Below are 1,153,433 nucleotides of genomic sequence, written 5' to 3'. Positions count from 1 at the left end.
GATCTTTGGTTTAAGAGCTGCCTAATTCTTAATAAACTTTTTAAATTTGTTTGTTCGTTTTTAGTAATTTACGTCATAGGTTAAAAAGTATTAATGATTGATTTAATATAACGGTGGCAAAATAACATAATTTTTAAATATTAATTAAGATTTTTAATGATCTGTCTAAGCAAATGGTAGGGCCTTTCCTTTTAAAATCCGTGGAGTAGCACATCTATCCATGTCTGATGTGATTTGTATAACTTACTAATATAAAAAACGATCAGAATAGAATATTTATTTATTTAGTTGCTTTAGAATGTTTTAAAAAGTAAAGTCTAGTGAGTCATATATTAAGACATTCCGGGCTAATAATTTGAGCTAGAAGTGGAGAGGGTAAGGATAGGTAAAGTGTAAGTCAAAGGTTAGAATATGTGAAATAAATAATTACGGAAGTAGGATATAACAGATATACTGAGAGTAAGAGAATGGAATAGAACAGATAGGAATTGCTTCAAACCAGTGATACAGTTGAACAGAAAAATAAATTAAAAAAGGAAATCATTACAGCCAGTACCTGACAAAACTTTTATGAAAATTTAATGTAAAAATCACTGATTAAATATTCCATTGCATTTTCCTCTTTTTTTAATCTGAATACGCTTTGGTAATTTTAACTTGTTTATTAGTATTATAAACGTAAAATTTATATTCATTATTTTTTTAAGTAATTTTTTTTATAAATATTGGTTATTTTTTATAATGGTTTTTTTGTACGTCTATCAGAAAAGCAGATGAACTATGGGTTAGGACAACCTCTACAATTCTTCTTTTTTTCTTTTTTTGTTAAACTTATCGATGTTCTTTATTCGCATCTCACGTGTACTAAATGTGGTATACCCTTTGAAAACAGCGAGAATTTTATATCCTTGTTATATTTTATCCCTTTAACTGAGGCAATATAAAAAATATATATACACACAAATAATAAACAGGACTGGTAGAAATATGATTCTGCCAAGCAACATATAAAAAAAGCTTATATTAAATTACAACATCATTATTATTTTATTTCATAAAAAATAAATATCTGACACAACTAGACCTTTAGACATATGTCGGGATTTAAAATAATACTAGATAGGTTTTAAATTTAATCGTAAAAAAAAGTGCATTATATTGTACACCAAATTATTTCTTAGTGATTTTTACTTGAACTGAACTATAAAACGTCGATCTTTGCACAAATTGATAAAGCACAACACCCTTTGTGTTTAAATACGAGGTATGAGTCATACATTAAAGATCTATAGGGTGATTCATTATTGAACGACCCATCTCAAATAGCAGCATCATTCGTTCCCCCTTTACTCATACTTTTCTAACCCTCACATCAGCTCTTTAGAATTAATGATTGTTGAGTCTCTAATTCATTATTTTCGTATTGATGCGAATTGAGCGTGACTATGTTTTGATATGGTTAGGGTATTTCAATCACTAGTCTGTCTTTTGTAAAGTTTTTATTTAAAATTATTTTATAAGGATTAACTGAAATATAGTAATGTAATAACAGTATGGCTTCTTAGTAAGCGTAGCGATGTATGCAATAGGTATGATTACCGTTTGGTATCTTTGCTTTTTATATACATGTGCTTTTATCGATAAGTATTAATTTATTGAAAGGATGACAATGAATTTTACGAGATTATTATTTATGCTTAATAAGGGAGAAAAATATTTAGGGAGAAATATTGACAAAAAAATGGCTTCTTTCTTATTAATAAATGGCCCAGTTCCTTTATATATTTCATTATTTTCAGTTTTACCTTAACAGTTTAGTTCACATTTTAAAAAAATCCATAGAAAAATGAAATATAATTAGATTTTCTATTAAAAACTTCTTAACCAAGTTCTATATTTCAATGAATTATTAAAAGTCATAACAATTTGGTACCAATCATTATTTTTTTTTATTTTAACTTTATTTAATCAAACAATTATAAAACCGATTTTCATGAAACAAAGATAGAATACAGGATATTAATTTCCATTAATATATTTGAATATATTAATGGAATGAATGTTAAATATTTTAACGTACTATATTAATATCGTCAGTCAGAAGCTCGTCCTGACCGCTGGATCTCTCGCTGTGTTCGTTATCATCAAGATTGTAAGAATAATACTGATAATCCACAATTAAAGTATAAAAACTTTACAAATACCGGAAAAAGAAACTAAATTATAAAATACAGAATAATAATAACTAAAGTACAAAGACTTTTGTCAAGGAAAATCTACAACTTCACCCTCAAGGGAGCTAGGGCCTCGATCTGTGGCTTAAAACCTTTCCTGGGATAACACGAATTTATCCTGAAAACTTGAAACAGAAGGTCGGTTGGTTAATCAAAACATAAATAAAAATATACGAAACCGGAATATATTTATTTTTTAGCATACTTTTAAAAATCGAGAAGGTTCTCAATCCCCGACGAATATACATTTTTTAAGTATTCTGAAAACTTATTTTTTTTTTAAGTGTAGCGATATCGATGATTATTTTTTACTTTGTAAAGAACCTTTATTCTTGAGCTATTAAATTAAATTAAATTTCTTCCAGATATTTAATTGGAAGATTTAAAAAAAAATTACTTACCTACTTAAAAGATATTAAAAATATGGTTATTTAAAAGTTTTACATCATCATTACTTAGTAATGGATTAATATAATGCAATGAAATATAGTTTGTTATTCTAATATTCATTCTATTTTCTTGCGAAACTTAAAAAAAGTTGGTTACAAAATTTTATTTTTTTAAATGTAAATTTAAATATAGTAGGTTAAAAAAAATTGAAAATAAATATTTTAGGTTTTTATATTATATCAATGAATCTACCTACATTAACCTAATTTTAAAAGTTGTTAATAAACTTCCACATTCCATACAATCTTAGCTCAATCTCGGTAGTAGTTACGTAACGTCATTTATTTAGTTATTTTTATCAAATCTTGCCTTCGTGTTTCTTGTGAACAAATTTTTTGTTACTAGTAGCATTTTTATGTATATTTACCGATCCTATATGAGTAAATAGAAGAAAACTAAAACTGTGTTAACAGAATGAACATAAAAATAATAAAAACCAATATTTTTGTTTCGATAAATTATATAAAAATTTAAAGAACTGAAAAATAACTTTTTTCAGTGGGTTTTTAGAAGTCAGATTTTAAAAATTTGTAAATAATTTCCCTTACATTGAAAAAAAAAAAGAATGTTCTTTTTACCGACTTTTCCAAGAAAATTACCGTATTACTTTCGATCATATGCTGTGACGGGGGGTGAAAATGAATTTTCTTTATGTTTTGAACATGAGGAGCAGAAAAATATTCACTTAAAATGGGGTTTCCTTATATATATATATATATATATATATATATTTAAAGTTCTATGTATAAACTTTTGTGGCTCAAAAATCTCCAAAATTAGCATAACAATTTCATTAAAAGTTAGATATGCTATAGTAGTGTATCTGAAGTTGTGCATGTGAAAATTTGATGAAGATTGGTTGAGTCGTTCTTGAGTTACGCTAAATTTAATGACAAAATTTTAGGTTATGTTGACTGCGTTATAGTGTATCTTTCATTCATGTTTATGCAGCGAGACGCAGTGTGAGCGAGTCGAAACTTGATGCTTGTGTGTAGGATCTACTGATTAATGGAACTGTAGTGCGTTGTTCTCTGAAAATCAGGGTGTTTCTGATTGCGAAATAGTGAGGGCGTCTGAAACGAAAAGTCATTCTTCTTGTGCAGAATTGCGCAAGAGTTTTTTCCTTTTGTGATGTAGGGGTTCATTTTTTAATTTTAAAATGAAAGCAGAATTAAAAAAAAAAATTTTTTTTACTTTATTTTTCTTCTTATTTACTGACCTCATTACTCACAGATGTAAAAAAAGTTAATCAAATGAGAAATATTTTTCAAATTTGATTCAATATTATTTTTGGCAACTCATTTATGTGTATTTTTTTCTTATTTCAGCGACTGTGTGTTTAGTTTTATTTACTATTATTTGTTTTAAATAAGATAAATCGGGTTTGAAGGGATATAGAACTTCATTAATTGACCACACAATTAATTTTTAATTAACAGTATTTTTATTCAGTCAATGGAATATTTTTTTGAAATCAAAATATCACGGTTGATATAAGATAAAGAGAAATTTTCTTTAAATATTTACTCAAATTGACACATATTTTGATTAATTTACTTCTTTTTTTCTTGCTTGATTATCAACTGATATTTAATTGTGAGGATCATTTTTTTATTACTATTCTTTTTTGCAGATTTCAATATATTTTCAAATGTTATTACATTATACTAGTGTATTTTACATTAGATGCTATAACCACAATGATTGTAGACGACAATCCATTATAAGATTCGGGAATCTCAAAAATGGCATAATAATTCTTAAGAATAAAAATGTCCATGCCAGTATTACTACGAGAAAATGAGAAGTGAAGTAGTTTTCTTTATCACTGAAAAAAATTTACTGCAAGAAATTAAAAATTTTCTCCTATCAAAATGTTGTGTATGCATTCCAATAAGAAATACTTTATTCTGTTCACTTTAAGAGACTGATTGTATATGAATACATCAGTATTCTTAGAGAAAGCTACTCTTAAAAGTGATTTTATTTCAGATATCTTACAGCAAATAAAAAACGCTGACAACACACTTGTAGGACTTTCCCGTCACGCGGCTAAAGTCACGTTTCGGAAAAGTCCTACAACTGTGGGTTGTTTCTCATGCACGGCTTACACGCACAACTTAATTAAAAATATTTATCATTTTATTTAAATAAAATATTTTTTCGTTTATTTAAGTCAATGATTCTAACTAAAGCGCGCCAGCATACCGCATTTAATTCATGCGAGTGTGGCGGTACTAGCGGCGACGGTCGGCACTAACTAAACTAATGTAGTTTCACGCTTACATAGAACAAATTTCGCTTGTACGGTCGGCGGACTGGTGTAGTCGCGAGGCTTAACGCACCAGGTACCGAGTCTACCGGGCGTTCGAGTTTGAAACCCAGCCAGACAGAGTGATTTTTTTTCACTTTAAATATTATTAATTTATTTAATTCTGCCGCTCAACTATGACGTCACAACATAACAGTAATTTAGAGTTTTTTTTGGGGTGGGAGTGCGATTTTGCAAAATTTGTTATTTTATAATCGTCAACAAATGTGGCTAAGAAAAATATGACCTTAATTAGCTGAAATTCCAAGATACTGAGGGTGACCTTGCTCTACAGCCTCATTCCCTTGTAATTTTAAGTTGAAAATTTAATGGCTTTAATGCTCCACATATAGAAATAATCTGACCAAGTTTGGTCAAAATCGGTCCAGTAGTTCTGGATATATAATGTGATTTGGAGGCCTACACCGAACACACATACGTACATACGAATATTAACATCCGGAAAATTTCCATCCGGTTTTTTGGGTCACTTAGGTATTAAAACCTAAGTGAAAACCACAAGATCACAAGTAGGTATCAAGATCCAGTGAAAACCGCATATGCTCAAATTGGACCGATTTCAATACTTTCCCTTCTGGAGGCTCTATTATGGCGATATATAGACAAAAGGACACGCTCTTAATAAAGACTGGCAGATAATATATAGTAAAAAATTTAAATCATAAATAAATTTTTTTTGATGGATATTGTACACAAATTTTCTCCGTTAGGTAAGGTATTCATACTTTTATAAATCAAATAAATTAATCGGTTGCTAAATTGACCTATTTCTCTGTGTTTTTTTTCTTCTAACCATTTAAGTGAGGTTAACATTTATTTTGCAATAGTTATATACTCATTAGATTTAGATAAATATAATTCATTTTAATTATTAGCTACTATTACACCTACTTTTGGTGCAAAATTTATTTCTAGTATCATTATAAGGTTTTGTCTTACGTATTCTTTTTTCTGTAGGTCAGCAGAGTGTACTTATATCATGATGATATTTAAGTACAGTCTATGAGTGTAAATATTATTAAATATATATATATATATATATATAATATGATGATGAGAAATTGAAGTTAATAGAGAGGGGGAATTGTTAAGAATAAAACGTGCACGAAACGACTATTACATTAAAGAGATTTATATTTGTATACACTGAACTATTAAAAAAAGAGTGAGAAGTAAGCGTATACAATGTGCGGTGAGAGACTTGGTTAGAAGTGAAACTCAGGTCTCAAGTCTTGGATTATTTCACAACAAATTAAAATTTCTACTAATACATATACACTCTTAACACTAAGCTTGTGTGTGTGTGTGTGTGTGTGTCTGAGAGAGAGACCGATTATGTGTGCGCAAGGTGAAGCGAATGGATGACTTAATACATTTTATTGATTATTATTATTATGTACTGCATATCATAGTATCATATGGCCATCTCCTACTATAACCTTTCATACATACATTTATTAGGCAGTATTTTTATTATTTAAATATTATTTATAAAAAAATAATATGTATGTATTATAACACTAAATATTAAAATTTCTACTTTATTTAAGTTTATCAAATAGGAGTAATGAATAAGGAAACTAATAGAGGCGTTTGAAATGATCTGTTGTAAGAGTTTAATCAAACTTATTTGAATTAATAAAATCCAAAATAAGCTGTCTTAAGACAAATAGTGAGAAGAGAAATTTGAAGATTTTTATAAATGATGAAAACCATTTAATAGATCAAATTTACTTAATTTGGTAATAGAGGGACGTGTAAAAAAAGGTAAAAAGGAAAACAGTGTTAAAAGGTAATAGAATGAGACAAAAATTGAAATATTTGAAACATATAATATTTTATGGATGTAGGATATTGAGGTTAAAGATTAGCAAAGAACGAAATTAAAGAAGAATACCATCAAACCAGTCAACTTATAAATAATGAAAAAAAAAAACAAAACAAATAATAAATGAACTTTTGTTTCTACCCTCATAAAATTTCAGACGTTTTGGTGATTATTTCGACATAACGAAACTTAAAAAATAGAATGATACTCTATCTTCAAGTATCGTTTTGAAATGATTTTTTTTAAAGATTTTTAAAAACTGTAAAGCCTGAAGTAAACGCTGTTACTAGTAAAGATAATAAATAACTTAAACACTGTTTTTCCCGCGATATTCTTATTGTTGAAAATGTAAATTGAAAAGACTTTAATTTGCGAGAATACACAGTTTTATTTTTTCACTTATGTAAAAATAAAAATACTCTGCATAAATATAGAATAGATAAATGAATGAGCATAAAAAATCAGTTAAATATATTCGGACCTGAAAAAAATGTATTATAATACATTCTATTCAGAAGTAAATTGTATTTTGTTTTACTCAGTTTAAACCGTTTGAACTTTTGTTGTTACCAATGTTATAAGTACTACAGAAACTTTATAAATTATGTGTGTGTATGTGTGTGAATTAGGTTAAGTACCATCATCATTTACACAATGTCATTCTATAATAATAGAGTTAATAATATACTAACTTGGACGTTAAGGTGTTAGTACAAATAAACAGACAAAACCTGACCCTATATTTCATTAGACTAGAATGTTAAAAACCGTTAAAAAAATATTCCTTTTTCTTTTTTTATTTCTTCTTCTGTTTTTAATTCTTATTGTGGTAATATGGTTTGTACAAGAGTTTTAGCATTCTTTCTTTACTATCAACAGTTTATATTTTGTAAGTATTCCATTAAATAGTCCATAAATATAAAACAATAGGAGTAAATGTATTGTAAACAGCTTTTTTTATGTCTATGTTAATATTCTTTAAGAAGGATTAAAATTTTAAAACTTAAGTAGATAAAAAGGAAATAAAACAAAAAAGTAATAAAAAGTAAAAGCTAATCATTTTTTCTCTTTTTAAACAAAGAATATTACTAAAACTAATATCTAGTTTAAGCAATGTAAAATAAATTTTTATGATGTTTTAAGTAAAAAAATTAAAAAGTCGGGTTCTTGTGTATTAAAGGCACGCATATTTTTTTTACATGTACAGCTATTATATATTACAAATTATTATTATTATTTATATTATTACGCATTACTTTTTTTGTACGCGCTGTTATCGAAGTTACTTTATTTCTCGTTATCTGCTTGTTATCGCAATAATTTTGTTCATTTATTTAGTTTATGTAGCTGTCGTGTTTTCGTCATTCAGTTTCCTTTCATTATAACAAGAAGTAACAGTAATGAATTTGTGGCAGCAGCCAAATACTGAAGAGGCAGCGGTATATTAATAAAAGAGTAGTGTTACATTCCCGAAAATGTAGACAGGATCAGGACATAAAATTATATTTCAGTGACGGCGTGAAGTGGAAATGTAACAAAAGAACTTGTAACGAAACTAAGCGATTTCGTGTTGGAAATTGGCTGGAGAATAGTAGACTTCCGATAGTTACTGTTACACGATTCATTTATTGTCGTTGCTAGGAACTGACTTCAGTAGACTTCTGCGATCGATCGAACACAAATCAACGCACTGTGGTCGACTGGAATATGTACATAAGATAAATATGTAATTTTATTGAAAATCAGTTTCCGATGGGCAGATAGGTGGTAATGGTGCAGTCGTGGAGACTGATGAAAGTCTGATTACACGACACAACAATAATGCGACCTGGGTTCTTCCACAAAACTGAATTTTTAGGGAATTTGCAAAGAACTAAACCAAATTTTCATTGACGAAGTTCCTGATCGTTCTGTAAAACCGCTGCTGGGAATTATTAAACAAAAAGTTGAAACGCCCGATCTTCGTATTAGACTGTCGGCGTGGTTATCAGAGCGTGATGAATTGGAGGTGGCTGGCGACTGGTTACACACACCTATAAGTTAGCCGTCGTTACAATTTCATCGACCCGGAGACGGGATAACGTATTCAGCATATCGGAAGAATGTAAGGATCAGTTAAGTAAAGGAACAAAAAACACCGGGGTACCCTCGACACCGCTTGGAATCCTACCTGGCTGAATTCATGTTTCGGCAAAAGTTTCCAAAAAATGCACTGTTTGGAGAAATACTGAAAGGAATATCTTTTTTTCTGGCCCCTTTTTAATGATACGGTATGAAATAATTATTTTATAATTTCTAAAAAGAAAAATTGTATTATTTTTTTTAATCACTTAAATTACTTTAAGACTAACGTTAGATAAATAAAAAATTCATAATAATAAGAAAATTATATAAAAATGCGTGCCGGTTAATGCACAACTACCAAATTTCTTAATAGAATTTTTTTCCAAAGTATGCCTAAAATATTTATAAAATATCAAACTAAAATACTTCATTGATTTTTGTTTGTCTATTGTTTTATCTTTTTTGTTAATATTTCTTTTCACATTTATTTTCTACATTAGTTATCGTGAAATAGAAAAATAATGAAAATCTAAAAGAAAAACAAGCAATAAGCGTTCTAGTAAAATAACTGTTTACACGAAAATAATATTAACAATACATCACATATAAACTCATGACAGGATTGCTGGCTACAGAAATTGTTTAAAAATTACTGTTAATAGTAGGTTTTTTAAGAGACAAAGTAAAAACCTATCAATGAACTTCATAAATGGCAACGAACTTGACCATCAACGCCGGTCAAGTTATGCAATTCATTTTCCCAGAAAATTAATTTCAATCATCTTAAGCTATACGTAACCAACGTTTTTGAAAATTTGGGAGCTAATGTATCAGTGAGCTTTTTTTAAGAATTAAAATATTTACTAAAATTTTAAACAGTCTAAAATCGAAATTTAAAAAAGTTTTTCGATTTTTTTTAAATATTTGGGAGCTCCCCACGAGGGGAAGGGAATTAATCATTTTAGTGACTTATTATTATAAAAAATACGTTTTATGCATTACAAATTTGAAATTGTGATTTCTTTTTTAATTTTGGGGGCTTTTTAGGAAAATAATCCTTAAGTGGTGAAAACAAATAAAAAAAGGACTTTTTAAAATTGTTTAAAAAATACAAAGATACAACCAAAATTATAAATTAACAAAGTTTTAATTTTCTAAGAATGGGGTTAATGTTTTTTTTTTCAAGAGATGCTAAGAATGGGGTTAATGTTTTTTTTTCAAGAGATGCTAAGAATGGGGTTAATGTTTTTTTTTCAAGAGATGCTAAGAATGGGGTTAATGTTTTTTTTTTCAAGAGATGCTAAGACTAAGACCTATGAAAAGATTAAGATTTTTACATTGCAATCGCAATGGGTAACTTACGAAATGGATTTAAATTTAAAATAAATTTTAAAGAAATTTTTTTTTGTTATCGCAGACCGTCAGAGTTGAATGGGCAAAAAACTGTATAGTGGTTTGAAGGCCTATTGATGTAGAAAATATAAATGCAAAAATCTTCCATTAACGCCTTTTCTGAAGCAAGATTAGCTAAAAGAAAAGAAAAATATATAGTCACTTTTGAGAGACGGGATAAAGGATAAATAAAAATTTTTGGTAATTTCTGATATCGTCTTATGTATGATACCTGTATAAGAAACGTGTATTGAGTTTTGGTGTGTAACCTGAATTGGAAGTTTCACTGGTATAAATATTTTTAAGCTAAATTTACTCTTTCTGTTGAGTTTACCTAAAATGATAACAGATGTTTGTATTTTTTACTTTTACTGTTTACTTTTATTTTAAAAACCCTTTTAAAAAATGCAAACGGTTTTTAAGCATAATTTTGTTTCTGATTAATTTCTATAATTGTTTAGCATAGTTATTTTTTATGTTAAGTTTTATAAATTATTTTTAAATAATTGTCTAGTGAAAATATTTTGAGTATCAAAATTACATCAACCTACGTATTACTACGAAAAAATACTGATCAATGATGATGAAAAAGGTATTTTCAAATTATCTAGGTAGACTATTATAATTTTGGGTTTAAAAATTCTACCAATTAAGTGATTTAAAAGAAATTCACAACGGGAGTACCATAAAAATATTTAAATTGGTAATTCTTTCATGCGTAAAAATTAATGTAAATATGTTCAAAGCTTAATGAACAAAAATACCTTAATTAATAAAAGAAAATTGAAGAAAAAACCTAATTCAAAAAACCGGCTCCACATAGAGTAGAAGTTAGCGAGCGCCAAATTAAAATTAATTATAGTATCAACAGATACTGACTAATTTGGCGCCGATTTCTAAACATATAAATTTAAAGAACCAAAAAGCTGTATTATCTAAAAAAAATTGTTTCTAATTTAAAAAAAAATTTATTTTACATTTTTTATTTTTAATGAAATAATTAGACCTTCAAAATGCATTAACCATATGAGAAAAACCACTCGTAAGAAATGCAAAGATGAAAAACCTGAATTTTGAAAAAAAATAGGAAACAGAATGCAGAGATATGAAAAAAGGAAACTGCTACGAAACGTGAGCTAAGGCTCTTTAGTATCCGATATAATTTATTTTTTGATAATTCAGCATAAAAAAAACACTAAATAATTATAATAATAATCCAGCATACCAATTATTATTTGATAATGCTGTTCTAATCCAATATTAAGCAATGATATGCGAAAAATATGGAAAAAACTTTTATTTTGTAAAAGCAATGTATTTTTTTAGGGACGATTAAAAACTCACCCACTTAAGTTAAGCTGGAAAAATTACAAAAAGAACGCTTCATAAACTTCCTCTTCAAAATAAAAAAAAAGAATTCATCAAAATTGATATCTCATGAAATGATATGCTAGAACGTAGATTAAAAAAAATAAATAAAATTGTTTTTTTTTTTTGTTGAACTCTGTTAAAAATCACTTTTAGCTGAATGTAAAACCTATTGATAAATCTCCATGTTAAACAAAATCCTTAAATTTTTCAAAATAAAATTGAATTTCTCTAAAAAGAATCATCATAGTTTAAAATAAATCTGTATTTACTTTCTTGTTGAGTGAATAGTAAATTTTTTTAATAGAAGACAATTTTTAGTAAAATTATAATTTTTTTCTGAAATAGACGATTCTGCTCAAATACAATGAACTATTAATGCAAATGTATTTTGTATTGTACTCGATACATATGAACCTCTGGAAGTTTGCAGATCATTCAAAGCTATTTATTTCATTTTAAAATACGAGTATGAACAATTAAAGAAAGTTTAATTTTTAATGATCCCAGAATTACAAGTCATTCTCTTATAAATAGTACTCTTAATTGTTACTATGATCTTTAAATGCAAGCTGATCTCGTTTCAAGTTCCAAGAAAAAACTCAATCTATATTTATTACAAAATAAAATTTTCTAATACTGATTAATGTACTGTTATTCATATTCTAAATAAAAATTATATTTAACATAATTACACAAGTGTAAAAAAGACAAAATAACACGTAATACATATGTGCAAATAAAATAATTAATAGTTGTTTAAAACGTTAGAATAGTGACTTTTAACCTTTTTGGCTACACGACCCCCAAAAATTAAAAAAAAAAATATATATATATAATGAATATTTCGTGACCCCAACCCCAATCCAATGAAACATATTTAAAACTTTAAGCTGCTTGATAGCCATGGAGATGGACATATATGTATGAAGTGTACAAACATGAGCAATTTACAAGTTCCAACTTGATGTGGACGTGCTCCTAATAATTTGACATGTTTGCAACGCTGAGAGAGCGTCATATTCGAACATACGTACGGTACGTTTGAACATGTGCTCTCAGCAGTATAAAAGAGGCGTAAGAGATCGCAGAACGTCGTTTTAGTTTCAAATGCAAAGTGTGTCTGGTGCTTTTATTTAAGTTAAAAGAGTAGTTTCATTGAAAATAATAATAATAATTTCGGATTTTTAGTGTGCGGTCAAACGGTGTAACTGTTTTTTTTTCAATTACATTCTTATGCAAAATGGATGAATTAGTAAAAAAAATGAAGTGAGTGATCTACATCCAGTGAATCGACTGATAAAAAGACAAGAATGTAAAATGACAGTTACTTAAATTATGGTTTTACCTCATTGGATGGAATGCCACAGTAGGTTGTTTGCTTTTAAGTCATCTATGATGAAAGTATGAAGCTATAAAAATTAATTCGACACTTGGAAACTAAAAATCCGGATCATAAAAGTAAACACTTGGAATTTTTAGAAAGAGAATTACATACTTTAAGAAATTAAGAAGCTTCTATTTGTAAATTAAGCTTTACTGATAAAACTACAGTTGAAGCATCTTATCTCGTAGCATTAAGAGTAGCTGAGATGTCCAAATCGCATACAATCACAGAAAACCTTATTTTACCTGCTGCAATTGATATGATCAGTGATTTAATAGGCGTGGAAGAAGCAAAAAATATTTCGCCTTCTAACAACACAGTATCAAGGCGAATCGATGATATGGCTGCCGATGTTCACGATCGGATAATTCAGCAAGTGAGTTCCAGTGAATTTTTTAGTATTCAGTTTGATGAATAACAAATGTGGCACTTTTCTCACTTCTTTTCTTTTATGAGATATGAAAGCGATAGGGATAGATTAATCAAATAAAATACATTGTTTTGCAAATCATTACCTGGTCATGCAACATTAAAATGTCTTTTTGATGTTTTTATGAAGCTAATAAAAACTGTAACAAAGATTGGACAAAATGTATTGCAGTATGTTGTGATGGTGCAAAGGCGATAACAGGAAAGAACAGTGAATTTCGGAAAAAATTAAAATATCGTCTTATACCAAGGGCGGAATGAACAACGGATTGATAGAGAAATGTTCTTACCACAAAAAATATGCCGGAAAATCTCAAACAAATTCTTTGTAAAGCTGTAAAAATGGTTAATTTTATTTACAGTCGACCGTTACAGAATAGGCTATTTTCTAAACTATACGATGAAGTGAAAAGAAAAAATCTCTTCCTTTTCTATACAGAAGTCGTGGTTGACACGGAGGAAAGTGTTAACTCGGTTATTGGAATTGCGAGATGAATTAATAATATTTTTCCAGGATAAAAAATAACGCTATTCTCAAAGATTTTACAAAATAATGAGCATATGTTGGTTTATTTTAGCTGATTGTATTTTCACATTTAAACGACATAAATGTGTGAATTTACAAGGACGTGATAAAAACATTTTATTAATGACAGAGAAAGTTCATGTTTTCGTTAAGAAGCTTGACATCCGGATTATTGGCCTTCAAAGCAAAAAAGTTTGATATCCAACTTCCTTCTGATTATGTTGAGAAAAATTTGGATGAAGAAGACACTATTATCTACCACAGTTTGGGTAGCATGAAAATGCATTTGCGTGAGCTAAAATTTCAGTTGGCGAAATATTTCCCGAAAGTTAAATATGATTTCTCGAAGAGATGGATACAGAATCCATTTAGTGAAAACGTTGTTACAACTGCTAAGTTACCGGTTGAGATTCACGAACAGCTCATTGAAATGTCTGCCGATAAAACGTTACAACTATAATTAACATCTGAAGATGGCAAACTAAATACTATTTGGCTTGCTCGTCGAAGTTAACATGGAAATTTAATCACAGAAGCATTGAAAATATTAATCTATTTTGCCACGTCTTACCTCTGTGAAAAGGGTTTTCATCTATGATTGCACTAAAAACTAAGTTTAGATATCGTCTTTTATCACTTGAAAACAATTTATTTTGAAATATATTTGTTTTGTTTGAAACATATTTGATTTTAATACCTTTCTAACATATGATAGAGAAACTTTTAAATGAAAACAAATGCAACCATCTCATTAATTTATTTTCTTTACAAATGTACTTATAAATGTAAATAAAATGTTTATGATAAATGATTACTTTTTCCATAAAATTATTTCATTATTATTTACGTGTTGAATTGAATCAATGATATATTAATAGAACATTATTACAACATGTATTTGTATGGGATGATAAATTTACATATCAATAGATAATTAGTTCCATGAATGATACGTAAAACGTAATGTTAAAAAAATTCCAAAATTTCAACCTCTTGCAATCGTAGTTAGTTCATTCAGTAACAATTAAATTAAATTAAAAGAACCAAAAAACAAAAGAACAGAATATATATTAGAATATTAGAAGTGGGAAATAAATCTGAAGAAACATTTTTCTAAAAATATCCAATATAGATTAACCTTAAAAAATTTGCTTAAGTAAAGTTTTCTCTAAACTTAACATCCCATTCAATAGAGGCTCTAAAATAAGAAAACTGAAAATTTCAAAAGCTGCTTTTGCGATTTTAGGTCCGGGATCTATAATTTTAAAAAATCGTAAAAATAGTTCTATGTATGAAATAAACTTTCAAAAAATCGTTGAAAAATATTTAAACCGAAAGGAGATAGAATGAAAGACATATACTTCAATTTTTGGTAGCTGATTTTTTGAAAAAACTATTTTTATTATTTATATATACATTGTTAAGTAAAAATTTGCTTTAGTAAAGTTTTTTCTAAAGTACTTCTGAAGAAAATCGAAATTGGTTTTTTCGAGAAATCTCCCTACTTCCTTAACGAATTAAAAAAAAAATTAATGTGATCAATGCCTCATATTTAGAAATATTTAAGCTAAATTTGAAGAAAACCGGTTGGGTAATTCCTAAGATGGAATATATATATATATTTTTTTTTTCTAGATGAATTAGTTGCATTCTTAAACGTAAAGATTTGCAAAAAAACTCATTTTTGACAAGATCAAAACTTTACTTTCCTTTTTAATATAGCTATTACGAAGAAATTCTATTTGTTCAAATTTTTAATTGGTGTAACGAAAATCATTTTAAATCTAAAATATTTTTCTTTTGAGTAAAGAAAGAGTAGTGTGCAAGCATAGTTATTATTTTTAATTTTATTACAGGATAAAGGATTAAATTTTAAGCTCAGTACAAATATCAGGAAAATTCAGCACATCGTATTAGTCTTTTTTAAATTTATTAAAACGAAATTGGAATCAAAGGAAAATATATCACAAAAAAAAGGTAGTTATAAATTAATTTTAAATACCATACATACTTCTCTATATTGTTTAACCTATAAATGAAAGAAAAATAGATGGTAATAAACAGTCGATAAAAATACATCCATAGATATACATAGAATTGGCCTACATATAGAAAAATATATGAATGTTTTAACATTTTTTATTAATTTTTATAGTTAACACTTAATCACTAAATTTATGATTTAAAAAATTACATTTTTAACTACAGGTAGCTTACAGCACCTTATACAATTAAACATAAATTGCTATTATTTATAGGTATATAAACTGAAATTAGAAAAAAAGCTGTAGCAGTTTCATCATTGGTATTTAAAACGGCTGAAAAGATCGTGAACTATGTATTCACGTTAAAAGACGTGATCATAAGCATTTTGTTAAATCTATCTTATATTATGTATATGTTCTCTTCAGAGTAAAGATATATTAAAAAATAATAATAAAGTAATGTGGTGGGGTGACTCGCACTGTAATGCAATGCAAGGCCGGACAAAGGCCGTAGCCAGATGTTGTATAGTTATAACATATAAAAATAGTAGTGGGGGTAAAAAGAAAGATAGGGGAAATATCGGACGGATGAAGAGGGGAAATAATAAACCTGATCGGTTAGGACGAGCAGCTGTTTCTTTTATTCAGTCAGTCTGTTACAAATCTATGTCCGGTTAAGACGTGTCATATTTTAGTCTAACTTATTATTTATTATTAAGTAAGTCGTTTATTTAATTATTAAAAAAAAAAAATAAAAAAATATTACTACCGTAATTACTTGTTTCTTTTTTTCTGTTTTTTAAATAAATTTTTTTTAAATATAATTTGTATACAAATCGGTTTTATAATGGTGCGGAGCTTTGCTCAGTGGACAAAAACATTAAGTTTTCCAGCGAGATTATCACCGCAAAAAAATAGCACCACTTCAACAAATAATAATAACAACACCAATAATAATAGTTCAAATTCATCTACAACTCCAGCTAGTACACCTGTATTAATTACGCCAGAAAAAGAACAAATGCCGATCTCCGTTACTCCTGATGTAAGTATTATATTATTAATTATATATATTTAAGAAAAATTATAACCAAATAATTATTAACAAATACAATAATTTAATTTACTAAGCATTTGGCACCGTTGGTATTAATAAAATTATATAAATTTCACTCACCAACAATTTAAAAAATTAATTCATACATCAATAAGACTAACGTCATGTTTGTAAGATGTTTGCGACTATTATCATTTTATTTTCAAAAAATTATTATCTACAATCTATTATTTTTAGAAAATCCCTGAAGATGGAGTAACAGCTCCGAAAGTACTAGAATTTACACTTTTAAAATTGTTGGCAAGTGGAAATTTAATTTATACAAATATAGTAATTGCTTAATTTGTATATCTCTTTATACAAATGTAATAACACATGAAAAAATGTTACTTTAGCAAGAGAATTGCAAAATATTTTAGTAAATTAAATCATAAAAAAATCAGTTAATGTAAATAAAATTTTCAATATCAAAAATTTCTAATCTCAACCTTTTCTAATTTTATTAAAAAAGTATAGTCATTGTTATGAAAATAAAACCACGAATTTAAAAAAAAAAATTGATGACAAATAGAAAACAAAAGGGGTACATAATTTTCTAAAAGTAGTTTTAACTGCAATTTTACATGTTTCTAAGCACATATCTTGACAAACATCTTTCATTCAAGACAAAACACATAGAAAGAACCTTTTGCATTAATTCTTTGGAATATTAAAGAAAAGCATATACATTTAGAAATATTTAAATTACAATATTTTTTATGACATTTCATGAACATTTCAAATGATTTAGTTGAACAATTAAAACTGTAGTTTTTGTTGTTTTTTAAAGAAACGAACATGAATCTCTAAAATAAAAGCTTAAATTGAACCAATATATATATATATATATAAAACACCATTAGAATTTATCAAATGAAATGATATTACTTTAAAATTTTGTTTGTTAAATGTTAAGTATTAAGATTTTTTCTAACCACACATTTTTTTTTTATTAAAAAGACTTACGTAAGAGTAAATTAAAAATAAATTATATTCAAATCCTTCCCGGGACATTTGATTGGGGAATTTATAAAGGACAATTTATAAAGGCATAATGCTAAAATCATGTTCACTCATTTTGTATTTATGTAAGAAATTATATACGTGATTGGTTATGTTCTCTTAAAATTATAAAAATAGTTCTTATTTCCAAATGGAGTTCTTTAGTAAGAAACCTTAGTTAAACCTATATTTTATTATCATTTGTCATTTGATAATTTTTTTAAGTTTATATCTATGAAATAATGTTTATATTGTTATTAAATTTTCTGAAGAAATTTGAAATCATTTAAAAAAAAAATAATAATTAATGATAAAATACGGAGAATTGTTTATTTATTGCTCACAGTTAAGTAACATTAGTAATGATAATTAAATGAATGATACAATGTTTAGGATATTACTGGTAGCCTTGTTAAGAATTATATCTTAAACTTAAATCATCCCGAATTCCGTCTATATAAATCCTAAAAACTTGAAAAAAGTGCTGAAAGACCAAATAAAAAAAAAGATACTGATGAAAAATAGTTTATAATTAATTTTTTTGTCTTTAATTCACTATTTTTTTAATATCACAAATGTCCTATTTAAATGAATAAATAAGGAATATTTATTTTAACAAAGAATTGATTTAACTAAAACTAAACTGTTTAGAGTAGTCTACTCTATAATTACGAATATAGGTATGCTTCGATGAAATTTCCTATTATAATGTTATATTATTACAATAAATTCCAAATGCCGCGAAAGTACTCCTTTTATTGTATGCATGATGTGTTGAACATTTTTCACGCATATTTTCAACGTTTTAGACATCTATCTTTATATTACAGTATACTAATGAAATTTTATTATTTTTTATAATAGATTGTTTTAACTGAAGAGAATAATAGGAAATCTATCATTTAGCCTAATATTACGTAATTTCGCCACAATAACAGTAGATGTATTTATTATACGGTACCTTTATTGCACCACTATTTATATTTATGAATGCAGTACATTTATGAAAGTATTTTATTTGAATTGTTGCATCATTATTGGTGTCAATGTTACCGCTGACTAAATAGTTTAAATATCCGACGAACACGGATACAGTACAGTATACAAATATGTTTTGTTGTCATATTTCTCTTGAAAGCTTCATTCCAGATAAAATATTTTACAATCATTAATTTATTTATACGGAACTGAAGTAAAATTACAATAAATTATTTATTTTATATTAATTTAATTAATATTTTAGCATGAAAATAATTTTTATAACATTTCTGATATTTTGTTAATATCAATTAGTTTTTACTGTGATGTATTAAAAACAATCTATTAAACTGTAGCGCAATAATAACAGTAATAATTTTTTCCCATAAAGTAATTAAAATTTTCAAATCATTTTATAAGGAGTTATTTTCTACTTGAATTTTATCTCATTAGTAATCAGTCTATATTATTTGCAAAGTAAAGGTAATCAAATATGTTTAATATACGTGTTTATAATAAATATATGTATACGTACACACAAGAATAACAAAGCGTTATCAACAGTAACACGCTAGTTTAAGTAATACTTAAACTATCAACAAAAGCCACTTATCAACGTTTAAGCGTTACATGTCAGTAATGAAAAAAGACATTTATACTTGTCTCAGTCTTACACCTCCGTAAGGGATACAGAGTTAAATGTATTTTCTGGTGAAAATGAAATGAAATGTATAAAAATTTAAAAAAAAAGTTTATAATATAACTTACATAAAGTTAAAGCTCCAGTGATAGCATCTCGGCCTTACATCTGGGGATACCGGGTTCGAATTCCGATCAGACATAGAATCAGAGAAATTCCATTTCCATATTCCCACGAACAAGCTTCAAAAGCTTCTTTGGCGAACTAATTCATCTAGAAAAAAGAAAGAATAAGAGTTTTTGATTGTGAGCAGGTACTTTTTTTTATTTACTAACCGATTTGACTGAATTTTATACATACATATTTTACATAACTTAATAAAAATGCACGATAAGATATCAGCTTATTTTTTTATAACATAAAAACGGAATGGTAATCTTTCACAATAAAACTCAACTTACTACAGGAAACGTACACATAATTATTGTTGCATTCTTCCTCATCGAAAATAATCGGACTAATGTGTAAAAAATAAAGCTTGATTTATCCTCAACTGAGGGATTGATATTAAAAAGGGATTTTGGAAATAGAACTTTTACATTACAATACAAATAAATCTTATTATCGAAGCTATTTTTAGTTTTACAAGAAAAAAAAAATTAAAAAAACGCTGTATTAAACAGTTTGTTATGAATTAAAATAAATTCTTTGATATTTTCTATCAAATTCCGCCGAGCGGGTCAATTTTTGGTGACAATCAAAAAAAATCTATAGAATGAAAAAGCATTACTCTTCTAGCTAGGGTGAAACAAGATAAAAATCTTAATATAAACAAATGTAAAAATTTGTAACAAAAAGTACTTTCAATGAATACAAAGAGCTCAGTTTAAAATCACATTCCTTTCTGTTTTAACAGCTCTTAGATTATAATTTATACCTAAATATACATAATTTACTAATTTTTAAAACTTTATAAGTAAATTCTCGTACAGCAACACAATATTCTTTATAATTACAATTAAACTGTTAGACAAATGTCTCTGGGTTATTTTTCTAGTGATTTAATGATTTTTTTTTTATATAAAAAATTTCATATTATCTATGTTACAAAAATAAAGGATTTATTTTTTTTATAATAAATTTAATTTCTTTTAAAACAAAATGATTGCTGATCAAAAAACCGTAGAATTTTAATGAAAACTTATCCTTGATATGCTCACCAATGTCACGTTGGTAAAATAAACATATTTTAGTTTAAAATATTAAAATGTTTAATATGAAACTCTGATCGGTTTATAATTCTATCAGGAATGGTATTTTTCACCCGTTACAAAGTTTATTATTCATCAATAGCTGTTATTCGACACCTTATTATTGTTTTAATATAAAACCTATGCGTATATACTTTTCTATATTCAAGTTACGAATAGTTTCTTTGAAAAATAATACGGAGGGATGTTAAAAAATGTTTCTAATTCTTTTAAATCAACAGAAAGAGGAAAGAATGACATGATATTTCTAGTTTTAAAATTAATATTGTTTATATTTATCTATAATGCATCACTTTTTTAATCAGTAGTGAGAACTGATTTTACTTTGTCAACATATAATACTTCTTCTTTCTATTAGTGTGTGTGTGTGTGCGCGCGCGCTTATATAAGAATTGTATTTCAGTTAACAGTGAAGAAGCAGATTCTCAGCGGCAGTCATTACATTAAATTAATACCGGTGCAACTTTTATGTGGAATAATATTCTGGTTTGAAATAATAACCGGAAATGACGTTCAATCTTCTTTTTCTTCATAGAGCAAAAAGAATTGAGAAGATGTTTGGAGGGGAAGTTGTTTCTGTTTTAACTCCTAACGACCACTCCTTTAATATACTATACATATATGTAATAAAATAATAATCTGAATTATTAAAAAAAAGAAGAATCTTTAGCCTAAAGGTTTAGGCTAAATCCCATAGAAATATTAAACATGCCTAAAGTAAATTCTATCTACGAGATATAAAATTAAATGGTCGTTTTCCTGTTCAAAATAAAAGTATCAACTTCTTTTTAAGAACTTTGGGGTATAACCTACATTTAAAAAAATATGTTTCATTTAATTTGTTTTACGAGTAGTATAATGATAAAAAAAAAATATTATATTATTGCCGACTTCCATAGTGGGTTACATAGTGGTTGCACTATGTTAGTCAATTATCTAACCTTAAGCTGTTCATTATGTAGTAAATTTCAAATGACACCTCTGGTGAACAGAGGAATAGCTTTATTTGAAATAAAGGTGTCATTTTAAGAACTGAACATTTTTTTGTGTTTATAAATTTATTTATAATCATATTCCTAACAATGAATCTATAAGTAAATTTAAAAAAATTGAAAATTAATTGATTTTAATGAGTTTGGTATACTGATAACAGATACAGTATGATGCGCTTAACGGAAAATGTAATGGGATACCACTTCACACTCCATTTTCTCTTGTTAGTTTAAAACGGGATGCTTGATAGGTTTTTATATAATTCATGTAAAATCTTCTATAACTATTATTATGGTTATCACCTCCCCCCCCCCAAAAAAAAAAAACAACAAACTCTTCTACATAACAGTTTCGGGATGTATTGATCTTAGAATAGAAAAAAATAATTGTTTACGTGTAATTGACTTAAATCCTCTTTTAAGGCAGTATAATATTTTTTAAAACTGACCTAATTTACGTCATAAATCCGATCGCTATTTTTACAACTTAGCTCTTAAAAAAAACTATATAAACAATTTTGATATAATTTTAAAATATTTATTTTTAGCAAGAATTGTATATTTACTGGCCATATTTTTAGCGAACTTCAAGTAATCTTCATTTTAATCACTGAAAATTAATATTTCTTATTAATGAATAACACCTAAAATAATTAATTTTAAAATTTAACTTTGAAAAAATTATTCACCAAATAAAATAAGAAATTAATACTGTTTTGTAAATTATTTTTGCATATTTTTAGCACAAACAGATAATTTTCAAAAATTTATTTAAGAGAAATCACTTTGATTTAAAACGGTTTAAATTATCAAGAGGACTATTGATTATATTAGCGTAATCTGTACATTTATTGTAAAATAAAAATATTTTTTAACGAGAAGACAGACTAAATGATAATAATGCAAAGCTTGGTGGACGATGGTTTTGCGTTGTGTGTTATGATCGTACTTTTTTAATTTCCAATTAAAAGTGTAAAATTGTCTTTATCTTTGTTAATTACCGTTGTTTAATACGTATTAATGATCACCCTGATCCAAGGTTAAAATATAAATTTAGTGGAAAAAAAAATTAAGTTAAGAAAATAATACGTAAAATTTCACCAAAACAAAATATTAAAGGAAAAACATTAGCCTATTTTTATTGATATAAGGCTTTTTTCTGTTAATTTTCAAACACAATTTAAATTTGCGAACACGTTATTTAATAGTATCGTTTGGTATATATTTTCTTTTTATAAAAATATTAACTAAACTGAAATATTTTTGAATCTATAACTAAACTTCTGGTTAATAATAAAGAATAATATAACTTATTGTTCTTTTTTCAACTCCTTTTTTCCTATATTATTTATGCGTGCAAGAAAACATTTAACCAGTTAAAATGAATTTTACAAAAATTAAACGAATAAATTGTAATGAAGTAACATAAAAGAAGTGGTTGGAATGTTGTAATTTCATCTGCAATTTTATTGAGCTAAGTAAATTTTAAATTCTTTCTTTAAATGATTTCCTGTTAACAACTTTTTTTTAATTTGTCCTATAAAGAGAACGGATTTTTCTGTTTCATATACTAATGGAAGGTACAATAATTCTTTTGTTTGAATAACAGATGTATATAATAAATTATAAATCTGATTATTCGAAACCTAATTAATCACATTGGTTGTAATCGGAACAATCTTTCCATTTATTTCGTTACACATATTTTCATGACAGCCCATACCCAATATATGTATACTGTTTTTAATTATATATATATATATATATATATATATTTTATTTAATTTTTTATTTAATTCCGTTAATTGTAACTTTTAAGGAAAAATTACGATGAAATTTCTTGAAAAAAAAGGAAAGAACAAAACACGTTCTTAGACTTATAAAAAAAGCTCATTACTATCGTTCGCTCGATTCGTGTTACAAAGGACACTTATTATATCCTAGAAATTTGAAAACTTAAATGTCAAGTAGTTAATACCGATTGGTTAAAAAAAAAATCCCGGAATTTTTGGGTTTCAGATGAAAATGATAAAAGGAAAACTTATAACTGAAAAATAAAATAATTTGAAACCAACTATTTACAGTTTTTATTGATTCATGTATCATGTCTATCAAATGTAACTTATATAATTTATAATTATATTACGAATCTAAATAAAATATTTATTTATTAAACATAAATAGATAGAGAGAAATTTTGATTTCAAAAAAATTGAACCTTCATGATTAGAGTGTTATTCTTGTAATAATCCATCAGGTGTACCGGGTTATAGAAATAAAATCAGTGTGTGTGCGCGCGCGTGTATGTTTGTGTGTTAGTGTTCAGAGACTCCTTTAACCATTTACGGTCAAAAGTATTACAACATCAGAAATCATGTTTGTACGTATTAAAAAATATATAGCTTCATTCTTAACTTTTTATTTCTTCTTTATGTGAAATATTGTCATTATATATATATATATATATATATATATAATGTTTTTTTATGAAATAATACGCCGTAGAAGCTTATAGAGAAAAAACTTGTACGTGGAAATATGGAAATCGATTTTGGTTGCGTATGAAAAATGCCATGCTTGACCGGGTTTCAAACCCGGGACCGCCTGATGAAAGACCGATACGCTATCACTCCGTCACAGAAATCGGCATTTATTTATTAAACAAATGCTGGTCTTCGTGGCGGAGTGGTAGACTTATTAAATAATAATTCGGTATTTATTAAATACAAACGAAATGTAAGAGGTTTTCCAAAGGGTTTTTTTTTGGTAATTTACTTTTTTTGTTAAGCAACAAAAATTTTGTTTTTTATACCTGTACTATTTGTTTCACATTTTGGTTTTTTAACACTGGTACCAAGAGTTAATTTTTAATTTTAGTATGCTTAAATACTTATTTTTATTGACATGAAAATAATAGATCAGTGACAAAAGCGCTATAATTATTCGTTACGTAAAAATTAAGGTAAAGATTTATTCACTCATCATTGTGTGCATATTTATTTACTAATAAATGAATACATTATTAATTTGTGCATAGATACCTTACATTGATCACGTAAGGAATGAGTTGATATGCTACTCCAAGAAAACAAAAAAAGGAACTGTCTCAACATTCGCTGGATGGCTCAAGGGAGACCGTGGTAGAACTGTGATTAAAGTGGCTTTACAAATTAGACGATTATAAAATAAACAATACAAGTGGTTAAATATGTAAAAGATATTAAATATTTAAACCATAAATGACAATTCAAAAGGGGTTAATAAAAAGTAATACTACACGTTTAAAGGAGGTACAGAAAATTAAAGATTTTCTGAAAATTAATTTTATTTAAAGTCATCGACCAAGAAATAATATTGTTTTTATAAAAGACAATTTTGTAAATTTATTTTAAATAAATGATGGAATAAGTTTTTTAAAATGGGTCTGCAATTTAGTACAAAAATGCATAATTGAAGAAAAAAATAGCAAAAACAAAAATCCAAATACCTTTCTTCAGAACAGTTTTCAATGAAAATAATATAAAAATAATTTAGATGTATCAAATTCGTAATAATATAGAATAATATTGAACTGCATTCCTACTAGAAATGTGGTCTATAGTAATTTTATACTGATGGAAGTATTAAATAAGAATAAGAGTGACAATACATTTGCGCTCCATCACGAACTAAGTTAAATGGCAGTTCCAAATTATACCTAATCGGTAATATATAAGTACGAGGCGCCAAATGATGACGCATTTATTAAAATAATCCGTGAACATAATACATAGAATAGCAATGAATCATCTTATATAGGTAACAATGAATTATAAGATTCACGAATTATCAAAAAAATGTACAGAAATTTTTCTTTTCTTTTTTTGTAAACTGCTCGAATTTATTAGTTCTAATAACGGTTATTATTAACCGTAAATTACAAATACCAATTATTAAAAATAATTTTAGCGAAATACCTGGAACAGTAGTAGCATTTCAGCTTTTATATAAAAAAGGTCCTGGATTCGAATCCCGGTCACGGTTATTTTTTTATACGCTACGAAACTTCTATACCATCATACTCCCACATACAAATTGTTTAGAGCTTTTGTGCTGATTCATCTAAAATTATCTGTATCGACTAAGTGAAACATGAAAAAGGCATTGCTACAACGCCATTTCCGTTTGTGTGCTTGATAAAAATAGTAATGTATGATTATTAAAAATGTTAATTTAATTTTTATGGTATAAATGCTTGAATAATTATAATAAAACTCTAATCAGTTTTGGTAAATAGACGATAATTTCTTGCATATACTAAAAGCTGAGGCAACATAATGCAGGTTATTGCATACAGAAACATTATGATCCGTAGTGCGTAAATTTTTTAAAATTTTATTTAGTTTCTTTTCTAATAACTATTCTTATTATTTGTTTAATTTAAAATAAACTTTGCAAAAAGATATAATAAATCTCTTTTTTTAGCAAAATATAAGATATTAAATAAATATGAGATATTTCTTTATTAATTCAAATTTAATCTGCATCAATGTGATCGAGAAGATCTTTATTCGAACAATCTTAGTAAATAAATTCAAGAAAAGATTTTATACATTCAAAAAAAAAATTTGTAAATTATCATACAGCTACGTTATATTATATATTATCAGATTGTAATTGTTTTTTAAGTCTGTTTTATTACATGAAACAAACAAAATCTATACACAAATATATTTTTGAAAAACAACAAACTTCAAATTTGTAAAAAGGTTTATCACTAAAAAAAATTAAAAATATTTTCTTTTTTTCTTTTATAAATTCAGATAATTTATCTCATTTCTATCCCAGGAATTTTTATGGAATTTACTCACTTCCTTTTTAATGATAAGCCTTTATAAAAAAAATGTGTGTATATATATATATATATACATACATTTTTTTATTTTTTAGATAGTGTTAAAGGAAATAATTCTGATAAAGAAAAAAAAAACAATAACAACTAAAATTGATAAAATACGTGATTCTTCAGTTTTCATACCAAGAATAACGACAAAAAACCAGTATGGTTTAATCAAATGCATACAAGAAAAAAATAATAAAATTTTCAATACAAATAAAACCAACTTAAAAACAATAAAGTAAGAAATAGCATTATTTCAGTACGCTAAATTTCGTTTCTTAAAATCGGCGCTAAATAGAAGTAATAAATGCAGGTAATTTTTTTTTATAGAATTTAGTCAAATACTTTAAGAAATGTTTTTATTTTGAAGTTTCTTTTCTTTTTAATTTGTTTAGTATTTTTCAGTTAAAAGTAGGCTTTCAGAAAATCTGCTAGCACGAATTTATTTATTTATGTATGTAATACAAGGTTACACAGTAACTTTAAAAACAGAACTATTTGAAATAAGGCGTTTTAATATATTACCATCGTATTAATAAAGATATGAAAAAGAATGGAAAATATCGTCTAAAGACACTACTACTGAGAATGAATAAAGGTTAAATGAAATAGTAATATGTATTTCTTTTTAAATAAAAGTTTTCAAACTAATCTTTTCTCCCGAAGAATTCTTTTAAATATTAGAATGATAATTGAGATGAATTCATCATATCATTACACCTAAAAACCAATATTGGAAACGAAAATATTAAACAAATATAACATTTTCTAACCTTCAGTGTACGAGTAAGATATTTTTTCTCATTTGAAAATATTTTATTTAAGTGGCCTGGAAGAAGAAAATTATTTCGAGATCACCGCAGTTAAATGTTTTTTCCCACAAAAAGAATTACCGAAATTGGTGTATTTGTTAAAAGAATGCTTAAAAATTTTAAAATAAACTATTCACGGTCAAATTGAGTATCTTTTTTTTAAACCGGCTAAAAAAAAAAAATAGAATGTTGTCTTAAGTTGCTGAACCCGCGTTAATAATTAAAAAATAAGGAAAGTTGAATATTTCTTACAAAATTTGGATACTTCTTTTAATTTTATCTCCAAAAAATTAAACGTTTTACTTCAACAAATTCTTAGCTTGTAGATAAACAGAATCACCTTCGCTTCCAATGTTATCACTGACGTTCGAAGCTTCTTTTAACGTAATTGATTTTCCAAAACTCCATGGATTAAAGCCTGAGAAATTACCACTTCAAGGAGGTAGGTAATCCCTTGAATTTTGTTACAGAAAAATAAAATCAAAGAGCAAATTATTAAAACAAAACTGTTTTTTCAAAGAGTCAGAGATTTCGTTCCCAATAATAATAATGATAATTATTTAATTATTGATAATCATAATTTTATATGATTTAATAATTTGCAGATTTGGTAAATTTAAGTAATGAAACAAATTTAATAAAGAATGAGGTTACTTGTAAATATTATATTCGTTCAGATGTCAGTAGTCACAAAAAACATCGTGCGTGTCTTTAAGCCTATTTTTCAATTTTTACTTTCCTGGCATATAGCTCTAGAGCTATGCTGCAAGAAGGAAAGTATGGTAATCATTCAAAAACATGGGGTATGGGTTTTTTAATTTCTCAGCGTTTTATGTCCAGGGATCCCCAAAAAACAAAAAAAGTGGGAGATAATGTTCGTATGTAGGTTTTTTGGCGTGCTTAATAACTTTTGACTGGACAGACCAATTAGATGACATTTTGTACGTAGACTCGTGTATATGGGGCAATTTGTTGATAAAATTTTGGGGTCAGTTTTATCAAAATTTCTCAAACATAATATCACTCTATATTATTCACTTTATATTATTTATGTGTGCGTACTTATCTTACATATTTTAAAAAATTACCCCTTCCGCCAAAATCGAAAAAATATGTCTTTTTATGATAAAAATTTAAAAATATCGTTTTTTCAATCTTTTAAAACTTTTTTTGGTTTAGTTTCATTAATTATTATATAACAATAAATAACCAATGCCAGGAAAGTATTATCACTTTGTTCTTAGTTTTTTTATTATAATGGCCGAGTATAGCCAAATTTCAGGTAATAATTAAACTAGCTTAAATTTTATGTTAAACGTAAAGAAACATTTCAATTACGAGCATTCCGAATAATGAAAAGAAAAAATGATAAAATATGTGCGCATAATTAGACCATTTACTAATTCTGGTCTGAATTTCAATATAACAGCTGTAATTCTTTTATAATTTTTAGAACAGGAAGTATACCACATACATAAAAACAAAAAGAATAAAAAGATACACGGTAACTTCTAAGTATACGTTAATAAAGAGGATAAAGTAAAGGGCCATATATCGGAAGAGGATGCTGTCTTCCGGGAGAAGGAAGCCATTGTAATATTATTCATATTAACCATTTCTTCCTTACTGTAATCTAAGACAGGATTAAGAAAAAAAATCAAGAAATGTGGTTTGGTCAAGAGTAGAATGTACTTCATGAACTATACTTCCTTTTACCGGTATTTATTAAACAAAATTTACATCAACACTATTAAATGTTTTATGTTTTAATTTCCGTGTTCCGGTTAAAAGCAGAAAACTTAAATATCTAATTAATCAGCGAGTTAAAACAATATTAATAATCTAAAATTTTTTAAACATAAAATAAATGTGGCTTAAGTTCTTCGTTTGTGGGTGTATATGATTGATTGCTGTTATAATACGTCTGTAAGATAATTTTAACCCAGAAAACGCACGGAACACAGTAACCTAAAAAAATTACTCCTAGGTCAAAATCCGTTATATGCCCACAACGCTTCTGTAGTTAGTTCTTCGATGACGCCACTGAAACATTGTATTGAAATAAGAAAATAAATAAATAAAATTATAAATATATTCTAACCAAACTCAACCTACGCTCCCTTCGTTCGCTAGTGAAGGTTAGCGAGCGAAGCGAGAGTAGGTTAAGTTTGGTAAGATTAAATTTATAATTTTATTTATTTTCTTATTTTAATATAGCGTTTCAGTGGCGCCGTCTAAGAACTAACTAACGGAAGCGTTGTGGGCATGTAACGGATTTTGACCCTACTCCTATTATACAAGTTTTACATAGGGCAAACAGGTATTTCCTTCAGACAAAATATAGATTGAGCATATTAGAATACCACTTCGTCGAATTAAAGAAGTTGCTAGCCAATTCAAAGGAAATAAAAACATAAAGAGAAGTGTTAGCAACAATAAACTTAAAAAATGGAGTACATCTTAACAAATCAGAACAATGGGGAATATATTGGACATATAAATTATAAAAATATATAAATTCAATGTACTAAGTAAGTGGTACAATTTTTAGCATATCCTAAATACGCATTTTCTCAAAAAAAAAAATAAATAAATTGCCAGAAATAACAGCGAGATCATAATACAATGACAACAGAGTAAATTTTTTCATGGATTATTATTATAAACGTAGTTCAAAACGTCTGGAAATGAGGAAAAAAATGTGCTTTAACTTAAAATTTATTTGGTTCAAGGTTAAAAATGTATTATTTTGTATAATTTTCAACGCTGATTGACAAAATAAAAAAATCATGTATTTCAATAATTAATCTTATTTTTTTGAGGTAATAAAATGACTGGAAAGGATTATTGTTTAAAGTTAAATTTGGTAAGAGGATAGAATACAGAGAATCATCCACTTCAGTTATTTAAGTTCCTAGAATCATGAATTTTCTTCTTACAGCAATAATTCCCATGTTATTTTTTTCTGATTACAAATAAATATCTGATACCGTCAAAGTCGAATCGATGTACTGCTCAGATGAATTTTCTTGACTGAAGTGGTCGGATATTTTACGCACGAATGAATAATACTTGGCTACCAACGGTAAAGATCGTGCAAAAACTGTGGAGCTACTTGAGAAATTAGTTCCCATAAGAACAATATTCTGCTACACGGTCGTGAATCAGACATTAGATTGCTCATGAACTGGATTTTATTAATGTTAATTATTTTAGTTATGGAAAAAAATCTATAAATATTGTTAATAATATAATAAAACTATTCAAACTTAAACTATATTAAACATCAAAAGATGCTAAATTCATGTACTAAATGTTTAAACCAGTTTCTTTTTAAGCGATCAATCTTAAATTGAATATACTTTCAGTATGTTTTAAATCTTATAGTTTTACATGGATGATTGCAGTCAACTGATTTTTGACCGGATGAACATATTTTTTATTTAAGTTAAAGATATGATGATGATGGAAGGACAAATTGTTGAAGATGGTGCGGTCTGTCTGCGGTTTAAAAATAATACGAGTATTAGTTGTATTGGAATAGACAAAGAAGTAAAACCGCAAGTATGACCTATTTCAAAATGTTTTTACTGTGACCTTCTGAATGTTATTAATTCACGCTTAACTACTGTATTATATTCATTGAGGTTTAATTACATACGAATTTTTAAAAAAAACCGCTGCGGCGTTGCTAAACTTTACCAATAAATGTTTGTTTTTACCAAAAATATTTCAGCCATTATCCAATAAATTTTGACTTACTGTTTTTACGTTTAGATGAAAATTCTGGTTCATTAAATAAAAATTATTCTAATACTATCAAAAAACGCAGATTAACATTTCATAAATACTAACAATTCTAAATATCGGTTTTAAATATCACCTAACCTCACGACATTTTTTACTGAATGATAGAAGAACTTCAACAGCATAAGATAAAACCACTAGCTGGTAATCAAAAAGAGGGAAATATACGAAGGTTAGCTCTCAATATAAAAATAAAATTTTGTAATTAATGTTAATAATATGAAATGTCTTACCTGATAAAAACTATTTAAAAAATGTATTTCATTCCTACAGACATTAGAACAAACAGTATGTAATTAAATAATCTTGTATTTTACGTTAACAAACAGTTTTACTTAAGTAAATATATACTAATACGGCACAGAATTGCGACGTAACGTTTCGTACCTGTTGAAACAGGTCTGTGAGCACAGCAGACGGTACGCAAGCGCAGCTCCAGCTGCGTTAGTTCACCTCTACCATAAAAACAATCCATCTTATATTTAAATACAAGCGCACGCCGCCAAGTTTAAAAATCTGAATTATAAACGCTCTATATATTTTTAACCCATTTAACAAATAATCATTTTGAAACACCCAAACTCAAAAAAATCTAATGACAACAATACTTTTTATGTACATCAGTAGCAAGTTTGAACAATAAGAAAGAAATAATAGAGTTTATATACATTTTTAAAGAGAGAGAGAGTGTGTGTGTGTGTGTATACACTTTTTTTAATCAAGAAGACATTTTACAAAACATTTTATAAAGAAAAAAATCTTCATACTTTTAAAAACTTAAAAATCGTATGAATAATATTTTTCATTAAGTTCAGCCTTACCCGAGATATAATCCCTGATTCACTTGATTCCCCAGACCAACTTTTATTTTAATATTACTAATAATGGCATATATAGAAATCACCATGGACAATTTGATGATTCTTTCTTGAATCAATCCCAAGTTATTACCCTAATACCAACACACACACACACACACACTCATATATACATTAATTATTACACATTACGTTAATTACACGAAAATTCGAGTAATATTTCAAAAAAGAAATCAAAAAACGATACTTATGTTTTTATTATTTTTTCAAAATTATTTAAACAAACATTTTAATAACTAATAAAATTCATAGTAAAATAGTGAGGAAATAAAATACAACTACCCCTATTTTTTTTACGCTTATTATGAACCGAATAATTAAACTTAAAACATATCGGTAAAGATACATACGAGTATTACGACCAGCATACACATTACGGAATCATAGCAGACAGACTAAGATTGTATTTTGTTATAGTTCAACGCAAAGTATCTGTTATTATCATTAAATATTCAGCATCCGGTCACTGCTTGAACTAACCTAACTGCACACTAACCGGTATCATAATAATAAAAAAAAATACAAAAACTCATTAATATGGTTATAAAAATATTTTAACGAAAAATTTAGTTCTCAATAATTATAGGTATACTGGATACTTTGTTGACAGTAGTGGTAAAATAAATTTCTGTAAAATTTTCCACAATTATTTCTTGAACCTTAGAAGAAAGAAAAAATTCTAAAAATCTTCAAATTCCGTATTTTTCAATTTTTTATCAATACAGTTTACGAAAGATATAAATTAGATTTAAATTTTATTTGATAATTTTTTTTAATATTCATTTTAAAAAATTAAGAAAGCTTTAAAAAATGCAATTCTGAAAACGGTTTAGAGATAATAATGACGTAAAAATTCTTTAAGAATATTGTAAAATTCCAAGTACACCTACTCTTGGAATTAGACCTACATAGTAGATTACACCTACTTGTTTAAATTACATACATCAATTTATTAAACTTAATAGGTGGAGTTAGCAACCAATACTAAGTGATATAACTTAAGAGAAATAATAATTTTAGGTGGAGTTCTTAACAGAAAAAATGCACGAATGTATATCTCACACACGCACACACACACACACACACACACACACACACACACACACATATATAGTCCTTATTTTAATATAGGGTTTATAATACGTAGGAATGGAAGTAGAAGTAATTTATTTGTTTCAACTTAAAATCTTCTGCGAGAGTTATTACCTAGCATTTTCTCTACTTTAATAATTAATTTTAATTAACTTTTTCATCTTAAAAGCCTCTTTATCTTCTTTCCATCCCTTTCTATTCTGTACCCCAACATACCTCTTATACTATATGTCTTTTGTTACATTCTACATAAAGTTTTAATTAATTATGTTAATTAGTCCTAATAACTAAAAGCTAATTGACAGACTACATTTGGTTCTTTTTATCACATGAGAAATGAATTATTGTAGCATTTGAAAAAATGCCAATCCTGAATGGGATTCGAAACCAGAATTTTTTAGGTGAAAAGTGAAGGTGTTATCACTTTACCATGAAGGTCGGCAATTATATTATTTGATCAAGGAATGTAAAAAAATAAAAAAAGATCTTTATACAACACTGTAATAAAATCCGTATTAAATTTTTTTTTCCTGCTGAGTGGGGACAAAGTACATTGTTTCTATCTGTACGTTATCAAAGAAAAATATCTGATCAGCAAAAACGCTAACAACACAGTTGTAGGACTTTCTCGTCACACGCACACAACTTAATTTAGCACGTCAGTGCTACACTAGCGTTTCTTGTGATGACAGTGGATACTATTGACGCAGTACACCCACTTAGCCACTAGTTTAGAGCATATTTTGGAGTGGGGGTGCAGTTTTGCATAATTTGTTTTTCAAATATTATTTTTTTTATTGTTAACAAATGTGCCTAAGAAAAATGAGATCTTAATTAGGTGAAATCTTGAGATACTGAGGCCTGACAGTACAGCCTTACCCCCCTGACTTTTTAAGTTGAAAATTTAATGGCATCAATGCCCCATATATGAAGTAATCTGACCAAGTTTGATCAAAATCGGTCTAGTAGTTCTGGAGATATAAGAAGATTTAGAGTGCGACACTGAATATACACGCGCGCGCGTACATACGAACCTCCAGAAAATTTCCATCCGGCTTTTTCGGTTCCTTAGGTGTCAAAACGTCAAGATACGGTGAAAACCGCATGTACCCAAATTGGGCCGTTTACAATACTTTCTCTTAGCTCTGCTATAGCTATCTAGACGGGAAAGTAATAAAGCATCTGATAACTAATTACTTTTTCTAGAAGTAATGATGATCATTATATAACCAGTCCCTGTGATAAAAAGATTGATGGTGTCATTTATAGGGCTGAATATCTATTTCGGTGGGTTTAGCATGCTGATATTCGAAAATATATTCTTATTTTTCTGCGTTAAAGTCTTCGTTGGGCTTCGGCCTCCTCAATTATAGGCCTTCAGAGCAATATACCGCTCCTTTACAACTGATCCAATTCACCACTGCCTAATTCCCTAACACATCACTTACTCGTTCCAAGTTCTCTTTTCCTTATCAAACATCATAAACATGTCCGCACATTCCATATTGTAATAATTATATCATTTTTATTCCGTTTTTCTAGTCCTAGCTGATGCTTCACCATTCTATTTGGAACGGTAAAGATGTTGTTACTTTCTGGTGTAAATCTATTAATATTGAAATTTAAACGACCAGGGACTCTTCTGTTGGGAATTACTCTGCCCTAGCCGAGAGATCAAGTTTTAAGGTGCTGGGTAACCGTTCCTCACATAGGTTGTACAGAGCTTTAGTTGGCATTTAATATGATTACTCATATTCGGCTCTCTTAATGGTGCTCCTATCTAGAGTTAATTACTCTACTTTAGAATCTTAATTATTGCAAGTTCCTACTTCCTGAGAAGTTTATAACCATTAGATTGTAGGGAACTCAGTTTAATACCTTGCCTGGAAGCATGAAAATATATTCGATTCAATGAAAAAGACAACGGAAAACAATCCACTCTACAGTTCATTATTAGTGAACCTGGCATGGAATGCTTATTATTCATGACAATATCTGTACCACTTTTGCTTGTGGATATCTCTTGTCAGATCTACTACAGACATGAAGATTATATAAAATAATAATTGTATTTTACGCCAGGTTTTTCTCTATTTTCCTCGGGATTAGTCAGAACATTTTTAAAATCCTTCCTGACCAAACATAATAGTAGATACCAGCAGCAAATATAAAAAATAATACTATTAAATAAAGTAGCAATAATAAAGTTCTGCAACAAATCGTGTCTCACAGCCCACATCATCGCTTAACTAGACCTCCTTGAAATTAATTTCCTTTCTCCACGACCTAGCACAGCCGCTTAGAAGAAGAGAAAAGTACAGTATAACCAACGGACTACTACTATATACTATATACACATAAGGCGGTGTCAGTTAAGAAACTAGTAAAGAGAAGGATAAAATGATGAAGAAAAAAGAAGGTGGAACAGAATGGTGGTGAAGTCAGAAGAGGTTATTTCTCAGAACATACTTAGTTGAACGTAACGGTAATATATGAGATCAGATTGATGCATTGACAATTAGTCATTCACTTATACTTTTGAACTTTTATTAACAATAATAACTTGTACCCAATAATTATTTTTACTTTTCTTAAAAATAAAATTATCGTCATCACCTCCTCCATTCCTTTATCATGAATCATTTTATAATAAATGTAACTTCGCTGCAAGAAGGTTTCAGCAATAATTATTTTTATTTTAAACTTTATAACTGCATAAGAAATACGGATTATTTATTGTTTTGTATATATATATAATATACATATATATATATATATATATATATATATATATACACACACACACACACACACACATACGAGATATATACCTTTTTTGATATATATATATATATATATATACGTTTTTTAATACTTATAATCAACAAATTTATCAACTTACTACCGATTACATATAAAATATCTATATCGAACAAAATTACAAAATCATGTTTATTGTAATCGATAGATATAGTATTTTAAATTTTAAATTAAATTACTGTTGTTTATAAGTTACAAAAAAATAAGGCTTACTTTAAAAAACCGCCCTAAAAATAGGACTAAAAAACTGCCCTAAAAATAGGACTAAATGAATACTATCGATTCCATTTAAATATAGATTTTTATAAGGTAGTGGAAAATAAAACAACTTATTAAGTTTATTATTAACTAGCCAGCCCGTCTAGTCAGAACCTGGACCCTCAGGGCCTAGGTCAGCCAAGGCCTACCCCGAAGCCAACTCAGGGACTCCTCGGGGCCACGGGGCCTACCCCATGGCCGCAGAGCTCGCTTCGATCACCATTCCCGTGTTGCAGGGTGTGATGGAGGCTTGAACACCCGCAGAGCTCGCTTCGGTCGCCATTCCCGTCGACCCAGAGGGCTCTGCCCCCTGGACCCCCGCACTGTTCGTTATCTACATGATTGTGAGAATAATACTGATAAATAACAATTAAAGTATTCAGGCTTTATAGAGGACCTGAAAAAGAAACTTTATTACAAAAGATAGAATAATAGTAGCTATGTTAACTAAAGTACACACATCTTTGACGACAAAAAATTCATAACTTATTTCTTTGCCATAGAGGCAAAAATGTAATAATGATGTAAAAGGATTAATATTTTTCTTCCGTTAATTAATATCTTTAATTTACAACTTCACCCTCCTTGGTGGTGAAGAAATAATGAAAATTTTTAATACTTTAACTTTCAACGGAGGAGCTAGGGTCTCGGTCTGTGGCTTCCATTGTATAATACGAATATATCCTGACAATTTGAAAGCAATCGATCAGTTGGTTCTTCGTAATTTTTCGAGATGAAATATATATAAAAACCTTCTCAGTTATGCCAAAAAAATGGGTAAAAATTTGGTTGCAATTGATCGAGTAATTTTTTTGTTTATCCCGAACAAACAAAAACTCTCTTCTTTATATAATACTATAGATCAGATCCGTATAATTAATAACTATTTAAATATAGTTTTATAAGTATTCTTTTAAAACAAATTAAAGGCAGGGTTATTTGAAGAATAATTTTACCATTGGAAAATTGTATTTTTATTTTTTAATCCTTAAAAAGGATCAGAAAAATTCAAGCAATCTTTTGATGTAAATAGGCTGTTATTGTAAAAATTAAAAATAACTTTTTGGGAAAAAAGAATCAAGAAATATTATATATATATATATATATATATGTAAAACCCTTTAAAGAATACGCTAAAAATAACAATTTTTTAATTCTTCTTTACATTTTTATTTTTACAAACTGGATTAAATAAAAAAAACAACTACCAGAAATTAACTAATTCATAATTTGACAAATTGAAAAGAAATCGGGATTTAAAAAGAATTTTATTTATTTTCCTAATGAGTACGTTGAATCTGTTGAAACAGTGAAAAATAAGCAACCTCCCACGACCCAATGAGATAAGGATGGTGTGCATGACATGTAGTAATGTTTAGACTCAGGCCGACGATTCCTGAAACGTGTGATTTATTGAATCCCAACCACAAAAGTTCACCGCCACTGACTAGTATTCAAATCCGTATAAATGCAATTAGTTTTTACTACGATTTGAACCTCAGAATCTTCGACTTCAAAAATCAGCTGTTAAACAACTGATTTACAATGACGAGTTAACTACTAGGAACAGCCCGGCAGGCTTAAAACGAATTGAAAAAAACTTTAAAGGTAATTTTTGTTAATTGGTTTCATTTACAAAATATAGCTTAATTTATTTAAATTTAAATTTCATATAAATTATAGATATTAAAAACGCTGCCCTTGTGATAACAACTTCTTCTAAGGAAAACATAGTATTTAGAAAACTAAGAAATGAAATGGAAAAAAGAAAAATACAGCTGATTAGGAGCTGAGGTTAAAATGCAATAATATTTATTATTCTTTACCTTAAAATTTTCCGTTTTTTCTTTAATCTTCACTTGAAGGCTTTTGAGTATTAGTTTCACATTAGATTCTAGATCAATAGATTTCTATAATAATCTAATACTAAACAATGATGACGACAAACAAACAAGAATTTAATTTTCATTTACAAACATCTTCAGTTAGTTAATTAAAGATAATAATATCATCATCAGAGGAATTTCTACAAAATAACAATAAAAATCGGTCCATTTGTAAAAAATAAGACCAGAACATTTATATAAAAAAATCATATGTTAAAAAATTTATGTAATGCACAAGATTTTTTGTTTGAGCTCCATTTTCCTAGCTTTCTATTGCTTACATAAAAACTATTTAAATTTAAAAATAATATCTTTTTGCATAACCAGATACGTGATTACTAATGTGAATAACAGAAAAAAAGGAAGCCAAATTTTATATCTACTAACCGTTAACTACAAAAGATAAATGGGGGAAAAAAAAATTAAAAGCTTCGTAACGTAAAAATTAATCCAAAATAATTTAGTTTTGCAGGATTATGATTTTTTAACTATTCATAATATGATCAAAAATGTTCAGTTTTTGAACTATCTGTATAGAGAATTTAATGAACTCTCATTTTTAACAAAAATTAACAGGAAATATTTTAGCTGAACTAATCATTTTTTTCAGCAGACTTTTTTTCTTGATTTGAACGTAATCAATTTGGAATAATCCTACGGAGTTAAAATCCCTGCATTTTCCGGAATACATATGCAAAAAAAAACAAAATGCTAAGAAGCGCAGTTGTCATATAGATTTAATATCCTTTAATAATAATGTAGGACTTAATATCCTTTCGTTAGTTATGGACTAAAATATTTGTCCTGCAAGGTTTGATATCATCTTTTTAAAGGAAGTTACGCGACGTTATCTTGATATTTTATTACTAAACAAATTACAATAAAAAAGGCAATTACTTAAATCATACGTAATGATTTAAAAATTATTTTTTCAGTACAATAACTAAGCATATGCGCGCATTATTTAAGTATTAATTATGTATAACTTACTATAAATAAATATTTAATATTATTCAAGTAAAAAAATATATATATACTTTATTTAAAAGTAACTAAAATAATACTCTTAACAAAAATTATACTATACAATAGCTTGCATTATTAATAATTCTGTTACGTTTGAAAGTAGTTCAGACGATGCAATGAACCAGCTGGTGGTCAAACATACTAAACTGGTCAAGGTCTAAGAATAGGTCGCATGCATCAACCTGTTACAACATGTCTGTGCATGTTTTAATGTGAATGATTTTATATTATACACATAACAAACTATAGCGCTAGTGTAAAAAAGAATATGTAACGCCTGAAGTTGTATAGCATACAACCAATCACACATCTAAGTTGTACATGTATTGCATACTGTTCTCCTGAAACTGATTGCTTTTAATTTTATTTTTAAAATTAATTTTTACAGTTCTTTTTATTTACATCTAATTCAAAACTGATATAGCAATAATTTTTTCTTTTATATGCGTTGAGTAATTTCCCAGAGAGTCCTAACTAACAATATTTAAATGATAATGCTAAGTTAAATGACGAAATTTCATTCTAAAAAAGAAAGGTGTAATGAACGAAAACGGTTTAACGATTATAAATTAATTAATAAATGCCTATTAAATCTTAAAATTAAGTGAATAAATTTACAATATTAAAGAGAAACAAAAAATAATTTTTGTATTTATTTAATTTTACTGTTAACACATATAAACTTTGAAAAAAAATTATAAATTTGCTTTTAAAATTAAAGATTAATTACAAAAATTAAATAAAATAGTTAATAACAACAAGACTAATTCAAATAACTACAATAAACTAGGTGTACTTGAAATAGAATACATTATTTCAGAATATTTACAAGCACAATAATATAATTTTAATACATTTAATTTGTATATCAAAAGGAAATAAATATATATATTTCATGTCTAGAAACATGTAAACTTTTAGAAATTAGTAAAAACTCAGGTAAATCTCTAACACTTGAAAAAACACTGCAATGAAAATATAATTAATAAATAATTAAAATTTGAACACTGGCCTAGAAAAGTAATAAATTTAAGCCAAACTTTATATTTTAAAATAATGTTAATATGATAAAAAAAATATATAATTTCATTATTCAATAACAAATTTAATAGAAGCAGAATAATTTTTTTTTTAAATAAAAATAAAGCCGACTTCAACAAATAATAGTACTAAAAAGTACAAATAAATATATTTTTATTTATTAACTAAAGTAAAAGTATTTACAACAAATAATTATTTTTGAAGTCTCTGCCAGCCAAAACAAATAAAACATAAATTTACGTAAAGTTAGTATCTCAACTACCCATTAGGCGGCTAAACGAGATTCCTACATGTAAAATGGGATCTCAAGAGCATATAAGAAAGAGCGTCTCACGATCATACTTCATCTTCAGTTCGTTAAGGCATATATATCTGGTGATACTATATGTACCTAAGTATCTATAAAGTATTCTTATATTTTTGTATGTAGCATTTAATTGTTGTATTATATTTTTGTAGATCTCATTTTATTATAGTAAAACTTCCATTACCAATTAATTTTGCACTGTTTGAAGTAGGATTTGTACGACTATTGTATAGATCATAGGCTTTTTTATTGTTTAACTTGTGTTAGCTGGCACCGACTTCAAAAATAGTTAATTCTTGTAAATACTTTTACTCTAGCTAAAAAATAAAAATATAATTAAACTAACTTTAACTTAAGTAACTCGCGAGCGAGCAGTCAGCCGTTAAGGTGTCAAGCCGTTCGGATTTATTGGTATTTTTTCTAAGATTATCACCGGATTTGGTTAAAATTAATAAGGGACCATTCCAAAAGTATACTTTTTCAATTAAAGAAAAATTATCAAAATCGGTTTACTAACGTCAGAGATATTGCGTAACATCCATTAAAAAATAGTTTTTTTTTGTATTTTTTAAGATTATAATCGGATTTGGTTAAAATTTATATGGGACCACTCCGAAAGTACACTCTTTCGATTAAAAAAAAAGTTACCAAATCGGTTAACGTCGGAGATATTACGTAACATCGATTTCAAAATCGTTTCATTGGTATTTTTCCTAAGATTATCATCGGATTTGGTTAAAATTTATATGGGACCATTTCCGAAAGTATACTCTTTTGATAAAAAAATTATCAAAATCGGTTTACTAACGTCGGGATATTGCGTAACATCCATTAATTTTTTTTTTGTATTTTTCCTAAGATTATCATCGGATTTGGTTAAAATTTATATGGGACCATTCCGAAAGTATACTCTTTCTATTAAAAAAAGTTATCAAAATCGGTTTACTAACGTCGGAGATACTGCGTAACATCCATTAAAAAATGGTTTTTTTTTTCCCTAAGATTATCATCGGATTTGGTTAAAATTTATACGGGACCATTCCGAAAGTATACTCTTTCAATTAAAAACAATTTTAAAAATCGGTTTACTAACGTCGGAGTTATTGCTTAACATAAGTTAAAAAAAAATTGTCGAATAATAACTTCCTTCTTTTTTGAAGTCTTTTTTTAAGCATCAATTTCTGTAGCTTTAAAATTTTATTATGTTTTTAATTATTCTATAAAAAAGCATCCTGCTTAAGAATTGAAGTTTTTTAACTGTTTAGATCAATAAACAATTTAAAAAAATAATTTAAATAAAATTCAGAATGCAATTTTTGAACTACTTATAAATGGAAAAAAAATTACTTGTAAAATGGGTCTCTTTTATAACTAGAAATTTCAATACAATCGGTTACATTTATTATAAAAATAAACCTCATATCTTTGTCCTTGGTGTTGTGTTATATATTCATGATACATGTTTGTTAATTTGAATAAATACTCGTCTTAGAGTACTTTTTACTTTACACCCTGATAAAAATAAAATACGCACAATAAATGTTCAAATAACACAAGAGACCTACTATTTCCCATACTTTTATTGTTTACTTAAAAAATAGCATACTCACATACACACACGCGCGCGCGCGCGCACACACACACGATTCATTTTTATCACCTCATCTATCTTTTATTATTTAAGATCATTCTGTTTTTTCGTTTTCTCAGAAGTATATAAAGAGTGTATCACAAAGTACTCCCGGAACTTTCATAACCTGTTCCACTCGTGAAAACAATGGAAAAAGTTGATATAAACATATGTCCTAAAATGCTTCGTTTGCGAGTTACGGCTAGTGAAAGATTTTGATCGGATTTCAGCTACCCCGGTGAAATGAGGTCGTACAGAAATTTTTAGAACTTTAATTAAGGGAAAAAATTAGTGATTTCTTATGGTTTTTGACTTGAAAAATAGAATAAAATAGGTTCCAAAATCGTAGAACTGTATCTGTTGCAGATTTAGAGAAATCTGGGATGAAACCAATAAATTAGTTATATATTAGAAAATAAAAACGGAATTATTAAATTAATTAGATGTCTTTTTCTTTTCAGCATACGATTTTCTTTTATTTTAAATCAATAAATCAGTATTATTTTAACATGTGTCACTAATATAAAAATGTTAATCCTGAATAAATTACCCAACTACTGAATTCGCAATACTTGATTTATTTAATTGTACAGTAACTATAGGGCTTATGCCCACTTACAGTTACCGACGGATGATAATGAATTTTGTAGCGTTTGAAAAAATCCAACGTCTGACCGGGATTCGAACGCGAGACCTCTGGATTAAAGACCGAGACGCTACCACTCCGCCACGGAGATCGGCAATAGTTGTTATAAATATTACGCTTGATGAGCAATATTGTACATAAATTAATTATATAATCCATAAAATCGATTAATGCGTTTATACTACTACGATTTTTGAAATACCTAACGATTATTTTAAAACTACAGTAGCGGAAAAACCGCGTGCAAATCTATACGAGCGGTCTTATAGCTTCCTTATTTTCAATGGAAACGATACAGCTTAGTGGTAAAAATATCCAGATTAATACTTCGATTAGTATAACATGTCAACTGTCTTATTCGATCGAAACTGAGAAGATCTCTGCCCAATTCTTAGCCTTTATTTCTCTGTTATTAAATTTATTGTGCTTATTGTATAGTAGTTTATAGAAAGATGTTTAGGTTTGTACTTTAGATAAATATTTCAGTATCGAACATGGTGATGGTTGGAGATGATTAGATCATAACTATCGTGAAACCGTTACTAAGCGCTTATATAGTTTAATACGCGGTTTCATACCAACCGGTTATGACGCTTTTATAGACGTAAAAACCGTCTTCCCCTTTTCGAACGCGTCTAACAAATATGAATTGGAGAGTTGAGAAACTTAATTTATTTATTCGGTGAAGCATGTAATGATTCAGAACAAATATGCAACAGCCTTTTAGATGTTTTAATTTATTACTTTTTTTATAAAAGTTTTCTTTCAGGAGAACATTAAACGGCTATTCCTTTTCTTAAATTTATTTTTAATGAAATGAGGTATAGAAATTATATATTTCGATGTATTATTAATTTTCTCGATATAAATTTTTATATTATTCGACCTATATAAGAGACGTGTGTTTCGAGACGAGAGATCGTGTGATTCGTTAAAGTTTTCATTAGTTTAGTTTTTTTGAGGGAATTTACGCTTTCGATTTTGGTTTGTCTAAAACAATGGTTGTTTACGTATTTTTTATCTTATTATAAAATCATTGTTAAAATACCCTTTTACGATGTTTTTTATAGTGTTAATTATTTACTGATTAATATTAATTATTATTTTATTTATTTGTATATTTTATGTATTCTATTTCCGCAGTATCTACTGATGATGATTACTAAGCAACAGAAAAAAGATCTAGTTCTAGAGTTTAAGTAACTTTTTTAAAGGATTTTTAAACGTTTTCTTGCCTGTCCGTTTACTATCAAAATGATACACCAGTTTTTAATTAAAAAAATTAATAATAAAATTAAGTTATCTAAAATTCCTGAATAAATATTGAGAAATGGCTAATAATTGGGCTAAGTTGGTCAAAAAATACCCAAATTTGGCGAGAAAAGTTAGAATATATTAGTTATTAGATACTTAATTTAGCATATTTTTACAATATTTTTGTGTGTTCTATATGATCACAAGGTAGATTGGAAAATACTTTTCCAAAAATGGTATTCTTCTTTGGATTTTCTTCAATATTTTAAAAAAGTATCATTTTTTCACTCGAAAATTTTAAACGTATCGACACAGATATAGCCACGACTAGTAAAGGTCTAATAGTTTGTATCAAGTCAGATATTAGATCGTTATTGTTCTATGATCAGATATAATCTATTTTAAAATAAATCATTATCTAGTTAAAAATACAGGATGTAACAGACTATCTAATAAATTTAATGGTATAAAATTATACTTTCATCAATAAAGTTTCAAGTGCAAAATAATTTGAGTTGTAGACTATATTAACAGGCACTAGATAAATCAATCATCGGCATAAAGATAATACTATAACGTTCTTTTTGGATCGAATCCAAATAAGAACAAAACAAGTGAGAAAGAAAAATAGATAATAGTTAGATAGAAGGAGATGGTAAAGGAAAAGTCAAGAGTCAGTCTCGAGGGTCTGCTGAGGCATAACAGAGACCTGACCGGATGTATTTCCCCATCCTGTGCATAGTAATGTAACCAACGAACAATTACAATAGAGCAAAAGATAAAATAAGAAAGAAAGAGAATAGAGAACGAAACAATGATTTTTCTACCTTATCTTTCTCACATTGAGCCTCCACCCGAACTTATATATTACCTACGAAACAATATAAGTAGCGTACAATCAAACTACAACGATATAAAATCATAATAAAACTGACCAAAACGAATCTATAAATACACCGTAACACATTATTATATATTTATACGGCAAGAGAGGGTGGAACACACAGATGATACTTTTCAGTAATAACTTACAACAAATCAGTGAATGGATCTAGCATTCAAATAAATAGTAACAGTATATTTTTCCTATTATTTACAAAAAAAAGAAAGAAAAAATTACCTTTTGACACACTAGGAGTTCGGTAAGAGTAGGTAGATAAACGTCGCGTGTAAACCATATTTCAGCAGTATATTTTTTTACCGATACTAATGGATTCTATAAAACCATGGTACAAAATTGTAAAAAGGGTCTGTGACCTTTATAACAACTTGTTTTTTTTTTCAAAGTTATTTATTTACGCGAATATTGATACTAAAGTAGTTTATCAGGTTTTTTTATATGATATCTACCAAGATTTTATTTTTCACAGTATAGTAATTGTTATTTTAAATTAATAAAATTATCAATAAAAAAGAAAGGTACAACATAAAAATAAAAAACTATGTTTGGAATTATCTAGTTATAACTGATAGAAAAAAATAGAAGCTCATCTTAGGAATAAATCCAAATCGTAATTTGAAAAATTTTACTGTAACTACAGGAATATTTTCATGAATTATATATAATAATTAACTTTCTTGAAAAGAAAAAAGTATTTTGCATCATTTTCATGAAGGATTCATCTAATTTAATTAAATTCATTATATATATATATATATATATATATATAATATAAAAAATTAATAAATAACTTGGCTAAAAGTACGTATAAAATTGTTTGTAATATCTCATTGTGGTTATCGATTTCTTGTTAATGCTGTGTGAGTTTTCGGACATCCTCTACAGTAGAGTTATATTCTCAAACAATTCATTCAATAACGTAAATAATTTACAATAACATAATAAAACAGTACAGTCTTTAACCAAAAGAATAAGACCCGACTTGTCTAGATTACTTTAAGATTAAACTTTTGTTTTAATAAGTATCGTTTTCTCATAAATTGATGGTAATTAATTGTAACTTAAAATCCTTGTTTTTATTATAGAAATATATTTTAAACTATTTTAAAATACAATTCTCGTTGATATCCAAGGATTTTTTGGAAAGAGAAACAAGTTCGACGATCCCCTCGTTGAAGAATTCCGTCACCTGTTCCTTGAACAAGTCAATGACAGTTCAGAGGAAGTCGTCATCAATCTGTATGCGTTTTCCACCAGACTTTCTGTAAGCTAGCTCATCAAAAAATGAAAATCAGATGAGATGAAATCTGATTTTCAAAACTACGAAAACCCTTTAGGTTTTCTTAGCGCATCGTTATCTTTTAATATTTTTTAGTAATTTTTTGGTCGATGGTTTCTCCTAGAGGCTTATAATCAAGCAAAAGAACTTCGGTCTCAAAAAATATCGGTGATGACAGATATGGATCCAGATCTTGCTTCATCTTGAAAGTTAATTTGCCCTTCGTTGATTAACCACAACCGTTTTTGCTCATTTACTTTGTTTATCACACCTTCTTCATAAAATTCAACTAGATTTTGATGAATTTCAGCTAGGCGATTTTTTTTTTTAAATTTAAAAAAAGAAACACCAATCACACTTCGAAATCGGCGGGATTAACGATTAATGAATGGTTAATGAAATGCTATTGAAAATTAAAATTGTCTGAAGAATTCAAGAACTTGAAGCTGAGAGTGTCATTAATAAATTTAATAAATTTCCCGTTCAAGTTGTATTTTAAAACGAATGCAAATTATTCTTATTTTATTTATGATCCGTCTAACAAATATTAAATGTGTGGGTGTACAATTAAGTCTCATGAAGTTATTGGAGAAAAACTAACAACAAAATCCTGACCCTAAAATTACAAAGTCTAATAAAAATAAAAAAATTGATGTGGACACCACACTTCCTTGTACGCCTATTAAATTACATATACAACTTTTTTAAAATGAAAAGTACATAAAATTTTATTTCATTAATAACTTCTGATATTTCTTCATATTTTTTTGTTGTTATTGAATTATTACTTATTGTAATTTTTTTTTACAAAGGTTAATTAATTAATCAATATATTTAAATTAAAAAAAAAAGTTAAAAAAAGGAGATAAGTCGGATTTAAATTTATGTGCCTTCCCATTGTAAGATCCAGATATTTCATTAATTAAAATTTCATTTGGCTATAACTCTGGAATCAATAAAAATTAGTATTACTTATGATATATCGTTGAAAAGCTCTCTATGAGGGCTTATTACTGCAGATAAGAAAAAATCCAAATCTTTTGGATTTTGGGCTTTTTTGGACACTTTTCATCCAGTCGCATTCAAAAGGGGAGGTGCACAACTAGATGTTACAAAAGTCCTAAATCCAAAACTTCAACATCCTACGGCTAATCGTTTTTTAGTTATGCGAGATACATACGTACGTATAGACGTCATGCCGAAACTACTCAAAGTGAATTCAGTGATGGTCAAATTGGATATTTCCGTTGAAATCTGAAAGCCGAAATTCTTCGCGATCACAATCCTTTACTTCTTACAAGGAAGTAAAAATAATGCAAACCATAGTTTAGAATTTCGACTGAAAAACTAAATACAAGAATATTTTTATGTACAGGGAGGAAAATATTAATATAACAAAGCTGACAAAAAAGTTTTTGTGCTTTCCTGGCTTTGGTTATTTATTCTTATTTCGTGGAAAAATAATGGTACATGAAAATGTTTAAAAAGATACAAAAAATTGATTTTTTTTACTTTTTTATGCTCCTCCAACCCCATAATCACCTCTCAAGTCAATATTTTAATTTTTTGGGCCACTTGTTTTTCGATTTTTGAGGAAGGGGAGAATTTGGGGGCAAAATGTTTTTTTAAAAAACGGTAAGATTGAAGTGTACGCATGTACTGAGCTTAATATAAAGTGGGGTTCTGTTTGCAAATTTGCAGAAAATTCACCCCAAAGAAATTATCTAGACCACCTTCGGAGATAATGACTACAAACATTTACCAATAAATCGCATCATATACACAATTTTTTATGCCAAATTTCATTAAAGTTGGTTTACCCGTACGTACCCTTCACTTTTTTTTCCTTGGGTCGTGAAATGTCGAGAAATGGAAAAAAAATCCATATTCCATTTTTTACTGATTACCATACTTTCCTTCTTGCAACATAGCTCTCTAGGCCTATGATGGCAAGTAAAATGTCTCACTAGTGAGCTTAGGCAGTTTATAAAATGCATTATTTCCCACAAACGAAAGTACATTAATTCGTTACTTTACACTATCTCTTCCTGACTTTCTTATAGCTATAAAACATGTAAAGAATCTAAGGTACAAATACCACTACTCAGGATTGCTTTCTTTAAAAGTAATGATGCACATTATACAATCAGTGAAAAGAATTAATTATAACAGTTAGAGGGGTGAAATCACCTGTTTCATAATTTGGCATGCCAATATATAACAGTAAATTTCGTTATCTTTGAAAACGGCTGTGCCATTTTTTCTTTTATATAAATGCATCTTGTGACAGGTCACCTACAACCATTTGATAGTCACCGTTAATTCTTGAGGCTGAAAAAACAATCGTGTTAGTTAATTTTACAAAGAATTAGAACATATATTTAGTGATATTTCAGCTATGATTGTAAGAAAAATGCTAAAAATAAAATCAAAGTAAGATAAATATTAATAAACTTTTGGGTAACACACAAGAAAAGAACTAGTTTTTATTACCAACAACAACAAAAAATCTAACCATTATTCAATAAACTATATGGCCATATGATAAATAATGAGTCCCACTTGACAAGAATGGAAGACATATCTGTCTTATGTCCACAAGATTCTAGATTCGAATCCCGTCAGATCATTTCTTATTATTTTCGTCAGTATCTGTAACTAACCCACCGGGTTGATCTAGCGGTGAGCTCGTCATCGCAAATCAGCTGATTTCAAAGTTGAGAGTTCTAAGGTTAAAATCCTAGTAAAGGCTTTTATACTAATTTGAATACTAGATCGTGGATACCGGTGTACTTTGGTGGTTGGGTTTCAATTAACCACACATCTCATGAGTGGTCGACCTTGAGGCTGTACAAGATTATACTTCATTCACATTCATCCTCTGAAGTAATATCTTACGGTGGTTCCGGAGACTAAACAGAAAAGAAAGAGAGTATCTGTAACTGGGTCTAAGACTTATAGTTAGCAAACAGATAAAAGTAAGTATCAGTTGTTACACCATTCACAGGGAAACATTAAGGAAGAAATTATCCCTGAAGAGGAACCACTTAACTGAATAAATTTATAGGTGAACCTCTAGACGATTTTCAAGGCTTATAGCCTGTGTAAGGAAACACAGAGTAATTCGATTGTCAGCATACTCAGAAGACTAACTAAAAACAGAAAAATACAAAAGTTATTTAACTTTTGAAACGATTCAGTTTTTGAAAGTTACTCGGATGAATCAATGCTATCTCACCAACTTTATCTCATACTTTAGCTAGAATTTTACAAAATTCATATCATTTAATTAAAATTTAAAATTTCTTAAAACATTTTTTACGTTTGATGTACATTTTCCTGTTTCTATGCCTACACTGACACTAATTGATCAAAACTGTTAAAATATTTAACTTTAATTTTTTTTAGGAAGATTGAAAGAAAACTGATAAATCAATATAAAAAGATGTTCTTCCACATTACTAAAACCTGTTATTAAAGTTTTTTTTTTTTTTTAACAAAGATCATTCACCTAAAGACTTAAATAAATATCAAACAACTTAGATTCAGTAATAAATTTTTTATTCAACTATAAAAAAAATATATGGACTGTATAAATAAATTATGACCTGTTTGGTATTGGATACCAGTTTATGACCTTCCGGCAGGATGAAAGATACGTCAACTGGTCTAACTACTAAGGTAATAAACTAATTACAAACGGTGCTTGGATTAATATAAATTTTACGTTTTCTTGTACCATGTATACATATACACGTTTGTTTACATAGATACATTATTGTGCGAGTGTACGAGAATAATTAATTGAGTGTTTGATGTTTAACAACTACATACATTGGTAATATAAAGTAAATAGTACTTTATGAAAATAATAATAAATTAGCAGGTTTGGCATACGTGTAGTTGCCGATTAGTTTAAAGTTATATAAACTCGCTTCATAATTCCAGTAGTAGCCTTATACTAGAAAATACTATTAGACATTACTGGAGATTAGGAAGATTTTATTTCCCAAACTTTTTTCTTTGAAGTTAACAATTTTATTTAATTATTAACTATTTTTATTTTTCTGGTGTCACAGTTCTAGAACTATCCTGCTAGAAGGAAAGTGTGGCATTCAGTCAAAAAATGAGGAATACGTATTTTTTGCATTTCTCGACTTTCACGACCAGGGATCTCCCAAAAAGAAAATAATTGAAAAAAAAATTGAGGGGATAATGTTCGTGCGTTCGCATATTTGAAGCTTAATAACTTTTGACTAAATAAAGCGATTTTGATAAAAATTTTTTACGTAGACTTGTGTATACAGAGTAATTTGTAATAAGTTTGGGATCAATATCTCCAAGGGATGTGGTCGGTAGTTTCTTTGGGATCAAGTTTCTCAAAATTTTACTAACATAACCCCCTTTATATTAAGCTCAGAACACGCGTTCACGCTTATCTTACCATTTTTAAAAAATTTTACCCCCAAATTTCCCCTCTTCTACCAAAACCGAAAAAATGTCTTTTTATTTACTGCATATTTTTTAACCGTCTTTTTTACTAGTCATAGTAGTAATGCAAGCGACCAAAATTAATGCTGTGGGAGCTAATAAAAGTTTAAATATATCGATTTTTTGAATTTTTCAAAACGTTTTTGAGTTTATTTAAACTTTTAATATAAAAGTAATAACATTTCATTATAATTCACCCTTCATCCCCCAAAAAAGAAAACATAAGTAACTTTTTATTGGTTGTACATTTTTTTAGTAGAATTTTCTTCTAGTTTCTTTTATTTAACATAGTAAACGTAAAACAATCAAAAAATCTTCTCGGGAGGTGATTTTGGAGGTGAAGTAGCAGAAAATACAGATTTTTTTAATTTTTACAGGTTTTTTTTATTTAAACATATAATGATAATTTTACAATAAATCATCATCATAAGTTACCCCCTCCCAAAAAAAAATCTTTGGTAACTTTTTTCATTTTTCCTCTATATCAGAATAAATAACCAATGCCAGGAAGTATCACAATACTGTTGTCAGATTTTTTCATAAAGAGATCGAAGACGAAGTTAAAAAAATATTCTTTATTTTATCACGTTTTAGCTAAACTTGAATTTACATTCGTGAAACGCGCAAAAAAAATTCTATACGTATGCTATATTAAGCCTATGTGATAATTAATCTTTTCGCTCATCTAATCTAGACGTCTGTGGATCAATAGTTTTCTATTTTTAGGAGAGTTTTCAATAATTAAAGAAACAAATGACAACAGCGGAAAAAATATTTGACAGAGTAAACTGAAACTGTTTAACGTTCAAGCTGGTACGCCTGACAGAAAATATCAGCTGTTTGAAAAGAATTTATATTATTATAACTTCTTTTCTTTATTTCAAATTGTTAGCTCCGCTTGAAACGTTTAGCCTAAAAGAACAGCGAGAAGTGATAAGATTTTTATTTTCTGTAGGTGTAAAACTAGTCTAAATTCATACGCGGATGTTGAAAATGTATGACAGTTGAAAAGTAAATTAATCGTGCACATTTTTATAAATGGATCGAACATTTTTAATTCAAGCCGAATAAGTGTCACCGATTTTCATCGTAGCGGAAGACCAGTAGAAAATTTCGACGGACGCTTTGCAAAATCGTATTTAATTATCTTATTCAAAAGCACAGAGGCATAAAAATTTGGGAAGTTGCTAAAATTTATAAGCTGAATTACCGCAAAATGTGCTCAAGGTGAATTCTAAGACAGTCGACACAAAATCACTAATACACTGGAATTAACAGTCGTATCTAACTTTAACGACAGTTTTTAGCAGAAAGTAATCCCTTTTATAAATCTCACGATAATTTTTAATGAAACTTGAAATCATTATTTTGAGCCGGGATCTAAATATCTGAGTATGAGTGGAAAAATCCGAGTTCCACCAGAAAAAAATCAAAACCTCCACATCAGCCGGTTAAATGATGCTAACAGCGTTTTGGGAGTATAAATATAACATTTATAGCGATTATTTGTAAGACAAACGTATAATCAACAGTGAGTACTATTGTAACATGCTAGAAAACAAAGTACATACGCAATAAGGAGAAAATGTGGTTTTTTTTCAAAAGGCGTAATTCATCTGCACGGTAATGCCTACCTCTTACTGCTCAAAAGACATGGAAAGTTATTCAAAACTTGGGTTGGGAGCTGTTGCCACATCCACCTTACAGTCATGATGTTGTTCCATTAATTTTTTTTTTTACTCGAAGAGTTTTACGTGATACCAAGTAAATAAAAATGCGGATGAAAATGCGGTAAAAAAATGGTTCAGACACCAAGGTGAACAATTTTTTACTACTCGAGTAAAAAAGCTCACAGAAGGATGAGACAAGTGCTTGAATGTAGCCGGGGATTATGTAAAATAGCATTAGTTTCATTTTAACTGAATAAATAATAATTTTTCTGCAGTGTCTCTTTAATTAATAAACGATCTTCGTCGTTACATTTCTAGAAATTGTTATTATTAACAAGATTAGTTGATATTAAAAATTTTAAAAATGCAATTTTATAAGAAAATATTCATTTTGAATATTAAAAAAATTGGGCTGAAACCCTATTTCCAGTCCGTGAGGGCGTTCTACTGGACGGATCGGGCTGATTTTTTTTTTATTCCGCTCGGATTGACCCACAGATATGTCTTCAATCGTGATCGGACTCCAAACTTGAGTGTCCTCTCAGAATTCCTCAAAAAAGTCTTATTTATTACTTAATTTAGGAACTTTCCGAGATTATTATAAAAAAATACCTTTAAAAAAAGATAAAAAAGATTTCCATCTTAAAGTTAAGAAAAACTTCAAATTTACTGAATACGACAATGGTTGCATGTGAAAAAAAGTTTCATATTTTTAGCATACGATAAGCCCCTACTTCTTATATTCTAGCAACATTTTGGTCATCCCTTGCCGTAAGGGTTGGTCATATCAAAAGTATTTTCAGACAAAAGGTTTAGGTAACATTTAGAGGATTAACTATCACTTTAAGCCGATTGGATACTGTGCCTATTAAGGGAAGTATGATTCTTTGTCTTCGAACCCCATTTTTTCCATCCCCTGGGCCAATGGTTGTGATAACAAAAAAATTTACTTAGATAGGTTTTAGGCCCTTATCCAGATACTAGTAAGAACTTTAAGCAAATTCGATATTTTACTTAATAGGAAAGTTATAGCGACATTTTGTTTTTTAGTAAAAGCCCCCCCCCCACCATTTCCACCCCATAGTCCAATTTTGCCCATTAACGAACTCGAGCGAGATTTGGGTCGTTACATTTTGTATATCAATTTAAAAGTGATTGGCGCAAAATTACGCGGCAGTTATCGTGTCCACAAGAAAGTGAAATATAAATGTATATATAAACGTTTGAACTGATAGTGGTTTTGGGGTCTGGGGGATGTGCAACGCGGAGATATGTCGAAATTTTCCGGAAGTCGAATCATGATACCCATTACAATAGGTAGCTTTCTTATGAAATCTACCTAAGAGGAAAGTCACTTTAAAGGTCTGTCGATACTTGATGACATCTGTAAACCAATCCGAGTAGAATGAAAAAAAAGCATCAGCCTCTTCTGTCCAGTAGAATGTCTGGACGGACTGGAAATATGTTTTGGGCAAGCATTTTACCTGTGATAGGAAAAGAAAGACACACAGGGTTGGGGTGAGACGTGTTGTCATGGAATAGGTTTTAGCCAAACTTTTTGAATATATAACATTACTTGTAATAATAACACCGGAGCATCAAGGAGCCACTAGTAACAATTAAAAACAGCCATTAATAGGAAAATAAATGAAGTGACATTTGTAAATAAAAATATGATTAATATTAAAATATGATTCGTAGCAAGGCAGGCCATACACTTTTACAACAAAATAAGGTATCTTAAGGCATCTTAAGAGCAGTAGTGCACAATAACAGTTAAAAAGATAATGTTTCAGTACGTATCTTTCTGGGGAAATAATTGTAATTATTTTGAATAAAAAAAACAATATTATTCTGTTGTGGTATTAAACTGTTATACACATTTACTTATTCACCTTATAAAAATCGACATACCAGTTATTTTTTTTAATTTTAAAAATTAATAGTTCGTGAATGTAATAAAAATTGTTTTAAAATGGCTTAAATGAAAAACCACTGGTATAAAAATACTAAAATTGAGGAAGGAGAATGAAAAAAAACATATATAGATTATTATGTTATTATGGTGTACTTTTAGAATGGTAGGGTTCTTCAGACGTATATAAATTCGAATTAGGTTAAAAGTTAAACAAAAAAAGGAAATTTTGTTTGGTTTTTTGAAAAAAAAAAATTAGTATGAGATGGTATTAGTTTTATTAACAAAGAAAATTTACCATAAAATAAAACGAGACTATCCCCGATTTTTTAACACTATTATAAAGCAAATTATTAAGCTTCAAAATCATAGGCAAAGATGAAATTTTATTCATAACCACATGCTAATAAAGTTCATTAAAATTTATCTCGCGAATAATATCAGTCAGTAATTACTATTATTATTATTACCATAAAATAACTTGGCCTTTTCATGAATCATATTCTTTATTACACTTTGTTTTTTTCTTTTTGTTTTAATAAAATCAACGAACTGTAAATCACTATATCGAATAATAATCTTAATTACTTACAATAAACTTATGAATTTTAATATGTTCAGTAAAGGGTGCAGTTATAGTTGGGTAGTTACAGCTGCTGTTGAGTTTGTAACTCATTATTACAGTCTACGGAGCTACCTCAGTAAAAAATAAATGAATAAATGTTACGCTTACGTGTGGAACTGATGTGTTTTGTTTTGGAGTTTATTCCATAAATATACATATTTGAACATAAACAACCAGCATACTTTAATGCGAATACACGTGCCCCCTTAAAGTTAATATAAAATATTCCTGATTTCTCAACCATGTGGTCTTTATTTGAAAGAAAAAGAAGAAGAATTAGAATATATTTCCTGCCATAGCCACATTAAAAGTTAACGCCCGCATCCGTATTTACGGACATTCATAATGCGTTGTCTTGTATATCATTAAATATACATATAAAAATTACATTATTACTTTATTATTAAAACAAAGAATAGGTTTTAATATATTCATAAAAAATTAAATATAAAGAAAATAAATTTCATATTATTGAAAGATTAATTAAAGGAAAATACACCATTATACTTTAACGACATAAGAAAAAAGCTGTGAAAGTAATGTATCACTTTTTCGGGGCTATTAATAAAAAAATTAAGAGTTAAGAGTCAAAAACAAAAAAAAAAAACAGGATATATATTTTTTTTAGAGGTGATGAACAAATTTTAAGAAAAATCTCTCTAAAAATATTCATTTGTAGGTTAAACTTAACAAATTTGCTTACGTTATATTTTCTCTAAATCTAACATTCCCTTCAATAAAAGCTAAAATAAGAAAAATAAATTTTAAACAACTTTTTTATATTTTAGGTTCAGGGTCTATAATTTAAAAAAACATTGTGTATATTTCCTGGTAGCTCTATATATATATATATATATATATATATATATATATATATATATATATATATGTATATATATATATATATATATATGAAGTATAAATTTCAAAAAATCTTTGAAAATTATTTAAACCGAAGGGAGAAAGAGCAAAAGAAAAACAAAAAAAACATATATTTCAGTTTTAAGAAGTAAGGATTGATTTTTTGAAAAAAAACATTTTATTTTTATATTCCTTGTAGGTAACAAAAAATTTTGTTTTAATAAAGTTTTCTCTAAAAACCTCTAACGAAAATCGAAATTATTTATTTCGCGAATCCCATTCTTCAAGAATTTTGAAAAAAAATGAACATGACCATGACCTTTATATAAAAATATTTGAGCCAAATTTGAAGAAACTCTGTTTGATCAATCCTTAGATATAAGGCCAAAAGCAGTGTAACATGCATACATAGATATGGTTTTTTTTTGTCTAGATGAACTAGTTGGACCCTGAAACGTAAAGATTTTCAAAAAAAATCCGATACCCCATTTTTTTGACATTATCATATTTTTCTTTAATATTTTGCTAGTCTGAATCAAAGATAAATCTACTATTAAAATATTATAAAATTTAAATAGATTCTATATTTGTCGGAAAAGTAAACTTTAAGTACAGGATATAAAAATCAAAATCAAACATGAGAATTTTTGAGGCAGTTTCTAAATATTATTTCATTCGTATGTTCCTACTTCCTTTAAAACATGAAAATAAATTTTAAGGCATAAAAAAATTAGAAACAAGTAGAACTTGACACGGTAATACTGTATGCATATTAAGGAGGATAGCATTAAGTGATTGTATGAATCATAAGTCACTTCCAAAACAAAAATGTACATAATCATATTTAAATATAACAAGTATCCCATGCCAAACTTTTAGGGTAAAATGAGGAGTGAAGTTATTTCTCGTTATCTTCTTCACTGAACCAAATATACGGTTTCAAATCAGCATCCAAGCTCACTGAAATGCGAGTTATATTCAATTCATTACCTATCAACTTCATTTTGGTTTGTCATTTAAATTGTACAGTGAACATCATTACTCTAAAACATAGCAACGGTGAGCTGGTATATCTTTTATTTCAATATGCATCACAGTACAGCCATGAGAAAAACTAGGATGATAGTGTAAAGTAACAAATTTTTTTATTCTATTCAGAGAAAGAACTCTTATTGGGGACTTGTGTCTTAGGTTCTTTACATCTGTTATTGTTTGTGCTGTGAAAGTGTTTATATTTTCATTGCTTGAAAACAGCGATACCGATATTCTATGATATGAACTCAAAGAAAATTAAGATTCGTACATAAAACAAAAATATCTTGGTTGTTTTTGTACTGTAATTTAACCGAGAATTTTTTTATTGTAACGAAGCCAGGTAGGACATTTGTCCACATGAATTTTTTTGTTTACTTTGATGTCCTGAATCAGTCCCTTAGGTTTGGCCAAAACCTCCTGGAACACCTCCAGTATGTTCGCTTTCCTTAATAATCTAATGGTGAATTTGGGTTACAAACAAAATAGCCATCCAGTTTTAGATTTTAAGTAAGATTTTTGTAAACAATTTTTTTTATATAATCTATTTTTCAAACTCATTTCATTAACAGTTTAGCATATTTGTATTTAATATCACCCTAAAATTTGTAGGTTATTATGACGCAATAATTAAATTTTAAACTAATATGGTAAATGTATAACACGATTAATATAAGACATTACACCACTCCCTGAATAAAATTAAAATAAATCAGGGCTATTCTTTCTTTTTTTTTTTTGTGAATGACAAGTACAAATAAACAATAGTACATAGATAAACAACTTTCAATTATTTTGTTATTAAACTATCAAATCCTTGAACGATTTTAAATCATGTCGCGTCATAGTAAAATTGAAAACGAAATTGGGACATGTTCTACCTACCTATTCAGATTTGTGAAAGAAGGAGTAGGATTTTTATAGATTGTAACGGATGTAACAGAATTGTCCTTCCATAACACATCAGTCAAGCATGCGCTTGTATGAAAAGAGAGAGATAAGGTTAATGATTAAAATAACATGTAACTGTCAATCATTATTAAAAATATTTCTTTATAACTAACTTTATAAAATCTATTAGATATTTTAAACTGTTTTTAAATTAGTTTTTAATGATTTTTACTTCTTTTGTTCAAATATCAGAAAGAATAATATTATTATACTTGTAAAGAATCAAAAAATAAATATATAGAAAGAAATTTAGTGTATAAAGTTCTTCGGAAAGATCTATACTGGATTAAAGATAAAAAAAGTCAGTTTGCTTAATAGATAAATGTGTACATTTACACTTATGTGGCAGAAATTATTTAATGAGGTGAATAGAAACAAAAACTAAAATATTTGATTATAGTTCTAGTTTAGGCCAAACTCTTTTCAAACGATATCAACCACGGTATTCCAATTATTTCTACTTTCAGTAATCTTACCAAGATTCAATGAATCTTTGACTCGGCCAATCATAAAAGTTTACTAAAGAAACTATACAAATATGGAATCAAGGTATAGCACACAAATTATTGCGAAGTTATCTAAGTGGCAGAGTGCAAACTATAAAAATAAATAAAACAAAAAGTGATATCGGAAATGTAAACGTACGTGTTCCTAAAGGATCAATACAAGGATTATATTTCTAATATATGCGAATGACTTCTTCGAAATTCTACTTGAAAGATGCATTTCTGCTTATACTGATGATACAGTAGTATTATACTATACACTAAATGAGCTGAAAGTTTGCCCCTGTCTTTGTCAACCGAACTGTCGGCTGGCTTTAGCGGAATGGGCGAGCGGGATTTGTTGTACTATCTAACCTGATGATATCATCTGATTACTAACATGACACATTTGTATATAAAATACCAACACAGCACACTAGTACAACACAATGACTAGTACACTAGACACAGCAGTTGGCGAGGGATAAACTCTCAGCTCGCGTATTGTGACATAGCTTAATTTTCTGTATAAACCAGTTTTCGCAGGCAATATGATTGATATTAAATAAAAAAAATATTACATTTATTAAACGGTAAAAGATTCATAAACGCTAATATAGGACTAGAAGTATAAATGAAATCAAACTCTCGATAAAACCACTAGACACAATTATTGAAATAAAAGTTTTAATCGTTTGATAGCTGATAAAGGCTTAGAACGATACAGCGAAACAGTTGTTTAGAAACTGATTTATTAGACAACTGTTTACATGCAACCGTTGTTCGAATCCATTGTTTTAAACTGTCTCTAATTTATCATCTTGAAGGTCGAAATTCAGAAAAAAATATTTTCTAAATTTTTTGTATTCTTGTTCTCCAGATTATTTTTTCTTAAATGCATTCTCAGGGAGTAAATTACAAGAAATTATTTTCACTTGAAGGAATAAAACCCTCCTCCGCTTCAAATCTAAATAAAAATCGATGCAAATTTTATTAAAAGAGTTCTGTTATCTTAAATTTTATCCTCTAAAACTTTTGATAAAATTTAACAAAAAGTATAAAATAAAAAAAAAATCGGTTTTGTTCAAGAGAAAGAATGATGGAACTTCCATTCGAACTTTTATTTATTTTAATTTTAAATACCTCCTGAATATGTAAAATAATAATAAAATGGTTTTGACCATGGTATAAAAATTCAACAACAAAAATTCCATGTTTTATTATTATTATTTGAAGTTTTGTTATATTCACCTTGAGCAAATAAATGAAGAAAAAAGAATAATAATAATAGGGTTGGACTTTCCTGTAAATGTCTTGAATTAAGACATTGATAAAATTTCTAACATGTATTAAGTAATTTTATCAGGCAGGTTTTGTAAAAACTGGTTGATTGTTCTTACGTTATCCCACGAAAGCTGACAAACTTTTGACATAAATTGAGATATGGTGTTCAATTTTTTTTAATTTTTATGAAACATTAGAATTACATGAAAAAAATATATTCTAAAAACAAACCAAGTTTTAAAATACACCTTTCAATATTAAGTCTCTAATAGCAATGTAATGTAATGTAATCCCCATGAGTCATTAAAAAAAAAAAACAAATAGTATAAAAAAGAGATAAAAACATAAAATAAAAGATTTAAAATTTTTTAACTCCCACTTCAGGGAATTAATCATTTTAAAATAAAAGGAAAATAATAAAATATAAATTAGATTACATTAAATTAAGATCATTTCTCTTTTCTATTCAAGTTTTTTTTTTACGTAAAAATAAAATAATATTAAAATTAAAGTACATTTTAATTTACAATTTTACTAGTATTATTTTTTTTTTAAATGTATACTTAATTTAATTTTTTGTAACAATACATGTGAAACAAATTGAAAATAAAGCCTTAACATTTGTATATAGCTGTGTTAAACAAACATTACAAACTGTTACCAGCCCAGTAGTGTATATAACACGTGGTCTAAGCTTTGTTATACGAATGGGCATAACATAATATAAATAAAAACGGGAAATGAAAAAATAACCGACCCGCAATCTGAAAAAAAATTTCGCGCCATTGCTAAAACATAACCTTTTATATAAAAACATATTTAAATAACACATTTGGTATTTCATTAAATAAACAGTTGGCAGAGAAAATATTTTGCTTAGATTATCTTTCTATGTGAATCGACCTTGAGGTGTTTTCCGCAATTCAAGGTGGAAAATTATATAACTTAGATGCTGTCTCAAAGTAATTTTACTTTACAGTTTCAATTGTTTTAAACTGAGGGATTTTCCGATAACTAATCGTGAAATAACAACATTACAACGGTGTCGTTTTGAAACGACCTTTACAGTTGCAGTTACAGATCATAATTACATTTATTATTTTTTAACAGTGGTTTTTCTGCAACCATTTCATTCTTCAATTATTGTAGTTTGTTTTCATAAGACCGTTATATTTATTTCATACAATTTCTATAATAAATAATAATAGCGCATGAAGGAATCAGCTAATAATTCTATATAAAAACAATAAAAGCCTTTCTAGTATTCTATTTGAATAGTGATACTATTAGATTTAAATCAAGTAATTTTTTCTCTGAGCTGATGTTTAATTTTGCCTAAATATCATAATTTCCTACTTTATCTAGATGGACTAAATCTTTGCAAAACTACATCTCCGTTTATGAAATATCAGTATCATATCTCTTTGTTCTCATCCAAGCATAACTAAGATACATTAGGTTTAAAATGATTATAGATTTACAAAATTTTAATTTAATATCTAGCTTAGTATGTTACAAAAGCTAGTTTATCATTTAATTAAAAAAGAGTTATTATTTTTTATCATTATTATTATATAATTATTATCAGTAATATACGAAGTGGGTGTTTGATAACAACATAAACAGGCCTAAACGTTATACACACAGGATACTGCCATATAAAATATGAAATAATGATAAAACACATGCGTATAAAATGAATATTGACAGCTGTTTAAACAGACGTTTCTACGTATTATTTAATACTTGGTTCAATACACCCAGTCTTTCTTCCTTTTCACGTTAAAAGCTTTTCCCTCTTAAAATACACAGTGATCATTTTTTCTCTTAATTTAACTTCTGGCTCGATATGGTGACTGATTTTTATAGTTTATTATCCACGTGTAGTTTTACATTACTTGAATATGTGTGGGTGTGTATGTATGCATGTGTATGTGTACAGAAGTAATTATGAAACATTCATTGTGTTGTACGCATTGCGTCGTAGGTTATACAACATCTGCAAAGGAAGCGCAGTTCAGTAAGTAAACTTCTACGATAACAGCCAGCTGTGTTTTTTTTTTAATTCTGTAATACTGAAATTACTTATATAGAATGATTGTTTTTATTATTTATTACTTTTTTTTTATGAGAAAAAAAATATCTAAATAATTTTAATTAGAACTAAAGATTCCAACTAAGCATTTTATTAGTAGATAAATTAAAATAAAAAAAATTATGTATTGTTAAAGTAAATCACAATAAAAGTCAACCGTTCTGTATCGTAACTGCGATAATAATAGCAGAAACTTAAACGTCGAGGCTACAATATGTATATATAACTGTTCATTTATGTACATAGCTAAGTTTATGTATAAAATATTTATTACAACTACTCTACCATCACTAGAAAAAAACACACATACATGGTATAACATAAAATTTTAACTATTGTTTCAAAATTCATTCGTTTCCATTTTATCATGTAAAATGAAAAAAACAATCTGAATATATTTTAAACGAATAAAATCGAAATAAAATTAAAGAAAACCCCGCGTAATGGAATTAATTTTTATTATAAGAAACTGTATAAAACATTATTGAAAATTAATTAATTTAACTCAACTCCAACAGCAGGAAAGACGATTCGGAAGAAATATACCTTAGACTTTGGTGGATCACGATAGACGTTTATTTTAGATAACACATTACAGAACATACGAACTATCAAAATTTAGAATAATTTGATTAAACGTTATCTCCTAAAAACTGGTTGTAATTTCGAATTCAGAAGAAACATGATAATACGTATGAAAAAATTAATTTTTTTATAATTAGGAGTTGTTTAAGAATTACAAATGTGTATGGTGAAATTATGACTATGGCAATTAAAACTGTTCTTAAAAAGAACAAGTGAGTCACAAATTTGAATTTTTAGATTTAAAAAGTAGCTATACTCTAAGATAAGATTATGGTTCTAATAAAAAGTCATATCAGTAAAAGGCAATATGATAAAAATTATGCACGATTACTTTTTTGAGATTATGTTTATTTTGAAATAAATGTTTAATCTCAAATCGATGACAAATTAACGAAAATGTATTAACTTAATTTTTTTTATCATACAATGTCCGTATAGACAACGTACAATTATAAAAAAGAAAAAAATCTGGTTCCCGATTCATAGAATACTAGATAGCATATAAAAACAATTGTAGAAATTTTTTTTCTTTCAAACCTCATTGATATTTCTCAAAAATTACATACTATCACTGTATAAAACTTCAAAGGGTAAAATGTACACAAGGTCGTTTTGAAGAACTGTACTAACAGTAGTATTGCAAAATACAATAACAATGTGAGAAATCTTAAAAATAACAGATCGATGAATCACTTAGAAGAGAAAAAATAAATCAAAAAAGAAAAAATGAAAGGGCAAACAGAAATAGAGAGGAATGGAACGAAGGACTGATTAATGCACAACACTCAGCGGGTGTAATTATACTATAGTTACTAACGTCAAGAACCTGTAGCCGCTTAAATCTTCTAACATCCTCACTGTTATGTAGAAGGTTTACGACCAAGTGGTTAACGTGGTCATTTAGCCGAAGTTCATATTTTAAATTGAAACGTTGTATTTTCCCTTGACGTACCGTAAGTATTTGTGGATTTCAATAATTTTAGCAAACCACGGCGCCTCAGCTATAGACCTCGCTAGATTCTTCTAAAACCGCTATATGATTTCATGTGTTTCTTGCCGTGCCCCATAGTTGGATACACATATCCAAATAGGATTCAAAATTGATGAGTATAAAAGTAGCTTAATAGACAAAGATAACTCAGACCACCTGCCCAGCGTAACCAATACAAATTTACGTGTTCATTGTACCAGTACAATGTAGCAAATGTACGTAAATATCAAATAATGAATGATAAGAGACATAAAATTAGAAATCTATTTTAAAAAATGATAGCCCATTTATTAATTAATAAACGATTAATTTTCTTTTTCTTTTTTAATTAACCTACAAGTATTTTCAGTAAATTACAAAACTTTAAAGCGGTAATTTTATATATATATATATATATATATATATATATATATATATATATATATATATATATATATATTTATACAAGTAATAATAATTACGAGATCAAGTTAGCGTAACAATTTAAATACTAAGACATAACCAGTCATTAATTTTCGAGTTCAAGAGTATAAATGTTGTGGCTGTTATAATTGTTGTGGTATAATACGATAGAATGTTGAATGAGGGTAGAAGAAGAAAAGGAATAATTAAAGAAATAAAAAAATAAAAAAGGAAGTTCTTACAATTTTTCAACATTTAAATGTTGAAGAGGGGAAGAATAATAATAACATTAAGAGTATAATGAATTTTAACCAATAATAGATAAAGGAATAGAAATTGAAACATGAAAGAAAGCGGTGGGGGAAGAAAAGGCGGTACTCTATTCAAGTAGGTAAAAAAATGATTTTACTTGCCGGTTGTCAGTAGGCTCATATTCCCTTTCGCGTGCGCGCGCACATCAGGCACACGGCAGGATATGCAACAATAAAACCGTGTAACATTACTATTATTATTATTATTATTATGAACAATAATAGTAATAAAAAAATACAAGTTAATACAAGCAACAGTTTAACTGGTAGGTTAGTTGATGAGTGACTTGAGTACGGGAAACAAGTTATAGTGAAAATGTTTTTAAAAACTAGTGATATATAATGTTAAAAAGAAAAAATAATAAAAATTTTGATAAATAAAAATGATTAATATCGTATTACTGGTGATATTAATATTAAAATAATAATTTTATGGCTTCAAAATTATTACATTTCTGGATAAGGAAACGCATCCCTCAGGTAAATCTATTCACAACTTTTTATCACCTAATTTAAAAAGTAATGTATACAGATATCCTTCTGTTATTTTAATACATTTATAATTGTATATATAAGTAATATATTATTATTAATAAAAGAAGAATTTCTATTTTTTAAATAAAATAAACTTTTATAAAAAACAATAAAAAACAATTTTGAGCAGTTCTGCGCAAGACTTTAGGTTATGTTATTTTATTTTGTTTACTTTAGCTCGCTCAAATATACACTCGGTCATCATGACCCTCAAAGTAGGTAAGGCTACTTGAATACGATATTATTAACAATAGATACCGCAGATAAAGAAACGTCAACGTTCCATCTTGCACCATCAATCATAACGAATTTGCACTGCTCAAATTTTTTGGACCTAGGTTGAGCATATTTCAAAAACGACTCAACCAGTCTTTATCAAGTTTTCACGTGCGTAACTTCAGGTACACTTCTACAGTATATATAATAAATTTCAATGAAATTGATCTAGTAGTTTTGGAAATTTTCGAGCCACAAAATTTAATACATAGTCTTATAAATAAATGTATAAGAAAAGAACAAATTAAGTGATTGTACTTTCATAATCCTCATATCTCAAAACGTAAAGAAAATTCATTTTTACCTCTCACTCATACCATGCAACCGAAAGTAATACCGTACTTCAAAAAGTTTTAAAAAATTGCTTAAAATTGTAAAACATTCTTTTTTAAATTCTGACTTCTCGAAGTCTGTGTCTGATTAATAAAAATAATGACAACTCAACAACTTTCAATTTGGCGCCAATTTCGAAAAAAAACATTAAAAAAGTTATTTTTTACTTTTAACGTTTTTTCTTAGATTTTATTATTTATTTTTACTTTCCTGGAATCTATAGCCTCACAGCTATGCTGCAAGAAGGAAAGTGTGGTAATTAATAAAAAAAATGGGGTGTGGGTTTTTCATTTCTTGACTTTCATGACCCAGGGACCCCCCCCCCCCCCCAAAGTAGTGATAGTGTTTGTACGTACGTAAGTGTATTGGTGTGTTTGAAGCTTAATAACTTTTTAACTGGGTAAACCGATTTTGATGAAATTTTGTACACACTAGTGTATATGGGGCAATTTGATGATAAAATTTTGGGGTCCGGATTGGTGAAGTAGATAGTTTTTTTTAAGGTCAATTTCTCAAAATTTTACAAACGTAACCCCGCTTTATATTAAGCTCAGTACATGCTTATCTTACCATTTAAAAAAAAAATTGCCCCCAAATTCTTTCCTTCCCCAAATATCAAAAAAGTATTTTTTATTTATTACATATTCTTTTAACAGATTTTTTTTACGTCTTCCTTAGCATAGTAGTGCTGCAAGTGACCCCCAAAAATACTGTGGGGTCAATATTGAGCGAAGCCGATTACAATTTGAAAATATAAATTTTTGAATTTGTAAAACCTTTTTTGGTTTACTTTCAAGCGTCACTATTTAAGAATAAATTCTAATGCCAGGAAATTATTAGAACTTTGTTATCAGCTTTTTAAAATAAGTGTTTGCATAAAAATCAAGAAATCTAAGTATTGATAAAAATTTTATTAAAATTTTCTTTTTATTAAAAAAACAAAGAAAGAACGTTTCTTTGTAATTAACCACTGCTGAACATCAGCTAGTGTTCTCTTGATTATGTGAACATAAATTATTTTTTTATGTTTAGTTCATATCAAGTGTTCTTTTTTATATCTTTAAAAATTTGATTTTTACATTTAAGACATGCTAAACAGAATTTTTCAATCAATTTTCGTAAGTTGCGCGTGAAAATAATTTGAAGATCAGAATTTATAAAGTTGTAGTATATACTATAATAATTCAACAGTTTTTTGTCGTAATTATCATGATATTAACCCAATTTCCGTTTTCCAATTCCTCAATTATTTAATAGTAAAAAGTAAAATAAAAAGTTATAACTTTAAATTTAGAAATGTTAAAACTGAAGTTCCCACGTTTACCTAATATAAGATCGAGTCGTTCAAAGAAACCCGTTCAATTAGAGCAGTACATACTAAAGTTAAAGGTATCATGCTATTTTCATGATGTTTCTTATAATTCTTTGTATTAATCGTTAATTTACAACGGATAATAAATTTAACAAATAATTTAATTAAATACAAGTTTTTTTATGGATCCACAAAGAAATTGTAATTATAGTAATTTCAAAATTATTAATTAATTATAATGAAAGGTTTTTCTTAGAGTGAAATACATAATGACATGATAAACGCTCGTTCTTTTTGTTAATAAACATATTTTTCAATTAAAAATTCGATTAGCAAATGCGAGAGGTGTAACATAAAGATATTTACTGCACGATATCTTGCGTGTTATGTTTGTCTTATACAGTATACGTAAACATCCTCCTATTTAAAAACGCAGCAGTTAAATATATTCTAACTGTTGCATGCAAGCGTATGGTTGAATTCATCATTTTAAAAGGTACTTCACATAATAATACTACTACGACGCGTTACAACATGAATTTATGACAACGTGCGTAAGCATACGTTTTTTTTATATGTGAATTGAAGTGTTCTTACCGCTCGCAGTAGTCTTTGCCACCCTTCCTCTTAGATCCTCAGAACAGATGGTAGTTTTTCATTTTACTGAGTCATGGGAATTAGATTTAATTTGGAAAATGCGGATTTTATTTATTTTTTATTATCTCTCAGATGTTTATTCTGGGTCCAAGATAATTAAAGATGTTTAAAAAATATAAATCAATTAAACTATTATTTTATTAATTTATAAAAAAATATTTATTAATTTCTGAGCTTGAAATTGGGTAAAAAATATGAATTTCAGATTTTAAGAGGGCAAAGTTCATTAAAAAATTTTTTTTTTAAATCCATTTTTAAAAAGGCTGATAAATTCTTAAATATGAGATTGGATTTATTTTGGAGCATAACTTTTTCACCTAAATACTACAATATTCATTGAAAAGCCCAACATTTATATACATAAAATGTAATAGGGGAATAAGTCAAAACAGACTATTCAATATCCCAGTCATTAATTCATACAAAAAGTTACATTAGTTTTTTTTTCGGGGGGGGGGGGGGCGAAAAACGCCTGTGCGTTATCATCACTCGGAATTTTTTTTAATAAAAAAGTAAAAGAAAATAAAGCTAATGTAAAAGATGAATGAAATTTACAACTAGTATCACAGATAAAATCTAAAATAAAACCAAAAGTGAATAGAATTTAACAAAGTCCGAGATGGGTGTAAAGGGCCCATTCTCGGATAACAATAAGACTAAAAAGAAAACTAAAAACCACAAAAGATCTAACAAAAAACTTAAAACTAGGTTAAAAAAACTAAAATAAAATTAAATAAAGCTTAAAACTAAAATTAAATTATAAGTTAAAAACAAAAATTAAAAAAGTGAAATAAAACTTAAAACTAATATCACAGACGGAGTCTTTAAAATATAAAGGCTAAAATAATAAAAAAAGGGAAACTATATAAAATTTAACAAATTCCGATAGGGAGTGTAAAAGGCTACCTATTCGATAACAAAATCAAAAACACAGATCCAAAAACAATTAAAATTGAAAGTAAATTTAAAAAAAAATAAAAAACAAACTTATTAAACTCTTCTAGCATAAAAAATATACACGACAATATTAAATTTTTTGCAGTAACCCAGTACTACGCAAAAATAGAAACATCCGGTTTAAAATTTCATTATCTTTGTACAAGACACCACGGATGACATCAGGTACTCATGTGTGACCCTCGTATGTCCTATCCGCAATCGACAGAGGGCCACTTCCTCACGACGAGTTTTTCTGCACGAGTCCCATGGCAACACAGATCTTTAATCTGCCGGAGTTTATTATCAATGGAAGCTGTCCAGTCACCTTGCCACCTTGCTCTCAGCGATTGTTTTACACAATTAATAAAATCAGAAGTAGCAACTCGGGTGGTGAAAGGAGACTGATTACATGCTTCTTTGGCAGCAGAATCTGCATGTTCATTACCTGGAATCCCTACGTGGCTAGGGACCCAGCAAAAACTTACTTCTGTGTTGCGATTATTCAACTCGGCGATTGCGTTGTAAATTTCAATGACGATAGGATGTTTGGAATAAAAGTTTTTTAAGGCTTGGAGAGCACTACACGAGTCACTGCAAATAAGAATAGTTCTATATTTAGGGTTAATGATATTTAGAGCCTTATTTATAGCGTATAGTTAAGCGGTAAACACACTCGTAATACCGGGCAGACCAAACATATAAGTTATTTCAAACACAACCAACGGTATCGTTTTGTTTCGATCCATCAGTGTATACCACCGCGTCTGGGTTCATCTTGGAGAGAACACTGAAACATTTGCTGGAAGTCAGTACATAGCGTATGTCGTAAGGTCAAAAGTAAAATTTACAAGGTTTATTCTCCATGGAGGATATGAGCACGGATACGATGGAAAGAATGACGGAGTGTCAACATTTATATGCTGCAGCAGATGTCGGGTACGGACACCTACAGGTGCAGTACAACGTGGACGGTCCTCATACTTTCCTAAATTAGGATTTCTAAGAACTGAGTCAAAAGCCGGGTGATTTGGCTGTCCTTTGAGACGAGCAAAATAAGATAATAAAAGCTGATCTCGTCTATCACAAAGTGATGGTTCACCACAGTCTACAAGTAAGCTTGCGACAGGGCTTGACTTAAACGCGCCTGTGGAAAGCCGAGGAAAAACATGATGTATACCATCCAGCATTTTAAGCACGGTTTGACGAGCTGAAGAGTAGACACAACCACAATCTAAACGGAAACGAAAAAAGGAATAGTAAAAACTTATCATACATGACCGATCGGCTCCCCAATTAGTGTTAGTAAGGACTCGCATCATATCTAGAAGTTTGGAACATTTTGTTTTTAATTCTTTTATATGTTTATATGTAAGACGGCTATAAAAAAATAAACCTAAAAGCTTGACTAAGGATTTCATAGCCGAGAAAAGACTACACATTTTGTTTTGTCGGATGAAAATGTGAAAACAGTAATCCTGGACCAAGCTTCAAGGTGAAATATAGTGTTCTGTAGTAGTCTCTCTGCTGCGGGTGTTGAACGGCTCGCAATGTAAATAAAAAAATCGTCAACAAATAGAGAACATGAGATAGGAGCCTGCACACAATTGGTAATACTGTTTATGGCCACAGAAAATAAAATGGCATTTAATACACTACCTTGAGGCACTCCATTCTCCAAGATGACACTACCTGAGAGCGAATCGTCCACATGAACACGAAACGTTCGGTGATTTAAGAATCCCTGGACAAACGCAAGCGTATTGCCCTTGATTCCCCATTCCTTGAGAGTGTTAAGAATACCACGTCGCCAGGCCGTGTCGTACGCATTTTTTATATCGAAGAAGATAGCAACGAAGTGCTGGCGGTTTAGAAAAGCGTTTTGTATGGCTGTTTCCAATGACACCAAATGGTCAACGGAAGATCGCCCTTGTCGGAAACCACACTGTTCTGAAGATAGAAAGCCATGTTTCTCCAAGTACCATGTAAGCCTGCGGTTTAACATTCTCTCCATTATTTTAAACAAAACGCTTGTTAAAGAAATAGGGCGGTAGCTTGAGGGGTTGGTTTTGTCTTTACCAGGTTTTAGTACTGGTATAATAAATGCTTCTGACCATCCCGGTGGGAAGATTTGTTCGGAGAATAAACCATTGTAAATATTCAAAAGATGTTGTAGTGCTGAATTAGGAAGGTGTGAAAGCATGCCAAGGCGAATGTTGTCCGGTCAGGGGAAGTGTCACGTGAGTTTTTAAGTGCGTGTAACAATTCCTTAAATACGAATGGGGCGTCTAATTCACCAATGTTTAACGATAATACTTCTATCTGTATCTTGTACCTTTGAAAATCGTTATTATATGATGAAGTGAGAGACACCAAGCGGAAAGATTTTGCTAAAGTATTTGCCACAACCGAAGATGATGAAAGGAGTTCTCCTTCATCAATAAGACCGAGAATAGATTGTTTCGGTGATACGAAAATTGCGTGGATTTTCTACCAAACAGTAGACGTGGGAGTAGTGCGTGAGATAGTGTTCATGTCCACGAACTCCTCTTCAAGAATACCCGACGGCATACCGCTCTAGACCTGCAGTATAAATTTAGATGTTCAGTTGTAGGTCTATTATTAAGTTTGCGTAGTGCTCGCCGCCGATTCTTAATAGCACATTTGCAATCATCATTCCACCATGGAACGGAAGGACGTTTAGGATTACCCGATGTTTGTGGGATATATCTGCTGGCAGTTTCAAGTATCATAGACGTAAAAGAGGAATTTACGTCCATTTTTAATCTAGTGGTTATTAGGTGGCAGTAAGCCACCTAATAAGCTCCCCGTGAAGAGAATCGTACAGTGTACCGGTGACACATTTGTTGGTGGTTTTTTCAGATGGACCACTTTGGTAACAGGAACTTTCGTATGGATCACACTGTTGGATTCACTAACTGCAACGTAAGATTTTTTATTCATCTTTATCAGTTCTGAAATAGTGGCTGTAAGTGAAGCAACTTGATCAGAAAGCATCTGAACAAGTTTTTTAAGTTCATTGCAGGATCCGCACTGCTGATTACTAATATTTGTAGGAGTTTGTTTCGATGTAACGGTGGCAAAAGATACATCTGGTTTAACCAGGTTCCGTGAGTTATTTATCTTTTTATAATCTCTGCGTGCAGCCGGGAAATATAGCTTCTGCTCAGTACGGATTTTGAGAATTGCCTTTTCTTCTTTAAAGGTTGGGAAATCTCGGGAGCGGGCTGTATGTGAACCACTGCAGTTCGCACATTTTTCACCTTCTTTGCAGTTAGTGTCATTGTGACCTTCGTTAGCACATCGAGCACAGATCTCCGTTTTCGAGCAAGATGTTGTAGTGTGACCATATCCTTAGCATCTGAAACATCGCCGTGGGTTGGGTATGAATGGTCGTACCCGAACCGAGAGTTAACCCACTTTAATCTTCTCTGGTTGAACAGGAAGATTGAATGTCAGTATAACAGACGGTGTCGGTTCTTCTGTTCTGCTCTGCCGTTTCAGTATACGCTTCACTTCTATAGTATCTTGAGCACGAAGTTCATCAGCAATTTCGTTTATATCCATTTCCAGAAGATCGCGGCAAAAAATGACTCCCCGGCTGGTATTTAGAGTCTTGTGGCATGTCGCCCATACTGCTGAGACGTAACAGGGAGCGACTCTACTCATCATTAAATGTTTCTATCAGTATTATTCCATCATGTAATTTTTCTGATGTTCTTCGGAGAACGAATACAACCGGTGATACATTTGTTAATCAGGAAAGGTGAGACCTTTTGAAGGGAGCCACCCTCCTGATTATTCCGAAGAACAACAAAACGAACATTCTTATATCTGACATTACCTTCGTCTTCTGTAGTAGCATTATCCTCCTCAGACGAATCTGACCGAGGCCTTTTCACTAGACTAAAATTGGTGGTTTTTCAGATGGACCACCAACCATCATAGAATTTGTTGTTGGAACTGAAATTTTGGTCCCACGAGTACCGGCTATATAACGGACCACTCCATCAGAGCGCACGCGTATTGGAGCTAGAGCTAAATACAACTGGGTTTGCCCAGAGGACATCGTTCGAGACTCACTACGTAGAGCCATTCACCCATCGGCACGTCAGTTCCCACCTTAGGTTATGAGTGTAAATGTAACACCACCGAGTGTAAATGTAAGAGAAAATTGTGTTGGATATTGTGTAGTTGAGTAAATGCATATGTTGTAATTTGTGTAGTGTTCTTGGTGTAGTATATGTGTATATTGTTAAGTATTCTGCAGCTCAGTGTGTAGTGGGAAGAAAAGCTGCAGAGGCTAGGCCCGTGGGGACGCCAACCCCCAAAGTCTTAAAGAATAAGACTCCCCGTCGGGAAAATTACATTATTGGTTATCAATTAGAGATAAATATTGTTTTGTAATACTGTAAAATTCTAATTAAAATAAAACTTATAACTTTCAAAATTTGATCACTGTGGTTCAATTAGTCATTACCTCAGGATTGGTTAGGATTTAACAAATAAACTAAATTTAAAAAGTACAATTTTTTATTGTTTTGTCAAAAATATTAAACTTTTTATAAATACAACTACTATAAAAAAAATTAAAACAAGCATGTCAGTGCATGGACACACTACAGAAGTGAAGCTTCTTACGCAATATTATATGAGTTATTAATGGTGCAAAATAACATATACACAAATGATAAAAGTTTTTATTAGTAAGAAATATGAACTAACAATGAAATCCAATCTGTTAAATCTGTCAACACTTAAATTCAATCTGTGCTTGAAATATTTAAATATGAGCGAGATCAAAAATCATTCACAGAAGAATAACAGTATCATTCTTTGAACATGATTCTTGAATGGAATGTGTTATCAGCTAGTGCCTGATGCTTTTTCGTGATGCTCATTTTTTTCAGTTGACTTCCCATCCCAAAGCCTGCATTAAGAAGCTTTGCTTCAAAATTTTTAATACAAAATTTATACAATAAAAGTGAAATGAATCCATTGAAATGATGCCAATTCCTTCCAGTAAAATATATATTATTGAATAACTGTGAAATATGTTAATCAGATGTGAAGTGTTGTATGTATAACAACAATTAAAGATCATTCAATAAAAAAAATTATATATATATATATAATAACGAAATATGGATCAGCCTTCTTTTGACCTACTCTTAAGTTCTAATATTATTTGGTCAATTTTTCTTGCATTATCTGAAGGGTAAACATATCTAAAGTTGAACTAAAACAAAAAAACCAAAAAAATATTACGATTCAAAAACTCATACAAATTACTTTAGCAGGATAGTTGGTAGAATGTATTGGCTTACAAAGCGTAGAAATAAACCTCTGTTTGATGTTTTTGTTCTTGTTTAGCTTTCTTACAGTTGATAGTATCATCACATGCATTTTTAATAAACATCCTTGACATGTAATTATATAACAGAATTTTAAAAGTTATAAGAAAAGTGATATATTTCACCACTCCTCAATTGAATGGAGACAGTCTGTATTGTTTGGTGACAAATATAAAGAATTTAAGATATAAACCAGAGTTGCTTTCAGAGAGTAATAACATTCATATAAATCACATCATATGATAAAGGTGTCACTTGCTAGCCTGAAGAACACTTGTATTTAAGTCAACTTGAAATGTGGTAGGTAGTAATATATTTGACTCTGTGATAAGGCAGTGGAAATCCTCTTCACCCCTCAATTTTCCTAGCGAGCTTGATATGTTTGTTATTCTTAATAATGGTTTTATCATTTACAAGAAGCACTGGCAATTTACATCATGCAACCTAAAATTATTATAAGAACAATTTAAAAACATTTGGAATATAATTACACGACAAAATTATAAAATATATAGTTAAGATAAGAGATTGTAGTTTTTAATATACATTATATCATTTTATACTCTGAATTTATGCCTGATTTTTTTTTTCCTGAACTGGTTCGACTAATAGTATAATGAACACATGCATGTGTTCACACACACATGCGTGCGTGCACACAGACAAATATATATATATATATATAAATACAAATTTCTAATAAAATTTCTAAGATTTTAGAATATAAAATTTCTTATTGTTTCTATTCGTTTAATAAAATATATTTAGTTATTTTTAATATATTACAAGTACAGTAACAGGTAGAAATAATTTTTTCCTACACTACAGGTACTTTTAAATTGTTGTAGATAACTGAATGTTGCCTAACAACTTGGAAAATGGATATTTATTATATAAATTAACAAAATAGTTCATAGTGAAGCATATAATAAACAAGGTTATTCACTTAATAGTACTATCAGTTTTAATGCAACTTACTAATAGAACATGTTGTCCTTGGGTTAATCTGAATTACAAGTCTTTCATTTCACTCAACTCAATTCTCTGTCACAACTACACAAGATAAGAAAAATTTTGCAATAAATAAAATGATTCACAAAGGAATAGGAGGAATTTCATTTACATACTGAACATTTTAATATTCTATTATATGTATTTACACTTAACATACATAACACAGGATATTAATACAACTACGTACGGAATTATATGTTAAATATTACCATAAAAATTGTATGTTATTAACTACTCAAAACCATTTAGCTTTGTGTAATCAATTTTTGGATATTATAAACTTTTTTTGGATATTATAAATTCTAAATTTAATTTCCAATAAATCTTATTACAATTAACATCATATTAAATTAAAACACCAATTACTATTTATGTTTTGGGCTTCTTTCACGGTTATTTACTGTATTAATGTGTCAAGGCCCTTTACACTTACATATTTTGTGATATGTCTGTGGTTATTTATTTATGGATATCCTGCACTGTATATGGTTCTTCACTACTTATATGATTTTGTTTTAGCGGCAGTGTAAGTTTTACATTCAGTTTTAGCTGTTTTTTTATTATTATTTACCCAGAGATTGCTAAGTTTTAGTTTTAAACTCACTGTTTTTAGCAATTTTTACTATTCATGAATATGCATATTTGCTTATGAATGTGTTTTTATGTGAATGTACTAGTATGTGTTAAGTTTAAAAGTATGAAACATAAGTTTTCTATGTATAAATCACACACAGGCTGTTGGCAAGTAACAACTTTAATATCAGCTAAAGTAGCCTTAGAAGCCATTAAAAAAAAAACTTCTAACAATACAGATACCAAGCTTTAAAATTCCATTCTAGATAAAATCTGTTCCATATCTAATAGATTTATTTATTTTTGTAAGACAGAGTTAATCACAAATACTGCTACGCAGTTATCTCTCTGAGAAGAAACTACAACCTAGCAATGTTAAATTTAATTAAATTCAAAAACCTATAATTATTTATTAAATAATAAATACAGGTATATTTTATATGCTAAGCCTATATACTAAATTTATTTAAAGCTTATTAACTAAACTACAACTGAAAAGAAAGAGGCAAAGACCTAATTACAATTTAAAAATTGTTTATAAAACTTCACGGCAAATTTTATTGGTTACAACTTTTTTGTAATATTTTTCTAAACTAAATAAATCTTGATTGAAAGACTGCCAAAAAACAAGACATCAAGAAATTAATGAGCTGCTTTTAAGTTGTTCTGTAAAAAAACCTTCAAACAATAAATGTTACACAAAACGTTTGTAAAATTAAATTTTTATGTTGATAAATTTTTTCCTTTGTGTAAGAAAATTTTTGACTACCAACGGGTAGCAGAGCAAAAATAAAAATATAAATAAGAAATAGAACAGTATTTAATCAAAGTTACAATAAGTTTAACAGATAAGTTTTCTAAAACTTGGTTCAATTTATTTTTTTTTTTGAGCTAAGTCGGAAAAAATTAAGATAGGCAAAATTTTAAATATAATTGACATCACATCAATAAAGTAATTTTTTTGCATCTGTAATACTAATTACAGTGCAATCTAAGAGCACCACTGCACATTCATCTATCTATGGCCAAAAAATGTTTGATATAGTACGTCTTATACAATCAATTCTAAGAGAAAATGTTATGAATCGATGAGATCATATTTTTATGCTAAGAACATAAATTACAGTATATGGTACTACACAAAAAAATAATTCCAAGTAATAAAAGGACCAATGTGTTGATAATAATTTCAGCCAGATACTCAATAATATGTCATTTGTGATATATATAAGATCCTACAACATTTCATGCAACTAAAAATAACAATTATTGTTATTATTACGATAGAAAAAAAGTTGAAGAGTAATATTTACAGTACAGTAAAAATAAATAAATAAATATTGTTGTATAATATGATGACATGATTTTATTACCCATTCATTTTATTATTTGTGAAGTGTAAACCATATATTTTTTTAACAAATACGATAATTGCATTAAATATATACATATAACCGAAATGTTTGTCTACAACCTGATATTAGTTAAAATCACTTCTGAGATTGGTATAACCATTCTAAAAATAATAAGTATCTTATGCCAGGTTAACTAAGGATATGAAGAATATATTTTATAATTAACAAATGTTATATCAACAAATACCTATTTTTTTTTTCAGATTTCTGATTCAGAAAAAGACATTATGGGATCTGTAGTTTACTGCATTCATCATAAAGAAGGATGCAAATGGAGTGATCAATTAAGAAAGCTAAAGGTAAGATGATTTTTAGTTTTTAATCATATTAATAAACCATTAGAATAATAATAAAACTTCATCAGTGTTTTTTTGGGGGGGTAAAAAACAGAAAAGAAAGCATAATCGCCTGAGCTTACATAAAAAAAAATAGTTACGTCCATTCGAAAAAACTTTGCAGCAAAATTTAAAAAAAATTAGTTATAAAATTCAACATTATCTCTTCAAAATGAAAATTCATATATATGATATACAGTCAAGGTACATGTTATAAATTTAAAATGACTCTTGTTGAGCAGCTGCATGTTATCCAGCTATTAGGACATTACTCTATACAGGGGTTTAAAGATGTACAGTTTTTCTCTGAATTCATATCTTATGAAATGAATGCAAAATGTCAGTGAAGAGTGAGTGAATAATAAAATATGAGATTAGTAAAGCTCATATAGCTAAAACTTGAATGATGCAATTTCAGCGAATCTAAACTAAATTTGGTTAATGAGCATCACATGAGAAAGTAGTGATTTAAAGAAATGAAAGAAAAACCAGTTAGAGGTAAAATTTTACTTTAAAAAAAAATAGTTTGGTCAGTAATATTTTATTTACTTTATTTAATCAGTAAAGATGGTTGTTAATGGTAAGAAAAACAGTTAACAAAACAGAAAATATTTAGAAAATAAAATATGGCATTATAAGCTAAAATGAAAAGAAGGTTAGTGAGGAAAGAAAACTTTTAAGCAGAGATTTTTAAAGAATTTTTATTTTTTTAGTTTTATTTAAAATATTGGTAACTACCAAATTAAGTTGCTACCCATATTAAAAAAACACTATTTGTAAAAAAAACACAAAAGGTGAGAAATCTATACCATTCTACAGCTGATAAAAATAAAATAAGTTTTACAGAAAATGTAACTAAGCAAGAGATGAAATTCTAAAATATGGGAAAATTATTTTTTAACACATATTTTTAAAATAATTTTCTTGATGGTTTGAATGAAAATTCTGTAAATATCAAAATGACTTCAGGCTATATTTAGTTACTTTTTTGTTTACAAAATTATATACGATTTTATTTGGAAGAAATCCACATGTGCAGTATCGTTCTTCTGTGTATTTATTAATATACAGAGAGGAACATCCTCTCTGTATTAATAAAAGATTCACCTGAATTTTTGCATTTGATAATATATACTTTTTTCCTAATGTGTACATTGCAAACTGTTCAACTGGTGAACAATAAGCAACTCCCCAAAGTCCAATGACATGAGGATGATATGAATATACCATGTAAATGTGGTTTACTCTTGTACAGACATAGGCCAACTATTCTTAAGATGTTTGGTTAATTAAATTCCAACCACCAAAGTACATCAGTACTCGCTGCTCACTATTCAAATCCATACAAAAGCAACCAACGTTTACTAGGATTTGAAGCTTAGAACCTTCAACTTTGAAAATCAATTGTTAAAAAAATGATTTGCAATGATGAATTAATCACTAGACCAGCGCAGTGGGCTAAATATATATTTTTATATATAACACATATGTTAAAAAATATAATTGTAAAAAATAAACACAAGTTGAATTTATAACCTCCTCCTTTTTTTGAAGTCTGTTAAAAATATTTCTTAAAAGCCTGAATTTTTAATTACTTCTTGTTATACTTGACATACATGTATAAATAAATACATTTGAATATTATTCCTATGACTGTTATCTGATATTAAAGACTAATATGAAACTTCATACAATATAAATATATATTAATAAATAAATACTGTAATTACATTTTTTATTTTAAAAAATCCTGTTCTTTTAAAGCAGCATAAATATTTCCAGTTATATTACATTAATATATAATAAAACAGGTAAAAACAGTCTTGATATTCAAGGAAAATAATTTCAATGTTATTCATTTTAAAAAAATTCCCTCTTTAAATTATATTATACATTCTCACACGTTCTTAAACAATTATAACAAGATTATACATAACTAGTTTTCCTTGAAATTTTATAAGAATATTCTATAAATTATTACAATAACAGTAAAAATTTTAAGAAATTATTCAACTTCAACAGTGATCATAAAAAAATAATAAAAATACAATTTATTTAAGTAAAATAACAATTGCATATTAGAAATAAATCCAAGAGAAATTTTTTAAAATTATTATGCTCATATAAATAAATCAACACTAATGGTTGTTTATATTTAAAAAAACAAAAACTGCCATTCAACAAAATTAAAGTATAAATTTACAACATAATTATCCAGAAGTGATGTAATGAAACATACATTTTATTCTGATCTGCCTTTCAATGTATTAATTCCTGAAAAATAAACTTTTATCATTAAATTATAATTATTTCTGTGTTAATTATACCTATTTATAATAATAGTTATAACTTATCAGTATAAATTATTATTCAATGCCATTATAATGAAGTAGTATTAGGAATAAACTATTATCAAATCATGTTCAATAATTTTTTTAATTGTTCTTTGGATTTTTCAAAAATTATTTACTAAATTATTGAAATAGTTCTGTTGTTTTGCTTTTATAACATACCGTCAACTTTCAAAATTATAACTGAATGATTTCCTGCTTTTGTGTAGTTTTATAAGTATACAGTAGTTTAACTTACTTTATCAATAGTCTTTTTGTTTTTTATAATTATCATTTGAGAAGACTCTGCTTCACAAAAGTGTTGCGTCAGTAAGACCAATTCCAACAGTTTTTATTTTTTTTTAACTTCAATATCCAAACTAAAATGGAAAACATTAACATTCAAATTTAGGTCACTATAACTTTAGAAATCTGGACAAAATAAGAAAAAATACTGTGTTTGAAATAGGCACATTTTTATGTTTAAAAAATTTTCTATTTGTTAATTCCACCCTGCGCACTCAATCCTTCTTTGCCCTAGATTCGTTCTTCTTAAGATAAATAAATGGGAAATGTATCAGCACTACACTAGCTCCATCTACAATGTGGAGTACATAAAAGCTGATGAAGTGCAGTTTCCTTGGTGTGCTGATAACAATAACTGTTTGTCTCTCTAGATTTTTCTTTAGTCAAAGTGATGTATAAAAAACTAACTATAACTAAGTTGTTTATGAGATAAAGTCAATCTATCTTCCTTCCTGCAACAAAATTGAATTATATCTATGAGGATTGAACCCAGTCTTGCAGCATTTTAAAGCAATTAGTTGCTGATGACAATTTTAACCATTTGTTTATGATACAATTTTCATATAGAATTTACTGCAAAGGATAAACACTTAAACAACTTAGTCAATGTCATCATTGGTAGCTAAATTGAAAATCCTGTTTTTTTGTGTGGCATATTTTCAAGATCTATGTATCAATAAAAGCTAATGCTAAAAAAAAAAAAAAAAATGTTTTAATTTCTTGTGTAAGTATCCGGCTTATTAAAAGATAACAATAAACATTTAAAATTATATTTTATTTATTTTCTGAACTATGTAGTAATGTAAAATTATTTTAGATAATAAATCTTAACCTATAGTCTAAAAAAAAATCATGGAAGTTAGATGACAGATGAGAAGACCTGTATAATTTCTATTGAATGATTATGTAATGACAGTCAAAATAGTTTATATTATTTTAGCAAAAATATGCAGAGATCAAGCAAGTAATTTAACTTCAGGTTTTTGTCGGTAGTATTTAATTTCCACAAGTCAAAGTGATAATGATGGTTCGTGCTTGCTATCTAATGCAGGAACATTTTAATATCTAACTGAAAATCAGGTACATCTCAACGCTATCTCATGGCCACAATTCTTGTCATACAACAAGAACATATCCTATTTTTAGCATTTCAGTAGTGTAACAACCTTTAGTACACTCATTACAAAAATAAGGAATACAGGTGACTAAGGGCTCTGAATAATCAATTGTGCATTTGATATCAAGAGACTTTTGGAATAAAATAAAAATCAATCAATCAATTTATTTTTCGTCAATAAGAAATATATCAGTATATTATCATACCGTAACAGCAGTCTATTTACTTAATCAAATCTCTTTTGATTTTTTTTGTGGCATTGTTCTGATCAATTTTTTCCCATTTCTTTGTTTTTACAAGGCAAATGTTGAATCTTGTCCAAGGACAAGAAAGAAGTGCTTTACATAATCATTCTAAGGCAAGATTACATATGCCTTGAAATTGCATACATAATCATTCCTGATGTAGTCAGTATAATTTATAATTACATAATAACTTGAATAAAGTTTAGCTGAGCAGTTATAGCAAGGCGCTTTTGGAGGGGAGTAGATGCATGGCTGTAAGCGGAGGAAAAAGTGGCTTTCTAGATTGGCTCTGCTATATTTACGTATTAAAATAAAAATAATTAATATTTCAAATATTAATTTAAGGAATCTTATAAATAATAAGTAATATTGTTGCGTTTTGTAACAAATTTCACTTTTTAATAATTCATTTAAATAATTTCTGGATTCTATACATAAAAATAATATAATCTGACATCTTTTAACACATAGAGATGTTAGTTTTGTTAATTACATTTTATTAAAGATTTTATAATTATACATATTGTAAGAAAAATACAATGAATAATAAAAAAAGAAAACATATATTCTGCAAATTTCAACTGTATTGTATTTGAAACTGTATAATAAACAAATATGAATGGTCATGTAATACTTTGGTCATATTTGTCACAAAAATGCAATTCATTAAAAAAGAAATAATGGAACATGATGAATTGTAAACATAATGAATAAATGTCAGTTTTAGAACAGATAATGTATTGTTTCTTTTTTAATAATATTACTCAAACGGTGTAATTCTACACTATGAGGTTCATCCACTAATCCATACAAACATAAACCTCAGATGCAGACATAAAATAATATTTTATATTTCTAAGATTATATCAGTTAAGTAATAATGAAATGAAAGAAAACTGAATAATCAGCAACTGAGCCGGGCATTTAAAAAAGTACTGGCTTGAAAGCACACATGATTAAAGTTATTTTTCTCTTCTAAAGCAAAAATACCTTCTTTTAACAAAACCTAATCAGTATTTAATTAAAAACATCTAACACATAACAACAAAATTTATTGTCTTTAATTAACTTCAAAAAGAAGAATGTTCTCTAACTTATATTGTTTTTATTTCTTTTTTAACATATATTTCAGGCTAATTCTTTACTAAATAAACTAATTTTGGTCATTCATTTGGTATTTTGTAAAAATCTTCCTTTGGACTACCATTGTATGTTTTATCCATGTAAAAAAAAAAAAAACAGACAATCTTTAAAGAGAGTTTGAAGGATTAATCTTTCGTTAACATTATTTCTTAATATTGCAACAGTGGTTTGTTCAATGTAAATGAATGATGCGTCTTATGGTGTCACTCTGATATAAAAATAATATCCATACAAAGATTGAACAGAATTAATTAAAAAAACCTCTTTTCTACATTAAAAAAAAATTTATATTTTTTTTGTCTTTTTGTATTTTTTCACTGTTTTCTTTCCCTTATTTTTTATCCAGATGTAGATTCCTCAACTTTTGTATACCATATAAACAGTGCTTTTAGTTTGCCTAGTTATATTTTAAATAAAAACAGAACTATAAAGAGGTAAAATAGAATAATACAAACGATTTAAAAAACAAATTAAAAAATATTTTACCTTGCTATTATTTTTTTTTTTCTAATTTTGACTTAAATGGTAAATAAGTTATTTTTAATTTAATGTCAATTTTTAATAAAAAATTTAAATAATAACTGGAGTTAAGTATTATTTTATTATTTTTTTTATTAATGTATATAAAAAAATGCAATATAATAATATTAAAAAAAATTTTGGTAATAAAAAGTATTACTTTTCAACAAATAGTATCTTAAAAGAATTTCTGGTCTATGATAAATGATAAAGATATAAAACTATTACAAAAAGAGAAACCAAATGAGATTTTATTTGATGTCATTAAAAGTAAACATTTACTCTATTAAAAATAGTAATAATAATTTGTCTGATTATCCTGTGACTTGATTAAATTATATTTTTTACAAATATGGTTGAAATTTCATTTGTAATAGTAATAGTTTAAGCTAACTGAATTTAATTGATTAACTGTTGGATATCATAATGAAAAGAATAATAATCTTTCTAAGAGAGAGGCTTAAAAATCAAAAACACAGGAGTATTTTAACCACTATAAAAAATACCTGATTCTGAAAATTAATGAACGTCTTGTGTAAGACAAATAAAGACTAAATTAGAGAACAATGATAAATTTAATGATAAAATGAACTGGAACATTTAAACATGATGATGGTTATTTAATCATGTCATGAACATAATTGTTGATAATTAATTTAGTTGTATTTGTTTGACTTTCCATGAACTCTTTAACATATATGGAAATTCAAACCTTCACTGAATCCCTTTATATAACATCAGCAATATCTCTGTTAATATCTAGAAGTAAAAATTGATAAGGTCTCATAGTTAAATGAAACAAATATTGAAACTTTTAAGATTTAAGCACTTGAAGGTAACAAGTGTATAATTCTTTACCTTCTGGAACAAGGTGACTAATGCAGAAAAGAGAGCTGTTTCCTATTTTAACAATGTCTTTATAAGTATTATATTATTGCTATTAGAAAACTTTATAATTAAAGAATAAACTTTTATATAATTTATTTGGGCAGCTATAAAATGATTTTACAAAAAAAAAAAAGAATCTCAATAGATAATAATCTATGTGACAGCATTAAGAGACATTAATATAAAACAGCTATATCTACTGTGATTAAACAGTAAGTCTTATGGCTGGCAAGTAATTTTAAAATCTGACAATTGAAATCAGCTTATTAATTTTTAAATTAGTCAACTAGTAGAATAATTATATAAAAAAAAATAATAAAATTTGTTTTAGGCACATCTAAATACATGTAAATACGATGCGATACCATGCTCCAACAAATGTGGTGCTCAAATACCTCGAGTATTGATGGAAGATCATATGAAATACACATGTCCTGAACGTATTGCCAGATGTGAATTTTGTAGTCAAGACTTATCTGGAGCTGCATTAGAAGCACATGTTGGAAGCTGTCCTTTGGAACCTTTATACTGTGAAAATAAATGTGGAATGAAATTGCAAAGAAGACAATTATCAAAACATAAAGCAGTTGAATGTACAAAACGACTTGTTCCTTGCAGGTAAGAAAAAAATATTTATGCAAAAACCTTATAATTCATAAATATGTTATGTTTTATAAATTGTTCAGTTTTATATTCTGTGAAACATAGATTAAAAAAAAAAATAATTATAATATGTTTTTTAAAAATAAATGATTAACTTGATCATGAAAAATAATTATTTAAAGGATCTAGAATAAGATAGTAACTCAATAACTCAATAAGACAGTAACTCTTACAAGTTGATGATTTTAATATAAGTAATATTTTAGAGTTGAAGGATGCCAGAATAACTTTAATAAATCAATATGCATACATCACTACAGTAAAATAACATGAGTGAAGTTTTACTAATGCTATTACATTTATTAGTTATTTGTACTAATGACCGTAGCAGTCAATACTATTACAGGAATACAAAGTTGTTATAAGAATAGCATTTCAAAATATTAATGGATGTGAAGTATAAAAAACTAATGGAATAAATTAAATGCATGAATTTCTTCTTAAATCACCAAAATTAAGAAATACTAAGTACACCTTAGATTTTATTTTCCTTGAATGGAGGGCAAATGGCAAATTTGTTATAAGGATAATGTGTATAATTTATCAGTAATATATAATATATATATAACAGTTCTAAACAGTTTTACTACTTTCAAAATTTTTTTAACAATTTCTTCATCAAAAGGAACTGCCTAGGAAAACTGAAAACACCTCTGCTTTCAGTATTAGTATATTTCTCTAACAAATATATATATATATATATACACACACACACGAGTATTATTATAAAAGAATAATGTAATAACATAGTATGAGTATTCTCTTTCATTAATGTAGTAAACTGTTCTCAGCATGAATTAAGTTTTAAAAATTTTCTTTTTATTCTTTCATTACATGGATATTTTACTACTAATATTTTGCTACTAATAATAATTATGCATCTAAACTCACCTATATGGTGGACATGATACTGACACTATACGTGCTATGGTTGTTGCTAAAATTTTTTTTATTAATTACTTCAAAATAATTTTCATTTTCTTTTCTTACATTCTTTACTTTTTCTTTCTCCTAAAACTTTCTATTGTATACGACTATATACCTTGCTTATACACTAGATGCTAGATCTTTATATATATTGCATAAGGCATGGGTCTTCATGTGCAGGCTGTATTCAGCCTACCTTAAAGGGTTTCGTGGCCAGCAAACTCAAAAAATTTAATTATAAAAATTTATTTTATTTTATTAAATACTTCTGTATTTATAAAATAACTCTGAAAGAATTAGAATATAAAACACTGGATATTAGTCTAATTTAATTTCATTCATTATTTGTTGAGTTTGTAATAAATAAACTATCGTAGTGAAGTATTACAGAACTGAATTTAATTAATACATAAAAGGTAAAGAATTCCTTAAGCCAAACAGGTGTATTTCAGTTTTCTTGTCAAGAACTTTTAAAAACTTAGATTTTTAAATAATTATTATAACTGTTAATTAATAGACTGTTTCACAAAAAAATATTCGAGTACAATCACATAAAAAATGCTGTAAAAAATTTAGAAAAAAAAATTGTAATTCAAAAGTATTGAGATACACCCTTTTGGCTTCAAATGCCGGTATAGAACAATAAAAGCAAAATATATATATATATTTTGCTTTTATTTATATATATATATATTTATATATATTTATATATATATATATATATATATATATATACTTGAATGTTAGATTAAAATATTTTTTCCATTGGACTGTGGCCCTTGAGCTAGTACAATTATAAATATGGTCAGAGGGTGAAAAAAAATTAAACTTTTTTTGTATAGAGTTTCTATACACACAAAAGCAATTTCACAGAAAGTAAATGTGTTTCCCTCATTCTCCAGTTTAAAAATTCCTTTTGCCATTTAAGTACCTATAAATTTTAATAATATTAATTATACATTTTTTTTAGATTAAATTTTTTATAATCCACTAGTAAAATGTGTTTCACTACAATTAGCTGCCTGTACATATATCCAGTACCTGACTATCTTAAAATAACTTTGGCTCTTCAAAAAAATGTCCAAAAGCTTGTTACATTACCTCTTCTTTTTCCTTCCCTGATCATTCAGTATGAAATACAATCAAGAGTTATTTAATTTTAAGTAAAATTAATAAAATTATTTAACTTTAACAATACACAAAATTATTTTATTACAGATATTGTGCGCAAAGTTTCCTAGCCGATACATTACAAGCACATCATACAAAATGCGCAAGAGCACCAGTACCATGTCCACATAGATGTGAAGTAGCTATTGTACCAAGAGAAGAATTAGATAGTCACATTAAAGATCACTGCAATTCATTAATAACTCAATGCGTATTTAAAGAAGCTGGATGCAGATTTAAGGTAATTTTTACATCACATTTAGGTATATATTAATAATTACACAGTTAGTAATTTTAAAGAATTTTGAATCTAAATACAAAACAATCAAATTGATTTGGTATTGATGTAATCAACATTTTAAATATTTAACAGTTTATTTTTATTTGATTGTACCTCATTATAATGAAGTGCATATTATATTATTTTTCTCCAACATCAAAAAAAAAAAAAAATTAAAAATCATATTTCAGTATTAAATATTAAAACATATTGTAATAATTTTTATTAATCATGGGCAGTTTACAAAACCATAAAGTTTTGTCATAATAACACAAATAACAACATATTTTAATACAAACCGAATAATGTAGTGCCTCCTTATAATACCAGTTCTTATCTACAAATTGGAAATAAACTGTGTTAAAATCAACAATATTTCTTAATGAAAGTTGTTCAACTTTGTTCTCTTCAATCCTTATTGTTTGATATATTTTAGTAAAATATAGTCAACGAATAAATTACAACAAAAAAAACTTTTTTAAAGTTGAAAGAAGGAATTGCCATTTAAAAAAACCTATAAATTACTTTAAAATTCTACTTCCTTTAATTTACATTGCTTGAAATATTCACTAAAGAAGGGCGATACTCCCATTCTCCACTTGAAATAAAAAAGAAAACTTTCAAGAAAAAATGTTTCAAATATTATTTTTTGTCTGTTTAAATTATAATACTGAAATACATCCTTAGTATGTACGAGGGTTATTTTTTTTTCAAGGTCCGATCAGTCACAAAATTAAAACCACACAGAAAATAAAAATTTTTTTATTTGTAACAAGTACTTACATAGTTAGGCTGTTTCTCTACATAGTCGCCACCCTGATTTAGATATTTGTCGTAGCTTGGTACCAACTTTCCAATACCCTCGTCATAGAACGGAGCCGCCTGTGTTTTCAGCCATGTTTCTACGCTGGTCTGCAGCTTGATGTCTGTGCCAAAATGTTGTCCTCCTAGCCAGCGTTTCATGTGAGCAAAGAGGTGAAAATCGGATGGAGCAAAGTCCAGACTGTATGATGGGTGATCAAACATTTCCCAACAAAAACGCTGCAGGAGCTTCTTTGTTACAGCTGCGGTGTGCGGCCGAGCATTGTCATGGAGAAAGACAATGCCTGATGACAACATTCCTCTCCGCTTATTCTGAATTGTGGCTTTTTCACAAAGTTGTCTCCTAGCCAGTGTTTCACACTGGTTAGGACAACATTTTGGCACAGACATCAAGCTGCAGGCCAGCGTAGAAACATGGCTCAAAACACAGGCGGCTCCATTCTATGACGAGGATATTGGAAAGTTGGTACCACGCTACAAGTGTCTAGATCGGAGTGGCAACTATGTAGAGAAATAGCGTAACTATGTAAGTACTTGCTACAAATAAAAAATTTTTTATTTTCATTGTGGTTTTAATTTCATGACCGATTGGATCTTGAAAAAAAATAACCCTCGTACATTTAAAAAATACAAAAATCAATTTTTAACTTATTTTTCTTTCTTTCTTTTTTTAAGTGGATCTGAAATCTATTTCTTGTTAACAGGGGACAGCCATTGGTATAAGTAAAGAGCTGTCAATTAAATGAATTTTTCTATGAGACAGCTAAGATATTAGTTGTGTAAATTGCTGTCTGGTTAAAATAGATTAATTTTGTAAGTTTCATTACATAGGTTTTAGTTATTAATGTGTGATCCCAGGAAAAAACAACAAAAACTGAGGTAGTAGGAACAAGATAAAATAACAGGAATTTACAGTTTTATCAGATGGCTTTTTTGAAATTACAATCAAAAATTCCTGTTATATAATGAAATATATGACTATATAGTAAGTATATGACCACCCATTCCAGTTCTAATCTTCAGATCAGAACTGGAATGGGTGGGAAATGTAGCAAGAAACAAAATAATTGCTAAAACCATTACTTTATATATTAAAAAAATGTAAATAATTCTGATAAAATTGTAATAACTATCTAATATTGGTAAAATATTAATTTCTATTATTTTTTTAACAGGGTCTCCGTGGAATCGCAATGGAGAGACATCTTGAAGAAAGCAGTCAGCAACATCTTGTATTAATGTGTTCACTAGTTACTAGGCAGCAACACCAAATTGCAAGTCTTAAGAGTGCTCTAGCACGTGTCTCTCTCAACCATTCTGGTAATTTAAGAGTAATTATAAAATAAATCTAATTAAAATCAATCATTTTCAAATTAATAATTAAAATATCTGTCATAAACATAGAATTTATAAGAAGAAGAATAACATCTACAATGGTAAATCAAATATAAACGGGATTTTTGTTCCTGAGCGTCTATAGTTGGAAGACTGGGCCCGTGCTTCTAGTATGCTTGGGTGGGGTCATTAGGAGTGGGGAAAGCCAGCCATTCCACACTCAACAAATTCTTCAGTAATGCTCACAATGTCAGGGCAACAGGTGCATCCTTCCAGTGCGCAATGCATAATTATAAAATTTCTTGTTCGTGAAGGAGTCAAGCAACAGAAAGTTTCTCAAGATTGACTGCACAGTTCGGGGACCAAACATTGTCAAGGACTTGTGAGTTTGCCTGGCATAATGAGTTCAAGGAACGATGAAAACGAGTGGAAAATCAGGAACATGAGCGCTGTCCTCAGACCACCATTACAAATAAAAACATTCACACGGTTTGAGACATTCTTGAAGACGATTGACAAGTGAGAGTATTTGAAATTGTAGAACAGGTCGGAATAAGTTATGGGAGCTATCAAGTGGTCATCACAAATGACCTACAGTTCCGTAAAGTGTATACCAGATGGGTCTCTAGCCTTTTGACTGCAGATCAGAAGTTGAGACATTTGGAGGTGTCACAGGATTACAGCAAGGTTTGCGAAAGAAGGTGATGCATTTTTGAGTTGGATCATCACCTGCAACGAAACATGGGTCCATCACTACACTCCCCAGTCAAAACAAGCCACTATGGAGTGTTGGAGGAAAGGGGAGGCAGCACCAGTGAAAGCCATGACTCAACAGTCAGCTGGCTAGATTCTTTCAACGGTTTTTTTGACTTGTTCATTTTGACACCGAGGCATTTTGTTCATTGATTTTTGTATGAGTGACACACAATCAATTATACTTACCTGTGAGCTGTTAAACGAGGTGAGAGCTGCATATCATCCATCGCAAAAGATGAGACCGATTCGAGAGGCCATGCCCTCCACAACAACACCAGGCCCCATACTGCAGCTCTAATGGTCTCAAAACTAGAAGAACCTGGACTCAACTTGATTATCCTCCCTACAGCCTGGACCTATCGCCCTGTAATTTTCATTTGTTTGGGCCGTTTAAAGAAGCTGTAGAAGGGCAATGATTTGAAGATGTCAAGGGAGTGGAGGGATTCCTGTGTAATTGGCTCCTGATGCAACCAGCTTCATTCTATGATACTGTGATAAAAAACCTGCCTTCTCGCTGGGAAAAATATATAAAGCAGGAAACTATGTAAAAAAAATAAATTATAATTGCCTTTTATTTTGCAATAAATAAATTAAAAAAAAAATAAATAAAATCCCATTTATATTTTGATTTACCCTCGTAATATATTATATTGGAGGAATGATGAAGTGTAAAAAATTTCAAATTAAAATTCTGAATTGTCAAGGTTAATCAATAGGCAACTGATAGATTTATCAAATGTTCAAAGTAAATGTCCTGCTTTGGGTTTAGGAATTTTTCTTTTGGTCACCATTCATGTTATTAAACTTTCTTAAATAAACAACTACATAGAAATCATCAAGTTTAAAAAATGAAGGAGTTTGAGTGTTATACTGTATGGGAAGGAAGCAAAGCTCAAAAAACAAATCATTTTCTGTAAGAATTATTATTATAAAAATGGGTAATACTGATGATGAATAATAATGATATTAAAATGTTTTACATTTCTTAAACAATTCGTTTAGAAATAAACCTATAATTCTGCAAACAGAAGACTTCACTCCTCACTCATATTGTACTGAAATTAACAAATTTAATACTAAACAAAATTTAACTGTTGGAGAGGAAGTTAAAATACAATACAAAATGATGTTATTAACAATTACAACTGATAATGGAAAAAATATAGCAAATACCAGAAATAATCTTAATGTTATCATGTATTGTAATTCCTAAATATTACTTCCAGGATACAGTCACTGACTGCGATACAGTTGAGATGATACTTTCACTACATCTCCATAATTTTCTTTTTCTTTTTGTATTTAAAAAAATAATAACTACACTATATAAAATGATATATAAATAACTTATACTTAAGAAATAATTATTGGAATTACACCCACAAGTGATTTAGTAAATGGGTGGTGGTAATAATCTGTGCTAATGCTAACACTTATATACTAGCTGATATTTATAGACAGAAAACTTTATGAACGATCATTACATAGATATAGTTCTAACAGAAAAAAATTGTACAGTTAGACATCTCATAGAAGATTAGATAATATATTTTTCAACAACTGCATACAAAAATCACAAACACAAAGAATAGATGAAATGTCAAAATGTCAAGTTAAAACAAGACCTCACTTCTCTAAATCCATAAATAAATAAACTGAATAAAAGTATCAAATGTATGCAAAATTTAATTGTGAAGAATTAAAAATTATATTCAAATATTTTTAAAATACTTCTTATAATTAGATTTAAGAATACTATATAATTAAATAGAAATCCTTTTTCTGATCTATTAATTCTTTTTTGTATCATTTTGGTATTTACTCTTTCCTACCAAGGGAAATAAAGAATTATTGACATTAAGTAAAAAAACAGGTTCTACCAGTTTGCATTATGCAAATCTTAAGTTATAAGGTGTATTTCATTAATCTACTGACAGAATATAAAAGTAACATTTAATTACAATTAAACAACAATACCTGCATTTTGTCGAAGTTTAACAAGCTTTACATTATGACTTACAATTGGGATATTTGGAACTGGTTAATTTTTGCAGCCTACTTTTAATTTATTAAACTTTTATTACGTGATAAAATTTAAACAGAAATAAATTAATTAGTTATTAAGAAAATATATTCAAAGTGCACCAGTCATTGTAATAAATAACAACTTTTCTTTTTTTTTTAGGAACACTTGTATGGAAAATAACAGATTATACAGCCAAACTTGCTGAAGCACGAAGTAAAGAAGGTATGGAGTTGGTTAGTCCACCTTGGTATACAAGTCAGTTTGGATATAAATTACAAGCATCATTATTTCTAAATGGGAATGGTGCAGGAGAGGGTACACACTTATCACTTTATATAAAAATACTTCCAGGAGAATATGATGCACTATTAAGATGGCCATTTGCACACTCTGTAGCTTTTACACTATTTGACCAAAGTGAAAAGGTAATTAAAAATTATTTTGTTAATTATTTGGCAATAAAAAAATTATTTTAATTATCTGTAATTTTTTTTTTAGACTATATAACTAAGTTTTTTTTGCTTTATACTATTTGCCTCTATCTTTCTTATGGTTTTGATATGTTAAAGCATCTTAGGTATAAGTGGCAATATTCACTTGCATTTTCTGACGTGCATTATGTAGCTATTTGCTAAATTTAATTGAATAAAGGTGTCAAATGTACTGCTGCTACTTTTCAGAGGGCTCAGCATGCAAGAACAAATTTATAGGTCTGCTCAGTGAAAAAAAAAAACAAATACTTTACTCTTTACGTTATCTAGTAGCCCTGTACAAGATCTTGTTTCATAACTAAATGTTAATTTTTGAGTAAAAGAGACATAATTCAAATTTAGATCGCTAAAATTTTTATTATTATATTTATCTGTAACTTAACTTGTATCGATTTCATCCCCTGTAATACATTTTAAAGCTCCCAAAAAATGTTTAAAAGTGGGATGATTTTTTGTTTTCAGTTTATTAACTGAAAATTCATTTATTAACTATTTATTAATTTGAAAAATTCTAAATGAAATTTCTTCCATTTTACAACCACAAAAACATGCAATAGAGGAGTTACAATTCAATTTAAAAATCATAGTTTCATCTATTTTATAATATATTTATTAATAGCCTACAATTGCAAATGTTTAAGGCACAAAATTTTCACAGATATTTTAAGTTTTCACTATTTTAAGCTATTAAAAAAATCATGTACATCAATTTAAACTAAGGTTACAATTTAAAGACTAGACTGCTGTAAAATTTAATCAATTAACTTTAAAATTTAGCACAAATATGATGCGCTTTGAGTAAATGTCAGTGAATAACATAATAGCAAGTGACAATAATAGGTGCTCAGCAAGGGCAAATGTAACTGCAACAGCATGTAATAATGATGTTAAATGTGATGAACACAAAATAACAAGTAAAAAGGTTAGAAATTTTAAATATGACAAACAGATTTTTAAACATATGCATCACTAATTATTAAATTAATTTATCCAAAAACTTAGCTTAATTACAAATATTCTTAAACAATCTACCAGGGAAGGTGTAAGTAATTTCATAATTAAAAAAATTAAATTGTAAAAAAAAAATAGAATACCAAAACTTTATAACATTGCGTGATTGGATTGTATTTATAAAAACAACACGTATTTGCTGTAAATAGTTCAATTGATTAACAATTAGTTACTCAAGACAAATTGTCTTGTCCTTTAAGTTTAAAGTACATAAGGTCAAACTACTACATACCTCAATATATATATATTAATGAACTTTTTTTAAATTATTTCAGGCATGTAATATAGTCGAAAGTTTTGTTCCGGATCCAACATGGGAAAATTTTCAAAGGCCAAGTAAGGAACCAGATTCACTTGGTTTTGGATTTCCAAGATTTGTGGCACATGAAACATTGAAAAAAAGAAATTTCATTCGAGATGATACAATCTTCATAAGAGTTAAAGTTGATCCTAGTAAAATAGTTGCCGTTTAAATAATATTTTTTTTATTCTACTATTAGCTGCATAATTATAAATTATATAAATAAATGTATAGTTATAAGCATACAACAATATTGTAGTCAAATTATTATCTGCCAAAGTTTTAATCATGTAATTATAAGTATTTCATAATTTAGAAAAAATAAGGTAAATGTATATAATTTTAAGTGACTGTAACGATCTCTATATCAGGTATTATCAATTTAGCATATAAGTAAAAAATAAAAGAAAAAATTAGGATAAATTGTACAGTAAAATTATGTAGCATTATTTTTGTATATATCTATAACAGATCAATGTAATTATTATTTTTAAAAAAACAATGTGTATTATACAATCAATTTAAGTATAAAATTTGTATTATCTTATTATTTAAAAAACACAATCAAATAAAAAATATAATTATTTCATCACAATCTGTATTCACTGCACTTATGTAATACTGATATTGTATTAATAAATGTTTGTTTAAAAGTAATTTTTATTTTTCATATTTCTAACTGTCATACTGTACCAACCAAAAAAGTATTTATTTTGTATGTTTTCAACTAAAGTCTGCATCAGATCTCTCTTTCTCTCTCTATTATACATATATAGAACTTATACAGAGTATTTATTAGCCCTTTGATTTTGACAAATAATTAAGATCAAAAGAATGAAAATGTTCTAACTAGAAAACAAATATCAGCAAGGCATTGTTAAACTTCCTTGGGAAATATATTTTATTTCATCCAGAAGGGTTCCAACTTCTTATCTTATATATTTTTGACTTATCATTTAAACTCTTAACTCTTAAACTTAAGATTTTGGATTCAGTAAATCCTTAGTCATTAATCTTAATAGAAGTCAATGTACATAAAAACATGCAGAATGATAATACCACAACATACAGTACATGTATGTGCAAATTCTGACCAAAAAATACCAAATGTGGGAAAAGTTGAACAATTTGATAAGATCACACATTTATATTTAATTAACACACAGCTTAAAACTTTATTTCAAGAGTTTATTTTTATTTTTCTCTATATCAGGTATTATCTCAGTTTAGTAAATAAGTCAAAAATAAAAGTAGAGAATTGAGATAAATTGTACAGTGAAATTATGTAGTGTTTTGAAACAAATATATTGAAGAAATACTTCATTTATATAAATAAACTGATTAATAAGCAATAAAAACTGCACGAATTGACAAAATGTATATGATCAAATGACAAGGAAATAACTACAACAAATTCATTTTGGATCTGTTATGACAGCCAGGCACATTATTATAAAATGAAAAAATGCAATTTTCACTTTTGACTTAATATATAATTATTTAGCTGATGATGCAACAAATGACTGTGAATGCGTTACTAGGTACTGTTTTGACACCCATGATTACATCTTATTAGTTTAAAAATATATTTCCTAATTATTAATTACTTATTTATTTTTTCATTTCAGAAATATTTTAAAAGTGACTACAATGTCTATTATGATATAATTACACATAAGTAAATATCTCATGGAGGATTAAATAACTATGAATGAAAAGCTGTACCGCTTTGTATCAAAAATATTCATACGGAAAACTGGGTTCTACTATTTAATACGCACTGTACCTGATTCATATGAGAGTTTTTCTGGAAAGCAATTTCTATTTTAATAGATGTCTCTTAGAACTTGATAGTTACCAATTCATGTATGTGGAGTGGTTTTTGTTTTACACATTTGCAAGTGCCATTATACTTTAATTTTATAACATTTATGAATTTTAATTAGCAAATAATATAATAAGTAAATTAAATGAACCATCGATTTCAAAATCAAATTTTGTAACTTATTTTTTAAACACCATGAATATAAAGTACATTTAAATTGATATATTTACAGCAAAAATGTGATAACTTTATTAGGAAATGATTATGTTAATTCATAATGAAGATTAATTATGTTTAAAGAAGGATGAGAGCATATGCAAAAAAAAGTTCAAAGTAGATAAAAAGTTTTTATGATAAATGGCTTTATAAGAGGGTTAATAAAAAATTCTGAATGAGAGAGCGACACAGATAGAATAGAATAATAAGAAACATTTTTAAATGGAGAACACTGATACCAAAATGTAAAACCAACTTTGCTTTTATTTTAAACAGAAAGCATTAGTCCTATTGAGTAAAAGGGATACAAATATACATTTTTATACCACAATATATTTTTTAATATTTTTCATATTAGTGCCTCAAGAGGCACTGCTGCCAGGTACCAGTGAGTAGAAGTGTTACTTTCATTGCAAATGAATGTCACCTACATTTCAAAGAACTTGACGTACTGGTAGCATATACTTCATACATACAGCATACATCATATTGACAACATATTCAGCTCAATGAAGAAACCAATGAGAAATCCCTCACACCCCACTTTACCAAATATGTCAGGCATGGAACGCTTGCTGTTCTTGGTTGGTTATTAATTGGTTACAAAATTTTTATATTCAACTTTTATTAAATAGCAGGTTATAACTTTGGTTAAAGCGTTGAAACACATGTTCTGAATGATTCACTTTTACATTTTTTATGTATTTAACAACAGACAATTACAATAAAAGAACCTTCTCTGTCAGCTTATAACTAACCTCGTCATATAAGTAATATTCATTCTTGATGTAAATATATTCAGCACTTGAGAGACAGTCATGGAAGTATGGTGGCTGACTACACTACACCAAATTCAATGAACAATTTTTTTAAGTAACATCTTACCAGGGCAGGGTTGTTAAGCCTAGTAATGGGGCAAACACTGCAGCAAATAACACGAGTATTTAATTTTGATAAAGGAAAAATTGTTTTAATGTAGAAATGTATAATATACAAGATCTGTTCAAAAAATATGTAGATTAACATCATAAAAAAAAAAGTACTTTATTTAGAAGTTACTTGTCTGGATCCCCTTCAAAGTACTCTCCTCCCCAGCGCACACACTTATCCCAACGGTGTTTCCACTTTTGGAAATAGTCCTGAAACGTTTCTTTTGTGATGTTCTTCAGTCCCTTCGTTGCATTTGCCTCAATCTCAGAAATCGTCTCAAATCTTCTTCCTTTCAAAGGTCTTTTGAGTTTTGAGAACAAGAAGAAGTCACAAGGATCGTGGTCAGGTAAGTAGGATGGGTGGGGAAGAACAGTGATCGAGTGCTTGGCCAAAAACTCACGAGTTTTGAGGGCTGAATGAGCTGGAGCGTTGTCGTGATGAAAAAACCAGTGGTGCATCTTCAATTTGAAAAAAACAGTCACCACTCTTCCACATTTCTGGCCTTTTCTGCCGAATAGCCTCCCGCAGACATTTGAGAACTTCAATGAACTTCTCTGATGGTCAGATGTCGATTCGCCCAAACCAGGGTGTTGATTTTGTCTACATGTGAGTCGTCAGTTGACTTGGAAGGACGTCCAGGACACTCATCATCTTCAATCAACTGATGACCATCTTTAAAACGTCCATGCCACTTAAAACATGTTGCATGCTTTATAGCAATGTCGCCGTAAGCCACCTCGAGCATATCAAAAGTTTCACTCTCAGATTTTCTGAGTTTAACACAAAATTTCACAGCAACTCTTTGCTCATTCAAGTCACTCATTCTAAAATCTGCCAAAAATAAAACATACTTCACAAACAACCGCGTAGCTAAGCAACCAATCTAGAATCAAAAATATATCTACAATCAAAAAACTGCATTGTAATCAATTGATCTATGCGAACATAGCAATGCCAAACGGATTTGACTGGAACCAACTGGACCCACACAATTCAAACAATCTACGTATTTTTTGAACAGACCTTGTAAAGTACATTCTTACAACCAGTTCAAAGCTGGTAACAGAAAGAGCAGTTGTAATATCTATTTTCACAGCTATGAAAAATATGGTTTGTTAAAAAAAACCATTCACATTGATTCTATAAAAAAAATTAGTTTTATTTTTTTTATATATATACAAAATATAGTCCCATACATTCACATTTATTTTATTATGCATACAAACACTGAACATTTTCTACCACGCACTAAAATTACCAAACTGATACCCAGAAACAAGTTTTTTCTTTTTTGGAGATGACTGCTCAGAGTGTATATCTTGTTTGCTGAAATAAGAAAAAACAAGTTTGGAAATAGTTGACATACTTCAATGTAAAATTGATATTTGTCTTAAAATAATATATGAACAGATCAATTTACAAAGTAAACCATTTGGCCAATCTTGATGGTTTCACAATTAAATTTAACAACAATGTCTATTATGGATGCAGATTCCATCAGTTCACAGTATTTCAATGGCAAGCAGATCCTCCAGAGCTCTCAGATCTTCTATATTTTGGTTTCTAACTCTTTTTCTGAACAGTATACAAAATAAACTGTTTGTACTAATTTAATGCTTAGGCATTAAATTTGAAATTTAATGCTTAGGCATTAAATTTGAAATTTCAAAAAAAATATTAACAAACCATTGCCAATGACTAGAATTAAGAGTACAATTATAATGATGACATTAAAACTTTAAATCAATAGTAGATTGATCTAAATCTATTCAGGATGTTCCTGAGAGGATGAGTATTGGACCAACTATTATTTGCAGTTTACAAAGAGGTCATTCCACAATTTGGTGATACCAAGGTTATGAACTCTGCTGATGATACTTCAATTGTTATCACCGAGTTGATAATTTCTTTTTAAATAAAAATTTCAATACTGGAAAAATTGGATGAAATGCTAATTAGTTTAGAATTACATTTAAGAAAAGCAAAATAACATCATTATTGACAAAAGCCAGTGCATGATATTCCAGGTCATACATATCTGTGTAATGGCTTGAAATGGTTATAGCCGAATTGAAAACAGCTACGAGATATATTTAGAATAAACTTGTACTTTCTTAGAATCTTGTTCCATAACTTACCATCTATTTTACAAATGATATTATACTACAATGTTATACTCTCAGACTCAATTATGGTGTAGAGACTTCTGGAGTTGGGTTACACAAGCTCATTTATTTCAGTAAATCTTTGGACAGACCTCTTTTTGAAAAAAAAAAAAGGTCATTTTTAAATTAAAAGATTATATTAAAACGTACACATGTCCCAGTATTCAAACTATATTTTTTTAACTATAAATACCCTTCGTGTTTTTACTTCTATCATATTATTTAACAATACCCAGATGATTTTTAGGTAAATAATAACTTTCATAGGCACAACACAAAATGGGGTAAAGTGATATTCAGGTTAGAAATAAACTTAAAATAACTGACTCAAATTCATTTAGAGGATTCTTGTAAGATGGAAGTCCTTGGTGGCATACCTTTTAGAAAGTTGTATTTAATAATAAAAAATAATTTATTGAGTACGTTACAAATGTTTTAATTCATTATACTTTTGCTTTAATTCTGTTTAAATTCTAGGAGAAAATATTTGTGTAATAGCTGTGATGGGAGCAATAATGGTTATTGTTAAAACTGTAATTAATAACTTATCTACCCTATTGTATAAAGAGAAGGAAGGTTTTGTTTGTTTGGTGTAAACAAAAAAACTACAAGATCAATTGCAACCAAATTTTTACCCATGTTTCTTGGCATAAATGAGAAGGTTTTTAAGTATATTACATCTCAAAAAATTTAGAAAAAAAAATGTATATGTATAGATACATTTATATGTGTGTGTGTGTGTGTGTGTGTGTGTGTGTATAGTGGAGATTTCCTGGTTGAAGCAAAAACTTTTATGAAATGAACTGTGAACTGTAAACACAGTTTGAACTCAATAATTTGAATCAATCAAATGAATAATTACATAATAATAGAATTAAATTTACATTAAATAAAGTAATCAATACTATTATGTAAAGAGGAAGAGGGTTTTGTTTGTTCAGGATAAACAAAAAACTACCCGATCAATCGCAACCAAATTTTATTCATGTTTCTTGACATAAGTGAGAAATTTTTAGATATTAGATATATTTCATCTCTAAAAATTTTGAAAAAAAAATACATATCTTTATGTGGTAGTGAGGATTTGCTGGTTGAAGATGAGCTTTAATGAACTGAAATAATGAATTGTGAACTATGTGTGACTTTCAGTTTGTGAGCTGGGTTTGAACTGAATGATTATCAATATCTAAAAACCAATTTCTAGATTGTTTAAATTCTAAGTTTCAAGGGATAAAATGGATTTTTGAATTTTTTTCAAAACCCTGTTATTTTTTTAATTTCTCAGTAACAAATGAAGAATCAACCTGATGTTTAGTGAGTGTAACCTTCATGTCAATAAACCATATCTAGATTTTTGAAATTTGGCCTTGAAAAGGGATGAAGGAAGGTAAGAAAATTTTGAACAATGATTGTAAATTTTCCCAATCCCCTGACTGTAGATATTCAGTAGATTTGGGCTTGCAAATACTCTTCAGATAAATATTTAAAAACCATGTTTGGGTTATTTTTATTCCAATTTTTTTAAGAGGTGTGAAAGTATACAGTGGTATGGATCAACCAGTACTTTTCCTGTAAGTGTGGTTGGCAGAGCTTGCCTCCAGTTATTTAACTAAAAAACATAAAATAAAAAGATTGACTAGTACGGGAAATGCAAGTAACTATATAATGCGGGATATATAATGCGTAACTATATAGCTGTAACAGAGAGCTAGTGCATTATTTTTTAAATAATTTTCAATTTTCAATTGATATTGCAGATTTTATAATATATTCAGTAAAATCAATTCTTTTATTGTCCATATCTTCCTCTGTACTAACTGATTAATAGAAAAAACAAAACTCAGCACAATCCACCATAGTACAAAGTCAAATAAGATTTCTTACCTTATGTTATTATTTTTCTTTTTTCATTTATACACCAATAACGCTTTCGAGGAATTCCTCATCATCAGTTGGAAAATTAACATTTTTTAAAAACTTCAAAATCTACTGGATAGGATATCCATTACGGCTATAACGTCCAAAATTTATTTGCAAGAATTTGAAAATAAAATAGTTTATGATATTACTCATATACACAAAATTCTATTATGGGTTCAATATGTTGAAGACATTTTGGTTCTTTGACCCTATTATAAGTGATGAACATTTTATAATATTGAAAAAACTTAATTCTTATCATGATAATTTAAAATTTACATTTGAAACTGACAAATACGAAACAATCAATTTTTTAGATGTCAATATTGAAATCAATAGAAAGAATAAAATTACAACAGTATATAGAAAACCTACAGCAAGTAAAATAACTATTAACAGGGGATCGAATCATCCTTGGTCAAATAAAGTTAATATATTCACAAACATGTTAAATAGAGCAATACATTATACACAGAACAAGGAAAAATTAGATACAGAAATTAATATTATAAAAACTATTACAATAAAAAATGGATATAACACTTCATTAATTGATAATATTTATAGAAAACAAAAATTAAGATCTAGTAACGTTACAACATTGAAACCTATAAATAAAACACACAACATTGATAATATCTATATAAAGTCGTCTAACACTAATAACATTATTGAAAATTAATTAATGTTTACAATGATGAAAAATATAAACTAGCATATAAGCCAAACAATCATATAATAAGACATTTAAAAAACCATAATGATAATTATGATATATTAATAGTTTCTGGCATCTATAAAATAATATGCAGTGACTGTGATAAAATTTACACTGGAAAAACTAATAGATCATTTAGAGCAAAATTGCTAGCCACAAACATGTACAATAAGTTAAAGGATTTTTAATTTTTTATAGAATTTTAATTTTTTAATTGTTTGATTGCATATATAGGTGAGCAACATAAAACCGAACCCATAATGAAACCGCTACCCAACACTATTTACGAAAGACTCTCACATGACTAGTGGATGAATATGTGTTACTACTAATTGTTGCTGCTGTTTGTCAAGTGGTTACATTTCAGTGCAGTATATGTTTTTTTGCAGTGCAGTATTGTGAGTGCAGCTGTGTTTGTACAAAATGCCTTATTCAGTCCAGGATAGGATAGCTATAGTTGAGGCCTATATTTGTTCTGGATTGTTTGAAGAATCATGTCAAGTATTCATAGAAAAACTTCTGAATGCCTGTATTCCAGTGAAGAGTAGCATACATTTAGTTAAAAAATGGTGTACAACAGGTTTGGTTTCAAATGCAAAACTAAATAGGTGACCTTCTGCTAGGACTCCACAGGTCATTACCGATACTGAAAGAATTACTGCCAGTCCAGAAGATGCCATTTTTGAAGAATTCTACGTGAAATTAACTGATAATGAAGAAGAATACAGCTTCTTCCAACACAGATCAACATTTCACTGAACTTTTCACTTTCACACAACTAGCGCGTCTAGTGGATGTATATGTTACTACTGATTGTTGCTGCCGTTTGTCACGTTGTTAGGAGTCAGTGCAGTATACCTTTTGTTGCATTGTAGTATTGTGAGTTCAGTTGTGTTTCTGTAAAATTTCTTATCCAATCCAGGAGAGGATAACTATAGTGGAGGCTTATATTCGTTCTGGATCGTTTAAAGAATCGCGTCAAACATTCAAAGAAAAATTTCCGAATGCCTGTATACCAGCGAAGAGTAGCATACACGATTTAGTTAAAAAATGGCATACAACAGGTTCGTTTTCAAATGCAAAATGAAATGGGCAACCTTCCGTTAGGACTCCACAGGCCATTGTCGATATTGAAAGGAGAATTACTACCAGTCTAAAAAAATCACTATGCAAGTTATTCCAAAAATCTGGTGTTAAAAACGCATGTTGTAAAATTCTTCACGAATTAAAATTGAAACCATACCCGTTACAACTATGCAACAATTAAAGGAGACAGACGACGAACTGTCAGCAGAGGATAGTGGCCTCCATGTTGCCCAGTTGTCTACTTGCAATTTTTTCCTTTGGGACTACGTAAGGGAGAGAGTTTATGCATCTAATCTCCACAATATTGATGAATTATAGGTGAAGATTCAACGAAAAATCAACACAACTGACAACAACATTTTGCAACAGACGACTCTAAATATGATCAATCGAATACAAAAGGGGACGATGCCTAGGGTTGTTATTTTGAACATCTTTTGTAATAATAAGGTAAATAAATGCAAATATAAATTACGTTTTATGTTTTTCTTAATTAATTTATCTATATCATTCATACAATTTCATTCCAACATAACCTACCGATTCTGCAGTGGTTACATTATGGGTTTGGTTTTATGTTGCTCTTTCTGTAAATATTATATATGTAACAATATTTTAATGTGCAATTTTGAAGTTTTTAAAAAATTTTAATTTTAACCAAGTGATGATGAGGAATTCCTGGAAATTGCTATTGGTGTAGAAATGGAAAAAGAAAGATAATAAGCTAAGGTAAGAAATCTTATTTGATTTTGTACTGTGGTAGATTGTACTGAGTTTTTTTTTCTTATATAATATATATATATATATATATATTTTTATACTATAACTGTTGTAAGCTTTAACCCAATTTTAGTGATTTACTTTAATGTTGTTTTTTTTTTAAATTTAAAAGAAATTTAAATCAATCAGTTTCAGATATGAACAGGACAACAAAACTACTTACTAATAGCCACTTTAGTCAGGCTTACTGTGTAACCATTCATAAAGTAGAGTCCTATATTAGGAATGTGTCTGCATTCTAAATCACATCAGGATACATGGTCCTGGTGTGAACATTACTGAACACCAGTTCAATATTCTCAGCTTAGATCTAGCTTGGACCTGATCTAACCCAAATGGGAGGAAGAGAATAGTTGGAAAATCATTACGATCTATTCACAGAAGAATCATTGACCATCAGACAAACAATCCCCACAATGCAGCTGTAACACCTTCTGCAAGCAGCAGTCACCCACTTATCAATAAACTCTTGTGATATCATGCAAATTTTATATAGAGTGGGGAATGGAAGGATAATTTTAATTTATCAGCTTTTTATGCTGTAGAAATGCTTTACCTCCAGAAACTATAAAGAGCTAACCACTAGCAATGCTTAGAGCTTCCCAAAAAGGACTACCTTCATCCATCCTAAGGTCAAGTGGAATTAGTATGTGAAAGTATAAATCACTCAGCTAAACTGTAAGCATCTTATTGGATAACTCTAGTATTTTATATTTCTAATGTATTTAAATGATTTGAGGGCAAAAAGTTTATTCCATTTGATTTTTCTTTCTTGTACGCTTTTTGTTTTGTCTTATAACATTCTTGGAGAAGACACTTCTTTGTAACTGAAAATTAAAATGCCCAAGCATTTGTAAGCATACTAAGTTTAGTCTATAACTCATTTCCTAATCCAAAGTAAATGAGAAAGGAAATAAAAAAAAACAAAACCAACTTTACACCCACTAGGTTGTAGATCTATTTTCTCATGGGTCATGCAGTTTAAATTAGTTTTACACTACAGTGTGATTTTTCCACTATGAATTTCTAAACATTCTGCAATAAGTATAACCACTCAAATATATTACACTTGTCTAACGGAAACTAAATTTAATTGGTAACTACAACTAATTATAAGGGTGCTTAACTGATAGCATATCATTTTATCACTTGACACTTTTGGAGTCATCAAAACAAAGTTGAATTTAAATGGATGGATAAAGGTGTTGGTCAGACTCAAATTTACTTATATGTTATAGTTTTACAAGGTAACTTTAAAATGGATGAATTCAATATTTTTTAACTAACAATAATACAGAACTATGATACAAAGAATTTCTTTTTAAAATCAAAATTTAACATTTAATATAAAGTGCAATTTATTGTTTTATAATGTATGTTTAACAATGATTTATTTTAAATTTAATATTAAATTAATTAAATTTAATATTAAATTAATTAATTTTAAATGTAACAGTATAACACAGCTTTATTGTTGAAGTGTTTTAGTTTTACGCTAAGTTTTAGTGTTTGTATTGTATTATATTTAGTAATTTAATTGTAGTTAAATTAATCTTACCTTCTATTTGCAATATTCTATGTTTTCTTATAATCAAGTTAAAGTTCGTACAAAATTTAATTTTAAATAATATAAATTATAAAAAATACATTTACGACAAAAAAGGATCAATTAATTAAAGGTTTTTTAAGTTAAATAATTTATTTAGTTTATTTATAAAGCTCTTACCTTTGTGTAATTCTGCTATTGTTATCAAAATATTATTTTATCATTAAAAAAATAATTTTTAAGGTTTTACTGGAAACCTAACAAAGTGACTTAAAACTTACTGCCTGCCTGTAATTCTGACAAACAAAAAAATCTAACTAGGAATTATTTTTACTTAAAATCAGAAACATATCACTTTTAACTTCTACAAATCTAAATAATTTATCAATCAAATTAATATTGTCATGGCAGGGTTTAGAGTTAAGTATTTTTATAACATTACATAAAGATCATTTCAAATGATCAAAATTACATGGCTTAAATAGCAGCTGCATATCCTTTAAACTGGTATACTCTTTCATAATTGTGAGCTGGTTTTGCTTCTTCTATTCAAATTGTCTGTAGATCAACCTGGCATCTGGATTAAAGTAACATTGAAGGACATTTGTATCTTAGGGCTTATATTTTATAACAAAGTGAAATAATACAAATGGTGTCTGTCTTACAGTTTTTTTTCAAATTACAATGATAAAAAAAGTTTAATATTTTCATTAATTTATTACAATTATGTATTTCATGACATAGCAAAAAAATATCAAAATTAAAAGATTTTTTATTTGGTGTAATATTTACTTAATTAAATTGTCACTTAGAACCTGTACGCTTTAAACTTGGTTATAGTGTCAAAATGTCATTCAACATACTTAAAAACCTTCTATAATATTTTTTTTTTTTTGCTGCACTTTATTATTTTATATTGTTTAAATAATTATTTGCCTACTTTGAAATTATGTGAAAACAAAGTTACCTTGAATACTGATATAAAGTAGTTCTATTTCATTTCACATTTTAATCATAATTTTACACAGTTTTGATGTTAATGGTGCCTACAAAACAACCAAAAACATTATGTAGTAAATTTGTTAATAAGAATTTTATAAATAGATAAGTTGTTATCAATACCAAATTGTAAAACTAAAAAAATAAATGTTAATGTATAATATATACCTGACAGATGGCACTGTTTTTGGATTAATATATTTCCCAACACCAGAATGAAATGGTTTTAGAGGTTGTGTGGGTTTTTTTATTTGTTGTGTTTCACTTTCAGCAGCTTTCTTTTTAGCTTCTTCTGCTCTCTCTGCAGCCAACTAAGATAATAGACATGAAGTAAGAAAATTTTACAAATATTTAATAACAAAGATAAAATTTAATATTTACAGCTAAATAGTTTTTTAAACTTATAAATATGGTTTTGTTAATATTTCAACAGAAATGAGTAAACATTTTGTCTACTTTTGTATCCACCTTAGATTCAAAAGAGATCTCTTATAACTGCCATTAATTTTTAGAATTACTTCATTTTTATGGAAAACTCCTTTGCGATTTCAACTCTACTAGCTTTTTTTATATGGTATTGCCACCTCAGCCTGAGTTTTCCAAATAATCCTTGATTGTTTCTCTCAAAACTTTGAACACTCCTCTAGTCTCAATATTTCATACCCACGTTACTTACAATGCTAGATTATTAAACTCATAACACATCTTAAGTCCCTGCTTGTGATTATCTACAATGCACCAGTTTTGAAAGAGCCACAGAAATTTGGTATGATCATATTTTCAAAATTATTAATATTTTTATTTTTCTAATGTGGACATAAGAAATTGCATATAGTTTTTTTATTAATAACAATATTCTAAAATGAACTGTAAGTAGATTAACTGTACAGAACTATGCAAGTGGAGAAGTCTTTAGATTATTAGTTCATTTTCAACAGTCTTGATTTTTAATTCTAATTTATTTATTTAAAAAAACTGTACTCATTTTTTTATTTTATTTTACATTAAATTAATACTACTTTTAATTGCAAGTACCGTAGTATCCTTTAATTATAAATATTACATTAAACATATAGCAGGTTCTTCTTCTTCATGTTTCGGACCAAAGCCTTTACGATTTTTCCAACTTTCTTGGATGACCTAAAGCTCTCCTTTAGATTCATTTCTGATTTTTTTTACCAATATTTCTGCCCTATCCGAGTCTTGTGTTAGTAGGTCAGTGATTTTATAACACTTGATAAAACTTGGTACATCACTACCAATATGAAATTAATGCATTCCAATTGGGAAACTTGCTCCAAAGGTGAAAACCATTCTATCAACAGGAAAGCTGATACCTACTGCCTTTTGGGATGCTTTGTGGCATAAAACTTCATAGACTTTCTGGAGAAGGGTAAAATGATAACAATGGTGGGGCAATATTAGGCATCTTTGTTGGATCATCTAAACAAGAAAAAGAGAAAAATTACCACATTTGTTGAAAAAGGAGAAATTTTTCTATCAAGACAATGTACCATAACTCTCTTCTAAGACTGCGACAGTAAAGTTGAACAAATTGCATTGCAAAATTCTTCAGCATCCCTCAAAATTAACCAAACTTAGCACCATTAGACTATCATCTGTTTCGGAAAATGAAGTGGCTTGCTGGAAATAAATTTATCAAAACTTTTTCTGGAAAAAATTGTAATTCTTTATTTTTGCATGGAATTATCAAATGCCCTTTGTATAACTACGCAGACCTTTAATTTACTTGGGAATCCATGTATATTGCAAAGTAAAAATATACTCACTACATGAACAAGAAATGCAGCTGCTTGTGGATCCTAATTCAATAAAGCAGCATATAATATCTAGAAAATCAGTAATCAATCTATATTATAATAATATACAATGTACTGGAATTAAATTAACAAAAAACACAATAATACCTGTTCATCAGCTTCCTCATATGGATTAACAAATGTTTGTGCCTTCTGTATAACAATATCCTCAATAGGCCTGTCTTTATTATCAACTTCTATTTTTTCAATTGCATTTAATGTATCTAAACCTCCAACTACTTTCCCAAATACTGTATGTTTATTGTCAAGATGTCGACATGATCTATATGTAATAAAACTAAAACAAACAAACAAATGAAGTAATAATATACAACAGTTGCAGCCATTTATCCTTAAAATTAATACGTATTTTTAATAAATTGAATTTCAAAAAAAAAAAAAAATATCCCATAGATATTACATTTCCCTCTTAAAAAAAGGATCATAAAATTAAGTTTATTACACTAGCTATATACTATCTTCTTTTGTGCAAAAGAAGGGGTGTGCATTTGTAAAATTTTTCATATGAAGCTCACCCGAACTTTAAACCAAAATTCCAAACATTAAACTAATTCAATAAGTTTTGCACCAATTATATACTGTGTTGTACTGAATGGTGTGATTACAAGAGGCAGAGAGATGAAAATATTAGTTAAACAAAAATTTATTGTTACATTAAAAATAAATTATAATAATCAAACGGATTTTATAAATTTCATTTGGGGCTGTATTACTGACAAAAAATTTAATTAAAATATTAAATTAATTAAACTGAATTAATACATTAATAATAGTTAGTTCAAAATTGGTATTAAGAAAAATTAAAGAAAAAATACATTAATTTTTTTTTTTAATAAATAATTTTAACATTTTGAATATGTAGAAAGATTCTTCTATAAATCTTTTCAATATCTTTCATTGAAAATATGTTTGGTTCACTGAACCAATTATAATTAAGATAACAAATTTATCCAATGCCTTTCAACTGATTTAAAACTCCAAGAAAAACTGTAAGCCATCTTTACATAGTATTATTAAAATTAATAGTTTTTTTTTTTTTTTTTTGACTTGTTTACTCACAACTGTGAAGTATTCGTGTTTGGTCCAGAGTTAGCCATTGAAAGTATTCCACGGCCAGTATGTATTAAATGAGGTTTAAATTCATCTTCAAAAGGTGTCTTCCATATTGATTCACCTCCATTACCTGTGCCGGTAGGATCACCTCCTTGTAACTGAAAAGTAATAAGAATGATAATTATAAATAAATAAATTTAATCATTTTATAAAACCAAACAAATAATTAGGTGTAGGTATTTACAAATTTTATTTTTTGAAGAATTTTTGTCAAGATTAATGTCTGGTCTGTCATGTTGAGAGGAGCATATGATGCAGACATACACCCAGTATTTATTGCTCAAAAACATATATATAGATTAATTTCAAATCAAAATTGATTAAAAAACTTAATGTTTTGCCCCTTAAGTATTTATATAATTTAAAGTTTTAAGGATCTTCTTTAAGAGAAGTATTAATATTAAAGCTAATAATAAAGAATATATAAGAAAATCATGCAGAAAGACATTTTTATACTGCCTAAAAAAAACACTTGAATTACATAAACATTTCTATACCTTTTTAGAACTAAAGGTATATAGATTTCTTAACTCCCTGAAGAAATCAAAAGATGTAAGAATAAAACTAAGTTTAGTACAAGATTATTCTCTTGGTTGTTTGAAGTAGATAATATAGAGAAATTGTTGTTCAACTAATAAAATGGAAATTTTAAAGAAAATTGTAATGAAATAAGAAAATAACATTATACTGAATGGTGTAAAGTATGCTGACAGCAAAAATTAATTAATTATTTTAATTTTGATAGTAATCTCAAATACAAATATTCTATACGATACCTAATCTCTCATATTAAGTATTTTTTATATGGAATGTTTAAGTAGTTTAAGTTTGTAATGTATTTCTAAGATACTGCATTATGTAAAACAAAATTTGAGAAATAAATTTTTTTTTAAATAATCTGAATTGTGTTCCATGAAGAGGAATTTTTTCTTTAGCTGTAGAGATTTTATTTACTAATTTGACCAATTATTATTATAAAATATACATCTTTTTTGCCGCAAATGCAGTTGTGATGTAGTAACACAAATCTACATCGCATTTGTTTCCTGGTACTATGAGTACTATGGGTCCTACGTACTATGGTATAAGGCTTTATGTGCTATACAATTATTCACAAATGTTTACAAGTTAATTAAGATTCTTTATAAGTTGCATTCATAAATTTTTTAAAAGTCACTTACAACTAAAATAGAATATAGCATATAGTATGTAGGCCTAAGTAAAAATACTATTATAAATTGCTCACCTACATACAATCAGACAGTGGTTGATTTGAACACATGCACTATTTGATTAATAAGTTGCTTGAATACTTTAAAGATATACATTAAAAATGAATAAGAATCTCCAGATGCCAGAAATTTCAAGGTTAAGGCTAAGCCTGACTGGTTTCACCTAACCTCAAAACATTGTCAGCCTTTGCCAACAACAAAGTATGGTTTGGAATTATACTTCCAGCCGTATTTAACAACAACTCAAAATCATTTGCAGATATACTGAGGTTGAAATAAGACCATCTGGGTGCAGGTTTGAAAATATACTACTATTCCTTTCTTCTAAACATTTTCTAACCCATACTTTTCTTTTTGTCATTTTCAGTCAGTTACTTTGGTGTCAATTGAATAGCAATAAAAGCAGCACAGCAAACAATACCTCTTCTTGTGACATTTTGGCACAAGCTGAGTTCTTAATCAAGATTTTGAACAAACATCTGCTGAAACTTGTATGCATATGTCCCCAGTGCTTGGATCTGTGTCACTTATATTGCTGTCACTGAATTTGAATCACAACATGTGGCCTGGTTTGGATAAGCTTTTAAAGATGATCAAAAAAGACAAACAGTGTTTTGTTCAAATCACCGACCTTTATTAAGCTGATCCTAAATGGCAACACCATGTTATGTTTTCAGATTTAAGATCACTCTATCTTTTGCCAAAGTTATATAAAAATAAATCTCATTATTATGACAATAGATATACTCATGTAATAAAGCATAAAACCAAAAGGGTCTACTGGTTGATAGTATTTCATCTTATGATACATCTGACAACCCCATAATGGCTACAGATATTTCAAATGAACAGCCTATTATCTCATTTATCTCATACATTACTGGTCCAAAGATTTTCTTATTTTCCTACAAGATGGTTCACCAGCTTATTATACAAAGAATAAGCAATCCTTTGTTAAATATAATAAATCTAGGCAGTAGTCATGATAAATTTCCTGGTTAATGGACCTGGCTGAATACTTAACTTAACTGTGACTTCTTTTATGGGGGCTATTTGAAGGAACAAGTGTAATCCAGTAATTTAAATATTGATGTGAGCTTAAAAAGCGTTATCGAAGAAGAATTTCTTTCAATACGAAGTACTTTTTTCAAGTATGCTTATACATTACTTATAAATACTACTAACAGACAGCTGTTCCAGGATGGACACCAAATTCATTTTTATGTAGATATGTTATTTGTTTTGTTTTAATTGAAAATCGTTTGCTTAAGAATATAAATAAGTAATTTAAAAAATAATAAATAATTTCAACTTATTTTGTCAGTAGCAATAGTGGTTTCGAAAGACAGCTATTGCTTTATGCGACATGCAAAGGCAACTTATATAATTACTTTATGACTTTTTTGGTGTCAATACAAAATTTCAGCAAACTAAATAAAATACCAATAGACAACCAAATACATAAACTTTTTCTCGGAACAATTGTGTAAACATATATTAAAATAAATGTAATTAAAACTTTTTTAGTTATTAAAATTTATAAAAATGAAAGTCTTGACCATTTTACATTATTCTCTCCAATTTTAATTCTTATAAATAAATGATACAAAAAATACATTAACATTAAAAAAGTAACAAATAGAATAAACTTTTTGAATTTTAACTATCAAAATGGAAGGGAAAAATTTACACTATGTAGTAGAAAAAAAAAAAAATCAGCATCTGGGAGTTATCTAAATTTTCTTTCTGTCCCACTGATGACTTCATAAAAAATCAGTTGTCATGAGATTAGCACAGCAGGCTATTACTTTTATGCAAAAGATAGGCTTAAAATTAAAAATAAAACCAAAGAGATTCTACTGAAAAATAATTACCCAAAAAATGGTACAAATTATACTTTCAATTTGGGTAATTTTATTGTGTACTTTATAGACAGTTGGTTTCAAAAAAATTAAAATTAAAAAAAGTAAAAACATATATTTTATTTTTATACATAAACAAATATCATTACCTGTTACTGAAACAAACAAAGTTAATACTTTACTACACTACATAACATTTTAAATCAAATGCTTAATAAACAAATATCAAAATAATCATGATCAACTGATTCAATTAAAAAGGAGTAAACAAAATTTTATATTTACCACAAAGTTTCTAACTGATCTATGAAACACAGTATTGTCATAATAACCTTCTTCACAGTGTTTTAAAAAATTTTCACAAGTTTTTGGTACAATATCACTATGAAGTTCCAAATTTAAAGGTCCAAAATTTGTAACAAGTCGAACATATGCTAAAAAAAAGAAAAGCTGTAATTATGCAAACAACTAATATTTTACAACACTTAAATAATAAATCAGTAAGTTTACTAAGTTAAGCTATCAGGAAAATCTTATAAATAATATAATATGAAGCGTGTTTTTTCAGTAAAGGCCATTTTCAATTTGCCGCCATTAGATGAGGTGGAAATTGATGGACTACTGTAGCATATTTACTTATATTAGCGATCATATGTTTGCAACAATAGGTTAACGTTATTTGTGTTAGCTGCTGTGTACAGCCTGGCTAAAATGAGTGCTAGAATAAATAATCCCGCAAGTTGTGAAGTGCAATCAGTAATTGGTTATCTCTTGGTAAAAAACAAATATGCTGCTGATATTCATAGAGAAATTGTCAATGTTTACGTATCCAGTGTTTTTTGCGAAGGTAAAGTTCACCAATAGTGTCAGTTTATCTTGTGGAGGAAGAATGAATGTTCACAACGAAGAACGTAGTGATCGCTCGACTGTCATCGCAGATGAATTGACTGAAAATGTGAATGCAAAAATCCATGAAAACAGAAGGCTTACTGTTTCTCAATTATTGACTTTTCCTTTTGTTTTGCGATTAGTAATATACATTAACTGAAAAACTGGTTTTGAAACAACTTCATGCCTTTGTTGAACAGTTACATCTACATCACTTGCTAAGCATTTGCTGGATGAAAGTAGAACAGGGGTTTTTTGGCATTTTTTCTTTCTGTAAGCACAAGCAAGCCATGGCCCAGAAAAAAATATTTTTTTTTGCCAGCAGCAAATTTTCTTTTGAACTATTGTGGTAAAATTTTCTGCTTTTTCTAACAGTGCCTATGATATAGGTACCAGACTCATATAGATATTGCAATAAAAGTACTGACATGAAAAAAATATCAACAAAACATGGTGGCTTTTATTTATGGTAGCCTTTATTTATATAGTTGCACATTGTTAGCAATTTTTTTACTACAAAATAACCAAGACCCTCCCTTGATCATGAGAACCTTGCCGATGGTGAGGAGGCTTGAGTGATCAGTGATAAAAAGTAGCTGGATCGAACGTGCAACCATGTCAGAGAGGTATCTATTGAGAGCCAGACTAAGCAATGATTACAGAAGGGCAGCAGCTCTTTCAGTAGTTGTTAAGGACATAGGTCAGAAGGACTAAAATGGCCATATCAACATTACTCAATTTTTTGAGTACTGTGCAGCTGTAAGCAATGGAAAACTGCAGCTGTTTTTTTTCTCAAGAAAATGTAAATGTAAATGTTTTCTCCGCATTTTCATGTAACAAAGATGGAGGAGGTGCCTTCCTTGGTAAAAAAAAAAAATATTCTGGAGGTAAATTAGTCCCCTGTTAAGAACTCTTCGTAGGAACTACTAAGGAAGGGGTCACCAGAAAATTAAAAAATAACATTCTATGAGTCAGAGCGTGGAATTTAGAATTTAAAACAGGCTGGGTTAGAAAATTAAAGAGGGAAATGAATAGGTTAAATGTAGATGTAGTAGGAATTAGTGAGGTTCACAGTGAGAAGAGGAAAATGACTTTTGGTCAGGTGATTTTAGAAAAAATTAACTTAGAATCAAATAAAGAGCAGGCAGAGGTAGGTTTCATAATGTACAAGAAGATAGGGAAGAGAGTAGAATGTTTCAAAAAGCTTAGCGACAGAATTATTGTAGTAAGAATAAAATCAAAACCTAAGCCAACAATGATTGTTAACATCGATATGCCTACAAGTGCCCACGATGATGATGATGATGATGATGATGAGGTAGAGTGTGTATATGAAGAAATTGGCAAAGCAACTAAACACATAAAAGGAGATGAAAATTTATTAATAGTTAGAGATTGGAATGCAAGCATCAGAAAAGGCAAGGAAGACCATATTGTGGGTGAATACGACCTAGGCAAAAAAAAAGACAGAGGGGACCAACTTAGTGAGTTTTGCACAAAGTATAATTTAGTTATACCAACATCCAGTTTAAAATCATAATAGAAGAATATACAAATGGAAAATGCTAGGTGATACTGCAAGGTATCAGATAGATTATATCATGGTTGGGCTCAGCTTATCTAATTATATAAATTCTTTATATTTCATAATGTGGAGTTTATGGTTTCATTATCTCAAAACTCAGTTACAAAATCTAAACATTCATCAGTTCTTTAAACATCTTACCAGACAGAATAACAAAATTTAAATTAAATCTGTTAATACAAAGATTTTTCTACAAAATGAAGAGTAAAAGAACATGTTACTAAATAAATAAAAACTTTTTAAAATCAATTTTAATGAAATTTATCAAAGTAAACATACAAGGTCTATACAAAATTTTAATTCTAACTGAATGGTAAAATAAAAATAAAATAAAAGGATTCTACTAGACATACAACTTAGCTACAAATCTCTATTACATATATAAAGTCGCTCATTCAGGCATTACTATCAGAACATCAAGCTTTAGCAGCCTTGTTAAAAAACACTGCCACCAGATACTTGGTTATTAATATTATACTTGGTTATATGTACGGCTCTAGAAATGTTAATTCTGTTGGTTGTGGCTTTGTTGTTGGCAACAGTACATACATGTTTGGCCTTCCCAGCATCACCAGTATTTTCGTTGCAGAACAGTACGTAATTAATAAGGCCTTACATATAATTAGACCAAAATATCAACATATTTTTGTTTGCTCATATTCTCTGAGTGCCCCACAGGTGATTTATGGCACGTACTCCAGACACCCTGCTGTCTGTGATATTCATTATGTCATTTCGCAAATGACTAGAAATAATACAAGAGTGAACTTCTGCTGAATCCCCAGCCATATAAGAATTTTAAGCAATGAGTGCGCAGACAGTGTGGCAGAGGAGACTTGTTTCCAGCCTTCTTTCACCGATCACATCGCTTCTAATGATCTTGTATGTTTCCTGAAGAGAGTGGTTCATATTAAGCGGCATGCATGTTCATGAGTAGTGATTGGAATGCTACCATGAACAATAAACATCACTCTATTAAGAACACTGATTCACCGGAGGAGGTTTTTATCTGCTGTTTGTGAATAGGGCACACTAGGCTCACTTATGGATATCTGATGACTCAAACAGATGCACCAGTTTGTACTCGCTGTGACTGCAGACTAACAGTACACCACATCCTTGTAGATTGTATCTATTATGCGGCACTGCGCTGCAAGTTTAAGCTGGGAACTAGCATTTGAACTATTTTAGAGGATAATGAAATGCTTTTATCTCATGTTTTATGGTTTCTTAGGGCTGTCTGTTTATATTCAATAATTTAAATTACTGTAGTGTGTATCAGCTACTTATGCCAATTGCCATATAGCAGCTTGGAATTTTAGTGTTTTAATTGAAACATAAAATATGATACATGTTTGTTTATTATATCAAATATTGTCATGTCCGGGTGATGATAATGCTGAAGCGTTTGTCACCCAGAAAAAAAAATCCTTACTGGTCTCAAGATTCTGGATGCTCAACAGACCTTCACTATGATGAAAAAATGATTGTCACTTGTACCAAGCTGTTTTCGATAGGGGAAATGGTTGCCCCACTTGAACAGCTCAAATAAAGCCTTTGTGCAACTTGTTTTTAGATGCTTTCTTTTGTTTGGGTGAAAAACATTTTTTGCATTCATCACATGGAAAGCAAAATAAATAAAATATAAAATCAAAAATTAAATTCTAATAAAACAAACAACAAAACTATAAAATAAAATAAATAACTTAAACTAGAAATTTAGAAACAAAACTATGAATTAAACTAAAATATTTAACACAAAAACATACAACTACTACCACAGCTGACACTAAAAAATTAATTATAACTACTACCACAAATAAAAAACTTAAAAATAAATAAAAACAACTATATGAATGTATATATATAAATAAAATAAATTAAATGAACTCTGAGAGGAGTGTAAAAGGCTCCTTCTCGGATAATAAAAAAAAATGAAATAAAACATAACAGTAAAATATACTTGTAATATTAGATAGACCAAACATATAGATTCTGTTATTACATCCAATTCTGTTATAAATGTGCATCCAACAGTATCATTCTGTTTCGATCCACCTGTGTACACTATTGGGTTTATTTCGGAGAGAATATGATGAAAACTTTGTTGAAAGATATGTGCTGATTGTTTCTTGTATATGGTAAGACCAAGAATAAAATTTATAAGGTTGATTCTCCTCGGAGGATATGAACAGGGATACATTGGAAAAAATAGGAGGTATAGCTACGTTTAAAAGTTGTAGTAACTGCCAGATACATACACCCATAGGTGCAGTATAACTTGGATGGTCTTCATATGTTTGTAAATTAGGATTTGCAAAAACTGCAGTAAAAGCTGGGTAATTTGGTTGCCCTTTAAGATGGGCAAAGTAAGATGCTGAAAAGCTGGTCACGTCTATCCCACACATGGTTCACTGCGCTCAACAAGTATGCTAGTGACAGGGCTTGATCTAAAAGCATCTGCAGCAATATGGAGAGAAGCATGATGTACAGCATCTAACATATTCGGCATAGTATTACGCGCTGAAGAGTAGGCGATACAATCATAATGTAAACAGGAACGAACTAAGAAATAATAAAATTACAACATACATGACCTATCGGCTCCCCAATTGGTGTTACTAAGAACTTGCAGCATATCTAGCAGTTTGGAACATTTCATTTTTAATTGTTTGATGTGACTGACCCATGTGAGACGGCTGTCAAAAAACAAACTTAAAACTTAATAGCACAAGAGATAGTAAAATTTGTTCTGCATTCAGAAAAATTTGTGGTATAAAAGGGTTCCACAAGCAAGAAAAGACTACACATTTTGTTTTCTCAGGTGAAAATGTGAAGCCAGTGAACCAAGCTTCAAGGTGAGATATAGTTCTGTAGTAGTCTCTCTGCTGTGGCTGTTGAACAGGATGTAATATATATGGCAAAATCATAAAAAATAAAGAACATGAAACAGATGGTTGCACACATTCAGTAATACTGTTGATTGCAAACAAGATGGCACTTAATGCATTTTCATGAGGTATTACATTCTCCAAGGTGACACTACCTGATAAGGAATCTCAACACGAACGGAATTCGGTTATTTAAGAAACCCCTGATAAAAGCAAGCATCTACCCTTGACTCCTCATTCCTTAAGGGTGTGACCATATCACCAGGCCATGTCATACGCCTTCTTGATATCAAAGAAGATAGAGACAAGGCGCTGGTGGAGTAGGAAAGCATTTTGAATAGCTGCTTCCAGTGACACTAAATGGTCAATGGAAGAACATCCTTGGTGGAAACTGCATTGTTCTAGACATAGAAGGCCATGTCTCTCTAAGTAACAAGTGAGCCCGCGATTCACCATTCTCTCCATCACTTTATATAAAACGCTTGTGAAAGAGATAGGACTATAGCTTGAGGGGTTGCTTTGTCTTTACGAGGTTTAAGTATTGGTACAACTGGCTTCTGACCAGACCAAAGGGAAAACTTGTGAGGAGAATAAACTATTATAAATACACAATAGGTGTTGTAGTGCCGAATTAGGAAGGTGTGAGAGCATAATGAGATGAATGTTGTCATGTTCAGAGGAGGTGTCACGTGAGTTTTTAAATGTGTGTGACAACTCACTGAATGAAAATGGAGTGTTTAATTCACCAACATTTAACGATAATATTTCCATCTGTAATTTGTATATCTGAAATTAGTTACTGTACGATGAAGTGAGTGACACAGAACAGAAACAGTCTGTCAAGTTACTTGCCACTGTAGAAGGTGATGTAAGAAGTTCTTCCTCATGAATGAGTCTGAGAATGGATTGTTTTGGTGATCTGCAGATTGTATGGATCTTTTTCCACACAGTAGACACTGGAGTAGTGTGTGAGATGGTATCCACGTATTTCCTCCATGACTTCCTCTTACTGTCTAAGAATACCCGATTACATACCGCTCTAGCCTTATGGTACAAATCCAGATGTTAATTTGTGGGCCTGCGGTTAAATTTGTGCAGTGCCTGCCGTTGTTTGCTAATAGTGTTTTGGCAATCATCATTTCACCAAGGAATGGAAGGATGTTTAGGGTTTCCCGATGTTTGTGAGATATGTCTATTAGGATTCTCAAGTATCAAGAACAAAAAAGAGGTAAGTTCATCAAAGGTGTCTATACCACCTTCATAGTGCAATGGGAAGGCTTTATGGTAACCATTCCAATCTGCCTTTTCAACAATCCATCTCCATAGTCTTTTGTTCACCTTGCCTTGTGGTTAACACCAAAAGCAATAATAATTGGCCTGAGGTCACTGCCGTGGAGGTCATCACAAGCAGACCAAAGAAGACCAAGGAGTAAATTTGGTGAACATAAGGAGAGGTCAATGTTGGACAGTGTACCAGACAATGAGGACATGAATGTGTATGACCCATGATTCACTAGACAAAGGTCCAATTCTTGTCTTACTCTGTTTATCATATTTCCTCAAGAGGAGTAGAAAGATGAGTCCCAGGAAATACGACATTGAAGTCTCCTACTATTAACGACGCCGATGGGATTTGCATGAGAAGATTTGACATTTCTAGAGCACTGAACTCAGAATCAGCGAGAGATACAGATTGCAGATATGCAATTTAAAGGGGACTGAGATTTTAACAGCAACAGCAAGAATAAGTGAAGCTAGTGGTATCCTTCTAGCAGACACCTCATTCCGCATGAAAATAGCAATACCACCAGTCTCTCTATTGACTACAAGACAGTCATACCTCTCACAGATATAGCCTCCGAGTGTTACCATGTTACTGTAATAGATGCATTTCTTGGAAACACATTATTAATTAATGTGTGTACATCAATACTCTAACATCTTCAATGCAGGACTGAAGACCTCTAATGCGAATAATGCTCATAAATAAAGGTGATGAAGAAATAGAGATAAATATATGACAAAATTAGTTATAGGTGATCTGGTTTTTCTTTTTCAAGTTTATGATTTTAAGAAAATCCAATGCCCTGGGATTGGGCGGTTTCTCTAACATATCCTCCAGTACATGTGGTGTTGGAGGGGGAGATTTAGAAAAATGGGAAGTTGCAGACGACATCCCAGAAGAGCTGGTTGTGTGTGCTCCCTTAACAGGGAGCTTATTTGGTGGCTTACCACAAGCTGTACTTACTCATGTCTGCAAAGGTAAAACTTTAGAGTCAGGAACTTTAAGAGGGAGTCCACTAGTGTTAGTTTCACTAGTTGTAACTACTGACTTCTTGTTCATCTTCATTAACTCAGAAATAGTTGCAGTAAGTGAAGTAATATGATCAGATAACACCTAAACACGCTACTTTAGCTCACTGGAGGATCAGCACTGTTGGTTGCCTGCATTTACTGAAGCTTTACTTACCTAAAAGGTAAGCTTTACCTTTTTAGGATTGCCTTCTCTTCTTTTAAAGTTGGGCAATCTCGAGATCGAGCTGTGTGTGTTCCCCTACAGTTAGCACATTTTTCTTCTTCCTGGCAGTTGGTGTCGTGAGCTTCTTTGGCACATTGAGCACAAATGGCAGTTTCTGAACATGAATTATGGCCATATCCTTGGCACTGGAAACATTGTCGTGGGTTGGAGATGAAAGGTTGCACCCGAACCAACAGGCAACCCACTTTAATTTTCTCTGGTGGTACAGGAAGATTAAAAGTTAATATAAGGGAAGGTTTAGGTTCTTCCACTCCATTCTGTCATTTCTTTATTCATTTCACCTCCACAACTTCTTGGTTACAAAGTTCATCAGCTATTTCAATTGTATCCATCTCCAGAAGGTCACAGCAAAAAATTACTCCCCGGTTGGTATTTAGGGTCTTGTGAAATACCGCACTTATGTTTATGCCACCCATATTGGTGAGACATAACAGAGAGTAACTCTGCTCATCATTACAAGTTTCTATTAGAATCGTTCCATCTCATAATTTTTTTATGTTCTTTGGAGAATCACTTGAACTTACAACTTACAACGGTTACAACTTTATTAATTAGGAAAGGTGAGACCTTTCAGAGGGAGCCACCTTCCTGATTACTCTGAACAACAACAAAATGAATGTTTCTGTATTTTAGATTTGATGCTTTAGAATTTAATATAATATCTTCGGCAAGACTATTATCCTCATCAGACAAAGCTGACCGAGGCCTTTTTAGCTGACAAGGAGCGGTGGTTTTTTTCAGATGGACCAACAACCATCATCGAATTTATTTGTGAACTTGAAATTTTGGTCCCACGAGTACCAGTGATATAACAAACCACTCCAGCAGAGCACACGCATACTGGAGCTAGAACTAAATACAACTGGGTTCACCCGGGTGCCCAGAGGACATTGTTCAAGACTCACTACATAGAGCCATTATGATAGTTTCCACCTCGGGTTACAGTTGTGTTTCGTAAGGTGTCACAACATCACCGAGTGTACGTTTTAGAAAAAAATAGTGTAGAATGTTGTTGTGTAGTTCTGTAGGGGTATATGTAGTAAATTGTGTAGTGCTCTTGATGTAGTGTATGTGTATAGTGTTCTGCAGCTTGGTGTGTAATGGGAAGAAAAGGTGCAGAGGCTAGGTCCGTGCGGACGCCAACTCCCTAAGTCTTAAAGAATAAGACTCCTCATCAGGAATTTGTAGATGCTGTACTGTACAATGTCATGCAGAAAAATATCACTTTTTGCTTTTATTGTTATGGATAAACCTACAAAGCTTTTTCAGTAATTTACTTCTAATATTACTGTAATTACATATTAAATAAATTCATCAACAAAATTTCCTTTCAATTTTAAAATGGTGCATGTGTAATTTTTTTTGGTCTGATAGTACTTGCTTGATTTTTCTTGTCTTGCTGGGGAAACAGTATACATCCATTGTTTGGGTAATTCATTGGACTCTTCATAAATTTATCCTAATAGTTATAAATTCCCAACATGTTTCATCTTGTTACATATCTGTCAAGATGTCTATTCTAGCACCCAAGGAATGTCAGAGCCTAAAGTCTTGACATTATTTTAGTTTTATGCACAGCCATTTATTTGGCTTGGTATCTGCCTCATACAAAGCTTCTGGAACTGCTTATCATGATCCTATGAAGTTAAAAGACAACCAGTAAGATTTCGTAGTTCTTGAAATGTATGGAAATTCATTTAAAAAGTTCAGAAATCATGAAACAAACTACATTTACCACTCAAGATTTGTTCAGCTGTTCGAATGAGTTCACCATTTACAATTAAGTTTCATCGTTCTCCTTATCATTCATATATGTATTTCATTCTATGAACTTCTAACACTAGTCTCTTGTAGTGTTGTAACTGACAACATTATGATGAAAATATGATATAATTGTCTACAGATCTTGGCAGTGCTATCTTTCTCATAAATACACAAATCATACCACAGTTGACAATACTGACAATGACAGGTTCTATCATTGATCACTGTTTTAGTACTGAATGAAAGGGTGCAGATGCATGTGTGTTAGCAAGAATATGCATATGATAACAGCCTCATGTAATTACAGCAACCAGTTTAATTTCAACAGACTGTTGGAAGTAAACTTTTTACAGCCCTAGTATTTTCAATTATGATTAATGAAAACACTTAAATACGTTTACCTTTTTTCTTAACTCTATCATATCTCACTAAATCCTCTTCAATAATTGCAGCTTCATGTGTTGTTTCTGGCGCCATAACAGTTGATGTAAAGCCAGCTGCAACTGCACCTGTTGAATAGTGTGCCTATAAAATGAAAATTAATTAAGAAAAAAATAATGACAGATGTAAAAAATTACAATTTTTATTATAACATACTTATTCAAGTGTATAAGTAAATATTAGTTTGATGCTTTACATTTTTGTAAAACCTGTTTTTAACAACAAAGCAGAATAACTGGTAAGAAATATAAAAGTTTATTTATACATAAAAAAAAAGCTTCAGATTAAATAGTTTAAAATTATTATTACTCAATACAAACTTAACATGACATCTACAAAAGTAAAATATGCCAAAAAGGCTTTTTTCAAAACAATCATGATTCTAATCAATGAAAACCATGGTGCATTAATTGTCAAGATTAGATTAAAAGAGTTTAATTTTACATTTAGCAAAGATTCTTCTGTGTTTCCTGATTAAATTAAAAAAGGAATAAACAGTTAAATAAAAACAACATGGATTAGGAAGTGAAGAGGCACAAGGGATGGAATTAATTAAATAAGATAAGGGAATAATTGTGTTTTAACATATATGGAAATAGCATCCGACAGTATAAAATTGTATAAGCTATGGAAATTAAAAATAGATTCATATATAATAAACCAGTACATCTAGTATTATTCAAATTGTTTGGTGTATTTTAGAATGGATTGGATGCAGAAGATTGGTTAAAGAACCAGAATTAGAAAACAGATATTAAAATAAAGAATAAAGAAAATTGGGTTTTTGACTTTGGAAGAAGGTAAGGCAGCTGCCTTACTGACCATCTTATTAACAGACATGTTGAGAGATGATAAAAAAATTCTTTAGAAGATGAACAGATCACCATAGGAAATGGAATAGACTGTATAAGATTTAAAAACGACATGTTTTTTTTTAATATGAAACAGATATTTTATGGATGATTTTAAAAACATTTTATAAAACATTATGGCAGAACAAAGTAAGAAAATGAATGGTAAAAACAAAATATTAAGAATAGGATATAAGGCAATATTTACATAAAATAAAGAAAAAGGAACAAGTTAATTGGTACAGGTACTTGGGTATGTTAACAGAAATTGTGAAAGAAAAAATGAGATAGAATCTAAAATGTTATATTCAATATACACTTCTATATGGCAATGAAACATATACATTAATTAAAAGTTGAAAAAGGAAAAAACGTTTAGGAGGATATTGACATGTGGCCATGGAGGAGTATGGAGAATTAAATAGCATGAAAAATGAAGAAGTAATGAAAGAGTGAATAAAAATGAATTTTTAAGACAAGAGTTCCAGTTCATATAGGTAACAAAAATAGTTTAGAAAGTTACATTCCGGACAACAACATAGCCTAAAAAAATAATCTCTACTGAAGGATATTACACAAGAGATAAAAGATGGGGCAATAATATAAGGAAATTTGTCCGGATAACAATAAAAAAAAAGAAAAGAAAAAACAAAAGTAAAAACTACATAAAAACTTAACTAAACAGATAGTATATTAGAGGCCTATATCCAAAAATGTTTTCGGACAGCCTGGAGTCATTCTCCATAGTGCAGGAGTCCAGGTGTGGCATGATGGTTTTGCAAACCACAGCCATCTTCATCGAGTCAGGCTGAGACATAAGACAAACTGAGCAGAGTAATGCTTGGCTTATATGAACAGCCTTCTGGCCTCTAATCATTAAGCTTCCCATTATTAACAGGAATAAGAATAAACAAAAAAATGATTAAAAATTCAATTCTCTATAATATTCATAAGCCCAACCACAACTGATTGACAGAGCAGATAGATAAATACGTGTATCTACACTTGATAATATCTACACACCAATCAGAGCTAACAGTCATCCATGATGGCTAGCATGAATGGCAGTCTCAAATCAGTCAGATCAATAGCTGGTCATATAGCTATGCGCTCCTAGAATTCAAGCTCCTGTCCAGGCCAGAACTTTGAGTGGGCTGTTTACATGACAGTTATATACAAACTGTATGTAGCTGATATAAGATTATGCTTATGCAAGTTATGTTTTTCATCATACATCCCTACATAATGCAATTTTTTTCAAATAATACATTAAAAATATTATTCTATATAAATACTATTTACACTGTAAATATTTTTTTTTACTTACATTATTATTCAATACATTAATATATGGGTGACTCAAACAGGACTTCACAACTTAAAAAGTATATAAAAATTTATTGAGATAACTTACAGATTCGGTTAAGGTCTGACTTTATAGAAAACTCATCAAGTTTGTTACAAAACATTCACTTTGGTTCGACATGGCTTCCATTTGTAAAGCAACATCCCACCTGAAGTCGATTTCATTTCTGACTGTAGCCAGCAAGTCGAGTAATACCTCTGCAGCTGTGGCGTTAATTCAAAGCCTTAGATCAACAAAATCAGCAGGCAAAAGAGATACATAACCTGATCTTTAATGAAACCCCCACAAGAAAAAATCTAGCAGGATCAAATCTGGGGAGCGAGGTGACCATGCAATTCGACCTTCACAACCAATCCACCGACCTGGGAATCAAGTACCAAGAAAATCTCGGACTTTTAGGTGGTAATGAGATGGTGCCCTGTTTTGCTGATAGGCATTCATCTTGGACATCATCGTCTGACTGAGGAATTAGAAAATTTTGAAGCATGTCCAAGTAAATGATACCATTTATGGTTGCCTCCTGGAAGAACGGGCCATACAGTCTTTGTTTGCTTAGGGTACAAAAAACACTGACTTTAGGGCTACCATAAATGTGCTGCAAAGTTTCATGAAGATTTTCACTATCCCATATTAGGCAGTTATGGGTGGTTCACCTTGCCACTTATGTGAAATATTGACTAATCATTAAAAATTACATTGTCTAAAAATGTATCATTGTCTGCAATTCTATTCATAATTTCCACACAAAACTGCAGCCAAGCAACTTTGTCATCATCTATAATGTGCTGAACCATGGTTAGTTTGTATGGCTTCTAGTGCAATCGTTTTTGTAATACGTCTCAATAAGTCATTCGTGGAATGCCAGTCATGTACTCACATCAAGTTGATTTCTTCAGACTAAATGCAAAGCTTTCTCTGAGTTGTTACACACCAGCTTCAGGGATGTGTAGGCACCCTGGTGATTTTGTATATTTAATAGAATAACCTGTCTCAACAAAGGTTTACTGCCAAGAGTAAATTGTAGTATACCAGAAGGCTCCCTATCGCACTCTGTGAAAATTACATTGAACTGCTGTTGCTGACTGCAAATCATGAAACCAAATTCACAGCACGCACATTTTGCACCAGTAAATGTATACAATTTTAACAACACTGGTGACAGTGTTGGTGGCTGAATTTGGTACTAATGAATTGCACAAGTAAAAATTTGATTGTTTTGATATGAAATGAGACCTAAACCGAATCTGTAAGTTATCTAAATAAATTTTTATATACTTTTAAAGTTGTGAAGTCCTTTTCAAATCACCCGGTATATTTTTGTTTTTAAAATACACTAAAGACCACCGAGTATTTTACTTTTCAGTTAAAAAATTGAGAATTTTAAGAGCATTGGCAATTGTTATCAATTACTCACAAAGAAAAATATAAAGGAGATCTGGAGTTTCTACAGTAAAATATCTGAAAAACTACTTTTTTCTGTAATGTGTTCATTTTTTAAAAATGGATTCCATTCAGAAGTCACACACTGGTCAACATTATTTATAAGTACATCTGTACTTTGCTCTATAATGTAGTATGCTCAGCACTGTCAGTATTATGTACCATAACTTTCATTCATTTTCTTCAACTATTTATTTAAAAATAAGCAAAAAAATTAATTAATTAATTTACATATCTATCAATTCAATTCATCAGCAATCTAATTCAGTGATTCTCTATTGCTGTTTTTCAGTTCTATTGCAATTTTTTTTTTTAAACTTGTCTGAAGGTAGGAATGCTTTTAATACTATCGCATAGAAACTCAATATAAAACTGAGCATATGGATTAATTCATAGTTCAAAAAATAATAAATTGTATATATATTTGTCAAGGACTAATCTGTACATTTATACATAACAATACTTACAGCATTGAATTTATCAGCCACTTTTTTTTCAGATGTTTGAAGTTCAGGAGCTTTATATTCTTTATTGAGTTCATCTAAAATTTCTCTTGTTTCTTTAGCAACTGTTTTTAATCTAGCTTCTGGATCACTGCGAGCCTTTATCTCTTCTAAAATTAAATATTAAAAAAAAATTAAGAGAGTTGACGATATATTTAACATAATACAACTATTTATAATGTTTGCGAAACCAAACTTTATTTTTAATAAATTAAGGTATAAATGTTAGTTACCTTCATCCTCAACTCTTAAATTATTTTTTAAGTGATGGAAATTAGCAAGATTAAATTTTGATAAATTTGTAGGATCCTGTAAAGTTATTATATCTTTGCGAACAAAGGGTTCATCTGTTATTAAATCTTTAAATATTTTTGTCTTTATATTTAACTGTTCTACAGCCTGAAAAAAATTAAACAGGAAATTTATAAAAATTAAAATATAACAACAAAATACAAGTTAGAATTAAGTATACTCGTGCAAAAAAAGGTTATTTTAAGAAGTAACTTAGACAGAATAAACTTTTCTTAAGCTGACTGAAAAATAAAAAAATATAGGCAGGCTTGCACCTTCAAGGAAATATTCCCATCAGATAAAATTGCTACACGTAATGGAAGCACTTTAGAGCCTGGAGAAGTTTGAGATCAATCCAGCTAAGCATGCTTTGACTTTTAGTATAGAATCATTAACAAGCAAACCTGCTAACATAAAAAATGTACAGTAAGGTCATTTAACTTCAATAGATAATATACATAATATATATATATAATTTTTTACTTCACAAGCAACACATTTTTTATATCATTTTATTAGCTTTAGTATTCAGCCTTCAAAAACTTTCCCACTGTTACATCAATTAATTATACCATACATACAGTTCCTTATCATTTTCAATCCTCTGTGATACAAACTATTATTTTAAATGGGGAAAAAAGTACTTATCCCTATATGAAAGGTTATGAGTTGGGATGTATGGTGGGTGTTTGAAGATTTCAAGTGAAGATTTTTTAATAGTTTTTGTTGCAGTGCAATGAAATGTCATGCAGAAACAAAATCCCATTCAACAGTTTCCCATGACTTTTGTTCTAAATAGTGCATCAAATTTGTTCAAGAATTCCTCATGGCATTTACAGTACTTCCATGCGTAATGAACTGAATAAGTAATAACCCTTTGTTGTATCTGTTTTTTTACATCTGTAAAAAAAGTCTTAAATTTCCTGGGCTTCAGAGAAGGTGAATGTTGTCACTACATCAATTACCCCTTTATTTCAGCATTAACAAATGAGAATTTTCATCTGGAGGCACAACGTAGTTTATTTTCATTCTGGTAGAAGTGCAGAAATGTTTGAGCTGTAGCAAGGTGTTTATCTTTGCATTTATTTATCAATGTTTTTGGCACCCACCTGACAAGACAACTTTATGTAAATTAGTTTTTCCAATAAATTTTCATACATTACTAAGTACAAAATGTTTGGAAATTCATTTCTTGATGTGAAATTGTGAATCATCTTTTTTGTGAAATCTTTTTATTTACTTTTTCCAATAAATGATTTGTGATAAAAACTGGATGATTGCCACACTCTGTTGTGAACATTCATCCTGCCCAAAACAAATGACACCAAACTTTACTTTAACAAATTACATTTAGAAGAAAGTGCTAGTAAAAAATTTCTTTACAGATTAGCAGATTTGTTTTTCACCATTAAGAAAAATTTTACTGTTCAAACCTCATAAGTTGCAGAATTATTTATTTTTGCAAAGCATCCATTGAAGATATGATTAATCTATTGCTGCAACATATGATGACTACCAGTACAAATAAATACACTACACAGGTATTACCTGTTTCCAAAGTATAAATCAGTGGCAAAGTTGAAATGGCCCTTACTTAAAAAAAACCTCTTTTATTAATTATTTCAGAGAAAAGAAACTCCTATAAAACTACAATTGAAAATTTAAGTTACTTAAAAGTTCTGAAATAAAATCTCCTAATACTATTTTGGTAAAATTAAAAAGTACAGGACTGCCTTATTTAAACACCACTTTTCAAAATAAAAAAAAGAAGCAGACAGCAACTGTGAACCAATGTCATTATTGATATAAATAAAGATTATACCAAAAAATAAATCAATGTAAGAATTCAACGCTAATAAAATAAATAATTATTACTATCATAATAAACAGACTACTTTTTTTATTTTATTAACTGATTGCAGATATTATCAAAACAAACTACAGTGAGAAAAAGCAGTTTATTTTCAGGTAGGCATTATGTAGTTGTTACATGTATCTACACTATTTTGCTAATTACTTCAAGAATAAAATTTATTATCAAACAGTACACCATTAAACACCATCAAACAGTATTTTTTCATGTACACCATACAATCTCTTATAAATTAATAGAATTAATTTTTAATTTTGTATAATCTGACCTACATAAATATGTTTCTCATACTAACCCTTTGCAGGTGGAAACCCATATATGACTCTCTGAATGTGACCGGCTATTTGTCTTCACGTAGTTACATATAAATTCCAGAAGATAAATGATAATGATTGAAAGGTTCTTTCAATCATTTTGAGATGGGAATTCCTAATACAATATTATAGGGAACCATTTTACTTCAGTTATCAGTTGAGTTCAATGACCATGCGTATATAACAAGAAGCGTGCATTATTTTTTTCATGTTTTTCACACATTTTTAAGTAATTTGTTTACAAACTGTTACTTCCATAACTTCATTTTTGGCTTGCTTCATTTGAATTCAGATAAAATTTTCAAGACAAAAATTCAGAAGGAAACAAATAAAAATATTTATATTATTATTATAATAAAACCACCTGTCTAGGTGCACTATTTCTTCAAAATTGCTGATTTTATATTACCATCAACATTATTAAAATAAAATTATATAAAAAGATGAAGTCTGATTTGAACTGATGTGCCTTCCCCTAAGATCCAAATATTTCATTAATTAAGATTTTATTTGGCTATAACTCTGAAACCAATGAAAATAAGTACCATTTATGATATATCGTTGAAAAGCTCGCAATGTGGGCTTATTACTGCAGTTAAAAAAAGGTTCAAAATCCAATATTTTTTTTTTGATTTTGGGTGTTTTTGAACACTTTTTGTTTAGTCGATTGCAATCAAAAGGAGAGGCGCACAACTAGATGTTACAACAGTCCTAAATCCAAAATTTCAACATTCTACAGCTAATCGTTTCTGAGTTATGAGAGATATGTATGTACATACATACATATGTACTAACAGATGTCATGCCAAAACTAGTCAAAATGAATTCAGGGATGGTCAATATATTTCCATTGAAATCTGGAAACCAACATTTTTCACAATTACAATACTTTCTTGTACTTTGTACAAGGAAGCAAAAAGCGTAATAAAGCTAGGCATGATTGATAAACTATTACATTAATAATAAATGTAATAAAGTTTAAACTACAAAACTGAGGTTGCTGGAATTATATAATAAGATATGGCAGTATGGGATGTACCCATGGCAGTGTACGAAAGCATACACTCTTGTTCCAATTCCAAAAAAATATAAAAATCTGACCAATCCCAATAGTTATGATCATATTTCCTTCACATGTGTTATTGAAAAACTCTTCAAAAAAAATGATAAATAATTGACTCATTTGAATTTTTGTCCTCGCATTAAGCAGCAGCATTTTGACAGTACCATTCCATTCTTGACCAAATAATCAATTTTGAAAATACTACATATAACAGTTTCATCACTAGAAAACACTGTGTCAGAGTCTCCTTTGATCTGCAGAAGGCTTTAGATATGCAATCACATATGCCAGTAAAAATACAGTTATGGAGTAAAAGTTACAACAAGCAATAAATATCCTTAACAAAATTGCACAGAATAAAGGGTTCAAATTTTCACAAAGAAAACTTGATGAGTTTACTTCTATAGGAAGAGAACTCCTCATTGTAGTCTTGTTTTGACCATCAATGACCATCCTATTCAATACTAAGATAAAGTATGCTTTTTAGGTCTGTTATTAGATAAATCCCTCACTTGGAGACTACACATACAAGATTTGAGTGTTAGATGCAAGAAAGTCATTATTATTACATTATTATATGTTTATTGAATATCAATTGGGGCTCAGAAAAAGACATTAGTATGATTATATAAAAAGTTGGTTCAATTGAAGCTCGATTAAGAATGTACCGCACATTCATCCACTAGAAGAAGCATCTAAGAAAGTTAGATGATATATATAACAAAGGAATGAGATATGCCACAGGCATTTTTCGTGTGAGTCCAGTGACTAGTTTAATCTCTGAAGCCAGCATAATTCCACTACATTTAAAGAGAGATCTTACTATTAAAATATACAGCAATATAAACTAACTGTAAAACTTTTAATAATAATCCTTTGGCTGCTTTATATGAACACCACACTACCTATTCCACACCAGCCAGAATACAGTATCATAAATTAGCAACAAAACACAAAATTGTTTTGCTGGATACATTAGCAATTTCTATGATAAAAATACCACCATGGCTTTAGCCATTTATAAGCACAAGATTAGATCTCTCTTATGGAAAAAATAAAAGAGAACCAGTAGTGATCAACCTGCAGGAATTTTCGGCGATCATCAGTCACTATACGGAATATGTGAAAATTTTTACTGATGGTTCTAAAACCACAACATGGTGTTGGATGCTCTATATATATATATATATATATATATATATATATATATGGAGAATCTGATTCATGGAAAATGCCAGATATGGCAAGTGTTTTCATGGCAGAGTTCATTGCTATAAAGCAAGCTCTTCACTACAAAAAAACACTTCTGCAAAGAGGGAGTGCTTGTATGTTTCGATTCTTTAAGCGCACTAACTACTACTGCTATTTGGAACAAGAACATTGAGGATGTCCTTACTGTAAATATCCTGTCCATTCTATATGTATTAAACTGAATGTGATAGTGATGTGAATTTGTATGGACTTCAGGGTATGCTGGTATCTCATGAAATGAAAGCTCAGACAAAGTTGGCAGAATAGCAACAATTTGTCAAAATATGGACATGACTGCTATTCAAGTGGCAGACACTGAAAAACGTCTAACAATGACTGTCAGAACCACATGAAGTAATGAATGTAAAAGACTGAACACTACACTAAATGCAATTAAAATTACTCCATTTAAATGGAAGAGCGATGTGAAACTAACTCACTGGGAACATGTGCCATTGTTCAGATTCAGAATTGGTTACATGCAAATAATAAATTCATATCTGTTAACTGGTGAAGAAAGACCAATGTGCAGTGCATGTGACAAATCTCTTACTGTTAAGCATCTACTACGAAGTGTACAATATATGAAGACCTCAAAAAGAGGTATAGAACACTATTCCTGCTGATTTAAAAAGTGGCAAAGAAGGGAAAATAGTTCCTTACCTAAAAGCCACTGGATTTCTAACGCATTTGTAATAAGCCTTTGATTACAGTCAGTATGTGTAATGTTTGACTGAGATTCCCCCCCCCCCACCCCACATGTAAAGGCCTTTACACCTCAACACAGGGGTCTTAAAATTACATGGTATAGTCAAGACTTTCTTTTGTATTTTCTTTAAATATGCGTTTTACATTTACATTTTAACTTTTTTGTTTTATGTTAATGTTAGAGCCCTTTATACTAAGTGATATATATATATATATGTTTTATATATTTTACGTTTGCATTTATTTTTTTTTTATTAAAACATCAAGGTCCTGTACACACATCATCTGATGATCCTACTGGTGATTTTATTCTCTTTTTTAAAGATTGTAATGAGGGCTAATGACCTTCGGCGCCGATGTCTATACAACTTAATTAAAAAAAAAAAAAATAAATTTACTTTACTCTTGCATTTACATATTTGAAAAGCTTGTTCTATACAGATGTTAAAGATATTCTATTTGTAATTTTAAGATTAAAAATAGAGGTGTTAGAAAGTGATTAAACAGGTGCAAGTGTTCAATTATAATATGTGTGTCAATTATGTATGTAGAAAAATGAACTTCTGTTAAGATCTCTTATATACGAAGGATTAAAAAATATAATATAATAGTTACAAAAAGTATTTTTATTTAAATTAAAAATTCTACTTTAATTACCTCATGACAAAAGACGTTTCCAGTTGTAGCAATTGTAACAATATGTGAATTCTTGGTAAATGGTTTAAACAATACTGGACAATGAAACTGATTATCTTTATTTACATGGAATTTCAGTTTTATTAAGTTCTTTGAATCCAGTGGCTAAAAAACAAAAAAAAAATTTATATAATATATATATATATATATATATGAAGTTGAAATTATCTTTAATAGCATTAAACAAAACTTAACTATATTAAAATTTTATTAAGATATAAAGATATTACATAAAAGCTCAGCTAATACTGTTTAAAAGAATTCAAATCATCTCTTTGTAGTCATCATTCATGGACTTTTTATTACTTTTTAACACCTGTAAGATTTACTGATGATATGACTTTGTTCTTTCAAATTAAATGCATGTAATCCATATTGTACAATCATTAAAAAAAATAATTAGAAACTTCTGATTTTTTTTTGTAAACTGTTATTCAAAACATTCATTAAGCCACAAAAACATTAATTAAAACAATAACAATTTGTTTAATTTAAACAATATTAAGTAAACTTTAATAAAATACATTTAAAAAAATAAAAATCAGTTGATGGTAGTAATGTCCTAAATTTTTTCAACCCATACTGAAAACGCTAATTTGCTGGATATACCGGTAACCTAGATGCTGTATCAGAAATATATTTCTTAAAATAGAATCTAGAGATGAGGTGAATCCTATTGTAAAATTGAAATATTAATTCAAGTTAAATAAGTACAACTTAAGCAACATGTTCATATATTTAATTTGGTAGTTGATAGCCTACTTAAAAATTTGCTTAAGATAATGAGTGAAATGATGACCAATAAACTGTAAAAAAAAACTGTTAAAAGCCAACAGCTGAAAAACTATGATCTTAAGTATGCAAGTTGGAAGCTATATCAATGAGTAAGTGAAATGACAGCATTTGTGACTTAATGACCTTCTGTAATATAATTCATTACAGTCTAGGTCAGAAAAAGCACTATGCTCCAGCACAGTGTCAAGATTTCTTAAAAGCTGCAATCATAGTTAAAGAAAGACAAGACAGCTAAGAGAAGAATTTTAACTGTAATGGGCTGTATTTTTTTGGACTGTTTAGTGAATGCCAATAATTACAATTGGAACAGTTAATTTACAAGTTGGTTGAAAATGTAAATCATAAATAATTAGTGTAATACAGATATCTTCTATTTGTACAAAATGTGCATTAACACGAATTCCTGTGTTAAAAACTAGGACACTAAAAAACAAAAACAAAATAAAAATATGAAGAAATGAATATATTTTATACCAGTGTTCAACCTATATTGCAGTGTTTAACAGTGTTAAACCATGTTTCACAGACTTGACACTTTTGCTAGTGAAACTGGAAAAAATTGATATTGAAAAAATTTTTTTTTGATGCAGTAATAAAATTTCAAAATAACAGATTATGAGCAGACAAACACCATGTTTCAATACATTCAAAACACCATATACAAAACAATTTAAGTGATACTATGAATAATTTACTTACTAACTATTTATTAAAAAATTAAAACAATAAATAATGGTCAGTGAAAACAAAGGAGGAAAGAATGAGTTCATACAAATAGTCAAGAGTATTCGATGATCAGATGTAATGAAACAGAAAAGGAATTTGAAATTGTGATATAAATACCCCAAAGCCACGATCAGTGAAATATTAAGACCACAAGAAAATTGAAATAAAGCAATCTCAGAATTTCTTTCTAATAATTTTTGAGGAAATTATAGAATACAAAACACTGACATTAAAGCATAAGTTCTTAGGTTTGATGTACAAAAACTTTTTAAAATTGCAAATAAACAAAACAATTTATAGTGAATTTAATACTGAGAAAACCTATGTAAGCAAAATCAATTAAGAAATTTGACTTTTTAGAAATATTGTATTATAACTTTAAACTAAAATAAGAATCATTTCAATATTGAGAAATATTTGGAAATAAAATCAATTATTATAAATAAATAAAAACATATTAAAAACTTAGTATTACAATATTTGTTTAAAATGTCTTCCTTCGCTGTTTACATGATATTCTGTTACATTTAAAATTCCTAGGATAGCGCTTCTTAATGCATGAGAATTGTTTTATATAATTTCAACCATGTTTAGAATTCTTCTCACTAATTCTTCATTTCTAGTTATTTTTGTTTCCATATTAACAATTGGTCTCGCAGAAAGTGATCCACTGTCATAGTCATAATATTACATTTGAAGTTACTTTGGTGTAGACGTAACTAATGGATACTAAGAAAATATGGATAAATATGAAGATAAGGAAAAAGGGCAAAGATAAGAAAAAGTTAAAAGAGATGAAGAAAAGTGAAAAACTAATGACAACAAATAAATGAGAACACATGATTTATCAAGACAATTCAAAAAAAGGTAAAATAACTGATTGGGACAAATCATGAAAGTTTAATTAAAAAAACAGCTACAAGAACCATTAAAATCTAAGAAGGATGAAAAACATTTAGATGATCAAAGAAAATGAAAGCAATCAGGAGCTGAAAATGAAGAAAATGGAGGGAGACATGTGTAAAGGACCTCATATGGTCTTAACAAATATAAATAGTAGTTTTACCAAATAATTTAACTGAAATAAATTTAATTCTTTAACTTTAATCAGTAGAATGTTTTATCTAAACCTCAACATTAAAAGAATAAAAGAAAATATTTACCTGTTAATATTAAATGTTAAAAATTATTTTAAAATATTAAAACCCAATAAATGTAATAATATACACAAAAAGAAACAAAAACACCAACATACCTTACCAGTAACAGGATTTGTTTTAAATTTGTTTAAATATTCCAGTATTGGTTCTAATTCAAATATATTTCCATCCATATCACAGTAAGGATTTTCAAATGGCTGTAAACTAACACAGCAATGATTGTAAGGCAATCTTCGAAAATCTGACTTTTCTGGACCTTCTTTTTTTCCACCATATAATGTTGTCCATTCTGTGTATGTCAGATACCTAAAATATATTAAAAAAAAGTCAATTATTATATTTGCATAGAAACATATATAAAAGAATTTATCTAAACTTTATTATGAAAGTTTACATTCATTATAAAGTTATTTATTGCTTGTATCAAGAAGCATGGTCCGTTGGTTTGTTTGCTGTATGTGGTCACATTTTTATTTTGCATGAAGTGCTTCTTGGCAAAATGCAACAAAGTAGCAAAATGCATTTGCTTGCATTATTTTTCTTGCAATTTCTTTAAAAAATTATTGAAACTGTAAGCTTTGTACTTATCACTTTTCATTGTAAACATTTTTGCTGTTGTTAGTACGCTAAATTCACGAGTTAATTAGTTACAATTGGCAAAAACATTTAACAAAATCATATGTAATGAAGCATAAACCATGTAACATTTTTACAGTGGGTTGTAGGCCTACCTTTTTTCTAGTTATGAATTAAAATTCATTTAATACACATTCATTCCAAAATTAAAATCTATTTTATATTACTTTACGCTGTACATATTAAGTCGTTATGTTAATATACTGTATTCATTATGGATATACCATATCCATTATGTTTACATTCCATTAAGTTATTATAATATGTTATCTGTTCTGTAAACAAAGAAAGAAATTTTATAATTAAATGTACATTTATTATAAATGTAAAATGCAAAATTATTGAAGTGATTTACTATAAAAAAATTAGTAATTATCTGATAGCTACTTACATGATTCTTGTGTTAATGATGTAAATAAAAGTGTTATTCATAGTGGGTTATTTATATCTACCCAATTTTTGCAATTCTTATGAAGGTACATTTTTGACTAGAATGAAAGACAATTGGGCAGCATTGAAGTGTTAAATTCAAATCAATTTTATTCTTCATTGATTTGAGAATTTCATCCATACAAAGCTTCCAAATCACAACCCAAAAAAGAGTGTAAATATAATGGATACGTGGACAATCAAAAATTGGCAGTAATGAGAGTTTTCCTAACTTGAGTGTATCAAGATACCATTCATTGGATCAAAACCAGCCTACAGAGTTAGATAGACAATGGCTAACTGAAGTAAAATGAATTTTTAAAACAGTTTTTAAATGATAGAGAGAGTTTTCCTAACTTGAGTGTATCAAGATACCATTCATTGGATCAAAACCAGCCTACAGAGTTAGATAGACAATGGCTAACTGAAGTAAAATGAATTTTTAAAACAGTTTTTAAATGATAGAGAATCCAGCCTTCAGATAAACCTTGTAGGTTTCTAATTGCAGAATACAGTAAAAATCTACAAATAAAAAGTGATTGTCTAAGCATTTCACATAATAATCAAGATGATTTTATTTACAAAATTAGTGACTTATTCATATATAAGATTTTAATCAATTAAATTCTGTTCTATCATAATAATTATTCCTGAATAAGTCAGAAGTCAATTTCTTTTTCAGAGAAGAAGAAAACTTGGGTCCTTTTAAAACTTTTTTACCCATGATGGAACAGAGGCAATATGTGTTTAGGATAAGAGGTTATGTGAACGTTTGTTACTCTTTTACTCAAAAACTACTGGACTGATTTTGATGTGGTTTTTTGAATTACATATGCATCACTTCAGAACAGGTTGTTATATATGTTTTATGGTTATAGGCCAACAGGGGGTGCTGCAGTAGATGTGTTTCTTCAAATGGCTTTTGAATATTTCTAAGTCTTTCTAATTAACATTTTTTTTTTACTAACGTTTATTTTGTCATGGGTTTTTTAAAATCTTTAATATTATTTACTTATTTAATCTTGGTAATGTTGAGCCATTACTTGATCAACTTCAATCTTGTTTATAGTTTAATAAACCATAGTAGATATGCTTAATGTCAGGAAAAAACAAGATCTAAATGTTGCAAAATAGGTTTGGACAATGGATGATCCATGAAAGATCAAAGTCCATTCCATGTTATCAACACTAGTCAATTAGCTATCAGTTTTACGAGTTACTGAGATATATTCTGATGCTAATCCATTCTGTGGAGAGAGATTAGGATTAAGGTTACACTTTTGTAGAGAGAAATTAGGGATGAATTACCAAGGTATGGCACTACGTAACACCATCTCGTAAGACACATGGCTTAATCTATGTTTAAACAGAAATATAGTCACTACAGAGAGATACTATACCACATTTTCCGTGCCATTAGTCAAGTAAGTAATGGATAATCACCTTACGAAGAGCACTGTCGGTCATCATCTTTAAAGGCTGATTCTAAGTCTGACTAAGACAGCTACTAAGGTTAGTTTATGGTTTATTCATCTCTGCATTAAACTCTAACCTTAACTGTAATATTATTTTGAAACCCTAACCTCTCTGATTTTTTTTTTTTTAATATATGATTTTTTACAATTACAAATAAGTTACGTAAAAGGTTCAATTTATAATGAATTATGTGAATGAATAACACTAAGTTTGGTTGTACATACAGTCAATAGATTAACATATTGTTAAAATAATAATACACTTCAGTAACGTTTTACACAATCATAATTAAACTAACACAAATATGTAATTAAAAGCAATATTTATAAGTGTGTTCACAGAAATTTCATAAAATACAATCAAATAAAATTAAAGAAAACGTGTGTATGAAATATTTAAATTGATCAAAAATAATACAAAAAAAAGAAACATATATTATTTGAATTAATCATCTGTGGTTGGTAACAGGCATAATTTATGAATAGATCTTCTTAACGGATCATTAGCTGTTTGCAAATCAACAACTCTTACAAGATTGTCAGAGCACAGATAAACTTGGGTGACAATTCCATGTTTCCAATGCATGGGTGGAGAATTTTTGTTAGTAACTAATACCAAGTCACCAACACAAAGATTATGTGATGGAAAATGCCATTTATTGTGTTGCTGTAAATAATGTAAATAATCCTTTGATGATCATCTGCAAATAGATTGCACAAATTTTTGTAGTAGTTGCTAGCAGCCTAATTGATTAATTCTAAGTTCTTGGTAATCAGGATCAGGTAAGGAAGTGAGTGGACATCAGATAAGAAAGTGTTCTGGTGATAGTGGTTCTAAATCTCTGTGATCATTTGAAATAGGGAAGATAGGACAAGAATTGAGACAGGCTTTAATTTGTGTCAAAACTGTATATAATTCTTCAAAATTAAGAATGGTTTGTCCTATTACGTGACGCAAATGATATTTAACGCAACTTTCGATTATGCTTTCCCATAAACCACCAAAATGGGGTGAAGGGGAGGAATGAAAGACCAAGTAATATATTGTACAGTAATAAATGCTCCAATGTCAGATTTTGGGTTTTCTGAATTTAAAAATTGATACAAATTATAAAGTATATTTCTGGCGGAATGGAAATTGGAACGGTTATCAGAAAAGACTTGAGTGGGAATGCCCCATACATGATATCAGTCTTTTAAGTACTGCTATATAAAAGACTGTGAGGTGAGATCGGAAACTAATTCTAAATGAATAGCTTTAGTGATGAGACATATAAAAAGTGCTATATATGATTTGCTTAATGTTTTAGACCTCTGCCCACCATGGCAAATAATAATTGGACCACTGCAGTCTACTGCGCAAGTAGAAAATGCTTGGAAAGAAATTACTCTGGAGGGTGGTAGTTGACCAAGCATTTGTACTTGGGTTTTTGCAATATTATATATCGAAAGCATGTCATACATTTACGAATGATAGAGGAAATAATTCTCTTGTCATTTATGATCCAATATTTTTATCATAGCAAATGATGAACAAGTTGAACACTAGCATGCAAGAGTCACAAGTGTTCAGCATTAATGATTATATTCGTGATGTTAGTATCAGGATGTAAAACAACTTGATGTTTCGCATGGTACTATAACAGAGAGTGCTGCAGTCTGCCACCTACGTGTAGTAAGCCTAAATTATCCAGAAATAGATTAAGTAAAATAAGTCTGCTTTGTTTAGAAATAGTTTGATTGTTTTTAAGGTCATTTAATTCGTCACTGAAATGCATATGTTGTGATTGTTGAATAAAAAAGGTAAGAGTGTGGTTTAGTTCCTGAGAAGTTAAAGGACCAGAAATTCATTCTGAATGTGTTGATTTATCATTATGAATAATTCTGAAACAAAAACTAAAAGCGAAAATTTTGTATAATCAAATACAACAGTAGATACAAATGATGTTACAATATGTTTGCGTTTATCTATTAGACATTAGCACTTATACTACAGTTATTAAAGGTAATATTAATATCTTTCGGCCTATGGACAGCTGTTTGTGAAAGCCAATGAGGACCATGCCACCAAAGTAACATGTCAATTAACTGACTTGGTGAACCTCTAGGCAATACCTCTGCTGGGTTATCAGAGGATTTGAGTAATGCTAGTTAGCATTTCTGGGAATTTACTGAATCTCAGAAATTCTATTCCTGACAAATACTTTTCAATTAGATGGTTGTCCATGAATCCAATGTAGTACTATCATAGAATCTAAATGCATTTCATCAAACTGTATGTTTGAGGCATTAATTACCTTTAATAATAAAAGACTAAGTAGTAAATCAATATAAAGTTCCAAGTCCTGGAAGTGTAATTTTTTGTTTTAAGGGTGCCAATTTTGACTTGGAACAAAGTAAATTAGAGAAAATTGTATTATTAGTGTACAGTTCTTATGTAAATGCAGCAGCCATAGACCTTTATGGAGTCACTGGAGGCATTAGAGAATCCATGTATTTGAATAGAATTAATTCTACTATTAATGTTGGGTTTGATGGAACGATTTACTTTTAGCATTGACAAAAGAATCACCTAGTTGAATGTTATTAGCCTTGCATGGTAATGACAAGACAAATTTTCCCTGTTTATTTTGAGTACTGTTGGTTTGAAAATGCTTTTCAAATGTTGAGGTTTCATTGCCTGAAGTATCAGTATTAATTTCTTCAAGTTTCCAAAAATTATCGAGTATAGTAGATAGAGTTTTATGAGTGTTATGTGTAAGAAAATATGCAACATTATCAATGTTATTAGGAAGGCAACCACTAATTAATTATATGTCCTAATTTAGTCTCCTGTATAACAGGATATCTGAAATTACAAATGATTTTCCCATGAAGTATAAGACTCAAGTAGAATTAAGCTCCAATTAGTACATCAATATTATTTGGTACATTGAAAATGGGCTCAGCCAGAAATATATTATAGTGTAATTTGAAATGAGAAATGTCAAATGCGGATGAAGGATGGCTGTCATTAATATCTGGTAAGACAGTGCATTTTACCTTGAACAAAACGTTTTTATAACAGGAGTACAATGTAAGTGTAACACTGTATTTGGATTGAACTAATGAATTATTTATGCCTGAAATGGGTAATTATGTTTATTAAGTTTAAGACCTAATTTGTAGACAAAACTAAATGTACAAAAGTTTGCTGGTGAACCAGAATCGAGCAGTAATTTACATGATCATGTGTTACCATGTATATAAGTAGTATTGCATACAGCTGTTGACAGAATTATATTTTCATTTGACTGATTTTTAAACGAACAGTAGGTTATACTTTCAGGCTTATTGCCATCTACCTTAGAATGATTAATGTTGTCCATGTTATATTTTCACCCCTTCTTGGCGTCGGGTGCTGAAACGTAGCGGTGGCTAGGATACCCACAGCAAACTATGGTTGCCAGACATCATGCCATTCTACGTCACAAGCTGTTCCCTCAAGCACTGTACGTAGCATCTCCTACACCAGTCTACACTCAATCCTGACACAAGGCGGTCGTGTCCAGATCGACTCTCAATTTTTGTTCGGATGAACATTACTTTACTTATTTACATTACTTGAACATTACTTTTTATTTAGCTTATGTTTGCTATCTTTAAAGTTAAGTTATAAGTTACATGTGTTATGTTACAAAATTACTTTAAACTGTCAAGACGGCGTACAATTAAACAATCCTTCAGTAATCAACCAGGTGTTGTCTTCATTCATCACCTGTGAACACATACAGTCCGTCCACCCTCGCTCTAAAATCTATCACAACGCTGTTGACCAACGGGACCCGTCGAATCGCAACAGTCCATATGAATGAGTGTATTAGGTTTCTTATCACAAACCATACAGACTCTTTGAATAACACTGATTAATAGAATGGCCCTTATATAAACAATTAAAACAAGAATTATTATTTGACAAAAAGGTTTTATGATCATCAATGGACAAATCTAAAAATTCCTTACATTGATATAAGCAATGTTTTGAATTACAAAATGAGCATTGATACAAATTGGATTTTGCATAATAAGTAACATTATGTCTTTTATATTGTTTATTAGAATTTAAATTAAAACATTTGGTTAAACATCTGGTTGGATTTTTATGATGTTCCTTGGTTTCGTTATCTGTATTCACTTGCATGTTTGAGGTGGATATATTAATTTATAAAAGTTTCAATCTAGAATTAAAAAATTCAATGAAGTATGTAAAGGTGGGAAACCTCTCATTTGACAACCTTTCCTTCCATAATCTTGAGGTGTTATGATCCAATTTAGATTTTAGAAATTGGACTAGGATAAATTCATATGTATTAACATGAAGTTGCATCACTTTAAGTGAGTTCACATTTGAGGAAAATTCAATGATAAATTTGAACAAAGTATCTCTACAGATTCTTTTTTTATAGAATCTGATTTTAAAATGTGTTCAGCATTGTGAAAAGCAATTATATATTTATTGTTAAACCGCACCTTTAGTAATTCTAGAGCAACAAGATAATTTTCATTTGTTTTTGGGAGATCTTTAATAATAGCTAGAGCTTCATTCTTTAAAGAAGAATGTACATAGTGCTATTTCTGAAGGTTAGTTAAATCATCTCTATTATGTATTAAATCAATAAATATATTAAAATAACGCTGCCCTTTCAAGACATTATCTTTAAATATGGGTATATTTATAGGTTGTAACTGAATTTTTTTAAATGATGTATTTGTACTAACTTCTTTATAAGATGATTTTCGATTAGTATTATTTATTAAATGTTGCAATTTGCATTCTACAGTACACAAATTTCCTCGACTTGTTCACAATTCAATGATAAAACATCATCAAAATCTAATTCAAGTTTTGACTGGATGATGTCATATTTGCCTTGTAAATCAAGAAGATTTCTTAACTTAATATGCAAGGAGGTAACTATCACCTTGCGAAGGCTTTGTCTAGGCAGCAATTCGCTGCCACGCCTAGGTCGCTGAATGCCAGCAAGTACCTGTCCATCATTTTATAGTGCTTGGGGCCATAATAATTGGCTGGTGGTCAGCCATACCGAGGGTTTGCTTCCCACAGCAATGCGCTAAGAATCTTTCTTTAAGCAAACTACGGATGCCAGTTGAACAAAGCAACTGCATCTAGGAACGCCCACAGGGTCCAACAATGCGGCTCTCGCCACACTGACTTGCCGTTTGTGAGTGGCCAATTTTCCCTTTGACCTCCAAGTTCCAGGTCTCCCCCCCCCCCCCAAGAGCAGGGCAGTCAAACATAAGGTGTTCGTTTGATTGGACCTCCCCACAGACGCACAGCTCATCAGCTGCCAGGGGGAACCAAAACAGATATTGGTTCAAATTAACGTGGTTGGTGAGCACCCGTTGACCTTAAAAACGAGCTCGAAGCATACCATCCCCCCAAATCCTGTATAAAGTTATAAAAGGATCTTCCCTAGTCGTGGTGTCTCATTCCAGCTGCCATGCTTCCATTGCGAAGCTCTGCAGTCCCTTCCACAGGCGGGAGATAGGCAACTGAACGAAATTTATATCCGGTGCATTGTGATCGCCGTTCCACTCCAGTACTGGCCCGGCGCGAAACCGTATCCCAAATAACTCGGCCTCCCGGCCTCATCGAAATCTCCACATGGCTGCCCGAACTTTCATCACAAAACCGATTGGGAGAGCCTTTCCCAATAAGGTGGTAGCCTCGTAGGAGGTTGTTTTAAAAACACTAGTGCATAGAATTAACGCTCTGCGCTGGGCACTCCATACATTTTGAACAAATGCCCTATTCATATCCAACCTATGCGCCCAAACGGGCGCCACGTAAGAGACTATGCTTTCGAAGACACCTCGGTACACCATGTACATTTGACGACCCGACAACCCACAGTCTTTCCGAGGAATCCTCCTAAGTTTATGCATCACTGAGACGGCGTCCGCCTCTACTTGCCTAATGTGGTTGCTAAACAGCAACTTTTCATGAAACGAGGTTGATGTAATCACAGCCTTTGATTTTTATCAAAGGCTGTGTAATCGGCTGATTACACAGCCTTTATATTTAATATGGGAGTTACGACTGCACAATAATTTACCTGCGCCCTTGAGAAGCCCTTTTGAATGTCAATCCAGCCCTCTGCGATTGACAAGGCCGCCTGCGGGCCGGTCTTCTAGCTGTGGTGGTCGTGAATTACCACGAACTAAAAGGAGACAGTCATTGGCGAAAGCCTGAGCCGTGAACCCTTCTGTTGCTTATGGGATGTTACATATTCCCCAACTACGGCCTGCAGGTATTTGGAGATAAGATTGAAGAACTCGAAACATTAATTAGGACCTCGGCCAAGCCACTTATTCTCTCGGGGGATTTGAATGCCAAGAACGTCGAGTTGGGCATGAAATCCACGGCAAGAGGCCACGTACTGTCAACCATGCTCGAGGCAACCAACATGACGGTAATTAACACCCCTCGTCAACTGACCTATACGGGTAGAGGAAATGGTTCCGTGCTCGATATTACTGCAGTTTCGGAAAGATCAATTACGCGTGTGGCTGAATGGAATATATAATTATAGAAGATTGTGGGAAACACCATCGTGCCGTCGAATTCAATACACTTCCTGACAAACAATCTAGTTCAGGAGTGATTTACAGATGGAAACCATCAATTAAGCTGATCGAGTTCACTGAATCCGTCGCAACCAGGCTTGATGCTAGGCTAACACAGAGCCCTGAAGACCTTTCTCGGATTTTGAAGGAGGATGCTGTAAGCTTACATAAAAAATAGGGCCTCGTAAATAACGAGCTCGGCCCCGTCTTCTGGGATCTGGCATTTGATCCCAACTGAAACTGGAACTGCCTGGCGGGGCTATCGCCATTGCCTATGCTAATGATTTTGCTGTTAGTTGAAGGGTATACGGAGGATGAAGTCGAGAGCACTGAATCTTTGCAGCCACATCTGTCCTGTTATACGCGGTACCAGCGTAGGCTGACGCGTTTAGGATTAAAAGGAACGTCAGGAGAATGGTAGCCCTGTCGAGACGGATGGCCATCAACATTTGTGCGGCGTGTAGGACCACCTCGGCTGATGCCGTGCACGTCATTGCCGGGATCCCCCCAGTTTACCTGAGGGCTGCCCAACTACAGAAGGTGCAAGCATGTATGAGCATCGAAGAAGCCTGTTCCCAGTTCATCCAGGAGTGACAAGCGGAATGGGAAGCCACTAGCTCGGGTAGATGGGCTAAGGTGTTGATGCCTCGGATAGGGCCCTGACTCGGACAGGGGTTTGGGGAAATGGGATTTGACCTAATCCAGTTCCTGTCCGCGCACGGAGTATTCTACGCGTATTTCCATAGATTTGGGAAAAGACTCATTAACATGTTTTTACTGCGAGGAAAAAGGCACTCCAACCCACACATTTTTTTAAATGCCCAAGATGGATACATATCAAGGAAAGACTGGAACTAGGCGGGTTATTACCAGAGATAACTGAGAGCTACAAGCTGTCCGGGCGTAAATAGTGGGAAGATGTCGAGAAATACATCGAGGAAGTTCTAAGGGCCAAAGAACAGGCTCTCGGGGAATGAAAGACTGATCGACGTGGTCTTGAAGGTAATCCTTAGAAGTTCAAGCCGGATGACGAAGGGGTGACGGACAGCCCTCTGCTGAGTCGCCGTTTTTCCACGCTTGTGAGGATGGGCGTTGGTGATGAGGCAAGGGAACTCCTGACCACCCGAGCCCGAAGGCACCTCCCGGGGCTGTGTAATGCTTAATTATCGGTTCATACCCGGGAGGGTAGTTCGGTGAGATAGGAGGTTTAGTCCGTAGGGCGCAGGCATACATACGCACTTTTAGTAACACCTTGCGGAACCTGTTAGCAAGGCCGACACTGTACCCGTAAATGGGGTTTCTCCAACTCATAAAAAAAAATATTGATAATGTAAATTAAATTAAGAAAGATGTTACATAAATGATGTTGTACAATTAGACACTGTGAGTCCCTTTATGCAGTAGATTACTGAATATGAAGATTCTTGAATGATATTTCTTCAAATCGTATTTTTATATACATCCGGCCTGGAGGACCAATAAAAATGTATGTCGAAAATGGTGTTGATTCTTTAAATAAATTAAGTCTTTATGATCTGCGATTATAATTATTTTTATTGTTCTTGTAAATATATTCATACATGTAACATTATTAACTTTATGTAAATTTATTGTATTAATAAATGTAATATCATGTAATGAGACTTGTTGAGTCCTTGTGACTTGTAGTAGATTGGATGGGGACTTGCGACTTGAACAGAACTGTATGAGGACGATCTGAATGAAGTGGGGAGATGCTTATATACTGTGTACAGAACTGCTGAATTGTCAGGAGTTGAGTGCATCTGTAGGAGCTGTGGGGATTGTACGGAGCCACTGAATCATCAGGAGCTGGGTGTGAATCTGACCAAAGCCAAAGATCTTTATATTTTACAAGTCCTAATTTAAAAGAAAATTAATGTATCTTATTAATAGTGATAAATAATATGAATCAAACCTAAGTCTATACACTCTCTCCACAGAACAGATCTCAATAACTCGCAAAACTGATTCCTAACTGAGAGGGTACAGATAATGCAGCACAGATTTTGACCTTGCATGGGTAACATACTGTCCAAGCATTCTTTTCAACATCTAGATCTTCTGTTTTCCTGATCCTAAGCATATCTATTACTGTATATTAAGGTATAAATAAATTTAAGTTGATTAAGTAATTTATCAGAATTAAAAAGGTTAATAAATAGTCTATGTTTCTTCTTCACTGAAAAAGAGATTAGAAAGATATTGACTACTGACTCTTTCAGATATAACTACTATGATACTACTACTAACTTTCATAGTAACTACTACGATACTACTACTACTAATTTTCATAATAACTATCATAACTACAAACTTTCAGAAATAGCTAAAGGACTATCATTTTTAATTCATGTAACAATTCAATAATTTATACATAAATTAGGTTAAGTATCTTTTCAGTTAAAAATTTATTGAATTGTTCAATCTAATGTATAAGATTAAGCAGAGTGCTTCTTATGATTTTACTTGTTTTATTTAGAAGTTAATCTATGAAAGGAATTAAATATTCCACCAGTTTGCTTATTACGAACAAAACATTGTGAGTTTTTTCTTTAAGTGATTTAAAGCAAATTTTTCACAAAAATAATGAAACATTCACTCAAAACAGGTTCAGTAAATGTAACATTTAACAGCAAGTTCTTTATCATTTTTATCATTATCTGAATTGACTTCATATTTAACTACAAATTCTTAATTCTGAAAAGCATCTTTTTTTTTAAGTTGCTTAATTTCCCAACCATATTTATATTTTTAATGATCATGGAAGGATCATAAATTGTAACTAAATACACAAAAAACAGTCTTTTTGTACAATTTACAGATATCAGGATGATAATACCACTGAGGTGTTTTGTAAATCTAATGGTGCTAGAGTTGGGACTTAGTGAACTGACTTAAGTAATAGATTAACTATTTTGATTATTACAAGTATTGTCATGCAAATTTTGATAAGCAATCTCTAGAAAATATAATGGTCTTTTTGTTAAACAAAAGATAAGTTTAATATTTAGAGAATTTTTATATACAGGTTGGGTATAATTTCAATTTTCTGACACCATTTCTGTAACTGCAACATCAATTTATGTAATGTATCAGCATAGTGAAAACTTGAATACATTTATGTGACAATAATATCTGCTGATAAATTACATTCAAAAATTTGATTATTGTTTTTCTTTAGTTTAGCACATTGATAAAACAAGTTACTATATTCACACAAGGTGAAGAGTTTAAATGGTATTTTCTTAACTATATTTTCATCACTACCATTACAACTTTCACAATTTCTTTTCCCAACACTTATATTTTTGAGTATAAATTCTTTTATGACATACGGAATTCTTCATTATTCCATACAATAAACCACATCAATATAATAAAAACGTAAATATTAAACTAACAAAAATATACAATAAATGATCACCTAAAACGTCAAGCAATAATTATAACAGCTGCATTTGATATTAATTTTTTATAAAGATGAATAACAATTGATAAATAAATGCTTTCATTTTCAACTAATACAAATTGATTAAGAATGAAAATTCAGTAACTGAGAATTAGTTATTTACACGGTAGAGTAACGTTTAAAAACGAATACTTACATCTTGTCTTTTTGATGCTGTCTCTTCCCCATGTTTCTGGATTTGTAATAACTCGAACTTAACTAAGTAATGTTCCAATATCCTAGATTTAAGTTAAAACTTTATGTTCACAGAACTTATACAACCATAACCTATACACTTAACTATCGTAACAATTCAATCTTCAAATCGAAAAACATGGCGTAACTATCGATAATACATTTTAATAAACAGTTTAGAATTCTATAAAAAAAGTCACTACAACAAAATTAGAACATGAAATCAATGTAAAAGCAGTTTAGTAAGAATAAGTTTAAAAACTTAATATATATATATATATATATATATGTAGATAAAATAATTTAAAATGTAGCATTGAGTATATTTTACCTTTTTCTCGTAATTTTTTATTATAGTTGTTATTTAACATTCTTTATTGAATATTTTTTGATAAATTTCAAGTTTCATGTGAAACTTGAAAGGTGGTGTACTACCTGAGACATTCCAGGTAATAAGGAACCACTGGATTGTTAAGGTACTCAGTTTTCAGTATCATCCAGGACTACACCGTTTTTGTTTAAGTATTATCTATGATTTAACTAGGTTATAAGATTATAAAACATGATCAAAACAACTCTAATGACATATCTATACCAGTAGCAAATCTTATTAACATTTTCATTATTGAATGTTTCTCATTCATTATTGAAAGTAATGAGTAATATTCAATAATGTTTTCATTATTGAATGTTTCTCATTCATTATTGAAAGTAATGAGTAATATTCAATAATGTTTTCATTATTGAAAGTTTCTCATTCATTCATTAAAAATTTAGTTCTGAATTCTGTTGTATCCTAATTTTTTTGGACATGAATAATAAAAGTACCTTATAAATCTGGATATCACCAAAAATTGAAATTTTGTTAAATTATCGATACTTTTTAAAACAATAAATACTTAACTACATTCCCTGAGCAATTTTGCTTGATCCATAATTTTTAATATTGTTTTCTTTTATGAACGCATAGGATCATTTTAGTCAGTCCATTATCCATTATTCGATGGAACTGTTTGGACATTGCGGTCCTCCCTGTACTTTTTCATACATTCCAATCTTTGTGCCCTTTCTAGTGTTGAAAATGTTTGTGTAGTGAGTGTGAAACAAGTGTTTTTTATTTTTTTATTTTCTTGTTTAATTTTATTTTATCTGTGGTGTCTTCTGGTATAAGGTCAATTTCCTTTAGGTCCTCTATTATTTCTCTGATCCATCTGCATCCTGTCTTGGTGTTTCTGAGCTGAGATTGTACTGTACTAGCTGTTTTCAGAAGTTTTGAATCTTCCATCCTCATGATATGACCAAAGAATCCTAGTCTCCGCTTACGCATGATATCAGTGATGGGTTCAAACTCTTTGTACACAACTTTTTTGGGTACAATCCACCACTACCAGTCTTTCTGGTACTTTTTATTGATGCAGGTTCTTCCAATTCTTCTTTCGACTTTCTGGAGTCTGTCTTTGATTGTTTGTTAGGTGGAAGAGTGTTTCTGCTGCATAAGTGGCTTCTGATTTAATAACTATGTTGTAGTGTCTTATTTTTGTGTTTATTGATAAACATTTTTTATTGAAAGTGTACTGAGTTAATTTTTAAGCTTTAACTAATTTGTTTCTTCTTATTTGGATTGAGGTTTTTTCATTTAGGTTGTTTGTTATTATTTCTCGAGGTATTTAAATTGTTACTATTTTGATTTTATTACTGTTTATGTTTACATCTATTAATTATGTTGGTTTTTGGGGCATAATTTCTGTCTTTTCGAATGATATTTTTAGGCCAATTTTATTTGCAATGTTCTAAAGTTCTAATATCTGTGATTTATGTTCATCGATGTCATTTGCTATCGGCAAAACCAAAACAGTTTGTTTTGATTTTCGGCCAATTTTTACTTTAGGGGGCATGTTTTGAGCCATTCCCTCATTGCTATTTCTAGAGCACAGTTGAATAATAGCAATGAGAGCTCATCACCTAGGCACAGTCTTGTTTTGATTCAAATGATTCCAAGAGCTCGCCTCTGAATTTTACCTTCGACTTAGTGTTTGTGAGGGTCAGTTTCATCATGTTTATTAATTTGGTATATAGTATGAGGTGTCTTAGAATTTTTAGTAGGGATTCTCTGTGGATGCAGATATAAGCTTTCTTGAAATTTACAAATGTTATCACCACTTCTGTGTTTATTTTCCTGTTGTAATCCATTATTAGCTTGAGACTCATGATCTGGTCTGGACAGCTCCTCCAGGGTCTAAAACTGAAACCTCCCTGGTATTCTTCAAGTTTGAACTTTCTCAAGTTATGAACTGATCCTGTTGAAGATGATTCTTGAAAGAATTTTGTATCTTGTGTCAAGAGTTAGATTCTCCTGTAATTGTTAGGGTCTGTTTTGTTCCCTTTTTTGTGTAATGGATGGATGAGGGTTGTCATCCAGTGTTCTAGTAGTTCTTTGATCTAGATGTTGACATGCTACTGATCAAGGGCAATTTTTGCTGATCTTCTTGCATGTTTCCAGATCTCTACAAAAGTTTGAGCTTCTCCTGTTGTTTTATAATTCTTTGTCTCATCCAGTGCTTGGTAGACTTCTTTTATTGTGGGAGGGTTGATGTTTTCTGGTGATGTTGTTATTGGGGTGGTAGTGTTGAAGTTTAGTAGTTCTGTCGGTTCTCCACAATTTAGAAGTTTGTTGAAATATTTAGCTAGGATTTCTGTGTTGTCTTTATTGTTATGGGCCAGTTTATCATTTTCATTCTTTATTAGTAGGGTTGGGGGCTTATATTTTTGGAGCTAATTTTTGAAGGTTTTGTAGTAGTCTCTCGACTGTGTTTTATTGAATTCTTCTTCTATTGACTTCAGTGTGTCTTTAAGGTGTTGTCTTTTTATTCTCCTTATGGTTTGGATGGTTTTTTCTTTGTTTTACTAGATTTTGAAAGGATGTTTCTGATTTTTGGGATTGGTGAAATAGCCATGCTTGATATATTTTCTCCACCATTTCGTCATATTCATTGTTCCATAATTGATGTTTTTTGTGAGATTTTAATGGGGCTAATTTTTCTGCAATTTTTTTAAGGTTGTTGACTAGATCTTGAAGTTTATCCATGATTGTTATTTTTTCGTTCGCTTTGTAATTTTCATTCTTGATTAGTTGGATAGGGTTCATTTTTCTTTTAATTTTAAGGGCTTGGTTTTATTGCTTTTTTGGGGAATAAATTTAATTTTAATTTTGACTACATAGTGATCTGAGCCTGTATCTACTCCTCAGAGGACTTATGTTGTAGATCTCCTTGTGGGGGCGTTTGTCCATGAAGACATGGTCTAGTTGCCATTCTCCTTTAGTGTAGTCAGAGTGTTTCCAGGTTTGGAGTTTTTGAGGTTTCCTCTTAAAATATGTGGATTTTTTGATTAGGTTATGGTTTCTGCAGAGATCAACAAGTCTCTGTTCGTTTTCTTTTGGGCAAGCCATTTTCTGATGATGTCGCAGTATCTTCTTTCTCTGCCTAGTTGAGTATTGAAGTCTCCAATTAATTTTTTAACGTGGTTTTTGAGGGTGTTATTTATAGCTAGGTTGAGTAGATCCCAGAACTTCTCTGTTTCTTTACAGTCTTTTGGAGAGTTATTTATATTATTAGTGGGTGAATGGGCATTTATTATGAGTTATCGTTTATTATGAATGATCCTCCATTTATAAATTTTCATATTTTTGTGCTATTATTATTATTTTTTTTTGTTATTCAACAGTATTATGAACTTTGTTTGTTACTGGTCATACATAGATGTTTGAGAAAATAAACATGTTTCCTCATCAATATAACGCTACTGTAAACAACTGAATTTGCTTTATCTCTTTATGGCTGATACTGTCACATGAAGCCATGAACCACAAAAATCAGTATTTTATCAATAGTGGTGTTTGAAAAATGTTCATTTCTATGTAATTACAATTTTCCTGAATATTTTAGTTAGGACATTACTGGAAAAGTGTGGGTAGCAATTATGCAACAATAAATTACTATATGTAAAAAATTCATGTCAGGTTGATGTCGGTTGTCTTTAAACTTACCATGCATGATCTTTTCAAGGTTTACTATTTTTAGTCTTTCTTTAATATGGTTCTTTAATTTTAGGTCTAACTTGCTAATTCTATGCCTAGGTTCCCAGGACCTATATAATCAATCTTTCCTTTGTATGGTTTGGTAGAGATTATTTACAAGTGGACTTGCCTTAGGACTCTGCTTTTTGGATGGAAGCAGCCTCCTATCTCTTATACACTTTTCATTAGCACACTCCAAAAATTGAAGCTCTCTGCCCAGTCTACATTGTAATTTTATATGGCTTATGTTTTAAAAATAAGTATATATTCACACAATCTGTTTTCATTTAATCTAATCTACCTTACTATAATGGTGTAATAACATTTTCTTAATTATTTAGGTTAACCTACTGTGTTAGTTAACCTACTGTGTCTAATTTTTAAGATGTGTAAACATGCAATATGGTTATTGCAGTAATTTTTGCGCATATATTTATTTTTGATATAAAAAATATTGTAGAGAAATTAGATATTTTATTGAAATATTATGAGAATTCATAAGTTTCACATAATTAGCAAAAATATTTGTAAGCAGAGATTATTTTTAATAAGATGTATTAATTTATCAAAAAATTTATTTTTCAGCAAAGTATAATTAATACCATCCTACACTATTTAATTTCTTAAAATATACGCTAGTTAATTAGCAAATTCATGTTTCATTGTGGGTAGTTAGAAAAATCTAATATACTCAATTTGTTTATTCACTTTAATTTAAAAATAAATATTAACTGTCAAAGATTAAACTTCAGTAGAACTTAATAACTTACCTAAAAGATGGAAATTATATCCGTTTTTTGGCTAAACTCCTATCAGTTGGATAAAATGAGATTTATAAATAGTAAAATTAAAAACTAATATTTATAACACTTTCACCAGTTTTACTGGGATTCTTCATAAGTGGAGAGAGATTAGCCCTACCATCCCATAGTGAGAATCCTGAAAAAATTGTTTATCCTGATTATATTTTCTTTTGTATTCTTATTCATTGATTGTGAAATTATTTATCATATCAGATACACAGTTATTAAGTAAACAAGAAATTAAAAAAAGAATCTTAATGATGATTTAAGCACAAATTTGAGTAAGGACCTAGGAATTCTGTTTAGAAGGAGCTTTAGCACTGATAATTGGAAGTGATTAAGTGTAATTATCCCCAAAATTTGGTCCGTGCAAATAAAGAACTTATTGAAAAAAAATTCTCATAGTCTCTCTCATTCCAACTCTGATTCTTAATCTGCAAAGGGGTCTTGCAAGAGGTGCCAGAGGCATCTCTTGCAAGACTAAGACCTTCAACTGGGTTGATTGTCAACCCGATGGAAGGTTGGGTAACTAACAAGGAGACTGCTGAGATAGTGAACCAGTTTGTGCAGGGAGTATTCTCAGTTCAATCTCACAAACTGAAGGCCAAAAGAATTTATTGGATATTTCAGAAAGAAATTTCTTAAAAAATGTAAAAAGTGAGGTGACGGTTTTCCTGTAGAGAAATGGGAATCAGCAGAGTTGCTTTAAGAAGGGAAGTTTTCAGTGTGATATAGTACTGAGCCTGAACCTCACATAGCTAAATTCCTATTATTAAAATTAATCAAGAATAAATACCATACAAGTTCTTAAGAATTGAATGTCAAAATAATTTGAGGAGATGTTGAACTTGGAATGTGAAATGTTTGTTAGAAAAAGAAATGGAGCTTCTAAAGAGACTTAGGAAGGTAGGAATGAAAGCAAAATGAGTTGAAGAAAATGGAGTAATAAAGTAGGTAAACATAAAGAACAGACTGTTGTGGACTCATAAGGTGACATAGATGATGAAGAACAGACTTAGGCTAGGTTTGACTTAGGCTGATACTAAGGAAGATACACAGTGAAAAGGAGAATAGTATTTATTTTATGAAAATTCTACACTACAAGGTAAAGAGGGTGTAAATAAGTAACCATTTATGGATGAGAAATATAATACATTTTAAATGGACTTGTATACTTTAATTTAAAATGAAAATTATAGAACTTTTATGCGTTTGAAGTATTTTTTACTCTAAATCAAACATAAAATATTGAAGTAAATTAAAGTTTACTACAGTCATCTTAAAAACTTGATTTTTTTTTTTTTTGTAATATGTCATCGATAAAAAATTAAAATAGAACTCTTATGAGTAAGAAGTCCAATCGATCTACATAATTTAGGATACAAAAAATTTCATTTAATTTTCATAATAACAGTAAATAAACAAAACAATTTAAATATATATATTTTTTTATTTCATAATAAAAATGTATAAATCTTTATTCTTTAGAAAAAAAAATTACACAGAACTCTCAATAAAAAAATTATAGATATTGTCCAATCAAAAAATTATTTTATAAAATTTTATCAGTTGAAAAGTGGTAGATATTTACTGAATTTAGATTTAAATAAGGCAATATAATCTTAATATTAAAAATAATCTAATGAAATAAAATATTAGAATACCATAATAAAGATTTCATCTTAAATTTAAATATTGTTTAAAACAACACATATGTCTGATTTATAAAATAATAATAATTTTTATTTCTCAGTAACATACTTGAATAATTTAAAATAACTAAATGTAATCTTTATTAAAATTATTATTAGTCATAAAAAGTTGCTTGCTAAATTTAATAAATAAGAAAAGAATATATATAAAAATTAAAAATATTAATTACATTTTAATTAATTTTAAAATTAATTAATAACATTTTATAATAATTTATAAAAAGTAGATTGTAGAAAATAAAGTTTATTAAAATAATTATAATAATATAAATAGTACACATTCATTCAATGAATAAATAATAAAATATATATATATATATATTTATAGAATAGTAGTAACAATAAACAATTATAATAATTACAGGTCTTACCATCTAATAGGCCATCAACGTCAGTGTTGTAGTAGCCTGTCTCAACATAAAGTTAGATAATATTATTTCAATATAACAAAAAAAAAAAAAAAACAGTGTTTTTCAAATTTTGATCTGGCTCACTACAGAGATGAATAACTCTTTTTTCATTTAATTCATACAAAGTATTATAACATAAAGATTTTATTTCAAGAATTTTATGGTTTACTAGAGTACATGAGATCAATTCAAAGTTGTTCAAGTTCTGAAAAAAAGTAATAATTTCTAATAAAGCTTTATTACTTTATGATTTATTAATTTTTAATAATCTTCCATATTATCTATTTATTGTTAGTACAACTTTTTGGGGCTTCTTTCCTATCTTAATAAAATGAACCTTTGTTAATTTACATACTGATAAGATAGTGTATATGACAGAAAATTTTCAGGTGTTTGTTAGGTGCCAAAAAGTATGATTTAAAGTGATTTTTAATAAAATAAAAATTCTGGAATTAATAAAAAATCATTATTCTGAAAGCAGTAATAATAATAATAACTTGTTTAAACCTGATAGTACAGTTATTTCACATTATACAATATAATCCATCAAGCTACAGAAAAGAATGCTTCAGTTTATATTTTTAATAAATTACGTAGCAACCTAAAAAATCTCTTGATCAATGTCTGTGAAATTAGATTAACTGCTCCTTTTTACAGTAACAATATTACTGTTGAGGTTTTAAATAATAATTACTAATCTACACAAACCTGAATTTTTTTTACTTTTTATTTAACATAATATTTACCAATTTTTATTTTACTGGGTATCAGTTTTATTTATTTATTATTATTTCTTTTTACAAAAATAATTGCATTGATATTAGTTTATAAAATAATTACTTTAATATAAACCCAGAATATAAGTACTTTTCTATTTTATTTATTATTTCATACTTATTTTGTAATGCTTCTCTAATTCATATTTATCCACAATTTAAAAAAAAATCTTTTAGATAAATGCTGGAGCTGTTTCTTTTCATTATCTGTGGAATAACAAACCTGACTAGGTTTGTTATCATTTCTGACTAGGTTTCTTTAATGTATATCAATGTTATGATTCCAAATAAAAAAAAATTATGTATTAATTGATAATTTACTAAAGAAATCAAAACAATTTTTTTTAGAAAAAATATGTATCCATATTTTTTTAAATTAAAATGATTCTCCATTTCTTACATTATTATTTTATTCTTGTAAATTTGTTTTAATAAAGTTGATATGTATAAAAAAAAGTGTTTTTAATGTTTATATAATTAAAACAGGTTTGTCTGAGTTCAGTGAAACTGTTAGTTTTTAATAAAAAGCACTACAAGAATGTTGCATGGAATATTTTACTTTTATTTGAGTTTTTGAAAAACAAAAACAAAATTAATTTAATTCATTTTTCCTTAGTTGAGCTAATTTACTTATTTTGTCTCTTTTTTTGGATGATTAATTCACCATATAAGCTCAAAGCTTGTGCATGGGTATATGAAATGGAAATTTTGTAGTGTATGAAAAATTGATGATTTTGTACTGCCATGTTTGACCAGCATTCAAACCTGGGATCTCCCAATGAAAAACCAAGACGCTCCACTCTGCCACGGAGATTGGCTATAAGTTGGATTATCTTAGCTAAAAGTTGGATTATGTGATGTTTCATACACTTTCATTACTCTTTTTAATTATAAAGATTATTTAGATATTTGGTAAATAAAAGTGATCTTTAATTAACTTTGAAAAAGAAGGGAGTTCTAATCTCAACCCAACTGATTTTTGTTTGTTTTACCAATCCTCAAGTGTAATCAAAAGTAATGATTTCTATTCCTTTTTTTGTTCTATGATCTTGTATAAATTATTTCCAGATAACATCATTGGAAATATTTTACATAAAAAAAAATACATGATACATAAGTGATTTGAAGATTTTTATTATTTTTCATTAATATTGCTTTGTTTTGGAATTTTACATAGCAAGATTATGTATAACATGAAGTCAATTGTTCTGATATTTAAAATATTTTCATAAAACTTAAGGAATGTTTTTGGAAACATTTAGCTCATTTAACCCTTTTTATGCCTAACTGAAGGGTTTTAATGTTGTCCACTGCATTTCTTTTCATTATCAAGGCACTGGCCTCTCTCTTGCTTTTATTTGTGAATGACTTTGCTTAAGTTAGGAATATATTTATTATTGGTCTATTTATTTTTTAAATAAAAGAATAAATTTTAAACAAGAAATAAATCCAATTTAAAAAAAATATTAAAAAAAAATTATTACTCTTCTTTATATTTTGACTTTTTGAAAGTAATACTAAGTTAAACACAAACAACTAATTACTTACTAATTTGTTAAATTAAATTGTATCCTAAAAAATGAAAGATTAAATAGCATTATTTTTTTTACTTTTTAGGACGTTTTTTCAGTCAGATTTATAATTTTTTAAGTTTATTGCTCCATATTAGAAAAAAAATTAATTTGATAATTATGAGCACATTTTAATTCAGTTAATTAATATGTATTTAAAATAATTAAAAAGAATGATTATTAATAAATTAACAATAATCTTTTAAAATTGTACAATGGGTATTTTGATTCGGATAAAATAAACATCAAAGGAATATTTTATCATATAACATTTAAAAAAATAGGATTGGAGGTTACATAATTTTACAAAAAAACATTTAATTTCATATTTTATGTAATGTTTTGTTTTTTTAGTATTATTTTTAAATTGTTTTTAAATAATTTACTTGATGGTACAGATTGTAATATAATTATTATTTAATCATCACTACTAGTACTATAATTATAATTAAAATTATAATATAAAAATGAGGTAACAATTGATAGAAAATCCTAATTAATTAAATAAAATATATGAAATAAAATCAATAAACAAATTAAATTAACTTCAGTTCTTTATTTTTATTAAAATATTCTATCCTATTATTATATATTTTTTTATTATATTTAAAAAATGTACAAAAACATTGGTATCCATTTTATATAAAGGTGATATGCTCGATATATAATCTAATGGACATTAAGAACATTTTTAACATTGAATAATAAACCTTTGAAAAATATTTATTACAATAATCAAAATAATTAATAATGATAATTAATATTATTAAAAGTAGATTGTTGCACATTTTTTTCTAATGGCGTAACATTAAACTTTATAAATATGTAACACAATGAAAAAATCTTACCACTTTTGTTACTGGTCAGATAAATGTAATTAATATATTGTTTTCTTTGAGAAATAAAAGTAATATTAAGAATATGTTCTAGTAAGAATTTCTTACTAACAGAAATCTTTTTTGCAGTTAAGTTTAATAAATAACCTAACCTTTCCAGTTCTATATTGGTGAAAATAGTATTTATCTAATATTTACTTATTAAAAATAACATGAATGAACTTCAAAGATACGTATTAAATAAATTTTAATTTCTTCAGAAGAATATTTTATAAATTATGAAACAAATATCAAAATGAAAATATTAGAACTAAAAATTATATAATTTAAAAATACAATCTACAAAATATCTTTTACAATAAAATATAAGAATTAATGAATAGGAAAAGTTCTTCATAAATAATAAAATAAATTTTTGGGAGAAAGATTTTGCAACTTAATATGAAATTTTACATTGAGAAATACAATGATTGGACTGATGGTCTGGTATTTGATGTCAGTTAATATTTTACTAATCATACAACAGTTTAAACAAAAACTTTATGTAGTAATTTTTTTTAAAACTCGCAATAATATATTTAATAGGTAAATTGTAATTTGAAATGCATGCAATTAAAATTTTAAATTTAAGAAATGAAAATACATTTTATAGAATAGTAAAAGAGCAGAATTTGATAAAAATTATGAAAAGAAATAATCTCGATTAGGGATATTCTCTGAAGAAGTTGTCTTCAGAGTATAATAAAGGGAAAATTATAGGGAAAAAGAGGAGAAGGAAGAAGAAGATTAAAATGCTTACATATATCAGTAAGAGGAAAAGAAATCTAAAGAAATTAAAACAATTTCAGAACTGTAAAAAATTTAGTTAGTTTTATTGAAACAAGTCAAAAGATAAATTCACCAAAGCAAAAGATGCAAGTAAATGAAAACTTGAAGTTTGATAAAAAATGAAAAATGCATATATAGTAATATGAAACAAAAAGGGATCTGTCCATGAAAGTGCTTAAACTGTGAAATAGAACAACAGATTTTACCAATTTTGAAAAGGGAAATCAATGAATACATTTAATAAAAAAAGTAGTATATCATTGGCAAAAATATGTTTTTCATTATATGTTTACAGTAAAGGAGAGGTGGGTAGTGTAAAATAGTATTCAGTTACTGTGTGTTTTTCTTGGCATTAATCTTTTTGTATAGCATAGGAGGAATATGCCATCATTTTTTAGTTTCAACAAGCAGGGAAGGTCAGTTGATGAAATACTACTTATCGCATGTAAAATAGCTGATGGTATTACCAAAATGACTAAGTGTGTAACATTATTCATGAACAACACCAAATAACAATAATAATAATAAATAAATATCGAGCATAATACTATAATAATCTTTTATTTAATAAAATAAAACATTATTCATGGTATTCATTCTTACACACGCACACAAATAATTTTTTTTTATTAAAATTTATCATTTAAATAAAAATAGTACCTAATTCTTAATTTAAATTAAAAAATAAATATTACTGGTTGAAAAAGTTTAAAATTTACAATATTCACTAATCACAATATAGCACTTTAAAAATATATTTTAACAAAATTTGTTCGTTGTATTCTTTTTTCTTTTTTTTCTTATATCGTTTCTAAATTTAAGCATGGCTAGCATGTCATTTTTTTCCTTTTTTAATACATCATTCCAGGATGAACACCTCCTCTTTGAAAAAACACATTAGGATTACTTGATAATGTTGGTTCCAGTGTTGTATACATATTTGCTTCAATATTTGTATTTCCACCTACTCCAGCAGAACCTAGAATTAATTTTAACTAGTTATTAATCTATATAAAAGATATTAATTATAAAAATTAATGGTAACAATAATAATAATAAATGGTAGTTCTACTAGTAAAGCAATCAAATTAATATAAAAATAGTTTATTCTTAATTTTGGCTTAGGATTTTTTTTTATCACTCATGTTTAATGCTCTCATTACTGATTCATGCAAATGTTTGTAGGAATCATCCTTTAAAATAAATATAAAATCCAATACATACTACTTGAGTGCCCACAAGCTTTCTCTAAACCTTTTGATAATATCGATTTCTGAAAATATCAAGCTTTGTGGAAACTTTGTTAACACCATGAGAAAAAACCTCAGATGCAAGTTTTTATTATTAGGGAGGCACAAACTGTAGTTCATTTTATTTTTAATTTTAAATTTATAAATAATAATCTAGATTAATCTCTGTTTAAAATTGTTGATGGCTTGAACAAAAATGAGTTGTGAAATTTATGTTAGATGTTGGCTGCCTTTATGTAAGTTATAAGCAATCTGAAAAGAGACACAGGTCCCCCCAAAAAAAAAAAAAAAAAAAATGGTGTAGCCACAAGGTAAACAAGCATTCCATGCCATGCTAACAAGAGGAGTGGTTTTCTTTATCATCTTCAACAAGCTAAATTGAATATACTATTACATAATAGCATGCCAAGCTCCTCTAAAATGCAGGAAATATTCAACCCTACAAACCTCCATTCTATTCATAATAAAGGTTAGTGGTGTGGTGAGACATTACTACTTTCAGAGAAAGTAATGCAAAAAATTTCAATTTGCACTTCAGTTGTTTTAAATGAATCACAGCCATAGAAGGCTGGGGTATTTGTAATTATAAAGTAATAAACTAATGTGGAAAACAACGTGTAACACACAGTAGAAAGAGCTCTTTAAAATGTAAAGAAAGAATCCACTTTAAACCTTTAAGAAAATCAAAGAACAGTCAAAATTATAGTGAATCGAGCTAGTCCCTAAATATTATTACTTTTGGTTGGTAGATAATCTGATTTACAATCTTATTTATAAGAATTTGCTTTTGATTTACAATACTATCCATAACAGTTGGTGGTGAATATTTTATAAGATTTTTAATTTTCTAATGACAAACAACAAAATTTAATTTTATAAATGCTTTTTTCTTACTGATGGTAAAAGCAGTTCAAATCACTTTTGCAGTTTTCTTCATTGACACTACCATTGATGTTTTGTACTATGATTACAAAAAAAAATTTATATTTAAACTGGGTCTGTTTGAGTTAATTTGTTGTGTTTACATATTTAAAATGTTCAAGCGTATTTTTCTTCCAGGCAAATTTCACTCTAGTTCCTTTTGTTACTGTAAATGTCTTACCATAATTTACGTTGATTTCTAACATTAACTATATAATGTATAATTATTTTCTATTTAAGTAAAATATTTATTTTTTAAAGTGGAGTAATTTGCCAGCGTTTATAAGTGATCAAAATAATGTAGAAATATCATTATTTAGAAATATCACATTACAGTTTATCCAGGAATCAGAACTGAATGATAGAGAAATGAAGAAATGTGTTTATATTAACAGTCATTAAATGAATGCAGTAGGTCATTAATAATGTTACACAAATATATGCAATGATATTTTTACCTGTTGTGATGAGTTATTTAACTTATTCTGAATAAGAACAAGCTGCATTAACTTTTATTCATTATAAATTTAAAAAATCCTCTTCTAAATTTTCATATTTCCTGAATATATTTTTTTCTTTGGTACTGTTTTAATTTATGGATAAACTACAGATAGTTTTTAAAAAAACTAATAGTTACTTTAGTTTTTTATAGATAGTTTTATCTTATTATTATAGTTTATTATAGATAGTTTTTTAAGTAATTATAATTAATTATTTTATAATTTGAAGCTAAACTTTAATAGAAAATTAAAATTATGATTGATTAAAATAATTAAAGGTTACATACTTGGCATTCCTCTTGATGGATAATAACAATAAGGGTAATAGTGATGCCCATAACTGGGCGGTGGTGCTACAAGTGCAACACGATCTGAAACAATACCAACATAAACATCGCTTCATTATATATGATTTATTTACAATATTTAAAAAATACAGATCAGTATAATTCTGAATATTTAAAAAGATATAATTTAGTGAGGTATAAAATTTTTTAATTATTAAAATTAATGAGTAAAAATTGCTGATTAAATAGTAAGATTTCTGTTTAAATATTATCCCCTAATGTGTTTTCTTAGGAAGCAACTAGAATAAGAAGCAGAGGTTAGAATTATGATGTTAACCTTGCATGGATGATTATTTTAGCTTTTAGGTGAAGTCAGTCATTGCCTTCCAGTGTTTTTGTGTAAAGGTTTTAACACTTACATTATATTATCATTTCAACAGAATATATAATTCAATGCTGTTACATCAAATTTTGCCAAAACCTAAATTGTACCTACAATAAAATATACGACATCTACTGACAACACTGAGTGTTAAACAAGTAAAAGAATGGTTTAAAAATTGACAGAATTTTAGTCGAAAAAATCAGCAATATTTTAGATCATTAACAAGTTTAAATATCAGATGATTTGGAAAAAGTTTACATTTTAATCTGATCATCAGAAAAATTGTTGATGACATTGGTATTAGTGAAAACTCAGCACATGCAATTTTAATAGATGATAGAACTTAATAAGGCTAAAATTTAAGCTGAATTACAATTAATGAAGTACATGCACAAAAAATCGTATTACATGCATAAAGCTATAAAAAAAAGTTACAGCTATTTACACATTCAATATAAATTTATTTTAGCAGATAAAAATGTTGAATATATACATCAGGTTAAACTGATATTTTATGAAGTTTAAAACATATATAAAGATATAAACAAATAGATAATAAAACAAAAATTCAAACATTAGCTATGTTCTTCTCTAAAGTGGTTATAATGATATTTGTTTCAAAATTTAAACTTGTGTGACACACTGAATTAATTGTATAATAAAATGTTTTTAAAAAACTTACTTTAAAACATTTTCAGTCTGTGACCATCTCAGCGACTCAAATAAAGATGGTCAGATAATGAATCATTGAGGATAATCATAAAGACAAAAGAAAATATTTTGGAGTAAGTTTTTAAAAATATTTTATTATGCAATTTGGTTTGGTGTATTGTAACAGCAGTTTAAATTTCAATTTTACCCATGTTACCATTTTTATTTTACCCAAGATGTAACATTCCTGATTATGTGGCTAGAGTTTTAAATGAAACAATAGTATTTCTGTTGCCCAGAAAGAAAAATTTCTGAGTGTTTTATACAGTGAAAAGTTCTTGTGGAATGATCTAATTGATTTCATTTGTAACAAAATCAAGCTGTTTTGTTCTAAGCACCTAAATATAATGCTTAGTATCATTATTAAATATTTATTAAGCCTACATATGTTCTCATATAAAGTATAATATCATTTCTTGGACTCTCTTAAAAAATCAGAATGAGTTTTTAAGATACAAAAATGGGCAGTCAAAACATTATCTGGTGCCCTTAAATATGAATCATGTAGACCTATATCTAGGAAATTAAATATATTAACTCATCCTTGCTTTATATTTATAAATGTGCAAAAATCTTTGCTAAAAAATTGGTCACTTACTCTTAAAAAATACAATACCCACCTTTACCAAATCAGAGAACTGGTTTTTGACTAAATTAACTCAAATGGTTATCTTGTAATATTTTGGCTTATGAGAAAGAGCCTTACTATGCTATCATTGTCATTTTTAATAAATTGCTGAACCATTTGAAAAATCTGTTTTTGATCACAATCAGCAGGAAACATAAATATGCCCAGCTAAAAAATAGTCACCTTTAAAAATTTGAACGTAAGCAGAAATCTTTGGTAAATAAGTAGAAAATGTATACTTTAATAGCTAGTCATAAAATAGAAAAATAATCAGTATACATAAAAATGTATTTTAAGTTTGTATGATGGTGTTTGAATAATATTATTGTAAAAAAATAAATCCATTTTTTACAAGACCAAAAATAAGTTATAACTGTAAGTTTAAATACATGGATAAATATATCCTGATTATATTCAAGCTATTGCTGGCTTGGGTAAAAACTAGAGCTCTCCACCTCCCTTCATCACTCCTGCTCTACCTCTTGCCTAATGTATCTTTTTCTCCTCACACTTTACTTAATTCCATTTTCTATTTTACCCTTAGATATCCCAAAGGTCTCATTCCTTTCACACTATCACTTACACTTCCCTGCCTGCTACTACCTTATATCTATATTTCTCACCCATTAAAATATTATGTTATTATCTTTCCTCTTTAATTTTTCTTTTACCTGCCTCTTCATCTCCATCATCAGTACTGAGCAATACTGCACATAAGCTATCTCCCTTTTTCACTCCACACCTATGGTGTATACATTTTGAAATTAGGTAGTTTTAATTATGAATGCTTTTTAAAATATGACAGGAAATAATTTTGTCTTTGTTTTCTATTTTTTATTTAGAGTAGTTTTAGGGCATTTTTAACTTTCAAGAAGATATATATAAAAGAATGGATTGTAAAATAATTCCAAATTGATTCTCTAGAATTATAAAAAGAAACCATAAAATAAGTAATTGTGATTTTAGGTTATTTTGTTTTAGTTTAATAGTTCGTCTGATTTATATCAGTCTAACCACTTGTATGACTTGTAAGATTTTTTCTTTCATAAAGTTAGAGGACAGCTATTGGAGTCTAGTGAATAAAGTTAATGCAGAGCAAAAAAAAAAAAAATATTAAACTGGAGATTTTAATCTTCTAGAGTGACTCAATCAAGTTCCTTCCAGATAACTTAACTGGATGGATCTTTTAAAAAAAATTATAAAGTGAAATAGACAATTAGAAGATTATTTGCTTGTTATTATCATTATTTAGTATTAGATTTTTATAGTATAAAGATGTGAAACTTGAAATTATTTTGGCATTTAAAGTAATTTCATGTGGAACTTTAAAAAAATTAATTAACTTTGGAAAAATTGAGCTAATTTCAAACAGCCCTAATTCATGTCCAATAGTAGTTTATAAAATTATTCCTTGCAGTCCTTTTCCTACTTTTATCAAAACACAAATTTCTCACTTTTACATTTGTACGATAGGTATTTTTAATTTGGTATACATTTTGTAAGCTTAACCATAAATTAAGAAAAAACAAAAGTAAAAGCACTTTTAATAAAATAAACTTTAAAAAATAATATTTCCTGCAAAACAGAATAGAAATCAATAATATTTAATCTTTAAATTTTAGCTTTTTTGAAATTGGCACTAAATTAAGGGTTAGTAATCTGTTGGTAGGTTTTTTTCATTTAGATATTAATTTTAAAGACACAAGCTTTAAAGAGAAATTACTGGTTATAACCTCAAACATGCTACAAAAATATGTTCTTATAATTGAAGAAAGTCAAATGTAAAAAATTATAGGTGAAAAAAAATCTGACCTTTGTTGGTAATCAAATCCAAGACAAAATGTATTATGTTTTAGTGCTTTGTTTTTAAGCCTATTTTATTTATTAATTCCCCCCCCCCCCTATATTTTGGCCAGCTAAAGAACTGCACACTAATTTTCATTCAACTTTCTTTTAATCTTTTTCATATTTTTTCATTCTTGTGAGTTTTCTCTTCGTTCTTGGGTCCATTTTTCTCCTTCTTTTTGGGAAGAGAATTTGTTCCACAATTCCTTTCATGTTTTTGAACATTTTTCTCTATTTTTAATATTTTGTGCGGTTATTTGTTTCTATTTTAAATCTTTAGAAGTTTCTGCAAATCATTTTAGTTCCACTTCTTTATTTGCTAAGTGGTTGAAAATTTTCTTTGTTAATCTATTGTAAGAAGACCAGTATAGCAGGCCTGAGTAACGGATTCCTACTAATTATTATGAAAGTAATAATTAGTACAATAATTGGAGAAATCCAGAAAGGGACAAAAAGGAGAACCCTTTTTGTTAAGAATAGGTCCGTTTTACAATCGTCTTTTGTTATACTGCCCTAACACACAATAAACACCTGTTGTATGGTGAGAAGAGACCAGGTTTGGAATTTGAGGAACAAAAGTGTCGATCAACTGTTCTCACGCTTCGACTTGGGTCCAGTCTGACAGGTAAAGAGGCTAGAAGTATAAATAGCTCTGGAAGACCAGCTAAAAGAGAGTTCTATTAGAACCAGTCTGTGAGGCATTATGACATCAATCCTGCAAGGGCAGATCTGTGAGGAGTTCAGCGAGGGAGGCTGCAAGTTGTGTGGGTTCAGCAGAGTTCTATTAGTACCAGTCTGCAAGGCATTACGACATTAGTCTCACAAATTCTGTTTTGCAAGACATTACTATGTCAGCGAGGAGAGAAGACTACAAGTTGTATGGGTTCGGCGGAGTTCTGTGAACCAGTCCAGTGATATATTACAACATCGCTTCAGCGAGGAGAGTCATGGGCGTGAGAGAGTGTGAGATGTCAGTCCAGCGAGGAGAGTCTTTAATCCAGTTCAATACAAGTAAGATGATGCCACGAGTAATTCCAGTAACCAAGAAATACTATCGATGAGTTACAGTAAAATTATAAGTGTATTAGTGAAAGAGGTAATGCAATAAACTTCATTCATAAACTGTTGGGTAGATAGCAAAGGTATTTGCAAGTGAACACTATACAATTGTTTGTTAATACAAGACTAGTAGTTAAAAAGGATTAAGACTAGGAGTTTCCTTTGTTAATGGGTCTAGTTTTCTATTTGTCTACCTGGAGTAAATTTTGAATAATTATTTATTTTGAACTCTATCTTGTCTGTAATTTGTATGTATTATTTATTAATGACTTTTATCACTGTTTGATGTGTAATATTTTGATTGATAATCTTTGTTGATTACACCCTGTTTTTATGTCATTCTTACTGTTTTGATTATGCATTATGTTATGTACTTTGTTACGTATTTTTATGTTTGATTTGTTGTTATTGACATGTACTATTATTATCGTTCATTACTATTATTCTGATTATTATTGTAGTTGTAATTACTATATTAATATTTGTGTTCATTAATGTTTTATTATTGTCACTTATTATTATTATTGTATTTATCATCATTGTTATTATTATTAATTTGTCTGGTTGTAATTATGAACATTTTAAACAAGTAAACTGTAATTATATAAACATTCTAAATTGTCAAACTCTTAATATCCTAATCGAGCTGTGAAACACACGACACTATTATTATTCATTCTGTAAAGGAGGCCATAAAACTATAGTCTTTTCCTTTTAATTATATTAGAAAATTTTTCTCTTTGTTTATGTAGTTTTTCACTGGGTTGTATTTTCTAATTTTCCCGCCTTTTTTGAAAAAGAATAATAAAGTCTATTATTATTATTAAAATCACAGTGAAATTATTTGTTGCAGGGAAGCTTACTGAATATATTTTTTTATAAGATGATAATTTAGTAAGTATTTAAATCTGTATTAATAAATTTATTATTATTATAAATTTTTATTTATTAAATTAAATTATATAAATTATATTTATTTTTTATTAATTATTATTATAATTTTTTATTATTATTTTAGCTTGTGAAGATATGTTAGCTTCTACTTTAGCTAGTTGTAATAAGTACAAACAATTGACTTACACATCATATTACATAATATGATCATTTTAATTATATATATATATATATATATTTATAATTAAGTACTCTACAAGTAAACTGTATACCAGGAAAAAAAAGCAACATGCATGTGTTAAGATAGTTGTAATTAATGAAAAAGTAAGATCTGTACCAAAGTGATTTACTGTACATATAATAACTAACATATCTATCAAGACCAAAATCTCCCCGTGTATAAACAATAAAAGAAAGTGAAGTGTGTATGAATACTAACAGGTGTACGGACCTCCGTATGAATTGACAGCTGGCTGCTGATGATGTTTCATGGGCTTAAAATGAAAAAATGATGGAGATGCCCCACGACTCAAAGAACTAAATTTTTCATCTCTATCTTCAACATACATTCCTTCACGACCCATTGCAGCCAGCTGCCGTCCTTTTGGCATAAACATTATTAGAAAAACTATTAATGCACTGCCACTTAAACCAAATGCTAAACACGCATCTCTGTTTCTTTCAAGTACCACCTGAAAATAAAAGAAGAAATTCTAAAACAAAACTAGTCAACATGTAAAAACTGATAAAACAGAAAAATACTGTTAAACTATTGAACCTACAGTGTGGATTAATATAAATTATCTGAATATTATAACATTATGTTACAGGAAATTAAATATTTTTATAATTTTGTTTAAAATTTCTGTATTTAAGAATCACTAAATATCATGAACTAATTATGTTTTGTCCAGAATAAAACAACTTTGTGAGTTAATTTGTACAGCAGTCAATGAAGATTGTCACATCAGCAAATGAAAACTTTTGAAGTAACTTTTATTTTATCTACTTCATTTAATACAGGAATGCTTTCAAGGAAACCATCACTATCAGCTTACATACTTTTTAAAAATACACATAACTGTTACATCTATTGTCATGTGCACCATTATTAATATATCGCCCTGCTAAATTATTAAGACCTCTTCCTAGCCAAATTAATCAGAGGTCCTTTCAAATAACTTCCTCACAGTTTTTATTATGACTATTATTAATGTAAACAGGCCACCAACTTTAAATACAGTCTGATGATTCATTAATCTACTTGTAAATTTGTAAATATAAATGAGATTATTATAATAAAACTTCCTTTGTTATTCTGTTATTGATGATTAATATTATTATTACTAAAATTGTGGTTTTTCATTAATTTTTCACTTAAATATTACTGTTATCATTTTTTTAATATAAAAATTAAAAAAAATAATAATAAACTTTCTCTGTGTTCAGTATTGTAACCAAACAGTTATAACCAACCTGTTGTGGCTCACTGAGAAATAATATTTTCAAGAATAACAAGCAACTCATAAGAGACTTATTAGAAAACATGAGAAATGAAATGGTTCCTTGTGTCTTCTTCATTGAGTCTAGTATGTGCAGATCTGCATACTAAGCAATATCTGAATGATATTTGGCTCTACAAGTAATATTTTCTCTTCATTCATCAGAGTTAGCTGTGTAGAGTATATTACCTTCAGCAAAAGCAACACAGAATAGTGCCTCAAGTGTTTTACAGATGTAAGAAAGAGTCAGTCAAAGAAAGTAAAACAATGAATTAATGTACACCCTTTTCTGTTGAGATGGTGTATTACATACACTGCCTCTACTAGTTGCAGAAAAAGTATATACAAAAAATAATAAAAATAAAATATAACAAATAATATTTCAGTTAACACAACTTTATGGGTCAGCTTTAATAGCCAAGATGTTACCATTCGTGCTACAGAGGCCAGCTATATGCTTAACTTGGAAACATAGAAAAGATACTTGTATGAGGATTTGAAGTATTTATTTGTCTGTCTCTTTTTTTAAGATTATAAAATAATAATTTTATCTACTCAATAAAATAATTTCAAGGTTTGCAAGTCACTTCAGTTCCAAGAAGATATTTTCAGTTAGATCATGGTATTTAACAACACAATAATAAAAAACCAGGTAGAATCTATGATCTGAAGAAAAAAGTCTTTATTCCCATTATAATCAACAAGTCACAACAAAATTTTGGATTTGTAATACTTTTGTTTATTTACTAGAGCTAGCACATTCTTTTCTTTTCTCTTTTAGAGTTTCAAGAAATTCTTTTTATTTTGAAACCTACTCAATTTTTTCCTATGTGATTGAATTATAATCACTATGTTAGATATCATAACCAAACTGGTTGTAGATTTAATATGAGATACACTTATTCCAGGTAATGTTATAACCACTTTCAAAATGAGTATTAAACCTGTACCAAGCTCAGTAAAGAAACTGAAGTAAAACAGTTTTCCATTGTCCTCTTCACTGTACTAAATTAGTTTTGCATGTTAACAAGCATGCCTACTTAAATGCAGATGAGATACTGAAATGTAGGTTCTGCCTGACAAATGAAACATTCTTCCTATTTACCATTGATACCAATTGTACAATGAACATCATTACTTACAGAAAAATCTATTCTGACTAGTGATGCTTGTACCTCAAATGCATTACGTGCATTATAACAATGTAAAATTGAGACAAATAGAGTAAAGCATCAAATTAATGGCTCCTTTTTTGGGAAATGCATTATATAAACTGTTTCTACACAGTAGAATATATTACATTTTTTATACCAGATGTATCATTAAAATTACAAAAAAAAATAAATTTATCAACTTTTTCTTATGCTCTTTATTTACACTGATGTAAAGAATGCACATATTTAAAAACAAATTTAGTTCATTGACTTTAGTAATAACTATAAAAATTAAAATAACATTTTAAAAAGTATTTATTTATTATGGATACAATACCAGATAATATATTAACAAAAGATTGTTTAAAAAATTAAATAAATAAAAGAAAGTTTTACCAGTCCACATAATGCCCAGCCTAACCAGACTGGAATAACACAAGCCACTGCAAGTCCAATAAACATTGCTTCTCTATAATTATCACGAATTCCACGTGATTTGATTGCAAGAACAGCAACCACAAATATCAAAAATACTGTATAAACCAATGATAATAACAGATGATGATATGGCGTATGACAGGCTTGATGTAACCCAACCTGTAAATTAAATTAAATTTATTAAAAGTATTTATTATAGATTACACTAAGTGTAGTGTGATAAATTACATAATAAAAAATTAAAACATAAATATATATACAAGAACGACCCTGTTTATGCTTCCATTGCTATTTTTAATAAATTTACCAAATCAATTAAAAAATCTTCCTACCAATTTATTTAAAACAATTAAAAAGATTTCTTTTACAGAAACAATATTACAGTCAATGAATTTTTAAATAATACTTATAAAAAAACTAAAAAAAAATCATGAATTTTCTTTATTCTGTTCAACATGTATATTAATATGTGTTCCAATAATTTTCATTCTGAATTGTGAATTATTTTGGAATTATTTTTTTTTTAATTTAATAACTTCACTTCATTATTTTAAATTATTTCATATTTTTATTTAAAATATATAGTATGAACTTTAATCACATTTATTTTTTGTGTAATCGTATATTTAACTGTGTATTCTGTAACTTATAGAATAAAATATGACGGAAAAAATGATAATATGAATGACATAAAAGTGATGTATTAAAGAAAATAAATTGTAATCTTGAAATAGTAAAAAAATTACTGATATACTGCAATTTGTTAAATAACTACAGAAACAAACTATGAGAAGTATTAAGTGTACTTCTGTTTTGCAATAATATAATAATATTATTGCAAAACAATCGCTGAACTACTGAGGTGGTTTAAATGAATAGGTTTCTGGATTCAAAACTGACCTTTTAATGAAAACCAACCTAAATTTTAAGTTCAGAAGACTTTGCTTGTGACCAACATATCAAAATATCAAGTGCATTTTAAAATGGGGATTAAGTGTAGGTTTTTAAATTTTGTTTTTTAAAATAAAGATGTTATATCATGTTTGAACTGTCATTGTTGGAGAGGAGCATATTTTGTAAATATAGAACCACTATTTGTTGCTCAGAAACATATAATTAGATTCATTTCAAATAAAAATCAATGGGGAAAATCTTTTCTCTTTTTAAGAAACTTGATTTGCTGCCTCTTGTTTATGTATATGTTTACCAGCATCCCTGTTGTTACTTTGCTGCTCTATATCGTTACTTCTTTCCCATCGCAGTCAATTTTTTCTTTTTTTATATTTTTTCAGGTAACCAGAGGCAAGTGCAACCAACTGCATTGCACTCCCACACAGTGGGAGTGGCTGTGTTGGTTGAGCAAGTGTGCTGTACACCTTTGCACTCCTTAATTAACTGAAATTAAAAAAAAACCCAAAAATGGTTTGTAGAAATTTATCTGAAGAATATTTGCAAGCCCAAATCTATTAGATATCTGTTTAGTATAGCTGGAAATGGGAAAAATTTGCAATCATTGTTCAACAATTTTTTTACCTTTCTTCACCCCTTCTCGAATTTTGAAAAATCTAGAAATTGGGTTTTAGATATTCACATGAAGATTACACACCATAAATCAAGTTGATATCTTCATTTGTTACAGAGAAATTAAAAAAAAAAAAAAAAAAAAAAAAAATATATATATATATAGTAAATCTCATTTTTACTCCACTTTAACCCTTTAAACTTGAAATTTCAAAAATTCCTATCTTAGAGTGCACTAACACCATAAGAAGAACAGATGTGTACAAATTTTCATCAGTTTACTTTTAGTAGTTTTTGCTGGGCGCTGATGAGTCAATCAGTCAGTCAGGACATGTTCTTTTATATATATACGTATATAAGAACAATGATTAAAAATTTACATTTATATTTTATTAGTTGATTGCACTTATCTCAATTGCTGTCATCAGCTACTAAAACTGCTAACAGCAACTTTCAACCTTTTGCAAGGATCATCAAAAATATTCACAGTTTTACATTTGTGATATGCTGATGACTGAAGCAAACATTAAAGTCAAAGCTGCTAGCTGCTACTTTGAACAGTTGGTACAAGTAAGACATCTTGAAAAATGATTGAATAAAAAAAAATAATTACTTTTCATTATTATCTAAATTTTTATTTATTTATTTTTTTCATAAAAATTTTCAGTTGTGTGAGGAAGGAATGATTTTTTACTTATTTACTTGTAATGGTAGTAATTTGATGTCCACCACTAACTGTGGTGTGTAATGATGAGCAAATCACTAATCTACTGTTCATTACATTTTTTAAATTTCCTAATTCACTGAAGTATTTTGTTGTACTAAATATAAATGAATATTTCTACAAACTTCCACAAGTTATATTTTAAAACTATTACTATGTTAATCAATTCAAAATTAAAGCTAATAAAAAGAAAATATCATAGTGTAATTTCTATCAGAAAGAAATCTGGAGAAATTTTTTATGATGATTGGTCAGTCATTCTGATGAGTTTCTTATTCTTGTCATTGAATGCATTTGTTGTTTTGTCTTCTATTATATCTTATAAGTTCTTATAAACCAGTTGTCTAAACAGAATTTAAAAAAAAAATCATTACTGGTTAATATTAGATTTTTATATTGTTATGAAATATTCTAATGTCATTCTAATATTTAGGGCATTTTTATGTAAAAACTTCAAGAAGTAAGAGTAATTTAAGTTAAATTTCCTAAATGTAAAAATATGATTTATTTAAAAAAAATTCTTTTGATTTTATTTGAATGTATGTCTTCAAAATTAAGATAAAAATAATATATATTTCTGAACTTTATAAATCCTTATTTTGCACTGCAGAAGTCACATTCTTTTGCTATTTTTATCAAAATGCAGTTTTCTCACAACCAGTTTTGTTTTAACAAGCTACATTTTTTTTATTCCTACCAAAATTTACAAAATAATAATATAAACTTAAAAGCACATAAAAATGAATAATTTTTAAATTTTATTTAAAAATGACACCAACTTAGAGGTAATTAACATATTAATAATTGTTTTTAATTTGTTGTTATTATTATTGAAGTTTATTTTACTGAAGTCTCATTCCTTCAAAATGAAAGGATTACGGAGGAGTTTGATGTAGTTTGTAAGGTTGATTATTATTTTCCTACTCCAATTGCTTAAAGATCTTATCAATGAAATTGAGATGCATATTTGGTATATCTAAGCCGTCTACTTCAGTAATATAATCTATCCTGAGGTAAAAGTTACACTACTTTATGGAATGTAAGAGGAACTGTTGTAGAAACCATCCGACAGAAAGCAAAAGAGAAATTTTTGTTACCAGGTTAAAGTGTTTTAAATACCAAACAAATGAACAAATATTTTACCTTTCTCTATTAAATCCTAACCTAATATCTGTAGTTGGACACTTTCTTTAATTTAAATATTTTATAATCCAGATCATGTTTGCTTCAATTCATTTCTGAGCTGTATAAAATAAATGTATAAAATTTCGTAAAAAAACGCCTTACCTGGATGACTTTTGGAGGGTTGTTAATAAGCCATTGAGCGCCGATGGCTAATTGGATGAGAACAGCAAAGAAAAGTAAAAGTGCCTGGTAAGGGGCTGGCAGATAAACACCTCCATTTAGGGAGATCAGAAAGACACATTTGACTAGGAGTGTGGAGAAGACAAGAGAGTAGGCCAGTCCAGCACCCAATCGAACTCCAGCACAAGTAAGAACAGTTGGTTCAGCAGATAAAAGGGCCGCAACTGCAGCACACAGGAACAATCCAAGTAGTAACATTTGGCCTAGGAATAGATGACGTCTACTCGGCGTTGTTCTCCACGTCTTCATTAGCACAAATACCTGCAAAAAATAAAATTTGTCAAAATATTACAAAATAAATTGTTAATCTAATCTTCATAAAAATTTTACTTTATTATTTTTTTATATAGTGTACAATAAAGGAAAACTATTTCTATCACTAAAACGAATTAACCAACCAAAATTTTTATTACTTTAACTTTTGACATCTCTGTATAAAAAATCAAAAAATCATGGATTATAAATGAGCATCTATTTTATTTTTATATCTGCTGAAAATTTTGATCATTAAATTTTTGAAAAATATGTTGCAAAGTGTAAAGAGTTATTGATTTAGAGGATTTTAATTTAAGAATTAATTGAAAATTTTTACTGGTGTAAATTTTTAACTCATGAAAAAAAATAACACAGTTAAATGGTTAACATATTAGCTGCATACTAAATCTGCTGGTCTTAGGTACCTTTTATTATAAATTGTTTCATCCATCTCATCTCTCTCATTTATACATCTGAAGCAGATTTAAAATAATTAGGCTATATAAATATATTTTTTTTTTGTATGACCTACAAAAAAAAATGCTTTAATATTGGAAGGACAGGTAGAAGGAAAAAATTATGAAGGCAGGCCACGTTTGGAATATGTAAAACAAATTGATAGGGATGTAGGATGTAGAGGGTATACTGAAATGAAACGACTAACACTAGATAGGGAATCTTGGAGAGCTGCATCAAACCAGTAAAATGACTGAAGACAAAAAAAAAATGACCTACAAATAGAAGTTTTACAAATTTTAAAATATCTTTACTGTTTACATCTTTGTAAAGATGATCAACTTTGGAATACTTTAATTTAAGGAGAACTGCATAAAATCTTTTCCCTAGTCCGAGTTAGTATCACTTTCAAACAAGCATTATCAGAACTTTTACTGAGAGTAATGAGTGTTTTCATGGCATTTAATATCATGGTAGAATTTGGATTAAGTTTTGAAGGATTTTTTTTGTTATTAATGCTTTTGAAGAATGTGTGATTTAAATTATACATGTTTAAAATGTTTGTAACTGAATTAGATGTATTTTAAGTTACAAACATACTTACAAACAATATTATTCTTACAATCTGATGATTCTCCAACGTGTAGAATATTTCAGGAAGTAGCATTTTGAAAACTGATCGTTGGAAGTAAGGTAAAATACCAACAACATAAGTTCCACATTCGATAAACTGGTTTCTATGGGTCACTGTAGTTAAAAATAATGATGGATACAGTATGAGGATGTTGTTTATAAGTGGTTAATGAACATAAATGTTAATACCATTTAAAATTTAAAAAAAAATTCTACATAATTAATGTAATTTAGCATGTACTTTAAAAGAAATCAACAATATAAAAATCCTTAAAAATATAATCCTAATATCAGCCATTTAATGAAATAGAAACACTTTATACACCAGTATCAGTCTCTGAAAAAGTTTGCTCAGATTCAGGTAAACTTAATATAACGTTAAACTTAATAAACTTTAATGTCAAATTAACTTTGGTTAATTTAACTTTAAATTTATATTATTAATTCATTTTTTTAAGTTGTTTACAAAAAAAATATTCTGTTTAAAAATGTTATATATAAATAATAAATAAATAATTGATTCAGATCAGAAGATAATTTATAGATTTCACAGATCATGTCAAGAATGACAGGTGTGCTATTCCATGGACAATGAAAAGTAACTTCTCCAGCATTTAATCTGGAAGAATTAAAGAAAACCAAGAAAAAATGTTGATCATAGCAGCATCTTAAAGTATAAAATTACTGAACACAAAAAAAAAATTGCTGTACTATGTATTAAATCAAAAATAATAATTACATAAGTTTATACATAAATACATGAAAAAACATAAATAAAATAGGTACATAATAACATAATAATTTTGAAAAGTATATATATCATTTGAACATGTAAGAGTGGAGGCAATATGACATAATTTATTAATGTTTATTAATATTATATCTATTTATGAACAATAGATTATAGAATTTTTTGTTATTTAATTTTAGTTCTGGTACAATAATGCGTAATGTTTTCTTAATTTTAATTAAATGTTGCATTTTTTCGATGAATTTTAATTATTTTTAGCGACTTTTCAAAGAAAAGCACGATATTACTTCACAGTGGGTTTACTTGCACAGTGGGATTGGAAGGGGTGAAATTGAATTTTGTTTAGGTTTTGAGGTATGAGGAATATGAAAACACTATTCACTTAAAATATAATTCCTATATATATATATATTCAGAAAATATCAATTTAGCCACCAAAACACAGTAACAGAAAAATCTAAATAAACTAACTCTAAAACTAATTCATACCAATACTTTTTTTTTGTATTTGTTTGATGTAATTATAGAATTGTGTACCAACTACTGATGCAGGATCGAAAATCGACTATTGTATTAGTTTTTTTAAGTTTTTCTATTACTGTGTTTTGTGGGTTGAGTTGTTATTTTTTGAATTTAATTACTGCAATGGTTGAAGAATTATTTGAATCTTCAAAAAAAAAAAAATATATATATATTTTTTTTTTAGTATATATATATATATATATATATATACATCACCTATGTATAAAATCTATGGCTCTAAAATTTCTAAAACTACAGTGTCAATTCCATGAAATTTACATATGCTGTAGAAGTATATCTGAAGTTGAGCACGTGAAAATTTGATGAAAATCACTGAAATATAGAAATACTGGAATGGGAACTGCCTATGTCCAACGTGAGCGGAAAACGAACGTGAGACAGATAGATTTAGAGGTGTAGTTGTCATTGTCGCACAGTGCAGCGCATGCGCATTGTACCTAACGTACCGTCCCTTCAGAAAGTGATTCCATAAAACTTAATTTTTGTTAATATTAAGTGATAAAATAACTTGCGATTTGTGATGAGATAAATCGTCACAAACTTTTTTAGCGGACTGTAGACAAAGAGAGGTATACCTCTAAATCAACTATCTTTGTTGGCACGGATTTCTAACGCAAGTGCACATTTCAGTATTTCTATATTTCAGTGATGAAAATTGGTTCAGTTATGCTCGATTTAAGGTCAACATTACCTCAAATTGAGGTTATGTTGACTTTGCAGTGGTATATTTTTCATACGCGCTATGCAGTGAAAAGTGGGTTTAAATTTGATGCTTGTCTGTACGGTCAACTTTTTAATCGAAAGTATGTGGTGCATTGTACTTCGAAAATCAGTGCATTTCTGACTGCGTAATAGTGAGGGCGTTGGAAAAGAAACGTCGGTCTTCTTGTGCAGAATTGCGCAAGAATTTCTTTTTTTAATGATTTGCAAAAACTTGTAAAAATTCCTTTTTTTGTTAAATTTAAATCACTTACTTTTTCAAAAAAAATATTTTTCATTTTTGTTGACCTGATTGGTAATATACGTATGTTACACCAATTTAGAAAAGTTAATTTTTTTGAGAAAATTGTATCGCTTAGCGCAAACTTTGAATTATTTTAAGTATAATCTCTTAAAACAAGAATACATAAAATTCAGGTTTTGTAATCAGTGTTGTCTAAAAACTTATGTTTTTTTAAAGAAATTTTTTGTTTAAAATAATTGGCCAGAAGATCTTTCAAGTATTATTCTCTTTTTTAAAACGGCAATAATTATTATAAATATAGTAAAAATTTCAGTTGTTTTATTTAGTAATTTTAAGTAATCTAACTTCAAAAGTTTGATGTTCGTATATGAAAACTAATTGAGTTTTGTCTGACTTGTTTATTTATTGATCGGTTTGTATGTCGTACAGTAATCAAATTTTCATTGTATCTAACCAATAAATCAATAAATTTCCGATTTAGATTTTTAAAATATTTAAGAAAATAGAATAGAAATTTAGGACGGAAAGAAATATAAAATTATAATCTACTGAAATTAAACTAATAATTCAATAATGAAAAATACAGAAATAATAAATATAATATCTTTGAGGTTTTTTCTCTCTGAATGTATAGTTAAAATTAAGCAAATGTTTGTGTAAAAGAGAGAGAAAGTGACAGAATATCGTCCACAGTCCAGGTACTGAGAGAATAATTTTTGCATATATTCATTTTCTTTCTACCCTCATCCTTCCTGCTTATTACGTTACAAACATAGATTACACTAACAAAACCTCTCTATCTATTGGTTAAACCCTCTCATTCTATTTTCTGAGGTAAAGGTCAAGAGGGCATTGTTTGGCTTCGTGACTCGTTATAGTAATTGAAGAAAGAAGTTCTTTTAAAAACTGCAATGGCATCTCTTTAAGGAAATGCGCGTTCTTTTATTGGACTTCGGACCAGTGAGAAATGATTTTTTTTCTCAGAACAATGACTCACGAATACCGTTCAATAATAATACTAATGATAATAGGGAGCAAGAGCGCTTTTCAACAAAAAAGATGAACTTCACGTAGCATCTTCACTTAAACAGTATTAAGTTGTGCGCTTTTATTATCGTAAGTTAATACATGGTGCTTTTATATATATATATGCTTATCTAAACCCTTTTCACTCGGCCATCTGTATCTAAAGTTCTTTTTATTTTATCACTTGTATAGTTAATTACATTGAGATAGTTGAAAGAAATTATTAATATTATTTCGCGCCATAATATTACCTAACAGTAAATAAAATAAATAAATCGTGCAAAGATAGAATAATTAAAAAAATCGCGTGATTATGATAATAATACCTGTTGATTAATAACAAGTAATGTATGATTTTTATAAGTGTTTTGTAACGCAGGGGAAATAGACATCACGCTTTAGAATAATTATGTATTTGTTATTAACAATAGACTTTAAAAAACTATAAAATAAAAATGAAATGAAATCAAGCTCTACTTTCAAATCATGAATATAAATTGTTTTAAAATTAGAAGACTTAATAATCTTTAAAACAATTTTGTTTAATAACAGTATATTATGCAACAATTAATGTACATTATAGTACATTACGTTAGACATTAATGCACAAGTACCAAGAGGGTTACGACACGAGCCTTGGCGAGTGTCATAAACTTTGCATCAATGGCATTGTGGAGAGTTGCATTCCGTATTTTTTCTACCGCTAAGAAAATATTGGGATTATTGATTTAAATTAATGATAGAATACATCGTTTACCGAATATTTAAAAAAAATTTCAAAAAAATAAATTAAACAATTCACTTCTGTGGATGTATTGTATTAGCAATAAGTAAGTAATTAGCATAAGTTCTGCCTTTTATTTAATATCGATCGGTGTTAAAGACATTTCTTCCTCAAAATCTGACATAATTAACAAAAGGATAACAGTTTTATACAGGAACTTATTTACAAATTGGTGTAATTTCAAATTAACGTCTGCTTGCTAACTAATAAATCGAATTAAAGTAAAAAGTAAACAGCTGATACATTAAACAATATCCGTTTATGATCGGTCAGTGGTTGAAAAGAATTGATTGAACATCTGTTTCATAATGACCCTCTTATAATACAGATTCCAGCTGCGTAATTCAAACATGATAATACAGCCGAAGAAAAAATATAATTTTGACAAAAAAAAAGATGTTTATAATGGGTGTTCAATTAACTCTTCATTCAGATCATAATAAAAAGATTCAGGAATCAAAATGAAATTTATAAAACTATTTCGGTGAGATGTAATATTGAATTTTATTCTGATAATGAGATACTGATATTACAATTGCCTCTCTGCTTCTGTTTGGCTTCCGGTAACCACTGCAAGGTATTACTTCAGAGGATGAATGAAGATGATATGTATAAATTCAAATGAAGTGTAATGTAGTACAGTCTCAGGTCGACCATTCCTTAGATGTTTGGTTAATTTAAACCCAACCAGCAAAGAACACCGGTATCCACGATCTAGTATTCAAATCCGTAAATTACAAATTACAATTGCCTGGATGTAAACCGTAGTATTTTTATAAACCTTGATCAAAGCAACATAAAAAGTACGCAGTTAATAATAAAATTGTTAAAAAAATATTGGTTAAAATCCATATTAATCATTTAAATATAAACAAATGAAATAATATAGAAGTTAACATGAGAAATATATAAAATAAAATTTCTCAATTCCGAAAATGTTAATAAAATTATGTGAACCCATATTTATGTACACGTCAAACGAAGATCAAAGATTAAGGGCTTTTTTTATAAATTAATATTATTTAAAATCTAAGTGTTACATTAAAATTACATTGATGAATTAATATAAAATTTCAATGAAAATCAAAATGTATTAAAAAAAGGATATTTAAATTAATATTTTTCACATTCAGAAATATTTTTAAATGTGAAAAATTTTTTCAGAAAAAATAAAGATTTTATAAACGAAATTGTTTAGTTTAATAACAGAGCAGATATTTTTCATTTTATTTAAATAATTTAAATCACTACTATTCTCTCTTAATACATATTTTTTTTACTCTTACAGATTTGGCGTCACCCTTACTTTTAGTAAGATGTATTTATAAAGTTCTGTTTATTCTTGTATAATCCAGCGTGGTTAACAAGCGTGACAAAAACGATTACTGTGCACAGGATTAAAAAAAATATATATATTATTTAAGACAGATAATTTTTAATTACAGGTTATCTGAATACCTAAGAGCGCCGGTCTGATCATGTGCATTTGTTAATAAACGCGCGCATGCTCCTCTGGACCAATAACGTTCAGTACATTCTATGTTAAAAGTAGACTATATATACATAAGGGATAATAAAAACTTAATTTATTTTTTAAATTATTTATTTATTTATTCTCACAGCAACAACAGCTTTTTGCCCGATTACAATTATTTAATGATGGATGAAATTGTTAATTACGAAAAATGACAAGCTTGACCAGGCGTCGAGCTCAGAACCTTCCGACTGAAAGACGCCACTTCGAATAATAATAAAAGTCACATAAGTAAATTTCTATTTAGATATAACTTATTTTTTTTTTTAATACTGAAAATTTTATTTTTAATTTAGAAATTATGTTTTGATTTATTTATTTATTCCATAGTTAGTAACAATGTTTTTTTTTATATTGCGTTATTTACTTTGTAATACGAGATTATAAAACAAAGAAACAAAGATATAAACGTTATTTAGTGACATCTACATTAAAAAATGTTAAAAAAATTATTGTTTATAAAGTACGCATTGATGAATCACATGTTTTGCTCGCACATTATATATATATATATATATATATATATATATATATTATATATATATATAGAATGGAGTTCCAAGGTGATTAGGCGTGTTTCTTTTAACTCCGTGCTAGTGTTCGTTTTTACGTTCTTTCGGTGTACTGTGCTTGTTTGTTATTGTTTTTTGCTGGATTGGTTTGAGTTCAGTTTTCTGCTTTTGTTCCCGTTTTTATTGTTTTATTAATTTAATTAAACTTTATTTACATCTGAGTTTGTTTACCATAGCAACTTAGGTAAACAGTGACTATTTCTGTTTCTGTTCTTTATATTTTGTTGTGTTGGGTGCTATTTATTATTTACTTATATTTATATTTATTATAGATTATATTATACATATATATATTTTCTGGCGTTTTACGCCAACTTTAGTTGGTAAAACTATATATTTGCATAGTTTAATTACAACAACTGTTTGTTATTTCTTTATTGTTGGCGTTGGAAGATTATCCTGTTCGTTTCTTCTGATGTCCGATTTTGAGGATCCGAAAAGTGAAGAGGATAGCCGTCCAGTTTCGAGGGGAGCGGGGAGGCTGTTGCGGGGTTGTAGACCTCGCAGATGTTCGTCTGGTGACTCTGAGTCTGGTCTCTCAGTGAGAGGCACTGTTTACCTTCTAGGAAGGGTCACCGCTCGAGCCCGTTGAAGGTGGTATCGGAGGATACCAGTCGGAAGACGCGTTTTAAGCGGAAGGAAGATAGGGTTACTCAGTTGGAAACCCGCCGGATTGCTGTAGCGGAGTACGATGGTTCAGACTCTTCTTGGGGGTGACAGTCCCGATCTCACGGACCGTCGTGTAGTTGAAATGGAAGAGTGTTTTGCGGTGGGAGGCAAATCTAGCCTTAAGCGACAGAAATCGCTGTCTCCGCCGGCAAAGTCCTCGCCTGCCGTCAAGTGGAGATCATGTCCAGATGATGGTAGTTCTATGAGTTTGCCTGGAAACTGGAGGAGGGCGTTGATGACGACGAGGTTCCTCTACTTGTTGCCCAACACTGGGGTGAGGAAGTTTTCATGATTATAAAAATGGCTGATACATCATTCACAGACGAGGAAGGACGAAACGTTGTATTAATGCATGATTTGCGACCAATTTCAGCTAAGCGGACGAGTAGGGCTTATCGGATGGCGCCAAGTGTCAGAAGATTGGGGGACAAGTCGGAGATTAAGAGTGGACTATTATTGGTTGACAGACGAGGGGCCAAGGATGTATTCGGTGGTGAAAAAATAGATGTGGGAGGTACTATCTATACGACAGTAGTGAACTCAGAAGATGTAGATGGGATGATAGCCGACTGCTTCAGGAGCATCAGGAAATATGGGAGCTTCAGAGATATGGGAGTGGAAGCTTCTTTTGTGTCCCCCGCTGGTAGAACTGGAGGCGTCTTGAAAAGATTGCTAGAGTGCGATGGTTGACGGGCTGGTAAGGAGCGGATGTTATACATCGATGAGTCTACTGGAGAGCGGAAGGCTACTCGACAGGGTGAGCCGTCACGTACAATGTCGATCAAAGCTGAAGGACGGAGCTTCACTGAACTGTTCAAATGTGTAAAGGAAGGAGTGGACAATAGCGTGGCTGAAGTGCTATCAGTTAGGACAGGGAACGTCGATGAAGTACAAATACGTGTTAAGGCAAAGCAAGCGAGTCTGTTAGAGCAGTCCATCAGGTAACATGTTGATGGCGTAGCGGTCAGAGAGGTCGGTCGACGAGCTCGCCCTGCATACTATTATATAAAAGATTTAGAGCATGACGCGACAGTTGCTGAGGTGGTCAAGTCGGTGGCGGCATATGCTGGCTGCATGGAAGCGGATTTGAGAGTTATATCCTTGCGGCCGGCTTACGGAGGATCGCAGAATGCCACGATAATGGAGCCTGGGTTTGTGGCGCGTAGGTTATCCGACGTTCAGAGGATACAGATAGGCTGGATTAATTGCAGAGTGTGCCGGAGGGAGGAAACATTGAGGTGTTTCAGGTGTGGGGAGAATGGCCGTATTGCTGCGAAGTGCGGAGGGCCAGACCGGTCTAGACTATGTTTTAGATGTAATTGAGAGGGGCATAAGAGCAGTCGATGTCAGCAGTGGCCAGTTAATACAGAGGTCAAAGGGAAACCACGTGTCGGAGGGGCAGGTGAGGGCTGTAGTGGTGGGAAATCCGCATGTTAATGTGAGTTTTTCAATTTAATGCGAACAGGAGTAGCAGGGCTATGGATGCCTGCTGGGAAATAGCTGTCCGACGGGGTTGTGAGATTATATTACTGAATTAGCCGGATCGAAGAACAATCGTCGATGACAGATGGGTGGTGTCGGCTGATTTCGGTGCGGCTGTACTAGTCTCCTGTGGTACAGCAGCAGTACATAATAAGGGTGCAGGACCCGGCTATGTGTGGGTGGAACTGGCAAGGGTGGTGATGTTTAGTGTATATTTGTCGCCTAACACCGACGTTTTAGTTTATGCGAGAATGGTTGATGATTTGGTAGAGGAAATTGCCAGATGGAGGTCGAAAATCGTCGTCGTGGGCGGAAATTTCAATTTTAAGGTAAGGAGTTGGGGGTCAGCCATCGATGATCGAAGAGGCAGACTTCTTGAGGACGCTATAGCTTCAGTGGACCTTCAGTGCGTCAATTGACGTACTGAAGGTCCGACTTTCGAGAGAGTTTGAAGGTGCGACTTTCGAGAGAGGAGGAGTGGAGATCTCTGTCCCAGATCTGACATTTGTGAACATGAGAGGCTTGCAGAGGTTGTTGGGATGGAAGGTGTTGGGGGAAGAGACCCTCAGTGACCACAGACTAATCACTTTTGAAATTGGCGATATTATCCAGGAAGAACGGGCAGGCACCAGGAGCGTGAGGTTTCATTCAGGCAGTGACGCGCAGTTTGCCAGATATTTTTACATGGATTTGAATACTAGGTCGTGGATACCGGTGTTCTTTGGTGGTTGGGATTCAATTAACCACACATCTCAGGAATGGTCGAACTGAGAATGTGCAAGACTAACACTTCATTTACATTCATACACATCATCCTCTGAAGTATTATCTAACCGGTAATTACCGGAGGCTAAACAGGAAAAAGAAAGAAAGAAAGTGTCGCGCAGTTCAGAGCGGCTATTGATTTTGAACTTGGCTGTAGCGAAGGCACGGATTTGAATGAACTGACAGACACAGTTTTCAGGGTGGGAGTGGAAACGGGTGTAATTAAGGAAGTGACTGCACGGCGTGCAGGGGTATATTGGTGGACTCTCGAACTCGCCGAATTGAGAAGAAGATGTGTGATGAGTAGGCGCTGCCTCAAGCAAGCGCAGAGGCGGGGTGAGAACATCGAAGAGGAGCTCGGAAGGTTAAGGCTTGCTAGACGGAACTTTCGTGGAGCAATTGCTGCGTCCAAAAAATGCAAGTGGCAGCAATTGTGTGATGCTGTGGAAATTGATTCGTGGGGTGACGCCTATCGTATCGTCACAAAAAAGTTTGGAAGACGGCTGCCACTCCTCACCCATGATGAGCTGAGGAAAGGCGTTGATGAACTGTTTCCGAAAGGAATGGACTTTCAAAGGGAGGAGATTGTGGTGGAATCAATGGTTCCATTCTCGCTGCAAGACCTGAGTGAGGCGACTAAGTTGATTAAAGGCGGCAAGAGTCCTGGGCCGGATGGAATTCCCCCGGAGGTCGTAAAAATTGTGCCGAAACGGTGCCTGGTGTGGTATTGCGTGCGATGAATATGATATTGGAGATGGAATGGATACCTGAACGGTGGAGAGGTGCAAGGTTAGTGATGCTAAGGAAGACTGCTGGTCCTACGGGGGCACAGATATCGTTTCGACCACTTTGTTTATTGAATTGCTTCGCGAAGTTATTTGAAAGACTTGTTCTTCGAAGACTAAACGACGGTGTAGAGATGGCAGGGGGACTTCATGAGGACCAATTTGGTTTTTGGCCCGGACGCTCGGCGATTGATGCGACCGGTCGAGTGATGAATATTATTCGATCAGCTACGAAGGACACACGGAGGACGAGAGAGATAGGAGCGGACATGCTGTTAGATATACGCAATGCGTTTAATGAGCTGCCATGGGAAGTTATATTTCGTGAACTAGAAGCAAGACGAATTCCGGCATACTTGCGAAGGGTGTTGCACGAATATTTTAAGGACAGATTCGTGGTAGGCAGGTCGGAAGGTGGTGGAACGAAATTTCCGGTGGAGTGGGGTGTCCCTCAGTGTTTGGTGTTGGGTCCGGCCTTGTGGAGCATTGCTTTCGATAATGTTCTAAGGCAGCGCTATCCGGCTGGCGTCACCCCGGTGACATTTGCTGATGATTTGGCACTTGTGATTGTGAGCAAAACGGAAGAAGTACTGATGGCGGCCGGTGAAGAAGTGGCTGACATGGTTAAGAGGTGGCTAATAGCTCATGGTCTACGGCTCGCTGAAGACAAAGTGAAAATGGTTGTTATGGCTGGAAGACGCAGACTGCATCCATTGCGTTTTGGAGTGGGACACACGATAGTCCACCATAGTCCAGCCGCGAAGTATTTAGGCTTGTGGCTGGACAAGAACCGATCCTTTACTATACATGTTGAGGAGGCGGCGAGAAAGGGCGAAAATGTGGTGAAGGCGCTCAGCAACATGATGAGAAATAAGGGCGGTCCTCAGACGTTTAAGAGGAAACTGTTGGCCAATGTGTACTCTTCGGTGGTGTTATATGGAGTTCCTGTATGGCTGGGAGCGTTGTCGAGGGCCAGGAACGTGAGACGTTTGGTTATGCAACAACGTAGGCTAAACATACATGTCATCGCACGATATCGTACGATCAGCGCCCAGGCGGCTTCGGTTATAGCTGGAGTACCGCCCATAGACTTACAAGCGCAAATGAGAGCTTCAATAGTGAATGGAGGGGTCAGAAAGGAGGCAATTGACGATCTCTACATGGCTTGGCGTGACAGATGGCGAGATTCGGACAAAGGAAGGTGGACTTATGGGCTCATAAGAGACGTCAGGAACTGGGTGGAGCGAAAGCATGGTAACAGAGGCTACGAATTCACCCAGTTCCTGTCTGGACATGGATGTTTTCGGGACTACCTGTACAGGATAGGCAGATGCCATACAAGTCGCTGTCACGATTGCGGCGGACTGGATACAGCAGAGCATGTAGTGTTTTTTGCCCTAGATGGCGCAACTTCCGCGTAGTGCTTGAGGATCAGGGTGTGGAGGGGGCCAACAATATAATCGAGGTAATGCTCAGCAATAGCAACAAGTGGGAGTGTGTCTCGACTACGATCACATCAATGATACGAGAGAAAGCCAACGAAGAGAGGCGACGGCAGGCTGAGTAGATGCGAATCTATGGAGACTTGGAGTTCGATGACGGGTGATCAAGGGAGGCCAGCTTCTGAGGGTGGGCGGTGGGGTCTCCTCGGAGTCGTCGCTCGTCGATCGCCTTCTGGGGACGCCTTCCGGTCACACGGATTCGGATAGTAGAGTGCCTGGGTTATCATGCTGGGGCTGTACATACCATATGGCTTAGATCCGGCCCCTGCATGGTAGGAGGGGTGGTTTTTTAGCGGGTGAGAGCCCCGCACTACCGTCAGTGCGGGCCTGACGGCGGCTGGTAGAGCTTCTTGAAAAAAAAAATTTATATATTAGGAATAATGTGACTAAAATGTATAAAAAAGTCATTTTTATGACCATCGCATTAAAGTTAACATAGTTTTATCAGAATGAACATTCCATTTGCAATACGTAGTATATATTACGTAGGTAAAGTAATACAGAAAACTTATCATTAAAAAGAAATTCTGATTACAGTAAATACGAAAAAATAGAACAAAATTAATTGTCATATATTAGTTGTACTCTTGCTATCTGTTTAGTTTGTGTATTAGATTGGCGTTCTCCATTAACTGATGGAGGGTTATTAAGATGTTTTTTTAAAGGTAAAACATGTACAATTGCTTGATAATAAATCAAGTAAAAACATAACTTTTTTACTCGATTTATTAAAATTATATACTTTCTAACAATGGTTATTAACATTGATAACAGCTAAATACTTACTAAATATACAAAAATAGGTATAATATACTATATTACCATATAAAAAACACACAAAAAAGGTAAATTTAAATTATTTTAAATGAACTTTGAAAACAATAATTATTTATGTAAATACAATAATGAGTAGAAAAATCCATGAACTTTTAAGGTAAGGTAAGGTAAGTATTTAAGATGTTTTTATTTGATAAGTTGTGAACACTAATGTTAAAACGTGTTTAATGTATTATCGACCTTGCTAGGACACCGACTTAGTCTTTTAAAGTTGTTCGAGTATTTTATTTTTCATATTATACAACGAACAAATTAAATTACTGTTTTTTATTTCACGATTTCTTTTTCTAAATCTCATTTTAGTCTCTTCTCATGTGCAAAAGGTATTGAACGGATGTGTTTGAGGACGCTCGCTTAAGCGCGTTTATTCAAAATTTATTTTCTTCTTAAAATACCTTATAAATAAAAATGCGTGTAATTTTTATCCTTTTTTGAGATGCAGAAATATGGCAAAAAAATTAAAATTAACTTCGGTTTGATAAAACAAATTACAATTTGGTTGAAATACACCTTCATAAATATCTATAAAAAATATTAATATGTATATATATATAGTATAAAAAATCCATGTATCTTTATAAATCAAATCTTTATATATATATATATATATATATATATATATATATATGTATATAAATGTTACAAATCTGTTCTCAAAAAAAAAAAAAAAAAATGCTTGTGCAGAAATCAGGAGCAGACGTAAACGAAAACATTAAATTTATAATAATATGAAAATAACGTCAACAGCACAAACAAAAAAATCTTTACATGTAATTTAATATTTTACCAAAATAAATTATTTAAATCATAATTCTCCAATATATTAACAAATCTACAAACGAATCTTTTAAATATACATATTAACTAAATATTTTCATTACTTTTAATTTTAAATATTTTAATATTAAATAATAATATTTAATATTTTAATAATTATTACATTTATTTTTTATTATTGGTTATTTATTAGATATTTATATAATTTATTTTTTAGTTTTCAGTGCATTTTTATATTTGTTAATATATTATATTTTTTTGTTTAAAATTATCAATTCGATTTAATTCTTATTTTTTACTTTTTAGAGGGGTTTTCTAATTTGTTTCCTTTTTTATTAATGTTAATATTAATATTAGTTAAATAAAAGCTTTTTTAAAAAATAATTTTTTATGTTATCAAATATATTTTTGTAATTTTTTTGTATTTTTTTTTTTTAAGACTAAAAAAAGTAAAAATATTTATTTTTACACATCGAAGTTATAGACGTGTACCAAATTTCATTGATTTTCATACGATAGATCAAAAGATATAGCAGTTGCAAGATTTGATTATTCCTAAAGCGAGTTAAATAAAAGCTTTTAATAAAACGTACATTTTATGAAAGTAATGAAAACAATTGCTTTTCATTCTGTATCCGGAATATAACGTCTATATGCCTACAAGCGCCCATGATGATGATGAGGTAGAATGTGTATACGAAGAGATTGATGAAGCAATTAAACACGTAAAAGGAGATGAAAATTTAATAATAGTTGGAGATTGGAATGCAAGCATTGGAAAAGGCAAGGAAGGAAATATAGTGGGTGAATACGGGCTGGGCAAAAGGAATGAAAGAGGGGACCGACTTATAGAGTTTTGCACGAAGTATAATTTAGTAATTGCCAACACCCAATTTAAAAATCATAATAGAAGAGTATACACTTGGAAAAAGCCAGGCGATACTGCAAGGTATCAGATAGATTATATCATGGTTAAGCAAAGATTTAGAAATCAACTCGTGGACTGCAAAACTTACCCTGGAGCAGACATTGATAGCGACCATAATTTGGTGATAATGAAATGTAGATTGGGGTTTAAAAACCTGAAGAAAAGGTGTCAGATGAATCGGTGGAATTTAGAGAAGCTTGAGGAAGAGGAGGTAAAGAAGATTTTTGAGGAGGACATCGCTAGAGGTCTGAGTAAAAAAGAAAAGATAGAAAATGTAGAAGAAGAATGGGAGAATGTTAAAAAGGAAATTCTTAAATCAGCAGAAGCGAACTTAGGCGGAATAAAGAGAACTGGTAGAAAACCTTGGGTTTCAGACGATATATTGCAGCTGATGGATGAACGTAGAAAATATAAGAATGCTAGTGATGAAGAAAGTAAAAGGAACTATCGGCAATTAAGAAATGCTATAAACAGGAAGTGCAAACTGGCGAAAGAAGAGTGGATTAAAGAAAAGTGTTCAGAAGTGGAAAGAGAAATGAACATTGGTAAAATAGACGGAGCATACAGGAAAGTTAAGGAAAATTTTGGGGTACATAAATTAAAATCTAATAATGTGTTAAACAAAGATGGTACACCTATATATAATACGAAAGGTAAAGTCGATAGATGGGTGGAATATATTGAAGAGTTATACGGAGGAAATGAATTAGAAAATGGTTTTATAGAGGAAGAAGAGGAAGTTGAGGAGGATGAAATGGGAGAAACAATACTGAGATCTGAATTTAAGAGAGCATTAAAAGATTTAAATGGCAGAAAGGCTCCTGGAATAGACGGAATACCTGTAGAATTACTGCGCAGTGCAGGGGAGGAGGCGATTGATAGATTATACAAACTGGTGTGTAATATTTATGAAAAAGGGGAATTTCCGTCAGACTTCAAAAAAAGTGTTATAGTAATGATACCAAAGAAATCAGGGGCAGATAAATGTGAAGAATACAGAACAATTAGTTTAACTAGTCATGCATCAAAAATCTTAACTAGAATTCTATACAGAAGAATTGAGAGGAGAGTGGAGGAAGTGTTAGGAGAAGACCAATTTGGTTTCAGGAAAAGTATAGGGACAAGGGAAGCAATTTTAGGCCTCAGATTAATAGTAGAAGGAAGATTAAAGAAAAACAAACCAACATACTTGGCGTTTATAGACCTAGAAAAGGCATTCGATAACGTAGACTGGAATAAAATGTTCAGCATTTTAAAAAAATTAGGGTTCAAATACAGAGATAGAAGAACAATTGCTAACATGTACAGGAACCAAACAGCAACAGTAGCAATTGAAGAACATAAGAAAGAAGCCATAATAAGAAAGGGAGTCCGACAAGGATGTTCTCTATCTCCGTTACTTTTTAATCTTTACATGGAACTAGCAGTTAATGATGTTAAAGAACAATTTAGATTCGGAGTAACAGTACAAGGTGAAAAGATAAAGATGCTACGATTTGCTGATGATATAGTAATTCTAGCCGAGAATAAAAAGGATTTAGAAGAAACAATGAACGGCATAGATGAAGTCCTACGCAAGAACTATCGCATGAAAATAAACAAGAACAAAACAAAAGTAATGAAATGTAGTAGAAATAACAAAGATGGACCACTGAATGTGAAAATAGGAGGAGAAAAAATTATGGAGGTAGAAGAATTTTGTTATTTGGGAAGTAGAATTACTAAAGATGGACGAAGCAGGAGCGATATAAAATGCCGAATAGCACAAGCTAAACGAGCTTTCAGTAAGAAATATAAGTTGTTTACATCAAAAATTAATTTAAATGTCAGGAAAAGATTTTTGAAAGTGTATGTTTGGAGTGTCGCTTTATATGGAAGTGAAACTTGGACAATCGGAGTATCTGAGAAGAAAAGGTTAGAAGCTTTTGAAATGTGGTGCTATAGGAGAATGTTAAAAATCAGATGGGTGGATAAAGTGACAAATGAGGAGGTATTGCGGCAAATAGATGAAGAAAGAAGCATTTGGAAAAATATAGTTAAAAGAAGAGACAGACTTATAGGCCACATACTAAGGCATCCTGGAATAGTCGCTTTAATTTTGGAAGGACAGGTAGAAGGGAAAAATTGTGTAGGCAGGCCACGTTTGGAATATGTAAAACAAATTGTTAGGGATGTAGGATGTAGAGGGTATACTGAAATGAAACGACTAGCACTAGATAGGGAATCTTGGAGAGCTGCATCAAACCAGTCAAATGACTGAAGACAAAAAAAAAAAAAATCCGGAATATAATATAGGTGCCAAGGTACTTTAATTTTATTAGCCCTTTAAATGATGAAGAAAAGTACAAAACAATTAAATAATAAAAAATGTATATTTTTTAGAGGTAGGGATAAACTTGAAGAAAAAATGTTCTACAAATATTCATTCATACGAAGGTTAAACTAAACAAATTTGTTTAAGTAACATTTTCTCTAAATCTATCACCCCTTCATTAAAGGCTAAAATAAGAAAAATAACATTTCCAAAAACCTTTTCTGTATTTTAGGTCCTAAGTCTATAATTTTAAATAATTGTACACAATTCTTTTTAGCTCTATATATGAAGTGTAAACTTTCAACAAATCTTTAAAAAGTATTTAAACCGAATGGAGATACAGCAAAAGAACAAAAAAGAGTTATTTTAATTTTAAGAGATTGGAATTAATTTTTTGAATAATTTATAAAAGCATTATAGGTAACAAATTTGGTTTAATAAAGTTTTTTCTAAAATGCCTAAAGAAAATCGAAATTGATTTTTTTGCGATATTCCCCATCCCGTTAACAGATTTTGAAAAACAAAAATTAATATGATCAATGTCCTATATATAGAAATATTTGAGCCAAATTTGAAGAAAATCGGTTGGGTAAATTCTGAGCTATAAGAGCAAAAGTAGTATGACACACATGCATACATACATCTCGTAAATACATATATTTGTTTTTTGATCTAGATGAACTAGTTGGACACTCAAACCTAAAGATTTGCAAAAAAACCGATACCACATTTTTGATATAATCACCGTACTTTCCCCATTAATATAGTTATTCTAACTATATTCGCTGGGAAAGTAAAATTTACAAGAATTAAATAATAAAAATTAAAAAACATGATTGCCAAAAAAACATTGCTCTTTAATATAGGATAATTACTAATACAGAATAACAATTAAAGAGCGTGCGGGTGACAATTTTGTACATAGTATAATTTTTTCAATTTATTTATATATTTATATAATTTGTATATATACATATTTATATAGCCTACCGACACTCCCGATAATGTAAGGATTCCAACGCGGGGTCATATTTATAAATCGGTTCAGCCGTTGAGATGCTACGGTGGAAAAACACATATACACCCTAAATATATTAACTTCTTTTTGCGCAAGAAATATTTCAAGAACAAGAGACGTTTCATTAATGTCAATAACATAAATGAAAGTATAAAAATCACATTAATAAACGATACCTTTTTATAAGTAAAAGATGTGAAAATTTAAAAAATTTATAATATAAATCAAAATATAAAATATAAAATTATAATATATAAATATAAAATTTATAAATGCTAATAATAAAAATCAACAAACATTTAAAATTCGATAACGATAGCAGAGAGATTTCATTTAAACTAATTTTCATTTCACTTTTACTAAAACTATTAGATACGAGGTTTCCGAATAGTTCAGAATGAAGCGTTGAGATGAGAATTATTAAAAAATGACTCATTCATGTGATAGATTTTTAAAATCTATTTAAACATATATATATATATATATATATATATATATATATTTTTTACATATTTATGTAGCCTATGACACTGCCGGTAACGTAAGGATTTCAACGCGGGGTCATACATCTACATCGGTTCAGCCGTTGAGCTGCTAAATTCATTAAAATCCTTTTTAGGCAGTCGTGTAATAAAAATAAGTAGTATCTTTGATTAAATTAAAAGAAATATTAAAAAGAAAGACTAGTAAAAGTAGTAGCAACGATAACATTTTGAATTTATTAAGGAACAGAAATTAAGAAATAAAACCACCTACGTAAACAATTAAAATAAGGACATATTTTTATTTAACTACTAAAAAACGGTTAAGATAAGAACATATTATTGTACATTAATTTTACCACAATAACATTAATATTAAATATAAAAATAAATAATAACCTATAAAAAAGATAAATCTAATAATACTTAATGTGAAATTATTATTTTTAAATGGACTTAAAAAGCCCATAAGTTATTTTTAATCTATTATTTAAAGAACTTTTTGTTATAACTTACATTTTATTGCTTTAATGTTATAAGTTTTTATGGTAATTCAAATGATTATTGATACGAGAATAGTCTGAAAGAATAAATACAATAAACACAACACAAACGGATTAATGATTCATACCGTAAATATTTTCACACTCTTAGAATTGACTAGTCAAGAATATACCATAAATATAAACACGGCAAAGAAAATTCTAAGATTACGGTAGATCTTCACATTTAACTTCACATTCAATAAATTTTATATCATGATATGTAATATGTTTACATTTTTAAAAAGAGATAAAATGAATAAAAGATTAGTATTTTAGATAAAGATAAAAAAAAAATAAAGAAAACAAGAATGGATAAAGTTAACGTAATGTCATAATAACAGATTATCTTACAACTTTCATTGAAAGTGTATATAATACATGAATTTAGAATTAGTAGAATTTATCGTTATATACTTTTATATAAATCCTACACAGTAAATGTTATAAAATACGGTATAATTCGTTTATAATAAAATATCTATTAAATTATATATCGCTTGTTTAAAAAGATAAATAAAATTATTAAATTTTAATAAAGAAATAAAAGGTTGTAAAACACTGATTAAACATTGCTTCGTATATTTTTTGTTTAATTTAAAAAAATATACCGAAACATTAGAATTTAATTCTAAGTAATTAACTCAGACAAAATAATTCGCAACATAAAAAGGGAAAAATTATCTTCAAAAAATAAACAAAAGTTGTTTACTATAACAATTAGCTTGATCTTAATATGGATATTGAAATACGTAATTATTTGTGTAACAGCTATTAAAAGTATTATAATATTGCAGTTTATATTAGAAATACAATCGATTAGTCATATTTAATATATACTATATTATGATCATAACCAGCACAAAATAAAGAAACTCTCAAAAGAGCATTATACGAAATACATTATTTTATTTACCGGTATTTGCTTTTATTACTAAGCAAAAAACATTTGAAGAAAATAAAATGTTTTTTACATGAACAGTACGTAATAATTACGTTACTGTTGCGTTGTAAAACACCAGTTGTGGCTCTCGTCAAATCATGGGAGAAGGTGATCATATCAAAATATAGGAAAAGAAAAATGTTCTTGTGGGTTATACGACATACCGGGTTATTATTATTTTTTTTAATCTCTTTTATATAATAATTCATTTAGTTATACTATTTAGGTAATATCCTATCTTAAATTGCCATCTTTAAATATAATTACTATAATATGTTTGTAAAAAATTAAGAGATAAACATAATTAGATAAAACTCTGTGTATTTATTACTATTATTGTTATTATACTTGTACTTTCTAGAGCTTACATTACAAGCCACTCACGATTCGTTTTTACTATTCTCCCACGAACTCGTCTTATGCTCCTGCCGTCTTAGTCTCATTGCTACGCTTCGTAGATCGAGATGTCAACAGAATCTAGTCTCATTAGTCCACAACCGCATAATGTTTTCATTTTAAGCATTAAAAAAATATATATTTTTTTGTCTTATAAGTTTGGTATAAGAATCTTATAATATTTAGCAACTAAACGTTTAGCTGGAAGTTAGCTTACAAATTTGTGGTCAAATTGATTAACCGCTATAGACATACATTCCAATAAGAAGCGTAACTAAAACTATTGTAATCTAAATCTAGACATACTCCCAATTTTGCAGTGGAAATTAGGAAGGTACCCCTTATAACTAATAGCTCAATTCTTCAGAAGTGTACTATAATATAGCCTCCCTTATCCCCTGTGATCTTCGGGAGAAATATGTGTACATCAAATCTAATAGAAAATAACCAGAGTTCAGCAGACTAGGGGAGGAGGTACGATTTGGTATCAATTTACAACAATGCCTGTGTATACATCAATGCCTTTTTAAGCTAGCGCTTAAGGGATAATGGGAGAAGTTCGCAAAATTAAATCTTTATTGTGATGTAGAACGTATGTTTCGGTGCGGCAGAAACAGTGACCCATTTTAAACATTATATTTACGTATGAAGAATTAGAACTACGCGTTATTAGAGTACACTGTTTGAAATAACTGTTCGTACCATTTCTTACACATGCCCCTTTTATGTCCTTCAGGTGGCATCATTGTTGGCAATGCAATCTTCGGCATTAGCAAGCACACTCGGCATAACCTTACTCAGAATGTTTCTAGATACTGCCTCAACTTCGGTGCGAATGTTGTTCAATTCCTGAATATTTGCTGAGCTGTTAGTATACACTCTGAATTTCAGGAATCCCGAAAGAAAAATATCACTCGTCGATAAATCGAGCGACGGGGTGGCCAGTTGACATGACCAAACCTGGAACAAGGTGCTCTGGAAATATTCTTCGTAAGATTATCATGGACGTACTTGCTGTGTGAGCGGTTGCACTTGTTGAAACCAAAACAACTGCGTATTAACAATAACGTTAAGGATTTCAACGCCGCGGTAAACGCGGCGTTACGTTTCAACTAACTGTTGAAACGTAACGTCATAACGAACTGTTGTAACTATGACAGTGTTGCCGGCGTCATTTTTAAGAAAATAGAAACCGATAATACCCTGAGAAGACATCCCATACCTCACAGTAACTTTTGTAATATGAAGTGATCGTTGATGAAGCTGATAAGGATGGCGAAGCACCTAATACCTTCTTGTTTCTTTTCCTGTTTAGCCTCCGGAACCACCGTAAGGTATTACTTCAGAGGATGAATGAGGATGATATGTATGAGTGTAAATGAAGTGTAATCTTGTATAGTCTCAGGTCGACCGTTCCTGAGATGTGTGGTTAATTGAAACCCAACCACCAAAGAACAGCGGTATTTACGATGCAGTAATCAAATCCTAATAAAAGTAACTGACTTTGTAGGATTTGAACCTTAGAACTCGCGACTTCGAAATCAGCTGATTTTGGATGACGAGTTCACCACTAGACCAACCCGATGGGGTAGGCGCCCAGTATCTGAAATCTTGCTTGTTTACTTGGCCAGATAAATGAAAATGGTCTCATTAGACATCATCAAATTGTTAAAAAAATCATGATGAGATGTTCATTCGACCAGCGCTCCACACTGATTGCCTAGGTCACATAATGTGGCGGACAGAAAATGCTTTCAACTGCACTATGAAATGGCGTAAACATCAGTTCTCTAGGAAGCCGTGACCAGTAACAGTTACGATTTAAAATGGGTCGTTGTTTCTGCTGCACCTTTTATTATAATTCTGTAAATGGTATTCACCACCCTCTTTCTCTTATCTTTTACCCCACTTCAATCTAATCACCTTATCTAGGCTTCTTCTTATGTTAAACAATTTATATTTATAGCTTTGAATATCTAGAACCGGGATGAGGTAAGATTTTTAAGGCACATTTTTAAAGAGTGTTTATGTCAATTATTACTGAGAGACAGTCTGTTTAAACTTATAATATTATTTTTAATTTAAGATGAAAAAAATAAATATTTTTTTATGCATTAATGTGTGCAAAAATGCTGCATTTACTGTAACGTGATAAAAAGTTTAGGTTTTTAATTCTTTAATTTAGTTTTTATTAAGAATTACGCCACCAAAAAATTGCATTCAATTTTATTTTCTAATAGCTCATTATAATAAACCCATAATTTTATTATACCGATTATTGGTTGTAATTGAAATTAAAATTACATAATTATTTTTTCAATTATATCAAAATAATTTTCAAAAAACAATTAATTCAATTTTTGTATTCGGGTATCTAATTTAATTGTACCCTGAATTTTTTTTTATGATCTTTAATTAACTGATCAAATAAAAATAAAAGGATAACTTATACTTTTACTAATACATTATTTCATACGTGTACTATTAAAGAATAATAACTTATTTTGATAAAAATAAATATGATATCATACACTCAAGGTCATTATCAATTTTTTTTGTTGTAATTAACTTTAATTTTAAATTCACCTTGAAGTATACATATAGATATTATAACATATAATTACAAAATTATTAAACTATAACAATTCAGTTATATTTTAAGATTATTTTTCCATCATACTTGAAATACATTAAGGTACAAATTTGTATTATATATTTATGTGCTTTGTCTGTATACACTAGCACACAAGCGCAGGGAATATATTGAATATAATATCATCAAAGTCTATATAAGTCAGTGCATTACTGGAATAAAATCCTTATTATTTCATCTTGATGAATTATGATTTTTCAATTTTTTTCTACTTTGAAAAAACATCTAAATCTTATAAAAACATATTATTTTTTCCAATATGAAAAACCATTTTCATATGGAAATCATTATATAGTGAACTTATTAATTACTATAACGATATTTATTTATAAATGCAATAAAAATTTATGAATTTACTTTATTTTAGCAAGAAATCAAATTTTTTATTCACTTGGAATTGCTGAAGAAATAAGAATTTTATGAGAAAATTTTTCAAAGTGTATATAAGATGATCCGATTCTTATTAAAAATAAAGAAAAAAAAGCATAAATAAAAATAAAAAATGGCAAAATAATCCTTGGGTATGTGTTCCTTATAAGAACAATTGGAAGGAAATTCGGACATCTGCAATAAAATGCGTTTACAGGAGTACAATACGTTTTATATTAAGTATACACTATCTTAGGATGAGTTACTCAAGGTTTACGTGCATAGTTTATTGTTTGAGTGTCAGTTTTCTTTGTCCACAGAATGACATGGATGTTGTTACCCCACCTCCATCTGATCTGTTAACAAAAGCGAAAAGCAGACGTCTATACTAATGCCTATTCAGCCCCTCATAAAAAGGCAATTGAAGAAGGTAGGCCGTTATGTTATGTTCACCGGCCCAAGGCTAGAAACAGTATTATTGTTCGCCTTTGTTTCGACAATAGAATATATTGCTGACCGTGTATTTTATATGTGTGGCCGCGACCGCGGTAAGCCTGTCCAAGATGGAAGACGAATATGAACCACGAAGTAGTCGGAGAAACAAGGTCTCACCGACCAACTGCTTCTTTTTCCTCTCGTAAACGTTCTTTCTATTTTAACTTTTGATAAAACCGCAGCCGTGTTTCAAATGTAATATTAATAAATCAGCTATATATACATATACACACACACAAGAGAGAGAGAGAGAGAGAGAGAAAGAGAGAGAGAGAGAGAGAGAGAGAGAGAGAGAGAAAGGAAATTCTAAGACATGACATCATAAAAGAATTCCTTAATTCTTAGTAATTATACGTACAGAATAATAAAACAACTTAATAATAACCCACCTTTCTTTTGATTAAAAAATAACACAATAAATTGAAAATAAAATATAATCGGTTAATTCTATACTTAGATATATATATACCATACATAAATAAAACACAATCTTTAATTTTATAATCTCTTGCAGAATTTTATTAACTATTTTATGTATACTCTCTACTGTTCCTTATGTTTTGACAATTTTATTTCGACTCTTGACCCTTAAGTGATTATGAGAAATAAAAATAAATATATTTTTTTGTTAAAATTACCATTAAATTATCATTATTATTATATAAAGATTAGTAATGTTCCACAACTCTTTTAACAAATGAGGGCGTTTGAAGACTCTTATTTTGTTTTATTTTTACACTCAAAAGTTAAGCTATTTTTAAAAATTGAGAGGTTCTTTTATTCTATTTATTTTTAGAAGAAGGTTGATGATGAAGTTAATAGTGAAATGCTCTCATTATGTCCATTAATGGCCATGATCCCCATCAAATGTTCATTATTTACATAGTGAAATACCACCAAATTATGTACTATCTTCATAGTATATAATTTTCCTGTATTTGTGTGTATATATATATATATATATATACAAGTGTGGAAAATTTTAACTAGATATTAACGGAAACAAAATTTACAATATTAAAAAACTAGTGTTCTCCGCTACAGTGGATATGCCCGACGAACAATGCTAATGGTGACTTTCCGTATTCCAGTAAGGTTGCTTTGTATTGGTTGTACCACACTAAGGACATTTTATTTTTGTTATTTGTAAGTGACTGTATTGCTTGTATTTGTATTTGTTATTTTTCCAATATATTTAATTCTTTTGCTTTGTAATATTGAAGATTTTGTCTCGTTTAATGCTTAATTAAAATCTCCCATATTTTGATAAGTTTTGTTTTTAATAAACTTTGACATTCTTATATTTGTACTTAGTCTCTGTGAACCTTATTAATTATATATTTCTCAGAATCAGATTCCCTACAAGAATTGCTAAAAAACATTTATCTGTTTGTTACCTATTTAACAAAGTTATTCTACTCCAAACATAAAATAGTGTGTTTTTAGACCCCAATTTTTTTTGTATTTTAACCCAGATTTCTCGAAAAATACGAAATATACAGTTCTGAGATCTATTTTTTTTCCAACTTTCCAGTTTAGATTTCATATAAAACCACTAAATTTATCCCTTAATTTGGATACCATGAATTACAGTATGGCTTAATTTTACCAAAGACGCAGAAATCAGGGCAAAATCTTTCAGCCAGCTGAAACCCGATAACGAAGCGTTTCCTAATCTTTTTACGCGAACTTTCTTCTTTATTTTAATGATTAGAACATATCCTTTTATTATATTCCTCGTGAATCACTCTGGATATTAAATTTCATTCTTTAATGTGATCTTTTCTGAAAAATGTACATTACGTTTTGCCTTTAATCTTTTCAAAATTCATGATTTCACGGAACTTTCCTTGAGTTTAAAGCAGCAAATCGTATTAACTTTTAAATATACTACATTTATTTCAAAATTTTAAGAAGGATTTTTTAAAAATTATTATATATTTATAACTTATAATGAAAATTATTTATTTAAACAATAATCATATTTCAACATTTACAGACATGTCAAAATAGTAAATAATGATAATTTTTTACTACATATTACAAGACGTTTTATTATTTAACTAATCTTTTTCGTTGTTGTGCAACAGTATTTTCAGCTCAGCGAAAATTACAAGGAACTATTTCATTCCACACTTTTCCTAGTATGCTTGTCATGAAATTATTGTTCTTAAGAATAGTGTGATATAAAGTGTAAGTTGCATCTCATGCTGGGTCACCGACAACCGTTTCGTTTGTCAGTTACAAAAACGACAGGTTTTATTGTGAAGAACAACGCAAAATTAAAATAATTGAATGTTTAACCATACTATGAATGTAAGCTTTTTTCTTTTTTTAAGGCATCGCTGAAAAACAGCTGAATTAGAGTTTATAATTTAAGCCTCCTGAACGAATAATGTTGATAATTATTTAAAATATTTTTTTATAACTTATTTTTAATCTACGTACGATTTTGATGTAAAATCAGCAATAAAATAATTAGTAAAAAACAAAAAATCCGACTACTCATTGTACACAACTACCTAGAATAATTATGAAAACGAACAAAAAATAGTTAAACAAGTTTTTTTCCAGCATTTTTTTTAGGATACAGTAAGTTAGTCAGCTGTATGAAATTTAATATTACATCCACATTTTATTTTGTATTCGGGTGCCTGTAAGTCTTAATGGAGGCCGTAAAATTCAACATCTCATCTAGCCTACACAGGTATCCGACTACAACATAAATAATTTAAAAGTATTATTAAATTTCACATCGCTGACTAACTTACTGTATACTGAAAAATGCCTGAAAGAAAACTTGTTTAATTATTTTTTGTCCCGGGTTCGAATCCCGGTCAGACATGGCATTTTCACACGCTAAAAAATTTTTTATTCACCTCATCCTCTGAAGTAAATCGGTGGTCCCGGAGGTTAAGAAAAAAATATTTTTTGTCCGTTTTTCGTAACTATTCTAGGTAGATGTGTACAATTAATCGGTTTTTTGTTTGTTTTTTAATGATTATTTTATTTACCGCTTTTTTGTTGTTTCCATAACTTTACCATTCATATAATCATCTAGGTACGATACTGGTATAACTCTTTTTATTTTGTGGAAAATAAAAAATGCTACTTAAGTAGAAATTTGAATGTTAATGAATGATAATGTACATGGGTGTTTGTATGTACGTGTAATACTTCCTTTTGGTTATTTCTAAACAACGACTTCGAGAAAATTACAAAAAAGTGTTTCTTTTTTATCGTTTTATGGAATACCATCATTAAAATTTGAAAATAGTGTTATTTTTTAATTTTGTCCCCAGTAAAACGCTCCTTCGTTTATGGTTAAGACAATTTAAGAGAGCCTACGTTATTTCCAGACCAAAGACCTGTTACTACCCAAATATTGAAAAATATTCATTATTAAGTCTTTATTTTTTCTTAATTCTAAAGATTATTTATCCTAGGATAATTGAGATTATCCTAGGATTTTTTAATTTCTAATAAGATAAAGTATAAAGTATTAAAACAATTATTTTCAGCCCGATGAAAACGATTTCTACAATGAGAAAATCTGATTAAGAGAAAAATCATTGTATAAAAATTAAAAATTCCCATGGATGAAAATATCAGAACTGAAAATGAAAATAGTTTTTATAGGAGAAAATATAAACACTTTTTAAAATTATATTAATATAAATTCTGATAAAATTGAACTTGTTGAAACAGGTGCCAGCTCTTACTAATCATAATTTAGTGTCGATCCAAAAAAATTGAAATTCTTTTTTTTTTTAATTTAAGTAGGTTTTATTAGTCTTAAAAAGATTAATTTATTTTTATATTTAAAACATTAACAGACAAAAAAGGTTTCACTTATGAATAAACGATTTTTACTAAACACACAAATTGGCTTTGCTTTCACAAAGCACACAACAATGATCAAAGAATCAACCATGAAATGCCGATCTCCTTGGCATTCTGTTTAATTACTGAATACATAGTACCTTGCAGTATTTTAAAAGAACACATGATACTAACATAATATGAAATCCAAAAAAACCCTGTCACTGTAAAAAAAAAAAAACACAAAAACCTAGCTAAAACATGGAAAGCAATATTATGTTCAAAAATCATTACAGCAGTGCAACATCCTTTCCTTCTAAACTAAAACCGGAAATCCGCGCTTCTGATGCACTTACTGCGACAGAGTATTTTATTTATTAATGTAGACCACAACTATTAATTTTTTTTTCATTAATTTTGTACTTTATAATGGTGAACTGTTCAAGGTGTTCCCACAATTTTCCTTAATCCCTTCAGGCAAATATTAAAGCAATTCTTTTCTTTATCCATGTAATATCATACCTATCTATCATTTCCAATGTAATTAGTATAATACATTATTATTCACTTATCTGAATATATTTTTTATTTTAAGCTAATACATTTACTACGTCTTACATTCTCAATTATCCTTTTTATAAATGCTAATCTCTGTCTTCCTATTCATCTTTTATCTTTTAAATTATCTTTAAAAAAAAATTAAACTAAATTCGATATCTTCTATTCTCGTTCTAAGACTTAGAAAAATAGAATTAGAAAAATCTCTAAGAAATAGAAAATAAAAATGTTCTATTTTTTCAATCTACTCGATATTTAATTTCCTATTATAACATTACATTTCAAAAGCATTTTTCGAGTTTATATGTTTCCTATGTTTCACTATCATAGAGTATTATACCTAATGAAAGTTTTTGGGAATTCTTTTCTAATTCCAAGATTCATAATTAAATTTAGTCAGTTTATTTTTTGTACAGTAGCTCTTCTTGCTTGTGCCAGTTCATTTTTAATGTTTTCCTCACTTCCTTCATTTTTTCTAATTTTACAATCTAAATAAAAGAATTCTAAACTTCTATTATATTTGTTTCTCGTTCTTAATACTTAATTCTCCATTCTTCATTTAATAACATACTTTTTTGTTCTTTTTCTCTTCCTTCCTTCGGTTTAAATATTTTCCAAAATTTTCTGTTTTCTGATAGTTCATATTTCGTATACAGAGCTATCAAGAGATTTCTACAATCTTTGCAGAAATGCAGAAAAGGTTTTTTAGAAAATTTTCTAAATCGTTTTCTTATTTTTAAACTTTATTGAAGGGGGTGTTGGATATAGAGAAAACTTTACTTAAGCAAATTTATTAAGCTTAACCTACATATAAATATTTTTAGAAAACCTTTTCTTTAAAATTTATTTTCCACCTCTAAAAATATAATATATTCTGTTATTTTTTTATTTTTTATTTTTTGTCTAACTCTTAATTTTTTATATTAATAGTCGGGAAAGTCATAGAATACTTTGCCAGCTTTTTTTTTTAATAGCATTTATTTGTCTAATAAATCTAGTAACTGTGAATGCAGCATACAAAAAAGTATTTAATTAAAAAATAAATTCAAATGTTTATACAGACAACAATACTTTTTCAATTACTTTTTACTAATTAGAAAAATAAATGAAAAATATGTTGATTTTTACGTTAAAAATTTATTATTATTTTTTTTATATATTTCTTTCAAAATCAAAATAAGTAACAAAACACCTTTTGGATTATAATTTTAGCAACAGTGTAAAAGTGTTATCTTTCATTAATTTATTTAATTTGTTTTATCTATTCGTATATCTTTATTTTCTCATTTTACAGTATTTCTCGCTAACAATAAATATTACACAACGTATTGCTGAATTCCCTATGTTCTCCATTCCTAATTTAGTGAGGCATAAGTTATACAAATTTGGTTAGCCGTTCACTAACTGTCAATTTGATGATGTATCTATCTCTTTCTATTATATTACTTATCTTACTATATTTCTCTCTCTTCCCACCCTCACCACTGCCTCAGTCTCTCTTACAATATATAGAATACAATGAAAAATGAGATTCATATCTTTTTATAAATTGTTTCAAGACTATTCTCCTTCTTCTATTCTTTAGAAAACGCAATTTTTACTGTCCACATTAATTCTTATTTATTTATTGTTTTGCAAATACAAATAAACAAAAGAAAAAACAACACTTGACATTTATTGTATGCATCTTCAAAAAAAAAAAAGTCATTTTATCTGATTTTATAATGAATTATTAACAATAATGCTAGATAAGTCTAATAACATAAATATACAAAAAGAAAAAAAAAACATGTTTGCCATAATATTTTCTACTGTTTCTTAAATCCAGATTGGAATTTTGTAAAAAAAAAAAAAATGACTGTTTATTTATACGTAAGCATACTAAAAAATATAGACAAAGTATCAACCGGTGATGAAAAAAGAGATTATGTGTAAATTTAAATGAGAAAGAGAGAGAGAATGACAGAGAAACAGTGAAAGAGTGAGACAGTCAGACAGACAAATAAGTTTGATTATCCTTTATTTGCAAGCAACAAAGTGTGCTGTTAGTTTAAAAATCATAAATATACTATTACACAATTTTCAAAATTATTAGATTTAAATAGCCTTAATTTATGATAAGGGAAAATAACATTTTAAAGACAATATTCAGATCACATATTTACAATTTTCATACCATTTAAGAACATTTTTATGAATTTATTATTGATTTACAACAGCTACACATTAATTTATGAGTAAATTTTTGATAGTATTAGAAAATACAGCCGGTTAAAAATTTCAGTCTTCTTTTAAGTATCTTGTAAGTTTATCAGATGGATAACATTGTACAACACAAAAACAAAAGTAAGCTGCAGGGATACTCTGAGGTGATTAATTTTTGTTGTTAAGCATATCACAGTAGTATGAGCTGTTTATTATTAGCTGAGTTTATAGAAAATCGAGAAAACTTGGCCTTTTATATACCCAAAAATTATCAACATAATTTTTTCCTACTGATGGTTGGGTTCGGAATTTTTTCTTGACATGCGACCTCGTATTTTCCATTTTTTGATTCCGGTTCATAATGGTGAATGCATGTCTCATTACAGGTTAGAATACTGTGTAAAAAAGCATCACCTCCCTACTGATACCGTTTTTCAACTCTGAACACATATGAAGTCTTGTCCCTTATGATGATCTGTAAACTCTCTTGGAACCGAACTTGCGCTAGTTTTGCGGTACTTGAGTTAAACATTTGTTGATGATAACGTACCAACACTTGTATTTTTTCAGCTATAATTTAACTTTAATCCATCGATCTTCTTGTATGAAAGAATGTATGCGAGCTACAAGCGGTGACGTTGAAACTTCAATTGGACGTTCAGAACAGGGCTCGTCAATCACTGAAATTTGTCCGCCCTGAAATTTTTCTATTCATTTTTAAAAATGTCTGCGATTCATATACTTTGTCCGTAATATTTGTCATATAAGAGTAAATGTTTACCGGTTTATCACCTTTGGAAAACAGAAAAAAAAACCGATCACAGCACGCTGATCAACCAATTCACAAAGTTTAAGAGGACTTGTCATTGTAAAATGAAACTTTCAGAATAAAAAAAAACAATTTTACTAAAACAGCTGATTTTTAGTTATTAAAAGATTACCAACCTACTATTCTGATAGTATCGTAACACTCTTGCCAACTATTTTACCTTCACAGCTATTTGTATCTTTATTGAATAAACCTCAGGGCTTAGGCTGACGATTTAGTGGTGATTGCAAGGAAAATGAGTTCTTTAAAAGAAAATGTTTTTAAAGTCATTAATTATTTATTCTTATACAATGGAAAAATAATTATACATGAAAAAAGTTTAAAAATTAAGAAAAACGATATTTTTCTACTCCTCCACCCCCAAAATCACCTCCCTAGTAATTTTTTTGATTTGTCTACGTTTACTTTGTTAAATGAAAGAAAATAAAAAAAATTCCACTGAAAAAGGTTCAACCAGTAAAAGGTTACCTAATGATGTTAAAGAACAATTTAGATCCGGAGTAACAGTACAAGGTGAAAAGATAAAGATGCTACGATTTGCTGGTGATATAGTAATTCTAGCCGAGAGTAAAAAAGAGTTAAAAGAAACAACGAACTGCATGGATGAAGTCCTACGAAAGAACTACCGTATAAAAATAAACAAAAAAACGAAAGTAATGAAGTATAGTAGAAATAACGAAGATATTTCTACTACATTTCATTACAAGATGGAGAAAGGGAACAATTTGGAGGCGAATTTAAAAAAAAAAAATGGTTCAAGATAAGAATATACGCATGTACTGAGCTTAATATAAAGTGGAGTTATGTTTGCAAAATCTTGAGAAAATTAATCCCCAAAAAACTATCTATCCCATTCCCTGGAGTTATCGATTCCAAACTTTTACCAACAAATTGTCCTCTATACATAAACCTCTGTGCCAAATTTCATCAAAACCGTTTTATCCAGTGAAAAATTATTAAACTTTGAACACGCTAACACACATACGTACGTATGGAGGAACATTACTTCTCACTATTTTGTTTTTTGGGGTCCCTGGTTCATGAATCGTCGATAAATGGAAAAAATCCATACCCTATTTTTTGACTGATTACTATACTTTCCTTCTTGAAACATAAATCTATAGTTATGATGTCAGGACCGTAAAACTTTGTGCAAAAAAAACTAACACCCAATAATCTCTAAAAAAAAAAACGTTTTCATGCAGTTAGGAAAAGATAAGAAAATGAAAAAAAATATTAAAAAATAATAATGGAGTTGCGGACGACAAAGTCGAAAGAAAATGGACTGCTTTTTTCATTTAATTTTTGTTTTATTGAGTAACACGCGCGTGCACAACATTTTTTATAAAATAAACTAGCTAAGACTGCATTTTATATACGTACAAAAAAATACAACAAATAAATTAAAGCAAATATTAACTTTAAATAAATAAATAACTTTAAATAAATTTAATTAAAAAAGATTTAAACTAAAGTTCTCCAAGAACTTTATTTTTATCTTCTTTATTTTCCCCGCTCCTCGGATCCGGACCCGCAACTAAGCATAAACTTAGATTAGAGGGGTGACAGCGCCTCAAACTACTTCGGAAGGGTACAAGACCTCGCCCAGGTAGCCGGGACTCGGTCTTTTCTTGGAAGAACTTATTTTTTTATTTCCTCACTGTGAACGAATTTTAATAAAATATTTTAGGAAACATAAATTGCATCAGATAAAATGTTCTATGAAATATATTTCAGAATTTTAACTGAAATTTCCTTTCAGGTAATAAATATGAAATGGTATGTGGTGAAACTACTGGTAATGTTGCTTTACATACATACAGTCTGCTTTCTGTGATTTTACAGAGTATGAATTTTATTACTTATATATATATTTTAAATAAAAGCTTTTAACTCTTTTATGAATAACTCATTTCCTTTTTGGAATTCTAAGAAATAGATTTATTCCATGTAAATGAAATTAAATTGGAAATACCAGTGAAAGACACGATAAGTTAAATGTAATGTAAATAATATTTCAACTAAAATTGTGAAATAAAATATTCTTTTATACTACCAACCATATAATAATAAATTTATTTAAAAAATTCATTTTCCAGTTATTTTATTTCTAAACCATTAAGTTAGAATAAAGTATGGCTGTATTTTGTGTAGTATACGGTACCCACTTAACAGTTTTTTAATTTAATGTATGCATAATTCTCGTGTTGAAAAATAAATTACTACCTCTGGTTTTGAGTCCCCACTTATTACACTAATTTACAGAAGTATTTGCGCTAAAGTTTTTATAGAATAAGGTATACTTTGTCATTATTATTCGAAGTATTTTTATTAAATATTGTACTATTAGTTAATATAATATCGTAAAATAATTATGTGAACATTAGAAGCAGAATTTTCTCTCTTCTTAAGCAAATAACAATTAGCCAAAAATATTATGAAAAAAGTAATTAATATTTTTCTATCTAGTTAAATTTTTAAATTATTTTTAGGGACCAAAACGGGGTGAGAGAGAAGGCATATTTTTGAAATTCCATAACGCTTATACTTCAATCTCATAAATAAAGCAAGCAACGAGATTTTTTTAAGAGGCAGCCATTTATTAGAGATAAGATGAATTACTGTTACCAGTCATTCCTAGTTTCAGTTCTTATCCTTTACCAAGGAGTGAACCCCAATAAAAGTTAAAATATATATATGTATAAAACAGTTTGGTACGATATATTGTTTAAAATTTTGTTTGATGTAATTATGGAAGTTTCTACGAGATAAAAGAAAATTCTTATTTATTCTTTAAAAAAGTTCTAGAAGTTCTACAGTGTATGCTTCAGTTTTCGTAAAAAGAGATCTTTTGCTAAAATAAATCCTCAGAAAATAAGTAAAAACGATTTTATCTGAAGGAAAGTGATCCCATAAAAACAGAAAGAGAAAACTTCCAAGGATAATTACTTTAAGGTTTTTCATCTGTTTAAAATTTTCCCTAAAATATACGAGTATACTAGGCTTAATTTCAAAGACAACTTAAAAGAAAATCTCACTGCAATAGGAGCAAGTTTATATTTTGCCGGGTTATGTTAAATGAAGCGGCTAATGATTAATGAGCTAAAAGTTCAATCGTTTAACTGAAACCTAATTCTTGTTAAAATAGGTACATTTTGAAAGTTTCGTTATAATTGGTTTTGCTGTTCAAGCGTAATTCCACATTAACACAAATCAAAATGATCCTTCGTTTCAGTTGTATATGAATCGCAAATTAATAAAAAATGGTAACCGTTATTAAAAACTTATAAAAGTTTTTTCTTGTTTACATAGCATAATTTTCACTAAGAATAATTACATCATTCGCCTAAAAAATCGTTTCCACGATTTTTGTAAACCAATAATATATTCTATTAATTCTCTAATATATCATGAATATTTTACTCGATTTCAATTAAAAAAAATTTAGTGAATTTTTTAAATTTTATTTAAGGAGAAAAATTTGTTACGAGTGTAACATTATTGTTAAAACATTAAAAATATTACTACTACGAAAATAGGTCGTGCCCCCTATTTATGCTATTGTTCATCCATTTATGAATTATCTACATGAATTTAAATCTAAAACATGATAACGCAAAATAAATCCAAAGGTAAAAGATTGGACCAGCGGTTCTACTAAGTAAATATCGGGTATTCTAATTTATATACAAAATGTATTCATAATAAGTAGCAGTCAATTTTCATTTTATTTTCCAGGCGAATATATGAAATAGAATATGTATATATTAAAGGGGAAAGTATGTTCATTTTAAAAATGGAGTAAAATGGAGCAAATATTTACGTTTCAGCGTCCAGATAGTTCATCTAGACCAAAAAATTAATGTATGTGCGTACGTATCCTCGTTGCACTGCTTTTGGACTTACATCTCAGGAGTGACGAAACCGATTTTCTTCAAATTTGGTTCAAATATCTCTATATATGGGGCGTTGATCATATTAATTATTTTTTTTTTATTCGTTTAAGGGTGAGGGATATCGCGAAAAAACGAATTTCCATTTTCTTCAGAGGCATTTTAGAGAAAACTTTATTAAAGCAATTTTGTTACCTACAACGCATGTATAATTTTTTTTCAAAAAATGAATCTACACCTCTTAAAATTGAAATTAATTTTTTTGTTCTTTTGCTGTAGCTCCCTTCGGTTTAAATATTTTTTGAAAGTTTATATTTCGTATGTGGAGCTATCAAGAAATATCTACAAGTTTTTTTTTTTAAATTATACACCCCGGACCTAAAATGCACAAACATTTTTTTTTTTACATTATCTTTTTTTTTAGCATTTATTGAAGAGGATGTTAGATGTAGAGAAAATTTTACAAAAGCTAATCTGTCAATCTTAATTTCTCTATGAAAATATTTAGAAAAGTTTTCCTTAATTTATTCTCCACCTCTAAAATATATGTTTTTTGTTTTTTAGTTCTAATTATTTTAATTTTTATTACTAAAAAAGGTTCTTTGTATCATAACTTAAAGGGCTATTGAAATTAAAGTAGCTTTGGCACCTATATTATAGTCCGGACCCAAAATGCGAAGCAATTATTCTTTTCATTACTTTCATAAGTTATACTTTACTTTTTCACTATTTTTAAACAATTCTCTTTTAAATTAATTCTCAACGAACGGACACTTCGTTATTGAATTTGATATGTATGTACGTGTGTGAACACTAAATTTTGATTTTGGATTCGGATTAAGAATGTTAGAGGATTACAAAAATACACGAATAGCCGCGATCGGCCGTCGGGTTCACCTCGAAATGGCTGTCAAAATTAACATTTTGTAATAATAATTACGCAATAACAGTGTAAACTATGATTTTGATTCAAATTAATTTTTTTTTTCTAAAATGCACAAAATATATAAAATCAATTTTGTGTAAGAGCTCAAAATAACGAAAAAACTAAGTTTCTAATAACTGAAAAAAATATGCCATAAAATCGTCAAAATATTAGATAAATAAATTACGCTAACTTAGCGTATGTAGCGTAAGTAGAAGTTAGAATTAATAACTTTTTTTTTAGAAAGGAATCAATAGTTAAGAGAACAGAAATAATAATAAGAAGAAGAATGTTTGTTTGGGAATGCCTTAATAGATTTTTCAAAACTAACTGGTTTTTTTTTTATAAAAGTTAGATCCTTAATGTTAGTAAAAAATTAATGAAGTGGTATACAACGAAAAAAGCGGTGCTAGGTATTGACCGGCGTAGCCGAAAACGTAGTGTAGTACTTTGCCAATTTTTTGTTAAAATTATAGATTAATTGTTTTATCTAAATTTTATCACCTGAATATAATGTTAAGAGACTATTTAATGCTATAAAAATTGAAAAAAACCCCAAAAAACCAAAATAATTAAATATTTTACGTAATGTCGTTACAACAGTAGTATTACTATAATTATTATTTTTTTTACTACATACACAATATTATATAATTTATACATTATTCGTAACTGCGTAAATATTATGCGAAAACTTTACTGTATAATAAATGTTTTATACCCCTTTATTTGCAATAACTGACAATAATCATATTTCAAAGCATATTCTAATATATTAAATAAAACTTATGGGGGATTTTTCATATTAACCCGCATAACTTGTAGTCTGTTATATTCTTCTCTTTTTTCTGCATAAATGAAACCGCATTCTTTTCAACATGCGAAGTATTAAAAAAATAATAATAAATAAAAAATATATATATATGTGCATATATAGTAAGTAATAAAAGTGGTCAATAAGTTTTTCTTTTTTTTTTTAAAAAATCCATAAAATTATTTTGTTTATGTCATATAGATAATTTATTTTATTTCTTTAATATCGCTTTCATGTAATAAAATATGACATTAAAAAAATTAAAATATTATAACAAAGCAAAAAAGAAACTGAATAAGTAATCTTTTTCTACGTATAACTTTTCTTTTTATTATAATTTGTAGGTAATATATAATGAAAATGAGCTTGCTGTTAAAATATTTATACATATTTGTTTTTATTTTTTTTATAAATTAAAAAAATTCTTTTAATAAAAAATTTAATGAAATAAAAACAAAAGATGTTATTAAACAATTCTTTTGTTTTAATTTTTAACTATTAAATTTAGTTAACTTAAAAAATATAACATTTATCATTACAAATTATAAAATTGTCTTTGAAGAATTATATCTTTCAATTTTATAATGTTTAAAGTTTACATTTTTAATTTTTGATAAGTTATTTAATGATTTTTTAAATTCTTCAACCGGTATTTAAAAAAAAAAGTAAAATTAAGACTTTCCTTTTAGAGAAATAATATTATTCAAATGATGAATTTTTAGATAGTAGTTGTTAAATAAACCAGAATTTTCTTAAATAAATCGATTTTATTTATTCATTACCATTATAAATTTAACAAAAGAAAAGAGTTATTAAGCTATTAAAATAAATTGAAAAACAAGAAAATCCTTAAAAATCCTTCACAAAAAAGATTTATTTAAAATCTAAAACAAGATGGTTCTTTCGATTGTTAAACAATCATCATCACTTGAAACTGAGGAAATAGTAGATAAATAAATAAATAGTAATTATTTTAAAACAAGAATTTCTAACGAAGTTTATAGAAAAAAAATACAAATTGCTGTTTCTTTCTGGTAATCTCAATCGAAAACTTAATTTAAAATATTAAACCACTGAAACCTACAACTCAGGTAGCTCAACTGAAAAAAATATATTTTTGTAAAAATCGAATGAAAAACAAATATGTAAGAAACTCCTACAAAAAATGTTATAATGGTGTTTTAGAGTTTAAGTAAACTCTAATAAATTATAATTTATAATTAATCTAATAAATTTTATAATTTATCTAATAAATTTTCGTAATTATTATTTCATAAAATTATTATTTTAATGTATTAATTAATATAGGAGTATAATCACTTCTCTTTTTAAATTAATTAATTTTTTACTATGTAATAATGCTTTCATTAAGGTTTTTCTATAGTTTTCTTTAATCCTTCCAAGTAAATAAGGAAAATGTTATCGATTGAATACGTTCGGGTTTGGATCTATGCAAAATATATAATTTGTATTATGTTCATAAAAAAAGTATTTATTTACTCTCTGAATATTCACTCAAACATACATTCCAGCAGATATTTATCCAAATAATTCTAAAACTACAGAGTGACTCAAGAAGAATGTAACAAACCTTTAAAAAATGTTGTATTGGTGAAAATATAGAAGAAAGTTTATGTAAACATAGCTTCGGAAACGCTTTGTTGGCGAGTGTCAGCTGGGAAAAAGATTTCGCCCTGATTTCTTCACCTTCGGTAAAATTAAGCCAGACTACAATTCTCGGGACCTAAATAAAGGAGTAAATTTAATGGTTTTATATAAAATTTGATCTAAACATTGAAAAAAAATAAATCCCAGAACTGTATTTTTTGAGAAATTTGGGGTAAAAGAGAAAAGATTAGGGTCGAAAAATACAATTTTGTGTCTTTCCAAAAATAACTTTGTTACATGGATAATAAACATATAAAAATATTAAAAAAGAACCTTGTAAAGAATTTTATTTAGAGTAAAATGAAATGAAATGAGTAAAATGATACAGTTCACAGAAACTAAATAAGCCGAAACTAAATAAGTAGAATTTCGAAGTCTATTAAAAAAAAAAAAAAAAAAAAAACATAAAATGTAGCAGAATTTAACTAGCTACACAATTTTCAATATTACAAAACAGAAGAATTAAACATTTAAAGAAAATAACAAATAAAAAACAATAAAACCAACTTACAAACAATTAAATAAACTGCTGAAAATTTCGTTAGTGTAGTAAAATACAAAACAATCCTGCTGGAATACGGAAAGCCACCAAAAAACAATGATCGTCGGGCGCAGTGCTGCATTTACTGTGTCGGAGGACATTTTCAGTAGTTTATTCAATTGTTTGAAAGTTGTTTTTCCTGTTTATATTTGTTATATTTTTAAATATTTAATTCCTTTTTTTTATAATATTGAAAATTTTGTTTCCTTTAATAAGCATATAAAATCTGTAACATTTAGATAAGTTTTGTTTTAGTAAATTTAGAGATTCTAGTAAATTTAGAAATTCTTACGTTTATATTTAGTCTATATGGACTTTATTAATACTATTTTACTCAGAATAAAATTCTTCACAAGTTTTCTTTAAAATTTTATGTGTTTATTACCTTAACAAAGTGTTCCAAAAATAAAATAATGTGATTTTCGATCCAAGTTTTTTGTCTTTTAGCTTAGATTTCTTGAAAATTACTAAACGTACAGTTCTGGGACGTATTTTTTCAATTTTTCAGCAGAGATTTCATATAAAACCGCTAAATTAACCGCTTAATTTGTGTCCCAAGAATTACAGTCTGGTTAAATTTTATCGAAAGCCCAGAAAACACGGGGAGATATTTTTTCCAACTGACACTAATGAAGCGTTTTCGAATCTATGTTTCTATGAACTTTCTTCTTTATTTTCACCAGTAGAACATGTCCTGAAAGTCTGTTATATTCTTCGTGAATTCCCCATTCTTAAAACTACTGATTATATTATATCATATGTAGATACGATATAAAGTAAATTATTAATGAAAAGTATCAGATTGCCTAAATATTTAGTTGATTACTTTAAATAATCGACCTCATAGTTTTGAACTTATTATTTCTGTCATACTAATAGCGAAAATAAATGTTGTATAAAAGGTTTTATACAAAGTTTGAGGAATAGTTATACGAAAATTACACCATCTAGGAAGGTGGAAAAAGTAATGAGGCAAATCTTTTACAAAATTCGATGAAAATATATGATTCAATTATAATATTACCGAATACATTCAAATTGTACTGAACCGATCGATATCCGTTGATTTGAAATTAAAGCAGATCAAGCAGGTAAAGTTTAACTTAATTTTTAATGGATTTGATTTATTAAAGATACAAAATGATATACATATCTTTTTCGTCCTGATCATTTACATTTTCTTTTCTTAAGTTTCAAGTATTACTTAATACTTTAAGTAGTTTAATTAAAGGTTAAATTATAAATATAGCCAATTTAAACTATTTACAAGTAAATAATAATGGTTTAAAATTTTGAAACTGATACACTTATTTAAGGGTTTTATAGATTTACGCAACAAAATTTTAAAAAAGTTATCCAGGTAGCCGATCGTAATATATTTTATGATTACAGACTAAATAGCTTATGCCCAGCAGTGTTTTATAATACGTGTTATATTCAAGAAATCCAAGAAGAAAATACGAGACTAATTTCCAAGAAGAAATTAACTTATCGTTATATTATTTTAATTTATTCTTTTCTTTTTATTAAATTCATATTATATAATAATAGTAAAAAGTTGTTCAACACTATGTTTATTGACTAGCATTGTGGTAGAAGACGTTATATATGTTCTCGTTTAACAGATTAAATACGACTGTCTACATAAATAGAATGTATTATACACATTGCTTTTATTGAAATAAATTTATATAATGTTTCGATATTAATTAATAATACATTATCACGTTACTATTACATTATTTTAATTCCGCTTCACCATAATGATGTTAATTTTATTATTGTTTTTTGAAATTATTCATTCAGATGGTCAGCAAAGAAGAATATTACAAAAATTACTTGGAAATACTAATTTAAAAAAATAAATAAATGTAAAAGGATAAAATAAAAATTGTTCTTATATGTCAAAAAAAAAGTAGGAAAGTAATGAACTGCTTCTTAGAAAACTATTTATTTGTTACTTTTAAATTAACTTCAAATAGTTTAGAATTTATCTAGATTACTATTATATAAATACAGGTTAGTTAAGAATGCGTACTTTTCTCAATACGTCCGCATGGACCTACGAATTACAATCAGTACATTCCTTATAACAGAATAATCTTTAAAAAAAATTTAATAACATTGAAGGTATATAGAAGTTCATTCAGAATACTTACGTAATAGATTGAAGTGATATTTTATAGCAAAATATATCAAGTATATCACAAAATAGTCACTTTGGTTCAATTTGAAGGCTATTGGTAATACGGCAACATTACACCGAGACTGATTTCTTGCCAAATTTGGTTCAGCATATCCGACACACTTCTGAAACTGCGGCAAAAATTTGACTTTTAATTTCTACAAGATTGATAGGTAAGACAGATTAAGAGATTGATCTTAAATCAAACCCCATAACAGAAAAAAATCAAGTGGTATCAAACCCGAGGAACGAGAGACCATTCACGACCGATCCGACCACCCTGGAAAAAGTTTAGAAACTTCAATCGAACGGAATCTCAGATTTTGTCTTATATTCGAGTAGTATACCGTTTAAGCTGAAAGTAAAAGCGTCTTTCTTGGTCATCTGCGTCTAATCGTAGAATGAAAAACGTTTATAGTATATTCAGGAACACATACAGTTTATGATATTAATATCGAAAAATAACGGGACGTACATTTCAACTTGGCTGGAGAAAAAACTTTTTTGCCAGAAGGAATTTGTACTGTGTCGTAACAAGAGTCAAAACTTGATTTTATTTGTATTAAATAATATCTCAACCGATTCAACAAGCATTCTGAATAAACTTACATACGCCTTCAAAGTCGTAAAGCCCTTTTTAAATCGATCTCTGTTAAGAATAAAAACTTAATGCATTACTATACGTATACACACATTACTAGCAAGTACAATATAATAAAAACAACATAATTTTATTGCGAGGCCATAATAGCAATATCATTCGTTTGAATGCTATTAAACAAAAATAACAGTATCTTTTAATTTAGAATTTTTAAGTCTTGAAATTACTTCCGGATGATATATTTTTATTATATTTAGAAACACCGGTTTTTTTTCATACAACGCATTATTTATGTTATAAGAAATAAATAAAGACATAAATTTATTCAGTGATTGATAAATTATTCAAAAATGTTTACAATAAATCAGCGTTTACAAAATGTATAATGATAAATCAGAAGTATTGCTCATACATGCAATCTATACATTTGAAATAACGTAGCTCTAATGCAAAAAAACAATTAATTTTTTTATATCCAGCCAAATGAAGTTAACAGTTATGTTGATAAAATAAGAAAAGAAAATTTACAGTGTAACGCTGATTACCTGGAATTGTCTTTGCATAGCCGAATACGGATAATAAAAAATCCGGTTAATTGGAAATTAAGGATTTTAATGTTTAATGGGTATCACAATTACTAGAAAGACCAAAATTAGAAGAATAATTAATATACTTCAGTAAAATTAAAAAGATACTCAGAACATACGTAATATAATTTAAAAGAAATTCAGTAATTCATTACAAAAAATTCAATGGGTAGAAATTTGCTAAAAAACCATCAGAATTTACAAAAATGAGCGAAATAAAATAAAATTTACAACTCAAATGTTTTATAAAAAAATGCCATTTAAAAACCTTATTAAAAAAAAAATTGTTTGAAAAATTATAAAAATGTATTGAGTAAAATTGAGTTAAGTTACTCAGTGTTATAAAAATTATTTCTTAGAAATTAAAAAAAAATTACAGTTAATTACACGACTGCCCAAAATGAAATGTAATATATTTAGGGTGCATGTATGTATGTATGTTTGTTCCGCTGTAGCAGCTCAACGGCTGAAGCGATTTAGATGTATGACGCCGCGTCAGAATTCTCACGTTATCGGGAGTATCATAGGCTATATAAATATATATATACATATACATATACATATATATATATATATGTGTGTGTGTGTATGTTTGTGTGTGTTTAAATAGATTAAAAAAAATTATACTATATACAAGTATTAAACACAAAATTGTTATCCGCACGCTTTTTAATTATCCGATATTAAAGAGCAATGTTTGTCAGCAATGTCGTGTTTTTTAATTTTTAATATATATCTCTTGTTTAATAGAACAAAATTCAGTGACATCCAGTAATCAAAACGTACATTTAAAAACACTATTTTTCTACTTAAAAATCTATAATCTGTATTTGTTTTAACGTTGTCTTTGTTTATAAGCGGCAAGATCACTTAATTCTTTTAAACAAAGAATTCTTGTAGAATCGCATTCATTTTGTCGCTCCACCTAGGACGGACATTCAAGAACTTATTCGTGTGACGACTTTGAATGCATCTTTACACAATTACATTATAGTTTATGATTGACCAATTAATGAGTTTCCATCAATTTTTTCAGAAGTTAATTTTATAATTACTTTAACACTAGTCTAAATTTACGTATATTTTATGTTATACGAATTGCAAGTCATTCAAAAAACCCTGTAAAAAAACAACCAGTTTATAAAAATATATTTCTTATTGAAACAAAGCTTTATTTGAATAGTTTATATGTAATTAGATTTTTTAAGTAGTTTATTAATTTTTTTTTTTTTAAATTGCCTAGGCGGATGCAAGCAGTCCGAAAAATGAGCGTTCGGCGTTTCACTGTATTTTTAATTAAAACTAGTAATCTAGTTGTACCATTACAAAACTAAATATTTTTATTCTATTTAGTAGATCTGTGCTTTTCATTTGGAAACAGATATATTTTGTATTATTTATTCAGAATTTTATTGTAGAACTGATTATAAATCCACTAAAATTTAAAAGCTGTTTTTTTATTTAAGTTTAGACCAACTGTTTTTTGGACAGTACTGTTGATTAAACTATAAAAAAAAAATGTTAATCAAATTAATGTGAAAAAAATAGTCGGCTACTTATGTGATCTTAAGTTTGAATGTGGAAAGAGTATGTGATTTCATCATTTCAGTACTGTTAAACCAGATGGCATTTATGAGTGCCCTCACACTTATTTAGGAAATCGTTTCTAATCTTGAAACTGAAAATTAAAAATTCAATTTATTTTGTTTTACCAGAGTTGTAAACAGACATTCTACGTAGTATTATATCATCTTAAAAATCTAAAGAAAATCCTACTCTTGTGAAGGTCACAAGCTCTAAATTGAACAACATACCTCGTTATTTTCTTTGATAACAAAGGCATTATCATTACTATGAATAATTCAAGGTCAAATATCAAACAGCCAACAATATTATTTCAAGTTCTCAAAATCTACGTGTATGTATAAGAAAATGATCTTCTTGCAGTCGGTTAACAAATAAGAATTGGATTCTTCATCAAGAAGGCAATAGTTTGTCTATTAAGAAGCTTTTGACTAGACATATTAACAGTTTGGAAAATCTTTTTTATTCACTGAATCTGACATACCGCAAATTATTCCTAAAAAAAAGAAAATTTGTTTAGTGAAACCTATTTTCAGTTCATGGAATATACTAAGCAAAAACGACTTAACTTCTCAATAGTCTTTTTTAAAACATCTCCAGTATTGCTCTGAATAACTGCAAATGTAACAGAGTATTCACCGAGACTACTTAACTGTTTGTAAGCCCAGTTTTCTTAAATTTATAGCCATACCGTGTTGTGGTGTACACGGACATTCTGGTAAACGAAGTGACTCAAGTAATAGATCGAGCAGGTGTAACCCAATTAAGTCATCCAATAAAATGAGTTTATTTATGGGTTATTTTACAGTTTGCAGTTAATTTTTATATATATAAAATACGAAAAAATGATTTCATCTGAATTTAAAAGTGGCATTCTAGTTTTATTTATACAAGACTGTATCAATTTTATCCGTCTAGTAAACCAGCGTTCACCATTCAATAATCGAGATATACGAGGTAATCGAGATAAAAATTAAAAAAAACGGGAAAATTAAATTTTTTCATACACTCCTTTGGTGTTTCTTCCACATTTAATACTTTAGCAGAGGTTATTGCTTCAGTAGAATATTTTATTGTAAAATTAAATAAAAAAATAAATAGAGAAATAGGTAGGTTAAAGCATAGAAAACTTGCAAATATTATAAAATAATCGTAGAAATTAAATTAAATATTAAATAACCAACAAATATAATTGACAAAAAAAATTAAGAAATGAATTTCTAATAAAAGACACTAAAATATATTACATAAATTAAATATGATGAAATATAGCCCACTACATAACTTACAATTTCTTAAAACAGAAACTACGATTTAAAAAAAAAATTTAAACCTACATTGTGAAATCAGAAAAGGATGAAGAGTTGGTGCGTAAATATAAAACGGGGATAAGAAAGATTAAAAAGTTTTGTTATATTAAGAAGGAATATTGTTTGTAAGTTAATCTATGTTAGAAAGAAGAAAGAACAAGTCGGCAGACAATATGAGGTATCTTCTTAAATCGCTAGTCATGCGTGAACATGAAAAGCTATTAAACTGTCCTTGCGGTTTTACAACTAAAATACTATAGGAGTAATCAAAGAAACTAGAATTGCTGCAACTTAACTATTAATGTATTCGTGTAGATGTGTGTATGTATATGTGTTTATGGGCATAAATAATTTTTTTTTTAAATTAGTAAACAAAAAATAAATAATATATAAAATAAACATGCAAAGTTTAGTAGTAACGTACTGGTTTATAGTAACTGGTTATTATGTTGCATGGTTGAAGTCCCGGTTTCGAAAAATAAAAATTTGTAATTTAATATATGAGCCACAGTTCACCCATCTGTGAGCAAATGGCTGTTTACTTTCACTGATTAGAGATTAAATATGGTCAGTGTAACTCCTAATTTTTGCACAATCAAATCTACCTGGTATAAAATTAAATATCTATTCAGATTCATATCCCGTTTAAGCCGTTTAAAATTAATTCTGCGGTCTTCTCCTGAACGTGAATAGCCCAGATAGCAAACAGGAAAATTTTTTTCTAGATTGACAACACCTTAAATCTTGATGTGCATAAAAATGTCTATATTAAAAAAAAAAATTGGAATAAATAAAAGCGCATTTCTAGAGATTACAGGATTTAGAATAAATATAATTTTTTTATTTAAACTGTTAAGGAAAGTTGGAGAAAATTATAGAAATTTAATACAAAGAAAATGGAGAAATCAGATTACGAGTTTGAATTTGGCTGTATTGGAGGTCCTTAAATTGAAACTTTTGAAAAAGGATATTTTTATATTCATTTTAAATATTCGGACAAGAAAAGAACTGTTGAAATTCTTCAACTTTTTCGTGACTCGGTGGCTTGTAAATTAATTTTCTTTTTCCGTTTAACTTCCGGAACCACAGTAAGGTATTACTTCAGAGAATGAATGAGGATGATATGTATGAATGTAAATGAAGTGTAGTCTTGTACAGTCTCAGGTCGATCATTTCTGAGACGTATGGTTAATTGAAACCCAACCACCAAACAACACCGGTATCCACGATCTAGTATTTAAATTTGTATAAAAGTAAATGACTACTAGGATTTGAATCTTAGAACTCTCGAATTCGAAATCAGCTGATTTGTGATGTCGAGTTTACCACTAGACCGACCCGATGGCCTCGTATCAATAAAATAAAAGAGTGGAGTTATTACTAGCGGCGACATAGCACAAATAAATTCGTTGAAGATGGAGTAATAACAAAATGAATAGCCGTCTGGAAAGACTAGATATAAGAATAAAAACCAGAAGACGAAAAATCAAAAGGTTATATAAGTAGAAATGAATTTACAAAGAGTAAAACATACAGACATAGATGAAAAAAGATTCCAATGAAATCTGTTAATGAATTATACGAAGAAAATGATAGTGATGTAAGGAATTAAAAAAAACCCATACATTTTTAAATTTAATTGAATCAAGATAAATAATAATAAATAATAAATAAGATAATAAAAAAATCCTTTTCCATAATTTCCAACCTAGTAACAAATAAATAAATGTAATTAATCATTTTAAGAGGAAATTGTTTTAACCATCATGGATCGGCCTATCCAATTCATAAATCGATTTTGACATACGAGGTCCTCCTCGTACGTCAAAATTTTATTTATTGGCCGGAATGTTTTTTGATAAATAAGTAAATAATTATTTATTCTGAACGGAATATAAAAATACATTATTTAGAATAAATCAGTATAAGATAGTTTATAAATGCAAAAAAAATTACGTAAAAAATGAACAGATTTGTTTAGCGTCGATATTAATTATTTAAATACAAATTCATGAAGTGTTAAGGTAAATAAATTAAATATAAAAAAATTACTACAGCGTAATTCACAATTCATAAGCCGCTATTGAAAACTATTTTGAGCACATATTTATGTATACGTTGAACGGGATTTTGATATTTTTTTCTTTTTTTAATTATTGATATTTAAAATTCATAAAAAACATATTTTTTCTTCCGTAAAAAAAAATTATATGTATTTTAAATAAACTGGAGAGAAAGTTTTTCAAATGGTTCGGAAATTTATTAAAAATGGCAAAAATAGCATAATAAAAAACCCTTTTTCATAAGTCGAAGTAACTGTGATGAGTAAATACAAAAGCAGTTTCGTTGTCTGATTTGGTAAAAATGGATATTGTTATTTTTTAAGAATAAGTGATCATTCTTTTTAGAAAAAATTGTGCATTCATATACGAGTACATAAATACAATAAGTTAACATATTTAATTTCTAAATATAGGTTTCATTTCTATACGATTCGTAGTCATGGGTATCAGATAATGATTTCACATACCATTTTTGTATCTTAAAAATCCGTTCTGGGGAGCCGTAAGAGAAAACATTTTACATTGTACGAGAATATATGTAGGCATAATAAATATTTAATTATGATGACAAGCTTAGCGTTTTATTAAGTGACTTCAAAGAAAAGCGGTACGGCTCGATTGTACCTAACGAAATCAGTTTGATCATCCCATGGGGGAACTTGGCAAGTTCCCCTGCCATCTAACATAAAATCCAGAAATTTCGCTTTGTGGGCAAAAAAAATTATCGTTATCATTAATGGGAATTTTATCCACGCGATCAGCAATGTTACGAAGCACAATGTTGGTGCTTTCTTGCCGAGAAGCACAATGAAATGGTTTAATCCATATTTAAAGTTAGATGGTTACAATTCATCCAGTGTATAATTTTCTGAGTTGGCTATCGTACAATTTTCAATTCCTTTTAAATAATTATCTTCAGATTTAGATAAAGTTGTTTTGTCTCCGAAAAGAATTACAATGTACGACTTAATATTTCCAGGAAGATCATTAATAAGCAATAAAATACAAGGAACCGAAAACATTTCCCTGAGGCACTCCGTGTTCTATATCTTAAAGCGAGGACATGAAGAATCTTTAATTTCCTTATATAAGTGAATTAAACGGTTTTGATTATGTATTGACTAATATTGTTGTATTAATTCTACTGTGTATTTAAATTTTTATGATTTATATTTAATATTTAACTTATTGTATTTTTCTATACAGAGCTGCCAAAGAATTATATTCCGGTACAGTAAATAAATAAATGTCAAATATTACATATTGCCATCTCCAGATAACATCTCGATAGGGGTTGTCGAAAATTAGAACTATTCACAATCCAGGTTGACTCGATCTCAGTAACAATTAATTTATAAATTTAGAAACAACAAAAAGACTACCAGAGAAAGTCAGTTTAATAAAGTCAACTTATTATGCTAAACCTTCAATTCAAAGTTAAAATTTTTTTTTTTTGTGAAATAAAATGAATGTGCTTTATTTCTGATTTCTATGAGATTTTTTAATCCGTAGGACTATTAATTTAATTTTATGAATGAAATTTCGTTTTATTTATAAATTTTCTTTTTATCAATAATAATTTCAAAGAATTTCTTTAAAAATTTACCAGGCAATCATTTTATATTACCTGTTGGGTTAATATATATTTATACTATTATAAAGAGGAGGAGGGTTTTTGTGTTTTCGGGATAAACAAAAAAAAACTACTTGATCAATCGCAACCAAGGTTTTACCCATGTTTCTTGCCATAACTTATCTCGAAATATCTCCGGAAAAAATATATATGTAGTAGTGGTGATTTTCCAATTAAAGCACAAACTTTAACGAATTGAATTAATGAACTGTGAAGTTATAAGTCTCTATCACTGTGCGAGCTGGGATTCAACTGAATGACTCGAATCAATCGAATGAATAATATACAAAAATAAAAGAATTAAATTTACGTTAAATAAATCAATATTAAATAAATTTAAAAAAATTCTGTTTAACAATAATGGGCTTTCCGTGGGGACTGCGTGTGAGGCTAGATTGGTGAGGTGATGCGAGCATCTAGTGGGAGGCTAGACCGATCATCACCATCAATTGGTAACAAACGGGGTGCCCTTGGGGCGCTGTTTTGGGAGGTGCAATGGGGTGCTCTTATAATATCTCTGTAAATAATCGTTTGAATTTCAAAATTCAAACGGGGTATTTGCAAGATATTTTTCAATAGATGTATGTATACTCGTATATATATAATTTGTCTGTATGTTCTCGCATCATGCGAGAACCAATCGGCCGATTGCTTTTAAATTTGCAGTATACATTCGTATTATCCCAGGGAAGGTTTCAATCATAGACCGAGGGTCTAGCTCCCTTGAAAGTTAAGATATTAAAAATTTTCATTATTTTTTCACCTCCAAGAATCAAAAATATTCATTAAGGAAAAAAAGATTAATCCTTTTACTTCATTATTATAGTTCTGTCACCACGGCAAAGAAATAAGTTATGAATTTTTCTTCGTCAAGATGCGTGTACTTTATTTTACCACAGTTACTATTATTCTGTCTTTTGTAATTTAGTTTCTTTTTCAGGTTTCTATATAGCCTGAATACTTTAATTGTTATTTATCAATATTATTTTTACAACCATAAGGGTAACGAACACTGAGGAGGTCAAGGGGGCGGAGCCCTCTGGGTAGACGGGAATGGTGACCAAAGCGAGCTCTGCGGGTTTCCAGGACGCCGGTCTCTCTGGTAGCACGGAATGGCAAGCGAAACGAGCTCTACGGCTCCAGGATAGGCCCCGTGGCTCCAGTTGGCCCCAAGGAGCTCCTGAGTTAGCTCCGAGGTTCGCCTGGGCCAACCTGGGCTCCGAAGATCAGGTTCCGGTTAGACGGGCCGGCTAGTAAAATTATAAATATAATGGGTTTATGAACAAGTAGAAAGATATATATTTGTGGAAGAAGAAATAGATAATGCAGGTATTGGTATATAGAAATAATGTAGAATGTAATTACATACAATGTGTAATGCATAACAAAAAATGATTTGATAAAATGATTGGACTTCGCACTTCGAATAATCCAAACTTCCCATTATATTATTAATACATAAATTGTAATTCTTAGAATAACGTAAGACAATAGAACGAATTCGTAAAAATTTATTCATATTTATTTTACTTTTCATTAAAATTTGTAACACAATTTTATAATAAATACAATATTTTTACTGGGTCAATATTTTCGTATTATAATGGAAAATGTGTGTTAAAATAATCAAGAAGCATAAAATTACAGTATATATTTAAATGGAATTATATATGATAATTACAATTTTTTAAATATGAATTAATTATTTTAATATTTTGACTGGAAGTTGAGTCGTTATAATAAGTAACCACTATGTTAAAAAATATAATCATAATAAACAGTTTAAGTTTATTAGATCGTACGTTACGGTCTGATAAATATTTGAATTGAACTGCCAATCCATTCTACACGTATACGCGTATTATAATACTAATACTAGCTTTACTGTTTTGTTTAAAACTGAGCAGAATTAAACGTAGTTTGTCCTACCGCCGTGACGATTGTTACTGTGCTTATTCTTCTCTCACTTTTGCACTCTTTTTATTTCGTCTTCCTTTCTTCACCGGAAATTGTTGAGAAACTGTTATAGTTGTAATGATTGTTGACAGTTATTTAAGAAAGTGAACGAACTGTATTACTTTCGTCGCTTACTGTATTTGTAGTAAATAAACTCGCCCATATTCTTTTCCCTTTTTTAACTTTTATTTAATGAATTCAATAATAATCAATAGATTAATAATTTATTTTACATATTACAATACTAACAATGATTATTATTATTATTATATTTTGTTTTATTTCCATAAAAATAGTTTGAAATCATTATTATTTAATTTTTCTAAAACTATAGGATTAATGAAAATGGTGTTATGCTCTTTTGAATTAACTTTTAGAAAGGTTATTTTGTATCTTACAATAAAATAGGAAAAACTAGTAAATAAATAAAACGGAAAAGAAAATTAGAAAATGAAATGGAACGCAAAGAATAACATGAGAAGAGAATGAAGAGGTACTGAGAAGAAAAGAAAACAGCAAAGAAAAAAGAAGTGAAGGAGATTGGAACATGGTCCTAAGTGGGCAAAATTGAAAAGAAAAAATCTGATGTGGATACCACATGACTTACTTGTACGCCTAAATTACATATACACATTTTTTTTAAATGCAAATAATATAAAATTTTATTTCATTAACTTCTGATATTTTTTCTTTATTTCTATTATTGATTCATTATTTATTGTAAAGATTTTTTTTACAATCAGAGGTTAATAATTATTATTAATAAATCAATATATTTAAATTAAAAAAAGAGTTAAAAAAAGGGAGATGAATTCTGATTCGAACCGATGTGCCTTCCTCTTATAAAATCCAAATATTTCATTAATTTAATTTTCATTTGACTACATACATACATACATACGTACAGAAGTCACGCCGAATCTAATCAAAATGGATTCAGGGATGGTCAAAATGGATATTTCCGTTGAAATCTGAAAACCGAAATTTTTCGCGATCACAATACTTCCTTTACTTCGTACAAGGAAGTAAAAACTGACTTTAAAAAACCGCTATAAAAGTTAAAATACAAAAATTATTTTCAAATTTAAAAATTACACTTTGTAAGTTGGTGCTAATATAAAAACAATAATCAACAACTTATTTGATATTAAATTAAAAAATTTGATATGTAAGAAGAACCGAAAAAGTTATCTTTTGTAAATCTTTAAGAATGTTTTTTTTTTTTAATTGGATTAACATTTTATAATAGTTCATTTTATTTTACATTAATATATTTATTTGTTTTTTTAATACTGATGTATCTACAAAAAAATTTACTTTGACTGTAAAACAAAAACATGAGAAAACTGCGTCGTACATAAATAAAAAACGGAAATATTAGTTTTCACCCAAAGTTTTCAAACTTCTTGAACTTTTAATTGAAAACATTTCAAACATTAGAATGATATCAAGCTAGGTATGTGTGTGGTGGGCGCGCGGTACGTAAACATATATATATATATATATATATATATATATACATGTATCACGGAGTTCTCCCGGGACGTTCATAACCTATTCTACTTGTGAAAATAATGGAAAAACTTCATATAAACATATGTTCTAAAATGCTTCGTTTATGAGTTACTTTGGCTAAGAGAGAATTCCCTCGGATTTCAGCTACCCCGGTAAAATGAGGTTGTACAGAAATTTTTAGGATTTAATTAAGGAATGGATTTAGTAGTTGCTTATGGTTTTAGATCTGAAAATTTTAATAAAATAGGTTTCAGAATCGTATCTGAGTAGTTTTTGAGAAATCTGGGGTAAAAATTAATAGATCAGGGTAAAATACCCTGTTTTTTATGTACGATGTACAATAACATTGTTAAATGGGAAACACATAAAACTTTAAAACAAAAATAGTAGAAAAATTAATTCTAAACAAAATTGTGAATAAGTTGAATAAAACAAAGAAAAGTTAGAAAAATTCGAATTTTATCGAGAAACTGTACAATGGACTAATATTTAGACTAAATAAAAGTTGGCACACTTCTATGCTGTTTTTGTTGCTCTTTTTAGTTCTTTAGGGCTATCCTAAATTGCTCAGCTGCATCCATAATGCGGACAATTAATTCCCACGAGAATATATTTTTGTTTTGTATCCAATATTTTTCATCCATCCCCAGACGCAAAAATCTAAAGGTATTCCTGGCCACCAAGATCGCCTGATCTTTAGATCAGATGTGGATCTCCACGACAGATCCATTTTGCAGGAAAACGATAATTTAAGTGAATGAGAACGGCACAAGAGAAGTGGGGAGGCGCGCCATCGTGCTGGAAGAATGCTTTGTGTCAGCGCTAGAGGAACTTCTTCAAGTAGCTGCGCCAAATGTTTTTAAAGAAAGTGCAAGCAACCTAGCTTTTAAGCGGGCAGGTAATGTGAACGGTCCAAACAGTTGATTGTGAAGAAGGTCGCACCGTACATTGACGCTAGTTTGGTGTTGAAAATTGCCTTCCACCGTTTCATGAAGATTTACTTCTGCCATGTATGCGCATTGCTTAAGTTGTTGACGCCATCTTGAGTGAAATTTACTTTGTCGGTGAACAAAACATACTTGTAGTTGTCGATTTGTATTCCACCAGTTGCAGAACTCCAAGCAAAGCGGGTGTCTCCTGGATGTAGATGTTGAACTGGCGGCTGTTTATGATAAGGATAAAACTTGTTTTAAGTGTCCTACATCCGCTTAGAAAGACGTCATGTACTGACGACTGGACTGCGCTGAACTGCATTGATAACAATTTCATCAATAAAAGCGTCGTGCTGGTATGAATAATAGATAGTGAACCTGTTACCCGATGATTGCGAAAAGTTGCGCTAATTGTCTTGGGATCTCGAACCCTGCTATTCGGAAAACGTATTTCATATTCTTCTGCAGCAGTTTTAGCACTACCATTACATACGTGCGCGCGCTCACACACACACACACACACACACACATACAATACATACCATATAAACATATTTCTCTGTTGTAAATAAGAACGCATTACTTCAATGGCAAAACGATCACGATGAAACTAAAATTCACAGAAAACCTTCGCTAACGATAGTACAGTTCACAGTACCCGATGTAATTAATGTACCTTACGAAATGACTTAAACAACTAATACAGAATTGTGCACTGTTGATCAGCTGTTGTTATTTTATTACCAACTTTGAAATAATAATTTTTCAAGTAATTTATTGTATTTCTGTCTTTAATAAAAGAATTATTATCCAAGTATTTTTTAAAATTTAATTTTATTTTAAAATTGTGTAATTTTCATATTTTTAACGGCAACTTTTAATTGTAAATTTTGTTTTTAGAAACTTTTCACATCACCCAAAAAGAATTTGATTTCTGTTTGCATTAAATAAGTACGTTTCTAAGAAATATAGTAAAGTACTATTTCTAAATAAAATTCTATTTTTTCTAACTTTTCTTTATTTTATTCAACTTATCTTACACCATTTTGTTTAGAATTAAATTTTCTACAAGTTTTATCAAAAGTTTTATGTGTTATTACCCACTCAACAAAGTTATTGTATGCAAAAAATAAAAAAAAGCTTTTTTACCCCAATTTATTAAGAGAATTGCACATACTAATTGCACTGAAGGAGACATGTACACTTAATCAAATAAATATATTAACAAGAAAACTCCAGGATAAGGCAAAAATTTCTTTTCTAAAATCAATAGTACTCAAAATCTAGGCTTGAAGATAATGAAAAAAAAAACTTCACTCTTTATCTGTTAAAATAGTTCAGCAATGAGTGTTATATAAAATTTTCTGGAAACCACGAAACATACATTTGTAAATGATTTTATTACAAATTTTGTTAAATTTTGGTTTATCTGAACATAATTAAATTGATTTGCTTTCATTTATTTGTACTATCATCATCTAATAATTAAAAGCTTAATATTTATTTTACACATATATTTGCACTGCACATTATATAGTTGAAGTAGTTACTCAAAAATATATCATTATACATTAAATATAATTACAGATAAATATACAATAACGGCTTTGCAATAAGACTAGCGATCTTCAATAACATTTAGTAAATACAAGATAAAATAAATTACAAATCTTCTAATTAATTTCCAATGGAGCGGAAACTTATCACACTTTTATCAGTTACCATACAAATAATCTAAGTCATTCATCCAGTAAAAAAACTTCCGATTTTAGAATATTAGTAATGAAACTAAAGATAACTTCAATTCTGTCCTTACTCTTTAAAAAATGTAATGTTTCTCTCATTATATTTATTTTAGTATTTATCTCTAAGATGTTGAAAGTACATATAGTAAAAAAAAAACATTCTCAATTGAATCATCAAACATAATCTTCACAAAGCACCATACTTCATTTTGTAGTTTTTTCAAAAGTTTACTGCTTTTCTTTCCAGTTAAAGTGATCATAATTTGATTAACCACCTTTAATACAGTACATAAAACAGTAGTACTTCTTTACTATTGTTAATGCTTGGTGAGTAGATCATGTACAACTCATTACATAAAGCTGTAAGAAAATGCCATTATCCTAGCTACATCAACATTAATCAGATGAGCAAGCTTTTTTAAAAAAAAATTCCTTTTTTTTAAATTAATAATTTCTTTTGGGTGTAATGTGTCGCCAAGCCAGACTAATCTCATAACCCAACTCTGTTTTAATATTTCTTGCATACGTGACCCAATTAAATTTAATTAACCCTCAACCTCGATCCAAAGCAACTAGCAGCAGCAATATTATGAATGATCAAAACATACTCTTGGAAGTCTTTAAGGCGAATTCTTTCATAATTTTATCCATCCATTTATACCCAATTAATTATATAATATTCTACTTTGGCATAACCTGTTTTGAATTAATATTAGCATTAATTAGTTTGTGGCCAATAAAATACCGATTTATTAAATTTTAATTACATAAACTTCAACTCATTCAGTTATCTTTGAACCCACAATTCGCGTCAACATGTGAATATTGATCTAATTACATTAATAAACAGTCTAATTTTCAATTTTAATGAGTCTGCCTTAGCTCTATATACAGTTCTTCTTACTATCGCCACGCTAAATATGCCTTTTACTCATACCTGCGACATAGTACAGTGCGTACAGTGAAAATAAACGCTTGCTTGCACGAGGCAGACAGTCGCTGTGCAGGGCATTCATTATATTACTCTTTTCTCGTAGCATTAAGCTTATTCAGAAACCGAGAATTCTGCAATACAATCCGTCTAATTATTTTCGTAAACAGCAAAAACACTCTCCAAAACCAAATTTTTTATCATTTTGTTTAATTTCAGACAATAATTTCTTTAAAACTATTTACAGTAGTTATACGCATTTCTTACTGTATACAGTACAAAAACAAATAGTTTATTCCTATATTAATAGATTATTATTACACTGCCACCATCAAGTGAGCGATAAAATAAATGGACACTTTATAGGAATAAAGTTTATCAAAATATTTCTTTTGAATTATATTTATGTGTATAATTATAATTATATTTATATATAATTATATTATATATTATATTTATAATTATATTATATATTATATTTATAATTATATTATATATTATATTTATAATTATATTATATTTAAGTCGAGGAACGTCTCATTTGCCATGCGGAGAGGTGACTGTCCCGGTGTGTACTTCGATGGTGTTTTGATCCCGCAAACGGAGACTGTGCGGTATCTGGGACTTCACCTGGATCGGCGTTTGACCTGGAAGTATCACGTGAGGATGAAGAGGAAACAGCTAAACCCAAGGTACAGGCAACTTCATTGGCTGCTACGGAGGAACTCAGGCCTCACGTTATCAAACAAGATCTTAATTTACAAGACTATCCTGCGACCAATCTGGACGTACGGTGTGGCATTCGGGGAACAGCTAGTACTAGTAATGTGGAAAGTATACAAAGATTACAGAACAAAGTAGCGAGGGTAATTGCCGAAGCTCCGTGGTTCACGCGGAATGATGAGATTCAGGATTATCTGGAGCTCCCATCGGTTCGTGAGATTGCACGACAGCGCAATGTCAAATACCTGCAGAGGCTTGAGAATCATGTAAACCAGTTTGCAATTAATCTACTTGATAACAGCAGAGACGTCCGACGGTTGAAACGAACTCATGTACTCGACTTAGGGTCTGCGTAACAGTTTGGAATTTAACACCGTCAAGTTTAGTGGTGTCGTATCTAATTTCTTGTTACTTCTCTTTCTTTTTATTTTTTATTTGCTATTAATTTTTGTTTTGTGGACTATATAGTGCTGAAATTATTGGTTTGTGATTTATGATTGAGCTTGAAATTTCATATTTGACTTTAAGTTTGCTTGCAACTGTTTATTGTGTATTATTTATTTTGGAGGTTCCTTAAGGACCTTCTTATCACGTGCTTTTGTCAGGAAACTTACTTATGGCTCCGCAGGAGAGCCGATTGTAATTATAATTGTTATTGAGTAAAAAAAAATAATAAAAATATTTATGTGCGCTTTTTGTAATGGGTATTAGTATTGATGATGTTTCATTAAATCTTGGTCTATGCCGTTCAAATTATAATAATTTATTAATAGCTTAGTCATTTTATATGTATTTATAAAATAGCTAAGTAATTTTTGTATCGCATTGTTGACTGACTAATATTCAACGCTAATGTTTACTTTTCATTTTCAGTAAACTAATTTAGTTCAATTCTTGGCGTGACCCGGCACAAACGGTATAATTGCTTCCTTCTGTAACGTGCGACGTAGTAAATGTTTTGTGTTTAATTAATGAATGCGTATGTTTTTTACGGTTTTGTGTTGAGAATATTTTTTGGCAATGGCAGAATTTAAACCATTTTATGATGTTTAGGTAATGCATATTTATGATATATTATTTATTACAATTTTTTTGATTTGGGCGGGTGGATGGTAAGCGAAAAGTGGGTGGTAGGTGGGCGTATGGTAGGAGGTTAGTGGGTAGATGGTAAGCGGATAGTAGCCGGATTTTGTGTGGCGGGTCGGTGGAAACCCTAAACAAATTTTCAGTGATATTTATTGCGTTGTTAATGAAGAGAATAAAACTCTTCGTAGTCAAGCATGTGAAATGTAATTTAATAGTTAATTTATTGGTTTTATCCAGATTTCTCAAAAAATACTGCAGATACGGTTCTGAGAGCAATTTTAATCGATTATTCAGGTCAGTAACCGTAAGAAATCACTAATTTTGCTTTTTATTAACGTCCTAAAAATTTCATTACGACCTCATTTCACCTGGGTAACTGAAATCCGAACGAAATCTTTCACCAGCCGTTACTCGTAAACGAAGCATTTTAGGACATATGTTTATATGAACTTTTTCCAATATTTTCACGAGTAGAATAGCTTAAGATTTAAAAATCCCGGGAGAACTTCGTGATACACTCTGTATATATATATATATATATATATATATATATATATAGACCATACCCGTCGCGGCTTTGCTCGCGCTAAATGGTTACTTGCGTTTCCCGTCGCGGTCAGGGGATGTTTAGCCGATCAGAGCTTGCTTTGCTCGCCCTTCCCGGCCAACTAAGACCCCCCCTTCCCACCTTTGTTCATTAAACACATGCTTGTGAGAATAAAAATGATAAATAGAAATTAAAGTCTGTTCAATTTATAAAAAATCAGTATTGTAATTTCTTCAAAGTAATACTTTGTTCAGTACGGAACTGGAAACTTTGAGTGATCTAAGGATGTGGGCTTCAAAACAGTCGGCCTCCACCTTAAAAATATTACTTTTAACTGGTTATCCGAATTTTTTACGGATAAAAATTTTTTTTTTCGGTTCTTATCGTTACCCGGAAAACACCACTAGGAAGGCATCGTACTTCGTTTCTCATTTATTTTGTAATTACCTCTATTTTATGTTTTGTAGTCTGTAACCGGAAGCAGATGCAGCCAGTCGCGTCGTACATACAGTAACAGTGGCTGTTTGGTTGAACCGAAGCGCCGTATACCGTCGCATCCCTTAAAAATCGAAATTCAACAGAAACCGAAAATGATTTTTTAGTTATTTATCTGAAGAGAATTTGTATGCCCCAATCTAGTATAGTCGAAAATCGGAAAAATTTGCAAGTATTGTTCAAATTTTTTTTACCTTTCTTCACCCCTTTCAAGGTCGAATTTCGAAAATCTAGAAATCTTTTTTAAATATTTACATGAAAATTACACATACCAAAAATCAAACTGATATCTTCATTTGCTACCGAGAAATTAAAAAATATATAAATTTCATTGTTACTTCATTTAACCTGGTAAACTGGGAATCTCAAAAAAATCCTTTCTTAGTGTGCATTTACCCCCTAAGAAGAAAATTTGTATAAATTTTCATCAATCTAGCTTTCGTAATTTTTACTGGGCGCTTATGAATTTGTCAGTCAGTCAGTACAGGTTGCTTTATAGGTACAGATATACACAAGGTGTCCTGGAAGTTGTAGATGAAACTAAAGTGACTGAATCAAAATAAACAAAAACGTTCATGTAGATAAATGCTTTAATCTCGCTTCATTTTCTCTTTGTCTGTCATTTTGTGTTTTTCTAAAAAAAATTATCTTAAGTACGGATGAGATATTTTGACATTTTGTGTATATATACTCAAAATATTTTCCACAAAATAAATAAGTTAAAAATTTTCATCTTTAAAAAATGGCGGCCATTTAAATTTTTTAATCATTAATAACTTTTTAAATTTTAGTTTCTCGAATTATGTTCAACTGGGTAAAATTTTAAGTCTTTTATTGCGATCAAAATATCAAATTATATCTTTTTTAATCAAATAGGTAAACAGCTGAGATATCGCTGAAACTGTTTTTATTTACTAATAACAAATTTTTATGAATTTTTTTAATTCAATTAATGAAGAAAATAAAAACAGATTTTGTAGAATAATTGGATATTTGCCAATTTTCACTTTTCCAAAACAAAATTAAAAATACTTTGAGACTGTTGATTTAAAAAGAATGAAAACTTGAGAAAATCTATAAAGAAATGGGTAAAGATGATCAGTATTTGCAAAATTACTTTCAAAATGTGCCCATTTTTGTGCAGAAGTATAATAAAAATTTGTAACTTCGTAGAAAAGTAAATATGACGATACAATAATAAGTTTCAAAATTTTCTTTTTGTTTGGTTTTCATTCAACAATATAGATTAATATTTAAAAGTTAAGCTGATGTTTAACTAAAAAACGTTAAACAATCAACCTTGCTAAATAACGAGCATAGATCATTTGACCGTAATTGAAATAAAGTATTCAAGCAAAATTTAGAGAAATTAACTTATTGTTAATTTTAAATTCAAGTGATGGAAAATGAAATTACTTTTAAAGGTTCACTATACTGATAAAATGAATTTTTCTTTTTTATAAGATATAATTGCTTTCATTTTCAAGTTTTCATAACCTATTTAATATTGGAAAAGTTTGACTATTTAAGTCAAAGTAAAGCTAACTGCCAACTAAATCTAACTTATATAACTGATATAAGTATAACTTATATATCAACTTTAATAAGTTGGTATATAAGTTGCTAAAGTATATGTGATAACATATATTTTACTGATGTGTTATGGTGTTTATGTGACTACACCGATTTAATAAATTATAAATTTAAATTTATATTATCAAATTATAAATGCAGTATAAGCGAATTTAATGTTTACCCTTAATTGCATTTTTTTTTTAAATCTTAAATTGAAGTAGCTAAACGTTTAGGTAACGTTAACTAGATTATACTGTGAAATTTTTATTACCGGCTATAAACCAACTTTTAAAAAAAAGTTGGTTTAAAGAAAGTTCTTTTGGTTTAAAGTTACTTTTAAAGGAGCTAAAAAAATGATTATTAACTTCAAAGAGTAGGTTATACTTCCTTTTTCATATCAAGATCCTTTCTCCATATTTCAAGTTCCTTTTTCATATAATTTCCTTTTTCCATACAAGTTATATTTTATTCAACTTATTGATACTTAATAAATATCTTTCCAATGTCTCCAGGAGAAAGGAGATAATATATACTACAGTGAAGTATTATGGTGTTTATGTGACTGCACCGATTTAATAAATTATAAATTTAAATCTATATTATCAAATTATTTATTTAATATGCAATGATTTAAACATAGATTTTACAAACTTTATTAAACTTGGGTTTTTTTTTTGTACGCACCAAATATTATATTATTTCTTTTATTCTGTTTTTATGTAACAAAGATTTATTTACTCTTTTGATCTGGAAGTCTTTTTAATTCCATCTAAAAGTCATGGTATACAACTCGCTAATGAGACCAGTTTTTTTATGGCAGGATAACTTTCAGATGCGTCATAACTATTTTAAATATAATTTAAAAGACATCAATCAAAATCTCTTAAGAGCCACGACAAACACATTACGTAACAAATCATCACTGCATAAATTTGCTTTTGAGTAAATTAGATGTATATGCAATAATTTTCACAGTCTAACAGTTGGTCACCCGAATCCATACATACTGTGTTATCTTCAGAATAAATTCCTATATGTATACATACATTTAAAACAAAAATGGAATACGAACCTATTACGACCTCTATAATTGTCAGGAAATCTACCACACAATGTAAGTTATTAATCTAACCACACGATACAAGTACTTATTACAAAGCTATACCACATATCTTATTAATTAATCAATCTATGTGAATATTTCCACATCAAAATTGATCGTTTGGCTAATTTATTTCATGTCGGATCTTCCATACGTTCACTCATTCATATTAGTACAGTTTCAGACAGTACAAAAATAAAACCACAAAAAAAATAAACATAAAAATCGACTTTCGTTTATTTTTGTTAATTTTGAATATTAATAATAAACTATAGCTAATTCTATCTTTCATAAAATTAAAATTTTTAATTTGAGAACAAATTATTTTCTTGTGTATTGTATATTTTATAGAAAATAAACTGGGTACTGTAAATGGTTATTACTCGAACCAATATTAACAATTACTACCAATGATCTTCACCTTGACCGTCAACTTTTTTTTTTTTACTCTTAAGATAGAAATCATAAAATTACCGTAAGTCAAATTCAACTCGGATTCTTAAAAGTTTAAATATATTCTATTAAAAAAAAAATATTATATATACATATAATAGCTTTATTTAGTACTAAACAACATAATCAATTATTATTTATTTATATTTTAATTATTGTCTTCAATTTATTATACCAAAAATAATTAAAAAAAAAAAAAAATGAATATTTGGTTGTTCATCTAGTATTCATGTACCAATTATAATAAGCTCCTAAGCGAACTTAATGCATTTTAATACTTGATTGACTTGTTTAAACTGGTTTCAAAAGGCAGATATTCCAGTTAATATATGTTATAATTTCCAAATTATAACGGTATTACTAGTTGATGCAAACATCTTATCTGTTTTTATAATGATAATCTTATGTTTATGAACGTGTGAATAAGAGTATAAGTAAACTGTAGAGTTTTAAAAGGATTTAATTAAATAACTGTTATTAATTATTGATTAACGGGTAAAATTTTAATTAAAATAATGTTGAAAAAATCTATTTATGTAAAAATAGATTTATGTAAAAATTATATAATCATTTTTTCGTGAACTATTAAATCTTGTTTACATTTATAATGATTGGGAAAATTAATAAAATAATAATGAAGTAAATTAGCATAGTTATTAATTAAAGTCACTCACTTTAAATAAAAAAATCTGATACGGACACGACGTGATTTCCTTGTACGTCTATTAAGTTACATATACACAATTTGTTTACAATCAGAGATTAATAATTATTAATAAATCAATACATATAACTAAAAAAAAAAAAAAGAAATGAAGTCGGATTCGAACTGATGCGCCTTTCCCTAGTACGATCCAAATATTTAATTAATTAAAATTTTATTTTGCTATCACTCTGGAACCAATGAAGATAAGTACCACTTATATATCGTTGAAAATATCTCAATGAGAGCTGATTACTGCAGTTAAGAAATATCCAAAATCCCCCAAAAAATGGATTTTGGACTTTTCTGGACACTTTTGGTACAGACTATTGCAATCAAAAGGAGATGTGCACAGCTAGATGTTACAACAGTCCTAAATCCAAAATTTCAACATTCTACGGCTAATCATTTTTGATACATATTGATTATGCGAGATACATATATATGTAAGTACGTACAGAAGTCACGCCGAAACTAGTCAAAATGGTTTCAGGGATGGTCAAAATGGATATATCCATTGAAAACTGAAAATCGAAATTTTTCGCCATCACAATACTTACTTTACTTCGTACAAAGCAGTAACAAAAAAAAAAAAATGAATGTACTTCCTCAGTTACTACACGTATTTTGTAATTTAGCACAAAAAGTTTCATCAGATCAAAGTAATAATTATTTTTATGAACATTTATAATTAATTCCAATGTTTACAATTATATTTTTATTATTTAAACGGTAATTTATTTAAATAGTATTTACGGTAAATTATTCAAAGATAGTCCGTCTTAATTGAGATAAAGCTAATCATTGTAGGAAGGAATAAATAAAACATTAAAATCCTAGTAAGGATCTTATTGAATTTTTTTATATAGATTAATCTGTACATAACTTTAAATTCAACGCCTCTAAAGTAATTACATTGAGAAAAATTATTATTTTTTATTTACCTTACTATCTCTTTTACTTTCCTAGCATCACAACTCTAAAGCTATGATGGAAGAAGGGTGGTAATCAGTCAAAGAATAGGGTATGGTTTTTTTTTGCATTTCTGGATGTTATATTATCCAGGGACTCCAAAAAACAAAAAAAAAAACAAAAAAAATTGGGGAATAATGATCATACGTACGTACGTATGTTGGCGTGCATAAATCGACTTTGATGAAAATATTTGTACAGATTCGTGTATATGGGGTTATTTGTTGGTAAAATTTTGGTGTCAGTATTTTCATGGGATGCGAGTAGATAGTTTTTTGGGGTCAGTTTTCTCAAAATTTTGCAAATATAATCTCAGTTTATATTAAGAACAGTACAGCCTACATGTTTATATTACCATTTAAAAAAAAAAAAAATGTTGTCCATAATTTCTCCCTGCACTAATAATTGAAAAAGGCTATCTTTTAATTTATTGCATATTTTTTAATAGAATTTTTTTTATGTCTTCCTAGAAATAGTAGTGAAGCAAATTACAAAAAATAAAAAAACAAATACTTAGGGGTATTAATAAATCAATATTTAAAAATATCGATTTTTAAAGTTTTTTAAGACCTTTTTTGGTCTATTTTCATTTATCATTATTTCCATATTATTTATCCATTATTTATCCACTATATAAGAATAAAAAACCAATGCGAGGAAAGTATTACAACTTTGTTGTTTATTTTTTATTATCGAAAAAAAATAATAGAATCATTTATCTAGATAGATTTGTTATATCAGTCTTTTTTATATAAGTTTTTTATATAAAAAAATGAATAAAAATAAAGAACTATTAAAAAGTAATAGTTGTACTTTTTAACAGGTTGACTGCTACACTGAAAAATGCAAGATTTCCAAGGCTACTATCCTTATTTTTCTAAAAATATCCACCGGTGCTGCCACTTTTTTTTTCAACTTCAATAAAGGTTTTGTTATCCTATTACTAATTTTTGATACCAATTTTATTTTGTAACTTTACTTTTTAAATATTAAAAAATAATGTTGAGACATCAATTTTTGTCTCATAGCAACCATGGATAACGAGACACCACTTGACGTCTCTGAATGTTTAACATATTTAATTGAATTATAATATCGTTTACTGACTAACAATTAATTGTATTTATTTTTAATTCTATAACTCCAGAATTGTTTGAATGCTATTTTAATTAATTGCTATACTTGTTTTTAACACAAATTATTAACATTAATTTTAAAATCACATTTTATTGATAATTATACTTTGAATTGAGATTTTTAAAGTAAAATAAAATTTGAATTTAATATTTTTAAGAGTACTCGATATTAAAATCTAACTAAACTTTGTCAGTAAACAACTAAAATTAATTCATATTTTATTACAACACTTTTCAATTACGTTTATTTTGCTTTTTTTTGGTGATTTTCAAAAAAAAACATTCTTTAATCTCAAATTTAAAGAAAAACTTCTGTGCTACATACAACATAAAAATATACAGAATTTTATCTTTAAAATAATATGTAATTTGATAAAAAAAAATTAAAAATAAACAATAATATTGCATCTTAAGTGTAACATTACACTGAGACATCATTTGATGTCTCATAGCAGTATTGAACTGCAAAACTGAGATATCAAATGATGTCTCATTGCAATAATGGATAACTGGCTGAGAAATCATTTGATGTGTTATGACAATCAATCTGTTAATAGTTTTATATACTTTTTAATAAAATACATATCAAAATTTTGATTTTTTTTTTTAATTGATATCAAATAAAAAAACAAGCAAAATATTGATTTTTAACTCTATATTTCAAATGGAAAAAAATTATATAGAACTGTATATAACTTTTTTTGATAATCAGTTTCACCATATAAGAGATCGAAGCTTATCAATGGGAATGCGAAATGTAAATTTATAGGGTTTGAAATATGCAGTGCCTGATCGGGAACCTCCGGATTAAAGGCTGAGACGCTAACCACTCCGCCACAGTGATCGGCAATTAATTCATAGCATTCATTCTTTTAAACTTTTTAAGGCGTATTATTATGGGTGTCTGGAAAATTCGGAAACGGCTTATTCATAGAAAACTGAGTGTGACTACGTAACCGGAATAAATGTAGTTGATTACTGTATCAATGAAACGATTTTCAGTTGTGTTTGACATTATTTTCGGCCATCTTGGATTCAATTTTTTTTTAAATGGCATGACGGTGACCATGATTTCAATGTAGATTTAAACGGGGAAAAAATTAGCGAAAACCCCGTGTCCATAAAATCATCCCTTTTTAGATATTGGTTTTCAGATTGGGGTAATGCGGCCGTCCTTAACCTCCATTGAAGACAAATATTTTCGGTAGAAAAGGGAATAATTACACATTATGTTACATTGAAATTTCATGCTGGAAACGATTTTACAAACCATTTTCCAAAATTTCTTCTCGTTACTTAATTATTCAGAATTTCTCATTATGATATTTGATAACGAAATTTTAAATTTGTTTAGAATTAGAGAGACCTAAAAATGTTAAGCAATATAGAAATTTGAGAACAGATTTATTACGTCATTATTTGAACAAGTAAGCACACCCTTCGTTCATAATATAGCCATTGAAATAACAAAAAAAATCCATTATACATTGAGATTAAAAAATAAGTATTTTAAATAAGATGGAGTGATATTAAACTACATCTTACAAATTTTATCGTTTGATTCTTAATAGGAATGTTGAATATTTTTTAAATTAATGACAGATGATCGAAAAAATGTAAAATATTATCAACTAAAATTTACAACGTAAATTATTTATATTTAATCCATATATTATAATCTTAATTAATTAAAATTATTATATTTTAAAATAATGATGAATTTTACCTTCATAGTGTTTAATTAACCGAGGAAATAATATTTCATGATTTACATTGTAAGCTGCATGAATATGATACGATGGATTTAAATTTATTATATTGCAGCAATCTTCAGAAAGAGTAAAAATCCTTTCTTTTTTTTAATATTAATTTACCAAATGAATAACTTTTTCCAGTGCACGATTATTAAAAAGTATTTGTAAGAAGACGATTTATGAATTAACTTTATTTCATATTTATAAAGAAAATTAGGTAAGATCATTCATTACTTTCACATTAATTTTATTTAATAGAGTATATAATTAATCATTTTTATATTCATTTTTTTTTTTTAAATAATCATTAGAGCATTTCAAATAAGATGCAATATAATAAAAAATTTGTTCGAGGTAATCTACTGATAATTGGGACATATCAAAGGAAACATATTATATAAAAACCGACAATAAAATATAGTTATTTTTTTTATTTATGAATTAAGAAGGGGAAAAACAATGTTTTACTTTAATTTAACGGAGTTAAAATTCTAAGCTAAGGAGTGAAAACCTCCATTTTACTATATAAAAACTCCTGCCACGTCAAAATTTGCAAAAAAAAAGAGTTTGTAAAACTGTAATATTATTATACGAAGATTCCCGTTGGCCTCTAATTTAGAAAAATGTTGGTTTTGGTGTATTGAATCAAGGGAAGTCAACTAATCATATTTTATTGTTCCCATATATTCAACCGTAAAGGAATCATATCTTGAGAACGATCTCAAACCGCGCGCGCGTATGTGTGAATTATCAATATTAATATTCTTCTTTATTGTGTGAGAGAAACAATCGGACCTTTGACGACTGCAAGGAGATATAACCGCCCTTTTTTTACTACTTTATACGTAAATTAAGTCATTAACTAAAATGAGTGTTAAAACAATAATATTATATTTTTATCATATAATGCTTCCAGATTATGAACTAAAATAACACATTTAATTTTGACAAGCAAATACAAGAGAAAACAAAGCTATGCATAGAGATCTTGTAGATTTTGTAAAAATTCACCTGATAATCTAGAATAGTACAAAATAATTGAAATTTTAAGAAAAATATAACTGAAAATATAGTAAAATAAAGGGTGTTTACAGTTTTTATAAGAATAAAAATCCCTTTTTTTTAGCAAGAATAAGAATTTACTCTTTTAGGGTAGCTAGAATAAGAATAAAAAGAACGAGGAAATACAAGCTGCAATAGAGGAAAGCATGAGAAGAAAATAACCTACTCTAATTTCTCTTTAACTTTTATACCGAAGAAGTAAAAAAATATTTTTTTTTTTTTAATTTACGATTATTATCATTCAAAAAATGGACAGACATTTAATTATTTAGTAACTTACAGAAGTAGTAACTTCACTATTTCTTTTTATTCTAATTTTCCTCTTTCGATATGTATTTGTACCACCTCCCTGCAATCTTTTCTACTCCATCAGTTTTCTCGTAAAATTACTGTACAGTCTAGAGATAAAAAGTAAAAAAAATAAGATTTTTTAATAATAACACTATTTTGGCTGAAACTAGGAGTAACTTCGAAAAAGCAATTAATGAAATGGATTCATTATTAGAGGAAAAATTTAATCTGTTAGTAAACAATAATAAAAAAAAGAAGTGGTAATAAAATGTAACAAAAAGAGAATGAATAGTTTAAACATAATTAAAAAAAAACAAAACAGAATATTATTTCATAAAATTGTATTATTTAGGTAATCAAATAACAAAGAATGGTTAACGTAAGGAGAATCTTTGAAAATATTAGCACAACCTAGAAGTGCTTTTGTGCAAAAAATAAATCTATTGGTAGCAAAAATAATTTTTGGTATTAGAAATAAATTTTTGAAAATATCGATACGTACCCGTCTTTATAGAAGTCTGAACCTTTGGATAAAGCCTTTACAACAGAATGATGAAAATTAAATGGGTGATTAAAACAAACGGATTGAAAAAGAAAAATCAGTTTGTATAGGATCTTGTAAAATGAAATACAGAAGTGAACCAATTAAAGAATCAGAAAATTCTGAATCTGATTTAAGAAGGAAGGATAAACGGTAAAAATACTTAGAAAGATAAGATTAGAATAAATGAAATAAATAAGTGAAGATGTAGGATTTAAGAGATTGGTACAGAATAGAAAGGATTGGAAAAGTGCATCAAACCAGTCAAAAGCCGAAGACAAAGGGATATAAAAAACAATAATAGTAATAATAAAAACATATATAATAATATTTATTCAGTTATAAATTAAAAGTCATACATACAAATATTTGTATGTATGACTTTTAATTAACTTTAAAATGACTTTTAATTCTTTTTAAAAGAAGTTGCTATATAGTATATAGCAACTTCTTTTATGATGAATAAATTCCAAACCTTGTCGAGAATCGATTCTAAGAATAATTGAATGAATTGTACAATCACACCACATTGATCCACTGTGTCACGTGGTAGGCCATATTTATGTTTGAAATATTAAACACTCATGAGTAAAATATTTGAAAAATAAAGAAGACGTTATTAATAATTCTTTAATTTAAGACATAAACATAGACATAGGCTTAAGACTGAAGAAGACATTCTTCAACATAGTTTTACTCGTATGTAAAAAAAAAAAACTTAATACATTTTTTTTGACATAAAAACCTGGGCAGTTACTTTATTTTCACGATCATTAATCAACAAGGAAGCATCTTAATATGTATGACAAGGGTCCATAATTTTTTTTTCTGTACTGTGAATATTAATTCCTCTGTACTGTGAATGGTAAGGCTTACATTTATTTGAATATGTTTTCTATACTTACATAGTTTGGGCATATTTAGGTTAAGGTTAGAGTGAAGTTAAGAATAAAAGTTAAGGTTAAATCGGTGTAAACTTAGGTAGAAGGTTAATGTTAAGGTGCTAGAAAGGTTAATGTTAGGGTTAATATTCTAGAACTCTCGTGAAAGAGTTTACAGGCGAATGGCTGAAAGTTCTTTTTAGTTTCTTTACTTTTTAGTAAACTGTGTAAAATAAATATACTTTTCATTATTTAATCCTACTAATTCTTTAAGTTATAAATTAATAAAATTTAAACTTTTAAAAAACAATAAAATTTATATAATTTAATAAATAAAAGGGTGTAAAACAAAAGTAACTATCATTATAATCGTAAATATTAGAATTAGATTAGTTATTGTTAATTATTTTTATATTTTGTCGCTGTTAAATGGCTTTTTTTATTGATATGTGTGTGCATTGCAACTTAAAAGAATAAGTATATTTTTAAATTGATTTCATTTATATTATAATTATTTTTTAATTAAATTAATATAATAAAATATAATTCTCTATAAATAAAATTAAAAAAATATTACTAAATAAGAAAACCCAAAATATGAAAAAATGTATTTTATTTAATAAAATATTCTGCTGCTGGAATGCAATTCATTAAACTATCTATAAAATAAAAATATTAAATAATATATAAGTAAACACTTTTCTAATGAAGCGTATACAATGAAGAATATAAATAATTAAGAAAAGTAAAAAAGAATATGCGTACAAAAGAATAATAATAATAATATTTTTTAAAAAAAAAGCATTAATTGAATTATTTGATCACATATTTTTTTTACACTAAACGAAAGTAAAAAAAAATTATTATTATTTTTATTGTAATTATTATTTAAATCTCTTTAACCGCAATCCTTTAAAAGTACTTTCAAAGAAAATGGATTAGTTTAATTAAAACTAATAATAAATAAAAAAAGTGTGAAGTTTTTTGTAAATAAGTCAGTAAACAATTGAAAATGCGAACGAAAGAAGAAAATAATCCTTACGAGTACGTTGATTTATTTTGCTGCAGTTATAAAAAAAAAAGTTTCTAGTTTCTTATAGGGGGATGTTGTTTATAGGTATAAATGATTACACCCGCGAGCGCCAACAGACGCATGTATAAATACCAAAATCCAGCATATTTAACTTAAAAATGTCAATTAGATTAAAATAAAATCTATCTATACCTTTACTTTCAAAACAAAAACACCTGCTAACACCTTTCAGAAAGAGAACCAAATACGTTCTTAAAAATTTAATTTTTACGTTTTAAAAATTAAACTCTTTTTTAAGTTTCAAAATGGATAGGTAAACCTTATATTCTTTTTAAAATATTCTTTATCGGGGCACGAGTGTTTTACAGTATGCTCTCGGGAAGAAATTTTACAAAATGTCAACGTCCAATGGTTGCTAATTTTCTTGGGTTATGTGGAAACGCAACTATATCTTTTAAATTTTTTTATTTACAAATTTATTTTATTTTTTATTTATCTTCCTAATGTTTACATTGAAATTTAAATAATAAGTTGCAATTTAGTGAACAATAAGCAACCTCCTTCCACGGTCCAGTGAGATTAGATGATACAGTATGTGTGACAAGTAAATGAGAAGTAGTCTTATACAGATTTAGCTGACCATTACTCAGACGTGTGGTTAATTGAGCCCCAATTACCAAAGTACACCGATATCACCAGTATTAAAATCCATAAAAAGACAACTAACCTTTACTAATATTGAGCCTCAGAACCTTCTACATCGAAACAACCAGCTGTTGACATCGAAAGAACCTTCGACATCCAGCTGTTAAACAACTGATCTGCGATGACGAGTTAACCACTAGACTAGGTGGGCAATTTATTCACATTTGTATTTTTTGCGTGAATTTATGTATAACATTAGTTTTTATACCGTTAAATATAATAAGTATGAAAAAATATTTAAAATAACGCTGTAATAGAACAGAGGCTTGAGGTACAATCAAAACGGGAAGTGCATTTTCTGTTACAGAGTTGTTATAAATTTCTTTTCTGCACTGTTAAAATATATTTACCACAATAGTCATTACTGTGCAACATGTCGCAGCTGAAGGTGTTTCAGATCAATGCTCTTTTGGAGGGTATGGCTCCAACTCAGACCTTTTTGACATTGCGCTCAACAGGTGTATTAAGTGGGATCACATCATACTCCCCCTGGCAATCAGGACATCAGTGTTGGGATAATGTTGGGTGTAACGATAGTACCGAGTTATGTGATATTTTAAGTTATATGATGTAGACGATCATTATAAACTCCATCTTAAATTATAACGGTACCATTTTAGAGCAAGATGGTGGTGCCAAAATACTTTAGATTATTCGGGATAGAAGTAATGCTGAGTTATTGCAGTACAGCTTGGCAAACCCACAACATAATCATAGTTTTTAAAGAATATATAAGTAGTTATTTTCAATACTTCCTACAACATACACAGACGCGCGCGCGCGCGCGCACACACACACATACACATAGCGAGAGAGAGAGAGAAAGAGAGAGGATCATATACTACACAAAACAAAAACACTTTAAATGCCCATACAGTAATATACGACTATTGTGTTTTTTTTAAATAACGGTTAGATATTTTACTGGATGAAAAGGTTCCAAGGTCTGTAATACTGTATAATCTGATGACGGATAAGTCCGCTGCCAAATAATGTTGCAAAAGGTGAGGAAAGTGTCTGACACATGCTACTATGAAATAAACTGTACATATTTTATTTGTTTCATTTTAAGATATTTTTCTCATTATTATTTTTCCGTTTAAACGTAACAGATTTAAATATTTTTTATGAAAAATAAGACTTTATAAATTGTATTTTAAATAAATTGGTGAGAAAATTTTTTAAATGGTTCAATAATGTATTAAATATTGTAAAGAAGCATAATAGAGCCATTTATCGTAAACTGAAGTATTGTGTTTAGTTACATGTAAACAGTTTAGTTGTCTTGTTTTCTAGAGATGGATATTGTTTTTAGTTTTTTTATGAATAAGTGACTATTCTTTTTAGAAAAAAATATTGCACGTTCGTAAATATAAAGACAAGAAAATTAAAATTTTCTAAACATCGGTCACGTGATGTTTTACATGATAATCAGATATATAAATTTTATACATTTCTTTTGTGTGTATTGGTTTATTTAGATGATTTTCCTGAACAATGAAACTATTAGTAAATTGTACAGTATAATAACGTGAAAGGGAAGCATCCAGTGATATTCGAAGGCAATATAAAGATCTAACAACAGTATAGTGCAATAAAAAGTATAACGAATAAAAATATAACTAAGCGTAACAAAGTACAAACAATTCGAAAATTAACTGTTAAGAACAAAAAGAGTTAAATAGTAACATAATTATTAAGAACAATTGTTCTCAAGAACAAGAAATTGAGTATAAAAAAAATATCACAAATCATACATGAGAAAAAATGAAAAGATATAACAAATTAACACTGGTCACAATAAGAAACAAAGTCAAAATCACGAAACTTAAACAATTCATAAACAAAAAAACAAAAGAATTCATATTACAAAATTAAAATAATTCATAAATAGTATCAGAAAAATTCCAGTAACAAAAGGATCAGCCTTTTGTTACACACAACAGCCTCTAGATCCAATGCATGCAGCCTCTTTAGTAGTCTCACATCTTTACTATTATCCAAAAGGTTAACAGCCAAATGGTTTTCGAGGGCTTTAAGCTTAAGTACATACTTTGAAGATAGCCGGTAGATTTCTTTACGAATAGATGGCATCCCTAGGTAATCGTGGATTTCCTTGTTCTTTGCAAACCATGGCACCTCCGAAATATTCCTCAGCACTTTGTTCTAGAACCTTTGGATGATGTCGATATTGCTGTTGCTTGCCGTACCCCAAAGTTGTATCCCTTAGGCCCATATTGGTTTAAAAAAGCCTTGTGCAACAACAGTCTGTTATTTAATGATAACTGGACCTTCTTCCTATTAACCAGTTCAATTGTCTAAGTTTGATATTTAATTGTTTCCTTTATTCTCTCACATGATTTTTCCATGTTAGACATCAGTCCAAATGAAGTCCTAGGTATCGTACGTTATCTTAATGAGGGATTTGAACTCCATTTAGGCAGACTCGTGGGCAAACTCCCCTCCTCATCACAAACCCACCCATCCTATCAAATTTTATTTCATATAAAATATTATTTATTACTGTATTTAATTTATAGATTTTTATTTCGAATGGTCCTTTCTACGAACGACTTCTTTGCAATTTGAAGGTGGATTGTTTATAATTTTTAACTGAATGTTAGCCTTTTTCCTTAAGTATCAATTCACATAATTATTTTCGGATGATTTTTACTTTAAATATTAGAAGAGAAATAAATATATAGATAAAATGAATTCAAATATTTAAAACAATAAAATAAAATAAAAAATGCTTATTTTCGTAAGAATGAAGTTTAAACATTAATTTAACTTCAAAATACCATTTGTTTATTTTTTTGGAAAAACCTTTTTTTAAAGATTCTGATTATTATTATTATTATTATTATTATTTAGACAATCAATTATTATTTCGGGATGATAATAATTTGAAAGATTTTTAAAACCCAATTTTTGTAAAGTTAAGTATTCCCCAACCTTGTTTTCTTATTTTTATAACCAAATTTTATATTTTTGAGCGTCAAAATATTGTTTCTCTTATCGTAATGTGGACAAAAACATGTTTTTATTATTTTTTATAACTATTAGGTTACATAATATTTTTAACAAATATGATTATATCATAGATTACATTTAATTAAAAAAGGTTAATGCAATTAATAAATGAATAACATTTTAATTAAAAATAACTGATCAATGACTGACGATGTCACCATTTGAATGATTACGCTTATAAAACCATTAAATTGTCCTTAAAAAATTTTTCAGGAAGTTAAAATGAAGAAAAGATTACATAACAAATTAGGTTTTTGTAAGACTTGACTCTTTAACACCAAAAATATTTAACCTAGTTTTTTAAATATTTATTCTTTATTTAGCATATAAACTATGATCAAATTTTTTTTCACAGTTAATGTATTACTGTTTAAATAACCTTGTCGATTACTAATTCTTTTATCATATAAAAACGCGATAACCTTTATTTAAAGAGAGAAAGAATTATAGAATAAAATACCTCTCTTTTTCGTAAGATTTTTTTTTAATACGTAACCTATATTTTTCGGTTAATATAAAATATAAAATACAGGTGGATTGTTATGAAATGTGTTAAAGATATGTGGCGAAGAAAGAATATGTAAGAAAAAAGAATTAAATTTAGCCAACAAAATAATAACATAAAGGTATGTGTTATAGTAATTACAGTATACGTAATATGTTATATAGCAAATCCAGTTCATTTATCTCTCACTCTCTCTCTTTCTTTATCTCTCTCTCTCTCTCTCTCTCCCTCTCTGTCTGTAGATTTCGTTCTAATAGAATTTTCTTTATTATTCATATATGTGCGATAATATTCGTAACATATACATCAATGAGCGTCTAATTTAACATCTCATTTCATCCTAAATATGTGTACACTAAATAATGTAAAAATGAAAGCGTGTTAAGGTTGTGTATCACCGCCTCATGCTTTTAAGCTACTTTAGCTCCTGCCACTCAATATTTTATTCTTTCTATCACCGATTTTCATGCATAAATACGCACCACATATACATAAAAATAGTTAAGGCATAAAAATACTTATTTCAATTTTATCTTTATCATAAACCGATTTAGTATATTTACTAAATAATAGAAATATAACAGTTTACTTTAATATATAACATGATTGGAGGTTAAGAGAAAATAAAAAAAAAGGTGGCAAACTATTGTATGACTTTCCCAGTTCACCAGTCAAATCAAACAATACCTTTTATTGCAAAATCGTTTTCTCCATTTTAGGTCCGGGGTCTACAATTTAAAAAAATTGTAGACGTTCCTTGACAGATATGAAGTATAAGCTCTCAAAAAAGTTTTGAAAAGTATTGAAACCGAAGAGAAATAAGAGCAAAGGTACAAAAAAAACTTATATTCCATTTTTAGAAGTGGGAGTTAATTTTTTGAAAAAAAAATTTTTATGTATTATTTATATATGCATTGTAACAAATTTTCTTTAATAAAATTTTCCCAAAAATGCCTCAAAAGAAAATCGAAATTGATTTTTTTTTCAATATCCCCATCCCCTTAACGAATTAAAAAAAAAATTAATATACATACGTTCGCATAAAATACAGTTTTTTTTTTTTTGGTCTAGATGAACTAGTTGGACCCTACAATGTTAAGATTTGCATAAAACCCGATAACCCATTTTTGACATGATTACCATACTTTCCCCTTTAATGTAGTTATTCTAGCTGTATTCACCAAGAAAGAAAAATGCCGGGTGATTAAAAACGGACTTCATAATTTTAAAACAATATAAAAGTTTATTGAGATAAATTACAGATTTGGTTGTTGTCTCATTTCATAGAAAAACTCATCAAGTTTTGACTCACTTAGTTCATTAGTGCCAAATTTTGGCACCAATGTTGTTGAAAGTGGATATATTTACTGGTGCGGAATGTGCTCGTTGTGTGTTTTGGTTTCACGATTTGCAGTCAGCAACTGCACTTCAACGTAATTTTCGTAGGGAGTACGGTAGGGAGCCTCCTAATAGGTATACCATCTCTTGGCACCAAACGTTCGTTGAGACAGGTTGCTCTTCTTCCAGAAAGAAACCGTAAATGATATCGTTTATCGGAACATGCTTCAAAATTTTCTAATTCCTCAGTCAGTCGATGATGACCAAGATGGACACCATTACTATCAGCAAGACGGAGCACCACCTCACTACAACCTAGAAATCCGAAATTTTCTTGATACTCGATTCCCACGTCGGTGGATTGGTCGTGAAGGTCCAATTGAATGGCCATCTTGCTCCCCAGATTTGACCCTGCTAGATTTTTTCTTGTGAGCTTTCATTAAATATCGGGTTTATGTATCACCTTTGCCTGCTAATCTTGTTGAGTTAAGACTTCGAATTAAGCTAAGATGTCTGTTGAGCTAAGACTTCGAACGCCGCAGCTGCAGAGGTAACGCCCGACTTGCTGGCTACAGTCTGGAAATCGTCTTCAGAAGGGATGTATGTTGCATTACAAATGGAAGCCATATCGAATCAAAGTAATCGCTGGGTGACAAACTTGATCTGTTTTTCTATGAAATGAGATCTCAACAGAATCTGTAAGCTATCTCAATAAAGTTTTACATGCTTTTAAAGTTGGGAAGTCCTTTTTGAATCTCTCGGTAAAAATAGAAATGATAAAGTATGTAAAGTACGTTACAATTATAAAATTAATTAACCTAAATCTAATCCAGTAGTACAGACAATTAATAAAATTATACCACAACTAAATGAGATGGGTTCATTACTTTGATATGAATTGGGTTGTAGATGGGGAAGGAAGCCAGAAATTCAAACCAATAATAATAATTAAAAGAATGTTTTTTAACATATACGTTTACTATACATCAAGTAATTGCACTGACATCTAACTTATTTTTGGATTAGATAAACAAAAAATAATAATAAACACAATTTTAAAAATAGAAAATCATTAAATAAAAATAATTCCAATATTTCTTTATATAAAGAAGAAATTTTAAAACAGACTCTAATAGATCTTTATCGTTAAACAAATAAAAATGGTTGTTTTTTTTACTTCAATTTTCCCTTTTAGTTTGATTATATTTGATCATTTAATGCTTTTAAATTCCGTTGTATTTTTATGAGAAAAGAAATATAAACATAATTGCTTATAGTAATGAAGAATTTATGAAAAAATAGAAACAGGAATGAAAAAAGTAATAAAAAACAATAATAAATACTGTTAAATAACTATTTATTTTTTTTTAAGAAAAAAAAAGAAAAACAGTTAGTTTATATAGTCACGGAATATGATGGAAGGGTGCATGAGTTTTACGACTATAGAGAAATAAATAAACCGACAAACAAAACAGAATAAGGTGGTAAGAATAATGTAAAATAAATAAGTTGGTTTGCAATGCACTATACTATTTCATATCATAGGTAGTAAGTAAGCAAACGGTACATTATTATCAGATCGGTATATTTCTTGTGGTAGAAAAACAAGATGAGGTCGCGGTCATTCTATATCGGATTAGCAGATTGAACTTGGTAAAGAGAAAGAGAAGGAAAATACTATTAGAAGAAAACAAGAGTGAAATAGAATGATAATATTCAGTATGAGAGAGGGTGGTGACTAGAAACGTTAAACTTACTATATAAATTGACCGTTCGGATATAGAAACACAAGTAAACAAATACTGTAATACAACAAAACACGATTCGTGACAACTAAAAGAACATGACCTAGGTCAAAACATCTACCGGTAAAATTTTTTAACTTGACCATAACAGAATAATACGAATAATCATAATAAAACATCTGGTGACACTTCCTTAAACCGTGATTTATTCCGGGAATTTATTCAGAAAACAATAGTATAATGGTTAAACAGCATTATAGTAGAGAGATATAAAATAAAGTATTGTATCTGGAATCTCAAATATTTTTTACGTACGATTTATGCTTAAATACGATTTAAGATAACGAATATCAGTACTGGCTAATCGTAGATAAATATAAAAAAGAAAACAATATTAATTTTTTTTTTATTCAGACTATACAATATTTACAAATAATAATCTATACTAAACGACTATTACAATAAAAGTCAAGAATCGCTCATACTGATTTACAAAAAACTAAAATTTAAACTAGATGTGTGTGGATTTCGATTTTAAATAATCATAAGTAAATATAAGAGTAAATGATAAGTAAATAATCATAATATACGAAATTTAAGTAAGGAAATAGACGTAAAAGAAATATTAAAAATAATTTTACCTGCTTTTATAAAATACAAATATAACTACTGACTAAAAAGAGAAGACACACTGATTTCGACAGTCCAAGTTGAAAATAAAAGGTTAAATTAAATACAGCTCAGTTAAAACATTCTTCTTTGACTAGTGTAGTTTGATATACCCTAGAGGTTTTTGGCAAATGTTTTTGTTTTTCATAAGCATAGGCTCGTTTTTGTATTTATATTTACTTTTACCGATTCCTCATTATCTACTAATATTGATAATTTAATTATCGAAATGTGCATCAACGTTTAGTTTTTTAAAACAGTCTCTAATTGATATATTATTTCAAAAATCGTTCTCAGTATTTTCTTTGTGTTCTACTAGTGAAAGTAAAGAGAAAGTTCACGTAAACATAGGTTCGGAAACGCTTTGTTAGCTAGTGTCGGCCAGCGAAAGATTTCGCCAATATGCCTTAAGTAAAATTTAGTAAAATTGTAATTCTTGAGACCGAAAAAATTAAGGAGTAAATTTGTTGGTCTTATATGAAACCTCACCTGAATAATTGAAAAAAAGGGTCCGAATTATACGTTCATCAATTTTCGAGAAATCGAAAATGGAGTAAAAGACAAAAGATTGGAGCCGAAAAACACACTTTTATTATGTTTGGTGTAAAATAACTTTTTTAAAATGAATAATAAACGAATAAACGTTTGTAATAATCTAGTAGAGAATCTTATTCTCAGTAATATATTATTAATAAAGTTCACAGGCTAAGTGCAAACGGAACAGTGTCAAAGTTTATTAAAAACAAAACGTATCAAAATGTGGAAGATTTTAACTAAGTATTAAACGAAACATAATGTTCAATATTACTAAACAAAAGAATTAAATATTGTAGAAAAGTAACAAATACAAATTATTAAATAAACTGCTGAAAATTTCCACCACAATCGATACAGCACTAGGCTCAACGAACAATGCTTTTAATGGCTTTCTGTATTTCAACAGGGTTGTTTTACATTAGTTGTACCGTTCTGAGAATCTCTTCTTTTGTTACACTTTTGTCCATATACTAATGATTTCAACAAGTAGTAGTTCAAAGGTGTTAAATCACGTGAACTTGAAGGTCAGTTGATAGGTCCGCCACGTCTAATCCACTGGTTTAAAAAAGTCGCATTTAAGTATTGTCTAACTAATAAAGAAAAGTGTGGAGCTGTCTCATCATACTGAAAAAATCATCTGCTCTTTGTGTTATTAGAGGAACATCTTCCAATATATCCAGCAAATTATTTTTCAAAAAGTTTAAGTATGAAGCACCCGAAACATACTCATTGAAAATAAATGGTCCCAATATCTTGAAAGTCCCATAATACCGTATATAATATATTGTCGTTCAGCAATATATGAAGACGGGAATGATCCAATGGTAAGTAAGCTCCAGAATACCTAAGGAAAGATTCTGTGACCTGGAATCCTTCTACTCGGACATTTTTGATGATATTCTTGCTGTGAAGTTCCTGTGCTTTCGCATGTCTCGAGATTTATGACCCCCCCCCCTCTTTAGTTCAAATAACCAAAAAGAAGGGAGGTAATTTTTGGCTCGATTATCATACTTTCCTCTTGTTATGGTATAAAAATTATAAAATTGCCGGGAAAATAAAATCAAAGTAGTTATTACTCGTCAAAATTTAGAAACCTAAACATCTAGATCCGTAATAGTTCTAACTGGGGAGTCTAATAGTACAATGGAGGGGATAGTGAACCGCGGCAGGACGTCGTAGGTAGCAAGAAGCTGACCGTCGGTTCAGCAATGCAACCCTATCCTGATTATCAATTGATCTTTCTAAAGTTTGATAAGTAATATTTTTCTAAATATCTTCTTAACAAACAAAGATTCTGGGAATATATTCTTGTCGGGATAAAAACCAAACAAAAGTAAAAAATTTTTTAATTTTACCTAAAAAAAGATTATTATTTCATTCACCAGATAAATCAAACTAGAACCTTAATTTTCATTGGATAAGTTATATATGTGTAAGAAATAAATAAGCATAAATTGATAATAAATGTAGACATACCTCAAAAAGAGCGATGAGTATCATGGTAAGAGTTGAAAAAATAAGTAATGGTGCAACCCAAATATCTCTCCTTAATATACCAGTTGACGAGGTCACTGTTGTACTAATTGGTATTCGGCTGGACGGAGTACCACTTCCAGAACTACTGCTACTTGGTACCAAAAAAAATTCGGTCGTTAAATCCAGTCTACTACTACTATTATTAACACTATTTCCCATTGTCATCAACATCATTGAATCCATGTTCTTTTGTCTTTACCACTTCTATTTATTTTATCATTATAAATACTATCATTATTATTTTTATTATTATTATTATTAATTAAATAACAGTCATCGTCATCTAACCGCACTACTCATTATCTTGATTATAGAGCAACACTGTAAAAAAAAAGAAAACAAAAATATTAATATTAGAAAGTAACAAAAAATAAATAAATCATTTTTTTTCTATCCATAATGTGTACGTTGCAATTTGTTCAACGTGTGAACAATAAGCAACCTCTTGATCCAAAGAGATAAGGATGATGTATATGACATATAAAAGAGATGCAATCTTATGAAGACTCAGGACGAACATTCCTAAGATGTATGTTAATTAAACCCTAGCATCCAAAGTACCCCGTACTTAGTGGATAGACAGTATCCACTGTCTAGTATTCAAATCCGTATAAAAAGTGTAATTTACATTCACTAAGTGTATTTACATTCACTATAAACAAAAATTTATACATATGAATTTTTGTTTAATAGGGAAAAATATATTGCTAAAAATCTATTTTGAAATACGTATGTTGCTTTTGAAAATTAGTGCTTCAAAATCTCAGAGAGAACCATTCAGAGGGTAGTCACTTAAATACAAAAATTAAAATAATAAAGAAGAAAACATAATTGAATGACTGATTTGATATGAAAAAAATTACCTCCATAATCTTTTGAAAAATTTTTAAAATAATTACTAAATAGGCTGCTTGATTTTGTTTGGTTATTTCCAGCAGTTAACTATTGGAAAACCTGTAAGTGTATAATTTATAAAAGAGAAAAAAGTAATGAATTCGTAGGAAACCTACTAAAAGTTAAGTAGATTTAATATAAAGAAAAATTTAATCTTATTACGTCCGTTAGAAAAATTAAACCACTTTTGGTTTGATTTTCAAACCACAACTCATACTCGTATTTACAATAAAATTAACACTTATTATTCAAAATGATTACCTTAAATTTAAGAATATTAATACCTAATCAAATAATTTCAAAATAGAAAAGGTTGTTAAATCTTGATTTTACAAAAGGATATTATAGTTATAATTCTGGATGGATAGTTGGTAATTCAATCGTACACCTTTAAATACCATAAAATTCCGGAAATAGAAAGGCTTTTTCATTAGAAAAGTTGAACCTATTCTAGGATGTCTCTATTAATTTTTGAGGGAAATAGAATTAAATCTTTGGCAATAAATACAAAACTAGATAAAACTGTAAATACACTTTTCCACTACTTAATTGCCAAGTTGCTCCGTCATATTTACCCTCTCGTTCAGATGTTAATTAATTTTTACTTTTATTTTTTATCAATTTTTTTCGTGAAACCGTATTTAGTGTATTGCAGTTGAGTAAATACCAATAAATGATCGATTCTTGTTGAATTTATATCTCGATAACGTTACAAAAACGATCAGAATTTTGATAAAATTATAAATTTATAAAATGTTTGCCTCATCAGTATATTTATGTACATCAGAACATATGGTTAGTTATATACTCGTAGTAACGAAAGCAATAATTTCACCCGATATAAAATAATCGTATATATAAGAGTTAAAATAAATTAAAATTATTTTTGTATATAAAATAAGAGAGAGAATTAATTATTTTAATGGTTAATTTACCACATAAGCTCGAAGCTTATGCATGAAAATACAAATGAAAATTTTGTAATGTATTACATGCATGTAATGTAATGTATGCCTGTCCGGGATTCAAACCTGGGACCTCCAGATGATAGGCCGAAACGCTACCATTTCGCCCGCGAGATCAACTTAAAAATTAAGTGTTCTTAATTAAAAGTAAAACAAAAAAAAAAAAAAAAAACAATAGTAACTCATTTTGACCAATGCATTTTTGAACCTTTTATTATGTATAATGTTTTATTTAAGAATGACATTTAAAAATAGTACATTTTGTGTGTTTGTTTGTTCTCCTGCTCCCCTGGGCCGGCTCAACAAATATCTTTTTTTCAACTTACCTCTGTCTCTAACCGCTATGGCCAGGAACACCGGGCCCGGCTAAAAATAAAAGTTACATTTTTACTAATAAAAAATACTAATTAAGTGAAAAATTGTTTTGCAGCCTTTAATTCAAGTGATAAATGTAAAATCATTATTATAAGGATAATTATATTAATATTATAATTAATGGATGGATGATGCCTTTACTTGGTGCAAATCCATAAACAAAAATTAGAAAATGAAAACAATGTATGTTTTTCTTTGATTCTCAGAAGTTTTATTTAAAAACGACAGCTGTTTCGATAATAGTACCTTCTTTAGATATTAAGTACAAAGAAAAAGCTTAAAAGTAGATAGAAACAAAATGCATTAAATCAGTAGAGATGAAGTATGTAAAGATAAAGCACAACAACAGGGACTGTACACATTTATCAGTATATACTATTGTATTTGCATTTAAATTTTGTATTTAGACCAATAGTATTGATAGTAAAAATAGATATACCTAAAAAAGTTAATACTATTGGTCTATTTCAAAAAATGGGCAGTTAGATTCGAAGCTTATTTCTTCATTTATTTTGCCGATCTCCTTGGCGAAGTGGTAGCGTCTCATCCTTTCCACCGAAGGTTCCGCGTTCGAATCTCCGTCAGGCATGACATTTTTTCATACGCTACAAATTTCCATCGGGCTAATGACCATAGCAGTTGATGCAACTTAAAAAAAAAACAAATCTATATTTATATATTTATACTTTTATTAACGAAGAATTATTCAAGTTTAATTGAGCATTTAAAAATAAATTAACATTTTTAAGTTTATTTATTTTCAATGACTCTAAGATGTTTAATTTCAAACCTTTGTTCGCAATTTGTAGTACTTTGAAATTATGATTAAAAAACATGATTTAGAAGTTATTAAATCATAATTTGAAAGAATTCATACGGTGTAAGAAATTTCCTTTGTATGTTAAAATAATAAAGAATAAAAAAAAAAAACATAAGAGTAATTTCACTCATTCGCAATTTGTAATTTGTTACCGAAATATTATTTAACTAAACTGTAAAATCAAGTAATCAGTGAAGAGAAAAAACTGGAATAAAAATAAATGCGTAAGATAAAAATATTTACCTATAACACAAAAAAAGATGAAAAATACTCGCTAAATAATAATAAACAAACTAAAGATTTATCACAAGCAGCAAGAATAATTATAATTTATTATTGTTTTTTAACGAAGAAAATGGAAAAAATGTCACAAACATTAACACAGTTTTAAGAAAAAATTATTATTCTAGTCCAAGGTGGCACACTGTTAACACGTAGGACTCTTTAATTTCAAAACGGTATTAAAAAATAATACTACAATACTGTGTTAATTTTTAACCGGAAAAATTAGATTTTTTTCAGTCACGTCCGTTTAAAGGTGATAATACATATCTTAATGTATAAACTATATGGATTTTATCAATAGAAAACCAAAAAATTAAGTAACAAAAGAATCGATCGTACGATTGCACATACTTAAAAAAAAAAAAGAAATAGTAAATACTTTCCAAAAATTAGCACGTATATTAAATAAAATAAGGTTAAATATAATAATGAATAAAGATAGGCTTACTTTATAATAATATTATTTATCATAGAATTTTATAATATAATAAAAAAGGTTACAAAAGGATATAATATATATACATTATCAACAATGGTTGGAATAGCATAATGTCTTTATAGAAGAGTATTTTGTTACGCTTTAACTAATTTTATATCGTACATAAAATTACGTATAGAGTTAAATGTATTAAGTTCTGTTATTACATTAATACTGCATTATATTACCTTGTGCACATATAATTTCCGCAACATAAAACAAAAAATTAAATAAATATTCGTTTGGTAGAATAATAGGTATATCATATTACGTAACTAGTATTGTCTAAATGAAACAAAATACGAATTGGATAAACGTAATAATAATATTAAAAACAATAATATTTTTTAAATTTTATTTCAATTTAATTTTATAAAAAATTATTGTAATTTTTTTTATTACGATCACGCACTGTTTTTGCATGTATTTTAACGAGTAATATGATTAAAATGTAACGTGAAAAAATGCTAGTTTATGACGTGGAACTGGAACTGAGACAAACAGATCTAAATGCCAGTACATTAATTACTAGACCAACTGAATTAGAGTTAAGTAAGTAACATATTATTACTCAATCTATTTAAAATTTCCGATTCGATTAGTAATTAATACCATAACCGATGATCATAGATGATCTGAGATGTTACAAAACAAACGATTAACTTAAACTTTTAAACGTAATTTAAAATTTTTAACTGAATTCTAATTCCAATTTTAATGGTATTTAATTTTTTTAATATTTAATTAAAGGAATCGTTTTTTATAGTCGGGCATAGTTGAGATGTGAAAGACATGACAAATAAAAATGATTGATCCACTTTGAAAATAAATAATAGCTTATTTGAATTTTTAAACTTACTAGAAAGATAGAAAACTGATTTTAAGATATTATTTTAAAAATGTACAGCACAGTAAGCACCGAAATACCCAAGCAAAGGTCTATCGCCGGGAGTATTCGGAAATCATTGCTGATATTCCCGCTATGCATCTCGTGCGTTTCAATTGCAGAACCCATAAATAAAAGAGGTCTGCATGTTCTTCACTGGAAAAACTGATGCGGCATTGTTAGGTAATGATATACAAACACTGTTCCGATCATTTATTTATATTTTTTTTGCTGTTAAAATGCAATAAAATAACTTAATTATTGAAATCAACTGTTTGTATTACCAACTTATGAAACAAATTATTTCAAACAAATTTAGATAAAATTGATTTTTAAATAGCTTTAAAGATGTCTAATAGATTGTTTTATTTGACTGTACATCTCTTTTTTTAATTTTGATTGTTTATTTTTCTGAAATATTTATTCTTTTGTTTTATAATTTTTAAAATTTTGTTTCGTTTAATATCTAGTTAAGATCTGCCACATTTTGATATGTTTTGTTTTTAATACACTTCAAAATTCTTACGTTTGTATTTTTTACCTTCAGTAGATTTTATTCATGTCATTTTACTCGAATAAAATTCCCTACAAGTTCTGCTTAAAAGTTTTATGCTTAAAGTTTTGGGACAAAACTATTTATCCCAAACATAAAATTGTGTGTATTTTAACCCTAATCTTTTCTCTTTTACCCCAGATTTCTCAAAACTACTAAATGAACATTTCTGGGTCTTTTTTCATTTTTCAGATCTTTCAGGGTTTTATATAAGGTTATATATATGACCTGAAAAATCTTTCAGATTTTTCAGGTCAGATATGTAAAGCAAATAATTTACCCCTTAATTTGGGTCTCAAGAATTATAAACTGTCTTAATTTTATCAAAGTCGCAGAAATTAGGGTGAAATCTGTCGCCAGTCGATATTCGCTAACGAAGCGTTTTCGAATATATATTTATGTGAGCTTTCTTCTTCATTTTCACCGGCAGAAGATGTCCTGTAATCTTTTTATTAAATTTTTTCTTCGTGAATTACTCTGTATATAACAACATAAGTTGAAGCTTTAGAATGGAATATAGGAGAGAGTGTTAACTTGTCTGTGATTGCTGTCCAACTTTTTTTTATTGTACCGCACAAAAAAGGATGAAATTTTTTATCTTACGCCAGAAACTAAACGTAATCTGTTGAATGATACCATTCATTCTCCAACCAACCAAGCCCAAAAAGTTCAAATATATATCTTCAATTATATAGGTTTTTAGGACCATAGAACAACTTTTACCATTGATTATCTGCCACGAGGAGATTTCATAAATCAATGGAAGTATTACTCAACCTTAAAAAACGTTACGGCGCGTGGACTGAGAACCATGGGTGTAGCCTACTTGCTAAGGGGGCTGTCTGCTCCACGATACCATGTGCTCAAGTTCCTCAAAGTGCGGCAGAATATTTGACTGAAAGTACTAGATCATTTTCCGTACAGTTCGCACTCCTTTTTTTGAGATTAGAGGAAATTTTGAGCGGATACAGAATACAGATTGAAGATGGCTTTCAAACTGTTACTGCCTGGACTAAAGCACAGGTAACAGAGTTACTCAACAGATCGTCAAGTATATTTTCTGATGTCAGAAATGCTTGGATGTCAGCAAGGAAAACCCGTTTAAGAGGTATTTTCACTATAAAACAAAGATTTTGAGTTACAGTAAATTACTATATTTTATGAAAAAATATTTTGCGATATTATTGGACGTAAGCAGAGTATTTTTAACTTTTAATCTAATTTATGAGATTTAATATTTTTTTAAATAGTTCGGACAGTTTTTTAACTGAAAAATTAAGAAATTAGTTCTTGCTACATTTAATGTTATTTCATTCTGTTAACCACGATCTAACTCTAATCAGGAGTTCTTCGATATTCTTTTGTACTATTTCTACAAGTTTTGCTTCATAATTAAGCGTCATATCATCAGCAAACATTGTAACTCTACCCTTGAAAATCTCATTACTCAGATCAGTTAAGTAAATAATAAAATATGCAGTGCGAAGAGCAGAACCCTGTGGTAATCCACATTTTCCAACCCCTTGAGAACTTACTTTTTTGCATATTCTCACTTGTTCAGTCCTACCTTCTGGGTAAGATTCGAACCAATTATTACAAAGTCCTCTAACACCAGCTTTTCATAATTTATCTAATAGTTTTTATGATCAACTACATCAAACGCTTTCCTCATGTGTAGAAATGATCCAGCCCCACTATTTCAACCGTTTATTAACCCATTATAAAATTCAATAATAACAATAATAATAACTCTTTCAAAAACCATTTACTTCCCACTGAAAAAAAAACTGTTTTATCAAGAAAATCAAGCAATCTATTTTTAACTATTTTTTCTAAACTTTTCGACAATACTGGTAGCAGTGATATTGGTTTATAATTACCAATGTCCTTTTGTCCTTCCTTTGAAAATTGGTGCAATTGATCTTTTAAAATTTAAGAAATATTTCACATGTCTGGTTAGTTTTAAGAAATTAAACATAAATCTGTAGAATATGTTCAAGACCTATCATTTAAAACATTGTTAGGTGAATTCGATTGAGGAGTTACCAATATGCTTAAACCTAGATTTAAAAATTTGTGTTACAATCATAAATTTGATCACATCATATTAAGTACATACAGATTTAAAAAAAAACAAAAGAAAAAACAAGACTTGTTTGTAACCAAATTAATACAGATAAAAAAATATATAATTTCTCAATCCTTGGCTCGAGGAATAATTGTAAACACATGTGACCAAATAGTAAATTTAATAGCTGGAATTATAAAATTCAAATAAATTATACACAAAACAATTAAAATGATTTAGATCTGATAAAACCTCTTTTTAAAAACAAATACTATCGGTAGTAATGCACCTTCTCCAACACAAGTTTTTATTTTCATTGTACGCACTATACTTACATGCATGTTTTAACGTTGAACAATTAATAACTTCAAACAAGTTCCACATGAGCACCTTTTGTGGCGCGTAAATTGTCTAGGCTGTCTAGACGATATTCAGTTTCACGCCACACAATACAAAGAATATCTGAACTTGTTTTATTAATTACACCTTCCAATCTTCTTTTTAGTTCATTGATGTTGACAACCTTCGTTGCATATACTCTGCCTTTGACGAACCCGCACCGAAAGAAACATACGCGTGACGTAACATCAGGGGGTCGAGATGCCCAGAGAATTGGTCTATCACGGCCAATCCAACCTTGAGGAAATTTTTCATGTAGTCCCTCTAATATGTATACTCCAGTGTGATGGTGCGTCATCTTGTTGGAAGTAATCGTTGGGTTGTCATTCAATTTGTGGTACTGCATTCTCCTATAAAATTTCTAGATAATTAGCGCTAGTAATCGTTATCTCCGCGAAGAAGAATGGTCCGATCACTTTACAAGCAGTTACGCACAGAAAACGTTTATTTTCGGGCTCTCATGTTGTGTTTGTCGAACGGTATGAGAGTCCTCGCTGCCCAAATTCAATAATAATGATGGTTAACGTGAGCACAAAAATTGAAGGTAACTTACTTAAGAGAAGATTACTTTTTCTAAAAACGCATTATCTTTGTTGACTTTACCAAGAATGTCCACAGAAAAATTGTAACGGCGTATGTCAATTACATGTACCACTGAATTTAGTATGTATGAAGTTTTAGGCGCTTGTGTGCAATCTTCACGATTGTCGATAGCAGATTCCCAGTTCTAAATTATAAACGAGTCGATTTACCTGGGTTTTTCTCTGAAAATTTTCTCTAACTCGATCCACAACTTCTCGGAGACGGGAAGTCTGCAGAACTTTTTTTTGTGTACTATACTTCCTGAAACTGTCAACATTTAATAGAGTCTTTATTAGGTGGATCATTGACGTGCTCTAAACGAAAACGTCTACCAACAGTAATAAGAGATCAGTCTTCATGAAACCGTAGTACGCACAATTCCTTCTTTTTCTCGGTGACCATTGATGAACCACACACGGGATGACGATCCTGTCGTTACATCAGCCGATGTGTTCATTCAAGGTCATTAACTCTATTTCCTAAACCACTACACTAATGTATCTACACTAATGTTTGAAAAAATTAACGCAGATATTGCTTTGTTCATTTTTTGTTAATCCCAAAAATGCGTTGAATAATTTATCTTCACTCTGTATAACTCTTCTGTAGGTCTATAGCTGTCATTGTATTATTAAAACGTCTAATTATATAATTTTACGTGTACTTCTTTAGATGCACCATAAAATATTATTTTAATCTGGAAGAATATTTTGGCAGTTTTAGTAAATGAAATATATTTGTTACGTAAGCGTCTAAAATCTTTTAGAAAAATCTTCCATTTGTTGAAATGGTTACATAACAGAAAAATATATGTAATCTGTGAACGTCGATATTAAATTTCATAATTATTTTGTTTTCCGACGAAGATATGAATCTTCTCGCTTTGGTGAATCTCCCCTCCCACCCCATAAAGTTACTTATTAACTTCATTATTTGGACTAGAATTCGGAGTACGATAGATCACTAAGCAGATTACTAACTTTCTTAACCGCAAGAAGCTTGTTTCTATCCTGTTCGGATCAATAATCTTAGTAAAGTAATAGTCACATAACAATTATTAATATATTACAGTAGGCCCTGCCTTAATATTTTTGTAGGAACATCACTCATTTGTATATCGTTGTCTATGAAATAGATTTGATGTGCTAGTCACAATCTAGATATATTTGATTTTTCAAATGATTTTAACGATAAACTTAGATCATTTACTGGACAACTTAATTAAACCGCACCATTTAAGTCACCAATTCATTTATTGTTTTTTACAGCTTTAAAATAGTTACGAAATACAAGTATCATTTGTTCAGATAAATATTTCCATAAAAGAATGTTTAGGTTAAATTAAATTTAGTTTTTTCCTCTCTTTTTTTTAGAACTTAGCATCCATTATAAGAAAAAGCTGTTAAGATCAAAGTATTTGTTTTTTAAAAAAGTTTTTATCAAACACTAAATCAATTTAATTGTTTTGTTTATAATTTTTTCGAATTTTATAATTTCAGCAATTAAATTTACTAGTTGGTTACATGTATTTACAATTATTCCTCGAGCAAAGAATTGAGAAATGATTTTTTTTTCACCTGATGGTGTAAATTTCAATTATTATTTTAAATATCTGTACTAATTTGGTTACAAAACAGTCCTTTTTTTTAATCTGTTTGTACTTAATATTATGTGATCAAATGTATGATTGTAAGACAAATTTTTAAATCTTGGTTTAAACATATTGGTAACTCCTCAGTTGAATTCACCTAACAATGTTTTAAATTATATAAATTTAGTGCATAATTAAAACATTACTATAAATATTTGAAATTATTAAAGTAACAATAATAATGAATAATAACTTTGTACGTTTTAATGTTACAAGATTATACATTATTTTCTTTAAATATTTGAGATATATTATTCCATAAATATGTATGTAAATATGATACTCATTTCTTATTTATTTTTATGTAGAAAAAAAGATAAACTAATAACAGTAAAAAAGAACTTTCTATAAATAATCCAGTAAAATGAAATTTTATATTAGAAATACGTATCTACATTTTTTCTTTTTTTTTTAACTGAAACACGATAGCTAGTGATTGATTTAGAGGTTATTATAAAAACATATAATAAGGCATATTTTATTGTATACCGGAAGTATTAATAATAATAATAATAAATAAATATATATATATATATATATATACATAATGGTATGATTTAATGATGACTATAATAAATTTCTCAACAACCGTAAGATGATGTCAATCAATATTCTGCTATGGATAAAAATTATTTTTTCAGAAAAGTCGATTTTCTTTTATACAAAGAAAATTACGAAATAATGAATTCATTATGACAACCATTTCTTTAAAAGCGATTTGATTAAATAGATGAAAAATAAAAAAAATTACATTTAAAATGTAATTTAATATAGAAATATTAATAATTAAATTATTTAATTCCGATGATTTATTCAGATTTTTCGATGAGAAAGTTATTCAAGCTTTCTATTTAAAAACTGAATATGTTAAAAAACAAAATCTAACATTGAATAGAATTCTTACCTGATTAATATTCAGTTTGTTTGTAAAGATTCTGACTGACATAACATAATTCCCGAATTAAATTTCCGGTATACGTTTGGCATTTTCATTCATTTATTATCAAAATCACTTCATCTATTCTTGTCAGAATAAAAAAAAAAAAATGTCATACATATAAGCATATCTGATATAATATACCTTATTAAGTAGCATAACATGTAACATAATTGAATAAATTAATCATGTATTTTATATTGAATGACATTTCCTATTCGTCAATAAAATTTTCTTTATATTTTAAATGTATCCTAGACTTGTTTTTTCTTTCTTAAGTTACATACACTTCATTATAATATCAATAAAGAGATTTCTAGCTGGAACACTAAACAATGATCTTTACTAGTGCTAAACGTTTTTCGAATTCTTTATTTTAGAATGTTTTTGAAAATTCAGTCAATTACTATTTACTGCAATAAAAATTAAATTTTTTAACGAATCTTGTACCAAAAATAAAATTTATATTTACTTTCCTGACATCATAGCTCTAGAACTATTCTGAAAAAAGGAAAGTATGGTAATCAGTCAAAAGATGGGGTACAGTTCTCAAAGTTTCATGACCAAGGTACCCCAAAAAACAAAAAAAAAACGGGGTGTAATGTTCATTCGTACGTACGTATGTACGTGTGTTGCCGTATTTGAAGCTTAATAACTTTTGACTGGATAAATCAATTTTGATACAATTTTGTGGACTCCATGTATATGGAGCAATTTGTTGGTATAACTTTAGGGTCAATGGGAGTAGATAATTTTTAGCGATCAATTTTCACTTATTTTGCAAACATAACCTCACTTTATATTAAGCTCAGTGCACGTGTGCATGCTAATCTTACCATTTAAAAAAAAATTTGCCCGAAAATTAACCTTTCCACAAAAATTTAAAAAAGTTAAATTTTCATTTATTTGCATATTTTTAACCGACTTTTTTAAGTCTTTCTAAGAATATTAGTAGTGCAAGTGACAAAACTAACATTTTGGGGACAATAGTGGGAGATGGGGGAGCCGATAAACGTTTAAAAAAACAGATCTTTTGAATTTTTCAAAAATGTTATTTTGGTTTGGTTAAACTAAGTTTAAATAATAAATTTTAGTAATTTTACACAAAAATTTCATCATAATTCACTTCCACACCCAAAAAATAAATCTAAGGTAACTTTTTATTGGTTGTACATTTTTTAGTGGAGATAGTTTTTGGTATCTACCATTTAACTCAGTAAAAGTAGAAAAATCAAAAACGTTTCTTTGAAGGAGAGCTTGGAGATGGGGAAGCAGAAAAGATTAAAAAATACCAATTTTATCATTTTTAAAAACTCTTTTTGGTTTATTTAAACATATAATGATAATTTTACAATAAAACTTCATAATAAATTACCTCTACACGAAAAAAGAAATCTTAGGTAATTTTTTTCATTTAAAATTATTTTTCTTCATACAAGAATAAATAGTCAATGCCAGAAAAATACTAAAACTTTGTTGTCAGCCTTTTCTTTCAATCTGTATATTTTAAGTCTTATAGAAATAAAGAAAAAAATATTTGTAAATAAATCTCATTAAAATTATTAAGAAAGAAAAACTTAAATCATTCAGAGGAAACCCAGCAAAGGAAATAATTCAAATATTGGAATGTTTTCAAAACAAACAAAAAATAGTGCTTGGAAAAAAGAAAAATGGCACAGGGAAACGACAAAGGAAAAGTGGAAAAAGAGAAAACAGGATAAGGCGTAATAAAAGTTGTTAAATGGCCAAATCGATGTATATATATATAAAATTCTACTTTAGTTTTTGTAGTGAAATCTATAAACAAATAAAAGATATTATTTGTATCTTGTTATAAAAAAAAAAAATGTAGTCTAATATACTTATGTAACATATATGCTACCTTATTTTATGCTGATGGATAATATCACACATACACACATACATACGTATATGATAGTGGGAATGTTTTTAAATTAATACATTATTTTATAATTTATAGCTTTAAATTTTAAATTCTTTATATACATATATAAGTACAAATAAATTTAAATTCCGTCATATAGTTTTAGTATTATTTATGTTTTCTTTTTTTTTTCTTTAAATATTCATAATACATAAATAATGAAACTTTTTTCCTATTTTTGTTATTCCTCGTTAATTTAACCGAAGTATATTACTACACTGTTTAATAAAAAAAAAAAAGCCAAAAACAATAAAACACCTGTTATAATATTGTAATTAGCAAAAGAAGTAATAAAGATAATTTAGTTTTAAATTATTTGTTAAAATGAATTTAAACAGCATGAAACTATAGTTGCATGGATTGTAGTCCATTATTTATGGTTGAAGGACTAACATATTTAAAAAATGTTTTTAACTAAAATCTAGACTTCAACTTGTTTATTCGCTATCTAAAAGTACTAACAAAACTTAAACTGACAATTAATAAGTAAAAGACAAAGACTATGATTGTAGGATAAACAAAGCAAGGTACAAAGGTTGATATTAAATTAGACGGTACTTTTGTAGAGAAGGTTGACAGTTTTTGTTATTTGAGAAACACCGTCACTAGCCATAATAAATGTGCTACAGAAGTAAAAAGAAGAATACCGCTGGCAAAAGGAGCTTTCCAAGATAAAAAGAATTTACTGACTGATAATCATATGAGTATGCAAATAAGGAAACAGTTCGCTAAAACTTATGTCTGAAGGGTTCTCTTAACTTATGGATGTAAAACATGGACGCTTGTGGATGCAAAAAGAAGAAGAGTGGAAGCAATGGAAATGTGGATTTTGAGGAGAATAACAAGAACAAGCACGGTGGATAGGAAAAGAAATGATCAAGTATTAGCAGAAGTGAGTGAGAGGAAGTCCTTGCTAAATATTATACGAAGAAGAAGAGCGAAATTGGTAGGACATTAGTACGACATGACCAGTTCTTGACGAATATATTTGCAGGCAAGGTTTTGGGTAAAAAAACCTAGAGGTAGACCGATTGCAACCATCATCAATAATGTTAAAGAAGAGCCTTAGTTCATACAATGAAGTGAAGAGAGAAGCGGTGATGAGAGTGACATGGCTAAATCGACAAGGCATAGTCTATGGTGAATGATGATCCAGATTCCTCTTCCATTGAAGCAAAAATTAATAATTTACATTAGTAACATGTTATTAATAATAAATAATATTACAATAAAATTTCATCATATTTCACTTCTACCCCCAAAAACAAATCTTAGGTAATCTTTTGATTGTAAAATTGTAGAGGAATTTTTTTTTGTTTCTTGCATTCAATTTAGTAAACGTAGAAAGTACAAAAAAATTCTTGGCGGGCGATTTTGCAAGTGATTTCAGTATAAAAATACTATTTTTTTTTTAATTGTTGTTTTTTTGAATTGGTCTACTTCTCATAAATTACTCCCCACCGAAAAAATAAATCTTAGTTATTCTTTTTCATGTATAACTATTCTTCCACTTAAAAATAAACAACTAATGCCAGGAAAGTATTAGAACTTTGTTGTCAGCTTTAAAAAAAATACCGAAATTTCCAGTAGTTTTAACAAACAGAAATTCTTCTTTCCTTTACAGTGTTTTACCCCATACCTATTCCACTGTTAATTGAAATTATCTACATAACGAATTATTGTAATTAAAATACCTACTTTAGTGTAAAATAAAAGTCCTATCTTTACTGAGATCCAAAATAGCAACCTCTTTTTTAAATGGTCGTGATATTAAAACTGACCATTGAAAAAATATTTAATATTCTACTCTTTTGTTTAGTTAAAAAGTAATTTAATAGTACATTAAAATTCTACTGCCAGAAAAACAGAGGGGAAAATAAGTACGTTCTAAGTATAATTTACAGAAACGATTTTAGATATTCTTTGAATAAATTGATATTTTTATTTTGAAATTTCAAAACAAGAATATTAACAATAACACAAGTTAAATATCCGTATCTTGTGTACTCATTATTATTTAAAATTTGACGTTGACTTCAAAATATAAGTTTTAAAGATTGTATTGAGGGCATAATGAAAAAATTATTTTTTCATTTTTGGTTAATTTTTTTTCCTTGTATGAGTCGTTTCAATTTTGTTCCAAAATCTTTTTATTTTATTTTTTTAGTTTTGTAACTTCGTCCAAGTGGAAATATAAGCAGCCTACAAAAGAAAGAGAAAAGAACGTTCTGAACAGGCTTGTTCAAAATTATTTAAAGATTTGAAGTAAAAGATACTTAATCAAGAGTCTGATAACAAACATGAGTAGAGGATATTTAAAATGTGAGAATACATGAAATATAAGCTTTTTAAAAAGGATGTTTCCTATTTAAAAGGAAACATCGATAAGATTTCATGCGCAAGCATCTTTAAAAAACTCAAGAAAAAAGATCACACCGTTTTTCGTTGATTCATAAACTTAATTTTAATAAAACGTCTGAAGAACTTTCATACCGATTGACTGTTAGGAGAGAGCGTCAACGTGAAAAATACAAAACGAAAGAGCCGATGAAAGATGGTTTAACAGAGAATGTGTCAACTGCCGACTGATCTAAGGCTTATTCAATGCAAAAGCTTTAATAAAACAATAAATCAGTTTGCAGTTCTTATCTTATGCAGCATATAAAAGAACTTTAAATTCACGACTATGTAATTTCTATACTACCAGATGAAGATCTACAGTTCTTCCACATCAGTCAGTTGTAGGAAATATAGTAACATGTTATCGATCTTTAAATAATATAAAGAAGCAAAACATTTTATTTCTCGCATATTGGGGTAAATGGGAATAATAATAATTTTAGCAGAAATTAAATTTACTTATACACACACACACACCCAGACCCGGCGGTAGCTGGAAAACTGGTTGGAGAAAAACAAAATCAAAAGAATTAACAGATGTTGAGAAGCAATTATTACGCATAATTGTGCCTTTCCTAAAAAAGATCGAAGTTCAGAATAGTCTCAGTCAAGATTGTTTTAAGGGGCAAGTCGCTTTATTTTCAAAAGATATTAGTTGAATAACTTGCATACCAACTAAATCAAACTGATATTATTGTACTATCAGAAAATCTTTTTTATCCCCTACTTAGAACCGGTGAAATCTAACTCCGCCTTCCGGCGTGCCGAAAGGGATTTTTTCTTTTGTGATGAAAACTATAAGAGATAATTTACTTTTGTTTGAATAAGCGAACAACTAGAAAGATTATCATCTTTTTAAAAAAAACAAATAGATAAAAATAACAAAACAAAGGTGACGTTAACTAAATATATATTAATCTAAATATATACTAATAAGGACATAAAAGATATAAAATTCTGAACAAACCCCGAAAAGGAAATAATTATGATGTTCATTATTTTATTTATTTTTAGCATCGACATACATAAGTAAAATAAAAAATTATAAATAAACTAGCACATTCAATCCCATAGTAATGTTTTTTTATAAATTAAAATTTTTTGTTTGAAATACAGAACAGTTTTATTTTGTATTAAATAAAAAGCTGTAACATGATAAATAAAGTAATAAATAAATAAAACAACTGTTTTAGAAATTAAATTTTTACGATTATTTTACGTAATATAACTAAAGAACTTTAAAAATAATACGGTATAATGCTATAATGTTAGATAATAAATAATTCAAATGTAAATTTAAGTAATGTAGGCATTATGCCAGAATCCTAAATGAAATGTTGATAGAGAATGTGTTATGTGTGTGTGTGTATGTGTGAAAGAGTGAGAGAGATGAAATATTGTGGAGGGACATGGGGGCGTGGCAAAGTAGGGTAAAAAGTACAAAGAATAATGGTAATAATAATGACAATATATCAGCATTATTTAAATGTTTATCACTTTCTTTGCCGAAGAACAATTCATCAATGTCTTTTGTAAATACTCAAAATATATAATACTAAGTTACATAGGCCTAAACATAATATTATGCATTTTAAAATTTAAAACACTTTACTTTCTACTATAGTTCTTTATAGGAAAAAAATTAACAGCTGGTTACTGTTGACATAAGATAAATAATGATTTATACATTTAACAGTATAATATTTTAACCAATCTATTGTACCGTTACAAGAAAATATTACATTTTAAAATTTAAAACTACATTATTATAACAGTAAATTTCTAATGAAATTCATCCGTATTGATTTTTGTCGGGGAAAAATATGATCTTTTTAATTTTGGTGGTCCTGCTTAAAGTTCGAAGTCCTCGACATAATATTTTTAGAGGCCAGGGAATACATAATAGGATAGTCTTAAGTTACTAAATTTAAAAAAAATAAAACCTATATAAGTAACTATTCATATTTTAACGTAAGTTTTTTAAGGCTAAATGTAATATAATATTCTATTTTTGTTGTAATAAATCATAAATAATATTAAGGCTAATTAAAATAAAATAAAAAATGATTTTTTTTTTTAAACGAGCTACCTACCTACACAATATTATTTATATGACAGCAGTTATACTAAATTAGCGACTAGATTCTTAAATATTTTTTAAAATAATAAACCTAAGTACGATAATAATCAATAAATAATGATTAAATAAAATTTTTATATTTAATTTAGACTTTAACCAGAATCTTGTGTTAGTTTTTTTGCGGTTAGGCCAGCTACGGACCTTTCAAATAACATTTCGTCTGTTTTTTTCTTTTCTCCCTGTAGTTTTTCATTCCATCCGTTAATTTGGTCTTTCTCTCTTCCGACATTTCATTTTGCTGTGATTCTTTTGCTTCCTCACCGTTTAAATCTTAGCGTCGGTATTTTTTTCTGAATAGCTTTCTATTCTATCTTTCATTTCCTGTTTTTGGATCCTTAGGTTCTGTAACTCTTTCTTCATTAGTTGCTCTTTTGTTCCCGGAATTTAAGGAATATTTGTTTTTTAATCTCTATTCATCCATTCTGTACGCATGACCCAGGAATACTTCTTCTTATCGCTTTTTCGATATCCTCTATTTCTTCATACAGTTTTTGGTTGTAATTCAGCCTGGGTCCTTCTGTAGTTTTCTTGGGGATTAGGGTTGTTCTCAGAGTTCTCTCTATTTTTTTTCATATTTTGATGTAATGTTTTACTTCCGTATAGTACCACTGATCTCATCACTGTGGTGTAATGTCTGAGTTTGGACCTCTTTGAAAGGGTCTTTTTATTAAAGACATCCTTGATCAGGAAACGAAATTTATCCACCTTGTTTCTTCTCTTTTCTATTGCCTCTCTATCCGTACTGTTGTATTTTACTCTTTCCCATACATATTTAAAACTAGACATCAGAAAATTTCGTATTCTATGCTAATTTTCTTTTTGGATAGTTTTTGATGCTGGGCATTTTTCAGATTTTTCAAATGATATATCTCTTTTTATTTTTTCTATTTATCGCTATTACTTTCTAATATAATGTTTTCTAACATTATCATTAAACTCATGTAAGGATCTGGTTGAAAAATGTATAAAGTCCATTTAGGCTTAAGGAATCCTAAACTTCACAACCATGGAAGGCTGATTATATCTTAAAGAATAAAAGTAATTCGTTGCAACATACATTTTTGGGAAAACCTTACGAATCTTTTGAATAAACCATTTTAATGCTATTCTCTTCTTAGGAAGATATCCTTATCTGAAGGATTGCGATTAGGCTGGATGTTTCCTGATTTTCATTCCAAGTTGGAAATGACCCTTTCGTTTGTAAATGCTGATGCGTCAAAGAATGTTTATTACGTACAGAAAGAATAATTCGATTTTCTGTCTGTTTTGCTTCAATAAAAAAATGTTTTTAAAAGTTTTTAATTACTTTTTATTGGCTGCATTTACATAACTTTTCTACGAATTAAATTCTCTACAAGTTTTGTGACTAGATATTCCGCATTTATTAATCGTTTAACTAAGTTGCTGTACTACAAACCTAAAAAAAAACTTGTCTTTCGACAGCGAATTTTGTTTTACGTCGGATATCTTAATAACTATTAGTGTTACAGTTCTGGGACCTACCTTATTCTATTTCTTAGTTCAACTTACATATGAAAACAGCAACTTTACTCCTTATTTTGGGTTCCAAAAATTACAGTATGGCTTCTTTTTATTAGAAGAGCTGAAATCCGGGTGAAATCTTTCGCTAGCCGTAACTCGAAAATAAAGCGTTCTCAGACCTATGTTTATATGAATTTTTTTCACTAGTATAACATGTCCTGAATGTTTCGGCATTTCTTCGTGGGACACACACTGTGTGTGTGTGTGTGTGTGTGTGTGTGTGTGTGTGTGTGTGTGTGTGTAAAAGATACATTTTAAGGGAATGGTATATTCGTACTCCCGATGGTTCAAAATATAAAGAAAATTCAAATTCACCCCCCCGCCCCCAAAAACCGTGCATCAGAAAGTAATACCTACAGTTCTTCGAAAAGTCTATAAAAAAAAGTAATAATTAACATCAATCAGTAGAGCAACATAAATGAATGTGTTCAGTACTATATCAAAATTGGATATATATGTCAGCTCTCCCTGGAGTATGTAAGGTGCCAGATAACTTGAAATTGAATCTTCTCATTTTTTGTGCTTCATTTTTTTTTAATGTTAGGCAGTTTAGAGGTATTTAAATTAATCTTAACGTTTTAAGGTAATAACCTCCTACACAAGACTAAACAAATGTAAATATTAAATTCTATTTTAAAGGAAAAAATTTAAAGTTAAATTGACAATACAAAATTAAAATCTATTATTATTCAAAATAATAGAAGTAAAACTTAAAACAAACACATATAAGCCAGTTTAAAAATAAAAAATAATAATTTTTAGCCTTTAACAATTTTCAAACTAAATATTGATCCATACAAAAACATAAAACTACTTTTCACAAAAACTAGTCACTAGTTTAATTTTAGGGAAAGGTTTAATGTTGAAAGTACAACTTCATCCAACTTTACCTTTTTTACTAGTATACATATACAACCGAAAATCGCAGAAAAAAAGTTAAGATTAAAAAATCTATCCAAATCTCTTTTAAACAAAATGACGAAAATTTTTCTTTCGATATTTAATTTTTCATGGTCTGAGGCTTATGGATTATAAAATATTTTATTAAATTTTATTTCGGTGCTTAAGGCACCAACAATAAAATTAAATTTCTCCGTTTATATCTGGGAGAGTTACTATAAAAAAAGTACGCACAAGAATTTGTTACAAAACATTTTAACACTATTACCAAAATTGTTGCACCACTCTGTATATTTTTGTCTTTGTGTTAAAAGAACGATTATATATATATATATAATCACGCAAGCACGCGTAAATACGCACGTACAAACATTGTTGTATCAATTCTGATGCAACACGAAAAGAAAAAAAACTGAATAAATTGTGGATTGCATTTAGTTTACTTATAACAAAAAAAGGAATGAATATATATATATATATATATATATATATATATATATATATATATATCAGAACTGATGTATAACCGGCTTTATTTTTATACTACACCCTTATTTTAAAATCTAAAGTTCTAAACAGTAAAACATTGTTTGAGCTTAGAACATTTCTGCAGTAACAAAGTAACTATAGGATAAAAACCTTTATTATATTTAGAACATCTACATATATATATATATTTTAACATAGGATACGTATTATAAAGGGTACCGAGATGAGTATTAGATATTTTATGCATGTAAGTCGTAAAACTGTGCCTGGACAGTAATAAAATAGTACTGCATTGTGCACAATGTCTAGAAGGGTGGGTGTACTCACACAAATACATGCGCACGCGCAAACACACACACTTATATATATATATATATATATATATATATATATATATATACATATATATATAAGTGTGTAATATAACTCGTGGAATTCAGAAGTTACGAGTAGAACGTATGTCTGTGTTTTGTGATCGTATGTGGGATTAACACTTTAATTTTCCACAGCAAATATATTTTTTTCTTATGAAACAAAAAAAATATCATATTTATTCTGTAGCTTATTTTTTAAATTAAAATGGAATTTCAGTTATCTAATTAAAACAAAATACCTATAAATTTAATATATTATTATATAATATTACTTAGTTGAAGCTTTTAAAATAGATTTTAATAACATTAAAATATTTAAATATTAAGTATTTATTTACAGGCTTTCTTATAATCCAGTATAAAATACTTTGATATAGTAAGAAAAATTTGGGGCGAGTCTAAAAGATACAATACTAGGCTGTTAATTATATTTATTTTAGTAAATATAATTTATGTACATTTTCTTTAGTAATTAAAAGTTTTAGAATTTTCATGTATCTATACTTGTAAAATTAAAAAAAAAAATTGTGTTGTTTAAAAATTAAAAAACTTTCGAAGAAAGAAATGTAATGAAAAACAATCATAATATAATGCAGCTGAAAATAAAGTTTTTATACTTTCTTGACACTGGTTATTTATTCTTATATAGTAGAAAAATAATTTTACGTGAAAAGAGTTTAAAAAATTCAAAAAAATTTTTGGATATTTAAAAAATTTTTCTACTATTTTTAAATTACTTTTTTCTACATTTTTTACTACTTTTTTCTACTTTTTTTAAATTTTAAAATATTTTTGGATATTTTCTAATTTTTTTGTGCTCCCCAGGCCAAAAATCATTTACCAAAAAGGTTTTTTGATTTGTCTAGGTTTACTATAATGAATGGAACAAACTAAAAAACAAACTACTAAACTTTGCCAAACTACTAAACAATGTACCACCAATAAAAATTTGCCTAATATTTTTTTTTTAGGATGGGGATGAATTATAATGAAATTTTTTTGTAATATTGTAATTAAAAGTTTAAGTAAACTAAAAAATATTTTAAAAATTAAAAAAATTATTATTTTTAAACTTTTATCAGCTCCCCCACAATATTATTGTTCTCAAAGTATTTCTTTTTTTGGCCACATGCACTAACATTATTCTTGGGAAGACGTTAAAACAATCGTTTAAAAAATATGCAATAAATAGAAAGATAGTTTTTTCGATTTTTGGAGGAGGGGAGAATTTGGTGACAAAAATTTTTTTTTAAATGGTAAAATAAGCATGTACTAATGTACTGAGCTTAATATAAAGTGGGGTTAACCCGCCGGGATAGTCTAGTAGTTACACTCATCATCGCAAAATCAGCTGACTTTTGAAGTAGTGTGTTCTAAGGTTCTAGTCCTTGTAAAAGTTTTTATATTAAGACTTTTATACGGATTTGAATGCTAGACTGTGGATACCGGTGTTCTTTGTTGGTTGGGTTTCAATTAATCTTAGGAATGGTCGACCTGAGAACTGTACAGGACTACACTTCATTTACATTCATACATATCACCCTCATTCATCCTCTGAAGTAATACCTTACGGTGGTTCCAGAGGCTAAACAGAAAAATAAAGTGGAGATATGTTTGTAAAATTTTGAGAAAATTAACCCCAAAGAGATTATCTATCCTGCCCCCGGGAGATATTAACCGTAAACGTTTATCACCAAATTACCTCATATACGAGTGTCTGTGTCGAATTTAATAAAAATCGGTTTATCCAGTCAAAAGCTATCAAGTTTCAAACAGATGAACACACTTATATAAGTAGTGCATACGTGTAGATACGTACGTACATACGAATAATACCCACCACTGTTTTTGGGGTCCCTGGGTCATGGAACGTCGAGAAATGCAATAAAACCTATATCCCATTTTTTAACTGATTACCATACGTCCTTCTTACGAAACAGCTATAATGCAAGAAGAAAGTAATAATCGAGGGATTATTTGTGGCAGTACGCTCCCGTACTATATCTCCATATACTGTAACAGGTCCTTTAATGTGAGCAGCAGTCTGCGATAGAAGCTGTGTATTTTATATTATTAAATGATTGTAGTCTACAATATTTTTTTGCATTTGATACATATCTGTTAAGGAAAGTAATTCGAAAAATAAAAAAAAGGTGCAATTTTAGCAAGTCTTCTTCGGATTTGTAAAGAAAATAACGAAATTGAATTGTATAGGTCAACATACAGTTTATTGCTGTATTACAAATAATTATAACAATGACAGTAGAGTATAAAAATGTAAAATACTCTTGATTAATGCAGTCTAATTTTTTTTTATTCTGGAACGAGTTAACAGAGCTTACTTAATTAAATTCTAAGGGTCTAAGGGTCAAAGTTAGGTTTTCTTACTTAATTTGATAATTATAACATTGAACTAGAGGTGTCGTCTTTTTTTTTAATAAATAAATTAAATAATCTTTAGTCTATATTTATAGACTATGCCTTTAATGATAAAATGTAAGCTAATATACCACTAGATAAATAATATTTAATCAAACTAGACTGATGAATAAAAATTGTAAAGCTGTAAAAAAATTTTAGCAGTTTCTTTTCCTATTGAATTACTAAATCTATTTTTTTTTATGTGAACTTCTTAATGACAGAAGAATGAAGTTATATTTATTATACGAACGAATAAAAGATGAAATTTAAAAACCAGTGATATAAAATTAAACTTAATTAAATTAATAAATTGTCATAAACCAAATGACTTTTTTCTGCAATTGATTACGCTAAGTTTGATAAAACCGCTTTAAATAACAGGTTGGCATTAATTTATTACATAATAAATCAATGATATCTCTTGCACTAACCTTATATATTAATTGAAAAAAATCAAATAAAATAAATTTTAAACTACCAGGACTGTTATTTAATTTAGAAACATGACTAATAGAATGTCATGATAATGAAATGAAAATGGGTGTAATTTTATGAAATTACTGTAATACATTCTAACTTAGAATAAATATTTTAACGTATCATTTAATTATAAAGAACTAAGGTCACTTAAGAGAATATAAAAATAAGACAGATAATAAACAGTAGCTTGCATAAGCTATGACGTAATAAAATGTGATAAATAATAAATTAACCATACCAACGTAAAAATGCTATGATTCTCATTTAAAAGTTAAGGTTTAAAAATGTACACGATAGATTAACGTAAATAGTAATTCAATTTGTTATTAAAGAGACAACATAAGTAACCGATCAGTCAATTTTCAACAGGTTTTCTCTCTAGTTCAAAAATATTTATCACTTGGTAAAATATAAGCTGAAGTCTTAAAAGCAAATCAAGAAATATTAAATTTGTTTAGTGTGTGTGTGTACATATATATTACCTGCCACATTCGTAACGGTATTAGGCTACCTGTTATGAATTACAAGTATTCCTGAACTCCTGATAATTTAATACCTTTTCTGAAAAATAATAAGCTCACCATACCAGGGTTATTTAAAAAAAATTAGTGGTTCTGACTTCTTCACTTGGCCGAAAATACATTTGCATATCCACATATAAAGCCTACGAAATACAGGTGATATTTAGTTATTAAAGTGACATCTTCATTTTGTTCACCACTGGGCTTTTTTTTACCGTTATCATTGCTTTCAGAGAAAGTATCTTTAACTGGTGTCTCTTGTACTTTAGATAGGTACTTGTACTTTAGACATGCATCAACAAAGTCTGGAATAGATAGTGTAAAGCAAAAATTTCATGCATCCTTTCTTTTATAAAATAATTCACAATTTATTTGCAAAAATAAAAATTAAAAAAAATTATTTTTCATAAGATCAACCACTACCTCTTAAAAATGAAATATATGTTTTTTGTTCTTTTACTCTATCTCTCCCTTCGGTTTGAATATTTTTCAAACAGTTTTGAAAGTTATATTTCATATAGAGAGCCATCAAGTAATGTCTACAATTTTTTTTAAATTTTAGACCCTGGAACTAAAATGCGGAAAAGTTTTTTCAAAATTCTATTCTTATTTAAACCTTTATTGAAGGAAGTGTTATATTTAGAGAAAACTTTACACAAGCAAATTTGTGAAGCTTAACTTAAGTAGGAATATTTTTAGAGAAATTTTTTAAAACTTATTTCCACATCTAAAAAAATGTCATATTCTGTTTTTTGACTCTCTTTTAATTCTTATTATTAAAAATCTTTTACTTTGTCACTTTAAGGGCGATTAGATTTTAAATACTTTGGCTCCTATAATATACTCCTAACCCAAAATAAGGAGCAATTTTTTTCGTAACTATCTTAAAAGTTATATTTTATTTATTTTTTGGTTTTGCAATGAAAAGGGTGTGCAAGGTATTCGACTTAACTGGCCGGGAAAGTCATGTAATAATTTGGCAGTTTTTTCACGTAATAATTTGGCAGTTTTTTTGCTTTCCAAACGTCAAAAATTTCTACGAATTCAGTTAATTTTTAATTTTCCTTTCTTCCCATTTTATTACTTTTGTTTTATTCTTGTTTACTTTCAGACTGAATTTTTCCTACAACATTGAATCAATGAATTAATTACTTCTAACTTATTCATAATTTCAACTTACGTAGATTATCAACAACAAATCTTAATAATTATTTTTTTTTACTATGTAGAGTAATACTCAAAAAATTAACGGTTATATAAACAGACTAAAATTAGACAGCCCTTTTTCTTTGTTCCACTCACTTTTGTAATTCGCCTTGTCTTTTATATTTTTCGATTTTTATAACTACCTAATAAATAAATAAATTATTAATAAATTTTCTTTCTCTACATTTAAATCCTTTTTGATTTACAATGTTAAACATTGTATCGAAATTATATTAAAATCGTATGACAAAATTTCATCCTGAATGAGCAAATCCAGAAAATTTATTTTCTATCTAGAAAAGAAAACGAGAAAATATTTTACATTTTAATCGTGGATTTATCTAATAAATTTTGTAAAAACCCGATTTATTAGTTTTTGCATAAATGCAACTCAAATTAACATTTCTTTAATATGTGTAAGTGTAAGTGTGTGTGCGTGGGCGCGCGCACAAACATTTTATACTTATTATTCTTCAATAGATATTTAAATGGCCAATCTATGCATTTTAAGAATATTCATAGTTTGACGTAACGTGTTAACATAATCGGAAACTAAGGTATATAAAAAGCACGTTGTGAGAAAGCGTAAAATTTTAATGTTACTTAGCAACCAGAGCGAGTAGCATCATGAAAACATTAAAACCAACAAAGAAGTTAAGAAGAGTATTATTAATAATAGTATTTAATAATAATAAAAATACTAAGAATAAGATAATGTTGCGGTTTGAAAATTATAGATTATATTATATGATGGATTATTATCATTAAGAAATCAAGTAATAAAAGATAATAATAATGACACTGCCTACGTTATATTAATTCTGTTAAATAAATATACAGATAAATTTATAATTTGACCAAAGAAATTTGTTTTTACATTCGACCACCGGCGTTTATCCTCTTTAATGTACAGCCTAATTAAGAAAGAATACAATGAGTATATAAAATTTTTCAAAATATTAAATTGATGTTTGAAGTTATTTTATTAAAAGAACAATTTATTTGATTTATTTTTATTTAATTCATAGAATCTCAAAACTCTATTTACTTATTTTTTTAGTTTTTACGATCGGGCAATTTTGCGAAAAATAAAATGAATAATTTTCAGAATTAAATTTTCTGTATCTTTCTCTGCTGTTTGATTGTTTTCATAATATATTTTATATTATTTTAGAATTGTATTTATTAAAATCTCTCACTTACAAACATACACACATTCATAAATTTATGAATGTGTGTATTATATTATCATCATGAATCAAATACACATAATAAATAAATGGAAACCTTCTTAAAATTCATTTTATATAAATAAATGATCATCTCTAAGTAGGAACATAATATTTATTCTGTAGTACATACAAACTAAGGAGGTGTTCCAGGGTAAGAGAATCTCCCTCTTAAATATTGGGGGGGGGGGATGAAAGTAAAATTTATGAATCTACTTTATCGAATATTTTTTTAATGTATAACAATAAGAGTGTTTATAGACGAAACCATTAATCCTCAATGGGACAGAAACTTCCAATATAACAAATCTAGAATCACTTTTAAAAACCGAAAGAAAAACTTTAAGAACGATCCATGGCCCAAGAAAAACAAAAGACGGATACATAATGAAGTCAAATAAAGAAATTTGCAAAATTAAAAAAAATAATTGAAGATTTATAAACCACAATCCGAAAAAGAAACTAAATTTTGTGGGACGTGATTCAAGTGGATTAAGGTAGATTGAACAAAAAAACTTTTGTTAAATTTTGGAAATGTAAAATTCCGTCCCCGTAGTAAAACAAGCAAAGGAAGAGTATTTATTTTAATAAATAAAGAAAATATAGAAAAAAGATTGTCAAGATACGAAAAGGTTTATAGAAAAAAATCTGCAGTGGAAAGATTCTTGTGAATGCAAAAAAGAAAAGAGAGCGGATGTGCTGGACAGAAAAAAAAACAACATAGTGAAAAAATGAAAGCATTCTGGAGGAGAAAGAGGAAAAATCAGAACAGAAGGAATTGAAATGATATTTGTGTGATCCTCTACAGGCCTGTTTGAAAAAAAAATGAATGAAGGAGGAAAAATATATCAATCACTTGTCAAAAAATAGCCTACAAAAATTTTTAATATTTAAGATAAAATTTCAATAATCTTTTTAAAAGTTAATTTAATTTTTATAATTTTTTAGTTTTTAGAGTGGAATTTTTTCGTTTCCGAACCTGTTTCAAATTGCAAAATTCAATTCTCAAAAATAAATTCTGTTACGTTCTTGGATCCTTCTATTATTATTTCTGTGATTAGTAGAAACACCATACAATATTTTAGTGTTTTCTTTTCAAAAAACATCCATTTAGAAAGGAAAATACGATTTCAAAAGATAACTATTTTGTTGTAGGTTTCAACTTACCAATTTATATCAAAATCTTATCTACTTATAACTTTATTTTAATTTATCAAATAACGTAAAAGTTTAATATGTATCTTGTACATATATTTATGGTATTTTAACTCCAGTGATTGCGTCAGTTTTCATGTTATAAGTATCAAAAATTTCGTTTTAATTACATGAAATAACATTCCGTATACGTGATTTGAAAAAAAAAAACAAAGATAAATGCTATTTTTCCAAAACCAGGAAACCAAAAATTCTTTGGAACTCGTCAAGTAATATCAGTTAAAACGATTTTAAGGATGATTTAAAAGAAAATATTTCATACATTACAAAGTCCGTAAAATCACTATGCAAGTAAAGTATTGTGTTACGCCAAGTATACCAATAAAACTGTTAAGTAATTTTTCAGATCCCTTCTTCACTAAGCTCAATATACTTTTCTTTTCTTTTCTTTTTTTTTATTAACCTCTGGGACCACCGTTAGGTATTACTTCAGAGTATGAGATGAATGACAATTTTTGTAGCGTGTGAAAATGCCATGCCTCACCGGGATTTGAACCCGGGACAAAATAAATCTCAATATACTAGATCATATCACAATAACCAAGTTTATCAAAATTTAAGTGAAATTCACCTCTACAACAGACATCTTCATTCTGTCCATCAGAGACGGAGAAAGAACTTTGATTAGTGCAATTCGTTCCTTACTTGATTTAAATACATTACACCCACAACAAACGCTGGAAAGGAGTGTAATAAGAAAAACAGATATGAATTATGTTTTAATTTAATTTGACACAATAGACTTCTAAGAACCCGATAAATTTATGAAATATTATCTATTTGAATAAATTTAACAAAAATTTAAAATAAAATATGCGAATGTATAAATAAAACCTGTATTTTTAAAACAAGATGTCCTGACTGACTCATAATCAACGCCCAGCAAAAACTGCTGAAGATAAATTGATGAAAATTTGTATACACGTTTTGCTTATGGTGTAAGTGCACACTAAGGAAGATTTAATTTTTAAATTACGAGTTTAAAGAGTTGAAATGGAGTAATATTGAATTTTACATCTTTTTGAATTATACCTAAAACCAATTTCTAGATTTTTCGAAATTCGAACTTAAAAAGGGTGTAAAAAGGTAAAAACAGTCTGAACAATGATTGAAAATGTTCCCCATTTCCGACTATAATAAACGAAATATTCACTCCACCTGAGCTTGTACATACTCTTCAGATAAATATCTAAGTCATTTTTTTAAGAGGTGCGATGGTGTACGGCGCGGCGGCTCAATCAATACAGCCACTGCTACTGTTACTGTATGTGCAATGCGTCTGGCTATACCTGTCACCGGTTACTTGACTAAAAAACAAAATAAAAACTATTAAAAAAATGAGAAACAGTAGAGGGTCCTTCTCTTAGTGGTATTTGTCGAGTAACGCTAAGAACCGAGCAAGATACATTTTTACCCGTATGAAGGACGGTTAACCAGCTATAACTAGATATAACAAGATAGAGGCTGACTATTTTGAAACCCAATGTTTTGGGTCCTGTACTGACCAAACTGTTGATCAGAATAAATTACATACACTGACAGTTTTTATAAATTGAACAGGCTTTACTTTTTATTTATTTTTATTATTCTCACAAGCATGAGTCTAATGAATACAGGTGGGGCAGAATCCCTTGGCCAGATGGGAAGAGCGAGCGAAGCGATCCCTGACCGGCTAGTAAAAATATAAAATTATTAATGGAGATTAAAATAAAATTAAAAAATCTGTTGAAATTTTATTTTAAACCAATTGTCTCAATTCTGTGAGTGTACAAGTACACTCAGATTAAAAAAAAACTTACAGTATTATTTAGTATTCGTGAAGACATTACGGCCATTTCCGGGCTAGAGAATCCTGGCACCAAGTATTATATGATTAAAGTTTAAGCTAAATTAATATTTTGAACTATTATTGAATAATTTTTAGTTTGTTAACGATTATATCTAAAGTGTTTATTTATAAAACAGTAATTATGCTCAGAATTTCTGGTATAACATATATATTAATTAGAATAAAAGGTTTTACGTGATTTTAATTTAATTATTTTACTCGTATTTTTGCTCATTTTTATTTCGTCTCTCATATAAAAATATTTTCTTAGTTTGTTCCTTCATTAAAACGAAATAACTTTCAAGGAGGAATTACAGTAAGAGTCACCAAGTGTTTTTTTACTTTTTTTAAATCAAAAGACATTTCATTTGTTTTTTTTTTAAATAAAAGTTATAAATTTTGTCATGATTACGAAAAATGTAACGTTACATCCTAAAGATACAGGTTGATTGGATACAGATTTAGATTTCTGATTGGATTTATTTTTAAAACAAACAAAAAAAAAGAGAAAAATTCAGGAAAGGGTTTTTAAGAAAAACAAGTACTTTAATTTTTTTAGAAGCTTAGAATTCGGTTAAATTTTGTTTTAATTCTTAAAAATTTGCCTATAAAATTTATATATATGAAGGTATCTGCCTAAAGGGTATATTTAGTTCAGTTAGATACTTCCACATGTCAAAAAATTTTAAGGATGGAGAGGATTTTTCTTTAGAAAGTCTCAGGCTGTTAAATAAATAAAATAAAATAAAATAAATAAATAAAAAGTATATAAATAATACCGGGTTTAGGGGAAGAGATTTATTGAAGTATCAATAAAAAAGTTTTTATCAGTAATATACAGCTTCCATCCTGGTTCTTTCGAGCGCGAGAAGAATGCCCACTCCTTGGAAGAAGCCTTGAAGGACCCATTTGAAAGGTTTCTTTGGAAGTAGATTTATTTTTCACTACCACCCTTCCCTCTTAAACTTAATTCCTTCTTTACAAGATAGTATTACATTGCTTTTTAGTAACCACTTATTAGTTCTGGTGCTAAGAATATGGGAACCTTTAAGAGATACTACGTTTTTAGAAAGTGTGTGTTCTTGTTAAGAGTGCTCTATTATAGCTTCGAAGAATTTACCCGTTATCTGGTGGCTATAAAAAAAAAGCTCAACTTACAACTTAAAGTTGAGGCACTTCTTAAACAAAACCGAGAATTCTAACTCCACACATACATATGAGATCGATCTAATCTGATAAACTTGACACGACTTACCTTTAAGACATATTCAATAAAATAGATTTAGGTAAACCGTGAAAAATATGCTTATCGTTCTTCGTTAACTTATTTATTTTTTAAATAATAAGGTTAAACTCTAAAAAACTTATTTTCACAAAATAAAAGTGAAATTTTATACACCGATATTAAAAAAATATATGTTTCTATTTTCCTTAGTCAACTACTGTTATAAAAATATAAACCTGTTCTTAACTTCTTTGAGACGGAACAAAATTTATTACTATATCACGCTGGGTTGTAATGTGATAAAAATAAAAAGATAAAAATTATAATATGACACGTACAAAAAATACAACGATCTTACTTAAAAGGGAGTCACTGGACTCTTATCATATGCTAGGCTTATTATTTACGCTACCATGATGTTATTAGTACGTTTTTAATAATACAATATGTCGCTAGAAATAATATACGAAGTTTAAAAAACCATGACAATTAGTTCACAAAATTTTTATTTTTAATTATTAATTTCCTATGTTATTTTTTAAAGTTCCTTTTGATTTTTTAAACTTTATTCAGTGAAAATTTTATTCTGTTACAAATTGTTGTATTTTGTAAAAAACAAACAAAAAACTAATATTTATTTATATGCGTACAAAGAAGAAATGGAGTTAAAAATATAAATAAAACAAAAACAAACGTATTGCATTTATATTACTACACGACAACTACCCACAAGTAGTTGTATATATTCTGTATATTTTGAAAATGTTTTGAATATCGTTTTTTCAGTTTAGGCATCTTTAAATTTAATCCGAGATATTTAGCGGTGACTTTATGCGGAATTTATATATTATAAAATGAAAAAATAATCAAAATACTCAATGAAAAAGTCTAATCTACTGATTTCTTGGTGGTAATTTAGCTTTTAAACATATAAATCAAACTTCAAATCGATTTAGGCTTACGATAAGCAGTTATAGGACGTTTTATTATTAATTTATATATATTTAAATTTTATATGTACACTTTTAAAATTATATTTTTAATTAATATTTTATCCTATTATTTTATACAATATTTTGGTGGGAACAAAATTTTTGGGTTTAACAGGTCGTGCTGGTTGCATAACTAGAAACATCTATGTAATGCTGGGTACACCGCTAATAGTTAAAAATTAATTCTTTTATGTGAACGTAAAATATAATAACCCATACATGAACAACACCAAAATGAACATTTATTATTAAGTTAAGTGGTTAGGTTAGAATACTATTCCTACACATATATTACATTATTATTGTTAATAACTTAACATATAATTGTAATAATAATAAAACAGTAAAATAGAATATAGAAGCGCTATATGTATTAATATTGTTGAATAACTTAATAAAAAATTAATTTCAAGCGAAACAGACCACAGATTGAACAACAATAATATGAATGTGAAATAAATGTAATTTATTATAAAAAAAATTCAATTGATGAGAAATTTTTATGAAAGTACTTTAATTAAAATTCTATTATTTAAATATAATATTCTTAACTGTCTGTATTTAATGTTAAATTTAAAAAAAATAAAAACAAATAAAAATATTACTACTATTTTCTTAGAATTAAATAAAAATATTTATTGTTTTCATACGACAATCATTAATAGTCAAAACCGTAAGTTCTTTTTATTAATATTATCTCGGTATATGTTTGAACTTCCTTTTATTCTAAGAAATTTACCTAACGGCTTTCCTGTAAAGGTAAGTAATATTACAAAAATAAAAGAATGTACATTATTGTTTACAAAAGTAACCTAGGAATTAATAAAAATTATAAATGAGATTTTTTTACGAATGTGTTATGCATAAATGCATTGAAGAAAAAATATATTAACTTCAAAAAATAATACTAAAAAGGTAAACAATAATTCTTTTTTTTCAATACTTAATATTTAAAAAATATTATTTAATAATATAATAGATTTATTTAATAATATATATTATTTCAAAGATTTTAGTAAGTAGTAGCTACTTTGTTTTTAAGTTTAATTTTTTACTTACAAACTGAAATTTAAAGAAAACTGAACCGATTTTTACTTCCTTGTACGAAGTAAAGGTAATATTGTGATCGCGAAAAATTTCGGTTTCCATATTTCAACGTAAACATCCATTTTGACCATCCCTGAATCACTTTGACTCGTTTCGGCGTGACATCTATTCGTACGTATGTATGTATTTATCTCTCGTAACTCAAAAACAATAAGCCGTAGGATGTTGAAAATTTAAATTTAGGACTGTTGTAACATCAAGTTGTGCAGCTCCTCTTTTGATTGCAACTGACTGTACCAAAAGTGCCCAAAATCCAAAAAAATTAGATTTTGGACTTTATCTTAACTACAGTAATAAACCCTCATTGAGAGCTTTTTAACGATATACCATAAGTGGTACTTATTTTCATGGTTCCAGAGTTATAGCCAAATAAAGTTTTAATTAATGAAATACTTGGATCTTTTGGGAAGGCACATCGGTTCCAATCAGACTTCATCTCTTTTTTTAACTTTTTTTTTAAAATTAAATATATTGATTTATTAATTTATTAATAATTAATACACTGATTTATTAATCTCTCATTGTAAAAAAATTTACAATGAATAATACAACAATAACAAAAAAAAAACGAAAAACTATCAGAAGTTTTAGTGAAATAAAATTTTATGTACTTTTCATTTTAAAAAAAACGTGTAAATGTAATTTAATAGGCGTACAAGGAAGTCATGTGTTGTCCACATCAGATTTTTTCATTCCTTATGTAAAGTTGGCTTTATTTCTTTTAAAATTTGAAAAGCATATTTTTCGTAATTGTAAATACGAATAAAGTATGGTTAAACTTGTACAAATCTTAACTGCATGAAAAAAATCCGTTCACAATTGTGATGGCTACAATTTTTATGTAATCCGAATTAAAAATAAAGACACATTTATATTCCTCCATAAAAATATTACGTGTAGAATATTTAAATTTCTGACAAATTTTAACCAAGTTATTTTTCTGATTAAAATAATGAAAAACGTTTATATAGAGATGTCCGGAAAGGGTTTGTTTACGAGTTTTCTTTACGAGATTGTTTTTTCGCTAGAAAGCGAAGAAGTTTTTCCCAATTTCTCTTCCAACGGTGAAATAAGGTTATTGTGAATTTCTTGGATTAAAAATTAAGGGAAAAATTTATAGTTTTGTTATATATTTTAAAGTGAAAAATTTAAGAAAATAAAATAAAAAATAAAAGATTTAAGAAAATTATACAAAAATGTCAACTGGTCGTAATCGAAAACCGTTTTTAATGATAGAATATACATTATTATTGCTAAATAAAATTAATACTAGATCGTGGATACCGGTGTTTTTTGGTGGTTGGGTTTTAATTAACCACGCGTCTCAGGAATGATCGGCCTGAGTTTGTTCAAGACTATACATTTATCGGTACAGTTACATTACACTATAAGTCGCTAATGACTTTAATTGTTGATGCGATTATTAAAAAGAAGAAGAAGAAGAAATGGAAATTAATAAATAAAGTAATTTATTAATTAACATTTTCTATTATACCCATATGGATAAAAATTCCTTAAAATGGATAAATCCCGTGCTTAGAGTACAACACAATTTTATTAATAAGAACAACTGCAAAATTAATAGATTGTATATTTAGTATACAATCCTAAAAAAAATATATTTCTTACAAAAATACTGCTCACAATGTACAGCTGAATCAAATCACATAAACAGTTTTTATCTACAAGATATAAGAAAACAGTTAAAAAAAAAAACACTGGATTATAAAAATACATTTAATATATTTTTAAAATTATTTTGATAAATATTCTCTCACAGTTCAATTACATTTTTGTTTCCTTTATATGAGTGACATATTCCAATAATAATTTTTAATTAGAAGAAAGAAATTAAATTTTATGAATAATTATTTAAAATTTAAATTTATGTAATAGTATTGAATGATAATATCTATTTTTTTATTAGGATTACTCCAAATATATATTTTTTTTAAATTGAAAACAAGGAATATCTAAAATTAAGCATAGTTTAACCCAATTTAATTTCATATTGAAATATTGATTAAGGTGGTACAAAATATATTATTCGAAGACTCTTTATGGCCAAAATAAATCTTAAAGATATAAATTATTTTATGTTGTTAATAAAAAATATTACTCACATGGCATCGTATCTTAAATATATATCAATAAATATCCAAGTGTTTCACATAAGTATTAATTTAAAAAAATTTGTTCTGTTAAAATAAGTCCAAAAATTAAAAAAAATAACAAAATTATAACAAGTAAATAATAAAAAAATATAATATTAGTAAAGATATAAGCTAACTATATTAGTATTAAACATATATACAACCATTAATAAAAGAAATACAGTAAAAATAAAACTTACTCAATACACTGATTTTACTATGCTATCTCTTGTAACGATTTCAACACAATTTTTTTTATGTTAATAATCATATACCGACAAGATAAACACACACTTCTTTCTACCAGTTGTTACTAATGACTACTGCTAGTTTATATGAATAGCTTTAAAATAATATTTCTTTAGAAAGGTTTGAAACAGTTGTTATGCAAAATTTCCTATGTAAAAAAATGCTTTATTAAATTATACGAAATTCCTTAATGTGATAGATACTACAGTATTTCATAATGTTTTACCCTAATAATTTTCTTGTAATAATTATGTTTCTAATGCAATATATATACACGCACGTGAACATACACACCAAACAAATATTTATTTATTTACAGTATATATCTGATATAATTTGTTAATTAAAATTTTCGCTTAATTACCATGTATTTTATTAATTAAGATTTACATATGTAGGAAAATAGGCTGATCATTATTAAAATTATATCACTGGAAAGTTAAAAAGTAGTTTTATTACGTTGTAGCGTCAGAATACATTATTTTTTTTTAAATTAAAGATTCATCAATTACTGATTTTTCTTTTTTGTCTTCTTCGAGAACTTTTACAGAGATCTCTACGTCTTCAAAGAGGTTATTTTAATATAATAATTTAATAAAATTGTCACCAACACGGTTGAGAAAAGGTATGGACTATTACCACTACTATTCAACTTTTTTTGGACAAAATAATAAAAACCTTTTGGCAGATGATATTGTTGCGAAAATCGGATCTAAAAACCAAAACGTCAAAATAAGATGCCTAGCCTTTGGCTGACGACTTGGCTCTTTTAGCTGAATCGAAGGAAGACATAGTATCACAAATAAAGTAGTTAAAAGGAATAGTCCAAAAATTAGACCAACAGGTATCCTTTAGCAAGACGGAAATCATGACGAACATCAAATCATTCACATAAAAGACAGTAGGGTTTATATACAAAATAGTAAATGTCACCAACCATTTTAGTATTTTTAGAAGCGATATAAGCAAAATGGAAACAGATAAATCGAAGCTTCTCCAGTTTTAATATTTTATTTTCAATTGACGCTTTATCACCAAAGACATATACCATAAGACGAATCTCTTCAAGATCGCAAAATTAAGAGATTATTTAAGTGCAGTAAGACCAGTAATCTTATAAGGCAATGAAAATTACAGCTAATCGATCTTGAAAAATTCCTCAAGATCGAAAGAAGCTTACTGAGGAAAATCCATGGTCAAAATGTAACAGAGGAAGGATACAGACTGAAATCTAACTAGGAGATCTTCAAAAATCAAGAAGACCTAGAAACAGCTATAAAAAATAATTATTTAATTTATTTTGGCAAAAGTTCAGGATGGACCCAAACAGATAAAATAGACAAATCTTTGACAAGCTGTGGAACATGAAAAGCAAATCAAATTACCTGAAACAGATGGAAGAGGACCCCCTAAGAATAGGCTTGAAAGAAGAGAGCTGTTATGATAGAAATAAATTGTGAAGAATAATTTACAATTTAAAAGTTCTTGTACAAGAAAAATTAAGGACAGGAAGAAAATAGACAGATGAGAAAAAATGAAATCATGCAAAAAAAACTCATGGAAGAAGAGAAAACAAGCTAGAAAGTAGAGATATTTGCGTGGTCCTAAGTTGACATTTTTACATTAAAAAAAACATAAATAAATAAGAGTAATATATTGAATAATTATAATTTATAAGTAAATTCGAGTAATACTTTTACCAAATTCTTATAGATGAATTTCTCATTACGAAAGCCAACTATTTTTCTTTATTGTTCTGGAGTAAAACATGGAAAAAATTATATTATATATTTTCCTCTACATGACAATAAAGTAAAATAATTTTTTTTTTTTTAAACACAGCTTTAATGTTACTGCGGCTTCATCTAGGAAACTGACCTTTAATCTCATAAAATCTAATGAAAAATCAAACCCGCAGTGAGTGGGGGGTGGGGGGTATTTGTAGATTGCTTCTTAAAAATAATAATTAATATTTATGATAAATTTAGAATAAAAGTTCATTTGGCTCAATATAAATGTAAAATACCAGAGAAATCGAATGTAGCCCAGCATTACCTGGAAACTGGTCCCAACATTATTTACTAGAAACGATACTTTTAAAAAAATATACGTAATAAACAGAAATTGGGTGGTTGGAAAACTTACTTTGTTAGTAGTAATGCAGAAACCTCATTGTTGAATTACCGTAGGAGATGGTATTTATTTTAATTTATTTTCAAGCACATAATAAATAACAAGCTAATTATGTTGATAATAACAAAGAAAAATATGTTTCAAGTTTAGAAAACAGGAATACATCAAAAAGTAAAAAAACGAAAATTTAAATCCCTCACACAAAATTAAGAAAATAGAATGAAAATATAGTTTAAGAGACTTTTTGAATTTTAAATTTATTAAAATCCTTTTCCGAAAAATTTTAATCATAAGAACGTTAAACGGTTATTCGCTCCCTTAAACTGTCGTTCATGGGTGGGGATGTCTCTTTGATTGGTTTAAGATTCATGCTGTCTTTATTCCTTTTGAGATAAAATTTATCTATCGAACTTATACAAGAGGGGTATATTAGGTAACAATAGGTGGTCTGGATTGGAAGAATAAATAGTTTGCTTATTTTTAAGCAAAGTACAAATTGTTTACTATTTCAGTCATTGAAATAAAATTAATTATTCTACAACTATTGTAATTATTGTTATTTTTATATTAAATTATACTGTCAACACACACACACACACACACACACACACACACACACACACACACACACACACACACACACACACACACACACACACACACACACACACACACACACACACACACACACACACACACACACACACACACACACACACACACACACACACATACATATATATATATATAATTTTTTTTAAAATACGAGTATTTGTGAGTTTTCTTTTAAAAATTACGTAAGTAACTACGAGTAATAACAATAAAAATAACTGTCATATTTATAATAATAAAATTAATACAATAATAATATTTACTTTTTTTTCTACGTTCAATTTTATTTTTATAAGTAAAAACATTCTATATAATGTAATGAGAAAATTATAAAAAACACGGTCAGAAAAATTTATTTTCAAGCATATAATAAATAAAAAGCTAATTATATTGATAATAACAAAGAAAAATTTGTTTCAAGTTTAGAAAACAGGAATACATCATAAAGTAAAAAATTCAGAAAATTTAAATCTCTCACACAAAATTAAAAAAACAGAATGAAAATATAATTAATGAATAGGTAAAATTTGAACATGACATGTTTATGTAAATAAATAAATCTAGATCAAAACTGTTTAATCTATATTTAAATAATATTTAGTATAATAATATTTTCATTATTCAAGAGTAGATTATAATAAGAGGAGAATAATTAATTTTATTTCAGTGATTGAGATAGTAAATAACTGTCTAAAGTTTTAACAATTGACTTTTTTTGTAATTTACATATACTAAGAAACAGTGCTTTGAGAAAGCAAATATATCTGCAAAGGTGGTTAACAGGAAAAATAAAGAAAAATAAAAAGGCAGTAAATGAAAAAAATAATAATGTAATTGGTAAAATTTTACCAATTTAATAAGTAATCAAAATAAAACGGCTGTATTTTCTGCGAATAATTAACTAAAAAAAAAAATCAAACTAAAATATATTTTTGTCATATTTTTCGATATCTTCTAATAAAAATTATATTAAAAAAATGAAATTTTAGCTGTAAATCATTTATAAAAAACCTACTTCTATTTTCAAATTTCTTTGTAATTAATTTAAAAAAATTAATTGTAGTAATTGTTAGATAATTATCGTGGCTAATTGCGTTTGTTTATACGTCATACCTTAATAAATTAGTAGGTTTTAATAAAAATTGGAAGAATGAACTTAAGACTTTTTTTTCTATTGATTTGAACAGTTATAGAACGCAATGTTTTCAGAAAAAAGAGGTACATTGATATTATATTTAAAATTATCTTTATTGCGGTTGTGATATATTTAAATTATATTAGTCTTATAATATATTAGAATATTTAAATTATAAATGATAAGACTTAAATTATAACTAATAATAAAATAATAGGCATCGATCAAATATTCTTTATCTGAAAGTAATGTTGTTTAATATGAAATTAATTCCTGTGATAAATAGATGGAAATTATAAATTTTACGATTGAAAATCACCTTAGTTTGAGTAAATTCGGAATGTTAAAATGCAGTAATAAATTAAGCTAAGTGAAGATAGTAAAACCATTTGATTCCTCACTTTTTACAAAAAGTCAAGCACAAGAAAGTTACCAACCATTAGAATGGTTAAATAATTTTCAAGAGTGACAAATAATTCATGTCAGATCATCTAAAACCAGTTGGTTCAACCAACTAACAAAAAACCTTGATTTAAATTTATGAAACATCTTATTTAAAATAATCATGGAAAAATATTCTCTGTTTTAAAAAAAAATAATTGATTTATTGTCTTTTACAGGATATATTTCATAAAAATTAAAAAATAATGTTACACCATACAGTTACTAAAATTTTTATTAAAAGAAATTTTAAATACAATTAAACTGAATTATTAGAATGTCTAATTTTTTTATATGTGTTAATAATTTATGACTATGTTAAAATGTTATGTTAAATTACATTCGATTTCTTTTTATTTATTATATACATTAAACAATAACTGTTCGTAATATCTCTTTCTGAAAGCTCTCTCTGTTTTATCAATGTAAATTTAGTACCAGTTGTTAAATTTGTATTAACTAAATTCATGAATTTAGAATAAAACACTTAAATTTAAGCGCTCCTAAAAAATTATTATGTATAAAATAAATACTTTATCAAATATTATAAGAGATTCCAGATAATTTTTGTCAGCGTTTCAAGTCCTAGTAAAGCCAGTTATTTTTACACGGATTTGAATACTAGATCGTGGATACCGGTGTTCTTTGGTGGTTGGGTTTCAATTAACCACACATCTCAGGAATGGTCGAACTGAGAATGTACAAGACTACACTTCATTTACACTCATACATATCGTCCTCATTCATCCTCTGAAGAATTATCTAAGCGGTAGTTACCGGAGGCTAAAAAGAAAAAAGAAAGAAGCGTATTTCTCTGAGTAAAATAAATTAAAAAAGTTCATATAAATATGGGTACGTAAAGGGTTTGTTTTCGGATTACGATTAACGAAAACGTTTTCCCTAATATCTGCTCCAAAAGCGAAATAAGGTTATAATGAATTTCTTAGTTAAGGGAAAAATTAGTATTTTTATATATATTTTAACGTGAAAAATGTAAGAAAACAAAAAAAGATTTCTAGAATTGTTTCTCTAGTAGTTAATGAGAAAATTGTTAAAATAAAAAAAAAATTGAAAAACATGGTTTAAAGGTTTATTGTAAATTTTCTTCGGTAAAGTTGCAATAAATAAAAGAAATTTAAACAAAAAATTGATGTAAATAAAATTAACTGAAAAAATATATAAAAAAGTAGAAGTCGAATATAAAAATTTGACTTCTACTTAAAATAAATTAGAAAAATGTGCCAAAAAGATGTTATAATTTTAAACCTGACTAAAACTCCTTTGGAAATACCAAAAAAATTGTAGAAATTATTTACTACTTAAAAATTTGTCTTTTATTTTTTATGACTAAACACGATGTTATAGAGCGAGATAATTTTATCGTGCACATTATGATACTGTACACTATAATTCCATTATGGACTATAATACAGAGATGCTGTAAATGCTACCATTTGATTTGATTCATTAGAATGTAGTTATGCACAACTGATAATGTTTTACAAGTATTGGAAATGTCCACCACTTTCCAGAAGGTTGGTCGAACCCATCGCAAAGTATTTTTTGACACCCTTTGTAGGACATCAGGGGTAATGTAATTCATCTCAAAAAATATGTTATGTAGGGTTCGGACTTGTCTTCAGGAAAATAAAAAATATAAAAATAAATAAAATTTGAAAATTATTATATAGTAGATAAAACATTATATATATATATATATATATATATATATATATATTAAACGTGTCGAAAACGGTGACAGAGTAGTAACATCTTAATTTCCATCCAGAAAATTTCGGGTTCAAATCCCAATCTTGGAATTATTCATACATATAAACGAGAAAACTGTTATATTATGTTCCACGAACAAGCTTTAAAATAGAAAAGAGAAATAAATATTTATGGTTGTATATATTACAACATCCCAGTTCGATATTAAGCATAATGTATTATAAAAATTGTAGATATATATAAATATTCTCGTTCTTCAGTAATAATAATCATGAATATATTAACAAAAATAATTTTAATAATTTAAATATTCGTATTTATTTAATAAATCAATAAATATTTATAAGAACATGTTATTTACAATAAATTTAGATCACTGGAAATTTTTTTGTAAACTAAAAGAAGAACCACTTTTTATATTAATTATTTATTTATTTATTCATTCATTCCTACTTGTATGAATATGTTTATTTAACTACATTAAAAAGAAAAATCAAATTTACATGAATAAGATGCTATTTTTTCGACTATGTTGTATAAATGACAGTGATTACAAGACAAAAATTTATTTTTTTTGTTTTACTTTTAAAGATATGAGTTTTTTAAACAGTATTTTTTTAACCAACTGTAATCTTTCTTGAGGTTCAGAATACCATGATCATAAATCATGTTGTTTTGCCCTACTTTTTTCATAATAATTTTAAAAAAATGATGCTTCCATTAAATTTTTTGATTTACGATAAAATTAGTAAAAATTGACTGCAATACGGGACTTTTTTTAGAAATAAACTTGTTTTTGTTCATTTTCAACGTTTTACTTGTTTATGGTTTTATATATATATAGAAAAAGTTATAACCTGAAGAGGAGTTAAAATAAAATGTATGTGATACCCATCCATGCGTTACTTTTACGAATATTACCTAGCCGATTCCAGAACATAAACTCCAACATTTAGTTTTCAAAGCCTACAGTATTTATAAGTATAAAAATATATACCTTCTAAAAATATATACCTCGTAAGTCAACAACACATTGTTATGCTACATCAAGAATAAAAAAAAAATACCATCCCATCAACGGCCGTTTAACTTTGATGTGTTTCTAGAGAAAATTACCTTATAATTATTACCGCTAGATTATGCCTAGAAAGCTAAAGCCGTAAACAAAAATCATACATAGCATTACAGACAAGATTCTATAGGCGGATATATACATAACTATATATACGTATATACACTGACATACACACAAAGGTGTCTGTGAGTGCGTGTTCAACAGCACGATTATATATGCTCATATGCCCATAAGATTTTACGTCCTTTTTTACGTTGTAAGTATCGTTAAATTGCATTAAATTTTTTTTTTTACTTTAATTATATGATTTAAAATAACTGGTTCCATCTCGATTGCAATAAACTAAAACACTTCAAAAATGAAAACTTAATTATCACGAATAATTTTTATACATTTTTGTATTGTAGTGTTTTTTTAAGAACTAAAAATATCCATTGTTATATCGATAGCTTATTCTTGTAATATATTATTACAAAAATGATAAACCTTAAAACAGAGTAAATAAATAACCTTCTTCTTCCATACTGAAAACTGGTAATTCTTAAACAAATTTCTGAAATATAATGTTTATTTTAAGACAGAACAGTATTTACAACTTCATATTAATATCAGAAGTTATTTTTATGTAAAAAAAAGAAAGAATCAAAAGCTACAATATTTTTATTTTTTTAATGTTAAATTTTAAAATTCAAATCAAATCAAAAAACTTTATTTGTACATTTAAATATGCAAATTTCATAAAAATTTAATCCATACATATTCATTCAAACATCGTATTCTAATCTTTTAATTAATTTATATATATATAAAATCACCCTTAACATAGTAAAAATATGTAAATATAGATTAAATAATAAAAACTAAACTTTACTACCTAGTTTTAAAATTAAAATTGTTTAATAAGAATTTTATTTTACTGACTTGTGGAATGTGAAGAAACGTACATTTTCTAAGCTCTACTAATATTATTGAAAATAATATATTTAAATTCTAATATTAATTAAAATTTCTAAATTTATGTATTATATATATATTTAATCGTTTTAAATATACTGAATTCACATTAACGGGTACTAATTTAGAAATTCTGATTAGAAGGTTAAGTAAGATTTTTTATTACAAAATTAGCGTCCCCCATCATGGTGCCTGTCGGGAGATGTTCTATGCGTTTAGTATATGCGTATCAAGTTATATGCGTATAGAACTTCAAAAGTTGGAAATAGATTTTTAGTAATTGTATGTGGGCTGTTGCTCTCAAGAGTTATCGCTATTCATCATCTTTCTTTCTCTTTTTCTGTTTAGCCAAAATCAAACTTTTAATGAAATCAGAAAGATATCGAAGATGTTTAAGAACTGCTTTACTCCCAGCACAGCAAAATCCAGTAATTCATCATTCCATTTTTTGGGATTGCAAATGATTATATAATTTAATCATGTTACGTATTTGAATAGCTTTCAAATTCAGATAGTCAATATCAGAATGGTAATAAAAATCTGATTTGAAACCTAACATATTTCTCAAACGTTGGACTCGATTTTGAGCTGAGGGTATACGTTGCACTTTAAGTTTTACAGAAAGTTCTGGCGTAGATTACTTTGTCTACTACCATAACTTCTAGTTGCCGTAGAGGTTCTTCTTCTCTGTGATTTCGCTGACTAGGTATTATGAAAATATTAATACCGAATTGATAGTGAAATTTGTGCTAATTATGTGTATGGCTTACCCTGATGGAACTTCTTAGTTCAGGATATTAAAATCTACTGAGTGCTACTTTGCTCATATGAAGATAGTTCTCACAAGATGCTGCCAGATTAGACAATTTTATTTTATTTTAGTTGGTGGTTGAACCACAACCACCAAAGTACACCGGTATCCACTATCTAGTACTGAAATTCGTATAAAGGCAACTGACTGTTGCTAGGAAATGAACCTCAGAGCCTTCGACTTCAAAAATCAGCTGTTAAACAGATGATTTTAAGACGATGAGTTTACCATTAGACCAGCCTAGATTAGATTGACATTAAATTTTTTAAAACACATATCTTTCTGAAGAAGTCGGTATTGATATCGAAATTCAATATTCCTCAAACCATCAAAACTTTGTTAAATATATAAATAGTCGTCAATCCCTTTAATTTTTTTATCAAATTAATTTGTTTTTTTGTAAATATGATAATAATACAAATTGATCTTTTAGAGACAATTACATTAAATTTAATAAATCACACATAACTGACTGAAGAAGTCGATATTAACATAAACATCGATCGATATAGAAAACAAAACATCTATCGACGTAGACAATGATTTTAACTTTTTTTTTTTAAAGAAATTCTAGGTTATTTATTTATACGGTTTTTTTCATTTATGATCTACGTAGTAGTGAGATTTGAACTGTGGTAAATATTCAGGAAGTCATAAGAAAAATTTGTTAATTTCGTAATGATTGGTTCAATAGTTTTCCCGGTTATCGGGAATAAACGAGAAAGACATTGTCGGTTTATATAATAGTGCGATTCATTCATAAAAATTATAAATTGTCAAAATTAGTAATTGCTAAAAAATAATAATAATAAACAATAATAAAAATATGGATTCTACATATAAGGAAATCCGGATCACTCGAAGAAGCTTTTTTCCAATAGACTATTTTTTAAGAAATTCCATTTTCAATAATCCCGGATTAATAAAAACCCAGTACGTTTTTTATATATAGATAGATATATATGATGATCTATATATAAAATCTATAGATCACAACTATATATGTATAGTTGCGGCTGATGGATTAATATATTTTTTTAAATTTGAAATCATTTTATAACTTACGGTTATTTTAATAAGAATAGAATTTTTTTATAAGATAATATTAAAAAAGAAATTATGTTTAATAAGACTGGAAAAGAAAATAAAGTACAAATCATTTAGAAAAAAAATGTTTGCTTATTTTTTATGTATAATATTTAAAAAAATATATATCGACAGTTTTATCGCACAAGATAGTACAAGTACGTTGTAGAAAAGTATTATATTAACCAGAGATTTTGAAAAAAAATAGTCTAATTAGAATACACTATGTTAGGAAAAGGAATACACGTAGAAGAAAACAAAAGAAAAAGACAATTTGGAAGTTGATTAAGGAAGCATAAAGTGGGTTAAAAGAAGAAAAAAATTTGAGAGCTTCCTGCATAACAATTATTCATATTATAAAGCAGTATGAAAAAGGCAAAAAGAACGGATGAAGTAATAATTCGGAAGCCGTAGTCACAAAAATAACAATCATATCAATTATAGTATCTTTAGTAACCACTGTGAACCGTTCGTCGATCAACTGTACAGGCAACGGAACAGAGTGAAGATATCAAATATTTAACGAACATCTTGAGAGCAGTGGTAAAGAGGTTCAAGTAAGAAAAAGGTAGTGATTAAGTTGTATTCTAAACTTTCCCTTTCGCATATATAGCAGCTTAAAAACTAATTAATCTCGTAAATGCAGTGCTAAAATCTGAAAATTATTTTTTCTACTTTGAAAACGAAAATACAATACCATCTAGTTCAATATTCACCTTACCTGATTTTAATTAGTTTATTAAAAATTTCCTTACAGGTTCAACTAAATAAATTTCATAAATGTATATCAACAGCGATAAAAAAAGTATTTATACTAGAAATATACAAAATACATACAGAATCTTTTTAACCTAACCTTTTTTAATTTTTTTTTTTTCTAAAAGGAGACCTCAAATTAATAAACAAATAATGAAAAATCAAGATAGGTTTTTTTAGAAAGAACATTTCTGCTAAAAGTGGATACGTTTTTATATTTTTGGTATTAAAGTGGCTCAAAAAATATAGAATGAAAGAGATGGTAATTTTCTTTTTAATATTACAATAATTTTTTAATGTGATAATATATTGAACTTGGAAAAAGTAAAAATGTGTAATTTATTATAAACACTAAAGAAATAATTGAAAATGATTTAATGAAAAAGCTAAGTTAATTATTTATTAGTGAATAAATAATAATAATAATTACCTCCTGTTTTAAAAGTATTTTTATTCTTTAAATTAAATTAAACAATAAATTTATTAATTCATTACAGGAAAGGGTAAAAATACAACGTAAGACGTACTATTATTAAAACCTTTTTTTCTAAATATATTTAAGATTCCATACTGTGTTGTTTGGGCGATAAACTCAATAATACATTATTGTGTAAGATTCTCCCACGGCCACTATTCAATTTTGCTTTTTTTTACTCTGTACACAATTCTATGAGTAAGTTCAACCCAACAAAATTTCAATGCGTGTACTTATAGACACATGAATTTGTGTGTGTGTGTGTGTGTGTGTGTGTGTGTGTGTGTGTGTGTGTGTGTGTGTGTGTGTGCGTGTAGTAGTAGTAGTATATGTATGGGCGAGTCGGTGGAGATTCCCAAAGCAGACACTAGTGTGAATTGTATACACTTCCGCTGTCAATTAATTTTAATACCACGTGATGTGATATGTGAATTCAAAGACCTACACTAAAATGTTACACCCATCATTACAACATAATATACAAGTATATAGGCAACATAGTAACGTCACTGCGTATTACAAAAACAAATAAATAATAATGAAAATTAATTCAAATTATTTCAGGGACGTTTAATGTATGTCCTTGATTGTTTTTATTCAACTAACTTAGATATTACTCTGATTTTCAAGTAAAAATAAAAGTATTTTTTCAGTAAAATGTTAGTTTAAGCTAAGCAATTATAATAATAAAGATGTTTAAAAATAGAAAAACCTAAACGTTTTTAATAAACCGATACACTATAGTTTAACAAAAAATTTATCTTTTTAACTCACATTACAATGCTTTTAATTGATTTTTGGCAATTTTCAGTGACTTTTGCCAACAATCCCCCATCATTCGATTTTATTTTAGGCGGTTTTTAAAGAAATACATAGTGTGTTTAAAAAATTGAGATAAAAATTATGCTACATTTGAATTTAATTTAATAAGTGGTGCTCAGTCCCGAAAGCAGGGGACCAAATTCTGTGAACACACAATTTGCCGTCTGTACAACCCGATGTAGATCCGTCTGCAAAACTGAACTAAAAACTCTGATATTGTGGGTGGTTATGATAAGAAGTAAGGAGAACATATAACGTGTCAACCGATTGAAGTTTGGACTCGTTTATTTCGTATTATAACCCCATATTGCAAAGGAAGGCATCTAGAAACTAAATTTGTGCTTCCATTGCATAATGAGAAGTTGTAAGTCGGTCAGATTCTTAAAGACGGTTACTCATTGGTGGAGAAACGGTTCTGTTCGTGCAATATGTCGACGGAGTCGGATTATCGTATCAAGATATGGATGAAGTCCATACCCCTATCTTATGGTGGCCATCGCAGGCCAGATCTGCCTATGACAAAAGTCTGTCGCTTCAAATTGTTTTGAAGCGAGAAGGGTCCCTAGAGCGAATGTGCGGATTGTAAACTGTTTTTAAACGGAATTTAGTAATTCCGGTGTATGGACAGAACTAAATCTTCCGTGGTCCAAAGTGTCATTTGAATAATAGATCTCTTAACAGTATGTGGTCTAAAGGGAAAAGCTGGTTCTGTATTCTGTATTAAGGTTTAGGGAATTTGATCTTCGAAAAAAGTGATCGATTGCACTCAACGGTTGGTAGTGTGATTGTGGTAATAAAATTAGAATAAGCGGGCGGCACGTGCCTAAATAGACCCCTATAGAGCTAGATGCAGGTTCATTTGTTTGCGTTTCCCATACTTTGAATGATGAAACGTGCAAAAACTCATTACATTTAATATATCGTTGTATATATATTTCATGATATTTTAGTATGTTCTCTTTTTTATGTAATACAGCACAATTAAATTAAACACAGTATAAATTATAAGTACACATAACTTAACATGTGAATTTACATTTTAAATTAAACAGTACACTTCAACCTGCTACTACATAAATGTGTAACAAATAATTAAAGATTTTATATTATTTTAAAGATTTATGTAACGTAAAAAAGAAATAAGCATCCAATCATCAGAATCATATTAGCATAAGTCAAGACTTATGGGCCAGATCATGCAAAAGTGAGCAAAATAAAAAAATAACGATATTATGAAAAACGTAATTAAAAGTATCCTTAGGCCGTTAATTTAGCATTAAACAGGTCGTACAGTATATAATATAAAGCAAGGCTCAAATTGTTTAAAATTTTATTAAAAGCATTATAGGTACATTACAATACACAGAGGATTAGGTACTCGTATCGATTCCAAGTATAAGAACCCTTATATAAATTTCTAAATTGGTGGAAAATTGAGATTTAGCAAATGTCTCTAACTCAATCTACTTTTGGTATGAGACTACCTCACCCTAAACCACCAGCGGGCTCCAAGACAGAAGGGAGGTAAAAGATTTTAATTTGAGAAAGTAGGGTTGTGACATACCATTCTAGTAAGGAAATTTTAGCATAAAAACTTCCGACTTTGATAACTATAACCAAAACGGCGGCGATTTAATACTTCAAATGTGGTCTACAGTACCTGTTAAATAACTACTCTCCAATAAAACATTGATAAAATATAATGTAACAAATCTTCCTACCTCATAACAATTTATTTTTTAGTTTGAGACTGACTTCCCACCTCTAAAGTCTCATTCCGAAAAATAGATCGTTTTCAGGTAGAAGCATTTGCTAAATCTCATTTTTACTGTTTGCCAATTGTAAACTTAATTAAGGGTTTCCTTACTTCGTTAACACGCTGTACATGTTTGTATGCATTTATACAATTATTGCTGTTACTCGTATTAACAAATTTATGTATATACATTACATTACGATTATTGATAAAGTTGATGAATCTTTTAAAAATGTGATTAAATATTTGGTGCAATACGGTAGATATGCAAAAACGTTTGAAGACAAATTAATGTAGTAAGATGATTAGCGGAATAATTTTACCAGGTCCAAAAAAAATAATATCGGGGTAATTAGTTATAATATCTATTGGATGGGGTAAACAGTATTGATTTTAGGCTAAAATCAAAGAGTAAAAGGAATAGTTATAGTTACGTGGTCGCTGTAGATTGAATCCCTTATCTTTCCACTTTAGTGCGCCACTAACAAAGAGGGCAAATTCTGAACAGAAAACCTTCTGTTTTGCAGTTTACTAAATATGAATCTATTAACGTACGTTCCGTAGAAAGTTTAATTATTATCCTCCGAGTGGCAATAACATTCGTCGATGCTATAATCGGTTTAAAACAACGGATATTTACGTAAAGGGAAGAGTACGGGACGAACAAGGGTGTTTGATGAAAATCTTGAATACATCAGGGAATCTTTCCTACATAGTCCTAAAAAATGTATTAGGAAGGCCAGCCGCGAACTAGCAATGCCGATATGACACTGTGGAATGTTTAAGGAAACGCTTACATGTGCGTTCATACCATTTACAGCTCTTACAGACTTTGAAGCCTACCGTGTAGGCTGTGCATCAAGAAGATGATGACTTTCTTGATCGTATTGTATTTAGTGATGAATCAACATTTCATCTTAGTGGAAAAGTTAATATACATAATGCCCGTATCTGGAAGTCACAAAATCTCCATGAATTCTTACGTGGCGAAAGGGATTCCCCAAAAATAAATGTCTTTTGTGCAATATCCCGACGGCAAGTTTACGAGGCGTACTTTTTCACTTAAGCAAGCGTAACAGGAATTGTTTATTTGGATATGTTGCGTACATGGCTCTTTCCTCAACTGCAAGATGGACCAGAAAGTTTTATTTGACAACAAGATGGTGGCTCTCCTCACTGGAATAACTTTGTACGGGATCGGTTGAATAACGTTTTCCCCGATCGTTCGGCATTGACTCGATGACAAAGGTTGTTTGCGGTACCTGACTTAACCCATGTGATTTTTTCCTTTAGGGGTTTATAAAGAATCGTGTATGTGTCTTCGCTGCCACTGATCTAACCGATTTAAGGTACAGGTTTGAAATAAATATCGCTTCCATTACTCTAGTCGTAATATTTGAAGTGCGGGACGAATTCTACTATTAGTTGTATATATGCCCCGGAAAGTCCCTCACATTGTACACCTAAAGTAAAATTGTTAGAGTTTTTTTTTCATTTTATATGTTATTCATTATACTAATTCAGTTAAGAAATATTAAATAGGTTTAAAACCCCAATATTCGTTTTTGTACATCCTGAATTGTTATATTAAATATATTATATTGATTACAGAATATTACGGAAGAAGAAAAATGACTGAGTTATAAAAAAAAAGATCACTCTAAATTATTTTTTAGATATTATGAAGGAAAATATCAAACTCATTTTAATACAATTAATGCAGTGTCTAATAACTGCTTTGTTTTATTTAAGTTCCCAATAATGTTAAAACAATGTTTTTATATATCCATCAGAAGAATTAATGAATATATATTTAATTACACATTATACGTACGAAGAAAATGAAACATAATTAATTCAATTACAGTAATATAAAGAAATAATGAAAAGTAATAAGAATAAATAATAATGGAAGAGAATTTCAAATATACAGCAATTATAAACAACAAGTGAGAAAAATTATTACATAATAAATGACTAAACATAAAAAGATTTCTGAACTTGATAAAAAAAAAATAGTAATAATAATAAATACATCAATCGGAATAGTTAAATGCGCTAGCGTATCTAAGTGTATATATGACTATGTAAAATGCAGAAGCGCGAACATTAACTAGTGAGAATACAAATAAATAACAAGAAGGAAGCTACTTAGCAATATTAGCACTTCTAATAATAAAGTAAGTAATACACGACACATTAATCGATTCTAAGCAGCTTTAAAAGCAAATTAAACAGATTTTAATTAAAATTAATTGGTTTTCTTTTCTTTTTTTTTTTTGTAATTCATCAGATTCTTTTCCAATCCTGATTATTTTCTTTGTTTGTTTTTACGTAAATTATAACCATGATCGCGTATTTTTATTTATTTGAGTGTCTGTGTTTTTGTGCACGCCCACGTGTATATGTTTTTCCCCCTTTCTCACTCTTACTTTTTGATTCATAATAACTTAAAACTCACCGGACTAGTCTAGTGGTTAACTCGTCTTAGAAAAACAGCTGATTTTCAAAGTCAAAGATTCCGAGGTTCAAATCCTACTAAAAGCTAGTTGCTTTTATAAAGTTTTGAATACTAGACAGTGGATACCGCTGAACTTTGGTGGTTGGGATTCAGTCAACCCCACGTCTCAAAAATGATCGGCCTGAGTCTGTACAAGACATTTCACTCACTCGAATGGGGGGGGGGGGGAATGCTTATTTTTTAGTAGTTGAAAAGATTGCAATGTACACATTAGTGGAGGGAAAGAAATAGATCTTAAACATTTTCACTTTATTAACTGTCTGTTAGTTGTATAACATAAAATAAGTATCGTTTGTTGTACTTATTTTTTTCTTTTTTCCTTATACGTTCAACAAAGGGTTCAATCAATAATAATGTATAACATAAGCACGGATAATTTATCATCGAAAATCACAAAATGAACATTTAAAAAAAATGTAACAAAACTTTTATATTCTGCTATCATGGTTCAATTTATCACACACACGTGCGCGCGCACAGGGAGAGAAGGGGAGATTCTTTTCAAACGGGATAAAAATTAGAGCTATTTCGATTATTCTACTTTGCATTAAAACTTGTATTAAACCTAGACGTATTTTATACAATAAAGACAAATAAAGGCTAAAACCAGATTAAATTCATCTTTTAAATATTTCTGTTAAGTATTATAATCAAGCGGTAATAGGATACTTAATGTGGTGAAAATTCTAAAAATTATACAATAATTTTTTAAAAAAAGCAAGCATATCATATCAAGTTTACTAAGGAAATTTCCCATAATCTTCTTTAATGAGCCGAAAAAAATAATTACAAATAACCATTTCATACTCACTTACTAAAAATGTTCTACAACTGACATTATTATTTGTTCCCTAGAGAGACTGATTATGTATTAAAATCTATTATTCTAAGACAAAGAAATTCTGATTTGTGCCTATTATACTTCAGATGCTTTACACGCTCTATAGCCACAAAAAAAAGATATGGTAAAGTTATAAATTAATGTACACCTTTCTCTCATGAAAGAATTCATTATACAACTACCTCTACTTATTAAGAAAATTATAAATTTATGAAACCATAATTAATTTAACGAATAGAATCATGAAGTAAATTAGGCAACAATAATTTATTGTTTTTAATATCTTATGAAAACAATCTTGCAGTAAAGAATTGAATATAATAAGCAATTAATATATTTTCTTTTTTTTTCTTCTTTACAAAAGAGTTAAAGAGTTGTCAGTGTGGCTACCAACAGTTTTTAATAGAGTAGGACACTTTAATATACCACTCAATTCCAGGAAGAAGTGAAGTTGTTCTTCCATTAAGTTGTTCTCGAATAGATTATCTATTTCTGACGGAAAGGCAATTTATTTTATTATGGCAGATATTTAAGTTGATCTACAATCGTTGGTAATTAGCAACCGACATTAGGGAAAAATGTTAGATCTTGAGGGATTTTTGGATTGGATTTTAGCTACATGGAAGAAAACCTTGTATTTTTCTTAGGGTGAAGATATTTTGTTTTGTACTGATGAACCTCCGAGGTGGCACATCTTTCATTTAATAACCATCCTTCTTCCTTATCTTTGATTTTTTCCCCGGTTTGATTTTTGTGTTGTGTTTTGCTCCTACTAGATCTTAACTGAGGATGTAGAGACTAGTGTTTCTTGGTTTGATCCAGTAGGAAGGACTGACTGTAAACCCAAGAACTGTTCTTTGCGCATTAGTTATGAAATAAACCTATTGGCTGAAACGCCTACCTGGTAAACCCGGGCTTCCTAATACCTCATCGACATTACGGACACATATATAAATACGTTCAACAATTAAAGAGACAAGAGTGACTGCAGAAAATTTATTATTTATTCATTGATAATAAAATTAACGCTAATTTTCAACATACCGTATTTATTCGAATACCCTCCGCCCCCGAAGAAGCCCTGCACTTCGATTTTCCGGAACAAAAACCTAAAACAAAAATCGAGTATATACCGGTATTTTAAAGTGCAACAGATATGATAAAAAAATAAGAAAATATTCAGAAAGTAAAGCATTTAATTCGTTCATTTAAATTACAATATTAATAATTAATTACCGTAAGTACTAGTTTAGTTCAGAATCAGTAGGCCAGTAAAATGAAAAGAAAGTATCGTGTTGAAAAGGATCATCTCAACACACTTTTTAATATGGGATTTTATTTTTAATTAATCACTGTCACTGCCAATGTCTGTAGAAGAGTTACTAGTCTCCACGTCGCTCTGCCAAAGGTGATCATCTTCACTGCCATCAAGTTCATTAGATATTCCGCATTTTTTAAAACTTTTCCTGACTAATTCCGTGGAAATACCTTCCCAAGCATCTTTTATCCAAACACAAATATGGTTAAAATTTGGGCGTTTGATTCTTCCTGAAGGCGTGAGAAAGAAATTTTCATCAGCCATCCATTTACTGTACAGTTGTTTTAATGCAGATCTGAACGGCTTATTAATGCAGACATCTAGTGGTTGCAATACAGAGTCAATCCGCCTGGAATTATTACTTGGTCTGTCATACCCTTTTTTAAAATGTCTTTCTCTTTATCAGTCGTATGCCTCCGATAACTATCCATTACTAGCATACCGGTATTTTTTTTACTAAGTAAATCTCCTGATCTCTTTTGCCATACACACCTGATCCAATCTAAAATTAAGGTTTCTTCCATCCAATCTGATTCCTGTGCTCTGATAATAACTCCATTTACCTGTACGGTAGGAAGAGTTTTTTTTTTAAAAACAATGTGCGGAGGTAATTTTGATCCATCAGAAGTAATGCAAAGTATAACACTACACCATTATCACCAGTGCGAACCGTAACACTTTTTTCACCTTTTTTGTTTACGGTTTTGTCAAATGGCATTTCAAAATACACGGGGGTTTGATCAGCGTTTGCTATTTGAGAAGGCAAATAGGCTTTATCTTTTCTAAGATTTATTATGTATTTCTGAAAATGTAATATTTTTTGTTGATAAGCGTCTGGAAGTCGTTGAGAAATGGTCGTCTTTCGTCTTATTTACAAATCATATCGTGCAAAAACTTGTGTTATCCATCCACGGCTTGCTTTAAAATCAACTTTATTCAACGATTTAGAGATTTCACGAGCATATGATTGACAAATTTCTGTCGTTACAGCATAACCGCATTTCCTTTTTTCCATAACAAAGTCATACAATTTTTTTCTATGTTTGTGTATTTTGGTTTTAAGCCAAGAAAAGCCCTTTTATTACCAGTGCCTTTCACCAGAAGTTGTTTCTTCTTACGCCAGTCACGAATGCAGCTTTCATCTACGTCAAATTTTCTTCCTGCCGCCCGATTTCCAATTTTTTCAGCCTCTTCTGTAACGCGCAGTTTTTCATTTACTGTAAAAGATCGTAAAAAAATCAACTTTTGAGTAGGTTCCAGTGTGTTTTGAGCGAGGGTTGGGAGAACGTTATCATGCAGAACTACGGCATTCTTATCACAGCACAGCACGCTGTTTTTCCACCGTATGATGTTTCAAGCGAAGCTGACATTTTAAAATAAATAAAAGAGGTTATAATAATAATTTATATGTCAGGGGTGAAAATTTGAACGACAGATATTTTTAGTTTATTCTATTAAATTTTTTTTCCGCTGTTGCCATTTGTCTCAATAATTATTGAACTATCCACGTAAAATTAAGGAAAGAAAAATCAATATTTTAAAAAATATGACACATTTTTATAGAGGATGTTTAATTAAATATAAAGGTAAAATTTTAAATTATTACAATAATAAGTAAATATTTCCTTTGTTTATAGCACAGGATTACAATACTTCCACATTTTTACACATTCCGAATTTATTATAAAGAAAGGAAATAAATAATTGTAATAAGAATTAAAAGCATTATTTTTTAATGGCATTAAACTTAAAATTAAGAAAACTTTTAATATTATAATATGTTTATTACGATATAAATTACAAATTATGAGTTCATTGCTCTAACTATTAAATATGAATGTACGACGTTTATTATATTGTGTGATTCATAACCATCGTACCATCGTGCGTACGTTATTGTAATATATATATATATATTCTCATAAGATGAAGAGGGGGAATATAAAGACGATCGAGTGGATGAGAGGTAAAGGGAAGTAAAAAAATAAAAATAAAAGATCTTAAGTAGACTATAAGACAGTAACTGCAGGACGCTGTCCCTTTCTTTCAAGGTCGCAAACTTACAATAATCTTGTTCTTATAACATTATAATATATACGTCTTCTCGAAACTCATTTCTTCTCTTTTATTGCCTCCCACCATTCTTTTCATATAATATTCAATAGTTTTTTATCGTTTTGTGTGTGTGTGTGTGTGTGTGTGTGTGTGTGTGTGTGTGTGTGTGTGTGTGTGTGTGTGTGTGTGTGTGTGTGTGTGTGTGTGTGTGTGTGTGTGTGTGTGTGTGCAAGGGGAGTTGACGTGCGCGCGTATTATAAATATATGGGTGTGCTGTGTGATTGTATTGTATGACCCCGATCAATCAAGACATAATAATACTAACATGCATAAATTTCACGATTCAACAAACGTACGTAGATTGTAAAATGTAATATAATGCAAATTACTGGGTTTATATTTTGTGCATTATGTTGGGATTGATGATCAGTTTCGTATATAATCAAGTACATATAGTAATAATAATAATAATAATAAATATATATATATATATATATATTTTTTTTTTTAAAACTGTACATATATATATATATATATATATGTACAGTTTTAAAAAAATGCACTACCTACAGATAACACATTATTCATTATATTACGAGTATTTGCCAGGTTTACGAGTTTTTTTTCAGGTTTAGTATTCAAATAATCCTGATAATTATATATATCACTAGGATTATCTATTTTTAATAGGTTTGTTACAGAACTACATACTTTTCTATCATTTAGAGAGATGGTTTGCCACAGTTGTGGCATACCATCTCTCTAAAGGAAATCGGGCGGAAGTACAAAATATTCATTGGCTTATAGGCTGAGGACCAGGTTGGGAAGATTATAACTAGATACAGTTTTACAAGCAAATATTCAATTTCGTATCGACCTATGGTATTCAGTTATGGAAAAGTAAAAAACCAAATAATGTAAATATTATTGTGCGTTTGTAAAACAAGGTATTAAAAAAGATAGTATATGTTCCATGGTATGTTCGGAATACAGACATCCATCGGGATCTGAAAATTATGATGACAACCAAGAAAATCGAAGAAATTAAAAAGAAGCATGAAGATAGAGGAGAATACATTGATGGTAATCTCAAAGCTACCGGGCTGTTTGAGGTTCAAGACCTGGTTAGAAGAATTAAGAAAAATAAATCGTTTAGCTGGTAAAATGCTGTTTTGTATCAACATAAATCAAAGGAGAGAAGGAAGAACTAACGAATGACCATTGCATTCCATCTGTTTAGAGTAAAATGACTTATCAGTAAAAAAATTCCATAAAAAAATATATATATAGTATCATTTATTTTAATAACTAATTTGTTAGAAATTAACTTTTTTAATAATTTTTTTTCTGAGTTTATAAAGTTATTTTTATAACACAGAAAACCCTACACCTACGGATTTAGATGAAATTTAAAACTTAATTAAAGAACTTAAGAATAACAAACCTTCTGAAGAAAGTTCAATTACAGCAGAAATGTGGAAGAAGACCAACATAAAGGCAAAAGAATCCCTAGTCAGAGTTTTTAATGAAATATAGAATAACGGAAAAAGTCCCGAAGATTGGAAAACTGCACTCATCGACACACTTCATAACATAAAATCCAAAACAGACCCAAATAACTACAGGGGAATTTCGCTTTTCGACGTTACATACAAAATTCTATTTAAAACTCTTCTTAATTGTGTGGAACCTCAACTGGGTGAATATCAGGGTAGATTTAGGAAATATAGATCTTACGTAGAACAAATCTTTAATCTCAAAAGTACTGTGGAATATTGTAAATGTCAAAACAGAACATATGTTATAACTTTTATTGATCTTCAAAAACCATACGATTCGGTAGATCATTACTTTTTTCAAGATTAACAGAATTAGGTTTAAATAACAAAACCGCAAACTTAATCAAAGCAACATGAACTAACACATACTCTAAAATTTCAGGGAGAATTATCTGATCCTTTTTCCATTGAAACCGGCGTAAGACAAGGAGATGGACTTTCTCTACTACTTTTTTAATTGTGCTCTTGAAAAAGAAGTTAGATAATTGAACAAAAATTTAGACAAAAATAGTGGAACAAGACTGGGAACTAAACGACTAAAGATTAACTGTTTGTCTTTCGCTGATGATTTGACATTATTAGCTAAAAACTGGAAAGAAACTGAACAACAATGCAAAGAATTAGAAAAACAAGCTGCTAAAACGGGACTGAAAATCGCGTTTGAAAACGAAAATGTTGACTAATGATAAAAATGCCCGAATTTCCTTTGTATAAATAATAAAAAAATAGAGAAAGTGGATAATTTCAAATATTTAGGAGAACGGACAAGTTGGAATTTTGTAGATAAATAAACGTTAACAATTAGAGCTAATAAAATGGAGTTATCTTTTCAGCTAACGAAAAACAGATATAACAAATAGTCTTTATCATGGAACTCAAAACTTCGACACTATAAAACCATGATAAAGCCGGAAGCTCTCTATGCTGCAGAAACCCTAAGACTGTGCAACAATGCTCTACTAAAAAATCTAGAAAAAAAAGAAAGGAAAATTATAAAAAAAAATTTAGGTCCTAAATTTCAAAATAATCAGGTAAAATTAATACCAAATAACAAACTTTATACTAAAATTGAAAAACTCTCAGACACGATAAGGAAAAGACGAGTTGCATTTTAATTCCATTTATATAGAATGAATAACAGTAGATTTACAAACACAAAATTTTGATTTCTTCAAAAAATTTCTAAGTAAAAAAGCTAGAGGATAATGATTCACACAACTCCAAGAAGACATAAAAGAACTAAAGAAATTATGGGAGAAAGAGAAATTTTATAGAGAATATTAAAAGATGAAAATAAAACGTTTCAACTAGCGTAAAAACGCAAGAACAATAGAATTGAACTTTCTGAAGAACGAAAGAAAGAGATATCAGAAAGAATGAAGAGGTACTGAGCAGCTAGAAGAACAGAAAAAAAAAACAACCCCAAATAAATAAATGATTTAACGTGTTCCACGGTGAACTATTTGGAGAGAAAAAAGTTAGAATCACTAATATAACCTTTTAATAAAGTAGATATTTTGGTTAATCTATCCTAATTATCCAGATTCAAATTTACATGGAAGAGAAACATTTTAAGAGAAAATGTTGATGCTATTGAACCACTAGTATGGATATTTTTTCGTACAACGGAAACAGGTAATAATAATCATTATTTTACAAAATTTAAAACCTTATTTTTATAGAACATTGAAAAAGTTAATTTTTTTTTTAAAAATGCAATGAAAAGAAAAAATAATATTATTCAATTCTTAAAATTGTGACTTTTAAAAAAATAAACGCCGACTTTTAAAGCTTGAAATTAATGAATTATTTTTTTACAGTTTAGAGCATTATTTTGTAGCTTTTTTAGATTTATTTCATTTATCCTTTTTTTAAACTAAAAACACCGCCTATATAAAAAGAATCATATTGAAAGAACTAAAATTTATAATATAAAAAATATCTTTAAAAAAATCCATTATCGTTTCAATTGATAAAACAATTAAAAGGTAAGATTTTATAGTAGGTACGAATATTGTATAAATTGATTTTTATCTTATATATACATGTTAGATCTAGGTGACAAAAGCAAATCGAAAGCCAAAATGGTTAATGACTAAGAAAACTAGAAAAAAAACCAATTAAACTTATATATTTTATTTCATTATATGAAGTACTGAAAATGATTATACAGAGTGTCTCATGAAGAATCTGAGAACTTTCAGGACATGTTCTACTGGTGAAAAAAATAATGAAAAAGGTCCAAATTAAAAAAAAACAAAAACCATAAAAAACAACAATTCAATGAAAATAAAAATCAAATTCAATTATCCTGGTTAATTTCAAGATCAACAGTAGCCTCAGGAACCGGATGATCCATTCCTGTAAGCACAAATTGAATTTCATTTATTTTACGATTTTCTGTTAATGTTCGTCTGTTTTGCTTCATTAAAAAACCGAATTTTAAAAGTGTTTACTTACTTTTTATTGTCTTTATTTACATTAATTTCCTCAGAACTAAACACTCTACAAGTTTTGTTACTAAATCTTTCATATTTGTTGTTCTATAAACCTAAAAAAACTTATTTTTCGACAGTTCATATAAATTTATTTACTGGAGCTACAGTTCTGGGACTGTTTTAGCCTATTCCAAACTCAAATTACATAAGAAACGACCAATTTTACTCCTTAATTTGGGTCCCAAAAATTACAGTAGGGCTTTATTTTATTAGAAAAGCTGAAATCCGGGTTAAATCATTCGCCAGCCGTAACTCGAAAACAAAGCGTTTCCAGACCTATGTTTATATGAACTTTTTCATTATTTTCACCAGTACAACACGTCCTGATTGTTTCTCCGTTTCTTCGTGGGACACTCTGTATAATGATGTTGGATCTTTTACGTAGAAAAGACAGACGAAAAATAAAAATCCTACAATACAAAAGTATTATTAGTAAAAAGAAAAATACGTTGAATAATTACACTGTTACTTATTCTGTTGATTGTTAGTAAAAACATTTCGTAAAACAATAGACAATTATTAATAAAATGATACATTAGTTTTAAAGACAAAACAAAAACACAAGTTAATTAACAATTATGTACAATCGAAGTATGGATAATTAATATAAATATCATATAATAGCCTATTTCCTTATCTATGATTTAAAATCTTATAAAATCATAGTTTCTAAATAAGGGGTTGGAAAATTTCTTTAAAAAATAAAAACTTTTTTACTTTTTCGGATTTTTACTTAGTAGTAAACCCGTAATTAAAAAAAAGATTTAATTATTACAAAATTTGAATTACCGACATTACTATTAACCATAATTATTAATGTTGATTTAATAATGAAGGATTATGAAAGAGATTTGTAGAATTTCAATGACTTATAAAGAATTTTCTTTTATATATATCGTAGTGTATACATAGAATTAGAACAAATTTTGAAGTCGTCAACGGTTCAAAAATTTTATAACTAATATATATTTAAACAAATAAAATATTTGATTTTAATACAGGTAAAAATATAAGTATTCTTAGAGAACATTCTATATTGCAGTAGAATTATGCGGAAACATTAATTCGGGCCACCCACCAGTACTCTCCACCTTTTCTAATCAGATACCACGCCTTCATCATTCTTTCCGGGTTAGTCCCACCCTTATCCATCTTGTCATCGGTCTTCCCCTCAGTCGCCTCCAATTCAAGTATATATCCTGATATGGAGGAATTTTATTTTTATTAAGATACAGAACGCAATATATAAAAAGTAGGAGAATTCTGTTATTTATGTTATTATATTTGACATTAAATACGGGTTGGTAAAAGTAAGGAGAGCATTCTGCTAATATAGAATATAAGTCTAATAATTAGAAAAAAATTTCTTTAAAATATTTATATGGAATACAACTAGGCTAATAAGCTTTTATGGAATTGAATTATGGACAACAGAAAAACTTAAATTTGTTGATAACATTCGAAATGAAAACGAGGTAAATTTATGACAGAATCTGGTAAAATGTCAAAATAGATTAATGGGCCATGTTTTAAGATATTCCAGGATTACTTAATTTGGTTATTTAGATACGTGCAGAAGGTAAACATTATAGAGGAAGACAAAGAGTAGAGTATACAAAACAGAAACTTTAGATTGTAGGATGAAGTAAATATGTTGATGTTACAATATTAGCATAAAACGAAAATTAATGTAGAATTACAGCATCAAACTAACAAAATGTCTGACAATTTTTTTTTTTTTAATTTATTTTGAATAAATGATCACAGTTTTACCTCCGTTTTTATAACCAATGAGTGTGATGATAAAGAATTAGGATAATAGAGAGTAAAAAGTACATTGAAAACGCGTACTCTCTGTCCGTAAGGGCAGGGGGGATGAGATGGAGATCCGCCTGAGAACCAGGAACAAGGCACCTCTGGAGCTGAGAGAAAGACTTGTAACTAGCATACAGGGAGTTACGGGGTTGTAGAGAAGGGTTCTCGGAAACAGGTTGCAATTCAGGTCAGAGATATTTATACTGAGGACACAGAGCGTGATATCTTGGAAGCTCTTACGGGTGCCCTTGGCGGCGACTCAACTTCGAGGGTCACCTCGCTTAAGCCAGCATGTGGTTTGACACAGAACAGACTGTGACACTCCCTTTGGAGGAGGCTAACAGGCTGGTTGCGGCAGGGAGGATCAAGGTCTGCTAGAAGTCGTGTCAGGTTGAGATTAGGAAGCCCGACACGAGTTGCTATCGTTCCTGGGCTGGCGGCCAAATGGCGCTCAGTGCACGGGTCCTGATCGTCGTGGTTGTTGCTACAACTGCGGAGAGCCGGGACACTTGAGAGCGGACTGTAAAGGTCCGCAAAGATGTATAGTGTGCGGACACAGTTGTCCGCACACTACACTATATCACTATATAGGGTCCCCGTTCGGTGACCCGAACGGGGGCTCGGATCGGTGGTGAACCGGATAAGAAGGTGGTGACCAGTAGGAGGAACGAAGCCCAGAAAACAGGAGATATGCGGAACACTACAGGAGAAACTAAGAAGGCAGGAGAGACCAGCAGAGGGCATGAAGCTTGAATGACAGTGGGTATACGGAAGGAGTCAACTGAGAGTCAAAAAATATTTGACTGTTTGTCCAAAATGTGTGTAATAAAGTTGATTAAGGTCCGTAAATGGAATCCAGAAGTTATGAAATATCGCAGAAGTTTGATAAAGCGGAATAAATAGAAATTACGTGAAGGTGCTGTTTCGGAACAATGGTCTGGTGACCCCGATACTATCTAGAAGATAGTTATGAAGGTAAGACGAGTACTAAAGTGTGTCTGTCATACTACATTTATTTGAAGGTCATCTTCTTACGGTCAGCCAGATTGCTGCAAAATAGTCCTCTGATGAGGTGAAGTTCAGGACCGGTGAGTGAGGGGGGAAGGACAGAGTGCGGAGTCGTCGTTCGTCCTTGCTAGCGCGGATTGGCGGCGGTGATGATGCACGGGGCTTTGGATCCTCCGAGCTCGAAGGTATCTCCCGGGGCTGCGTGTTACTTAATTGCCGGCCCGGCCCCGGGAGGGGAGGAATGGTGAGACAGGAGTCGTTTAGTCAGTAGGATGCGTGTACACATAGGCTTTCAACATCTTCTAGCCAAACTCGTGTGAGTCCGACACTGCCTGGGCTTGCACAGGCGTGCGTAAAAGGCATTTTTCTTCGACTCATCAAAGAAAAAAAAAATTGGGAGTGCTGCGGTAACAACTTATTAATGGACTGGATTGATTTGATTATTATCTGCACATCATCAGTGGAATTTTAAGTTCATCAGTAGAATTAATTCGATGTATGTTGGTGCATTTATTATTATTATTATTATTATTATTATTATTACGCCCACTGAGAAGCACATTAATCAATCCATTATTTCAAAATCCTTGAAGAACGAGTTCGAGAATGAGCAATGTGCTTCTTCTTTTGATCCCAATATTTTTCATACAGTTGAAAAAGTTATATTATTAACTTTGATATTACATACAGTTTAGTATCTATGAGATAGAAAAGTCGATATAACTGTTTTGTCAATAAAAAACAAACAAAAGAAGTTCCTGTCTTTAACAGCAACATTTTTGTGTTAGTTGATTACCGATATACTTTTATAACCTAAGTATTTCACATTGTGGAAAAATATTACATAAGAATGATTAGAAGTTAATCTTTTGGATTAGTTGACTTTAATTAATTTTTTTAACTAGCTTTCTAGTAAAACTATGTGTTGCTGAAAAAAGTGTTAACACTGAAGTATTAGTACTTAAAAAAAAAAAAAATCACTTAGTCTTAAGGATCGGGCTCGGTCAATTCGATCCGCCGCTACCTGTCTTCCTTTTGCAAAGCGACCAATTGCGTCCCGGTTACTGCTAACAATAAGAAGAGTTCAACACCCCTCTCCCCCCGCCCTGCTTCTTGTTGTTTTTACACCATTTTCTGGAATTTTAAATTATTTTTTGGCTTACCCTTCCTTAAGACCCGACGACATAAACAATTTTTTCACAGACGACATAAAGGCATTACAACCACGGGAAAGAAAACAAAAGAATATTCACAGATTACGTATTCGACAATTACATTTCTCCTAGTGTTGCGTTTCCTACAAGAATCTGGGTAGATTTCAGAGTTTCAGGAAATCGTACGACGAAAAACTGCGAATTTATTCACGGTCCAATAAATTCGTGAAAGCAATGAAGTTGATGTTTTAAAAAAATTTCCAGATAGATACATACATCAAATTAAGAAGAAAAAAAGAATGCAAGGTAATATAAACGAATAGAAGAAAAGGGAATGTATCTTCGGGAAAAAATGAATAAATTCACCAGAAAACTCTATTCTCGAATACAGTATGTAAAGACTGTCTGCATGAAATCTTTACCAATAAAATTACGTAAAATAGAAGATTGACAAAATTAGTATGAGTAGCTAGACAAACAGCAGCAAAAAATGAAATAAAAAAAATGTAACAAAGAGAACTGACAAAACTGTTATAAGTGACTAGGCAAAACATACACTGTAGTTCCTTTCAAAGGATATTTACAGCTGATGATCATTAATAAATGTGAAATATGTTATTGCTTTTCACTAAGATATTAAAACTTCAAATGAGTAGAGGAAGATACATTAGCATCTATACAATTATTACGATTAATCTTTCGGAATAGCAAGGTAAAATTTCCGACGAGGGGCGGAATTGACTCGATAAAATTGCCTATGAGGAACACAATTGACCTTTTTCAGGCAGTCGCAGCTGACAGACGTCCTTAAAGATGAAATATCGGAGAAAGAAATAGTAAATAAAACTGGTAATAAAATTGAATCTTGGGGTAGACCAGGCGAAATAGAAGAGCATAAAAATTCTATTGAACCTTAATATACAGTAATGTACCGTTCACCGAAAAAAGATTTAATTATTAGAAAACTTGTTAAGAAAGGTAACGTAATTTCTGAAGATTATCATACCGTGTTTTATCAAATGTTTTGGCGACAAAAAAAAAAAATAACAATGAGATATTCTTTTTTTTTATTTATTTTTTTAATACCTCCTATAAGTAGAGAAAACTACATTAGTAAGTTATAAGTTATAAGACAGGCTTTTCTAAAACATTATATTCTATAAATTTTTTTACAAATTTAACATTTGACACAAACATACCTCCAAAGTTTGTAGTATATTTATTTAGTAAAAAATAACTAAATAAAGTAAAAAAATTACTAAAATTGAACAAGAATTTTTTTACTAAAATTACTAATTAAAAGGAGAAATTTTCTTCTAAACTTATTATTCATTTTTTTATCTTTAGAAAAAAATGTTTTAAAAGTATAAAAATGGCAAATTTTAAAAAATAAATAGCAATAAGTTTAATTAATTCTGTAAAATTCCATATTTGAAAATTTGTAGTTCAATTTGTAATTACAAAATTTATTTTCTAGCAGCTGATTATTTACAAAAAATTTCTCACGTAATAAAGAAAAATCTTGTAATAATAATATTAATAATAATAGTCTTAAGAATTCAAATGTCTTTAAAAAAAAAAAAGAAAATAACATAAAAGAATGCGCAAATTTAACTCTATATTTTATAACTTTTTTGAAGGTTTTTTTTATTTATAAGAATTTTAATTCACAGATAATATTTTTTACAACTTTTTATCACCATTTCATATATATATTTTTTCTACTTGTTTTATAGTTGGTATATTTTAAATTTAAAATAGAAGATTTCATGATAATCCACTGAAGTACTTTTTTTATCTATTAAAAAAAAAAATCTTAAGACATTTTGATTTGAACAACCACTTGGTAAAAGAGTCATTAGAAATTTACAGATTTGTATAACAAAATTAATCCATTTTATTTCTATGCATTCTACACATGTATTTTTTTAATTTTATTTGCCACTCATTTGGGAATTTAATTTGTACATTTTCTTATTTGGTCAAATATTTGTTTATAGACATTAAAGTAATCTAGTCTTTTTGACCGTACGGATGAAAGCCTGTTTTTGATCTAACGAGTTAGATAAAAGTGTTATGTCTGATCTTAGATCAGACGATTTGGATTTTTATAACCGAAAAAATAAATAACTTAAAAATAATATAAATTTATCGAACTGCAAACTTTAGCAGTAAATATATAACGATATATAAATATATTTATATATTCTGCGGTACGTTTCATTAAAATATATACAACGCAACCTAAATAAAAAATAAATAATCCTTTATATTCGGTACAAATTAAATTAAAACAGAATCTAAGAATCATTAAACCCTAAAAGTCCCATAGCTTGCAGCTTGTTACATATAAATAAATAAAAATAATTTTAAAAAAACAATAATAATTTATGAATAAATTAATTCCATGTGTTACGAGCCATAACAGAATGTTTGTAGGCAACAAAACATTAGATTTTAATTACTCCTGAAACTGGCACAGGAAATCAGAAGATTTCCTCTTACCAGATTATATTATCTTAATATAATATTGCTCATCATTGCGCCAAGCTTATCAAAATATAGTAGATATTCCATCCCTACAATCAATAATTTCACGTAAAAAATTATACAATTCCTAGTATAATTCCTTTAATTACAATATACACGCATTATATGATGAATAACATTACTCTGAGTGAAAGCAACTGTGACTAGTACCTCTTTTACTTTGGATGGTATACATGCATCAAAACCAAATGAAAAACTATAATAGTTATTGTATAGCAAAAGAATACCGTAATGTTCACTTTTGATCATAAACAGTGGATTAGGCACTCTATTTGATAGAGAAATAAATTAACTAAAAACGTATAGATTAAGTGAAATAAAATTCTTTAATAAATCTCAGTGATGCTGCGAATGAAAAAGAATTACAGAAGTTTTTGGCTATGAGTAAAAAAAATATAAATTATATGTTTCACCGCAATAACATTACAAGCTTATCATGTAAAGGTTATTAGGGAAACGGAAGAATTCATTTCTTCCCTAAACAAATCTAATTTTTCCTGTTATTTCTAAAAAAAATATGATGGAGAGGTAACGTCTCCGCTTTTCTCGGAAAAGTTCTGAGTTTGAATCCCAGTTAATTTTGAAATTTTCCATACGCTAAAAACTTTATAAACGGCTCTAATCTGGTATTGCCTCTGTTTCAAAAAGAAATTAAAATTTGTTAAATAACAGAATGCAAGATACAATTTGTTCTTACAAATGATTTATTCTCTAAGTAAATCATACGAATTGTCTGTATACTGAACATAAAAACTGACAGAGAAAGTTACTCTAACAGTTGTCTCATGTAACTCAAATGCTTTACAGCTATAGAAATGGTTAAAGCAGATTATATAATATATAAATATATCCTTATTTAATTAAACAACGTGAAATATTCATCGACCCCACTGAAAAGGGGATTACTGACAATAAAAAGCGAAATTCGCTATCAAATCATAATTTATTTCTTCATCATTATGTCATGGTTTAAAAAAAATGGAAGTCTAAAAACTACAAGAAAGTTTTTTGTTTCAGTTTAAAGAAATGAACTGATGCGTATTACTAAACTAGAGCAAATTAAAGATCAATTTATGTTACAGTTGTTGGTTAAACTGTTTATCTAGTATAAATGTTATTATTTCCTTTTTTATACAACTAAACTCAATCGTTAAATTTACTATAAGAGAATGTACCTATTATGGTAAAACATCATTAAGAAAATTGTCCTTGAAAAATCGTCAAAGTTAACAGCTGTATAACACAATATGTTACTAGTCACGTAATTCGCTAAAAATATAATAATGTCAACATTAATCATAAAATTACTTTTATTGTAACTAATTATATATATATATATATATATATATATATATATATATATAGACAATAATATCAATTAAACAAAAAATAATTTTTTTATCGATTTTGGAACTATAACAAAACACTTATCATTAAAACTTTCAAATAAAAATATGATTGCGTGTATCCTACGTGTTTCAATTATTAAAAGAAAAAGGAAACAAACAAATAGTAAATTATTTGGTTATGTATGTGCTGTTTCATATAAAAATCATAATTGTTTTCAAATAAAAAATTATTACATTCGAGTGTTTTTAGAAATGAATACAAGTATTAATTCAAGAACATTTCTTATGGTATTAAATATAAATATACCTGTTTATTAATGTTTTATAAGCAAGTTTACGCTGTATGAAAGTTTATAAAATTTATTTTTACTAAAACTTTTTGATTAATAATATTCAAAAGAGATCACATAGATTTATCTTTTAAAAGGAAACCAAACGTTATTGTAATTAATCTGTTTTTATTAAGCGTTTTTTTTTGTTTTTTTTTTTAAGAGAATGATTTTTGAAAATAAGAAAGAATTAGAAAAAAGTATATATAAAAACAGTACATAGAGTGTTCCGTTTTACTGAATTCAAATACAACCATAAAAAGGTAGGGGAAAACAGTCCATTGATTCTGTCTCATTTACATTTTACAATGTTGTATAAATCAGCGGAGATGTCTAATTTTTTAACATTAAACTGATTCAATTTATTAAAAAATATAACTTAATAGATCGATTTTAGTCTTTCTTCATTAGATTTTTTTTTTTTTTTTAAGAGGTTACAATAAAATATTGTAAATATTTTATTTTAATTTAACTGGTTTTTTTTTTTAACTTTTTATGTAAGTGTTAAGTGGTTAAAAAGTAAACAAAGCAGAATATGCAAAACTAATCGGTTAATAGTTTTTTAAACCTTAAACCACTGAAGTAAATAGTATACATTATATAATGTTGTATATTAAAGTTGAAATATAAATTACAAGTAATATTGTTTCACTTAGAACTTCACAAATTCTTTTTTATAGATTAATCAAAAAGGTTTTGAATTTTATTAAAATCAAATCAACTGAAATCACATATCATGATAAAAATGCCAAAAAATTAATTTATAGAACCTTTAATTATTTTTAAAAATTCATTGAAAGGTAAATTTACATCGGTGAGTGAAAACATCCTTAATCATAAATAATAAAATTTTTTAGTGCTTTTTTTGTTTTGAATACACTAAAACTAAAACAGGTGGAGCTTTGAATTTAATTGTAATTCATTACGAGAATATCTAATGTTATAATTTAATTATTATGTTGTACATAATTATTATTACTCGAATTATTACTATTGTTGTTCTTATTGCTGATATTTTCCTTTACGTGTTTTATTACTGAATTAATTTAATTACGTATTAAAGAAATGTTATGTTATAAAACGTTATTATCTATATCCTTCCCACAATAAAATACACCATACGGATAGATAATATTTTCCAACATACAGATTTATGTTACACTTTCGTAATTTTCTTTATTAACTAACATACTATATATTTTTTATATGCTCATTAATTTATCTTTTTAATTAGTTTTATTACAAAGCACATTCATGGTATCTTTTGTATATGTAACAGAATTTAGCCTATATTACTTATGATTACATAATACATTACATTAATAATAATTACAACAGTTTTGTTACAATAAAATAAATTGATTGTTAACACTTTTACCTATTTGTATAATACAGTAGAAATTATATTAAATTATAAATTTAGGCTTTTATTATATTTTATTTTATTAAAAATATTTTTATATTACAGATAATTAAACATTATTTTGTTACAATTAATTTTTAATGAAGTTTTATTTACACGGTTTTATTTAGTTCCTAAATATGCACGGCGTTATTTTTATCTAAGTATGTCTCTTTATTCAAATATAGATAAACAGAACTGAAACTGTATATTGATAATTTATCATTTTAACCTTTTAAAATTAAATTAAAAATAAGAATAATAATTTTTGGAAACTCTTTTTTACTCGATTACGCTTGAAAAAAGAATAAAAATAAATGACGCTAGATACTATTTTTTTTTTTTTTACAATGACTGAATGTAAGCGTTCAAAACAATATCTAGAGTTAAAAGAGTTTAAAACCGCTTACAAAAATAAACATAATTTTTTTTTCTAAAACCGGATGGGTTATGCAATAAATTTAGATAATTTTTTTTTAACAAGACCGACTAATTTGGAGCTTTCAGTCGGCGTGTTTTCTTAATTGTAGAAAAATCTAAGAAAATTTCTAATCACTGCATTATGTTGTTAATGAGCTGTATCTTAACCAAATATTTTCTAGTTTTGTATCATTTGCATTTGGAAAAATGGATATTTCCCAATCTAAAAAAAAAATATTAATATTTGAAAGATAGCTTGTCCTAGAAACAAACACGAATAGAATCAGAGTAAAAGCTACAGCGGATTTTATGAACGAGTTTTAATTTTGAAAATAATATTTAAAAATAGCCGGTCGAGTTCTCTTCGTTCGCTTTTCCCACCTAACCTGGATCCTCACTGTGTTCATTACCCTCATGCTTATGAGGATAATACTGATAAATACCAATTAAAGCCTGTTCAATTTATAAAAATTATAAGTGTATTCTAATATCTTCCGAGCATTAGTTTGATCAGTGCAGGAATCTAAACTTTGTTATCCGAAGTATGCGAGTTTCAGAATAATCAGTCCGCTTCTTAAAAATAGCGGTTATTGCCGGTTCCTTTGTACGGATAAAAGAATATTTTTCATGATTTTTAGTGTTATCTAACAAATACCAAGAGAGATAACCGTACTTTTTATGTTTTTTTAGTCAAGTAAACCGCAGGTAGGTACAGCCAAACGCGCCGCACAGACAATAACAGTGGTAATAGTTGTGTTGATTGAGCCACCGCGCTGAACACTTTAAAGTTACTTTTATCGATAACCGAAAGATATATCGAATAGAACAAAGAAAACTTTTGTAGAAAATTTAATTTCAAATACTCCAAGTGATCTTTGAATTACATTTGATCAACGAATTTTAGTAAAGTTAAATACCGGCAAGGAACATAATCCGGTTGTCACCGCAAGTCGTTAAAATAGCCACCACCTTGAAACGGTGAAAAATTTTGTAACTATGTTCTTTTTAGGTATAAAAGTTGGTAAAAAAGTTCATGCAAAATTTCAACTCAGTCGGTCGAATAGTTTTTGCATGAAAGAGTAACAGACTCACACCAAAAAGTTTTTTGTTTATTTAAAAATATTACAATAAAATTTCATCATAATTCACCCCCACACCCAAAAAAGAAATCTTGGTTATTTTTTTATTGGTTGTACACTTTTTGGTGGATTTTTTTTTAGATAGTTTCTTTCATTTAACATACCTAAACGTAGAAAAATCAAAATATTTTCTTGAAAGGTGATTTTTGAGGTGGGGAGCAGAAAAAATAACGATTTTTGTTAAAAAAAATTAGAAGATTTTTTTGGTTTATTTAAACATATAATAATAATTTTACAATAAAACTTCATTATAAATTACCCCAACACCAAAAATAAAACTTAGGCAAGTTTATTCATGTTAATTATTTTTCCACTATACTAGAATAAATAACCAATCCGAGGAAAGTATTACCAAGCTGTCAGTTTCTTTCTGTTGATGAAAAAAAACATGAAAATTGTGTTAACCATTATGTTGGCTCCATCTGAAATGGCTAAGGCGGATATAAGAACTAGAGCAATTTGATTAAAGTTAGCGGAATAAATGGCTATAGTTGTAAACTTTTACGGTGAAGAATTACCTACTTGGGTTGGCCTATAAAAGATTAATAATGTGTAATACCAAACAAGTAACGCCGAAAATTCTTCTCATTTTATTATCTTTTTATATTGTAGTATGGTTACTTATATCCCTTTGTTCTATAAACCATTGAAACTTTGTTTACACGGATTTAACATTTAGGTCAAACAGCGTATGGTTTCTTATTTTATGCATTAAATTTTAAAAGAAAGCCTAGAAAATCGGAACCAACTTTCTGTAAAAACGATGCCGCTGATTTTTAAAAGATCAAAGATTTATAAAATCTATGTTTATAATGAGAAATATAAAGTACTGTAGGCTATAATTTGTAAAATATAATATAATATAATAAAGAAATAAAATTATGTGTGTAAATGTAAATGGAATGTGTCATATACATCATATAATGGCTATTGGAATGAATGCCCTTTTACAATAAGAAAGTGTCTTTGTGTAATAAGTCTACGTATTTTATTGAGTATTTATTGGCGTATCACATGGCATGACTGTAACAAGTAAAATGGTACAACATGACTTCAAGTTGCAGAACATTCCATAGTTACTGGTATTATATTATATATATATATAGAACTTTGAACTATATAAACTAAAATAAAATACAATAATAGTGATAACAATAATAATAATATTAGTAACAAAGCGGACAGAACGGCAGCGCTAATTTTATCTGCTGTCATGTAGTAGTAACAGCAAAAATGCTTCTGGCATGCAGTAGAAATTCTTATGAGTAAAATTTATCAAAGATTTGAAGTAATATGCAATAATTAAAAATTGTATAAACTTACTTTTCAACCATGTTGTATAATCGTATGTATTTGTTAAATGACCCACTTTTTATATAGTTAATGGCAAAATATTCTCCAATTAGAAAAAACATTTCTTTTACTTTTAGTAAAGCTAGGATCAGGAAAGTGTAACACCTAATATTACTGAAATTATCAACCCTGAAAACCTATTTATAATAATAAAATATAAGATATAAAATCTATAACCTAGCTCTACCGATTGAACATATAAATATATAAAAATTAAAGTTAAGTAACATAAAGAAAAATTATTAAATAAATGATTACTGTTATTCATTGACTGTTGGTACTATTTGGTAGGTTGATACCGGAAAATAGTCATTCGTAAATATTCTATTAAAAAAAAATTTAAAACCCTGACAAACCATTAGTGAAATTAGATGAAAAGGATATTACAAATCTCAAACATAAAACTAAAATTCATTCTTTTTTTAATAATTTTATTTACAGAGAATATATTAAATTTTTATTTAAAATAATAAATGTAGTTACGGGAAGACGAAATAAATAAATTTATAATTAAAAACAAATCATATTCACAATATTTTCAAAGTGCACATTTTTTTTAGTAAATAAAAATAAACAAACAAAAAACTTTGAATAAAAAAATAATTTTTGTAAAGATATGATTACAAATTACCAGTTTCTACATATTGCAGTAATATTTATAAATAATATCTTGAAAGAGTAACATAAATAGGTAATAAGGTCTCAACTTTAATAAACATTCTACTCCATTTTACATAAATTTCATAAGAAAGCTATCTGTTGTAATGGGTACCATGATTGGACTTCCGAAAAATTTTGACATATCTTTACGAATCACATCCCCCAAACCCCAAAACCACCGTCAGCTTAAAGGTTTATATATATATATATATATATATATATATATATATATTTCACTTTCTTGTGGACAAGTTAACTGCTGTCATTTTGCGCCAATCACTTTCAAATTGTCCCCTAAAAAAAACTCGACCGAAAATCTCGGTTGAGTTCGTTAACGGCCGAAATCGGACCATAGGGGTGAAAATGCTATGACTTTTTCGAGAAAACAAAATATTGCTATAACCTTTTTATTAAGTAAAATATCGAATTCGTTTAAAGTTCCTACGATTCTTTGGATAAGGGTCTAAAACTTATCTAAGTAAAGAGTTTGATAAACCAATGATTGGTTCAGTGGGGGGGGGGGGAGTAGGGTTTTGAAGACAAAAAAAAACCATACAACCTTAATAGGCACAGTATCGAATCAGTTTAAAGTGGTCGTTAGTTCTCTAAACATTACCTAAAACTTTTGTCTGAAATAGGTTTTGATATGACCAAACCTTACGGCAAGGATGACCAAAATATTGCTGGAATTGTAAGATGGGTTTGTCGTATGCTAAACATGTGAAACTTTTTTTCATATGCAACCATTGTCGTATTGAGTAAATTTGAAGTTTTTCTTAATTTTAAGGTGGAAATCTTTTTTATCCCCTACTTAGCACCGGCGAAATCTAATTCCGCCTTCCGTCGTGCCGAAAGGGATTTTTTTATTTTAAATTTAGCAAAATTTATTATGCAATTTATACAAAAAAAAAAAATTAAATAATAAATGTGTAATATAATAATTGTATGAGGTGAAATTGTCAGAACGGTTAAAAATTATAAGAAATTTGTTAGAACGGATTTTTTTTCAAATAAAGCAGACTTATGAATTTCCATTTAAGCAAACTGAATTAACTAATCTTTTACTAATAGTTCTAAAATATTTCATTGTATTCTCCTCGATAAGAAATGTTCTGAACTAGATAAAACAATTATTACAGACCTATCTATTTCAGCCATATTTTCAATAAACGAACATTTCGTAATTGAATACAATATCTATGTGTGTGAACATTTTTTGTCTCTGATTTTTATTTTTATTTCAGATTCAGATTAATCATCGTTAGAGGACTACAAAAACACATGAATGGCCGCGATCGGCCGTCGGGTTTACCTCAAAATGGCCGTCAAAATTACAATTTTAATAATCATTACGCAATTACGGTGTAAGCCAATCAAATTGGTTCAAAAACGACTAACGCAAGGTTTATTAAAAGGCATTAAATATATAAATATCAATTTTGTAAATCAAGTATAAGACCCTACAATGAAAGAAAAACTAACTTTTAAATAATTGAAAAAAAAATGTATATACAACCGCCAAAATACAGAAAAATAAATTATATTAACGTATGTAGCGTAAGTAGAAGTTAGAGATAATAAATTTGTTAGAAATTAATTAATAATTGAAGAACAGTAATAATAATAATAATAAATAATAATAATAATAATAAGAAGAAGAAGAAGAAGAAGAAGAAGAAGAAGAAGAAGAAGAAGAAGAAGAAGAAGGAGGAGGAGGAGGAGGAGGAGGAGCAGAAGAAGAAGAAGAAGAAGAAGAAGAAGAAGAAGAAGAAGAAGAAGAATTTTATTCTGGAAAGTGTTATTAGACATTTCATTGCTAACTGGTTTTAATTATGTAGAATAAACATTTAAATAAATTTTCTTGAAAGACAACATTAATTTTCAGAATGGCACAAAAAAAGATTTAAATAACATAAATTTTTCTCAACTTATAGAAAATATTTTAAATAATAAAACTAAAAAAAAAATTCTATATTAAACTTTTTCAGAGTTTGTTAAAAATTTTGTTACTTATTTGGCTAGAATCCAGACTATCAAATTCGAATATAATAACATTTCTTAAACATGTAAATTGTTTATTATTGAATAAATAGTTTTAAAGACTAAAAATAAAAATAAATAAGCTTTTCTAACATTCAAAATTACGTACTTATTTCGTTAGATGTGTCTCTTAACTACTAATTCAGATTTTCACTAAATTCAATCAAGTACAACGGTTAAATCATGTAGAAAGACACTGAAAAATAGAAGGTCCTTTTTCTTAAAAAAAAGTTCTGAATTTAGGAATTTAAAAGAAAAATTTCCCAAGAGAATCTAATTTTTTTGTGGTTATACTTTTACTTTTATTATTTCACTGATTACATATATAAAAAATTGTAAAAAAAATTGTATTTTGAATGGTTACATCTGTATAACATAAATTTAAATAAGACAATTGAGACATTTAATCTGTTTATTTACAGTATTTATGTATAACCTTGTATGTAAAAGAAAAAAATATTTATAGTTTTCATGCCAACAGATTACATTACAATCAAAGAAAGATAGTAATAACGTGTTAAAAATAATCAATTATCTAGTAATGCATCGATTTTGAAGTAATATGATTAATAAGATTTATACTGTGAAATAGAGATTTGTTGTTTTATTTTTTTAAATATGTTTATATCTTGTATATACAGGCTTATGTGTCGCTATAATAATATAAATTAAGTATAAGAAATCGATATATCAATCTTTAGTTCAGAATAAGGGTATTAAAAGCTAAAAGAACGTTATGAATAAAGCTAAAGGCGTTATGCAAATTTGTTACTAGATAAAACTGACCACAGTTCAAATGGTCAATAAATAATTCAAGTTACTTATGAAAGAAGAATGAGAGAAGGTGAGATACAGACAAACGACTGACATAAAAGCGTAAAATATTTATACGTAGACTCTTAACTTAGAAGGAAAAAGAAATATGATGTTGGTAACAGTTTTATATTGCTTTTGAATATTTTAATTTAATTTATTTTAACTAACTTAAATTATACAGAAATAAGTAGTTTTTTAAAACCGATCTTATGCGTAATACAAAGCTTAAAAATAGCATAATCTGAATTCTGTAAAACAAACTTTACCTCAGTTTTTTAAAAATTGTTAATACGATTATAATAAAATTTGAACAAAAAAATTTCGGAAATTACGCAGATAAGTTTCAAATTAATCAACAAGTGGAAGATAAGTCTAGTTCAATTAATGTAAATAAATATAATCCATAATTCAATACAAAGGTTTGTTTCAAAACGGTAGGTGAATGCTGACAAATTCATTATAAGACATTTTGTACAATTCCATTAAAAAAAAAATGCCGAGTAAAATATAACATCATATAAACAAATCTGTGTATAACAAACACTAGATAGAAGTTCCAGATCGTTCAAAACTATTTCAACAAAAAAGATTACTTTTTTTTATAAATCGTAGAATTACTACGCAATTTAGTAGACTATTATCTTTTTAAAGAAAGGCTGAGTAATCCATATGTCGCAACGGTTTTTGGACTGTTTTTTTTTTAGAAGTTATTATCAGTAGTCTGAAAATTCACCATGGAAAAATTCACAACCCTACTACGCATCAAAACTGTGCAATTTTACTTTGAAAACACAGTAGTTTGAAGGCAGCAAGCATATTAACAGTTTAACGTTAGAGTTGCGCCCTCGCTTAAAGGATCGTTTCCACCAAATGGTTCGGTAAATGATCATCCACGTATCGGTAAATCATGGTCAACTAGGGCAGAGGCGAATAAGGAACTTGTAAGAAAAAGCGTCGAAGAAGAATCAGAGACATCGACGCGGAGACGAGTTACTCAACTTCGCAACTATCGTACATCGCGCAGTGGATTTTACATAGATTACGCCTTTTCCCCATAAAAGATTCAAATGGTATAGGAAATAAAACCTGCAGATTAACCGCTACGGCTGAATTTTGCAGTACGATTTAAAAAAATTGGCAAGGGAAAAAAACGGGTTTATTCATCATCCGATTTTATCCGATGAGGCTCACTTCCACTTCAGCAGTTTTGTAAAATAGTAAGAACAGTAGAATTTGAAGCACCGAAAATAGAAGAGTTACAGCAGCATAAATTGCACCTTATCAAATGTACGGTTTGGTTTGGAGTAACACCCTAGGCCATTATAGGACCGTTCTTCGAAGATGATAATAGTGATACTGTGAGGGTCAATGGTGAACGATATCGGGAAATGCTTCAAAACTTCATAAGTTCTTCAGAGGAAAACACGTAGAATGTGGCCTCACCAAGTCATACAGCTGAAGCTACAATGAAAATTTTATAGAACATATTTCAACAAAAGAATAATTTCGATTCGATCTTCATTGAATTAACCGCCCCGGTCTCCCGATCTGATGGTACCTGACTTCTCTTTATGGGGACACCTAAACAAAAGGGTGTTTGTGAACAAACCCCAGACAATGCCGCTACTACTGGAAAACATTTGTGCAGAAATTAGGACACTACAACCACAGACATTAGCGGCTGTAACGGAACTTGCCGTAGAAAGAGCTCGTATATGTGAAGACGAAAATGGAAGACATTTAAAAGATGTAACCTCCGTTTATAGTGTTAAATAAACTTTATGATGCATTCTTTATTATAATCGTAAATAAATATCAGCAAACGAAAAATAAATTAACTTTTCAACCCCACCGTTACTTATAGGCCACCCAGATTATGATTAGTATTTAAGTCATGCATCTAAACATTTCTAACATCATATAATCGATAAAATTTTAGTTCGTTTTTTTATTAAATACGCTATTAGAATTTAATTTATTTGTTTAAAAACTTTAAACGCTTTCTATTAGAAAAGACGTAATAAATAAACAATAAAACTTCATTACAATCAAAAGGTTAAAGTACCTATCAAAAGTTTGAATAAATTATTTTTATTGTGACAGAAGAGGAAGAAGAATGAATATATTTCAATCATTTTTTTTTTTCAATTTAGTACGTACCCTGAGTTATATTACAGCACGTCAGTATCTGATAATTCTCTTTTTTTGTTCTTAATTTTAAATCTACAAATATACATAACTTTTAATGATTAATATACTTTTTTCTGACATTTCAGCTGCAGAATTTTGGGGATAGATGAATTTTTTTCTTTAATTCTGAGGCTTGGATATTTTTTTAATACTTGAAGGAAAGGAATTTGTTACTGCGTATATTTTCGACCTGCTTGCGTTTTAGATAAACATCTCGGTTCCCTAAAGGATGTGGGCTAATTCAGTGAATGGCCACAACCTGTAAGGGACTCCAAAACTTCTATAGAAAACATTTATCTTGTTTTGCGGTCAGTCACAGATGTGACTATATAGTTCATTCTTATCACTGACCGTTTTCTTCTGTTTGATTTTCTATAAAACTTTGTCTACGTCCCAACTGGTTTCAAGTTAAATATTTAGAGTTCTCTTTGAGTTAACTAACATTTTCATCTTCAGTATCTTTATGGTTTGATGGAAAATGGCTTTGTCAGGGAAATGGCTCGGTTTATAGACTTGCCCTGAGATTATATTTTCCAACAAAAGGCTTATCATAGTACCACGCTTAGGTGGTTGGAGAAAAAACTGAACTTCTTAATTCTTTTTAATACAATAAAATACTTAACATTACACAGCCACGAAACGAAATGCTATAAAAAGCTTGTATGAAAGAATGGAAAGTCAAATGACATCACTTCTCTGAGGGCATAAACAAGAAAAAAACCGATCATAATGTAAAACTTCTTACTGACGAATTCAGTTAAGAAAAAAATAAGCTGCTTAGATAAAAGAATAATATTAAAATTCATTTAGAAAAATGAATGTTGACGAAAATTTGTCATGGTAATACAAAATATCATAAATATTAAAGCAAGTAGCTTAAAAGAGATGGAGACATTGAATAAATGGTTTTGAAATTATGTTTAACAAGTAATCATTATTCTTTTATGACCCTCTTTCAAGATATCCACCCAAAAAAAATGTAGTGGCCCATAACGTTAAATTTTGTCGGGTTTCAAAAATTAGCAAATCATCGATTCTTTTGATGTTTAAGAATTGTTATAATTCATTACGGCGTCCAACTATTCGATTGCTAGTTTGTAAATTTAGGATTAATGATTAAGATGTAACGGAATCATGAAAATTAAATAAAAATTTTATTATCTTTACACTAAAACTCAATTCAATTTTTTTAAATTTTTATTATTATTATTATTTGTTCGTTCAGGCCATCTTTAGACTAGTTTACATAATTTGGCTTCTTTCTTTTTGAAAAAAAAAATTCATTCTCATTATCTCTGCTTGTTTTTCTCTTTTCTTCGTTCCACTTGAGATTTCTTTAAAGTTTTATTTTTTCTTGAAACTTGAGTTCAAGAAAACTTTGTTTTTAATTTTAGTGTTAGAGAATCATTCTGTTTATTTCATATGAAATTTATAATTTTTTTTATTTGCGTATTTTTCTAAGATTTGGAGTTTTCGTTTTTCTTCTTCATCTGTTTTTGCTAAAATTACTAAATCATCAATTTAATTTTTTATTTCATTATTTTTTCTTATTTCTTTGTTTTATCAGTATCCATTTGGGATCATTAAAGGATTTTCATTAACTTATAATTAATTAGATAAGTGCAAATTCTTTTATTTCTATTTTTTTATTTTTTGCTTACTTTAATGATTATTTCTAATATACTAATATTTTTAATTTATTTTTACAACTATTTATTTTCCTAATGTTGTAACACGATCCTAAAAGATACACATTTTTAAAACTGTGTTTTAAACTGTTTTTTTTTTTTTTTTTTTTTTTTGAAGCATTTGATAATATATAATAACTTTTAATAATTTTAATTTTACATGGAAAAATTTAATTTTTCTATCTGCCTGTGTATTCTTAAATTATCGGGTAAGAATAGATATTTTTAGAATTAAAAAAAAGGTTTAAAATCTAGATATAGTTAAAATACTTTGAGCAGACAATATTCCTAAGTATTAATGTTATGTTTTAATTTACCGATTATAGCATCAGTAATTTTATTAGTTATATATAACAACAGTAATAATAATAATCTTCAATAAAAAAAGTTTTATAATAAATTTAGTACTACTATATTATTGCTGTTTAATTGGTTGGAAGCAATCGGTAGTCAAACAGAAACAACTAGAACGTTGATTACACGCCCGTATGATTTGATAATATTACACTATCTTTTATTAACTCTTGTTTCTCAAACGCGATATCACTGTTCTGTTGTACTCGTATATTACGTGTAAATAATTACTTATAAATTACACCAAAAAAAATGAAATTTTTTTTGGTAGATCAGATGATACTGGTTTTTAATTGCGTTGATAATAAATGGATCAACCGATCAAATACTGGATTTTTTTTAAAGTTTACTATTATATAGTTTTATAATGACATCAAAGTACATTTAATTATTTTTGAACTATTATAAGACTTCATCGAAAAAATAGAGATGATAGGTTTAAAAGTACTCTTCTTATAACAGCAATAAACAGCCTCAAAACTACAATAAAAACTGTGTGAATTTTCCTTCATTATAGTGTATGCAAATAGTATCAAATAATATTACATTATAACAAAAAAAATTCTCATCTTATGTTCGCTGTTCCCAAAATTAAATTACTCTTACTTTCAATCCCGCAATATCACTCTCTCTCTTTCTACTTTCTGATCGTCTCGATAGCTTATGTGGTAAAGAAATGACGCACCGTATACGTATTTACGAAATCTGTCAGATTCTCTGTCGTTGGATACATTAATGCATATGTACATGTATGCGAGCATGTATGTAAGCGACCCACCAACACTAGAACACTATCGACAACTGATCCCTTCCACTACTCAATCAACTGAACATTATGACGATAAATCTGACAAAATTGTTGTTTGTAAGATCAGAGCTGCTTTCTAACCTTTACAACTATAACTGAAAAATATTTATCCATTCAATTGTTAAAGCGCCGAAATAATATCAAACGCATAAAAAATTATAAATATTTTTTATTAACAAATATATAAGGTCGTCTTCATTTTTCGTATTTGATGTTAAACACTGGAAATATTTACTCTACATACAAGGAAAATCATTCTGTTTTATTAATAACAGAATTTTAATTCAATCAAACTTTATGTACGTTTACACAGACCCAAAGCTGAATTTGAAAAAAAAATTTCGAAATATTTTGTGATAAGCAATTTTATCCAAAAATATCTAATAGTAATACTGTTAGAAAAATATGATAATAATTAACACTTCAAATGAAGAAATCCTTTTTTCCTTTTCTTATGTTTTTTATACTTCTACAGCTGTTTCGTTTTCAAAAAACGCATAAGACGAGAAACTACCATTTTATTAAAAATAAGAAAAATAATGCAAATGAAGTAGATAAACTATTATTGAACATGAGCTAAATTTCTCTGGATGTGGGCATATGTATCTTTTTGACGTTATATTTATAAAGAATATAAAAACGAATGCCAACAACTGAATTTTTTTAGAATCGACATTTAAAATAAAAATCTATTTTTTTATAATTGGTAAACTCTTTTATCATTTTTTCAAAGTTCGGTATGGTAGTAAGTTAAACATCAGTACGTCGTCAGGCTATATACAATTATTCTATAACAATCCTTTACTAAGTAATGATGATAAAATTATTTTAAAATCATTTACTATGAAACAATTTTTTGCTTTAAAAATTTCCAGTTCAGTTTTCAGGAAGAAACTTACTTTGTACTACAGGGGTTTCCTTAGAAAAGAAAATCTCGGTGCATTAAAAGTAACTGAGAACTAGGAAATTTCTTTTTTGTATTGGTTAAAAGACTTACAAATATATTTTATGGCATTCATATACAGTTGATTTCAGAAAAAAAAATTATAATTAGAAATATATCCTCAATTTAATTTAAGTTAAACTCAGGGAATAAATTAAAATACTGCATTCTGTTCTGTAATCATTTACACGAAAGACTATAGTAAATCATCACCATTTTCAGTCCCCTTTAATCAAGTTTCTTCGGGTTGAACCTTCTACAAAATTTCTCCACCTGCCCGATCCATGAATAATTTCTCTTCCATTACTTTAATCACATCCCTTCTCTTGCGCACTTCCTCCATCGCCATCTTTACCCATTTTATTATTTTTCTACTCCTTGATCTTCTACCTATTCCCTTTGTATGCAGTAATCTGTTTGGTAATTTCCTCATTCATCCTTTCAATATGCCCAAACCATCTAAGCTTTGATCTTCCAATTGACTCGATAAGGCTTCCCAGTTTCAGTTCTTCTCTAACCAAACTGCCACGTATCCTATCCCTTCTTGTCTTCCTTAGCGTCTCTCTTGAATTTCATTTCTACAGCCTGTACTTAACCTTCCTCTGATGAAATAACTTGTCTTTTGTAGTCTAGTATTTATTTCTTTAACTATTCTCCTATCCTCAGAAAAAACTGTTCCCAGATAAGTAAACTCTTTTACCCTTTCTATTTTCTACCATTCACAGTTTGGTCCATCGAATTTCCCTTTTTACTGTTCGTTCCTTCTGCTATTTTTCATTAACTTTCTTGAAGAATCCATTCATAGTTATTATAAACAGTAGTGGATATATCACATTTCCTTGTCTTAATCCCTTCTGTATCTCAAACCAATCTGAACTCCCCAGCCTTGTCCTGATCCCCGGCACATAAATTTAACAATCTGGACCTCCTCTTTATTCAGCTTTCTTTCACATTTCAAAATTAATAAACTTTTAACATCTTTTATCAAATTATTTTAACGGTACAACGTAAAAAAATATAGTTTCATGATTTATTTATTTTTTTTTTTTTTTTGTTTGTTTGATATTACAAATATAAAAATTTACTAGAAATTTTATAAATTGTTTACTTGAAAGAGAGATTTATCTTTTCTCTGTATCTCATAGCTTTACAATATCAAACTAAAGAAAATGTCAATTAATATTATTTGTCGTACTTTAAATAAGAAATAAGGGGATGAAATTAATGACAAAATGTTATGGTTATAAAATAAAATGTAAAAGAACATTATATTGCATCTCATTACATATGTAAGCTCGTAGAAACGAACATAAAACATATTCAAAGTTACCTCCATAGACATATAATTTATGATGAAATGTATGTCTAAACGAGGGGCACATAAAATGTAAATGATGGCAATGGCTGCAAAAGCGGTTGATGTACAAGGCCAAAGGTTGTACAAGTACACAGTACAGAGATGAAAAGGAAAAGATGAACGATAGATAAAGATAGTAAAAGGGTGGGAGAGAGGGTGAAAGAAAGAATATATATATATATATATATATATATATATATATATATATATGTGTGTGTGTGTGTGTGTGTGTGTGTGTGTGTGTGTGTGTGTGTATGTATGTATGTGTGTGTGAAGTGATCGGATGCGCCTATATACTGGCCTGATCTGTTTCGGCGATGTACCTTTTTTCTATTATAACTCTAGTACACAATAAAAACCAATTAGACCATAAGAATGGAAGGGTTTGATTGAAGACAACTTTAACAATGACAAGATAGAAAATATTAATCTCACCCTTTAAATTAGCTTATGTTGTATAAATTTTAATTCTAACCCATACCCGTTTTAATCTTCCCTCCACTATATACGTATGTGTTTTTATTTGATTTTAATTTATTACATGTTCAAAAAAGAATTGAATTAAGTAAATTTCTTTTAATTTCATTAAAAATGAAAAAAATCTGGCTTCGTATTAGATGTCTTTCCGGCTATACCAATCAAATCATGATTACCAAAATAAGATTTAAAAATCATAATTCCAAAATTTGGAATAAAATTTTTTTTATTTTTTTTATAGGCTTCCATACTCTGTAGGGAAAATTTAGGAAAAATTTATTCTTAAAGAAGTGATCCCTAACTAAAAAGTTAATTTAGAAGTGAAATGTTTAAAACTATTGAAAAAACAGAGTATAACTTTTATGAAAATAATAAAAAAATTTGCTTCTCATTTTAGGTAAAGAATATAAAGTGACAAAGCTACTTTAATTTCAATAGGCTTTTAAGTGATGAAAAATATAAGAAAAATAAACTTTTTTAATAACAAAAATTAAAAGAGTTAGCGCCACAACAAAACCGAAACAGAATATATATTTTTTCGTGGTGGGGAATAAATTAAAAAACATATTTCTAAAAATATTCATATGTAGCTTAACATTTTGTATGTACTTTAACAGCTTAACAAATTTGCTTAAGTAATCGTTTTCTCTAAATCGAACACCCTTTATTTATAAAAGCTAAAATTAAAAAAATGTAATTTTCTTCAATCTCTACAATTTAAAAAAATTGTCGGCATTTTTTGTTATCTCTATATATGAAGTATAAAATTTTAAACCGAAAGGATATAACAAAAGAAAAAATATATATTTCAATTTTAAGAGGGGGGTTGATTTCTGAAAAACGTTTTGTGGATTATTTATATTTTATGGTAGGTAACAAATTTGCTTTAATAAGGTTTCTCTAAAACGCCTCTGAAGAGAATTGAAATCGTTTTTTTCGCGATATCCTCCATCCTTTCAACGAATTTTGAAAAATATAATCAATGCCCCATATACAGAAATATTTGAGTCAAATTTGAAATATACAGAAATATTTGAGTTGGTTTGTTCAATCCTCAGATATAAGGTCAAAATCAATCCGACGTACGTGTATACATATGTTTTTTGTTCTAGAGAAACTAGTTAGACCCTAAAATGTAAGGATTTGCAAAAAAAATCCGATATCCCATTTTTGACATAATTACCATACTTCCTCCATAATAAGGGATAGTATTAAAGGGATATCATTATAGCCTGAATATAGATATTCTAGTTATATTAGCTGGGAAAGTAAAATACTTATTGCCATATTAATGGGATAGAGCTCCACTTGAAGGATAGAAAACTAAAGGAAATTTTAAATAATGAATATTTCCACATTTATATGAATTGTTTACAATGTTCTTTTAAACAAAGTGCAAAAATAATAAGTTAAGAAATCAAATATGACATAACTCGTAAAATAAATGCTAAAATGAATAATTGCTAACAGAGTAACGACGGCGATATTCGTACAAATTAATTTTTGTCAATGCAAAAAGACGGATATATCCGCAAATGTTTTTTTAATTAATATATAAGCATTTATTGTATATATACTATCAAGGTAATATCTTCTTGATTAATTTACTCGTTTTTTCATTACTAAATAACAATATTTATTTTCTGGTAGCCATAGTCGTAATTATATTCTCCTCAATTTAGATTTTTTTAACATTTTATATTATTATTTATTTAATATACAGTTTTTAAAGTTTACTTATTTGCCATTTTATAAAAGTAAGCTACAACTACAAACTTTCTTTTTATTTACTTAACTGAACTAGTTAAAAGTACTAACTTAACTTATATAAAATTTATTTTCCTTTAAAGCCACAATTTTTAACAGAAAAAATTTAAATTATTTAAAAAATAATTTTTAAATGCGGATGATTAATTATGTTTACCGATTTTATCAATAAGATAATATTTTAATGGCAGATGATGTATCAAGTTTTATAACTATTTTAATTTTTTTCGTACTTAAAAATTATTAGAATAGTTTTTAATTTATCTTACAATAAAAATTAAATATTTTAAATAAACTATTTTCATATCGCAATATTTATTTAAACAAATATGAGATTGTTTATAAAAAAATAATTCAGAATTTATTAAAATTTTAATATGTGATATAATTACAATCAATAAAAAATAATAATATTACTATTATTAACATTATGCTGTTTTTATTATGGTAAAAAAAAAAACATAATAAATAAACAAAAGCCTCAAAATGGGATTTATTTTTCTTTCTATAATTACGTTTAAATTAAGTTTGGTAGAAACCTCTTTTTTATGTTTACAAACAAAAAAGATAAATAAAATACCAAGACGTCAAGTTATGATATTAATAAAATTTGAGTAGGTTTTCTTATTAAAAATTAGCAAATAAAAAATTGTATTTTTTAACAACAAAATATTATTGAATCTCTACAATATGAAAGTGGCAAGAGAAGAATAAATTTATGAAATTATGTAGAATGTTTAGAAATATTTTGAAAATAAAAAACAGCAAGTAAAATAAAATTGTGTACAAAGGATATAAAAGGTTAAAAATGTTAGGGGAATTATATATGTGTATGTATATATATATATATAAATATAATGAAAATGTAGGTAGAGCTAATAAAGATGTAAAGGTAGTAAGGGTATAACAAAACTTATTTGAAATTAAACTTAAAATCGATTATATCTTTAAAAAAATATATAATAAAGATATAAAAAGATATTCGGAAAGCTGGATAAAATTACTAATTAAAAAAAATATTTATTTTGATAACTATAAAAATCTTTAAAAAAATATAAATTCTAGTAGATTCTGATTACAGACCGATTATCTATTAAATAAATAATATTAAAATAAAAATATTACATATATGTATAAAAATAAAATTTATTTACAATTTTATAATACAAATGTAGAAATTTAACAAAGAATCATTTATAGGTATTATAACAAAAGAATATTTTATCGTATTTTATTCTAAAACATAAATTGCCAATTTCAAGAAATACTTATTAAAACATTTACGTCAAAAAAATTACAGGAATGCATAATTGAAATGATATTACAAAAGGACTCTTTTAAAAAATTAAAATAACAGGAATTTACAAAGCTTTACCGTCAGAAAGAAAAACAATATTTTGCTTCGGAAATATTACTTATTTTTTTAGCGACAAAAGAAGATCCTTTAATCAACATAATTTTACAAGAAGAAAAAATAGAAAAGAAATATAAATAATAAGACGATGCAAAATGCAATGAAGTCGATAGTAAGAGTAAATTAGATAAAATGAGGCTGTAGAATAAAGAGAATATAAATACAAATATATTGAGAAAAAGTGAGTGAACAGGACAGAGCGAACGGGGCGCGGAGCATTTGTGCAGCGGCAGTTTTATTTTTTATGAGGACATTGAAATACTTCCTTGTAACCCGAAGACAACCAACTACACAATATGTCCGTTGTCCACACGAAAAGAAATATGTACAGCTGGCACGCCACACCTATAGTAAAGTAACTTAACTATATACTGTATAATACACTGGTAATTGCTTTATCTTGAGTGTGTTTCGCGTTCGTTCGTAATGTTCCACAGCTGTAGTACGTATACTGTTGTACATTTGCACCGACAAGATAACAAAAAGTAAAAAAATATATAATAAAAAAAAAACATCTATACTATTTTCTAATCAAGAGACAGTGACCTACAGACTCCAGATCAATTGGATTAGTTTAATGTAATATTAAAAAGTTAACTCTCTCTTGATCTCCACTAACCCCTTCCAAATTCATACATACCCTCCCCCCCTTCCAAATCATACATATTGTCTAAGAATTTCTCTAATATGCTTTAATTATATATATATATATATATATATATATATATATATATATATATTACAATCTTGTCAACCTTCACGTGTCTTTATGACGAAATACAGTTTGTTGTGCAATAACATAATATATACAGGACTCCCGCTGTCGAAAAAAAAATAAATTTTAACTTTCTTCTTCACTATTATATTATTGGCAACATAAAAATAATATATATATAAATACTCTATATATTTCGGTTGTACAGTGAATGCATTTCACTTTTAATTTCTCTTTTAATATAGGTTAAATATAGATACATAAGCTATATTAGATTCATTATCATTTCAAATATAATATTTTTTATTAACTAATAAAAAAAAAAAAAGATTCTAAATAATTTCGTATTTGAGTCTTTCCTTTTATTAAAATAAAATATCTTCTGGTGGTCTCAATATAGTTTCCTCAAGGTAACTTAAGCGAGTTGGTTTTGTAATGAAACGGAAATTACACGATTTACAAAGACAATCCTATTTTTATTCTTTTAATTTGCTTATAATCACTTTATTATTGGACTGTTATTGCGTAGTGACATATAATCTAATATTTTTGTAATATTCGAAACGTTTTTCTGCATCTCTCAAACACGCATATTACGTTGGACTTCGTCAACTAGAACATCAGAGAATGATCAGCACTAAAGCTAAATTAAATAGGATTAGGTTAATGGTAAGATCGTTGTACGCCTTATCGTGTCATGCTCGTCGCTTTCATTGTGTTTCACAAAAGATTATTGGGCTTATTATGTTCGTTTCGAGCATTTGCGACGTTTTGTTGGTACGAATGAGTTCGTAAGGAGGCCAGCGCATCCTGTAGTCCCGGGGTGCGTAGATTTTACTACAAAAGGGGGTTGGTTTTAGTTGGTAGTCCGCTGATAGCGGCTGCATAAGACCACCAGTGGGAGCCCGACACTCAATATATAAATGAATTTCCACCTCAATCAGCCCCCCCCCAAAAAAAAAGAAAGTGCAGGAGGATCATTTACCTTAATGTTATTTGTAAATAGAAACCGGCAAGGATGAGCATTCTGTATACATAATTTCTCAGTTAGACCTTATAAACAAGTGCTGGCATCCCTTTAGCATTGCCTGTTAACCTCAATGTAAGTGTCACAGTTATGATGATGATCTTCCCAAATACTAAATGATTAAATATATAACTAAGAATCAAAAAACAACAAAAAAAATATAAAAATTTGGTAAACAAATTAAAAATTTTAATTTTCCTGCAACTACTCAGTAATTAATTTAGTTGTAGACTTCGTTAGGGTCTTAAAACATTCATCAGATCAGGTCACAGATAACCAGCATGCACCGACTAATTATGAGAGATATTTTATGGGAACATTCTTCTCACACTCAAACCCTTATCTCAGTGGCATTCAAATCGAAATGTCTCAGCAACTAATTAAGATAAAAAATTCATTTGAAATTTAAAGTACTCACCACATCAAATGAGTCCACATCGACTTCTATCACTCAATTCAGATAAAATTTTGAGGGAACATACACATTTCCTCACTCTTAAAAATACACTAAATAAACTATTTTTTAGCCATGGACAATTGTGTGTTGCCCTATCACCGGCAAAACGTTTTAAAAGTTTTAAAGTAGTGATGAAACTTAAGGATTGACGCACAGCTAAAGTTGTCTGGAAGGAATTCTTACGAATCGCGAAGTAAATCATTTATTAAAACTTAAGTTAATATATTTACTGAAGATGTGAAGCAGCACTGGTCACCTAGTTAATATTTAAATTTATATCGAGGTTTAAAAAATGAAATTTAAGATATAATTTTCAATATTTTATTTAAATTTAACTCTCTAGTCAACCAACTATAAAAAATACAACACGTTAACAAGCGAAAGAAAATTTAATAAAAGAATTAAGCCGAAGAAAATAGAAATTAGGCTAAGCTTAAACAACTTTTCGCCTAAAATCCAAGGTTTTATCAAGTGTTAAAAATGTGATACATAGATCGTACGTGTTAATATTCGTATTTATGTATATTTATATTTATGTAATTACGCGTCATTAAAAACTATCGATCATCGATCAGTGATTTACGTATGATTAGTAATTTATATATGATTTGTACAGGCGGATGCTCTATTGTTGTTATGTTGTCATTATTAGATGTTTACTATGTTGTTCTCAGTTAAAATATACTGAAACTAATCAGATGCTTTATTATAACGTGGTTCTAACAAAAAAACACCCACCTATACAACCAAGCCCACCCACACACACACACACGCACATACATATATATAATATCATGCTTTTGTGTATGAATTTTATGCTAATGTTAAAAGAAGAGCAAGAGAAGTAAAAACAAAAATAAAACCTATAATGTAGGTTAACAATTTTTTGTTATCAGGTTTACTGCTTATCTAAAATTTACTTTTCCTATTTACGTAAAAAATCAATTTTTAACGAAGTTTGCAAATTTAGAACACCGAACAGAAAAATTATAGTTAATTTATTAATAGATATGAATTAAAAACCAAATTGATATCTGATAAATTATTATATATAATCTAATTACTATTTATTTAATTAATATAGGCTACATATTTTCCCAACATTAAATACTATAGTGATATTTTGTTACATAATTTAATGTAAAATTATAAATATATATTTTTTTAAATTAGTTATTAACTGTACCCCAATATCTAAAATCATTGAATAAACAAATATTATAACCTTGAAGAACAGAGTTAAAGACGGCAACTGACTAAGGTATGTTAAAAAAAAAGTAAAACTTTAAACGGAAATGCCATTCGTTCCGTTCTGAACTTGAATGAATCTGATATATTTATAAAAACAAAGCTGAAGAATCACTGAACGAAAATTAAAAAAAAAATAATAAAAAGATTACTTAAGTATTAATTAAAGTATTAGTAATTGATTAATGTGGCATTTGCAATTCAATTAAAATATCAATGTATGAAGAAATATCTCATATGTATACAAGAAATTATTATTTATATATATATATATATATATATATATATACACACATATATACACACACGAACACCGGGTTTTTGTTCTTATTATTTCAATTTTTTTCTACTTAATTATAAAAAAAAAAGAAAAAACTTCATCGATGTCGATCTAATCGTATTACAAAAAAAAGAGGTGGGAAATAAATAAAAAACAACTGTGATTTCACTTAATGTTGACAGCTTTTCTTAAGGAAATTAAAAAAAAAAATTATAAATATTATCTTGTAATAAAATGGAAAAATTAAGATTAATGTAAAGTACACCTTAGTATCTAGGAGAAACAATATTAGCATAGATAAAAAATTAAATATCGATACATAATACTCGTATAAAAATGCATATTACTGGCTAACTCGTTAAGTTTAAATAATTCAGCAACAGAATGACATTATTTTATTAATTTAACTGAAATCGACTAATGTTCATCTATATGTAATTACTAATTTAATGGGATTGGCAAGAAAGTAACTTCACAAATAGATAGCTTTATATTTGTTTTGAAGGACTTCTGTCAATATTATGATTTTTTTCCTTTTGGTATTTGATAGCTGTCACTTTTAGCATACTAATAAAAGTAAATTGCGTGTAATTTTGTTTGCACCTGTTTTTTACGATCAATTTTAACATGGAGTACAAAAACAAACATTTAAAATTTTTATTTCCAAAAAGGCAAGAAAGCTGCCGAGGCAAAGAGATATTTGAAGTTTATGGTGTTAATTGCCTAACAGAACGCATGTTCTATTAGAATTGGTTTAAAAAATTCAGTTCTGGAGATTTTTCGTTCAAAGATAACCAATGTTCTGGTCGATCTATGAAATTGATGAAGACCAGATCAAAACTATAATTGAATCGGCTCATCATATAACTGCGCAAGAGATTTCAGAGAGGTTAAATCACACACGATAATTGAAAATCACATCAAACGTCTTGAATTAGTTAAGAAGCTCAATATTTGGGTTCTTCATGAACTGAAAGAGATTCATTTACCACAACGAATCAATATTTCCGATACACATTTCAAACGCAATGAAATCGACCCTTTCTTGAAAATAATCATTATTGGTGATGAAAAATGGTTCGTCTACAATAACATCAATCGGAAATGATCATGGTCCAAGGGTGATCCAGTTCAATTTTGTGGAATTACAAGGATGTTATGTATTTTGAGCTGCTTCCAAGAAACCAAATCAAATTGAGATGTTTGCTGTCAAAAACTAATGAAACTGGAGGAAGCAGTCAAAGAAAAACGGCCAGAATTGGCAAATCGCGAAGGAATAGTGCCTCACAAATATTTGGTAACTCAGAAAATTATTGTAGATTGGCCAGGAAGTGATGACTTATTTCCCATATAGCCCTGACCTTGCACCATCAGATTATCATTTATTTCGAAGATTGCAAAGCTCTTCGAATGGTAAAACTTTCACTAATGATATACTGAAATCGCACTTGGATCAGTTTTTTACTGATTCAGTCCAGAAGTTCTATGAGGGTGTAATCATGAAGTTGCCAGAAATATATAGCAAAAAGATATCGAATAAAATTAAAGTACGAGTATACAATTGATAAAGTTCATTATTTGAATAAAAAGATTGAGTTTTATTTTACGCTACAAAACCGAAATTAATTTCTTGACAACCCAATAGCTATTTCATAGAATAAATAAAGCATCTATGTTCAAGTATATATTATTTATTTATTTAAAGTTAACTAAATTTATTTTGTTCTAATCATCTTCAAATAATAAATAAAATTCTCAACAAAGTTTATTAATTTTAAGCAAATGAAATGAAAAAAACGTATATAATTATAAACTTTCATAACAATGCACATTAATTTTAATCGACTTTTATTTATTTGTTTTTTTTTTACAAGTACCTTTATTGCTGCTCTTAATTTAACGCCTACTTAAAAAAGTTAAAATTTACAAAAAGAATTGAAATAACATTATTTTCTAAGAAAGAAAATTTTTTATTTGTCTACTGTTTGCAGTAGGATGTTTTTTCAATTGAAAGTGTGTGTTCTTGAACGAGAGAACACACATCCAGGTTGTTAACACAACAGAACACACACAGGTTCAACAACGCACCTTCTTAATTCATAAACTAGTCTTAAATCAACGTCTATAACATGGTTAAATTGTCGCGTGAACGATTTTAAACTATTATAGTCGAATTAATGTAGCAAAGACAATTCCTAAGATACCAAATTTACCGTAAAACACCAATCAGATCTTGGAATCAGGGTTTTTTGCAAACAAAAAATTATGGACGTTTAAAAATCAATTAATCTAACTGGTACTGGGAAAACTGATAAATAACAATTAGATGAACAACAAACAGGTAGATAAATTGTTAGGATATCAAAATACATTTTTATTATAATAGTTGTTTTGTAGCTATCTAAATTTTACTCACCCGAAAATCATCTGAAAAACAATAAAAATAAAAGGAAAGAACTCCAAGTGTCATTTTATACACCTCAAGGAAAAATAACTGATGATTTAAATAATATAACTAAATTTTTTCTACGATTTTTTATTATGGTACTGTAATACGATAAATTCATCTATCACGTTATCCGACAAACTATCAAGGCTACAGAGTGTACCAAGAAACGTTAGAGGGGAAACAAAGGCAAAAGGCGAATCGGAACGCACAACTTACTCCAAGAGTTGAATCCGCTAGCCGTAGGGTAACCGGCCTCATATTTCATGGAAAAAATTTCCCACGTGGAGCAACTGGGAACGTCGGCGCAAAGCCTGAGTCTCTCCACCGAACGTATGCTGCGGCAGCTGACCGTAATGGTGAGAATAATGTAGACAGATTAGACAGGCTTTCTTCAAATATAGATTTCCTAATTCAACAGACTGTAAGTCTGATAACCATGCTACTTAGGTACTCTCAAAAATTTGTTAATCACAAAATTTCTCCGGATAGTTACATGGAACATTAACGGCTTACTTTCTAGGCGAGAAGATCAAAAAATTATTGCAATTATCTATTCTCTGGACGTAATACTAGTATCAGAGACGCATTTTACAGACCGGAATTAGCTTAGGCTTCAAGGTTTCTCGGTTTATGTAACAAATCACCCAGACGGGAGAGCTCATGAGGGAACTGCTTCAAAGTTAGGCGAAACTTTCCAACCTCAATGATGAAGAAGGTCTTAATGATGAGGATATTAAAAACTTCTTAGAGAATCCAATGCCAGTCAGCTTTCCGATTAGACCGATCTCAACAAGAGCGTTACCGAACAACCAGGGAAGGCGGATAAAGAAAGCCCCGGGTTTTGACTCACAAAATTCTTGTCATGCTACCCCTTAAAGGCATCACCACACACAGGCAACAGAACCCACGCTAAATTAAGGATCCCTTTAACGCTATCCTGCGGACGTCTTCTTACTTTCCAGCGGAATGGAAAGTATCACAGGTGGTAATGATCTTGAAACCAGAGAAGCCTGCTCACAAAGTTTCTTCTTACAGGCCAATTAGCCTTTTACCATTCATATCAAAATTATTTGAAAACCTGTTACTTCGCAGGCTTAGGCTAGTTTTGGAGGTTGAGGAGATAATTCCGGACCATCAATTTGGGTTTAGCTATGGCGGCTCCCCATTGAACAATCCCATAGAGTTGTCAAGGTCATCATAGGATGCCTGGAGAAAAGAAAATTCTGCTCGGCGCCATTCTTAGATTTCTACCAGGCCTTTGATAAGGTATGGTTGCCTGGCTTCCTCTATAAATTAAAATTAAAACTTCCTCAACCCTATTACCTTGTCTTACAGAATTATCTTGGACGTTTCTCAGGTAAAATTTAATGATAAGTTATAACTTCTTTGACGTTAAATCGAATGTCCCACAGGGCTTTGTACTAGGTCCTGTGTTATATTCAATATTTACTTCGGATCTTCCACATTGAAATGTTACATCGTCGCCACATTTGACGATTAAACTGCTATCCTTGCCGTTAACTAAGACTCTGAACTAGCCTCACGGGAGCTACAAATTGCATTAGACTTTGTCTGCGCATGGCAGAAAAAATGGAAGAGTAACGTTAATCAGGATAAATCTCAAATCGTGTCACATTCACCATGAGTAAGGGTGACTGTCCCAGTGTGTACATGGTATCTTGATTCCACAAACAAAGAGTGTGAGGTATCTTGGACTTCACCTAGATCGATGTTTGACCTGGAAGTGTCACGTGAGGATGAAAAGAAAACGACTGAACGCGAAGTATAGGGAGCTGCATTGGCTGCTACGGAGAAACTCACACCTCACGTTGACCAATAAAATTCTGATTTAAAAAGTTATCCTACGACCAATCTGGATTTATGGCGTAGAGTTGTGGGTAACAGCAAGTAATAGTAACGTAAATATCATACAACGCTTCCAAAACAAAGTAACAAGAACAAAACAATTACAGAAGCACCATCGTTCACACGGAATGATGAAATTCATGAATATCTATAGTTTCCGACAGTTTGTGAGATTGTGAGACAGCGCACTGTTAAATACCAACAACGACTAGAAAATCACGTCAACCATTTAGCGATCAATCTGCTTGATAACAGCAGGGACGTTCGGAGGTTGGAACGTCTCCATGTGCTTGACTTAGGAGCTACTGAATGACAGTTTGGTAAATGTTAAATTTTGGTAATGGTTAATGTTAGTTTGGTAAACCAAATCTAGTGATATTATTTTTGTTTATTTCTACAAGTTTTTTTCTTTGTTCAACTAGCTATTGCTTGATTATTTGTTGTTGTTTTTGTTTTTTTTTTTTTTGTAGACTATTTATTTGTCTATTGGTTTTTATTTGTTAATATTTTGTTTTTGTGGACTATGAAGTGTTGGCAGAAATATTTTTTTCTAAGGAACTTTAAGATTACTGCTTACTGATAAGTATTATTATGAATTGACTTAATAGGGGAGTTCCTTAAGAACCCCTTATAATGTGCTTCTTATCAAACGATTTATTTACGGTTCCACTTAAGGAGCCGATTTTAAATATACTGGTTGTGGAAAAAACGTTACGTGGTTCTTAGTATAACTGTGCCAAGTAACTAAAAAATTAACTTTCTATTTTTTTGAGTCAATGAGTGACCTACCAGTGCGGCAATGTTTTGTTACTTTTTATCAAAGGTTCCGCCACTCTTGATGAAAAAGAGGTTTTATTGACATGACTTTATTACTATTTATTACAGGATTTTAAAAATTTTTACGATAAAAAACTGATTAATATAGAAATTCTTACGTAATACGAAGTCCATGCAAAGTAATCTGAATATTTTAATACTAAATTATAGTCAAATTAGATTGTAATATATACAAAAGAAAACATTTAATTAACGTAGTTGATTAAATAACACTATTTTACTTTTAATTAATAATCTAATATTAATGTATTCTTTTTCAGTTGCTTAGAAGTAGCAGATGATAATAGGTTATTTCAAAGATCGCTATCTCTTGAATAATAATAATAGTAATAAAAAAATAAATTCGACAAGTACGTGCATCCTGAGTTGGTGAAAATAATGACCAGCAAAAAGTTGTATAGATAAGATAAAATATAGACAATCAATTTTATTAACAAAGTGAAAAAAAAATTTAAGAAAAATGAAGACAAAAAGAAATAAGGATATAAAAGGCGAAAGAAGATTAATATAGGTGAAAGGTATTACAACAAGGAGTAAATTATAAGCCAACTTTCACACACGTATTCGATTAATAGATTAGTGTTCTAGGTGTCTATAGGCGCTTCTGATAGGTTGGTTACCCTGTTATTTGTTCAATAAACAACTATACTACTTATTTTTCACTTAATATCTATAAACATTTTATTAACTATCACTTGGTTACTTCTTCCGATACACACGAGGCAACTAATCATATTCAAGCGAGCGTGCGTGTACAAACACACAGCTGATTTACAGAAAACATTCATAAATCAAAACCCATACATAATATGACAGACAGGCCTGTTTAGCAGATTGATACATTCTCCAATTATTATGTTTAAAAAGTCATTTAAAAAAAAAGCGTTATAAATTGAAAATTTTAAAATATTCTTAATAAAAATAATACATTAATCATTCAAATAATTGATCTGTTTGTTTTTTTTTTTTAAATAAATAAATATATTTATTCAGAATAGTGAATATTTTTGTAGATTACGTATGAAATGGATGTAAGTGTGCGACTCTGCAGATAAAAAAAAGTTACACCAACAATTTACCTTAGATCAAAACTAAAATTACATATTAATGATAAAATTAATTAGTCAAGTGGTGGAATTTTGAATGGAAGCTTTATCATTTTTTTTATCGATATTTTCTATGAATCTAAAATAAAACTGGTAATCGTCTTAATATACCATACCGAAAAGGTTTTAGATGATGAGACATGAGATACCAATCACTTATGAAAATGGCACAGCCATTTTCACAAAAATAAGCATTTTAAACTTAATAATAAAAATTGATGAGTGATTTTCCGTTCCTTTCTCTACTGAAATGAATACTATGTTACATATAATCATATCAAGCTGACTAAAATATGGTTGATTTAAATCATCTTCAATCCTTTGATTACAGTGGCTGATTATATATAATAAACATCACTACTCTCAGGGAAAAATCTTACTAGTGCTGCTTTACAAGCGTCATAACAATAACAAATAGTTTACAGCAATAAATTCCTGGTATAAACAAATATATTTTACATTTTCCTAATGATTCATCTCAGCGCAGGAAAAGTAAGGGTTGCTTTCTCTGAGAATAATTATTTCACTACAAAAAAGTAAAGGTTTTACTTGTAGGTTTGAATTTCATTTATATTTCAGTAGAATATGCAAGATTATTTTCAACAATACATTCGGTTCAGTAGAGAAAGCATATGTTGGGGTGAGTTAGGATTAAAGTATGCCTTCTCATGGTGAATGTTTGTTATTTAAGGCTAGATCTGACAGCGAAATTGCACAATGCAGCAGCTCATTGAGATTTCCTGACCATTATTCTGTTGTTTTTTTTTAAATTCCTAATTGCTACATACTGGCATAATAATTCAAGCATATAAGAAGATACTCTATACTTTGATTTGTGATCTGATACAATAAATATGTACCCTGATTACATAAATAAAGAATCCACATGTCTACCAACTCAACAAAACTACCCTGAGAGATTTTAAGAAATCACGTGAATAAAAATTTGGAGTTAAGAAGACACAAAAGGAAACCAATTTATTCAAATTTTTTTTATTAAGTATTTTAACATGATGAGCTTATTATTCATAAAAATTGCTGTGCCATTTTTGTAAGACTAATCGCATAACTTGTAACATTATTTTTATAGCATCAAACAACTAATAAAAACTTTACTTTTTCTGATATAAATTGAATGAGAACCGTTCCGAACTCAGGGAGCTATCAAAGCAGACTTCCCTTTAAAACCACGATAAATATTTTTCCAGATTCCATCCGTAGTAGATATTAAAAAATAACAGCTAATCTTACAAACAAAGAAAACGTTTTATAAATTATTAATATAAACGGATACATAATTTTTATTATACATAACATGAAAAGAACATAGCTTTTCGTTTAAATTATGACTATGAAATAAGAAAATATTAAGATTATAAAATAATGCTAATAAATTAAATTTATTATAGATCAAAATTAGTATTCAAATAATTTTGTTTATTACAAATAATTCAATATAAATAAAATGGATGTAAGATCCTCTTGATAAATATGCATCACGGTGTACTTCCTATTGTCATTTATGGTACTGCATTCACTTTCTTAGAAAACATAAAATAATAACAAATAAAACTAGAAAAAGAAAAAAAGGAAATGTAGTTGTGGTAATATAATTTATCTATGTTAGTATACATTAGATGCTTCTTTACTCATTTTAAATTCTAACCGCGTTTAAAATAGATGGCTATGTGTAGGAGTAAACCCGTTATTCAGTACGTTCACCGTAGTTAACTTATTTGAAAAATATATATTTATAATATATAGCCTTAACTATGTATTAACTGTAGAACAGGTTACATTCTACCTTATTTTTAAATGTTTGTGAATTTTATATTGAAAACGAAAGGTGTAAATTTATGTTAATAATGCATGTACATACATATGCGGTTTTCCCCCTTTTTATAATATACCATTATTAAATTATGTAATTCTAAAATTAAAAGAGAAAATAAAGTAATATTAAATAATTTTCAATCTTAAAAGAATACTGCAGCTAGTAAATATTTTGAGTCGTTTTTTAAATCACGTTCTGAAGGAGATAGTAGTTAAATGGTTCCAGAGAATTAAAATTATAAATTAATATTTAATTTCTTCAGGTACTTCATTTATGAAAAACTTATAATATAAAAAATTGTACCGACTTCAAAAACAAAAAAAATTACATTGAAAAGAAAAAAAATAATTTTTCCACTAAGTTCTCAATATAATCTTTGAAACTTATGAATTTTTTGAAGTCGACGCCAAATTTTAAATGAATTATGAGTGCACAAATACGGATAAAAAATTTATTTGGCTTCAAGTTTAAGGCTTCAAGCTGATTTTAAAACTTGGTGTCGACTTCAGAATATAAGTTTCAAAGATTGTTTTAGTGCGTATGAAAGTTTTTTTTCTTTTGATAGCAATTTTTTTACTTTTTTCGTTTTGGAATCGGTTTAATTTTTTTTTTCACAATTTTTCTATTTCATTTCGTTTAGTTTTGCTACTTTTTCAAAGGGGAAATATAAACTGGCCAACCAAACAAACTGTTCGAAAGAAAAAAGAACGTTCACTTGAAACAAAACAACTCGTTCAAAACGACTTAAAAATTCGAAGGAAAGAATGCATAGGATACGAATCAAGAATCTGATATCGTGCATAAATCTGTCTGAAATGCAGGAATTACATGATATATAAGTTTCCAAAATAAACGCGGTTTGAAAGGGAATTTCAACATTATTTTATCTGCAAGCGCTTTTCACATGAGACACAAATATAAAGATCATGTCGTTTTTTGTTGATTCGTAAAAGTATTTGTAATAAAATGCCAGTAAAATGTTTATATCGGATGACTATTATAAGAGAACATCAATGTGAAAAAGTGCAAAACGAAAGCACTGATAAAAGACACAGAGAATGCGTTAATTTATTATCGATAAATATCAATATAAATATTCATGCAGTCATATTCAATGCAGAACTTTTTCTAAAAGCAATAAATACGTTCTGCTGCCTAATTGAAGTTTACCGCCAGTACCTTTCTTTATTGATACAGTATCACTTGGTAATGGTGTAGGACCATGGTGAAACTACCTTTGTTGTTTAAAAAAAAGTTCATCCAAATTGGTGCACTTGGTGAAAAGTTATGGCTGGACAAAAAATAATATATATATATATATATATATTTTGCTATACATTCACGAGACGAATTGAAAATTCCTCCTTTTTGAAGTCTGCTAAAAATCAAGAAATCTCTTTTTGAAAGGTCAGAGATTTAATAAAATATAATTTATTTATCATAGGTAAAAGAGTAATAATTTTTTTAGCGAGATAAGATAAATTTAAAGATTAATTTAATGTAGCTAAATTTAATATCTAAAAATTAGGTGGCTTTTCTTAACAAAATATTTTCAAGCATTATATTAAAAGGAGATTTATTACATTTTTTGAGAATTATTTAAAATCGTAAACTTTTATTAAAAATAAAACTCCATAATTACATGTGTTCTAAAGGAAAAGTGTATAAAATGTCGTTTATAATTTTCCAACGAAATCTCGTTTTGTTATAAGTAGCTATATGATTCCAGTGAGTAAAATGTAGAAAAATCTGAGAAAATTTTATAAGTTTTTAATTTATAAAAAGCGGTTAATCCATTTTGTAAATAACTAAAATTTTGAGATTTAAAGGAAAAAATACTTTATTTTAAAAATTTAGGTAGAAAAAAGGTTTACGAAAACAAATCTTCTTTTTTTTTGCTGAATTCGTTTATTTACAAACATATCCATATTATTGAAGCTTTAACTAGGTCCTATGATAGATTATCACTTGAAATAAAATCATCCAATGAGTACAAAAAGAATAATACAAATAAATACAAAATAAAACTAGTAAACATGAAATAACTTGATAATATTTGATAGTGTCTGAGAAAGTAGTTAAATGCAGAATTAACACATATTTTCACACCATTAATCAAGTCGAGCACGTTAACAATGATAAATGAAACATTAACTTTAAGATAACCATAGATAAATAATAAACATAAACATCCATAAATTTGAATAACCGAAAATAAAAAAAAATAATTATAAAAAGTGCTATCCAACAAACCTGATCATCATAACGGTCCATCAACTACCAAGCATATAGAACCTTTTCAGCTTCCTAACATCCTCACTGTTGTCAAGTAAATTTTCAAGCTACACCCTAGGTGTATACATCTAGATGTGTACATGCTTCTCCAACCTGGACACATATTTCGAAGCTAGGCGTTCAACTTCACTAACGTAAGTAATTCCTGTGTAATCGTGTACCTCGGTATTCCTCGTGAATCACGACGCCTTTGTTATTTTCCATAGTATTGTATTCTGAAACCGTTGAATGATTTCCACATTGCTGTTACTGGTTGTGCCGCAAAGTTCAAGTCCCATAAGTCCATACCGGCTTCAAGAAAGCCTTGTATAGCAGTATCCCTTACCCAATATCCAGTACATCCTTTAAAACTTAATGTCAAACAACCTCCTTTTCTCCCGTTCATGATCTCTCCAAGTTATACGGCGATCACAATATCAGCCCAGATACCTTACCGTACTGGCATGAGGTATTCTAACACCGTTTAAATGAACTTCAGGACAGCCTACTCTTCTCATCGTCAACGTTACGCAGCTAGACTTTGCCGGATTTTCCTTTATTCTCCATTTACGTAGCTCTAATTTCTCAGAGGCTTTAATCAGGCTATCGTCAACCGCCAAGATTGCCGTGTGTCATCTACACATGACGTAACTGTAATACAGTCTGCGTTAGGTAGTTCTCAATGTAGACCAGGAATAGAACCGTTCTCAAAACTGAGCCCTGTGGAAATCTGAATTATTGTCGAAAAACATCTCTTGATTGTAGTTAACTCGTGAGAAGCGACCATCCAGATAGCTGCGTAAAATAATAAGGTTGTGGCAGACAAAATTTTAATTTGAAAAGTAGACCAGGCAACCAAACTTAGTCAAATGCTTGTTGCAAGTCCAAAAAGGCCGCCGAACAATACCTTTTCTCTTCTAGACATCTGTCGATAATACTAGTGATTCTATAGGTTTGTTTGTTGAATTACCAACCTTAAAGTTGAATGACCAAACCGTAATTGACGGTGAGTATCACACCTTCACTTTCTATCCCTGACCATAGTCTGCGTAGGAACAGTTTCTCAAACATTTGAAATAAAATCGGTAAGAGGTTTATAACACTATACGAAGATACTTCCTAGGTTTCAAGACCAACGTTATCTGCGATATTTTCATTCCGATGGATAGTGAGTCATCCTAGGGACTACATTAAATACGTAGTTGCCGTATGTAGAAATAGCTCTAGACGATAGTGCAGATAACATCCTACAGGTAACGAAGTCAAAATCCAGCGGGTTGGTCTAGTGGTGAACGCGTCTTCCCAAATCAGCTGATTTGGAAGTCGAGAGTTCCAGCGTTCAAATCCTAGTAAAGTCAGTTATTTTTACACGGATTTGAGTACTAGATCGTGGATACCGGTGTTCTTTGATGGTTGGGTTTCAATTAACCACGCATTTCAGGAATGGTCGAACTGAGACTGTACAAAACTACAGTTCATTTACAATCATACATATCATCCTTATTCATCCTCTGAAGTATTATCTGAACGGTAATTACCGGAGGCTAAACAGGAAAAAGAAAGAGGTAACGAATTCAAACCCTGGAGCCTTTCGAGTGAACATAAAAGATCCGGCGATAGTCCGTGAATTTAAATCTGTTAAATAGTCTTCATAAAAGAACGTGTCTTCTCGTGATCTTGAATAAATATAAATTTTGTACAGTCAGAAAATGTCAAATATTTTTGAACACATCCGTATCATCGTCTAATATGGAATGGAACCCATAAAAATGAAAGGAGATAATTTGATTTTACTGTGATAACAGATGTACTAGTTAATAGGGAAATGATCTTAACTCTTTTGTTAAAATCTTTTAGTCAATATTTCTAAAAAATTTAAGACTGCAAATAAATAATCAGTTGCATTTAATAAACCAAGCTTTTAAATTTATAGGTTTAAAAATTCCATCATTATTTTACGGTGGATAGATGATGTTTTCATTTTGTAACGTCTTTGTTAAACTAACAAATATATTTCAATATATTTTATATTAAGAATAGATTGTAATTTTCCTGTTTATAAACAAAAAGAATCAGTTAAACGATTGACGCATTTTTCATAGCGAGCGCTACCTAAATAAGATATATAAAATAAATATTATCTGTAAAATAAATATTATCTGTAAATTGCTTGAAACGCATTTAGTTGTCATGCTATCTTTATATTTCTTATTTATATCTAGAAATGATTAAAATAACTATAAATAAACTAATAAATTATTTTAAAAAATATACTTAAAATTTTAAAGATAATTATCTAATTTATCTATACTTTTAGCAGCTGTTTCATTAAGTTCAATTAGGAAAAAAATCAAATTGTTTTTTTTATTTTCTATAAATTGATGAAATTTTTAATAATCTTTTTTTTTTAAATTAATATATTTTGTATGAATAAATGCATATTGATAAGCATACACGCACATAATCATGCGCACACGAGCTTATAACAGGAAAAAACATGTCACAATACACGTGATAACAGTATTCTGAAAAAATTAAATAAATTTATTAATTTTTTTTTATATAATAAATAGTAATTTGTGTAAAATATAAAAGGTATTATTTATAAAAGTAACAATGCTTGAGGCAAAAAAAATTAATAATTATTTAACATAAAACGTGTAGGTTTTATAATAAAATAAATTTATCTTATACATTTTATTAATAATTTTATAAAAATAAATAATTATAAATAATAAATATTTATATTTCTTATAATAAAAAAACGATCTAAATTTATTTCAGTATAATATTTTATTTTAAAAAGAGTTCATATATATATATATATATATATATATATATATATATATATATATATAAATACATTGATTACAACAACAAACTGAAGGTCTGTTTTCTACTAAACAAAAATATGATTACGTATTAAGGTAGATAAATAAATAAATATAAATACATTAATATATTTATTATTATAATAATTTGACAAGCGTTTTACGCCCACAAAAAATGCTTAGATAAAACAATATTTATGTTAAAATAGTTACGACTTGCAAAAGTAACAACTGCTACTGTATAATAATATGTACTGCACTTCAACTGGTAATAGTTTATAACATAATATATATATATATATATATATATATATAAAATTAACTTTCTTTCTTAACTTACCCCATTAATTAAGATTCAAATGCGTACTAATTTTGTTGCAGACTACAAAGCAAGTTAATTATAATATTAGTTAATTAACATTAGCCTATTTCTTATTTAAATAAACAACGATTTTCTTTAAAACAAATCATGTTAAATTGTTAAAAGAGATATATCGATATATATTCTTATGCAGTGTGACTTCATTAATTCTTCTAGTAACTGTATAAAATAAGTTGAAACTGGGTTAAGATCTTTTTTATAATTTTATTAAAAGGAACTAATTAACTGAACATCATAAATTTATTAATGAAATATTTTATTTCAAAAGGGCTTAAAATAACATATGTTTTTAAATGAAACCTTTTACAAAACTTTGTAGTTTTGTAAAAGGTTATAATGCTAGAATATCTATGTTAAAAAGAAAAATATGGTGAGCGTGTAAAAAATAGGATATCGGGTTTTTTGCATATCTTTACGGTTTAGGGCCCAACAAGTTCATCTAGACAAAAAAACATATATGGATGTACATACATACGAATATATATATGGATTACACTGCTTTTGGTCTTACATCTCAGGATTGACCGAACAGATTTTCTTCAAATTTGGCTCAAATATTTATATATACAGGGCATTCAGCACATTTCTTATTTTTATTTTATAAATTAGTTTCTCTTAAAATAACCAACGAAATATTGATTGTATTTCGTATTTCATATGTATTCTATTAAATTATTATTAAATTCATATTTTATTAAATTTGAATAGTCGTTTTATTTTATTTATTTAAATGCACTAAATAGAATTAGTAATTAATATAATAAGTCATTTGAATTGATAAGAAAAGTTATAAATTTTCAGTTTAAAACCTTAATGTTATTACTTAGGTTTATAATACAAAAATGTATCCTTGCATTATTATAATAAAGAGATAAAGGTAAAGAAAAATCTACAAAACTGTTTGAATGACGTGGTATTTCCGGAAACGCTTTTATTTGCCTCATTATAAAAATTACTGGAAATACTTTCTTGCTATTTTATTTATTTTTTTATCCACTCTTTAAAAACTGGTTATTGTACTTCACATATTTTGTTCTGTTACATAAAATAGAATATATAAACAAATACATGTTTAAGTGTCTGCATCTTCGTCAGGTTAGATCAAAGCATGTAAATTCTTGTATATAGATCCTTAAAAAAAATGAATTAAAAAAAAATATTGTTTTTCCAAAAATATATAACTACAATAAACAAATGTTTAATTACTGTGAGAAAATCTAGTATTATTTCTATTGTTATGTAACTTTTAAAGAGTTGTTCATAAAATAATGCAACTGTTCTAAAGAATTTTTTTAATATATTTTCCTACTTTTTTTAGAAACTCTCATTTCAAATTAATTTTCTTTACTTTTTATATATTTAAATTCTTGAAACTATGTGACAAACCTTTAAGGGCTCATTGATATTTATAGGTAACAAAATTAAAAAATTGTAGAGGTAAATAAATTATATTTCACGGTTATCTGCTTTTAAACAGCTCCTTTTTCATTCTCCTCTATTCCCAGATAAACTTTTAAGATCCTGTTATTTACCATTTCCTTTTAAATCATTACCATTTTTATTCTTTTCTGGCCTCTTTTTGAAGTTTTTTCTTTTTTCACTGATTCTTCTACTAATGTTTTGGTCAATCCTTATTATCTCATGACATATACTGGCCAATTATGAATTTTTCTGATCTACGAATTTATGAATAAATTAGTGGTTACATCAATTCATTTCTTATTATTTCTTTTCTTATTTTATTAAAAAGCAAATTTCTCTCTTATATTTTTAATTCATTTTTCTTATGTACAGACTGGTTCAGGAATAATGGAAAAAATTTTTAGAACATGTTCTACAGGTGAAAATAAAGAAGAAAGTTTATATAAACATAGCTTCGCAAAAGCTTCGTTAGCGACTGTCGGCTGGTAAAATATTTCGTTTTGATTTCTGCGCCTTCGGTAAAATTAAGCCAAACTGTAATTCTTAGGATCCAAATTAAGGGTTAAGTTTAGTAGTTTTATATGAATCTGACCTGAAAAATTGAAAAAACTAGATCCTACATTGTACTTTTAGTATTTTTGGGGGAAATCTGGAGTAAAAAACAAAAGATTGGGATCGAAAAATACAGTATTTTATGTCTGGCGTAAAATAACTTTGTTAAATGGGTAATAAACACATAAACGTTTTAAACAAAACTTGTAGATAATGTGATTCTGAGTAAAATGGTTTGAATAAAGTCCACAGAAGCTAAATAAAAACGTAAGAATTTCGAAGAGTATTGAAAACAAAATATATCAAAATGTGGGAGATTTTAATTAGGTATTAAACAAAACATAATTTTCAATATAAATAAACATAAGAATTAAATATTTTAGAAAAATAAACTATCAAATTTAAAAAAAAAAAAATTCAAATTCAAATAAAACAATTTATTAGACATCTTTAAAGGCCAACTGGCACTTGTTAACGAAGCGTTTCTGAACCTGCGCTTATATAAGCTTTTTTATTTTCACCAGTATAACTGATATAAGCAAACTTTTTTTGTAGATAATTTTTTTAAATAAAATTTTAAAAAAATAATGTTTCATAAAGTTACTTTTTTAATTAAAATGAAATGGACATAAAAAATCACGTAAAAATAATACTTTTTTAATTATTTGTTTAAATTTCGACTTGTGAATTACTACCAAACTAAAACCTCACAGTTAAAAACTATCAACAACATTTAATTTGATGCTAACTACGAAAAGTAAAAATGTATTTTTTTTTTGTTTGTAAATTACATATAAATACATATTTTTTCTTTAGCTAATTACATTCTATTTTTTTATGTTTATGTTACTCAAAATTGAGGAAGAACAAACCATTTAAAATGCGGTTTAAATCATTATTTTTTGAAACTAAATACCTAAAATTAATTTGCTGATTTTTACTATAAAATAATGTATTATAGTTATTCTTTATTTTGTTTAATGTAGATAGAGTTACGGTAATTATTTGTACTAAAGGAACATGTCAAACAAAAATATTTAAAAATTAAATTAATATGCAAGGAGTGCTTATATATTTTTCTTAAATTTTACTATTTATAGTTTACTTGAATTTTTTATGGTTAATTTACCATATAAGTTTGAACGTGCGTTGATATAAGCTTGTACATCAAATCATAATATGAAAATGCTACGGGATTGAAAACCGGAACTCTCCAGTCCTAGTTTTCCGGGTCTGCCATTCATCCAAGGAGATCAGAAAAGTTGTGAAGTTATTTTCCCAATTTATATTAGATTAATATTTACAAAAGTGATATTTTACAGTTTCAATATTAAGTTAAATCAAGCTAAAATATAGTAAAAGTAATATTTTATTAAAGAATTTTTATTATCCAGTTCTATCTTTATTATTATATTTGTATGAAATTTGTTAAATTTCATAAAAAAATGTTAGGCCTCCTTATACTCAATAATTCCATAGTTATTAAAAATAACAACCATTTTTCCAATCCACAAACAAAGAAAAGGGAAAAATAACAAGTAACGTGATTTCCCAAGGTTACCTTCATTCAGCCGAAATATAGTGCTGCATATTAGCACTTCAAGTTCACCAAAATGCAGGTGACATTCAATACTATAAATGATCTTGAATGATCAAAATATTAAACATTATTCGCAGAAAAACAGTTCTGACTATCCCATCCGTGATTTAGACGATTTAAATGGTTTACAGATATAAGAAAGACAGCGATTCAGATAATGTGTATAGTAGTCAATTAATTTATCACTTTTTGTAATGAGATAATCCATTAACTAATGTAAGAGGTAAAATGTAGGTAACAAATTATAAAACGACAGTTGTGATAGTCTTAAATGTTAATAAATAATAATAATAATAGCAGTAAAAAAAAAAAAAAAAATGACAAAATATTATTATTATAAAATAGTGTGACTGAGTATTTCAGTATAATTCAAGGTTTTTTAAAGGTAGCTATGTAACAGATAAATAAAATGACTGTAAATAGAACATAAAAATGTTCTTATATATTTTTTTTCTTTTCCCCTTTTTTATTTTACGCCCACTTCCTGCTAGTTTTACAGAAATGATAATAGTTTTATAGTTGAAGTATGTAATACAAATAAAAAGGTGTGGAAAATTAGTGATAGTTGTTGAAATTAACATTCATTACTGAATAATACAAGTACTTTTAAAATATTATTAAAAAAATATGTTTCCTGATATTGTGATAAATTTCTTGCAAGAATACTTAATGTATTTATTAAGAGACAGAAAGATCTAATAATAATAATAATAAAACTACCATGATTACAGTATATTTTGATTGCATAACAGACTTCATTTTGTTTGATGAATTATAATATTATATTATTATATCAATATACCCACGCATAAAAATCTATTTTAATATACATAATTAGCGGCGCCATTCATATAGAAATATAAAATTAAACTCAATGTTAACATAGTAATATGTAGGTATGTGTGTCAGTTTAATATAATACATACGACATGTAGATTTCCGTTGACTATAATATTAAATATCTTTTAATACAATAAATAAAATTTACTGATAAATTACTGACTGGCTAACGAAAGAATATACCTGGGTGCTGTTATAATATTTTCCTAATAATAATTTATACATATATATTCAAATTATTATTATTATTAGAACATATATTAATGACCCTGTAATAATATTATGATCCTTTATATTTATATATATATATATATATATATATATACAGTGTCGTCATAAAAGAATTCCAAGATTGCAGCAGTTTAGATCAAGGCATAAGGGACTTTTTGAGAAATAGTGTTGGTAACAATTCAAGTCACCACTAGAAATGTCTATGTACAGTCATTTTAACCACTACATCAGTTTCTGTATTGTTGCTGAAATGATTTTTTTTATTTATGTTTTCTGTTCAAGGAAAAAGCAAAGTGTGTTTTATGGCTTGCGAATTGAAGTCAATAATTTTAGTTCAACATGCATTTCTACATACATATGAAAACGATGTACGGTAACGCTGATTCAATCAGTTCAAAGAAAGAACTCAAACAGAAATGTCTTGGAAGGCTACCAATATTTTAAGAAAGTATTAAACGAATTAGACAGTATATAAAGAAAATTCCTAATTAATTACTCATTCGTTGAATCCTACAAAGTGTTACAATTCCAAAAATATCCATTCATAAAGTTTTAAGTAAAATTTGTATCTATATGTATACAAAATTCAGCTACTGCAAGAAATAAAACTATCCGATACAGTAAAAGGTTTCAGTTTGCTGCTGAAACTTTTGACAAAATTAGTGAAAACAAATAATTTTGAAATTATGTAATGTTTATGGATTAAGCTACTTTTCACCTTAACAGGTGTCTTAATAGTTACAATTCACCACTGTAGGATCTGAAAACCAACGTATAATTTCCGAGAAAGCATGCGATACACCTAAACTAAAAAACATGAAAAATCATCTAATTGGGATTTTTTCTTTGTTGAATATTATTATTATTTTTAATATTATAATTCATTGAAATTTTTATCTTAATATTTTAAAACACTACTACTTTTTTCAACCGGATGGACTCAAACATATACATCGAATTTACTTCAAACATGTTGATGCACCTTTACACTTTAATGCATTCTTTAGCCAGGTTTTGAACAAAAAATTTGCTGAGAAATGTATAGGCTGAGAAAGCCCTACAAACCTTGCTTCCAAAATTCCGTACCTAACACCTTGTGTTGCTTTTTCTTATGAGAATACATTAAAAACATTGCTTGCAAAAATTGCTTGACCTGAATAACTTAAAGAAAAAAAATTAAGGAACCAATTACAACCATAACAGAAGATACGTTGTATTTGTGTATAACCAGAGATTGAATATCAGTTACACTTTTTCTGACAATGAAGGGGACGCGAAGATGGAAATTTACTGATTATGAAATAAAACTTATTATTAGATAGTTTACTTGACAAGTAAAACAATATAACTTAAGTATTTTTGTTCTTATCTATGTCTTAATCCACACCATTTTTTATGATGATGATCCTTTATTTATAAATTAATAAATAGTTTAGCAAATTTCATCCTAGCAGAACAAAATATATTTATAATATTTTCATATTCTTTACTGCTTATCTTATCCTTTCTCTTTAATTCACTTTAGCGTTTTTGCAGAGATCTTTGCTTCAACAGAACTTATACAATTATACATACTACCCTGTGTTCGAAAAGTAAATATTCATGTGTCATACAATAGTGCAAAACTACGTAACATCGACTAATAGAAGTTATTAAAAATCATATGAACATACTTATCTGCATGCTTTTCTTCTTGTTCTTGAATAATCTCACAAGTTGTTAATGTGGAATATTGTTCGTGAAATCAAGAAAAGCAACTTCAAATTTCTGAAGGCTGTAGGGGTTTCTTCGATAACCATAACTTTTTCCATAACCTCAGAAGTAAAAATCCGGTGGGCTTAAGTTCGTAAAACGAGATGGCCACAAGCCATTAGAATTTTCCATAGATTCTTACAATACGTACATACTCAATTTCATGGACTGCCTGACTGTATGCGAGGTCTGCCGTCTTTTTGAATTCAGATATTATTAATTTTGTCCTACGTTTGTTCTCCCTTGAATAGCTGAATGAATTCACAATAACTAGCTGAATTTATTGTTTCTGCAAAGAATACTGGGTAGACTACTCTTCTCCTGAATATCAAATCACACCCCTTCTGGTCATGTGAAAGAATTTCATGTGGGTTGTTGGCAAACCATAAACGTCAGTTCTGTGGGTGCACATACCCTGATAAATGGAACCATGCCTCATAGTTCAAAATATTCACAGACTGTCCGCCAGAAACTGTTGAAACCATTCACAGTATTGAATTTGCTTTTCACAAACTGTGGCTAATAACTTTGGAGCGCTTTCATTTTATACGGGATAAAACTAAGCTTCTTACGAATTGCCTTGAGTGCAGTTGGAACACCGATGTTTTTCTGTTGGGCAGATATTGGCATGGATTCAGCTGCTACTAATGTAGCAGCTGATACGGCTTGCAGTTTTTTTTTATCGAGTACTGATTGTCTACCACTTTTCTCATAGTCCTTTACCGATCCAGTCTCCCTAAATTTCTCGATTAACGCCCTTACACTATATCGATTAGGAACCGATGTACCTGGAAATCTATCAGAAAACTGCTCTTTCACTGTATACCTGTACTCAATACACTCCCGGAAGACGTTCAACAGAGATATTCGTCGTTCTAAAGTTAACATTAATCTGGTGTATACGGAAAAACAGGGTCTTAATCGTTAAAAGACGACAAACACAAATGAACAACAAAGAACCAGCTACACCTTATCGTCTCAAGGCCACAAGCCTGGATGGCTTGCTGAAGTAAACTGCACACAACCCAGAATTACCAAACTTTACAGAAAACATTACTCGTAGAACATGGAATATTATCCCTCAACATAGAGTCGTGTCTATATAGGCGTACAATTACTTTTCGAATGTATTGTGCATGTTAAATTAAAACCATACAAAAATAATTATGATAATCACATATCTCAATTACGTTCCAGTGAAACAGAGATCTCTGAGTAGGTACTTAACATGAGTGTATATATATATATATATATATATATATATATATATATATATAAACTTTTTATTATCATTTTATTGATAGATTTATAACGAACCCAACTTGTTATATAATTGTGCTTTCATTTATTATAAAAATTTGTCAAAATTGATAACAAAGATAACATTGAAAACTAGTTATTTTTAAAATATATTCTTCAACAATACTTTTTACCCACGACGGAACGGAGACGATATATGCGTTTGGGGTAAGAGGTTATGTGTGTGTCTGTTGTCATTTTCCTCAAAAACTACTGGACCAATTTCGATGCGGTTTTTTGCATTACATAGGTATCACTTCAGAGCAGGTTCTTAAATGAGTTTTACGGTTATAAGCCGTCAAGGGGCGCTGAAAAAAACATACATACGTTCTTCAAAACCGCTTCGTGGGTTTTTAATATTTTTTTAATTTTTCACTTGTTTTTAAATTTATAATTCCTGTTTTCTGCCAAATTTGTCACAGATTAAAGATTGCTTTTATTAAAAAAAAAAATTTTATCTATATAAACATGTAATATATACTAAATATTCTGTTTTAGATTATTTTATAAATGACTTTATTAGACAAGAAAAGAGTTGTTTAAAAAAAAGCGGAAAGTATGATTTTTACGTACCTTTTGTGACGCAGGCCAATTGCCAATTTTAATAAAAATTTGAAAAAAATGTTTTCTAAACAAATTCATGAACAGGTTAAGCTAAAATATGAATTTTGTAGAGATTAAATTTCTCTACTGATATAAATAGAACAGTTGTTTTATGTAACCCCAGATTAGTTTTAACAGCTATTTACTTATATAAATGTTAATTTTTGTTTCATGGAAAAAGGAATTTTTGGATATTAATATTAAAATAACAAGTTTAAGATTAGAATTTAGTATCAATAATTTTTTAAGTATGTTAGTTCCAAGTTAGTCTTTCATCCTCCATAAATAATGGACTACAATTTCATGCTGTTTAAATTCATTTCAACAAATAATTTAAAACCAAACAGTTTTTAGTATTTTTTTCCTTTAGTTTTTAATAAATTATAACAACCAAACTCAGGTGTTTCTTGTTTTTCATTAAACAGAGTGTAGTATTATACTTAATGTGAAAATGATAAAGAACAATAAAAATATATAAAAAACTTCATTATACATGTATTATGAATATTTAAATTAAAAAAAAACCACAACACAACAAAACATAAATAATACTAGAATTATATGACGGAATTTAAATTTATTTATACTTATATATTATGTATATAAAACATTTGAAATTTAAACCTATAAATTATAATGTAATGTATTAATTTAAAAACATTCCACTATCATATACATATATATATATATGTGTGTGTGTGTGTTTGTGTGTTATCCATCAGCATAAAATAAGGTAGCATACATACTACATATTAGACTACATTTTGTTTTACAAGATACAAATAATATCTTTTTTTTGTTTATAGATCTCAACACCAAATCTGATGTAAAATTATATATATATATATACACGAGTATATTTCAATTTGGCCAGTTACAATTTTTATTTCGTCTTATTCTGTTTTCTCTTTTTCCAGTTTTTCATCAACGTTTCACTGTGTCATTTCTTTCTTTTTTCTTCCGAGCCATGGATTTTAATTTTGTTTTGTGGAAAATATTCCAATTATTGGATTTTTCCAAAAAGTTTTCCTATAATAGCTTTTCTTTTCTGAGATTTTTTCTCCCAAGTCTCTTTACTAACTACAAATTAACAAAAAATTTTAAATTATTTAAATAGCTTTTTTTTAATCTTAATAGTTTTAATGAGATTTAATTGTAAATAAACCTCATTAAAATTATTTTTTCTTTATTTTTTTAAGAATTAATATAAAAAGTTTTTCAATGGATTGAAAAAAAAACTGAAAACAAAGTTGTAATACTTTCCTGCCATTGGTTATTTATTTTTATATATAAGAAAAATAATTATACATGAAAAAATTAACTAAGATTTCTTATTTAGGATAGGAGTAATTTATGATAAAGTTTTAACGTAAAGTTATCATTATATGTTTAAATAAACCTAAAAAAGTTTTAAATATTAAAAAAAAACTGTATTTTTCTGCTTTCCGATCTTCAAAATCATTATTTAAGAAAGGTTGTTCATTTCTCTACGTTTCTATGTTAATGGAAAACTAAAAAAGTTTCTCTGAAAAATATACAACCAATAAAAGGTTACCAAAAATTTCTTTTTTGGATGTGGAAGAAGAATTATGATTAAATTTTATGGTAAATTTATTACTTAAACCTTAATAATATTAGAAGTTTAAATAAACCAAAATAAGTTTTGAAAAATTAAAAAAAATCGATATTTTTAAACTTTGATCGGCTTCCTCATTTCCATTATTGCCCCGAACTATTTTTTCTTACTGACTTGCACTACTATAATGCCTAGGAAGACATAAAAACAATTTGGTTAAAAAATATGCAAATAAATTTTAAAAAATGCTTTTTTCAATTTTTGTAGAAAAGGGAAATTTCGGGGAAATTTTTTTTTTTAAATGGCAAGATAAATTTTTTCACCAAATTTGCAAAATTATAGAAAAAAATTAACCCTCAAAAAACTATCTATGCTCCTGGAGATATTGACCCCAAGATTTTACCAACAAATTGCCCCATATACTCGTGTCTCCGTACAAAATTTCATCAAAATTGGTTTATCCACTCAAAAGTTATTAAGCTAAACACGCCAACACACGTACATATGTACGAACGTACTAATATAACCCTTTTCCCTTTTCTTTTTTTGATGATTCCTGGGTATTGAAACGTGGAGAAATGCAAAAAAACATACCCATACACTATATATATATATTTTTTTTTTTGTTTAGCATACTTTCATTCTTGCAGCATAGCTCTAAAGACATGATGCAGGGAAATAAAAAAAATGACTCACTTAAATATATATAGGTCCTATATAAATTTATTATAGATAAAATAGATCGATTAATAAATAATTAGCTACTGATTCTTATTATTAATTAAAATATATTAAAAATTAATAATAGTTTACATTTATTATAATTAATAACTTACCTTATAATTATAAATCACCTTTCTACGAAAATTAAATATTGCCATGAATTATGCAATTGCAATATATTTATTGTAACATCGACACAGTTCGATTACTCAGAAAAATTACATTTTTAAATGAGTTATTCATTGTTAATAAGAATATAAGGAGAAACTTTTTTGAGGAATAACAAGAAAAAATTTTTTAGAATTTTATTATTATCGTAAATAAAAGTATGTTGCATCAGTTTCTAAAAATCGTTCGTTATAACTGTTTAAGAATGACATCAGATAAATGATATATAATTTTTAACATAATATTGTTGCTCATACACGTTAAAACTCAATTTAGCTTTTTTTTAATTTTTCAAATTAACTGTAATAACTATCTATATTTTTTTATACATTACTTGATCAATAAGATACTTTAGTAGTAAAAACTATGATTTAAAAAAGAAAAGAAAGGGTGAACTAAATGTGAAATAATAGAATATTTTGATTTTAGGGTATGAATTGAAACTTATTCGGCAAGTAAATGTGTAACAACTTCAATAATGTAAGGAAAATATATTCTGTTTTTGAATAAATATACATTTTTAAAAATAGCACGATTGCCTTTTACAAATTGTTAAGGTATGACATTAATATCCGATTTAATCGCAGATATTTGATTGTCCTGGTATGTCGCATTACATAAGGAAGTCTTACTTTTGAACATTGTCCAACCGTTGAGTAATAACAACATGATATGCAGTTAGATTGCTTCTTTATTAGGATTTTTATTAGAAAATTTTCATTTCGTATTAATTAATTAAGATGATGTGTATTATATTTTTATATTAGAGGATTAGAAAGGCCATTTTTATATAATAGTCCTTAGCTTGTGTTGTAAACGGATACAATGTAGATTTTCTAGATCGGTCTACCAGATCAACTGGTTGTAGAAGTCCTGGACTCCTAAAAAGCCTGGACAAAACATGGATCTGACTTGTGTGATGTGTAGAATCAAAAGAGGAGAAAGAAATGATAAATGATAAGGAGAGGGGGTGGAAGAGAGAAAGGACGATGCACCTACAGAAGAACCGCCAGGAGTACAAAATAGCGCAAGTTACATTACACACACATACGTAGAGAATGTTCAAGGTCTCCTCAAACATATCCTGCTTATAATTCCTGAGGATATCAAAGTACTAATATCCTACAAGGGTTTTTACCCTTGTAGGAATTACTGCTATATTACTAATCTAGGATTTTTCTTTGACAGCTGAAATATATAGTGAAAAAAATTTGTTTTTCTAAAAATAAAAATAAATACAGTATTTCTAAAGTCTCCCATTCATAGAATTCTAGGGCATGTAGAAATATTCTAATTGAACTATAAACCATTCGGAGAGATCACAATTGGATAATAAAGTAATGGGCAAAAGGAAAAAAGCTGGCAAAGATAAAAAAAATTAAAACTTTCTCTTTAATGTAGTTAATTTTCCTTCAATTCACAAGCCCCAGCTTTTTCGATGCAGTTCAAATATTAATCGTCTGACTTTATTTTAAAACTTAAAAAAAAATAATTTAAAGAGAGCTGCTTAAAAATAATGGAAAAATGAAGTATAACCTTTCTGAAAATAATGAAAAAAATTGCTTCTCATTTTGGGTCATGAATATAATATAGGTGCCCAAGCTACTTTAATTTTAATAGCACTTTAAGTAACGAAGAAAAATATTTTTAAATAAATTAATAAAAATTAAGAGTCATTATAGCCAAGAAAAAACTGAATATATATTTTTTTAAACTTGGTAAATAAATTTTAAGAAAAACCTTTTAAGGTTAGGCTTAAACAATTGGCTTAAGTAAAGTTTTCTTTAAATCTAAGATCCCCTTCCATACAGGCTAAATTAAGAAAAAGAAACATGTTTTTAATAAACATTTTTATTTTGGATTATTTTTTATATGTACATTGTAGGCAACAAATTTGCTTTAATAAAGTTTTTTTTAAATGCCTTTGAAGAAAATCGAAATTGGTTTTTTCGCGATTAAAGAATTTTGAATAAAAATTAATATGGTCAATGCCCCATATATAGAAATATTTGAACCAAATTTGAAGAAAATCTGTTCAGTCAATCCTAAGATATCAGTCCAAAAGCGATGTGACACACATATATACATACATATTTTTGTTCTATGTGAACTAGTTGGACCATAAAACGTAAATATTCAAAATCTTGATATCCCACTTTTGACATGATCACCATACTTTCCTTTTTAATATAGCTATTCTAGCTATATTAGCTGGAAATTTCATTAAGATATAACACATCGTATATGAAAATAGCAAAAAAAGAAGAGTGTTATAGCATATTTAAAATAATTTTCCTAAACTACTAAATCAAACTCACAAAATTCTTAACTAAGAACTAAATGAACAAAAAAATTCCCAGACAGAAATTAATATATATTTTATCAGTTTTACTTACTTTTACAAAGTAAAGAAAGTATTGTGACCGCGAAAAATTTTGGTTTTCAGATTTCAACGGAAATATCCATTTTGAACATCCCTGAATCCATTTTGAGTAGTTTCGTCTGTACGTACCTCGCATAACTAAAAAATTATTGCCGTAGGATGTTGAAATTTTGGATTTAGGACTGTTGTAACATCTAGTTGTTCACCTATCTTTTTGATTGCAATCGACTGGACCAAAAGTGTCCAAAAAAGCCCAAAATCCAAAAAAAAAAAAATTGGATTTGGATTTTTCTTAACTGCAGTAATAATCCCTCATTGAGAGCTTTTCAACAATGTATCATAAGTGGTACTTATTTTCATTGGTTCCAGAGATATAGCCAAATAAAATTTTAATTAATGAAATATCTGGATCTTTCAAGGAGAAGGCACATCGGTTCGAATCAAACTTAATTTCCGAATATTTAAATTTAAATACATTGATATATTAATAATTGATTAACCTCTGATCAAAAAAAAATTAATAAATAATAATTCAATAATAATAAAAGAACAAAATATGAAAAAAAATCAGAGTTAGTGAAATAGAATTTTACGTACATTTAAAAATGTGTATATGTAATTTAATAGGCGTACAAGAAAGTCATGTGGTAACCACATCAGATTATTTAATATTAATTGAAAATTATAATTTAGAGTTGTATTATTTTTATTTATACATTTATTTCAGTCTACTTGATAACAAATATCACTATTAAATTTAACCTTCTCCTGTTTCGTTTTTGTTTCAATTTTGTTGATCGTTACATCATAATTTAAAAAACATAGTATTAGATACATATAAGACTTTATTTAAAGAGTAATAAAGGGACATTTACTCTAACCTAATATTTCAGGTAAGATTGTTGAATTAATAATTGTATAAATATTTGATGTTAATAAAAACCAATATTTTAGCAATTGTGTAACTGTCCTCTTTTATTAAACAATTGAAGAATCGTATCTCACTTTCAAATGAAATACGTTTAAATGAAGTGCAGAAAAAATGTGTATATGTAATTTATAGGCGTACAAGGAAGTTATGTAGTGTCCACATCAGATTTTTAATTTCCGACTCGAAACTTTTTTTCAATTACATCATAGAAACCTAAGACTAGTTGTGAATGACAGTATAATAAACGTAGTATTAAACTTTTATAAAAGTAATATGAAAATATTTGAGATAAAAATTCATTCCTTTTTGTTTGAAACTAATTCTTTAAATTTGTGAATGTTGGTTGAAGAAAATATATTTCATTCAAGAAGGAATAGACGGTAAACAATCTAAATTTTTAATAAAAAATACCAAAAAAAAAAATCTATACATGTAAATGTTTGAATCAAACATGCTTGCGAATAATTTCAATAAAAAATAAAATAGCTGTAAATTTTATTACATTATTAATTAATTTATTTATTTATATACAGGCTATGTAGTTTTACAAATAGAAAATAAATAAAATAAATTTTAAATGTACAAATATTTTTAAAAATAAAAAAGCACAAGATGAAAAAGGAAATAATTTTTTTTAAATATTATATCAAGGTTAACACACAAATAATTTTCACGGTTTAATACAATGTTGACAAGTACTAGAGAAGGTAGATATTATTTCTTACGTGTACATCTAACCAAAACATAAAAAAAAGTATTGATATGAATGTAGGTATGCAGATCACGTATTTTATAATAAATTATATGCTGTTTTACGATATATATATATATATATATATATATAATAACACGAATATGGATTAAATGTAAATGATTTTTAAATAACAGACATTTATAGGTATATTGAAACAAGTTTTTTTTTATTAAAAAGAATTCCTTGCTTATTAAATCTTTTTTTATTAATTCTGGAAAACTTAAAAACTTATAACTTTGTTTAAATATATATCAATAACTTCTAGGCTCTATATTTAACAAACAAATTAGCCTCAATGATTCTCAACATATAATTAAAATATGATATATTTCAACAAAGAAATGTTTAAGTTTAGTAATATTATTTATTCCAATAACCTAGAATAATTAATTATTATTTTTTACTTTTTTATCATCTTAAGCTTAAAGTAGTTATAAAATTCATCTATATTAATAACATGTATATAAAAATATTGTATACTCCAAATCGTTTCTTTCAGTTAATTAAAATTATATGAAGAACATTGTTGCCAAATTTCACATACGATTAAAGACGCAATTATCGTTTAATTCTTCGCTTATTCAAATATAAATAAAAATAGGCTGTCATAAAAACTTATTTTTTTCTTTTTTTTATATTTTTTTTAATGCCGCATCAACCTTATTGGTCCTAGTACTTGTACTAGGACCAAGTACATGTACTTGTATATAATATTAAAATACAGAATGCTGCTTGTAGCAGTAACTATAATTCAAGGGTTTAATACAGATTTAGAATATGTCTAATTAGAATTTATTATTTATAACTAACAATTTGTTACATTGTTTAAGCACTTTTCTAGATCATGAATTATCTTGTGTTTAATTTTTTCCGTTTGGTAGTGTGAACAGTCGGTAATAATGTGCTTTACTGATATAGATAATCCTGGCAATATTTACGTAAATTTCACTTCTTTTTCAGTATTATATGTACGTGGCTGAAGTTAATTTTTCCTATTCTCAATCGAGTTATGATCTCTTGTTGTTTCCTGGAAAATGAGCATGCAGAATTTTTTTCATAAGTACTTTTTCGTATTTGATGAAATTTTCCAGATTTGATTTGTTGCCACATTTCGTTCTAGTTATTCATTACTTTCATTTTGGATATTTTTTTTTTTTTAAGCGTCGGCAAAATGTTCAATTGCATAGAGTATTCCTGAGATTCAGCAGCTTGTTTAGCCAACTTGTCTGCTTCATTCGGGTTAATGTTTAAGTGGATGGTATCCAGCTGAGTTTGATGTCTGCAGAAGATCTTTTGGCTTGGATTAGTCTTTTCGCTTCTATGTTTTGTTTATATTTTGGATAATGGCATCGCCCATTAATTTATTCCTATCGCTGTTATTGCACAATGGGAATCTGTGAAGATCATTACTTTTTGTATATCAACTTTGTCGATGTATTTTAATGCTTGCAGCATGGCAAAATCTTTGCTGTTGAAGATAGAAATATCATATGGGAGTTTGAATAGAAGAATCATTTCTAGCATAACTACAACACAGCTTGTACCTTTTTTGGATTTTCACGCATCTGTATTTACAAGTAGGTAATCTATGTAATTGTCAATTAGTAGCCTATGTGTATGATTGTGTAATCCACAGTTATGTTTAAAAATGCCCGTATTGTCTTTCTGTATTTCTTGTCTTGATTGAAGCCAAGGGGTGTTTTATCAAATTTTCGTGTCATTGTGTTGAGATTGGTGATGTTGAAGGCATTGAGATATTTTGTTGCTCTCTCTTTGAATGGTTTAGGCTATTTTTTTGAATTTTTATATTGAGAATAAGAAAATTTGTGGGATAAGTGAGCCGGAGTAATTCGTTACTCGTTGTTTAACACGGGAACGTGAGACACCTCTCATATAAATCTTCACCGAAAAAGAAATTTTTATGATGTCTTATTCATAAATGACCTTACGGCCATTACATGTCATATAAATGTAACATTTGGTATTTAAATGATGTGTACAATACCTTAAACAGCTAACAAGAAAAAAATGTTTATCGAAGTTTTGTCATTTTTTGTAGTTTTTGGAGATGAATAGCTTGATATTTTCGATTATCCTTATTTCCTCACCCGTATTTTAAAAATATAATTTCTTTGTTATTTTGATGTACAGATTCCTTTTCAATATTATAATTAATATTTTATCTTTTAATCCTGCCAAATAAAAAGTAACTGCTACGATTTATTTTCAAATTTCATTGATTTTCATACTTGTGATCTGGAATATCCAACTTTTAAATATAGTGATTAATCTTTTTTAAGTTGAAATAAGAAAAGTGAAAAATTTAACCGATTTAAAACACGTATTATAAGTAAAAAAAAATGAATAATAATATAATTCAAATACATTAAAATTCAAATATACAATTTGACTCAAATATTTCAAATACATGGAGAATTGATCATATTAATTTTTTGTCAGTACGGTTAAGGAAGTGACGGGTGGGGGGGGGGGAATCGCGAAAAAACAATTTCAATTTTCTTCAGAGAAAAACTTTTTTTAGAAAGAAAAAATAATTTTTTTTACCTACATTGTATATACTCGTATAAATAATATAAAAAGTTTTTGTCAAAAGTCAACCCCCATCTCTTAAATTTGCTATTTATTTTTTCGCTCTATCTCCCTTAGTTTTAAATACTTTTCAAAGATTTTTTTAATGTTTCTACTTAATGCTATCAAGAAAATGTCGATAATTATGTTTAAATATAGACACCGAACCTAAAAAGCAGAAACGTTTTTTGAGATTTTTCTTTTTCTTATTTTATCTTTGTTAAAGGGATTGTTAGATTTAGTGAAAGCTGAATATTTTTAGAAAAACCTTTCTTAAAATTTATTCCCACTCCCAAAATATATATATTTTTTTCTTTTTTTTAGTTTTAATTCTATTAATTTTTATTACTAATAGCCGGGGAAGTCACGCAATACTTGCCAGATTTTTTTATACGCTACACATACATAATTTTACTTCTTTATGCACTAACTTTAAGCGTATTTAATGAATTAATCATCTAGAAAATAATAACTGGCTTAAAAATTACAAAATTTCTTGTTAAAAATACCAAGGTCAGATTGCATATTCTTATATATGTAATAAAACATAAACTAATGAATTTATCCTCTTTATAATAATATATCCGTTAAAAAATAATTAAAAGGAAACATTATTAAAGTTTTACTTACCCATTTTTATTTTAATGAAACATCTAAAAAAAAAAAAAAAAACGCTTCTGTTCTACAATCCCGGTTACAAATCAATTGCAATTACGTAGTTCTAAAGAAATGATGGAGCCTACCAGACTGGAACAACTTTTACTGCTACTGTTTTAGTATTATATTTTTTATATTACTTATAATTATAACTGAATGAACTATAACAATAGGTTAAGAGGATTAAAAAATGGACCCAATTTATTTTTACCGTCTATCTAACAACTACATCTGAATTACTTTGTTCTATTACAATTTATTAAATAACTCGGTTAATCTGCCTATCGTATTTAATCAGCTAAAACAAAGTGCACTAAAATAAAATACTTTACAGACCTAATCATAGTAAAAGATACATAAAAACCAGTTCTTCTTTAATCTAGCCGCTTTAAAACGTACATTTTTAAACATTTAAGATTGTACAAATTTGGCCAAATATTTATTATAAAGTTACAATTCTGGTTTATATATAATAAAAATGCAGAAATTAATGTTCACTCAAAAAAATAAAAATGGAAAAAATCAATTACAATAAAATATTTTTAAAAAAATGAAAACAAAATTATAAAATAAGACAAAGAATCAAAATAACATAAAGTAAAAATAGAAATAAACAAAATACAAATTTAAATTCTTAAACAACAAAAAATATTTGAAATTAATAGGAACACTGAAAAATACTTCTATTAGGACTAGTTCCGGAAAATAAAATTATTTAAAATTAAATTGTTTCATTTTAAATAACTTGAAATTTGATAGTACATTTTTAATTGACTTTAATAAAAAAATAGGTGGATTTTAGTTCAACTAGTATGTATTTTTTTATGCACCTTTTAGGAATGGAACTATTTTGGTAATTCTTTTATTTTTTAGTGGAAATTTCACTGGTGACCCGCTAGTAAAGTTTTTCCATATTACTTTACTGGACATTTTTTTTTTTAATTATAATTATAATTAAAATATTTAATTTTTTGTTTTTATTGTTGCTTAATATTTAGATACTATTAAAGGGTAGCGATATATAGTCTTATATTATTCTGGTATCTAAAATATATTCCCGCGAAAATTAAAAAAAACTAATCGAAAAACACAGATTAATAATAAAAAATCCCTTTCGGCACGCCGGAAAGTGGTGGTAGAGAGGTGGAGGTACCGGTGCTAAGTAGGGGATAAAAAAGATTTCCACCTTAAAGTTAAGGAAAAATTCAAATTTATTCAATACGACAATGGTTGCATGTGAAAAAAGTTTCACAAGTTTAGCATACGACAAGCCCCATTTTCTTACAATTCCAGCAATATTTTGGTCATTCCTTGCCGTAAGGATTTATCATATCAAAAATTGTTACAGACAAAAGTTTTATGTAATATTTAGAGGACTAACGATCACTTTAAACCGATTCGATACTTTGCCTGTTAAGGGAGGTATGATATTTTTTCTCTTCGAAACAGCATTTTTTCCATCCACTGGGCTAATGGATGGTGATATAAAAATACTTTAGTTTCAGGCTGTTATACAAAGAATAGTAGGAACTTTAAACGAATTCGATATTTTACTTAATAGGAAAGTTATAACGATATTTTGTTTTTTCGAAAAAGCCTCCCCATTTCCATCTCATTTGCCCGATTTTGCTCATTAACGAACTCGACCGAGATTTTGGTTTGTTATATTTTATCTATAAATTTGAAAGCGATTGACGAAAAATTCGACAGTTATCGTGTCCACAAGAAAGTGAAATATATATATATAAAAAGTTGTATATATATATATTCAAAAGTTTATAAATATATATATATATAAATTTTTGAACTGACGGTGCTTTTCGGGTCTGGGGGATGTGAAACGTAAAGATATGTCGAAATTTTCCGGAAGCCGAATCATGGTACCCATTACTATAGGTAGCTTTCTTATGAAATCTACCTAAATACCTATTTTTGCCCTCCATACAACCTTATCTTACGCTGGGTCTTTTTTGATTTCTTTACGTCCCTTTTCTTACTTTTAACAAAACTTATGTTTCTCATCTAGGCGTTTCTTAAAATTATATATGTATGTATATATACATATTTATATAGCCTATAACAGTCCCGGTAACATAAGGATTCCAACACGAGATCATATCTCTAAATCAGTTCAGTCGTTGAGCTGTTACGGTGGACAAACATTCATACATAGACACACCCTAAATACAATACACTTCTTTTTGGGCAGTCGTGTAGTAAGAATAAATTTTTATATTATAATATGGTTAAAGGTTTTAATTAAATAAATTACAAAATATTTGTTAAAATATTTCATGGTTTTTAGTTATTTTTTAATATTTTTTTTTATCTTTAAAATATCTTAAAAAAATGTTGATCTCAAATAAGATCACTTATATTTTTGGTTGTTATAACACCTAATTCCTAAATAGACAATTGTTATTAAAGGTCATGCTACTGTCACTGTACTAATTAATACAACCTAACTTCAAATTGTATAGAATGTATTATATATATATATATATATATATATATATATATATATATATATATATATATATGCACAATGTATAAACTTGCAGTGTAGAACGTTACATTACTCTGAGAACTAAAAACAGAGTAATGATGTCATTTAACTACCAGTCAATCTCTTGAAAGCGTAAATGACTACAAAATTATATTTAATACAACACTTCTAACATTAAAAAGTATTTGCGAACACAACCGCAGAAAATGATTTTGTTTACCTTTCTCTCTCACTCTCTCTCTCTCTATTTGCGCGCGCTTTTGTGTGTGTGTGTGTGTGTGTGTGTGTGTGTGTGTGTGTGTGTGTGTGCATGCTCGCATTTGGATTCGTCAATGAAGAAAATATTAATATATAATTATTGTTATTTACATTCCACTTTAAAGAACAAAAAAGGATATTTTAAAAGCAAATAAATAAAAACCACTTCCAGACTTCCAACATGAAAATAAGTTTTGAAAGCACGACCTCCAATTTTTATATACGAATAACCTTTGTTTGTTATATTACTTAAAGAAAAAAAAAATTAAAAATTACTCATCATTGCCAATTTTAAATCGAAATGAATTAACACAAAACAGATTTTACATCACCCAAGTAACAGTTTTAATAAAGACATAAATTTCGTCTTATTCATAACTGATTTAGTTGGTTGTTATTTAATATTATTTATTTGTATTCAATTCTTCTACAAAATGTTTGATATTAAAAAAACCTAAGTAGGAAAGACAAGAGTGCCAAAGGTAGTTAAACAGAGCTCCCTCTATTTAACTTAATAGTTATTACGAAAGGAGATCATTATACACAAACACATACATTTTATCGATAAAATCATGTGCTTGCTAAAATTAATACAATAACAATAATAAATTATATCATTTAACAACCAAAGTCTAGTTTTATTCCACAGCAAACGACTTCTACTCCCATATAAGGCAAATTTATACTTTGATTTGAATTATTATACCTAATAGTTTGTTGGGCTACCGTTACTTTCACAGAAAGTGACAGTAATAACGAAAGGTCTATCTATAGACGTACTTAATATAACTCAAAATTAGATCAAAGAAAATAAAAATGTTCATCATAAACATAACATGAAATACCCAATGTAATGATTTTAAAATCCACTGTATTAATTATAGTCCAGTAGTAACAACTAAAGATTTATCTCTTATATATTATTTTTAATATTTTCCTTGAAATTACTTGAGCAAATACATTTAGAGTTTAATGTTTATTATGTTTTTATGAGATAATTGATACAGGAGATCTCTATTTATTTGCGTTTTTTTTTTCCGAGCAGGTTTGTAGAGGACCACGCAAATATCATTTCAGTGTCTTCTCTTCTGATTTTTCCCTCTTTCTCGTTCACAATTCTTTCGTAATTTTACTATGCTGTGTTTATCCTTCTTCTGTCGAGCACATGCCCTTTCTTTCCTTTTTAACATTCACAAGAAGCTCAGATTTTTTCTTAAAATTTTTTTCTATCTTGTCAATTTTTTATTTATATATTTACCTTACTTAGGTCTTTATTTGTTTTATCGGGTAATTCAGGTAATTCTTGCCTTCGTCTTAACGTTTTCTTCCTTTTTATTCTTTCTTTGGATTTAACAATTTCTTCCTCTTTATATTTATCATCTTGTCGTTTTTTTTTTTGAGATATATTTCTTCATGTTATTTTTCTTTTTTTTGTATGATTGTTTCTTTTTCAGTTTTGATTATTCACCAAATAATCCAATAATAAAAATTGAATATTTTACACCGTAAGGTCGAAATTAACATTTCTAACCAGTATACAGGAGTTCACAAAACGGAACAGTTTAATTATTATTAACTTTTATTGATACGACACACCAGAAATTTAAAACTTTTGTTACTAAGCAATTCACGAAGATAAGAATAATACTGATCTAGTAATACGAGTAATAAAGGGACTTTTACTCTCTCCTAACATTTCATGTAAGATTGTTGAATTAATAATTGTATAATTATTTGATGTTAATAAAAACTAATATTTCAGAAATTGTGTTACTGTCCACTTTATTAAAGAACTGGAGAAGCGTATCTCACTTTCAAATGAAATAAGTTTAAATGAACTGCAGAAAAAATGTGTATATATAATTTAATAGACGTACTAGGAGGCCATTTGGTGTCTACATCAATGTTTTTTTTATATTGCCTTAAAAAAAAAAGAAAAATTATAATTTAAATAATATTGATTTCAGTCCACTTTTTATTTGACTGTTTACGGTAGTATCACCGATCCGAGCGATCAAAGTGCAATATAAAATGTGTATATATATTTAAATAAACGTTCCAAGACCTTTACTGTGATACTGAGATTTTAACCTGTCCTGTAGCATCAAGGGCAGTAATAACTTATAAAGAATGATTCTAATTATTCACTTAAATTGATGAGTTTTCATCAAAGGTCGGAAAAAGAAGCCTAGATAATCGTTAAAATTATAGTATTTTTGAGTTATAATGAAAAAATATATATTGCTTATTAAGTTAGTTATACACGAATAAATCATTTGTTATATTTTTTACAATTATACAATAATTTTTAGCCTAAAAAAAATCATTTGTCATAACTTGGCTAATAGCGGTAGTCCCTATTAAAGTTAAAATGTAGTTCATATTTGTACTGTTTTGCTCTGAAAAGCATTAAAATGCTAACCTTGTCATCATTACTTATTATTTATTATGTTTATCTTATTGTCTAGAAAAGTTATCTTATGTCAGTATCTTAGCTCACTAAATAAGTCATAATGAATTTACAAGATACAGAAACAGGTTGTCAGATCATAAGTTTGATACACATACGTATGCTTTATTTAGAACAATGTTTATAAAATTAAAAATATTAAGTTATCCATGTGCTTATTCTTATCAATGTGCACTCTTTGCAAAAAAAAATAGTCACTTTTTCTTAAAAAATAACAATAACCATCTCTACTAAATCAGACAACGAAAATATTTGCCTGTAAGTAAATACAATACTTTAATTTACGAGGAAAGAAACTTATGATTCCGTTGTATGTTTTAATAAATTACCGAACTATTTAAAAAATCAAAAAATCTGACCATAAATTTATTTAAAATACAATTAAAAGGGTTTCTTTTATAGAAAAATATTATCTGTCAATGAATTTTTTAAATTAAAACATTTTTTTAAATCTTGAATTTTCTTCATCGCGTTCGACATGTGCTCAAAACCTTTTCATCAACGCCTTCGAAATTGTAAATTATTTTTTATAATTATTATTTTAATGTATTTATCTTAAAATTATTTCATTAAATGATTAATATTAGCTTGACTCATACCATTCTTTTATTTTATTACATAATTAATTGAGTGTTTTGTGATGTTGCTATGATTATTGGGGTTTTTACCATCAGTTTCATTTTATCCTTTCACGCAAATGCTTGAGCAGTTCCGTTTTTTATACGTGGAAAAGCATTCCTGACGTGATCTATGATGTAATATTATGTATCGATCAGAATAAAAGTTTATTTATTCTGATAAGTTTATAAATAAACCAAATGTAATTTTTCTGCATCCCTTTCTTTCATTTTTTTTTCAACAGATCTTATCTCCGTAAAACATTCACTTACATACACTTTCATTCTTTTCCATTCTCTCCTACCTCTCGCAGCTCTCTCTTCATACTCACCTAAATTCTTCGTTCATATGTGCGGCGATATTCTCTTGAGCTCTCTCAGATACCAATTTAATTTAGTTTTCAATGTCCTCTTCTCATCCTTAGATCATGATACTCGCATATGACCGGACCAATTCCATTCTCTCTCAAGTATTATTTTCCTTGTATTATCTAACTTTATTTTCTCCATAATCTATCTATTAGTTTTCCTATCCTCCCGGACGGTTCTTCTCGTCTAACTTCTAGCCACTGATACTTGTTTTTAATTTTTATAAACTTTTATTTGTCAGAATCCATATTTCACATCCATAAATCATCACTGGCAACACACATATACTGAATAATTTAATTTTATTTTCGAGTTTTACTCCAGCTCTAATAATAATTTATATTTATCTTAATAAATACTGCCCATCCCATTCTAATCCTTTTATTGACTTTCACAATCTATCCTTCTTTCTCTATTCTCTGTTCTGAGTATATGAAGCTAGTACTACTTTCTACCTCTTCACCTTTTATCATAATTTTTCCAACTCCTACACAGTTGAAAGAAAAGTTTCGTTTTATAGTGTGGCCCAATTTCCCAGCCTTTTCCAATACTTCAACTATTTTATATGTTTATTACCAATCAGCACCACATCGTCCACAGATTTCAGGTATTCAGTCATTTTCAAAGGATATTATTCCTTTGCCTCTCTCCTAATGGCTTTCTCTAGCACTGCATTAAAATCTTACCTGAGGAACTATCTATCATCTTGTCTTAATTCCTTTCACTCATTTATCTCTTCACGTTTAATGTAAATATAAGCTTGGCATTATTATATATTTTTCATTTATTTATTTATTTTTTTAAATATGTAGGTAAATTTCTTCTACTCTAAGACAAATATCTAGAAGAATTTTGGAGTAGAAGAAATTTATAGCCTATAACAAGTATTTTAAAACCGGATAAACAATTATGGTAATTTATTAATAGATTACTAACCGCTAACCTAATGAAGAAATCTACAGGTGAGTGTTTTTCGACTATAAATACTTTTTATAAAGAGAAAATAAATGCTATACTAAATCAAATAAATAGTTATTAATAACAAAAGTTATTAAATAATAATGAAAAATATCTAAATAATTACAAAGTAAAATCGAAGACAGAAAAATATTAACAAATAAATTACGTGATATTGTATACACAATTAAATTAATTAACCCTTTGACAAATTTCACGTTAAGTTTTTCGTAAAACATAATTATTCTGATAAAAGCTGGTATTACTATGGACAAAATGAGCGGTTCTTACATATTATAATATGTGCATATTTATATATGTGCATATATATATATATATATATATATATATATGCACATATATAAATTAATCCTTAATCTTAATCCTTGTTGTAAGAAACTTACAAATAATGAATTTTTACAAAAAAAAAACAAATCACGCATAAAACATTTGTATATTTTCAATGTTTTAAGATATTTTTTTCAAAACCTGTAATGAATGTAAAATAAATAAATTGTATAAAACAAGAGATATGGAACTGAGTCTAGCATATCTTCTATCAGTGCGCAGGGAGACATTTTAGTAAATTATTTATATTAACAAGTCCAAAATTATTTAATATTCTAAATAAAGGTATCTAATAAATGTATATAAACTAATCTAGTACCTAATAAAGGTATATTAATCTGTTGAGAGAATTTACTTTTAAAAAATTATGAAATTTTCTATTATTAATTTTTTAATTGATTTGGATAATGCCATAATCAATGAAGTCAGATAAGTATAATTCGATTTAGAAATTATATTAAATGTCAGAACAAATTTATTTTTTATTTTTCATTTGACATAAGGCAAAAAGGAAAATAGAAATTTGTCAGATCCAGTAAGTGCTCTTTTGTGTTAGTACATGTTATGTATTCATTTCAGTTACCTAGATTCGGTTTAGAATTAAAGTTATTGCAACAAAATTGTGACCAAAGAAAACCTACAGAACTTGTTTATGTTTTATAAAAAATTGTAAAACATGTTTAGAATAAAAAAATAAATAAATTAGGAGTAGTCAAAACATTAGTAATTCTATCTCTAACAAATATTGATAAACATACATCGTAAATTATTTTATAGAAACATAATGTATTGTGTAGTTTATTCGTTATAATTTTAGATTAGTGCAAGCTTTAAGAATAATTCCTAATACAATAATGTGATATATAACAATAGACTATAAATAAATGTATTAATCTAATAAACTCTAGTATCTTTAAATTATTCATAAATATTACACAAAAATGTACTTAGAAAAAAGAAAAATATTTAAACGCTTACCAGAAAAATTTACTCTTAATGAAATAAAATAAACCATTTAGAAGTTGTTATTACCTGAAAAAAAAAAACTATATTAATATTTCCTAAAAGAATAACCAATTAATATATATATGTATATATATATATATATAAACACTCCCTATATCTTTCGCGCGCGCGCGCACACCACAACATACACACACATACATTTTTCCATTATTCATTTCTAAGAAATGTATATAAAATTAATTAAGTAGAGAGTCTTTATAATCCTTTAATTAGATGTCTACAATATAAAAATACAAATTAAAGTTTCCTTTTGAAGACTGTTAAATTAAATAACTATCCTGCATTGTCTTACAATTAAAAGACATCACAAAGTTTTTAATTAAATATAAATTAATATATTACTTAATTTAATGATTTTATTCTAGATAATCAATGTTTATTGGAATATAAATTGTAATGTACTAATGTTTTATTTTTTTGATTATTAGTTTTTTTTCTATAATAGCAGATTATATTATTTAACATTGTCAAATAATCTGCCAATTTAAGAATAATATACAGAGTGACCATAAACTATTCAACGCAATTTAGGTGTATATAGAAAAATAGTAAAGTAATGTTCTTACATTCACGTTTTAGTTGAACAGGAAAATTCAAACAGATTTTTTTACAATACTTATTAATTTCATACAAGTTCCTCACGAGCACCTTTTGTGGCGCGTAGTATGTCTAGAAGATATTCATTTTCACGCCACACATTACAAAGAATATCTGAAGTAATTCTATAATTACACTTTCGCTTCTTATTTATCTTTCTTGCGTACACCCTGACTTTGACAAACCCATAAAGAAAGAAATTGAGTGGCATAACGTCAAGGGATCGAGGTGGCCAGGGAATTGGTCAATCACGGCCAATCCAATGCTTAGGAAATTGTTCTTGTAGGTTCTGTAGTCTCTAATATGTAAACCCCAGTGGTGGTACTCCATCTAGTTGGAAGTAAACGTCGAGTTGCCGATGTTCAATCTGTGGTACTACATACTCCTGTAACATGTCTAGATAACTGCCCTAGTAATCGTTGGCTCGACGAAGGAGAATAGTCCGATCATTTTGTAAGCAGTCAACGCACACCAGACGCTAATTTTCGGGCTATCATACTGTGTTTGTCGAACGGTATGAGAATTATCCTTACCCGAAATCCGATAATTATGAAGGTTACCGTGAGCATAAATATGAAAGTTGCTTTGTCAGAAATGATTACTTTTTCTAAAAACGCATTGTCTTAGTTCACTTTATCAAGGATCTCCACGGAAAAGTTATAACGACGTGATTTATCGTCACCTTCAATTGTATGCACCGACTAAATTTTGTATGCATGAAGTTTCTAAAACTTCAGTTCGATCTAAACCCGCACGACTAGTCGATTTACCCGGGCTTCCCTGAAAAGTTTCTCTTACTCGACCAACTACTTCTTCAGAGACGGGAGGTCTGCCAGAACCTTTTTTGTGTACTATACTTCCTGTATCCTTGAACTATTAATACCAACGTTTAATAAAATCATTATCAACAAAAACGTCTACGAACTAAAATAAAAGATCCGTTTTCATTAAACCATAGCATACACACACACACACACACACACACGCAAGCCATTGCTATCACCCCTGTCGTTACATCGCGCCAGCGTGTTACTTTAAGGTCATTTAACTCTAGTACCAACTTAAATGTTTGAAAAAATCACCACGCGCTGCATTGCTTTGTTCCTTTTTTATTAACCCCTACAGTGGGCTAAGAATTTATGTTCACTCTTTATTAACATAGAATAAAAAAAATATATAAAAAGATTCATTGAAAAGTTTAGAAGTCTCCTTTTAAGGAAAACACATTTTTGCATTTATTTATCCATAACATAATTTACAAAAAAAGAAAAGAAAATATAAAAAGTTTTTCTTAGAGGTTTTTTTATCATTTTCTAAGCAGTAGAGAGGATGGTTACCACTGTCCTACAAAGTTATTCTTTTTTATGATTTTGTCAATTAATGATTTAGTTTGATAAGAAAGATAAAAAGTAGATGAAAGTTTAAATAACGTTCATAGGAAAAATATTTTGAAATTTCAATATAAATGTTATATGATGATTTCAGGGGGAAAATAAAATTTGAAAAATTTTTTTTTAGAATTTTGACTGAGGTTCTATTCTGGGTTGTAGATTTCGGGTAAATTTGTTAATCATTGTAACAGTTTATTTTTAATATAATGGAAATTATATTATTGTATTATAGTCATAATAATAATAATAGTAGTAGTAGCGTGTTTCTTTCTGAATAAAGAAAAATATAAACACAACGAGAATATAATTACAATAAAAAAATAAAAAATAATTCTTAAAAAAGATTATTAAATAAAAAAACCCCAAATAAAATTAAGAATCAAAATAATTTGTCCAAACTTATCAATTTAATCTTACAAATAAAAAAAGGGTATCAAAAGCAATATAAACATTAGAATGTTAAAGACAGTCAGTAATATATATATATATATATATATATATATATATATATATAACTAATTAATCAGGGAAGATTTGGTATTCTTTCGTAACCATTTTATCTTTTTTTGTGACTTGTTGGTCAGCATGTAAACATCACAGAAATAATATGATACTACTGAAATAATTTAAAATTACTGTCCGAAGTAGTAATTTAGGAACAAAAAAAAATTCATAAGATTACAATTAATAAATACTACCGTTATTCTGATAATAAAAAAATGATATGATATCGTACGAACTTGAATTATAAAACATTCATTAAAAGGACCTAAAAAATACAGTAAAAAATACTTTTAAATACCAGGATCGTTCAAAAAATTAAGGAGATAAATGACGAAGTGGAAAACTGTTTAATAAACCTGAAACTGTCCGACATCCAATTTGGCACTTTTATCAAAGAAAATATCAGGTGTTCGAAAAGAGTTCTTATTATTATAGCCTCTTCTGTTTATTTCAAAATATCGGTGCCACTTGAAACGTGTGCCGTAGAATAACAGCGTGCTGTTATAAGACTTTTTATCTCCTGAAGATGTAAAACCGGCCAAAATTCACCCGCGGATATTAAAACAGTATGGTAAAAGATGTAATTAACCTTGCAAATTTCTATAAGTGGATTAAACAGTTTTAACTCAAGCCGAATAAATGTCACTGACTCTATCCTAGAGGAAGACCAGTAGAAAATTTCTACTGATGTTTTGAAAAATCGTATTAATAATCTTATTCGGAAGGACAGACGCATAAAAATTTGGGTAATTGGGGAAACTTATATTGCGAGAGTGGGCACTGTTCAAGGTGGATTCTGAGACAGTCTACTCAAAATCACAGACACCCGAATTCATGTCTGTAAGGAACTTAATCGACGATTTTTAGCGGAAGATAAACGCTTTTTTAGATCGCATAATAACTCGATGAAACTTGGATTCGTCAAATTGAGCCGGAATCCAAACGTCAGAATTTAGAATGGAAATTTCGGAGTTCGCCAGCCAGGAAAGAATTGAAAATCTACGCGTCATCCGGTAAAATTATGCTAACGATGTTTTAAGATTATAAAGGCCCAATTTTAGCGATTATTTTCAATAACAAAGTCCGTTCAACACTGAATACTAGAAAATAAAGTTAAATAAGGAGGAAATGTTCCGGTTCTCTATCAAAAGGTGTAATTCATCTGCAAGGTAACGACAGTCCTCATACCGCTCAAAAGACACGAGAAGCTGTTCAAAATTTGGATTGGGAGGTGTTGCCACATCCACCTTACAGTTCCGTAAAAGTTAAACCAACGCAAAAAAAACTCGATCTCACTTTTTCAATTTTTTTTTTTTAAATTGAATTTTGAATAGCTCCAGATTTGGCGACAATGAGCAAGTGAAGAATGTGGTACAGGAATGGCTCAGACATCAAGGTGAACAGTTCTTCATTTCTGGATTAAGAAAGCTCCCAGAAAAATGCGATACGTATTTTAATGTAACCGGGAATTATGTGAAATGAAGAGTTAGTTTCATTTTACTGAATATATAACAATTTTTCTACATCATTCGTCTATTTAATTATTAAATGACCATTGTATAAAAGAACGAAAAATTTCTAAATAATTTAAATAGATTATACAAATTAAATTCTTAAAATCCTTACATTTTTTCTTATATAAAGAGCTAATTTTTTCAACTTTTATTATAAAAAATTTCAATAACGTATTATTCTTTTAAAACTGATTTACCAAGATAAAGTTTCCGTAAATCTAAAAAAAGCAGTGCCTATTTTTCCAAAAATAAAATGACACAGTATTTCCTCTCACTATTGTTTGTTGGATATCTATGTTGAACGTAATCTATTGTTTATTTCCCAATACGGCAAAAACTTTAAACAGCAGTAACAATAATTATCTTGAACATTATTAATATATAATTTATATACATAATAAGTTCATTCAAATTTGATTACATATTAATAATAGTAATAATATACGTACATTTAAAATAATTATTATTAACATTTAATCAAATACCGAATGATTAAAGGTTTATATTAATTATTAACTATAAATATTTCAAATTAACAACACCATTAAACTTTAGACACAGTAAATAATAAGTAACTATTATTAACACATTGCAAACGCATACGCGCGCGCGCTTATACGAGCACATAATTACTTTAATATTCAAAATGAAATTTACACATTTTACATCATGATGTTATAAACGTATATCACAAAACAATTTATTTTAATTATTATTAAATAGAATTAATAATAATCATAATATTAGTTATAATAATACATAAGTAATAATAATAATCAGTAACGCATGATGGATTTCGATTAAAATATTAAAAATTAATTTTTGAATAAATGTTTACCTACACGTAGATTTCTTTTGTTTATAAGATAAATTGTTAAAAGATATAGCTTTCCTTTTAAAATCATCAGTGATTATTATAGACAAATACGGATATAAAAGTAAAATGATAACCTCCAGCACATTATATTGAACTAACTTCTCCTATCATGAATCGCCTGAACTTATTTAAGACCTATAGACTTTAAAAGATTTGATAAATTTTCTTCCACTTTCCATCTTATTTCATATTTCGAAGTGAAGGTGCGTTCCTTTTTAAAGAGTTGAATTTTCTGTTATTTTCCTTTTGAACATAGAGTTAAAAGTAATATTTTGCTTTATATAATAAAGAAGAATATTAGATATTTGAAGTACAACAAACATCGGTCAGATTTGCTTTCTCTAATAATGGTTATGTAAAATATAAAACTAATCTGTATGAAGAACAATGTAAAGGTGTACACAGTAGATACTGAGTGAGTGTTATTGTAAAGCTGAATACTTTCTGAATTTCAGTGGGAACTTTATTGGATAATGAAGCCACTCATTGTTATATCTATATACATATTCAATTATATATATATATATATATATATATATTTATTTATTTATAAACATAATAAAACTATTACATCAAATAATTCTATTATATACGTATAATTTTATTCAAATAATCTTAATTTTCGAGAGCTGGCCATCATCTTTTCTCAGCATCATTGAAGTATAATATGAAAAAAAAAAATGGAAAATTATTAAGATAAACCACTGCGTAAAAAAAATTTAAATATTTTTTTGGAAATTTAGTGTTATTGTTTATGTACACTTTTTTTTGGTACTTTTCAAAATATTATAAAATTTTTATGGAATTTTCCTCATTCATAGATTAATTTTTCAGAAATTACAATGTTTGAATACATTTATGAGTTGCAAACAAAAAAAGAAAGATAAATTTTAAAACATTAATTAACAAAAATATGTTAGAAAATACATGTGAAAAGCTATATTTTCATTAAAAAAGAGAAGCAAACAAAGAAGTTGTATAATAACGAAATAGGAATGTAGTACAAATGTATCAGGGTACTACGAAGGAAAGGGCCCTTTATACAACCAAAGCATTTGCATGTTAACGCATCGTCTTTCTACTTCAAACTAAATAATTTTGATAATTTTATAATTATTTAATATATACAAACATACACAATATAATAATTATATTAAAGATTTATTATTTATAATCACTTACTTTTAATTTTAAAGACAATCCATTAACAAGTAATTCAAAAACAATTCATTAAAAGTAAGTTACTTATTGCGTTTTTAAGTTTTTAATAATTGTTTTTTTAATTTATAAATTATATACTTCAATAATGCACTAAAGGTGATGGCTACCGATTGAAAGCGCTAAACAATTGAATAAATGAACTTATTTAATTTAATAATTTCATTTAGTTTAATCGTACAAAAAATGGTTTGTACATGTATATATATATATATATATATATATATATATATATATATATATATATATATATATAGAGTCAATGTAAAGTTGTTTTATAATTTCAATGTTAAACTTTACAGTTTATTCTCGTTCAAATATTTGTATCTGTCTGCTTTGAAATACCGTCTCATCAATCTGGTGGTCTACCAGTTAACTTTTTCATATCTATCATATTAGTTTCTAAATAATATACATTTAATCATACGCGCCCGTATTTTACCGTTACTTTAAAATTTTATTAATAAATAATAATAATAATTTTTTTAAAGAAAATAATAAATGATTGTTCATAAATATAACAATATAGAATACAATATTAAGTTAGCCGTAGGAATTCTTTTGATATACAATCTTTATGTTACGTAACATTAAGTAATATATATATATATATATTAAACTCAACATGTCAGGTAGAATTAATAGTCTTAGGTTAAACGCGCCCCTTATCTTATGAATTATTATTTTAAGCCTTACATCACTGGTATCGTAAGATATTGTTGACAGAAAATAATAATAATAACAAAATGATGAAGAAGAATAAGAAGATAAAGAATAAGAAAAAGTAAAAGAAGAATAGATGAAAGAAGGGAGAAGAGAGTAAATGACTTAAGATAGTTATAAGGGGATTGAGTATTGTTCGCCTAAGACATGTACTATAGTAGTAAAAATTATTCTGTATAAAAAGTTATTGACCTTAATGCTTTGTTATTATAAGAAAAGGTTAATGACATGTGTTAGGGATGATAATAAAAATCCTTCAACCCTTGATGGAATGCTTTTAATTTTATTAATATTATTATTATTAATATTATTATTTTTATTACTACTACTATTATTATTATTACTACCAAATAAGTATTTTTGTACGATGTAGGTGAAATGTATGGAAGTATAATAATGTATGCAGTTGATAAAGTCTGCTGCATTATTACAAGCCGTGTTATCAAAGGTCCCTCATCAACCTCTACAATGTTGTATGCGTAAACATTATGTGATTTATTTACATCTTAGCTATGTATGTTTGCATATATATATATATATATATATATATATATATACTATATAAGTGTGAGTATATATAATCCACGCATATGCGATCGCACATTTAAAAACATATCTAAACCATAAATCGTTTTTAACTCATTATAAATTAACATGTTCTTCCTTTTTAATCGTTTTATTTATTATGCATTACTATGAGAGGGTTTTCCTTTTTACTGGTTAATCCACATTATACAAATCTCGCGTGTACGTTATAGGTCTACCAGCTGAAGAGTTTAACAGGTAGGAATAAAATGTATGTCATACGGTGTAAACATATAGCTCTGTTAACGATTTTGTGATATGAGTAATGCGATTTTTATGTAGTAAATACATTTCAAATTTACTTTTCACTAATTAGGTAAGTCTCCATTCAAATTCTTTCATACTTACATTTAAAGACACGCACAACATTTCTACACTATATTTATTTCTTTGTTTGGTTTCTATTGTAAAACTAATAAAATTTTTTAATTCAAAAATATATCTCTTAAAACCCTTTAAAACTTAACTTTAAAATGATATAGTAAAAACGTTTTCTTCATTAAGTCAAAATACATTACAATGGTTTTTTAGCCCTCGACCGTAGCAAAGAGCAAAAAGGGGCAGTGTTTGTTCAACATTTTCTCGGTACCTATTGTAGCTACCGACTTGATTCTTTCATAGAGCTATCTGTCATATTCCCTCGAAGGTTTTGAACCATAAATATCGTAACCGTTAAAAAAATTGTAATTTTATTAATCTTTTTAATTCTTTACTAAATTTGTTAAACCTCGGGAGCTTACTAAAAATGTTTAATTTTATAATTGTTAACGCATTTTAAATAAAGGTATTTAGCCCAGTTAAACTACGTTTCCAAGTTAAAAGATATAAAAAATAAACGAATATGGCAGAAATATATAGGGTGTAGTGCAGATCGGAGTCAAATCATTATTTTTATTACTAAAAAGGCTTTAAAAAACATGACTAAGTAGTAATATCCACAAAAAAAGGTTTCGCACTTATAAATAAAGTGCATGAATTCTTTATTTATTTGAACTTAAATTTGATAACACTTTACTTACGGAAATCGTTTTATTTACCGTCGGTTTCATTTTATCCTATCCCCTAAAATTTTCCTGTTAGATGAAACAAGTCGATAGCAAAATAAAAACTTCGCTCACAATAAAGGTTGTTTTAAAACAATATTTTTTTTTTATTAAATTCTCTACAAATTATATCTTGAAGTTTCCTTTGATTATTGGCAATTTAACAAAGTAAATTTACGCCAAACATGACAGTTGCGCTTTTCGATTCTAATTTTTTGGATTTTACAGTAATTTTATCGGAAATTACTAGAGATGCCGCTCTGGAACCCATTTTTTCTATTTTTTTAAAGTAAAAATGCATACAAAACCCGTAATTTTGCTCATAGAGTTTCAGTCAGCATTATTTGAACTTTACAGTAGAAGTCTGAGTGAAATCTTTCGCTACCCGTAACTGCTACAAAAAGTTTAAGAAGTACTGATGAGGTGCAATATTAATTCAATAATTGTATGAACTTATAAAATTAAAAATATTAAAAAGATTATATTTCCGGGTATGATATAACACTGATAGAAAACTATAAAATAATTCTTCTGAAATACCTACACGCTCTAAACAATGATGTTAGATTATACAATGATTTGGGATTTTATACAGTAACAAAAGATGATCCCAGATTTATACTGAAATGAAAAATCTCCTGTAACTACCCTTATTCATGAAGAACATTTTAGGGAATAATTTTTAGCAAAATTGTTATATATAAATACGCAGCTGGAAATTGTGTTTTTCAATTTTGACTGGCAAAAACTTTCGCCCAATTTGTACTCAAAAAATAAAATAATGTTATATCATATTCTTAGAACTTTAATTATTAGGCAAAATTGGTGGTTTAATATTTTTATGACTGAAAAGCTTTTTTAAGTGGATCTATAACTTAACCTTTAAAGCTTAAAAAGTTCAAAAATTGGCGTCGGAAATAAAAGCCTTTTTTTAGGTTTATCGTAAGTATAAACTTCGTTAATTATAAACAGATAATATTTAGCAAAAAAAAAATTGTACAGCATTAAATTCTGATAAAATTTATAAATAAGTTCAATAGAAAGCAAATTCAATCATAAAAAAAAATTCTACTTTTATTTTTATAACAAAACCAGATCTAAACCTAAGAGAAATATTGATGATTTTTTGTTAAGTATAACCAAATAGAGATTATAATTGATTTATCTTAACGTTACAATTTAAAATGACCTCCATATTTTGTTGATATTAATCCTTATGCAATATAAATATAATGTATATGCAGTTATCCTTCACAATAACATTGCTTTTAAAATTCAAGTGCATCAGATTCAGTTTATCAGTTCTACGAGTAGCATTTTTTAATCGTGCGATAATATTTAACATTACCATTAGTATTAATAATAAAAAATTAAAATAAACATGAAAATTAAAATGTACTTTACTTAGGATAAAAACAATTCATTTTTTTTAAAACATATGCATACAGAGTAATTCACGAAGAGTACACTCGTTAGCAAATGTCGGCTGGCGAAAGATTTCGTCCTGATTTCTGCGCCATTGTTAAAATTAAGTCAGACTCTAATTCTTGGGACCATTTTATTTAGAATAAAATTCTTTACAAGTTTTGTTTAAAACTCACTTTATATGTTTATTACCCACTTAAATTCATTTCAAGTCAAACATAAAATAGTGTCATTTTTAACCCCCGGTCTTTTGTATTTTACTCTAGATTTTTCGAAAACTACAGTGATGTGTAAATCAATTTGAACGCAGGGAATCTGATTTATTCTATGTTATAACTATACTGCTTGACCACACCCATTCTTTCAGTCGTAATGTGAGGTTATTGTTCTTTGATTATTTAGCAATTTTCATGTTATAAGTAATGTTTTGTAAAAGTTTATTTCATTTTTTATTACAAAAAAAATATTTTCGTATTTTTTGTTCTGTCTTGAATATTTAATAAGGCACATAGCTCCAAGAAAGCGTTCGAAAATTGTTTTTCTTTCTGATCATACTAATACGACTCAACGACAAATAGTTTATGAGTGTGGTGTTAGACTAGGAACAGTGAATGCTATTTTAAAACAATTTAATTAACTGGTTTCTTTTCACCTCAAAGAAAAGGCAAATGTGGCCGTAAAGGAAAAACTGTTTAACTCAAGATCGGTTATTAGTGAGAAAAATTAAACTTGATTTAAAATTATCTGCTGTGGATTTTAATAGAGAATTAGCAACCAGTGGAACAGATTTACATGTAACAACTGTTTGACGCCGACTTCTTGCGACTGCACGGAAAACTTAACGGTTGGTTAAAAAGCAGCTTCTAACACCAACAATGTGCAAAAAAGGCTCTTATAGACCGAAGTACAGATACTAACTGGACCAAAGAAGAGTAGAAAAATTTTATTTTTTCCGACGTGTCATATTTTTATGTTCAGGTCCAAACGGTTTCATACGTTAGAAAAACATCAGATGAAAATACATCTCCACGCATATACAAAAATCAGTTAAACATTACCAGAAAAAGTATTTATGGGTTATTTCATATTTGAAGACTCTTGTTCATTACTTGCGGTAGGATGATATGCTGAAAAATTTTGGATTAATTAAGATTCTGAAGGAAAGGGTTTCAATATAACTTCAAAACAAATTCCTACAAGGCAATGGTGTGTTCTAACAAGATTTGGCGCTATGTCATACTGTTAAAAACGTGGAAAAACTTTTCAAAGAACATAAGATTAAAGTGAGCCCGTGGCCAAGCAACTCCCCAAACTTAAACATAACTGAAATTTTTTGGGCAATAATCAAAAACAAAAACTACTCACAAAAATAAATTGTACAAAAAAAATTGACCGTATTATATTAATAATATCAGTACTGTTTCATTACGAAAAAATAAAAAATTAAGTGTAGTACACTTATTGGATCGATGCCAAATCGCGTACGTGAAGTGATTAAGAATAAAAGAGGACGTGTTAATTACTAGATTTCACAAACTGTACAGATATGATTTTTTTCTCTAAATAAAATTACTTTTTATTAAATAACACCTGCGTTCAGATTAATTTGCAAGCTTCTGTACTAAAAATACAGTTCTGGGATTGTATTTAAAATTTTTCAGGTAAGATTCCATATAAACCCAATAAATTTACCAATTATTTTGGGTTCAGAAACTTTAACGAAGGGTTTCCAAAACTATTTTTACATGAACTTTATACTTTAGTGTCACCAGTAGAATGTCTTGAAAGTTGTTACATTCTTCGAAAATCGTCTGTGTATACATAAATTATTATATATATTATATTATAATAAATAAATCAGAAAAGAGATACCTTCTCGTATCAATGGCTTGTTTTTTTTTTGTAATACTATTTAGGCTGTAAGAATAAATAAAACCAATAGTTAGTTTTAGAAGTTTGGCAGATAAAAAACCTTAAAAGAAAGAGTATTAATGTTAAAGAGTAGAATAAATGTTGCAAAAAATTGTTTCAATTTACTAAAAAACTTAAAACGGAAATTCACGTACACCACTACTTACGTTGAAAAGTTTTTAAATTATTTTTTTTTTTTTTTTAATTGAAGCGTAAATAAATAAACTGCTTTTTTGAAAATATCTTTCTCAAAATTAATAATTATACTTAAAAAATGCATGTCTTGATTATGTTGTTATGGTATTACTCCTACGATGTTTACGCCAAGACAAAAAAACAAATCCGGATAATAAATTATAAATAAAAGTAGAATGACATCAATTGTTACCGGAACAAAATAATATCGAGTGATTAAAAGGAAAATATAATGATTGAAAATAAAACGATTAATTAAATAAGAAATAAATAAAATGAATTGTTACATTTCTTCACAATTAAGCATGAATAACAATAAATTATCTTCCAATTACTTATTAAAATTAAGGAATGAATTTTAATTTGAATGAACGCGATAATGATTTGTTTTCTATATATATATATATTTTTTTTTTTTTCAGTCGTTTGATACTATTTTCTATTCCTTTCTATTTTGTACCAATCTTTTAGCTTCAACAAATCTCTATTAAATCTTTAATTACTTGTTCCACAGAAGATTTGTCTTCCTTCCTATTTTATCACCAAAACTTCCTTCTAGAACAAATTTTACTCACCATAATTTTTTTCAATATATATAAACCTATTATGTTTTTGTATGCAATAATATTAATAGATCCATTAATCAATACGCTTAAAGATTGCTGGAAATTTAAAGTAATATCTACCTTAACATCTAAAGAAGTAATGTATCTAAAAATATCCAGTTATGAATAACGGATAAAAAGAAGAAAAGCAGGAAGTGTGAGAGGAGAATAGTTTTTCTTTAGTTTTTTTTAGTTACGTTACGGACAACAAAAAGAATACTTAAACAAAAACATTAGTACCCACCTTAATACTTAATATAACGGTAAGCTGCGTAATTTATATTAAATAAATAACGCTAGCAATAATAATTAAAGTGTTTAAAGAATATACAGAGCGTTTGCAAAGTCGCTGTGTAGTATGCTTTAGAATTATATGGTGCGTTCTGTTCTTTCAGCGTTAGATTTGCTTCCCTGTAAAGCTGTACTACCTTTTTCAGAGGGGTGGGTGGCCAGGGGTGGAGGTTTAGTCGATGTACCCAGATATACATACGCACTTAACAACATCCTGCAAAACCTGTTGGTGGACCCGACACTGCTTAGACGCCCGTAAATGGGGATTCCTCCACCTCTAAAAAAAAAAAAGATTTGATTCCCTTTGGGTTTGTTGGACATTGCTCAGTAATAAACTAAGACGTCAGTTGTTGAGTTGTGATTGAAAGCGCTTCTTTTCGTGTTTTTTCGTTTATCTGAATCATTAGCGACTAGAAACATAATGGTTCTTTCGATAGAGGAACGCATTTTTCTCGTTGAACACGTCTTTCATAAAGGTGACAAGTATACTGATTTAGTGAGGCACAAGTTTTCTGAAAGGTTTTCAAATACTCCTGTTGCTTGCCCCAATGCGGTTAGAACTCTTATCGAAATATCTCGAGCAACAGGCTCTGCTGAAGACGCTGATGGAAGTGGAAGACCACCTAAACTAAAGAACAGAAGCTGCGTGATATTTTAGTTACTGTGACCGCAAGACCATCGAAGTCAATGCGTAAGTTAGCACAATAGCAAGATATCGAACTTGCTACCGTATATAAAGCTGTAAAATTAAAGAACTGAAACTTTTCCCCTATTAAGTATGCGTGTTCAAGAATTGAAACCTACAGATCATGATCATGTCAAAAGACTAAATCACTTTTTTTTCTTTTTTTTATCTCCCGTTAGGTATTGTTTCAAAGGATGAGATGAATGATTTATAGCGTGTAAAAATGCCATGCCTGACTGGTATTCGAACCACCAGATGAAAGGCCTCCTGATCTCCGGATGAAAGATCAAGACGCTACCAATCGCGCCACGGAGGCCGGTCAAATTTCCTTAGGAATTCTCAACATCACGTTTTTCACAGATTATGCGTGGTTTCATCTGGGAGGGTATATTAATTCACAAAGTACACGACTGTTATCGAAAACTAACCACCATGAATTATAGTCGAGTCTAGGTCGCTGTGAGTAGAATGCGCATTGTGTGTTCAATCTTTTTCGAAAATACAGTTAATAGATCTTTATTGTGCGATTTTAACATAATTCATTAGTCAGTTAACAAAAGTGAAAATCAATCACGGTTGGTTCCAATAAGATGGCGCCACAGCACCTACAGCTTGACTTGTTCAATGACGTTTTTACGAAATGTCTTTGATGATTTCGAGGTGTTTTTGGCCTGCACGATGGCCCAATCTGACTTCCCTAGATTACATTCTATGGGGGACAGCGAAACAAACAGTGTATCGCGACAAACCACGCACGACTGACAAACTAAAAACCGCAACAACGGCATACGAACGAAATATTCCAGTACATCAGCTGGTTAAAGTGTTTGAAAACAAATTGAATCGTGTGCAGCGTTGTATTATTGTTAGAGGAAGTCATTTTTAACACCTTTTATAAACTATTCCATTTATTGTAATATCCGTTTTCATAAAATAAAAATATAAAGCAATAATTAAGAAAGTTTCGTCATTACACTTCCATAATTCCAGTCCATAGCAACTTTCCGAACGCACAACTAATTAAAGAGTCGTTCAATAATTAAAAACACAAATGACAACAGCGGAAAAACGATTTAATAGAATAAACTGAAAGTATCTGACGTTCCAAGTTGGTACCCCTGTTATAGAAAATATATACTGTTTGAAAACAGTTTTCAATATTATAACCTATGTTGTTAATTTCAAAATGTTGTTACTAATTTAAACATGTACCATGGAAGAACAGTATGCTGTGATAAATTATAGCAAAGGTGAATAACCGGCCGAAAATCACTTGCAAATTTTAAAACAGTATGATAAAAAGTGTGTATTAAGTTTGAAATTGATATAAGTGAATCGAGAACCTTAAATAGGGCAGTACAAGTTTCGCCGATTTTCATCGTAGCAGAAGAGCAGTGGAAGTTTCGATTGAGCTTTCCAAAATCACATTAATGATTTTATTCGCAAAGAACAGATGACAAATGTTTTTCCTCAAAAAGATTTTGGGAAATTGCTGAAATATGTGGTGCTAGTATCGGCAGTTTTCATTTCATTATCCATGATAAGGTGAAAACTGCAAAACGTGTTCGAGTTGGGTTCCAAGATAGTAGACTCGGCGCAGGTGGTGGGTGGAGGCTACGACTTTTACATGCACGGGAGGGTGCCTCAGGGATCTGTCTTGGAGCCCCTCCTCTGGAATGTCGTGTTCGACGGGGTGCTGGAGCTGGAGTACCCCGGAGTCACGGAAGTCGTGGCCTACCCCGATTACCTGCGCTAGTGGTTTCTGAGGGCAATGACAGGGATGTAGAGGAGGTGGGTAATTCTGCCATAAGGGTTGACAGCCGTGGGCTAATTGAGTTGGGGCTAAGGCTGGCACCAGAAAAGACCAAATTTCTGGTCATGGTGGGTAGGAGGCTGTTTAAGGAACATCACCTACAGGTGGATGGCATCCGGGTTACGGAGGTGGAGAAGACCAAACACCTGGGTGTTTGGTTGCAAAAATACGAGAAGTACAACGAGCATGTACAGCATGTTATCCAGGAGGTGGAGGGGTCTGCGGCGGTGCTGGGAAGGATTATGCCCAGGTCTGAGATCCCCAGAACCTCAACAAGGAGGCTGATCATGTCAGTGATTGCCTCAATCGTGTTGCACCCGCACCTACGTGGAAAGAGGTGCTGCACGTGAACAGGAATGTAGCAAAGCTGGAGCCCGTGCAGCGCAGAGTGGCGTTGCGGGTCACAGCGGCATACAGGACGGTTTCGGGTGAGGCGGTCCGAGTACTGGCAGGGTTGCCTCCGATGAAGTTACTGGTGAAGGAGAGATCCCAGAGGTACCGGGAGAAGCCAGGCAGCAACTTGTTGAGGCTTGGCAGAACCTACAGGACACGTCTGGAAAGGGTAGGTGGACCTGGAGGCTTATTGTGGGGATCTGGCCGTGGCTATGTAGAAGATATGGGGAGTTGAACTATTATCTAACTCAGCTCCTCACTAGCCACAGCGACTTCGAATCTTACTTCCACGGGTTCCATCTACGTGAAGATCCTGGGTGTGTCTACTGCGAGGAAGTAGGCATGCCTGAGCATGCCTTCTTCGACTGTGGGAGATGGGTGCCTCTGCGGAGAGACCTCGGAGTTCTCCACCTGACGCCACATAACATTCTGAAGTACATGCTTAGGGGGTAGAGGGAGTGGCGAGTTGTGGCAAAGCTCACCACTCGTATTCTGCGAGAGAAGGAGAGATATGGAGAGAGGCCATAAAAAAAAATTAATTAAATTTAAAAAAAAAAAATATATATATATATATGTGGTGGGATCCTCAAGGGATGATCTGTGGGCGCGGGGGCTATGTTTAGGGCCGGGAAGGATAGCCCTCCCACCAAGAAGGGCATTTCGGCTATCCGGAAGAGGAGGTCGAGCTGTCCTGATGACGTGGGGGGGACCCCAATGGGTAGGGTCCTCTTAAGGACTGCAGATAGGGGATAGACAACTGCCACGAAGGCAACTCCCGGGGCTGTGTAATGCTTAATTGCGGGTCCAGCCCCGGGAGGGGAGTTGGTGAGGTAGGAGATTTAGTCGGTAGGGTGCAGGCAAACAAACACAATCTTTGTAACACCTTGTGGAACCTGTAGCGAGCCTGACACTCTACCTGTAAATGGGATACCTTCGACTCACCATAAAAAGAAAAAAAGACAGTAGACTCAAAATCTTAAAGATATCCCAATTCATTTGGAAAAACGACGGTTTTTAATGAATCGTAATACTTTATTATATCTTATAATTACTCGCGATAAAACTTCGATTCATCATTTTGAATCGGACTACATATGTCAGAATGGTAGAATGGATTATCCGAGTCGCCCTTAACGATGTTTTAGGACTACAAATGCCCAATTCAATGCAATTATTTTTAAGAACCAACGTGTATGTGAAATGCTAGAAAATGAAGCGAAATCCCTAGTAACGAGAAAACATCTTGGTTCTCTTTCAGAAAATATTATTCTTCTGCATGGTAACACCCACCCCCAATCCGCTCAAAAACCACGAGCAAATGTGCAGATGTCAGGTTTGGAGGTGTTTCCATATCCACCTTACAGTCTTGATCTAGCAGCATCAGATTTGGTTTTTTTTTTGGTTTTTTAGTTCTGTTAAATAGTTTTTACGTGACACCGAGTTCTGCAACAATGAGGAATTCAAAAATGTACTATAAGAATGGCTCAGTCACCGAAGCAAACAATTTTACTTTTGGAATAAGAAAACTCACAAAAGATGGGACAAGTGTTTAATTATAGCCGATAATTATGTTGAAAAGTAGCATAAGTTTCATTGTCTGAATAAATGATAATATTTCAATTATATGTTTCTTTAATATTATTGAACTACCCTTGCATATCAACCTGAACAAAATATATGTTAATTTAATTACAATTTCCACTTTTCATACGGAAGATTTCGGGTTCAATTACCGATAATTCTTGATAATTTTAAATGCTACATACAAACTTTCATGTTATGATCGAAGTTTATAAAATGAATTAATAATAGATGAAGATATGTAATACTATACTTTATTTATATACTTGCATAACCGCGCAACAAAAAAAATAAATTAAAAAGACTTATTACACATAATCTACTTTCTTTTTTGTAATGGATTTAATGATGTATCTTGGTCCTGTTATCAAATTACAAACTAATACATAATTTATAATAACCTAACGGTACCGACTAAAGAAAAAAATACTGGTTAAAAAGAACATGATTTTCTAAATCATAAGGATAAATATTTACATCTTTAAAAGAAAAAAAGCATGTCTTAGTTAAAATACAAATAAACATGTATACAATTCTCATAAATAACGAAAAATAATTATACGACGAACAATTTTTTTAACTCGTTTTTTTACATCAAACTCATTTTCTTTTTTCTTTACTAGTATATAAATAAAAATCTTCAGAACACATGTATTTATACATTTTGTACGTGGTATAACAACCTTACAAAACTGCAATAACATTCTTACACACATGAAAGTTAATCATAAATTCTGCAAACAAACAAACGAACATACAATTTCGTTTACGTCTTAGGTAAATACAAGTAAAATTTTAATTACAAATAACATAAAATAATAATAGTAATGATTTAATCATGTTCGAAATAAAATTGAAATACTATCACGAAGAGTAATATTTTGTATTGAGTTATTTATTCATAACTAATAATCTACGACTTTAATTGTAAGGTTAATATTTCTTCTTTTTTTTGCAAACCAAATAAGGTAGGATATCTTGTTCTGTTTGGATTAATGACTGGATTTTACTGGAGATGATTTTTACTTAACGAAACTTTTAAATTACTCATAATAAAAGATAGAATTTATAAATAAATAAAATTCACTAAACTTTTTATTTTGATTGATATTAGTAATGCAGTAAATAGATGTAATCTATTTAATAATAATAATAATAATAATAATAATAATAATAATAATAATGTGTATTATAACATAAATTATAAAAACTAATTATAAGATTAAAAAAAAGTAAAGTATGATTAAAGTCCATGTTTATTATTTAAATAAAAAAACATGAGATAATGTTTAAGGTAAATACATAAAATATAAAAAATTACGACAAAATAATTCAACATTCAGAAGAGGCTGTTGAAAATTATACATTTAAAATTTAATTATAAAATTAATTTTGGGCATATATTTATGAACACGTTGAACGGGAAGTACATAAATCATGTTTGTTTTTTTAAATAATATTATTTATAAATTCATCGACAGAGTAATATATTGTTTCCGTAAAAGAATTTTTTTAATTGTATTTTAAATAGATTGTTGTAAAATTTTTCAAATGTTTCTGCTATTGATTAAAAATATCAACGCAAGCATAATCTCGTAGACCAAAATTATTGTGTTGATTTATACGAAAGTATTTCCGTCGACTGGTTTGGTAAAGGTGGTAATTGTTATTTTTTTTAAATACGTGACCATTATTTTTTAGCAAAATTTATGAATATATACAAATATATTTATTAAAAATAAATTTAATTTTCTAAATATCGGTCTGCACGATTTATATTTATGGGTGCTAGATAATGATCTGATACCCCATTTTTATATCTTTAAAACCGTTTTGATTTTTTGAAGGAGCCCAAGAAATGGCATTATTCTTTATACGAGCGTATTCGTAAACGTAATAAATATTTAATAAGACAAGCTTCGCGTTTCATGAAGATATAACGAATTTTAATTTATTTTGGAATCTGTCTAATTACTCATTTATAATTATCAAATAATAATTTGAAGTTAGAGTTTTTCTTAAATAAATGATTTAAAAAAATGTTATCTTCAGTTAAATATATATAGTTCATTTAAATAAATATTTCAAATTTGTAACTCTATTGTTACTGGTTAAAAGTGTAATTTTACTTCCTTGTACGAAGTAAAGAAAGTATTATGATCGCGAAAAATCTTGGTTTTCAGATTTCAACGGAAATATCCATTTTAACTGTCCCTGAATCCATTTTGACTAGTTTCGTCGTCTGTACGTACGTACGGATTTATCTCGCGTAACTCAAAAACGATTAGCTGTAGGATGTTGAAATTTTTTATTTAGGACTGTTTTAAAATCTAGTTGTGCACCTCCTCCTTTGATTGCAATCGACTGAACCAAAAATGTCAAAAAGAGCCAAAAATTCAAAAAAATTTGGATTTTGGACTTTTTCTTAACTGCAGTAATAAACCCTTACTCAGAGCTTTTCAACGATATTTCATAAGTAGTACTTATTTTCATTGGTTCCAGAGAAAAGCAGAATTTTAATTAATGCAATTTAATTAATTAATTAAATTAAAGGCAAATGGAATTTTAATTAATGTAATATTTGGATCTTCCAAGAGAAGACACATCAGTTTGAATCAGACTTCATCTCCTTTTTCTTTTTTAACTTTTTTTATAATTTAAATATATTGATTTATTAATAATTATTAACCACTGTTAGTAAAAAATAATTTACGAAAAATAATAATTCAATAATAACAATAAAAAAAATATATGAAAAAATATCAGAAATTATTAATGAAATAAAATGTTATATACTTTTCATTCTTAAAAAATGTGTAAAGTAATTTTATAGGCGTACAAGGCAGTCATGTGTTGTCCAGATCAGATTTTTTTCTTTCCCGTTGTCAATATTTTTTTAACTAAATTTTTTCTGATTTTATACAAATTATCTACGTATATAAGTTATAATAGGTCAAATTTCAAGTAAAAGAATTTTAATAAAACACTTCATTTTATTTATTAATTTTTAAAACAAGTATCAACAAAAATCTTCAATTACATCAGAAAAATCAGGTGTAATAAAATTTCTTCTTAATGAAATATAATTAAAGATATATAGTGTCCTTCATTTGTTCCTCATCACTACTTGAAATGTAATTATTAAAGTAAAAAATCATTTTAAATTAATAACCTTTCCGATGCAGGAGTTGTCAGTAATTCTTATATGATTTCATCTAAGATTATAATCATTTCTTGTGAATAAAAAAAACCAAGTATAAAAATTAAAACTACATATCATTGTAGAATTAAAAAAAAAAAAAAAAACTTTAAAACTAATATATTATTTAGCGAAAACAGTCTAAATAGCAGTTGTATTATGCATAACGACAAGCAGTCAAAACAACTACTTTATAAAAGGTTATAAGGTAAAGGACGGGTGTTTGTAATGCTGTCATAATAACTTTTTCTTTGTTTTCATATTATTACAAAATGTGTAATTCAAAATAAAGGAGATACCGATCTTCAGAAATATTGAATTAAGAAGCCTATACTAGTGACTTTGTGTCTTTGCTGATGAGTTTAAAATCGTGTTCGACAATTTTTTTTCTTTTTTTGCTGTGGAACAAAATCTACAATCGGTTTCTCCTGACGAAACCATAAGTAAATATTATATTAAAATATCACTAAGACATCGAAGGGATACAATTCGGAAAATAGAAAGACGATCTGGTTATAACGTGTTTAGCGTTTGCAGATGATATAGCTTTACTAGCACAGAACAAGGAGGAATCGCAAGTAATAATGGAGAAACTGCAAGAAATCGCTAGAAAAACCGGCCTACAAATCTCTTACGAAAAAACGGGATAGATAGAAACTAAACACCAAAAGGAAAAATACATGAAGACGAACACGCCAACATTAAAAGAGTAGACGATTTAAGTTTGTAGAAGAATGGATATAACTCAATGGACTGAATAAAACAGCAAACATAGAACGCTTTAAAAGAACGAGCATATGGAATTATGGAAACAGACAAAACTAACTGGCTTATAGGATATAATGCATATCCTATAAGCCAGAATCGGGCATTACAACGTGGTCATCAAACCGGAAGGACCTCACGCATCGGAATGCCTAACATTCTACAAGAAATAGAGAAAAAGAAAGGCGATTACTCAGGAAAATATTAGGTCGAAGGAAAACAAAAGATGACACCTGAAAAATACGGACAAATGTGAGCCTTTACAAACATACAGAGACATTCACAGACATCATGCGGAAGAGACGCACAAAATTCTACGGGCACCTCAAAGAATGGTCGACGACAGACTGACCAAAAAGAATTTCAACCACCTTACACAGATGAAAGCAACTGCTAACTGGGTTAAAGAAACGCTGGAGGAAATGAAGAATACAAGACATCAAACAAGACAGGGATAAATTCAAGAAAATAATCGACAGATTACGAACTTCAAGACAAAGATTATAAACCCAAGGACTGTCATGAAGTGAACTGACGAACAGAAGAGGAATCATAGTGAAAAGATGAAAAAGGTCTGGGAAGCAAAGAACATCAAGCAACGAGTTCCCCGGGGTCCAAAGAAGACCAAAATGAATATAAATGAATGAATGAATAATTATATAAAAACGACTTAACAAACATCAGAATAATTTGGCGCTAAATCTTTTAAATAATAGTGACAATGTATTTAAAAGGCTGAAAAATTAATTAAATGTTTTGGAATAGCTTAATAAATTTTAACAAATAAAGTTTTTATTTGTTAAAGAGTTGTCATTTATAAGACTAATTTATAAGACGATCGATCAATAAAATTTCATTTTGTAACATCTTTGTTAAACCAATCCCTCGTATTGTTATGTAATTTTTTTTTTATTAAGAATTGACTGTAATTTTGCTGTTTGTTGCAATAAGACAAAATAAAAATCGATTTCTTTTTTTAATTTTCATGTTTCAATTTTACTTACAGTAGCCATATCTCAAAAGCACATTCACACATATATTTATGAAAAAAAAAAATATATATATATATATACCAGTGTTACACTCAAAAAATACAAAACATTTTACGTAACATTCGATATGTTTATAACACAATACTGAAAACGTGTTTGCGTTTCATATACAGAAATAAAGGCGTTTTTTATGCAAAAGTCTGAATAGTAATTATTATTATTATATGTTACAATAAACATTACATAATCATTATTGTAATTATTTCTTTATGGAAATCTATAGACGCATTTTAGCAAGTAATAACGTACTACATTTCATTTTATTAACTGAAATAAATTACTTTTATTATAGTAAAAAGTCATGGGTGGTCTTTTTTTATTCCCCAATCTCTTATATCCCCTGACATACAATAACTTTAATTCATTTCTGCAATTTTTTTCTTTTAAAATTGAAGAAAAATTAAAAAAAAGGAAAAAAATTTGTATGGTAGGTTTTTCAATTAATGTTAATTTCAGCTTTTGATTGAGATTATAATCTCACCTAATATTAGTGGCATAATTTCATACGTAGATAGTTTTATTTTTATTCCATATATAGCAGTAATAATATTACGTACAAAACTACAGCTGCTATAAAATTATTGTTAGATAAAAGGTTATTTAAAAGTTTATTTGCTGCTAAATAGTTTCTAAATTAAATTTTTTTATTTATGTTAGTAGATTTTAATGGTGTTAATTTATATAATAATGAACTACACGGGTTTTTTTTTAATAAATATTGAGTTTTTATATAATCACGAATTTGAAATTTGATGAAACAAGTTTCATTATTAACAAAAAAACTTTTTACATACAAACAAATCGCTATGCTGCTATTTCATGCAACACAAATTTTACTTTTAACACAAATTACAATATAAATCATTTTTCTTTTTAGTTTATAGAAGATTGTGCAAAATATCTGTAAGATTAAAAATGTATTTTATCTTTTTTCTATATAGACCAAAGATTAAATTCTATTAAATGATATATTTTAATATACTATTGTTAAATTTCATTAGACAATTTTAATTAAAATAAAAGTTTTACACATAAAAGAAAATTAATTAAATAATTTTTTCTTTGTTTCAAAACGACAATTGTAGTCAAACTACAAAAACGGTACTTAAATTTGCAGAAATTCTGTAATTTATTAAGTGAAGCAAGAAATAGCAACTGATTTATATTAAACTGTTGTTTTTGTGTCATCAGTTAATTAACTGGTTTGATGCACTTCACTATTCTTTTCTATTCCTCGCCAATCTCTTAAATCTTAGTATATCTCTTACATCATATATCCTTAACTATCTGCTTTATGATAACTAATCTTTGTTTATTTTTATCCCCTTTACTTCTTGTAAAACTAGATTCACAAACGGTTAGAGCCTTACAAGGCCAATTTTCCATTCTTTTTATAATTCGTTCTACAAGATTCTTCTTTAAGTTTTTTGAAAGGCTCTTTATTTAGTATTCAATCTAGCCACCTAATTTTCACTATTCTTTTGTAACACGTACTCAAAATCCTGTATTTTTCAATTAATTTCTCTCTTTTTTGTAAACCTACATTTGACACAAATAACTTTTTTGTGCATAGAAACTGTCCTAACTTGTGAAATTCGCTTCTAATTCGTCAATCCTTTGTAATTTTCAAATATAAAAACGAAAATCATTATGACATCTTATTCAATGTGTCCTTGTACATTAATATTTTAATCTTTATTATCCTGCTTTCTGTTACAATTCATTTGTTACTTTTGTTTTACTGTTTCATTATCTTTCAATCTGAATTTCTTCCCATTAATGAATCTATTACATTTATTACTTCTAGTAATTTATTCCATATTTCAACTAAAATAAGGATGTAGTGAATCTTTTTTTTCTATGGATTATGACTTGTTCACGTTTTTTTTTTGTTTTTTTTTCATTCTTTTCGTTATTGTAGTTTGTCTTTCCTCATTTTCTACTCTTATTCTACCTAATTTCTTTTACGAATAATAAACAACGATTCTACCTATATTTTTAATCCTACCCTTAACATTTTTCATAAAGAAATAATATTTTATTCCATATAGCACATTTCAAATGTTTTTCATTGTCTTTCTTTTTCTGTTTAGCCTCTGGAACCATCGTAAGGTATTACTTCAGAGGATGTTATGTATAAATGTATATAAAGTGTAATCTTGTACAGTCTCAGGTCGACCATTCCTGAGATGTGTGGTTAATTGAAACCCAACCATCAAATAACACCGGTATCCACGATCTAACTTCGTGGATATTTCGACTTCGAAATTAGCTGATTTGTTTTTCATTGTCTACAAAGGCTATTTGGAGGGTACTTTTTTCTTCTATTGTATTTTAAAAACATAGTTTTTTGTGTTTCCACCCACTTTTTTATGAAGCCAAATTGGATGTTTTTTTAGATAACATTACTTAATACTAATTAATTTCGATGGTTTTTACAGACTTTTCGAAGAAAAGTACGGTATTATTTTCGGTCGTATGGTGTGAGTGTGAGGGGGGTGAAATTGAACTTTCTGTGTACGCGAATACGAAAATGCCATTCACTAAAGTGTAATTTCCTTATATATATATATATATATATATATATATATATATATATATATAGGTAGATAGATAACTAACTTCTCGATTAGTTGTTAAAATAACAGGGACACAAAATATTCAGACCCCCATATAAGTCACTACGCAAATAATACAAATAAATATAAACACACAGATAAAATATTTAGGTTACAAATATTCCATATGATGATTCTTCATATAAGAACAAGCACTTTACAATATTACATTATTACTTAAAAGAAAACAAAATACAAACAATAACGCAACATTTTGCCTTCAATGCGAGCGAGGCTTTGTCAAGTGCAACTAAAAAAAGTTTCATAAGCCATTTTTAGTTTTATAGTTAGTAGTAGGTTTATAGCAGTAATTTTATAGTAATTTTTTTTTGTTTTTTTAAGTCTATTTTTTTTTTTTGGTTGCACTTGATAAAGCCTCGCATTGAAGGTGCAACGTTATGTTATTATTCTGTATTTTGTTTTAAATAATTATATCATAATATTGTAATGTGGTTGTTTTTACCCGAAGAATTATAACAAGGAATATTTGTGATCTAAATATTTTATCTGCGTATTTATATTATGTATAGTGACTTATTTGGGGTTTGTATATTTTGTCCTCCTGTTATATATATATATATAGGCCTACGTACAAAATTTGTGAATCGAAAATCTCCAAACCTCCTTGATCGATTTCATTGAAATCTATATATTCTGTAGCAGTGTACCTACAGTTGTGCATATGAAAGTTTTTTTGAAGATTGGTTGTGTCGTACTTCAGTTACGTTCAATTTATGACAACAGAAAACTTAACCTCAATTTGAGGATATGTTGACTTTGTGTTGGTGTATTCTTCATATGCGTTTATGCAGTAAATCACAGTAGTGAGCGAGTTTAAACTTGATGCTTGTATGTAGGATCTGCTCGTTATTTTTAATTATTTCGTCAAATTACGGTTATAATAATTTAATTTTCTTACAAACAGAAAATATATTTTAATATTAAATAAAAATAAAAAATATACCTCTTTCGGTTTTCTCATTTAATTTATGTTTTGTATATTTCTTGAGCGATGAATTATAAAAATAATTATAGAAAAAATATTATACGGAATAAAATAACCAAAATTCGGTTTACTTGCGTACAACTGGCCAATAAGTTTTTAATTTTAGTAAATTACATGTATACGATTATGAAAATCTTCAAAATTTTTAAGCTTGTTAATCTTTTTTCAAAAGATTTTTATATTTTTTTATTGGAAATTTTAACAAAGAGGAAAACTTTATACCGTATTCTATATGGTACCTAAAATACATAATTTCACATAAATTTCATTAAATTTCTGAACATTAACAGTTTTTTAATATATTTTTTTATAAAATTTCATCTACCTGGAATTGAAGTTTAGTCCCTACGTATAGAAACCAACGATTTGTACGCTATAGCAGGCCTTCCGGGATTAAACAAAAAAAAATAATTTAATTTATTTACGATTATAATGTCATAACATGCTATTGTATAAACCTAATAACAATTTTATAGTTTTTCTTGACTTAAAATAGTGCCGTTAAGTTATCAAAAAAAAAAAAAAAAACGATATGAAATTGGTGTTAAGAGATAAGATCAGGTGATCATTGACTATGTAGAATCTAATTCAGATAGTGGGATCGGATAATTGGATAATCATATAAGAAATTGATTTCAATCTTTCTGTTTAGTTAACCAAATAGAAAGTTATTATAAAATATTAAGGTAAATCAAAGTAAATTATCTAAATTTTTCAGGAAGTATACATGTAAGAAGTAATCATAAAATTATTATTAAACTTGAAATTCTGCTTATTTTAGCGTTCAGGAGAATGTGAGGAATTTTAGTAGAAAGCAAACGTAAAACAGTATTAAATAAAGCTAACTGAAAGAGATATATGTTTAACAAGCATGTGTGTGTGTTTTTGTAAGAAAGAAAAGGAAAAGGAAGGAAGGAAGGAAGATGTAAGAACAATCAAAGAAGAGTAAGAGGTAGAGTGAGTGTGAGGGAGGGAAGAGTAAGAGGTGATGACCTCTTGGAATGGTAAGTTGTACTCATCAACACGCCACTCCGGCCAGCAGCCCAGCCAGGGTCACAATCAGACAGTAGCCGTTGGAGGTGGACGTGGTTGAATGTTTGATAATCTAACTGATTGGAATGAGATAAACAATAAAGTGGGAGTCGTGAGGGAATCCGGTCAATGAACTTATGAACCCCGTACCTTCTCCTTTACGACTGCAGCACACTAAGCCCCCGAGCCCCTGCAATAATAATAATAATAATGATAATACGGCGACGAAGAACGGGCATAAAAAGAAGATATGAGAAGAATACAACCCCCGTTTGTCCTACCTCACTCAATAAAAGACCATCTGTTTTTCTTAACCTTGTAATACACGATTATTTGATTGACAGTAGGGGCCAATTTGTCCCATAGCACTGATACCGTTACAACGAATACAGTATCAATATACAAAACCAATTATTATCTTATAAATACATAAATCAGACCGAGATCGGATAACCGGTAATTATACATAATTAATCAAATGAAATCGCATACAAATACTAACACACACCCACATACACTCACGCGCGCGCAACAACTGCAGGTTTATATAAAAAACATTATAACGTACAACTTGCACAAACTTGAATCTCCTCGAATTATAATTAACATAAAACAACAACGCAATTACATTAAATTATATCAAACACAATTTAAATAGCTTTAAAGAATTTTTTTGCACAATAAAATGATAAAAACAATATTGTAGGACTGTTATAACACTTATTATTAAATATTTTCATATATATCTTCATTAAAATAACAACTTAAGACATAATTTTATTAAAACTTGAGTAATAATGAGCCATTTTATAATACAGCCCTAATTAAAGGGATAGTTTAATTGCAACTTAAGCATAATTGACGTTTGCTTTTGAAAAATAATGTTAATATTTTTTTTTTAATCCACTAGTACGATAAAATAATTACAATTTTATATCTTTATTTTTATTGAAACTGTAGTATCTACCAATTCTGATTAAAAAAATATTGCCTTTATATAATCAGGTACCTATTTAATATTAATAAAATATAATTTACCAGACGTTACAAAATAATAAAATCAGATAAATAAGATAATTATAAAGGACAAACGAAGTAAAATAAGCGGCACGGTACAAATCTGGAAGATTTTTACATACAAAATAAATCGACTGTTATCAAACATAGATTTAGGAGTTAGAAAGATTTATTAAAAATTTTCGTATGGAATATTGTAATATATCGACAATGAGGAAGTCAGAAGAGTAAGAATAAAAGCTTTTCAGATGTGGTATTACAGAAAAATTTCGAAAACTAGGTGAGATAAAAGAATATGAAATTTAAAAAGATATTAAGAATAATTAGAAAATATTAAAATTTTATGATAACTCTTGTAAAACTAAAGATAAATCTGGTAGGTCATGTATTAAAGCAAAGAGGCTCAGAGTTAATTTGCTTCTACAAGATAGTGGGTAAAAACAATAAAGGAAGATGTACGAAATAGACTACTGAGGATATAGAATGTATCAGATACGATAAGAATAAAAGATAAGCATAGAACATAAAGTAACGAAAAAATGGAATAAACAAGTCAGACAAGTGGATACTAAAAAAATTTTCGTTTTAAAAAATCATTAGGATAATCTATAAGAAAAGGAGTTAAAAAACTAATATTATTTCACATCATTAAGCTCAACGGTAAGTATAAAAATGAAAAACGTTTTATGGGTATAAAGAAAATTCTTTTAAATTTAATAAAAAGTATATTAAATCTAAATAATAATCATTAACTATTTTAATTGACTTATGAAATCAATAAAAACTGGGTTTATCCATAAAAACAATTAAAAGAAAAGAAAGAGTAAAAGATTTTTATTATACATCAAGATAAAACAACTTTTTACTACTTTTTTTTAACATTACGTTTTTTTTTTGTTTTTTTTTTTTAATTAATTTTATTAATTCTAAATTTTTATAATTGCTATAAATATTTTATCAGATTATTGAGGACCGTAACAGAGGCGCCATGGTTTGTTAGGGGTAAAGAAATTCATGACTATCTAAGATTACCTTCTGTTTACGAAGAGATTTAAGAATTTAACTCGAGGTTTAAACAGAGATTAGACAAACATGTAAATTATCTGGCAGTAAACCTATTAGACAAAAGCGATGACATCAGGCGACTAAAATGTTTCCATTTGCTGGACCTGGGAAATGTAACTAAGAGTAACCGAGTGAAGGAACCTAGGATGAGTCTGTCGTTGTGTAGTGAACGTTACTTTAATAGTCTATAAATTACAGCTGCTTCTATTACCGACAAATATTTGTTTTTTATTAATAGTGTTGTTTCTATATATTGGTACTGATGACATTGTTTTTAAGTATTATTTTTGTTCTTTTTACCTGTGATTTGTTTCTGTTGCTGTATTGAATATTGAACTTTTCATGTATCACTTATACAAGTACTTTTTCTATATATGAAATGTTAAACCTTTGTATGTTTTAATGAGGGGTTTCGTAAGGTACCTCTCTTTCCACTTCACGTGATTATCATTAATCAACTTGTAGTCAGCTATGAGGTACCGATTGTAAATACTAACAGATAGAAAAAAAAATTATTTACTTTTAGGAAATGAAAAAATACATCAACTCTTTTAACAAAGAATAAACTTGATTTTAAATATTAAATTAAGTATGTTAATATTAATTTTTGTTATTGTTGCATTCATTTTTTTGTTGCATATTACGTCTTCCTGCAATAAATTATTTTTTTATGTTAATTTGCACTTTTAATAAATTTCCTAATGATTTAAAAAATTTTCCTATCAACTTATTTTAAATTAAATTTAAAAATTCATAAAATATACACAATACGGAATGATGACACCTCTTTTTTTATTTGTTAATTTTAAGATGTCCATCAAAACAAGATTTTTCTAAAGTTTTCTATAAACATTTTACACAAATATTGGAACAATTCCTTTTTGTTATTCACGGAACGGCGCAAAACTACTTTATTTATATAACATATATATATATATATATATATATATATATTTGTAATCTGACTAAAATATTTATTTATCAACAATATATCTTCAGCATATATCTTTTCAGTCTATATATATATATTTTTTTTTTTTCAGTTTATATTTATCAGTATATATTATTAACAATATATCTAAAGATATATCACGTTAAAAATATATGGAAATTCAGAGTTTCAATTAGGAAAGAATGTAGAAATGTTTTTAAAAAAAAATTAAAAATCAATTACCTATTAATACAAAGAACTTATCTGTAGTTAAATTTTTGGCCAGTTAACCCAGTAGAAAAGTTAATAAACTTTTCTTTGATTTCATTATATTAGATTTATAGGTAACAAAACGTAATAATAATTGTAATAAACAAAAATATTACAAGCATTTTTTTTATTGTTATTTTTTTCTCTTTATATATATATATATATATATATATATATTTATGTTATTAGATTTGATTAGATGATATGTAATGTACGGGTTGTAAGCATTTGTGTTGTATTGAACAATAAAACATCTCAGTGTGGTTATTGTTTACGTAATTGTTATTTAAAGTAAATAATAAAGTTAAATTTAATGCGATAGCTGCTTATGAATGACATTAGAAAAGTATAAGTGAAACATAGCTTATAAAAAGAGAAGTTAGTAACAAAGAAAAAGAATTACAAAGAGAGAAAGATCGGCTGAGTATAACCAGCTACGTTTGTTGAGCACGGTTAAGTGCAGAGAGCCGTCGTTGCGACTGCTTTCGCCCGATCAACAACTAATAAACAAACAACAAACCTGGTACCATAAAATAGGACCACTTTCGCGTCGTCTACTTCAGGTAAATGAATCATTTAGGTCAAGACATGATTCAAACGAAGGATGCAATGTGCAAAACTTTTATTTTTTACAGCACGCACAAAATAATAAACCTTAAAAAACAGGACAATGAAAGATTATTATCGAGTCTTCTTTACCATGAAAAAACACAGTTTATAAAAAACGCAGCTGATAAATTAGGTTATCAAATATAAAAAATACAACAAATTAAAACGAAAATACTTAACCTTTAATCTGAAAATATTTTTAATTTATTTAAAACAGAAAATAAGCCTGTAAAAAAACATCGTCTGTATTCTAAAGGCGAGAGAACTATCTCTTGAAAAAATGAGAAAAGAATTACAAAGAATGCTGTTTAACTACTACTTGGCGTGAGTTAAAGTTGTCTGGAATGTGAAGATATTATTTTTTAATATAAATTTTCTAACTGTTGTATGGAAGTAGTACTGTGATCGCGAAAAATTTCAGATTTCAATCAAATATCTATTTTGACCATCCCTGAATCTATTTTGACTAGTTTTGGCGTGACGTCTGTACGCACGTACGTACGTATTTATCTCGCATATCTCAAAAACGATTAGCTGTAGGATGTTGACATTTTAGGATTTAGGACTGTTATAACATCTAGTTGTGCACCTTCCCTTTTGATTGCAATCGACTGGACCAACAGTGTCCAAGAAAAATCCAAAATCAAAAAAAAATTGGATTTTGGATTTTTTCTTAACTGCAATAATAAGCCATCATTGAGAAATTTTCAACGATATATCATAAGTGATTATTTTCATTGGTTCCAGAGTTATAGCCAAATAAAATTTTAATTAATGAAATATTTGGATCTTACAAGGGGAAGGCACATCGGTCTGAATCCGACTTCATTTTCTTTTTTTTTAGCTTTTTTTATTTAAATATATTGATTTATTAATAATTAGTTATTAACTTCCGACTGTAAAAATTTTTTTACAGTAAATAATAATTCGAAAATAATAAAAAATATATGAAAAAATATAATAATATATGTAATTTAATAAACGTGTAAGGAAGCCATGTGATGTCCACATCAGATTTTTGAACATAAATTTTCTAACTGTTGCAATTTTTTTAAAAATTCATTGTGAAAATATATTGAATAATAAATTGACTTAGGTTATATTCCTAACGTTATAAAAATCCAATAGGCTACAAAGTAACAATGACTACAAACAAATTAAATTATTTTTAATTCATTTTTTGTGTACAATGTGATATTCCGTTTTAAATAACTTGGTGTTATCTGGACTACCAGAGTTATAACCTCTGCAAAGTACAAAAAAATAATAATAATAATTAAAATCGGTCTTGAGTAAGGACATGTATTAGGCTTGAAGATATTACGTAAAAAAAATTTCGGTTCCTGAATCGACAAGCTCCTCCATCTTTTTACATCGATGTAAAAGGACTAAGGTTATAAATATTAAAATAATTCATAAGATAAAGAAGAATTATATAAATTTAAATAGATTTACGAATTACAATCAATCTTTAAGATATGTTTTAAAAATCAATTCGAAAGTGTTTCATTAAATTACCTTGTAAGAGAATTTAACAATTTTAGTTAATTTATAGCTTAAATAATTGTGAGAATCTGGAGCGAAAAACATTCTTTACTTTAGCGGCGAATATAATTAGATTAACTATGTAAAAGGGGAAAGTGTGGTGAATATGATGTCAAATAATGAGGTATCGGGTGTTTTGCAAATCTTTACATTTTAGGGACAATTAGTTCATTTACACAAGATATATAAGTATTTAGCCTGATATTTTAGGATTGATCGAACCGAATTTTTTCAAGTTTGGCTCAAATATTTCTATATATATGTAACATAAATCGTATTAATTCTTTTTACAATTTGTTAAGGGGATGAGCATATCACAAAAAAAAAACAATTTCGATTTTCTGCGGATTCATTTTAGAGAAAACTGCATTAAAGCAAATGTTACCTATAATCCATGTATATAATTCTTTTTTTTTTTCAAAAATCAACCCCCACCACTTAAAATTGAAATATATGTTTCTTGTTCTTTCGCTCTGTCTCCCTTCGGTTTAAGTATTTTTCAAATTTTTTTGGAAGTTTATACTTCATATATAGAACTATCAAGAAATGCCTACAATTTAAAAAAATAATAGACCCCGGACTTAATACACAGAAAGGTTTTTTGAAAATTTTATTTTTCTTATTTCAGTTTCTATTGAAGGGGATATTAGATTTAGAGTAACCTTTACTTAAACTTTTTAAGCTTAACCTATATATGAATATTTTTAAAAAAGGTTTTCTTAAATTTATTCCCCACAATATATAATAAATATATATTTAATCCCCCAATATATAAGAAATATATATTTTTTTTTGTTTTTTTGGCTTTATTTCTTTTAATTTATAGCCGGGAAAGTCATCCAATATTTTTCTAGTTTTTTAAAATCAGATTGTAAAAACCAAATCAGAACAATGGATTAAAAATCAAATGAAATGTATTTTAAAAATTTAACTCTGGTATGTCTTTGAAATATCAGTCATATACAATGATGACTAAACAACCTAAGCTCTATTTAGAATTTTAGTTGAGAATTTTTCCCCCTAAGTCAACTTTCAGTGGAAAACCCCATAAACTTGAGAATTTGGTATTTCCTGTTCATTTTTGCAAATAAAAAGTTTTCAACCAGATTTTACAGCTGTTTCTTTTGCATGGTATATGAAAATGAAATTTTGTAAAAAATTGCAAGAAATTTCATGCCGGACCGGGATTCGAACTCGGGTCCTCCGGATGAAAGGCCAAGACACTCCACCGCGGAGGTCGGCCATACTTCATCTTTATTGAAGCAAAGTACATTTTATACCATTTGATAGGACTGACGGTAAGACCTTCAAGTTTGGTTATATATATATATATATATATATATATCCAATAATAAGTTGAATAAACATATTTTTTTAATGTGTTGATATTTGTAAATTAATTTCAGCAATTCATATTCATTTCCTACTTTTAAATCATCTAAAATAATATGATTAAATTAAATATAATAATTATTTCTTTCATGAAAAAAATTAAATTATATTTAACATTTTATAAATTAACAAAATCGTTTCTTAGAAAATATTTTGTTAATTATACTGTAATTTCAAGATATTAATTAACATACAATTAATAAAACTGTACATTAAAAAAAATTCACTTTATGTATAAATTAGCGACAAATTAATGACTTAACCTTTTTTTTTGTAATGATAAAAAAACACAAGTAATAAGAAATGTTATAAAGCGGAAGATTCGATACACGGAATCAATCAACTGGAAAACAGGTCTTCTTCATGGTACATCGAATACTATTTGTCAACAACACCAGCAAATATGTTGTTATAGTAACTTAGTAAACTAAATAAATAATCTTACTAAACAAATGCAAAACATCACAAATCAGGACAATAAAATGATTCGTGAAAAATCGATTTTAATGCTTTAATATACATCTAGACGAGATAATCGGTCAACTATACTCACATTACATTTGTCGAATAAATCTTTCTTTAACGTATTTCATCGTCTCTCATTCTTTGAAATTATTACATTGTCCCTTAACAGTTTTTTTATCAATAAATACATGAGAAAAAATGTGTATTTTATATATATATATATATATACATATATTTTTTTACAGATATAACATCAGTTAAAAATTGAGATATTTTTTTTTGGAACAATTTCGAAATATTGTTTGTCTTTCATAGGCATAATTTTGCGAAATAATTATGATATCAAAAATTTATAGTACTTTGTTTATGTTTGTTGGCTTGTTTTATCTTAATTAAAACAATTATGTAATAATAATAAAACCTTTAGACCAATAAATTATTATTTTTTTTTAAATCTCGAGCGCTTTAGGGTTTCATGGCATCATCAGGAATACATAGTTAATATTTTTACTCATATATATCGTAATAAGGACTTGTATTAATTTTTTTGAAAACATTTTGACAACACTGATAAAAGAATTTGAGTGTGAAAATTTAAATTAATTTTATAAAATGAAGATGACGATGATGAAGTGAAAGCCGACAAAGTGCTGGAGTTTTTTTTAAATTTGTTTTTATTGTTATTAATATTTTTAATAAATATATTTATATTTATAAATATTACTTATACGTAAGAGAGATATCTTACAGAATAAGTAACAAAAAAATAGCCCTTTTTGAAAGTCCTTTTTTATATGCCCTTTTTATAATTTTTAGTCCTTTTTACTTCCTTGTACGAAGTAAAGGAAGTATTGTGATCACAAAAAATTTCGGTTTTCAGATTTCAACTGAAATATCAATTTTGCCAATCCCTGAATCCATTTTGACTAGTTTCAGCGTGACTTCTATACGTACGTTTTATATATATATATATATATATATATATATAACCGTCTGATAGTTATTTTATAGATTTTCATAATTTTTATAAATTGCTGTAATAAACTTCACTTACTAATATTAAATCTTCACTGCCAAACAATGGATAACATTTTCACAAACATATTTTAGGCCAAACGAAGTTAATTAGATGAAAAAATGTATACTTTTTTCAGTTAATTAGTAAATATTGCCTAATGATTTATTAAATATATACACAAATTATGTGTTATTTAATAAAAAAAGTGAGTTTTTTTTTTTACATTTGTGCATCTGTTTATCCGTTCGATCAACAAAATAACACCTGACAACTCAGACTGAAGCTATATAATTTATAAAGAAAAAAAACTGTATTTACGAGGTAAATACTGCAAATGTTTATGTATATTAAAGTATTTATAACTATGGAATTGGAAAAAATACATTAAATTTGAAGATGGTTGGTTGCGGTGTCAGATTAGCAAAAGATTAATCACCAGTTAGGAATACAGTATACATTTATTATTTAAAACATTATTACAAATTTATATGTAATGCTTTATTTCATATTAATCTTTTACATTTCAAAAATATTTCTAACAATATAAATTCCGCTTCTTTTTTGATGAGTATTATTTTTAATGAATTGCAAACTCAATTCAATTTTTTATTTTTCAAAAAAAAAAATTGTCTGATTAAAATTAATAAATGTAACATAATAATATTAAAAAAAAAAAAATTAATAATATTTAATTTAGGTAAACATACACATAAATAATGTACGTATCTGTAATATTGATGGAGAAAACTTTACGTATAAGAGGAGATATAACTGTGTAATCGACTGGCAAGAGCATACGAATTACAACTGCAAGCCATTTTTTTAAAAATGTTATGCATTATTTAGAAATTATACAAATTGTTATTGCGGAAAAAATAAAAAAAATACAAAACGTACTACAGAATGTTAGCATAGATTAGCAATAATATTTTCCATAAATAAGAAAATAAAATGTATTTTTTAATATATTATTTTTAAATAAATTGAAAAAGTAATGTTTTAATAGAAGAGGGTATAAAGTTAAAAGGTTTGATCATAAATTAAAAAAAATATTTTTTTTTTTTGGATAAGGGTTAATGGGCTTTTTTTTAGATTAAATATAGATTTGCGTTATGCGATCTTTTATGGTAATAAGAAGGTCTAGCATTAACAATTACCACAGCTCCTATTTACGACTTGAGATTCAAAATATCGCTAAAATTTAGAAGACATGCGTGTGTGTGATAGGTAAGATTTTATTGTTAATGAATAAAATAAAGAAAATCATATTCAGGCAAAGAGACCGATAATAATTCATCATCGGGAGATGATGAATCATTATTATTATTATTTTTTTTTTTTTTGGGAGATGCTACATTTTTAAATAAACTCATATTAAACATTACCTTAAAGCAGATTCTTACCCAATTTAGGCTGAATGTAAATAAATTCAGCGAAGAGCACTTTTAGGACAAATAAAGTTCCGATTGGGTGAACTAAATTTGTATTAAAACGTGAATTTTTTTTTGTTCTCTACAATTTTCTTTGTCATTTTTATTAAGTTTATTCTAAGGTTAAAATAGAAGAATGTAAGAAGATATTTCGATCTAAAATAGTTATTTTTTAAATATAAGAATGTATAAATTATATATTTTATTTTGTACTGTGAAACTAGTTAACAATAAACAATTCCTCCCACGGCCCAATGAGATGAAGATGGTATGTATGACATGTAAATGAGATGTAGTCTTGCGCAGACACACGCCGACCATTCGTGAGATTTGTGGTTAATTAAATCCCAACCGCTAATGTAAATCGATATTCAGTGTTCTAGTATTCAAATCCATATAAAATCAGCTAGCTTTTACTAGGATTTGAACCTCAGAACCTTTGACTTTGAAAATCAGCTGTTTTGCTACGACGAGTTCCACTAGAACAGTCCGGTGTTGGGCTATAAGTTACGTAGGAAAATATATTTCAATCTGTTAAAAGTTCTTAAGAAATATTCCAAATATTTTCACCGAGCTTTTATACATAATTTTCAAGAAATATTCTCATCAATACTTAAACCAAGACGTTATTTCATCGCATTGTATTGCAACTGAAAGAATCCTACCATTATTGCTATCCACTATTATTACTGCTTTTCCTCAATTTATAATAAAGTTTGTATATGAAGGACGATAAAAATATAAGATTAAAAAAATCAATTTGATTGTAAAAAAATATAAAATTATATTTATTTTATTATATTTTAGAACTAATAATCCGAATAAAAGAAGATTTTTAGGTCATTCAGCCTATTAAATTTCATTTATTTATATTTATCGCTTACATCCTGATTAAAGTATATCGTAATTACTACCACTTCATTTTATGTATATAAATTATAGTAAAAAAATAAAAACATTAACAAGAATTTAATTAAAACATTTAATATTTAAAAACTAGCCTATGAATATGAACAAACCTTCTCATTAATAATAATTATTAAACATAAAATTGTCTAAATACGGTAGTATAGTTTAAAACATTTTTATCAATAACCATCTAATAATTAAACAATAATTTCTTTCTTCATCTGTTTAATGATCAGATATCAATTTATATTATCATAAACTGTATTAATATAATTACTTTATTCATTTATTTTATTAAAATAGAATAAAATACAATTTAATTAATAGATTTATCTAACTTGTCGGTTTTTGGGCCACCATTCAGTTGTCTGATTTGATGCTATTTTTCTTTAGTAATCTTTTTAACCTAAAGATGTTACTTCCCCATTTCAACCCCGTAGGAGAAGACACCCACCTTGTGGCGATTCAAGTCGCCATACCATCCCGCTCGCCCTTCCCGTCAAGCCAAGACGTCTGGACGTCCGATGTGTTCGTTATACTCATTTGTTGTGAGAATAATACTGATAAATAACAATTAAAGCCTGAAAAGCTCTCTTTCCTCCAACTTTTCCCTCGTTCTTGATGTAGTAGCTCTGATACGTTCCTGCTGTAGACAAAGCTACAGCTCGTGCCTGGGTGTAGTGCCTCCATCAGCAGCTAACTGAGAATCACGCACTTTAGCTATTTCAGAGGACCGAGGTACTGTCATTTTTTTAGCAGAATTTCAGTAATAAGAAAGGTAACTTCTATTTCTTGAAGGCATATTTTTTTAACTTTTCATAATCCGATATCGACAATCAAAATCCATAAAATTTCGCTAAATACGCTAATTTAAGCTAATAATAACAATAATAATAATAATAATTAATTAATAAACTAATAATATATTAAATATTTTATAGATATTCATTAAAGAAAAAAATTAATCATTTTACTTCATAATATTTGTATCTCATATTAAAAATAAAAAGATTAATTCAATTTTTTAATGAATTTATTTAATATCATAACCCCATTAGGAATATCGTGATAATTATAACTGGAGATAATGACCAAACCTCTAAGGTATAAATCTGCAAAGTTTTATTAAAATCTGTTCAGTAGTTTTTGAATGATGCGCGCACAGGGACGACCCTAGTATCATTTTATTACATGTTTAGATTATATTTATATAGCTGTATTATTGGGAAAAGTACGGTGATAATGTCAAAAATAGCATATCGGATTTTTTGCAAATATTAAAGTTTTAAATATCAACTAGTTCATCTAGACCAAAAAAACATATCTATGTTTGTATATGCGAACGTATGTACGTGTGTGTGTGTGTAGCACTGCGTTTAGCCTTACATCTCAGTATTAACGAAACCGATTTTTTTCAAACATGTCTCATATATATTTGTGTGGTGCATTGATCAAATTAAGTTTTTTTTTCAAAATTCGTTAAGGCGGTGGGGGATATCGCGAAAACCCCAATTTCGATTTTTCTTCACACGCATTTTAGAGAAAACTTATTAAAACTAATTTTTTACCTACAATTCATACATAAATAATCCAAAATTAAAAAATGTTTTTTCTTCTTTAGCTCTATCTCCCTTCCGTTTTAATATTTTCCAAAGATGTTTTGAAAAATATAAAGCTTCAAATAAAGAGATATCAAGAATGGCTTACAAATTTTTAAAAAAATTTTAAATCCCGGATCTAAAATGCAGAAAACTATTTTTGAAAATGTTATTTTCCTTATTTTAACCTTTATTGATGGGGATAGGGTGTAAGGTATGAAATGAAATACAAAGAAGTTTGAAGAATATAGAACGATTAGCCTAATATCACATGCAGCTAAGTTACTATTAAGGATTCTAAATACGAGTATATGTAATAAATTGGACGGCAGTATTGAGGAAGAACAGTATGGGTTTAGAAGAGATGTTAGAACAAAGGATGCTACAGGGCTGCTACGAGTAATAGGTGAGAGATACATGGAAAGGAGGCGGAGAGTGTATGTTGCATTTGTCGATCTAGAAAAGACGTTTGCCAGAGTTAAATGGGATAAATTACTTACAGTTAATTTTAAAAAAAGAAGGGTGTTGACTGGAAAGAGAGGTGCCCAATAAAAGGACTGTACTATAACTAGAAAATAGAAGTGAGGGTTGGAGATGAAATGATAGGAAGTGCAGGAATTGGAAGGGGAGTAAGGCAGGAGTGCTGCAAGTCAGTATCAGTATATATCTTGGAATATACACCTTAAGTGTCAGTGTATAACTGAAATATACATATATCCTTTAGGATATATCTGGAATAAGTGATTAAATGCTGTCTGAATGGGAAAAGAGGAATAAAGATCGGGGGAAAAGGAATAGAATATATACGTTTTGCTGATGACATGGCGGTACTGGTGGAACAACCAAGTAAATTAAATGAAAAGCTTGATAATTAAATGAAATTTGCGAAAGTCAGGGTATGAGAATCAATAAAAAGAAGACAAAATGTATTTTATTAGATGGAAAAGAGGAGAGAATTAAGATTAATATAGGAAATAAAGTTTTAGAGCAGATGAAGAAATTCCAATATTTTATAACCGATGGCCTGACTTGCATAGTAGAAATTAAAACAAGAATATCAAGAAGCAAGCAAGCATTTAATGAGAAGGGAAGACCTGCTGTGTGGAAAGTTAAACTTAGCAATAAGGAAGATATTAATGAGATATTTTATTCATGGACGATGAGAAAGGCAAGCAGAAAACAAATTGAGGCATTTGAGATGTGGGTGTGGAGAAGAATGATAAATGTCGGGTGATAAGACCATTTAACATATGAGGAAGTATTAAGTTGAATCGGGGGGAAAACAGGAAAATGCTAAATGTGATTGAATATAGGAAAAGGAACAGGCTACAACATTATATGAGAAGAAGCTGTTTATTAGTGGCTGTGATAGAAGGCTTGGTGAATGGAAGGAAAATTTTCAAATGATGGAAGGGATTATGAAAAGGGAAAATAAACTGAAACAAACAGGTTAGAAAAGGATAAAATAAGGTGGAGAGCAACCAGACGTGACAGGAGCTACCCTAATGGCAGAACACTATGACTGAATGAAGGAGATGTTAGATTTAGAGAAAAATTTGCCTAAGCAAATTTGTACTTAACACAGTACATGAATATTTTTGAAACATTTTTCTGAAGATTTATTTCCCACCTATAAAAAAAATGTATTCTATTATTTTGTTCTCTTGCTCAAACTCAAATTTTCTATCATTAATAGCCGAGAAATTCGTGCAATAGTTCGCATTTTTTTATTTATTACACCCTATTTGTTCTATATATTCTAATGTTTTTTTCTTCAGTTTTTGCCTTATACGTAACCTTCTATCTGCAAATATAATATTATATATAATTAACCGATCAACTTCATCTTTTCACAAGATTCTGCCATAATTTTTTCCCTGCTATTCATTATGACCTCAATAATTTGAATTTTTAGCGATATTTCCTAGGAAAAATGTTTTAATACTGTAAAGCATAACATTTCAAAAATATCTTTTACGTTTAAATGGGTTTTAATATTTCCATTACTTTATCTACCCTTCTAAAATTATTAGCAAAATAACAAAATTCTCCCACTTCCCGTAAATTGAGTTCTTCTGTCTTAATAATTATTTCTTCAGATCCTTTCTTTAACATTTTATAACCTATATTTTAATCATATTAATGTTGAAATTAAATTTGACTCACTTCTCACGACAATCGATTTTAATTTTATTATTTTCATAACTTTATTAATTTATAAATTTAATTAATGAAGAAAAGTTAGTTTTCTAAATAATAATAATATTTCCGTATTAGACTATTTTAGTCATCAGTAATTTTCCGCTCTTTTATTACTCTTCGTTCATTTTTAGTGTGAACTAATCTTTTAACTACAGCATTATTACTATATACTATTCGTACTTTCTCATTTGTTTTATACATACATATATATACGTGTATATATATATATGTATATATATATACATATATATATATATATATATATATATATCATAGATTTCTGACTAGTTAAAATCTGCAAAATTTTGATATGTTTTGTTTTTATTAAACTTGGAAATTCTTCCGTTTGTATTTACTTTTCGTGCTTTTATTCGTACCACTTTACTCAGAATCACATTATCTACGAGTTCTGTTTAAAACTTTTATGTGTTCATTACCCATTACCAAAGTTATCTTACGCCAAATATAAAATAGTTTGTTTTTCGATCCGAATCTTTTGTTTTTTAATCTAGATTTCTCAAAACCTACGAAAAACACAGTTTTGGTAAATAATTTTTTTTAATTTTTCAGGTCAAATTTCATATAATTTATCCCTTAATTTGAATCCCAAGAACTACAGTCTGGCTTAATTTTTAAGCGCAGAAATCAGGGCGAAATCTTTCGCCAGCCAACACTCACTAACACAGAGTTTTTGAATCGATGTTTATATGAACTTTCTTTTTTATTTTCACCAATAGAACATGTCCGAAAAGTACGTTACATTCTTCATGAATGTAACGTATATCACCTTTATATATGCATATATATGTTATGAGATTGATAAAATCAAACATAATACAATCATTTTTTTTAAATCATAAAATCTTTAAAGAAATTCTATATTTGTCTCATGTACAAGAGGAAAGAAATATTCTATAAGATTATAATACGTAAGGTCATAAATAAATAAAAAATATTTTTGTATATCGATGATTCATTTCTTAGTCTCTTTTAGTAAATCTTCCGTCTAAGCAGCATGTGGACAACACTGTAAGTCAATATGATTAATATTAATTTACTATACAGACTCCTGCTGGCTGTCTAACAACCTTAACTTCGAGAACGTAATAATTAATGAGCGGTCTAATGAATTAGAATGGAAAGCCCTATTACGTGCTTTGTTACTGTCAAGTTTTGAATGGTCAAAGAACTTAATTTTTTTAGAAATGAGATCCATAAAAGAATAATTTTTATTTTTAAAAAAATGTTACTTAAATTGTAATCTTTAACTTTGTATACTATTACAAGAAGATATAAAGTCCTTCACAACTACGATACTGAATATTTAAGCTAAAATTTTTATACGTGCTATTCTTTGAAAATTATGAAAATATTTTATATTTACATTTTAAAATTGCATGGTCAAATCAATTTGAGATTAGATCTGTTAACGGGAAGTATAAATGGTTATCTTATGTTAAATTTAATCCATTACCTAATATTAGAAAAAAATTTCCACTTTTTTTTAGAATATGAAATTAAAGCATGAAAACCATTTATCCATATTCAGTTCCATAAGGGTGGTTTAAAAATACAGATATCGAATTTCACATTAACCACCTGTGACAAATGTTTAGTTTATATTTAATAAATTAAAAATATCCACTGGAATCAGAAAATTAAAAGATAACTAAAAAGGAAATCACAATTTTTATTTTCAGCTATTATTACTATTACTTTCAAAATTTAGTTCTAGTTTCTATAAATAATATTACATTGCAGAATACATGATGATTATAAAATTCACCCACTTGGGGTGTCTAGACGGAAATTCCAAATATGTTTTCATAGAATAATGGAGTTATAATCTGTGCTGAATTTTAAAATTTCATCATCGGGCAGATAATAAATGAAAATTAATGAATACAAGTTTAATCCCTTTTATCCTTTATCTGTTATGGGAAGGTTTAAGTGAAAATCCTTAACCTAAAGTAAATATTAATCCGTGAATTATATGAACTAAACGAATTGTTCCTGGAAAATTTAATTTTCTACTCGTACATTAACTTAATAGCCATAAACTAATGGGTGAAAATAATAAACATCATGACTAATGTCTAAAAAATCAATGCGACAACAATTAAGGGACTGTAATAAATAAACAAAAGCTATTTAGTTGATAAATAATATAATAAATACGTTCACAAAATGTTGTTCATGCATGATACAACTTGAAAATAAGAATGGTACTTACAAAAAAAACTAAGCCGGACAGAATAATTCTGATTTCATATTTGAAATCAGCATTAAAAATATTACGAAAATAAGTTATTCACTCTCATTTAACAAAATCAATGTTGATCAGTGTAATTATAACAATAATTTTCTCTTTGTTTCTATTTCTCTACTATTACATCTTTTTTCCTTCAATAAATTATTTTTATTTGTTGTTCTTTTATATATATATATATATTTAGTTTGTTTCTCGGATGGTTGGGATTTTGGTTCCCTTCTTATTGTTGCTTCTTGTATAAGTTCTCTTACGACTTCAATTTTTTTTCTCTTATTTTTGTTTTTCTTATTTTTACTTCTACCTTCCCTTTTCTGGTATGTATTTTCTTTTTTAATCATTTTCCTTCTCTATTTAGAATGTCTGTTCTTTTACTTCCTTATTTTCCTTCTTAGATTTCGTCATCTCTTCCACCTGCAGTTTTCTTATTCTTATTCTCTTTTTTATCATTCTTCTCTATATCCTGTTCCTTTAATTCGAGTTTTCCTATTACTTACTTTATTCTTCTTAATTATTTAAATTTCTTGATTTTACTCTTCTTTTTCACATTAAAAAGATGTCAGTCGACCTCCGTGGCTGTGTAGATGCGTCTCGACATTTCATGTGGAGGTTCCAGGTTTGAATCCCGGTCAGGCTTTTCATCTTTTCGTATGCTACCGATTTCCACCGGGCTAATGATAGCTGTCATTAGCTAATGATAGATGTCATTTATTTGAATGCCCGCTCTTTCAAATAAAAAAAATTATTTATCTAAAATACAGCATTTTTCTATAATTACGGTCTACTATATAAAAAATTCATATCATTAAAGAAAAACATTCATTTCCACGGTTAAAATCATTTCCTTTTGATGTTTATTTTACACCTGAATTCCTGATCCATAACTAACACAACTTTCTAATAATAATAATAATAATAATACAATATTTTGAGCGTAATTTTTTTCTAACATTACAGTATATTTAATTTAAATATTAATTCATCCCAATACAGGATGTCGTAATTATATAATTATTTTCAGTTTTTATTTTTTATTTTTTTTATTTCCTGGTTTTTTTCATGTAGTATGAATTTCTTTTTTTATTTTATAATTCATTTCTTTTAAATAAATGTTTATATTTCTAAGTAGATAGCTTCAGATATTTTTAAGACTATAATTTACTTTAATTGTTTTTTTATTTATTATTATTATATTTATGTTAGCGATTAAGCTTCAAATTTTAGATTTTTAATTAATAATCTTTAGAGTTTCTTTTTTGTTTTACATATATATATATATATATATTTATATATATATATAACGTTTTCGTTAATACTCTATGGAAATATACTTCCTACCATTCTTTTCATAACTTATGTAAAGATTAGATCATTTCAATTTATGAAGTGAAATTGATAGTAAATATAATATTTAAATAAATAAAAACTATTTAAGTTATTAGTTATGATTTATTATCATTAACTTAACAGAAGTTAACTGAGAAAAGACTTAATATTATTTTAAGTGCAATACATTATTACTGTTATTGCTATTGCAATATTACATTCAGTTAACATAATTCTTTACAAACTTGTCAAGTAGTACGTGACGTTCTTGTCAGTTAAAAAGATCTTTACATCCTATCTACTACATTATAACAACTTTACACATACACACACCAACACAGATTTTACGTTTTTTTTCTCTAAAAGATTAATATAGTACATGAGTAAATTATGAACATATCACATTTGACTGACTTATATAAAGTGGCTGTCATACTTGCATTCATTTACCTTGAATGATTTAATTATTTATTTCATCAATATAAAGTCAATGTTACGTCATAATCATAATAATGTCATTTTTATTACAAATAACAGTACATTATATTGTATCATAATATATATAAGATTCATGTTTTATAAAGATGAGTTTAGTCTTTGGAATTACAAAATTTAATTTATTAATTATTTAACTAAAATAATTTTAAAAAATAATAAATTATATTCAGTAATGGAAATAATTTTGGGAAATTTATAATTTATTAAAATTTTCTCTTACTATAGCTGAACAAAAACAAACTGTATAAAATTCGGTTTAAAATATAATTCAAATCATCTTTAAACTATGGGGTTTTTTAATTCAAACCCAAATTAAAAAAATGACTTTAAAATCTTTATTTCATTGTTAACTTAAAAAAAAGTTTATAATATAATAAAATTAAATACGTAATAATAGTTTACAAGTAACAGTGCATTTTTATAAATCCATTTTATTTATTTATGTTTTTATAATTTCTTTTACAATTTTAGTGTTACATTTTTTAAATCTAAGTTCCCTAAAAAAAAATAATAAACGGAAAATCTATTCGCCAGAAATACAAAAATGTTATCCTGATAAAAATAAGAACATAACTACCGGGAAACAACATTAAGTTCATACAGATTAACTAAGATTATCTGGAATTTGAGATATGTATTGTTATATTTTCCATACTATTGTTATAAGTTTCTTGAAACTTCGTATAAATTTTATACAATATCAGAATAAATCCAAGTTATATCATTACGCTATAGTAACCCAATATTAAATAATGATGACAACAAAATAAAATATAATAAAAATTTTCATATCGTCTCTGCGACGAAGTCATTTTTTATTAAAAACAAAAATCTTTCATTGATATTATCTGAAAGAAACTGAATTTAGAACTAGGTTTATATAATAATAAGAGAATCGCTAAAAATCGGTGGGTTTGGTGAAATGAATAATGGAATATACTTAAAAAAAAAAAACCGTTCAGATTGACAACAGCTTCTTTTGTTTTAGGTTGGTTAACGGCGTATAATTTTAAATGAATTATTAAATGTGTTATTAAACAAAAATTTAATTAAAGCTATAGTTATTTTTAAGTGTTCATCCTATGCAATAAAATTTAACCTTGCAATTTTTTTTTTTCTAAATGTATACTGCGTACAAAACTTTTTTTTGTTGAATAAAAATATTACTAACACAAAAAAAAATTGTAATATACACCAGCAATCGGCTTAGAAGTAACAATGAAAAACTATTATCTTACGATTTTTTCGAACAAGTTTTATTTTTAATAATAAAATATATATTTCAATTTATTAAATATCAATTATCTTAATATTTAAAAAAATAAAAATATATATTTGCACTAATTTTTTAAATTTATAATTAATAATTAGTTCGATTATCCAGCGTTGATCGGGCTTTACGTAGAGTACAGTAAGGTGGCTTCATTTAAAACTTTATTTCTTGTGCATGTATATAAGAACTGAAAGGGTGGGTTAGTAGATGGTACTTCGACAACGGTTTTATTTATCTCAAAGCTTTTACTGTATAACTTGACGGTACACTACATTTTACGTTTGTCCGTCCGGAGCACATACAAATGAAATAATTTTTAGTGCCGACTCTTGAGCAAGCTATTTATAATGGGCCGTACGAAAAACAGGAACTTTCCAACTTAATGTCTGCCATACAAAGTGACTATGCCTGTGCCTTGTAGATACTCATAACGAATACAAGCCGGATGGAAAACTTCTATCGTTTAAACTCGAAAGGCATATTTGTGTCACTGAGTATTGGCAATGCTAATGATAAATACGTGTCTTCTCTTGAGGCATTCCCTATGATGACCGTGGCTTCTATTCTGTTGGGCAACAGATTATTTACGATGAGTTTTGTTACGTTCTATAGTTTTGGCGGGTCGATGTTTCTGGCTACAGGAGTTATCTGAACAATAGTCTTTCTTTCCTTCTGTAGCATTTTGCTAGGTTTGAAGAGTACAGAGACAAATGTTTCTAAGCAAAATTTCCAGAATAATTAATCTTCCAAATTCCTTTTTCTAACATAATTATTTTCCCAATATTATTATTTTCTTAATTCTAATCGTCCTACTATTCCAAAATCATTTTTTCAATAATCATCAATTTCCACAGTAATGATTTTATTTTCTTGCTATATTTTTTTAAACTTAATCGTAAGATCTGAGGTTGGTTAAAGACTATACTGAGCAAATTAAAGAGGAAAGAGGTAATTTTTTTTCAAAATGAAATGTAGATAAAAATTTTCCGCTTGTTTTGAACTATTAGTGAGCAAAATTTCATCACGAACCGAATAAAATTGTAGATCTATATAAAAGACAAACGGACCACAAACATTCTTCGTTACGCTAAATAATTATAGAATATATACATTTTTCAATATAAAAATGTCGTTTAGAGATAGCTTAATGAAATAAAATTTAACGTTCACATAATAAAAATAAAATAAACGAAATAAAAAAATTGATTTAATTTTTTAAAATAAATAATGCAGAATAATAAAAATTTCAAACAATTTTCCAAATTTTATAATTGACAATAAAATATTCATTACCTTGATTAGACATATCAAGCAAGTTATTAAACAAATCGTTCTGTTTTATAAATAACGAAAATCATTTCTCTTTTTGTAGTACTTATATTATCATCAATCATTATATACTTTTTTATTTTTTTTATTAGTTCTAGGCTTAATTAATCTTTTTTTTTTTTATAAATAAATGCCATTTTATTTCATTATATAAAATTGGGGAAACTACAGCTATTTGTTTATGCCAGCGCAGGCGCGCGCACGTGTATTATAAAAATACTATTCTTTTTATTATTCCGGAAGAGACAAATAAAATAAAACTTATATTTATTTATATATCAATTCAAAACATAGACATTGCAGTAAAAATAATAATGAAATTAATAAATTATAAAAAAATTCTCTCCTTGAGCAGAAAACGTTTTATTCTAATTTTAAGTTTTAAGCGCGTAAATTACTTTTTAATATAGAAATACCACACTAAAAAATTTTACTAAAGTACTTTATTTTTAAAATAATTATCAAAAATAGTTTTTTATAAAAATATTCTTAAAATATAACTAATTAAAGAAACTGGCTTAAAAAATAAAAATATTTTATTTCCAATTCTTCTATAAATTTATATTTTTTTAAACCGGCAACCAATTAAAAGCAAATTACCAAAAGTTTTGATAACCAGTATAAATAAATGGGCTTTTAAAAACAGTTTATTTCTTTAAAAAATTGAGTCTATTAGTTTTACTTTTATTTAAAATACAAGTAACGCAAAAATAAAAAACATGTGTCTTCATAAAAAAAAAAAAAAAATGTAATTAGATGACACCTAATATGAACTAAGGCAGTATAGAATAAGGGGATTATGCATTATTATTTTACGTTAATTTTTTCTTAAATTTTTGCGTGAAAATAATTTAAATATCACAAGTTATACATCATCGTAGCACAACAACCCAATGAAGAGCGATGACAATGAACAAACAAGAAAAAAAATCGTTAAACTGTCAACAGAAATAATATAATTTTTCGTTTAGAAATTTTTCCTATAAGTTACTTAAAAAAAAAACTGTAGAACGATACAACCAGATGAACTAATTCTATAAAATATGAATATGAATCATTAAAATCGGTTTACTGAAGAGTACAACTTGAATATAGATAAAAGAAAAAAGAATTAGTAAACAGAGTAACAAATAGCTGTTTTTAATCAATTATTAATATTACAAATTTTCTTTTTCCCATATATATATATATATATATACACACACACACACACACACATATATATATATATATGTGTGTGTGTATATATAAATATAGTAGTTATACTATATATCATTATATAAATGAAATTTTGCTAATCAGGTCATTTTTTCATATCGGAGGTTTTCCAGATCTTGACCTTCCTCTAACCAAAAAAAAAAAAAACACAATTTTAGCATTAAAAATTCCGGAAGGATTTGTGTACATACGTATGAATATATTTTAGCTGTTTTTGCTAGTTATCTAGGGACTGAATGGACCAACTTGAATGAAATTAGGATCAACGGTTACTGTGTATGGAGTAATGATGCCATTTAATCTTGATTACAACTGGTCAAGGAGATAGAGTGATAGTCACCATGGGTCCTATAACTACGCCAATAAAGTTATATAATATAATTCTTTAGTAATTTTTTTTTTTTATTTCATATAGGTATTGATATTTATCTAACTAAATTTTTATTGAATAGGTATTGATATTTATCAATAATCTTACTGATTTCACATTCTGTTTTTATCGATAGATTTTATTGTCAAATTAATAAATTTAAAAAAAATTAATTCGGACGTAGATGTTGAATATCGTGGAATTAATAATGATTTTAATTTAACGTAAAAGGAAAACTTATTTTCAAAAATCGTTACTATTTTGTATCTATTTAAAAGATAATAGTTTTTTAATATGATTTTTAAGACAGCATTAAAAATAACGGTGAGAAATGTAAAATTAGAAAACTATCCTCTCCGTCTTGACTAAGTAACATCTCGATAGGATTTAAATATTATTATTAATTAACGTATAATTAAATTATATTTACAAGGAATATTAAAGTACAATATTCTTGTTTTTTTAGACGTTATCATTTTTATACATAATAACATACTTATTATAAATAATAAGTTTATAATGATAATAATTATTACTAGTAGAATAATAAAATTATGAAAACACGGAATTATTAGGCCTAAATAATAAGTAAAAAGAAATAAGAATGTCGATGAAATTATAAGAGAAATAGAAATGAAAACGTGTAAAAGTTACGAATACATCTCAATTAATGAAGAGAAAAAATTAAAGATGGTACTCTAATGATATATAGGGAACATTAAATATAAACATTATTACTGACCTTGAGAATGAGAGGGGAAAGAGGAGATAAAGATAGAAATTAAGAAATAAGAAAGAGAGAAAGCGAAAGCATTAAGTAATGCACGAATGAGTATACTTCTGGTTAAAAATTAACTTACGTTCAAATTTCTATAAAATACATGAATTACAAGTTTAAAAAATAATTTGTTACCGTAATTATAAAAGTAACTTGTACATTTAATATATGCTTTACAATTCATTATTATAAAACTGTTTATCATTTTATCGTTTAAATCTATTTTATTAATATAAAATCAGCATTTTTTATTTATGTTCTTGTTTATTCATATTTTTATATTCACTGGTATTATAGATAAAAACCATGATTTAGTTTGGTGTTTTATATTTATTATATTTTTTTACATCAAATTTTATTTTAATTGTTTTAAAGTAAAATCTTTTTGTCTATGGTTAGTTTAAATATTATGTCGCATTTTTAACTAACTCTTAAAAATAAATCATATCACTAAATTAAAAAATTAAAGCTATAAATGAATAAAAATATTCGTCTCGTTTGTATAGTTTTATACGTATACTCACTTAAATCTAAAAAACCAATGAATCATTTTGAATGATTCTATTATAATGGTATTTCATGAAATCAGAGAAAACCGTTGATATGTATTTGAGTATTATACTACCAAAAACTATTACATAGTTTCTTATTCGAAGTTAGTCACTCTGTAATGTTATACAATCTGACTAGTTCATTTGAGATAAAATATTATATATTAAAATTTTTTTTTAGATATCACACAATCAAAAATATTAAATTTCAAATAAATTAGTCTAATTTCATCGTCCCACTTTAATTTATAATTTTTCTTCTACAATTTACATAGCGCAAGTCATTTTTGTCTTGGCAATATTTCTGTTAATATTTCATTAAATTTAATGTGTGAAATAATCAGTAAGAAAATGGAAGGGCGGAAATTTTTTGCACTAAAATAGATAGATACTGCGGAAACAGTCACGAAGTTTACCTTTGATTTATCTGAGATAATTGATCGATAAAGATGTAGTAAAATTCCAGATAGAAAAAACATGAGATTATATTTAGGAAAGTAGAAAGAAGGCACTGGGTAACAATTTGATAACATGATAGTCGTAGAGAAGTATCGTGTTCATTTACTCGTTAACAAGAAATACATCACGTTGCAGTTTTTTGCATATGAGCTAAGCAAAAGAGTGCAGACATAATGAATGACTGTAAAACTATTTCCGGGAAACTATTTGCGTACACTCTTTTGAACAATCTGATTAAAGTTTGAGGCTCTTACTTTATTATTGAGGTGATAAATCATGTTTTACACGATGTATGTAATATATAGTTAAAGTTTACTTAAAGCAATGAGTATTTGCCGATATACTCGTATATCGTAAGAATAACCAGTGCTTTTTTATTCGTTTCAAACGACAATGCAGATAACTTTATAACTGTGATACCCGGATGCATTAATTCGGGTACCACCATTATTTAAAAATTGTGGATGTTATACTAGATATTAAAATCATCTCTGTCATGAGCTTTTGACACTTAACTGTGAACTACCTGGAAAATTTTGATGTACCAGTTAGCACTCACACGCAGAAGATTTCATGTATTGAAATGAATGATTGAAATGGAATGAATGTATCTGTGTACACGTGCGCACGTACACACCACACACCCAAACATGAGTGTATGTACATATATATATGTACATATACTCCACACACACACATATATATATATATATATATATATATATATACATTTTTGAGGGGAGATATAACATCTTTTTAATTTACTTAGAGGTTAGAGATTGTACGTAAAACCTATTGTTACTTATCATTCTTAAAAACCTCTTTAGGAAAATTTATAGATTTACTACTTAATAATAATTCCATGACAAATTACATGTTTCCGACAGTTATGGAATATACAATGGAAATACAAAATCCTTTAACCAGATATTTTTCTCTTAAGAATGGATAAACAGATATTCTGAAGTATAGCACATCGTATTCAGCATTTTTCCCAAAGTTTCATTTCTTATCTAACGTGTTCAAAATATTCAATGAAATTAAGGATCAGTGTTAATGTTGTTTCGCTCATATTTTGCCTGGTTTATTAATTCCCCTACCGAAAGCTTTAAGTTTGTACGTGGGAATATGGAAATAGAATTTTATATAGTATAAGCAATTTTTTATTCAGATATTGTTGGAGACAAATTCTAACTTATGAATTGGATTATGTAGTTTTTTAATATTTAATTTCATCATTTTTGAAATTAAGAGAAAACACGAGATATGTTTTCGTAGATTATTTGGGTTACGATCTACGATGGGTTTTTGTTTCATATAAAAATAGATTCTGAAGATATATATAACTTAGGAGATACAAGTTTAATCATTTTTAAACTTTTTAAAAGTGGTTAAAAGAATATTCCTAAATTAAACAAAAACTTCATTGAAACACTTCAAAATTAGTGAAAGTAATACACACTAATTATGAATATTTATTTGCACTCTTTTTTACCTCTTTAGGAATAAGAAGCGAATAAATCTATAATAATGGAAAATTTACTCATGGGAAATGTCAAGCAATTTTAAAATTTCCTGATCCATTTCCCGCACACCTTTTCAATCTCTTTTACTTTAACCCGTAAGGGATTGTTCATTAAAATAACTTTTTCTTAGTTTTTCTAAATACTTCCTTTCAATTAAATATCTTAAAATTAGCCGTTTAGGTATTAGGAGAATATATTAATGGGAATTAATTATTAGAAACGGGAAAATAGAAAAATACTAATTAGCGTGTCGAAGGGAGTTTTCACACTTCTATACAGATAAATAATGTAATGTGCTACATTACATGTAAAATCATGCTAATTACATTTTTACATTTATCTAACTTAACTTTGTCTCGCAGGAAGCAATATTTGCTAGTTCTGAATGCTTCCTCCTCTTTATTCCAATAAGTATCATGTGATAATTGCACAAGGTAGAGCAGTATTTGAGAACTGGATGAATAAAAAGCCGCCTTAATTTTTCCGGCTTAACCTTTGACATATATTTACACGATTTTTAAATATTAATAATTTAATTATGCAATCTTTTGAATATAACTGCAAAAAAAAGTTCAAAATTTTCAGTAAAAAATTTGGGTCCAATTTGATCCCTTTGATCAAACAAGTTTTTTACCTTAAAATTATTGAAATTATTCAACGTAATTATTGAAATTATTCAACGTATAAATGAAAGAAAATCTAAATTTTTAATTAAAAAAAAATTCGATTTTGATCCATTTTGACCAAATGAAGTTTTTATCATCCAAATTATTTTGTATTTAGGATATAACTGCTAAAAAATTCACAAAATTTTTACTAAATTTGATATAACCTTCTTAATAACAACCACAACTTCAAAAAAGATTAAGTATAAAAAATTATAAAGAAATTCAATTTTAAAATGTTTAATTCGGGATTCAAGGGACCTCTTTTTAAAAAAAAAATGTCGACAACATTAATATTCTATATAGCTGGATTTTCAAACTTGAAAATAAAAATTTAGAAAATTGATATTTTAAGTAAGAGTTCCATTCAGCCCCTTTTTGGGGGAAGCTTAAAATTTAATTTATTGCGGAATAATTATTTACTTCAATTGGTCGTCCCAATTTAGTACAAAGTTATTCAAATAAGGTTAAAAAAGTTATAGTTTACGAAAAAAAAAATATGAGTACCATGATACCCCCTTGTCCGATGGGATCAAAATTAGGCCAAAGCTGGAATATACAGCCAAATATTTTTACCAAATTTCAATTTTTTTGTCAACGGGTTTTCGAGGTATAAGGCAAAAACTGTTTAGAAATAATATTGAATATGCTCCCACCCCTAAAACCGATCGACCTAAAACCGATCGACTTAAAACTTGGAATTTTAAATAAGTACTTTCATCAACTTTCTTTATTTTTCTGTTTATCCTCCGCAACCACCGTAAGGTATTACTTCAGAGGATAAATGAGGATGATATGTATACTGTAAATGAAATGTAGTCTTGTACAGTCTCAGGTCGACCATTCTTGAGATGTGGGGTTAATTGAAACCCAACCAACAAAGTACACCGGTATCCACCGTGCAGTATTCAAATCCATATAAAAGTAACTGCCTTTACTAGAATTTGAACCTTAAAACTCTCGACTTTGAAATCAGCTGATCTGCGACTTTCATCATACTAAAGCCTAATTACCGACGACCATTATACCGTAAGTAAACAGTTCAAATAGCGAAAACTACCCTTCGTTTTTTTAATTTTATCTAAAATTAATCCCAGCAACTACTCTCATATTATAGAAACTTTTAGCCGTTTTTGAAGAACTTAGTCAAACAAGTCTGGGAATATTAGTCAAGTACATGCTAACACATACATCCATCTCCCGGAAATTTCTGTAACTTTTGTTTCTGTTTTTAGAACTAAGGGAATCTTGAAACTTCGACATTTGCTAAATTTCCGATACAAAATTTTGGCGGATCGCTATACTTCCCCTTTACAGCTATTCGACTGCAGCAGCATAGAGCTGTATCCGGGAAAGCAAAAGTGACACATAGTGCCCAGCAAAATTTACAAATTCACCACTAATCTATGTAATCAGTCAAAGATTTAGAAGATGTCACATTTAATTATCATAGCAGCTTCATGATTTAGCGTTTCATTTTTTATTTAACGTTCATATTTTCTAATATTTATCTTTAACCTAACAATAATTAATTTAAATAGCTAATCCATCTCCTAATGGATGTTAAAAATATTGAAAATGGAACTTTAAAATAGTTAAAATTAAATGAATGTCTACCGACAAAATAAATAGTCAAATAAAAAACGATTTATAACTTAGAGGAATTTTGTCGTTAATTTGATTTTTTTATAATTAAAATAATAAAATTTTTAAAAAATTACAAAAGGTGCAGCACAAAATTTGAATATATTAATTGTATATAATATGAATATTGACTATTACATTAATTAATTCCCTTTTTGTATAATAAACTAATTCATTAAGATCATTTATGTAACAGCCATTTTTAATTACAAAAAAAAATTAACGTGAATTTTTTTTTCTTCAGGTTTATTTGACATACAAAACATTTATACCTTGCAATTTTATTCACTTGCATTTTTAAGAAACATTTTTTATCTAAAAATAAATAGCTATATTAAATATAAAATAATAATAAATAAAATTTTAAACGTGAAACATAAAAACACAGTAGTTATAAAAAATAAAATTTAAAAAGAAAATCATAATAAAAAATTACACATAATTATAAAATAATCTTAGTAATTTAAATCCCGACAAAAAGGAAAATTCTAAAAAAAACAATAAAAAAAGAAGAAAAAATAGCAATAAACTAATTGGCAAATAAACTTATCGTCATATATATACATATTTTATACTATAGTCTATCTTATATACGTACTTAGATTTAATATAATTATTACGTATTATATGGTGCAACAAAAGAATTGTCTTCGTAAAATTATTACATTATTATATAATATTATAATATATATATATATATATACAGCATACTGAAATAACAATAACATCAACAATAACAATGAAGTATAATACATTTATTTATTATTCAAGGGCGCAATCTGTACAATTGTAACTTCAATAATACGTTATACCTTATTATAACTATTGTTATAGTATATCATAATCGATTTATTATTATTACGTTTTTTTAATAATTTTTTTTTACATTTGATGTTTTAATAAGGAAGAACGAATTTCATGACCCTGACGATGATAGATATAAACACATCAATACCTACCAGCATAATATTAGTTTTTTTTTATAATTTTTAATTTTTTATTAAGGTTATTATTGTTCTCATAAATAAAATCATTATACGACATAATATTTTCATCCTTCTTGATTTATAATATTATTATTTCTTTTTTTATTTAGATTATGCAAGAATTACAAAAAAAATCTGCATTTCAGTTGTTACTTTTAGGTTTTTTTAAAAAAAAAGTATTTATAAAAGTTTTAATCATAAAAAACGAACAAATAAATTTCAGCATATTCACTTCTCAAACTAAAAAAAAGACAATAATAATAATATTGTGGTGCAAACACCATTCGAATTTTTATTTTTATTTTTTTATGTAAAAGGTAATCTCATTTTTTAATCTATTTTATCAAGACAAGTGACAGAAAATAAATCCTAGATCGCTTATAAATTCGCATTTTTTGGCTGCTAAAGTGAAAATTGATTACGAGGAAACCTAAGATTCCATTTTTAGGGTGGGGAAATAATTAATGAAAACGTTTTATTATAAGATTATCATTATATGTTTAAATAAACCAAAAAGAAGTGTTAAAAATTCAAAAAATCGGTATTTTTTAATGTTTTTGCTCCCCCACCTCAAAAATCACTTTCCAAGATTTTTTTTTTTAAACATTTACTAAAAAATGTACAAACAATTAAAAGTTACCTAAAATTTCTTTTTTGAGGAATGGGGGTGAATTATGTTGAAATGTTATAGTAATATTATCTTTAAAAGTTTATTATTTGAAAGTCTAATAATACTAAAAGATTAAAAAATCAAAAACGGTTTTTTGAAAAATTCAAAAAAACGATATTTTTAAACTTTGTTCGGTTTCTCCGCCTCAAATTGCCTCCAAAGTATTTTTTGGGAGTTGTTTGCATTAATGTTATGCCTAGGAATACATTTTTTTTAAAAACAGTTAAAAAATATGCACTAAACAAAAAAATAGTATTTTTCGATTTTTGGGAAAGGGTAATTTTGGGGAAATTTATTTTTTTAAATGGAAAGAAGCATGAACGGATGCACTAAGCCTAATATAAAGTGAGGATATGTTTACAAAATTCTCCTCCCCTCTGAAGATAATGACCCCAAAATTTTACCAACAAATTGTCCCTATACACGAGTTTCTGTATAAAATTGCATCAGTCTGTTTATCCAATCAAACGTTATTAAACTTAATCACGTCAACACACGTACTTATGAACGAACAATACCCCTTCTTGTTTTATGTTTTTTTGGGATTCCTGGGTCATGAAACGTTGAGAAGTTCAAAAAACCCATATCCTTATTTTTTGAGTGATTTCCATACTTTCCTTCTTGTAGCATAGCTCTAGAGCTATGATGCCAGAAAGTAAAAATTCACACTTTGAATTCATACTGCAATCAAAGGAGAAAGTAACGTGTCAGTTCGCCAACTATTAGCTGAAGAACGCCTCTGAGATTTTAAAAATGGTGGTTTTATCGATGCATAAAGTCCTGTCTTTCGCATTAATGAGTTTTACTAAACGAAAAATAATCATTTTTTAATAAAATTTAATATAAATATCGTGCTAATAAAAGTTTTATACATTTATTAAATTATGAATATAAATTTTATTTAAAAATCGGTTCAATAATTTCAAGGATAGTACATCAGTAACATTGAAAGATCATACAGGTCGATCAAGGGTTAAGAGATCGATATGGAACATCGATAGAACAGGTGAATCAATAAACACAAAACTCGAGATTCAATTTGAAAACATACTGTTATATATCATTTTGAAAAAATCGACTATTAAACAAATATTAAAGAAAATCTTCATAGATTCTTGTTACTCAATCACACAGAAAATTACAGCACCGATTTCGATTATTTTTTAAAATTTATTTTCTTTCCTTTTTGTAGAAAAATATATCGGTTACAAACACCCGATTTTTGAAAAATTCTCGAAAAATACCAGTTTGTAAACTTATAAATATCTTGATTCAGAAAGCACTACTACTGCACCGATATCAATGAGTCTATTTATTTTCTTTCTTTTTTTTTAAGATAGTCCACAAAAACTCCCAAAAGCCGAACTTCAAGCAGCATCCAGAACTGCTGAGATTGAATATCAAACAAATGAATGTCGAAGAGCTCAAGCTATTCTTCAAGTACGTGTATGAAGCATGCGGGTAGCCGCTAATGAGTTATATACTCGTATAGTTCTTCAACACAATAATTGAATCAGGAAAAAGATATTCAGTTTAATCCATTATAACTTTAGACAAATACTATCTTTTTATATTTTATACAATACACAGAAATAAGGAAGTTTACTTGACACGTAATAAAATCTGAACGAAAAAAATTTTTAAATATTAAAACCACGAAATTAGATTAAGAAAAAAATTCTAAACCAATCTGGAAAGGAAAAAGGAGCAGCAATTACGGCATTGTAGTATTCTATCTCGAGATACATTATTGAAGATTGAATACCAAACGTGTGCCTCAGCAAATCTAATTAGCATGAATAAGTGGGCACAAAAATGTGTCACATGACAGTTCACTGATTAATGTTATTTATTGCGGGTTAGTTATTAACTACCACAATGATTCATTTTTCTGGTTAACATCGAATATTTTATTAAAAAATAAGTTATTAGATATAAAAGTCATTTGTTTTTATCCTTCTGTAACATATTTAATTTATTAAATAATAATAGTTTTTGTTTGCTAATTAATCTATTGTTACGTTATTAGATTAATAATGAATTCATTGTCAACGTCGTATTTTTTTTTCATTTACCTAAGCACGCTGTTAGTTAATATGTATTAGTCTAATAGTTTAATATGTATTAATAATAAGATTTTGATTGGATTTTATTATTTTCTTTCCCGATATAATTTTAATGTTAGTTCAAAAATAAAAATATATTTTCTTTTTTCTCGTTTACTACATATGTTTCTTTCTTTTTCATAAAAGATATATTGCATGTAGATATCAAGGTCATTCTTGGAGACTTCATCTGCATGTACACATCCTGTTGTGAATAAAAAATACAAAAAAAAACACAATTCAAAACCTTTAACCCATGTACATAAATTATTAATGTACAAATAACCCGCTGAGTTATTTATACTAATATATAAACCATATAGCCCACCAGTTGATTTAAAGGTCAACATTGCCAATGATGATCAGCTGTTATATTAAAACTGTTTTTGTGTTGTAACGGAATCCAGATTCAAATCTAGTTAAAAGTAAAATTGTTTGATTATATTACTACAATTAATTTGGAAATATTAAATTGTTTTTAATATTAATAGAGTGTATTTGTCTTTCATACGGAAGGTTCGGTGTTTGAATCTTGTCAGGCTTACTAGTTATCACGAAAAAAATACTTCTTATCATGTCCCCAATCACCCTCGAAGTATTGAATTAATCGTAGAGAAAAAAATTGAAAAAAAAAACAAAAAACATAGGATTGGTTATCCTAAATTTAGTTAATTATCAAACTCCTGTAGTGTATTTTGAATCACATTTTTGTTTGAAAGTTGATCTCTTACTCCGGAAAGCTGATTTTTAAAATAATGATAATTATACAAAAATATCTAAAATTTTCAACTCTAAAGACCCTTTACATTCAAACCATTTACAAATTAATATTTTGTTAAAATAAAAAAAAAAATTATACGAAAGGTTAATTCCGGCAATTTGATATTGCATAATTCATGAACAAAAAATACTGACTAGTAGTAGAAGAAACATGAACATGTATTCAACATCAATAAACAAACAAAACATTCAAGATTAATTCAGCATAAAATAAAATAAAAAGGGAAAGAAGGACATTATTAAGAGGAACTGAAATGTTTTGTGTGTAAGAAAGCGACAGTAAAATAAAACAGCAATTGAAGACAGAAAGAATGAGGTCAACGTCAACGAGTGATGGATACCGGCTGTTCGTCTTAACTCAACAAGGTACCATTAATAAAATTACATACGACTGTACCATTATAACTAACCCTCCCGCTCTTTAGTCGTATAATCGACTTCTGCCACACTTACCATCTTGCTGCTTTAATAAACTATTGTACATCATACCTATAATGGGTATTTCAGCGAGGATGTATTTCTATTGGCGCGCGCACTCGTACACACACTCACATATCTACGTACTTCGTTTAGACAAATAAGGATGTAAAAGGAAAGAGAAATAAAATGGCACTGCATAGTAGGGTAGACGGGGGTAAAAAAAGAATAATTGCCATATCTCAAACAACAGTGTCACTTACGTATTTTAAATATTAACACAGCATTCAAAGTATTGTTTTATATGCAACAAAAGGTATACGCCTTTAAACCTACACTTAACACGTTATAACATACATTCAGAAATGCAGGAATAAAGCCTATACGCAGATATAAGTTTATAAAAGAAATGTTTTCATCTTTAAGATGAAAACATTTCTTTAAGATTTTTATCCTTATTTAGGTTCAACACATCAAAGTGCTGTTTCTAACCTTTACTCTTTTGAATGATCTTAGCGGTCAGGAATAATTTTTTCATTCCGTTAGAAAATTTAATCTTAAAAGAGATTCTAAGTACGAGTTACTTTGTATCTAGTTTGGTACAATATTCTTTGTTTCATTTGGGAGATAACCTTTCTGGTTGTTAGATAAAAAATAATGAAAGCATTTTTATCTTAACTATTAATTCTATAGATCTCCAAAATTCAACAAACAACATCTTACCCTTTGCTCTGTTGTTATTATTATTAACAAAAATTAATTTAACTCATGTCAATTTAAATAATTCAAAGGTAATTAATATACGAATGACGGTAATGAACTTTACACTGGAATATTTAAAGAACTGATACAATATATTTCGTTTATAATGGGCCTAAAACACATTTATCATTAAAATTTTATTAGCCAAATCAATTTTTATGTAATCATGTTTTAAAATTCGTTACACAATTAAAAATGAAATTACGAAGGACTTTTTACAGCAAAAAAAAAAAATAATTTTTCATGTATTTCTGATTAGATGAATCCTGCTTTCTTTAAAAAAGAAAGGTTTTTTTTTTAAATAAAGTTGGACTTCTTGCGCCTTTTCGTTAATTGTTTCCTTTTGAAAAACTATCAACTCATTCTAATCTAAACTTTTACCAAAAAAAAAAAAAAAACAATTTGATCCATAAAGAATAGTTACAAGTCAAAAAAGTACCACAATAAAAAAAAAATTAGAAAAACAAGTTTCAACTCAACCATCCCTGTGACTCACTTATAAACGCCCATGAAAAATACACCACTGCAAGTCAACAAAACCTCAAATTTTTTCGATCTAAAATTGAGCGTAACTCAAGAACGACTCTACCTATCATCTTGGCGTCAAGACCGAGTCCCGGCTTCTGGGGTGGAGTCCAGGAATAACATAGTCAGGCTTGGATACCCCACCCTAGGGATTAGAGTCAGGCAAGGAAAAGATCTAGCCGTCGGGCTAACCAGTCGGACTAGACTTATGGCCGGCGAACGGGGATTCCCCGTTTGAGTAGACAACCTCCTGGGATGTACTTTGCTTTGTTGTGAATCCGCCCTGAGGGGTAGGGTGGAAAAAACCTACCATCATATTTTTTATTCGCTCAACTTCAGATGCACAACTACAGTACATCTACATTTTAAAGAAATTGATCAAGCAGTTTTGGAGATTTTCGAGCTACAAAATTTAATAATAGGACTATATATATATATAGAGTGATTTTAAGTGAATGGTATTTTCGTACTCTCATACATCAAAATGTAAAGAAAATCCATTTTCACCCTCCACTCTACACCATGCGACCGAAAGTAATACTTTTCTTCAAAAACTCGATAAAAAAGATTCAACATATTTGAAGCAGTAAAAATATTATTCTGATTACACTGAATCAAAAATCTATATTGAAAAAATTATATACAAAATAGCAGTATCACTTCTGTTATTTTAAGAGTGTTATATACTTCTTTAGTGCTAAAAATACACCATTGCTAAAAAAAAATTATAACCTGTCCTGTAGAATTACACCCACTTTTGTAACGTAATGTACATAGATACTTCCACCAACAGTTCACTTTTCCTTCAGTAGTATACTTCAGTACTGCCTCCTTATCTCTTGGCAACCTATTCAAGGATAAGTGTCTTTATGTCAAAACAATGTGACTGGTAATAATCAAAGGACTGCCGGCTAAGGATAAGGAAATGAGAAGTGACAACTCGCAGCATAGTTAATCTTGTACACCATTGTAAATTTGACTCAGAATAAAGTTATGGGGTAGGAAAAACCAGCAAAATTTTTACTTCCATCACCTACCAGACATGTTTTAGTGTCTGAAGCGTTACACTCTTTATTTAAAGAATAACCATGTTACTACATTCTTACCTCAGTAAATTTAAAGAAACATCAACTACCCAAATTATTAAGTAATAATAGTTCGCAAAACTAAATAATTAAATGAAATGGCGATTATATTTTAAGAATTAATCTTACATACAACTAAAAAAAAGAGTAGCTTATACAGTCTGTTATTGAAATAAACAACGTTTAAAAACTGATGACAAAAATAGAAACTTATATACACTTCAACTTTTATTAGCATCATTAGTAGATATTAGAAAAATAAAAATTATAAAGATTCGTATAATAAAACAAATGGAAATATATGAGGTGTTTTAAAGTAAAGGTCGTTTTGAAACAAAAATAAAACTGGAATATATGAACAAACTTCATTAATTACGCATAAAAGTTACATTTATTTACTACGTTTTGCAGGTGCCTTCAACTCCAACTCATTTTTCGTAGCGTCCCACTAGCTTCTTCATTCCCTCTTTAAGAATTTTTTTCCGCCAGTGACTTAAACCATATAGTAACGCCATTCTTCGATTCATCAACATTGTCAAACCTTTGTGATGCAAGTCTTTTTTTAAGGTGAAAAAAAAGAAGAAAATAATCGTTGTGAGCTAATTCAGGGCCATACGGCGGATGATTTTCCTTGAATTTTTCCAACTACCTTACTATCTTATTTGACGAGTGTGGTCGGATGCTCAAAAACAAATTCCCGCGGAATAGCGTTCCACGTCATTTGTCTTTTTAGTGCTTCTAAGATTTTTTAACTTTTCCAGTACATATCGGCATTCACATTAATTCCGTGATCTCTTAACTAGACAGGCAAGACACCCTTTTTGTCCCAAAAAATCATACGTTTCTTCACCAAAAGTTATTTTTTGGACTTCTCCAATCTAGGAGATGAAGTATGTCATCCTCTCATCGACTGCTGCTTTATCCCATATTCGAATAAGAAATTGAGGTTTCATTTCCGGTAACAATGCGATCAAACAATTCATCACCTTCATTTTAATAACGCTGCAAAAATGCATGCGCTGCAGGAAGACGTTTTCCTTGTATGTGTTTTCAACACCCAAATAAATAATCGTGAAACTGGGTAAATCATATGTCAAATAATATACATAATCATAAATAAATCAATCATGAAACATCAAAGAGAATTATGACACGGTTAAGTGCCGGTTTTCTTGAATTTTTTCGTCAACTTTTCAATCAGATATTCAGTAATCGATGACGTCTGGCCGCTACGTTCTTCAATATAAACATTCTTTTCCCTTTCTCGAAACGAACTGTCTACTTTGGCATCACTCATATTATTCAGCCCGTAAACGTCAAAATTTCCCTGTGAATTTCAGCCGCAGAATTACTTTTTGCCATTAAAAATCAGGTTACTTCCCACTTGGCGGGATTTTGATTTATAGTATTCATTATAAATGGATAAGAATAACTAAACGATTGTTGCTAAGGAGCTGAATAATGGTTGAAATAACTAAGCTGTACAGTTTTTAAGTAGTCATTTTTTTTTTTTGTTTTAATTAAAATGCACATATAGATAATCTTATTTGCCCATTCAAGACAAATTGTTTGATATATATTTCATTAAAATAATTAAAGCCGTTCTGGAATTACAGTAGCACAAACAAATAAACAAACATACCGGGCAACTCTTCTCTTGGAATAATCAAGTAAAAAATATTTTTTTTTTTTAATATTGAACAAAATCGATGTAGACTGGAGTACTGCCTATCATATTAAGTAAAACAATTACAATAAAAAATCCCTGTCATGTAACTCCAAATTCAGGCACTATAAAACTGTAGTCCTACTAGAAGCATTGTAGACAAAATGTCTGCGATTTTTTTTCAGAATAAGAAATAACAAAAGTAGAAAAAGACTTTTAAGAAAAATTTAAGGACCAAAATATAATATGCCATTTAAAAAATTGAAGTGTGGAAAAGAAATTTACAAACATACAAAAAAATGGGGGACTTAATTCGGAAAAGAAAATTACCGTTTTATGGACATTTATGCAGAATGAACAACCAAAGATTACAAAAGAAATATTTAATTTCTTCATAAACAGAGCCACAAAGACCAACCGGTTTAAAGAAATAGAAACAGATCCTTAAACGTCAAGTATTTATAAGGATTTGTGTAAAGGTAGAGAAATATTTAGAAAAGCTATTCCAGAATCTAAGTTTTCAGACAGAAAGAAAAAGAAGGGTATGAACTTGAATAGATGAACGGAAGAAAGGCGTAAGAACAGAGTAATAGAATGAGAACTTTTTGGGTAAAGAAAAAGGAGTCAAAATTAAGAAAACGTGACCGTAGTATTCGGAACGAAAAGGAAAAAGTATATATTTTTTCTTCTTATTTTAAAATTAGGCCAACAGTTTCAAAAAGTACTGTTATTTCTTTCATTTAATGAACTAAGGAAAAAAGTAAACAAACAAAAAAATTGAGGTTCAATATGCGTACTGAATAAATTATATATATATATATATATATATATATATATACTGTTGACTAATATTAATATATGTAATAATAATAATATCTTGTTCATTAGTTATTTGGTTACTTCTAGTACAAGTAATTACCATAAACGTCTGAACTAGCTTCATTATAAATGTATAAAAAGAAAGATAGATAGGTAACAACTATAGATTATAGACAGATAGATTGATGAGTGAGTGAGAAGTGACTACGTGAAAGAGGTATATAATACCTATTGAAATACAATAATACATATATAACAATGATGATTCAAAGACGAAAGACCCCTACAGTCCTGCCTCAAGGGATTTAAAGTTAAAAAAGGAGGAGGTCCTTTATATCATCAGCTATCATATAAACCGTTAGTTAGTTAAATCGACTGCCTCTGTCTACTAACTGATTCTCGACTAGCTAACCTAGGCTAGACAAGAATAGGCTAGATGAGAATAGGATAACTGACTTAGGCAGCCAACAATTCATTTTTATTTTTATATTTATATTTATTTATAATATTCATTTCATTACATCTGAAGGGTTGTCTATCGAGTAATGGAAGTTTTTTTTTTTGTTGTAAGTACGTATGAGGAAAGATTGTATTCTAATCCGTTCATTGAACCCAATAAGCAACATATCAGGCGGTATTTTTATGCCTGGTGTACTAAACCCTATGTGTATGTAGGCCTACGTATATATAAATATATTTACATATATTGAGCATATAATATGAACTTATCAAATTTATAAAGCTGGTTGAAATATTTGGGTACATCAATATTAAATCTCTTAATACTGTTGTTTCGTTTTTTGTTTTCTTCCATCACATTAGATTAACAATGAATAAAAAATTGATAATATTTAATTAGCTTTAAATCTTAATTAAGACTTTTTTTCAAAAAATTTTATAACGGTATTTTTATTTGATATATAGGTGTACAGTTAAACAAAAATAAAAAAAAATAAATTGTCTGTTGTTTCTTGTGTTTTCGGTATTTTATCATTATTTTTATAATAACTTACCTTTCAAAAAATAATTAATTCTAAATTTATTTTTAAACATATTTAACGACAGTAATACTTTAAAATAAAAAGAAGCTGGTAAAGTATTGTGTTACTTCCCCGGCTATTAATAACAAAAATTAAAAGAGTTACAGAAAAAAAAACATATATTTTTGAGAGGTAGGGAATAAATTTAAAGAAATATTTTTCTAAAAATATTCATATACATAGGCTAAGCTTAACAAATCTGGTTTGGTGAGTTTTCTCTGAATCTAATACCTCCCCCTCAGTAAAGGCTAAAATAAGAGAAATAAAACTTTTCTGGGGTCAATAATTTGAAAAAAAAAATTGTAGACATTTCTTGATAGCTCTACATATGAATCATAAACTTTCAAAAAAAGCTTTTTGAAAATATTTTGAAAAATATTTAAACCGAAGGGAGAAGAGCAAAATAATAAGAGATAAATATTAAAAATTATAAAACACGACTGCCAAAAAAAAAATCATTGCTGACAAACATTGCCCTTTAATATAGGATAAAAATTAATATAGGATAATTCAAGAGCGTGCGGATGACATTTTGTATTTAGCATAATTTCTTTTTAAAATTTTCATCTAAATCGGTTCAACCGTTGAACTGCTACGATGGAACATACATACATACACCTTAAATACATTACACTCCTTTTCGGGCAGTCTTGTAAAAAACATACAATTCAATTTTAAGAGGTGGGGGTTGATTTTTTTAGAAAAAAATTTGGATTATTTATACATTGAAGGTAAAAAATTTTCTTTAATAAAGTTTTCTATACATTGCCTCTGCAGAAAATCGAAATTGTCTTTTCGCGGTAACCCCCATCCTCTGCAAGAATTTTGAAAATAAATTTATATGATCAATGTTCCATGTATAGAAATATTTTAGCCAAATTTGAAAAAATCCATTTGATTAATCCTAAGATATAAGGCCAAAAGGATTGCAGCGGACATACATATGTTTTTTTTTGTTTAAATGGATGAAATAACTGGACCGTAAAATTAAAGATTTTTAAAAAACTCGATACCCCATTTTTTACCCTTTTTTATAGCTATTCTAATTATATTCCCCGGGAAAGAAAAATATAATAACGATAAATCAATTTTCAAATAAGTAAAATTTTAAATAAATGGTTTGATCTTATAAATTGGTACACGATAAATCTGAGTACAGAGAATAAGAAATTAAATAAAAACATTAAGGTTAGATGATAACATTGTAATTTTGAAAGAAATAGAAAATTAATTAAAAGAAATATTAAATTTCATAGATTTATTGTTAAGAGAAAAATTTAGCTTGAAAAAATAAAAATGGTAATGAAACATAATAGAAAGAAAAAATGAGGAGTTAGTTATTACAGTATACCAGATAGGGATACAATATACCAGTCAGGGAATACAATATACCAGGTGTAGGAGAATTTTGTTATTTCAATAGAATTGTTAGAAAAGATAGATGACGAAGGTTTAATGCAAGACGTCTACTAGTAATAAATGTAAAAATAAGAACTGCTTGAAAATATTTGTGCAGAGTGTAGCGCTTTTTAGTAGAGAAGTAACAGGATAAAACAGAAAGGAAAAGAACAGTGCACTTTAAAATTTAGTGTCACAGAAGAATGTTGAAAATAGATCATTTGATAAAGTATGTAATGAAGAGATGTTAAGACAAATAAGAGAAGAAAGTTGAGCATTTTGAAGAAAAAGATTTGAATCTTGTAAAGAAAAAAGTTAGATGGCCTTACTCATACCAAGACATCAATGTTTGCTTAACTTGGCAATAGTGTGTTGAGCAAATAATAAAAAATTAAGAGAAAAAACAAAGTTGAAAAAACAATAAACAATATATAAAGTCAATTAACAATATATAACAATACGTAAAAGAATATAGAGTGTATTAATATTTCAGTTAAAATATTAGTACACAATAGAAGTGAAAGGAAATTAGCATCAAACCAGTCAGATGACAAAAAAAAGTTAATATATTAGAGTGAATATTTATGTTAATATTTAATAAAATATCTCTTGTCTTAAATTAAATAAATATATCTATGAAACAGTTATCAATGAAAAGTCTGTAAGACTTTCCGGAACGAAAATTCTTATTATTATTACTGCTTTCTCAATTACTTATTCATTTCTAATAAAATTATTATCTCTAATTTCTATTTAACTCAGATTATTACATATTACATGCTTTTAAAATGTATATAAATATTACTGTTCGATTTAATATAAATTGCTATTTATAGATTTTATATGTATATGAGTATATAGTACATCCGAGTATATTTATATATACATATATATATAATTTAATATATGTTACTACAATAAAATTAGTTGAATAATGTCATTATTGTATTGTGTCTTTAAGGGATTATTTCTAAATTTTAAACTTTCCTTAAGCCGCGTGATCATTATTTGGTAACCAGTCAGTACTCACATATGTTAATCATAATTTTTAGTCTTATTTGACACTTGTTTCTTTAAAACATCTGTTAAAATTAATGAGTTTTTTATTGTCAATCTTAATCTCTATTAAGGTTCTATATTACACTAAATTAATATAATTTATCTATTTCGTGTTTTGGCGATTTTATTGGGTTTTTTTTTCAATTATTAAAAAGTTCGTTTTTCCACTATTGTGAGGTCTTACACCTCATTTACAAAATTGATATTTTTATATTTAATGCATTTTAGTAAACCTTACATCAGAGTACACATTTGAACCAACTTGATAGCTTATACCGTTATTGCAAAACTTTAATTTTGTTGGCCGTTTTGAGGAGAACCCGACAGCCGATCGCGGGTACCATTCGTGTATTTTTATAATTCTCTAACGATGCTTAATCCGAATCCCAAATCAAAATTCGAGACAAAGGTGTTCACTTACATACATATTGAATTCAATAATATACTGTTCGTTCGTTGAAAATAAATTAACTTATTGCCGAAGATAATATATATACTAAATATTATTACATATTACTTAGGATCCAAAATATCACACAAAAAAAATTAACGAAAAAACTAATTGATGTATCGATACATCGACTACTTTTTTTCTTTTCTAAACCACAAAACGATCGTATAGTATCGGATTTTTAAGAAGTATAATATTACTGTTTTTATAATAATAATATTAGAAAAAATGTACTAAGTTATTTTTTGGAAGGCAATTAAAAGAAATAAAATGGATAGATAGATATAATAAATAAAATAGATCTTTCTTTTTAAAAATTATTATTAAGTCTGATATCCAAAGTAGAAATTTTAATAAAATTTTTACACTACTAGAAAAAAAATTACCAAAGTGAAACAAAAACAACGATTTAAGTAATAAATTTGATAAATAATTTGAAAAAAAATGGAAATAAAGAAAGATTAAAAAAAGAATATTAAGAATAAAAAGGAATTAAGATATCATTAGTCAAGGATTTTCACCCTTAAAGCAGGGTGATTATAAAAAAAAAATTAATTTTATTGAGTTTAAAAATGATTAAAATTTAATTAATTGTTGTAAATATTATTATAATAATAATTAAAGACAATTTTCTACTAAAGACAATTTTCTTCTAAAGACATACGTTAAGTGTAGAACAATACGCTTAAGAAGCTGCATCTTATAGATTGATCAGCTGTGAATGAGTTCGCACTTGTTTTTCTCGCGCTCCGTATTTTGAAGTTTTTATTAAGGTTTTGTGTTGTTATTTAGTTCTTTTTCGTTTTTCTGTTATTACTATTGTTTTGTTTTTTCCGTTCGTTTTGTTGTTCACTGTATTTACCTACCGTAACCAAGTACTGTTTGCTTGGTTACAGAATTGATTTAATCAAAGACAGTTTATATCTCTGTTTACCTTCGGTTCATATGGTCTATTAGCTCGAATTTTATAAAAAATTTTATTTAAATTATTTTTTTTATAACGTGTATATATTACTTGATATATATTTGGATTATAATTTACTGATATGGCAGCTCCAGGCGGACTTAAGAGCGACGTCCGGATCGATGAAGAGGGATTTTCTCCTGTTACGGGTCGGAGATCCTGCAGTCGGGGAGGGTCTGGGATCACCGTAATGGAAGTTCTGTCTGACAGCAGTGGTGGTGAGAGTATTGAAGAGATGGTTATAGCGGAGATTCGGCGTGCCGATCGCTTGCTTTCAAGAAGTAAGTCGAAGAAAACAGGAGAGGCTCCGGCTCGACACCAGAAAAGGGTTGTTGGTTCGTCCGCTAGGGACTACGAAATAGATTTTCCGTCTCTCCCGACAGGGTGGGGTGACGACCGGGATGATGGATAGGGATCGATTAAACATGGAGACAAGCGTCGACTACGTGGTTCTCCTCCCGCCTCTGAGGGAAAGGAAAAGTCTCGGGCCGGTTGGAGTTCCCTTTATTCGGCGGAGAATGCCTCTGATTTTGGAGAGATACGAGTCGTCGATGGACATTTCCGGTATGGGGGAAGAAGGATCTAAAGAACAACGCCGTGTAGTAAGTACAAAGTCGGCTCTTGTGAAAGAGTATAAATGTTTTGTCCACAATATGAGGCTTCTCTTTCGTAACGTGAGGGATCTGAATGTGTTGGTCTGACAACACTCGACAATTAAGATCGAGATTAAGGAGTGCCCCGGAGACTTGGACCGCAGCGTTCGTATGATGTAGTCTTTTGAAAAGGTTTTAGGCTGGCTAGAAGAGGGACTTCAGGGGAGACAACATGTTCAGCCATGTGTGAAGAACGAAGCCACACAAACTTACCAAATTGTCTCCGATGAGGCAATTCAAACTCCGGATGGGGGATTGGGACGAGCTACGACGTGGTCGCTTGAGAAGCTGCGGTGGGCAGTCGAAGATAGGGTTCCTGATGCCGATCTTGAACGGCTGGTCCTTAGGGGCTGGCCTGAGGACATCTTCTAGTCCTCCACCTTTGTTGAGGGTACTGACAGTTTAGACGAAGGAGTTGGCTCCGCCTTGATTGTTGACATGACGGTTAGAATTGAGCATTTTCAGCATATGACAGTGCTTCGTAAAGCTCCGTGGCTTAGGGAATCGGCCACTGCTGGCAGATTGAAGCCTGGTCAGGTTCTCCTTTTGCAGTCGACTACTCGGGACCTCTCCGATGATGATAGCAACTGTGAGGTCGCGCTTGGGTGGACCGATTACGCTCTGGTCATCAATTCTGCGGTGGGAGTTCGTGGGTTGGCCTCTGCTATTTGCAGGTCCATCCCACGGGTGTTAGAAAACGGACAAAATCGGTGGGTGTGCTTCTGTGGTCTACAAGGGTGGGTCGAACAAGTCTTGCGGCGGTCCGTAGAGTACGCTGGGAGAAGGATGAGGAAAGGCCTTCTCGTTCATCTGACACGGGCATTACCATCATCGATGCTGGCAGGTAAGAAGCGACCCGCGGGTCCGCCGAATACTACAGTGTTGGTCATGGCAGAGGGGTGGACCTTTGCAAATATTCTCCGCTCGGTGAAAGGGGTAGTTTTACCAAGGAAAACCGGAGCCCTCTCCGTCCGACAGGGCCAAGGGGAGAACTTCCACCTACGGGTTCGGGCGGACAGTGGCGAGACGGAACAACTCAGCAAGAATATTGCCGAAAAGGTGGAGGATGCTACTACGGCCCTAGCTGGTACGGGCGACAGAAGAGCCCACGTCCTGGTTAAGGACGTGGATGCCCTCACGTCACAGGACGAGTTTCTTCGGGAGCTTTGCAAAACTATAAGTGAGTTAGTCGCTATTGACGTCCTGCCAATGCGGCCGGCTTACGGTTCCACTCAAGTAGTTACACTGGCAGTGCCGCCAATCCTAGCAGAAAAACTACTGTCTGATGGGTCTAGTTCGGATTGGGTAGGTGGCCTGTCGAGTGGTGCAGCCTACACCCGACGACCTTTGCTTCAGTTCTTGGAATCCAGGCCGTAGGGTCAATTTCTGTTCTAGTGCAGACAGAAGCGGCCACAGTTTTACATGTGGTAAGGTTGGTCATTTACGCAAGGACAGCCAGCAAGATCCTAGGTGCTTATCCTGCAAGTCATATGGTCATGCGCCCGGGGGTCAGGGATGTAAGATGGCTCCATCGGCATCTGGAACTGCTTCTTTGTAGGAACATCATAGTGTCTCTGAGGGGCAGTCCCACCCGGGAGGGGGTGGGAGGCCTCGATCTCCCGCTAACGTTGATCTGGTGGGGACTCTCTTGCAGTACCGTTAGGAGGAAAATAAGACCTAGTCTCGGTGTGGGACCCTTTCGGGAGTTCCCCATTACAGGCGAGGCATAAAGACCAAGTCCCGGTGGGGGGGGGGGATCCTTTGGCGTTCCCTGATTAGAGGCATGTCGCCTAAAAGACCAATTCCCGGCTATCTGGCGAGAACTTTGTTCCCGATGAGGTAGTTAGAGGCTATGGCACCCCTAAGAGCCGAGTTTATGTTTAGTTTTGGATCTGGTCTTGGGTGGCGGGAAAAAAAGGAGGAAAAAAGCTACAAATAAATAGTATACATAAATGTCATTAAAGAAATATACTTATGCGTTTAAATCTTTATATCATTCTTTAAAAAGTGGTGTTAATGATGTCTTTAGTAGTACTAATTATAGATACATATCAGATTAATTATGAACAATGTGTTCTTTAAAATAAAATCATACATTTTCAAATATTTTATTTCTTTTTACTTCTGATAATGGATTTTTATGTCATTAGGTTCTCATATTAAACTACTTTTAAATTATTATTATTATTATACGTTTTTAAGTAAGGATTAAAATTCTTGCATATATATAGTTAAATTAAAGGTAACTTTCTATTTTAGTTTGTTTTTGTTTATTATTGTTATTATTTATCTTCAATAAGTTTCTTTTTCTTTCACTTTAATACGGCCTATCCTATTAAAAAAAAAATGTTTCTTAATTAGTAATTAACAATATCCTTTTCAATATCCTAGATAAAGAAATATAGAATACATTAAACCCCTTGTTTATCCTAAATAATTTAAGGTAAGTAGCTCGAATTCGGACAGACCTTGAATATTTAAATGATGGTATATATCCTTTAAAAAAATTACTTATAATTATTGGCTTATGGCTTATTTAAAAATAAACTCAGTACCATCATCATCATCTGTTTTATTATTATTATTAATAATAATTTAAATTAATTTCTTGTACTTTTTATATTGTAATCGTTATTATCCTTCTTTTATAAAATCTATGATCTATGTGTTATTATTATTTTCTTTTTTTTTAATATTATAATATATAATCTGTAATAGGCAGGAACAGCCTTACTTAGATGTATGCATGTATTAAAAAGTTTCTTTATTTTAATTTTTTTACTGAAATTTAATATTTAATTTAATTTTATAAATTAATCTCTCTACTTAAATTATTTTTTTATTTACTTTTTTTTACTTTCTGATGCCACCTTAATCTTAATTAAGGTGGCATCTTAATTAAGGTGGTATTTGATAAAACGTTAACCATTATCTAAGGATATAAGTATATTTTTCATTGTATTTTCTGTGTTGTACTGTGTGAATAACTTGTATTCAAATTATGTTAATGAGATCCTGTTGATAAAACCTAAATTAGATAAATCTTAGCAGGACCCGATATTATACAATTTACGAAAATAAATAAACTATTATTATTTTCAATAAATAATACTCACATCACATTTCCTCTCCCATTATAGTATCCATCATTTCTCTCTTGGATTACCCCTTAATCTTCTACTTCAACTAATAAATGAGGCAGTTTTACATCCCCTAATACCTGATAAAAAAATGTGTGGAAGAAATATCTGTTCTTCTAAGGCATTCTGAGAATGACTCAGAAGAACGAAAAAAGATTCAAGACGCTCTAAAAGTGAAAATAAAGAAAAAGGATTAATATAAAAATGGATTCAGAAATTTTTGATTTTTGATTTATAATTTTTAAGATTTTTCGCCCTAGCTTAAGGGTAAAATGAAATTCTGAAACTGAAATTGAGTTAAGCTTGATGGTTTTATATAGTTTTTGAACTAAAAAACTGAATAAAGAAACTAATTTCTAGTATTGCTTTAAATAATAATTGTAAAATACAAAAAATTGGTGTCGAAAAAAGTATTTTTTAGCTCTGACGTACATTAACTTCACTAAATTTCCATAAAAAAAAAAGTTTTGCATCTAAATTTGTAGATAATTTAATTCTGTGAAAATGAATATATATATATATATATATATATAAGTAATGTCAACTAAAAATGAAGAATTTTTTAAGAAATTTGACTTGTTAAAAACCAGTACGTATATCAAAATGTGACAGAAAAATACTGGCATTATAATTTTAAACCAAAATAAGAATAATTTCAATATTGGAAGATTCCTAGAAACGAAGTCAATTTTTAAAAATAAACAAATAAAAACGTATTATAAACTTACCATTACTATATTTTTTTCAAAATGCCCTCCTCCATTCTTTACATAATATTTCACTCGATTTAAAAATCCTTGGATGTTACAAACTATCGAATCATTTTATTTATTTATTTTTTAACGTTTTTTAAACGAAATATTTTCAGAGTAACGAAAGTTTCAAACTGTGTTAAAGGTACAAAAAGCAATCTAACAACAGTCCAAAAAAGAGAAATATGCTATTTTTTATTTTTTTTAAGCTATGTCGTCAATCAAAAAATGGAGTATGGGTTTTTTTTATTTCTTGATGTTTTATGACTCTGGGACTCCAAAAGCAAAAATAAGTGGGGGCTAACGTACGTAAGCATGTACGTGTGTTGGTGTGCTTGAAGCTTAATAACTTTTGTCTGGATAAACCGATTTTGATTAAATTTGGCATAGAAATTACTGTATGTGGGGAAATTTATTGGTAAACATATGGGGGTCAATATCTCCAGGAGGGGGTAGATGATTTCTTTCGGATCAATTTTTAAAAAATTTTGTTAATATAACCCCGTTTTTTGTTAAGCTCAGTATATGTGTACATGCTATCTTACCATTTTTAAAAAGGTTTGCCCCTAAATTCTCCTTCTATCCAAAAATCGAGAAAAACGTTTTTTTTTTATTTATTGTATTTTTTTTTAACCGAGTGTTTTTTATGTCTTCCTAAGCATAGTAGGAGTACAAGTAACAAAAAAAAAAAAAAAAATACCTTGGCGGCATTATTAAATTTTTTTAAATATCAATTTTTTGTATTTTTAAAACTTTTTTAGTCTATTTAGAATTTTAATAATAATAATGCAATAAAATGTCATCATAATTCTCCCCATCCACAAAAAATAAATCTTAGGTAATTTTTTATTTGTTGTACATTTTTCAGTGAGATTTATTTTAGTTCTTCCATTTAACATAGTAAACGTAGTACAAGTACAAAAATATCGATTGTTTCATTTTTATACTTTTTTCATATACGTATATTTTCCCACTAAATAAGAATAAATAATCAATGTTAGGAAAGTATAACAAATTTGTTATCAGCTTTTTTTATAATTATATTTTTTTACTTATAAATTTTCGACATTAAATTTTTCTCTAAAAGATATGTTTTTGGAGTGAAAATAATTTGTAAACTTTTTTTATAAAATAATTTGTAAACAATCAATTTTTTTTTTCCGCAGTGTTCCAGGTTACCGAAACAATAAGTAAATTTAAATATAAAAAAAGACATGCAGAGAGGGGTTTCCATTGAAATTCCATATTTCAATGGAATTTGTAATTTAATGTATGTACTATATACATACATTTATAATAAACATGAATAAGTGCATACAAGATGAGTTTAAAAAACACTGATCAACTTCTGAACGTAAAATGCAAAGAAAACGCCAAAAAATAATCTTATTAATCACACAAAAAATAATTAATTAAAGAAACAGTGGAACAAATCAAAGAACCAACGAAAGTGGTAAGACGAAATGAAGAATTTTGACGATGCACAATACGGTAGCTGATTCATCTCAAATTTCGGAGAACTTACATATCTAATATATGCAGTCGCTTTAGGCGCCTAAAGTCCTCGCTTTTATGCAGGATGTTAACCGCGAGCCAGTTCAAATGTTTGTTCAGTCCCATTTTGTATCTTGTACCGAATCACCGTATCTCCTCTCGAACGGTTGGCGATCCCAAAAAATCGTGTATTTTAAATATTATAATATCGTTATATTTTATAACGATAATTATAATTTCATGTTTTTCGTAAACCACGGCGCTTGTGTTACATTTCTCAAACGTTTACGATTTCAATGTTACTCTCGCTTGTAGTACCCCACTGTTGGATTCCGTAGGTCCAAATCGGTTTCAGGACTGCCGAGTATACCAATTGATTGTAAAATAATGATAGATGCGACCCCCTGCCTAGCAATCAATATACCTCCCTGATCTTAATGTTAAGCTGCATCCTTTTCTCCCTGACATAACTCCTCCACGTCAGACGGCTATCCAGATTCATTCCGGGGTATCACACGCTGTTAGCATGTGAGATGAAAACGCCATTCAATCCAATACAATCTTTAGTTTAAGACAAAAATGAATATAAATAATTTACTTTAAAATACACACACACACACACACACACACACACACACAAACACACACACACACACACAACACACACAAACACACACACACACACACAGTAAAATATATACAAAACCGCATCTGCAATTTTCTCATACAACTTAATAAAATTAAAGGGAAAAAGGAAAATCTGTTTGTTTCAATAATATAAGAATAAAAATGTTTTGCGATTCTATATAAAAAAATGAATTGTAACGTTTTTCTCAATAAAATAATTGTAATTTTTTTTTTTAAATCGCTGTGCAAACAAGATTTTCAATTATTTGTTATATTATTCCCTTAATATGATTAAAAAGTATGTACTGAAAGGAGCGTAAATGATAAAAGTCAATCTTCATTGTACATATTTAACTTGAGAATAAAGTACTGGAATTAATTTTATATAAAACTAAACATTTTTGTTATTTAACTGATACGGTAATCGTTCAAATTAATTGAATTAATACTCAGATGTGATTTGTGAACTTTTTTATTTTTAATGGTTAGACTACGGATTTGGATACTAGATCATGGATACTGCTGTTCTTTGTTGGTTGGATTTCAATTAACCACACATCTCAGAAACGGTCGACCTGAGACTGTACAAGATTATATACTTCATTTACACTAATACATATGATCCTCATTCATCCTCTGAAGTAATACCTGAACGGTAATTCCCGGAGGTTAAACAGAAAAAGGAAAAAATGGTTATACTAATATGGTTTCTTTTGCAGTTTTTTATTTTTTTTAATTTTAATTACAATTCATTGTAAAATATACCAAAATAATAAAAAAATTAAATGTTAGTAGTAAATAAGTAAGGCATTGTTAGAATGTACTCTGATCCCCATTTTAATCTGATCATATAAATAAAAGAAATATTGTGATCGAATACGGTAGGAATCGGCATTAATTACTTTCCATGTTAAACTAATGAAAAAGTTTTATTTATCTTTAAAAAAAATACATTCGCTAGTATCGAAGATGAAAAACAACAAAGCAAATCAGTCATCTAGATTAGAATTTTGAATCTACAAAAAAATAAAAACCCGTTACATGTAAATACACCAAGAAGACATACCGTTACTTTAAAATACAGTATGTAAATAAAAATTTAATACAAGGGCTCCCTATGGTAATTTATAACACCAATTAAGTAAGATATTAGATTATATAGAACACTAAACTGGGTAGTCCATATCAAATCACAAAAACTAAACCTGTTTTTTTTTTTTATTATTATTATTTTTAAAAACTTACAATACACGTTTTTATCAACAGGCACTCCGTACAACTTATAAAATCACGTTAATCCTATTATATAGCGAACTGTTATGTGTTTGAAATAACGTTAAAAGAAAATAATTTTTTATGGTTATTAATAGACACAATAAATAAAATCTCTTAAACGTATATCCATGTATTAACATATATCTAACGACGCTTAACGATATTACCAGGTTAAAGAAAGAAAGATATTACACACATGTATGGTTTTTTTTTAATACTAATAAATGATATTAAATTCCATACTAAACAATTATGATGATTTATAGAATATGTGGTTTTTAAAGTTTAAGTAGTTTTAGATACATAATGCTGATGTCTGATTAAATTAAATTAAAATGTTTTTAAGTTAATGATAAAAAATTAAAAAATTGAATGTTAAATTATAATAGTAATAAAATATTCCTATATATTAAAAAAGGTGTTATTTTTTGTTATTATTTCTTTTATTATATAGTTCGATATTAAAATATTAGTCTATAAGTTAATTTCATGCTTTCTAAATTTAAAATACATTAAGTTAATTTGTAGAAGTTATAAGAAAAAAAATAAAATAAAATAAAATTATATATTCTAGCATCAATTATTTAAAAAAGGATATAAATGTCTTTATATACCCTATTTAAATTTCTTTTTTAATTAATATAGTTACATCAAATATTTTACACACGAATTAGTTTATAATTCCTTTTATGTACCATAAATTAGTTTTGAATAAAATCAATGAATTCAATGCACTGATTTTGATACGTAAAGATTAACACCACGGCGGATCGGTAGCATCTCGATCGTTCATCCGGAGGCCCCGGATTCGAATCCCGGTCATGCATGGTATTTTTCATATGCTACAAAATTCTTCTTCCATATCCCACCGACAAGCTTCAAGCTTTTGTGGCTAAATCATAAAAAAAATTACACTACTTATTTCAGTGTTTTATTACATAAAAATATATTGAAGAGTGTACTTAGGTGAAATAATACTTGGGCTGTCCAAATACTGCCGATCAAGTTAGATGTTACAATGTTAAACTATCTAGAAATTATAATGAGCGTATTACTTCCGGTTAAATCATAATAAATAGAACTAAGCGCTATTAAAACTGTAGTTTACCTACTTATCTGTTTAAATCAATAATTAGGTAACAATGTGTTTCTTAGAGCCAGGTACCGTACCGGAAACTGAATTCGGGTAGCTCATAGCTCGGCCATGAGTACGAATGAATGATACTCCAAAATGATTTGGAGAAAAGAAAAAATATTTTTTGTATCGGCCGATTGAGATTTGTTCTTGTTGGAGAAGTTCCTGAGCTTTCTCAAGGGAACTGTACTTTCAAACACGGTGCGAACTTTGTTCTCTACATACTCCTACGTTGCGTAGCCGGGTAGGCTGGATTGTATCATTGTGATTACACAAAATATTAAACAGTTTGTCCAAGGAATGGCTAAATATTCGCTAAAAATCCACTGCTCTTAGCATAAATCACCAATTAAAGCGGAGAAAAGCTGAATGATCTGTCCTTTGAGCTGGTAAGCTAAATGCTTGATGGACTTTGATCGGCCAGAAGGTATCGGTTGACAAATAACAAAGTTTCATCTCTCACAGCGTCATGTGAGTAGCAGAACAGCCTGTGACCTAAGATGATTACAAATCATACTAATACTACATTCGTGATGTTGATACTACCAAAGAAGTGTATTATTCCACTTAACGGTACGGAAAATTATTGTGGTGTTTCAATCAAAGTTAAGCAGGTGGGATGTGTCATGATAAGAGTCCTGCATCGCTAGGTGCAGGCTCATTTAACGTTCTGATATCCATATACCGTACTGATATCCATATGAGAATTTTGCAAGGATGTACATTTTGCTTCTGAAGGAAATAAAAAGTGCATTTTACTCCGTAACTTGTCTAATACGTAGTTTCTAGTACCCACCTATTCTTTGTCAAATAAATTATAGGCTTAGGAAGGTGGTCAAAACAACATTAAGTTGCTTTTGTTTAATAATAAATAAATATTGCTTATGTATCAAAATATGTTTAGCATTTTTTCCAATGTTTTTGTCTGGTAGCATTCAAGTATGTCAACACTGGAGTTGCATGCTGTACCCCACAATTCAAGCCCGTAAGTCCAAACAGGTTTCAAAACTGATTTATAAAACAATAATTAACTTTCTACAGAAATCCGAGATCTATGTTCTATCAGCCAATACATGTTTTTAAACTTGAGATCCAAGTGTTTCCGTTTAGATTTGATGTTTCGCCTTATTTGATATAAGTCGATGGTCAAGATGAAAACCCAAATATTTAATCCTGATATCTCGGAATCGGAACATTGAAGATAGAAAGAGGAGGATAGTGTTTCTTACGAAGAGTGAACGTGACGTGCTTTGATTTTGCTTTGTTTATTTTTATTTTCAACATGTAAACCACGATTTGAGAGTGATATAATCTTGAATAAAACGAGACGCAGTAGCCGGATTCTTGTGGTCAGCAAGAATTGCAGTATCGTCAGCAAACGTTGCAACTGTGGTATCTGCCGTAATTGGCAAGTCAGCCGTAAACAGAACATACAAGATGGGTCCGAGAACGCTTCCTTGAGGTACCCCGGATTGTATAAGGAACAAATCCGTCAAAACCTCCCCATGTTTAACCTGAAAACACCTGTATTCAAGGTAAGATATCAGCACTACGTAGAAAACATGCGTTAGAACCTTTTTTCAGTTTATAGAGCAACCCTACATGCCAAACCTTGTCAATAGCCTGACTGACATCGAGGAAAACCGCTGAACAGTACTGCTTCTCGTCTAGAGCATGATTTATAACGTTAAAAATCCTGTTCGCCTGCTCCCTAAAACCAAATTGGTGAGCCGGAATTTGATTGTCCACGAACAGCTTCAGTTATAATAATTATTTACTATTGCTCCTGAAATTATTTTTCCCTTTAGGTAACTTAATATTGTTTTGATCTCTTACCCAGGGCTACTGTTTGTTTTACAAAACTTAGAAAGGTACTAGTGACTACACATTAGATAAACAGTTCGTATAAATCTAGTGACTTATTTTTCCCAATTTTTTTTATATTCTGAGAAAAGAGTGTCTTCTTAATTTTATTTACGTCGTGTATATTTGAAGATTTATAAATAGAGAAATAAAATATGTATATAAAACGGAAAAAAAATATTTTGTATAGTGTACTTTAGAAATAGTCCTAAAAAATTAGATTTTTATATAAAATCTCTAATATAGATTTTATATTAAATGCAAAAGGACTTTCAAGTGAGGAAGGCTTTGTCAGGTGTTCATTTTATACACGTTTATTTTATTCCGTTTTGTTGAAAGTTTGCATTATTTATTGATGAAATATATATTTATATATACGATCAAAAAAGCAAAATAGAATTAAAAATACGTTATGACGTGACACTGCTACTTTTTATTCATTTTATTTACTATTATTATTATCTTCATTTTTACATTACTACTACCACAATAACTGGATCTGATTAAGAATGAAATATATACAGATCTTATATAAAAATTTTATGAGTTTGGCGGGAATATATTTATATCTACTGCTTTTATCTACCTATATATTATGCCTGTAAAATACGTTTTGTAACAACCGCCCCCACATCATCTGGTTATTCTTCATTGTAGACAGAAACTAGAAAGGTGTGGCAAGACCACCGTCATTACATTTTCTTTTCAACAAGAGACGACGACGACGGCCGTCCTTTTAAAAGAAAAGAATAAAGACAAATAAATATAGGGGAATTTGTCTGAATGTCAAGGGTGTCGCAGCTCTTTGTCATAAAAAGGGGTTAGTAGCGGATCGAGTTAATAAACCCATTTATTTGTATACCACGTATTAAGCAACCCTCCACCCTTTTTGAAAAAAAAATATATACAATACCGTACGTGTATGGAATTAATTACCTTAGACGTCTCAAGGACTTATGAATAGTTTTAGATGTTAATAGATGATAAAAAATAATACAAAGGGAAGTTAAAAATATAAAGCTACTTGTGTAACATTGCAAGTTATGCGTATATATCTGTATGCGTTAAAACAAATTCATTAAATATTACATATTTTTGGAAGGTCCTTACAAGACGCTTGAAATGTTATCTGTATTTATAAATAATAAAGTATAAATACCGTGAATCAAAAGCTCGGAATAAAAAAAAATCATTCAGTAGAAACTTCCTTGCATAAGTTTTTTATTTTATAAGTTTCTTATAATATTATTCCTTTCTTTGCGCATAATCAAGAAAATTAAAGTCCAAATTCAAATTGTAATGTTATAAATACTTATTAATTATTTGAAAAAGAAACAACTCGATTAAAATCAATTAAGTTGCAGTTAAAATAGAAAATGTGAAAAACGATATTTACCTTGTGTAAGTTTGCTATTTTGTTTATTCTGGTAATAAATAGAAAAATAATGGATCCTATAGATTTGGCTGACAATGTAGAAATAGTTGAAGAAACAAAAATGTTATCCATTTCTGATTGGAAATCTAGCAAACAACTGCAAAATACGCGGTATGTGAATCATTTACTGAAATATCTTATTGAATCAAAATATATATTAAAAAAGGTTTTTAAAAATTAAATTTTGAAATCTGATGAAATTCATCACCTACTCAATTCTTGTGATGTTGGAGGACTCTGGTTCAAGCCATTTCACATACGTTTAATTATGTTTATTTGTTCATAATACCATACCATACTGATTATTGAAATTAATTAGCACTATCTATAGAATGTTCGGCTTGACATTTTACAATATTAACTCACCATTTGTAATTTAGTGAGCACGTGGCTTATTTTTGAAACATTATATTCCCAAAATAATAAATTTTAAAATACGAAAATTTTGAAATCACAATTTATTTACTATAGCGCGCCAAACAGTTTTACTATTTTTATTATGCTCTTCCTACATAAATACGAAATATTTGTCAATACAAAAGTTTTCAGTTCAAAGGTTTGAGTCCAATTTTAATCGATAAATTATCAAATACAGTGAATGTTTTTATAAAGGTTACAAAAATCATAAAGCGGATGGATCTTACAAATATTTTTAAAAGTACCAAATCACAAAAAATAAAACCAGAAAATACTTATAGAATAAACTAATTTCCAAGAATATATAAACCAAAATTTTTCTTTTGTACAAAGTTCTACTAAGGGCAAACGGGACGAGTCCAAACTGAAACATGTATTTAGTGAATGTAATTTTTGATGGCATTTTAACAATGGTCGGTGGTGGGGTTTTATATCCCTCGCTTAAAAAAAAAGAATTACCATCAGCAATTCTTCAATTGAATAATGATACAAGTCATAAACGTATTATTGTTTTATATCTACCGCTAAATTAACGTTAACTTAAATTCATATAACTAAAGATGATTAAAATAGCCATTGAAAACGTTTTGACGTAAGTAAAAAGATAACTATGAAATTAAGTTTTTTATCATTCAAATTTTCATAATTTTTTATTAAATATATTCCTACCAATAGTGTTAGAATATGTCATAACAACTTATAAATTTATAATTTGAAAAGAGTTAACAGACTATTCTTTTGATGTACATGAATACATTACTAATCCTATACAACTTTTTAAATTTAATTATAAAATAAGGTCATGTTACTAAAAATATAACAACTTATAGTGAAAAATAAAAATAATAATGAAACTATAATCAGTTTAAATAAACATAAAAATGTCAGTTATAAATGTATAAAGTATAGATATTACTGAAGAGGTGTAATAAATAGATAGACATACAGATATTTTAATTGCTTAAATATAGCTTTTACTTCTAATACATATACATACAAAAAAAAATATAACACAGCATCGTAAATTATTATTTTATAAAATTATTATTTTTATCTGCCTAAGCGTGATTCTGTTCAAAATAAAAACATAATAATAATTTTAAAATAAGCTATATATATTGGTTATATTTCGAAGTAAATAAGAGAGAGTTGTCGGCCATTATGGCAGCACATCACTCATATTTATTCATTAAAATATAACCAACACACACACATATACACAAAACTTTTAAAGTTATAGTTAGTTATAGTTGTAGGCTAGCTAACTATATATATATATATATATATATGAATTAAACCTGTTGTTGAAAGGAATATGTGAGTAGAATTTGTATTATTTATGTTGGTGTTAGTTTGTATGTATGTGTGTGGAAAAGTATAAGATTGAATTGTATATTAGTTAAGTTTGACAAAGAAAGTTAGTTGAATGAGAGTTTTGTTCTTTCTTTAAAATAAAACCGGTTTATTTTTTCTTCTTCTTTTTAAACCATTTTTAACCTGTAATAATCAATCAAATAAGTGTATTTGAATTTTTCTTTCTCTTGTACAACGAATGAGCTATAATATAGCATATATTATAATAAATAGAATTTCTTAATTTTTCATAAATAAATAATTTATTATTTTTATACAAAAATAAGATAATAATTAGAAATTTATTAATCTGTAAGATTGAAGAACATAATTTACTAGACGTTTTACAGTAATAAAATCTAGATTTATAAATAAACAACAAGATTGGTTCAAGCAAAAACCCTTTAATCCTGAAAGAAAACTGCAGGTATCCGACATGTATTAAAGAAATATAAAAAATCTTCCTTAATAATTTTAGTTCAAATTGTAGCTTTCTGTCAGCGAAACATGGATACAAAGTTATAAAAACAAAGTTAGAGGGGTTGTGAGGTGTGACGTATTGAAAATTGGGTGGATTGATGATGAGTACAAAATGAAAAGTTTTTTAAAAACTGAAAGTGATTTTAAGAAATTTGGGATTAGAAAATAAATAAAGAAAGATTACAAGACTAAAAAGAAGGTAGTGAAATACCATAGAAAACAAAAATGAACAGTTAAATCGTATTACAATAAGAAAATATAATAAAATATAATGTAAAATTATAAGGTATAAAGGAAGTAAAGAAAATATAAAAAGCAGATTTGTTCAAGCCAGAAAATCTTTGTACAAGAAAATAGGAATTTTAGTATACCATATACCAAGTAGGATCAAGTATTTAAAAGAAATTATTAAAAACAGTTTTATGGAATGTGTGGTTTTATTACACCGAAACATCGAAAGCTAAAAAACAAAATAATACAAACTTTTGAAATGTAGTGTTCAGAGGTTGAAAATTATCTTGGTTTATAAAGAACGATACAGAGGCTAGACCTCAATACAAATATAAAAAATTCACCCAAACATTTTAGTACTAGACGAGATAAAATCAACACAGGTGACAGCTTTAAGTATCTCGGAGAAGTAATATAGGCAAATGGGCTAAACAAAAAGGCCTATAAAACTAGAATCATAAAACTCACAAAAGTTTATGGAAGGACCAAGAATGTATATATAACAAGAAACGAATCTCAAGGATGGAAAAACTGAGGCACTGCATAACAGTGGTAAGAGCCAAGTTATAATACGAAGCTGAATGCACAACCTTAGACCGGATAGAAAAAAGACAAACTTGAAAACATTGAAAGGAAAATAATAGGACCCAGAAAAACAGAAGATGAATGGAAACTACTAATAAGCTATTAGACGCAATTACGAAACGTAGAATGGACGAAAACAGACTAACCAAGAAAATCTTTGAACAAGAAAACAGAAAGATAATTACCAGATAATACAAGTAGGTCAAACAAGATCTAAAAGAAGCAAAGATAGACAGATACGTACAAACAAAAATTCAAAACACATGAAGGATTCCAGAAGAAAAAAATGGACCATCAAAGGTGAGAAGGACAGTTACGCAAAATGAAAAATTACTAGGAAAAAAGAAAAGAGATACCAATAAGTGAAATTATCTATCATGGTGACCGGTATCTATTCAAAAAATATATATATAGAGACGATGTAATGAAGATAAAAGTTAATGGCAGAATCTTAAAAAGGACATAGTTGTATGTCATGGATGAAGACATCCTTGATTAATGAAAATAGTTCTGGAAGGAAATGTTGATAGAATTAAAAAGATAATAGAACTTTGTAAACTGAAGCTAAAAAATGGGTCATACATTATACATCAAGGGTTAGTGAGCTTGGTTCTAGAAGTAGGTTTAGAAGGAATAAAAGAGTAAAGGAAAACAATGATTAGGGTAAATGAAACATAAACAGAGAAAGAAAGAAAAGTAACAGATTGGGGCAAAATAGAAAAAAATGAAGTTTATTAAACCATTCTTCAAACACCTAAAAATAAAAAAAAAGCATTTTCATATAAAAATCGAAATAATTAAAAATACGAAGTGTAAGAAAGAGTGTGTCGTACTAAAAAAATATAATTTTATTATTTTAAGGTTAAAAAATTAAAAAAAATTTTTTTTAAATGCTCTAACATCTCTTAAACTTATTTTAATTTTTAGTAAAAATGTTCCGGTATAATTTTTTATACAGACTTTTTATTAATTAAAAAAGAACTATTTATTTTATTTGTTACCCTTCGATGAATATTTTTGTACTGCCCAAGTAAGATTATTTAGACGCTAAAATTTATTTTTAAAAATTTTATTGCATTATTCTAAATCATTCTGTTCTAAGTACAATGTATAATCAATAAATATAAACTTTATACTGCAAAACAGCTATAATGTTCTTTATATAAATTATTGAATTTGTCACGTATTTAATTATATTAATTGAATCATTATTAATTAACATATACGCTTACATATGATTACGTTAAAGTTAATGGAGCATAATAAGGAAGAATTTCAAATAAATCATTTAATTATCTCAGTAAAACCAATTTATCAATTAGCAAAAGAACACGAGTCAATGTTTTATTTGTACTAAACAAGTATACTAGTTATGCCGGTTATAAATACAATATTACTAAAATATCTAAGTTACTGCACGAGTTAATAGGTAAATAGATTAATACGTTAGTAATATATCATGATTTCGATTGAGAAATTAAATTTAAGCAGGATTTAACTGCTAACTTACTATTTAATTGCCTAATAGCACAGCATTTATTTAGAAAAAAGAGGAAGTGTTTTTCTCTTTCACTTAAGACAGTTTTCATGGATTTACCCGTTATTTACCAAGGATAACTCTTTTACATTAAACCTCCATCAGAAGAAAGATGTTCCTTATTTTTTTAATTAATTTCTAAAAATAAAAATAAGATGTTTGGTAATATATTAACACTCCCTTTCTTTAACAATTATTTCCTTTCGTGAGGTGATTAGGGAACCATTTTTCAAAAAAAAAAGTATTTAAAAAAAATTGCGGTATAATAGTTTTAATAAATAAAATAAAATATTGTACTCATATATGTATAAAAGATCTCCCGATTGACTGACAGATTCATCAAAAACTACTGAAGATAAGATTGATGAAAATTTGTATACATATTTGTCTTACGATGTAAGTGCACGCTAAGAAAGGATTTTTTTGAAACTCAGAGTTTAAAGAACTAAAATAAAGTAAAAATGAAATTAACTATGTTTTTAATTTTTCAGTAAAAAATGAAGTATCAGATTGATTTTTGGTATGTGTAATCTTCATGTAAATATCTAAAAATTAATTTCTAGATTTTTTGAAATTCCGTGTTTAAACTGTTAAAATAGATATTGAACTTTTTTTTTGTAACCTGCCTATTTTTTTTTTTTTTTAATTTCTCAGTAACAAATGAAGTATCTACTTGATTTTTGGCGTGTGTAATTTTCATGTGAATATCTAAATGCCAATTTATAGGTTTTTCGAAATTCGATCTTGAAAGGGATGAAGCTTTTGAAAAATAACTGCAAATTTTCCCGATTTCCGACTATACTAAACGAGATATCCACTAGATTTATGCTTGCTAATATTCTTCAGATAAAATTCTAAAAACCATCTCAGGGTTTTTAATGTCGATTATTTTTAATTTCGGGTGCGATGGTGTACGGCGCCGCGGCTTAATCAAAACAGCTACTGCCACTGTTACTTAAGTGTGACGTGACTGGCTGCACTTCCTCCGGTTAGTTGAGAAAAAAACATTAAACAAAAATAGACCGCGATGGAAAACGCAAGTAAAAATACAGCGCGGGCGAAGCCGCAAAGGGGTGTTAGTAAATATATATATATATATATATATTCTATAAAATTTAAAAAATTAGGGTTGCCATAATCCTATTGTAAATACATAATAATAATTTATTAATTATCTCCTAACGAATAATTTAATTAATTAATTAATTTGTTCTTTACTTTATATTTATAAGAAATAAAGTAACTCTTGTATGATTTAAATAAATAAGTTGTATATTGTTATTGATTATAATGACATTGTAAAAACGTTTAATAGCTTTTATAATTATAGAGAAGTTAAAACAGTAATAAATAATTATTTTGAACTATTTTATAACTTTTTAAATTCATGATTTATTTCTTTGTAATTATTTCTTAATATAAAAATATCCTAAAAGATACGAGCATTAAATTAAAAGTAGGACATAATTTATTAACATTTTTTTTAACTGCTTTAGTTTACTACCTACAAGTATTTACAAATTAATATTTGATTTAAAAAGTTCCGCCTGAACTTCTTTTTAATAACACACTAAGTTAACTTACTTTTCGTATCAGTTTTTGAAATGGGTGCGGAACATTATTGCAGTTGTTTGTGTAATGTCGAAACTGCAAATTTTATTTGATTGTACACTGCAATTTCTCGGTAATGTAATGTAACGTAATACTACAACATTGTTTGTATTATTGCAATAATTCAATATACTATAGTTTGCGAGGTCAGTTATAATTGTTATAGTATTAACCAGTCGGTTAACTGCTGTCAAATAGAAAGACATGAAGTCAAAACACGTAATTGTAATTGAATTGCGTGGCTCAAAAGTTAAAGGAGTGTTTTATTCACCCTAGACTCGAATAGAAAAGACCTTTAAAGTAGAGAATTTAGTCATTTTATAAATTAATTACTCTCGATTAGTTTTTATATTTTTCTTAATTCCTTAATTCATAATTAAATATTTAGGTTGATAGTAAAATTGGATTAACAATTTGCTACCCTTAAAAAGTGGACAAAAATTTCACTCGCTGGTTTTAATGAATCAGTTTATTCTTTTTTTTTTTTTTTGTAGCAATAATAATAATTGTATTATTATTTACGGGAAACCTGGGGCCTAGTTATATCAATTAATTTATAAGGTGGCAATCCTAATTTTTATTTCATTTCAAATTTAGTACTTACACTTCAATTTTCCATGCGTATAAAAAAAATCTAATTTTTTATTATATTCAAAATATTGCATTTTTTAAAATGAATTCAATATCAAAAATATATACTTTATAATTATAGTTTATAGTAAATTAAGATGTAATTTTATCCCGTATAGTTTCCTTCAATAATTTTTACATTATCGTAAAAAACATAAAAAATTTATGTGGTTTTAATTACTAACAGTATAGTTATACTGTTACATCAGAATTTATAAATGATAATAATTTATAACATGGGTCGTACCAGATATTAAATTGTTTAAATTAAATAGTTTTCACTATATTACCTACGTAAACAGCTAGTCAATTTGAAAACTATATCAAGAACATAGCTTAAAAATTATATCTTTTTTAATTTTTCCTTTCAAAAAAATAAGGCTTTTTTAACTGGGATAATTACAGTGATATAATCTTTTCTATTTCGAAATATTTTATATTTTATAAATTTTTCTCTTCCTAGAGCAGTTATCCTATATTTCTTAAAGCACAACATTCCTCTGCGAGAAAAAATTTGCTGATTTATCTCATGTGAAAGAAAAAATTATTAAAAAAAGTGTTTTATAGTATTGCAAGATGTTTGTTAGTTAATAAAGTATGGGATTTAATAACTTTTCATGTGTTAAATACACACAAATGAAATTTAGTAAATGCTTCTAAGTGAAATGATCTGTAAATAAAGCGAAACGATCATTTTTTTCGAATAAGATCACAACACTCGAAATACCTAAGTGGCCCTCACGGGAATAAATCAAAATAATGAAAATGGTAAGGTTTTGACAATCTTTTTAAAAAATCATTGAAAAAAAAATTTTATTTAAAAACCGCTAGGCTACGACAATTCTAACCTAAATTGCTGCCACTTAATATTTTTCACAGCTAGTTTTAAAAGTAACTTCTTAAATAACTTCTCAATATTGAAACACTAAAAAAATTAAATTTAACAAATATTTCTATCTCAAAAGGACCTATTTTTGGATTGAGACAAATACGTGAAGGATACTGCAGGCCAATTTTGAAATTAGCAGTGAAATATATTATGGCGGCAATTTTGCTTAGAGTTATCGTAGCCCGATAAGACTTACGTCAACATCTCTGTTTTTCGTGTTCTTTGAAATAATCTGACACAACTCTATTCTGTTAATTAAATTTTTTTTAGTACCGGCTCTCTTATAGGAACTTGAAAATTTGGTTGTATCGAAAAATATATCGATTTGAAGAAGGAACATTACTAAATTTCATTTTTGTGTATTAAATTGTTGAAAAGTTAATTAATGATTTTCATTATCTACTAGCTATATATATATATATATATATATATATATATATATATATATATATAGATATATATATATATATAAAGCCAAAATTTTGTCTGTTTGTTCTTGCATCACGCGAGAACCAACCAACCGATTATTTTAAATTTTGCTAAATACATTCATATTTTCCGAGGAAAGGTTTTAGGCCATGGATCGAGTCCCTAGCCTCCTTGGGGGTAAAGTTGTCAATTAAAGGTATTCATTAAAGAAAAAAAAAAAATAATCCATTTAATTCATTACTATATTTCTGTCACCATGGTAACTGAAATAGGTTGTGAAGTTTTCCTCGTCAAAGTTATACTCGCACTTCAGTTACCATAGTTAATACTATTCTGTATTATAATATAGTTTCTTTTTTAGATTTCTATAAAGCCTCAAAACCTTAAATGTTATTATCAGTATTATTCTCACAACCATAGGGTAACGAACACTGCGGTGGTCCAGGAAATGGAGCCTTCTGGCTAGACGGGAATGACAAGCAAAGCCAGCTCTGCGGTTAGGGTGAGAAAAGCGAGCTCTGTGGGGTTCAGGGGACGGACACCCTTAGCTAGACGGAAATTGGGAGCGGGTAAAGCAAGCTGTTGACTCTGGGTTTGGCCCCGAGATCCCTGGAGACCTCAGGGCCTCGAAAGCCCCTGGGTCGCCTCCGGGACTCACCTGGATCGACCTGGGCCCCGACCGTCTAGTGTGTGTTTGTATTTATATAATAATTATTTTCTGTACATGAGCTCTCTAAGTGATTAAGGTAAACAGAATCTTATTTTTCAAAATAAATACTACGTAATGAAGAGATACCCGATTCAAATAGACATTAAAAACCTATTTCCATATGTAAGTTTTATAAAAAAATTTAAAAGGAACATTCGTTAAAAAAAAGTTAAACACCCTACTGGAAAATCAAAAAGTGATATGTCTTACATGGCTTTTCATAAAAAAAAAAACAAAACAGTATGGGTCCTAGGTCGTATAAAATCTGAGAGAATTTTTATGGTTTAGTAAAAAAAGTGTTACAAAATTTCCAAAATAAATTGATTTATTTGATTAGATTCAGTTTCTTTAAACTTTTTTCGTTCGATTTTTATATGTTATTTTGGTTTTATTGTATTAAAAACATTTTCTCATTACTTTCATTTTAATTATAATTCTTTTCCCAAAAAATAAAAGTTCCACAAAATCCATTCTTTTTTTTAACTTTACTTCGAATCAAAACAAACAAAAAGAGTACACTGTAAAAAAAAATGCTGACCCCTCAAATTATCAAGAAGTAAATTTTTTTAGTAAAATCAAACAAACTATCGGTAAAGCTTCTAACACCTATGAAATATTGAAAAAATCGATCAAAAATACTTTATGTGACTAATTATATCAAGTATTTTATCATTCATGTAACCTACTTTGAATCTAAAAATATTGCATAAAGGGTGGAGATTAAATTATTTGATAGATGATATTATATATAACAAAAAAAAAAAATCAATAAATAATGGGGAAAGTAATAAGCAATAAAAAAAAGTTAATACTAGCAACCTGTCTAACAAAAAAAGTATATATTAATATTACGGCTTAACAATGAAGTATTATAACTTACTTAAAATATTGAACAACCTACTTCAGTAGGGTACCTGTAAAGAATTTAATTACTGAGCACGAATTTTATTACTGTAAAGAGATTATTAAAAAAGAAAAAAGTTTTTAAATACGTAGACGATTTCTTTTACTCGTTACATAATTTATCGTCTATTTCATTTTACATTAGAAAATCCGGCTGCAACAAACATATACCTTATTATATAGACCATACGATTTATTAACATTGAAATCGTGCAGTCCAACTGCCAAGTCGGTATTAAAACATATATACGCACTAACACAAGCAGCGACTAGCAACCACCATCTTCCAATCGTTTCTTCTCGGTATATATATATATATATATTATATATATATATATATACATACAATAATATCATTGTATAGTAGATGGATGCATTAGTTGAACAAGAATCAAAACTCATCGTATATTGTTCCATGCATTACAAACCGTGATGAATTCTCTGGATCTTCACACAGTATTATATATTATTATCGGTCCAAGTATATGATTGTATCGTAATCTACCGTAACCGTTTTCATTTATCTATCAATAAAAAATATACCTTAAAATTAAAATTCACTTTCATTCAATATGCCTTAGTTAACAATATAGATATTATTTTAATAATAGGGATACAGTCAAGTAACTAGATAATTTAGGCCTAATGTATAATTTTTTTATTTTTTTTATTTTAGGTACACGTGTAATGACTAATGTTCACGTCATTGCATCCATTAATTGTCAACCCATCACGGTAGAATATTATCAAAATGGAAAGCTCAAAATTAAACAATGCAGAATATTGCATCTCGTATTTAAGTAACATATTAACTGACAGACTGTACTAAAAATCTACCAATATTTTTACTCAATTTTCCCAAAATTGTTCACTGAGCAAACCCCCTTCATTAATATGGTGAAAGTTATTTTTATGGTTACATCTTAATTTAATTGTCCTGAGAGGTCCAGTTTCCATTTCCATAATGTCAATTTCCATCTTCCTCTATTCCCAGGTAAAGTTTTAAATCTTTTAGATTCCCAGTTTATATATATTTTTTTAATTTTTTACCGATACTTATAACTGTTTTATTTTAAGCAATTCTTCTTCTCTCAAGATACTTACCAGCCAGTTAGTTTTCTTTACTTCCCTTTCTCGTCGTAGTCAGAGGATATTTAACCGATCATGGCTCGCTTCGCTCGTTCTTCCCGTCTAGCCAGAGGTCTCTGCCCATTAAACCCCCTGTGTTCATTAAACTCATATTTGTGAGAATAATAATGATAAATAAAAAATTAAAGCGAGTTAAATTTATAAAAAATATCAGTGTATTGAAATTTCTTCAGAGCAACAGTTTGGTCAGTACAGGTTCCGAAACTTTGAGGGATATAAGAATGTGGGTTTCAAAACAGTCGGCCTCCATCTTAAAGATATTAGTAATATATATATATATATATATATATATATATATATAACTGCTTACATGTACATCGTACGGGTAAAAATGTATGTTTACCCGGTCCTTAGCCTTACCCGACAAACACATCTTGGATGTGGCCGTACTTCGTTTCTCATTTTTTTAAAAGTTTTAATCATTTTTATTTAATATTATTTAGTCAAGTGCAGCCAGTCGCATCTCACATACAGTAACAGTGGTAGTGGCTGTGTTGGTTGAGTTGCCGCACCGTACATAGTCGCACTCCTTAAAAAATTTAAAATTAAAAAAAAACCGACAATAGTTTTTATATATTTATCTGAAGTGTATTTGCAAGCTTCAATCTAGTGAATATCTCGTTCAGTATAGTAGGAAATTGAGAAAATTTGCAATTATTGTTCAAATTTTGTTCCCCTTTCTTCATCCCTTCAAGGTCGAATTTCAAAGAATCTAGAAGTTGGTTTTTAAATATTTGCATGAAAATTAAATACACCAAAAATCAAGGTATTATTTATAAAACCTAAATAAATGAACGAACTGCGACATTTTTTCTTACCGAAATGAAAAAAAAGTTGTGCGGTACGTAAGTATAAAATACTTAAAATAAAGCTTGAAAAATAAATATAATTATTTATTTACTTATTTTCTCGATTAGAGATAAATAGTTTTAAAACTTTTCTAGATTGATTCGTAAGACAGTAAATAAAAAGTAATGAAATGTTAACCGATTAAACCTGGACGTTAAGAATTTTTTTCTAGTAAAAATCACAAAATTCAGTTGAAAACATCTAAAATAATAACAATATTTTCAGCTTTTTGAACAAAAAGTAGACTATCTGTCTTATGTTAATGGTGGAAAACTATTGCTGCTTGATAACCTCTAATTCAAGAAAAATAATTTATAAATAGTTAAAGAAATAGGTTAAAAAATGTTTAATACGATTTATATTTATAGAGTATGTAATGTATTATTCCTTACTCCTTTGATACGAGTTAAAATTGTTCTACCCTGATAATGCGTAATTTGGACAAAAAAAGTAATGAATGAAAAGTTAATGAAAGTCGTTAAGTTGAAAGAGCCAAAAGAAATAAAATTTATGGCATACAATTTTTTTTTTTCAAAAATGATTCAATATTATTTGTTTTTATATATTTTTATGAATACTGATGTAGTTGTTCACTTTTATAAACTTCAACCCGTTTAGAAGTAAAGCATTTTTTTATCTTATTCAGCTCTTTAACATATATTTTTTTCAAAAATTTAATAGAATCAACTTTTCAGGTAATATAAATTACAACATTATTATAATTTTATACCCGGAGTATAGACCAAAATAGATGTCAATCTATTTACATACAGAAACCCATAAATACAAATTTTTTTACATTTTTTATATACTTTTTTCTTTTTTTTTCATTTAACGTGCGCAGTGATGAAACTACCTCATTCTCAGATCGTCATACCGAACGGAAGAAGCAAAGATGCTATCGCTCCTCAGAGCCACGCAGGGCCCAGAAGGGCCGAAACATGACGCCCGTCAGTCTACCCGAATCAAGACTCGGAGAACCTCAATCTTTTTTTAAAAATTCCAGAAGTAATAACAGTAATTAGAAATGTTTTACCCAGTTATATAACAACTGAGAACAGAAAACTAGAGAAATCCGGGGAAAGATAATGGCATCACATAGTAAATGTGATGTTTCAAATATTCATAAATCACAAGAATAAAATGAGACAACTTCATTAGCTAAATACCTATAGAAAATAAAAGCTGTATATTTTTCTAAATCAAATCATAAGATTTAATAATAATTAAAGAGAATTTAATGTTTAACTGATGCCAATTAATTTTTCAACATATAAAATTATTTGTAAAGTACATATTTAGGCATATGATTTTAAGTTGCTCTACGCAGTCCAATTAAAAAATAATAAATTAAACTTAATACCATATCAATCCTTACTATTACAATCAATGTTTTTCATAAAGGAAATAACGCAAATTGAACCTTAATTTTATTATAATAATTACACCTACCATTTTTTTCATTAATTATTCTAGCCGCGTTGTACACTGCCGATGAGTTTGAAGCGAAATAACTCGTTTCATAATAACGATAAAAAATTAGAATGATTTTATTTTGTCTCACAAAAACTTTTCAATTAAATTTCATTACAAATATATTTATTTAAAAGATTAAAACAAAAGAAAGTAAATAAAAATATTTTTTGACCCTATTTTGTGAAACGCCTAGTGAAAAAAATTCCTGGTATTTAAAATTTAAATAAATATTTAATTGCTTATGAATTTAAGGAACATCTTCTAACTCCTTTTTCAGTTCCAAATGATATTTTAACAGAAGTTTATTAAAAAAATATGAAATAGGCAAAAAATGAATTGTAGCGTTCAGTTAAGTTAAAAAACAGTAAATTCATGAATAGTTCAAATTCATGTAAAGCTTAGTTACTTAAGATTTTAGAGTCCAACTTCTAATCTCAATATTCACTTAGCAGATGATAGGGTGCTTTGTATAAAATAAGTTACGGTAAAAAAATAATAAGTTCACTACAAAATTACAGATAAAAAACAGAAAATTATATACTTATCATAAATATTAAATTTTGAACTTCTATACGAATGTAATAAAAAAATTTTAAAGCGATTACAACCGTAAGAGTTTTCGGCGACTTGACATGAGTCGAATTAAGTTATTCCCGAAAATTACATAACCATCCCTAAGAATAACAAAACCTCATGCCAGGCTTACTAATTGCCTGAGAAGGGAAGTGGAATCCGGCTGCCTTTTTTCACTGAGCCCAAAATATTCGGTTGCATGACAGTAGCACAACGAAACGTGGACGATATTAAACCCTACAAGCGACACATTCATTCTTCTTTACACAGACTGGTTGTATAGTAAGTATTACTTTCAAACAAACTGACTCTTGTTGATGCCTCTTGCATCTCAGGAGATTAACATGAAAGATTAGGACAGATAGTGCACAGCAACCGGTAAATCTACTCCTTGCTGTTATATACATTACCTTCAGCTCTCAGCAAGGGAGAAACTGAGTTTACGCTAACAAATTCGAAAGTATATCCTACTAACTGGTTAATAATTAACATTTTCTCATTGTTTTCCAGATTAATTTGGAAGGATGTCTTAAGACCAAAGATTTTTTTTAATTATCACATTTTGCGAGTAATCTTCTAGTATTACATTTAAATTTTGTTCATAAGAGGAATTTCAGTCAGATATGGTTATTTAATACGCATTTTAACTGTTATACAGACAGCTGTTATTTTAAAAATGATCAAAAACTACAAAACCGTTTGGTCCAAAAGTACCCAAATTCGATGAGGGCTTGTAAAGGTTAATCATTAATACGTTAAGATGACTTATATTAAGATACCGCATAAAAATAAAAAAGAACAAAACGAAAGTAATGAAATGTAGTAGAAATAATTAAGATGGACCACTGAATGTAAAAATAGGAAGAGAAACGATTATGGAGGTAGAAGAATTTTGTTATTTGGAAAGTAGAATTACTAAAGATGGACGAAGCAGGAGCGATATAAAATGCGGAATAGCACAGGCAAAACGAGTCTTCAGTCAGAAATAAATTTTTTTACATCAAAAATTAATTTAAAGTCAGAAAAAGATTTTTGAAAGTATATGTTTGGAGCGTAGCTTTATATGGAAGTGAAACTTGGACGACGGAGTACCTGAGAAGAAAAGATTAGAAGCTTTTGAAATGTGGTGCTACAGGAGAATGTTAAAAATCAGATGGATGGATAAAGTGACAAATAAAGAGGTTGCGGCAAATCGATGAAGAAAGAAGCATTTGGAGAAATATAGTTAAAAGAAGAGACAGATTTATAGGCCATATATTAAGGCATCGGGAATAGGCGCTTTAATATTGGAGGGGCAGGTAGAAAGAAAAAATTGTGCAGGCAGGCAAAGATTGGAATATGTAAAACAAATTGTTAGGGATGTAGGATGTAGGATGTAGGGGGTATACCGAAATGAAACTACTAGCAGTAGGTAGGGAATCTTGGAGATCTGCATCAAACTAGATGACAGAAGACAAAAAAAAAATTAAGCTAATAATATTCTTCAATATTTAATAAAAACCTTTTTTGAAAAATCAGTATTAAAATAAAATTGTATGTATTAATAAAAAAGCAATTCAATTTTATTATTTTCAATGTAAAACTAGTTATTAAGATTCAAACATATCGGCAAAAATATACAGTAACTAATATAGGAACCGTATTCCGAAAAGGGCATCATTATATTTTCTATTTATTTCCAATAAATAGTTATGCTAAGAAAATAAATTAATATTTATAAAATTAAATAATACGTCTAATTAGCACTTATTAAATTTAAGTATTAAAATTACTGCCGAAAAAATACATCATTCAAGAAGTTTAATACATCTTTAAACAGCCGAAATAGCCCCAAAATATTTGCTTCTAATATATTTTTTTTTTGTGTTAGATTACATTAAAACTTAAAAAGTGAATTAGCTATATTATTATTACAACAAATCTAAAGTTGTGAGGATATTATAAATTAGTTTCTAATACTTTTGCTTTGAAATACAAAAAAAAAGTAAATGAAAACTTGAAGACCAAAAATAATGAATAATTAACTGTATATTTATTATTATAATAAAGATTTGAAAGTGAACACCGTAAAATTAATTTATTAATATTCATTATTAATTAACTCTATCGACTAGATAAAAGCGTTATTTTTTGTATATATTTATGAAACAAACGAGTAAAACAAGTTATTTATACGTATATAATGTATTTCAGCCTATTTGAGAACAAAAAAAAATGTAAAAATTTCATTTAAAAAAAGTCATCAGATTAGTTACAAGACTTTGAAGATGATACTTCTTTATATAATACCTTAGGCATTAATTTATTTTATGCTAAAGTCTGTGACGTTTAATTTTACCAAAACTTAAATAAAAAAGAAAGTTGTTTTTTTTTTTATTATAGCTTATATATTTGATGTTTTCAATTTAAAAATGCTTTTGACGTTACTTTTTATAATTATTATTATTATTTTTTTTTTAAATATTAAAATATAATAATGATTTATTTAATAGTGTAGGTCTAGTGTTATTAATTTTTTTTATGTTTTTTTTTTTTTCAATAATTTGTCATGGTATAATTTTTAATTTATTTTAACGTATGAATAAATAGATATGATGGACAGTGGCAAAGTTAGGTAAAGAAAAATCTAAAAATAAAATCAACGGGAAAGAGGAAGGATGAGTGGGAGGAGAATATAAATAATAAGAAGAAAAAGAAGAAGAAGATTATTCCGTTCGTTGTCAGTTTAGTTCCTGGGAACTCATCTAATATAGAAGTAAATAAATTCATATACAGCGATAACTGGTCACCGCCCTACAGCTAAAGCTATATACTCTTGCATAGATTTTAATACACATTAACAACATAGAAACGCACACCTGGTTTAAAATGTTGGCTATAATTCAAATACTGTTTCATAAATGACCTTGGATTTTTTTCAATGTTATAACTTAAGTCGGAGACCATCCTTCCGGATAGACAGATACCGGTACACTATGTACGTTGTATATACAGGATTACGTACATGGATGGCATGGCTAATGTCAAAAGGAAATCGCTTTCGTTCACATGACCTTCTATTTAACCCTAAACTCAGGACATCCGATATTATTAATAATAATATTCTCTAATCATTTATGTAAGTTTATAAATAATTATAATCTACGTTTTGTCATGGGAGAAAAATTAAATTAATCAAAATTAATTAATAAATTTAATTTTAATTGCAATCATTAATATAATAATGCTGTACTAACAACAACCGTGTTAGTATACATGAACTTAAGTTACGCATGAAAACTTACTTGTAAATATTTTAACAGGTTTTCCTTCCGTAGAGATTAAATTGATTAATTTTAGTCCGCAAGGCAACTTTCCGTGTGGTAGTTTTATTAAAATATCTAAAAGGTTAGCTATTGCAGCGAAGAATTCGAGTTTCGTAATGGAGGTACTTAATTTTTTTTTAAAAAAACTTCTGCCAGGCGACCGGCAAATTGATATTTATGGTTTTCGTACCAAACACCTTTGAAACAGTTTATGCCACAATCTTTCAACAGTTTACATGTGAAGGGGTCAGGGTGCATCAACGAAATCTTCCGTATTAAGACAATTGTTCGGCCTCAAACAATCACTAATTATTTTGATGCCAGAATAAATGTTTCTTAATGGTTGTAAGTAACATACTCTGATTAAACGAGATTTTGTGATTTGCGGTCAATACTACCAAACACCCAATCACTCTGTATTACGCATCAGATATTGTACCGGGTGTATAAAAAGGATATCGGAGTTTTTACTTGTTATAATATTTATTGAATGAGGTGTACAGTAAAGATTTAGGGTTAGAATCAAAGAGTAAAAAGGATGTTTTAGTTGTGCGCATGGCCGTAGATTGATTCTCTATCTTTCCGCATGACAAGCGCCATTAACAAAGTTTTTTGTCTTTTGTTTTTTTTTTTTTGTGACTCCTGAACAAAAAGCCTTTTGTATTTTGCATTTTGCTAAATACGAATCAATAGTCACAGTTCAACGTGCGTCCAAGAGAAAGTTTAATCGTGATTCTTCCAATGGCATAACCAGTTTGAAACGACCGGATGTCGGTGTAAAGGAAAGAGTACAGGACACCAAGGGTGTCTGAAGAAAATATTGAAAGTGTTAGGGCGTCTTTCCTGCGTAGTCATAAAACGTTTGTTAGAAACGCCAGCCGCGAACTAACAATGACGGTGATGACTGTGTGGAGTGTTTTAAGGACACGCTTACATATGCATTGCTGTTTACAACTACAAGCTTCGAAGTCCGTGCCGACTTAGCAATCAAAATATTGTAGCGTAAATACGACTGCGTAATCTTACTGCGTTTAGTGATTAGTCAACATTTCATCTTAGTGAAAAATTTAATATACATAATGTCTGTATCTGGGTGTCAGAAAATCCCCATGAACACTTACAATGCGAAAGGGACTTATCAAAATTAAATGTCAACAAGATTTGGCAACAAGATGGTACGCCTCCTCACTGGCATAGCTCTGTTTTAGATCGGTTGAACGACGTTTTCCCCAACAGCTGGATCGTATGGACTCGATGACAGAGCTTGTTTGCGATGACTTCCACTCGATCTGACCCCATGTGATTTTTTTTCCTTTGAGGTTTTATAAAGGATCTTATGTATTTGCCTCCGATACCTACTGATCTACTCCATTTGAGGCAACTGTTGCTTCCGTTACCCTATTCATGTTGATTAAAAGAGGACGAACTTTCCTATCTGGTGGATGAGTGCCGCTTGACGAAAAAACTTGTTGAAAAAAGTGTACTCTTACATGTTATTTGTGATTCATTAATGTAAATCAAAACGTTTTTGAAAGTATATATTTGGAGCGTAGCTTTATATGGAAGTGAAACTTGGACGATCGGAGTACCTGAGAAGAAAAGATTAAAAGTTTTTGAAATGTGATGCTATAGGAGAATGTTAAAAATCAGGTGGGTAGATAAAGTGACGAATGAAGAGGTGTTGCGGCAAATTCATGAAGAAAGAAGCATTTGGAAAAATATAGTTAAAAAAAGAGACAGACTTATAGGCCACATCTTACAGCGTCCTGGAATAATCTCTTTGATATTGGAGGGAAAGGTAGATGGGAAAAATTGTGCAGGCAGGCAACTTTTGGAATATGTAAAACAAATTGTTAGGGATGTAGGATGTAGGGGGTATACCGAAATGAAACGACTAGCACCAGATAGGGAAGCTTGGAGAACTGCACCAAACCAGTTTAATGACTGAAGACAAAAAAACAATGTAAGACAAAGTTAAGAAATATTAAACGGCTTTAAAATCATAATATTCTTTTTCATACACCATGTATCCACTTTCGACGGCCGATTTCTGCCTAATATAATAAAACTATCTTTCCGGGATACTACACACTGAGCTCGCATGCTTGCCGAAGGAGTTCCAGTCGACAAATATCAGTTTGGATATTTCTTACTTATTACACATAAAAAATAATCCTGGTGAGATGTATATAAAAGATCCCAAACCCAACAAATCGACATATTTTTACACGTAGTAGATTGTGATTTTCGATTCATGTGTTTTTTGCGATTGGTGATTAATTCACCATAAGTTTGAAACTTACGCGTAGAATATAGATTGGTAATTTTTTAACGTGTGAAAAACGCCGTGCTTACCGAGTTTTGAACCTAAGGTCTTTCATATGAAAAGCTAAGAAGCTACCACTCTACCAGGCGGTCAGCATTTAGTTGAGAAATTTTAATTTGCACCGTTTCGAAGCATTTTTCTGTTTATTGTTTATTACCGTTATTTTTACGATAAAAAAGGCGTCGTTTAATGCCATTTTGTTATACCATTTTTCGGACAGTTACGATAGGACAATATAACCTTATTCTCAATTAGTACTTATTTAGTTTTCCATCGTCCTCCTAAATTAAAATTGAATTACTTACTTTGCAATTCAAATAAATAAAAGCTCATCCGTAACTACACTTAACCAGAACAAAATGCTAATCACAATGGTAGCGTGCACAAAACTGTAAATATATATTATGTCACTAAAGATACGGCACGTACAAAGTGATAATACACAAGTAGAACATTTTATCTTTTCAACCTTTGAAATAATAACAAGTGTTATGAATTTTAGGAATTCATGTTTTATAATTAGGAATCATTTTCCTAATGTATTTCAATATGAAAGAAATCGCAGGTAACACCATTATAGTACACAATTCCCTCCATTTTTTTTTAATCTGAGTATACGTGTCATGATTTCTTTATTTCATGGTGTGTTCTTCACGCTTCTTCAACTCTTAGATTAATTGAAGTCATAATGAAGATATATATAAAATTCAAATAAGATGCGACATGTCAATTTTAAATTTTTTCAGGAAAAATTATCCCCATTTTCCTCAAGATTCTATTTTCTTCTTCCTAATTGCAATTAAGAGAAATCAATTTAAAAAAAAAAAAATGTTTTATCGTAATTACTTAAAAAATAATACCTAAAAGAACGCTGAAGAAAGTATTTTGACTGATAACAACATCCGATTTTTAATTAAACTAATTATTTTAAACAAGTAAACTTAAATAACCGACTATTTATTTGGAACAATATCTTTTAAATTGATTATTAAGAGAAAATTACTTTTATCAATCAAGAATAATAAAATTTTACAATTTAAAATATGGGAAAAATTTTTTCGTGTATAATTTAAAAAAAAAAGTTCAAAATATTTATTTATTGTTTAAACGAATTGGAATCCAGGAACTAACCACCGACAGGTTATTTATTTTTGTTCACTTCTCGTAAATGGATATTAAGTTTTTTATTTCTTACAAAATTTCTTTCAGGACAAAATAATCGCAAAAAAAGAATTTATATCACACAATTATTAATAAAAAAATAAAAAGTTCAATATCCGATGATATTAAAACATTGTTTTTCCTTGCAAGTAGGAATGGATTAGATGAAGTAATGAATGTTTTTTTTTTTTAGGTAGCAAATTTAAAAGGATGGATAAAATAAAAAAGATATCAAAAGAAGACTTAAATTTCTAGCCAGAAAAAAATTTAATCCAAAAAAATAACTCTTAGGTAACAAATATAAATTTTTAAATAATAAAATTTCTAAAATATTTATATGGAGTGTTGTAATAGTTTACGACAACGAAACATAGATACTAAAGATGCTATATAAACCCAAAATAAAGAAAAGTTTTTAAATATACTACTAAATAAGAGATTATTTAAAATTTAAGTGAAGTGATAGAATTAAAGAAAACAGACAATCGTTACGAAATCTTTAATCGAAAAGAAAAAACTGAAAGCTAATAAGCCATATATTTTATTACATCCAATGATTAGTAAAGTTGGTTCTGGAAGGACATGTAGAAGGTAAAATAAATAAAAGAAAACTATTTTAATAATAATAGAACATATGAAACGGATAACTGAGAATTTTCGATGTAAGAAATATGACAAGAGATTGGCATAAAATAGAAAGAAATATAGAAATGCATCGAACAAGTAAGACGATCGAACACCAGTGCATGGTATTTCATAGTTTTTTCCTGACACTTTTAAAAAGAATATTATAATAAACAATATATCTCAATTTAATAAAGTTTTATCAGTCGTTTTGTAAAAAGAAAAACACTGTTAAATTAATTTTTTGGTAAAATTTATGAAGGAACAGGAAAAGTTCATTAAAAATGTTCGATGAAAAATTATTAACGTTTTTCCTATATGATTAAAGACATTTTAAATGCGGTAAACGTTTTTCTAAATAAGATCGGTGTTTTACTTTAATTTAATCCAATTTGCTCCCAAAATTTATTTTTTTCCATTAGTTTATACAAGTATTCCGGATAAGAAACAAAATATTCGTATATTTCATAACAAAGAATTCTGTTTTTTGTAACATTAGTTGCCATTAATTTATTCCATACTTACATATAATTGATTAGCATTCATACTTGATAATAAAATGTAAAAATATGCGCCCGAAATAAAAGTTTTTTAATTAAAAATAGGAAAAAAAAGGTTTCTAGTCCTCACGAAAATATATATCTGTTTTTGGTCAATAATAATAGAAAATTTAAATTTCAACTTTTGCCAACCTTGATAACTGTTGATTCTAGCACGTAAAGACCACAAAGGATGGAGAGCAGAAAAACTGGTTTTTATATTTGTTTATAAAACCACCACAGTTTTCTTTTAGATTGTGCTAGCCGCTGTTTTCCTCCATTGGAATAGTCCAAATTAAATCGAACAACCTTGAAGCTACAATCATGATCATGATTTACCATCTGTTACTCGCTGAATATTTTTTGTTTATATATATAAACACACACTTTAATGAATCTAATACAAGATTACGTCGCTTATTAATTGTCTGTTAAAAGAAAATAATTTTTCAAATGACATTGTTTCTAAACAGAACTTCAAATGGACTATAATAACTGGAAAACACGCAGCCATACTATTAATTAAATCTGTGTGTGTGTGTGTGTGTGTGTGTGTGTGTGTGTGTGTGTGTGTGTGTGTGTGTGTGTGTGTGTGTGTGTGTGTGTGTGTGTGTGTGTGTGTGTGTGTGTGTGTGTGTGTGTGTGTGTGTGTGTGTGTGTGTGTGTGTGTGTGTGTGTTAACTGAAATTAACCAGTTAATTTTAAGTTGTTAGTTTCATTTTTATTCAAAATATGGGTAGATTCACAATAAACCGTGAGCTGACAACAAAGTTATAATATTATCCTGACATTGGTTACTTATTCCTATACGTATAGTGGAAAAATAGTTAATTATATGTGAAAAAAATTACCTTAGATTTCTTTTTTTTTGTTTGGAGGTAATTTATGATAAAGTTTCATCGTAAAATTATCATTATGTATTTAAATAAACCAAAAAAAGATTTAAAAATTCAAAAATCTGTCTTTTTTATATTTTTTCTCCTCACCCACTTCCAAGGAAATTTTTGGATTTTCTACGTTTATGTTAAATGGAAAAAACTAGAAAAATTCTACTAAAAAATGTACAACCAATAAAAAGTTACCTAAGACTTCTTTTTTTGTGGTGAGGGGTGAATTATGATAAAATTTTTATTATAATATTATTACTAAAGGTTTGTTACTTAATCTTTTAATAATATTAAAAATTTAAATAAATAAAAAGTTTTGAAAAATTTTTTTAAATTATATTTTTAAACTTTGATCGCCTCCCCGCCTTCCAGTATTACCACCAATTTTTTTTTGGGGTTGTTTAGTTTTTAATTACCTCATATAAACAAGTTTCTCTACAAAATTTTATCAAAATCGGTGTATCCAGTCAAACGTTATTAAGCTTCAAACGTCAACATACATACGTACGTACGTACGAACATTACGAAGACGCGACACCGTCTTCTTATTTTTTATTACTTATTTTTTTATAACTTATTTCTCACTTCTTTTCTCTTATTTTTATTAAGAAATCTTTCTTAATAAAAATAAGAAAAAGAAAGTAGAAAAAATGGCGTTAAGTAATTCTTACCGAGCATGAGTTTAGGTGACCTGAATTTGGGAATATATATACTTTTAATTTTTTTTACCTCCAAATTTCCGATTAATTTTCTTGTTATTTTTGTTGCACAATAACCCAATACTAACTAATGATAAAAAAACCGGCAAAGTATTTCATGATTTTCCCGACTATTAATAATAAAAATTAAAAGAGTTAGAATGTAATTATTATTAAATACTTAATAAACAAAAAACAGAATATACATTTTTTAGAGGTGTGGAATAAATTTTAAAGAAAACGTTTTCTAAAAATATTCATATATAGGTTAAGCTTAACAAATTTTCTTAAGTAAAGTTTTCTCTAAATCCAACACCCCCTTTAATAAAAGGAAAAATAAGAGGAAAAAAATTTTCAAAAATCTTTCTGCATTTTAGGTTCGGAGTTTATAATTTTAAAAAATTGTTGACATTTCTTAATAGCTCTTTATATGAAGTAAAAACTTTCAAAAAAGTTTTCAAAAATATTTAAACCGAAGGAAGACAAGAGCGAAAGAAGAAAAAACATATATTTCAATTATAAGAGGTAAAGGTTGATTGAAAAAAAAAGAATTATTTATATGCATTGTAGGCTACAAATTTATTTAATAAATTGTTGTCTAAACTGCTAAATGAAGAGACATTAACAAATTTAAAAAATTATAATATGACCAAAGCTCCATATATAGAAATATTTGAGGCAAATTTGAAGAAAATCGGTTGGGTCAATCCTGAGGTATAAGACCAAAAACAATGCGACACACATACGTAAATACGTACGCACATACATATGTTTTTTGTCCAGATGAACTTCTTGAATTCTAAAACGTAAAGATTTGCAAGAGATTTGATACCCCAAATTTTAACATGATCGCTATACTTTTCCTTTTAATATAGTTATAGTTAAATTCGCCGGGAAAGTAATAAAAATACAACTAAAAAAGATTAAAATAAAATCTAAATCGTCTACATGATCATATAAGTTTTTGTTTAAAAGGAATCTTCCACTGATGTTAACTGAAGGATACTTATTGTGAGACCATCGGAAGAACTTTCTTTCCAAAATCGAAAAAGATAATCGAAATCGATGATGATACATTTAGTAAAAAGTAAACTTAAAATTCATTTTTAAAGAATACACATGAGTCAAACTGAAAACCTCTGTTTGAAATCAATTAAAAAAGATTTCTTATAGAGGAATGATTAATTTTTAGTTTTACTCACCTGTTCAATTCATTCTTATGGTTGTAACATATGTAAAACATTAATCATAGGTACAACGGTAAAAATAATCTAATTTCTTTCTTTAATAGTATAGATGTTCACGAAAACAAATTTTCGTGAACAGACATTCTCAAGGCAAAGCATCGTCTGAAAAATAATACCGATATGGATTTTTTTCTTTTTAAATTAATGGCCATCCTTGTTATTTTTGGGCCTATGTTATTAGAGAGTTATTAGTTATGAGAGTAATTTTTGACTCGTGTCAAGTCGCCAACCATTAATAGCGTAATGTAGTTTTTCAGTTTTATATACATATATATATATATATATATATATATATATATATATATATATATATATATAATTACTTATAATTAACGTATAATTTCGACAATAATATATTGGTTTTTGTCTTTTTTTTAATATTCTAATACATGAAATTACTATAATACAATACACTCTGACAATTACATTCTTATGCTATGTATTTAAAATACAAATGCAACTGTGGAAAACCCATAGTGTGATTTGAAAAGGTCGATGACTTTAACAGTAGTAGTACTACTTTTATTATTTATTTATACCAAAATATAAAACTCGTTTGAATAAAAATAAAAAATAAAAAAAAATAAAAAATTGAAAAATGCATAGAATACTGCAGTTTAAATTACGACTACCATAACTATGCGAAAAAACCGCACATAAGTTTACACCAACAAAAATAACAGTTTCTGCGGCATATTTGTGGTTTCTTCTTACAGGAAACGTAGTGAATGCATACTGTATGCACTCACAACGAAGTAATATGTTTTTATATATATTAAAACTTATCTTATTTCTTTTACGTTATCTTTCAAAATACTGTTATATGATGAATCGAGATGTTAAAAATTTCTGTACTCGTCAATGATAAATTAATACAATTTAAAAATACCTTCTAAGCCTCCAAAATATGCGACATATATTCGAATTAAATGTACATATCGATTAAATCGACCATCTTCTCCACTTGATATATTTATTTATTTTTTTGTCCCATTTTTTACCTTTAAAACTGTTAATTTAAATTTTTATTTAATTTTTTAATTTCTATAAGAAAAAGACTGAAAAATAAATAAGGGGTCAAAATCATTCAGAAAAAAAGTACTTTATATTAAGATATACAGTGTGCTTAAATGAAAGTTCCCCAGTTAAAGTTTTACTCAATTTAATGACGATACATAGAATGTTTTTTTTTAAATGGTGTGATTTGGACTACTTTCTGTATGTAAAAAAACAAACAACACTTATTTCACAGGAAATAGGGCGTTTAATACATCCTACTTTTTTCATCTCTAAACATCATTTTATTTTATTTTAATGTATTTAAGTCAAATGCAAGTGCTATTGCTGCTTTGTGTGACAGACAAGCAAGATCACTACTATTAACAATTTTAAATTAAAGAAATTAATATTTAAATGAAAGAAGTACGAAAATGTTTAATATTTCAATAATTTTTTTTGTGGATTATGCGAAAGGTTTTTTTTATACAATTTTACTATGTGAACGAATATTCTATTCCATTATTATTAAATTATTAGTATATTATGCGCCTTATAAGGTTAAATATTTATTTTTTATTTGTTACGTAAAACTAAACAATATCATCGATTTTTTTAACCTCCGGGACCACCGTTAGGTATTACTTCAGAGCATGAGATGAATGACAGTTTTTGTAGCGTGTGAAAATGCTACGTAAATTTAACGTAATTTTAATAGGAAAGTTTTTTTGTTATTTAGAAAACTAGTATTTCTTTACATATTTTTAATATTAATTTATTCATAAATTACAATTTAGACAAAAATATTTGATTAAAATTTATACAATAGATTAAAAATAGATCTGTTAGTAATAGACAAATATAGTAAGTAAATAAATAGAATTACTGTAAAAAAGGAATAAAAAGTTACAGAAAGGATTATAATGAGGAAATAAATATTAAAACAGGATAATACAATACACCAGAAATAGGAGAATTTTGCTCTATAGATAATAAAATTACTAAAGATTTAAAGTAATATAGATATCAACAACAGACTGGCATAAGCAAGGAAAGCGTACATCTGAAAAAGAACTCTGCTAGTATCAAATTTTACATAATTATATGAAATAAAAAGAAGTTCTTGAAAATATTTTTACGGTGCAATAATTGATGGTTGTAAAATATCGACGATAAAAAATATGAATATTTATGTTATATTTTACAATATTATGTAAAATATATACGATAGGAAAAACATAATGGAAAAGAAATATGAAATTACAGGGAATATTGAAAATTAGATGGATTTGAGATAAAAAGATATTAAATCGAACACGAAAGAAAATAAATTTGAGGCAATATAACAGAAAGAGACGAAACAGATTGATGGATCATACATTAAAAGAGTAGCATAGAACAGAAAAAAAATACAAGACACCATCAAACCAGTCAACAGATTGATGATTGCAAAAGTGGATTATTATTTTTACCACACTAACCCATAGTGAGCTCTTTGCAGTGGTGTAGTGATGAACCTCCAGGAGGTTCAACAGTATTTACTATTTTTTTTTTTTTTTTAAGTACTACTCGTATTTTCAAAAACTTAAATTTATTGTTGAACCCAAGATTATACGGTTAGTCTTACAATCGTGTGTGCAAAACAAAGGGAAATATTTTAATGTTTATTTTAATTAAAAATCCAGTTTCTTACTTCCTGATGTACATTAAACTAAAATTTATATTGACATTTTTATCAATGTTAATGAAGATGATTAATGTACTAAACATAAATTCGTTTAAAAAGAAGATACTATTAATTAATTGTATTGCATAAACGTATCGCGGAAGAGTAAGAAGAAAAAACAGAACATACCTTATACAGATAAATTAAATTTATTTTTTCTTTGACTAAAAAAATACAAAAATACAACTTTTTTTTTGTAGTTTTATTCATCAAGGACTAACAACCAAAACTGGCATTACAATCATATATGTCACAATTGGTGAGTTACAATATTAAATAGAAGATACATGATATAAGCTGTTAGTATTAATCAGATTTGGCGTTTATTTTTATGCTAAGACTTGTTTGTTAGCTTCCAGTTTTATTTAATTTACGTCTCAGATAAATTTAATAACCTCCAATATACAATAATTATAAAATTTATTTCTCTACCAACCATTTTTATTTTTATTTACGACGCGAATCGGAATATATCCTAAAGTAGGTCTATCTTCAATATTCTCTTCAGTATTTTAAATTTAAAATAAAATATTTCGCTTAGACTTAAAAACTTAATAAGTTTTTTGTTTTAAATTTGTTTTTTAAATTGATATTTTTCGCCCTAATGAACGATTGCCCGAAAAATAAAATCGCATCTATACCATGAAAACTAACCAACGATTTATATTCAACAATAAAAATAATATTTTATATAAATATTATATATTTATAATTTTTTTTTTTTTTATTATTAATTTTGCTTAAAAAAAATTACTTGTTACATTATATAAGTTATATCTTTAAATTTAACCATAGGAACTTTGATATACTAGAAAAACGTATGCTAAACATAGATGTAAAAAAGTAAGTTAATGTTTTATATAGAATATTAATTCATTAAGTGAAAGTATAAGAATCAGTAAGTCATTAACGGTATTGTACAAAACAAGATCGTAAAACTGAATACATTTAGACACTATAACAAAAGTAATATTTTTATTAAACAGGATTGTTGCTCTAAAACAGGATATAATATGATATCATACGTAGTAAATCAGTAGATTAAAAATTAGAAACGATTCTAAGGTAATATATTTGGATATATTTTTCAGTATTAATTGTTGTTACGAAAAATAAGAAAAATTTAGGTAATCAGCTGTGCTACATCTGAAGATGCACTTTGCAGGCAGCCACTTCTTAAACTAGTAAATTACATTAATAAAATTTTGAACTGTCATTACATTATCACTAAATAACTTACAATAAATTTAAATTGCTAGGCTTCTAAATTACTAAAAATTTGAAAATAAAGTGTATTAGACAAAGAACTACTTCTTATAAAAAAATAAGAGAAGAAAATTTCATCCTTACAATCATTTTTAAAATTTAGATTAATAAAAATAAAACTATTTACAAAAGCATTTCATATTTTAGAATGGAATAATAATATATTTTAAATTTTAAGAAAATTAGGACTGAAATATAGAGAAGGATAATGTTGATAATTTTTACAAGTAAGTAGATGTGATAAGAATAGGAAACAAGGAAAGATAGGTTGTAACATAAAAAACAAATTAGACAAAGATTTAATCCATATTATTACTATTTATACGTAAAAAGTAAACGAAAATTCTAATGCCGAGAATAATTCAGGGACTAATAATTGTTAAATCAAGATTCGTTGAAAACGCTGTTATTTTAGTTGAATCAATGACTAGGTTAAAAAAATAAGTTAATAATGAGGATTAATAGCTTGAGGGGAATTTTAAAGTAAGTAAGAACAATAGACAAAAAAATTAAATTGAAGTCTGAGAACTTTATTTTTAAGGTAGCTAAATTACACAGGATGGATGAGGCAAAAAAACATCAAAAAAAGATTTTCACAAGCCAAGAAATAGAAATAGAAATTTGTTACCATCAAACATAAATTTAGAAGATAAAATAAATGATGCGAAATATGGATAAAAAATATTAAAAAACTAATAATAAAGAAGAATTAATGAAGAAAGCAAGATATTAAAAGCAAGTACTTGTATATACGTGCAAATAAGGACAAGTACAAACCAGGACAACTTTTGTGAAGAAAAGAAGTCTATTGTTGGTAACTTTTAGGATCAGAGAAATTCTTTAAAATGTTTATATGAAATGTAAGATAAGACAGGAAGGATGAAAATCCCTCTTCCTGATAAAAAGCGAAATTAAAAAATTCTAAAACGAAGTGGAGATACGAAAAATTTAGTATCCTTATTTGTAGAGCATTCAGAATTAATGAATTTAATTCTAGGAGAATGGTAGAAGGTAAAAACAGTAAAAGAGAAAAAACATTAGAAGGTATGAAATATGTAATTGAAGATGTAAAATGTAAGAAATATGTTAAAAGTTATTATGGAATAGAATGCAATAGAGAATCGTATAAAAACAACAGATAACAAACTACAATAAAACAAGCTTCATATATACACAATCATATCAACCTTTTTAGAATTAAAAAGTAAGCAAAATACAACAAACAAAAGGTTTAACTGGATAAGAGAGCAAGACAACCACAAGGTAAATTTTCAAATTTATCTTTACCCTTTATACCACCCACCAAGAAAAGTTTTACCTACCACCATGTGCTTTAATGTTTATGACTTAGCAACCTACAAACGAAAGATTGTTAGCAGTCCAATAGAATTACTCCCACTATTGTAATTGAATTTAGGGGAATATCCTCCAGTAACAGCTCACTTTTTCATTAGTATGTACCACCTCCCTTCCCCCCTGAAACTAACCCACTCGTAGAATATTTTTTTTGCTATTATTACAGTCTTCCTACACTTTATTTCTCATTAAAGTACATGTGCGTCAAATATTACCACTGTTAGGCAGGGTTATAAAATTTTATAGCTTGGAGGAGAAAAAATTAAAAACATCAACGTGCAATAATGCCTGCAAATCCATCAAGATCTCATATGTCAGCCTGTAAGTGAGGGTGGAAGAAGCCTGCAAAATGTTTGCTTCAACCATCAATGAGATATGTTCTAGTGCCTCTATTATACGAGAATAATTCAATAATTAAAGTCACAAACAGTTGTGGAGCCAAAACAATCGGTAAGAGGATTATGATAATTTCAAAACAGTAAGTTAGTTAACCCTGTGATGACTTCTGATAAACTATTTGAATAAAATTGTTTTATTTATAACCTAAAAATCTCATTTTATGATGACGAATCCTCGTGAAGTTTGCTAATTAGTTGAACAGCGTACAGTGATTCGTTTTTTTTTTTTTGTTTTTTGAAGTTGAAAAACCAGTTAACATTTACTGTCGTATAACCAAAAAATAAGGACAAAGTTATATGAACCGCAGATATTTTTACTAATGGGTAGAAAGATTTAAAGACGGTCGAACTTCTGTGACTGACGAGCACCGTTCTAAACATCTAACTGAAGCTTTAACTCCAGCGCTTGAAACTCGCAAACTCTGTCATCCAAGAAGATCGACAGATTACAGTTGAGATTACAGCTAAAAACCTACAAGCAAGTTTTGGTACATTATCATCAGCAAACTAAAGTACCGTAAAACAAGTTCAAGTTGAGTTCCAAGAGAGTTTACAGGTCCTCATAAGAAGACAAGACTTCGTATGTGTTCAGAGCTGAAACAACAGTATCAGCAGGAAAATGATGCTTTTTTGCACAGTATTCTAACTCGAGATGAGACATGGATTCACCATTATCAACCGGAATCAAAAAGACAAATCATGGTGTGGAAGCACACGAGTTCATCCGTTAATAAAAAACGACGATCAGTAGGAAAAATCATGAAAATCTTTTGGGATACAAAAGGGCCGGTGTTTTCGATTTTCTAGAAGTTCAACGATAAAAAAACAACATATGCTATTGTGATAATTATGTTTACCAGCAAAGTTAAGCCAACAGTATAGAAAAATGCCCTGGATTTCAGCGCAAAGCATCATTCTTCTTCATGAAAACGCCCAGCCTCACACAGTTCAGGTAACTCGAGAACAATCGACAAATTACATCGGAAAGTATTACTTCACCCGGTCTTCCTGACTTGACCCACCGGATTGGTCTCGTGGTGAACTCGTAATCGCAAATCAGCTGATTTCAAAGTCGAGAGTTCTAAGGTACAAATACTAGTAAAGGCAGTTACGTTTATACGGTTTTGAATACTAGATCGAGGATACCGGTGTTCTTTGGTAGTTGGGTTTTAATTAACCACACATATCAGGAACAGTCGACCTGAGACTGTACAAGACTACACTTCATTTACATTCATGTATATCATCCTTATGCATCCTCTGAAGTAATATCTTACGGTGGTTCTGGAGGCTAAACAGAAAAATAGGTTCTCCTGACTTGGTTCCATCGGATTTCCAGTTATTTGGTCCACTCAAGGAGGCCCTACTTGGTGAGAGGTTTAATACCAGTGACGAAATCAAAGAAAATGTGGTAAATTGACTCTGACATCAAGACAAAAATTTCTTTACAACAGGCATAAATAAGATGATTCACAGATGAAATAAGTATATTAATGTTGTTGAAAAGTGAAAAAAATGTTACATAATTAAATAAACCTTTCCAGAGCGACTTGTGTCTTTTAATTACTAAATTACCCTTCTAGTTGTTTCATTTAATTTTTTCCAAAAAATTTTTCTTTACTGATTCATCTTAACCCCTCTTTATTTTAAACTTTAGCGATCCATCTAATTTTATTTACTCAACTATAACAAATTTTAAAACTGATTTTTTTCAATCAGAATTTTTCTCTTGTGACACTTATTTTATTCAAAAATTATTTCTATCTATACGAGTGAACTTTTATTTTTTATTTTAATTTTTAATTATACGGTTAATATAATTAGAAGTTTCTCTTCATGAAAATTTAGTTAACTTGTCTTAAATTATTTTGACTTTTTTTCTTTACTCGATCGATTTTTATATTGTTTTATTTTTATAATAATATTGTAATTTTATTTCCTAAATAATAAAAATTTCATAACTGCGATTGTTGAAATATATATAAATGATAAAATAATAAGACATTGAAATAAAATATGAAGCGGAAGAAACGTAATAATAAATACGAATAAAAACTTCATGACTAGAAAGTAAGGTATAATTATCGGTTTGTAAAGTAATACTAAACGTAAAAAAAAAAATTAATGAAAAAAAATAATGTTGATAATAATTAATAAGAATAATCAGAATAGATCATTCAGAGTAAACATTTTCTATTCCCCTCCAGAAATTTTATTGCATCACCATATACAAATAAATAAATAAAACAATCTATTATTAAAATAATTTAAAATAAAAAGTTTAATTTACTGATCGAATAAAGTGAGATTTATATTCAAATAAGCATTTGGGATTTTTAGATGTTTGTTTATCTGAATCTCAATAACTTTAGCGAATCTGGATGGATCTGAATAAATTTACTTTTAATAATAAATTTAAATACAAACGTTAATCTTTGTGTATATAGTTTTTTTTTCTATCCCCGGATGTAGAAATATGATAAACCAATTGTGATTTTCATTTCAACATTTTTACTTTTATCTTCTGTCTTATATATTCAACATTATCTCGTAATATGAAAGAAATTTTGAATGAGGAAAGAGGAGCTTGAAAATTTCATCGTTAAGTTGACTAAGCAATCGTCTGCAAATTTTATTTTTACAAATCAAGAAATAAACATTTAATACATCTTTAATACAAAATTAACATTTTTCGGATAATCTAAAAAAATTTACTTAATTTAAGAAGAATACATACAAAGTTTTTTATTACGGGAAAATAAAATGATCATGGACAAAAAAATTTGTTTCTCACTCAACGACACGTTTTGTTACAAATTTTAACTAATCGCACTTTATACACTTTTGTAATTTTCATTGTCAAAAATAATAGATGTGCAAAAATTAAAATTAAAAAAGAGGTATTATATGTATAAAAAAATATAAAATAAAATCATGCTCAAGACCGACTTTCCGTTATTATATTTTGTTTCCACGTCCCATCGTGTAGCATTATTAGCATTGTAACAAACCACGCTTCTAACTTGCTCCGCTCATATTTTTTCGACGATAAATTGACTTCAGATACATTAGTACAGCATACCTAAACTTCAATGAAATTGATATAGTAGTGTTGAAGATTTTAGAGTCACAAAAGTTTGTACATAGGCCTATATATATAAATTGGGAAACCCCAATTTAAGTGAATGGTATTTTCGTACTCCTCATCTTCAAAACGTCAAAAAAATCACGCGACCGAAAGTAATGCCGTACTTTTCTTCGAAACATCAGTATAAAACAAAAGGTAATGAAATCATGGAGTTTACAGACCCAAACGAAAATGAAACATTACAAGTTTACATATTACGTATATAAGTATCAGGACTGCAAACAGAATTTTTCACAATAAGCGGATACAATGTAATCGTCGCAATAATGATTTAACCTCATTTTACAGTAAGGATCCTTTTTTAATTCTCCAAAATTCTCGTCAAAATAAAGTTCGACTAATAAGGATGGAATTACGGAATAATTAAAGACAAAAAATCTACCAAGTATTAAGGAAAACAAAAATATGTGATTTATAAATTAATGTTTTTGTACGACTGAGGTAACCAATCCTATAATTGGATTAAGAAACAAAGATCCAGTCTTTTTCTTCTAGCTTTACAATTATATATATATATATGCCCTTAAAATACGAACAGGTAACTGCTATTTAACAAACAATGCTCAAGTAGCAAAAGTTATAATGTATTTTACCTCCACCTAATTTAGAAGTCTAGAAAATTTTTAATTAAAAATGGTAAAAAAGTCTTTAACGATTCTGATTATGTACGAGTACCATATTGAACAATTATTATAAATGATTTTATATAAATAGACAACAAATCTTTTCATTTTTATTTTAAATTTAAATCACTGCGTAAAAAAATAATAAGTGTAGAACAAATAAAGATTGAAATATCAGTCAAACTCGGAATAATTATTTATTTTTAAATATAATTACTGTCCAAACTAGCAATTTAAAAAATTATAATTTTATAAATTGTATAAGAAATTATTTCTTTCCTTTTTTTAAAAAAAAAGAAAAAATAATAATAAAATTGTTATTATTTATTGGTTTAAGGGTGTGTCAAATCGTGAACAGATTGTTTTTTTTTCTGTATGTTTAGAGCACATGAAATAAGCAAGTTAAATTTTATTGCCGTAAAATTTGCATTTTAACGGTCATGTCTAGTTAGTTTAAAAGATGCCAGCTTTTAAACAGTAACTGATTGAGTAACTTAAGAAAAATTAATTTTAAAAACACTTAAATACGTTACATATTTAAAAATAAAAATTCACGATATTAAAAAAAAATACTTTATCAATTAAAAAAAAAAGATTAAAGAAACATTTTTGGAATTTTACAATTTATAAGTTGCGAAACTTTATTAAATTAATAAAATGGATAACATGTGAATAAATTTGTTGTAAACTACTTGGATTAATTCCTCCTTTGCTGACTAGAAAGCGTCTCGGCACTTCGTTTGGAGGTCTTGAGTTCGAATCCCGGTCAAGCATAGTTTTTTTCATAGGCTACAAATTTCCACCGGGCTAATGATTATAACTGTTGATGCCCGTTCTTTCATAGCAAAAAAAAATTCCTCTTTATCCAAATTATCATTAATCTTTTAATTAAGTAAATTTTACTTTGAATTAAACCAGTTTTTAACATAACATTTTTCAAATTTCTTGTATATATTCAATCCACAATTACAAGTTAAAATAAAATTTAAAAAAAAGAATAAATAATCTGTCAAGAAAAACTTAAACTAGATATTTTGTTTTTAATTTAATCAAGAAATCGGCGTTCATTCTGTATGATTGTACTCCATTGTATTAAGAAAGATTAGAAGGCTGGGTTTTACCACATAAGTACCTCAGTTAGTTATGGTTTTTTGAACAGCTACGGATTAGGACACTTACATCCTTTTCGTACTGACCAATAGGCAGAGCCACTCTCGATAAACACCAAGAACACAGTAACTTAAAGGAATCATCGCATTTTTTACGAATCCTATTGGGAAAAATTCATTGAATTTTAACGAGAAGGAAAGGATCAAGGATATGGGAAAGAGGAAATATAAAGATTGTTGTAAAATAACGATCTATCCACAGAAAGATGTGAAATTAAACATTCTGAAAAACATTTGAATGCCTGATAATTGCCTCTTAATCGCTCTAATAACTTAATTTCGTATTTCATGTTTTGATCCGGCTATGTACCGAGTTGAATTTTACTGATAGAAGAATAATTCTGAGCGAAAAAATTGGTCATCCAACTCTTGTCTTCTAGATCATTATAGACTTGTAGATACTTTGAATTACAATTAATGGATTAGAGGAATGAAATCAGAATTTGATTAAAGAAAATACATACGTAAGGGGAAAAAATTAAATAAATATCACCAAAAGAAAAACAATTATGTTAAAACGTATAAATTTTCAATAAAAACGGGTCCTATTATCCGTTTTGTAATCCACCCACAGACAATCTAACCTATACAGACACAAAGAAACCGTTTAATTCATATAAAAATTTAAACTGAAAACAATAAAATAACGAATATAAATACAGAAAGAAATTAGGTTATTTTACTTTTTATAAAATAAAATTTATTGTCATATTACCTCTAATTCATTTCACTCAATATTCAATAACACCACTCAGTTCAATTCAATATTTAATGCAAATTTTCATTTCAGTAATAATCTGTCTTAATAATTTTCATTTGAAATTATTCAAATAGTAATTCCAGTTCCAGGAAATTATGTCTTGAAAAGAATGTTTCAACCCGGGAAACCTCTGCATTAACCGGATTCATATGATCTAATTAATTAACCTTTTCACTATTTCCTCTAAACTTACGCAAAGTTCATTTACAAAGTATAATATCGATCTAAGATTATTTATTCAGATTAAAACAGTTAACAGTTCACCCACTACTTCTTGTAGATTACTTTGAGAGCCCTTGAAAAAGAAAAAGGAATAGCCACTTGTGTCTTCTTTGATGTTGACCAAGCACTTGATTTGAGTGTAAAATGATGGTCTCCTTCAGAAATTATATTTCCTTGTACATTATTCAATTTTTTCCGTGAATTGTACTTTATTATACGACAAAAAAACAGCGGAATCCTCTCACGTTTCTATTTAGGTTGGTGTTCCTTAAGGATCACTTTCGGGTCCCCTATTTTACATTACATTCATCTCTGACACTTACCCTCTCAGATACAATTATTCCTTAATATTTTAAAAAGACAATGTTTCTTTGCTCTTTTTTTTAGTTTTAAAGTTTAAAATCTAAACGCCCTCGATTAAAGCGCACATCTGATTTAAGGTGGTTATTAAAGTCAATCGATCCAAAACACAATACATAACTTTTATACTTTGAAAAGGATTACACTAGACAGTTGTCATATGAAAATTTTCCAAAAACTGATTTCAGTAAAAAACTTTGATAATAATTGAATAAAAAACTAACATGAAGCAAACGTAAACGCCTAATTCTTTATAAGAGACTTAAAAATTTATATTAACCTCGATGTAAGTTACCTGTAATTTCAAAATTAATAATATACAACTTTTGCAATCTATATGAACTTTTGCGAATCAAATTTAAATGGTATGTAAAACCTTATGTTATATTATACTCGTACAACGATTTTAATTTAAAAAAAAAAACAACAATGCGATTAGTGATAGATGCACAAATATGCGATTCGACAAAAAAATCACGTTGATCTACGCATGCCTTACTTAGATACAGTTTACTTGAGATATATAGACAGTTTAATGACAAATTAACAAATTAATTCAGCCTACTTGTTAATCATTTGCCCATCCTATACTCCCTGATAATTCGTATAAGGTAAACTGAAAATGGAATAGGTTTTTTAACGTAAACGTTACATAATTATGTCGCTAAAAATTCATAAAATTAAAACAGGTTTAAGACAGAATTATGGCCTTTCCCCTACACTATTTAACCAAGTATCGGATAAGATAATGAAAACATTTTGGAATGTTAACAAAATTTCTTTTGAAATCGTGGCAGGGAAAGGAAAAAAGAGTAATTTTTTAGCTATCTGAAATGATTTGACTTTACAGGCGAATTCTGAAAAAGAGGCAAGAAAAATGTACACAAACTTAATTTTGAAAAATTAAATATACAGGTAAATTTAAATATCCAGGCGAAATAGTAACTTCAAATGGTTTGAATAAGAAGGCGTTTGAAAGCATAAAAATATTTTTTGAGAGATTGAAATTTTTAACGAAATTTATGTACAATAGAAAAATTTTCCATAAATCCAAAATTGAGACACTATAATACAGTATTCAAACCAGAAATCCTCCATGGGACAGAAACCTCCAGTATAAGTGACCTCTGGTCACTTTTAAAAACTGAAAGGAAATTTGAAGAACGATCCACGGCACAAGAAAAACAAAAGACAGATACAGAATGAAATAAAATAAAGAAATATACAAAATTAAAGAGATAAACAAGAAAAACCCTTTGAAAATTTAGAAACCCAATGCGAAAAAGAATATTAAATTTTGTGGGACATACGATTCGAATGAATTCAGATAGATTGAACAAATAACGTTTTGATAAATTTTGGAAATATAAAACTTCACCCCATACATAAAACAAGTAAAGGAAGACCTAAATAAAACAAATATAGAAATAAAAGATTGTCAAGATAGAAAAAAAATTATAGAAAAAATTCGCAAAATAGAGGTTCTTGTGAAGCAAAAAAGAAAAGAGAGCGCATGTAATGGACAGAAAAATGAAAAACAAAGTATAGTGAAAGAATGAAAGAATTCTGGAGGAGAAAGAGAGAAAATCGGAACAGAAGGAATTGAAATTATATTTGCGTGGTCCTCACAGGTCTGTTCGGAAATAAAAGCAAAAAAAAAAAAAATAGTCAATTTTGTTTAAAAAAAAATTAAAGAAAGGGATACAAATATATTTGTATCCCTTTATTATATTATTTGTATCCCAGTATTATTACGACCGTGACCTTCATGATAAAGATATCTTTAAGAGAATGATAGTCGCGTGCTCACTTACTAAAAAAGATTCTTCATCTAAGCTAAGCAGCAACACTACGACAAGACACGAACAAATATCATTCTTTCTTTCTTTCTTCCTTCTTTTTTTTTATTCGTGAAAAAAGAGAATACAATTAAAAAAAAAAAGAAAACCACGTCGACGAAGGGAAATAAGAAGAGGTTCAAGAAGAAAAGGATTAAAATCTTCATCTGGTGTAACAAATAAATATGAAAAGAAAAACATAAGAATAAGACGAAGAAGAAGAAGGGTGAACGAACTGAAAAGGTACTAGCGTATAGACTGGAATCATGAATATGTGATGAAGGATAAAAGTAACAAAAGCACCACAAAACATTAAAAGGGTTAAAGAAAAAGAGTAATGAAAAAGGAGGGAATCGATTCACGATCAGTACTGTTCAATGTTTGCAATGATGATAATACTAATAACAATAATAATAATAATAAAACAATTTTACTACTTAGATGGTTTCATTTCGTTCTTCATTTAATTGAAGTCCTGTGGTTTAAACCAAACTATATCAACTTACATTTTCAGTCGTGTTTATATATACATATAATTTATTATTTTGTTTATTATGAAACGTGATCTGATTTAATTATTTTATTTGTTATGAATTTTAGAATACAGATATTTTTCAAATCTGTCTATTGTATGAATAATAGTAATATAAATATATGCCTTTTGTGCAATATATAATCCCTTCATAACAATGCTAGAAGTGAGGGATATACTATCTCCTAAGTATGTACTCGTACATGGAATACGTGTGTGAGAATTTATATATATATATAGGTAGTAAAAGAGAAGCCTACTACATAGTTTTGAAAATAAGAAAGTAACTGATTGAGCCATTTTTTAAGATGAGAGAGAAAAGCTATAAAAGATAAGATCAGAAGATAACGTTTGGATTTGAATAGAAAAGAATAAATTATAAAAATTATAATCGATATAAAGAGGATGGCTCAAAGTATAGAGGAGGAAAGAAAGGGCAACCAACAGGACGGATACATTTAGTATAGTGTTAACAACCAGTACGCAGGAAGACCAGCACGTTATAATAGTTACGAGTAAACTCATGGTAAAGTGACGCCATTGTGTTTTTTTTAAATTTCATTGTAAAACATAAATTTTTGGAAAAGGGCAGTTCGAAAATAGTACTATGAAAGATAAAAACTAATGCTAATTCAGTGATTCTTTATGAAAAAAAAACTGTAAAAATTTTTGGGATAGTAAAAAGGGTAGTTTATAAATGAGAAAATGATGCAAAAAAGTTTACTTGAATAGATAAATGATTGAAAATATATTTTAATGAGAATTGTTCAATTTTATCAATCTTTATTTCTTTACCGGAATTTAGTTAAAATAGATTAAAGGTAAAAGTATGGTAATCATGTCAAAAGCGGAGTGTCGGATTTTTTGCAATTTTTTTCGTTTTAGCGTCCAACTAGTTGATATGGACGAAAAACCTTATGTACGTGAGTATATATGTACGTATGTGTCACACTGCTTTTGGACTTACATGTCAGGATTGGCCAAACCGATTTACTTCAAATTTGACTCAAATATTTTTATATATGAAGCATTGATTATATTAAGTTTTTCAAAATTCGTTAAGGAGGTGGATACATCGCAAAAAGAATCCAATTTCGATTTTCTTCAAAGTATTTTAGACAAAAATTTATAAAAGCAAATATTTTACCTACAATACATATATAAATGATTCAATAAAAGTTTTCTTTTAAAAAAATCAACCTCTCTTTCTTAAAATTTAAAAAGATGGTTTTTTGTTTTGTTTTTTTTTTTGCTCTCTCTCCTTTCGGTTTAAATTTTTTTTCAAAAATTCTTTGAAAGTTTATTCTTCATATATACATACAGCTATCCAGAAATTTCTACAATTTTTTTTAATTATAAACCCCAAACCTAAAATGAAAATTCGTTAAGCTTAACCAATATATATATTTTTAGAAAAATTTTTCTTTAAAATTTCTTCCACATTTCCACAAAAAAAAACTATATATTCTGTCTTTTTTTCTTTTCTGACTCTTCTTGTTTGAAAAAAAAAATGTTTTTAATTATTTATTTAAGCATTGTAAGTGAAAAATTTTCTTTAATAAAGTTTTCTCTAGAATACTTCTGAAGAAAATCGAAACTGATTTTATTTGTGATATACCCAACCCGCTTAACAAATTTTTAAAAAATAATAATAATATGATCGCTGCCTCATTAACAGAAATATTAGTAATAATAATATATAATATAATAAATACTAATATATAATTTGAAGAGAATCGGTCGGTCAATCCTGAGATATAAGGCCAGAAGCAGTGCGGCACTCATATGTACGTACATACATACATACATACATACATACATAAATACGTTTATTTGTTCTAGATGAACTAGTTGGACCCTAAAACGTAAAAATTTGCAAAAAAACACCCAATATCCTATTTCTTGACATGATCTACCACACTTTCCCCTTTAATATAGCTATTCCAGTTATATTCGCTGAGAAAGTACAATAAGCTTCTTTTTTTTTTGTTTATATATACTCGTATAAGAACAATTTTATTAATAAAATGAAATTATATATTAGAAAAGAATACATAGATTTATACTGAATAAAATGAATATCACCTTAAACTTTTACCGTCATTATGAAATTTAAAATTCTTTACCAAATACAAAACAGTCAAATAACATACAAAATGATATTAATTTACTTTTAATCGCGCTTCGTTTCTATTAATAAATGATTATAAACATTGCTAAGTATTTTATTTAAATTTTCCTTTGTCTGTGAAGAGGTTCTCTTTATTTGTTTCTGATACGTGTAAATATAATAACAAAGCCCATACAATTTTCAATGTTTTTTTTTTTTTTTCTAGAAGAGAAATCTTTTTTTTATCTAGTTTAAAGCTATCACGTTGTTTTGATATTTTGTATAACTCATGTTCAAGTAGAAAGTAATTTTTGTTTGTTTTTTTTATTAATTGTACATATTTATTTCATAGAAGCCCTTGGCTTCTATTAACTTGGTTTCTATTAAATAGAATTATCTATATATAGAATCGGCTTCTATTAAACATTAACTTGGCTTCTATTAAACTGGACTTTTATAAAACCCAATTTGGTTTTATAAAATGGCAAAATTTTGTTTTTAAATTCAATCAATCAACAAAGAATTCAGAGATTAAAAAGTACTAAGTATTTTTAATTTTCATCAAAATCTATCGGTCAGTATTTTATTCAGTATGTTCCTACTAGAAAAAACCTATAGGTTGTTTGTAAATCTATACGCTCGTAATACAAAAAAAAAATTCATACATCAATTCAAATGGCGTTAGACCTTGTCTGCGCATGGTAGAAAAATGGAGGATTAAAGTTAATCAAGATAAATCAAAGCGTGTCACATTCGCCATGCGAAAGGGTGACTATCCCAGTTTTACTTGGATGGTGTCTTGATCGCACTAACAGAGAATATGCAATACCTAGGACTTCACCTAGATCGGTGTTTGATCTGGAAGTGTCACATGAGGATAAAAAGAAAACAACTGAACGCGAAGTATAGGAAACTGCAGGGCTGCTACGGAGAAACTAAGGTCTCACGTTATCCGATAAAATACTGATTTACAAGGTTATCACACGACCAATCTGGACTTATGATGCAAAGTTGTAGGGAACGGTTATTAATAGTAACATAGATATCATACAACGCTTCCAAAACAAAGTAACGAGAACAAATGCAGAGGCACCATGGTTCACACGGAATGATGAAATTTACGAATATCTACAGCTTCCAACCGTTCGTGAGAACGGTTGTCAAGTACCAGCAACGACTTGAAAACCACATCAACCAGTTAGCGATCAATCTGCTTGATAACAGCAGGGACGTACGAAGGTTGAAACGCCTCCATTTGCATGACAGTTTGATAAATGACAACGCCAAATCTAGTGATATTATTTTTATTTATCCATATTTTTCATTTATTGTTTTGTTTTTGTGGACTATGAAGTGTTGGCAGAAATATTTTTTCTAATGGACTTTTAGATTACTGATAACTATTATTATGATTTACTTATTATGGAAGTTCCTTAAGAACCCCTTATCATATGCTTCTTGTCAAGCGACTTACTTAAAGAAGCGGATTGTAAACATACTGGTTGTTGAACAAAAAAAAGAAAAAAAATGCATCAACTAAGGGTTTTTTTTAACGGAAACATACATTTATGATTTGTAATTTTTTATATATATATATATTAATTTGTAGTGGTTTGTAGATAGAATAAATAACAGGATGCGATTAAGTTTATTGACCTTTTTTTGCATCATTAATGAATGACGCAATTGATGTAACGTGACATTTTATACAAAGAATATTACTGTATGCATATTAAGGAAGGTTCCGTTCGTACAGAAAAAACAGATATGAATTACTGGTGTTTCTAAACGGTAAAGTTAGTCGTTACATTTATTTTTTTAATACAACTTTAAATACATAATTCTTAATAAATTTACATAAATTACACTTTTTTTATCTTATTTATAAGAATTTTTTATTTTTTATTTGTTACAATTCTTAACTTTCATTAATAATTTCATCAACGAATTATTGGTGATTTTAAAAACACATTTAAATAAAAAACGTTTATAAAGGAAACGGTTTTTAATTTTGCTGGTAGATGATGTCAATGACATTTGCAGTCAAGTTAAAATCTTATACTCTTGTGGTCAAACATTTAAAAATAGGATTAACAAAAAATAAATAAATAAATAGTTCTTAAAATAAAGAACGAAATATTTGCGGTCTTACAAAAAACAAGAGGGTATATTTCAGTTACTATATATTTCATGTTAATATTACGTGCCTCTGTCTCAATGTTGTTTTCCTCTTACATTATCTTGAGTTATAAAATTAATTTAGCCCGTATGTTAAAATGCAAAGTAATGTATAATCCCCTTAGCATGATAATACTTTTCACCAATCACGTATAGAACAGTTATATTTAAGAAGAATATTTCAACATTTCCCGAAAAAATGAATAATCTAACATTCGATTGACTCAAATGATACCCCTTAAGTAACCAGATATCTGATGTAGTTTTTATGATTCGGGCCTATAAGCGGGATGCATCCCTTATTCTTGTAATGAGTTTGCCCATACTTTGTTACATCCATGGCTTGCCAGCCAGGGTGTGTTGTTAATAGAACTCAATATCAAAATGACGGTCGGAAACGGTATCGAGAAGATGTTAAGTTAAAATATAACTGGTTCAACTGGGTCTCAAACTACCAACTTCCCGCAAAAGGTTGACTAATTGGACCTCTCCGATATATAACTAACTGTAATAATTATAAAACGGTAAGCAGTTTATTTGAACCACACATTTCAAATTTTCTCTCAGTATTAAATTCTGGTTAGATTTAATAAAACAACAATCTTTTTTTAAGAAAAAAAACGCTGAAAATTGAACAGAGTACAAAAATGAATTATTTTATGTAAAGGTCTACACAACTATAGATTTAAAAGTATTGGAATCAAAAGTAATAGTAAATTTTAATACTTGTAGATGTGGTTTATTTCTGCTATAAATTCATTATTAAAATGAATGCAAATGAGAAATGATTTTTCAAAAGTAGGACAAAGTTCCATTGAAAATAAAATTTTTCAAAGAAAAATGTATGTATTATGGGCATTATACTCGTATCATGCAGTTCTATTATGGGTGAATAAATTAAAGTAATTTATTATTTAAGTATTACTATACATCACTATCATTTTTAGCGAAAATTTTCAAAAATTCTATATGTATTATAAGCTTTTATTTAATTAATTTGCTTTAGTTATAATCAAATCCTACAACTGCTTTATCTTTTGATCTATGGTATGAAAATCAATGAAATTTGGTACATGTATGTAACTTCGACGAAAATACAGCACTATGGTGTCAGAATTCGATATAACCCACCCCCACGCCCGCACGCGCAACCCCTACGCTAAATTCATGCATTTAATTGAACATTTTCATTTCTCATGAACTATCGTATGAAAAAGATTGAAATTTGGTACACGTAGGTAACTTCGATGTGTAAAAATAAATATTTTTTTTTTTTAGTCTTAATAAACAAACAATAATATTCAGATATAAATATTATTAAGAATTTTTTTTGGATGTAAAAAGTTTATTGTTTATTAAGACTAAAAAGTAAAAAATAAAAAAAATTACAAAAATATATTTGATTACATATTATTTTTAAAAAAAGTTTTATTTAACTAATATTAATATTAACATTAATAAAGAGGAGGAAACAAATTAGGAAACCCCTCTAAAAAGTAAAAAATAAGAATTAAATCAAATTGAGAAATTTAAACAAAAAAATATATTAACAAATATAAAAATGCACTGAAAACTAAAAAATAAATTATATAAATATCTAATAAATAACCAATAAATAAATGTAATAATTATTAATTTTTTAAATTATAAGTAATGAAAATATTTAGTTAAATAAAAGCATGGCGCAGTTTTTATAACAATCTTTTCGAATAAGTATTTATAGACATTTGCTGTATTTTAAAATATATTTTTTGTTTAATGAGGTTGTTTAGTATATGTATATACTTTATTTATCTGTAATAAAATAACTCAAGTTTTAATTCTTTGATGATTCAAATTTGCACCGAGATGGCCTTTAAGGGTTAATAAGATTAAAAATAAAAATTAAATTTAGAAATCTTGCACAAAGTTATTACATTTTGACGGTAATCTGAAAAATTATTAATTATTATCATTACTATAATTGTAATCGTAATTATGAATTCATTAAATAAAAATTCGTAATTAATTAAAATGAAGGTTTTAGCGGAAAGAGTGCGTTCAATTTGGCTTAGATTACAAGCAGAATTCGAACATGAACTTCAGCTATGTGAGAACACGTACAAAGAAAGCGAGTAGGTGCATTTTCCCAGATTATTACTTGTAGCTAGTCAGTCTCAACTGGAGAGGTTCCAGCAGACCTTTCCGCCTCCTCGCGTCGTTATTGAAAATGAAAATACAGATTAATTGTCGTAAAAATAAATGTTGTGTTGTTTTAAATAATTATAAAAACTGCGCCACGCTTTTATTTAACCAAATATTTTCATTACTTTTAATTTTAAAATTTGATAATTATTTGAGAAAGAGAAGAGGAGTTAAAAACGTTTTAAAAATATGTTAAAATCACACAAACAAATAAAAATATACAAATTTATTAGATGCAGTAATAAAACTAACGTATTGCTTCACAACAGATAGGATTACACCAATCTGTTGCTTTACACGATATGTCCCAGTCTTTTTCGTGGCTGTGATGCATGTAAAATACCAGAGGGTACAAGAGGCATCAATAAAAGTTACTTTCTTTAAGAGTAATGATATTCATTATACACCCCGATACATGTGGTGAGCAGAGTGAAGTTATCACATATAGAGCTGAATATTAATTGCATTTCGGTGGGCTTGACATGGTTGATACGCAGTTTTACACTCCACTTGTTGGATAAGGTAACGGGAAACCACTTCATTCATCATTATTTTTTTTTTAGTAAGTCTTTCATATGAAGCTTGTTATTCGTAAGATTGGCTATTTCAGTTTTGGGATTTACTTACGACCTAAAACGTATTTTATTACGGGATAAAACGTAATTTGTTCCTAAAAATGTTATAGCTATTCTCAAGTATAATAAGCATCGCATACCAGATCAACTAGAAAAGATTAGAAGAAAAAATTGGTTTTCGTCGCTTTCTTTATTGATTAAGGTAAATAATATTGCCCATCAACATTCCCAGTTCCAAAATGCGAATGTTATTTAGCCCTGCAAGTCATAATATTTTTATAAAATATAAAACTTGAAGGTTTTTATAAAACACAAAATTTGAAGGTTGAGGACAATCTAAGAAATTCTTAACGATAAATGCATTTTAAAGAAAATGCTTCAACGTCAGCTACATAAGTTAACCAATAAACATGTTCATCCAGTAATAATAATATATATTTTTTTTTAATATATATCATATCAAATCTCATATTTTAGTACATACAGTACATAAAATGAACATTTTTATCCGTTAACTTTCATGTCTGCTTACAGAAAATATAAATAACCTAACATTCGAATGATACACCGTAAGTAACGAGATATCTGGTGCAGCTTTTATGATTTGGGCTGCTTATAGGCCCGAATAATAAAACTGCATAAAATCAATCATCATAAAAAACTAAGTATGATACGTAAGTGATAGCGATAAACTGAATATAAAGTATATACTTCGAAATGCACTTTAGCAATTAAAGAGGTGTAAAAAATGTCTCTAGGCTACATATTTTACGTGAAAATTTTATAATTTATAAATTAAAGCATTCTTACTTGACTTACAAAGAATACTTTATTCGCCACAACTATTGACTGTGTACAGTAAACATCAGTAATTTCAAAGAAAACATATCTGAGTTGCTTGTATCTCAAGCGTTTTACATGTCTTAACAATTAACTACTAGGACAGATAAGGTAAACATTAATGTATCACTTATATTAAAAATCAATGTATTATATAGACGAGAGTACATAAACTGAACAGTCAGAGTACATTAATAAAATTCTTGTCCAACTCCATATAAAAGTTTTAATTCATTTATTTACATTTAAACACAGTATGACATAGAAGATGTCATAACAGCAAATAATGACGTTAAATTAAAGGAGTATCACAAATTATTATTAATATTTTCTTTAACCTATTATTTTTAATTTAATAATTATACACATTTATATTTATGATGATGATGAAGATGATGATAATATAAATAGTTAATCATGTTATTTTATAAGTATATATATATATATATAAACCGGTAAGGTACAATATTTAAAAATATCGTATTTTATAAATAATTAGTTTTTAATTATAATAGATATTGATATTTGTTTTTAGATTAATACAAAAAACGATTATGTGTAGACTGTATTATTTTGTTTTGGTGTGGTTTTATGTGTGTAAAACCACACCAAAACAAATTATAAATCCTTAATTTTTAGGAATTTGTTTACAGCAACAAACAAGTTTAACGAGTTTTATACCAACATTGCTGTTACATTTTATTATTAAAATTTACTTACGTAATTAAAATAATCAAGCCGTCAGTCAATCAACGATTTAATTTTTAAAACCTTTGTCCTATACAAAGAAAATGTATGAAGAAATAAAATGTAATAAAAATATTATGCTACCTTTGAATAGAATCTATCATCGTTTAGAATGAACGGAATGAAAAAATTATATAAAGATGGAAAAGGGTGACGGAAGGGGCAATTTTAGTTAAAAAGGGAAGGTTTTTTTTTTTAAGAAACCCATCTCGTAATATAACGCTACAGCTATTTTGCTTTGTAACTTATAAAATCTTTCTGTTTCCTGTATAATAACACCAGCAGTGCAGGTAATAATTATAGCAATACTTTTATTCCGGTTTAATAATTATTATTATTTAAGCAATTTCTTTACTTGTCATCAAAGAGTACTTTAACACTATAAGTGGAATGTTTAAATTGTTTTTATGTTCTATAAACTTGAAGTAATAGTTTATGTTTAATAAATTTTAATTATGTAATTTCATTACATGTTAAGAAAATTGCTGCTATAATGAAGATAATAACAATAATTACTAGTTTCCATTTTTTCTTTTTTTTTCATAAAAATTTGTAAAACGTGATTATTTGTTTACTTATCGTATAACAAACAAATAAGCCATATCTTTTAATAATAATAACAACAACAATAATGTTTGATATATTACAATATTTTGTTATTAAAAAATTTAATTTAATTTAAATTCATGAAGAAAATTAGGTAAAAGAGAAAATACTAATAATTCCTTTTATTGAGATTAATGATGTTCATCGTGCTAAAAGTTTGTATGGTAACTAATCGACTTACAGAGATTAATAATCTCTGAATTATTTTTCTTTTATTTTATTTTTTATTTTTTTTTTTGGTGGGTTAGATAACATGATGCTAAATTACATAAGTATTTAATTCATTCAGTGTAAAAGGAACGAAAAAGAAATTCATTTCTTATTTTTTCATTCCAAATATGGATGGAATGTTTATGTTCTCCAACCATGACTGTGTCAATTTGCAATTCATTTATTTTATTCAGCCTTAATATTTATTTTCTCGGAAGTTATTTTGTATGTATATAACAAGGAAGAAAGTTCGGGAATAGCGGCAAAAATCACAGTTCCACTACTTCAATTTTTTTTATTCAGGGAGTCAGGAAAAGTCGAGAAATGCAAAAAATGGAAGGTAAATTTTGTCCTTATGTGTGTGTGTGTGTGTGTGTGTGCGCGCGCGCGCGCGCGCTCATTGTAAAATCTGAGCTAATAACTCGGTATTGGATTTTTGGGATTGATAAAAAATCTTCCTATTCGACGTGATGATTTTTATACATGAGATAACAATGCAATTTTGAATTGAATTATCAAAAATAGTAGGGGAATAAAGGGGAATATTTCGAGACATTTTCCGGGGAGGTTTAGGAACAGCTTTGTGTTTTTTTATAATTAATTTTTTTCTTAATAATAATAGTAATAACTACTATAAACTTAATTATTAATAGCACTATTTTAATTTAGCTGAATTTACTTACATTCAGTAATTAAAACGATAGAGGTACTCCACATTTTATTGGAATCTTAGGTTTTGAGTTCTCGCATTTTACAACGTGCATTTACCCGTTTCTCGCATTTACCCGTGTTCTTTCTATTTTTTCTCAAATTTTATATTTTAGTACACTAGTTTATGTATAAAATATTTCCCCCTACATACAAATGCGCACGTAAAACCAATCAACCCATCCGTCCACCCCGCCCCTCCACAACACACAAGCGTACACGTTCTCACTCACTCGCCCATTACTTTACATTTTTTACATTACATTTGAAAGAAGAAAATAAGTAGAACGTTGTGCAACCCTATCGTCAACCGCAGCCCAATTGTAAAATGAGGATAACTCGTATAATCTCTGGTGTAATACAGAATGTTTGTTTTAAAACGCAATCCAAAAAAACAACTCTATTTTTTTTTTAAATAATGCGCTATATTTATTGCGATTAGTAGTAAATTTTACAATTATTTGCGCAAAACAATATTGAAATCAAATTTTTTTATAACGATTGTTGAAAGTATCCACCTTTTCCATCAATGCAAGCCTTTACTCTCTTTTTCATATTCCATGCAACCTTTAGAAGTGTACTTCTTCCAATTTCTCATAATTCTTGAGTTATGTCAGTTTTCAGTTCTTCGGTGGTGTGTGGATTATTTTTCAATACACAACCTTTTAGATATCCCCCAGAGAAAAAGATCTGCAGGAGAAAGATCAGGTAACCAAACCGCAAGGCCATAAGTCAGTCGATATTACTCTTCTACCAAAGAAATTTCTCAAAAGGTCCATTGTTGCTCTTGCCGTGTGACATGTGGCCCCGACTTGTTAGAACCACGAATCTCTCTCATTTAATTCTAAATGTATAATAAATTGCGTTACAATTTCTTGGTAGAGATCTGCATTAAGAGTGTATTCAAAGAATATAGGGCCAATTAGTCTTCGCCTGGAAATTGCACACTACCCACAAATTTTCTGCGGGTGTAAAGATCGTGAACGGATGATGTGAGGATTGTTAGAGCTTCAGTAGCAATCATTCTGATTATTAACGTAACCACTCAAGTGAAACCAAGTCTCATCTGTAAAAAATATATTATCCCACGTTTTAATACTTTCCCGAATAAACTGATTAAATCATTGACAGTAGTGGAGCCTAGCAGCATATCAACTGGAATGTAATTCATCTGATACATGAATTTGGTATGGTTTTAAGTTAAGTAGCCAGGTAGCTTTAAAAGGTATTATACAGAAATATTACTTTTAATTGCGCAAGTTTTAATAATGATTGGTTAGGTGAGTTTAAAAACCCTAACAAATCTTCCTATACCCTAACATCTTCCAATGTTTCGTCATTAAGTACTGAACATTTCCGACTATTTCTCTAAATACAAATAGAACCATTTCCTCTATATTCTTTATTAAACGATGAATTGTCAATTAATTTGGTATATTCTTACCCGGGAACTGCAATTGAAAATTTTCTTGGCACAAAAAAAAAGATTTAGTTATTAAATAATTTCCACAATAAAGAATCTTTCTTCCGTGTTCAAAACCATTTCCTTTTTTTTAAAAAAAAAATAACCAAAAATAACCAACTGTTCGCAAAAAATAAATAGAAAATGACATCAGATGATTATAAAACAACAATAGGTAGTGCTGCCAACTTCTTCATCTGAAATTATTATGTTAAAATTTCTAAAAAGTAATTTACTTGGGTTGCGTTTTAAAACAAAAACCCAGTACTTAAACTTATGAACACAGGAAATTCATCGTCACCAACATTTACATACATGTATATTCTCTGTAGAAAATAAACCTAAGAAAGAATCATTATACACTACTTTATTTTCTTTTGTGTTGAAAATTAATAATTTTAAATAAAGCCTAAATAATCATTAAAAAACCTAAAACAAATCTACTTTAGCCGACCACTGCAAGAACGGGTGCACGATTTTCGCTAGACATTTCATTATTTTAACCCAGTAACGTTTAAAACTAACTGAACGATTTTAAGGTGGTTTTTCAAAATAAATTCTTATCTCGAAGGAAGGATTAATTATTTAATAAGGATTAAAGTGGATTAATAAGAATTTAAAATAAGGATTAATTATTTTTAAGTATTCGAACATTGCTACTCTTGAATTAGTTTTTCGCGACTAAATTTTATTGAGTTTCCTTTGCGAAAATGGTGGTTTATTCTTATTGCAAGCAGATTATCGTTAATAGTAAAATCCTTTCGTTTACATACATATGTATATATATATATATATATATATATATATATATATATATATAAATGTATATCTACCAACATTTCAGCCGTCAGAGAATCTAAAAATCTTTAATTTCTTTTTTCTTGTTTATAACCCAGGTTGATACATCCCTTTTATTTATATACATATGCAGTATTGTTTCGTTTTAAATAGAAGTCAAATTTCTTTAATTCTAAATGTTTTTTCAACTGATTTTATTTACATCAGTTTTCTCAGAATTAAATTCTTTACAAATTTTGTTTGATTTTTCCCTGTTTGTTTTGCAATTAAAAAAGTTAATTTACACAAAAATTAAAAAAGATTTTTCCGCTCCAATTTTTTATTTAACAAACATTTCTTAAAAATTATTGAAAATATAATTTTAGGACCCATTTTTTAATGGAAAAAAGGAAACAAAAAAAACTTTTCTCCATTATTCCTAAGGTAAAATATTATATACTACTTAAATCGATTTTTATTGAAAATATTATTATCTATTATTAATTATATCCAAAAATAGTATTTTTAATAATAGATTAATTTATTATTTATATTAAAATGAAGATTTTCAAACGCTGTTTCTATAATTTATTATAAGCTGATTGGTTTTATAAGTTTTACAGCGTACTTTTTTACCATTTGTTTTCTAATTTGATCCTTTTCTCTTTTTCTTCTTAATTTTACATTCTTCGTTTTTATTTATTACTATAAGTATATAATTAAAGTAACTAAAATCACTTATTAACAGTCCTTAATTGATTAGGAAATAATATTTTTAATTAAGTACTGGTTATCATAATGATTTATAGAATAAGGTAGTAATTAATAATTTTAATTTTATTGTTTTATTAAAGCTATTGTTGTAATTAGGATATTGTGTTAATAATAAGGTTAAAATTTAGTTTTATCTGGTAAGTAAATTAACAGGAGCGAAATTTATCGCCGTCAATAACTATAAAACAAATGATTTTGGGAAATATGTTTATATGAACTTTTGTTTCAAATTACTACTAAGAATGCGTTCCAGAAATGGGGGTAAAACTTCATTACATATATATATATATATATATATATATCTGTACCCAAAAATATATGTACCCAAAAAGCAACTTGTCCGGCCAAATTGACTGATTCAACGCCGATCAAAAACTGCTGAAGATCAATTGATGAAAATTTTTATACATGTTCTTCTTATGGTGTAAGTGCACACGATGGTCCAAGAAAAAAGTTTTTGAAATTCTTAGTTTAAAGGGTTAAAATGAATTTAAAATTTGTTTTTAAACCCGCTATTTTTTTTTTAATTTCCCGGTAACAAATGAAGATATCAATTTTATTTTTGATGCGTATAATTTTCATGTAATCTAAAAACCAGTTTCTAGATTTTTCGGAATTTGACCGTGAAAGGGATGAAGAAAGATAAAAACATTTTGAACAAAGCTTGAAAATGTTATCCGTTCCTCACTATACTAAACGAGATATTTACTAGATTGGGGCTTGCAAATACTCTTCAGATAGATATTTAAAAACCATATTCGGTTTTTTTGAATTTCGATTTTTTAAGGGCTTTGATGGTGTACGACGCTGCGACTCAACCAACACAGCCACTGTTACTGTATGTGCGACGCGACTGGTTGCACTTGATTACAAAACAAAATAAAACTAATAAAAAGATTAAAAAAAGAGAGAAACGAAGTACGGACACTTCACAAGTGGCGTTTGTCAGGTAACGCTAAGAACCGGGAAAACAAACATTTTTACCCGTACGGGTAATCAGTTATAACTAATATTTTTAAGATGAAAGCCGACTCTTTTGAAACCCACATTCTTAGATCAATCAAAGTTTTGGGTCCCGTACTTTTCTTTTTTCTGTTTAGCCTCCGGAACCGACGTAAGGTTCAGAGGTAATACTTCAGAGGATGAATAAGGATGTGTATGAATGTAAATGAAGTGCAGTCTTGTACTATCTCAGGTCGACCGTTCCTGAGATTTGTGTGGTTAATTTAAATCCGACCACCAAAGAACCGGTATCCACGATCTACGTATAAAAGTAACTGACTTTACTAGGATTTGAACCTTAGAACTTTCGACTTCGAAATCAGCTGATGCGATGACGAGTTCACCAATAGACCAACCCGGTGGGTTTTCGGGTCCCGTACCGACCAAACCGTTACTCTGAAGAAATTACAATACACTGATATCTTTTATAAACTGAAAAGACATTAATTTTTATTTATCACTATTATTCTCACAAGCATGCGATTAAAATTAAAAATTGTATAAAGATAACTTGTTTATAAACTAGAAAATATAAAGAATTTTTATTAATTTTGTAAAGATATTTACTTAAGATATTTATAATAAAAATAAATAAATTGTTAATGATTTGGTATTTGGACAATAGTTCTACAAGAATAAGAAGTAATATAAAATATTACAATTACTTTCTCTTAACACATTAGTAAGCAAAGAACGAACGGTTTCTGTAACCAGTAGAATATCTGAAACTAGGCTGAACCGTATAATATGGAATATAATATATTCTATTAACAAAATACAGCCGGTTTAAAAACTTTAAATAGGTATAAAACAAAAGATAAAGAAATGAAGTTAAATATTTCATAGTGCATTCTTAATATGTAGTAGTACAAATACATAAAAATACCTCACACGTGTTCACACAACTAAAAGGACACAAATACATCCTATCTATATGTGCATCGTCTCACTCGCTCTCCCTCGCTCTCTCTCTCTCTCTGTGCGCGCGCGCGTGTGCATGTGTGTTTACGAAAAAACTGACAACGGTAAACTACATTTAGTATTATAATACATAACAGTGTGCATATATTATATATGTAATCTTGCATAATCTATTTATTTATTTATGTAAATCGTTTTATCGCGTAGAAATAAATAACGGTAGGTTAAAAATAAAATTTATTGACTCTAACCTAGCCCTCCCTTACCACACCTTTATTAAAAAAAAAAAATATATATATATATATATATATATATACAGTGAATATAATATATATCTTGATTTATATACATATATAAATAATATTTATTAATGATAAAATAAAATAATAATAATTAAATTCATTAAGATGATTATCGACTTAATTTTTTTTTATTGAATAATTTATTTATTTTTATTTTTAGATATTTCTTAACTATTTAATTGATTTTAAATATATATATATATATATATATATAATTACGCATTTAACGTCTTTAGAAGTTATATAATTTAAAAAGTATCTGTTAATTTAGAACTAATTAAAAGTACAATAAATTATAATAAAATTAAAATAATTAAAAATAATCATAATAATTAATGAAGCAAATCAAGGTAAGGTCGATGCAATAAATATATATTCATCAATTTCGCATCTATATGCTAATGGATTTCAACGAAATTTTTTAGAACCCTTCCTTAAACATTTAATTAGGATAAAACTAATTAACCGGTGTAAAATATTTGTTAGGAGTTGATTTAGTTATTTTTTAACAATATAAAGCGTAATTTCTTCACTGATATTATATATTTACCGATTAATTTTAAAATAGATCAGGTTAAACTGGTGGTCCCAAACTTTTTCAATTTTCGACGCCCTAGTTGAACAAAGATTTTCACAAGATGCCCTAGTCAAATTCAAACAAATAAACTTTCCAAGACAGCCAATAATTTTTTTGCAATGGTTAGCCAAAAATAAGTAAAACATGTTTTAGATCACAAAAAAAAAGATTAATGGAATAGCTGATTTCCGTAGCGATCACCGTGGAGGAACGGTATTGTCTTGGCCTTTCATACGGAAGTGCCGAGTTAGAAACCCGGTCAGAGAAGGCATATTTCATACAAAATTCCAATCCCATATTTCCACGTACAATCTTTTCTGTAAGCTTCTGTGGTGAATTAATTCACCAAAGGAAAAAAAGAAGTTCTACGATATCGAATTGAAAATTGAAATAATATTATGAAACTTGTATATTTTGCGGCGTCCCTGTGAGGAGTCACGGCTCTCCAGGGCGCCGAGGAGCACACTTTGGAAATCACTGGATTAAACAATTAAATTCTAAAAAATCAATGTCAATGTCAATTTAAATAAAATATTTAAGAAACAAAACAATTTTTGAAATTAATAATTTTTTAGATTACATTTTTTTAACCGTTTTATTTTTTATTTAAACTTATGATGACGCATGCGTCGAAACAAACTTTTAATTATTTTTTTTTTAGTTGTATCATAAAAAAAACGGTTACAGATGACTTAAAATAATTCACACAAGTTTTCCGAGAATGACCCATTTTCGTAGAAACTGGCTCCTTAGAAACTTACAGAGAAGCTCACTAAACATTTTCAGAGAAAGTAACTTCCTATTCTTATAAGACTAATTATCCAAATATCAACTGATTAACAATCTATTTTTTTTTAATAAATATCTAAACTTAGTTTCTTTAAAAATTAAAGAAATGCTTTATAAAGTATTTTAATAATACTTTATAAAGAACCATTCTCAAAAATAAAAAGATCCCAAGCCTGGTTTACTAAGGAAAATAAAGAGAAAGGTGGGTCTCCTCTTTCCTTCATCATAGAGCTTAATACACCAGTATACATCAGCACGTCAAGCCCACCGAAATTTGGTGATATTCAGCACTACAATTCGCATACTCACTCTATCAGAGACAGCTTTATGAAAATTACACTGGTAGTACGCAAAGTATCTTAGAGTAAGTAATCTGACTGGACCCTCTTGTGCCATAGATGATTTACAAGTGTCACAGTCATAATAATGATTCAGACAGAAAGTGTAAAACAACTAGTTAATCTACCTCTTTCTACCATGAAACAATGCATGTAATGCACTGCTTTAACTCAGAAGAGGTTAAATTTTCTTTTTAACAATAATTTGATAATTTTTATTTATTTTTATATCACTGATTTTAAAATTTTACAGCAAAATCATACCTTTAAAATGTAAAAAGTCATATATATATATTTTTTTTTTAATTTTAGAACAATGCTTTTCGTGGTTTCGAAATCGCATCATCAGATTGAAATGTTAAATTAAATATGTATTAGTCACGTAATGCGTACGTCTTAGACAAATCATATTGATATAATAACACCCTACAAAACAAAAAAATAAACTTCAAACAAGCAGGTTAATAAACAAATATTTTTTAAAAATTCCGTTTCTAATATTAATTTAATAAGCAGATAATTTTTTTTAATCTACGAAGAATACGTCTCTGTTAATTACAGGAGCTGATTAAATAGAAAATTACTATCAGAGAAATTAACTCTAACTCGTGCCTTTTGTATACCTTGCATGTTATACGCTCACAGTAAAAAAAAACAATCCACACAATAAATACGTATTGTAAAGCGCTCAAAAATGTTAACCCTTCTTTGTGTTTTTTTTTTTTTTTTCATTTGATAAGATATACATTTTATTTTATAGGTTATATTTAGTAAAAAAATATCAATAAAAAAATATTTAACATAAAAAAACATTTCAGAAAAAAAATCTGATGTGGACACTACATGACATCCTTGTACGTCTATTAAATTAAATATACAGATTTTTTGCTACGCTTCATGTAAACGTATTTCATTTGAAAGTGGGATACGGTCCTCCAATTCTTTAATAAAGAAGTTTTTAGTTTTTACAATTTTTTTTGTTATTATTGAATTATTATTTATTGTAAACATTTTTTTACAATCACAGGTTAATAATTATTAATAAATCAAGATATTTAAATTAAAAAAAAAAAAGTTAAAAAAAGGAAATGAAGTCTGATTTGAACCGATATGTCTTTTCCTCGTAAGATCCAAATATTACATCAATTAAAATTTTATTTGGCTATAACTCTGAAACCAATGAAAATAAGTACCACTTATGATATATCGTTGAAAATCTCTCAATGAGGGCTTATTACTGCAGTAATAAAAAGTAATTAAGAAAAGAAGTAATTAATTAAGAATTAAGAAAGAAGTAAGAAAAAGTAAAACTCCAAATTGTTTTTGGATTTTGGGCTTTTTTGGACACTTTTGGTTCAGTCGATTGGAATCAAAAGGGGAGGTGCACAACTAGATGTTACAACAGGCCTAAATCCAAAATTTCAACATCGTATGGCTAATCGTTTTTGAGTTATGCGAGATATACTACGAATGACGTCACGCCGAAACTAGCCAAAATGGATTCAGGGATGGTCAAAATTGATATTTCCGTTGAAATCTGAAAACCGAGATTTTTCGCGATACTTCCTTTGTTTCGTACAAGGAAATAATAAGCATAAATATATATATTTTTTTTATCATTAAAATAGTACTTTTTGGGGATAAGTTTGGAAAAAGTATTTAATTTTTCACTAGATACATATTGAAATCTCAATAAAAGCTAATAATATGAATTGTAAACTAGAAACAATATTGAACTGGTAAACAGAAACATCATTGTCGGGTGGTATTATATTCCATAGCTAAGTCAGGAGTATCAATAACAGTAAAAATAAAAGTAAAAAAATAAAAAACGATAACAAGAAAGATGCTATTCAAATGTAACGGTAAAGATGTAATCTATTATACGAATATTATACAATAAAGATAAAACAAAAAAAAAACAGACATAAGGGACATGAGATAATAATCTGAGAATTGCACGACCGTGTCTTGTCTTAAGAATCAAATTATTATTATTAGTATTATTATTATATTACGTTGACTAAGTATAAGGGAAAATTATGTATATCTATAAACAATAATCCATAGTATCTTTGCCATAATAGTTAAAATGAATTATAGAATGAACAATAGTGTATTGAATGATAAATTATAATTAACTACGGGTTCGCTGTCTCTATCCAACCGTTCTATCACGTCAGAACAACTAAATTCAATTTTCTCAATAATCAGCTTCACAAAAGTTGTTTTTCCCCTTTTTTATACCAAAAAAAAAAAAAATAAATAACCGTTATCACTTCCAAACAAAATTCAAATATTAATGTGCATGAATTAAATTGCAATATCTTAGGGTCAAATATTTTTGCAAAATTATTAAATAAATAATCGGTGAAAAACGGTAAATCAGTATTCGTAGATTAAATTATCTTCGACATTTTTTTTACATAAGGAACATCATCCTTAAATAAGTTATTCTTCCTTTTTTATTAATTTTTTTTTTTAACAAAACAATTTTTCTATGAACTGACGAAAAATTTGACGATGTACTAATTTGCAATAATTAAAGTATTAAGCTAGGTAAATCATCTGTTTCATGACGATTTAAATAAAATCATTAGTTTCAGTGACTTGACAACACAAATCGGAAGATCATGTAACAGTAAATTTATCAGTTTTTTCAACAATACAAAATATGCATATAATAAAAAAAAGAAATTAAATTTTAACGTTAATATATATATTTTTTTTAAATTTATAGGGTCTTAAAATTACTTTATAAATATATATATATATAAGAGGTATACGCTTTTGATTTAGTATCACTTGCCCATTCCCCACCGATTCTATAGAAACTTTAAAGACCTTTTAACAAAGGTTCTAAAAATGTTCTGTGAAAAATATAATTTTATTAAGTTATAATTTAAAAACCTCGCTCAAAAAGTTTTGAAAATTTGATTATTACAAAGAAATTTTCTCTCCGTTCCATTCGTTAATTCATTTGAAAGCATCACAAACTATAATTAAGTTCTGACATAATTACCGGTAAGATAAAACAAAATTCTCACACTAAAAAAAAAAAAACAAAAAAAATCAATTCAATGAAAAAAATAACTTTTCCAAATATTAATTAAATAATAAATTTAAATAAAAAAATAATAAATAAATGGTTAAACATTTTTATGAAGACAGGAAAAAAAATAAACGTGTTTTTTTTTTATTCTACTGTAATAATAAAACGTCAAGTTCAAGGAAAAAATATACACATGAGACTTGTGGCGCGACAACACTGGATGCAAATGTCGGATAAAAAAATATATATAAAAAAGAATCTGCGTTCCAATAGCAACCAAGCCGATTCACTTATCTAATACTTTTCTTTCATTCTTTCTCTATTCTACTTTATTTCTTATTTATTTGAATTTTCTTTTATTTGCTATTCGATAAATCGTAAAAAAACGACTCCGGTGGTCAAAGAATGGCCACTTCTTTTCTTTCTAACTTGTATTCTACAAACTATCTACCACAAGAAGGTAGACGATACCTAGCCTATTTTATTTGATGCATAAAATGACCGTCTTAAGTATATGAAAACGAGTTTCTTTTACATTCAGGACCAGGTCTGTAACGAACGTGTAATAGTTTACTGTATCGGTCTACTATAGGACTAACAGTCGATCTTTGCATAATTCTTTTTAAACAAAGATGCATTTAATTAATGCACACAATTCTTAGTTGCCTGTACTACGTATATTGACATTTGCAGTTTTTGTTTGCAATTCGCATTATTTTACATTAGTTTACCTATATATATCGATGAAATAAAACAAATTTAAACAATCCGACCACATCTTATTTTATTATTTCTTTTTTTTTATCTCCGCCCACTTTTTTGTTTAGGTGTTTTTTATTATTTTTATAAATAACTAGAATGCACGATGATAATGCATTTAAATATATTACTCTCCATTTTACTGATAAACTTTAAATCATTAGACACAAATGCTTTTATGAACTAATGATATACACACATATATATATATTTAATCAACTATTCAAAACTGTCTAAGGAATAAATCCTGGATTTAAATATCTAAAAAAAGTTAATGACATTTTTGCAATAAATAACGCGTAAATAAAAAAAAAATCCGATAGTTGAACTCTCTCTCTGTTATATATAGCTTATTTTATTTACATGTATTTGTATGTTTTAATATGTACTGTTATTTCTTAACTTTTCATTTTTAATCCTTCCCGCGTAGGAGTTGAACAGTTCGAGGCCTGGCCGGACAAGTTATATCTTCACATTAATGGCTTCTGGACACTGACTCCCGGCCTATATATTTTGATATTCGTTTTTAAGTTAACAACATATTCTGGCGTAGCGAAGATGTAACAAGATACACAAAACGCAACTGTTTACTGATTTTAAATCAACAAAGCTTTACTAAAAATATCTAGAGAGTTCTGGAATATTATACGATTAAATAAATCAAAGATCATTATTTCCCATACTGAAATCACATTAACTGATTTTAATTTCTTACATAAAACATTTTTAACTGGTAATTATGCGAACAATAATTCTCACTCATTTTATATTGAATTTTTATAAATTGAGCTCTTCAAAAAAACTAAATTAATAAAATTTAAATGAATTAATCCCGGAAGTTTAACAATTTAAAAAAAAAATCTTTACAGTACTACGAATACTGTGAGCACTATTTCATGGGACAATAAGAAATCTCTGATTATCAAGGAAGTAATTCCGTATTATCTTTTTATAATGAAATTTTCAAACGTTTTTATTAACTTGAAAAAACAATAAAATATAAGTTAACCGAAAACCAACGTAAAATATTTAATAGTATAATGAGAAACACACGATGATATACCAAGAGAACGATTTAAAAATCAAACGTTAGAGTAAAATTTAGTGAATTAAGTATCTAACGCGTAGCCGTTATAACAGATTGTAAATTGTTGGCGATTTCAGTAGTAGGTTGCATCAAAGATAGATAGTAGTCCACATTATTCGGCTAACAATGGTGATTTGGCGACAGATACTTCTCTTTGCCGCATCTCTTCTTTAACCTCCCGACTAACAATAATAACAGCAGCTATTTTTAAGCGGTAAATTTAGAGAAAAATCGTTAAACATGCGTTGTTCATTCTCATAGTATACATTCTTAATGCAAATTTTTTTTTACGAAAACTATAAAACGAGTAAACTGCCTCACAAACACAAACGAATTGTTAAAAAGACAAATTAAAACAGGGCATCTCTTTTTTCAGCCGATAATCCAAACGTTTTTTTTTTTAAATCTTAATTTCCCCTACTAAACAAGGGCAGTGTAATATATTATATTGTTTCTTGAGAAAAAGAAGTACTGCAGTAAATTTATTGCTTTACACTATCTTTCCCAATCTTCATAAATATAAGACGTAAGTATAGTATATAAACCACAAAAAAAATTTATTTCGCAAAAGTAATGGTATTTAATATACAACCAGTTATGGAAAAATTTAAGAGTTTGCTTTTAAGGTTAAATATCATATGCATTTGGTTGTTTGTACATACTGATGTATAATATTCCATTTGGCTCAGTGAAAAAGCAAAGGGAAGACATCCCTCCTCATTCTCCCCATTAGAATGGAATAAAATGCTTATTATTTTTTTAAATATAATAAATTTTATTAGTAATTTTTTTCTTTTTTTTATAAGCATACGGATGACAACTTCTAATTTATTCAATTAGTAAAATAATCAAATAACAGGCTACCGCAGGGAAAAAAGTCTCGTGTTGACGCACAAATACGAGCATCAAATGCACACATATACGTTATATACGTATGCACTAAATTAATTTTACCCACTTTTGCTTTAGTTTTTCGATTCTTTATTCAGAAGAGAATTTTAGTTCGTAAATCCGAAAATGCCTCACATTATCTACTAAAATTGCTTCAGGCATCTTATTCCCATTTTAGAAACTCTGTTTCTAAAATGCATTCCAGGAGAGTAACCATGAAAATTGTTTCTATTCCAGAGATGGATCCCCCTTTAGAAATTAAAAATAATAAACATTTCCTCTGATACTTGTTTCAATTATTTAGTTTTATTTTTAATTCTTCAAAAAAATTATCTTAAAAAAATAAAAATTAATTGCTTTAAGAATGGGCAGAATCCCCCAATTAAAATTTCAAAAAAGATTTTAAGGAAGTTTATTTAAACAAAATATTCTTTTATTTATATCTCTCGAAATATTTTCGTAGTATATATATATATATATATATATATATATATATATATATATATATACATATTAAAAAATGTTGCAAATTTTATGAACTTAAAACTTTTCCCATTAATATCAATATTTTAAGCCGTAGCAAGATTTTAAACATTGTTAAGGTACATTATAATCCATAATTTGTCAATATCTCGTTCATCTGAGTATCCTGGATTATCCAAACTGATTATATTTATTTTAATACTGTATTTATTTTAGATACAATATTAAAATTATTATCTGTTACATTATACTTTAATATTCTTACTTGTTATTTTTACAAGACTTCGGAACTCTATTTCTCTTGTAATTTTTGTTCAATTCGTTTAATTTAAAAGTGGTCCTTTATAAAATGACATAGTAGAATGAATTTAATTATTAATTATTTTTTTGTAATTTACTCATCTGTAAATTAAGACTACTGATTACAGACTCATGAGTTAGATGAGCGTATTAATACACAAGTGTAAGCTATTCTTGCCAGCATAGCACATTGAACTCATCCATCCCTCATTCGAAGAAATATAAGTGACGTAGTGTCTATATCGTATGACTATTTCCTTTGCAAAATTAATTTTACTGTAAGTAATGTTTGGATTTATTATTAATACTACATTAAAAATAATCTCAAATACGTTTCTGTATTCTACACTTTACATTTTTGTAATCTCAATAAATTATATAATACTTCTGGATTATCTGTACTAGTTATTCAAACGTCTATTCTTGTGTGTTCCGGATGAACGGGGTACTGTAAGTTCAAGCTTTCAAAATGAATTCAACCGTTTTTTCGTTAGATGAAGAATGCAAATATCCTCACAATATCGAGAAAACTAGGTAACTTCAATTTTTTTTCTAAATACACGAATATTATGAAAAATGAAAAACCACGGTTTAAATCTTGTATACATATCAATTAAATCAGTTCAATCAAATTATTAATTAGATTACTTTTCTAAGGAAACTGGATGACTCAGAACTCCTGCTTTTTGAATTAATGGATTACTATGAAGCCTAATTCTACGCATAGCTTATATACGTAAATTTTTCGATTTTAAATATTTTTAAAAATATTATTTTAACATAATCAGAAGAATGAAAACATTAATGATGTTTATTTAAATCAATTTATTTTATTCGTCTGGAAAATTCTGACCACCTGTTAGGTCCGTTTCCCTGTATAAAGGTAACGTGAAATGCTCATCAGATATAAAAGGTATCGATGAAACAAAATATTCTGGGTAAAACAAATAAAAATTAAAATACCTGATTAGAGAAGCATGTAGAACAACAAATCAAACTAAAAAATAAAATTAAAAAATTAGTTACGAACTGTCTACAACTGCATCAAAACATGAGGAGAAAATATAATAAATGACATAGGAAAAGGAAGATATACATTTTTGTTTATCGTGGAATGTCCTGGTTTCATTAAAACTTTGTAAAAACCAGAAACTTTTGAAGAAGAAGATTATCAAGAGAAGGAGAAAAGATTGTGAAAAATGATTTGGAAGAAGGCTTATTGAATGTCGAGAATAAGATGATGGAAAATGTTGTGTAAAATACTTGGACCATTCAAAGACTATAGTTTTAAAAAGATAAAGACGTATTTTATTTATTTATTATCTTATTTAAAGTGTTCAAATAAATAACTAATTCGTTAACCAAGGAACTTATGCAGATATAAACAGTAAAAAATATTACTATGGAAGTTGTAGGATGCCGGAATTAAAATACTATCTTAAAATATTAATATAAACTATTAAAAGTTTCGTAATTGTGAATTATACGACGCTAACAAATGGTAAGGTCAAGCAGCCCAGCCATCGAAAGAGATTCTGTCGTCACAATAAAAAAAAATTCAGTTGGCTTAAAATATGTATAAATATATTTAAAATCAACTTTTTTTATCCTGGGTGTCAAATCCTTAATGCTTTATATCGTTTGATATATGAATCTTATTTTTTTATAAGTTATAAATATTTGTTGAAGTAAATATACTTTTTGTATTTAATCTGATCGTTTAAAAACCTTTATTTAAGTCTTACAAATAGAGTAACATATTTATTATTTTTACCATTGCAATAAATGTTAGTATGTTATTATTATTATTATTATCATTGATAGAAAAAAATACTGTCACTTTCTTAATACTTTGAAATAGAATTTACATCAATCAAATAAGCTGTAAAATGATACGCTACTTAAGTCTTATCAATTAATAAATACTTTTTCAAAATAAATATACTTAAATTTAACGTAATAATAATTCATATTAAATTGTAATATTTTGAATAAATTATGAATTAAAAGTTAAATATTCAAAACAATTTTATGTACTATAAAGTTTAGTAAGTTTATGTTTCACTAAAATACAATAATTTTAAAAGATGTACTCCGGTGTAAAAACCATGACTAAGAAAAAAAGAACATTCTGAAAGTTTTGTGAAAATTTCTTTTAAAGGAGCCACCTCAGAGAAATAAAAAACGATGTGGAAAAAATTTTTTTTTAAAGAAAATCATTAAAATATCACATCGTTATCACGAGTAGGTCAAATATTTGTAAAACACAAAACGTACATATTAAACACACATAAAAACAATGTCGTTATTACTCGTCAAAGTTTAGAAAGTTCAGTTGATGCGCAGGGTGTGAATGGATTGATGGATCGGTGGCCGACTGGCTTCTTGCTACGTACGACATTCTGTGTAAGAAAAATATACCTTCCACTGAACTATTAGTAGTCCCAACACTATTTCAGACCTCACTTAAAACTACTAGCATCTATCTACGTGTTTACGCTTTCTGAATTTTTATGAATGAATGTTTCAAGATTATAATATAAATATAAATTCAACAGTTTCGAAAGTGTTTGAATTTTTGGTATCACAATCTAACATTTACCTGAGACATAACATTACAAGATACTCACAAAAATGGTATATTCTTTCCCAATTAAAGCAAGCATGTAATGTTAGAATTACTAGGGAAAGTGAGAAATGAAAAGCTTTCATATTGATTTCTTCACTGAGCCAATACACCGCGTAAGACCATTAAACTTCATTATATATTAAATCCTACAAATCGCAACTGTGTTCATCAAAATAACTAATACTGATCAACTCATATATTTTATGTGCATCAAAGTCTTAAACTGTGATAAATTAAATCAACAAAATAATATATTCTCTTTCTGTAAAGAAACCGTACAATAAATACTGCCTTCACTCAATAAAGGAAGGCGTAAAATTGTGTATAATAATAATAACGGGTAAAGCATAAGTCGCGAAATATATCTTACGTAATTTCGGACTTAATTATTAAATATATATTCGAAACATAATTTAAAAAAATATCAAATTCTTGCAATAATTAATTTCTACCATTATTCTGAAATGATTATAGCCGTTCTGCGTTGGTTTGATTTAATAAAATTTCAAAATTAATGAAACTACGGAAATTGTTAGAATTGTAAAAGATTATTTGCGGTTACCGTGAATACATATTATTATTTTTTTTTGTTTTGTTTTTGTGGATTATATTTTTTTTAAACTTACATTTCCGACAAGTTTATTTTAAAATAATAAAAATGTAAGCATTACATTTAATTCGTATAATTTTAATTCATGGAATTTGAATCTTAAGATAAAAATATAAACGTATATTAAATGATAAAAAAGTATTTTCCTTATTATTATTATTATTATTTTTTTTTTTTAATATATCTAGAATAAATTCTCTGCAAAAAAATGATTTATGAATATCTGAAAATTAAGCATTTTTTAAAAATAAATATATGTTATACATTGTTTTTTATTTTAAATGAATTTTCAAAAAAAAAATAGACATTGAAATAAAAATAAATAAAGTATAAAGACGGTAATATACATAACGAAAAATTCTATTAAATACGCGGGCGCGGGTAATTTGAATGAACAATTGTCATAAATGAATGTTCGATTTCTAATCGGTTAAAAATAGCTAATTTTATATCTTTTTCCCTTCTCCAAAAGTAATTTATTAATTTTATTCATAAGGAAAATAATTCATATGTTGTTTTGAATAATATTCTTTAAAAATAGTACGGACTTATTTGATATGTAAATTGGTTTAAAAAAATCTTTAATAAATTTTGATAACAAATAAAAATACAAAATTATGTTTAAAATTAAATAATTATTACCTAATTACATATTTTGTTTTGGTTTAATAAATAATATTGTTTAATTTTTTTTACAGATTAAAAACTTAAATATACTATATTGAAATATTATTTTAATAAGTTTCTTCCTAACAAATCATAAATTTATTTACGTTTGATTTAAAGTGATATATTTAGTTGTTAAATGTATTAACAATTTAAAATTAAAATAAAAATGTTATATTGTATATTAAATTGGTAAAGTTTTTTTTTAAAATAAATAAAAATTAAAAAAAATTATTTAACACACCTGAATAACACAAGAAGAAATGATGTTTTATTCCAGCTAGTCACAAAGCACGATTGTTTTGATGATAAATGTTAATAAAACGACGTGCCGACGCAACAGTCGATGATGACCAACTCGAAACGCCGGCTTGTCGAACTAACTGGACGACTAGTGAGTGTAGACTGCAGTTGTCCGCCGGTAGGAGGCTGCGTTTAGCTAGAACTGAGTACGCGCACACGGTCTCTTCCCCCACCGACAAAAGTTAAGCTGCACTCACTGTGTCACGGCCAATAACCCCCCACTCCCTGGACACGCGACCACATTTTTGTAAAAGTGAAAACCGTTTGCATTTCCTTGACCACGGCCAGGTTGTTCTGTTGCTACGTACGTACGTTAGCTTTGCTTAAAGAACAGCGGCGTTGTTATACAGCTTATAATAAACTGGCACTCGGCCCGTCTGTCTATCTTTACGAAGACAGCAGGCTAACATTTTGTGTTTTTTTTTTTTTTTATCTAACCAATAAGATGTATCCATGCTCTCATCAATAAGCATAAAAAACGTAACAGACGTTATCGTCTACTACTAACTGGATGAAATGAGTTAGCAAGTTTTTAGTTCTATCATTTGATTTATATCGTTGAAGAAGTTAAACGACATTTTTCTTTTCTTAATGATACAGAAATGGCAAGATAAAATGCACTAAAAAAATATTGGTTTATTAAACTATCTCTATCAAAATACAAATTAACTAAGATTTAATTATTTTTAGCTCATAAATAGACCCAAACAATGGTACGGTATGTATTTTATTAAATATATCAGGTACACATAAAATTAACTTTAAGAAAAACAGATTACCGCAAAGATGTAAATGTAATAAAAGATAATCCATGTGTATTTTCTTAATTTTTTTTTTAATAATCTACTTTCTCTTTAATATTAATGTTTTGTTTTTTTTTAATTTTTTTTAATAACCAATATATTGAATTGTTAACATTAGTTACATTTTCTATGTTTATTGAAACAAGATGTAATAATATACAGAATGGCGCCCAAAATGATCTAGCATTCGGTTTTGTTAAAAAATATTTGTTTGAATCGCAATACAGAAAAGTAAAATACAACGTTACCTTTTTTTCTTTTTTTTTTGTGAGTAGAGGGAATACCAGTTACGTATACCCATAAGGGGCAGTGTCGGACTCGCCACAGGTTCCGCAAGGTGTTAATTAAAATGCGTATGTGTTCCTGCGCCCTACCGACTAAACCTAAACCCCCTCATCAACACCTCCCGACTGGGGCCACACCGGCATTGAAGCATAACTACGGCCCCGGCGGGAGCCTTCGGACTCAGGGCATTCAGATTCCCCGTGCGTCATCACCGTCGGCGATCCACGCAAGCGCGGACCGGCGACAGCTCAGCAGGGAGCTGTTCTTCACCCCTTCGTCCTACGGTCGTGCTCTTCTGCCTCTCTCAGAGGACGTTTCCCAGAAATTATCATTCCGCTGGTTGCACTGTAGAAATCCTCACTACTGGGTACTCGACTGGTTGCCCTGTCGAGTACCCAGCATAGTCAGTCAGCATTCCAGTTCTCTCTTCTATTTCCTTCGTACTGAGAATATTTGCAACTATACTTGATACCAGTTCCCACTGTCTATTTTTTTTCAGCATAAATTCTATCACATTTTCCGGTGTCAAGCTGACTAGTTCAGGTGAGACCCTAAAAGCATCCATTTGTCACAAACAAAGAACACATGTTCCAGAGTATCTTCCGCTCCGCAATATATACAGTCAGGTGAAGATCTTCTTTTGAACCTGTTTAGGTATGCCCCAAATCCTCCGCGGCCCGAAATGAACTGCGTAAGGAAGTATGAAACCCCCTGCACCCCCTCCGGACCCAGGGTTCAAGTCTGGGATTCAGACGCTTGGTCCACGCTCCTTTAGTTGAGGCTTCCCAGGACGCCTGCCATTCTTCCAGCAGTATTTGGTTTCCCTGTTTCTTGGGAACCACATCGTGAATTCTGAAAATCAAGTTAATTATGAGGCTGATCGGTGGCACACCGGCTATTACTCCGACCGCTTCCATGGATACTGTTCGGTATGCATAGCAGACCCGATCGCCAGTCTACGCTGGAATGACTGTAAAAGCCCACAGCTCCTCTTAAATTCTCGAACTGACCTCCAGGCCGGGGCCGCCTATAACAGCACAGATGTTGCTATTGATAAAGTAAGCTTCCTTACACCATCTCTGGGTCCAGACTTTGTCGGCATCAGTTTCCTTAGAGCAATCATGGTCCTCTCAGCTTTTGCAACAGCCTCCCTGACATGGGTAGTAAATTTCCTGGATCTCTCCAAGTATACCCCTAAGTACTTAATTACCCTATCCTCCTTTATTATTTTTTCGTCTACTACAACAGCCATATCCCTCAATTTCCGTCGGCCAACCATCGGCAACATCGCCGTCTTATTGGGAGCCAAAAAATGTGGTACGCTTCACGATTTTCGTGTCATCCTTGCGCAGGGTTTATGCTAATCTTCTCTGTAGCGTTTCAATTTTAGTATATGTACTGCCGAAGCAAGTACAAGTTTATATATACATGGAAATTATATTCTGCTTATCACATGTTCAATATCACCACCATCACGTCTACTAATTTCTTCAACACGAACTCCTATGTTGTTAATAACTCGACGGCGCATATTCTCGGTTATCTCGTTGCACGCCTCAATTATCAGCACTCTTAGTTTCATCACTGTATGAGGTTGTTTAGGGAAAATCTTTTCCGATAGAAATCCCCAAAGAAAATAATCACACGGATTCAAATCAGGACTGTACGGGAGCTAGATCTGTCCACACGCAAAACGATTAGGAAATCGGTTTGAAATGACATTTGCGTTAAAGGTTTCACGCAGAAAATCTAAAACAACATTAGCTGTGAGTGGTCTGACTCCATCCTGCATGAACCACTCATTTTCTAATCAAAGCTTTTGCAAGAAGCCGAGGAACAACATCATTACGCAGTATGTTTAGATAACGTTCACCGTACTGTCTGTTCAAAAAAGAATGGCCCATTACTCCATGACTTGAAATAGCGGCTCATACCGTAATTGTTGGAGCGTGATGCACCTTTTCATGAAGCACTAGTTGATTTTCGGAAGCCCAAAAACGCACATTTTGTTTATTAACAACCCCGTTTAGGTGAAAATGACTCATCTGAAAACCAAACATTGTTCAACAATTTACGTTTTGGTTCACAGCCCGTTCAGCAAATGCCATTCTTTGATGTTTGTCGTAAACCGTTAATTTATGCAACACTGTTATTTTTTACGGATACAAATGCAAATCAGTTTTTAAAATTCGCTGTACAGACTGCCTAGAAATCCCAATTTTCTTGTTGGTTTACCCGAGCTCCTCAGCAACACTGCTCTGACAGCTTCGACATTCTGTGGGGAGCGAACATTTTCAGGCCGTTCACGCTTACTCTCAAATACTGAACTATCACTACTCAATTTTTCGTAAAGTCTACATATTGTTTTAAATGAGGGCGACCACCGAGTTTGAAAATGTGCATCTTTTCATTTCATCACACTTTTCATTTCATTAAAAAAAACAACAGTCTTTACGCGCTGTTCAACAGTCAGTCTTCCTTTGTTAGCCATCTTGGAACGATACACAAACAGCGCACTCGGAAAGAGAAGAAACTAATAGTCATGATTTGCTGTCACTTCTGCCAACATAAAACACATTAATATAATTACATTAAAATACATTAATATAAAACACTAATCATGCAATACATGATTTTAATCTGGTTTTTTATTTGTTATGCTGAAAACGAATATGAACTCAGAATCTTCTATCACCCACAATTTTTGAAAATTCTTTAAATTTTAATTAAGGGATTTTTTTCATATTTCAACGTGTAGTTAGCACTTTAAGCTTCTATATTTTATTTTGTTAGCTCATTTTTTATTGTTTAACTTTGTTAACATAATTTGTAAGCGATAAATAAACAATACTAGACAAAGAATTAAATCATATCATAGTCACATATTATGACATCATATCTAATACTGAATAGTGAGCCTTCATTGACAAGATTAATCATGTCTGTACAGGTCAAAACATGTAGCTGAAAATACAGCTGTCCACTAATAGTATATACTTATAGTATATACTAATAGTGCATACTTATAGTATGCACTAATTGTTCTGTATATTTAAGAGGATGGCTGAAAGGTACACGGAAGGCTTTGCCATTTGGAATACCAATGGTTTGGCGTGAACCAAAGGATCATGTAACCGATTGTTACTTTTGTTTAACAAGTGTGTCTGGAATTTCTAAAAAATCTAAACATACTGTAAAATATCCCTCATTGCGATCTGCAATCAGGCCTGTACCTCACAGAGAAATTATTCCAGTTCCTAAGCCATCTGTGAATGTATGTTTCAAAAGCAGTGACGAAGAATCAGGCAGTACTGAAGAAGACAACAATGATTTTGATTTTGAATTATCTTCAAATAAGCCACATCTTATATCACAAGGTGAATTAAATGACTAGGTTAGGGATTTAAATTTATCAAAAAATCAAGCTGAATTGTTAGGATCAAGACTGCAAGGTTGGAATTTACTTCAAAAAAATTTTGGGCTTTCGAAGCCGACAAAAAGAACTTTCTCAGTACTTTATTGATGAAAATAATTGGTTTATTGCACAAATATTGATGAACTTATGTTGCACTTAGAATAAGTTCACAAACCTAAGGACTGGCGCCTTTTCATAGATTCATCAAAGTATAGTTTAAAAGTGGTTCTACTACACAACGGTAACAAATATCCTTCGATACCAATAGCTTATGGTATTAATTTGAAAGAGACATACGATGTGATGAAAGACGTTCTTGAAAAAATAAATTATAAAAAACACAGCTGAAACATATGTGGTGATTTGAAAGTTATAGCTGTTTTGTTAGACATGCAGTTAGGCTATACTAAGTAGATGTGTTTTCTTTGCGAATGGGACAGCCGAGCTAGGGATAAACATTATATTACCAGAGAGTGGAAGAAAGGAGACAACTTAACTCCAAATGAAAAAAATATTATTTATGAGCCCTTAGTTGAACCCAAAAAAATACTTTTACCTCGTCTCCCTATCAAGCTAGTACTAATAAAAGTTTTGTAGAAGCAATAAAGAAGGATAGTCCCGGATTTTTGGACATCAGGCAGAAATTTTCAAATGTAACTGAAGGAAAAATTAAAGAAGGATTATTTGTTGGTCCTCAAATAAGAGAGTTGATCAATTATCATGTATTTAACTAGATGTTAAATAATGTAGAAAGTGCAGCTTACACTTTGCCCTTTGTAGAAAGGGCAAAAGTATTCTCAGTAAACAAAAATCCGACAATTACCACGATATTATTAATCAATTTCTTACTTCATACAGAGCTATGGGATGTAATATGTCTTTGGAAATACATTTCCTCTTCTCACATCTGGATTTTTTCCCGGAAAACCTGAGATATAAAAGACGAACACGATGAATGTTTCCACCAGGACATTTCGGTGATGGAAACCCGCTTTCTTTATACAAGAAAAGCATCAGCGAAATCATTCTAACACAGGTATGGCCACGCAAAATTATAAACTTTACAGATTTTAACTATATTTTCCCTTAATTTTTTTGAAGCGTAATTTATTTAAAACTAAGGGTGATAGAAAAATTGTATTTATAGATCTGTAATGTATGCAAAAAATCAATTCAATAAATGGTATCACACTTAGAGAAACACTAAACAATTTTTTTTGTCTATCAATATTATTGACCTAAACAAATATTGCCAAAACAAATGTTGGATCATTTCGTGTGCCACTCTGTATTTGGTTATTCTAATTATAATACTTGTTAGTGCTGATTTTGTCCATGCACCTCCCTCCATTTATCTACTGAAATAAAAGTTTAAATTTAATTAAGCTGTTATACAAGATATGGTGCTCACTGGAGATGCATTCTTGGACAAAAACAGTATTTCAGTTAATATAGTTTCTGAATGGGCTAATTCAGAAAAAATGTTTTCTTACTCTTGTGAATTTATATTTATGAATCTTTGCTACGAAAAAAAATTAACTTTTTTTAAATAATCTGGCTTATGAAAAGAGCCTTATTATATACTTCAATTATCATTTTCTTTAAATTACTAAACCTTAAAAAAATATCTTCTCACCAATTAATTAAAAATATAATTACAATAAAAATATTTTCTTTCATTACAATATTACTCTATCGGTGAATTTTACTTTCCTGGTATCATAGCCTTACAACTATGCTACGAGAAAGTATGTTAATCAGCCAAAAAATGGGGGGCATGGTTTTTTCATTTCTTGATGTTTCACAACCCAGAAAGCCCAAAAAACAAAAAAAAAGATAATTGAGGATAATATTCGTACGTAGTATGTATTGGTGTGTTTGAAACTTTATAACTTGTAACTGGATAAGCTGAATTTGATGAAATTATGTGTATATGGGACAATTTGTTGATAAAATTTTTGAGTCAATATCTCCAGAGGGGGAGGTTCAGGGGTCAATTTTTCAAAGTTGTTCACCTTTGGTGAAACATTTTTCACCATTTCATTTTTTTTAATCTGTCCCTTCCCCAAAAATCGAAAAAACATTTTTTTTTATTTATTGCATATTTTTTTAGTGAATTTCTTTTTAATGTTTTCCTAGGCATAGTAGTAGTGCAAGTGACAGAAAAAAAATACTTTAAGAGTAATAATGGAGGATGGGAGAGCTGATCAAAGTTTAAAAATATTAATTATTTTTAATTTTTCAAATTTTTTTTTGTTTATTAAAAATTTAGTTATAATATTACAATAAAATTTTATCATAATTCACCCACCCTCCACAAAAGATATCTTAGGTAACTGTTTATTTTTTAGGTTGTACATTTTTTAGATATTTTTTTTTTTTTTTGTTCCTTCTATTTTTCATAGTAAATGTAGAAAAATCTAATAATTTTCTTAGAAGGTGATTTTTGAGGTGGCGAAGCAAAAAAATACCAGTTTTTTTTAGTTTATCAAAAACACAAAAAATTTCGTGTAGAATATGCTATAAAGAAATGATGTTTGGCAACCTGATGAAACACAAGATAACTCTTGAAAAATTGCATAACATTCTTAAAAATAATAATCACACCAGGTCCTGAGTATGATGGTAAACTGCATCTGTGTATGTACGAGTACATTAAGATTAAATTATTACAGCTGCCATAACTGTAATGGTTTTGAAACCTGATATGAGATGTTACTCAAAAAAAGTACAGTCCTTTCCAAAAATTACATAAATCCCACACCAGACTTGCTTACAATAGTGAGGAGTTTTTTGTTTCTGTCCTCACTGTAGAGGAATATACTTTGCATATCAACATACCAAACCCACTGACATGAAACACATGCTCACTCCTACAAGTAACATATCTATCCCTGGAAGAACTAGCTACATAATGAGCATCATTTTCTATAAAAAAAAAAAAAAACAATCCTAGCTAGTGCCAATTGTACTTTTGCAATGCTTTACAACTGCATCCCTTATTATGTTAACATTCTGCAACACTAGAATCATCTTAAAGAGTAACATAGAATAATGTAACATAGAGTAATAGAAGTAACGAAATGAAATATACAGCATCATTAAATACATTAAATATTGTAAGTTTGCATCCTAGTCAGAAAAAAGACTTCAGCCAGCTTGAATCTCATCATTACCCCTATTAATAATTACATTACCCTGCTCTTGAAAGATCTTGTGGATCCATGACTTGTGACAAAAGTCTCCTCCACCTTTCCCTATCCTTTGCCACCACCATTCAGTCCTCACCAAAATCCTCCCTGACACCATCACACTATCTCCATCTAGGTCTTCCTCTTCTACATTTCCCCTCTTTTCTGTGCCTCATCATCACCGAAATTATCCTGTCCTACTCCACTTTGACCACATGACCATCTTGCCTTCTCATCTTTGACCCGCCCATCTCACTACATTTACAATACACTTCATTCACACTACACTTCACTCGCACTACATTCACAATTCCATCATCATTGTATATCTCACCCAACTCCCCATTCCTTCTCACCCACCAATCCCTTGTTGTTCCATGGTATTTTTTTTTTATTTTTTACTAAAAACAAATATATAATTTTTATTATCATCCTAGTACACATTTGTCATAGGAATTTCCAAGGCAATAATAAAAATAATAACTGTGTTTTTAAGAAAAATATATATACACCATACAGTAAAAGAGTTAATATATATATATATATATATATATATATATATAACTTCTTTTTTATAAATACACTTATGTCAAAATACTATTAAGGTATATATTGTTTTTTTTTATTATTATCTTGTGTTTTTGCTATTTAAATAATACTCACATCAGCTGAATGATTGCAATAAATGTATGATTATGGAACAAATGCAAATATTAACCTTTCTATACATATATATATATATATATATATATATATTATTTGTGTAATAATCTAATCTCCTTTTTCTTCATATGGTTCTTTTTTCTGTAATGAATCACACCAGTTCCATGATGCTGCAAGAATGATGTTTTAATTTCAAAAAAACTACATTATTATTTAGTTATGAATTACTTTATTGTTGGAATATATTACTTGTTGGAATTCAGTGGATGGTACTGTTCAAATGTATTTGATCAATTCTGACCATGAAAGACTTCTGTAATACCATCTGGTTAATAATGAGATAGAAGCATGATTGAAAATATAAAATAAAAATCAGATATGATCAATCAATATAATTCAAAAATTGACATTTGGATAAATATAAAAGTATGGAACTTTGATTTAGCAGTTTTGATTTTCACAGGAACTAGAAAAATACCGAGTGACAGAAGTTTTCTTTTGACTCAGATTCACATTAGTAACATTAACAAAGATCAAATTAAAAGATATAAACAAAAGTATGAGTAAAACAATCAAAGAAAAGTTAAAGTTAAAGAAGTTAAAGAAAAGTTAAAACTTAAAGAAAAGCTAAGTTAGTAAGAAGTGATCTTCCAAAAGATTAATATGATTGTTGATTAATTAACAAATGCTGAAGAAACCAAGTGCTGAAAGCCCAGGCACAGACAAATAAAACTCATTTATTTTCTTAGATTTTAATTTTCATGTTACCTTTGTACTTTGGTTGTTTATGTACAATTATCAGTATTATTTAAAAATTATAGTGATTGCGACAAAACCAGCTGCTTCATTATAAATGAACTAATAACCAATTCTGAAAATAATTTTTCACTTTTATCTGCCTAATAAGTAATGGCAATGAAATATTTCTTACAAGAGGATTATTGAATTGTTATTTTACACTACTTAGCCAAATTTCTTAATGATGTAAATCATATAAAACATCTGAGGTGCAATAGGTGCTGTTGCTTTCTATAGAAGTAATTATGTTCATGATATAGTCTCTCTTTTTTCTGTTTAGCCTCCAGACCCACCATAAGGTATTACGTCAGAGGATGAATGAGGATGATATGTAATATAAATGAAGTGTAGTCTTGTACAGTCTCATGGTATCCATGATTTAGTATTCAAATATGAATAAAAGTTAATGTCTTTACTAGGATATGAACCTTAGAACTCTCGACTTTAAAATCAGCTGATTTACAATGACGAGTTAATAACTGCTCGGTGGGCTTCATGATGTAGTCATCAATAAACAGAATGAAGGTGTTAGTTGCAGGATAACATCAGAATTTTGGTGGAATTGATTAACAATTTATTTGACTAGATGAAAGCACCAACAGAAAGTCATCTCAATTCTCAAATTAATCTCCCAAATTTGTTTGAGTTGGAATGATTTTCCTTGGTATGTAAGGATTTTCATGTGTGACTAGTTGATGTCTTGTCTCATATCACCTGTAATCATGCATTTACATTATTAACAGAAAAAAGGGTAATTCATATTCAGAGTGATTCCAGATTGCAGTGCAATCTCTCAGAAGATGATTCTACAGCCAAAAATAAGAAAAAAAGGTAGAAATCTTGGGGTAATTCTGGTTCTTACTTATGGTTTTTTATCTAAGAAATTGAATAAAAGTGGTCCCAGACCTCTATCTCACTTAGGTTTTAACAACAGGGTAAAACACAAAAATGTTTTGTCAGAAAATACAATTTTTTAAGTTTGGAGTAAAATTACTTTGTTAATTTAACAATAAACAAATAAAAATATCTAGTTAACTTTGTAGAGAATTTAATTCTAGGGAAATCGATGTAAGTAATGTCTATTAAAATTGAAAACAAATTTGAGAAGTTCAACTTTGAGAAACAAAACACACAAACAGGATCGGAAAAGTGATATGATTTTAAACAGAACAATTTTCATCAATGTTTGAACAACATAATGTAAATGAAAACAAATAGAAAACTTATCAATAACAAAAAAAAAATGAATACAAAATAAATTTAAAAATAATAAAAATTACATACTTTTTGGTTTTTTCTAAAAATTATTAAATATCAAAATGGTAATTTTTGTTAAAGCTGCAAACATTTCTTCAAAGCAATTGCTCGATGTGGTCGCCATTCTGTTCAGTGCATATTTCAACTCAGCGAATCCATGTTAGTCGGACAAGTCTAATAGCACCATTATTACTCCTAATAGCAGCTCCAGCATCTATTATCCGATCTATCAACTCTTCTTGTATGCTAATATGAGCGGAATAGAACTTCATCCATCCCCAAAGGAAAATGTCCGCTGGTGTGAGATTGAGATGGCCATTTTACTGATGTTTTTCGACCAATCCATTGCTTACTAAATGTGTTATTTAAATTATTCATCACATCACAACAGTAGTGAGCAGGTGCACCATCATTGACAAACCACATCTGCACTCTATCTGAAAGTGGAATAACTTCCAAAAGTTCCTTCAGATTTATTTGAAAAAAATACAAGTACTGCTCTCTATTGAGCCTTGGCAGTAAGAAAATACAGCCTTTGAGATTATCATCAAGAAAACCACACCATACATTAAAAGATAAAATGCTTTGAAACTAACTTGTAGCAGTCTCATGGGTATTTTCTTCTGCTTAAGTGGGAGTGTTTCGATAATTTGTAATGCCATTTCTTCTAAAACAGCATTGATCACTAATTAGAATATTACTTAGGAAATCAGGATGATGTTCACATTTTCTAATTAAACATCAACAAAATTTCATCCATTTATCAGAATCAGGTTGTAATAACTCTTGTACATGTGTCGTATGGAATGGGTATAATTATTGCTCCCATAATGTTCGCCACACACTTGCTTGAAAGTGACGGACAACCTTCTAGTGTTTGAGGTGAGAGATACATGTACCGCATTCAATATTCCTTCTTCAGTGTTGACATTTCTCACAAATCATTCACGACCGGCATCGAATCATTTGATGTTTAAGCATACTTGTTTCTTGAATTAGCCTCTCCAAAGCCTCAGATTTTTTACGATCTGGTACTCTTCGATCTGAATAATTTTCCCAGTATTTATGCAAAGTAGCTAATTCTTTTTTATTTAGTTTACCATAGAGTAACATGTCTGTCAATACTCCAAATGAAGACAAATTTGTATGCGAATAACTGACCCAACAATAACAGCACAAACACTGCTCAAATGAATAATGAAATGCTAGACACTAAACTTAATTGTTGATCAGCTGTTATTGCCAAACTTTGAAAAAATAACATTTTTAATGTTTTAGAAGAATGTTTTTCAAATTTATTTTTATAATTTTTAGTATTTGCATTAATTTTAATAGATGTCATTTACATCAATTTTCTCAGAATTAAATTCTCTACAAAGTTGTTTAGACATTTTTATTTGTTTATTGTTAAATTAACAAAGTAATTTTATTCAAAACCTAAAAAAGTGTATTTTCCAACAAATTTTTTTCATGTTTTACACAGTTTTTCTTTAAACCTAAGTGAGATAGAGGTCTGGAACCACTTTTATTCAATTTCTTAGATCAAAAAACATAAGAAGGCGCCATCTACCCATTAATTTGTACTCCAAGAATTTTAGTATGATTTAATTTCACAGAGGGAACAGAAAGAAGGGCTAAATGTTTCATGAACCGAAAGTCTCTAACAAATTTTTTTTTTTATCAGTGTTTGTATGAACATTTTTCTTATTTTTGGCTATACAATCATCTCTTGAGAAATTGCTGTGCAACTTGGAATCCGCCTGTATGTTCATTTTAGTACATACATGTGTGTGTATTTCAACTGAGATGATACTTATGTGCGAGTAAGAGTTTCAAAAATGTAATTACTACTTAAAATAGAAGTATAAAGGAAATTTACAAATCTTGAAAAACAACAGTAATAAATGACAAAGTAATAAAACAGTTAAGCAATTTAACAAAAATAAATTTCAGTTTTTTTAGACGAAGATAGATATGGAGAAGGATATGAGAAGATTATATTGAAAAGAATCTATAATAAAAGTTTGATAATGAAAGTAAAAAAGAATCTTGTCCAACAAAAACTAAATTAATATTAAATTCATAAAACAAATATTTTAACTGAACAAATTTTATTAATTAAAATCAAGATTCCTTTTTTATAATAGTATGTATTCTTTTATATGAATAGAATCTTTTTATTAAGTACCAATAGTGGTGAAATTTTTTTTTAACACTAACAAAAACAAGAAATGAATACATACATTTTTATTACTGTTCCTTTATAGCTTTAATTTACAAATACTATTAAGATTGCAGACCACTTTTTTAAAATAAAGATAGAAAAGAATTATTGCCTTTAAAAAAAAAATTTTTTTTAATAAAAAATAGAAATAAATAATTAACCTGCGTAGTGTATTTATAGTACATCGCAACTTTTGATTTTTTTTTGAGAATGGAATTAAAATACATTGAATGTGGAAACATTATGTTACAAGTTAAAATTTCATTATAAAAAATGTTTAACTGGATTTAGTAAAACAAATCAATCTATATTTGCTTCTAGGCAGAATAAAATTTAGTAGATTAGAGTAGATTAGAGTAGATTAAAGATGTTATATATAAGATAGAGGTCTGGGAGCACTTTTATTCAATTTCTTAGATCAAATCCATAAGGAAGCACCATATTTACTCTTTGATTTGCACCCCAAGAATTTTAATACAGTTTAATTTCACAGAGGAAGCAGAAAGTAGGGCTACATTTTTCACGAACCGAAACTTGCTAACGAATCATTTTCTGACCAATATTTAATATAATATATATATTTATATATAATATATATGAACTTTTTTCTTATTTTTGGCTACATCTTCTGAGAGATTGCCATGGAATTTGGAATCCACTTTATCCAGGACAAAAGACAGTAACTCAAATAATGAAGATTTAATAAAACTTTTCTTTTAAAAGTTGTCTATTAAAAAAAAAAAAAAACAATTGTAAAAGAGTTCTCAAAGTATATGAAAATGTGCTTCCAGAAGACCTTAAAAGAGTTACTATGTTTTTATATAATTAGTAAACTTCCAGACTGTGCTATTGTTCTTGCTACTCATTTTGAAGTGATTAGAAAAACCCTTTAGTAAGTAGTTGAAAAGTATATTTGGTCTGTATCATTTTGTTCATTCAATTGACAATCTCATATTTGTGTTCGTAAATCTCATAATATTCAAACAAGCTGAGTTCACTGCCTTTTTATATTACATGTAAAGTTTCATTGTTGAAATTATTGTTTTTGTGTATCCAATTTTTTAAATGATTTGCAAAAGTTAACTGTTATATGTAATAATTCTACGGTTGAATGTATTTCTGTTTACTTTCTAATTTATTTTACAGTCATTTAGTATATATAATGTAGGCTTTTCTGTGTTTATTAGTGATGTTTTGTTATTGTGTGATAAGATATTCTGTATTATTTTTGTACTTTTGAAGCCAACATATAAACTTTTATTGAAAATATTGGTTGTACAAGGCGGCTGGAATGTAGTGCCCACTGGAACGTAGCAGGAGAAAAATACATCACATAAAGTGTCAGGCATTGCCTTATTTTAATTTCATTTCCATATTACTATCATTCCAAAACTGTTTGATCCAAACCTTCTCCTTTTCTGTTAGTTACCATTATTACGGAGTTATGGAGTCAAGTATGCCTGCTATGTCAATTTGTCTAAAACAAAAAGCAGTGAATGAAATTTTAACAATGGAAAAGATGAACACTAATAACATTCATCAACATCTAAAAGTCATTTGCAGTGAAACTGTTGATCAAAATATTGTGAATAGGTGAGCAATAAGATGATATGCAACTAATAAAGTGAATATTAAGGATGAACCTCACAGTGGTCACCAGAAACTTCTATGACTGATGACAAGCACAAAAAGGTAAATGAATTGATTTAAACTGATATATAGTGACAGTAAAACACCTTAGGAGAATTGTACATTGTCTTTGACAGTCCAATAATTTGACAACCAATAATTCTGTGACATAATAATGCTCATCCACACAAATTCTGTGCAATCATTGAGAGAGACTCTTGTGAAGTTAAAATCAGATCCTATTCCACACCCTTCACACTCATCAAATTTTGTGCCTACGTTTTTCACTTCTTTCTACAATTAAAGAGGGTTATTAAGGGTGTTTATTTTATCACAGATGATCAGTTAATCATCTAAGACCCAATGAGGTAGCAAATCAAGGAAAACTCCAACATTCTTCACTGATAGACTGAGAAAATGGTTGTATGATTGAGAGAAAAGTGTGGCTGTAAATAATGGTGACCACATGAAAAAATAAATTAATTTTTTGTAGCAAATAAAATTTAGTTTTATGTTGTATTTGTCATCATTTTGTATTTTTTTTTTAATATTTGATTACCTTCTTTCATTTGTGAGTTATGAGCAACTTTGCTTTATATTTCAGCCACCCTTCAAATATGTTTTAATGTTTTGATTTTTTTACTGTGGTTATCAGGTCATGCGTGGATGCATGGATGTGCATATTATAAAATACAGGATTTGCCTAAAAAACTGCATGGGAAGATTAGATGACTGATATTCACCAGTTGTGTTAGGTATTCTATACATTCTGATGAATGTCAGTTGTTTACTTTTGATAAATTATTGCACAGGGAACCTCATATTAGCTCCAATAATATCTTTGGAAGCAGATTTCAAAATATTTAAAATTTATTACTTTAACCTTTTATTTTAAAAATTGAAACTATATACTATCAAATACAACATCTAACAACAAAAAAATTAAAAATGACTAAGATGGCTGCCATGACTTACTTAAAACATATTATAATTTACTTAAAGATCACGGGAATTTTATTTTATAATACTAAGAATCATGGAGTTCCAACAGAATTCATTTTTTCTATGTAATGCTCAGATTATGAAACTGCATACTTGTATATAAGTAACCCTATTTCCTTTCTGAAGAAAGTTATCTTTTATTGTACTAGTGTTATTCTAGAAAAATAATGCATCATTACAAATATTTTCAAAAAATGGCCCCTGATTGTAATTTCAACCACAACAAATGAACATTGTTACACAATATAAAAAAAAACTTAAAAGTCTCTTATTTAACATAGATGTTGTAATACAGCATAATTTAGTGCTGATGTACTGAACACATATTACTGCAGGAGATGATTATCTAATCAAAGGAAAAAACCATAAACTTCTCCTTTCATTCAAAATATAATTTATAAATTTGAACAAAAAATCTTAACAACTTCAAATATATATACCACATAACATTTTTTATTAAACAAATAATCTTTTATAGTAATAAGCTGTATTTTTTTTTTTTTTTTTTTTTTTTTTTTTAGTACTTATTCTATGGGAGCACAGACAGTGTTGTAAGAGCTGCATCAATCTTCTATCACCACATCTTCAGCACTGCAGACAGGTCAAATGTGTAAAGCTGATATTCTTATAATGAAGATAAAGAATTAGGAATTTCTCGTTAAAAGCATTGGAAGGTTAGAAAATCATAAAACTTTTCTTTATGTTTAAAATTCTCATTTTTTTTTTTTTTTTTTTTTTTTTTTTATTAATCTGGTGTAGATTAAAAAGCTGGTGTAATTTAGTCCTTGAAATATATGAAAATTATAAGCCTTTGAGTAAGATATTTATAAAATATTTCTGGTTAAAATCTGAATCCAAAGCTTTTACTGGCTTTAATGTAATTAGTTCCATTTTTATGCAACAGAAGTGCAGTGATAATAAGACGTACCAGTGTTAATAATAATTATAAAAATAAACTTTATTTTGTAGCTAGCATGTTATCTTTGCTTTACATTCAGTTTTTAATACAAAGTTTTTCTTTCAAACAAAAAATACAAACAGTACCAGAGAATAGTATTTTGTTTCTAAAAACCTAATCTGTAAATACTTGAGTTTCGATTCATATAAGTTTTCAGAAAGTATCCATGATTGTATGTAAAAAAAATTATAATTGTTATAGGAGGAGTAGTTATCACACAAAATTTAAAAACTGGCAGAATTTCTTGAAAATTGTATGGAATTCCATAATTATCATATTTTCTTTTCTTAAATTCCATAACAAAAGAAAAAATATTATTTCTCAGATGATCACTAACTAAATACAAAGTGTATTCAAAATTGAATTATATTACAGTCTTGGAATAAAATGTTCAGCATTTTAAAAAAATTAGGGTTCAAATACAGAAATAGAAGAACAATTGCTAACATGTACAGGAACCAAACAGCAACAATAACAATTGAAGAACATAAGAAAGAAGCCCTAATAAGAAAGGGAGTCCGACAAGGATGTTCCCTATCTCCGTTACTTTTTAATCTTTACATGGAACTAGCAGTTAATGATATTAAAGAACAATTTAGATTCGGAGTAACAGTACAAGGTGAAAAGATAAAGATGCTACGATTTGCTGATGATATAGTAATTCTAGCCGAGAATAAAAAGGATTTAGAAGAAACAATGAACGGCATAGATGAAGTCCTACGCAAGAACTATCGCATGAAAATAAACAAGAAGAAAACAGAAGTAATGAAATGTAGTAGAAATAACAAAGATGGACCGCTGAATGTGAAAATAGGAGGAGAAAAGATTATGGAGGTAGAAGAATTTTGTTATTTGGGAAGTAAAATTACTAAAGATGGACGAAGCAGGAGCGATATAAAATGCCGAATAGCACAAGCTAAACGAGCCTTCAGTAAGAAATATAATTTGTTTACATCAAAAATTAATTTAAATGTCAGGAAAAGATTTTTGAAAGTGTATGTTTGGAGTGTCGCTTTATATGGAAGTGAAACTTGGACAATCGGAGTATCTGAGAAGAAAAGATTAGAAGCTTTTGAAATGTGGTGCTATAGGAGAATGTTAAAAATCAGATGGGTGGATAAAGTGACAAATGAAGAGGTATTGCGGCAAATAGATGAAGAAAGAAGCATTTGGAAAAATATAGTTAAAAGAAGAGACAGACTTATAGGCCACATACTAAGGCATCCTGGAATAGTCGCTTTAATATTGGAAGGACAGGTAGAAGGGAAAAATTGTGTAGGCAGGCCACGTTTGGAGTATGTAAAACAAATTGTTGGGGATGTAGGATGTAGAGGGTATACTGAAATGAAACGACTAGCACTAGATAGGGAATCTTGGAGAGCTGCATCAAACCAGTCAAATGACTGAAGACAAAAAAAAAAAAAAATTACAGTCTTAAACAGAAGGACAGTCTATTATAATGACTCTGCTTCATTCAGGCCTAGCAGTCCTTCCAGTACTTCATATGTAAGAGCCATATTCATAAATGTAAGGGTCATTTGGTCATTAAAAAAAATTAATTCATGAGAAAAGGTTTTTACTTACACTTTTAGTTTACTACATGTACTTCACTTTTCCACATAATCGCCATTCAGTTCTAAGCACTTTTCATAACGCTGCACCAGTTTGCTGTCCAGTGTTCTGGTAGTTCTTCTTTGATCCAAATATTGACAAGATGTTGATGAAGGGTGATTTTTGCTGGTCTTCCTGCATGTTTCCAAATCTCTACAAAGGTCTGATCTTCTCCCATTGTTTTGTAATTCATCTCATCCAGTGCTTGGTAGACTATTTTATTGTGGGAGGACTGGTTTTTCCACTGGTGTTTTTATTGGGATGCTGGTTTTTACTGGGATGTTTCTCAATAGAAGGGGTATTTTAATTTATTGCTTTCCCCCCATTACATAATCTGTCCCAGCCTTTCTTATGGATGTGGTACATTTAAAGAAGCTGAGATACAAGCACTACTGGTCAGAGGTATTTTCTCTGAGAATAATCATACTCACTATGCAGCCAATCCCTTTGGTTAATATAATGATGTCAATTGCACAGCTGAACATCTTCTGCATTTCAGTAGGCTTGGCATGCTGATGTGCAACAATGTACTTGGGTCTGTGAAGACGGCAACAGGAAATTATTTCACTCCTCACTTTCCTTGTGTCTGATATGGTATGCTTGTTGCCATAGGATTAGTTATGCTAGTTTTAGGAATTGCTTATATTTCATGTCAAGTCACCTTTTGGTTACAGCAGCTAACATAATAATTTAAGTCATTATATTTAGTCTGGTCTAGTGGTTAACTCATCATCACAAATCACTTGTTTAACAGCTAAATTTCAAAGTCAAAGTTTCTGAAGTTTTAATTCTAGTAAAAATTCTATAAATCATAGTAAAAGTTGGTTTTATATGTATTTGAATACTAGACAGTGAATATCATGTACTTTGGTGGTTGAGGTTCAATTAACCAAACATCTCAGAAATGGTCAGTCTGAGTATGAACAAGACTACACCTCATTTGCACGATACACATTATCACCTCACTAGGCCATGGGGGGGTTGCTTATTGTTCACTAGTTGAACAGACTGCAGTGCACACATTAGGAAAATAATTATATATTTATTATTCATAATTATAATATTTGATTTTATATTCAAGAATGAATCATTTTTTATAGCACTCTTTTAATTTTCTTAATTTTATTCTTACACTATATTAGCATTATGCTTTTGTATTTTTAATACAAAATAAAATTCAATTCAGGTTTGATTATAAATATATATATGAGGACGGTCCAGAGACAAAACTTACATTTGTGCCTAGCATGGAGATGGGTGGGGATAGAGCCACCACCTTGTGTCAAAACATTTCTACACTCAGTATGCATGAAGCTGTCATAGTGTGTAGACTGTGATTTTTCTACTTTGCTAGTTGTTAATTATTGAAATGTGCACTTCAATATAAAATCCTGCGAGTTGTGAAGTGTGTTCAGTGATTAGGTTTTTACTGGCAGAAACCTCAAACCAAATGAAATTCATTGGCAACTTTGTGAGGTGTACGGAGATTGAATAATGAGTGAAGGTGGAGTGAGGAGGCAGTGGTACATTCAGTTTAAAAATAGTCGCACTAATGTTCATGATGAGGACCGCAGTGGTCAGCCTAGCCTTGTGACTGATGAACTGATAATGAAAATCAATGATAAAATTTGTGAAAATTGCCGCATTAAGGTTACAAAACTCTCGCTTCATTTCCCCCAAATTTCACAAAGTTTACTGCATGAAATTGTATCGGCGAAGCTTGGTTATCACAAGTTTTGGCTGGCCTCCATAGTGTAAGTGGTAGCGTCTTGGCCTTTCATCTGGAGGTCCCGGGTTTGAATCCCAGTCGGATATGGCATTTTCACACACGCTACAAATCATTCATGTTATCCTTTGAATCAATACCTAATGGTGGTCCCAGAGGTTAAACAAAAAAAAAACAACGTTTTGTGCAAGATGGGTGCAAAAATCTAAGACAGCATATTTCTAAAGAGAAGGAATTGAAAAGCTTGTGCATTGTTATGATAAGTGCCTCAATTTAAATGGCAACTATGTAGAAAAATAGTTCAAGATTGTCCCTTTTAAATGTATATAATAAAATTTATTTTTTTTATTTGGTTGTTTTTTATTTCAAAACATAAGTTACTTTCTGGACAGCCTTCATGTATGTATATAAAATCATATATAAATATTAATGTTGGATAGCAGTACACAAATAAATAACTAATCTTAAATATGTAACCAATACACTTATTTTACACCACTTATATGGAACGGAACGGAACGCAAGAATGGCGGGAGTTTCGATATTTCTCCCTACAGATCGCAGAGCCTGAACAATGTCCCTTGCTGCTGTATCTTTCTATTATCGGGCGGATTTCATCAGTTATTTAGTGGCGGTTATAAATTTTAAGTTTTATTTATGGACGGATTTGGTAATTTGCGATCCTATCTGTAAGGACCATGGTGTAATTTATTTGCTGGTTCTGACCGTGATAGACTAAGCTTTTGAGCCTAGTAATCTCGGCGTGATTCCCCTTCAGTCCATCCGCTGAAGTACTTTCAGTACCAGCACCTATGGGCTAGCAGGAGTGCGCCTACCGGAGCTCTAGTTATTTGGAGGGAGAAATGCGCCCCGTTCTCCGGAGGGAGTCCCATATGCTGACTAAATGAAATTGTGGTCTCTTCGTGGGACGGTGTAGGGTGATGTCTAGTTTTTTATAGTTTTAACAAAATTTAATTGCGAAAATGGTCACTTTCGCGGCCGGAATTTTTGTGCAGTTTCCATTTATAGGTTACGCAATATAGAGGCTCCTAAGCCTGGTTTGTCATTTTTTGACTCTCGTACCACCTCTTTATGGTGGATCGTTTAATACGGCATGAGGCCGTTTTCTTATACCCTGTGGAGTACGGTCCTCTCGGCAAAAGTCCCGGAGATGGCCGTGTTCGGACACAGCCGCTTTCCTGAACAGTCTGCGTACCTGCGCCACTCCCACCTCGGATACGGTGTGTACTCCCGCATCGTAGCGAAGAGTGACGTTTCTGACGAACCACGATGCTCCAAATATCGTCCGCAACGCTATGTTTTGGACGGCTTCTAATTTCTTTTGAACCGTGGAGTTCAACAAAGCTCCTCATGCCGGGTAAGCATATGTTAGAATTGGCAGGACGTATAGCCGAAAAATGAGCAATTTGATCGCCAGTGGATATGGGCTGGCACTATTCAGTACTGGGTATAGTGAGGCCCTGACGGCCTTTGCCCTTTGGGTCACATATTTAACATCTTCTCCTATGGTAAGCCGTTTGTCCAGGACTACTCCCAGGTACTTGACTGTTTTCCCAAAGGGGATTATCTCTCCTGAGATTTCCAGCTGCCTGGCTGGAGCATGTGTCTTGTATGTGAACATTACTGCCACCGATTTTTCACGGTTGTCCTTGATTCTCCACATATCGAGCCACGGCTCTACTAGATCCAATTGCCGTTGGAGTCTCTCGATCGCGTAATCTACACTTCCGGATTCATAATAATATGCCGTGTCGTCTGCGTATAGAGCTGTTTTGACAGCGGCATATCGACAAGAACGGAGAAAGCACTGCTCTTTGGGGGACTCCAGCGGCTACGTCTCTGGTGGAGGAGATTGTTCCCCCTACGCGTATAACAAATTGTCGGTCTAGTAAATAAGACCGTATCAATCTGACATAGCGACAGGGAATCGTCGTATGTGCGAGTTTATACAGCAAGCCGCTATGCCAAAAGCTTTAGTCACATCTAGAAAAACGGTTGCAGTTACCGCTTTTCTATTTAGGCCTCCGACAAGACTGTCGATTATTTTAACCAGTTGGAGGGTCGTCGAGCGACCCCCCTGAACCCAAATTGCTCAGGCCGTACTCCTTTTCCCAAATGTCGCCTAAGTCTCTCCAGGAAAATCCTTTCGAATAGCTTTGACAACACTAGTAATAAGGAAATCGGGCTGTAATTCCGGGGAAAGAACAGACTTTACCCAGGTTAGGGGAGGCATACCACCTTTGCAGTTTTCCAGCAATTCGGAAAATATCCAACGTAAAAAATTGACGTGAATATTGTGGTTATGGTCGCTATAAGAATGGGTGGAACATTCCGGAATGCGCAGACAACGATCCCGTCAACACCCGGAGCAACTTATATGAAAATATAGTAGTTCTGACTTCATTAGTACAGTTACATCTTTCTAAACAAAGATAAGTAGAGAACCGTCTTCAGTATGTTGGCCATTTGTATTTCTGGCTTCATCTGTTAATCTAAATAGAAAAAATTCATTGGAAAAGGCTATATACAAAAGACAATGAGAGAAAAAGTTATTCCTGATATCCCTTCAACCTTTAACTTCATTAGGTGGTTGTGGGCTTTTCATTTATAATTCAATAGGACACTTCTAAATCCCTCAAAATTGTAGATTTAGGCAACATTGTTGTTTTATAAACCCTATTCTTCTTTTGAGAGTCTTTTTAATTTTTAGGAAAAAAGCCATTTTTGTTTCAGAATATTTTTTATTGTTTATGAAAAATCTTTGATTAGTAATCTTCTGGTCCTATCTAAATAAAAATTATAAAAAATCTCTGAATGATTTTAGTCAGAATGTTCTTATCATCTTAATATTCCTTCCAAGTGAAATTTTTGTTTCCTCTTGTGATTCTTCTGTGGGTAGATCAACCTTTTTCATCACCATTGTCTTCTCCTTATCCTTGATCAATTTTTCTCTATTTTCCCTTTTATGTGTTGGTGTGTACTATGCCCTCAGAATTCTATATGCTGAGCATATAGAATCCTGCTATGCTCTTGCTGAAGGGATATAAAACCAGAAGGTCATTGAAAGGATCTAGCAAGGGTTAACCTATGTATTTACTGGGGATAATCTGTTTCAGTTGGAAAATCTATTGAGTAAAGCTAGCCCTCTTAATTCACTCACAAAATACAAAAAAAATACCAGTATTCTTATGACTCTTCATGTGCCTTGTTAACAGCCATTACAAAACAGATCCTGATCATATAATACAAATTTTGGAACTGAAAGGATGGTCATATGAACAAAAGTGATGTGCATTAATTAAGATAGTGACCTTTAACCCAAAGACAGTGAAAGTGGTTATTTCTTGCATTCTTTTGTGTAGGAACTGAAGTCTGATGTCATTACACAGTTTTGGCAATAACATGAGTATTTCTACCCTGATGTTAGTACTATGAGAAAACGTGCATGGAAGATTCATGAACATGAACCAAACTCAATATAAACCATATTCCAGATGTAGTAACAGAAAAATTTGAAATTGAGCTTATTTTAAATTATCTATTTGCAGGGGTCTAGAACTGAAATAAACTCCTTTGTAAAACTGAGGATTATCAGTGTTGAATTCTGGCATTAAATTAATTTATTTATATATATACTGGGTATTTGTTTTAAAATGCAAAATACTTTTCAGAAAAATTAATAAAATAATTTCAGATGAAGAAGTTGGCAGCACTATTATTTGTTTTATAATCTGCTGATATAATTTTCTATTTTTTTTTTTTTCTTATGAACAATTAGTTATTTTTGGTTGTGTTTTTTATTAAAAAGAAATGGGTTTGAACATGGAAAGACGGATTTTTATTGTGGAAAATTATTTAACAACTAAATCTTTTGTTTTGTGCCAAGAAGCTTTTCAATTGCAATTCCCAGGTAAGAATGTACCAAATAAATCTATAATTCATCATTTGATAAAGAAGTATAGAAGGGTTGGTTCTATCTGCGATCAGAGACATTGTCGGAAATGTTCAGTACTTAATGACAAAACACTGGAAAACTTTTTTTTTTTAAATGTATTTTTTTAGGGTTAGCTTTTTAACCTGGCCTTTTTGACCTAGGAACCTGGACAAGGCAGCATTCGCAGAAGGACTTGATCTAAGAACAGTCGGGGAGACTCCTGCAGCCAAAGAGAAGGCTGCACGCCTAGTGGAATGTCTGCGGGAGGCCTGCAACAGGTCACTACCTAGAAGACACCAGATAAAAGATCACCCTCCGGCGTACTGGTGGAACGCGGAGATAGGCGCAAAAAGGAAGGAATGTCATCACCTCAGGAAACTGACAATGAGAGCATATCATTGCGCCGTCAGAGCCCTATACACAGCACAGTATAAAATTTGCAAGAAAGAACTAAATAACCTAATACGGGAGTCGAAAAAAGAATGTTGGAGGAAACTCCTGGCCGAAGTGGAGAATGACCCGTGGGGGAGACCCTACAAGCTTCTCGTGAGAAGTGCGTTAAAACCCAGAGCTCCTGCTTCGAGGGAGGAATCGGAGGTTAGATGCATTATAGAGGGACTCTTCCCACACGGGGACTCACTGACGGAAGACATCGAGATAGGAACGGAACTCCCGATGCAGAACTCACGGCGGCAGTTGCCCGCATGTCAGCGGACAAAACTCCTGGTCCAGATCATCTACCGAACTTAGTTGTAAAGGTGGCGGCCCGGGCTCGGTCCGATACGATATTGGACGTATACAACGCCTGCCTAAGGGAGGGAATTTTCACAAAAACATGGATAACTCAAAGACGAGTCCTTGTGCAAAAGCCTGGAAAGGATCCGGAGCTACCCTCATCATACAGACCTCTCGCCATGATCGACACCCTAGCCAAGCTGTTTGAGCGGATGATTCAGCAGATATTAGAAGATGCGATTGAAGAAAAGGGTGGCCTCTCCGAGAATCAATATGGCTTTCGGAGGGGTAGATCAGCTCTTGATGCAGTGGCTGCTGTCCATTGAATAACTGAAGGGATCATCACAGGAGAAGAAAACCGGGTCAAAGGCAGTCTATGCATATTGGTGACTCTTGATGTTAGAAACGCGTTCAACAGTGTCTCACACGCTGCAATAGGTAGGGCCTTGATTACACGCCGAGTTCCACCATACATAACAAAAATTATAATGTCGTATCTGACTGGGGGTAAATTGCGCTGTGAAGTGGAGAATGGGATAGTGGAGCGAATCATCGAAAGGGGAGTTCCACAGGGGTCGGTACTTGGACCGACTTTATGGAATATTGCATATGACGGGGTATTCTGGCTCCCGCTCCCCCCAAAAGTTTCCTTATTGGGCTATGCTGACGATCTGGCCCTCGTGGCTGAAGCCATGAACAGGAGAGAGGCAGTCAAGAAGATAACCAATGCTTACAACACAATAAGTGGATGGATGAACGAAGTTGGGCTGTAGATGGTGCCCGAAAAGACAGAAGCTGTCATGATCACAAAGGCCAAACGAAGACCCACCATAGTTATACCACTAGAAGAACAAAGAATAGTGTCACGACCGGCGGTTAAGTATCTAGGCGTCTGGATAGACGCCCGGCTTCGTTTCGGCACACACATAAAGGAGGCATGTGAAAAAGCTGAAAGAACAAGGAAGTTATTTGCTGCCCTTCTCCCGAACTGCCATGGCCCGAAGCAACAAAGGAGAAAACTACTTGTAAGCGTAGTCTATTCAACGCTACTCTATGGAGCAGAGGTATGGGGGAGAGTAACGAAGTACCAAAAGTACAAAGGCATGATGGAGTCCTTACACAGGAGGTGCTGCCTAAGAATCACCACAGCATACAGGACCGTGTCGAAAGATGCGATAGAAGTACTTGCGGGAATCCTTCCGATAGATTTGGTAATCGAAATACGGATAAAATTACGTGAGCTTGGGGTTCTCTCGTCTGCAGACAGAAGAAGATGGACACGTACACTGACGGAGGAGATGGAGAACAAGTGGCAAGAATGGTGGGACGGCAGCACAAAAGGCAGATGGACACACCGCCTGGTAAGAGATGTAAGGCGCTGCCGAGAGAGAGCTCATGGCTTGCTGGACTACAGCCTTATCCAGTTTATGGCGGGCCATGGGGGATACAGAGCATACCTTCATAAGTATGGCCTTGACGATGAACAGAACTGCCCGGTATGCGAGGAGGAGTTAACGCCATACCACGTGTTCTTCCACTGTCCGAGATACGAAGGACCTAGGACAGAGCTGCTTGACGAACTAGGTAGGGAAGTGATGTTCCAGCCTGAGGAGCTGATGGACATAATGATAGAAAACTGGAAGGCGATTTCAATGTATGTGAAAATCATGACGAAGGACCTCCAAGCATGGGAGGAGTCACGAAACAATGGGCGGCGTCGGAGAGTGCGGGGGCGGACAGGTTCGTGAATGAGCGACTAGGGGGTCCCTCGTACATGTGGCGGTCGCCTTGACGTGAAGAGGCCGCGGACACTCCGCTCCCATATCTGTTGGTATCCACAGATATTGTGTGACTTCTTTGTGTGTAGTATGTATAGTTACATAGTTACTTGATGTATGGTGATGTTTCTTGTTTGCTGTAACTGATGGTTATATTGCACTATGACGTATGAATGTGTGAGTGGGCGTGTAACCCCCTTCCAGAAGGAATGCTTCGCTAGCGGTTCCAGGAAGGGTGGTGGTTTAGTCGGTAGTGCGCAGGTTTACATACGCATATTAATAACATCGTGCGGCACCTGTTAGCGAGCCCGACACTGCTTAAGCATCCGTAAATGGGATTCCCCACCTCTTTAAAAAAGTTAGCTTTTTAAACTCGCCTAACAAATTATTATGAAAATTTGTGGTGCCTTTAAAGTTACCCAGACACTTAACTTAAAGCCATACCAAATTCATGTATCACATTGATTACACCCAGTTGATTATGTTGCTAGGCTTCAATACTGTCAATGATTTAATCAGTTTGTTCGGGAGAGCATTAAAGTGTTGGATAGTAGTATATTTTTACAGATGAGGCTTGGTTTCATTTGAGCAGTTCTGTTAATATTCAGAATGATCACTGCTGGAGCTCCAACAATCCTCACATGATCCATTCACAACACCTCTACACCCACAGAAAATTGGTGTATGGTGTGCAATTCCAGGTAAAGAATAATTGATCCCATATTCTTTGAAAACATTCCTACTGCAAACCTCTACTAAGAAATTGTAATGCAATTTAGAATTAATAAGAGAGGTTTGTAGTTTCAGCAAGTCGGGGCTACATATTACACGGCAAGAGCAACAACGAACCTTATGAGAAATTTCTTTGGTGAAAAAGTAATATTAACTGGCTTATGTCCAGCTAGGTCACCTGACCTTTCTCCTGAAGATTTTTTCTCTGGGAATATCTCAAAGGTTGTGTATTGAAAAATAATCCACACACCATCGAAGAACTGAAAACTGACATAACTCAAGAATTATGAGAAATTGGAAGAAGTACACTTCTAAAGGTTGCATGAAATATGAAAAAGAGAGTAAAGGCTTGCATTGATGGAAAAGGTAGATACTTTCAACATTTGTTATAAAAGAGTTTAACCTCAAAATTGTTTTGCACAAATAATAATAACATTTATAACTAATTGCATTAAATATAGTACATTATTTTTCTTTAAACTGAGTTCCTTTTTTTGGGTTGTATTTTAAAACAAACACCCTGTGTATGTACATATATATATATATATATATATATATATATATATTTATTTTTTGATATACATATATATATATCAAAAAACAAGAACTTAACCACCAAACACAGTAACAGAAAAACCTAACAAAACTAATAACAGTAATAGACTTTAGCAGGAATGATGTGAATTTAATTCCATACTGGAATGATGTGAATTTAAAACATCAAACTACGTTCTTAAACATTGTTGGCAACTGCTACAACCCACTATGTCTTTAATTAAACATCAATTAAACACTGATTTTTTTCAATTCTTTAAATTTTGAATGTTAGATGTAAAGTTGGCAACAAATTAATTAATGGTTAGTAAATATTTGTAGGAGTTTATTTTTGATTTAATGCCAAATTCAAAAAATAAAAATTTAAAGAAGAATTGCAAAAGAACTAATTCTAACTTTTTTAGCAATTTTTAATCAATCCTTTATGTTGATAACAGTGAAAAAGTTTAATCTCAAAATTATCAAATGTACAATCATCTTTACCCCATTAGAAAATACTATGCACCAAAATGAATAAAAATTATTTATAAAAAATTTTCTAAAATAACTAGCTGACAGTTTCTTAAGGCAGCAAACAATAGAAGAAAGAGTAATTTCAGTGCAGTGCACTCATACAAGGCACTGTCTGATTGACAAGGAGTAAAAACAGAGAAAGATATAAGAGAGGTTCAATCATACGATCATGCAAGAGCTGAAAGAATAGAGTACAATAGCCTAGTATATAACACTTCAGGCTATAATTTGCAAGATATTGTTTGATCACATGAACTACTCTATGGCAAATTAATAAATCTTACAAACTGAAAGTATATTCCTAACATATACATGCAAACACAAATAGATTATGTTATAACCCCAAGCTACTTCATCGCCAACAAAAGATTGATAATAAAATTCAATATTCTAACCAGCAAAAAAAAAAAAATTAATCTATGTATAAAAAACTATATTAAAATTTAATTCAATGAAATTCCAGGGCTAGATATAACAGCACTAAAAATTTAATTGAATTTTAATTTATAGTTAAATCAAATTATATCAGATTTCTTGTGTTTAGAAAGAAAATTATTAATATAATTGTTTTTTTGTACAGACCTTATCAATCAAAATTAACAACCCCACAGGTTTGACTGTTTGCGTTACAGCTAGATTGGATTGTAAAATTACAGATACAAATCAAATATACTTTTCCTAAAAAACAATAAGTTTTATGAAAAAAAATATATATACTAGTGCAAACATTTTATACTGTATACTATACTGGTATACACAGTACAAATTTTTTTTCACTATACTGGTATAGTATACAATAATATACTAAGGTCAAATTTTATTTATAATAAACATAGTAACCATTATTTCCATGTAATATGGCAATTAATGTGGAAATATGCCATAAAACAAAATATATTTTAGTATTTACCATCATAAAAATATTGCAGTTGATGGTTACTACATAATTTATTTGTAGCATATTCTACAACTGCTCCACCCTTGGTATGAACTAGAATTATTTTCTAATAATTTTCTTTTCTTTCATAATTTATATATATATATATATATATATATATATATATATATTTAAATTCTACACTTACACTTTTATAAAAAATACTAATAGTAATAAATAAAAAGATAATCATATCTTTATATTTTTAAAAACCTTTATAATTTCTATATTTTTAATAAAAAAATATTTTACATCTAAAAACTATAAGCTTTTTAGATTAATATGATTCAAAAGATAAAATATAAATGTTAAGCAAGTTATGTATTGCTGAAAATCTGCCATCTACTCTTTAAATATTCAATCTTAAAATCCAAATCACATACATACTTTTCCCCCAAATCCACCCAATACTTTGCCCAAGAAATTTTACTTTTAATTACCACCTCAGCTAATTCCTTTCATAATTTAACACTCGGTAAGAGTCAAAATATTAGAATATATTTGAAATTTAACATTAAAGTCTGCAAAAAATAAAGCGTGGACTCTGACTACAGATACAAATTGTGATTAGGAATAGACTGAGGCAATAAATATACTTAAAAAAAAATGCTGAAATGTTTCTACTTCAACACTTTGTCGGTTTCCTCATACTTGTTCCCCATATGTAACTATTGCTTTACAAACTGCTTCAAAAACAAATTTTTTGGTCAAGACTTATGTTATCTTTAACCATAAAGTTTTTCAAAGTACTATTCAGTCCATATTTGGCCACAGATTTTCTCTCCTCAAAATTTATCCCTAAAGATAATTCTGATGTAAAAATAACCCCTAAATATTAATAACTATTGACTATATCAATTTTGACCTCCCCCCCCCCTACCAAACATCCACCTCTCTCAGGATCCCAGGCAACCACCTTGAAAAACCATAATTTTTGATTTTAAAAATTTACTACTAAGTTCTACCTCTTACAGTTTGCTTTGAAACGAACAAATCATATTTTGGAGTCCAAGGATAATAACACCCATCATCATCATCATCACCTCATCATCAGTATAAAGACGTAACCTTATAATCAAACTCCCTATCCTCAACCCCCTCCCACTGCATTGTGGAGATCATTCATAAATAAAGGCAAACGATGGTGATGAAGATTCTGTCTTAAAAAGTTTTCCCTAAGAACTCTTAAATTCAAAATTAAATTTTTAGTTGAAATCTTCAACCTCTTATAATTTTGTTGTTTGTCATCCATACTAGTAGAACTTATGTACAAAGTATTGCTGCCATCATATTTTGTTGTTTGGGTCTCAAAAGGGTATATAACTGGGATGGGTATAATCTACACATCAAGTATTATTCTGAGGCCTAGAAATCCAATTTTTTTTTAAATCAGCCAATATTGTATTTGAATATCAAACTGATTGTATTGCTAATGCAATACAATCAGCAGGGGAGAATATTGCAAGAAGAACTAATGCAGGAGGAGAGCAATGCAGGCAATGGAGCTATTTACATCCCTGTTTCAGCAGGTACAAAACAATTTATTATGCTGTGCTGTAATGGTTATTGTAACGAGAAATAAAACCGTTTGTTACAATACATTTTATAATTATTTAATCATATATTGTCTTGTTTAATAATTGTAGGAATTAAATGAATTTTGGAATAGTTTGTAGCCAGGTAAAACACTTCATATTAACATTAGTTAATGTAGGATTATTTTTTAATATTAAGGATTTGCATCAGTACTCGCTTCACTTTCTGATACCCACCAAGGAAGTTCACTTTTTACTATCTGTTACAAAAAACGTTATTAAAATATGCACATAGTTTCATCATTTCAAACAACATAAAACGAGTTATAAAATTAAAAAGAATTCTTATTAAAATTATATAATGGCTACCAGTTACGGAAAAATACAGTCGCTTCCTAGTATCACACAGCTAAACATCTGTACAAACAATATTCAGTAAAAAAAGATATTATTAAGTCGGATGAATAATTCAAGGTAATAAGAAAAAGCTAATGATAAGAAACTACATTGAATAGTTTTGGTAATTTTTCATTTGCTAAACCCCAAAACTTTAATCATGTAAAGATTATGTTAAAATAAGTGAAATAAATGTTGAAAGAATTCAAGTCAGGTAAAAGGAAAAATAGTTATTGGAGAAATTTAGCACTATTGCTGCCAATTTTTTTAATATTATTATTATGAGGCTATTGCACTTTTTGACCGTTTGATAAGAAATATTTGTCTACACTTTGTTGAACAGGCTGGAAAGCCTAAGTAAGGCAGCCTTTTCTTTATCCACAGTGAACGGTTTAGATTAAATTATTTTTTTTTAGTGAATAGATGTCAATTTATATGGCTTTTAATTATTGAATATTCGAACCAGCATTTTTAAAAAGTAGTATATAATTAAATAACACAATTGAATTAAAATTATGTATTAATGCTATATTTTATTGAATAAAAATATTTACTGAAGCTGAAAAAATGTTTCATAATAATTTAATCATAAGAAGTATGAAATACACTACTTTGTAGTTATAGGTTTAAACCTAAATAATTGTTTTATTTCTTCAAATCAGAACTACTTAAATAAGAGTCACAAATATGCTTATATACTAGAATTGAATAAGTTGTTACTAATTATATACTACATATATAAGCTTGAACATATGCAGTTTTATGTACTGTTTATTAACTATGCCATGCATTTTCTCAGTGAAAAATGTTTTTTTCCATAAAAATTATTACGTACAAGTCTTGTGATATTATCTTAAATAGAAATTAAAGATGCTTCAAAACAAGAGCCGATGCATACAGAAGAATCTGTAGCAATAAAAGTATTAATAAATTAACAATATTTGTGATTTTTTGTTAAAAAGTTATATAATTATGTAAAGAGAATATTGCAATGTGATGAGTGATTGATTTATTATCTGTCATTTGATTTTTCTGATAAAATAATATAAAAGATGTTCTTTATCAATAAATAATGTGTAAATTTTTGGCAAGATTAAATAAGGATTTAATTTTGTAATTATATATCAAATGATTACATGGATTTTACCAGCCGTGTCATTTTGACTGAACAGGTTAAGCAGAGAATCTGAATTAAATTCTGTTTTTGTGACACACAAGTATAGACAATAACCAAGATTAAAACAGCTTTTGGTGATCAAGCTATGGGTTTATACAAATTAAAGACTAGCATCATTCGTTTCCAAGGTGGCTGAGTAACTATTAAAAGTAATGACCATTTTGGGAGACCTTTCACCAGCAAAAATCCCCCAAAAAATCAAGCAAATTCAACAAATGGTGATGAATGATTGTTGAATAACAATCAGAGAGCTTGAAGATGAAGCAGGATTATCATTTGGCTCAGTGCAATAGATTTTAATGAAATATCTTGTGATGTAGTGTGCACAAGCAAAGTTTGTCCCAAAACTTTTCACACTAAACAAAAAGTCAAATGACTGCAAGTAACAAGCTGAAATGTGCTAATCATGATTTTACTCACCAGAAATGACGCTGCGATTTTTTCTTAACCTTAAAATTTCATGTAAAGGAAAGAGATATGAAATCACAGAAGAGATCAAAAGAAATGTAACAAGAGGATAAAATGGTGCTTATTAAAAACAACTTGAAAAATATTTCCAACAATGGAAACATCATTGAATAAGTGTGTTACACCAGAATGGGTCTACATTGAAGGTTTAAAGAAGACAATTCATTTAACTTAACATACTTAGGATTTTTATTATTATGCGCTAAGGTCAGATACTTTTTGATCACACCTCATTATTAAAATATTTTATAGAACACTAAATAATGAAAAGAAAAAACTTTTTACAGTATCATTTAATAATATTCAAATACAAACTCCCTTTTTTTGTATAAAAAGAGCATTTTATTTTACATAATTTATATATTACATAATTCATTTTAAATTACATAACTAATATAAATAATACTTATATGGCTATTGATAAATTAAAAATAATAATAATAACAATAAATAAATAAAAATCTTACAATTTTTTATTAGAAAAAAAATCTAAATACGGGGTAAAATATCAATCAGAATAAGATTTTTCGTTTACAAATATTATAACTATAATACATGATCTGATTACAAATTGTTAACAATAGAAAGACTTATATGTAATTAAATTATCCATAAGTGTACATAATATTTAAATACACAACAATATTTATATATTTATATTAAAAAATAATAATAACAATAAAAAGTTTATAAAAAAAATTAGAAGCTAAAACATAATAAAATTAATTTATAGATACAGTAAATAATTATTTATGGATAAAATAGGGATAAAGTGATACATACTTGTACAAAAACATGTACAAGAAAACGTTTTAACAATATCTGATATAAAAAATATGAACATTTATAATGTTCAGTTAAAAATAATATAAAATACTTATAAATTTATATGGCACAAATATAATTTACATAAAAAAATTAATTAACAATATTCACTTATTAACCAGTGCACTCTAATGAATATTAGATAAATATTCTTTTAACATTTTAGGTCATGAAAATAAGCATATGAAGAGACTTGAGCCACATCCTATACTGCTTTTTCAACACGTTTGCATACCACAGCTTATTTTTTCTACATTACAGGCTCAAACCGGAACCTTTTATGTTTATTGTCACAGATCAAATATCTACATTTGGTTACTGATAATTAAGAAAAACTCTAAATAAAATAATTCCTGAACAGAGAAACCAAAATGTCCTGCAAGTCAGTAAAATAAAAGCAGTGCAAGCATTACTCTAGTCAGACATGAAAATCAATGTGTATTGTACATTTCATCTCACACGTAAAATTGTGTCTCTTATGCTACAAAAAAACTTTACAGTAAACGTGTTAAAAAGTATGATGCTTGACAAAAGTGAAAACTGATTGGGTACACTGGAATTACCATTTTTAAAGTGAATATTTATTTTTTTTTTTTTTTTAACTTAAAACTTTTTATTCATTATCATTATAAAAAAACCCATAAAATCCATAACAATGAAGCATCATAAAATGCATAAAGCCAATAAAAAAAATGAAAATATACTTTATAGTTATTTTAAAATTAATATGTATATTATTATAAGTGAAATAATAAATTCATTGACATCATATTCACAGAAAATGTTGTTATAGTACTATATGGATGCTGATGGCATATAACATAGTAGAATTCATTTCTCTTCAATAATTCACAGTAAGCAGGCCATACTGGGACCATATTGTACTGTTAACAGTCATCATATAACTAAAGCCAAGCTACACTCGAATGTTTTTCCATTTTGCAATTGATGTATTTATTTTTTTTAATTAAAAAAAATTATCAAGAAAATTAATATATTTATAATAAATTAATATTTAATATTATCTAACAGATCCACTTTATAAACTCAAACAATCTACTACCAGGTGCAAATTATCCATTGCACATGTGCAATGAATCATCACCATCAAGGCATATTGATAATCTAGCCTCTGGTTGAATTTATCTGGTATTTCCATCTAGCTGTTTGCTACACTGCCACCAAATTTTCAATTTTTATTTTTTCTGTACGTTGTCCTTTTCACCACTTATCCCTTCCATTTCCATTCCATACATCTCCATTTCATTCTACCATTCTCTTTGCATCAATACCACAGTATTCTGAACACTATGTTTTATTATGTGAGATTTCTCTTTTATTAGATATTTGATTATTTCACAGGACTGCATTTTCCTTATATCATTCCTACTCTTCATAAACCATGATTGCATTGGGTAAAATCAGAATGTGGTAAAAACCTGACAAATAAGTTTTCTATTTTCTGCCACACACCTGGGCTCCAGAACAGAATTTAATTACATATTTTAATTATTTTTGTTTCTAAGAAATGCAATCTTTAATATTAGGTACTTTAACATCTATAATGAGAATAATTATTGTATACGAGTTTTATTCAGCTTCAGACTGTAACATTCCTGAGATAGAATCACAAATTAAATTCAATAAAACCTGATAATAGAGGTATTTAAATATATTTTTTAAATGACACTTTTATTTCGACTTTATTCTATATACTAAAGCTTCTAAATACTGATAAAAAAATGAATAACTGTTAGTTAGATCAAACAACAGTCCAATTAACAGGAATAAGGTTTTATTCCTGCACGGTTAGAGCTTGTTATTTTTTTTATTAATCTTAATTTTTTTTCATTACAAAGATAAATGGTATTACGAGTAATTAATTTAAAAATAGATAAAATGGCATGATTTTTACTTACAGCAGCTGTGATGAAGCAATATAAATAACACAAAAACATATGAATAGAACAAATTATTTTACAGAAATTTATTTGTCTAATTAATTTTTTTTCAATTTAACATTTATAATTCTGAAGAGGTAGCAGGATTATCTACTTAAAATATGATTTCTATTTTATGTTATGAAATATGGTGTCTAAAAACTAATGTAAATAGTAAGCAAATAAAAATAAATACTAATTTATTGAGTTCAGATGTAGCAGTTAGTGCTAAACTACAAAGTTCATGAGATCGAATTACGATAACCATCTTCATAATCCATCACAACTAGGTTCCTAAGCAATATCATTTCATCTACTAAAGAAAATAGTTTCCATATTTTTCAGAGAGTTTCATTGTTGCTGATTTTTATTTTATTGTGATGGTAACTGAGGATAATATGAGAATTTAACATCAACTAATCAAGCTTTGGATGCTAATAAAAAACAGATTTTCTGTTTAATTTACTGGAAGACACCAGTTTTAACAACTGATTTTAATAAAAATTATAAATTTACATTATCGGAAATAACTAATCAAAACATTTATCAGTAAACAATGCACTGACCAGTTATTATATTTATCAAACTATAGTTAACTGTTGTATTCCAAACTGTTTCAACTTTTTTAAGTAAACGTATCATCAAAGTAAATTTTTATTAGTGAAGCAGTAAACTTAATATAATTCAGCTTTAACTTCAACCCTGTTAAGAAGTAATTATTATTTTTTTTTAATTAAAAAAAAAAAAATGCATTATTAATGAACAAAACATTTTCTTTATTATTAAATTGAATTTCCTGCATTCAAAATTGTAAAAACCAAAATGATAAATCCTTTTTAGTTTTAAAAGATTAAATTTTTTAATTATTTAAAAAATATATATTGACATTTACCACTAGGTAGTGTTACATTGTTAGCATAATTTCTACAGGTCTTTTTTATTAATTACATCAGAATTTAATAATAATTTTAAAAAATTGCTATAAAAAAAAGAATACAGCAACTTTAAACAAAGAACCATGAAAATAAAGGTTGATTTGTTTGTTTCATGAATGTTATTAGTACTATATACCAGATGTGGTAAAATCTGTTTAAAATGAACCTTAGAAGAAAATATGAACCAGAAAACATGCACATCTTTTCAGAGTAATGCAATTTAAACAATATGCTATCTGCATCCATGTTAGACTTCAACCATGATGACAACATCTGCAATACAGTAAAAAAACGAGAAATTAAACGAACTTAAAATAAAAAATATTTATTGAAAATTTACTTATGACATTACATAAACACAGACTGAGTTTTAAATGTTTTAAAAATGTATTTAAAAAAAAAATCCTTATATATGTAAAAAGAAAATTGTATGTGTGTGTGAAGATTAATTATAAAAAAGATATAACTTTTTTTTAAACAAAATTACCAATTTACTATTACAAAGTATTTTATAAATAAGAAAAAAAAAGTATACATTTCTTTCATAAAAAAAGTTTTATAATAAATAACACAAACACACACAAACATGATAATTATTAACATTATAATACAAATTCATTTGTCTATATTTTTTTTAAATAAATATATTAAATAAAGGTTAAAGTAAAGAAGTCTCGTGTTTGATAGAAAGTAAAATAATCTCATATGTTTAAATTAAATTACCAATTTTTCTTTTCAACTTTTATAAAAAAATTTCAGCATGTCTTTATATTATTATAATCCTAAAGCAACAAAAAATATTTATCTAGCAGAGCATCAAATTAAAAACATATAATAACATTTTTGTGCTTAATTTAAAATAATAATGAAAAGAAATATTAATTTATAATAGCCTGACTTAAGTGGTGTGCCCACTACTGATACGTAGTAGCGAAATGATGCTGTAAAAAAATAGTAATAACTACTTTTTTTTTTTTTTTAAATAATACAACACTCTTGGAATAGCCTTGTACTGATATACATCATTTTATCATATCCACAATGTTAGTGTTTCAAAAATGAAGAACATAAGTTATCAAGTACTAGGCTGTAGTCATTTGTAATTTAGTAAAACATAAATCTGCTTACATAAAATACACTAAATTTTTATATCAAACATTTCTGATATAATGTTACTACTTAATGGAAAATGTTTGCAAGTAATAACAAAGGCAAGAAATCTAGCAAATTCTACCCAAGAAATTACTACTGAATATAATACTGGGTACTAAGCAAGAACTATATATTTTTATAAGTTGGTTTCACAACAGCAAAATCAAAATCAATAAGTAGTAACCTGAAAATATATCTAAAATAAGAACAAACTGTCCGTAATCCAAGCTCCATGGTGACTTCTTTCTACTGGAAATTACAATTGAAGTTAAATATTTTAACCAGAGATGGGAATTCAATTCTACCAGATTATAAAAAATTCTGGATTATTGAATATAATATACTACGAATAAAAATTATTTAAATAATTTTTTAATTATTACTCTCTCTAACAAGCTTTTGCACATATTTCAATGAGAAAAATGAGCTGATGAAATCATGGTCTGGCCAAAAAAAAAAAATGCCAGACTCTTTCCAGGAAGTAAACCTATGTAAAACCCACTGATCTATAAGCCAGAATCCTAATCAGCCTGTGTATTATGTTTTTGTAGAAAAATATACAAAGATTTGAAAAATTATCTACAGAATCACTGTTAGGAGAGGGGGTAAATGATGGATGTTCTTTTACATGTAATTCCTGCCCTATTTCAAAACAAGACTATTTTTGGATTACATAAATCATACAGTAAATGCCATTTAAGTACCAGATACTTAGCAAGGATTAAGAATTATGGAAATTTTTATACATAGAAGAATAACACTGAAAGATAATCATTCCACCAAACACAAACCAACATTTGACTAATCTCCAGTTTCTGGAATTCAATACTACCCAAAATTTCTAATTTACAAACAGTTTTAAGATTGTATTCCATAAATTAGAAAACAAATTATAAACTGCCTATTATTACAATAAGAATGACTGGATAAAAAAGTTCTAGAAAAGAAATCAAGCTTGATTAGCACAACGGTCAACAGTCTTTAAATAAATGATTCACATACAAATATATAAACAAAATATTAATAATATACAAAAAATTATAAAATGATGATGATGATCTATGGGGTAAATTAGACCTAAATAATCTCTAGCAACTAATTTGTCATAAAGTAACAATTTAAAAATTCAAAGCATAATATTAATGATGCTCTACTATTATATTTATCAAAAGTCAATATTAAAAATTATTAACAAAAAAATAATAAATTCAGAAATGGATATTATCTTTTTGACTGATAATTATGTTAAAATGTGTCAATAGTACTTTGGCACAATTGTAACAATAATTGAATTTCATTATTAAAATAAGTAAACAAAATTTATTATTTATAATAATTTAAATATTAATAACAATAACAGTATAATTAACACATAATATGGTATAAAACACATTAAAAATAACCTAATAATAATAATATAAATATACAAAAAGAACAATAAATAATTTCTTTTCCTCAAAAAAAAAACCATACTTACACATTGGCTGAATATGCCATGCAAACTGATCAAATAAACATTTTAATTACAAAAATTATATGTATAAATATTTTTAGGAAATATAAGACTGTGCTCAGAAATTAAATAAAAACATTGCTTAACCATAACTCTTCTTAATAGTTATGTCATTCGTCTAAACAAGAAAATAGAATAATTTCTACAACTAATTACATTTTAATTCTAGTTTATGGGTTACAATAATTATTTGATTTCATCCACTACACGAGATGAAATCCATAAGTAAATTTCAGAATATTCCATTATATTTTTTTTCACATATGTTGTATACAGAATGACATCACACCAAGAGAATGCAAAATGTGTTCTGAGGTACAACAAATTAAAATCAATTGGCAGTATGCAAAGTAAATTTAGGCATAAATATAGTGGGGGGGGGGGAACTCTTAGATTGGTTATATATCATGGTGTAAAAAATTTCAAGAAATAAAATGTGTTGAACTAGAATAAAATAAAATTAGAAGGGATTCATAAATCATGTGTGATAAATCCAGGAATATTTCTTTCTCTTTCAATTCTGAGATCTAGATGCTATATTCATAGTTGTTGGGCAAAATTAAAACTATTCACCAACAAAATTCAATTGGCTTATGAAATTAAATCTTAGAATTACCAGAAATATCTGTATGAATGTGTTTAAGGAGACTAACTCAGATTAATATTATACAGTTAAATCTATAGTAAAGTAAATCAGCATTACAAACAAATTTGGATGTCTGAACAATTCAATCAAGTAACTAAATACATTTTTGATCCTCCAAAAATCTTTGCAGAGCTCCCTAATTTTTGAGAATCCAAAAATTCTATAATTTTATGTTATTACTTTTTCTATATTTTTTATTTCTTGTATCATGATATAAAACTAAGTGTTCCCTTATATTCAGACCTAATTTACGTTGTGAACTGGCAAGCAATTTTAATTTATTATATCACAAAACATCATGCTTTATTATGGTGAAATATGCATTATACCATGAAAATACTAACAGTCCAATTTTTGCATGAAAAAAATATTTACAAGTGATAATTAAACAGAAATGCTCAAACTTATTCTCTTTCATAAATTTATCAAATTAAGGAGACTATTATTTACATATAATATTCCAGAACAACAAAACAACTCTTAGATTTAAGTTTAAATTAGAGATGCAGTAAATGAGAAATTCATGTGCAGATTGACTGATAGGGAAGGACCTTTGGTCTGGCCTTTACAAGTCTAAATTTAACACAAAGGACCTTTGCTGGTTATAATACATTAAAACCATATTGTCTGAAAAATCATATAATAATGAAGGGATGTCAGTTTCTCAGTATATTACTGAGCAAACTTGGACTGAAATTAAATACTGGTTTGGTATCTGCCAACCGATCAACAAACCATACCTCATAAGTGGTAAACTATTATTTTTTTTTAATTTTTCTATGTCCAAAAATAAAAACTTACTATTAAAATTCTTAATGCTAGCCATCATTATGAACACCTGGTATTAATATAGGACTAGAATAGCTGAACTACATTTTAAAATTAATTCACTGCCAAAAAATCAGCCAATGTGTATAGATGTAAATTTACATTATTTTTCAGAAATGACTTTCTGAAAACTAGTATTAAATAAAACTAACAACTGTAACAATAACATCAATAAAAAGATACTACAATATTTTTATATATTACTTATCAAGAAAAAAAAATTAAAAATTATACCAGCAAAAGATAATTCAATCTTATATTTGTCATAACAACAATAAAAAATAAGGAAAACATTAAACTATTTTATTAATATCTACAAAATAAACAAAGTAATCTAAACTATCAGCTATTTTAAGATTTTTAAATGAGGATAACTGTACAAAATTATCAAATACAAATAATTCAGTTCAAAAAGCCAGCAGCATAAAAGATTCAAAACTAAAGTTGTCATAAATTAATTTAACAATTAACTTCATCACCGATTAGTAATTTTTCTCTTTTTATATTTACTAATTTTGTGTATTAAATTAAATGCACAATTAATCGTGAACAATAAATTACTATCTTTTATTAAAATATAACTAAAAAATGTACGTATGTGTGTATGGTTACAAAACGCACTCTAACAACTTGCTTTTCCAGGATTAGTTGTTTCTCCTATTAAAGATCAGTGAAAATAAATTTAATAAATAATTATTTCTCTGCATAATTCTAAATGCATGATATCCATCCCCAAACCTTCCACTTGAACCAAATACAGTAGATGCCGCTTATTAGAATCACTTTTGTACATAACAAAAGTGAGTTAATAAAGCGGCTTATACAATTAAGTATTGAAGATCATTTTCCTTTACGCTTACAAACATAACGTAACTTTATGTAAAAAAGTCGTAAAATATAGTGTACACAGTTTAATGACTATATGTATTAAGTTCAATATTTAGTTAGATGACATGATTAAACCAAATAAATCTAATACTGAAAAAACAAAAACTTATCTTTACTCATGTTTTTTTTTTTTTTTTGTTTTAGTCTATTCCACTAAATACAGTACTATATTATAAAACGATACAGCATAAACACAAAAAAAAAAAATGGAGAAAACTGTAAAATGCAAATTTATAAAAAAACGTTTTGTGTAATGAATTAAGAAAAAAATCTGTAACTTATATATAGACTAAAAAATGTCAGTTTTTATGTAATTCTGTGTAACTGCTTATCTTCTTTTGAAGTAGATTTTTTTTATAACGCTCCAAAGCATCATTTTCCACTTTAAAAAAATCATGGAATTGTTCTTATCTTCCGATGAATTCCAAATTTTTTCAAAGAACGCATTAGAACGTTATTTCTTTAACGAAAGTGCTTGCAGCTGAACTTCCTCTGCTTCTTCAATTTTGTTCTTTTTTTGTTCTTCCAGCTCTTCATTCATAATTTCTGACACAATTTCATTAGTAACAGGAGCACAAACAAGAATGTCCTTGTCAATAGAAATCCAATGATTAATTTTGTTATCCACGTCTTCAATTGAACTTATCAGTACATCTTTGGATTCAATAAATGCAGCTTTTTAGAAGTGGTTTTGAATGGTTTCAATTTCTAACTTGTTTCAAGCTTTGCATAACATGCGAGTAGCAGTGTAATCTTTTTCGCTTTATCATTCGCAGTCTTCTCATGTCTAGCTCATCTTCCATTTGACTTATCATCCTCCTCATATATTTTCTACATAAACTTCAGGGTTTTTACAATTTCCTGATCTAAGAGCTGTATTAAAGCCTTTGCAATTGATGGTAAAAAAAAAATAATTCTGTGCTTTTAAAATTATAACTTGCTGATAAATGAGCTGTACAACTGTCTAAAATTAAAGTTATTTTTCTTTCTGATAAGATTCATTTTTCATTCCATTTCATCAAAACAAATCTGACGTCATCCACGCATCTTTGTTTGGATTGTAGTTTACAGGTAGGAAAACGCCATAGAAACATCTCGGATTTTTTTGATTTGCCTATAACTAGGAGGATTTCTTTTTGATCACTTCTGCTTTTATATTGCAGGTGAGAACTAACAGTTCTCCAAATAAATCAGAATAACCGCCTAACAGGCCCCTACTCTGCTTTTTGCTGCTCAAGCTGTATCAGCATCAAATCGTTCACTGAATAATTTCTTGTAAATAATATTGTTTCTCTCTTTCCAACGTGAGCCAATAATCCGTTGGTTTGAAATCATGATCACTAAATTTTTTGACTTTAACTTTAAGATTCCATAGCTGATGGGCATATTTAATGTTCTTACCAGTGAATCTCTTTAAAGAATCTTTTAAGTTTAAGCATGTTCAACATCTTCATTCTTACCATCATGTTTCCTCTTTCTGTTCATGTAATCATCTAGGGAGACTGCAGCCTCCAATTCTTTGTGACTTTAAATGATGTGAAAAAGTGAAGTCTGAGAAAATCCTAGTGTCATTGTAGCTTTTTGCTGACTACGTTTAAGAAGTTTATTATATTTTTTTAAAACTTCTAATTTTTCACGTAAATTTAAATTCTTATATTTATGTGACATGGCTTCAAGATTCTCAAAAATTTCAGTTCAGTACATAAAAAATAAACAAACAGACAAATCACAATAAAACAAGAGTAACATAACACTGAATATTAACAACAGCTGAAGCACACGAAAAAAAAAAGTAAAATATTTAAACAAACATATGAATCAAACCGTATGTACAGTATACACAGTGCAGAAAGATGAAACACACTGAAAGATGAATGGCTTGAAATGTACTATACTACACAGACATATTTAGTCTGCCATCTTTTACTGATGGAAATCTGGCACTGCAGTTTACCTTTAGCCAGCTAGCAGCAAGACCATGGTACATGACCCACTTCCTGGGAGTAATCAACTTAAATATTAAATACAGGCACTACAGTAAAATGAAAGCATAAACAATATAAAGCAGTGCAATAAACATAAATAATCCATTTTATATTATAACAAATAAATGTAAAATACTAAAATGCTGATTCAATAAACCAATTCTTGATGATTCTATTACACGAAGAGATTTATACAAATTTCCTATATTTTGGTTTGGGTTTTAGAAAAATGGTTCAATAATCTCGCTGATTCAATTACCAAATGATTCTAATAAGAGGCATCTACTGTACATGTACGAGGTGGCAGTACTAAATCAATCCACATCAATGTAATCTTATTGCAATCTTTAAAAAAGTAATAATAAAAATAAATAAAAAATTATAAAACTGGAAAGAAGATTAACATCCTAATATTCTATAAAAAATGAATTATCAAATTAAAAAATATATTAGTATTGGACATTAATTAATAATGTAAATAATGTAAAATAAAAAATAATGTAAACAAATTTTCACCAATTTATCTGCATCTTCAAATAAAGTCACACATTTTTGTCAATTTTTCTACACTGTAATGTAAAACTGGGTAAATATTTCCCATAAAATAAAGTAAAGATACAACAACAAATTTGATACATACTGAATTTTCAGGGAGAGAAGGGTCAAAATAAATGTAATAGTTTCATTAAGAGGAAATACTTTATTGTTTCAACTCAAGTGGTAAGGTGTTTCTCTATATTTTGAGAAAACAAACTTTTATGTTGCAAGAGATCTCAAAAATGCCTTACATGACATAGAGAAACAACTGCCAGGCAAATTGTCATTATTTTCAGATAGGAGTAGATCAATAACCTAGAAGATTTTTAACAAAACTGTTGAATAATTATGAGTAAAAAAATGCCTCCATTAAATTATGTATTTGGGTTTTGTATTTTACACATACTATAAACACATAAATGTAGTATTTTACAAAAGTAAACTTATAGAACAAAATAACTCCTTTAATAAAAAAAATATTAACCTAATGGATTTCTTGACAAATCTTAAAAGTTTGATATATTCATTTGCTATAGTACTTTTGTCATTACTTGAATCTGGCTACATTGACAAATTTCCAATTATTTTTAATTTAGTAATAAAACCCCAAACCTCCTATTCTCCGGTTGAATATATAACATTAATTTGCAAATGATATTCCTCCCAAACGTTTTCTACAGCATTGTAAATTAATATTTGTAAATAAATTTAATAAAAGTTTATGAAATATTTAAGTATTATACTACTTTTAATATAAAAACTATTTTCACTATAAGCAAATTTTCTACAAATAAAAACTTTTTAACACAATAACTGCATTATAGAACATATCTGAAGAGTCGATCTATACAGAAAAAAGTTTCTCTTCAAATTAATGATGCCACAGAATTCCTACAACACTAATTACTTTGACACATTTGTTAAACCACACAAGCATATCAAATCACATAATGCAAACTTATTACTTCAGGAAGAACTGTAAGTGAATCATTCATAAAACTCACATTCCATTTAGTAAAACAATTTACAAAACAAAGAACTCAAGTATAAACTAAAAATACTTGCTAAACAGAAACAAATCATTAAAGAATCACACTAAATGATTTAAGTTAAACAGGCTAAAAAGGCCAGTTCTAATATATTATTATACACAGATTTCACAATTTACAAAATTCAATAAATAAAATACAAAATAATCAATTTATTAACTAAACTAGCCTATCAAGCCTCACTTAACTTGCCCTTCTGTGTTTGTTATCCTCATGGTTGTGAAAATAAAACTGAAAAATAAAAATGACAGCCTGAAAAGCTCTCTTTCCTCCATTTCCCTCATTCTTGAGATAGAAGCTCTGATATGCTCCTGCTGTAGACAAACAAATCCCTTTTAGTTCCCCTTTCCATTACCCCACAATAGCCTATATCTCAAGAAGGGGTCAAGGTGGAGAGCTGAAAATTGGTTATGTTAAAAAATGCATAGTCTATTATTTTTATGTTGAAAAATGAAATCAATAATTAAGTCATCTTCCAAGAGGAAAAATTCACAACTTCAACCGCAAGAGGGCCAGAACCTCATTCTATGGTTTTAAAACTGGAATAACATGAATTTATCCTGAAAATTTGAAAGTAGTCAGTCATTTGGTTCTTGTGTGATGCTGTTGCAAACAGGCAGAACCACCACAAACCTTTTTATGTATATATTAGATTAACAAGAAAAGATATTAATATACGTTTTAAGAAACACCCACCATATTTTTACAAATAGCAAAGCATATAAACACACAATAATGTAATTTATTCATTTAAATATACCATATGCTCATTATTTTAAAAGAAAAACAAAATTCCCACTGGCTACTTTCAGATGTAGAAGTTTGGAGAACTTAACTAAATTTATTGAGAATTAGAGAACTAGAAAAATAAAATGCTTTAGATAATTGAGAAGAATTTATGAAAACTTCACACCATACCGATCAATCTAAATCATTGCTTGATATTATAGAGTACAAAAAATTAGAACAAAAGCTTTAGAAGTAAATGTGAAAGTAATTTTACAATAACAACAAATAAATAGTAATAATTTTTGGCAGCATATTAACAGAAATGGAGCAAAAAAAGTGGTCACATATTTTTCTAGATCTTATGAAAAATAACTTTTGTCCAGAATTACAGATATTGCTTTTTAAGTTAAAGAAGATCTGTTTACTGTACTGTCAAATTTAATGAGTTCACAAGTAACAAGAACAAAATACTATAAGGAATTAAACCAATTAGATTATGAATTTAAGTGAACTCATGTTAGTGGAGGTGTTCTGATATAGCGTGAACAGTGGTAAAACTACACTTTTCCTTATTATGAGTTGTATGAATTTTCAACAATCAACGAGAAAGACTGATGCTTCACACTATAAGCGCATTAGAAGCTAATTTGTTTAAAGAGTGAAAGAAGTAAAAAAAAACGAAAAAACCCTTACTTAAGTCTAAGGCTATCTAAAAGATAACTTACCTGAAACCTTTAGACATGCTTTAGTATCCCCATAATGCTAAAAATCAGATTAAAAATAAAGCGCACAAAAATACAATTGCTGTGCTATATAGGAACCCTTATATATAAAAACAATTCTAATTAATTAAAAATGTTAACAACAAACAAATACCTTCACTGAATTAATTTATTACATTCCAAAAAATTGTTGGATAAAGAAAAATTAAATATATTGTAATCACATTATAATGATTTTTTTACTCTACTACATCTTTTTGCTACTACAGATAAGTAGTGGGATTACATGCATAGCATAGTGTTTAATTAAAGTTTTTGTATATAGTATTATATATTCATGCATTCACCTAAGGTACTAACAACATATTTTACGCTTTACAACTTTTTTTTCACTATTTATTATCTCTGGTTCAATACAAAACATATAAAATGCTTAATGTACATAATTATTTATATATTAAAAATTACGGATATTAAAATATGAATGTAAATCAAAATAAAAATAATTATAAAATAAAAAATTCTGATTGTTATTATTACAGTTATTACACACTATTATTTTTTATTATTGCTACAGCTGATAAAAAAAGAAAACAATAGTATAAAAAAATTCACATTAAATAAATGGATAAAAACTGATACTATTAACAGTAACAGGCCTTTAATACAGATTGCAATCGTACTCTCATTCAAATAACATACATTAATTTAAAAAATAATACATCCATAAATAACAAATTACTACTACTACAAAAAAATTATAATAAAAGAAGCATTCACAAACAACCATACATAATGAATGGAACGCAGTTATAATACTATAACAAACAACAAACGAATGAACTAACCCGAATTAAATGTCGACACATGCCAAGATGGATAACAAGACTAGTGTGCTAACAATTTACATGATTCACTATTCTTTATATTAATTAATATTTATGTTTTATCAATAATAATAAATTACCATCTTAAATAATTATATATTTCTTATACATGTTTTTTTATTATATTATTATCTTAATTTCTAACACAGATTTGTTTTTTTTTTGTAGTCTGTAATTATCAATTATAATAATTACTTATTTATTTTTTTTTTGTTTTAAAACTGATGATTTACATATACACAAAACTACTGACCGTATGGATGAAGAGTATGATGAATTAAATAAGGTAATAATAATTATGTAATGTTGTTTTATGGTAATATTAACGATGATAAAATGGTGAATGATTGATGTATGTACGAACATATTAAATGTGCCATAAAAATGTACGATAACAAACTATATATATATATATTTTTGTTTAAATATTATTATTTATATGTATATATATATGTATACAATAATCTATTTTATAATCATTGATTGTACATGTTGAAAATAAAATATTATTATATATGCTTTTTTTTAATATTTATTTTAAAGAAATTTCATTCAATATGTACAAACAATTTTTTTTTTAAAATCAATGTAAAAAATTTTTTTATTAAGCTCAACATTATTATAATAATTATATCCGATCACATGATTTACAAAAAAAAAAAAAAAAAAAATTATAAATATGTATATAACTATCGAATAACAATACACACTGACAAATACAGACAAGACAGACAAACAAATGAACGAACAAACAAACAGTTAGAGAGACAAACAGTTGACGATCGACAATGACAATCGAATTGATGGTGAAAAATTCTAACAATGGAATATCCATTAAATTAATATGTTCCAAGTTATCACCATCGTTGATTCAACTATTTACTTAATATCATATTGTCTGTTATAAATAAAATTAGTTCCCGTTTGTTGTGCGAGGTGCGATCATTGGCGATACTTTATCACGTTCTGTACCGTATATTTTACCAGCTTTCTTTGCCATACTTCCAAGTAATTCTTGTGACAATTTATGAGCAGATCTCAATGATAATGACCATTCCTTCAGACCGATTTCATCCTAAATAAAATTACATAAAAATAATTTAACATATTTTAGATGAAGAGAATGATGAAGACATAAAAATCCCAGGAGTTAATAAAGAAATTACAATTAACTAATAACATCTGAAAAAGAAAATGTTAAATTACACGAATAAGAGATACTTCAAAGGAAAGACACAAAATAAAGGAAGTTTGCTTAAAAGAGTAAAATATAAATTATTGCTGAACATTCTTGTTCTTAAAAAAAATATATAACAAGATGAGTAGAAGATGTACATGATAGAAAATTTAAATCACTGATCTGCAAAGCAGTTGCAAGTTTAAAAAAAATTACCTGTTGAACATCATGACAAAACATGTAACGCTTACAATTATTAAACATTAACCGACTGACTCGCTTTCAAAACAATGGGATTTTTTCTTCCAAAGCAACTTTCGAGTTAATTAACAGCACCTTTTTTATGGGAGTTACTAGCAGTACTGCTGATAATGGTGCTTGCCTTAAAAAGTCAAGAAACCTCACAAACACATAATTAAAATCTAATTTATGTTGTCTTTGTTTATGTACAGAATATTCAAAAAGTGACACAACCATATGGGAAAATAAGAAAGTTATAATAGTAGTTGAAAGTAGCCTCCATCACACAATTCACTTAACTGAATACGACGTTGCATACTCTTATTAAACACATGTTGTAATGTTAGTTGAGGAATTGCAGTGACACATCGTTCAATTTTGCTCTGCAATTCGGGAATGATGTGAGGATGAATTTTGTAAGCAGCATCCTTATGGTATCCCTAAAAGAAAAAGCCAGGAAAGGATAATTCAGGAGACCGAGGGGACCACAACCCATTTGAAACCACTTGTCCATGAAAACACTGATCCAAGAAAATCATAGTGTTGTTGGCTGTATGAGCTGTAGCATAATCCTGCTGAAAACACATGTACACTATCTGATCTGCAGGTATAGTGTTTACAAATTGTTACACCATCTGTATGTAAAGCTCACCATTTACTGTACCATGAAAGAATGTCATGAAGATTTGCCTACATGACAATGCACACCAAACATCCACTTTTTGTCCATGCAGAGGAGACTCAAGCAGTTGATGTGGATTTTCTGTACACTAAGTGCATGAATTCTGTGCATTCACGTATCCATCAAGTTGGACCCATACCTCATCAGATCAAAACCAGTCATCAAGTTCTTCCCCATCTGGTATTGCAGGTGACATGAACCACTGTCAGAAAGCTATACATTTACCAGTGTCAGCAGGTAACAACTCATGAACAATACGAATTCTATATGGATGCATCTTTAAACACTTGCACAAGGCTGTGTGGGCACTACCAATAGAGACCAGACTGGTTGACCCCTTTTGGCTGAATCTGTCAGATTCCCTGTCTCTTGGAACTTGTCATACAGCCACATGATGGAGGACTTGTTTGGTGCATCCACACCATACTTTTCTGTGAAGACATTCTGGGACTGGACATAACTGGCATCTCTAATGCATTGGGAGACAATGAATATTCTCTGCTGCAATGTGTAACCCATTTCTCCTCAATTAAACATGTAACAAAAGAAGGAAACGTTCTTCCCTAAAGTTGCGTCACTTTTTGAACACTCTGTAGTATATTGCTTTTGATAAATTTTAAGTTATAATTTAACAAATGTAAAATATTAAATGAATAAAAACTTTTAATCTTATGTTTATATTTAATACAGATCAAATATATTATTTGAGAATATACTTAAAGAGGTTTTATAACATTTAAAAAAAAAAAAAAAAAATGCTACCAATACTTCTACTAAAGAAGATTTTGCTAACTAGCTCCAAAATATCTTTTAGATTTGATAATACTGAATCTTTTGATAATTTTGAAACATGTTTAATCCAAAATTCTAAATGAATGTCTGATAATCAATAGCAAAATACAGTTTAAAAATAAAAAATAAACAAAAATTAAGATAAATTAACATACAAAATGTTAGCATCAAAAGCTCTTTAAATAAAAATATTATCAGTCCAGTGTAGCTGACTGATTACTACACTGACAAATATCTTGAGTAAACAACAGAGAATGGAATGGAAACATCCAAAGATTTGGACTGCTATGGTAACGAATGGGACATTTTCTTCGACAGAATCATCACTGGTGACAAAACATGGATTCACCAAGTCAATTATTATCCGCAATTTAGTAATACTTTTGTTTACGTTGGTAGTATTGTCGTGTTGCGTAGATGACGCATGCGTGGTTTAATTGTTATGTCTGTGCAGGTTTGATGCTGCTAGGTTAGTTCCATTATCGCTACCCTGCCGTTAACCATGGCTGCTCCGCCTTCTGTTTGTACCAAAGAAGAGCAATGTTCAGTGATTCATTTTTTGTGGTCAGAAGGTGTATCAGGGGCCGAAATTCATCAAAGACGTTCGGTACAGTACGGGAACACTGTGTTGCCGCAACAGAGTGTCTACGAATGGATTGAAAAATTCAAAAATGGTCGCACAAATGTTACGAACGACGAAGGAACCGGATGATCTTTTACCGCCACAAAAGACGAAAACATTGAGCGTGCACGTGACATGATTTTCTTAGATAGACGAGCAACTATTGATGAAGTGGCACATCGTCTGCAAATTAGTCATGGTTCTGCCTACAAAATCATCCACAACAGACTTGGGTTTCATGAAGTCTGTGCAAGATGGGTCCCAAAACAACTCACACAGTTGCATAAACAAATGCGCTTGGACATCTGCCAAAAACATTTGGATCGCTATGGTAACGAACAGGACATCTTCTTAGACAGAATCATCACTGATGACGAAAAATGGATCCACCATTATGAGCCGGAGAGTAAACAGCAGAGTATGGAATGGAAATATCCAAATTCACCCTGCAAAAAAAGTTCAAGACCCAACCGTCCGCAGGAAAACTGATGCTTACGGTTTTTTGGGACTCACAAGACCCAGTACTGGAACATTATGAGGAAAGGAGCATAACAATAAAAGAGCGCGTTACAGTGTGATGCTTACTGCCAAGCTGAAGCCTGCAATTCAAAGCAAACGCCGAGGACTGCTGTTGAAAGGTGTTGTGTTGTTGCACAACAGTGCCCGTCCACATACTGCTGAAACGATCCAGAAACTCAACTTTGAAGTACTGGCTCATCCTCCGTATAGTCCTGATCTTGCCCCTTCTGGCTACCACTTGTTTGGTCCACTCAAAGAGGCATTAAGGGGCCGTCGATTTACCTCGGATGAAACAGTGAAAGAAGCGGTGCATTCCTAGCTCGCAGCTCAACCAAAAACCTTCTTTTATGAGGGCATCAGGTAAGCTTGTGCAACGATGGACCAAGTACGTTGAAATGCAAGGGGACTATGTTGAAAAATGATGTACATGTAAGTTTCCTATTTGTATTGCAATAAAATTTATAGCTACATTGCGGATAATAATTGACTTACCCTCGTATTATTTACTATTATACCTTAATATAACAGTGCATGTAAATACAGTAAAGACCTAATACTCTACTGCAGTACAGTATTAAGTCATTTTAACACATATGTGTTAAAATTATACATCTGTGTAATAATCATGTACTATGACAACTTTTTATCTCTTGCTACATTTAAAAAAAAATTATTATTTTTTAAAATATATTACTTCTGAAAATGTTAAGGGCTTAAGTCTTGACTTCTTGAATAAACTAGTAAAAGAAGATTATCACTAATACCATATCTTCAAGAAATATTATAATTGATGGTAATAATTTGTAATGTTTCTGTCTATCATCAGATTCCTAAATTATTAAACGTAAAATAACTTTTTTTTAAATGCCGCAGTTTTAACAGATTTTCAATTACACAAATTTTCAGTATACACTGAAACCATATTCACACTAGCCACATACAATTACATATTCTATCATTTTATAAGTGCAATAAAGTAGCATTACAGCTTTGGAAAAAGCATAGAAGTGCCCAGAATACTATTCCAGGTGTGCTGAATAAATTTAATGCATATATTTTATAACAATACTGTTCACTGTAATGATAATTTTGACAAACTCTCCCCTTAATGTACTGTCCATAAGTAATGAAAACACCTCAGGGTACTTACTTCTACAGGCTCTACGAGGTCTGTTCAGAAAATAACCAAACTTTATTTTTTTAATCTTTATTATTAATTTTACAGATTATTGGTCCTTGTCCCCTTCAAAGTACTTCCCTCCCTTATTCACACACTTTTCCCAGCAGTGTATCCACTTCGCAAATCAGTCCTGGATAGCTTCATTTAAAATGTCCTTTAATATTCGTGACAAATTTGCTTTAATGTCATCAATAGTCTCAAAACTGTGTCCTTTCATCACTGATTTTAATTTTGATTTTTATCACAAAACTGAGACTGACAAAGCTGAGTGTGGGAACACATTGTCGTATAGAAGGAACCATGTGTTGTCTCACCACAACTCTGCTCTCTTTTTGTGGATTTTCTCACGTAACCATTGTAAGATGCCTTGATAGTATACACAGTTCACTGTTTCACTTTGAAGCAAGAATTCAAAATGCACAATTCCATTAAAATCAAAAAAAAAAACAGAGCATCACTCACTTTGACACTAGATCGAGATTGATGTGTTCTCTTGGGGCATGGAGATCCTTTGCCAATCCATTGTGATGATTGAACTTTTGTCTCAATGTTGTAGCCATAAACCCAGCTTTTATCTCCCATTGTGATCCTTTGCATGAATGTTTCATCATCATCGGCTTGTTCAAGAAGTTGCTGACAAATGTCCATTCGATGTTCAATTTACTGTTTGGTCGTCAAACAAGGAACAAACTTTGCTGCAATTAGATGCATGTTCAATTTTCATGGCATGATCCAATTGAGATGCTAACCTCTTCTTCAAGTTCTCTGACAGTCAATTGGCAATTTGCAAACACCAGATCATTGATTTTCTGAACGTCTGTGTCATCAGTTGAAGACAAAGGCCTTCCTTGTCGAGGGTCATCTTCCACTGACTGATGACTACTTTTAATCATGAAAATCATTCATAACATTGTGTATGACCTGGAGTATCATCTCCGTATGCTTCTTTCAAAAGTTGAAATGTTTCTGTGAAAGTTTTCTCCATTTTCATGTAAAACTTTACGTTGTATTATTGCTCTCAAAAATCACACATAACAAAAATTGCTACTAACACTTAAACATGTTGCACGCACTCAAATAACAATAAAACAAAAACCAAACAAGATATCAGCAATCCAAGAATATGTGGTTACAGAGGTTATATGGAACACAATGTTGCCAACCACACGTCACTTAATATCTCCATTAGTGCGTAATTAAAAACGTTTGGTTGAACAAACCTCATATTATTATCCCACTGAGTTTACTCATCTTTGAGTGTCACAATACTTTGCTTGTGCCCTGCTTATGAATACAGTCTCATTACTATTTTCCCATCCAGGTAATTCATGTATGCTTAATTCAGTTTAGAGCTTACATTAAAATTATTAAAAAAAACACTTCCTGTCTAAACAAGCTCTGATATAAATAATATGCAGTCATGCATAACTTTGTTAAGATGATTTTAATAACATTTTGTTGTAAACAATGTAAGAACGCTAACATTATTTTTTTTACTTTCCTAATCATATAGTTATAGTATACAGTATACTATCTGTATAATGCACTACTTAAGAGAAAGTACATTAGTCACGTCAAATTTTTCATGTTGGGATTTTTGTAGATCTTGACTTTTTTTATGACATCTCTAACCAAAATAGGCAATTTTAGTAATGAAAAAGTCTGGAAGGATATGACTACACATACATGTTTTTAGCTTGTTTGCTTGATATCTCCAGACTGGTTGAAATTCTGTTACGATGATTTCTATATATGTTTCATTGATGCTACTTAATCTTGTTACAATTGGTTAAGAGTATGCAAAATACAATCTCTATGGATCCCACCACCCATCTCAAAATTTTACTCAAAGAGTAGAATAATTTTTTATATATATATTTTAATGTTCCACTTAATTATCCTTCTACACAGTCTACTGAGAGTGAAACCCTTGGTAGTCAGAGTTGCATAACTTTTCTGATAAAGCCATGAAATTTATAAATTTAGATTATTAAAAAAATTCAAATTATCGAGTTTTGTAAAATTAAATTAGAATGCTTATGGCTATCATTAAAACCTTTAATGCTGAATTTATAAATAGAAAAAATAAATAAAAAATCAATTTCTAAAAATGTTTTAACCCTTGAGTGGGTGAAACAAATTGGTGGGCAAACTGCCACCAATTTTTGTTTAGGCCATATCACATAAAGCAAAAATAATAATGCTAGCTGGATGAGTTATCACAAAGTAGGCAAGAGATACAATCACTAAATATTTTCATTATAAGAAACTTTTTAAAGTAATGTGAATATAAAAAAATTCAATACAATGTTTAAATTAATAATACAATAATAATAACTATAATGGATGACATGATAATTTTGTTTTATTAAATTTGCACAGAATTTTGTATATACTTGTGCGCAGCTCTCAGCCTGCAAACAGTTATAAAAAATAATAAATAGAGTTCAGTCAACAAAGGAAGATCATAGCTAGTCTTACATCTTGTCCATATTAATAGAATTTTCCTAGAATTAAAGATCAGCTAGATTGGAAACAATTCCTTTTTATAATGTGGATGCCTACTTTATTTATTTAAGTCAATAACAACTCAAAAAAAGAGGAAAAGGAATTACGAATGAAATGCCAATGGTCAGTATTTTTAAATCAGTTCTTAAAGTCAAGTAATGTAAAATACAGATTCTATTTGGCATACTATTTTTTTCTCAGTCTAACTTGCCATTATGTGACCTTTATGGCAACCATTTGGAAAATATGAAATACTGAAAAGTTAAGAAGCATTATATTGAAATTTATAATGATCATACAAACAACTCATGATTTATTAAAAAAAAATTTACTCATCTCAATATAATTATTTACTGACATATTACTTCTCAATTATATTATAGCATAAAAATAACAAAGTGTTTGTAATTAGGACACAGACTGTTCATAAGTTACACATACACGTCCTGGTTAAAAATTAGAAATAAAATGAGAAAAAGGCAATCTGAATGAGTAAATAAAAATTCCAATTACAATACTAGTAAAAATATATTCCATTAGAGTAGAAATGAAAATGAGTTTATTGTGCAGAAAATAAATGACTTGAAATAGCATAGGTTGATCTGAGTAAAAAAAAGATTACTACAAAGTGTTGTAGTTCATTTTAGAATGCAGTAATTTTAATGTACATAACAAAAGACAATTTATAACTCAAAACTTATTTAATTAGATGTCTAAATATATTGTAAATTTTTAAAATTGATGTCTTTTATAATTCAAAAAGCAATACAATAAATTTCATAAGATCACTTTCTGCAATACTACCAAACAAAAGGTAGGGTAAACAATAAAAATTAAGGGCAGGTTGGATTTTAAAAAAATTAACAGAAAAGATTAACCATCCCAATATATGTAAACATATATCTACTTCATTTTCTACATATTCACTACTGTTTTATAATCATCTTTCACAACAAGAAAAAAAAAAGTCAGGTATTTAAATAGTTTGTGATATTTACTTAATGTCTACAAAACAAAAAATTATTACAGAAAAACTCATTTCAAACTAACCTCAAAAATATTCAAAATTTATTAAATATAGATTATTACAATTGCAGATTAAAAAGGTTATTTTAAAACTATTAACATCATTTTAATTATGATAATGATAGACAGTATCAATATAAATACAGTAAAAATTAATATATGTAAAAACAAAAAAAGAATAAACTGACCGGATTTGTGAGAACAATTTTGGCAACAGCAGTTCGAAGAACAATACACTGCTCATTTTTAACAGTGATAAGATCACCTGAAACCTCTTCTAACTGATCCATAAAAATCAACTCTGGTTTTGTATTACCACTTTCTGGATGCAGTTCAAGTCTATTTGGATATAATTTAGCATAACGTGTTTGCCATGCTGATGCAAAAGGACCACCTAATTTCTTAATGTAACCATGTAGAATACAATCAGACTCTGAAATTAGAATTATACAATTTAATAAATTAATTAAATATACATATATAAATTAAATAGTTATATAACTGTTACTAAATTTATTATGAATGCATGTTACATGCCATAACCATAATGGTTATGACATCTAGTCACCCAGGAACAAGCATCCCATGCCAGGCTTATAAAGGAAAGAGAAATGGTTTCCCATTGCCTTCTTCACTAAGTTTGTTTGTTTCTTTAAATACATGATTGCACATCAGCACACTAAACCTGCTGAAACGTATGTTATATTCAGCTCTACAAGTGACATCTTTGATCTGTTAATCATGGGAACTGGAAGTAAAATTAATATCATTACTTTGAAAAAGAAACAGACTTGTTAGTCAGTTTATGCATCACTGCAAAAGAAAAATTGAGACACAAGTACAGAACTATGTATTCATGTACAACTTTCTGTGGGAAACTATGCATTATATATATTATCTCTAATCAGTCAGCAAAATAGTTTATAATATGAAACACATAAATACATATGGTAACACTTCACGACCCCTGGTCAACCATCCATTGTTGCCACAGTAGTCTTTTTCATCATTTAGCACTTAGTATGCATATTTAATCTAAAGAAAATTCATTGAATTTTACAAAAGACTTCCTTATTTTTTAAACATAAAAATATAGGTTACATAATAAAATTATCATGGCTAAGAAAAAGCCGCAAATTATTAAGAATTACACGTCAACATAAAAAAAAAAAAATAATAATAATTTGGAACTGAGTTATAAGTATGTGAACTAGATAGAATGTATTTTTTATGCTGAATCTTAAAATGAAATAAGTTTTTCTTCATCACCCTCAGATTTTTAGTTATGACTCTTTCAAATATTCAGAAACTTCTTAAATAATAGAATACAAAAATAATAATAATCACAATTAAAATTCCTACCTTTATTTTGCAGACATTTATGTTTTCTTAATTCCTTTTTTCTTATTTTCCTTTTATGTTCAGTGAAGTCTTCTCTTTTTATCATCCAGCAGTAGTCACTCATCATAGATTCTTCCCATCTGCCTTGATAACGGTTGTTCCATCAGCAATATGTCTTTGTGGAACCTTTCTCATTGTTCATCACTGATGTCATCCAAGTTTAAAGGGAAAAAGTCCAAGAAAATGTAAAAAATGAATTTTCAATGACATTCTGCAGCCTAAAGTTTTGTAGTTCACTAAGAGTTCATTTATAAGCTGATCATGGTTTCCAGCTTTTTTGTTTCCAAGGAAACCAGTAAGGACATCTTTGAATGACCATGCTGCTAGTTCTTTAGGATTCAGTTTACTGTCAAACATATTTTCACGAATTAATTTTTTTATTTGCGGCCCGATGAATATTTCCTCTTTTAATTTGGCTTCACTTAATTGTGAAAAAAATCTCAGATAAATATTTAAGCCATCTCCATCTTTATCTAATGCTTTTACAAAATTTTTCATCAGGCCTAGTTTTATGTGTAGAGGTGGTAAAATATACACGATCTGCTTCAACAAGGGGAATATTGACAAAATTTTCCTTTCCTGGGGGTAAACTGATTTCTTTTTGTATATTCTTTAACTGCGTAGTGTTTATCTGTAACCCAACTATCTCACAAACACAAGAAACACATATATTTTGTAAAGCCACTCTGGAGACAGAGGAGGCCCTATCACTTTCAGGTCAGCAATGATTCGCCACGAATGTTCACTTAATTAGCTTTTAAAATTTTTGTCGTACTTTCATATGTTTCTTTCATTCCTAACACATGTGCTACTGATATAGAAGAAAACTTATTCGAGTTATGCAACTTCATTACCATTAAGCTTCTTTTTAATGAGCCTATAAATAAACGCCAATCATGAATAACATATTCAATGTCCAGTTCAGACATTAGCCCCCTAAAATCATGGCAGGAACAAATTAAACCATCTCTTCTAAAGTATTTCAGTAAATTTTCATTTCGATTTCTATATACTGAAATTTTAATATCCTTGTTTAATAAAATCCATTCTTTAAGATGTAAACCTAGGAGTTCTACATGTTGTTTTGACAAATACAAGTCATTAATTAGATCACTCAGCTCTGCTTGTGTGAAGACATGAGATTCAGTATTTGATTCTACTGGAATGAAATTAATATCTATTGAAGTTGGGGAATTATCAGTTTAGCCTTCTGGAGAAACAGAAATTTCTTTCCAAGAAGTTGGAGTGATTGGAATCAGTAAATCAACACCACTATGTACTGGTTTCATAGCTGAACGAACATTTGGGTACGCAATACTGACTTTACTGTTTGAATTGAAACCAGTAACATTTGTTAAGCAAAAATAGCAGTCATCATAATAGTAGGCTCTCGCCAAATCATAGGTACACCAAAAGGCAAATGCTCTTTTTTTCATTTTAACCACTGGGTTAGTTTAACGTAGCACTTGATGCATGCTACATGTTTAGCCAGGGATCTTGATCTCCCAAGGGACGGCCAAAATAATGTTTGTAAGCAGTTTTCAGCAAATTCTATACTGGTTTTCATTGACTTTTTGTGGTGAATTCTTCGCAAACGTAACAAAAATATTTTGAAAATTTTTACAAGCTTGATTTTTATTCATTGTAAAATTCAAAATGTTTTAATGAATGAAAGTAATCTGAAATATGCAGAAATACTTAATTATAAAAATAATTAAGTATTAATTTAAAATACTTCATAAAATTGTTTCATCATGGAGTGTAATAAAACAAAGTGCAAAAACACACACACACAAAATTAACAAATTCTGATGTTTAATAAAATAATTCCAAAAGCTGTTATGTCATAAAAATCTTTCAATAAATTTATGGCATTGCTTATGAAACAATCTTTATAATATGTATATGATAAAACCAGTGTCACAACTAAAGAACACAGCAAGTCACACCAAGAGCTGAACTCATACTGAAGAAAATTTCATCAAGTTGAATTACTCATTACTTGACTGACTGACATGTCTGGCTTAACATGAAATGACATCATTCGACAGTTATGCATCTAATATAGGTCTACAGCACGCATCACAACATAAATCAGATGTGAATAAGCAAACATACAGACGTACTAACTTATTTGTATTGATTTTTCCACAAATGATGGAACAAATAAATTTAAGGGGTTATAATCTAAGAACGTTACATGATGGATTGTTTCGGAATACATATTCAGATTCAGCATATAAAATACAGAACACCTACTCCCTTTTCAGTTCCAAATTTTATGTTAACCAGTGTTATTATAATAAATGAGATGTTAATTGTTATTTTAAAACATTTATTTACAGCTTTTATTTACAAACTAAAAGATAAAATTTACATAAATTACCATAATTTTAAATTCAGAAATAATTATAGGAATACAAACACTTTAAAAAAATATACGAGTATAAAATAAAGACAAATCTAAATTAAATGTATATTTGCAAATATAATAAACACACACATAACATATCTGATAGCTCAGTTAAATATGACAGATGATATAATTACTATGTATGTACACAAATCTTTTTTTAAATGTCAAAGAAAGCATGAAAACCACCCAAATTACAAGTCAGAAAAAGCCTTTTAGCACTTTTTGCAAGCTTTAAAACAGGCTAAATTATTACAATAGCTGACAAAAATTTTTCTTTCACATATCTGGAATTGTACATGGTGATTTTAACTAATTTTTGGGTTCTGAATTCAAAACTGTTAATAATAAGTGTAATTTTTGTAATATGTGACATACAATTTATTTATCAATAGATGCAATCACTGTGAAATCAATATTTAAAAAAAAAATGTTATTATGTGTATTCATTTAAAATTTGTTTAAACCAACTAAATTTATATTTATTCAAGCATAGATAAATTGAAATACTTATATTGAAGTATTTCAAATTAAAATATTAAATTTTAAAATAAGAGTTTCTAAAAGTTTAAATCATTGGAACTGTCTCATCTTTAGTTTTTAAAATACCCTAGCAAACCTTTTCGCTTGTACGATGTTTGATCAGTGTCTCTGAAGAAAAACCAACAATAATCACCCATCATTCCAGGATTCCATCTTTCTTGGTACTGATGCTCCATGATCAGAATATCCTGATAGAAATGCTCATCGCTGACAGAGCATAAATTTTTGGGAAAAAAGTCTAGGTGAACTTGTAGGAAATGAATTTTCAAAGACATCCTACATCCTAAAAGTTTGTAGATTTCTAACACCTTATTAACCAATAAAACATAGTTTTCATATTTTCTGTTGCCTAAAAAATCCTAAAAACGTCTTTGAAGGACTTCCACGCAACTTGTTCACATTCATTAAGTTTACCATCAAAAGTTGAATCTTTAAGCAGTTTCTTGATTTGCAGACTGAAATATAAACCCCCCCCCCCATCATTGAGCTTACCATCATTCAATTTACTAAAACTTTTTTTTAAATGATTAAATCCTGGTCCATCTTTGTCTAATACCTTTATAAAAATTTCATGAGTCTGAGTTTTATGTTAAGTGGCAACAGTATGATTTAACCATTCTCAATTAATGATAAATGCTTTACACTTTTTCACCAACCCCAAAGTTCTGTCGCATTGGCCAGTTCTTTACTTGGTAATGACTTTTTGTATCACGGCTACTCCAAAGACAAAGAAAACAACAATATTTTGTAAAGCACCTTGTAATCCAAGAAGTAACGCAACAACTTTCAGATCACTGCAAACTTGCCACATTTTCATGCTAACTTTAGAAAAGTCAATAAAAAAAACACCATTCTGATATGACCTGATGCTCTTTCATCAGGACATCGACATCAGTAGAAACGCAAAATGAATTTTTCATAGTAAAATAAGTTGAAATAGTTTTATTCTGTTTTCTAAATGTAGTAACTTTTGTTTTTTTCTGCTAACACTGTTGCAGTCTAAGCCCCAAAGTTCAGCTTGCTGCTTTGATAAATTTAAATTACAAACTAAATCATTAAGTTCATATTGTTGAATTAAATGAGGAGATTCCTCATCAGATACACGAAGAAAATTCTTCAACATACTCTACATCATTCATTTCAAATTGTTCTAGCAATGTTGGATTAGATAGTGGTACAGGTACGGGTAACCCTTCTCCATGTGGTACTGGCTTTAGATCTGAGGATATATCTGCATATTTTATGAACTTCCTATTTTTGAAATCCAAATACATTTGTCATACAAAAGTAGCAGTCTGTGAAGTGGTGCTTAGGTTCACGCCAAACCATCGATACAGCAAATGGTAAGGCTCAGCATTTCCCCTTCAACCATTAGAGTTGATATGCAAATAACACGAGACACCCAGATTTCATCTTGATTCCCGAGTGCACAATCAAAACAAAATTTATAAGATGTTTTTATCGATTCAGAAATAGTCTTTCTTTGAGATTTAGATGTAAATTTACCACAGACATAACAAATATGGTCTGGATGATTTGAACTTCCATGAATTTTTGCAGAAGCCAATAAAAATGAGAAAAATCATCTTTGTATTATAAAGAACTGATGAAAATATAGCAAAACAATAATAACTCTGTGAAACACAACAAACAGTATAGAAAGTGAAGCTAGACTGAATAAGATTTTAAGCTCTGCAGTAAGCAACAGCAGATGTCTGTATGATGTCAATATACAGACATGTTTATACATGTCTACTTCTCATGATACAGTGTATATATTTATTTTTTCTTTATTAAGCATGTATGCACACATTGTTTAAAAGTAGAAATACAGAAAATATTCTTAATTGTAATTAATAGGTGATTAAAATGAGTTTATTATAAAAATTTTTACAAATTACAATTTACGTAAAACATTTATGTGGTAACACAATTTCAATGGCATATTTTAAATCAGCACCCAAACTACAGTGAGAAAAATTGTGTAACATGTTAGATACAAATTTTGTGTTGACTATTGTTATCAAAGTAAAATTAATTTCAGATACAGATATAGTATTCAAAGTCAAAATATTAATGATTTCCTGTGACCAACAATTAAAATTTAATAATGAAACTTTGTTTTTAGAATAACAAAATGTTACTTGTATACAGGAAGTTTTTCAGATTATCATTTATTGAAATTAAATGAGTGAGGTACAACATAATACAAAAATGTATCATCATGGCTGCCAACTCAGCCAGTGTGAGGATAACATTTATCACGAAAGCAATTTTTAGCCAGTAATTAAAAAAAAAAAAAAAAAAAAACACTTACTAAACTATTCATTCAATAATAGAAAATTAAAATTATATTAAAAGTAGTATCTTTCCTTTGTAAGAGAAGTTTTGGATGATAAAATTAAGATGAAAAATCCAGTTTATTCCATGAATGGACAGTTTATTCCATGAAGGAAACAACATAAAAATGGAGTACTTAAAGACAAAGTAGATGTATTAGAAGAGAGATTTTTTTAAGTAATAAAAAGCATAATCTCAAAAATAATCAGCATTCCATGATTATAAGAAAAAGAGTGAAGTAGGATTTGGACACCTTCATTTAGTCAAATATATTGTTATAACATCAACATGTCGAATGTAGTGAAATGCAAGTTATTGCTTAGGCCTACAATCAATACCTTTATTCAGTTCATTACAAACACTGGCTGTACAAAAACAAGAAACAAAACAACACTCACAAAACAACAAACAGTCTAATTGTACTTTTTATACATAAGATGTTATGCAATAAATCATATAGTGAATGGTAAAAAGTGATAAATGAACTAGTATTTGACATAGATTCTAATGGACAAGACTAATCACAAATACAAGCAAACAAAGCTGAATGTTTGTTTATATTTACTTTCTCTTCTCAGTGAATCGGCCAAATTATTACAGATAGGAAATTCATTTCAAGATAAGTAAAAATTGAACCTAATAAAAATTAATGACATTAATTAAACTTAAGAAAATGGTAAATAAAATATTGAGATATGATATTATAATATATACAAGTTGAAGCATTTATTTATCTAGAATTACATGATTAAGTAACTAAGACACCAAATAAACATATTAGTATAAAAAAAGGTTTTCAGAACAGGGAAGGAATGTGTTTATTTCTTTTCATGAATTAAGATTTAAGAAAAGGAAGGAAATAATTTAATATATTTAGTGTAGTGCACTTTATGGTTACTAAGAAAGATGGTTTTCAATAAGCAGTCATGAATGTAATAATGTGATTAATAATATAGGTACTTGATTAACTATATTTAAGAAAGATCTTTTTATCAAGCCAGCATACAGAGGTTTAACATCTCATCAAGAATGTTTTTATGTAAATTTTTTGTATGAATCACATATTGCGTGTGTTTATTTCACCTGAAAAATTTTGTTTAAATAAAAAAATATACCTTTTTCATCTGTATCAAATCTCTGCTTTTGTTTTGCTTTTCTTTTATGTTCAACTTTATCTGCTTCTTGATTGATTGTCTCAAAGACAGTCTCTGCGACTTCATTTTGCCACCGCTCTGATATGACGAGTGGAAAATTTTTATATAAATCCTGATCTGCATCAGTAAGCTACCAAATTCCAGAAAATATAAATTAAATGCTAAATATAAACAATAAAGATGCAACACTTAAAGAAATAAATCAGACAAAACATAAAATTCACATAAAATGAAATTTTTTGTATTACAAGAGTTCAGCATTAGGTAACACAAAATAATAATAATAATACCTTAAAAATCTTTGAAAAAAAAATTGTGTACAAGTATATTAAAGGGGGGCCCAATTTTTTTTTATGCATCATTACCAAAAATTATAATTTATCATAAATAGTTTAAGAAGCTTTAAAAACTTATTATCTAATCATCTTTAAAATATTCTCTTTTTGATTACATACATCACACTGTTCTAGCATTTTTAACACTGCTGGTAACATTTTTCCTGTGCTAGTGTAGCTCAAGTCCTGCAAAGTTTTTATGTTACCAATTTCAGCAAAATGCTTCCCTTCTATTCGGTTTTAAAACAACGCAGTAAAAGGTCACCATCAGGATTTTAGGTATGAGATCTGGCAAATAAGGAGAAATGTCATGTGTTTTTCTGCTAAAAATTGCTGGACATTCAATTCAAGACTCTATAAACAGAGCCAATGTTATAGTGCAGGATCCATTTACTGCAGTTCCACATCATGTTTGGTTGTTTTCTTCCCATATTATCATGTAATATTTTCAAAACCTCCAAATAAAATTGTTGATTTATAGATTATCCAGGAAGAAATAATTCTTTGTACATGATTCTGTTAACACTGAAAAACAAATCAGTATGGTCTTAAAATTGACTTATCAAGGCTTCCTGGATTTTAATAAATTTGACTCTTTACTTTATCTTGATTTTCTTGTTTCTGGGTTCCAGGTGATTTTCTTGTTGTTACCAGGTTTAACTATAGTGAATCAAATATAATCTCTAGTTCTAGTTTTAGAAAAAAGTTTACCGAATCATGACGAACATTCAAATTTTTGTTTTTATCCTTTGTCAATAAACAAAGAATAAAGTTCATTTCCATATCTTTTGTTAGCAACAAAAGACTAGTTAGTTATCAACTCCGACTAAGAAACTCATCTCAAAAATTTCATTAACAGTCAAAAGATAATCTTCTCTGATTATGTAGCAAATCTTTTTAAAAGTTTGTCATATTGATTAGTTGAAGGTTGGCCAGATTTTTTTGCTTGATCTTGAAATGAAGTTTCTCCTTGTTTGAAACATGAAAATTACATAAACATTAGTCACCATCCATTGTGTAACTAATAACTAATGTCTTTAACACATTCACTTACTTTTCATTTATGTATTAACCCTCCATGCTGAAATTTTTTTTCTTTTTAATTCGCTTAAATATACTAGTTATCAATATTTTTATTTGTTTTGAAATATAAAAAGATTTGAAAAATTCTAAACAAAGAAATGCGCTAGCACATGGCATGCACAGAAGACAAAAAAGCACTGGATTTATACCGTCCGTGCTGAACACTCACTTGTGCGTTTTTGAAAGTATTCATAAATTTCTTGTTCATGCTGGGAATTAATTTAACTAATTTTCTAGTCTTTTAATTAGATAAAGATAATTTATTTCTTCGCTTTATGAAAAAAGAATAATGTAAGTTTGAGATATTTACTTATAAAAAGTCTGTGTTAAATAAATCCTCAATTCATTCCATATATCAATAACTGATTTAGAATTTTTTATTTTACTTTTGTATCAGTTACATTAATTTACAGCAGTGGTTCCCAAACTTTTCTGAGTCACAGCACCCTTTTTCAATTAAAATTTTTCCATGGTGTGCTACCTAGGTAAAAGTATGACTACTTGTAAGTAAGAGATAAAAATAAATAAAACTTGTATATCTTCATTATTTTTTACTTTACTAACATTAAATTAATAATTATAAATGTCTTGGTTCAATTAATTATGAAGCTTTTAGAATATTTTGTGGCACCCCTGTGAAGAGACTATGGGTGCCCGGGGAGCTTGTGGTGCAGATTGGGAATCACTGATTTACAGTTTAATTACATCTGTTATCTGACTTGTTTATGGCCTGAAAATTAGTTTTTACGTGAATTCCTCCAAACTTTTACAACAGATCTGACAAACAAGTAAAGTAAGTATACTATTTACATTTTAAACACAAAATGAGAACACAATGTATATTTTATTATAAAAGATATAATCACCAAAAAATATTAATCTCAATGAAAATAACAGTATCAATATATAATTATAAAATAAATGTAAAACATAACTGCCTAATCAATACTAACTAAAATATAAATAATTTATCAAATAAATCTATCCTCTTTCAGAACTGATGAAAGTTCACCCAAATTTAAAATTCCATTAAAAAAACCAATTCAATGTACTGCACAGTAACAAAATATTAACGTTCCTGGTACACTAATTTATGCTACGATACAAAGTCAACAGTAACATGCTGACCCCAACCAGTAGAGACAGAAAAGTCGCTGTACTGCGACACGTATATGCGTGGTCAGCAGGTTTCATGCATAGACCACATGCCTGCAAGTGCTCAGTACTGAATGTATTAAAATCTTTGAAATAAATTTTTTCACCCATTATTTCAGCAACTAAAGATACATAAATATATGCAGCTCTACTTAAATATATACTTAAATATATATATATTTATACTATACTTTATATATTTATACTATACTTTATTTATACTTATACTATACTTATACTTATACTATTTATTTATACTTATATACTTTATTTATACTATATAATTTATATATCTATACTTAAATATATATTCATGTTGTCTTATAGCTACTTCCTTAATAGCCTCCTGAAGCATTTAAATAGTTCAGCAGCTGCTTTTCCTAAAAGAAAGCAAAATTTCATACAAATTCTGATGTTTATTATTAGCCACTAAAGATACCAAACTTTCTTCTCAATCAGCACTACTTTGAAAAAAACCATGACAACAGCAACTGATGTTTCATGAGCATAAGGAATGGTGTGTTGACTAGTGATACATCAGGCAGCTACTTCCAAATCATATGACAAATTCAATTTTCATTGGTTATTTCCATGTCTCCTTAATACACATCTAAACAGTTAGTCATGATAACTATCAGAGCGTATGTGTACCACTGGTAATGTATAGCCTGATATTTACTACTTTATTTAACTGACAAATCCATAGATTTGGAAAGTATTATATAAATTGGTAAATTTTATATATTAATCTTGCTATGTTCATAGGTGGCTTTTATTAAGCAAAAATTAGTATATATAAAGTATATTGATTTTTTGTAGTAAAAATATATTTTATAATAAAAATATATTTTTTTGTAGTGTATACATACATATTACATATGCATACATCATACAAAAGTAATATAAAAATACTTATCATATCTACACTTGATAACAAAGAGAAAAATTTTTTGATAAAGCATTTAGACATCAAAAATACCTTGATGCCTTTAGTATCCTCTTCATCGAATGAACCAATGTCAAAAGCATCAGCAGCATTTACTTCTCCTCTCGGCGGTATTAATGGTGGTGTATACTTTTGACTATATACTTGCAACCAGTCCATACCAGCAAAAAATGCATGTTCTTTTACTTCATCTGCACTGTAGAAAAAAACAAAAAAAAACTTAATGCAGCATTTATCTATATAATGAGAAATTATTACACGTAGTAAGTGTATGAGCAAAGTACATTGCATAATTTTAACTTATTCTAAGTAAAACAATAAAATTTCATAAAATTGCCATTGTGATTTCAAAAAGATAAACACCCCAAAATAATTTTTTTCTAATTACAATCTTGGATATACACAATTAAATAAGATGAGACAGATGAAATGGTAGGTGTAGCAGATCCAGGTGTATCAAGAATTGTCCCTGATATCAGATTTCTACAGGTTAGTACTGCATCAACCGGCTAACAAGTTTAATCACGTTAGAAATAGTCCAATAACCTAAACATCTACTCAAAAAAATAAAATACTCATAAGTTTAGAATGCATGTTCATAAAAGTTTTCATTTATCATTACTGAAACTTAGAGAGGTAATTTTCTTTTTCTCTTATTATTGATACACATAAGAAAGATATTAATTTTAAAATTAAAAAATGGCAGTAGTGAAAAAAATTGAATATCAAATGCAACAATCTCTCATAATTAATGAAAGTGGACTTAGGATGATTGGAGGGAAACTTGTGAAGTCCAGTGTGTGACAAAACTGTTCCATCCAGTCATAAAAATCTTTATTAATAATTTTTAAGTAATATTTCTTATTATAATTATTCCTCTTTTAACCTTTATAATGATGAAGGGCTTGTATACTTAACTTGGCTTTGCAAAGTATTTCTACTTAACATGTTCATTCCATAAGATTTTTGCTACTATAACTAATTCAAACATTGTCTTCACGATTCTTCAATCACTAATCAAAGGTTACTTAACAAAACTACTCCCCTGATTTTTTGCCTAGCAGCATATCAAGGCTTTAAAACTTAATTCTGTGATTCCTGCGTCAGTTATATAATAAATATAATGTAAAATCTCTTCTTTGTCAATCCTGAAAATTACTCATGTTTATATCTCTCTTTTTTAAGCATAATTTTTCATTAAAGAATGATTATAAACAAAATAAATGTACTGACTGACTGTTCTTTAAATTATTATTGTACAATTCAATTTTTATTAGGGAACAATAAATCTATGGTGTGCTACAAATCCCAGCAAAACAGATGCAAAACGAAAAAAGGTGTGGATGTAAGAGATTAGATACGAAAACATCTAACAGGACTTTATAATTGTGTTTGTTAGCAAACTGCATTGATTACTTTAGTGGCTTTTGGTAAGTGGCTGCTACCTGTCTACTATAGCATGCAGCCCTGCATGTCGAAAGAACTACTTAAGAGCAACTATTAGCATTTAATTATTTTCTAAGATACTGCTCTCTGAGATCAAGAGTTGTAAAACCATAAGAGGTTTATTCTCAACCCATCATAATATTAGTTTAAACTAATAAACTACCTAAACTACCAGAAAATTTTTTCTGTAAAGAAATTTAACAGTTTTCAATTCATGGTCTGTAGTAGCATAGTAACACTCAAAGGAAAAGAATATTCTTTATAAAATATTACCATAAATATACATACCACAAATCAACTTTGCAACTCCACCCCCCCCCCCCCCCCCCTAATCACAACACAAGCTTAGACCGTATTAATTCAAATTATCATGGTTTCATTGTATGCAAAGGCACAATTGTACGATAAAAACTTGTTTAATACTTAATTAAGAAAACTTTTCTTTATAATGTACCATGAGTCAGGTTATGAAGCCTATAAGCATTTATTATAGCTTTATTATAGATGTTTAGTCTACAGCGGTCCAGCAGAAAATTATGGTAGTACAATAAAGAAGAAAAAATGAACATGATAGCAGTTTCACTTACCCATTTCCACGACACCCAAGTCTATTTGAAATATCTCTTTGAAGCAAACCTTCTAGAAGCATACGTAGCTCTCTTGAAAATGAATCAGGTAATTCAACATTCTGCAATAAAATAAAAAAGAAACAAAGTTCTTTGTAAAGATTACAAAACAAAAAATGCAAATATTGGGTACACGAATAAACAAATTTATAGTTGAATAAACACCATAAGAATGTAAACTCTTATGCATATTTGTAGGTGAATATGCACAATGCTCTATATATATATATATATATATATATGAGAACAGGTATGTTTTTTACTTATAAATGACCTGACAACTCAATCTTACCACTAAATAAAAATTAACAGTTTTTCTTAAATAAAGTTTAGCATTTTGAATCCAATAGTTGACTATAGCCTAATACATAATATTTATTCTTTCAGGAAATGTAACATTAGTTATTTACATACTGTACATTTTGACAATTATTTTTTTAAATCACTATAAAAAGCTGTACTCTATCACTTCATTTAAAATTATAAATTATTAAAACACAACATATAAATGAATGTGTTCTGCTCAGATACGAATCTTTGTTTTATAGGAGTTATGTTTTATAATAGTCAACATCATATTGCACAACTACATAAAATTAATTTATATATTTTTATTTAAATAAGCTAGTTTATAAATAAACAATAAGTAACCTTAAAGTTTATACATAAGTAAAAATAAATTTTATCACACATTCTTCAAAACTGAAGAACGTGATATCATTTTAATGGCATTAGCAATTATGCTTAAGTTTATAATATCTTACATATCACTTGTGAAAGAAAAATTTGTTCTTTAAAAAATGCTCAGACAGTTACAGCCAACAAAGAATAATAGAATATTTAGGAAACCTAAAAATGGTTCATTTAAAGGTTTACATCAAACTCTTTCACTCTGTATCAGTCTTCAAGCCAATGACAATTTTCAATTACATATTTTACCATACACAGTTTGTTTAAACATATAATATTCAGTTATTTAAGAATACTTCATAATCAATTTCCTTCTGAGATCATTTAGTGACTTTTTCAGATCAAAGTAATGAAAAAATAAGAAAAGAAAGTAATATCTAGGAATTAATTCTTTTTATTTCTTTTTTTGTCAGATGTTTTTAATTCAGTAAACAGCATGAAGTTTTTGCATGGAGATATAAGATGAAAATTTTGAAGCATATTAAAAAAAATGTCAGATCTGACTGGGATTCACACCAGAGACCTTCAGTAAGGAAGGTTAAGATGCTATCACTCTACCAATGAACTCGGCAGACCTCTAAGTAACTAGTATGAACAACAGTTTATATATATATATATAAGACTCAACTGCTTGGTATAAATTAAATTTGCTAAAATTATTTTTAATTTAAATCTTAACTGATTCAATAGTTTCCATAATACCATAACTCAACAATTTTTTTTATTAAACTAATAAATTAATTTAATTAGTAAAGTTAACTATGCAATCTTTGATATATTAATTGTTATTTATGACACAACTACACTTTATTTTATCAGATAACTGTGCATAAAGTATATAACTGGATTGTTTAGGTTAGGACGCTCTATTGCTCTTGGTGTGAGAAATTGTCTTGAAAGACAGAGAAAGCAAGTGTTCAACAGCATTAGAATGCAGAAGGAAACAGAAACCAGTACATTAAAAATCCTAATTAATACTCCTAGAATAAATTATGATGACAGAATTTGAGGTTAAACATGTATTTGGGGTTTATAATCCACCATTAAGACCTTGTGGTGGGGAAGTGGCTGTTCTGAATGATGTAAAGAAATTTTACCAAATACAATTGATACAAATGTGTCTCAAACAACCAAGGAAATGGAAACATGGGATGTTAGATGCATATATGAATCTGTAAAAATACATTTTTTTTTTTTGTCTTCAGTCATTTGACTGGTTTGATGCAGCTCTCCAAGATTCCCTATCTAGTGCTAGTCGTTTCATTTCAGTATACCCTCTACATCCTACATCCCTAACAATTTGTTTTACATATTCCAAACGTGGCCTGCCTACACAATTTTTCTCTTCTACTTGTCCTTCCAATATTAAAGCGACTATTCCAGGATGCCTTAGTATGTGGCCTATAAGTCTGTCTCTTCTTTTAACTATATTTTTCCAAATGCTTCTTTCTTCATCTATTTGCCGCAATACCTCTTCATTTGTCGCTTTATCCACCCATCTGATTTTTAACATTCTCCTATAGCACCACATTTCAAAAGATTCTAATCTTTTCTTCTCAGATACTCCGATTGTCCAAGTTTCACTTCCATATAAAGCGACACTCCAAACATACACTTTCAAAAATCTTTTCCTGACATTTAAATTAATTTTTGATGTAAACAAATTATATTTCTTACTGAAGGCTCGTTTCGCTTGGGCTATTCGGCATTTTATATCGCTCCTGCTTCGTCCATCTTTAGTAATTCTACTTCCCAAATAACAAAATTCTTCTACCTCCATAATCTTTTCTCCTCCTATTTTCACATTCAGTGGTCCATCTTTGTTATTTCTACTACATTTCATTACTTCTGTTTTCTTCTTGTTTATTTTCATGCGATAGTTCTTGCGCAGGACTTCATCTATGCCGTTCATTGTTTCTTCTAAATCCTTTTTACTCTCGGCTAGAATTACTATATCATCAGCAAATCTTAGCATCTTTATCTTTTCACCTTGTACTGTTACTCCGAATCTAAATTGTTCTTTAACATCATTAACTACTAGTTCCATGTAAAGATTAGAAAGTAACGGAGATAGGGAACATCCTTGTCAGACTCCCTTTCTTATTACGGCTTCTTTCTTATGTTCTTCAATTATTACTGTTGCTGTTTGGTTCCTGTACATGTTAGCAATTGTTCTTCTATCTCTGTATTTGAACCCTAATTTTTTTAAAATGCTGAACATTTTATTCCAGTCTACATTATCAAATGTCTTTTCTAGGTCTATAAACGCCAAGTATGTTGGTTTGATTTTCTTTAATCTTCCTTCTACTATTAATCTGAGGCCTAAAATTGCTTCCCTTGTCCCTATAGTTTTCCTGAAACCAAATTGTTCTTCTCCTAACACTTCTTCCACTCTCCTCTCAATTCTTCTGTATAGAATTCTAGTTAAGATTTTTGATGCATGACTAGTTAAACTAATTGTTCTGTATTCTTCACATTTATCTGCCCCTGCTTTCTTTGGTATCATGACTATAACACTTTTTTTGAAGTCTGACGGAAATTCCCCTTTTTCATAAACATTACACACCAGTTTGTATAATCAATCAATCGCTTCCTCACCTGCACTGCGCAGTAATTCTACAGGTATTCCGTCTATTCCAGGAGCCTTTTTGCCATTTAAATCTTTTAATGCTCTCTTAAATTCAGATCTCAGTATTGTTTCTCCCATTTCATCCTCCTCAACTTCCTCTTCTTCCTCTATAACACTATTTTCTAATTCATTTCCTTCGTATAACTCTTCAATATATTCCACCCATCTATCAACTTTACCTTTCGTATTATATATTGGTGTACCATCTTTTTTTAACACATTATTAGATTTTAATTTATGTACCCCAAAATTCTCCTTAACTTTCCTGTATTGTCTATTTTACCAATGTTCATTTCTCTTTCCACTTCTGAACACTTTTATTTAATCCACTCTTCTTTCGCCAGTTTGCACTTCCTGTTTATAGCATTTCTTAATTGCCGATAGTTCCTTTTACTTTCTTCATCACTAGCATTCTTATATTTTCTACGTTCATCCATCAGCTGCAATATATCGTCTGAAACCCAAGGTTTTCTGCCAGTTCTCTTTATTCCGCCTAAGTTTGCTTCTGCTTATTTAAGAATTTCCTTTTTAACATTCTCCCATTCTTCTTCTACATTTTCTACCTTATCTTTTTTACTCATACCTCTTGTGATGTCCTCTTCAGAAATCTTCTTTACCTCCTCTTCCTCAAGCTTCTCTAAATTCCACCGATTCATCTGACACCTTTTCTTCAGGCTTTTAAACCCCAATATACATTTCATTATCACCAAATTATGGTTGCTATCAATGTCTGCTCCAGGGTAAGTTTTGCAGTCAACGAGTTGATTTCTAAATCTTTGCTTAACCATGATATAATCTATCTGACACCTTGCAGTATTGCCTGGCTTTTTCCAAGTGTATATTCTTCTATTATGATTTTTAAATTGGGTGTTGGCAATTACTAAATTATACTTCGTGCAAAACTCTAAAAGTCGGTCCCCTCTTTCATTCCTTTTGCCCAGCCCGTATTCACCCACTCTATTTCCTTCCTTGCCTTTTGCAATGCTTGCATTCCAATCTCCATCTCCTTTTACGTGTTTAATTGCTTCATCAATCTCTTCGTATACACACTCTACCTCATCATCATCATGGGCGCTTGTAGGCATATAGACGTTAACAATCGTTGTCGGTTTAGGTTTTGATTTTATCCTTATTACAATGATTCTATCGCTATGCGTTTTGAAATACTCTATTCTCTTCCCTATCTTCTTGTTCATTATGAAACCTACTCCTGCCTGCCCATTATTTAAAAATACATTATACAATCAAAAAAACAATGTGATTTACTTGATTCTATGATTATATGATTTGAGGAAATGGTTTCACCACACATCATCCGTTGAACTGTTCCAAGCAGTGTTAATATTCCCATTAGAGTACATCACCAAAAAGAAAGACAAATACTGATTCGTTTCACTTTTGTAAATTTCAAAGTGCAAACTTTGAAAATACAGCTTTAGGTATCTTATAAGTTTCATTTTGAAATATTGCAGCAAGCAAACAATGATGATAAATCAAGTAAAAAACTTTCACACACTTCAGTGATTATATTTAAAATATTATTAATTTATATATTTTTAAATAATATCTACGCTACATTAAAAAGAAATAATAAAATAATCATTACTAGGAAGAAACTAACGGAAAAATGGGCAACTCTGGCACAACATATACATAAATAGTTCAATATATAAAAAAATATAAAATTTACATATAAAATATACAAATATAGTTTCTATTATATATATTTCTATATTATATAGAAATATTTTTCTTACCATTGTTAGAGTCATCCTGTCAATCTCATGTTTATCTTTTGTTTTATGTTGTCGAAAAGGACTGTGTCCTTTTAACAGTTTGTACAACATACATCCAAGTGAAAACCAATCTGCACTAGAATCATATGCAGTTCCTTTAGATAATACTTCAGGTGCCATGTAACCATGTGTCCCTCTGTAGAAAACATAAAAATATATATTTTAATGCACATTTATATTTTAATATATAACTGAATAAGAATGGACACTTTCAACGACTGTAGTCATGGTTTGTAACTTTATCAGTCTCAGTATACCCCCAGTCAAAATATGGAATTGTGTTAATAACATAATTCCCATTAAAACACTACTAAAGTTAGTTACAGATAAAAACAAAATAATGGGCAGACAATATACTACTGAAGTAATCAAAAGTTGTTCAGGGGGAATTTATTTATATAAACATGCAAAGATCATCTGAATAAACTAACATTATACAAAATTTATACATCTACAAAGCATTAGTTTTAAAGCAAAAATCAGCATCAACTCTGTTAAAGGAGACATTAATTTTATATCCTGTACAACTAATTTTTTTAGTTTTAAACTGACCATTAAATTTTACTACAGAAGTTAATAACTCATTATAAAAACAGGCTTCTTTCCTTGGAATAATAAGCTATTATTACTCAATTATGTTCAATTATATTTTACAAAATAATCAATTTTGTTGATCCTGTTCACGACTTAATGAAAATTAAAATTTTCAGGTAAATTCATAACAAGGTAAATTTTTTCTTCATAAAAAAAACCATAGTACTTTAATCTTACGTAAAAATCAACACAGTGGTTTCATTTTTTATTTAACTATTTACCAAACTATAAAAATGTTTGATCAGTGTAAAAAATTATAAAAAAAGTGTTAAATGCTGTAAAAAGTAAAAATACAAAAATCTTTTTGTAACAAACAACATGAAGACAGTGGCTAACACAATTTCAGATCCGTTAAATAAATTAAACTACATTTAATCAATATTACAATAATAATCATAGAACGCATTACTTACACACTAGCATGTGGTTTCTTTTTAGAAAAATCACAGGCAAGTCCAAGGTCAGAGATTCTAACATGACCATGTTCATCTAATAATATATTTGCAGGCTTTAAATCTCTATAAACAATATATCTCCTATGCATATGTTCCAAACCTGAAAAAAAATAATACGCAGGATTCAGCTTAAATTTAATTTTAAGTTACCCACATATAATTATTTCACTTATTCACATTATATATATTTTTAAAAGATCACAGTAACACATTCTATAAAACTTACAAGTAAAATATAATATTGAACTTAATCCATTTGTAACAGTTTGTTCATTCATTTCCTGCACACTGATTGTTTTTGCATGCCCGCACAATTAACATTACTTTTTCATGCATTCCCACAATGCTAACTTGCATTAAAAAATTTGGGGGGAAAAGTAGATCAAGAAGGTTTTGATGATGTTACAAAAACATTCACACACACACACACACATACGAAAATAGTATAGTATCGGTATTTTCACTTACATATTTCAGGAATATACGAGTTAAATACCACATATTTTTCATTAAATTACAACTTTTAGTCTGATTTGTTACAATACTAAAACACATCATGTAGCAGAATCAAAACAGGTTATTCTGAAACATTAGTATAGTTTTTTTTTCGTTTATGTAACCTATATTTAAAGTAAAATTTATGATATCTATAACCAGTGTTCCCTATCTCAAAAGGTTAAAAGCAGTTATTAAAATTAGGCTTCATACACAGAAGAAATTACTTCAGTGCATTTATGCAACTTCAAAACAAACATAATATATTTTTTAAAAATCTAACCTTATACAATTCTTTAATAAAAAGAAAAGTAAATCATCCTATTCTGTTCAAAGTAGTTAAAAATTTATTTTGTACATCATTAAATATTTAGAATTAATTCATTTGCAGAACAGAAAAATGAATAAAGTATTATTACTGCTAAAAACAGTTAAAAAATGTTGAACTGATCACAATGGTTATAATGTGCTTTTTGCAACCATGAAATTAATTATAATCTATGGAAGCAGATGCAACCATCCCAGACAGAGGGACGTCTCCTCTCTTTTTAATACGTAAAAGCTGATGTTATGGAATTAAAACATCAGGAGCTTTTACATCATTTCCTGACACTAAACAATGAAAAATGTCCCTATTTTTTTAATGTCTTAATAATACAACATGAAACTTTCTACTTGCTCGTTTGCTAACTTTAACACCAAGAAACATTTATTGTTCTCACATGAACTTACCTTCTTATTGTTTTTCTCATAAACAAGAGGTACTCCATCTTTCTAAAAAGACCCATTTTTGTTTCATTATTTTAATACTGAATTTTAGCAAAAACAAAGGAACAAATGTATGTATACAAACCTAATATGACTTCAGCAGCGTAGAATTTCATTTCAGATTCATTAAAAACTCCGTGCTGTGATAAATGATAATGAAGATCACCACCATTCATAAGATCAAGAATAAAACACAGTTTATCTGGCGTGTGAAATGCATATGTCATACAGACTATAAATGGACAATCTTGCTGTAAAATAAATAATAACAAATAATATAATAAATGCCAAAAATTATCCATTCATGCTTATAAATTTAAACTACATTAGCTTAAGAGCCACTGAATACATTTCCTTGTAGTAGTAGTGGTGGTGGTGGTGGTAGAGATGATGGTGGAAGCAGCAGTAAGAAATGCCACAGGTAAGTGATTGAAGAAATTAAAAAAAAATAAAGGATTATAAACATTATTTTATTTATGACTCATTAAATATTGGTTTCTGACTAATAACATGTACAGCAGCTAGTATTATGACATAACAGTTTAGTTACCAAAAGATAACTAAATAAAGTGAATTGTTTTTTGGGAGGGAGGATAACTACAATAATATAAGTTCTGCACTTCTTTAATGACTAAAAGAACTCAAAAAAGGTTATTAAGAAATAAGAAACTGAAAAACAGGGATATATATACAAATTTCTTTAAGCATTTATAGAAATATGTCTTATTAGGCATGGCCTACAATCAAATGGTCTAATATCAGCCGCAACTCTCTCTTAAATACCAAAAGACATTCTCATAAAAACAATATCTATACCAGGCATGTTGAGAGAGAATGAAAACTGAAATGTGATCTCAAATTGTCTTCATGGATATGAATATATTGCTACACATTAGCCTGTGAATCATATTGACATGTATAACCCACAAATAGTTGATTCTGTTTGTCAAAAGGGTAGACTATACAATGAACATCATTAATTTAAGAAAGCAGCTTGTCTTAGACCAATTTTTCCTCAGGTGCTTTATACACATTAGAGCCATTAAAAAAAAGTCTGGTAATATTTAACCTCTACAGAAAAATGTATTATATACTTTGCCACTATTCACTGGAGAAAATGCAGACAGATTCAAATAGATAAACGTAAAATGTGATCTTCTCATTGCAGTCTTCAATAAAATCAATCTAAAAACTTAGCAATAAGAAATTGCCCAATAAAAACTTTCAGATAAGTGTTCCATTAGTTTTTCTTTTTTTAAAAATATTCATGAATCTTAGGAAATAACTATGTTAGCTCCATATAATTTTATACTATAACAGCATATCTATTTTAATCTACTCTACAGAATTTTTTTTCAAGTTTTATTGACACAACTGATAATATTATAAAAATTAAAGTAATTAAATTCAGCAATACCATTAAGTTTTAAGTAAACATTTTTAAGATATCCTCACATTTCAGTTTTGAAACTTTTGCTTCAATAATATTTTTATAATGCAACTAGCACGTTTATCTAATACTTCTTTCTTTTCTGTTTAGGCTCCAGGAATTACCGTTCAGGTATTACTTCAGAGGATGAATGAGAATGATATGTATGAGTGTAAATGAAGTGCAGTCTTGTACAGTCTCAGTTCGACCAATTCTGAGATGTGTGATTAATTGAAACCCAACCACCAAAGAACACTGGTATCCACGATCTAGTATTCAAATCCATATAAAAGTGCCTTTACTAGGACTTGATTACTGGAACTTTCAACATGCAAATCAGATGATTTGGGAAGACATGTTCACCACTAGACCAACCCGGTGGGTTACATTTATCTAATACTATCCTAAATAAAGTACACAGTATTTTATTTTTTTTGTATTACTAATTTACTTATATTTTCAAAGTATACAACTACAGAACTGGCTTTAAGCCCAATTACAATTCATCTGTTGGTCTCATGTTGTTTTTAAATTAAAAAACTCCCAGAGACAGAGCCATTAATTGGATTCTAATGCCCTAACAATATCAGTAATGTGATCATAATTTAAACAAATTAAACTGAACTATAAAAGCAACTTTTTATACAAATGGATAGTTGAAATTTAAAAAATAACAACAAACAATATACAACACACTAAAATGGTTTATTAATTTTTATCATAACAACTACCATGTAAACTATCACAAAAGATATACAACTAATATGCAACGAACAAAAATAAAAATTCAAAGCATTACTCATTAATTTATAAAGAACTCAATCAAACTTACATACAGAACTCATTAATTTACACTTGTTTGTTTATAAGTACAGAATAAAAATAATACTAATATAATAATACTTCATTTAAAAAATCTAAGAACTAATCTCATCACTGTAAACAATAAAACTAAGAATAAATAAAAAAAATATGTTTATAAAAACCAAGATTTTTATTTTAATAAATGTCAAATTGAAAAATGCTTAACTTAAGTTTTCAAAACTGTTTGTATTATACAAATAACTCAACCACTCTGTACTTCAGTTATCAATTCTTAACTATCATAAATACTTTTTACAAAATAAAAATCTGATGTGGACACCACGACTTCCTTGTACGCCTATTAAATTACACGCACACATTTTTAAAGTACATAAAATTTTATTTCACTAATAACTTCTGATTTTTTTCATATGTTTTTATATTTTTATTGTTATTATTGAATTACACAGTGTATTACTTATTGTATTTTTTTTACAATCACAGGTTAATAATTATTAATAAATCAATCAATATATTTAAATTTAAAAAAAAAGTTAAAAAAAAAGGAAATGAAGTCATTCGAACTGATGTGCCTTCCCCTTGTAAGACCAGATATTTCATTAATTAAAATTTTATTTGGATATAACTCTAGAACTAATGAAAATAAGTACCACTTGTGATATATCGTTAAAAGCTCTCAATGAGGGCTTATTACTGCAGTTAATAAAAAGTCCAAAATCCAAATCTTTTGGATTTTGGGCTTTTTTGATCACTTTTGGTCCAGTTGATTGCAATCAAAAGGGGAGGTGCACAACTAGATGTTAAAACAATCCTAAATCCAAAATTTCCTACAGCTAATCGTTTTTGAGTTATGCAAAATACATACGTATGTATGCACATACATAGACGTCAAGCCGAAACTAGTCAAAATGGATTCACAAATAGTCAAACTGGATATTTCTATTGAAATCTGAAAACCGAAATTTTCCACAATCACAATACTTCCTTTACTTCAAACAAGGAAGTAAAAATTGATAGAGACTAAATAAATAGTAAATTTAGTTTTAGGTAACTTTCATTATGTATAACTTTTTTTTTTATTAAAAGAAGCTTACCAAAATAAGTTTTAAAATAAAAAAAAAATACAGGAAAGAAATGCTAAATATTTAAATATTCTATTATAACTATCGGCACGTAAGTTGGCACAAAAAACTACTAGCATTCAGCGAAAATTTGGCATGGTACTAGGCTGACAGAAAGCATTGTCAGTTTAATACAGATGAAATTTATAACCAAAAATACATACCATGCTATTTAATTGAAACTAGTTTAGTATCCCAATTAATATTATTACTTTAAAGTAATTTAAATAGTTATTTTATTTACTCACTTTATTGCTGTAGCTCGCAAATTCCGAAGTCACTATCTTCGGTAGATTCTAAAGACCTTGTGTCCAATTCTGAATTCACATTTATCTCAAAATTGTTGATGTGCACATTATATAAATGTTTATCTTCATTGTATTTTTTTTCAACACTGAAAAAATGCTCACAGACACTGCTCCACTCAGCTTCAGACAATTTATGAAATTCCTCTTCAGCTAACTTAAGAATGTTCGGCATGTTAAAAGTTATATTTCTTTTAGCTATTTGCCTTTCACTTGACTCCAAATCATTTCAATGGCATTTAAGTCAGGGTGATAAGGTGGCAACCACACAACTGTGTGACCATAATTTTTTTAAAATATCATCTATAATTTTTGAAAATATTATCTATTAGAAATTTCTTTTAATTTTCTTTGTGTAATTTTATATCATATAATTCATTTTTCGGCATAACAGGAGAACAGTTAATTTGTTGTTCAGCAAACCATTTTATCATATTGCTTTTTCAACAATTAGTATTTGACAATTTTTGTAGCAGAACATTGTGATACAATACGTTATCTAGTACAATGACCGACCGAGGTAGCAAGTTGGGAATACACCTCTCCTGTAACCATTTCATGTACTTTTTGGAATCCATCAATCTGTGATAATCTCCTTTCTTATTTGACTCATACATAAGTAAAGCATTGTTAATGAATCCTTTATTACAGCTGGCATGAACAATTATTAATAGTGAGCCCATAGACACTGGTGTTTTCAGTCTCTCATGAAGGTTTGTTGTGTGTACCCATAATTTTGGTGCCCCATGACTACTGTCAATGTAGGTTTCATCTGTGTATACAATTGTACTTCCTTCTTTGTCGTAGAAATTTCATTCTTTGCATTTTAATGTCATTCTTTTCTATCACTATTTTCCAGTTGTCTTCTGTTTTTTTTCCACCTAAATCCCATTTTACATAATATTCTCTTAAACATCTTTCACTGCCTTTGAAATTAATTTCACTTTCGTGGACTTTTTGCATTATTCTCTTCACATTAAGAACACATTTTTCGGTTACATACACTTTATTTAAACGCCTCAAAGCATCTGTGTCAAACGAGTCAAAACTGCCCACAGTAATGGGCTGATTTATACATTTTCTCGGCAAAACCAACATGGATGGCTTCTTAGTTACATTTGATTTCCCTTCTATAATTCTTTGGACCGTTTGTTTTGACCCTTTGTCGCTTGAATAACCATATTCAGCACTTCAGTTTTCCTCACTATCCTGGTTCCAGCATTGTTTTGTAAACATGGAATACCGATACCCATTGTAACATTGAATATCTCGCCTGACTATGAACTACTGTACCTTTTCCTCCTAACTTGGGCATTTTAAAAGAATGCACTGTATTGAAATATTAAAAATTTACATGACTGAATTTATGACAACGCCTTAAATGAAAACAACACAAAAAATAGTAAAAATAAATCACCAGCAGCTATTCACTTAATTAAGTAAAATATAGACCGCAAAAAATGTTTCTATAATAACCATGTCTAGAACATAATTAAAAGTGATGTGTAACATATGATTCTTCACAGCAAAATAAGTAGATTAAAAATAAGTAAAATAAATTCTTGGAATTGCGTATTGTGTTTACAACAATTCATAAATAGCACATTAGTCATGTATGATTATATTATTATTACTTGCTGTACAACAAGAAGTAGATCTAGATCACATCAATACATAATTTAGAATAAAACTCAACAATTACATATGCTACAGCAAATTTATGAAACCTGTTTTTTATATATTACCATACCAAAAGAGACATACAGAAAATGACAATGCTTTTAGTTTCCTTGTAACAGAGGCCAATGCATGCAAAATGCTAGTACATAGGCTTTCAGTCCCTGCGCCAAGTCTACTCATCAATTCTATGTAAAGCTTTGCATTAATACAATTTTAGCAAAATTTCTCATAGCTATAGTATATATTTTTTTTTTTTTCACATGTGCGCATACACACTCACACACTTTTTTGTTTAAACGCATCCTGCAAGCAAGAAAATTATACCAATTAACCATTTTCTACTGTAAAAGAGAGGCAACAGTGAGGTTATAACAATTTGGAAAAAAGCAGTCATTAAAAAAAGTGTTTTTTTCAAATAAATTTTTTATTGAAGTGAATTTTAATAAGAAAACATCAGTAAATAAAAAGACAAAAGTCTGTGCATCCATTTAACCATACATAAATATTTAAGGAAATGGGTTCATGAATTTAAACTGATTTTTTTTTCCATTGTTTACAACAGTGAAAAGTCTGATATAAATATGGAATGATAGAGCTCTGTTCTGAAGTGCTAAGGTTTAGCCAGTTCTGTAAATTGTTCATAACATTAACATTAAACCTGTATGAGGCAGGTCAATTTATTGTGAAACCTTCAAGCATACATTTTTAAGTCAATTTTTATTCAGTAATAAAAGTGTAATTCATTAATAAATTCAGGAATAAAAAGTTTTATTTTTCTGGTCACTAATTTTGCATTGTATGTTTTATTTGAGTGTAGTTTTTATCTGCTATTTTAAATTATAACTGTTAATAATATTAACAGTTTGCAAAAAAACAAATAAATAAATAAAACCCAAAATCTTTTGTTAAGCAAACAATCTACCACAACAGAAACAAGTTCAAGTACTTTCTGCACTTAGTGTTTATTAATACTACACAGTATTTTTTCAATATTTACTTTCCTGCTTGATCCAATCTATTTGATAGAGAATTTTATTACTTAGAGTTAATAAACTTATAAACTTTCCTTAAAATTTTCATGAGTTGAGTTTTGATCATTTGATTACATAATTTAATGATTTTTTATATTTTTGTTTCAATATGTAAATAAACAGGCAGTCTAAAAATATCTTCTTGGTTCTCCATAGAAATATTAAAATACAAATTTTCTGTTACTTAGAAAATTAAAAATGAACTAAAGTGTTAAAATTAAAAAATAAATAGATATTGATTTCACAGTAATGATGGAATAAATAAAATCTAATTTAGTGAACTTCAAATTTGGACTATTATCAGTTTGAAGTTTTATCATATTTAATAACAATTGGCAAAAGACTAATAAAGATAAAATTACATAAAAGTTTTTAAAATTTAAAATATAGAAAAGTCAACAAAAATATACCAATTTAATTACTAATAAATTAAATAATCTTATTATACTTACTCCTGTACTAACTAATGATAACATTATTCTCTCATTTAAAGCAAGCGTTTCACCTTGCTTCATTTTGATTCTCTTTTTATCTAGACACTTCATTGCATACATTTTTCCTGTATCTGCTTTCCGGCAGCCATATACTTCTCCAAAACCTCCTCTTCCTATAATACGATGTACACTGAAGTCATTCATTGTCAACTGAAAATTAACAACAAAATTCTTTCAAAAAAACTCTTGAAAATAAAATAAAAAACTTAATATTTTATTATGAAGATAATTTGATAGTATCCCTGCTTTTTTTATTTGGATCTGTTGAAAACAAAATATAATGGAAATATGAATGGTTTCTTATTATTCTTCAAGAAAATTTACTTTAGATTCCAAAACAAAAAAGAGGGCTCTGTGTATCCAATAAACCAAATCAAAGATCAGTTGAGCTATTGTTAATTTATAGTAAAACTGCTGTACCAACCAAAGATCTTCTCATATATATATGGGTAGGATTTTATCAAGATTATCATTCTTCAACATGCAAAGCTCTGACACTAATTAGCTAATTAATTAATTAGAGCTAATTAATTAACTAATTAGCTCTGACACTACTTCTTCATAGAAGAACTAGTCAATCTGACAAGGTAGTCTTTCTCTAAGTTAAATCCAACCTTTCTCCCAGTTATACATACGTATATATAAACGTATATTACACATTGTTTCCTCTTTCCTGATAGTGTGCATTCTTCCTGGAAATGGTAACATGAAGTTTTCAGCAGCTGCTACATTGGCTTCATTTTTGGTGCTACACAAAAGTTCAACATTTGGTAGCCCCAACAGAGCAGCCTTAGTAGAGAGATGACTGTACGGATTTATACAGAGACTTCATTTTCTACTTTAGAGTCTGAAAAAAAGTTTTTATGCCCAGAACAATCTTCTATTTTTCCATCAATTATTGATATCCAGTATACTAAAGGAGTTCTAAGATTTAATTTTTTATTAGCAATACAATATGAAAGTTATTTGTTATGGTAAGAGTATACTACATAACAAAAAAATGTGATGAGTAAATAAGTTTTAAAGAAAGAAACATAAATAAACTGATCAGTTTTTTAAATAATTGTAAAAAATAAAAATAAAAACTTACTTGTATATTTAATTCTAAATTTTTCCATTGGCAAAATCTTGTATATTTATCACTGAAACAAAAAAAAAAAAATTAATATGAAAAACATAAATAAAATAAAATTATAAATTAAAACAATGTTTTTCTTTCATTACAAAATACAGAGTGAGCAACATAAAACCAAGACCATAAAATGTAACCACTGCAGAATCGGTAGGTTATGTTGGAATGAAATTTTATGAATGATATGGATAAATTAAATAAGAAAAACAAAAAACGCAATTTAAATGTTGCATCTATTTACCATATTGTTACAAAATATTTTCAAAATGACTACCCTGGGCATCGATGCACTTTTGTGCTCGACTGATCATATTGAGTTGTCTGATGCAAAACATTGCTGTCAATTGCATTGTTTTCTCGTTGAATGTACACGTTCACTTCATCAATATTGTGGGGATTAGATGCATAAGCTCTCTCCTTTAAGTAGCCCCAAAGGAAAAAATTGCAAGTAGACAATTCTGAGGAATATGGAGGCCACCGTCCTCTGTTGACAGCTCGTTCATTTGTGAAAACTGCATGAACACGATTCAATGAAACGTTTGATGTGCGACACGTTGATCCGTCTTGTTGGAAGAAGCTGTATTCTTTTTCATTATCAGTTAACTGCCCATAAAATTCTTCAAAAATGGCATCATCTGGACTGGCAGTAATTCTTTCAATATCAGCAGTGGCCTGTGGAGTCCTAATGGAAAGCTGCCTATTTCGTTTTACATTTGAAACCAAACCTTTTGTACACAATTATTTAACTAAATTGTGTATGCTACTCTTTGCTGGGATACAGGCATTTGGAAATTTTTCAACGAATACTTGATGTGATTTTTCAAATGATCCATAACAAATATAGGCCTCAACTACAGTCATCCTCTCCTGGACTGAATAAGGCATTTTACACAAACAACTGCACTCACAATACTGCACTGCAACAAAATTATACTGCACTGACAAATAACCACTTGACAAACAGCAGCAACAATCAGTAGTAACATATACATCCACTAGTCGTGCTAGTTGTGTGAGAGTCTTTCATAAATAGTGTTGGGTAACGGTTTCATTATGGGTTTGGTTTTATGTTGCTCACCCTGTACTACATTATTATTAAAAATATAAATGAAGAAATTAAATTAACCTTTTATTTATCCAAAATTATCTTTGAATCAAAGTACAGTTTGGTGGCCTTCATTTTCTTATCTTTTCACCAATCTTCAAAGATCTTTTATTTATTTATTTTTTTTTTACATTCTTCACTATATCTTTCTTTACCTTATCAAACACATCACTAGTCCACTACTGATATTTTAGCTTTTTCAGCAATTAGAAACATTTCTTTGATGTTCTTCTTTCAACATTATCTGCAAAGGGCAAACTACACAGTTCTACATTTCTCTGTCTTATTATTGATAATTTATTAGTCTAGTTTGTACTATTTCTGCAGTTCTGACCGGATTTTTGTTTTTCCTAATATACTTCTTAAGTCTAATTCCACCTGTCTATATCTAGCTATCTTTACTAAAGTTGATATTAATGTCTGAGCTGCACAGGTAAGAAACAGTATAACTACAACTTGAACCAACTTCTTATACTTGACTGGTACTTCTTTATTCAATTAAATTTCTCTTAGACTCTGATAAAAACCTTCAGCTGTACAAATCTATTGATTTTATAATTGTAATTTTCTATTTTCTGATATCTCATGCTCTAAGTACTTGAAATTACTCACAATTTCTAATGATTCATCATGAACTTATATTCTCCTCTTTTGGTTGGTAATTATTTCACCAAAAAGCTTGAAGCTTGTAGCTTGTAAATGGGTCGATAGGAAAGAAATATTTTAATATATGAAAGATGCTACACCTAACCAGTATTTTAATCCAGAATCTTCCAGGTGACAAGCTGAGAACTTCCATCTGATTACTCTTTTCACAACCACTGACTTCTTTTTTCTAGCTAATTCTTATTACCCGACTTTTTTAATTTTCATTACTTACAAGGTTTAGTTGATCTTGAACCTTTGCTTTTCATTATTCTACCACCACAATCTATTTATTTATTTATTTATTCATATGGAATGCACGCAGTGTTATTATAAAAATACATATATAGACAATGTATGAACAAAAAAAGAATTAAATAAGACAAACTACAAATAAAAACTAATTAAATTTCAATACCTAGGCTTCCAATCCTTGCTAGTGCTGTAGTGTCAACTTTCAAGAAGTCACTCTAACTACCTTGAAAAGATCTGAGGGTGCATGTCCTACTAATATGCCTGATTGTCTGGTTTGGGGCTCCACAATCACACCCTGGAAACTCCACAATGCGCCATTTAAGTAGTGAGTCTGCACATCGGCCATGCTCAGTGCAGATTCTATTTAATTTGACCCACCACTTCCTGTCGAGCTCTGTGCTAGTGCTGTCATGGTTTTATGCCTCAAACCATTCTTGTTCCTCAGGTTTTTCAATGAGTTAACAATTCTGATCCCAGAGGTCTCTCATTTAAACATTACTGATAGACAATTGCTCAATTTTCCGTAGCAGTGGATCTCTGGAGCAGAGTCTAATCTGTCAGGGCAGGTTGTCATCATGTATGGAGTTCCAGGTTTTTTCATACCTCGCGGTAATCTCTAAGCTGGGCCCCAGTTCTATGGATTACAGGGAAATAGAAGTTACTCAGCAGGGAGAGCCAGTAAGTGGGTGTTGGTCTAATTGTGCCAATTATTAAACATAAAGTATGGTTCAGCTGAACATCAATCAAGTTGGTGTGGAGCCATACTGGAGCACGTTACTCAGCAGTAGGAAGATGAACGCAAGGTGTCCACTGAAACACCCCAAGTCATACCACACAGTTTTTGGTTAATATTATTACATGTTTTTACCTTGGTGGCAGTATTCTCAAGATCTTTCCTGAATGAAAGAATGCAATATTAGATATTTGGGATACTTGTGACAAAGAATACTGCCATAAAAATTCATTTGGAGCTCCATGTTAGCTTGTTTGTGATCAAGGTGAAATGCACAGATTTCAGTTTTACTGATACAAGGTTTAAGTTGCCACTTCTTAAAGTAAGAGCTCAGAGTGGTCAAACCCTCTGTGAGAATTGTCCTCGTCTGGCTAAGGTCTCTGGCTCTGCAAGCAAGAGCAATATCATCTGCACAGCAGAATTTTGTTGACCTACAATTGGGGAGATTGGAAATATATATTAGGTTAAATAACAGAGGAGCTATGATCAAGCACTGTGGTAAACCATTACTTAATTTTCTTTTCTTACTTATATTTTTTCTCAAATACGTTTAAGTACTTGTTGCTTAACATGTTATTAAGAAAGGCTGGAGCTGTTCGGCACTAAGTTATTTTTAATAATTTTTATATTACTCCTATCCACCAAAATGTGTCATACGCAGCAGTTAGTCTACAAATGCGACAGATGTTTTAAGTTTTTCTTGGAAACCAGTCTCTACAAAAGTAGTTAAAGCCAGCACATGGTCACAGCAGCTTCTGTGAAGCCTAAATCCTGCTGGCTCAACTGGAATTTGTTCCAAATTGGAACCACAAATTCTGTTGTAAATAATCCTTTCCAAGAGTTTGTTAAGTACAGCTAAGCAAAGGAACTGTCACCACAATATCATCTTTAAATAACCTCATTTTCATGTCATTTTTCTTAACTTTTTTTCACCGCATTTAATGCTTAATCCATAAATATATTACACCGAAAATGTTCCCACACCTCTCCCTTGCAACTACCAATTTGATTCTTAAGAAACAGTTTTTTTATAATGGTAGGTATCCCTGCTGTAAACTTCATATGGGACACTTCTCAATCTCAGATCAGTTACAAAATCATGACTGATGTGAGCAGACTGATTGTAGTTACAAAGTGACAAGCAGTGGTAGTGTTTGGGAGCATGAACAATGCATGGGGGGCACATGAATTTTATGAACGCTTTAACCCCATAAAGCAACAAACTTGCTTGAGAGAAACATGCATTTGCTTTGGGGTAATGTTTAAGATAGGCTGCATAGTGGATAAAAGAAGATGTGAGTGTAAAGATAAGTTGCTATTGTCAGTTTGATTGAAGAGTGTCAAATTAAAATTTAAAACAATTAATTTATCAGCATTAATATATCAGCTTTTATAACAAATTATTGAAGACTGGATTACAGATTAAATATTCACTTCTAATACATCCTAATTGAAAAGTAACCCAAAGAACCTTTTTAGGTTTATACTAGGACCAATTTTAAATCTGAATTTAATTTTCATGAATAGCCAGAACTAGCAATTATGTTTACTGAAGACACTAATTCTCAATTAGAAATATTTTGTATAACATTCCATATATACATGAACAAGTGCATAATTTGAAGTAAGATGTCTATTTATAAAACAAATATTAAATTTTATTTACAGTTTTATATAATTAAAAATATTCTAAAATAATAAAAAGAAGAGACATTCAATGTCAAAAACACCAGCAACAACAGTTTATTAAGAGTTAATTAAAAATTGAAATTTTATTCAAAACAAAAATGCAAGCAGATCTTCTGAATTATTACTAAAAAGTAAACATGATTTTATTTAACTAAATCCCTGTAAAAAAAGACATGGTACAACGCTGTGAGGAAGTCTAATATTACTGACTGTCAAATGTACAGGCTTATGGATAAATAACAGTCATGGCTTCTTTACAGGTAAAGTTAACTAATTTGTAATATACTGAAAAAATTTGATAAAAAAAGGTGTATAGTTAGCTCACTACAATAACTATAAATTTAATAATGGTACACATATTAATATTAGTTTATTATATATAAATTTATATATTTACAATATTACGGAAAACAAAGTTTGTACAGTTTAATGAGATCAATGGATATCTAATGATGGCGAAAAATAACTGGTAGCTTCTGAACTATTAGCAGAATTAGAAAAATAGGATTGGAGGCTAAAAATAAAAGGCTAATAATTTTTATTATTTCAAAATTAATGTTATTTTATAGTATAAAATTAAAAAATAATTGATATAAATAAAATGTATGAATTAACACATGTGTATAAAATAAACTCAACATATAAACAAAGAATATTACATGAAATGTCTATTTAAAAAAGGTAAACAAATACAAATTAACAATAGATTTAAATTTTTAATTTAAAATAGAATTATTTAAATTAAATAACATTACTAACCTTTCTAAAAATTTCTTAAACGGTTCACCACGAAGATGATTGAATATTTCTTGAATGTAAGGCTGTAACATGAAAAAGAATTGTAATAAATAATTATAAAATTAAAAAAATGCATAAAAAATATTTAAAAATTATAAACCTGAAGCAAAATTGATCAACTTACCTCAAATAAATTAACGGGAACTTCATTTTTCATTAAATACTTTTGTACATGTGCAACAGCATCTTTGGGGTAGTCCTGCAACAAAGAAAAAATATAATATTAAACATTTAATGATGATACAAAGGTTAAAACCACCTCAAATGAAAGAAAATCTATTTCATTAATATATAGTTATTATTTGTCAAAGTTTAGAAATGGTGAACACAAGTGCACAGTAGTTCTATCTTCTTTCTTTTTCTGTTTAGCCTCTGGAACCACCATAGGATACTACTTCAGAGGATGATATGTATGAATGTAAATGAAGTGTAGTCTTGTACAGTCTCAGGTCGACCATTCCTGAGATGTGTGGTTAATTGAAACCCAACCACAAAAGGAACACCGGTAATCATGACCTAGTGTTCAAATCGTCCATATAAGTAACTGCCTTTACTAGAACTCTCAACTTCAAAATCAGCTGATTTCCAATGATGAGTTCACTAATAGACCAATCCAGTTGGTTGCAGTAGTTCTACCTGGATTGTCTGAAGTAGTGTTGGCACTGCTAACATGCAGTGGAGGGGATAGTGAATCTGTAACAGGATGCCAAAAAAAGCAATCCATTACCACCCTGTATCAATTAATCTTTCTAAACTTTGATAACATAAAATAATAAGGCAAACATAATGCCAGAAAATTATATAAAGTTATTTTTTAAAGGTGGACAATAATTTGTGAAAAAAATAATTAAAACAAGTTCAATGATCAGCATAGCCCTTAACATTACAGTTTGGTAAACTGTTTTATTGGAAATTTGTAATGCCATTAAATTCTGGAAATAAAATTAATTTAGCTTTTAATATGCTGAAATTTCCTCTTTTTTAAAATAAATGATCATGTTTAGTAATAAAGTGTGAAGGATCAATAAAAATATTACATTATCTTTCACTTTTCAATGAATTACTTTATTTTTAAAGCACAACTGCAAAACTGATTAACCAAAAAAAAAACCAACTCTATGCAATTACCCAGCTAAATTAAAACGCCATCCAGAAGTATTGTTATTCTTAATTTTGGTAATAAATAGCAAGCTGTTGATTAATGTACAGGTTTTTGGTTTTAATTATTGACAGTTTTGGTAGTCAATGAAATAATTTTCTGTTTTATAAAATTAAATAAAAAAATTGTATCTTCTAGCTAGATACTTCTTCAAACAATCACATCCATGTTTTGGGCTCTCCACTTCAATTTTTTTTCTAGTAAATTAACATGAGTATTGCATTTTGATAAAAAATTTCTTAATTTAAAATCATAGTTTAAATCACACATCTATGCTGATTTAACCAATAACTAAAGCCTTCTCCCATGTTATATTATTTTTAATATGTTAATTAGTATATTAACATTATCTTGTTATATGTTTATGAGTATATACAAGGCCTGTTCAGAAAATAACTGAACTTTATTTTTTTAATCTTTACCGTTTTGTGGATTTTTTCAGGTTACCGTTGTAAAACACCTTGATAGTAAACACAGTTCACTGTTTCACCTTAAGGCAAGAATTCAAAATGCACAATTCCATAAAAATTGAAAGGAACAATGTCACTTTGACATTGGATAGAAACTGACGTGCTTTCTTGGGGCGTGGAGATCCTTTGCCAATCCATTGTGATGATTGTACTTTTTTCTCAATATCATAGCCGTAAACCCAGCTTTCGTCTCCTATTATGATCCTTTATATGAATGTTTCATCATCACTGGTGTTCAAAAAGTTCCTGACAAACATCAACTTGGTGTTTAACAAACTTTGCTGCAACTCAATGCATGTTCAATTGCCATGGCATGATCCAGTTGAAATGCTAATCTCTTCTGCAAGTTCTCTAACAGTCAATTGGTGATTTGCATGCACCAGATGATTGATTTTCTGAACACGGGTGTCATCAGTTGAAGTCGAAGGCCTTCCTGGTAGAGGGTCATCTTCAATTGACTGACAACCACTTTTAAATCGTGAAAACCATTCGTAACGTTGTGTATGACCCAGAGCATCATCTCTGTAAGCTTGTTTCAAAAATTGAAACAATTCTGTGAAAGTTTTCCCCGGTTTCACACTAACTTTTATGTTTTATAACTGCTCCTGAAAATTGCACATTACAAAAATCGCTACTAACATTTAAACACGTTGCACTCAAATAACAATTACACAAAAACTAAACAAGATATCAACAATCAGAAGGTTATACAGGACACAATGTTGCCAATCCCACATCATTAAATATCTCTGTTGGCACGTAATTAAAAATGTTCAAATTTTCTAAACAGACCTCAAGCATGTGTGTGTGTGCACGGGCGCACGTGTGTGTAAATACAGTGAAGTTCCCTTAATGTACAGATCCCAATTACAGACTCCTCTTAACACCAGATACTTTCAGATTCCCCGGCAGTTTTATAGTGGTATTAAATACTTCTCAATAACAAAGTTTATAAATAACAGATGCAGACAATGAATTTACCTATAAAAACTGTTCAATTAATTCTAAAAAAAGGGACAGCAGGAATAAAGATTGTAATTTTCCTCGTTCTATTTTATACTCATTGTGATTAACTTATTTATTTATTTTTTGTGAATTGCATCACTTCCTGCCTAGAAGCTAGTGTTATGATTTCAATAAATTCACAATCCAGTGTGATTCATCAACAGTTGCTGTGCAAGTGTATACTGTACATTGAAATATTTTATATACTGTATATATTTTAATACACTGTACATGCAATATATTTGTTACGGTATAGTACTGTATTTTTACTGTATCATTTGTTAACTGTATGTTCGATTTTGTGATTTTATAAAAATGGTTACAACCATTGTTACTGTAACATAAAATGTTTCAAAATTGTAAACACTTCACATTAAAAGAAAAACTAGCAGTTATAAAAGTCTACAAAAAAGAAAAACTCAGTGTGCATGATATAGCAAAACATTCTGATGTCGGGAAAACTCAAATAAGTGATATCTTAAAACGCAAACTTGATACCTTAAAGTCATCGACCGAAAATGGCAATCGGTTAAGCAAATGTGTATTTGCAGCAGTTGACAATTTGACTTGTGAATGGTTTTGCAGGATTCATGCTAATAACGTTCCAGTCTCTGGAACTTTGATACATGAGAAAGTCCTAGAAATTGCTAAAGAACTTGCTAACGATGAGTTTAAAGCATCAGGGTGTTGGTTAGATAAATTCCGAATTAAACATAATGCTTCATTTAAAAATGGTGAAGTTGAGGACTGTAGATGAGAATTTGGTGTCTGAATGGAAGTAAATGAAATATACGTGAATTATAATAAAAGAAACATTTTAACTGTGATGAGACTGGTCTTTTTTTCCAGCCTTTGCCCAGTAAAACATTGTGTTTGAAAGAGGAAAAAATTATATCAAAACAAAGGCTGACTGTTATGTTGGCTATGAGTATGTCAGGTGAATTTGAAAAACCATTAATAATAGGCAAAGCCACGATGATTTAAGGGCGTGAACATAAATTCATTAGAAACTGATTGGTATTCAATTAAAAACTTTTGGATGACTCGTCGTTAAGTTTTGATGATAGAACGGAAAGACAAAATAGGAAAGTTATGCCAATGCAAAATTCCACCCTAAAATTACGTTAGAAAATTTAAAATTGATATTTCTTCCTCCAAATACTACCGTTTGATCATGGGATCATTCAGAAATTTAAAATTCATTATAGAAAAAAGTTACGGTACTTATTGTCAACAATGTATGAAGTTACAGATCCTGATGACCTTTCTAAAAGCATCAATGTGTTGGATGCAGTTTTATGGATTTGTATGTCTATAAATAAGGTTACTACTTAACAGTGAGAAATTTGTAAAAGCTGATATTAAACTAACTTAAATTCTTACTAAACCAAACGAAAATTCTGTGCGACAGATTGAATTAACTTACTGAACCATTTGAAGACTATAAATAGTACCCAACATTGATGACACGCTCAACACAGAGGAATATTGACTGACATCCGTGATCTTGTTGCTACCTCAGACTTGACTACTTCGAAAATGAACAACAATGTATCTAAATTTACCATCCCAAGTAAGCAAGCAACAGAAGAGGTTAGAAAATTAAAGCAATATTTCTAATAAAAAGTATTACCAGAAGGTGGTATTTTAATATCAGAAGTGCAATCGTTTATTGAAAAACCAGGACTTAGTTCACACTAAAATAGACAGCTATTTTTAACCATCTACATATGAATTGTACATATCCATATTTGATTTTTACATTATTTTTTGTACATGTGTTTTGATTATTATTTTTGTAGCTGACAATGTTTTTTATTCTATTTTAGTATAGTATAATATGTTTATTCTTTTATTTTGTTGGTCGATTAGAGTAGTATAGTATAATATTTTTTATTCAAATATGAACATAGAGGACAGCGTTTTATTTTCAGAAAAACAATAAAAAAAACTTGAATTTTTACAAAGTTATTTTAATTAGCAACTAATTTTTTTAAATTTTAATTTACATGAATAAGCAATACTGTTGTTTTATTAAAAGTGTATTTTTTTTCAGTATAATAACCGAGCGTAATATGTATTCACATTTTTCTGAATAACAAGACACCTCTAAATAATGAACAGTTTGTTGTACCCAAACAGAATCCATTTTATATATGTATATTATTTTACCAAAATTAACCTTTTTAAGATTAATATAATTTTTCTGTACTGTTAAATAATATTTAAATTCTATTAAAATAAACCAACTAATACAGAATATTGAGATAAGACAAAATTAAGGTAAGATTTGTCTTATTGCATATTTGTACTAGGAACTTATTTTTAATAGAATTTCAGTTTATATATTATTTATTAAAAGAATTTTATACCTATATTCTAAATTATGACATAATATATCTTCTTCATATGTAATGGTAAGTTGGTTAAATGCAATTAGCTAAAGTTTATATGTAGCTATTTTATGATTTTTTCTAAAATCATCCACTGATCTTAATTTTAACAGCATTCATGGCAATTCAGAGTACTGGTTTCTAATTCTGGTTTTGGGGTTACTAACCTATATGTAAAGTTAAGTTAAATAAAGAGATGCCAATTATTTTAACAGCTTACAAACTTTTATGTACACTTTCCCACAAGTGTAATACCTTTTTTAAAAATAATTTGTCCTATTTTATTGTTACAAAATAAATAAATAAAAATTAGATTAACGTACATATGTGTAGATAAAAAAAAATTTTATGGCTGTGGAGGTATATATAACATTAAAAGTTTTATTAATCATGGTGTCACACATATGCAACTTTAAATAATTTGTAAAAATCATAAGTAAAAAAAAGTGAATCATTCAAAGAAATGAAAAAAATTAAATTAATATCTTGATAACCATTTACTTTCCTGCCGAATATAGCTGGATTAGCTATCTACATCACAGAGGAAAGTTTGGTGATCATGTTAAAAATGGGGTATCAGGTTTTTCTGGAAATCTTTGTTTTAAGGTCCAACTAGTTCATCTAGACCAAAAAACATATGTACGTATGTATGTGCATATGTGTTGCACTGTTGTTGGCTAAATTCTCAGGATTGACAAAACTGATTTTCTTCAAATTTGGCTCAAATATTTTTTAATATGAACTATGATTATAATAATCTTTTTTCAAGATTCATTAAAGACCTGGGGGATTTTGCAAAAAAACAATTTCAAAGCATTTTCTTCAGAAGCATTTAAAGAAAACTTTATTAAAGCAAATTTGTTTACCTACAATGCATATATAAATAATCCTTTTTTTTTAATCAATCTCTTCTTAAAATTGGAATATATGTTTTTTGTTCTTTTGCTTTATCTCCATTCAGTTTAAATGTTTTTCAAATATTTTTTGAAAGTTTATATACTTCATATATAGAGTAATCAAGAAATGTCTGTAATTTTTTTTAAATTATAGACCCCAAACCTAAAATACAGAAAGTTTTTTTATAATTTTACTGTTCTTATTTTAGCCTTTATTGAAGGGAAAGTTAGATTTAGATAAAACTTTACTAAAGCAATTTTTTAAGCTTAATCAAGATATATTAATATTTTTATAAAACTTTTCTTAAAATTCATTCCTCATTTTTTTTAAATATATATTCTGGGTTTTTTTTTGCTGCAACTGTTTTAATTGTTATTGTTAATAGTCGGAAAAGTCACGCAATACTTTGACAGCTTTTTTAATTGTTCAAAAGTAATCATTAGAAGATGACTGAGAAATTAATAAAACAATATACTGAGGAATAGTAAGGATTTAAAAAAAAACAGTTTTCTAGTCAACAATTATTTTTATTTTATAAATAAAGGTAGAAAAAAGGTACTTTTAATAGTGTTTCAAGATTATTAATTATTGTTATATTTTTTCATCATTTTAGGTTGGTTTTTGATGCCAGAAGCTTTTTTCCATAATACATCAGTTTTGTTAAAGGAAAAGCTTGAAAAAACCATAGATTAATCAAGAGGAGAGGTTGACACTCTGAGAATATGAATACTAGTAACAGAACAACAAAAAAAACTAAGGTTTCACACTGTTCTAAACACTTTCGTCTCTTTGGATGGTACAGTCTGGGACTGTAAGACTGAAACGTTAGAAGTGGAGTTGAGAGGCCATAAACATATTATTTTTAAATCTTATCATGATAATTTGTTTTCTTTTATTTATATTAATTGTCTGTTTTTTATATTAATTCCTCATATATAAAGATTGATCAATGATCAAAACAGTGTTAAATTTTAATTAACTTCTTAAAATATTTATTATTATATATAAACTGTTTTTTGTTAATCTTAAAAATTTAAAAGAAGAATCCATATAATCTAATATTTTCATGTAACATCTGAACACCAGTAACATTTGTTATTAAAAAAAAAAACCATTCCTTTATAACTACAATAATGTAAATGTACAATAAATGTAAATACAATAATAATAATAATAATAATAATAATAATAATAATAACTAAAACTTAAAACAAGGGATAATATTTGAAGTTATTTTAATTCTTAATAATTTAACTTATTTCTATCAATACATCTTAAATATTCTTTTTAGATTTTTTTATTATTTATTGTTATCTCCATGAATTGGTAACTGATCTCATATATTATTTATATAACTCTTATATCAACTGCATCAATAACACATTTTGCTACATGTTACAACAAATATGGATTTCACTATTGCTTTAAATTTTTAGTTCAGATCCTGCTATTTTCCACGAAGGTTTTTAAGGAAATGGTTCATTATTATGTACTCTCCAAATGTTGTTTATACAAACAGAAATTATATTTTCAAATTTCTTTTTTTAAAGTAAAGTTTATTAAAAAGAAAAATTGACTAAAAATAAAAATAAATACAATTAAAAAGAGAATAAATGTTTAGAGTATGTTTTAACTATCTTGAATAATTTAGAATAATCATTTTTTTAACTTTGTTGAAAAAGAAGTTTGTATATCAATAATGATCAATAACAGATTGAAATTATTACATAAAACCTAAGTTTACTTTAATCCTTTCACTGATTTATTTGACTTTAGCTGATTGAATTGTTGTAATCTCTCTTTAGCATTTAATTCAAGTGGTTCAACTAGACCATAGCTGCTAATTTTGTTCTACTTTTACTGCTTTATTCGATAAAAACTTAATAAATAAAAAACACTACTACGTGCGACTATCATGTGACGGTTTATGAAATACGACACTGTACAAATACTGAGCAGTTTATAGTCGCATTATTTTAAGTTGTTTACATCCTCACTATAATATAAAATAAATGTATACATTTGAATTCAGTCTGTAAAGAATCTAGTTTTCTTGTTTTAAATGTAGTAAATAATTATTTTAAATCACATAATTTGTATTTTTATAAGCAGGAAACAAGTGTAATTTCATAGGTTTTTGATCAGTATTATTTGCGCGCTAAAAGATTTTTTAAACAACCATTTGCGTTTATAATTTTTTTTAATAATTAGCACAAATATAAAACAACAGTTAATATTTGTATAAAAATTCTTATTTAGGTAATGATTTTTTTCCTTCAATATCTACATAATATGATTAATGAGTTAATGCATGAATTATACACATTTCAAGATGGAGTTTATGTATTCAAACCGCTACCATTGAATTTGGTTTACAGAAAAATATCCAACTACTTTTGTTCAAAATTAAAATGTTTTCATAAAACAGATATCTTAATAATCATATTGTCTGGTGTGAACAATAAAAGTGACATCAACTTTATGAATAAGATGAGGAAATTATCAGTACACATTGCAACAAAGAAGAAAAAAATTTGTTAAAATTGATGGAAATTTATGATGGAAGCTTTAACTTTATTCCTGGCAACAAAATGATACAAACCGTGACATGGATTTTATAGATAAGGTTATGGCAAAGAGAATCACCAAAGTGACATGGTGTATTGAAGTAATCCAGTACAAATGATAACTGTAAATCAGTTACTGTAATTAAAAAAAATATACAAACTTTTACATTGTGTTGAGTTACAACTGAATCAAGTGATTTAACTGAATAATAAATATGGGCATACAAAAACTTTTATAGAATGTTCAATCAATCTAAACTAATATGACTGGAGCTGACATTCATTTGAAATAGTAGTAAACAAATAATTTTACTGTATTATATTTCATACGATGCATAAATTTAGACAGACTGTCTTCTTTCTTAGCTAATTCATTTAAAAGCGGAATGTACTGAAATGATAAGATGTAGGCCTCCTACATTAGTCATTTTGTATAACTAATAAAATGCTTTTCTCAGGTCTCTTGAAAACTATGCAGATAGCAGCCATATTTTTGGCCCCAGCACCATATAATGTTAGGATGTTTCACTGCATTACTAAAATTGTTCAGGATGAATTATTATATAATAAAATATTTTTAAAGTAATTTCTACTAACATGTGCATGAGCAAGTAATTCTTTCATAATGAAATTGTCGTAAATTTCTCTTGCAAGTTTCCGCCTTTCCTCAGGACACTCACATTTTTCATATTGCTTTATCTGAAACAAAATAAATTCAAAACAATGTAAATTAACATACATGAATACATGATTTTTAAACATATATATTAATTATCTAATCAAATCATATGCTAAATTAATATAAAGAAATTTAAAAATATTGTTTTGAATAAATCGAATTACTTTATATCTTACTTAATTCACAATATTATGAATATCTGGATTAACAATTTTCAGTTCATAAGAATGGATTCCGTCACATGCCACACAATAAGAGGTAGAAATAGATACCTTCATTATCTATCTATAACAGAAATCCTGAGTGGCTCTTCACTCTCTGGAGGTAAATCAGTTTGTTGCAGTACAACTTCTGTTAAACATCTGGGATAAAGGCTTGAGTTTGTCACACATCATGGGCAAAAAGTTGAACACCTACTACCTGGAGGGATCTACAGTGGTTGACAATCAGTTGCTGAAGTTCTTACTTCTTAAATCATTAAAATTACAATCATCGAAGACAAAAATAACAGAAACAATTAATAAAGCTAAGTCAGTATTTTCTTCATTTTCATATCTAAAAAGCATGAGCTACTTTGTATTTTAAATCATAAGATTAAGATGACTTGCAAGAGGTATCTTACATATACTGAGTTTAATGTTTTTTAATTAAATTAGAAGAAAAAAAAAACTCTGGTTGTAGAATTCAAATTTAATTGCAAAAAAAAACTTTATTTTTAGTAGGATTTGAATCTGAAACTTCCAAGTATTATCAGGAAAATCAAATAAGAGAAAAGTAAGGAATTCAGTTTTTAAGGTATCAGTTGCTACTTTTGATTGGAACAAAATTACAAAAAAATATAAATAAAGTTCATTTTTTATGACATAATTTCAAGTGGGGCAACAATTTATTTTAAAAACAAAAGACAACATAATCGTCTTACTAACTTTATAAACACAGAAATACATTATCTCACATTGCCAAAATATTTTTATTCAAAACATTTCCTTTTTCTTTTTTAAAACTAGCCACTATTTTCTTTTTATAATGCTGGCATAATACCAAGATATTTCAGAAGAGAATAAGTGACTACTTCTGTATTAAGGAAATTGAAACCATATATCTATTTTTTTAAATTTTAATATATATTAAAAAAATACAATGAAATTGCAAACTGTACAGTAAGAATATCGCAGATATAATTTCTTCTGCTGAAAAAACAAAGATTTTTGTAATATAAATAAAACTGTTTTTTAACAAAATGATACTGATATTAAAAAAAACTTAAGACACCACATTTCTGTTATCAAAATCTGTTATTAATTTAGAATTTTGTTTAAAAAATACATGTTAAATATATGTAATAGACAACAAGTATACAATAAAAGATAATAAGCAATGTTTAAGCGTTTCATATAATAAGCAAAAAATAGAAAAATTTGTTACAAAACTCTTACCAGCCCAATTTCATTTATATGTAATGATATCACATTTACAGAAACAATACAATCCTTATGATTATTTGCTGTTTAAAAATGAAATCGAGCCGGTAAGAGTTTTGTAACCAATTTTTATATTTTTTGCTTATTATATGGAACGCTTAAACACTGTTTATTATCTATTATTGTATATCTATTGTCTATTATATATATTTAACATGCATTTATTTAAAAATTAAATTCTAAATTAATAACAGATTTTGATAATAGGAATGTAGTACCATTTTTGATATAAGTATCACTTCGTTAAAAGCAGTTTTATTTATATGATAGGTATCTTTGTTTTTTCAGCGGAAGAAATTATATCTGTGAGACTCTTACTATAAGGTAATAATAATACATGTTAATACGTAAGGTAATACATGTTTTGAATTTCATATCATTCACTTCATACCATATTTACCCTTTTTTAATAAAACTAGTATTAATATTTAAGGACCTTCACGAATTGAAGATCCATGATGTAATATTGCACTTATTACTTTGTAAGTGTATAACCCTCAATTTTTACCGTATCCATGGACATTCTTTTTTTGTTGTTACCAGCTGACCTGGAAATGCTTTACTATTGCTAGATTTGAGTACATATATAGATTAAATGAACACAAATTAAAATTTGATAAAACATTAAAAAAAAAAACTGAACATTCAGGAACATCACAAAATTTAACCATTACCTTTCACACTTCCCATCTCCGCCCCTTCCACTCTTCACATCTTCACCTCTATCACTCTCATCCTTTTTCCCTTTTTCGCAAAAATATTTATTTTCACATAACTAATTTAGATTCTGAATATGAGCCAAATCGGACCATAAATACAATTTTTCAAAATATAAAGACCCCAGCGCTCACCTAGCGGGTCCATTTTTTGCAAAAATGGATCTGAATTTAACAGAGCACTAAAAGATTTCAATGGCAGAAAGGCTCCAGGAATAGACGCAATACCTTTAGAATTACTACGCAGTGTAGGTGAAGAAGCGATTGATAGATTATACAAACTGGTGTGTAACATTTATGAAAAAGGGGTAGTTCCATCAGACTTCAAAAAAAGTGTTATAGTCATGATACCAAAGAAAGCAGGAGTAGATAAATGTGAAGAATACAGAACAATTAGCTTAACAAGCCATGCATCAAAAATCTTAACTAGAATTCTGTACAGAAGAATTGAGAGGAGAGTGAAAGAATTGTTAGAAGACCAATTTGGTTTCAGGAAAAGTATAGGGACAAGGGAAGCAATTTTGGGGCTCAGATTAATAGTAGATGGAAAATTAAAGAAAAACAAACCAACATACTTGGCATTTATAGACCTAGAAAAGGCATTCAATAACGTAGACTGGAATAAAATGTTCAGCATTTAAAAAAAATTAGGGTTCAAATACAGAGATAGAAGAACGATTGCTAACATTTACAGGAACCAAACAGCAACAGTAATAATTGAAGAACATAAAAAAGAAGTCATAATAAGAAAGGGAGTCCAACAAGGAAATTCCCTGTCCCCGTTACTTTTTAATCTTTACATAGAACTAGCAGTTAATCATGTTAAAGAACAATTTCAACCCAGAGTAACAGTACAAGGTGAAAAGATAAAGATGCTATGATTTGCTGATGATATAGTAATTCTAGCTGAGAGTAAAAAGGATTTAGAAGGAACAATGAACTGCATGGATGAAGTCCTACGCAAGAACTATCGCATGAAAATAAACAAGAACAAAATGAAAGTAATGAAATGTAGTAGAAATAGCAAAGATGGACCAGTGAATATAAAAATTGGAAGTGAAAAGATTATGGAGGTAGAAGAATTTTGTTATTTGGGAAGTAGATTTACTAAAGACGGGCAAAGCAGGAGCGATATAAAATGCAGAATAGCATAGGCAAAATGAGCCTTCAGTCAAAAATATGATTTTTTTATATCAAATTTAATTTAAACATCAGGAAAAGATTTTTGAAAGTATTAGTTTAGAGCATAGCTTTATATGGAAGTGAAACTTGGACAATCGGAGTGCCTGAGAAGAAAAGATTAGAAGCTTTTGAAATGTGGTGCTATAGAATAATGTTAAAAATCAGATGGCTGGATAAAGTGTGTCAAATGAGGAGGTGTTGCAGCAAATCGATGAAGAAAGAAGCATTTGGAAAAATATAGTTAAAAGAAGAGACAGACTTATAGGCCACATATTAAGGCATCCTGGAAAATTGTCGCTTTAATATTGGAAGGACAGGTAGAAGAAAAAGTTATGCAGGCAAGCAACGTTTGGAATATGTAAAACAAATTGTTAGGGATGTAGGATGTAGGGGGTATACCGAAATGAAACAACTAGCACTGGATAGGGAATCTTGGAAAGATGCATCAAACCAGTCAAATGACTGAAGACAAAAAAAAGATCTCAAGTACATCAAGTTTTTGTATGTCACCTGGTACCATCAAGTGCTGCTATTTAGTGGTGCAATTCGTAGTCACCTTAAGAAATGAAAAAATTACATATTCGAGTCCCACGGTTCATCAAATGTAAAAAAAAAACATTGTCTAACAAAATTTTAGGTATTTTTTTAAAGTATTCTTTATTACGAATCTAACTGAACTAAAATATAATGTTTTCTTGCTTATTTTTAAAATTTTTTTTTAATTTTCATCTCACTTTTTGGTTAGGTCATGTTTACAACTGTAAACATAGTTCGGTGACTTCGCCATCCAGTTCTGCAGACTCTTACCGTCAAAGTTCTAACCAACTTCTTGATATTCAACATTTAAAATAAACATTCAATTTCACAACTATTTTTAAATAGATTCCAAATTTTTTGTGACCAATTCATGAGTTAAGTTCAAGGATTGTGAACGGGAATATATGCAATATTAACGGTGTTTGAAAAATGCCAATCTTGATCACGATTTGAATCTAAAACCTTCCAGATGAAAGGCAAGATGTTATTACAACTACTACTATTCCCCAACAAGATCAGTATTATATTATTATCTGGAAGGTTCAAATCCCAGTGAGGTATGGCATTTTTCATACGATACAAAATTCACCCTTTCATAAATAACAGTAACTGGGTAGTTTGTCTGTTATTGGCTAAAATAAATAAATATTAAATTATTGTATTAATTTTAAATGTTAATATTATATAATGGAAGGAAAATATTGTTATCAATCAAACAAAAATTATTTTAATAAGTTTTTTTTTATTTCTTTACATTTTGAGATGATGCATCTCCTCATGTTTTGACGCAAGTGTGTCAACACCTATTTTCATTTATACATCTAGAATAGTATTAACAACAAACATGAAATTTGTTGTAGCATCATTTTAATTCTTTTTTTTTTTTTAATTAAATTCTGTTTAACATACTGCAAAATTGCGTTAAAACTAGTCTCTGTTTTTTTTTTTTTTTTTGGTTTTATTGCTGGCAAAGACAATCCCTACTTTCTTTTATACAGTACATCGAAGAAGTCCACCATACACTCCCTACAATGAACATGTTGCATTTTTTTTTAATCTTTCGTGGTACTCAGCTCCTAAGGCAGTGTAACTGCATCCTGCAGCTTACTGCAATTAATATCCTTCTTCTCAAGGTAAAACAGAACAATCACTAACTTTGGTTTCAGTTGCAAAGCCATGGATGATGTGAGAAGACAGTTATAGTATTGATTAGTGGCTGGTGACATGTTTGGGTATACAAATAATGAATGCATTTTATGGATGCTTTAACAAGAATCCCCCTCATGCTAATGATGCTTTATGATGCACATTAAGACATGAGCAAACATGTGTCATCACCACCAATTTTACTGAGCGGTATTAAATTAAATCTACTTGTAACTGAGCAGCTGAACTTAATAAACCATGGTCAACAATGCAAGCTCATATTAAAAAAGACTTATAAATAAAACAATCTTTACCAACTTTTGTGAATGAATTATTGGATGGAGGCATGGAACAGCTTGCTGCAGGCTGGAGTGCTTTATTAGCACAATTTCCAAATATGGTGTCTGACACAAGAGTGATGTTTTCTGATTAATGTGTAATTTATTGCAATTCACAAACCAAGAATGTGGTTTTCTGGGCTAAGTAAAATCCTAATGTGTGTGGGTCATAAAGGAATTTGGCATATGTTATGATATGGGCCAAGATGACATTGTACTACTTGTGTGGACCATATTTTTTTAAGAGTACATAAATGGCGATTCTTATTTGCTATGTTGGAAAGGTGGTTAATACCTCAACTTCAAGAGAAGAGTACCATGGAACATATTTAAAGACAGCAAAAATGGCTCCAGCTCATTCAGCTCTCCAATTGCACAATTTCCTAAATGAATAATTTTTAAGCCACTGGATCAGTCATGATTCACAGGCATCACCAGCACCATTGTAATGGCCACCAAAAAGGCCCAAACTTTCCATACCCAAAAACTCATTGTGGGGAATAATTAAGGCCTATGTACACAACAAATGAGGAATTATAACAGTGTAAGAAACTATTCAAACCATAACTCTGGAAATGCTTCATAACATGTTAAGGAAGTCAGAGAGATCCATAGATGTGTGTGTGGTGTTCAGCATAATTGAGAATACACAAATGTACTGGATAAATATTTGTATGTACACATGTATATAAATGTTCAAAATATACAAGGTGTTTACAAAAAATGTTTCAAGAAGTCCAGGGGTCCCACATCGGGATACAGAAAAAACTTCATAATCAACATATGTCCAGAAATGCTTAGTTTATAAGCTACCTACCATTTTGTATCTTTAACATAAAAATTTATTTCTCAGGAATAGGTAATTTTATCAAGCTGAAATTTTGAATAATGCTAGGGTAATTAGAGGTTTATTTGTGCAAAATTAATGAACCTGATCTCTCCATCCATTTGAAAATGGTGGCGCTGTAAACGTTTTAATCGTTAATATCTTTGCAACTGCCGGTTTATTTAGATGTTATTGTAAAAAAATGTTAAGCATTTTATGACAAAGAAAATGACACCTTATTTATTCAAATCCATTCATAAATAACAAAGTTATGGCAAAAGTTTTGAAGTGGGGACACTACATTAAAAAGCAGTTTTCATTTCCTTCCGAATAAAATTACATAACTCGACACAATCACAACTGGAATAATTTTTTAATGTTATCATGGAATAAATTATAATTATTAATAACATTGAAAAATATTTTGCATTAACAGATATAATTAACAAGATAAACAGATTAAGATTACTAAGATTAAACAGATAAACAGATATGGTCAACAAGTCACTGTTGTAAATGTAAATAAAAAATAGTACCCAGTTTGTCTTTTGCTACTGACCAAATGAATACATTGATCTGTGCTGTAAGAGTTAATTTTTTTTTTAATCATTATCTTACCATCTCAAGTAATGTAAATCATATTTTTACTAACTTAGAAATGGCTGATATAAATTTAATGTAAAATCGCACACTTTGAAACACCCTTGAGATGAGGCGAAAAGAGTACTAAAAAGAGTACTAGAGAGCTGGCCTTGAAGTTCAATGTCAATAATATAACAGTTTAGAGGGTTTTGCATGGGCAGAAACTTCACACCTATCATTATGAACGAGTGAAAGCTATTTTACATTAATACTACACATGTTTAGCTGTTCCAATGGCTTATCCAAAAATGTAGTAACCAAATCTTTTGAATGATATTTTCTTTATCAATAAAGACAAATTTACAAGATCAGCTATTCTTAAACATGCACATGTGGTCAATTGAAAACCCTCGTGTCATTTTGGAGGACTGTTACCAAAATCTGTCTTCTGTAAAAGTATCGGCTGGTATTCTGGGTGATCACTTATTTGTCTGTTTTTTTACCTGAAACACTAAATGGTGAAAGATGTTTACATTTACTGATGGCTGACCTTCCACTTTTACAAAAAGATATGCTACTAAACACAAGGAAGAAAATATGGTTCATGCTGGTTGGGGCTCCAGCTCATTATAGATTGCAAGTTCAAGATCACCTAAATGAAACATATCCGAATAGATGGATTAGTCAAAGAGGCACACCATTACGGCCTGCAGGGTTTCCTGATCTCAATCTACTTGACTTCTTCTTATGGGACCATTTAAAAACACTTGTGTATGACATCTTAATGGATACCATAGAAAAAGTGTGAACAAGAATTCTAAATGTGATTGAGAGGATTTGTCAGGCACCTGGGACATTTGACAGACCAGCAGCCAATGAAAAAACCACCTGGTTGCATGTATTTTGAATGAAGGCTGCCATTCTGAACAGTTACAGTAGTTTCTTTTATTAATTATCTGATAAGATAATTTATTATTGTTAAATAAATTTAACTGAAAAAAAAAGTTTGTTTAATAACCAGTGTCCCTTCATTAAAGGAAAAACATGTAATGCAAATTATTTTTCAATATTAATATAATTTATTAGTATAATATTTTCATGATTTCAATTATATTTTATTTTATTGTAATATTTTCAATATTATTAAATTATTATAATTTATTGCATAATCATTTTCTTTGTCATAAAACTTAACATTTCTTGTAATAACATAACATTTAAATAAACCAAGATATTAACAATTAAAAGGTTTCATGGCTGCCATTTTGAAATGGATTGAGAGATCAGGTTCATTATTCTATACAAGTAAATCTCTACGTACCCTAGCAGTATAAAAGATTTCAGCTTGATACAATTAACCACTTCTGAGAAATGGTGGGTAACTGGTAAAATAAGCATTTCCAGGAACATATTGTTGATTTGAAGTTTTTTTCTTTATTTTGATGTGGGGGACCTCCCCTGAATTCTTAAAATGGTTTTTATAAACACTCTATATAATAAGTCCACATATCTTGTGGACTTCTCTGATTTATCGTATATATTAAAATTACATTGCCTCACAAGAGTTGGTTTTGCCCAGTCTCAAATCAACCTCAAAACTGAGATCGCACCACTAATTAACCTGAAAGAAATAAAAGTACAACAATCATACATAAGGGTTAAAATCCAGTTAAACTAACTTGTAAAAAGGTCCAGTAGATCTATGATAAATAAATAAATTTAAAAAAGTAACAGAAACATTTACTCATTGCACAATAGATAAATATAAAAATAATAAATGTAATTTCTAAAATATTACAAACATAACCCATATTGTTTGGTTTATTATAATTCTAGAATCACAAACTATTACAATGGCTTTCATATATTTATCTGTAAAATTGATTCACAAACATTACTTGTTACTGGTTTAAACAATCGTTTTATATTTTATTAAACAGAATATATATAAACCATGCAATCAGCAAGTAAGCAATTTCAATTTATTATAATCATTTCAGAAGTACATAAAATAACTTTGAACTGGTCAAACATCAATCTGTTATTATAATTGCATTCACATCAACTACAAACAAAAATACATAAACTACAGTCTTTGATCAGTCAATAATAAACTCTTTAGCACTGTAAAGCATAAATTATAAGTAAATCCTGTATGTTTTAAGGATCCAGTCTGCCCTAAACTTAATTTTCATCTACATTAATTAAATCAAAACAAATCATGATTAGAAAAAGCGAGAAACAATTGAGTTGATAAAATTCAAATTGATAAAATGAACAAAACTCATCATTAAACGGAATGAAAAAACAATTTTAGCAAATTTTCATTCAAAAAGATAAAATAATTTGGTTTGCTATTTTTCTACATGGTTATATTATGAAATTACATAGTCTTTTTGCATCAGAGTAGTAAAAACCTTATGCCAAATTATCTTCAAGCATATATGAACTTGTACAGAAAGTGGTTTACATGAAACCAAAATTGATTTTTATGAACTGGTTAAAAGAGAATTTAAGTTTTAGGTGATCTTATTACTGTTAAAAATGAGCAGTGCATAGAAGTAACAAAAAACCATTTCACTCCTTACTTCCCTCAAACCTGCCATAGGATGCCTGTTACTCTTGAAATATTCTTTTGGCAGTGACTTGATTTTTTTTTTTTATTTCAGGTCTTCAAATCTATAAAGTATAGCACATGATAGAGATAAATACAAAGAAATTAAAAAATCCACAAAATGTGAGAAGGAAATAATATGCATAAAATGTACAAATGATTGTTTTTATATGTTTTAATGATAGATTTCTTTTGAAAAAAAACTTACGGAATATTAAAAATAGCAGGGAGATGAAAAGCAGAAAACTAATGCATAAAAAATGTTTAATGTATAAAAATCTTGTAATAAATAAACAAAACAAAAAATGAATGAAATGAAAAACGTTACAGGACAGAAAGAAAACACAGCAATGGAAAATACAACAAAAACTTATGACAGCATGTCATTTATCACGAAGCATTTATAAATTATTTAACACCCTAACTGCTAGCTTCTCTTAAATCAATCATAAATTTGTGAAATCATTTAACTTGACAAGTTTTGAGCTTTACGGAAATGACAACTGGCAACTTTTAACCTGCTGATGGTGACACCAATTGGTACACAATTCACTTAATCTGAGATATTAATTTAGAACATAAGAGTTCTGTTGTAATAATACATCACTGACTGATAAGTCCAGATTCATTTCAGAAAATTATATAAATTATAATAGACTGAAATCATTTTACCAAAATATGTGAAGTCTAATTAATATTTTACATAGCTCTATATAATTACGATATTTTTATTTCAAACAACTATAAAAATACTTATAAACAATATTACATTATGAAATAAAGGGCAACTCAATGAGGTGGGTTTTAGTGAAATTCAATTTCAGAAGCTAGTTATGTAGCAGAATATGTAAAACAGCAACTACCATTAGAAAATTTCCACTTTAGCATTTTTAACAGTCATTTTAAAAGTATATTATAAAAATAGTGAAGATTTTGTGCTTGTAAAATGTGTTCTTTATACTCATTTTGGGATTCATCATAATTGTCCAGCTCAGTAAGTCCATGCCATCAATTTCCAGATCATAAACTATGAGGAAAGAGGCTGAACTTCTAAGAGAAGAGGTGGGAATGGAAGAAGATTGCATACTTTGATAAATTAAACATTAAGAGAGAAGCAGTAGGAAGAAGCCCTCACCGACTAGTTAATTGGCACTCCCTAACAGTAGGATTTCACCACCTTCTGTACAGTGAACTTTATGCTAAGATCCTTTTTATTATGCTTACAAAATTTAAGTAGTTCATGCTCTGAAGGAAAGTGATCATGCAAGCAAAATAAGGTTTTCTCAATATATGGTACTGAATCTCATTTCTACCTTTCTCATTTTGAAAACAAACAAAATTTTCAGTTTTGGTGTTACAAACTCTTAAACAATCCGTGAAAAGCATCTTCACAATGCTAAAATGACAACATGCAATTTCATCTTCTGAAATAATCAGTCCCTATTTTTTTAAAGGATTTGTATAACAATAGTCCCTAACCAATCAGTTCATCTAATCTGAGTTCACGTGATTTCTTTCTGTGGGTTATTTAAAGGCAAAAATCTTCCAGATTCCTCAACTATCAACAATTGAGGCACAAAACAATGAATTAAGGAAATAGTTGCACAAATTCCAATGGACATTCTTTAAAGCAAGATGAATAGTTTCTACCACAAGGCTTACTGGAATAATATGCTACTTATACCTCCATAACAAATATGAAAACTGTAATATAACAAATATGAAAACTGTAATATATATATCATATTGAAAAAAACTTTAACAGCTGTTTAAACTTTGTATTACAATTAAATATAGTACACTCCTTCCAATCTGTATGGTAATGAAATCAGTGAAAGTAACATTATAACTTTATTCCAAATATGACAATGTTTTCCCATACATAAATGTACTTATTGCATGGCTTTCCAGGAGTGAAGTATCAATTTTATCTAGAAACTCAGTTCAGAGTCTCTATTATCATTACTGACTTATCTACCATATTTTTCACACTGATCCATTTTAATAAAAAAATGTCAATACAGTTTAGCGATTAATCTTTTTATAAATTAAACCAAGTAACATATTTAAATGTTAATAACAAATAAATAGCACCACCCAGGTTTTCTAGAAGGGGGACAGATATCAATTTTAAATTAGATATATTCAAAGTGCAATATTTAAATATTGTTTCATTTCAGTTTTTCAAATATACTATTTTTAAAAAGTCATACTTTTAAAAATAATAAATCACAAATCTTTCTTAAACAAAACAAATAAAAATATATAATATAATGGATATTAAAAAAAATGTGAAAACAAAATATAATAAATGGGCATCAATAAATTAAAGGTTATACGTAGTATATAATAAAATAATTAGTAGATGAATTCTTAAAACTTGAAAACAGACAAAAGGCTTATAGAGTAATAGAATAAGCAATTGGAGAGCAAGTTGAAGAGGGCTCATGGAGAATGAATTTAAGAAGCAGCAGATCTATCTATTCATTGCAGTAGAGAAAGGAAGATAGAGAAAGAAAGAAAGTCTAAAGAAACAAAAGAGAGAGAGAAAGAGGAGAGGGAAATGGGATGCGACATAGTGGAGAAGAATAGAGGTAATTTTGGGACTAAATCCAAATAGGATGGTATAAAAGGAAAGAAAGATAAAGATGGTGTATGTATATATGCATATGCATGCAAAAAAAAAAAAAAAATATATATATATATATATATATAAAAGAAAGTAAAAAGGCAAAGATATTTTTATGAAGCATTTGCTACTTTATGATAACCAAGTAAAACAGCATTTTTGTACTATCACTAAAAATGAGATAAAAAGATAAAGAATGGTATGTGTGTGTGTATGACATTTGCCTTATGATTAGATATAAAAAGAATATGTTAGCAGCATCACTAAAAAAAGCGTTAAAAAGAAATAAAATGAGTAATACAATGAAACACACATACTCACGAATAAACATAAAAAAATATATAATATACACTACATCTCTTACAACCTGATAATTCCACAACATCTGAAATGTTTCAGGGAATAGATCCTTGAAATTAAATACATTAAGGATAAATATAATGTCAATCCCAAAACTTATTTAATGAAATGGTTCCTACAGGTCATAAAAATTCATAAATATAAATTTATATTTTTATTTCCTAAGTTACTTGCCAAATGTTTCACCATATGCTATTGACTCTACTAGTGGATAATGAGCATAAGCGGTGATAACATGAAAATATTATAAAACCTTTGGAACATGTGTCAAAGTGCTATAAAGGGTTAAGAAACATGCCTTTCCACACAGAAGGTAAACAATCTAAGGCATGCCAAAAAGATTTATTTTTTAGTGATAACAGTTCCTTAGAATTGTTTCTTGGTTAAAACTATGCAGTTAACTTAACAACAATTTTCCTGGTATGATCCAGTGATGTAACAAGTGTCAGGTACATCCCTACATGAATAAGAAATACAGCGGCCATGTATCAACAAAGCTGCACAAGCAATTTCCAGATCACAAAAGACAATCGATAAAAACCTTGGAATTTGATAACACTGGTCAACATGATTTTTGTCTCACAAGTACCAATCAGTGTACTTAATGCAGTTTTGTATCCTGATTTCAGACATGTATTCGGAATTTTTCCATCACCCACAGTGTTTTTATTTTAATTTTTTTAAATATTTTAAAACATTTTTCCATCCATTGTCAAATAAAATCTCATAGAGCATTGTAAATATGATGGAGCCAAATAAGCTAACTCAAAGGGTAGTGTTGCTACTGTTGTGCAGGTTCAGATGTGTATAGACATGTACAAACGTGATCTAATGTAGCACACATTCATCAGAACAATGCCGGTTGTAAGATTTTAGTGAACCAGTTTACCCGTCATTGTGAGTGCTTCGTGTGTCTGAATTATTGTGTATTACATATTTACAATTTTATTTTTTTTAATTAGTCGTAAGTTACAAAATGCCTAAAGTTTGTTTAAATCATCCTAACAATTATTGTTATGTATGTGGTGAAGTGACGTTTAAATCCCAAAGGCAAAACAAACCTTACTTCATTAGAGAAAAGTGTTATGAACTTTATTTTGGGTGTAAAGTCTGGGACCAAACAAGGGCCTGGGCCCCACACACCTGTTTTTATCGTGTTGTAAGCTTCTCACTGCATGGAAAAATGGCACATGCCACATGCTATTTGCTATCCCTATGATTTGGAGGGAACCCAAAGATCACTCTTCTGGCTGTTATTTCTGCTTAACAAACATTAAAGGAATTATGTCAAAACCAAAACATACAGTGGTGTACCCTAACTTCCAGTCTGCAATGAGACCAGTTCCACACTGCGAAGAATGGCCCATACGAAAGCCTCCAGAACATGTGACATTAGGTGAAGAGAGCTCAAAGTCTGATGGAAGTAAGGAAGAAAAAAGAAAAAGATTCTGGTGATACAACTTTTGAACAAAGAAGTTCATCTGAGCCTCATTTATTAACTCAAGAAAATTTTAACGATCTCATATGAGATTTAAAGATATCCAGAAAAACAGTTTGAAATGCTTGCTTCCTGGCTAAAAGGGTGTAATCTTCTTCAAAAGTATACAAAGATATGTACTTATCGTAATCATCATTCTGAGTTTAAACACTATTTTTCTGAAGAAAATGGCTTAGTGTTTTTTAAATGACATTTCTTCTCTTATGGAGACACTTTGTAATGAACATAACCCAACAGAGTGGCACTTGTTTATTGATTCCTCTAAAGTTATTTTAAAAGCTGTGGTTCTGCAGAATAGCAATAAATTCCCATCAGTACCTGTGGCTCACTCTGGTAGTATGAAAGAAACATATGAAAACTTTAAATTTATATTGAAAAAGCATCATCAATATGCAGTGTATAAATGGAATAGTCATGATAATTTGAAGGTAATTGCACTTATTCTTAGTTACACAAAGTACTGTTGTTTTCTGTGTGAATGGCATAGTAGGGACAGAAAAAACCATTTCATTAGAAAAGAATGGCCTAAATGCGAATTACTCATTCCTGAACAGAAAAATGTGAAACATGACCATTGTGTTATGTGTATCTACCTCCGTTACATATCAAACTAGGATTAATGAAAAATTTCATCAAGGCCATGTACAATACTCCTGGTTTCATGTACTTAAAACAGAAGTTTCCTAAAATTAGTGATGCAGAAATTAAAGAAGGAATATTTGTGGGTCCACAAATGCATGATGAAAAGTTTGAGGAACTATTGAATCCACTGGAGAAAGCAGCTTGGTAGGCATTCAAAAATGGTACTCAGAGTTTTTTGGGAAATCGAAAGGCAGAAAATTATAGTGATATTGTCAACAATCTTATAACACCCTATAAAAATTTGGGTTGTAATATATCCTTAAAAGTACACTTCCTGCACTCGCACCAATATTTCTTTCTGGAAAATCTTGGCGCAGTGACCAATGAGCACAGGAACACTTTCATCAGGAGATTTCAGCTATGAAAAAGAGGTATCAAGGCAAATGGAATCCTAATATGTTGGTCGATTATTGTTGGACCATCAAGAGGGATGCTCCACATGTGAAATATAGTAGAAAATTGTCATTTCTTACTTTCTAGGTGAATCAAATGTTTGAATGTTGTGTAGTTAAGAATGCAGAAAGTATTAAGATGTTTGAAATTATAGATGCCTGTCTCTTCGAAATCTTGCACGATGGGAAAAACTGATATGATATTTGAATTCAGGAGAAAAAATACTATCAGAATCAAATATTTTTCTTCCCGAGACAAAAAAAAAACGTTTTTATTCCTAAGTGTAATTTACAATAGTAATAACTTACTATAATTTTTTGTAGTTATATGTAATAACACTCTTGTTAAGATATCAAAATACTGTAATTTGTTGTTATAACTGAGTTGTATGGTCTACTCTAATAGTTGCTTAAAGTAATCAGTGTAAAAATTAAGATCCCAGAGTCCCAAGTAAATCCTTTTCATAGTCAAAACTAGTTCTAAATATCTGGCACTGGTGGAGCTATTAATGTGAAAATTCATTATATAAAGATTGCTCTACTACAAAAGGTTATTTATGAAAAAATAAAGACTGACTTTTCAAAATGCTACTTGACGTTTATCACAAGTCTTTCATAAATTAAACTATGCATGGTGTTACCATAACCCGGGGTTTCTCAACCTGGTGATCATGGTGATATAAAAGGGGGACTCGTGAGATTAGCTTACAACTTCACACTTCAACAATAATGAAATCATTTTACTTACATTTACAAGTATACATGTAAAGAAAATAGATTAATGAGATGGTTGCATATGTTTTTCATTAAAAAGATTCTCCATATGTGGATCTATGTTAGAAACACAAAAACAAATTGTTTTCAAGTGATAAAAGATGATTCTTAAATTTAGTTTTTAGTGCAACCATAGACGAAAAACCCTTTCACAGAGGTAAGAAGTGACGAAAGGGATTAATATTTTCAATGCTTCTGTGACTAAATTCCCATATTCACTTCAATGAGCAAGCCAAAACGTAGCTAAATCTTCAGATGTAAATTGTAGTTGTAACATTTTATCGGTAGATGTTTTGATGAGCTGGTCATGAATCTCAACTGTAACTTACCAGCTGCAACAACATTTTCATTAAATGGATTTAGTACCCATTTCTTTAATAAATCATTTTTACCTTCTGAAAAATGTTCCACCAACTGAATTTTTGCACATGCAAATGCATCTTCATGCTATCCAAACTGTTGTGTGGTGAAAAATCTTCTTCAATAAAATTTTTCTCAATATAATCAAAAGGAAGTGGAAACATCAAAATTTCTGCTTGGAAGGGGAATAATCCAGATATCAAACTTCTTAAGGAAAGCATGAACTTTGTCATTAATAAAATGTTTTTATCACATCCTTGTAAATTCACATTCAAGTCGTTCAAATGTGAAAATATATTATCTAACAGCAATATACTCATTTATTCCATAGAAACATTGAGAATGGCATTTGTTTATCCTGAAAAAAATATTATTAATTCATCTCTCAATTCCAAATTAACTGGGTTAACACTTTTCTGACTTCTATATGGAAAAGAAGAAAGTTTTTCTTTTCGCCCATTTCATCGCATAGTTTAGCAAACAGTCTATTTTGTAATGGTTGACCTTTAATAAAATTAACCATTCTTTCAGCTCTACAAAGAATCTATTTGAGATTTTCTGGCATATTTTTTTGTGGCAAGAGCATGTCTATGAAAGAAACAGTGTGTCCATTCTGCTCTTGTTAAGACTATCTTTTAATTTTTTCAGAAATCCACTGTTCTTTCCTCTTATTGCGTTTGCACCATCAGTGCAAACTGCAATACAGTTTCTCCCAATCTATGTTACAGTTTTTAGTAGTTTCATAAAAAAAAACACGAATAAGACATTGTCCTGTTGTATGACCAGGTATTGATTTGCAAAACTAGATAATTTCTTTGACTGAGCTGTCCCTATCTCTTCATATGTCACAAAACAAAAAGAAGAGAAATATTTGCCAATCTACTGATTTGTCAAACTGAATAATAAAAAAAAAATCACTTCAACTCACTTGCTGAATTATCTGATCGCAAACATCTTGGCAGCCATGTCATCAATTCACCTTGATACTGTGTCGTTAGAAAGCAAAATATTTTCATTCAATTTTTTTGCTTCTTCCATGCCTATTAAAACACTGACCATATCAATTTCAGCAGACAATATGAAGTCTTCTGCGATTGTATACAGCATCTTAGCTACTCTTAATGCTATAAGATGCTTCAAGAATACTTTTATCAGTATGGCTTGATTCACAAATAGGAGCTTGTTGATTTCTCAAAGTATGTAATTTTCTTTTGAAAAATTCTAAGAGTTAGCTTTTATGATCCAAATGTTTAGTTTTCAAGTGTCAAATGAATTTTGATGACTTCATGCTTTCATCAGAGAGGATTTGAGCATATACCTACGCTCAAGAATAACAAGCTTCTCAAACAAGGTTTACTGGAGAAAATGATTAATAAGTAAATATTACATTGCCTTCTGCAACAGTTAAATGTTCTGTTACACAGCTACAGATCAATCCCAAATAAATTTAGGTGATATTTGGTCGTAAAAATGATACCCTTACTCTACTCATATAGGAAATCAATATCATTGATAAAGAAGTTTGGAAAAGTATTAAGTTTCTTTTTCGTGTTCAAAAACTTCAACTGCTACGATTATTTTCTGTAATACAAAATTTTCTATATCTAATACAAACAGATCTGTGTAGCTGATCACCTAGAATGGAAAAAAGTCTCCAAAATTTTATGTTAGCTCAGAAAATAAACCAAAAATAAGAATGCAAAATTGCACAGCTGTCACAAAACAGCAATGTTCTGTCTCAACAATTAGCTTCAGCTTCTATGGGGTACACAACATTCTTAAAACGCATAACATTACAATAAATTCACTGTTCATTTTAAATTTATGGTAGCTCAAAAAAAAAAAATTAAAGCATTTCATATATGTGTATATAAAAGAATAAATTGAAATAATTTAAAAAAAAACATATCTTACAACTTTTGTTAATATTAACCTAATGAAGCAAACCATACAGAGAAAAATGAAGAATTTTTTTTTTTTTATTCTTTATTTATGAGGGTGAAAATGAATATATGTCCTTAATGTAATGAAATTCTCATTCTTACTCCTTATTCATATCATAAACACGGAAAAAAATCCTCCTTACAGTTTTTTCCTCATCAGTGAAAGCGGTGTAATATATTATATCATTTATAAACTTATCTAAACATTCATAATGTAAAGTAAAATAGTCTGTAATTTTCCTCACCCTCTTATACATTACATCATCAACTCCTCCCAATAAAGTCCGCTTCACGATATAAAACCACAATCATTTAATCATCTATCTAATCATTTTACATATTATTAAGTATGTGAACATATATACAAACCTAATACATTTATTAGATAAATATAATTTGCAACCTTAATGTGCTAATATAAAAATAAGCTTAAAATCCCATTAAATTAATCAGTAATAAAGGAATATGTATTATATACACACTAGTACATTAAGCAAAGAGTAACTCTACATTAAATTTACGAATGTAAAACATACGCGTGCAATTTACATATGTTAAAACAAACACAATGTAATGTTTAGTTTTCTTTTCAAATGACTATTAAATATCTGGTGAGAAAAAAGCTTAAAATTTGAAGCAATGTTCATGGAATGTAACAAGATAGTTTTAGACTTTAATGTTATAAGGTAATAGTTCTAAGGTTCGAGTCCTTGTAAAGGCAGTTGGGTTTTATATGGATTTGAATGCTAGACTTTGGATACTGGTGTTCTTTGGAGGCTAGGTTTCAACAGACCAGACATCTCAGGAGTAACCCACCAGGTTGGTCTAGTGGTGAACGCGTATTCCCAAATCAGCTGATTGGAAGTCAGGAGTTCCAGCGTTCAAGTCCTAGTAAAGGCAGTTACTTTTTTACAGATTTGAATACAAGATCGTGGATACCAGTGTTCTTTGGTGGTTGGGTTTCAGTTAACCACACATCTCAGGAATGGCCAGACTGAAACTGTACAAGATTACACTTCATTTACATACATATCATCCTCATTCATCCTCTGAAGTAATACCTGAATTGTAATTCCCAGAGGCTAAACAGGAAAAAGAAAAAATCTCAGGAGTGGTCAGTCTGAGTTTGCTCCAGACTACCTGTTTACTGGTACATTTACACTTTTCTGCAGCTACATCAAGCCTGGCAAGACAGTAGCAGTAATTACATTCACCTAAATACCCACACCCAGACCCAGCAATAGCTGGAAAACTGGTTGGAAAAAACAAACGTTATAAATGAGATGCATATAATACTCTGTTTCTCAAACAAAAGGAACATTATATTTGTTGCTTTAATTGTTGACATTATCTGTCTCAATATTTCTAATAGTTATGACAACCTAAAGCATCTGCAATACAGGCAGAAGTAGTAAAATTTGCTTTTTTTAAGAGTAATAATAATCATTACACAGCCGATCAACCACTATGGTGACCAGAAAAAAGATGACACTAGTACTCCTGATTATCATGTGCGTTTTAGTGGCCTTAGTGTAATGATATGCAAAAGTGTATTCGGATAAACGAAAAAGACAATATGAAAATATTTTACTGTTTACTTTCCCTAGAAAGCTTGGCATAAGATTCTAGTTACTATTGAAAATATTCATATCATTTCTGGGAGTGATTTGTGCCTAATTTATTTAACAGAAATAGAAATAAATTAAACATATCTCAAATAAATGATTGTATTCTACGCACACATTCACTGAATCATAACAAATAAAAGACAAACAAAATTTAATTCTGGGTTTTAAACAAAATTTTAAAATCCATTATAACCAAACTAGAGTTTAAACTTGAAATTTCAAAAAATCTAGAAACTGAATTTTATATATTCACATGAAGATTACACACACCAAAAATGAAGTTGATATCTACATTTGTTAGAGATAAAAAAAGAATAGCAAATTTCATTACTACTTCATTTTAACCCTTTAATCTTGGAATATCAAAAAATCCTTTCTTAGTGTGCACTTTCAACGAAAGAATGTGTTTACACATTTTCATCAATTTATCTTCAATAGTTTTTGATGGGCTTTAATTATGAATGACTGACAACATGCTATTATCTGCACCTATAAAGCAATCTGTCCTGACAGACTGACTGACTCATCAACGTCCAGCAAAAACTACTGAAGCTAAATTGATGAAAATTTATATATATGTTCTTCTTACAATGTAAATTGACACTAAGAAAAGGATTTTGAGATTCTGAGTTTAATAGGAAAAAATGGAGAAACAATGAAATTTATTATTTTTTTTTTAATTTCTTGGTAGTAACAAATGAAGATATCAACTTGATTTTTGGTGTGTATAATCTTCATGTGAATATCTAAAAACCAATTTCTAGATTTTTTACATTCGACCTTGAAAGGGGTGAAGAAAGGTAAAAAAAAAAGTTTGAACAATGATTGCAAATTTTTCCCATTTCCAACTGTACTAAACAACTTATTTAAAGGCTTGAAAATACTCTTCAGATAAATATCCAAAAGCATTTTTTAGGTTTTTCTTTAATTTCCATTTTTTAAGTGGTGCAATGGTGTAAGGGGTGTGTTCAACTAGCACAGCCATTTTTACTGTATGTGCGACACGACTGGCTACCCTGTCTATGGCTACTTGACTAAAAAAAAGATAAAATTAAATAATTAAAAAAAAAGAGAAACAAAATATGGTCACTTCCTATAGTGTTTGTTGGGTATCGCTAAGAATTGACCAAAATACATTTTTACCCATTCGAATTATGGGTAATCAGTTATAACTAATATTTTAAAGATGGAGGCCAACTGTTTTGAAACCCACATTCTTATATCACTCAAAACTTTAGGTCAAATATTGACCAGACTGTTGCTCTGAAGAAATTACAATACAATGATATTTTTTATAAATTGAACAGGCTTTAATTTTTATTTATCATTATTATTCTCACAAGCATGAGTTTAAAGAACATAAAGAATAACTCAATATACTGTGACCATGATGGGACACGTTAGTAACCATATAGCGGGGGCGAAGCCGTGACGAGAATGCTAGAAATGCATCAAAATTAGTTGATTAATTTAATGTAAAAAATTTTGCATAGAATATTATTTAAATGTTGATGGAGAATTGTTACCTAATCCAATTATATCCATTTTGGTGATGGTGTGTGTCTTTTTCGATCTCTTTTTCTCTTTCCTGAAGTCTGGGAAATAATTGGGGTCACAACAATTTGAGCTGCAATGAATATTTCGTTCAAATGTCCAAAGAATCGATTTATGTGTGATTTATTGTGTGAGTAGTAAATTATTTCAATTTGTATTTGAGGTACACTGCAATGGTGAACGGAACAGAATGCAAGGATGGCGAGAGATTTGTATCTCCCTACTAATCGCAGAACCTGGATAAATTGTTTATATAGTATTGGTTATAATTATTTTATTTTATCTATGGACAGAAATGATAATTGCATTCTGATCCTTTAGAATGCACAGTGTGTTCTTTTCATAACCTAGAGAGTCAAAATTATTTAGCCTAAATTCAGTGGGTTAAATAAACTGTTAAGGGTTTTGGATGAAATATAAAAGAACAAAAATAAATTAAACCATAAAAAATGGTAAGAATTCATTTGTAATTAAAAAATGAGTAGAAAGAAAGAACTAATAAATATAATATATTGTACAAATAATATTAAAGAGATGATTATTAGGAATCAACAACAAATTGTTTGAGATCACTTTTAGATTCTTCTGAATCAGAAGAACCTGAAAGGGCTGCTTCCTGGTCAGTTGGAGCTGGATCACTCATCTCCAAGAGCTCATGTACTTCCTTATTGATTTTGCCACTTTTGGTTTTTGGAGGAGCATGTAAGCTTGCTGTAAATGGATCTGAAGCTAATAGTAATCTATTAATTAAATCATTATTTGTAACAACCCTTGGTGATTTCCTTGTGAATTGTTCTCTGAATTTTCTGCTGTCCTTATTTCTGGCCTCTTGTGCCTCTTCCGAAGGTTGGCCAATTGGAAGAATATATGATTCTAAAATATTTTTGCCATGAAAGAGAATTTTATGTATGTTTATGGGCACTGCGTACCACAAGTACGCTTACATATAATTCTCTAGTTCCTTCAATGTATTTGTAAAATTTTTCACTGTTAATGGAGAATCCGCTATTTATGCACTCTAATATGACATGGAAGCGCTTAATGTTGACACCTGTTATTTTAGCTGATGTTTCAGCATTGTGAAAAAACATACGAGCTCTATTATAGTCATTGGTATTTTCAGTTTGTTGTTTAGGCATATCTATTAACAAACCTAACTCACTCTTCAACTTCTCTTGGACCTGTTTTTTTCTTTTCAGCCACTTGTTTTTATTTTCAGCTCCCCTGGCTTGCCAAGATTTTATTTCAGGATGATATGAAAGGCGTAATAGGCATCCAAAGAATCTAATCCAAGAATGCAGAGGTGAAAGGGCCAAGAAAAAATCACTTTTTATAGTTTTTTGCAAGATGATCCTTTCAACAATCATCTCATTACGCTTGGCACCACACAAGTAACAAGTCTTTGTTAATGCATATGCAGCTACAGCGTTACAAATTTTGCCAACGATTATGCAGAATATCAACATTGGTTTTACCAAGATTTCCATGTCATTTAGACTAATTTTAGTAGATAACAATGATGTTACTTGCTTCTTCATCTTCTCGACTTCTGTCTTTATAAAATTCAGTTTCTTTGGCAAACAAACCAAACAATACAAGATATTTGGGATATCTTGTAAAGATGGGGAAGGGTTTTCCATTTTTAATTTTTTGTTTATTCACCAAATAAAACTGAATAGATACGATCGACATACTAAATAAACTTTTGTCAGAACAATTATCACCAGAAAATCTCTGCTTGTATCTATTTTGTTCTGCCCATCACAACCCCATTTAACAATAAGGACCATAGTTTTTAAGTCTCTTATAGATTTTAGAACCTCTTCTTGCACTTTGCACAATCGCATAATAGTGTGATCCATTAGAAATTGCAATTTTGTTTCTGCGGTTTCTGTTATATTGACGTCACTTGGATAGCACAACTGTTTTGTAGTTTTAATTTTATAAAGCTGGATAAATGTTCTTAAGTATCTTGTTTGTTTGCTGCCGTATTACATTATATTGATATGTTGACAATCAAAGCTAGCACTTGGTCTTCCCAAAGACCACTTTGTTTTGGGTTTGAAAAAATCTTCCTCACTTTTTTTTACTGTAGTGCCTCTCCCGATAGAAGAATGACACAATTCTTTTACAATTGCTGCTGAATCTCTTTTGTCTTCTTTGCGAAGCTGTACTTCGGCCGCAATCGATATATTCCTGGCTCGATATTTCCAGGATGTTGAATCCACCGTTTTTTTTTTGTTTTGGTGCTGGAACTTTCGAAGTCATTTTGTGATTTGCCGGTTCTCTTCTACACGATCCACGATATGAAATAGTTTCTATACTTCCTGTGGTAATATAAGGAAATGATATGTATTCATCTAACCACAAAAAATTCGTTTTTAGGAAGCGTTGCCTGTGTCTGCCTGACTTTGACCACTTTTGTTCAATTTTTGGCTAACACTTCTAATTTTAACTTTTAAACTGTCTTCTGAAAGAGACGGGACTCCAAATTCTTCCATTATATAACTTAACAAAGCACCTGTTCTTGATTCTTTGTGGTTAGCAAACCAAAATGTTGAAAAATCTTCGACGTGTAATTTGTGTAGCTATGTAATTAAGGATAACTTGTATGAGAATCGCAAATTTAAATATTATACATTACAAGTAATTCTTTTAAGAAAACACAATTACACATTGATATAATGGGATATAATATACTAAAACTCGACTTCAAACTTACAAACGATTTTCTCAAACGATAAGACAACGATCATTTATTATGGTGCTCGTGAATAAATTAAAGCACATAGTAAAGTAAAATCTTATGTAAACATACCTTGATAAGTCTAGAAAAATAATAACACACAACCACTACTAGCACACAGGATGTTCATCGAGCAAACACAAACGAATGACAAGATGTCTTAGAACACTTCACAAGCCAGAGTGCAGGTAGTCGACCGGCCCGACCCTTTTTCCTACTGTCCCGCACGGTTTCTTGGAATTTAAATCTTAGTTCCGGGTAATATGGTTTGTTCCGTTTGTAAATAAATAACAATTTAACCTGCGTAGATAGCTAAAAATATTCACTTCTCCTCTAGATTCCTCTAGATTATGTAAATATCACACTGCAGAGTTTGCTGACCGGAGTTGATCGTGGGACCTTCGTTCTCCCAGCATGACTCCACTTCAATCCGTCCCCTGAAGTCCTTTCGGTGCTAGCGCCTTCCGACCTAGCAGGAATTCACCTTTCGAGAGCCCTAGTGTTTGGAGGAGGCAACAATGGTGAACTTAATACTACTTTCGAAAACAACGTCCTGTACTAAGGTTGTGCTTCTAAGGTTGAGGTATACGAATCCTTACCGTTAACTGACCACCATTTGACAGCGTCATCTGTTACCGAGGCAAATTTAGAAAACGACGAGCGAGGTAACATAGATACAATGCGATAAAGGCAGCTTATTCATTCAAACACCAGAGAAAATCGACCAATGTAGCTTATAAGGAAGTCCTGAAATAAAAATCTTTTCAGTGCTAAATTCTAAATCGGCCCTTATCAAGGCCATATACATTTAAGCGTTGAGCAACAAATCGTGGTTTATGTTATATTCCTTCTATATTTTTAATAAAAATCTTTATTAACTGTTTTAACAGGATTTAATGAAAACTCTAAAAGCAATATTCTTGATTAAATAATTTCTATTTATAAATAAATAAATTTGCTTCAAAAAAATATTGTAGGTGAACCCACGATGGAGAACGCTAGTTTTATGTATATACAGAGCTTTATATTTTAGAACTAAGTATAGCAATTAAACTAAACATTTCATCTTGCAATTGCTGTGATTTTTTCAACAACTTTTTTCTCCGAGAAAACAACCTAAGTGAATTCCAGCCCGAATACAAAGATAAATGAAAAATCTCCAAAATAAAAAAATTTAATTCAGTAATAATCAAATTAAAATGTTCAATCACAATTTTATTAAGTAAAAAAATTAAAATGTTTTTAAGTATTTTAGCACATATTTATTAATCCATAACATACATAAAACCTCTTGTAGCAAACCAAAACAGACAGTTTCTGCTATTTTAAACGAAAATAACAGGTGTAAATTAGTAGTTAAATATGTTATTTTTATATAAATAATATTGATAATAAGTCAGAAAAATCATTTTCATTTAACTGAATGATGAACCTCCCTGAGTAGAAAAACCCATATCACGATGCAGTATATCGGTGGGCTTATATAATTTTGTTTTCAAATAAAAATTGAATTTTTGCAGTTTAATTAACTAATTTATGCAAATTAATCGAAAGTATATAGAAAACTGACACACACTCACTAAATACTTCAAACCGTTCGACCACACATAAAACTACCTGCTTTTAAAAATATCATCCGTAGACTAATCGACACAATAAGAGATGAACACCATTCATAAGATCTTATGAATGGTGTTCATCTCAAAACATGTGAAGCACTTACTGAAGCCCGATGACTGCCACCAGGGCAGGAAACAGTATCATACACTATAACAAGTAATCTTTATTGGGCTGCTCGATGTAAAATGATGTTAAAAATCAATAAATATAAAAGACGTTGTGAAAAAAAAAAGAAAAAAAATACTATGCAGCGAAATTTTAGAAGGGAATACAGATGATCAGCACTTGATAGCAAGAATCATTGCGTGGTATGGAAAGTTTAAGGAGAGTGGAAGTGTAGTCAACCTTCCGCGAACAGGGCAGCCTTCCGTTAGTGAAGGGAAGGTTGAGGTTGTGCAGCAAGCATTTCTACAGAGCTCTTCCAAATCTACCGGTTGCGTATCTAGTGAACTAGGGATTCCCCGGTCAACAATGCACAAAACTTTACACAAGAAACTAAGGTTGCACGCATATAAACTTCAGATATTGCAACATCTACAGCCAGATGACGGCCCTCGTCGTCCTGTTTTTGTGACCGAGATTTTGCAACGGATTGATAACGACAATGAGTACCTGTAGTGTGTATGTATTTCAGACGAGGCTACTTTCCACACCTCGGTAAACAGTCGAAAGTGTAAAGTAAACAGGCATAATGTGAGAATGTGGGGCTCAGAAAATCTGTACTTTGCCAGAGAAAAAAATGAGAGATTCTCCTAAAGTAAATGTACGATGCGGTTTTATGCACAACAGAATCATTGGTCCCTTCTTTTTCGCTGAGCAATCAGTAACAGCTAACATTTACCTGGATATGCTGCAACACTTTGCTATACCTCAACTAACTTTGCTGACTTGCAACTTAGAGTGATTTTCCAGCAGGATGGCTTACCACCACATTGGGGATTACTTGTTCGAGATTTTCTGAATGAATCATTTCCTGGCGGATGGACTGGGCGCGACGGTCTCACTCTCTGGCCACCACGATCACCAGACATAACTCCCTTAGACTTTTTCCTCCGGGGTTATGTTACGGACAGAGTCTATGCTACATCCGCACCTAATCTGGACACATTGAAACGGAGAATAACTGAAGCTGTTGCCAGTGTTACCGAAGAAATGTTGACAAACTATGGCGTGAAATTGCTTATAGGTTGGGTATTCTACGAACGACAAAAGGCATACATACATGTTGAAGTTTATTGACATAGTAAAAATAACTCGATATTTTTTTCTTTCGTTTGGCACAAACCGCACGGCTGTAACTACTATTTTGTTTTGTAATAAATTTTTGTAATCATGGAAAGACTTTATGGAGACCCTGTATATTAAGATACGTAAACAAAAGTTCAGAAGGTAAACAAATTACAAAAATTGGATACAATGTGGCTTTCAGAAAATAAACAAAACAAATCATTACACAGAATACAATCACCAAACAAACAAAATGTTCTGATTTTATCAACAAAACTCCTCAGACTGCTCAATGTTCTACGTAGGTCAAACGGGATAAAACTTCAAAAGATATTGCAAATACTTAAAAGTCCTCCATAACATGGAATCAATATATACATATATCAAAGAACTCGTACATACAAATTAAAAATCCACTATCTTAAACAATCCTAATACTTTACACATAGAAAATCCGAATACCTTTGAACATTATGAAATATAGAAACACGTAACAATGATACATTAAACGAAAATGGACGAAACGAATTCAAACCGAACTTTTTCAATTACATTTTAAATAATTTGTGTTATTTTTAATTCAACAAAACTACTAACTACTTCAGCTGAAATAAAATTTGAGAACAGGAGATTAACAATGACTAAATACTGTCTCAAGTTTTTTTTATTAGTAAAATACGTCTCACAAGATATTTTCAATATTTTGCTACACAATTATATCACAATACATTCAGCTTAATTTTAACAACGAAAAGAATGTTGCAAACAGCTTCTGAAACGTTATCATGACAATGGAAATAACTTCCTTTTCAAAATTATGACCTAAAAGAAAAACGGCAGAACATGGAATTTCGGGACTATTGTTCACCACAATCAAAAAAATTTAAACACAACCCTTCTCAGGTAAAAAACATTCTCTTGAGAGTGTTCTGGGATTTCAAACTTCTGTATGTAACTGACTGCCTGAAAGTAGGATCGGCTGTAAATTCTGTGCGATACATAGAGACGTTAAAACACCTTAGGAAAAGTGCATATCGCGTTCGACATTCCACAGAACCACTAATTCTGCAACATGATAATGCTTGACCACACATATCGCGTGCAGCCGCCGAGAATCTTGTAAAGTTAAAATTTGAAACTAATCCACATCTCTCACGATCACCAGATTTTTCCTTCTTTCTGCAATTAAAGAGAGATATTGAGGGTATCCACTTCACAACGATGATGACTGAAGGAAGCAGTGAGATGGTGGATCAAGACTGCCATTCTTCATTGAAGGATTGAGAAAACTGGTTACCGATGGAGAAGGGTGAAGCTGTAAATGGTAACTGCGTAGAAGAATAAATGTAAGTTTATGTAGCAAATAAAATGTAGTTTTATGGCATCTTTTTTCATTAGACTATCTCTTCATTTGTGAGTTATAAGGAAGGAAGGACTGAGCATTATACTTCGGCAACTCTTCGTAAATCTATTTATTTATATAATAACAATAGGCCGATACCAATAACAATTACTGACGGATATTAATGAATTTTGTAGCGTGTGAGAAACGCCATGTCTGATCGGGATTCGAACACGAAATATTCGGATAAAAAACAGACACTACCACACCGCCACGGATATCAGCTTTTGGAGAAAAAACAATCAATACAATTAATATTATTAATAACAATAATTATAACGTATAAAGAATTACTCGAAAGACCCTTGCGTGCCGGATGTGGTTGTCAGGACGGTAATTGAATACAGAAAATGAACAAACAGCACGCAAATAATATACATACATTTTTTTATTAAATAGTGTTACATATATAATTTATTGTACTTACGTGTTAAGCTAATAGCATAATCAACGTCGTGGAGGCGCTGCTAAATGAATATACATGTTACTTGACAGTAATGAATAAAAATGTATTTATTTACGAATATAAGATAAAACAAGAATTATTACAACTTTTCTAAGACGTAATTTCGTTATTAAATTTTATTTTATTAAAATAAAATAAAGTTTGATACAACATACAGACAATGTTGTTATAATTAATCCAGTTTTCACAATAAATCTAAAAATGATACATTTTTTGTACAGTTAATTACAAGAGTAATTTTTTACGGAAGAATATTTCAATTACGCCAGTAAAATTAATTTTTTGTTTCAAATCATCATACAGAATATTTAAAGGGTTAAAACATATTGTAGTAATAATAGTAAAAATGTTGTAATTATCAGAGTTTTACAATAGTAAAGGATTTTAAAAGCAAAGTAGAAGGAAAGATGTGTCTTACTCGACAATGAACAGCAAGCGGATCGCAACAAAGGGTAAAAGAACAAAAATAAAGAAAGAACGGAAGAAAGACACAAGGAACAAAAGGCGAAGTTCCAAGCAGTCAACTCAATTTTTATTCAAGCCTTGAATACGTGAGCAATGTTTCTTTTTTATAATTCCTTAATAACCTATACAAGTAGTAAAAATTTCCTACTGTAATGCAATTAATACAAATTAAAAAACCTACTCCGTCACATGAAATTCTCTTTAATATTAAAAAGAAAACTTAATAAAGACTTCCATTATAATCAATGTGATATCTGTCAATGAGTTTGAAGCTTAAAAATTCTCTTCATAATAATAATAAAAAAAAGTGAGGATTACGTTAACGACGTTATTATACTCCTAGTCACCTTTATATTCAAAACAATCTTTAAACTACTTTTAACTTAAAACTTAACCTAAAATTTACTTATTTTTTTCTTACGTAAGGTTTACGTTAAGAGATTCTGGCGCTTTTCCCATAGTACGGTCAATACAAATTTTATGCACGAGAAAAATTAGTTTATACTCAGCATAGCTTTACCAGTCAGTTTAACGCAACACGACTTACAGCACGTGTCAAATTTTAATGTAGTAATCGCAAAACAAAATTTAAAAACACGACTATAATCTTTTATTGTTCTCACCAAAATGGATAGTTTTGAATCAACAGTTTTCCATTTATCGGTAATTTTTTAATTAACTTATAATTCTAAATTATTATCAAATTAAATTTAATTTCTATTACACAGAAAAACGTAATAATAAGATAACACTTATTTAATTCTTTTGTAAGTTTCAACTTTTCGACATTGCGCCAAATTGAGGATTTAATAAATTTTTTGTTTTTAATTTGGCAATGACAACAAAAAGTCGAAATTTACAATTAATTAGAACAACTTAAGAAGTATATATTTTTGATCTAATTTTTATTAAGCGAGTTTAATCATTCTTTTTAAGCATATTTATTTTATTTTACATTTTTAAGTTATGGTTAGGCTTAAAATTTTCACAATATGTTATATTTCCGCTAGGATTATCATAATTGGTGTGTTATTTTCTGCCTTTCCTAGCATTTTCATTCTAATATTCGTTGTCTTTCGCGTTTCGAATTACTTCCATTCTCCCACTACCTATTGAGTAGAGAAGGAGTGGGAGCTTAACATCATTCATTAAACGACGATCCCAACTCACGAAGACTCAGTGCTAATAGAAGTTTTGAGAATGGAGGTAATCTGAAACGCGACAAACTAAGAATGTTAAGAGTGACAATGCTAGAAAAGGCAGAAAATAACACTCAAATCAATTTTGGTTAGGCCTTCAAAAAAACGTTACCTGAAAATAAACCGTTATAAGAACCGGAAAGGAGAAAGATTCGATAAAAAATGGAATGCAGAGAAAACGAAGCAAACAACCAAGCGTGAGCTAAGACAAATTTAATAATTCAAAAATATTAAGATACGACGGCTGTTCGGAAAGTTCTCTGCCTGACAAAGAAAACACAACAATTTTCCGAAATTTTTTTTCAATCTTGTCACCTATCAATTCGATGCATTTAGACAAACTACTTTCCAACATTTTAATACCTTCAGTATAAGGCAAATTGTCTGAATTTACAAAGTTGTCTCAGCTTTGACCTTATCACTTGAAGTGAATCTTCATCCAACGAACCATTTTTTCACGTTTGGAAGTAATGGCTGGGAACACGTGGAAGTAATTCGAAGCGTAGGCCATGGAGTTTTGCAGCAACAACCCGAGACGTGTGTGCAGGTGCATTATCGTGGTGAAAAAAGACTTTCTTATTTACCAAAAGACGTTTGACCTGAACAACATTCTTCAGTCGGTCTAGTATTATAGCGTAATACTATCCAGTGCTGTTCCTACCTTTTTCAAGGTAGTCTATGAGCACCGCACTACAAGACTCCCAAAAATCCGAAGCCATGGTATTTTCTCCAGGTGGAACCGTTATCGCTTTCTTCGGCGCACCTTCACTAGCTCCCACCACAGTTTGGTTTCTGGCATATAATGGTGAATACATGTCTGATCTACTGTCATAATATACCGAAGAAACTCAGCAAAATCACGTTAAGTAATTCTAAACATCCTTGAGAAAGTATTCAGTCAAATGTGTTATTTGACTGAATACTTTCTTATAATACTTATTTGAGAAAATAAGTGTATTTTCTCAAGATCTTTTGGGATTTTTCAAACCATCATCAGGAGATTAAAAATATTATACGTCAAAAATTAAAACGAGAATACAATCATGACTGTTTGAATTTCAACAGTACATTTGTATACTACAACATTCTAATATTTTTCATCTCCTGATGATGGTTTGAAAAAATACATCTTTTTTGCTGGTAAGGTGGTTAAAAATTTATTTTAAATTATTTTTTATTATTAAAATATATCAGAAAAAACAATTTTTAAGAAATTTATCGTATAAAATGCAGTGACACAGTCTATCGAGATGTTTTTCAACGTCAGCAAGCTCGTGGAACTTCAGTCGGCGATCACTTAATTCGGCATTGTGAATTTTTGTGACGATTTTGTCGGTTGCAACAGTTTTTGGGCGTACCGAACACTCATTATCTTAAACGGATGTACGATCACGCTTTAATTCAGCAGCTCACTTTTTTACCATGTAAAACGAAAGGAAAGAATCCTTTAAAGTGAACTCTAACCCTTTTTCTAAGTCCGTCAGAGATAAAATTTTAAAACAAAGTACTTTATATCGGCTAAAACTTCAATAGTACCCATCTTTTAGAAAATGCTAACTAGTTTACTTGACCTGCTCGCCACAAACAAGCAATTACGTAAGTAAGCTTCTGAAATTCGCAGCACATCATCTAAAGGATCAGGAGAATTGCCAAATATCATAGTCTTATGGTCATACTCGCACAACCAATCACAAAATCACAAATCTAAACATCACATCTAAATCATCACCAATTTAAACAGAATAAATTTTGAAATAAAAAAATTATATAAAGTTGTACTTGCTCTGTATGATTCAGAACCCAAAACCGCTTAGGAAAACCGAGGAGAAAATCATAAATCCTTTTGAAACACGGTACTGGTTTTTTTCTTTTTTGGGGAAGACGGATTTTAGTTAATCTTTAGTAGACTTTATCAGATACGTATTAATAACAACAATTTTTTTTTAATTTAGGGCTATGTTGTGAATAGATAACGTACAGTTTATTATGATGTGTGTTGTAGTAATAAAAGTTTTTTTTGTACAAAGAAAAATTTAAACGGTTTTCTTTTCTTATATGAAAAATAGTTTCACAGATATAGAGACTGGAAATGTTAGGATAAACGGTTTCGAATATACAGAATTCAATAACCTTATTCAGATGATCCAATTTTTTTTTTTAATTTAAAAAATATTTTGTTAATGAAACTTACCTAAAAATCTAAGAACTTCTTAAACTACTTCCAACCTTGGAATCAGAGTAAAAAAAAGATTATATTCAACAGCTACTTTCCCAATTAAGGAAAAACTAGATAAATTTAATTTTTTTCAATATAGTTTTTTTTAACAATAGCTTACGTTACTGATTTTAAAATAAAAAAAATAATATTTAAAACAAAATATTTTATGGTCCTATAAACAAGAATGTAACATGAGGATTGAATGTTGGAAAACATAATAAAATTACCATTCCTGAAAGAGCAAGACAAAAGTATTTAAACTACTTCACACATAAATAAATAAGTCAATAATTTTACAATAGTGTAAAATTTAAAAAGAAATATTAATTTTTGAAAGTTGGAAAAATACGTATGACATAACTTCATCGGATAAAATTAAGACTACCGCCGTGCTATTTATTTTGAGAAAAATTGTATAAATTGTGGTATGAAAATTAATAATTAGTTCAGAAATCTTTTAATAAATCCTGTATAAAATGTTACTTCATAGCGCTGTATTGTAGTCAGTGGGGAAGATATATTATAGTAAAGTGAAAGTGAAAGACGTATTAATTATGACTGAATGATGTGTAGCAGGAAATAGATAACAAAGACAGTATGAGTGGTATTTCGAATTGAATACGTGTGTAGTATGAGCAAAATACGTGAATCATTAAACAGTAATACGTATTTATACTAGAATAAACTTTTTATTTTACGTTGAAGAATATTTATTATTTATCCGGTAAATAACAGTCCTACGCCCAATTACAGCTGCCGTAACCTTTTTTTTTTTCTTACGATGAGAAATGAGTTTCGTACAAGAAATAAAAAAAATACTAAGCCTGGCTGCCATACGCCATCAGAACTTTCTGGACATGGGAGAGACACTTACCACTCCATCACGAAATACTAACAAAACTAACGGGAATTGTTTTAATATTACTCATCACTTAGTAAGTACAAGTAAAAGAAAAATTACCATACTCTTTTTTCTTTTATAAAAATGAAAAACTAATTTTAGCCAGTGAAAAGCAGAGAACAGAAACCAAACTTTTCAGGATTTAAAACCCTACCAAGCTACCAAACAGATCAAGAAATCACTTATTTTATTTTAAAATTTAACCTTAAATTATAACGCGAAAATAATAAATTAAGATTTCCGATATTTTTTTTTAATTTTAAAAATATAATGTACAATGCGTGAAACCAATTCATGAACTGCACGTTTCACAAGAAACATACAATAGGCCCACAACGTGCGCGTAAGTATTACTTATTGTTAATTCATCTTGTATAAACAATGGCTTTATTAATTAATTATAAATTATTTATGAAATTCTATGAAATTGTAATTATTAATATTATTTTAGATTTTGCTTCCTCTGTTAGAAGATATATCTGGTCATAAAATTAAACAATTTAATACAAACAAATTATTTACCATTTAATTATATTTTAGCACCGTTAATAATTTTTTTTTCTGTATTAAATTTGCAAAACCTTAAACATATTTTTTCCGTTTTTATGCAGTTTTAGCGTCATGTTTCTTTTTTTTTTTAATGAATGTTATTAACTAATATAATTTAATTGTAAATATAAATATAATTAATGAACGGAAACCGCTAATATAAATTTAAATACTGGCAGTTATAATTAGAGAAAAAAAATAGTCCCTAATCTTACTCCTGATTCATCGGTAATGCTCTATCATATAACGTTTCCCGAAAAACGTCCACCATCATCTTCAAGCAAAAGCAATACACGATTGAACGGCTATAAAATAAACGGCTATATAATAAAAAATAGCATTTGCTTTTGCTACGTTTAAACTATAGTTGTTAATTAAATAACTGCATAAAACTGCTAGTAAACGGTAACGATTTATAAATTATTGAATAAAATCACGCTGGGTAACATCCCATTTTATTTTGCTAATTTTAACTGGGTTTATGAAGTCGGCGATGAGGAGGTGTGTAGTTGCAAGCCACAAAACAACTTTTTAGATGATGTGAAGATAAAATGAATGATTAACAATAAAGAAACCTTGATGTAAAAAGGTTTAAAAGAACTTAATGCAGAATGTATGGGAAGAGAACTATGTAAACTTTAGATGCGATAGAATCTTTAATTGTACTTTCACACAATGACTGTAAAGCTATTAACGATGCGATTAAAAGATTTATTCAAGATGAAGAAATAAATAAATAATTAGTTTTTCAATAAGACTACAACAGAGTTAAACAATATCTAATAAATATCACAATTCAATATTTAAATTTATTTATTTATCTTTAATTAAATACATTTTTATTTAAAATTTTCAATATATAATAACACCAATCAACGGAAAATTTGTATGTAACATGTTACACAATTTTCTCACTGTAATTTGGGTGGTAATATGTAATATTCTACGAAATTGTGTTACCACGTAAAGGGTTTTAAGTATATCGTAAATTTGTAAACGTTTTTAATAATAAACTCATTTTGAACAACTACTGGTTACAAATAAGAATAGTTTCTGTATTTTTACTTTTAAACAACACGCATACATGCTTAATATTAAAGAAAAAATTAAGTATATACACTGTATCATGAGATTTCTGGATATTAACATCATACAGACATCTGTTGTTGCCTACTAAAGAGCTTAAAATCTTATTCAGTCTAGCTTCACTTGTCTATATTGTGTGTTGTGTTTCGCACAGTTAGTGTTTTGCTACATTTTCATCAATTCTTTATAAAACAAAAGTGATTTTTCTCCTTTTTATTTGCTACAACACAGCTTCTACAAAGGTTCGTGGATGTTCAAATCATCCTGACAATTTTTGTTAAGTCTGTGGTAAATTTATGCCTAAATCTCAAAGATAGACTATTTCTGAATCGATAAAAACAGCTTATAAATTTTATTTTGATTGTGCAATCGGGAATCAAGATGAAATCTGGGCGCCTCATGTTATTTACATACCGTGCTCAGTAACTCTATCTGAATGGTTAAAGGGAAAACGACGAGCCATGGCGTTTGCTGTACCGATGGTTTGGCATGAATCTAAGGACCACTTCACGGACTACTATTTTTGCATGACAAATATTTGAAATTCAGAAATAGAAAGTTAATAAAATATGCAGATGTATCCTCAGCTCTAAAGCCAGTACCGCACGGAGAGGAGTTACTTTGTACCTGTACCACCATCTAATCCGACACTGCTAGAAGATCAATTTGAAATGAAACAGATGATGTAGAAGAATTTCTTCCTGTAGCTGATGAGGAATCTCCTCATTTAATTCAACGACACGAATTTAACGGTTTGATTTGCGATTTAAAGTTATCAAAGCAGCAAGCTCAACTTCTGAACAACAAAATCTTTTAGCGGAAAAAACAAAAGTTACTACGTTTAGAACACGAAATAAAATTCTTTCAACATATTTTACTATGAAAAATTCATTTGTTTGTATTTTTCATGTGTTTGTACTGATGTCGACTGCCTGATGAAAGAGCTTGGAATTCAGCATATTTCTCAAGAATGGCGTCTTTTTATTGACTCTTCTAAAGTTACGATGAAAGCAGTTTTATTGCAGAATGGTAACAACAAACAACCATCAATTCCATTAACTCATGCAGTCTACATGAAAGAAATATATAAAACTATGGCATCAGTATTAAAAGCAATAAAATAGTAAGAGCATATGTGGCAAGTTTGCAGTGATCTGAAAGTTGTTGCGTTACTTCTTGGTTTACAAGGTGGGTTTACGAAATATTGTTGTTTTCTTTGTCTTTGGGATAGCCGTGACACTTTACCTAGTAAAGAACTGGCCATTGCGGCAGAACTTTGTGGCTAGTGAAAAAAGTGTAAAACATTTATCATTAATTGAAAGTGGTTAAATCATACTGCCCCCACTTCACATATAATTCGGAGTCATGAAATTTTTTTTAAAGGCCAAAGATGGACCAGGATTTAATCATTTAAAAACATTTCCTAATCTAAGTGATGTCAGCTCAATTAGGTTATATTTATCAGCCCTCAAATCTAGAAACTGCTTAAAGACTAAACGTTTGAGGATAAACTTAGCGAATGCGACTATCTGCATGGAAGTCCTTTAAAGACGTTGTTGGGGTTTTTTAGGCAGCAGAAGACATGAAAACTATGTTTCTTGGTTAATAACCGGTTAGAAAACTAAAAACGTTTAGGATAGAGGATGTCATTAAAAATCCATTTCCTACACTCCCACCTAGACTTTTTTCTCGAAAACTTAGGCTCGTCAACGATGAGCAAGGAGAGCGTTTCAATCAGGATATTCTGACCATCGGTACCAAGAAAGACGGGATCCTGGAATGATGGGTGATTATTGTTAGTTTTTGTTTAGAGACACTGATCAAACATCGCACAAGAAAAAGTTTGTCAACGTATTTTAAAAGTTAAAGATAAGACAAAGCCAATGATTTAAACTTTAAGAAACTGTTATTTTAAAATTATATTAATGTATTTCAATTTATCTGTTTTTAATAGATATAAATTTAGCTTGTTTAAACAAATTTTAAATAAATATAAATAAATAATACATTCTTTTAAATATTGAATTTTGTATTTTTAACATAAAAATGATTTCTCAAGAGCGGTTAATTGTATCGAGCTGAAATTTCGTATACTGCTAGGGTACCTAGAAGTTTACTTGTATAAAAATAATGAACTTGATATCTCAATCCATTTCAAAATGGCGGCCATGTAAATTTTTTAATTGTTAACATCTTGTAACCGCTGGTTTATTTAAATGTTATAGAAAAAATGTTACGCGTTTTATGGCACCTTATTTATTTAAATCTGTTCATAAATAACAAAGTTATGACAAAATTCTTTCTAGTTAGTCACTACATTACAAAGCCAGTTTTCATTTCCTATAAAATTAAATAACTCGACACGATCTCAACTGAAATAATTTTATTAATCTTATCATGTAATAAATTATAATAATTTAATAATATTGAAAATATTACAATAAAATAAAATATTATTGAAATCGTAATTATTATTATAATAAATAATATTAATATTGAAAAATAGTTTGCACTGCAGGCTTTTCCTTTAATGAATAGACACTGGTTATTAAACAAACTGTTTCTTTTTTTCCAATTAAAATTTATTTAACAATAATAAATTATCTTATTAGATAATAAAACATTAATAAAAGAAACTACAGTAGCTGTTCAAAATGGCGGCCTTCATTAAAAATGCATGGTGCATCCTGGAGTTTTTTCGGTGACTGTTGGTTTCTTTCAAAAATGCCACATGCCTGACAAATCTTCTCAGCCCCATTTAGAATCCTTGCGCGCACTCTATGGTATCCAAGGGGGTGTCGTTTATAAGTGTGTTTAAATGGCCCCATAAGAAGAGGTCAAGAGAATTGAGACCGGCGTACCCGGCAGATCATGCTACTAGGCCTCCTCGACCAATCCATCTATTTGGATATGTTTCATTTAGGTGATTTTGAACTTGTAATCTATACTGAGCCGGAGCCCATCCAGCATGAACCACATTTTGTTGCGTGTGTTTAGTGGCAAACTTCCAATAAAAGTGGAAGAAGATCAGCCGTCAAGAAATGTAAATATCTTTCACCACTGAGCGTTTCAGATAAAAAACTGACAGCTAAATAGTCACCAGAATACAAACTCAAACGTTTTGAGAAGACTGTATTGGTGACAAATTGAACGTGATCACCCTGATTTACTACGTCTGACAGACTCTAATCTTCCTGTGTCTCTGAGCCCTCTATGATTAGATGAAAATGTTGTGTGAGAAATTTACACTAGATAGGAAAAGTGTTCCTGAAACAGCAGTCTCACCTCAACGGTATTGCAACGTGCGAGATCGCAATTAAATGCATATCAGCCATTTCTACGTTAGAATAAATATGATTCACATTACCTGCGTAGGTGAATAAGATAATAATAAAAGAAATAACTAACTATTACAGAAAAAACCAATGCATTCACTTGGTAAATAACAATAGAGAAACCGAGTATTAGTTTTTATTTACGTTTACAACAATGAAACTTGTTAATTACATCTGTTTTAATGCAAATTATTGTTTACATGGCCACCAATTTGATATGGATTGAGAGATAAAGTTCACTATTTTTAATACAAGTAAACCTCAAGGTACCCTAGCAGTATACGAAATTTCAGCTCGATAGAATTAACCATTCCTGAGAAATAAATTATCATGTTAAAAAACAAAATGGCGGATAACAAAATGGCGGTAAACTAACCGTTTCCGGAATATATTGATATAAGTATTTTCTTTATTTCGATGTGGGGGACAATCCCTGAATTTTTTAAACGGTTTTTCAAACTGTAAACTGTATATTACAGTGTACAGAATCAATATTTTATTATTACGGAAATCTGAAAAAAAATGAATGATTTAACAACGTGACCACCGTTACGTATTGCTTCAGAGGATGAGATGAAATCACAATTATGCAGCGAGTAAAAATGCCGTGCCCGACCGGGATTCGAACCCGGGACCTACGGAAATGCCAAGACCTTCCAGTTTTTACATCAAAGTGCGAAAGTTTTTACACGGGATAATAACCATACTATTATTATTTCAAGCTTTGTAAATTGGAAGCATGTGTAGTGTACCAATTATACGAGTAAATTCTATGTTTTATAAATAAAAATTATTCTAAAAGGGATGAAAAAAAGATCTTTATGGATATAAACTAGAGAAATAAATTACATACTAGTATAAAGTAACAAAACAGATTTGCATTTAACCGCTTAATAATCTTTATTAAAGAGATAAATATATTTTTTTTAATAAGTTCTTTCTTCTATAAAAAATTTACTCGAGTATAAAAACTTCTGAGGTAATAACTTTAAAAACAAACGCAAACTTTAATATGTAAGCCAATTTATGAATTCCACGAATAGTAAAAATGCAATAATCTGTTAACCGAGAACCGAGATACTGTACTTGTAACTCAATTTTGTTTGCTTTTTGGGGTTAATATTATTCTCGATCGTAAATTTATGAGTTTTACGTTTATCTATGTTTGACGTTACTAAACTATCATAAAATTAAATAATTATTTAATTTAGATTCAAGTTATAGACCATTAGGCACAACCAATGAATTACTTTGAAATATTTCTGTGATCGATAGATTCGAAGGAAAAATTTGCAATGTATATTTTATAAAATTAATTTAAATTTAAGCTGATTTTACGGAAGAAAATCTTAAAAAAGATCATATTTTATCCGAATAATATAGATTATTCAAATAGAATTTTTTTTAAAATTCAACCAACTGAAAAAAGTTAAATAAATTCTTTTGAGTTTGCAGAAGACAATTTTACCATAAAAGTTGCAAAATTAAAGATAGCTGACAAAAAAATTCACGACTTTTAACATCAATATCATGCCTTAAAACACGGTTTTTAAATCTTTTATTACAGTCTGTCATTATATCAAAAATTAAGTTGATACAAAATAGTTGACATAAATACAAAATAAATAAAATTAAAGAATGGCTAGTTTTTGAGGTTAATGAATGCAATTTTCAATTATAGTTACAAAACTTAAGTTACTGAATCTAAAAAGGCTTACATAAATAATTAAATTAAGCTGAACTTTGTAAAAATTGTTTTAATCAGTTTAAGCTTAATAAAATTTTCACAATTCTTTTTTATTATATTACAAAACAACTGAAAGAATTTAATTAATGAAATCATCAATTAAATTAAAATCTAATTATAATATAAAATTTATTAACGTTTTCTTTTCGTTATTTTCATCTTCAATATTCTCATCTTAATAGGAAAAGAATTAAAGCAGCCGTCACCGCAACTGCTGTATATAGCTCTGGGTAAATGAATTTAGGCTGTAATACAATGCTCATCGTTCAAGTTGATAAAAATACTATCACCACAGGACAAAACTATTTCATCATATTCGATTCTTTGTAAAAGCCGATTCTACAATTTAGGACATTACAATAATATTCTCATTCATATTATACGAGGTCTGTTCATAAAAAAAACCGAACATTTTTGATTACCGCCAACGAAAATATTTAGTGACGTGCAATTGGCAGCACTGCGTTTCGGATAACCTCCTCTGTAAACACATGCTCTTGGATTGCTGATACCTCGTTTAGTATTCGTGTTATTCTTATTAAAGTGCAATGTGTTTTAAGTATTAATAGCGACTTTTTCATGATTGAACCTGTGTCTCGATGTCTTAGCCGTAAACCCGGCTTTAGTCTCTTGCTATGATCAATTTCATGAATGTTTCATCGTCATCGGCTTTGTTCAAGAAGTTACCGACCGACAAACGTCCACACGATGTTCTTTCTGCTGTTCCGTCCATCAAACGAGGAACTCGTTCATCAAACTTTTCTGCAACTCGATACATGTTCAATTTTTTAGTTAATATGTCGCGGCATGATCCGATCCAGATGTTAACCTCTTCTGCAAGTTCTCTGACAGTAAATTGGCGATTTTCACGCACCAGATCGTTGATTTTCTGAACGCGGGTGTCATCAGTTGAAGTCGAAGGCCTTCCTGGTCGAAAGTCATCTTCAACTGACCGACGACCGCTTTTAAATCGTGAAAACCATTCATAACATTGCTTATGACCCAGAACATCACTCGGTAAGCTTGTTTCAAAATTTGAAACGTTTCTGTGAAAGTTTTCCCCAGTTTCACGCAAACATTTACGTAGTATCACTGCTCTCGAAAATCGCACATTACAAAAATCATTACTAACACAAACAGTTGGACTCAAATAACAATAACACGAAAACCAAACGAGATATTAACAATCAAAAAACGAGTGGTTATAGAGGAGGTTATGCGGAACACAATGTTGCCAACCGCATGTCACTAAATATCTACGTGGGCGGTTAATTAAAAATGTTCGGTTACTTTCTGAACAGACCTCGTAAATCATACTAAGTAAACAGATCTCAACTCAGGCAATAAGTATAAGTAGTAAGTCTGTTAAAAAATTGATCTCTTCAATTATTAATAACAAAACAATTAACGAAAAAAGTTAACACAATTTTTTTTTTTTCTATTATACGTTAAATATCTTTAGCACCGTTTAAACATCGAATTACCTTCTTTTTTTTTTAATGTAGTTTTGTCTCTATTTATAAAATCAATTAAATTTTCAATCGGCAGTTTGAAGCGGTTGAATTAATTTGGATTTGAAGAAAATCCCATGTTTTTAATGATTCTCCAGAATGAAAAAAATCACAAGGCTTTAAGTCATATGAATGCAATGGCCGGTCAATTGTTCCTCATCGTCTTATTCGATCAGGAATAATTTGATCGAAATTAGTCTCGAACTAGACTACTGTGGCGAGGAGGTGCCCCATCTTGCTGTCAAACATGGTGATGACAGATCTCAAATGCAGAGTTGTTTAATAGCTATGGCATAACATCGCATTCAAAACATCTCAAGATATGAATCACCTATAACACTTCCGTCAATGAAATGTAGTTCTAAACACTTTTTGTTTGTGAAAACACACCGGGCATGAATCCAGGTATATTAAATTAAATACCTTCTTTATACTTATGCTTGAATTTTTATCAGCAACACAATGTTATGACAGTTTACTAGGTAGTTCAATTTGAATCGTGCTACATCAGACTGTATCACTTAGATAAATAAATAAAAGTCTGCTCTACAACGAATAATATGCCTCACAAAATTCTACGCTTCCACTAAAATAATCTTCAGGAAGAGCATGAAATAGTCTTGATCGATAACACACAAAACTTAAATTCTTTTAGAATCTTTCGTTAACCAGAAAGATTTTTCAGAATTATTTTGGGTATTTGAAACCTAACTGAAACCTTTCTGCTTTACATATGAAGTCTCCTCACTAATTTCGTCGCAACAAGTTGTCTAAAAAAATACAATTAGCTCTATCTGTTTCCCGGATCATCTCTAACATCTTCAGTATTTTCAAACTATATGATGAACTTAGCGTGTTAATAGTGGAAACTTCGTAAATTTTACGTGGAATTTTCTACGGGCAGTAGCACTATTAAGGGAAAGTGAGGCAACTGTGCGCATCGTTATAACGAGATTTCTAACGGCCATAGACGTCTCGTATTGGTGCTGAAACCTAGCGGTAGACAAATAAACTACCCCACTGCAGTGGCTTCACGCCAAACCTACTGTTGTCATTAGTGTTGGATTATAGTTGAGTGTGTAATGTTGTTATTTAACTTCCTTGGAAAATTAGAAGGTATGCCTTCCACAATTTTTTATTCAAATGTATAATTTATGACTGACTCTTTATTAACTGACTACATGCGTAATAATTTAAATGTTCAATCATTTTGATAGGGTAGAGCAATACATTTCTACGTACATGATCGGATAACTGTGCGCGGTGGTGCGCTTGATTCCCTTCCACACGATTCAGTGCTAAATACCGAGTATTATATTTCTCTTACGTTTGCATTGAAGATGCCGGGAACGTATGTCAGGAAGACGGAAATTCACTCTTACTCACTTGAAACCCTGCATAAACTACTTCCTGACATTCGTGAAAACCGTAAAAAAATTAGAGAAGTAGGGAGAAGTTATGGAATTCCGGAGTCCACTGCGCGAAAGCAGCTTGTTATTAAACAAACCCTATGTAGAACCACTTGGTCATATAGACCTATGTTTTCAGCGGAAACTTAATTAGAGCTTAAAGATTATATTTTAGAAATTGCAACTTATTTTACGGATTAACACCTGAAGAGTTGAGAGGCCTAGTTTTTAAGTACGCAAAGGCAAAACAAATTAAAAATAGTTTTAAAAAGGAACTAGGTCTAGCTGGCAAGGACTGGCTACATTGTTTCTTAAAGAGACACCCGGAAATTTAACTGCGACAGCCAGAGGGCACAAGCATCAATAGGATAGCAGCCTTTAATAAAGAGCTGGGGCTTTTTTTTATCAAAACATCGAAAAGATTTCAAAGAGATTGTAAAGGCATCCTTCTCCCCTCACAAAATATACAACCAGGACGAGACTAGCATCATTACTGTTCAAAAGAAATGTCCAAATGTTACGAACCAAAAGGGGCCGCTAATTCAGCCGAAAGAGGTCAAATATTACGGCCTTTGTTGCTAATGCAGCGGGAAACTTGATCCCACTTCTGATGGTCTATCCTCGCAAAAGGATGTCAACTCAGTTGCAAGGAATGGTCCAGTTGGAGCTGTCTACACTTGCTCTTCAAATGAGTGCAGCAATGAGGAAATTTTTTTACAGCGGTTGGCTAATTTTAAAACGCATGATCACCATACTGAAAATGAGCCTGTCCTACTTATTTTGGATAATCACAGCAGCTATGTCACCCTTGACATTTGTAACTTCTGCAGGGCAAACTTCATCCACATGGTTTCTCTCCCTCACCATACTTTCCATCGACTACAACCTTTAAATTTGAAATTTTTTGGTCCTTTAAAAAACGCCTTGTACCGTGAGTACGATTGTCATTTCACAACAGGCCATCAAAAAATAACTGAATACGATGTAGCTGAGCTGTTAAATAACGCTTTTATGAAAATATCAACAATGAAAAACGCTATTTCCGATTTTAATGCAGCTGGAATCTTTCCTTTTGATTCAAACAAATTCTCAGAAAATGAGTTTGTCTATGCAAGCATACCAAATGATCAAGAAATCTTTGTGATTAGCTGTGAAACTCCACAGAATGGTAAAAATGTAACTGAACTCACAGAGATTTCTAATGAAGATGGTTGGGATAATTCAACTTCGTGTGATGTTCCCAAAATCGGAGGGATCATTCCCCGGAATACCATCTATGACAAACCTAAGCTGTCTACCTCAAAGGATAACTCTTTTGTAGACTTTGCCCCCGTGTCAGTAAAGAAGATGAGGCCTATGCCCAGTGAAAAAAAAAACAACACAGATTCGATGTAAGAAACAATGTTCAGGACTACTTACCTCCATACTAATGAAAATAAAACTACAAGAAGCCGAAAGAAAAAGAAAAGTAAGTTCAAGCACGAAAAAAGAACGAGAAATTTGAAAAGCCGCACGACTATTAAATTTGGAAGGAGAAAATAAATTTAAGATTTCGAAAGGCAAGAAACCTACGGCTAAAAAATAAAAAGGGAAAAGGTCAAAGAAAACCACTGCGGAGAACGAACATTCTGGTGAATCTGAGGTCGATATGAAATCTTTGTCAAGATCAAAACATAGACGTTGAAATGACCGATATTGTAGACCCAAATGCATTTCAGAAGACTTCAGCAGATCTTTGTTCTGCATGCAATGATGTACGGAATGATGTGGAATTGTGGTACCGATTTGCATATTGTTCTTCTTGGAGTCATGCTGCGTGCACTGGATGGGACTCTCCAGAGAATTACATTTGTGATTTTTTTAAAACAGCCTAAATTTGTTGGATTAGAATAATAAGAATGTAACAATATATTTTACCGTAACTGTAAAATAATATTAAACCTGTATATATATCATTATAATAACTAAATGCAACTTTGTAGAAATCAAACATCAGTTAAAAAGAGTAGCATCTCCTCATTTACCCAGAATTGTACTTCCCGCACACAGTTATCCCACCATATGCGCACGGTTTTACCCGAGGGTCGGGAAACCGTGCGCAAATGCATACTTGTAGATTTGTGATTATGTAAAAATAACAGCTATTATGACTGAAATGATTTTTAACCCCAAGATACTAGACTAAATAAGGAAAAGTTTGAGAGATTTAGTATTAGTTTTTATATGAAAATTTCGGTGTTATTATTTATTTTTCTTAAGTGCGCAAAGTTACCCCACTTTCCCCTAGTGTTTTTATACACTTATATTGAAGCATAAATCATTCTTATTTTTGAGTAATTAAACGTCATTATTCTAAATACAAAACTTAGCTGACCAACAGTGCAATATTGATTATATTAAAGACTGCAAAACCTAAATTTTCCCCAGATAGAATCTTTAATTTTCATGGAGGAGAAACTCAATTTTAGTCCAACATGTACATCCACTTATTAAGATAAAGTAAATTAATAAATAATGTAGTTATAAAATGAATATACTGTTGAGCATGCGAAACGTAAAAATTATTAATTTATTTAAATTTAATAGCTAGCTGCCTTTTGTGACATTTTACCTTTAAAATGTCCTATAGATGAATAAATAAGTAAATAAATGTACGATTACAACATACATTTTAAATACGATGGTTTTAAAAATAACAATATTTTTCTTAGGAAAATTATAATCTACTGTTTGTTAATTTAATCTCAACCAAACAAAATGCAAAAAATTAAAATAAATACGTTAACTACTAAAATATTAACGACACATAAGGATTAGTCCGCTATATATATATAGAGTGAGATGAGGAAGTTGGCCTACTATTAATTAGCTTTTTAAAATGTATTAACTTCATAAATATTTAGCAGAATAGTTCAAACTGGTGATGGTGTTAGGTATGGTAAAATATTTGGTTCGTATAAAGAGAAAGAGAGAGGGATTGAGAGAGGGGGAAGAGAGAGTACCAGGCGGTATATGACAGGTTGTAGTGGGTGTAATAATGCATCTGCATAACTATTGAGAAATGAGAAGAGGTTGTTGTTAAGAGGGAGAGGAAATAGAGGAGAGAAAAGGAAGAAGGATGAGGAAGGCGAAAGCCTCATTTCATGGTGGTTTCCTGACTTCCACGAGTCTACCTCCCCTCTAAAACTCTACCACGAGTAAGTAAGCCCCACCCAAAAGAGTTAGAGCAAAAGACAGCGTATTTCTGTGTACATGTGTTTGTGTGTTCATGTGTGAGTTTAAGTGTTCTCTGCTACAAAATACCGTAGCATCATCATGCCACTGACAAAACTAGAAGCAATATACAATTTGCCTCAATTTTACATATATATATATATATATATATATATAATACGGTTTTCTTTTGCATTTATTACATTTAATATGCTTTATAGAAAATATCAAATCTCGATTTAATTATTAATTTTAAATATAAAATAGATAAAATGAAAATAAATGTATTAATTATAATAAATTTATTCATAGTACATGATAAAAAAAATTAATTTTCTTTCGCTTTGCTTAAATTTTCAACTGAAATTACAGAAAAGCCGTACCGAGAAGAGAAAAAAAAACAAAAAAAAAAAAAACAACCGGATAAAACCAAGCCAATGTGTACTGAATTTTTATTTTAATTTACATTTAAATAAAAATAGATCTACAGATCCAACAAAGAATTAAATCATGGCAAAGACATAAGATTTTAATTAGTACAGATAAACCCTGTATGGTAAAAAAAAATCTCCCTACAATTCGCACAGTGTATTATACATGTTTCCCACAGAAAGAGGAACGATCATTGATACTTTACCCGATCTACCACATTTTTTCTTATATAGATGCGACACATGTACAGCATCTTAGACACAAACGGCACTCAGTACTCGGTTAAGTCTGTTCAAATCAAATACCAACATTTTGATAGGCTTGGCGAGCATGCAAGTATGCATCGTATAATTGGTTCTGTATAGGAGGCAACGGAAACAATATTACTCCCCTTACGAATCTTACTTCAGATCGCCACTATCATTTGGATACACATAATATATTTAAAAAAATAAAAATTAAAAAAAATAATAGCACATACGAGAAGGGGATTTCAGAAAAATCATACATATGTATACATACATATCATACATATATATATATTTAATTTCTGTCAAACTTCGGTACAAATTTCGTTCAATTTTTACAACATAATCTTAAACTAACAACTGAATTAGGGTAAATTACCTACTCAAGATGTTATTACACGCAAGCAAAAGTGACACGACGTTTCAAACGATACTAAATTTTAAAAATCAACAAACGAAAAATAGTTTTCAAGCATTAAAAATTAGTCCGTAGTGGACTATATAGTACTTTAATACAAGAAGTTTTAGTTCAAATTTAAATTTATTTGAAAAAAGTCATCAGTCAATTTTATCAGAAAGGTGTTGAAGAAAAATGTGAATAGTAGAAAAACCAATTCTAGTAAAACTAATTATTAAAAGAATAATAAACCGCTAACATGAGCTTTGCAAACAAATAAAAAATAAGAGAAAAAAATTAGTCAAAATCCTAAAAATATTCTTCTTAAGTTTCTTAAGGAGAATGCGCTATACCACTGAGATTTATAACCGAAAGAAAATGTCAAAAATTCTGATCGATTTCCCGTGCTTAAAAGATGAAGTCACAAATGACTTCGAACTGTTACAGAAAGTTTTTGGACGAGATTTGAGACCGATTTGGATACAATGGATTTTAATGACTACATCGAAGACGTGTCTCAGCTTTTCATCTTGATGGTCTCAGGTTCAAATCCCAATCAATAAAGGTATTTTTCATACGCTAAACAAAATTCATACGCACAAGCTTGAAGTTTATGGAGAATTAATAATCGACCAAAAAAAAAGAAGAGTTCAACGGAAGTATCATCAAGACACTACAAAACCGAAGGGTTAATTAAGTACTACGAAAGAGAAAGGCAATGAATTAGAAAGTGATGATGGTTTTTACAGATTTAAGTCAAAATCAGGATTTTTCAGATTTAATTACTCTTTTAAATAACACAAATAACCACACAACAGCAAATACTTTGTTGATAATAAACGTAAATTTTTTTTAAATAATACTGTCATCTAAAAATAATTAGATAATGATATATAAGTAGTATCTCCAATCGCGGCTTCGTCCCCGCTACAAGCGTATAGAACTTCAAAAATAGGAAATGGGTTTTTAGTAATTATGTGTGGGCTTTTGCTTTACGAGTTATGACTATTCACAGCCTGTAACACATATTTCTCAAACGTTTAACTTGGTTTTGAGCCAAGCGTATACGTTGCTTTTCAAGTCTTTGAGAACACATTGGCGTAGATTCACGTCGTCTACACAAATTTTAGTAACCCTAAAAGTTCTTCTTCCTATTTGTGATTTCGTCGACCTAGCGAATACAAATATATTAATGCCAAGCTCAAAGTCGAATTTATGCCAATTGTGTGCACTGCTTACCCAATTGAACTTCTTAGTTGAGGACACAATATCCTACAGACTTATTCACGTGTGGATAAGTTCTCTCGGGTCACCGCTAGATTAGACAAAATTAAATTTAGTAAAACGAAACTGGATAAAAAAATCCATATTTGGATAACGATCGTTATAGGTAATGATATTAAATTTAGTAGAGGTTCTTGGTTATTTACTAGCATGTTTTTTTTTAATGATTTACATAGTAGTAAGACTGGAAAGGTTTAAACTACGGTAAACATACAGAGGTCATAAGAAAGCTGCAGTTAAAATTTCGTAATGATTGGTTAAGTAGTTTTCGCGGTTATCGGGAACAAACGAAAAAGTCGTCTCTTTATATAGTAGTGAGATATAACAGAGTTCGAGTTTCCACTTCCGCTTATAACTAACTGGTCAAATCAAATTTTCTTTTATTAAACTTCTTACGTATAATAAAATCAGGATGTTAAATTAATCCTAACTATAAATGCTAAATGTATAAAGAACACCGCAAATTACATAGAAGCCGTTACTAAACGATAGGATAAATATTAAGTAATGGTGTACAATGATAAGTAATGGTGTACAAAAGAGCTAAATTAATAAGCGAAAGTTACTATTAATATTTGTCAATACTTGAAGACTATTGACGACATAAACTTTTAACTCGAGCATATTTATCAATATTTGGACGGTTGCCATGTCACGAACCGATAACAACCGTTGTTGGAAAACGATTCTGAGCCAAAAGAAAGAAATGACCGGACTAAACGCTACTCAGGAAATTCGTATATCATTCTAAGGAACGTTCGCAAGGAATGTGGGAGGTTCACCGATTGCCAACATCTTGCCAACTGCTTGGCCAAACATTAGTAAAATAGTGTGTCTGTGTGAATATCTGCTATGGATTTGGAATGGATCTTAACTTATGAAACTTCTTTCAAACTCATATATTATTCCTCTTTTTTCTTTCTAGTTTTTCCTTTTTATATTTTTTAGCTAAATATTCCTCTCCGTTTTACTTGCAACAAGTTTTCAAAAACCATACAACATGAAAAAAACATTGTAAATTAAGACGATGAAGATTATAGTCGATAAAAACCTATTTAAAAAGTAGATACCTAAAAGATGAACTAATAATGCAAATTGTTTACTTATTCTATACACATTCAGTTTCTACATACTCGTGCATGATCTGATTTTAATCGGCTAGGAAATATTTGATTACATGAAAAATAACAAAAACAAATAACGAGAGAGAAGATATGAAAAAACAAATGCAATCTGTTGTTTGTGAAACGGATATGAAACTAAAAATATGTAAATAGAAAAGTCATGAGGCAAACATAATGGTCACGGTTGATTTAATTAATATATTTATGAAATTACGTTAACGTATAACCAACCATCATTCACTGTATTTGTTTAAGTATACACAAATATTTGTTGCAACTACGGGAAATGTAACAAGTAAAAAGCAAACATAAAATAATGGATATAAACTGCAAAAAAGCAAATCAAGTAAAATATTAAAAAAAAGAAGAAAACTACTCTTTAGATTAATGATTATTCATCAATTAAGAACTGTACACATCATTAAAAAAGAGCGAAACTTATATTTTTATCAATAATTTAAAAAAAGATCCTTCTAATATTAGTAATAATTTTTTGTTGTAGCAGATATTAAATTAATTTACTTTCCGTTAAAAGAGTACAGGATTATTTTACTATTTTAAGGATTAAATTAGTAAAAGAAGTAGAGATTAAACACACTAGACAAACGCATTCTGGTAGATAGTTTGTTATCTCAGAAAAAATGTAAGTTTTAATATATTTAAACAAAAAAAATCAAAAAATCATTGTTTTAGAAATTACATAGTGGACTTCTTTTATTTAAGATTTTAAAATGCTGTTGACCGACTTGTAACAATTAGATTATCTGGAAAGCACAGGGTACCTAAAATATATATATATATTTATACATATTCAAAGATAAGAGCTTTCAAATTTGGTTAATTTCTCCTTTTTTTCTTTTAACCATTCAAAATTCAATTTTTATGCCTAACTACATGCGATTTTTTTTTAATATAGCCACTTTCGCACGTTGGGAATCTATTTTCTGAAGGCACTCAATATTTCTGATAATGCAAGCTACTCAGCTTTAACGGCACGTACAAAAAAAGCTCCTGCAAGTAAAAAGATACAGACACTTCATGGATTTATGAAATGAAATTATACATATACACATCACAGAGTCATTCACATACTGGCAAACTTGCATGAAATGTACACTTAAATAATTTATTACTGGAGGGATTAGGCGGCCCAGCTTTATCCTAAAAGCACTTTTTTAAGCTTATTGTTCAAGCATCAAACAGGTAAAGTCCTTTGACGTACCAAAAAACTAATATCCATCAAATAATTCCAAGGCGCACCGATTCTTGAGGGCCTGACATCCAGGATTTTCGGTACACACCTAGCAGGGTCCGACTAGCACTCCTAGATTGCAAAATAGAGAAGAAGCAATTAAAGTAAAGAAAGTAGGTTGATAGTAATAAACCGGCAGAAGTAGTGCAAACACGAGACAAACCCATCCGAAGGATAACTCCTTCCAAACAACGTGTACCCATCCGACACAAAATCCTTTAAGGAGATCGAAGTATTTTGATCTCCATCATCAGCATTACTGATAAAATATTCTACGTTCCAAGATATAAGAAAAAATATTTTTTCTTTTTACAAAAACAAGTTTATCCTTTATAAAATAAATCTCGCGTAACTTCGAAATTAGGAAGCTTGTCGAAATGTTTTACTGTAATGCAAAACGTTTAGTCACACTTGCTTTGAAGGATGAGTACATTTACAACATATACGTTAATAAAATACTGCAAGTAACAATGCTAAGATTACTAGTCATAGCGCTAGTAAACAATGTATAAATTAAAACTGAAAAAAGTGTACCAAAAATTCTTGAAAACGTATTACGTGATTAGCTTTCAAAATCAAACAATGTTTCTTACACTATAATGAACGAACACAGTCTATAAATAACGAAACGTTTATTCTCATAATTTTAGAAATTCATGTCAATGAAAACGTTAAAAACACTTTTACTGATCGAAAAATCCATAGGTTATTAAAGTACAACATCCGCATAATCAAAATAGTTTACATAAAGAAAATGGAAAATAAAATTTTTAAAGTATATGTGTAGATTGAAATCAGTCTGTGTATTGGGAGTGATGCATTTTCTTATGAAACATATCTAGTGCATATTTTAAATTAATTTCTAAAGATTTATCATTAGACAGCGATTAAACGCTTTAAGGAAATATGATAAGCTGTTAACGTCTTTGATTGAAAGGTTTTAAACAGATTTATTTTTTCATTAACTTTTCTCCTTCAACTATCGTTTCGCCAAGTTAAATTGTATGGTAGTAAAGACAAAAGGCCAAAAATTAACATAATTTTCATATATATATTTTAATCTTTATTCAAGCCTTAAACTCCATGAGAATATTATAAAATAAACCGGGGATAAATATCGTGTTTCTACAGGTAATTAAATACATACATACATATATATATATATACTAGCAGACCCAGCAATGCTTCGCTATTGCTAGATTTAAGTATACATTTAGATTAAATGAACAAAATTGAAAGTCTGATAAAACATTAAAAAACTGAACATTACGGAACTTCACAAAATTTAAGCTTTCACTTTATAAAAGTCAGAATGTAAAGAAATCCAACTGTCAAAACAGCACTACCTATCGAACTACTCTCTAAACACAGTAGTCGGTTCAATACACCCCTAACTTTCTTTCTACTGGTCAGACCGAGGATTTTAATAGCTTTAAACCTTTTCTGGACAACGCGGATTATTTTGCAAAAACTCGCGCAAAAATCGGTCCAGTAGTTTTTTAGTCTATAGCGGATACACATACGAACATTGCCTTTTATATATATATATATATATATATATATATAGAAGAAAGTCTGTTTGCATATTTGTTTGGTAAATATTTCGGTACACCGGCGCCACCTAGCGGGTATAGTTTTTGCAAAAATGTTTCTTTTCACGTAACTAATATATTCAGAATATGAGACAAATCGGTTCATATATTCAATTTTTCCAAATATTTCATCTCCAGGACCATCTATCGGGTCCATTTTTTGCAGAAGTATTTCTTTTGATGTTTGTAACACATTCTGAATATGAGCCAAATCGAACCGTAAATGCAATTTTTCAAAATATCTCGCACCTAGCGGGTCCAAACTAACTCAGAAACCTTCGTGTGATTTTAGTTGAACTAAAAAAAATGAGTTCATTACAGAAAAATGTAGAAAAGGTTTGTTCGGTACAAAATATGATTTTAAAATCGTCAAAATCAAACTCGGCACATTTTCATTCGTTCGACAATATGTAATTCATTTTAATTTTACTGTAACAACTGAACAGTCGATTTGTTCCCATATCGTTCCCTACTTTTGTGCAGTGTCAGCCTCTATTGGCTATATAAGATATTCTCATTTTAATGTGTTATCTATTTGTTTAGATGTCTATTGACTAATCTGTAATGATAATTTTGAGTGTTGTTTTTACATTTTCATTTTCTTGTTCAGAATAAATGTGAATCGGTCCGTAGTTAAATAGTTAACTAGGATTACCTCCCCTCCCCGCGTTTTATACATGTTGATTAACACATTTCATTATGCAAAGAAATCCTGCGTTAAAATAATATGAGCTAGCGTAGACGCGTGAGTACCATACGCAGTGTACACTTTTATGGGGCTGGGGGGGGGGGGGGTTGTAACACACTTCCCATAAATAAGTAGGATCTCAAACGCAGGCGCTCACTTGTAAATTGAATGTGGATACCCAGTGTGTTTTAGCAGGAAGGAGTGGACGGACGTAAACTTCAAAATAATATTAATACATGTTTTCTTTAAAAACAACAAAAACCAGAAATACAAAATATTTAAAAGAAAAATAATAAATCGGTGATTTTTGAAAATAACTATTAAGTAATTTTACTCCACTATCAATCACATTTTGAATTATATAATAAATAAGCAATTAAAAAAAATTTACGAAAAATTACAGTTTTATATAAACACACACAAAAGAAAGGATTGTATAATTTACGAAGTGTTTATTTAATATCAGACTTTCCCCGCTGAAAATAAAAACTAATTAATAACATAACACTTCTGATGTCTAAAATTCTAGTCTTTTTTTTTAAGAAAAAGCAGGTAAATAAATTTCTCATTCGAGACGTACCTGTAACTAATATGATGACATACAATATTGTTAATTAAGTACGTGACATTACCGAGAACTATTAATGACTGTGGAGAAAGACTGAGAAATTTTTAAGAAACCTATCATAAAATTTTTTGTAAGTCTAATAAGGTTTACATGTTGTCATGGCAGTCACCCGCTACCGTAACTGGCTTTCAAAGAAAATATCACAGTTGGAACGAATCTCACTCCTCATGATTATTAAATGAATAAAGATTATCTATTTATTGGCGACTTAAGTCCAGCGGCATTATCACCGACCTAACTAAATATGTTACTGCAAATAAACAATTGGAACATTAGTTTTTTTATAACTAATAATTGCCTTTAAATATTCGATTCTTTCCCACCGAACATCGGTTTTCTCATTTAATAATAATCTGATATTTTTAATTTTACCGCACTTGCTACCAAACCATTTCAGAATAACCGCTGAAGTAGTTACACTACCTTTAAAATCAATAGCAATTTAAATTTTTGATACAAAATTTAAAAGTACGCAATTTTATGTGCGAAACCTACTAACTGTTCTTCTTAGAACGCCTTTATCAAAACCATCCGATCCACAGATGGATTTAAACTTTATCTATTCTTTCTCGATGTGCTCAACGAACAAGACTGTAAAGCTGATCGAAGAATTTTTCTCTCTTTTCGAAGTCGTTGAAATGTGATCTTGATTTCCACAATTTTGGATGCCTATTATACGCTTGTCGTCATTTTTCTTACTTTTAGAGAGCTTCTTTCTCCTTTCTTCATGAAATCATACATTTTTTCTAGACTAACGTACTAAATATATATCCGTAGAAAATTAAAAAAAAAAATCGGAATTTTTTGTTCATTTCATCTAACAAATCAAAAAATTCCATTTTTGATGACGGCAAGGTTATAAAAAACTCATTGTGGACATTCTAAAAATTAAAAAAATAGCTTTATTTTCTAGGAATTTTTACTGTTGCTTATCGAGTTAAAATGTTATAACCTCAAATCTTTTTTCTCAAGATTTTTATGATAAAGGTTTTGTAGAATTATTGTTATGCAATTCCCGTAATGAATGGACAAACCGAATACTATGTTATAGTTTCTAATTAAAAAGAAAGTCTATCTATCGCTGTGACTTGTTTAAAGCAACCGAGGTGAATCTCAGGAACGTTTGAAATTGTTTTCTCTGAAAGTATTATTGTTTATTATACAGCTGGTCCCAGTCGCACCTACAAATAAAGCAAAGTGTAATTTGTCATTAATAAATATCATGTATAATAATCAAGTATAATAACCTTTTTGTGGTAGAATAGACAGAAAATAAAAAAGTGGTTTCCCGTTTAATTCTTCAGAGAATTTAATATCTTCTTCCCTTATCAGCAAGCCAAATTCCACTACTATGGTATCAGAAGAGCTGCTTACAATTGGTTTAAATCATATCTTACAAACCGAAAACAAGTAGCTGGAATTTCATCTTATGATAAGAAAACACGTATAAAACTTTGACCCTCACTTCAAGATCTATAATGCGAAGTGTCTCAGGGAAGTTTTCTCGGTCCCTCGCCTTTTTTATAGTGCCTGCCTAAAAATCTTGAGCCATTCGACACAGCTGACGACACAAACTGTATCTAAATTTGAAGATAATTATTTTTTTTTTAAATTGAAAATTGTACGATAGCAGCCCTTAAAAGTATTCACTGGATGAACTGAAACAATCTACTTTAAAAAAGGGAAAAAGTATTGCATGAGCTTCTCAGATGGACATAACAGTTTTTTATCATTACTGATCGCGTGGATAGAATTTTCATAAATGATAAAGACAGTATTTCTGTTGTCCACAAAGCGAAATTTCTGGGTGTTTTATTAGATATGTTCTAGTTGGGTTGTTCAAATTGATTTCGGTTGTGACAAAATCAACCGATACTGTTTTACTTTCAAGCGCCTTAAAAACCGCTAAATTTGTCATGATTATTAAAGTTTATTACGCCTTCATACATTTTCGTATAAAGTATATGTCATCTCTTGGGGTTCTCTTAAAAACTTTAGCTTTTAAGATACATAACTAATAGGCTGTAAAATCATTATCTGGTGCCAGTAAGTATATATTGTGTAGATATATTTTTAGAAAATTAATTGTTAACTTATGCTTGTGTTTATATGTATGAATGATAAATTTTTGGAAAAAAGAATAGCCACTTATTTTAAAAAAAAATAATCTAATAAGAATCCACCTTTACTAAACCAAACAAAGTAACTATTTCCGTATAACAGAATACGAGCACTTCGACTTACGAGAAAGGGCCTAATTATGCTACCACAGCCATTTTTAATAATTTGACGATCCGTTTGAAAGTTTTTCCCACCGATTTAGTTAAAATACTATTAAAAGATTTTCTCTTTACCTAAATAATATTACTCTATTGATAAACTTTTAAAGCGTACCTATTAAAAAAAATCCCGTTCTAGATGTATATTTGAATTGTGATTTATTTTGTATTAATATTTTACATTTAATGTATTTGCCTTATTTAATTAGTTCAAGTATTTGTATAAATGAAATTTGAACACATCTATTTTTTATCTTAAGATTTGTTTTTATATTTATTATATATCTTATATTGAAGTGATGTACGTAATGTATTTTACGAACCGACCAGAATAAATATTTATTTATTAAAACAAATTATTTATTCCTGACAAATTACACCTCACTCCATTTACAGTTGTGACTGAGATTAGCTGTATAATAAACAATAATACTTCCAGAGAAAGCAACTTCGAGAGTTGCTGAGATTCATCTCAGATGCTTTAAATGAGTCACAGCGGTAAATAAACTTTCTTTTCTGTTGTAAACAATTACACAATATATGCTTTGTCCATTCATAAGAAAAATTACATAACAATAAATCTACAAAAGGTTAATCATAAAAATCGTGAGATAATCCGCTTTGAGGTTATAACATTTTAACTCAAAAAGCAACAGTAAAAATTCCTAGAAAAGAAACCTACGTTTTTTTAGTTTTTGGAATGTCCACTAAGAGATTTTTATAATCTTGCCGTCATCAAAAATGGAATTTTTCGATGAAATTAAAAAAAAAAAGATTCCAGTAGTTTCTTTAGATTTTCTACGGTTATATATTCAGTACATTAGGCTAGAAAAAAATTTTTTGACGGGTTTTTATTTTATTTCTTTTTAAATGGATTGTTATAACAAAGCGCTATACTGAATCATTACCAAATGCCTCCAGCCAATTGGGATGTGGTAAATAAAGTATACTTTAAAATAAAAATTTCATTTGTCTCTAGGTCCTTAAATTATGCATAAAAATGTAATATTATCTAACAGTAAAATCTTTTAAGAAAAGAAAATCAGCGTAAAATTGAAAAGAACGTACTACGCAGAAGTAACGCCTTTTCATTTGGACAAAATAACGGGAGTTAACTTCATATAATTGCATCCTGCACGAATTTAATAGATTTCAGAGTACATATTCGTATTTTTCATTAATTTATTAATTTTTGAAAAATTTCATAGCGAAATTTTTATAGTTCATCTTAAAGTAGTTTTATATTTTTATTTCATAACCAATAACTCCGATCGATTGACGTAAGCCTGTAAAATATATTTTACTGCTTTTTCTGTCTGAACAATTTTATTAAACCTAATAAATTGTTTTAAAGTTAAAAAATAGATATTTTCAGGACCGTGTAGCATAACACTCCCGTTAAATTAGGCTTATCTATAAAATACTGACCTATTAGAGTACATGCTTTATATACTAAAATTTCTGTTGTTTTCTGTGTTTACATAAAAATATTTGGTACTTACGTATTAACGCCACCGCAGCTACAGCTTTATTTAAAAACAAAGTAGTCAATCGGATTTCGGTGGAAAATGAACAGTCTCTTTATTAATTTTAATAAAAGGTTATTTATATTTATTTATTTTATAAATATAATTTAACCAAACTTAACCTACGCTCGCTAACCTTGACTAATAAACACCGTAATTTTTTGAGTATTTATTTAATAAATTCAGTAATTATTGCAATTATTTATTATTTAAATAATCAAAACACTCCTGTTAATTAGTCAAGGTTAGCGGGCGAAGCGAGCGTAGGTTAAGTTTGGTTAAATTATATTTATAAAATAAGTATATATAAATAACCGTTTATTAAAATTAATAAAGAGACCGTTTTGAATCTATGGTAAACTTAATATCGGGCCATTTTCCACCGAAATCCGATTGACTACTTTGTTTTTAAATAAAGTTTATAGCTGCGGTGGCGTTCATACGTAAGTACCAAATATTCTTTATCAATTATAGGTAAAAAGAAAAAAATGTAATAAAGAAACGTCTGGATTTTATGCTTTCTTTCTGAAGTTATTTTTATCTTGAATTATTTAGCTGTTAAAATTCCTTTAAAAACTTTTAACACACGCAACAGAAGTTCACAACGAAATAAATAAAATAAAAAAAAGTTCATACAATGAAAAATCTACATAATTTTTAATATATAGTTTGTATGCAAAATTCATTCCTTTTATTAAGATAATAAAAAAAGAGTAACACACTAACTTTTTTGAATTTTTCCGGCAAAAGTAGTTAAGTACAATGTAACACTGATTTCTGACACATATTAACACTGGCGATTGTTTAGCTCTGTTCAAATATTCGTAAACACCTATCGGCTTCTTGTTTCTCTCTCGCACTATTCCAAGCAGACCAACATCTAATTTAAATAATCTCAATGAAAACATCACTATCCCAATCTTTCATTTTAAATCATCTAGTTTAGTAGAATATTCACAAAATTATAGAGAAGAACAATATTTTCACTTTTGTGTAATTAAAAGAAACACAAATTTTTATTCTCTAATTAATAACTTAAGAAATATTACTTAAGTAATAAGTAATTATTACTTAAGTAGTTATTATTACTTAATATTATTTATTAAGATTTATATTAATATTAGGTTTTCACAACCTTTGTTAAAACAAAGGTTGTTTTTTATTATATAATATCAAAATTTCCAATTGTAAATTTAATGGGAATGAATTTTTTTTTTAATTTCAAGTAATATAACGAACTCGTTTGTTGTATTATTAATGATATTACTTATAAGAAAGTAAAAGTAATTCAAACAATATCTATATATTTTTAACCTTAAAAATTTATAGATAGTTGTATACTTTCGAAAATAATTTACCAAAAAAAAAATAAAAATAACGAATCTTTATTTCAAAAAAAGTACCAAAAAAGTAAGTAGTTTCAAAAAAGGCTTCAACCTGTAGGTTAAAAAAAATCAACCTTTATAAAAAGGTATAATACAAAAAATTAATATAACTTCTAAAAATCGACACGAATACATTAAAAAAAAAAAATGAAACCACCAAAAAAAAACTTACTGCATTTTTTTTCACAAAGATAAAATAAATAATAATTATAAAACTGTAAACAACATCTGTATTAAAAATTAATTTTTTATTCAACATACGGATATGACAGTTCGAAACCAGGGCGAACGTTACATTTTAACGCTATAGCCTCTCTCTATACTTCCTCCTCGTCGACATTCTATCGTTGGTTTTAATGTATATATTAATTTTATTTATATAATCAATAATAATATACACAGTAACATTAACCGACCCAAAAAAGGGATTAATATATTGATAATTTTGTAATCGTTAACAACTTCGTACATTTTGTACTGACTTTAATAAATTTAGCTCTACAACGAAATGGATTTAAACAAGTGGAAATTAAAAGAAATTGTCAATTCTAATTAATTGATCGTGCCAAAAATAAATCCTACTGTAATAACAGCTTCGTAAGCAATGATTCGGTGTACACCGACATCACTGACTAATTAATGTCGATGTACTTCCAATAAGTTCCTGTACTTTTTCCCCGAGTGAAAAACATTAAAAATTTTTATCAAAAACCAACACAGGTTTAAGTACGTAATAGAATATTAAAAGAGCTACGATTCTGAGTACAACAGAGAACGATTGAGAAAATTTAGCTTAAAGATAAAGGTACAGTATCTTAAGTGTAGCCGCTTTAATTGATTAGAAATAATAAGTGATATAAGGAGTAGACTGCGATAGGAGTGGAGAAGCTGTTACGACGATGTATATCAACCATTCTAAAACCATAACTTCAACCAGTTTCAGAAAACAGTATACACTTTACTTTTTATAGTCTTTTAGAAAAACTTTCCCCGCAAACAGATGTTAAGTGTATTGTTAATTACAACACTACTAATATCATATACACCCGCGTACCTCGCAGCCATTTTTTACGGAATGACGGTTGCAAAAATGGCCTGTGCGTCGATATGGATTTCAAGATTTCACAATGGTGATGATAATGACGTAATCATTAAATTATATGTACCAATCAATCCGTACAAATTGCTTTGTTTTGACAACGAGCTTATATCCGGTGATATTAAATAATTTGAATAAAACAAAAAAATTTGTTACGAGTAATTACCAGAATTAGAAAATTAAACTGTTTATCTACGATGTGGAGCTAGACTTATCGGAAGCTGCCCTTTGCATTTTTCTTACATAAGCTATTCAGATTCATACGAAAACATTGTCATCGATCATTTTATGATCAGTTTCCATTGTGACAACGAACGATCGGTATGTAAAATTTTCGTATGGACTAACGAGTGATAAAAGTGACTGTGGTCATTTAATGTTCAAAAAAGTTACGTAATATTGCTTACGAAAAGGAGCACGATAATCGCGCTTCAGGAACAAAATTATAGCAGAGTCCTGCGTTCGAGAGTGGCGAAAGAAAGAAAGTGAATTTATCGTGTCCAATAAAAACAAGAGAATATTTCAGCAGAAAAACGTGAAATATACGGAAATAGAAGAAAAACTTCCAGCGCAAATATGGAATGTATATCGGTTTGGCTACGTGAATTTTACAGAAATGTAATCAGATGAAATCCCGGAAATTAAATAACAATAGGGATGATTTTAAAGCTAGTCTTAACCGGGTAAGCCGATTTCTTTGCAAGAAAGACGACAATAGCACAGCATTACCAGAACCATACGAAGATAAACCGATAACGTTTCAAAGATACGTCATACATTTACGAAAATGGAACAATCATTCCCTAGATTAATCCTTAACTGAAACGGTAGGTTCTTTTTTGACCCAGACAATTTTTTTCCATATTTTTTATACTATACTAAGAGAATACCTGGAGAGTCAGCTTCCTGGCTTACTAACGTAAAAAAGAAATACCCTGTCGTGCTAGTTACATTACCCTCTTGTTAAAGTTACTATTATTTCTTAAGGTGCTATTTCTTTGCTGATTTGTGAGTTGATTGTCAAGTGAAGATGGATACAGAGAGTTTAACAAGCAAATTAAATGCAACTGACAGACTATTAGATGAACGTTTATCCAGTATTGATTTTACGTCTGATTTCTCTGATGCCATTCCGGAAGAGAGTCAGCATGAAACACTGAGAACAGTACGTGGATGACTCAGATCATACTCCTGAAAAATAACTGATTCGATCAGTTATGACAAAAAAAAGATTTCGGTTTTTACTAAATGCTTTACGTTTTGATGACTCTTCCTCAAGAAATCGGCGCAAAGTAACAGACGCAGCTGCTGCAATATCAAACATATTTAACATACATAATTTTTATGAATTTCCCCCTAAAAAATACTCATTGGACATTACACAACAGCAGATCAGATGTAATTTCGCAGTAATTGTCGATTCCGTGTATACATGCAAAACAAACCAGCAAAATATGGTTTGAAAATTTTTATTTTGGCTGATGCAGGGAGCAGTGATTTTGTAAATGGTATTATCTACTGTGGAAAAAGCACTGAAAATCCAAAAAACCTGTTACTCCCAACCCAGACGGTACTATCTTTGGTCGATCCGTTGGCCCAGTCTAATCGTAATATGACAGCTGATAAGGGTTTGACCTACGATGACACGGTGAAAAACAAACTAGAAATTCCCTGCAGTTTTTTGCCTGATAAAAAAGAAAACTATAAACCAGTGAGTTTGCTTGCACAGCGGATAAAATACTTGTATCATACGTGCCAAAAAAATCGCGCTGTAATACCGATTTCTTCAATGCACCACAATAAATCCATTCTCCAGGATCGAGAAGATAAAAAACCAGAAATAATCCATTTTTACAGTACAACCAAAGTCGGAGTAGATAGTCTAGATCAAAAATGTTCCGTGTATTCGGTAGGTCGTCGCACTAGAAGGTGCAACTACCTACCGAAATACCATGGTTATTTGGTATGCAATAATGAATATTGCGAGAATCAATTCTAGAATTTTATTCAACGCTGCCAGTCCAACTGGTTGTAACGAACAGCGAAAATAAATTTCTTATCACTTAGAAGACAACTCATAAATAGCCATTTGATTCTGCGATCTCAAAAACAAAACCTAACCCGAGAACTTCAATGTCTAATATCAGTCTGGGAAGAGGTGAACAGGACACAGAGACTCGCGAGCCTGAACAGGATCCATACCCTTCAAAAAGACAAAGGTGATATCTATGTCCAAGAAATACACCTCAAGATGTTCTAGATAATAAATAGATGTTTGCAAGGAGCACACCACTAACGAAATAGTCCGTATAAACTGAAAAACTAATGAGCAAAGATAATAAAAAAAAAGGTTGCTGCTGTCTACCAAAGTTTTCATGTCAGATTTCAGCCTATTAATAGGTATTTTTTTTTTTTTTTTTTTTTTTTAATAGGAGTCAAAGAATATGTTAATTTAGCAAAGATATAAAAATGAAGATAGAGATAGAAATATTTTTTAAGAAAGGCGTTTCACTAAGCGTCTACAAATTAACTTTTACTTTTTCTACTAAAAAATGTTAATTGAAATAAGTCAAAAATATTGATTTTTAAGATTTAAAAAAAACATATTGTAAATAATGTATAAAAAATCATGAAAAATTACCAGTTTGGAAATGTTATAAGGCTTGAATATTTACTGTGGAATTTTACACAAATTTATTTCAAATTATAACTTAGAATAAGGCATCAACTCGTTATCACGTTTGTTTTGAAATATAAAATTTATGAGGTAGTGTTTATTTATAATGTATATGTATAAAAACATTAATCTTCAATAAAGACATTCACTGACATGCTTGTCTTTAAATGCATTCAGAGGTGGTTGCTTAAATTTTGTGCGATCTGACGAATTCTTGAAAGAAATTCAATACTAAGCACTTTTTGATGCCTTTAGTAATTAAATTATTAAAACTTCTAATCTAAAAACCATACAGTACAAAATCAAACGAAAATGAATATTATATTTCATCAATATTCTCTTACTACAGAAAAAGGAAATTCCAAATGCAAATAAGGAGAGTATTAAATGCAATAATGATAGAAACAGATGTTTATCATAAATGTTTTCTTGTGAAAAAATAAACATTTGTTGTGCTGATATTGCCACAATTTATACACCCACGTTACTCCTTAAATTCCTATTACTCACAACAAAAATTAAAACTGATATTTAATAGCGGTTGGCATACACATATATCAACACTAATGTATCTATTAAAAATTCATATCCTGGAAAAACGGAACTCCGAATCTATTTTCAAAACGTTTTAATGTAAGTCTACAAACATGATAATTACTTTGGTTCATAATTCAGTTGTACCGACCACCTTGCAATTAAGAATATGTAACTCAATCCTTTGGGAACTGCATAAAAACCGTACTGAGACCAGTGATCCCTCATTCAAAATATATTTACGGCCGACTGCAAAATTTGCAGGGTAAATTTCGTAACTCTAGCGACTTTTTAATGAAAACTATATACTCCGTAGAATCGTTTTGTAAAACCTGCAACATTTACCATTTTGGGATATGGCCTCGTGTAACGATAAACCTCTCCTTCCAATAAAAAATCGAAATCAAAACACCGCTATATGCCGTTACGGTTTTTCAACTAGTAAATAAAATATATGAATTGAAATAATAATTTGCAATTTTAAATCACAATTCTAGGAAAATCATTTCCTATTCTCCCGAGTGCTAAATATATCGCTGTTCATAAAAATACATTAAATTTAGACTGGAAATACGATAATATTTTGCCTTAAAAACGTGCCTTGTTTGCATCTGAAAAACAAGTAGATCTATTTTAATATGTAAATTCACATATTAAAACGAAAGCTTACAGTATATATATAAACTTTATATAATATACTGAATCATAAAGAGGTATGGATTTGTTAACTAACAGTTTTGTTATGCTTTTCGGGTAAAATAACGGTGATGATAATTTTCTCTTGTGTTTGGTCAAAACAACTGTTGTGTGGATGTTTCTCAGATTTGTTTTTGACATAGTATCAGAGACATGATTAGAAATGTATGTATGGTCATATTTAATTTTTTTTTTACGCAGGTTAGGCGACTGTTATGAAGGGCCAAACGTTAAATATATTTTCATCAAATTGCACTATTATTAAAATCTAATGAATGCTCCGTAACCTAATCTTTTACATTTTCTTACGTTAGTCACCGCCATTATAAATTTAATAGAAAACTTATTTACTATATAGGCATTTTTTTACGATTACCTGTTAAAATATAGTTGCATTTGTATGAAAAATGATAAAAAAGTTATCAGTATACTATTATTATACTACTTTTTCGGGGGGGGGGGGAGTAAAACTTGGGGTCAAACAGACCCCTACTATGCCAGATGTGAGCTCTTTTTTTCACAATGCCAGATAAGGGTTAATACGATGCGGATTAGACACCGGCATCTTTCAAAATGCCATCGACAGCAATAAATAATTGAAAGATAATTGCAAAAAGTTTCAGATACGAACTCCCGGTTACCAAAAACAACTACATCATCTAGTAAAATTAAGAAACTGTCCGATATAAATTTCTGAATATATTATTGCACCTTGATCAGAAATACTGATAAGTTGATTAAAAAAATTGTTCAAGAAATGTATGTATTCCGAACGCTCTGGTCGGAAGCGAGGACGATTATTTGTGGGTACGTCAATAAGAAGATAATTTAAATTCTACGGATGAAGGAATATGAGCACTGACGACAGTAATTTATGTAAATACCTATTATAATTTGTACGCTATTAATTAAATATTTGCAATATAGAGTGATTTATTAATATTATGCAAATAACAAATATGTTTATCAGGATTTAATTAACTGAATACAAAACAATAATATTTTTAATTTTTCAATTTTCCAAACCTGGGTGCGCGTAGTACATGAGTGTATATGGTATTATTACCATTTATAACTGTACTAAATTATTACCCTAATTTAATTTATAATCTTAAACTACAGTACTTCGCAAGGAAGACATTATTAAAATTAATCGTTGTTGTTGTTAGGAAAATCTATTTTCCAGTCTTTAAAAATAATAAACACTCTAAATTTACTCAAAATATATTATTATAAGAAATAATAAATCAACGCACGGGTAAGTAATAACGCATAATGTGTGAACGTTTCCTGTCAAGTGAAACAATTAGTCACGACAGATGAAAACTTCTCTCTTTTAAAGACCTGACAAACAGCAGGCATGTATCGACAGTAAGTATAGTATACAAAATAAATAACAAGTATCTTAAATTAAATATAAGTTGACAGCTACAAAACAATAACTTTCAGTTGTTGTTTTGCGTTGAATGAGTTTCTGGTGGTAATGTTTTTTTTTTCTTTTTCTTGTATTTGTTCTTTCTTTTTGTATTTGTAGTAGTGTATCGTGTATAAAATTATTTATAATACGAGTTTGTTTTTCCGTATAATTTTTATTGTTACATGGAAAAACTTTTCAACTAAAATCCCAAATAAAACATGCCAACTAATCGGCAAGATCGGGAGATAATCGATAACGCGTGCTCGTGAAAAAAGAAGCAGATAGGATCGGAAGATTATTTCAATAATTGCCAAATTATTTCAATTCAAAAGTGTGAAAAAGGAACAGATGCGTGTAAATTATTCCGATCGCAAGATCAGAAATTAAGGAAACATGAAAATGATTCATATAACATAAAAATCCGTCAGAGGCTTCCTTTTTCTTTAGTACACCCAGAAAATACACGAATCGTGAAAAACCTATCACAGGACTACACGATTTCGATATGGACGTAGTGAGGATTGTAAAATAATTTCAAAATATCGAATATATGTGTCATTACACTTGTTTCTGAACGTCATTTTTTTTTAAATTGTTAACATTACTTTATTAGTAAAATTACTGTATACATACACTGTATGCATTTAATATAATTGCGTAAAGTTATTGTAAAAAAATGATACACAAATTGTAAAAATGATAGAAACATATGTTATGCTAAAAGGATAGTAAAATGTCAATTCTTCTCTTTCTTTCTGCGGTTAGCTTACGGAACAACCGTAAGGTATTACTTCAAAGGATATGTATGAATGTAAATGAAGTGTAGTTTTGTACAGTCTCATGTCGACCATTCCTGAGATGTGTGGATAATTGAAACCCAACCACCAAAGAATACCGGTATCCACGATCTAGTAAAACGGTGGTTTAGTAAAATGTCAACTGGAGCCAAGTTAAGTCGGCTCACAAGTAAGCTTCAAATTTCGTGGTGAAACCTATTCACTACATCTAATCTCTCCTTCGTCCTCGTCTAAGAAAGACGTTTGGAAGTTTTTATGAAAAGATTTATTTATTTAAAAAATGTATGAAAAATTTCTACACCGAACTTCAATCCCCGTAATACAAAGAATACAAGAATACAAGAATGTCAACACATTTTATAAAAATATGAAAACGAGTATGGCCGTAATGGGATCACAGAAAGTCAAACCGAAATAAGTTTGAGATAACTTGAATAACTTCATTAAGTTCCAAAAAGTTAAATTAAAACAAGACCGCGATTAAATAGGTCTCAGGTGGCATATTAAACGGCGGTCATAAGACTACTATCAAAAATGGAATATGAATACCCAAGAATAACCACCATCAGACGCAAGACTTGCTAAACAAACTGCATTCCCGTGTGCTTTGTTGTTTTACATAATCTTTATTACGTAAAACAACAAATTAATGCATCCGCTTTTGTGGTGAAAGTATTTGTTACACAGTAAGGAAACGATAATTATAAATAAAATTACGATAAAAAAAAAGTAATACACGATAACTAAAAAAGATTTATGTTACAAAGAGTAATTAATAGAACAGCTGTTTTCAAACAAACCATACATATAAAAAAATAATAATAATAATAAAAGCCTCCTTAATTAAAAGACTAAGATAAAAATAAACGAAAATTATAGTCCACTTCTGTAGGGGCTGAATGTACGTATAATATATTAAAAGAATCCAATAAAAAACAATTGAATTGATTTAATCACAAACATAACTCGTGCGTCTGTGTCAGAAGAATTGCTCTCACAGTAGTATGGGAATCTCGTTATAGTTTCATTAATTGAATAATTTAATCGTATATCAATGAAAGATGTTAAATGCCAGAATTGTAAGTTTTCATTAAAAATTATATCTAGAACATTAATTACGTACCACGTAATTATCACGAACGTGACGAACGAATATCACGTACGAGTTAATGACAGGATACTAACAGTACGGCGTTTGATAGGAAAGTCTAAAACCGAGCGGTACGTAATGTAAGAGTTTGCATTCCCGAAAGAGCTGACAACCTCAAGGATGACAGTTGTTCTACTGCCTAAACTTTTCCATTCAAAAGGAAAAAAAAGATTAATTAATAGCAAAGCCTAATCAAATTTTGAGATAAAATCAAGGCTTCGACAAAGGGATGCTACTCTCTTTTCCTTTCTTTTCAATATGCTGTTGGAGAAAGACGCAGAGCGACAGAATTTTACCAAGTAAGAGGTAATGACGGGAGGCATACTGCATAATAATGAAAGTGTAGTAGAACTACATAAGCGACTGAAATAGAGGATAAAGGTAATCGGTTTGCTTGGCATTTCTCACGCCGCCACCCCATTCGGTCGCCCTAAAGCACAAGACCGAATGTCTGTGTCACAAACGGCTACTGAGCCACGAACCAGTGTCGCAACTAGCGTAACTTAGCGACCAGTGTCGTAACTAGCTCCTAGAGTTAACCTAAAAGCGTGAGCGGAATAAGCGTGGTACCATACACCACTCGCTTGCGTGTCCCACCACCCGCTTGTCATATATCACTAAAATGGGTAGGCGCACCCCGTCAACTACTAAAGAGGATAAAGGCAAAGGAAACTGGTTTTACAATAAATAAGAAGAAAACGAAATAAATTGTTACGTTTTTAAACAGTTTTCGTTTTGTCTCCATTTTAAAGCAGAGGAAAAGAAATTTGACAAAGTGCAACACTTTAAAAATAGAAATATTACCCATTTTGATGATAATGTGGCGGCAGATTCCAGAGCCGTGTAGGAATAGGGAGCTTGGTACCACAATGCAATAAATACCTGACCAAAAACTAACTAGATCTATTACAAAATCATAATCGTCAAACGGACGATAAACAAGTAACAAACGTGTACAATCATTCATTTGTCCTTAAAATGAATATTTCCAAGTAAATCAATAAATTAACCGACAAAATAATGAGAAAAAAATCTGCGGTTCAGAACGATTCCTTTTTCTCATTTGGCATTATATAGAAATAAACTTCGGTAAAAATATAATGAAAAATAAACATATTTTCGTTAAATATGCTGAGGAAATGTTAAATTAGTGTTGTTTTTTTTATTAGTTTCTATCGATAAAAAATGGAATTCTGTATTTTGTAAAAAATTATATCCATTAATAAATCAGTTTAAAAAAAAGTCGTTTCTAAAATAACCGCCCAGTGGAATAACGCAAGAAGCAAAGAAATTCCCCAAAAGGCATGGACCTTTGAAGGCCAATAAAGGCACCTTACAAAAATAAGGCAGAATAATTTAAAAAACAAAACCCTCGTTAGTCTCCAAAGAAAAACAAAATATTTTGGTACTTCATGTCTTCTACTCGCCGATCATTGATGCAAAAGCGAAGAAAGGAGGCGATGATGGAGGGTAGCCTGATTGTTCTCCACACTTCTTTCAAAGACTCTAACCGCCATGAATTTTGCTCTTAAAATGGCTTCCCATCTGATTGCATGCAAGTTTTCACGATAGAATAGTTTTATTTTACCGCCTTAAAGAGCGAATACTTTTGATAAGCGCCGTTTATCTTAGAATAATAAACCTAGCTTGATGTGGTTTACAAAATGAAACTTGAATAATGATCTGTAATATTTCTTACAGAATAATGATCTGTAATATTTTCTCGCCTTCAAGATGTCTAAAAAACTTTTAATTTCTCAAGTTTTTTTGCAAAATATATTTATTTAAAACGGTCAACGCAAAACCGTTGTTCAATAATCTTCTAGTTCCATCTAGATAAAAATTCTCATCTCCCGAGAGATTGTGGACGGGTACACCCGACCTGGAGGAGGGCTTTAGCATCCTTATGGATGAGACTTGTTGGGTTTTGAAGTGCGGTTCCTTCGATCCGTATTTTCCATACCCACCCCTTTTTCTTACCCTCGATTCCATCTCCCCCGTTTCAGCTTCGTTTGTTAACCTGCTAGATCCACTGAGGATGCCAGGACCTGTGTAGTCATTCCACCGTGTGAAAAATCAGGTAACAGGGTTCCCTGTAGAGCACCGAGAGAATATTACTGTCCGGTGACTGCACGATAAAAATAAATACTGAGGCGTCGATCCGGTTAGCCTCGCAATTCTTTTAATATAAAAACATTAAGTTATTTTCACGTGTTATAAACTCTTATATAATTGTACAGTTAGAGCCAGGAAAGACGAAGATGATTACATAGAATGTAATAAAATAAATGCGCGATACAAAAAGAAACGACAGTGTTAGTTATTTCACTTACACCACCAAGACTTAAAACTTTCATCATATCATACAATAACTTACTTCCACATCCGGATAAGCTTAGCCTACCGCTTCTACCAAAAGCAGACAATCTTTATAATAAACGAACGTATCAAATGATATATTATGATTGTCTATTTCCCGCAGCTTAGCTAATCTAAAGAAGCTACACATTGGACGTAAAAAGATTCTCTTCCATGTAAACAACAGTGTTCATGACAATAAGAAAATCCTCAGGTGTGCAAGCACAGAATTCTTTTCTACTTCGATTACGCAATAAGAAAACTAAACGAATTACTTTCATTCTTATTCCAAACAAATTATTTTGCAAAAGTTCATAAAATAAAGTTATTTCTCTAATAAAAAAAAATATTCATAGTTTTATCATAAAAAAAAAATAAATAAATATTTTTATTGGAATAATCGCTAATTTGAAGCAGAGGCTTGTAAATAGAAGTTTTAAATTCATTGATATTTCGATATCCGGAAATAAGTTACAGATTCTCTATCTTTAATCCGAAAGTTTCTAAGTTCGAGTACTAATCTTTTTTCCCCCTTTTTTATAGCCAACTAATTTCTACAGTACATTTCGAATATTAGACTGGTGACAGGAAGTTCATAAAACTAACGCCTAACTTCAAAAATTAAAAAAAGAATAAATATTTCTTTGAAATATTTTAATATATATTACTCAAAAATATATTTGACGTCTTTTTTTGCACCTTTTTGTTTACAAAAGGATATATAAAAATTCACTTCATTAACTCAATTCATCACAGAATTCTTAACTATACGCATTTTTAAACTTTATACTTTTACTATCGTTCAATTCGGAAGATACAAAAAAAGGAAAAAAAATACTTATATCTGCGTAATATCTTTGCCGATGACTTTCAACTAACTCGTTTCATAATAAAACAAATAATCTTATAGTCTTATTTAATCCTCAATCATTTTCTGTTACCGACCTAAATTTCATTTCATTAATGAAATTTAACTTCAAAAGTTTTTTGGCGAAAAAAGACGACGGTTTTTAATTTAATCTGACAACAAGCATGTGAAATACGCAAAGAACACTAAAAATATTTGATCAATTTCACTGATATACTTAATCTTTTGTTTCCTAACATGCGATACATAATTTTAATCTGTTTTTTAACTTTGTAAACGAATACGAACTCAAAATCTTTCTATCACCCACCATTTATCAAAAAATTTAAATTTTAAGTAAAGGATTTTTTCATTCATTTTTTAAGGTATAGTTAGCATTTTAAGTTCCTGTATTGTATTTTGTTAGCTCATTTTTTATTGTTTAACTTTGTTAACATAATTTGTAAGTTATAAATAAACAATACTAGACAAAAAGAATTATATAATAGTCACATATTATGACATCATATCTAATACTGAAGAGTGAGCCTTCACAGACAAGATTAATCATGTCTGTACAGGTCAAAGCACGTAGCTGAAAAAACAGCTGTGTTGTTTGTATTAAGCACTGGATTTAAGAATGAATTAATTTTGTTCAGTCTTACTGATCTAAGTATGTTAACAGTGCAGTATCATAATGCCTCGAAACTGTGTAAATGATGTGGATGCCTTTTGTTATGTGTGTGGGGAGTTTACCGTAAAATATAAAAAACATTACACCTTTAATTAACAAAGCATATCTTTTGTACTTTCACTGTAAAATTGGTGATAAGGATAAGAAGTAGGCTCCTCATATAATATATACTAATTGTTCTGTAAATTTAAGAGGATGGCTGAAAGGTACACAAAACTTTGTCATTTGGTGGACCTATGGTTTGGCGTGAACCGAAGGATCATGTAACCAATTGTTACTTAACAAGTATGTCTGGAATGTCTAAAAAATCTAAACATACTGTAAAATATCCTTCATTGAAATCTCCAATCAGGCCTGTACCTCATAGTGAAATTATTCCAGTTCCGAGCCACCTGTGAATGTATGTTTCGAAGGCAGCGATGAAGAATCACGCAGTACTGAAGAAGACAACAATGATTTTGATTTTGAATTACCTTCCAATCTTCCAATTGATTTTGATTTCATCTTATATCACAAGGTGAATTAAATGACTTTGTTAGGGATTTAAATTTATCAAAATATCAAGATGAACTGTTAGGATTAAGACTGCAACAAGGTCGGATTTACTTCAAAAAAATACAAAGTTTTAGGGCTTTCTAAGCTGACAAAAAGAACTTTCTCAGTACTTTATTGATAAAAATAATTTGGTTTATTGCACAAATATTGATGAGCTTATGTTGCACTTGGGACAAGTTCATAAACCTGAGGACTGGCGCCTTTTCATACATAGATTCATACAAGTATAGTTTAAAAGTGGTTCTACTGCACAACGGTAACAAATATCCTTTGATACCAATCGCTTATGGTATTAATTTGAAAGACATACGATGTGATGAAAGGCGTTCTTAAAAAAATAAATTATAAAAATCATAGTTGGAACATATGTGGTGATTTGAAAGTTATAGCTATTTTGTTAGGCATGCAGTTAAGCTATAATAAGTGCATTTGTTTTCTTTGCGAATGATATAGCCGAGCTAGGGATAAACATTATCTTACCAAAGAGTGGAAGAAACGAGACAACTTAACTCCAAATGAGAAAAATATTACTCATGAGCCCTTAGTTGAACCCAAAAAAATATTTTTATCCCCTCTCCATATCAAGCTACGACTAATGAAAGATTTTGTAAAAGCAATGAAGAACTATAGTCCCGGATTTTTGTACATCAGGCAGAAATTTCCGAATGTAAATGAAGGAAATATTAAAGAAGGAAAATTTGTTGGTCCTCAAATAAGAGAGTTGGTCAAAGATGATGTATTTAACTCAATGTTAAATTATGTAAAAAGTGCAGCTTGGCCTTCATTTAAAGATTTGCAAAAGTTTTCTCGGCAAACAAAAATCCGACAATTACCACTATATTGTTAATCAACTTCTTACTTCATACAGAGCTATGGGATGTATTTGTCTTTGAAAATACATTTCCTTTACTCACATATGGATATTTTCCCGGACAACCTCGGAGATGTAAGTGGCGAACACGATGAACGTTTCCACCAAGATATGTCGGTGATGGAAAGCCACTATAATGGGAAATGGAGAATACTAACATGCTAGCCGATTACTGTTGGACATTAATTCGACATATGCCTGAGGCTATTTATAAAAGGAAAGCATCAGCGAAATCATTCTAACACAGGTATGACCATGCAAAATTATAAGTTTATAGACTTAACTATATTTTCGCTTAATTTTATTTTGAAGCGTAGTTTATTTAAAACTAAGGGTAATAGAAAAATTGTATTTACAGATCTGTAATGTACGCAAAAAAGCGATTCAACAAATGGTATCACACTTAATCAATAAAAGGTTTTTTTCGTCTTCAGTGTTTTTGGCCGTTTTTCGACCAACAGTATTCCAGCTATTTGACTTTTTTCCTATTCTAATAGATATTGCAGTCAGGAACGGTTTATTTTTAAAAGTTTGTCTTTTTTTTAAATAAATAAGAAAATGAATATAGTATAATTCAAACAAAAACCCTTTATTAAGCCAGGCCGAAGTTGTATTTAAATTAAAGAACCTCTTCGAATAATTTAGATTAAACAAAGCTTTGAACAAAGGAAAAGTGTACACTAATTTCACGAAAATATTTAACAATAAATACCTGGCTTTGTGGTTTGCTCTAAAACAATTCGCCCGGAAATTTTCTTGCGGAAGTTAATAATCCCTTCATCCAAACCGTAATAATGTTTTGCTTTTTTTTCAGCTTATTAAAAATAATTTTATTTTAATTTTTTTAAATAATTATTTGACAAATAGAAATTACTTTAAAAATATGTAGTAAAAAGTATTTTGGAAGGTGTCAGCCAAATTTAAGGGACTGAATGGAGACATGAAAATAAACAAAAACGTTCGTGTGGAAAAAGATGCCTTGCCTTATTTCACTTTATTTTCCCTTACCACAGTTTTGTGCTTTTCCAATAAAAATGTATAACTAGAAAACGGATTGAAAAGGTATCATGTAATCTAGTGCATATGCATCCAACGTTATCTTCTACAAAATAAATAAATTTTAACTTTAAAAAATTCTAAAATGACGGCCATTTAAGAATTCTAATATTTCTTAATGACAAATTTTAAAATTTGTTAATCATTAACAGCTCCGTAAATATTAGTTTTACCGAATTATATTATGTTTGATAAATTATTAAGCTTTTTATTATAAATGAAATGAGATAATAAATAACAAACGACGTATCATTTTGTTCACAATAAAAGACTTAACATTTTCAGTAATAAAACATAGTTCGATAAAACTAAAATCTATGAAAAGTTTAATGACATTTTGGAATTTCCAAAGGTAAAATTTTCAAATTTATTTATTCGAAGATGTCGTTGGATGCATATACACTAAATTTAATGAAGGTGTAAAAGTGTTTCAGTCCGTTTTTAAGCTGTACATTGTTATTGAAAAAACAAAATGGTGAACATAGGGAAACGAAGCAAGATGGGATAATTGTACATACGAACCTTTTTGTTATCCTGAATCACATCCCTCAAGTTTGGTCAATAACATTCCGTATAACTGGATAAACGTTGATACAAAAACGGCCTAATTAAGCGACGTCGATAACAAAAGATTGTTATTAGGTAATAGAACCGATTCTTATAACTCTATTGAAGTTTTATAAAGGGCGTAAATTTATTCTTTGATTAAAAATAAATTAAAAAATTATTCTTTTAAAAGAATCTACTTTTTTAAAGAAAAATTTCAGTAATGAAATGAAATCCCATAAGTTAAAAGAATGAGAACGGGAATAAAATAACTTCGAGTTTTTATTCTATTATTAAGTTTTGAACTTATAAAAAGAAATTTATACAAAAGTATAAAAAAAAGCATAATAATTAACCGAATAGATTGAATGACGCAATTCGGAAGCCAAACTTGTACATCTTATAAAAGAAAAGTATATAAAAATAAAAATTCAAGTTTAATAAATATTTGATGACGCAATAGGACTGTACAGTTCATTAAATGACTGACTGTCGTGAAAGAATATCTATGAGAATAATAAAATCTTTAAAAAAATAACTTATATTTTGTCGAAGAAAAAACGTTTTCAACACTTCAATAAATATAAAAATACGTTATTTTTATTTAATATTAAAAAAAAGGTAGTTTTTTTCATTCATATAAGAAAAATTCGCAAACCACATCGGAACCTACGTCAGCTGTAAAACATTTAACATTAATAGAATGAACAGAGAAATGTAATTCATTTTACTGGTATGTAGTTAAACGTTCCAAGATTCAGTAGGTGGTACGAACATGTTATCTAAATCCACAGTTTACCAGTTAACTAAAATACACTATCATTGGAATAACACAAACGAGGGTAAGGCTAGATTAAAAAAAGAATTCCAGCACAAAATTAACTCTTACCTACGCACGTAAAGATATTCGTGAATCACTAAAAACACCCATTTGAAAAACTATTTTAAACAATTAAAAACAGAAAGCACGCCTACTATTAAAGTTTTATATATGTAGGTATACACCTACATATATAACATATATATATATATATATATATATATATATATACACGTGATCACATACACTCCCTTCCAAATAGAACTTTTAATTACACTCCGACAAAACTTCTTAAATTACAACGATTCCGCAAATACATAAAATCACTGCTCCATAAAAATTGACCTACAAAACTTATCAAAACCACATTAAACAGATAAATGAAAATTTGTAGAAAGTAATTCTTTTTATAAAAAATCACCTTTGAGTTTTATTTTAAAAAAAACCCAGGAATAAATGAACTTAGTTCATTTAAGGAATATCATTTTAAGGAATAAATGAACTTAGTTCATTTATTCCTGGTTAATAACAGATTTGATTACAGGATTGAAAATTACCAATTTTCTCAAATATCAAAAACTACATATTTTAAAGATTTTATGGAAGGTGAACAACCTTGTACCAATCGCTCAACCCTTGATGTGGTAATCGTACGTAAATAATAAGCCACTCACTATCCACCGCTGTTTCAAGTGCAACGCAGTCCGATCATGACAGAACGGTACTGGCGGCCTTATCACGCGCTGATCCAATTAGAATTACTACGGGTAATTATATAAAATTATAGAATCAACTATAACAATTTTAATATTATGACATGTAAACATAAAGTGTTTATATTTTAAAGAATGACTAGTTAAGAGTCGAAAATATGAAAAAAGCATTAATTTTTCCACCATAGTAGTCTTCGGAAGTGTCACTAACCTGAAGTTAAGGAACAGTGTCAAGAGGTTTTGGTCGTTCTTCACCGTCGTGCAGCTCGCCAATAGCTTTAAATAAAGCATGAATATGTGATTTATAATAAAGATGTAACCTGAGAGAGATGAATTCATCAATAACACTTAAACGGTGTTTTCTGTTGCCGTATTTTTGTAATGTTCCGCGTACCTCTCGCCACACGTCCTTTTAATGATTTTGTGTTATGTACCCCAACATCAGAGTCAACAAAGTTCATGGACGGTCGACCGTTAAATGAACAAGTCCTTCGTGCCGTAGAGAACTGTAGGATTCCAATTATCACTCACTTTTTTTGTGCCAGGTACAATGTACTGCTTAACGGTTAGTAATTTTTCACAGCCTAGAGTGCTCACTGGAACAAAAACACACTTTTTGTTGTCATACTCAACATCACCAAAAATCTAATTACCCTCAATGATCTTCCGCTGTATTTACGTTGTAAAATTTTCGCTTCATCGATTTATGAAATTTAACCGATTCCACCGAAAAAACCCTGATAATTTTGAAACTTCCAGCACACACACTTCACGTAAGGAAGAAAACTCCAGTCTACAAGGATTCGCGGAATAATCTCTACTTCATTTCAAAGAAAATTTTGTCTTTGAGGCTTAACTGAAATCTAAAGTTACTAATAGTGCAAAACTTTGTTATATTGTGGTTCTCAAAATTATTGTTTTTATTTTAAATATTTTTTGACACTGGACACTTTTTTATTATGACTACCAATTGTTAAAACACGTGTGCAATGAAAAACACCATCCTCTTTATTAAGGGTCAATTTATTTCCACGATTGGGAAATTCTTTAGCACGATAAAACGTTATATTCGTACAAAAAACTTATTAAAATATCAACACCTAAAAAATTACTTAAGCGAATTACTTTAAAATTATAAACCGTCACATACAAAACCGTTATTACACGAAGCCATTTACAAGCTGTAATTAACGATTCCGTTTATTTAACGACTTAGTACATTATCAAACAACATAACCTAACGCTCGCTAACCTCGCCTAACCTTAACTATTAAATTGGCCGATTTCTGGACGACCGTTTACATTTCTAACTTTTAATATCTGTTTCTACCTCATACCCGTAAATCTCTGATTAAAATATCCCAACGTGAAAAGTAATGGAGCTGTGTCCATAAGACTGAATAAATCTGAGAAAAGAAAATACTAAAACGAGTGCGTCGGTGCATAGACACACTACAAAAGCAAGCTTCTTAAGCATTATATGAATTATTAATGGTGCAAAATAACGTACACGCAATATACAAAAATGATAAAAATTTTTATTAATAAGAATGTAAACTAACAATGAAATCCATCATGTCAACGGTTAAATCCAATCTGTGATTGTAATATTTAAATTTGAGCGTGATCAAAAACCGTTCACAAAAGGGTAACAGCATCATCATTCTTTGAACACGATTCTTGAATAAACTGTTTTACCAACTAGCGCGTAACGCTCGTTTTTTCTCACTTGACTCCCCATCCCGAAGCCTGTGTTAAGAGGCTCCATTTCAAAACCTCTTGTGACATACCAGCTGTTGGATTTATATTTAAGAAAGTGTAGAGTTCTATTTTATAAGAGTATGCTATGTTATGTCAGTATAAATTCGTTTAATTTAAGTGAGGTGTATTTAAAAAAAAAACTTTAATAAAGCGTTATTGGTTCAGAATATTGCTTTCATTTTGTGCTCGTATTAAGGTCGTTTCTAGTTAATTATATTACTATAGTTTTCTTTATACGTACAATAAACTGCTAGATTATTTTTAGCGGATTTTTAAATAATTTGTAGAATCGCTACTCGACCGGTCAGATTTTCTATGGTGGTATCGGGAAGAAGCAGAACCAACCTTTCCTTACTCTTTAGAGTCTCCTGAACACGAATCTGTAATGTTTATATACATATTTATGTAATTATATAAAATCTTTTCATCTGCCCTACCGGACGGAAATCTCAACAGATATTGACAAAACTTGTTAAGGGTGATGTAAATTTATTGGGAATAGAGCTCTAAGAAACGGAGTAGAGCCAAAATTGGGGGTTTTGTGTACATTTTCAGCCCTTTTTTCTCCACTACTGGGCGAAATTTTTAACCGATTTTGATGACACTTGGTAGGATGATGAAAACCTAGCAGAAATAGAACCCTATTGATTTTCAAGCGAAACCGGAGTTCAGACCAAAAAACTGGGTTTCTGAGTACGTTTTCAAGGTTTTAATGTTGTAATTTGAAGGATAACATGTTAGAAAGCCAAAATTACATTTTTGTACCACCCGGTGCAAACTTCTTTCTCAACCAAAACCGGAAATCCAACCTACTGACGCACTTACAGCAATTTCTTTTTATGAAATAATCAGACTTGAATTTCGGTTTCCGATGATTTTTACCTTAAATAGGGGATATAAAAGCCGATAATTCTCTGGATATATCACCATATGCGGAAAGAATTAAAATTTTTTTCTCTTATTCTAAATAACCCCTTGCTAGTATTCAGCCTTTTAAATACAGTGTCTTTCAAACCTGTAAGTTCATAGATAACGGTTCAAACAGTATAGTGGTGTATAGAACAATAAACTCACCTGAAAAAAGGCAATTATTTTTCAATGCGTAAATCTTTTTGTCAGCTCTCGGAAAACATATTAGTATATTTTTATTTTAAAATAGTTACAATAATATTCTGTCAACTCAAAGTGTATCAATCCACTCTCACTTCAGCAAAGACATTCTCTAAAATCGTTAAAATATCGAATTACTTAAACTTATTACTTAGTATAAAGTAAATATATACGTATAAAGTAACCTTTATTTATTATTTATTTGTATTATTAACTTTATTTATTTATTATTATTAACCCTATTAAAATAACCTTGTAACATTTATACAACGTAACTCGGATCATAAATTACCACTTACCTGTAACAGAAAGTAAAAAAAAAATATTATACAATCTTATAAAATAATAATAATAAACAAACTTTATTAAAATAACAATAAATAACAATTAAACATCTTTATAAAAGTAAATGGATTGTAAAATCTAAAATTAAGGTATTTCGTAAAGACGGATCCAAACGATGCGATCTATCATGCAATCAAGTCACACCAATAAGTTGTAACAACAAATGGCGTAGAGAGCAGTAATGTTCTAACAATTTATTACTACCGTCTTTCCAAGATCCAGCAACGGATTGAGAAACGGAAACTGTGATAAATTTAAACATGTTTTTCTTTTAACTGAGAAAATTATCAGCTTGTTCTCTTGTTTACATTTACGCTTTCAAATTATATACGCGCAGGATAATAAATCAAATATATTTATTAATTTAGAATTATTTCATTGCTTTCCGCAAAAGGTTTCAAGACAGTGAAACGTACAACAGTAGGAAATGTCAACGAATGATGTATATGGCAGAGGAAACCAGAGTTTCACCAGTTTCCTTCCATATTTCCTTCCTACTCGCATAAATTCTATTTCTGAAATTCAATAAACTTACTGAAACAAGCTACTTCTTTGTTAAAACTAGACAGGTTTTAACTTTTTAATATATTAATAAACAAAATTGTTAATTGAGAATTTTTTCTACAACTATTTTATAAGTACGCACAAAAATCTCTAATACATTTTTCGTTAATGAAAATACTTTTTGCTCATCTTGGATTAAAAACAATTCGACAGACTCGCACAAAATAGTTAAGTTTTATTATTCCTTTTCCTGAAAAAAAAGTGAAATATACGAAAAGAAATTAACACCAAAAAAACCCGTATTGAAAATATATAAAATTAACTTTAAATAAATATGTCGATGTACAGTTAATTTTTAATATATATATATATATTTTTTTTTTTTTGAAAAACCGGCATACGATTCCAAAACATTCCCGGTGCTGTTCCTTACGATAAAAAAATCTAAAATGAAAATAATACAACACAATTAATCTGTTAAGTAAAATTCATTTAATTTGAAATATCATTAATGTTATTCATTCGGCTTTAACAAATGCAAAAATCAAACAATATTTAGTGCCACGAAGTTAATAATTTTATTAAATAAAATAAATGAAAATAAAAATTAAAAATATTATTTATTATTAAACATAAATTATTAATGATTATAATTATTATTATCGACATATTTTTTAATTAACTTATATGAATACAATACGTTTTAAAAAATGTTTAAGGTTTTTATAACTGCAACCGAATACATCTAGTTAAACAAACATAAAATATGAAAAAAATTGTAAATAATGAATAAGTTTAATTTGAAAAACCTACTTATATATTTATTTTAATCAAAATAAGGCGATAAAAACAATTACGTACACATTTATGGGTAAATACTAAACAAAAACTATAGCTAATTTTTTAATCGAATAAAATAAATTATTTCTATTTAAAAATAAATATTCCAGTACAACTTTATTTTTTGAGAATTGAAGACGAATGATTAAATGTAGTCGTTAAATGATTTAACGACTCTTCACTAGAGTCGTTAATTACTTAACCGCTTTGATTTTCAGTTTGAAAATTTCTGTTATTTAATTTTCCATAAGTTACCGCAGACAAGGAACTTGGGAATAGTATTATTATTGTTACTCAAACTGCTGATCGGGATCTAGATTATTACATTTTACGTTAATATAAATAAAAAATTTTAATGAATAACCAAGTACACGAGCTACAGATTTACGAAATTTTTTTGAATTTCGTAAAACTCAAATAACCGGGTTCGAATCCCGGTCAGGCATGGCATCTTTCACACGCTACAAAATTCCATTTCCATATCCCAGCCAAAAGCTTGAAGCTATGTGGTAATATCAAGCAAAAAAAAAGAAAAAATTAAGGCTTTAGGCTAATTCTGAAATTTGACGAAGACTTCAGAAAACAAGTTTCAAAGATTGGACTGAGGCGCAGTGGAAATTTTTTTCCTTTTCGGTGCAATTTTTTTATTTTTTATTTTAGTAGCTTTCTTCGAAGCGGAAATACGGGCAGGTATAAAAAATTACTCTTCGTTAAGAGAAAGTAACATTCTCTTGAAACAAAACAAGCTTGTTCAAAACGACTTTGAAGGAAAGGATCCGTAGGACATGAATAGAGGATGTCTAAAATGCGAAGATAGATGGTATGTAAGTTGTGAAGTAAAAATACGGTCTGAAAGAAATCATCAACACGATTTGACCGCAACCGCTTTTTATAAGAGACTAGGACAAAGGTCACACCGTTTTTCATCGTTTCATAAACTTATTTGTAATGAAACGTCTGAAGGACTTACACATCGACTGACTCTAGTAACAGAGCGTCAAAGTGAACAATTTTGAATAGAAAGAGCCGAAGGCATACTGCTTTACAGAATCCGTTAAGTTTCGAGTAATCTAAGGAATGTATTCAATGTAGAATCTTTTCGTACGTTCTAGTACCTAGATTATAGGTTTTTGCCAAATATTTTTTTTAATAGTCCATTACCACTAGATAATGGTGTGGAAACGAGTGCGATTATCATGTTTTTTTTAAAAAGGCTATCCAAATTGCTTCATTTGGTGAAGAGTTATGCCCGGACTAACCAAAAAAAAAATTATATACATATATACGGGTCAAATTGATAATCTCCTTTTTTTTGAAGCCGGGAAAATAAAGAGAAGGTTTTTAACTTCATCCTCAGTATTTTTATTTTTTAGATTAGGTTGCTTAGTTGCCCCTCACAATAATTTTTTTCGCTGAAAAATGCGTCTAAGAATTTTTTTTAGATGAAAAATTTCACGGTTGTACATTTAATTTATTTATTTCCCATCACTCATTATTAAATTGCTATAGTGCAATCGGATACAGCCTTTAAGCTTTCTCATGAACAAAATATTTTTACGTGAAACGCTAAGAAAATTAACTAAATTACAAATTCACGCATTATAATCAGCCTTACTTCATGTCAGCAGTAGTAAATGAAAGTCACACCTTTACATTACTAACTTTATTTTTATTAAAATGCACATTTTTCGTCTTATACAGTTATTGTGAATATTATTTTTTATACGCCTTTTCATATTCAAAATAAAAAACCTTTCGAACAAAAAATAGAACTTATTTTAATGTGCGTGCTATAAATATAACTAATAATAATTAAAAACAAACGACCAACCATCTACTAATATTTACTTTGGTGCCAAATTCAAAAAAAGATTAAAAAAATGTGGTAAACATATTTCTCTTTAAATGAAGAAACAAATTTCGATGTTAATTCTGCAAGAAATTTATAACTGATTCAGCCCGACGCTGGCATTATTTTTTCTGAACGGAACCAGCTGGAGTTTTTTCCTTGACAGTATTGTTGATAAGATATAAGTAAGAACAAATATCATAATGATCATACCTTTACTATAATATAAAGAGCTGGATGTAAATACAAACTATAGATCAAACACTTTTTTATTTTTATTTTTTTTTTAAATTTATACTTAAAAAAAATGGTTACTTTAAACAGATTAATAAAAATTTTAAACAATATAACAGATTAATAAAGAGAATTATTATGAAGATTTACTTTTGAAAATAAATGAAAATGAAAGTAGAAATTACGTTGAGATAGGTTTGTAAACCTAATCAGAGATCGGGGTGTGTTTAACTTTAAACAAGACTAAGGTCGAGGGTTTATAAATGACCTCTCATAACAAGAAGGTGGTAGATATTAGCGAAGAAGGGGATGATGGTGGAGAGGAGATAAGATTTCCTCCCGCTTACACAATCTCATGTTAGGGGAAGGGGGGTTGAATTCCCACCGACGACTCACGGCAAGGGAAAGAACTGAAATAGAAGGATATAGACGGGAACGTCACTTCATCACGTAACTTCCTCCCGCAGTCCGCTTACTATAGCCTACGACTAGTAGGACGATGAAATACGAAATTTGTATTCAGGGTTAACTGAGGATGCCCCCACGAGACGGTATTAAGAAGGAGAACCGGTCTCCTACCGTACTCTAAACTAACCTCATCCTGACATCAGGGAGTAGAAAGCCCGGTCCTAGTTCTAAGGGTTTACGACAGAGGGCGCAGAAAAGATAGAGAAAGGGAGATCAGCCCGTCTAAAACCATCCGTAACCCATACCACTTCTACCTCTTATATCGCCCGGTTACTCGACTTTATTTCCGAAACCTCCCCTACCGAAGCCACCTTCCACATTCGATTCCAACATTCAATCCCCTCGTTCTACTTCCCTTATATTCAATACCGACTCAGCGTAGCCGGCCGATTTGAAAACGTGAACGAGTTTTCCATCAGCAAACATTTTACCAATTCACATAACTTAGTAAGTTTTACAAAAACCTTACTGCAGATTCCGCGTTAGGAGCTGCTTACAATAACAAAATTCTTAGCGTAAATTAAAAAATTTTAAGATAAATTTTATTTTTGTATCTTTTATTAGTGCAGCCAAATATTATTATTACAATAAAATTATCGTTTATTCAATAGCAACAACAAATAATAAATCTGATAGTCTTATTAACTTTTTTGTTAAATATTTTTATTTTATTTTTTTAACAGTCAATATATACGTTATTTAATTACCGACAAGTTTTTTCATATAAAAGGTTCCAAGAAAATAAAATTTAATTTTAGAAATTACAGTTCGGAATTCACTGATAAATTTATCAATATCCTCTTAGACACATTGTAAACCAAGATTAATAAAAAAAATGAATTTTATCATTAAATAATATAAGTAGTAAAAAAAACCTTTTTTAAAGATACAATATTAATTAATAAATATAATTTGAAACGATAACAAAATCATTAAATTAATAAGCAATTAACAACCGGGAACAGGAAAACCACAGTGGTTATTTTAAAATATCAAATGCGACAACAGAACTCTTGCTAACTCTACATCTGTATTAACAAACGCACATAATATTAATATTATGTTCGTTTAATATTAATATTAGCCTAATATTATTATAAAAAAATAACGAAATATAATAACACTCAGCTGAAGAATCTTCCGGGTTTGACTCAAATCTTTCTCTCCTTGAAGCATTTCATCACTTGTTATACCGCAACTGATTCTTATACAAATTGTGAAGCGTTTCAAAAAATAAATAAATAATAAAAAAATCAAGGACCATTATAATTATTTAAAAGCTGAAAAAAACTCTTTTGCAGAAAAATATTTTTTAATTAAAAAACAACTTCTAAGAACATACATCAAAATAACATCCATTACATTTTTTTAAAAATAAATTTCTATTTCTTCATGTATAACCCTCAAACGTATGCATGGATATATATATATATATATATATAAACCAATTCAACTACACAACACAGATATATATCTACATGTGTAATTGGTATACATCTCACAAATGGTTTTTACCATTTATAACTATAACCATGAAATTTGGTGAGAAAAAGCTATCAAGCTTGTCCATTTTTGAATTGTCTCTACTAAATATTTTAAAGATATTGGATAAGGAAGTGAGTAAAAATGCTAAAAGTTAGTGTTGAAAATTTTACTCATGAATGCTTTTTAATTTATATTAAAAATAATCAGTATTATTATAAATATCAACAGTGAAATTAAAAGAAAACACCCTCACTAAGAACAGAATTTTTATAAATATTCATTTTATCTATTGTAGCATTACAAGAATACAGTAGAAGCAATTTCCAATTTTAACTACAATTAATTACTGTTGGGTTCCTAGCAAGATAAGATTTCTAGGCATAACCGAATGAAAAACTGTACGAAAACTACGCGACCGAATTTCACGGTGCAGCAATCTATTCTGATTACACCCGATTTGCGAGGTCGATTTAAGGCAGTTTAGCAAAGAATTTATTGGATATTATTTATAAAAAATTGAGGGTAACAAAAATACTTTAATCGTTTGGCATAAAACAAACAATGATGTTGTCCGTACGGTGCGCTAGTCACATATTAATTTGACCTACTCATATAATAAATTCTGTTTTAGTTTCGTAATTCATGATAGGTGTTATGTTCAGTAAAGTTTAATCAAGGCGTCTTTTATTCAAATTAATTACTTTTATTCAAAGAATCGTTTTCTTCAAAGTTTGGTTTCAGTAATCCGCTAATTTTTGATTTCATACAAACGGTTATATATTTTTTCTTTCTATTTGGATGATTAATTCACGAAATAAGCTCGGAACTTGTACATGGAAATATAAAATGGAAATTTTGTAGCGTATGAAAAATGCCATGCCTGACGGGGATTCGAACCCGGGATCTCCGGATGAAAGGCCGAGACGCTATCACTCCGCAATGGAGATCGGGTATATTTTGATGAGTTAAATTATCGGTGGCAATTTTAATAGCTCTATTTATAATAACAATACAAAGTAGGCGCAGTCTTAATTTATTCTCCAATTACTAATTAAAATATGTAACATCATTTCATTACTAAACATTTTCTACTAAAAATCTGCGAAAAATTAAGTTTTATTTATTTTTAAAATTAAACATTCTTGGAATAAAATGTCTAAATTACTATTAATAAAAAAAGGCCGTTTACTGGATCCAAAGTACCGAAACAAGGACAGGATAATGAGAAAACATATATCAGGCAGTTAGTACGACATATTTTCAAACTTTTTTGCGCATCTCACATAAGGTCATGTCTGTTTTAAAAAGTATATAAAACTTTAAAAAATATATAATTTTTTTTGTTTTTGGAAGATTTTTTTAGTAATAAAATTAAAGAACATAGATTACAGAGATTGAAGAATAAAATAGTACCACCCTCGATATTTTATCACCGCGACGAAGCGAGTTACTAAGCTTAAAACTCATCAGATACATTATAACACGGCTAAATTTGTATTGCACAGATCCGCTTTGTAAGCAGTATAGCTCGGTCAGAAATCCGAATAAGACAACATGAAAAATCTTAGCTTAATTTTCTGTGGCATTAAAGATTTAAATGTAATGCTTCCTATTTCTCTAAAATAATAAAAAAAAGAAAAATCTTAGCGTAGGTGTAAACAGAGTTTAATATATGGTTATCTCGTGTCTCGTAATGCTAATCCAATAATGTTGTTTATGCACAACCACTAAACGGCTCGTCACATTCTAACTGATTATAAATCATAAGGCACTGTGACTTAAGTTTACACAATCACGCACGATTGGCATTAATCTCGGCGATGATTCCAAAATTTTTAAAGTGGAAAACAATTTGTTAAATCCTTTATACTTCGCAGTAATGTTTTTCTTCACATTGAACACGGGCACTTCACAGTTCTCGGATGCTTTAAGTTTGAATAAATAAACTATAACTTATAATAAATTGCTTTTTGTTTTTTTTAATATTACACTCTTTTTTAACTTTCCGTTTCTTTACTTTTATATTTTTTTCCAAAGATGGATTTTTTCACACTTATTTTTTATTTGTTTTGGTTAGAGACTTTCAAACCCTACATTGTTTTTTTCCACAGCGTTTTAAATAAAACATTTTTTGAATATGACTAGTTTTCATTTATACCACGTTGAATAATCATTGTAGTTGTACTCTACCAAGGCATTCTTGGTTTACGTTTAAGAAACAATAAATATTCTTCTGATAATGGATTTTTAAAAGAAAAAAATTATAAATAAATAAATGCGTGAAAACAAAAAACAAAAAATGGATAATTTTTTCGATCCAAATTAGCAATTTCGGCCATATCTTGCTTAGTTACTATCAATCGATTTGAATAAATTATGTCATTTTGTTTACAATAGAAGACTTTTAACATATTGTTTAATAAAGAATACTTCGATAAGACTAACACTTACAGACGTATAAATAACAAATTTTTAATGGGCGTCATTTTGGAATTTTCAAAGGTAAAATTTTCAAATATATTTATAGATGTTGTTGGGTTGTACACTAAATTTCATTAAGTAAAATATCTCAATCTCCACTGTTAAGATAAACAATTAAAAAAAAAAAAAAAACGCAAAATAGCGGAAAGAGGAAAAATGAAACAAAATAGGGCATTTGTTCACACACATTTTTTTGTTTATTTTGATTTCTAGAATCGGTCGCTTAAGTTTGGTTAACAGCTCCTGGGGCCATTGCATATATCTTAAAAATGTTTTGTTTCAACTGGAAAACTGATTTTAAAAATTATCTTTCAAAATAACTAATTTAAGCGAGAGAATAATATTCGCCTTTATTGCAAGGTTAAAAATTGATAAAGATACAAAGAAAAAACATATATAAAGAAAATAAATTAATTTTACATTCAACATGTGGTTTAAATTAATATAAAAATATTTTACATACTTTAACTTAGAAAGCAATTAAATTTTACAAATATTCATATAATTTACAGATTAAAATACAAAATCAATTGTGAAGAGTAAATCAAGATAAATCTCCATTCTACTGAAAATTCTTCACATAATCATCAAAATTAATAAATATTTCATCCAATTTATTTATTAAATGTTAAAAACTCAAGCGTCATATCCGATATTAAAATTTCTATTTAAAATCTAAAAGTAAAAAGAATATTTTTTCTTAAAACAACATAAATTTACAACGATTTTTAAGTAGAGAAACTTTATTATATTGCTTTACCGTAAAAATAAAACAAATTAAAATATGCTAAACGATATTTTGTAATAACTAAAAAAATAAATATTGGATATAGCAACAACGTAAAAAAAAAAAATACACGAAAAAATGTATAACAAACTAGAATTTTTTCTAAAATTTATATTAACTCATGAAATATACAATAGCTTGATATTCGATACTGTTTATTACAAGCAGTTATGAAATTTTCCTCATTTTTCAATAGAGAGAAATACTATACCGTAATCTTAGTCAACAAAGTTATAAATAACGATTATGAGAAAGAACTAAGAAAATATATTTTGAAAAAGAAAAAGTATTTGAAATATAACGAGAGTGAAAAGGGAGATAGTGATAGGCTAAAGGAATAGATGCAAAGGAAAAGGATGAAAACAATAGAGGTTTCCACCGCAATGTCCCACGTTAGGGTCGTCGACTCTTTGAGTAACCCATTTAAATTCCGACTCGGAATCATAGTCAAGATAAAGGAAATAATAATAATAATAATACTGGAAGGATAGGATCGAGTTGACAAAACTAAAGAGGATATTTGTTTCCGGAATTACAACCGATATTAACGGGTTATGTATATTTATATAACCTAAATAACTATATTTATTTGTACGAATGACAAAACCTTTCTTCATTTCTTAGTTACAGAACAATGCGCTACAACTAGTAATCCGAATTTGCTTTAAGGAAAATTTCATACTGCTACAAAGAACAGCTACAAACAATTTTAGCGTTTGTATATTCTGTAGTCTCGTACCAAGTCGATAAAAATAGTTCTGTGACAATAAAAATATACACTATCCAGTATTAAACCGGTTTATAACCGGTATAAATCGCGTAAATATTATACACCGCAGTTCCATTACCGGATATGTTTTCAACATTTAAATTTCTATTCGTAACGATGGGATACTAAAATTAAAATATCGTTTGAAGCTATTTCGAAGATTTTTAATCAATGCGTACTAGATTTACTAATTTTACAATCTTTATAAAATCGTGGGGGAGACGCATACCGAAGGAGAGAGAGCTTCAACAGTACCCGACTATCTGTACCGCATCTGGCCTTCTGAATGTAAACTGAAATAGTCATTCTTCCTAGAAAAGTTCTTTATCAACGTTATAATTTAGGATAATAACAGACGGGACCCTCTCAGCCCATAACCACCAAACCGCTTGTAATTCATTTAAAAAAAGCAGGAAGTTGCATATAAGGAATCATCAAGATTTACAATCGATACCTGCAACAACCACAAACTTAACAGGAAATACGTTATTTCATAATTATATTATGTTGAGCATTCCTTTCTAATTACATACACCGCATAACCTGAAGAATTCTTTACCGAACAAGAATTAAAACTAAGAATAAACAAATAAATATTCTGTTTTGATCGGTATTTAACATACTGATCGCGTCAGGAATGGATAGACATTGATAAAAAAAGGAACTTAAGATTTTTTTAAACGGTTCGGTAATCCATTAAAAATAATGATGGAAGCATATAATAGGTCTTGTAAAGTCAAAGTATTATGTTGAATTACACGAAGAAAATTCAGTTATCTAACTTTGTTGGAAGTGGGGTACTATTAAGTATTCTCTTAAGATTAGCTACAGAAAACAATCAAAGCACTTTAAACTAAATAAAAACCGCTAAAACAAAAACAAAAAAAAACGAGTATGTTTAAATATATATAATAACAGAAAAAATGAAATAGAACTGACTTCAAATACTATGTCAGTCAAATACAAAGCACACTTTTGTTTTTAACATTTATTAGTACAGGATAAAATTACAAAACATATTTATTGCTTTTATATGTACTCTTCCTGAAGTTCTACACATTTTTCCCAACGTGTAGGGTGCTTGTGGATCTCTTCATTATAGAAAGTTTGGGACGTGTCACAATCCGATTACGCTCTACTTTTTTGTGGCTCTGGAATCGAAATCTTCCCAGTCCCTCCTACGATGACTCAAACAAAAAGAAATCATAGGGAGACAAATCTGGACTGTAAAGGAAGTTTCAAAGATTTTCCAATAAATGTAGATCACTTTATTCGGAGTATTCATGTCAACGTTAGGCTCACTCAACCTGGCGTTGACATGAAGGAGTTTGCTGACGGCGGCTATTGTTCCTGCAGGCGGCTTTCGCTTTGTTCAAGAGCTGGCAGCATGAAGCACTCCTGAGTGTTCATCACTACACATTCCGAGTTCATCACTACTCAGTGATGAACTCATATCTTACCACATGTATGACTATATGATGCAAAAAATTATTTCCATTTTGTCGAATTCGATTTAGGATCGCTTAAAAATTTCCTGTCAGGCCTGTATTTGATTTTGAAAAAAATTTGTTCGCAAGGAGCTTTGTGATGGAACGAGTATTTCCATGATTCATATTCGCTTTCGAATTAGTTTTATCAACCGTAAGGTGCTGATCGTCTTCCATGAGGTCACGGAGCAATAAAATGTCGTCATCCATCATATTTGCTCTTGAACGCCTATTCTGACACCTTTTCTTCAGCATGACGCCCTCCTTTAAATGTTCTGGCCCGATCGTAGGCATAGGTACGTGACCTCATATTCCCTGTATGAACTGTAGACTCGACTCGATCGACTCAAAATTTCGAAAGATTTGATGCCCTCATTCGTGAGAAACTTCACGATAATACGCGGAAGTATTATTAATTGACGACAGAACCGTTTGGCTTGACTCTGATATGACGCTGCAGACCAGACGTATGCGAATGCCGAGGCGGCTGGAGCATCTACCTCCTCCCGATTTCACCACCTCCGACAATATCCATCTGCGCCAGCCCACTCATGTTCGTAGGCGAACCGCGAACACAAAATTCAGGTTAATATTTAATCGACATCTGTAATATTTAATGTATACTTTCCCGCACGTGTGATCGATGACATCACGCAAAAATTCTGAATTTTTCCTATTATTGATTATTTTCATAAAACGTATGCGTTCTCCTGTGAGCAATTTCAAAGGAAAAAACTTATTCTCTGAATAAACTAAAATAGGCATCAACAGGCATTAAATAAACAATCAACCTTAGCGTCAAACCACATACCACATACCGCAAATCCAAACGTGTAGGTCGACCCGACATGATAAGGGTACGCAGAACGTGCTGCTACGCAGTAGTATATAGTGGAAAGCGCATTATCATTAGCGGCCGTTTGGTTTTCGAGATAAAAAATTGTACTCAGGCCTGTAAAACAGGATGTACGTGTCTTTTTGTTATTTCGGATAAAACTACTTTTCTGTTCAATCTAATTTTTTTTTTTTAATGCGTACGGTTAAATATTGTTTTCAACATAACCACTTAGCACAACCGACTTCATAAAAAAGATTACAGAAAAAAAACTCTTTTTTTTAAAGCCGCTAGAGTGTTGTTAACATATTGTTATTCTCAGAAGAGGAGCACAGCAGTGCATACGTTCTAAAACCACTTTTTTCGTGATTTTACAAAATAAGAAAAACCTAACGGTGTGTTTATCTTCCCCTTAAAGAAACGGCTGAATTATTTTTTAATATAAATCGAAATTTGTTAATTTTATAGTTAAATATATTAATTTTTCTCTCACAGTTAAATAGTTAATAATGTAAAGTACGGAATATTTTTAATAGTTAAACCGTTCCGTTTTTTAAAAATTAATATTATGATTTTAAAAAACAAAAAATCTTAAAATCGTGCATTTTTAAATCTAATTCATTAAAATTTGACAATATAATTTAACTGTAAAATTTTGTTTGTTTTTTTTCCCGTTACACCACAAATACATTCAATTAGAATTAAAAAATAATGCAATATCTTTCTACCGGGATGTAACCCGCACGTAAATCGGGGTACGACTACTGTTGTTGCGCTTGCTGTTTTCGCTTACTGTTGTTGGAGGAAGCGCTTTTTAATGGCAGCTTTTTTTTATTAAGATCTGTTCACGACTGTAATCAAGAAAATACGGTTACTTATCAGTTTTTAATATGAAAGTACTAGTAAAAAAATTTAATCAACTGCTACAAACTGTACAACTGGAATGTAATCATCTCTGTTGTCCGGCTTTGAAAAATAATAATGTTTTTACAGAAAATTTGAATTTTATTTAATCATTCAATAATTTATTTTTTTACCTACTTAGTTATTTAAGATTTTAAAGAATGAAAATTATTAAAAAAAATATGATGTACAGAAGTGTTATGTAACAAACTTGTTTTATATTAGGTGTAAAATAGGTAAATGAAAATTTACAACATACAAAAACACAAGTATTATCTACAAAACACTTTGAAATTCGTCTGCATCCACCAAAATAAATAAAACTAATTTTTTATACTCAAGAAAGGGAAACTAATATAAATAATAGGTTTTTAAAAGTTATTCATGCAAATAATAATTCTACAAAAATACATTACCCAAAGGGTTTTATTTTAATTAAACCACTATCTTATGGAATAATTTGTATTTAGCACAGATACGAACAAAGGAACGAAGCAAAGTATAAATGAAATTTACAGGCGTTAAATATCTTCGAAGAAATTATAATTAAATAACACGTATTCAAAAAAATTATATTTTAAAAACCCTTTTACAAAAAAAAAAAAAAAAGGGTGGATCCACCATAAAAAAAAAAACTATCTATAAATTTTTCTTGACAGGTACAAGTAATCCGGACGAAAAAATCTAAATTAAAAAAAATTCACGGTTAACAAAAAAGTGCTGTTAACTACGCAAAGAATTTAACTTTTTACGGAAAATATCGTAGAAAGAATTTTAAAATTATATACGATTAATAAAAACGTAAATGATCTAATTTTTACCTACCAACTTGTAAAGCGCATCAGAAAATTATAAGATTAATGTACTTTACACTTGATTGTAGAAAGAATTAAATTAAAATGTGGAAGAAACAGCATACTGATCGTTTTATGTAAATACAAAAACACAAGCAAAAAAAAAAAAACGCAAAAGAGAAATTTAAAAAGTCAAATCTAAAGAAAACTAATTATAATAAAAGATGTTGAAAGAAATTAAAATATATATATATATATATACATTCATAATAAAGAAAAAAAAAGATTGCACGCAATAAATTACAGATAAGAAGTAAAATTTGAGGCATAAATTAAATCTAGAAAACAGAATTTGAAATGAAAACCATGAAAGAGGAAAATTCAATACGAAAACAGATGGAAAAATGATGAAGAGGGAAAACTCAAGGGAGAGGAAATCAAAACAGAGAAAGACTAGAATTAAAGTGGATGGAAATGCTGGATCATTAAACTCAGAAATGAAATTATTTAGAACTTAAGAGAAATGAATGAAATGAAACATACTTGATACAAATAAATCATAAATAAAATTTAATTCTCTTAGATTATTATTTTTATACAAAAGAAATATTTCAAGTATAACTAATATAAACCATTTAAATTTATTAAGAGGAAATAAAAGTTCGTTGTTATCAATTTACTAATTTTCGTAAAAATTAACAACATAATTATACAGACAAATAAAAAATGATTACTGATAAAAAAGATTATCATTATCAATTAATTTTAAAAAGTGTAAATTAGAAAAAAAATTCCCCAAAAAAAGCATTAAAGTATTAAAAAAATAATACGTTTAACTCTACTTTTTGAAGAAATTGTCTAATTAAAAACAAATGAACAACTACTTTGGCTACAACTTAAAAAAATACAGAAATTTAAAAAAAACAACTGATTAAGTACTATGAACATAACACAAAATTTTTGTTTATCCCAAAGGTGAATAGTCTACGCCTACTAGTACAATTTTAACAAACGATAAAAAATAATAAAAATAAATTAATAATTAATAAATTACGTCTTACAAATTTTCTGGAAATGACACCTCGTTAATAAAAGGAAAAAACAGTTCAATGAACATTTGACGTAAATTTATTAATTAATGAGATAATTAATTTATTACATAAACTGTTTTAATACAAAATAATGAATCTTTGTAATGAACTTCGTAAATTTTCAATAGCTACGTTGGATTACAGTAAAATTATCTCACAGCAATTCTTAATATCTCTTAGAAACAACAAATGAACTATATTTTTAAAAAGACTGATTTTTTTAATAACAAGGAAAAATTTATGATTGAATGAAATTTGTAAATTTTCTGTATGTGACAAGAGTATTATAACCTTTATTATTTACAAAATAAACTACACATAAATATGCTGCCAGTGAATTGTTTATAAAATTTTAAATACATATCCTTTAGGAAAAAATGACACACTTAAACAACCCGTTTCACAGTTATAATAAAATAAATAGTTTAACTGTTTTGAGTACCAGCAAAAAATGTAATCGTCATGCGTAGCTAGCGATTTATACGATAATTATTTTTTTCAAAAAACACCGCGTTTTGATAAAATTACTAATATTAAAAAATTAAAAATTACAAATATTAAAATTATTAACATTAACATATTACTAATATTATAAAATATATTACATAATTACTAATAATAATATAAAAAATATTAATAAAATATATTAAAAAAAATAATTTGAATAAATGTTTATTTTTTAAAGTAAAATATACAAATAAAATACTATAATTCAGTAAGAAATTTTTTTAACAATTCGGCACTGCTTTACAGTATAACAACACTAAAAATATTATTAATAGAACGAAAAAACAAAAGCGTGCAATAATGGAATTAGAATGTTTCTTATAACTAACTCTCCGTTGCTACTTTAATTTTCATATCCGATAGCACGGTTTAGGTATTTTTCTCACAATCGTTTGTTGACACACTGACCTTTCCTATTATTATTAACTTATCAAACGTATTTTCAATAAACCCAATCGTTTTCTACAATTGTTTACGTCCTTGTAAGAAGTAAACGATGTATTGCAATCACAAAATATTTCGATTTCAGATTTCAACGGAAATATCCATTTTGACCAGTTTCGGAGTGACGTCTGTTCGTCTTACAAGGGGAAGGCACATCGATTCGAATCCTACTACATATACATATTTTTTTTTTTAACTATTTTTTTTTTTAATTTAAATATATTGATTTATTATTAAATCATATCATATTTATATTAATTATTAACCTCTGATTGTAAAGAACTTTTAACAATAAATAATTCAATAATAACAATACAAAAAATCAGAAGTTATTAGTAAAATAAAATTTTATGTACTTTTCATTTTAATTCAAAACATTTTACCATCAGAGGTTAATAATTATTAATAAATCAATATATTTATATTTTTAAAAAGTTACAAAAAAATACGTGTATATGAAGTAGGATTCGAACCGATGTGTGCATGGTTACGGATCCGACACGTTCTCACTTACACCACATTTCTACTTCAGCAACGTGAAACAAAATTAATATATAAACTAATATAAAACGCTACGGAAATTATTAGGGCCATTTTTCTCGGAGTATATTCGAATATTGCGTGTTAGTATTTTGCGATGAAAACACTTAAACACTGTACTATTAACACACGCAATACGGTTGAAATCTGTGTCCCAAAGCCCGTGTCTTCCCCTTGTTAGCTGCAGAAATACGGATCTAAGGTGCCTTATACTTATTTAACTTTTTATAGAAAAAAGTTACTATAGTTATTTTCTTTCGGAATTAGAAATATTTTGCTTTAAAAAAACAACGTTTTTTAAATATTATCTTAGTATATATGAATAATTTTAAAATGTGTATACGTAATTTAACAGGCAGGCGTACAAGGAAGTCATGTACTGCTCACATCAGATTTTTTACAATTACCTTCAATTAACACTTTCCAACAATCCGTCTGTTTTTTAATCCGGATTAAAAAAAAGCAAAGGTGAAAAAAACCTGTCTTGACAAAAATGCCAGAGAATGCATAGAAACGTGATACAAGACGGTGATACCGAATGTAAGTTAAAACTCGTATAATATATAAGATATAATATAATATAGACGATATATATAATATATTATCTTATATATATAATTATAATACAATATTTAAGTTTTATTACTTTTTGATAAAGGTTAGAAAAAGACTCCAAACAAACACCGTAATTGAGCGTGGGCCTTGGCTACCGGGAATAAATATCCTCAGTTTTCGAAATAACTTTACCGGTAAACAATGGTAAGCAAAAAAATAAATAAGTATGCAAATCGTGTTTATATAGAAAGCATAATTTTCCGTTGAAAAACGTCCACTACAGTTATACGGAAAAATCGTACAAAGAAAAATCCAGAAAAAAGATTTTAATATGACAGCATCGGCCCGCTAGATGAAAAGTAAAGTGATTAAAAAAAAAAGAAGGAGGATAAAAACACATAAGGAGCGTAGAAGAACACATATAAATTAATTAACTAAATGTGTTAATAGAAGTGGTAAACGGATACTAGAATAAGAGAATAAATGAATAACTGGTATACAGTGAGCGTAAAGTGCGCTGGAACGGAGGCAAGATAAATGAAACAAACCGATAGAGAGGAGACAAAGACGTAACAATACAATTCGAAATCAATCTCAATTATATGCTTATTATAATGCATTACTCAAAACCATTAACTATCGTCTTACAAGCTTCATTATAACTTTCAACTAATTGAATGTTTCTATCGACATAAAGATACAACAAACAACATCCTTATTAAGTAAATGTAATAAATAATAACAAATTTACATGCAAAACATGCATTATTCATTTGATTTTAACACGTATTTGGAATACACAGTATGCAAATTTAAAATAAGTTATCAAATCTTTCGTCCGATATTTATATTTTAATTAAATTTATTATGCATACATAATAAAAAAAAAATTAAATGATCCAATCTCTTAGAATCAAGACGAATTGTCCAGAACTAGTTAACGTAAGATAATCTACTAAGCAGCCAACAAGGAATTTATTCTATTTAAACAAAGTTAAAAAAAAAGAATCAACGGCTACAAATCCTTTTGTAGGTTTAAAAAATCGACAAAATAGAAACAGCTCAAATTTAAAATCTCTCTGATTTTTGTTGTAGATATATTTAATAATTTTAATATTATCATACAAGAAGAAACACAACACAGAATTCAATATTTTAATTAACCGAAACACTAAATACTTCATCATATATATATATGTATGTATGTAGCAGAAGATATTTTCTTCTTTTTTTTTTCAATTTTCCTACGATTTATTCTTAGAAATCCTATACAGTCTTAATTTAAGTTTTACTGTCGTGGACTTTACCAAAAGCAATGCTGATAAAAATTGAGCCCACTGAAATGTGGTTCTATCGACGAGTGCTTAAGACTATTTCAAGTGATAAGATTCGCAATGAGGAAGTACTCAAATAGAATTTATACAAGTTAAAATTGTTATGAGAAAAAGAGCTGCGATACTTTGCAAATGTGGTAGACATCAAAAAAGTATCGGCTTTCATGTCTCTTACTTTAAGGTAAATTATGAAAAAAACCTTTCGGCACGCCGAACGGGGAGGTAGATTTCACCGGTGCTAAGCAGGAGGTAAAAAATATTTCCACCTTAAAGTTAAGAAAAACTTCAAATTTACTAAATACGACAACGGTTGCATGCGAAAAAAGTTTCACTTGTTTAGCATACGTAGAGCCCCATCTTCTTACAATTCCAGAAACATTTTGATCAACTCTTGCCGTAAGGGTTGGTAATACCAAAAATTGTTTCAGACAAAAGTTTTAGGTAATATTTAGAGGACTAACGACCGCTTTAAACCGATTCGATACTGGGCCTAATAAGGAAGGTATGATTTTTTTTTTGTCTTCGAAACCCAATTTTTTTCCAATCCCTGGGCCAATGGTTGGTGATATCAAAAAACTTTACGTTGGTAAGTTTTAGGCCCTTATCCACAGAATAGTAGGAACTTAAAATATCGAACGAATTCGATATTTTACTTAATAAGAAAATTATAGCGATATTTTGTTTTCTTCGAAAAAGTCCCCCCCCCCATTTCCACCCACGGTCCGATTTCAACCATTAACAAAGTCGACCGTGATTTTGGATCGTTATATTTTATGTATCAATTTGAAAGTGATTGGCGGAAAATTCCAGCAGTTATCGTGTCCACAAGAAAGTGAAAAAAAAAAAATATATATATATATATATATATAAACTTTTGAATCGACGGTGGTTTTCGGGTCTGGGAGATGTGAAACGCGAAGATATGTCGAAATTTTCCGGAAGTCGAATCATGGTACATATTACAATAGGTAGCTTTCTTATGAAATTTACCTAAAACGAGTTCTAGGGAGAAGGAAAGAAAGGTTCACGGTTAAGAATTTAAGACATTGGTTTTCCGAGTCAACTGGTTTCTCATTGCAGTTAACTTAAGATAAAGTTGTAATTGCCCCAAATTGGTTGTTAATGTTTGATGACAGACATGGTGAATGATAAAGACATTTTTTTTCGAGTAAAAAGATTTATTTAGTAATAAAAATTTATTCTTAAATGTTAAAATTTTAACATCAGTAGAAAATTTTAACAAAAAAAACTGTTAATACAAAATTAACAAAAAAAAAAAAAAAAATGCAAAGAAAACTTTATTTCAGTAAAATTCGTAGATGTATTCAAAAAGGTAAATCTCAATAGACTTTTCAAAAATAATTGAATTAAATGTCTTAAAACAAATAACCTGTTATTTGTTTTAAAACAAATAAACCTGTTATTAAAACAAATAACCTGTTATTTGTTTTAAGGAAAGGAATTTTACTTTAGACTATATCTTTGTTTATGTGTTTAATTTTTTGTAAATTATCTTCGAGTTAGGGCTATCCTAATTTCTTTCTTTTTTTTCAGAACCTACTCATAAGGACTACAATTAGATTAGCCGTAACAGTGAAACCACTTCGGTAACCCAAACCTACAAAACTCAGACTATTGAAGTTATTCAATATTTTACAATGACTGCTAGAAACAAGAAATATCATAACAACAATTACATGAGTTACAGGCGGTAAATTTTGTCAATTAGCAGAGAATGTTAACAAAGAAAGTGTTATAGGAGTTTCAGTTCGAACCTTTACAAATAGGTTTTTTACACGTGTAGAATACGACAAAAGATGCTCTCTAAGATTTTTCCACAGTTTTTTTAGTATTCGTACAATGAAAAGGCCGGTTACTTTATGAAGAAATTCGACGGAATCAATCCAGTTTCACAAATTCGTAAAAAAATAGTGGATTATCTGAACATACGATCCATAACCCTAAAATTTCAAAGGATTAAATTCCACTAATATCTTGACAAATCGCTTTACACCGATAAACACAAACATGGGCTTCCTGTAAACTTAAAACAGTCGTACACGGTCCAAATAGATTTTTAAAGGATATCGCTATTCCTGATGAGTGAGAATATTCATTCAAGTTTCAAATTGCATCATGTTGAATAAAAAGTTAGCTGGATGATTTCATTGAGTAGACATACAATTTTATGATTCATCAAAATGGAACTTTTCCCATTCTAGAAATTTAATTCAATTATCCTTCGTTTGATTTAAATTTCAATCCTGGTTCATTATTAAAAATAAATAACATATAATTTAATTACAAAACAAAGCTAAAAACTATAAGAAAACGGGCAAGATGCCAAAAGTTGACGAGTCATAATTATTGACAGTCCCAAATTCGTAGGAAGTTCATTCTTTTAAAATGTATTTTTATTAATAGCGCAGTGTCATGTTTTTAATAAAAGATTTGTTTTCCCAATGAATAAACCAGCTAGTTAATGTTAAAAGTAGTCAAGAAAATAATGAAACCATTTAAAAAAAACCCTACTTCAATAAAATGTCGATAAAAATTCTCTACAAGGTGAAAGATGCGTAACAGCCGAACATATTAGCAGGTTAAACATTGACAAAAAATAATAACTTAAAAATCGATTTTTACTAAATCAAAAAAAAAAAACGAAAATTCGGTAAATAAATGAAAAATGTTTGTTATAAAAAAGAAAAAGTAGAAAAAATCAAAATACAATTACGAATTTTAGGTGTTTTTAATCGTGTGGCACAAACGCGCTGATAATTTTTCATCCGTATTTTATGGAAAAACATCAACACCCTAGAATTAGCCTGGTATTAAGAAAAACCATGATCACCCAAACAAAAAAAAAAAAAAATATATATATATATAAAATTAATAATGAAAAAGAATATTTTAAAAAGGAATCTAATAATTATCTACATAAATAAAAGACAATATTCATTTTTGTGTGCTCTAATGACTCAAAAACTACTTAAGTGATTTCGCTGAAAATTTCACAATTTATATTATTTGTCCCGGGAGTGTTATTTGTACAAGTTATTAGTTCCATAATTTTTAATATATATAATATTTAATCACATAACTAGAAAAAAGGCAAACCTACGGGCTATCACAAAAATGTTGCACGGTTTATGTTTCATTATACATGATTTTGTTACATGTTTTTGCCAATTGTAACTAAATAACGTTCATGAATTCGCGCACTAACAACAAAAACTTCTACAACGAAAAGCTTCAAAATCTTGAACATTGTTAGCTGTTTCTTGAGTTGTGATTTTTTAACACAGCTCTAATCCCATTGTTTTTTTTTTTATCACCAAAAAATGAATATAATTTTAGATAAATCTTTCGTGTGCTGCGCGCAACGGCCCGGCGCAGCACCATTTATCCACTCTGCGCCAGTAGCAGCTGAAATAAAAATGTGAGCACATACGACAAACAAAACCCACGCACCTTAGGCTCCTTTTTACTTCCTTGTACGAAGTAAAGAAAGTATTGTGATCGCGAAAAATTTCGGACTTCAGATTTCATCTCCTTTTTCCTTTTTTTTTTAACTTTCTTTTTCACTTCCTTGAACGAAGTAACAGAAGGATTGTGATCGTGTAACATTTTAATTTTTGATATTTCAACAGAAATATACATTTTGACTAGTTTCGGCGTGACGTCTGTACGTACATATGTATGTATATCTCGCATAACTTAAAAACGATTAGCCATAGGATTTTGAAATTTCGGATTTAGGACTGTTGTAACAACTAATTGTGCACTTCCCTTTTTGACTGCAATAGAAAATAAAATAAAAATTTTAATTAATGAAATATTTTGATCTTAAAGAAAGGCACGTCGATTCGAATCAACATACTTAATCTCCTTGTTTTTTTTTTAACTTCTCTTTTTTTTAGTTTAAATATATTGAGTTAATAATTATTAACCCGTGATTGTAAAAACAAAAGTTTTACAATAAATAATAATTCAATGATAATACAAAAAAAAAAGAAAAAATTATTAGTGAAATAAAAAAAAACTTTTAATTTTATTTGTTTTAATTTTTTTTTAATTAAAAAATTTTATGTACCTTTAAAAATGTATAATTGTAATTTAATAGGCATTATGTAGGTGTATAATATTTGGTTAAACATTTCATTATTTAATATTAATTGAGAATTATAATTTAGAATCGTATTATTTTTTGGATTTTCTAGTTTAATTTCTGTTTTATTTTATTTAATTTTTCTAGCATTTTTGTTTAATTTTATCTACATTAAAGTTAAATTCAGAGTGATTGAAAAATAGACCCTCACATAAACAATATATACAATGAGGCATACATACCCGATCAGTAATAAATTTCAAAAAATTCTTATTTTTTAGTTCATTACTCTTCTTGATATTATCGGAGAATATTCTCCCTAAGTCGGAGTTGATCATTCATTTCGTTTATTTATATTTTGTTGTCAATCATTTAATCGCTCTTTGGTTGGTCTGATACAATTCTTCTGATCTTAATTTGTGTATATGCTCTAGTCTTCAAATTTTCTCTGTATATTCATCATCCTCTCTTTAATCTTTTTATTCTTTCCTTGGTCTTAAAGTTTTCTTCCTCTTTATATTTATCATTTTCTTCTAAATTTTTTTATTCTTTCTTTGGTTTTAACATTTTCTTCCCCTTCATATTCATCTTCTTGTCGTCTTTTTGAGATATATTTCTTCATGTTATCTTTCTTTTTCCGGAATGATTGTGTCTTTTTCATTTTTGATTATTCACCAAATAATCCAATAATAAAAACTGAATTCTTTACACCGTAAGGTCGAAATTAACATTTGTAACCAGTATACAGGAGTTCAATAAACGGAATGGTTTAATTATTATTAACTTTTATTTACACACCAGAAATCTGAAACTTTTGTTTATCAGCAACTCACGAAGATACGAATAATACTAATAGTAATACGAATAATAAAGGGACTTTCACTCTATCCTAATATTTCATGTAAGATTGTTGGATTAATAATTGTATAAATATTTGATGTTAATAAAAACTAATATTTCAGCAATTATGTCTGTCCACTTTATTAAAGAATTGGAGGATCATATATAATTTTCAAACAAAATAAGTTTAAATGAAGTGCAGCAAAAAATGTGTACATGTAATTGAATAGGCGTACAAGGAAGTCATATGGTGTCCCCATCAGATTTTTTATGGGGTGATAAAAACTGTCCGAGGAAGTCGATATTGACAGACAACGACCGATATAGACAACGATAATCAATATACACAATATTTTTCGATATATACATCGACATTAAATTTAGTAAAAGTTTTAGGTTATTTATACGTTTTTTGTAATGATTTCTATAGTAGTAAGATTCGTCAAGTTTGAACTGTGGTAAACATTCTGGGGGTCATAAAAAGATAGACAGAAAATGAATAGTGAATTAATTCTGTAAAACTTAGTGTTTAGAAGATAAAACTTTTGTAATTTAAAAATAATAAAGCGTACAACGACAAAATATTAGCCGAAACACTGAGTTTAGTGAATACAGGAGGGTTCAGAGAGCAGATCCCCCCTGGCTAGACGCGCAGGGCATGTGAAGCGAACCCTGACCTGCTAAACATCCCCTGACCGCGACGGGATACGCAAGTAACCACATAGCGCGGGCAAAGCCGCGACTGGTATGCTAGCAAATATATAAAATATCAGTAAAGTAAATAAGTCATATATAAATAAAAATTACTATAAGATTAAATAACAATTAGAAAAACACTGAAGCTGAGTACAAATAATTTTTATTCGTTATACAAAAAAAAAACAAGTTTAAATAAAAGAAATACATATAAATGATTTCTAATCGCTATCTATCCCAAAAATATCGTAGGGTTTTCACAAATACGAAAAAGCCAATTTACGATTTTAGGTAAATATTAAACCTATTCATGAATTCAAAAATTTCTAATGGTATTAAATTATTAATTAAAAATCACATTTATGCCACAAAACGTTTTTCCAAAAGTTTCTTTTCAATTGAACTACATGTGTGAACAGTTTACAGGAAATTAAATTATTATTTTTTTTTTTCAAAAAAACAACTATGCTTTTTATTAATTATATGAAACAAGTACAAAGAATGAACTATGCTAATCGATTACTTATCGAAATAAAATTTTAAAAATATACCGTCAAGAATAGTTTACAAATAATTAAAATCAAAACTAGATGCGCATTTCAATTTTTAAACAATCATTCATTAAATACAGGAAGAATTGGTAAAATTAAATAAAGTAAAAAAAATTTAAATAACAAAATATAAAAAAAAGATTAACAATAAAAAGTAAACAAATAAATGCTTATGTAATATAAAAATTTCTCATAGTGCATTTATAAAAATGTTAACTTCTGTTTTTTTTAATATTTAATACACAATTTTTTTTTCTTTTCGTAACCACTGATATTCGTTTTTTATTGATTAATGTTAATATTTGTTTTATATTTACGTAAGTATTATTTCACATTTCTTTTATTCATTTACCTGTATCAATTATGATAGTTTAACAATCGAAATTCGCGTCTATATTAATTACTTTACAAATTAATGTTTAATTAAAAATTAAAGATTAATAATTAATAATTCGCGTGTTTTATTAATTATTTTACTTTATAGTACAATATTATTGATTTTTACATTACAAAAAATATCATTTGGAAATTCGTTTTTCTATAATTTAATTTGATATAATTTTAATAAGTTTCAAAGAGGTCTACTACTGTAAAAAAAAATTGCACATATCTTCACAATATAATTTATTTTAAATTCTCATTTAATCAGTGTAATTTGAATGACTGTAGGATGGTTAACTAATTAAAATCGAAGTAGGCATTTTGAGGTTTCTGAGGACGGGAAGTAATATATATATATATATATCAACAAAATAATCCTTCATAAAAAGTTTCTTCTTATATAGTTGGGTTAATACTACTTCATTTAGCACAAAAAAAAAAAACAGTTCAATTTTTAATCGATAATAACAGGAATATCCATTTATTTTATACCTAAGGATAGATAACCTAAAAAATATTTTTAGACATAAAAAAATAAAATATTGATTGAAAAAACTTTTTAAAGTAAGAAGGAAAAATTATGTTTATTAATTTAACAACAAAAATAAAGTTTGAAAATCCAACAGAAGAAAGAAAAATGCTACAGGCAATTTAATAGTTGTTAATTCAATTTGTCCAGTACCTGTCATCTTGACAAAGCCAACAAACAGTGTACTAACACGGAACTGTGAGCATGAAAACAAACGCACATTCACACGCGCATTTAGAGGGAGAGCATCCACAAATACAATAATGGAACTAGGCGATTCAATCTACTGAAACAAAGGAACTACAACATCGGAATGTTAATTAAATGCAACAATAATAAACTGCAATTGTTTAATAAATTAAATAATTAATAAAATCAGTAATTTGTTTAAAGTAAGCGTTTTAATTGCTATAATAAAAATTCTTTTTAAATACGAACTGACATTTTTTACTGATTAATGGTGTTTGTATCAAATACCATACCATGTTCCTGTCGTATTCGCGTCGCAAAAAATCCAGGGTCGTCGTATCAGATTTTAAAACTTAAATTAAGATGTTATAAATATTCTACAAAATTTATTAAAACTCAGTTTTTAATAAAAATATAATAAATATATGGATAAAATTTTACTGAAAAGCATAATAAAAGAAAATAATTAATTTAACATTAAATTTTTTAATATCATGCCTTACATATTTCAGTAGGTAAGGTAATTTAAGTAGGTAAGCAGCACATGAAATTACGTAGCTGTTGTTAGTTTTTACGTACAAATTTTGCTATACAATTTATTCACACTGCTGACATTTCACGTTTTATCGGATCACACAGCGCAATCAGTGTCATTATTGTTAAAAAAAAAATTGTTTACACTGTTCACCAACCACAAAGAGGTCTTTGCTAACAGCATACTTTATTTTGACTGGTGAATTAAGTCACCACAGAAGCATAAAAAAGAAGCTTGTGGGTAGAAGTATGACAATGGATATTTGAAGCGTAAAAAATGCTGTGCCTGACCGAGGTTCGAACCCGGGACTTACGGATGAAAGGCCAAAACGCTACCACTTTGCCACGGAGATCGGCAATCTCATTCCATTATTTTTAATATTTTTAAAAAATGTACAATATTTATTTTAAATAAAAATCAAAATTCATATACTTTAAACACTTACCGCATACATATCTGATATACAATTTAAGAAATAGATTATGATACAAAAAGTAGTTACAAACCAATAAAACCTATTAGGAGAAAATGTTTTCTCTAAAAAAAAAAACAGAATGAACGTTCATCAAGTGGTGTTAAAAAAATTTTGACTAGGTAAGTATTTGTTGTTTTATTGCATGAAAGTGGCTCAGTTGGATTAGAGCTAGCCTTCCTGTATTTAAGGTCGTTAATTTGATACCCAACGAAACCTGTTATGCAATTCTACATAACACCTGGGCACAACTACTCGATGCTGTCCAGGCCACCATTCTATTATTAGGTTCTAATTAATGACACGTCTTGGGTTGGCTATCCATGCATATAACAAGCTACAAGTCAATAAGGCGAAGTTCATACTCGTGGAGGATCACAGCACTATTTGTTCGGCTATAAACAGAGGTGGAGATATAACACAACAGTACAGTCTGGGATTAACCCTACTAAACAAAGTGACATGCTTGTCAATCCGTTCTAAACAACAAATCTTGTCCGTTTAAAATAAGTTACTGTATTTTTTTGGAAACTGTAATTTCTTTCTGATTACGGTAATAACACGATTAAAAATAATAATTTACATTACTGCATTCATAAATGAAATAAATTTAGAATTCGAAATATTTAAGAAATTCTCTTCTAATAACATACCTGTCGAAATCATCATTTCATTTTTATTATGAGGAGTATATAACACAGTATATATCAAGAGGCACCAATAATCCATTTTTTCTTTGTTTATGAACTTAAATAACTTTAAACGAGAGACGACGCGCTTGACTAGGAAGAGGTTTTCCGCGTTTACTTGACATCTTAACACGACTACTTTTAAGTAAAAAATGTTGCAATTTCCAATGCAAAGAACAGAGAATATTTGTTTTTATTAGTAATAACACGTCTACAAATTACGTAATGCTTAACTACAAACCTACCTTAGACGTTTAACCCATAATTCTACGACTCAATCGTCTCTGTTCGTCATATATCATTACTTAAACAAAAATGACTGATGTAAGAAATCTATACTTTATTTACTTGTATATACTTTTTTTAGTAGGATATTTTTCATCGCGTTTGTTTTTTAAAAGTACATTGACAATTGCTCTTATTACAAAATAACAGGGCAAAAAATAAAACTCATTTATGAAAAAATAGCCGTAATTAAACAAAAGAAAAACTGATATTTTATTATTAAACATTGAAATACATTAATTAATTCATTACTATGAAATTAATATAAATAAAGCCTAATAAATAATATAACGTTAAGTAACACCGTCATGATTTGCGTCTACGTTCATACACACAACCATGTTTAAAACAGCAATCTAATCTCACGAATGAAGTCGCAATTACTTTACTAGTACCACTGGAACGCGACTGTACAAAGTAGTTCAAAAACTCTCCGAATATGCAACTCGTGTAGTCAATTAGAACATGTACACTCATTAAATTACCAAAGTATGCACATGTCCGTGAGTCTCAAATCAAGAAAGTTGCACTAGAAATCTGTACACTTCCGGAAACTCACAAAAATAGATTTAAAAAAATACGGTGATAATAGAAAAAGTTTACTAAAACAACTAACATATTTAAAATTCAAGAATACTATTACAAATATTGGTCCCTAATAACTTTCTCTATCGTGGCTACAGAAATGTGTAAGTTTTCTCCAATTCCTGATTATTAAAAAACATTACAACGATATTTAAGTCTGTAAAAAGTTTACTCTTCGACCAGAATCAAAGATATATTGCCCCAAGCCGATTTCACTGACCTTCTGTACTTTTGCTAATTTATTTTTTTGATTATATAATTAATTCTATTTACAATTATCATCATCAGTTAAAAATCCGAATATTGGTTTTCGACAACTATGAATATCATCATAAATAAGTACGGTAGAATAAATTGCTATAACAATAATCACAATTTTGAAATTACCTTCTCGTACAATTTATCAGAAAAAGTATCGCAATAATCTAAATTCTAAGATTTTACGACCAAATCTTTCATTAATGACGGTAAAATTCATTTTAAAACATTTAATTTCAGGATTAACAGTACAGAATACTAAAATCTTCATTTTAGCCAAAAATAATAATGTTGAGCGAGATTTTTTCAGAGGATAAAACATTATTTTAAAATTGAAACATAAACTGCACAATATTTAACAAAAACGAGAATAAGTTAATAATAAATAAGATATATCATACTAGTATCCCGAATAAAGATCGGTTAAAAGAAAAAAGTAAAACAAATAAAGAAATAAAAAACGTATCGTAAAGTTTTATATTTAAGTAAATACTGCGAGAGATAAAAGAGAAATAAACTCTGGTAACGAGAGGAAAGAAAAAAATGATATTTGTTACAAGCACAAAAAACAATGAAAAATGTTATTTATTATTAAACTCGCTGAATAATACGCTATAAAAATAAGATGCTATAAAAAATAAATAATAAAAAGAGGAGTTATTTATACAAATAGACATCAACGATTTATGTACAAAAAGAACAATATGGAACACCGTAAAAAAATTCATGAACGCGAAGTACAAAATATAAGTTGTGGGATGAATTATTTAACATAATAAGAACACCGGGGTTATTAAAATAAATGAAGGAATAAAAATATAGATGAATGAATAACTAATAAAAAAAGCCGAATATTTTTAGATTTAAAATAAAAACTGATGGCAGCCGTGATTTTACACGTAGAACAAACACGTACCCGTAAAACAAAAAGAAAGAGAAATACGTGTGAATAAATTTACAGAATTGAACTGCTTTAAAAGGATTTTCCAATATAATATTACTTCAGGTTGAAAGTTTTTAGACAAGAGTTTGAGGGCGGTAGAATAATACTTATTAGAATAAGGGCGCTAATTTAAATATGCAGTGTCTTATTTTCTATTCACTACTAAAGCTTTTCCACTCGAAAAGACTGAGCCAATAAATTCATTTCTACCTATATAAAATAAATCTGATAATCAATCGACCAAATCAAACCAAACTGTAATATGTAATCATAAAAAAACTATGTCAAATAAATACGTACTTGGACACGTGTATACAAAACAAAGAGATAAGTCATACAAAACGTATATCATTGCTAAAACAAGATAACAGATAAAAAAAGTTTTCTAATATATATATATATATATATTAAACATTGGAATCGTTCCAAAAAAAAATAAATATCCCAACAGGACGAGAAACAATAATTTTCTCCCACGTTTTTAATAATACATCAAACACAAACTTTCCACAGACTTTCATAACAAACGTAAAGATAATTTAAATTCCATTTTAATAGACAGACTACTTTTATGTAAAATATATTCAGTAAATAACGTTTTAAAAATATATTTATATTTACGTTTTATATTATATATTTAGTAAATATATATTTAAAAATATATTTATTTACGTTTTTAAAATATTTTTTTTATTTTAATAATAATAATAATTATTATTATTATAAATGCAGTTGAAAACATTTTTTGAAAATTAAAACTTCCCGAATTTTTTTTACTTTTAAATTTAAATTAACCGTTGTGCAACTTTTTTTTTTTACTTGATGCTATCGCCATATAGGTTGAAGTTTGTGCGTGGGATATAGAAATGGAATTTTGTAGCGTATGAAAAATGCCATGCCTGACCGAGATTCGAATCCGGAACCTCTGGATGAAAGACCGACACGCTACTCGCGTCACGGAGGCTGGTTTATTTATTTATTCTAATAGCTTCTTCTTCTTTTTTTCCTGTTTAGCCTCCGGGAATTACCGTTCATGTATTACTTCAGAGGATGATATGTATGAGTGTAAATGAAGTGTAGTCTTGTACAGTCTCAGTTCGACCATTCTTCAGATGTGTGGTTAATTGAAACCCAACCACCAAAGAACACCGGTAGCTACAACAGGCTTACTGCCAATTATAGTCACTTTACGATAGATGAACTTTTTAGGTAATGAAAAATGTCAAACCCGACTGAAATTCAAACCAAAACCTTCCAGATGAAAGGCAGATACGCTACTACTTCTCCGACCACCAATGAGGTCAGCATAATATATATAATACAATAGTATTATTTATTATTTGAAGTAAAATGTATTGAGATTGTGTGTGTGTGTGTGTATGCATGTATATATATATATAGATAGATTATACACACGCGCGCGCACATATTTATAATAAATGTATAATAAAATAAATGAACTGAAAGTGTATGTGCAAACGACTATTTATAAATATTACCCAAAATCGCTGAAAGATTAGCTGACGGACTGAAACTAGTCTCAGAGCCTACTCTCAGACATTCTAATCTATATAGTTACTTTAAAAAAAAGGTAGTTTGATTGAATGTTTGTTCGAAGTAACCTCAATGACTACTATACCAATATGAAAAATTCCTTTACTATTTTAAGGGTTATTCCTTGCGAGTGTCATTGTCTATATAGTAATTAAGTAATCCTCATAGAGCTCTAAGTACCCCCTAATTGTTACAAGATTAATAATATCCAAAGTAAATAAAATCTGACTCTAAGAAAATCGTTCATCAGACCATCCACCAAATATTTGAACATGATTTTCCAAGACAGAAGCGTATCATCATACTTGAAAATATTTTGATTTTTTATACTCCCCAAGACTCTTTGATTTACTCTCACATAAAATTCCACTGACATTCAAATTTTTTTATAAAGATAAACCCAGATAAGAGGTTCACACCTAGCCCTCCTCAAAGTTTCAGAAACGTCCTAAAGCAATAAAAATAATAACTGGTGGTGATAAACTGCTTTTTTTTTAACATTCCGAAAAATGAATAAGCAATTGGGGAAAAGATGCCTTGTTACCCCTTAAACTTTCGTCCACCTTAGCAAAAAAAAAAAAAATTGAACTCTTACGATATTTGGACGGTAGTTTTTCAAAATATATTCTACTACCATAAAAATTATTAAAAATCACGCAGATCCAAGCGGATCACCAAGCCTTCTTTCTCCGAATTGGCTCAAACCCTTCAGTTAGCAAAATTTAAAATACTGTGGCATTAAAACCAGATTTTTCATATAATAAAACGTGTTCTGTCAAAATAAAAAAAAATTTAAATACTCATACATGCATAATGTCCATCTTTTTTTTGTTTTCTTTCCGTAAAGGAAAAAAAAACAAAAAAAAAACTAATAAACGGAACTATACCCCAAAACTTTCTACATTAACAAAGATGTGTTACGACAATCTTTTAAAAATAAGTGTAAGTCCTCAAAAATTAATAACCATATTTTTTAACAGATCAGTTCCCCTTGACTATCAACGGCCTCTAGCTCAATTCAAAATTGCATGTTTGAGATTTTTCTTTTTTTTTTAAGTTTCGTTTCTGGCAAGCCAGTAAAAACTTAATATTGAAAATTTAATCCGTTTTATCAGACAAGGTATTCTTGAAGTACCTTTAAGAACTTTATTAACAAAAAAAGATATTTTATGACATTCAAACTTGTATTTTTCAACTTACATAGGATTCTTCTATGATAAAAAAAAAAATCTAAAAGTAAAAAATCAAAATAAGTAAAATCTAAATCAAATTAAAAGTAAAAATTCCCCGCTTCTAAATTATGAGGTTAATGATATATTTATATGACAAAATCATTATTTTTCAAAAATTTCAATTTTTTGAACGAGTAAAATACAAACTGTTTCAATCATGTTTAGAATTGTCACCTCCTCTATCTTTCAATTATAAAAATACATTAAAAAAATTTTTTTTTTTAAATATACCTGATGCAAACAAGCTATTAGTATCCTATTTCGTATCTTCTATTTCTATCAGTTAATTTTCTTTTTTTCTTTCTAATCAGATTCAAAGGAATGTACGAATAAGGTATATAATTTCTATTTTATATCCGTTTAGATTTATAAAATATTTTATAGGAACATGAACCGCTTTTAAGAGTGACTGCAATGATCACGAACCGCGTGAATAACTAGTTCACCAAACTACATTCTCCATCAGAGGCTGGTAAAATAAATTACGTATTATAAGAAATACAATAAATATTATATTTCGTTAGATTCATTGTAGTAAACTACAGATAAGAAAAAAGAATTCGTTATTTAAAATTCATTACTTAAAACGAGACTTTCATGTTCAAAATAATAAAGTTTATTAAAATCTATAAATAATATAGTAAACAAAATGTTGTTTTTTTTCTTTAAGTCTACAGAGAAGCTGAAAAGAACTTTAAAAAGAAGGAAGTTAAAAAGAAGCTTAAGCACAGAAGAAACTTTTGTAGTGCATGAAAAATAACATACCTAACCGGGATTCGAACCCAGGAAAAAAGTTACGATGAGACAATTCGAATTCCGGATGAAAGACCGAGGCGCTACCACTTCGCAACGGTGATCGGTGAATTGAATTCTCTCTTTAATGGACGTACCATTAATATAGTGTATTACTTCTTCGAAGCTACGTTCGACGAAATAATTTTAAAATGGAAAAAAATTAAAGCCAGTAATACCATCTGGGGAAAAAGTTTAGGATAAGAAAATAAAAGCACAAGATCGTCGTTTTTTTAAAAATATTCATTGGATTTTTTTACAACTGGACGACAACCTAATTTTATATTAGATTAAATTTTTATATATGATATTAATAAAAATATAAAAAATAACAATATGTTGAACCTCATTTTGCTAAAAAAATATACCTAACTTGTCTCATTTATCTCTTCCGTTTAAATTAAAGCCTTCATTAAAAATATAACTACTACCTTCAAATATTTTAAATAATAAAGAAATCCAAGTGAAACTTTTACGTAATAACACCACTACTAATTAGCGTTTTAACATTTAGAACTACAAAAATTCTCATAAATCGTAGGCGTGACATTAATTTACATCATTTTCAACTTGATAAGATTTCATAAAACCGAACGTTTCAGGAAAAAACATTATTGCTAACTTAACGTGTAAAGTAAGGTCATTGCCGACAGCCCAAGCTGAGTTCAATGAACCAATCGGTTTCCGTTATCATCGAAATATAAAAGGGTGGACAAAGCTTACTGAAAGGAGGTGGTCCATATACTAAAGTTAAAACTTTTATTTTATGTCAAAACAACTTACGTGTTTTTCTGACGTACAAAAGCGCTAAATACTATGATTTTTTTAAAGATAGCACTAATTTCTTGCTGTACACTATCTTATTTAATCGTTGGTCCATAATGATGAACCAACTGGGAGCTGGTAACTAATAAAGTGGATAAGTGCGTTAAATGTCACCTAAATTTTGACAGAGTAAGCATTCTCATGTGTAATCAGTATATGTTGTTGACTACAGTGAAGAAGACGACGGGAAATCGTTACTCGAGACACTTTCCATAATACGTCTTGTACAGAATACTTGCACAATTATCTCATTTGTGTAAATGACGAATGGATAATATCTAATGTCTATCTCTCTCTTTCTCTGTTTAGCCTTCGGAACCACCGTTAGGTATTACTTCAGAGGAAGAATGAGGATGATATGTATGAATGTAAAAGAAGTGTAATCTTGTGTAGCGTCAGATCGACCGTTCCTGAGATGTGTGGTTAATTGAAACCTAACCAACAAAGAACACCGGTATCCACGATCTAGTATTCAAATCCGTATAGAAGTAACTGTCTTTCTTAGGAACCTTAGAACTCTAGACTTCGAAATCAGCTGATTTGTGATGAAGAGTTCACCACTAGACCAACCCGGTGGGTTAATATCTAATGTCAGGTTACCTACAACTTAAACGATAAAGACTGCTTTTGTAGTTCCCGATTGCTGCATTATCTTTTTGTCACGGCAGTTTACATCTGTAAATAAGCTGTATAGATATGACTCATATCTAAACTATATCATATCTAAAGCTATCTTTAACTAGGATATGACTAAAGCAAATCCTAGCTAGATATGACTCATATCTGAACTATATCATATCTAAAGCTCTCTTTAACTAGGATATGACTAAAGCAAATCCTGATGGTAATATAACATTAACATAACTTATCAATAAACGTGTTGAGAAGATCGAGCTGAATCGCATCCGTTATGAAAAATGTGATGTCGAGATGTAAATAAAGCTTGATTTATTTACTAAATTATAAAGATTAACTTTTAATTATAAAGAAAGACCTTTTAGGACAACGACCACATTCTTCAAAAATGACTTTTTATGATTACACGGTCTAAATTTTGCTAACCGATAATTAAAAATAATGACACAAAAGAAAAATATTTTTCTGGCCTTGCCATCAATACATAGGTAAAAAATATTTCAGTTTCGATTACATAATGTTTAAAAATTAATCAATAAAAGAAAATTCACTTTTTCAATTTTCAAATTTTAAATGCTCATATTTTAAATAAATATACAAAAATCTTATTTAAAATTTAAAGATTCTGAAAAATTCTAACAAATATGTAAAGAAATGCAAAGATAAAGAAACATTTAATTTCAGATTAAAATTCAAGATGTTAAAAGATAAACATTTATCAGAACAGGGAAGGTACGCAGGTAAATAAAAAAAAAGGATACACGATATTTTTAAAAGTGGGACTATAAGCTTTCTGTTGTTTATTCTTTGTGTGTCTGTGTCGGTGTGTACACGCCCAAAAAAGAAACATAACGCAGAACAGAGATGAGAGAGAAAGAACGTTTATATGTTGAAATCAGAAAAAGACAGGATGTTTGTTAATTATTCAGTAGACTTGGCAGCTATGTAACAACAGTTATACATGTACGCGATTTATTAAAAAGACAAAAATAATGTCATCGTACTCTCTAAAAACAGTGAAGAGCTGAAAGTAAACTTTACCTCTTCATGTATACATAAAAACAAGTATTTTAAATTTTCAAAACGAAAAATGTCTAAACTAAAAACATAGGTCATTAATATTATTTTGTTTTTATTTTATTGAACTTTTACGCAACTGATATTTTGACGTCCAGAGCCTCATACTTCATCAGTTCATTTAGTATAGATTAGAATTGTTTTCCTAATACACACACAGAAGCACGAATGTTTTAAAAACTCTTTTTTTTAAAAATAACTATTTTTTTTTTATCAATAGAACTGCACCGTAGAAATAAAAATATTAGTCCAACTGGAATATAAAAGTGGCGAGAACTGGTCAGTAAAAATTGGAGACTACCTGATTCATCAATTAAAACAAACGATATGTAAAACTACAACAGAAAAAGTTAATTAGAATATAATAAAAAATAAAATAAATCAAAAATTTTAAATCGGCAAAAATTCATTTCACTGCAATTTACTGTAAAAATAAGAAGTACGCATCAATTACTAACCTAAAGCAAATAATTACAAATTATTTTTTTGTTTTTAAATATTTAAACAAATTTTGGAATCCGTAAATTTTACAACAAACTCGAGGTTATATATTGTTGGCGATTCTATTCTAAAAATATTGAAAGTTTAATAAAAAAGACCAGTGAAGTTAAAGAAATAATTTCTAACGAAAGTATTTTATTCTCAATACGGACACCGTATTTTCTTTTATACAGAAAAAATCTAAACAAAATTGGTCTCTTAACGGCTTAACTTACCAGCTGTCACTTGGAAGCTAAACACGGGCTAGAACTGAAACCCCTAGAAAGAAACAAGATGGAAAATTTTTTGTTAAGCCATTCTTTTGGATTCATAAAGCAGAGGAAAAAAGAAATAAAACGGGTTGTTACTAAACGAAATATGATAAATGATACGAAGAGAAATTTTTTGTAGATATTATCAAAATATACAGCAAGAAAAGATCATTTATCATGAAAAAGAAAAACTGCAATTCGATTTCCAGACAACCATCAATGTCAACATAGTAATGCAATAAGGTTAAGTGAATAAGAAAAAACTGAAGAAAAAATAAGATACAACACAGCAGAAAATGGATTCAATAATATAAAAAACCGAGGTTATATAACATTTCAGCTGATTTACAGAAGGAAAAAAGACATCGAAAAAGGCTACGAAAATTTTCGTTTTATACAATAAAATAAAACACATTACTAACGCATTATTTTTTCAAAACAAGTCAAATATAAATGTATTTGAAAAAAGACAAAACAACATTTACACAATCCTTTTAAAATCGTAAATAATATTACAAGCATGAAACAAATTTCACATGAAAATATTTTCCATTAAAAATAAATTTTTAGAGAAAAGTAGTTTAAAATCTATATAAAAGGAAAAGTTTCTCTAATGATAAAATCGCGCCTTACAAGATACGCATAGGCAATAATGGTTACAATTTACAATAAAAGATGTATTACAATTAGTCATGCAAACTGCATAACTGGCGCCTTACGATATTTATAAATTGTTAAGGACGAATGAATTTACAAATAGCTCATTTTAACACGAATATTACGGTTTTCATATTTTGTATCACCTTATAAACTAGGATTAATTGCGAATTAATTGTTAATATTAGTAACTCTTTATTTATTGAGTCCATACTAACAATAATAATAATAAAAATAAAAACGATTTTTTTAAAAAAAATTATTTTTCAGGAAAAATATCTGATTTTTTATATTAAAAATTATATAAATATCACACTATGAAATAAAAAAGCAATGTAATTTTATTCATCAAAACCTTTAGTAACTGAAAAAGAATAGTCTTTCCCTTTACACAATTTTACGGTACCGAAAGCGATTTATATATATATATCTTTCAGATTTAATCACGAAACAAGGGTTATTCTGTATAAAAATATAACACAACTTTCAATCGCCCAAATTATTCTAGATTACATAGAATACATTTATGATACACATTAGAAATACATTACTGCCGAAAAATAATTTAATAAAAACCTTTCCAAAACAAATTTAGGAGAAAGAAATTCATGATTCGTTAAAACTGTTATAATTTAGAAAATAATTAGGGATTTAGTGAAAAACATAAATAAAAAACTAATACAAATCCAGATTCTCTAGAAGGTCCCCACAATATAAAGGGCACTTCTCAATATCCAAAGTTGGAATTTGCCAGACAAGAGCCGAAAATCCTTAAGAGGAGTTGAACGGCCTTATCTTAATCATGTTAAAATCACTTATATTTGAGAACCATTGTCTCCAAATTTATTGTCAAGCATTATTTATTATTTTACTATTGCAGTTATAATTTATCAAATTAATTGTTTTCTTATAGTAAACATTAATAAATATAAAAATCTGAGTTCTTTCGTTCATGTAGTACTTGAGAAAACAGGTAGAATTAACGAAAAACGCAACAAATAAATTAATAAATCTTTTGATATTCTGTGGATCAGAATCGATATCGTAAATATCTTCTTTTTGCATTCCATCTTTCATTTTATTTGGTAGAGTTTATTCTTTATCCTCTTCAATTTTTATTAGATTACTAGTCTTTCATCCGTAGGACGTCCACGCAGTCGATTCCCAATTTTCGAAACCAAAAATCGTCTATTTTCATTATCGTTTAAGGCAGTCATTAAAGGTTCCTACAGAAATCAAGGCAAGCATAAAGGATGTTTCCTGCAAGTATATATAATTTTGAAAACTCAAGTACAAATCAGATTATAAATAAATTCATTTCTGATATTACCCATGAAAATACGAGACGACTTTAAAGAAAGGTCGGTTTTAAAATAAAAACAAAATTGAAAAATATGAACAAACTTTATTATTTACGCATTCAAAAACTACTTTTATTTTTTACTCTTTTACATAATTGCCTTAATTTCAACAAATTTTTCATAGACTTTCACTAGCTTCTTCATTCCCTCTTCAAGAAATACTGTCGTCAGCGACTTAAACCACGCAGTAACACCACTTTTTAATTTGTCATCATTGTCAAATCTTTGTGATGCAAGATTTTTTTAAGGTGAAAAAAAGAAAATAATCGCTGGGAGGTAAATTAGGAATGACTGAAGACTTTTCAACGAAATATTTCCAACTGTCTCACACTCATATATTTCGTGTGGCCGGGCGTTGCATGCAAAACAAAATTCCGAGGGATAGCCTCCCAGGTCGTTTGTTTTTTATAGTTCTAAGACTTTTTAACGTTTACTATACGTATCGGCATTCACAGTAGTTCCGCGATCACTAAACGACAAAAAACTACTATTTTCCCCCAAAATACAGTCGCCATAACCTTCTTTACCGAACGTTTTTGTTTGTACCTACGGTGTAGATGATGAATGTCGCTACCGCATCAACTGTTGTTTTGTCTCGACGTTCGAATACGAAATCCAGGTATCATTTCTAATAACAATGTGATCAAAATTCCGTGACCTTCATTTTCATAACGCCGCAAAAATTCATGCGCTGCAGCAAGACGTTTTACTTGTGTGTGTGTGTGTGTGTGTGTGTGTGTGTGTGTGTGTGTGTGTGTGTGTGTTGGTTAACACCCTCGACACCCATCTGGCACACAATTTTTTTATAGCCGAATCTTTCGGTCAAACTTCATAAAACATCAAAGACGACTGCAAAACATGGTTTCCATCAAATAATTCGTTATTAGCGACGGCCGGTCGCTACGTTTTTCATGATGAAAAACGCCCTTTTTGAAATGATCAACTGTCTTATTACGTTTGCGTCACTTATAATATTCGGTGTGTAAAAGTTACAAATATGCCTGTGAATTCCAGCTGTAGTTTGTTTTTTGCCATCAAATACCGGATTACATCTCATAACTCTATCGGGTGAGATCACGAATTGTAGCACTCATTATAAATTGATGAATAAAAACAACTAACAACAAAAGGATTAAACTATTCTTGTTAACTGCTAACTATTGATTAAAATAACTGAGCTACGCAAGTTCCATTTGTTTACGTCGCTTAATTAGGCGGAAAATTCAAAACGAAACTTAATTTAAAAACAAATACGTTTCTTTAAAAAATTATACTAACCTATACTTCACCTGTATTCGGTGGCTAGTGACCTAGGGACAAAAGTGATTTTTTCTCCTGAAGATTTATGAACATGTAGGCTACACGAGCAGCTAGCTGTACTGATAGACATAATGTTATTAGTACTTACTCTAATTGCATTACCGTAATACTCTTGCTCTTTACTAAGGTATAAATCGACCTTGTTCTTTTAATGGTTTCCTAGCTAAAATTTGCATTTCTTAAATTTTTTTTCTATCGTCCTAAATTTGTCCCATTCAGTTATTTAAAACATACAACCTATCCAATATATTTTCTTTTAATATACGTATATTATAAAGCATATAAAAATTAAATAAAAACAATAATGTAAAATTTCCTTTTAGATGAAATACACCATCCACAATGATGTTTTTTTTTTTTTTTTTTTTTTTTTTTTTTATAAAACTCATGAATCTCCTAAAACTGCAATTCTAAAAAATCTAAATTAAATTACAAATAAACATCCGAAAATGCACAAATTTTCCAAATTTTTTAAATAAAAAAAATAATTTTCTGAAAAAATATTTTTTTAGTGAAATACATTTTGATTAATGAAAAAATCTACTTAAATAAAAAATAAAAATTTATATAAATTAGAAAAAGATTCATTACTTTTTTATGAAAAAAAAAATTACAAAAACTAGTCTTTGTAGTTATGTAGTAAATAACTATGTAATGATTACAATAAAGTACAATAAAAGTACAATTAATAAAGTACAATAATGAGTACAATAAAGGCGTTTTTGGTAAAGCTAAATATCACCTGGATTTTGATGGGAATAGCGTACTGATGTACATCAAAGTAAAATCAGCTCAACAAGAAACCACTTTACTTTTCAGTTTCCAAATAATTATGGCATGAAATGCAACTTCTTGAAAATGAATGTGGAGTTTTTGGTGGGAGGGTGATTTGTGACGCAACATGATGTTAGTTACCACCATAATTTAGCAACAAAAATTATTCTCCATATTTAATAATTATTCTATATATCCCAATTTATAGTGTATATAACTTTTAGGTTAGAAAAAAAGAACGTGTGCAGCATAGTACACGCTATTTGTGATGTTACAAATAACCTAAATTATACATCATTTTAACAGAAAACTCGAAAAAATTTGAATGAGCAAGTAAAATTATAATTTTTGTACTTTACGCAGAGAATCTTATTAACTGTACAGAATAAAACAGGTTTTCATCCACACAATGAACTCCTTTCCCTCATGATAAAAGGTAGGAGTATAAAAGTTAAAAATGAAGTTATTTTCTGCATTGTTATATTTCAGTTAAGATTGAATTCTTACTTATATGTAATTTGGGATCTTATCCTAAAAAAAGAAAATAATAAACTAGATTTGTAAAACCAGAGAGAGGTAATAAAGTCAAATATATCCTGAAATCAATACAAAAAAAACATAAAGTTTTTAAAAGAAAAAGCAAACATAAAATTGAAAATTATATATTACAATTTTATTAAATAGCTACAATCATAAAAATTGAAATTTAAAAAATTCACAATATTTGAATTAACCCAGCAAGTAGCGTAATTCTAAATTAATCTAATTAATTAAAGCGATTGATTAAATAATAATATTATACTTTGCAAAATTGTTTTTAACTTTAAAATTTTATAAGCAGAATATGAATCGTAACTTTATCTACAAGTAAGTATCAATAAAAAGAAAAGTAATGTTCAGCTACAGACAAATTACAACTATAAAGTATTTATATATAAAAAAAATAAAGGTTAACAAAACCAGAAAATTGTCAACAACAAAATTTATTTAACTCGTATTTCAAGAAATAACATTTGAAATATTAAAACTAAAACACATTTAGTGTTTGTAATATAATGAATTTTAAAATACAATAGATATATTATCAATACTACGAAATAAAAATAAATACTTTTTAAACGTTTGAAAAAGGAATAAGAAAGAAAAAATGAAGTGTAATCGTTTAAATTTATTCTACACATTAATTCTGGTCGACATTTATTAGATAATAAATACTTAAAAAGAAAAAAATTACTGTGACTGAAATAAATAAAAAGTAAAAAAAAGAAGAAACGCAAAGTAAAAGGGGGGAATAAATCTACTAGGAGACAAGAAACTTGCAACTTAAAAGAAAAGATAAACTACTAAAGAAAAATAGAGGGGGAATGAAGAAAAAAGAAAGAGAATTGTAAGACATAAAGGAAAGACAATAATTGTAGCACATACAGTAATAGCAACAAGAGTAATAAAAGATGTTAAATGCTGTCATGTTAAGAAAGGTTAGTGTATAGTGGATATATATATATATATATATATTTAGTATTGTTGAGAAGAAAGTGGATGTAAAGATATGTGGATGAGTTCGTCGGGGTGTCGTACACCAGTAGTTTGTGGATGGCTCATCAATATACAGGCGTCAAGAGAAGTCTTGTCTTGTGTGCCAGAGATCAATAACCCCACCCACAGCAGACCCTCACACTCTCGACTACTTACAACTACCGACCGACCGACCCCTCCCTGCCCAACGCTGTACTGTACGTTATTCACCTCCTAGTGTCTTTCTCTACCACTATACACTAACCGACCGAACACAACGACAACGAAGACTCTCTCCATCGCTCTTAGAAAACCTCTAAACTCTTCACCTCCTACCACTAGAGTTCGTGGCAAAACGTCATCATGGTACTTGGTAATATAGTACATAATCGTTCTCAATGTTAACGTTTACCCTATCAATCTTAACGTTTCATATTTGCCTGCTTCTTAACCGTAATGATACAGGCTCATTCATAACACAACAAAATAGCAATATTATTTTATAATACCGCTTTTATCCTTTCTAACTAGTCATATTATTACATCAGGTTGTAAAATAAAAATAAAAAACCACTTAAGACATTATTGAAAATACATTGTTTATATATAAAACCACTGTTACACGAAAATTTGAAATATTAGGTAACTAAAAACAAAATAAAAAAGGAAAATAAAATATTAAAATACCAGAAATTATATTTTCATTAACAAACATAAATTATAACTATAGTTCTTTCGGTTTTATATAATCAACATCAGACGAATTAAAATAAATATATATAAAGATTTTTTTCAAGTTAAACGATTCATTAATTATTAGGAAAAACAGGAGGAACAAAAACTATAAATAAATTTAACATTAAACAAATCAACATTAATTTTAACACGTAAAATTGTTTTATGCTCATTTTTATTTATTTCACTGGTGTTTTTTTTAAAGAATCCCGTTTTGGAACGGTTCCAAGATATAATACGGGGAAAAATTCAAAAGTAAATATAACTACAAACACTGGCTGTCACATGTACAATAAAACAAACGACGTAGCCAGTTTTAAGACGTACGATTAAAAATTAAATTTCTTATTACAGTATTTGTTTTATAACGTAATTCACGCCACAAAAAATAAGCAGAATATAAAGACTCTTTCATCAACTAATCCGATTCAACTTGGTTTATGATTTGATGACATGTGCGTTTTAGTACTAGAGCAAGGGATGATGTAGGAGAGTTATAATTCTACTTCAATTTCCCTACAACAATAAACCCTTTATATATAAATAACTATACACGTGTGCTCAAACATACACGCATCACCAAAACACGTAACCATATTCCTAATTGTAGATTAGTGCTAACAAATATTGCTAAGTTCTCATTTGATTTACTGAGTGTATTCATCAAACAATAAACAACTACATTCAGATAACCACAAATAATATAGCCGTAATCACGAACAACTATATCATTTTTAAATCGATAAATTACATACATATCTTATTTGAAATACTACTACACCAGAATCTCAAATAATATTTAGCACGCATGACATCTGACCGTGGAAATGTAAGTTTATAACCCATAAATATCAATTCGCTAAACAAATCATTCCCAGACAAAACCAATATCTCATGCATTGTACCTTTTTCGAACGTGTTCAATATTATAACGTCCTCATATTTAACTTTATACAAGCAATTTTTCCCCTTTACGACACACACACACACACACACACTAATGTATACTATAGAGTGGTTTAAGAGATTCCATTCAAAACCTTTACGGGGTATTCCTCTAATTATAAATTAATAAAAATAAAGAAGTAAACCTCTATAAAAAATTTAACCCAAAATTACTTAGGTTTTCATATTTTTTTTAAAAAATAAATAACTTATATAATTAATCTCTCTATGGTGTTTTAATAAAACAACCTGCAAAAATTAAAACGTTAAATTATAAAACTCATCGTAGAAGTCAATTCTTTTTTTAAGACTCCTCCAGTAAAAGAAGGTTCTCAATTCGATTCATATGTACAGGTACTTTTTTTCTTGGACATGCTTTACTGTTTATCAAACGAACCGATTGAAATGATTTTATTTTTATACTGTGAATTATTCTCATATAAATGTTTTTCCAAATAACTTCTGAGAAAGATTTAAGAATATATATATTGTCAACACTGACAGTTTGAACTATTTTGCTTTTCTTTTTCAAACCATTTCTTAACGATTAATAATGAAATAGTTGACTTGATTTAATTTTTATATTTAAACTATTTTCAAGGGAAAATTATAACTAATCTTGGTTAATTGGTAAATAAATGAAGTAATACAGATTACCGTAATCCAAAGAGCCATAAGCTTAGGTAATTGATAACAATTATATTTATACACAAATATAAATATAAATATTTTTTTTTAAATTCTATTAATGACATTTCTGTGCACACTTTTTTTTAGTAAAATGGATATACTTCACCTTTTAGAACGGTTATTTTTTCATACAAGCAGAAATTATTGTAGATCTATCGATATTTTAAATAAATAAAAAATAATAAAAAAAAAAGAATTTTAAAATCTCCTAAAACTGAAAAAAGCTATTTTAAATTTCAGTTTTGTTTCTGAAGCTGGCGGCAAATTAGTAAATTGTTAGCAGCAGTTTTCAATTTGGCGCCCACTTCAAAAAGCCGAAATATTATACACACAAACACAATTCGAATACTTTATATTTAATTAAGGTGGTGATTTTAAATAGGTTTTTTAATCTTTATATAAAAAAATCGACTGGATTTTTCTTAAAATATACATAGGAAATGAAATATAGTAGCTTACAAATGAATAAACATGAAATAAATGACACTAAAATTCTACGAAACGTTTAAGATGATGCAAAATATTTATCAATTTTTACCGTAGAGCTAAGATTTTTTCTTTTATTTACGGTTGATTCATAGTTATGAAGTCGTTTCAATATTTACAGTGACAAATGCCCACTACAGATAAACTACTGTCAAGCTGGCACTCCTGACACAAAATATCAGCTGTTTGAAAAGAATTTCCATTATAACCTCTTTTGTTACTTCAAAATATCGCCTTACCGTGAAAGAAAAAGTGTATAAACCGTGTAAATTTTAAGTGAATTTGAAATTACAATAACTTCGATTTATTTAATTTTGAATGGATTTGACAGGTAAAGTTGTTAGAGTAGATCAAGTGTCTCCGACATTCATCAGAGGAAGTTTCGACTAAAGATTTGCAAAAATACATTTAATGATTTTATTCGCAATTACAGACGCATAAAAAATTGGGAAATTGCTGCAATTTCTACCCATGGAATAAAAATAAATCATTTCAATCCATTCCACAGATAAAATTTCATTCCATGAAATGGATACTACTATCGGTAACATCCATAGTACAAATATCATTGAATTATCGCAGAAAGTGTTCGAGGTGGATTCAGGAGAAGTCGGCTCCAAACCACACATATCCGAATTCACGATTGTGCGGAACATAAACCGTAGTTCTTAGGAAAAGGTTCTTAGACATCATAATAACTTGTAAAGAAACTTGGATTCATCACTTTGAGCTACACACCAAACGTCAAGAATATAGAATAGAAACATCTGAGTTCACCCCTCAGGAAGAAATTCAAATGTACGCGTCAGCCGGTAAAGTAATCCTAACGGTGTTTTAAAACTACGAAAGCAAAACTACCAATTTATTGCGCTTATTGTAAAGAACAACGAACAACCAACAGTGAGCACTTTTTTGACATGCTAGAAAATAAAGTGAAACCCCCAATAAAGAGGAAACATCCTGGTTCTCTTGCAAAAGATGTAATTCTATTCTTCCCCATGATAACGCCTGCCCCCAAAAGACACGGGAAGCTATTCGAAAGTTGTATAAGGAAGCGTCGCCCCATATTTTACAGACCACATCTCGCACCATCAGATTTCTTTGTTTGGTCGGTCAAACTGCTTGTACGGGTCTAAACTGCAGTACATTAATGGTGAAACACCGAGAAGAACAAATGTTTACAACTGGAATAAGAAAATTCAAAGAAGAATGAGAAAACATCTAAGTAAAGCCGGGGATTATATTGAAAAGTAGTGTTACTTTTATTGTCATTGAATAAATAATTTTCCTACAATCATAAGTCTATTTAATTATTGGACGATCCCCCACAAAAAACTGCGAATCCCAAACCAATAGAACCCTTGAATATTCAAATAACTGTTCTACAGACTGACTGAACCACTGAAAAAATACTGAGTAGTATATCATACTCTCATTGTAATTATAAGTATTTTTATAATTAAAGTACACGATATTTATGGCAAACAAAATGTATAATCAAGAAATAAATTAATAGATACGTGTATAATTACAACTAACTGGAATATTATTTATGAATAATAACAACACAATGTATCGAATGTTTATATATTATACCAGTAAACATGGAGGTATTTACTAAAAACAACTCAATATCGTTGTTTCAAAGTGGTATGTAGCTTACTAAACTCAAACATTCAGCGACTGAAAGGCATCATTATGTGCACACAGTATAGAGGAAGCGAGTGAGTGAGAGTGGATGTGACGGAGCAATGGGGGATGAGCGAGAGAGAGAGAGATCTGCTATATAGAGGGGTGTTGAGGTTAATTGTTTTGTAGGATAGAATGGAAACGGGTTAAATGTACGAATATAAGGTAGGAATTCATATATGCGAGTTTGCGTTTACTAGAGAACGGGTTGGTTTTACGATACATTGGAATACCGTATCTGAGGGATATTCAGCCCCGCTTATTATGACATCGTCGGGATTATAATATTTCTTCTTCCTATATACTTACACTTTTCCCCATTTATTCAATAAAGCTCGTATAACATGATTGCTTAATCTATTTTCTGTAAACTTTAATAAAATAAATGCCGCAATTAATATCACCAAATATCACGCTCAATATTAAGTTTCTTTAAAAGAAATAAGCTTTTTTTTAACTTTAAAAACGCAGATAACCGCAGGAAATCCGAGAATAAGTTTGATTATTGTTTCAATAACAAAATTGATTAGTTGAAAGAATCTTGGTATTGATTTTACATCTAACTTTTCCTTTGAATTGCATGTAACCAAAATTAGAACTTAAAAATCTTAGATTTATTACTAGAATTTTTACAAATTTTATTTCTGGCTTTTCTTTGTTTAATATAATTTTGTTCACTTAATTTTAGAATGTGATACCGTTTGGGTCCTTTTAAAAAATAAATGATAAACAATAAACAGTGTAATAAAAACATTCATTTGTATTTTTAAAAACTGTGTTCCTAACACAATGTATAACACAGCTATTTAGATTGGTTCACCCTAATCTATCAATCAATCTTCTCTAACTTTAGGTGCAAACTCCTGCGCATTTAAACTACACAGGTGCTATAATGATTTCCGTATTTTGCATCAACTACAGAGAATATAATTAAGATACTATTGTTATAGGAAACTTTAACGAAAATATCACTGTTGAACAAGAAATTTTCTAGCATTCTCTGTCTGATTAAGTACGCCGTTTTTCATCATGTAGATGCTCTAAATACATGGATTTGAATGCTAAGAGCTTTATTAATTTTTTTTTTTTTTTGTATTAATTAAATTTAATTGTACTAAATACCAGGTCGGTTGATAAATACCTTGATCTGCTAAATTTACCTTTCGGTGGTCAAGGAACATCTATTATTGTACTGCTACGAATAAATTACTTCCTCATAACTAAATTTGAAATTAGCAATGAATTATTGGTACTTACGTATTAACGCCACCGCAGCTACAGCTTTATTTAAAAATAAAGTAGTCAATCGGATTTCGGTGGAAAATGAACAGTCTCTTTATTAATTTTAATAAATGGTTATTTATATTTATTTATTTTATAAATATAATTTAACCAAACTTAACCTACGCTCGCTAACCTTGACTAATTAACACCGTAATTTTTTGAGTATTTATTTAATAAATTCAGTAATTATTGCTATTATTTATTATTTAAATAATCAAAACACTCCTGCTAATTAGTCAAGGTTAGCGAGCGAAGCGAGCATAGGTTAAGTTTGGTTAAATTATATTTATAAAATAAATAAATATAAATAACCATTTATTAAAATTAATAAAGAGACTGTTCATTTTCCACCGAAATCCGATTGACTACTTTGTTTTTAAATAAAGCTGTAGCTGCGGTGGCGTTAATACGTAAGTACCGAATTATTATCTGATAATTTTCCGATATTTCTGAAAAGACAAAGAACAAACAAAAATACTGCTAATGCTGCAAAAATTGAGTCACTTCAGCGTGATATAATTAAACTTATAGAGAAACGCGTGGCTATAATATTGGAATGAACAATGTAAAAAATGACATTAGTATATTACTGAGTAAATTACATGATTGCTCGTAAAAATTTACTAATAAAATTAATAGTAATAATTTTAGATAAATAATTTAAAGTAGAATAGTTGATACGGATCGCCTAACGGCCCCCCGTGGCAACCTATTCAAATTATTAAGATATTGCAACTCCGATGAAGTTGCAGTATTTGGATACTAACAAATATATAAACGATTATGTAACAAGAAATAGCGTCACAAGAAATGTACGAAGACCATATACGCGGCGAAATATTCCGAGTGATTTTTGGAGGACGGTGAGATAGATCAAGAAAAAGAGGTTTCTATTCGACAATAAAATTACTTTTCCAGAAAAAATTCCATTTTGAGAATTTTCTTTATCCTGAAAAATGGCGTAGATAGGCTATTTGGTAACAGATGAGAAAATCAGATCTGTCAGCCCCAAAAATACTACATCCTCGAACTAAATGTCAGTTAACTGAAGAAGATACAAATGACAAGTCACTGTCACACACCACACAGTAGATAATCTCGTTGGGCGCTGGTTCTCAAAGTACATGTTATTGTATTCAGTAACTTTGTCAAATTTTAACTTCTAAGTAATGCCTATAAAATTTATAAATTCCTAGTACTTCACAAAAATTTTAAACTAAAAAACAATAATCCATAAACAAATGTCAAGTCTGAAAATGACACCCTACCTGCTGATGACACGCGGTGCGGACCACAATCCCCTAGCTACACCAACGATTCTGAGCTGATTTCTGATGGAATGTGCTTCGTTCAACCTGATGTGATTAATGAAACTATTTTATGAGTGTTGCGTTAAAAACAACGTTAAAGAATGTAAAATAATAAAGTTCCGAAAGATGACGGGTACTATATGAGTTTTAGAGAAATGCAAGTAAAGTCTTTCTAGAGAAATTATTGTGTGTGTATATAATAAAATTTACCAAATCGGAAAGGTACCAAATGCATTTTAAAAATCAATAATATTCCCAGAAGTTGCTAGAGAATGGCAAGCGAGTTTTAGGAAAGGCTATTCGACGACAGCGGGTAGTATGCTCAAATTAAGAAATATAGTAAGCATCATGATAAGCTCAAAACATATAAAGATCTTCGGTTTTTTGTAGCTCTTGCTACCGCTTTTGACCGAGTTAACAGATAAGCTTTATAAATTGGAAACTTTTGCGCTTAGTTTATCAATCAAATTTGTAACTTATTAAAAAGGCCTATTTGCAGAAAAATCTGCTGGAGTTTCGAAGTTGGAGGGTCTATACCTTGAAAGTTTTACCGGCCTCAAGAAGGAGTTTACTAAGTCGTCTTGTTTTTACTGATTTTAAACATCCAGATGGAATATTTAGAAGAATAATTGTAAAAGGGGTACGTTTTAAATTGTTGGCGTAAGCAGATTCCACATTCTACTGATCTCTGATTTAATTACATTACAAAATACGATAAAGGAATTTGAAAAAAATTGTATTAAACGGAATTTGAAAGCAAACTCATGTAAGTAAAAAATCATTTTGCTTCAGGGATGTGGAAAAGTGATAGTTTGGAGAGGAACGCAGTTCACAACGATTTTATGAATAAAAATAAATATCTTGACTTACGCCTGACCTCCAGAATGTCTTTTGAAAATAATAAAACCTAGATGTGTAATTAATTCTTTAAATAATATTAACTGTAATAACAAGATTAATTTTTCAGCCAAGTTCATAATTTTTAACGAAATCTTAAGATTAGTTATATGTTAAAGTGCACATAATGGGGCTGAAAAACTTTTGATATTTTTTCTCCGCTCTGCATTTCCTTTAAAAAACGTCTTTAATTTACCGAATATCTCAACTAATTAATAATTCTTGGAAATTTTGTTTCCGAGCTTTTTAGATAAATTTCATAAGAAAGCTACCTATTATAATGGGTACCATGATTCAGGTTCCGGAAAATTTAGACATATCTTCGCGTTTCACATCCCTCACACATCAAAACCACGGACAGTTCAAAAGTTTATATATATATTTCACTTTCTTGTGGACACGATGACTGCTGTAATTTTACGCCAATCACTTTTAAATTGATGCATAAAATATAACGATTCAAAATTTAAGTTGAGTTCGTTAATGGGCAAAATCGGATCACTGGGATTTAAATAGGAGGGGGCTTTTTCGAAAAAACAAAATATCGCTATAACTTTCTTATTAAGTAAAATATATTCGTTTAAAGTTCCTACGATTCTTTGCATAAGAGCCTAAAACTTATATATGTAAAGTTTTTTTTTTATCTCCAACCATTGGCCCAGGAGGTGGAAAAAATGGGTTTTGAAGAGAAAAAAATCATACCTCCCTTAATAGGCACAGTATCGAATAAGTTTAACGCGGTCGTTAGTCCTCTTAACATTACCTAAAACTTCTGTTTGAAATAATTTTTCATATGACCAACCATTACGACAAGGGATGACCAAAATGTTGCTGGAATTGTAAGATGGGGCTTGTCGTATGCTAAACATGTGAAACTTTTATCGTATTGAGTAAATTTGAAGTTTTTCTTAACTTTAAGGTGGAAACCTTTTTTATCCACTACTTAGCACAGGTTACATCTACTTTCGCCTTCGGCGGACCGAAAGGTCTTTTTTTTAATATATAAATGCTTTTAAATTATAAACTATGTTTTAATTTACTAGAGAACAGATAAAATAAACGGTTTTTTCGATGGAATTTTAAACACAAAAATATCTTTCTACAATGAACGAGGCATTAATTATAGATTCGGTAAATTTTGCGAATGGTAATAAGTATATTTAAATTATTTTGGAGAATATCAGAAAATCACGCTCCGCTAGTTACAAGGCTCGACTACAGAACAATACAAATCGTACACTGTAGAAGAAATTGAACTATTGTAATTCTTATTTGTCTAGTAACAAGAATAAAAGAATCATTAATCGGGTATTTAAAGTTAGAACGGAGTTCTCATAACTAACAAATACATTTTTCATTAAAAAATGAAATGTTCTGAAATGTTGTAAAACTCAAATACAGGAAGGAAATTATGTATAATTTTACTACTACATAACAAAATTTAGATTTAAGTTTTTTTGATAATAATTTTCACGTTTAAATGAACTTAAAGGTTATATATGCGATATTAAACTACCGGTTAAAAGTGAGCTTGTATTGTAAATCGAATTGGAAATATAGGTATTCACTAATAAGAATTTAAATATTGAATTTTTTTTTATCCATTTATTGATTTTTTCTTTTTCTTGATTTATATATTACTATTATTCTGTCGATCATAAAAGACCATAAAATAGTCGTTTACAGTTTGTTTATTTTAAAAATAAGTTCTGTAAATAATCTAGTTTATTTTGAAGTATTTACGTTAACTGTATTGTGCACTTACTAGAAATTGAAGCTGCATAATTTAAGTAGTCTGGAATTGAGGATATTATTACTATTTATTATTAAAGACACTAACTCGACGTTCTTCTACTCTACGCTCACAAACTTTAAAATAAAATTATTAATAATATATATTTATTAGCAAGGGGAAGGCCAAACTATTAATATGTATTCCAGCTATCAGGCGTCGGCCAAATAAAATAATTGATTGTTAAACAAAAAATAGCATACGCAAATTCTTCCTTATTATTAATCTTTAATTATGTTAATGAAATACGTTTTACAAATAAATCTTTTAATAATAAAAATTATTACTTTGTTAATTCGACGCAAGAATATTTATAAAATTTAATTCACATTCTGTTCTGAAGTAATGTTTTCCCTTTGTTTTATTCTTCTTTCTCTCCATTATTTCATCTTCCTTTTAGACATTAGTGTAGTGTTTATTACGTGCAATATTCGGCTGTTATTATTCTTTCTATAATATATAAAAAGAATCATTTATTAGTGTGAAATTTTTGATGGGGTATAATCTATATTATAGTGCGTATGCTTTATTTTTTTACTATCAGATATCGCTTTATTATTTTACCGACAATTCTGTCAATAATATGAATAATTATTATATATTTAAATACTTACTATATTAAGTAATTAACGTAAATGCTTAATAATATAAATATTATTTCAATATTAATTTTGTTTCAAACTAAGCATTGCAATTGGGCCAATTCTTTTTATTTTATTAATTTCATCTTACGCTACACTTAGAACTAGATCGTACAAACATGTATATTTTTTATATAAAATGAAGTGTGTGTGTGTGTGTGTGTGTGTGTGTGTGCACATTGTAATAAGTTTTTAACGTAGGATGAAACTGATAATAAATAAATTGATTTTTGTGAAAAATGGATTCTAACAATTACCTGTAATTTTTAACAGGATATTCCTATCCGTCAAAAACATCATACAAATTGCAGATTTTCTTAAACTATTATAGTACTTTCGGAATCAATTGGAGGTTGAAAGACACGCCCCTTTTTTGCCACGCCCACCCAACCAATCCTAGTTATTTCTCTTTTCAAGCCGCTTATCATTTTATAATTCTGTTTCAAATCCAATATTTTTAATAACTTCGAAGAGAAATGAGATTTTTTTTAACTTAAAAATAATATTTATTTGATTAATATGTTATTAGTATTATTATTTTTATTATAAGTAGATTAAAATATCACTTTATTATTTTCCATAATATTTCATTTGACAAATAAGAAGACATTTCTGCTATTGTCAAAAACAGTAAAAACATAATAAATAATCTAAAGTAGTTAGAAACGGTAATTTAAATAAATTGTTTTTATGTGGTCACAAATAACCTAATTTTGATAAAATTATTTATTACTTAATGTTTGTTATACCACGATGATATTAATAGATGAAAGCAATTGTGTATTACTAAGTTATTTATTGTAAATTATAATGCGATTTTCAATTTTTTTCCGACCGGTTCATGTTCTGTGGCTTTTTGTAACAGTTTATAACAAAATGTTAAAACCTTATTATAGTGAAATGAATTCATATTTATTACGTATAGGCACAAACAGAAAATTAAATTCTAAATTTATTGATTTAAATAATTTTTATTATATTATTGCACGGAGTATTTCTGTTAATAAAGTGAACATATTTTCCATTTTAACATTATTTGATTTCTCTCTTGTAATAAAATACAGTGAAAACTGGTTTTTTTTTTAAATAAAAGCATGAGTCAAACTAGAAAAAAATATATTTTTATTTGAAAAAATAAAATTTCTCTTTCTCTCTCTCATTTATTGATTTAAATCATTTTTATTATATTATTGCACGGAGTATTTCTGTTAATAAAGTGAACATATTTTCCATTTTAACATTATTTGATTTCTCTCTTATAATAAAATACAGTGAAAACTGTTTTTTTTTAAAAATAAAAACATGAGTCAAACTAGAATAATATATATTTTTATTTGAAAAAATAAAATTTCTCTCTCTCTCACTCTCTATATATATATATATATATCTATCTATCTATCTATCTATCTACCTCTCTATCTCTCACTTACACATATACATATACAACCTTTCATTAATTTATTTTTATCAATATATTGATTTATCCTTTAATAATTTTAAAAGAAAAACTTTAAAATTTGTATTAACAGGAAAAATTGAACAGAGATAGATTTTTTTCTATAAGTTGTAGGTAAAATAAAACCTTTACTTTAAAATTAAAAATACGTACAACTGTGCGCTGCATTAAAAGCGGTAAAAGAAATATCAATGAAACCAGATCTTGAAAAACCAACCAGTTTGAACTTCACCCAGAGAACCAGTATGTGAACTTAACCCACCCACTCAAACAGATTATAGTTTAACGACTAAAGCTAAGTAATAAACTGGCTGTTTAGAGAACTAAAGTTTCATATTTATTTGACGTCACTCGTACAGTATCTTCTCAGAAAACTAAACTATTGCTGAATGTCTCCTATTCCTATTACCTGATCGTATTCAAAATTATTCGTTACGTGACACTTTTTGTTATTTTAAGAGGCTCCACCAATTAATTACATAATATATTATTTTTATTTATTCTATTTTTGAATATCTATACCGATTTTTTGCTTTAAAAAAACCATTCATCTAAGTACACAACAGGGCAAATGTAATTTATATAAAACGGTTTATTATAATAATTTTATGGTGTACAAAACGATTAAGAAAACCCGGATTAAAGAAGTATCATAGATAAAAAAAAACAGTAAACGAGGAGCATAGAAGTTAATATCACACGAAAAGCAGGAGAAACATTATTCTTATCACTACACTAGCATTCATTTGTCGACATAAATTTATCCAGAAAATTGAAACGTTATTACAAAACAAGAACATATATACTGGTTATAATGTAATCACAACTTATATTAACATAATATCAACATTTAACAACAACTACCATCTCAAATACGCAAATGTATCGGGCATTATAAATGTAAAAGTAACTTAATACATTTACACAGAATTTATACAAAAATTAAATTTTAATATTAAAAAGAAACAAAAATATTCACTACAGTTCAATTCATTCGTATACAGAGGGGTGCAAAACTAGGTAAACAGTTATAAAAGGTATTACTTGATTTATTATTTGATCCTTAATTATTACTTAATTACTTACATATTACTATTTTTCAGAATTAATGGCTAGTAATATAACCATCGACCAACGGAGATGGTTAGTCAAACAATACTGGAAGACTGAGATGCTGAAATGGTTCGAAGAAAATGGGCTACAGAATTTGATACACCTCCACCAAGGAAACTAACAAATTACAGATTACGTAATAAATTTGATGCAACTGGCTCCATCTGTAATGCGGCAGAGTGGTCGACGGGTCAGTGTTACTACCCAAGGCAATGAAATGTTAGTTGCACAGGCATTTATCCAAAGCCCAAAAAAATCAAAGAGAAGAGCTTCTCATGAATTAGTCGTTCCAAGAAGATCTTTGGGGCGTCTAATACAACGTTTAGAAAATGTATCGCCCAAGATTATTTCATAGATTATTTGAAGACGATCCAGATGGACGATTACAATTCTGCGAGATAATGTTGAATGCAGAAAGACAAGGGGATGGCATCATTGGCAAAGCGTCTTGGTCCGACGAAGCGATTTTTAAAATTCAGACGCTGTAAATAGGCATAACTGCGTTTATTACGCAAGGAAAACTTCATAACAGACGCATGCCAAGAAATTAATAACGATAAAAATCTGTGCAAAAGTGTGCTTGATTGCGCTGGACTGCAGGAATGTGTAAATAAACAACCATGTTGGTCTGATGGTGAACGCGTCTTCCCAAATCAGTTGATTTGGAAGGCGAGAGTTCGGCGTTCAAATCCTAATAAAGGCAGTTACTTTTATTCGGATTTGAATACCAGATCGTGGATACCGGTGTTCTTTGGTGGTTGGATTTCAATTAACCACACATCTCAGGAATGGTCGAACTGACGCTGCACTAGACATTTCACCATTGATTTACACTCATACATATCACCATCATTCATCCTCTGAAGTAATACCTAAACGGTAATTCCTGGAAGCTAGACAGGAAAACGAAAGAAAGGAATATGTAAATGTTGAAGGCGGCAATTTGAACACCTCAAAGATTGTACTTAATTGTAATTGTAATTGTAATTCTGATCGTGTTTTCCTAAAGGTACTGTTTTGTTTCATAATAAATAACGGATTATGTATAAAACATTTTAACTACTAATAAAGAACACTCTAGAACTCTACAACTGTATACCTAATTTGCATCCCCCGGTATTTCATTAGAGAATAGTTTTATTTTATGGAAAATAAAATTCTTCGTACAATTCAGTTTATTTAAATTCTTACCCCATTTTAATACTATTGTTTTTACAAACCTTACTTTACATATATCGACTATCCAAAAAAAAACAAAAAAAAATCAATATAACATATATTTAATAAAACTGTTTGTTATATTTACGTATATTACATATTGTTTTTACAAACCTTACTTTACATATATCGACTATCCAAAAAAAAAAAAACAAAAAATCAATATAACATATATTTAATAAAACTGTTTGTTATATTTACGTATATTACATATTTTTTTCATTAAATGCCGAAAAAATACGTATATGTAAACTTAAGAACTAACCACTAAATATAATTTAATTTTATAAGCCAATTTTATATTGTAAATATATCTGGTTTATACGTAACAGTTTATTTATCATGGTTACAAAATAGACGTGTTATGAATAAAAATAATAACGAAAATACTAAAACATGTCCATAGATGTATTTCTAACCAACAAAAGTATTAAATACGCATAAAATAAATAAAAAATAGACGAATAGACGATTTCTTGAAAATATGTTATTTATATTTTATTTAAATGTTTATTTGAATAACTCAGAAAGAATTAAATAAAAGTCATTAAAGAGATTTATTTTTTTATTTTTTATATACATAAAAACTACTCGACTTAAAAACGTGTGATATCAGGAACCAAAAATGTAGTATCCTAATTTAGTAATAGGTAGAATTTTAATTACATATAGTACATTTTTTAAAGAAAAAGTAATTTCTGGAACGAAAGTTACAAAAAGAGGACAATTAATAAATAAGTTTAGGATGTCTTTGTCTACTAGCTTCAAACGTTTCTAGAATAATGCAAAGTGGGTAAGCAGCGGGTCTTCATCGCTAACCGGCGCACGCACACCAAAACTATCTCGTAATTTTCCAAATAATGGATAGTCGGACTACATCATTGATGATGAATTTGAAGCTAAGTAACTCTCGCTTCATAAAACCGGTTAAAATATCGAGGGTAATCTTATTTTACTCTTCAATCACATTTTTTTTTAATCTATAATGTTTTTATTAGACTGCTTATACATCTTCAAAATTTGAAGGAAAATTTTCTTTTTTGACTACTTTTTAATCTAATTCGACCTGAACAACGTAAAAACATCGATATTCTATTAACTCCCTAATAAGCATTATCATTATTCTCAAATGATTTTTAACAAAACTTTTTCATTAATCAGCAATAAATTTCCTACTCTTTATTTCTTAGATAAACCGATTATTTAAAAAAATAAATGGAATTTTAAAAAATCAAGCTAAAGAGCGGATAAAAATAATTTTTATAAAAAACTAAATTTAAAAAAAAACGACATTAACGCATAACCTACCTAATTACAGTTCGTAAGACAAACACGGCTAATTTTCTTTCACTGCACGAAACTTTAATCACTTTTTTATTTATAAATACCATTTTATGAGCAAAGAAATAAGTTTGTCTTACATTACTATACTCGCTTTTATACTCGGCTTATCAACCTTTTTAAAAATAGTCCTTTCAAACTGAAATAGATACTGAACCTCAATGAAAAATGACTAATGATATAAAATGGGTCTTCCAAAAGCGGAAAAATTGCGCAAGAAAATAAATGACTTTAATAGTTAATAGGTAATAAATTTTATAATTTTTTTTTTTAAATCTATCTGGTTAAAATTTTTCTTCCATTTTTTAAAGATAAATTTACTAATGATTATATAATAAATAAATATGATAATAGTATGATGCACTCTTTAACAGAAAAATTATTGTGAAATAATGTAAAACCACTCTCGATTATTTAAACCGTAATCAGCTGTAAAGAGATTTATTAAATTTCCAACTTAACAGCGAAGAAACAACACGATTGGTATATAATCGTTTACAACCTATAAAGGCGATTGTACCAATCTTTATATATTTCTTATCAGGGAAACACGCGTGAACAGAATCAGTTCAACTTCCTAGTACGGAAAAAAGGTTCTGAAAAACCGGTTAACCGTGAATATTCTTTACAAATTCGAATAGCAGGAATAATTTTACATACTTATAACGTCAAAACCCATCGTTTACACTCGTATCGAGGTGAAAAATTATTTTCTAATTCAGTATCTAATTTAATTATGTTAAATTTAGTCGTTAAGATTCATATACAAAACAACCAAAAAATGACATGGGTAAATCAATCATAAAAAGCGATTACTTTTAATAAACACACGCACTAATTAGCAAATTTTCAAGAACGTACTGTATTTCTGTAAAAAAAAAAAATAACAGAGCTCATAAGTTTATTAATTGCTATAATAATAAATATTAATGATTGTCTATCTGAAGACAATTTTACAAAAACGTTTAAAGAAATTTTTTTCCAGTTTACACGTTATCGGCTGCTGTTTTATAAATACTAGTCAGATGGACTTGATTCAATATGGAGCTTTTTAAATATAATCCAAATAAAAGGAAGAATTATTGGTACCAAAGAAAATTGTCGCTCTAATGGCGAAATGTATGCACGTGCATAACGACACATACAAAAATTGGGGGTTCTCTTTGTAGAATATCAAAGGCATACCCTGAACTCAATGAATTTTTAATAATTTAAAACAAAAGGTTAAATTAAAAACAATAGATTACTCGTTTTACAAATAAATAGGAATTAGTATGAAAACTTCTTTACGGTATTCCGTGATATTAGGTACGTATCCGACAATCTCACGAGTAGAGGAAAAGAAAATTAAACGTTTTCTGCTTACCTAAAGTAATACTTCTTAAAAATGTCAGGGCTCTGTATAACGTAAGTACGAAGTTCGTTCAATAATTATATAAAAATAACTAGAGAAAAATTACAATCTACTCGATGACAATAAATACAATACTTAGGCACTGTCTCATCTGTGAGGTTTCATATTCCAGTAATAAAAAATTATTCAACTCGGTGTCTTGAATAATTCTCGTACTGCACTCTCACCCGCTCATTGTTACCGAACTCGGTACCACGTAAAAAATCTTTGAGAGGACAAAATAAAAAAAAACGTCTGATGGTGCTAAATGGGGGCTGTAAAATATTAGGCGACACTTTCTAATCCACCTTTTGAACAGCTTCACGTGTCTCTGGGTGGGTGTTACCATGAAGAAGAATTAATGTCTAATTAATTGTCTCATTAATTGTCTTCATAATTGTCTCATTAAATAAAATCTAACAAAACAAAGTCGGCTTAAATACTTCATCGTTTATTAATTCCCTTTTTTTTGTTTAATTTATAATCGAATTTTCCAATTTCTTATCATACATACACGTCGATGAAATGAAATAATTAAGATTATTCAGTGCAGCCATATATTAAATTTCTCATTTAATATACTCAGTAGCCAATATCATTTGCTTTGGATTCCGTGTATTTAATATTTGAACTAAATAAAATAAGAAAAATAATTGCTCCCCGTAAAACGTAAATTATGAGCAAGTTAACGTACTCGTACAAAAAAGTATTTATCTTTCTTGTTTTTAATAAACTAAATACGACCAGTAAGTAAGACAATATTGTAAAACCGTGAAGAAAAGATTACGCAAGCTAGAAATACGAGTAAGCTCTGCTCGTCTTAATAAATAATTTTCGTAATTTTTGTCGTTTGAAAGATCGATTTTAAAAATCTATGTAAACAAAAAAATCCTTCTTCACAAAATAATCATTACTAAAAAACATTTTAGCCATAACTAAAATAATATGAATTTTAAGAATTAAGAAATATATTTAAAAAACTCAGTTTCCCTTTAATGTTTAGTTCGAATACTAATTTCAGTATAAAATAAAAACATCACCGACACGCAAACAATATTCCGCTATAAAATTTAATGGTTAATGGAAACTTAGCAACTGACCAGTTAAACAGACCTGTAAGTAAAAATATTCCTTCCGGCCGACGTACTTGTAGCTTAATAATGAACTGAGGGCGTGCTTCAGTTTAAACATTTAATGGTGGACGAACTACAGTTCATTCATGCATTCATTTTTTAATTCGTACACATACATTCACCAACACACACAAACACTCGTAATAATGTTAAGATAAATTTCCAAAGCACGCGCACTTCATTTTAAAACAAGTAGTAGTTTATTTATGAATTACACAATGCTCAGGTGCGTGTTAGGCTTTTAAATGGGCTTCGTTTAGTTTTTAATACACCCAATACATTTCAACCTTCCTACATCTACACAAATTGAATTTCAGCTAAACGACGTAATATAATTAGATAACAAAAGAAATGTCCTTCGTTGACCTTTTATGTTACTAATTCATCACACTATTTCTTTCTGTCGCTCTCCAAGGCAAACTTAATAACTTTCAGTAATAGAAATAATCCCGATAAATATTCATAACTGCCACTTGTATCAACATCCGTCAAATGTAATTATAAGAAAAAATTAAACAAAACTACACGGACTTTATATGATCTTTACATACAGAAACGGATGAGCATTCCTGACTATTCAAACGTATCTTTTAAACTAGTGCTTCTAACTTACTACGCTCACTAAGAAAAATAAACATTCGGTACAATCCTCGAAGAAGGAAGAAACAAAGGGTACGATTAATTTAATTAAATAAAAAATTATAATCAAGAAACGCTTTAAGAAAAAAAATTAATTACATAAAGTGAACGCAAATATTTATTCGTTACATCTATAGCTCCATGTAGTTATCGTAATTTTTTCATTGCGATTAAAATAAACTAATGAAAAACAGAAGAGTGGGGTATTTCTAGCAAAGCATGCGAATCAAAACCAGAACTATCTAGCAATTTGAAGGTACTGATAAATAATGTATTAATAAATGGGTTAAAATTTAGTTTCTCTACTGGCAAATTATATCCCGAAACCGATGGAAAATGTGGTTTAGCATAGGCAATAATCATGATATGATTTCTTTTCAGTATTACAGTTTTTTAATAAAAAATAACGAGTAATAACATTTAAGTGCACAAAAAGGAACAATTTTTTATACTTTGTTGTCGGTGGAAAAATATTAATGACACTCCTGTCAAGAGAAATTGCAGGCGAGTTTTCCTAATTCTTCATTACTGAACCGTCAACATTTGAATAAACTGAACATAAAATTTGAAAATACAATCACAAATGATGTGATCCCACACATGTTATATTCCAAGCGGAATAAAGTAAACATTTCCATATTATATTCCCTTGTTATTATATTAAACAACCCTGTGTTTGACATTGGTCATCGCAATTCATGGGAATCAAAAAAGAATCAAAATATTGTTCAAATTACAGACTTCGTCGATCAAATTTTTCCTGAATGGAAAACACACCAAGAGACAACTGAACGGTAATCACGATATTTGACACCTTAACAGTTTTCCTTTTTTCAGGATCATTAAACACATGATATTTTCTTCAAATCCAAATACCCCTTTCTTTTTTTCTTTTTTCTCTTTAGCCTCCGAAAATTACCGTTCAGGTTTACTTCAGAGGATGAATGAGCATGATATGTAGTTTTGAACTGAAATGTAGTCTTGTACAGTCTCAGTTCGACCATTCTTGAGATGTGCGGTTAACTGAAACCAAACCACCAAAGAACACCGGTATCCACGATCTAGTATTCAAATCCGTACAAAAGTAACTGCCTTTACTAGGACTTGAACGCTGGAACTCTCAACTTCCAAATCAGCTGATCTGGGAAGACGCGTTCACCACTAGACCAACCCGGTGGGTCAATATAAATCCAAATACCCTGAATTGCTTCAAGCTGTTGACTAAAAAATCAAGTGATTTTATAAACCGGGACAAATCTTCAGTCGGGAAAAATGTGTAATTCACAGATGAAACAATGTTATGAATTCATAAAGAAAGAAAAATAACACATGCAACACTTCTGAAGTGTGCTTATGATTAAAAAAAAAAACTTAAAAAAAGAAGTTTTTTTTATTAATAATTAAAGAAACTGTCTTTTAGCCTTTAAGTATAACCATAACTATTCTCATAAAAAAAGATATATATATTGTAAATCCACATACACCTTTCATTTCTTTTACTTTTTTTGGATAAATAATTTTAGGGGAAAATTAAAACTTTTAGAGTATTTTATTAGTAACTTTTATGGTAAATTAGATGAGATTTTGTATCATACATGTGAATGAAAAAGACTACCTTTAACGAGTTATTTCTTACGAACCAATTAATGTATAAAAAATTTAGTTTTATATCGTAAGAAAGGTGACGTTTATATGAATTTAATTTATTGTAACATGTGTAGGAATTAAAAGAAAATTACGCGTAAAAGTACTTAATTTTTCATTTTTATTTTTGTATTTCACTTTTCCGTAACTTTAGAGATGACAATTGAAAAACAAGCTAAATTAAATTACCTTATCTTTTAAAAATGTTTAAATATCTTTTTTTCATACGCGATTTTATTTACGGAGCCATTTTTGTTTAAACACCGCGATTTTGGCTAAGCTAAGATTGTTTTTTTTTTATTATTTTTAATGAACATTTTGTATTAATAATTTTTTTTTTTTTTTATGAAATACACATCATTTTTAAAAACACCTTAATTAAAAACGGAACGAAAAAAATATTGTGAAGAAAAGAGGGATTTTAATTACAACTAATGAGAAAATTTCGATTGTTTGTTCGAATAAAGGATAAGAATACAGAACATAATCGTACAAGCACCGTGAAAGCTTACGTAACTATGTTAAGTACCGTTACAATGTTAATAAAACGTCTGTTCTATGTAAACAAAAAACTTCGTGATTAATCTTTAGTGATGGCAAAAATTGTTTTTTTTAAATAGGTGCCAAATTATAAAATAAAAAGGTGCCGTTAAGTACTTAAAAAACACTTAAAACTCTGTTTTTGAATATATTTAAACACAATTTTTTTCACATTATCTTTTTATGAAGACATGAATCGTTGAAATTTCACTATCAGATAAAATGGTGAAAACCGTGCATTTTTAGCGGATGATTTTTTTTTAAATTCATGTATTTATTATTCAAATAAATTAAACTTAAAACATTAGAATAGTTTAACTAAAATGCAATAAAAAATTCGTTTTCTTAAACGATTAAAAAGTATAATTTTTGAAACAAAAAAAAACCTTTTCTTTAGTGACGCATAGTTTAAAATATCTTTGTATTCTTATGGAGAGTTGCGGTTTAAGTTTTTTAATAACTAACTTCTTAAGTTTTTTAATTCCAGATCGTAACCTACTTTTACAAGATTATATCATCCTAAAGACAGATCAGACAATCGAAGTTATAAAACGATCACTAAATTATGCTTTTACTAGGAGGGGGGAAGAAAATTAAAGTTTCATTTACAACAGAAAGAAAAAATGCAATACAACTGAATAAAGTATATGCTATAAAATAAACAGCGGTAAAAGCAAATTAACAATCATTTGAAGAAAGACAAATAAAATGGATCCGATCCAAACGGGAAACATTATTCACGAATAAATTCTATCTTTAATATAACGAACCATTTTTTTCATTCTAACCTTAAAAATAAAAATTTCCTCTCACGGTTTAACATTTAAGAAAATTTATGCAAGTTCACTGGAAAAATTATAAAATATTATTTTTCATCATAAATAAAACAAAAAATCGAGATTACGGTATCTGGACGTATAAACGTGTATCTCAATCGTAAATCCACACATCGTTAAATCCTCGTAAAAGTTTTGAGTTTAAATTGTATAATATTAAGATGAAAATCAACGTTAAATAAGAATTTTAACTGTTCAACGTAGAAAAAAATTATTTTTTAACCTGGTATTCATAGTTTTGAAATTACGACACAACGAGAAAAATATGAAAATGTAATAAATACGAAAAGAGCAATATTAAAACTTTTTTAAGAATAAAAAAAAAATTTCTTTAGAAGACAGAAAAAATTACCTTTTACCTTTTCATAAATAAATGAGATTTCATCATCAAATCTCCTACTTATCGATTATCTAGAAAGCTGAAATACGACATAGTTATTCAAAATAAATAAGCAGAAGGAAGAAAAGTTTTTTTGATTAACTAATCATCAAGAAATTAATTTAAATACGGAGATATAAAGAAATCAGAGCAGAGATACTCGGTGAGTATGTTTTCCTTTGGTATTAACCTACAGTTTCGAAGGAATCTACTAATCTTAGGGGGATAAGGGTAAGAGAACAAGTCAAACTATATATTTAAACAAGAATTTTCAAGGAAAAGGAAGGAAAAAAATTAGTTTTATTAAAATCACTCGAGGGTTAAATTAAAAACCCGTAGCAAAAGATTTTTTCTCATTTAACCTAAAGTGGATAAAAAGGTGTTCAAACCTTTTTAAGCCTTAACGTAAAGGGTTCATTTACTTATTCATCATTAATTCTCTACTTCCGGAATTGTTATAAATATGAAAATAATTTCAGCTAAAGGTCCCTTCAGTAAACGCAAGCAATTTTTTAACACAAAAAATACACGTTTTACCTACAAAAACCATAAACAAAATTATATTACGAACAACCTTACCAGCACAAATATGCCGCCTACCGATAAAAAAAAGTAATGAAGTTTTCGTCAAGATAAAAATACACAAAACGTATTCTATTTATAAACACATACGGGATCAAAAACAAAACTTCAATTCATCATGTACCGACTTCAAGAGGTGCAATAAGAACTACAGATATAAAAACATACATGATTAAAAATAAAAAATAAAAAAAACGACAGACAAGAAATCTAGTAATAAACTTATTAATCTACGTCGAATGGATGATTTTATAAGAAAAGGTCAGTAGAGGTGAGATGGAGGCAATAGGCCAGTTAGCCGGCCGGCAAGCTGCTAGTCTACTAACAGATGAGATCTCGAAATGAGGCCGGAAGTAATTCTTGATCCAATATCCGTATCTAACGTCCAACTAACTAAATGAGGCAAACTGTCTGCTACTTGGCATATTAACTGAAATAGTAAATAAGTGCTGCAAATTTATAATAATATTACGTAAATTATAATGCAAAAGATCCCTTAAAATATAAAGTGCTCGAAAATTTAACCGCAAAAAGTTATAATTTTATGGAAGAATTAAGTTCAATTAATTTAGCTAATTTTTTTCAAATAAAATTAATTTAATAACAAGACTTCATTTAAATTTATCAATAAAAAATAGTTTGTAGATAAAATTTTCGAGGTTGAAAAATAAGCGAAAATCGTATAAAAAATAATGAAGTCAAACAAAAATTGGCTAAGTATAAACAAAGTTTCGCCAAAAATTCTATGCAATATCAACTGAAGACGCGCGCGCTCACACACACACACACACACACACACAGAGAGAGAGAGAGAGAGAGAGAGAGAGAGAGAGAGAGAGAGAGAGAGAGAGAGTGAGATTGCCACCCAAACTCAATGTTACCACAGTTTTAAGACGAAATGTACTGTTAACTTGATAGTTTTAGTTTAATTTATGTGGTTGGTTGCAAAAAATTGCAAAACATAAAGAATTAAAACTCAATATAGAAAATTTATGTAACTCGCATTTATATAATTTCTATATAAACTGACATGAACTGGACTCGGATTTAACAAATTGAAACAATACAGATAAGTAAGCAAATTAAATATAAATCCTCATGAACGGAGCAACAAAAAAGTAATTGTTTTACATTAAAGACAACTTAAATATTTACATATTACCTTAAGAATTCATTCTAGTAACCTGCGTTTTTGACATACCTGTAAAGAAAAGATAAAAAAAATCATTATATTAAACAAAAAATGTACACTTTAGAAAAAATATATAAAATAGCATTTAAAATAAACGGACTAAAACTAAAAAATTAATACTTTTTCAATTCTTATTACTTTTCAAGGATAAATCTTTTTTCGATTAGTATTTAATTTTTAGAGGTAAACAATTTTAGTTTTAGCTTGTAGATTATATCTACAATTGAAAATAATTTTAATTTCCGGTCTAGTGCTATAGCAGAGCTATAGGTCTAGAAAAGAAAGTATTGTAATCGGTCCAATTTGATCGCATGCGGTTTTTCACCGGATCTTGACGTTTTGACACCTAAGGAAATCAAAACTTTAAAAGCGAATGGAAATTTTTCGGATGTTAATATTCGTACGTACGTGTGTTCGTTGTTGGCCTCTAAATCAGCTTATATTTTCACAACTACTGGGCCGATTTTGATCAAACTTGGCCATGTTGCTTCTATATATGAGGCACTGATGCCATTAAATTTTCAACTTAAAAGGTCAAGGGGGTGACACTGTAGAGCAATGTCACCCTCTGTATCTACTGATTTCACCTTAATTAGGCATAATTTTCTTAGGCACATCTGTTAACAATTATTTAATTGATAAACATAATTTCCAAAAAAAGTTTGCAAAATCACACACCCATCCCAAAAAATGCTCTAAATTACTATGTTGTGACATCACAGATGAGCGGTAGTGTTAAATAAATGAATAATATTTTAAGTGTGAAAAAGTAACTCTGTCTGGATGGGTCTCTAACTCGAAAATCCGGTTGACTAGGTTCCAGGTGCTTTAAGTATCGCGGCTAAGCCACTGTACCGACCGTACAAGCGAAATTTGTTTTATGCAAGTTGTAAAATTACAATAGTTTGGTTAGTGCCGACCTTCGCCGCTAGTACCGCCACACCCGTGCGAATTAAATACTGTATGCGCGCGCGCTTTAGTTAAAATCACCGAGTTAAACCAAAAAAATATTATATTTAAATAAAATGATAAATATTTTTAATTAAGTTGTGTTTATAAGACGTGCATCAGAAACAACACAGTGGTATGCCTTTCCCGGAGTCCTACAACTGTTTTGTCAGCTTTTTTTCAATAATGGACAGCTCCCATCCCGGGTAAGATTGCCTCATTTCCAGAGGGAATGTGGGTTAAATGCGCTCTTGCTATCAGAAAGAAACCTTGAAATGTACTACGTAATTCCTCGTCTCGTCCGTTCATTCATCTGGAGGTAGAAGGCCATTACACACAACATATTTCCTTTCCTTCTTGATTTTCTCCCCCAGAATCACAGAAAGAATTTACCGAGTCGATTCTAAACTCTGAGAAGTGGAAGGAACGGAACGAATGCAGAACGTCATTACTACAGTATATAAAAGGGTTTGTATAGTATTTTATTAGAACTCTCTTCATAAACGTGGCTACTACAAACCAGAATAATCGACTGAATTAATGTATACGACGTTGATAAAAAAATCAACCAATTTTTGTAATACGTATGAATAGTTCAAGATTTGTTAATACTTCACATACTTGTATCCCATGCCAGTCCCATACATACTGCGCATGTATTTAGGGGGAACCACACCTTTAATGTTATTTGGTATCGACTGCAGCTTCCACAACCAGTCTGCATAAATGTTGAAGAACATAACAGCTAAATCCATACAACTGATTAGATAAATTACTGATGAACCTTGAAGATGCGTAAGTAATATGAAAAAATTAAGACAGATATAACCCGCCCGATTCCCTGAATTTATTGACGAGTTCTTAATTATTTAAAGTTCACACTGTTTGTATTTTTATTAAATAAATATTTATCTGTTAGAATTTTCCTGTGGTTTAACTTTACGCTTACTACTGGAATTGCCTAAAACGATAATTCATCATTTTTAAACGACAGTTACTTTTATTTTATAAAAATATATAGAAAATGTTGTTTTGCATTATTTTTCAAGTATTGTTTATTTAGTTATTAAATAATATTCTTTAATTTTTCGATACTTTCTTTCTCTGCAAACCAGTCTCTCAGTATCTACTAATGATGAAACAGCCGGCCACCTAGTTAAAGATTTTTTTTTTTCTGTAAACGGTTGCTGATCATTTCCTAGTTTTAAAAATTATTTCAATAGCCGTTTAGCAAAGTTATTTCTTTATATTCTAGAGTACATTACAGTCAATTTTAAAATTGTAAAAGTAAGGAATGTTTTAATTTGATATTACGAATTATAGTATATACGTAGATTCACTTTTGTTAGTGATCAGAATTGTTGAACTAATAATAAAAAGGGGTATGTGGCGAAAAAAAAGTAAAAAAAAGAATATCATTGTTTATTCATTCAGTAAATATCGCAACAAAAAAAAGACACCCAAGAGGAAAGAAATGCAACGCTTCACACAAATCAATGTTTCTAACCCCTGTTGTTTAAATACAAACACGCTGCGCATGCATTCCAATATCGGAATTGCAAAAAATTCTGAAAATATTTTTAATAATATAGTACGGAACGTTGTGATATATAATCTTAACACATCTTGTATATTAAAAAAAAAATCATATTTTCTATTCCGAAAATTCAATGGATTCGGATGAAATATTTTATGGATTTCAATGACCGATAAATTCTTAAGGAATTCAGTGGTAAAAAACGATTTCATCAAATGATCTGCAATTTATAAACTTATAAAAATATTTTAAACGTTTTTATTTTTATACAAAATAACATATAAATAAAACAAATCATAATCTTTCGCTCATTTGTTTTTTTTTTTTTTTATAATAATAAATTTTATAAGATTCGCAATAAACTAAAATTTAATTAAGGAGTTAGAATGTTTTATATAGCACAAATCACACAATTGATTTGACTCATTTATCTATTTCTTTTACTTAGCACCATTCTTTTAAATCCGATACACTGGCTAAACCTTCTGTAAAATTAATTTCTTTATGTTTTTCCTACAATTTTGAATCTGTTTCTTTTACTTCAAACATCAAATCGACCAGCTCAGAATACCTAAGTATATCATAAACCGACCTAGTTATTCTTTCACCCCCTACAAGGATCAGGCTGAAGGGTTTATAATTCAGTTGATATTTTTTGACATCCTACACAATTACGGGGATGGGTAAAAGTTATTCCTTTAGGAACCCCTGCGTATGTTCCCGCTCGAGCGGTTATTTAATATTTGGAGTAAAAGCAATATTGTCCCAGTATATATTAAAAGGTCAACAAGGAATAGTAGTACTGCTCTCATTCTAGGTAAAAATGTCCTGATCTCTCGTGGGATTGCAGGAGGAATAGGCGTCCTCGAATTTCCTTTATTTGGGGTAATTTATCTTACACTGCGATCACACTTCATTAATTCTGCTTCCAACATCTCTTCTACTAAATAAATGAATCCATACAGAATTTGTTCTTAATTATTTTTTAATTTCAATTAAAAGAAAGTTATCATCATCGAATCTAATCATGAAAATTTTTACTGCTTGGACCGTTATCCTGCTCTCAACTTGGTTGTTTTTTTTAAATATTTTATTGGTATTTCTAAGTAAAAGTTAACAATATTGACTACGCGACCTTGTCTCATTTCTTTTCGTACTGAAACTCAGTATTTTAGTTCTATTCCAATCAAAATGAGTTCATTTTTATACAAGTTACCGAACAACTTTTATTAATATTTTTTATCTAAGAATTAATCTTATATTCCAACAAATCAAAAAACAATGTTTCATCCATTATTTGAAATTATCAAATATTAAAAAATACCGTCCGTTTAGTACGGAACTTTGTATTTGACAGATCCTAAATGAAGACGTTCTCAATGACTGTAATAAAAAAAAGAACAAAAGTTCACGCAGTTTTTACATTTTTTTTAAAAAGAAAAAACAGAAATATTTAAATACAGTTCTTGATGAGTATGTACTGTCAATTAAAACCGTTAACACATGGGTTCCGAGTTTGTATGTAATTAATGAGCTGCGAAGGTGAACACCGCAGTGGACGTCCAAATAATAATAAATAATATAAAAAAGGTATGTAAAAAAAATCGTTTTGGCAGATCGCAAATTGAAAAACAGAAAAGCAGCTAAGGCGATAAATAAATATTTCACACGGCCTTTTTCAGCAGTTTACAAAAATATTTGGGTACGATGATTTGCTAGTGATGAATACTGCGTTTGTTCACATTCAACCACAAAATTGTTCGAATGGATATTTCATTCTACAGTTTAGAACATTCCAAGCGAAACCCAAATGAATATTTGCGCTAATTTATAACGGTTGATAAAACCCGAGTTCTTCACAAATCATCTCAGATACGGAAACAATAACAAAAAAGACAGCAGGAGGCGAACCAAAACCAAACAAGGTAGTCAGTCCTCTACTGAAAAGGTTATTACCACTGTTTTTCTGGAGGCGAAATTTTTATCAATTATCATACAAAAAAGAAGAAAACAATACAACGGTAGTATTACACGCAAATATACTGCAACGTTTGCGAGATGAAATCAAGTAAAAACCGTAATCGGTCAAAAAAAATAAATAACTGCCGTTTCATAAAAATAATGGACCGGTTCCCGTTTTACCGAATACAATGACCAGACTGAGGTTTGAATTGCTGCTCTACCCCCCTCCTAAATCGCTAGATTTGGCTTCCTACGATTTCTATCTTTTCTCGAACTTAAACAGATGACTTGGAGAAAATATTTTTTCTGATCACAGTAAAGTGAGATGGTTGTTACGAATGGTTATTGAAGAGTTGGGAAAAGTTTTTTAAAAAGGACATAATGGCTCTTGAACACCGTTAGGCCAAGTCTATCGAACTATAAAGAGATTATAGTAAAAAAATAAAATGTAATTCAATTTGAATAACTGTTGATTTCTTTTTCAATTTACCTTACACGACTGTTCTTGCAGATACTATACGATGATTTTTTTCTACAGCTACCATCCAACAGTTACAACCGCCTCTCTGGTATCCACTGTATTGCATCCGTAAATATAATATTAACATTTGTCCTAAACTTCGAAATACTGTACTATACTTTGACAGACGTCTAGGTCATCTACATTTCTGTTAATATTGCCAATACCGTTAGATTATCTTTTAATCTTGATTTTTCTTCATGTATTTACTTTTTCTCCCGGTGGAACTCATTCCATTCATTAATGGAGATGTAGTAATGGGTCTATATTTTTCGAAGCCAGATATGGCGATCAGTCTAAAACTCTCAATCTCATACAACAACAAAAGAAATATTTTTTTTATAAGTAAACATAAGACAGCTATAGTGGCTGAAATTTAATTATTCGAGATTGCTATTAAACGAGATATCGCAAGAGTAAAGAACAAGGAAGCAAAGATTGGAACATATTGCCTAATCTAAAGTAATAAAAGGCACCAAAAAAGATTTGATCAATTAAATATAGAAAAATAATACTTTAAATATAAAAATAAATATAGATTGAATCAGAAATACAGAAATTTAATGAAGAAACTTTTGCGGACATGAAAATTTCTAAAAAAAAATCTTAAAATTATTAAGAAGACTTGCAATAACAATAATCCTTTTTTTATTCAATCAAAAAAATATATTACTAACACCAAATATATCCTTTTTCATTACAGTAAATTTCTTTTACACAAAAAAAAATTAATTTCAGGATTTTTAATTACAATCTAATTTTAAAAGTTTTATCAAACTTATTTGTCGTATGTATAATTAACAGTTATGTAATTAAATTAAACTAACTTTTCAAATTAAAATGAAAGCAGAACCTTCTTCCTTACCCCCAACCTAAAAAAAATTAAAAATATAAATCATTACTATTACTACTGGTACTTAATGAATTTTTAGAATTAATAATCTCAGTATTCCACGCTTAAAACTTTCATTTGTTCTTCTTTTTGCTTATTTTTATTTCAAGAAAGGCTAAAATTAATCAAACTGAAGCTAATTAAATAAAGAAAAAAGCGAGTACGGGCACAATAATATAAACGCACAAATAAATTTACTAAAATAAAACCGTCTAGCAAATCTAATACTATTTAATAAAATCTTTTATCTTAATTAAAAATAAAATATAGAATTTCAAGATAAAATGTCTAGCTTTTACTCACAACTTGGAACTTTTTGCATAATTAGAACAAAAAGCGATCGACCAAATTACCCAATTGAAAGAAGTAGCTAGAAAAAAAACAGGTTTGTAAATCTCCTTTTCAAAGTAAGAAATGATGACAAGCGCCAGTAAATACCCAAAAGACAACAAAAACAAATGACGGACTATTTTAAATATCAAGAAGAAATAATTAGTAGAATCGGATAATCACGTAAACTAGTGAATGAGACCATAAACCACAAATTAGAACTAAAGTTTTATAAAAAAAATATATATATATATATATATATATATATATATATATATATTTAAAATAAGAAGAACCTTCATATAAATGCAAAATTAAGGAATTATAGCACAGTTTTAAAATCAGTCATCTTGTAAGACATAGAAAATAAAGATATAACTGGAATAGAAAATCTACTCAAGATAGAAAAAAGATTTTTAAGAAGGATTTACGGTCCAAGTTCAAATAAAGAGATATAAAACAAAATTGAAGGCCTGAAAATAATAATAAGAAAACAACAATTAAAATTATAGACACACGGTCAGAATGAACCAATCAAGGCTAAATAAACAAATTTTTAATAAACTGTAATTACTAAGGTCAAGGTGGCTGTGTTAAACAGATGAAAGGAGAGCTCAAGAAGTTCAACATTACAGCCAAATCGAAAAGAATACAACAAAAAATTTTAAATTAAATGTTCCTTTAGGTGAAAAGAAAAACTCAACACAAGAGAATGGACTGAAGAAAAAAGAGGTAAACAGTCTGAAATAATGAACTTCTGGAAGAAAAAGAAAGAAACTACACGAAATGACATACGCGTGGTCCTTGAAGGCCTATCCGCGATGAAAATAAAAACAGAATACAAATAAATAAAAATCAAAACCAACAAAAATTCATAGGCTTCATTTAAAAAAATTATTTTATTAAACTGCATTAAAATTATGTTATTAAAAATATTTAAATTAATTTTTTTAAATCATTAAACGATCATCTGATATAAAAGAAAATCTGATAACACTATACTAAAATTAATTAAAATAACTTTTTGTGGAAAAAGCTCAAAAACAAGTCAATTTTGGGAAAAGGATTTTCATTTTAAAAAATAACCCTCTGTTTAGAAGAAATATTTTTATAAAATATAAAACTTCATTACTGGAGGCAAATAATTCAGATAAAAACAATTTTGGTGTTAAGTTTTAAAATAACAAAACTGAAGAAGTTAGAGCAGACAGTTACCGATTCTATCAGTAATCCTGATTTCAGTGCCTCCAATGTATACGAAAAGAATTGTTTAAACAAATAATAATTTCTCATCTCATCTTAACAGAAAGTACATTTATGATGAATCCAAACTGAAATCTAAGAAATACATCTCTTAATTTATACAATGCGGCGCTTGCTCAAGCCACTTCCAGAACAGCCGGTTTTGCTCAATTTTTAAAATCATTTCGGGTCGACTGAATTTTATAAGTTAAGATTAAATACACGATTATACGTATTAATTAAATACACGATCCCTTTAGAAGACTACGAGATCCCAAAACTCTAAAATATGGAGAAAACTGGCCGATAATTAACCGACAGGCATTGGGAAAAATTGTAAAAACGTTTCAGAAAATTTCGAATGAGTTTTCGGAAAATTCATCGAAGGTAGTTACGTCAAGGAAATGCTAATATTCTCTACGAATGGAGTTTTTACAACGAATCACAACATAAATCTACACATTCATTACCAGGTATAAATTACGCGGTTTGAATTATTAGTGGTTGTAATCCATCCGGACAACATAACGATTGAAATTTCTCTCCATAGTTAGCATATCTTTTACGCAAGTTAAAATCAATTAAGCGAATAGCATTTCTTTAACGAGTGGAAACAGGAATATAATGCATCCTTTCCCTGAGAAAGGGGTGAATTAATTTGTTGCCGTTTCTTGAATCTTTTTTAAGGTTTTGACGCGTGTAAAACATCTGCGGTATAAACGGCATTAATTAATAAATAGCTTAGAGTAATGTTTTATAGTTAATAAAAAGAACCGATAAAATTTAATAAATGTAGCAAAAAGTACTATACGAAGAAAGCGTAGATAAAAATTTAATACCGCTCTCCTTATAATAGCAACAAGATAAACTTTTTTTTAAACTGCAACTTAAGTTAATCACGACTAAGTCTCCGAACGCTAACGATAAAACTGAACCTTTCGAAAGAGCGCGGAAATTTATAAATTGACTTCTAAAGATAATAAAAAACTACAACTTATGATGTGTAGAGCAAACAGAAAAATACTGAAACTAGAATAAAGAAGCATTCGGTTCATTAAAAATATAAAAGGCCAGTGAATCGGTTGTAACCCATCGTTACCTAGAAACTGGTTACAAAATCAATTTTATTAAAAATGATGGTTTAAAAGAAATATTTACGTAATAAACAGTACGTAATTCGTTGGAACTTCATTAATAATAGCGATACACAAAATTCATTGTTGATTAACGATAAAGAACTAAAACTTAATAATCTTTTTAATTTTCTAATTTAATAAATATTCTTACGCAAATACGTTCAGTTATAATGTTAAAACGTTAGCTATAAATTTTTTTTTACGGTAAAGATATCTTTGCGAATGGTTTAAGATACACGCGGTTTACGTTCCTCGACGTAAGTTTTTAATTATCAAATTTATATAGAAGGAGGTGTGTGTTAAATCATGGTGGGTAGTCTAAATTGAGGTTTAGATGTTTATATTAATATTTTTAAGTTAAATTTTCACTTCTTATTACATTCGCTTAAAAATAATTGTTTGTATTACAACAATTATTTTGTGTGTTTTGCAAGTATTGTTTGTTTGCCGGTTAATTTTCTTATTTTATATTTTCATATTATTATTATTCTTTCCCCTTTCACTATTATTATAAATTTAATTTTTAATTACTTTTTCCGCAATATCTACTAGTTATGGTAACTTAACGATTGAAATTGCCATCTGGGTTTAGGTTTTATTTAAAATATTTCGTAAACAATTGTTGGGCGTAATTTTTTCTTCCGTTACATTTAATAACCGAGAAGCGCTGCTCTTTATTTTTACTTAGAATACTGATCTTCATTATTCAGCCAGTCCCTGTAGCGAAGATAGCGACTTTTATGTTTAAACATCGCGTATAACCTTAGAAGTGTACTCTTAGCGAAAAAGGCAACGGAAGATTATTTCATTCCTTACTATCATTATTCATGTCGGTAAACCTGACATGGGATCTCTGTTACTCTTAGAAATTTATAGGTTACCTACAACAATTATAGTTATGGCCATTATCATTTGAAGCGAGTCTTCATCCAACGAGCCATTTTTTCAGATATGAAAAGAGGAAGCGATCCCTGTACCAAATACGGCGCGTGTGGAAACGCTTCGAAGCGTAGGTCATAAGAGTTTTGCAGCGGCAACAACCCAAAATGCGAGTACAGACACACTGTCGTGGTGAAAAAGAGCACTTTCTTTTTGGTTAATGTGAACGTTTAGACTTCAATTTGCTCATATTGTGGACCTGAATAGCACCCTTCCATCGGTCCACTTGTGAAGCGTAATACTTCCCGGTGATGGCACTGCTTCTTTCCAGATATTCTACGAGCACCGAACCACGAGAGTCCCAAAAAACCATAACCACGACTTTTTCACCAGATGGATCCGTTTACGGTTTCTTTGGTGTACTTTCACCTGCTGCCGTTTGGCCTCCGATATGTAGTGGTAAATCCACGCTTCATTTACTGTTATAAAACGTCACAAAAACTCGGCGAAATAATGTTTAAATACGTCTCTAAACACTCTATAGAAGTACGCAGACTTTTTTTCGGTTGTTAACAAATTACGCTCCCGTACTCAAAACATCGTGTAAAATTTACTGGAAACAACTATCAAGAAGTAAGCCTGTAAGCCCGTGTACTTTCAGTCACCGACCATTTAGTACGGCATTATGAATTTTTGTGTCGATTTCGTCGATCGCAGCGGTTTTTGGATATACAGAGCATTCGTCATCTTGGATAGATGTACAACCACGTTTAAATTCAGCAGCCCGCTTTTTTATAGTGGAAAACGAAAGGGAAGAAAGAATTCTTCAAAATGGATCTAACTTTTTTTGTATTTACGTCGATGTTAAACCTTTTTACAACGAAGTACTTTATAACAGCTCGAATTTCAATTTTATCTATTTTTCAAAAAATATCGAATTACGTTTGTTTTATTCGATCGCCACAAATATACGCGTTAAAAATATTGCAGTACGTCATCTAAAGGATCATACTTGACAAATATCGTAGTCATTTGGTCATACTTGCCATCTCTGTCAAGCCAAGAACTTTTCGAATTACCCTGTTATATCAATATTTTTGATATCCGAAAATCTAAGTTTTGACAAAGTGAAACCAATATTCCACTTCTTTTGAATATCTTTTGCCAGTAACATTAGACACAATATTTTATTTTAAAAAAGATCGATTTTTAATTTTAGAAAATCTTAATTTACTAAATAAACGATTAAAGCACCGTTACTAAGTGAAACGAGTTAAATTTAAAAATAAATAAAAGAATTTTTCATAAATTTAATTCGAGTAGGTGGTTTTTCAGGTTCATGGTCACAAAGCGAGGCATTCCTACCATCGTACAGCAGCAAAAAGATCCTACATTAAAATATGCTACAAAAAAAGTGCGATATAATTATTTATAATTAAATCAATAATTCCACAAGGGTATATGTTAACGATGATTGATTCACATTTTTTTCTTTATTAAAAAAAAAACACGAATTAAATAAAGATAATCATTTAATAAGACGAAAAATGCGGTACATGATTACGATATTCAAGAATATGGACATTGTATAAAGAACATGAATAAAAATTGAAAGAAGAGATTGAAATGAGTTAAGGAGAAGAATGAAATTACTTAATTAAAAATAGAAAATTATAATAAAAATTCTTAGAAAAACGGGAGGAAAATACCGGTTAATAAGGAAATGAACAATGAATTAAAAAGGATGTAAAGAACAAAAAATGTTAAAGAGGAAACAAAACAAAAAAAAAACACAAACTTCAACAGTTAACTGAATAAAGATTGAAAAGTCATAGGTGAAATGAAAATGTTAGAACAGTCTAAAGAAAAATAAAGCAAGTTAACAAAATTAAAATCATAAAATTACGTTTTATCAACCGTTAGAAAAATTAAATAACTTTCATCATCCATTGGAAAAATGAAATACAATATTACTGAACAGCTAATCGGCAGTAAAATGTAAAAAAAAATTGATAACACATTGAAAAAATATCCAAAAAGAGTTGTTACTTAAAAATCTAACATCACATGGCCAACTCGATTGATAAATTAGCTCTTCGCAGAAATATACTGCAGAGAAAGAATAAATATTAAAAAAATATGTAAAAAGGGTAGATAGAAACTAAAAAGCCGGCAAAGGGCTGCATGACTTATCCGGTTTTGGTCTTGACACATTTTTAATCCATTTACGCCTTAGGGTTTTTAAATATTAGTAACTTGAATTATGCAATATTTAAAGTACAAGTAGAAAAAAGATCAAAATGTACAATATAAAAATATGGAAAGGATTTGAACTCGTTATATTTAATTTTTACCTTAAAAATTATGAAATGTTAAAAAAAAATCAAAATTCATAGTAAAAATAATTGGTTTCCAGTAGATTCTCTTGGCCGAATGACATTTTTATCGTCAAAATTATACTGTACTTACAACTTTTTAATTGCTATAAAAAAAAAAAAAATTTTAGTAACAGGTTTTGGTCTTATATGCCTTGCTCAACAGCTACTAATTATTCATGTAACAATTTTAATAATACCCAGTACTTGAAAAATATACAAAGGGTCAGAAATTACAAAAACTTAACACACTGTTTAAAATCGGGTTACATGAGACCCCTTTTTTAAAAAGTTCCCATGTCTCGTCTACATTTGGCACAGTCTACATTCGTCTACAGCTGGCATTCCAATCTTGAAAATTAGGGTTTAAAAAAATTTATATTCTAAGTACGGAAACCATTCGGCCAATTGTTTTTTGCGGGCATTAAAATTCTACTTCTTGGAGTAATTATTTAGTTTAATAAGTCTGTTCAATTTGGTGCATAGTTTACTAAAATATATTGTAACTCTCTTGTCCAATGTAGTGATAAATCAGGCCAAAGCGGGTATATATATATAGCCTATATTTACGTCAAATTTCATCTTTTGTGATCAATTTTCGAGATATGAGGAAAGAACTATTTAGAAATAATGCCGAATACCCTCCAAACCCTAAATCCGATTGCATTAAAACTCTGCAACCTTAGATAACATAAGTACTTACATATCATTAAAGCTCAATTTCCTACGACCGCTATACAAAAAGTGAAATCACAAAAAATTACCCCTCTCCCTTTCCAATTTTGTCCAAAATTGAATGACATCAATGCCATTCATATATATAGAAATTTTTTAGTTATTTTCGTAGAATTTATGTTGAGCCAGTCCGGAGATATTAATATAAATACAGGTCAACCACGCACGTACTTACATCATCCGAAAACTTCAATAACGTTTTTTTGCGTGTTTTTTTTTTTGGACTAAGGGGATCTTAAAACGTCAACATTTCCAAAAATCCCGTTAACCTAAATGTTGGCCGACCGTTATACTTTCCCTTTATAACTATGCTGCTGCAGTAGCAATAGAACTATAGAAAAGTAAAGATTAAAATGAAAATAAAAACAGAAATAATAATCAGTATTAATTGATAAGTAAAAAGTAGCCGGTACTGTAAGAATTAATTTTAGCCGGTAATTATAAAAAAAATTTAAACCGCTTTTAATTCTAAACTACTCAACACAAAACGTAAATTCAATAAAAAAATATTTAACTAATTTAAACCTCAACTAAGACTTTCAATGAAAATGTAGTGAATAAATTTTCTACAGGTTAAGTAGACAGAATTTATCTCAAGAAAGTACAAAATAGCATAAACCTTAGAGCAGTCAAAGAAATATCCCCCGCCTATGAACAAATTTTTAAAAGTGGGGGATTTCATTTTCCAGTTCAATGATTGATTGAAAATTTGAAGGATGATTAACAAATTTAAACTTCAAAAACGCTACTAAATAACGGAGTTAATTTTAAATAAGAATGATCCGATTCAAATCTGCGTTTAATTTAACGATAACCTATCATGAAATAAGTGAAATATCAAAAAATACTTTAAAAAAATATGATGTTATCCCTAACGACGTAAATTCAGTTAATGGTATTACAAATTCTTTAGGCAATACGATACTAACCGAAAACAAAGGTTCGCAAAAAACCTTGGTTTCCTAGTCTTTGTAATGTTTTACGACTTTTAATTAATTTTTTATGTGAATTTATATCCTATTTAAATAAAAATCAGTTTTAAAGAAATATAAGTAGTAAAATGAACGAATTTTTTCAAGCATACTAACTACAAAAAAAACAGCAGGCTATTTATTGTAATTAATGACCAAGATTTAAACTATAGCCGCTGAGAATTTAAAAAAAATAATTTAATGAAAAAATAATAATCTCAAAGAATTAAAAATTTTTGGCGAAATCTAGAAATAGAATTTTACATTTTTTAACTGTATATTGTATAACAGAAAGAATAAATAATAAAAGTAAAACGAAAGTAATTAAAGAAAAGGTAATTATTAATAGTTAATAATTTAGATAAAAATTATGATGTGGACATCACATGACTGACTGTAAGCCAATTAAATTACATTACATATTCTTTTTTAAATTGAAAGTACACAAAATTTTATTTCATTAATAATTTCTGATATTTTTTAATTTTTTATATTTTTTATTTTTATTATTGAATTATTATTTATTGCAAAAACGTTTTTACAATCAGAGGTTAATAATTATTAATAAATCAATATATGTAAATTAAAAAAAAGTTAAAAAAAAAGAAGATGATGTCTCGGATTCGAACCGATGTGCCTTTCCCTTGTAAAATCCAAATATTTTATTAATTAAAATTTTATTTAGCTATAACTCTGGAACCAATGTAATTACTAATTATGATATATCGTTGAAAAGCTCTCAATGAGAGCTTATTACTGCAGTTAAGAAAAATCCAGATTTTTTTTGATTTTGGGCTTTTTTGGACACCTTTGGTCCAGTAATTGGAATCAAAAGAAGAGGTGCACAACTACGAGTATATGTTACAACAGTTTTAAATCCAAAATTTCAACATCCTACGGCTAATCGTTTTTGAGTTATGCGAGATACATACGTACGAACAGACGTCACGCCGAAACTAGTCAAAATGGATTCAGGGATGGTCAAAATGAATATTTCCGTTAAAATCTGAATACCAATATTTTTCGCGATCACAATACTTCCGTTACTTCGTACAAGAAAGGAAAAAGTATTCTCTGGGTTTTTATTTTTAAAGTTTTAGAATTTTATCACGTAATATCAAATTTACAAATTAAAGAAGACATCAGAAATAGGTGGCGAATATATTATTTCCACTTAAAAGAAAAAATCACGTGTACACAGATTTACGGATTAGACAGAAGTTTCTTATAGTCCAGTACAATATGCAACCAAAATTACCAGAGTAGTGGTTTTTAAAAATTACATTGCAGAAAAATATTTAAAAGCAATTACATAAGAAACAATCACACTTCAACAGTGATTCGAGAAAAGAGAAGTATCTAGAGATCAAACAAGATAAGAAAATATTGGTTTATTCAGGGCAAAATGTACACGGTTAATTGGGTTGCAGAAGAAAGTACAGTAATACAAAATGCAAAGGAAGAAAAATGCATAAAATAGATAACAGGACTGAAAAAGGTAGGTAGAGGTAAAATATTAACGCAGAAAAGAAGAATAAAAAGATAATCAAACCAAGAAAAGACACGACAAAAAACCCACTTACCAGTAAATAATCTCTTTTAATACAAAAATATCTTTCCATTAATACAATAAATTAACCTTGGGACACTCAAAAGGTAAAGATGAAAACTATAACTTATTTACATAAAAATGTACGTATTAAAAATCATTATAATAACTGCTATAGAAGAAATCCGGCAACCTGTCCTACAGAATTCTCTCACTACTTCTGTAAAGGAACATTTGGGGTGGTACCCCCATTATCATTCGCTTCTCTTTTAGTAGTGAAATAGGGGACCCGCCTTCTTTTCACGCATCAACCAGCCTACAAGTAAAATATTTTATCAATGGATCATAGCTTTTCTAAAGTTAACTTTTCCGTAGACTAGTTTACCGATACGATTTCATTTTTCTACGCGGTTCTGTCTCTAAAACTGATAAAAGTAAGGCTTTCAAACACATATTCTAGTCAAACGAATGACAAGTATTTCCGAAGCGTGATAATAACTGGATTCTTGTTCCTGATATTAAATAAAGTACCTGACTCGCTAAAGATTAGTACAAAAATAAGTTTCTTGAACAATCTGTTTCCGCTTTCAAGTAAATATTCGGTAATCGGTTTAAGAAATATACTTATAAATTTTATCGGAATAAAGCAGTAACGACAAAAAAAAAGATATTTTGAGAAATTCAATAAAGAAGGAGTATTTGACAAATACTTATTTTATCAAAGGTTTTTCGTAAGACTGGATTCAGATGAAATAAAGTATCTACAATTTGCCACGGAGACATCGGGATAAGATATGATAGAGTTTTGATCGGAAACTGACATACATAAATTAGCAATGTAAATAAACGTGGTGGCATCTCATAACTGCATATCTCGGATGCGATATGGACCCTGATAGGAGACAAAACAACATTAAAAAATATTAGAAAGATATCACATTCTGATGTTTCCAACTCATCTACAGACTAAGAGAATAAACAAATGTACATAAAATAATTTATAAATGTTTAGCAGGAGCTAGAGATTAGACACTGGGAACAGAGGCAATGAGAAGCAACAACGCACAATACTGCCTGAGCACTCGCCAATCTCTCACACGGTAGTATACATTAAACAATGGGAGCAGCCCGCGAAATATTTAATCTCACTATCTACGATGAGCAGGTTCCTCTGGTATAGTAAGATAGATTAGTTACAGAAATAAGAAGTAAGTTAGCGAGGGATTGGGTCAATGTTTTTTTTTTTGAATGTCGCATCAACTTAATGGTCATTAGCTACACCTGGTGGGTTACATGTACATAACATTGAATTACAGAATGCTGTTTGTAGCGGTAAGTACAATTCAGGGGTTTAACAAAAATTTAGAAGAAACATGTCTAATTAGAATTTGTTGCTTATAATTCAAACTTATATATAATGCTGAAAATTCAAGTCCTTCATATAATTATTTTCTCACAATTTGTCACATTATTTAAGCACTTTTCTAGATCTTGAGGTATCTTGTGTTTCGTTCTTTCCATTTAGTAGTTTAGACAGTCGGTAATAATGTGTTTTAGTAATACATAATCCTGACAATATTCACATAGACTTCGCTCCTTTTTCAATATGAGAAGCACTGGCTAAAGTTAGCTTGTCCTATTCTCAATCGAATTACAACTTGTTCTCTGATAAATGAGCACACAGAATTCCTTCATACTTTTTTCGTATTTGATGGAGTTTTTGAGGAGCCATTTATCGTTCCAGTTATTGATTACTTTATTTTTGGATAGTTTTTGAGCTTCTTCAAGCGTCGGTAAAATGTTCAATTGCACAGACTGTTCATGAGACTCAGTAGCACGTTTAGTCAACTTGTCTGCCTCATCATTCATTTAAGTTCAATGACAAAGTGAAACGGTATCCAGCTGAGTTTGATTTCTGCAGAAGGTCTTTTGGCTTGGATTAGTCTTTTCGCTTCTACGTTTCGTTTATTATTTGGATAATGGTGTTGTCCGTTAATTTATTTTCTATCGCTGTGAAGATCATTACTTTTTCTATAACAACTACGTCGATGTGTTGTTTAATACTTGCAAAATGCCAACACCTTCGCTGTTAAAGATAGAAACATCAACTGGAAGTATTAACAAAAGACTTATTTCTGGCATAACTACAGCATAGCCTGTGGCTTTTTTGGATTTCGACACATCTGTGTATATGTGTAGATAATCTCTTTTTTTCTGTTTAGCCTCCGAAACCACCGTAAGGTATTACTTCAAAAGATGAATGAGGATGATATATATGAATGTAAAGGAAGTATAATCCTGTACAGTCTCAGGTCGACCATTTCTGAAATGTACGGCTAACTGAAACCTAACCACCAAAGAACACCAGTATCGACGATCTAGTATTCAAATCCGTATAAAAGTAACTGCCTTTTAACGTGTAGATAATCTGCGTAATTGTCAACTAGTAGCGTACGTGTATGATTACGTAATCCATAGTCATGTTTAAAAATACGCGTACTGTCTTTCAGTATTTCCGGTGTTGACTGAAGCCAAGGTATTTAAAAAAATTCTCGTTTGATAATGTTGAGACTGGTGATGAGATCATTGAGGTATTTTGCTGCTCTCTCTCTTCGAATGGTTCAAGCGAATTCTTCGCATTCTTGAGAACTGTGTGGCTAGTATGTCATAAAGTATATTGGATGGGGTGGCTATTATTGGTATGACGTAATTTAATGTTAATATTTTTCGATGGTAAAGTGATGTAAGATCGCTTCGCATAATATGATTTTGATTAGGCAGGAATACAAAACGGCGACACTAGCGCGAAGTCAAGCTAATCCATTTCTTGGAATGGCTATAGTATAGATAAGTACATAACTGTTCGTAACTAGATCGAACGCACTTAAAGAAACACAAATGTATACAACACTTAAGTTTTAATTGCTATCAACAAGGTAATCCAATTTTAGTTCGCTTTCTAAGCGAATTGGCAAAATAATTCACCAATTTAAAAAAAAAAAATGTTAAACACGACTATAAATTATCTAAGACAAAGGATAATTATAAAAATAAACGAGATCATTATTTAAATAACATTATATAAAAAAAAAGATATGATAACATTAACTTTATTAGATAAATAGTTAAAAACATTTTAACGATATAAGTATAAAATAGATAACAACATCATAATAATGTGTTTTCAAATTCAGGTCAAATTTGTTTTTTCTTTAGGTTAGCAGCCGGCGGTTGGATTCCAGCCACAAACACAAGGAACGTGATATTACAGGCATCACCGTTGAACCATTATAACAATATCTTCCCATTTCTTGTAACATATACTAACCTTAACCACACCAAATACTTCTTACGGAAGAGTTTTTTTAAGTACGGTTAAGAGGGAGTGAAAAACAGAAAACGTTATCATAAAAGCTTAAGTTCACTACTTGAGATCGCTTTATGCCCTTCTGTAATGAATATACATCTACTAGTTAAAATAAGAGTTTACCTTCCCTACTGAGCTAAAAATAAAAATAATTTTACATACAAAAACGGATCGCATGACAATGAGCTTCTTGAAAGAACGGCTTTTTTTTAGCAGATATAACAAATTATATTATAGTTTAAAAATATTATCAATGCAAATCAATCGAATTCATATTATTTTTTACAATAATAAAAATGCAAATTCTGTTTTTATTAAATAATATAAGAGATTTAAACAAAAAAGGGTCATTTATTTCTAGTTAATAATTTAAAATTTATATTCGTATTACGTTTTATAGGTTAAAAAATCCACAGAAAAATAAATACTGATGTACCTAAAATGTCCTATGAAAAAATGCTGATTTCCCCTACGGTCTTACTTCTGTCCGCCGTTTTGTGTTGTTTTATTATTATAAAACGGCGGTGACAAAAATATATCTACATCCATATAAATAGTTTATATAGATAGATTTATACCTCTAGATCGGATTGAGGAATCACAATAATATTTGATGCACACATTTATTTCAACGTTGTCTAATAAATAAAAAATTACAGTGTACACACGTTCACAAATTTCAAAATTAAAATATGATACTTGCCAACCCCGACCTATAATAGAGGAGGAAATGAGATCTTTCTGTCAAAAGTTGGTTATTGTCAACCGATTTTCAAACTAAGGTGTCATTCTGCTCACATAAAATATTTTAACAATTTTGTAAGTTAAACGTAATATGAAAAAACTAAGGATTACCAGGTGGACAGGACTGAAAGATCGACAAGGCTGCCATTTTGAAATTTAAGAGCTTATTTAAAGTATAATTTTTTTCGTTTATAAGACAAGGTTAGTATAAATGTGTGTACCAAATATTTTATTGCGATTCCTTAATCCGAGCTTAAGATATAAATTTATCATTAATAACACAAAACGGCAGGCCAAGGAAAACGAAAGGGAAATCATTTTTCAAAGGACAGTTTTTATTCATTTCGTTAAGTAGGATCCGAAAATGTATAACGAGCAAACCATTCTATGTACACCCTGTGAATTCATTTTTATGAACACCATACAGCTAAAGTACAAAACTACAGTAGAATTCATAGAATTCTCTCTCTCACTCTATATATATATATATATATATATATATATATATATATATATATATATATATATATATATATATATGTGTGTGTGTGTCTCTCTCTCTCTCTCACACACACTCACTCTCTCTCTCCCTCTGTCTGTCTGTCTCTCTGTGTGTGTGTGTGTGGGTGGGTGGGTGTGTGTGTTAGGAAACATTCAAAAACCATTTACAAAAAAAAAAACATGCGCATTTCCATTGTTAAATCACCATCAGTAGGCACAAGGGGATTTGTAAAAGTAACATATGTATAAAATAAGAGTATAAAGGAAATACTCTAATAAAAATAGTAATAAATACATAAATAAAAAGCAATACTTACGAAAGGTTATAAAAGAATAAAAACCGCTAAAAAAAACGACTTACTTCAAAGAAAATACCCTAAAACATAAAAACTATTTTTACAGTGTTTTAAATTAAATCTCGTTTAAAGTCGATGTCAAATTTAAAAAAAAACAATGAAACTACCTATAACATTTGAACAAAGAAGACATCAGATGTTAACTGAATTTCAGTCGTTTAAAAGTATACATTTTTCGATAATTTAATAATATAACGATGCGAAACATTCCGATAATAAATTGACACACTCATATCATGTAACGCTATATTAACAGCGTTGCCAGCCGCTCCGTCAATATAAAATGAAATTAACCTTTATTACACTGCATACTATTGACACGCTTTCGACGTTAAACAAAATCAAACAAAACATTACAATAAAACAAACTAAGTGTTCCCGAAGATACAAATAAACAGTTCATAGCAACGAAACCTTATACGTAATCAAGCAAACGATGTAACTGCTAGCAGTTCTCAAAACGTAACGTGAACTCGATAATAATACACCGAATAAAAATAAGTTTTTTTGTCGAATTTTTAAAGGTTTTTGTACTGAAGAAAATTTACAAATTTATTATATAGATTTTATATAAAATCATTTTTTTAAAGCTGATAAAACACTATCAGTTTGAAAACTTTTTAGAATTATAGTATAAGGGAAAATAAAATAAATAAAAATTGTAACTATTAAATATAACTTTAATTAAAAATAATACATAGTTTTTTTAATTTTTATTATATATTATTTGATATATTATTTTTCTTAGTGTATCGTGTATCAAAGATGTATAACGAGATTATCATTCGTTATTCTTAGTATAATCAAACACTGAATGAAGTTCTGGTTAGATACCACAATACAGATCTTTCATTTTCAGCGTAAAAAGTAAAATTGCAATAAAACAGCAAGTATAAATAATATCAACCAATTTTGTTCTTTTAATTTTGAAGCTTATAAAATTGCATTATGTTCGAAAAATATTATCATTCATATGGTATCCACGGCTTTGCTTGACATATCAACAGAATTTTGCGTGACTTTCACACAAATCAGTTTGAATTCCACCAATAACGAGTCGAATATTTGCTTTTAAGTCATCGGTCGGTCGTTTACGGTTTGCTGCTATAGGCTTGTGACTGAATATAACCCCAAAGAAAAACCTCAACGGGAGTTAAATCACCCGACCTTGGTAGCCTATTGACTTTACCATTTCGTGAAATTATCTAATCAACAAACTTCTGACGCAATAACTGAATTCTTAACTTTAACAATTTAAAATTTTTAAATATTACGTAAGGATGAGTTTTTATTTGTTCATTAATTATCTCCTCTCCTTTTAATTTTATCTTGAATATTTCCACGTTTTCTAGAATAATTAAACGTTTTCTTTTTCTGCAATTTCTTGTTCCTTTTTTGTGTATATGCGTAGTACATATGCATATAGGACAAACGCGCCGAAAATTTAAAATTGTTAAAATAAAAAATCACAAGGATAATTTTCAAGAAATTGTATAACCGTTAGAGCGGGAGGAACAAAGCAGAAGAGGCCATGACAATAGTGATGTGGAGTGGGAGGAGTTTATCATCACTAGTTATTCGACAATCGCAACTCACGGCTGAAAGTAGTGTTGAGAATGGAGGTACTCCAAAACTCAACTATGAATGGTTAGAGTAACGATGTTAAGAAGGGCAGAAAATAATACTCAAGTTTATACTTCATATACAGAGTTATCAAAAAATGTCAACCATTTTTTTTTTTTTTTTTTTTTTATAGTCCCTCGACCGAAAATGCAAAACTTTTTTTAAAATCTTCTTTTTTGTATTTTAGCCTTCATTGAATGGGTTTAGATTTAGAGAAAAGTTTACCTAAGAATTTGTTAAGCTTAACCTATATATCAATGCTTTTTGAAAATGTATTTTTGCTAAGATTCACTTTATAAATAGAATTTTCCTAAATTTTCCCCGCAAAGTAAAGAAACGTCTATAAAATCAAAAATTCTTTTATTCCTTATTTCGAAATTTTGAAGCTTAAATTTTATGACATTTTTCTTTTTTTTAAATAGCGAAATACCAGAGAAAATATCACAAACGAGACTAATTTATGAAAGTCGATGAAGCCGTTCTGGTTTATAGAAGCGCAAAAAAACGGTCCATCCAAACTCTTTACCTTGTTTAGAGTACATACAAAAAAATCCTTAAAAAATATGATAGAAAAATCTCTTACATATATTTTATAAAACAGGAAATTAAAAATAGAACAAAATATAGATAGGATTTTCAACATAAAGCATCAGAAAAAAGAAAAAACTAAAAAAAAGAACGCTAATGAAAGAAATGAAAGATAACCAAGGAAATGAGTTTCCATTCATAAAGAAAATGACAATCTTTATACTGAATAGAACTAAGCAAACTGTTAAGGAAGGTAAGTATATCTGTAATAAAGCCAGTAACCTTAAGGTAGATTACATAAATATGATGACCAGTCGTGTTTTATACTTGATACATAAATTACTCAACATGACCTTTTAGTCGTACTGAATAATGTATTTAATAATATATATTCATACTTGTGCTTGCGTGCCATACGCACCCACACACACAACCCAAACGTTGATTTACTTCTAACTGAAAAGGATATTCTGCCCTATATAAAAACACAATGAAACTTGTAATAACAAACGTACAATTAAATAAATTATTTTTAACTCTATTAAAATAAACCGCCTAGTACAGAAGATTGAGATAAAACGTATCGTATCTTAATTTACAGGAAACAGGAATAGTATGAATCTTAAAAAGATTAATTTCAGACAAATAGTTAAATAAATCCGGTATATCTACCAGTAAACAGAGAAATTATTAAATGAAATATGAAAATACTTAAATATAAATAAACTGACTAGAAGAATCGATCGAAAAAATCAAATAATCAACAGAATTCTAAAAGAATAAATAATTTTAGAAAATAAGCTGTAATGCGATGTCAGCGCATTAGGCAGCCATGAACATTTTCTAGATTAATAATTTTACGACTTTTAATTTAATTATCATTGTAAATGCATGTCACACCTTATGCTACTACAAGTATATATCATTAATAAATTATGAAAACCGGATGAGGTCAACCGTTTCAGACATTGTTAATAGACACATCTCACTCAAAATATAAATATACATCTCAAAAAAGATGTCATAAACTGTCATTTATAAATAAACTTCCTATTATTTTTACTGTCATTTATAAATAAACTTCCTATTATTTTTGCAATCTGCACATAGGTAATAAAGAAAGACCGCAGACTATTATTCTTCCTATTCAATTTTTTTTTTCAAGCACAGTGAAGCCTCAATAATCCAAAATTACGTTAATTTTAACTATTCATTTTTCCGATAACTTCTCTACATCAAATAGTATAAAAAAATGAATTTTCTAATTTTAAATGTACAGATAAAAATATCTGTTAATAACCAATACTGGCTCGTAAATTTCACTTTTAATAATAATAATAATAATAATAATCTACACGTCATTAGATTTGAATAAAAATATTACTAATATTAGCACACTACAATAAAAATTAAAAACTAATATACGCTAATAAGTTAATAAAATTATTTTATTCAATATTAATAAATCGTCTAGAAAAACGTAAGCTAACGACAGACTATTAATTTTTTCATGTAGTATTTATTTTCCCCCTCTACATTTAGTTTTCATAGAGGTCTCCGTTAGTCAGAACTTATGAACATATATATATATACTCGTATATATATGTAAGTTTACATTATTAAATAAAAACACTCTCTTCAAAAATGTAAAAAAAAAGACAGGTACGTCTTACAGAACCAATATATAATGTAGGAATATTTTTAGCCTAAATTTCTATATCTACGATCATAAGTTCTAATAAAACAGAGATCTCTACGAAATCGCTAAACGTAGAGAAAAAGAGGAAAAATTATAAGCAGTAAATGTGAAAAAAAATCAAGTTTTATAAATAACCCGATCTCCAGGACGGAGTGGTAGCGTCTCGGCCTTTTATCCGGAGGTCCCGGGTTCGAAACCCGGCGAGGCACGGCATTTTTCACACGCTATAATTTCAATTTTTACATTCCCCGTACAAGTTTCTTTGTGCTTCTGTCGTGAATTAATTCGTAAACGAAAAAATAAATAATTTTCTACCTTACCAAAAATATTAATAATTTCCATGATATACACACAATACCGTTTCTACTTCTATTCCTCGGTTTAAACTAACGCTTTAATTACAATGTCTTCAAAGCATTCTGAACTTAAATAAAATTAATTATCTAACAACTACCGGTGCAAGTTTTCCTAAACTTCGAGATGAGATTATCTTAGCCTGCAAAAGGAGTTTACTGAAAAAAGATCTGTTTCGTCGTTAAACCAACTCCTCTTGCCCGCTATTTCTACTGTTATAGCGAAGGACAAAAGTTTCTTAACGCACTTAACGGGAACATATTTAAATTATTTTTAAAACACGTATATTTTTCAACAGGACTAATAGAGAACAGACACTACTACAAATTGTCAACGGCTTTATTGGGCTTTTTATTTTAAGGCAATTATCCTCCTCTTATAGTTAACCGATTATCTTAATCAATAACTGAATATAAACAATAAACGATTTACGCAAAAATTATGTAGACATAACACGCCAATTAAGGCATAAAATTTAAGAACACCCCCAGAAAAGATTTCTGTATAATTATCACTGATGATAAGCCATGAATCTAACAGTACGATCGTAAAAAGAAATCATCTGCTGCTGCACGTGACATTTTTTAGTTCCAATATGTTACATCCGATTAACGTTCATAACAGGAAATAGTTTACAATCGAAAAAACTATCGTAAAACTATTTTCTTCTCGCGTAAAACGTTGACGGGAGAAGAAAGCAATATCTAAATCGTTCATGTAGATTAAAATTTGTTAGATAAATTAACAATGCCGCAACTAAACTAACGGCTATTTATAATCTAGGTAAAAGGTAAAATTAACTGGAACGGACAATTATATTGATTATTCTCAACACCGCGAGTAAATTCTATTTACAAGGTCGGTAACTTCCTATTTAAGATGAATCAAAGAAGAAAGGTACACCGTACGGTATGTACACAGGCTACTTGTTATTACCTTTTAATATTACACGTCTGAGAAAGTAAACGACCATCCCTGACACCACACATTGTATTTGTCTCAAAACACCGTGTATCGTATAATTTTAAACTTGTGTAACAAGTTACGTTCTTACAAGAAATAAAAAATTTGTAACGTAAAACGGGGTAGTTACAGAGAATCGTAAAGCGTATAAACATAAATTTGTTTTTATTTAACGTTAAAGAATCTGCCTAAATGTAATATAAATAGATTTTTAATCCGGGACGAATTTAAAAAATAGAAATTGATGAACCCTTTCAATCGTACTGCTTTTAGTTTGATAAAATATGCAACAATATATTTGATTTAATAAAGAAGATTACAGGAAACCAGTCTACTTATTTCGCTAAATAAAACTCGGATTGTATTATTACTGATAAAGATCAAGTTATTTTCGGAAATAGCATATGATTCATGTCAGCACATCAACAACCATTACAGTTATGAGCTTAACATAAAGCGGTTAAAAAATTGTTTGAAATGAAGAGATTCTACGAAGGACTAGTTACATGGGAAGCTATAAAAACCTTCTAAAAAGAGAAATTAATTTGACGAGCAATAAATTACACTAAAGTTAGTAAATTTGATAGAAAAAGGTTGTGCAAACAATAAAATTTAAAATGGAAAACAAAAAGTTAAACCAACAAAAACGAAATATTAGAGATTAATAAAGAAAAAAGAGATACATCAAATTAATCAAAAGATGGGAAAAATGGGTTAAGAATTCCAGTAATTCTCTTAAACTACACCGACAAACAATTAATTGCAATTAAATAAAAGAAACCGGAAGAAAAATATATAGCCGATCACCGTGGCCGAGTGATAGCGTCTCGGCCTTTCACTGGAGGTTCCGTGTTAGAATCCCCTCAGACATAGAAATTTCTACACGCTATCAAATTTCCATTTTACATTTCCATGCAGAAGCTTCGAGCTTATATCGGTAAATTATTCGTTTAAAAAAAATCCATGATAACATATCATTAATATAAATGAATAATTAGCATTAAAAGGATTAATATTAAATTATCAAAAAAATATTTTTGTAATTCTTCTTTAAATTCTCGTTTCTTAAAATCGGGGGAAATAATTACAAAAAAAAAAACTATCAACCACTAAGTATCTATTAATTTGAATTCAAAAAGTTGAGATTTAAAGAATTATATTTACAAGTATTTTTAAAGTCTATTTTCTTTATAAATTTAAAATCCGGGAAGATCTAATAAAATCCGCTATTCTTATAGAAAACAAACACTCGAAGAAACAGCAAGAGGAAGAAGACTTTTTCTCATTTTTTTTAATAAAAATGTAAAACTATATAAAAAGAGAAAAACGCAGACTTATATTGAGCTTGAGCTTATTCTTCTCTATTCGGTTATATTTTATAACCTTAAGATTTCCTTAAGTGTTAAGAGTATTTTACATATATATTTCAAAATATAACTAAAACTACTACCGTCCAGTACCAACCAACGATTAAAAAAACAAAATACCATCAAATCTTCTATGTAGACTGTGTAATTTTTCGATTTCAAAAATAATTAGCTTACATAAGGATTTCCAGAGGAACTTTCTTAAACGAATTACATTATAAAAAAAAGGAAAACAAAAATACCTACGGTAGAATTAAAAACTTTTTCCAGCAAGTTAAAAGAAAACGTAAAAGATTAATCGCAAAAAAATATCATATGAATTTAAATAAATTTTAACGGGTAAAAATAAAATAGAAGTTTAAGAAGTTATGGAATTTTAAATAAAAAAAGTATTACGTAAAAAATTTTACTAGATTTTAGATCAGTACAGTAATAAATGAATGGTCTAGATCTAAAAATAGCAGAGCGTGTATTGTGTTAAGTAGCTATTTTTAGTTTACTGTAAGGTACACACGTTAACAAAGAGAATTAATAAGCGTAATACTTACCGAAAGCGATAATTCGGCGTTGCTTAAATATCTTCTTTTCAAATACATTCAGTTTTATGAAACAATTTTATTCACTAATGATTTAAATTAGATTTTAGGGAAAACGATTAATACGATAATAATAATAATAATAATTAGTTTTAATACTAAATTTAGGAACTGTTATGGAATTTTTATTTTATAATATAAATGATAATAAGGTAAAAAGTATAAATTAAAAAAAATAATAGATTTTATAACAACGGATTTTATATAATAGATTTTATAATAGATTTTTGTAACAACACCTACATAAAATTAAATTCAGTCAACAAGTAAAATTTACACAGATCAATATGACAGCAAACTCATTTCAACAAATTTGTAATTTCCTAACTTTTATGAATATCGTTTCAAAAGTAGACAATAATTGCTTTTATTTACAAATTAATATACATTTTATAATGCACGCGACATAATACCAGAATAACAGTTGATCAATACATATTAAAACAGAAATGCCATTATATCTCACTAAGTCAACAACTGTTAGATACAAACCTGAAAACACCAAACTCGACAAATATCTAATTTCATATATGAATCCAAAACCATTTTTAAAATTGCAGGAAAAATAACAAGGCTTTTTCAGAAAACATAATGCAAAACTAGAACCGACAGTAAAACAAACCAATCAACTCCAATGAATTTTACTTCTATTACATTGAAATTCTCAAATACAGTAAAATAAAGCAATCTAAGGAAAAAGTATTTTTAGAATAACCCTAAAATTAGCTTTTTGAAAACTAACTTGAAAATAATTGTTCAAAAACAGCTGTATTTACGAAGGTTTCAGCAACTAAGACTACTGGATTTCTTTGGGGAGTAAGAACATAAGGATATGGAAAAAGACTGTTTTAAACAGTGAAATAAAAAACAAATGAATTTCATTCAATATTTCATTGTTTGGAGAAGCAAAGTATTGGCTCTAAGACAGAAATGATGGTGTTATAAAGAGAAATTTAGAAGGTAAAAATAAATACTGACAAATAAGAAACGGCTGAAACGTATTGCAAACTGGAACTTAACGGGAGAACTAAGTCACCCAAAGCGAAAGGTACTGTCATCTTATTGTTTCATTCATTCCTCTACTATCAAAATTCCAAACTCGTTGACCACGCACTCTCATTTTCTGTCGGTCACCATTTTTGTGGAATTGAGTAAGCCTGCCATGTCAACGCGTCTAAAACAAGAAGCAGCGTCTGAAATTTTAACAGCGGATGAATGTGAACGCTAGTTAAATTCACAGTTAACTAAAACCCGCATACAGAAAGAACGTTTTGTTGGTTAATGCATGTCAAAAATATTACTTTAAAAACTATGTCGAAATCGATAATATTCTTTTAAAACAACGATTAAAGAAAATCGAATCGTAACTCATAAAACTAATACATATCCATTAAATTAAACCTAAGCGTTACAGTTAAAACGTAAAAATTAATTATCAAAACTGGCATTAATTGATCGGGCTTATTCTACAGATTAAGTTAATTTCAACGGGATAAATTCTTAACCCTATGGAACTTCTAAGGAATTCCATTTAAATTTAAGTAATGAAAAACGGAAGAAAAACCACGAATATAAAAGACAAGAGCACAAATGCTTGAACGTGTACTCTGATAAACAAATATAACCGTTCCGTTTATTTATTAAAAATAATAATACACGATGAGATGGTCTCACAATATTGTAATCGATTTACGTTAATCAACTATTAAAAGCAGATACATAAAAATCAAAAGTATAGAAGTAAAAATAGTTTATTCATTAACAAATGAAAACATTATAAAAGATTTACGTGACAAAAAAAGAAGACACTCGACCTGTCACGTTTTTTCTATTGTGACAAATCGTTGTTATGCGCATTTTAACTTGTCGTGTAATTATTTAACTTTAAAACACCGCTATTTTCCTTTTTTTTATTACTCCATTTTGTCAAGTTAAATTCATATTTATAGCGTTACACTTTTTTTTTTCAATTAACAGGATAGAAAGACAAATTCCTAATGTGACAAGCAGTACAATAATAGTTTTAATAATTTCCATGATGACTGTGATGAGAGAAAAAGGAATTTAGAATTTGTACGCATGCGTTCACGCCCATTGTTTTCACTAACACTCTTTTTTTCTGTGAATAAAACTTCTTACTGTAAAAATTGCACAAAAAAAGAAACACCATCAAAATCAACTTATAATGATATTTTTATAATTAATATCATAATGGAATTTACCATAGATGTTCAATAATATATTAATTCGTTTAAAATATTCGGAAGAACTATATGATATCAGCAAATAGATAAAATTAAAATAAAGAGCTAGTTTGAATGTTGAAATGAATTAGAAAACAGTACATGTGCAAAAACCATTTTTTAAGTAAAAAAATAAATGTTAAATTATTACTTTAAAAATAAATATTATTACTTTACGAAACAAGTAAAACAAATATTTTAACAAGTAAAAAAAAGAAGAATACAAACGATTGTTGATTTAGCTACCTCAAATTAAAAGGGTTAATTTAATTTTAACTCATCCAAACCAGTTCAAATTCAGATTTTTGCTAAACTTGATGTTTTATCCGATAAGTGTGAAGCTGAATAAAAACTCGCTTCGTAATAACGATAAAATTTAATAATATCACGGCAAATCAGCTTTCTTCAAATTGTATAATTTTATTCCACTACTGAACCTTTCTTCAAATAAAAAAAATCCCTGGTAAATGAATTGCTCTACTTTCCCGGCACTGAGAAACTGAAGCAAACTTCAAAAACAGGTTTCTCAAATAATTTTAAGATTTTCCCTTACAGATGTTTTCAAACTATTATTTGAAAAAACAAATTAAGTACTACTATCTAGATGCTTTATTATTTTTTTGCTAACAAACATTTTTTCTACGCAACAGAAGTAAAAAGTCAAAAACGAAATATTTGCAAATTTCCTCTACCTGTGGTAGAGGAAATTTTCCCCTGTAATTGAAGTAGGTTTTCAGAGCTCTGTTATAGACTACTCTATTTATTTACATAGACGTTCTGGTGAAAATGAGCTTTATCTTACATAAACATATGGTGAAATTAAGTTTTCATTACCATCAAAACGCTGCAACAACATTTCTTGACAAAAATTCACGCTAAGCATTTTTTAATTTCTGAAAAATTTGTATTTTATAGGAATGAAAAGTTAAATCCTTATGTACGATTCGACGGTTCATTGACGTTCAACGCTAATGCGTGTTTTGGCAGTTCAAAATCTATCGATGTTTTCGATGTTCTTTTTACCATTATGTTTTAAATTTAATGCGGACCCGGTTTCCTCAAACATTTTAACCTAGTTAATTACATGAACAGACGGTATCCGCCCATGTAGCGGAATATTGCGCCCGACTGCGAAATAACCTTCGTACAGTTGACGCAGTCACCATTTTTAGAAAACGATTTAACAGAGAAAGCCTCATATGATGTACCTGACCACTTTCCATGTTCACTAAATTGCTGACAATATATCATTAAATACAGCGCCCTCACTCAAATTTCAAATGGATAATCCCACTTCACTGACGTACTCTGTGTAGCCGGTAAAGTAAAAGATGAAAAATTAAAGAAAATAATACTTTCTGTATTTTTTTCTGAAAAAGTTTTACTTACATCCATGCGATCGCGTGGTAAAAATTGTAATATTATATCTAATAGCTGAATAGAAGATTCAGTTGTTTTTTTTGTTTTCACGTAATTTAAAATTTTTTGGACCAAAGTGTTTTCGACTACTGCAATTTTTTCTTAAGTGATGAACATTTAACTCGGAAATTTTTTTTTAAAAATAAAACACAACTAAAATATACGTTTGTTTAGCCGTAAAATAAAGTTTGCAGAGAAATTTAAGCCATATCTAAAATTAAATTACAGTAACAAAAACAATATATGTAAAATGGAATCTATTAAAATTGCTGCTGCGAAGAGGAAATTACTCGTAACACTCACGCAGCTTAGCTACTCGTACTATCAATTGCTGTTGTACAACAAGTAATCGTCTATAATCGCATTCTAGTAAACTTTATACCACCCGTACTAACGCATTATAAACTACTTTTTACTAACAAATATCACTTCAATCGCTCTGTAAATGATTGTTTTCATAATTGTATACATTTTCATAATAGCTTCTTTTTTCTTAAATTAACTACTTCTAAATGAAACGGTTATTAATAGAAAATTGATCGACAACCGGCAAGCCGTACTCTAAAAACGACCTGATTGGAAGAGCTCAACATGAGAAAAGATTAGTTATCATAAAATTAATAATAACGCGTACGTTTTAAATGCGTTTCACATGGACGTAGAATCAGTTTAAAAAAAAAAAGGAAAGGAGGTTCTTTTCTTTAAACTATGCACAATAATGAAATGAAATTTAACAGGTTCACAGGCTAAGGTTTGAGTAACAAAATAGGACTCATTTGTACTTTTTTAACCTTTTCCCATCACAATGCTCCGCGCTTCTTAGCGCTCCGCAAAAATAGTTGGTATCTGATTGCCTCTCTTCATAGTCTTATGCTACCCTCTTGTGAAAAAATTTTCAAAAAATTACAGTATATTAACGAGATTTAACAGATTCTGACAAAAAAAAATACCTTACGATTGGATATTTTTTATGCCTGTAACAACAAAAAAATTGAAACCGTACAAAAATTACGATAATTTAATTGCAGAATTTTTTTTGCGCATTTCTACCGCGTTTTTTATTAGCGAAATTTTTTTTTTTTGATTTGTGTTTATGAAACATAGTTTGCTGATTAAAAAAAAAATACTTTCAAGCAAATCGGTTGAAAGTTGGGCAAAATATGATGAAAAACCCGTGTCATAAATTACAGATTAATTAGCATATCAGTTTCGAGAAATTTTTATAGTTATTTATTTTTTCTTAGCGTTACATATAATGTAAAATTTATTTTAAAAATTATAAGACTTCCTTAGAGCATTTATTACGTAAAAAAACTTTTTTTACAACAGAGTATTGCTGTTACACGCCACGGGGGGGGGGGGGCAATAGAGTTCATGAAACGCATAATAATTACCCCAGTAATTACAAGCTATTCGGTACAAACAACAGTTATTTTTTATGTTACTATGTATATAAAATCGTAATATATATTATATATATATAATATATAAAATAAGAAATTACGAGCGCGCACTAGTTTTTACACCAACATATAAATCGCAATATGGGAGATTCCCCAAAAAAACAAAAGAATGAAATAGATGAAAAATAATAAATAACCTAAACAAATAAAATGAAGTAATAAATTTATAAATAAAAAGCTCTTACCCCTAGTTGGTGATATTTTGGCGTGTGTGATACACGAGAAAGCATCCATCTATACAGAGTGGTACCTCACAAGCCACACACCTCCAGACTGATCTTACGCGAATGCCGTTTGCCGAGCACACAACGCATTGTCTAAAACTGTTTGTTCCCTCACGTTTAGGAAAATGTCTTGCTTCACAACTTTCAAGACGTAAAAATTCACGATTTCTTACATAAGATCCTCGTGCAGAAAATCTCGTAGGAGATGATGAAACAAGCCCTTTCAAAACCTCATTTCGAAACCATCAGAAGGATTGGTTCTTCTCCATCTTATTGCCGTATTATTTATTATTTATTGTAAGCCGTATAAGCATTGACAAGAAGCATATCAAAAATGTGGAAAAAGAGCATGTCAAAAATGTGGAAAAAAAGTTTTTTCGTCCATTTTGTCATGCGCCTATGTAAGTAATAGCTTGAAGACAGAAGATAAGATTGATCAACAGCCCCCATATAATTATTGTAATCTACAATCATTACAGGTCTCACGACATTTTCTGTACCGTGAATTGTTACACTGTATTTACCCTCTTCAGCAGGCCCATGAATAGAAGACAGAAGTGTTACCATTCGCTTGTCATTGAATAGAATACAAGATATTCCATCCAGTGTCGTACGACAGGCTAACCGGTGTCTGGTCAAACCTAATTGTTTACGTCTGTTTCGTGTGAATTCAGCTGGCATTCCAGCACGATTGGATCGAGCTGTTCCACAAGCTAGAATTCCCACATCTTTCAGTCGTCGATATAATTGCAGGGATGAAAAAAAATTTTCCATATACAAATGATATCCACAATTTTCATAACCTGCAATTAGATTGATAACTGTACGTTCAGTAATTTTTTCGTTTACATTTTGTTCCTCTCGTTGTCTCCCGAGATATACATTCATATCGAATGTGTACCCAGAATTATCGAAAAGTCTGTAAACCTTTATCCCAAAGCGCTTTCGTTTACTAGGTATATACTGCCGAAACAAGACTCTACCCTTGTAGGCGCATAAAACCTCATCAACTACAATTTGTTGTCGTGGATTACAGAGTTCACGAGATTTCTGACGAGCAATTTAAAATATTTCGCGTACTCTCCAGAGACGGTCATAGTTACCAGTTTGCATTTCTGATTCTATTGGTGGATCCTGGTTAGTGAAGTGTAAATACTTCAAAATATGAAGAAAGACAGTTCTCGGTAATGTATTCCCAAACCAAGCGAAATGGGAAACCTCGTCAGTTGACCAGTATTCTTGTAAAGTGTGTCTTACAGTATGACCCATTTCCAGGATGATTGCAAAGAAACGTTTCATCTGGGCAAGACTAACGTCACCTTGAATTCTGTCCTTAGGTAATGGCCTATCAGGTCTACGGCTTTGAAAATACAAATTAGTTTGTGATGTTACTTTTTCAAGGATAGCCCCAAAAAACAACATAGATACGGCAAACGGCGTCTCCCCATGAATACGGGGATCAGGAATATATTCAGGCACATTGTGTAAATTCCTACGACGCTTCTTAGGCCGACCTCTCTTATGAGGAGCGGATTTAGCCAAAAGGTCGGGATTCTTTACAAATGCACCTGGTTCCGGACCCATAAAAGGCAAACTGTTTAGTGTGTCATATTTACACCTATCAGTACAAACTAACCAGGGATTTCCAAGAACCGGCAGACGACCTTCCAACTCGTAACCTTCGTCATCTGTAACTGTTTCGTCATTTTGGGCCCGGTCAGTTGGATTTTCTTGTAACTCCGCCGTGTCAAGTTCCTCATCTTGGAGAGGAAATTCAACAGCTGGTTGCATTTCAACATCCAACTGCACTGGAGAACGATAATGGATTTCATGAAATATATTACCGTTTCCTTCAGCATGTGGATGTAGAACTGAACCGGCTACATTTATTTTCTGTTCCGTGTCAGTATCACTAATCGAATGACCTGGATCATCATCGTCGCTACTAAAATTCAGGAGATGCGGTTCCGAAAAATCGTTACTCCTAATTTCAGTATTTTTGATGTCATCCAAGCCCTCAAGGTCGTCACTGTCATTTTCGTCATAATCTGAAAGTTCTTCGTCAAGAGCAAACCTAATCTGTTCGTCATTCATTGTCTCGATAAAAAAAAAAATTACGGCAAATAAAAAAAAAATCACAAATTTAAAAAAACGCCCAATATGTGAAAAAAATCGCACTGAATAAAAAAAAACCGATGTAATTTTAAAAAAATAATGAAATAATATATTACCAACGGAACGCCGGTTTGCGATAGTAAGTTACTTACTGCAGTTCACTCGTACTCACTCACACAATAAAGTAACATATGTTAGTATAAAGAAAGAGATTCAGTAAAAACTACGTTTTATAAAAATCCCCTCCACTTAAAAGGCTATTCGGATTGACAAAAAACTATTTTTACTGTATACGGTTATTCATTACGAATCGGTATGTGTTTCATTGATGCCGATATCTTTTGTCAGAAAAGATTTATTAGGCCTCAAATAAAAGTGACACATTTATGACCACAAATTCCTTTTTTTTTTGTGTGTGCCGTATAACATAACTTATTATGTGTTTCAATACATCGTTATGTTGCTAATATAACAAGCTAGTTTTGTAAATAATAAATAAATCCGTAACCCTCATAGCAATTATAATACACCAGTCACACACACACACACAAGCACATTTCTGAGAAAAAAATGGTCATATTCTTTCTTGTCCAAATAAAACATTTTAATTCGTATAACTATAGTTCAAATTGTATAATAAAACTGATTTCTTTGTGAATATAAAAAAATATAACCGACTTAGATCCCATATAAAATGTTTTTGTAACAGCGTTTTAAAACTGTCACCGCACAGAGCCACTTTACTGGCTTCCTGATCTGAAAAGGTTAATGGTTATATATAATGAATTATAAGTCTCAAACTTATCAGAAAAAAAAAATTAAATTAGTATAAATAAATAAATAAAGTCTATAATTAAAATAGGCCTTTACTGAAAACAAAGCAATAACATATGATACAATATTTATTAAACAAAACAATAAATATTATTTTATATACAACAGTTCTTATCTATTTACAATATGAATAACGACTTTAAGAAACACAAACAAACACAGAAAATTACGTAACGATGCATCATTGTCGTATGTGTGTATGTGTTTCTGTATATTTTTATTTAACGTTTTCTACCATAAATGCTAACTGTGATAATATAGACAAACATTATTTCATACTAAGTCTTCCGCGCTGATAAATACATATTATATAATAAGATAAAAATAAGTTTAGTATTTAAATAGAAACACTCCCACAGCGGATAAATGTTTTTCTGAATTAAAAAGTATTTATAATACAAAAAAATAAAAAATAAAATGTGAAATAAAATCCTAATACGTACAACAAAAAAAATAGAAATAAAATAAAAATTATATGATTGAACGAGACAAGATAGAATTAATTTTATAATTCCCTTCAAGTATTTTAATAATATTTCAGTTTTTAGCAGAACACATAAGGATCTGGAGTGGGGTGAAATAAATCAAATTATTCGAGTTAAGATAGGACGGTCAAGAAATTATTCACGGTAAGGAATCGATTGTTTCCTTTGATAACCGTGAATAAATGCACTCAACTTATCACTAAAAAACAATATTTCAGGGATAAATATCCAAACTTCATCGGAGATATTGCTTTTAACACGTAACTTCGTTAATATGTTAAACTAACATTATTTGTTGGAAATTATGTTAATTTCCTGCAAATGATGTTTTTTTTTCCTGTTTAGCCTCCGGTAGCTACCGACAATAATTCAGAGGATGATATGTATGAGTGTAAATGAAGTGTAAGTCTTGTACAGTCTCAGTTCGACGTTCCTGAGTGGTTAATTGAAGCCCAACCACGAAAGAACACCGGTATCCATGATCTAGTGTTCAAATCCGTATAAAAATAACTGACTTTACTAGGATTTGAACGCTGGAACTCTCGATTTCCAAATCAGCTGATTTAGAAGACGCTTTCACCACTAGATCAACTCGGTAGGTAGCAAATGATGTTAATTTCCAGTTAACATAACTTCCAAGAGGTGCCCTCGAAAATTTTCCAACACCGAAACTTTTGATTTTTTATTAAAAAAGACAAAAGAATATAGTTCATAGCCGCAGGCGACATGATAATGTTATGAAAAATGCACATTAATTTCGATTTTTAGATTGATAAGAAGCAAATCTTATTTGTTTCAAGTCAAATGTTTAACTTTTTTCGTGAATTGGATTTTTAGCTACTTATTTTGTAGCCTTTACCTACGGATATCCGAAAGCAAGAACCGTTTTCATGCGGTCTGAATTTTATAATTTAGGTTATAATACTTATCGCCTCATATTTTTTTTAATAACATATCAATAAAAATAAAAGTGAAGTGAGGGTTAAGAATCAAACCAAACAATATTAATATCAACAAAAACAAATAACATATGAACATTTTCGTAACACAGCATTTTTTTTTTTTGTCTTAAGTCATTTGACTGGTTTGATGCAGCTCTCCAAGATTCCCTATCTAGTGCTAGTCGTTTCATTTCAGTATACCCTCTACATCCTACATCCCTAACAATTTGTTTTACATATTCCAAACGTGGCCTGCCTACACAATTTTTTCCTTCTACTTATCCTTCCAATATTAAAGCGACTATTCCAGGATGTCTTAGTATGTGGCCTGTAAGTCTGTCTCTTCTTTTAACTATATTTTTCCAAATGCTTCTTTCTTCATCTATTTGCCGCAATACCTCTTCATTTGTCACTTTATCCACCCATCTGATTTTTAACATTCTCCTGTAGCACCACATTTCAAAAGCTTCTAATCTTTTCTTCTCAGATAATCCGATTGTCCAAGTTTCACTTCCATATAAAGCGACATTCTAAACATACACTTTCAAAAATCTTTTCCTGACATTTAAATTAATTTTTGATGTAAAATTTTTGGTGTAAAACACACCATTTAAGGAACTAATAATATTTTTTATAAAGAAATGTGATTTCAATGAATAGATTTGTTAAAATAAAACGTAGGCCAAACTTAAGTTAAAACAAATTTTACGTGAAACGAAAATTTTTCTTTTCTTTCAAAAAGCAGTACCGGAATGGTGTTCCGCGACCAGTGTACCTCTGATAATTGCTCTTATTTATATTTGATTAAGATTATAATCTCTATTGGTAAATGTTATTTTTTCTCATAGGACTGTCAAATCGCCTAGGCTGCCGGCCAATAACAAACAGTTATCGACAATACAGTTATTTTATCTATTTCTCCATCATCAATGTATATATATCTGATGAAGGTTCTTTTATTATGGGGTGTCCCAAATTTAACTTCGCACCTAAACAAAAGCATCTGAATCTTAATCGATAAAATACGATTTAACTTTTTTTTATTCTGTCAGCAGTGAAACTAACAGGTAGGTGACTTGTTCACAATTGAACTATATTTCATTGTTGGCAATGCTTTTTACTTTCGTAACCAATATATCACGTAATATCACATATTCGTAACCAATATTTGTTTCCAATATAAAAGGATGGTTTTAAAACTTGAAAGTCGAATTTTTAAATTTTTTTATTAATGCGTTTCGTTGTGGTGGTCGGTACAAAGAATACATGAAGGAAATGTTTCACCAAAGGTTTCCAGACATCGATATTTTACGCTCTTAGATCTTCCATTCGATTCCTTTCTGTTTCTTTAATGTATTAGTTCAAAATCAACAGGGTCCAACTACGACATTCTTGTCTCATTCGTTGTTTAATCAAAGCTTTTCTTTCTTCATCTTCTACTCTTAAAATTGCTGTCAAAATGTAATAGTGTTATTTCCAGCCAGGAATTTTTAATTTAGTGGACGAAACCTTTTACTCTGGTCAGTTAAAAACTGAAATAGATTTAAGAAGGCAACAGAAAAATTGTAAAATAAATACAAATTATAAATAATGTGTTCTAATCCCTTCTTCTCGTTCGTGCCAGAATTATTTTGATTTCTATATTTTTTTTTATGCATTGTAATTTATTATAATGCTTTGCTATAATCCAATACTCCAAAATGGATCCATAATCATGCAACCTGATAACTCTGAAGAATACAGACTCCAAATGATAGAAATACTCTTAAGACAGAAATTGCATTTCTGAGATTTTAAATTTCAATCTTCAATAATGAATCTCACATTTAGTTAATTCATAATAAAAAAAGTATTTATTCTAAAAACATCCCCATCGCGTAGTTCTGAAAAAGAAATAAAACAGCTCTGTGCTCACAAAAAAAAAACTTTACTAAAAATTTCAGCATATCTTTTTTAACTCTTAAGAAAATGATTAATAATTTATTACAGACAAATAAAAAAAGAAACAAAAACAAATTAATGATACAATTAAAAAGATCAATAAGGAAACGTATCAATTAAAAAGATTTTTTTCATTTGTTAAGACGAGTTACATTCATATCAGTAAGTTAAAAGACAAAAGGTAGATTTATTTATTCAAAAATTAACAAAACATTAATGCAGATACATGAATAGAAATAACAATAAATATTATGTATGTCAAACGGCAATTAATTGCTTTAAGAATAAAGATAAACGATTTCACGCTCACATTATGCGCTTGAAATAATAGTATTAATAAGAAATAAAGCTATAAAGCTTTTACACCAAGGCGAATCGAATTACTTCAAACAAAACACAAATGAAAACATTTTTTATTACTTAAATTCAAGTAAGATACGTCGTCAGAATCCAATTTTAATAAAAATAGCTTATTTTATTTCCATGTTATAGGATAACTTTTAAAACGAAGTTTTTTAATCATCCGCTACTGATTCATACATGATTTTGTAAAAGATATGCACTGTACTAACTTATTCTATTAAAAAAGGGATAAATATGTTAAACTGTTGTTTCACAAACGAATTTATATTTATTTATAAAAAAGTAGATTTATGCAATAGAAATTTCTGTTTTGACTTCAAAATCCTGCGTCAGACTAGAACAGTAGTTCAGTACAGGAGAGTAACAATATATCAAGATTTAGCCGTACCTAATTAAATTCTTCTCTCTATCAGCCCCTAAGTTCTTCTGTGATGAGATTTATCTGATTTATGTACGTGTCCACGACGGTCGATAACGTAAAACTTTTTGATGAAAATCCGAATCAAATATATAATATAATGTATAACGGGGTTTCAAAAACTCACCACGTCAGTACTTTCAGTCGACCTCGTAGCCGTCTTCAACGACTGATCCGGTTGTAATCACTCTCATATACGTAAACAAACATTCGGAGAAAATAAGTCGCAATTAAAACAAAATAAATAACTTGACAAAATGTAAACACAAAACTGAACTGCTCTGAATGCGTAACACGCTACATAGGACAAACGGGACGAAACGTTTGAAATTTTTAGACTTACGTTTTTACATTCGTCAATATAAATAAAAAATCCGTAAATATTAACAACTTTGATATTCTATACATACATAAAATCCGACCTCATATACATAACCCATATTTAAATTAATGGAAACAAGTCAAATCCAATACACTTATCGACCAAGCACCAAAATACCTGTTTTCGTAAGTAAATAAAATTTGTAATAATAAAAATACCCAGGGGGGATCCTGTCCCCCTACTGGGCGCGTTCTCAAGGTGGCGGATAGAGGAAGGCCCTGTAGATATACAGGGTAGGTGGTGTTCTTCAAAAGCCCATCCGCGGACCATAACAGGTACGTTAAATCCAACGCGTCTGTTCCAGATTGGGCGGCGTTTGGTCGGCGTCTGTTTCCCATGTTAGGGACGGCCGTTTCTAGAGGTGTCGGAGCCTTGCCCGCAGGAGCTTATCCTGTTACCCATTTGTTTTGAAAATTAATGGAGTACAACGATGTGAATAAATACCGGGGCGGTAGGGTGTTGCGGGCTGACACCCTTCGGAGCCGTCGTCATGTTCAGTCTGGGGTGAGGAATGCTGGAGCGAGCGGCGACGCCTCACCTAATGGTACCACAAGGCCTGGGGTTGAAGCGGTTTAAATGGACAGATGAACATAATGCCTTCCTTTACCGTACCTACCTACCTATAACAAAAATGGAATCGGACTTGAAACCGTATAGTGTTCCGCTGCACCAAGCGATGGTTGAGAAGTCTAATAGGGTTCCTGCGGATGTGGTGGCGTTAATCCGAGCTGATGTTTCTAGGGAGTTAGGGTTGTTGTCCAGCCCATCTTCAGATGAAAGTGCTGTAGAAGAAGCGATAAGAGCCGACAATCCCCTCTCCGATCAATTTGCAGAGAACGAGATGCTGTATGGTGGAATGGATCCGTCGGCCAGACAGCGTATAACAAGGCTGAGGGTTAATTGCGGAACGAGAAACATAGTGGGCCTTATTAATGAGATTCTTGGAGAAAAAGTAAGATTAGTACCCTCCATAACTGAGATCCATGAGTTAGTGTACATCGGTGCGATCACGGCAGTAAAAGCGAATAGCCTGCGAATCGTCGGCTCCTGCAACGCGTAAGAGTCTCCAGCGTCCACCTTGGGAGGAAAGACTGTGTTGGAAAATCGATAAGCTGAGGAAAGAGATCGGTCGTTTGTCCAGTTTCTTAACATCTGCTAACCTCAGTGGAAGGATCCGATCGGCGGCGGAGTCGATAATCCGAACATATGAGAACCCGGAAAACACCACCGGCCATGAAATCCTGGATTTGTTAAAGCAACGATTGATGGTACTGTCATGTCGGCTACGGCGGTATCGGCAGAGTAATATGCGCCGGGAACAAGTTCACTAAGCGGTCGTAGGTTTCGCCTCAGCAACAACCTCAGGCGAACGCGTCCCCTACTAGTGAGGAGGTCTTGGGTTATTGGGGCACGCTTTGGTCGTGTTCCTCACAGCATAACAGTGGGGCAAGGTGGATCCGTGAGGAACGAAAACGAGTTGATAGAGTCCAGACAATGGTAGATCATTTAATCACTCTAGAAGATGTACAGGAGGTGATTAGGAAAACCCATAATTGGAAGGCGCCAGGGATTGATGGAGTGCATAACTTTTGGTACAAGCGCTTTTCTTCTGTTCACAAGCGTCTTGCAGAATTTTACTTTGCCATCTTGCGGGATGCAAGTCTAATGCCGACCTTTTTCACCCAGGGGATGACCTATCTAATCCAGAAATCTTCTTCTGCGACGGTAGACCCGTCCAAGTACAGACCTATTACCTGTCTCCCTACAAGATATAAGCTTTTTACTTCTGTTCTCACTGCCAAAATCAATAAGCATCTTGAGAGGCATCAGATCTTAGCTGGGGAGCAGAAAGGATGTCGTCAGGGTAGTAGGGGCTGCAAAGAGCAGCAAGTGATTGATAGCGTTATCTCTGTAACGGCAAAGAAGAGTCGGGGCAGCCTATATACTGGTTATATAGACTACAGGAAGGCCTTTGACTCGGTTCCGCACTCCTGGTTGATAGGTCTTACGTCTCTACAAAGTCGATCCCGTTGTCGTTGAGTGCCTAAGTGTCATCATGGGTAAGTGGTGCAAAAATCTTTTGTTGACTATTCCAGATAAGAACCCCGTTAAGGTCGGAATAACACAGATGAACCGAGGCATTTTTCAGGGCGATTCCTTGAGCGCTCTATGGTTTTGCTTACCGTTGAACCCTCTGTCTTCCATCTTACAGAAGTCCAAGAAGGGTTTTGCTATTGGGCAGTACAGTTTTAGCCACCTCATGTATATGGATGATATTAAGCTTATTTCTGACACTGAAAAAGGGAACCGGCAACTTGTCAAATTAGTCGAGAAGTTCAGTGTCGACATATGCATGAGTTTTGGTCTTGACGAGTGTAGGGTCAATGCCATGAAGAGAGGAAAATGGTCGCAGATTGAGGCGTGTGAAGTGCCGCAGATGGATGCTCCTGCACTCATGATTGCAATGCAGCGTGGTGAGACATATAAGTCTCACCAGTTCGTTACCTTGGTTTCCTGCAGGATATTGGAATTAGCCATAGTCGAGCGAAAGAGGCCCTTACATCTGGCTTCAAGAGTAGAGTAAGAGCCGTCATGAGTTCCCAGTTGAGTGGTTCTAATAAGGTAAAGGCCATTAACATATTTGCCGTTCCGTTGATTTCCTATAGCTTTGGCGTGATAAATTGGACGCGGACAGACCTTGAAGGGCTTAATAGAATGATGCGTGTATCGTTCACGCGGCACCGCTCCCATCACCCGCTCAGCTCCGTCGACCGGTTTCACCTGTCCAGGAATAGAAGAGGAAGAGGCGTTATGGATTTGCGGGAGGTTCATGCAAAACAGCTGCTTAATCGCCGTAAATACTTCCTAGAGAAGAGCCAATCCAGCTTGCTCCACGGGGTTATAATAAATTTATAGTAGTCTAACCCCACTACGCCTCAGTTATGAGAAATTCCAGCCCCTTGAGGATACCTTCTCCGAGATCAGTGTGATGGATAGGTGGCGTTCGAGGGAGTTGCATGGGAGGTACTATGCGGCGCTTATGGATGAAGCGGTTGATCGAGATGCGTCTGTGGCCTGGCTGGAGTATGCCGAGTTGTTTGCTGAGACGGAGGGCCTTGTATTTGCTATACAGGATAGGGTCGTCAGCACACTCAGCTACAGAAAGCATGTCGTTAAGGATCCTGCTGTAACCATTGACCTGTGCCGTCTTTGTGGATCGACCAACGAGTCCATCGAACATGTCGTTAGCGGGTGTCAGTTTTTAGCTCCAAGGGAATATACAGCCCGACATAACAACGTGGCGAAGTACTTCATCAGAGAGTCGCTTTGGAACTAGGTCTCCTTGCCGTTTCAGTCCCGTATTTTAAGTATGCTCCTCAGCCTGTATTAGAGGACGATCAGTATAATTTGTACTACGATTGTACTGTTCTGACGGACAGAACAGTAGAGCATAATAGGCCAGACATCGTTCTGACCAAGAAGCAGGAGAAGATCACCTTCCTGATTGATGTCACAATCCCACTGTCCACCAACTTAGTGAAGAAGTACACGGAAAAACTTGTGAAGTATAGGGATGTTGCATATCAAGTCAGGGAGCAAGTTTGGGACCAGGAGAGCGTAATGGTAGTCTCGGTGGTTTTGGGCGCGATGGGAGAGATTCCACGTTCTCTGCATGATTCATTAAGATCCGTTGGAGCACCAGCAAATCTGTTCCGACCAATGCAGAAGGCTGTATTGCTGGATACATGCCGCTTGGTCCGTCGGTACATCACAAGCTCGAGCGATAATATAACGCCTGTTATTTAAGGGGACGATCAGGTGGAGCTGCAGGCGGGGGACAATGGCCGTTAACATCTGGCAGTTCATAAATTTTTATGTCTTGTATTTTGTCTTTCATTCATATATCTCACCCATAGTATTCAATAGTTCATGTTACCATATACAATGCATGTCAGAACAATAGTTATAGCTCCTGCGCCTTGCCTTTGGGCAGGCCAGGATGCTTTTAATGGGCTTGCCCAGGAGAATATGAATAATAATAATATCTGATAGTAGTGTGATAACACATCAATATATCTCATTGAAGGTAGTTGCAAAGGGTGCCTAAAGGTGTTAAGAAGCCAGTTTTTAAAATGTTTTTATTTAATAAGATGCTTTTGTTTGTCGTTAAAAGAATAATATTTTTATCCAACCATCAAGTTCTCATTAACAACCACCGTTTTAGATAGATTTTATATAGACCAAACGAACACGTTCTGGCCTGGTAATCAACTCTACCTCTACTTGTTTTGATTGCTTAAATGTTACGTTGTAACATTTCGAACAACGAACCTAACTACAAGTAGATCTCGACTACATAAACCTATAACATAATGTAACTTATTCATACGCAAAATTTATGCATTGTCGGCTTATTTAAATCCATACAATGTCAGAAAAATTTGATCCACTTTTAGTTGTGTATATAAATACGTAAGCACTTAAACATACGAATATCAGTTAAATGAAATATAAACACAAATCGGAACGAAGTGTTCCCTTCTCCAGTAAATTGTAAAACCCCGCTCAAGCTCTGTCCATAACAATTTAATGAACTTGTGCCATAAACGTTACTATACAATAATTAAATATCTCTGTTTTTTCTAAGCTACTACACTTTACTTCTCAGTTCAGCTTCGTATCGCTATTTTCCATGTAATAGTATTTATTACTATTTAAAATTCCCGATACTTTAACAGATTGGTAACATGTCTTTAAACATTCGAGAGCACAGTAAATTTGCAAACAAGAGGACTAGAACATTAAATTTTTTTTAATCAATGTACGGCTGGACAACCTTTATAAATGAAATGAGCATACTCTTGCAATAAAACTCCGCGTTAATAACATTTTTTTTTTTTCAATCTAGGTCAATTCATCAGAATCATAATTAATTTTGTCATTTCAACTTCCAAAACAATTTCGTTGTCATTTACCACTACAAAAGTGGTGAGAGTAAAGTTAATTGCAATTGTGATTAAACACATGTACGGGTGCATTTGTCTTTAACAGATTACCAAAATTAATGAATCGATGCGAGTAAAAATTGTTATTAGATTCTGAATTGTAATTAAATGTTTCTTTTATGATAGATTATATATCTAGAAAATGAAAAACTATCGCAAAAAGTTCTGTTTTACCCTTCTAAAGCGAACACCTCTTGTAATATTCCAAGACTAATTATAAAATTCCATAATGTTTAACAATTTACTAGTTATTTAACACTCCCCCATAGCGACATTAAATAATAAATAAATCATGTTTTGTTTTTTTTAAATTATAAATATTAACATCACACTTGTTCGAATATTTATCGATGGTTATGGAGCATATTTTTGTCAAAGATGCTTCTGTTTCAACAAAATATTACGTTCAAGCCGATTTTAAATAATATTAAATCCTGGTTGCCAATGGTTTTTTAAGACCACTTCAAAAAAGAGAACCTTTAAAAATATCATTTAAAAAAAATAGTAAAATCATCTGAATAAACCTATTTCAAATCTAACTTTAAAACGTTTACCAGTTAGTTGAAGCAATGTTTCACGATAGAAAACAGTACATTAATTGTTATTTTAATTTATCTGTCCCAGGTTTTTTTCTTAAGGCTATGACATATAAAATACCTGAAGTAAAAGAATCACTAGTGAACGTCGCTTTCTGTAACAATAAAGATGACTTTCCTTCCTATGGTGAACAAAAGTGAAGGAATCACTCGAAACGCTGAACATAATTTCGATGGGCTTGGTATATTGATATTCAGCTGTGTACGTTCAAAGAACGAAGAAAATTCCTCAAATTACTTAATAATCGTAGCAAGAAAATAATTGCTATTCATTAGATGTTAATTTTTATAACGATTATTGAATCATATGACGTCAACCATTATGTGGTTATGACAAAAGAAGTTGCTAAATCGAATTACGACTTCGATTGAAGTAAGTCTGAATTTGATCAGATGGCACCTCAAATCATTAGGCATAAATGACTCCTCATCTAATGAAGATGACATACCATCATCGATTCTCCGTATATTAAAATGGGTGACTCGACCGAAGAAACTCGATAACCTTTAAATTCAGAATACGTGAATTTTTCAGTCAAAAAAATGGATTAAAAACGAACAGAAATGAGAATTAGTAAAATTCTATGAATAATAAATAAACGGTTATATTTATATAAAATACCTGAATTATTATCAATAATTGATTAATATTAATAATATGTGCTGAAAGCCTGTAGAACGACAGACGTACGCAAACGCACACGTTTATATATACTCTCGCGTGTACATAATAGACATGAAAAAAGTAGAGTGCAAGAACTAAAGATGTCCATTAGAATCGTTCTCGACCCTTTTTTACCCTACATTTTCATAAGAGGCTAATGGTTTTTCTCCTCCGTAAAAAATTGTAGGGAAGGGGGAAAGGAGCATCCCTTTCTTACACCTTTAGCACATCAGCGACCAATTAAACATTCATTATCACACTACAATTAAAAAATAAAAATAAATTACCTTAATAACCTCATCAAAATATGTTAAAAATTACATAAAAATTAAAATTTCATTAATAAATAAAAATCACAAATAAATTAAAATATAAGAGCGGTTAAAATTCAGAAGAGAATTTTAATTAGACCTTGTCCAAATATCTAAGTCATCGAACGCGTAACATGTTTGGACGTGTTTAAACTTAGAAACTGTTCTGACCCGACCAGCCGTCTCCCATTTTCCTAATTCGATCAATATTTCGAGTACATTATCAAGTTGCGAAACCAATCGATATAAAAAACTATTTCGAACAAAGTAAACTATTGAAATTTTATAATACATTACTACACTTGAATAATAAACTTATTAGAGTACTTACTTAGTAAGTACTCTAATTAGGAAAGTTGAATAATAATAACTTACCAAGTACGTCTAATTAGGGAGGAGGAATATAAATTCAATAATGATGACGATATTATTGAAGTTGCATGGAGATGTATTGAAAAAGGTTATTTAGAATACTTCAAAAAGCAATATAATCGAAGAGCAGCTAAGCGAACGATCATAGACTATTTATTGTATACCTACAACCGACAATTGTATTTTTTTAATTCACTGACCTCAAAATCGTGGAAATACAAAATTTGCTGTCGGTTACGTTTTGTCGGTAGTAACATTTCCTTGCGTTTACGTACAAAAACCAGGGAAGTAAGCACATCCGTAAAAGGTAAGCTAAAAATAATTTGGTTTCTTAAATCCGATATTCTACTTTAGATACAATCTGATTTTTATTACCTCTTTAGATGAACTCAAATCTTTAATCTCTTAAAATTATGATTATAATTATTAATATTAATTAAAGCGAGTTTTCATGATTTAATGTTTTAATTTTTTAATTTGGTTTTAATTCCGATTTTAATGAAAATCACCCAATACGTGAGCTGCATGAATTCACTTTATCTATTTATTCAAAAGCTATAAATAAAGAAACAACTAAATTTCCAGTTTTTATGCTAAAAAAAAATACACTGTAGAATCAGTAAACCGTCCGTCTCAAAAAAATTATTCTTGAGGGTTTTAGGCAATCGTTGTGAAATTTTCTACCCACCGTAAGATATATAATAAATTATATATTACCGTAAGATATATATATAAGATCGTTTTCATAAAAATTTTGAAATTTACGTCGAGCCTTAAGAGCCATCCATCATAAGCACTTCTTTCCGCACAAGGTTTAGCGGGGGGGAAACAGGCATTGTAATCAGTTTTGCAATTGACGGCTAAAATTCTTCATAACGTACAGCTGCCGCAATAATTCAGATACCCTCCTTCGTAATGAATGATTGTTTAAAATTTTAACGACGCTACGTACTTAATTTCTGGCTTTGTGGTTCTTTGTTTTTTCTTTTTTCCTCTTTAGCTTCCGGGAATTACCGTTCAGGTATTACTTCAAAGGATGAATGATGATGATATGTATGAGTGTAAGTGAAGTGTAGTCTTGTACAGTCTCAGTTCGACCGTTCCTGAGATGTGTGTTTAACTGAAACCCAACCACCAAAGAACACCGGTATCCACGATCTAGTATACAAATCCGTATAAAATTAACTACCTTTACTAGGACTTGAACGCTGGAACTCTAGACTTCCAAATCAGCTGATTTGGGAAAACGCGTTCACCGCTAAACCAACCTGGTTTTCTGTCTTTGTAGTTAACGAAAGATAATTGCTAATTTTAACGAAATAGTGACACACGTTTTACTCGTGATCATAATCGGAGTCCGGTTAGGCTCATTTTCTTCTTTATATACGTATATAAACTTTGATTTTCCTTTTATTTATTTTCCTATTTTTACTTTTATTAGATTTTTATTGTAAAAACAAAATATAAGAGTATCTGACAAAATACAATTAAAATGATTTTGAAAGGGGTTTTGAGGCAACTACTTCTCCAGCAGAGTTAAAATTTAATTAATCTTGAAAAACGAACACGTATTTTTAGTAGACCTAACCGACAACCATGGTGGAGTAGTAGCGTATCAACCTTTCACCCGGAAGGTAATGTCATCAGAACCCGATTAGATATGGAATTTTTTACATACGCTACGATACCGTGTCACATATTCCCACGCACAAGTTTAAAATTATTAATGCGGTAAATTAAACATCTATAAAAAGAGAAAACATGCCTAATGATATCTCCGCACAAACGTCACTTCAGTCGTATAAATTTGATGGGTAGGTCTGCTGAGTATAGATCGATAAATGATCGCTGAGGTTACGATTTAGTTTATCCTTAAAACGCTGGTAAATATTTCTTAAAATACCTCGTTGACAAATGAGATCCGTAAATCTGAATTTAGTATGGAGTTTGTTACTTCTCTTAATAGTTTCGTTTGTAAACTTTATATATTAGATATGACAGATGATTCTGAACAATAAATTTTGGTTACCGTGTATCCAAACGGGTTTTAAAAGGATTTACAAACCTTTTGTTTTAGGTAAAGTGGAAGCTTTGAGAACTCGAAAATCAAGCTATAAAGCCGCTTACGGCTGATGTTCAACGTTTTATATATTGTGATAATACATTGATTTTAAATCAGTCGTTTATCTATACAGAGATATTTTGCGATCTCACAATCCTACAATTTATTTGGATACTATACCTTTCTTCAAAAATAGATTTCCAAACATTTTCTCTTTATAAATTAAAATAATACTAAGACAGTGTTTGCAGTTTCTCTATTTTGACTAAGATAATCCGAGATATCTGTATTTATTTTCATTTTATTTTTATTATTTTTTTTTTTTTAAATCAACACGAAGTAATGAAATGATCTCCATTGGAAAAAGAACCCAAAACGTTTTGAATACTAGAATAGTTGACAGATTAAATAAACAATTTTTTTATTCTTTCCCCTGAATTTTCCGCAATATATTCGTACAAGACAGTAATACATTAAACAGCAACTAATAATATTTTGTTTAAATGCAAATTATTTTTTAACTCTTAAAAACAAGTACGCAAAGAAAATTACATGCGCGCGCACATTACTATATGTATGCGCAGTATTATAAGAAAATATTTTAAAAATATCACATAGTAATTAAAATTATAATAATAAAACAAACAGATAACGACGTCTGTTACAAAAATTCAGATAAAACAAATCACACTGAATTTGAGGGGGGAAAATTGGTAACTGCGTTGAAATATAACATTTAGGTCGCAGTTGAAGAAATATATTTATATTTTATTTAAAATCTGTAACAGAAATCTATGTTGATATGATAATCCATTTATAATTAATTCATAAAATGCAACAACGTGAAAAGCAGATTTGTTTCAGTTACAAATAATCAACACATGTTTAATTCCAAACACAATATTTTTTACACGCTTAAAATAAAAAATATAACGAATGTATGCGTTAGAATAAAAACAAAAAGCAGTGACTGTTAGTTAAAATAATGAAACAAACGAATTTAATTTAATTCTAGAAGCAGCTTATTCTATAAATAAAAGAGGATAAACAAAGTATAAATTAGGTAAATAAAAATGTTTCATGTGCATAATAACAAAAACAAATTTTTTTTTTTTTTAATTAAAAAAAAACAAAGTAAAATTATATTTCCATTACAATAACCCCATATAAAATAAAAGAAGTACTGTATGACACAATAAATGGAGAAATTCCGAATAAAATTACGGACGCTCACAGATTATAAAATTCCTACCTGCTTTGGAGTAGTTACACTTTTAAAAATTACTGTTCATGAATTTAGAAGTGACTTTAACCAAGTTTTAAACAAAAAAATACACAAAATATTTTAATAGTTTTCTACCTTTTTCATTTCATAAAGTTAATATTTAAACCTTATTCTAAATTTTTTTAATATTTTTTAAATTTTATGTTTGCTGTAAACATAAAATTAAAAAAAAACGAAAGAAAAGTCACGAAAGAAAAAAACCACATTTTATGAAGTTATTTACAAACGGTTTAATTAGGATTTTATTCTTAAAAATTTTTCTCGTTCCTATTTTGAGTTTTAATTTACATGAAGAATGTAACAAATTGTGAAAAAGTTATGGAAAGAATGTCAAAATTTTTAACCTATTTTCTCGACAGTACAATGTTCTATAACTTCGTTAATAAAATGCATAAGAAAATTACTTACAAATTATAGATTTTACATGTCTAAAAAAAGAAATAAAAAATAATAATAATCAATCTGTTTTAATACAACGCTCGTGGGTTTTATCAGTTCTAAATTAAGAAATAACACAACGGGTTGGTCTAGTGGTGAACGCGTCTTCGCAAATCAACTGATTTCGAAGTCGGAAGTTTCAACGTTCAAACCCTAGTAAAGGCAGTTACTTTTATACAGATTTAAATACTACATCGTGGATACCGGTGTTCTTTGGTGGTTGGGTTTCAATTAACCACACATCTCAGGAATGGTCTACCTGAGAGACTGTACAAGACTACACTTCACTTAGACTTATACATATCAACCTCATTAATCCTCTGAAGTAATACCTGACGGTGATTCCCGGAGGCGTTATTTTCCGGTGATTCCAGGGGAAAAAACGTTAAAAAATGATCCGGCCTCCGTGGCGCGAGAAGTAGCGTCTCGGCCTTTCATCCGGAGGCGCCGGGTTCGAATCCCGGTCAGGCATGGCAATTTCACACGTTACTTGTCATTCATTCCATCCTCTGAAATAACATCTAACGGTGGTCGCGGACCACCGTTAAGAAATTAAATTTTGTGACGGCTTTATCATTTTAATTAACAAAAGAATGGAATTTCTATTAAAATTATTAGGAATTTTTTGCAATTTGTTAGAAAAGAGTTGAAAGAGTGAATAAATTATACAGACAAGTATAAACTCTGTACAGTAGTACTATTTTACGCTTACTAAATTATAAATATTTTGGTAAACCCCAAGCGGTAGGTATACGGTTTTCAACTTATACTAAAATAGCTGACTGTACTCGTTGCAAATATTTTACAACTAACTGTTCATAGTTTTATTACTTTAACTACGTTAACCGTTTACAGTATTGCTTTATTCTCTCTTAAATAATTTTTCGAACTTTCAAATAAACAAAAAGTGATGTTTTGGTACGTACTTTAAATAAAAAGTTACACTTTAAAACTTAAATACTTCACAAATCAAAGTTTTTTTATGTTGTTATTTTCACCCATAACGATAAGACTAAGAAAATGTACTTAAAAATATTTAAATATCAAAAACTGAAATAATCCATTTGTTTATGGCGACCGAGACTGTAATATCTTCAGTACAACCCTTTAAAATATACGTAGAGTTTAATCATTTCGTCTATTTTCTGCTGGAAGATTTACTTTCATATGCGTTACGGAAGTTAAATTATTACTCAAACGAAACAATAAAATAGATTTGCATTTTTAGATGTATGAATTAAAATAAAAATTTATCTATGCTAAATTTCTTATGATTGTATCTCATGTAAAACACTTAAACAAAAAAAAAAATCATGTGAATTGAATGAAAGTGTTACATTTTGGAGGGCTTGGCAAAATGATGTGTAATCATATATTCGGCTCTAAGAAGGAACGGGAAGTCCCCCTTTTCTTCGGTAAGCCTGGCGTGGGATCGTGTTATTCTTAAGGATAGCTATGAATCAATTTTTAACTGAAGCGACTCATGTCAGTTTACTACAACCATTACTGTTATGGCAGTTAACAAATACAAATATCAATTACAAACAAAAAAATGTAAAAATATAAACGTGTTTCCAATAAATAGCAATTCTTAAAGCGATTTTACAATTATTATTCATATTACGGAAAATTTGTAACAAGTATATATTTATGTAGTCAGTATTTATAAATCTTAGTTTGTTTTTTTTTGTTTTCACTAATATTTTATAAATCTGTGTGTAATAAAATCCATTTATCGTCGGTCTAGTAAATATGACCGTATCAGTCTGACATAGCGGCAAGGAGTCACCGATCGCGCTAGTTTGCATAGCAATACGCTATGCCAAACTTTGTCAAAGGCTTTGGCCACATCCAGAAAAACGGCTGCAGTTACCGCTTTCCTGTTCAGGACTCCGACAAGGCCATTATTATTTTAACCAGTTGCAGGGTAGTCGAGTGACCCTTCCTGAACCCAAATTGCTCCAGCCGCACTTCTCCTCAGTGTCGCCTCAGTTTCTCCAGGAAAATCCTTTCGAACAACTTTCGACAATACTGGTAACAAGGAGATTGGCCTATAATTCTGGGGAAGGAGTAAACTTTTCCCAGGTTTGGGTATACCGTTTTCCGTTTTCCAACAATTCGGGAAATATCCAACGTACAAAATCGACGTGAATATCACCAAAATAGTTGTTATTACAGAGGCCGGTATGTTCCGGAATACGCGGGCACTGATCCCCTCGACACCCGGAGCCTTGTCGGGGCTTGTGGCCTTAATAGCTGCGGAGACTTCCGCTTCAGTGACTTGGCATATTTCGAGTGGGGCGTCCTCCACCTGTGCGAAATAATCTACAAGGAAGGACTCCACCTCGGTTGTGTGCTCGTCGTTCGGGGTAGGAGGGGGGTTCGGAGTAAACTGATCCTCCAAGGTATCAGCGAAAACCTCAGCCCTCTCCTCCTCCAAATACGCCAGGAAACATCGTTGCCCCACAACCGGGTGGCAGGACTTCTTCCTTTCTCGTAGTCTCCTGTTCAGCCTGTACACCGAGGAGATGTCGTCAGAGACCGAGGCGAGGTATTCGTTCCACGAATCCTCTCGGTGTCTTGTCAGTAGTTGTTTTACCCTGTCCGTTTGATTATAAAAAGCCCGTTTATCATCGGGGGAAAGGGTGATTCGGTATCTCCTCCACAGTCGTCGTTTCTCTGCTATGGCGTCAGAGATATGAGGCGGGAAATCGGTGCGGATAAACCTAGTGGTTTTCGCCGTAGTGCTGCCTGACAAGGCAACAACATACATATCGAACATTCTGCTTTATATACGCTCTTCCCCCCCCCCCGCCCACAAGAGGTAGGAGAAGAGAAAGAGAGAAAGTATTACTTCTCTATAATAAAAAGAATTTAGATTGGCCGATGGCGTATTACGGGAAAAAAAACTGTTTTCAAAGAATTTTATTTTTTCGAAAAAAAACAGTTAAATTTTATTCTAATAATCATCAGACAACAAATGATATTAAAAAGATAATAAATAAAAATTTCATGAGCGAATAAGTATATTATGAGTATAAGAAGAGTATATCGTCAAATTCTAACTGGTCGCCACTGAAGAGCCTACTTTATTTCAGCTGTACATATTTAATAATTATTTTCATTTTATAATAACATAATTAATTTAAATAGTTTCTACAGCTTTATTTTAGGATTTTACGTAATAAACATAGGATTAAGGGTTTATTCCAGGCATTTTAAATCCATAAGCCAAAAATAAGGAATTTTCTGGAATGTAAATTAAAGAGATAAATAAAAAACTAATAATAGTTTGTTGAATCCGTTCTAATACCCTCTTTTTATAATGATACATATTCAAAACTTATTCATTTAAAAAATTAAATAAATAATCTTAATGAGTATTCTTATAAAATAATTTTAACGAGAAGCGACTAACATATAAAAGAAAAAAAAGTAATACGCTAAGATTGTCACAATGAATATTTATTTACAATCTGAAGAGGAATCAAATGATATAAAGAAAATTAAAGATTAAAAACCAATGTAACTTAACTGATACATGAAACTAATTTGTTTTTAATGGCTTAAATCGGTCCTTTATTAAAAATCACCTTACCTAAAAGATTATTTTTAAAAAAATAATAATAAACTACATTTAAGTCGTTATTGTTATCATTGGGTTAATTATCAGCTACTAAATTCTAAAGCTATATTTTTTACGGTCTAAAAAACTTATTACGCAAGCAGTAAAAAGCATTAATAATTCAAAGCAAGAACGTTTGTTTCAAGAAGTTTAAATAAATAAGCGTTCAACTCAAATTATTATTGATATACCTATGGCAAAACACAGTATCAAACTCAGAAAAGAGTAAGTCAGATGGTTTAGCACATCTTCATCTTGGCTGCCATTCAATAAGTAATCGTAAATATGAGGGGCGTGTTCGTAAGTAAGGTTTTGTGTACTTGTATGTATATACATGTATAGCACAAACTTAGAGAACAGAAACAGTTGTTTATTTTACAATTGTTTTCTATTTTTTTTCCTCCTTTTTTTTTTAACCGACCTCGGAATTCTTAATGTATGTAAGTACGTACGTCTGTTAGCACACGAAGTGATTTCTTGTTAAACGTGTTTCGTAACAATAATGTACCACCGTATAATATTCATCGTTTCTTAAACGTTTAGTTAAAAATATAATAGTTAAACTACGGATTAGTAATTTAAATAAAACTTCTAAAGGTAATAATTAAACAGAAATAAATAACTGACAAAAAAATTATGTTATTTTATTAATAAAAAAGTTTCCTTCTTTTTGAAATTAAAGGCTAACAAACAAAACTTTGATAAATTTCCACTCGTGATTTATCGAATTTATTGCAAGATATCTTTTAAACGAAAAGTAATTATTATAATAAAACCTTTAATTACACATTATTTTAAACGTGAATCGATTAAAATTTTAAGATATTTAGGAAAAGAAGACTTATATACAGTCTGTACAAGAACCCCATAACGGTAGTAAAAATAAAAACTGAAGAAAAGGCAAGTTGTGATTAAATAAGGAACGAGAAAAAGAATGAACGTTAAACTTTTATACTAATGAAGTAATACAAAAGTTGAAGTAAAACATCATGAGAGTGGAATAATTATCCAAGAAAAAAATATAAGTGATAAGATATTTTCATAACAATGTTTTTTGAGCATAAACTAAAACGAGTTAATAGAACAGGGAATGAGGCAGATTAATTGCCAGAACATAAGCAAAATAAAATACGAGCGGAAAAAATAAAGAAAAAATTATAAATGTTAAGAAAAAGGGTAATAACACATCAAAACTTACATAATTTATTACGAGTATTTACATAGTAAAATTACAAACGTTGGACGAAGTATATGTAAAAAAAAACCGTGCTGCAATCAAAGAGTTCATTCAGAAAATATCTGTTTGTATCAAATAGAAATCCAAAAATAAAAAATATTTGTATGAAAATAAACCTTTGAAAAGAGGATGTTGAAATTAAGTAGACTGATAAAATACGAAATAAACGAGTAAAAATTATGGCGGATTATTTGAAAAAGACAAACTAGGTTAGTCATATACAAAGATATTATTAATTTATTAACAAAAGGTGGGTCACATTCAAACGAGTAACGAGAAAGAGAAATAATCCGGAGGACAGATTAAAGCAAAAAACATATTCCTTAAAACAGATTTAGAAATTAGTCAAGAAAAAGGTGGTCGGTAGATGGTTAATCCACGGGCATTTTCTCACGCAACCAGTTTATTAAGTCTACATGTCAGCGGCAGAATTGCTACACTAACAGTACGTAACCGTTATGAAAATCAAATCGTCCCCAAAATTGGCAAATAATAAGTTCACAAAAACAAGCCATCCAAAGCATACCGTAACGAAAATAAAAAAAATTTTCTGTCGTCTTCTTCATTATGCCAAAAGTACGAGAGGTAATCTCTAAAGACAGTTTCATTGTAAAAAATTTGTTCTGAAAACTTTATAAATATTTCTTATTTCTCTAAACTGCATACCTATACTACTTCTTTATATAATCACCACGTGAATTAAGACTTTGATCGTAGCGATAATCAGCTTCAATATAACACCCTCGTACTCTTCTGCCGCCAGTCCATTTAGCCACTTAACGGCATTTTTAAGTTCAAAGTCACCCGCGAATTGCTTACCGCTCAAAAATTCTTTCATTTCCCAAACAAATGGTAATCAGAAGGAGCTAAGTCCGGACTATGTGGTGGGTGATCGTAAATTTCCCATCCAAATGTTCTCAGAAAATCATGTATCGGACCCGCAACACGTGAACGTGCATTATCGTGCAGCAAGACGACGCCGTCGGTCAGCCGCCCACGTCGCCGATTTTGAATGGCGCGCCGTAACTTACGTAGAGTTTCGCAGAAGGTTTCTGCATTTATAGTCGTTCCACGCGGCATAAAATCAATCAGCAGTATGCCAAACCGATCCCAAAAGACTTCCATCAGTTTGCGTCCAAATGGCTGCGGCTTGACCTTTGTTCGTCTGGTTGGTGATTGAGGATGACGCCATTCACTTGATTGCAGTTTTCTCTGATTTTTTTCCCAATCGGATTTTTTTTGTAACGATCCGTTAAGACGTGCGACACCCAACGTGCACAAACTTTTCTGAAGCTTAAATGGTCATGAACATTGCGACCGATAATACCTCTTGAAACATCAGGAAAAAGAAGGACCAGGTCGGAAATCGTTGAGCGACGATTTTTTCTGACTTAATCATCGACGAGTTTCAGCAAATCCTCGATAATTATCGAGAGCCTCCCCGAACGTTCTGCATCATGCACATTAATTCTATTACTTCTAAACCTTTCACACCATTTTTGGACGTTTCTTTCATTCATTACATTATTACCGGACACAGCAACCAACTACCTATGAATTTCAGCCGGCTTAACGTTTTGATGGTTTAAAAAACGTATGACTACACGTATTTCACAGTCGGCGGCAACATCGATTTTCCTATTAATTTTATAACGTAATTTTATAACTCACACGTCATCAAAGAAACTACAACGCGACAACTTACAGACAGTGTATACATTACTAGAGTGGCCATGAACGACACAGGTTCGTCAACCTTAAGAAGAGAAATTTCCCAGCGGTCTTTACTTCAGAAATATCCTTCGTAACATTAGAAATCACGTGCCAAGCGTATCAAATGGTAAACGACATTCACATTTTGTTCTTCAGACAGAGTTATATAATGAGTCTCGTACTCTTAGCAAAAGCAACGCTAAACAAATGCATCTTTTATTTCAGCCGGATTACACAGCAAAAAAGATTTGAAAAGATAGCGTAAAGTACCAAAAATCTATCTATCGTGTTCTCGTATAGTAACTGCATTTTAGTCATTAGTGGAAACAATCTGCCTGAAAGATATAGAACTACGATAAGAAAATTGGAAAGTTCTTTGATGGTACAAGACGGTGTCGGTACGTAATGCAGTAGAAGAGTATAAGTATTAAATCTGTTAGGGATATGACTCGCCTACCAATTTCAACTTACATTTTTAAAGGTTGTAGATAAAAAACAAAAGTAAACGACGAACAACTTAAGAATTTTTAAACATTTCGGAAAATGAATCCACAGAAATATAATTAAAACGCATGAAATGAACGTTAGAATTAAGACTGAGTTTGAGTTACGTTACGTTAAGTTGAAAGTTCTTTAATGAGGAAAATAAATTCAGTTGAAAAGAAAGGAAGGCAAATGCCTTTACATAAAACTGTGCAGAATGAAAACACTTCGGAGCGATATGATAAGATAATTTCAGGATTGAAAATAGGAACATAATGGCGAAGGGGCTGGCAGTAAATATCCGGCCATAAAAAAGCTGATGCCGAATGAGAAAACCAGTAATGATAGAACACCAGAAAACCTTTTCCTACTTCTTAAAAAATGTAAACGAATGCACTAACAATTACTCCAGAAAATAAAAATGATTATTTGCTATACGAAAGTTTTAAAATCTACTTCTAGATTAAAGTCTGTTAACATAACTATATGTGCATAAACGAGAATTTAAATATGTTAACAGACACGTTTATATATCCTTCTCCTGACAAAACCTCACAAATAATTTTGTTAAAACTCAACAAGATTTCCATTTTTATAAAATAATACACATTTCATTTTTAATTCGGAATTTCTGGATTTTTTCTTCAAAATAATCATGTACACATTCATTCATAAAAAGAGTATTTTACATATACAAACACATTTTTACTTAAATAAAATTAAAACTGATTCCGATAAGTTAAAAATAAATAAACCACTAAATAAGTCGTAAAATCTTTACGATTACCACGTATTATCTTCTTTCTCTATAAGGAAAAGGTACAAACGGGTTAGATTTAAAGAAAATAAAATAAAACACAGGTCAAAAAGTAATTACAATAAAAAAAAGTATGACATCAAATAAAAACTGATAACCTCTAACCACAAGTGACTGATAACTTTTATCAACAAAAAAAACTACACAAAAGATTTTTTTAAGGTAAAAAATAAACTGTACCAATAAAAGTTTATTATAAATATTTATTTTTAAAACACTATTTTTATATATATAAGAAACATTTTTTATTGATTAAATATTTTCGAATAGATTACGTCGCGATATATTAAAGATGATTAAACGAGTGCTGGCTTTCTAATCCAAGGGGTTTCTGGTTTGAATCCGGCTCAGACCGGTAATATAATCGATAACTCCTCCTTAACTACCCGGCTGTAATAATCTTGCATCTTCTCTTATAAAGGAAATTAAGGGCGCTCGATAGAGGTATAAACCACATCAACATTTATGTACAATTAGATGTGAAATATAGCGAGTGATTTTACTTATTTCATTTCTATAACTCTTTAGGTTTTTGGTTTAAGGAAAATTAATGTAAAACGATGATTTAAAATAACTAACGTTTCGGTTTTAAGATAATAGTTTTATCTTAAACTACCAAAACTTCTACAGAAATTTTGGTTAGATTTTCGAAAGGGAGGAGATATAGGGATGGGTACGATTAAGTTAAGGAAATCTATACACATTTTTCCACGACAGTTCCGTAGTACAAAAAGGGGCATATTTGATACGAGCGGATAGATGTTAACAATAACAATTACAAAAACTTTAAGCCTGCAAATTAAAATTAAATTTCCAGCATTTATTACAAAATTTAATTAATTAATTAAAAATAATAAAAAGAACATTTCGGTAGACTGTTATACGCACTTACAATAAAAGTTGTCTATATTAACCGTTGCTGGGATTATTGAAAAGTGATCACTTAAGAAAGCCGATTAGTAGATAAAAAAAAAATATATAGTTTAGATCATTATTAAAGAGAAATATCTAATTTAAAAGATTATTATTTGTAATATTCCCGTCATTTCATGATTCAAATCTCAAATTATGCTATTTTGAACACTAAAATTACTCAATGCAATAATTAAAAAAAACGAAACGTAAAATCTGATAATAGCGATTTCTTTTTTCTTTTAATGTTCATAAAAATGTAATTTCTACTTTCATTTTTATACTTATTCATTTTAATTCTTTTAAAGTTCTATTCTATTGTTCTTTTAAGTTTTTATTCTAACTGTATACAAATAATGCAAAAAAAAAACAACACATTTTCATTGCTGATGGACAGCTATCAATGATTAATTGCAATACTGAAAAGTCAGAGCAAAATATAATTCATTTAGATAATTCAAGAAATATAATACTAAGAATGAATTAACATATGCGCGCGCGCTCACACACACACACACACACACACACACACACACACACACACACACACACACACACACACATATATATATATATATATATATATATACATTATGTAAATTAACAAATTAATATACTAATGATGGAGTGTAAAAGAGAAGAAAACTGTGGTGAAAAGAATAAACATTTTTAATATAAATAAAGCGTACAAAATATTTCCATCACTAAACTTGTAAAAATCATGTTAACTAAAAATGTACGTATTGTATATTATACATATAGTGTTAATTTGAATTAAACACATAAATAATGAGATTTAAGATTTATAGAATTATTTAAAATGTTTTGGATCGAGGAATTATAAAATAAACTGTTCGGTACGAATATTCATTAAGTATTGGAGGAACAGAGACGGGTATACGTAAATTAAAAATAAAAGGAACTAGCAAACTGTGTAATATTTATCTTAATAAAAGAAATTATTGTTGAAGATTGCTATATAAGAGGGAAGGTAATGGAATAAGATGCAAAATAAGAGAGTTGCAACGTTGGAAGAAAAAGATATAGAAAATCGTATATAATTTAAAAAATCAATTAAAACAGAATCTGTTTTAATCAAATCTAATCTGAAATCTGTCCAAGCACATCTAATAATAAAAATTGAAAGAGTAAAATAATTTCGTATTCTTTATATATAATTAAAACTGTAGCAGATTTGATTACATTCTAGTTTTCTGCTTCTACATGTATTATTTATTATTACGACAGCTATGAACGAATGAATGAATGTCAGTTTATACTAAAAAAAAATGAATGAATATTCAATCTGAGACTAAAAATACACACGCGTGTTATCAGTGAAGGCAATATGTTATCAGAATTAATTATATAAAAAAAGATGCATAACTCAATTTACTGTGATGCTAATTCATAAAAAAATTTATAATGGATCGTACTCGAACCATTTAAGTACATCGTACGTCAATGAAATTCGAAAGACCAACGGAAATGCGTTACAATCGACTGATATTCAAACATACCAGATATTGGCTATAAAAGAATTAACACAGTAATTAAGAGTTTATCATTAAGGCAGAATTAAACAAATTTAATGATCATTTGACATTAATAACCACAAAATAATCCATAAATCAATATATGAGCGTTTAAAAAAATATAATAAAAATAAATTTACCTAATAAGGAAAATTTAATAGTTTTTAATCTTAAAATAAAAATATAATAAATCTGCCCGATTGACGTATTCTTTCGATAAAATAATTTTACGAAAAAAATTATCTAACCCGAACAACACCAAAACTATTTACTTTTCTGAGTACGAAAAAAATGTAAAAGTTGAAAATCGAGTAACAATAATTTAACACAAAACAAAATTATTCTTTTACACTTGAATTGTAGGATATACATTTCTGTTATTTTAACATAAAAATCATAGCCAAAAAAAAAATTATTTTCAAACTTAAATATTATTTAATGTTTAAAGTAGAAAAAAGATAGGAGAGAAACAAAATATGTTGAAAATTATAACAAAAGGAAAATCTATTTATTGGTTGGGGCAAACACCAATAAAGACATTTTTTCCACGAAAACTTAAACAGGATAAAACTAGAAGAAGAAAAGTGAGGGGAAAAATTTTGAATACTTATGGGCAGAAGAAAGGGATGCAAGACATAAAAGACAGACTAATCAGATAATCGGAAAAAATGAACGTTCAATGAAACCTATCGAAGATGAAAAAAGTTATTCTTCATATATTAATCTGAATAAAATATTAATTAGAAAACATTATGATACAAAAAGGAATACATAAACACATGAAGGCTAATACATTAAAAAAAAGTGTATCGAGAATGTCTCAAGTTAAAACGTAAAATCAAACTTTTTCATTAATTAGAAAGTCAGAAATAACGTTTAATTAGTTATAGATTTAATAAATATAATTTAATCGAATCCCACTGCTGAGAAACCAAGACAAAACCTTGGCAAACCGTTTTATTTCACCGTCTTGAAAGTATCAATCGTTTAGTAGTTCCTCTAATAGGATCCATACATCTGCCGAAACTGATGGTCCATAATTTGTTGACATCGTTCTTTGTATTCTACCATGTGCCACTCTGATACGCTTAAATCATTACAGATTTACGCGTTAATTACACAGATATAAATTGAAAAAAACCAGTCGACGTTGCCGAATACTGTGATATTTACACTGTAATCAATTTCTTCAAAACATGATAAGTTTATAGACAGTCGATTGCGTACACTATGTTAATGAAAGAAAAAGAAAATTATTCGGAACGGTAGAACAAATGTGAATGATGAAGGCGTTCAAGAGACTTCCATTACAATAATAATTACTTAAATAAAACCCACAGGCAATTGAGAGAAAAAAAACACAGCCGATCGTTTTTTAGTCGTTAACTTCATCTACGTCTAGGGAAGTTACTCCCTCCTGATTGAAAAGTTGAAGTAAATTTACGATGTCATGTGATCCGTAAGAAACTGGTTTGAAATAAAGCCGTAAATTAGTATATAGATGGACTAATGAATATGATTAAAGTGTGTTCATGATTCTTGTGGATCGTTATGAAAAATAAAGAATCGATTTCAAGAAGAAATGAATAAATCAACGGCAAGAATGTTGATACAAATGAATTGGTTACCGCATTTTTACAAAAAAAATTATTTTTAGAGACTACAAATACTGGTAAAATGACTGGCCGCCATGTTCGTACGCAGAACTCTTATCAAATGACATGAAAACCTAATTCGAAAAAATTAACTTTTACAAGAAAGGGCCTTTATGCTTCAATTGCCATTTTTAATAAATTAAATTTGAAAAGTTTTCCCAACAAATTGTTTAAAATTCAATTAAATATTTTATTTACGGAAACAATATTACTGTTGGTGATTTTTCTAAATAATATCAATTTTTTATTAAAAAACATGATTTATCTACATCCCGTTACAAAGTTGCTTCTGAACCGTGAAATATTTTGTAATAATTTTTTATATTTAATATATGTAACTTATCGTTATATCATGTGTTCGCATTTAAATAACTGATATGACCTTTAATCGCAATTATTTTTTATATTATAATTTGTTTTAACATTTATAATTTATCTTATATTGACGTGATCTACATAATGTACTATTATGTTCCGAACAGAATAAAGAATTATTTATTTATTTAATTCAAAGGCAGAACACTACTTCCGACACATAAATAAACAGTTAAAATCCTTTACTAAGAATTAATAAATAATTTCGAGAAAACCGCAATAAAATCAATCGACTCGTTCAAAATTTAAAAAGGAAAATGCAATATTTGGTCAAAAACAAACATCCGTTTCGGCGGTTATAGGCTTACTGTTAATGCGAATGAGTAAAAAAATATGTTAACAATAAGTACAATAAAAGAAGCTAAAAAAACGGAAGCAAAAATTAGGTCAATTAAAAATAATACATTTTAGCCTCATTTAATACAACTACACTGTTAATTAAATGAACATCAAAATATTTAAATTACAGTTAAATTAATAAAAATTGATGGTGTAAACAAATTAAATTAGTAATTTAAAAATTACGCTTTAGAGGAAAAAACTAACGTAATTTTGGCATTTAATAATCCACTAACACGCAGAAAAGCACAAATAAAAAATGTTAAAAAAACTCCATCATGAGATAACAATGTATCTGTATGTAATTGATTGTAACTGGCAGTTCAAGTTAAACAATAGACGCGAGTCCATTTCATAGTTGACTATCATCAAACGCCAGGAAACTACATAAACAGACGCAAATTTGAATACCATTGTCTTTTTTATTTATTTTATTTTTTTCAATTACATTGTCTCATTTGTATTTCCAATAACATATGTTATATTAAGAAAAAAACATCAACCGACAATTCATTCTTATATTTTATTAATTAAAAAATAAGATTATTTCCACTAAAAGAATTACATATAACCCACCGGGTTGGACTAGTGGTGAACTCGTCATCGCAAATCAGCTTATTTCGAAGTCGAGAGTTCTATGGTTCAGATCCTAGTAAAGGCAGTTACTTTTAATCGGATTTGAACACTAGATCGTGGATACCGGTGTTCTTTGGTGGTTGGGTTTCAATTAACCACATATCTCAGGAATGGTCAATCTGAGACTGTACAAAACTACACATCATTTACACTCATAAATCCTCATTCATCCTCTGAAGTAATACCAGAACGGTAATTTCCGAAAGATAAATAGAAAAAAAGAAAAGAATTACTTATAGTCGTAGTGGCTATGAGAAGTACAAAACTGCTGACCCATTTCGATAAACATCGATAATTTGATTCAGAAAAATCATTTTAAATATTATTTCATGAAAGGTCTACTGGATAATTAATTAAATGCGTAAATTTATTTTATAACCAGATTGAAAATGATTTTTCAAAGCTTTCTCGGTTTTTTTTTTCAAAACATAAACATTTTATATTTTATTGGATACTTCCAAATGCCACACAACAAAAATATGATGGGTAAAGCATACTAGATTCGGTATTCGAAAGTTTCTTTGAGAAAACATTACGTTTTTACGGGTGGCTCTATAATTTTATAGCAGCATGTATTTAAGCAAACGGATGCAAAATCGTTATCAGTAATGTACTACCCCTATGTGGGTAAAAAATACTCAAACCTAAGGCTTTTAGAGAAAAGCTTAATTAGAGAGGTAAGATTGATCGACTTAAATTGGGATCCTACTGAAGGTAAATTATTTCCCACTGTCCGCATCATTTGATCTTCCCTCTTCCAAGTTTTGGATTCCGAGGATGTAGATCTGGCCTCATACTGAGATAAACAGGAAATGTAGAAGTTATTATATCTTTGATCTGATCTGGTGGATTGATTTCCGGTGGAGTAACCTGAAAATCATGTTTCCTGTCCGATAAATGCATATGGTAAAGCCGGAAATCCTAATCCTTCCAAAAAATACAATCGCGCTCAATACGTATCATGTAACAAGATTAAAATTTACTTAATAAAAGATTAATTTATTAATAAAATCTTATAGGATTACATATTACAATACAACGATTTACTTTAAAAGTAAAGAAAAATATAATATCTAATTAGCTACATTGAAATGTTATGTAAATAATTGGAACGGAAGATGTAAATAAGTTATTGGTAAACCACATCTACAGCAAATACTACTGACTGGGACTGCAATCTGCTAAATTAGGTAATATTATACGTTTATTTATTCGATCGAAATGAATTAATTTTTTTTTTTTAAGTACAATTAATAAAATTTAAAAATAAATGAGATCTTAGGTAAATATTAAAAAAAACCTAAATCTACATAAATTAGTTATCAGTAAATCACACCTCCAACGATACCACCAACAGACAACCAATCGAGTCACGTTATATCAATTTATAAACTAATATCATACGAGAAAATACGTTTGGATTCATTCCATAAATATTAAAAAGCACGAGTCACGTTATATCGATTTATAAACTAATAACATACGAGAAAATATGTTTGGATTCATTCCATAAATATTAAAAAGCACGACAGCCGAAAAAACCATTGCTGACAAATATTGTTCTTTTTGTTCTGGTTTGGTTCCATCGTGATTTTATATTATACTAGCAAATACACTGATTGAATTTTGAAAATCGGAACACTGGTTGCGGAGATATAACAACATTTTCGAATAACCGTGATCCGTTAGATCGACAGTGTATCTGATGCTTGCAAAAGTTGGCCATCAACCTTCAAACAAATACCGATTTAATTTATAAAAATGGACGACTGTTTGCAGATATTATAAGAGCACTCCATTGCATCTCCCAAAAAGCGTCCCGTTTGTTACCGGTTGGTGATGATTGGTCCAGTCTTGCACAAGGTGCTCGCACCATTTCACCGCTCCAGCCTCACACGAAGTCCCCACGGAAAGTCTATATCATTAAACAGAAATGTTTTAAATATATTTAATATTATTTAACGTAAATCACATTCTAGTTTTTTAAAATTATTCATTCGATTGATCCGAATCATTCGATTAAAACCCAGCTCACACGGTGATAGAGGCTCGTAGTTCACAGATCATTAATTCAATTCATTAAACACTCAACAACGTTATCACACAAAGTGATAACGTACTTCTGTATTATCATTAACACTCAACGCGTAAATTTGTGCTTCAACCGGCAAATCCCCACACTAACCAACACATACATACATATACATACTATACTAGAAAAAAGGCGGGCCTATGGGGCCTATGACCTGCCACGAAAATGTTACATGATTTTTTTCTTCATTACACATGACTTTGTTAAATTTGTTTGCCAATTGTAACTAAATAACATTCATGAATTTAACGTACTAGAACAACACAGACTTTTACAACGATCAAAATCATGAATATTTTTAGCTGTTTTTTGAGTTGTATTTTTTTAAACAGTTCTAATCACAATATTTTACTTTTCTGTCCCCTAAAGACAAATATAATTTTAAATAAATCGTTCGTATCAAGAAGTATAAATCATTCGAACGACGTTCGAGCGCTGAGCGCAGCCGCACCATCATTGGTCCACTCTGCGCCAATAGCAGCTAAAATAAATCTGTGAGCACATACAACACACAAACTCACGCACCATTCTCTTTTGTGGAGATGATCATGACAACCTATAACACTCCCAATAACGTAAGGATTCCAACGCAAGGTCATACATCTAAATCGGTTCAGCCGTTGAGCTGCTATGGTGGAACAAACATACATACATACGCCCTAAATACATTACACTCAAAAAAAAAAAAAAAAAAAAAAAAAAAAAAAAAACATAAACTAGCCGTTTTTAAGCTGTAGTGTAAAAAATTACTTTTCAAGTCAGATTTATGTCATACTGTGATATCTGGAATGGAATCATTAAATTAATTATCGATGAAACATTCCAAAAACAGTAATTCAGGATGATCTTTGTGCATTCTATTTATAGTGTTAACAAAATAAGCTGCATTTCTTTTATCTATAATTTACAGAGACAAAGCCTTAGAAAATCTGACAAGACGTTAGTTACATAACCTTAGAGTAGATACTAAAGGATCGGGGTGTCTCTATGAACCGGAAGAGACCCCGATGGGAAATCCCATATGGAGATCTGAGACAGGCGTGGAAGTCTACGCCACGACACATGGGCGCAACCGAGGCAACGTCTTCTAGGCGATTACCGGTTGCCCCTAGTGTTTAAAAAAGTATTGAAAAAAATGATATTAAAGGAAGTCCAAGAGCTAGGTTCCAAGAATTTCAATATATTTTATCATTTTACCATATGAACAGAGGAAATCAGGACGACAATTTTTCCCCAGCCATAAATCCAAATCAAAGAGTTTCCATAATTATGTTTACATTAATTTTTTTTTTTTATTTTCATATATAGAACACATCCTCTGTAACTGCTTCCGTCTTTCTTACTGAGACATTGTGTACATTATTTAAACAGCCAAATAAAGTTGATTTTTATAGATTCGTAATTTTGAGAATATATCGAATTCAGCAAAACAAAACAGAAAATTTCAAAAAGATATTACGCAGTAATATTACTGTAAAAACCGACCCATTCACATTATTTAAAAAGGGCAGCTAACAGGTTTACATACGTTAACGCGTGTAATTAATATTTTTTTTTTTTTTTACAAATGCATCCATCAACTTTCAAAATGTTCATATTAATTCTCACTGAATACATACAAAAAAGGATCTTGCTGTGTACGTTACCTTCTACAACGAATTGATACTAACTTTTTTCCTCCCCAATAAAACCAAATGAGCAATAATTATATTAAACAAATATTAGGAAATATAAACACATCATTAATCAACAATAATAAAAGTAGATTCAGAAAAAAAGAAGAAATAAAATACTGTCAATCGTTTCCTTGTGTAACAGTAACAAACATTAATAAAAATAATCAGTAAAAAAAGGATTTATGCAATGTTTAAATAATAGAATGGTAAAAACAATTAATCATTTCATGAATGAATATACAATTAGATAAATGGCTAAAAAAAAAGGAAAAAATCTTGTAATAATAATTCTATAGTATAATGTAATAAATTAAGTGTAATATTGTTACTACAAAAATAACATTTTAAATAGTAATAGTAATAGTAATAATAATAATAATAATAATAATAAACAATTAAACCTTTAAAACCATATATCGTTTTTACAACAAATGAATAACTTTCATGATAATAAAAAATCATGACTCTAAATTTTCCAATAATAAATGCAGAAATGTCAGGTTTAAATCAAAATGGTGTTGTGCATTTCAAAAATTAAAAATTGGTATTGGTACTGATAACTTTAATTAAACACGTTAATTTAACTCCAACTATCTGTTCTGGCGGTTTAATCCCAGCAATCAACTTTTCATCGCTTTAATTGATTTGAAATTTTTACATGATTACATAAAAAATTTTTTTTTAATATTTTCATAGCGTTTAGCGCTTTATGGTAGCGAAACATGGACAATAAATAGAGAGAGAGAAAGAGTACGAAACAAAGAATATAAACATTTGAAAAGTATTCAAAGAGCAAAATATTGGAGAAAAAAGGGTGGATTAATGCAGGACGGTAGGAAGAATTTTAAGACCAATATTGGAAACAGATAATTAAGTGCGTAGTATGTTAGAGATATGATGAAGTAAAAGACTGGCATAAAATAGAAAATAATCTTGGAGAAGTGTATGAAAACGCTGATGAACCAAACCATAGATCATTGTTACATTAAGATATTATAAGGAAGGAAAATGCAAAGCGCTAAAAAGCAAATTAACTATACAAATTTGTAAAGGATTTAAACCCCAGTAGTCTAAGTGCAATACTCTCCATAAATTATCAAACGTAACAAACTCTTGTTTCGCTGGGGCCACTTCACTGTAAGATTTTGATAAAAAAAAATTAGGCTCGCAGGAATGCACAGGTGGCTACTTTTAAAAATCTAAATCTTTAATCCTTAAATTATTTTTGAAATTGAAAAATGTATTTAATTATTCTCACGCTAAATGTTAAAACATGTATTAATGCAAAACCACATGTTTTCATGCAAAATTTAAAAAAATTATAGTTTTTTTAAATAAATCTAAATTTAGTTAAACCAAAAAAAAAAAAACTAAAATTTAGGGCATCATAAGAAGAAAAATGTATTATTGTTCTAAAAAACCAATAAACGCAGATTATAAACAAAATAAAATAGTACACAAAAATAATAAAATAATTTTGTAAAAAAAAAACAAAAAACTTGCAAATATGACCTCCATTAAACAACAAAAGACAAACATAACCTCGAAGCATCTTCCAACAACAATATTAATAGTAAAAATTGAATCCGATTAGGACAGCTCTGTTCACACAGAAAATAATAAAAGTTCTAATGAAATAATAATAGAACTGACCTCCATTAATTATAATTAATTAGTTTAATAGTAGTTTTTTAATAATTATTACAAGAACTACAATTAATGTTTTACCAGATAGGTAATAATAAACCATGGTAAAACTCGTATACAGGTACAAAAAAATTTTTTTTTTTTTTATTGTTTCCGACTGAAATAGTTACTAGGTAAAAAACAGAAGATAACTGGAATACAGCTAATCCAAAAAAGAATACCTATCTGCTGAAAGGAAAATGAGATAACATTAATTAAATATTACGACAGTCAATAAGGAATATTTTTATAATTACTTTCTTGTATACATGGACGCACATCCAAGGTAAATTGAAGTTGTTAAAAAGTTACGTATCTACTACAGCTCTTTTTTATCTTTTTTCCGAAGAAAAATTAATTATATTTAGAAATGTGGTACTCTCGATTATATTCCCGTTACTACGTAGCTATTTTTAACAGACTAAAACAAAAATAGTGTTTAATTTTGTAACTGCCAATAGAAAAAAAAGGCTAAGCAAACCGGCAATATTTTAGGTAGATTGGGAAACACGAAAACGCTCAAAAATTTTACAAAATATTTAATAACGATTTTTATAAACAAACTGATGTAACAGCGACGAGTAATCGATCCTGAAAATGGATTTCTACTGATATGCCGTTACGAAAAGTAACATTAGCCTGACAGCGATTGAAATATATTCTGTCTCTCTCAAAACAGATTAAATTTTTTTTTAAGAACATCGACTCAATATAATCACTTATTCCTACAGTATCGTATAGCCGAATAATAATTTCATCATTCCTGTAAAATAAAAACAAATCGTTTCTTATTTTATACTGACGGTTTCTAATGTTAGAATTTATTTTTCTACTTACACTCTGCGAGTAAGTCATAGTATATCTCCAAATTTAGAACTCCATTTGCAAGATAGACAGTACTTAATCCCTCTTCATAATTTTGCATATATCATTTACTTCTTCAACACATTCCACACATCCAACACACTGCATAACACATTATTAACACAAAGTAGGATTCTTAGGCTAACTTACACCTACTGACTCCACGAAAGACAGACGTATCACGTCCTAATACACACTACGTAAGATTCAAAACGTAGTGTGCATGATATAGTCGAGAAGACTTACTGAACTCCTTACACATTCAGCAGAACCACTAGAACTTCACTTCAGTGCTTTCTTCTTCCTCCGAGTCGCCTTCAAATAATTCTTCATCACTGTTCTCCGATTCATCTTCACTATTATCATAACCGCCGAGACTTATGATAACTTTGTCGATTGCATCTTCCCGAATTCCATCTTCCAAAACTCACATTCAAATTCGATGACAATTTTTCAGTACGATGACCAGTCATAAGGTATGACACATTCAACACCTTGTGTCACTAGTTCTCGCAGTCTGGTTAACCACCGGTTACGTTATTAGATCTGATGTATCTTTTAATTTTTTCCCGAGCTAACTCCACGGGATTTAATTCGCACATGTAACGAGGGATTCGAATTACGGAATGACCGTGTCGGGACAGCCAGTAGTTTATCAACCTTGTATTCTTTCTCTTTTGGCGGCAATTTTTGTATCGACTGAAATAGATCAACTTTCTTTGGTTTCTCATCACATCGAACCTCATTTTACCTCAAGCAGTTGATCATGTCTCCTTTTAAAGACGACTTAACCGGCAGTTTATTTACTTGCTTTACATGGTACAGCGCGTTGTTCATAATTATAACACTTCCTCGTTCTAAGGTTGGGATTACTTTCTCTTTTATCCACGTCTCGAAACCTGCGGCAATCATTTGTCCGTGGTAATCACCATGTGCACAACGCGCTTGAAATATTAATCCTGCACCCTTAACAAACCCCTCTGAACGATAACAAATCTGTAGGACGCACTGGTAGTTTTAAGTGTTCACAAGACATTTTTATTTTGCCAACACTTTTGAAAACTTAAATCTGTATCGGCTCAAGTTTCGTCTAAAAAATATATTTTTCTTTGTTTCGTTCTAACTTCCCCAATTTTCTGTAAATACGTACATCTTAATGTATATACTACAATTAATTATTTCTTGTCTTTCCATTAACACCTTACATTTCCAAGTATAAGTCTTCTATTTAAAGCCCATCTCGGTTAAAAGTTTCCGGAGAGTGGTTATTTTCCACTTAAATCCGATTCGCTCTTTTAAGACCGGAAGAAGTTTTGAAATTGCGGAACAACTTTTTGTCGGACATATAAATCTTTGATTATGTCTCTAACAACGTCTCCGTCAAAACTATCGATGCGTTACGGTAATGAGAACGTTTCTTTTTCACCAGGGGTTGTTAGTGATTTACCTTTACTAGCATGACCTTCAATTTTTATAGCAGTTTGTAGCAGCAATATTTTGCTGCTCTATTGGTCGCTTTAGTTAGTGGAATCGTTAGCCTGTTCAATTTTTTCTCATCCTAGTACAATCTATGACGTTCTTTTTCCATCGCAATTATTAAAACTAACTTAAAAAGTCGAATTAATTACAAAACAAAATTTCTAGAAAAGAAATATAATAAAATAAATTTATTTAAATTAAATAGATTAATAAATAAAATAAACTAAAACACTAATAGATAAAAAAAAAACACTCCCAGTAGGTATTTCTAAAATTAACCATAAATACAAAGAGTGACAGTCAAAACACAAGATTAGTAATGGAAACGCGATAACTACACCACACCTGAATTTTTATAATAACTGACAGTCTGATAAGCGGTTAGTACTGCGTTTATTTGACTAATACTTTTAGAACGAGTAGTAGCTTTTAATGCATGCTCGCACCCCATCTACAATAATCCATGCCACTTCTCGTTGAGGCATATTACTCTTAATACCTAATCGTTCATGGATAATCTAGAAATTGAGGTAAAAAAATCTGATGTGGACAACACATGACTTCCTTGAACGCCTATTAAATTAAATTTTCACATTTTTTAAAATGAAATGTACATAAAATTTTATTTTATCAATAAATTCTGATATTTTTTCATTTCTTTTTTTTTTTGCTATTATTGAATTATTATTCATCGTAAAAATTAGTTTACAATGAGAGGTTAATAATTATTAATAAATCAATATATATTTAAATTTTAAAAAAAAAGTTAAAAAATTTTGGTCTTTTTGGACGCTTTTGATTCAGTCCACTGCAATCATAAGGGGAGGTGCACAACTAGATGTTACAACAGTCCAAAATCCGTACTTTCAACATCCGACGGCTAATCGTTTTTGAGTTATGCGAAATACATAAATACAAACGTACAGACGTCAACTAGTCAAAGTGGATTCAGGGACGGTGAAAATGGATATTTCCGTTGAAATCTAAAAACCGAAATTTTTCGATTTTTTGTGATCGCGAAATTTTTCCCGATCACAATACTTACTTTACTTCGTACAAGGAAGTAAAAAGTATATCAATATTTCACGTATAAAGTATACGCGGAAGTATAAAGTATATCAAGTATTTCAATAAATTCAACTGAAACACATGGCCAAATTTTTGTTGTTATATTTCATTAATTCTCATAAGTTGAAAAATTTTGTTAATAAGTTAAACCAAATTATTAAGAACATAAAAGCTGCATAAGAAAATGAAATCACAGACGATAATTTTCATCCTATGCAACATAAGATGGGCAGCTTTTAATTCGATAGTTTACAGAGCATATTATTTTTCTGGAGGCTTATAGCAGAGAAATCACTTTTATTAAAAATAAAAAAATAAAAAAACCAAATTCAATCAGATTTTTCCCCGTCTTTACTTCCTTGTAAGAAGTAAAGGAAGTATTGTGATCGCGAAAAATCTCGGTTTTCAGATTTCAACAGAAATATACATTTTGACCATCCCTGAATCCATTTCGACAAGTTTCGGCGTGACGTCTGTACGTACGTACTTCTCGCATAACTCGAAAACGATTAGCTCTAGGATGTTGAAATTTGAAATTTTAGATTTAGAACTGTTGTAACATATAGTTGTGCACCTCCCCTTTTGACTGCAATCGACTGAACCAAAAGTGTCCCCAAAATTCCAAAAAATTTGGATTTTGAACTTTTTCTTAGCTGCAGTAATAACCCCTCATTCAGGAGTTTTCAACGACATATCGTAAGCGATATACTATTGATTCCACAGTTATAGTCAAATAAAATTTCAATTAAGGAAATATTTGGATCTTACAAGAGAAGGCACGGTCGAGAACAGGTTGAAGATCAACCTCGCTCAGGGAGACCTTCAACTTCAAAATCTGACGAAAACGTCGAGCGTGAGAGGGTTCTTGTAAGATCAAACCGTCGTTTAAATAAGGATGACGAGTGAACAGTTAAATTTAAACCCTTTCACCGTACATCAAATTTTGACAGACGATTTGGACATGCGAAAGGTTTGTGCGAAATTGCTGCCGAAAAACCTCACAACGGAATAGAAGGAAAATCGAAGAAACGTGTGCGTTGATCTTCTTGAGAGGATTGAGAGAATTCATCAATCATGTGATCACAGGTGATAAATCCTGGATATTTGAGTACGATCCTGAAACAAAGCGGCAAAGCGAAAAGTGGCACACTCCGTCATCTCCTCGACCAAAAAAATGTCGAATGAGCAAATCAAAGATCAAAACCGTGCTGATTTGCTTTTTTGACAGTAGGGGTATCGTCCATAAAGAATTTGTTCTTCCAGGACAAAATGTCAAACAAGTGTTTTACACATGTGTCCTTGAAAGGCTCTGAAAAAGAGCGATTCGCGTGAGACCAGATGTCGCAGATAAGTGGATGCTTCATTATGACAATGCCCCGTGTCATACGGCCATTTCCATCAGGGAATTTTTGACCTCAAAACGCATTCCTACGGTTGCGGTGATTTGAGTCCCTGTGAATTTTTTCTTTTGCCGAAATTGAAACATGTCTTAAAAGGACGTCATTTTGGAACTCTGGAGAACATTCAAAAGACTGTGACCAACCAGTTAAAAGCCCTACCAGTTGAAGCCTTCCAGCGCTGATACCAGGAGTGGGAACAACGACTCTGCCGGTGTATCGCTGCCCAAGGGAACTACTTTGAAGGGGATAAGATAATATTGTTGTTTGAAAAAAATAAAAACTTTGGTAAGTAAATAAATAGTCAGTCTCATTACTTTTCTCACACACCTCGTATGTACTACATATATAATAGATTTGGTGAAACATCTGATTATTTAATATCGATTGAAAATTATAATTTAAAATTGTATTATTTTTGGATTTTTTAGTTTAATTTCTGTTTAGTTTCATTCAATTATTCCGGAATTTCTGTTTAATTTTATCTACATTAAAGTTAACTACAGAGTGACTGAAAAATAGACCCTCACAAGAACAACATATGTACACTGTTCCATACATGCTCGATCTTTAACAAATTGCAAAAAATTCTTATCTTTTAATTCATTACTCCTCTGATATTGTCGGACAATATTCTCCCTACGTCGGAGTTAATCATAATTCCGTTTATTTGTTTTTTGTTGCCAATTACTTTGGTTTGATATAATTCTTCTGATCTTAATTTCTGTACACGTTCTCTAATTTTCAAATTTTCTCTTTGTATATTCATCATCCTCTCTTTAATATTTTTATTCGTTCCTTGGTCTTAACGTTTTCGTCCTCTTTATATTTATCTTCTTCTCTTAATTTTTTTATTCTACCCTTGTTAACATTTTCTCCCCCTTCATATTTATTTTCTTGTCGTCTTTTTGAGATACATTTCTTCATGTTATCTTTCTTTTTTCTGTACAATTGTTTCTTTTTCATTTTTGATTATTCACCAAATAATCTAATAATAAAACTGAATACTTTACACCGTAAGGTCGAAATTAACCTTTTTAACCAGTGTACAGGAGTTTACTAAACGGAACGGTTTAATTATTAACTTTTATTTACACGACACCAGAAATCTGAAACTTTTGTTTATCAGCAACTCACGAAGATACGAATAATGCTGATGTAGTAATACGAGTAATAAAGAAACTTTAACTTTATGCTAATATTTTATGTAATATTGTTGAATTAATAATCGTATAAATATTTGATGTTAATAAAAACTAATATTTCGGCAATCGTGTAACTGTCCACTTTATAAAAGAATTGGAGGATCGTATCTCACGTTCAAACGAAATAGGTTTAAACGAAGTGCAGCGAAAAATGTGTAATGTATTTTAATAGGCGTACAAGGAAACCATTTGGTGTCCACATCAGATTTTTTTTTTAGAAGAAAGACCAATAACAGCAAAAACAAAATCCATAAATTCAGCAAATCGAGTAAAACAGCCTTATTTCAGAATAGAGAAACAAGAACGGAGAAATTACGAACAAAACTTTCATATTGTCCTACGTACAGCAGCACGGAAAAAATACTTTTAAAGATCACAACTTTAACATAACTAAGTTTAAAGAACTGGCCTCTACCTTAAGGAATGCTAAAGATAAAACTACCCGTCAAAAGACCAGACATTTACACGGATTTATAGACAATCAGATTTTAGGATACGTTGGACAAACCAAAAAAAAACTCTACTGCAGCACTACACTGCCTGAAAACTGATCACAAAATAGTTTATTACATACGAAAGTTTTAGAAAATGCTTGTAATAAACAGCAATTAGATAGCTGGCAAACTTTCCTTACCGTTGAATAACGGTAATTGGAATCGAACCAAGAAAAATAATATAGCAACTAGCAATACTAATTAATATACAATGAGTCGACCTACAATTTTTGAAAACAAAATCTTGGAAAAGTAACATATTTTTTAAGACTGAGTTTTAACAAAAATAAATTATTAATTTCAGTGCATTACAAGTAAAAAATTAATTAACGCAAGTCTCCCTACTTATACAGTAAGTTCTGAATACACATAAAATCAGTGCTATCACGGGTTTTCCCATTTATTTAGCTAATATAGTCATAATTTTAGAATAACTTTACTATCTGTATTTAACTGCGCACCCAATAAAACGAGTAGAGATGATTTCAAGCTAATTTGATATTACTGTGTAAACATTACACAATACAGTTTAGTAGTATTACATTATTAAACTAATATTAAAAAAAACCTGATATTCAAAAACCGATTCATCAAAGACTTCACACGTAACGATTAAAGATATTTGATCCAAAATAAATAAAAACCTGCCAAAATCTTCGTATATTTAGCGATAAAAATTAAAGTTATAATAATTACCTTTAGAAAGTAAACATAAGGTGATACTTTTGATTTACATTTAAATTAAAGTAAGACCAAAAACAAAATATCACATCATTTATATAAACTATTTATTAAATGGAAGAAAACCGCAAAATGAATCCTAGTTAATACACGTGCGTAATGTCACAAGCACAAACGTAATACAAACACGAACTTATTTGTTAATATGGCCACGCATACGATTATTATACAACGGGTGGGGTCACTTTTGCGCTCGTCTAATATTAAAACAAAAATCAATGCCAGGAAAATGTTTACGTCCAATAAACATTATCAAACCCTAAATAAATAATTTACTTATCGCAAACGAATTTCAAACAAATCCACACCACCACATACGCTTATTATGATTAGGCGATATACGAATACAAGTATATTTTCAAAACTAACGGGCTTATCAAGGGGGTAAAAATTTAAGGAGGTTATTTTCTTCTTAATAATTTATTCTTATTTCCACTGAAGAATGCGTTTATTCAAGAATTACATGTACTTTTTTTGGCGAAGTAAAACGGGGTTGTTTTACATTATAAACACATTCTACAATCTATTACAATAATCCATGCAATTTTAAAAATTCTACATTTATTATGAAATAACCGATACATGTATCTTCAAAAACGCTTATACCAATGTAAATAAAAATAAATCATTAACGTAAAAATTTTTCCTTTAAAAATTTACTGCTATGGTGATTTTTTTTATTAAAAATTACAAGAACTTATAACAGTGTTTAACAAAATCAATTGATTTCAGCTCTACAGGTTACCAGAAATTACTATCATGGAACCACAGATGAACAAGAAGGGCTCCTCTATTTCCTACGGTACTCACATAGGAAGAAGGAATAAATGATAAGGAAGGGGAAGAAAAGGAAGGGGACCGATAACAACCCACAAAGTATTTGGAAACCGATTGTAAAATTTTATATAATGGATACAACACGAAAATAAGGAGATATTCGAAATACCAGTATAAGTTACAAGATCGAGTTAGGGGGGAAACTAATAAAAATCAATTTCTTTTCTTACCGCATTTTAACAGTAACAACAGACAAGTATTATGAAACCCAAGATATAAGATAAGATTTATTTTATACTTTTTATTCCCTCGCCATTGTCATTTTTCAATAATTCAATCGGTGAACTTGGTTTGTTTTCATAAACAATGTTTTTTTAAATAATCCCCACCCCACAAAAAAATCGCACAAATTTCAAATCTGGAGATAGTGACGGCCAATTAAAAAATTTATTACAAGAAATACGCCGACCGGTATCGATTCTCGCGAACTGTGAAGTAAAGGTGGTCCTTTACTTCACAGTTCGCGACAACATTTGCTGCAACATTCGTTCTAATTCTATAAACTATTAAATTCTATCATTGTATTTAACGGTCAAACAAATTTTTAAGCAGAGATACAACCGCTAAACTGTAATTATTACACCTGATTCATCGGTCATTTCAAAGAAATAAAGAACAAGTAAAAAAAAATTGTTATTCCGCACTTAACAGTTAATTTTTCATAATGGAATAATTTATTAATCCACAAAAAAGATCATTCGGAAATTTGAATATTAACAGTTTTTTTTTTATTAATATGCCCGGCTAAGCTTCGTCTTATATAATTTAAATCGTGGTAACACCTACGGGTTTTCGTAAAATGCTTGAATAGCTTTTCTATGAAAATCTATTCTATGTTTACGTAAATCGTTTGGCCAAATTTTTCCAATGATGAATTTCGTTGAAAGTAAACATCATTCTACTAATCCTGCTTATTTTACCCGTTCAATAATTTCCGGAGTCCGATCGTCTGGCGACGGGCTAATAAAGGTTTCTAATACACTTCGTCGTATGAAATTTTGTACAGTACTTTTTAAAAATAATACTTCGTAAAGGAATTTGTTCGTGTCGAGGCAAGTTGAATTTTTACGTAACATCTACGATCGATTTAATCCGAATGAACTCCATACCGACAAACACATGACGTTGTCCCGATTAGATCTCCAAGGAACGCTGATAAGAAAACCGCATATAGTATAGAACACAAGTGCTATAAACCCGTTTACATTTTTAATCAAATTACTCCAAATATAGATAAACCCATCAATGATAAAAGTCATCATATCTTCGTACTCTATGCTTTACATCGAGTCGTTTAACCCGCTTACAGTTCCTTTCTGGGTTAACTATCTCTTTCATTTTCCCTCTCCTTTCTCTATCCTTTATTACGTTTTCTAAGGGTAACTGTGATAGGAGTCGGAGCGGCTGCCATGCTATCATCATCTGGTAGTCAGGAGAGCAGCTGATTCATTATCGAACAATTTGGATTGGGCGAGGGCAGACCAATTAATTGGTCTCACCTCATCTCACTTACCGCCGACTGGCGGTAAGTGAGGGGTCATATGAATCAATAGTATACGACAAATTGTAATTAGAAAAAAAAATTGCGGCAAAAATGTTCGACGCAGTTGAATTATATAAAATAAATCTGATATATTAAGAAGAGCAAACCGAAGAATTTTAAATCGAGTGGAATATATTATGCAGACCGTTAAGGAGGAAATTTTGAACAATTACTTCAATATTAAGTTTGTAAGACTTTTTTATTAATTTATTTTTAACGAGGTAAAAATATGTTTCTAGATATTTTACAATTCCGAAATTACTCTTGTTTTCGTTTAAAATTATAATACAGTATTTTTCTATAACTTTTAAGTCTATTTTTTATTAATTAAAGAAATTCTTTTTAAATATCTGGAAAAATATTTCCTAATTAATTTTTCTAGAAAATTTTCTAATTTTATTTATTCATTTGTTAATTTAAAGAAGTTATTCTGCGTCAAAATAAAAAAAAAATGAATTTTGCAACAAACATTTTTTGTTTTAAAATAATTTTCTCAAAAATTAATAGGTGCATTTGTGGGAGAAATTTTATTTCATTTTTCAGATCGAAAACTTTATGAAACCTGCTAATTTACTCCTGAAATTCAAAGAATTTCAATATGGCTTGATTTTACCCTTGAAACCGAAATCAGAATAACGTTTTGGCAAGCGAAGCAGTTTCTAGACCCAATTTTATATGAAATTTTTTCTTTATTTTCATTGGTAAAATATGTCCTAAAATTCTTTCCGTTTCTTCCTGAGACACAGGAATCCGGTTCCCTAATAATATTACGTGTACAGAATAATAGTAAAAAAGATTTTTTACTGTTATGAATACAAAAAAAAACTCCTTTTTGTCATATTTAAATGAAACTGGATAAACATTAAAAAAATAATATAAACAATTTGAAAACTACGCAATAAAGTAAAAGAATAATAATTAATTTTTTTTTTTTTTTTTTTTAAATTGGCTAACGACTAAATAAATAAAGGATTAGTTAGTAGATGGTAGTTTATCAATCAATTTAAAAAAAAATGACGTTAAACTTCATAATAATTAAAAAATTATTTTAATTTATAATTTTTTAAATTAATAAAATTTAAAGCATTTTAACTTTAATAATAATAAGGTAAGGAATTCAGAGAGACGATTTAAACAACCTACGGAGCGTGAACTAAAATGCGTAAAAAGGAATTTTTATATTTTAATTTTTCTAGGACATGCATATAGTATATATATATATATAAACAACAATAAAATACTAAACAATAATACTTAATTAAACAGAGGCAATGCAAAATAATGCAAGCTGGTTTTTTAATAGAATTAATTCATACATTAATTTCTTGATTTACACAATTTGTCTTGGTCTTTATGGGAGTGTGATGCAAATAAATCATCTGAGATACAAGAGGCAGTAGAAAGAGATGTCATCTCTGTGAGTAATGATGTTCACTCTACATCCAGCGCATTTGTGATGAACAGAGAGAAGCTTCACTAGTAGATCTCCTTCATTTCGATGGGATCGGCCATAATATATGCAACAGTATAATTTTCTCAGTGAAAAAGGCAAAGATAAAATAGTCTCCATCTCACTTTCTTTAGTAAGCTTGGCACGGGAAGCTTATTACCCAGAGAAATAGTACAACAGTTTCAGGAGACAATTGAGTTATACCTTACATCAGACCACCTACAATATTTTTGATTGTGGCAAATAGCATAGATACAAAGCCGATAAAATCGAACGAGCAATAACGAAAAAAAACATTTTAAGAAATAAACGTGAATTGAGAGACATTATTTTACAAAAATTGTTAAATGTTAATTTTCTTACGTTCTTGAAATTTGCTTCTCGTTTCTACGAATTATAATGTAATGGTACATAGTGATTTTGAAGCATTTTAGTAACCAGGATGCTTTTTTATTAACGGTCTACAGAATCCAGCCATCATAAATCAAAATACTGGACTCACCCAAAAAATTTAACATGTTCAACGGGCCAATTTTTTTTTTTTTTTTTTACAGATACGATTATTCTCCTCAATTTTTTTTTTGTTCTAATTATCAAACCACAAGAGGGTAAGTCATTTTTCAGTACTGATTAGTTTATAACACTCGTAATAAAGCAATACTTAATAAAATTTGCATTTTTAAATAATGCTGCATCTCCATAGTAGGAATTTACGAGGAGCGACAATAAAGTAATGTGGCAGATTTTTCTTTGCAAGATGTGGCAACCCTGCAGCTTGCGTAGGAACACCATCTTTGACTTTGCTACTTAATAAGCTACTTCTAGTCCAAGCGGCACATTGATCCAACTGCTCAGTCGTGAGTTGTGTTGTAATAATTGAACACGTGTTTGTGTCTCGTCACAGAAATGAAACCACAAAATATTGCGCAACAGTATGCAATTTCTTTTTGCGTTAAATTGGGTGAAAACGCGACGACAACTTATGGTAAGCTTCAGAAGGCTTTTGAAGGAGGTTATGTCAAGAGCTCAAGTTTTTCGGTGGCATAACATTTTTAGTAAAGGCAGAAAGAATGAAGATGAAGAATGAGGTTGAAGATGAAGACCGCAGTGGACGACCATCAACCTCACGGACAGAAGTCAACTTGACCAGGGTGCGTGAAATCGTACGATCTGATCGAAGATTATCTGTGAAAATGATTGCAGAAGAACTCAACATCAATCGAGAAACGGTTCGTCTAATATTAACTGAAGATCTTGGTATGAGAAAGATTTGTGCAAAAATGGTCCCCAAAAATCTCACACAACAACAGCGAGAAACACGGAAAAATGTGGCAGCCGATCTGCTAGAGCAAACGGAAATCAATCTAGATTTGTTGAGCTGTGTTATCACTGGTGATGAAGGTTGGTTTTTTCAATACGATCCAGAGACAAAACGCCAAAGTTCGCAATGGTGCCCAAAGGGATCACCCTGACCAAAAAAAAAAACCTCGCATGTCAAAATCAAAAGTGAAATGCATGCCTGTGTGCTTCTTCGATTCCAAGGAAATTTTTCATAGAGAGTGGGTGCCTCCTGGCCAAACAGTTAACCAATATTTCTACAAAGAAATTTTAGAAAGACTTCGTAAACGAGTTCTTCGTGTCCGTGCCAACATTGGTGATAATTGGATTCTGCATCACGATAATGCGCCATCCCATACTGCTCTGTCAGTACAGCAATTTTTAACCTCAAAACAAATGTCAATACTACCACAGCCACCTTATTCACCAGATATCGCTCAGTGCGACTTTTTTCTATTTCCAAGAGTCAAAATGGCGGTCAAGGGACACCATTTTCAAACAACACAAGATGTCCAAAAAGCTGTAACGAGGGTCTTGGAGGATATTACAGAAGATGAGTTCCAGAAATGTTACCATCAATGGCAGAAGCGCTGGAATAAGTGTGTGCAATCAGAGGGGAACTACTTTGAAGGAGACAACACTAAACATGACTAAAACGGTAAGCAACATTCTTCATCAGTCTCATTACTTTATTGTCGCACCTCGTAGATGTAATAATAAATATTACTTGGAAAAAATCTGATAACTGGATAAACGAGAACCAAAATCATTCAAACAGAGCAAGGAATTGAGAATTATGAGGCATTACTTTTAAAAAATATAGGTTTTTTATGGGTTTCACCACAATTAACTTTTTTTGTTTAATTAATAAAGCAAACTTTATTAATAAAAAAAAATAATAATAATAATTATATAATTACAAGATTTCAAGGAAGAAAAATCCCCAAATAACACCTAAGGAAATAAATAATGAGAACAAATAAAAAATAACTTCCCCGAACGAACATCGGATAAAAATTAAAAAGAACAAAATCAAAATGAAATAAGTTATATTTTCGAGCTCTACAGCTGCCCGACAACGAACAAACAGAAAAAATCACACTTAAGAATGTCGCTTTAAATAAAAAAATATTATTTTTTTAGATTCGACTATTTAAGTCGGCGCCAAATGATAAACAAGCTATCAACGACTATTTAATTGTCAGGATTTTTTTCGATGCACTTCAAAAAGTCGATTTTTAAGAATTAAATCGATATATTCTTTCATTTCTTTTTTAAGGGGAAAATCAAATTTGGATAAAGAAATACAGGATTGGATTGTCCTTTGGTTTTCTTAATTTATTTAACGATATTTTTAGTAATGAAATTTCATAGATCAGGAGAAAAGTAACCGGAGGTATAAAATTAATCCGCGACGGATGTTTTAAATGAACTTCAAAGTTAGTGGTAAAAATAAAACTCGACAGGTACAATAACCGACATTAAGTATATTTTCTAAGAAATACAAATACTGTTTACGACCGGTATTAATAAACCGAACTCTAATGTCAAGAAAATAATCTCACGCTTAGTATCCAAACAGAATTATTATACAGGTTTCTATTCTAATACCTATTGGGAGTACATACAAACATATACTTAAGGATACGTACGTATGTATATGTGTATACATGCGTGTGAGAACATCGGTCATAGAAACATGGGTAATAAAGCAGTCGCAATAGTGGCAGTTGGCCAAGCCCAAACGTCTCGTTTGGCACGACCCCTCCCCTCGTCTTAAAAACGGTTCCACGGTCTACCCTACCGTATTAATCTATACGTTGCAGTACATGTAGTTAAAACAATAACAACTGAAATAACAACAAACCATAATAATAATAGGACGGGCCAATTATCATCTTCATCATTAGGGTAGAAAACAAGTGAATTAAGCACCAAAACCATTTAAGTTAATGAATCGTATGAAGTTAAAACACTAAAATATAAAAAATGTTTTACATTTTACCCGTTAAAAATTTTAACAATTTATTTCTCTAAAATATTACATTATTTAATTTTTCATCTATAATAATAAATTATAAATAACCGATGCACAAATATAATGTTAATTTTAGCGTTATATTACAATAAATTATAAAATCACTTTACATATTATCTAGAAAACAGTTATTATTTATTACAACGAAAAAAATAACTGCCAAAAAACAATCCTAAATCTTTTCATTATTCGGATAGACATAAAAATTCAACCTCGTTTCTAAATGATAAAATAAAAATTATTTTTCTTACGTAAAGAAAGACAATATCAAAATGTTTTATATTGATTTTGCCATTCCCTCAGAAATCTAATCTTATAAGTTAACATAATTCATCTTACAGTACTATAAAATACAATTAGATGAAACGGCAATATTTTGAACCAATAACTAAAATTTATTTTGTAAACGTAACGCATTAGCTGATTTTTCTTTTTAATTAAAAAAAAATGCTTCTAAAATTGAAAAATATTTCCACATAGTTTCTCTTAAGTAAACCTTTTGTAACGAAAAATTAGAATTTATTTTATATCATCAAATAAAATCTATACTGTTGTATAAATTTAACACCTCGCCATCAGTTTATCAAGTTATTCAGGATACTGACTAATAAAAAACTTAGTCATCTAGAGGCAGATCTACGAGGGCTATTCAGAAAATAAGGAACGTGTCCACCTGACGCCGCCAGGCGCACGCCAATCGCGTATATATTGGTGTGCTCGTGCTCGGCACCTCAGTCAGCGTCCAGCCGTGACAACGGGAACATCTCCGCACTGCCCGTTTTTTTTTTAATATACAAATTTGAAATGTGTGCTGCAATCGAAAATCCCGCCAGTTGTGAGGTGCGGTCTGTGATTCGTTTTTTGTTGGCAAAAAACTTAAAACCAACAGAAATTTCATCATCACTGTGTGAAGTGTACGGAAACAACGTAATGAGTGAAAGTTCTGTCAGGAAGTGGTGCATTCGGTTTAAAAATAGCCGAACAAACGTTCACGATAAAGAGAAGAGTGGACGTCCGAGCATTGTGACTGACGATCTGGTCTCCAAAGTTGACGAAAAGATTCGTGAAAACCGTCGTTTCACAATAACTGAGCTTTCTCTATGTTTCCCACAAGTTTCACGGACTTCATTGTTTGAAATTGTTTCACAGAAACTAGGCTATCACAAATTTTGTGCAAGATAGTTGCGTCACTGAGTGGTTGAGATCACAGGCGGCAGAATTCTATGACAGAGGAATTTCAAAGCTTGTCCACCACCATGATAAGTGCCTGAATTTGTATAGTGATTATGTTGAAAAGTAGTATTTTAGTTCCTCTTTCACATGTATATAATAAAACGTTTTTCTTCTACATGGTTTTTTTAAAATTCCAAAACGTTCCTTACTTTCTGAATAGCCCTCGTATATGAAGAAAGTTAATGGTTAAGGAGTCACTCAAAGCCGATTAAATCGTCTTTTTTATTTAGCCTGATTCTACAAAAACACAATAATGTTTCGTAATAAGTCAAATTTTCTAATGATTAACTCGTATATTATTACTAGTTTAAAAAACGATAAGAATTGTTAAATCTCCACAAATGGAAAAAACTCACATTTTGTTTCTTGTTTAGGAAGAACGTGCTAGAGCTTAACCACCGTTTTTATTTTTTTTTAAATACATTACAAAAAAAAGAATTAACAAAAAATCTATTAATTCGGTTAAATCGTTGTAATCAATGAGACTGATTGATTGTTTAGGATGACAATTTTTAATTCTCCCCATGTCATTCGCAATTTTATCGATTCTAGTCCCGAAGGGAACATTAATCGTGTATCCTTAGCTTTAACATTCTCTAGGCCGAGATGCGTTATTAATTAATTAGATTGTTACACAATAACAGTAGCCAGGAGAACGTATAAAAAACTGCTAAACAGTAAATTACGATTGGGAAAAGCGAATAGACAAAAATAAAACGTACATTCAAAACCGAGGACTGATTAATTAATTAAAGAACCTGAATCAGAAAACAGCGATAAAATAAAGTTTGTTCAAACCGAGTGCTTTAATCTAGGAAGAGGAGAAAGAAAAGACATGGCTACTGCCTAATATAAAACTTCATTTAGTATGCTGAAAATCTAGAAAATCGAATAACGTTTTATTCTGTCAAAAATGCTATAGGAGACGAAACGATCAGCATTTGAGAAAGGAAAATATATTACATAACGACCAACGATGACATGATGTTGTTGTGAGTTGAAGTACATTATTTTTAGCAGTTAATTTTAATATATAATTAAATTATATAAAATTAATTACAAGAAAACAAAATTAATAAGGATAGACCGTAAACCAAGGAGAACGTATAAACCCACGGCGAAAGAATTTAAAATGTAAAAAACTACTGGTATTTACAAACTGTAAATCAACAGAATGCAAACATGAAAATGAAATTTAAAAACCAGAACAATGGGAAAGACATTTAAAACAGAATGAAAACATATAAAATAAACAAACAGTAACTAACAGAGTTACCCTTTAAGTAAGTGGAAACTTTTATATTTGCAGTTTTTTTTTCGTGAAAGGAATATTAAGCAAAAAAAGCTGGAAGTATTTGAAATGTGGATATGGAGGAAAATGGAAAAAACTAAAATAAGCGTAAAGATGTAATGAATGAATTAGAAGCTTTCCAAAGATAATTAAGAATAGAAAAAAACTGGCTGGGATTATATATATATATATATATATATATATATATATATATATATATATATATGAGAACAAGGATTGATTAAGACGGTGCACAAGGTACAAAAAAAGTAAAAATGATGAACTACCTAAAAGGAAATATCAAATATCCAGAACTCAAAAGTTTAACCAAAAACAGAAGAACGAAGATGTAACGGACCTGCCTCAAGCCAAATAACCGTGTGCTGGGAACCAACTTAACCAAAAATTAATGAATATTCTTTTACTTTACTTTAGATAAGGTGATGTAAACGGGTTACCAAAAAATTTATTTTACAGAGATTATCTTAATGTTTCTTACGCTAAAGTTACTCCTACAAAATTTACTCACAAAGAAAATTGTTAATCTCTTAGAAAAAAAGTTTTTAATGTTTGATCACTCGCATTTCAGAATTAACCAATAAAATTTAAAAAAAACTTACTGGATTTTAAATAAACTGGGATTACAATTATCTTCTTAAGTTTTAATTAAAATATGTCAATGTATAAAAAAAAGATGTTCACCGTACATATTATACTATTATCAATAGTAAACCCAGACTTAGAAAAAATGATATTTTATTATTTTCATTTTAAGAATACGGCTAAATGGTTAAAAGTCAATAAAAGAGAAGCGTGTAATTGATAAGTAACTGGTATCTGAAAAAAAAAAAAATTTTTCCTGATTCAAATACAAAACTGAACGAATTTTTATGGAAGTTAAGAAAAGGGGTAATAGTGTAAGGTAGCTTTACGAAATCTAATTTTACATTAAATATTATTTATACAGGTAAAGTAATAAAATTTTTCCAGTCCTTCTGAGGAGGAATCTTACGTTATGAAACACACAAACGTTTCTTTCTAAATCTAAAACTTAACAATTTTTTTTTTTATTTCTATAAGAAAAATTAGTTACTGAAATAAAATAAAATAACTAGAGGGTAAAAAAAAATCGTTATTCCACAAAACGGAGTTAATCCAAAAGTTCAAATTATACAAATTTTTAACTAATTTTATAAACTTTAATTAATTTAAAATTTAAAACAAAAATTTTTAAAAGGAAATAATCACCAAAAGAATGGGAAACCAACTCTTTAATTATTTCACAAACTGGTAATCAAAATGTATGGGCTGTAATATTTTGTTACAGTAAATTTTTCTTTAAATAAATTAAGAAAAAAATTATAAAAAATATATCCATTTTAGCAAACTCTAAACCAACAGGAGAATGTAATTATTTATAAAACTAAATTTTATTTTTACTGCTTTTTTTCTTTCACGTTTGGCGATTTCAAACAGATTTTCATCAGAACGTTTAATGTGAAATTACATTAAAACGTTAAAATTATTATAAAAAATTATATTTAACATCTCAATCACTGATAAAAATGAATTTTATTTATATACGTTTATAATTTTAATTACATAACAAGTTCTGTTAAAACAGAGATCACTGTGAAAGTACTAAACATGGAAAAATTAATTTTATAAGTAAAAATAAACTACGATTTATGAATCTTCTTTTCTTTTTCTTGTTTAGCCTCCAATAATTACCTTTCCGATAATACTTCAGAGGATGAGTGAGGATGATATGTATGAGTGTAAATGAATTGTAGTCTTGTACAGTCTCAGTTCGACCATTCCTGAGATGTGTGGTTAATTGAAACCCAACCATCAAAGAACACCGGTATCCACGATCTAGTATTCAAATCCGTGACGATTCATGAATTTCAACAAAACTTTACTATAAAACTGAATATAATTTTTTTTTAAATTTAATCCGATTTCACTAATACCTAAAAAAAATGTACTTTTTCAATTCCCCTTTAAACTCCGAATGTTTTAGGGTTTCTGTGATAAATTAACAATTACCAACTTGTTTAGTGATTGTTTTAATTCGGTACTGACGAGTTGTAGTCGGAAAGTAAAAACAATTCCATTTCACCCCGCAATCCCACCGTCTAAGTAATACCGGTACTTTTCTTCGAATTAAAAACCTTCAACCTTTATTGATGTCGTAAGTAAATGAACGTACGCTTACGTCACAATCAATGTAAAAATAGTGAATAAATTTTTAATGCGAAATAAATGTAACCGTTCATATATATTATTAAATGAAACATTTGCGCGTTCGCACAAGTTATATCCCACGAACCATATAATAATCCACCCTACGATTGAAACAGACGTAAACAAACCGAAACACCCCATGGATTTACTTTAGCCGTTCGTAGTTCGTGTAAAAGACTTTTTGCGTATCTCATTTGTCTCTCGTACGACCAAACGTCAGCACTATAGAAGAAAGAAAATCAATCAATAACTTTACACGAACAATTTAATTTAATAATATATATAATTTTAACGTTGTATATATATATATATATACACACACACATATATATATATATATATAATTTATAATTTAATAATTTAGGACATATTAACCAATCATGTTCAATGTTTTAAAGTGGAATCCCAGGTTTTTAAATTGAAAAATGTTTGCCCATTAGAAATTTACTAATAACGGGGTAATCGTTTACAATTGGGGACTCGCCTCCAATTTTGATGAGATTTGGATAATACCTTATTTAGGACCTTCGTTATTCGTTAACTGAACTTTTGGCTGACAGATCTATAACTAAATTTTAATTATTATGAACCGAATCACAAGTGAGAAGATATGCACTGTAAATTAGTATTAATATACCAAATAAATATTTTTTTTAATTATTACTTATTATTAAAGGTGTATCATAGCCAAACATTCTTTCCTTTAAGAATTATCCTTGTATAGTACAGACAATGAGTTTATATTGCATACAGATGGACCAATTACTTAGTAAATTATTCATGTGTTAATGAATAACCGTTTTTAACAGCAAGTCACTTTTATAAAAAAAATTCATCTTTATAAAACCAGCCGTTTTTCAAGTAACGCAACATATCTGGGATTCTAAAAAAAATGGCCTTATTAAGCTTCCGCTGCCATTTTTAATAAATTATTGCTTCGTTTAAGAGATTTTTCCATAAATTGTTTTTTTTTTTTTTAAATACTAATTTCAAACTTAAAATTTAACGTAGATTCCCCATCTCAGTTTAACCTAAATCCCAATTGTTTTTATTAGCGACTTTTGAATTGTTATTCGTTTTGTAGATATTTTATTCTAGTATCTAATTAATTCGCTATTAGTTAAAGTATTTATATTTTTAATTGTTAATATGGACTTTACCCACTTTTAGTTTTATAATTATGTCATTTTGTGAGCGATTATGATCAAAGTTTTACCACGGTTTACCTTGATCCATCCAGGGTAATATTGAAGCAGTACCTATTTTCATTCGGGGAGTAGCATGCCTATCTATTCCCGACATGATCTACCACAATGTATTTATTATGTACTAATAATAAAATGTTCAATTTATCACAATACTATGGTTAAGTAATAAAAATTCCTTAGGGTGGTTTACATAAAACGCTGATTTTTAGCGCAGTACTCATTGCAAACGTTAAATTAAAGATTGAACTATTAGTGATTTTATTTCAAGTTTGTTACCGCTGACCAGAACAGGCAGCCAGCACAAAATACCAGGTTTGTACTTGATCTGCATTGACAGACATGACGTTCATGACAAATAAAGATTGACTTTTTTTTCAAACAAAAGATTACAAATTAAAAAAGTGATAAATAGATTACAAAGATGTAAGCAAAGAAACAAGAATAAAAGTATAATAAATGTTATCTACCAAGCTTACGACAAAAGAGCATTTGTGAAGGAAAGTGGATTCACCCGTTCCATTATAAAATCCCAACCCCATACTATATGCCGATATGCTAGTGGAACACACATCAGTAGCTAGTCTACCGTAATAACAACAGAAAATAACAGAAAGAGGAAGTAAGAAAGAATCTGAGAGGAGAGAGAGAGGGAATTAGCATACACATACACACACACACACACACACACACACACACACACACACACACAAAATATAAAAACTTCCCACAGGATAACAATCAACCTTCACAAAAACTGGAGAAGTTGGAAACAATAAATAAAACCCGACTGATACAGTTCAGTTCAAAGTAGCAAAAAGAAAACATTATTAAAACTATTAAAAATAAAATAGAATGAATGAAATGGTAGATCAGCGCTAACAATAAAACAATAGAACAGAGCAATAAGAACACGACAAAATATAACAGAACTGTAAAATACGCAATTAGTAAAATACTAAAATTAAATTTAAACCAATATATATATATATTATTCGAAGAAAAAATAATAAACAAGGCTTACAGTAATTACAACTTCTGGCACAGAAAAACAATAAAATATTTTCTTTTACATTTCATTTGAACAGAAAATTAAAATTAAAAAAATTGTATAAACGTCAATAAAAATATGTAATAATTCTTACAACTGTTAATTTTAGAAATAGGGAATTTTTTTTAATCGACTACTTCACAAATATATGTATCAACAGTGAGTGCACGTGTGATTTGCTTTTTACATTTCTATTACGAATAAATCCGTCAATTATATAACTTAATTATTGCTAATAACATTTTCAAAGGGGTGAAGGGAACCGGTAATTATTGTTTCAGTGAAATTAGGTTTTCTTCTACGTATTTCAAAATTAATTTTTAAAAGCAATGAAACAAAATATTTGTCAATGAAACAAAACAAAAACCGATTACAATATAAATCTGATACTGAAACAATAGAAAGATTAAACGGTGAAAGAGAATAATCCTTGTTGTCGTATTACACAAAAGAATCTAGTAGTAAGCGGTACCAACCCTCAAACAAAAAAGAATCCACCATCACATTTCACCCTAATTTATCCTGCTCGGTAAACGTTCATATTATCAAAAACTAAACAAAAAAACCCAATTCATAAATAAATATAGAATCATTATAATGTACATAAACATCCGACATAAATAAATATAAATATAACAATAAACAGAAGGAAAAATTATTAAAAATAACTTACCTCCTCATAAAACCTGAGTTGGGGTATCGGTTCATCCGCTACATTTTCACAGTAATCTTTAAAAAGCAGGTAACCTAAAAGCAGAAAAACAAAAAACCGTTACATTGGTCAAACAGAACGAATATTAAACCACAGATATAAATCACTAATCCAAAATTACCTATTTAAAAATCATTTTACTGTAACACGCAGACCACAAAACGTAAAGGTAGTGGAGCACAACTAAAGATTGAATATTTACCGTTGAAGACCCAAACGGGACCCACATTACCGATCTGTTAGGGAAAAATTTAGCGAGATGATTAAGAAATACAACGGTTAATCTCACATCTATACAGACGTTCTGTCTCAGCCGACAGGTGTGGCTGTTCAATAATACTCCCTGATAACGTGATAATATATAAGCTTGTGCCTATTCTTCTGTGTTCTTTTGCAAGGCCTACGCAATTTACACTGCCTTGAGAGTTATTAAGGCCCTTAGTACCGATAACTTCTTGATAATAACTGACAGTAGGTGTACTTGAGATCTTGAACTGCATATGATCTGAACCCATCATTCAAATTATCAGTGACACCCTCCCAAGAGTAGAAAAGACAGTAGTATTCGTACGGGTCTCGGGCCATTCCGGGATTCTCGGAAACGAACGCGCTGATGAGGCTGCCAAGAAAGCGGCAACAAATGCCCTCCGATAATTAACATACGATAGCGACTTCACGAGCAGTCCGTGTCAAACTACATACTCAATGGAATAAGTTCCGGCTGCTGAGACCTCCCACGGCCTTACATGGCATCCGAGGAACGTCTTCGAGAAACCTTTTATCTCAAACAACAGAAGAGACCAAAAATGCTCATACTAACTCGGCTGAGGATTGGGCACACAAAGCTAACTGTGACCATATAGGATTTGGCTCTCCTGAGCAGAATGTAAGGCGTGCAACGTAAAATGGTCCGGAAACCACTTACTCATCCATTGCCCAATATCCGGATCTATTCGTAGACAATTAAACCTGTGTTCAAATGTGAATTGTTTTCTGAACCCAAAGAAATACATCACACTACTGTTGCAGTTTCTCTATGATACTGGAATGAAGAACTTAATTTAGCGGTTTTGCTTACATGAGATCCACTTCGGAGTACTGTGTGCGCAGTGAAAATAGTCTAGTAGTGATGTTCCTGTTTTGATATTTGTCATTCCAATGTTTGGTTTATTTTCTAATTATTTATAAACACTTATTTTTTATTTAAGTTGCTAATGACTGCTATCATTGATGCTACTATTAACAAAAAATGGAAAAAAAATTAAGATTTTCAAAAGAAGTAAACCGATTAACCGAATGAGACTTGAAAAAAGGATGGACCTTCCAAGAAAGGTCAATCGGACTACCTGGAACGGGAAAATAATAATTTTATCATTCATAATAATTTTCTATTATCCATATTTACTATTCATTCATTTTTCCATTTTTTACTAATCATTTTTATTATTCATGAAAAAATTATTAATCATATAGGTGTGCGTGGTTTATTATGAGGGTCATACAAATATAAACCAGAATTTTTCTGTGCAAACTGACGAAGAGCAGTGAATGATGGGGCGCTGCGGGTATTTTTTTGAATGTGTATGGAGAGGAGCAACTGGCCAGCCACGCCCTTAGGTCATTTTTCCACGTCGGTAACAAAATGTTTGAACAGGAGGTACCATCGTCCGTTGCGCAAAGAATTACAATCCGATTTCTCGCCAACTTATGTGTCAAAACCTCTGAAATTTAGACTCGATTCCAGGCAAAGTTCGGAGATGATACCCTGTCAAAAACTCAAATGTTTGATTGGGCCAAAAAATTAGAAAACAGCCGTGACGCAATGGAGAACGATTCACGAACATAGTCCGCGGACTAGCGTCAATGTGAGAACATTCAGGCCATTTGTGACCTTGCAGAAGGTGATCGTCGCATAGCTGTGGGTGAAACTGCATCAGAGGTGGGTGTAAGTGTTAGGAGTGCATAAAATGCACACGATGTGCATTAAATTTTGTCAGACACTCTTGAATAAAAATATCGGCGAGGTGGGTTCCACGTCTTCTCACTGTGGCACAGAAAAATGTCCGGAAAGACATCTGTCAGCAGCAAGGAGAGGCATTTTTGGACCGTATTAATGACCTGCGACAAACGTGGGTCCACCACTACACCCGAAAAGCATGAGAACAAGTATGGAGCGGTTGGAAATGGGGACACCTATCAAGGCCAAGAAACGCTGGGCAGCTGAAAACGTTCTGGCACTCTAAAGATGTGTTGCTGATTGATTTCCTGCACGAAGGATGGCAAATGCAGCATACTAGTGCCAGTTGATGGGTGACTACAGGGATGCTTATCGTGACAAACGACGCCGGCAACCGATTTGCTATGTCCTCTTTCTTCACAACAACGCCCGACAGCATACAGCAACTAAACTCCCGATAAACTCGCTAAAATTCACTGGACACCTCTTGAACACCCACCGTATAGTTCATACTTGTCATCGTATGATTTCCAAATGTTTAGTTTTTTGAAAGAAGCTCTAGGAGGGGAAATATTCGAAGACGATTCCGCAGACGGGCATTATGTGCGCAATTGGTTATTGGCCATCTTCTTTTTGATGAGGGAATTAGGAAGTTACCTATCTGGTGGAAAAAATGTATTTCTGTTAAAGTATACTAGTACAAAAATAAGGCAATTTATTTGTAATTTTATCTAATATTAAAAAAACTAAGTAAACAAATTGCAGTTAATAATTCAATGACCCTCGAAGTAAGATGCGTCCATATATCTCAAATTTATTTTAAAGATAATATTCATTTATTTATTTTGGAGATTTAATCGTAAATTAACACGAAGTTTAATTTGTTGTTTTTTTAAATAAAGAGCCCGCTAACTTTATATAAAACGGACGGAATCATTTAAAATAACTATAGTTAGAATATGGTAATGGACATCTAATCTAAATTGTGTGAGAAATGAACTACGCAATTCGTTTATTATATTATAATTTAAAACGATTTGAAGTTCCGCTGATATAACATCAAGTTAGCGGCAAAACTTTACAATAACTCAAATTAAAATGCATACATCAAGATCTAACTCAAACCAAAATAAGCTGCATATAACTAGTTAATAAATAGTGTAGTATATTTTTTTAAATCTATTTATCTGTTCGTTAACATACGTGAAGATAGTTTCAACTATTCAGATTATTTCAAATAAGAATTAAGAAACTTACTAATTAAGAAAATTAGCCGTTTTTTAAACATGAATAAACTATAATTTATTTTATTATGGCATTAATTTTTTTAATAAATTAAGGACGTTAAACTAACCTAAAATCAAGATTACTGACCATAAAATTCATTAAGTTTTGGTGTTAGACAAAAAAAAAGTTTATTAACGGATAAAAAATTCCGTTATTTTGATGAAATCTCGATAATTACGCTGTAATTCAAGTTGTTTAAATGATGCCGGTATCTTCAAATCATATCACCATATCCTAAATTAAAAAAAAAAATAAAGCTGAAGTTTGTAATAATATTTTTTTAAAAACAACTAATTTTCTTCGTTGATTTCGGTATAACTGAATTCTAAATTTAGTTATTCTAAGTGGCTCTGCCAATTTCTCGATGTAAAATTAGCAAACCCATTTAAAAAACTAAAATACTTTTTTTTAAATTTCATGTTTAATTAACGGTTTATTTAACGGCTAATTCATCAACACCTTAATTTACGAATCTTCAAAATAGTACTACTGTCTTTTTTTTATATGTAATTCATTTACGCTTGTAACCGTTTAAAATTTACATAATGTAATTCATTGACTTCACAGATTGGTATTTATATTAATTGCAATCTTACAAATAGCTACACGATCGATATTTGTACTTAGTAAAACGGAAGAAAGATATTTCAGGAAGGCACGCACGCGTGCAAAAAGAAATAAAGGATAAAAAAAGTACTTGCGTGTCTATACTGATATAAATTTAGGACAATATGGATCCATCGTCAATTTAAATTTAAAAAAAAAAGAATATGAAAAGTTATCAAATATATGTGGGTGTGTTCTTAAGTAGTGAAACGGATAAATGAAAAACATGTCTTGATATAAGCAACTTAAAACATTACTTCCATTTCACGCTTCAAAACACCTACATACATGAAAACGGAAATACGCACGCAATACGAACGTGTTAATAAAAGAAAAAAATATTTCTAAAAATACTTACCTAATACTTGATTGAATATCTTATCGAAATTTACTTCGTTTTTCTTTTCCAAGTACTTATGCATCACACTTCGGACGCTGAAAAAATATACAAATTTAATTAAAAACAACAATAAACAAATTTTTTTAATATATAATAAATCCCTACTTATAAGTCAAAGTATCTGAATCAAAAATTTAATTAAAATAACAAATATTGGTCTGATTATAAGATTAGACAAACAAATATGAACAAGACCAACCTCGAGTTAATAATAAAAAATAATATTTATTTATCAATATTTTGTGAAGGTTTGGAAAAATTCAAAAATTTATGCGGGAAAAAATAACAGAGTTATAAATCACAAAAAAAATAGCAACTATTACGTCATATAAGTGTTTAAAAAATCACGGAATCTAGCCTAGCATTTGAGAATTTATCTCATGAAGCAGGGACACAAAGGGATATAAATATCACTGTTATTGGTAATACTGGATTTTTTCTTACCGCGGTATCATCTTTTGGTTAAACTGTCAGCCATATTAGTTTTATCAAGTTTTGTTATATAGATTTGTAAAATGATATTTTCTTTAAGCTACGAGTTTTTATTTGTAAGGGGAAAATTTACTGATCGTCTTTCAGCGATAACGATCGAAAATATTAAACACCTTATAAAAACCTTCAGCTGTAACAATCGTCTGAAATATCGTTGCCAGTACATTATCTTCCCAGGCCAGAATTCTTATAACTAGAGTTCTAAAAGCGACGCATAAATCTTAAAATTACGATATAAAATCAGTACTACCCAAGTACTGATTTTAAACAAATAGATACAACTAAACGGATTAATAAACTGCAAGTGATCTAAATCGTTTATCTAAAACATGCATGAAGTAATAGAAAATGTTTATGTAATTTTTCATGTGATACAACACACTTCTATCTAATCGATTATATTAATTTACGCACAAAATAACGGAATTTGGAGAACTGTAAATCTGTACGCGTTTGAAGAATCGCTTTGAATTCGAAAAAAAAATTTGGCATATATTTCTTTAAAAGAATTGTAACAAACATTTATCAAGACGTAATTAAATTTACTAATATTTTAATTCCTAAACGTATTGTTACGTGTGAAAAGGATACAAGGAATATATGCAGCAGCTGACACTACGAATTTTTTACGACTAGCTAATTTCAAAAGAATTTTACGGTTATTAAGTCTCGTGACCTCATTAGGAAATTTTTTCTTTGGCGGCTGTTTATTAAAGGCTTATTTTTTTATGAAAAATAATTAATATGATTACAAGAATGAAAGTTTTTCTGCAGTACGGTGCTTACTTTCAACAGTATTAATAAATCTCACCACAAAAAAAAGTAAATAAAATGTATTAAACTATGTAAGATTATATGGTTGGTAGCCCGAATTATCCGACAGAATAAACCTCTATAATGGTTTTTGAAATCCTACGAATATTTAAAATATGTTAACTAGCATCTAAAGAAATACGATAAAAAACATGCTAATTTTATTGGTATATTAAAACACCTAGAGCAGATTGTAAAACGAATAGAAAAGAAAAAACATAAAACTTGGATAACTTTTGTAATATACGTCACAAAAACTAACACAAAATATACCATAATGAAAGTTAAACAAATAGTAAAATAATGCTTTCAATTAACTAACTACAAAACAATAATAATTTAATAATTTGGTTCAGATTCCCGACGAAAAAAATCGAATTAGAAAAGTTAAGAAAGACTTAAAATTAAAAAATTTAACACAAACATTAAAAACAGACATCTCCAAAACTAAAATTATGTCGTTAAAAGGTTTCCAAGAACAAAATACCGTGAAAAAAATTCGAAAATGAAACGGTCGAAAGAATGTAAAGAACATGAGACGAGAAAACAGGCAAGAAAAAGGTTAAGGAGGTCGGAAATACGGTTCCATAGTAAACAAAATTTAAAACAAAAAATATCGTTGTAGGTTACAAAATGGTAAGGCATATTTTAATAATAAATTGAAAAAAAAATATTACAAAGATCTATTGAAAGTACAGGACAACAGTTGATGAAAAAATCCTTCCCGAATCAAATTCTGAAAATGAAGTAAACGGGTAAAGGAAAACCATGCAACAGACATTAAAACTATCTATAAAAAAAAAAAAATACTTGTAAACTAAACTCAATTCGACTTTTTAAATCTGACCCAAATAAAAACAAACAAGTTACTAGAACGTTAAAACGGAAATTTTTTTATTTTTTAATAGAAGTTAAAAAAGAAAAGATTTATTTTTTTATATTTTTTAGATAGATTTTTTTAAGACGGTTTATATACTGGATTTAATTTATCTTTAAAATGTGTATTGACCTACAAAAGAAAAGATAATTAAAAAAAAAAATAAAAAGGGCCGATTCAAAAAAAACGCAAAAAGAGGAAAACCTGAATATTAATAAAAATAAGTAATTAAAAGCCAAATAAGGGACATAAGGGATAAATTCAGACAAATATAATAAAAAATAATTCATCGTTATATAACATCGAGAATCGACGGATGGGCTAATTATTTAAAAAAATATATGTATTATGAGTAAGCCAGATAAGCTCAATAATCATACGGACAATTTAACATTCAAATCTGATTATCATCAAATATAAAAAGTTAACATACAAATTACCATCTGATTAATTGGTTTCCATGAAAAACAAAAATTTCAGACAAACAGAATTCTCAAGTTAAAAAGAACAACAAACAAAAATTAGGTATTCTACAACAGATATCTATTGTATAGAACCTTCATACATAGCAATCATGGTTCAATTAAAATGATAACCTTGAATATCAATAAGAACTACATTGAGATTTAACAAGTAATATCTACGTAACTTCAAATATGCGCATACAGACAATAACCATAACGGTATAACTAAGACAAAAAATACATGTCATATTACAATTTAAAAAGATCTAGCTCGAACTTAATGGCAGATATAAAAAAAATTTAAATTATGGAAAATTTTTCGAACAATAAATTAGCGATTTAGATGTATTGAAATAAAAAGGTTCCTGGATTTAAACAATGAATTAAGCGCTGGTACCCTGAAAATATATAATTTAAGATGACACATTTACACAATTTGGAGTTTCAATTAAGATAAAACTAAGTAAGAAGTATACTAATATACTGTATAAGATTATTTTTACACTGTACATTCTCCAGAAACAAATGCAAATCCTACGTTTGTTTAAAATCATCTATCTATTCGGAAATCGCCTTAAAATTTCTTTTCTTGAGTAATATGGACGCAGGTTTTCTCCTTGCACGGAAGCACTATTGCAAACCAACTATCCCAGCATGCCCTATTACCAAACCACGTGCCGATCATTTTTCTACGATTCATCGCGCTCCGTATAATAATACCTTGCTCCTCGCCTCCTCCTCCTCCTCCGTAGATCGCGCAATAAGATTTGTGCATTTTATCATCAACATTCTCAGCTGTCAATCAAAGTTCAATGCGCCCAACTGTGAAATGCTTGATAAACCTCCATTTCAGTGGGGTTCCAGCGACAGGAATCTTTTACTTCCTGTAGAAACGACTAACTATTTTGGTGCAGTTTCAACCGTTTCTGCGCAAGGCAGAAGCACATCAAAAGTAAGAAAGAACAGACCACAGGAATCTGATCCGGCTGAGACACCACCCTGTTACGTTATGTGGAAGCGTAGATCCGGCCAGTAAGAATGCATAGCGGTACCGATTCATAATGAAACAACAAACGAGCCGGGTATAACAGATCTCGCAATAAGTTTTACAGTGATAACTCCCCGACCTTCCAAATTAATAAAGGCCACCAATACCAGTACAAGTCCAAAACTCCCGTTCTGATAATATTAATATTTAACAAATAAAACTAGGAATGAATTCGAAGTAATGAATTTTATATTTCGCTGTAAGAGGACAATATTTTAATTAAATTAATCAAAATTAAAAATGAAATGTAACAGATAAGAAGACAAAAGAAGAAATAAACGTTAAAATAAACGAGAAATATACACCACGTAAAAGATTTTTTTATTTAAGAAATAAAATTTAGAAAGGCGCGGTGAGGAAATACATTACACATACGCTGATTTAAACAGGAAATATTTAACACCGATAAATATTAAATTCTACATCAAAAACCGATATCATAAATTTTTAAACCGAATTTTATAGGTTGATATTGAAACTATCATTTCCTTTCGTGTTTACTTAACTTAAAAGTGTTCGTAGATGGTTTATTTTTAAAAAATGTCTTAGAATTCCGGTCTAAAAATATTTCTGATAAGTACGGAACAAGATAAACAAACAAACTAAATAACAGGGAAATTTTTTTTACAACATTTTCCTTGTTAGAATAATTACTTGTAACGTTGTATGAAATTATCATGCTGTAAAAAAAATGTTATCGTGAATAAAATTTATTTTATAAAAATGAAAAAATCTAATACCTATTAAAGAAATTTAAATAAAATTATGATATTCAGTTCTAAAACTAGATAAGAATAAATTCATAAATACAAATAGTTACTCAGGGTGTAAGTGCCCAAATACATAATCACTTGTGGTAATTCGCATCGAGCTGACTAATAAAACGAAATTTGGACGACAAAAAGGATTTAATTTAAAAGGGACGATTTAATAAAAATAGTTTTAGAACTTTTATTTTAAATATTCTAGAAACCAACATTTCTGTAATACCCTATAAAACACTCGATTTCTTTAGTTGAAAAAAGAAAAAAAATTCTTCTAGTCTCATTATAATCTTTTTTGTTAAAAAAACAACCGTTCCACAACAACAATTTGGCGAAAAATAAATACAGTGCTACTAACTGCTAACTTACCTGAGAAATTCAAATGTGAGGAACCAGGAAGCAGTCTTTAGTAGATGAGGCAGGGAGAACAATGCTAGTTCAAAAGATTATCACTTCAGATCTCTTTATTTAATCGCACTAGATAATTTATGCGGATTTGTAATATGCAATATTTTTTATAACAAATATTTCCCGGAATTATATCGACACCGAATGGGAAAAATGAAACACGTTTTGAAAAATGAAAACTAGTTTAATTTCTCTTTTGAATTTTAAAAGTTGTACACAGTGATTTAAAACAAATGTTTTTTAAACTTATAACAAAGTATAAACGCCCCTTAAGGAAATGAGACAAAAAGTAATCAGGAAGCAATGAAATCAGTTAAAGGCGAAAGCAAAAGTTACTTGACCTTAGTATATCTGATTATAAAATCCATTAAAAACTCATTACAGAATCTACAAGAAAGTTTTCCGTTTGTTTCAATAATTATTCTCTTTTTTAAGTTAATCTATGGATATTTATTATTAACCTCCCTTACTAAATAAAAGAAATATGTACAACGCATTATTTTTTTACGACAGAAACGGTTACATTAATTGCTTTGCACAATCATCGTAGTCCTCATTACAACTTTAAAATAAATAAATCACCTAAGTTATAAGATACAGGTTTCCTTTTATGACAGTAAAATTCTCACTAGACAACCAATCCAACAAAATAAAAACAAAGTAAGCGACCCTTTTTAAATCGAATTTATAAATGTGTCCCCCGTATCGAGTAATCTAAAAAAAATATTACAACAGTAAATTTTCTTTTACAAATTAAATGTTAAATATAATTTTTTTTCTCGAAAATAAAGAATTTTAAATCGCTCAAAAACACAGTCCAACAAATTTAATAAAAAAATTTAATATGACATTACAATAAAAAAAACGGCTAATTCTTTCTCACATTTTAGAAACTTCCCAAATATAAATTCAGCTGGGTAGTTCAGATTTTATTTTTCAATATTTTATAACAGATACCTTATAAGTGTACTTATAGTCCTAGTTAGATTGAAACCGTAATTTAATTAATATCTCAACTTTAAATTTAAACTACTAATTCCGACCTTATTAAACGAAGCCATTCCTAAGAAATACAAGAACAAATGGAAAAACTTACCCCCTGATAAAAATACGAAAAACATAAATAGAAAAGATATTAAATAAAAAGTGACAAAACGACTTATCTTGAAGAGACAGCAGCAAACGAAGGTTACGGTTAAATTATGCAAGAATATAATAGAGTTTACAATCGCATTTACTGCATGTACATATGATTTGATTAGTTGATATCTTAACATTATTACATTCTTCAAAATAATAATAACAGTACACGTTGCATGTAATTAAACAATTATAAAATACGATAATAATAAAGCGGCTACATAAGGAAAAAGAAAAATTCAATTAATATAATCCAATAATTATGCAGTCTCTCAAATAATACAAAACATTTAGAAATAATTATGAATAATATTGAAAGACATCACATACAAAAAAAAGATTGTAAAGACCTATTTATCGCGAGAAAATATGATAATATAACAGCATAACAGGTCTGTGATATTTGGAAGCATAGTTGCCAGTTCGCGTATGTAGGACCGACAAAAAGCAATGAGCATTGCTCTAAACAAGTACCGCTGTTATCTTTGTAATTCAGTCGTATACATTACTGAACTACAAACACATTTATCACTTATATTAACATACACAGCCTATTTAGCCACACAACAGAGAACATCGTATCGTATTTATTGCATCCTTAATTAATAAATTTCAAAAGTAACCTTTAAGTCTTCTGTTATAAACATTATACAACACGATTGAAAACTGTAATTAACGATTAAAATACGTTGTGTTTATGATTTATAACGAGAAGGCGCCACGAACTAAAATACACAATAAATACGAATTGTGTACTAATTTTTTAAAAAATAAATAAAAATATGTGGATTATAAAGTAAACCTTTCGCGTTGTTAAGGGAATGTTAACAAAAGAATCGATGCTAATTGGCTGGCAGTCGACGTTCACTAACGCACGTGTTACCGCAATTTTAATGAAATGAACAAGCTTTTAACGATAATTTTCAGATTTAAAAAATGATTATATATTTAATACATACGAGGCGTGGCTATTAAATAAAGACTAATGCTGCTACAGAAGAACTCCGCATGCGCCAAATTCGTACGACCGACAGCTGTGTAGCGTGAAGCTTTCTCTTTCGATTATTGCCATTCCAGTAACTGTAAACATATTAGTCTGGTCGAGGCCTTCGTTTGGATAACCTATGTATTTTTTTTTTTTGCCGAAAAAATGATAACTATTATATTTGAGCAAAAAATTGTGAAATTTCATATGAAACTTGGAAAAACCGCTACTGAAACTTTTTATTTTAAAAAAACCTATATGGCAATAAATGTTTATCACGTGCGCACGTTTTTGAGCGGTTCAAGCGTTTCCAAGACGGCCGAGAAGACGTTGAAAATGATGAATCAAAATTCAAAGCGATGTTGATTGTTTTTTTCGATTTTAATGGGATTAGTACCTTCAATGGGTTCCTGAAGGTCAAACTATTTATCAACATTATTACCTTGAGGTCCTTGCTTAACTCCGTGAAAAAATAAGAAAAAAACGACCCGAATTGTGGAAGAAGTCATGGGTTCTTCACCGGAACAACGCACCGGTTCACATGCATTGTCTGTCAAGACGTTTCTAGCCTAGTATAACATCTAAGTGTTATACTTGGCTAGACTTGTTATACTTGGTCATCCGCCTTATTCGCCTGACCTGGCAGCATGTGACTTTTATCTGTTCCCCAAGGTCAAATGTGCATTAAAAGGAACAAGATTTCAGACCGTTGAAGCTGTGAAAGAAAAAGCGGCACGCGTCATGAAAGAGCTCACACAAAAAGACTTCCAGCACAGTTTCGAACAATGGAAAATTCGCATGGAGCGTTGAAGGGATAGAGGAGGTATGAATATTAAAGGGGAAAATAACTAAATACGTATAAAATTAAAATATTTTACAGCATTAATCTCGTTATTTAATAACCACACCTCGTACATATTTAGCATTATTAATTTGTTAATAAGCGACTTACATTTTTTAAATTGTTTTTGAAAAATCCTTTTTTTATTACATTAGTTTATATAAAAGTAAATACAAAACATTAATTTTATAAATCATTAATAAATAGAACTATTTATAAAGTCTCATTTACTTACAGCTAATATATTACTAATCATTAATAATATTATCAATATATTAGTTCATAATATATATCGCTATGTTAAGAGCTTTCCCAGAAATCTCTACTTCGTCAATACATACGAAAGTATAATTAATCCATTAAAAATGTAGCAAATATTGGAATATAGAGAGAAGAATGTTTATCAATTTCAGTCGCTGATATAAAAAAATTCTTTTGCACCTAAAACAATCCGTCGCAGATAAATAGAACTGTACCGCAAATTAAATTAAATTTGTTAAATCAAAATTAAAAATTAATTCAAATTACATACCGATAAACAATAGTTTTATTATCTTATAAGAATAATTCATTTTATATCAGCGTCTGAGGTCGTGTATATACCTCATTTTAATTTAATTTAAATGTACGAGTACATACATTCTCATTTTTAACTGTTTTTAATATAATTTCCATAAAAATAGTCTTTGCAAACGAAAGAAGTCTGGGCTAAACATGCGTGATCCTTGATGAAGTCCGATCGAAATTTAAAAAATAAGCACTACGTAAATGAGAATTTATTTTTCTACGTAACTATATTCTGTTCCTAAGAAGAGTTTTGCTAACCCACCGGGTTGGTCTAGTGGTGAATGCGTCTTCCCAAATCAGCTGATTTGGAAACCGAGAGTTCCAGCGTTCAAGTCCTAGTAAAGCCAGTTATTTTTACACTGATTTGAATGCTAGATCGTGGATACCGGTGTTCTTTGGTGGTTGGGTTTCAATTAACCACACATCTCAGGAATGGTCGAACTGAGAATGTACAAAACTACACTTCATTTACACTCATACATATCATCCTCTGAAGTATTATCTAGACGGTAGTTACCGGAGGCTAAACAGGAAAAAGAAAGGAAGAGATTTGCTAGGCTATTCGATATTAGATTGAGACCTTTGATTTTAGCTTTGTTCTTGAGCATGAAACTTATTATTTTAGGCAAGCTTAGTGCTTCTTACGCTTCGAGATTTAACTGAGAACCCCGATGATCTGAAGTAGGGAACTAACTGCGATAGGTGAGGCACGAATATGATGTTGAATACAGTATAATGCAATTTAGTAGTAGTGAAAAAACCAAAACTATTAAAAAAAAAACGCTACGCAATAAAAGTTAACCCTCTACACGTTATGTAAATTAATTTCACTGCTTAGAGTATTGTCGGATTAAGTCAAAATACAATCATCTATCTGAATATAATTCGACAACTAACTTGTAAAAGAAATATTTTTATAACTTAACATCTTAGAAGAGAAAAAAAAACAGTTTTTACAGCAACGGTTTAATCGTAAATCAATTTTCAAAAATTTTTACTAAAAGAGTCACTACAATAATTTATAGCAAAATAATATGGCAATAAAAATGTTCTGATACATAAACACATGCGTATCTCTTAACAGATGTCGGTTGTAAACAAATATTGAATCAAACTCAGCCTTTATAAGAGTTTAAATTAATATTGACTAACTATATATAGAACAATCGTTTAACAAAATAAATAAATACAAAATATAGATAAATAATTTTAAGTTTTATATTAAAATTAAATACGTATTAGCTTACGGCCCTGTTCTAATGGTAAACTCGTCTTGCACACCACTTGTTTAAAACTGATTTTCGAAGTCGAAAGTTTCTGAGGTTCAAATCCTAGTAAAAGTTGAATATTAGAGAGTGGATACCGGTGTACTATGTTGGTCGAAGTACAGTTAACAACAAATTTCAGGAATGGTCGGCCTGGGTCTGTATACAAGACTACACCTCATTTACGTATTATATATATCAACCTCATCTCATTGGGCCACGGGGGAGGGGATTGCTTATTGTTCACTAGTTGAACAGATTGTAACCCACCGGGTTGGTCTAGTGGTGAACGCGTCTTCCCAAATCATCTGATTTGGAAGTCGAGAATTCCAACCTTAAAGTCTTAGTAAAGGCAATTACTTTTAAACGGATTTGAATACTAGATCGTGGATACCGGTGATCTTTGGTGGTTGGGTTTCAATTAACCACAAATCTCAAGAATTGTCGAACCGAGACTGTACAAGACTACACTCATACATATCATCCTCTGAAGTAATACCTGAAGGGCAATTCCGTAGGCTAAACAGGAAAAAAATAAAAAGTTGAACAGACTGCAATGTACACGTTAGGAATAATAATAATAAAATATTTCGGCTTACTGAAAGATTGTATCTTCAATTACTGTCATAATAATCCTTCCTTCAAAACATTTTTTTTCTAAAGATTTTTCTAATGCAATTCCAGGTATTGCAGAAAAAAACCAGGTTTACAAATAGAAATGCTGTTTACCGTTGTAACAAACCTATAACGCAATTTAAACAATAAAAATTCCTTTTATAATAGTCTAACCATCTACCAGGTACTAGATTCCTCACAGTGAATTACTGCATTCACAAAAGTGGCTTCCAAAATGGAATTCAGGTAACTATCAAACAATATAGTCAGAAAGGTTTGTATCAGAAAGGATTATAAAATTATTTTTACCTGATAAGCATCTCACCCCCGAATTGGTCTTTGTGTACGCTCAAAAGAAGGGAACATGAGTTCCTGGAACAGTGTCAGCAGATCACAAAAATGCCAACAACACAAATATCACCAAATTCTCAATATAGATCAGCTAACGCAAAATCATCAAACATCCACTAAAAGAGATACAGGATAAAGGAAATGAAGGGATAGCCATGTAAAGGGATCTTAACACATATGAATCCCTGAATAACCCACTCAAAAGGAAATTCTTATGTCTCTAAATATAAATTCTTCAAAAGATCGAAAGAGATTTACTAAAATGGTTGCGGTACATAATTAATCAACGTTTTTGTGTTAATCAGTTAAAAACCTTTGCCGTTTCTAAGAACAGTTTTATAAATTGCATATGGTAATATATAACCGAATTATAAACCTTTCACCGACAAAGTTATGAAAAACGAGATCAGTTTCCATTGTGTAAATAATACTATACCCAGTATTATTTTAATGCAGGGTCACGACATTTTTTCTAGTGGTTGTAATGAGTTCCACGGTTTTTAATTTCTTAACATTTAATTAATGGCAATAAAACGACCACAACAGTAAAATTTATTTTAGATTTAGTTTTGAATTTAGTTCAGTTTAACGTATCCGAGAAGAAATAATACTTTGATAACAAAACTTGATGATACAATACACAATGAAAGTTAACGGTCTTAAACTATAAAATTCCTTTTTTTCCATGAATAATTATTACTTGATTAAATATACGGAAACAATAATCTAATACTATGTATCCGACTGAACTTTCATATGATATAAAATTTAAGTCACGGAATAGATTATTCTTTAGTTTATTTTTTTCAAATAGATTAACCAACTACAAGTAGGACGTTAAAGAACAGGAGAACTAAATGTTATATTATGATTAGACGACCACAAAAACCGACACCGCAGCCAGTTATCAAATCTAACATTCAAAATATACCTTTCCCAAAAAAGCAAGAGAAAAATATACAATCGCAAAATAATCTAACTTTTTTAATAATATAGAAATATTATTAAAAAAATTTTTAAAACATACATATTTCCAACTGCTTTCAGAGAAGTCCGTTCATAATGTAGAGTACCAAGATTTCATTATCAAAGTTTTTATAAGAAAGACGACAGCATACAAAAACAAATCTAATATTACTGAGTTATCTGAGGACATTTTCAACTTAATATTTCCTAAATGGTTTGTGGTGCATTTACCTATAGAGCAACATGGAGTAAATCTGATAGGAACTTTTAAGCACTGTAGCACAGAGCAGTTACATAGGAAAACTATGATCAAAATACTTCAGCGAGATTTAATATTCGTCTAGCACCTTCTTACAATACAATTTACTTGCATTCCAAATAGAATGTTAAAAATCAATGAAATGTTTACTAAAGATAATTTAATCTAATGCGCGAGTTTCAGCGCAGCCCCTGGCAGCTCACGAAGTCATGTTACCGGCCAAAGCCATTCCACGTGCTGTCCAGTGTTCGATACGGGTTTGGTGGTCGTGAACACACTTTAACATCTGTGGCGACTTACCGGACGTTACTGGATACTCTGTTTCCAGATGTTCCGGAGAGTAAAGCAGAAGTCGGCCATAAGGCGGGTGAGACACCATTCCCTGGCGTACAGGCTGTGGAACCCGTAGATATATAGACCGAGTGGTTTCTCGAATGGCATTGAGAAAGGCACCGGGGATTGACCAACTTGACCCGGATATTTTCTATCATCTGCTGACTGTCATAAGAGAGCAGCTTGGCAGGCTGTTCTCGTGGTGCCTTTCCAACTTGTTGGAGGGTGGCTTTGGTGAGGGTGCTCTTAAAATCAGGAAAGGATCCGACTGAGGTCAGCGGTTATCGACCCATCAGCGTCTTGCCGGTAATCGGCAAGGTGCTTGAAGGGCTGGGGGTGAACGGCTCTGGGAAAGCATCGATACGAACTCGCTTCTAAATCGAGGCCAGTATGGCTTCATGAAAGGGGTTGGCACCGAGGATTGCATCTTAAATGCTCTTGCGAAGGTGGAAGGCGCCAATTGTAAATATGTTTTGGCAATTTTTATTAACATAGAGGCAACATTTCCTTCCTTGTGTTGGAGTTCTGTCCTCTATGAGTTGGAACGCCGCAATGTTCCCGTAGTCCGCAGCCGTAGTGCGTGACTATTTGTCTAACCGCACGGCTCTGTTAAGAGATGCGCTCCTGGCTGTGGAAAAGTCCGTCCCAGGGGAAGCTCGCTGGGTTCCGTTCTCGGTCCCCTGCTGTAGAACCTGGTATTTGACGGATTTATGAGACTGACATTCCCAGAAGGGGTCACGGCCCGGGCTTTCGCCGATGACTGTCTTCTGTTAGTTCGTGGTAATTCACGGCCGCAACTAGAAGACCGGGCGCAAGCAGCTTTGTCGACCGCGAAGGGCTGGATGGACATGCAAAATTTAAAGATTTCTATGCCCAAGATGAAGTTTATGCTTCTCAAGTGTGCAGACAAATTATCGTACAGTCGTAACCCCCACATTAAGTATAAAGGCTGTGTGATCAGCCGAGTGAGAGTTCATAAGTAAGTACCTAGGTGTTTTGTTTGATGAGAAGTTGCTGTTTAGCAACCACATCAGACAAGTAGCGGCGGACGCCATCTCTGTGATGCACAAGCTTTGGAGGATTGCTCGGAAGGATTACGGGCTGTCGGGCCATCTTTTGTACATTGTGTACCGAGGTGTCTTCGAAAGTATGGCCTCTTATGCTGCGTCCGTTTGAGCGCATAGGTTGGACAGAAATCGAGCACTTACTTAGAAGTTAAGGAGTGCCCAGCACAGAGCATTAATAGTATGCACTGGTGTTTTAAAACAACCTCATACGAGGCTACCACCATATTGGGAAAGGCTCTCCCAATCGATTTAGTGGTGAAAGTTCGGGCGGTCATGTGGAAGTTGCGAAGAGGCAGGGAGGCCAAGGTATTTAGGATGCGGTTTCGGGCTGGACCAGTACCGGAACGGAACGTGATCCCAATGCACCGGTTCTAAATTTGGTTCAGTTGCCATCTCCCGCCTGAGGAGGAGGCTTTAAAGCCTCGCGATGGATGCATGGCAGCAAGAATGGCACACCACGACTAAGGTAAGGTCCTTTATAGATTTACAGGACTTAGGGGGGATGGTATGCCTCTCCTTCGTTTTGAAGGGCAACGGGTGCCCAGGTGCTCTCCAACCACGCGAACTTGAACCAATATTTGTTTCGGTTCCGCCAGGCAGCTGATGAGCTTTGCGTTGCGGGGAGGTCCAGCCGAACGAACATACGATGTTCGACTGCTCAGCTCTTGGGGGGGGGGGGGACCAGAACTCAGGCCTCCCTGGAACTTAGAAGTCAAGTGGAAAATTTGCCACTCACAAGCGGCGAGTCAATGTGGCGTGAGCAGCACTGTCGGACCGTGTGCGTGTTTCCTGATGACGTTGCTTTGTTCAACCGGCATCAGTAGTTTATTTAAGGGAAAAACTCCTACCTCGCTGCTGTGGGAAGCTACCCGAGAGTTATGGCTAGCCTTCAGCCAATTAAAGCTCCTAGCGCTTTAATATTGGTGGGCAGGTACTTGCTAGCATTCAGCGACGTAGGTGTGGCAGCGAATTGCTGCCTACCCATTGTGCGCCTACCCATTTTAGAATATATGACAAGTGAGCGGTGGGACATGAAGCAAGTGATGTGTGACACCATGCTTAGTTCGCTCACGCAATTGGGTTAGCTCTAATTGCGTGACACTAGTCGCTAAACTGATCGAGACTCAGTAGCCGTTTGTGGCACAGACATTCGGTCTTATGCTTTAGGGCGACCGTATGGGGTGGTGGCGGGAGAAATGACATGCTAATAAAATGTAAAGATAATAGACAACGTAATTTATTTAATAAATCTGTACTAAATTAAATATTTTTCAAATGCATTATAAATCTTTATTGAAAAATATCTCACGTACACATCCTCTACAATAAAAAATTACAAAAGAAAAATAGAAGGAAAGAAAGGACTAGAAAAAATATTAGAATATTTTCAGATATTACCAAGGGAAGAAGCATTCAGAACCGAAGAAAATGAGACATTCAGAATGTCCTATTTGTCTGTTGAAAGACATTGGCCACAGAATCTGAATCACTATTAATTAATAATGTAAAATTACAAATTATTTAAATTATTTTTGCTAATATAATCGTAATTAATATTGTAGCTGTTAAGTACAAGTGATCGTGAAAATCGAAACTTATCGATTTCATATCGTTCACAAGAACTGGGCTTTCTACGAAAATAACAACATAGAGAATTTTGCGTAATTTTTTTTTCTACACCCATAGAAAATTCAACTAATCCAGGAATTAAAACCACGAGACCGTTCTTTGCGTCAACAGTTTGTTGATTGGACTAAAATGAGATTTAGTTTCAACAGGATGTACCACATGACACATAGCTGTTGAAACAACCCAGTTGTTGCGTCAGAGGTTTGGTTATTCGATAATTTCACGAAATTGTAATGATAATTGGCCGACAAGATGGTGTGATTTGACTCCCTTGGACTATTTTCGGTGGTGTTATGTAGTCACAAGTCTATAGCAACAAACCACTAACGATTTACGACTTGAAGGCAAATATTAATGGAATTCAAGTCGATTATGTGTGCGAAAGTCATGCAAAACGTTGTTAATAGACTTGACTACGTCAAGGAAAGCCGTGGATGGCCATACGAATATTGTTTTGTCGAACATTATTAAAGTTATAACCTTCAACGAAAAAAAATGGTTCGTGTTAAACATAGCTTTTGTTTTATTGCAGATTTATTTTTGCATAAAAATGAGACCCTACACAAAAGCCACTTTACAATCACTTGATGTACGAAATAACGTTACTACAAAGAAAAAGATAAAACCATTTCAATATATATCATATAAATTGGATATATGAATATTATTACAGCTGATAGTGCATTCTTAAACGAAAATAAACAAAGTAACAAAAATTTACCAATAAAAGACAAGCTTTAAAACAAAACAATATAAACAAAGAAAAAAAGATCCCACGAGAGAAGTTTACCAATGAATTAAACCAGATTTCACTGGAATACTAAACGCACAAATTATAATGCCATCCACGTTTCTTTTTTTTTTAAAGTCGATGCGAGCCGCCACCAAAATTACTTACCTATCACAATTTATCTTAGACAGTAAACACAACCATCTACCAACTTACTGATGGGTTTTTTATTTTATTTATAAACTAATACTGATATAGGTCCATAAATTTTCTACTAAATCCATAAATTATTTTCAGAAAAATAAAAGACCCTATCTTTTAAAAACGTTCTTTTCTTTAAACTTTTACAGGAGAAAGTTTTGCATTAATATATATATATATATATATATATATATATAAGTAAGCATACCATATTAATAATTTGGATCTTTTTCGGAATTTCCGCACCCAAAAAAAACACTTATTTTTTAAATAATGGGTCAAAAATCGATGTATTTTTAATATTCAATAAGAATTAATGTTTCAAAATAAAAAATTAAAATTGGTAGTTTTTTGTTGTTTCCCAAGTTTGCAAGTTTTTCACATCGACATAACCGAAAATAGCAAGAAATATTGATATTAACAATAACCAGGTTGGAGATATAACCCAATAACCAGATAAAACCATTTATATTACCATTCTTATAACCATTTATATTTATTTCTTTTATAAACATAATCTAACCAAACTTAACATACGCTCGCTTCGCTCACTAACCTTACTTTAACAGTAATTTTTTGAATATTTAAATAATAAATTCAGTAATTATTGCAATTATTTACGATTTAAATAATAAAACATTACTGGTAATTAGTCGAGGTTGGCGAACGTAGGTAAAGTTTGGTTAGATGAATAAATTTTTAATAAATTCAGTTAATTATTGCAATTATTTATTATTTAAATAATCAAAACATTACTGTTAGTCGAGGTTAGCGCTCGAAGCGAGCGTAGGTTAAGTTTGGTTGATTATATTTATAATTTATATCTATAATCATAAACAATAATGTTTATATTTTTAATATGTAAAATAAATACGGAGAATGTTTAAAATGACCGACATAAAAGAGCATGTTAGTATGTTATCGGGTTATTTCTCCGACCTGGTTATTGTTAATGCCAATAATTCCTGCTATTTTGGAACATGCATTTCCTACCTAATTCTTATTGAATAGTAAAAATATATCAATTTTTGGCCCATCGGTTAAAAAATTAAGTGGTTTTTTTTTGCGGGGGAATTACGAAAAAGATCCAATAATTTAACACCACAGTTATCTGCTTTAATAAATTAATAACATAAATATGTAAAAGAAACTATCGATATTTTTTAGGATCAGTTACATGACTGAAGTCACTAACTGCAAAAACGTGTTCATTTTTTATAATACACTTTTTATGAAGTTCCTTCAGTAAATCCATAACGGACAAACTGAGAAAAAAATTTGAAAAGCAGATTTAAAGAAGTTGAATATTACTAAATAAAAATAGTTAAAAACGATTTTTTTTTAATTTCTAATAATTCAAAATTACAAAAAGTAAAAGAAAAGACCTTGTAATAAATAAAAGTAAAATATTGTTTGAATATTATTTAAAAAAATACTTCCAATCGGCATGAATAAGGTATGAAATTATTTATCATTGTCCTGTAAGTGACATAAGCTACACGCAAATACGGAAAAAAAAAAAGATTAAAAATTAAACTAATTTTAATAGGGTAAAAACACAACTTAATAGGTCACACGCAAATTTTGAAGATGAATTTTTAATTTCTGTAGGTTACTCTAACACAGTATATACAATATATTGCTGCTTTTAAAGGTATTTATTTTATTATTACATGATTTTTTTTTAATATGCTTTTCCTAGTTTAATTTCTTTCATAGCCTAAATCGATTACTTATAAGTTACTAGGTTGATTCGATTAAGTAATGTACTCAAAGTTAATAATCATTTATAATTAATTTTTATTCAGCTCATCCATTGATGTTTTAAATTTCTCAGTTAATAAAAATAAAACTTAAGAAAAGTATACGACTAAATTTAATATTTTTGAAACACGTTTCCAAGTTCTACTATTAGAAGGAATATAATGTACTTACTCTTCATTTATAAAAGAAATAACTTACTTACTCTACGGCAGTCGATCACCGTAGTAGAGTGCTTCATTCAGAGGTTCTGAATTTGACTCCCGATCAAGCATGGAATCTTCCATACATACAAAAAAAAAATTAAATCAAATCATATTCGATCCAATACGTTAGCTTCAGAAAGGATATCCAATCGTAAAAATAATGGGAAATCCCATACACTAATCCTAAAATGTAAACTATAAAAAAGGACATTAAAAGACAAGCAAAATTAAATTACCAAAAATCGACTGTAATGTGTATTTCTACGGCTGCATTAGAACGTTCGAATTACGCGGCTAGAGCCTGTATCATAATTAGAGTCATTATGAAACAGATTTTCATTATGATATAGCTGTTCAACCAATCAAAAGTCTACTCTGTTCAACCTCTGACCAATCTCAGAAGCAAGTATTGTTTAACGTATCAGCTGCATTTTTTTTACTTTGATTTTAATCCGATTTAATAGTTAGCAAGCACTGGTTAATTTAAAAATACACTAATAGGTAACTAAGTTTCGATATTATACTGTTTATCATTTTATTAATTATGTTGGATTCTAAAGAAGAAATGCCTCTAACACAAATCGATATTAAAGAAAAAGCAGAACTTATTACCTACCTTATTAAAGGCAGAGATGATATACCTCAATAATCGGTCTAGCAATTCATTCTCATCCTGCACGTCCATTGATCCTTTCTAACCTTTAACGATTAATATATTAATCAATATCCGGCATAATGATTATGAAAGAGTAAGGAACTGATCACTATTCTATACACTGAAAGTTATTACACCCAACTACTAAAGCCCAGACTTAGTGTAAAAGCTGTAAGGAATTTTAACATCATACTAGGGTTTGGGCTGACAAATATACCACCAGTTAATAACAATAACATTTTTAATAACAACATTTTTTATACTTAAAATGGAGTCATTTTTGATAATTCATTTAAAAAACAAAATCTATACAATAAAAATATATGTAGTACGAACAATTAATCTGTAATTTAATATAAAACTCTAATAAGAATATATATATATATATATACGTATGCAAGCGTGAAAATAATTTACAGTATATGATTTCTCATTCTGTAAGGCAAGTAGACTGAAACGAATCAGTGCAACAGTACTACAACAAAAACACATGGTGAATAATATTTAGAGCATAATCTGCGTACAACATTTGAACACATTTACAAGGATGTTTTAATTAAAGCAATATAATGTAATTATTATTCTTTAAAAAATCACGTCGATATCATCTTCATACGAACAATTTTTAAAATATTAAGACATAACAGTGACACACTATTTTTAGACAAAAAAATTATACCGTAATTAAAAGAAAATTTTGAAATCAGATTAACATTCACGGAATAAAAAATATTTTAATTGTACCTAATTTTTTAATATTATTTTGGCTGAAACTAGGAAATAATTAAGAATTAATAAATGATTGCCGAGTGAGAAATTAAATTTGAAAGCAAACAAAAATTATAAAATAAATTGGCACTAATGAACTGAAGATAAAAAGGAGTTAATTATTGAGAAAAAAGAATAAACGGACCAAAATTGCAGTTTTTTTTTTTTTAGTCGATTGTGTATAGTGAATAGACGAAATAAAGGAAGATGCAAACAGCAGAATTGTACAAACCAGGAAAAATGTTTTGATAACTAACACATATTTAGAATTAGAAACAGACGCCTGAAAATATTTGTATGAAGAGTATCCTTGGAGCGAAGAATGAATAGTAAATCAAAGCAAAACACATAACAGAATTTTAAGACGTGATATAACAGGAGAATATTGAAAATTACGTGAGTTGACAAAAACTGAGACGGGAGAAGCTAATAATAGAATTTTTTATAAGGGAAAAAAGTGGATGGAGTAAATATAAAGGCATCCAGTCAGTCGATTTGGTTCTAGAAGGAAGAACCAAATAAAAGTTCCTTCAAGAACCAAACAAAGTACAGAAAAGAAAGTAAAAGTAAAGAAAGACTAGGATTAGAATAATTTAATTGAGGATATAGACTGTAAAACGTATGCTAAACAGGGTTTAATAAAATAAAATGCAATGCAGAAGTCATAAAACCAGTTGAACAACTGAAGATTATACACCGACAGATTAACGAAGGAAGTGGATGATGAAATTCAAAGAAAATAATCATCAGTGACGAGGCTCATTTCCACCTTAACGGTTTCATGAATACACAAAATTTCGAATTTGGGGCACTCCAACCCCCGTAAAAGAAGACACCCGCCTTTTAACGCTTCCAGCTTTCACCTCCCCCCCCCCGTTCCTAGACATGATGGGCTTTAACTGGAATCGTCTTTTGCCCTCTAACTTTTTACATCTCATAGTAACAAGCCAGGCCTCGCTGGGATGCCACTGACATAAATTTACAAACTCGGCTTTTGCCTTTGCTGCAGGCCTCATCCGGACATCTTGAATGTCCTACATCGTTGTCCTCTGAACTACACAACCGTGTTCGCGGAATCAGGCCTAGTTCTACATTTTATAGCGCCAATTCGTGTGTGAATGTATCATAAATTTCGAGGCATTTGTATAACAACATACCACCAAAAAGACGCCGAGTACATATTTGCACTCACTGGCCGAAGCTATATCTAGCACCCTAAGAATAGCGTCCTCTATGCCCTTGCCAGGGCGAAAAACATACTGATCGTCCATTAGCAAACGATTAGATGTCAATCTACGATTAATACGGAGATACAGGACCTTCTCGAAAACCTTACCTACAACAGACAAGAGGGTCAGAGACCGGTAAGAAGAACTGACAGTGGGGTCCTTGTCGCCACCTTTGAAAAGGAGTTCCAACTCACCACGTTTCCAACAAGCTGGGAAATATCCAGCAAAAAGCATTCTATTAAATATCCTATTAAGGTGACCCAGAATCACTGGCAACGTGCGAACAAGGAGTTCCACCGTGATACAATCATATCCGGGGGCTTTATTCCTAGCCAGGCTACAAATCATTTGCCGATCTCCGCCTCACGAATTTGCGGCAAAGAAAACCGAAGGGTAGTTCTCACGATTCCATGCACCCACAAAGTGACGAAACGGTGCGCAATTTGAGCTGCGGGAGTGATTGAGCCCTATTTTTTTCGAGAATGGAGCTGGTGGTTACTGTTACGGTGAATGTTGTATTGAAAAAATTAATTTACAGACATGTGAATATGTACTTGAAAATTTTATTTAAAAAATGAAAACCTGCCGACGGAGCTACGGCCGTCATTTGGTGACACATAATTCATTTAACCTCCTATACCGTACTTTATATTACAATAAATATTAAATATTAATGGCAAATAAAGGTGAGTTTTTTTATTAAAATACCGGTTCTTATTGAGAGAGCATTTACTTTTACAAAACAGTTGGCAAAGAGACCTACCAAAATGCACACTTCATTTAACCCTACAAGTAACATATTTACTCTGAACACCACATGGACTGGCTGAATAACTAAAATCACTACTCTCAGAGAAAGTAACAATGACAGTACTTCTGGCACCTCCAGTACTTGACTAATTTAGGAAATCGCATTACTCATAAAGACTGGGGAAATTACAATAGCAAATAAATTTACCTCTTTATAGAAACAAAAATACATTTAATATACGCAACACTAACTATTCAGTAGGGAAAGATCTGATATTAGAAAATTATCTTTAAGTGTAAAACAAGAGTACAAAAAACCTACACAAATACAATCTTTTTTTGGGGATGATTAATTCACATTATTTGCTTCGAAGCGCGTGGAAATATGAACTGGAAATTTTATAGCGTATGAAAAATGTCACGCCTGACCAGGATTCAAACCCGGGACCTCGGGATGAAAGGCCGATACGCTACCACTCCACCACAAAGATCGACAATTTAATCTATCATAGCAAAACAGTAATAAAACAAAACAGTTTTATTCATTTTCGCCATAAAAAAAACAAACCGCGAAAAGAGAAACAATCAAGATGTTCATATTTTAGAATAAAAAATTGAAAACATATTTATTCTTCAAAGTAATTTTTGACACATGATTTGTTTTCAAACAAAATTAAAAAAAAAATCTACAACGGACGGTATTTTATATTGTCAGAGGTTTTTTAAAATCAAATTTTTCAAAGAATCAATCAATTCAAATTTCTTTAAAGCTATAATGAAAATAAGCATTGTTGTATAACCCTTACGATCTACGTAATTTAAGAATTTCTGTTAGTATAGGAATACAAATTTAAAATATAGGTTATCGTTCGGCCTAAATGTAAATGAAAAGCATTTAAAATTAAAGTTAAATTATTAACGTAAATTTTAAAATAATATTTTAATAAATAATCTGAAACCATTTATCAAATTTCCTACCAGTGTTTTCAAATAGAATAATACAATACATATACCCAGAGTACCAGACTATAGTACAATAGTTTACGCGTTAATGGGAGAAGTTATAACAGTTCCAAGCGTTTGGTAACAATCTAATTTAACGGAAGACAGGGATGAAACTGAACATATTGAGGGTGAAAATTATATTATACATTACATAACACATCTATATACAGAGTGAGCAACATAAAACCGAACCCGTAACGTAACCGCTGCAGAATCGGTAGGTTATGTGGGAATGACATTTTTGTGAATGATACGGAGAAATTAAAAAAAAAAAAAACAAACACAAAACTTAATGTAAATGTTAAATTTATTTATCTTAGTGTTAAAAAATATCTTCAAAATAGCCACCCTGGACATCGATACACGTTTGTGCTCGACTAATCATATTGAGTCGTCTGACGCAAAACGTTCTTGACAATTGAGATTTATTTCTCGTTGAATTTTCACCTTTAGTTCATCAATATTGTGGGAATTAGATGCATAAACTCTCTCCTTTAAGTAGTCATAAAGGAAAAATCGCAAGTAGACACCTCTGGGGAACGTGGAGGCCACCGTCCTCTGTTGACAGCTCGTTGTCTGTCTCCAGTTGTAACGCGGTATGGTTTCAATTTTAATTCATGAAGAATTTTACAAGATGTGTATTTAACACCAGATTGTTGGGATAACTAGAGCAGTTAATTTTTTTGGATTGGCAGTAATTCTTCTTTCAATATCGATAATGGGCTATAGAGTCCTAACGGAAGGTTGCCTCTTTCGTTTTGTATTTGAAACCGAACCTGTCGTACGCCATTTTTTAATTAAATCGTGTATGTTATTCTTCGCTGGGATTCAGGCATTCGGAAATTTTTCTACAAATACTTGACGAGGTACTTCAAATGATCCAGAAAGAATACAGGACTCAACTATAGCTATCCTCTCCTGGATTGAATAAATTATTTACACAAACACGACTGCACTGCAACAAAATATATGCTGCACTGACACGAAACCACTTGACAAACGGCAGCAACCATCAGTAATAACACATACATCGACTAGTCGCGCTATTTGTGTGAGAGTCTTTCATAAATAGTGTTGGGTAGCGGTTTCATTATGGGTTCGGTTTTACGTTGCTCATCCTGTATTTCAATATATAGATTGTATATACACTTCAATATACAGAAGTATATATAATATATAAGTGTATATAACAATTGCACATAATATTAATAGGATGATGGAAGGTAAAATAAATAAAGACAAAATATGTTATAATAAAAATATTGACCATAGGCATACAACGTAATAAAAACAATCTGTTGATTATAATGGTTGTTCTAGAATTAGAGGGGAGATGTAAATCACCAATTAATGTAGTATCTATATTAGACACATTATATGTTTACCGAAGAGTTTGAAGCTTGATTTATAACAACTGTAAAAGAAAATCAAAGAATAGTCTTACTTTATTCCATTTTTCAGCTAAATTGCATAATTTTGAATATTTTCCTTCCAAGACTGTTGTTAAATATATATATATATATATATATATATATATATATATATATTACACTACTAACATCGCTGACCCGAGCGCTCTCATTTTCTGTCAATTGTCATCGTTATGGAATGCCTGCTATATCAACATGTAGTAATTGAATTTTTAACAGCGGAAAACGTGAACACTAGTGCATCATTACGACCCAAAAGAGAAACTGCAAAGCATGGAATACCGGCATTATGGTTCACCAAAATTCAAAACACAACCGACTGCAAATAAATCTTCGTAAAAGTGTGTACGTATTTGTAATACCTTTAAGCTGGATTGACTGTAAATTCTGTAGGATAAATATACATGTTAAAACACTTACGGGAATTAATGCGTATCGTGTTCGACAATCCACAGAGCCGATAATTATGCAATACGATAATGTTTGATCACACACGTAGTAGATTGTGGCGAAAGTGTTTATGGACTTCACATAAACAAAGTATGCTACTATTAAATCCTCAAATTTTAGTACAGTCGACGACTTTTTTCAAGATAAAACGGGTAGTGTCAAATCTCTCACGGAGAATGTTTATGTGAACCTTCCATGACAAGTAGTCAATCGTTAAACAAAAATTGAGTTGTATTATATGCGCTTACGATATCTGAATCGATGACAAAATTAAATGAATTCCTTACATTAAAGAAAAGCGAGTAATGTAAACAACATTCGTCATAGTAGGGTAGTGTACTTCTGACATTAAACGCAATAAAATTAGATTTACTCGTGTTAATTTTAACCGGGAGAATTAATCGGTTATAACTTATGGGTTTTAACATTTTTAAAACCTAACGATCATCAGAGGAGGGGCTGAGACAAAGAAATTAGCATCATCCACAAAGAGACTTCGCATCTTTAAAACTACAAGGAAGATCATTAATAGAGATAAAGATAAAGCAGGGGGCCTAAAATAAGACTTGCGGGACACCACACAATCAACATTCATTTCAGTTCTGATTAAACTGATCGGTATCGGATGCTTTAGCCTTTCATATCAGCTCAACAAATCTTGAGCTCACAAAAAACTACATTCTTTAAACAGGTAAAAAGAAGGTAACAAATTTCGTTGTTTGGAATCTTCCATGGGATAGTCCTTGTGAATATATATTAAAATTTCATCAAATGACGTACGAGTACTAATTATTTTTCATTCCGTTTTAATATCATAAAATATTATTTAAAAAATACAATTTTTTCATAGGTAAAAAGGAGGAATCAAATAATAAAACGTGTTCACTAAAGCGTAGTACAGTACGATAGTATTACATTCTTAAATTATCAATTAAGTAAAAATATACGTTTAAATAACTGCGTACATTGGAAACTAATGATGTAGACAACAGAGGTATGTTAATTCATTATGTAAGATTCTGAAATTGTAATAGAAAAAATTAGACACCTATATTCATTACATCAGAATATCTAATGCTTAATAGCAGCATTAAACTAGTATAAATAACGGCAGTTCCACCAATAAAAGTAATAGTTGCAACTGTAATAGTATAGGCAGCAGTAGTCATGCATGAATTATTAATGTAGCAATCAAATAAACCCCACACTGAGTCAATGACGTCACACAACGAATGAAATAGAATTAGGTTTTTATACTCGTACTACGAACTAATATAATTTTTTTTTCAACCGCTCTACAAATACTTACATCGGTCAACAGTACAATATTACTGAAACAGAAATTATTATTTTTTTTTTAGCTGCACGCGATACATAATAAAGAAAACCAATAGCTGTATTATATACGTCATAAAGGATAAATGAATAAATGTAATATTTCCAAGTAAAAAATGAGTTTCACCTTTCAATTTTTATTATAAAAAATTTAAATAAGTAAATTTAATTTCATTTTAATGATAGTTACCAAGTTGAACTATCATTAAAATGATAGTTTACAAGTAGTAAATTACTTTTTTTAGTTAGTTTTTATTAAAAAATAAAAATTTCTAATTAATCTATCTTTTCTTTTTTTAATAAAAAGTAAATAATATAACATTTAAAAATCACCCGAACAATAAAGAAAGAAAATCAATTTACTTTTTAAAACTTACACTTGAAGAAAAGGGAAAAACATTAAGGATGAAAAAAGTAAGCAAGCTCGATAGTAACCAAAAACAGGAAAAAAATTATAGCAAGTAGCAAAAACAAAATAAAAAGCATGTATAAATATAACAAAAACGGAATTGTACAGCACCAAAATTTATAAAACTAACAGAAGAGGTTTCCATCTTACAAGCAAGGAAGAGATTTTATATAATCCTGTCCTGTAAACCGACACTTCGGATTAACCAACTGACCCGCCGCCGACCTTTAATCCCTCTAGTACAATTGCATCATTACTACACAGAAAAATATGCACTAGTTGAATTAACAGAAAGAAAAAAAACAATTGTTATTGTTTTTTGGTAACTCAACACGGTTAATATCATTGGTCATTCGTAGGAAACTATCTTACTTCTAAATAAAAAATAATTAGGAAAGAAAATTCGGTTTTAACAACTAAAATACATGTAATTAGTGTTTCCGATTAAATGTAAATATTAATGAAATAAAAAGCACGTATCAATTTTAACAATATTTCCTTATAATCCCACGCTTAGCGAATAATTACTCCTACCATTAACGGAAGAGATGTTTCTTTTACTTTTTTATCTTGTTTTATTAAGTAACGTGAATCAATTCGTTACAAATACTTTGAAAGAGTGTTCTTAATGAATATTTACTGCTCAAATTTAAAGGTAAATACGAATGAGACACATTCTATCATCTTTTTGTGTTACATAATTACGTAGTTATATAACATGCAGTCTAATAATTACATACTTTTTTTTATTTAAAGAATAATTAATTATGAAAAAAGGTTCTGTGTAAGTTTTACAGCAGAAAATAATAACTGTAGTACTAATTTTTAAATGCCGCAATACTAAGCCTATAACTTCTTGATAAGGTAGGAGAAAATAAAGGTCATCGCAGTACGTCCTACACATTTCTCAAAATTACCTGATCAATTCATTACGAAATAGTTATTGTACTAGTTAGTTAAATTAAGTACCGTATATGTGTGTGTGTGTTTATAAAGGAGAGGGGATAGATGTTTTTTTGCAAATATTTTAGAAATTATTGATATTAGCCAAAGATTTTTATAATTTTAAAGGTTAAATATATACCACGCGCGCAGTGTGTGGGTGTGTGTGTACACGGTCGTGCGTGTGTATAAAAGGGTGAAGACGTAGAAAAATAAAGCTACTTTGAAAATATTTAAAAAACTACTGTATTAATTTTATTAATTTCATTATCGCATAATGAAATATATTGTAAAGCTTAATAAAATTCTCTACAATTTGCTTTTGATTTACTCTGTAGAGTAAAAATTATTTAAGCAATAAAGTTTGTAATGTCTTAAAATGTAGTACATATGCTATTCTTTCGCGAATGGTTTAACAAAAACGCAACAGGAAGAAAAAACACTATTAATGAAACTGTACAGAAAGTTTTTTCCTATAATACGCATTTTCTTTATTTACTTTTAAAACTTACCGAATTTTACATAAATTATACACCCAAAAAAGGATATTTTTGGTGTAATTCCGTAACGATACACTTATTACTTAAAAATAATAATATTATCAGAATTCCTAAATGTTCCTAATTAAGCGATTAATTAATCAGTTAATTATCTTAACCGACTGTTTATCAATTTTACTTACATTATCAGAGATCAGATCAGCGTTATCTTTAAATTCCGTTAAGTTAGATTAGTGTGTCGGTGGTGCTATATTAGCCACGTATGATATTATACGGCTGTACTATATAAAGTATAATCTAATATGGGTTCTAAAACTGAAAAGCATATTAACTAAATTCAAACACATGTGAATTATCAAGAATTGATTATTAGTAGGCGTAACCAGGAAAATAACGCTTTTACTATGTAACTAGTTAATTACCATATCGTATTTAAATGAGTCGTCAGCCTCTGAAACAATTACACTGCAAGTTAAACAATCTTCATTTGTAACAGAAATTCTGATTAAAACAATATTTAAATTGGCGATGGTACACCAATATATAATACGAAAGGTAAAGTCGATAGATGGGTGGAATATATTGAAGAGTCATACGGAGGAAATGAATTAGAAAATGGTGTTATAGAGGAAGAAGAGGAAGTTGAGGAGGATGAAATGGGAGAAACAATACTGAGATCTGAATTTAAGAGAGCATTAAAAGATTTAAATGGCAGAAAGGCTCCTGGAATAGACGGAATACCTGTAGAATTACTGCGCAGTGCAGGTGAGGAAGCGATTGATAGATTATACAAACTGGTGTGTAATATTTATGAAAATGGGGAATTTCCATCAGACTTCAAAAAAAGTGTTATAGTTATGATACCAAAGAAAGCAGGGGCAGATAAATGTGAAGAATACAGAACAATTAGTTTAACTAGTCATGCATCAAAAATCTTAACTAGAATTTTATACAGAAAAATTGAGAGGAGAGTGGAAGAAGTGTTAGGAGAAGACGAATTTGGTTTCAGGAAAAGTATAGGGACAAGGGAAGCAATTTTAGGCCTCAGATTAATAGTAGAAGGAAGATTAAAGAAAAACAAACCAACATACTTGGCGTTTATAGACCTAGAAAAGGCTTTCGATAACGTAGACTGGAATAAAATGTTCAGCATTTTAAAAAAACTAGGGTTCAAATACAGAGATAGAAGAACAATTGCTAACATGTACAGGAACCAAACAGCAACAATAACAATTGAAGAACATAAGAAAGAAGCACTAATAAGAAAGGGAGTCCGACAAGGATGTTCCCTATCGCCGTTACTTTTTAATCTTTACATGGAACTAGCAGTTAATGATGTTAAAGAACAATTTAGATACGGAGTAACACTACAAGGTGAAAAGATAAAGATGCTACGATTTGCTGATGATATAGTAATTCTAGCCGAGAGTAAAAAGGATTTAGAAGAAACAATGAACGGCATAGATGAAGTCCTACGCAAAAACTATCGCATGAAAATAAACAAGAACAAAACAAAAGTAATGAAATGTAGTAGAAATAACAAAGATGGACCACTGAATGTGAAAATAGGAGGAGAAAAGATTATGGAGGTAGAAGAATTTTGTTATTTGGGAAGTAAAATTACTAAAGATGGACGAAGCAGGAGCGATATAAAATGCCGAATAGCACAAGCTAAACGAGCCTTCAGTAAGAAATATAATTTGTTTACATCAAAAATTAATTTAAATGTCAGGAAAAGATTTTTGAAAGTGTATGTTTGGAGTGTCGCTTTATATGGAAGTGAAACTTGGACAATCGGAGTATCTGAGAAGAAAAGATTAGAAGCTTTTGAAATGTGGTGCTATAGAAGAATGTTAAAAATCAGATGGGTGGATAAAGTGACAAATGAAGAGGTATTGCGGCAAATAGATGAAGAAAGTAGCATTTGGAAAAATATAGTTAAAAGAAGAGACAGACTTATAGGCCACATACTAAGGCATCCTGGAATAGTCGCTTTAATATTGGAAGGACAGGTAGAAGGGAAAAATTGTGTAGGCAGGCCACGTTTGGAGTATGTAAAACAAATTGTTGGGGATGTAGGATGTAGAGGGTGGTATACTGAAATGAAACGAGTAGCACTAGATAGGGAATCTTGGAGAGCTGCATCAAACCAGTCAAATGACTGAAGACAAAAAAAAAAAAATTGGCGATGATCAAACGGTTATATTTATCGAATATACTGACCGAATCTCCATTCTTTTTAAGTACCGTATTACACAAAATGTAGTGATCCCGAAAAAACCACAACCACGCACGCACAGCAGTAATTCTAAAAGCATACTCATTGCTAAATAAACATCTTATTACAGAAAGATAAACAAGTAATCCATAATCCATTACTAAATACCGTAATGCATAATTTTACAACTTTAGGACTAACATAAACCTAATCCAGTTAAAGATTAAATAGAGATCATAATAATCAAGACATATTATCTTATATAATAAAATTCCGAAATTTTAAAAAAATTAAATTAAATTCAGGGAACGCGTATCGTTAAAAAAGCGCGGGAAAATTAGCGACTATATCGTAAAATTTTCTTAAATAAAATTCCGAGCGTGATTACAAAATGCGATAACGTTTAATAACGAATAAAAGATAAAAGATTAATGACGTTGATTCTTATATAACTTATTTTAACAACGAAAGGGAAAGAACTGATGAGAGAGTTACGTAAATGAATCTGGTATCAAGGAAACTGAATAAGTTGTAAATCCATATTAATATTAAAATGCTTTTTCAACAAAAAATGACAATCGTTAACTACTAATTAATAAATTCCAAAACGATCTGTTTATCTTAGTAATTTATTTTTTAATTATTTAAATAAGAAGCTCCTTTTCCTTTCTTAACAAAATAGGATTAATTTTTTCATGTAATTAAAATATATAATAAATATAAGAGAAACGCCGATTCTATTTGTAAAGGTAATTTTTCGCGTAAGAACTGTAAACATCTATTAAAAACTGAAGTTCACTCACCGGAAAAGTTATTAATATTAAAGAAAACGTTTATAATTTATTTTTTATTTTTTCAGGTGCGCACAACTGAGATTTTTATCGAAATCTCAAGTTATCTATATTCTTATATGTTACGTATTGAAATGCGTAACTTTTTTAAGGTAATTAATAGTAATTGTAAAGCAGAGCCGATTATAGATTAATCACATCCGTAAACAAACTTAATAAATATAGACTTAATATTTATGAAAAATACCGAAGTAAAAACGGGAGAAGGAAAACAGAAACCGTCTTGTCATTTTGAGCTATTATTTAAAAAATATTAATGCACAATATGTGAGCTCTGACTTAAAAACTATAAAAAAGACAGGACCAATTTTTTTCGAAATTGATCCATCATTCTCTCTTCAAATAAATCGATTAAAAAATCGCAGCCGGATTATAAAATATATTCTTCAAATAATAAATCATAAATTAAAAAAGTTATTGAAAAAAATGCCATTTATTTTAATAATTTAGTTAATTAACATGTCAATATCAGAGTCGTAGGCGTATATGTAGTATAAATTTATGAACGTCGTAAAATATGCATCCATTCAGTACAACAGATCTCTGTTATGTCATTTTATACGCGGTGTACTTCTTTAAATAACGAAAGGTTTACAAAAATAGTTATATTCAGTGGTTGGCAATGTTTATATAATTTCATACTTCAGTTAATTGCTGTTGAAAATTGCTTTATTTTAGGAGATATTTGCTTTAATTATATAATTACAGTTTGTTTGTGTTACAAGAAATTACGTCTGCCATTAATTTTTTACGAAATATTTCAATTTAACATCGGCTTCGTTATTTCTAAAACTGAAATAACGAAATTTATGCGAATCAATTCTGTCAAATTATTGTTATTTCAGTTAAGATTTTAATACACAGCTGTATTATACTTACAAGGCGGATTTTTTTTTGCGTTCCAGATACAGAATTATTAACAATTAGTTTGTAACGATAAAAATAGAAATACGACTACAAAAAGCCAGCAAAGAATTGCATAACTTTCTCGGCAACACCAGAAAAGTTAATATTCATTAACGTATTTATTATTTTTTCTTGTAAAAAATAGAACCGTAATAAATTAAGGATAATCGGATTTAATCGCGATAAATTAGGTGATTTAATATTCTAGTTTATTTACTAATTAATCAAACAGTTTTGCCGTTTAATAACCAATAAAATGAAATTTAAAAAGGTTTTTCGTTAAAAGGAGCACCCAAATTATACTTCCCTTTATTAAAGTGGAATAAAGTGGTGTTACGGAACCTACAAGATACGAATCTTTGTGCCACTTCGACCGATTGTGATCAAAACTAAATGGAATCAATACCCCAAATACAGAAATATCGTGCCAAATTTCATTCAAATCTTTCCATCCACTCTGTAGATAACAAGTAAAACAGAGTCTAACGTACGAGTATATAAAACAAATATGCTTGGGATATTTTTCAACGCTAAAATTGTATTTTTTTTTGGTTAGAGAGGATAAATCCGCCGGGTTGGTCTAGTGGTGATGAACTTGTCATCACAAATCAGATGATTTGGAAGTCGAGAGTTCCAGCGTTCAAATCCTAGTAACGTCAGTTATTTTTATACGGATTTGAACATTAGATCATGGATACCGGTGTTCTTTAGTAGTTGGATTTCAATTAACTACACATTTCAGGAATGGTCGAACTGAGACTGTACAAGACTACACTTCATTTACACTCGTACATATAATTATCATAAATCCTCTGAAGTAATACCTGAACGGTAATTCCTGGAGGCTAAACAGGAAAAAAGAGAGGAAGGTTAGAGGAAGCGATGAAAAATAAAGATCTACCAAAACCCAGACGTGCAAAATCTGACCGGATTCACCTTTCCTAAACAACCGAAAAATTCAAAATTAAATGAAAAATAGTACTGTTTAATATTTCAAATTTTGAATCTTGAAGTCTATTTTAGTATAATCTTTGACATTTTTTCTATTGAAAATTGTTAAATCTACAAAATAAACGTCCGTCCTTAAAAAAGAAGCTGTTTGTAAGCAGAAAAAAAATGCAAGAAACCTTCGTCTTTATTAAAAGAAAAAATTTATATAACGTAGAAGCAAACAAAACAGAAGATTTCAAAGTCGATCACAACCTTAAAATCATTCAAATGATTTTATTCACATTATATTAAAGAGATGAATAGTCTTACAAAAAAGAGGTACAGTTGTTTTTCAAGGTGTGTACAATTAAATTATGTTTTAATCATAATTATACACTTCAAGATTATCAAAATGATTTTAACAAATGTAATTTTTAAATGCTGTACCGACAAGTTATTTTTTTTATCTGGTTGAACTGGTTGCAACTTAATAATAAAAGTACACATTTATGTAACAACTTTAGAACGATACGGTAATAGTGTTAACATCGGAAAAGAGAATAAATAAAATAAAAATGACAATAAATATAATAATAAAATAAATAATTAAATTATAAGTGACAGAATAATACTGAATAAAAATATTTCTGACAGATGAAAAAAAGTATAAATTTCAACAAATATATATGAGGTTTAGTTCATCAAACAGCTTGTTTGCTCGACTTCGCTACCTATCTAATAACTACTACTATTTATTTTAAATCATTAAATTTGTGCAGTTATTGTGTATAAAACAATATGTAAATTTGTATTATAATTATTTATTCTTCAACTCCACACTTAAGTCACTTACCAACTTAGCTATTATTTTATTTTAGATCATAGGGCAGGGCAAGACTTTTTTGAGGTACTCACATTTTACAACCGGGACGGTTTATGATAGTCATGCAAGGCTCTACCTGGCGAGCTAACTTAATTTCTATTACGTACCACAACCTTTTTCGTTAATTATCCTCACTACCTCTATGTTTCTCTTAAATTTTATACTTCACATTTTATACACATAAACATTTTATATATATGTAGATGTAACACTGTGTAATGCAGCAACGATAAATTCACACACTTTAACCACATTAATTACGAATAATTTCTTTTTTATAAATGCAAGCATACGTAGCCAAGTTTCTTTTTCTTCAGATGCATTCACCACAAGCTAATATGTTGAATTCATTAACGAGAAATTGAAAAAGAATTATATTAAATATCCGTATTGAAATACTTATGTAATATGCAAAAAAATTTTATTATTACCTTAATACATAAAAATGACAGTAGCGCCTAAGCTAAAATGTGTGTGTGTATATATATTATTATTATTATGTTTAAGAAATAAAATAGAAATAACCCGAGAAAGTAAAGAGAAAATATAGAAGCACTGAAAGAAGGAAGGCGTAATAACGCCAGCTGAAAAATCACCCAGAAAACCCATTTTGAACGTAAACTCTCATAAAAATGTTAATGAGTTATGAAGCACTTACAAAATGATTTACGCCGCGCACACTGCACTGTTATATATCCATCCCAACGACACAATGTACTTCATAGAGTAAGTAGGATAACTTATTTCTACAGTAAAGCAACGTAATGTAATGAACTAGCCCACTTATACATTTTTTTACTTATACACACACACACACAGAGAGAGAGAGAGAGAGAGAGAGAGAGAGAGAGAGAGAGAGAGAGAGAGAGAGAGAGAGAGAGAGAGAGAGAGAGAGAATGAGTGAGTGAGGGAGAGAGACACCTTTTTAATTATATATGTGCGTTTAAACTGAATATAAAAAGACATTTTTTTTATAATAAAAATCATTCCAAAAAATTGTTAATAAAAACAAAATATTGTAGTAAAGTTATCCATTTAACTCTAAATCTTTTATAATAATAATAATTACATCTTTTATAATATTCTTTTCTTTATCTATTTAGGCTCATCGATCGCAATTACAAGCGTACGCAAATTTACAAATGAAGTGCATACATATATAATCATGTATAATTTTTTTTTGTGAGAGATGAATTTTGTTTCAACTTAAAAAATATGTCCACCCTGACCAGGATTACAACCTAAATCCTTCCGGATGAAAGGCAGAGAATAATATTATTTACTTCATTTTGGCAACTACAGGCTACAACTTAATTCACTGCTGCCTACCCGCTGTTTTCTTTTTTCATTTAGAAATGAGTTTTGTAATATAAGAACCGTCAAACTTGGCCGGGATTCAAATCCAAAACGTTCCGAATGAAAAGCAGAGACGCAACCATTCTGCCGTTAAACATTTAATACTGACACACATATGTACATATATAATCAAAATACTAACAAGAATCACTTCATAAATGATATGACGTAATTTAAAATAAATATAAAAAGATTCATAAATATTTTTTTTAGATAGCTGAATTTGTGATGAGAGTAAGCACAAAAAAACATAACATATTATAAATGAAGAAACAAAAATCAAATAAATAATAAGTTAAATCAAATAAAATAATCAGATGAACAAAATGCAAGAGTTTGAAATAAGAATACGGAACGAAAGCAAATATTAAAATTAAATAAATTTAGATTTTAAGATGCAGTATTATTGGCTAACTGAAACAAACTAGAAGTTTTAAGAATCATTATTAGTTATAACGTATCATGCACAGAGAAAATAAACAGAAAGGATAGAGAAAAAAATTGGCATTCTAGAAAGTAAGAAATCTGGTAACAAACAAAAACATCAATATAAAACTAAGAAAAAGTTTTAAAACATTTACTTTGAATTACAAAGAAGAGAAATAATTTTAAAGTTTTGAGATGTGGGGAAGGAGAAAATAAAATGGAATGATAAAAAAAATTAAAAAAAGTCTCACCAAACGGGAGATGAAAATATAAATTGTTTAAGGAAACATCGATTAAACAAATTTCAAAATTTTGAAATTTTATGATTTTGATATCAAGCACTTCACCACCTTCGTCCCAGGGGGGATATTTGTAATGTCCACATAACCATCCGAGCTAAAGAATTCCGCCACCGCAAAATAACAAAAACAATAAATTTATTTCGCTACATTTTAGATAGATAAGCTGAAATACTTTAGTAGACTTTTTTTAAATCAATATTTTTTCAAACCACTCTACATTTCCAAAACAATTGTATACATGACGAATGTAACAAACTTTCAGGACATGTTCCACTGGTGAAAACAAAGAAGAAAGTTCATAAAAAACATAGTTCTGGAAACGCTATGTTAACAAATGTCGGCTGACGAAATATTTCGCTCTGATTTCAGCCTATTCGGTACAATAATACGACTGTAATTCTTGGAACCGAAATTAAGTAGTAAATTTAATGGTTTTATACGAAATCTGACCTGAAAAATTAAAAAATAGATTTTCGAGAAATCTACGGTAAAAGACAAAAGATTGGGGACGACGACAAACACACTATTCTATGTTTGGCGTAAAATAACTTTGTTAAATGGGTAATAATCACGTAAAAGTGCTAAACAAAACTTGTAAAGAATTTGATTCTGAGTAAAACGGTACGAATAAAGTCCACATGAACTAAATAAAAACGGGCTTATCGGGCTTTACGGACCTCAAAAAGAGGTCATTTGTAATAATGTTAAAAAAATTCGCGCTCCCGTGTATCTGTTAAAGGAAAAGATGGAAATTAAAGATTCTCCGGTGAATGTCGACACATAACAAATACGTCTGTGAAAGACCGAAATATTTGCTTATTCGGACTTACATCGTATAGTATTTGCCATTTTTTTCTACACATCTTTTTTGGGGAAATATCTCAATGAAAGTCAAGCATTTAAATAATATACGTGTATAAAAAATGCCTCAATCTTTTTCCGTTTCTTTCAATCCTCTTATAATAAATAACGTGTCATAAAAATAATTTTTATAATTATTCGTTAACTTTTATTTCATTTTCCCTCGCTAAAACCTCTTTTTTTGGCAGCTAACATCGAAGAGAAAACAATTTTTTTTAACACAAACAGTACAGTAGGTATTAAGTGTAACATAGAAATATTGAAATAAAACTACAAGTAACATTTAATAATAATTTTGCATTAAATAATAAATACAACTGATCAATACTTTTTATTAAATAAATAATTTTTAAAACAGTAAAAACGAAATAATAAATTTATACTACGTATTTCTATTTAATTAGAAATACAGAATATTAAGTAAAATAGAATTAACTATAGAGTCACAGTTTTAAATCATAAATTCCGATTATTCCAATTTTATACAGCAATTTACCGATAAATAATTTATATATTTAAAATTTCATAGTAGAATAATTCTCATGCAAATTATTTTAAATACTAAAAAAAAAAATTACTGTAAATCGATTTGATAAACGATTAAAAATGTATAACTAACCGCAATTTTACTCTACGATAACACATTCTATCAAAAGGTATAATAAAATGTTAAAAATAAACGACATTAAAAAAAATAGATTAAAAAAAGCTGGCAAAGTATTCCTTGACTTTCTTGGCTTCGCCGGTCAAGTCAATACCTCGGGTATGAATTAAGCATCAAAATTTTCAAATTTCGAATACTTTTTTTTATTTTAGAAGTTTCTCAACTCCGTCGGGAAAATTTAGGAAAATTAAAGAGTTAAAAGTAAAAAAAAACAAAAGGAATAAATATTCCTAAAAAAGTAGGTTAAGCTTAACGACTTGGCTTAAAGTAAAGTTTTCTCTAAATCTAACACCACCTTCAATAGAGGCTAAAATAAAATTATCAAAAAAAATTTTCTACATTTTGGTACGGGGCCTGTAATTTAAAAAAAAAATTACAGACATTTCTTGATAGCTCCTATATATAAAACTGAAAGGAAATAGAAAAAAAAATAGGAAACTGAAAAAAAATACTATTTTTATTTTAATTGTAGGAGTGGGTTTTTTTAAAAAAAAAATAAAAAATTTTTGGGTTATTTAATTATGCACTGTAAGTAGCAAATTTACTTAAATAATTTTTTTTTCTAAAATACCTCTGAAGAAAATCAAAATCGGTTTGTTCAATATATCCTCCATCTCCTTAAACTAAAAAAATTAATATGATCAATGCCCCATATATAGAAATATTTGAGCCAAAATTGAAGAAAATCGGTTCACTCAATCCTGAGATATATGGACAAAAGCAGTATGACATGTACATACGCACATACATATGTCGTCTTTTTTGGTTTAGTTGGACCCTAAAACGTAAAGATCTGCAACAAACCCGATACCCCATTTTTGTCATGATCACCATATTTTCCCATTAAATATAGCTGTAGTCACTGAAAAAGTAAAATTTAAATCGATCACAACAATAAAGGTTGAAAAAACAGAACTCCCATCCTAATAATGCTTCCTCATTTTGAGAAAGATTATTCTAAAAATTCCATTTTTAAGTTTTGAAAAGGTAAAATATTATTTTTAATTTCATAGAAAAACTAAATTACTTGATATAATTATTTGATAAGTTAAAAATTAAACACGCAAGAATTAAATTTTCAAAAGCAAATATTTTATTTACTTTAATATTTAATTATTTTACATTGTTTATACACTACAGGAACGGTTAGGTGCACTAATCCACGCAAATAGAACACGTACTGTCATATATAAACACAGTATAACCCCAATAATCCGAAACGATAGGAACCAACGCTTGATGAAATTAAGCGGGTTCAATTTACATGTCCGAATAATTTGGACGATTATATTTTATATCTTTATATCACGAACTAATCATTTTCTCCTCATATTGCAATTTTCAACTTATCAACCTTTCAGGCAAATACTTTTTGACGGCAAGATACCTCCTGTACCAATGCGCATTCATCAATTCTTCCTAATTATGAATATACTATTACTAACTATTAAATTACTGTAATTAAAAAAAAAAAACTGAATATAGAAAACTTTACAATATCCCATAAGTTAAAACAAATTACAATAACAGGTGCCATTTACTACGTTGCTTGGAAACGTGTGTAAACAAGTTAAAAAAAAATTATATCCACAAGATGTAAACGCTGATCCACACGAACAATTTGATATGTTTATAAAAGAACTCCTCGGTAACAAATACTAATAATAAACCGGATGCTTTTAACCGATTCCATTATTTCATTACGAACTTTTGGAAACAAGGAGTTTTTTTTTTAAGCACTCCGTATATAGACTTATGTATTAGGCCTCACAAAACAACCTCCCTGGAAACAATCTACCAGTGAAAAAGTAAACGAGTTAAGTAAACTAACGACAACGGTAACGGTAGAGAAAATTCACAGACATCGAATTATATTCATAAAACCCAAAGTACATATGCCAAAATGAAACTGAGAGTTAAAAAGACCGTTTCTTTGGCTCACTAAAATTAAGCATTTCAAGCAGTTCTAGGATGTCAAGTAACTCGCAAACATCACGCTGAACGAAGTTGTATTTAGAAGTATTGAAGAAACATTCTGGCCACTTTCCATAGATTTTTAACTTTGACAAAGAGATTTGATCAGCTTCTTTTATAAACAACGTTAATTGACTTGAATAGGTATTGTAATTAACTGTTAAAGTTTGTACGTAGTTAAAACAGCATGGAAAGTAGTTCACTGAACTGTGCGTCAATTCAACAACAAAAAAATACCCGTACTTGCTGTTTTCAATCACTAACTATAAGCTGTGCGCATGTTCTTACTTTGTTTTCCCTCATTACTATTACGTGTTTGTTTTATTTTCATGCTCTGTAAGCTATTAGGCTTCATGATTATGTTCCAAACCTAATTAAAAATGTCATTGCACATTTAATTTATAAGGTGTTATGGTATTTTAATTTAACAAAATCAAATGAAGTACAATTTATAAACATAGCTTATTTAAATAGACACTAATTTAATAAGACTGAAAAAAATTGTGTCAATATCATATTTTAATTTACTTACGTTAATTATTTAGTACAAGGTTAATTAGTTTTAGTAACCAAATAGGCGATTTCGATTACGAAATGATGAAATAACATACGTTCAATTTTAATCTAAGTGTTTATTTTCTTTTATACTCGTTCAGATTATTTAGAATTTCGAATTACTAGAATTCCATTAATTTTTTATAAACTAATTAAATGAAATATTAAAAAAGTATTACTCGTCGCACAATATTTATCATCTTAAACGATAGTCGATTGACTGTTGATGTTTTTTGTAGTTAGGCAGTAGATTCCACAATTTCCTTTCACATGTATGGTTTCCCTTTTGACAAGTTCACAAAAAAAGTTTATTAACAGAAAATCAGAATCAGTTAAAACAAAAACTTAATTTTTAAAAGAACATTTTAATGTAAGGTAACAGAATAATCTTCTTTTTTAAAGTTAACTATTGAATAGATAATCGTCAATGTGAAATTTGATAAGCATAAAAGTCCGTCATTTAATACTCGTATATATTATCTTCATATTGTACGGTGCTCGAAAACTGCATATAAAAAAAAGAAACGCGTAAAAATCATATTTCCATGTTTTTCTTTAAAACCCACCGGGTTGGTCTAGTGGTGAACGCGTCTTCCCAAATCAGCTGATTTGGAAGTCGAGAGTTCCAGCGTTCAAGTCCTAGTAAAGGCAGTTACTTTTATACGGATTTGAAAGATCGTGAATACCGGTGTTCTTTGGTAGTTAGGTTTCAATTAACCACACATCTCAGGAATGGTCGAACTGAGACTGTACAAGACTACACTTCATTTACACTCATACATATCATCCTTATTCACTGAAATAATACCTGAACAGTAATTCCCGGTGGCTAAACAGGAAAAAGAAAAAAAGGATTTTCTTTAAATGTAAATAAATTTCTTGTTAAAAAAAAATTAATAAACTAACGTGAAACAGAACATAGTTTTAATTCGGTATAAATGTTTTATAATCCCTATTGGTTAAAAAATTCCCTTTCTTTTATTGGCCAGACTGTAGTCCTGCTATTGCCGATGAATTTGCAACATATTTGCACCTCTTTACAACGAATATCAAAACTTTAAAATGGTCTTACTATATTTTCTAATTATTTTAATGTTCACACATGCAATTTTATTTCGTTACCGAAATCATTCTTAACGGTTTTAAGAAAAGGTTATTGTTCAAGTGACCTTTAACCTAACTAAACTTGACAACATGCGAAGAATTACTAAGCAATTAAAACGATATTTTTAGTTCTTTTTTTTGCGTGTTACATTACTTCAACCGTAATTTATTCATATTTTTTTTCTTTTTTATTGACACAAACATTATCATATTAATGAACGAGAGATTATCTCTAAAGACCGTTTCACTGTAAAAAAAATTTATTCTGAAGACTTTACAAATATTTTTTATCTCTTAAACTACATCATACCTTACACTACTTCTCTATATAACGCCACATGAATTAAGACATTTATCGTAACGATACACCAGCTTCAATAAATCATTGTCGTATTCTTCTGCCGCCAGTCCATTTAGCCACTGATTAATAGAATTTTTAAGTTCATCGTCACCCGCGAATTGCTTACCGCTCAAAAATTCTTTCAATTTCCCAAACAAATAGTAATCAGAAGGAGCTAAGTCTGGACTATACGGTGGGTGATCGTAAATTTTCCATCCAAATGTTCTCAGGAAATAACGTGTCGGACCCGGAACACGTGGACGTGCATTATCGAGCAATAGAATGACGCCGTCGGTCAGCCGGCCACGTCGCCGATTTTGAATGGCGCTCCGTAACTTACATAGAGTTTCGCAGTAGGCTTCTGCATTTATAGTCGTTCCACACGGCATGAAATCGATCAGCAGTATGCCAAACCGATCCCAAAAGATTGTGGCCATCAGTTTGAGTCCAAATGGCTGTGCCTTGATCTTTGTTGGTCTGGTTGGTGATTGAGGATGACGCCCTTCACTTGACTGTCGTTTTCTCTCTGGCGTGTAATACGAATTCCATGTTTCATCGCCGGTAACAATTGAATTGAGGAACTCGTCACCTTTTACTGTGTAGCACATAAAAAATTCCAAAACAGATCCCATTCGGATTTTTTTGACTTCCGTTAAGACGTGCAGCACCAACGGGCACAAACCTTTCTGAAGCCTAAGCGGTTATGAACAATACGATCGATAACAGCTCCTAACACATCAAGAAAAAGAAGGGCCAGGTCGGAAATCGTTGAGCGACGATCTTTTCTGATTTCATCATCGACGCGTTTCAACAAGTCCTCGGTGATTATCGAGGGCCTCCGCGAACGTTCTTCATCATGAACAGTAATTCTCTTACTTCTAAACCTTTCACATCATTTTTGGATGTTTCTTTCATTCATTACATTATCACCGTACACAGCAACCAACTGCCTATCAATTTCAGCCGGCTTAACTTTTTGATGGTTTAAAAATCGTATGTCTCCACGTATTTCACAGTCGGCGGCAATATCGCTTTTCCTATTCATTTTATAACATAATAACTCACACGTAATCAAAGAAACTACAACGCGACAACTTACAGACAGTGTGTACATTACTAGCGTGGCCATGAACGACACAGGTTCGCCAACCTTAAGGAGAGAAATTTCCCAGCGGTCTTTACTTTAGAGGTAACCCTCGTATAATAAAGCAAACCAGATACATTTTTTTCATTTTTTAAGTACAACTGATAACTATTATATCGCTGGTCCAAATAAGCTCAGATTAAGACGGGCGGCTGAAATGTAATGCGTACTACCTTAACAGGAGAACAAAATGTCATCTTGAAGTTCATTCCCCTTTTAATAATATTCAAAAATTCGTTGACCCACGCCTGCTGTGTCAACCCATCTAAAATGAAAATGCAGCGATTGAATTTTAACAACGGAAAAGTGAATGCTAGTAAAATTCATCTTCGTCTAAAAGCCGTTCTAAGCAGTGTGAGTAGGTGAACAATAAAATTTCGTGCAATAGAACTGGTAAAGCAAATATTGAGAATGAACCTCGCAGTGGTCGACCAGTTTCTGTGACCGATGAGAAGCACCAAAAGGAGGTGGATGAATCGATTCAAAATGATGTCGCATCGCAATCCAGATAAGCATACCGAAAGATCAAGTCCGACACATTATCGTAAAACTGAGCGGCAGTAAAATCTGTTCGCGGTGGGTGCCTCACAAATACGCAGTAAAGAACGAATAACAACGAAATGAATGTTACGAACAGTTTCTGAAATGTTATCGTGATGAGGTAGATTGCTTCCTTTACAATATTGTGACAGGAGACGAACTTGAAAAAATGGCAAAAATGGAACACCAGTACTATGGTTTGCAACAATAAAAAAAAAAATCCAAAAAAAACCCCGAAAAAAAGAAAATGTCTTGTCAATGTTCTGGAATTTCGCATATGTGTTTGTTCCACCTAAAAGCCGAGTTGACTGTTAATTCTGTAAGATTCATAGAGACATTATAACACTTTTGTCATATACGAAAATCCAAAGAGCCGATGATTAAGCAACAAGGTAATGCTACGGGCCACACATATCGCGGACAACTGCCGAGGCTTTTGTGTAGTTGAAATTTTAACCTACTTCACACCCTTTACACATACCAGATTTGGCACTCTGCTATTTTCACTTCTTTCCGCAATTAAAGAGGTATATTTTCACCGTGGATGATGAACTGAAGGGCGCAATAAGGCTGTGAATCAAAGAAACAACATCAGCATACTTCTTTGACGGAATAAGAAAACTGGTACACCGTCAGCAGAAACATGTAACTGTAAGTAGTCACTACGTAAAAGAATGCGTGTAAGTTTTTATAGCAAATAAAATATATTTTTGTGCCATATCTTTCTTATCTGTTTTCATTTGAGAGTTATGAGCGACTGTGCATTACATTCCAGTTACCACTAATAGGGTAGGATAGGATTACATATAACAATTAGTTACTAAGCGGTTATTAATATAATTTTTTTTTTTAACTTTTGCGCTTTTTATTCAAATTCAAGTTATGTTAAAAAATAGTTAATATAAAAATATTGGTATTAAATTACTTTCCCCATTGTTATATACACGAGAGGAAAGCCTTCAATAAAAAAAATACCTTGAATATTTTTGCATTTTTGGACTCTAGGACCTCAAAATGAGAACACGGGTAAAATGAATTAAATATATGAATTATATATATATATATTTATTTATTTAATATTTCATTGTATAATGAACGTTGAGAAAGTTACGCAACACGTTGCTGATTTTTTCTCCGGGTTTTTTTTTAAAAGAAAAATTTCAGCAACGAAACAAAATTGCATAATTAAAAAAAGAGGACTAAAATAAGATCATTATCGATAATTATAGTTCTTAAAATTAAATGACAATGAAATAACTCGACTAGTATAATTGATACTTTTGTGAATTTATATATTTGTTTAAGAAATATAAATGCTTCATTAACAATTTGTTTCACTTCTGATTAGTTTTAGAAAGAAAATTTAATAAAATATTTAATGTAAAATCAAATATCGATCGGTGAAGTATGGGAATCGCTGATAAAGACATATAAAAAATAGGAGACATTTATTAATAACTTTCGTCATACAATACAATAATAGCACAAATACGCATATAAATTATTAAACAGGCACAATTGATTTATTATTAAGACTTCTGATTTTATCGTTTTATAATTCCTGTTTTTTATTTAATCATCTAACAAGACGCAACTGTATCAATTCTGATTACGTTATTATTACTATTAGTTAACATGTGTGTAAATAAGCACACGACTCAACATAAGCTAAATAATACAAGCTGTTCATCAGTACTTAAGTTCTATGTATGAAATCACGGTCTAAAAAATCCCATACAATACATATAGACTAATCCCATCATATACATAAAATTATATGATCAGAAAGTAATCGTATAATTTACAAACCTTTCGGCAAAAAATATAAATTAGCTCTCACCAGACAAAAAGTATGTCAATAGAAAAGTTACAATTTTAATAAGTTATTGTTTTCTAAGACGTATTTCTTTATTTAAACATGCAGTTTTTAAGACAAGAAATTACGCTCTTTTTGTAAAAATATTACTGTATTACAAACAAATAAAAAATTAAAAAAACAGAAATCACTTATAAGATTGAATATCACCTGCATTTAATCGGGACTGGTATGCAGATACGTAACAGTATTTTCAGTTGTTTGAAGCAGTCAACGGAAATACCATTTACACTCATTTTCGTTAATAAGCCTGGCATGGGATGCTTGTTATGAGAATGGCTATGACATTTTGTTTTCTGGAATTTGTTTAGAATTGTTATCTGTTTACCTACCAATTCTAAGCCAATTAAAGAGAATTAATTTAAGATCTACATCCGATCTCCGTGGCGGAGTGGTAGCGTTTCGGTCATTATACCATATAACCTATCTACATCCATCAGTACAATATAAAACTGTAAATAAATGTCTTTAAGAAATAAGGATAGAATCCATTTTAAATAAACCAAAACAATGTACTAAAAATGAATTTTTAAATTTATTTTTACATAACATATATATATATATATATATATATATATATATATATATATATATAACATTCAAATTTTCCAATACTTTACGCGAGAACAAGTTAATAAAAATATAACAATTCTTTCAAATTCGGATGCTGTATGCATGAATGCATAATTGTAACCTTGTTGGGTTTCAGTTATTATTATACAATAACATAATCATCGATAATAATGACTGATTATAACAACAGATAAATGTATATGTAGCAAGTTTAGAAAATTAGACTGAAAGACGAGAGGAAATTTCCCAAAAGAAGTGTGTTAATAATCTCATGTAAGAGCGAAACCCTAAAATTTACTGAATACGAGCCATTTACTGAATAACGAATAAAACCAGCCAGCAACTTCTAATAGGTAAATATATGTTTACCTGTATTACTGAGAAAAAGAAATAGATGTATATCCAGCGAATGGGGGGAAGAGGGGAGAGAGAGAGAGAGAGATATTGACGGAGGGGTCACTGTATCAAATATTAGAAGCAAAAAAATTATACTCAATTCTTTAAATTTAGACACCATATTAAAAAAAACAACTACTGAGGGATGCCCTCAGTAGTCCTTAATTTGGGACAAACATTAATTGGATCGTACAGGGCGAGCATAAATTATAAATTATTCAGTGCCTTTTAGGAGTTAATAAAATTAACAAAACACTGTAGCGCGCGTTGATTTTTTTTCAAACATTTGTATTGTTTGTACTGATGACCTTGAATGAACACACCGGCACGATGTAACAACAGAAAGAGATCGTTAGTTGGGCAATGGCTACCGTGCAAGAAAAAAGCAATGTGTGTACTACAGTTTCATGAAAGCGGATCTGTTTGTAAACGATTTCGTTTAGAGTACGGTCGCGAACCTCTTAATAAAAACGTAGGTATCAGCAATTTAACGACACAGAGTACACTAAAAAAAAGGTGCTGGCAGACCTCTCGTCTCTAGGGGTACCAGGGGTGGAGGTTTAGTCGGTAGTGCGCAGGAACACATACGCATTTAATAACATCTTGCGGAACCTGTTAGCGAGCCCGACACCGATGATGTTGTGGATCGAATAAGAAAAACTTTTCAGAGAAGCCAGGGTAAATCGACTCTTCGTGCGAGTTTAGAATGGGAACACCGCAAGCGATAATTGTGAATATTTTACACAAGCGCCAAAAACTTCATGTATGCAAGATTCAGTAGATGCATGCAAATGAAGATGACGATAAACTCCGCCATTACAATTTTGCCGTGGACATTCTTTATAAAGTGAACGAAGATAACGCGTTTTTAGAAAAGGGAGTCTTCACTGACGAAGCTACCTTCCATATTTTTGGTCACGTTACATAACTGTCGGATTTGGGGTAGCGAGAACCCTCATACCGTTCGACTAAAAATTAACGTTTGGTTTGCGTTGATTGCTTATGAAGTGATCGGACCGTTCTTAGCTCAACCAAAGGTTATTGTAGCGAGTTATCTAGTCATGTTGCAGGAGTATGCAGTGCCGCGAATTGAACACCGGAAACCAAACGTTTACTTCTACAAAGATGGCGCACCACCACACTGAGATTTACATGTTAGGAACTATCTACATGAAAATTCCCTTAACGTTTGATTGACCGTGGACAAATTCCCTGGCCCCTCTATTTTTTTTGTCTGAGGGTTCGTAAAGGCAAGGGGTAAGCAAGGAAAGTGTCAACATCGATAAACTAAAAAGAAGAATCGAAGGTGTAATTAATTGAATAACTCCAGATATTATTCGTAATGTGTGGCGTAAAACTGAATATCGTCTAGAAATTTTACGCACACAAAAGGTGCTCATCTGAAACTTGTTTGAAGTTAAAGTGATGTAAATAAAACATTTTGAAATCCCTGTTCAACAATAAAAGATGCATGTAAGAACATTGCTTTGTAGTTTGTTTCATCGACATATAAAATACGCTTAATTACTTTTAACTTTCAGCGATTTCAAGGTCAATTTTTTTAAATTATTTTTTTTAGTTTTTCTGAATTTTGGGAACATAATATTAATAATTAAGATTAAAATTAATATGTTCACTAAAAATAATAGTTACTCATAATTAAAAAATAATAATATCCACCTCTATCAAACCAGATACCAGAACTGTATTCTCTAATTCACACAACACTTCGGTTTACGAGAAACAGATTTCTTCTGTTGCCATTTTTAACAAATTACCCAACCACCACAAAACATTTTCCCAACAATTTATTTAAAAGTCCATTCAAAGAATTTATTTTATAGAAAAAAGCACTTGTTAGATGAATTTTAAATAATACTAAATAAAATATAACTTTTTTCTACATCCCACTAAACTAATACATAATATGTCCTAAAATAATTTTAAATAACACCTTCTAAATAGCAAACTTCTTTAATTACACTGTTTAATTTTAGTATCCTCATATACCATTTACGTTAACATTATTTCATGTGTTAATATTTCAAATAATTAAAATGGACTTCAATCACATCTATTTTTTATTTTATAATTATTTATATATTTTATGCTGCTAACCTGAAAAGGATTTTACCACGATTTTCCTTGATCCATCCGATCTCTGTGGCGGAATGGTAGCGTCTCGGCCTTCCGTACGGAGATCCCGGGTTTGAATCCCGGTCAAGCATGGTATTTCTTATACGCTACAAAATTCCATTTCTATAATCTCACGTACAAGCTTCTGCGGTGAATTAATTCATCAAGTAAAAAAAAAAAATTGCTGGGGCAGTTCCTTTTTTTATCCGCTAAATAGTAAATATTTATCTCATTTCAGAAGCGATCTATATACTGTATTATTATGTATATCAGAATAAAATATTAATAAACTTATTATTATTTTACCTCAAGGTTTTCCGCCGTTAATTTCATTGAATATTCATTGAAACAATTTAAAAAGCAGAATAACGATAAACTATACATTAATACGCCACAAAGATTTTACTTTATTGTTACTTATAATTATAAGTAATAAAAAAGACAAACAAATTCTTCAAATCGTATAAATCTTACAAGAATTGGTCATAAAGAAAACATTTTCTGTAAGACAACAAAAGTAACTTTCTCCACAAAATAAAAGACAAAATTCATCATATTGGTAAAGTTGGCTTTAAAACCTGAACATATGAGTATTGTAAAAAAATATTATAATAATAATTCCTCGTGCAGGTAGAAATGACAACTGTATCATTTTTGAAGTCGGTAACAAAGTTAACTTTTTATTTTTTAGTAAATTAAATCAAAATTTTTAAGCGTCAATAAACTGTTAATCTGTTTGTAGTTATTTGTTATTCTTCCCCGTACCTCGATAAATCAAAATTAAAAAAGAAATTTTAAAATGGAACAAATTTATTTTTTTCCTTTTAAGTGAAATGTTTTCTAATTCTAATTTTTCTTTCTCATATTATATTTTTATTTAAAATTTTGGATAGGCGTAATAAAAACCTTGCCAGAATGTAAACAACCGCCCGCCAGAAACCCGCGTCTTGCGGGTTTCTTGGTGGCGGTACATGGAAGAGAATTAAGAGACTGTTACCGAGCGTGAGCTAAGGATCTCTGAAACGCAAGAACATGTATTATTTATCAAAGTTTTCCAACTAATCTTTGTGTAAAAATTTTTGTTATCAGAACGGCATCAAACTGTGCACTGCTACGCTATCTATAATAGTCCAATACTGACAATAATGAAGGCTTCTTTTTTAAATTTTTTCCTTCAAATAGTGTACGTCGACAATACATCAAAAGATTTTCCACTACTCACGAAAAAAAAATACAACTGGACCACCAGATGAACGTCTATAAAACAACAAAAAAAGTATCGACGAACCGACAGATTTGATAGAGTATGGATTAAACAAGCACAAAAAATTAACACCATACGAATCGAATTGAGACCACTTCCTGTTATTGAAGTTTTGTGAAAAAAAATCTCATTGCAGTTGATCTTTTCTAAATTAGACCAAAATCAACAAATTTACTGAAATTTGTAAATAACTTATATTTATCATCATGAAAGAAAAAAAGCTAAGAAAACAAATAATTTCTGAACGGAATTCTTTGGAAAGGAAACGGCTGTAAAGTTTTTACAAACATTATGTAATATTTTTTTAATTTATAGAATTTTTTTCTCACGCTGGCTTTGATCCAATACTGTAGGATACAGATAAAAGAGTTATATTACCTCTTTAAAAACAGATTACAATTATTTTAAAGATTTTTAATTTCATATATATATATATATATATATATATATTTTTTTTTTATTAATATAATTATTATAATGAAAAAACAATCAACGAACAGCTACTATTATTATTTGAGTCTATGAATAATATTAAATTACTTTTTTTTAATAAACGTGTAAACTATTAATTCATTTATAATTACATTATAATTCATCTTTTAAAATTAGTTAAAATTTTTGTTTCAAGTGACGATGACCAATATCGAAGTGCGATTTTTTTTAATTTAAACATATTTTAATAACAGAAACTTATTTAATTAAAGGTTTTGCTAGAGGATTCTTTAAAAAACACAGGCCATTCAATACATGCAGTTAATAAGTTCATAAAATATAGTTAAACTAATATAACAATACTATACGAATTTCACTTTACTTAAAACATGAACAATAGAAATGGTTCCTCTAAAACAAAACATAACAACATTATTTTGTTTTGGATATAAAACTTCCATTTTGTATACAAAACTAAGGTTATATTTGTACATAATTATTATCAATTCTTTTTTTCATATTATCTTTATCATTTCATACAAAATTAAAACGGGAAAATTCAATCAGGATTTGGGCTTCATGTCTTTATCTTAATGCGTCTTCATTTTCGATACAGGGCTCAGATTTCAACAAAACAAGACAAATGAACTTATTTTAATTACACAGCAATTTAGATGACTGAAATCTTAGCTATATTTGTTATTTCATTACTTGAAATGTATTCTAACGGTCTCTCCTCCAACGACCAAAAGCACGTTCATGTTATTTACTGCTCACGCACTTTACACCAAAAATAAATTAAACCTATTCCCCTTTTAGTGAAAGTTTTTTCGATTCATTTACTAAATCGGACAGCCAAGAGAAGTCAATGACGAAATTTACTTAACACAGAAAAATTTTTGAAATTCTTAACTGTTTGGAACGCAGATATTCACCTCCCAATGGGAGAAGGAGGGCACAATTGAATACATTAACAATTGCTATTATATACAAGCGGCTAATGAATAAAGTAAACAGAGGATACTAATGGTAAAGGAATCCCCCCCCCCCAGAACTACAAGTTCCAACGGACAAATGGCAGCAGGGCACTCTATCTCTCTGGGGTTGGAAAACCGATCCCAAAAGCAAAGGAACTTCTTTAGGAAGTCAACAGTATTACAACAAAAAAAAGGCGACATTAAACCACTTATTAAGATCCTACTCCAATTCTACTTATAATTCCTTACATTAGGCTAGCAAGATGGCTTTTTCTATTAAATATTCTAGAGTTAAAATAGCTTCTCGTACGGATCACCGAGAGAATCAACAAAAGAAGTTAAAAGACCGATCGGGTGTAGGAACTTAGAATGTAAGACTATGTTAAGGAGTGGAAAGTTAAAGAATTTCATGAGGGAAATAAAGATAAATAAAATGGATATATTAGGACTGACTGAAGTAAGGTAAAAACAACAGGGTGAAATGAAGATTAGGAGAGTTACTGTACTATTGTCTGGAAGAAATAAAGGAAAAACAAACTGGTAATAATAACGAGGAATGAAGTAGCAAAATGGATTCAGAAAATATGTTTTATAAATTAATATCATTAAGGATTGGAATGCGATCAAAATATATAGTTATAGTACAAGTACATATGCCAACATCAAACTAGAAAGAATAAGATATTGAAGAGATGTATGAGAGTATTAAAGATGTAATAAAATCGAAAAAGGATTATTGTAAGGTACTTATGGGAGATTGGAATGCTGTGCTCAGAGAAGATAATGAGGGAGGTGCGGTAGGAAAATTTGGCTCAGGGCTAAGAAATGTAAGGGGGAACAGATTAATAGAACTTTGCCAAAAGAAGAAATACTTATAACCAAACTCTTGGTTCAAATATCATAAAAAGAGGGGATATTCATGGGTATCCTCTGGGGACAAGACTCACTATCAGACAGATCAAATCTTAATAGATAAAAAGGTACAGGAATGTTGTTAAGAAAGCCACCGATGAATTACTAGGAGCAGAAAACAGTACCGATTATGAGCTAACTGTGATGGAAGTGAGAATAGCTTTAAAGAAACAACAGAAAGAATGAGAAAATAATGGGAGAAAAATTAGCCAAGACAATAAAAGAAAGCAAAAAGAAAAATGAGAACAGTGAAGAGACCTGGAGGAAAATAAAAATACCATAGTACAAACAGAGGAAGAAGGTATTATGAGGAAATAGAGCCATGAAACCGTGGATAACAACAGAAATGGAAAAGAAATTGGAAGAAAGAAGGCAGTATAAGAAGGGCAGGAGAAAATGAAAAAGCAATGTATTGTAAATTAAACTATGAGTTAAGGAGGGAAACATAAAAAGCTACGGAAAGGTGGCTGAAAGAACAATGCAATAAAACTGAGTCTACAAAAGAAAGGGCCAAAACGATATGACGTATAAAAAAATGAAGAGCATTACATGAGATAAACGGAAAGAGAACAGTAAAATGGGAAAAACTGAGTTTAAGGCTGGTAAAATGCTACATGAGGAGAAAGATGGAAGAAATAGAAAACATAGAGAACCTGTATATAATGAGAGATACTCAAGGAAATAAACAAAGAAAAAAAATGGGAGGTAGGTAAAAAGGATAAAGGACTATCGACATTAATATCTTAAGTATGGAAAACAATTAAAGAAATAAAGAATAAAAGATCCACAGGAATAGAAGAAGCTATTAATTAATTTTTATTATGTATGCTTAAAGGAGAAGTGGAAGAAATAGTTGAGCTGTGTAATAGGATGTATGTACAGTATAGAAGAATGGCCCAAAATCCTTGTGAAAACTGTAATAATACAAATTTCAAAGAAAACTGGTACTAGAAAATGTACAAAACAAAAAACTGTAATAACTTTAACAGCCTCCACTGCTAAAATATTTTTAAGTTTTAAACATGATGTCGACAAGAATAATGAACGAGATTGCAGGAAAAGAACAGTTTGACTTAAAGAGGAGGAAAGGAACCAGAGATGCCATTGGGCTACTAAGAATGGTTGGAGAGATATTTAAAGAGAGAAAGAGGAATGAGTCTCTGTTTCATAGATTTAGAGAAGGCATTTGATAGAGTACTATGTAGTATAATTCTGGACTTAATAATTAAGAAACAGGTTAACCAAATGTTATGTATATGTATGCTATGAATAAGTTATGTACAAAGTATCTTACAGAAGTGAAGCATGGCAGATGAGGAAGAGGGACTGGATTGAGTCTTTTGAGATGTGGATAAGGAAGAGGATGAAGAAAGTAAGATGGATGGATAAAGTGGGTAATGAGGAAATAATAAACACGATTAAAGAAGAATGATGATTTATGCAGGACATAAGCAAAAGAAAAGAAGGTTGGTTAAGACATGAGATAAAAGGAAGTGGAATTTTGACAACTGCATTGTAAGGGTCAGCAGAAGAGAAAAGACATGAGGAAGAAAGATGAGGTAAAGCAGAAAATACAAGGAGAAAGCTTGGGACAGAAATGGATGAAGACAGCGGTGGCTTAAGGAACCTGACACCAGGCAGAACACTAGATGATGGTGAAACTAGGGTTTGTTCCCTTTTCCCCCCATCTTTTGAGGACAGTTTTTTTTTGTAATTTATAAGTAGATGATTCCAGTAAGAGATTTCAAAGAGTAAAGCAAATAAAATTTGATATATTTTTGTTTAAAATATTTTTTTGAAATTTTGACTAATGTTCTCTTTTGAGTAATTAAGATCTGATATCAGACAACATCAGGTAGTTCAAGAGTACAAATACAAAGGAGAAAAAATAAATAAAATACTGCTACATAAAAAATCAGATAGAAAATACCTGTATTTATTCAACTTTAGAAATACATTTAACATAAAGGATGTACACTTCAAAGTTTAATAATTACATGAAACAAATTAATTTCACAGAATCTATTTAATTGCACTTGAAAAGGATTATAATATTTAACAAACATACATTCAAACAGGATTTGTAATCAGAGGAATCAAATAAACTATTTAAAACATCATATGACAAATTAAAAGCTCAGCATCAAATCCACACACAAAGTCATTCAACTGAATTTATATTTTAATCATTCAAAACTAACTAAGCTGTTATGAATATACTATAGCAGTTTCACTTGGAAATATCCTCACTTCTATATGAAACCCATTTCCACCTATCTCAACACCACCCTCACCTTACGTACTTCTGGAACAAACCATCTACTCTCCAACCACTCATGAATCTTCTTTGCCTAATTTAAACTTAAACACTGCTGTTGTACACAGTACTTCAATCCTCTGAGACTAGCAAAATACGCATAACTTTTATTAAGATAAAACACAACATGAATGCCTAATAAATTTTGTTAACATTATGAGACATTTACAATAGCAAACCATAATAATACATGACAAACATACATTATTGCACATGAAAATGAAGTAAAAAATACTGTCAACTAGTAGAATAAAATTTAAATGAATATTTAAGGTAAGTTACAATTTATAGAAATTACGGAAATTGTAAAAACCTTTTGGGAAAAGAAAACACAGAATAATCTGTTTAACAATCTAATACACATTAGAAAGCCAACTTAAATATAAAATTTTAATAGAAAAAAGATAACTATATTTGAATGCTATGAAAATAAGATGGATGATGAAATACAACCAACTATCAATAACAATTAAGTGACAGCTACTTTTCTGCCTGATAGCTTACTGAAAAACTAATTTGGTCACATAACTGAATTATGTAAACTCTGTTTTAATAATATAACATGAAAATAATTTTAATTCGATAAAGATTTAATTAAGTTTCAAGAACAGAAGTTGATTTTGATGGATTAAAAACAAAATTTTTTTCTTCTAAATTTTATTATGGAAAAACAACCATCTATCTCTTAAAGAAATAATTCATCCACTCAAAAAATCAGTAAATAAAGAAAGATCACCAGGTTTGATTTAAAAATAAAAAAGAGTTCAATAAACTGAAGATAAAATATAGTAAGAAAATGACAATAATAACTAGATTAACAAAGTAAAGTAAGTTAACTGATTGTTAAAGTAAAAAGCAAGTTCTTGCAGAAAAAACTCCTCACAATAACAGAGGAAGTTAAGCTGATAAAATTTTTAATATTGTGATATTCACTAAATAGTAATTAGGTAAAGAAAAAAGAAAGAAAATCAGTTTTCTTTATCACTCTCCTAATACTTGTTGTCTGAATTTAAAACTTGTAAAAATTACTCAATCTCCTTCAAGAATTCATGAAAATAAATCATTATAAAAATTAAAAGCAGAAACATCATGAACAGAACAGATAAAAGAAAAGAAGAAACAAGATTTATTCTATAAAGTAGTATGAAACAAGGATGAAGACTGTTCCACTGTTTTTCAATTTGTACATAAACGAAGTAATGTAGTCATTGAATACAAATACTATAGCGAATAACATTAATCTTTTGGCAGTAACCACAAAAGAAATTAGAAAAAATACTGAGTGCAACAGATTTACTGGTCAAAGAAAAATATAGTTTAAAAATAGGACAAAGATAATGAAATATGGCAGAAATGTGGATAAGAAGTGAAATAATAAGATGAGGGAGTATAATATGCCAGAATATCCACAACTATTCTGGGCAGTAATTACAAAATATGATGTAAGAAAGACATAAAAAACAACCGGTACATCAAGAAAACCTACATAGAAGGATTTATCTACTTTATCAAATATGAATCTCAGAATTAGAGAAGTATTTTAAAATATATTTATTAAGTGTCTTAAAAAGTATTTGTCAAACACTGAAGTAAAGCTAAAACAATACAGAAGCTTTTAAAATACAGCATTACAGAAAAATGTTGAAAATTGCGTATGGAGCAAATATTTTAAATACAGTAAAGTATAATAACTTGTGCCAAAAAAATAAAATTGGTAATTATGCAAAAAAAAATTTGTGTGAGATACATTAAAATAGGGACTACAGTTGATAAAAATTATAGAGAAAAATGATTATAATATATCAAATATTTAATATAAGATATACAATTTTTTTTTAAATGCTGAGTTAAATTAGTATACAAGGAACTGAAAATAGCATCAAATCAGTCAGTCATATGATATGAAAAAAAAATAAAGTACTAAGTTTTTTATAGCTGACATAACCCTTTCAAATCATTAATAAATAATCAAGAACAAATTATTATTGTGAATATATAATTTACAGTGAAGACTAGATTCCATAACATTCTTTCAAGGATCCATTATTAGGTAAATAAATTTTGTGCAGTGTGGAACATGTAATTAGCCTTCCCTGTGCAGGTAACTGATAATTTGAAGGAACCAATCATATTTTAACATTAATGGTGCCTTGATAAGTGTCCCCAGCCACTAATCTGTTATTCAGTTCTAATTAGCAAACATCCTACCATGATAATCCACAGATACAACAAGCTACTAATACACTCATTAACACAGGACGAAGATGCTTACTGACCCACACTACAGGACACAGCTGCCTACTCCCCATGGGTCAAAACTGCGAATACCAGGAGACTTCCAGCACATAAAACAATTCAATCAATCAAATAATGTAATCATCCATACAAGTTACAGCAGTGTATTATTCCTTAAATTGTTCTTAATAACAAATTTTTTCATCTAATAAAAAAAAATTTATCTAAAATACTGTTAGCACTTAATTTAAAAACATATATTTTATTTTTATAGATTTAAAAATTTGTTTGTGAAAATTTATAGACATACATTTTTGCAGTATAAAAAATGACAGAGGATGTCTCAATACACCCATAAATTATTTTTTTTAATTCAAAACAGTTTATTGCTGGTCAAAATTTTGCCTTGACATCACACAAAAGAAAATATTTTCAAGGTAAAACAATCTGTAATCCTGTTGAATCATATTATGTTTTGTGAGAGTTTACAAGCAATATAATGTATTTAATGTATTTTCAGATAAAAATACTCTTTCAGTTTAATGGGAGCCGAAGAGTATCTAAAAATAAGAAAGTCCAGATTACTGTTAAAAAAAAAAACAACTAGAATTACCCGATTGTTATGAAAGGATAAATAAATATATAAAATTGAATGATGTAAAACAGCTATATTCAACACAGAATTGTCACAGGTCCAATAAAATACTAGGAATACAGTGTGAGCCACACTCCGCATTAGACAAGAGGTATAAAGGGACGACCGCCCTATAAGTAAATTGTTTAACTTATAATTTTATTATAGTTTTTAGTGTAATAAAACAATATTTTTCAAAAAATCAAAAAGTTTTGATTTTTTTATAATGGTGTTTTTTTATCAAATTCCCCAAATCTAACTAAACTTATTTATATTTTGTTTCTAACCATAATTTTTTTTAATATTTCCCATAAAAAAGGATGATGCATGTGGGTTTGTTTGCTGTGTGTTCACATTTTTATTTTAGTTGCTACTGGCGTAGAGCACACCAATGGTGGTGCACCAGGCAACTGCACACAGAGCACCAACAATTCAGACTTCTGAAATGATTCAGTCATTCAAATGATTTATACTTCTTGATACAAATAATTAATTTAAAATTATATTTATGTTTTGGGAATAAAAAAGGAAAACATTGGAGTTAGAGCTGTGTTAAAAAAAAGAAGAAACTCCAGAAATAGCTAAAAGAAACAGCTTTTCATTGTAAAAGTTTTTGTTGTTGTTAGTACATTATATTCATGAATGTTATTTAGTTACAATTTGCAAAAACATTTAATAAAATCATGTGTAATGAAACATAAAGCATGCAATATTTTCGTGGTAAGCCTAAGGCCCATCTTTTTTCTAGTTTTTATTTAAAAGATACGTATTTTATTTTTAAATCATATTATTTTTAAAATATAAATATTTTAAAGTGTGTATCTTTAGCGTCATAAATTAAAAAACTAGAGACTATAAGAGCCATCTATGAATGTTGTAAATAGTTTAATACAAAAAATATCCATGAAAACTGTATTACACTGTTAAGCAGTCACAGCCACTGTATAAAGATTTTCAATTACTTGTATAAAATATATCATAATTTTTGTTAGATTTTTAATGCATAAAAAAAAAGTATCTATGTAAAATCTATAAGAGCCACACAAAAGGAAAAACTGGGCCGCACACAGTCCACGGGTTGGAAATTGCCGATGTAAACGCTTTAAAGCATGCTTCTCACATTAACTTGATACTATGAAGCAACAGTCTAGAGATACTCACAAGCAAATTTTTAAAAACTGCCTACTTTTAGCACATCACACAAATACAAATTAAAGTAAATTATTAAAAATAAACAAAATTCACAAACAAGAATCTAAAACTTAGACATGTTATGAATAACATTATAATATTCAATAAAACTACTTAATTTATACACAATAAAAATGTTTTATTATTATTACACTTAATAAAATATTCACCTCTGTAACAGACGACTGCTAGTAAAAACAGCTGCATCAGAATAAAAATACATACATCAGATTTGTGTTTGTGACATGAGAAGGTTTTGTTTACAATAACAGCTGATGTAATAAGAGGGTAAAATGTGTAAACAAGTACACCAGACTAAACGATAAGGGAGGGGAAGAACAGACAGGTACTAGTAAGAAAACAGCAGTAGAGTGGGAAACTGTAAGTACGGGAAAGCAAAACATATCTCATCCTCACTGAGTAGGAAAAATATACATAAACTGATTTTGTAAAAGATTTTTTACCAAGGTTTAAATTAATTTAATTTAATATATTATTTACTTATAAAAAAATGAATAATATAAATTGTAATGTTTATAATAAACAGCACATTTATAACTACAAAATTGCAAAGAGTTCAATTCATGAACCATTTACGAAATATGAAAATCTATAATTAAATTCACATTCCAACTAAACAATCAACAGTAGATAATGACTATAAGCATTATGATAAAAAAAAGTAAAATAAAATCAAATTAATAAACAGCAGAAAATTAGAAAAAAAAAAAAAAAAATTTTAATTCACATAAAGAAAATATATGTATAACAAAAAATCTCTATCCTAGGAAGACACTATCACAGTGGTTATATCCGAAATACTTCATGTAGCAGAAACACTTAAAACTAACTGGAACTGGCGATCTTGAAAAATTAGAAAAGTTCAACAGGAGAATTTGGAGAAAAGTTTAAAAAGAAGCCCTAAAGTAACAATAATTCAAAATTTAAATTAGGATGTAACAGTTAACTATATTTGAAAATAGAAAAACTAACCAATGTAATGAGAAAAAAAAATTATATGGACACACACAAAGAATGGATAATAACAAACTAACCAAGCAGATACTTGATTTGCTAAGTAATCACAAATCCAAACCTATATAGTTCCAAGAAATAGGAAAACACATGAAACATCTGCAAACAACTCAGATGCACTAAGGAACAATCATTTTTCAAGAAACAATACAAAAAGCTTGTTTTTATGAGAAAAATCAACCACTGGGATAAAATGGACACAAGAAGAATGAAACAAGTGTGGACACAAAGAAAATTGAAGACAAGGAAAAAAAGTTGATTTATCGTACTGTCTAAAAGACTTATTCAACAAGAAAAAACAAAACAAAAACAAATCACACATTTGTAAGCACTACAAAATAAATTTCTACTTAAAATTTTAAGATGAAACATGAAAACAAGTTTTTCAAAAACTTGTATTTAAATAAATTAAAATATTCCCAACCTGCTTTTTCACAATTTGCTAAAAAAAAAGTATGTTCAATTTACCAGTGTTAACAAATAGGTATAATCTTTTACATTGCACAAAATCTTTAACTTATTTGATTGTCTACATAATAGGTTGGCTTATATGACATGTTATATCTATGTTTACACGGAAGTAGAACATTTACATAACTCATGACTGTGGATATAAGAACATGCTATGCCAATACTGATTTGAATAGAATACTACGATTATTTAACAAATTAGATAGAGCAATTAATGACCTATTAATGATATGGAGATTTAAAAAAAAAAATACATGTTTTAATGCATTTTATAATGAGTGTAAATAACAGACCACTCTTGTTTAATTTATTTCATTTTATGTTATTTTTATATTATATAAATTGTATTATACATTTTTATTGTGTTCTTATAAAAGAGTAGCATAAAATAAATTCCCAATACATAAATATCTGAATTTTGAGTCAGCTATACCACATTTAAGAGAATATGTCAAAATATATTGAAACTATAATCAGATTATGCTGCTACGAACTAGTGCTACATGAATTTTCATACAGTAAAGGTAAATTTAAGCTGAACATCTCAGTCTGAAACTCAAGTGAGCTTGATGCTTTCTGTTTAACTTATCCAATTTTTATTAAATCAAAAATATTATTATATAGTACTTAATATGTTAACAGAATTACAAAAAAAAAAAACAGAACCATTTTTTTGGAGAAAATAAATTAATAAATAAAAGTATAAAATGCAAAAGCCAAAACATGAGTTTTAAAAATGTATTACTCAATTGAGAAAACAAAGCAATTTATTACTTCAACCATTTATGAATGGTACATTATAATACAAGAATATCTTCATAGGTTTTCATAACATCAAGGGTGGTTTTCACACACTCAGTTTTATGAAAGAGAATACATACACAATTGAATGTGTATATGTACATGTCTTTTATATATATATATATATATATATATATACATTAAATTATTTTATAAAAAATAGATTTACTGTATTGACTGATTTACGGTAGGATCTGAATTTGGTTTCCCTTATAGGCTTGATATTTTTTCAACAATTATTATATCTATTCCTCATTCTATTAGTAGAAATGTCTTGTTTTGGAATCAATGATTTGCACCTTCATTAATAAAATGTTTTTTCCTATCCTTGAAATCAATCTGAACTTTCAAACTTATAAATAACAGCAAAATTGCAACACAAATATTAGAAAAGAGCTGGAGTGTATAGGCTGAGGTTTAAACAGGCATTTGATAAATGCTGCTTCCTGTTTATATATCTAAGCGCCTAAAGAAAGCTGGGTAATTAAGATGAAGGAACAGTTTTCTGAGGTCAAGACAACTTTTCCCCTAACAGAGAAGCAGGTTCTGGGTCTAAATAGAATGAATGTAGGATTTTAAATAAATTATATAAGAGTAGTTATAGTCCCAGTTAAAAGCACTCTTATAATAAAATAGGATTTGAAATAACTAACTACTGGGAATTATGAATGCATAGAATTCCAAGATATGCAACATCTGAGTTGTGATCTACGTTCTGATAAATAATCATTTGAATTAGATGGCTCATTTTTTCACTAAAAGGCTGAAAAAAAGCTGAAGGTACATGTGAAAGAAATAAGTTTTTAGGTCAAAACTATAAGAATTTTCATAAAATTTTTGAAAGCACTTTATTCACCATCAATCTTAAAATCAACTATTTTCATTACGATAAAATTTTTTTTTATAAGCATTCATTAAATTATAATTAAGTTTTTGTTGAATTCTTCAACAACAGCTCCTACAAAAAGTTTGAATGACAAAATAATTTTGCATTAACAAAGTTCATTAAGAAATTTCTTTTTTTTAGTAATATGATTTGACATTAACTGCTAATAAAGTTTTGTAAAATGAAAAGGAAACTGAAATTATCAACGCTATAAAAGTTCATTTAATATTTTGCTGTCCAAAATTAAATTTCAGCCGCTGAGAAACTTTCCTGGAAAATGTTCCAGGAATTATAAAGGTGTACTTGTACTTCAACAAACTGTACCCATTTACAAAACTGACTGATATCAATTTACTCAAAACACCTGAAGAGAATTATTCAAAATAAAAATAAAAATTATATCAAGTAACTTGGAAGAAGTAAGCGTGCATCAAAAAGTGCAACTGAAACACATATTTCAGAATCAGTAACTGAATACATGGTAATGTATATCAGTTACTTTTTCCATGAAATGGGTTTATTTATAACCAGTGAGAAGCAACATATTTTTAGGAAGACGATGTGACCAACAGAAAATTATAGTGGCAAGATCATAAAATAAAAAAGAAAATAAGGCTAAAAAATGCTGAAATTAAGAAATAATAAAAACAGCAAGAAGAAGATGAAAATATGAAACATTAAGCGATGGAAAATTTGAAATAAAATTTTACGTAAAACAAAAACTATAAATTAAATACGTTTTTTGTTGTTGTCATTTATGAATTTTTTTGTTCATTTTTTTAAAGCAGCAGAAAAATAATATATTTTGTTCTGTTGCAACTGGCGACAAAAGGACAGACCCTTTTTTAAATACTCATTCTTTGCTTATTAACTCAATTACAATCATAAAATTTAACTGGTTAAAAAAATTATTTACAGTCATAAAATAATAGAAGTTGACGTTTTCAATATTTTTATAATAATTTTTTTAATGATTAAGGATGATAGGTCATAATTTAATGATAACTTAACCAATACCAGTAACCTAATACAATTTTGATTCAAAAATGCTTGTAGAACTTACCCAAACTGAGATTTTAATGAGGAGCCTACACCTTTTTTCAACAATTCATTTTTACTTTTATATTGGTTCATTTTTGTAAACACTATCAAAAGACAAATAAATTGTAGGAAAATTTTAATTATGCTTCAATGAAATAGCCTATTTTTGTAACAATGAAAGTTTATTATTTAGTGTGATTAACCAACAGCTGTAATATCTCTTCTAATAATTCTCTTGAAACTGTGTGAAAACAAGCCATCACTACGAATGCTCCATATATACAGACACTACAATTGGGTGCTACTAGCAGCATCCAATTGTTCAATATTGTGATGTGGAGCAATGTATTGCTCTGGATCTGACAGTCAGGTCACTGACTAATGTCAGACTGACCAGTCTGACATCAGACTGACTGCAAAGCTATATGATGCAAACATGCATAAATGAGCATGTTGCAACATGAATTTTTCTGACTGGAAATGACTTCAAGCACCTGTTATAACAAAAACACTACAGTTCGATGGTTCAAAAAAGTCTATTTCAACTACAGTAATTAGTATAAAAATATTAAAGTGCCAAGAGGACAAGAAAAACCCCCTTAGAGCACTTATTTAGTGAATCAAAATGGTATCACTTTTAACAGGTTTTTCATGATTTTTGAGAGGTTACAACCTTTTTATTAGTACTATACAAAAGAAACCTTTTTATTTGCAATTTGAGATTTTTATCACCAGCCCCATCAGAATTATTTGAAGCCAAAATTTGAATTTTTTTTTTTAATTTGTCTTCAAAAATTTATAAAAATTTAGGAATATGTATATCACCATTAATATTATTTATGGTAAAACTACTAACATATACCTACATATAAAAAAGTAATTCAAACTGAGTATGCTATCTCTGCCTCCTGAAAACAAATTACCTTAAGTGAAATTTCACCTTTTTCATGTTTAACTTTATTGGTAATTTTATCATAGAAAAAAGAGAGGTAGGAAAATAAACCACTGAATTAATTGTTTACCTTGACAAAATGCGAATAAATTGCTTTTTGTTTCATACTTCCATGATCAATAGTTTTTTTAGTTATGATTTTTTCTGTAAACCCTTCCCTTACAATCACAAAAATATGTGTGCGCATCATAACAAAAATAGCAACCACAGGTAAACTGCTTAAATAAAAAATTAGAAAAAAAATAGTTTTAAGGTCCTGAGACATATAGGAAACAAGAGGGTAAGTTTCAATTTTTTTTTTTGAATTGCTCAAGCAACCACCCTTGGGTCACTTCAAATGGATTGACCCTATATATTTATATGTGGCATAACTTAATTGCCATAGCCATATGCATTTCACTTTGATATAAACAAGTGTTCCTGACTTCCATTTTATTACTTATACTTTACTTATAAACTAATACTTTAATTATACAATTTAACTTATTTATTATATTAATTATAATATTACAGTACATAAAAAACTATATTCATTACCAACTTGTGTTTCTGTGCACACGCACATGGTGTATAAGGTATTTTCAGTTATATGGTCACTATTTTAATTTTATTAATAGCATGTGCGTTCTTGTTTGCAAATGGCAGTTAAGTGAGTTAATCTCATATAAATTTTGTATATCTATGGTACATTTAAATAACTACTTGTATATATATTTATATGTAACAATATTATACCTATTATACATTTGTTATTATAACTGAGGCTTTTTTTTGTAATGAAAGTAAATGGCTGAGGCAATAACTATGTCATTAGATTGTGGTGAAAGGAAAGAAAATACTACACTTACAGTTGTATCAAATGATGAATTACAGAGTAATTTTTTCAAGGAAAGGGTAAACAATAGTTGATAATATTGATGATGAAATGATATGATGATAAATTACATTAAAGTGGTCCTGATACTAATTTAGTCATTTGGTTGGAAGAAATATTGATAAACATTGTCAGTAAAAACAATCAACTAAAAAAAAAAATAAATAAAAAATTAAGAAACAGAATATTTAAACACTAAACAAAGACCTACAAATTCAATATTGGAGGAAAATAATAATCGAACCTGTTTACTCAACACACGCTTAGCTAACATTGGGAATACTTCCATGTATAACTCATGACCATCCATGACCAAATAAATACTAAATAATACTTGTCCTTTTACTCATGAAAAATACAACAGAGAATTATACTATTATATTATAAAAATTACAAAATTAATTAAGAATTACAGAATTATATGATTTCAATATACTCATTTATGAAACCACATGTTTTTAATTAGGACATTACAATAGCATTATCAGTCACACTGTGTACCAAACAACATTCTTCCAACTATACAAAATTCAGCCGTAAGTAGCACTCAGTGCTACAAGTTCTAATCCAACTCAATCAGATACAGTTCTCAAACCAATAAAAAGCTCCCCTACTCATCAGCCAACAGCAGTACCTATATACAAGAGTGGAGTTACAAGTCAGATAATATGACAACCACATCAACTTCTTGTGATAATAATGCAAGCTTAGATTCAACCAACCGACTTCATCACCATACTCCTGCAGAACAATATATACCCATTCCACCCATACACCCACTCCCTTATATGTATAGTTTCCTACTTACGATTAGGGGTGAGTAATTTAACTTTAATTCAAATATTTAAATATTAACTTCCATATAACTAATACTAATAATTTTAAATAACATATATATATTCAAAACAGTACAACTATACTTTATTTATCTGATAAAAATTTTCATATATCAATAAACTAATAACTGGCCAGTACAAAAAAATAACAATAATTTTTTTCCCAATATAATACATTTTTTTTAGAATTAGTTAGTCATGACAAAATTACTTCTAAAACTTTTTTGACCACATTATTCAACAACTTAAGAGTTGAAATCCCATTCTACAAAGAATTAGGGTCTCTTTCTGGTCAGAAATACAGACTACAAAGAGGATCAAATTAACTCGTATATAGACTAACAAACAATTTTCCCTCCATTTCATCTCTCAACTGGTTTTTTAATAAGTAAACAAATAATATAAAAATTCTAAATTGAAACAAAAAACATAATAATTTACATTTCACAATTTCATAAATAAAATTAAAGTAATTTTTTGAGTTTATATACAAGAAAGTCAAAAATTAAAGGGGAATTTTTATTTCCTTACCAATCAATCACTTGTCTTACGACACTATTCTACTATAAATCGTAACTTCATACCATCTATTCATTGTAAGTATTGTTTTATTGTTAACGTCTTGAGGTTGTGTTTAAGTCATTTTAAGATGAATACTTGATCTGGCTGCACCAAAAAAGAAATGCAGCTAATGACATAATTTTCAATTCAGAAGTTTACTCGTAGAATGCATACAGGAAAATTTGTTTGAGTACAAGCAAAATCTACAAATGAATTGATCACATTAAAAAAGTATTATACCTCTCTGCGGTGAACAACACAAAGGTAGGCTTCCTCTTCAAATAATAATGAAAATATTAAAGCGGTTAATGATTTATAGTAACCAATGAATTAAAAGTTTATGAAGTTGAAAGCGAGTTAAATATAGTCAGATATAGCTTGGAATTTTCAATCATCCACACAATTCTTTAAATCTCTTCAAAAAGGTCCATACTTATGTATTCCACACAGACTAGTCCTTACAGAGAATGACAATTCCCAGAAGGATTTAAAACGTTACGAAGAGCACTCATTTCTCAAGCTGATAATAACTCATGAGACATGGGTCCATCAATTTGAACCACAGAGTAAGCGATAAAGTTTAGTCTGGAAATATCCTTCAGCTTCTACAGCAAAAATATTTAAGCTCATTCATCTGCAGGAGTTGCAAGTTGATGATGAAATTCTGGGATATGGAAAATCTAATTGTTAATTATTTCATACCCAAGACTGACAGAAATTTTATGTCGATTGACTTAATATTATTTGCTCTTAGCATTACAGTATTGATTAAAACAATACTGTAACTGCAGTTGAAGCATTTTAGAAAATTTAAACAGGCTATTAATTCAATCTAGCTGATTAAAAATTATACTGACATCTAACTAAACTTTAACATTAAAACAATTAAAAGTATATATTTAAAACAAAAATATAGTGAATTCTTATGTAAAAAAAAAATGGCTATGGGTCATTCATAAACTTCACAGTTTTAGACCATCTAATTCCTACAATATAACCCCAAAGAAATGGATGATTAAAAGAAATAATTAAATTTAATGTAATAATACAATGAAATAATTAATTAAATTTAATGTAATAATACAATGAAATAATTAATGTAAATTTTTTTAATACAATTCTCAACACCTGTTTATTCAGGAATTTTGTATAGATGAATATATCATGACTGATATAACTGGGTTCAAAATGTGCAATAAAATTTAAATTAAGGTACCTTTCTCTTTTCAAACAAAAATCTATCAATTTATAATACAGACTCTCAAAAAATAAAATTATTTTAACACACAAATAAAGAAGAAGTAGAATAATAACAATAACAATTTTAAAAATAAAAAATAAATGTACTGACAAACATATTTACTATATAAATAAACAGAGCTCATTATGTATTTATTTTATTTACTTGTGAAAATATGAACCAATTAACTGCATAAAAAAAGATCTTAAAATATTATACAAATTTTTGTTAATATGTTTTGCACTGCCAGAACATTTAATTAATTTACTGTAATATTTATTTATAGAATTTCAGAATTGGTCTAAATATTTCACTTCAAATTATGTTATTAAAATTAATAGTACAAATTTTTAAATATTCAAGTTAAGTAAAAATTTGCTATTTATAAAATAAACATAAAAGTTATCTGATTTTAAATCATAACAAAGATTAAAATAAAAACAAACTATCGGGGTAAAGAATGCAGACAATTTAAAAAGTACTGCTAATTAAATTTCTAATCATCCACTGCATTTTATTAGTCAATTTTAGAAAGATAACTGAGCTTTTTAATTACTTAATATTCTTAAGATATATTTTTTTTTAATTGTAAGATAAGCATTATTCAAAAGCGTCTTGAAAAACTACCAGACGTAATTTTGGTCAATATTAACAAGATAAATTTGTTACCTTGAATATGATGAAACTTCATTATAATAAACCTAGAATTTATATTCAGTATTACACACTTAGATCTTAGCAAAGTGGCCAAGAAGTGATATTCAGAAGAAATCCTAAAACTGTAATGTTCAATACATCAGATGAAACGCGACTATGGTATCAACCGTTAAAAGAAATTAGCCATTGTATGTTTATTAATAAATAAACATATGTTACTAATCATATTAATAATAATATGAATTGTAACCATCATGTCAAGAAAATTAAGTCTGTTATTCCATAGACAGCAAAATGCAAATATCCTAGAACTTGCCTGGAAGAATCAAGGAAAATAGGAAAACATTCCTCAGACCATCTTCATAAAATAAACATTAATTAAATAAAAGATACTGTTATAGTTCACCTTAAAATAAAAAAGAAATTATTAAGTAATATGAAGCAAATCTGAGAAGATAAATAAAATGTACTGAAATATTTTGAAGGTTTTTAAATAAAAGATAAAGAGTACACATATATAAGGTAAAATGAATAAACAAAGCTAAAAATTTATTCACTTAAAATTATTTAAAAACTCATCAACAGGTTAATAATGATTTATGGAGTGGTAGCATCTCCGCCTTTCTTCTTAAAGGTTCCATAGGCGTGGGAAGTTCCACAGCCACATTTCCATGCATAAGCTTTTAAATAACTTATATGGTGAATTAAACAAGGAGAACATGATCGTTTTCATAAAAGAAAATCTTTTTTAACTTAATTTCATGTAAGTTTTTAGCGATGGCCAAGTATTTGATATGTAATGCAAATTTAATATTTAATTTTTTAATTTTTATTTAATTTTTTTTAAATAAATGTAACAAAAGTAAATTAAACAAATGTAAATGTATAAATTTTTATATTTTTTAAATATCCATCAACAATGATCTAGCACTTGATAAAGGTATAACCCATTTTTACATCTTGATAACATTTGAATTTTTACTGTAGCCCTGTAATTTTTGATTGAGACTATACAAAGTTACTCAAATACAAGCTACAAAGTTACAAATACTTAACAACAAGATGATACTTTGATTTTATTCCACACAAAATTGATTAGTTCAATCCAGAAGAATACATCGGCTAGAAAAAAGTTTACACTATAAGGAAACAGAACTACTGATCATTACAGGAGATAATACCCATATGTTAATAATAATATTTCAACCTGAAAAGAGTAAACTGTAATTATTTTCTTCATAATTTTAAAATTAGGTAGTTATAATCAGTCAAATAAATTATTATTTTTTTATTCTACTGTATAGAAAAGTTCTTTTAGTTTATAAATAACCTTTAGTACAAGCAATAAACTAACATATATTTAAAAAAAAAGAAAAATATAGTTTTTAAATAAATATATAACTAGAACTTCACTACGTAACATATGCAGTGGAAAAAACTGATTAGTAAGTTAGTTTAATAGCAAACACATTGGCTTTGCATAAACTGATTTCGGTTCAATTTATACAGCAAGAACCTGAAAAGTTGTTCATTATTAACTTAAATAATCAGAAAATTAAAATGATAATAGTAACTAGTGTAACTCAACAAATATAAAACAAAGTTAGAATAGATAGAAAACATAATAGACTGTCTAGATTGTTAAAAAAATAAATAGAATCAGCATGACATTATCAAAAAATTAGGACACAAAACTTAATGTTCTCATTTGTGAGGGATAAAAAGGAATACAAATTAAGGTAGATAATACAATTTTATGCTGGAGATGAATAGATCAGAACTTTTTAAAACAATAAACTAAATTACTAGGGCCAAACCAATAACAAATAACTTAATGAAACTGTAAGAAAAACAGCACAATAACAGAGTTGCCAAATGGATGTACAACTATTGCTAGATTAACGAATTATACTTAATATTTAGACATGCTGAGTGCTCAAAATGGTATGAATAATTTGCTTTTTTTTCTAACTAGTTTAACTACTTGGACACCACCTATCTATTTTTTTCTCTCTTCTGTGCTAATCTTTTTAACAACATTCTTACTACATTCCACATCCGTAATTATCTGTTTAATAAATTCCAATCTTTAGTCTTCCACTACACTTTATCTTCTCACCTTTCTCTATTAATAAATTGACTGAACTTTGGTGTCTTAATACATATAACATATACATATATATACTTGTTGGCCACTTTATAAGATCTGTCGTAAATTTCTCTCTTCTCCAAATTATATTAAGACCTCATTTTGAATTTTATTGACCTATTTAATGACACAAATTTTCTGTAATACTGTATTTGAAGGCATCTACTCTTTTCCTTTCCTGTTTTATAAAGCCTGCATGTCGCTACCATTTGTGGTAGCAAAAGTGCTACATTTCCAAAATAATATTTCTTTCTAATTCATACATCTATCTACATTTGATATTACCCAACTTCATTTTTGAAAGCTCTAAGCTCTAACTTCCTTGCTTATACATAACTTAATTTGTTCATTCTTTGTAATTTTACTACTAAATAAAAAAATTTGCTACTTCTTAGTACATTGTGATGTTATCCTAATATTTCATTTCTGACTATCCTTCGTCTCATCACATTTTATTGCGTGTTTAAATTTTATTTTAAGAAATAAATATTAATGAATGAATGAATAATTAAGTAAATAGATAAATTTTAACAAATGGGGCAAAGGAGCAGTCTGCAGCATTAGCGGTTAAATCATCCATAAAGGAACAAGTAGAGTTCATTCAGGGAACTCTACTTTTATTCAATGGGAGGTTTTTTTAGTATTTATGCTAAACATTATCCAGCTTTTACATCTAATTACACTTAGATATACTAAGATCAACACTGAAACCTTGGTATTAAAATGATATACAATTGATTTTATGCTACTATCATACTTGTTTTGTGTAAGCAAGCAGTGAATAAATTTACAAAACCAAAATAAAACATAATCAAAAGCTTATAAATACTTTAAATAAATATAGAATTTTTTTTGTCTTTTGTAGTACTCAATGAGTATAATTTTTTTTTGTTTTCAGTCATTTGACTGGTTTGATGCAGCTATCCAGGCTTCCCTACCTAGTGCCAGTCGTTTAATTTCAGTGTACACCATACATCCCTAACAATTTGTTTTACATATTCCAAATGTTCTATGCCTGTACAATTTTTCCCAACAACCTGTCCCTCCAAAGCGACTATTCCAGGACGCCTTAAAGTGTGGCCTATAAGTCTCTCTTCTTTTAGTTTTATTTTTCCAAATGCTTCTTTCTTCATCAATCTGCCATAACACTTCTTCATTGTCACTTTATCCAACCATCTTATTTTTAACATTCTCTTATAGCACCACACTCCAAAAAATTTTAATTTTTTATTCTCGAGTAATCCAATTGTCCAAGTTTCACTTTCATATAAAGCTACGCTACAAACATATACTTTCAAAAATGTTTTCCTGATGTTTAAATTAATTTTTGATGTAAGCAAATTATATTTACGACTGAAAGCTTGTTTCGTCTGTGCTATTCGGCATTTTATATCGCTCCTGCTTCATCCATCTTTAGTAATTCTACTTCCTAAATAACAAAATTCCTCTACCTCCATAATCTTTTCTCGTCCTATCTTTATATTCAGTGGTCCATCTATTTTATTTCTACTACTTTCATTACTTTTCTTTTGTTCCTGTTTATTTTCATGTGGTAGTTCTTGCATAGGACTTCATCAATGCCATTCATTGTTTCTTCTAAATCTTTTTTACTCTCGGCTAGAATTACTATATCAGTAAATCGTAGAATCTTTATCTTTTCACCTTGCACTGTCACTCCAGATCTAAATTGTTCTTTAACTGCCAGTTTAATGTAAAGATTAAACAGTAACGAGGATAGGGAACATCCTTGTCAGACTCCCTTTTTTATTATGGCTTCTTTCTTATGCTTCAATTATTACTGTTTCAGTTTGGTTCCTGAAAATGTTAGCGATTGCTCTTCTATATCTATACTTTAACCCTACATTTTTTTAAAACCCAGAACATTTTATTCCAGTCTACATTATCAAATGCCTTTTCTAAGTCTACAAATCCCATGTATGTTTTTGTTTATTTTTCTTTAATCTTCCTTCTACTATTAATCTGAGCACTAAAACTGCTTTCCTTATCCCTATACTTTTCCTGAAACCAAACTGGTCTTCTTATAACACTTCTTCCACTCTCCTCTCAATAATTCTTTTGTACAGAATTCTAGTTAAAAATTTTTATGCACGAGTAGTTAAGCTAATTGTTCTGTATTTTTCACATTTATCTGCTCCTGCTTTCTTTGGTACCATGACAATAACATCTTTTTTTAAGTCTGATGGAACTTCCCCTTTTTTGTAAATATTACACACCAGTTTGTAATCTATCTATTGCTTCTTCAACTTAAGTGTGCAGTAATTCTGCAGGCATCCCGTCTATCCCAGGAGCCTTTCTGCCATTTAAATCCTTTAATGCTCAATTAAATTCAGATTTCAGTATTGTATCTCCCTTTTCATTCTCTTTGACTCCTCTTCTTCCTCTAACCAGTTGCTAATTCATTTGCACTGTATAACTCTTCAATATATTCCACCCACCTATCAACATTTTCTTTCATATTATAAATAAATTTGTGTATCATCTTTATTTAACACATTATTAGATTTTAACTTAGGTACTACAAATTCTCCTTAACTTTTCTGTATGGTCCATCTATTTTACCAATGATTATTTCTTGTTCCACTTCTGAACACTTTTCTTTAATACAATCTTCTTTCGCTAATTTGGATTTTTTGTTTATAGTATTCCTTAAATGTCAATAGTACCTTCATCACTAGCATTCTTATACTTTCTACGTTCATTCATCAGCTGCAACATATCCTCTGATATCCAAAGTTTTCTACCAGTTCTCTTTGTTCCAAGTTCGCTTCTGCTGATTTACAAATTTCCTTTTTAACATTCTCCCATTCTTCTTCTATATTTTCTACCTTATCTTATTCCTCCTCAAAAATGTTTTTATTAAAAACTTTATTGTCCTCCTCAAAAATGTTTTTTACCTCCTTTTCCTCAAGCTTCTCTAAATTCCACAGAATCATTTCACACCTTTTCTTCAGAATTTTAAACTCCAATTTAGATTTCATTATCATTAAATTATGGTTGCTATCAATGTCTGCTCCTGGATAAACTTTGCAATCAAGGAGTTGATTTCTAAATTTTTGTTTAACCATGATACAACCTACCTGATACCTTGCAGTATCACCTGGCTTTTTAAATGTGTATATTCTTCGATCATGATTTTTAAACTGGGTGTTGGCAATTACTAAATTATACTTCATGCAAAACTCAAAAAGACTTTTTATACCTCATCATCGTCATGGGCACTTGTAGACATTAACAATCATTGTCGGCTTAGGTTTTGATTTTATCCTGATTACAATAATTCTATTGCTAAGCTTTCTGAAATACTCTTCTCCTTCCCTATCTTCTTGTTCATTAAGAAACCCACTCCTGCCTGCCCTTTATTTGACACTGAGTTAATTATTCTAAAATTACCTAACCAAACATTGTTTTCCCTTCCCACTGAGCCCCGCTAATTCCTAATAAATATACATTTTACCTACCAATTTCACTCTTTATATTCTCTACCCTGTCAACCTTTGATGATTATATAGCATTCATTATAAATTGCTAAACTTCACACTGCCTTATGTATTTTATTTAAAATCTTTGTTTGATAAAATAAATCAACAACATTTTTAAAAAAGCTCATCTTATATACTTAGTTATATAACCACTTAATATTACATATGATACTGAAAAAAATATGACTGGATTTTACAAAGAACAAAGAGTCAAATGACATTAAGCCAATTCTCATATGAAATGGCACACACGATTATTAGCATAAATAATTTCATGGTTGATAAATTTTTTTATAAATATTACAATCACTTCATGTTGTGATATAACAGCTATAAAACTTTTTTAAAATAGGTAACAGACATTAAGATGTACATCATTTTGTGCTAGTTATTTTGTTCATAAAATCAACAAAGGTGCCTCGCTATCATCTGGGTAATTTATAATTTAGGCTATTTACAAACTCAATTTACTTTGTGCAAAAGCCATAATCATATGGTTATCAGATAATTATGGGTGGATGGGAAAATTTTGGCCAATGAAGCAACAAGGCAGCTGAAACTGTTGGATATCTCATTACCAATAACTCTCATATAAATCGTTCCCTTGCCCTCCTATGGACACCAAAATGGAACGATATCCCAGACAATAATTTATGCAGCATTAGAGAGGAAGATGCTACTTGTGCTTATACATGAAAATAACTGATGCTCATCCAGTAATGGATTAGTCACTATGACTTTGACTCAATTAGATAATATCCAGCACTTGTACAATCTTTACAACACTACCTTAATAGTGGTCCATATCCTGACTGGATGCTTTGCTGTAAGCTATACATACAAAAGGTTTAAATTACTAAACATTCTATCAAATCCTTACAGGATGATAATAGGTGAAATATTTACAAACATATAAAGGTATTCCAGTTAGACCTAATTAATATTAATACTACTGGTGGGCATTTGATGGCATTGATTATACATAATATTATTAAAGTTAACCTAATGACTGTCTTTCAATTTAATGCTGCAATCATAAATTGTTATACTACAAAAGATAACGGTTATTATTACTTTATCAACACTTCTTTGCTGATTATTCACATTTTTTTTGTTTATTTTTTACGACTGTTTTAATTCTTTTTTAAGTTAATGAATATTTTTAAAACAGTGAGGTGTTATATATACTCCCGTTACTCTGTAACTGGACAGGATCCCTTTGCAGTCCAGAATTTGTGATTGGGTACTTAAGTATTAATGCCACCGTAGCTACAGCTTTATTTAAACAAAAAGTAGTCAATCGAATTTCGGTGGAAAATGGGCTGATATAGAATTTAACATAGATTCAAAACAGTCATGGTTACTTATAAATATTTATTTTATAAATATAATTTAACCAAACTTAACCTACGTTCGCTAACCTTAACTAATTAACAGGAGTGTTTTGATTATTTAAATCAGAGGTTCCCAAACTTATTTTTCTCATAGACCACTTTCAAAATTTTGCATGTTCTGGTGGACCACCTGCAGCTACATTTCTACCATATTTCCAGTCGACGGAAAATGTGAAGATTAGATCTAACTATGAAAATTTGCATTACGGCTGAGTTCCACGAACTAACAGCTTCCAAAAAAAAAAAGTGAGAATTGATTGGTTAATTTTTGATTGACTGTGCTGAGTGGATGTCAAAAAAGTAAAGTTGGCTAATCAAAAAAAATGCTTCCATCTAACTTTACATTTTTGACATCTACTCACAGCACAAGAAAGCAATCAATTCTCACTTATTTTATTCAGAAAACTTCCCATTCAGAGTGGTAAAAAGTTAAAAGAAAAATAGTATATTTTTTTGTGTTGCAATCATTACACTATTAATTATTATTGTTATCATATTGCAATGTAATATAATAAAATTGTCGTAATATAATTAAAATTAAACATTAATAACGTAATGTAACTTCTACAATGACAATCACAAAATATTTACAATTTTAATGGGAGGGATGTACTTGATGGATTGACAGCAAATTATCAATATTTGGCTTCAGTTTTGTTAGGAATAAGCGCAAATCTCCCCGTTCTGTGATATTGAATCTGCTCCTTTTTTTTTTTATAAAAGGTTTGTAACGACACTAAAACTTTTTTCAACAAGATATGATAAGGGCAACGCTATCAAAAGCTTTCTCGCAATTCCCCACAGTCCAGGATATTTTTCTGGTATTTCTGCCTGCAGCCAAAATGTTTGATACCCTCTTTTAAATTTCACTTTCAGCTCCTCATTAGTGCTAAGCTCAAGTAGCTCCTCTTGTAATATCACATTCTCCACTTCCGTTTCATCAAATGGATTTATGATCCATGGTGGTATTTCCATCGTCAGAATATCTTCAAATCTGATTTTGAAGTCATCATGCAGGGCAATTAAATGTTGAACGTATGTCTGAATATCCTCATCACGGCATTCTACCTGTGACAAGTTTGAAAACTGGGAAAATACGCGCCGACTAATATTTTGCTTCATAAATTTCAATTTTCCAAGAAAAGTCTGAAATTACACCCTTTGTTTTTTATTAAATTGAGACTGTCCCCTTATAATTGTAAGTTAATGTCATTAAATTTTTTGAACAAATCTGTCAAATACGCGATGTCAGCTTTCAAAGTGATCAGGTTTTCTTTTAAATCTGAATCTTTACCTTCCAGAAACTCTAAAACTGATTCAAAAAGTAAGTAAAATCTTGTTAAACATGCACCTATCGACAACCAGCGTACTTCAGTATGTAAGAGCAATGGAAGTCTTAATCATTTTCATCGCACAATTGGGCAAATAAACACGTATTCAATGCATTGCTTCTTATCTTGTTAACAGCATTAATTACAAGTTGAAGCGATTGGTGCAATCTATCACTCAGATTTTTCGCTACTAGGTGTTGTCGGTGGATGACACAGTGAATTGCAGTTACCTCTGGTATAATTCTTTTAAGATAGCTTATAAACCCACGATATCGCCCGACCACAGCAGGAACTCCATCTGTTGCCACCGATAGTGAAGAACTAAAATTTAGATCTTCACTATCGAAACCAGATGAATTTTCGTGAACCCCCATTTTTTGGTCACGCCAACGTAGACCCCCGTCGAGTCTCCCGTGGATCCCTGGGGGTCCACCTGGACCACTTTGGGAATCAATGATTTAAATAATAAATAATTGCAATAATTACTGAATTTATTAAATAAATACTCAAAAAATTACGGTGTTAAGGTTAGAGAGCGTTTAAGTTTGGTTAAATTATATTTATAAAATAAATAAATATAAATAACCATTTATTAACATTAATAGACTGTTCATTTTCCACTGAAATTCGATTGACTACTTTGTTTTTAAATAAAGCTGTAGCTGTGGTGGCGTTAATATGTAAGTACCTGTGATTGTAATTGACTGAATAGTTACATTTATATTGTTACAAATAACAAAAAAGTAGATTTCAGTTGAAACAAACATACTTTATTAGATGACGTTATTCCAGTAAAAAGGGTAAGTTATCCTGCTTCAGTGGATGTTTGGTGGCTTTATAAGCATAAAAAGAACAACTTCTACACGCAATACTTACGTTTTGATAGCAAGTTTGTTTATTTCGTTACGTGTGTAAACAGGTGACTAATAAGCTACAAAAAAAGTCTTAGAAAAACAAGAATTATTAATTTGATAAGTCATTTATTAGCAATATTATAACAAGCGTTACTGTATTTTTTTACGTCACATAATATTTTTTTTTTACCCAAAATATAAAAACATACAAAGAAAGAAACAATCAACCTTCACAATAAGGATTGAATTTTCATTCAAATATATTAAATTAAAAACATAAGTTTTAAATTACTGATATAAATGAACATTTGTAACAAAGAATATTTTAACACAAAATAAATCAGAGTAAGAATAGAATGGAATATAATGCAAGGATCTCAAAATGGGGCAATATTGGCCTATGAAATGTAGTATAAGGACTACTGTTATATCATAGAATCGACATCGTCTACAGTCGTTTACTGCTTGGCATTTCTATGATCTGTTTATGTATAAATAATGACATTACAGCAGGCTAAATGTAGAGAGTAAAAAGACTATTCATCTTTCTAACAACCAAAATTTATGATCCAAAAACCTAAAGAGGGGCAGATTTTTTCATTGGATGAGACCAGATGAGTGTGAATTTTAGCCCTAGCTCTTCTGATTATAATCTACGAAAAATGTAAGAGGTATCTAAGTAAATTAAAAGTTAGATACATGTCATGCATATACTAGGCTATTTGGAAACGTAATAGGAACCTTAAAAATAAAACAACTAGCTCATAAAGATTAGGGAAAAGTTATAAAATATTCTGATAAAAATCATTAGTAAACTGTTTTAATGTTTTCATTTCAGCTTCTTGTAAAGGGTACTGGTTACACTTAACCTAGGTTAAAGTTGTTTTCTGAACAATGATATATTCATACCAATAAAACAATAATTCAGTACTATAAAGAATAAATAAGCAAAATATTTCAACTATGAGCCATAAATAGAACTTTTATAAAAGATGAACAATAAACCTAACAGACAAAATTTTAGTACACTACCAATTTATTATTAAACATGTACAAATCCAAATGAGTCTATATTTAAAAAAACTAGATAATTAATATTACTGATAATTTAAATGGTCTAAACAAAATGATACAACAGTTAATATAAATCAAATGATAATTAAAAATACTACATCACTATACAACAAACTGAAATTTAATAAATTATGTAATTCAACTTGTTTATAGAATATGGTTTTAACTGTCAAGGACTTGTATTAATGTACCAAAATATGTTAAAACGTTATAGCAATTTAATAACGTGTAAATAGGTAAAATTAAAGGAGGAAAAGCACTGAAATAAAATAAACTAAAAAAAAAACAATAATAAATAAATTTTTAAAAAATTTGTTTATTATAGGTTAACTTTTAAATATTTTTTTTTTATAATTGCCACTATTCCAAAACAATTGTAATATTTTTTTTCAATTTCAATTTTTAAATTAATAAAATTTTTTAAATCTGTATTTTTAAATTTGAACGAATTTATGAAATCTTCATAAAATTCTAGTGTACCTTTAATTGGTAGTAACTGTATTACATAAGATTTTATTTCGCCCCAATTAATTTGATCTTAAAATTAAAAACAAAATTGTAAAAAAGAAATCGTAAAATATTTCAAACACCTGTCACTCTGGGAAATAAGTAACTATAAACATAAATTTACATACTACCATTATACGAAAATAAGGTATCTTATTAGTACACCAAAGAAAAAGTAAAGGTTACCTAGGATCTGGAAGGATGATCTTCTTACTTGCCCGTGCAGCTGGAGTGCACTTGCTTTTTTCCATAGCCATTAAATAGCTAACGTCTGCTAAAACAGCTTCCAGATCAGCCATTTTTTAACACTTTTATTAACCACGAGACAATTAATGAAAACAAGACCTAAGGCCACAACCACTCTGTAAACTTCATGGTCCGGGAATTGTCAATACGATATAGCTGAATCAAAGTATATTCTCCGTTCGTAAAGAATACGATTCGCTAATATTCCGAAAAACAAACACATATTGAACTAAAAACATTACAAAACCCTCACGATTTCACAAAGTTAGGAACATAAATACACACATATCATTGGAGTCCTAACAGAGCGGGCACAATCCTGCGGCCTGGATCACAGATCTAGGCCTTCCTAGGGCCTTCGTAGGCCTAGTTTAGACAGTTGACAGATACAAGGAGATCAGAAAACAAAGGCGTTGCATATCATAAAGGCAGTGGAAAAATGACTAAAATAATAATATATTTGTACGACAAATATTAAAAAGCTCCATTATAGAAATAAAAAATTGAATATTTTGACATCAATTCAGTATGAAACACCTAAAATATTAAAAACTACAAAACCATAAAGTTACTAATTCTCAAAAGGTAGCTTTTAAAGGTTTGTTATAAAAAGTTATTACCATAAATTATGTGATGAATCTGATTCGAAATATTTATTTCATAATTTGTGTTTAGTTTATTCAAATAATACTTATTTCAGGAGTAAGGTTTAAATAAGACCTGCATCAGAAACTGTAAAATAAGAATATTCTAATTATTTTTTAATTACTTTCGTATTAAACAGATGAATATATCAGTAATTGTTTTGTGAATTATTTGTAACAGAATAATACGTTGGTATTACTGCAAAACAAATTGCTATTTCATCATTGACAATCTGACGTGTATTTTGCAGCTGAAAATAAAAAAAAAACCTGTTGTGAAAATATTTATATATATTGGTTGATCTGTAATTTGAATTTTTTTTTAATTATTAAAATGTCTGAATTTGATGAACATGGTAATTTGGAGGATACATCGTCTGATTATTTAATAGAGATATGGTATTCAGGTGAGGTTATGTGATTTATTGTTACGTTACATATTTCAAAAACGTTTAATTGCTATAAACAGTTATGATTTTCTAATTATTGCTGCATAGTATTGTAATTTTGTTTACTCTGTTAGGAGTTACGACGTTTGATTGTTGTGAAGTTGTTTTAATTTGTGTAGATGATTTTCTGTTGTAAAAACCAGGAAGTTGATAGTATATTCATTTGTCATTGAAGTGTTTTCTGAAGTTTCTGGAATGTAGAGAGTTCTTTCGTTTGCTAGTTACAATTTCACAAAAAAAAAAGTATTTTTGGCTTCTGAGAACTCGAAGTTCTCACATATTGCTACAATACTGTTTCTGCAAGTGATTTTTTTATGAGGTGTCATTGAAATTCATATATATAATTTTGAAAAGCCTATTGTCAGAATTTTAGTTTAGTTAACTTTTTTTTTTACAAGAAGGGAGCTTTTTACATTGCTACTGTGATTTGTTTCTATTTAATTTCTCTATTTTTTGATCATTTTTTGCTCTTTTAATTATGCCTTTATCTGGATACAAAATACTATTTGATTTTCATAGTAATAAATATGCAAGTGCATGGTTTGAGTGATAGATTGTTTCCATTCAGGTTTTCTGTACCTTTTTGTAGTAGCTCTCTTGTACCCCTTTTTTTTTATCCCTGTGCTTTAAAGATTATCTTTTGTATACGCTAATATCTAAGAGTATTTATTTTTTAATGAAATATTTATATTCCTTAATCTGTACAATAATATTTTTAATAAATATGTGAAAACCTTTCTGGTTTATTATCATGAAAAATAAATAAATTTTTTATTTCTTTAAGATATAGACCTGGAATTAATTCCAAATTGGTTAACTCACTTATTGCTGTTTTAAAGCTTGTGCATTGTGTACCTAATATCTTGTTTAGGAAGGTTTTTTTTCAAAATAAAGAAGAAATTAAATTTATACTTATTGAATTAAAATTACATTAAGTGATCTGTTAAATTTTTTTTAAATTATGTAATTGATAAGCGAACAGTTACTTGATCAACTTCAATTTTGTTCGTACTTTCCACAGTAGGTAGATATGTAGGATCAGGAAAACACAAGATTTAAACATCAAAAAGCAGGTTCAGGCAGCAGGTCACCCATGTTAGGTAAAATCTACATTGTGTTATCAGTAATCTAGTCAGTTAGTTATCAAGAAGGGTTCAGATGTTAATCTGTCTGTGAAGGGAAGTTACAGTTAAGGGTTAAGGTTAGACTTTCATGAAGAGAGGTTAGGGATAAATTACAAGGTATGGCAATACCCCAACACCATCTTGTAGGACACTTGGCTGAATTTATGTTCAAACATAAATTTAATTGCTATGGAGAGAGACTGCACCACATATTCCATGCTATTAGTCATGTGTATTATGGATAATCACCTTTCAAAAAGTGCTGTCAGTCATGACTTGGAGTCTTGACATGTTTTAAGGATAGCTTATTATTTATTCCTCTTTCTGAAAAACCTTAATTCTAACTCTAATTTTAACCTTAACCCTAACCTCCCTCCACAGAATGGATTAGCATCTGTACAGGTCGCCATAATTCATAAAACCATTGCTAATTGACTAGAACAGTGTTCTCAGCATAATTGATATTGCGTACCAAGGTCACTCCAAATGATATCAACCAATAACTAACTAATTTGTTGCTGACATATTTTATTTTTATTTGTACATTTTCTGTTTGTGTGTATATCTGAGATCACAAAATACCTAGGCTGCTAGCAGCCATTTTGTTTAAGAAGGAATGCCATTTTTGGTGTTTTCAAGAGTTAGCAATAAGTTAAATAATTTATTTATTTATTTAGATATTAACTTGAAACAAGAACCATCTTATTCTAAATGAAACCATCTACAATTCATATTATGACCAAAAATTTATTTTGAATAACATTTCAGGACCAAGTAGATAGAAATGAATCAAGTCACCATTTTCCAAACTCACATCTTTAACTGGCTAATCCACCAGTTATGATCATAAACACACACTACGTCATTAGTTTTGAAAGACCTGATTTCAAAATATGGTACAACAGAAAAACTGTCAATGTAAGTCTTACTTTTGAGTGTACAAAACACCATGTTGTGCTAGGATTTTGTGGAACGAACTTGTGATGTGTTCTAGTTTCTGGAAACTTTTGACAGGTTTTAAATCTTTGATTCAGTTTTGCTTCATTTGATTCTACTTCTTCTAAGAGTACTAATACATAGACAATCCCTTTAATTTCTTCAAATCAAAATTTATACATTTCTTCTGCTGAAGTTATCTGGTCTAAATATGGTCTTTGCAAAATTGTCATAGAAGCAGCCTTTTTCTTAGACCCTCGAGTACCGTCACAGGCATTCTTTCCATGAAATGTAGTGAAAAAATTCCATGCTGCTTCAAGACCAAAATCTTTGAAGTAATTGCAAAGATTGAAAAAGTTTTTTTTTGTTTTTATACTGACTGCCAACTCCATCGCTAAAATAAATAATTTTTTAACTGAAGGAGCAGTTTTTTTTACATTTTCAGTCAAATGTTTTTGAAAACTGTGCACAGCCGCGGTACTATGATGTAAGCAGTCACTTACACAAAGGCTTCGGTGACAAATTTCACCATCATTTAAGCAATAATACATAAAGGGTACAAGGTAACTTGAGGGTTACTCCAATGATAGCTCGGGATTTCATTTTGAATGACGAAGGTGAAATTCTCAGCAAGTCGCCCAGAGCTATGCAGACTTCTTCAGTTGCCATTGGCTCTTTTAAGTACTTTGACTGAACTTTAGATATAATAGCTTCTCTATTAGAGCTTCAAAATATTCTTCCAAAGGTAAAACTTAAGTGATCAAGTTAGCTCTATCAGTGCTAGTCCATTGTTTAAAATTATATTTCATTTGGTAGGTCTTTTAGTTCATTTTAGAGTGTTTCTTTTAATAGCTTAGTTCCTGGACATGATTTGGGTTCATCAAACATGCAGCTTTGTTCTCAGTACTACAGACCATAAAATCTACTAAATCTTTAAAGTTTAGATTTATTTTCAAGCCTTCAGTCATAAGTTTCACTTTCTGGTGATATTTACATACGCATACATATGTGTACCTGCAGCTCCTGACAACACACACCATTTAGGTCTCGAAGCACAAAATGGAGAGCACACAATTATATACTGAGAAAATTGCTGTTTTAATTGTCTTTCTTTCCTGAAGACCCTGCTATTCTCATCTTTTTATAATTCTATCACGGCATTAACAGCCTCCTCACTCAAAGGATTGCTAGCTTTTTGGTCAAATCAGGAAGAATTCCCTGACATTTCACTAGATCCCTTGTAACATATCAAATAATCAGTTATGTTAAACTCATCACAAAATGTTTTCCTTGACCAAGACTCAGGTAGTAAACTATTTATTTTAATTTTTTCTTCTTTACTACTTAGGCACATTTTTCTTGTAAGTTTTTCTATTAATTTATCATATTCACACCCAGTACAATTAGTTACTGGTAGAGCGAAGTACAACTTCAGTTAACGTTTCATCAAATGATTCCTCTAGTTTTCTTTTGACCGCATTTGAAATTTTTAGATTTTTTTGCAAAGCAGGAACCTGCTGGAACTTGTGTTTAGCTTTATTATTTTTGTGATTGGGGAAATATCCAATCCGTGAAAAAACTGAGTTTATTTTAATTAAAAGGACTCTCCGAAAATACTACTGAATCAGTCTTAGCAAAGTCATTGTCATGTCATGAGTAATTCTCCACAGCAGTAAATATTTTTTTTGCAGCATGAAGGGCAAAGGGATTTGTCTGGGATCAAGTCAGCTTCAAGTCACTTTGGGGTCAATCCATTTGAAGTGTCCCAAAAAGACAAACTGGTTGCTTGACAAGTTAAAAAAAAATTGAAACTTACCCGCTTTTTCCTACATGTTTCAAGACCTTAAAAATATATTTTTAAATTATTCATTTAAGCAGTGTACCTGTGGTCGCCATTTTTGTTAGTGTGCACACCTATTTTTAGTGATTGTAAGGATTTATGGAAAAAATCATAACTAAAAGACTATAAAAATCTCAAATTTGCACAACTTGCAGAGTTTTTTAAGATGTTTATAGCAATAAAAATGTTTCTTGTTTATTTTACTAATAAAAAAAGTTAAACTCTCAAAAATCATGAAAAACCTGTATAAAGTGATACAATTTTGACACACTAAATAAGTGTTCCAAAGGGGTTTCTTGTCTTTGAGCTTTACATAAAATTTATATTTAGCCCCCATGTTGTTGAAATTATTTTTAGTTATTGTTGTTTATTTTTTATTTTGTTGTTTTTTTTAAAATTATTAATGATATTTCATAATTTAATGATAACTTAACCTATACCAGTAACCTAATACAATTTTATTCAAAAATGCTTGTAAAACTTACCCAGACTGAGATTTCAATGAGTGGCCTACATATTTTTTCAACAATTCATTTTCATTTTTATATTTGTTTATTTTTGTAAACTATTGAAGAAAAATTGTAGCAAAATTTTAATTATTATTCAATGAAACAGACTGTTTTTGTAGCAATAAAAGTTTATTATTTTATATAGTGTGGTTAACCAACATCTGTGATATCTCTTCTGATAATTCTCTTGAAATTGTGTGAGAATCAACCATCACTACGGATGCTCCATATAAACAGACACTACAATTGGATGCTACTAGCAGCATCCAGTTGTTCAATATTGTGACGTGGGGCAATGTATTGCTCTGGACCTGACAGTCAGGTTACTAACTAATGTCAGACTGACCAGTGTGGAATGCAAAGCTACATGATACAACTAAGCATAAATGAGCCTGTTGAAAAAATAATTCACACTGTGTATGCCATCCCTGCCTCTTGAAAAAATTACCAAAAGTGAAATTTCACCCTTTTTCATGTGTTCAACTTTATTGGTAATTTTCTCGTAGATAGAAGAGAGATAGGTAAATTAACCACAGGACCAATCTTTTACCTTGAGAAAATATGATTAAATTGCTTTTTGTTTTATCCTTCCAGGACCAATAGTTTCTTGATTATGAGTTTTTCCTTAAACCCTTACAATCGCAAAAATTGGTGTGCGCAACATAACAAAAATGGCCACCACAGGTAAACTGCTTAAATAAAAAATTTTAAAATAATAGTTTTAATGCCATAAAATATGTAGGAAACAAGCGGGGGTAAGTTTCAATTTTTTTTATTTTAAAAAAAAAATTGCATCATCCTACACTGATGCATGGGGTGGACTGCTTCTTGAGGCGGTGGCAATTTTGGACCTGGTGTGTCTTAACACTGGGAATGAATTTACCTACCGGAGAGACATATATGGGTTCTATAGTGGACATCACTTTTGCCACCCCCACCCTTGCAGCTAAAATTTGAGACTGGCGGGTATGGGAAGGTTATACAGGGGGGACCACCAGGCTGTTATAACGATTGACAATATTAGACATCGTGTGATAGGGTGACCTGTGACTCAAGGATGGAGTGTGAAGGAAATAGATCCCCAGTTATTTGTGGAGGCCCTCGATTTGAGGAAGGTTACTGAGATTACAGTGGCAGAAGGAAAAATTCAATTATTAATGGATGAATTGATGAGGGCTCGTGATGGCCTCCTTCCCAGAAGGTGTTACAAAGCTGATCGTCCACCTGTTTATAGTGGACAATGGCATGATTGTAAGGACCATTGACCATGGTGTGCCGCAGGGGTCAGTCCTTGGACCGACCTTATGGAATACGGTATATGATGCAATTCTTCGAATTTCACTTCCAGAGGACGTTGCTGTGGTCGGCTATGCGGATGACATAGTACTCGCAGTTGGTGCTACTACAAAGAGAGAGATTGTGGATAAAATTCAGGGTTTGTATAATAGGAGCAGCACTTGGATGGCTGGGATTGGCCTTGAGATGGCCCCTGAAAAGATTGAGATTGTACATCAAACACTCTTGTTGGAACTGGCGGGAAGGAGTGTTGATTCCAGAATGATCATTAAATACCTTGGCATCTGGATTGATGCCTTATTGAGGTACGGAGTCCATGTTATGGAAAGTTGAGATAGCGGAGAGGACAATGCGTGTGGTTGCCATCTTACTTCCGAACACCAGGGGGCCTGGAGAACTCAGGAGGAGGTTATTAACTAGTGTGGTGCATTCTTCCCTCTTACTTGGGGCAGAGATCTGGGCAGATATTCTGAGGTATAAAAGGTATATGGGAATACTTGCTATGCTGCATAGGAGATGCTGCCTCTGGATTTCGGCAGCTTATCGTATGATCTCAAGAGAGGCTGCAGAGGTGCTGGCTGGTGTTAATGCCAGTTGACCTGCCAATTGCTCACATAAGGAAGCATAGAGAATTAAGGATACTTCCTTCTTCGGAGAAGAAGAGATTGATTATGGCCAATTTACAAGAATTGATGAATACTTTGTAAGAACAGTGGGATGTGGGAGAGAGGTCAGTGGACTTACCGTCTGATTTGCAGTGTAAGGACTTGGTGCAGTAGGACTCACGGATCAATTGATTATAGTCTTACGCAATTCCTGGGCGGACTTGGTGGTTACAGATCGTATCTGTTTAAGTTCGCTATTGACCACAGACTGCTGTTGGCCTGCAATGTGGAGGAAACTCCGTACTATGTCTTTTTCTGTTGTACTAGGTTCCAGGATGCACGGAGGTGCATGCTGGATGCCCTAGGTCGAGTGGACATGTTCAGACCTGAGGATTTTCAGCAGATAATGCTTCAGGGTGTGAAGCAATGGACTATTATTGCAAATTATAATAGAAACGTTTTAGAAGAACTTAAAAAACAGAATACTTGTAGGAGACGGCGAGCATTGGCACAGCCTGCAAGGGAATGAGACGTCGGAGGGTGCCGGGTTGGACAGGTCTGCAGCTGATTGCCTTGGGGGCCCTCTCAAGCATGAGGGGGTTTGCTTTGGTGCGGTGAGGTCATGGACACTCCACTCCTGGTGCCTGAGGGCATTGCTCACATTTTTAATGATTATGGCTGATTGTCGTGTGGGTAAATGATAAGTTGGTAAGTAGTTAAGTTATATGTGTGTGTGTTTTGTGTACTCTGGGTGAGATTGTGGAAATTTAATTAACTTTTGAGTGTACTTTGGTGGATAAGTTAAGTCTTGTGACCATATCTTCATCATTGTTGTGCGCTTTTCTTGTGTTGGCTTGATTGTATGAATGTATAAATGTGTGTGGTACGTCTTAGTACCTGTTGGTGTTCTATTTTTTCTGGATGTTTCTTCCCTTAGGTATTTGTGGTGTGCAGTGTGTGTGTGTGTGTGTGTGTGTGTGTGTGTTGGTCTGGTATGGATGATGTTTGCTTGTGGAGACTGAATGTGTGTGTAGGGGCTTTTACCCCCCTCCTGAAGTAATGCTTTATTAGTTAGCGGTTTCCCAGGAAGTGGGGTCACCAGGGGTGGAGGTTTAGTCGGTAGTGCGCAGGAATACATATGCATTTTCTACAACGGCTTGTGGAACCTGTTATAGCGAGTTCAACACTGCTTCAGCGCCTGTAAATGGGGTTCCTCCATCTCAAAAAAAAAAGAAGAAAATGTGCAAATAAAAATAAAATGTCAGCAACACCCATTGGTTGATTGACACACCAATAAAACTTTTAAGCCTGTTTTGCAGACCATACACAAAAGTTGCATACCAAATTGAAGAAAGTGCAGGATTTTTTTTAGTAATTTACAAACTAATTACCTAAAACATTCATACAGTACTATATAACAATTGTATATTTTCAGTAAAAATTGTGCACAAGATGCTTCGGTAGAGGGAGAGGAGAGAAAATTTTTCAAAAGTTATCGCAAGCAGTAGTTTCTGGAGAAACCGTAGGTATAATTTTCTTTTAGATTCGTGCATTGTCATCAAAGACTGTTCTTTGTGCAAAATTTTAGAAAAATTGGTTAGTTAGTTGCCATATTTGACAGAGATAAATAAGGAAATAAACAGAAGACAATTTGAATAAAACCATGTAATAAAAACATACAAAATCGAAACATTGAAATACTTTTTTTATTTTTAAGGAAGAATATTATTGCAAACCTAATGTGATTGTTGTTTATGTTTTTCATTTATGAGTTTGTCAGTTTTGGGTCATTGTTAGTGACTGGCATATGCCAAGTTCAATTTATATTCATACGATTTCTCTGTTTTGTTTTGATATTAGTTCTTGCTGAAAACATTGATTCACATAAATAACTTGTTAGAAATGGCAGCAATACTCCTATGGCTTTTTTATCCAATTCTTTATATTTACTACAAATTTTAACCCAAAATTGAGTTACTAAGTCAATCATTTTAAGTCACTAAGTATGACAGTAATGACTTAGTATGACACCTGTAATGCATCATCGCAACCTAGTTCTATTAATTTTTCTTGTTCCAAATCAGTAAGACTGTTTTCTTGTTTTTCAACAAACTGATTTAAAATCCAAATATTTTCTCTCCGTTTATCTTCCTCTTTTAGGTAGTATTGATAAAATGCAAACTATGTGCTGTTATATGTTCAACAAAAATAGTTTCTAAATTGTCCACATTTCATTGCATAATTTGAAAATAGTCTGGAATTCAGTCCATTGCTTTTGATGTAGTATATTATTTTTATAGATTGAATAACAACATTGTTCAAATCAAAGAGACAACTTTTTAGCAGCTAAATGCTCTTGATGTATAACACAATGAGTAAAAATCATTCTTTCATCTACTATCTCTTTAATTTCTTTTGCTACTCCTGAATGTTTTCCAGTCATACTTGCAGCCCCATCAGTGCTTAACCCAATAATGATATTTCCAATTAAGAGAGTTCATTTCAGTATAATTATCAATTGCTTTAAATATTTCTGAACTAGTTGAATGATTAAAAAGCTCAAGACAACCAAAAAAATTCTTTTGTCATTAATTTCGTAATCAATATAACGAACATAAGATAACAGTATTGCTTTATTGGTATCATCAGTAGATTCGTAGAGTTGAATGGCGAACAATGATTTGCTAAGTTTTTGGATTAATTGGTATTCATCATCAGTTGCTAATTTACTAATTCTGCACTGAATAGTATCATTAGAAAGCAGTAAAGTTTTCATTTTATCTCAGCAGCCATACCTAGTATTTCAGAACACATGTGTATTAAGCACAGTTTCATTAAGTCTTCAGCAATAGAATTAGCTTTTTTGCACTAGGCAGTTCATAAAGCAACTGAATATGATGCTTTTACTAAAGATTTGTCAACAAGAAGAAACTTCTTCAAAAATAACTTTTGATTTTTAAATTCAGCACTTTTAGCTTCAAAAAATTCAAGTGGCTTATTTTGTAGATTTGAATGTTTTGTTTGTAAATGACATACTAATTTTGCAGGCTTCATATGTTCATTTGATAAATTTTCCCTGCATATGATACATTGAGGTTTCAGAAAAACTTCTTCAGATTCGGACAATGAAGTAAAACCGTATTTTAAGTTATCCGGGTTATAACAATGAACAAGAAAATGTCCGAAATATATCAAAAAATTAATGCCAGTTATTAAAAAAACAGTACACACTTACTTACATTTTAATGTCTAATTATAAATTTACTTACTTACATTTTTTAATTTTACTTACATTTTTAATGTCTAACAAACAACCAAATTTAAAATTTTGACTTGAAACGTCTAGAATCACACCAAAAGATACGGGTACCAGAACAGAAATTTGTAAATAACAAAAAGATCTATATCGTCCTGTCTTAATAACTTCCTAACTATTAGTCTCAGAGATGTAAATGCGGTGTTATTTTATAACATGGTTAGCTCGCTGATATGACTTTTGAGTTTGTGTCACTGGCAGGAAGGGGGCACAGCACATATCAGCCAAAACTGGCACTCTCGCTCATTTCAATTTCCATTCAGTGTAACTCACAACTTAGACGTGATAGCACAGTGATTTGTGTGTTAATAAGTATATTTTGGACAATATTTGTCTAAAAAATTAAAATAAATATTAAAAAAGTTAAAAAAATTCAATATGTCAGCCTCAGCCCGCGCAAAAGCCAGCCAGAAATATAAATTACACATCACTGGAAAGGGGAAATTATGGGCCACACACAGGTACCCCAATGTCTGGTGCTGAGCAAGCAAGACTGTTTCAGAAGCATCACAAAGCTGGCATGGTGCACTCGGTGAATGACACCGATGGTGCGAGCACCTCTACCGCTGCTTATTATGCCTTTTGTCTCTTACTTCTCATATCTCAGACCAATGTTGAACAAAATTGTCATTGAATATTAGTCAAAATAAATATCATGTATTATCATTTAGTGTCTGTTTTATGTTAAAAATTAAACTTGGTATGCAGTCAGTCTCCTTTTTATTCCAATCCAATATACTAAAAATGACTCACTGACTTACAGACCAACCAATTTATCTGTAGAGTTGGCCAAATGAAGGATCTAAAATTTTCCATTGGAGACTTTCAGTTTGTTAAAAAAAAATACAATGATGGCTCTCCCATTTAACTCTACAGATTAGTTGGTTGGTCTGTAGCTCGGAATAATTTCATCCAAGGTCTGTAAAGTTTCACATTAAACCAACGGCTGTGCACCCTGACAGCCCCACCTAATTTTCTTTTCATAATGCTATGTACCACAGAAGAAATTTAACTGTTTAGAATGCGGTAAACAGTATAACAAAACACCAATTTCATACAACTGATGGACAGTGTTGCTAAATGTAAAATCACAGTTGTACGGTAAGCAAGTGCTCAATTTTCTCACTTGTATACATTATTATTGCCATTAAAAAAAATGAATAATGATGCATTTAAAGGTTGTAAAAACTAAGTAAATAAGTTGTATTTACAAAGATTTTCACAGATCATTAAAATTTTTCTGCAGACCACTGGTTGAGAAACAGTGGACTAGAATACTAAATAATACTGATAATGAGGTACAGAATGACTGAATGTGTCATCTGCTATCCAAACTTGTTTTCAGACATTTAGAACTTGTATTTTCTTGGTGCTAAGCATATCAATTATATAAGAGTATATTAAGTATAAAAAAAATTGAAGGTGATCAAGTAGTTCCTCAGAATTAACATTTAATAAAACGTAATATAATAGTGATTCAGAATCTTTTCAATTGCTGAGCAACTGTAATCCTAATAAGGGCAGACATTGTAGCTGCAGCATAAGTAACAAGCACTGGCAATTTAATAAAAAATTGTCCTTTAGTTATTGACTCTAGTAGAATGTATAATGTGTTGTTGTTGTCAGTAGTTAGTGTGAGCTGTCTTAGAGAACAAGCTCAAAAATGAGTGCCTACAAGTGTATTCTTAATATTCATAAATACCACCAAAACTTGTTTCTGAATATCATGCATTGTTATTAACTGTTTAAAGAAATCGCATGGGGTAATCTTGTATTAAAAAACAAAATTCCAAATTTTTGAAAATGTTAAGAAATATTTTGTGAAAAAATGCCATCAAAAATTAATTTAAAATTCACTGTATTAAATTTTTACACTGTGTTAAAATTTCAAATTTTATCTTTAATTTGATGTGCTTCATGTTTTATGAAAGATAAGAATTGAATTTTCTACGATTTAAAATAAAATACATATAACTCAGAAAAGTTCTTATCACTTATTTTAACAGAAAATAATTATTCAAGGGTTTTAGGTATTATAATTGTCATTGTAATTAACAGGATTAAAAATTGATATGTAGGCCTCTCTATACTCCAGGATGTATAATGTGATCTTACTTAATTACTCTTATTACTCTTAATTAAATAAGTAATTACTCTTAATTATTCTTTATTAAATAAGTATTTCCTAAATAAACAATTAATTCTTTGTATATTGGTGTGGTGAATTAGAAACATAGCCCAAACTGAAAACTCTTGTTCTATTTAATTGGAATTGATCCTGGAAACATGTTAACCGAAGAAAAATAAAACTGGCATAATTTACTGTATAGAGAACTTTTCAGGCAGTTTATGACTATCTGCGACATATTATTCTTGGATCATTTGCCCTCAACTGGTTCTCTAAGTATGTGGTTGGTCGCCTAGGATACTACTCTTCATTCCCTGTATGATAGCAATCTCATTTTGATTGCACTGCTGCAATATTGAGATTGCCATTCACTTGCCAAATTCAAAAATTATTTGTGTTATACAAGAAGAGCAAAGATAATTGAAAGCATTGAGACATGCAATGGTGAGGTCCTTAAAAAATTTTGTTATAATATTTATAACAAATAATATTTATGTTTATTAATATCAGTTTTAATGTTTACAAGTATTAAATTTAATCTAAAGTAATTACTTTTTCAGCTTCTGTTTATGGTATCCATTTTGGATGGTTTGTATTAGCTGCAGCTTTATTAATATTATATTTCTGGCCTCGAATTCAGAAACATCTAGATAAAATGTATATTGAAAAAGTAAAAAAGGCTTATGAAGCTAAGTGTAAAAAAAATCCTGACTGGTTGATATCCAGACAGCAAGCAATGGAAGCTGCCAGAATACGTATGCAAGAAGAACTGTCAAGAAAAGCTAAGGAGCATGAAGAAAAAATGAAAGAGGTACTCTTTGAAAACCCTTCTTTTTTTTTAGGTTCAAGAATTATGAAAAATAAAAGGTTCTGTGATTACAGAATAGTTCATTAAACACCATAAATCAAGGGCCCATCCTCCAACTAAACACTAAAGTAACAGACATGACACAAATTGTATTGCAGTTGATCCAAGGGCACATACTTAAGGATATATTATAATAGCATGTCATTTACAAAAAGCCAGTACAAATAAAATGTTATCAGATTATGATAAAAAAGACAGAAGTGATTTAAGGGACACCTCCTTTATTAAAACCATAATAATTCTATCCTTTATATTGATTTACTGTTGAAGTCCTAATATTATAATTATTAATTCTGATTAGATCAATACATTATGAAAAATTATTGCTAAATTTACTAGTTGGTTTTAAATAAAAGTAGATTCTTTTAGCTATTAATAACAATAGTTATAATTTATTCAAGTTATTATTTTAAATGTTTACATAATCAGAACACTGTGTTTTTATTTAATTCTGATTTTTAATTGAGATTATTTTGTGGTTTTCCCTATTTACACAAAATATTAACAGGGAAAAGTATACGTATATTTATTTAAAAACCATTGAATTTTATCTTGTTTGGGCTAACTTATAATTTATTCTGAATTACGTACCTAAAAGATAAAGCTAGATTGTGGTATTTTATTTTACATAAATTTTTTGACATCATAGAAATGGAAAATTTATTAAATAATTCATTAGTTATATTTTATGTTCTTGGTTGTGTTGTCTATAGTTGTTCTTATATTTCTTTTTCTTTTTAATATTACTAATCTTTTCTGACATGATCTGATTTGGGCATGTATTACATTAATTTATTTTGTATCCAAAATCTATTATTGTATAATCTTATTGAATAACTATGCACCCTTTTTTCCTCCATACACAAAATCAATTTATAAACTTTATACATTTTTTTTTTTTAATGTTACCGCTTTTAAAGTAAAACTAATTTATTTTATATATTATGCTATCAAACTCCATCCTGGTTTCCCTCTGCATTTTTCCCATCATTTGGCTAGGGTTATTACAAGAATGAATAAAAGTTTTTTAGAACTCTTGGAAGGCAAAAAATGAACTATGGGATTAACAAATCTACATTATATCTAGGTATTACAGATATCAAATACAAATTATTAATGTGTATCTTTATTAAAGATAGCAGAATGTTTTCTGCTGTTCATCTCAAGTCCTTATATGCTGAATCTAATAAAGGTAGCAGTTTGTTTGCTGCTTGTCATCTGAAATCCATATGTGCTAAATCATCTATGTGTATTATCAATGGGAAATGTTTGTTAGTGTGATTGTTGATTTGCTGTATATGAATACTCTGTAGCACTATGTATGAATAAGTATAGCACTGATAACTTTCAATTTGTTTGTTTTCGGAGGCATTCACAGTCATGAACAGTGCTGTCAAATCTGGACTAGGTGTGGGGTTCACGCTTCTGCAGTTTCGGTCAGTTAGTTTGAGAAAATCATGTTAGGTTGGATGTGAAGATGTCCATTTGAGGCCTATGTGAAGGCAAAATTTGATTTGCATTGGTGGCATCCCGACCAAGGCCTGGTTGATGACTGTGAGATGTAATCAGTTAGAGGGAAGATGACCTCCGGTAAAGCCCCTCAGAGTTCAGAACAGAGGGGATGGTGTGGCAAAACCGGTAATGTCACAAGCTGGGTGTCTTTCCCCTATGGGGTTGGGATGTATATGAATACTGTGTTTTTAATATTTGTCCCAAATTCCTGTTTTATTCCAGATTTTCATTTTCTTAAACTTATATCCATTTATCTTAATTTATTCTTCAGGCTATGTCATGTTTTTCTTATACTTTTTACTTTTATATAAAACTATATTTATAATATGGAATCTAAAAGTATACTTTATTAAAAATGAAGATCATACAGGGATATGATCATATCATATGATAGGGATATATGATATCCCTATCATATTTGAGTTATGTATACTTGACAGGATCAAGTAATGTGTTTTACTCATGTAAATCACCTTAAGTACAAGTAAAACTAGTCAGAATAAGATTTTAAGTGATTAATACTCTATTCGAGTAAAGATATCAGAGTAGAAAGTGTGTATGGTTCAATGAAGAAAGCCGTGAAAACCATTTCAAAATTTAACTGTTTCTTTCATAAGTATGGCAAGATTTTTTTACTTAGTTTTTTTAGAGTTTTAGAAGTAACTTGTATCTCATGTCAGATCACTTACAACTTTTTGGTCTCTGATGTACAGTAATAACCTGTAATTTTAAGAAATTTTTTTACATTTTTTGGTTTTCTATTGTATTTGAAATTCATATTTCTTAAATATAATTTTTAATAAGATTTTGTTATGTAGGACCAGAATCACATTGCAGCTTACTTAGGACAAAAACCAAAACTAAAAAATATTGATTAAACATTTTAGTTCAAGAAGTACTTTTGATCCAAAATTACTTTCCTTAATTTATTCATAAATAATAATTTGGTTTTGGGTTCAATAAACCAGTACCAAAATACATAATTCACTGGTATAAAAACTAAATATTAGCAAGTAAAATAAGTAGTACGTGAACAGAGAGAATAAATATTCAAAGGCAGACACAGATGACATCCAAGCATTGTCCTCAGCAGATTGAGTCTTTTTAAATCACTATATAGTGTAAGGACAGATGTAGAGATATTTACTGTAGCAAGCAAATTTTACACACAAAAAAACTGACGACAGTATATCCATTGGTATGAAATTTATAAAACTATACACAGTCTAATTTTTCTTTTAAGCATATTGTATTTATATTTAAGCATATTTATTAACCATATATTTAAGCATATTTATTTTGGCATATTGTAACATACTAATGATATATTATTATTAATATGGGAATATTTAGTTATTTCTTATTAGATTTTACTTTTTAATATAAACAGTAGTAATGTTATGTAGTAATTCAGTGTAGTATTAACAATAACAAAATAAGGCATTTTAGTTTAAAGAGGATATATATGTTACAGATCATTTTTTGGGTTTTTTTTTAGCTTGAAGAAAAGAAAAGATTAGAGAAGCTTGCAAGTTTAGATAAAGAAGCTGGAGGTCAAACACTGGGATCAGTTGGTAGTAATAACAATAAGAAATCCAAAAACAATTTTAAGCCAGGTCAGTTAACAGAAATTTAAACAATTGTGTTTTTAGATCTATATAATGTAAATAATAATAATAATTACAATTAAAATTCCTACCATTATTTTGCAGATATTTTGTGTTCAGTGAAGTCTTGTCTTTCTATCATTTAGCAGTAGTCACTCAGCATAGATTCATCCCCTCTGTCTTGGTAACGTTGTCCTATCTTCAATATATCTTTGTGAAACGTTTTTCCTTGTTCGTCATTGATGTCAATCAAGCTTGACATCAAACTTTTTTGATGTCAAAAAAGTTCAAATGAGAATGTAAAATGTGAATTTTCAATGACATTCTGCAGCCTAAATCTTTGTAGTTCACTAAGAGTTCATTTATAAGCTGATCGTGGTTTTCAACTTTGTTGTTTCCAAGAAAACAATGACATCTTTAAATGACTTCCATGCTGCTAGTTCTTTAGGATTCAGTTTGCTGCCAAATATATTTTCATGAACTAATTTTCTTATTTATGGCCGATGAATATTCCCTCTTTTAATTTGGCTTCACTCAATAGTGAAAAAACCTCAGGTAAGTATTGAAAGCTGTCGCCATCTTTATCTAATGCTTTTACAAAATTCCTCATCAGGCCTAGTTTTACGTGTAGAGGTGGTAAAATAATACAATCTGCTTCAAGGGGAATGTTGACAACATTTTCCTTTCCCAGGGTAAACTGGATTTCTTTTCAGCCAGTTTAATTGCGTGGTGTTTATCTGTAGCCCACCTATCCTGCAACTACAAGAAACGAGTATTTTATAAAGCCACTCTGGAGATTGAGAAGAAGCTGTGTCACTTTGTTCAACAAAGATTCACCATGAGTGTTCATCATACTTTCATATGTTTCATTCATTCATTCCTACAGCACATGCTACCAGTATAGAAGAAAACAACTTTTTCAAGTTATGCAACAACACTGCCTTTTGATGAGTCTATAAATAGAGTTTCTTTTTGAAGAAACTTTTCCAAGTTTCTTTTTGATGAGTCTATAAATAAGTGCCAATCATGAATAACATGATTGGCTAGGTCAGACATTAGCCCCCTAGCATCAGGGCAGTAACAAATTAAAACATCTCTTCTGAGGTATTTCACATACACACACACACACACACACACACACATACACACACACACACACACAAAAAAAAAGACAAACACAAAACTTAACAAATCTCTTGATACCCAATAAAGTAATACCAAAAGTTATTCTGTAATAAAAATCTTTCCCTAAATTTTTGGCATTACTTATGAAACAATCTTTATAATATGTGTATGATAAAATCACTACCACAACTAAAGAACACAGCAAGTCATACCAAAAGCTAACTAATACTGAAAACAACTTGAATTACACATTACTTGACCCACTATACATGTCTATACATGCCTATACATGTCTGGCTTGACATGAAATGACATCATTCAACTGTTTTGTATCAATATAGGTCTACAGTATGCATCACAATATAAATCAGATGTAAATAAGCAAAGATACAGACACACTAACTTATTTGTATTGTTTGTTCTATGAATGATGTAACAAGTAAATTTAAAGGCCTGTAACTTAAGAACAATATGTGATGAGTTGTTTCAGAATACATATTCAAATTCAGCATGTAAAATACTTTATAGAACACCTACTCCCTTTTCACTTCCAAATTTTATATTGACCAGTGTAAATTCTGAATAGTGTACAATGAAACTACAGTTTGTGCGTGCAACTAAGTAGTAGTTTAAAAAGTAAGCAGTAATATGTTTACATAAAATTCAATTTCTTTATTGGGATTCATTGTGACAGTGACCCTCTTTCTTCTTTGCCTATGGTATTGTGGCTGTTGCAAAAACCCAAACGATGAGATGCGATGCTTTTTTGGTAAATCCAGGTTTTCTACAGCACATAATATGTAATTTAATTTTGCTAAATTTTAAAATTTGTAAGAATAATTGGAATAATGTTTCTTGAATACTCACTGGTTTCTAGTCATAATAGATCTATGAAGACTGGTCAGTATTGTTTTCCCAGTGCATTGCTGTTGGCCTTATCTCAAGATTGATCAAACCAATTTTCTTCAAATTTTACTCAAATAATTCTATTTATGGGGCTTTGATCACATTAATTTTTTTTTTAATTTGTTGAGGGGTGGGAGGATATCCTAAAAAAACAAATTCAATTTTCTTCAGTGGCCTTTTAAAAAAACTTGAACAGATTTTGTAACCTACAATGCGTATATAAATAATCCTAAAAACATTTTTCAATAATCAACCCCCATTTCGTAAAACTAAAAACAGAACAGAACGCAAGGTTAGCAGAAGTTTATCTCCCTACTAATTGCAGAGCCTGGACAAATGTCCCTTGCTGCTGTGTATTTCTGTTGTTGGACGGGTTATTATTTAGTGGCGGTTATAGATATTTTTTTTTTTGTTTTATTTATGGACAGAGTTGGTATTTGTGTTCCATTCCTTTAGACCAATGAGAAATAGAGTGTGGGCTTATCATGGGAGACTAGGTGCATTTGAGCTTCATACTCCCTGCATGATTCCCCTTCAGTCCATCCCCTGAAGTCCTTTTGGACTAACAGGAATAATATACCTTCTGAGGGCCCCTAGTGCTTGGAGGAAGCAATGCACTCCCCTTTCCTGAGGGAGTTGCATGTACTGGCTAGGGCTAAAATTAAAATATATGTATTTAAATATAATATTTAATAGTTGAAATATTTTTCAACAAATTTTTGAAAGAAAATCTACAATTTTTTTAAATTATAAACCACGGACCTAAAATGCAGAAAAGTTTTTGAAATTTTCTTTTTCTTATTTTACCCTTTATTGAACAGGGTGTGTAGAAAAAACTTTACTTAAGCAAATTTATTAAGCTTAATCTATGTATGAATATTTTTAGGAAAGTTTTTTTTTATTTATTCCCCACCTCTAAAAAATATATATTCTGTCTTTTGGCTCTCTTCTCTTTTAATTTTATTACTAAAAAAAGTATTTTTCATCACTTAAAGAACTTAAAATTAAAATAGTTTTGGCATTTATTTTCCAAACCCAAAATGAGAAGCAATTTTTTGTAATTAAAAAAAAATCATAAATCACAATGCATTTAAGTCTGAAATCCCGAAAAAATTTACTTTTTACGTGACTATTACATTTAGGATTGTGGTTTGGGATAAGATTTAAACTGATTTGAAAAGATATAACATTGTATCAGTGTTTTTATCCTGTTAATTTCAAATTTGTATTAAGAAATCTTTGTGATTTGTGAAATTTGTGTTTAAGTGAACTGTAAATTGTATTAGTTAAGAAGCTAAATAATTTTTTTATCTCAAATGTACACAGATCATTTTCTAATTCTTTCAATGTTTCATAATGATGTTTATGAACTTATTCCAGATTATAATCCTTTAATGGGAAGTGGACCATCAACAACTTACAGACCACCTCGTCGAAGCTGCTGTCCAAGTGGAGGTTGCGGTTAATTAGAGTTAAATTGAAGTTTCTTAATTTATCTACACCATTAACACGGTTTCGTAGATTAAAACAATAAATCTGTATTACTGGAATTCTAACTTAAGTTCTTGGTTTTTTTTAGTGTGTTGCTTTAAAAAAGGCTGAATATTGATATAATAAATTTGTATTTATATTCTTATTTATTGGTTGCTTTTATAATTTTTTTAAATCAATTTTTATAATGATGCTTAATATTATAATGGCTTAAAATTTTTCAATCGTCAGAATTTTGGGATTTTTTAATTACAAATTTAAACATTTAATTAGAACTGCTATGATAATTAAGCACATCATTATTAATTATGTATTATGTGTAACAATCATAAAATCATAGTTTTTTTTTAATTAAGAATGATCTTAACATTACTAATTGGTGTATTCTTTTGATTGGTAATATGAAATCACAAATCTGCATAATGGGATATATATTTTGTAATTTTAGATGTTTATTTCTGTTTTGATTATAATTTCTTTTAAAAAAATAATTCAGCTGAACCATAGTACATGAATATCATAAAATATACAGTTGTAAATGTAAAGATTAATTATTTAATTAAAAAAATATATATATTGTATCCAAACATACATGTCAACTTAAAGGTAGGTAAAATTTTTTTTAAATAACATCAAACTGTAACATCTAAATCCTTACAGTAATTATAGGTATGCTATTCATTTTAGCAAGGTTGGGTTGTAAAGATAAAATACATAACTGTAGAAAATTGAAAGATATTATCACTGACTGCCACTCTAAAATTCCCAACTCCTTTGTCATATGTCGCACCAAATGTTTCCTACTAATATTTTTTAAATTATTTTTCCTTATATCCTTAGGTTATAATAAGACTTTAACAGTAATATTCTCATTTTCATACAGTGTCACTGGTTATATGGAATCATTTTTGGAAGCATTTTGCTAAAAATGTATATGCAAACTCCATAACACTTTGTTCTGATATTTTATGAATTTTAAATAACTTTTTACATAACTTTTGTTACAAAAGATTATTTAAAAAGACCTTTTCAGAAATTAGATTTTTACTTACATTTATATTTTTTGTAAAGAATTTTTTTTCATTTTTATTATTTTGAATGATAACAGACTACATACTAAATTCAAGAATGTATTTAAACAAAAAAGTGTAACACATCATTGCAGAAACTTAAGAGAACATCATAATAAGTAATATATCTTTGTTTCAATTCTGAATACATTTTAAGTATTTTTTTCAGAGTAAACTGCAGCTTACATTTTACTGATAGTGAACTATATTATCAGTATAAAAAAAAATCAGTATTGGAATTAAAAATACCAATTATTTTATACCTTATAAAATAAAATGTTAACTATATTATTATTAATACTATTATTACAATTATTAAATTCGATTATAATTTTTGATTATTTCTCATTATTTTACTGTGTATTTATATAAGCCTACTATAAGAAAAATGATAATATTTATAAAAATAAAATTTATAATAGAAATATTTTTAAAAAAAATATTATTACTAAACACAATTACAAATTTATAGTCTAATTTTTGTTAAAAATTCTAAATACTTCCTTCTGAAAACAAGGAGTGACAAAGTTCTGGTTCGTCTGCGCATTTGGGACAGAAATAACTAATTAGTTGTTTTCTTCCTAGTTTGGAACACATTCTACATCTTAACCTAGCAATTCTGCCATCTTTTGTTCTTTTTTCATCTTTTTTGGCACGTGATCAAGAACATGAACTCTTTTTTGTGAAATTTGCTGTTGTTACTGATCTTGCAGTAGGTTCTTGATAATTTCTAGAATAAAGTGATGATAATTCATGACTTGTTGCCATATTTTTTATGTAGTAAATACTGTTCATAAGAAGAAGCTGAAAAATGTGGATTGCAATGTTTTTGTACCATCGAATTTTACATTCACACAAATAGTAAAATAAAAGCTGAGCTGGTCAATGTGATCAACTCTATTCATATATTTATTATATTCAGTAGTAGTCACTGGCTTCTGCACGTCATTACCCCATCTGTTAGTAACTGTAATTAAATTTCCTTTAAACTCTGAAGAAGTCATTGCGATTTCCTTTTTGTCCTTCCACTTCAGAATGGATATTCAATCTTTTTACATTATTTCATTTCACCCCACTGTAGTTCGGGCAGCAGCAATTTACTCTGATTACCTGATCTATTAAGTCTAATAGTACCAGTCATGTGAGTTTATCCTTAAAGTAATTCTTTGGCAAGTCCTACTCTTGTGTCAAAATTATCTAAGTACAGACTGTGCCTTTTGTCTAAAAATGGTTCCATTAATTTTAGGACAACTTTCTTTGAGTGTCCTGACACACCCCCAATGTCTTTATTAGCAGCACCAGTATATTTAAAATCTGTCTTATTTGATTCAGTCACCATGCAAACTTTTGACACCATATTTATGTTACTTATATTTGATATACTGATGAAAAAGTAATCGACTATGCCAAAGTATTTTGTTTAGGATAATATTATAAATTATAAAATAAATAATATTATAAATTTCTGACATTTTACTGTTAAAATAAGAGACGATTGGTCGTATTTTCCTTAACCTATCAGCTGAATCAGTGTTCAAACTATCAGTTGAATGAAAGTGAAGTGTACACAATATTAACAAGAATTTCCCTAACATTTATTTTGAAAATAGGTAATTGAAAGATAGATTTGCCAGTAATCCTTCAGTTTGTTAATTTTTATCATTCCCATATGAAAAGAGTAAACCCAAAAATACCTTGAATTCTTCATGGGTTACATCAGACCATTTTGTGATCCTTGAGTGTTCTTTCAAAGTAGAAGGTAAGAAAAACCATTTCTGCATTTTCATTTCCTTCATGATCAGTTCATATAAATTTAAATCAAAGTCAATATTAAAGAAATCAATTTTTTTTTATTGTCCCAACTGACATAGTAAACCTTCATTGCTGCTGAATGGAATTACATCAATAGAAGTTTGATCTGTCCATAAATCACCAGTAGAAACGTTTTGAGGACAAGATGATGCAGTTTGCAGTTTGGGGAAATTACAAGAAAAAACTGATATATTTCTAACATCATTGGCATCCGAAAACTCAATTTAATATCACTGGGAAAGTCAGAGACTTGAATATTGTGTTCAGTATCTTCTAAATCATCTGAAAATTCATCTTTGGATAACAAATTGCCGAGAAGTTTTTCAATCTAGTTTTCTGTTATTGGTTTAGTATTACCTGATGTGCTTGTCTGGCAGTCCATATTACATTTAAATGTATTATTTCAATCAACCGTGAAAGTAAAACTGCAATTCCAAATTAACTCACTAACGCAAAGAAACGCATACAACAAACAGTACAACATTACTGGGTCTCACCAGTGAGACAATAGTGTTATCCAGTTACAAAACCATGCATACTCTAGTGGCTAACAATCGCAGAAAGTAGTACAAATATAAATTACCAGATAGAACTATGCAACATTTTAATGCTAAAAGTGTCCAGTCTCACTGCCATCTCGCTGGTGAGACCTAGGCAGCCAAAATGGAAATGTATTTTGTAATTTTAGGTGTTTATTACTTTTGTTTTGATTATAATTTCTGTTAAAAAGAGAATTCAACTGGAGTATAGTACATTAATACCATAAAAATATACAGTTGTAAATGTAAAGAATAATGATTTATGTAGAAAAATATATATTTTGTATCTAAAAATACCATGTCAACTTAAATGGTGGTTCTAGAGACTAAACAGAAAAAGAAAGAAGGGTAGTTAGAGATAAAATACATATCTGTTGAAAACTGAAAGATATTAATTAAAACCTCAGCAGTGTTAAGTATGTATTTTCTAATCAGTAATGCTTACAAGCACTTAACAGAAATTCTGCGATTAGCATTGGTGCTAAGAAATCTTTTTTATTTTCATGAATGAAAGGACATTTTATTTATTAAATTTATTCATGTTTTATGTGATGGTTTCACAAAATGTGTTTTGAAATCCAAAAACTGAAGGAAGTTATACCCACACCATTCTGGTGTAAATCTGCTTCTGAATGTGATTGAACCCTGTGAAGAAGGTAGTAATGCATTGCAATGTGAGACTGTTCAGGCTATTTTTTTGAAAATAAGTGTTTAGTTACATTTTTAAACTTGGACATTATGAAAAATTAAAATATTTCATGGCACTAGATTCTTATTAGATAAAAGCTACTTAAAGTTATTTGAATTAAATTAGAAATAGGTTAAAAAGTTGTTATAAAATATTTTAATTCAAAAACATTATATAACTAGTTTATGCTGTAGCTAATTGTGTTGGATGCTGCATAAAATGTAAAAAAAGGTTCAGTTTTGGATCATCATATGCAATTTTAATTTAATACTTTCTATGCAAGTATTTATAATTATTTTATCAATATGTAAATATATATTAAGTAATATATTATATAAATATTATATATATATTAAGTATATGATAATGCTATATGATATGTATATGATAATGTATATGATAATCAGGGTAATTTTTTTTTGTTATTATACATATTTAAATATTTTGAGAAATTTAGTGATTGACTTTTGAATCCAGAAGTAGATTTAGCGCTAGGTTTACCAAATTAGTATCATCTTGATTCATTAAAAAAAGAAAAAACATGATTTAGTTGTTCAAAGGAGTATTATATTTTATTTATTCATCACAGAAACAGTATTTTGTTACATATCTTTTGAGAATTGAGTTATATATTTTTCTAAATTATTGGTATAAGTGTAGAAATATTTTAACTTATCTACTTCAGCTACATTATAATGTAGACCTGTTTAATAAAAATAACCAAAAATGGTAGCTGATTATTGAAATTTGTCTAATTTTGTTTTATTAGAAAATAAATAATAAAAAATGTTTTGTGTTCTAATTTTTAATTAGTTACTGCTGTCTTTCAGTTTTACTTCTGCGTGTTTTAGTCACACTGAGGTTATCCTTCTTATATGGTTGATTGTCTGTCGGATTTTAAGCTGGATGGACAATACATAATGGTCTGGTGATCCATGTATTTAGTCAGCTGCAAAGACACTCCATATACAGTAAAGGATGCAGCTATGTAGACCTAGACTATTTTAATTAAAACTGTTAATTAAAAGCTATGTCATAAGTGATTCATGATTATAAAAGCTAAGAATATGAAGTTGGTAACAGGTTTAAAATTAGTGTAGTTGAAAAATGTTAATGAACTTTATAAAAATTGTATATGTTCATAGAGACTTCACTTACATTGAAAACAACTACAATGTTTAAATGTGCTTTAAATTGGCCATGAGCTCATTTCATTGTTCATTAATGTGATGAACTTCATTTTTTAAATCACCCCAGGTGATTTTCTCAAACTAAGCACAATACAAAAAAAATGATCTAAATAAAATTTACTCAGATTGAAGTACACCTCATGGTGACCTTGATTTTGACCATGACCTTATTTCAAGGTTAACTTCTTTTTTTCAAATGGAATAACCTACTTTTGACCCCACCAATGAAAATAGCAGAAAATTTTACATTAAAATATGTAGTCACACATAACCAAGGAATGGTTTTGAAGGTCATATGGCCGAATTTGGTGTTAATTAGAGGAGTTAATGGTATCAGATTACAAAATTTGCTGATTCAAGACACTACCTGATAGCAATCCTCTTCTCGCAACTTAGAAACCAGTGACTGTAAATATCTGTGAAAAAATCTAGCACCCATATAACACTATCCGATGGTTAACTGTATGATCTTCAAAAAAGTTTTGTTTAGGTCATTTTTTTGTATTGTACAGTCTACAGGAAAGTCTTCTGGAGCAAGATAATTGTAAATTAAAGCTCAACATCTGAATAAGAACACAATGAACAAATAAAATTGTTTGTTCATTATATAAATTAAAGGACATTTTTAAAATGCTGCCAAAGTAGTGAGAGGCACTAATTCCCAACATCTCAAACTACACAAACTCATAAATTCTCAGCTTTCAGAAGCTAGATTTGCAGAATATTCAACTTGCTCACATTATCTGAAGACCATATAAAATACTTAACACATACTAATTGATAATATATACTTACTGACTCACTTGAAGAAGAAGGTAAATAAAAATAACAAAAAATGTATCACACAATGAAGATAAACAAAAACTTATAATACAGCACATATAAAACGTATCTATCGGGGAAAAACAAAAAATTATTTGCCACAAAACCAAATGTCTGTGAAATATTTAAATTAAATTTCTATTTCTGTACAGTATTCTATATTTAACAAAAGGTCTTTATTTTACCACCAGTTTCAAACAAAAGCATTATATAATAACCAATCGTGATATGTTGAACTCCCTCAAAGGAGCATGAAAATTCAGAAAAATTAATTAGAAAACTTAAAAATAAAAACAAACATATTTCCTTGTTCCAAAGAGCCTCCTTGCTTACACTCTGTCTTGTTCTTATATATTCAACTTATTATTTTGATTTAAGGTGCATTTTCCTGCTGTTTGGTGAACTGGAAAATGTTCATAAACAGCACTTTTTGTACATCTATGTATGTTTGACTCGATAATAAAATCAAAACATGTAAAATAAAAAAAAGGTTAATAATAAGATAAATAATAAAACCAACTTCAAAATATTTATTAATTTTTTTTTTTTGAATAAAGCTTTTCCTGTTTATCATTATTATTTTAAAGCTGTATCAAATCAATGAGGAGGTAATATTCAAAAAGTGTTTTGTCCCAGTGAATGTACTTCACAGCATTTGCAAAAAAAAAACATTTTTAAGGAGAATGCCACTGTTGATGTACTAAACTATGGCCAGTTGTTCTGAATTTATATAACAACAGTTTTAAAATAGTACTGCAAAAGAAACCTGAAAAAATAATAAAATAAACTGGACAAACATGTTATGAATGAAAAAAACATTTGGACATAACACAGTTTGAACTAGTTGTTTATTAGGTAGTAAATGTTTAATAATATTCAAAAAAGCTATGTAAAAACATAAATTATTTCAAACATAGCCTATGAAACAATTCATAATATTATTTGCTTAAGAAAAAACAGTGAAGGGTAAGAAAAAATTCTAAGTTTTATAATAATAGGCCCAGTTTTCACATAACATTTTTATAAGTTTGTTAACATCATTTTTCTTCTCACTACTAATAGCATAACCAGCAGAGATCATTTCTAACTGAATTTTATTAAAATTAATGTTTCCTTTTATCCTTAATAAAACAATGCCCTTCTTTAAATCTACAGTCTCATTCCTTTGACAACAAATTTTTTATTTCTGTCTGCTTCAACATTCGTTTTTCCTTTTATAATTCTTTGGATCAAATCTCCTTTAATTTTTATTTGTATTCTTTTAAGCTTACTGATAGAGTCAATAACTTAAAAATACATACTTAATCCTTTAGTTTTGAAAAGATTCCAAACCTTAGAGTCAATAACTTAAAAATACATACTTAATCCTTTAGTTTTGAAAAACTTACCAAGATGCTTTACTGGTCCAATTGTTCTGTAATATTCAAAATACTCTTCTATGGTCAAGATTATTCGGTTTTTTATAACATCTTTTCTGCCCTACCAAAAACCCTGTCAGCAGGAAGGAAGCTATGGCCACACACTAGGAAGTATAAACAGTCTTTAATACACATTTTAACACTTTGCACTTTACAATGCCTCTCAAAACTATGTTGTTTTTATTTTGTGATGTACAATTGTCACAAAAGAGATGACACTTTTCCCTTCAAAGTCAAGAAATGACAGGCAGTTTAGCAAAGCAGAAGAAATTTCTTGGCTGCCTTTGCCAGCTAGGTCTTCGACCAAAAATAAAAATATGGACTTTCTGTCTTGGAATCAATAATGCATAAATCTAACTGACTTGTAAAGAAAGCTTCTTATATTGTAGTCTTTAGTAATGGCTGGATCTGCTGTAGATCAAAGTACAGGTAGTAAGAATCTAATACATCTGCTTTCAAATGATTATATAAAGCTTGAATTCCCCAAACGTGGACTCTTTTCTACCATATAATTAATTTTTTTGCATTGCAGACCGAGGTTGTGAATTTATTTTTTATGTAAGTAAACATGTACGACATATGTCGAAAGCCAGAGACCTAAAGCCCCTACATTGAATTCTTGGTTAAAAATTCTTCTAAACATGGCCCACTTACTTTCATTTCCTCAGATGTCTGATGATTATACATATCACACAGTTTCTTAATAGACAAATCACAGCTTAAATAGATTCTTTTGTATTTTAACATATTATAGTATGAATCAGTCCCTCTTAGATGTTTGATAAACTTCCTCACTTCCCTTCTCCTCCTTCCTGAAAATAAGATGACTTCCTATCGACCCCTCTACTCTTTTCAATTGGGTTACCAGAGTTAACTTTTGTAACAGTACTTTTTAGCCTAGTACGACCAATGCCTGAAAGAAAAAATTACTTGCTGGCTGGAACTTTACCAAATTGCAAAGGGTGGTAAAAAATAAGTTGCACTGTAATCATATTCTCCACCAGGTTTTTGAGTTTTGTTTTTGGTGACTAGTCTAGGCCTACGTTTTACTGAACAAGTGGTGATCAGTATACCAATAATACTATCTTGTCTTATTTTATCTGGTTTTTTTAAAACTTTTAGATACTATTTCAAAAAAAAACTTTTAGTATTTCAGAGAAATACTTTTAGATACCTAGGCCTAAATTTAATGCAAGCAAACCTACTATTATCATGTTTGTAAGATTAAGGGCTACAGCTTTCGTTCTTTTTTTCAGCCTCCAGAATCACCATAAGGTATTACTTCAGAGAATGAGTGAGGATGATATGTATGAATGTAAATGAAGTGTAGTCTTGTACGTTCTCAGGTCGACTGTTTCTGAGATGTGTGGTTAATTGAAACCCAACCACCAAAGAACACTGGTATCCACAATCTAGTATTCAGCCTTCCTTGGTGCAGAATATCTGCCTACATTTAAAGCTTTTCGGTTAATATCTGTAACTTCCTTTTTCTGCTTTCAAAATTGCAGTCACCAAGTACACTTCCATCTGCATCATTTATGTCAAATATTATAATTATTTCAGTAATTTCACTTTTAAAAGATAAAACAATATAACCTTAGCTCAACACACACAACAATGTGTGTGACAAACCTATTGTCACAGGACAATAGGTTGGGAACAGTTTTGTTTGTGATGGAATGTGCAGTTAGCTGATTGAAAATGAAATCATGCCATTGGTTAGTTGGACAAATTCTATGAATGAAATTTATGGACAAAACACACACTGTTTGAAACTTCACTTTACTGCATTGAATTATTGTAAGAAAAAGCACTACTTGACCAAATAATGTAAATGCTAATAACAAAGAGGAATATGCATATAGCAATAATCTCAGTTTTGAAAAAAGTGGAAAAAACATGGTTTGACTGTTACCTCCTCATATTAGTATGGATGCATGAATACAAAAATGTTTTACTTTTGTTTTTAAAAGGCAGAAAATTATAAGTGAAATTAGTGTAAAGTGCAGGACACTCGTGTAATACAGGTTGAAGCAAAAATGTACAAAAGAAAATTATATCGGAAATATAATATGTAAAAAAAAATAATAGAATTCTGGTGAAAGGAAAATGATGAAAATCTTTCCTGGTACTTTGTCCTTAAATAATTTTAATGAAAACCTTGTTGCGTTGTTAAACTTTGACAGACCTTTCTATATAAAGTCTAGAAAATAGTATTACATTACACTAAGCGGCCGATTCTAGTAACTCGCAATCATTTCAGTTTCCTAGAAATTATCTGTCAATGATATATTTAAACAATTTTTTATCTTTTAAAAATCCAACACTTAAATTAATAGATTTAATTATTTACAAATTAATAAACCAGCTTAAAAATAATCTAAATAAACTTATTGTTTACGTTACGTCGGAATAACTGCAAAAATATCAATATTAATAGGGTTTAATTATTAGATCTAATATTATAAATATCATGCAGGCGTGTTGTTTATTTATAAATGTAATATAATTCAGTAATCAAAATATTGTACTGTTGGCTAGCCTGCAGTGGGAGTGGCATCATTGCCAAATGTTGAGAGAGCTGTTGTAAACTAACCGTATTTTTTTTTTATTAGTGTTCAAATTGAATCGTGTTTTTATTTAATTACCAATGTCTTCCGTCAAAGTAGGTGTTCGTGTTTGTCCTGAAGTGTGTGCAGACTGCGGCTCTCTAGGTAACAGGCTTTAATTTTTTTACGTTTACTTTTAATTCATCCTCAGGAATCCGTAGTAATTAATTATTATTGTTTTGATTTTGTATCGAACATTTTACAGTTGTTAACCTAGAGTGTCAACTTGATTAGTTGATTGTCATTACTGTGTTTGTTATTATATGTTTAAAGGATATGCAGAAAATCCAGATTTAGTGGTACATGTAACCATAACCTCAAATTTTCATTCTTATTAAATTGGAATCGTAATGAATCATGCCTTAGTATTTAAAGGAATTCCATTTGGTTTGTGTAGTCCATTGAAATCAGCCTTGATTTTTTCTTGTTTTTAACATTTATTTCATGTATGGTTAAATACCAATCATTAACATTAGTTTAATTATATTTTAAAGTAAAATATCAGCTAAAGATAAGTAAAATAAAAAATATATTTTAATTAACAATCATTGCTGATTACTCACTGCTTATTTGATATTGTTGAACTTTGATTGATATAATATTGTAGACAGTATTATAAGGACCAATGGAAAAATTAGTATGGGTTATGAGTTATTTACTTATGCATAGAGTGCAGATTGCTCTTTTGCATAGGTTGTCACGTGCTTTACTTCCTTCACATTATAAACTGAAAATTTCCAACTGTTAAAGGATTGCATACAACGTACTCTAATTGTAGTTTGGAATAGGATACAATCAGAAAAAGTACTTTTATTTTGTTTGCCAGAGCTAATAGAGTGAGGGACAGTTTATTCAGAAAAAAAAATAGTACCTACATCATGATGGATGTAGCTCATACATCATGCCAATAAACCCGACTACGTAAGATAGTTATGTCTTGTATTTTATAATGAACTAAACTTGTATTAGTTTATTTATGGTTAACTTTTATAGTGAAATATTTCCAGCCATTAGTTGTATTTATTAATGTAAAAGTGTAGGTTATTAGCATTAAAAACTAAAACTGGACTATTGATTTTAAATAATTAATCCTGTTATTGAAGTGTATGCTTATTAAGTTTGCGTAAATATCTGTAAAAGTTGTGTGTGTATCTGTAAATAATATCAAAAGCATTTTATTACTTCTGCTCTTGACCTATTATGTTCTATTTTATATGTTTATTAGTTTGTGTTTTTTTAGTAACATAGACTAAGAATTAATATCATACATAATGTTGTTACTATATTGAATGAATTAGTTATTTATAAAAAAAATTAAGTAATTATATTAAAGTCTAAAATCTAAAAGACATTATTATTTAAGATACAAGTGAGTGGTATGATACCACTCCTTCCCAATAAACTGTTCCATCTCTGAATTATTGATGTAATGATGAATAACGGTATTGTTTGTATGAAAAATGGTAAAGTTGGTTTTATAAAATAATTTTTTTTTTATTAAAAACATTAAGTGTGAATAATATTTTACTGTGAGTTTATATGTTGTGCATATAATTTATATATCTTTTAGCTTATATTTCTTAAAGATTACCTACCTATCAGTAACTTTATTTGTGTTTGTGTTATATTGCCTTTTTTGGCAACTGTTTGTTTGTATTATTTTTATATACGACCTCTTGTGTAATAATATACTTATGTATATATACAGTAGACATACATTTTACATAATTTATTACTAAATTTGTTTGATAATTTAATTATATTTCTATAATAAGATACTCTTGTCTATTGTGATCTTATTGTGTTGGTTGTGAGTATTATCAAAGCTTTTTTTTATTACCATTATTTGATAAGAGTTAATTAATGTGGAGATTTTTTTTATTATAATGTTTTTTTTTTACCTAATTAAAGTCTAATAAGTTAGGATGCTGTTTTTATTTCTTTGTTGAGTTTACTTTTTCTAAGCATCCAGTTTGGTTTTCTGTGCTTTTTGCATTTTATTAGTAGCTATGGTTTACTTTTTTTCATTACCTTTCTTTCATGTAATTCAGATCTTTTTACTTAGAGTTAAATGAACTAAATCTTTTGAGTAGCACACAAATAATAAACAGACTACGAATCTGTGTTCATTAGTTGAAGTTTAGAGGTTATCTGTTTTAATTTTTAATTTATTTCAATTTTTTGTTGTTGTACTTTAGCTGTAAATAAAATATTATGCTTCTTTAATGGGTCATTTACAATGTTTATATCATATAGGCTTGTTATAATTTATAGTTTTTACTTGCTTATAATAAACTCTTTGTAATTAAACCAGTTACTTAGTTTTTTCTTTTCAATAAAATCAAACAATTTTATGTAATCTAATTTGTTCTTTTAATTATTATCCATTTTATTTTTAATTACATTTTTGGAATAACAATGCTTGTTATATATAGCAGAATTTGTTATTCAATAGTCTATTACGATAGTCCTGCACTCAAAGTAAAATTTCAGCCAAAATCATTAAAAATTCCAAACTGTCCAATTTTTTACATAAATTTTAGATTTTGCATAATTTTCTTTACATTGAAAATTTATAATTGGCATTCCATTTTGGTTTTCTTTAATGATATCCATGAAAAATATTTTTAAAACAAAAAAAAAATGTTCAACTATAATGATTTTTGTATATCAGTTTTCCATTTAGTAATTCAGGGTATAATTCATTACTTTCTGATTTATATAAAGATCATTTTTTTAATAAGAGTTACTTTATCATCAACATATATAATTTATTGTAATTCAAAATCCTTGTTTTTATTATGAAAATATATTCTAAACTATTTTTAGTGGATTTCCAAAGAATTTGTAGAAATTGCTACTGCGCCCAGTCAGATTTTCTAAAAGAGTCTCGGGGGAGAGGGGAGAACCAACTTTTCTTTATGTTTTAGAGTCTCCTGAGCACTAGTGCGCAATGTTTTTATCCATATGTATGTACATGTAAGATTTTTTTCGTCGTCTCTACTGGATGCAAATCTTGACTGATTTTGACAAATCTTGTTGGGGTGATGTAAACCTATTGGGAATAGAGCTTTATTGATTTTCAAATGAATATGTTTAATGTATATTTTCAGCTTATTTTGGTTCCACTGTGCGCAATTTTTAACTGTTTTTGTTGAAAAATGATAGGATGATATAAACCTAGTAGAAATAGAACTGTATTGATTTTTAAGTGAATTGGTTCACAGGAACCAGAGTTAGAGGGAAAAAACTGGATTTTTGGGTATGTTTTCAAAGTTTTCATTTTGTAACTTGAGGGTAACATGTTAGAAAGTTGAAATTAGATTTTTGCGAACACCACCTGATGTGAGCTGGTTTCCCAGTGATCCCAAAACATCAAGTATATAAAAACATCAAATTTGGGTTATGTGAGCCGATATTGCTATGATTCAAATTCAAAATATATTTGAAGCCAAGATCAGATTTATGAGCACTGCCTGGTGCGAGCTGGTTTTCCTTTAGTACTTAAGTTTCGCAATAATCAGAACGTGATCTGGTATGAAAGAAAGGGGTTGGTTTCCAAAAAGTCAGTTTTGAAGTTTTGGGTCAATTAAAATTTTTTTGTGAATATGCCTCCAAAACTACACAAATTATGGGGAACAGTATCAAACTGACAAGTAGCAGTGTTAAACAATTGATGTAGTGACAACTCAACAAGTATATGAAAAGGAGGATTATACAAATATAGTGTATTTATTGGAAAAATATATAATACCTCACAATATTGTAAAAGAACACATGATACTAACATAACATGAAATACAAAAAACATCGAAAACAGTATTATTTTCATAAATAATTACAGCAGTGTAACATCTTTTCTTTCTTAACTAAAAGTGGAAATCTGCCTTCTGATCAGGAGAAGCCTATGATGTTCCCTCGTTTAAGAACTCTGCCACCCATGCCTAGAACCAGAAGGTGGACAGCTTGTTGGTGAACATTCTCATCAGTCTGAATGCTGTGTTCATTCAAAGATTCTTTTGATTTCAGAAAAATATGAAAATCAGATAATGCCAGATCTGTCACCTTCCTCTTAACCTCAAGGTTTCACACACAAAGTCTTCCTATAGGGACAATCCGTTTGAAGTGTCCCTAAAAAACATAAGCTGGTTGCTTGACCAGTTTAAAAAAAAATAATTGAAATTCAGTGAAGTGAATAAACTATGCTTTTTACTTTAAAGTAAATGCTGGTCAAGTAAAGTAAACCCTTGAGACTAGGTGAATAACCTTTTACTAATACTTATAAGTAAACACTTGTAACATTTGTAGTTGTCCGAGTATTTGCGAGTAGTTTTTCCATTTTGCTTTTACTTATCCAGTATTCCCTTTACTTATCAAGTAAACACTTATATGATTCATATCCTGTACATCATCACGTTCAGACACTTTTATCAATACATCAAATGTTTCTCATGTTTTAATCAATCCAGTACCGTTTGCATGCCAGTCTTTTAGCAAACATCACCATGTCTAGTGAAGAGACTAATTTCGAAGTACAAGAACCAGTAGAGCCATCTGCGTCAGAAAGTAGCAGAATGTATTTGGTAAATATTCTTAAAGACAACATCGTTGTTTTAGACCGGTCTATGAGTTCTAAAAGAATTGTTGCCAAAGAAAAAGCATAGAACACTATTCAGAAGGAATATCAGAAAAGTGCGGGGAAGTCAATTCAGTAGAAAAAATTAAAAATATTTTAAATAACATGAAAACTGACAAAAATAAAAGTGGGAATAGAGCAGTGAAATTACTAAAATGGGAATCAAATCTCCTTGAGTTATTTGAAATTCAAGAAAATCCTGTATTGCATCTGATACCGGGAACAACCAATCTAGGAATTGAAAATAGGATTCAAGAAGATACCCCAATTCAGCCTACTAACAAAATCGCGAACAAGTCGCAGACGAAAATCATTCAAAATCAGGACAGCTTGAAAAGCGTAAAAAAGAGAGACAACATTGGGACACTGATGAAACAGCCGATCTATCAACCACTGATCTTCAACGACTCGTTCTCAGTGAGCAGCTGAAACTTTCAAGAATGCAGATGAAGAGAGAGGAAATAAAAGTTAAGGCAGAGGAGACAGAACTGGAATAAGAGAAAATGAAATTACGTCAGCTGCAATCATCTTCAACAGAACTGTGCGAAGTTAATGAAGAGAACAGAGATTTTTATCCCAGCCAATACATATTGTTGAAGTAATCCTTATTTTGTATTTCTGTAAAAAAAATTATGTATTTATTTTCGTATTTGTAAGCCTTAATAAAATAAAATAAAAACCTATCACTTCCAAAAAAATATATTAAAAATCCATTTATACTTGCGGGGGCCGCGTGCGTATGTGTGTTAACACATGCTCATTCATTCGCGTGCGCACATGCAGGCACACACACCAGTATAAAATAGAAATATCCAGTATAAATGATTAATTTTGTTTGAAATCGTGGCAAAGCCATGATTTCATTTCTTCTTGCCCACTGCCCTGCCCTCTATGTCAGAGGGCAGGCAAGAAGTAGGAGTAGGATGGAACTTAATTCCATCCTCTTCAAGTTCTTCTGGTCTTCATTTTCATCCTCTTCTCTTTCATAATTGATATTTTCTTCTAACTAACAATATTCGTCATTTAAATGTTTCGCAACATTGTGTAAAACAGAACATGCTACAAATACTTTCGGAATTTTTCCCAGTTTTACACGATCAAGATTTGCCAATATCGGGAACCGTTTCTTAAGTTGACCAAAAGTGCGTTCAATAACAACTATTTCATTAGAATGTTGTTTATTGAACACTTCTTCCTGACTGTTTCCTGCTGGTTTAAAAGGTGTTATTAACCACGGGGCAATTCCGTACCCTCTGTATCCCAAAAGGCATACCGTACCATTAAATTTAGCCATGGTTTGGCAAACACTGCTCCGTCTCCAAATGCGACTGTCATGGAAGCTACCCGGCCAAGAAGCATCAACGCTAGTGATTTTTTTCAGTGGAATCATATGTTACCTGAACGTTGATGCTGGGATACTTCTTACGGTTTATGTAAGAGTCTCCGTAGCGTGCTGGTTTATTATTTCTAAGTGCGTGCAATCTACAGCACGTATTACGCTCGGCATTTTAAAGCGAGAACTCCATTTTCTCTTGGCTTTATTTAACTCATGAGCATTCTGTGGAAAGTGAATCCACTCAGATGCCTTTTCATTTATTTTGTTCAGAACGTAATCGAAAGTTTTGCATACTGTAGAACGGTGAATCCCGAAGTCTTCACTGACACTGTTTTGAAATCCAGGGTCTGATAAGTGCCGCAAAAATACTTCCATCTTCTGTTGCGATGACAGAACACCTCCTCGCTTTTCATTACTTTCTTCCAAAAAACCGTTTGTCAAAAATTAAACTGATTCTTTTGTAAAAGGAATTAGTTCTTCGTATCTTCTTCAACTCAATGCTCGCCTTTCTTTGTAAGTTTTTGGTTGACGAATGTTGACAAAGGCAGCCATACCAAGTATAACAAATTAAATGAAAGTTTGAAAAGGTTATTAAATATAGCTACCTTGAAATTCTACCAGTAAATACTTGAATACTCTTCCGAACTTAGGATTTTATTCACTCGTTTTAAGTAAAGTCTGACCAGAATCAGTAATTGCGTGTAGTTATAAGTAAACGCTTGATAAGTAAAGGTTATTCACTTCCCTGTTTTACAAGTAAAGAGAATACTTGTCAAGTATTTGGTTTGCCGTTGTTTATTCACAGAACTGCAAGTAAACACTTGTATAATTGCAAGTAAAAGTAAATACTGGTTTTTATTCACTTCACTAATTTACCCACTTGTTTCCTACATTTTTTTCAGGACCTTAAAACTGTTTTTTTTTTTTAATTTTTTATTTAAGCAATTTACCTGTGGTGGCAATTTTTGTTCTGTGCGCTCACCTATCTTTGTGATTGTAAGGGTTACAGAAAAAATCATAACCCAAAAAACTGTTGGTCCTGGAAGGATGAAACAAAAAGCAATTTAATCATATCTTCTCACGGTAAAAGTTTGGTCTAGTGGTTTATTTACTTATCTCTCTTCTTTCTATGAAAAAGTTACCAATAAATTTGAATATGAAAAACTGTGAAATTCACTTTGGTAATTTTTTTCAAGAGGCTGGCATATACAGTTTGATTAATTTTTTTATATGTAGGTATATGTTAGTAGTTTTACCGTAAGTAATATTAATGGTGATATACTTACTTATCCCAAAATTTTTATGAATTTTTGATAACTTATTTTTTAAAAATTCAAATTTTGGCTTCAAATAATTCTAATGGGGCTGGTGCTAAAAATCTCAAATTTGCACAACTTACAGTGTTTTTGTAGTTGTTTATGGCAAATAAAAACGTTTCTTGTGTATTGCACTAATAAAAAAGTTATAACCTCTCAAAAATCATGATAAACCTATTAAAAGCGATACCATCTCTTACCTTGAGTGAATATTATTAAATTGCTTTTTGTTTCATTCTTTCAGATCCAATAGTTTTTTAGTTATGATTTTTTACATAAACCGTTACAATCACAAAAATAGGTTTGCACACCGTAACAAAAATGGCCGCTACAGGTAAATTGCTTAAATAAAAAATAAAAAAAAATAGTTTTAAGGTCCTGAGATATGTAGGAAACAAGTGTGTAGGTTTCAGTTTATTTTTAAATTGGTCAAGCAACCACCCTTGGTTTACTTCAAATGGATTGACCCTATATTTAACTTCAATTAGATTGTGCACTCAGATAATTACTTGACTGAGTTTTTTTAAACATAAAAAATACTCTCCTCATACCAACAAAACAAGAGATCCTTTCACTGGTACCTCATCTTTGGAATTTTGAAATTGAAGTTCTTGGTTCATGTAGATGAAAGAAGTATATTAGCAAGATATTGTTTTCTTCACTTGTGTCTACTATTTTCCCAATCCATCATTTATCATCATAAATCCATTCAGTGATGAAACAAATTGTAAATGCATAATACTTGAGGATAAATAAAGTGCTGTACCACTAAAATCTGTATACTTTGAGTACTTATAAAGCATAATCTCTTTTGTGCTTAGAATCTATTAGACCTTTTCAATGGAATTTTCTTACAAGTATCAAACCTCTTCTCCTGTGCTGTTTACTTGTCCATTATATGATTAGATATAAAGAAGACTAAGAAAGAATAAGTAAATTTTATCAGCAACATTTTAATTGGGTGATTGACCCTTACATAATATTTTAGAAGACATTGATCACTTCACAATTGGGTAGGTGTGGTTTTCTAACCACACCTACCATGCGTTTTAATAAAACGGACTGTTATAACATTTTACTGGAATGATAACGGTTAAGGAATTTGAATCAGGATCACAAAATAAAAAATAATGAATGAAAAAAAAGTAGTTATAGGTTTACAGTGCTAGTGAAAATATGTAAAAAATAATTTTATTCATTTTAATATATAAAATCATTTGGAAAATTCATTTATTGAAAAATATATGAACAGGTTTATAGGAATGCAGAAAATTCAATATTTTATTAGTATTATTTAATAACTAATCAGTTGAAGTGTAATATCTTTCTAAAATGAAAACTTTATACTTTATAGTACCTTATTAAAAGTTGCAACAGAATTATAATCAGATCTTCTTTAACTTTATAATCAAAGTAGTACAAGGTAAAAATGTAGTTTCAGAATGTTTTTTTGTTAGGTTTTTTAACAGATGGTATTAGGCAAACTAACTGCCACATTTATCAAATAAGATTGGTTTTTAAAATTGCTTTTGTTGTAACTTTTTTATTATTATTTAGTGTTCAATAGATATTTAATAAATGTTATTTTTCTTATTCATTAAATTCTGAAATCTAATTACTTCTTGATATTTATTACTAAAGAGGATTTTGTGGTATATTTTGTGGTTAGTATTTCATTTAATTGAATAGTTTTATCATGTGTTGAAACTGGTAGACTGTTCTGAGGTTTTTAATATCTAGACAAAAATGGTTACTTGGTTAATTTTTATAGTCTATACATTTTATTTATTTCTCCTAGCAGAAGGAAATGGTTTTTTTATATTGTCTTGTTGGTTTTATTTTTTGTCAAAATGAACTTGTGATTTATTTAATCATCAGAGACACGGTATGAATACCCTTTTTGTACAGAATATATTCTCCATTAACATTGTTGCCACATAAAGTCTGGCTAATTGAATTTTTGTATACTTTTTAGACTAGTTTTGCTATTATGCATCAAATTTAGAATAAGCTGTCATCCTTCTTCCTGTGACATGATTCATTCTTGATTTTAATTTTCTATGTAGTTTCATTGGGCTTTTGTCACACTCTTCTTCAGGTATTCTTTGTATTTTCATATTCTTACTATGGTGACTAAACTCATATGTATTTAATAAATCTTCATGGTTTCTAAATAAAGACTTTCTTCATTTCTTATTTATATGTAGTTCTTGTGTTACCTTTTACCTTTCCAGAAGGTTCTGGGTTTGAAAATTGACATTTTTCACATTACAAAGTTCATCTTTCATGAGTAACTGTAATTGTACAATTATCATTTGGGTGATATAACCATGTGGCTGTTTCTTTTCTACTGAATAGCGTGTGGCCATTTCTTTATCTTACTATAGTGAATATGTCGGATTTAATTTGAAACCAAACTTTTTTTGTTAAATATTCAGCTCTTTGTGATTTCCTATCTGCTTTTTTCACAAGTTTTTCACAAAAAAGCTATCTAATAATTCATATAAAAATCAGTATTAATAAATATATATGGGAGAATGGAGTACTTTGTTATGTAGATTCAATCCTATTTTCACCATAAAGAAGGCAGTGAGTGAAAATGCCAGTATCTGGGAATAGAAGGATATTCTAACAGAATTATCTGTTTACCAGATATAATCTCACAAAAAGTACTGTATGCATGTGCATTGTCATTCAGGAAGATTCTAGGTGGTTTCTTAGCAATAACATTTTTTATATCTTCAAAGAAATTATGTTACTCATTCAATTACCCCTATAAACATGCAGTAATATTTTGATTTCACAACCTAAAAAGGTAAAAACTAGTGAAATACTATAAAAAACCAAACATAAACTATGAAAAAAATGTAGAAAATTGTAGATGAGGGCCCATGTTCTTTTTTAAAAAATGCAGCTATGAGAAAATGTAGAAACCTGCAGATGGGATTCTGTGTACCATTCCCTAAGATGGTTGTTATCCTCCAAATGCTGTGCATTTTGATGAAAGAAATTAACTGCTGTTTTCTAGTGCTCTCTTTTTGTTCTAAGGACTTTATTCCTAGTTATACAATCACTACATATTTACTGTTAAAATAAAAAAATCTCAATATATAATTTGTAGAAAAAAGTAAACAATTTTACAGTTAATAGAACTGTAATTTAATAAAGTTTAACTGAAAGCTTAATAAAAATAAGACTGATTGATAACTAATCACTTAATAAATATATAACTAAAAAGATTATATAAAAACTTACGAACAACTTGCTTAAATAAAATAAAAACTTACTTTTCAGACAATGATTAATGAATTAAGCAATGACAATTATGACAATGAATTAAGCAAGCAACAATTCAGTACAACTCTCTTAAAAAACATTGAACTGTATTGCAAGTATGATTAGTCGCTATTGAGTGCAAAACTCACTCATGTACATCAAATTGAAGGAATGTTAAATGAATAGCTTCCATGTAAAAACTAACAATGACTTGTATTACACATATATTGCAAAAGTTGTGTTTCACATATAGTTTCAAGAACTAAAAGTTAAAATAAACTAAATTAAAGGGTGAGTGAACTAGTCAGAAATGCAGGGTTAATGAGTTTAATGTTGTGGTTACTCTAATTCAACCTGTGATATTCTTCAGTAATAATTGCAAGAACGTCACAACTCACACAGGAATGAACAAGTGGAGATCGATAATGACACAACTGTGAGACATCAATATGATGATGTCATCCAAGCAGTATAGGTTTTCTGTAGCCTTAACAAGCACACAATTATGAATCCACAAACCTTATTTACATTTATACAGTCTAGGATTTACATTACTTGTGATAAATTTTAGTGGTTGTTAAATGTTGTTAATAAAAGTAATAAAGATATTTATCACTTTTATTTTTTTTATCATCTTTAAGAACTCTTAGAAATTTCTGCCATCAAGAATGGTTTTATGTATATATTTTTGTTTAAATTGAATGTCTTTAGCAAATGTATTGTGGCAGTAACCTTTGTGATCTTAATGATTTTTTTAATAAGTTTTTATAAAAAAAAAATGTTTCGATGAAGCAAAAATTTTTGTGAAATTGTTTAATGTAGTTACTAAATAAAATGTTACAAAATATTAATTTTATTAAAATAATTATAATCTGTTTTTAGACTTCAATTTGTAATCTAGACTAACATTTAGTAATATTATTTTGTGCTATTTGGTTTTCTACTGTATAAGTTCTTGCTGTTTTTCTTTGATAATTTATTTTGCTTTATATGGAGGTATCTATATTCTTGTTTTATATCCAAAACTGAGTATTTCCTGTTACTTTTTGTTTATTCCTCAATGAAAATTATTTCCTTAGTGTAACTTAATCACAGATCTTTTCATCTTCAACTCGCCTTAGAATTTCCTCATTCTTCATTCATGTGTTACCAATAGAACTTCAATATTCTGTTATATTTGCACTTCCAAAGCCTCTACTTTTTCTGTTCCTTTTTATTAATCCAAATATATAAGCTATTGGGTTGCTTGAGAAGTTAAAGATTTTAATACATTTTCTGTTGGATTGCTTTATCATTATTTCCTTTTTTTATCTGGCCATTATGGTTTACATAGTTTATTTCTTTACTTGAATTCGCGATTTTAACCGACTTAAAAAAAAAAAATTTCACAGTATACTACGAGTGATTGTGTACTGCTTTTATGTTCATTCAAGCCTTATTCTTCTCCTAATGGACTGATTTCCATAATTCAAATTTTATAAGGCTCCTCTAGTGTTCCTGTTACAACTTTTTTCCATTATCTATATTTGAAAATATTTTTAATTTTTTGTTGATATAATTGCTTGGATTGATTGTTTTAGTGTTGTATAGTTTCTGATGTAATTCCGATAATCAAAATATTTTCATCCTAAGTTGCAAGAAAATTAGTTAAAAACTTAGAAAAAAATAATTTATTTTCTTGCTTTCATAGGGCTTTAGTGCATACTAAATAACTGTCTTGGTGTCATTTTTTTTATTGTTTTACTTTTTTCAGTATGCTGTTTCTCGTCATTAATTTCTTGCCTTTTTCCTAAGAGTATCATTTTTCTTGAACTCATATTTTAAACAAAAGTAAAACCAAAAAAAGAAAGCAAAATAAATTCTTCAAAGAAATTAAACTGATTTAAAAAAAATCTCCAAAAAATAACTTTTTAGTTTGTCTTGAATTTTGAAGGTATAAAAATTACCAATTAGCAAGTTGTGTTGGCAAGTGATTTAATTTGGTTTTGACTTCCGTAAGTCAAAATTTAAAGAATTTTAAAAGTATTATTTATTTATTTTTCTGCTAATTTTATTGATAAATGAACTTTATCAGCCATTTCTTTTGCCAAATAAGTGAATAAATCTAGAAGCATGCCTTTTTATGATTATTGATGTTAATGTAATACTTTGTTAAATTTTTAATCTTGGTATTACATGAAAATGTACAGAACCTGAGATTTTGCTTACCTATGTAATGTAAGCAAAATGTTCTTCACATATGTGCAGAATTGTATTTAAAAAATAAATAAAAATTAGGTTAGGTTCTGTCTCCAAATAGAAAACAACATATATTGAAAACTACACATTCTTATAGCTTCCAGGAGTTCAAATTCAAAGCTGACCGTTTAAACTTCTATGCTAATTCTTTTTTTTATACCATTTTGTTATAGCATTTTTTTTTTTTAAAATGGATGGGTTACATCATTTTTGCATTATTTCAAGTTTTTAACTTTTGTTAAAAATTTTTGGTACAGTAGCATAAGAAAGTGTTTTATTTTTATAATTTTATATATATATATATATATAAAATTTAATAACAATATTTAACAGATAAATGATAATAAGTGGTCTTAATAGTTTTAAATTAAAATTCTTTTTCAGTAGATCATAAAACTTAGTTCATTAAACTAAGTGTTATTGGAATTAACTCTGTTATTCATTGTAAAAACTGACTAGAGAAAAAAAATTGTTAATTTTCTGCAAAATGCTCAAACTGCGTGCCTAAAGGATTTACTGAATTCATACTAAATATCAGATTTTAAATGAGAATTCTTCTGTTTTAATGTATTTAAGAACTGAGGCTTATAAGTATAAAAATAAAAAATAAAAATTGATTTTAAGGTATATATTGCATTGAGTTTAAAGAAATAGGAAATCCTCATATGATTATCATTTTTCGTTTAATGTCATATCACTGTTTTAAGAATTTAATAAAGCAAATTATTATTGTTATTATTATTTTAACTTTTCAATCAAATCACTAATTTCCATCTGTCATATTATGATGAAACTTAACGAACTTCATCTATCTAAATAAGATTCATTACTTATATTCTTGATAAAGAATATGACTCTTCTTCAGTCATTTGAAGAGGGCAGTTCAGATTCATAAATATGTAAATCCCTATTGTCAATGCAAAATGAATGAAATTGATAAAATTTAGAGATTCTAATATCAAATATTATCATGATGAAGACACAATGCTATGACTAACTATGCTTCCAAAAATTGTAAAATGATTTGAATATATTTTCTTAATTTATGAGGCAAAATTTGTTATTAATGTTTATTTCAATCTAAATACCTAGCTTTTACCTCTTAATAGTTGTGTGTGTCTTTTCAAATCCAGCTTTTTGCTAGTTTCTAGTTAATGATTTATAGCATTCAGATCATTAGTGTTTAATTACTTTTGGGTATTATTTCTTGATTATAGATCCAGGATGGGCTATACTTAACAGAGGACTTTTAGTATGTGATGAATGCTGTAGTGTCCATAGGAGTTTGGGTCGTCATATTTCACAAGTCAGATCCTTAAAAAAAGCTTATTGGCCAGCAACACTCTTAAAAGTAAGTTAAAGAATTAGTTTTTAATTATTTGGTTATGTTATTTGTAGGCTTATATTAATCGTGTTATTGGAATTCCGATAGATTTTTATTTGCTATTCAATGACAGTATTAGAAAAATGACTGTTTTTAGTTTCTCAGAATGCTTATCAAATAATTTAAGTAATCTATTTGCACTAGCATAGTTTTGGAAATTACGAGGGTTATTTTTTTTTCAAGGTCCTATCGGTCACGAAATTAAAATCACAGTGAAAATAAAAGATTTTTTATTTTTAACAAGTACTTACATAGTAACACTATTTCTCTACATAATCGCCACTCCAATTTAGACATTTGTTGTAGCGTGGTACCAACTTTCCAATACCCTCGTCGTAGAACGGAGCTGCCTGTGTTTTCAGCCATGTTTCTACGCTGGTCTGCAGCTCGATGTCTTTGCCAAAATGTTGTCCTCCTAGCCAGCGTTTCATGTGAGCCGAGAGGTGAAAATCGAATGGAGCCAAGTCCGGGCTGTATGGGGGGTGATCAAACACTTCCCAACGAAAACGCTGCAGGAGCTTCTTTGTTACAGCTGCAGTGTGCGACCGAGCATTGTCATGGAGAAAGACAATGCCTGATGACAACATTCCTCTCCGCTTATTCTTATTCACCTACCATACAGCACGGACTTGGCTCCATCCGATTTTCACTTCTTTGCTCACATGAAACGCTGGCTAGGAGGACAACATTTTGGCACAGACATTTAGACAAATGTCTAAATCAGAGTGGCGACTATGTAGAAAAATAGCATAACTGTGTAAGTACTTGTTACAAATAAATGTAGTCAGGTTAAGAATGTTAGGCTGTTATAAATAAATAAAAAATTTCTATTTGGTAGTTAAACAAAACTTTCTTATGTATCACTATTTTATATATTCCATCATGGTCAAAATTGTAGCTAGTTTTGTCTGTCATTCACTGACAGTCTTAGGTAGATTTCATAAGAAAGCTACCTGTTGTAATGGTGCCATGATTCAACTTGCCGAAAATTTTAACATATCTTTGCATTTTACATCCCCAGACCCCAAAACCACCATCAGCTCAAACATTTATAAATACATATATATATTTCATTTTCTTGTGGACCCGATAACTGCCGTAATTTTGTGCCAGTCCCTTTCAAACTGTTCATTAAACATTACTCGTCCCAAAATCTCAGTTGAGTTTGTTAATGGCCAAAATCAGACCATGAGGGTGGAAATGGGGGAACTTTTTTGAAAAAAAAATATCGCTATAACTTTCTTATTAAGTTAAATATCGAATTCGTTTAAAGTTCCTACTATTTTTTGATAAGGGTCTAAAACTTATGTAAGTAAAGTTTTCTAATATCACCAATCATTGGTCCAGGGGATGGAAAAAATGGGATTTTGAAGACAAAAAAACATACCTCCCTTAATAGAACAGTGTCGAATTGTTTAAAGTGGTTGTTAGTTCTCTAAACATTACCTAAAAATTTTGTCTGAAACAATTTTTGATATGACCAACCCTTACGGCAAGAGATGTCCAAAATGTTGCTGGAATTGTAAGAAGATGGAGCTTGTCATATGCTAAACATGTGAAACCTTTTTCACATGTAACCATAGTTGTATTGAATAAATTTGTAGTTTTTCTTAACTTTAAGGTGGAAATCTTTTTTATCACTTACTTAGCGCTGGTGAAATCTATGTCTGCCTTCCGGTGTGCCAAAAGGGATATTTTTTTACACCTCATCATCATCTTTGATGTAAGTGTTGCCACTTAAAAATTCATTTTGTTTTGGGAGGCCAGTTTAGGGCTGTGTTGTAGGTGGTTGAATATTTCGCAGCCAAAATGTTTTGGCTGCTGTTGCCATATGTAGGCAATCATACAACTGAACATTGTAATCAAACAACTGAACATCGTCACCTTACCAAAAGCTTGCATTTGTTTTGATAGTGTGAAGAACCTGTCAACTGTTACAGATGTACAATGTTTGTTCCACATGGCATGAAATCCACTAAACAAGAGGAGTAGTTTTTAGGTTCCAGAAAACTTTATTTATTTTCCATGTGCTCACAGCTTACTTGACATAATTTTGTAAATATCCAAGATATTCGATAATTTTATGTTGAGTGATCTTGAAATCTTAAGAGATATGTTGGTTGAGTCACCACACCGTATGCTGTTGCACATTTAAAGTTACTTTTCTTAACTGGAAGAGATATCGAAAAAGATAGAGCTTTTTTTGTAGAAAATTTAATTTCAAATACTGCAATTGGTCTCTGAATTCAGTTTGATCAACAGTTTGACCATAGTAAACTTTCACAATATTAATAGTGCTACGTTCTTCCTAGGTATAAAAACTATGTCATGCAAAATTTCAGCTCCATCAATTAAGTAGTTTTTACGTGAAAGAGTAACAGACTTGCAGAAACCAATAAATTTTTACATAAATCAGATAAATTTTCACCAGAGGACATGGGTGTATCCTGAGAGGAACAAGGGGCCAGCAGCCCCCTCTCCAAGATGAAAAAAAAATAAAACAAAAAATTATAGAAATAAATTTTTGAGAACTTTAAAATGAAAAAATTTTGAAAGAAACTAATTATAAAACAGAGACACTAACACCATATCTGAGAAGATTTAAGAACTACTGTTACATGCTGGTGCCATCTTACTTGTGGCAACAAGAGTTTTCTAGAATGGTCTCATCACACTGCGCCATCTTGCTTGCAGCAACAAGAGTTTTGTAGAATAGTTTCAGCACTCTTATCTCATTTCACGATGTGACAGGAATATTCCAGAAGCTATTTACAAAGTATATAAGAGCGCACACATTTTTGGTTAGAATTAGTGCAGTTATTACTTATACACAAATGTGTAAGTATATACAATTTTTTACAACTGTTAAATTTGTTTTTCGTGCTGGCCACCTGCCATCCATTTTATTTTAATGAATGGATATTAAAACATTTTTTTGTAAGTAACCTGCTATGGCATTTATTACATGATTTTATTTAACTTGCAATGTATGTACTGTAAATTTACATAAATGTGATTTTTGCTTCAAAAGCATGTAACTTAAAATTAGTTATTCTTCATTTTTTTGTTATTTTTCTATGCTTGCAAGTGTTATACCACTAGGAATTATTTTAGATCTTTCACAATAAAATAGTGTTTTGTTTTAAGTATATAATTTTTATTAAGTTCTTCTAAATAATCTATACTTTTGATGAACAATTAAAAATAATTCAAAACATGGCCTAATTACGAATGCTGCTTTTGGCAGTTGCTTGGTTTTTATATCATTAAAATCAGTTTGATTCTAGTTTGTATTGAATTCTTCAGTAAAGAAAGGAAAACATTTAACTACCTTGTGACAGATTTATGATGATATGGGTACATGAAAATATCAGTTTTGGGGTCCCTGAGTCCAAAAAAGTGGTTTTTAAAAAATGTGTGTATGTCTGATAAACTTTCTATTGATGATTCTTCTGTAAGCTTATAAGGTTATAATGATGAGTAATATTTTTGAATTAAGCTCAACTTGTATAATCATATACTGTATAAAACTCAGTTTTGAAGAAAATGTCAGTTAGAACCTTCCTTGTGAAAAACCAGTGCAACGAGAAGCCATATCCACATCAACATTTGGTCAAATTAAATTTTTTTTTTTTTGTAGTGGATTTAAAATGAAAAAAGATACCAACAGCAGTGATGAGGACAAGGAAGTACAGTCACCCTAACAAGAGGGTGCACTGTGAGTGCGGGGCCTTCTTCTATGGTTCATACCAATGTACAACACAGTGAAAGTGAAATTAAGGATGATAGTTGTCATGAAGATGATAATGGAAAGTTTATTGGCCTGGCAAGCACTATGCTGATTGATAAGAAAAAAGTCTCTTGGAAAATGTCTGGGTGCCTTCAGAGAATTTTGTGGTATTCATTTGAATAGTTACTGTTCTTAATTGTTTCCTGTGTCTCATTTTTTCTGGGAAGAGCATGGATCGAAAAACATGTCATACTGATCATCTATCATCCAAAATGAAATATTTGATCTATGTGGTGCTAAATCAGTGAACACATCATCACAGGGTTTAAAAAAGCTTGGACTTAACAGTATTTTGGCTGACAACACCGTGGATATTTCTAGTAAAGAACAACTGTTTATTGGATTATGTTTCTTCAATGAAAAGGCCAACAAAGTTGAGTTAGAATTTTTAGGCCTTGTGGAGCTTGAAGGACTATATATATATCTGTGGTTTCATCAGCCAGAATGCTTTTTTGGTGAAAGATCTAAAAGGATTCCTAGTGGTATAACACTTGCAAGTATAGAAAGATTAAAAAAAAATGAAGAATAATAAATTTTAAGTTATATGCTTTTAAAGCAAGAGTAGCATTTATGTAAATTTACAGTACATACATTGTAAGTTAATAAAAGCATGTAATAAATGTCACAGAAGGCTATTTACAAAAAAAATGTTGTAATATCCATTCATTATAATAAAGTGGATGGCAGGTGGCTGACAAAAAAACAAACTTAACAGTCGTAAAATTGTATATGCTACTTACACACTTGTGTGAAAGTAATAACTGCACTGACTCAAACCAAAAATGCATGTGCTCTAATATACTTTGTAAATAGCTTCTGGAATATTCCATCTCTATCATGTGAAATGAGATGAGAGTGACAAGACTATTCTAGGAAACTCTTGTTGTTGCAAGTAGGATGGCGCCGGGGTGTAACAGTAGTTCTTAAATCTTCTCACAGATGGTGTGAGTGTCTAGTTTGTAATTAGTTTCTTTCAAAATGTTTAATTTTTAATTTTCAGAAAGTTATTTTTATATTTTTTTTAAAAATCTTTTCCATCGTGGTAGGGAGGGAGCTGCTCCCTCTTGCCCTCCTGGATACGCCATGACAGAGGATATTTCAGCATTTGAAAATTGGGTTTCGTGGGAATATCTTATTCATTTTAACTTATTTTAAATGCTCAGGATAACAGTAATGTATTTATATTCATGAAACTTGGCTTGGTCCAATCTAATGAAACACAAAAAAATTAAGTAACTTGGTGTTGTTTGAGAGAAGTCACTTGTGCAGGTTTGATGTGCAAATATTCTTTCTTTTATATATCTTTTATTTAGTAAAATGTACTGTTCCCCAGTTTCCTTGTTCACTTAGAAATCCTACTTATTGACTCTCTGCTAGTTAATACTTCCAGTAGAATGAGTATGCATACTAAAATGTAGATTGATTGTATTATCTGCAAGAGGGTTTAAAATTGGTTTATTGAAATTAAAATTAAGGTACTAAACTTATTCTTAAATTTTTAAGTTACTTAATGAGGTCTGAAAGTACTGTTTTATAAAATTTATTGTTTATTAATAAAATAAAAAACAGTTAATTGTTTAAATCTGAACCCCCACAAAAAAAATGTATAGCAAACTATTAGTTTATAATTTACTTATTTTCTGTTTAGATGGTGCAGACTTTAAATGCTGGAGGAGTTAACAGTTTATGGGAACATGCGCTCTGTGATTCAAAGATTATTCGTAGAAAGCCACAACCAAAGGATCCATTACAGTAAGTTATTAAATGGATTTTTTAAACTATGTTTATACTCTTTATTGGAGGTTTAAAATTATTACTCTGTTTGTTATTCTTTTGTCAATGGGTTGTGAAAATAATTTAATAGAAGATTATTTTTTATTATTTCATGCTTTTTCTTTCATCCTGTATATGTATGTGTTAGTTGCTTTGCATGCTTATAATTATAAATGTATGATTTGTCATGGTTAGAAATACTGTCATGAGTGACTGACTGCTGTTTTTTGTTGAGTTACGAAACAACTGTAATTTTAATAAAAAAGCTGACTGTGAATTGCATTACTTTCCTAGCTTTGGCAGTCAAGTTAGGCAATCCATTTTTGAAGAGAAACTTTTTATTAAAAACAGTTACCAAAATTATGAATTCTTTTATCATATTTTTCTTTATATATCTTTATTTCAAATTTGATGATATATAATTAAATAATTAAACAAAAAAAGAACATTTATTTCTGTACTTTGGGAGGACTTAATGAAAGTTGAATAGTGAGACTATTGTTTTGTGTTTTTGTTCTTTTCCAAACTTATACAATAACTATAAGTACAGCAAGTGAATACAGTTCTATTAGCTAGCTTCAGTTATTTCTTTGTTGAAAAAAAAACATGATTTTTAATCGATTTTAATGTCATTGATTTAAAAAATAATTATTTATTAAATATAAAATTACTTGTTTAATTATATTTAAATCTTTTAATTTTTGAAGCCAAGATGCTCATCAAGATAAAGCAATAATCACAATTATTTGTGTGTTACATCCCAATTTTGCAAAATATATCTCAACGTTTTGAAAGTTTAGGGGCTCATGTATCGGGTGGCTTTTTTTAATGATTAAAATATTCACTTAAACTGATTTTAAATAATTAAAACAAAATTTAAAAAAAAATGTTCGATTTTTTTTAATTTTGAGAGTTCCCCAACAGGGAAGGGTATTAAATTGTTTTAGTGACTATTGTTTAATTAAATACATTTTGAGCATTAAAAATTTGAAATTGCAAAAAAAATAATTTTTTTGTTTTGTGGGTTCTAATACTCCAGAAGAAGCATTTGGGTAATATTAATTTTTAAAAAAAGGAAAAAAAAAAAAAAAAACATTTTTAAAATGTTTTAAAAATTACAAAAGATACAGCCATAATTATAAACAAAGTTTAAATTTTCTACGAAGGAGGGGGGTGAAAAATTTCAGCTAATTTTGTTTTTGCTGAATAGTAAGGGCTATCAAAAAATTAAGTATTTATACTTTAAATGTAATGGGTAATTTGCTATATGGATTTAAATTTAAAAAAAAGAAAGAAAAAAATATATTTTTTGTTACCACAGACCATTGGGGTGGGATGGACAACAAATTTTTAGTGTTTTGAAGGCCTATTGATGTGGAAAATATAGGTACAAAAAACTTCCATTAACCCCTTTTCTGAATCAAGATAGAGAAAGAAATAAAATAAAGTTATCTTTTTTGGAGTGGGTGAATATTAAATAAGAATTTTTGGTAATTTGTAATGTTGAAAACTTCAACTTTTGTAAGAAAGATACCACCCCTTTTTCCAAGTTCTGCAAAAATTTAATACATTCTTTCTCCCTGAAGCCTAGTACCTGTCTACCTTTCTACCAAGTTTAAGAAAATTAGTCATCAGGGTCCAAAAATAGATATTTGGACTTGGGAGCATTGGAATAAAATATTTTTTTCTAAATTATTTGCAGTTTATATAAATTTATCTTTTTTGTTGCAAAATTAAAAAAAAGTCTCCTCAAGGCACAACACTTTAAAAAAGACCAATCTACTTAGATTTTTTTTACCATTCTATATACTATATTGTTATAAATTGAATAACTGAATAGAATTAAAAGTTTGATTCTTCTTTATGACAGTGCTCTAATAATTTTCTAAATTAAGAATTATTGCACTACAATTGTTTAATGAAGCACAATAACATCCTACACAATGTTTTTTACTGTAGTGCTGTTTTGTCTTACTGCTTTTAGATTGATGTTGTCGTCTTATGATTAGAAATATGTAAAGTATAATTGTCAATTTAATGTGTATGTTTTGTGCAATGTTATAATACAGTCACAGTCCTCTCTCTTTTCTGATATTCCTCTTTAACATGTCTAACATGGAAGAAAAGGACGGGGAATTGGAATCAAAATTCAAAATGAGGTTTTGTTAGCTGTGATGGAATAGGATTGGAAAGTGATTATGTAAAAAACTTAGAATTAAAAAACTTGGAATTGTTTAATCCATATGATGAGGAACAAGCAGTGATGAGCTTATAAGAAATTGCAAACCAGTACTCTTTAGAACCATCATTTGATTCTAAGTAAAAAATAGTCAAGTAGGAATAGAGTTCTAATATGAAGCATAGAGTGCTATGAATATTAAATTGTTGCAGTTAGTTTTTAACAGAAAAATCACTAACTATTTTGTGTAATTAAGAAACCATAGGGTAATGCAGGACCCACCGGGTTGGTCTAGTGGTTAACGCGTCTTCCCAAATCAGCTGATTTGGAAGTCGAGAGTTCCAGCGTTCAAGTTCTAGTAAAGCCAGTTATTTTTACACGGATTTGAATACTAGATCGCGGATACCGATGTTCTTTGTTGGTTGGATTTCAATTAACCACACATCCATCTCAGGAATGGTTGAACTGAGAATGTACAAGACTATACTTCATTTACACTCATACATATCATCCTCATTCATCCTCTGAAGAATTATCTAAACGGTAGTTACTGGAGGCTAAACAGGAAAAAGAAAGAAAGAAAGGGTAATGCAGGAAGCTTAATCCTGACTATCATCTGAAAATGAATGTCTCTATTTTACACATTGTTTACTTTAGTGGGAATAAGTTTGTTAATTTTTATTTATGCTATATTTACTATATTATATATTTCTATATTTTGTAAAGTAATAAGTAAATAAAAATTAATCTTTTAATACTAGATTTCATACAGTGCACCCATTTTATAATGTTTTCTGTATCCTAACTTCTATTCTATGTGTGTATGTTTCATGGCATAACCATATTGGTTATAAGCAATCTTACATTAAAAACCAATCATTCCTGAAAGTGTTACAAGTATTATAAGAATAACAAGATTCTATACCAGCTTAATGAGGTGAAGTACAGAGTGAAATTGTTTCTTATTGCCTTCAATAAAGAGTAACCACAGAGCATGTGAATATTTTGATTGGATATTAGCCAAAATTTTATGTAATCTGTAATAGGTGTATTACTAATACTTGACTTCAGATACTTTGTATGTGTCATAGCCATGGACATACTGGAACAGATACTAGAAAGGAAAAAACTAATGTACAACTTCTTGTTGGTATACAATGGATTATATACATTGCTTTCACTTAGTATGAGAAATAAGTAATAAGGATGATAATTTCTTAATTTGAAGGAAATGATTTTGAGGTCCCTTTCTTATCACCAGGCTTCATAATTACTGAAAAATTATTAAATTGAAAAAAAAAAAACTTTATAAATTTATAAAAAACTTTATGAACAAAATATCGAACATAATATGACTTTCTTATTGTTCATTCTCCGAATAAACTAAAAATTATGTCTTTAATTTCAAATTATTATGAAAATATTCTAAAGGTAAATATTAAAAAAAAAATAAACATTGAATGATATAATAATATGTTATTTTTTAACTTCATCTGCATGGTTTCAATGTACAGATCCAAGATAAAAAATATACATGTGAAAATCATAACTAACGTATAAAAGTATAAAGTATAAAAGTAATCACAATCTTAAAAAAATTCAACATTTTAACGTGATAATGTATTTTGTAAATTAAGATAAATTAAAAAAATAATGTTTAATTTTATGATATTTTGAAACATAACAATCTTAACTTACTTGCTATGTTGTTTTTGTTGAAAATTCAGTATTTTGAATTAGATTTTGCTTCTCAATTCGTAACCAAAATGTTAGTCAATTGTTTTACACTAGCCGTAAGAGAATTCCACTTCTTTAGCAATTTCTTTAATAGTAATTTGACAATTATTGGTTCACGTTGTCTTTTTTATTGATATTTTCATCGATTTTTGATGGGTTAGGAATTCAACCCTTTTTCATCTTTATGGCCTTCTTGAAACTGTTTTTACCATTTGCAAACTCTTGGTACCAATGTAATATCCTTGCCAAGAGCATTCTCTAATATCTTCATACTTCACTTTACTTTGCCATTTTTAACACAAAATTTAATGCAAATCTTTGTGCCTTCATTTTAAAAAAAAAATTAATTGTCACTCTTATAAAACATGTCTTATCACTTGGTTGCCAAACTTGAATTATGCTGAAAATATTGTTTTAAATGACATACAGTGTTTTTATCATGTGGTAAAATGATGTATTCATTTGAAAAGACATAGCGCAGAATTAACAAGTATAAAATTAAACTTTTATAAAACCCCTGACTTATAAAAAATGAGGTAAAAACTTTTAAATATTTAATGTTTGACATTTATGACTTAAAACCTTAAGGGGAAAATACAAATAATTCTGTGAAAGAACCAAGTCGATTCAATGAGATACCAACATACATCGCACATGTGAAACACATAACTCTCGTTTTTGACTTCGCTACGATACGGGATTAAAGATTAGGTTACTTATCCGGACTAAGGCATTTTAGCCTACCTGTAATTAATTGTATAATTGATCCAGTTGAAAATACAGGTATAAATAAAAACATTGATTTCTATGTTCAAGTGTACCTTTTATTGATGTACGAGTATATTGTTTGCATGCCTAAGTAAATTTTTTATTGTGTTTTATCATTTGGTAAATAGAATGTTTATGTCAATTGTTTTAAAATGATTTTTATTTCTATAATAGAAATTTTATAGAATCTGTTTTGCTAATGTGCGGATCTTTTGTTATATTGCAATTATTCTGTTTTGTAATGAGTCACACAAAATGGTTGAATTGTTAATGTGTTTACAAGTTTTATAATTATTTGTTTACATAAATATATAGATAAATTAATATATTTCTATCTATAAAAAAACTAACTGGCTTAAATAAGGTGATAAAAAATACAGACAATTATATAGATAATAGATATATTACATCATCATTCATGATTTTTTTTAAATTGAAATTTTAATCTCTGTTTAATTTTAATGACATTTCCTAATTATAGAATATGTAAAATCTAAGGGTAGGTTCTCCATACGTACGAGCTGCTTCTACTTACTTCCTCTACAGCACTACTATAACCCGGCATGCAGAACATGTGCTACTGGTTGCCATAAAAGTAACACCTCCAAATGACAAATTTGTATTTATTATTGTTTATTCTACCATATTCATTTACTTTTTCTATTACTTATTTAGATTTGTCGTTTATTTATAATTTATTTTGTCTGTTATTTTATGCTGAAGTAGTATAATACACTACTTTGGCTACTAGTGTGAGAAGTTGCTGAGTGATGTTAAGAGCAATGGAGGAGATGCCTTAGCATACTATGGACCCGCCTTCAGATATTACACAATAACTATATTTGCTCTTCTTGTAGTGTATATAATTAAACATAAAACTATTCATATTACTATATCCAGATTAATATTACATAAAGATAACTAATTCTTTGTATGAGAAGTTATGATTTTATGAAAAAAAAATTTTAAAACATTCAGTTTTGTTTAATGCTGATTAGTAATTTAACAGTCAAAGTGTTAAAGATGGCAACATAATCATGATCATAGTTATAATTGTAAAAGTTAATACTTTTGCTGGCAATTTATCTGCTTTAAATTATTCTTAGTTTTTTTATATGTTCCATTTTTCTCTGTCTCTCATTCACTCTCTCTCTTTTTCACTTTATTTCACCTATGCATAGTCTTTATATTTATGTATAGCAGAATGATTTTTTTTAATTTGACCTTTTTTGTGGTCTAATACAAAGCATCTCAGTTTTATCCAAAGTAAACATTTTTATCTTCTTGCCTCCTTTTGTCTTTAAATTGAAATACTATTTGAAATTTGTTAATTGTTAAGTAATTAGGTGTATCAAGCATCAAAAGATGGCATTTTTTTATTGTATGAGACTATTTTATTGGTAGACTTGGGTAAATTTTTATTAGTAATATACACAAAAGACAAACATATATAAGGATGATGACTTGTAATTTTGTTTTGTTAGTTTTGTTTAAAATTAATTAAATTAATTTGAAATATTAAATTGATTGTCATATTTTTTTTTTGTTCATTGTCTAGTTTCTTTCTTACATAAAGATTGTCTGTTGTGTATAATTTGTAAGGTAATAAGTTAGAGAACTGTAAATAGTAGTTTACTTTAATACACTCCTTTTTCCTTATTAATGTAGTTCTTATCATTGTGGTTTAACTTATTTAATTTTTAGTTATAAGATATGTTGAAGAAATTTCTTTACTGTAGAGGAAGTAATAAAGGAAAAAAATAAATAGATCAAAGAAAAATACATTATAATAATTTTTATTCAGTTGAAATTGATTGTCACAACAAAATACTTAGACATAAAGTGTTGTTTTATAATTATAAGAAAATAAAAAATAACTTGTTATGAAATAATTATATGTAATAATTATTAGAGTAACAAACAAAAATTTACATATTCCAGGCATTCTATGTAGTACATCAGTTTAAGCAATGTGATCCTTAACTATTTAGTGACAGTAGCATGATGTGTAACTTATTAGGATATTTTTGCTTGATATTTTCAAAAATTCTGAGGAAATTCAATTCTCATCTTAATATCAAATTAAACTTAAAGTTTTCAATTTTAAAACATAATTAATAATAATACTGATAGTTTAGTATTTTTTTTGCTTCAGTTTCAACTCTGCAAACCAAAATTGAATCGAGGGCAGATTTTTTTTGTAACACTGATTTTAAAAAAACTTGATTTTTTAAGGAATTTTTAGCCTAGTATAATACTATCTTATCTAATATTTGCTTTTCTTTAACTTTTCCTTGTATTCAGGAAATTTTTATACAGGAAAAGTTTTCTTGTTTGTACAGGAAATATGCAAGTCTATTTGTGCTTCATTTTCCGTGGTAGACTCACTGATCCTGGGCGAAATTGCTCATAAGGAATAAGAAACCCTTAGCCCTTATAATCCGTTGTTTTGACAAAATTTTTCAATACAAACCAAGTTTATGTGTATTGGTAGAAGATACACATTCTTTGGATTTTCTTCGGCCAGTCTTCTTGTAATATAATAGCTTTTCTACACTATAAAATTATCTACACTTCTGCAATAACTCACCTTTAAGGTTGTCATACCGTTTGCTTAGAGTTGGTACAACTGCGGTCATGTGTGTGAAAATCTTGATCGTATCATTTGCCTTTTGGCTATTACAGTATAAACATCTCCGCTCTGCTAGCAGTTTGCACCAATGATGAACAACAAGCAGTGAACTGATTTTTGTGGTTGGAGCATGAAAGAGGCTGAAATTCATTTTAGACTTTTATCACAATATGGATGACAGTGCTTTATCACATAAAAATGTTTCATGGATCTAGAAGTTTAAAAGTGGCTAGACAAATGTGTTGCACAAAGAGGTAGCAGGACTCCTGTCAACCTCTACCTCAGATGACAAGATTCAGCAAGCTTGAGAGATGGCTCTGGTGAATAGTGAGTTACCATCAATGATGTACTGCAGAACATAAGCTCAAACATGTTGACATCTTCCAATGCTTACGCAATTGCTTCAATAAGGAAAGCAGCATTTTTGAGTAGAATAGCCACCGGTGATGAAAAGTGGTTTCATCACTGAGCCAGAATTGAAAAACCAGGTTATGGGTTTGAAATACCTGAGATCTCTGACGAAGAAGAAATTCAAGACTGAGTCATAGGCAGGAAAGCTTATGCTAACTGTTTTTTGGGATGCAAAAGGGCCTCCATTGGAAGACTTCATGGGAAAGGGGACTATGATCAACAGTGCGAGTTATAGTGAAATGTTGGAAAACAAGCTGAAGCCAGCAATTTACAACAGACGCCAAGGTCTATTGTCGAAGAATAGTGTTGTTGTTGCATGACAACGCCTGCTTGCACATGGCTCGCCACACCATCCAAATCATTAACAAGTTGAATTTTGAGATACTGGAACTCCCTCCCTACAGCCCAGATCTTGCTTCTTCAGTCTCTCATCTGTATGGGTTACTCAAGAGTGCTTTGCGAGTTCATCAATTTCCTGCAGATGTAGACACGCAGGAAGCGCAGAAGTGGCTTCTTGACCAACAGTAAACCAGTTTTTTTGGAAAGAATATACAAGCTTGTGGACTGCTGGACTATGTGCATTGACAAGGGAGGTGACTATGTAGCAAAATGATGGACATCATTTTTCCCCTACTTTGGTGTAAATAAAATGTAGAACTAAAAGAGTAAATAGTTTTTGACTCGCTCTTGTACTTTTCATACTGTATCATCGTCAGTAAAAATTTCATATTGTCATATTTCTCCATTTGTGCTGCATAAGGAATAGGATTTGATAGCTTTTCATTTGACTGTTGAGGAGGCTAGCTTTCATTCTTATTTTAGAGGAATCTGTAAATAATCTCAATTCCGTAGGATTGAGCTGCATTCCTATAAAGGATGTATATCAGTGCAGTACACTCTGTTATCTTGTAAGGAGAACAGATGTTGAAATTCTTTCTGCCTAACAGAAAAAACATTTTTTTGCCATTTTTGAGAAGTTCCAGCATTTTAATCTTGAAGCTAGTAACTCTGGCTAATGTGAATAAATACTGCTCGATAGGTGTGTTTTTTTCTTACTTGCTCAGTATATGTTTTACTTGTAAATATTTACTGAAAACTACATACAATTACAGATTTTACATAAGTAAGTACTGGTTCATTTGTAATGTAGCCTCTGATCAACCTTAAACAACAATACTTTTTTGTCATGGATGCTTTTATGAATGTCTATTACTGAAAAAAAAATACTGGTAGATGGTGTAAAAGCTCTTGTACGTTATAAAGAGCTTATTAGATTTGAAAAAGAATTGGTTGAGTATCTGAGTGGAACATTTTTACCAGAACTCAGTGAGAAAAGGGGAGGCGCATTGACATTGCAACAAAAATTGGAAATCTTTTTACGTTACCATCCAACCTGGGTTTTCAGTCAGCAATGAGTAAAGATTTTGGGAGTGCACCAATCCATAGTAAGTAAAACGTTGAATTCTGTTTTAGACAGGATTAATGAGAAAGCGTATGACCAGATTACATTTCCACAAACTCAAGGTCGGCTTAATGAAGCTAAACAACAAATCCAGTTTACATACTCGTACATCAAGGAAGAGGAAAAAACTTGTAAATTGAGAAATTTAGTGTGAGAAATGATGTAGTTATTGTAAACACACACCATAAATAATTAAGTAATTTGTATCAGAAGATTTTCATAATCTTTTTGCTATCGTGGTGTATTTTTAGGATACATTCTACCCTTCAGTCATGTTAAAAAATAGCTCTAAGTTTCTTTATAATACTGACATGCCTCTGGAGTTCAGCAGCAGACCAACTATACTATAAGCTAAAATGTAGATTGACAATCAGAATTGTAAATTCTAAGTTACAGTATAGAAAAACAGTTTTTTAGTATTTATTTTTAATAAATACCAAAAAAATATTATGTTGTAATATATTAAATTAAGATGTATTCAGTTTAAAAGCATAAAACTAAAAATTTATCGTAACTTTGTAGTGATAATGCACTATTGGTAGAAACATCCACATCTTCAGCTCAATCACTGGTATTCATATATGTACAAATCTTACTGGCAGAAGACAAATAAGCACAATTGAAATAAATTAAAAAAATTGTAAGCCTGTCAATGGTCTTAAAGAACAATTTTCTCTATTAAAGAATTTATTCTAAAAATGATCCAGGAACAACACAACTCCCGTACATTTATCAGTATCAAAAGAAACAAAAACTATTAAAAATAAAACAAATACTGTTAAGGGAAATTAAAAGTGAGTAATCAATATGCCATTTATTAACTTATATCTTATTGAAAACATTGAGAAATGTCAGGACAGATAAATAGACTAACATAATTTCATCATAATCGGTATTACGATAAATTTAATTTTACAACAGAATAAGTGTTTTTATTTAAAATAAATTCTTATTCTTATTTATGATCCGGAGGCGACAGGCAGCTCTTATTAGTGAATATCGGGATCTTAGATCTTGTTATCAGGGAAACAAGGATCCCTTGGTGGGGGGGGGGGGGGTCGGATATAGGATCTTGAGACACAAACGTAAAAAGGAAATTCTTCTATTTGCTCTCTCGACCAGGTTTGGTGCCATTTCAGGCACGTCTGAAATATTGCACTGATTACTTAACAATTTACTACCTGATGACACTGAAGCTGATGAGACTGCATATCAAATGCGGATGAGGCGTGAGGTCGCTCTGTTTCACGGGAGTGCAGTTTCCATGGAGGTTGCTGAGGCCGGAGTGCGTCAAGCTGTCTGTAGCTTAGGTATGGGGAAAGCCTCTGGCTTTGACGGAATAACTGCGGAGCTCCTTGTTCGTTTGGTAGGGGTTAGTGTGAAAATTATCTCAAGGGTTTTTAATGAATTGTTTGGCGGGTATTTCCCGTTGTGTTGGAAGAAGGGAATTGTCAAATTGTTTAAAGGTGGCAACAAGAACCCCGCTGTTAGTTCGTCCTATAGGTTTTTGACATTACTGCCGGTCATTGGTAAGGTCTTTGAAAAGGTTCTATACTTTCGTATAAATGAGAGGTTGAGCTCGTGTGGATTATTAATGAGAACTAGTACGGGTTCCGTCCCGCAAAGGGTACTGAGGACGCCATACTCTTGAGTGATGAGTGTGGTAACAACCAGTCGCGAGCAATATATCCTGGGTATTTTCTTGGACATTTAAGGGGCGTTTAACAAACCTGTGGTGGCCCTCTGCTGTTTTTCAACTTTAAAAGAGAGAATTTACTGAAAGTGAGTTGCAAATTATAAGAAGTTACTTCAGTCACCGGGATGTGCTGCTTCGCGAGGGTAGTTATAAAGTAGGTAAGACACTGTCCAAGGGTTGTCCCCAGGGCAGTGTGCTGTGTCCTTTGTTATGAGTGGTGGTGGAGTTTGACTCTTCTACGGCTGAGATTGCCTAGCAGGTGTCTCATCGTGGCCTATACTGACGATGGGCTCCTGCTGGTCGAGGGAGGCTCACGGGGTGAGGTAGAGCTCCGTGCCACTCAGGCTTGCTGGGTAGTAGAACTGTGGGGTCATCAACATAAGATGACATTCAGCCCGGAGATCACTATGATGCTCCTCACAGGCAATTTGGTTGTAAGGCGGCAAGTACCCATTTTGATAGTTGAGTAAGAACTCTGGTTCAGGGAAGATGTGTGGATCTGCTCCGTGTTATTGCTAGTTTTGGTTGGTATTTTCAGTGATTTTTTTGGATTGGACGATTGTCTTTGATGGATAAAATATTGGTGCGTGTTATAAAGTGATTTACTTGAATACTGGGCATCGGATTCATTTTTTATAAGTGCTTTAGTTACATCAACCTTATTGCCATAGGCAATGATTGAGTGTTCGTTTGCTTTGTAAGACAGTACAAGTTTGTTTTACTTGTATACAAAGAAATTTTTCTGTTATTCACAGTAAGTAAAATTTCTAGTTAAATACTGCCATTATAACGGGATTTACTTTTCATCCTGTAACTCCTCATCCTTACATCCCAGACCCCCTCGGTTCTATCCGAACCGAGGTCTTTCCTACCCCCTAATTCTCCTTCCAAAAATTGTTGACTTCATTTTTGGGGATACATATCCCGGACCCCCCCGTCCACCAAAATTTTTTATTGCGTTTTTGTAATCATACATTTTACCTATCCCCAAAAAACCCATCCCCCCCTTTTTTTGATTCCTGTACCCCAACGAGTGGGGCATCAAATTAAGCGGACTTTGGAGCAGAGTTCATTGGTGTCGACCAAACATTTTTTCGGCTTCGCTGGTGGCGACTAGAGGCAAAAAACTGCGGTACTTGGTCCTCTTCAGAGTATAACAAGATGCAAAGACGAGGCTCCCTTCCTAATGCTGGGACTTCCAAGCAGGATGTAACGCAGCGTCGGAGGGTCGAGTTCGAGTATTTGAAGTGAGTGTTATTCTGCGCTCTGGTTTTCTTACTGTTTTTTTGGTATTTTTACAGATTGTGGGACTGGAATCTGACAGTTGGATTATTCTGGAAGTGCTATTATGTTTTTATTCGAGTTTTGGACACTGGACTGATACTTTACTTAAATTGTTAGATATCGACCTTATTACTATAGGCAATAGGGTCTTTAATAGTCTGTTTCTAAGCGACTACGTTGGTACTTTATTAGTAATACATTGTGTACCGATAGTGGCTATTACACTGATGGCTGATAACATACTTTAGTTATTAATTAATTTTAATTCGATTTTTATATTATCTGGTTTGATAAAATGGGTTGCTGTAGCTTGACTCTTTAAGTTATTGTTTAATTTACATTTGTAGTTTATCGAATCCTTTCTGTGTGCAATTTAAGTATATGCAGGCTGCGTCAATAGGTCGCGTGCGTCTAACCTACACTATGGATGAATCTCCAGAGAAAGAGGCCGAGAGTACAATGGTGTTTGACTCCGGTCAAGCTACTACCAGTGTGACATTGGAGGCTGACCAGTCGGAAGGCCTTCCCCCTAGGCCTGCTACAGGCGGTAGGAAGGGGACAAAAAGGCTGAAAGCGAAGCAATCCTGTACGGAGGAGGAGGAGGAAATGTCCGTTGGATTAGAGGTTTTTGATAGCAGATTCGAATGGTTGGCGAAAGACCTGAGAAAGAATATTGATAAGAACGTAAAGAAGAGTATAAAGGAGCTAGAAACGGAACTTAGCGTAGTGGTGAAAGATCTGAGGAGTATGGACTGGTACTTCTTTTACCATTGGCAAGAAATTGACTGCAGAGATAGCGACGCAGACACGGGTTGCTACGGGCTGTCCCATTGAGGATGCTCTGGATAACAGGGTGCCAGTGTCCCAGATGCTCGACTTTATTAAAAAAGGCTGCCCAAAGAAAGCCTTCAGAAGTACTCATGTTGGGATCCCGGCAAAAATTGAGGGGACGCTCAATAAGGTTGCAGTTGTTGATAAGCATGCGTTGACAGAACCTAGGTCGATGGACACACTGATTGCCAGACATCCACGGGTAGCCTGGCTGTTGAGTAAATCCGAAATAAAAGCTGGGAATGTCGTGTCGGCTGCTCTGGAGACAAGATTGATAGGGAAAATTGGAGGTAGGGAGCTCCGGTCTCCAACATGTTCCATCTGGCTTACGTGGACTCAGATGATGGCGGAGATCTTGCGCAGGCATTAGTGGAAGTTTTTACAAAAATCGGAGAGAACAGTGGAGGCCGTTTGGGATCGCTGCAAGCGGAGATGTATAGGCAGGATACTGCTACCTTGGTCTGGAAGATTCTTGTATGTGAAGGGAGAGCGACCAGCTGTCGCTTCTATATTACCGCCGGTTGGCAAACTCTCAGCTGCACGGAGTAGAGATGTTCTCCCTGAGGATAACCACAGTAGTTAAAATGGCGACGTCCTATGCGCCTCCTTAATGACCTCCTTAAATCATTTAAGACGGAGGTGAAGGTCCCAGTGGATTCAGAAATTCTCTAAGGAAGGGTGGCGGCAATATAGACATTAAAGTTAAGGAGAAAAGGGAAACTTATGGCGCCCTTAAATAGATACTTTCGTCAACTATAAAAGGTGGTAGTGTTCTCACGAAGACCAGGATGGCCTTTCTTCGGATACGGGACATGGAGAACGGTATACAGCTGGGTGAGATCTTATGGGGCTGTCTATGGCCTCCGGTCAGGAGTTGGTCGGCTGACACGAGAGTGACAATTAGACCGGGTTTTGGAGAAACCGGAGTGGCAATATGTCGCCTCCTGGCACCGATTGTTACACTCATTGTACAAAAGGGAAGGGTGAAAATCGGGATTGTGAGCTGTAGAGTAGATGTTGATCTCCCTCTGCAGTACTACCGATGTTTAGAAACAGGATATCTGGCAAGGAACTGCAGGGGTGAAGACAGAAAGGCTGTTTGTTACAATTGCGGGTGCGACAGACATTACGCTGTAGAATGTAGCAAAACACCGAAGTTTCTTACGTGCAATACGGAGGGGCACCGCACTGGCAGTGCGGTGATTGCGCACCTACCTGTACGGGACGTTCTGAGAGCGTGGTTTCTTCAGTGAGGATTGGAGGCATTTATTGTTACAGCTGTTATATTTCGCCTAACAAGTCTGTGGAATGATACAGGGAAGTCTCGCTTACTAGAGACCTCGACGCTCACCGGCCGGCATGATTGGCGGGGTTTTTAATGCCTGGTCGCGGTGACCTGGAGATCACCCGGGGCAGACTGCTGACTGAGGCTGTCGCATTACTGGATCTAGAATACCTCAACTTTGGAGGCGCAATGATGTTCAGGAGGGGGACCACTGGGTCCATTATTGATCTTACTTTTGCCACGCCGGCTTTGGCGGCGCAGAATTGGGACTGGCGGGTGAATGAAGATTATCTAGTGAGTGATCACCAGGCCATCCTCATGAGTGTTACAGATGGAGGTTCTCCGGAGGCTGGGAGGCCGATTCCCTGTAGCTGGAGTACGAGGGGTATGGACCCGAAAGAATTTGTGGAGACACTGGATCTCAGTGCGGTATCTCAGTGGGTAGCCAGGGGTGGAGGTTTAGTTGGTAGTGCACAGGAACACATACGCATTTAATAACATCTTGCGGAACCTGTTAGTAAGCCCAACAGCGCCCATAAATGGGATTCTTCCACCTCTTACAAAAAAAAAGAAAAAAAGACACTGTCGGAAGAGTCTGGAAGGAAGATGTGAGATGTAAAGAGCAAGAAACGCAAGAGGTGTCCTCAGAAGAAGAAGAGATGGTCGAGAGGAGTCTGAAGGATCTCACCTACCAGGTGGGATTGGCAATGCTTACCCTAAAGCAGCATTTGGGCAGCAGACTAGCTAGTTACATTCCGCAGCACGAGAAGGAATCGGCAAAAATATTCAAGGGACTGAAAGCATTGACAGAGATGCGTGACTGCCCCGTTGGTTGCAGTCACGCAAGCGTTGCAGACCGAAACCTGAGACGAGAGAAATTGGTGGTACACGAATCGAATCAGCACACGAATTGACTGATGATGAATTAGTGGATATCATACCGAGACGTTGGCCGGCAACAACAAGTGAACGAGTCATGTGGCTGAATAATGTTGACTCTTCAACTGTGGACAGTGTAATTTCATTGACCTGGCTGTGAAACAAAAGACGCAGATAGATCCATATCAGCGTGGCATCAAACCTGGGCATAATTCAAGGTCTCTGTCTTGAAGTCAGAATATTTATCAGATAGATGGAAAACTATTGAGGCACAGGATGGCAGGATCGAATTTCAGTTGTTTGGTGGAGTCCTTCAGGGCTCTGTGGTGGGGCCCTTGCTTTGGGTGCTAGCTTATGATGGTGTTCTCTGTTTGAGGCTTCCAGAAGGTTCATAGCCTATGCTGATGACCTTGCTTTCTTAATCTAAGGCAAGACTGAAGAAGAGGTTGCAGAGAGGGAAAATGCTTCATTAGCGATGGTCAATGATTGGTTAAGGAATGTGGATTAAAGCTTGCGACAGACAAAAGCTTATACTCTGCGAGTGTTCGCTCCTATTGGGTTGACGGTTGTTGATCAGCCGATTCAGTAAAGGCCGGACGTAAAGTATTTGAGGGTCATGTTGAATAAGGGCTGTAGATATGCGGAACATATCTTGCAGAGTTGTACGAAGGCCGAAGATAAAATTAAGAAATTTAATATCCTTATGTCAAAACAAAGAGCACCCAAAATGTTGAAGCGAAGGTGGGTTATGTCAGTGGTTACCTCTTCGATATTATACGCGGCACCTACATGGGGTGCATCGATCGCTATAAAGAGAAATTTAAATAGAATGCAGAGGGTCCACAGAAGATCATTGCCGGGTGTGGTATCTTCTTACTGCACTATCATATGAGGCAATATGCATGGTTGCCTCAGTACCACCGATTGAGCTTCAAGTATATCTATAATGGTGTTCCCAAACGCGAGATGAGGAATAGATGACTGGAAGGAGAAGTGGAATCGTCATGAAGAAGACCTGTAGTGCCTTCTTCTTTGTTATTTGACGTGTGGTCAATCCTGATTGGGGTTTAAATTTCAAAACCATAACCATTCTGTATAAGAGCACTTGCGAGGCGATTATGCCATATGTGGGGCTCATATGGGCGGGTATTCTAAAATTTAAAACCTATCAGAGTATTATTAAGGGCTCAACACCATAACGGGTGGCTACCTTACGATCTCACGATTGGTGATTGCAGGTGTGAAACTGCTAGATCTGATTGCATACGAGAGGCAGTACTGTTATGTTGCCAAGAAGTCAGTTGAGTTGACTTCAGAAAAAATTCAGGAGATAGAACAACATGGTAATGCCTTATGACAGGCCAGATGGGATGAGACAGAGGATGGGTGTTATATGTATGATCTTACTCCAAATGTTGTTGGTTTGTGGGATACCTCTCGCGTACACCCTAATAAGTATGCGACACAGTTTCTTTCTGGCCATGGTGCTTTTTGGAACAGACTTCAGAAGTTCGGCCAGGCAGACTCAGGCATGTGTTCACAGTGCAGACAATTGTATGAAGCATACTATGTCTTTTATCAGTGTTCAAAGTATGAATTAATGTGCTTGGAGACCATTTGTGGGCTGGATATTAATTAGTCGGCACTTGATCTCCATGTTAATTGGATGAGTCGGGCCGAATGGATGATAGAAAATTTTATCATTTACTTGGCAAAGAAGAGAATTGCCGAAGGGATTTAGGGGTTCACCTGGTTTTTTCCTGTTTTTTTTTTCTGTTACGTTTGGTTTGTTGGTTGCAAGTTATTGTTATTTTTGTGTTAGTTATCTTACTGTTTTGATTTATTTTATTGTTATTTGTTTTATGTTCTTGTTTCATTAGTGTTATGTTATTTATTGTTATTTTTTGTCTGTTGTGTGTCGAACTCAATTAAAATATACCAAGTAGTTAGTTTAAGTTCCTTCACTTGATAGTTTTTCATCTCAAGTGCCGACAAGTTAAAAACAGACTTGAGATGTGTTTTGATGTTTTGTTGATTAGTGTTCTTAGTTAGTAGTACACCGATGTGAATGTTGCTTGTGGCATTCACATTGCTGTCATCCTGGCTGAGGTTAAGACTGGAAGATGTCATAACTTAGGTATTGAAGATGGTCTCCAGTAAAGCCCGTAAGGGCTAGGTATGGAGGGGATGGTGTGGTGACCATAACCGTCACCGTCAGATGGAGGGTGTCTTCCTGTACGGGAACAGGATGTTCTCATCAACTTATACGATCACAGAATCCAGTAGATTGTTTGTTGCTGTGTGAACCTTCATGGATGTTTTAATGATTTCATTGAAATTGGAAAAAATTAGTATATATTAGTTTATTTTTAAGGTTTACATCATTGATATCACAAAATGTATATTTTTTTTTTTACAGTCCTACTAAGGCAGATTTTATTAGAGCAAAACATCAATCATTATTTTTCATTTTAAGAAGTAGTGATGGTGAAGAAGATTTAAATCAACAGTTACACTCCAGTGTTAGAACCAGTAATTTAGAAACAAGTCTTAGGTTACTGGCTCAGGGTGCTGATCCTAATTATTTCCACCAGGTAATCTTTTATTAATATTTACATTATAAATGTTATCACTTACAGTTTTGCATGCATTTTATTTGATATGAACATTTAGATATATTTGGATATAGTATTATTTTCTTTGCTGCTAATTAACAGTTTGTTTGTTAAAGCTATGTTATATTTTTTATTATATAGCTACCACACATTATATGCTTTACTTCTATTATGTAGCATACCATGTCTCTTTTCTGTTATTGATGAACAATGTTATTTTTTTATTTTATTTTTTTACTTAGGAGAAAGGTAATATGCCATTACACGTAGCAGCAAGAGCTGGTCAAATGTCTCAGGTGGAATTATTAATTGTGTACGGTGCTGATCCAGGGGCTTTGGATAAACAAGGAAATACACCTGCTTCATGTGCTAGGTTGTTGATTTATTACATTATTCTCTTAATGTTATATCTAATTATTATTGAAATGTTTTTAACTTGTTTGCTAGCAGCTGTTAATTTTAGCATGCTGCTGCTTGGTTTTAGTAACTGGGAAGCAGTTATGTTATTGTAAGAAAACTTTTTAAACCTTAGAATGCATGCACTACTTTCTGAATTTATTTATTTGCTTTTTCATTGTGATGCTATAAATAAAATCTTAATTAAATTGTGATGTGTTATTTACTGAATCTTACAAATTATGTTCAATGATGCAGTCATCTTTCTGCATGCAGATTTTGGTATTTTAAAAGTACTGTGTGTTGGATAAAGGAAATGTTATTTTAAGAGACAATTACGACAAGGAATGCCAGTATTGGTTATTCTGTTAATTTGATAATTGGTATTTTACTAGGTATTAATATATTAGACTGTTTATAAAAACCTTTTATTCATAATTATTAGGAGTGGAAATGAATAATATTCTAGTAATCTTCAGAACGATGCATTTATTGTGTAAAAGCACCAAAGGTTTATGTAATGTTAGCTGTATCTGTAGGACAGTATCATCTCCCTCACTGGTATTTAATATTTTAGGCTAGAAGGTTAACATTGTTTGAAAGACTTTAGTAATGATTTTCATTGGTTCTTGTAAATATAAGGTGTTTCAGAAAACATAAGTTTGTTTCAGATTTTGTAATTAATTTTTTTTTTTTTTTGTAATTTTTTGCAAGTGTGAACTTTTGAGATATATTTGTTTTTCATCTGCAGAATCTTATATTCATTCTGTATCTGATATTCAGATAAATTTGGAAATATCAGAAATCAAGAAATTTAATTTAAATAATAATAGTAAAAGTTTGGACATTTTGGAGAGATTTTATATATATATAAGTACAAAAGAATTTCCAACTTGATCAACTTTCAGACAGAATATGAAGAGACACTCATAAAAGCAGCAACAGATGGCAGCACGTTTTTAGATAAAAATTGATATAATCAGAATGTATATAAATAATTTCAAATTCACTCAGTAATGTAACATTGGCTGGCCAGGTTATGTGGTATAAATTTTCTAATTATTTTATTTTTAAATTTAATTTTAATTTTTAATTCTTAATTAACGTCATATTTAAATATATGTAATTATTTTATTTATTGAATTCATGTTTTGTATATATGAGAGTAATTTTAATACTTTTAACTTTTATTCTAAAAAAATTGTTATGTTTGATATGTAATTTTATATAATTTATATACAACTGATGATGCGGGATCCCGCGAAAGTGCTATTGGAATAAAGAAAAGAAAAAAAAAATAAGGTAAGTGTCATTTAATTTACTTTGTGATTCTGTACTTGGGTTGTTCAAGTTGGTTTTTGATTATAAAAAAATACAATATATTGGTACAGAGGAATATGGGTCTTATAATTATTGACTAGAAAAATCGTTAATGTAATTTATATTATGATTGTTGTTTTCATTTGGTTCTGAAGACAAAGTAGTACAGTGTTTTATAACAGATGTCTAAAATTTAACAGCTTTTTCATGTTAAAAGTAAAAACATTTTTTTTGTGGATGTTAGGATTAAAAGATGGATTTTAATTCTTATTTGACTTAACTAAGTTAATGCCAAGAAAAGTTATTTATTACCATGTATTCTATATTTATATCCTTTGTTTTACTTTTTTTATTTTTAGAATAAGTGGTCACAGAGAGATGAGTCAACGACTTACAGAGTGTCTTTATGAGGTTCCTGATAGATTCACATATTTTCTTTGCCGACGAAGACCTGATCATAATAACAATCAACATTTTCTTGTTCCTGATTTATCAGACTGTATTGAAGTTCCACATTTCACCAAAGATGCTAAAATGAAATTGCAACAGGTAAATAGATACCTTTCTTCCTGTAAGTAGATAGATAAAAACTCAGTGAGGATCTATACTTTAATATTATTGTAGTGCAAATAATTTCTATTATTATTATTGAATTAATGATATAAACCCTTTGATTTATGCCTGCTTGCCTACTTAAATTACAAAAGTAAATGGTTGACAGGTTGCTCAAAGACAAATGATATATATTGATATCTATTAGTGTTCTTGCAATATTATATCACACCCTTATTACCTCATTTAACCCAAATTTCACATCTTTCTTCTGATTAAATACTCTTGCAGTATTACAGTGCTTTAAACCATTTCACTTTTACTGTATTACATTTCCAAATGCAGTATTTTTTTAACACTACTATTTGTTCATTGGGGATTAAAAAGTCTAAAATAATATCTTTTCTTATGATATTTAATCTACCTAATGACTTTTTCTCTTATTATTTACTTAAAAATTTTATTCAAAGATTTTTGATACCTTGTTATTGGATTATGCTAATTAGTGTGCAGTTATTTTTTAAAATCTTTACATTGTTTCATAATTACTCTCTTACATTAAAAAATTAACTTCCATAATTAGGATAATTGATATTTCTTTGTAGGTGATTAGGTTTTTGCTGCATAATGGCAGAAAAAGGATACTAAAAAGGTTTTAAAGGAAGATTATAAGAACATAACATTTTGAAACTAAGAGAATAATATTACTTAAATAGGCAAAAAAATATTAATTATCACACTCAACTGCAAGTAATTGGTAAAAAGTCATATTTAAAGGAAGTAAGAAGTTCTTTACTAATGATGCCATATAAAAACTTGTGGAAGTTGGATACTGAGTATATAAAAAATTGTTTGAAGAATAGAATAAATAATAGATCCATTCAGAATAGATTAATAAATAGATCAATTCAGTTTGAATGATTCTTTTGAATATTACCAAAGCAACTATTTCTGCAAAGGGTGATCATTTTGAAATATTTCAAACATTAAAGTAACTGAAATGTGAAACTGAAAAAGCTTTCCATTTTGTCAATGGTTGTTTGATTAGTTTAAAAGATAAATTAGACTATATATTAATACTACATGAAGCTAAAGTGCAATTGTTTCAACTGTTTAAAATAGTCAAAACATGTTACTGACAGTAATAGAGGAAGGTCAATAATAGGACAGTAATAGAGGTGCTCAGCTAATTTGATACTCATTGTCAAGTAAGCAGGCCTTTGTTGGAAATGTATGCTATCACGGATGTGTATAACTAAAGAAGAAAAATAAATGCCTGATTTTTAACATCATGAAAGACCATGTAATCATTTTTTTTACACGGTGTAGATCTGATTTTTCAATTAAAGTATTGCCATTTTATTTCATTTAAAAAAAATTATTGATTATCAGTAAAGTGTGTAATGCTATTACTTGAATTTTGAATGACCCAGTTTACAATCACTCTCCAGGAACTGATTAGGTTGTTATAGATTGGTTTACTATAGCAATTTAACTCAATCCAAAAATAAATTCATATAATATTGGAATAAATTATTCACAAAATTTTGTTTTATTATAATGATTTTTATAGCCACTGGTGTAAAACAATGATTGACACACCCAAATCATACACATGCAATAAAAGTGACTATATCATTTGTTATAACAAATGATAAGATACTTTCCAACACAACATCAGTTTCCAACAGCAGAACCAGTGTTATTGCCTTGCATGGAAAAACAAGGTATCAGCCTCATCATGTTCACAAAATTATCATTTTTATATATATATATATATATATATATATATATATATATATAATTCTTATTATGCTTTACAGTCTGGGTGTTAAGTTAGTTTTTCCACTTATTTCTCTTCTTTCAAAGCTCAAATTCCTCTCAGATGTTGTCTCTATTGACAGTACCACTGACAATATCAGATGTGCCACCACTTTAGTGGTAAAATCCTTCAGCTTTCTCATAACCCTCTTCTTGGGTGTCTCACTATCTTCTGCACATCCATTTACTTTGAAAGTTTCTTCTCCTCTAACCTCTTTTTGTGATTGAACCACCATACTACACTTTATATTTTATTCTGTTTTACTGTTCATTTCTAACCATTCTCCCGATTTCCACTTCCATTTCTTTTCTTTGTTATGTTTAATAGGAATTTATTCTTCCTATTCTGAATTTTGTTTCAGTGTTTTTTTTTTTCATTATGGCCAATGTCTCTCCTCCTTGCATTACTATTGTAATGTATAGTTTACACTATTTACTAGGTACACTTTTCTTCAGTGTAAAATTGTTTAATAGTTTGATGATACTTTTCCCTTTTCTAACCTAATAGAATTTACTTTTTCCTTTATTCCTTCTGTTGTTAATCTTTTTCTCAGATGCATAGAATTCCTTACAACTTTCAGTAGTATTCCAATGAGTGAAATTCCTTCTTCAGTATGTCTCCTCTGTCCACCAGCATTTCACTTTTGATAACCAAGTGGTGCTTTTTCAGTTGTCTGTTCTACTCCAGTCATTCTTCTACCAACTTATCTTCTTTTACTCAGTTGACTATCAATCTCTGCTCATTCTGTATTATCCGATTTTTTTCCCTTTCACTACAATGTTCTCCAAACTCATGAGTTATTATCATCAGATCTGATTTTTTGATTCAGTGGTGTCACGCACGTTTATAACTGAATGGTATCCATAATATTTATTATCTATAACCAATACCTGTTCTTTTATTTTACTAATTTTCCTATTTTTCTGTAAATGGTTAAGCCTCTGACTTATTTTCTTCTTGTAATCCTGTAAAATGAAAATGTTGCTACCTTTTAATTTAAATGCATTCTGTAGAATCATTCTGTCCTTTATAATAGAAAACTGTACTGTAATAATTGGTTGAATTTTACCAGATATCTTTCCTGATCTCCTGAAGTAGTTTATATCAGTTTCTTCTATTTCAGCATTCAGTACCTTTTTGGACAGATTAATAATTTTACCATTCAAGGTCTTAAAATCATCTCCTCAACATTCCTTCTTACTATAAAATATTAAATTATTTTGTCTTCTCAGAATTTTTGTTTGATTTTTGAGCTTTTCATTACAACTTTCAAGATCCTGAATTTTTCTACTGAGTTTTTAAAATAATTCTTTGTCAGTTCTATTTTAATTAATTTTTTTATCAGTTCTTATACCATTCTTCAATTTTTTCAGCAACTATAATAAATAATTCTTATCTATGCCATGTTGAGAATTCAAAAAATCAAGGTTGAGTGTTAACACAACCGCCAACAAATTTATAATGTTATTGAATATAAATAGTTCAGTTGATTTTATCAGATATGTATTAAAATATAGACATTGTTTTCCTTGTTTACTATCTGGTTGTAACTAGTTTAGTAATCTAAACACTACTTATGAGTAGGATTAAACAATTTTTTAATTACTAATTTTTTACCTATTTTTTGAGTAACACCTTTGTTTCCTAAGTCCACAACACCTCCAATCACCACAAAAGAAACTTCAACTTAAAACAAACACTTTGATAAATTGAACTGAAAATGAGCAAAATTCACCTTTAAGTAACCAAATTATTTTGGGAGATTTACAACTATGCATCTGTTCTGAATTGAGTTCAACTATCATTGTACCTGTGGGTAAATCATGATATCATTATAAATATTGTTATGTTAATTTTTCCATTTATTACCTTTTTATCTTGTTTCATTATAATGCTCTCTGCTATGTATTGAATAGGATCAGGAATAATATATTTTTAATATTTTGACTTAAATATTCATCTCAAATCATTAACTGCTCCTGACCTTGTTCTTGCTCATGATGCAGGTTGTGTCTGTTTCTTGGATTCATTTTATATGTACTTCTTCCACCCATGGTTTTGCCAGGTTTTCCCAAATAGGTTTTCTTTTCATAAAATTATGAAGTTATTAGATGTCTGAAAATGCCTTAATCAATATTTTACATATTCCCACTTCCTTTCTTATTGCCTTGTCCACTATTCTTCATCATAAAACTGCAATGTTCCTTACTTAATACTCTGTGCACTTCATTCTCTTTATTTCCGTTTAATAAATAATTATCAGTTTGATTTTCTTAGACGTCCTTTTGAAAATCCTTCAATTACTTTCTATTGTGTATAACAGACTCATAAGGGAATAATATTAAAACAATTAAATAAAAATTCTAAACTAATTTTGTAAAGATAACTTTGTGACTAGTTTACTGTATAATTTTTGATAAGGAAATAAACAAATATATATACCTTTAAAATAAACTTAATTATTTATCTATTGTCTGTTATAATTAAAAATTTATCAACTTTAGTTTTGTTTTTTATAAATATTAAACTGACTTTTTTTTAATGTTTTACAATTGCATTTATTGGTTAGTAATATTTTCTTTTGTGTATTACAGTTGCCTAATCCTTTATTTGAAGATTTGGCTATGGATGTTTATGATGAAGTTGATAGAAGAGAGACTGAAGCTAGTAAGTTTGTACTTTTTTAAATTTATGTTTTAACTGCATTTTGCATTTTTGTGCTGGGTGTAATTGCATATATATACTAATAACTTATTACTGAATAAATTATAAATTGCACTCGTAATTATTAAAGAAACTTTTTGATTGCTTTGGTAGCACAAGTGCTTGACTTCTTTACAGAATATCCCAGTTTTGATTCTTGAGTGGTGCCTGGAAGATTTATGAATTCAGTCCCAAAATTATGAATAATGACCTTGGTAGTTGATACAACTTAAATATTGTTCTAATCAGTACAAACCATCATTGTTCTGTATTATTAGAAAAACTTTAGTATATTTTTATGTATTATCATTGAATTATATCTGTTAAGGAAAGAAAGATTTAAACCTAAAGTGATCCTTTCTTTATGCAATTATAAAAAAAGTATTTTATTCTGGCTGATATTTATTATATTAACCTGATTCGTAAAAATTGAAAAGATTAACTGAATTAAATTTTCTATTGTAACTTTTATGGCAATGGATTATCATTAAAAAAACATCATGTTGAGTTAAAACAATTCAAATAGATAATTTCATCTTATAGATCAGCTGAATTGCTAATCAATCTGAGCATGCTTACTTGTTATTAAACACCTTTATACTGCTTCGACCCACGGTCTTCTTCAGATTCTGCATATTATTAAAAAAAAAAAAAAAATAGACTTTAAAATGTAAGGTAGTAGATCAGCGTAGACACTCATTGTTGTGTGCACAGGATGTAATAAAAACATTGAATGTTCTTACTTCATGGACATTGTAAATAACAATAGCATTCATTTGATGGAATTCCTAAGCAGAAATTATAACAGTTTGTTTTTTATGCTAAAATCTTTTATTATAAAATTTTAAGTAAGTTCTTTCTTTTTTTTTTGTTAACGATGAGTCTGAGAAATACCAGTTATGTACCCCCCATACAAGTGGGGGAGTGTTAGACTCGTATGGGTTTGGTTAGATGTTATTAGAAGCCTATGTGTGCCTACACCCTATTGACTAAAACTCCTTTCTCACCTCTGGCTTCCCACCCTTCCTGGGACAGCTTAAGCAAGCATTTCATTTCGAAGGGGGGGGGGGTTATACGCCCATACACTCATTCATACAACATACATACACAAATGTAAAAATTCTCACAAAATGATAATAATACAATACACTACACTACGTCTAACAATATTAGGTTGAAAGGATGTGCACCAAAACATATACTTAAGACAGATCACATTGTCACACTGAAGACATCTAAACCTTCATCAACATCAGAGTTGCACCATCATTCATACTCAGAATGCATAGGTGAATCACAAGTACATAAACTTACATCAAAGGATATGTACAAACTCAGGACATACTTTAATACATATTTAATTCATAACTATCACAGTCGCCAAACTCTCACCAGCATACAATATAATCATAAATACAAAATAACTGAACAAGTTAACATCAAGTACATATCGGATCATACAATACACAGAAATAAATCAAAGCAATAAAATCGTATCTATAGCTAAACAGAACATATAAATCAGATATATTCACCTATCTATTTCATATATAGTGAAGGTCACAGTCACCGGAATAACAGCCTGTGAAATAAAAAATATGAAAAAAAACCTTTTTTTTATTATTTAATTGAGATACTCTAGTTATTACTTGAAGATTATTCCTGTTTAGTCTCTTGTTGAGCAGGATTCTCCATCTGGTAATAGTTAGGTAATACTCCAATCTGTTTGTTTACATGTGTTGTTCAAACATCGATGAAAATTGTTCTGTTTAAAATTGTATCATTTTTTCAATCCAGTTTTTTGTGTTTTGTTTCTAATTAAAGTTAAACTTCTCAAATTTATGTAATAGATGTTATTTATATAAATTTTCTCAGAATTAAATTCTCTACGAGGTTAACTAGAAATTTTTGTTTTTATTGGTAAATTAACAAAGTTATTTTTTCAAAACGTAAATAAAGTGTATTTTCCAACAAAGATTTTCATGTTTTACCCCATTTTCCTAAAACCTAAGTGAGGTAGAGGTCTGGGACCACTTTTATTCAGTTTCTTAGATATAAAACCATAAGGAGGCATGAAATTTGTCCTTCAATTTGTACCCCAAGAATCTTAGTACAGTTTAATTTTACAGAGGGAGCAGAAAGCAGGGCTAAATGTTTCGCAAGCCAAAACTCACTAACAAACTGTTTTCTGAGCTATGTTTCTATGAATTTTTTCTTATTTTTGGCTACAGAATCATCTCCTGAGAGAATGCCATGTAATTTGGAGTCACCTGTATACTGATGTATTATAACATTGAATATAAAAGCCTAAAATGGTGTAAAAGCTGCCTTTGCATGGGTTTCTGCTGATACTTGTCAATAGTTTTTCTACCTTATAAAAAATCTCATCCAAGTAGCAAATAATTATTTGCTAAATTGTAATTGTTGCTAATTATTGTATTTAAAATAATTAATATTTTACAAATTCTGCTTTACCATTATAAAATCACTGGATTTTCCGTACTGTAAGAAGGGAAAGTGATAAGATTTTAAATTCTAAAATTTCTTTAGCTTTGACTATTTGCCAAACACATGAACTAAAATATTTTGAAAAAAAAAAGACTAACAAAACATCGCCAAAAAGAAGTAAAGGTTATGCTCAAAAAATAAGAGGAAAAATTTGATGTATTAATTGACTAGTGCCCAGATGATGATCTTATATGTTATATAAGAATAATTGATAAAATTATGTTCATAGTTTACATTCAGTTCTGTTTCTATTACTGTAAATGAGGTTATAAAATTTGATATATAAATATATACTATATTCATTTTGTTTTTGTTTCAGATGATGAATTTTAGCTATAGATAACTTTGAATCATTTCAGTATTCTTAAATTTAAAAAGAAATTATTCTTTGATTTTTACAATGTTTTTCTTTGTTCAGTCACCAAAAATTGACATCAAAATGATTGAAAATATTATAACATAAGTTTTAAAATCTTATCTAATTAAATTGTGCCCGTGTATAAAAAAATTATTTTATTAATTATTTTTATGTTTAGAACCTTTTTGTTTGATGATAATAAATCTGGTAGTTTTGGTTAGTACTACTATTGATATGATCATTATGGGTGAGTCTACAGCTTATATTTAGTTTGCTGTAATATTGTATGCTGGTAGTTGTGTAAATAAGTGATCTAGGGTATACTCAACAGAATGATGTATCATTTGTAGAATTAAAAAAAAGAAGTTTGTTTAAAGTGTCTTTATTGAGAGAGTAAGTTACATTTCTTATAAACTGATGGTTCTGTAACATTTAGAATGTTCAGGGAATAAGAATGTGGAAATAGAAGGGATTGAAGTTTGAATATTACATTTAATATCTTTTAGACTTGAAGCTGAGTGATATTTCATTGCATGTTCTTATCATTTATTAATGACAAATGACTGTAACATTATTGCTGTTATTCTGCTGCCTTTAAGAAAAAGTAAACCAATTAGAAAAAAAAAATAGTGAATCAAAACTAATCAATCTAGTATACTAAAAATTAGTAGATTGTAACAGATATGTAACAAAATTATTTGCAGTTTAATTTTTTGTATCTTGCTTTTTAATTGATATTATATTTTACACATAACATTACTAAGTAAGTATTTTTATAAAAAATAGCTTGAGTACCTTTTCTATCTTTCCATTGATGTTTTACCACTTTGGTGGGAAGTCCCTTTACAGTGTAATAAATCCAGCCTAATCAGGCTCTACTGCTGCCAATTCTCACTGCTGCTGGAAAAGGTGGGGAGGATAATTCATAATGGCGATCGTCCATTGTGTTCATTTGTGGTGGAATGACTTTATCGTAGGCAAGTGTGGAGCAGTGGATTTACTGTTGAAGAGAATTTGTTAGCTTATGTTTGGGTCCACGAAGGTCCATACACTGGTATAATATTGGAGAACATTACAAATGACTTCTTTGTGCATTTTGGGAAAGCATCATCATCATGGCACGTTACTGAAATGGGAGAAGACTTGCAATAGGAAGTGTTTTTGATATGCCACACAGTGGGAGGTTGAGCATTCAGATGAGACGAGCTGCTGCAAAGGCATCGATTCAGTGATCACTGATGAAATTAATGTGCAAATGCTCTGCAGAGTTAGGCATTCCAAGATTGACAACGGGAGAACATATGCCGAAGAACTTGAAAATTAAATGTTTTGTCCCGCCTCAGTTAATGAGTTGAGGGACAATGAATTTGATTGACGTGTTTATGAATGTCAGTTATTGCTTGAACTCTCTTAGAACAAACTATAAAAAGAATGTCATGTTCTCAAACAAGTGTGCAATTTATCAAAGCTCTTGTAACCAAAATGTTTTTTCTGAATGAAAGACAATCCTCATTTTTTGAGGAAATCGAGCACCATCCACCTCACATTATGATTTGGGCTGAGATGACAGCTAAATATCTCTTTTGTCCTTATTTTTTTGATTGTGCAGTTAATCAATATAGTTATCTGAGAGTGATCAACAAGTGGTTGCTTCCAGAATTAACAGCAAAAGGGATACATGACATCATAACATTTCAGCAAAACAATGCTCTACCACATTTTGCTTTGAATGTCCACTGATAATGTCTCAATGAAATTTTTCTGAATCACTGTATTGGACATGGATCAGAATAGTTACCGGTTCCATTGCCCTGGCCAGGAAGAAGCCTGACCTACCACATCTGACAATGCACTCTGGAGTTTTGTAAAAGAAAGATCCAACAACACAGATACGTCAACAAAGAGCAGCTCCAGATGCTGTTCGCTCAGCATTTTAATTGATCAGCCCTGATATGCTGTTGCAGAAGAACAGCTGGACGTGGAGGTGCATACAGCTGTGCTTTGAACATGCTGAAATCCACGCAGACAAAAAGATTCATATAAGGTAAAAGCTGCACCTATCCTAATAATTTCATAACTAACTTGAAGGGACTTCCTTTCCACCTTTTATATAATGTAGTGCTACTTCAGATGTTGATAATCCTTCTTCAGATCATTTGAATTATTGAAATAATTAAGTTTATTCAAGAAAATGATGTGACTTTGCCGCATTTTATTTTTATTTTTTAAAGCATTTAAATTGCTTTTAACTTTGAAATTATTTGTTTTAAATTAAATGGAAACAGGATAATCAGGGTTTCATAGGGCACTATACCTTTAATTCCCTTTGTTACTGGAATTTGGTAATTGATAGTAATGCTTATTAATGTTTATATAAATTTTATTTGGCCTTGACTTTACAGTAATTAGCCATTAATAAATAATAATAATCTTTATTCCACAAAATATAAACAAATTACAAGTGAAAATATAATTATTTACAGTTATAAATTCCAAAAATGTAAGCTTAATAGATGTAAAACCAAACAATATAAAATAGAAGTAAAATAAAAGTAAACATTTTTTATATAAATCTTACAAGTAATTGCATCCAAAGAAGTTACTGCAGCCAACATCTAGTGTAACTGCATCTGTTGTAGTCTAACTGGTGATTTATAGGAATAAGATGATTAAATGTGTTATTGGTTGTAACAATTTCATTCTTTTACATTTCCACATTTCTGGGATCCTACTGCTTGAGTTATAAGTGTTGCAGATTCATTAGTTTTTATGTGTGCTATCATATTTAATACCTATAATTAGTTCTGGTTCTTATTTTCTTCTGTTTAACATTATTTTATTTATATATCATTATTTTTTACAGTTTGGCAATCTAGTCCAGCATCATTAGAACACTGTCCAGTGCCATTCCTTCCAGTTAACCCAGAATTGTCAGCTATGCGTAATCAGGGTCGACAGAAACTTGCACGGTTTAGTCCTCGTGAATTTGCTTCCCTAGTGATCGATATACTTCATGACTGTAAGAGAAGACAATCTCCTTCTATAGGTAAATTTTTTGAGCTTAACTGTTTAGTTTTATTTATGTTATACTAATTGCATGAATTGTATTTGTTCTTAAAACACATTCCTGTTTTTAAAGACTGTAGCTAATTGATCTAAGTTGATTAAGATAAAATTGTCAAAAACTTGTATAAAAAATTATACTACTAAATTTTTGTGTAAAGAAAACTGTAATCATTCCTGGTCTAGAATGATTGAAAACAAAAATTTTATTACTTGTTATTTAAAGAGCATATGCTAGTATTCATGCCAAATACAGTGGTATTTAGTGATCTTATTTTAATTATTATTAATTAATATGTTATGCTCAACAGAACATCTATGAGCTACAAGTAATAATGATACTTTTATAAGTTTGTAAGAAGAGGAGGGTACTGAGATGAATATGACATATTTAAAATTATGTAGAGAAATTTAAAATGTAATAAAACTAAACCGTCCTCTCATATAGATATATCACAATAACAAAATAAATAATAAAAAAAAAATCACCCACAGTGTTAGGGTACTTACGTATTAACGCCACCGCAGCTACAGCTGCTGTTTAGGTTATGTTGACTTCGTGTACTGACAAATCGTACGTATATCAAAAAAACATAACTAAATATAACCTACGCTCGCTTCGCTCGCTAACCTCTTATAATTAACATTAAATATGCATAATATATACAACTTAAATAATATAACCTTAATGTTATAGCACCGAAATCCAATTAATGTTAATCCACTGAAATTCGATTGACTACTTTGTTTTTAAATAAAGCTGTAGTTGTGGTGGCGTTAATACGTAAGAGGTTAACAAGCGAAGCGAGTGTAGGTTAGATTTAGTTAGGTTATTTTGATATACGTACGATCTGTCAGTACACAAAGTCAACATAACCTAAACAGCAGCTGTAGCTGCGGTGGCGTTAATATGTAAGTACCGTAATTTTGTTATTCAGATGTCTAACTAGCTTTATATTCCCTTTTATTTTTTATAGTATTTATAATTAGAGTAAAAATAAATATTTTATTTGAAATGGCATTATGTTGTGATTAGTATAATTGGCAGATTTTGATTTTATTAGTCAGATTGATCTTAACAATTATGATTAATCAGTTTGTTTATTTAAAAAATTTTTTACTATTTAACGTTCTGCCGGGGTAGTTTATCAGTGATAATGATAATGATATTATGTATTTATTAGTTTATATGATTTAGTAATATTCTTTTGTGTTTTAGATGTAATGAAGTCTAATAGTAAATCTTTAGATGATGAACCTCTTTATGATAGTGTAGCATCTGATGAAGATTATGCTACTGCAGAACAAATAGCTGCCCTGGTAAGAAAAACTAAATTAATTTAAAAAGTTTATTAAAGTCCTGTGCAGTTTCAGTTAATTTAAATTAATTAGTAAAGTAATTTAAATGTTTAGAGGAATAACTCTTTAGAAGAGTTTAAATTGGTATTTAGTAAATAATAATAAACTTTTGAATTTTGATGTATTGGTGTTATCACAAGAGTTTTATCATTAATTTTATGCTAAATTTTATAAAATTCTAATCTAGAAAATGTTTATGAATTTTTTGTAAATTTCTGCTGTGAAGAGCATAACACATGAATCCATGTGTTATGCTCTTCTGGTACGAACTGTTGGTGTAAATTAAAAAAAAAGTCAAGGACAGCAGTGAAAACTACAAACATGATGAATATTTTCATATACCTATTGCACTAGTAAATGTGAAGAATCCAATTTTTAAAAACTTTTATCTTGATGGAAGCAGTCAGAATAAGAAATGGTTTTGAACAGTGTCTTCTGGTAGAGTTCTACAAAAGAAAATCATCAAATACTGTTCTATCTCAATGCAAAGTTTGTTAAAATTACAGGTTTGTGATGCTGTGGCCTGTTTTAATGTAAGAAATACTTCTAAATGCTGGATTAAGTGTTGCAAAAAACTAATCGGTTTTATGAAAAGCTTGGAACTTTTATAAAAGCTGAAAAAAAAGTGTTTGAAATTAAAAAAAAAGAAGTTAGACAAAGAAGTGAAAAAGAAACTCAGAAGTTCTTATGGCTGAGGAGGATTGAGAGTGGTTTATCATTTGGTAGACTCAGTGATTAAAAATTTTTTAATTATTATTCTTTTTTTAATTACTTATTGGAAAAAATTACTTTTTACCCTATAAAATTTTGTTTCTCAGGAACAGACTTAGATGTTTTGCAGAAATTTGTTTTGAACTGAATTATTTTTGTTTTACAAACATTTAACTTTTCAGAAAACATATTTTAAAATCATTCCATCTAGCCAACTATTAACCAACTTAGCTATTAACCCAATAATCTAAACTTGACAAGATCATATTTGATTTGAATCATTAAAATTTTATCTTTAATGTTTTAATTATGATTTTTTATCAGGAAGTATTAACATATTTTCTGTTAATGACAAATCACTTAATTTTATTAAGTTAATCACTTAATTTTATTAATTATTCAATTGAGTTATAGCAATTATAAGGGAATATTTTATATTTTTATACAGCTTTTTGCCCTCTTTTTTTTAGATGCCTTAAGTAATCAGTCGACCATATTCTAGGATTTGTACTATACTTTTTATGGTCATTTGCTTTTTTGTTATTTATTCAAAAAATAAGTTTTCTATACAGGATGTTCTGTGACATTAACAGAACTTCAGGAACTGATTCAGGACACAAAAATGAGCAAAAACATTCATATTGACAAGTCCTATTTTGCTTTGTTTTCCTTCTGGACGCCATTTTGTGATTTTCAACAAAAAATTTATTTTTCAAGAATGGGTAAACCTATTTTAATTAAATTTGGGAAATCTAAAGCTAGTGTCTTGTTCTTCAAAATAAAAAATTTGAAAACTGTCACCTTCAAAGATTTCAAAATGGCAGCCATTTTAATCTTCAATATCTTTGTAATTATTTGTTTGATCAAATTTTTAATTTTACAAAATTTATTAAGGATTTTATTTTGAACAAAATGACACCTCATTTGTAAAAATCTGTTGACAACAATGTTAAAAAATATTTGAAAATGAACTAGAATGCTCCAAAATGTTTAGAAATACAAAATATAATACTGTTCTAAAATTTTCTAGAATATTTCCAAATGCTCCAGAATTTTAACTTATATAATGTCTTTAGGTTCTCACCCTCATCCTCCTGCCGTGGTTGTGGTGGGGATGTCCAACCCTCACAGTATTTTTGCTCAATTAGTAAGTAATAATTGTCCAAGTTTGGTTGAAATTGGTCGTGTCATTTAGGAGGAAATGTGGAACAAACATATACATACAATGACTTAAAATGAAGTAATTACTAACTATTATTACTACAACTATTTTTTTATCTGCTGTTAAAGTTTGTTATTGTTTTAGTACTTTTATCAATGTTACTAGTTTTTGTTTTTTTATATTTTATAATTCAGGTGGCAGCTAATGCTATTGGTAGTAAATTACCATCAACAATTACACAATCTTCATCTCCTCAACAGCCATCCACTCTTCCAACAGCTGAAAATTCAGTTACTGCACTTCCTCCCAGTCCACAAAAGCTTCCTCTGAAAACTTGCAGTGTTGTTGAAGATGATCTTCGTAACAAACTTGCTGCTTCACAGTTTCAAATTTCTCAATTATCAGCTGAGATAGAACGATTACAAACAAAGGTAAAATTATTTTTTTCTTGTATATTCTTTTGTATATTACATATCTAATGACTGTATACGTTAAAGGAATTTTGAATTAATTTTCTTCAAGGACTGTGTATATAGAAATTGTGATAACTTTATTTGATTTAATTACTGTATTAGCTTGTTGCTGTAGTTGAGCATAGCGACATCCAGATCATTCGGTTAGTGTTATTTCTAACAGAGTTGGTCGAGTTACAAGTGGGAGGGGGATTTTTTGTCAACATTTATGCCAACTCTTGTGTAGACTTAGCCTTTTGTCCAAGAAGCTTGTTTGTACCATTACTCAATGTATAGAACAAAGATAGGAGAATGAGAATAAATTGTCACTTTCTATCACTCCAGCATGGTGGGGCTGAATTCCATCATTCGAGTAGTGACAAATTACAATACTTCGTGCACGTAAACAAAGGTATTTTTTTTCACGTTAGTTTTCAATTTATCTTACTCAAATTTGGCCCGATTTGGACCAAATTTTGAATCTGCGAAATGTGCTTTATAAAACTGTGTATAAAAAATTTTTTCCGATAAAAAAATTGGTACTCTGGAAAGGGTTAAACGAAGAAAGTCATGTGTTGTTTCTGAATTTTTTTAAGCTTGTCGGATTTTCAGTTGTAACATTCGTAAAAAAATTGCACAGACATACGGTTCAGTTTTTTCAAATCTATGAATCTTTTTCTATAACCTGTATTTTTTTCTATTTTTTCCGACTATAAATGAATGAGTAGTGACAAATTAAAATTTTTCGCGCGCGTAATTAGTAACTCACGAGAGAAGACTCGCGACCCATGCGGATTTACAGAGGTTAATGACATCATACATGTCATTGTAATAAGTTTTATTTTATACCCAGTTTAAAAATAGCCTTGTGCAGGGCATAAAATAAGACCCATATTGTCTTTTCCATTAACTAATTTATTTTTTAAGTTAAGCTTAAAATCATCTTAAATGAATTAGCCTGATAGAAAATAAGATTTCATATTTTTTTGTTTAGTGAAATTTTAATGTAAATCTAACCATTAAAAACTTTAACCAGCCACCAGAAAATTGTGAAATTTTATATGCACATTCGTAAGATACCAAAAAGGATAGGAATTAATAATATGTTTTTTTTTTATTTGCACCTTTGAAATAATAGAGGCATTAATTTCCCAGTTTTCTGAAAAATATTTGGGCTGACTTAAAATAAAATGTTACATTATGAAAAACTTATTGGTTTAAACAGTATAACAGTAATATATAGGGTGTCTCACAAAGAAGTGGAGAAACTTTTTGAATGTTCTACTGATATAAACATAGGTCTGGAAACACTTTGTTTTTGAGGATGGCTAGCGAAAGATTTTGCACGGTCTCTTATGTAATTTGAGCAGGGAAATAGGATAAAACAAGTCTCAGAACTATAACTACAATAGTTTTTAAGATATTCAACGTAAAATACAAAATTTGGTGTCTAAAACAAATATTTTTTTAGGTTTGTAGAACAATAGCTTTGTTAAATTACTATAAATGGGAAGATTTAGTAACAAAACTTGTACAGAATTTAATTCTAAGAAAAATAATTAAATACAGCCAATAAAAAGTAAATAAAAACGTTTAAAAATCAATTTTTTATTGAAACAAAACAGATGAAAAATAGACAGAAAGTTGTATTATTTTTTCTGTATCTAATAAACATTCTTTTTAAAAACATAAACATTAATTACTGAAAATAATTTTAAAAGAAATACAAGATTTATACTGTAAAACAATATTTTAGTTGTGTATGATAATTTACACAGATAAAATAAAATAATTACATAAAAAACTAAATTGAAATGTTTGTTATTTTAGAAATATTTAAAAAAAATTTATTGTGTAGGTTGGCAATACAAACAGCTGGTCAACAATGAAAACTGTGTACTTCATTTGAATCTGTTGTCATAAATTATCTTACAGTTAAAGGAAGTGTGTAGTGTTTTCATATCATAGTATAAAAATGCCATTGCAGTTTTCTAATGAGGAATATGCTGATATCATTTTTATTTATGGATTTTATAACAAAAATTCTGAAGCTGCTCGATGTGAATATCAGCAGAGATTTCCTGGAAGATGGGTTCCAAATACGAAAACGTTTTCTTTGGTGTATCAGCATTTACAAATGAAAGTCATTTCCAATGTGTTCGTTTTCTGTTGAATGCCAAGTAAATCATCATGTTAATGATGAACAGTATGAGATTCAACATATTCAGTGTAGTCCACACATTAGTACCAGGTGTATTTCAATGTTGCACTGGTTTGTTAAAAAACAAAGTATTGTGCATCCTATGGAAAGAAAATATTTGTCCTTTTTGTCTGAAAACGGTTCAAAATTTGCAACAGATTACCACCAGTGGTTAAATTTCTGTCATTGGGCTTCTACACAACGCTGATAAGGTAAATTCAATTTTATTTACTGATGAAGCCATTTTTACAAGAAACGAAGTCTTCAGTTATAAAAATAGTCATTTATGGAGCGAAGACAATCCACATGATACTGTGGAAACTAGTTTCCAGCATAGATTTCACATTAATGTTTGGTGTAGCATTATTTATGACAAAATTCTGGGACCATTTGTTTTCAATGAAAATTGTATGGGAGATGCCTACGCTCATTTTTGAAAAATAATTTGCCGGCTGTTTTAGTGGTTGACCTTTACTAACTAGATTGAAAATTATTTTCTAGCATTAAAATGTGGTGTAATGCCGCCACATATTTTTTAATAGTTAGAAATCAGTTGATTCTAATTTTTTAAACTGGGTTGGATGTGGTGGAACAATCTATTGACAACATGATCACTTGACATAAAGCCATTAGATTACTTCATTTGGAGCCTTATGAAAATAATAGTATACCAACAGAAAGTTAATTCAAAGAAGTACTCATTAAAATATGAAATGCTATTGAATTTATACAGAACAAATCTGAGATGATATGAAAAGCCACTGGTAATATTTTACATTGAGCAGAGTGCTGTGTACATTGTGAAGGAGGGAATTTCGAAAAATTACTGTAACTAGGTTTGTAATTCTGTTACCATTTATCACTTCATGTATTTTATTTTTTTGTTTTGCTATATTAAGAATAATATTTATTAGGTATAGAAAGAATAATATAGTTTTCTTTCAGTTTTTTCTCTGTTTTGCTTCAATAAAAAACAAATCTCTAAAAATTTCTATTTACTTTTTATTTGCTATATTTAGATTAATTTTCTTAGAATTAAATTCTTTACAAGTTTTGTTGCTAAATCTTCTGTATTCATTTGTCATTTAACAAAGCTATTGTAATACAAACTTAAAAAAACTTGTTTTCAACATCAAATTTTTTGTTTTATGTTGATTATCTTAAAAGCTACTGGAGTTACACTTCTGAGACATATTTTATCCTATTTTGCAGCTCAAATTACATGAGAAACCACTATCTTTACTTCTCAATTTGGGTCGCAGAGATTGCAGTAGGGCTTCTTTTTATTAGAAGAGCTGAAATTCAGATGAAATCCTTCGCTATCTGTAACTCGAAAACAAAGCATTCCCAGACCTATGTTTATACAAACTTTTTTCATTATTTTCACCATTAGAACAAGTTCTGAAATTTTCTCCATTTCTTCATGGGGTATTTGCTGTAGATGAAATGTAGTGAAAAGATTGAATTTATGATTTTTAAAAGAGAACTTTCAAGTTACTTGTAACTTCAGACAAGGATTCCAGTTCAAACCTGAGCCTGAAATGGCTCATGTAATATATACAGAGTAAAGAATTGTTGTGGTTTATTAATGAAATGAAGATTTGTGGTAGGTGACCCAAGCAGTTTCCATTTTACAAACACATACTCATGTTTCTACTTTACAGTGGTTTTTTTTACTACTATATCCAAGATGACGGATGTCTTAATTTCAGTGAATCAAATAATTCCATTATTTTCCTGTTATGGCATTATTTTTAAACTGTTTGCTCTAAGCTATTGTGTAATTTTCAGTGAAGGTAATATGGGAGTGTGACATATAATAAATCAATATTAAGTAAGTATGTCCATAAATAATAAATAATATCCTAATTGATGAATATCATATTTATATGATAAAAACTTTACGGTTTTTTTTTTAACATACTCCATAGAATGCTTTTATCAACATTGAGCCTAATGTGACTTAGCCTAATATGATGTGATTTCACCCTGTTTTAAGTCAATCAAATTTTTTGTTAATGAAATAACACAAGAGTAATAAAATTAAATGTAAGAGTGAAGTAAAGTGAATGATAAAAGAGAAAAAAGTATATTTGTTTATTTACTCTTATATATAATATTATATCTAATAGACAATTTAAAAACTGTTCTACACAATGAATTAGTTCAATAAGCAATATGGATTTAGTACATGAAAAATTTAATTTTGTTGGTTTATGGTTCATTTTTTTAAAAAAAATATTTTATTTTCTTTCCTTCTCAACTAAGCTTAGTCAAATGTTCCATTTTTCAAGTTAGCAAATCAATGATTATGGCTCAGCAACAGAAGTATATTGGCAGTGATAGGAATCCATAAATTTTTTACAATTCTAAATCTCTGTATTTAAATTGCCAACAGTTTATAGTTATCTTGGATTTTTTCCATAATGACATCATAAGTTAAAATCGTCATTTTTCTGTCATATCATCAATGTTAAAATTGTCAACAGTTATGTATTTATTTTTGACAGTTATCACGTAATGAAGCTGTGAAAGAATTTCTAGTGTTCAGTTATTTCTGACACTTGCCTCAAAGCTGCGAATGTTTTGTACGTGTAATTACTGTTTACATTAGATATTATAAGTGGGGGCTGAATGAACTACACATATGAATCAGAGAAAAATAATGTTCTCTCAAAAAAAGCTTAGTAGAAAGGCAACAAACAGCTTGACTAAATACAGTAACAGTAGCTGGTGTTAGCATTATATCCAGATATAATGCTAACACCAGCTTCTGTTACGGGGCACATAGTAAAGTATGTTTATTTTTCTGTATCTTTTTACACTTGGAGGAAAAACAAAGCATTTGGTGTTTATGTATGTTTGTGTGAATAGAATGAGAATGCCATTTTAGACTACTTTTTTGTTAACTTTTAAAAAATACACCTTACCGTGAGATATACAAAATATTTTTAAATCAGTCTTAGCAACCAAGAAAACAGAAAATCCTTCCAAAAAGAACCCTTCGTGAGATAACTAAAAAATTTACAAATGTCAACCTTAGCAATAACAACGTAATATTAATTTTATAACCAAAAAGATTAAAAGAATTGCAAAAATCTGTTAGGAAATTTCAAAATAAAGTATAAAAACATTTTTATATCTTTATTCTAAAAGTTAATTATACAAATTTAATGTAACAGTCTTTGTCTTTATTTACTCTAAAAAGTTAAATAGAGCCTGATGAATGCTGGTATTTTTTTATCAGTTCTCATACAGCTCACTTTATTATTACGGTGATAACTAATATTTATAATTGGTATTATTAATTTAAGACAGGAAATTGATTTTAAAAAAAATAAGTACATTTTGATTTGTTATTACTGATTATTTAATGAAATTGATGAGATGTCCACAATTCAGAGTTTTTGCCAGTGCATGATGATAGATTCTTTCACAGATAAAGAGAAATAGACCTTTTTTTATGATATCAGTAGTAGAAAATTTGTCTTCATGTTTAATGTTCTTTCTTATATTATTAATTTAGATATTATGACTTATTACATTTTGTTCTAGATCGAAAAAATTACACAGGAAAATAAGGAATTACGTAGTGCGGTCAATTGCCATAGTTCTGAAACAGAAACTGAACCTGTGTTAGATGTTCGTACTGTACCAATTAGGCCAGTTTCTATGTATGAGACAAGGGAGTCTGTCAGAAATCAGGTATGGTTGTTTTAAAACATTGCCTTTTCTTTTCTACTGCAGGATGTTATGTTTGAATTTTTTTGTTTTACATATGTATCTTTTTATGGCTGTAAATGGAATTAAAAGATATTCCTTCTATTTCCAATTTTATTTTCTAACGATTTTTTAGTTGGTTATCAATGCTACAGCCTAACAAGACTGTTCAAGAATAGGAAACCTGGCTAAATGTATTTTTTTTGTAAGTGCAACTTGATAACTATTGTGTGAAGAATTTAATAATGTAATATTTGTTTTGTTTATCTGTAATAATTGTTCTACTTTCATGAGTTGCAAAGATAAAAATCACTAGGTGGTAAATCTGAAGATTGGGTGGCTTACAAAATATTAATGATCATTTCTTCTGTAAAAACATCATGTTCTCCAGATAGAGTTTGTGTGGCAGGTTACCTAATCTCATTGAAAATAATTGTACATGTGTTCTTGATGGATCAGTTGGAGTGCAAATTCATTAAAGATATGCAGGTGTACATCAGTCAGTATTCATGGTCTGTTTTCAATAAATGAGATGATGCTTCATCCAAAGATTAAAGAGAAAATGATCCAGTGCTCCTTGTTCAGTTCAGCCTAGAAATCATTCATAAAATGTTTTTGTAGTGAATCTTATAATGATCTTTAATTTCCTGAACCGAATTAACACGATAGACTTTAATTCATGCAGTACTTCATGTCAAGATGCCTTTAGGTGTGATAAATGCTGTGTCAACTTATTGGAACAGTTCAACTCGAAAAGTAATGTTAGTGACAGCCTTTAGCACACAAAAACTTCTTTTGTTACTTAAATTTATAACACAATCCATCAAATGACATTATTTCTCTAAATGTTTTATCGCAAACTTCCCTTGTCTACCCTTCTCAATTAGGTGATTTTCCTTTGTTTTCTTCAGCTAATTTAAGTGACTTAGTGGTTAGATAAAATTCAACTAAAGCATATAGTATTCTATTTAATAAGGCATATCTTATTCAAAGATTAAAGGCAAAAAATTAGCGCAAAAAAACGTAAACAAAAATTTTAACAACATTGGATAGACATGATGCAAAGTAAAACCTGCTGCATTCTAACATTGAAACATGAGTAAGAACTGGCTCTTGCTAATAATTACTGGGGGGATTGTTTTCTATCTTGATAACTACCAATATTCCTACAGTATTTCAGTATTAATAATGACGATGCGTAATTCACTAATTCAGTACCAATAAAATTTTAAGCTCATTGTATTAGCCTGTGTATTAAGAAAAATGATATTAATATGATACAATATGATAAATTTAGTAAACACCAGACCAAGTATGTTCTTCTGCTAGTTTTAATTGTACCATTCTAAATTTCTCTATCTTTTAAAAAAATAAGAAAGTTTTCTTTAATTGTTAGTATGTTGTAATGCTAAATGCCATTCCACATAAGCAAACATTCAGTTACGTACTTTTATAAAATTCAGTTTCTTGTAACTGCTAGTATTCATCAGAATTACACTTAAACTGCATCAAGTAATTCACTGAATTGCTCTTTTTATAATTATATTTGTAATTTAAAAATAAATTACAGGAAAATGTTCATACTAAAGATAAGTCGTAGGTACATAAAACAAATTCATTCCAGTATCTTGGCTAACTTATTTCGATAGAGGTAATTGTTCATTTTGATTTTGTGCACATATTTTTATAAACATTTGTACTTTATTTTTGGTGAAAAATTTGTAGGATAGGCATACAATTAAGTAAACATATTTTAAGTTACTAAATTCCTTCTGGTAATATTCCTTAACTGGTAAGACACTTCCTCTTATATGAGGTGTGTGAGAAAAGTAATGAGACTGACTTTTTACTTACTAGTTTTTAATTTTTTCAAAAAACAATATTATCTTATCTCCTTCAAAGTAGTTCCCTTGGGCAGCTATACACCGGCGGAGTCGTTCTTCCCCCTCCTGGTAGCAGCGCTGAAAGGCTTCAACTGGTAGGGCTTTTAACTGGTCGGTCACAGTCTTTTGAATGTTCTCCAGAGTTCCAAAATGACGTCCTTTTATGACTTATTTCAATTTCAGGAAAAGGAAAAAGTCACAAGGACTCAAATCAGGTGAATAGGGGAGTTGAGGAACCTTAGGAATGCGTTTTGAGGTAAAAAATTCCATGATGGAAATGACCATGTGACACGGGGCATTGTCATGATGAAACATCCACTTGTCTGCAATGTCTGGTCTCACGGGAATCATTCTTTTCCTGAGCCTTTCAAGGACACCTTTGTAAAACACTTGGTTGACAGTTTGGCCTGGAGGAATAAATTCTTTATACACGATACCCCCCCCCCCCCCCCCTACTGTCAAAAAAGCAAATCAGCATGGTTTTGATCTTTGATTTGCTCACTTGACATTTTTTTCGGTCGAGGAGATGATGGAGTGTGCCACTCTTCACTTTGCCGCTTTGTTTCAGGATCATCCTCAGATATCCAGGATTGGATAATCACCTGTGATCACATGATTAAAGAATTCTTGGTCATTGTCAATCCTCTCAAGAAGATCAATGCACACGTTTCTTCGATTTTCCTTCTGTTCTGTTGTGAAGTTTTTCGGCACCAATTTCGCACAAACCTTTCGCATGTCCAAATCATCTGTCAAAATTTGATGTACGGTAAAATTGTTTAAATTTAACTGTTCATCATCTCATTGAGATGATGAACTCATCATCCTTATTGTTAAACGACGGTCTGATCTCACAAGAACCCTCACACGCTCAATGTTTTTCGTCAGATTTTGAAGTTGAAGGTCTCCCTGAGCGAGGTTGATCTTCAACTTGTTCTTGGCCTTCCAAAAATGACTTGTGCCAGCGGAAAACTTGTGCTCTTCTTGATAAGCAGTGTTCCCCATAGCCCTGTTCCAACTTTTCAAAGGTCACACTCACGGATTCCCCAAGTTTAACACAAAACTTGATTGCACAACGTTGCTCTAAATTCTGATGCTCCATTTTCGTAACACACAACAAAAACATAACTTCACTGATGGCGCTGTCAAAAATAGTGTGTTGGCTGAACGGAGTTGGAACTCGTACTGAGCATGTAGAAGGGATGAACAAACCAGTCTAGCACAGACCGGTAGACACAGTGTTGCCAGATCGCTCGCTGTATTACCAATCTCATTAATTTTCTCACACAGCTCGTATATAAACCATTACAAAAGGATTAACTAAAATTGTATAGGATTATTTTATACCAACAGAATTGTGGTCTATGTGTTAAGAAGCTATTACATAACTATTAAAAAAATTTAAGAGTAGTTTTTGATTAATATGTATTACAAATGAAATATTTTAACATATATATTTGGTTAGTGAAATCTTTTTCAGTTTTAAACAAGGTTTGTTCTATGTATGTTAATTTAAAAGATCTTATTTATAGAATAGTTCTTATTTATACTTGTTAACAGGTGAGCACAGTTGGATCTATGCCACAATCAGAAGAGGTTGTTAAGAGAACTGATCAGGTTACAAAACGTATTCAAGAATTATGGTCAACCATGCAATCACCTGATAGTAGACATGGTTTTGTTCCGTGCGCTGAAAGGATACGTGTAGCTGTTGCTGAATTAACTGCTATTTTCCCTCAGGTAATTTTGTTTATGATATTGCAAATGGATCTGACAAATTTGGTGTCTAAAATGGTGTCTAAAAAATTATAATTATTCCCTAAAATTCAGATTATTAATTTTATTGTGTGATCATGGTTTGACAAGGATATTGAGAGATAGCACACAATAGAATTTCTTACAAATATAGTTCATTACTATTAAATAATTAATACGAAATATCAATTCAAATTAAATACAAAATTAGTTTAATTATATATACTAAAATACTATTATGATTTACTAAACATTTTAACTAATAATGAGTTAACAGTTGAAAAATCTACAATTTATAAATGATAGAATAATGTCACTTTCACTCCTGTTCACAAGTAACTCGCTGAACAGCTTCTTGTTTTTAACCACTGTCCAAAATAAAGTACTTGTGATGCACTCATCACTTGTTTGTTACTAAACACTTACTCCAATTGTTCCCACACACCGTAATCGCTTTTATCGCAAACTGATCTTAACTTGAACTTATAACTGTCACTCCATTGGTCCCAGCAGTATTTAAATCTTCTGCTCTGAAGTATCAGTACCTGATCCATTCTTTGGGTTGTTCAAGCTTATTAACTCCCATTGTTTACACCATCTACGCTTTTCTGTAAGTCCTTTTCTAAAAAGGATATGTTTATCGTTACTTCTAGATTCTTTCTTTGTTTTCTCCCTTTCTTTTTTATGGAAGCTTCTTCCCATTACAATAGTTGATAAAATATTCCAGGTAATTATGAATTATGATTTCAACTGTTTACAGTACATTAATAATATGTGGTATATTTATAATAAATTGAAACCACGCTGAAAAAGCAAGTAAAGAGTGTATTTTTGTGTGAGTATCCTTTGTTATAATTTCAATGAGTCATGCCTGCTGACAATCTTTAGCTGAAGGGCCTTTCACATTACTCTGCTATTAGACACTTAATAGACACTAAACTACTTCCCATATCAAGTCTTGTTTCCAACCAGTAAAATTAACTGACATGTTGTGTTTTGTACGACAAGTGTTTACTTAGTTATGTCTTATAGTGACTGCAGAGGAAAATAATCAAAATATGATTAATTGGAAGACAAATGGAGAACCATTAAGCATTGGAGAAAAAGCACTCGATTGTTAATGCGTACCGAAGTAAAGTAGAGTGTAATGCAATTTCAATAAGATTCAAAATTATTAGAAAAATTGCTTATGTAAGAGGGATCTGTGATCAATGTGTATAATGTGATTTTGTGAGCATAAAGTTGGTTTGGTCTCCAAAAAAAAAAAAAAACTATAAGAAAATTTAGAAAAGAATCAATGATTTTCAATGAAAATGTCATCTGTAGACAAAGTGCGCAGATTTTATTTTCAAATTAAATGCTAACAGCATAACAGTGTGAACAGTAATCAAGGACTTTCAGATATTCACAGAATATTTTTAAACTATTAAAAACAATGAATTCACACATACATACATAAAAGTGCATTAGGTTTGGTGAAACTAATTAGTTCGATTAAATTCCTTATTTAACATTTTTATCATTGCATATAATTATGGACTACGCAGTAACAGTAGGACAGTTGAATTACTTGCAAAGTGAATTTCCATGCTCTCCAATTTTTCACTCTCATGCATGCAGTTTGTTTAGAAACTAAGTTTGACAAATAAAGTGGTTTTCTTATTTGATTTAATATGTATTTAAGAAGTTTTACATTTATTTTCAGAAGCCAGCCGATGAAGTTGTCCGTTTAGCCTTACGTCAGTTAAATACTACTACTGTACGTCTACAAGCAGAGTGTGCTAATTTAGAAGGTAGTTCTGAACGTGTACGTACATGTGCTTATAATATGGCTAAAGCTACACGCCAGTTATTGACTAGATTTCAGGAATCAAGGCACTCTACAAGGACCTGACAACTGATCTTATTATTGTTATTATTGCTTAAGTATAGAATTATTTATCGTTTAAATTTTAAAATATTGTTTATATATAAGTTGTTTAGTCTACTACCTCTTCCATTTAACATTCATTTTATAGCCTTTTAATTGTTGAACTTTTTAATTAGATCATTAATATAGATTTATTATTTGTTTTAAAATAAGTGTTATTAGATATGCATTTTGAATTGAAAAAATAATGTTATTTTTTCTTGCCCATGTTATTTATATTGTTATAGCTTAACTAGAAATTTTAATCATTTTATTATTATTCATAATAGTACTGATTTTTTTTTTGAGCATTGTGAGATGTATTTATTTAGTGACTGTAGCTTGTAAAATGATATTTTGCAGTTCATATTACATATTACATTAGATTTATTGAGCTTCTTGATAATGCTCTTTTATGAATGAAGTATTTGTATTTTAATAAATTGATTTCTAAAATTTTTATTCCAGGTACTAAGAGTTTTTATATTTTGTGTCTTAATATTTAAGAATTCTTTTTTAACTTATTTAACTCAGACGGATGTAGGTCAGTCACCAGTCAGTTAATTTAGTATTTTAACTAAAATAATATGAATAAATTGAAGAAATCTTTACTTAAACTTTCATATATTAAAAACGTTTTACTATATTTTCTATCAAAAAAGTTTACAAATTTAATTTCTGTGTTTCACTTCATGTACTCTCTGATTGATTTTTTGAACTATTTTGAATGTTTTACCACAATGATACCAGTGAAACATTTATCTGCCTTTTGCTCATGGTTAGCATTATTGTTGTATCCTTTATGCTAATGATTTTAAGAAGTAATTATTTGCCTATAAGTGCTCTAATAGCACTCTGTTCATTCTTTTTTTTTATATATATATTTGTCAATCGTGGCCAAATATTTTCACTCATGTGCCAAATGATATCTAGTTTCATTCATATTGGAGTATTGATTATGATTAATTAATGAAGTGGGCTATGTATATTCTTTTTAAGGAAAACTCTGCATCCATCTGAAATATATAAATATTTATTATACAATTTTTTAATTATATATATTTTATCTTGTTGTTATTCCATTTATTATAATAGACTATTGCTAGAATTTTAATTTATAATCTTTTGTAAACCTATGTAGTGATCTGAATGATAGAAATTTTACATCGTTTTTAAAAAATATATTGCAAAATTTGTTGCCACTTTAGAATTGATTAAGCAATTTTCTTGTTGGAGACCCATTCAGTTAGGCTAGTTTTTTTGTGTTGATCCAGGACAATCATTCCTGATCAGTGGTGTTTATTAAGCCCCAATTATTAAAGAAGTTGTTAATAAAACTGATAATAGATAAATATTAAAATAAATATAACATGTTGAAGGTTGGTTAGTTTGCATTTACAGTAATGTAAAAATTAAAGGAATAAAATAAAATGAAGGATGTGAACAGTCATATCAGTTTACTGTTTTCAAGGGTCATGTGTAGCAGTAAAGTACCATTGAAATGCAAATAATAATATTTAAAACCTGTCTTGATGTTTAGTATAAAATATAAGCAATAAATAAGCATCTTGATAGCAGATTGTTGGCAGTAAAGAAAATGTTTTGAGTTGTAACAGGAAAAACAAAGTTGTACTGTAAGGAGGAATAATTTAATTTGAATGCAGTTTGGAAAATTGAGATGTTGGAAGAGTTAGATGTTAGTGTCACATAAAGAGGCTGGATAAAGCCAGAACAGCAACAGTAGCATTGTAAACCTAACTACTGTAGGAAATTTTGTTGATGCTTCAAAAGTGATGGAAGAATAGTAGATATATTTAAAGTCATGGATGTTTGTGAAATAGTTCTCTGTCAACTGTTAGGACCATTGGTGAAAGAAGAAATTGAAAATGAAATAAAAGAATTGAAAATCTGTAATTACTCTGAATTTTATTAACTCAAAAATTGTGAAAAAAAAATTTAAATGGCTGTTTCATTGTGAAACCAGCTTTAATATGAATGAATCACTACAGCATTTGTTAATTAATACAATACATGTAATGTAATCAAGAAAACTGGAGCATTAAATGTTAACTTAGCAGTATTAGGTACATCTTAGATATTCTGAAGGTTAAGTCAAGTAAAAGATTTGTATCTAAAGTTAGCTTACATTAAATGATGGGTATTAAACAGTCAGTTTATTGCTTAGTAATCTTGAGATGGTAGAGTTGTCATGTTTTGCTTTAATTATACAACTTTAATGTGTAATTCCAATTTTAAAATATATTATTAAACTGACTTTTATTTTTCTGTTATACAAATTTCAGATATAATTTCTTTTTGTGCCTGTTGTTAGATGTTAAAGACTCTGATTAGTAGTTATAAATTTTATGAAAAATTATACATTAAATATTTTTAACTATTATATACTTTAATGAATTTGTTGCTCATGTAAAAAAATCTAATTTTACTATTTAAAAATATTATATTTGCACTTACATAATTTTAATTATATACAGTTAGTTGTTACATTTTAATTGGATATTTTAAAGCACTGATTAATAATTTATAAAATTATAGTTATTACTACTTAAATCATTTTAAATAGTATTACTTATGAGATATGAATTTTAAAAGTGAAATATTATTTCCAATGAATGAAAAAGGTGTTAATTATTAATATTTTAACTTTTTTATTATTATTAGGAAAAAAATATATACAGTAAAATTCGTATAAATGTATAACAAACATAAAATTGAAAATAAAAGTAAGAAAACTTTTGTAAGGAGTTTATATTAGAAAACTCATGTGTAGGACTTGTGAAGAAGGGGAAAATAAAGCATCAATATGATTTGATGAATTAGGATAAATTAGATCCTTGGAAGAACAATAAATAAGTTCTTTCACACTATAATTTCTGAAAATTTTCTACCTGAAATGGTGATGTCAAGCAAGTTAAATTGTAGGGCAGATTTTGATTGATGTTTACATTATTAATTAATAAGATTGATTTGAGTAACATTCGGAGTACCTACATTCTCAAAATTACATTTATCACTAAAGTACTCTGAAATGCATCAACTAAGAACGTTAGAGTGACAGGAAGGAAATAACGCTATCAGCATTCTGCCATAGGAAGGGCAGCAAATAAGACAAATCAATTATGATAATCCTAACAGAAATATAAAGTATTGTGGAAAAAACTATTAATAGTATACTAATCTAAAATGGTACTTCTGATGTCACCACACACAAGTTAATCTAATTGCATTTGAGTATTTGTATTTATATCACTCAGCTGTTCAGATTTAGTTATTTCACTGCTTAGTTGTTGTTTAATAAGCATTTTTCTTTTTAAATTACAGATGTCTTTGTTGATTGTGTTCAGATGGGGGAAATCATGTTTTATATCATTTTATAAGTTTTTTATTCTTTGTTTTTTTTTTTTTTAATTCTAGTTTATGATTCTTTTTATTTTGTGAAAATTAAAAAAAGTAAAAAATTCACTTGTGTATGTATGTATTTATATATATTTATTACTAATTTTATTTGTAAAACTATTACTTCTTATAATTTATGTGTTTATTCTTGATAAATATGGTGTATTATAGAAATTGTCGGTTAAATTAAAAATATTTTGATTTTTGGTTAATGAGCATTAGTTGTTTGAAACTTATTTATATTATTGGAATAAATGGATGATAATTACAAATAAATATACTTTTTTTAAACAAGACATTTTAATTATTAATATAAAATGTAAACAAAAATTAGTCCATATTAGTGGATTTGAAGTACTAACTATAAACAGAAGCTCCTGTATAAAAATTCTTATTTCTATGTAAATATCAGTCATGTTTTATACTAAAACTACTGAAAAACAAGAATTTTTAATCTATAAAACTATTCTTATGAATTTTGACATATGGGAGTGTTATTTTCAAGATCCAATGCTTTGGGAGGATCCATTTCTGTTTACAATGGTCAAGAATGAAAGTGTATTAAAGAATATGAAATAAATCTTATTTTTATGTTTTTTCCTCTTTTAAATTAAGTGACATTGACTGCGATGTGGTCATTAGCTTTTGATATTTTTAACTTGATGGCTGTATTCTTCAATACTTTTCCCGATGTAGAAAAATAATTTTTCATTGTTCTAACTTTGACAGTTTTTATAATACCCTCATGTAAGGTACTGTACCAAGACAATAATGTAATGTTAAAAATTTGTCACACTCCACTTACATAATAGTTATATGTAATCATGTAAGTAGTATCATTTGTTTTTATTATTCTAGCTCACTTTTATTTCATTCAGTTTTCTTAAATAACTAATTCATTTTTTCAGTTGTTATTTACATAATTTAATATATAAAAGCTGTTTATTCTAAAATACATTTGAATCTCTTTGCTTGTTCTAATGGTTTTCATTACCACATTACTGATTTTTTACTTAATTACATACTTACTGTATTTTTTAACTCTAGAAATTTATTAAATCATACAAAACCAAAAAAAAAAAAAAAGTACAGTATTAAGGGACTAAAAAAATAATTAAAATGTAAATGGTGGACTTAATTTTGTAAATACACTCAATTTAATACGATTGCATAATTTCTTTGAGGCAAGGGTCTCTCAAATACTGACTCCTCATGAATTTTTTGTTCACATAATTTATCTATAAGGCAAGTTATGTTCTGCAAAAGTATCTTTCCCAATTGTTATGACATTCCAGAGTGACATCGTTGCTGAATAAAATTAAAAAAAATTTATTCTTAGAGTAAGAGAGCAGATGTAAGCAAATGGAAAAGTTGTATTTAGCTAGTTAAATAATAAATATTATCTCAATGGTATAATCAATATAATTTCTTTTTTGAAGCTTATTTTTTATCAGTTATTAAATTTGTTCTTTTTATTTAATGGCTCTGAAATTGTTATATATATATTAGAATAATAGAAAATAAAAGTTAACATAGATATAAAAAGAGATTAGTCTAAAAAATTTTAATTTTCTATTTGATTGTGTATCTGATAATTATTTAGAAAGATGACGCGCATTCAAAAGTCAATAATCTTTGCATATGTTATAGTCATTGTGTCAGTAAACAAGAAAGAAGTGTCATTCTACAGAAGTATTTAAATTTGACTATCTTTTTGCTATAATAATGATGAATTTTTTGTGTGTGCATCTGTGCCAGGCACAGATTGTTTTGTATGGACTATTGATCTATTTGTTTATCAGTGCTAATAAAGTAGCAGCTGATCCGTCCTGAACAGGTTCAAGTTTGACGGACTGCTCACTTCCTCCAAAAACCGACTGTTATTAATCTTCCATTGTTGAATTTACTCTTTCTGATTTTTGTTTCATCAATCTCCACGACTTCATTATCACCTTCTAATAGTGTTGAAACCGTTAATAAGCACACCCTGGACAAAAACTTGTCTGATCAGTAATCGTACTGGAGAATGAATGATTAAATGATAAGCAGTGAATTTGCATGCTTGCTTCAAGAATATGTGCATATTCTCAGACCATGTTCCTTTCAATACACTCACTTTCATGTTGCAATGTGCTTTTTATATGTTTGCGATGAGCATTCACATGTGCATGAATGGGTTCACATCGAAACAATAACTGTTAGCAAAATATCTCATTTCTTTGCTGCATCATGGATCACTTATTTCTCTATTAAATAAGTCAGTAATGAATCTTTATTATTACAAATTGTGAGAAACTCATTTAATTTTATTTTTATAATTTAACATTAATGTTTCATTACAAGCTACCAATATGTGAAATCAGTTGATTCAAATGAACTATAGGGTGGTGCTTGAAATGATCCAACATTTGTTTTGGCAATAATTGTTTAGGTTAATAAATTATTAATAGGTTTTATGTTAGCAGAAGTGACTGCAATTCATGAATATTAGTTTCTTCTCTTTCTGAGGGTGTTGTTTGTGTATTGTTCCAAGATGGCTGACACAGGAAAATTGACTATTGAACAGCGGCGTAAAGACTGTGTTGTTTTTTTAATAAAACAAAAAGTGTGGTGCTTACACAAAGACGGTATCATGCACATTTTCAAACTCGGTTGCCCTCATTTAAAACAATATGTAGACTTTATGAAAAAATTTAATAGAGATGATTCAGTATTTGAGAGTAAGTGCGAATGGCCTACCAATGTTCGTACTCCACTGTCAGAGCAGTGTTGCTGAGGAGCCCATGCAAATCAACAAGAAAAGCAGCAGCACAACTTTTAATTTCTAGGGCACCTGTGCATGAATTTTAAAAACGGATTTGCATTTGTATCTGTACAAAATAACTGTTGCCTAAATTAAAGTTTGACAACAAACATCAAAGAATGGCATTTGCTGAATGGGCTGTGAACCAAGAAATTGAACAATGTTTGGTTTTCAGATGTGGCACATTTTCACCTAGACGAGGTTAACACACAAAATGTGTGTTTTTGGGCTTCCGAAAATCCACACATGCTTCATGAAAAGGTTCATCACGCTCCAAGAATTAATGTATGGGCTGCTATCTCAATTAATAGGGTAATAGGACCATTCTTTTTTGAACAGACAGTGAACACTGAACATTATCTAAACATGCTGTGTAGTAATTTTGTTCCTCAGCTTCTTGCAAAAGAATTTCCATTAGAAAATGAGTGGTTCATGCCACATCATAAACAGTTAATGTTATTTTAGACTTTCTACATGAAACTTTTAACACAAATGTCATTTCAAACCAATTTCCTAATCATGCGTGTGGATAGAATTGGTTCATGAACAGTCCTGATTTAAATCTGTGTGGTTATTTTCTTTGGGAATTTCTAAGGGAAAAGATTTTCCCTAAACATCCTTCTACAGTGATGGAACTGCGAGTGCTGATCATTGAGGTGTGCGTCGAGATAACCGATTATATGTGTTGTCGAGTTATTAACAACGTAGGAGTTTGTGTTGAAGAAGTTGCTAGTCATGATAGTAATCATATTGAACATGTGATAAGCAGAACATAGTCTACAGGTATATAGTAAACACATATTTTACTTTTCTGTATGGTGATTTAAATAAATATTTTTTAACAAAACCAAATGTTAGATCATTTCATGCACCAATCTGTATATTTATCATTTGATACAGATTATATGAAAAATAAAAATGTGAAAACAAGAGAATATTGATTCAAATTCAATACATTACCTTTGCCGCTACAGGAATGTGTAATTTTTTGATTTTAAAATCTTTATAAATCAAAAACTACAATAAAACAACATTTTTTATTTGTACTTAAAATCAGCACGGTGAACACGAAAAATGCCAAGATTATTGACCTTTGAATGCTGAATTACAGTATCTTCAATATTCTTCCTGATGATGCAGGGAATTGCCTATTAAGAAATTGTTTAATTTTACTTTCTCTTTATTACCTTTGTCTCATAGTTTGTAACTAAATTGATCTATCTTGATATAAAGGCTCATAAAAAATGCTAAATATTTTTCAACAACAAAGTTGTTTGTGCCAAATTGTCAATGCCCTGCAATGATGTATATATATATTTATCATTATTAACTTATATGTGTATCATATACGGTTCAAACAATTCTAAAAAATTACTGCATAAAAGTAATATTTTTCCTTTGAATATAATTTTGTAAAAATGATGACTTATAGTTTCCACTTAAGAATGCCCATATCAAAAGCTAATGTTTTTAGTTGTTAATATATAAATAAATTATTAATTTGTTAATAAGTTAACTATTTTACAAGTAGTCATAGCAACTATGAGATTGTTTACATTAGCTGTCTTTTCTCTCACTGGGTATAATGAACTGTCTTTCATCGTAATGTACAGTTTTTTCTTTCTAGTTTTGTTTCTTGAAACTCTCCTTTCTTTTATTTTACTCATCTGTAATGGCCTAAAAATATATAAATCGTGTCTTATTCACAATAGAATTGCAATAACTTAAATTACTTTTACTATATAACAGAAATGTTTAATTTTTATAATTAGGCCATGTCTATAAAGAAACTAAACTTGAAATAAATTTACAATCGGAATAAACAATAGTTTTACAGTCGGCATGATGTCATCAGCAATAAGATAATTGAGTAAAGCCTCTTTTGTTAATTTTCTCGCAGAATCCATAAGATGCTAACATTCTTAATTTATGTTTATGATGGCTTGAATGAGACTATGTGATTTTTAGTGGCGATTTTCATCACAATCTCAATAACAGTCTTGAGATTTTTCATTTTCTTTTTTTGTCATCTGAACAGGCTGATTTGAAGTTACACTTCTACCATTACTATTGATACACTTAATTTTTCTTATTGGTATAAGATTTCTCAGACGTACAATTTTTCTTTCCTGTATTATTTTCATTGGTCGTTTCTGAATTCAGATTTTGAATATTTTATGTTACAGAAGGTAATGTTGAAAGAAAATCGTTACTCATAACGTTACAGTTTGTTACTTCAGTCTGAATTTTGGCAGAATTATTCAACTCTACCACAAGCACTATCATTTAAAACAGAAACTTGTTCCAACAGGAATAAACTTGAAAAAATCATTTAATAAATAAAATTTATGTTTATTTTATTATTTTTTTAATTAAAGTCCTTCAAAGATAAAAAAATGAAAATAAAGAAATGCAATGCAATGCAATATTATTTTTACACATATGTAAACATAACAGAACCTTAGAAACAACAGTACAATATTGATAACTGCTTTAAAATTGTATCTAATAATGTTAATTAGTTGAACAACCATTATTTTATTGTATGTTTATTAAATATTTACTGTTAAGAGTTAAATTGTAACAAAATAAATTTATAAACTGTTAATTATTTTTAGGATCTAGTAATAATTATTAGTTAAGCATAATTAGTATAATAATCAACATATATGTTTATAGAATTGTCACAAAATATGCTGTATTCTTTTTTTTACATACAACCTCCTTACCCTAAATAGTAGGGATGGGTATTGTGATAATTAATTGGTAAGTGCAGAAATAAAATAAACAGAAAGAATGTTGTGCATGACATTTAATTGAAGACTAAGTCATTCTCTTTCATTGAAGCAAAGTCGTAAAAACTTAAAATATATAGCATTTTTTTAAAGACTGTTATTCTACTAGGCAAGTTTGAGTGATTCTAGAGGCAAGAAAACCCCTTTCTATCAATATTATAAAAAAAAGGTTAGACATTATTTTTCTTCATCAATTTTTATACAGTAAAATTTTGCATCTCAACACATTTTTTAACTAGACTAAGAAGAGAAAGTTTGTTTTAGATTGTACACTTTTAAAATTATTTTAAAAATAGGTTTATTTTTATTTCTCATCTTCAAATAAGGAACTTCAGAAAACATATGAGAGTTGGAAAATTGATTGTAATCATTTTATATCAAAGAAATGGATGTGAAATAAATGATTTTTAATAGTTAAAAACAGTGATATTAATTGAATTACACAGCAATACTTTAATCAAAATAAATTTTGTTTCAAATCAACAGAAAAGTTTAAAGCTAATAAAGATGTGTGAGTTTATATAAGATTGAGGTGTTTTTGAATGAGGATTTTAGTGGACTAAAGTTAGGGTGAGGTTGTAAAGTATCTATTAAAGTAATGTTAACATGAATTTTATGATTTTCTAAAATGTTTTACTGTTGTAAGAATATGTTTTTAAAATTTTGTTGAGACTATGAGAAGTTTAAAAATTGTTCATCTTACATTTTCATAATGCATTTTTTAAATTGATAAAAATATTACAGTAGAGAAGATATAATTTAATTTTAAAGTATATTTTGTTTCTATTTTATGAAATTCTCATTCTTAGAATACTATTTCTAAAGTTCTAGGTCAGGATTTTTGTGTATGCATGTGCATTTTATCTTATTTAAATAAACACTATCAAGCAGAACTATCGTTACAGGGCAGACAGCAACTCCAATTAAGTTCATGAACGTCCTTTACACAGCAGCAAGGTAACGGTATGGTGTGTGCAATAAATGAAATCACTAACAATCCAGTCAACATTAATATATAATTTATTGTATCAGTTCTTAGAATGTATGCTAAATAAGCATTTACTAAGCCGTGCAAAATGTAAATCACTGTAATTTTAAATTTAATTGTCTTTCACCATGTAAAAACGAAGTAGTGTGGTTATTTAAAAAATAGATCCATGAGAAATTCATTGGCTTAACTTGAAATGTTTATGTGAACTCTTGCATATGAATAGCACAGTAAGAGAAAAGGATGCTACTGCAATAACAGGTAGTCAGGAGTATGGGTGACTTGCAACTGCTACAGCAACACTTAGCCGAAAAATAAATTAACCAATTACAATTTATTGATATATTTTTTTTGGAGATTAACACTAGAGTACTTTACCTAATTTCACTACCATCTGAATTTTTACTATGTTTTAACAAAGTGGTTTATATGTTTGTCTATGCAAACAAATAAGTCTAATATTACTTATTTTGTTGATAATATTAATTTAAAATAATTATACTGATACTATGGGAAAAAAGTTTAGCTTGGAGAAAACTTAGGCAGAAAGCTCTTGTCTCTTGACCATAGATTAACCATATTATGAAAAATTTGACTAAATCCTTTTAATGTAAAATTTGGTGATTAGTAATTTATGGGAAAAATTTATCAACTTTCCCTCTTTAAATGTGTCACTTGATATGTTGCTCAAATTTTTATTTTAGAAAATCTGTTTAAAAAACTACTAATGAAAAAACTGCATTTAAAAATAAAATAATGATGAGACTTATAATTTAATAATAATTCTTACAATATTATAAATTTTACAAAAAGTTTCATGTTAACATTACTACATATGAATTTAAAACCTATTGGCCATACTCTCATTGCATTTTAATGTATATCAATATTCATAAATTAAGTAGTATCAGATCTAAAAGAAAAACTTAATATAATTTACAACAGTTATTGATTTTTTTCATCAAATAAACTAAATATTTTTATAAGTTATATTTATAATAATTTAATTAGTAATCACAGATTTACTTAGACTAAATGTTTGTGCATGAATTGACCTAAAATTTGATTTAATACTAATTACAAAAAAAAAAAAAAAATGGGGCCATAATATTAAAGTGAAACTATGTGTTTGCTGGAAAAACTAATTATTATATTTTTAAATGAACTGTTTTATCAGTATTATCTTTATATTAATAATTTAATTATAAGATTATATATATATACACACATAAAGATGTTATTCAATTGTTATTTTTTATGTAAAAAAAAGTTTACATGTATTATTAATTAAAGCTTCTTACTGAAATGTTTTAGTTTATTTTGTTTCTTTACAAAATGGTAAAATACTGTAATAACCAGGATTACAAACACAAGTTATCCCTGTGAACAAGTGATAACCTGTTCACACTACCATGCCATATTGTACAATATGATAGTGGTCAGCAACCAATGCTCTTTTTCTCTTCTCTTCATTTTCCTGTTTAGCCTCCGGTAATTACCGTTCAGATAATACTTCAGAGGATGAATGAGGATGATATGTATGAGTGTAAATGAAGTGTAGTCTTGTACATTCTCAGTTCGACCATTCCTGAGATGTGTGGTTAATTGAAACCCAACCACCAAAGAACACCGGTATCCACGATCTAGTATTCAAATCCGTATAAAAGTAACTGCCTTTACTAGGACTTGAACGCTGGAACTCTCGACTTCTAAATCAGCCGATTTGGGAAGACGCGTTCACCGCTAGACCAGCCCGGTGGGTTCAAATTATTATCTAAATATCTCTTAATTTACTTAGTGATATTACATTAGCTAAAAGTGTCTACTTCCAATGTTAGTTCACGTTTCAGCACAACTTTTTACGGGCACGATTTTACCAACATTCTTGGGCGTTTTTTTTTTTTTTTTAGGCAGGAAACATGATTCTGAGAAAAACTTTATTTTCACTGTCCGATCTTTTGGCATATCTTAACTCCTTCATATGTCCCCGTAAGAAGTAATCTGAAGGATTCAGATCGGGAGATCTGATTGACCAAATCGTGGGCCTTCTCGCGTAACCACCTATCTGGAAATGTTTCACAAAGATACTGAGTAACGCAGCGATCAAAATAAGTTGGTGTTCCGTCTTGCTGGAAATATATGTGTTCGCAATATCAGAAAAATACCACTAAAAACTGAGGAAGCTCATTTTGAAAAACAGATAGGCATAAATCTGTGAGCAACGCATGTGATTGTTTGTTTACATATGTATCATCACATTGGGTTGATGTTATAGATATTCATGATTATTTCATTTATTTTATCTATCAATTCCTGACATCCTATTTTATCATTCTTTTACATTATCATTGTTTAATTTGGTCTATCAAACCCACAAAATACATCAAATGATGTATCTCAAAAACAATGAATTCTATCAATAACTTTACCTGACATTTATCAATGTCTTTATTTAGGTCTTTTTTATTGCACTTCAAACATAAGGTTTGTTTCTACTTAACTCAGTAAATTTAATAAATGTTCAGCATTCATACTACATTGAGTTTTTCTTTAGTTTGGGTGTGTTATTTAAATAATTTTTTTTTCAGAATAAAGTGATATCAAAACAAAAAAGAATTTGACTATTTCAAGAAGATTAGAAAATAAATTACGGTTTCATTAGACAAGGAGAAAAAGTAGCACGTTGTTTGTGAAAGAAATAATTGTAGCACGTAGTTCAAATGTTGTGAGACATTACGATACAAAAACATAAGATACAATTATCTCATTTGAACGCAGACATAAGGAAAGAATACTTAAAAAGGTTTACAACGGCAAACATCAAACAAACTCATTAAAAAATTTTATGCAAAAAGATAATGAAATCAAGTTTTTCAGCATCATACTGCATTGCTAAAAATTGAAAACCATTCATAGATGGAGTTCTTAAAAGAAACATTCTTAAGGATGTCTAAAGATCTTTATTGTAATTTTCCAAATAAAAATGAAATTTTGCAGAAAGAGATCCCTTTGTCTACTCAAACTGTTTAATGAAGAATAACTATTGTGAATGAAGATATAAATCAACAATTTGAAAATGACTTCAGGAAATGTGATGTTATTATTTTATATTTGGACAAGAGTACAGATAGAAATAATATTGCACGATTAAAATTGATAGCAAAATTTTTTCTGATTCTAAAAAATCTATAATTGAAGAAGTGTGAACTGTTTCATCAATACATAATACAACAACAGCAAAGGATATTATATGGATATAAAGGATATTTTTTTATGCAAAAATTCATAAATAAGTATGATAACATCAAGAATAAAATATTTTCTATTATGACTGATGGAGCGGCTGCAATGATCAACAAAAATATTTCATCTCATTGTTTGAAAAATATCTTGAACGACAAATTCTATCTTTTCATTGTATTATTCACCAAGAAAGTTTGTGTGCTCATATTTCTAACAGAAAATTTGAAGATATTATGTCAACCGTGACAAAAATTATCAATAAGATTATTGCACGGTCTTCTGTCTCTCACAGGAAATTTAAATTATTGTTGGAAGAAATTGAATCAAGAGTATGGAGATCTCTTACATAATAAAGTTCGTTGGTTAAGCAGAGGTAAAGTCATCAACAAATTTGTTAATCTTTTAAATGAAGTAAATATATTTTTAATGGAAATGGGTGAAGAATGGCCCCTGATATTGATAATGATGTGTGGATTTTTAATTTAATGTTTTTAGCAGACATTACAGAGCATTTAGATTATTTAAACTAATATTATATTATAATAATTATTGTATATAATTAAATGTAATATTATAATTTACTGTTATTTAAACTAATATCAACTTTGCAGAAGTATTTCGTAAACAGATTTAATGATTTACAAAAACACTCGCCCATGTTTAAATATATTGTGCAACCTGACATTACGTTACAAAATAGATAAAAAATATTTTGTACCTTGAGAATACCGATTTAGAATTAATAAAATTTAACAATTCTGCAATTTAGAAACTAAAATTCAAAAATACCAGAGTTGAAATTATGAAAAACAAAGACAATTATCTTGACATGCTAACCAGAACTTGGAATGAACTCCCAGACAGATTTAATTGTATGAAGAAGTCACATTCACTCTGTTAAATGTTTTCGGTACAATGTACTGCTTATGAGCAAACATTCTCAATTATGAATTATATTATAAACCTGTATCAAAATTGTTAAACTGAAGAAAATTCAGAAATGTGCATAAAATTAAAAACTTCAAACTCTGAACCAAATATTGATGTGTTAGCTTCCAAAATTGAACTAATATTTAAATATTGTCATTTTTTATGATGTTTTTATATAGTGTGTATTATTATAGTCAAATAAAAATGTCTTAATAGACAATAGATTTCCAGGTTTTATTTTAGTAGCAAGCTTACTGTCTATTACTTTGAATTACCCGTTTTGTGATATGCCAATGTATTTGGGTTGCTGACCTTTGTCCTAGGCAATGTGTTTAGGATCCCTTGTATCATACTACATTTCTTATATTGGTACTAACTGTAATTACTACCCATTCACCTTTGAAACTTGTTTTTACATGCCCCTCATTTTACGCTTGTCGACACCATTTCCTGATGTACAGGCTGTGGATCCCGTAGATATAGACCAAGTAGTTTCTTGAAAGGCATAGGGGATTGACCAACTTGACCTGGATATTTTCTATCATGTGCTCCCTGTCATAAGAGAGCCTCTTGGCAGACTGTTCTCGGGGTGCCTAAGCTGGGGTTGCTTTCTGACTTGTTGGAAGGTGGCTTTGGTGAGAGTGCTCTTAAAATCAGAAAAGGATCTGAGTGGGGTCAGCAGTTATTGGCCCATCAGCCTCTTGTCGGTAATTGGCAAGTTGCTTGAAAGGCTGGTTGTGGAATGGCTCTGGGAAAGCATCAATATGAACTCACTTCATAACCTAAGGTTATGTTGAAAATGATATATTTTAATTTTAGTTGAAAACAAAAATGGTGTTAGGATTATCACAAAAAGATTATTAAACAAACTGTTGTAAATAGTGTCCACTTAGTAGTAATTAAGTATCCATAGTATTACTGTTGTAAGTATCCATTTTTTACATAGAAAGAAAAGAAATGTAATAAAATGTATGCAAAAAAATTAGAAAATTTATTGTATGGAAACTGCTGATTGTTACATTAAAAGATAGAAAACAATGAAGTTTGTTAAAAATGAACAGTTGGATATTGCCATGTACCAATGGTCTTAATGCTGTCAGGGCTTATAATAATCAGAACTATTGATAAAAAAAAAATCTTTGTGGAAAAATTATTATCCAAGGTTCACAAGAAGCTAAATTTAATTTCTGGACTATATGATAAAACTGGACATTGCAGTAGAAAAGCAGAGTGCTGATAATAGAGAGAGCTAATTATCATGAGAAACTATACAAGGAAATGGTTGACTAAGATCTAATTGAAAGACCAAATAAGAATAATATAAGAGATTGTGTTTGAATGTTAAATTTAAATAACCAAGCAGTCATATTTCAAGACTGGTCTTTTTAAAACCTGTATTAGGTGTATAATCTTGCTCATCATTGAGCTATGAAGCCAATGAATGACAACTTGACTGAACAAGGATAATAGTAAAACATTAAGTCATATTTTACCCAGATACTAACATTTTATGTTCAGGCAACAGATAAAGACAATTGAGATTAAGAAATAACATATAACATTTTTAATCAAAAATTGTTTACTTGGGCATAAAAACAGAAATGAGATTTTAGGAAAAAAATACACTGCTAGACAAGTGACTTTCAATGTTGCTGAATTTAGAAAGATGTACCAGTTAAATTTAAACAGACTTGAACAGATTGTAGCCTCTAGCTGTTTCAGAGGACTTGCCCCACTACTAATCCACTTAAGAATTACAAAGGAATTGTGTTCCAGAACTCCAGTTTGTGAGATGCTTTTAAAAAATCAGGTGTTTAAAGCAAAAAGTGACATTTTAAAACATAAGAATCCTATATATAGGCTATGTCTTCTGTTCTACAAGAAGTTTCATAATTCTGCACATTACATAATTTCCCCTAATATATTATTTATACAAATCTATTATTAATACAGTTGTATAGCAATATAATTTTCATGAAATAAGCTTAAAAATCTGTAGTTATTTTTTTTTCACCTTTCTAAATAATTAATGACCTTCAAATCCAGAATAACAATTTTTGGTTCAATGCCACTTTTTAAAATAAATTTATTTTTACCTGTTAATTTTTAATTAATAGAAAAGAAATGACGGGTTGTTTGCTATATTACAAAAATCTGGTGTAAAACACACTTGTATTCCATCAAAGTCACAATAATCACACTTTTGTGTGCAAATGTAATTAGTTTTTTAACAGTTTAAAAAAAGCAGAAGGTCCTCAGTCTGGTATAAAACTATTTAATAATTATGTATGTTTCAACCTAAGATCCTGACGGCAGATCTTTTTTTTTATTTTCTCTTTAATAATCCTGTTGTAGAGCTTGTGAAACTTTTAAAATAAAAAATTACATGATATACATGTTTTCAAACTTTTTTGTATGTTTGTCATTTCTGCTTATTAACATTGTATATTATAAAATATTCACATATAACCTGATGTCAGTGTTATTCAAAATATTTTCGAATGAAATCTCAAAAAAATTATACAAAACTTATGAACTTCTGTTGCAGAGGAACAATTAATTTAAGCTAGTTACTAACTTTTTATGTACTCCTTTTATAAAGTATGTTTCTTGTGAATTAAAAAAAAAAAAAATTGACTGTCTTTATATACAAGCATATTTTAAATAAAACTGAAGGTTTAAAATTAAAAAAACAAACAAACTTAAAAATAAAACTATCAGCTGTTTTCATTTCTGATGTTTTGAATTTGGTAAAAAAATTAATAAGTTTGTTAATAATTTATAGGTAGTTTGGTATTATATATGTGTATCTACAATATAAATAATAAGCATAAGTAGTGTACCCTAATATAAAAAGTAAATGCAATAGGTTTGGCACACATATCAAACTGTGTTGACTGAAACATGTAAAACATTATTACAAAATGTGTATGATTCAGAAAGAAGTATGGTCGCTATAACTGTAAGGAATCTTCAGGTTGTTATCTCAACATTATATAAACGTAACAATTTTACAATATATAAATGATAATATAATTTACCTAATTTTATTACTTGTTACATTTTTATAGGGATAAAGGAGTTATACAGCAAAGAAACTAATAATTAAATATAAAGCACATACAAGTTCAGAGCTTAATATATTGCAATTTACACTAATAGTTATTAACTCAGAAAGATTTTTTACATGCATAATAAACTTTGGTTGTTCATGAAATATGTCAAGCTCAATCAGAACATAATCTGTAGATTAGGTATAGCTAAATGTTCAGGCACTACAGGATTAACAATAATTGCTCAAATTGTGGCATCACTACCCCCAAAAAAAATCAGTAAATGAACATAAATTTAACTATAAAATTTTAATTTTAATCCTACACTGTCTAAAAGTTGAATGACAACTACAAACATCAGCTATTTGTTACCACTCCTCTCTTCTGCAATATGCTTTTGAAAAATAAATCTCATTCAACTAATGAACATTTAGATATATTAAACATTTTAAATCCTTAAAGTGTGTAATAAAATTAGGTGGGGTTTGGTTAAACTGATACTGGGAAATGCACAAAGACTGAAAAAAAAACCTGATTAAATCTAATAAAACTTTTCTGATACATATCAATAATTACCTCATTGTATTTTTGTATTCAAAATGCTTAACTGTTACATAAATTCATTTGGCTTAACTGTTTAGTTAAAATCATGGGAAAATGAATTCAAACAGACAATAAAATGGTAATTACACTTGTTTTTTAAAACATTGGGTACATTAACTATAAAAGATGTATTCTACACTTCTCTTGCCTATCGAAAAACTTATCTGTAATTTTAGGGTGGAACACTGTACAATTTGGCAAGCAGCAAATAATACACTTAATTAATATCCTGTAAACTAACATGCTATTATTACAGGTGTTTTTTTCTTCATGCTGGTGTAAATAGAAAAGAAAATTCAACAACTAAAAATGAAGAAACACGAATTTATTTATGGTACATTTACAAAAATAAGAGCGTCCTTTTATATTTATTAAATTAAATTATTGTTAAAAAAATGTCAGTATTTTAACAAAATCAATATAAACCTGTGGAAGGTTTAAGCAACATCTTTGTCCCTTTTTCTTTTCCTGGATTCCTCATTGGCAATATTTTCATTTTCTGAAGGTGTCCATAATGCATTTCTAACAAACCTTTTAGATGCAGGTTGATCAATTTTTGGTCTTAAATGTCTGTCGTGCACAGTTTTTGCCTTTGTCATATAAGATTTAATACGCTCTACTTCCTGCTTTACTGGGTGTTGATGAGGATCAATACCTAATGTACGGAGGTAAGTCCAAAATAACGACGTACTTGCATACGCAAGAAATAAATCATACGTAACACGATCAGCATGTGAGGCATTACTATACAGATCGTTTTCAAAACACTTATCTAGCAATTCTTTAATACCATTTAAACGAGAATTTAATTTTGCCAATGTTGCAATCAAACGTTTGTCTAAGAAGTTATGGTTCGACGAGTTGTTACTCGTTGATGAATTATTACTTTCATTTGACATTATTATTACAAAAAAATTAATATCAGAATTAATAAACAAATGAATTTATAATGAAACTTAAAATAACTACATTATTCTACTTAACCTCAACGTACAACACACATTACAAGGTTACCGTAACATGAAAACAGATACTGAACTGATATCTATCGTAGTTATAGACAATTACATTCGAGCAATCGAGTACGAATATTTTTACCTCTTTGGGAATATCTTAAACTGGGTACCTATTAAATTCAGTGTAGAAAACTTATAAAAGAAAATAATTTTCTAAATAAAACAATGGAAATTTAAGTTAACTATTAAATTAATAGTAGTTACATCTTTGAGTAAAACTAATGAATTTATTTTTTGTTATTACTTTAATCATAGCTTCTGATCTTAATTATTTGATAATTTTCAGTGGTAACAATTTTCTTACGTCTTGAAGTATTTATCTTATACTGGCTACTTAACGTCGTTTGTACAAAATCTCTTTACAGCAGAGTGTTGAGGAGTCGCTAATTATGGACGGCGGGAACGTTTCGGCGGTTTACATTTTACAAATTCAATTTTAAATAATTCAACCCGGTAAGTAAGAGCTGAATTAATTTTTTTAAAGGTATCTAACGCTGTTATATCATAAAATAAACCTTACTTCAATTTGATCTGGTTTTTAATGCGATGAATGACAGAAACTATTTGTGATTTTTAAAAAAAATAGCCATCTTTGATTTCTAGAATGTTGTTTGATACTGTGGGTAGAATAAACTTTCATACAGTATTATTATTATTATTATTATTGTGTGAATATTGTTATATTAAAATGGGGTTATTGGTAATAATAATATGATACATAAATAATAATTAAATAGTCTATATTAATTATGGTCCAGTTTTTTTAGATTTGATAAACTTATGTTATGCAAAGGTTTAATGAATTATTTGCATTTAACAAACTTAAAATTATGGTACACTATTACAGAGAGGATTGTTGGTTTTACTAGATAAAGAGAATGATACTTACACGTGTAGTTATATACAATAATAGCAAATTACTGCAATAAATAAAAATAAAGTAGAAATTCAAAGGTCATCCATTTGTATGTCATCATGATTGTACACAAAGTAAAAATGTATGTGTTTAATAAATTGATAGGTTGAGGGTTGATTGCCAATAGGGTCATTTGGTAACAAGATAATTTTGGTAGTAGATGCTAATTAGGTGGAAGAGAAATAATAAATTAAATCTATTTCTATTAATATATGGTATGAAACATATTATATGATGCATTATAAGCAGAATTAGGCTAAAAAATTTTAGACTTTGTCTACCCAGATTAGTTACAATAGTTGAATCATATTTTCTTGCTTGTTTTATGTAACATATTGTAGCTAAAGAAATATTTTTAATAAAATGATAAAATGCATATGTGATATTGCAAAACCTGAATTTAATTTGTAAAATGTTGGACTTAAGTCTAATTGGAAAATAACTACTATATTTCATTTTTTCTGTAATAGAAGAAATGAAATATAATAATTATTTCAAAATATACTAAATAAACTGATTTTTTTTCATGTTCCCTTGCTTTTTTTATTAATGACCTCCCTTAAAATCTTAAGAAAATCCATTGTAACCCTTTTCATACATTACACAAGTGTGTTTATATCTAAAGATGAATATTTAAAAGGAATTGAAGATTGTGTGATATCAACTCAAAAAAATTATTCACTGGCTAAATTTGAACTATCAAATTTTAAATATTGGTAAAAATATTGCATTGTGATGCTCAGATAAATATAATATGGCTGATTTCATGGATAGAATTCCCATTAATGATAATGATAGTATTTCTGTTACCCACAAAGCAAAATCTCTGGGAGTTTTATTAGATGACAAGTTCTCATGGGATGATTAGATTGATTTCATTTGTAACAAAATCAAGCCATACTTTTTTGCGCTAAAGTGTCTTAATAAAATGCTAAGCTTGTAATTATTATAAAATATTAAAAAATATTCTTGCATAAAGTACAATGTCATCTCTACAGATTCCCTCAAAAAGTCAGAATGAGTTTTAAAGATTCAAAAATGGGCTGTCAGCAAAGTAACTGTTATCCATAAGTGTGAATCAAGAAGACCTATATTTAAAAAAAATATATATAACTTATTCTTGATATTATGTTTATGAATGTGCAATCTTTGCTAAAAAGAAAGGTCATTTATTCTTAAAAAATAACAATATCTAACTTTACCAAACCTTACAACGAAACTGGTTGTGCAACTGAACACAATACTTCAGCTTATGAGAACTGGTCTTATTATACTGCATCCCATTCAACGTGTACATAAATATATGCCTTAAATAATTTTCACTTGCAACTTCCAAATTGTGAACTATTTAACATTATTCCATGTGTTGGTATTAATTAATATAGACTTAAAATAAATCTATTTTTTTATCTTATCATTTATTTTTATATTTACAATTTATTTTATGTTGACATGATCTTCATTATGTGTTTTTATATTCCGATCAGAATAAAGATTTAGTTGTTTATTTAAACCAAAATTGGTATTGTTTAACACAATTTGTATATATATATACGTATATGTATTAAAATGAAATTTTCTTAATATTTTCATCAGTGCAAGCTTTCACAACCTCTTTCATACTTTTAACAAACCCTTCTAATTGTATTAAATGGTGTAACAAAAATTATGTTTATTCGAGTAACAAAAAGCATAATTTTATGACAGTGTAGGCTGAAAATATGTTCAGTAATTTAAATTCTTTGAGTTTAAAGTTTTAAGAATATTTAAGTTTGTTGATCAGCATGAGAGTAAAAGTGTAACATTTTTTACAAATGAGCAATCACTTTCTTTCAAAATCAATTGAAATGGTATTTCCAAAAATCAGTTTAAAAAGACCTGTTTGTTGTAGATGCCTATCTTAAAGTGGCTAGGAAACCCTTTAGTATATGTCTATGTAACATGTTTTATCTTCATTCTATTTTGGAGTTTATTTTGTGCTATTTTTCATTTAGTTTTGTGTGGAGTATTTCTAATGCAGTAGATAACAGCTACTGTTAGGCTAATTTAGCATTTTCAGCCTATAATATATTGTAAACCGACCTTAAAGAAATTGATAATTTAGTGATGAAAAGTTAGTGATACTTTTTTGAATTTTAGGTTGGTGTTCTAATATATACTTTATTGTGATAATAGGTATTTTAAAAGTAAAGGGTATTTATTAGCTGTTTTTTATATTATTGAACAATCTTTTTTTTTAAAATATGGATCCTAAACCAGGTTATAGTGCAGTTACAAACAGGAAATGGCCTAGTAAGGTATTATGAGATAATGAACTCTTTATCTGTTCTTCAAGAGAGTGATGATGAAGGGAGTTTATTTTCTATATCTGGTTCAGAATTCTAGCCAGTTGAAGAAGATTTATTATCAAACTCTTCATCAGCATATGCTAATAATGATAGTTTACATGACACTACTATTACACAACCTCACTCACACCCATTTCTAGATGAATGGCAGCAAGTTGAAGCTGGTAAATTACCTTTACATATAAATTTTTCTGGCAGGAAAAATTATAATTATTACAAAAGTTCTCCACATAATAAAGACAATTTGTTGATAGTTCAAGTTTATAAATAATTTTTTACTACTCGAATATTAAAAATGATAGTTGCAGAAACCAATAAAGATGTCCTAAATTATTTACAGAATAATAGAGACAATCGTTCTCAGTTGAAGTGGAATAATACATGTGAAGAAGAAATGTGGAAATTCTTTGCAATTATCATATATATATATATATAGGGGTAGTTAAATATCCCAAGATATCTGATTATTGGTCTACCAATGTCCTGTATAAAAACTGTATCATACTAAAGGTGATGAGTCACAACAGGTTTCAATTGATTCTGAGATTTGTTTATTTTATAGAAAACAGACCAGCAACTTATGATAGGTTGTACAAAATACAAAATGTGCTTGCTATGATTCATGAAAGGTTTGTTAGTGAATACACCCCAGGAGAGATAGTTGCTGCCAATGAGAGTATGATCCCTTTCAGAGGAAGATTACTGTTTTTGCAATATTTACCAAACAAGACTCATAAACATGGAATTAAAATGTTTAAATTATTCAATCCTGTTGGGTGTACATTACAAACTGCAGTATATTCAGGAAAAATTCCTGGTAACAAATAGTGGAGGTGTTGCAGGAAATGTTGTACTAAAACTAGCAGAAAAGATTTTGTTTGAAGGTTGCACCAAAATTTGTAACAATTATTATACATCGTGCCATTAGAAAATTCATTGATCCAAATGAATATTCCTTTGGTAGACACACTTTGAAGCAACCAAAAATTTTTACCTACACAATTAATTCAGCAAAAAATTAAAAAAGGAAATAGTTGGGAAACAAAATTCAAGTGAAATTGTAGTTGCAAATTGGAAGGATAGGCGTGCTGTCTACTTTCTTACCATAAAACGCACATTATAAACGAAACTAACTGGTAAAATTAATAGATCAGGAGAACCTGTCACAAAACCTGCAGCCATAATAGAGTACGATAAAGGTAAGCAGGTAATTGACTTATCAGATCAAATGACTAATTACTTTTCACCACTCCATAAAACAATTAGGTGGTACCATAAGGTGGCATTTGAAGTATTATTAAATACATCTGTTGTAAATGCATCTTTAATTTATAACCATTTCCAAGGAAAACAAAAATCTATTGCTGAGTTTAGAGGAGAATTAGTCCTTCGAATACTGGGAATTGATCAAAATGGAGATTCAACTAATGAAATAAACAAGAAAACAGTTGATGAGAAACATATCCTCATAAAACCAGAAAAGGACAAAAAAAATCATTGCATTAGGAGAAGTTGGGTATACTGTTATGCAGACATCGCTGAAAAAGGAAGAGACATTGCTCAGAAAAAAAAATGGTCAAATGTGTCTCAATGAAGCACAACATCTGTAAAAATTTATGTGCTTAACATGTTTCACAAAAAATATTTGTAATGAAACTGTCTATAAAACTAAAATATTGTTATAATTGCTTAAAAAACATTGCATAATTTTGTATCTTCTTGTTCAATTTGTTTATAATCTTTTTAATGAGGATTACTGGCAACCCTCATGGTATACAAAAAATAATTCTTTACTGGTTTACCGTGAGGAATGCCGGCTATCTCACATTATTTTTCATTGTTTTTAATATTTTTTACCTTTCACATGGTGTAAAAAAAAGTTAGTGATAAAAAAAGTTTTTTTTAGTAAGTGATAAAAAAAGTTTTCTTATCAATTTTGAACAGTTATTAGGTTTGGTACCTGATTAATGTTACTATGAAATTCATTGGGAACCAGTGAACAAGAGTTGAGGATTACAGGCAATCCTCACAGTAGCCAACATGCTAAATGAAAATTAAAATACTTTAAAAGTAATTCAAAGGAAAATTCCTTTGATCTTTTCCAAGTGCCTCACTAAGAAGCAGAAATAGATTTCAGGATATATAATATTGGTGAAAATAAAAAAAAATCATAATCATAGGTTTGAAAACACTTTATTTTTGACGCCTAAAATAAAATTTTGCCCTGATTCTGCTCCAATGATGAAATGAGATTAGTGGGATTTTTAGAACACAAATTATGGGACAAAATTGATGATTTTGTATATTTTTGACAACAAAAATGAAAAAAGATTGAATCCCAGAACTGAATCCCAGTTATAGAGAAAATTGTTTAGCTCAAAAAAATTTAATCTAAAAACACCCCTTTTTAAATTTAATGTCAATGTATTTTATTAAATTGACAATGTATAAGATCTGTACAGAATTTACTGTATTATAAATAACGTACTTTCAAATTAACATTATATAATTTTTTTCAAAGCTGATTATTATAATTAAAAAAAACTTATTATTGCCTTTGATGTTTTCTTGTTAAATACTGAATAACAGAATTTGCCTTTCTTTGATTTTAAATTAAAAAAAATATAATAAAATCACATGAGCTATTAGTTCCCTACTACAAAAATAAGTTCTACTGGTGTTGGATTCTAGATTTTCAAAATCTGCTGCCAATAATCACTTATAGATCTTTGCAAGTTAGATTTTTAGTTTCACAAGTTTTACTCATAACTAATTATGTAATAAAATCATTAATATATAATTTTACTTGTGAGTTTATCATTGATACAGTTGAAGTGAAGAGATTTGTTTATTTCTAGCTACTGAATTTAGGTAGTATTATTATAATATATATATATATATATATATAAAGAATGCTTCTAAATATTTCTTATATAATTTTTGCAATATTGATTTTGTGCAAGCTAACTTAGATAATAAATAATATATATTATTGCATTCATGAGAGTCTCTAAGTTGGTTCTTTTCATTCCTTTATCTATTTTTATCAAGATTTTCCACAATATGGTTTTTTTTCATACAGATGACATCATTTTTAAACCTATGCATGTTTTAAATAAAAATAAAATAAAATAATGAAAACTTAAAAATAAACTAAAATTTGGAAACCATTTAAAAAATTTTCTTTATTAAATTTCAACTTTCAAGTTTACAACAGATTAAAGGTTAACTACGTGCCAGTTTTGGGAAAGACTTTAAGTTCTTGTTTTACACAACTGCCAAAAAAGGAGTGTAATGTTTTTAGGGTGTATGTATGTGTTCCACTATAGCAGCTCAATGGCTGAACCAATTTAGATGTATGACTCCGCATTGGAATCCTTATGTTTCTAGGAGGGTCATAGGCTATATAAATATGTATATTTCATAAATGTAGTAGTGGAGATTTACTGGTTGAAGCACAAACTTTAATGAATTGTGAACTGTGAATCTCTGTCACTGTGTTAGCTGGGTTTGAACTAAATGATTCAAATCAATTGAATGAATAATATTACAAAAAAAAAAAATAGTATTAAATTTACATTAAATAAAATAATATTAAATAAATTTAAAAAAATTTCTGTTTAATAATAACAGGCATCCTGTGGTGACTGCATGTGAGGCTAGAATGGTGATGTGAGCACCTTGCACTAGGCTAGACCAATCATCACCATCAACTGGTAACAAACATGGTGTCCATTGGGCAGTGTTATGGGAGGTGCTCTTATAATATTTCTGCAAACAATCGTCCAATTTTCAAAATTTAAATGGGGTATTTGTTAGAAGGTTGAAGGCTAACTTTTTGCATGCATCAGGTTCACTCTTGATTTAACAGATCATGGTTATTCAAAAATGTTATATCTTTGCAACCAATCTTCTGATTTTCAAAATTCAAATGGGTATTTGTTAGTATAATACAAAATCATGATGGAACCAAACCAGAACATAAATTTACTGATATACTCAGAAAAGTCGTGTGGCCTGTGCTACGCCGAGACTTATGAGTTTCCTCCCACAAACAGTCTTTGTAGAGTTTGATAACAGTACGATTAGAGGTAATGCTGTTGGCATCAGATTGAGGATCAAGCCCGAATTTGATCGAAATTTGTTGAATTTGATGCTTTACGGAGAACAGGGCAAAGTGGAACGGCATATGCTGCCACTAATATTGTGCTGGGCTGTGATGGTGCATAAACTACAAGGACTACCCGAGATAGAGCTGTTGTAGATCTGAGCACTCACATCTTTGCCAAGGGCCAGGCCTATGTAGCAGTGAGTTGTGTGAGACAATTGGAGAGTTTAGCGCTATTAGTTTTTTGGATCCCAGAAAATTACTGTATAATCCGCACAATAAAAAGTCTCTTGAGGAACTCAACTGCTTGAGAAATCTGTAAGTTTAAATTGGTATATGCCAATTAAATAAATAAATTGAAATATTTACAGTTTCCTCATTTGACTCGGTATGTTAAATACATTACATCCATAAATTTTCAAATTGTGAATTTTTCTCAATGATCACTAAAAAGTATTAAATAATAAAAACAATTATAAAAATTAAAAAAACACGGCTGCCAAAAAGTAAATAAATTGAACTAAAAAAACAACAATAAATCAAACTAAAAAAATCTGATGTGGACACCACATGACTTCCTTGTATGCCTATTTGCCTAATAAATTACACACATGTTTTTAAAATGAAAAGTACATAAAATTTTATTTCATTAATAACGTCTGATATTTTTTCATATTTTTTTTTTATTGTTATTATTGAATTATTATTTATTGTAACTTTTTTTTTATAATCAGAGGTTAATAATTATTAATAAATCAATATACTCGTATTTAAATTAAATAAAAAGTTTAAAAAAAACAAAGGAGATGAAGTCTATTTGAACCGATGTGCCTTCCCCTTGTAAGATGCAAATATTTCATTAATTAAAATTTTATTTGGCTATTACTCTGGAACCAATAAAAATAAGTACCACTTATGATATATGACTGAAAAGTTCTCAATGAGGGCTTATTACCGCAGTTAAGAAAAAGTCCATAATCCAAATTTTTTTGATTTTGAGCTTTTTTGGACACTCTTGATCCAGTTGATTGCAGTCAAAATGGGAGGTACACAACTAGATGTTACAACAGTCCTAAATCCAAAATTTCAACATCCTATGGCTAATTGTTTTTGAGTTATTTGAGATACATATGTACATACAGACGTCATGCCAAAACTAGTCAGTATAGGTTCAGGGATGGTCAAAATTGATATTTCCATCGAAATCTGAAAACTGAAATTTTTCATGATCACAATCCTTCCTTTACTTTGTATAAGGAAGTAAAAAGGAAAACAATGTATGGAAATAAAGGACTAAACATCGTTATGCAGTATTTAATTAAATAGAATATTAGGTGACCAATCGACTTTCAGCTCTGAATAATAATCTCGGCTCTGAATAATAATTGTTCTATATTAAACAGTTCTTAATAGTAATTATCCTATATTAAAACAACAAAATTTTCTTATTGATGTAAGATCTGGTGAGCATTTAATCATTAGACTAAAATGCCTGCCGTTTCTACAACATGAAAAATATATTTAAACAAATTAAAACTGTCTGCAAGTTGATTGGTTACCCATTATTCTGTTTAATTAAATACTGCATAACAATGTTTAACCCTTTATTTCCATACATTGTTTTCTTTTTTTTAGTGTGATTTATTGTCATTTTTTTATTTCAATTTATTTATTTTTTTTATTTTTTGGCAGTTGAGGTTTTATTCTAGATAAGATAGTGAACTGGATCATTACAATCTAATGATTCTGTTACCTCTGGGATGTCTCATGGAGTAGTATCCTGGAAAAAAAGGGTTCCAACAAGTCATATTCAACGAACTCTAAGTTATAGTTTATTGAAGTTTAAGAACATCGGGTGCAATTCACTGATTTCTGTTTTTAACGACTAATGACTATAGCAGTCAATACCAGAAGAAAAATGATTACTTGATGGTAGTTATTTTTAATTTGCTACAGATTTATAAAAATAAATCTTTGAAGAATAATTGGAAGATTATTTATAGTTTTTAGAGTGGCCTTTTCATTTAAATTGGTCAATTTGTGGGCAAGTACATTTTGATTTTCTCACCTTATGTAATGTATAATTATGTATAGATTAGAGAAAAGTACTTAAATAAATACTTTATTTCATAATGATAAATTTAGCAAAAATTAGTAATCGACATAATATATTAGTTAAAATTGTGGTTTTCTTTATATTTCATACTAAACTGGAACTAATAAACTTACCATTAAATCTATTTCTTTTCTATCCTAGCCAGAAAAGACATTTTTTCATATTGCAAAATTCATTTATTATCATACAGTAGGGTAGTTGTAATAAAGCATAGCCATACAGTTATTAGAGAGAAAATAAATAAATAAATTTCCTTAATGTTGTAAAAAATATTTGCCTGGTTCTAACATTATAATTTTACAATAACTGATAACAAAAAGCCTAATTTTGTATTGTATCAGTATCATGATTGTTTTTCATTGCCATAAGGAAGTGATACTGACTGATATATATACTTCCTAATTAAAATTTAAAAAAACTAATCGAGAAAAAATTAATAAACTTAACATTTTTTACATTTTAAAGCATCTTCAGTTTCTCTTGTGACAATTTTCAGTGACTGCTGCTGCTGTTCTATCCTGGGATATAATGATGTTATTTTTAAGTTTTTTTTTAAAATTAGTTACACATGTATTTAGAAGTGAAATTTAAAAATGGTGCACAGGATTAAACAAAAGTACAGTGAATACCTTAAATGCCTTAAATGTAATTGCATTTTTTTCTCCATATTATTCTATTTCTAAGACTGATTTTCTGCATTTTAATTAATGTTCAGTTTATTTTTGTTGAGAGTATGCAGTAATATAATTTTATATTGTTACATGCAAACTAGGTTATGCAATGATTAAATGAATGTAAAGTGTAATAACAATAGTGGTTGTAGGCAACATGACATTAGGCTCTAGTCGCTTCTGAAAATGACAGAAAATTTTCAAAAATAACAACCATTCTATGCCAGGCTTACTGGGAAAAGTGGGGGTGAACTGGTTTTTTATTGTTGTTTTCACAGAGTTGAATGTTTAACTCTGTGAAAACAACAGTAAAAAACCAACAACAACACTGTTAAAAAACCAAGCAACAGTACTGTTGACAATGTGCAACAGTATTATTGTTGCACATTGTCACGGTAAACTCACTGTAATGCAGGTGATCTGCATCCCTACAGTTGAGACTATAATACTGTTCACTACAGGAACTGATGTTATAGTAAGTAACAAAAATCATCTACTCTGCTATTAAGAAATAGTGTAAAAGTTAAAAAATTAAAAATTTAGATGAATTCAGAACTTTGTTTAAGATATTACTCTAAACATTAATACTTTGAAGTATACACTTTTAAGAAGTAGTGTTTTTTTTTCTTTAATCTGATTAGTAGTAAGTCATAATTATGTAAGAACTCTTAAAATTGAAGTGGTAGCATCTCTGCATTTTATCCAGAACATTCTGAGTTCAAATTCTAAACAGGCTTGGAATTTTTTCACTTTCAGAGATTAGGGTAGCTGTAATTTAATGTAGGCCTGTTGATAAAGAAAGAATATATAAAAATTATTTATCATTGTTTGTTATTTAATAAAAAATTATTCAGTCTATTGTTATTTTTTTTTAACTATACACAACCTTAGGACTTTGTATTGACTAATGGAATAACTGAAAAGCAATAAGAAATTAATTGTACTTTTTATAACTTTGCATATTAAATTTACAATTTAACATGGTTCTCTGTAAAGATTTGTTAGCATGTTTTTGTGAGAAAGTTAGTTTTAAGATTTGAATGAGTTTTAGTGGTTCTTTACTGAGTTTGAGTGGCTTTTTAAATATTTAGAAATTTTTTTCTTCTGAGGTATTTTTTTTATTCTAATTTTGTGAATCATAAAATGAACCTTAGATTTACTTATTACAGAAATATATTGGTTTCTTTTTGCTGCCTATATTACGGAGTTTTCTGGTTATAATGTGGTTGAATTTTATCTTTTATCTATTCCTCAAAAAGATACTTTTTCTTATTACAAAATTAAATTTTGAGGAATTGTAGGGGGAGGGAATGTAAAAAATTGATCTAAAACTATCCAGGAAAAGAGCTTAGAAATCATTTTTGCTGGTGAGAAAACTATGGAAATAGAAAATAAATTTGATCAAGTTCTCTTCTTTCAGCACTGGTTAGTAATATTAATGAATTAAAAAATTTATCTGCAGAATTAGATTTAATTCTTTTGGTATGGAGGGTGGTTATCAACAATAATGAAAACCAGTATGTCAAACTAACGATTGATGAAGAAGTAGTTTGGAATGCAATTCAAGAAAAAAAAATTGACAATGATGTATTGATGAATTGAAAACAATGATGAAGATGACAATGAAGCAAGTAATGTTCTTTTGGCTCTAGAACCATTTGATGGAATAGATACAGCTATCATGTAGTTTGAAGCTTAGAATTTCATATTACTTCAAATCATAATTGTCAATTTAGCAGAAGTCTTTTAACTTAATTAAAATTCATATTTCACAAAGTAAGCAATAAAAAACAAATTTAAGCAACATACCCTTTAAAAAAATAGTGTTACTGAGGTTTAAAATTTATAGTTTGCTATAACAATCTCATTTTCTTTGCAAATTTAAAATGTTCTTGTATTTTTATTTCCTTGTACAAAGTAAAGGAAGTATTGTGATTGCAAAAAATTTCGGTTTTCAGATTTTAAGAAAAATATTCATTTTGACGATTAGCCATAGGATGTTGAAATTTTGAATTTAGGACTGTTGTAACATCTAGTTGTGCACCTCTCTTTTTGATTGCAATTGACTGAACGAAAACTATTCGAAAAAGCCCAAAATTAAAAAAAAATGGATTCTGGACTTTCTCATAACTGCAGTAAAAGTCCTCATTGAAAGCTTTTCAACTATATATCATAAGAGGTACTTATTTTCATTGGTTCCAGAGTTATAGCCAAATGAAATTTTAATTAATGAAATATATGGATTTTAGAAAGGGAAGGCAAGGCACATCAGTTTGTATTAGACTCCTTTTTTTTAAATTTTAATATATTGATTTAATAATAATTATTAACTTTTGATTGTAAAAAAGCTTTTACGATATGTAATAATTCAGTAATAACAAAAAAAATATCAGAAGTTATTAATGAAATAAAATTTTATGTACGTTTAATTTTAAAAAAAATGTGTGTATGTAATTTAATAAGCATACAAGGAAATAATGTAGTACCCACATCATATTTTTTAATCTATAAAATGCTAATTTTGAATGTTTGACATAATTAAATGTCTTCTTCTATTGTTGAAAAATTAATTTTATTCATAAATACTATTTTTAGTATGTAACACAGGTCAAAAAAAAAAAAAAATTGGAACTGACAAGAAGGTAGGAGAATTATAATATATTTTTTATGCTGAATCTTAAAATGAAATAATCAGTTTTTCATCATCCTCAGATTTTTAGTTATGACCCTTTAAAATTTTGAGAAACTTCTTAAATAATAAAATACAAAAATAATAATAATTACAATTAAAATTCCTACCCTTATTTTGCAGACATTTAAATTTATCTTAATTTCTTTTTTATTATTTTCCTTTTGTGTTCAGTGAAGTGTTGTCTTTTTATCATCCAGCAGTAGTCACTCATCATAGATTTATCCCATCTGCCTTGATAACGTTCTTCCATCTGCAATATATTTTGTGGGATCTTTCTCCTTGTTTGTCGCTGATGTCAACCAAGTTTAAAGGAAAAAGTCCAAATGAGAATGTAAAAAATGAATTTTTTAATGACATTCTGCAGCTTAAATTTTTGAAGTTCACTAAGAGTTCATTTATAAGATGTTCAGGTTTTCGGTTTTTTTCTTTCCAAGAAAACCAGTAATGACATCTTTAAATGACTTCTATGCTGCTAATTCTTTAGGATTCAGTTTGCAGTCTAATATATTTTTACGAATAAATTTTCTTATTTGTCACCCAATGAATATTCCCTCTTTTAATATGGCTTCACTTAATAGTAAAAAAACCTTAGCTAAATATTTAAAGCTGGCTCTGTCTTTATCTAATGCTTATACAAAATTCTTCATAGACTGATTTCTTTTTGGCCAGTCTTTAACAGCGTTTAGTCCAACTATCCTGCAAAGACAAGAAACACAAATATTTTGTAAAACCACTCTCGAGGCAAAGAAGAAACCCTGTTGCTTTTAGGTCAGCAATGATTCACCATGAGTGTTCATCATACTTAATAGCTTTTAAAGTTTTTGACATACTTTCATGTATTTCTTTCATTCCTACAGTATGTGCTACCAGTATAGAAGAAAAATTATTCGAGTTATGCAACAACACTGCCTTTAAGCTTCTTTTTGATGAGTCTCTAAATAAATGCCAATCATGAATGATATATTCAGTGTCTTCTTTCTTTCTTTTTCCTGTTTAGCCTCCGGTAACTACCGTTTAGATAATACTTCAGAGGATGAATGAGGATGATATGTATGAGTGTGAATAAAGTGCAGTCTTGTACATTCTCAGTTCAACCATTCTTGAGATGTGTGGTTAATTGAAACCCAACCACCAAAGAACACCGGTATCCACGATGTATTATTCAGATCTGTGTAAAAATAACTAGCTTTACTAGGATTTGAACGTTGGAACTCTCGACTTCGAAACCAGCTGATTTGGGAAGACGCGTTCACCATTAGACCAACCCGGTGGGTTATATTCAATGTCTAGTTCAGACATCAGCCCCCTAACATCATGGCAGGAACAATTTAAACCTGTACTAAAGTATTTCAGTAAATTTTTGTTTCGATTTCTATAAACGGAAATTTTAGTATCCTTGTTTAATAAATTTCATTCTCTAAGACCTGAACTTAGGAATTCTGCATGTTGTTTTGACAAATACAAGTCACGAATTAGGTTGCTCAGTTCTGCTTGTGTGATGAGGTGGGTTCAGTATTTGATTCTACCAGAATGTAATTAATATCTATTGAAGTTAAGGATTCATTGGTTGAGCCTTCTGGGGAATCAGTAATTGCTTCCCAAGAAGTTGGAGCGATTGGAATTGGTAAATCAACACCGTGAAGTACTGGTCTCATAGCTGAATGTATATTTGGGTATGCAATACTGATTTTATTGTTTGAATTGAAACTAGTAACATTTTGTAAGCAAAGATAGCAATCATCATAATCGTTAGTAGGCTCATGCCAAATCATAGGTACACCAAAAGACAAATGCTCTTTTTTTTTTTTAAGCACTGGGTTAGTTTAACATAGCACTTGATGCATGCTAGATGTGGATAAGATTTACCTTTTTTTCCAAGAGACAATCAAAATAATGATTGTAAAGCATTCATTGACTTTTCATGGTGAATTTTTCAAAAACATAAAAAAAAATATTTGGAGAATTTTATGTTGACCACTGATAATTATCACTGGTATTAATTGTAATTAATTTCATAATTAATACTGAACTTTGTTCCATACTATAACTTCTTTTTTAACAGAATATCATATCTAATGGTATTAAATTAATCTGTTTTTCATTATCTCACTCATTTGTAAAGTAATTTTCAGCATAAAATATTCTAGAACCAAGTAGATGTCAGTATAAAAAGCAGTGTTTATTAAGTGAGAATGTACGATTCATGATGGTGATTCATATTATAATTAATTTTTACCTCCCATATTTTCTGTGTTAATTGAAAATCCATAAAAATAGATGCTATAAACATTTTAATTTTTTTAAAAGAACATTGATAAAATACAGTTTTTTTCATGTGGTTTTAAAAATTACATTGTCTAAATGGCAGCCAATATTTTTTATATATAATTTTAATTGAGCTTTAAAGGCTTGTATCATTCACATAGTTATTTGTAGCCATATTTTTGAAACTTAATGGTATGAATAGTGACTTCAGGTCATCAGTAGTTCTTAGTTGGTATTTGAAGACTTAAGCTTTCAAGGAGCCCCAAAGAAAAGTCACATGGTGCGAGACCTGGCTAATGTGCAGGCCATCGAACATCTCCACATAAGTGCCCTGGAAACATGTTTCATCACAGTATCAGCTGTGGCTCCACCTGGTCATAAGGGCGGGGGGGTTACCGGGTTTGAATGTTTAATTACTTTTTAATATTAGGCCTACATAAAATAAACATACTATAAATTTACACATATATATTTGAGTATCTTTTTAAAAGTCCATCGTATTCTCTCCTCTAATTTCTCATTGTCAGAGTAACAAAATCTATTGACACAAGATCCAGTCCACTGCTCTTCCTTCTTCAATAATTTAATCTCCGTACTCGGAGCTGTGGCACGTACAGTACATCACTCAACGTGCAATACAGTAGCTGTCATTCAGCATTCTGAGAAGCAGCAGTGCTCTCACAGGCGCGGTGGGTGTCAAAAGCATATACCCCTCCTCGTTTACTGAAAGAGAGAAAAAACCATCAAAGCCTTATTAAGAAGGTACGATAATAATACCGACCTTGTTTTAAAATAAGGCCGACACCATATAAACCTACTTGTTGTGAAACATATTTCGCGACAGCTCTGCAGTCGCTGCTGCGACTGCAGAGAAATATGTTCATATATGTACTGCTGTACATATATGAAATGATGTACATTGTAGAGCGGTATTCACTCGTTAGTCTGAGTTCAGATTTTGTTGTGGAACGTTCGTTTAATGTTTTGTGCATTCGCAGTTCTTATTTTTAAATAGCAACTTCACATTATCGTTCCGTGTTCTTTAATATGTCTAAGCTACCTCAAAGATCAATTTTACAATTTTTTAGCAAAAATTCGCATGCCGGTAGTGATTCTTGTAACGTTAATGAAAATTTCATATTGCCAAATAATTCTTCGCTGCCGCAACATGACGATGCTGTCGCAAACGTTCTTCCCGAAACTAGTTACACACCCTCCTGTGAAAACTTGGCTGGTATTGATTGTACATTGACATAGTGTTGACGTGCCCACTGAATCATTTAAAAGTGATAAGTGTATTGTTCTGGTTCCGGAAGCTTCTACATCTTCAACTTACAGTGAACCACACTCTTATGATATTTGCATTTATGTAGGAAAAACCTTGTCTAATGAAAAAAACTGGATGTCTGACAGTATCTGGGAACCAAATCCAGTGCTTGTTTTTCCAACAAAAGGAAAGAGAAATCTGCGATTTCAGTTTAAATGGCTTTACTGCTGGAAGTAGCTTGCATATTCTGAATTTAAGGGAGGGAATTTTTGTAAATTTTGTGCACTTTTTGCTCCAAAAAATGGTGTTGGAGCGGGCAAGTAACCCTTAGGTCAACTTTGTAGTGAGAAATTTGACGACTGGAAGGATGCCGTCGAGCGATTTTCAAAACATGAGAAGTGTCTTTATCACAAAGAAAGTTTGGAGGAAGCCGGTACTTTGACCGAAATTTCATGTGGGAAGAAAAAGTCTATAGATGTGCTAATAGATACTGCAACAACTCAAAAGAAACTAGAGAACAGGAAAAAACGTATTCCTATTATTGAGAGTATTTTTTTTTGCAGCAAACATTGTATCACTCGCAAGGCCACAGGGATTCGGGATGAATAGAGGTTGAGGTCGACCAAGAACCAGAAGAAAATGATGGCAATTTCAGGGTACTTCTTCGGTTTCGAATTAAGACTGATACTGTATTAAAAAATATGTTGACGTGTCGTGTTGGAAATGCACAGTATACCAGTCTTAGAATACAGAATGAAATAATTGAAGTGTGCAATGACCTGATTGTTTGAAATCTCGTGAAAGAACTTATGACTGTAGTTGCTTCTATATTCTCGCCGATGAGAAGTTGGACATATCAGGCTTAGAACAATTACCACTGTGTATTCATTATGTTGATAGAGAAAATTTCACTTAGAAGGAAAACTTTCTACAATTCGTACCATTGTATGATGTGACCAGAAAAGGAATCGCAACAGTTGTATTGGACAAGTTGCATTCATTAAATGTAAACATAAATAAGATTCGTGGTCAAGGGTATGATGGAGCTATGTCCATGTCAGGAAAAGCAAACTGAGTCCAGGCATATCTGAAGGAAATAATTCCATCAGCTTTATATATCCACTGCTCAGCATACAGCCTCAACTTAGCTGTATAGCTGTATCCCATGCTTGTGAAGTAACTACCATTATAAACTGTATGGCTACAATATAGAGTCTGTATGAATTTCTTAATACCCCTAAAAGGCAACGTATTTTAAAATCGGCAATAAGTGAAATGGAAACTACAACTTCACGCTGTGAAAACCTTGTTAAACTTTGTGCAAAACATTGGTTGGAAAGGTATAATTCCGTGGCTGCAGTGGTGGAATTGTATGACCCTATTATTGAACCCTTCAAAGGATATTAGAATGGAATGACAAAGACTCATCCTCACAAGAAAATTCACTTTTATGTGTTTTAACTGACTTTCATTTTGTGATATCACTGTTTTGTTTTCTATTCAGAGACTGTTTTATTTAAGTTTCCCATTGTGCATATTCCTGCAGAATTCAACTATTGATCTCATGGAAGCAGTAAACTTTGCTGAAAATATTAACAGTGAAATCAAATGTATATGCAAAAATGTTGATGAAGAATTTTCTAAAATTTTCATTTGTGCTTCTAAAGTCTTGAATAGATTGGAGTTCTCCATTCAAATCCCTTGCATGGCAGTGCGAGCGAAAAACCGTGTAAACTTGGGCTTATCATCAGTGATGCCAGAACTTTACTTCTGTGTCTACTTTTATTCTATTTCTGAATATCTTCATGCCCCAACTAGATTCGCATTTCTTGAAACACAAGGAAATATTGAAAGGCTTTCAGTCCCTTTTACCTACGAACCCAGATGTTCTGCCCTTGCCGTCTCAAGTTTCTGCATTTATTTTGCTTACATAATTCTACATAAGAAGGGGTTGCCAGGAAGACCTGAATAATGAATTAAAATTATGGTAAAAATTGCACGTCTTGAGAAGGGAGACCAACCGAAAACAGCTGTAGATGGGTTAACTATGTACAATCCCAACATAATGATAAATATATTCACTTTTTTAGAAATACTAGCTGCACTCCCAGTGTTCACATGTACAAATGAACAACGTTTCTCAACATTACGCCATCTAAAAACATATTTGTATAATTCTACTGGAAATACACTTTTGAATGGATTAGCACATCTTAACATACATAGAAAGTACACTCCAACTGTAGAAGATGTGTTAAATAATTTAATGAAAAAGAAGTGTTGTTTGAACATTGTATTGTGATTGCTGAAATTTCCGAATGTAGTAACAAAACATAACATAATATAGTATTTATGATGTACGTAGGCCATATTCATTATAAATACTATAATGTATTTATAAATATATGCATTGTAATATAATGTATTATAAATATATAGTATTTATAATATATGTAGGCTACATACATTATAAATACGATAATAATTTAACTACCAGCATTCTTTTTAACAATAATTTTTCATAACAATAATACACTACAGTAGAGTACTGACTTGAATGTTTGAGACAATTGCATTCAATTATTTATTCAAATTCCTTTATAGAATGTGGATTCATCAGTGCCAGTTTCATTCTTCAACCTCGGTGAGTTCGATATTGACATGTGTTTAAATTTATATCATTATATTTGATTGCTTCCATGAATTTTATATGTTATGTAAAGTGTGTAATGTCTATATGCCTACAAGCACCCATGATGATGATGAGGTAGAGTGTGTATACGAAGAGATTGATGAAGCAATTAAACACGTAAAAGGAGATGAAAATTTAATAATAGTTGGAGATTGGAATGCAAGCATTGGAAAAGGCAAGGAAGGAAATATAGTGGGTGAATACGGGCTGGGCAAAAGGAATGAAAGAGGGGACCGACTTATAGAGTTTTGCACGAAGTATAATTTAGTAATTGCCAACACCCAATTTAAAAATCATAATAGAAGAATATACACTTGGAAAAAGCCAGGCGATACTGCAAGGTATCAGATAGATTATATCATGGTTAAGCAAAGATTTAGAAATCAATTCGTTGACTGCAAAACTTACCCTGGAACAGACATTGATAGCGACCATAATTTGGTGATAATGAAATGTAGATTGGGGTTTAAAAACCTGAAGAAAAGGTGTCAGATGAATCGGTGGAATTTAGAGAAGCTTGAGGAAGAGAAGGTAAAGAAGATTTTTGAGGAGGACATCGCAAGAGGTCTGAGTAAAAAAGATAAGATAGAAAATGTAGAAGAAGAATGGGAGAATGTTAAAAAGGAAATTCTTAAATCAGCAGAAGCGAACTTAGGCGGAACAAAGAGAACTGGTAGAAAACCTTGGGTTTCAGACGATATATTGCAGCTGATGGATGAACGAAGAAAATATAAGAATGCTAGTGATGAAGAAAGTAAAAGGAACTACCGACAATTAAGAAATGCTATAAATAGGAAGTGCAAACTAGCGAATGAAGGGTGGATTAAAGAAAAGTGTTCAGAAGTGGAAAGAGAAATGAACATTGGTAAAATAGACGGAGCATACAGGAAAGTTAAGGAAAATTTTGGGGTACATAAATTAAAATCTAATAATGTGTTAAACAAAGATGGTACACCAATATATAATACGAAAGGTAAAGTCGATAGATAGGTGGAATATATTGAAGAGTTATACGGCGGAAATGAATTAGAAAATGGTGTTATAGAGGAAGAAGAGGAAGTTGAGGAGGATGAAATGGGAGAAACAATACTGAGATTTGAATTTAAGAGAGCATTAAAAGATTTAAATGGCAGAAAGGCTCCTGGAATAGACGGAATACCTGTAGAATTACTGCGCAGTGCAGGTGAGGAAGCGATTGATAGATTATACAAACTGGTGTGTAATATTTATGAAAAAGGGGAATTTCCGTCAGACTTCAAAAAAAGTGTTATAGTCATGATACCAAAGAAAGCAGGGGCAGATAAATGTGAAGAATACAGAACAATTAGTTTAACTAGTCATGCATCAAAAATCTTAACTAGAATTCTATACAGAAGAATTGAGAGGAGAGTGGAAGAAGTGTTAGGAGAAGACCAATTTGGTTTCAGGAAACGTATAGGGACAAGGGAAGCAATTTTAGGCCTCAGATTAATAGTAGAAGGAAGATTAAAGAAAAACAAACCAACATACTTGACGTTTATAGACCTAGAAAAGGCATTCGATAACGTAGACTGGAATAAAATGTTCAGCATTTTAAAAAAATTAGGGTTCAAATACAGAGATAGAAGAACAATTTCTAACATAATAATAATTATGTTGAAATTACAGGAACCAAACAGCAACAGTAACAATTGAAGAACATAAGAAAGAAGCCGTAATAAGAAATGGAGTCCGACAAGGATTTTCCCTATCTCCGTTACTTTTTAATCTTTACATGGAACTAGCAGTTAATGATGTTAAAGAACAATTTAGATTCGGAGTAACAGTACAGGGTGAGAAGATAAAGATGCTACGATTTGCTGATGATATAGTAATTCTAGCTGAGAGTAAAAAGGATTTAGAAGAAACAATGAACGGCATAGATGAAGTCCTACGCAAGAACTATCGCATGAAAATAAACAATAAGAAAAAAAAGTAATGAAATGTAGTAGAAATAACAAAGATGGACCACTGAATGTGAAAATAGGAGGAGAAAAGATTATGGTGGTAGAAGAATTTTGTTATTTGGGAAGTAGAATTACTAAAAATGGACGAAGCAGGAGCGATATAAAATGCCGAATAGCACAAGTGAAACGAGCCTTCAGTAAGAAATATAATTTGTTTATATCAAAAATTAATTTAAATGTCAGGAAAAGATTTTTGAAAGTATATGTTTGGAGTGTCGCTTTATATGGAAGTGAAACTTGGACAATCGGAGTATCTGAGAAGAAAAGATTAGAAGCTTTTGAAATGTGGTGCTATAGGAGAATGTTAAAAATCAGATGGGTGGATAAAGTGACAAATGAAGAGGTATTGCGGCAAATAGATGAAGAAAGAAGCATTTGGAAAAATATAGTTAAAAAAGAGACAGACTTATAGGCTACATACTAAGGCATCCTGGAATAGTCGCTTTAATATTGGAAGGATAGGTAGAAAGAAAAAATTGTGTAGGCAGGCCACGTTTGGAGTATGTAAAACAAATTGTTGGGGATGTAGGATGTAGAGGGTATACTGAAATGAAACGACTAGCACTAGATAGGGAATCTTGGAGAGCTGCATCAAACCAGTCAAATGACTGAAGACAAAAAAAAAAAAAAAATGTAAAGTGTCTTACCTATTGTATACAAATAACTGTTGACTAAAATATATGATTATTGTGTAGCCTAAGTGTAATAATGGCATGCAGCACTGGCACAAGCATTTTTATTATACAAAATTAAATAGTTAAAAAAATTGTAGCCTAAGGCTGTGAAAAAAATACGTTACAGAAGATTTTATTAGAGTATTTATGAATGTTCATATTTGAACATTGTAAAATAAAGATATCGTAACATGATATAATAATAAAATAACACAAAATTTAAAATACCGATGTCAATTGTAAACAATTTTAATAATGATCCTCCCCTTAACAAAACTCTGCACATGCCACTGCTACTGATGATCCCCTTCACTACAATGATGCCTGTGTAGTGTTAAAGCAAAATCTGGGAGATTATTTTACTGTACTCTATATACGGAACCCATCAGGGTAGATTTATATGTTTACTTCATGAAAATTTGAGGTTGTTTGGTTTTGTTGGTTCATTAAATAATGGTTTTTAGGCAAATAACATTCCTTCAATTGACTTTGCTACCTGAATCTGTGGATGTTCCGCTTCACCCAAGAAATTATTTTGTTTTATGAATAATAATTGTGTCATTTTCTAAAAGGGCAGTAACATTTTATGAAATCTAAAAGGGATATTGGTATCTCATCTCTTCTTTGATTTTACTAATCATTCTTACTGATTGCCTTGCTATTTATAAACATTATGAAGTATATTTACTATTTTTTACCTATAATCTTTTTTCTTCATTCTGAAGTAAATTAGTCATAGGAGCTCAACATCTCCAGTCTACTCACAATATAATTTTATTATATTTACTTAAAGAACATGAATTTTTTTTTTTTAAATTTTGTTAGGATCTTTTGGTTGTACCAGTTAATTAGTTGACCAAATTACACTCATAGACAAAAATATATTTTTTTAAATTTTCTCTAACTGTGATACCATTTCTTGAATTGCTTTTTTTGCGTACATTACATATCTGTAAATACAATTTTTCTATCACCCTTAATTTTATTAAAAAAAAATTATGGGAAAATATGGTTAAAATCTATAAAATTTATAATTTTGCATGGCCATATCTAGAATGATTTTGCTGATGCATTTCTTTTATAAATAGCCTCAGGCACATCCCGAATTAATGTTCAACAGTAATCAGCTAGCATGTTAGAATTCCATTTCCCTTCATAGTGGCTTTCCATTTCTAAAATTTCTTGGAAACATTCACCGTGTTTGTTACTTATGTCTCTGAGGTTGTCCGGGAAAAAATCCAGATATGAGTGGAGGAAATGTATTTTCAAAGACATATTACATCCCATAGCTCAATATGAAGTAAGAAGTTGATTAACAATATCTTAGTAATTGTTGGATTTTTGTATGGAGAGAAAATTTTTACAGACGTTTTTAAATGAAGCCCAATCAGCACTTTTTTACATTATTTAACATTGAGTTAAAGACATCATCTTTGACCAACTCTCTTAATTGAGGACCAACAAATATTTCTTCTTTAATTTTTCCTTCATTTAAATTCAGAAATTTCTGCCTGATGTACAAAAATTCAGGACTATCCTTCTTCATTGCTTTTACAAAATTTTTCATTAGTCCTAGCTTGATATGGAGAAGGGGTAAAAATATTTTTTTGGGTTCAACTAAGGGCTTGTGAACAATGCTTTTCCCATTTGGAGTTAAGTTGTCTCATTTCTTCCACTCTTTGGTAACAATGTTTATCCCTAGCTCGGCTGTTCCATTCACAAAGAAAACACATACTTAGTATAGCGTAACTGCTTGCTTAACAAAATAGCTATAACTTTCAAATCACCACATATATTTGTTACCGTTGTGTAATAGAATCACTTTAAAACTATACGTGGATGAATCTATGAAAAGGCACCAGTCCTCAGGTTTATAAACTTGTTGTAAGTGCAACATAAGGTCATAAATATTTGTGCAATAAACCAAATCATTTTCATCAATAAAGTACTAAGAAAGTTTTTTTTGTCGGCTTGGAAACCCAACATTTCTGTATTTTTTTGAAGTAAATTCTAACCTTGTAGTCTTGATGCTAACAGTTCAGCTTGATATTTTGATAAATTTAAATCCCTAACCAAGTCATTTAATTCACCTTGTGATATAAGATGTGGCTTATTGGAAGATAATTCAAAATCAAAATCATTGCTGTCTTCTTCAGTACTGTCTGATTCTTCATCACTGCTTTTGAAACACATTCACAGGTGGCTCAGGAACTGGAATAATTTCACTATTTGGTACAGGCCTGATTGTAGATTGTAATGAAGGATATTTTACAGTATGCTTAGATCTTTAAGAAATTCCAGACACACTTGTTAGACAAAAGTAACAGTTGGTTACATGATCCTTTGGTTCACGCCAAACCATAGGCACACCAAATGGCAAAACCTTCTGATTACCTTTCAGCCATCCTCTTAAATATACAGAACAGTTAATGTGTACTATATAAGGAGCCCACGTCTTATCTTGATCACCAATTTTACACTGAAAGTACAAATGATATGCTTTTTTAATTAAAGGTGTAATGTTTTTTCTATTTGATTTTACGGTAAACTCACCACATACATAACAAAAGGTACCCACATTATTTACACAATTTTGAGGCAGTATGACATTGCACTGTTAACAAACTTAAGACAGCAATAAGAATTAACAAAATGAATTCATTCCTAACTCCAGTGCTTAATACAAACAACACAGCTGTATTTTCAGCTACATGTTTTTACTTGCACAGACATGATTAATCTTGTCCTAGATATAGATATATCTTAGTACAAGATATATCTATAGATATAGATATATCTTGTACTAGATATACTGTCATAATATGTGACTATAATTTGATTTAATTCTTTATCTAGTATTGTTTATTTATAGCTTACAAATTATGTTAACAAAGTTAAACAATAAAAAATGAGCTATCAAAATACAATATAGGAGCTTAAAATGATAACTATATGTTGAAAAGTGAAAATAATCCTTTAATTAAAATTAAAAAATTTTTCAAAAACGGTGGGTGATAGAAAGATTTTGAGTTCATATTCGTTTTCAGCATCAAAAAAACAGATTAAAATCATTTATCGCGTGTTAGGAAAAAAAAGATTCTGTTTATCAGTGTTTTTGATTGGTGACGAAAATTACAATCCTGCTTTCATTCCACCTCATATTAAATATGTCAAGTCTTTCTGAAATATGATAAAATATGTTTCATTGCATCTGTTGTTAGAAACTCTAAATTTTATAAACATAATGATAAGATCAAGTACTATTCTATATTCCTTTATTTCTCCTCAATAAGTCTTTCTGAAACATGATAAAAGACGTTTCTTTGCATCTGTTGCTCTCCAAAATTATATAAATATAGAGATAACAGCAAACAGTTTTCTATAATAGCATATCTAATGGCCAGCGTTGTATTAATTTCAAAAATAATTTTTATCACTGTCCCTGATTTAATAACAAAAAAGTTTCCTTCTACGTGTTTCTGTTTAATTATTTGATACTTACAGTGTAAAATCAACTTACATATGGTGTTAAAAATAATTTTATACAAATTTGATAAATTCAAACCTAAAATATACTGATAGTTTTAAAATTACATTAAACAAATTAATAAAGAAAAATATTACCCTGTCTCCAGAAGAGGGTAGTTGTAAATAATAGTTTTAAAAGAACATATTAACCCAAAAATTCAAGAACACTTAAGAATAAAAACTTTCTTTCTTTTTCTTGTTTAGCCTCTCAGAATTTGCATTCAGGTATTATTTCAGAGGTTAAATGAGGATGATGTGTATGAGTGTAAATGAAGTGTAGTCTTATACAGTCTCAGTTCGACCATTCCTGAGATGTGTGGTTAATTGAAACCCAACCACCAAAGAATACCAGTATCCACGATCTAGTATTCAAATCCGTATAAACTGCCTTTAATAGGACGAACGCTGGAACTCCCAACTTCCAAATCAGCTGATTTGGGAAGACGCGTTCACCACTAGACCAACCTGGTGGGTTAAGAATAAAATCTTGTTCATGAATTTGACAATGTTTTACTTTTAATGTTTGTTATAATTTACAAAATTAAAATATTTTAAAAAGTCCATTTTCTTTTTATAGTAATAAATCCATTTCTTTTTTATGGTAAGTAGTTCAATTTGTCATAATACTATTAAATTCATCAATTTGTCTTTATGTTTTTCATGCCATCTAATAAATTTTGTAAACTTTTCCTATACATCACTAGATTATATTATTTCCTGAACAAAACTCTGACTATTTATTGTAGAAAGTATCTTTATTTTGAATATAAGCAATGATTTCTTTTTAATCTAAAATTTCTTATCCAGAATCAGCAGTGTCTTTTCTTATCCACTCTATTAAATATTTATCAGATGCTTTCAGTACCCAGTAATCCAGATACACTTGTTATAATTCTGACATAAAATAGATATTTTAAATTTCAATGGCTTGCTGCTTTTACTTTCGTGTATACAAGAGACAAATCATCCAACATGACCTCAGTAATGTTTTTGAAATATTATGTTCAGCCTATAGAGAATCTATAATTTTATGATTCTTGCTATACATACGACTATACAGTTTTTCTGATAAAAATCTCCAGTAGTGTTGTTTTACATTTTTAGTCACACTGATCCAATGATTGAATCAAACTATAGAGTGGCTAAAAAAACTTACATTCATTTAAATTTGTGATAAATTTATGTTTAATGATTCTACTTTTATCTTGAACACTTTTGTTACTTTACTGATTGTAATAACTGTATATAGTTTGATTCACAATTCACAACTTTATGTAGAAGGGTCTGATTATACTCTTCAGTTACAGTAGTGTTTTATATATATATATATATATATATATATATATATAGAGAGAGAGAGAGAGAGAGAGCAGGAATATTTGAATGATATATTGCTAATTAGTTGAGAGATGCAAACAAAGCGGCAATAATTACAATAAATCATTATCTCATCTTAACCTCCCTCTTTCATTCCGTTCTAACCAATTCCTTGTTTCTCAACCATTTTCCCCTTCTTCACTCTTGTTATTCCCACTGTATCCATCCATTACTACTTACAAAATCCTCCCCAACATATGAACACACTTGCATACTCGTTTACATCTATAAAAATATATTATATAATAATAATATAGATCAGTCCCTTTTTCTAACTGTAATAACGTATATCCAATAAGTCAAGCATCATATCCACAAGATCTATTACTTTATATCACAGCTCACATTGGACCTTTTCTTGGGGATGGTTTAAATAATTTTTAATTGTAAATGGTATTGCTAAGCCTCATACATTCAGTGAGGAGTTCTTTTTGCCTCTGGACATTATGTGTGTTTATGTATAATTTTTATAGTATATATATTACATCAACTGATGCTCTTTATTAAAACAATTGCTTTACTTTTTAAACTGAAAAGTAATTAAAAACAGATTAATAAATTAAGTACTTATAGCATGAACTTGTTCTTGGTAAGTAAGTACATTTCACTCTGAATGTTCAATTCTGAAGGAAATATATCTGTTCACCAAGAAAATGTTTTGCTGAATCTGCATTTACTCACACAAAATATTTAAATTTGTCTTATTTTGCTTGTATTCAGGATTAGTCCTGAATATATGTATCAGATAGTAATCTAATCTGAACAGCGGCTGTATTTCTTCAGATCGATTACTGATTTTCTTTACCTTTCTTATAGCTTTCTCCTTGGATAGATACCAAAACTATAGTATCACTCCTCACTTATTCTATCTATCTTGGCACCTTTTATTAGCAAGCAGGACAGCCATTAATTTATTGGGGCTTACTGGGACAATGACTCTAGAAGATTCCTTTGAGATTTTTATTTATTTGAGTTGTACAAAAAGCTGAACTAATGGCTGAGATACCAGCTAGAAAAAGCTGGACATTCTACTTTCCTCTGCAAGTTCAAAATTTATCATGTAGTTACTCACTTAGCTTGGTAGAAAATTATTAGGCCAATGATAAAAACAAAATTAATTTATGTAGGAGAAACTGCAAGATGCTAATAATTTTTCTTGGTTATCAAAAAAATAAGTCTTTAGTTTAAATAATTAATCCCTAATAAAATAGAAGAGCTTTTCAGTTTTATGTCTGTACGATCCAGTGTAATAATATTTTTGAATTAACCAATTTTGTAGGATCGAAAAAATTTCTTAAAAGTTCCTAAATCTATTTTTGACACCAGCAGATTTCTTTCTGCATAAAAATTCTACTGGTTTTTGCAAGTCTACTTTTGAGACCTCTTTATTTCATCTACGTTTTGTAATTTTGCTACCTAAATAAAAGAAATTCTGCAACTTTTATTGTGTTGTGCCTTATCTTATCCAGCCACTTCTTTTCTTTCTTTCTGTTCCATGTTTTACTATCTTTGATTCAATCTTATTTAGTTACAGATTGAATTTTAGCAAGAAATATGTGTAATTTAATAATTCATTTCTTCTCATTCCTAGTTTTAGCCGAAATAAATATCGTTTGTAAATCTTAAAAATATCTTTGCTCCTGAACTATTCTGCAGTTAGATTTTTCTTTTAGCCCTTTATTCCTCTTTCCAAACACAAATTAAAAAAATAAAAGAGGTAGGCAACATCCCTATCTCAATATTCTTTTCTATTATAACTTGTCTTTCTTCATTTTCTACTCGTGTTATAGGAACCTGATTATTGTACGTATTATAAATAACTGTCTTTCTGTATGTATCAAGTTTTATTATTATTAAAATTAAGAAAATTTTTTGTTATTTTTTTAAAATTTATAAAAATTCTATTTCAAGGTATTATTTTTATTTAATATACTACACAAAATCTTCTTGACAATTGATCAAAGTGAAATGTGGTTTGTGTACACTGTACCCATCATATGCTATTTCTAGTTTCTTTTTTTTTCTTTAGTTACAATTAATTGTGTTTTTTGTGAACTTTTAACAGTAATATGCATTATAAGATTTAATGTTTTCTATTTATTTTAATTATTTGTTTCACTGAAACTTGTTAAAATAATAAGTACTTCAACTAGTAAGCATTATGAGATGTCACATATAATAATACTTAAATAATTTTGTTTGTGAAACTCCAAAGATGAAAGCACATCGGTAACATGACATGATACAGGATTGTAAATTTATTTTAATAACTATACTTTTCATTGGTAAGCTGTATAATGTCTGATCACCAAATATATATATATAATAATGATAATGATAATTATCATTAATGATAATGATAATTCACCAAATTAATTGTTTTTGTGGTTCCTTATAACAGAGAATCTCTGTTAAAATAACAACTGATTATAGTATTCTTAATCGGTTGTGCTGTGACATATTTTAATGTTGTTTACGATACGACTATGTTAACTACAATTACCAATCCTTTCTCCAGTGTCTGCACCAAAAAGGACAAGTTATGTTATTATAAAAAGCTAAATTTATTTTTCAGTAAATTTCCTTTGACTTAAATTTTTGGAGAAAAATATTCCCAATGAGTCTTGTTGATAAGGATTTTTATAAAATTGTAAATCGGTAAAACGTAGTTCATTTCCCATTAGCAGTTGTCAACAATAAACTGTGTTGCATTTAAGGTAATTTATTGCAACAGAAATTATTGGTATGTAAAATTCACTGTATAGTTTTGCCTAGGTCATACTAGTTTAATGTACGATTGTCTGAAGTCATCTGATGATGCTCGGTTATGTCAGTAAAATAACTTAGGTAATTTTTCATCATATTCTTCTTGATTGTATGTGTTAAACAACATTATAACAGAAGTTCGCACAAACATGCAGAATTGCTGTTATCCTTGGCAGTGATATAGATGAACTCGATACAATTTTGAAAACTGCTAGACTGTTGTCAGAATTTTAATTCAATTTTCAGCATTGTTTTTCTATAATTCAGATGGATACCTGTGACTCTTAGATCTGGGCTGCTTTCAGTTTATGATGTTGCAGATGTTATTTATTTTTGGGATGTTTCCCAAACCTTCAGTAATTTTCGTTTTATAGTTTTGCTTTAGACTTGGCTCTCCAAAGCAGAGTATTATTATTTTTTTGGTTAAGCTATTTTTATTATTTTTTTATAAGAGAGAACTAGTCTTTTTTCTTGTAGCATTTTGAATTATTTTCTATATTTTATAACAGTTAATAATTTTTTTACAGTCATTTAAATTTTGTATTTGCACTCATTTCTGCTAATAACTCTGATCTAATGGCAGTTGATTAACAACGAAATGTTAAATAATGTTATTCTCTTTTACATTTCTTTCCAATCAGTAATTTTTTGCAGTTTATTTCAATATCTGTTTAACACAATATTTTTCTAGTAAAAGCTGAAAATTAAAATATAATTCATTAGAAATTAAAATAATTAAAAATTTAAACTTAAAAGTAATTATAAACAGGGTTTGATTGCACCTTTTCTTTCTCTTTTTATGATTATCCCTTATATTCGGGATAAAAGCCTGGCTACATACTTTGAAGAATAAATAAGCGATTTGAAAATTGTCGAACTTGAGCAAATTCTTTCAGAAATGATCAGTATAGGTGTAGGTGGGTTATCATTATATACATTTCATACGGTGTTACTTTCTATATTGTTTAAACCAAATTCTGGTTAAACTTTAAAAGTGCTATATTCATATTTATGTCCTATATATGTTTGAGTCAGCCCTTTTAATTTCAAGAGTAGCGTCTCATAGTAGCTGTATTTTCCTGTATCTGATATATACTGTGAAATTTCTTTGTTGAAAATTTTGTTCGTTTATGAAATAATAAAGGAGATTATATAAGGAAGCTAAGAAAAAGGTTAGAAAGATAACCTTACGAAAGTATACACGTTTTGTAATATACTTTCTTATGTTTTCTAAATATATATATTTTCTAATATCGTCTTAACTGTGTGTCAGTATCGATTGGAGACGGTAAAAAGTTGAAGAGTTACAAATTTAATAAAACGAAACGGCTGAGTGAAAGCGAGACGAGCAGGAGTATGTACGTTACTCTGTATAAGACGGTAACGAAAGAAAAGAAGTACTGGCTTTGTAAAGTATTTAGCGGGATGGACAGGAAGCTCGGATCAAAGCGAATATTCTCCCTTTAGCGCTTGATTACCTCCCCCTGTACCCTACACCGACAAACTCCGAAAATCCCCTTCTACTACTCATCGTCTAAATAGAACTCTCCTCTCCTTCTACATCCACCACCCGAACCGCTACTGTTTTCTACCAGTAATGTTTCTAGCGAGAAAAACTTATCCGTCGCGTGTGTGTTTGTGTTGCGTCTGTATGTGTGGGTAACCCTTTAATTACCGACAGTAAATTAAGGGAAATGTTCGATTGAACGTTGATAAGGGCTAGGAGAAGGGTGAGACAGCGGAAAAGACTGAAAATTTACACCCTTTCAGGGTGCAAATCCTGATACCGTGGCGCAGTAGCATCGGGTAATGAGAGAGTTTACAGGTTGAGGAGTATACGTTCAAACTCAACCTTTTTTCGTTCGATAATTTTTTTCTTTTTCTGTAATTACTAATGCACCTTTAGTTTTATTTATTTTTTATTTAAGTTTGTTTTTCTCTGATTTTTCTTACTGTATCGCTTGTTTTTATAAAATAATAAGTTTAAGCTTTTTCTAAATAAATAAACCGAATTAACTATTTCGTAGGTTTTATAAAATTAAAAAAGATGAAATTGTAATGTAAATAATTATTTTGCCGAGTCTTAAATAAAGAAAAATATAACAAAATAATACTAAAAACCGTGAATAGTATTCATATCGATTTATTATCGGGAGAGAAAATCAGTTTAAAATTAAATTAAGAACGCTACTAACGTGATGATAAGTTAAATATTACTAAGTTAATATCGAGAGAATGTAATACTTCAAAAGAATAATTTTCCGATTTCATCCAATAATTAATTTATTATATAAAAGATTGTAATAAAATTTCAATTATAAATACATTTTTCTTAGGAAAGAACCACTTGGGTGAAGAGACGCGACATGAAGCCTATGTTACCGTTTTGACTAACGCTATTTTTAAGTTATCTTAAAGCGGTCTATTCTTATAAAAAAAAATTATTGTAGATTTCTTTTATTCATTAAAATGTTAAAGTAGACCTGATGTATTTAAAGGTTATTTTGGATTTTTATAATATTCCGATTTTGTTAAAAAAAACACGGTTTTTTGTTTTAATCGTAATTAAAATTGAACCAGTCGTCAGAAAGCAGTGAAATTTCAGTGCATAAAGGATAAGTCGAATATATACTAATTTTTTATGCGTTTGAAAAAAAGAAACGTTTTCTTTTCTAAATATATTCATTAAATATTTCATTCAAATTGTGAGTGAAATACACCAAAAAGAATGAGCTTTTTTCTTTAAAAGAATAATTCAAATGTAACCACTCACACGTACGTACGCGCGCTCGCAAACACACACACACACACACACACGCACACACACACACACACACACACACACACACAGAGAGAGAGAGAGAGAGAGAGAGAGAGAGAGAGAGAGAGAGAGAGAGACACACACAAAAGAAGTCGCAAATTCCTGTACTGAAATATTTGTATTGAATAATGCAATATCGGACAACACGTGTGTTCTCACGTTGCTATGGATTTTGTAACAGTTTATGAATTACATGTCTAAATTTTATATTTTGACGTTAAATTTATTTAGTTTATTTTTAACATAGAATTAGAGAAGTTTTCTGATTTACTGAAAGATTACAGGTAGTTGAAATTTGTTATTTTATAAGTGAATGTTAAAAAATATGTATTAGGTTGCAATTTTTGTGGAGTGTAACGATGACGTTTGATTTGCAGCTTAACGTGAACAGTGACAAAGCAAAACAAATTAAAAAGACGTGATTATTGAAATTACATATTAGACTAGAATTTAGAAAATCGACTGGGTTAATGTGATACGGAATGAAGAGGTTTTAAGACGAGCCGTTAGAAAAGAGTTTGCATAGATCGTTGTAAAACCTAAAAGATTGGTATCCTATTTATATATGTACTCAAGAGTAGTGAATTTGATTCTTGAAGGAAGTATTGAGGATAAAATCAGTAATGGAATACAAAATATTAGAATATATGAAACAGATAATTGAGGATTTGGGAAGTAAACGGTATGTTTACTTCCCAAATCATCAGTTAATCTGTTAAATACAATTTATTAATTGATTAATGGTGTACTTTGGTGGTTGCGGTTCAATTTACCAGCTATTTCAGGAATAGTCGGCCTGAATTTGTACTATACCTCGTTTACATGTATTACAAATTATTTTCATCTCATTGGGACATGGGATTGCTTATTGTTCAGAAGTTTAATAGATTGTAAAGTGCACATTATGTACGGAAGATAAATAATAACGAACTATTTACTAAAAATTGTTATATATTATAAGCTCTTTTTTTGTTTTTGTTATCTGATTAAACAGATTTGTTCATTCTGCTACAGTCACACTAGTACAGAAACTCGCACAATCAATTAATTATACGTATAAAGGAATTTTTATCCGAAAAATAAGTGCTAGAGTTTATTAAAAAACTCTTAAAAAGCTTGCATTTTATATTAAGAAATAAATTATCACAGGCTGTTTCAAGCTTAGAGGCGCAGCTTACCTGATCGGAAGGGTCAATCATCCGCTTCAGCACGGTTAGTCAATCTATGTTAGTTAAATCGGTTTATTTAATTAAAGTATGGAAACTTTATAATTATGTAACTTTATAAAAATCATTGTATTTTTATCATGTATTTTTATAAAAATCTAATCTAATAAATTAGACGAACATAGCAGCGGCTGTTCCATGTTAATCGAAACATTTTAATCCTTTTTCAGTTATGACTGCAAGTTAATCATGAAGTAATATTTTTTACGATGGAACTTTGATGTACTGATCAAATTCCAAATGAAGACGAATTAAAAATGAAAATTTTTGGTTGAAATTTTAATATAATATTACATGTTGGCAGAACTGTTTCCCCATATATATATATCTCTGATATTGTACTGACTCGATGATTTCGGTCAAAGTACGTCTGAACTTGTAAAAAAAAGAAAAAAATTCATTTTATTTTTGTAAAATACAATGGATTTCGAACGAAAATATGTCATTTTAAAGCGCACAGCCAATCCCTTACTCGTAACAGCTGGTAAACTTTTAATGGTTTTTTTGTATGAAAAGATATATCGGAATGTGTTGATCGACGATGTATTTGTAGGATAATTTCTAATGGGGTATAAATATCATTCAGACGTAGTGGAAATTTTATACAGAAATTTTTTACCGTTACTTAATTCTACTTCGAAGATGATTAAAAAATTTACTGCGTAATTAATATTTGTGAAATTTTTGAAATCATTTCATTTTTTTATAATATATATATATATATATATTCCCGGCAATACAAAGTCATATATATATATATATATATATGTATAGGTGAACAATCGGGAAGATTATTATCACCCGCTGCTCAATTACAACTCGGCCGCTACGCAGATGTTAAGGAACACAAAGATTTAATCAAAAATGAAACTCAAATAGACATTAACATACATATAAAAGATAATTTTCAAAGCACCAGCATATGAGAAAGAAAAAAAAAACACATTAAAGGGTTGTAAAAGGAACCTCTACGCAAAGAGGAAGACAAATAGAATTTTGCGAAGTTATTGGTCATTCAAACCGTGCAAATAACAGTTTTTCATATCAGTTATCAAAAGGTAAAGGTGGAATTAAAAAAAGCAGAGTTAAAATTATTTTTGTAGTAACAAATATCATTATTAGTCAAAAATTTGAGGTGGTATCAAAATAGCTTCATAGTAGTAACAGCTGAGAAAAAAATTGTTCTGATAGGCAGTTCTGCCAACATGTAATATTATATTAAAATTTTAACCAACAATTTTACTTTTTAATCGTCTTTGTTTGGGGTATTATTATTACTGATATTATTGAACATAATCTAAAATAAATCAGGATGTAGGTGTAACAAGATATCTCTTTATTAAAAAGAAAAGAAAAAGATAAATAAATAATTTTTACGAGTAAAATTTTACCGGTAGTCGTACAGCTTAAACAAATTAAAAACACGCCATGAGCACTATTAATACTCTGTACTGTTTGGAACTTTCGCTATAATTCCGCATAGTATACGAGTATAAAATCCGTGATAATGTTTAACCGTTACACGGCAGTCGTCCAAGGAACATATTGGAATATCATCAGAAATTACGAGATATCCGTAAATTAACCTGGTGTGCCCGAAGTACTGCCGATGTGAACAACTTCTTTACGGCAACAGACCCGCACTGACGATCTCCACGGCGATACAAAGTCTTTAATATATCGTAGATCATTTCTCTCAATAGCCGATCACTCATCTCGTGTTACTTTTGTCGACCGACGTTTTACGAAGTATAATATATAATCAGAACTTTTCGTGAAGGTTGATCCGAGTACAACTAGTCTTTGGGGTAACATTATTTCTTACATTAGTTTGGACGAAATGTATTTACGGTTAACAAGAACAGAACCAGTTCTGCATCCGAAGTAATCGGATGCAGAGTAAAAATATCCATCCGACAGTGCTGTAAATATGCTGACCGGGTAAGTGCGCAAAAGATGATGATGGTATTCTATGTCTTCCGGTCAATCCTGAAATATAAGGTCAAAAGCAGTGCGACATAGGTGCATATGTACGCACATACATTCATAAATATGTTGTTTTTTTGGTCTAGATGAATTAGCTGGATTCAAAAATGTAAGAATTTGTAAAAATCCCCATTTTTGATATAATCGGGATACTTTCCCCTTTAATATAGTCATTCTAACTGCATTCACCGGGAAAGTAAAATTATGGTACTGGAGAATCTCAAAATAATTTCATTATATAATTTCAAAGATTCTACACAGATGCTGTTAATTTTACCATAGATAAAGATAATTTATTTTATGCACGAGTATTTAGTTTTTAAGTAAATATAGCGGCTGTAAATATACTGGATATCTGAAAAAGAATTCCAGTGTTTCAAGAACGAATGTAGTTTTTATTTTGCAGCATTCAAAAGTGTTTTATGCTTAATAAGTATGTGGTGAGTGTTTTATGGACACACACCAGGTAGGCTTAAAACATTTACCGAAAACACAAAAAGAATTCCACTGTCTTTCCGACGAAGTCCAAAACGTTCAGTATCTATTAGCGGTCAAATATAAACATTCCTAAAAGCACTATCCGTGATTTTGTTCGCAAGCGATTGAAACTTTCTGCTTATAAACTGCAGCTGTTCCATGAAATTAAACCGAACGATAAGCCACGAGGAGTTTAATTGGCATTGACCATGTCAGACTTCATTTCTGCGGATGAAAATTATCTGCACCGCATTTTATTTTTTTGATGAAGCAACATTTCATATTGATGGAGCCGTAATTGTCGAGTATGGGGATCAAAAACTACACGAATTGATGGAATTCGTTCACAGCTGTCCGAAAATGAACGTCTGGGGCTTTATCAGGCACGATCAAATTCTTGGGCCGTTTTCTTTTCCACGAGCAAATTATTACGGCATAGTGTACTCGAACGTGTTAGAGAACTTTGTATTTCCGTAGATAGAAAATGGTGAGGACCTAATTTTTCCAAAAGGATTTCACCCTTCACATTATTCAGATGTCTTGCATACGGCAGGTTTCCGGAAGTCCGGACAAGCAAAGAAGCCCACCGTCACTTGGCCACCGCGAAGTCCCGATTTGATGCCGTTGGATTCTTCTTTTGGGGATACGTAAAATACATTGTGTACAATACAAATACAAAAACATCCAGTTACTCTAGGACCTGTGCCAAAGAATAACACTGGCTGTGGAACCTGTTAATCAAGTTCCTGTTAGACGTGTTCGCCAGAATGTGGAATGAGGTGGACTATCGATTTGACGTCTGGATGACTTAAACGGTGCTCGTATTGACTAAAATTAAAAGGTAAAAAAAAACCGTACTCTTCGTACTTTCATGTTATAAAACACATACTATATTTGTAATTCTAAATGTAATAAAGTAAATTTAATTTAAAACCGCGGAGTTCTTTATCGGATACTCGATAAGATATTTTAATGATATTAGTAAATCGTGTGTATGAAATATTTTAAAATTACTTTGATCAGGCTATCAGGCCGATTAGAATAATTAAACAGTCAGTATATATATATAATTTATATATATGCGGGTACAGATTTATTTGTAGCGGTTTTAAAATTAATTAGATACGATATTTAATTATGTCGTATCATATTTATACATCGTGTAAATTAGATGTAATATTTACACAGGATGTTTAATATTTGTATATACTACATGATGTAGGTTTATTACACCGTGCTAAATTTATATATAGTATGCTGTTAAGATCGGTCGGTCGATCATGATGGAAAGAATATTCATTCGTGGATAAAATGTTCCCCTATTCTGATTTGTAGAATCGTTTGGGGAAAGGGAGTCGAAAAGAAATATCGATTTATTATGTTTGAACGTGTATCGGATGAATATGGATGTAAATGATCCGATTAAATATTGGTGATAGTATTACATATTTATTGCATATTTGTTTTAGTTATTGGATAATAGTATAAATATGAAGCGGTATATTTTGCAAAAGGGGGTGACTGCGTTTCAGTACTGTTGAGGAATCGGTGGGAGGGATTCAGTAGAAATAATAGCGCTAGAAGTAATAGTAACAGTAATAGTAGTATTAGTAGTAGTAGCAGCAGCAGGAGCACTAGAAGCAGCAACGGTGCCCAATTAATGTGAGCTTATCTACATGGGCCGCTCTCTTGCGAGGCGGACTCCTATACAGTAAATATGGCGGGGTGGGACCAAAGTAGGCGATTCGTATGCGGGCCGCGGGATCTGTCAGTCAAAATGGGTTCTACTCGCAGCACCCCCGGGGGCTCGTCTCGAGAATCAGCGCCGTTAAAACCCGCGCACACACTGATGAGCCCGCCAAGGAGGCATCATTCTTCCACCCTTACCATCATCGTTCTCTCTTCGCGTCCCTTTACCGTATCTTACCGTCTCGCTTTCTCTTCTGTTCTGTTATTCTCTTCGTCCGTGCAGTATTATCTATCTCTCTCTTTCGCTTTGACCCTCCTATCTTCTCTTACTCTTCTTTCTGACACTATACTGTTGTTTCTCTTCAGTTATACTATAGAAAATACATCTATATAGTGAAAATCAGATACTATTATTATATTATTGTGCCTCTATCTCTTTCTATATGTTTTCATAAATTTTTCTTTTTAGAGTATTTTATAGTTCTCATCTCTTTTTTATTTCTTTTGAACTATTTTTATACATCTATCGATTTTGAAGGGTTATATTCAACCTGGACTCTTTTTATGCACTACGATATATTGACTATACGTTTTTTTTTTGCACGGATATCTACATCGTACATGTTTTGTTTATGATTTTTCTTCAAATAAAAGAGTAGTTAATTTATTTATGTGTACGCGTGCACGAACGTGTATGTACATGTGTGAGTAAACCGTTTTATCATCTTATATATATATATATAAATGAATGCTTGTCCCGTATGCGTTCCTATACCATACATCCGATTGCGATGAAACTTTGGTGAGTTATACGTACGCCCGCGAAGGTTTCTGAATTAGTTTAGACCCGCTAGGTGGCGCTGGGGTCGAAATATTTCGACAAATTGTATTAATGGTCCGATTTGGCTCATACTCAGATACGTGTTACTTACATGGAAAGAAATACCTTTGCAAAAAATGGACCCGCTAGATGGCGCTGGGGTTGAAATATTTGGAAAAATTGCATTTATGGTCCGATTTGGCTCGTATTCAGCACATATATTAGTCAAGTGAAAATAAATATATTTGCGAAAAGTGGAAAAAGGGAAATAGGGAGAAAGGAGAAAGGTAAAAGGGAAAAAGGAAAAAAGTGAGGAAGGAAAAAAGGAAAAAGGGAAGATGCAAACAAGGGAAGATGGGAAGGAGGGAAAAAGGGAAAGGTTAAATTTTGTGAAGTTCCGTAACGTTCAGTTTTTTAATGTTTTATCATACTTTCATTTGTGTTCATTTAATCTATATATAATACTCGAATCTAGCAATAGCGAAGCATTGGCGGGTCAGCTAGTATTATATAAAATAAGCCATATAATATGTATATTTTTTATAATTATTATTTTCTTCAATTGTACATACAAATTTATTAATTTTTTTTTATTTATTAAATGTAATTCATACGTTTTAGTAACTATTATTGATACATAAATATCGTTTCTTTATAGTTTATTCTCTTCCACAAAACAGCAGCATATACAAAAATTCAAATCTCAAATTGTTGGTGAATATTTTCCGAAAATTACAAATTGTAAAGATAATAATTTTTACAATAAATAATAAGTAACTAAAATAAAATTGTAATTATTACTTAATCGTGATAATGATTATTGTCGGTATAAATTTTTACTTAAAAATATTTAGTTTTACTTAAATAATTAAATCTTAGGTGCATAGATTTGTGGAAAGTTAACGATTATTAAATTTAATTAGTAGTGAATAATTGATAAAAACTTTCTTTGATAAAAGATGTGCTGCTATCTGTGTCATGTTATTAAAACTACTACCCGTAAATGAGTTAAAAGCTGTACATTGTACGCACTGTAATGAATGTTTAATTTTGTAATATTGGGTATATTTTTTAATACCGATGCTACAAATAAAAAAAATTATAATATATATGTATGCGTTAATAATATATATATTTTTGTTCTAAGAAATATTAAATTATTAATATGTATTTATAAATATAAATCTGATCGATAAATGTTTGATAAATAAAAAAATATGGAAATACTGTAATAATATTTAATTTTTTTTAATAGTAATCATTTAAATATTGAAATTATGAAAACAAATATGACGATTGACCATTGCCGTGTAGATAAAATGTCCCTAATTTATTTACATTGTTTAAATTTAATTACTAAGTTTGCTTTATCGCTACAATAATTTTAGCGACTTTTATGGTAAATGCTATGAGTGAAACTATTAAATTATTCATATTTTTATTGGACAGTTATACACGTGATGTGTATTTTTAAAATATCAAAAATCTTTCTTTGATCTTAGAGGATGACATTTCTGCGAGAAGTGTTATTAATTGTTTTTTGCATCGACTTCTGCTACGAAATTTTTTAGTCGTGAAATCTTTATACCTAATAAGTATGATAATGATACTAATGCGTAATCCGAAAGCGGTGCGCGCCAGCGGGGCAGTAGAAAATTAGCATTTACTTGCTGAGAAAGAAAAAAGTACGGTAACATTTGATCATCCGTTTGAAAGATTTACTTTTTTGCTAAAAGTCGAAAAGTCTTTATCAGAATTTCCTGATGGCAGTTTTAGTGTACTTGGTGACGGATTAAAACTGTAAAGTAATATTACAGCAAGTAGAGAGTATCCAAATTTATTCAGCTTTGACTTTTTTTAATAACTATAAAAGTTAAATATAAAAAAAAACTTAAGTATTAAGACAATATTTAAGTAAAGCGACTTATTGTTCGACTGTGTTTGACTATTTTTGTGTCTAGATATTCTGAATTCTTGTATTTGTTGGAAGGACAGTTGTGTATCCTAGAATTCGAGCCGTGCCGTGATCCGTCCATACAAACAATATTAATAAATAAATAATTAAAAAGCGGTTTTGCATTATGTACAGATCATACAAAGATAGATAACAAATTTATAATAAAAAGCTACATTTCCTTATAAAAATTGATTTTATTTACAGAAAATCTGTTTTTAGTGAGCGTAATAAAAACGTGAGCATCTTTTCCCGCGGATATTAATGTAGCTTAATTAAAATCGAATTTGATTAACTTTTCAGTAGAAAATACTTAAATACAAAAAATAAGCGAACAAATTTTATATAAGTTTTTGGGATTAGAAGAAATTGATAAATTTTTTATAGTTATTGTTCTGTGAAATTATGAAGTTTACATATTAATGTAACATACAAAAATAAAGTAACCGGTATTAAATTAAAGTAAAAAATTAACCTATTTGTTGAGAATCGGCCAATATATATATTTTTGTACACCTTGTAAACAGAATAATATAAAATCCAGGAAGATGAAATTTCATTATTCAGATTTTCTAGATAAAAATGTTGAAAATTATTTAATAAGGCATTTAAAATGTTGAAGAACGAGGAAAATAGAATGATACACAGATTAAAATACCAAATATTGTCTTAACGAAACCAAATTTATTTTTCCTAATATGCTGGAATTATATTGAGGTTTAAAGATTAACAGAAAGAAATTGAGAAAAAAATGAAATTCATTTTAAAAAAAATATAAAACGACTCAAATATTATTTTAAATTAAAAAGCTTAGTTTTTATTTTATTTTAATTTTTTCTGGAATCATGTCAATCGAATGGTTTAATGCTATTTTCTATTCCTTTCTGTTCTATGCTCTTCTGTATTAAGTTTTTACGTTATTTCTTTTAAATTTGATTAAATATCTAGTTTTTATTAACTTTTTTAATATTATTTCACTAGTCTTTCCAAAGCCCAAATTCTTATTACTAACTAATATTGCTTACCATTCAAAGATAAAATGCTTACCATCCGAATGAGGGTAAAATATCGATGTTTTGTGTGTGAAATCGATGTATTATGTCTTTGTATTTTGTTAATTAAAATTTAGTTTGTTGATGAGTTGACTGTACTACCGTGTTTTTCGATTTAATTTCCGGTCTAGCGCTATAGAAAGGGAAAGTAGAAGGGAAAGTATTGTAATCGGTCCAATTTGGGCATATGCGGTTTCACCACATCTTGATGTTTTGACACCTAAGGGACCCAAAAAACCAGATGGAAATTTTGCGGATGTTCGTATGTACGTGTGTATGTGTTCGGTGTCTCACATCTTATATTTCCAGAACTACTGGACCAATTTTGACCAAAATTGGTCAGATTACTTCTGTATATTGATGCCATTAAATTTTCAACTTAAAAGGTCAAGGGGGTGAGGCTGTAGACCCAGGTCACCCTCAGTATCTCGAGATTTCGCCTAATTAAGGTCTTAGTTTTCTTAGGCAAATTTGTTAACAATTAAAAAATAATAACATTGGAAAAAAGACATTTTTAAAAATCGCACCCCCACCCCAAAAAATGCTCTCTAAACTAGTGGGAAAACTGCGTAAATACTTCCCTTTTGTCACCACAAGGAGCTCTATTGTAGCACTGACGTACAGCTGTTGTAGAAAAATATTATATTTAAATAAAATGATAAATATTTTAAATTAAGTGGTTCGTGTATGTGTGTGTAAGCCGCGAATCAGAAAAACCTTCACGTGACGGGCAAGTGCTATAACTGTGTTGTCAGCTTTTTTTTCATACTGCTTCTACTTAATATTAACACAAATCGATTTAAATAGCTTTTACTTTTGAGTAAGCTCGTACTATCGGCGCACTTAACCTTTCAAAGGTGATAAAAATACTATTCTACATGTAAAAAATACCATAAAATCTGTCATTGTTATATTTTACCTTTTTTTTGAATAAAAATTAAAACTTTGTTAAAAAAATTTCTCTTTCGTTACAAATTTAAAATATTCAAAAAAAATAAAAGGACAAATTTATCCAAATACGATAGAAATAAGTTGTTAAATTCCGTTGATTTGGAAAAACTGTTGATTTTTACAATTATTGGTTTAGAAAGGAAATGTTTCAGATTTTTGTGTTATACGATTTAAGCAGAAATGTTGGCTGTGTATTCTGGTAAATCTTAGGGCATTGTTCATGTACTTCATTCTTCATGTATTATTCTGTGTCGCCTTATGTCTAAATTTAAAACGAATATGCTAGGCGAATTTTTACGTCTATTTTTCCAAATCTACTTTAAAAATTAGGTTGTCTGCTTTACTAATTAAAATAATAATAAACTTATGAACCGTAATCCTGAAATAAATGTAATTATTACTTTTTATAAAAATTAAAGTAAAAACAGCTGATAATTCGTGTTTTTGGTTTTAGGCCGATTAAATTGATCGTTTTTATCTATTAATTTTTGGAATTTAGCCTGACTTTAATAAAAATAAATGAAATTTCGAGCAAAATGTCAAGATATTTAAGTAAATTGACGAACGAGTTTTTGAAAATATTTTCGTAAAATACAATTTTAAAGAATATAAAATTAAAAAGTTTATTAATTTAAAAATTAAGTAAAAAAAAAAAAATTGTTTAAATTTATTTAAAATTTTTAAAGAATGCAGATTTAAAAAAAAAATACAAAAAACGAGTATTTTAACGTTTTATGATCATTGAAAATAACTGTGATATATTTAGTCTAGAATACAACACTTTTGTTTCTGAGCATTGAATTTCTATTGTATGGATAATTTTTAACCTTTATTATCTTAACACAATTATTTATGATTATTATATTTTTTATTGTGAACTGTTAAGTAAAAATGAATCCGGAATCTATGATTTAAGAAAAATTTTTAAATTAAATTATAAAGAATTAGAAATGAACAATTCATTGTCAGTGAATTGTGTAAAATATAATCATGTGAAATTGTTTTTTTTTATGGAAATATACACATGTAGTTTAATAATTTAAAAGTTCTTGAGAATTTAAAAATCTTTATCAGAGTGTTATTTTAAGAAAATTAAAATTATACAAGCTAATAATACATCATATCATTAATTATTATTTAGTATTTCGATATCTGAAATAAGTTATGAAAGCATAGATCCAAAATTCAAAAATAACTTTTACCTATTTGTACCTGAAACACGCATTTAAGCAGACGATTATCTGGGAATCAAAATAAATAAGATAACTTTTTAAAATTTCAAAGTGATCTATATATTCTCTTTAAATGTATATTAATAACTCAAAAATGTTTAAAAAAATAGTGAATTTTCATTGCTACAAAATGAATACCACATTTTGTGGTATCAATAAAATAATAATTAAAAGGAAAAAACTGAAGTTGCTAAAACAAAAAATCCGAATTATTAAAAAGAAATTTATTATCTTATATATTTTGAATTTTTGAAATCGGTTTTATTTTAATTTGTAAAAGTTATTTCATTTTAATTATTTTTCAAAAAGCTGAAGGAATTTAGAAATATGGTGTTAAGTCGAACGTGAGATAAACTTATCTGGATTATGAAAGTAAGTATTATTATTTTTCAGGCGAATAATTAATAAATATTTTTATGAGTATTTAGAGGATTTGAAGACTGGTTTTATTTGGTTGTCTCCATTATTTCTTACTACGGGTTTGTAGCGTAATGATATGTAACTTTAATTCATCTCGATATTAAAAGTATTTTCACCCGAAACTTTCAAGAAAATTAAAAGGAAAAATTTACGTTATAATATACACATTCCCAAATTTCAGACAATCTTAGTTCAACCTTTGTAATGTTATTTAACGTCGTTTCTCTGCATTCCTTTGATTATTTTTGTAAAGGTGCATGATTTTCATGTTTTTCGTTTTTGTGTACGGTTTTATCCATTAGAGCGGCAGTTTTTTTTAGATCTACCCTTATTTTAAATAAAAGCAAAACTAAAAATATTAAAGAAAAAATTAATCGATTTCAAAAATTTGACATTTAAAAAAAAATTTACTTTTTAAAATCGGTTTTTTACTTGTTCTAAGTCATTTCGACGAATGAAGTATATATTTCTGTTGAAAAAAATAATTAAATTTTTATATACTGATTTTACGTTTGAAAGTATAATATATGCATTTCATAAGTTATTTCTGGAGAACGTTGGTCCGGACGCACTTTGTTTTCGAATTATTACTTAACGAGAAATCTAGCTCTGAATTTTTTCCAGCTGTAAAATGAGGCGTTATTTAACTTTTGGGGAACAAATTGTGAGACAAAATTGGTTATGTGATCGATTTTTGACGTGAAAGTTAAAAAACATATGCCAGTCATAGAACTGCATCTTCAGCGGTTTCCGAGAAGAATTTTGTAAAGACTCAAAAAACACATATTTTGGTTTGGTTTAAATTTATTTCATTAAATTATCAGTAAATAAAACTTCGTTACAAAATTTGTAGATAATTTTTTTCTAAGAAAATTAATATAAGTGAAGTCAATTGTAAACAAATAAAAGAAACTCTAATTAAATTTAAAAGAAAACAGACCGAAAAACAAAATGGCTGAAAAATTGTATAATTTTAAACCAGACAAAATTTTTTGATATTCCAAAAAAAAAATTAATTTTTTTCTCTTATTTAAGACTGCAAATAAACAAGTGTTTTGTTTATATATATATTTTTATTCATATAATTTTATTTATTTGTACAATTATTGTGCAATTAATACAAACTTAATAATATACTTATTTTAATCTAAATTGTTGGTCATTACAACAATTTTCTTGAAAATTATTGGAAATAAAATTCTGACACCCATTTAACATTTTTTCTCATGTAAAAAACATCAAATCACAATCTTTCCCCTTAGTCTATTCGCCATAAATTTCAGCACGGGTTCATTTTCCATCGGAGAAAAAAATCTGGATAACATTGTTTGCTAGCTGTATCTTGAAAAGAAAGTATTTGTAGACACATTCTTGTATGAACTAATAGTAGCTTATAAAATTTATCCGAACCTTCAGAAATATTTTTCATTATTATTATAAAGATTATTGTTACACAAGCGAAATGAAATTGAAAATCACATCATCTACTACACTGATAAGCATTTCCGATTACTAAAATTTAAATTATAACTTTCCACGTAATAAGGAAATACATTTATATATATATATATAATACTCATGCCCATACAGAGGGTTTCAGGAAATTTCTGACATTCTGTATACAGTATTACTCTCATCAAAATAATGACAGCTTCATAATAAACATGCAAACATTTATATTAGCAAAACATTTTCCCCATTTTTCTGTTCTAAAGACTAAAGGATAATGCTATAGAAAAACTCTTATGACAAATTATTCAGCGTATTAAGACGTTTATATACAATCTTTTGTGAAAGATTTAGTTTTTCATATTAGAACAGCATCTCTAGTAGTTTCTGAAATTATTGTAAAATCCAGTAGTTGAAAAGCTTGTTTTTTTATAAGTTTGGCATAAATTTACAATGTTAAATATTGCCAATAACCAAGTATACTTCAATATTAAATTTTTAGAGAATTTAGTTTTGAGAAAATTAATATAATTAAAGCCAGTAAAAGCCGAATAATATTTTTTTTTAAAAATCCGTTTTTATTGAAAAATCAAACTAAAAAAAAAAAAACTTTGAAAATCTCGTGTAACCAATGAATTCTTTGTATTATGGTATATTTATTTTTTATTTGTCTTTTAGTGCACTGTTTAGCTATTAAGAGCGCTCATCTACATAATACTAGTGATCTATGTTGTAATTCAAAGTATTCTATAAGTTATTTCTTAAACATTTTTTGGCTTAACCAATATTAATATTATTCTGTTATAATTATGTATTACTGTATTGCACTTAACAATTTAATGAAGATTCAGTTAAAATAAAATTGAGAAGATTAAAAACTTTGTCTTTAATAACTTTAGTGTACTACTTTTCGTCTTTACAGTATTATTTTCTGAATTAAAAAAAAAAATACTGTTACTAATTTGGAAAAATGGAATAGAAAAACGGCTATAAATTCGTAAACGATGAATACGCAGGTACACATTTTATCTACGGGTATTACAGTATTAATGCTGGAGTAGCTGTTTAGAAATATGGTCAACAATTTTTTACCTGATTATTCCCAATAGAGTGACATTGGTAGTAAATTTGGAACGGGAAAGTAGTAGACGTGAACATTGTTATATGATAGTGCGTAGTCCTTCAAAAAGTACATAAACATTATCTGTACTTCGCAAATTCCGTATGTTAGCATTTAAGAAACTTTATTTCACGGTTTTCATCCATTTCATTTTCAGTGCGCACAAATTCTGAAAAAAGTGATTAAGGTCAGGGAATTTGTTACTGCCAATAGTTATCGAAAAGTAATGGATTAACGATGCAAATATTTTTCATTGACCAAGGAAAATTTAAATGCAATGGTACTAACAATGTAAGAAAAAATCACATTTGGAATGACAGTAGTACTTCGTTTCTTAATAAATATATTAATTTATTAAGAAACGTTTTTTAATAAATATTTGGTACGGTGTAATATGAAATGATCTGATTATACTTCTTAGTTGTCGACTCTCGGGGTATGCCTATCTGTTTTTCAAAATGAGCTTCCTCAGTTTTTAGTGGTATTTTTCTGATATTGCGAACACATATATTTCCAGCAAGACGGAACGCCAACTTATTTTGATCGCCGCGTTACTCAGTATCTTTGTGAAACATTTCCAGATAGGTGGTTACGGGAGAAGGCCCACGATTTGGTCAATCAGATCTCCCGATTTGAATCCTTCAGATTACTTCTTACGGGGACATATGAAGGAGTTAAGATATGCCAAAAGATCGTACAGTGAAAATAAAGTTTTTCTCAGAATCATGTTTCCTGCCTAAAAAAAAAACTCCCAAGAATGTTGGTAAAATCGCGCCCGTAAATCGTTGTGCTGAAACGTGAACTAACATTGGAAGTAGACACTTTTAGCTAATGTAATATCACTAAGTTAATTAAATGATATTTAGATAATAATTTGAACCCACCGTGCTGGTCTAGCGGTGAACGCGTCTTCCCAACTCGGCTGATTTAGAAGTCGAGAGTTCCAGCGTTCAAGTCCTAGTAAAGACAGTTACTTTTATACGGATTTGAATACTAGATCGTGGATACCGGTGTTCTTTGGTGGTTGCGTTTTAATTAACCACACATCTCAGGAATGGTCGACCTGAGACTGTACAAGACTACACTTCATTTACACTTACATATCATCCTCATTCATCCTCTGAAGTAATACCTGAAAGATAATTCCCGGAGGCTAAACAAGAAATAGAAAGAAAAAAGAAAGAAGATAATAATTTGGTCTTTTTATAGAATTCTTTTTTGAGTAGTAGGTCTACCTTTCAACTCATCATCGGTAATGAAAAATTGGATTTTTAAAAGCTATATGCGGTTTTTTATCGATTGACTTTAATTACATCATTTTTTTCGGAATTTGAATCCTCCGCAAATTTCATCTGAATGTTTTATTTTGTTATTTGCAAATTAATAAAGAAAATTTACGTCATTTCTTGGCAACTATTGGAGCTACTATCATGGGACTCATTTAAAAGGTTTTCATGTGAAATTGCATATAAAACTCTGTTTCATGTGAAATCGCATTTTGATAAATAATTTATGTCTGTAGTTTTAGAATAATATTATGTTACTTAAATAATCTGAAAAGAAATTTGGTTAAAATCTTCCGCTAGCCGTCCGTAACTCTAGAAAAAAGCGATTTCAGACCTATGTTTATATGAACTTTTGTCATTTAGATGACAGGAATATGTCTATAAAGCATGAGAGAAACTTCCTTAAAGTAATTGTTTAATACAAGCTTTATAAAAAAGGTAGCCCAATATTTCGATAGTGTAATCTTGACATTAGTAAGAAACAAAGTTGTATAAACATATGCCAGGAAACTCATTTTAATCTCTCTGTCTGGAATTTTGTGTTTTTTAAATAGAGATTTATATTTCCAGTTTATACGTAGATTTATATTTCCAGATTTATACGTAGTTTAGTGAAATCTAAAACATACCTTTAATTAATATTAAGGAATTTAAATTTAAAAATTGAAATTTAAATTACGAAATAAAAAATATGGAAATTTTATGTAAAATTTTGGCTTCACAAACTAAAAGCATTTCTTAGATAAAATTCCAAGCGCTTCATCGTGAACAAAATTACAAATTTTTTTTTTTAACTCTAACTTCAAGTAGTCGAACAATGGTAGTTAATCTTTGCTCAAATTACAAAATAATTTCTTTGCTGTTTCTTTATTTCTTCCACTACGTAATAATGTCAGTCAATTACATTCAAATAGTTGATGTTAATCAAATACCGCTGTATCAGTGATGTTATCTTCAAAAAACTGTAAAAATACTTTAATTAATCAAAAATACTGTACTTTTTTATAAATTTATTTGAAAATTTTAATTAGTTCTTAAACCATAATTAGTCTTAGTATTTTGAACAGTATTATAATATATTGTTGTGATCAGTATATATTATATGTCATTGTGATTATTTTTGAAAAGTTTGACATTAATGTTTTTTTACTAATATACAAATCGTGTCGAACAATAGGGTAAAAAGGCATTTCCAGATCTATGTTTTTAGAAACGTAGGATCACTTAACCGAGATATTGGATGCTCTGTTTATATACCTGCACACGCGCGCGCGTACTAGCATCCCCGTCGCGGCTTCGTCTGCGCTATGTTTACTTGAGTTTCCCATTATGGTCAATTTTTTTTAATGTTTTTCAGTCAGATAACCAGAGGCAGGTGCAGCCAGTCGTACGAACAGTATGTGGCAGTGGCTGGGTTGGTTGAGCCGCCGCGAAATGAAAAAATCTCGACTGTAGAAAATCGAGATTCAAAGAACCGAAAAATGGTTTTTAGATATCTATCTGGAGTTATTTGCTAGCCCAGATTTAATGACTATCTTGTTTATTATAGTCAGAAATGGGGAAAATTTGCAATTGTTCAACATTTTTTTACCTTTTCAAGGTTGAATTTCGATAAATCTAGAAACTGGTTTTCAGATTATACACACCAAATACAAGTTGATTTCTTCATTTGTTACCGCGAAATTTAAAAAAGTTGTAAATTTCATTGTTACTCCATTGGAAGCTTTTAAACTAGGAATTTCAAAATAAATTTTCGTAGTGTGCACTTATACTGTAAGAAGAAGAACATGTACACAAATTTTCATCAACTTATTCTCTGTAGCTTTTACTGGGCGTTGATTACAAATCACTCACGATAGTTGTTTTGTATATATTTAACAGTTACTTTTATCCGGATTTGAATACTAGATCGTGGGTACCATTGTTCTTTGGCGGTTGGGTTTCAATTAACCCACAGGAATGGTCGACCTGAGACTACAAAACTACACTTCATTCATACATATCATCCTCATTCATCCTCTGAAGTAATACCTGAACGGTAATTCCCGGAGGCTAAAGAGAAAAATATGTATAATTTACCTCTTCGAGATGAGTAAGGTATAAGAAAGTATAAGAATAATAAGATGAGTAAGGTATAAAGTATAAGAAATAGAAATCGTTCGTGGCTCCTGGTTTTGTGATTTAAATTGTACAATTATTAAAACGCTATTTGCATATACATTTTAAATCTTCTCTGATATAATATTTTATAATTAATTTTAGGTAGACCATTTAATGAATATTTAGTTAATTATAATATGTTTTTTTTTATTATGTTAAAATATATCCTAACAATAATATTGAGTTATATTTCTGATTTTTTTCGACAAATAGGGTTTGGAGTATGCAAAAATACGTACGTATGCTATTATAATATCTATATTCATGCTACACTATTACGGTATAGGCAGGTCTAAAGGAATGTAAAGGCTGTACGGTTCAAGCCATTTCAAGTACGATCGTTGAAATATTGAAAGTAGACAGCTAACTTCTCCCTTCATCCTATTTTCTTCTCCTATCTTCATCCAAAACATTTTTCCACCTTCTTTCACACTATTACATTAACCTTTTTTTACTTTCAAATTGACCGCTTCATAACTTCGGCTTTCTTTTTACATTTTCTCTACTACTTACTCATTCTTTAACAGCGTTTCTCTATGTTTCGTTTTTTTATTCTTCTCCTCTTTATATTTACCATCCTTTTAAAACTGTTCGTTCAGCAATAACATTTGTTATTCTACTTTTTTCTTCCAATCTTTCCGTATACTTAGCTATTTATGAATTACGAAACTGTATTTTTATTTCAGTTAGAATTGAGAGAAATTGTGTTATTTTTCATTTTATAGTCCATTTGGTTCTTTTCGATTCATATAAGAAGAAGGAACGATTGACTATAGTAATTGAGTTTAAGTGTGATTGTAAAGCATTTTTGTAATTGGATACGGAGCTTCAATTTTATTTCTGTTTTGTTTATTATTCTTTTTCATATTTATCCTCTTTTCTATTATTGAATGGAGTAAGATTTTAAGAACATTCAATTGAATTAAAGACAGTTTTAAGTTACATTAAAAAGTATTAATGATGAGGAAAGGCAAGCTGCAGTACTACAAAAAGAATGAAGTAAGGATATAGCCTGTATCTTCTACCTTTTAGTCTAAAAAAAAATTAAAAAGAGATTTGTCAAAAAAGATATTAAAATAATATTTAAGACAAAAAAGATCCAGGGACAAATGATAAAAAAATATTATGATTCGCAGAGAACATTATTCATTTGGCTGAAACTAAGGCTAAATTAGAAGAAATTGTACAGCTTCATTAGTGGGGGAGTTACAAAGAGAACAAACTTAAACAAAATGTAATGAATTTTGACAAAACTGAGAATAATGGAAGGAAGTTCAATGTTAAAATAGAACAGTACTATATTAAAAGATCCAGAATTTTATTATTTAGGTAATAAATGTTTGGACGAAGTATAAAAGATATTAAAAACAGAATAGGAAAATACAAAAGGGTCTTTTTGCCGAAAAGAGTTCTGGTATCAATTGAAGTTGTAGGAATTAAGAAGGAATATTAAAATTATTCTATAGTGTTTCAAAGCAGCAAAACACGGGCAATCGGGAATCCAGAAAGTAAAAGAATAAAGCATCTTGAAATGTGTTACCAGAAGATTGTTGTAAATTAGGTAGGCGAGTTGATACTGTAATAAGTGCTTTAAGACGAATTGAAAAGGAGAGAATTTGATTAAAAAATTTGTAAAAGATAGAAACAGATTGGATCATATAATGCATCATCCAGGCTTAGTGAATTTAGAAGTAGACTGTTACGAGCATTTTGTCGAGTCTCAGCATACAACTAACTAGTCTACAACCCAATCGATCCTCTAACAAACATTTTATTTGCTCTTACTTTCTTTCCACCTTGATATCACATCAATTAACTGAGACTTCTTTCTTATTTTTCTTCTTCCTTTCATCGTACTTTCCACAGCCTCCACTAGCATACATTATCTTATTAGCCAATATCCTATTCAGTTTATTTATCTGTTTTGATTATAGAAGGAAGTGTATAAAATATGGTGTAAAGAATAACAATACGGTGTACTAAAACTAGATTATGTCAAATAGGCAGTTTATGATGGAGATTGTAATAAAAGGTATATCGAAAATGAATGATTGATAACGAATAGAAACGACTGTAGAAGTGTATCATATAAGTTAGATGACTCAAGGCTAAAACGTAGAAAAAAATCTGACATAATTTTGTCTTGAATTGGATCTATAAGTAATAGAAGCTTCGTTTGTTTCCTTCCTGTCTTCTGGTACTTAAAACATAGTTTTAGTGTTGAACAAGGATATTCCTCTAGTTAGGTTTGAAATAAGAAATTATCACTTACATAAATCTACAATAGCGAGAAAAATGCAAAATTTCTACAGTGTAACAAAAAAGGTTTTTTCAAAAAGAAAAGATGTTTAGAATTATTTTTTTTTACTATCATAAGAGACAAAAATGTTGAATTAGTGTATTTTTGTTAAGAAAGGTTTCGCATCTAAAAAATGATTGAAAATTGAAAAAAGTGGCTTTAACATTTTTTTTTTTAATTTCGAGTACGTAATTTTAATTTATAAAAATTAGTTCAAGGAAAATTGTGCATTATTAAAAAAAATCATTAATTTAGTGATAGGTTAATTTGTTTTACACTACTTTTCCTGAAATTTCAGACTATTTTGGTGCCCGCTGAATATTAAGAGGAAGTAATTTGATTTGTCTTCTATGAGGGTAATGATGTTCTTTGAGCATCCAATTTCTTTAGCGAACAGATTAAAGATGCCGACTAGTTGTGCCGAATATAAGTTGAATTTTTGAGATTGGCATGCTGTTTTGCAATAGTATAGTCAGCTAAAGTGAAGAAAGCGACGGGAAACCACCTCACTTATAATTTTCCCCAGTAAGTCTTTGCAAAATGTTTATTACTTCCAAAAATAAATGGATATGCCGATTCTTGTAGTGATTTATGACTCGTATTTCTCCAGTATAACTATTTATGTTGTTATGGCAAATAACAAATGTACGGTTAAGCCCTGAAAATAAGAACTGGTATAAGTTATTGAAAATTTACTTCTAAGGAAATTAAATTTTTATTTTTAAATTATGATATTGATAAAGTACGTAGTTTGAGCATCTTTATTTTTTTAACTCGCACAATCTTCTTTTTGATTAAAATTTCTTATTTGAGCAGTTATAAAAGGTGTAATTATACATTTTTTAATTACTTGCATTAAAAAAATCCAATTTAAAAAAATATAATAATGAATCCTGTTTGGTGTTCAATAATGGAAAATAGTGAAAATTAAAATAAAAGTATCAAATGACTAATAGTCATGAAAAAAATTTTCATGGAAAAACTAATTCATGATCAAATATAAAAGATCGTTTTTATTAAAATCTGTCATACAGGATACCAGAAATAATCTTGATAAAGCTTTAATGCTTTAATTTTGTTTGCAAGATTAAATTACTTCTTTTGTATCTGTTTTTAAGCAACTGTTATTTCTGTAACCATTTCTTTTAAATTTTTTACCATATTTACCGTATAAAAACAATCGTTCTGCTTTTTTTGTGCTAGACAAGGATTCTGCTCTTAAATTCAGCTAAATATAAAACTGAATGGTTTACCGCTGACCAGTCCTTGGATGTAACGAAAAAAAGCTTAAAATAAATATTCATTTTTAAAATTTAGTCATTCAAATTCAAGAGCTATTGACTTTTATATACGGGTAATTTTAAAATTATTTGCATATCATACAAAGGTTTAGGGTATTTTCTCAATTATTTTAAAATCAATTACTAAACATTGCAAATTTTGATCACAATCTATATACATACCGATTAAGACAATGCAGTTTGTACAAAATATTGCTGTGTCAAAAACCACCGCTATTAAAAAAGGTCAATCTTGGTCATATACTTAGAAACATAGATATTAAAATTGAAATTTATTTTTGTGTTTTAACGTTACTAATTTAGAAATATAGTTTGTTACCTACCTGAAAACTTATTTCTTGCCGGAAACGTTTTGTCTTGAAATTGGTTTGGTATTTAGTGGCAGTTCTCTCAGTTCAAAGAAAATTATATAATATAATATTATTACTATGCGGAACATCAGTAGTAAAAGTCCGTGAAAATTTAGCAATAGCGCTTGTTATAAACCCCACAAAAAAAACTATCTAGCCTATCCAGTTCTGTGTCTTTAAAATGACTGTCAAATCTTCTAGAAATTGTCAGTACTTACAGAAAGAAAAGCACTTATAAGTAAAGTATTCGGACACACTTCAATTCTTCGCTCTTATATTTTACGATGTGTTTTGTAATCTCTTGGCACATCGATCTGGAGTAAACTCACGGTACAAAGGTGTTTTTGTACCGTGTCTATCGATGAAAATAAAGCATTTCCTGTCTAACTAGATAAAAAAATCGTATAAAAATCGGTTCACGTTGATATAATTTTAAGGAATATTCAATTGAAACCACGTTCAGAGAGTGAAGTTGTTCATCTTGTTAATGTTAAATTCCGGAGTGCATTAGTGGTTATTTTTATAGCCCGATGTCATGGATTTTTAACGAAGAAAATTAAAAAAATGAAAGATTTTAGAATATTTAGGTGGGAAAAAGTTGGAAAAATAAGTTGGTCGAATACAATAAATAATTAGATACTACAGTGAATTGGAAAATGAAGAAGAATTTTAGCGAGTGATAAAGAGTGGAGCAAGGAGCAGAACCGGTTTGGAGTCTGGCTAACAAGTTATTTCTTGACTGATGTTTTTAAGTTAATGTGGAAGGAAAAATTTCCGCAGGATATATCAGATGATAAATTACATAAAGATTAAGGTGAAAGTGATGTGTAGAGAAGAAGAAGAACCTACCGATTAATAAAAAGGCGTAGAGAGTATCTGCCGCGTTGCAGACAACTCAATATGTATAATATATATATTGAGTATCTGCCGCGTTGCAGACAACTCAATATATATAATATATATATATATATATATATTAATACAGTTAAAATGTTTAACTGTATTAGTTTTGTCCATCTTATACATACCTATTTTCTCGTAGGATAAGGAGAGATGGAATATTTTTTTATTTTATATATATATATATATATATATATGTGAAATGTTTTCCAAAAGTTAAGTTCGCTTTCGTAATTGAATAAATAATATGGCAACAGTGAATTGATCCACGGTAATGCGGTTTTAAAATAACTGATTATAACAGGATTGTAAGAATGTATATATATATATATATATATATATATATATATATATGGTATATATATGTAAGTTTATTTTCCTTTGAGAAATTTAGCAATTTAAAGGCGATACTATTCTAAGCTACTGCTGCCACGTCGGATTTTATAAGAGAAACAAAAGTGCAAGTTTAGCGGTGGGACGATTGCAGTATATATAGTCGTAGTACATTGTAAGTTGTATTGTGTACGCTTAGCAAGTTGTCCTGTTTTACATTCAGATATCTCCCGGGGAGCCTGGAACTTGGAGCCTGGAGGCTGCAGAACTGGGTCTACGGGGTTGCAGGATCGGGCCAAAAGGGATATAAAAGTGAAGTGTCCTTTTAAACATTCACATTTCCTTCGCTCACAGTTCGCTCAGAACCGAGCGGAATATCTTACATCTCATCTCGCGCTTGCCTTCTCAAACAAACTCCTTATATTCCTCCAAACTACGCTCTACCACCTCTGTACCCGCATCACAGTTATTGTATTTTCTCTAATACACCGGATTATACTCGCACACATTCGCACGACCGAGTAAAGTTTCTGTTTATTTCATTTTCTTGTCATTTCGTAACTAATACCGAGTTAGATACTAAAATATAAAAACACTTGGAACGAAATTCAATAAAACGTTGTAATATAAATTTTATATTGGAATATTTAAAAAAAATATAATAAATTTTCAAATTAACGTCTTAAAATAAAAACTTATTATAATACGGTTTTCAGAAGTTGTTTTCTCAGTTATAAACTTATTGCGGGTGAACATTATTTACAAAAATTCAAATATTTTCAGTTTCTAATTTTCTTTCAATATTATTTTTGCCGCAGTAAAATTTATAACTTGTTCCTTGTAATAGTATGAATTGATAAATACAAAAAGAAATTCGAATTTTTAAATTACGGGGTTTACCGGTAAAAAAGTTTAATCTGCGGCGATAAAGTATTATTCTTACGTTAACAACAGTCTGTTATTGATATATCAAGTTTGTATGTATTAATGACACGGTGTTTTAATATTCTGTGGTGAACTGATCCATCACCCTCGAACGTACATTTTAAATTTGGAATAATTTATTTAGGACTTTGTAATGTTCTTATAACAACGAATTTGTGCCCGTCGGCAGATTAATATCACCAGCGGATACTTTACTTGCTTTAAAATTCATTTTTGTTTACTTACATCGTGTAGAAAACCAATCCAGTAGTGTGGAAGTTTGTTCCAGTAAGGATACTTTTAGATGTTCATTTTCTATTTTTATTCTTACGGGCTAAAAACCAGAGGTGTTATTGACAAAAAAAATAAATAATATAATTAAAGAAATAAATAGAATTACAGGATTTCAAAAGTATTAGTGGAAATATTATAAACAAAATTTTTTTACTAACAGCATAATTATAAAAGGAAATAATTACAATGATGATTGTAAAACAATCTCAAAGTTTAAGAAAGATCAAATCAAACTGGTGTAAAAATCCATCTTTCACAAAAATAAACTTAACTAATAATAATAATAAAAAATAGATGAAGAAATAAGATCAAAAACATTTTTAAAATAAATAATTTAGTCTACTTTTAAAGTATTTTGTTGCTTCTGGATTCATATATATTTATTTTATATATATATATATATATATATATATATATATATATTATGTTTATGATTTCAAAAAGTTACCACTCGTATGTTAAATAATTTAACTTAACATAAATAATCTTCACAACTTTTCCTTTATAATCGTAAGCTTTTTCATGAACGTACACAAATATACAAGTTACGAAAAAATTATCTGTCTAATGAACTCGACTGCTGTGTATACAGATTGAAAATAATCAGGTAGATATATAATGATTTCCTATATAAAAGAAAAGGGATAAAATTTATCAAAATTGTAGTAAAAGCATAACACATGTAAAAATTTTGTAAAATTCCGGCTGCTACGTAATTTAAAGCAAAATTTATTTTGTGTTCTAGTCTGAATTTCCGAAGTAATATCGCGTAACATGTGTAAAATCAGTTGAAGATGGTGTACGGTTTTTGAAGGGGCATATTAAAATATTATGAAATGAGGATTCCATACATTAACCTGGTATTATTTAAACATTTAAAAAAAAATAAATGACATCTTCACCGGTGTTAGATTCTCACTCTGAAGACTTCTACTATACCCTATTGTACTTTTAACGGCTGCTACACTTTTAATGAAAAGAAACTTTGTCAACTGTTCTTTACCGAGTAGCATGCAATGTTTTTTTAAAAATCCGTAATCAGAATGTATTTAATGAAATTCACCTGTGTGTGGAGCTTCTTTGGCGAGTACTTTGGACAAAGAAATGCTCGTTTGTATCTATTTATGGTTTTTAAAGTTCAGGTTCAGTAGAGATAGTGTTACAAAGAAAAAACTATGATGATAGTGGTTAATTATTTTACGAGATTAGGCTATCCGGGTTCGGTTTGTCTTGTAGGTAAGAAAAGATACCTACAAGATTGGCACGTCTATTGATTGGTACGTCTATTGTACCAATCATCAATAGACGTACCAATTAATCTATCTACCTAGTATTTCATAGGGAATTTTATTCGATTTGTGATAGTAAAATTTTAGTTTCTCGTATTGGACATTACCTAAATGAACTTAAACTAAACGGAAGGTTTTTAGAAAAATTCTAATATTTAAGAATCTATTGGAAACGAGTTTCATCGAAATCCTATTATCATTAATATTATATTTGTGTTTTTAATTTTAAGTTGTTAAAAAGTAGAAAGTAATATGTTTTTAATACTAATAAGTTAGCTTTAAATCATATTCAATATTAAACAATATAAAAACGTGCATTTATTGTTCTATTTTCATTTGTGTAGAACATATGTATAGAAACCTAATAGGGTAGTGTTTAAAAAACGTAATTGGATAGCTATGATTTTACTACAGATGAATATTTTTTAATGACTGAAGGTCAAATGGTGTATTTCAGTTTATTTTTCTTTAGAGTTTATTTTTAATTTCTTATAGGATAGACAGCATAAAATAGGAAAAGTAATTTCTTCTGTATTATATTTCCTCAAAAATCCTTGTGAAAATATTTGTAAAGATTTTTTGTCTAAATTTTTCTAAAAGTCTTTTTATTAAAAAAAAAAAAAACAAAAGAAAAAAAAACAATATTTTATCAGTGAATAATACAGCTTACAGATTTAAATTCTTATTTTCAAATTATTTTTTATTTTGAAAAGTTTTTCGATTGGGGTGTTTATTTAAGAAACATTAAAAGAATTTCTATTATGCTTTTCTTCCACTAAATGTTAACATAATTCTAACATTTAAATATTATGTTGATTAAAATTTTTTTACGTTAAGTCAGTGTTGTATATTTAGTCATATCCTTAAGGCATATCCTTATCTAGTATCGAGTGCAAAAAATCTACTACCGAACAAATTTGGTAAAGAGTTAACTGAAATTAATTTAAGAATTACGTTTTTTTTTTGTTAGTGGTAAAACTGTAATCGTTATTTTAATTAATTAATTTATTTTTGTTTATCTAATTAATAATAATGACAGATGTTGACTTAATATTATTTTCTATTAAATTAATGAATTTCGTTTTATTGTTTTGGTTGTTTAGTTAATACGATGCGGTTTTAATATAAATTGTGCGTGTGTATACGTATTATTGTAACAAGATGAATGCATATGTACACGTATCAAACCACCGGTTAGTTTGAAGTGGATATACCCATTTTAGTATTGTTGTGCAGCATTGACAGCACGCCGCTCGTATGGGTATATCTACTTTACGAGCCACCTGTTGCCTCTTCATTCCCTGCCTCTTCGCCCCTCACCCGTATCTCTACCATCCTCTTACACCGCCTCGACCTCCCCCCCGCACACTCTGTTAGACCTGACAGCCGGCCTGTTTTTTCCCCTTTCTCGACAAAGCCACTAACTGGCTGAATCAAGTGCTGTGTCATCAGAGATGAACCGTGCCCCCTTAACTCTACCTCACTCTCCGCTCTTCCCCTCTACTATTCATTCGCGTATACTCTTCCTCTACCTCGCATTTTCCCACCGTCACTATCTCATTCTACACTCGCTTTCCCGACATTTAACTCTTTTAACAAAGCTGTTCTTGTTTTTACCATGTTTAAACGTATCTGTTATTATTATTATAGTTATACATCTTTGCGAAGTAAATTTACGCCAGAATTTTGTTATATTTCATTTATAAATTAAACCTTAATTAATAATACGATATTCTATAATTATTTTACTAAGAAATCTACTAAACGACGTAAAGGATTTGAAATTACTTGTTCATAAATACTTTCCGTGGTAGTTTATCGCGAGATTTTTCTTTGCTTTGTCGTGATTGCTTGCTGGATTTTTTGTTTTCATGTCTACAAGATTTCTCTAAAGATTCTAGTTCGTATTAAGCCAAAATTTAACTGGACTTATTTCTTTAGTTGGTCACTTTTTATGCCCGTAGAAAATTGTTTTAATTCAAAAATTTTATCCTTGGGAGTGGATAACAAACAAGAGCGCTATTATTACAGTGAATTTTGTAAAAGAGATCTGTAAGACCGTGATGCAAAACCGTTTTATAATAAGTTATAGCTAAGTGCTCAGTATATTACGAGTAACAACATAATAAAACTTCAAGCTCTTCATCCCATATGGATCGTTAACCGAAATTAATTTATCTCAAAAAACATCCGTTTCGTGAAGAATAAATCAGCTTTTCTCAAGTCCAGATCAATGCTACACGGGTTAAACCATCGCAGAGATTTTAGACAGAATATTCTGTTAACACTTATTTTACCTATACTTTCCTAAAATGATAAATTTTAGTTCATAACTTAGCTCAAATACGTTAGCTCAATTATCTTAACGGTATTTCTCAAAATTTGCGCCTCTTTTATATTTCTGGTCATTAAATAAAAAAAATAAAGTAGTTTCTCTGAAAAAAAAACAAAATTTCCTTTTTATTAAATGACTGAAAAAGGGTTTTGGTAAGAGAAAAATTGAGACAATTCAATCAGGATGGTGGTGAGAAAAGTTAAAATATCACCATATTTTTGAAATTTATTTTTATTTTTCTTGCAGACTGGAAATTTTGAGAAGAAAAGTCTTTCTTTCTGCATCACTATCTGACAATTTTTTGATTATTGAAAGTTAACATATTGAATATTTTTAACAGAATAATTTTACCTAATTTATTATACGGAGACCTACAGTTTTTCCGCTTACCAGATTCTAAAACAGCCTGTTATCCCAGTTTCTTCTACAAGATCCTGGTTATCTTTCCTGGACTTCGTGCTATTTGCCACCATACATCTTTGGACGATATATTCTTCTAGTGTTAGGGCAGTACAGGAATACTCTTCGGGATCATATATCTCCTAGGTATTCATATCGTACGTGTCTCTTTAATTTTTGCAAATAACGTATCCGTGGCGCGAGTGGTAACGTCTCGGCCTTTCATCCGGAGGTCCCGGGTTCGAATCCCGGTCAGGCATGGCATTTTCACACACGCAACAAATCATTCATCTCATACTCTGAAGCATACCTGACGGTGGACCCGGAGGTTAAATAAAAGAAAAGTGTATCCAGAATTCCAGTTTGTTGTCAGTTTGTAGTGTGGAGAATCTTCATAACCCTTACTTCCTATCTTGACTACCTTTGTACATGACGTTAATTAGTTCCATATTTAGCATCTGTCTTTAATAGTAACTATAAATATTAGCAGTATTGTTGAGAAATAATAAAAATATTTTGTATACAACCTTGGCAGATGACTGATTTTTTTTTAGTACCAGTTGTTTGCTCTCATGATATTCTCATTCGTTTCTATGCTGTGTTTACATTTTAATCTCAACTTAATTACTTATATTCGTTATTAGTTTTATGTATTCCAGTCTTTGTCTCCTCTGCAGTTTATGTCTTCTACATACACCTTCTATTACCAAAATAACTCTACTTAGAGTCTTGATATGTGAATCAGTTCACTTTGTCTTTTTACAAGATCCTACGTTACATTTATTTCCTCTCTATTTGTCTTACTATCTCTTCATTTTGTAACTTTTAACTCACATAATTTTCAACATCCTCAAGTAGCATCACATTACAAAGGTTTTTTCCTTTCTGTTTTCAATTTTGTCAATTTTTCGCTATTATAAATGTTATTATTCTTTCTTTATACAAATGTTTTTGTTTTTAAGGATATCAATACCAGGTGCTAGCAAACTTTTCTCGTGACGAAGTTTGCTTTTGGTATTTACCTTATTTAACCCATTCTTTGTAATTTTATTCCCTAAATATAAAATTTTTAATTTTAAATATAAAATGTAAAATTTTTTTGCATTTTGGTAGATGATTTGGACAATATAAATCCTTTGAAATTTAAATGTGCAATATTTTTGTTAGGTAATATAAACTAATAGCTGTAGGGGTCCTCACCATCACGTGGTAGATAATTACTCAAGAAAATAGTGTATTCATTTCCAAGAATAAGTTCATTTTGCTAGACTTACTGTTGAAAGTGAGGTGGAATGTGATTTCTCGTTGGTTTTTTCAGAGAGCCGAATATGCTGTTTGGTATATATCGTGTAAAATAATAGATTAATGCAGTTCTTTTTGTGGGAAACGGTGTTATATTAAATAATCTCTTCAATTAGCGGTTGAAAATAATATTAACTACTAAAAAATAGTGCTAAAAAGAAAAAAATATTCGATCGCATATCTAATTGAAAATAATTTAAATTATGTTAATATTTTTGAAATCTTATTAAAATATACTAAATTAAGTAGCGATCGGATTTATTACGTTATATTTTACTGCTGTGGAGAAAAATCTCTTTAATATACTTTGTTTGCTAAGTTACACTTCATCGACCGGTCTCTTCTGTTATATATTTTAAAGCAGATTTCGTTATTTTTAAACTGCAGAATATATTTGTATTAAAATATATCTTAAGAGAATACATTTAGAACTAAATTTTAGTAATTTTTATCTATTTGTGAGACATCAATGCTCTTGATTAGTGTATGATTACTTTTGCAATCGCGGGTTCTTCTCTTCGTTGTCATATTATGTGTTTATATGTGATACTCAATCTTATCTTCTTAAATTTAAATTCTATTTCGTTTAATTTTAGCGTATTTATTAGCGGTTTTATTATTCTATGCTATTTTTATAGTGTGTATTATTATCTTGTAGAGACAGACGTAGTTACAGGAATTGTGGTTATTACGACTCTTCATACACGTTTACCTTTCTCATCGGTTCTAATTTACAAGAAAAGTGTACTTAGGCTGTTCTGTAACCTCATTTTAAAATCTCGTTACAGCATACATATTGCAATAATGATATTCTTGGGGACGTTGTTGATATTAATGTAAATAAGAATAAATAAGAAACTACGCTAACAACTGTTAATAGTGCGAATATGAAACGGTATTACGTTTACGGCGAAATCAAATACACCGGTGTGAATAACGGAATATGGAAGAGTGTTATGGGGTTTAATCAGCATAAACCAGATTCAATGTTGTGCCGCTAACGTTGTTCTCCGCTGCAGCTTTTGATGAGCGTGTTGATTTACACTTTGCCGCTGTACAAGTTCTGGAGGTGGAGTTGTTGAGTAGCGGTAGCGGCAAAAGGGATATGTGTTGGTTCGTAAAGGAGGAGTCGGTCGGAGGGGTGGTAGTAGTGAACGACGGGAAGGGGTCGGTAAGTCTCGGTCTGTCGAGGTGGAGCTACAGTTTAAGGACAGAGGGGAGACGACGGTCGGTGTTGAACTCCCGTTTCTCTCGCCACCGATTCCGCTTCTACTACTGAGCCTTCCTCTTCGCTCCTCTCTGCTACTCTTATACTGTTTATGGACCCCAATGTAGGAGCAATAAAACTGGTGCAACTCTCCTACCCCGCCGTCGTCGCCTCTCTCCGCGAGCAGCTACGGAATGAGCTTAATTTCGCTTGTGGTGAATTCTAATACAATACATGACTTTAATATCGTAAACTTGTAGCTTTTTCCTGCTGCTTCCGCTGCTCCGACTGAGGTGGAGATTAAAATTCACAGAGTTGTTGGGTCGTGAGGGGCTCACACAGAGGGTAGGTAGGTCGATAGGCGGGGGGAGGTTAGACGCCAGATAGAGTACGAGAGAGATGGAAACGGTAAGATAGCGAAACGGTACTAACGCCGCCGACGAATGGCAACGGCAAAAGCAGAAAGCCATTTCATCTTCTCAGGTAATTGTATGGATTAATTTATTTTAGTGGCGTGTTAAAAGAAGACCCGCGCATTAAGAATCTTCGTACGTTCATTCATTCTTCTACAACTGTATTATCTTATACTCTACAGATTCAAATGTAAGGGACGAAAGAAGAAACTCGAAATAACGGAATAATTTGTACTTCTTGAAGTCTTTCGACTAACTTTCTCTCAAGTATTTAATGTACGAATAATAAATTTTTATACGTTCATCGGACAATTTAATTTTTATAAACCAGATTCATCTTCATTTACGTTAACGTGGATTTGTACCTGCTATAACATGAATATGTGTGCATGTGAACACATACAGTATACACACAAAATAATAGTTACACAAGAATAAAAATTTAATAAAAAAAACAATAAATGAAAAAAGTTGAAATATTCGTAATTTTTTTTAGAAAATATTACTTTTAATTAAGATAGTCTTTTTTTTTTTAAAAATGAAGCCCAATGAAAATTATTGCTATTATTATTTTTATAAAAATAAGTAGTTATATTAAAACATTATTAGGAAAAAATCGAAAAGCGAAATCGTTCAAGAGTTGTATAAAAATTGATTGTATCATTAAATTTTAGAAATTTAAATTTATAAATTATTCTTTTCAATTCTCATTTATATTTATTTATTAACTAGATAATTTAAAGTTAGACTCATAAAACATGCAAATTTTGGAAAATTACGAGATAAGCTTAATTTTTTTTACCTAAAAGTAGTTTAAGGAGAATGTCTTAATTTCAGTTGTATTACCGATGTTGAAATTAGTTTTTTTTTTACATTTCAAGAAGTTTATACATCAGATATCTAAATCCTTAAGTGTTTTTATCTGCTCATTAGACTGATTGAATATTCATCAGCTCGAAGCTGGGACTAAACCATTTACTTTTTATCTTTATAATGACTAATCTTTAAAAGTTGTTGCTGTAATTAATAATTTATAATAATAAATTATTACATACAAAAAGGCACAGAAACATAAAGAATTAATACCTGTTTAAGTTTTTCTAAATTTTATAATAATAAATAACAGGGTTGTTTTGCTGCTATATATCAATAATAAATTTTCTTCCCAGATCTAAAAGTGTATAACAGAGGAAAAGTTGTAAAAATTTACTTAAAATTTGCTACTTTCATCCTTTTCGTTTGTGAATAGAGTTAAATAATTAACTTTTGTTTGTGCTTTTGGGGAAGATTGATTATATTAAAAAAGGCTTAAGTGAAGGGGGTAGATAGATATTATTAAGATTATTGTACCTATAAAAAAGAGTTAGATTTAATGAAAATTTTTCATCCGTATCGTTTTTTTTTTTCTATAAAAAAGTAATAAAATTCCCTCAGAAATAATACTATTTACAATTTTTAAAAACTTTTCCTTCCCCTATATTAATGAACTAAGAATTGGAATTTGTAAAAATTATTTTTCTCTAAATGAGTTACGAATGGAAAAAATGTTTAAAAATTTATTGGTTTGGGAAACACAAGCCACCTTCTGTTCGTATAAAAATTTTATAATCTTTTTTATTCTAAATTTCGAATCTTTGAACATCAAACTTTTGGTATTTTTCTTGAAAGGTTTGTTTTATCAAAGATATAAAGATTAATTCATCTTTTAAAATATTTTAAATTATTTTAGTATGATTTTAACTATGTTTCATGCTGCATTAATTCATATTCTGAATTTTTACTGATTTATATATATATAAATTTTTTTTTACTATTTTTAACACATAATTATAGAAGAAATTAACTTTTTTTTTTCTTTGTGGCGGAGTGGTCTCGTCTTTACATATTACCTAGAAGGTTCCTAGTTCGAATTCCGGTCAGGCACAGAATTTTTCATATCAGATTACCAAGCACGAGATTTAAGGTTAAATTGTAAATTATTCATCTAAAATATCTATAAAGGTCATGATATTAATAATAATTGTTTTAAACTTTATCACTAGGCTGTATTAAATTTTAAACCACCGTTGTTGTTGATTTTAAACTCTACGAAAGTACTGTGAAGTCCGGGTTACATTTCTGTCAGTTTTTTCTTCGTAGATATCATAATATAATCGGCATAATGATTGAAGATCATACATTAGATAAGGCTTTATCAGGGTATAGGCTTTTATATTTTACGGAGGATTTTAAAGGTCCCAGTAAAATATTAAATAAGAAAAAATCGAAGAACTATATTACCTAAAAATTAAATTTATGTTTATTACAAACTATCGATTTGAATTCTTAAAAACTGCTTTTCTCTAAATGAGATATGCTCGTACAGTTTTGCTTATTTCCCCATTCATTTACTGACCGTGATCGCGATAAAGTAATGGTTTTAATTAATTAAAAATGAAAATTCGTTTCGCATAACTTATACATTTTTTAAATATTTTTATTAGACTTATTTTTGTTTAAATCGATGAATATTTCAGTTAAATTAGTTTTTGTAGCAAGACAAATCTTTAATATGTATTTCTGTACATATCTGCCGTATACTTACATAAATTATATAATAAAAATTTTAACGGATTAGAGTGAATTTTAGACCGTTTATTGAAAAATATCAGCTCAATTTTATTACATTATTAATTTTTGTAAGCATTATAGAATAAGATTAAAAAAAGACAAGTTTTGGTTAAAAAACGAGTGAGATAAGGATGAATTCTTTCTCCATTGCTTTTCAATCTTGTACATAGTAGAAAGAGTACGGAATTAGGGGGAAATGTTTAGATTTGAGTAGATATCCCATGGAGAAAAAAACGATGTTAAAATTTTCTGATGACGTAGTTCTTTTGGTATAATCCAAAGATGAGTTAGAGGAATTAATGATTGACATAGGTTTAGTGATAGATCAGAACCTTTGCCTGAAGATCCTACCCTACTAAAGAGCATTTGTATGCGTGTCTGTGCGTGTGTGCGCCCCCTTAGCTGAGAACATGCTTACATGATTGAACATACTGCCCGTCAAAAAAGCATAAGATTTTTTCCTAAATGTTTATAAACAATAAATAATAGTAATAATAATTATAAAATAAATTTTACTACCATAATTTATTCATTCAATAGCAGGTCTTAAAACACAACTAATTTTCAATACAAATAAATCGATACTGAAGATACTATCGATTATCCATTTAGAATCGTATATATGATTTTCTTTTGGCCTTGTAGTTACAATTAAACATACAAGTAGGCAAAACACGTGGGTTAAATCGAATGGTAAACAATAATGGCCAAAATTAGAAAAATTTGAATTCCTATAGATCCTTCTTAGCGATTTATTGATTTTGAAGCCAACTTCTCTTTTGTTATTGTGTCAAGGAAGGTTAGTTTCGTATTACAATAACTTGTTTCATAAATTGAATATTATATTATAAAAATTTAATTAATTTAATTTATATGTAAGCTTCCAGCTCTCGTATTGAATAAATTTGCTATGGATATTATGGATCTTGATATTATGTATTTGCTGATATTTTTCGCTTTTCCTTGATCAATTTTCATCATTAAAAAAAACAGTTTTACACAAGAGGTAATACATTTTGGACACCTAATAATAACATTCCGAGACGCCACTCGCCAGGGCAACCCGCCCGGAGGGCCTAGCTGTGGAGGCATGCCGTAGGCATGCAGCTAGTAAGAGATTGAAGTAACCTCATAGATTAAAGTAATACGGGAGTATGAAGTGTGACAGAAAGACGGATAATGATGAATGTAATATTAAGATTGAGAAGCACAATATACCAGAAGAGAGAGAATTATTATATTATTTCGGTAATGAGATTCGAAAAGACGGTCGAAAATTTCAGAAAATATTTATGTGAATGTAAAGCCTTATGCGGTGAAATATAGACGATAAGAAAAGGAAGGAAAAGAATAGAAAAATTTAAAATAAGATGTTACAGGAAAATATTGGAAATCAATTAGGTCAAAAAAATTTGAAATGAAGAGGTTGTAAGACGATTAATAGGGTCCAGAAATTTGTGGCAAAATTTTGTAGACAAACTGGTTAGTATGCTCTGTATTAAAAACATTTAGTCTTAGTTAATTTGGTTATAAAATGGTGTGTTGAAGGTAAAAACTGAAGAGAAAAACAACGATTGGAGTGTATGAAACAAATAATAATTGTAGTTATAAGATGCGATAAGTATGTTGAAATTAAAAATTAGCACAAAAAAAGGAATTGCGAATAACATTAAACCAGTCAACCTTCTGATAAAAAAAAAACATCGGTTTTATCCAGATCGTAATTCACAAAAAATTTTTGTTGGTTCGGAACGTTTACCTACATTCATATTCGTCTTACTGTATCTTAATTTAATAATTCATCTTTGTTATTTTACGGATTGTAGAGTAATTTGTTTAGGATTAAATTTGTATGAGTTATGCATTCGTTAACGGCATATTATATTCAATTTATAATAAAAATTATTTAGATTGAATTTCGTCTGTTTAAATAAACCTTTTTTTTAAAGATGAAAGTTTTTTAATTAAGAAATTTTACATTAACCACGGGCACGATGTAACTTAATGAACCTTGTTAATCGATTGGTAAGACTTTACTAAAGACGGATGATGCGAAAAGTAACTGGAATTACATTTGTAATAATAACAAGATTCTTTTCTTGTCAAGTATTTTGATTTTTTATATTTTTTACATTATTTGGCAATGATAGAATCTGCATTACTGAATTTTGTGTTACATAATTTTTTTATGTAGGAATTCTCGTAGAGAACATCGCAGTACTAATATGTGCTCTATATAGGTCACTCTTTTAAAAGTTTTTAGTCTGCAGGAGTAGCAGGAGTGATTTCATCACAAATTGAGTGTTGATTTTTAAAATAAAGTGATCATTAATAAAAACTAAACTACGAGGATTTTATTTAATTTTTTACGTCGGTTTGGTTGAAATTTCTCTGTTATTTTTAATTTAAATGAGAGAGAGTCTTGATAAAAAAATATTATCAAGTTTAGATGCAGGTTTTCTTTGATTTTTTTTTTCTGAGAAAAATGCAGATTAAGGGGATATATTTTATATGTTAAGATTTCAATGTATCACCGCCTGGCAATTAATACTAATTGTAATTTTTTATACTTGTGAATAATGTTAAATCCAGAACGTATTGGAAGAAAGGTAGAAATGCTAGCATTAGGAAGACAGTTTTTCATAAAATCTTCAGCTGGTTTTTTTTTTCAGTGGGTTGTTTCTCAAAAGTAAGGTTATCATTCAAGAAAAGGAAATCTGTAAGTCCAATCTATTTGGTTGGAATTCTTATAAATTTTTCTTTTTTAAACATAAATTCGGTTTAATAATAATTTTTCTCTCCAAATTCTCTCTTAGAGTGATATAATGGTTGCAGAAGTACAAATAATTCAAATTATAAATTAAAAAAAAAATTTTTTAAAACTAAATAATGAAATTCAAAAAATTAAAAATTTCCTGAATATCATTATTATTGAACAGTTGCTTCTATGTAAGCTTAAATACTTTTATCTAAGAATGCATTATACAGAATAGCAAGTTAAGCAAAATATATTAAGTATACGAATTTTTATTTTATTATATGTAACTCATTACTCTTTTTTATTTTGTTACTTGTATAACTTGTTTGTTATTGTATATTTATGTAACTAAGGAAAATTTTGTGTAAAATTTTTTGTTTAATGTAAAAAAGGAAGAATAACGCAGTCAGATGTTTATCAAATCCTATTTAAATTTCGTGATAAAAATATAATTATATATAAATATATGTTTTTATTTACCGTTATATATTATCTATCTTTTATAGTCAAAATGGGAAATCTAAAGAAAACATCTGATATTCTTAGTTATTTTTACTGAAGTTCATTATTGTATGGAAAGGTTTATGGGTGTGAGAATTCAAGTTGAAATTCGAACAGGCGGAAACACACACTCATACACACAGAACTATAATTACTTATTTGAAAAAAAAATCAATATTAATGTAGCTTTTATAGGTTGTTACTTTTCTTTTTGGTGAATTAATAATGTACTGTTATTTAACCGGTTCGTTGTGCAACTATGCAATTTGCTTAACATATAGACAGTAATTTATCCTTTCAACTTATCATACCTGTGTTTTCACGGATAACAACCGATGTGTGCAATCATTATGCCGAAAATATTTATTTATTATTTTTTTTTTGTATTAATCTTTTTAAAAAATATTCTCACCTTGAAAATACTCATTGTAGGATTTTATAAACTAAAAAAAAAGTCGAGTAGAAATAATACGATAATTATTTTATATCAATTCAATCACTTTTGATAGGTAAATAATGATTACAATTGACATTTATTAAAAGCAAAATAGTAGGGGTACTGGCCTTCCGGGTTGACCCGGGAACTCGTTGGCTGTGCGATAATTCCATCGGGTCAAGTGTCTATCGTTTAAAACCAGGACTTCTAATAAACCTTTTAACGAAATGTATTTTTACAGTGTTGCTTGGCGATTAATCGATTAGGTTTTGGAATAAATAGGACGCAATTCCATATCTCATTTTAATCCTTAATTTTGAGGTTAATCTATCTTAAATATGCTGTAAATCCAATTACAGTTGGTTTTTTCGTCTCGAATAGACTGTTGCATTTAATTGAATTTTAGTGGCCAAAGTATACCAGTTAAGTATACCACTTGCATAATTCATTTATAAGTATTTCATCTTAATATAAGATTTGAATTAGTAATTAAAACAATAGAAAAGAAGTTATATGACGATCGAGAAATTAATGCGTTTGTCCTTTGGTAGTCTGGTGGAAATAAAAATAAATCTGCTTTTGTTTTCAGCGTCATCTTTTTCGAATAAGCCCTTAAGATTCTACGTTAATCAATTTAGAATAATGATTTATTTAGTTTCTTCTTTTTGGATACTTGAGCGTCATTTATATAAATTTTTTTTTTTCATATTAATTTAAATTTTGTACGCTGTATCAAGGAGGCCGTCCTTTTATATTTTTCGGATTTTGTGTTTATATCCTCACATTTTCGTCCAGCAATAAAATTTTCCAAAAATTTGTTTTCTCAAATGATTAAATGTTCAACATAGAACAAGTTTTATTGAATAGTGGGTGATAAGTCTGGGAAAATACTCTCTTTTGTTTAAGCTCTAAATATGCAAGATATCGAAACTTTTTTCTATATAATCTAAAATATTCTAAGGTAGCGTGCTACACTCTTAAATTCGTTATTTATAATACTTTTTTAATACATTTCTTTATTTAAAATTTTTTTAAATTAATTTTTTTTTTAATCTCAATGCCTTCTCAGTATATATTTTAATTTACCAATGTTTAAAAAAATGATTGTCCTTGTGTTTATTTGTCTATAATTTCACTTAATAGATTAGATTTTTTAATTAGTTTAGAGGAAATCAAATTCATCTTCTCTGCGTATATTTTCGTCACTAAATACTTTTTTGCAGCTTATGAACCAGACTATGTGATAAATTTATAGGGGGGGAAAACAAATAAGCCAATAAATTCATTCATATGTTAGTACAAAAAAGTTGGAAAGTGCTGCTAAGTATGTAGTATTTCAAATATTTAGTTATGAAGTGTGATACCGTATTGTCATTATTTATCAAACTGGTTTTCTGCGGTTGCTATTCTCTGTATCTGCGGTTGCATTCTATGTTAATATCCTGGTCTCAACATACTTCTTACATCAAAGATATTCAAGTATAAATTTCATATTAAAAAAGTTTTTTTTTATACTTTACTGATTGTACTTCTATCCATCCTTTTAGACAGATTTATTTAACTGGTTGGGCCAAAATTTGTCCCTTTTTACTTCCTTGTACGAAGTAAAGGAAGTATTGTGATCTCGAGAAATCTCGGTTTTCAGATTTCAACGGAAATATCCAATTCGACCGTCCCTGAATCCCTTTTGACTAGTTTCGGCGTGACGTCTGTATGTATGTACGTATGTATCTCGCAGAACTCAAAAACGATTACCCGTAGGATGTTGAAATTTTGGATTTAGGACTGTTGTGACATCTAGTTGTGCACCTCCCCTTTTGATTGCAGTCGACTGGACCAAAAGTGTCCAAAAAAAGCCCAAAATCCAAAAATATTGAATTTTGGTTTTTCTTTTAACTGCAGTAATAAGAACTCGTTGAGAGCTTTTCAACAGTATGTCATAAGTGGAACTTATTTTCATCGGTTCCAGAGTTATAGACAAATGAAATTTTAATTAATGGAATATTTGGATCTTACAAGAAGGTACATCGGTTCGAATCCGACTTCATATACACACATGTATATATATATATTTTTTTTTAAATTTAAATATATTGATTTATTAATAACTATTAACCTCCGATTGTAAAAAAAAATACAAGAAGTAATAATTAAATAATAATTTATTAGTGAAATAAAATTTTATATACTTTTCAATTTAGTTCAAACATTTTTACAGAGGTTAATTATTATTAATAAATCGATATATTTAAATTAGAAAAAAAAGTTAAAAAAAAAATGTGTATGAAGTCGGATTCGAACCGATGTGTTGATGGTTATTGGTCAGACACATTCTCACTTACACCACGTAACTACTTGAGCGACGCGAAACAAAATTAATACATACATATAAAGCGCTGATATCGCGTAACCTATAAATGGATATCGCGCGAAAATTCCGGCCGCGAAATTTTCAGCGGACGGATTGAAGGGGAATCTCGCCGTAAGTACGAGGCACAAAATCTTAGTCTCCCACGGTCAAACCCAGTAAATAACTTTCACGCTGGTCCATAAGGATACGCAAATTACCAAATCCGTCCGTAAATAAAACTTAAAATTTATAACCGCCACTGAATAACCCATGAAACCCGCCCGATAATAGAAAGATACAGCAGCAAGGGGCATTGTCCAGGCTCTGCGATCTGTAGGGAGAAATATTGAAACTCCCGCCATTCTTGCGTTCCTTCTGTCCCAAAATGCTGATACGAACACCACCAAAAAAAGTGATGCAATTGTGTAACTGTCCACTTTATTAAAGAATTGGAGGATCGTATCTCATTTTCAAATGAAATAAGTTTAAATGAAGCGCAGCAAAGATTGTGTATATGTAATTTAATAGGCGAACAAGGAAGTCATGTGATGTACACATCAAATTTTTAAAAAAAGGATAAATGTCCTCTTTTGTTAAAAAAGACGATTCGTATTTTTTACACCCGTCTAATTTTAATATTTTACTGAAAGACCATTTTTAAAGAACATATTTCTTTTTGCCTGATTTTCCGAATTATGTTTGTTTTACAGCCATAAAATCGATAGGATTCATACGAATATTAAAAATAAATTAAAATTAAAAAATAAATAATTAAAGAATAATGAATGTATAAAAATAGTTTTTACTGAATCGGATATTTTTGTACATTTTTACGTCACATGTAATTTACGTCAAAATTCGTAATCGTATACTAGTAGAGAAAAGATTATATTCAAATTAAATAATTTTTTAAGCGAGTTATTTTAATATTTATTTCATGTTTAATATAAGACCGTTATTAATGTATATTAAAAAGAATTATTTTAAACGTTAAAATTTTAAAATGATTTAACCATTAGTTTTAAATTAATTAACTTAGTAAATTAAATGTTTTAATTAAGGTTGTAAAATGTTACACTGTGTAACGAAAATACATTACAAATAAGTGTGAGCAAAATTTGATAAAGACAGGATAACATTAGAAACAATAAATCGGCTGCAGTAAACTGTCATCTGTAACCCAATAAAAGGGAGATAACAGGTTTACCCTGTTGGTAAATAGAGCAATAACAATAATTAGACATAACAACCGATGTGCAGCACCTCAATGCTTAAACTCGTACAAAGCTATTCTTCTGTATCACTGTAGCGATGAAACGCACCGGTGGCACACCTGGACCTTTAAGACATTTGCAAAACGATCACGTACACTTCTTGTGTATCGTTCTGCACAAATACACATCCGAATATACACACGTATATACATATATATATATATATGTAACATGTATATACAAAACATAGATAAAATCATACCATATATTGTATTGCATTGTACAGTGTTTCTCGCTCGCTCTAGGTGTATTGTTCTATGTTGTATTTTGGATATTAAGCACAAACTGTGCTCTAACGTCTTATATATAGATATGGAATCTAATAATATCACTCTCACACACACGATGATGTGATAACTTTTCTCCCTTTCTTCAAGTCAAATATTTTCCCCTTCATCTTGGTTTTCCCTCTAAAACATGCGCGCGCGCGCGCACACACACACACCCACACAAGCAAACACACAAGTAAACACACAAGTATACAGATTCTCATGCATAAACAAAACCCGTTTTCAAACAATACAATTACAATGATGTCAAATTGCAATATATTAATTATATATTGTATAGAGTATTTTGAAACATGTTGATGATATAATTGTTATAACGATACATAATATGTGTTAGATGATATAACCAAAATGTTTTCAGCGACTTGACTAAGGATATAAGCCACTTCAAAAATTTGCATAGCGATTACGATGGTAATAATCTCGGCCCCAGACTATCTAAAGAATGAATACTTCAATATTTATCGGTAACCCTTCTTATAAATAATTATTCAAAGTTCTAAAAAACTCAGATAGAAATTGAATTATGTTCATAGCAAGATTTAAAATAATTTTATCCTCTCTAAAATTTGTTAAAAAAATAATTTAATGAATAAAACATCTCTTCAGGGATAATAATTAAAAGATTTAAATACCCATGAATACAAAAAGCTAACTAAATAAAAATTTTGTTTATTTAGGGTTTCAGCCTCCTCTTTTTAATCGTTTAAATTTTTAAGGATCAGTATAATTTTTTCTATTCAGGATAGTTTTTCTATTAAAGTTATCAGATACAACTTTGCCGATTTTCAGGATTCTAGGTACAAAGGAAATTTAAGAATCGATGGTGAATGGGTCAGTAATTGAGTGCGTTCACATTTTTATGTGTACATAGATTATTAAATTTGATAAATAAACTACATATATTTTGATGTAATTATCACCCGTTCTTTCTTATCGATCAGTTATTCTTATTTTTCTTATATCTTATATTCTCTATCTTTTCTTTCTATCTTGTCTTCTCGTTTTGTGTTTTTTTTTTTTTATGTTAAGTTCCACTCGTTTGTCTTTTAGGTTTTCTAATATTCATCAATTACCTTTATTTTTGAAAATCAAACTTGTAAAATTCTAATACTAATTATTTTTGTATATTATGTTCTGTTTAGTTTATAGTATTTAATTGTATTTTATTTCCGAAAATGAAATTAGTTTGTATTATGATAACACTGATGCTTTACTTATATTATTCTTTGGACTTATTATTCTATTTAAGTATCCCTACACTGGATGTAAAAACCTTTATGTAAAAACCTTTACGTAAAAACCTTTACTTATTTTATGAGGGTAATGAAGAAATGTTAAAATCTTTATAATAAATTTTATTAATTCAGAAAAGGTTGCTGATAAATTACAGTTTGGTAGTTTGTCTTGCTCGGACTTAGTATTCTGATACAGTGCCGTTAATTTAGTTAACCAATAAATTTAAGTAATATGACATTTTTTCTAAAGTAAAACAATTATATTCAACCGTGATTTATCGAGTTTTAATTTGTTCTTTCGGTATAATTATTTAAATTATTGTAGTAAACTGTAATGTTGTGAGAATTGTACATAATTATTTATATTGGTTATTTAATAGGTTATATCCGAATCAATTTTATATTAATTTCATTCGCTTCATATGCTATTTCTCAGGAGAGACGTAATGAAAATACATAAAAAATGATTATTAGATTTCACACGAGACCATTGATTTACATACGTAGTAATTTATACATAAATGTATTATTGGGCGTACATTGGCTTGCATTGCATCATATCGTTGCCGGTCGTAATGGAAGTTAAGGCAATGTATATATGAATCTCATTTAGTGGTGCACTGTGCACGAATTTGAATTGTGAGATTTAAGTAGTTATGTCAAAGTTATCGGATAGTCTGGGGTTGTTGTGGTGGGTTTACTGATTGGACAGTAGGTGTAAACCGGGAGTAAACGATAGACCGGTGACGGAGAGGAGGGATAAACGATGGATCGAGGGGGGTAGACGGGTCGGAAAGCAATCAATTGAAAACGGGAACTGCAATAGCATAACTCGGCCGGCTAGAGCCAGCTAGCGGTAGCAGCCGCTCCCCTCTTCCGACCCCGACGGCACCGACCCCTGGCCCAGGGTTACCTGATGACAACAGGGCCTGCCAAATGGTACAATTATTGTTCCATTTACGCGCGATTGTAATAATAACAGAATGGCTATAATCCCGGTAGCAATTAACAAGGCACATGCCACCCATCAATTGGATTCTACCATTATTGCCTTGATTGATAGAATGGATTTTATACCACTGCTAGCTGTACCTCCTCCTCTTATTTTCTCCTCCTCCTCTTCATCATCATCATCATCATCATCATCACCATTTCTCTCGGTCAGATAGGATTAGGTACTGCCTGACTGCTACCTCTGTCTCCCCTATCCTTTATCGTTACCATGGTGACGTAGGACGGACTCATCTCTTGTCCATTATGCGGATCATCGTAAAATATTGGGGGTGCATGTTCTGTTGTCCTGTCCGGTTCCCGCAAGGAATTAACGATACTTTTATACCTAGGATAACATAAACAACCATTATACGTATATATACACTCTCGTTCTGCACCTCATTCGTATATATAAATATATATAAATGTAAACCTCGTCCGTCCGAGATATCCAAAAAGCTCTCCCTGTTCTCCCTCGCGGTGGGTTCATTGCTTCACTAGAATACATCCGCTTTAAATATATAGCTCATATTTACTGGTCTACTGCTGCGGTTCATCTGTATTAATCGTAATTTATAATCACGGTTTACTTATTACTGCTTTATTTCGTTGGGAGTAGATGATGTTATAAATAAAAACCAAAACAATAATTTAGCGAACATTTCTGGTGATTTTTAATTCTAAAAACAGTAGAAGGATGGTGTCAAATTTTCATACTTGTTATGTTGTAAAATATTATTGAAATTTAAATTAATTTAGAAAACATTTAATTATTAAAAAGTAATAATTTCTAAGTGTAAAGGTTTATTTAGAATAATAATTTTGAAGTTAGCAATTAATAACAATTATATGTAACCTTTTAAATGCATAACCTTAAAATAAAGAAATAGGTTTGTCTATTAATAGAAATAAGATGTTATGTTAAATGATTATTGAAATAAATTAAAAATCAAGATAACCCTCAAAAACCGTTTACAAAAATTAACTGCTTAAAATCTAAAATTCATAACAATTCGTCTGTTAAACGATCATCAGTACCTATTGATGATCGTTTAACAAACTAATTGCACTAGTACCTACTAGTGCAAAAAAGAAATAATAAAATTCAATAATTGAAAAATAAAGTGTTAAAAAAAATTAAAGAAACATGTATTTTTAATAAAAAATATAAATAAAATATTTTACAATTTTTTTTTGATATAAAATAGTAAAACACAACTATTGTCATTTTTTAGGCAATCCTCTTAGAAAGTATAAATTGGACTTAAAAACTCAAAATCTTCAACTTTGATTGTCCATCATGACTTAATATAAGAGGCTCAACACGCCTTTATGGTGTAGTAATGTTGATAAGTAAGAATTAACTCAAGGAAGTGAGTGGTATAAAAAAAGAGTGGTCGTTCACTAAAAGTTTTTAAGCAAATTTAAAATTCAGAAAGACTCAATTTAACATTCATTGGTCTCCTGTTCTTATTCAACAATGTCGTTTCTGCTTCTTTAATAAATTTCTTCCTCTAGTTTGTTCATTATGTGGATTAAAATATATTTCTTTCTAGTAAACTATTTTCATGACGAGTTTTTAGGCTGAGATACACCCGATTTCGTTGCTGGTCTTAAATTGATTTCAATATATACTTTTATCATAATATTGTCCTTTTTGTATAATAAAAATGATTGTTTATTCATTTTTATTGTTTATCGTATTTGTTAAGATATTTTATAAGCGGTTTACTTTTCAAATTTAAAAAAAGTCTTGCGCAGTTCTGCAGCAAGGAGACCGATTTTTCGTTAATTTAATTTTAATATTTTTTTAATTTGGTTTAATATTGATAACGATAGATAAAGCAAATAAAGAAACGGAATCGTTTCAACTTGCAGCATTATGACGAATCACACTTCTAACTTGTCCCACTCAACTTTTTTCTACTTCTAATTGTGCGTAACTCAAGAGTGACTCGGCCAATCTTCATCAAATTTTCACACGCACAACGTCATATATACTACTACAACATATTTAAGTTGCAATGAAATTGATTGAATAGTTTTGGAAATTTTTGAGCCACAAAATTTTATATGTAGACATTTTTATATGTAGGTTTGGAGTTTTCTTATATGTAAAGAGTATATGGGCTTTCTTGTTTAAGTTAATATGGTATTTTCGTATTCCTCATACCTAAAAATGGAAAGCAAATTCATTTTTATCATCACTCTCACAATACGACCGAAAGTAATGTATTTTTCGAGTCTGTAAAAAAAATTTTAATTTTTTTTTACTATTTATTTTTATTAAAATTAATTTTTATGTATGATAACATTATTTGGTTGAAAATTGTAGTGATACGCGTGTGTGTTTGCAGAAATTGTATCTTAGTTTCGTAGAAATATAATTAGTTTATAGGTGGTAAAAATAATACATAACATCTATATAGCAGAGGCTTTAATATTAAGATTAATTCGTTTAATAAAAAATAATTTATAATAAAGCTTTTTAGAAATGTAATTACATTAATGAGTTAAGGTAAAATGTTATTGTTTACAAAGGTTTGTGATAATTATAAGAAACAAACTATTTAATTATAAAATAAATTTATTTTAAAATGCGAGTAAAACACCAATTAAATTACCTTAATACTTATGAAATTATAATATTTGCACTAACACCTGGAGCCATTATTGGTATGATCGGTTATTACGTATAGAGAAAGACTGAATAGTAGAAGATCTAGCTGAAACTTGAAGCAAGTCCTGGGGTGAAGTTCTGATGTAGATGGAATTCACGATGCGGTGTCTTTTCTTCAGAGATGTGATTCTTGGTGTTTAAGATGACAGGAGTAGTATACCATTAAGTGGTGCTGTGTTTGATACTGAAGGACGTGGTTCTGGAGTAAAGGTACATATCAACGATGAAGGCGGTAAAAGGTTTATTTATAGGCGGCTACTTGAATACGCTGCGCAATAATTCTTTTTAAAAAAATTACAGTCGTGAATAATAACAGTATAAGTAAATTTTATTTATTCACTTTGATCGTATTTCTCTAAAAATAACATGAAAATATTATCACTGTTTTTTTTTTGTTTTTTTTCCCCCCTTCATCCCTGGGGACATCCACTCAAGTATACACGGTCCAGGGATGTGTCCTTGTGACTCTAAGGGGGTCTCCCCACCCACCGGCTGTACGTCCGGCACGGCAGATCAGCCCCCCCGGTTCCGGATCTTTTCTTATTGCTGCCCGCCTCTAATCCTCTGCACGTAAGGGAAGGTCCGGCTATGCCGTCCCCCCCCCCACACACAGAGAATCGGGTCTCGGTCTTTACTCTTTTATGCCTGCCTCAAACCGGCGGCGCCAGCCCCAGCAAGCACCGAAGCGCCCCCAGGAACCGACACCGTCGGCCGGGACTCGATCTTATCTTTATCACTTTTAAGCAACCCCAGGAGTTCCCACCTCATCACCGGAACCCGCATACCTCCGGGGTGGGACTGTTCTTCCTGCCCTATCTTCGCGCCTATCGTCTGTGATGCCTCTCCTCTTCCTCTTTAGATTTGAGGACGGTGCTCGCAAAATTGGAAAACCAATTCCAGTTGTTATTGGATTGCATTAGCCAGCTAACCAGGTTGTCAGGTGTCAGGTTATTATGCCTTATTTCATGTCTGAGACCCTCCCATCTTCAGCAGTTGAATACGGTGTGTTCCACGTCGTCTTCTTCCTGACAGTACGGACACCTTGACGTCTGCCTTTTCTCGATTCTATTAAGGTATTTCCCGAACGACCCATTTCCTGTCATCAACTGAGTGGTGTGGAAATTTAGTCCGCCTTTCTTCCTACCCAACCACTCTTTCAGATTGGGAATAAGTCTCCTTGTCCGCTCTCCTGTTTGAGCGGATGACCATGTGGTTTGCCAGTTGCTAACGAGTGTGTCTTCTACCTCGGATCTTGGCACACCTGTTGCCAAGAGCAACATTATCACTGTTGCCGTGGACAATTTGTCTAACCTGTATGGGCGCATTTCATTTGACGAACAAGATTTAACGACCAACGCACTGAGTGGGACGCTAATGTGTCCTTAATTAGAATTAAGGACACTTAATTAGATTACTTACTTTAGATTTGTTTTATGCAGGTCTGACCTGCATAAAACAAATTTCTATCTTACCATCTTACCAGCACCGAACCCTCTCACATCCCTTTATATAAACAAAGTTTCTTATTTCATTCAATAAAAATAATATAATCCCTGTATTTTATTATTATTTTCAACCAAAACATTTATATCATTATTACCTCCGCCCATATCTGAGTTTAGTGATTTTGCTTATTAAAGTGTCTAAAACTAATGCTTATTAAATTGTCTGAAATTAATCTACAACGGTATTTAATCTTTTCATTTTCCTTTTACGAATATAGTAGTCTAAAGGTAATAAATCTATCGTAAGTTTTTTCACTTTTATTTATTTTTCAAAATTAATGTAATGGATTTACGCAAATCCTTAAACGTCTTTTAGGACATTAAATGTGTTATTGTTATTATTATTATTACTTTTTTATTAAACTAACGGTAAATGGACTTTAAAAGTGTACACTTACTTGTTATTGAATAATAGATGAATTAATTATATCTTTTACTCAGTATTATTATTATATTAGTTTTTTGTAAAAATATGATTACTAGTTTTTAGTAAAATGCTCTTCGATTATCTATTCTTTACAGATACATTTATTTAAGACAAATTTATTAAAGTATCCTTTTTAAAAATACAATTTTTAGTATTTAAATTATTATCAATAAACGATTATATGACAAATTAATATATTTTTATGCGCGTATAATAAATCATTATGGGAATTTATTTCAAGTGGACTCAAGGATTGTGAAAACTAAAAAATCTTTCTTGAAATATTCACATAGAGTACGTTCAGGATTAAATACGAATTTTTCCGTTTAATACTTTTACTAGGTTCGAATATCGGTCAGGTCTTTGCATTTTTCACACGCTACAAAGAGGTACTGTAATAGAGGATCAGTCTCTCCTCACTATATGAACTAATATTTAACATCTATATTCAAATAATTTCTTTCTTTTTAATAAAATTAATATTTTTCCACATACAAATTAGTTTTTTTATCTCGGATAAACATTACAGACCGAATATGAAAGTGATTTAAAACATTTTTATTGATAGAGCGCGAGTATTTTTTTATGAAAATATAAAAAAAACTTTCTCCTTTTTAATCGAAAAACTTAATTTTTTATTTACATGTTATTAAATAAATTGATTAATTCGCTATGGTAACCGATTTATATTTAGTAGAAGTAGAACTTTATTAGTTACATTGTACGCAATAGTTATTGCATTTTATTTTAGACGACTTTTAGTTGTTTCGAGGAAGAGGAAAGGGCTATATTCGGTTAGGTGGTCGGAATGATGTGTCGTGTTAGAACATATAATAAAGGAGTTGCCAGGAAGAGTCAGACGGCAGGCGGTTTGCCATCGTTAGTATTGTACAACTAGAGTGGCAGTAGCATATGTTGTCGAGATACCAAATGAAAACGTAAAGGCGGCCGGTCCGGGTTATGAGCGCCACCAAAACCGAGCGGCTGTTGTAGTATGTAGCATCAAGTAAACTGTAGCTAGCAAGGGTTGGTTAACTCCCTATCTCTTAACTTGTCCTTCTAATGTCCACCGTGTCATGCCCCTTATTGCATCGCCTGTTTGCCTCATCCCTTTAAAACATCTCTTTCCCTTTACACGTATACTACACCACATACAAACATCTCAATTGTAACCGACACACGTTAACGACATCTCCATATGTTGTCCAACATACTTCCTATCGTGTTGGTAATACTTTTCAACTTCTCTTGTCTGCCGCGACCGCTATAAGTAACCGTAGCATCACAGGAACTAAACTGTTTACAGATAAAAGTTAAATACTCAATTACGGATTAATTTCCAAGAGTATTAATTAAACTATGTTTTACGATCCTTAATTTTAATTTAAAAATGCGATTAATTATCGTTTAAAATTAAATTTTATAATTAATATCAAAGAGTTATTTTTAAATTTTTAATCGACCGAATGAAGCGGTTCAGACAGTTTGAATTTGATGATTCCCCAAAACTAAAAATCGCAAGGCATCAAATTACGCGCCGTAAATGCGCTGACTATTCAATTTCTTCTCGATGTTTTATCGATTTACGAAAAGTTTGATTTGGTAAACTCTAATTTGAAAAGCAAATTGAGAAGGTTTCCGATATACTGCCAAACATAGGGTCGGCCGAAAAGCAAGGCAGAAGATATGGTCTGATTTAACGCGCTTCATCGATGTGAAGAAGCCATTTATTTACCTCATTATACGATCTGTATCATGAGGTAAAGAAATAAGATCGTGCTTCACAATGAATAATAAATATCTCGCAAAATTCTGCTATTTTATCAAATCCTATTCACAAAGCGTATGAAATAATCTCGCCGATAACACTTAAATTTCAATTCTTCTAGCATCTTAAATTTGTCCTGGCTATTTCCAGTCCAACGGAAGACTTTATAGTTACGGTTTGGGGGTCAGCCTCCGCAACAAGTTTCTTTTTCTAAAGTGCAATTAGTTTTAGATCGATATCTGATCGTGGAGTACCTCTAACTCCTTCAGGAGTTTAGCTTCCGTTTGTCCTCTAGCTGCCGTGAGAGCATAACTCGTTCTTCTTTTGTATACTCAAACACCATTTTATTCGCCATTCAAATATAAAAATGAATTGAATAACGATTGAATAGTGAATATATCAGCTGATTACAAAGTGGAAAACCGAAATTTCCCATCTGTTATAGAATACTACAGAATTTAATACTTACAGTTTTTTTTCACCTATATATATATATATATATATATATTTTAAACACACATGTATAGACGACTCAAGGCAGAAAAGTTAAGTACGCATGGAGAACCAGGGAACCTCGTTGACAGAAGAAGAACAAGAGGATGGATAATAAGCAAGAAGTGGATGAGAAGAAGAAAAAATAACTTGATAAATAAAAAGAAGAAATAGGAAAAATAGAGGGAAATTTCGAACAGGGGAGGAGTAGGGGAAGGCTAAGGAAGAGGATTAAAGTGAAAAAGAGAGCTAATTAGAAGAACGAGTGAAAGAAGAAGAATATAATAAATGAAGTGGAAGAAGACGTTTAAGAAAAAGAAGTCTAGTAGTTCTACTGTAATGTAGGTTGATTGTTTTGATTAGTATGATATTCCGGAATTATCATGTATCTAGTGGAACTTTATCGAACCGTGTCCGTAGAAGGCTGCGTCCGTTGTTGATATAATGTGTATACATTTGTAGCCTCTTACATCCTGGTGGTATACGGATGTTACTAACTACAGGTACACTATTACAGAAACAAATGAGGTGGTTGTCTACGGGCACCAAATAAACTGTAAAGCTATAAAAGATGTCTGGGTATTTCCAAAACACCCAGAATCAAACAAAGAATCTATAGTATAAAGAAGTAGAACTTTTTAATTAATCTTTTATTGTCGTTTCTAGAAAACTTAACTTTAATTTTTTTAATTTTTATCTATCTAATGATTTATCCACAAAATTTGTAATTAAAATATTATTGTTCAGAGGTGATATTATGTTAGCCATATACATTTTTTAGTCTTACAGAAAAAAGAGATATTTCAGTACGACGGATAAAAAGACAGTAAAGGTGGATGAAAAGAACACCAATTGGGTTCTGGGTTGCACCGGTAGAAACTAAGAAATTAATTTCAATAGATATATATATTCATATTGTTTAAATCATATTATTTTAACATTGCAGGAAGTTTTTTTTGTTATTTTAATGATTTGTGTGTGTGTGTGTGTGTGTGTGTGTGTGTGTGTGTGTGCGCACTTTGTATTTTATTGCAGCAAGTCTGTTTCTAGATACCATTAATAAATGTCAGTAAATTACTATGTATTATTTTAAACGAATGTATTACATTAAAGGGCAAGACGCCAAGTATCGTTCTTCGGTCGGTAGAGAGTGAGAGAGAGGAAGCAAATGAGAATAAAAACGTTGAAGGGATTAAAAAAATATATAATAAAGTATAGGAAGAGACGAATGAAACGAGAGAAAATCATTTGAAAAATTACGGTCGGAGAATATGAATGAATGGTGTTTGTTTGGGAAGGTTCGGATTTATTGGGAGCTCAACTAAACATTGAATATACCGCCCAGTATGAAACAGTTTCATTATAATCTGCCATTGATTTATATTTTTTACAATAAAAAACACACCACCACCCGTTAGAGAGCACTGTTCACCCATACCGACCGAAAAATCATCCGACCGATCTACCATTCGTTCCCGGATCGTACCGTTCGTATACGCAACGAAAACCATAAACCAGTTAACTGAAATGCAATGTTTACGACGCGATGGACGAGTCAAACCCTACTAACTACGACACATTTTTCGTTATTGTTTTCCATCGATAAATCTGTTACCGCTTGCCAAGTCTGATATAGTAAAATAATGGTTTTTAATTTGAAGCATGGCGTATGTACGTAAAAAATCCCACAACACACCTTCACATTTATACATACGAACACAACGAGTGATACATACATTAGTCAACCCTTTTCTCCTTTATACATTACTATCGTTATTTACTTGGAAAACGATGGTAGATTACCGATATCGATATCGGCAACAAACCATTGCCAGCAAACAAATTAAGTAATTGATTCAATAGGTTTTCACTTTGTGTTTATCTTGATTAACGTATGTGTGCCAATATATACGTAGAATGCAGACCGACAATTCTACCATGTTACATTATTACATAAAAACGAAAAGCCAAACTTCTCCCGCCCGCCCCCCTTCATTCTTTTCCATTTCTATTCATATTCATTATTATATTTACTGTTAGTGCTATTATTTTTACTACTAATGTTATTGTAATATCATTTTACTTTTACAAAAATTATTTTTTGTTCGACACATTTGTTCGATTTACTGTTAATGAATATTAGTGACTTAATCTTATATTTACTGATCTGTTCTTGTTTACAATTTTTCACTATATTTTACTGTTATTATTTTTTACTGCTAAATTCAATTAAAAACCGTACATATTTCCACGATATTTATTAATGTTTTAAAATTTTCATATTATAAGTATTTCTTTATTATTTATTGTTCGAATTTAAAAAAAAAAAAAACATAATTTATAACATTGTTATTTATTTTAGTGTTTACCTTATTGTAAGTTCATATTTCACTTATTCGCAGCCTGTGGAATTATGAATTTTATATTTTAAGAAAGATCGTGAACCTGGTTTTATTCGATCAGCGCTTTAACTGTTAGCTGTATTGTGCAATCACCGGATATGAAACAGAGTTATCGGACAAGTCCCAGATTAGAGCCGGGATTCTCACCGGTCTATATCCAGATCATCCCGGAACCGGATAGTTTTGGAATTAAGGGGATCTGATCTACATCCACAGAATCTAAACTGAGGAAGACAGGATTAAGAACAAGGAAAAGAGAAGATTGTGAAAAAAATTGACTACTCATGGAGGAATCTCAGCAGAAATGTATCTAGCGTTCTTTTTTTTTGTTTAATAAAAACCTAACAGATTCATTTAGTATTCGAATATTCGGCCAATACTTTAAGATAAGAGAGCTGAATCTATTAGTTTTTAAGCTAACCTATCTTGTGAACGTCTTTAATTATAAGAACGTTAAACGGTTATCTCTCAAGTTTTGGAGAGGATAATTGTTTCTGAATATTTTTTAGGTTAATTTTTATCTTTTCCAACCCTACATAAGAGCCGTACGTAAGAGATATTTTGTAGTGAACAATCTAGGGTGGATGTGTTTCAATAGTTTAGAAGATTTTTTAATTTACGCTTTCGACTGGAATTTTCCAAAACAAAAATTTTTAATATTTTTTACTTTTATTCTGTAAACACCGTCAGAAAGTATTAATTGATTACTTGCTACATTATTTATTGGTTTATTATATCATTTTTATTATTGCTTTTCTTCATTATTGTTCGATTATTTAAATTTTATATAATACTTTTTTGTATCTAATAAACATTATTTAACGATTTAAATTGTCAAATAATTCAGATTTTAGGCAAGTTTTTCGTTTAACCGTTTTCTTGTTTTCAAACTCGTTTTTAGTGTTATTTTGAATTTGTAAATCTTAAAACTGCCAAAAAAATAAAAATAAAATACGAACTGACGGACATATCAACAACATAAACATTTATTTTAACTAAAAACAAAATTTAGTTTTCTTTTGTTTTTTTTTCATTTGTGCCCCGATAATTCCAGAAATGAAACACCGATTTCCATGAAGTAATTATCAAATTATTCATTTAAATAATACAAAAAACACTAGGTATAATGCGATCTGGAGAAAATTTAATGGAGATGTCATTTAAAATAAAACTATAAAAATAATTATTTGTAATATAATAAAAATGTTTTTAATAAAATTGCTTGATGCTGAATTAAAAACAATACAATCAATCAATACAAAAACA

General features: G+C 29.4%; 7 protein-coding genes and 1 non-coding gene across 13 annotated transcripts; 3 read left to right on the top strand and 5 right to left on the bottom strand.

Moving 5' to 3' along the window:
* Nucleotides 1-16,672: 16,672 nt before the first annotated feature.
* Nucleotides 16,673-93,896, top strand: Traf4 (TNF receptor associated factor 4). 3 transcript variants are annotated; one of them, XM_075364240.1, is made up of 7 exons: nt 16,673-17,040; nt 76,817-76,912; nt 83,828-84,114; nt 86,305-86,497; nt 88,534-88,678; nt 91,635-91,900; nt 93,253-93,895. In XM_075364240.1, exons 1-7 carry the CDS (start codon nt 16,843-16,845, stop codon nt 93,448-93,450), a joined length of 1,383 nt encoding a protein of 460 aa, XP_075220355.1. In that variant the 5' UTR covers nt 16,673-16,842; the 3' UTR covers nt 93,451-93,895. The 3 variants fall into 3 exon arrangements, with proteins under 3 accessions (XP_075220355.1, XP_075220357.1, XP_075220356.1); XM_075364242.1 differs by lacking the exon at nt 16,673-17,040 and adding an exon at nt 61,650-61,824; XM_075364241.1 differs by lacking the exon at nt 16,673-17,040 and adding an exon at nt 64,508-64,668 and having other exon boundaries at nt 93,253-93,896.
* Nucleotides 93,897-97,383: 3,487 nt separating this feature from the next.
* On the bottom strand, nt 97,384-147,587 carry LOC142323902 (RING-type E3 ubiquitin-protein ligase PPIL2). 2 transcript variants are annotated; one of them, XM_075364237.1, is made up of 11 exons: nt 147,450-147,587; nt 134,752-134,962; nt 131,937-132,080; nt 126,013-126,178; nt 125,744-125,889; nt 121,580-121,703; nt 111,797-111,945; nt 108,364-108,515; nt 107,392-107,581; nt 105,632-105,774; nt 97,384-97,575 (listed from the first exon to the last, which is right to left on the bottom strand). In XM_075364237.1, the coding sequence occupies exons 1-11, from the start codon at nt 147,479-147,481 to the stop codon at nt 97,488-97,490; spliced, it is 1,545 nt and encodes a 514-aa protein (XP_075220352.1). In that variant the 5' UTR covers nt 147,482-147,587; the 3' UTR covers nt 97,384-97,487. The 2 variants fall into 2 exon arrangements, with proteins under 2 accessions (XP_075220352.1, XP_075220353.1); XM_075364238.1 differs by lacking the exon at nt 97,384-97,575 and adding an exon at nt 105,417-105,510.
* A 10,803-nt stretch (nt 147,588-158,390) lies between these two features.
* On the bottom strand, nt 158,391-535,187 carry LOC142322942 (putative metabotropic glutamate receptor mgl-1). Of its 2 annotated transcripts, XM_075362034.1 has the most exons (8): nt 535,039-535,187; nt 308,379-308,443; nt 254,817-255,197; nt 173,605-173,943; nt 170,031-170,231; nt 167,418-167,670; nt 161,457-161,540; nt 158,391-159,477 (listed from the first exon to the last, which is right to left on the bottom strand). In XM_075362034.1, the coding sequence occupies exons 3-8, from the start codon at nt 255,057-255,059 to the stop codon at nt 159,350-159,352; spliced, it is 1,248 nt and encodes a 415-aa protein (XP_075218149.1). In that variant the 5' UTR covers nt 255,060-255,197; nt 308,379-308,443; nt 535,039-535,187; the 3' UTR covers nt 158,391-159,349. The 2 variants fall into 2 exon arrangements, with proteins under 2 accessions (XP_075218149.1, XP_075218150.1); XM_075362035.1 differs by lacking the exon at nt 308,379-308,443.
* A 2,306-nt stretch (nt 535,188-537,493) lies between these two features.
* On the bottom strand, nt 537,494-537,599 carry LOC142324311 (U6 spliceosomal RNA). Its single transcript, XR_012756271.1, has one exon. It is a non-coding gene; the product is annotated as a U6 spliceosomal RNA (small nuclear RNA).
* Nucleotides 537,600-567,750: 30,151 nt separating this feature from the next.
* Gprk1 (G protein-coupled receptor kinase 1) lies at nt 567,751-952,653 on the bottom strand. 2 transcript variants are annotated; one of them, XM_075364235.1, is made up of 16 exons: nt 952,240-952,653; nt 874,597-874,673; nt 870,350-870,423; nt 634,022-634,123; nt 625,058-625,132; nt 624,895-624,956; nt 619,667-619,718; nt 618,535-618,726; nt 611,777-611,942; nt 610,387-610,528; nt 609,341-609,515; nt 604,226-604,326; nt 602,226-602,388; nt 598,635-598,803; nt 591,011-591,255; nt 567,751-571,413 (listed from the first exon to the last, which is right to left on the bottom strand). In XM_075364235.1, the coding sequence occupies exons 1-16, from the start codon at nt 952,350-952,352 to the stop codon at nt 571,210-571,212; spliced, it is 2,112 nt and encodes a 703-aa protein (XP_075220350.1). In that variant the 5' UTR covers nt 952,353-952,653; the 3' UTR covers nt 567,751-571,209. The 2 variants fall into 2 exon arrangements, with proteins under 2 accessions (XP_075220350.1, XP_075220351.1); XM_075364236.1 differs by lacking the exon at nt 567,751-571,413 and adding an exon at nt 582,686-583,151.
* Nucleotides 952,654-953,161: 508 nt separating this feature from the next.
* Nucleotides 953,162-972,800, top strand: LOC142323900 (selenoprotein S-like). The gene is made up of 4 exons (XM_075364234.1): nt 953,162-953,350; nt 965,707-965,957; nt 969,025-969,142; nt 972,545-972,800. The coding sequence occupies exons 1-4, from the start codon at nt 953,278-953,280 to the stop codon at nt 972,628-972,630; spliced, it is 528 nt and encodes a 175-aa protein (XP_075220349.1). The 5' UTR covers nt 953,162-953,277; the 3' UTR covers nt 972,631-972,800.
* A 7,281-nt stretch (nt 972,801-980,081) lies between these two features.
* On the top strand, nt 980,082-1,059,504 carry Git (ARF GTPase-activating protein GIT1). Its single transcript, XM_075364233.1, has 13 exons — nt 980,082-982,908; nt 996,823-996,956; nt 1,002,428-1,002,531; nt 1,020,136-1,020,310; nt 1,020,574-1,020,704; nt 1,022,407-1,022,596; nt 1,027,016-1,027,088; nt 1,032,854-1,033,036; nt 1,034,273-1,034,373; nt 1,036,480-1,036,716; nt 1,042,493-1,042,642; nt 1,046,098-1,046,277; nt 1,047,998-1,059,504. Exons 1-13 carry the CDS (start codon nt 982,845-982,847, stop codon nt 1,048,184-1,048,186), a joined length of 1,911 nt encoding a protein of 636 aa, XP_075220348.1. The 5' UTR covers nt 980,082-982,844; the 3' UTR covers nt 1,048,187-1,059,504.
* A 6,833-nt stretch (nt 1,059,505-1,066,337) lies between these two features.
* Rrp47 (Ribosomal RNA processing 47) lies at nt 1,066,338-1,067,083 on the bottom strand. Its single transcript, XM_075364231.1, has one exon. The coding sequence runs from the start codon at nt 1,066,930-1,066,932 to the stop codon at nt 1,066,471-1,066,473; it is 462 nt and encodes a 153-aa protein (XP_075220346.1). The 5' UTR covers nt 1,066,933-1,067,083; the 3' UTR covers nt 1,066,338-1,066,470.
* Nucleotides 1,067,084-1,153,433: the final 86,350 nt, after the last annotated feature.

The sequence above is a fragment of the Lycorma delicatula genome, chromosome 4, assembly GCF_047948215.1.
Source record: "Lycorma delicatula isolate Av1 chromosome 4, ASM4794821v1, whole genome shotgun sequence".
In the NCBI taxonomy this organism is placed as follows: domain Eukaryota; kingdom Metazoa; phylum Arthropoda; class Insecta; order Hemiptera; family Fulgoridae; genus Lycorma; species Lycorma delicatula.
This window is presented reverse-complemented; position numbering and strand designations above follow the sequence as displayed.

Excerpts from the sequence above, each read along its gene's own strand:
- Traf4 (XM_075364240.1), top strand. The coding sequence starts at position 16,843 with ATGGTGCGGAGCTTTGCTCAGTGGACAAAAACATTAAGTTTTCCAGCG. Across the intron at positions 17,041-76,816 it reads CGATCTCCGTTACTCCTGAT|ATTTCTGATTCAGAAAAAGA; the intron begins GTAAGTATTATA and ends TTTTTTTTTCAG. Across the intron at positions 84,115-86,304 it reads AAACGACTTGTTCCTTGCAG|ATATTGTGCGCAAAGTTTCC; the intron begins GTAAGAAAAAAA and ends ATTTTATTACAG.
- LOC142323902 (XM_075364237.1), bottom strand. The coding sequence starts at position 147,481 with ATGGGGAAGAGACAGCATCAAAAAGACAAGAT. Across the intron at positions 121,704-125,743 it reads TGGCTGATAAATTCAATGCT|GCACACTATTCAACAGGTGC; the intron begins GTAAGTATTGTT and ends TTCATTTTATAG. Across the intron at positions 97,576-105,631 it reads AAAACAGTGCCATCTGTCAG|CAAACAAGATATACACTCTG; the intron begins GTATATATTATA and ends TTCTTATTTCAG.
- LOC142322942 (XM_075362034.1), bottom strand. The coding sequence starts at position 255,059 with ATGGATTCAATGATGTTGATGACAATGGGAAATAGTGTTAATAATAGT. Across the intron at positions 161,541-167,417 it reads ATACGGAGGTCCGTACACCT|ATCGTGTTGCACTTGTAGCA; the intron begins GTTAGTATTCAT and ends GTATTGTTTCAG. Across the intron at positions 159,478-161,456 it reads TCCATCAAGAGGAATGCCAA|GTTCTGCTGGAGTAGGTGGA; the intron begins GTATGTAACCTT and ends AATTAATTCTAG.
- Gprk1 (XM_075364235.1), bottom strand. The coding sequence starts at position 952,352 with ATGGCTGATCTGGAAGCTGTTTTAGCAGACGTTAGCTATTTAATGGCT. Across the intron at positions 870,424-874,596 it reads GATATTCAATCAAGTATTAG|GTTACCTGCTTTTTAAAGAT; the intron begins GTAAGTATTTTT and ends TTCTGCTTTTAG. Across the intron at positions 609,516-610,386 it reads AAGAAACCACATGCTAGTGT|AGGGACACATGGTTACATGG; the intron begins GTAAGTAATGCG and ends TGTTTTCTACAG.
- LOC142323900 (XM_075364234.1), top strand. The coding sequence starts at position 953,278 with ATGTCTGAATTTGATGAACATGGTAATTTGGAGGATACATCGTCTGAT. Across the intron at positions 953,351-965,706 it reads AATAGAGATATGGTATTCAG|CTTCTGTTTATGGTATCCAT; the intron begins GTGAGGTTATGT and ends TTACTTTTTCAG. Across the intron at positions 969,143-972,544 it reads CAAAAACAATTTTAAGCCAG|ATTATAATCCTTTAATGGGA; the intron begins GTCAGTTAACAG and ends AACTTATTCCAG.
- Git (XM_075364233.1), top strand. The coding sequence starts at position 982,845 with ATGTCTTCCGTCAAAGTAGGTGTTCGTGTTTGTCCTGAAGTGTGTGCA. Across the intron at positions 1,034,374-1,036,479 it reads CAGAACAAATAGCTGCCCTG|GTGGCAGCTAATGCTATTGG; the intron begins GTAAGAAAAACT and ends TTTATAATTCAG. Across the intron at positions 1,046,278-1,047,997 it reads TAACTGCTATTTTCCCTCAG|AAGCCAGCCGATGAAGTTGT; the intron begins GTAATTTTGTTT and ends ATTTATTTTCAG.
- Rrp47 (XM_075364231.1), bottom strand. The coding sequence starts at position 1,066,932 with ATGTCAAATGAAAGTAATAATTCATCAACGAGTAACAACTCGTCGAAC.